This window comes from Leucoraja erinacea, chromosome 20 (assembly GCF_028641065.1).
Source record: "Leucoraja erinacea ecotype New England chromosome 20, Leri_hhj_1, whole genome shotgun sequence".
NCBI lineage: Eukaryota > Metazoa > Chordata > Chondrichthyes > Rajiformes > Rajidae > Leucoraja > Leucoraja erinaceus.
Window position 1 is genome coordinate 16,133,072 of NC_073396.1, and position 926,086 is coordinate 17,059,157.

Below are 926,086 nucleotides of genomic sequence, written 5' to 3' on the forward strand. Positions count from 1 at the left end.
TGGATAAATGTGAGATTATCCACGTTGGTAGCAAAATCAGGAAGGCAGATTATTATCTAAATGGTGTCAAATTGGGAAAAGGGGAAGTACAACGGGATCTGGGGGTCCTTGTTCATCAGTTAATGAAAGAAAGCATGCAGGTGTAGCAGGCAGTGAAGAAAGCGTATGGCATGTTGGCGTTCATAACAAGAGGAGTTGAGTATAGGAGCAAAGAGGTCCTTCTGCAGTTGTACAGGGCCCTAGTGAGACCACACCTGGAGTATTGTGTGCAGCTTTGGATCCCTAATTTGAGGAAGGACATTATTGCTATTGAGAGAGTGCAGTGTAGGTTTACAAGGTTAATTCCCAGGATGGCGGGACTGTCATATGCTGAGAGAATGGAGCGGCTGGGCTTGTATACTCTGGAATTTAGAAGGTTGAGAGGGAATCTTATTGAAACATATAAGATTATAAAGGATTTGGAAACGCTAGAGGCAGGAAACATGTTCCCGATGTTGGGGGAGTCCAGAACTAGGGGCCACAGTTTAAGAATAAGGGGTAAGCCATTTAGAATGGAGATGAGGAAACACTTTTTCACACAGTGAGTTGTGAGTCTGTGGAATTCTCTGCCTCAGAGGGCGGTGGAGGCCGTTTCTCTGGCTACTTTCAAGAAAGAGCTAGATAAGGGTCTTAAACATAGTGGAGTATGGTGATATGGGGAGAAGGCAGGAACGGGATACTGATTGGGGGATGATCAGCCATGATCACATTGAATGGCGGTGCTGGCTCGAAGGACCGAATGGCCTACCCCTGCACCTATTGTCTATTGTCTATTGTCTATTGATCCAGTTATTTACTTTCACTCTTTATAATCATAATCAGAAAAGCTGCAACAACAATGATCTAATGAATTTCAGTCAGAATCAGGAAATATATTGTTTTCTGTTTCTCCTAGCATTCCATCAAATGTAACCCGCTGAGGGGGGACCTGCGTAGTTCTTGAGTATTATGATGGAGTTCAGAAGGGAAAAGGTTTACAAAGTCTAAGACATCTTCCACTATTTTATTATCTTACCAATGTTCTCTTGTTTTGCAGTGCTTCAGTCTTCCAGTTATCCTTCCTCTCAATGCCCAAATTGGTCTCACTCTCCCTTTCTCTTCCAGTCCTGCAACCTTTCTTTGCTTGCACATTCTCAACAGTGATTGTCTCACTGGCTGCTGTGTATTCAGTTACCCAGCATTAACCTCTCCTTCTGAAAAAAGCCCATTCTTTACTCATCCGTCTTACTCTGGGTGGCAAATTCTATTTGATAATGCTCTTGTAAAACTCTTCAGCATGCCTTACTATCTTGCTGTATTAAAGCCTTGTTATTCCCTATGTCACCCTTCAATCTTCTTTCTGAAGTAGGTTGGATGGTGTCACTTTAATAAACCTGTCACTCATCTGCCAGCACTTTTATATATCTTTATGACACCGGGGATCAGAAGTTATTGCAGTACTGCAACAGTGGTTTAGCCCTGTTTCTGAATGCTTAACATAACCTCCCTGTTCTTCACTGCTGGGGATGAATTACCATGCTCTTCTGCTTGCCGCTAATCGATTGCTTCCTTACTTCCAGTGAAGAAAATGGTAAACATGTTCTCCACAATTTTGCACTTCCCACACGAAATGCAATAACAGAAATATTTGTGTTATATACTCGCATTAGCCAACCTTGCACCTATTCCTCAGGTTTTATTAACATTACTCTGAATGCTGTCTTGTCTCCCCACAAACACCTCCTGCTGCCACCACCACCATATATATTTCATCTGAAATACCAGCCTTAAAAGAGCTGTGAAGGTAGTCCAGCATCAACACACTGTCGGCCATAGTACTTTCTATCATTTTACGTGACATATCTTTGATAAAGATTCCTTTATCTTTTCCACCATCAATGTTCGGTATAAGTCTTAGTTCCTTGGCCTCTTTTTAACTTTAGGAATTACAATATCTGCCAGTTTTCTGACACTGCTCATCATTGCAGTTCATTTTTTTATGTTAATATAATAGCACCTGTACTCTTTCTTCTTATGACCTCATACGATGTGAATGGAAACAATCTATCTGGTTATCCCAAGGTTATATCTTTCGTAGATTTGATTAGTTTATCAATTATTTCATATACTTATGTTACCTTTTGTGATTTCTTCTTCCAATATCATGTCCACTGAATTAGGCTCATCGGTAATCATTGAGGTAAATATTTCTACCATTTTACTGCAATTGGCTAAAAGGAAATGGTTCAGTAGAGAAAGTTGCTGCTGGCTTTAAAGGAAAGGTCGTGCTCAAGCCATAGACTGGTCTAAGAGTGAAAATCTTATATAAAATATGGCCAGCAATGCCCAAACAAGAATTTGAATGAAATTCTATAATGAAGGAAAAAAGAGGATGGGGAACTCCATTCATTTAGAACGGTTACACTGTTAGCATAGACATGTTCAAAGGATAAGCATAAAGGATAGAACGATGGGTAAGGCAGTGGGTAAAGACTCATGGGGTACATAAATGGCACCGACCAACCAGTTGAAATGGCGCATGTCTGCACTGTAAATTTTAATCAGTACCTAATTCCTTTCAATCTTATTTCCTTATGTTGTCTTTGCTACCTGGACAGAAACGCACACAATATTGTTCTTATTGCCACAGGAATATCGTGCATGAAATGCCCAGTTTAAAGACTTGGTCTAAACAGGACTCTCGTTTTTCGAGCTGTGCTGAAGCTGGATAATTGCTTGTAATGGGTAAAGTGGCTGTTTACATTCCTTAATTAATGCACTTACTGGAGTGCAAAAATTACCCATGTACAGCAACTTGGCTGCCAGGCAAGCACAGCCCTGAAAATTGGTCCACAGTGCAAACTCAATTTAATGCTTGTGTGCACAGCTAGATAACTGTGCAAATATTCAGAGACCATGACAGGAAAAGAACAGAGAAGTAAAGTTTCAGCATTGAAAGGATGTCAGCCAGTTAGTCAAGTTTGATTTTAAAATTGTGAAATTGGTTCGGTGAAATGCGGGAACAGAAAACTTATATGTGAACAATTTTTCAAAACTTTGATCCAATTGAACGTCTAATAATCATCCAATGTAATTCCTATAAGAATTAAAAGGTGGGATTGAGTGAGGGGTGAACGGCTTCCTGTGTGTATAACAGCGTGGCAAAACAGCCAGAAGCAGGGTCACAACTGTTTGCTAATTGGTTGGATGCCACTGGTTGTGGATTGTTTCTGATCTGCAAACAGTTGTAGTGTGACTTATGCCTGCTGGAAGAACAGCCAGACCATGATATCACTCAATGTGCAGCACTGCTTTGCTGCCAGTACTGTCACAGTGGAACCTGCCCATCTGATGCCATGCATCAACCTCACACAGTTGACTTCATGCTTCACAGCAGGTATGGTGGCCCCAAGGCTACTTAAAGGGATCAACTTTAAGGCTGATTGCTTCAACTCAGTTTCTGACTGGTGCTTTCCCTAACCATTCCCAGGCATTGATACTACTGCCACCGAGAATAACCAAGTTGAGGAGTTTATTGTCATATGCACAAGAACAGTGAGGTACAGGTACAGTGGAGAACCTTGCTTGCAGCAATGTCATGTCATGTATCTTGTTCTGTTTATCAGTGTTGGCAGACCAATTTTCCTCCTGGGATAAATAAAGTTCTATTGTATTATATTGTGTATATATGTACATTACACAAACATTTCTAAATAAAGAAGACTGCAAAGCATTATTGCAAAAACTAAATTGGAAAGAAAAACAGAGAAACATAGAAAATAAGTGCAGGAGGAGGCCATTTGGCCCTTCGAGCCAGCACCGCCATTCATTGTGATCATGGCTGATCATCCACAATCAGTAACCTGTGCCTGCCTTCTCCCCATATCCGCTAGCCCCTAGAGCTCTATCCAGCTCTCTTTTAAATTCATCCAGTAAATTGGCCTCTACTGCCTTCTGTGGCAGAGAATTCCACAAATTCATGACTCTCTGGGTGAAAACGTTTTTTTCTCATCTCAGTTTTAAATGGCCTCCTCTTTAATTTTAGACTGTGCCCCCTGGTTCTGGACTCCCCCAACATTGGGACACTGTGAATCACACAAATCATTGCCCCGTATCTCAGCAGCAACCTTGATCCTGTGGGAGTACTTTGATACTTTAACCCCAAAGTGTGCCTAATGGGAGATAATGGTTCTCCATGGTGATGTGCTCTTTATAATCCCAACACACAAAGCATTAAAGTGGGTACAGAGATACATCTACAATAAACCTACTGACCCACGTTTATCTGGGCCACACTTCCTCCCACCATAGACACTATTACCCTTCCTCAATTCCTCCATCTCCACTGCTTCTGCTCCCAAGATGGGACATTTTTTCTTGGACATTCAAGATGTTCACTCATCCCTTCACACCCAAACCACCCTAGTCCAAGGTACTTTTCCCTCCAATGTTAGGACCTGCCCCTATACCTCATCTCCACCAGGGACCCCAGCAGTCCTTCCAGATGAGACAGAGGTTCATGCGCACCTTTAAAACCCATGTTTTCTTTTAACCTATAAAAGTGGTTGAAAGTTGCATCTAGTGCATCCAGTGTTACCAATGTGGCCTCCTGTACATCGGCGAGACCAAGCGTAGACTCGGCCACCATTTCATTGAAAATTTGTGCTACTGAACCTCCCAGATACTAACTATTTTAACTCCTCTTCCCATTCCCACATTGACCTTTCTGTCCTTGGCCTCCTCCACTGCCAGGGTTAAGCCACATGCAAACTGGAGGTACAACACCTCATATTCCGCTTGGGTAGCTAACAACCCAATGGTGTGAACATTGTATTCTCCAATTTCAAATAACCAACTGACCCCCACAAACTCCCCCCCCCCCCCCCCCCCCCCTCCCCCCCCTCCCCTACACCACCCCCCTCTCTTACTCCCCTCACTTTCCTCCCCTGCGCCCCACGCTACTTTCATTCCTCAGGTTTCATATTCCACAACTCTTCAAACATGTCTCACATGTTCTTTTCTTATCTTGGGCCTTCGTTACAACTATCTGCCTATCAATCCCCTCTCCCCCCCCTCCCTTCGCCTATGTCAACATATTACCTGCCACACCTTGTCCCGCCTCTCCCCTTTTCCAAATTTTATTTTCTTTGTCAATTTCCAAACTTTTAAGTAGTTCTCTTTTCCCGATGGGAAATGCATTATAAGCAAATCAAACTGTATAGTACATATATATCAATGATGTTAAATACAATTTGTGACATGGAAACATGTGTGATAATAAAGCACCCAGAATGTCCCAACCCTAAACATGACCCATCTATTTCCCTCCATAGATGCTACCTGTCCCACTGAATTCCTCCATTATTTAGTTGTTTGCTCAAAATTCCTGCATCTAATTTCTGGGATAAGGGGACTTTCCCATCAAGGAAGCCGGAAGTTGTGTCTTTGCAGTTCAGAAGAATGAGGGGTGATCTTATTGAAATTCGTGTATATAAGATTCTCAGGAGAAACCATAGAGTAGATATTGAGAACTTCCACCAGTGAGAAAGTTACAATCATGGGGACATAAGTTCAAGATAAGGGGTCAGTCATTTAATACTGATGGACATAGGTCACTTCTTATCACAGAGGATTCTGAATCTCTGGAAATCTCTGCTGTAGAGGGTTATGGACTACAGATCATTAAATTGCTTTATAGTTTTTATTGTTTAGTTTATTCCCACGTGGACCGATGTACAGTGAAAAGCTTTTGTTGCCTGCTAACCAGTCAGCGGAAATACAATGCATGATTACAATCGAGCAGTCCACAGTGTACAGATACATGATGAAGGGAATAATGTGAATAACCTTTGGTACAAGACAAAGCCAGTCAAGTTGAACATAAAACAGAACAACACAGGAAACAGGCTCTTTGGCCACAAGGTCTATGCCAAACATAATGCCAGGTTAAACTGATTGCCTCTGCCTGCATGTGATCCACATCACTTCATTCCCTGCACCATGATTAAGAGGAACAAGTAGTTGAGGTTTAGTGTAGATCAACCATGATCACAGTGAATGGTTTGAAGGGATGAGAGCAATTCCTTCACTTGTGTTCTTGCGAGTGGTTTGTGATGTTGCACGTCACATTTTCTTTTTATATATGGTTTCTGCATGTTCCCATCGATAGACTTGACATGCCCAGTCACTTCCAAAGGGTCTATCTCCAGTATGAGCGGTCATAGATCTGTCATTCCCTTTACTCAGTGCAGATATTACATTTTTTTCCAAGGAGACTCGAGAACAAACATGTCAAATGTTCTCTGTCTCCCTGAAAATCTCTTTGGTAATGAACATCAGAGGAGAGTATCTGTTTTGGGAGTCTTGTGCCAGAAAATGCTGGTGTGAGGCACATTCACCAGAGATGGTTAAGGTGAGCTGAGGCTTTGGGTTGTGGATGTTGTTGCTGGCAGCGGCTGCCTGCAGTCCGTTTGTCTTTTTTTTTTTTTTTTTTGTCCTGTTAGGAGTATGTTTTTTGTTTATTTTTAGCTGTGTGTGGGGGGGGGGGGGTGGAGGGGGGGGGGGGGGGGGGGGGCGGCTACGAACCGACTTCGGAGCTTCGGCCGTGGACCATGTGGACGGTGGAGTCGGAAGCTCGCAGGTCCCTGGTGGGGGACCGATTTTCGGGGAGCTCCCGCAGCGGCAACTTCGCCCACCCGAATCGAGGGGTTTGAATTGGCCCGGTGCAGGGCCTTACATCGACTGGCACGGTTTAAACGGCCGCGGGACTTACCATCGCCCACTGGGGGCTTTAACATCGGGTGCCCTGGTCGCCTCGACATTGCAGTTTGGCTGCCTGACCGCGGGAGAAGAACAAAGGACAGAGAAGAGATAAGACTTTTGCTTTCCATCACAGTGAGGAGGTGTTTGGAGATTCACTGTGATGGATGTTTATGTGGAACTGTGTTAATTGTGGGTTGGATTTTTTTTTGCTGTTATGACTGCAGGAACAAAATTTTGTTCCAATCTTGCTTGTTTGAATGACAGTAAAGGGCAATTGAATTAAATTGAATTGAATTGGAGAAGATAAGGACCATGTTCATTTATGAAGGCAGAGTCGGTGGTACCTCTCCAATGCTCTGAACTGCCTGTTATAGGTGGTCCAGGTCTTCGGTTGTACAGGAGACCATGCTAGCTGTTAGACATAGAAACATAGAAAATAGGTGCAGGAGTAAGCCAATCGGCCCTTCAAGCCAGCACCGCCATTCTATATTGTCACGGGTGATCAACCAGGATCATACACTGTTCCTGCGTTCTCCCCATATCCCTTGATTCCATTAGCCCTAAGAGCTATATCAAACTCTTGAATACATCCAGTGAAATGGCCTCCATTGCCTACTGTGGCAGAGAATTCCACGGATTCACAACTCTCTGGCTGAAAAAGTTTTTCCTTATCTCAATCCTAAATGGTCTACCCCTTATTCTTAAACTGTGATGCCTGGTTCTGGACTCCCCCCAACATGGGGAACATTTTTGCTGCATCTAGCCTGTCTAATCCCTTAAGAATTTTATATGTTTCTATAAGATATCCTCTCATCCTTCCAAATCATGACCATGCACTGACAATGGGTTTGAGGCCATGGTCTTTGAATACTCCTTTCCTCAGAGGACTAAAAACTGTGTTGGTTCACTGAAAGCAATGGTGAACATCACGACAGATATATGTCCGAGTGATGTCATGATCCATGTGTAGGAAGGAACTGCAGATGCTGGTTTAACCCAAAGATAGACACAAAATGCTGTAGAGGCGGGACAGGCAGCATCCCTAGATAGAAGGAATGGGTGACATTTCGGGTTGAAACTCTTACTCAAACTGAGTTACTCCAGCATTTTGTGTAACATTTTGGTGTTAACAATGGGTGACGTTTCGAGTTGAGACTCTTCCTCAGACTGGGCCTTGATTGGAAACGTCACCCATTCCTTCTATCCAGAGATGCTGCCTATCCCACTGAGTTACGCCAGCATTTCTGTGTCAACGTCGTGATCAATTTTTGCCAGAGTCTTGGTTCATTTAATGGTTTATGATTGTTGAGGGCTATGTTTTTTAGCAGGGAAACCTTGACAGGGGATATTTGGCTCTGGATGTTATATGTTAGCTCATCCTTTAGAATGCTTCAGTGAAGGAGTCAACAATGACTTTGACACAGTTGCATGTGCACTTGTTCATAGAGCAAATCTGTGTAATACAAAATCAATGATTGAGGTTGAGGTGACTGCATTAAATGTAAAAGTGTGTGACTGGGTCAATGAGTGTCAGTCGCAAGACCGAGATTATTACATCATCGCCCGGCGTGGCTTCAACGACTGCGGGACTTTGCCAGCGCCCGCCCGGGGCTCCAACAACAAGACCCGGAGCGCGGCCTTGCATCACCCGGCGCGGCGTTAATGGCCGAGAGACAATTGTTATCGCCCGCCGGGGGCTCTGACTTTGACTTTGACTTTGACATCGGGGGGAGAGGGAAGTGCAGGGGAGAGATACGTTTTTTTTGCCTTCCATCACAGCGAGGTGGAGATGCGCTGTGATGGATGTCTGTGTAAATTGTGTTGTGTCTTGGGTCTTTTTTTTTCTTGTATGTATGACTGCAGAAACAACATTTCACTTGAGCCTCTATGAGGTTCAAGTGACAAATAAATTGTATTGTATTGTATTGTATTGTATTGTATTGATTGAAGGAGGTTGATGTTGTTGATCACGTGGTGAAGTCTGTAGGAAATGGGGAGTTAGTACGATGTTTCCCTTGAGTTATTCATTGACCTTGACAAAATAGATAAGATTATTGCATACTTTATGGCATCTAGATCTTTAAAGCTATTTTCTTGACTGTAGGTATCTCCTTCCACTGTTTTCCACTGAGAGAGGTCCAGAGACCCTTCCTGCCCCAATACCAATCCCCACCCTCATCAAATGTGAATGCCTTCCATTTACCTCTCTTGGAATCTTAAAAGCAAAGAGGAAAGTTATTCATCCCATGATTTCTGTGCAAGCTCATTGAAAAAGATTTCCAGTTTGTATACCACTGTTCTTTCACTTGGCCCGAGACATTATGCAATTGTTTTAAAGACTTTTGGCACCATGCTCAGCACAGTTGGTAGAACTGGAATCTCAGAGTCAAACATTTCACACAATATATGCTATTATTCAGTTACTGTCAACCACCTGAGGAGTGCTCTTCACAATATTGGAAAACCAGCTGGTTACTGACATTCAATAAAAGTTGGCTATCACTTGAAAGGCACTGCTTTGATGTTTATCCCAGTCAGATAAGCTGCAGTTGTGCACTGTTTAACAGTAAAACCATAACATTTCAGTAACATTTTTCTCCACCTCATCCTGTCCCAAAGCCAAAAAAGGGCGATCACTGTTGTGATGAAGGAAGTATGCTATAATTTGTCAACAGCAAGTGATAATCTGTCCCAGTAATGTTATTTCAAGGACTAACATTGGCCAAGACTTCTTTTGACTGAGACATGGACAGACATTGATGTAAAGCCCCCATTGAAAGACAAACTGCTCTCATGTCATGCAGCCTTGTAACCTTTTGATTCAGAGGCAAGAAGCAATTCACTGAGGCACAGTCTGAAGCTAGGATGCTTCAATCAGTAACAGAGAGCTGCCTGAATTCTTTAAATTAATCTGAGCTCTTGTCAGGATAGGGTGGTGGGGAGGGGGGTGAGGGGACGGTGGGGGTGGGGGGTGGGGGGGTCAAGGGATGCTTGGAAACAGTAAATGAAATAAACTGAAGGTCTTTCCAACTCGCATCTGCTATTCAGGCACACAGCTGCCCTTCAGTGAATTAAATCATGCTCGTGTCAATACCAGGAAAGGCTATTAAATACATTTAGTATATTTTATTAATGAACCATTTATGTAAGCCTTATTAAACTGTGCACTTGGATGGAACTCTCAGGTTAATGACACAAGAACCTTGTGTTTTATTAGCAATGAACATAACTACAAATTCATAAGTCAATCGCTGGAGATTTCATTGAAGCAAATAACGATTTTCTCATTGGGTGTATCTCTGACGTAATCACAGCAAGCTATCTAGTTAGTCATTCATTATCTTTCCTGATTGCTAATTTTATCATATCCCATCTCATTTTGACTCCGATTCTCTCACGCCCCATGCAGCACTTGCCTGACTCGGAGCCAATGTGCTCTCACTGCATTCAGCTGCTGTCATCTTCACCAGGCTGCCAGGAGCTAGCTTGCCAACAGGCGTCTGTGTTGCTTGGCTGATGGCCATCTCACTGCTGTTTTGGCCAGATACTGGTTCAAGCCCAAGGGCTACATCTTCAGTACGTAATCAGTGCTGGACTATTGGAGACACCACCTCTTGGGGGACGGGTGGCACTGATGCACCACCTGCCATCCCAGGTGGGCGTTCCAAGGTCCCATGATAGCACAGGTATTCAGCCAACACAACCAAGTTCTATCTATTAAGTGCCACTAAAGTGATAAAATGTCCTATGGAGCATTATTCATCAAAAGGTGACATTGAAGCACAAACAGGCATCCAGGCATGGATGGGGGAGGTGTTAAAGTGCCTTGAAGGAGGAAACAGATTTGGAAGCTGAAGATATGCTGCAAATGGGAGAGCAGTCACATTTTGGGATGAGTAAAAGGAGAAAAGTGGAGGCTTTGGAGAGTGAGCAGAAGAGGTTCACTAGAATGCTGCCTGTATTAGAGAATATTAGTTATAAGAAGAGGTTGGACAAACTTCAGTTGTTTTCTCTGGAGCATTGGAGGCTGAGGGAAGACCTGATAGAATAACACAATTATGGGAGGCGTAGATCAGTAGACAGTCTGAACCCTTTTCCCAGTTTGGAAATGTTAATTAGTAGACGGAAGAGCTTTTAAGGTGAGAAGGGGAAAGTTCAAAGGAGATGTGCAAGGCAGGTTTTTTGCGCAGTGGTGGGAGCCTAGAATGTACTGCCAGGGCTGGTGGTGGAAGCAGATAAGATCATGGGATTTAAGAGGCTTTTAGGTAGGTACATGGATATGCAGGAATGAAGGGTTATAGATCACATGCAGGCAGAAGGGATTAGTTTGATTTGGCATCATTATCGACACAGACATAGTGGGCCGAAGGGCCTGTTTCTGTGCTATATGTTTTATATGTTCCATGAGGGTGCAGAGAAATTGAGTTTAAGTTTAGTTTTCGTCACGTGTACCGAGGTACAGTGAATATCTTTTGTTGTGTGCTAACCAGTCAGCGGAGAGACAAGACATGTAACCAATTGAGCCATCCACAATGTATAGAGCTCACACGACTGTGGAAGAGACTGCAGACTGGGAGGACCAGTGCCTTGGGGGAATGGGAATTTGTGTTGAGGATATACATAGCTGGTGAGGATGTGGAGAGCAGGGCTCTGAATTAACTAGAATGTGGTGTTGGTTGAAGGCCTGGCTACACATGGGAGAGCAATTGCAGGGAGTGAAAGAAGCCATTGATGGTGTATCAGGAACAGGTGGGTTGAGGGGAGAGCATGTTTGGGGAAGAAGGGGGTCACTACGAGCAATGAGAGGATGTGGTCTGGAGCTCATCTCAGCTCAAGTGTACGAACATGCTGCTCCTATTCCCATACGTCATCTCAGCCTCAGACATATTCCGAGAAGGATAGAGCTAGTGGCTGGGAAACGGGCTCTGCAACTGGTCTCAGTATTGCCAAAGTATAATTGGAGGGATTTCTTGTCTGTCCAATGGTTGGACAATTTAGAAACGCTGCAGAAGACAAGGGTGGTGAGCGCAACCTGGACATGATCACTATATGCATGCAGATTGTTGGTTTGAGTTCAGATGAAGAAGCCAAAGAGAGGAATGTAAATGTCTATCGAGATACAGCGCGGCACAGGCCTTTCAGCCACCGAGTCCGAGACAACCAGCGATCGCCCTGTACATTAGCACTATCCTGCACTCTAGGGACAATTTACCATTTTACCAAAGACAATTAATCTACAAACCTATAAGTCTTTAGAGTATGGGGGGAAACTGAAGCACCCTGAGATAGATAACTCACATAGAACATAGAAACATAGAAAATAGGTGCAAGAGTAGGCCATTCGGCCTTTCAATATGATCATGGCTGATCATCCAAAATCAGTACCCCAGTCCGGCTTTTTCCCAATATCCCTTGATTCCCTTAGCCCTAAGAGCTAAATCTAATTCATTCTTGAGAGCATACAAACTCAGGACAGACAACACCCTTAGTCAGGATTGAACCCGAGTCTCTGGTGCTGTAAGGCAGCAACTCTACCACTGAGCCACTGTGCCCCACCCCTAGCCAGATCTGTCCTTGGAAGATCTTATGCATGAGCAGGATGGGGAGCCTTTATGGTGAGCTTTTGAGCTCAGAGAGAATTATAAATACATACGGGCAGCACAGGAGGATGGTCTGACCCATCCACTGTAATGACTGGAAATAGATCCTAATGGGTGAGGAGAGTGGGGCCCCAGTCCCTGGGGGTCCAGACGCATTACAGTGAGATGCATACCTTCAGAGGCCAATGCATTTTAACTCAGCTGTGAAACCCAGATCAGCACACAGTAACCAGAGTTCTCTAACGTGTTTGTATACTCCATCTCACCAAGTGTAGAGGCCAGAATTTCATTCGTCTTTGTGATTAGTCTGCAGCTATTAACATTTGAGAATGATTGAGGCCCAAGTCTCATTGGTTTAATCTTTTCAACATTTAGGCTCGGAGCAAATAATATCAGAGCAATACAGCAAATAAATAAGCGTTTTGGTCCAATTTGTCTGTGCTGACCAAGTGCCCGTCTAAGTTAGTCCTGTCTGCTTGTGTTTTGATCCATATAGGTCTCTCTATTCTACATTATTCTCTAGAGCCCTACCATTTACTGTGTACGTCCTGCCCTGTCTCAATTTACCAAAATGCAATATCCTGAGTTAAATTCTATCTGCTATTTCTTGGCCCGGTTCCCCAGTGCATCTGCATTCTATTGTAATCATAGATAACCCCCCTATTCACTGTCCCCGACACCACCTATTTTCAAGATTCAAGATTCAAGAGAGTTTATTGTCATGTGTCCCTGATAGGAGAATGAAATTCTTGCTTTGCTTCAGCACAACAGAACATAGTAGGCATGCCACTTGCAAAAACTTACTAACCATGTTAACAACATGGTCATTCAGATTATTAATATCGATGACAAACACCCAGTACTGATCACTGCAGCACACCACTGGTCACAGGCCTCCAATTGTAAATGACAGCCACTCTCTGACTCGTTCCATCAAGCCAATTTTGTATCAAATTGGATAGCTCACCCTCGATTCCATGTGACCTTCCAGACCAGCTTACCATGTTTAAAAGGCCTTGCTAAAGTCCACGTGGACATCATCTACTGCCTTTCCCTCATTAGCTCGCTTCATAAGAGAACTCAAAGAAACATGTTATACCTGTTTGTGTTCAAACTGGATGATTACATATTCAGCTAGGTTGCTAAAGCTTTTACATTCATTGAATTGCTTTCATTTATGTTGCGTATGGTGCTACCTGCCATTGTATCAATGATGAACTGGAAAAAAGTCACCTGCTATTGCAATATCCAAGTCATTAATAAATGTGGTAAACCATTGACATCTCAATAAAGATCCTCACTAACAGTCACACCGACCCACTAACTCTGCACACAGTCTGCGCTTCAGTCCCATAATGGCTTCTTGTGTGCAGTTTTGGTCCCCTAATTTGAGGAAAGACATTCTTGCTATTGAGGGATTGCAGCGTAGGTTTACAAGGTTAATTCCCGGGATGGCGGGACTGTCATATGTTGAGACAATGGAGTGGCTGGGCTTGTGCACTCTGGAGTTTAGAAGGATGAGAGGATATCTTATTGAAACATATAAGATTGTTAAGGATTTGGACACGCTAGAGGCAGGAAACGTGTTCCCAATGTTGGGGAAGTCCAAAACCAGGGGGCACAGATTAAGAATAAGGGGTAAGCCATTTAGAAAGGAGACGAGGAAACACTTTTTCTCACAGAGTTGTGAGTCTGTGGAATTCTCTGCCTCAGAGGGCGGTGGAGGCCGGTTCTCTGGATACTTTCAAGAGAGAGCTAGATAGGGCTCTTAAAGATAGCGGAGTCAGGGGATTTGGGGTGAAGGCAGGAACAGGGTACTGATTGGGGATGATCAGCAATGATCACATTGAATGGCAGTGCTGGCTCGAAGGGCCGAATGGCCTACTCCTACACCTATTGTCTATTGTCTATTGACTTCCTGAGAGGAATTTGTCAACTGTCTTCTGGAAGTCCATGCGAATGACTTTTTCCTCTCCCCAGGAGTTTAGTCACCTCTTTAAAAAACTTAAATCAGGTTTGTGAAGCTTGACTTTAACTTTACTCATCACACTTCCGTTCCACTGAGCAGCTGAAGATTGTCAAGGTGCATGCTTGCATTGTCAGTGCCAGGCTCTCAGCAACAGATATAATTCCCTGTTTTGCGACTCCCGACTTTCTTGAACAACACGGTGACATCTGCGTCTTTTCCAATCGAAAGGACTTTCCCTGAATCACGAGACCTCTGGAAAATTACTGACAGGATGTTCACAGCATCCTCCAAATACCTTCCGTTAACACCTTGGGAAGGATAACAATTTGTCCTGAGGGGCACATTTAGTGCCACCATTTCATTTTGCACATGCATTGTGCTTACATTCATTATAGTGAATCTTACTTTTTTTAAATAGTTATTTTATTGAAATGACTGTATTATTTGAATCCTCTACTGGGAACCCTGACACAATGTAACATATAAAATGTTCTTATTTTTATTTACAATATCACCATTGTTAATGCCAATGGTGTCCACTTTTACCCCGGGACACTCTTTTTCTTAATATAATTATAAAAAGTTTTGGGTTGCTTTGACAATGCTTGGAACTATTGACTCGTACTGTCTTTTTCTGGGTCTTATTATCTCGTTTGGCAGTTTTTTACATTTTTGGTTTCCTTCCCAGTTACTGAAATCTGTGCCAATATTTGCATTTTTGAAATGTTTTTCATTTAATTGTATGTTGTCCATCACCTCACTAGTAACAAGAACTGACAAATGTTGGGCATATAAAACCAGTTATGTATCATGGTAAAGACTTTGCAAATGCTTCCCTTGATCCGCTGTCCTTTTCAGAACTGAGTCTGGCTTGAAGTAGTTGGCTGCAGGAAGTGTTCTGAACACATTTGAGAAATTCACTATCTTTCCTGCATGAAGGCTCTATGTATATGTGTGTACAGGTCTGTGCGTTTGTGTGTAAGAATGCCAATATTTGTGTGCGTGTGTTGCATGTGCATATCACTGTGTGCGTATGCATTTGTGTGTGTGTGTGTATGAATATGCATGCATTCGAGTGCATGCATCAGTCTGTGTGTGTCCATATGTGCATTTGTGTGTTGATGTATGTGCGTGGATGAGACAATGCATGTATGTGTGTGTGCTTGTGTGTGTGTGTTTGTGTTCATGACTGCACACATTGTGTGCACATTTTTGTGCATGCATATTTGTGTGTGTGAGGTTTCGGAGAAGGGAGTGAGGGTGACTGAGAAATCTTGATAATGCAGTGTGGCAATTGGGAGTGTGCATGCTTGTGTGTGTATGTTTGTTTGTGTTTTATGTGTTCATTTATGAGTGCACGTAAAAGTGTGTTAATGTGTGCGCACATGTATGTGTGTGCATGCAAGTATGAACATATGTGTATGTGTGAATGTGCAATTGTTTGTTTTCAAGTGGGATTGTGTGTGTGTGTGGGTGTGTGTGTGTGTTTGTGTGTGGGTGTGTGTGTGTGTGTGTGTGTGTTGGGGTGGGGGTGGTGTTATTTGGTGGTGCAATGTTGTGGATATGAGGCTTGTGAGCAAGGTAAAGGATTGGGAAGGTCACAGCCTACATGGTGCCAGGTAAGACACATCTCGAACCAACCTGAAATTATATTGGAGAGGGAAGGGGAATTTCTAATTATAAAAATCCATGGACCAACAAAATTTAAAAGAGTCAGAACAAGTTCCTTATTGTAGAGCCAATGACTATAATTCAAAACAGGTTTATATTACCTGGAATATTACTCAATTTGTGCATTATGCCTGAAAGTGGCATCTCAAGTATATAGGGTGGTAAACAAAGCTTTTGGCATGCTGCCCTTCATCAGTCAGCGAATTGAGTACAGAAATTGGGACATTATCTTGTATTTGGACACGATTGTACAAATGTGAGACCACATTTGGTATATTGCCTTCAGATTTAGTCACCGTGCTATAGGAAAGATTCAGTCAAACTAGGAAGAGTGCAGAGAAGATTAACGTGGATGTTACCAGGATGATGGCTGAGCTATAGGGAGGGTTGAGCAGGCTGGGACTTTATTACTTGGTGCTCAGGCTGAGGGGTGATCAGGAGAGGTGCATGAATTCATGAGAGGTCTAGATGGGATGAATGCACAATCATTTCCGAGCGTAGAGACATCAAGAAGTAGAGGGCATAGATTTAAGTTGTGAGGGGAAAGATTTAATAGGAACCTGAATGGAACGTTTTCACACAGAGGATGGTGGGTATTCCCTTATCATTATTCTCTTATCATGTATCTTACATACTCTACATGGCTCGATGGTAATCATGTATTGTATTTCTGCTGACTGGGATGGCTCTGCTGGACACAATGGGCTGAATGGGCTCCTGTGCCATAGGAACTTCTCAGTAATTTATAGAACACTTATTAAACATCCTGTTTCCCAAATGTCCATCAAAACTTTAAATGCAGCATGTTGCTTTTTATTCATTTTCCTCAGAATCGGAGAATCTTATAGCGCGGATATGAACCCTTGCAGCCCACTTCATCCATGCTGACCATTATGCCTATCTATGCTAATTTCATTTGCCTGCAGTAGGCCAGTATCTCTCCACTCCTTCCTATCCTAGTGCCCATCCAAATGGCTTTTCAATGTATTCACCTATCATTAAATGCCCTTGAGAGGTTGGTGGGGAGATGGCTTCATCCATTGCTATAGTCCTTCAGGTAAGATGCTCCCAGTTGTTGGGAAGGTAATTCCAGGATTTAGAGCCACAGAGACATAGATCACAGAAACAGATACTTGAGCCGAATAGGACCTCATAGGACCATGTGTCAACCATGCTGCGAGGTTGAGTCGAGGGCAAACTCTTCTAAACTCGCAGATTAAGTCGCCGCAGTGGGACAGCCCCTTTACTCATCCATGCCGAGCAAAGTACCCATCTAAGTTAGTTTCACTTGCTCGTGTTTGACGCATAACCCTCTGAATATCTCTTATCCATGTATCTATCCAAATATCTTTTAAATGGTGTTATTGTACCTATTCAACTACATCCTCTAGCAGCTCTCTCTCTCTCTCTCTCTCTCTCTCTCTCCCTCCCTCTCACCCCCTCTCTCTCTCTCTCTCTCTCTCTCTCTCTCTCTCTCTCTCTCTCTCTCTCTCTCTATCTATATATATATATATATATATATATATATATATATATATACATAATATATCTTATAGTTATATATAGGGATGTGTTATATATAGGTATAGTTTTGTATATATACATATCTCGGATATATAGGTTGTGCACCTGTATATATATATACACACACACACACACGCACGCACACACACACACACACACACACACACACACACACACACACACACACACACACACACCTTTTTCACACAGAAGGTGGTACACACACACACACACACACACACACACACACATATATATAATAAAAATATATTTTATATACATACATATATACTAAACAGACTTGCTAAAAGTCTGTTCTTGACCGGTTTTGGCCATCTGTGCTGCGATTTCTGAGAGAATGCCGTCACCTACGGCCGTCATTTTTGGCCACCTTGCTCAGAGCCCCCCTCCGCCACATGTGTGCCGAGGATTTTTCCCGTCGCTTAAAAATTACAGAGATATTAATGTATTAACAAAATTCCCCATTCTCTCTGCTGCCCACGTTGGCGGCAGGGGGAGGGAATATAAAACCAGAAAGTGGTGTGCCACACAGTCTCTTCAAGATGGAGGAAGGCAGAGGATCACGTTTCTCTGAGCTGTGAATAACACTGAACACATGTCTACTCAAATGTAAGTGCCCTTAGTGGTTCTAAAATGCTTGCAGAATGTGTCTATTGGTTCTAAAGCTTTCAAAAAAGTCTCTATTGGTTCTAAAGCTTGCAGAAAAATGTATATTGGTTCTAAAGCTTGCAAAAAAATGTCTATTGGTTCTAAAGCTTGCAAAAAAAATGTCTATTGGTTCTAAAGCTTGCAAAAAAATGGCTATTGGTTCTAAAGCTTGCAAAAAAATGTCTCTATTGGTTCTAAAGCTTGCAGAAAGTGTCTCTATTGGTTCTAAAGCTTGCAAAAATATGTCTATTGGTTCTAAAGCTTGCAAAAAAATGTCTATTGGTTCTAAAGCTTGCAAAAAAAATGTCTATGTCTATTGGTTCTAAAGCTTGCAAAAAAATGTCTATTGGTTCTAAAACTTGCAAAAAAAATGTCTATTGGTTCTAAAGCTTGTAAAAAAAATGTCTATTGGTTCTAAAGCTTGCAAAAAAATGACTATTGGTTCTAAAGCTTGCAAAAAAATGTCTATTGGTTCTAAAGCTTGCAAAAAAATGTCCTATTGGTTCTAAAGCTTGCAAAAACAATGTCCATTGGTTCTAAAGCTTGCAAAAAATGGCTCTATTGGTTCTAAAGCTTGCAAAAAGTGTCTCTATTGGTTCTAAAGCTTGCAAAAAAAATGTCTATTGTTCTAAAATGGTTCATACTAGCGCTCCAGAAAGCACCCCCCTCCCCCTCCCCTCCCCTCCCCTCCCCTGGTTGGCTTGGCTTGGGTGTGTCTTGAAATTGAAAGGCACTACTTAATGCAAGAGGTGGCATGAAGTTGAAAGGCACTACTTACTGCAAATGGTGGCTTGGGTGTTGCTTGAAGTTGAAAGATACCACTTATTGCAAATGGTGGCATGAAGTTGAAAGGCACTACTTACTGCAAATGGTGGCTTGGGAGCTTGGACTTGAAGTTGAAAGGCACTACTTACTGCAAATGATGGCTTGGGTGTGGTTTGAAGTTGAAAGGCACTACTTACTGCAGATGGTGGCTTGTGTGTGGCTTGACGTTAAAATGCACTACTTACTGCAAATGGTGGCTTGAAGTTGAAAGGCACTACTTACTGCAAATTGTAGCTTGGGTGCTTTGGCATTAAGTTGAAAGGCACTGCAAATGGTGGCATGAAGTTGAAAGGCACTACTTATTGCAAATGGTGGCTTGGGAGCTTTGACTTGAAGTTGAAAGGCACTATTACTGCGAATGGTGGCTTGGTTGCTTTGGCTTGAAGTTGAAAGGCACTACTTACTGCAGATGGTACCCTGGGTGTGGCTTGAAGTTGAAAGACACCACTTACTGCAAATGGTGGCATGAAGTTGAAAGGCACTACTTACTGCAAATGATGGCTTGGGTGTGGCTTGAAGTTGAAAGGCACTACTTACTGCAGATGGTGGCTTGGGTGCAATGGCTTGAAGTTAAAATGCATTACTTACTGCAAATGGAGGTGTGGGTGCATTGGCTTGAAGTTGAAAGGCATCACTTACTGCAAATGCTGGCATGAAGTTGAAATGCACTACTTACTGCAAATGGCGGCTTGGGTGCTTTGGCTTGAAGTTAAAAGGCACTACTGTAAATGCACTTACTTCCTGTTTGCACTGCATATTGATTTTAGATAAAACGCTACCACTTACGACTGTGATTTTTGGCCATCTCACTCAGACCCCCTCCGCTAAGCAGATGCAGAGAATTCTTCCCATCAATGAAAAATAAAAGTGTTATTAGTTTTTAAAAAAATGTTGAGAATCTCTCTCCTGTCAATCACTCCATGAAAGCCACACCTTTTCCGGTGGGGGGGGGGGTTATAAAACCCGGAAAGTTGGGTGTGGCTCAGTTTCTGCAAGATGGAGGATGGAGAGGTCACGACTCGCTGTCTTTAATGGCTTTGCACCCTACTTCAAATGGTATGAAACTGCACTTGAACTTGGTGGCCTTATACTCTGCTTGAAATAGCCGTGAGTCAACTACCAGCCCACCAGCCGTGAGTGAGTGAGTTGCCAGCACAACAGGCTTGATTGACTGAGACGCCAGCCCAAGAATCCATTTGGCGCACAATTTGCATACTAGCCCTCTGGAAACCAGTCCCTTCAGCCCACAACACCCATACTAGTGCTCCAGAAAGCCCCCCCCCAACTGGCCACCAATATTAGAATTGGTGGAGAGGTGGAATATTGCGTTGGATGACCAGCCCTCCTGTGTGATGCTGGGACCCAACGGGTCCCACTTAGTCTAGTATATATATATATATATATATATATATATATATATATATATATATATATATATATATAAACATATAGAAAAGGTATATTTATTATATATGTGTGTGTGTGTGTGTGTGTGTATGTATGTGTGTATATGTGTGTGTGTGTGTGTTTTTGTGTGTGTGTGTGTGTGTGTGGATGTGTTGTTGTGTTTGTGTGTGTGTGTGTCTTTGTGTGTCATCTTAAACCAATGCCCTCTAGTTTATGATTCCCCAATCCTGGGTAAAAGTCGGTGTGCATTTACTCTATATATGCCCCTCATGATCTTATATCATGAGGGGCATATATGATTATATATTCAGATTACCCCTCGGTCTCGTATATGCCAATGAATAAAGCATAAGCCTGCCCAGCTGCTCCCTATAAATCAGAACCTCGAATCCTGGAAACCATCTCGTAAATCTTTTCTGCACTCTTTCCAGCTTAATGGCATCTTTCCCTGTTGCAATTTGAACAACCGAAAACTGAACACAATATGCCAAGCTTGGCCTCACCAACAGCTTGCACAACAGCAACATATCATCTCAACATTTCTTCTCTAAGTCCTGGCTGATGAAGGTCAGCGCGCTAAAAGCTTTCTTCACTACCTTCTCTACCTGTGATTAAACCATTAACAATGAAGGTGCATCATGTATATCTAAGTCATGATGGTGTTTGTTTTGCTACTCTTCTCATTAGCTGTAAAGGTGATGTGTTCGGGAGACGCTGTAACAATCTAGTAATTACAGTGTATTTTATAGATGATGCCCACGGCAGTTGTTGTGCATAAGAATGAACATTTAGGGTGGTGGGTGGTGTGCCAACCAACCACCTGCTTTGACCTGGTCAGTGTTAAGCTATGTTATAATTTGTTGGAGCTGTACCTATTCCACCACATGGCTGAATCCTGCCGTAAATGGTGGAAAGCCCTTGGGGCATCAGGGTTTGGTCATTTGGCACAAGACTGGCTCTTTGCAATGCTGTGTTTTTTTGTGGCTGAGTTCAATGGTAAACACCAGTGTATTGATGGTAGGGACCTCAGCAATGGTAATGCCATTGGATGTCAAAGACATGTGGTTAGAATCCCCCTTGTTGGAGATGGTCACTGCCTGGCATTTTGAGCGTGAATGTTGCCTGTCAGCTCTTGCCAAAATGTTGTCCAGTTCTTGTTGCATGCAGATGTGGGAAGCCTCGTTGCCAAAGGGTGTAAACATTGTGCAGATATTCTTACTTTTTATGATGTAGGAAGGTCATTCATGCAACATCTGAAGATGGTTGGGTCCAGAACACCGCCCTGAGAGAGTCCTGGACTGGGATGGTTGACCTCCAACAACCACAACCATCTTCCTTTGTGCAAGTTATGATCTGAAGCAGCATTGTGTTTACACCTTGATCGTATGAACTTCAACTCCTTGGCTCCTTGGGCAAATGCTGCCTTAATATCATAGGCAGTCACTACCACCTCACCTCTGGAATTTAGCTCTTTGGTCCACGTTTGCACCAAGGCGGTGATCAGGTCAAGTCCATACTACACATCAAAGAGCTGGTTATGAATGAGTAAAAACCACTTGATATCACTGCTGACTACAACTTCCATCACTTTGCTAATGCTTGAGATTGATTAGGTGCTAATTAACTAGATTAGAATTGTCCTTTTTTTTAAATGGAGCTCACCTGGGGTATTTTCCACATTGTCGGGTAGATGCCAGCGTTGTGACTGTACTGGAATAGCTTGGTTAACGACATAGCTAGTTCTGCAGCACAAATCTTCAGTTCTATACCTGGGATGTTATCTGTCCCCATGGCATTTACTGTATTATTTTCACCTACTTTATTATCTATTTTATTAAAGACATTATACATTATTGTAATGTGTAATTATTTTGTATTGTGTATTTACTTTCTATGCATAACTTGCACTAAAACACTGGGAAAAATGTGACATACTCATAGCCTTGTGAAGGCACAACATGCTGGAGTAAATCAGCGGGACAGGCCACATTTCTGGATAGAAGGAATGGTCAAAACCCAGTCTGAGGATTGGGTCTCGATCCGAAATGTCACCCATTCCTTCTATCCAGAGATGCTGCCTGTCCCGCTGAGTTACTCCAGCATTTTGTGTCTATCTTCAGTTTCAACCAGCATCTACAGTTCACCTGCACCTCCTCCAACCTCATCTATTGCATCCGCTGCTCTAGATGTCAGCTGATCTACATCGGTGAGACCAAGTGTAGGCTTGGCGATCCTTTCGCCGAACACCTCCGCTCGGTCCGCATTAACCGACCTGACCTCCCCGTGGCGCAGCACTTCAACTCTCCCTCCCATTCCGAATCCGACCTTTCTGTCCTGGGCTCCTCCATTGCCAGAGTGAGCACCACCGGAAACTGGAGGAGCAGCACCTCATATTCCACTTGGGCAGTCGGCATCCCAGTGGCCTGAACATCGACTTCTCTAATTTCCGGTATCCCTTGCTGTCTCCTCCCTTTCTCAGCTCTCCCTCAGTCCTCTGGCTCCTCCTCTTCCTTTCTTCTTCTCATCCATCTGCTTTTTTTCATTCTCCACTGTTTGACGCTGGACTAGTTCTCGATTAGGTTGACTGTCCTCTGTTTAAATTTTACTTTGTATGCCTCATTGTCACCTCCCCTTGCTAACAACATTTTCCTTGATTCCTCGTCCCCTTTGACCTCTCATTTTCACACCTTACCCTTCCATATCTCTCGTTTCCCTCTCCCCTGAACTCTCAGTCTGAAGAAAGGTCTCGACCCGAAACTTCATCCATTCCTTCTATCCAGAAATGCGGTCTGTCCCGCTGAGTTACTCCAGCATATTGTGTCTATCTTCGGTGTATACCCGCATCTGCAGTTCCTTCCAACACATGTCATTCTCTACTGCTCATTCCTCACTTCAATACGTTCTTGGACCTTGACGTCACCAGCATTAATCCTCTCAGCGAGACAAGAGGGAGAATTATTTCTGTCTTGACGCAGACACATTGTTTCCACAGTTATGAAAGAAAGAGGGACATGCAGGTCTGGGGCAAACAGCAGTAAAACCAGTAAATAAATGCCCTTCATAAGAAAGTGGAGAGCCACCTTCTTGAATCACTGCAGCTCTCACAGCATTGGTAGGGAGGATGGAGGTGGGGGGTGGGGGGGGTCTACGAATCAGACCAGGCAGTAATAAACTGATGTAATATTATTCCACGTCAACAATGCAGCCACATACATTGAAATATCCTGTGCCAATGTGAATAATTTATCTTCCATCAGCATTCTTAGTCTCAACCTATCCATTAGGAAAACCACCTCAAGCTGCTCATACACAGCCACCAAGTGTAAGTACTGCACCATTTCCACGTCATCCACCCTCCTGCTGTGCCCCTCTCCCTCCCTGGTTTCTTGAATTGGGGACCAGATTACATAGGTTTAAGGTGAAGGAGAAAAGATTTTATACGAATCTGAGGGGTAACTTTTTCACACAAAGGTGGTGGGTGTATGGAACAAGTTGCCAGAGGAAGTAGTTGAGGCTCGGACTATCCCAACATTTAAGAAATAGTTAGACATGTACATGGATAGGACAGGTTTGTTGGGATATGGACCAAATGGGGGCAGGTGAGATTAGTGTGGGGCTAGAGGCTGGGGACTTGTTGGCTGGTGTAGGCAAGTTTGGCCAAAGGGCCTGTTTCCACGCTGCATCACTCTATGACCCTATAAATCCCGCTCTCTCACTCCACCTTTCTCTCTCTCCATCCTTCCCTCCCTCCGTCTCTTTTTCTCTCTGAGAACAGCCTAGCAGCTTCCAACTTGACCGCACACATTTGTTGTATTTAATGACAGAAAATCATCTCCCTCTCTTGTTCGTTCGATAGTTCAATTCACAAATTGTCCGCTGATCATCAGATTGGACAGTCCCCCGGCAATAAACGGGATTGGATCATCTGTCAATGGGGTCTCCAGAGTTTGAAAGGTCGTAAAGAAAACACCTGAAGCACATCAGTGATTAGATTAGGATTTTAATGAACAGGTTAAGCGACTATGCCTTTAAATCATCTGGAGCAATTTCCAGGATTTTCTACATCAGTTTCTTCGCTACATCGTAAATCATCGCATTTTGTCTGTCAAACCACAAGCTCCATACATTTTTAATTTCTACAACTGGTTGGTAATAACCACAGCCCTGAGCGTTCAGTAATGTTTGGTCCATATGTCTGCGGTTGGTTAGGATCCTCCACCCATTACATCTCATTCTTTGCCAGCCCCTTGGGTTCGAGGATGACTTGCTTCCACTCTGGTGCTTTGGCTCTGAGCTGGCTGAAGAGGCTGCAGTGGGAACAACAGATTATAAGGGGCAGGAGGTGGCTGATGAGGCAGGCAGGTGGGTCGTTTGTGAAGCGGTGGGCTCCTTATACTGCTGGTATAGAGCTTCCATGTGCTGCTGATATACATACACAAGGTTCTCAGTGGCATCCCATACCTGCCATGGGCCAGGAGATCAGAGGGATTGCTGTATGTTGCATGTCTAGCACATCTTCTTTTGGGCACATCCATCATTTTCCTCTGTCTCATGAATTCTGCTCCAGCAGAGCTCGGAGTCTACTAGGGGATCCTGATGGCTTGATCAAAGGAGGCAGCTGGATGTCACTAGGACCTCAGCGCTGAGGATGTTGCTTGGGAGAGGATACCAGTGTTGGTTTGCTTCTCTCACCGGTGAAGTTGGAAAGTATTAGAAGGTGCTGTTGGTGGTATCTCTCCAACACCCTGGGGCGGCTGCAGTGGGTAGTTCAGGTCTCAGAAGCACCATCAGTACTGCACCACCAAAGGACAGCAAATCCCTCGTTGATCAATAATGGGACTGCCCTCACATAGAAACATAGAAAATAGGTGCAGGAGGAAGCCATTCGGCCCTTTGAGCCAGCACCGCCATTCATTGTGATTATGGCTGATCGTCCCCTATCAATAACCCGTGCCTGCCTTCTCCCCATATCCCTTGACTCCACTAGCCCCTAGAGCTCTATCTAACTCTCTCTTAAATCCATCCAGTGATTTGGCTTCCACTGCCCTCTGTGGCATGGAATTCCATAAATTCACAACTCTCTGGGAGAAAAAGTTTATTCTCACCTCAGTCTTAAATGGCCTCCCCTTTATTCTAAGACTGTGGCCCCTGGTTCTGGACTCAGCCCAACATAGAGAACATTTTTCCTGCATCTTGCTTGACCAGTACATTTATAATTTTATATGTTGATTATTCACATGCTGAGTATTCCCAGCATTTTCTATTTTTCTTTCTCCATTTCTTGCGGATCTCTAACCAGGCGACACAAATTAAAGATAATGTGTAGAAAATCTAGAGGGTAAAAGAGAATTGTTCCTTTGCAGTAAGTTGTTATGATGCAGATTACGTTGCTCAAGAGACAAAGGCAGGTTTGAGGATAACTTTGGAAAGGAAGTAAGATATATGCTTGAGAGCCAAATATTTGTGGGGTTACAGGATAAAGTTGGGGATAGGTGAATTTATTGACAGCACTTCAAAAGAGTTAGCATGGGTGGGGTGGATCCAAAGCTTCCTTCTGCTGTCAAACTCCATCAGCTTATTCCACCTCTTCCTCTTCCTCACGCTTGCAATCCACATTTCTATTTGGTTGGCCAGCATGTTAGTGGGCAATATTTATCTGTTTTCCATGATGGCCATAATGGGATCTTGTTGTGGAGCATGTGTCTGCTGTGGTTCCTGTACATCAGTGAATACACTTCCACCTTTAAATGTGCGTAGAGTGCTTTGGTATGAACTGAGATCATGAAATGTTAGTGGAATCGCAGGTTCTTCCGCTCTATCCTAATGTTTCTGCTCCCCCTCCTCCTCTGTGTATTCCTGTGCTGAGGAGCCTGTCTCTTTCATTTCTCTGTCACCTTTATCACCAGTCTGTATTCTTCTGCTTCTGGTTGGCACTGCCTTCCCTCCACTGCCAACTGGGCCAATTCAAAGTCTCTATCCATCTGTTCCTGAGAGCTTGTACGCTTTACATCTGACAGATTATTTTAATTTGAATTTTAAGCAGCCTTGGTAACATCTTGAGTGATATTTGACTGACTTTACCATTTGTTTAGTTGCTTGTAGCAAATTAGGATCATCTATAAAACCAAACCTTGTATTTTGTTTTACTGCTGGTCCAAATTTAACAACTATTCACAATCTATTCCCTCCAAGAGCAAAACAATCACTTTATATGGCACAGATAAATGTTCCTGATCATTCAAGTAATAGAATACAAAAAACGGTTCTTCAAATACTAACCAGCATGTTTGACATGTTCTGTTTTGAATGTCTGATAGTATTGGAGAATACGGACAGGATGATACAGTGGCGTGGCTAATAGAGTTACTGTCTCATAGCTCTTAGTAAACTGGGTTCAATACTCACCTCCCGTGCAGTCTGCATGAAGTTTGCATGTTCTCACTTTAACTGTGTAAATGTCCTCCAGGTGCTCTGGTTTCCTCCCACATCCCAAAGACATGCAGTTTGCTGGGTTAAATGGCTGCTGTAAATCAGCCTTCTCATAGAAGTGGTCAGTAGAATCTGGGAGGAATTGATGAGAATGCGAAAAGAAGAATCTTGATCAGTTGGTGGTTGGATTGAGGAATGGTTGATGGAATTGAATACAGAGAAATGTGAGGTGTTGTATTTTGGGAAGACTAACATGGGCAGGACCGACACAGTGAATGGCGGGGCTCTGGGGAGTATTATAGACCAGAGAGGTCTAGCAGTGCAGGTATATAATTGAGTGCAATGGCATCACAGGTAGATAGGGTGGTCAAAAAGGCTTTTGGCTCATTTGCCTTCGTCGGTCAGAGTATTGAATATAGAATTTGGGAGGTCATGTTGTAGTTATATAAGATGTCAGTGGGACCGTACTTAGAGCATTGTGTTCAGTTCAGGGCACCATGTTATAGGCAAGATGTTGTCAAGCTGGGAGATTTACGAGGATGTTGCCAGGACTCGAGGGCCTGATCTATAGGGAGCGGTTGAGCAGGTTAGAATAGGATGATTGTAATCTGTTGCCTGATGGCAGACTCAATGGAAGAACCTATTTCTGTGCTGTCAGGCTTCGTGTCTCAAGTATAGCAGGACTATGGGATTTTAATCCAGATGCTGTGTGGCGCATGGATATATTCAACAGCCATTCTCTCTTCGTATCCCGATACTTTTCCAGAATCGGTCAAAGATTGCAAGAGTTTGCCACATTCATAAAAGCCTCCGGAAATCACTACTATCAATCACAAGTGATCAATAGCTCCATATGTAGGGGCTGGATATTGTGCACAGAACAGACCTCTCTCTGATTTTCTATAGTTTCTCAAAATTAACTTGATCCAAATTTATAAAACGTTGTAAACAGCATCTGCAGTTCCTTGTTTTCATTCTTCATAAACCATTGTGTCGGACCTCAGCTAGAGTACTTTGTGCATGTCTAGTCATTATAGTATGAAGGATGTGATCATGCAGAAGAGGGTGCAATGGAGAATCACCAGCATGCTGCCGAAGGGTGGAGTGTTTCAGTTATGAGGAGGCTGGAGAAGCGGGGTCTGTTTTCTCTGGAGTGGAGAAGAGGGACATTAATTAATGGGGGGGATATATCTAATTATGAGAGGTATAGATATGGTAAACCGCAGAAATCCTTTCCCAAAATCAATAGATAAAACTAGGGGGCGTAGATTTAAGGCAAGGCACAGGAGAGAAAGGAGAGCTCTCAGTGGGGTCATTTTCACCCTCAGAGTGATTTCCTGGAATGCACTGCCTAAGATAGTGGTGGAAGCAGACTCACGGACTACATTTGAGATGTGACCAGACAAGCATGTGAGTTGCTCAGCTAAAGAAGGCCATGGGCCAACAGTTGAGTGAATGGATTATAGACAATAGACAATAGGTGCAGGAGTAGGCCATTCGGCCCTTCGAGCCAGCACCACCATTCAATGTGATCATGGCTGATCATCCCCAATCAGTACCTCGTTCCTGCCTTCTCCCCATATCCCCTGTCTCCGTTATCTTTAAGAGCTCTATCCAACTCTCTCTTGAAAGCATCCAGAGAATCAGCCTCCACTGCCTTCTGGGGCAGAGAATTCCAGATTCCCAACCCTCTGAGTGAAAAAGAGTTTTTTACTGATCTCCGTTCTAAATGGCTTACCCCTTATTCTTAAACTGTTGCCCCTGGTTCAGGACTCCCCCAACATCGGGAACATTCCTGCCTCTAGCGTGTCCAAATCCTTAATAATCTTATATGTTCCAATAAGATTCCCTCTCATCCTTATAAATTCCAGAGTATACAAGCCCAGCCGCGCCATTCTATCAACAAATGACAGTCCCGGGAATTAACCTTGTAAACCTGAGCTGCAATCCCTCAATAGCAAGAATGTCCTTCCTCAAATTTGGAGACCAAAACTGCACACAATACTCCAGGTGTGGTCTCACTAGGGCCCTGTACAACTGCAGAGGGACCTCTTTGCTCCTATACTCAACTCCTCTTGTTATGAAGGCCAACATGCCATTCGGTTTCTTCACTGCCTGCTGTATCTGCATGCTTACTTTCAGTGACTGATGAACAAGGACCTCCAGATCTTGTTTTAATTCCCCTTTTCCCAACTTCCCAACACCATTCGGATAATAATCTGCTTTCCTGTTTTTGCCACAAAAGTGGATAACCTCACATTTATCCACATTAAACTGCATCTGCCATGCATCTGCCCACACCCAACCTGTCCAAGTCACCCTGCAACCTCATGTGGATGATCAGCCATGATCACTGTGAATCACATGATCGCTGGCTCGAAGGGCCAAATTGGCCAACTCCTGCATCTATTGTATATTGTCTATTGGCTATCTGACCCTATGACACAATGACAAACCAACCTGGTTTCACCAGAGGGATAACAATCAGAAGAACACCCCTGGCAATCAGAAAACATCCCAAATAGTTAAATCAATATCCTACAGGGCTGAACCAAATTATCTGTAAATCCATTCAACAGAAATACAGATGAAGTACCACACCTCCACTCATACTATTATTCTTTTGCCAATATTCTCAAATTTTAGACATTTCCCCCAAAACTTTGAATGCTTTGAACACCTTTAAGATAACAGTATATCAAATGAATTTTACAGGAGGTTATCAAACAAGACTTTGCATGGCGACTTTAGAACAGAAAATTAAAGTAGATAAAAAGTTTGACAGATTATTTTAAAGGAGCAGAGGAAGGTGGAGTTCAAGGTCCAGACAGCTAAAGTCAAATCTGCTGTCGGTGTTGCCATTAGAACCAGTAGAAGTTGGAATTGCTCCTGCAGAGTTTGAGGTACAGAAGGAGCTTGAAGATAAGGAGTGTGAAGGCTATTGTGGGGTTTGAATGCAAGGATACAAATTTACAATTATAATGCAATTTAAAATTTCGACATTAGCTAATAATACAACTGCGATCCATTTCATGCATAAGTGGTTCCCAACGTGAGGAAAGTGTGTCTGGTTCTGCCTTCACACCAGCAAGAAGAGATTCATGTTCTCTACCCTAGGACGTCCTTTCACTACCCTACAGATGTCAACCCAGTTATCTTCGCTCTGCTCCACTTCAAGGCTTGATACGTAAAGTGTCAACATACATTGATGCTGCAGCAGCGGGTTACATTCACAGGATGTTAGGGCTGAATTTTGGGAAGTAGGTGCAGCTAAAGCATTTCAGAGAGAGTCACAGATGTTTGCCAATCAAGCAATTAGTCACACTCATATGCTTCAATGACAATAGCATAGGTTTCTCCCATTTTCATGTCGTGAATCCCACTTAAACTGGGTCCTGTAAGCAGGAATATAGGTACTACACTGCATTGAAGTGCCTAAAGATTAGTGTGAATAACGATCAAATCTGGATCTTGCTTTACTCGAGGCAAAGAGTTCATCTAAACATGCAAGCATGATTATGTAATAGCCTTACACACAATTTGTAATCAGCTCCCCATTTACAAGTCCTCATTTTGTGCATACATTACTGCCTGCAATCTGAGCAGTTTATGAATATGCATGTGTGCTCTGATTAAATATACATACTCATCTCATCAAACTGTATCCGAGTTCTTTCCTCCGAGCCTCACCAGCGCAGACATTGGATCAATGAAATCCAGCCTTTCAGCGGTAACGAACAAGCATTCTGGTCATGTTCCTGTCTTGATTTGTTCCATTACACCTGTCTATACACTTGTGAAAGCACTCGCTTTCTTTTTAACAAAATCATAATGTGATCCTTTTGAAGAAATTCTGCCCAACGTAAAGAGGTTTCCCTACAATCGGATGCATGAATGAAACCGGACGTTTCAGAATGAATGGATCGGGTTAATGAATGATTTCGTCATTAAATGTTATCAGATTAATTCCAAGTAAACTTGCATTCTGATTCTTAAAGCACAGGATGTGGCCGTCCATACCAACGTTTTCATCTGTCTCTTTGAAACAGCTATTATTCAATTACCTTTTCTCTTCACTCTGCAGTAAATTCCACTGTTGGCCCAGTCACACAGACCCCCATTGAGATTAAATTCCACACTCACCTCTGACTTCTCATTTACCTCTCCCTGTTCTATTTTGCTTTGAAACATCTTTGGGTTGCTTTGATCCGCAGTGACCTGATATTTTGCTAAAGTTACACCAGGATGCACTGCCTCCCCTTGCAATCCCCCCACTGGTCAGCAGCCAATGCTGATTGTTCCATTTCACGCTCCATATCGTGTTGATGGTTCAAAATCAAAAAATAAACTCCAGGTGCTGGAAATGTGAAAAAGAGCAAAACATGCTAGAAACATTCAGCAGGGCAGGCGGCACCTGTGGAGAGAGAAACAAAGTTAATGTTGCAGGTTGGAGACCTTTCTTCAGAATCGGGTGGGCATTTCCCATCTGGTCAGATGCATCACACACAAAGCACCAGCAACCAAAGACCAATTGCATCCAATCATCAGGGTCTCAGGTTCATTAGACTCCTTCCTTTCCTCAGTAGGTGTTGTTCTGGTCTCTGAAAGTGAAAGTCACAGATCCTCCATGCTTCAACATGTGCACTTAGATAGAGTTGGAAACATGTTCCTGATGTTGGGGGAGTCCAGAACCAGGGGCCACAGTTTAAGAATAAGGAGTAAGCCATTTAGAACGGAGACAATGAAACACTTTTTCTCACAGAGAGTGGTGAGTCTGTGGAATTCTCTGCCTCAGAGGGCGGTGGAGGTTGGTTCTCCGGATGCTTTCAAGAGAGAGCTAGATAGGTCTCTTAAAAATAGGGGAGTCAGGGGATAGGGGGAGAAGGCAGGAACGGGGTACTGATTGGGGATGATCAGCCATGATCACATTCAATGGCGGTGCTGGCTCGAAGGGTCGAATGGCCTACTCCTGCACCTGTTGTCTATTGTCTATTGAGTTTGACCTCTTAGTTGACCCCACGATAGTATTTCAAAGGAAAGTGGGTGAGTTGTCCCGAGACTCCAACCAATCAATATCCCTCGGCCAAAATCACTAAAAGTGATTGCTGGTCTTTACCTCTTTACTATTTCTGGAAATAAAAATCTGCAGGTGCTGGAAACACCAGATGAAAACTGAAAATGCTGGAAGGTCAGGTGGCATCTGAGCAGAGAGAGAGCGAGAGAGAGCGAGAGAGAGAGACAGAGTTAATGAAGCATCCTTCATCAAAACTCCACTGACACTGTTCTCCCAAATCGACCTAATCTGCTGAATGATTTCTGGTTTTCGTTTTTTCCCTGGGAGTTTGCTGTGTGTGAATTGGCTGGTATGTTTCCAAACACCACAGTGCTGCACTTCAAAGCACTTCAATGATGGTGAGAGCCATGGGACGTTCTGAAATTATGAATATAAATGCAAATTCTTACTTTGTTTCTTGCAAGCCAGTCAGATGCAAACTTTTTTTGAGTTATCTTATCTCTTTAGTCTCAGAGGGGTGTTCTGTACTGGAGCATTAGCTCCTCATTTAATATCTCACTATATAAGACATTTAAAAAGTGATAGAGTGTGTCCCTACAGACAACGTCTGCCAGTAACAGAGTCCTTCTTCTCCGGCATTGTTGATACTTGTGTCGGCTAGATTCTCATGGGGAGAGCTCTACAGCTCCCAGGGCCTGGACTAACATTACAATTTCAGCTTTGATGCAGTGTTACATCTCATTACTATCTTCATTCACACGTTGCAAAGCAACGGCTTTAAGGGATGGATGCACCAGTGTTTGCAAATTAAAGCAAGGTCATGACTGTATTTATATCTGCATTCACCCAGTATTTAAAAAAATATTTGCACCTTCTGGAGGCACTATTCCTTTCTCTCCTCAATGTGTTGACTGATGGACATGTCCATGCAGTACAAACAACCCTCTAATGCTTTATCTTTATACATTGACCTAGAGGATGTTAACAGACACATTGCCCAAGGTGTGTAAAAGGTAGGGGAAGTCTTCTCTTATTCCCGCAAACAAGATGCCTGGTGGGGTATTGATCAGCAACAATATCCTTAGCATAATCGAAAAACCATATCCACCTCCCGGCCCTGGTCCAGGGACAGAAAACCAATTCCTTATCTCAATCTCACAGCGAATATTGGGCCTGTCCCACTTACGCAACTTTTTCGGCGACTGCCGGCACCCGTCATAGGTCGTTGCAGGCCGCCGAAAATTTTCAACATGTTGAAAATCCCGAGGCGACCAGAACAAGGTATGACTCTTTGGGCGACTACTCACGACAATACAGACTTCACCCCGCAACATGTTGCCGGGGTGTCGCCTGTATGGTCGTGAGTCGTCTCCTCAATTGCCCAAAGAGACGTAACGACTTGCTGGTCACCACTGGATTTACAACATGTTGACATTTTTCTGCGACCTGCAACGACCTATGACGGGAACCAGCAGTACCCGAAAAAGTTGCCAAAAAAGTCGCGTAAGTGGGACAGGCCCCGTAAGAGCATTACTCTCTCCCAACAACTGACTACTTGTCCCAGCCAGACAATTCCATGCAGTACTGAGGATGGCAACATTGTTGCAGTTTCCACCTTCTTCCTGGGTGATTTGCTTCCACTCTGGTTCTGTGGGTTCTAAGGTGGCCAAAGAGGGCTACATGGGATCCGCAGACTGTGGATCAACAGATGGAGCAGGAGGTGCCCGACAGTTTATGAGATGGTCTGTTCCTTCCACTCATTACACTGAGCATTGTGCATGGAATCAATGTCATCTTTCTCCACTTCGGGCACTCCTGGGTCAGACGAATCAATGAGGATATCATTATTTCAAGAAGCCTTTTCACACATCCTTCAATCTTTCCTTCAGTCCACTGGGTAATCTCTTCCTGTGACAGACCTCGGAATAGTGTATCCATTTCCATGTAGTGAGGAGCCGGCCCATGAAACACAAATGAGTGAAACCAGGACTTCAGTACAAGGGGCAAGGATGCTGATATCAGTTTGTTTCTTTTCCCAGTAGAGTTTGAGAAATTTGCCTTTGGTGGTATCTTTCTAGTACCTTGAGGCATCTGCTGTAGGTAGTCTAGGTCTCAGAAGCATGTCAGAGGCAGTGATCATTATTGGAGACACAAGAGATTACAGACGCTAGAATCTTGAGCAAAACATGAACTGCTGTAGCAGCTCAACAGGTCAGGCAGCATTTGCCAGAGGTAAATATACAGACAACATATAGGGTCAAGACCTTTTTTTCAAACATGCACATATTCAAGTGACTTTTGCCGATATCAGAAAATCCTTCAAAAGGGTGAACCCGTGGAAATGGTCCAGCCCTAATGGTGTACTTGGCTATGTTCTCAATATCTGCATGGAGCAGCTGGCCGGAATTGTCACAGAGATTTTCAACTTTTCATTCGTATAGTCCAAATTCCTCACCTGCTTTAGAAGAACATCCATAATCCAAGAAGAGCAAGGTGACATACCTCAATGACTATCGACTGATGGCACTCATGTCCATTGTGATGAAGTGCTTTGAGAGGTTGATTAAGATGCATACCAACTGCTGCCAATGCCCTCCTTAGTAAGGACTTGGACCCACAACCTGCCCCTCCCGTCCCCCCCCCCCCCACCCGCCACAAAAGACCAAAACGGGTTGTGCTCTTGATGGCTCTCCACTCTGCACTGGACCATTTGGACAAGAACATACTTCTCTTTTCCACCATTCTTCCCCCAACTACAGTCAATCTGAATAAGAGTACTGACCTGAAACATTATCTGTCCATTTCCCTTCCTAAATGCTGTCTGACCCACTGAGCTCCGCTGGCACTTTATTGCTCAAGAACACATATATCAGGCACTATTCATCGACTCAGCACCAAACTACAATGACTTTGTGTAGGTTGCCTTACGTACTTTACGTCTTGCACTATTATCATTTGGTTAATAAAACTGATTATTTATTGTCTTATTTTTTATTGCATAGTTATTTGTTGTGTTGCCTAGATTGCTGAAACAAATTAAAAAAAATCACAGTTCTGTTCCCAATACAAATAACAATTAAACACTCTTGACTTGACTCGTGATGACTGAGGCTGGCGTGACCTTGGCCCTGGAGTACAGGGATCTCTATTATTCAGTAGACCTTGAACTTTATGCCAGGGCTGAGGTCCAGTTCTTCAAACCATCTATTCTTCAGTTATTTGGTACTAGTGCATGGAAGGCAGCGGTGAATTCCAGAATCATGACGTGGAGGTGTAATTGCATGGCAATGGCAGCTTGGTAAAGGGTGTTTGTTAGTGTGGATGTGAGACCCGTTTTCTCATACGCATAGTGAACAAATCAATAATGGTTCAAAGCTCCACATCCACAAACGCCCACCCAAGCAGCTTAATGATTTTGGCTGGAGTGACATAGAAATATAGAAAACTACAGCACTTGAACAGGTCCTTTGGCCCACTATGTCTGTGCTGATCATTATGCAGTGATAAGCTAATCTCACCTCCCTACATGTGATCCATACCTAAATCTAAATGCTTCTTAAATGCCCTATCATATTTGCTACCACCCCTGGCAGCATATTCCAGGCACCCAAACACATTGCCTCGCACATTCCCTTTAAACCTCACCCCTCTTAAAATTATGCCCTCCACTATTTGATATTTCCATCCTTGGGGGAAAGGTTATGACTGTCTACCCTATCTATACCTCTCATCATTTTCTATACTTTTAGCAGATCTCCAAAGTCTCCACTTCATAAGGTTCATGTATTCTCACATACACCAATTGGTGCAGTGAAATATCACTGGCCATGTCAATCGTACAATTTAAAAAAGCAACAGACTCAAAAAGCACATTTTAACATAAACATCCATCACAGTGACTCCTCCACATTCCTCATTGTGATGGAAGGCGAAATAAAGTTCAAGTCCTTCCTGTCCAAGTACTTCCTCCCTGTAATAGGGCAAGCGGAACTGCATGCGATATTCCAAATGCAGCATAACCAAAGGCATATTGAGCTGCATTGAGACTTCCTGACTCTTATACTTAATGCCCCAACCAATGAAGGTGAGCAAACTATATCCCTTCTTTACCACTCTGTCTGCATGTGTTGTCACTTTCAGGGAGCTATGGCCTTGCACCTCAAGATCCCTCTGCACTTCAATGTTGCTGACAGTCTTGCCATCAACTGTATACTTTCCTCTTACATTTGAGCTCACAAAGTGCCATACCTCACATTTGCTCGCATTAACCTCCATCTATCATTTCTCCGCCTATTTGTGTAGTTGAATTTTTCCTGCTGAATACTTTGACAGTCTTCCTCACTGTCCAGAACTTCAGTTGTCTACACACTTACTAACCAACCAATTTATATTTACATCCAAGTCATTTATATACATGACAAACACCAGGTCCAACACAGATTGCTGGGGAACTCCACTGGGCATAGACCTGCAGCCATAGTAACAGCCTCAGAATAATGCTTTGGCAGTGGAGTGCCAGTGTCCCATTTGTCCCATACATTATCTCCACCCCTATGGCAAGCTTGTAGGAGTGAGGTGTAGCAGCAGCAGGTGAGATGGTTTGAGAATTACCGGGGCAATGAAGAAGCTTTGCAGGACACCCCTCTGTACTGAGATTGGATCTCAATGTCGTCAGATCAGATCTGTTGTACACATTAATGTATTCAGATTGTGCCTAATATACACTTGAGGAGGACTTTGGGACTTGAGGAGGACTCTACATGGATAGGACAGGTTTGGAGTGATATGGATCAAGCGCAGGCTAGTGTGACTAGTGTAGCTGGGATACTGTTGGCAAGTGTGGGTGAGATGGGCCGAAGGGCCTGTTTCCACACTGTGTCACTCTATGACTCTGGTGGTGACTTTCTCTGTGGCGAATAACAAGGAGATCTTCTATGGATACCATTGTTGGAAGGCCCAAAGATGATCACGAGAGCACAGCATCACTGAGGTCCTCCAGCATTTCCTCCTCTTTCTAAACATGGAAGATACAATGGGGTTTTTTGGCCAAAGCTCCTGTCCGCTAAGTTTCACAATAGTGGTGATGTTGCCTGTTCCTGAGGCCTCAGCTGAGATTTGGCCTTTAGGGTTTCTTGTCAGTTATGATGGATGGGGAGGCCAGACCAGACAGGTTGCTGATAGACATGGTCAAGGATATTCGTAACAAGGTCAAAGCTGAAATGAGGATGTTCTTTGCAGTGTTCCTTCTCAGAGATGCTGATATTCGTTTCCAGAGAGGTTGGTAGAGAATCCAATCCAAGAACACAGTGTATTTAGTGTTTCCTGGATCTTCCAATCATTCTCGTAAAACCAATCAAGTGAATCGAGAGTCAAGAGTATTTAATTGACACATGCACTGGGAAAATAAAAAATAAAACCTTATTTGCTGCAGCTGTACAGGCACAATAACAACATAATAGACAATAATATTATAAACTGTCAGTTATACTTGGTAACTAGACCGCAATATTGCAAGTATATATTGAAACCTACATAAGGTCCAGAGAAGCTCATTGCTGAGGTAGGGTTGTGGATAGGATTGTGCAGGATGGTTGATGAGAAGCAGTTGTTCTTGAAACCTGGAGCTAATGATTCTCGGAGTCCTGTATCATCTTCCTTCTGGCAGAAGAGAAATGAAAAACTGGTCAGAGTGTGAGGCTTTGATAATGTTAGCTTGAGGCAGTGGGTCCTGTTCAATGGAGGGAAGGTAAATACTCATGATGTTTTGAGCAATGTCTTTCTATTACTGCAGTCTCCTAGATCCCTGGGCATTTGAGTTGCTGAGCCGGGCGGTGAGGCAACCAGTCCTGGTGATTTCTGGTAGAGAAGATAAGAGTCTCTTTACAGGTGCTCATGATGGACGATTTCAGGGCAGACCAGATCCCATGGACACTGTGGCTCTTGCTGTTTGGTGATTTTGGTGTATTATTTGTTTTGGGACCAGACTGTGGGAGATGACTGAACAGATTAGGTGACAGTCATCAGTAGTGATCATGACATGGGCTTCTTGCAATGTCTGGCATGAGCGTTGATGAAGTCTAACAGGTATCAGTGCTTGCACTGGAGGTGATGCAATGAGATCTTGTATTTATCTCACTGATGAAACAGGGAGTTGGGTATGACAAGACCATTTTGCTGGAGAAATTATTCTACTGAAGTTAGATTTCCAACTCTACACGCTAGAGGCAGGAAACGTGTTCCCGATGTTGGGGGATTCCAGAACCAGGGGCCACAGTTTAAGAATAAGGGGTAAGCCGTTTTGAACGGAGATGAGGAAACACTTTTTCACACAGAGAGTTGTGAGTGTGGAATTCTCTGCCTCAGAGGGCGGTGGAGGCCGATTTTTCCAGATACTCTCAAGAGAGAGCTAGATAGGGCTCTTAAAGATAGTGGAGTCCAGGGATATGGGGAGAAGGCAGGAATCCAGTGATTGTGGATGATCAGCCATGATCACATTGAATGGCAGTGCTGGCTCGAAGGGCCGAATTGCCTACTCCTGCACCTATTGTCTATTATCTATTGTCACTCATTGTCAACCTCACTTTGCTAGAGGAATCAACTACCTCTGACTCACCCAGGAGGATCAGATTGTCTTCCTCTGGGACATGTCTTCCTCTAGTGTTTCTTCAAGGTAAGAGTGGAAATCCTCTTGGACCTTATCCTTGGTTTCCGGCTTTGGGGCATTTGCACTAACACCCTGGCACGTTGGGCGAGGAGATGTTCACATCCTGGGGGTAGTTACTAAGGTGTCAGACTGGCTCCTTCCTCTATCAGAAGACGCACCCACTGCATTGTTCCATGTCCGTGTCTCACTTAGGGCAGTGATGTAGCTGTCGCAGATCGAGGGCCAAGCAGTGTTCAGGTGTGTCACTGTCGGGGTTGTTAATATGGTGTCCTGATATCCAAGGTCCCCAACGCCATACTGTGGAATATGAAGCTGCCTGTGTGTGGGCTCTTTTAACAAGTGGTGACTGTTACAATACATACTTCAGAGTGATCCAGATACTTCAGAGAGTGAGGTCTTGATCCAGTGGCAAAAGAGACCAAGATGACTAGAGATCAGAAAACAACATGTGGAGGAAATCAATGGGTCGGGCAGCATCTGCGGAGGGAAATGGACAGATGAGGCGTCAAGTCAGGTACCTTTTTCTGACTGGAAATCAAGGACTGCTGCCTGGTCATTAACACACACAAACACACACAGGTGGGCATGCACTTAATCACTTGTCTAAACACATGTGTGTACTCTTGGCACAGATACTCTTACCCACTGAGGTTGGAAACATATACCAGCTGTAGTCAGGCTGTAAATGCAATTCATTCTACCTGATGCTCTTTCAGACATGACCATGGCAAGCTGATTTCATTGCATCAGATTGAATTAATTGAAAGCCTGTGACACAGCTCAATTAATAACCACCATTCGGAGTTCTGTTCCATCCTAATGAAGTCAACATCTGGTTAATTTTGTAAGACTGCCCATTTCTACTTCTGTAACGTCTTCAGTTCATCTACTGCTGTCTCAATCTGAGTTATCGCTTTAATTTATTTGTGACAGCTTTATTTTAACGGCACCTAGTTTCAGTCCCACTGCACAGGCAGAACAACCACTAAATATACAAATAACTGGTATGCTAAGGCAGTGTGTGAAAGAAGCTGATAGAGGAAGAGACTAGGGTAAATCAAGGGGCTAAATAGCACTGTCTGTTTTAGTGGACAGGGAAAAGGGGACAACAAAAGTTCCTCAAGGGCTGTCCAGTGGCGCAGCTGATGGAACTGTTGCTTCATATCACCAGAGACGGATTTTATCCTGACCTCAGTTCCTGTACGCAGTTTGCGTGTTCTCCTTGTGACTACGAGGGTTTCCTCCAGATGTCCTCCAGATTCCCTCCCATGTCCCAAAGATGTGCGGGTTTATAGGTTAATTGGCCACTGCAAAATTGCCCCCAAATTGTAGGGAATGGATGCGAAAGTAAGATAACATAGAACTAATTTTGAACGGATTTTCGATGGTCGGGAAGGACTCAGTGGGCTGAAGGGTCGAAAAGCCCAATACCACTGCAAAACACAAGGCCCCACAAAACATTGGAGTTAAATGCACCTTCAATGAATCTTGATCAAGGTGCAAAGTGGTGCCACACGTTGCGATATATTTCAATAACAAAAGCTTGCATTTGCTTAGCAACTATGGTTAAATAGCTCAAAGCATTTCACAGGCATCTTGTGTAATCAGTCAAATGAAACCAAGACCAAGTCACAGAGTTCAGCTTGAACTCAGTGGCTGAAATGCTCCCACCTCACCTGCACCGTAACTATTCCATGATCTCTTCTGCAGTGACAGGGAGAACTGGTCAAGGAGCTTATTTTTATGGAAGCATAGAGAATGTTTAGTAAACCACAGAAGTTAGAGTTATGCAGGTCGAATCAGAGTATCTGTGGTGGGTGATGGAAACTTACCCTTCATGATATGTAAAATGTGGTCATTGATGTCATCATGCTGGAGCAGGGGTGTGGAATTGAGCCAGTGCTCCTGCTCGGACTTCATCCTTCCCCTCGTCCAGTGTTGTTAAATAACATGCAGTGTTAGAAATCCCCTAAATTCCACCTGGCCACTGGGACTATTAAGAAATCACTTGTCACGTTGGATCACAAAAATGTCAGGCTGCTTGGACACAAGCACACACACTCACTCTCACTTTCAAACACACCCACACACGCTCACAAGCGCTCACACGCTCACATGCGCTCACACACATACACGCACACCCTCACACTGACACTCACACAGCATTGAACATAGAACAAACAGCACAAGAACATTTCGTTCGGCATGTACAGTTGGCTGAGTTAAACTGCGTGCACGTGATCCATATCCCTCCATTCTGTGCTTATCCCTGTGCCCATCTAAAACCTCTTAAACAAAAGTATTATTTCTGCTTCAAACAAACTTTAAAAAATCAAAGCACCCAGTTAGTCCCAACTGCCTTCTATCGATTACATAATTTAGTTTAAGAAACCCACACAGCCCCTTGTTGATAAGCATGAATTCACTTCAGGCTGTTGTGTCTGTAGCTATATATTCCAGCGGTCATAAAGACTCGAAAGCAAAATAAACCTATTTTTTATACTAACTCCTTCTCCTTCATTTGTAGCTAAGATAATCTTTTTAAAAACATAGCAGGGAGAACAGTACAGCACAGGAAATGGTCCTTCAGCCCACAATGTCTGTGCCGAACATTATGCCAAGTTAAGGGCCTGTCCCACTTTGCAATTTCTTTGGCGACTGCGAGCGTCACTGATTGACGCCCGTAAAACCGTCAAGTTAAACGACATACACGCTGACGTATGCTATCCTGCGGGTGATGCCCGGTTAGGGTTAGGTTTAGGGCTAGGGTTACGGTTAGGGTATCCATGTACCTATCTAAAAGCCACTTAAACGATACTATTGCATGTGCTTCCACCACCACCCCTGGATGGTGAGTTCCAGGCACCCACCCCTCTGTGTAAAAAACACCCTGCACTTCCCCTCTCTGACCTTAAAGCTTCTCCCTCAAGTCTTTGACATTCGCTCTCCTTTATCCCCCGCCACCACAATCAGTCTGAAGAAAGGTCTTGACCTGAAACGTCACCTATTCCTTTTCTCCATAGATGATGCCTGACCCACTGTGTTACTCCAGCATTTTGTGTCTATGTTTGGAATATAAGATAGGCACATGTGTCGGAAGGAATTGCAGATGCTGGTTTAAACCGAAAATAGACACAAAATGCTGGAGTAACTCAGCGGAACAGGCAGCATTTCTGGAGTGAAGGAATAGGTGACGTTTCGGGTTGGGACCCTTCTTATTCCTTATTTCTTTTCTCCAGAGATGCTGCCTGTCCCGCTGAGTTACTCCAGCATTTTATGCCTAGCTTTGATTTAAACCAGCATCTAGAGTTCCTTCCTACACAATTTGGAATATAAGATAGCTGTTTCAGGAACCTGACATCAGGCAGGTGAGTGTAGCACAGGTAAATGTAGCACACTGAGTGCATCTAGAAATGTCTGGAAGGGCAGGATTCACTGCTGACCTTGAATTTTGCTCTCTTTCCTATACACATGTAAATACAAACACATTTACTAATGCATGCGCACACCGCACACATGCACTCTCATGCAGTATTACATTCACTCAGATGCAAACATCCTTTCTCACATGTACACATACATACATACATACATACATACATACATACATACATACACAAAGATATGTATACATACTGACATAGAAACATATATTTTCACACACATACAAACTTACAGGTACATATTCACACACGTGCACAATGTTTTTCCTCACACACACAAACACACACTCATGTACTCACACTGCCGCTTTGACCCATCCTCGTATCCTTCTCCTCAGCCCTGCATTTTGTCTTCATTTTAATCTAAGTTCCCAATGAAGGTTATGATAGAATCTGTTTCCACTTTGGGGGCCAAGTGTTGTATGCTGGGATATTTCCTCCTAAATCCTCCTTGATCTTTCTGTCCATTTTCTCTATCCTGCTACTTTGACCTCTCGTTATTGACCTTCCTGGCAGCAGAAACTCTTCCTCGCTGTTTAACTAATCAAACAACCTCCACATATAGATGCTTCCCGATTCCAAAGGTCAAATACATACTTAAATTCTAGAAATAGAATTTCTAGAATTTGTCCTCCTTAGAAGGATATGGAGGCCAAATCAATGGATATTCTAAAGGCAGAGGTAGGTGGATCCTTGATTAGTTTGGGTGCCAGGGGTTATGGGGAGAAGGCAGGAGAATGGGGTTGAGAGGGCAAGTTAGATTAGCCATGATTGAATGGTGGAGTAGACTTAGGCCAAATGGACCAATTCTGCCCCTAACATACGAACCTATGAAATGGTTGGGACCTTATTTAAGATTAGGGTGGAGGTGGGGATAATTACTCTTAAAAGGAAATTAGAATTAGAAGAGGAGTCAATATGTTAGGGATAGGCAGAGGAGTGGTTAGGATTAGGGGAAGAATTTTGGGTTAGGAAGAAGTGTGGGGTCTGGGATGGGATGTGGGAGGGGATAGGTGGTAGGTAGGTGCTGAGAACTGGAGTAAAAGAGGTAGGGGCTAAGGTTAGGAAGTGGATTAGGGATGGAAATCGGTTGGGAATGAAAAGTATAGGAAGGAGTTAAATCGAGGAAAGGGGTTGAGATTAGGAAGGGTTAGTGTAAGGGGCTGGGGCTATGAGTAGAAGGATTTGGTTAGCAAAGGGTTAAGGTTGTTTGGAAAAGGGGTTAGGATTAAGGTGAGGGGTAGTGGTTGTGCAGAGAGGGTTGGGGGTTTAGCCTGAGGTGGGAAGGTCAACATCGTTCTGAAATAGCCTGAAACCCGGATATGTACTGGTTCTTGCTCGGAGAGAATTCTTAAATAGCAAAGCGATCCGAATAAAACATGTTGCCCAATTATCTTCACACTGCCGCTCGGTGTTTTGTTTTCCAGAAAAGCGGATGAAATTATCTGAAGATATGAGCTGGGAATACACAACGAGCAAAGGCGTCGCAGAAGCTGAAGGATGGATAGGGAAATAACGGCACTTCAGTTGCACGGCTAGAGGTTTGAGAGCGGTTCTGTTCCTGGGCCCACAGAAATAAGTTACTTGTTTAGCAGTTGCTGCTACCACCAAGTCTTTGCCTCAAGTCCTCGGAGCATACGGGGATGGCTCTGCACAGCCTCGCTCTCTGGGTCTGCCTCGCATCGCTGATGAATGCTGTTGGTGTTTCTGGTGACTGCTGGCTCATCGAAGGAGAGAAAGGATTTGTTTGGCTGGCAATCTGCAGTCAAAACCAGCCCCCTTACGAATCCATCCCTCAGCACATCAACAGCACCATCGTGGACCTCCGTCTGAACGAGAACAAGATCAGAAGTGTCCAATATTCCTCGCTCAACAGGTTCGGCAACCTGACGGAACTCAACCTGACCAAGAATGAGATCTCCTACATCGAGGACGGAGCCTTTTCCGCCCAGTACAACCTGCGCGTTTTGCAGTTGGGCTTCAACAAGCTTCGGAACATCACCGAGGGCATCCTGCGTGGACTGGGCAGGCTGGAGTACCTCTACCTCCAGGCCAACCTCATCGAGGTGGTGAGTCCAAACTCCTTCTGGGAGTGTCCCAACGTGATGAACATCGACCTGTCCATGAACCGGCTGCAGTCGCTGGAAAGCTCCACCTTCCTAGGCCTCGGCAAACTGTCCACCTGCGAGCTCTACGGAAACCCCTTCTACTGCTCCTGCCAGCTCCTGGGATTCCTCAAGTGGCTGGTGCAGTTCAACAACGCCACCAGGAACTACGACCGCACCCAGTGCACGTCCCCCGTCGAGTTTGCCGGCTGCCCGTTGCTCGGGCAAGGCCAGGCCGGCTCCCGAGATGCCCTGACCTCCTTGGCCCTCATGTGCAACGAAGATCTTTACCCTCTGGACCCCAGGTCTGTGTACACGGAGAAGCCCACGACCACCGCCGCCTCCGACAGCCCTTGCGAGGCGGACGACTGCCCCTCGGGCGAGGAGTCGACGCCGCTGATCTCCTTCCAGACGCCGGTCATCAGGGTGGAGGTGACGCCGGAGCTGAAGCTGAAGGAGGTGACTTACACCCGGGCCACGCTGCTGGTCCGCAGCTCCCCGTCCGCCGCTGCCCCCAGCCTCCTGGTGCAGTACAACAACAGCGTGGCCAGGGATGTGAAGAGCCTCGGCGCCGAGGAAGAGGAGATTGAGGTGGAAGAGTTGTCCCCCGACACCAACTACACCTACTGCGTGGCCTCGGTGCGCGACTCCCGGCGTTACAACCAGACGTGTGTCAGCTTCTCCACCCGGGCCAGGGTGAGAGCCAAGCCGCTGCCCGCCGCTGCCAGCACCACCCACTACATCATGACCATCCTGGGCTGCCTGTTCGGGGCGGCCATCCTCCTGAGTGTCAGCTACTACTGCCTGCGCAAGAAGAAGGAGGAGAGGGTGAAGGGCAAGAGGCCGGGAGATGCCAAGAAGACCATCATTGAGTTGAAGTACGCCCCGGAGCTGGAGACCATCACCATCACCCAGATGGCGCAGAAACCCGTGCCGCCTTCCGACCTCATGTCCTCCCGCCTGCCCTTCCTGCCCTCGCCCGGGGCATTGGGCGAGTACGACGTTCAGGAGGCGCTGGACAGTCCCACCACCAGCCGGGGCAGCTACATGGACGTGAGGACGGCGGAGCACCCGTACCACCGAGACCTGCTGGAGAGCATGTTCGCCGAGAGCCACGGCTCAGCTGCCGAGATCTCCACCATCGCCAAGGAGGTGGACCAGGTCAACTTGATCATCAACAACTGCATCGACGCGCTGCAGACCGAGAGCAGCTCCTTCCGCGGGCCGGGGCCGGGCGTGTCCGTGGAGTCACAAGGCTTCCTGTTGGCCGAGCAGTCCCTGAGCAAGCCAGGCTTCCTGTCGCCCGTGTACCGCGACAGTTACCACCCGCTGAAGAGGCACAGTAGCATGGACGCGGCGCCGAGGTGCCCCAGCAACGCGTCCAATTGTTCGGTGCGCAGCCCCCGGTCGGTGCGCTCCGAGATCTACGCTTGCCCGCGGTATAAGCCGGAAGGCAAATACATTGAAAGGACCTCTCCGGCACGCAGTGTTGTCCTGGGCGGGACTCCGTGCCGAATTGGGAGAGCGGAAGCGGGCCAGATACAAGCCTACGGTGACCACTCGCACCTCTACGCTGGCTTGCACTCCGGAGAGAGGAAGCAGGCGAGGAGCCCCAGCCCTTGTGTGATGGAGGCGCCGCAGCGATCTCGCTCCCGCAGAAACCTGGCCTACACCCAGTTCTCCCCCCAGTACCACAGCGTCAGCTACGCCTCCAGCCCGGAGTACTCCAGCAAACCCTCCAAGGGGGTGTGGGAGCGCTACAAACCCCACGAGAAGTGGCGCAGACAGGAGGAGTACCTCGCCGCCGGCTACGCGCTGAGAAAGAAAGTCCAGTTCGCCACAGATGAGGATTTGCATGATATTCTAGATTACTGGAAGGGAGTTTCCAGCCAACATAAATCATGATCCCCAATTTACCGGGACTTTAAACTGGGCACACGAAAAAAAGGAAAAGTTCAAAGTGTCCGTTTTTATTCTTAAAAAGAAAATATTCTTGAAATTAAACTTTGAAACTGTAAAAGAATTATTTACAAATATATATTATACGAGCCCACTCATACATATATATATAGAGAGAGAAAATATCTACCTATATATTATATATGAGAATATGAGAATATAATATATGTTTATAAAGGTGGGACGAGGGAGATAAGGACACCCAGAAGCCTTGGAATATCAGATATAATTTATCGCATGATTCTCTCATGTAACTGTGACTCACTGTGGTGTACATGGGGCATTGTTTGTTGTACAGTGCACACTGTGACTGGACTGTACTGTGTAATTGTAGCTCACACACTGCTCATACCCCCGCGTTGTACAGTAATATTTGCCAGTAAAACCCCCCCCACCTCCCCTGCAGTTCTGTACAGATAAATTTCTATATTTGCAATGATGTTTCTGGGTTTTTTCGCCTGTTTGTACCAGGTTTTAACCGTGGATTTTACAGAACAGTTTGTTTGATTTCCGATGAATGTCTGAGCACTGACCACAAGCATTGGATAAAACTGGACTGGCAAAAAAAAAGAGATGAACTGAATGGTTTCTTCTGTCGCATTATCACTGGTCCAAGTCACCGGCTCTCTCAGTGAGAGGAAAGACCGCACTGTCCACGGGGGCACAGATTCAAAAGGAAGATAGCGAAGGGGGGAGAGACAGAAAGAGAGAAAAGGAAATAAGAAAATATGAGAGAAAATTAAAATAAACATTAAAAAAGTGTTCTATTTCTACAGCATCATTCCCTATGAGGTAGAGGAGTGTATTTACCAAACGCTAACATACGGGGGCTGGTGAGAACTCATATTAACTCCATTGCCCCCGTCCCACTAATGCCCCTGTCCCACTTAGGAAACCTGAACGGAAACCTCTGGAGACTTTGCGCCCCACCCAAGGTTTCCGTGCGGTTCCCGGAGGTTTTTGTCAGTCTTCCTACCTGCTTCCACTACCTGCAACCTCCGGGAACCGCACGGAAACCTTGGGTGGGGCGCAAAGTCTCCAGAGGTTTCCGATTAGGTTTCCTAAGTGGAACAGGGGCAAACCCAGTGAAGGTTTCTGATGAACAATCCTTGGGAATGCGAGGGCAATGGACTGATGTCTGGTTCCTGCTCCGTCGTTCACTACTTTGACTCCCGCCCGCGTTCCCCGCCCCATCAACACCCACACAACCCGCAACATCACGTATCCACTACGTCCCCCGCAGATGCTGCCTGATGCTGAGTTACTCCAGCACTTTGGAGCACTATCTGCTCGGCCACATATATCGGTGGACCTCTGAAGACATTTGCAAACATGACCTCCACTACTATCTCATGCACCTTTCCTGCTGAGAATATAGAGAGAGGCACAAGGAGCTGCAGATGGATTCTTGAGCAAAACACAACGTGGTGCTGGCACTCACAGGGTCAGGCGGCATCGGTGGAGGAAATGGACAGACTACGTTCCGGGGCTGAGGTCCTCCAGCAGTTCGTGCACCGTGGAGAATATCGATCAGTGTGGGTGCTACCACCTTGCAATGTTTCAACGCGTAATATCCACTGAGTACAACGTCAGTTCAGAGTGAACTTTGGGGATTTCAATGAGGTCACAGCCACGGTATAGTAAACCCTCGATATGATACATCTCTTTATAAAGGATTTCGGTTATATCCGACCGAGCGTCCCTGCAGTAATCACACATCACTCTCTTTAAGAATACAGGCTGCCCCTTCCACTGTGAAGGCCATAGAAATTGACAAGTCATGGAATTGACTAGATATTGAAATTTGACAACCAATTGCTCCCATGGACACTTAACTCTATTGAACAATGCAATAAACAGCCTTTAGTATTTTTAGCTTGCAGTAACAAAAATACATTTTTAGCTGTACAAAATAACTTTGTATATTCAGCAAGTTAGGCAGGTTAGTGTCTTTGGAAGAAGACATGGAGTTAACATCTAAGGTTTGTGCCCTTTCACCCTGAACTCCTGGTGGGAAATTGGTGATGGGAATCTCACAGAACAGGTCAGGGTTTCTTCACCCCACCGCGCTGCCACTCCTACGCCCCTGACCTCTCATTTCCCTCTCAATCTCCGAATGCACAAATTAGCAATAACTGGTGCAGGTCCCCCTCGTGGGCGGCTGCGCTCTGCTTGGTGAGCGAGGTCCCACGGGGCTCTCAGTGACGAGGCTGCAGGATTATGATCCGGTGCCCAAGCAATAATGTTAATGGGGAGGGAGAGCTCACTCGGCAATAGTGGACAATCGGCGACAAAATACAACCCCACCACCCATCGTCCGTTATAATGAGGGTTTAATGTACAGCTAAATACTAAAACTAAAATATAACTATAAGCAGGGGGGCACTTATCAGGATGTTGCCAGGACTCCAGGGTCTGGGATATAGGGAGAGGTAGAATAGACTGGGACTTCATGCTTTTGAATACAGGAGGCTGAGGGGTGATCTTAGAAATATGTATAGAGTCATGAGGGGGATAGACAGGGTAAATGCACAGTCTTTTTCCAAGGGTAGAGGAATCACAAACGAGAGGGCATATGTTTAATGTGGGAGAGAAAGGATTTAATAGGAACCCGAGCTGCAACTTCTTAACACAGAAGGTGCTGGGTATCTGGAAGGAGGTAGTTGAGACAGGTACAATAACAACATTTAAACAATAGACACGAAATGCTGGAGTAACTCAGCGGGACAGGCAGCATCTCTGGAGAGAAGGAATGAGTGATGTTTTGGGTTGAGACCATTCTTTAGTCTGAAGAAGAGTCTTGACCCGAAACGTCACCCGTTCCTTCTCTCCAGAGATGCTGCCTGTCCCACTGAATGACTCCAGCATGTTGTGCCTATCCTGGATTTAAACAAGCATCTTCAGTTCCTTCCTAAACATTTAAAAGATATTTGGACATGTGCATCGAGAGGAAAGGTTTTGAGGGATGTAGGCCAAATGTGGGAAAATGGGACACTGAATTGGGGAATTTTGGTTAGCATGGACAAGTGGGCCAAAGGTCCTGCTTTATGTTGTATGACTCAGGCTCTATGACTCTAAACTCAGTTAATCGCATAACTTAAGATGGGAAAGCAGGTCAGGTTACATGTTGCGACTGCTGTAGGTGGGAGCTGACAAAAACCGTCAGCTGTCTATAGTTCAATGGAGTCGATGAGTTAGAGTTTGAACTTTAGTCACACCAATGCACCAGCAAAGGACATCATTACATATATACTTTCTTCCAAGAAGCAAATACACCTTTCTGATTAAATATTACACAATGTATTTGTCAGTCAAGTGGAGTGGTCATGTATGAAGAATCAGAAGGCAATGTTAGAGGAGCCCCAGCCATTGCACATATCTAATAGTATGCATTGTTCCAGCCCATGTGAATAAGAGCATACAGTTGCATGATACAGGGGTGTGTTCAAGTTAGGAGAATGAATAGCAATGTAGAACAAAAAAAGGAACAGTATACCACTAACTAGGATAAAATAGAAAAACAGTTGACCCATCAGGACCATGCCAGCTCCTCCATATTAGTCTTGTTCCTTTCTTATTTTCCCAACAGTCCTGCAACTGTTTCTTAATGCAAGGCTAAGGATGTCTCTTCAGAGAGGAATGATGTTCTTTTGGAGAGGTTGAGGTTCTTGGATTCAAATTAGAAAGCAACCCAAGTCTGAAGAAGGGTTTCGGCCCAAAATGTTGCCTATTTCCTTCGCTCCATAGATGCTGCCGCACCCGCTGACTTTCTCCAGCACTTTTGCCTACCTTTGATTTTCCAGCATCTGTAGTTCCTTCTTAAACAAGCAACCTATAATCTCTGCATTATTACCTGAGCCGCAGGAATACATTGAATAACATCAGAGGATTGAATGTGCAGCTCAAACATTGGTGTGGAAGGAATGGGTTTCAGTTTATGAGTAATGGGGGCAGAAAAAAGTCATTCTGTTGAGTTGGATTTCATTTAGATCAGACCAGGTTTATAGTTGTAGATAAGGCTTTAAACTAAATAGTTAGTGGGGTGGGTGGGGTAGTAGAGGAGTAAATCAAGTTAAAGAGAAGAGCCAGGTTAATAATGCAAGGTAATGAAATGGGTCTTGATATCTAGATTGTGTCAGAGAGAGGCAGTGCATTAAAACATTAGATAATCCCTCCAATTAGAGTCAAAACAGGGACAAATGGTGAAATCAAAATGAGCTATCTCAATGCATACAACAAGATAGGAGAATTAATAACACAAATATAATGGATGCAATCTAATTACCTTTGCAGATACATGGTTGCAAAGTGACCAAGGTTGAGAATTAAGTATTCAAGGTTTCAACTTTTATAATAGGTAGACAAAACGGAAAAGGAGGAAGGTTGGCCTTGATAATTAAAAGATACGATGGTGAATAAAAAGGATTACTGGTCAGAAAGGTAGAAAGTAGAATCAGGTTGGTTGGGTTAGAAATAATAAGGAGCAGGGAACAATGGTGTGAGTTGCCTATTGCCCCCCAAAGAGCGGTGACATTGGGATAGTATAAACCAAGAAAATAAAGGCACATGTACAAATGGCATTGGAAGAATCCTGGAGGATTTGGATTTCATATAGACTGGGCGAAATAATTAAGCAGTAATGCTGTCTGTGGTGTACTTCAAGAGGATCCAGAAATGTGATCAAGCAAAGACATTGGAAATGGAATATAAGGTGGAAAAATATGAGTTCATCCACTTTGAGAAAAATAGAAAGAACCTAAGGGAATACAAGCAGGAAATGGCCATCAGATCCCTCAATGCTGTCCCATCATTGAATACGATCATTGCTAATCTCCCCCAGATCGCCACTCCACTTCTGTGCCAGTTCCTCATAACCCTCAATTCCCCATTCTTTCAAACATGTATTTCCCTTCTCTTTTAAGAACCTCTGGTGATCTAATGCCTACAACCTTTTCAGGTGGAGAATTCTGGAAAATTCGTTACTTCGGCAAGAAAAAAATCCTACGCTGCTCAGTTTCAAATGACTGGTCAATCCCCATACACTAGCACTATCCTGCATACTAAGGACAATTTATAATCTTTTTCTAAGTCAATTAAATCTACAAGCCTGTACGACTTTGGAGTGTGGGAGGAAACCAGAGCACCCGAGGAAAAGCCACGCGGTCACGGGGAGAACATACAAATTTCTCAGATGATCAGGCAGTATCTGCTTTGTAAGCCGGAATCTGCAGTTCCTCGCATCCATGAAGTAGAAACTATCTCTCCTCACCCGGTCAGATCCAGTCTCCAGTGCTGATGCTTAATTGTTCCTGAAATGGTCTGGCAAGACATCCAGTTCAAGGGCAATTAAGGATGGGCAATAAATGATGGCCTTGCCAGCAGTCCTCTGAGACAAAATGACAGGCATTGCCGTGAGAAATTCACCGCAAAGGAATTCCAGAAACCCATGTTATTTATCTATAACATAACACCCGCAATTGGACATTTGTGGCAGAATAAACATTAATCCTGTCCTCCAATTTATTTTTATGTCCATGGAGTTAGCGAGAGTTAAATGATGCAATCACACAATTTTGGCAGAGCCAACACAAAATCAGCTGGAAGGCAGAAATGTGAGTTTCTATGGGAGATTATTCATTTTACTTATATGTCATGGTATTTCAACAATCCCAGTTAATAAAGTGATGCAACACAGAAGTGAACTCCTCCATGCCCATGGCAACCATCCGTGCTAATCCCCTTTTACCAGTACTTGGTGCATAGCTTTGGTGATTCAAGTCCTTTAGTCCTCTTTGTAACCATTTTGCCTGCAAGTATTCAAAGGTGAAATCCAGCTATCTTTTTCTTCAACAATATTCCACCCTAACTGCTTTTCTCAATCACTCCTCTCTCTCTTTGCCTTTGCTAGAAATGAGAATCATAGTACAATCCCATTAACAGTCAATGATACACTTTGTGTAGTAAAGAACTGCAGATGCTGGTTCAAATCGCAGGTAGACACAAAATGCTGGAGTAACTCAGCGGGACAGGCAGCAAAAGAAACGTCACCCATTCCCGAAATGTCACCCATTCCTTCTCTCCAGAGATGCTGCCTGTGCCAATGATGCACATTGTTCGACCTTTCGACATCAAGGGAATCAAGTGGTTGGTCCAGAAGAGTGGTGCTAAACGGAAAGATCACCCATGATCTTATTCAATAATGTAGCAGGCACGATGGGCTCAAAACCTACTCCTGCTAATATTTTTTTGTTGGTTCCACAGCACATTGGAACCCCACAGTCCTGCACCACATCCAGAATTAAAATCCACCTTTGCTTCTTTTAGAAATTTGGTTTAACGTCGTTTACTTGTTTCTTTCCTTCCTGTTGTGAGCATACCAACAACTTGTAATTATATAGAAAACTAAAAAAACTGCTGATGCTTGAAATTTGTAATAATAACAGAGAGTGGTGGAAACACTGAGCAGATCTTCAGCATCTTCGGAGGGAGACGCAGAGTTCAGGTATAGTGAGAAAAGAGTTATGCTTTAAGTTGCAGAGAAGGAAACGACGGAGAGAACAAAGGGGATGAGGGTCTAGACCTAGAGAAGCTGAAGGACACTTTATTATTGCCGTGTTGGCTGAGAGAGATGGTTAAGGTTTGCTAAACCCAAATGATCTGCCTGGAGGAGATTGTGTTTAGTTTAGTTTAGTTTAGTTTGGAGATGCAGCACAAAAACAGGCCCTTCGGCCCACCAAGTCCACACCGATCAGCGATCCCCGCATATTAACACTAACACCCCCTAATTTGCTAGGGACACTGGAGACACTAGAGACAATTTGCACATACCACTTATACAATTAACCTACAAGCCTGTACATCTTTGGAGTATGGGAGGAAACCGAAGATCTCGGAGAAAACCCACACAGTCACGGGGAGAACGTACAAACTCTGGACAAGCACTGTAAGGCAGCAACTTTACCGCTGTGGCACCGTGCCGCCCGAGATGTAGAGAGACATATAGATGGTATACAGGTATAGATGTATAGAGAGAGAGGGAAAAGTAAATAGACCATGAGCTACTAGAACCAGGAGACTGATCGGGGAGAAAAGATGAGGTACGAAGGTAAACTAGCCAAGAATATAATGGAGGGTAGGAAAATCTTCTTTAGGTATGTGAAGAGGAAAACATTTCCTTGTTCCCCATAATAAATTCACCTTTTTCGGTCTTCAAGGATCTAACTTTGGTCTTAACTAATTTTTTCCTCTTCACATACCTAAAGAAGCTTTTACTATCCTGCTTTATATTCTTGGCTAGCTTACATTTGTACCTCATCTTTTCTCCCCGTATTGTCTTTTTGGTTATCTTCTGTTGTTCTTTAAACATTACCCAATCCGCTTGCTTCCCGCTCATCTTTGCTACGTTGTACTTCTTCGCTTTAATTTTTATACTGTCCCTGACGTCCCTTGTCAGCCATATTCGTCCCTTTCTCCCCTTGGAATCTTTCTTCCTCCTAGGAATGAACTGATCCTGCACCTTCTGTATTATTCCTAGAAACACCTGCTATTTTTGTTCCACTGTCATCCCTGCTAGTGTATCTTTCCAGTCAACTTTGGCCAGCTCCTCTCTCATGGCCCCATAGTCCCCTTTATTCAAATCTACTCTTCTCCCACTCCAATTGTGGGTTAGACTTGACCATGTTATGGTCACTGCCTCCTAATGGCTCATTAACTCGAGGTCCTTTAACAAATCCAGTTCATTACATAACACTACATCCAGAATTGCCTTCTTCCTGGTAGGCTCCAATACAAGCTGTTCTAAGAATCCATCACAAAGGCACTCTACAAAGTCCCTTTCTTGGGGTCCAGTACCAACCTGATTTTCCCAGTCAACCTGCATGTTGAAATCTCCCATAACAACCACAGCATTACTTTTACTACATGCCAATATTAACTCCTGATTCAACTTGCGGCCTATGTCCAGGCTACTGTTTGGGGGCCTGTAGATTAGTCCCATAGGGGTCTTTTTACCCTTACAATTCCTTAGTTCTATCCATATGAACTCCACATCTCCTGTTTCAATGTCACCCCTTGCAAAGGACTCTATTTCATTCCTCACAAACAGGGCAACCTCACCCCCTCTGTCCACCTGTCTGTCTTTTCGATAGGACACAATAGGACATGAAAAGCTGGAGTAACTCAGCGGGACAAGCAGCATCTCTGGAGAGAAGGAATGGGTGACGTTTCGGGTCGTGACCCTTCTTCAGACTCAGATTTGTTAATGCATTTTAAATAACAAATAGAAAGTCGTTGTAGGTGTAGAGTAAACAACACATTACTGTTGCTGTACAAGTTGGAGAATTTGGACAGCAAGAGCTAAGAATCCTAGTTGTATGGTTTTAGTTAGAAACAAGACAGAAACATCAGCAGCAATGTGCACTTGCATGCTAACTTAAATATAATAACATTTTCTACAGTGCCATGTGGATAAAAGGACAAATTAACCAATAGCTTAGTTAAAGAAATGATTTTTAAAAGATCTTTGTGAAGGGGATAGAAGTAGACAGAATAGGTCAAGTGAGGGAATTCCAGAGGCTTAGACACCTAAAATGACCTCTTCTTAAAACACAGGATAAATACAGGATAGACCCAAAAAGCTGGAGTAACTCAGCAGGACAGGCAGCATCTCTGGAGAGAAGGAATGGGTGACATTTCGGGTCGAGACCCTTCTTCAGACAGGTCTGAAGATGATTATGCTCCTTCTATGCTGGAAAGATGGTTATGCTGGTAAAAAACATGGTTATGCTGATTTAGGTTTACATTGCAAATGGGAAATTGAGATAAACAATTCAACAGCACTGATGTATAGTTATGAAGAGCTAACCACATTCCTTAAACGCTCCTGAATAAAATGAATTTCATCGGTTAGAAAGGCGAGGCTACATGGGCTCACCCCATGCTGGTTTCAAACATTCCAACAACAATAAAACAAATGGAGCACAGCACAAGTGTCACAGCAGGTTAACAAAGAGTTCCTCTGAGTGCAGTACAATGATGAAATAATTGCAATGGGGCTTTATTTTCCCCAAGACTTGTCACCGACAATAGTACCAATTACCATTCCCTCCTCTACTTAAAAAAACATTTGTCATCGGGCCTGCAGTCGATTCTGCTCTGGTGTACAGCAGCCAGATGGTACGTTCCATTACAGCTGTGCTTGCAAGCTCTGAGAATGAGAGGGAGTTAAAGATGCTCCAGCCAGTGCCTACTCATCTAGCCCAGAGGAAAGTGAGACTAGGGAGCAGGGATCATGCAGTGATAACAAAAATAGTTTCTCCTTGTCTGACATTGTCAAGCAATGGGCTGGGAGAGATAATTGGCTTCAAATTGAGCACAGAGTAGGCTACTCAGTTGTCTTCAAATTTGTCTCTGAGAGTCACCCACCATGTTGGCTGGGGAAGGGGAGGGAGCTGTGCAGAATCCACACTGACAGAATGAATCACATTCTCTCCCCAGCTACTAACAATCTGGTTAAGTTTGAGACTAGGAGCTTGTAAGGGCAGTGGATGGTGGAGCGAGATAATGAGAATTGAAGTCCAGAGGCAGATACTGAGGTGGTAGAAGACTTGTCTTTCTCAAGCATCTTTCACCATCTGAGAAAGTTTCAAAGTGCGTTCCAGTCAATGGCATTGATTAAATAAAGGAAGCAAGTCTGTCGTTTTATGCACAACCAGATCCTACTAATGTGATAACAACAGTCTGAGGTGTTGCAATTTGCAAGACAAGGCGAAAATGTTCATTGCTGCTCTTCAAAATAGTTATGTTAGATCTCTCATCCACACAGCTGATATGGTGAGAATGATGAGACCAAACACAGTTTAGGTAATGCTTTGATGAGCACCTGCATTCTGTCTGCTGTGGCCATCTGTATCTCCCAGTTGCCAACCATATTAATTCCCCTTCCCATTACAGCACAAACCTCTCTGTCCTCAGCCTCTTTCACTGACAGGGACGGGCAAAATACAAACTGGAGGACCAACACACTATATTCCAAATAGGAAGTCTACAGGCCAATGGCATTCAATGAATTCTCCAATTTCAGATAACACACACCTATTCTTTCCTGTTCTTTCTCCCCCTTGCTTCCCACATATTCTTTGTCCCTTTCAGAGGCAGTGTGGGTTAGCTAACTTTGAGAATACAATGTTTTTGCCATGTGTGTTGTAGACTGCCCAGTGGAATATGATGCACTGTTCCTGTTTTGTGTTAGGCCTAACTCTGACAACTCAGTGTGGGAATGTAAAGGGGAATTTAAATGGCTGGCAACCAGGAGATACAGCCAACAACAATGAGCAACAAATCACAAATGCAGTTTCACAATATCTAAAGCATGTCCTCGATAATACAGGTAACAATGGGAAGCACTCACAGTTATGACATTCCTCAGGGTAGGTCACTAGTTTGTTTACTTAGATTATTGAGCAAAGAACGAACTCAACGGGTCAGGCAACATGTGGAGACGGAGCAGACGGACAACATTTCAGGTCAGGACCTTCGTTACGATCCAACATCTAGTTTCCTGCGTCTCTTGTTTAGTTTGTTGTCATATACACTGGGGTGCAATGGAATTGCTTGTTCGCATGAAGCTCACGGAATAACTCAGCAACAAAAGATTGCATTTCTGTCACCAGGTGCTTCACATGTGCACTCACCCAGAGGAGGGACACCAGGGGGAGGCACAAAATTCTTCAAGCTAGAAGTGGGGAGAATTAGGGAGAGAGTTCTAGAGGCCAGGCTGAAAACTGAATAAAGTGGGAAATCCAGAACCTCTCCCTTTGGACTTACTGTCAATAGACAAGATGGTGCTGAGACATTGCATCTCTACAAGATGTTTCCATTTTTGAACATAGTATCTTAATGGTAAATTACTGACTCATTGTGGCCTAAGGTGCCCAGATACATCATGTAAGGCAGGCATAACATCTCCCTCATGTCTGCTATTGATAGTTCCTGGTAGACAGTTGGTTACTTAGATATCCAAATCCCACAGCATGGGAGAGGCATATTCCGTGCTTTGTGCTTACCTCAGCTCTTTGAAAGTATTTGCACCACCCCCTTTGAACTTTCTTCACGTTCCTGTTCGTTTTCTCCACTTCAAGTATTGATGCCGTGCCTGCATTCAGATCCCAAAACCTGACGTCGGTTTTTAGAAGTGGAGTTCTTTGTTGCTAATTGGATCAATAATTCTGCTGTGAAATGACAGTGTCTATGTCAGTGCTTGAATGACTACTGGATGTGTGCCAAAACTTACAACAAAGCAGAAATACTTTATTTAACGATCAATAAACTTGGAGGGCAGAGGAGTGAGTTGTTGCCTGTCCCTAACGCTGCGGATTGCTGTGTCTATATACGAGGGGAAGGTATAAATAGGTCTGCTTAAACATGTGCATGGGTGTGGGCAAGGACGGTTGGGGAGGATGGGGACACTAGAGATGGAGGTGGGGCCCAGAAGGAACATTCACTCTTCAGCTGGCAGTCCCCTCCTGACCAAGGAGAGAGGAGGCTTTGCAAGCTGCCCACTCTACCACCATCTTGTGCCCAGATCAGTTCTCACTGTAGTCAGGGCCCGATGGCATTGGGGTGCCATCACACATTCAAGCTAATTCAATCAACACAAATCCCATATGCAACTTCAACCTACGTTGACCAGATAACATCATCAGGTCCCACTCAGCATGTTTAAAGGAGGGCTCCATTGGCTTGGGGAAGAGTGCTTAATTGCCCATTCCATATTTGGGCAAATTGAAAACAGCAGATCCATGAGGAGCGCCAATGTGGACGTCTTTAGACTTTAGAGATACTGTGCGGGAAACAGGCCCTTTGTGCACCGAGTCCCTGCCGGCCAGTGATCACTCCATACACTAGCACTATCCCACACACTAGGGACAATTCACAATTTTTACTGGCCAATTAACCTACAGATTTGTACACCTTTGGAATGTGGGTGGAAACCAGAGAACCCGGAGCAAACTCAGGCAGCCACAGGGACACTGGATACACTCCGTACAGACAGCACCCATAGTTAAGATTGAACCAGGCCTCTGGCATGGTAAAGCAGCAACTCTACCACTGTGCAAGCACTAATTGCCACCCCTAATAATCATTCATTGAGTTTTTACCTGGTAAGTGCCAGCCACCCTCTGGGTTCATCACTCACAACCCTGAGTCTTACACCATTGTATCAAAAACTGTATTTAAACAGCAGGCATTTCATATGTTCAGGAAGAGACACAGCACCAATTAAAGGAAGGGAAGGTTTAACAGAGCGGCCATATTGTGAGAAAGGCCACGGTGAGACTAAGTGCAGAACCGTAGCTTTGGTTCAAGAGGGCTGAGAGAAATGTAACGGTAGGTTTAGGTACAGTCTCTCTTTCTGTGTGCATTATTCCTAGGTTTTTGTTGACAGACGGAATAGTGGAATACTGCCCCTGCAGGATGTAGGAAGTCAAGACGATTTCCAGTGCCCCCGAGGACTACACCTGCAGCAAGTGCGTTCAGCTCCAGCTCCTTACGGACCACGTTAAAGAACTGGAGCTGCAGCTGGATGATCTCAGGATAATCCGGGGATACGGTATGAGAGTGTCATAGATAGGCATTACATGGAGGTGGTCACACATATGGCATAAAGCAGATGGGTGACCATTGGGACAGGGCCTAGGCAGAGAGTGCAGGAAACCACTATGCTTTATCTTGTAAAACTGAAACATGAAGTCTATGCTCAATGCTCTGACTGCTGAAGCCAAATGTGCCGAAAGCCTTCTTGAACACTCTAATTACCTGTGACGCCACTTTCAAGAAACTACATACCTGCACTCCTAGATCCCTCTGCTCTATAACACTCCCCAGAGCCCTGCCATTCACTGTGCAGGTCCTGCCCTGTTTTGACTTCACAAAATGCAACACCTCGCACTCCTGTGTATTACACTCCATTCACCATTCCTCAGCCCATCTGCCCAATCGATCAAGATCCTGCTACCTTTTTTGAGCAGGGTGAGCAGTGGATGAGGGGAACAGGAACTAGTGGGAGGAATGTGTGGCTGATGGGAAAATGGAGTAGGTGAGGAGAGTGGAGGAAGAAATAGCATGACAGGGGACAAGGGTGGTGGGGGTGATTTATGTGGGAAGGAAGGAGGAGAGAGAAAGGGACAGAGAGGGTAGTGGTTTACCTAAAATTGGAGAATTCAGTGTTCATTCCATTGGCTTGTAAACTACCCAGGTGGAATATGAGATGCTATTCCTCCAGTTTGCATTTTGCCTCACCCTGGCAGCAGAGGAGGTCAAGGACAGATAGGACAGTGTGGGAATGGGAGATGGAATTGATACGAATTGATACAACCAGGATGTGTTGTTAGCCAGAGAATTTCACAGCTTGGCTTCCAGGCAGCTGAAGGCGGGTACAGCTGTCAACAATGGAGAGAAGGTAGCGGACACCTAGCAAGAAGCCAGATTTGGAGCAGCACAGGATGACTGATGATGGGGAGGAGAGAGACAGTGAGAGGATTTGAAAACAAGATTGAGATTTTCCAACAGAACTGACTCGCAGAAGATTTTGCATGGCCCAAGGCAGTGAAGTGTTCTATTGGTTTACTGATAGTGCAAACATTAATTACACTCATATTGCAAAACCGATTAGAAGGCACCTGATTATCCAGTTCTTGAGAGATATATAGATTCAGCAAACCGGAAATCGCATGTTACACAAAACAGCTAAGAAGACTTGGCTGTATCTACCAGAGCGGTCCTGGTCACCGATTAACTTGACAGACGTGGGCAGAATCTTTGCAGTTCTGGGCATCTTCTCTAGTCTCTTCAGATCCAACCTCTCCTCAAGCCCAGCCCTTGTATTACAAGTGAAAGCTCAGACTAACTGAAGAGAGCCTCAAAATACATACCCATGACATCTCTAATTGGAAGCTCCGGTCTTGAAAGAGCTGTCACACTGTCTAGTGTTTGAGAAGCCTATCTCCCCGACCAACCCGAGGAATCTTTAATGACCTGATCAAGTCAAGTACAAAGGAGTGAGCTGGCATGTTGAAAGTTTTATCCTTCTGCAATCAGCTAACAGCACCGAGCAGGAATCAAACCAGTCAAATCTGTCCCTGTGTGAATTAGTGATCATGTCGTGAACCAATTCTATCAATGTGTGCCTTTTTCAAACACAAATCAAAGACAAAACTTTGCGTCAAAACCATTCATCCTTTCCTTTACACTTGAAGCACTGTGACAGAACAATATTTCTAGTTTCTGGAAGCTATTTTTTCCAGATATCTCTTCAGGTTCAGGCATCAGTGGGCAGGTCAGTATTTATTATTCATCATTGATAGACGGTGATCCATCTTGAAGAACAGTTCTTCCGTGACCCAGACTGATACATATCCCTCAACCAACAGTATTGATCATATGTGGGACTTGCTCTGTACAAAAGGGTGGTGCAGTGGTTGCAGCAGGTAGTGCTCCTGACTCACAGCTCCAGTGATCTGGGTTCATTCCTGAGCTCCAGAGCTGGCTATGTGGCATTCGCACATTCTCCCACTCACCATCAGGGTCCTCTCCAAATCACAATGACATATGGGTTGGTGGGTCAATTGGCCTCTGTAAGTTTCTCCCGACATGTTGGTGGATGGCATAGCCTGGAAGCCTGAATAAGAATATGGGTAGAATAAAGTCAGATTAACAGTGTATAGTTGTTCCTGACAGTCAGTGTGGACTCGATGGACTGAATGGTTTCCATGTTTCCATGCTGAATGGGTATGGCTGCAATGTCTCCCACATTACAAAATTGACCACTCCAAATACAATTCATTGGATGAAAAGCATCTCAAGGATGTCCAGCAGCTGCGAAAGTTTCCGTGAAGATACAAGTCATTCTTTCCTCATAGCTGAGTTGGTTGTAAATCGCTGGTGTAAAAGTTCTACTATCATTGTGCCATCTGACTACTGACAGTGCTCTGTTTATGTATGAGTCCCTTTTCTTAGAACTGTCTCTAAGACGATTTCTCTGTGACAGTTTTGTCCATTTTCTATAGCTATCCATATTGTATCACCCTGCAGACACTAACCACAGCTCTTTGAATCCATTGAATGATCACCCACGCATTTCCCATAATTAAACTAATGGAATATATACTGTACCCAGTGATTAATGAACACCATGAAACATTTTTTTTTTGCGATTACTGGCTTTAAAAATGGCTTATGAATGCTCAGGAGAATTTACATCAATTTGGATTTGCGTACATCAGGTCATCCTAACCTGAGGAGTCTCTCTGCAGGTACGATAAAAAGTAAACTGGTTGAGATCTGGTCTTCCTTGCAACTTCACAATTCCTGTTTATAGGAAGATGTTCCTCTGTTTCAGTCGATCAATTGTAACTGAGCCCATCATGGGCATGTGAGAGATGAGTTAATGTTCTCTTAATCTGCCAATATTAAATAAAGCACCCAGAGGTGCCATTCACATCCTCAGCCTATTTCAATGCATTTTATAGCCAATAATGTAGTTTTTACTTTAAATGTTTCACCATGGAAACACCACCATTAGCTTGCACACAGTAAGACCCCAAGAGCACTATGAGGACAGATAAACTGTTTGTTTTTGCAATATTGGTGGAGGGATATGGATGGAGCTAGATGTTCGGGAGTGCTCCCCAAGTCAAAATAATCGTTTACACCCACTTGAAAAATCAGCACAAAATGTCAGTTTAACTCTTTGTTTGCCAAACGACCAAAACTGCCTGCAAACTGATGACTGATGGAAGAGGGGAGAAGAGAGAGTGACCGGGGTGACACTCATCCTTAATCATGCTGGTGGCCTTGCCAAGGCAGCATAAAGTGTAGATGGAGTCAATGGAAGGGAAGTCGGCAGTGGTCTAGGCTACACTTACAACTCGCTACAATTTGTTGCGGCTGTTCCCAAACCATGCTGTGATGCATCCCGATAAAATGCTTTCTGAAGAAGGATCTGAAGAAGGGTCTCAACCCAAACGTCACCTATTCCTTCTATCCGGAGATGCTGCCTGTCCCGTTGCGTTAACTCCAGCATTTTGTGTCTGTCGTCAAAATGCTTTCTACGGCAGATCTATAGAACATAGTGAGGGTTGTTGGGGACATGCCAATCTTCCTAAGTCTTCTGAGGAAGGAGCTGCTTTCTTGGCCATTGCATCGATGTGGCTGGTCCAGGACAAATTGCTGGTGATATATATTTGTAAGAACTTGATGCGTTGAACCATCTCAACTGGTGCCATCAATGTATAGAAACATAGAAAATAGGTGCAGGAGTAGGCCATTCGGCCATTCAATATGATCATGGCTGATCATCCAACTCAGTATCCTGTACCTGCCTTCTCTCCATACCCCCTGATCCCTTTAGCCATAAGGGCCACATCTAACTCCCTCTTAAATATAGTCAATGAACTGGCCTCAACTACCTTCTGTGGCAGAGAATTCCACAGATTCACCACTCTCTGTGTGAAAAATGTTTTTCTCATCTCGGTCCTAAAAGACTTCCCCTTTATCCTTAAACTGTGACCCCTTGTTCCGGACTTCCCCAACATTGGGATCATGTTGGGGAAACTTTGTATGACATAAATGTGCCACTTTGCTTCCTGAAGTTGATCACAATCTTCTTTGTCTTGCTGACGTTGAGGTTGTTGTCTTGGCACCAGGTTATGAAGATCTCAATCTCCTTCCTGTATTCGGTCTCATCATTATTTCATATCCGGCTCGCCACGGTAGTGTCGTCTGCGAATTTATAAATTGAGCAGGATTGGTATTTGGCTGCAGTCATGAGTGTATAAGGAGGATAGGAGGGGGCTGAGATTACATCCCTGATGGGAACCAGTAATGAGTATTATCGTAAAAGATGATTTGTACCTTTCCGCACTGATTGTGGTCGGTCCGTTGGTCAGGAGGTTGAGGATCCAGCTGCAGAGGTGAGTGCTGACTCCAAGTTCCAGGACTTTGGAGATGAGCTTGGATGGGATAATGGTACTGAAAGCAGAGCTGTAGTCTATGAATAGAAGTCTGACGTAGGTGTCTCTCTTATTCAGATGTTCCAAGGGTGAGCGTAGGGCCAGGGAGATGGCATCTGTTGTGGCAGTAGGTGAACTGCGGTGGATCAAGGTTGCTTGGTCGGATGGATTTAATGTGTTCCATAACCAGCCTCGAAGCACTTCTTGATGGTGAATGTCAAGGCCACTGGATGATAGTCTTTAAAGCATGCGATCTTGCTTTTCGTTGGCACCGGTATGATAGTGGTCTCCTTGAAGCAAGTGGGTACCTCAGAGCAGGGAGAGATTAAGTTACTCCCGCTAGTTGGTCCGTGCAGTTCCTAAGGACGGGTCCAGGGACTCCATCCAGGTCAGGTGCGTTTCGTGGGTTCAACTTCAGGGAGGCTGATCCAACTTCTGCAATAAAAAGGCTCACTCGAGTCTGAGAAAATGGATGTCATCACCCAATTGGCCTTCTACTCAAAGTGAGCATAGAATGTGTTAAGTTCATCAGGGAAGACCGCACTATCAGCAGTGATGCTGCCTGACTTTGCTTTGCGGCATGGTATTCAGGCCTTGCCACACTTTGTCCCGGTATTATCTCTTGGGATTCCTGATGCATATACTGCCCTCAATATCAGTAGATACTATGGTCTCAAACTAATAAACAAAGGTATTTCTAGAAATGTTACCTGTTGGTGTCTTCACAAAGCTGAATTTTACATTGCTTTGGTGGAAATTGTACAGCTGTCCACAACAGTGTTTGATCCTGTGTGGATCTGGACGGTGTGGCGGGCACCAGTGCTTATACTCTTAAACATGCATTTCTCCAACACAATGAATCCGTGTTTCGTCCAGATCAATGAAGTCAGAAGGAGGAGGACAGTCAACTTAATGAAGCTGAATGCAAACAGAGAAATGCTCTGCTCTCTCCTCGTTTGTAGTCAGTCCTACTTCTACCTCTTTCCATCGTCCTTCTACATCACTTACGATTTCTGTTGTCTCAAAAATGTTATTAGTCCCAGTCCTGAGCATGCCTGATGATTGATGGAATTGTTTATACAATTGGATTAGGCAGACCTGACAATTGCAGTTAGTTACAGAAACCAGTTCACAACAGGATCTGGAATAAAATTGCTTACACCAGAAAGAAAAATAATCTTGCAATTCCAAAGTCTACAGGACTTTCTCTTTAACTTTATATAACTATTGATTATGGAGCAGCCATCCAATAATTCTTCATTCTCGAGAAGGTGACTTCTATTTCTTTGAATTTTGTTTGCACTTTCAATTTCCCATTGTTAACTTGAATCTCCTGCAGGTCGCAGTAGTGCGTAATTTGCCTTCTAATCGCTCTCCTCATACAAACTTTCAACACAGTGTTTATGATCCATTAAGTTTTCTCTCAACTTTCAACACCTTCAATGTACAATGTAGATTTCTATTGATCGGGAGAGCGTGTTTGAGGAACCATGTATCCTATTCTTGTAGCTAATTTCAAAGTTAGTGATACATGGAAATACATTTATTAGACATTGCCTTCGGGGCAGAATCATTAAAGTCTGACCCATGCTACTGTCTGGGTCACCTTTGGAAAATGTTCTGAGAGCTCCCCCAGATGCCTGGACAAAGTTCATCCCTCCTCTCCAGAATTCACCCCCTCCCAGTCATCGCGTGGGATACAGCTACCACCAAGCTGTGGTTATGTCAAAATACGCAACGCATCAGTTGAGATAAGTATTTACATCCATCGTAGTCTGAAGCATTGTGACTTGACACAATGCGCAGTAGGTTTTGGGGATGGATTGGATGGGAACACATCCGGGTAGGAATTTCACTCAGAAGCAGTGATGTCACTCACCAGCTCACTAAGCACCAAATCAACCGAACATCTTGACACAGTCAAAGCATACAGCGACTGGCCTTTGTTACATTCACATTATTAGAACAGTGCTGCCAGAGGAGGTAGTTGAGGTACGTGTAATATTTAAACGATAACTGGACAAGTACATGGGTAGGGGAGCTTGGAGGGAGCATTGCACACAGAATCTTTTTCCCAGAATGAAAATATCAAATACGAGAGGTCATAGGTTTAAGGTGAGAGGAGCAAAGTTTAAAGGAGATGTGTAGGGCAAGATTTTTACACAGAGGGTGGTGGGTGCCTGGAATATACTGTCAGAGGTGGTAGTGGAGGCAGATACGTTAGTAGCATTGAAGAGACTTGTGGATATGCACACGGACATTGAGGGAATGGAGAGATATGGATCACATGCAGGTAAATAATGGCATAGACAATAGACAATAGGTGCATGAAAAGGCCATTCGGCCCTTCGAGCCAACATCGCCATTCACTGTGATCATGGCTGATCATCCACAATCAGTACCCCGGGGATTCCTGCCTTCTCCCCATATCCCTTGACTGTGCTAGAAGGGCCTCTTTGCTCCTATACTCAACTCCTCTTGTTATGAACAAGGGAGGACCTGACCACGAGGAACAGTGGAGGAAGAGACTGACTTTGGTGCCTTCCCACACAGTGGGAAACTTTGATTCTGCTGTGTGGGGATGTTTTATGTCAAATTTTATAGTGTGTGTTCTTTATTTTTTTTATTGTATGGCTGTATGGGAATTTCATTTCACTGTGCCATCTGGCACATGTGACAATTAAATGTATCTTGAATCTTGAATCTTGAAGGCCAACATGCCATTACCAGTTTGGCATAGACAGTGTGGGCCGAAGGACCTATATCTGTACTGTTCTAGGTTTTATGTTCTCTCTAATCTTATCAGTAAATCAGAGAATTATGAAACTGCACACCGCCATCAGAACTTAGTCTTGACCCAACCCTTCCTAAAAGTAATCCAATTTGCTCTATCGTACCAGCAAGAAGCATTAGAAACTAGGTGTCTCAAGTGACTACAGATGCTGGAATCTGGAGTATCATATAATCTGCTGGAGAAACTTGAGATCAGCATCTGTGGAGGAAAATGAACAGTTGGTGTTTTGGATCGAGACCCTTCATCATGATTGAAGGTTCACAGAGTAATTAGATTTTAGATAGCTGTAAAGAAGGGTAGCATTGCATTAAGTAGTACTGTAAGGTTTGCAAAATTTATGAGTTTAGGATAGAAAACTAATCCAAATAGGATGACTTCAAGGTAACTGAGGTAAAGTGGGGGACAGAGATTGAGAAGCATTTGCCATATTCTACTAATTCACCAGACTGCAGGCAAAGTACAAGGGGCCTTTTTTTATGGAAAATGCACCAATGGTAAAAAAAAAAAAGGCAAGCCAGATAATGATAGCAATTCAGTTTAAATCTAAAACTGGCTCAAAGGTAGAACATGGTAAATGAGACAAGAGAATAGGAGAGGAGACCAGTGAGAATAGGAGTATCACAGGGGTCAGGCAGCACCTCCATAGAGATGGCTTGGGACCCTTCTTCAGACTGATTGGGAGGGGGGGGGGGGGGGGGAAGAAATCTGGAAGAATGGAGAGGCAGGACAAAGCATGGCACATAGTAGATGGGAACAGGCAAGGAGGTTTTTAAAAGGCAGATGGGTTGGAACAAAGGCCGAGGATAAAAGCCGAAGGTGTGAGACATTAGGATTGAAGAGTTAAAATAATGGCCAGAAGGTGAAAGTGGTGCTATGGCCAGAGCTCCTAGCTTCACCGCCAGGGGAGGGAAGTGGGGCAGAAAGAGGTGTGGAAGATTGGCACGTCGGACTTGTGCTATGGCCAAGCTCCTAGCTTCACCACCATGGCAAGATTGGCACTCGGACTTTGTCCAATCCAAATGCAAAAATCCAAAAAATAATACTGCTTTTAAAGCAAGTCAGTAGTCAATAGTCAATGGGTCATTTGGACCCCTGCCAAACGAAATGGGTTGCAGCCATACATTGTAAAAGACCAACATATCTACATTTTACATAAACATCCATGCTGTTTTCTCTCCACTGCACTCTCCCCTCTCCCCCCCCCCCCCCCCCCCCCGATCCTGCCACATTTTCCTCCTGCCCCACCCCCACCCCCTCCCGCACCGCCCCCCACCCCCCCCCCCCCGGTGTGCAGAGTCAAAGTTCAAAGCCCCGGCTGGCGATGGCCATTGTCCCGCGGCCATTAAAGCCACGCCGGGTGGTGCAAGGTCGCACACCGGGTCTTGGTGTTAGAGCCCCCGGCGTGCGCTCGCAGAGTCCCGCGGCCATGTGTGACCCCGCTCCAACCTAACAAGTTGGTGGGAGAAGTCGCCGTTAGAGCTGTCTCCCTCCAGGGATCCGCGGCTCAATTAGTAGGGATGCACGGTGAATTCCGCAACTGTGTAGAAGCTTGCTGACTGGCCAAACAAGCAGCAGCTCTGGATGCCCAGTAAAGTGTGAACCCCGGCTTCTTCTGATACTTTGGCAGCCCCAACGACATAAACCCGACAAAAACGGGTCTCCAGAATAGAGAGATTTAAAAGTTTCCCCCCTCCCTCCCACCCCAACCCCCACCCCCCACACACAGAGTATAACAAAAACTACATATATACAAGCCAAAAAAATAAAAAACGCACAGGCTGCATGTGCTGACGAGAGTCGCGCCGCCTAGTAATGGGTTAAAAACCTATCTGACATGGTTTTTTAGGGAGCAATGCCACATTTTATCCTGACATGTGTGATATAACAAGTTGGTTGCTAAACTGTCTCTTTAGTCCAGGGCTATTAGTATGCACGGAACCTGTGAGAAGCTTAAAACAACTGGATGCCCAAAAGTGGAACTGTACATGCATAAACACCAACTTTTCTGCACCATGGTGGAAAAGTCTCAGGGCGTGGTAGTTAGAAGAGATATGGAATCCTAGAAGGAGTGCCTATTAAATTGAACCTGTATAAAACACTGGTGCAACTGGAGTACTGCATCACCAAACTTTGGAATGGTGGAAAAGTCTCAGCGTAGGTGTAGAAGAGATATACTAGAAGGGTCCCAATGTTACAACGGGGAAGATTGGGTTTTTCATTTGCAGCAAAGGAGGTTTGGAAGAGATTTTCTAGGTAGACAAAAATGCTGGAGAAACTCAGCAGGTGCGGCAGGATCTATGGAGCCAAGGAAATAGGCAACGTTTCGGGCCGAACACCTCCTTCAGACTGATGCAGGGCGGGAAGAAGAAAGGAAGGGGAGGAGCCTGAGGGAAGAGGGAGAGCTGAGAAGGGGAGGAGACAGCAAGGGCTACCGGAAATTGGAGAAGTCAATGTTCAGGCCACTGCTGGGATGCAGACTGCCCATGCGGATTATGAGGTGCTGCTCCTCCAATTTCCGGTGGTGCTCACTCTGGCAATGGAGGAGGCCCAGGACAGAAAGGTTAGGGTTAGGGTTAGGAAGTTCTCAGGTTGTTCTTGAATGTTCTGAAGCTCAGGAAGAGTTTTTTTTTGAGGCCTCACAGAATTTATGAAATGATCAAAACTAGTTAAATCGCAAGGGGAAAAGAATGCATCAAGAAGCTTCCATCGGCTTTTCAGTCCAGAGGATTGAGAACACTTGCAAACGGCTGGCACAAAGAAGGCATGAAAAAAGGAATTAAAAGCATCATTTACAAATATGGTCCTTAACTTCAATCGTTGAGAATAGATAGACTGCGAAATGTCAGTTTCACGTTCATAAAAGTAACCTCATCAACTGGTTATTTCTCAAGGGTAATCATGGAAGGACAATAAATGTTGGCCTTTCCTGTGATCCCCTGTCCCCCCCAAATAACGAAAAATAAAGAACTTGCATTGAGAGCGAGTTCAGATATCGTTTCATAAATGAACTTTAAACACAGTTTTCAGTCCATTTCTGGTGAAGGCTTCTTGGCCGAAATGTTGCCCCCGTTTTTCTTCCGACACATAAATACTCCTGACATATAAATACTCAAAGCATTCTCTGTTTTGTATTAGATTTCCAGTTCCTACAGTTTCTTTTCCTAACCAATGAACAAACTGATTCATAAGTTCATTAGCCATAGGCCCATTGAGTCTACCCTGCCATTCAATCATGGCTGATCTATCTTTCCCTCTCAACTCCATTCTCCTGCCTTTTCCTCATAACCCTTGACACCCTTACTAATCAAGAACCTGTCAATCTCTGCTTTAGAAATACCCAATGACAGTTTCCACAGCCATCGGCGGCAATTTCCAAAGAAATTTCTCCTCATCACCTTTCTAAAGGTACATTCCTTTTATTCTGAGGTTGTGTCCTCTGGTCCTAGACGCTCCACATTCACTCTATTCAGGCTTTTCACTATTTGGTGAGTTTCAATGAGGTGCCCCTTCGTCAAGGAGGTCCCCCTTACCTTACACTACCCCTCCTCCCCGTGCCAATTGTTAGCAATTGTGAGCCAGTTTTAGCTATAAATTGTTGTACTACCATGGAGTAGTTGGGATTAGGGATTGGAAAACTGTCACGGCTCACGGTGGCAGAGGTCCATGGACTAGTCCATCCGACTGATCCAAATCCTCTGCATTTATCCCTAATCTGCTGCTCAGCCTATTCCCAGGCAGATCGATAAACTGCCTTCAATTCCGTGAGCTTCAATAATGACTGCAATATTTTCTGAAATAATTTATTAAACACCTTCTGCAAAGTCCCTGTTAACAATATCAATTCGCAGGTCTAAACATCTCTTATCAGAAATAACAAGGACATTTTCAGAGGTAGACAAAAATGCTGGAGAAATTCAGCGGGTGAGGCAGCATCTATGGAGTGAAGGAAATAGCCAACGTTTCAGGTGAAACCCTTCTTCAGACCTGAAGTTTCGACCCGAAACTTTGCCTATTTCCTTTGCTCCATAGATGCTGCTTCACTCGCTGAGTTTCTCCAGCATTTTTGTCTACCCTTGATTTTCCAGCATCTGCAGTTCCTTCGTAAACAGGACATTTTCAAACATGGTTTGCTGTTCGCAAATCTATGCCAGCTCCGCCGATTCAATAGAGAATTTGTCTCGTCTCACTGTCATTCAATAAAGATGAATACTTCCCTACAGCAAACATCAGGCCCACAAGTAGTCCACATTTCCCTGTTTTCCATCTTTTAATCTTTCATCAATAGCAGAGCGACATACACAGTTTTCCAACCTACAAGGGCAGATTCCATATCAAGAGAACTTTGGAAAATTATAGTGAGGTTACTTGCCTGGAACTCACTCATTTCCCTTAAGGGGCTGTCCCACTGCGGCGACCTAATCTGCGAGTTTAGAAGAGTTTGCCCTCAACTCAAATTCGCAGCATGGTCGACACTAGGAGGTCCTATGAGGTCACTGGAACTCTCCTTCATGCTCGAGGGAAGTTCCCGAATACTCACGGCCTCAGTTTTGGCCGAGGAACATTTTTCAGCATGTTGAATTGGTCGGCATGGTTCTTTTGAACTCGTAGTGTTGTGGAGTGGGGTCGCTATGTAGTTACAGGCAGTCGAGGGCAGCCCTAGGCAATCTCCTTCACTGACCGGGCATTTCAATTGGCTCATTGGAATTTTCAGGACCAAGGAAAACTGACCGGTAGGTTCAATGCCCGCTAAACTTTATTATATTGTCTGGCTTCTTACTTTTACTTCTAACTCCACTCCTTCTCCTCCCCTTCTCCCCCCCTTCTCTCATACCCCCCCCCCCCCCCCCCCCCCCCCGTTCTCTAAAGGCTGTGCCAGCCGTCTTTTACCTTCCTGTTCATCGCGGCAGACCTGTTTTCTGGCCCGCCGCCTATGCTGTTGTGAAGTGTGTGTGTTGTGTGTGTGTGTGTGTGTGTGTGTGTGTGTGTGTGTGTGTGTGTGTGTGTGTGTGTGTGTGTGTGTGTGTGTGTTGTGTGTGTGTGTGTGTGTGTGTGTGTGTGTGTGTGTGTGGTTGGTCGTTCCAGCTCGCGGTTTCATCGCTGACGGTCGATCCAGCTCGATGTTTTTCAGGCGAGTGCCCTCGAGCTTTAAGGTCGAAGACAGTCACTGAAAGGTTGCGTCAGTGGGACAGGCCCTTTACCCCTTGGGATAGAAACCAGAAATACCTCAAGCTTCACTGATATTATTTCAATTCTCACTGTTACACAGTTCTTTATAATTTTGTTGAGTCTTTCTCCATTATTTATTACTTGTTATGTCATGCTGCGGCAATCATATACTTTTCCTCCATTGTAAATGGTGATGCAATGTTATCATTCATGATAACAGGTCGCCATCCTGTTGTTAGAGATTCTGCATTGTTCCTGGTACCCCACCTTCTTAAGAAATTTGTAAAAAAAAAAAATAGGTGAATTTGATCTCCCTTGAATTTCATACTCCCTTTTCATAGCTCTTCATACCTCTTCCCTCAATGTCACAGCCATTTGTATCCCTCTCAGTCACCAGGATCTCAACTAGTTCTCATCCTTCTTTAAGTTTACCTCTTCAATCATTCATGGTTTTGCTTAGCAACCAGATCTCTTGCCCTTGGGGATACGAACTGGTTCTGTGTCACAGTGACACCTTCACTGGGCATGCCAATGTTCTGCTGTGTTGTTATGTGTTGGCAGATGTACCCACTTTTCAGTGATGAATTTTTGTCTCAACCCTGCTCACACGGAGAATCTTTGTAATTGTTTATCATTTCTGCCTTCTCAGTGGACCTGATCAATTGTAGATAAGTGTCCCCATGCTCAGTCTGTCTTATTGGTCAAGGCCAAAGATGATATAATCTGTTCTCTTGTTGATTCTTAGTTAACTGTTGCACAAAACTATTCTGAACACACTTTAGAAAATCTTTCCCATTCTGATGGTGAGCAATGAATCAGTGTTCTTGTCAGATTCGTTGTGAGTAACCAGCAAAGCAGATTCAGGCCTTGTCAGTTCTGGGACAGGAGGCCCCTTGGGAATAGCGCAAAGCTTGGGGAGACAATTGATTCCAGCGGCTGACTGAAAATGATAAGGATTTCAGTTGCACTACACATCTTAAATGAAGAAACCTTTCAAATGTGAGTCTCAGTCTATGGGAAAGATAAAATCCTCCATCAAAACCAAGCAGTCATGGGAGCGCAGCGGTAGGTTTGATGCCTCACAGCAAATGTAGCTTCGGAGACCCGGAGACTACGGGCGCTATCCGTACGGAGCTAGTTTGTACATTCTCCCCGTGACTTGCGTGGGTTTGCTCCGTGATCTTCGATTTCCTCACACACTCCAGACGTACAGGTTTGTAGGTTAATTGGCGTGGTAAATATAAAAATTGTCCCTAGTGGGTGTAGGATAGTATTAGAGTGCGGGGATCGCTGGTCGGCGTGGACACGGTGGGCCGAAGGGCCTGTTTCCACGCTGTATCTCAAAACTAAGCTAAACTGAGTCTGAAGAAGGGTTTCGGCCCAAAACGTTGCCTATTTCCTTCGCTCCATAGATGCTGCTGCACCCGCTGAGTTTCTCCAGCTTTTTTGTCTGCAGTTCCTTATTAAACACTTAAGCTAAACTCTCTTTGCTTTATGTCTTCTGCCATCCCACAGTTACTACTGGGCATGAAATACTCTTAAATCTTTTTCGACAGAATTATTCTCTCCATTAGTTCTCCTCTGCCTTCTTACTTCTCTCTCATTAACGATGAGGATGAGATTTCATCCCTAATCACGAAGGCTATTCCGCCCTCAATCATGTCCTTCCCCCACCAGATTGTTACTACATGGTGGATTGTCCGGCATGTCCCCCTCACATTTCTTGTGGAATCCCAGGTGTACTAGCCAGAGAGATATTTATACTAACAGACTCTAGGAAGACACTAAGGAAAGAAAGATGACAGCAAGCACATAATGAAGAGCACAGTGAAGGAAGGATACATGACCATCACCTGGTCAAAGTCAACATGAGGAAGTAGAGTTGAGCCAACACATCTCCATGAACTGACCCTGAACAAAGAAATAACAGGTCCAGTTGTATTGTGAACTGACATCTTGTGAAAGAGACCATCCGATGAATTGCAAATCTTCCACTTTTACAATGAAAGAACCAAATATAGCAGGGGAAGGAGAAAGCTGGAAGGGAGGTTGGCAACTCTTGCCTCTTCTATCCTTATTTCACACTTTTTGTGTTTTCATCTCTAGTCTTTATCCGACCACCTGCAAATCAATCCCACGCCCCCCCCGCCACATGTATCCACCCATCACTTGCCAGGTTTTGTCTCACCCCACCTCTCTTCCACCTTCCTCCCCCACACTACTGCAATCAATCTGAAGAAGGATCCTGACCCAAAACTTCACCTATCCATGTTTTCCAGACTTTGTCTGGCCCACTGACTTACTGCAGCCCTTTGTGTCTTTTTCTGTAAGATCCAAATGGTTGAGGTAATTGTGCAGCATCACCAGCAAGGATTTGATGGAGTTAACGAAACATGGAAACAAGCCATATAATTAACTGTAGGGAACTAAGCAATGAGAGAAAGGTATGCAAAGAAATGTAGCAAGAGATGCCTTATGAGATATCCAGCAGCAGTGGCTCTAGTTCTGAAGAAGGAGACCTTGCGTCAGGGACCTAGAGAAGAAGATCAAACCCCAGCCAGGATCAAACCCCAGCCAGGTTCATCTGGAGCGGCCAATATCTAAATACAGGCATCAGTCTGAAGAAGGGTTTTGGCCCAAAACGTCACTCATTTCCTTCGCTCCATAGATGCTGCTGCACCCGCTGAGTTTCTCCAGCATTTGTGTGTACCTTCGATATTCCAGCATCTGCAGTTCCTTCTTGAACACATCTAAATACAGGTAGTGAGTTCTGGAAGGTGTAAAAGTAAACTAGAGTTGTGTAACTAAAAAAAATTGTGTAACTAAAGAGTTAAGTAATTGTTTGAGTTACATAATGAAGTTTGAGTTGGTTTAACTTAATTATTAGTCAAAGACGTTGTCAGGTGCTGCGCCCTTATGTGCTGCATCTGCCTGACTGGACCTCCCCAAATCCAAATCCTCACCCGTGGCTGAAGTGACCCATACTGCCTGACTGATTGTCTGTTGAAATTCTCCCTGGGCTACAACTTCCAACATTCCCACAAGCCAATTTTTGTAACCCACATTCTTGTTCCTCCAAAACATTCCTACCTGCCAACTTAAGAACTAAATGCATTTCCATTCCACACGCTCTTCGTCTTTTTCCAGCTCCATGCAGAGTTTGAGCTCCAAATACAGAAAGTTATCCTCAGTCTTGACACCTGAGTGAACATGGAAATAATGCTGAGATGTACCACCAACACAGATAACGGATCTGACAGCAATTTGTTAACAAGCAAGCACAGACTGCAAGCAATTCTTTCATTACTACCTGATATTACTATTGGATAATGACTATTTTGATAAATACAGAGCAAACTGCAGTCTCAGCAGCAATCAGGTAAACCATTGTCTGTTCCAGAGCCCTATTGTTTTGAATGAGAAACCTGCTGGGCTGAGATACAGTACACCAAAACATGATAATCATCCATCCCAGCCTGCACCTTCCAGTGGATCAACAGCAGCTGAAACCGGCAGATACAGCCGGATGTCGGCCCAACTGCTGGGCAGATTCACTCAGCACATAAGCTGGCCATTTAGCCCATCGACCCTATACTGGCTCTTTGGATCATCTATCCAATCAGTCCTCCACATCTTGGCCATTCCCTGCAAAATTACAAAAACAACAAAACCTATCCATGTTTCCCAGAGATGCTGCCTGACCTGCTGAATTACTCCAACACGTTGTGTCCTTTTGTGCATTAACCAGCATCTGCAGTTCCTAGTTTCTACAAAATCTTCCCAAGTGTATATCTCACTTCCTCTTGAAATAATAGTTCCCACCACATTTTCTGACACTCGATTCTGAATAATAACAACTCACGGCTCAGTGAACTATCTCTTCTTCATGCCATTAATTCATTATTTTCAAATCCATACACCGACCCCTGGTTACCGCCTGCCATTGGAACTCAATTTCCTCATCTACTCTGACAGAGGTCCCTCGTTTTGCATTGACTCTGATATATCAGCTCTGAGGTGAGAAATCATAGTCACTCGACATAATCTTACTATGTAACATTCCGGCCAATCTTTGCTGACAATGTTTCAATCTGGCCCCAGGACCTTCAGTGAATGGTGAAGATTATTGGGGCTGCAGCGACTTTTGGACGAGTTCTACATATTTGTTCACTCACCAGAATGAGATTTCAATCTATGTCACAAAGGCAATGCCATATGGCACTATTTTGTCTATTGACCGGATTCTGGTACCCCCAACGTAGGAAGGAACTGCAGATGCTGATTTAACCTAGAATTCTTTTAAACCATTAATTGTAATTCAAGCTAAAACACACCTCTACTTGGGAAATAGCTGCTATATTTCACCAGAATTCCCCATATTTCAGCAGCGACTGCATTCCTGATGAAGTTCACTGTCTGTGAAACATTTGGGATGTCCTGTGCAGCATTGATTTTTATTTATTATCTACCAGAACAATAATAGAAAAGGAATGAAAATATATCAACACTGAGCGGGCTTCTGGTGGGATTAGCAACAGGTGTGGGATTTGGTGAAACGATCTGCATCAAAGTCTGTTCCTGAGCCAGGATGTTTGTCCCAATTCCCTTATCTGAGCCTCCAAGAGAAGGCGAGCCAGTGAACTAAGACCCTGGCACCACATGCAACTCCCACCACTGTCAAGGCACCGTGTTGTGAATGAGAGAGAGAAAGGAAATCACATTGTTCTCTGGCAGAGGCAAGTGGATATGGGGAACTGGAGAGAATTGTGCTCAGCAGCCAAGAGAACGAATTAACTGATTAAATGCATAGTGGAGTACCAAACAGGGGAAGGGAACAAGGAGAATTTAAATTGAACCTGTCCTATTTGAACGGATATTGTGTCCCTGTTGATGGAGTTAGCAGAAGCACATTCCCCTCGCCCTGGTGGAAACAAACATTGGCCTGCGTTGGACTTTGCTGCTTGAATGCAGAGTCCGTGCAGATGTCAACTTGCCTCAGACATGCTCATGGATAAAGCTTACTGTGGTGATTAAGCCCTTTCACGCTGGCCTCTTTTGACACTTGCTGCTCTTGGCTCAGTCCCAGTCTCTGCCTCACTTTGGGCTGGCAGCTCGTGGCTTGTGTTGGCTGGCGTCTACTCGCTGTATTCTGAAACCTTGGCCCTTGGCAGGGAAGTGAAGATTACAACGCAAATCCCTTTCGCAAGTTCCACAAATGCCAACAATATACTCTACTAGGGAACAAAGTGCAAGTATTTTGCTTATTGAGTAAGAATGCCATTTTGAACATCAATTTCCCAACATCTCCAACGGGAGCAACAAATGGTTCAGGACAAGGATTGGGTTACCTTAGTACATCATTAATCCCCGAGTTCAAATCTATCTGACAGCAAGGGAATGCTTTCCATTAATTTATAGAATCAGCATGGAAACAGGCCTTTTTGCTGACAGAGTATGTCCACTGTGGCTTTTTGCCTACAACAATGCCATTTTATTCTCTCCACATTCCCATCAACTCGCCCCATGTTGTACCAGCACAGGGGTAATTTACACAGGACAACTAACTACCAACCCATACGTTTTTGGGATGTGGGAGGGACAGGGCAGGGGGAGGGGGGGGGGGGGGGGGGGGGGGGGGTGTGGAAGCCATGTGGTCACAGCAAGAATGTGCAAACTCCACACAGACAGCATCTGAGATCAGGAACAAACCCTGGCCTTTGGAGCTCCCGGGCAATGGCTCTACGGGTCGCACAACAACAATCTTGCCTTTAAATGCCCTTGGAACTGGCCAATTAAATAATTTGGTTACTACTGATGGGGAAATATTCAAATGATGCACTGCTCCTCATGGGACAAGAGGACGCACACGAGGATTGAGCACCCAGCCTTGAGCAACGCATTGTCAAGATGGTTGAGAGACTAGAGATGAAGTAGAGCAAGAATGAAAACAAGCTACGTAAAGAGAGAGACAGACAGACAGACACGCAGATATAGAAGCAGAGACTGAGACAGACAGAGAGGGGAGCAGGAAAGGAAAGAGAGACAGAGAAAGGAGGAAGATTCCAGAATGGCAGACACAAGACGGAGACAAAGAGCGCCCACACGACAACGAGGGAGAGCAAAAGAGAGAGTGGGGAGAATAATAGAGAGATAGTGTCAGAGAGAGTAGATGGGGAGTGACATATGGAGACAGGGAGGAAAAGTGGCACATAGAGAAAGTAACAGCGGATGAGAGACAGAGGTAGACAATGACAAATAGACACAATGGGAGAGTGACAGGGAGAGGGCGGCAGATAGAGTGATGGAATGGCTGATAGAAAGAAGTGGAATGACTGAGCAGGAGAGTGACAACAGGAGAGAGGGAGAGTGAAAATGGGAGATTGGCAGAATGACATAGATGTGCAGAGAGAGAGTAAAAATGGGAAGAAATAAAGCGGTGGAGTGATTGAGAAAGGTGGAGAAAGAGCTACATATGTGAAGCAGAGAGAGGAAACGGGAGCAGATCTGCATGAATCAGGTAGAAATAGAGAAAGGGAGAGGCTACTCAGAGAACAGTAGTGAGGGAGATAAAGAACAAAAGTATCAGGACAGAAACGGCAGTATGAGTGGTAGAGGCGCTACACACTGATAGTGTTGGCAATAAGCAAAGAGAGTGCAACAGGGATCTCTGTGCAGTGGGAGCAAGAGACAAAGACCAAATGAGAGAGAATAACAGTGTGGTAGACAGAGAAAGAGAGCGGGTAAACAAGGAATACAAGGAGAGAGTAGTGGGAGAGAAAAGGTGGTGCAGAGAGAAAAAAATCTAAACAGGCAATGGGAGCTCAATAACAGAGAGAGCTGCACTGGCAGAGAGAGAGAAGAGAGAGAGCGAGAGAGAGTGAGAGAGAGCTGTGCAGAGAGAGAGAGAGAGAGAGAGCTGTGCAGAGAGAATGAGCTACAAGTTGACAGAAAGAAAAGAGCATTGTAGAAAGGGAGATGGGAGATGAAGTGAGAACAACCAGCTGCCAGTACAAGGCTGAGAAAAAACAGAAATGTTTCACAGTTCAACAAGAGAGAGGAAAAACTGGATAGAGAGGAAGAGAACGAGAGAAAGGGCACAGGGAGAGGAAGAGAGACAGAGAGGAAGGTAGGGAGACAAGGTGAGATATTAGAATAACAAGATAGTGAATGGAAGCGAAAGGCACACAGCAAGTGTGTCAAACTGGGAAAGCATAGCCAAGGAGACAGACAAAGATACAGATTAAGATGGAGAAAGACAGATAAAACATTGTATGAGGGAAATAAATCAACTCACTAATAGAAATAAAGATCATTAGAGAGAAAAAATACAGGGATGTGGTTAATATACTGGCAAGGACAGGACAGTGGCAAAGTAATAGCAAATAGAGAGTTGAGGATGAAGAGAGTTGAGAAGTTTTCTCCTCCTACCTTGAGGTTAATTTCAGATTGGCAATCAATTATTAGGGGGTGTCACAGGGATCAGTGCTGGGCCTCAACTATTTATATACAATGTAAATGGCCTGGATTAGAGACTGGATCTATTGTAGCCAAATTGCTGGTTAGTCACAAATGGGTGGATTAGCAAATTGTGAGGAGGATATGTCGAGCCAGTGAAGGGAAGTTAAGTAAGAAGTTGGCAGATGGAGTATAATTTGTGAAAATGTGAGATTATCCACTGGGAGGAAGAATGAAAAAGCAAATTATTACTTTTGTGGAATGAGACTACAAAATGCAAAGAAATCTGGGGGCCCTGATACACTGAAGGTTAACATGCAGGTATTACAATTAACTGGGAAGATTCATTAAATGTCCGTTTTTATTGCAAGGAGTAAGGAATATCAAAATAGAGTCGTTTTGTTGCAACTTTCCAGGACTTTGCTGAGACTTGTTCCTCAATACTTCAATGATGGTTCATACAGTTAAGAAAGGATATACTTGCATTGGAAACAGTGTGAAGAAACTTTACCTGGTTGAATTTTGGAAAGAAGGAATAGACATATGGGTGAGAGCAGGTTGAGACAAAACCCATTGGAGTTCAGAAGAATACATGGTGATCTCGTTGATGCATACAAAATTCAGAGAGGGATGGACAGGGTCAATATGTGAGTAGGTTTCACCGGATGGGGATTTATACAACTGCTGGTCCTCATCAATCCTCTTGGTTATTTATTCAAAACACGTAATCAAATTTGTGAGACATTATCTTCCACACACAATACCATGCTGACTATTCCCAATCAATCTCCATCTTTCCAAATGCGTACACATCTTATCCCTCACAATCCACTTCAGTAACTGACCTACTGCAGATTTTAGGCTTACTGGTCTATAGTTCCTAGGTTTTGCTTTGCACCGTTCTAAATAAAAGCACTACACTAGTTTTTTTGGCACCTCACCCGTGTCTAACAATGATTTATATATCACAGCTAGGACTCCTGTAATTTCTTCTTTTGCTTCCCACAGTTTACATAATATATCTGATCAGATCAGCGGAATGTGATTATCTTCATGCCTTTTAGGACATCTGGCAGCTACTCGACTCCAAACAGACTATCTTCAAGACTATCCTGATTCCTGGGATGGTAGGACTTTCATATAAAGAAAGACTGGATAGATTCGGCTTGTACTCGCTAGAATTTAGAAGATTGAGGGGGGATCTTATAGAAACTTACAAAATTCTTAAGAGGTTGGACAGGCTAAATGCAGGAAGATTGTTCCCAATGTTGGGGAAGTCCAGAACGAGGGGTCACAGTTTAAGGATAAGGGGGAAGTCTTTTAGGAACGAGATGAGAAAATTATTTTTTACACAGAGAGTGGTGAATCTGTGGAATTCTCTGCCACAGAAGGTGGTTGAGGCCAGTTCATTGGCTATATTTAAGAGTGAGTTAGATGTGGCCCTTGTGGTTATAGGGATCAGGGGGTATGGAGAGAAGGCAGGTACGGGAGTTGGATGATCAGCCATGATCATATTGAATGGTGGTGCAGGCTCGAAGGGCCGAATGGCCTACTCCTGCACCTATTTTCTATGTTTCTATGTTTCTAAGACACGGCTATTAACTTTCTTAAGTTCCCCCATTATCATGTCCATCTCCATGAGGAAAAATATGAATTGAGGACCGTGCCTGTCTACTTCGTCTCCACACATAGATGACCACTTGGGTTTCTGAGGGACTTTATTTTCTCTGGTTACTCTTTATCTATTAAAATAGATATAATCACTTGATTCTCCTTGGCCTTTTCAGCTTGAGCCATCTCATGCCCTCTTTTTGCCCTCCTCATTTCCTTCATAAATATGCTTCTCAATCTCCTATACTCTTCCAGGGATGCACTTGCTTCCAGCTGTCTGTACCTGACCCATGCCTCATTTTTTCTGATCACAATGAGCTTCACAAGGAGGCAGAAAGCATATATGAAACTTCAAAATCAATCTGAGTTTTGCTTTCCTTTTTCATTCCAAAACTACGTCCCAATCTTTCTGAAATATCAGCTCACATTTTATGTCACAATAGATCAAGGGATTATTTGAATCAAACAAAACTGTTTGCTGAGTAACCTTTACCACCTGCTCGCTGCCTGGTATGGGCAGGAAGCAATACAAAGGGATAAACGAGGATAAATAATGAAGTTGCACAATATCTCACAACAGAGGGCAATGAGTAATGCTCTAAACCCATTAGTGACAGGAAGGATCTATCAACAACAGCTCCTGAACCAGTCACATTGTCTATTGTAATGAGCCTTTTGGTTAAGTTATTTCTCAAATTGCTTATCTTTTCCACAAAATAAATGTCATCAAATTGCCTGTTTTCTGTGTATTCTTCCTCAAATATGACCCTTTATTGCCTTCCAGTGACAATATTCCTTACGGCAACCCATTCCATGCAGTAACATTGATCCATGAAAGTAGCAACACATATAGACAGTGGTGAAGAAGATGTTTTGCTTGATTGATTTCATCAGTCAGGGCATTGAGTTGGAATGCCATGTTACAACAGGACAAGACATTGGTGAGACACACTTGAAGTATTGCATGCAGCTCTGGTCTCCCAGCTGCATGCAATAGGAACAATGCTCATAAGATAGAAAGGGTGCAGAAAAGATTCATGCAGATGTTACCAGGACCAGAGGGGTTGATTTAGAAGGAGAGACTGGATAGGCTAGGATATTTTCTCCGGTATGCAGGTGGGGTGAACCTATGAAGGTATATAAAATCATGAGAGGCATAGATGTTGGATGTTTGCAGGGTAGGACAGTCTAAAACTAGAGGACAAAGGTTTATGGTGAGAGAGGAAAGATTTAAAAAACACCTAAGGGACAACCTTTCACCAAAGGGTGGTGGGTATATGGAACACGCAGACAAAGATGTATGGCATTTAAAATACATTTAGACAGGTACATGGATAGTGATGGTTTAGAGGAATATAGGTAAATGTTTCCATGCTGTATAATTCTACAAATCAACTTGCACTCATTCTACATTCATCCCATTGTATTTTCCTCACATTTCCAACAACCAAGTCCAGATTCTACCCTTCATCCAAACACCGGGGAGAAATTATAGTGACCAATTAACTTTCCAATCTGCATGTCTTTGGGATGTGGGGGAAAATGAGAACTCCCAGAGGGAACCCACATAGTTAACAGTGTGAACAAGCAGACTGTAAACACTCCACACTGATGGTACCAGAGGTCAGGATTGAGGTCGGTCTGCCTTGCTAGCTGCACCACTGCCGCACAGGCAATGTGGTGGAGAGCAGGCAGAGATGCTATGGGTAGTTTCTGGTCCGTGTCCCTGCCTTACTTTTTGGCAACAATTTTGGCAACTATTTGGCTCTGTGAATGTACTGCCCCTCCTGTGTGTGTGTGTGTGTGGAGTGTGCGGGAGAAGAGGGGGGCTTCATGTAGGAGTACCCCATGTACTAGGCATATTTGTACGTCTCTCAGTTGTTTATTTATTTTTTAGTTTTTAGAGATACAGCGCAGAAGCAGGTCCTTTGTCTCACCGAGTCCGCACCAACCAGCGATCCCCACACATTAACACTATCCTACACACACTAGGGACAATTTTTTACATTTATGCCAAGCCAATGGACCTACATACCTGTAAGTCATTAAAGTGGAGGAAACCGAAGATCTCGGAGAAAACCCACCCGTCACGGGAAGAACATACAAACTCCGTTGTCGGAATCGAACCCGGGTATCTGGCGCTGTAAACGCTATAAGGCAGCAACTCCACACTCGCACCACATGTTCTATTCAGTCATCCAGAATAACATGGAGTCCTTCTGCATTCTCTCTGCCTGGACTGTACTGCACGCGCCTCGATACTTGCAGCCCCATACTTACACAGCTAAATGGCATAGTTAAACCCCTGTCCCATGGTACGAGTTCATTCCAAGAGTTCTCCCGAGTTTGCCCTGAATCGAACTCGGAGATTTACGGTAATGGCCACTCGTCGGTACTCGGGGCTCTCGTGGACATTTTTCATCATGTTGAAAAGTCTTCACGAGTCTTCCCGTGCTTACCAGCCATTAGCGAGTCTTCCCGAGTACCTGCCGTTCGCGTTACGAGCCGCTAAGAGACGTCCCCGAGCTCCGACATACCCGCTACGTTAATTCTCTGTGCTTACCACGAGTTTGATTTTTTTTTAAACTCGGGAGAGCTCTTGGAATGAATTCGCACTGTGGGACAGGGCTATTATATTTAACACCACTGGGTACTGCATGAGTATGTTAACCACAGTGAATCACAGAAGGTCACCAACTCCCACTCAGGACTGGTGCAGTGTCGGTGGGAGACTCCAGGCTCATTACCATTCACACTGGCAGCTGCCCATGAATGAACAAATGTAACCAATTCTGAAAGTGTTCTGCATGACTGCTCTCTGATTTGTCTGAGAAATCACATACCTCCTTCAGAATATTCATTGATCCTCACCTAATCCTTCACAAATAGCTTCTTCCAACATCAGCACCAGAACCAAGGCTGCTCAACTATGGATGCGCTAGAGACCGACAGGGATGAGGGTGGTGTGTGGAGCGAGGATGTTGGGCCATTGTAATACCAAGGTCGGGAAATTAAGTTTTCATTACATACTTTCCTGAAATTCCAGAGTTGAGCTGGGCTCAGGGGGCTGGGGATTAAAGAAGACCGACAGCTGGAACCAGAGAGCGAAGGGCACCTGGAACGCAATCAGATTCAGATTCAGATTCAATTTTAATTGTTATTGTCAGTGGTTGTGCTGCAGACATGATCGTGGCAATAAAGACATTTTTGGATAGGTCCATGGATAGGAAGGGAATGGAGGGTATGGATGACATGCCCATAATGTCTCTGCTGCACATGATGCTGTTACACCAATCTCCTCTGCCTGCAAGCGATCCATATCCCTTCACTCCCAGCACATCCACATGCCTCTTAAACAACACTATCGTACCTGATTCCACCACCACCCCAGGCACCCACCACTCACCGATCAAAATTACTGTCCTCCTTTAAGCCTTCATCCTCTGATCTTGAAACCATGCCTTCCAGTCTTTGGCATGTTCACCCTGGGAGAAAAGGTTCTGTGCCTCCCCTATGCCTCTCATAATTCGATGTACTTCTATCAAGTCTCCCCTCACCCTCCGATGCTCCAGAGAAAACAATCCAAGTTTGACCAACCCTTACAGCTAATACGCCCAATAATGGCAGAATTCTAGTCATCCTCTTTGATGCCCTCTCAAAAGCCTCCGCTTCCTTCCTGCAATGGGGCGAGCAGAACTGCACACAATACTCCAAATGAAACACACTTGCACTTTGTCCAATCTAGCACGCTGCATTTGGTGTTCACAACATAGTCTCCTCTACATTGATGAAACCAAGCATGGATTAGATTACCACTTTGTTGAGTACCTGCGTTAAGGGCCTGTCCCACTGTATGAGCTAATTCAAGAGTTCTCCCGAGTTTCTCCCGATTCGAACTCGGAGAATTACGGTAATAGCCGCTCGTAGGTACTCGGGGCTCGCGTGGACATTTTTCAACATGTTGAAAAATCTTCACGAGTCTTCATGAGCTTACCACGTTTCCTCAGTACCTGCCGTTAGCGTCCCGAGCTCCGGCGTACATTCGACGTGCTACCACGAGTTTGATTTTTTTTTAAACTCGGGAGCTCTTGCCTCGTACACTCTGGTGCCAGGAGACAGCCTCCTTTTCAAAAAAACGAAGGAGTTGATCAACTTTAGGAGGGCACATCATCCGAGGACGTCTTCCATTGAGTATAAATGGGGATCCTGTGGATAGGGTGAACTGTTTTAAATATCTGGGAGTTCACATCTCTGAGGATATGACATGGTCATCACACGCCTCAGCACTGGTGAGTAAGGCAAGGCAGCGTCTTTACCACCTCAGGCAATTGAGGAAATTCAGAGTGTATCCGAGGATCCTCCAGTGCTTCTACGCAGCGGCGGTGGAAAGCATCTTGTCCGGGAACATTACCATCTGGTTTGGGAATTGCTCTGCCAAGGACAAGAAGGCTATGCAGAGAGTAGTGCGTTCGGCCGAACGCACTATGGGAACTTCACTCACCCCCCTGCAGGAACTATGCAAAGGAGTGCTCCAGAGCAAACAAAATCAAGAGACTCTTCCACCCCTGCAACGGACTGTTCCAGCCGCTACGGTCAGGCAAACGCCTCCGTTTGCCATGCAGTGAGAACGGAGAGGTTACAGTGGACAGGCAATTCGGACTGTAAACGCCTTCCCCAGGGACTAACTTGCCTGCCTATTTTATTATGTAAAAGAACATCATGATTGTGTTTATAATTGTGTTGGTCACTCTTGGCTGTTTGGCCAGTCCGCGAGCATTGCCACTTTCATTTCACTGCACATCTCGTAAGGTGACAAATAAACTTGACTTGACTTAACAGTGGGACAGGCCCTTAACAAGTTGCCTGCCACTTTACCTCACTATCCCGCTCTCACTCTTGGCTATTGGCCAGTGGTTCCTGCATTGTTACCTTAAGGTGAAAAGTAACTCAACAAGCAGCACCTTATCTCGAGTCTGGGTATAATACGGTCTTTATATTCCAATAGTGGATTCAGCCTCTCTCCAAACTACCCTCATTCATCTATCAACCAGACAGCTTTGTAAATGTTGAGGTTAGCATCTTATCATTAAAAGATGCTCCTTAAGACGTAACCTCTTTGGCCGTTTTTGTTACCAGTGTTGAGAATGTTGGCTCAACAGGCTACAGATGTTGGGTGTGCTGAGCCGAACAATCAAAGCATCTGGTTATGTGGCGATTGGCTGTGCCACTAGGGTTTGGCAGACTGCTTGTGATGATCCTCTTCCAACTTAACAAAATCTTAAGTCCACACATTTTAATCCTTCGCAAAACCCAAGCCTCCAGATCAACCATCAAACTAGTATCAAACATCCACGGTAGAATCAGAGACAGAGAAGAGTGAACAGGTTTTTCTTTGAAAGTCAGAGAGCCTTTAAATTCAATGATAGACACAAAATTCTGGAGCAACTCAGCGGGACAGGCAGCATTACTGGAGAGAAGGAATTTCTGGTCGAGACTCTTCTTCACACCTGAAACGTCACCCATTCCTTCTCTCCAGAGATGTTGCCTGCCCTGTTGAGTTACTCCAGCATTTTGTGTAAACCTCGGTGTAAACCAGCATCTGCAATTCTTTCCTTCAGCCTTTAAATTCAGCTGGCAGCAAATTTCCCCCATGCAGACAGATACTCTCACCACTGCATCCAACCATGGATGACAATACACCCCTTCCCACTCCCCTCACCTTGACTACACCTTTAACATTCCCATCCCAACAAGCACCCTCACACACCCACCATTCTGATCCACTCAAACCTGTCCTCAGCAGCTCAGGAGATAAAGATTCATCAAGGTACAGCAAAAGACAGTTAATATACTGCCTCAAGACACTTTATTAGAATATGTCACTACACTCAAACAGAATATGCCAGTAAGCTACATCAGAAGATAGTAAGGCAGTGACAAAATAAATTAGTGCAGTGAAGGGAGAGTTAGAGTGGCAGCGAGATTTCAATGTGAATTTCTGGTGCATCAAGTTAAGTGGTCAAAACTTAACTTTGAGATATCCCGGAATGTTGTAGAATATTTTGGAGGTAACAGAGTCATAGATAAAGTCATAAAATAATCCAGCACAGAAACAGGCCCTTCGGCCCACTGAGTCTACGTTGTCAACAAACATGCATTACATTAATCCCACTTTTCATTCTATCCACATTGCTACCAACTGAGAAAACTATATTTAGCACTCTGGGAATAAAGAGGGACAGCGATTGGGTGGTGAAGGGGGGGGGGGGGGGGGGGGGGGGGGCGGAGATGGAGGAGGGATGATATCAAATACTTTTGCAACTTTGACAGTGCCATTTAGATGGTGACTCCTTGCATACTCATATACTATATTCAAAACAAAGCATTTCACTGTACCAAGTACCCATGACATAGTATCATTCAACCTTTGCTCCATCTACTGTACTTGACTTTGACTTGTATTTTTGTGTGGTATATCTGATCTGTTTGCAAATCATGCAAAACAAAGCTTTTCACTGTACCTCTGTACATGTGACAACAATAAACCTAATTCTAAACCTAAACTCACCCCCCCCCAGATTCTACTACTCACCTACAATAGGAGTCACTTAAGTGATCATTTAATCTACCAGCCCACACGTCAATGGAATGTGGGAGTAAACAAAGCACCGTGGGAAGGTACACAGTACACGCAAAGGGCACCCAAGGTCACACTGGTTCTGTTAAAAGCTCAGGGGCAAAGAGTTCACCACATCACAGGAAGCAGGTGGTAGCACCAGAGAAAGTTCAGGGGAGATTTAAAAGGATGTTGTCAGGGCGCAAAAAGATTTCTAGTTATGAAGAGACACTGTCTAGGCTGGAATTGAAACAAGGAAGGGTGAAGAGAGATTTAATTGAAATGTGTAAAAGCACAAGAGATCTGGACAAGGGGACCAGTAATGGCCTATTTCTCAAAGCTGATAACCGGGCACCTTTGTTTGAAGGTGAATGGTAGACGATTTGGAGGGGAGGTGTTTTCTCAGAGTGTTGTGGACCTGGAACTCACTGCCTGCAGAAATCCCCACCACTTCAGAAGATATTTATATATTCTCAGCCATTTGATACTCATGAGGAACGAGAGTGCTAGTTGCAGAGAAATGCACAATAAAAATAGTACAATGCATCACACACAAACGTGCATAAACGTGTAAGTAGTGACTGAGAACACAACTGTGCAGGCACTGGTGTTAATTATAATCATGGAGGATGTACTGTGTGGCCTGTCCATACTATGGGGCAAAGTTGTGGGTCTGATGTATTGCACCAAGATGCAGTACAGAACACCACAGGAGATCCTTCTTCCCTGTGGCTATCAAACTGTTCAACTCCTCCCCCTTCTGTCATGGGGTAGACTGATACCCCCCACCCCCCAGAGGGGCAGAGGGCAGGGCAGATCAACTTCCCTCCTGGGATAAATAAAGTTCTATCATATCATATCGTATCGTATGTGTCCTCTATGCTGTAGAATATGATTAAAAGACACAGCATGGAAACAGGCCCTTCAGCCCACTGAGTTCACACAAATTCCATGTTATCCCCATTTTCCATAAATTCCCTGCACGCGAAGGTCAATTTACCGAGGACATTTAACCCGCAAGCATGTACGTTTTTGGGATGTGGAAGGAAACGGTAGGGCCCAGAGGAAACCCATGTGGTCACAGCACGAACATGCAAACTCCACACAGAAAGCACTCAAGGTCAAGGTCGAACCCAGGTCTCAGGCACTGTGTGGCAGTAGCTCTACCAACTGCGTCACTGTGCCGCCCAAGAAAAATTCCTGGCCCTCAGGAAGTTGACCTCGATTTGTCTAGATCATCTCAGGTTCCAAGTGTTGAATAGGACTTGTTGGATGGGGCAAAGCCGGCTGCACCTGAGAAGCTCCAGGTTATGGCGAAAGGGCAGCTTTGTTTCTGTAAATCTCATAAAATCAATAACTTTATATTCTTTGATCATTTCTCAGTAACAGTAAAAGTAATCCAATTACTTTTCGCACCATTTGTCTGCAGTTCAATCAACAAGCCCAGAAAGTAGTTGTTAGCCTCCTCTTCAGCTGATATTCTGCCTTCATTCTACCTGCTGGTTTCAAACACAAGATAATGGCAAAAACATTGAATTCGCCAACTTCAGTTAATCTCCCTCTGCCCCTTACTTGCCCCATCTCATCTATGCAGACCCTCTCACACACCCCTCAGCCACCATTACCCAGTTTATTTCCCTCCCCCACTATATTTCCATCACCTTCACACTCCTCCCATTAGGTCCCTTCCTCCCACCCTACCTCCCTTATTTGCTTCTATGCTATGTCATCCTTTCTATCAGATTACATCTTATCAGCTCCCTACCTCTTGTCTCTATTTCCACCTTCCCTCTCTACTTGATTCCAACTGCTGATTCCTCACTACACCCTCTCCTCCCCTCCTCCCCTCCTCCCCTCTGGGCCCACCTATTGATTGCCAGCAGCTGCCCTACTCTCTCACCTCTTTATACTGACATGCTGACTCTCCGCTCTAGTTTTTCAGTCCAGATGAAAGGTCCCGACCCAAAATGTCCCCCATAGTTTCTATCTGATCCATTGAGTTCCTCCAGCATATTGTTTATTGCTCCAAGGGCAATGAGAGCTGAAGGCTGGGACCTCTGTCAACATCCCACTTACTAAGCACAGCTAATTTATTCCATCTAGCTTTTAATGAACTACAATTAGTTAAGACAGCTTAGAGCCCATTGGAATCAGGCTCCTCATGTTTAAATGCATGAACTTAATCGAAACCTCTAATCCTGTTTACTGAGCAACATCTGTGTGGTAAATCTGCAAAATTATTTCTCCCCTCAGCAAGGTTTGTTTTCAATGTATTCTCTCCATCATCTATTGCATGCAGCACCTCCCCTGGATCTATAGGCTTATTGTGGGAGCCTTGCAAAACCCCACGGGTTATTTTATGTCCACAGTCTGAAGAAGGGTCCCGACAGAAAACTATGTCTGTCCATTTCCTCCACAGATGTTGCCCGACCCGCTGAGCTCCTCCAGCACTTGGTGTTCTGTTCAACTCCAACATCTGCAGTTCCTTGTGTCCACAGTGAGTAACTGTCTCCACAGACCTGCCTAACTGGTGATGTATCTCCAGTATTTTAGCAGCAGATCACAAGTACCCAGTTGTGGGCAGGGGTTTCTACATCTCAACTGCAATTCCATTTTAGAAGTAGTTTGTTGGCCATAACATACTCTGCGATGATCAAGGGTATGAAAATTGTAACAGTCTTCCTGTCACGTGTGTATCTTTCCACCAAGTTTTGGGAGATAGTTAGATTTAGAGAGGAAGACTAGATTTAGGTTTGCCAACTCAAGCTCATCATTCCCTATGGGAATGACAGAACACAAATCTGAATCCATTCCCAATCCCTCCTCTCTCCACACAGTGTAATTTCATCCCATTGTAGAATGTACAGTTAATTAATTGCAGTCATTCAACTCAAGAGGCTCCTTGAGTTACTGAGGTCTTTTTTGCCTTGTTCCTCAGATACCCTTGATGTGAGATAGATGGGCAGGGTTGGTTTTCCTGTCTCCTCACCAGAACTTACTGCCAACAGTTGACATTTAAAATGATTTAGTTCTTATCCAATTGCTTTTTATTGGAGCTTGCTATGCACAGATTGAATGTTGTGCTTCCTGTGTTACAACAGAGTAGGTGAAGTAGGCTACAGCAGGAAGAACTGCTGCCTCCCAGCGCCAGAGACCCGGGTTCAATCATGACGGCGGGTGCTGTCCGTGTGGAATTTGCATGTTCTCCCTGTAACCACAAGGGTTTCCTTCAGGTGATCAGGCTTCCTTCCACATCCCAAATACGTGCATATTTGTAGGTTCATTGTTCTCTGTAATTGCCCCAGTGTATAGAGGGTGGGTGCAAAAGTGGAACAACAAAGAAATAGTGTGAAAGGGTGATAGAAGGTTGCCGTGCACTTGGTGGGCCGAAAGGCCTATTTCCACACTGTATCTCAAAAATAGAGACTATATTAGATGTGTAAAATTCCGTGAAGTGTCTTGGGAGGATCTGAGCTCGTCATATTGTATTCTTCATTTCTGTTTTCAACAAGGATTTTGCGTCAGACTAAAATGAAGATTGACCTTCAGGCTCTACACAATACACACAATACACACAATACAATTTATTTGTCACTTGAACCTCATAGAGGCTCAAATGAAATGTTGTTTCTACAGTCATACACACAAGAAAAAAAAGACCCAAGACACAACACAACTTACACAAACATTGTGTATTGTGTGTGTAAATGAAGAATGACCTTCAGGCTCTGTTCAATACAGTATATTGAAGCATGGACAGCATTTAAAGTGCTTCCTGAGATTAGGAAATGCACTGGATGAATGAATTAGCCTTTTCTTTATCCATGAGTTGCTGCGAGTAATGAACTTGCAACTATAAAACGGGAACACAAGTAATAATCCTGCATGGGGTGGAATGCATTGCAAAGAGCCTACCCCAAAATTAGCCAGTCAGCGGCCCACCCTCTATACCCCTATCAATCATCGCAGGGCTCTCATGCTCAACCTCTACCCAATAGTCACAGGGCTCCAAAATCCAGCAACCATTTGTCACATGGTTCTGATGCCCAACCCCACATCAATCAAGACAGGGTACTATTGCCCAATGCCTAACCAATCATCTCAGGGCTCTGATGTTCAAACCTCATAAGATCATGTGATAGGAGCAGAATTAGGCCATTCAGCCCATCAAGTCTACTCTGCCATTCATTCATGGCTGATCTATCTCTCCCTCCTAACTCCATTTCCTGCCTTCTCCCCTTAAACTCTGACACCCGTACTTATCAAGAATCTATCTATAGGTATCTCTGCCTTAAATATATCCACTGAATTTTCCCACAGCCTTCTGTGGCAAAGAATTCCACAGATTCACCACCCTCCGACTAAAGAAATTCCTCCTCATCTCCTTCCAAAAAGAACGTTCATTAATTCTGAGCTCCAGTCCTAGACTCTCCCGCTAATGGAAACATCCTCTGCACATCCACTCTATCCAAGCCTTTCACTATTCTGTACGTTTCAATGAAGGCCCTCTCATTCTTCTAAACTCCAGCAAGTACAGGCCCAGTGCTGTCAAACGCTCTTCATATACTAACCTACTCATTCCAGGGATCATTCTTGTCAACCTCCTCTGGACCCTCTCCAGAGCCAGCACATCCTTCCTCAGATATAGTGCCCAGAATTGCTCACAATCTTCCAAATGCGGCCTGACCAGCCCCTCTGAACCAATCATCATGGAGCGCTGTGCCCAACCTGCCCCATCCAAAGCTCACAAGGCTCTGATGCTCATCCATCTCCATCCAATCATCCCTGGGCTCTGACACCCAACACCAAAGCAAACATCCCTGGGCTCTGATGCCCAACCTCGACTGAACAATATAGGTCCGTGAATAATCATCGCGCGTCTCTGAAGCAACTCTAACCAATCATCTAACTCCTTGAAGCCCTCCTCAACCAATCACATGGCTCCAATGGTTGCTCCTCCAATCATTTATCCCGGTGCTCCAGCCCCCACCTCTCAGCCATTCCCCGTCTTAGTCAAATCTGAGGAGCAGGGAATGAAAGCATCGTTGATGACGCTGTGGAGTGCATCAACCCACCCCTTCACTGCTCAGTCTGAGCTCTGATTGAGTACATGCAGTGTGTGGAGGGAATCGTGCTTGGCAGGGCAGGAGGATTGAAGGCTGGTGATGGGAGTTGAGCTGAGCTGAGCTGGCAGCCCTCTCAGGAAGCCTTGTTCACATAAGCCAACTGTCAAGCTGCTGATTAATGGAGTATTTTATAATTTCAGGACACAGGAAATGCCGGGCCACTAATTGGGACATTAATCATGCTTGTGATGTTCTATCACCATCCTGCATTCTTACTCTGATTATTACCCAGTCCTTGCCTGGTGCATCAGTGATACACTCAGATTCAGAAAGCCCGTGAAGAGATTCTCAACTAAATTATTTTTGATGGCTCTCAGGTCTGCTTCAATGAGCCGGTTCAATGAAAGACGGGGATGTTTGGGGCAGGATGATTTTATCTGCGATGCAACTTAATGTAATGAGAACAGAGACGATTTGGAAGTTTTGCTTGGTTTCAAAGATAGTTAGTGCTTTCGGAGTCAATGAACAGAATCTGGCGATCTATGGCTCTTGAAAACAAAAATTGCAGCTGTTGAAACAAGGACTAGAAACATTCAGAAGGTCAGGCAGCATCTGTGGAAGGAGAAACAGAGTTTTTTTTTTTAGCTTGGACAGCGTGGAAACAGGCCGTTCGGCCCACCGAGTCCATGCCGACCAGTGCTCCCCATACACTAACAATATCCTACACACTAGGGATAATTTACAATCTTACCCAAAGCCAATTAATCTACAAACTGTACGCCTTTGGAGTGAGAGATAAAAGTGGAACATTTGGAGAAAACCCATATGGTCATGGGGAGAATGTACAAACTCCGTACAGACAGCACCCATAGTTAGGATTGAACCCAGGTCTCTGGCGCGGTAAGACAGCAACTTTACCACTAAACCAATGTGCTACCCTTGGTTTAGGTCTGAGGCACTCTAATGTCTCATTGAAACATAGAGAATCCAAACAGCATCCAAATTAGCAAGAAAATGCTGATGCTTCTAAATTAACAAGTAATTTTTACCATTTGACTGGACTTCCAAAACGTAAAGCAGCAATCCCATGCCAATCCCAACACCAACATGCATTAAACAGCATCATGAAGAAGGAAAACATCCCTGGAGCATGGATCAGCTGGCAGAGTGATCATATTACTGGACTATCAACCCAGAGGTTGATACAATTCAGACCCTACTGAAGTATATTGGGATTGAAGTTCACTTTTTTCACCAAATCAGGAACAAAAGGCTTGTATCTCTGACTGTGGAACAACCTGGCTTCTTTATGTGTTCTGAAATGGCCCGTATTTCCCCTGGTTGGGCCAAACAATTGCAATGAACGATCGGTCATGAATGATTGAATAAAGAAACAGACAGACAGATTATGGATGTTCTAATCTATAATGACAATAAATAGAGCAGTTAACTTGAAGGGCCTATGACAACTGCACCTACTCTGGTTGACTCTAACAGCTGGGCAACACCTTAAGTTATTGTCTCCTCACACAACGGTGTGGCACAGTCATTGTGGCAGAAAGAATCACAGCCTTCAGCCAACATCAGGTGAGAAGGAAACTTGCAGATTTCTGCCTTCAGACACTCCCCAGAGGTGAATCTGCTTCACTTTCAGGTGGAGAAGCCGGAGGACACACTGATTGCTGGCATCCATTCTGGCCAAGATCTGAAAGGATGTGCCCCTCTGACACCTGTGGAAAGTGGTGAGGGAGGGGGCAAATGATGTGGGGGGAAAAACCCCATGAATCTTACCTCAAGTCACTCATTGCAGATACATTTAACCAAGGAGTTGGTTAGGAGAAAGTCCTAGACGCAAACCCGAGGACACTCATCACAACTTTGTGCAGTACCCTTGCTGTACTACATGGGATAGTTGCAAAGCAGAGCTGGGCATCCATGAGTGGTGTGGAGCGTCGTGAGGAGAGATTATTCCAGCACAAACTGTAAGCTCAGGGCCTGACATTTCATTCCTCTCATCCACTCGACTCTGGTTTTGTGAGGAGTATTGGTGGCTAAATAACTAACAGAAGGAGTTTGCATGAATACCCCAGTCTCAACAACAATAGAGCCCAACACATATATAAAATACAAGACTGAAGCCTCTTCAACATCATTGTCATATTATCTAATCAATGATCAACCTCTGGCTTAACTCCAGAATTGGCCACACATCGGGCCAAGATGTTCCAATGCAGTTGTAATACTGGGCATCTATCCAACAACGTGAATGATCACTCAGGTAAATCCTGTTCACAAAATGCTGAATAAGCTAATCTGGTCAATTATTAATGGACCCAGCAGTCTATATTCAATCATCAGCAAGGTGATGGAAGATATCATCGGCAACAGTGTAGAGCCTCACTTGTAATCTGCTCACTAACAATCGCCATGACCGATCACTACAGTGTGCAGACTGTAGACAGAGTTGGTTTCCTGACATGAGTTGAAAAGGACCAGAATCCAGTCAGCATTTAATTAAGTGTGACACCTACTCCTGGTAAAACAAATTAACCAGAATCAATATGAAAACCTGGACAATTTTCAGGCATGGGCAAGGAACAAATATATCCATACAAGTGCCTAGCAAGAATCAGAGCTTTCGTCTGATTGCTCGGGTTTTCTCCCACATCCAAAAGACGTTTGGATTGATGGATGGATGAATTGGACACTGTAAGTTGACCCAAGTGTTTGGGGGGGAGTTGATGAGAATGCAGGAAGTTGCTGTAGGAAATTCTGAAAATTATAAGAAAGATGAGTAGTTTGCAATATGTTTAATCCAAGAGCTTAGAGTACATGCTGAGGAGGCATGATGGACAAAGAGGCCAACAGAGTGAATGATGCTAAGAAAGGTAGTAACCAGATTTATTTAAATAAATTAATTGTATTTAGATTCCACAGCATAGTGGGAGATGTTAAAATAACCATTAGGGGTTGTAAACTAAGCCGAGGGCAATAAAACTGATCAGGAAATAGTGTATTTTATTGTACCCATTTGTTAGACATATGGGAGAGTGGTTTTCTAAATAACAGGGAACAGAAAGTTAAAGGTAGACAAAATTGCTGGAGAAACTCAGCGGGTACGGCAGCATCTTTAGAGCGAAGGAAATAGGCAACGTTTCGGGCCGAATTCCTTCTTCAGACCGAAACGTTCGGCCCGAAACGTTGCCTATTTCCATCGCTCCATAGATGCTGCCATACCTGTTGAGTTTCTGCAGCAATTTTGTCCACCTTCGATTTTCCAGCATCTGCAGTTCCTTCTTGAACAACAGAAAGTTAAAGATAACTTTGAGGAAAACAAAGATGAAAGGCTATAGAGACATTGAACGATGATGAATTATTTCAAATATATAAAATCCGCACGTAACCATTGAGTCGTGAGAATAGAAAAATGAGGTGTATGCTGTGAATCTTTGATACACTTTGGGTTCTCTCCGAGTGTTTATCAGTGTGTACTGTTAAGGCCTTGAATAAACCAATTTGTTTGAGAAACTCACCACTACGAGATATACTTTGTGCCTGTTCCTAACTGAGCCGTACTTAAGAGAGCAACTCGGCCTGACATCAAAGCCAGATTCAGGGTACAGGTTAAACACAAAATTCCATCCAACAGGAGTATAAAATGGCTGAGGTTGGATTAGTGTAAATGGATGGTTGATGGTTGGCATGGACACAATGGGCTGAAGGGCTGGTATCTGTGATATCTGTGCGGTATCTCTCTATGACAATGACTTGATTGAAAGATACAGCATGGAAACAGGCCCTTTGGCCCATTGGGTCCACACCAGCCATTGATCACCTACAGTATTCAGACTAGTTCTATATTATCTCACTTTCAAATTGGGGGCAATTCACAGAGGCTAATTAACCACAAACCCGCACATCTTTGGTATGTGGACACCCGGAGGAAAGCTCTGTGTTCAGAGGCAGAGGTTGCAAACTCTATACAGATAGCAGTTGCCACCCAAGGTCAGGATTGAACCTGGGTGTCTGGCATTGTGAGACTGCAGCTTTACCAGCTACACCACTGTGCCGCCCAAAAAATCAAATTTCTATTCAATTAATTTTCACTTCAATCATTCGGAGCATTGAATGCAAGAATCAGGAAGTCATGATTTATAGGACGCGTATTAATGTTGCATTCAAGTATTGCATGTAGTTCTGGTCGTCCCATACCAAGAAGTATATGGCGGCTTTGGAGAGAGTGTAGAAGAGGTTTGCCAGAATGCTGTCTGGATTAGAGGGTATTACCATTAAGGAGCAGTTAGATAAAGTTGGATTGATTTCTCTGGAGCCTCAGAAGCTGGGGGGGGGGGGGGGGGGGGGGGGGGGGGGGGGGACCCTGAAAGAAGCAGATAAAATTATGAGAGTCTTGGATAGGGTCGACAGTCAGAAACATTTTTATTAAAAACTAGGGGCATTAGGTTTAAGGTCAAAGGGGGAAAGTTTAAAGGAAATGTGCAAGGTAAGTTTTTTACACAGACTGGTAGATGCTTGGAATGCACTGCCAGGCGAGGAGTCAGATACAATAGTGGTATTTACGAGGCTTTTAGATTGGTGCACAGATATGCAGGAAACGGAGAGATATGGATCACGGGCATTCAGAGGAGATTAGTTTTACTTGGCATCATATTCAGCACAGATATTGTGGGCCGAAGGGCCTGGTCCTGTGCTGTGCTGTTCTATGTCGTATGCTCTAAGTTCAGTTTCGGTCCGGACTGCTAGCGCTGGATAGCAGATCATTGGTTCAAACCCGACTACACTCTGCTCGGATAATGAAATGAAAAAAGATTGGATTTTTTAATAGAGCTTTTCATGACCTCAGCATGCCAAATAGCACTTCACTGTCAATGAAATGGAAATATTATGGCCACTATGGAGTTATAGCTGCCCATTTGCACACAGTAAATTCCCACAGACAGTCTGGGGTGCAGGGCTTAAGAACTCTTCATGGGACAAAAGCTTTCCCCATTGTGCCAGGACTGACAAATAAAGATTTCAGAAAGATTTTAGGCAGGGTTTTGTGGGCCTGGTGTGAAATCTAATGGACTGAATTTTTATTCCATCTCTTGCTTCTAAGAGTTAAACCTGAGGTGAGTCTGAATGCTCCCTCGAGACAAAGTTCAACCAATCTGATGTTATCCAACACAAGCTGCTCTCATTAGCAGCAAGTAGATGGATTCTTTTTTTTTGTGGTAGACAGATTAATTGCCTTGCTGTTCAGGAGAGAAGCTGGCTTTTTTCTCCTTGAAGTTCAGAGGTGGATAACAGAAACATGGTTCATTAGTATTCCGAGTGTGGAGACTGATGTTTCGCTGCCCCAAATCCTCCAGCAGGATCAAGGCCGGATCGTATGCTATAACACTTTCAAAATGACTGCGTGTGTATACTCACCTTTAATCCTTTCTGAATAATCTTGAAATGCCAGTGAATTTTTCATGGGAGTGTGCACTGCATCTCCTTGTCTTTCACCCCCTCAGACTCGGCTCAGATAGGAAGTCATGCCTTCAGGGGCACTTTCCTCATTGCCTTTTGCCATGTACTTTTGATTATTCCATTTATCTGTGTGTATTGCATTAACAGGCCTCTTAAGCTGCAGCAGGTAAGAATTTCATTGTGTTGTTGTCGATACATACCACAATAAAACTCTCTTGACTCTTCTCTCCCTCATCTGATCTCCAGAGTTTCTTTTTAGTTGGCCCCAGATTATGTTATTTCCCTGTACTTCAGCCCAGTGAACCCATGGGAGTCACTGTGACTTAATTAACACAACTGGGCTCCGCACGTGACGGTGGTGGACACATTATCAAGCAGTACTTCACAGACTTTAAGGAGTCGTGGGATTACTTGAATGCAACTATATAAATGCAAAACATAGACACCAAAAGGTGGAGTAACTCAGCGGGACAGGCAGTGTCTCTGGAGAGAAGGAATGGGTGACGTTTTGGGTCGAGACTCTTCTTCTTAAATGCAAATCTTTGCCTAATCTTGCAAGCCCACCTGGGAGAAGGTCATGAGTTGAGTTATTAGACATCACTAGCTGCATCTCCGCCAATACACTGGCCAGGTGAACTCTGGGGGAGGAGTCAATTATTGTGCTTCTGCTGTTATTCCTGGACAACACATCTGGATGGTACAGCTGGAATTAGTGTACCTGCCTCCTGTCAAAAACTATTTGCACCAGTTTTGTGGGTGACGCTCACATACCACCATTACACTGCATGGCAGAGACTTATCCTCTGGTCCAAGATGCTCTTCGTGGACAAGTGGGTGTGGCTTTGTGGACTCAGGCTAGGTCAAATGAGGGCAGCAGGAAGTCTAAATGGTGAACGTGATGGCACATGTCACACAACAATCTGAATGTGTGTTTTACTTTGACTCCCCACCCAATGAACTGGATGGCGACTGTCCCAGACCCCGATCCCACCACACCTGGTTGGACAACAGCAGGTCTGCAAGGAAGATCCGTCAATCCCCTTTCCTCTCATGGAATAATAGAGATACAGCATGGAAACAGGCCCTCCGGCCAACTAAATCCACAACTGCCAAGCACTAATCTTACATGAATGCTATACTAATCCCCCTGGATTCTACCACATTACACCAACCTTCACGCCAAGTCATGTCACGTTTAGTGTCATGTGCACAAGTACGGTGAGGTGCAGGTACAATGAGAATCCAGAGGTTGCAATTGAACCCAGGTCTCTGGCACTGTGAGACAGCAGTTCCTCCAGCTGTGCCTCTGTGCCTCTCTGTCTGTCCGTTAAGGTTTTGCCTTTGAAAGCCAATATTTATTTTAGCGTCGCAGAAGCTCAGTGCGGAAAAAACCTGTTTCAGTCCACTGCTCTCTACCTCCAGTCAACCCTACAATCATACATCCTTACTGGTGACTAGTGATCTCCTTCCCAAGTACACAATTAATTAACTTTGCAACGTTTTCTTTGCATCAATTTGCAGCACCTTGTTAGATCCTGTCACCTTCGAGAACTCAGTGTGTAAAAAAAAATTGTCTCCAGCTTTTCCTTGATCTTTTGCCTCAATTTTGAATCCATAAAAACTGATCGACCAACCCTCAACAGAGAGCGTTTTCTCTCTATCCAAACCTCTCCTAACTTTGGGAACATTTTGACCTCTCTTCTCCCAGGAGAATATTCTTATTGCCTACTGATAAGGGCAGCACAGTGGGGCAGCTGGTTGATTCGCTGCCTTGCAGCACAGGAGACACAGGTTGAATCTTGACTGCAGATGCTGTCTGTGTGGCGTTTGCACGTTCTCCCTGTGAATGCATGGGTTTTCTCCCCGTGCTCAAGTTTTCTCTCACATCCCAAAGATGTGTGGGTTGGGAGATTGATTGACCGCTGTCAATTGTCCCTGTGTGTAGGATGGCAAAATCTGGAAAGAGTTGATAGAAATGCGGGAAGATTAAAATAAGATTGGTGCAGGATAAGGATATGGTTGGCACTTATTCAATGGGACAAAGAACCTATTTCCATGCTATGTCTCACTGATAATTTTAATCCCTGGTACAAATATCTTGGCAACCCTCCACCATCTCACTTCCAAGACACAATTTACTTGCTCTCAGCAAGTTCAAGGGTATTGACCCGTTCACATGCATTACCTGTCTCAAGAACCAACCACATGCAGTTGAACTGCAACAATAGGTAGGCTCAATCTGGGCTTCTGTTCTTAAAGGACCTCAGAACCAGCTGGGTTTTGGTACCCATGGCTATGCTCAGCAACAACAGTTCAACAAAGCATCCATCTCCTTCAAGAAATCTAATTTCACCAGTCCATGCTGCGTGATCCACCTTCAATCCGTCAACAGTACCTCTGTCTTAGTTCTCTTCCATCAGTGAGAAAGATGGATTACGGTGGCAAATGGCGAGAGGCGGCAGTGAAGGGTCGTGGCAGTAAGCATCTCCTCATTTCTACTTTCCCCTGGGTCCTCAGTGTAACTGAGAGCTGAGAGTGGAAGGGCCAACAAAGAAAGTGTGTGAAATTAAAACATAAGTATAGAGGGAGAAATGGGAAATAAATTACATGTGTTAAAAAACAAAACACGTAAATAGATTCTGAGTATCCATCCGATTTGCATTTAAATGGATTTGACTGCTTTCCTTTGATTGAGAATGTAAGTCTGTAAATTGCTATTCATCTATCATGAGCAAACTAACTGACACCACTGACATCTATCATAGCCACACATACTGACACCAATGAACAGTAAAGAGAGAAATGTGTCTTTCACAAGTAAAAATGTGACAACTTTGCACTACATCTCCCAGAAAGAAAGTATCTGTTCTTGGCAGTCCCTTAACCAAGTGCCAACTCACAAAGGTGGGTTTGGATGAGGCCCAGAACCTGACCTGAACCTTTTGGGATATCAATCCTGCAGTTGTTTTGGTCCAGTTTCCAATACTTACCGACAATTCAGACAATAGAGAGCTACTCGGCGCTGTAGCTGATGCCCAGGTTCGATCTTAATCTCGGGTACTTTCTGTGTGGAGTTTGCAAGCTCTCCATGTTGCCACGAGTTTATGGGCATGAGAAAGGGACCAGTTACAGGTTATAAATAAATGGAGATATGGAACTGACGGGAATGCTCAGATACCCAGTATAGACTCAATAGGCCAAATGGCCTTCTTCTATGTCATGAAAATATGAGTAAAGATAATGTAGTAATCCTGGAATGTGTGCAGAGTTTAATCATCAGGATATTGCCTGGGATGGAATGTTTCAGGTACGAGGAGAGACTGGAGAAGCTAGTTTCCAGATACAGTGCGGAAACAGGCCCTTCGGCCCACCAACAGTCCACGCCGATCAGCGATCCCCATACACTAAAACTATTTTACGTAATTTTCATTCACAATTTACAATTTTTACCAAAACCAATGAACCTGTATGTCTTTGGAGTGTGGGAGGAAATCGGAGCACCCAGGGAAAACCCAAGGGGAGAACGTACAAACTCCGTACCGACAGCATCCATAGTCAGGATCGAACCCGGGTGTTTGGCGCTGTACGGCAGCAACTCTACCACGGTGCCACCGTGCCACAACTAATAGGTAACCACCATAATAATGCAAGCCAAAATACGTAGTGCAACCTTTTACAATGTAGAGTGGTTTAGTGCTGAGGTAGGATTGTGGTCAGTGTGGTGCAGTCTGGTTCACGAGCTATTGGTTGATGGGAAGAAGCTGTTCTTGACTCCTGTAACACCTACCCGATATTGGCAGTGAAATGTGAGCATGGCCAGGGAGATGTACGTCGTTGATGATTTTAGCTGCATTCTTGTAGCACCACGTCCTGTAGGGCCCTTTGATGGCGGGGAAGTTATTAGCCCATGGTGGACCAGGCAATGTTCGCCATTTTTTGCAACCTCCTTTATTATTGGGCATTCGAATTACTGAACCACGCAGTGAAGCAACCAGTTGGTAAAAAGTTCTCCAAAAGTTTGATAGAGTATTGGTTAAGTGCGAATGCGCCCAAACATCTCAGGAAGTAGAGGCATTGGTGTGTATTCTTTGTAATTGCATCAGTGTGTTGGGCACAGGACAGACCATAAGAGATGTGCACTTTTCCTTCCTAAAGTTAACAATCAGTTTCTTGGTCTTGCTAATGTTGAGAGCAAGGTTGTGGTTCTGGCACCACTCAACCAGATTATCGATCTCCCTCCTCCACTCATTGTTTGTGTTTGAGCCGCTGTTAAGCATCTCAAATCACCGTGGAAGACAGAGTGATAGAACAACCACAAGATGATATCAGCCAATAATGGCTCCCTCTGTGTCCGCCATCCATTCCATTAACCTGGGACTGTCGCACTTGCCATCAAGCTCTCGTGGCAATACTTCCATTAAGCCTCTTTGAATATTTCAAATAACTGTGTTGTTTAGAGATTTAGATTCAACTAGAATCAATTTAGCAGGGCGGCATGGTGGCACAGCGGTAGAGTTGATGCCTTATGCCCCTGTTCCACTTAGGAAACCTGAACGGAAACCTCAGGAGACTTTGTGTCCCGCCTAAGGTTTCCGTGTGGTTCCTGGAGGTTTTTGTCAGTCTCCCTACCTGCTTACACTACCTGCAACCTCCGGCAACCACCTGCAACCTCCGGGAACCGCATGGAAACCTTGGGTGGGGCGCAAAGTCTCCAGAGGTTTCCGTTCAGGTTTCCTAAGTGGGACATGGGCATTACACTGCCAGAGACCCTGATTAAAGGTGCTCTCTGTACAGAGTTTAGATGTTCTCCACATGACCATACAAGTTTTCCCTGGGAGCTCCAGTTTCATCCCACACTCCAAAGTAGTACAGGTTCGTAGGTTAACTGGCTTTAGTAAAGATTATAAATTGTCTCGAGTGTGTAGGATAGTGCATGTGTATGGGGTGATCGCTAGTCGGCATGGGCTCTGTGGGCCGAAGGGCCTGTTTCCGCTCTGTATCTCTAAGCTAAACTCTAAACTGGCTCAATGGATGTATGGTCAACATCGCAAGCAGAATAGCAGACAATAGGACATGTAATTGTCTTCAATTCCCTGTAAGTTTAGGTATAATGGACGTGGGGACTATTTCACCTCCAATGATGGAGTGGGGATATTTATTTCTAGAGACCAGCTCCTAGGAGACTCTGAATTGCTTACCTCCTGCAGAAGTTCCAAGCTCCAAGACAAGAAAGGATATGAGAGAAGAACTATCATGGCTGCACTTGCAGGTAATCTATTTGCATGTGCAGGGAATTCCAACAATAATTCATGATTCTCTGGTGTTTCCTTTAAAGGCAAAAGTCCAAATGATATAATGTTATCGGCAGGGAAGTGACTATGGTCAGTTGCCAGCCGTTGATTCCAGGAATTTTGATGTCTATAAACATTTTGTTCCAATAATAAGGTTCTCAGTAAATGCAATGTGAAAGGTCAAGCTTCAGTTAACTCTTCATTCTGCATAGAAACATAGAAATTAGGTGCAGGAGTAGGCCATTCGGCCCTTCGAGCCTGCACCGCCATTCAATATGATCATGGCTGATCATCCAACTCAGTATCCCGTACCTGCCTTCTCTCCATACCCTCTGATCCCCTTGGCCACAAGGGCCACATCTAACTCCCTCTTAAATATAGCCAATGAACTGGCCTCAACTACCCTCTGTGGCAGAGAGTTCCAGAGATTCACCACTCTCTGTGTGAAAAAAGTGTTCTCCTCATCTCGGTTTTAAAGGATTTCCCCCTTATCCTTAAGCTGTGACCCCTTGTCCTGGACTTCCCCAATGTCGGGAACAATCTTCCTGCATCTAGCCTGTCCAACCCCTTAAGAATTTTGTAAGTTTCTATAAGATCCCCTCTCAATCTCCTAAATTCTAGAGAGTATAAACCAAGTCTATCCAGTCTTTCTTCATAAGACAGTCCTGACATCCCAGGAATCAGTCTGGTGAACCTTCTCTGCACTCCCTCTATGGCAATAATGTCCTTCCTCAGATTTGGAGACCAAAACTGCACGCAATACTCCAGGTGTGGTCTCACCAAGACCCTATACAACTGCAGTAGAACCTCCCTGCTCCTATACTCAAATCCTCTTGCTATGAAAGCCAACATGCCATTCGCTTTCTTTACTGCCTGCTGCACCTGCATGCCTACCTTCAATGACTGGTGTACCATGACACCCAGGTCTCGCTGCATCTCCCCCTTTCCCAATCGGCCACCGTTTAGATAATAATCTGCTTTCCCGTTTTTGCCACCAAAATGGATAACCTCACATTTATCCACATTAAACTGCATCTGCCAAACATTTGCCCACTCACCCAGCCTATCTAAGCCACCTTGCAGTCTCCTAGCATCCTCCTCACACCTAACACTGCCCCCCAGCTTAGTGTCATCCGCAAACTTGGAGATATTGCCTTCAATTCCCTCATCCAGATCATTAATATATATTGTAAATAGCTGGGGTCCCAGTACTGAGCCTTGCGGTACCCCACTAGTCACTGCCTGCCATTGTGAAAAGGACCCGTTTACTCCTATTCTTTGCTTCCTGTTTGCCAGCCAGTTCTCTATCCACATCAATACTGAACCCCCAATGCCATGTGCTTTAAGTTTGTATACTAATCTCTTATGTGGGACCTTGTCGAAAGCCTTCTGGAAGTCCAGATACACCACATCCACTGGTTCTCCCCTATCCACGCTACTAGTTACATCCTCGAAAAATTCTATAAGATTCGTCAGACATGATTTACCTTTCGTAAATCCATGCTGACTTTGTCCAATGATTTCACCCACTTTCCAAATGTGCTGCTATCCCATCTTTAATAACTGACTCTAGCAGTTTCCCCACTACCGATGTTAGGCTAACTGGTCTGTAATTCCCCGTTTTCTCTCTCCCTCCCTTCTTAAAAAGTGGGGTTACGTTTGCTACCCGCCAATCCTCTGGAACTATTCCACAGTACAATGACTGAGGTGGCATTGATAATGACTTGAGCTAGCAATATGCCAGCTATAAGTAACAAAGAACATCAAACATGGATCAGTATAGCACAGGGACAGGCCATTTAGCAGTATTCTTCTGCACTCTCTCCAAAGCTCCCACATCCTTCCTGTTATAGGGTGACCAGAACTCCACACAATATCCCAAATGCAGCCTATCCAAACTTTTATAAAGCTGTAACATTAGTTCCTAACTCTTCTACTCAATGCCCGCAAAGGTAAGCATACCATATGTCTCCTTTACCACTCGATCTAGTTGTGTTTAAGGGAAATGTGGACTTGGACTCTCAATCCCTCAATAATCCTATGGATCCTGCCATTTACTGTAATACTTTCCCCTTATATTCGATTCCCATATTGCAACACCTTACACTTGCTCTGATTAAACTCCATCCATAATATCTACACATTACAAGAGTAGCAGGGTCAGGTGCAGTGTGTATTAAAACCTAAGAATGTACGGAATACCTTCCTAGTCACCCAGTGGAAGACAGTGAGGGCCTCCCTCATTGATGGGCACTGTGGAGACACTAACCACAGTGCTACATTCAAAGCTGAGACATTGCTTTATACTTTCCTCTGAAAAAAGCAAACCACTGCAATTTGATGATTTCTTATCGCTCCATGTTGCCAAGGTTGAACACGCTGCCATGGATCACAATAAGAAACAGTAAAATGCATCCGTTTCTTTTGAACACAGAGTCTATTGTTCTGCACAATATCTTTGTTTTACACAGAACTTCAAAGATGAACAAAAGTACTTTATTCAACAAAAATAATAATCATTACACATCATTACACATACACATAAAAGGCCTTTCATATAAGTCAATTTTAACAAAATTTACAATGCTTTGTTGAAATCAAAAATGAATTCATAATCTATTTTATAATGTTGTGCTTGCTTTCGATGGAGTTCAGTTTGGGATTAATATAATTCTCACGCTGTGCCTGTGGCCAGATGCTTGATGTATTCTCCCTTTCATGTCATAATTCTATATTTCCTTAAGACATAGAAGGAGACCATTTGGCCCATCAAGTCTATTCCAGCTCAATGTGCAACCCCTTGTCCCACTTATTTATCTTGTAAAATATTCTCTCCCATCAATTCCTTCACTTGCACAGTAGGGGCACCACAGCGTCCAACTAACCAACCCACTCCTCTTTGGGATGTGGGACAAAACTGGAACACCCAAAGGAAATCCACGCCGTCACAGGGAGAATGTGTAAACTCCACACGGATCAGGAAGAAACCTGATCCTCGAGAGCCATGGGGAAATTGCTCTAGGAGCTGCATCACTGTGACACGAGCAGCAACAAGTTGATCCTCTACCAGAGACATCAATGACCCAACCCTTTCCTCACACTAAATCGGCAGCAGTTCACCTTCACAGCCTGTCCAGGATGAATGTTGGCCTGTGAGGCAGAGGCTCCACAAGCTGCGTCATTGTGTTGTTGTTTGGCGGGGGCTGAAGATGCCTGGCACCCACAGAGGGCTTGGCTTTCAATCGCAACACAGCCACGGGAGTGCCAGCCTTGGACTGAATGAGCAGCGCCCATCTTGCACGGGGCGCTAGTTAAGTGCGGAGGAGGTCTTCACGAGGTGCCACGGCCGCAGCTCCCGCCCAGAAGACCCGATGGCTCATCGGCGGGACCCCGTCTGAAGGCTCGTCGGACCACGGGACCCTGCCCGAAGGCTGATCCAGATCAGTTGGGAAAGTGGGTCATAGAATGACAAATGGTATTTAACTCTGACAAAATGGAGATGTTGCATTTCGGTATGTCAAACCAGGACAGGCCACACACAGTAAATGGTAGAGCCCTGAAAAGTGTTTTAGGATAGCGAGATCTAGGAATGCAGGTTCATGATTCCCTGAAAATGGCCAGTCAGTTGGACTGGGTGGCGAAGGTGTTTGGCATGCTTGCCAAATGACAATGGTATTGAGTACAAACATGGGGACATCATGATGCAGCTGTATAAGACCACACTTTGAGTACTGTATGCAGTTCTGGTCTCCCAGCAATAGGAAGGATGTCATTAACTTGGATAGAATGAGGAACAGATTCACCAGGACACTACCAGAATGAGTGCTTGAGTTATAGGTGCAAGCTGGATAAGGTGAAACGTTTAGCTTTAGAGGGTAATCTTATTGAAACGTACAAAATCATTAGGGTTATGGATAAAGCAAACGCTCAGTCTTTTTCCTCAGTCATATTAGCGGTTTCTAAAATTGGAGGGCATAGGCTTAAGGTCAGAGGAGGGAGATTTTACCATGGGAGCGCAGAGCAAATTTTTTACTCAGAGGTGGTCTAGACCTGGAACGAGCTGCTGGAGGAAATTGTTGAAGAGGAAGCGATTTTGCTACCAAAAGAATATGGCTGGGAAGAATTTAGAATGCTAAAAGCCAAATGCGGGCAAATAGGACCAGCCCAGAATACCAACATAGCCGGCATTTTCCTTGCTATAAAGCTCAATGCTGTAAGACTCCATGACTGACTGTCAGTGAGTAGGGGAGAGGGGGAGATCGAGACACTGCATGTCTGAAAATGAGGGGAGGGAGAGAGGGAGCGAGGGAGGCAGTCACTCTGTGTGTGAGATAACAAAATGAGATAACATAGAACTACTAGTGTGGATGGGTGATTAATAGTCAGTGTGGACGCGGTGGGCCGTAAGGCCTGTTTCCACGCTGTATCTCAAAACTAAACTGGATTTATTAAAATAAGAAATATAGACATCTCTTCCTATTGCTACCCGTGAGCCTCGGTTGAGTCCCATCATCTAGGTGTCAGTCAGGCTGCTGGTGGTACGGGGACCTGCCTCTCGGTGGATTGGTGCCTTCAGTGTGTATGCATCGTCTGACATTGGCACTGATTGATGGCTGCACTAACGCGCACAATCTATCTAGCTCTTCAAGCAGAACTGATAGAGTTTTAGCTTAGAAAACGCACAAACTGCTCCCAACAAACAACTGGTAGGAAAACAATAATGGAATCTGAATACTGCCCATGGTACTATATCACCAACCTCTTCTCCGAAATGGAGTCATGGACCCTCTGTACAACACTACAGCCCACTCTCAGCACTGCACAGGTGGGCCAGCAAGATTTTTGTATTCAGGCCTCTGAAGTGTGACTTAAACCCAAAGTTTACTGGTTCAGGAAACTGTCATCCACTGAACTCTGTGTGGCTCTGGGCTAGTGGGATTAGTTACATGTAATTCAGACAAACAGTTGGCCCAGGTAGATTAATTAAAATATCTTCTGCAAACTTTTGTTATTCATCAATGGACTGAACTGAAAGAATTTTAAATTGGAGTGGCACAAAGGTCAATGCGCCATATTGTTTGGAGACATTAGTTTCATTTTCCAATCATCTTCGCATGATGCTTCACAACGCCCAACGCCATCCAAGTACTTGGCCAAACACCTTTTAAATATTGTAATTGAATCTGCCTCCACCGATTACTCTGGCAGCTTATTCCAGATATTTACCACCCTCTATGAAATCCTTACTCCTCAGATCTCCTTTGAGTTTCTCGTTTCTTACCTTTCACCTGTACCCTGTGGATCCAGATTTGTCTGCCGTGGGAAAAGGTTTTTAACTATCAATTCTCTCTGAGTTTCTCAAAATTTTAAAACTCTATAAAGTTACCCCTCGGCTTCCTATGTTCCCATGGGAACAAACCCAGCCGATCCGATCACCCATAACTACGGTCCCTCATTGCAGACAACATTGGGTGATGATGGAACAGCAAAGCTGACACAGATCCCAGCAGAGGTGCAATGTTACAGGTTCTACATCTGAGGCATCAGCAAGAGCAGGTGAACAGGATCAGGAAGATTAACAACAGGGAGAAACTCTCCATAATTGACAATATATGATGTTGTTGCCATCCTTTGGACCCTGCTTGAGTAGAAGACCTTCAGGGCAAACATGAGAACCAGACTGAGCAAGGTCACCTGGATTCAGTGTGGCCCTCCAACAAATGGCTGTGATAGGAAGTAAAGGATAAATATAACCTCATCGCAGGCCGAGTTATGGAGGGCACCATACCATGACCACTGTATGGTCAAGGGAGACTGGAGTAACATACAAATAATGACAGAGTACAGAAAGCCTGGGTTACATAAGGCTTCTGTTCCTGAGAATTGACTGTAAGCAAATTTCTCCATGTTGGAAACAACCCTTTTCTATAGCAACACAGGTCATTTCGCCCGACATACACTTGTAGTAATTTTTTTCATTTCACTGATTAATCACCCTAAACTACCTTTAATTAAACGAATGCAACATGTACTGAATCCAATCATTAATGAATACCATGAAATATCTCATTACCACCATTATTACCTTGAAGAATGCTTTATATATGAGAGAACTTGCATAAAGTCAGATTTTGAATCAGAAGGGTCTCGACCCGAAATAATTACCCATCCCTTCTCTCCGGAGATGCTGCCTATTCCACTGAGTTACTCCAGCTTTTTGTGTGTATCTTCAAATTTCAATAAGTCAGGTTATTCAGAGCCAGCAAGTCATTGTATTGGGAGACTGGTGTAGCAGCATGAATGCATGCAGAGAAATTTGTCAATCCCTGCAAAATGAACAACCTGTTCATTGGCGGGACATGGCATCAATGTGGTGGAGGTCCCAGCTGGCAGAGTTGAGAACCAGGCGAACCGCACAGTGGACGGTGACACTCACTGGCAGGTGTGAAGCCAGGAGATGCGTTGATCGCGACTACCACATTGAGATGGCCTCCATCAGGATAAACCAGAGGAGTTTGCATTGGCCAAGCAATTTAGATGTAGGATCACGTTCTCACTGATGTCGAAATATTCACAACTTTGGGCAGTAAGGCCATCCAGAACATTTTCAGCAAACATTACCAGGATGTTCTGGAGCTTAAATGAAACCCAGAAACCAAGTGTGTGGTTTACTGGACCTACACTCATCCAATACTTCATGTTGGGTCCAGCTCAAGGATAGCTCAGTGTAACATTTCCAAATCCTCCTCATTTCAGATGTTAAATACCCAGTCGTTCAGTGCCCGTGGAGAGGACAACACAGGCAATGTTTCAGCTCCGTGACTTTTGATCAGTCATCCATCTGAAGTGTTGACTTTGTTCCTCTCACAGTTGGACGAAACTTTGATTGTTTTCTCTGGAGCTTTGGAGGCTCGAGGGTGACCTGATAGAAGTTAACAATATAATGAGAGGCATAGATAGTCAAAATGTCTATACCAGAGTGGAAATATAAAATACTAGGGGCCATAACTTTAAGGTGAGAAGGGGGAAATTAAGGACATTTATGGCCTGGGATGTCAGGACTTTCATATGAAGAAAGACTGGATAGACTCGGCTTGTACTCGCTAGAATTTACAAAATTCTTAAGGGGTTGGACAGGCTAGATGCAGGAAGATTGTTCCCGATGTTGGAGAAGTCCAGAACAAGGGGTCACAGTCTAATGATAAGGGGGAAATCTTTTAGGACCGAGATGAGAAAAACATTCTTCACACAGAGAGTAGTGAATCTCTGGAATTCTCTGCCACAGAAGGTAGTTGAGGCCAGTTCATTGGCTATATTTAAGAGGAAGTTAGATGTGGCCCTTGTGGCTAAAGGGATCAGGGGGTATGGAGAGAAGGCAGGTACAGGATACCGAGTTGGATGATCAGCCATGATCATATTGAATTGCGATGCAGGCTCGAAGGACTGAATGGCCTACTCCTGCACCTGTTTTCTATGTTTCTATGTTTATGAGGCTTTTTTTTGCACAGAGAATAGGTGCCTATAAAGTACTGTCAGGGAAGTGGTGGAGGCAAATGGAATGACAACATTTGTGGCACATATACAGCGAAATGAAGGGGATGAAGGGTGATAGACCACGAGTAGGCAGATGGGATTTGTTAGTATCATTATCATGTTTGGCGCAGACATGGGCCAAAGGGCCTATTCTAAGTTTTATGTTCTAGATGCTGCAAGACCAGCAGAATGTTTAGAGCTTTCTCTGGTGTAATATCAGGTCCCCAGTTCATTTGCTTTTTATTTTGTGCAATTTGCTTCTGAAAATGCTTCCAATATTTTTGGCCAGAGCAACCTCAATACCAACCTTTCCAGTGTAGAAAAAAAGAGCTTCAGATTTTGGTTGATACCAAAGTGGTGGAGTAACTTAGTGGGTCAGGCAGCTTCCAATTCACCCCCCCCCCCCCACCGCCCCGCCCCCCGCCCCCCCCCCCCCCCCCCCCCCCCCCCCCATCCATCCTCTACTTTCAGTCTGAAGAAGTGTCCTGACCCAAAACGTCACCTTTTTCTCCAGAGATGCTGCCTGACCCACTGAGTTACTCCAGCACTTTGTGTGTACCAGCCTTTCCAGTGTAACTTAGAAAATGTGAACAGCAGTACTGGTAGGAGATAGTGGTGTAGGATTGTCCATGGGTTTCAGCTGGAAGCTATTTCCATTCTTGGAAGAGCAGTAAGTCCATGGTGGGGATGCAAAGGTGAGTCACCAAATTATTTCTTCTTGTTGATTTGTTTTTTGGGATCTGCGAGGAACCACTGTCTTAAACCTTGAAGCACGTATCTTAAGGTCAGGTATCACCACTCCTCTCCACAGAAGGTCACTGCCAAACCACCTGCTGGGGTCATCTTACAATGTTAAAGGTATGGTGCAGGACACCGCTCACACAGATGCCGGCTGCAAGTATAAATGAAGGTTGTTGATAACCTGGTATGCCCATCCAGGGGTTTTCACACTGGATATCTCAGGAGGAAGTAGAGTTGGTGGATATGCCAAATGCTGGATATACCAGATGTTGGTTTACACCAAAGATAGACTGGAGTAGCTGGAGTAACAGGCAGTATCTCTGGAGAGAAGAAGTAGGTGGTCGTTTTGAAGAAGGGTCTTGGCCCGAAACATCACCTATTCCTTTTCTTTAGAGATGCAGCCTGACCCGCAGTCACAAATATTCTATTCACACAGGAGGGGAGAACTGGTGGGGAAGTGTGCAAGGTCTCGGCTAGTGAAAACAAATGGAATTTTAAAATAGAAGAATTTTGAAGTCAGTCCATCTTCAACTTCTCAGCTAGATGGATTGCAAATTTGGGAGGTTTGTGAGGCCTGACTCTGCAGGGGGTTTCAATTCAGCTGACAGGGAGGGGCTGAACAGTGGGAAGTCACAGAGAACCCACCACGCCTCATTTCCAATACCACTTATCATCACAAATTCAGAAAATTAGAATTCAAAACAAAAGTGAGATTTTAAAAAGTGATAATTACATAATAGGGTGATTAACCAAATCTGAGTGAGGCTTCACAGTGGGAAGCCTTGTCAAATGCCAGGCTTTTCAAGAGAATAATTTGGAGTTCTGGAGGACCCTTGAGCAAAAAAACAAACTGCTGGAGGAACTTAGTGGATCAGATTGTATCAGTGGAGGGGAAGTGACAGACATCAGTTCGGGTCGGGACCCTTCTTCAGAATGAACCTCTGACCCAGTGGCGTAGCGTGGGGGGGGGGGCCAGTGGGGCGGTTGCCCCGGGCGCTAAATTTTTAGGGGCGCAAAAAAATTGTTGAATAAATTTTTTAAATAAAACTAAGAGGCCCGGGGAGCCGTTGGAGCGAGGAGGGGTTACCTGGGGCTGTGAGTATAAAAACAGCGCGGGCCAGGCCACCGCTGCCGCCGCCCCAGCTCCGAGTTCTGGTCTCCGCTGCCGCTGTTCCAGTCGCCGCTGCCAAAGATCCTATAGCAGATCTTTGGCCGCTGCCTCTGCCCCTGCCCCCCGCCGCCCGCCTCGCCCCCGCCCCTGGCTCTGCCCATACCCCGCCCCCCCCCCCCCCCGTTAATGAGGAGGCGCAAAACTTTAAACTGCCCCGGACGCTCAAAACCCACCCTACGCCACTGGTCTGACCTGCTAAGTTTCTCCAACACTTTGTTTTTTACTTAAAGTGGGCATACTTTGTGGAGATTTTGCAGAGACACATGAGAGATCACAGCTGCTGGAAACGTGAGTAAATAACAATGCTAAGAAGAATCCCAGCCCGATATGCTGTTTGTTCATTTCCCATCACCGATGGTGCCTGATGCCCCAGCAAATTGATTTTTGTTCAAGATTCTAGCATCTGCATTCTCTTGCATCTCCGTCCTGGAGGAGCCCGTTCTCTATAAAATTACTTTAGCTTTCTCTTTGGATGTAGTTAAGGTGAAGTTCTCACGCTCCTGATAAATGCCACATTGAGTACCGGGTCGCCAGATTTATTACTTGTTTTGGAATTACTGGAAAACGCAACAGATCAACCAGTTGTTGTGACAGAGAGACAAGATTCACATATCGGAATGACAGCTTCTCTTTCAGAACATACCCGTCTGAATTGTAGATGCCAAATTCCATCTGAACACACTTCCATTGTCATCTTTCTTTCACGGTTAAAATTAAAATACCATGTTGGAAATCCCTTTGATAAAATGAGCAAAGAGTCACTGGATCTGACAGCCCAAGGCGCTGGTTGATTCCACTGAAAGCAAAATATCAAAAGAACAGCAGCCTTTATGATGTGAAGCATTTGTACATGGGAGGGAACGTTAAGACCAAAATGCATGCGCATTAAATTAAGAATCGAGTGTACTTGCATCATTAGAGAAGAGTATTGACATCAAGAAAAGGAACAAAGCATAATATTGTAGTGCAGATATTGAACATGGATTTATAAGTATCTGTCCATGGTGAGCATTAGGCCTAAACTATAATACATTGAAGTAATACTGGAGCCGTTGTGCGATACAGCACATGAACAGGCCCTTCAGCTCACTGAATCCATGCTGACCATCAACCAACCACTAATGTGCTGGTTTAAATCAAAGGTAGACACAACATGCTGGAGTAACTCAGCAGGACAGGCAGCAACACTGGTGAGAAGGAATGGGTGACGTTTTGGGTCGAGTGTCTGAAGAAGGGTCTCGACCCGAATCGTCACCCATTCCTTCTCTCCAGTGATGCTGCCTGTCCTGCTGAGTTACTCCAGCATGTTGTGTCTATAAACAACCACTAATCCTACATTAATCCTATTTTTCATACTCCCCACATTCCCATCAGATCCCCCCAGATTCTACCACTAGGATAATTTACAGAAACAGGCCCTTCAGCCCAAATCATTCATGCCATCCTGGTTGCCCCTTTAGGCCAGTCCCATTTGCCATCACTTGACTTATATCCCTCTAAACCTTTCCTATCCAAATGTTTAAATGAAGATGCTGTTCCTGAACGTTACAGTTTTCAGGCTCCTATACCTTCTTCCCAATGGCAGGAGTGAAATGAGAGTGTGGCCAGGGTGGTCAGGGTCTCTGATGAAGTCTGCTGCCTTTTTCTGGCAGTACCCCTGCAAATCCTTTTGAGGGTGGGGTAGTCTGTACCCGTGATGGACTGGCCAGTGTTCACCACTTTTTGCAATATTTTTCATTCTTGAGCATTTGAGTTGCTGAACCAGGCCATAAAACAATATGTTCTCTACTGCACATCTGTACAAGTTCAAGAGACTATTCATTGACATACTGAATCTCCTCAGTCTTCTAAGGAAGTAGAGGTGTTGATTGGCTTTCTTTATGATTGCATTATTGTGCCGATCCAAAGACTTTCAGAGGTATGCACGCAAAGGAATTTGAAGTTTTTGACTCTCTCCACTACCATCCCTGTCGATGAAGAAAGGTTGGTAGATCCTGTCCTTCCTCTTCCAAAGTCAAGAATCAGTTCCTTGGTCTAACTGATGATGAAAGCTGGCTGTTGTTCTTGCACCATTTGCACCACTCCCTCCTATACTCTGACTCATCGTCATCTGTAGTTCGCCTAACAATGGTGGTGTCATTGGCAAATTTAAAGATGGAGCTGGAACGGTGTCAGCTACACAGTCATGGGTATAGAGCAGGAGGCAGAGCACACAGCCTTGAGAGTCTGAAGAAGTGTTTCGACCAAAAATGTGAGTGAAGAAGGATCTTGACCCAAAACGTCACCCATTCCTTCTCTCCTGAGATCTCTCCAGTTACTACAGCTTTTTGTGTCTATCTTCAGCTTTGAGGTGCTGCTGTGCTGATTGTTATCAAAGAGGAGGTGTTGTTGCCAATTCCTACTGATTCTGTTCTGCAGAGACCCAGTTCTGTGAGCTTGGTAATCAGTTTGGAAGGGATGATAATATTGAACGCTGAGCTGTAGTTTATGAACAACACCTAACGTACATGTTTTTATTGTCCAAGTGGTCCAGTGTAGAGAGGAGAGCCAGTGAGATCGCATCCTCCTTTAACCTGTTGTAGCAGTAGACAAATCATAATGGGTCTAGGTTCTTGTTGAGTTAGGAATTGATATGCGCTATAACCAACCTATCAAAGACTTTATTACCATGGGTGTTAGTGCCACCGGTTGGTAGTCATTGAGGCACATCACCTTACTCTTCTTGGGCACCAATATTATTGATGCCCCTTTAAAGTAGGTAGGAACCTCAGACCTTAGTAATGAGTTGAAGATGTCCGCAAAATCTCCAGCCAGTTGGTCCGTACATGTTTTGGCAGCACAACTAGGACTGGGTACACATCCAGTCCAGTTCCTTGCCGAGAGTTCTCCCTCCTGAAGGATCTTCTGATGTTGGCTTCAATGACTGAGATTGTAAAACCACCAGAGGCTATAGTGGGCCTGGGAAGACCTAGAGAGGAGAAACCAGGAAGGAAAGAACATTGTGGTGCTACAATTTTCAGAGCTTTGGGAAACGCATATTACCTTAACTGAGCTTTTGGCTTCCATCACAATGAAGAAAGCAATTGAGATCCCACAAAGGAATAAGCTCAGATGTACTACAATGAAAGAAAGAAATGAGCAAATGATTGCAGCACAGATTGTGTGGTCAGGCCCATCTTATACCTGAAAGCGGAATTCCCAAACCAATTCTCACAGCCTGGATAGCAACTGAAGCTTTGGAAATAGAACAGTGTGAAATGATAATTCACCAGACAGTGAAGGGATTGAATTCTTATTATCTAAGGAACAGATGAAAACTGACAGTGGACAGAAGTGAACAGAGCAGCAGAAGTGGCACAAGGAACATGAAAGCTGTGACATTATAACTTACTATTTAGCGCACCATTTACACAACATGTTGAGCTAAACCAGGACTTCAAGGTTACAATTTTTTCGTGCAGCCGTGTTGCAAATAACCAAGGAGAAACTGAGAGAGGTGCAGAGTCAAATAAAAACTTACAAGCACTGCCTAGGGCTGGGTCAAAATGGCCGCTGTTTGGGGTTGAGAACTGGCGGAGACGCACCCACTGATCAGGAGGGAGTGACTGCAGAGACACACAAAATGATCGGGTGTGACACCCTACAGTGACGTGAGTGATGTCCTACAGTAACATGTTCACTGATCGAGAGTGATGATCAGCAGTGACGTGTCCAGTGATTGGATATGATGCCCTACAGTGACGTGTCCAGTGATTGGATATCATGCCCTACAGTGACGTGTCCAGTGATTGGATATGATGCCCCTACAGTGACGTGGTGTGGGAATTGTGGGAAGAATTGAGCTGGTCTCCCATTTTCTTGTGAACATGAGCAGCACTTCATTCTGTGGGAGTTGAGCTTTACTCCAGTGAAGTTTCCCTTAAGTACGAGGTTTAATATGTCTGGTAAACCTGTCTCTTTGGTGATAGGGACATGTTTTGAGGGGAACATTACAGGATCACAACAGCTAACCGTGTAAACAAGTGTACGTGACTGACTGTATATTTTTGCTAGCAAAAATGCTGCTTGCTTTGAGTCAGTAGATCCGTCTCTTGCATGACTGTTTTCTTTTCCTGACAAGTTATTGCGAATAAAGGAGAAGTTAACTCACTCACGTCTCGTGTAAATTAATCTGAAAATGCCCACTGATTGAGACCGATGCCCTGCAGTAACATGCCCACCAACCGGGCATGATACCTGGTACACACACACCCACTGACCAAGAGTGAACATGATGAGTTGCACCATCACTGAGAGTGAGTTCCAACAGCGACATACCCACTGGGTTGAGTGGATCATGCAACGAAAGGTCCAACAATTCCCCCCCCCCCCCCCCCCCCGCCGTCTGCACCCCTTTCTGAAAACTCGTCTGGGATTAGTCTCCAGATTCCGGTCGTGTGGTGTTCTGCCCTGCGTGCGATTGGAGAAAGTCAACACTGAGAATGACCACCAGTTCACAGTTTGTACCTTTGGAACCCAGGACAGGGTGAGAGGAGAAAGGAGTGGTGCAGCATTGATAGAACCTAGAGGTTACGTTCTCAAGGCAGGTCAGTCATGTTTAGCCCTGGGTGTTGTGTCTGTCAAGGTGAGGGTTAGATTACAGTTGGCATCTGCTTGGTGGCACTCACTCTTCTGAGGCAGAAGGTTGATGCCCCAGGTTCCCTTCCTGTGACCGTCCCGAGATACACGCCACGTGGCGGCAGGCGGCGCCGCGAAGCCGGACAACCGAGCAGGTGAACCGCCCGGCGGGAGGCCGCCCTCGAGGAAGGGGGACCTGACAGTGGCAGGCCTGGTTCGCCACTGCAAGAAGATAAGACCGTTCGGTAAATTTGTCAGCAGCAGAAACGTGACAACTCTTTGTGTATGGACTAGGTGGGGTCTGCTGTACGATTTTACCAAATTGTATGCATAAACAAAGAATCTCACCGTACCTAGGTACATGTGACAATAAAGTATCATTGAATCATTGGGTTTCATTTTGCCCAGGTATTTGCAGTTTAGCAGAGTGTTTGCTGCTCTGTGGGTGCTGACAGCTTTCAGGTGCAAGGGGTAAAATGCGACCGTCTTTGCTTTTTAGCAGACAGAACTTCCAAAATATTATGGTATTATGATTCTTACACTATGCTGGCTGATAGTGACCTCCCTGCCCACTGCCCTGAAACAGGTCATCATTGCAATGCAGCTTGTGGAGGTCTACAGTACATAGCTCAGCTGCTGCCTTTCCTACTGTACAATGGCAACTATATGGTGCTCTGATACATCCTGGGGCACTGTCTAAATGCAAGTCCTTGCTTTAGACTTCAATGGCCTCCCTGCATTCCCTGACCCTGAATTCTGATTCTGCTTGGGATTTTAGCTGTCTTTCCTTGAGTTTTGGAATCACAACGTAGTGGCTCCATATTGCCTTGTACTGTAACACGTGCTGGCAGTCTCCTGCAGACTTGTCCGGATGTCACTGCAATTCACTGAACCTTAATGACAGGAGCCTGCTGAACCTTATTCAGCATGGACTAACAATCCACCAACATTCTCTACTCTGTGTGTTTCAGCTATCTGGTTCAATTTGGCTACAAAACCCCTGGGCACAAAAGCAGAAAAGAAATAATTCAGTCGGCACCTTCTGCAAAGTGTCATCAATGGCCTGTGGAAACAGACTAATTCATCGAGATGAAGCTTAACTACACAAATCATCTTCCCAGTAGCTTCAGGAAGTGACAGAATTATTTATACTTCCTTGATAGCAATTATAAGGTACAATTATTCAGAGCTAATCTCAAAAGCAAAACAATGTAGATTCTGCAATTCAACAATGCTGGAAATATTCAGAGGGTCAGGCAGCATCGGAGGAGTGAGAAGCAGTTAGTGTCACAGGTCAATGACATTTCATTGTCAGAGATGAGGCAGGTTTTGAACAAGTATGGAGGGGTGTACCAACACAATTTTAGTTACATGAGGAGAAAGATTTACTTGGATTACTGGGCAGCAGTGATCCCTGCCCTCCAACATGCTTCTGCGACATGGTCTACCTAAACTTAAGCAGGTAGCTACTGGCCACTGCCTCACGGAACTGGAGAGACATGGCCAATGAATCCACCAGTTGGATGAAGAGAGCACCTCCTCACTGCAAATGGCAGAGATGCCCCACTCAGTGCCCCTTCACAACTGCCCTAGTCGTCCTCACTCTTGTTTGAACCAAGTATGGTCACCGTCCATCGAACAAAGAATGAAGAGTTCTTCCAAAGCTGTGGTGATGCTGAGGACCACTTTAGTAGGTGGTTGTCTCATGTGGCAAGTGGAGATATGACAAAAATTCTCCTCTCTGAGAAGCCAGGCTCATACCACACCATCCAAGAAAACATAGGAGATGCCAGCAATCCAGACTGCACCTCTCTGCTGTTCCCCTTTGAGAAGTTCAAGAAGATAATCTCTTCAATGACAAATCTCTTTGACAATGGTTGCCAGTACGTTGTTAGGGTCCCAAGCAGTGGGAGTGGAGCCATTCTGCAGATATCCCAACTAGACGGTCAATGCAATTTGCCAAACTATTCCAGCATCAAAGATTTCCCAAACATTTTAACGGAACTCTGCCACTTCCTGGAATGCCCCCCTTGCAGGGAAGGTGAGATTTCCATGCAAGTTTCCCAGATCTATAAATCAGAGCTGCCTCTCTCATGACTCATTCCCAGGGCCATAAAACCAAGACTAAGGTCAATTGCTGCTGATGTATCAACAGCTTGGTGTGAAGGGGACCTGGGTCCACTTGGAACCTTCAGTGGAAGGTCCACAGGCGAGTGTTCAGATCAGCATGCCCCACAGGTCAGGAGAACACACTGAGGTACAATGAGATATAGGACCTACAGGGGTCAAGGCCTCCTGTTCAACACCCCCTATCCTTTCCAACCTACTTAGTACTCAATATACCTGAAAATGGATCTACATGGTGTGTTTTTAAAAATATATAATGACTGTAAGATATATTTCTAGACATACAGGGATAGATAAAACTGTAAAATATTCCCCAGAATTGCGTATACATTTGTGAATGTTTCCATGAAATAAAGTATTGCGAAGAGAAATGTGACTTAATACTTTGGTGACTGGGTTGAAGTTAAATCACTGCAATCCAGACTTGGGGCCAAAATGAAGAAAACTGCAAAAAAGTATTACAAATGTGAAGCCACTGTATACATTAAAATGCTAATCCTGAGAGACCAATAAGGGCTGCTGGTGCTGCAGAAAAACAGAGCTCCTGTAGGAGAAAAACATCAACTTAGTGACATAAATCCTGGTGTTAAAAATAAGTTTTGATACAATCAGAAGAGATGGAGTACCATCAATGGGACTAACATGTCAGCAATCGATACACAGGATCCAATCTTTTCCGACAGAATGTGTGATTCACACAACACAGTGGTTTAGGGGAACTATCACTTACAGTCTAGTGCTGGAAGTTGAAATGAGAAGGGTGCAGCAGAACTTTTAGACAGATGCGCAGTCACTGGTATGAAGCAACAAAAGCTCCTTGGTATATTTGAAAGCACCAGTTAGGTAGGCTTGGATTCAAGAGAACACTTTACTGCCACACACTGATGTTTAGTATTTAGGCTTAGACTGTCACGGTCATCTTGGAATTCTTGAATTCTTCCAGCCTTCCTCCATCATGGGCTCTGAGATTGTGCCAAGATCAGGACTGCCCATGGTTGGAGGACTTTCGTCAGCTTCCTCCAAACTTCAGGGAGAAGCAGAGGCACCCACTTCCACTCCCACTGTGCGGCAAAGATTCAGCAGAACAAATTGGGGGTCATATGGATTCAATGATGAAAAGTAGGTCTGTAAACCAGTAAACTGGACTGGTCCAGAAACGCTGAGGCCCTGTACAAGAAGGGACGGAGACTTTTTGAGAAGGCTCTGCTCTTTCAATGTCTGCAGTAAGATGCTGCAGATGTTCTACCAATCGGTGGTAGCCAGTTCCATCTTCTTCGTTGCAGTGTGCTGGGGCAGCAGGGCGAAGGCCCCAAACGCCCATAGGATCAACAAAACTCATCAAGAAGGCTGGCTCCATCCTGGGGGTGGAGTTGGATCCATGGGAGGTAGTCTTGGATGGGAGGCTGCTCCACAAACTGCGGAGCGTTCTGGACAATGCAACTCACCCCCCCATGACACACTGGTCAGCCTGGGAAATACTTCAGCAACAGACTGGTTCCACCAAGATGCAGGACGGAATGCCACAGCAGATCCTTCTTCCCTGTGACTATCAAACTGTACAACCCTTCCCCCTTCTGTCGTGGGGTAGCCTGAGACTGACCCCCCCCCCCCCCCCCCCCCCCCCCCCCCCAATCTTTGCACATCCTCAAACCTTTCCACCCATCACTTTCTTTTCATGTTTCATGCATGTTGTGTTTTTATGACTGTTGGCAGATCAATTTCCCTCCTGAGATAAATAACGTTCTATCGTTTCACATAGAAAGTGGTTGATTACGGGGTGAGATGCTGGAACTGATAACAAGTGCTGACGGAAAGTATTTCTACCAGCAGGGGTCTAGAAAGAGAAGGCTAATCGGAGCTGGTGACTGGCAGAAGTCTCTCATGTGAAAGGGTTGGAAAATCTGGAACTCTCTCCCTCAAGGAGATAACTGAAAATGTAACATTTAAATTCACTAGATTTTTGTTAAGCATGTGTTTTATCGCCTATGGAACCTAAGTGAACAATTGCAGTGAAGGTAGAAAGAGATGTGATTTTCTGTGATGCTAGAATTGTCTCAAAGGGCTGAATAGACATCTCACATTCCCAGGTGGTATTCAATCCTGGATTGAAGCTTTTGCTTCCAGTCCCGCTCTCAGCTGTAAGATCATAAGCTTGGTGCCCATTCTCATTCTGCATTGAGGCAGTAATATGGCGGAAGGAGCTATCCTTTACTTGAATCGTGAATGCCTGCTTATTTCATGTTAAAGATCTCAACCTTCTATCTGAGGAAGAATAGTTAGCATTTCAATTGTCTTCATCTGTAATCCAACACAATCAAGTCAAATAGTCCTACACATCACTCATCACTTTAACATTAACACTCCCTAGCTGAATAAAACACGGCCACACATTTGGCCATCTAAGAACAATATCTGGACTTGAAAATAATTTGTACAAAAGGGATCCTAAATGCGACATAATTTGATGCAGTCCTTCTCATTTTGATTATCATCGTCTTTATATTATTGGCATTGCTCAAAGTTCAAAAGTCAAATGTAACATCTGACCTTTTACTTCCTCCATCACCGGACCTAACAGTCGTTCCAGGTGAGACAGAAGTTCATGTACACCTTCTCTAACCTCATCTACCTCATTCAGTGTTCCCGATGTGGCCTCCTATACATCGACGAGACCAAGTGTAGCTTAGATTACTGTTTCGCCAAGCACTTGTGCTTGGTCCATCTCAGCTTGCTGGGTCTTCCAGTTGCTAACCATTTCAGTTACTCCAGCACTTTGTGTCTTTTCGCTCAAAGTTTTAACTCAGATATAAAATATAGCATTTTCAGGTCAGCAGAGGTAGATAGAAAAAATCAGAAATTAATTAAATGAGTTAAATTGTGATTCAGAAAAATAGATTGCAGCAGTTAAATAAATTATAACATTTCTTGGCTATGTAACATTAAGAGGGCAGTTAGAGAATGTGAAAACCATATCTAGTTCAATGGGACGAATACTGATGACAATCAGCAGAACGGCAAGATTTGGAATGACATTTTCATACAAGGGTAAATAAGCCACAAGCCCTCTTTAAATATAGATCCCAAATTAAAATTAATGACTTTGATATTAATGAGTTGGAAGTTCCAGACTGATTTAAAGGCCTGGGAACAAACAAATCATCATGTGTTGCTACCATTTATCCTGTGCTCAAAGTAACAAAGTCTTCTCAATGTCACTTTTCACAACCTGGACACATTAAAGCACGTTACAGTAATGACGCACTCTCAGAGTTTTGTAAGGTGGGGAGATCACAGCCAATTTGTGTACAGAAACCTTTAAAAAATAGCAACATGATAATAGTCAAATAAACAGCTGCTCATGAGTCACTCAGAGGATCGTGAGGCACAAATTCTGAGTCACTGGACAAGGCAGTACACCAGAAGCAGATCAATAAAGGGGCAAACTCATCACAGGCATGAAATATCCTTGGCAAGCAAGACTGTGGAGAATATCACGATATTCATGTCAGGATTAAGAGGATAGCCAGGGAAGAGTGGGGCCAAATGGATAGCCTATGTGTGGAGACAGAGGATGTGGCCAAGGTCCTAAATGACTGCGCCTCTTCTGTATACAACAAGCTGAAGGATGTGGAAGTTACTGAGTTCAGAGAGAAAAACATGGATATCTGAACAACAATCTTGCTTCAACGTTGGCAAGGCCAAGGAGCTGATTATTGGCAGCAGGAAAAAAAGCCGAAGATCATGAACTTGCCTTCATTTATGGGACAGAGGTGGAGAGTGGCAACAGCTGCAATTCCTGGGCGTGCATATCTCTGATGATCTGTTGTGGGCCCGGCACATTGAAGAAAGTTCATCAACGTCTTTACTTCCTTTGCGGATTCAGGACATTTGTCATGTTGACCAATACTCTATTGAACTTCTACAGGCATATGACAGAGAACATACTGACAACCTGGTTTGGCAACTTGAATGCCCAGGATCCACATGACATCACAGAGTGTGGTAGGTACTGCCCACCGCAGATGCTGACTTCCCCACCATTGAAGGGATCTACATGAGGCACTTCCTCAAAAAGATTCAACATCATGAAAGAACTGCACTCCCCTCCCGGCCAAGCTCTCATTTTGCTTGTACAATCGGGTAGGTACAGAAGCTTGAAAACCTGAAAAATTTGACCAACAGGTAGAAGAATAGCTTTGTTCCCAACAAGCCATCAGGATCTTAAACACAAAAGAATTTCATTGTTAATTGTCGCTACATATGGCAATTAAACACACTTGAATCTTGATTTACTTGATGCTTCTTGATGCTTGAAAGAGATCAGTATCAGGTCATTGTTAGATGTCATGCCACACATAGGGGTTGATAAATCTGCAGGCTTCAAGCGATCTATCCCAGGTTGCTTTGAGAAGTAAGGAAGGAGATGAATGGGACCCCGACCAGGATGTTTGCTTTTTTGTTAGCCTCATATAAGGTACCAGAAGACTGGAGGATAAATTTGTTTTTCATTTATTTTAAGAAGGGTAGCAGGGGTAAGCCAAGTTACCTGTATGTTATTTGTAACATTCGCCAGGCTACATCAACAGGAAGGAAATTATTGGAGAAAATCCAAATTAATAGAATTTATATAAATTTGGAATGCCAGCAGCTGATCAGGGATAGTCTGCAGGGCTTTGTGCAGGAGAAATTCTGCTTCACTAATTGGGATTTTTGAGGATGCAACTAAGAATACTAATGAAGGCATGGTGGTAGATATTGTCCATATGGACTTTAATAATATATTTGACAAGGTCTCACATGATAGGTAGGTCCATAAGATTAAGCTACATAGATTCAAGGTGAGCTGGCTAATTGAATTTAAAATTGACTTGGTGATAGGAGACAGAGAGTAGTGGAGGAAGGATGTTTTTCTGATTGGAAATCTGGGACCACTGGCGTTCCACAGAGGTAATTGATGAGATTCCAGTTGTTTGCGATACATAATAATGACTTTGTGGACAATATAGGAGGCATGATCAGTTAGTTGACATGAAAGATAGTGCAGAGAAGGCACAGAATGCTGGAGTTACTCAGCAGGTCAGGCAGCATATATCAGAAGAACATCAGCAAGAACATGGGAGAGGACAAGGGGTCACAGCTTAAAGATAAGGGGGAAATCCTTTAAAACCGAGATGAGAAGAACTTTTTTCACAAAGAGAGTGGTGAATCTCTGGAACTCTCTGCCACAGAGGGGTTTATCAAGGACATGAGATGTTTTGGTCGGAAAGTAGTCATGTGGAGAGCAAGGTAGGTTTTCTAAAGTTGCGGTAGATATATATCAGAAGTTGGGCAGAGCCTTAGCAGTTGAAGTTTAAACCTAACAAGTTAATTGAATATTTTGAGAAGGTGTCAGAGGTGATCGATGTGGGTAGGGCAGTGTATGTTCTCAACACGAATTTTAGTGAGGCACTTGATAAAATCCCTTAAGGTAAGCTGATCCTGAAGATTAAGATGCAAGGGATCCACAGCGACTTGGTAATTTAAATTCAAAAACTCCAGGACAAGGGGTCACAGCTTAAGGATAAGGGGGAAATCCTTTAAAACCGAGATGAGAAGAACTTTTTTCACACAGAGAGTGGTGAATCTCTGGAACTCTCTGCCACAGAGGGTAGTTGAGGCCAGTTCATTGGCTATATTTAAGAGGGAGTTAGATGTGACCCTTGTGGCTAAGGGGATCAGAGGGTATGGAGAGAAGGCAGGTATGGGATACTGAGTTGGATGATCAGCCATGATCATATTGAATGGCGGTGCAGGCTCGAAGGGCCGAATGGCCTACTCCTGCACCTAATTTCTATGTTTCTATGTTTCTATGCCTTACCCATAGAGGATGGAGATTAGCAGTGGAAGGGTGATAGTCTGCCTGAAGGAGTGTGATCAATGGTGTTCCGCAGGGATATGCGCTGGGATGTCTTTTGTTTGCCATGTATATGAACAACTTGGATGCAAATGCAAAAGGGTTGGTTAGGTTTACAGATAATACCAAAATTGGTGCAGGTGTGGACAGTAAGAAAGATTGTCAAAAGATGGGATATGAATCAACGAATGGGGAAAGAATATCATATCATATGAATGGGATATTAGTGGAGAAATGGCAGATGGCAGTCTAATCCTAGCAAGTATAAGGCATTACATTATGGGAAGTCAAACCAGGACAGGACTTTCACAGTGAATGGCAGGACCCTGTTGTGTATGGTAGAACATAGGGATCAACGATCTAGGATTACAGGTACATACAGTGGTTCCCTGAAAGCAGTGTCACAGGTAGATAGGGTGGTTAAAACAAACGTTTGGTACATTGGCCTTCGTCAGTCAGGGTGTAAAAGTTGGGACGTTATGTTACAAGACTTTGGTAAGATCATGCATTCGGTGTGTAGGATGTTATTAAGCTGGAATGAGTGCAGAGAAAATTTATGAGGATGTTGCCAGAACTAGCGAGGTTGAGCTACAGGGGGAGGTTGGGCAGGCTAGCAATTTATTCCTTGGAGCAAAGGAGGCCGGGGTGGTCCTGTAGAGGTGTATAAAATTATAAGGGGAATAGATAGGGTGAATGCACAGAATCTTTTATCCAGGGTAGGGAGATCTAAAACAAGTGCTGGAGTATCACACACATACTAACACACTTTCAAACATACATGCATACATGTATATATATATATAGTATATCATGCAAATATACCCACGTACATGCACACAGGCCAGGTCAACAAAGAAGCCATCTCAAGACTGGCCTCACATATTCACTACTCCAACATCTAAATGCCTCTCTCTTACCACATAATCACCCATCGTCCCTCCCTTACTCACTCACTCACTCACTCACGCACACTTCCTTCATTTACTCTCTCCCTCCCTCAGTCCCCTTTCTTTATTCACATTCATTCACTCGCCCTCCGACCCTTGTTCACCCACCCTCACTCATTCATTCACTCATTCTGCCTCACTCATGCACTCTCTCCTTCACTCACTCTCCCGCCCCCCCCCCTCACTCACTCACTCACTCCGCTCCCTCCCTCCTTTTCCCTCATCCTCCCTCACTCACTCACCCTCCCCTCGTCCCTCACTCACTCACTCCGACAGGTTGCCATCTCCTGTAAACACATTAGAGACTGTGAACACTGCTTCCTCGGTCCTGTGGGAAGGGGAGTTCGGAGTCATCATCTGTGCTGCCCTTTTGTCCATGCTATGGAGGAGCTCCACTGTCTGCACCATCCCACTTGTCCTTCCCCTGGGCACTCCCGCCACCTTGACACATCCATTTACTTGTTGGCAGAATCACGGGAGATCCTGACCCCTGTGCCCACCCCAGGCTGTTCACTCTCCTGACCTTGCCCACGCCTGGCTATGCCCCACCTTTCCTGAGGCCCACCCCACGACAGGGCCCACTCTGACAGTGTCTACCCTTGGCAGTCCCACCCCTGGCTGACAATGAGGGAGAGGACGACACTGGTGTCTGATACGCAGGTGAACCATCCCAAACCCCGGCACAGGTGAAGAGTCTGGACCCGGGAGCACAGCCAGGTCAGGGGCTGGTAACTGGTGCAGGGCAGAGTGTGGATCAAAGGTACATATCCAGTTCGGCTCCAGACAAATAAAGACCATGATTGGGCAGCTCAGAGACAGGCATACAGGGTGGTGCCAGTCACGCCTGAAGGATAATTGTGAAACAGGTGGATTTTAAAGATAATCCAGTAGTTTTGTTCAGTAACATTGTAAATCACTCTTTTTTGTTAGTTTCAGACATATATTCAGCAGAATTTAAATTGCATTAGACCTGTGACAGGGCTTGAACTCCTGTCTCTGGGTTTGGCCAAGTCAGTTTTGATTCAGTCTCTCCTTTCCTTTAAAACAAAACATGTCATCTTTAGACACCCTCTCTTTGGCCAAAGAAGAATGGAAGTCAATCGTCAAAGACTCCACTATTTCCATACTGCTCTCTTCACTTCGATCTGGTCCTGACAAGTTATCTCTCTTTAAAGATATTAAACCCTTTAACACTTCTTCCCTCGCTCTATTGATCACATCCAACATTTCACAAGGAGCAGAGGCATGAGCTGTTTGGGGAAGGCTTTCAAAAGAGCCCACACTTGCAGCATGGGTTGGAAGCTTTCATTCCCTCGTGGATTAAGGGAACAGGATTAAAAAAAAGATACAAATAGATTTGATAGATCAGAATTAGGTGCAATGAGCTTTATGCGACGTGACACTAAGTTGCGTTAAGTAGTGGAATTACACGTTGATTCCTACCCTTCATGCAAATTGCCTGCCTTAAAGACCAATTCCTTCACATAAATGTCCACTTATTTTAATGAGTCAAAGAACTGCTGCTAAATTTCAGTTAAAAATCCTTTCTTTTCATCCAATTTGACATAAACTAATAACAGGCCTTCAATAGAGAAACAAAAGTCCTGTTGAGAATAGAGAGTCGTTAATGGTACGTTTTGCCGATCAGCAGATCTTCCTTTGTTGGAAGAACATCGTAATGATCACTACCTCAATCATGGGTCTTAGTGCCCTTAATTTACTTACTTTTACAAACCAAATTCAATCCTTATCTGGCCCAAAGTAAGGAAAGAGTGTCATGTAATGGTGACTAGAATGGTTTTACACATTCCGTGCCCAGTTTCCCCATCAATTGTATTTAGTTTGAATGCAAGATTCTGGCAAAAGTCAGAGACCGGAAACATTATTGCAATCGGCTGCAGAAATTAATTCCAATACACAGGAACATAAGAGGTCTCAGAGAGTGGTGGCCAATAGTGTCAGGGCCTTCTATCCTATCAAAAATATATTAGATGATGCCTCAAGAAGGAGACATCCATCATCAAGGGATCCCATCACCAGCCCTCTTCTTGCTGCTACTGTCAAGCAGGAGATACAGAGTGCTAACATCCCATTTGATCATGTTCAGGAACAGCTACTTTTCTAAAACTATCAGGGCCTTGAACTGGCCTGCATAACCCGAATCCTATCCTGGCAATAAAGTCCATGCATCTGTGATGCTGCTGCAAGATTTTCATTGTTCCTGCACGTCACCATTGTTGGGTATATAAAGGGCCTGTCCCACTAATGCGACTTTTCAGCGACTGCCTTCGACTTTCATCACTGACAGTCGATTCAGCTCGAGGGCACTCGCCTGAAAAACCTCGAGCTGGACCGACAGTCAGCGATGAAACCGCGAGCTGGATCGACCGTCAACACACAAACACACCACAAAGGCAGAGGCCAGTGAAAGTGGGGGAGCGCTGTCTGAAATTCACACCTGCGATTAACGGTAAAAGACAGCTGGCACAGTGTACGGTAAGTCCTTTAGTGTTGGGGGGGGGGGGGAGAGAGGGGAGAGAAAGGGGGAGAAGGGGGGAGAAGGAGGGAGAAGGGGAGAGAAGGGGGGGGGGGGGAACAGGAGTGGAGACACTTTTAAGAAGTCAGACAACTTATAATAAAATTTAGCGGGCATTTGTTACTACTGGTCGGTTTTCCTTGGTTCTGAAAACTCCAATGAGCCAATTAAAATGCCCATTCTGCAAAGGAGATTGTCTACGGCTACCTCGACTGCCTAGCAACCCCACTCCACTGCATTACGAGTTCAAAAGAACCATGCCAACCAATTTTTGCTTGCGGAAAATGTTTCAGCAAGCTGAAATATTTTCCTCGACCAAACTGAGTCCGCGAGTATGCGGGAACGTCCCTCGAGCAGGAAGGAGAGTTCCAGTGACCTCCTAGGACCATGTGTCGACCACGCTGTGAGTTTGAGTCGAGCGCAAACGCTTCTAAACTCGCAAATTAGGTCACCGCAGAGACATGCCGCCGCACCTTAACAATAAACTAGACTTGACTTAACTCTTGTTTCTCTCTCCACAGATGCTGCCGTACCTCCTGAGTGGCTCAAACATTTTGTACCTTTATTATGGATTACAAAGGTCAAGAAATGTTCATTTTTTTCAACGACATAAGTGTCTTAGCATGGTAGTTAGAAAAATTTGAGGAAATTAGCGAAACTCAAAATGATCTTCCGAAAAAACAATATTGGATTAGAGAAAATAATATGCTGTAGATAAAGGTGAACTGGTGATATATAAAAACATTTGATGAGTTTCTGCAACAAATATTACTTTGGGGAGTGAAAGTTCATGGTGTCAAGGCAATATATTTGTGTATATATTGGCAAAGATAGAAAACTAGCTGGCTAACAGGAGAGAAGAGGCAATAAGGTATTTTCTGGATAGCAATATGCTGGGAATGCCATGGGGATTCCCATGGTACTGGAGCCTCAATATTTTATAATTTACATATATATATTGGATTCTAACCTTAGATCATCAATTGGATTCAACATTAGCTTGGAGGAAGGGATCAAAAGGTAGTTGTAAAACTGCATCCAAATCATCCAAGTCATTAATGCAGATAACAAACAAGAGCGGACCCTTCACAGATCCACACACATCTCCACTGGTCACAGGCCTGCAATTGTTTTTTATCCTTTCTTTTAACGATTGCAGGCCTGTGACCAGTGGAATGTTGCAGGGGTGTGTGAAGGGTCCACTCTTGTTTGTTATCTGCACTAATTACTTGGATGGCTTGGATGCAGTTAACAGTGTTTGGTGTTTGCAACTGACACCAAACTTTGTGGCATAGTGGACAGTGGGAAAGGATATCTAAGTTTACAACATGACCAATATTCAGAAAGGCTGGACAAGATAGGCTTGTTTTTTCTGGTGTTTAGAAGAGTGAGAGAGGGCGATTGAAATATACAAGATCCTGAGGGGTCATCACACGGTGGATGCGGAGAGAATATTTTCTCCTCCAGGACAATCTAGTGCCACTGTTTGAAAAAAAAGTTCACCCATTTCAGATGGAGATGAGGTAACTTTGTTTTCTCTTAGAGGGTTGTGAGTCTTTGAAACTGTCTTTCTCAAAGGGCAGTGGAAACAGAGTGAATAATTTTAAGGAGGGGGAGATAGAGGCACAGCAGCCATATCGGGCACAGCAAGCCCCAACAAACAGCAATGCGATAATGACAGGTGATGTGCGTAAAGACACAAATATCAGCAAATATCAGGGGATGCTTTGCAGTTGCCTTCAGAATAGGATCAGGTGATCTTTAACATTCTCCGGAGTGGGCACCTCAATGGGATAGGTCAGCCACCCTCCCCTAAATAACCTAATGGTTGATCACAGGTCATCCATCTCTGTGCTACCAAGACCCCTGGGTGCAGTCCTCCATTGCAAGCAGCTGTTTTGGATAATCTCGCCTGAAGCAGGTTAAACGGCAATTCTGTAAAAGGAAGAGGGTAAGTGCTGAAAGAAGGGGAGAAAATTGCAGGGCTTTAGGGAAACAGCAGGGGAGTGAGGATAATTGGATGGCTCTTTTCACAGGCCTGGGGTGGTGAATGGAGTCCCTCTGTGCTGAGCTCTCTGTGATTCTGATGTTAAATTACCGACGGCTCTGCAGTGCAGAGACCACATCACCACATGCCAGATCCAGTCATTAAAAGGTAGAAAAGAACTTCACCTCATTAGTCCGTGCTTGAGTCAAACCACGTTTGTTTAGTTGCACTGAGTAATGCAAATCAAAAATGTTGATATATTAAAAGGTCACCATTGAGCCGAAACTGTGAGAAATTCTGTCACTTAATATCAGTGATTGCATGTAACTATGTTTAGAGTTTAGAGAGGTACAGCATGGAAACAGCCATCGAGTCGACATCGACTTGCGTTCACCCATACACTAGCTTTTGCACCCCACATACTGGGGAAAATGTATAGAAGCCAATCAACCTGGAAACCTACACGTCTTTGGAATGTGGTTGGACAATTGAGTAGCCAGAGAAAATGCACGTGGTCACGAGGAGAACGTACAAACTCCGCACACACTGCCCCCATAGTCAGGGTCAACCGTGGGCCTCTGGTGCGTGAGGCAGCAGCTCTACTGCTGCACCACAGTGCCACCCCTTGTGAGTTCAACGTTGAGATGGATCTTCCACTGCAAGGAGATTGCCTGGGTCATGCTATTATCTTTAAGATATTTATGGATAGAGATAGGGCAGGTCCACAAGTTAAAATTCTAAATTGGGGCAAGGCCAACTTTGAAGGTACAGGTACTGTAATAGACAGGAACTCATTCTAGTTGATTGGAGCAGGTTCAAGGAGAAGAAGAATATTTTACCCAGAGTAGAGCAATCAAGAGGGCATGGGTTTAAGATGAGGGGGGAAATATATAAGAACCTGAGAGGTAACATTTTTTACACTAAGGGTGGTGGATATACGGAACGAGCTGCTGGAAGAGGTAGTTGAGAGTACTATTATAACATTTAAGAAATATTTGGACATGGATAGGAAAAATTTAGAGCTATATGGGCAAAGCGCAGGTCAGTGGGACTAGTATAGATGGGGCATGTTGGTCAGTGTGGGAAGTTGGGCCGAAGGGCCTGTTTCCACATTATATAACCCTAACTTTTTTAATCTAAGACTCTATGTTGCCTATTCGTGCACAGAGCCAAGTTCCCAAACACTGGGTGCACCTCTATGCACCATATCCCGTAAGGCTGGGCTTGTTTTCTCGGAAGTGAAGGAAGCTAAGGGGTGATCTTTGAGCAATATATAAAAATATCAGGGGCATAGATAGGGTAGATAGTCAATTATTTAACATACAAAAGGTACAGATTTAAGGTGAGAAGAATAGAATAGAATATAATGCATTTTATTGCCATTCAAACAGCTTGGTTTGAACGAAATTGCATTTCTACAGTCCTAACATTACAAAAAAAAAAGTAGTTCTAAAGTGGATGCGAGGTGTCTGTTCTTCACACAGAGAATGGTTGATATCTGGAACACATCTTGTGATGGAGTCAGATACTATCATTACAATTGAGAGACGTTTAGACTTGAAATGGGCAAGTCATAGAAAGATACAATTCTAATGCAGGCAAATGGAATTCGATGGCAAAAGGGTTATCAGATTACAATTTTTCTGTGCTGAGAGACATTTAGACTTGCACCAAGGGTCTACTAAGGGCAACAGAAAATGACAGCAATTTGGGCAGAATGCCAGGCAAGCCATGCTAATTCGAATGGCAAAACTTGGTTAGCAGATGATGCTGGTCAGCTGAAGGGGTCCTTTCTGTGCTGTACAACATACAAAGTGCTCTGAAACTGTTGATTGGACCAAGGAAGTCTCGACTAAGGGCAACACAGGACCAAAATGGGATTACAGCCCAGTGTATCTACATGTTGGGCAGAAGGACTTTGTGGGTCAATGGGTGTTTGCAAGCCACCGCTAAATCGTGGGATCAAAAGATTGGAAAATCTGGAGTCTCCAAATCTCAGGAAGGACATTGATTGCCATAGAGTCAGCAGTGACGGTTCTGGTTTTCCTGGTCATCAGAGCTTATGATGAAACTGGATAGTTGGTTGAAACTGTTGAAAGAAGATTGAGAGGGGATCTTATCCAAATGAAGGGGTTATAATCGATTTGCTGAGGGGGAACAGCTGTGTGGTTAAGGAAAAAGGGGATTAGAGTCAGATTTTTTCACACAGAGAGTGTGAATCTCTGGAATGTTGGATGGCTGGAATATTGACTTTGTGGGTCAAAGATGGGCCTATTGGCAAGCTGCATATGGACCTTATGATTTGGATGAAATCTGATCATATTGAATGGCGGTGCAAAAAGGGCCGAATGGCCTAATCTGGTTTTCTATCACTGCGATTGGCAGCCACGCCAACAGTCTCTGTTTTTTTTGTTATTTTTAGTGTGTTTTAAAAGTTTGTGTAAATGTTCTCAGGTTTGTTTTATGTGGGGGTGGGGGAGGGGGGTCGGGGGAAACTTTATTTTCAGTCCCTTCCCTTGCCGGAGATGCGATTGTTTTGTGGGTCATATCTCCAGTCGCTCTGTGGCCAAACATCATGGAGCTGGAAGCCTCCCTTGGGACTGACTTTGGGCCCCACCGCGGGGCGTAAACATACCATCGGGGCCGATTCCTTGTCTGGGATCGACGCTCCAACTACAGACTGCGGACTATACCATCAAGGGCTCGCAGTCTCGGGAGAGACCGAGTCGGGAAGCTCCGGAAACCACAGCCGGGGTCAAATCGCCCGGCGCACGGGAGCTGAAATTCCCCCCACCCCCCCCCCCCCCACCACCTCTCGATGCAGGAGCTGACTGCCCCGATGAGGAGGCCAGCCACCATCTACGGGAGGAAGATCTCTCGTCAACTCTCCTGGCTCGAGAGAAGAGATTTGAACTTTTTTTCGCCTTCCATCACAGTGAGGAATGTGGAGGAGTCACTGTGGTGGATGTTTATGTTAAAATGTATTTTGTGTGTTCCTTTGCTTTTTATTTCTATGACTGAGTTGGCAAATGAAATTCCTCGTATGTCACAAAACATACTTGGCTAATAAAGTATTATTGTGATTGTGATTGTAGTTGTGGTAGGATGGTTCAGTTGACTGATAATAGCTGGGAAGAAACAGTCTCTGTATCTGTGCGTTTTCACATTTCTATACCTTTTGCCTGATGGGAGAGGGTAGAAGAGGGAGTGGCCGGGCTGTGACTCATCCTTGATTATTCTGCTGGCCTTGCCGAGGCAGCATAAGGTATAAATAAACCAAACTCAGATGAAACATCCACTCTATTTACCCCTTCTATTAAGCATCTTTGGGATGTGGGAGGATACTAGAGCACCTGGAGGAAACCCACGTGGTTCCAGGGAGTACATGCAAACTACACACAAGCAGCACCCCAGGTCAGGATTTTACCCGGGTCTCTGGCGCTGTGAAGTAGCTGCTCAACCAGCTGTGCTACAATGGTGCCCTGCACTTTGGCAGTCTTCCCATTGTTGTAGATGGAGAGCCCCAGGGCCTTTCTATTCATTAATAAAGAAACAGTGATACATTTTTGTCAAAATGGTTGTGAAATGGTGAATGGGGTTGGTGGTTTTCCCCCTTGTGTCTGCTGCCCTGTTCCCTCCAAGGAACTGTTGTCAAATGTTTGCTAAAGGAAACATTAATGGTGTGAGCAATTTAGATGTATCTCGTTTAGAAAATACAGTTTTAGCTTTCAGAGCATGTGTAATCTGAATCACAAGGTGAGGTAAACGTGGTGTACTTGGGAGGAAGGAGTGATTCTAAACCTGTGGCTTTCTCTGCCTCTAAGTTTTGCTGCATCAGCTGTGGACTAATTGATTTTCCTGATTGCCAAGATTAATTAACAGCTCCATCATTGTGTAAGCATCAGGAAAGTAGAATTTGGTTTTGTATTGGCCAGGGGCTCGTAACTTCAGAGACATGGAATGATAACTCCATGCATCATCCAATCTTCACTCAATCCCCGGGGAAGGGGATGGAATAATGCCATTTGACCAAAACTGAAAGAATATAAAGAGGTTAAAGATGCACCAAGATGACTGCAACATTATTCATGTGGATATAAACCCAGTGGTGAATGCAGTTGGTATCACACTACTGAACCCATTACACTGAAAATCACATTGTCTGGTTATTATTTTGTGTTTAACACATTTATATGGCAATATTTGAACAAATTAACGTGAAAAAAAAATCACTGAGAAATTGCAAAGCCAAATAAAACATGCTGAAAGTGCTTTTTGACATTAAGTCGTCATTTTGACAAGGTCATTGTCGAAATATGGCTTATTTGCATGTTCTTGAATTGTGTCACCTAATAGTTAAATTATAGTGCAGTATCAACTGCTAAAATTAGGTAATTAACTTGAAAAGTACAACAATGCAACATGCGGAGAAGAGCAAGCAGGTCGCCCCTATATCCCAACAACAGGGACTGAAGTGATTTGCAAATCTGGCATTTTAATTTACATGGAATTACTCAGACATTACAACAACAAACCATCCCATTTAGCCATGTCAATTTAATATTGGATCAGTAATCAACTGTCCTGAATTAGTGATCTGCAGATATATATTCGATCTCACCATGTAATTGGACATTTAAATGCAATAAGCGAATTTGGTATTTCACCTGCGCATGCCCAGGTCATAGGTCATTCACGACAAACATTCTCAGCAACTGTGCTGCTGCGTGTATACAGACCTGCGTTTCATCCGTAGTCAGGATCGAACCCGGATCTCCGTCGCTGCAAGCACTGTTGAATTGCTACTGAACCGTCCTCGTCCCCTCCCGTGTGTCGCATCCCTGCCCGGGGTGACCCTGGACTGACGGGACACCGGCCCCCAGCACGGAGAAGAAGCGCTAACTCCAGCTCAACCCGGAACACCGAACTCTTTTCGGAACACCAAACTCACATATTAATTAAATAATTTGGATATTAAAAGGAAGGCCAGGGTTAATTAGAGGAGGAAGTCTGTTGTTCTGGTCTACACAAGATTTCATGCAGCTAAAGTCTTCTTCTTTTCTTGCGTATGGCGTGCACAGCCTAACGTTGTAGGACAACTTGTTCTATTTGATCTTATTTGATTGTGCACGCCAGATTGATAGCATTCGTCAAAACAGGGCGGACCACGTGAAGGTTGCAATCTTCCACCCTGTAGCTAAAGTCATATGCTAAGAATGAATTCATGATCTTCCAATCTACCCCATGTGGTTCCTGCACTTTTTTTAAACCATTCCTTCTCTGTAGATGTAACACTATATTCTGCACTCTTATTTTCTCTTCTACTCTACCTGTTATACTCATATACAGTATGATCTGCCTGCCTAGCACCAAAACAAAGCTTTTCACTAGATTTTAGTGCACGTCATTAAAAAAAAGATACCTAAAGTCTCACTGGACTGGTCACATAAATACTGTGGCTGTAAGGGCAGGATAAAGACTGATGAAATTCAAGCCTACGGCTTACTATCTCTTTGTTAGAGAGACATACAGCATGGAGACCATTTGGCCCAACTTGCCCATCCTGACCAAGTCATTTCTGAGCTTGCCCCGTTTTGCTGCATTTAGCTCATCCATCAAAGCATTTCCTATCCATGTCAACTACCTAAATGTTTTTAACATGTAATTGTATCCACCTCCACAGCTTTCTCTGGCAGATCGTTCCACATACCCATCATCCTCTCAGGTCCCTTTCAGATCTTTCCTCCCTCATCTTAAACCTATGCCCTCCAGCTTTCGACTCCCTATCCTAGGGAAATGAGGATAACAATCTACCTTATCTATACCCCTCATGGTTTTGTATTCCTCCATAAGGTCACCCCTCAACTTCCATGATCCAGGGTATAAAGTCCCAGCCTATCCAACCTGCCCATATAATTCAAGCCCTCTAGACCCGATAACATCTTGGTGAATATTTTCAGCCCCTTTGCAACTTAACAACATCCTGAGCAACTAGAACTGCACACAATATTACATGTGCAGTCTCACCAATGACATGACATTGCAATTTCTGTATGCAATGCTCTGACTGATGAAGGCCAGATAGCCAAACTCTCCTTTCACCGTCCTGTACACCTGCATCACCACTATCTGGGAACTGTGTACCTTGGGTCGCACTTTTCCACAATACTTTCCAGGACACTCAAATTTATTGTGTGAGATGTGCCCCGGCTTAACATAACAAAATGTAACACCTCACACTTGTCCAATTTAAATTCCATCTGCCATTCCTTGACCCACGCCCCAATTCTTCCAGATCCCAGCATTTTTGATAACCCTCCTCACCATCCTACACCAGAAATTTTGTGTAATCCGCAAACTTATTAACCATGTTAATAATAATAATGTCATACAAATTTTTAATATAGATGACAAACACCAGGGAACTCAGCATCGATCCCTGCAAGACACCACTGGTCATTGGCCCCTAGACTGAGTAACAAACTTCCACTACCACCATCTACTCCTTCCACTAAACTGGTTTTGTTTTGTTTCCAAGTACTCTCAGCACCCTCCAACTGCTTATTGTGTAGGTGGGTGGCAGGAGAATTGATGGCCTGTGTGTTAGTTGATTGGAATGCAGTATATGAGGAAAAGTGCAAATGGGTGTTTGACAGTCAGTGCAGGCTTGGTGGGCTGAAGGGCCCGTTTCCATGTCTATTCTGCTATCACCTAACTTGGATTTAGTGCTAACACGTGTGTTATTGGAGCTGAGTGGGGCAATATCATAATTAGGATAAAAAGTTGTGGCAGAGCTGAACGTTTTATTTCAATCTCTCTTCTCCTGAAGCACTGGAGAAAAGCCAGAGTGTAATTGCTTTAGTACCATCTGCCTTTCAGGTACAATACCCAAATGACTACACCTTCATCGGTGAATCTGAGCCTGGCCTCATTCCATCCACGAAGAACGAGCTCCTTGCTTGGACATGATGAGGTTACACTCTGTTCTCCAGTTATTGTTTCAGCAATGAACAGAGGATTGTACTTGGGATCTCTGGATCTGTGTGACATATGTCTACAGCAGAGGGTGCCATTCCCCACCAAAGGAAAGCTCCTAAATACTGTGACATTGATAGGGCAGACTATCAGATAATTATTTTTCATAGCACTTGAATCAGAAGGAGAATTCAACAACGGGGGGCAACGTTTCAAAAATAAGTGGAGAGCAAGATAAAAGCTTTAGGCGGGAATGATCAAGAGTGAAGATACTACTATATATAATTGTTAAGAGTAAAACAGAGGGGGGGAAAAGCAGACTAAAATGACTCAAGTTACATGTTATTGGAGGTGTTACTTCTCTTTCTTGTTCTGTGCAATTATTGGTATCGATGCTGTGAATTGCAGAGGCATGCATTTACTGGTATGCACAGCTCCACTGTGCTACAAATCTTTTTCCTTGAACTTCTTGTGGGGAATTGCATGCATTTAATGTATTTTCATACATTTTCTAACTTTAGACTAAAGACTGTAGACTTTACCTGTAGATCCTTCAGCCCACCGAGTCCGCGCGGATCAGTGATCACCCCGTAACATTGTGCCTTCCTATCTCCCCACTTGAATATGTAAAATAAATGAAATGAAAGGAGTTTATGATGATAGGGAGTCCATAGGATCAAGGGAAACTATTTCCTGGGCATTCAGAATAGGATCTAACAGAACTGGAGTGAACCCATTTAAAGATACTATAGCAGGAGGAAGTTATCACACAACGTGTATTGGAAATCCACACGTCTTTTCCTGAAGTTATCTAGGCTGGGTGTGGGTTAGAAAGACTCATTATTTTCATTTGTTAGGCCAGGACATCAAGTGTGTGGTACCAAGGAAGGGCATCTGCGTTAAGATTCGGATGAGCCATGCCTGACTCTGGCATGTCATTTTGATATGGACATTGTGGACAAAGGACCTGTTCCTGTGCTGTACATATGCTTTATGTTATAGAAACATAGAATGATTTTCCAAAAGATTAGTCAAGCATGATTTCCCCTTCATAAATCCATGTTGACTTTGGCCGATTCAGTCACTGCTTTTCAAATGCGCTGCGATAACACCTTTAATAATCGACTCCAGCAACTTCCCCACTACCGATGTAAGACTGACTGGTCTATGATTCCCTGTTTTCTCTCTCCCTCCTCTCTTAAAAAGTGGAGTTACATTGGCTGACCTCCAGTCCACAGGAACTGATCCAGAGTCAAGAGAACATTGGAAAATGATCACCAATGCACCCACGATTTCTAAGGCCACCTCCTTGAATACTCTGAGATGCAGACCATCTGGCACTGGGGATTTATCTGCCTTCAGTCCCAACAGTTTACCTAACACCATTTTCTGACTAATGTGGATTCCCTTCAGTTCCTCCCTCCCACGAGATCCTTCGTCCCCTAGTATTTCCAGGAGATTTCCTTAGTGAAGACAGAACCCAAGTACTCGTTTAACTGTTCTTCCATTTCCTAGTTTTCCATTAAAAAATTCATCTGTCTCTGACTGTAAGGGATCTATTCATCGTCACTAATCCTTTCCTTTTCACATACCTATAGAAACTTTTACAGTCAGTTTTTATATTCCCCCCCGCAAGCTTTCTTTCATGCTCTTTATTCCCCCTCTTAATTAACCCCTCTGTCCTCCTCTGTTGAGTTCTAAATAGGTGCAGAAGTAGGCTATTCGGCCCTTCATGCCAGCACCACCATTCAATATGATCATGGCTTATCATCCAAAATCAGTACCCTGTTCCGGCTTTTTCCCCATATCCATTGATTCCCTTAGGACTAAGAGCTAAATCCAACTCTCTTGAAAACATGCAGTGAAGGTCTCCACTGCCTGTGGCAGAGAATTCCACGGAGTCACAACTCTCTGGGTGAAAAGATTTGTCTTCATCTCAGTCCTAAATGCTTATCCCTTATTCTTAAACTGTGACCCTTGTTTCTGGATTCCGCCAACATCGGGAACATTTTTCCTGCATCCACCCTGTCCAATCCTCTAAGAATTTAATATGTTTAGGTAAGGGATATCCTCTCAACCTTCTAAATTCCAGCGAATACAAGCCCCCTCGACCCATTCTTTCATCATACGTCAGTCCCGCCATCCCGGGAATTAACCTGGTGAACCTGCACTGCACTCCCTCAATAGCAATAATGTGCTTCCTCAAATTAGGAGACCAAAATTGCACACAATACTCCAGGTGCGGTCACACCAGGGCCTTGTACAACTGCAGTAGGGCCTCCTTGCTCCTAAACTCAAATCCTCTCGCAATGAAGGCCGACATGACATTCGCTTTCTTCACTGCCTCCTGTACCTGCATGCTTACTTTCAGTGACAGATGTACAAGCACACCCAGGTCTCGTTGCACCTCCCCTTCTCCTAATCTGACACCATTCAGATAATAATTTGCCTTCCTGTTCTTGCCACCAAAGTGGATAACCTCACATTATCCACATTATACTCCAGCTGCCATACTCACCCAACCTATCCAAGTTGCCCTGCAGCCTCACAGCATCCTCCTTGCAGCTGACACTGCCACCCAGCTTCGTGTCATCCGCAAACTTAGAGATGCTACATTTAATTCTCTCGTCTAAATCGTTAATATATATATATATTGTAAACAACTGGGGTCCCAGCACCGACCTTTGCGGCACCCCACTAGTCACTGCCTGTCAGTTTGAAAAGGACCCATTAATTCCTACTCTTTGCTTCCTGTCTGCTAACCAGTTTTCTATCCATGTCAATACCCTATCCCCAATACCATGTGCTCTAATTTTGCCCCCTAATCTCGTGTGTGGGACCTTGTCAAAGGCTTTTTGAAAGTCCAGATACACCACATTAACTGGTTCTACCTTATCCATTTTATTCGTTACATCCTCAAAAAATTCCAAAAAATGAGTCAAGCATGATTTCCCTTTCATAAATCCATGTTGACTTTGTCCGATTCAGTCACTGCTTTTCAAATGCGCTGCGATAACACCTTTAATAATCGACTCCAGCATCTTCCCCACTACCGATGTAAGACTAACTGGTCTATGATTCCCTGTTTCCTCTCTCCCTCCTTTCTTAAAAAGTGAAGTTACATTGGCTAACTTCCAGTCCACAGGAACTGATCCAGAGTCAAGAGAACATTGGAAAATAATCACCAATGCACCCACGATTTCTAGGGCCACCTCCTTGAGTACTCTGGGATGCAGACCATCTGGCACTGGGGATTTATCTGCCTTCAGTCCCAACAGTTTACCTAACACCATTTCCTGACTAATGTGGATTCCCTTCAGTTCCTCCCTCCCACGTAATCCTTGGTCCCCTAGTATTTCTGGGAGATTTCCTTACTGAAGACAGAACCAAAACACAACAAGATCGCGAAATAATCCTTCCTCTTTACACGATACCCAGTCTAGGATGGCCTGCCCTCTGGTCGGTTCCTCTACATATTGTTTTAAAAACCCATCCCGTATACATTCTAGGAAATCCTCCTCCTCAGCACTGTTACCAGTTTGGTTGGTCCAATCTATACGTAGATTAATGTCACCCATCATAACTGCTGTACCTTTGCTCCACAAATCCCTAATTTCCTGCTTGATGCTCTCCCCAACCTCCCTACTGCTCTTTGGTGGGGTCTGTATACCACACCAACAAGCGTTTTCTGCCCATGGCTATTTCGTAATTCTACCCGTACCGATTCTACAGCACGCAAGCTAGTGGCTCTTCTTGCTATTGCATTCATCTCCTCTTTAACCAGCAATGCCACCCCACCTCCTCTTCCTTTCTGTCTATCCTTCCTGAATATCGAATACCCTCGCATGTTTAGCTCCCAGCCTTGGTCACCCTGGAGCCATGTCTCCGTAATTCCAACTATATCAAATCCCATAACTACTAACTGCGCATTTAATTCACCCACCTTTTTTCAAATGCTCCTCGCATTCAGGCGCAAAGCTTTCAGGTTAGTTTTTCTTATCTCCCTTCTACTTTTTGTTTCTATCTCCTTGCATTGGGTCCCATCCTCCTGCCCTTTTAGTTTAAACATGGCCTTTCCTACACTCTCTTTCCCGTTAGCTCCAGCAAGGATAAGGGGGATACGAGAACTCACACAGAGTGTTGTTGAACTCTCTGCCACAGAGGGTCCGCCCTGGGAGTTAGATGTGGCCCTTGTGGCCAGAGGGTATGGAGAGAAGGCAGGTACGGGGTACTGAGTTGGATGATCAGCCATGATCATATTGAATGGCGGTGCAGGCTCGAAGGGCCGAATGGCCTACTCCTGCACCTAATTTCTATGTTTCTATGATATGCGTCCACATTGTTGACCCCGCCCTGTCACCCGCCCCCCCATTTTTCAGTTTACACCTACCCGTGTAGCATTAGCAAACCTGCCTGCCAGAATGTCGGTCCCCTTCCAATTAAGGTGCAACCCGTCCCTTGTACAGGTCACTTCTGCCCCAATGTTGATAACATTGCGTTGGATAGATAGAAGAGTTAAATGGCCTATTCCTCTTTCAATAATAAATGGAATACTAACACCATTGTGACAATCAATACATTGAAGATGGAACCTGTGACACGACCAAGAATCTTCTCATTAGAGTAGGATTATTTCTGCTCAGAGGATGGTACCTTGTGTACCAAATCAATTCAAGTCACTCCCAGACATAATTGTCAGGGAAATTGCACAATCACCATGGAGAGAAAACAAACCCAGAGTAAACCTTATAAGTTTTCAGAGTTGGATATTGTTAAATTTAATGTGAAGTCCCAAGGGCTGTAATCTAACTAATTAGAAGATGATATGTTTGCCTTGAATGTGCAATGGGTTGTGTTGGAGCAGTGTAAAGGCCAAAGTCAGAAACAGTGATGTAGCAGTGCAGCCACTAGAGATGCTTCCTCACAACTCTTGTGACCTAGGTTCTTGACACCTGGTTTTGTCAGTGTGGAGTTTGCATTTTCTACCCATGACAGTGTGATAGGAATTGGAAAGCTCAGGGTCACCCTTGTGGACTGAATGGAAGTATTCTGCACAGCACTTGCCCAATCCGTATATGGTTTCTGCAAGGTTAACAGGGCTCCCAATCATGTCTGTTCCATTCTCTGCATTTTCAATCTTACACTCTCTCCTCCACCTGGCATGATGAAAGGGTTCCATTTATCCTTACCTTCAGCTACACCAGCTACATTGAGAGGATATTAACTTCTGCCTCCACCAAGCACATATTCCCTTCCCCTTTCAATAACCCAAAGGGCTGTTTACTCCTCCTCCACCAACCATTTCTCTTCTCTTGGCACTTCCCCATGCAGCCGAGGGATATGGAACACTGCTCTTTTACCTCTTCTCTTTCCACCTTCCACAAACTCAAGCAAAATACTGTGTTGCCTTCAGTGCTCACCAATACGGTCTCCTCCTCACCGGAAGAATCAAATGCAGATTGGGTAACCTCTGTTCAGTCTGTAAAGGTGTCATAGATGAATGTTACTTTAATTCTCCATGCTACACTGACCTCTCTGTCGTTGACCTCTGAGAAGGCCAAAGTAAGCTCAAATAGCAGCACCTTACCTTCCAACGGAGTCGGTCACAGGCCTCTGGGCTCAACAACGTCTGATACTCAGCCCTGTCCACTCTCTAACCAGCATTCACTGTTATTTCAGATTTCCAACAAATACAACATTTTGCAGTTTGTTTCTATCTGTTGTTTTTATCTCTTTCCTTCATTTCCATACATCTTGTTTCATTTACACCTACATCAGACAGATCGGATGCCATTATCAAAACCTCACCTCTCATATCCAGCACCTACTATTTGCGCCTTTCCTTCTCTTTTGGTCTCCCGCATATCACAAGACATTCCTTGTTTTCTCCGGTTTTCTTCCTTCTCTGTAATTTAAAACATGTTTTATGTCTAACATTTTCCAGTTCAGATAAAAGATCTTTGACATGAAAGGTTTACTCTGTTTCTCTCTCCCCAGATGCTGCCTGACCTGTTGGGGACATCCAATGTTTTCTGTTTTACTTCAATTTTTGAGTGTTTGCAGTATTTTGCTTTTCAAATGACTCAGTCCCCTCTATTATTGCTGGGACTTGTAGTGTAATTTAATTCATGCTCGGGCAGCTTACAGCCCAGTGGTATGAATATTGATTTATCTAACTTCAAGTAATCCTGGCATTCCCTCTCTCGATCCGTCCCCTACGAGAGTCGCACCAGCTTCTCGTTATCACCCAACAAATAGCTAACAATGGCCTGTTTCCATTATCATCGTTACTTTTTTTTGCATATCTTTCATTCATTGTTCTTTATCTCTCAACATCATCGTCTATATCTCTCATTTCCCTTTTCCCTGACTGGTCTGAAAAAGGGTCTCGACCCAAAATGTCATCTATTCCTTCTCTCCAGAGGTGCTGCCTGCCCCGCTTAAGTACTCCAGCTTTTTTGTCAATCTTCGGTTTAAACCAGCATCTGAACTAATTTTCCATCCTCTTACTGCGAAAGCAATAAAAGATCGTATATCTGACCAGCATGGTCCAGTCAGCATACAAAGCAGAAAAGTGCAGATTCTGGGAATCTGAAATTCAAAAGGGGCGTGTTTTAAATACACAGCGGGTTTTGCAGCACGTGTGGAAACCGTAATAGAGTTCATCCTTTGTGTTATAAACAAACTGCTGGAGTGACTTAGCAGTCGAGCAGCATGTGTGCAGGGGAAGAGAATTGTCGACGTTTTGGGTTGAAAGCCGGCATCAATGAAAAGAATAAAAACACAGGGAAGAAAAAATACAATGCTGAAACGCAACTAAAATAAATGACAATTGGTGAATGTAGGTTAGAGTTAATCCTTTGAGTTGTTGATCTTTTATCTGACTTGACAAGAAGACATTGGATGAAAGGTCATTGACCTAAAACATTAACTCTGTTTCTCTTTCGGATACTGCCAAACACATTGAGTTTATTTTCAGCAAGTTCTGTAGAGCAAATTGAATAATTGGTTTAACAGTTGGGGCCAGACCAAAGAACACAAACTCATTCTTTCACTAAGTGGAAATGGATAAAGTCAGGTTCATTTGCCAGGGAATTAAGAGACTCTGTCATACATTATATGGTGGGCAATGACTCCCTAAAGATGTGTTGATTCTTCACCAGAGGACATATGCTCACAGCGAGAGGGGCAATATTTAATAGGAACCTGAGGGATATTTTTTCAGTCACACGTTGGTGGGTATTTTGTTTCCATTGGTGACTTTGTATCAGAACCAACCAACGTGACGTGTGGAGTCCCGCAAGGTTCAATGTTAGGGCCCTCTTTATTCAACATCTACATGCTCCCACTAGGGCAAATCATGCAAAATAATAATATTGACCACCACTGCTATGCCGATGACACTCAAATCTATGTAGCGCTATCACCAAATGACTATCGCCCCATAGATCTGCTGTGCCAGTGCATTGAGCAAGTCAAAGACTGGATGTGCCAAAATGTTCTCCAACTAAATAAGGACAAAACGGAGATAATTGTTTTTGGTGCTAAAAAAGAAAGGCTTAGAGTAACCCAACACCTACAGTCTCTGACCCTGAAAACTTCAAACAAAGCCAGAAATCTTGGGGTCATTATGGATTCAGATTTAAATTTCGACAGTCACATCAAATCAGTAACAAAATCGGCCTACTATCACCTCAAAAACGTAGCAAAATTAAGAGGACTCATGTCAGCTCAAGACTTAGAAAAACTTGTACATGCCTTTATTACTAGCAGGCTAGATTATTGTAACGGTATCCTTGCAGGTCTTCCGAAAAAAACTGTCAGGCAGCTACCGCTTGTTCAGAACGCTGTTGTTAGAGTTCTAACAAAGACCAAAAAATTTGAACACATTACACCAATTCTTAAATCCTTACATTGGCTCCCTGTATGTCAGAGAATTGATTTTAAAATCCTGCTGCTCACCTATAAATCACTACATGGTTTAGGACCAAAGTATATCACTGACATGCTTCCACTATATAAGCCTTCTAGACCGCTAAGATCTTCTGAAACCAATCTGTTAGTGATTCCCAGAGTAAATACAAAACATGGGAAAGCAGGATTTAGTTACTATGCAACAAATAGCTGGAATAAACTTCCTGAAGATTTAAGACTTGCCTCAACTTTGACCACTTTTAAAACAAGACTGAAAACTTTTATGTTTACTTTAGCTTTCAGCTAAATCTTAACTACATTGCACTTTTAACTTTTGCACTTTTTATAATGCATTTTTAATTTTGCTTTTCTTTTCTTTTAGTTCTATTTTATTTCATTTTATTGTATGACATGTTTTTATGTGAAGCACTTTGAGTCTGCCTCGTGTATGAAATGTGCTATATAAATAAAGTTGCCTTGTCTTGCCTTGCCTTGGGTACATGGAATGAGCTGCCAGAGGAGGTGGTATAGTAGGCCCTTCCTCGGTCATGACTGACCATGGGTGATGCATCCTAGTTTGTCGGATGCAAACATGGGCGATGTTAAATGGAGGACAGGCTGTTGTCCATGCAGCACGACCCCTCCACGTCGCTGATCGATCCAAAGGAACAGCAGGGCCGTTACAGTTTGGCACCAGCACTGTCGCAGGAGCTGCCAGAGCGAGGTTGTAGACAACGACGAACTGCCTTAGGGGCTCCGACTCCGGATTTTCTTGAGGTTTACTCCTGGAGCCTTTTCCATGACTGGATATGGCCACAAGGCAGTGGAGGTTTTAAATTAGAGTTTTCCCTATCCTAGATGGACTGCCTTCCCAGGCTGACGAGCCCCATCTGCCCGAGACTCGTGGGGGCAGGAACGTTTACCTTCCCGTGCAGGTCTATAGCACCTGCTCACTGCCCAGAGAGGTGGTATAACAGCAATAAAAAACAGGTTTATAACAGCATTCAAAAAACACCAGGACAGGCACATGGATAGGAATGGCTTCTATGGGGGACTTTAGTCAGCATGGACAAGTTGGGCTGGTAGGCATGCTTCCATGCTCATAGGGTACAAACGGTGTGCCATTATGTGCCATCTTTACAAAACACTACATACCGCACTGGAGTATTGTGTGTAGTTCTGGCTGCCACACACAGGAAGAATGTGATTTCATTACAGTTCAGATTCTCCAGAACATTGCCTGAATTGGAGATTTTAGTTATTGGAAAATATTAGATATGTTGGGGCTTGTTTTCTCTGTGATGAAAAAGGCTGAAGTGTGATCTGATAGAAATATATAAGATTATGAGAGGCAGTGGTAAGGTAAATAGAATCAAGATCAAGTAGCTAAGGCAAGAGGAAGTAGTTAAAATGGTTCAAAGGGGAATGATTTTTTGAACAGTGTGTTGATATCTGGTACTCACTGCCAGAGGTAATTGAGGAATAGGATACAATCGCTACATTTAAGGGGCATTCACGGAGGCACTTTAATAGGCAAGTCATGGAAGGAAATTGACCTAGTGCAGCAAATAGGATTTGTGTTGATGGGCAGAATATTCACGTGAACATGGTGGGCTGAAGGGCCCATTGTCATCCTGTATGACACTCCAGAATTTATATTAGTTTTGAAATGCAGCCAGTACGATGGACTGGCTGATTTTTTCCTGCAATTCAATTCTTTATGTTCATGTGCCTAATGCAATTGCAATTAGTTGCACATAAATCAGTCAACTAATTATATTTGAAGAAGGGTTTCGGCCCGAAACGTTGCCTATTTCCTTCGCTCCATAGATGCTGCTGCACCCGCTGAGTTTCTCCAGCTTTTCTGTGTAACCAACTAATTATATTTGCTTGCTCCCACTCCTGTAAATAAATCTTGTATCACCACCCCCCTCCCCAACTCAGAGGTTACATGAGTGCATAGTTTGTGCAAGAAAGAACTGCAGATGCTGGTTTAAATTGAAGTTATATACAAAATGCTGGAGTAACTCAGCGGGTGAGGCAGCATCTCTGGAGAGAAGGAATGGGCAACATTTCGGGTCGAGACCCTTCTTCAGACTCATATGTTGATGTCCAACTTTCATTATTGCCATTACATTTTAATCTCCGCAATATCAGTGCAAGAGTGCTTCTCAGTTTATATCTGCTCCTGCAGCTGTTTAGAAGATGGGAATGAAAACCCACATGGTAGCACAGCAGCATAAACGCTGAGTGCCTTGAGACAGCTGTTTGTGAAGAGGCTCGATAAGGTAGATGCAAAGTGGATGTTACCATGAATATATGGCTCCACAACCGGGGGAAAAAACAAAAGACTGCCCTGAAGCTAGATAACGTAATGCTGGTATCCACAGTGGGAGGCTTTTACAAACGAGAGTTCAAGGACTGCATGTGCCTGTTAAAGTGAAGAGTAAGCCTGGCAGCAATAGGGAACCCTGGATGACAAGAGATATTGAAGCTCTGGAGAAGTATATGGAATGCAGGAGTATATTTAGGGAAATTAGGAGAGCAAAAGTGGGGGAGGCGGGGGGGAGGGGGCATTTAATAGCTTTGGCAAAGAAAATTAGAAAATCCAAATAAACTTTATGTATATTATAAAGGGAACAAGAGTAGAGAACCCACCTGGTTCAAGAAGACCATCATTCCAGTGCTGAAGAAAAGCAAGATCTCATGATTTAACGATTACCATCCAGTGGCCTTGACATCCACCATCATGAAATGTTTTGAGAGGCTAGATATGGAGCGCATTAAATCCAGTCTACCAAGGAGCTTTTACCCACTTCAGTTCACCAGCCACCACAACAAGTCCATGGAGGATGCCATCTCCCTGGCCCTACTCTCATCTCTTAAACACATGGATAAGAGAGACACCTATGTCAGCCTCCTATTCGTAGCCTGCAGCTCTGCTTTTAACACCATTATCATATCCAAGCTCATCACCAAACCCGCTGGACTTGGGAGTCAGCACTCATCTCTGCAATTTCAATCCTCGACTTCCTGACCAACAGACCCTAATCAGTGAGGACAGGGGACAAATCATCCTCTGCAACAATGCTCAATACTGATGCTCCTCAAAGATGTGTTCTCAGCCCCCCTCTTTACTCCTTGTATACCCACGACTGTGCAGCCAAGTACAAATCCAATTCAATTTACAAATTCGTAGACGACACCACCATTTGTGGGCCGGAGATCAAATGATGACGACACCGAGTACAGGAAGGAGATTGAGAACCTCGTGACCTGGTGTCGAGACAACAACATTTCCCTCAATGTCAGCACGACAAAGGAGATAGTGATCAGCTTCAAGAAGAGTAGCTGTACACATATCCCTGTACACATATCCCGGTTTGCTGTACACATAGCTGTACACATATCCCGGTTTGCTGTACACATAGCTGTACACATATCCCGGTTTCCTGTACACACAGCTGTACACATATCCCGGTTTGCTGTACACATACAGCACCGAAGTAGAGATGATTGAATTCGTAAAATTCCTAGGAGTAAATATCACCAACTTCTCCTGGAGCACCCATATTGAAGCAATGGCGAAGAAAGCCCACCAACACCTCTACTTCCTTAACTTCTACAGACAAATACATTTATCGGGATGCATCACATTATGGTTTGGGAACAGCTCCATCCAAGACCGCAAGAAATTGCAGGGAATTATTTACACAGCCCAGACCATCACAAAAACCAACTTCTCTTCTATCGACTCCATTTACACCTCATGCTGCCTCAGCAATAGCACTAGCATAATCAAGGACGTCGCACCCTGGCCACCTCCATTCTCCCATCAGGCAAGAGGTAGAAAAGTTTGAAAACACTCACCTCCAGATTCAGGGACAGTTTCTTCCTAGCTGTTATCAGGCAACGGAACCATCCTATCAACAACTCGAGAGCAATCCAGAGCTACTATCTACCTAATTGGAGACACTTGGGCTATCTTTGATCACTCTTTACCTTGCACTTAAAGTTATTGACATTATTTCATGTATCATGTATTTGTACACTGTGGATGGCACGATTGTAATCATGTGTTGTCTTTCCGCACCGGTCAGCATGCAACAAAACATTTTCACTGTACCTTGGTACACGTGACAATAAACTAAACTCTCTATTCAGTTCTGGTCACCCGGCTATAGGAAATATACCACTAAGATGGAAAGAGTGCAGCAAATATCTATGACTGAGTTAAAGGTTGGGCAGGATAAGACATTATTCCTCAGAGCTCTGCATTTTCAGAGAGTTGGGTTGTGGATGTAGCTCAGTCCATCACACAAACCAGACTCCCCACCACTGACTCCAATTATATTTCACGCTAACTTGGAAAAGCAGCCAACATAATTAAGGTATGTCCCACCTGTTCAATCCTTCTTCTCCCCCGAGCTAGAGGGGGAGACTGGCAAGGCTAGGACTTTATTTCTTGGAGCACAGGAGGATGAGGGGTGATCTTATAGAGGCATATAAGATAATGAGTGGAATAGATAGGGTGAATGCACAGTCTTTTACCCAGAGTAAGGAAATCAAAAACCAAGGGACATAGGTTTAAGGGGAGTGGGTAAAGATTTAATAGGAACCTGAGGGGCAACCCTTTCACACAGAGGGTGGTGGGTATATGGAATGAGCTGCCAAAGTTGAGGCATGTACTATACACGGGGAAACTATACACGGACAAACACAGGCAGGTGAGACTAGTGTAGATGAGGCATCTAGGTTGGCAGGGACAAGTTGGGCTGAAAAGCCTGTGTCCCTTGAAAATTATGTCTATATAGTTGAGTGAAAGGGGTGGGAAGAGGATTGACTGGGTGACAATATGGACAAAGGGAATGGCTCTCTGCTATATATGCCAACATTACTGATTGGAAATTGGAAATGGTGAACGTATAGATATTAACAGAATAACAACATTTATATTATTGCTTTGTTCTGGAAATTGAGGTGCCTAAAAAAGCAAAGGAAAGATTAGTGGTTTTTCATCAGCTTGTGGCAGGCAAAAATACTTTAATGCCATTGAAATACCTTTTGCATTGTAGTCCTGTTGGAGGCTCAAATGGCACAAACTGTCTGTTTCTGTCCTGTGCGGAATGTGTCAGGTAATGTATCGATCTTGAACACAATATGAAACAGATGTAGACCTAGATTGCTGTTATGGGCATTCAGCATAATGATCAGAAATTAGGCAATTGCCATTATGTAAGAAGTGCCACCTGTTCAATAGAGATTTATCACTCAGAGTGCTAAGGCAGCTGTTTGCGTTTGCAGTTATTTTCACCCCTCCTGTCACTGGTGCTGTGAAACCACCCTGCCGGGGGCTGTGGGCCAACAAGCACACAATAAGCTTCACAGCCTTTGCCGTTGGCATCCTGAAGCTAACTGCAGAATCTGGATGCAATTGACTTATCCCTTGTGGGCCACGTCCACGGCCCTTCTCACAAACCCTGGACATCCCAATATTTTACAGCCAGGGTGTGGCTTTTAAAACATAGTAAATGGTGAGGTGGAGGAAATATGACAGGTAATTTATGCGCCTCAATCAAAAGAGCACCTTTTTGGTTAAATTGACTGAAATGTAAATAGTGACCGCAAGGCAATAGAAATAACAACTGCTCTCTGATGCAGCACGAGAGGTTATCGTATGTTGTCTGAAGAGGATGTGCAGGGTCTTCATTTGACAGCCCATTCGAAAGACAGCATGTGTAGGAAGGAACTGCAGATGCTGATTTAGAAGATAGACATAAAATGCTGGAGTAACTCAGCGGGACAGGTAGCATCTCTGGACAGAAGGAGTGGGAGATGTTTCGGGTCGAGACCCTTCAAAGACAGCATGTTGTATAGCTGCTTTGACAATGCAGTGACCGGGGTGAACACCAGCTCCAATCTCAGATGTAGGACTGCATTATGGCTGACACACGATAAGCTGATCTATCAGCCCTTTCCCACAATAATGTGCTGCCCTTGCAATTTGTGACAGGGTGGAACGATAGTGAGACTGGACTCACAAGCCACAGCACAGAAATACTGGTGTTGCACTTCCAATTTCCAAAGCAGTTTCTCAACCAGATTTCCGTCAGATGTTGCCAAACCTATCTGGTAACTGGAAACAAAAACCTTCCAACCATTTAAGATAACTCATAAAAGTAAATTACAGAAATGAAACACATTTGCTCGCATATAATGGTGCGTGATCTGCAGATGGGAAATCCAGCTATTACGGCTACTGTATTCAAATCATCTGCTCAATCCTTTTAATTAAAAATGTAAGAACACATTCGCTTGTAGTCTTTGAACATTGCAGCTCTACTTAAATAAAAGTCAGACAACATTTCCATCCTCAGCATCTTTATTTGTAACTAATCAAATCTCCCGAAAATAAAGCAGTATTTTATTAGATAATGTGATATCCTAGCAGAGCAGATAAATTCATTCAAACCTTGTACAAAGGAGACACACCATGTTATAAACGTATATGTAATATTGCTCTCTTTCCTGTTAGTTTGCAGACAAGGCAGGAGGATCCTTTGGATCAAGCAGGGATGAGGGAATTTCACTTGATCGCTGTTCAAAGACCTACGATGGCCCAGCGGCTAGACCAGGATGGCAAGAGGCTTTGTTTATCCTTAATGCAGTTGAATCAAGTTGCTGACATTCATACAGACGGAGGAGAGAGCAGATATTTTATATATTGTTCCCTAAAGCTAAAAGTTCATGGCTAATAAAGTCACCAAGACTTATTGATACAACGGACACTTAATCTGGATTCTAAATCAAACACAGTTCAGCCAGAAAAATGCACTGATACTACTCTCTCCCCCTCTCCTCTGCCTCCTCTGTCCCCTGCTTCACTCATCTCTCCTGCCCCATTTCTCTTCCCCTTCCCCTCCCTCCAACCCAAGTGCAAAGTTTAACGTCATTAAAATATGCAAATGAAGTGAGAACCTTTTTCTATCTTTCCTCAACTGGTGCCAGAGCTTTGGTAAATTCTAACTTGGACTTCAATCCTTTATCCACTGTGCATTACCTAAACTCAGGTGCTGTCTCCCTCAGTTTGGTGGTTTGTACCAACTTGGCGGAGTTGCACGTTATGAATCATCTGCTCTCTTGAAGTTTGACAAAGATCTGTCAAGAGAGAGTGCACAGCCCACCTAATAAGTCAAACATGTATTAAGCTGAGCCACTGTATATTGAGCTGTCAGCTGGTGGGGAATAGATATCTTTGGCCCATCACACAAGACTGAACAATGAGTAGAAGGGATAAGGAGTGCATCAAGTAAACCTTGATGGATGTTTAGTGGATAAGAAGTTATACTAACAACAGGATGCTCTGATTTGCACCAGGAGTTTTGCCAAGGACAGCAGGATAGCTTGGCACCACATAGCTAAGCACTTGTGTTTTATGTCAACTGGTGAGAAGAGTTTTATCATTTCTTAATCATGTCCTTCACTCTGATGTCCCTCCATCTGAAAACCCAGCATCTGTCTCGCTCCCTGCATGAGAAGGAGACCCCTCAAGGCAGCGCTGACATCGGCAGCTGCGAAGTTCATGCTCTGCTCAATCTCCTTTCCAGCTGCCAGGAGATGAATGAAAGCAAAGAAATTAATTAAAATCACATCTAAAGCAAAAATAAATGTTTGGAAAACATAGCAAGCAAACACCCTGCTGCAAATCTAACTAAATGTTGAGTTGATCTCTAATTAATACTACTAAATCAAGCTTCCTTGCAGCGTAGGAAAATATATCAACCACTCTATTCAACGTCACAAGTTGCACCTCCACTATGCCAATGTCTGGCGACTGAAGAGGTCGAGGGTGATAGCACTGAGGAATGCAGGGATACTGTTCTGGTGATGCAGATGAAGGTTGATCAGCTCATCGAGGGAACTGGAGAAGTCCGTCTGCAGGAGCTGCATCTTTGCTCCCAGACTGTTGGCAGCCTGCAGAGAAAGCAAAAAAATAAATTAGCCACTGACACGGTAAAAATGTCATTGAGTATAAAACATTCTCCTACCCTAATTCTCTCATTATTTCCTTCCTGTATTTAACATGCCCCTCACACCACAGTCCTATCATATCCTTAATATAAGTGGACGCCGACATTCTAACTCTTATTAAATAGCAAGATCCATTTTAAAGATATTTACAACTTTAACGGGGACCAGTCCAGACCTGGGAGACACTATTAATTCTCTCAATATCACACCCAACAAAAATGATGGCACTTATAGATCTTTGTCATGCATTCTGTTTAACATCATTTTAAGTAGACGATTATTTAAATAAAAACTGAAATGGTGGTTTTGCTGACATTTGTTTGACATTACTTCCATGAAACGCTAACCTGTCTTTGCAAATCTGAGATCTGATCAAAGGCAGATCTGTGGGATGGTGCCTGGAGCTTCAAAGTAGACTGGCCTTCATTTGTTGCTGTAATTGTGGAAAGCCAGCTCTCAGCTCTCAACATCTCCATCATTTTCGTTATGTCATAATGAATCATCAGATTTATTTAAGTTGTATATTAATGAATATTTTAAATATTGTGGAACTGAGGGAAATGGGGAACTGGTATCGATAAGGAGTCGAGGCCAGCAGGGATCAGCCATGATGATATTGACTAAAAGGGTATCGTAGCCTAATCCTCATCCTATTTTATTGTGTACTTGTATTATAAAGTTTGAAGTAGCAATCGGAGGTGAGGAGAGATCATCAGCAACAATATCATCATCTAAATAAACTTGCGGAGGCATCGTAACCTTGGTGATTAACAGACTGCTCCCTACTAAAAAAGGTTGTCATGGATTAGAAGAACAGGAATGTTCCATTAGATTGGACAATATAACATGTAACCCCTTTATTCCACAAGGGCAAAAGGTAAAGAGCAAGAAATTAAAAGCCAGTTAGTTTTAATATTTACCATCGGGAAAATGTTGGCTAAAATGAAAATAGAGTGAAAACATCAAAGAAATCAGGCAAAATCAACATGGTGTTATGAAAGAGAAATCATGTTTGACCAACTTTTGAAAATTTTGAAGGAATAGCTCATAGGAGGATCATTCTGTTTGTTGGGGGTCAATTATTCAGCTCAGGACACGGTGTGTGTAGGAGTTCCTCGGGGCAGTGTCCTAGATTTAGCCATCTCTAGTAGCTTCATCAAAGACCTTTCCATAATTATACATATGGGAATGTTCACTGATGATTGCATAATGTATTCAATTCAATTTGCATCTCCTCAGATAATGAAGCAGACCCTGCCTACATGCACCAAGACTGGATAACAAGCCGACAAGGCCAACACGTGGCAAATAACATTTGCATCACGAAGTCCATCTCGTGCAAGGCAGAATTTGATCTTAATTCTGTTAATTTGGTTTGCCTTCCCTCAAATGCAGCCTAATCTACTGAGTGTTTCTATTTTCATTTGAAATGTACAGCATCTGCTTTTTTTTTTTTGCCTTTTGATCCTGCGGCTCACCAGTAACTGGACACTTGAACTGGAAAACCTGCCACATTAATATTTTCGCACCAAATGATTCACGTGGTTGGAAATGCATTCACTGCAGTCAGGAGCATAGTGAGATGGATGCTCTGATTATTCCCTAAATGGTCACAGTTAGAGAAACACACACAATCTAAATTACCCACTTTAAAGCAGGGTATATTGACTCCCTCCGCCAATGACATATTGTGGTTGTCCCAGTGAAGGGGATGCTGCATTGCATCCCGTCCTGGAAATATATTGCCACTTCTCCTTCATCGCTGGGTCTAAATCATTGAACTCCTTCAACTTCCACAGACTCATTCAAGAAGTTGGCTCCCCACCACCATCTCAAGGGAAAACAGGGATGGGCAGTAAAAACTGCTCTCGCCAGCAACATTCACATCCTGGAAATGAATTTATTTTTAAACTTGCAACCTTGTTGTTGGAAACATGTCTTCATAAATAATCAGAGGTGACAAATGATTAAAAAGGTTTCATTGATTAAAAAAAACGCTGAAGTAATTTGGCAGCATCGAGAATGGTTGCTGTGTTCAAAGATGGGAATGAAATGTCATGTGATTGGAAGGAGGCCATCAATAGAGAGGCAGGTGCATACACATCAGCTAATAAGCAGAGCACATGTATTTACTGGTCTGGGCTGTACCTGTCGATTGTCTGCCAATCCCACCAACTAACATCATCACTCTTCTCATTTTGCCGCTTTTTGTTTTTTCTGTTGCGTCAAATAAAGTGTCATCTATTTTGTTCTGTCTTCCACATTTCTGGAATACACCATTGTTTCTCTCTTTAACTGGCCAGTTGCAAAAGTATCCTGGCACCTGGACGACCTTGGTTTCAACCCTGTCAAACCAACTTCCCTCTTTTCTCTCCAACTACACATTACCCACCCAACATCTTCTCCGCAACTTACAATACATTGTTTGCTCACTTATCCAGTTTTGCTGAAGCTCATTGAACTGGAATAGAGTGATACAGCATGGAAACAGGCCCTTCTGCCCAACTAGACCATGCCAACCAAGGTCTTCCATCTAAGCTAGTCCCATATGCCTCTGAACCTTTCCTATCCATGTAACTGTGAATGTTAACTGTTTTATTTTCTAGATTTCCCACAGCTACAGTTTTTTAAATATTTTCAACTACGATTGACAACCAATAGCAATTTTGGTGTTGTGTTAAAACCTCACTCTGAACAGTGCCACGAATCTCAAGCACCCATTTGAGCAAACAGATCAATTTCTGTCCTTCTGATTCAGAGATCAGAGTGCAGAATCATAGGGTTATAAAACACAGATGCAGGTTCTTTGGCACAACTCATCCAGGCCGCCCACCAAGATGGCTATCTGAGCCAGCCCATTTAGCCCGTACACACTTTTCAGATCCATATATCTGGCCAAATGTCTTTTAAACGTCGTAATCGAACCTTCCTCGACCACTTCTTCTGGCAGCTTATCCATCACCCTCTGTGTGAAAAACTTGCCCCATAGATCCCATTTAATTATTTCCCCTCTCAATTGCAGATTAAGTTTTATATTCCATTACTCCAAAACAACTGTGATAATTCCTTATCTACGCCCCTCACAATTTAGAAGGTGTCGCCAATGTGTTGGGTCTGAAGAAGGGTCTCGACCTGAAACATCACCCATTCCTTCTCTCCAGAGATGCTGCCTGTCCCGCTGAGTTACTCCAGCATTTTGTGTCGACCTTTGTGTTGAGTTAACCCCTGGCATAACTTTTTCCTTTGCATTTGGTGCAATTTTATTAATAATCAATTAAGTACTGACAGCACATTGTGAGGGACTGAACTAAACGAAAGACCTTCATTCTATGAACAAAGTTGTTGTACATTTTACAACCTACAGTTAGTCCACCTGACAAAGAACTGCCCGGTTCAAAGCCCTCTTTTGTGCCTCTGCTTTATAAATCTTGAAGCGCACAAGCACTGACTGTGACTTCTGGTGAATAGAAGTTATCTTCAATCCACAGTTTTCAGTATTACATAACTGCAAAGAATTCATAATTCTACTCAAACAGTATGTAGTTGAACAAAGAAAATAAAAGATAAAGGGATAGGGCTTATTTTGGATCATTTTTTTTTCCTTGGAATATTATACAAAGGGAATAGCTATCAGCTCCCCACTCTATTCACCTGCCTATCAAAGCTTGCTTGAAGGACTTGAAAGTCATACTCTGGAGACTGCCCTGATCTCTTTCTTTCTCCCCTTTATCAATCTGGAAGTAGCAGCATGTGTGAACAATGCTGTGGGATATTAAGCTCTCCAATCTAGAACTATTTTTGTAGCCTTGTATGATGAGTTGCTGCTAACAGAAGACCCAAAGTTTACTTGCGGAAGAGAACTCTAATGGTTAAAACAAATTTAGACTTGCATGGGAGACCAACATTCAGTCCACAACATATTGAATAAGGAAAGCAAAATAATTATTGTTTTATCTAGAGTGGTCAGGATGCGGAAATCAGCGCCACAAGTATAGTGGGGATGAAAAACCCCAGTCATTTAAAGTTTAGGGCCCCGCTGCACCCGCTGAGTTTTTCTCCAGCATTCGCGTGTGTGGGTGGGGAGTTGGGGTGAGGGGGGGGGGTGGAAGAGACATAAGGCAGCCTGAAGAATGGGTCGCTGTCCATTTCTCTCCGTAGATGCTGCCTGGCCCGCGGAGTTCATCCATTCATGCCTGTGTGTGAGGAGAGAGGGGCGAGAGAGAGAGAGGAGAGAGAGAGGAGAGAGAGAGAGAGAGAGAAAATGTAAAATGGCCAAACATATCATACAATTATTCTGCCTCTGATACTTACCTTACCACCAATCACATGAAGAAGGCTCTCGACCCGAAACGCCACCCGTTCCTTCTCTCCAGAGATGCTGCCTGTCCCGCTGAGTTGCTCCAAGCAACTGGTGTCTATCTTCAAAGGACTGACCAGGACTGCCTCTCTCTCTCTCTCAGTCCCCCTCCCCCTCTAGACACAGGCATGAATGGAGCAACTCCGCGGGCCAGACAGCATTGGGAAATGGACAGAAGGACACATGGCTGACATCCTCGCCATCTCTGCCCAATCATTACCTCCGTTCCCCGTCCATTCATTACGTCTCCAACCCATTCATTGTTACCAACCCCAGCTTATTCGCTACCATTATTCCATCATTACCTCCATTTCCACTTATGAGTAATGATGACATGTTACCAACCTCTGCCTATTCATTCCACCTCCATCTCAGCACTGCATCTGCACTCACATCTGCTCAGCACTGCCTCCACTCCCCACCTCAGCTCCAGGATTACTTCCTCTCCCAGATTCAGCCCTATCATGGTCTCACCTCTCCATTTAAGCATCATTATTTTACCTCTATTCCTTGCGCAAGCCCCTAATGTGCCTTTGGTTCACACCAGCTCAGAACTATGCTGCTTTCAGCTTCATAATCACTGAAAACATTTCCACATCTTGGCACTGCTCACCTAATCTATCAGCACTTCAGCACGCCTAGGTAAATAATTACAAAAAAAGGCTCGCTGTAATATACATGGTTGGACCTGTGATATTGAAGAAAAACTAACATCTATCACAATGTGAGCCCCCTTCTATTCTTTATCTGTAACTTCTCTGAAATCTAAGTAAATACAAGAATATGCAGTTACTATCTTGTATAACTTTTAGTGCCATTAAAGCCAACAAGCATATTGAAATTTTGCAGGCAGGCTATTAATTGATTAATGCAACACTGTTTTTGCAGCAGTTTTTATTCCCCCATTGTTTGTTAACTGATTACAGTAATTACAACTTTATTATAGTGCTTTTAATTATTCATCGCCCTCGTAATACAACTTTTTCTGATTAATTAGATGCCAATAGTGGCCATTTAAAAAACTATTTCCATAATGTGCACCAGAAAATGACTGCCTCTTGATGAAGCAGGAAGCCAGAGCAGTGGCTGCGAACAGCTTCCTCCCTGGACGTCAATATTTGGATAATGGAGTGACCATGAACCGGTTTGCCTCAAGATGTCATATTTTTCTGCTGACATTGAATCCTTCACTATGGAGGATTCATAACAGAGCACGTTGCCGCTGTGTGATTCAACAGTGTTAACTGCACTCCTGGGACTGGACAGAGCCCAAAGAAATGAATGTAATATTCATGATGCTTTGCTCACACTATACAGCAGAGCAGTGCCCAAAGTGTCTATGCACGGGAACCAGTCTAGTAAAGTAAAGGCCTGCATTTCAAAATGCATTTCAAATGCTCCCTTCACTAGCTAAAAGTAGGGGAAACTGACAACTCAGGGCACATCAAATGTTCTAGTAGTCCCATGTGAGGAACATGGATGCTGATTTGTAGACAGCAAGATTCCATAAATAGCCATGAGGAAAGCTATAAAATAATCTGCCTTAGGTGTTGGTTGGGAGTAAATGTTTTCCAGAATAATGGTGAAACTTTTAAAATAATCTGACATGGAGTCTGAAGAATGGTCTCAACCCCTATTCCTTTTCTCCAAAGATGCTGTCATATCCGCTTTTTGTGTCTAACTTTGGTTTAAACCAGCATCTATAGTTCCTTCCTGCACAATCTGCCATCAGTGTTGGTTGAAGGTAAACGTTGTCCATAATAAGGATGAAGCTTTTCTGAAATAGTGCCATGGGATCTTTATCAACGGTTGGGATCTCTCATATATCATCCTAATCTCTCATATATCATCCTAATTTCCTGGTCCGAGAACACTAATGCAATTATCAAGAAAGCTCATCAGCGCCTCTACTTCCTGAGAAGATTACGGAGAGTCGGTTTGTCAAGGAAGACTCTCTCTGACTTCTACAGGTGCACAGTAGAGAGAATGCTGACCGGTTGCATCATGGCTTGGTTCGGCAATTTGAGCGCCCTGGAGAGGAAAAGACTACAAAAAGTAGTAAACACTGCCTAGTCCATCATCGGCTCTGACCTTCCTTCCATCGAGGGGATTTATCGCAGTCGCTGCCTCAAAAAGGCTGGCAGTATCATCAAAGACCCACACCATTCTGGCCACACACTCATCTTCAGGCTATTAAACCTGGCTCGGACAAAACTCTGATTATTAATAACCCATTTTCTGTTATTTGCACTTTATCAGTTTATTTATTCATGTGTGTATATATTTATATCATGGTATATGGACACACTTATCTGTTTTGTAGTAAATGCCTACTACGTTCTGTGTGCTGAAGCAAAGCAAGAATTTCATTGTCCTATACAGGGACACATGACAATAAACTCACTTAAACTTGAACTTGAACTTGGCTCAGTGCTACCTACACCAGAACCATCTGGCCTCTGTAAGGTAGGGCTTCAATCATCCACATTTCTTATACAGAGATGAGGGTACTTCCACTGAGACGTGACTGACAAATTAATAAATTAGACCTGACCAACATTTACTGCTCTATTAGATATCAATAGCAGACAATCAAAGCAATAACCAGATAAAACATAAAATGCCTGAAATGCCAAACAGATCTGGAAAAACTGTGCATAGAAGAGGTTAATGTTTCAGGTTAATGGTGTTTATCGGAACTTGCCGATTTGCAACATAAACTTTGCTTCTCTCTCCACAGGTGTGCCTAACTGCTGAGCATCCATATTATGTTGCTTTTATAACTGAAAAGACCATCTAAGCTCATTTAACATGTGTTCCAGTGTGAAATGAAGCCTGCAATTACATAATGCATTTGGCTGATGTTCTGCAAAAGTGATGCTCCACCAAAGGTGTGCGCTGGGTCTGGTCATATACAGGGGATTTCACATGCAGTTCATGGATTGTCAAAATGTTCCAAGGACAATTAAGTACTTTTGAAACAAGAACAAAATCTGCTGGAGGAACTCAGTGGACCTGGCAGCATCTGTGGACAGAATGGACAGACATCAGGGGGTAGAAGATAGAGGAGTGGCTATTACTAAAGAAGAAGGTTATTGGGAAGCTGAAAGGTCTGAACGTAGATAGGTCTACTGGACCGGATGGATAGCACCCCAGGGTTCTGAAAGAGATGGCTTTAGAGATTGTGGAGGCATTAGTCATGATCTTTCAAGAATCATTAAACTCAGGAGTGGGTAAAGATGATGGAACAATTGCAAATATTACTCTGCTGTTCAAGAAGGGAGCAAAGCAGGTGGAAACTATAGGTGGTTAGCCTGAATTCAGTGGTCGGTAAGATTTTATAATCTTATCCATTATAAAGGATGAGGTTTCTGAGTACTTGGAAGCATGTGATAAAATATGCCGATGTCAGCATGGTTTTGTGAAAGGGAGATCTTGCCTGATGAACCTGTTGGAATTCTTTGAGGAGATAAAAAGCAGGATAGACAAAGAGGAGTCAGTAGATGTTGTTCACCTGGATTTTCAGAAAGCCTTTGATAAGGTGCCACAAGTGAGGCTGCGAAGATGAGAGCCCATGGCATCAGAGGGAAGATACCAGCATGGATGATAGGATGGCTGGATGGCAGAAGGGAAAGAGTGACAATAAAGGAGGCTTATTCTGGTTGGCTGCCAGTGACTAGCAGAGGTCTGCAGGGGTCAGTGCTGGGGCTGCTGCTCTTCATGTTGTATGTTAATGATTTGGATGAGGGAATTGAAGGCTTTGTGGCCAAGTTTGCACATGATACGAAAATAAGTGGAGAAGCAGGTGATGTAGAGAAAGCAGGGACTGCAGGAGGACTGGGACAAGTTTGGAGAGTGGGCAAAGAAGTGGCAGGTGGGATAGAAAAATGTGGATTCAAAGACGTAGACTCTTTTTTAAATGGGGTAAGGATTCAAAAATTGGAGGTGCAAGGGGACTTGGGAGTGCTGGTACAGGATTCCCAAAAAGTTAATTTGCAAGTTGAATCAGTAAAAAGAATGCAAACAGAATGCTAGCATTTATTTCAAGAGGACTAGAATATAAAAACAGGGATAAGTTCATTAGTTCTAGGAGCAGAATTAGGCCATTCGGCCCATCAGGTCTACTCCACCATTCAATCATGGCTGATCAATCTATCCATCTGAACCCCATTCTCCAGCCTTCTCCCCATAACCCCTGACACCTTTACTACATGTAATGCTGAGGCATAATAAGGCACTGGCCTAACCACATCTTGGATATTGTGAGCAGTTTTGTGCCCCAGATCTGTGGATGGATGTGGTGGTGTTGGAGAGGGTTGGAGGAGGTTTACGAGGATAATCCCCAGAATGATTGGGTTAACATATGATGAGCGCTTGATGGCACTGGGCCTGTACTCGCTGGAGTGTATAAGAATGAGGGGGGACTTCATTAGTGGGAGAGTCTTGAACCAGAGGCCACAGACTCAGAATAAATGGACGTACCTTTAGAATGGAGATGAGGAGGAATTTCTTTAGTCACAGCGTGGTGAATCTGTGGAATTTATTGCTACAAATAGCTGTGGTGGCCAGGTCAATCGATATTTTAAAGACGGTGACTGACAGGTGCTTGATTAGTACGGGTGCCAGGGGGTATCAGGAGAAGGCAGGAGAATGAGGTTGAGAGGGAATGATATGTTAGCCATGATATCTCAGCCAGGAAGAAAGGTCTCGACTCGGAAGGTCAGGAAGAAGGGTCTCGACCCGAAACGACACCCATTCCTTGTCTTCAGAGATGCTGCCTGAGTTACTCCAGCATTTTGTGTTTATTCTCAGCCATGATTTAATGGAAGAGTAGACTTGATGAACCGAATTAACTAATTTTGCTCCGATAACTTATGAACACAACCCAAGTGCAAGTTTGTAAGTTAATTGCCCTCTGTAATTACCCTTAATGTGTAGGGAGTGGATGAGTAAGTGGGATACCATAGGACTAATGTGAACAGTGGGTAATTGATGGTTGGGATAGAATCGGTGGGACAAAGGGCCTCTTCTCATGCTGTATCGCTAAACTAATCTAATCCCCCTCTACTCTGTTGGAGTATGTACTCCTCTTCATGTTTCCTTGTCTATATTCTGATGAATTCTGATCTCTTTCCAGCTGACTATCATTGACCTGAAGTGTTAAGTCTATTTTTATATTTTCACAGTTGCTGTTTGATCAGCTCTCTCTGTTTTAATCTTACATTTCTGGTATCTACTATATTTTCTATTCATGGCCATCAACTCAGTTCTCTTCAGTAGTACAGCTTCACAAAGCAATATCATGCAAATTTATTAACAGAAGATATTCTATCTGTAAATCTTTGATGGCTCTGAGCAATAAGACAGGGAGTTCACGTTACTATTACCAGGTTATAGAATGTTTATTAAATATCAATTACAAAGTTGGACAGTGTATTCATTTGTTCACTAGCCTCATTCGTGGAATTTGACGTGTGTATGTGTGCGTGCGCGTCTGTGATTTGTCTATCATCATTTGAAAGGGAACCTTTCACTACCTCAAAGCATCTGAATTGCTTTGCAGGCAATTAACTGACTTTGACGTGCTTTCATTGTTACACTCTATGAAGCATGGCAGCCAATTTGCACAGGAAGATCTCCAATTTAAGTGGTGACCAGATAATCTGTTTTGGCGAAGGAAACTGAAGGACAATTACAGGCCAAGGCAAGTGGAACAAAAAAGGAGATGCTGGAAATCTAAAAATAAACAGATAATGGTGGAATTACACATCATGTAAAGACAGATTTGTGAAAAGAGAAACAGTAAATGCTTCAGGTTCACTACACTTCTTTGGAACTGAGGAAGGGTCTCAGACCTGAAACATTAACTGTTTCTCTTTCCATGGATGCTATTCTACAGACGCTAAGTGTTTCCAGCTTTTGGGTCAAGGTACCAGGTTAATCTCCGCGCTATTTAAATCACTGCCACGAGTTCTGTCAAGGGCCTGTCCCACGAGCATGTGACCTGCATGCGGCAAGTGCGACCAAACCGGAAGCGGGGGCCGTGCGGAGGTTGAGTGATCCCCGTACAGAGCCGGTCCCACCAGCATGCGCCTGCATGCGGCGAGCGTGACCAAACCGGAAGCGGGGGCCGCGCGGAGGTCGAGTGAGTGACGTTAAGTTCGAGCGAGGCCCGCGGGAAGTTCGAGCGAAGTCCGCGGGAAGTTCACGCGTGACGTATGGCGTCAAGATGCTGCGTACGGCGTCAAGACGCTGCGTACGGCATCGAGACGCTGCACACGCCCGTCGAGGCGGTGCGTACGGCGTCAAGGAAGCTGCGAGCCGGCAGGCCATTGCCGCGCGGAATTTTTGAACACGGTCAGTTTTTCGGAGCCCCGCGCGATGTCGGGACCAGCTCCGCACAACTCGATACGGCTCCGGCGATTGAAGTGGGACCGGCCCCGCGAGGCCATACAGCTCAAGCGACCACGTTAGGTCGCGCTTGCCGAATGGAGTCGCATGCTCGTGGGACTGGCCCTTTACATTCACCTATGAGAGTGCACTGTTCTCTCCGTACTGCCATGGCATGACTGGGTGCACAACTCTCTGAAGTCAGTCCAAAAAAGTTGCAAGAAGTGTTTCAAATGAAAATTGACAAATCTGAACAGATGATTAGATGAACAGACCCTGATAGCATCAGTGCGGTGTGCAGATAAATAACCTGCACTGATTTGTAATGAAATGCCAATGCTGTGTTGTAACAAGATTATAAATAATACAATTAAACCAGTTCAAAAACAGTTCACTGCGTGAAGCGACTGAAACCATTTTAAACACTGCTGTGGAATTACGTGAATATACTGTAAGTGTGATTATTTTTGCAGCTTGTGACTTGTATCACTTAGGGAAACTTGAAGTTAAATTGTCTGCCTGTTTCTGTGCAAGGGTTATGATGTCTGTTTTCATCACCAGCTGCAAAGGAAACAGGAGGGAGCTTTAACAGGAACAGTGAGGTAAAACTGGATATCAATGTACAGCTGGAAGCCAATGCCCTGTTTTTATACGATGCTGCTGAAGAACAGCATGCAGTTGGCAGGTTGAAGGTCAACAAAGATAGGTACTTGTGGGATCCCAGAAATAACGGCGTGAGTGTGCAAAGACAAGAAAGCGCATGATTATCGTAAGGACTCAAAAGTATTTGCAAGGGCTACCACCAAATTGCTCCCCAGCCCCCAAGCCAATGGAAGGAAGCAAGATTTGCTGATGTACCAAAGCTCTTACCCTCCCTTGGTTTCTGTGGAAATGTGGAAATAGTTTAAAAAAAAAGAAAATGCTGGAAACACAGCAGATCGGGCAGCATCTGTGGTGAGAGAAACAAAACCCTTCCTCGGGCTTATCAAGCTGAAACATTAACACTGCTTCTCCCTCCACAGATGTTGCCTGACCTGTGCTTAAATCATTTTCTGTTTTCAATTTCAGATTTCTAGCATTGACAGTTAAAAAAAAAGGTTTTCCATGAGCATAGATATTGGCATGGACACACACACACTCATACCACTGCCACTTAAAAAGTTCTTGTTGTTTTTCTAGGAGCCTGTAAAAACATCTGAATAACCATCAGACATTTCAAGCTCAGAGGAAAGAACTTTTAAGTTGACTCCTGGAGCAAAAGCAGGGTTGTGACAGTCAGAGGCTATGGCATTCGCTATGACAGCCGGCTCATCCTGCCCAAAACTATTGCAGCGAATGCAAAGGACATCCTTCAGCAGCAGGCACGGAAACTTTTGAAGATAAACATCTGAAAAGAAAGCTGTTTTTTTTTTCCCCACAATCTCCCTCACCATATGACGTTGCAGTCCAGAAACAAATTAGTATTCAGGTGTAACTTGTGTTTTCTCCTCTCTCAGCCGTGACAAAAGAATTTCCAATGTACAACACTGGTCACAGAGAAGCTATTTAAATATCCGGGTGGGCGACAACCTTTGCCTTTCCACATCAAAGGAAACTGTGTTAATTCTTCTGGAAACTGAGCCAATCTTCCAGCAGGATTCAGCACAGCGTGAAAGCAATGTAGAGAAATGAGTCAGATTTGGTGGAGGGAACAACTACAAAAGCTATGCAGATTCAGGATAATGCAACATCATACCAGAGAACACACAGAACAAACAGTTGAGGAACAGTCATTTGACCTCTGCTGTGTTGGTGCTCCACACAATCCTATTCCCACTCCTTTTACCACTTCTGACCATATTAGCACAACATTTAGCTCCTCACTTCCCCTCAAATCTTTTTCAGGATATCGCCCTCAACTGTACTGCCACTCAGCAAGGTCCTCGCTGCCATCACTCTCTGGGTAAAGATGATTTCCTGAATTGTTTATTCGATTTAATTATGATCATTTTATATCTGTGGTCCCTCTTGTGGCTGTCAAAATTCAGTTAGACAAGTTCTTATACAATATAGAACCATTAGATGCATTACTACCACTGAGCAAGGAATTTCCCAAAACAATGATGGCATGGAGGCAAGGAGATGGGCTGGATGTTTTTCCGTCCACCAATGTTCTCACTACAGTTTCCTCTCGCCAGTATTTGATTCAATGATGTGGGCCTATGCGTCACCCTTGATACAAAGTATAGGCCTCCCCTACATGCACAAGAATGGGGATAGACTAGGCAACCTTTGATCTATTCTCAACAGTCATCTTGAAGCATGTCACTTCAACACTTCCCATTGCCACACTGACATGTCCTTTCGTGGCCTTCTCCACTGCCACGGAGGCAAATGCAAATTGGAAGAACAACATCCTACAAAGACATACAGCATGGAAACCTGTCCATGCCAACAAAGGCACCCTTCCAAGCTATGTCTGGCCCATATTCCTTTAAAGCTTTCCTACCCATATACCTGCCCAAATGGTTTTGAAATTATGTTATTGCACCTGCCTCAGCCACTTCATCTTGCAATTGATTCTATAAACCCACCACCCTCAGTGCGGAGAAAGTTGCCCCTCAGGTTCCTATTAAATCCTTTCACTGAAGTAAACCAATAGTTACAGGCCTCCAGTCTGAAAAAAACAGACTTCCAGCACTTCTACCCTTTGTCAAAGCTTATCAAAGATTTTGCTGGTCCATATAGACAACATCTACGACCCTGCCCTCTTCAATCTTCTTGGTAAGCTCAATCAACTTTGTGAGACTATCTTCGATGCACAAAGCCATGCTAACTAATCCTGATTCAACCCTGATCTTTCCAAATGCATGTATATTTCACCTTCATAATCCTCTCCAGTAACTTTCCTATCACAATTCTGAAGTTTACTGATCTACAGTTCCCATATTTTTCTTAAGTCCATCTTAAATGGAGGACCAACCTTAGCCACCTCCAGTCTTGCTTGTGCCTTACAATGATTCATACATCCCAACTGGGACTCCTGCAATTTCTTCTTCAGCTTCCCACAATGTTCTTGGATGTATCTGATCAGTCCCAGGAGATTTACCAACTTCATACAAACACATATATACACCTCTCACTCAACACTTCCTTAATGTAGATAGACACAAAATGCTGGAGTAAACACAGCGGGACAGGCAGCATCGCTGGAGAGAAGGAATGCGCGACGTTTTGGGTCGAGATCCTTCTTCAGACGGGAAGTCAGGGGAGAGGGAAACTGGAGATATGGAAGGGTACAAAGAGAATGTAAGGTGTGAAAATGACAGATCAAAGCAGACGATGGTTAAGAAAATGTAACATGGTTCAATGTTGGCTAAGGGGAAGATGACTATGAGGCATATAAACCGTTAGATTAAGCAGGAGGACAGTGAAACTAGTCAGAGAATAGGATGGGGGAGGGATGGAGAGAGAGGGAAAGCAAGGGTTCCTTGAAGTTAGAGAAATCAATATTCATACCACTGGGTTATAAGCTGCCCAAGCAAAGGTGCTGCTCCTACAACTTGCGTTTGGCTTCAATCTGACAGTGGAGAAGGTCCAGGACAGAAAGGTCAATATGGGAAAGGGAGGTGGAGTTAAAGTGTTTAACAACCAGAAGATTACGTAGGCCTAGGTGGACAGAGTGAAGGTCTGCGCTTGGTCTCGCCGATAAATAGGAGTCCACACCTGAAACAGCGGATACGGTAGATGAGGTTAGAGGAGGAAATGAAGGTCAGCCTCACCTGAAAGGACTGTCGAGGGTCCTTGGATGGAGTTAAGGGAGGAGGTATAGGGAGAGGTGTTACAAGTGTTTTTTTCCCCCAAAGCAAGACCTTTAGAACGTGCTAATTACCCGTTTCACAATATTTATTGGGGTTTACCAGTTAACTGAGCACATTTCTACAATATGTTGCATCGGGCAATAATCAAGCGATGTTCAATTCATGTTATTCCAAATGTTCTGATATAAGAATCACTTCATCGTTGGGTCCTAATGCTACTATAGTTGCTCAGCAGTTTTTGGAGTGCTCTGAGTATGTTGAAAAAGGGAGGTTGCTTGATTTTGGTTACTTGAGAAACAATTATGTTTTACAAAAAAATTGTATGTACAATCTACAAAGAAAAAAGGGATGTGGATCCTTCTACGAAAGCTTAGAAAGTATGCATGTGATAATATTCATCAGAGCAAGAGGAATTTAATGCTCTACACATCACTTAAGCAATGTTGAAAATCAAACATGAAGTGAATATGTTATTGTAGAAAGAGTTTGAGCAATTGTTTTAATAATATGTTATTGTGGAAGAGCTTTGGGTTATTAATGACCAAAGACATGCATATTTGTTGAAGGCTCCCACAGAAATATTACATCCTCATGTCAACCACCATCATGTTTGAGAGTGAAAAATTCACCATGGTTTTCTGGAGGTTGTTTGTACACCTTGGGAGCAACCTGGGAGAGATTGAATGGTGCGCCTGGCAGTTCGGGAGAGGAATTAGAAGGCGCAGAGTGGTTAGATATAGAGAGAAAGGCCGGGGGAACGATTGAGTGAGTGAGTGTGTGTGTGTTTTTATATGTTAGTGTATGCTCGCATATGTGTTGCAGGTGTCTGCATATATGTGGCCATATATGTGTTTGTTGGTCCGAGCAGCAGAGCTGGTCTCCAGTTGCCTTGGACCTTCTTACTTTGTCATGGAGTCACAGTAGCTGCTGTTTAAAACCACCTCACAGTAAATTAATTTGTATTCAGGCATCTAGCACGCCTGATATTTGAATATGGTATTTTATTGCTCTAATCAACCTGTTCTAATTGTCGAGTGTGGTAATTAGCAATTTTATGAAGTCACAGATCAGTGCCTTTCAAAATGGCATCCGCAGAATCTTAGTTTTCACTAACTTTATTTCAGCCCTAATCAACCTGACACTTAAACGATACAAGTGGCAATGGATGGCAAAATCTTGACAGCGTCAGAATTAAATCAAGCAATCTTTGTGGACACTAATTAATGTTGCAAGTAACTATGTTTACACAACTTTGGATTACATAAATTGTATGTGTAAAAGGGAAATGCTTTCTGACTGGATCAAAGCAGTCGCTTAGATTTTAATTGAATGGCTTTGAAGGGCAACAATTGGAACATGTTGTTGAGTTCACTAACATAAATGTACAATATTCTCTCAGCTAACTCCTGGCTGAATGGACAGAGTGAAGAATTGAAGGAGGGTGTGAGGGAAAGACAGACACACTCAGCTTGGCTTCTTCCACAGCACCTAAACCTGTCACTTCCACTGCCTTGAAGGGCAAGACCAGCCAGACTCTTGTAGAATTTCAAGGATTAGCCGTGAGATAACTACCAGCCGTGAGTGAGTGAGTTGCCAGCACAACAGGCTTGATTGACAGACGCCAGCCCAAGAATCCATTTTGCGCACAATTTGCATACTAGCCCACTGGAAACCAGTCCCTTCAGCCCACAACACCCATACTAGCACTCCAGAAAGCCCCCCCCTCCCCCCCCCCAACTGGCCACCAATATTAGAATTGGTGGAGAGATGGAATATTGCGTTGGATGACCAGCCCTCCTGTGTGATCCTGGGACCCAACGGGTTCCACTTAGTCTAGTAAGATATAGAAATGATCTGACCTACACAAAATAAAATAGGAACTTAGTAGCAGTTTGCCCTCCTCCCATCAGGGAGGCGGTACACGAGCCTCAGGTCTCGTACTAGGAGTATGAGGAACAGCTTCTACAACAACACTATCACATTGGTGAACTCGGAGTCCCGCCGATAGATTTCTCCAGTCTCTCCGTCCACATTGTTTGCTCATTCTGTATTTTTATTTCTATATTGCACTATTACTACGGACTGACGCTAAACTGCATTTCGTTGTACCCATACTAGTATCTGTGCAATGACAATAAAGTTGAATTGAATTGAATTGAATTGAGTTGCACTAGGTCCACCAACAAATCCATTATAATACTCATTGCATAAACAAAACTTTTATTCTTCAGTAAAACCATTCCAAACAATCACATTTCTATTTTTACAGCATTTGCCTTAAAAAATCATCAATGTTGATATATACCAGTATGTATATCAGTATAATTCAATATATCAATATATCAGCGGTAACCAGTATAATTGCCACTTGTAAATTCTCATTCTCATTGACGTCAGTTTAATATGTTCCTGGCTGGCTTCTCTCATCCTACTTAACACAAACTTGAGGTTATCAAAACCTGCCAATGTACCAAGTCCAAGTTACTTTTCGCCCATATGTTTGACGAGTTACACTGGCTCCTCATCGAGCATTGTTTTCAGATCTCCTTGTGATCTCACACTTTCCCATCTCTCGCCATTTTGCCCAAGGGTCCTAAATTTGCAGTCAGCGGTGAGCAGACACAATTCATTGCTATCATAAAAAGATCAGAAGTGCCCTGTGCAGTCATCCTGAAACCAATTGACTGAAAAACACAAGCTCCCAAAACACTCTTTGGAGCAGTGAGTGGCTGCTAACTCATTGAAATGTTGACTGTTTTTCTCTCAATGGATGCTTTCTAACATTGTTTGTGATAATCAGACAAGCCCCACACCTGGAAAAATGATAATAACTTTCACAGTTAAGTCACGCTCTGGCTTAGTTTTCTGCCAAAACTTGCAAAGTGCAGTGAATATTCCTGGTATTCACAAACTGTTCTAAAAAATATAGCGTAATTAAAAAAAACCTGAAATACATTAACGTCTAAAACAGTTTAAAACAACTTTGAGACATAGTAATGCAGCTGAATCTCTCAGAATGACTCCTCCATTGATCTTCATGGAGATCTTTCGGTGCAGTATAATGGGGGGAAAGCCCCAAAAAGCACTCAAACTGGAATTCTGCATTGTTAAGGGTGCTCCGTGTGGTTATTTATACACGTTATACCCCTATAGCCTTTGTTTTTTTCAGCCCTGAAACCCACCATTTTACCAATTCTGGCTTAATTCCTTGCTCCTTCATCGTCCTATATAAGAGATTTACTCCATGCCTCTCTGCTCCTTAAACTTCTCTTTATAGCACTGGCATAACATTCTCTTCTATGGCTCATATCTAATTTTGTTTGACAATGCAACATGAGATGTTATTGGCTTCTTAAAGGTGCTGTACACCAATTGTTGTTGAATGTTGGTCATTGGTATCAACTGATTTCAGAAAAGAAAATTAATTATTGAATCGATTTTTGTTAAAATGTTTCATTGGCGTGCTGAAGAAGATCCTTTCGTTCATAGTTTCCAGTGAACGTAGAAATGAATTTGGCTGTTTTGATCTTAGAGTTTGCTCTGGCAAAATCTGAAACTTTTATATTCATGAGGAAGAAAGGAATGAAAAGATAAGAGAGAGGGTGATGTGTAATGTGTAGAGCCAGGATGTTCAGGCGCTAAAAATCTCTGAAATAGGCAGGCAAAAAGGCACAATAAAATCACAAAAAAGGCATTAATTGACAAAAAGGACATAAAAAGGCATTTATTTCCACCACCAAAATATGGTTAAAAATGATAATTATAAAGGTGTACTACATTAAATGACCAAAGTTGCCTGGTTGCACATAATTACTAGCATTTCTTTCAAATAATCTGGTGTTAAAATATGCCGCCTATCAGACAGAATATGCTTCAGATGTGAAAAACGTTCTACCCCAGCTAAGGTCACTGGTGCATACCCGAAACAAGCTACAAACTCTATATTCATGTTGATATCTTGGGCATAACAACAACCTTTGAGAACTTTAGCTATGTTTTGTATTTCTTCAAGATCTTTGTTAGCTAAAATCACTCTCACATTTTCCTTGTATGTCTTTACCTACATCGCCAAGAACTTTACGAATATCGTCAGTTACTTTGTTGGAAACCTACAAGCTATTCACTAATGTTTTGCCGCATTTCTCAAGGGAAGTGATAGCTTGTGGGAAGTTTGCAAAATTGGAAGCAATAAACACAAGATCGCGTTGGAGGGACTTTTTCTACATGATTTCACTGACTTCAGCAGATTCTTCTTCTTCAAAACAGTTGACGATTTCTTTTATCTTTTCAACATTTGCAGCATAGCACAGTACAGCAGAGAGCCATGTACCCCACATAGTCAAAACAGGTTGAGGAGGTAACGGAATCTCAGATCTAATTTCCTTAAACAATTGCACACGTGACAGTGCTTTGAGGAAGATTTTCTTGACATTGGAAACTAGGCGATCGACATTTGGAAACAAGCTACGTATGTGCTCGGCAATTCTATGGAGTCCGTGAGCTAAGCATGTCAAATGCAACATTTTGGGGAATAAAACTTTAAGAGCACAAGCAGCTTTTTTCATGTGCGGAGCTGCATCATTCACAAACAGAAGAACATTCTTGTGTTTTATACCTTCTGGACAAAGTACAGCAAGTGAAGATGTAAACAACTGAGCAATAGTTGAGCTGTTTGACTTCTCCAATACTTCCGATGTCAACAAATAGTTATTTGATGGTTGACCTGCCTCCAGTATACCGATGACCACATTGGCAACATATCTCCCCACAGCATCGGTTGTCTCATTTATTGAGATCCATATTTTGTTGCATGCAACTTCATCTCCAATTTTCTGCACAACAATGTTGAAGTTGCTGTCAACATAATTTTTCCGTAATGATGACTCGCTCGGTATATGTTCCTCTGTGTATTTCTCTAAAAAACCTCTGAGAGATTTGTTTTCCAATTTCCACAGTAGAATTCCAGCATCAATGAATGCTTTGTACAGATCACTCGAAAACTCAAATTTGTGACTGGAGCCAGCAGTAAATGTTGTGAGGAGACAAGCTTGCGTATTTCCTTCCTTCAGTTTCTCTGCCGCCGACTTATGTTTAGCTGTCTGTACATGCTGGGAGACAAAATATTTCTTCTCATGATACACTGCTTTCTCAAATGCTTTGCAAATCAGCACACAGTTGTCTGTAGAGAATATATCACTCCCTTACATTCTGACCAAATCATTCAGTTTTTTACAAGGCGTTGACTTGACTTTAGGCATTTTGATGTTTGCAGAGGAAGATCCCACAGGAGTGGGGGTGCAGATCTCTACAGGCAGGCCAAGAACAAGCTGAGGAGAGGAATCAGAGCTGCCAAGGAAAGGTACTCTGAGAAGTTGAGGTGCAAGTTCTCAGCAAATGACGCTTCTTCAGGGCAGAAAGGCTTGCAAGTAATCACAAGCTACAAGAGGAAACCCCCCACTCCTTGGACAATCATCAGCTGACCAACGACCTGAACGAGTTCTACTGCAGTTTCAATAAACAGAAACTTAACCCTGGTACCCCCACACCCCATCCCCAACCAACATTTCACACTTACTCACAGCCTGACTTCAGTTAGAAAAGACTAGATCATTCCCCACCTACACTTCCCCAATCACCACTTCACACCTACATAAAGCATGACTCTAGTCCGCAAAGATTGGACCTTTTCCCACGCACCCCTTTCCAATCGCCACTTAACACCCACTTACAGCCGGGTTTCGCCCCGGTAGTGTAAATTTTCTTGTAAGTTACGTTAAAATGGCAAAAAAAAGGCTGATTTAGGTACTCAATCGTGAAAAAGACATTATCTTTCTGAAATCAACAAAAAAGGCATGAAAAGGCACATGGCATTCATGGCAAAATCCTGGCTCTAGTAATGTGGTAAGAAGCTCTGTGGTTAGCAGATTTAGAAGATTGAGGGGGGATCTTATAGAAACTTACAAAATTCTTATGGGGTTGGACAGGCTAGATGCAGGAAGATTGTTCCCGATGTTGGGGAAGTCCAGAACAAGGGGTCACAGTTTAAGGATAAAGGGGAAATATTTTAGGACTGAGATGAGAAAAACATTTTTTACACACAGGGTGGTGAATCTCTGGAATTCTCTGCCACAGAATGTAGTTGAGGCCAGTTCATTGGCTATATTTAAGAGGGAGTTAGATGTGGCCCTTGTGGCTAAAGGGATCAGGGGTATGGAGAGAAAGCAGGTGGAGTTGGATGATCAGCCATGATCATATTGAATGGCGGTGCAGGCTCGAAGGGCCGAATGGCCTACTCCTGCACCTATTTTCTATGTTTCTATGTTTCTAAACTCATGAGGAGAATGTACTGAAGCAGAGGGCAAAATGGCTTGTTATAGTGAGACGTAAGACTGGTGGAAGCTGGAGCAAAAAATAAACAGATGGAAGAACAGACTGAGTGATGCAGCTCCGTGGAAACAGAGAGATGGTTGACAATTCCAGTTGGGACCCTTGTCGGTACTAAGGTATCGGAAGAGAGGAGGGTGAAGAGGTGAGATAAATATTAGATATTGGTAGGTGATTGGGGGGGGGGGGGGGGGGGGGGGGGGGCTGGTGAGGGTTGAGTGGGAGCCATGTTTCCTGAACAGTGTAGACTCCTGAAACAGAAGCCTCATAGAAATTATAGAAACCTTTGCGGAACCAGGCAAGTAAATAACATTAAGATACAGATTGCACATTATCAAACTGATTGGCGGGTGCTATCTGTATGTCTACGGGTGCTATCTGTATGTTCTCTCTCTGTGACTCCCTGGAGCTTCCCCGGGTGCTCTGGTTTCCTCCCACATCCCAAAGACATACAGGTTTGTAGGTTAATTGGCTTTGGTAAATTGTCCCCATTGTGTAGGATACGGCTAGTGTATGGGGATTGCTGGTCGGCGCGGACTTGGTGGGCGGAAGGTCCCGTTTCCACACTGTATCTCTACACTAAACTAAATTAAAAAATTAAGGACATGTGAATGTCTCCAAAACCAAGCCAATTTCTTCTTGTACATGCCCTGACCCTGATGGAGTGGTAGAAGGAGAGTTCACTGAGATGCTCCATGTGTTTACAGGTTGTTGCAGGCAGCAGCTCATTAAGGCATCGGTGTGCTGGGCGCCAGAATCTGAGGAGGACGGCACATCTGATCATGGTCTGCCGTTCCAGGAAGTGTCCCCTAAGGGTATAATGGGAGTTTTACTACAAAGGTTCTTCTGATGTTATTTGAGTCAGAAGATGAAGAGAGATTAAAAAAAATCAATAGGACCCAATGCCAATGAGATGAAACACTTTTCATGCTTTCATTATTTCTTTTCCGCGAAATGTGCATGGATAAAGACAAAAGTGGCTTCATAATTTAAGAGGACTGTAACACAGACAACCATGTTCTTTCCCTTTAGTCTAAAATCTTTTTGAAAACGTAAGGTGAATTTTTTACATTAACCTTAATGAATAAGCTACATACAAAGTAAAATTATTTCCTTTTTAGGTGTAGCAATTACCAATAGACCATACATAGACAGTGTACTTAGGATCTTGCGGCCATTTTGAAGAATAAATGAGCAGCAGCACGTGGTGGACTATGGCCAAATACGCAGATTTAAAGAAGGCAAATTCATATTCATTGAGTATAGAAGCTGGGATGTAATGTTAAAATTGTATAAGGCATTGGTGAGACCAAATCTGGAGTATGGTGTACAATTTTGGTCGCCCAATTATAGGAAGGATGTCAACAAAATAGAGAGAGTACAGAGGAGATTTACTAGAATGTTACCTGAGTTTCAACAACTAAGTTACAGAGATAGGTTGAATAAGTTAGGTCTTTTTTCTCCGGAGCGCAGAAGGTTAAGGGGGGACTATCAAGTCTATCGAGGTCTTTAAAATGATGAGAGGGATAGACAGAGTTGATGTGGACAAGCTTTTCCCTTTGAGAATAGGGAAGATTCAAACAAGAGGACATGACTTCAGAATTAAGGGACAGAAGTTTAGGTGTAATATGAGGGGGAACTTCTTTACTCAGAGCGTGGTAGCGGTGTGGAATGAACTTCCAGTGGAAGTGGTGGAGGCAGGTTCATTGGTATAATTGAAAAATAAATTGGATAGGCATATGGATGAGAAGGGAATGGAGGGTTATGGTATGAGTGCAGGCAGGTGGGACTAAGGGGAAAAAAAGTTGTTCGACACGGACTTGTAGGGCCGAGATGGCCTGTTTCCGTGCTGTAATTGTTATATGGTTATATGGTTATATGTGGGTTGGCAGTGGGGAAAGCGAGAAGCGTCAAATACCTGGGCGTTAACATCTCAAATGACCTGTCCCGGGCCTAGCACATGGTTGTTAAGACGAAGAAGGTTTGCCAGCGCCTCTCCATTCTTTGAAGTTTAAAGGGATTTGGCATGTCATCACTAACACATGTCTACACATGCACAGTCATATAAGAGTCTGCAGAGAGGCGTGGATTCAGCCCAGTCCACCATGGGGACTGTCTTCCACATCAAAAGCACCAATATGAGGCTCCGCCTCAAGAAGGCAGCATCAATCACCAAGAATCATCACTGTCTGGGCCGTGTCCTCTTCTCGCAGGGGGTGCAGAAGTCCAACACCATCAGGTTCGGGAACAACTAATTTCCGACAACCATCAGGTTCTTGAACTGACTTGCAAACACTAATATCTCTTGCACTATAATGGTCTTGTTTTCTAATTGTAATTTTGCACGTCTTGTTTTTTGCAGTATGTTTCTTTTCACTGTCTTGCAGAATTTATGTGTAATTTATGAATAATTTATTATGTGAGTCTGTATACCAGTGATGCTACTGAAAGCAAGATTTTCAATATACTTGTACCTTATTGTACTTGTGCATTCCTTGGACGGGCACGTGGATAGGAAAGGTTTACAGGATATGGGCCAAATGTGGGCAGATGGGATGAGAGTAGATGGGGCATCTGGGTCGGCAATGCTCAATCAAGGCCCTGTTTCTGTGTTGTAAGACACTATGACTCTCTGACTACATGACAATAAACTTAACTTGACTTATTAAAAATGCAAAAGAAGACAATTATTGCTTCAGCTGTAGTGAGATAAAGTTGAACAGAGGCAAAATGTCTTCCCCGGCTTTGTGAATATTCCAGCCAGCCGCTCCCTGACATTCTGCTGCCTTCCATCAGTCACCTGGGTCCTCCCGTATAAATGAGATCTGCTGTCTTGTCTTTGTTGATGCATTCGTTCCACCCTGCCACTCCTCCATCCACCTGTCTATGATCACAATCATGTATGTCAAGTATCTTTCAGGATTTAAACGGAAGGCCCATCTCCATTTGTTCCACATAAACCTAAAGATCCCATGGCTCAATTTCATAGAAGAATAAATGAATCTTTTCTAGTGTCACCTTCAATATATTTTTTCCAAACAGTTTCAAAGACATACTGATTCTCTTTTCCAAGATTCTGTGTGATCTGTAATGTTCTGACATTTTCTGTTTTCTGTCTTTGTGCGGTGTTTGACCCGTGTAAATTGGCTGCTGTTTAGCTACAGTACAGAAGCTACAAAGCAAAAAGGGCCTTGATTAGTTGCAAGGCATTTAGAGATGTCGTGAACGCAGCATGAAAAATGCCACAGCAATACGTATTCCTCTTTATATCTGACAGAATGCAGACATGTGAGCTGCTCCCTTCCATGACTCCTCTTACTCTTTGCAAGGGGATCTATATATCAAATGAATCTATGAGAATTTTACAGCAAAGCACAGTGTGCAAGACTTTTTAAACCTCAACGCAACATATTCACTGCCTAACCCATCAAGTTCCCAATGACTGCCAGGCACGTATGAGTTGCAGCTTTCTACCAGCCAACAAACAAGTGTCCATTTTCAATCCCTGTTATAATACACTAGGGTGCATGCCTTTGAAACACCAACACATGCCATGACACACTAGTGCATTGTACCCCATTGCCTCTGGTGATTAAAGAACTCATGCAGGAACAATTTCTCAATTACACCGAGTAACCAAAGGCACACCAATATTATACAAAATGATGTATTTTGATCTTCGGGCTGAATTGCAAATACACAGCAGCATGCTTTACAGCTGTCATGTAAACGCAAACCTGCTTTCATAGAAACGGAAGGCTTTCATTAACCCCACTCACTCAACAATTTCTCCTGCACACCATTCCCAAATACATGTTAAAGATTTTTTTACATTCTATTCCTTCTTCTTGAGTCAGTGGTTGATTGGCGAGATTCCAGTGGGTAAGTTGAGGATATCATCCGTCTCTGGCTGCCTTTGGCAGCGCGATTAAAAATTAATGTGATATTCTTTAGGCAATGCTGTGATAATTAGAGGCACCTTCTGAAGAGAAGCACAGTGCTAGCGGGCAAGCTTTATTGATGATTTTGCTGCTAATCCATCCATGACAACACCGGGAGAGAGTGACAGCAACTCCATATATATAGCATCTTTAACATACAGTGCCATCCATAATGTTTGGAACAAAGACCCATCATTTACTTATTTGCCTCTGTACTCCACAATTTGTAATATGTAATAGATAAAAATCACAGGTGGATAAAGTGCACATTGTCAGATTTTATTAAAGGCCATTTTTATACATTTTGGTTTCACCATGTAGAAATTATTTATACATAGTCCCCCCCCCCATATCAAGGCACCATAATGTTTGGGACACATGGATTCACAAGTGTTTGTACTTGTTCAGGTGTGTTTAATTGCCTCCTTAATGCAGGCATAAGAGAGCTCTCAGCTTCAGTCTTTCCATCAACTTTGGAAACTTTTATTGTTGTTTATCAACACGAGGACCAAAGTTGTGCCAATGAAAGTAAAATAAGCCATTATGAGACTGAGAGACAAGAATAAAACTGTTAGAGACATCAGCCAAACTTTAGGCTTACCAAAATAAACTGTTTGGAACATCATTAAGAAGAAAGAGAGCACCAGTGAGCTTACTAATCGCAAAGGGACTGGCAGTCCAAGGAAGACATCCACAGCTGATGACAAGAATTCTCTCTATAATAAAGAAAAATCCCCAAACTCCTGTCTGACAGATCAGAAACACTCTTCAGGAGTCAGGTGTTGATTTGTCAATGATCACTGTCTGCAGAAGACTTCATGAACAAAAATACAGAGGCTACACTGGAAGATGCAAACCACCGGTTAGCCGCAAAAATAGGATGGCCAGGTTACAGTTTGCCACAAAGTACTTAAAAGAGCAACCACAGTTCTGGAAAAGATCTTGTGGACAGATGAGACGAAGATCAACTTATATCCGAGTGATGGCAAGAGCAAAGTATTGAGAAGATAAGGAACTGCCCAAGATCCAAAGCATACCACCTCATCTGTGAAACACGGTGGTGGGGGTGTTATGGCCTGGGCATGTATGGGTGCTGAAGGTACTGGCTCACTTATCTTCATTGATGATACAACTGCTGATAGTAGTAGCATAATGAATTCTGAAGTGTATAGACGCATCCTATCTGCTCAAGTTCAAACAAATGCCTCAAAACTCATTGGCCGGTGGTTCATTCTGCAGCAAGACAATGATCCTAAACATAAAGCAACAAAGGAGTTTTTCAAACCTAAAAAATGATCAAGTCAATCACCTATCTGAACCCAATTGAGCATGCCTTTTATATGCTGAAGAGAAAACTGAAGGGGACTAGCATAAGCTAAAGATGGCAGCAATACAGGCCTGGCAGAGCATCACCAGAGAAGACACCAGATGGTGCCAGCGCAATAACCTGGCCCTCAACACCAGCAAAACCAAGGAACTGATTGTGGACTTTGCAAGGAGTAGGAGGGGGACCCACAGCCCAATTTTTATCAACGGGTCGATAGTTGAAAGGGTCAAGAGCTTCAAATTTCTGGGCGTGCACATCTCTGAAGATCTTTCCTGGTTCGAGAACACTAATGCAATAATCAAGAAAGCTCATCAGCGCCTCTATTTCCTGAGAAGATTACGGAGAGTTGGATTGTCAAGGAAGACTCTCTCTAACTTCTACAGGTGCACAGTAGAGAGCATGTTGACTGGTTGCATCGTGGCTTGGTTCGGCAATTTGAGCGCCCTGGAGAGGAAAAGACTACAAAAAGTAGTAAACACTGCCCAGTCCATCATCGGCTCTGACCTTCCTTCCATCGAGCAAATTTATCGCAGTCGCTGCCTCAAAAAGGCTGGCAGTATCATCAAAGACCCACACCATCCAGGCCACACACTCATCTCCTTGCTACCTTCAGGTAGAAGGTACATGAGCCTGAAGATTGCAACAACCAGGTTCAGGAATAGCTACTTCCCCACAGCCATTAGGCTATTAAACCTGGCTCGGACAAAACTCTGATTATTAATAACCAATTTTCTGTTATTTGCACTTCATCAGTTTTTTTATTCATGTGTGTATATATTTTTAAATCATGGTATATGGACACACTTATCTGTTCTGTAGTAAATGCCTACTATGTTCTGTGTGCTGAAGCAAAGCAAGAATTTCATTGTCCTATACAGGGACAACTGGTGATGTCCATGAATCGCAGACTTCAAGTAGTCATTGCATGCAAAGGATATGCAACAAAATACTAAATGTGACTACTTTCATTTACATGACTTTGCTATGTCCCAAACATTATGGTGCCCTGAAATGGGGGGACTATGTATAAACACTGCTGTACAGAGGCAAATAAATAAATGATGGGTCTTTGCCCCAAACATTATGGAGGGCACTGTAGCTGGACAACTCCAAGGCCCTCCACAGTAATCGTATGGAACAAAATGTGATATTAAGCAATAAAAGCACATATTAGAACAGAGACCAAAAGTTTAATGAAAGATCCAGGTTTTAAGGGGAGCCCTGACAAGTTTATTTATAGGATTGGCTCAGCCACTGTGGGAGACCAGGTAGATTTGGGACTAATCAAATGCCCAGAACAAGAAAATCTTGGAGGGCTGTAAGGGATTATGAATAGTCGGACAAGCTGATATGATAGAAACATTTTAAGATGAAGACATTGGTTACACAGGAGGACAAAGTAAATCAACCACCTAATTTATATGTCTGGCCAACTTGGTAACACATAAGAATCACAAAATCGTACAGCATGGAAACAGGCCCATCAAGTCTACGACGATCGTCAAGCTTCCCCTTACACCAATCCTACATTAATCCCATTTCCTTTCTTCCTCATATTCCTATCCCAATCCTCCCTTGGCCCCACCAACCCCCCCCCCCCCCCCCCCCCCCCCCCCCCCCCCCCCCTCTGGTGGCCAGCCGGCAGCGGCCCTGCTCTCTACACCACTGTGCCGTTCCATCAGAGGAGAACTTCAGCATCGTTAATATTGATAGCTCCACTCAGTTCCTATTTGAAACATTTTCTTCACCAGAAAAATCACTACTTTCCTTTTTTTTTTTTAAACAAAACGAGTTCATTCCAAGGATGATTTATTTATCAGCTGCATATACACTATGGGATAAGAAATGCAAGAATTGCATTAAAACAGCTTTGAAAATAGCATGCCATTAAATTCTAGCCAAAAGCCAATCTGATGTTCAGGGGCATTTGGAGGATGAGGAAAAGTTGGTACAGAGCACATTTTTCCCTCTATTTCCAAATGTAAACATAGTGTTCACTAGCTGTCAAGGTAAAACATCATGTATCTGTTACATGGGAAATAATGTTAAAAATAGAAAATATTGGAAAATACGCGGCAGGCAGACAGCATTTGTGGCGAGAGAAACAGAGTTAATGCTTCAGGTTGACCCCAGCAGATTGCAGATCCTCAGATATTGCTCAACTTGCTGAGTATTTCAACCATTTATAGATTTATATATTAGATTTCTAGCTTTTGGCTAGTAGATTAAAGAAAGGCCTCGGTCTGTTTGTTTCGGAAACTAAAACAATGTATCCCTACTCTTACTTAAATTGAAAACAAAACACCAATTTAATTGTTTAAGAAGGAACTGCAGATGCTGGAAAATCGAAGGTACACAAAAATGCTGGAGAAACTCAGCGGGTGCAGCAGCATCTATGGAGCGAAGGAAATAGGCAACGTTTCAGGCCGAAACGTTGCCTATTTCCTTCGCTCCATAGATGCTGCTGCACCCGCTGAATTTTTTCCGCATTTTTGTGTACCTTCTAGGGTTTCGGCCCGAAACGTTGCCTATTTCCTTCGCTCCATAGATGCTGCTGCACCCGCTGAGTTTCTCCAGCATTTTTGTGTACCAACAATTTAATCGTCCATTTTACTCATAGACCGTGCCTTCCCCAGAGTTGTTTTGGCAGGTTTTAAACCTTGAACATAGATTCTGTGAAAGAAAAGAGTAAGTTCTGCACTACCACATATCTTCACAAGGGAGGCATTTAAACAAGGCTCCATCCCTCAGGAATACATCAAATATCATCAAATATCCTATGGCTCCATTTCAGGAGAAACCCTATCTCTAGCGTCTCAACCAACATTCCCCTCTTTGTCAACATCACCAAGAACAGATTTTTTTGGTTATCATGTTCCCTTCTGTGGGACCTTGTTATCCACAAATTATTTGTTGTTTTCCACCATTACAACATAACTCCAGCTGCAGACCGACTGCTCCCAACTATCGGCAGGTCGTGGTCACCCGGTTGATGTCTCCCAGTGCACCTTCTGCCACGGATTTTTCCCTGTGTTAGCAGGAATATCTCACTTAGCTCGTTCCCTGTTTGCCTGAAGCCATCCCTTCAGATTGGAACGGTTATCCAAATTAATAAGGGCCCAAAGGGCCTGTCCCACTTAGGCGATTTTTCAGCGGACTGCCAGCAAACTGGTACGGTGAGTGTCAGAGTGGAATACACACACACACACACAAACACATCGCAAAGGCGGGTGCCAGGGAAAGCGGGGGAGCGCTGTCTGAAATTCACATGGTGCAAAGCCAAGGTGATACAGACACACACTGCGATGAACAGGAAGGTTAAGACGGCTAGCACAGTGTATGGTAAGTCCTTTAAAAGAGGGGGGGAGGGGAGAGAGGGGGGAAGGGGGAGAAGGAGTGGAGACACTTTTAAGAAGCCAGACAACTTATAATAAGCCATAGATACACAGTTGTGAAGTTCAGCGGGCATTCAACATTACCAGTCGGTTATCGTTGGTTCTGAAAACTCATGCTTACGTTTTTTTCCCCCAATGAGCCAATGAAAATGCCCGGACAGCAAAGGCGATTAACTAAAACTACCTACGACTACCCTTAACTATATGGCAGCCTCACCACAACTGCACCTACGACTACAGGATTCTCGATTTTCTCCCTGGTGACCAATTTTTGGTCGCAGAAAATTTTTCAACATGTTGAAAAATATGCGGTGACCATACTGAGGCCGTGACTAGTTCCCAGAATGCGGGAACACCTCGCAACCATGAAGGAGACTCACCAGAGGCCACCAGCAAACATGTGGCGACCATGTGGCGATCATGAGGCGAGCGCAGAGTCTCCTGCACTCGCCTGAAAAGTTGCCAAAGTGGGACAGGCCCTTTAAGCAGATAAAATCTTCGCTGATGTACTAAAATGGCAAATGTTCGTGGTGTCTCTTCCATCTGTGAAGAGATCGCTTTTCAAGAAAGGAAACAAGTCTGACAGTGGTCATTACAGAGAGGACCGCTCTGTACCTTGCCACAGGGAAAATCAACATCAGGGTTCCACAAATCTATGTCACTTTTGGTGCAGATGAAATCAAAAAGACCAGCATCAAATCAAAGGCCAGATATAAATGGTTGGAAGACAAGTTAAATCATAACTGGTGATAATGGGACGAATGGAAGATGGAGAAAGGCAAACATTTTAATAAATGATGGTATTCAAAGGATAATCTTTAGCTGGTATAGTTCTAAAGATCTTGATTTCAATGCTTATAAGGTAGGGATGCGAAGATGTTCTGGGACTGTGTCTGTAACTTATGCCCCTGTCCCACTTAGGAAACCTGAACGGAAGCCTCAGGAGACTTTACGCCCCACCCAAGGTTTCCGTGCAGTTCCCGGAGGTTGCAGGTGGTTGCCGGAGGTTGCAGGTAGTGGAAGCAATAAGGGAGACTGACAAAAACCTCCGGGAACCGCACGGAAACCTTGGGTGGGGCACAAAGTCTCCACAGGTTTCCGTTCAGGCTTCCGTTCAGATTTCCTAAGTGGGACAGGGGCATTAGGATAAATAAGAAAAGGGTTCAGAGGATGACGAACAAAGCTCGTTACACATGGGCAAGTGAATTTGAATGTGCATTAAAGCCATCGTGATATCTGTTTTTGAGAGACCTATGCTCTTCACTGCATTGCAACCAGATAAAGTCAGTATCAAAATTCAATATCCTGAACTAACTGGAAAGAAATGCAAGAGTGTAGCCTTTAGGCAGAGACAATATTACAAATTAATCCAATCTGAACATTAACAATCTGAAAACATATTTTTAATTACCATCTATTAATGGGCAAAGTTGGCGAAAGCCCTTTGGCTCATCAACAAAATGAGAGGGGCAGGGTGGAAAGTGTGGCACTGCTGAAAGAGGAACCCAACAGATTAAAGTTACAAATCAAAATAATAAAAAAGGATTGAAGCAATGCCTACTTAATGCAGAGCGTAAATCTTTTTGAGCAATGTAGGTTGCTACAGCAAAAAAAAAATCAAAGGGAAATGTGTGACAACTAAGAAGGCAAGGTTTAAATTAAAACACATGGGATTTCATCAGTTCTCTTTGATTATGCACTGCAAGGAAAGGCAGATCAAACTGAACCATGAGAATAAGTCAGTTAACCCCTTCAACCATCGGATGGGAGTGATGACAGATATTTTATCACCTATCTGTTAAACATGGACTAGCTTCATATTTTTTCTTGTTAGCACAGAAGGTGCTGGTAAGGCTTAAATCTAGTCTTGAAACAACTTGCATTAATACACTGAAAAATAGTCTTGTTTCTGTTAGACACAACTATATTGATTTCTGGGCGGTGTTAAAGTGAAGAGTGCAGGCCCAGAACATAAAACTGCCCTAAATTAGGGGCACAGTAGCAATAAAGGGATTGCATTTATACAGCATCTTTCATTACCTCCGAAAGACATAAAGTGATTTGCAGCCAATTACTTTTGTTTTAAAGTAGCCACTGTTGCAGTTGTGATGGATTGTAATTTATACTCAGTATGATATCAAAAGAGTGATGTGATACTATTTAATGTATTTCTTATGATGTGAACCCATGTACTCCACTTTGAAAGTGTACCACAAGATGTTTTCTATCCATCTGATAGGGTAAGACTTAGTCTCAAATTAACATCTTGTCTGAAGCACTGTTCAGAGATAGAAAATGCCCCAAGGAGATATTGGCTGGACACTCCACAAACATCCCAAGATTGAAATAAAGACAACAGGAATGAGAGATTCTGAAAAGATTTACAGGATTCGTATCAGGAGTTGAACATGAGATAGTGCATTTGAGATACTTAAAATTAAAGTACTTCATCTTAGGCAATGCTTATTGATTAGGTTCTATATGTTGTGAAGATTATTCCCTTTATATAGCTGCTGGGTGCATAAATGTCTGAATAAGGACATTCACCGAGTCCGCGTCGTCCAGTAATCCCCGCACATTAACACTATCCTACACACACTAGGGACAATGTGTATTTTTACACATACACCAACCCAATTAACCTACAAATCTGTATGTCTTTGGAGTGTGGGAGGAAGCAGAGGAACTCGGAGAAAAGCCACGCGGTCACGGGGAGAACTTACAAACTCCGTTCAGACAGCAACCGTAGTCAGGATCGAACCCGTGTCTCCAGCGCTGCAAGTGCTGTAAGGCAACTACTCTACCACTGCGCCACCATGCTATCTATAGTGGGGTAGAGTCGGAAAAGTAAGTTTTAAGTGATGACAGATAGAAAAACTGGAATCGCTCAGTAAGATAAGCAGCATGCAAGGAGAAAGGAATAGCCAGTCTTTCCAGTTCACGACCCCATGTCAGAAATGAGAAAAGCAAGTTTAAAGGAATGGAGACACAATGAACTACAGATGCTAGTTTACAATAAAAGCACAGTGCCGGAGTAGATCAGTGGGTCAGGCAGCATCTCTGGAGGAGATGGAATATTGACGGATGGGACCACTCTTCAGACTTTAGGGAATATTGCAATGAAGGAAAGAGGGGTGAAACATGCAGATTTTTAGGACAGAAAATTTTGAGAAACATTTGGCAGCTGAAAGTTGTGGCAACCAATAGTGCAATTGTCCTCCAGAGAACCAAATTGGTGTGAGTCAAGTACCTCAGAGGATTGAAGGAAATAGATTTCAGACATAAGAAAAGTGAGTGATGGAGGGATCTAAAAAGAAAGATAGGAATTTTAAATGCTAGGTGCTGCTTAACCATGTGTCAAAGTAGGGCAGCAACAACAAATGAACACAATTGGTAGCAGAGATTTGGATGATCTGAACTCTAGGGTTTGTGTACCTGCCCAGGACCTCAGTCAAATTGAGTCATAAAAGCATGGCCAAAGGTTTTGTTTGCAGATGAAGTGAGACATGGGTGGAGTCCAGCACAGTTTTGTTCCTGGAAATAAACCATCTTAATAATGTTGTCCCAAGCTCAGCTCAAGGCAAACTACGGCACCAAGGTTGCGAACAGTGCAGTCAGTAATTGTGATTATACCACAAAACAATTTGGAATATTCTGAACTGTGAAAGGTGCTGTATACATCAAGATTATTTCTTGCTTCTTTCATCACATCACAGTGGAATTCAAGGTGAGACTGATACAACGGAGAAACCAATACACTTCTAATTACATTGAAATCAATTTACAGGGAAAGTGATAACTCTTTGGTAAAACTCTCATAAACCTTGTTGTTTATCTCCCCAATGACTTAATCATTGAGGAGAGGTCTACTTTTCTTGATTATTATTCATCCATCACAGTTCATCCAGTGCTGGTCTCCAGTTTCCCACTTTTGGCTGTGACTCCTCATTAGTTAATATCTCAAACACAAACACTAGACCACAAAGCTCCCCTTAAAGGCACATCTGTCCTAACACTTAAAAGCACATATACGAGCAGGAAAACACAATTTGCTACTTCAATTTCAAAATGCATTTCTTTCCTTTCCCTCTACAATTATCATGAGACAATTATGTAACTTCCAATCCAATTATAGCATGCTAAATTCATTCAAATATGCAATCGGCATTAACATCAACCTAGTTAAATCATGATGAAACACAAGAAGTCTTGTTTTTATCCAGGCTGGGTTAAAACATCTCAAATAGATGGATGTTCTGAATAAAAGAACAGATGTAAGCAATCGGTTGTCTTATAAAGGCATTTAACTTAAGATAGAAATAGTTTATTTGACATAGATATGTATAAATGCTGTGCAGAAGGAATCACTGTTGCTATTATTGATGCAGGTAAAAACAAAAGTGCCACTCAGAAATGGACAGTACAACCAGGTGAAATTAAAGGGGATAACTCCATGGCTGGGGCATCATGAGCAGACACTTCTCTCTGCTGCCATATCCTCTTCCAATAGGCTTACCATGGATCGCAGTTTAACTGAATGCAATAGATTGTAATTGAAAAATTCACTCTTAATCTTTTAATTCAAAGTTTGTTAATGATTTTTCACTGGAGGCTCATTATTTCTGACTGAAGCAGAATCCACATCCACTCATCTAAAGAACGACACAGACGTATACAACAATTTGCATTTAAATAGCATCAGCAGTGGTGAAATATCCCAGGGCCATTGCAGGAGTCTTATCAGATAACATGACACCAAACTATATGAGGTATTGAATCAGCGGGCAAAGTTTTGCTGAAAGAAATATCTTAAAGAAAGAAAGGCTGAAATAGGATTTCCAGACCTTGAATGACATGAATGTCTAAAAACAGCCAACTCAAACATACAGATAAAGCCAAATCAGAGGAAGGCAAGGATCGTGAATGAGTGGCTGAGAGAGGGAGGGCAAAGATCACTATGAGACTTGAACACAATCTCATAGTTGGTTAGTCCTGGATACATTTCCGGAGGAGCTTTCAAAACAACGATAGACTATTTGGTCAGTTAAGCTCTGTGGGCAAAAGATTTGCCAGACATCTGTCTTCAAAACAGATGCGAATCTAGACATTCCACCGTGGCTCAGTAAATCCATAGATATAGAGTTTAATTTACACTCTTTGTTTCTTGTTTGTCATTTTTAGGGAGCTTCATGTTACTTTTATCGAGGTGGCTGCAAAAATTCTGCAGCCCAATTCAGACCAATTTAATTGTGCCTGTTTGACCTTCACAGTTAGTAAATGTAATCCATAATTTAAAGCTTCAGCCCAGCAGTCTGATGAGTATTTATTCTTCCATTATCCAATGCATCAATTTTGTGAGCAATTACAGCACTACCTTTCTCTTCATGCAGAAAATGAGGAATCACTTAAACAGATAAATCCTTTCTCGCACAACTTTTTTTTCCCACTCCCCTGACCTCCGTTCCCCACTTCTATCCGTCTGCTCCACCTGCCTATCGCCCATCTTTGTCTGCTCTGGGTCCCCCATTTTCCTTTCCCTTCCACCAACATCCTCCCCTCTGGTGTAACATTTAATTCCTCGCCTACCTCTCTTATCAAATTCCCCCATTTGCCACTCTTTTGTCCTCCTCTCTTATCACATCCAACCTGTATTACTGTCTCTACCCATCTCTTCCCCCACCTGACTCATCTGCTGATTAACCCCACCTTATTTGGATCATTTGCCAGCTCTTGCCCCACTCCTTCCCTCATCCCTCTCCATCCACTTTCTCCCCTCTACTCCACCAGAAAGATTCCGACCCAAAATGGTGTCAGTCATTATGCCTCCATAGATCCGCTGATTCCTCCAGCAGTTTGTGTTTTGCTCAAGATTCTAGCATCTGTAGTCTCTTGTGTCAATAGATCATATGTTCACGGTTTAAGTGAGAAGTTATAATTAGTCATGTTATGCTGCCACAGACACTGTGACCATGGGAACTGATTGGTAACATTGTGGCTGCTAAGACAACGTTTATTATTTAGTAAAACCTATTTTGAAGTCCTTGCAGAGGCTCAAGCACTTTGTATCTTCTACTGAGGCCTGTACAGGAGTCAGTCATAGACAATAGACAATAGGTGCAGGAGTAGGCCATTCGGCCCTTCAAGCCAGCACCATCATTCTATATGATCATGACTGATCATCCCCAATCAGTACCCCGTTCCTGCCTTCTCCCCATATCCCCTGACTCCGCTATTTTTAAGAGCCCTATCTAGCTCTCTCTTGAAAGCATCCAGAGAACCTGCCTCTGCCGCCCTCTGAGGCAGAGAATTTTGGAGAATCTTGATCAGGCCCTTAAATTGAGCACTAGACAATAGCGAAAATATTTCTTCTTTCATGGAGCCTAATTTTTGTATTTATTGAGATGCTCGATAAAGAGACAATTTATTCTGTTCCATTCTTACACTCTGGAACTGCCTCAACCAATACTTCCAAGAGAGAACATTTTAATAATCTGCCAAACTGTCAGTGTAAATACCTACCTTCGAGACTCACTGACACTGTAAATATATATTTTTAATTGGCAGGTCAAGAAAGATGAAGCAGAAGTGTCTCCGTCACTGATGGTTAGCAGTCTGCTGCATGCTGGCACAGATAACATTGATTCATATTCATGTTAATATTCAGAGTGCCAAAAGTCAAGAGAGCCAGAAATCGAAGTGAGCTCTCTGACAACTTTTAAAAATATGTAACCAAAAGAAATAGGCCAACTCACAAACTCAGCTTTAACTCCTGCTGAATCGACTTATGATATGTTACAATCGATTAGAAATATCAGAAGTCTCTTCACTTAAAATATGTAATTAGGTACTTTTCTTGTTAGATTGGCTCATGTTAAAATATAATTATAATAAGAGAACTATTCACTTAATGGACTTTACTATAACTTAGTGGCAAATTTTGTTAGAATCTTTGTTTCCTCCTTAGTGTGAAGGTACCCAGTGGGTAGAAAGTAATGATAATTATATATGTTTTCTAATGGGTCAGAAACTCAAAGCACTGGCAGAATAGCAACTTTTAGATTCAGTCTTAAACCATGCAGATTATCTGCCCGTTTGATTATCCATTCACCAAATGTGGATGGCATGGTCAGCATTTAAAGTCTACTGCGAGAAGCATTGGACTTGACTCACTTGCCAAGTCATTTCAACCATATTGCTGGGGATTGCAGTCACAAGTAGACTGGGCCAGGGCAGCAGATTTCCTTCCCAGCAGGAAATTGTGATGAAATCAATGGTGTATTTGACAACAATTCACAAGCTTCTTAGTCACCATTTTTGATAACAGTTTTCTACATTTCTGAATTTATTTAACTAAGCTGTATTTAAATACCCAAACTGCCAAGGTGCCATTGAACCCATCTCCGGATTAGGCTTCTGATTGGGATAAGCCAATACCATTCCTATGGCACCATGCACAGTCTCTGAATGTCCTAGAGTGGCTAAGACCAGGCAGTGGTGTCTTTTTTGAACACTCTCAATTTTGCAATAGAAGAAACACAGTAGCCAACAACTGCACCTCCACTGACTCCTCTGTCAAGCTTCTGAAGTTTGCAGATGACACAACCCTGATTGGACTGACCCAGGATGGGGAGCAATCTGGCTACAGACAAAAAGTGACACAGCTGGCATCCTGATGCCTTCGTAACAACCTGGAACTCAATGCTCTTAAGACAGTGGAATTGATAGGAGACTTTAGGACCTATCATCTCCAAGGACCTTAAATGGGGGGCCACCATCGACTCCACAGTCAAAAAGGCGCAACAGAGGATGTACTTCCTGCGGCAGCTGAGAAAACACAATCTGCCACAGGCAATGATGGTCCAATTCTATACTGCCATTGTAGAGTCTGTCCTCACCATCTCCATCATGGTCTGGTTTGGCTCAGCCACCAAGCACAACGACCGGAGGCTGCAGCGAATCGGTTGATCAGATGAGAAGGTTGTTGGCTGCAACCTTTCCCCCATTGACAAACTGTACCCTGCAAGGGCCAGGAAGCGAGCGGGTAAGATCATCTCTGACCCTTCCCACCCTGGCCACAAACTCTTTGAAGCACATCCCACCGGAAGGCGACTCCGGACCGTTAAAGCCGCCACAGCCAGATATAAAAACAGCTTTTATTCCACGACCAGTAGCTCTACTCAATAACCAAAAGTCTGTAGCCTCCTTTTGCTCTGGTATTTTATTTAATTCACATGTTTAAACTATAATGTTTTATTCTTAATGTTTTATGTTTTATTCTTAATGGTTTACTGTATATCGTGTTGTTATTTGCGAGCGGAGCACCAAGTCAAATTCCTTGTATGTGTACATACTTGGCCAATAAATTTATTCATTCATTCAATTAATACATTCAAGATCCCACAAACAACAATGAGGTGCGTGACTGGGTAATGATCGAGAAGATTGAACATATTAATATCAATTGGTTTTAATATTGATAGGGGTGTTAGATGAGATAAATTCTGTTCTCTATGGGTCATAAGGTACCCAAATCTGGCGGTAGTTTATCTCAGTTAAGAAGGGAATAGAATTCCTTCAACTAGTTTCAGCTATTCCATTCATTTCCATGGCCAACTAGGGGATCTTCACTGTCTCTACCCATAAAAAAAGAATAGGCACTTCCATGAAACATACATTCGTGCTTGCAGAACCGTATACCACTAAATGCCATCACCTTTGGCAGAAGGGGTTTAGGGCAAGAAAATAGAGGGGGAAACAAATATATGCAGTAGGATGCCAAGATGTGCTCAAAATTGTAGACCAAAGGTCTCTTCACCATGCTATCTGATTTTTTTTCTTTTCATTTTATCTCACATTATAGGCTTTAGCAGGATAAAGAATAAGGCCAAGACTGAGGAGAAACTCAGAAACTCACAACCAAGGTTATCCAATTAAAAATATATCTATGTTCACAGTCTCCTGGAACTTCACCTGCCAATGTCATGTCAGGGGAAAAAACATCATACACAATGTGTGCTTCTTTCCTTCCAGCCTGACTGGTTCAGCTTTTCCTGAATTTTCTCTTTTGATTTCTGCTATATCGCACATGCTTCCCTCTTTCTTATTCATGTGAAACCAGGCAATGAAACTGGCATTGCATTTGAACAATGAGAATATAAAAATAAATGAATCCGGAACAGTCACTTCTATGCACACCGAGACTCTACCCCTACTGTAATCCAAGAGAAAGGAATTCTGTAATCAGGCAACCTTTAGTTCTTCACAGCCAATTACTCAGTGGACTGGACCCAGTAGTAAATCAGAGGATCTGAAAAACTAACGTTCCAAAGATAAATGTACGCATGATCCACTGGAATCACCACCCGTGCATATCAAACCAACCAACCACTGCAGCAAGCAGTTCAGACAAGAACAGACAGTCTGAAGAAGGGTTTCGGCCCGAAACGTTGCCTATCTCCTTCGCTCCATAGATGCTGCTGCACCAGCTGAGTTTCTCCAGCATTTTTGTGTACCTTCGATTTTCCAGCATCTGCAGTTCCTTCTTAAACACTTTATCTACCATATCAGACTGCTAACTACCATTAACCTGCCACATGAGAAAATGCCATTTTTTAAAGTGAGGCAAGATTTTTGTTTGACTTGTTTGAATAGGGTAAAGTGAAACAAGTCGGTAAAAAAAACTGTTACTTAATTCTGTTTATTTTTCAGTTCAACAACCGGATGCATCCTTTACCAAAGCAGTAGTGTAATTTATTCATGTCTAACTGGCAAAGCAATGATAGCACTACTTTACACATAAAGAAACCTATATCAACCCCTATTAAAAAAATAACTGATATTTATGTAAAATTCTATTGTCTATTTTCCAGGATAAAGCATTTTAAAGCATTTTTTTTTAAAACAACAACTTAAAGCAAATTACATTGTGGCTGATGTAATGTACCAAAAGCACCAGTCATTCACCAAGCACCCAGCAATGTGATAATGATTAAATCATCTGTTTTAATAATGTGCAGTGAGAAACGGGCAGGATACCAAGGTCATTTCTCATTATAGAAACATAGAAACATAGAAATTAGGTGCAGGAGTAGGCCATTCGGCCCTTTGAGCCTGCACCGCCATTCAATATGATCATGGCTGATCATCCAACTCAGTATCCCGTACCTGCCTTCTCTCCATACCCCCTGATCCCCTTAGCCACAAGGGCCACATCTAACTCCCTCTTAAATATAGCCAATGAACTGGCCTCAACTACCCTCTGTGGCAGAGAGTTCCAGAGATTCACCACTCTCTGTGTGAAAAAAAGTTCTTCTTATCTCGGTTTTAAAGGATTTCCCCCTTATCCTTAAGCTGTGACCCCTTGTCCTGGACTTCTCCAACATCGGGAACAATCTTCCTGCGTCTAGCCTGTCCAACCCCTTAAGAATTTTGTAAGTTTCTATAAGATCCCCTCTCAATTTCCTAAATTCTAGAGAGTATAAACCAAGTCTATCCAGTCTTTCTTCATAAGACAGTCCTGACATCCCAGGAATCAGTCTGGTGAACCTTCTCTGCACTCCCTCTATGGCAATAATGTCCTTCCTCAGATTTGGAGACCAAAACTGTACGCAATACTCCAGGTGTGGTCTCACCAAGACCCTGTACAACTGCAGTAGAACCTCCCTGCTCCTATACTCAAATCCTTTTGCAATGAAAGCTAACATACCATTCGCTTTCTTTACTGCCTGCTGCACCTGCATGCCTACCTTCAATGACTGGTGTACCATGACACCTAGGTCTCGCTGCATCTCCCCCTTTCCCTATCGGCCACCATTTAGATAATAGTCTGCTTTCCCGTTTTTGCCACCAAAATGGATAACCTCACATTTATCCACATTATACTGCATCTGCCAAACATTTGCCCACTCACCCAGCCTATCCAAGTCACCTTGCAGTCTCCTAGCATCCTCCTCACAGCAAACACTGCCCCCCAGCTTAGTGTCATCCGCAAACTTGGAGATATTGCCTTCAATTCCCTCATCCAGATCATTAATATATATTGTAAATAGCTGGGGTCCCAGCACTGAGCCTTGCGGTACCCCACTAGTCACTGCCTGCCATTGTGAAAAGGACCCGTTTACTCCTACTCTTTGCTTCCTGTTTGCCAGCCAGTTCTCTATCCACATTATCGTCTTCAAAAGTGTGCATTAAATCTTTTGCCTCCATCAAAGAGAGCAGACAGGGGCTTGCTTTAATGTCTTGCACAAAAGATAATATCCCCATCAGTTAGCACTGGAATGAAGCCTAGATCTTTGTGCTAAAGTTGTTGGAGTGGGAAAATTACAAACTTTTCATTCAAAGGCATGAGCTCTTCCCAATATGATTACTTTATGTGAGTTGATTGCACATTTGTAATAGCCACCACTGTTTTTAGCAGGCTAGCTTCTGTGAGCTTAATTTGGGCCATATAAAATAGCACAATATGCCTGAGGAACCTCGTTTATGCCGACTCAAACTTGCCAAATGAGTCAATCTTCCCAATACCAATTCTTACTTAATTGACTAGGTAACACTGTACCAGTAGCTGAAATGTTTCCCCCACCCTGACCTGGGGTCCATGGCAACACTTAAAGCCAATTCATTGTTCACTCCTCTCTGTATGAAGGATAGCAAAAGAGGTGTCAAAAAAAGGCAAACCATCTGTTGTGCTTCTTTTTAAGAGATAATTTTAGCATCTTTCATTTCTCTGTTAAGCAATAGCATATGTGGAAAAACAATTTCAAAATTGTTGATTCCGATATTGGCATCACAATTACTGTATCTTGTGGAAGTTTTCAAATATAAAGGGTGTTGTACCAAGTTTTATCGATGGGTTTTCACAGGAATGCAACAATGACATGGTCCATGTCAAATTTTGCCAAATGTACCTTGGAGTTTTTACTCTCATATACATTGGAAACAAGTCATTGTCTTAAAATTATAGTGCACACATTGTTGCAACCAACCAAGATTAAGGTTTGGATATTCCTATGTTCTTTGAGCTTCTAGCAAGTAGCTATATCTGGACATGCACCAACTGGTCTTGATGACAGTGAGAAAGGTGCTTCTGAAGCCAGGGCTGTGGCGTGAAATTCAGGGAGTGCAGAAAACAGAAAGAGGCAATATAAGAAAACTTCAGATCAATTTTAGAAAAAAGAAAACACCTGGGCATTTTGAAAAGCATATTCAGCAGTGAAAATGTAAAACATTTCTACTGACTGCTGAAGTCCTGTGATATCTTTCAAACTGTAGATTGGAGCCATCACTGTACAAGCTGTACTGTCATCTAGGCTGACATGAAAGAAACCCACACAATGTCTGTGCTGAATCTCATTTCTATTACCCAGCACAGCCCACAGTGCTAACAGCAGACTCTTGTCCACATTCACGATACGGGAAAGACAGTGTTATTGTATTTTAACTGAATTTAAATTACATGTAATAACCTTTTGCACACATCTTCTTGCATGCATGCAAGAAAGCACATCATCGCCAAATATTTAAAAATTTAATTTCAATTTTTAGGGACTTTTATGTACTGAAGGAACTTATCTGTGCATGAGGCTGACTAAGCCAGAGACTGGAACATTTTTTTTCACATCACAGCCATTGACAATATCAAATAACTCGCAAGTCAGACAAATGTGTTGTTCCTCGTGTCTAATAACAATTTAGCATCGATTGCAAAGATCATCCCTCTTGAACCTATATTGCTTATCCCATTTCTTATTTGCACTATCCTTAATCATCTTTAAAGGTAGATTAATTAATTCTTAACCCACAAATGTGCTGCTGCCTGTAGTCACCGCTCCTCTCATCAATATCATTATTGAATAGTTGACGATAAACAAAATTAAATCCTTGCGTTATTAACAACCAAGTCTTGTCTATGTTACAATGAGAGCATTGATTGTTGGAGGACTCTACAACAGCACTCGGCTGGAAAGACTTTACCAGTTGGCCGTTGTTATAATTTCCAAGGCAGCATATGTCATCTACAGTTGCCAGCAAATCTGGCACATTAACAGTATCTATATCTAGAATGAGTTTAATGTGAAGCAGGGAAGAATAGTAAAAGAATCTAAGAGTAACAATATAGTTATGGCTAAACAGTTTTAATGAAGTATTTAATATGATGTATATGGTTATAACTCACACCTCCAATTCAGTAAACTGTGAAATCTCATCCTGTTCTAGAAACCCAGCACATGGTTCTAGGCCAGCACAGCCAGACAGGGCTGGGGAACTACTGCACAGCCAGATGCATCATCTTTCTAATGAGGTAGTTAACAGTTTTCCCTCTCGGGAAATGGTCTGGGCACCATTTCGCAGAAAAGATGACAAGTTCCCTCCAGTATATTTATTGTGCAGGTAATGTAGCTGTAACAGTGGGTCGCCGTTGTGTATGGCTGCTCTGCCTGCAGTCCGTCCTTTCACCCTTTTTAAATTTTATTTTTAGTCCTGTTAAAAAGAAAATGTTAGTTGGAGGTCTTCTTTTATGTGGTGGGTGGGGGGAGGGGAAGGGGGAAACTTTATTTCCTAGTCCTACCTGGTCGGAGAGGCGGCTTCCCTCCGAGCTGCTTCTTCGGCCCTTCCTCGCGGCCTACCATCGGACTGGAGCGGCGTCTCTTGTCGGGACCGGCCAGAACCCCAGCTTCGGCGGCGGCGCAGCACTGAAACACCGTCATGGAGCGGGCGATGCCTTACCGGGTCGCCGTGCGGTAAGCTCCGGAGTGCTGTGACCGCCGACTCCAACATCAAGGAGCTGCGGTCTGCGGAACATCCAGCGGTGCTGGATTTAAAACACCGTGGAGCCTGGGATCTCTCGCCGAGATCGTCAGAGTCCGAGCTCCAACCAGCGCGGCCTGTGGACATCGGGAGCCGCGGTCTCTGGCGAGGTACTGGCTCTTCCAGACACTCCAAGCCGCTGAGGAGTGTTTCTCCCGACGCCGGAGCTCCATCATCTGGCAAGAGGGCCTGAAAGCATCAGACTGGCTGCGGAGGCCACAAATAGGCCCCAACCTCGGTGATCACAGAGGAAGAGGACTTAACTTTCTAGTGCCTTTCCCCACAGTGGAACATTTTGATTCTGCTGTGGGGGACGTTCATGTTAAATCCTATAATGTGTTGTGTCATTTTTCTTTTGTTAATTTTTCTATGGATGTACGGAAACCTAATTATTTCTTCTATGTAAAGCACTTTGGTTTCAACGCAAGTTGATTTAAACGTGCTATATAAATAAAATGTACTTACTTACTTACTTGTTTGAGACAACTAGTTGTATCCAATGTTAATTTCACCCCTCCCTTATTTTAAAAACTATTCCTTGGGTTCAGAGTGAATTGAACCTCTTGGCTATATGAAAAAGAAATACAACAACAACAACAACTCTATACTAAAATCATATCAGCACATTTTATGAAGCTCAGTAGGATGAAACAGCCAGGAGAGGAAACTAACTTTGTGAGTTTACAGCATTGGCAAACTCAACATTGTGTGTGAAAACACCTTTATTGAATGGTCAATACATTTTTGTCTAAATAGTCATCCTAAAAGCTCAATTTATTTCAAATCAATGAGTAATCTTCCAAAGGAAGGCAATCCACTACCTGAAATCCTAGCTTTAATTGAATCTTACATGGTTAAGCACCCTCACTGATAATCACACACTCTCCTGCATTGATTTTATCCTCTCCACCTTTAATTTCTGATGCTCTCTGTAAATTTGCAGTCTTGACATCAGAACAGATGCTGCTTAACACCCACTAGCCTACCAATTTTTTTCTGACTTATCTTTAGATTGCATGAATTAAATCAAAACTCGTATCTAAAAACTTTTATCAGCTCATTGCTAGGCACTTAAATGAACCTTAGTACTGCAGTACTAATGGGCCTGTCCCACTTAGGCGATATTTTCAGGCCACTGCCGGCGATTGCCAAGTTGCTGGCAGTCGACTGAAAAACCAGCAACTGGAACGGCGACTGTCAAGAGTCACATCGCTTCCTTCACCAGCCTGTTATGCAGGCGGAGGACAGGGCAAGCGGGGGGAACGCTGTCTGAGTGAAAAGCCAAAGTGATACAGACACGATGAACAGGAAGGTTGGTGCTGTAATTAAGACGGCTAAAGCACACAATACGATAAGCCCTTTAAAAGAGGGGGAGAGATGGGAAGGAGAGGGGGGTGAGAGGGTAAGTAGAGGGTGGGGAAGGGAGGAGAAGGAGTGGAGACAACTTTTAAGAAGCCAGAGATACACGGCTGTGAAGTTGGGCAGACATTTAACATTACTGGTTGGTTATCCTTGGTTCTGAAAAATATTGCTTACGTTTTTTTTCCCCAATGAGTCAATGAAATTCGTCGGTCAGCACCAGCTAGAATCTACGAGAACCTTCGACCTCCTGGCAACCCACTAGGACCAGCTGGCGACCCACCCACGGCACGAGGAATCTCGCTGCTCTTCATGGCGGCTTCATTCCAGTCGCCGTTAATTTTTTAAAACATGTTGAAAAATTTGCGGCGACCATAATGAGGCCGCAACTGGTTCCCAGAATGTGGGAACTCTTCACGACCATGAAGGCGACTCCCCGGCAACAATCCGCGAATATGTGGCGACTGCATAGTCTGCTGCAGTCGCCTAAAAAGTTGCCTAGGTGGGACAGGCCCATGAAGCTACTAGTATCAACAGGCAAGGCATTATAATGGATTTTGCTTGATACATTTTACTTCTTTGGTGCAACTTTTGGCTCTACAATAACTAGCACCTTAAATGTATGTTACGTGATACTTTAGAGGTAGTTGTTAAAATACAAAGTCACCTTCACGAGCCACCACAAACTCTAGAAGCTAGTTAGATATCTCTCTCGTGGGTCACTGTCTTGGCTGTTTGCAATCTCAGCCAGGCTGGAGCTGATTCCACTCTCTTGAACACTGAGACCAGCTACTTTAATCTCTATAACATTGCACATACCTGGCCCTAACTCAAGCTTTCTACAATTGAAACGCTCTTTAGTATCTTTGCCACCTCTTGTTTCATTGTCATCCTACCCAACCATCCACATTTCTGAGTTTTAAACTCAGCCAAAACACAGAAAAACATAACGTATCTCATTCATAACCCATTTCATTATTACTCTTGGTCCACAGTAGCTCTTGGTTACATTAGCTCTTGGTTACAAAATCCTTAAACTTACCAATTCCTTTCTTGCAGTTATAACTGTTCATCACCTCTCCCTGTTTCCATAACCCAAAGAACACAGAACAGTACAGCGCAGGAACAGACTCTTCGGATCACAATGTCTGTGCTGAACTTGATGCCAAGATAAACTAATCTTTGCCAACACATGATCCATATCCCTCTAATCCCTACAAGTGCCTTTCTAAAAGCCTCTTAAATGCCATTATCGTATCTGCCACCACACCTGGCAGCATGTACCAGGCATCCACCACACTCTGTGTAAAAAACCTGTCCCACACATCTCCTTTAAACCCGTGCAGAACGTTGATTTCATTAACTTTACCACCAACTTCCATCTTACCGTCACATTTATTTTGACTATCTCTGACAGCTCTCTCCACTTTCTTGATCTCTCCTTCTCCATCACAGGGACCGACTATTGACTAACATCTACTACAATCCACTGACTCCGATGGTTTATACTTCCTCCCGCCCTGCTCATGCAAAGACGCTATCCCCTACTCTGAATTTCTCCGTCTCTGATGCATTTGCTCCCAAGAGGACATTCTCCACCCTCCACCCCCACCACCAGACGGAACAATGATAGTTCCCCTGGCCCTTACCTTTCACCCCACCAGCTGCTGCATCCAACACATCATTCTCTGACATTTCTGTCATCTTAAACATGATCCCACCACCAGTAACTTCCCATCTTCCCATCCCCATCCCTTTCTTCTTCCGCAGAGACCGTTCCATCCACAACTCCTTGGTTCTCTCATCCCTTCCTACCCAACTACCCCCTTACCAGGTACTTTTGCCTGCAACTGCAGGAGATGTAACACCTGCCCTTAAACCTTCTCGTTCGCATCCATCAAAGGACCACAGCAGTCCTTCCAGGTGAGGCAAAGGTTCATGTGCACCTCCTCTTATCTCATCTACTGCATTCAGTGTTCCCGATGTGGTGTGACCTCCTGTACGTTGGCAAGACCAAGCATAGACTGGGAAATTGTTTCGACAAATATTTATGCTCAGTCCGTCAAAGCCTGCTGGATCTCCCAGATGTTAACCCTTTTTACTCTCCTTCCCATTTTCATCCTGATCTTTCTGTTCTGGGCCTCCTCCACCGCCGGAGTGACCCACATACAAATTGGAGGAACAGGACCTCACATTCTGCCTGGGTAGCTCACAATATAGTGGTATTCACATTGATTTCTCCAGTTTAGGTAAGTAACCTATAAACAACTTTTCATCTTTGGTCTATAGCCAACCATCTACCTATCAAAAACAACCCTCACGTATCGCCAGAATTTGTCCTGCTCCTCCTCTCTTCCAGCTTTCTCGTGCCCCCCCTCCCCCCCTCCCACCCCCACCACAAGTCTGAAGAAGGGTCCCAACCCAAAACAACACCTATCCATGTTCTCCAGAGATGCTGCCTGACCTGCTGAGTTACTCCAGCACTTTGTGTCTTTTTTTTAAAACCAGTATCTGCAGGCCCTTGTGTCTCCTTTAAACTTTGCCGCCCTTGCCTTAAAGCTATGCCCTCTAGGTTCTGGCATTTCCTGCCTTGGAGAAAGGTTCTAACTGCCTACCTTATCAATGCCGCTCAACATTTTATATGTTTCTATCAGATACCACTAATTCTCTGTCATTCAGTTTGTCCAACCTCTCCTAGTAGCTAATGCCCTCTAATCCAGGCAGCATTCTGGATTCTCCGCCCTTCCTACAAGCAGAAGTGCACGCAGCAGCTGAATACGGCCTAACCATAGTCTTATAGATGCTGACATCATGACTTTTATACTTATTGCCCTGACCGATGAAGGCGAGAAGACCATATGCCTTCTTTAGTTTAGTTCATTGATACAGCGTGAAAACCGGCCCTTCGGCCCACTGTGCCTGTGCCGTCTATTAAACACTCATTCACTCGTTCTATGTTATCCCAGTTTCGCATCTTACACACGAGGGGCAATTTACAGAAGCCAATTAACCTACAAACCTGCGCATTTTTGGAATGTTGTAAGCACCCAGAGCAAACCCACGTGGTCACGGGGAGAATGTACAAACTCCGTACAGACAGCACCAATAATCAGGATCGTACCCAACTCTACACCTGTGCCACGCATGTTACTCAAGGCGTTTATGTTAGTCAGGAAGGTTTACCATTTTAACCACACTATCTCTATGTGTTGTCACTTTCAGGTAGCTATGGATCTGGACATCAAGATATTCTTCACATCAATGCTGTTAAGGCACTTTCATCACCCAAATACTTTCAACCTAACATTTGACTTTCCAAAGCACATCACCTCATACTTGCTCAAATTAAATTCCATCTGCCAATTTTCCACCTATTTCTGAGGCTGATCTATGTTCTGCTGTATACTTTTGACAGTCATCCAACCGTCCACAACTTCAGCAATCTTGGTGTTATTTGCAAACTTACCAGCCAATCGACATTCATATCTAAAATATAGACACAAAAAGCTGGAATAACTCAGCAGGTTGGACAGCAACTCTGGAGAAATCTCTGACCCACTCAGTTATTTCTGACTCCATAGCTTTAAGATGAGAGGGGCAAAGTTTAAAAGAGATGTGCTCACACAGTTGTTGCATACACGTTAATGGCATCCAGAAGACTTTTGGATAGGCATATGGATATAGAGGGAATGGAAGAATATGGGTCATGTGCAGGTAGATAAGTGATGGTCTTGGCATCATGTTCGGCACAGACATTGTGTGCCAAGGGGCTTGTTCTTCTGCCGGACTGTTCTATGTTCATACGACCAATTTACTGTTAATCCCATGCTCTTAATCCTCTGGATCAGCCTAACATTGGGTACTTTATCAACCCATTCTCTTCCTATCCTCTCCAACACATTCCCCACCACTGACGTGAGACTCACCAGACTATAATTCCCTGGCTTATCTCCGCTTCCATTCTTAAACAAAGGAACAACATTGGATTCTTTGCCATCTTCAGGGATCTCACATCTGGCTAGAGAAGTTGCAAATATCTTCGTCAAGGCTTTTGCAATATCCTCTCTTGTTTCTCTCAATAATTTGGGATAGACCCCACCAGGCCCTGGGGATTTATACACTTGAATATTCAAGAGCCCTGCTCAACTCCACTTCCACCTTGATCTCAAACTGTTTTTGCATTTTATTATTCTTATATTGATCTCACTATCCTCTGTGAACTTCTCCTTTGTGAATGCAGTTGCAAAGTATCAATGTTATCTCAAAATGTCCACTATTGGGATATTAAACTATTCTAAATCCCTCTAACCCAAAGGCAATATCTACACCCAATCAAAATTTTGTACTGTAAGACATTTTGCCTGCACATTTTGTTGGCCTTCATATTCCTCTTTAAAATTCTTGCTTTCAACATAACCTGTGGTCATGTTGCAGTTTCTCTGCTTGGATCAACATGCACATTCTTCTGGATTATATGTCCAGGAAGATCTTACAAATGTTATCCTGTAATATGACAATGCTGAGTCAAAGTGAGTTCTTATTTTTATTTGGATATGCTTTATATTTCAAAAGGTATAATTCGTTGTTTCCACTCTCCCACCTTTACTGAAGGTATTGACATTTTCTGGGGAGTAGTTCTGCTGTACTCTGGATGTGGCACTTAACCACTCATTCTATGGCAGCCAAAAGCTGAGTGTTGACAATTACTTCAAGAATGAAGTGAGCACAATGTTATCTTCAGCTTGACTTTCATTGGTGCCCAAGTTAATGAAGCTTTCTATTAAAGGCATGACATGTAATCCAGATGATACTGTACCAAGGCAGATCATTTAGCCTTTTGTCCCTTGGTGAGAATCTGGACTCCCATTCACTTCTTGCACACATAGCTCACAAAGAGTGCAGGAAGTTCCTCACATTAAATTAGATAATGTAATAAATCCCAACTGTACTGGTGCATTATGTGACCAAAATATTGCCCTGCCTTCCCAGAAAAGAGGCTGCTTTATGTCCTAAGTATAATCCACAAGATAACTATGGAGGGAAACATTGTCTGTGATTCATTCCTGGGCACTTTGTAACAGGAGACACAGGAAGAGAGCAGACTGCTCTTTTCCACAAAGTGCTTGAAAGTTCAGCAGTTAAAAGGTTAAACCAATTTAAATCAACTTGTAGGAAAAGACTCCCATGTTTGTTAAATTTGAAAGAAAACAAAAGTAGCTGCAAAAAATGTTGACAGGTAGTGAAGCAATCCTTTGAAAACTATTCATTAGCTCAAACCCCCATTTTAATCCGTCCATTGTACATATTTCAAAGCCCTTACTGCAACACTAATTGCTGCTTTCCTGGATGTTAAATTGGGTCGTGTTTTGTTTATCTGAGCAAATTTTTGACAACAATTTCATTAAAATCTTGGTTCAACTGTGACTAATTTAAAAACATTTTTCATATAGATTTCCATTGCATCAGGTATACAAGGTTTCATGGACAGCCTGAGACAGAACTGACTGACGTATTTGAGTAAAACATGCAGCTTTTCTCATGCTGGTGAGGGATTATATGTAAAGAACAAGCAGTGGGGAAGGTCCAATCAGGAGAGGATAGCAAAACATCTGAAGAGAAACGTGACATTCTAACAGCAGCCATGAAAGACAGTTAATGGGAAATAAGCAGAACGATCTTGGAAAGCACAGGAAAAAAGGAGGACATTTAGGGAGCATCAAGAAATACAAAATATAATTAGGCTGTCATAATGGAATTTTGTTCACATATCTATGAACTGGTGTGGTGGTGCAGAAGTAATTGCTTTGCACTCAATTCATCCATGTACAAAGCGAGGGACCTGGCAACCAACACTGGGCAGATCCAGCTCAGAGTACACAGATTTGCATTTCTGCTCAGTTCCCAACTGTCTCTGCTTGTCCTACAAACCTGTCAACTCAGATGGTATTATTCTTGCTCTCGATCTTGACTACACCACATCATCATGCACATCCCTGCCAATGGGCAGAAATCTTGCCCTGTCAGGACTGTGTGGTAGCTGACGTGCAACGGTCACCCCATGTTAACAGGAATCACGCTCAAGGCAACTTCCACCCTTCACTGTGGTGGAAACAAATCAACCCCGACTCTGCGACTGCCTAAGAAGACAAAGAAATCCCCCAGTGATTCATATCAGACATACTTCATTGGTTACAAAGCTCTTGGAAGATTTGAGATTTTGAAGGACGCAACATAAATATTAGTTTAACTTTTACTGTCCTACTCATTCAAGAGCGATTACTCCACTTTGCAGCAATTGAGACCGACTGTCCTGATAGAAATCAGTTAATGAAGGAGAGGCAGGAAATTGAGCAGGCCCTTTATGACCTCCACATCAAGTTACCACATCAGAAGAAAGATATGGCCACCAAGAATACATATACTTCTATCAATAGTGTTCGTTAAATATTTAGAGGGCCTTCAAGGGACATTTTTGCCCTGGTGTTCCACAGAACATAATTAATTTGTGGTTATATATTTTAAATAAATGCCATCATTGCAACCTCAATGAAGAATCATCTCAAAATTAAAAATCACTCTACTGAATATTCATACTTCATAACTGCATCAGCCATAATTACCCAAAGGAAAATCACTTACTCTGACAGTGATTAGAAAGATTGATAAATATATAGGAACGTGAGCTCAGAATTCGTGAGGCCATAACATTAATATTATGATTGGATCTGAAGTAGCGAAACAAACATTATGTGTCTAGAGATTGGATCGGACATAAAATTAAAACGTGACCGGCTTATGTCAATCTGAACGTGATCTGAAACCCGTGGACACAATGTTTTTAAGTACTCAAGCCCATTGCGTCCCATATGCTCCATGCAGAGAGATAAGCTCTTTATGGAAGGGAGACACAAACTAATGAATGAATGAATAAATAATAAGTTTATTGGCCAAGAATTCACATACAAGGAATTTGCCTTGGAGCTCCGCCCACGTGACAACATGACATACAGTAACAGTTAGGAATGACACATAAAACATTAAACATTAATAACAAAACATTATCGATTAAACATTAAAAAAAGACCACAGATGTTGGAGTCTGGAGTAAAAAAAACTGCTGGAAGAACTTGTGTAAGATGGAAATGCAGATGTTGGTTTAAACCGACTATTTTCTAATATTGCGTCTATCAAACTCAGCGGGACAGGCAGCATTCTCCCCAGAGATGTTGCCTGTCCCACTGAGAGACTCCAGCTTTTTGTGTCTATCTGCTGGAAGAACTCAGCAAGCTGGGCAGCATCTGTGGAGGAAAATGAACAATTTGGGTTGAGACGGTTCCTCTGGACTGAAGGGAAGGGAAATTAGCGAAGGATTAGAGCATTTATTTATGAGGAGTTTGTCTGGTCTGATCTGTCCAAAGTGCAAGGACTTACATATTTTCTACTGCGAGTCTTCCCCAGATTACGAACATCGAACTAATGTATGGCCTGCACAAGACCTGCAGTCATGTGCAGGGATGGATCTGCGGCCTGCTGCAGGGCTGCAGTCATCTTCTGCTATGTAGGAACTCAGTTCACGGCCGTATTTGCGAACTGTCTGGGTTACAAGCAGTTCTCAGGAATGGAACCCTAGTATAATCTTGTACCTAATCATAACTGACACACATGCAATGGGTCTCATCAGGTTTGGGTAGGGTACCTGGACTCTGCTGAAATATACAGTTTAAGCAAAAAAAAACAGAATGTTAGAGGAATTCAGTGGGTAAGACAGTATTGATGGTATGGCCGGGACAGGTTTTTGTATCGGGTCCCTTCTTCAGACCAAACGTTGGCCATCCATTCCCTCTACAGATGCTGCCTGACCCGCAGAAATCCTCCAACACTCTGTTTTGCTCAAGACTCTAGCATCTGCAGTTTCTTGTGTCTCCTCCACACAGCTTAATCTGTTTTCAAAACGTTCGAAATTTGCACGCAATTGGAGATGTTCAATTTTATGAGATGTTCTGAACTACGATTTGGAAAACCTTATATTGTGTGCTTAGGAAAATATAACTGAACAACATGACACTGAGATATATCAGTGTCACTTGCAAACAATGACCACAAGATGATGAAAATGACACAGAGTAGTCAAACTCTGGCTTGTTAAACTTGAGTGAATAATGACATCGGAGTCGCTGCCTCAAAAAGACAGCCAGCATCATCAGAGGCCCACACCATCCTGGACACACACTAATTTCACCCCTGCCATCAGGAAGAATGTACAGGAGCCTGAAAACTGTAACGTCCAGTTTCAGGAACAGCTTTTTCCCCACAGCCATCAGGCTATTAAACACTACTACCTCAAATAAGCTCTGAACTACAATAGATTATTATTATTACTGTTACTATTATCGCACTACTATTGTTTGTTCTTTGAGTATGTATGTATATGTGTGCGTGTGCGTGTCTATACTTTTTTTTCTCTCTCGTTTATCATATTGTTTACAGTGTACTATGTTTACAAATTCTGTTGTGCAGCAGCAAGTAAGAAATTAATTGTTCTATCTGGGACATATGACAATAAAACACTCTTGATATTTGTGTTTTTCTGTCCTCTCTGCTCTTTCAATCTTTCCGTGGTGCTGGTCACCCAATTTAGAGATATGAACGTTGGGGAAACCATCAATGGAATGCTATGTTCAAGGCCTGAGCAGACAATAACTTAATAGTCTCTGATGTAAAACATTAACTGTTTCTCACTCCACAGATGATGCCTGATCAAATGACTACCACCAGCATTTGCTGTTTATATTTTAGATTTCCACCATCTGCAGTGTTTTGCTTTTCAATGACATGCTTATCACTGGACTCAATCTTCATTTACTGAACTTTTCATATTTTCTTCTTTTTTACAGTCTTGCCCTGCACGCAGAGTAACTGGAGGCAAAAACTCAAACCAGACTATTTCCAACAAGAGAATGGAAATATAAAAATTACGGTGAAGAGTTCTGCGCCAGAGGAAACTGATTCTAAAAATACATGCTCTACCCCTCCCTCTTTCTCTTGGGTATACCAGGTCCAGCTTGAGCCCTCGCCGTTAACAGGTTTGGGCAGATTAAAGAGCACTCAAACATAGAGAGTCAGGAAACAGTAAAGAACTGTTAGCCTGGCCATTTATATGAGTGTCTCCTTTGGGCACCATTAACTGCAACAAATAAAGAGAAAGCCCAGAGCCACCTGCATGTATCTACATTTTAACCTGAAACTAGAGGAGCCAAGCGAGGATCAACGTGCTGCTGTGAAAACAAACATAAATCAGGCCCTGCAGCTTCAGTGTGCTGAGCATCTTCTTGTATAACTGAAGCTTGGAAATGAGTACATGAGTATTCAGCACTAAGCCTCCTTGCTTGTTCATTTCAGGCTTGGAAGCTTCATACAGCAAATTCACTGATCCCCATTGGCATGCACCCACTATCTCTGAATGTCCACGGGAACAAACCTCCAGGTAAAAAAGTCTAGGATAGTCCCTCAAGCGCCAACGTAGATTTGATGAGCTTAAAATAAAATTAGAGCTATGCACCTTTTGTTTAATTTGACAAGAAGAACAGCCACAAATTTGATAAGATCAATCAATTATTGTAACATGACTCTTAGATTAAAATGTTCAATTTATGGCACAGGAATATTACAATATTGTAGAATGTCACGAATGCTGTAATTTTCCATAAATGTAATTACATGCCTGCATTGGAAAGGCTTTGTTTTTGTTTAAAAAACACTTCTTTGTGCAGACTTTTTGATACAATGTGTTGAGAAATTGACTGTTATTAATTTATCACACTGATGAAAGGCAGAAAAGCTTATAGTGAGTATCTTCATTTCCTTTTACATTACGAATCGCTCAGACTTGGTAATGAATAGACTATCGACTCAAAGGTTTTTATTCATCCCCCAGTGATCAAAGTCAGGTTTGGCATTTATAGCATCAATTACGTAGCAATTTCTCATGCATTTTGTTAAAAAAAATGGACTATTACTTGAGAATTCCCAGGCTCTGCGAAGTTAGTTCTACACCTGGCTGGCAATTCCAAGTTTCCTAGCAAAATGGAACGGTGAAATTATCAGCAGCAAATTTTAATGCAAACCATGTGTCTTTCTAACAAATTGCACCAGCTCCTATCAGAGATACCTTGCTACATCTCATTTGGTTTCCGTGAAGTGAAACAAAATACGAGTCAGCCGGGTCCTTGGGACTTTTAATTTATTTTTATTAATACTGACTAAAGGATTACTTCAGGGCCCAAGATTAGTCACAGGCTCTTCAGTAAATTGTGTCAGAACTTCATCCTCTCAATTAGCTCGGCCCTGTACAGACAGCAGTACAGCAATACTGAACTATGGTCCATCTTTTAGAATGTAAGAAAACATGGTGGCTAATGTGCATAGTAAAAAAAATGTGAAAATGGCCTGATAACCGGGAGTGGTTTAGATGTGAAGAGATATCATAGGATTATTTGAACAGTTAGCAATGAACCACATTAAAAACAAGGCTTAGGAAGGATGATATGGCCTTGGTTTCATCTCTCACTTGAAAGGTAGCATGTCGAGCGTGTTTCTCGGAAATCATAATAGTAGGAGTGGGGCAACTGAGAGAAAGAGCTGCATTGAATAAAATATATTCTACTTAAATAGTTGGGGTTCTGGGACGAAGAGAGTGTGGTCCATTGTCATTAGACTTCAGGATGAAAAAGAACAAAAATCTCAAAGCAGTGATGATAATAGTGTCAACAAAATTAAAACAGATAGGGAGAGTTTTTAAGGGGAGAACTCAAATGCAGCAGATGAAAAATGTCTTGGGTGTTTAACAGTAAACTGGTGTTTCTCTCTTGTTTAGATGGGGTAGATAGGTGGGAAAGAGAAACAGGAAACACCAGAGGGTTAAGAATTATACAGAGGACAAAAAACATTGACATAAAGGAGGAAACTAACCATTCTGGGAACAACTTCAAAACTAAAAGAGGGATGGAGGGATGGGAGTTTCACTTCACTTGAGGTCAAGAATATCATGGAAAAAGAAGTAGAAAGAGTGAAGTTATTAAAGCTGAGATGTGATACCCAACGGAGAGAATGAAGAAAATAAGTCTTTGAAGAATGAGTTGATGTCCTTGGATTCTTTCAGTCCTAAATGGGCATTTATTAGACTGCCAATCAGATCCAATACCGGACTTGACCTCATGAATATCATGTGAAGGGAACAAGCAGATTGAGTTTCTGTGGGGCTGTTGTCTCTAAAAATGTAATAATGTGGAGCTGCCATGTTTACTGTCCCTCCAGAGGTTTTATTTTGTCCACAACCTACTTGCCACATCACAATTAATCCTGATATTTTCATAATAGCTCAGTTCCTGAGCATCTGGAGTGTAAGGGGAATTATGGTGGAACCTTCCCCAAATCTCTGTGCTGTCTTCTCAAGTTTTCTCAGCTGTCTTTATTTACTGGGCAGATTTGTGGGAATGAGTGTATTAGCATCACAGCTATGCAGTAGATATGTAGAGGTTTACACCAAAATAAAGTATTTAAAAAAGATAGCGGGAGTGACCTTTTGTGCTTTCCTTTTTCATCTTACTTAAGTGATCTAGAAGCCATTCCATTCATTTTTATTCTTAAAAAGGCACGTAACATTTCTTTTAAGAGGAATGTTGCTTGCATGGATCTGCAGGGTTAGGGTTACAAACTGCTGGAATTAAAAAAACCCAGCAAGAATGAAAAAAACAGCATTCTAAATTGCCCTTAGTATGCAAGGAGTGGTCGTGAAAGTGGGACAACATAGAACTAGTGTGAACAGCAGAGTCTCGGTGGCTGAAATGCCCGTTTCCATGACGCATCTCTAAACTAAACTAAATGATCTGACAAGCAGAACCTAAAAGAAAATTGATTGGGTCATTAAACAAAATAGTCTTTTGTCATTTTCGTATCTGTGTTATCACAAAGTTCACCTCTCTAACACTGCTCAGTCCTGACTCTCCTTCACCTCAGCTGCTGCTTATGCCCAACTTAGTTATCTCCAGAACTGATATTTTACAGGACTCTTGGCCAGTGCCCCTCATTTTATTCTTCATAAGACCGAAATCACAGCGAACACAGCAGGAATGTTGTGGCTCATGGCAAGTCTGTGCCGCATTGGCTCCTGGTTTCAAAGTTTTTACTATTCCAATCTCTTGATAGATTTTCTTTGTAACTTCCTCCAATCCGGTATCCCCAAAATGTCCATGCTCCTTCATATCTGATTTCTTGCTTATCTCAGAATTTTACTCCTCCGTCTTCAGCTGCTGAGATTCCAAGCTCAGGCCCTGGTGCCAGGTTTCGACACGTGCTGCTCGAGCTGCTGTGTTTCTCTAGCAGAATGTTTTATGCTCCAGGTTTCATTCCTTTGCCTCTTTTCTCCTTGAAGATGGTCCTTCAAACCAAGCTTTTCTTCATATGTGCTAATACCTGGCGTCAATAAGTTGCTTGATAATTTCCCAAAGCATCATATTTTTGTTTCATTAGAGTTGCTATATAATGGAAGCTGTCACCTTCATGATAAAACCTTTGGAAAGACACTTAACAAGTGGCATTAACTCTGGGTACATATTATGCACTGAAATACCTTTCCTTTTTGCACATCTACATTATTTTGACTATTCCTGGAAAATTAATTGCACAAAACATATGCAGATGGCCTTCTAACCTACTAAAGCTATAGTATCGCTTACAACAACTGAATGCTACTTTGTGCAGATAGGATAAATTTTCACAAAGTGAGGATCATGCACGATTGGAAATAATTGAACTTGATCAAGTGGGGGAGAGATGGAGGGTGTGCACAATACTGGTGAAAGGCTGTGTCAGTGTTTTGGCTAACAAATGGGTTAACTATTTGGTTAACTAATGCTGGAGATATAATGAGTTTGCTTCTGGTGTAGGATAACTCATCATATCCGTCAGTATTCTAGTCTTTATTTTGGAAGAGTACTAATATTAAACCAGACCTAATAGTCTGAATGGTTTCATTTGGTGCTATATTTCATTCTGTGGTCAAAAGATAAAAGTATAACTTTGTATCAATCCGAACAACTTTACGAGAGTTGTAGCCATTGCACTCACACAGCTGAGCAGAGTTGCGTATGATAAGTTTTAAAATTATTTTGTTTCCAAATTATTTTGGAAAATTAGTTCTTCAACTTGAAATGTTAACTTTGTTTCTCTTTCTACAGATGCCGCCTGAGCTGCTGATATTTCCAGCACTTTCTGTTTTTACTCCAATCTATTTTGTTTCTCTCCTTAATTTCTTTCCAGCAAATATATCATCCATGTGCTCAAGGCTACTGCATCAGCATTCCGTGAAACATCACACACACACACCTCCACATGACATTAGATTTCATAAAACAATGATTGGGCAGAAAAAGGTAAATACCAACTGAGGGACAGATGCTTAATTCAGCAGTGTTGTTTCACCTGGAGCTAATAATATGATGGAATGAAAAAGCCTCAAGTTTTTTGGGAATCTATGCGTCTCTTATCAGTATTCATTCGTTGTCCTAGCACTCAACGGAACAACGGTAATTTATTTCTGCAGATACCTGATATTTGCGCGTACTCTCTCTTTCAAAACTCATTTACAATTCAAGCTGCCTTGCATCATTTATCATTAAGTGCTGTATTGCTATTTTTATTGTTGAAATCTTCTGCAAATTATCCTTTTCGCACAACGAAATAGACTGATAATGGGAGTTTAAAAAATGTTGTAATTATGTTAGTGTCATCTCATTCCACCTTTAGGCATGATAATATGCTGCCTGTCCCATGGCAGAAATGAAAAAAGCTCATAAACGTGCACATTATTGTTACATAAATTAGGATTAGTAAGCACTCTGTGTTGGGACTACAATACTTGAAGCTTCAGGCTGAGGGAGATCACTGTTGCAACAGCTGTGTCGTCTGTGAAAACAGAATCTATTCACCAATGCTTGCAGTTCTGGTTTACAATGCTGGAAGGCGTATTCAGAAAATGGTTAATGTTCTCATTAAAAGCTTCAGGACATCCCCACTAATAGACATGGAGAGACATTTCATGCGTGACACCACCATCTCATTTTTTTGTGTGTCCAAATCACATAGTTCTGATATGTTGGGGTTTCATGTGGTCTATATTGATACTTTCAATGTTTCTCACAAGCTTTTACATTTCAGTTGTTCATGGTCCCGAAATTTGATTAATTTGAGATTGAATCATACAAAAATGTCTGCATAGTCATGCAGCATGGAAACAGGCCCTTCGGCCCAACTTGTCCACACTGACCAACATGTCCCATCTACATTAGTCCCACCTGCCTGGGTTTGGCCTAAATCCCTTTAAACCTATCCTATCCATATACTTGTCTAAATATTTCTTAAATGCTGCAACACTACTTGCCTCAAATACCTTTCATGGCAGCTCGTTCCATACATCATCTACTCTTTGAGTAAAAAAGTTACACAGGTTCAAATTAATCTTTACCCCCTCATCCCATATCTTCTGGTTCTCAATTCCCCTACTCTTGGAAGAGACTCTAGCGTTTACCCGATCTATTCCTCTCATGATTTTGTACACCTCTATAAGATCGCCCTTCATAGACTTGAACGACTCGCAAAGAAATCATCTCTCACAGTCCACCTTGAAGCTTACAAACTCCACCTCACTGACTACAAAGATGCCCTCATTGCTGCAAAATCTGCCTACCTCTCCTCCATATTCACCGATCCCTGCCAAAACCACAGAACTCTCTTCTCCACAGTGGGCAACCTCCTCAAGCCTCGAGCCAACACTCTCCGTACCTCTACTCCGGATCTCTGCAACTCATTCCTCCACTTTTTTGCTGATAAAATCAGCACCATCTATCAATCTTTATCCCCTGTACCCGACTCCCCAGCATCTACTCCACCACCTACCAAGGCCCCTCCTTTCAACATCTCCACTGACCTCCTTACCCCTCCTCCACACTGCTTCCTCTCCCAGTTTGACCTGGTCACCCCTATTGAAATCTCCAAACTCATCAGCTCTTCCAAACCCACTACCTGCTCCCTCGACCCTCTCCTCACTCCCCTGCTGAAGTCCTGCCTCCCCGTTCTCTGCCCCTACCTCACTAATCTCTTCAACTCCTCATTGTCCCAAGGAATTGTCCCCTCCGCTTTCAAAACTGCTGCTGTTACACCAATCTTAAAGAAACCTGGTCTTGATCCCTCCTCTCTCATTAACTACCACCCAATTTCAAACCTCCCCTTTCTTTCAAAAACCCTGGAGCGTATCGTTGCGTCGCTACTTCATTCCCGCCTCCTTGCGTATAACCTACTTGAATCCCTCCAATCTGGCTTTCGCCCCCTCCATAGCACAGAAGCTGCTCTCCTCAAAGTCCTCAACGACCTCCTCACCTCTGCTGACACTGGTTCCCTCAACATCCTCATCCTCCTCGACCTGAGCGCAGCCTTCGATACAGTGAAACATAACATCCTGCTCATCAGACTCAAAGACCTCGGCATTGAAGGCTCTGCACTCAGCTGGCTCCGTTCCTACCTTTCCAACAGATCCCACTTCATCTATCTCCACAACCACACCTCTGCTACAGCCACAGTCACTCAAGGCGTTCCCCAAGGCTCCGTACTCGGCCCCCTCCTCTTCATCATCTACATCCTCCCCCTTGGTCAGATACTCCGCCACTTCAACCTGGACTTCCACTGTTACGCTGATGACACCCAGATCTAACTCGGCACCAAATCCCCCCACAACCCCCCCCCCCCCCCCCCCCCTCATATCAACCCCTGTTTGTCAGCTATAAAAACCTAGATGCAACATAATTTCCTCAAACTCAACAGTGATAAGACGGAATTCCTCCTCATAGGCTCCAAAGCCACACTCAGCAAAATCAATAACCCCACTCTCACCATCGACGGCACCACTGTCTCCCCATCTCCCCAGGCCCGCAACCTTGGTGTGATCTTTGATTCCTCCCTCTCCCTTGAGCCTCACATCCGCCATGTCATTAAAACCTCCTTTCATCTCCGCAACATCGCCAAACTCAGACCCTCTCTCACACCTCCTGCTGCTGAAAGACTCATCCATGCCTTCATCTCCTCCCGACTGGACTACTGCAACTCACTTCTCCTTGGCATCAGCTCCACCTACATCAACCAACTCCAACTCGTCCAGAACGCAGCCGCCCGACTCATCACCCACACCAAATCCTGGCATCACATCACTCCAGTCTTCAAACAACTTCACTGGCTTCCCATCTTCCACCGGATCAACTACAAAATCCTGATCCTCACCTACAAAGCCCTCCACCATCTGCCCCCCCCATATCTCACTGACCTCCTCTCCCCCTACCAACCCTCACGGTCCCTCAGATCCACATCAGCCGGTCTCCTCTCCATCCACAAGTCCAACCTCCGCAGTTTTGGGGACAGAGCGTTCTCCAGGGCAGCTCCCAGGCTCTGGAACTCCCTCTCCCAACTGATCCGCAATTCCGTGTCCCTCACCATCTTCCAGTCCCGCCTCAAGACCCATCTCTTCACCTCTGCCTATCTTTAGCCCCACGTCCCCCTCCCTTTTCATCTGTGCTTGAATTGCCTCATATTGTGTTTTGTATTGAATTCTGTCTTTACTTTGTGTACTAGTCATGTCTCTACTATTTATTTAATTCCCCTTACATGTTTTTCCTCTACCTGCTAAATTTTGTAAGGTGTCCTTGAGTCTCTTGAAAGGCGCCCATAAATAAAATTTATTATTATTATTATCCTCCTACGCTTCGTGGAATACTTGCTCAACCTCTCCCTATATCTCAGGCGCTCGAGTCCTGGCAACATCCTTGTGAATCTTCTCTGCCCCCTTTCCAGTTTTACACCATCTTTCCTATAACATGGTGCCCCAATACTCTAAATGTGGCCTCACCAATATATTATATAACTGCAACATGACCTCCCAACTTCCATGCTCAATATTCTGACTGATGAAGGCCAACGTGCCGAAAGCCATTTTGACCATCCTATCTACTTGTGACGCAGCATTCAAGGAGCTATGTACCTGCATGCCTAGATCCCACTCTCCCTACAACACTCTCTAGAGCCCTACCATTCATTGTGTAGGTCCTGCCCATGTTAGACTTTGCAAAATGCAACACTACACATTTCTCTGTACTAAATTCCACCAACCATTCCTCAGCCCACTTTCCCAACCGATCAAGATCTTGCAGCAATTTTTGACAGCCTTCTTCTCTATCCACCATTTGTGTCATCTGCAAACTTGCTATTCATGTCAGTCTCATCCAAGTCATTGATATGAGATGACAAACACCGAATCCCGAGTCATTTCATGCCATGTTATAGCTTGATAAAATATTGTCATTGCCAACCTTTTTAGCATCCCTTTCAATGCATCTACTTTTCACTTTTCACACATCGTGGCACCAAGTTACACACTCAAACCTTCTGACACAGTAGAAAATAGTTTTTTTTTTAAATAAAGTCAGTTGATACCTGAATATATTTAGCACTCTACTGGTTGAAGAGAAGTGCTTCTTACTGAATTACCAGGACAAAGCAGATACCAGCAACATTAACAGACAAAGAAACAGTCTGAAGGAGGGTCTCTACCCGAAACGTCACCTATTCCTTCTCTCCATAGATGCTGCCTCACCCACTGATATTCTCCAGCATTTTTGTCTACCTTGGATTTTTCCAGCATTTGCAGTTCTTTCTTAAACTAAACGTCTAATTCTAAATGTTACGTTTACTCTCCTGGTCTTACACTTTCAAAAATAGTCTCTCTGTTCCACCACCCCACCCCCATCTTTTCTACAACTGAAAGCTAACCTGTTTCTCTCTTTCCCAGTTCCGACAAAATGTCATCCGGCAAATCTATCCCACCGCTCTCCCAAATGCTCGATCATATCTATGGGCAGTACTTAAATCAGGCATCATCAGCTGTGGAAGATCTGTAGAATGCTCAAGGTCAGACATCAATATAGCAAGACATCTTTAAGCCTATACTTAAACTTTTTTCATAATAAAATCCAACATATCATTAGTCCTCCTGATTGCTTGCATCCCCTGCACAGTTCACATAGGGTCCTTTGGAAGATGTTAATCTTCAGTCTGTCATCATTTAAATACCAAAATACAACACTTGATCCTCTCAGCCAAATTGTTGACATGAATTGTGAATAGGTGGGATTCAAGCAGCAGCGCTTGCAGAATCTGACTAGTCATGGCTGCCACGACAGGAATACCCTTTTCCCATTCTTTAACCAGTTCTCAGTCCATGCAATGGAGTGGGAGATTGCAACCTTCACGTGGTCCGCCCTGTTTCAACGAATGCAATCAACCTGGCGTGCGCAATCAAATAAGATCAAATAGAACAAGTTGTCCTACAACTTTGGGCTGTGCACACAATACGCAAGAAGAAGTCGTCCATGCAATATAACATGCTAATTCCACGAGCTCAAACCATGTCGATCAACCTGCTGTGTAGGACCTTATCAACAACCTTCTGAAATTGTAAATACATCATGCCCACTGGTTCCCCTTATCTATTCCATTTGTCGTTTCTCAATATATTACTCAAATAACTTGGAGGAGCTCACTGGGTCAGGCATCTTCTGAAGAAGGATCCTGAACCAAAAAGTCCTCTGTCCATTTCCTTCCACAGATGCTGCCTGACCTGCTGAGTTCCTCACGCAATTTGTTTTTTCCCCCTCAAGGTTCCAGCATCCACAGTTTCTTGTTTCTCTAGACAAACATGATGTCATTTTCATCAATCTGTGCTGACTGACCAATTCTAATGTTTTACAAGATGAAATGTTACTACGTCGGGAGAGGGGGTCAAATTTTTCCACTTTTCAGTCTACTAGAGCCTTTCAAGAAACTATCGAATGTTGAAGCATGATAACTAGTGCATCCACTAATTCTAGAACTACCTCTTTTATAACAGGGATGTAGATCTTCAGGCTTTTGTGATTATTTCCCTTTTAGTCTCACCAACTTCTCTTGTATTCTTTAAAAAAAACGCAGCTCTTCTCTTCTCACAATACCTTGGGTTCTTTAGTATTTCTGGTATTTGTTTGTGTCTGGCTTCAAGGAAGGCCCCTTTAGAACAAAATAGTCGATTTAGCCTCTTCCCTGCAATATACTAGATTGGAAACAGCCTTTTTGTCTTATCAGTTCTCCAACGTATTGACATAGAACATCTAGTGTACCTTCCAAGAGTTCATCCTACACATTAATACTAATTTGTCTTCTCCAGTATCTACACAGATTGCAATCCTCCATGGTTACTATATTAACCCTGTTACATGCCCTTTCAATTTCCCAATTTAAGTCTTGCCCAATAATAGTACAGGTAATACAATTACTATTCTAAATGATTTTCACCAATGTTTACTGCCCATTGCTGTTTCTTAGCTGCACTCAAACTGATTTACTTGATAGCCATGGCTAGATCACGTTTCCTGTTGGGGTTTTTTCTTGCCTTGAAGAGAAATATATTATTTGTGAACCATGTATCAATTCGTTAAAACCTACCTGTTGCTTGCTTTCTGAAATACCCTTCAAAGTGCATCTTCTGTCACAGTTAATTTACTCTCAATTGGGGACAAATAAATCGTCAAATGAATCTGAAATACTGGATGTTAAAGGCCATGCCAAATTGTTAGGATAGCCACAGGAGTGTTTCACTGGTCAGGAATTATTAGTGCTGCACGTATGTATGCAAGAAAGATCAATTTCTATCAGGTTTTATTGAGCATTACAGGGAAATGACAAATAATAGTATTTATACTCCTAAAGAAATTGATGATACTTGGCATTAACTGAAACATACAGAAAGAAGTGGGAGAATCAGTAGTATTCGGAACAAAAGAACATGAATGTTTCTTCATATGGCAACCTTCCAGCCATTGTATGGGAGGACAAATGTTCACCTACTCTATGTAAAATTGTAACGTATAATAATGAAAGAATTTTTCACAGTTACCCTATTGTATGCTCTGAACAAACAACTACATCCTTATCCAATCTCCTCTACCTCATATTGTGGATCTCATCTTTAAAATAATCAAACAAATGCATAAGCACTTATGCTAAAAAAAGTCAGAAAAAAATGGCAGTGAAGACGGGACTACTATAAAAATGATTTACCTACTAAGTTTTTAATGGAGTCTGAAAATAAATTTATGAAGGATCACAAACCATCCAAATTCCATTGCAAACTAGGCAGAACTCAAACTGTGAGGTTACCAGGCAAAAAGTTTAAAGTTCTTGTTTCTTGCTGTTGTTGCTGCTCCCCGCCCTTCTGTTCCCTCTCTCACTCCTCCAATAATAAAAGCAGTAGGTAAATGTCGATATCTGGCACTTTTAAGAGCTAATTTGATTAGATGTTTGGCACATAGATTTTTGTGGGCGGGCTGGTCTGCCTCACTGACAAGGATTCACATCAGCAGGGGTTCTTATGGGGAGGATCAATGCAATGTAAGATTGAATTCAATTTGTATGTCAGCAGTCTGCAATCACCAAGAACTACTTATCAGGGTGAGTTTCAATACATTGTTGTATCAGCTCTTGCCGATGGTCACTACTTCTGGTCAAAGATGTTTGTTTGTTGTCTAGGATTTGTTAACGCCTTATTGAACTTCAAGACACAAGAGTCCACAGATATTACAAGACATTACATAAGGCCAGTCCACGATACAAACTGTGTAAGTGGAGAAAAATGATATAGAAAAATATCTGGCCACAATGATATGGGGAATATGGGATTAAAATAGATGTAAAAATACTTGCTGTTCAGACTTGGTAGGACAAAGGGCATGTTTTTTGTACTGTATGTGGCTCTATGACATTTGAGATGTTAAATTTTCACCTAAATTCAAGACATTTTGGGAGATCCTTGACCAAGGAACAATATCTCATCAAAGGGTTAGTCAGTAAAGCAAAGGTGGCCTTGTCTGAGATATGCAATTTCATAGAAGCCTTAGCCATACAGCTGGAAGACTCCTGGTTCCTACGTGCTCAGCAGCCATTTGTAGAATTATGTAGCTATTCCTTGCAAGCTAACAGCATAAATGGTGCCAAGTACCATGTCCTTGGCTCTGTACCTGTAAACCTCTTCCAGAAAATGACTATACAACAAATCTTATTAACAGGATTGAGCTATGCCTATCTCCAACAGCTAATCTTGCTGAATAAAATGAAATTCAAGGCAAGTGTCTTAACAAAGGCACTTATTGAAGCTTTACCTTAACACTGGTGAATAGCTGAGAATGGCATAGTTGACGCCAGCTTGGCTTTTGCCAAACAATAAAGGCATTTTACTCTCATTTCATTGCATTTAGTACCAATTGTGTGCTCCTACCAGTGTCCCCTACTCCCATCAATCATGTGTTTTTATTGCATTGGGTCCTGCTCCAGCTGAACCTCACTTGTATTTGTTTACAAGTCATTCTATATCTAACTATGTAACTGCCCTCCAGTTCCACAATTCTTTGAAATCTCTGCAATGATCCATTTCTGAAGAAGGTTCGCAACTCAAAACATCACCCATTCCTTCTCTCTAGAGAGAGAGATCATAAGATCACACGTGATAGAAGTAGAATTAGGCCAACGTGGGCTGATCTATCTCTCCCTCCAAACACCATTCTTCTGTCTTCTCCCCATAACCCCTGATACTAATCAAATCCCTTTTTATTTAATGTAGAGTGCAGTATGTTCAGATGAATTACTATGTTAAAAGGGCTATACTGTAGCATGTTTTATGTAAAGAGGGTAACTAACAGAGAAAAGGGTCCCTCAGAAACCAAAGCGGTCATCTATGTGTGAAGCCATAGGAGAAGGGCAAGTTTCTCAATGAGTAATTCTCTGTTTTTACCGTGGAGAAAAACCTGAAGGCTATGGAACTTGGGACAGATAATGGAAATGACTTGAGCCCAGTCCTTATCAAGGTTGAGGTAGTGCTGGGTGTCCTAGGGCATATGAAGATTGATAAATCTCCCAGGGCTGATCATGGCCTGATCAAATATATCCAAGGACACTGTGCAAAGCAAGAGAAGAAATTGCAGGAACCATGGCTGAGATACATGATTCATCATTAGACAATGGTGAGATGTCGGATGACTGGAGAGTGGCTAATGTGGTGCCTATGTTTAAGTAGGGCTGCAAGGAAATAGACCAATGAGTCTGACATCTGTAGTAGGTAAGTTACGGGAGAGGATACTGCGGGATACGACATATATACATTTGGATAAAAAGGGGTTGATTGGGGATAGTCAACATAGTTTTGTACATGGGTGGTCATGTCTTAAGAATTTCATTGAGTTTTTTGAAGAAATAACCAAAAAGGTTAAGCCATAGATACTGTCCAAATGAACTTCAGCAAGGCCTTTGATAAGGTTCTGCATGGTACATTGCTCTTGCAGATTAAATCGCATTTAATCCAAGGAGAGCTAGCTAATTGGATACATAATTGGCTTCATAGACAGAAGCAGAGGGTGGTGGTGGAACGGTTTTTTTTCAGACTGGAGGTCTGTGACTAGTGGTGTGCCTCAGGGATCAGTGTTGGGCCCATTGCTGTTTGTATTTATATCAACAATTTGGATGAGAATATGTGAGGCATGATTAGTAAGTGTACAGATGTACAAGTGCACGGAAGTAAACAGTATTGTAGACAGTGAAGATGGGCTGAGGAATGGTCAATGGAGTTTAATTCAGATAAGTGCATATTGCATTTTGGGAAGTCAAACCAGTGAAGGACCTTCACAGTGATTTATTGGGCCCTGGGGAGTATTGTAGCACAGAGGGATCTATGGGTACAGGAACATAGTTCCCTGAAAGTGGTATGCGATGATCAAGAAGGCCTTTGCTGCATTGGTTTTCATCTGACAACTTGGTTATATCTGGTCACTCCCCTCAAGTTAATACAAACAGCAGACAGCGGCATGCTGTATCTGTTGATTTTCATTATAATCTGTAATTTCCTCAAAATACCAAAACCAATTGAACAGAAATATTCCAAATCACGCGAGAAATATGACATTTCATATTTACCAAGGCTCATTTTAAATTGGGACGCAGAAATTTCAGGAAGTCCGAAGAGTGAGAAACATTGCAAATTTGTTCAGAACAAATGTTATTGTACAATTGTTGGGCAGATGGGCTGAAGAATGGTCGATGGAATTTAATACAAAGAAATGTGAGGTGTTGCATTTTGGGAAGTCTAACATGGACAGGATCTACACAGTGAATGGCAGGTCTCTGGGGAGTTTGCAGGGCAGAGGGATCCAGGAGTGCAGGTACATAGTTCATTGAAAATGGCATCACAGGTAGATAGGGTGGTCAAAAAGGCTTTCAGCACATTGGCTTTCATCAGTCAGAATACTGAGTATAGAAATTGGGAGATCATGATGCAGTTATATAAAACGTTGGTGAGGTTGCATTTAAAGCATTGTGTTCCATTCTAGACACCTTGTCATAGGAAAGATATTGTCAAGCTGGAAAGGGTGTAGAGATGTTTTACGAGGATCTTGGGGGGAATAGATCCGGTTAATGCACAGAGTCTCTTACCCAGAGTAAGGGAATCGAGAACCAGAGGACATAGGTTTAAGGTGAGGGGGGAAGAATTAATACAAACCCAAGGCGTAACTTTTTCACACAAAGGGCGGTGGGCATATGGAATGAGCTGCCGGGGGAGGTAGTTGAGGCAGGTATTATCACAACGTTTAAGAAACATTTAGACATGTATATGGATAGGAGAAGTTTAAAGGGATATGGGCCAAATGCACGCATGTGGAACTAGTGTAGATAGGACATGTTATTACTGAGAATCATAGAAAATGCATGAAACTATTCTTAATATGTAAACAAGAAACAAGCTGCTGGATAAAACTGAGCAAATCAAACAGCATCTGCGGAGGGAAATGGACAGCCAACGTTTCGGGTCAGGACCCTTCTTCAGACTTACTATGTGAAAATCAGCTGCTGCATTTTTAAATTATAGTTGTGTTTTAAGATTGTTTTGGAGGTTATGAAAAGCACATGGACTTAATTTCCTTTCTTACCGCAAGATTAGCTACAATTGTATTGCGCTTTCACTCGTTCCGACATATTGTGCAGATAAGATCCGAGAACAGAGAGGGAGACACAGGATGCACTTCAAAAAGCCATTCCAAATCTCAGGATTTATTGTTTATTATGACAATGTCTGTATTTCGAAAATATTTAATTAGCTGTGAAGCACTTGGACAGAGTCCATTGTCAAATAACAATCTTACTAATTCAAATTCCTTCTCTCCATAGATGCAGGGAGCCTTGATTCATATACTTTGTCACTAATCATAGTGGTGTGGCTTTTAGGACTGGAAAATGCCAAGTGAGTAACAAAAAGATAGAAGGATCTAGATAAGAAAGGTAATGGCTGTTTAATGTCAAGAAAGATAAGGTTGCTCTCTTTCAGTGTAGCCAGGCTTTAAGGTACAAGCCAGAGTAGCAAAGAGCTGGGAGGCACAAGGACATGTTTAGTTTGGTAATCTGAAAAAAACGATAATAATCATTCGGGCATATTGCTATGAGTCAACAGTACAAAGCCCTTCTTGACCTGCCTTCACTCATTAAAACAGTGATCATCTTCCTCAGTCGTCCAGTTTCAATTCAAAGCTATCTTATCAATGGCAGTGGTTCGTCTGCCAGGTGTTCCTCCTATCGAGAGATGCTGCCTGTCCCGCTGTGTTACTCCAGCATTTTGTGTATATCTTCAGTGTAAATCAGCATCTGCAATTCCTTCCTACACAAAAGTAGGCAGGTTATCCTAGAATTATATAGCGCATTGAAGCGACTACATCTGGACTACAGTGTTCTGTGTTGGCCTCTACATTTAAAACAGCAAGTCAAGCATAGAAAGCATTTCCTAGATGTTTATTAAACTTACATCCGGATTGGGTGAGTTCTCTTTAGAGGAAGGTCTGGAAAGGTGAGGTTTCACATATTGGAGTTTGGAAGGTTGGAAAGAGAATTGATTGAGACATAAATCCTGAGGGAGATACAGACATGGAGAGGATATTTGTGGAAGTAACTAAAACATGTGATAATTGTTTATAAATAAAGGATTTTCCATTTAACCCAGCGATGAGGAGACAACTTGACCTGTCCAAGGATCGCATGTTTTTAGAACCTTTCCTCGATGCATGGTTGAAGCAGAGTGTTTGAATGTTTTAAATTTTCCTCAATTTTTTGTAGTGGATAAACATACATAATACAGGAATTAGGTTTTTAACAAAAATGAAAATTTGCATTACTTTAACGCCCTGCACTACCTTGGGTCATCCTATTTTAATTGTAGTTGATGCGTTTCTATTAAATGTTTAGACTGCAGCTGAAAAACCTTTCTACCAGATAAAGTATTCATTGACATTGAAATAATACTCTAAATTTAAAATTTGATCCATTTCAACCCATATGGTCTCTGTCACCACTCCTGTTTTCCTTTTGCCTCACCTTAGCTGTGTTTCCATGGCTAGTAACAGGAGAAAGGATGCGCTGACATCAACATGCCACATGTAACAACAACATTACAGCAGAGGGAAAGCAGGTGATATAGATTAGTATTATGGTGAGATTAATCACACACTTGGGAAAGACCATCTGGTACCGGCAGGATGTGTATAATTGAGATCTGCACCTAAGCCGTGTGTATTATTTGTAGACATTCAGAGCACAGACAGAGACACAACTTCACAAAGGCCGCCATCAGCAGAGTCCAATTCTTTGCATCCTCTCCTCCAGTGAATAGCAGGTAATTCAAGGGGACCCAATACTGTTATGTGGATTTCTGCACAACACTAGTCTTCCAATCACTTCCATTAAAAAAAGGTCAGTCATAAACAGTCCAAAGAAAGGCAGTCAGCTTTAATTCAAGGTTTCAGTAAAAGCAGATGTTCCTTTGTAGCCACAGTGATCTAGGCCCACCAATAAAGAAGGCATCCCTCATGAACACTATCAATATAGTCCTTTTTCAATTACACTCCACAGTCATTTTACTCATGCTGCCTCATTACACGCAGCCACTTTTTCATCTGAGGGTTGCAATTTTAATGCCAAGCCAAAATTGGAAAGAAAATTGAGCTCAACAGTAAAGTACCAATGATTGCGATTTATACAAAATTTTACAAACTCCTTGTGCCTTCTCCCAAACGAATCTACACCAACGTTTACCAAAGCTACACACTATACTGTTTTGTGAATTGGGATGAGTTACCTTTGTTGAATATCACAATATGTACAAATAAACATCAGCAGTCAAGCTCACATATATATATATATAACTCCTTGCTTTAATTTTATTTTTCTCACTTTGCAGCCAAGTTCAAAAAGTGGATTTCTCCCGAGTCTGGTTTCCTCCCGTATCCCAAAGATATGTAGGGGGATGGGGTAATAGGGTAACCCCAAAAATGTTGGGGGCTATAATTATCCCCCACTGTAGTTTGCTGGTAGAAATGTGGTAAGAATAAGTCACAAGGTAAATTAATTGGGGGGAGGGGGGTGGAGATGAGATTGCTCTGTAGACTTGCACAGATTTGATTAATTGAAAGGCCTTCAGTATCAACAAGAAACATGGACAATGAGGGAAAGTTAAAATCTATTAATGGTCTCGTTTTTGAAATGATGTGAACGGAAGTATTCATCCTCCCAGGAGGACTGATCAGGCCAATGTTTTAACTAAACCAAGACTTTAAAGATGGTAACTCCAGCATTCCCAGAGTATAGCACAAAAGTCAAAGGAAAAAAAAAACGGCAATGCGTTCTTTGTTCTTTTTAAAGTTAACTTTTGCTTTCCGACAAATGCATTATGGAAATGACACAGATATAATGGAAGATGATCCATTCATCAACTCAAATGTCAATTTAAAAAAAATCAGATTTTTAATTTAAATAGTTGTGTAATAAAGGTCACCTCAATTAGGTGGCATTTTAGAAATTAAATGCACCTTTCTTCCTCCAAATTGCAGCTACTTATACTGAATGACTGTAATTAAAGTCAATATTAGGCACAGATTTTAAGCATCAATACAGCATTTAAATACCTTATGTACTTTTGCAATGCAGATCTTCTGCAGTTCAGGACATACATCCAGGTTTTAATGGTCTTTAGTATTGACATCACGCGCCATGTTCCATATACTCTGTCACCACCTGATTACTATGGTCATTGAGTGCTACTTTCGGCTGTTTACATGAAGTGTTGATAATGCAGCGTGAATATAAAATATAACTCGTTCACTGTGGGGGTCAATGATTTTACATGAGTGAATCTCGGTACTTTTAGAAAATGTGACCTATGTCACACTATGGGCTATTAGATCAATATTTGACCACTACAAGATTCAACAGTGGAGAGATACGTTTTTTTTGCCTTCCATCACAGCGAGGTGGAGATGCGCTGTGATGGATGTCTGTGTAAATTGTGTTGTGTCTTGGGTCTTTTTTTTTCTTGTATGTATGACTGCAGAAACAACATTTCACTTGAGCCTCTATGAGGTTCAAGTGACAAATAAATTGTATTGTATTGTATTGTATTGTAACATTGGTTCATATTATTCTGGACCAAGGCTTGAAATGATTCTGTGAATTATCGTCATATTACAATAAACTAAGGCAACAAAAAAGTGCAGCGAAGCAGCTTGCGAAGCCTTCTTCTGTGTTATATGTTGCACCCCTGGCATCTACTACCCAAATGTACATAGGGACAGGGAAATAGCAAAAGCTTCAACTTTACCTATAACTCCCACATCATCACGACTTGGAAATATATCCTGATTCTACAGTACTCCGTCTCTAATACCAATGTTTTCACCTTAAGGACTGCAGCAGTTATAGCTATTTCACACTCATCTCTTCATCGGTAATAGGGATGGAAAATAAATGCTTGCCTTGGCAGTGACACTTCCTGGACCCTCCACCCCCACACCCCCCTTTCCCATATTCTCCAACTAAATAACAGGAAATAATTGCTGAAGGGAAGGCAAAAAAGACTGTTAGGCAAACCTTGTAGTTTGGAAGTTCTGAGGTAGCTAGTGGAGGCTGGCTAGTGATTCTACACACAATGGGATCCCTTAAAGGGATCCTAAATCCCCTTGTGCTGAAGGGTTATCTTCTACTCCTTCCATTTGTGTCACGTAAACCTTACAAAATCTCTCTTCTGCTGAAGATGCCACCCAGCTGTCCACTGGGAGATGGAATGCGTTTAAAATACTCCAGTGGCTTGTGATACATCCAGCAACAACAGACAATTTCAACACCCATATTGATTTTTACAACAAACATCCTAAAAATAGCCGTTAAAAAGGACAACAAAATACTTGTTTTTTCAAAGATATCTGCAATGTTTTTAATCAACACATATAAACCACACGTGGAGCAACAATTCAACAAGGCTCTTCGCCGCCATCCACTCAAGTGCAATTGGGGATGGACAACTATTGATAATCTTGCCAATGATGCTCATCTCCTCAAAAAATAAAATAAACTGACTGCAAACTTCTGACACACAGCAGAATAATCTAGAGTATGGGGAATAGAAAGGAGATCAGGTGTTAAGATAGGAAGGAATGGAACTGTAAATGGATACATTTGAGTGCTTGGGCAATATCCTTAAGAATAATTCACTGGAAGCCAGAATAGCATGATTGGGCGATTTGGAGTTGTGTTCACCAGTCACCGCAAACATAACTGGACCGGTCACATTAACATTTTGATTACAACAGGAGGTCAGAAACTGTGCAAAAAGTCTGGAAGATTGCTAATGTTCTCTCCTTGTTCAGTAAGGGCAGTAGGGGTAACCCTTGAAAGTTAAGGCCAGTGAGCCTTACATCAGTGGTAGAGTTGTTGTTGTTGGAGAAGATTCTGAAGGATGAGATTTATAACCATAACCTTGAGCAAAAAATTAAATGGCCGGAATAACTCACTGGGTCAGGCAGCATCTATGCAGGGAAATGGACAGAGTTTCAGGTGAGAACCTTTATTCATGACTCTGGGAGGACAAATTCTATGATGTCATGTAGCTTAAAGGACAGGGACCTTAGGATCATTGATGTAGAAGAAACCTTGGGGTGTAAGTCCATTGTTCTCTGAGATTGGTGACACAGGTGCATCAAGTAATGGAAAGGGCAGTTTGTATGCTTGCCTTCAAAGGGTGAGGCCTTGAATGTATGAGTTGTATAAACCACTGGTTAGATTCCACTTATAGTGTACATTTCTGCTCACCACAGTATAGGAAGGACATGGTAGCAATAAAATGTTGCCTGGAATGGAGGTCTGTAGTTATAATGAAAGATTAGATAGGGTGGGTTTATTTTCATTGGAGGTTTGTAAGTATGAGCGGCACAGATAAAATAGATAGTCAGAATCCTTTCCCCAGGAGAGGAAAGTCTAGAACTAGATGGCAGAGGTTTAGGGCAAAAGGGGAGACATTTAAAAGAGATCTGAGGGGCATGTTTTTCACAGAGAGGGCGATGAATATTTGGAATAAGTTGCCAGAGGAGGAAGTTGAGGATGATATTATTGCAAAGTTTAAAAGTACAGTAATTAGTATAAGAAAAGAGGGAAAAGGGTCTGGCATGGGCACATGAGATTAGTGTTGGTGGACAAAGTGGGCGTGAGGGTCCATTTCTGTACTGGACATTTTCATGATCCACATTATGTCCCCCAACTTTCAAATAACTTTCTTCCATGCACAGTGCATTAGGTAGAATATACTCTTCCATCAACTTGGCTGAGTATAGCTCCAAAAACACTCAAGAAGTACAAGATCCAGGAGCAAGAAAACCTGCTTGGCATTCAACCAACCGTATCATTCACTCCCAACATGACAACAAACAATGCAATAGAATAATTCACTAATGCTTCTTCAATAATACTTTCTAATTCCTTCTCTCCAGAGATGCTGCCTCACCCGCTGAGTTACTCCAGCATTTTGTGTCTACCCTCGATTTAAACCAGCATCTGCAGTTCATTCTTACACATGATTCCCGTCATGTACTGATACTGAGTATTCCTAATCAGGTTAGGATTTGTGAACAGGCTAATTACTATGTGCTTAAATATGGATTTTAGCAGTTTTTCCAGCAACAGGTCAACACATCTAAAATATAATTCTCTATTTTGTCCTTCCTGCTTTCTTCAATAGCAGTGAAAAAAAAATGTTCTTTTGAATCTGCTATAAATGTTCCAGAATTTTTAAATATCATAACTAATGCATTCACTGAATCAAGTCACATTCCCAACTTGTGTAGGAATGATTTAAATCGAAGGTAGACACAAAATGCTGGAGTAATCTAGAGATGCTGCCTATCCAGCTGAGTTACTCCAGCATTTTGTGTCCACATTCTGATCTTGTTGCATTGCAGGCCATTCATTCAAGGGCATTTGCCTGGTTTTACTTCTCTTTTCTCCAGTACTTTCCCATCAATAAAAAAATAATTTCTTTATGTTCCCCACTGTAACCTTGGTTCTTTGTTATGTTCTATTTATTGTACCATCTGCAGCGAACACAGATACAATGTATCCCTTAACCATTTTAATATTCCCCACTACCATCTTTTCATTATTTTGTGGCCAACATTTAGGTTTGCTATTTTCTTCTTTTATTCTATTGTTATGGATACTCATGTTATTTTTTGTTCATATTTCCTGTTCACTTATTTCCATATTCTATATCCTTTCATTTCATTTAGTAATTGCTGCTTTCTGAAATTCCCCACATGATCTGGCTTTCATGGTAAGACTTTAATCCATCATATCCTTAACCTCAATTATTCACAAATGGAACATTTTATTACAGAAGGTTTTTCGTTCTCAATGGAATGTAAATGAGTAGAGAATTCTGAAATATTTCTGTAATACTTCCCTTTCAAAAAAATATTGGCAAACCATTCTCAATCTATCTATGCAAATTCACTCCCCCTATTTAAATTACTGCCGTTAAAGTTCAGGACATTATTCCAGAAAACCCTCCCAGTTGCATTTTGTAAATTAACCTTTTAAACTACCTTTGACAATTTGATTTGCACAATCTATATAATGTTTAAAGTCCCTCGTGATTATTGTATTACCTTTGCTACATGATCTTTTTTAATCTCTCTCGCACTGAAATACCATTATTCCTTGTTCTCTCTTTCCGCCCACATTAATTATATTTCCTCCTTCTCTGGGCCACGACCATACCCCACTGCTGCTTTTATGCCATCCGTTATTAAAAGGGCAAATACTGTTACCCACTTTTTCATTTTGCCCGTTCGTTCCAAACATCCATCCTGGAATATGTATACTGGACACGTGCAACTGTATTTGGGTTTATAGGTTGGACCGATTTGTATTATTGGTTCACTTAATTTGTTATGTATATGATTAATTCAGCAACGTTTTTAACTTTTACTTAAATTTACTTTGTTGATGCACTATTAAACTCTGCCATTTCCTGTCTCACTGGTTATCTACTTTGTTCTATAATTTTTTTTTGATCGTTCGTCTTAAATCTATCACCTTCTGTCATCTGGCACCCCTTCCTCTTGTCTCCTGCTATCAGCTTAATGCTTTGTAGATTTCTTTAGTTACCTGATTCATCAGGATATGATGTGTCCAGCTTAAACACAGCATTCCAATGGAAGAGTTCTCCTCCCATTTCCCAGTCCCCCAGAACTGCTGCCAATGTCAAAAGAATAAAGACCTTTCCGCTCATCTAACATCTAAGTCAACATAGAGTGACAGAAAAAGGAACAGTACAAGAGATTTAATGGCTTGGATCTTACCAATATTCAATTGAAGAAAATATTTGCTCATCCAATGATATCAGATTCAGCTGTTTGACAATATGGAGACAGAAGGGAAGAAAGTGGATTTTTCTGAATAATGTAATGTGGAAAAAATATGCAATGACCAGCGGTCATTGGGGAACTCCAGAGGTTGTCGTGTGAAAGTGGATAGAGAACACAAACATTATGGAGGGCATTGTATCTGCTACTCGACCATGTACCTGTACTCCTAGATCCCTCTGCACTACAACACTACCCAGAGGCCTACCATTTACTGTGTATGTCCTGCCCTTGTTCGACATCCCAAAATTCAACACCCCATACTTTTCTGTTAAATTCCATCAACCATTCCTCCGCCCACCTGGCCAATCGATCCAAATCCTGCTGCAATCTTTCGTAACCATCTTCAGTATCTGCAAAACCACTAACTTTTGTATCATCAGCAAACTTTCTTGTATGTATGACTGCAGAAACAACATTTCACTTGAGCCTCTATGAGGTTCAAGTGACAAATAAATTGTATTGTATTGTATTGTAATCATGCCCCCCTGTATGTTCTCATCCAAATCATTGCTGTAGATGACAAACAGTAACGGGCCCAGCACCGAACCCTGAGGCACACCACTAGTCACAGGCCTCCAGTCTGAGAAACAACCTTCCACCATCACCCTTTGCTTCCTTCCATGGAGCCAATTTACCATCCGTTCAGCTATCTCTCCTTGGATCGATCTAACCTTCCAGAGCAACCTACCATGCGGAACCTTGTCGAACGCCTAACTGAAGTCCATGTACACAACATCTGCAGCTCTGCCCGCATCAACCTTTTTGGTCACGTCTTCAAAAACATAATTCAGATTTGTGCGACACAACCTTCCACGGACAAAACCACGCTGACTATCCCTAATTAGCCCTTACCCATCCAAATGCCTGTTTAACCTATCCCTCAGAATACTCTCCAGTAGTTTACCAACTACAGATGTTAACCTCACCAGCCTATCGTTCCCAGCATTTTACCTGCAGCCTTTCTTGAAAAGAGGCACAACATTTGCCACCCTCCAGTCTTCCAGCGCCTCTCCTGTATTTAAGGACGACTTGTAAATTTCAACCATGGCTCCCGCAATTTCCTCTCTAGTTTCCCGTAATGTCCTTGGATATATTTGATCCACCGATTTTGTCACCAACTCCTTGGAGATTATCGTAACCCTGATACTGGGCAGACTTTCATACCCCTTGTAAGAATTGAAAAAATATAGAATTTTTCCACTCCTCCAGAGAACTATATTTTTCCTGTACATTCTTTTGCAGCCCCACATTTCTGTGACAGAAATGCGAGCAATGTGATTGTTCCAGACGTAAGGCACATTCCAATTTTATTATATTTATTGATAAGACGAAGAGAGTCCCTCAGAACATAACATCGCTGTACTGAAAACTCAAATATAATCATTAGGGTCAGCTCTCTCCAAATACTTGCTATATGTAGCACATCTAATCAGTTGTACTGAGAGGCAGCACATGGAAATCGTTCAAAAGAAGCAGAAAGCCATTAAAAGGAAGCTGTTTCGTAAATACATAGAAGTGCTATTTCAGGTTGTTTTTAGTTACACCCTTTGAACATGACAATTCCTGCAAAATATCCGAGGGGAAAAGGGGAATCTTTTTATATAACAGACACTGCGGGGGAAAATTGTTCATACGGATTAAAATAAATCAGACACTGAAGATCTGTAGTAAAAGCAGAAGCTACTGGGATTAACGAGGGGTTACATGCAAAACAGTAGCTCATGTGCTACTGAACGTGATTCACGTGTACATTGAAACAAAAAGAAATTTATGTGGCAGAGGTGGGCTCAGCGTAGTTTGTTATCACTTAGCAACAATCTTATCACATTGGTCGACATCAGTATAAGTACTGATACATCCTACACGCTAGGTGCAGCTGCAGGGCCAACTCGTAATATGCATTGACTGAGTGGCAGTGAGCCGATTTCATTTGCTGAAGCTCAGGATTATTGCCTTACTGTTTGTCCTACAAAAGAAGCTCAGGGATTTTCTCAGTTTACTCTCGTTCCTGATCCTTTAGGAAGATAACTCCTCATGGCACAAGGTCAATGCAAGGCTGGTGATGTTGGCAGTAACCTCACACAAGCACAAGTTTATCTCATTCACTTCAGAACAAAAGAAGAACATAGCCACATTGCCCCTGGGAGCTCAGGGGAAGAGTTTTATATGGATCAATGCTTTCTCATTGCCTTCTCTTCTCCTCACTATCAGAGAAGCATGCACAATGTGCTCATGGGATTGTGGCCCTGCCTGAAAGCTTGCACAAAATCTGAGATTTTATTATATTCTCCAGGTGGATATGTGTCTACCAGCTGAATGACAATCTGTTCGCTTCTGTGAAATGAAAGTTACTTTCAAACATTTTGCAATTTGTTTTGAAATCTATCTCAAATTGTTAACACTGTATGACACTCGACCTACAGATAAAATTAGACATAAAGACTTGTTCTCATTCATTGTAATTTCAGGAAACTCCAAACTGCCTTGCAACCAACAAAATACTCTTCAAGTGTAACCTCTATTGTTAGTAGTAAATGAGGCTGTCAGTTAACTGCAATGTTCCACAAACTGCAGAGAGATAACTGAACATCTAATGCTGCCTGAGGAATCAATATTGGCCAGAATTCCCCTCTATATCCCAAAAGAGGATCTAGGTTTAACATCTAATCCAAATGCAAGCACCTCAGACCAAGCTGCATTCCTCAAGTTGTGCACTGGAGTGTCAATCTAATGGGCATGTCCCACTTAGGTGATTTTTCAGCGGACCGGTGACTGTCAAGTTGCCGGTAGTCGCCTGAAAAACCGGGAACTGGAACGGCGAATGTCAGAGTGGAAAACACAAACACATCGCAAATGGCGGGGGCCAGGGCAAGCGGGGGGAGCGCTGTCTGAAATTCACACGGTGCAAAGCCAAGGTGATACAGACACACACCGCGATGAACAGGAAGGTTGGTGCTGTAATTAAGACGGCTAGCACAGTGTACGGTGAGCCCTTTAAATGAGGGGGGAGAGGGGGGGGCGGGGGAAAGGGAGAAGGAGTGGAGACAACTTTTAAGAAGCCAGCCAACTTTTAATAAGCCAGAGATACACAGCTGTGAAGTTTGGCGGACATTTAACATATTACCGGTTGGTTATCCTTCGTTCTGAAAACTACTGCTTACGTTTTTTTCCTACAATGAGCCAATGAAATTCAACGGTCAGCACCGGCTACAACCAACGCGAACCTTCGACCTCCTGGCAACCCACTACGACCTCCTGGAAACCCACCTATGGCTCGAGAATTCTCGCTACTCCCCATGGCGGCTTCATTATAGTCGCCGCAAATGTTTCAACCAATTGAAATTCTCGGCGACCATAATGAAGCCGCAACTAGTTCCAAGAATTTAGGAAATCCTCACGACCATGAAGGCGACTCCACAGCCACCATCCACAAACATGTGGCGACTGCATAGTCTCCTGCAGTCACCTAAGTGGGACAGGCCCATAATTTACAGGCTGAAATTTCTGGAGCAGGAATTGAACATGCAATTTCTGACATCAGTGAGAAAGTTACCTCCTGATCCAAGATGCACATCAAGCATTATCACTGCCTTTGGATGCTGAGGGAATAAGAAATGCAATGGTCATCTTTTGTGCTCTGCATTTACATGGCCGGTGGACTTTCAAGATCAAGGTAGAGGCGGGTATTATCACGGCAATTAATAGACAGTTGGCAGGTACATGGATAGGAGGGATATGGGCCAGATGCAGACAAATAGGTGAGGTCGGTCAGATCAATAGCACGCGGTGTGGTTGTAATAGGCTTTGATTGGGGTTGTAAAGGATAACATATTGCTGTAAACACATATTGAGCTTTGTTATGCTGTAATGTTGTTTACTGGGGTATTTGTTTCCTTGACTGAAATGCCCACAGATAGAACAAAAAAGATGAAAGAATTCCAATCTCTGTATTTATGAACAAATTATACATTTCAAAACCAAAATCCTTTGCCAAATATTCAGTCAATCTGATATGTTTGCACAAAAGGGAAAACTGATACAAACTAGAACTCTTTCATTGTGCATAAAATTGAGAGGTCAATTAAGGGCCATCCTATAAACATCACAACAAACCACTGGTCCCTTGACATTGACATTGACACCGTTGTGGGACTCAGGCAGTTTAGTTTGTGGTCGCTGCATTGAAATCAATACAAAAATAACAAGATGTGCATCAAATACCACAATTACTTTATATGCTCACATTAGGCAGCCCTCTACTTTATTGTTACCAGTTTTAATCTTCATCAATGCAACACAAATTACTTGAGTAACCTAGCTGGTTAATTCAGTAAACAGCGAAGCCACAAATTCTACGAATGCGCACCCTTCATCCTCAATCTGTGGACTCTGGTTAAGGCAAGCAAAAGTAGGGGAAACTACCACTCAGAAAGGCAACTTCGTGGAGAGAACTGGGACCATCAATGACACTAATGCTCATAATTAGTGTCAGAGTTGTACAGCAGAGGGGCAGGCCCTTTGGCCACTTCTTCAATGCTGACCGCCATACCTGTCTGCATTAATCCCACTCGCCTGCATTAATTTCACATCCCTTTACAACCTGCTCATTTAAGTACCAGTCCAGTGGCTTCTTAAGTGTTGTTACTACTCCTGCCTCTACCATTGTTCATTCCAGATACCAACTCCTCATTATGTGACAAATTTACTCCTCAGATTTTCTATAAACCCTCTTCCTCTTACCTCAAACCCATGCCTTCTAGAATCATGGTGTCACAGCATGAAAATAGACCCTACTTGTCCGTGCCCAACCAAGCTAGTCCCATTTGCCTGTGTTTGCTCCATATGCCTCTAAACCTTTCCTATCCATGTACTTGCCCAAATAACCTTGCCTGCCTCAACTACTTTCTCTGGCAGCACACTCCATATATCCACTACCCTCTGTGTGAAAAGGTTGCCCATCAGTTTCCAATTCAATCTTTCCCCTCTCACCTTAAACCTATATCCTCTCATTCATGATCCCCCTGTACTGGGAAAATAACTCTTGTACATCCACCCTATCTATTTCCCTCATGATTTAATACAAATCTGTAGGATCACCTCTCAGCCTCCTGCAATCCAAGGAATAAAGTCCTCTAGCCTGCCCAAACTCTCCCTCTAGCTCAGACAACATCCCTGTAAATCTTCTCTGCACCTCTGCAGCCCAATGGCATCCCTCCCACAGGACCAAAGCTGAACACAATAGCCCAGTCATGCACAACTGCAACACAACATCCCAACTTCTATTCTCAATCCCTCAATCAATGAAAGCCACCGTGCCAAATGTCTTCTCCACTACCCTATCCACATGCAATGTCACATAGAAGGAACTAGCTGTATTTTCCACTGTGAAGATCTTGTCCTGGTCTGACTCCCCAAAATACAATACTTCATCAGCAACTACAACACGTATCTGAACCGAACTTCATCAGCCATCGTTGTTCATCCAGGCTTTTCTGCATGTGAGCATAGATTACTTCATTTTCTGAAGCATTGTCAATGGAGTTGAGGAGCTGTAAATCTAGGAGAATGATAGCAGAACTAAGCATGTATATTGATCATAAAAGATCGACAGGCTAGGGATCTTTTCTCGTGGGAGTGGAAGTCCAGGGTAAGCAATGACAGAAATATTTAAGATGACTAATGGGAATGACAGGGGAGATGTAGAGAAGATGACATTTATGAATGACTAAAATGTCATTAATATTTTTTTTAAAAAGCCTTCATAAATCCAGTGAGTAATTCAAGAGAACCTTCTTTCCTCAGAAAATTATAACATGTGGAACTCATTATTGTTTAGAGTTATTGAGACAAATGGCAGAGCTTCTTTTGAATGGAACATGGATAAGTTAATGAGGGAGAAAGGAATTAGAAGGATACGCTAGAGGGTTAGTTAAAATATAATTAAGATATATGCACTAGCAGAGGCTGGCATTGGGCCTACCCTATGCATCTAACCCATTGACAAATACAGAGGAAATAAATCAGAGAAATCATGAAGAAATGACTTCAGTCTCATAGACAATACAGCAGGAGTTTATGCTGATCTAAGAAACGGTAAACGTCACTATTTTCAAGAAAGGAGATCAATCTAAGTGTGGAACTTTGTGTGGCTACTCTCTTCATTCCATTTCGGGGAAGCTCCATGCCTGAATTCACTTTGACAGACTTGTTCTCTCTGAAGAAATCATGCTGGAGTTACACTATCACCTTAAGATTAACGAGAACGTAATCTTTGCGGCTAGGCAAATCCAAGGGAAATGTTAAGAGAGATTGTTTGTCGTTTTTATTGATGACTCAAAGACCTTTCACACTGTTAACCATGTGGCAACTGCTGCATAGGTTAGGCTGCTACCTCTTACATAATCATTTGACCACCACGGACTTCAGCAGTAGTTTAAAGATGCATTCTTTGGCCATAGGTATCAGTCAAGCAAGGCTGTGCTATTGCCCAAAACCCCTTTCTTGTATCCATCCTGTTCTTCATTGTTCCGCTAACAATTACCACTGAGTACCAAGTAGACAGGAACCATTTCTGTCAGCACGTTGTACAAAACCAAGAGAACATTGTTAAACTTGTGTATGCTGCAGTAACACACAAAGAAAGGTGCAAAGATCATTCCAAAACTCTTTGCCAATATATACAAATGCCTAGGACTCACCATCAAAACAATAGTATCCCATCAACTAGCTTCTGGCCAACTCACACCACAACATAAATAAAGATTTATGCACAAAAAATGAAAATGTGGCACACTTTGTTTACCGATGTAGCTTAGTTTCCCAAGAAGCACAAAGATATCCCACACAGGATGAGGAGCACAAGACATAACAATGGGAATCAACACACTATTTTTTCAACCTCACTACCCAAGCAAGCTCTATGTGTACGTATGCACGCAGTCCTGATGCAGGGGTGCTGCCTGAAATGTCCTCCAGCAGATTGTTGCTCCAGATTTCAGTATTGCAATCTCTTGCCTCCGTGTACAATGCTGCAGTCATACCAACCCTGCGTTCTACCTTACTTTGAGGAAGGGGGGGGGGGGGGGAGGGCGGGAGGTTTGAAGGTGTATATAGTAGCAATGTTACAAAATTTTGAGATTTAAAAAATCAAGTCTGCAATTTATCCCATCAGATAAAGCATAACAATAAGTTTAATTTGACACCAAATTCACTTTCATATCTCAAGTATTAAAAAAGTTATGACCATTTTCATTCTCGGAAATTAGCATCTTGTTCCCTATTGATTTTCAATGGGCATTACAAAAAAGCTGTGATCTTAGATAGTCAAAAGCACATTTCTTAAGGAAAGATTAACATTTTTAAATAGCCTAAGTGTCCAAAGATTATTCACAAATAATTCACAATATAACATGATTTTTATATCTAATTTACATTAATTTATAGGCCAAATGGAAGGAATTTAGTGTTCAATTGCTGTAAATAAATCGGTTTTCTAGTGGGTTCATGTGGAACGCGCAGGTTTAGAATGTTGACAGCGCGCTGGATTAGTGCCCTCAAATGCCGAGAAAAATACTGGGGGATATAAAAAGCCCAAAATGAGCTACTCGCTATAGAAAATTATAATTATAGGGTTATATACATGCCCCATTTAATGTAAAAATAAGGTACATACCTTTAATTGTTTGCTTTATAAAACCCTGGGGCTGCCAGAGCTTGCGGAATGAACGAGAGCTTTTAAATTTATTATATCTACTCTTCGAGGCCTATAAAACTAATAATAGCTTTTGGGACCGGGTCTTGCAGCGATTCTCCGTTAATGATTTACTAGGCTGAACATCTGCGATTGGAACAGCCTAGTAAAAATCGGGTTTTAAACCCGCCCCCTCCAAACAGCTCCAAAATCACACACAAGGGGAGGGGCAGATGCTCAGCCACGATTCAAGTACGTTTTGTAACATACCTATATATAGGCTGGAGCAGGTAAGAGCAGCAGGTCCTTAATGAATGATAACAAACCAAAGACAGTGTATAAAAACTGACCAAAACAAAATGTGAATAATATTAGCATCAACCAGCATCTTCAGGCCTATTCAGTTCAAGTATCTGCAACTTAACGTCAGGCTGGTCAATTTTAGCACAGAAGTATAAGAACCTAAGTAACCCTGAGCACAGCCAAACATGTTCCAAATTCTCTGTTATTTGCAAACAAGCTTTGATCAGTTGTTGAAGACCTGTGTGTCTTTTCATGCTTCTGACACAATGTCGGAGCACTGTGCTGCCGCTTCACTTCACTGCTCATCGCCAGAACAGGTGCTGTCTGTTACCTCTGTGAGCAGCCTGTCACTCACCCAAAAGTAAATTCACATAAAAACAACAGGTCTCTCACATTTGGCAAATTCAATCACAATCCAGCATTTATGCATCCATCAAATTTGGTCTTTTATTACAACTATTGTATACTTGGATTGGACAACTGGGACAAAATTGTTAATGCAACTAGAGTTTGGCAAATAATGCAATTAAACAGACCATGCAGAGGGGTTTCAAATGAAGATAACATGGCCTTTAAATGACTGCTTATTTTGTGGTTGCTCTGAGTTTATAAGTCATATGTCTTCTTAAAATTACTGGTGGTTAACAGTCACCGTGCTGCACAGTTGGATAATAAAAAAATTCCAGTCGCATTACTACATAATGCATAGAGTTCTCTACTGTAACACAAATACATTGTTTTGCTGCCAAAATGGAACTTTGCTTACTAGCCAGTCCCTTTATAGCCCCAAAGGCAAATTACTGTTAAATAAACAGTATGATGTCAATGCACATGATTCTTGGAAACAGACATTTACAATTCAGTTGCAAGTTAATTTCCCACTAAAGGAAAACAACCTTAAATAACTGCCTTTATCACCCTCATATTTTGATAGTTAAAAACACTGCAAATTATTTTAGCATTTGTGACAAAGCCCAGAAGAAATCACAAGTATAATTGGATTTTGGGAGCAGTTCACAATATGAGGTGAACATTGCTCAAAAGTATGAAAGAATTTCAAATGATTTCTTTGCATTTATTGGTTGGTTTTGTTGCCCCCATTTGATTTTTAATTTGTCCTTACATTTCCTTGGAGCTGTCCATTAGATTGCAATTCGTTACTGCATTGTGATTATTAAATCTAAATCAATAGGATAAGGTAGAACAAAATACAGACTACAATACATTTCCACCCATATTTTTAATAGAACAGTGACATAACATGGCTCTTCATGGGACCATTATTAAACATTAAATTCATGACAAGCTATAAAAACAGGTAAAGTGCAAGTGATCAAAAGCTTGAAGGAAGAGTTGGATTTTAAGGAACATCTTTGAAAGAGGTGAGGTCTCCAACCCCTCACCTTACTTTCTTACGGTATTATTCCCTTCAAGATTCTTAGCTACCTCTATTTCTGCATTCTTCTTGAGTATAATATGCAACCCCTCCCCCTACCCAGTTTCTAAATATTTCTTCATCTACGGGGTTCTGTGTATTTTGCCTGCTCACTGGTTTAGGGAGGGAATTACAGTGGTTAGCGCTTTAGAAGCTGAATGTACTGGCTCTGGTGAAGCGATGAAGGTCAGATATTACGCCAAATACAGCACTACAATGGAACTGGCCATCTGTCTGGTAACTTGTTTCCAAATTAAAGACTTTCACAACGTTTCAGAGAGAAGGCCAATTAATATTCATTTTTGCAAGAGGTATGAAATTCGGTTTACTCAATGCTGCATATTCCTTAATTTAGTTTCTAAGAAAGCACTTAGTGCTACTGATAGTAATTACAATTGACAAATCTGTTGTCAAAATGGTTTCTGTCTGGCATCTGTTCAGCTATGTGTGACACAAGAAGCACTTAATTAACTGCAAAGAACAATTAGCTTCATAGAGGATAACACATCTTTCAAGGGGTTCAACGTTCATCTGCAGTAAACCTGAAATTTAGAGAAGTTGGGGTGCACATTAAACCTTGTCTCTGCATTGCTTTTAAGCAAAGCAGGAGAAATGTATTTGTTTCCACTCTCTCAGGAGCTCCAATGAAAAATTTATTGCATCATAATTAATGATTTGGCACTTAGATTTGCAATTAGGCAAAATAGAATCATAAAACAATGAATGTCAAATAAAAGGAAATGAGAATAAAGATGGAAGCAATCAGTTTTGATCTGATTCGTTAGAATGCAGACGGATAGAAAATGAACCACTAAATTATAGAAAAACACAATACTTCTAGACTAGTCTTCCACATTTAAACATGAATCGTTTGGATTAAATAGTGCCTTTAATACAGTTAAAGCTGCTTCACAGTCATATAAGCAATAAAACATTAATGCCAAATCAAAGTAGCAACAATTAGGCCAGGTTCAAACCTTAGTCAAGGGGCTCGGCTTTAAGACGGGATTTAAAGCAAGAAAGAGAGATCAATAAGTGGAAAGCAAAGATACTTTACTTAATTTAAAGAAATATTTAGAGTTTGGGGTAAGAGACTGACAAAGAATGCAGTAGAAGGGAGTGTCAGGATCTTATCGTGAATAACACTGGTGTTATTTTTTAATTTAACTCAGCTGAATTCCATGAGGGATCATGATAGTGGAGCTCTCAGATCCAAAATAGAGAAGGAAACCAAGAATGGTACTTCAATTGGATGAAGTAAGGATACAACAAAGTTGTGAACCTAACAGAGCCTGAAGGAAAGATAGATGAGGGAGCGTTTGAGCAAATGATTGAGCTCTAAGCATGAATGAAGGGTTCAATAATCTATTGGCTAAAAGGAATAAAGTACTCCAATTTTACATTAAATTGCAGAGAAAGACACGGCCAGAACTCAAGTGATCGTGTGGCATTCCAGATTTATCTCTATATATGCAAAATATGTTTATACTCAAGCCAAGTTTATGGTATGACAGGATATCAATACTAGTTTGGATGTTATTAAAATAAGTAGATAGAAACCAGAAACAGGAATTTAAAAAATGGGAAAAGTCTTAAAAGTGGTTTCTTTATGATAGATCAATTATCCTTCTCTGCCTCAAATGCATCCAATTAACTCCTAAATTGATTTTTACTGGAATTGCATCTATTCGTAAAGCATTCAATTAGTCTACTATCCTTTGAGTGCAAAAATAAAGAACTTGCATTCATACCAGACTGATTCCTGGGATGTCAGGACTTTCATATGAAGAATGACTGGATAGACTCGGCTTGTACTCGCTAGAATAGAGGGAGGGGGTCTTATAGAAATTTACAAAATTTTTATGGGGTTGGACAGGCTAGAAGCAGGAAGATTGTTCCCGATGTTGGGGAAGTCCAGGACAAGGGGTCACAGTTTAAGGATAAAGGGGAAATCCTTTAGGACCGAGATGAGAAAAACATTGTTCACGCAGAGAGTGGTGAGTCTCTGGAACTCTCTGCCACAGAAGGTAGTTGAGGCTAGTTCATTGGCTATATTTAAGAGGGAGTTAGATGTGGCCCTTGTGGCAAAAGGGATCAGGGGGTATGGAGAGAAAGCAGGTACAGGATACTGAGTTGGATGATCAGCCACGATCATATTGAATGGCGGTGCAGGCTCGAAGGGCCGAATGCCCTACTCCTGCACCTATTTTCTATGTTTCTATATAGTGCCCTGCCATGCACATAGAAAATATATGCAAGTGTTTCAGACAGTAAACTGCTTGAAACTTAGTAGAGCAGCTCTGCATACAGTAGAGCAGCATACTATTTTGCTGTTACTGGAAAACAAAAGAACAATGATGGGATGCCAGAGAAATTTACAGCTATTCTTTAACGGAACAGACAAATGGATATTAAGTTTTAATGCCTCATCTAAAATAAACCATTCTGAGTAAGTAGAAGTTGTTCAGTATATGACCTGGGGATGGATTAGACCTATTATCACATAGACAAAGGCACCACTGACCAAGCCAAGTTAACATTGTAAAATCAGTTTCTTACGTTGCGATTTCTATTCTTTATTAAAATAAAACCCGACTTCCATTGGTTTTGTAACTCTATACCACATGCGCCTCCACTAATAGATATCAACCTAAAAAAAATATTGTTCAAGTGGGTAATTTGTCCCAAATATTGCCTGCTGCCCAATAGAAAGTATTCTTATCAGTTTGAGTCAGAAGCAACATTGATGTAGTTCGTGCAGTGCAAATGGTACAATCTTGGAAAACAAAAGTGCCCCAATCATTTGAAACTGGAGAAATCAACACCAAAATGTCCTTTATACAACCATTAGTCCAACCCAAAACATTTAGAGATACAGCACAGAAACAGGCCCTATCAATCGAGGTGATTCTGAGATAGTCCCACTTGCTGCATTTGGCCCATATCCCTTTAAACCTTTTCTATCCATGCACCTGTCCAAATGACATTTAAACATTGTAATTCTAGATGCCTTTACCACTGTTTCTGACTGTTTGTCCCATATACCCACCAGCCACCGTGTGGAAAAACTGCCTCACAAGCCCTCTTTAAAAGTTTCCTCTCTCACTTTAAACCTAGGCTCTCTTGTTTTAGGCCTCCCTACTCTGGGAAAAAGACCGACCATCCACCTTATTTACGGCCCTCATGATTTTGGAATCCTCTATACCCCTCAGCCTCCTTCGCTCCATGGAAAACTGTCTCATCCCATCCAATCTTTCCTTATAACTCAAGCTCTCCAGTCCTGGCAACATCCTTGTGAATAGTTTCTGCACCTTCTTTCACTGAATTATATCATTTCTATAATATAGCGACCAGAACTGCACACAAAACACCAGTGTGGTCTCATCAGCATTTTGTAACATCCCAACTCGTGTATTCAATGCGCCATCTGATGAAGGCAAGCATGCCATACACCTTCTTCACCACCTTTTCCACTTGTGTTGCTGCTTTCAAGGAATCATGTGTTGCTACTTTGAGGAAACTATGTACTTGTATCCGTAGGTCTCTGTTCTAAAATGCGCCAGAGGACCCCGACATTAACTGTGTATACACAACCTTTCATTAACTTCTCAAAATTCATAATTTTGCACTTGTCTGGGTGAAATTCCATTTGCTATTTCTGTCCTTTCCATTTATAATGTGATACAAATTGTTAGCTGGGCTAGTACAAATATTTTTTGTGTGAAATTCAAATGTCAACACTTGTGAATGCATGGAAGAAGAAGGAGGGAAATATAGAAAGGACCAATCGCCAGTTTTGCCAATAGACAGGATGGCGCAAGATCAATAGGCCAAAAATATCTAAGGATGTAAAACTTGAAGGAAATAGGAATAAATTCTGCTCCAGTAAAATGAAAAATAAAAAGTTTGCATTAATGCTCATAGTGAATATTTACAGAATATCATTTGATGATCCTATTTAAGTTGGGTTGATTTTGAAAACTGTAAAGATTACTTGGTGTTTAAAGCTCTTGAGCAGAAATAAACATGACAATTTTACCACAGAATAGATAAGACTGTATTTTGTGTCAGTAAGGCATGTATTTTTTAATTGATTTTTTAATGAAATCCGATAATGGGGCATGGAGGAGGAGGTTTGCAGTAATACTGTTAATGTCACTGATTACATTTCCGTTTAATTTCAAGGATGACAGACATACAGCAGAAAGCACTCACCTGGCATACAGTTAAGGTCCAATAAAAATGCATTGGAGCATTCACACAAATTTCAAATGGAGCTAAAAGGCATATTTATCAAGAAGAAATATTAACTATCACAGTACTGAACTGTCAAGGGATGATTGAAGCATGTTAAATATTAAAATCCATAGACTTAAAGATACAACATTTTAATTGAAAGGAATAGATTAATGCTGAAATGAAGATGGAATGTACTTGCAGGGTAAATTCTGATACGCATTATAGGCTAACTGGCCCTTTCTCGGCTGTAAGTTCCATGCATTTTCATGATCTCCCAGGGGCTTCTGTAGCTGATGGTCTGGAATGTAGTGCCAGTTAAATTGGTCACAAAGTAAACTTGTAGAGACAGTGACTGGCAGACATCCTGGGGTTATGTCAGTTAATGGTCACTGAGGTGAAGTTGCAGTTCTTGTTTACATGCTGGAATAGACCAATATATACCCAAGGGGTTTAAATTGGAATCAGAAATCTGAATCAGCCCAAGGCCAAAAGACTGCCAGCAAATATAAGCTTGAGGATCTGATTTTAAACAGTAGACCATGAGATGAGCAGTGTAGATAAGCTTTGACCTTTTCAACTGATAAATGGCACATAACTATTTTGGAAAGTAGATTTTATTTCTTGGTCGCCGAACTAATGCTCTCTTAATTATTGAAGGGATGTGACACACTCTAGTGAGAGAAAGTGGGGTGTGAGTACTCCAATATCTGAAATGGAAACCCCAGAATTAATGATTAAACTCCTAAGCAAGATGGGGAACAGTCAGAAAAGAAATTGCAAGCTCTTTTGTTTTCAAATGTTATTAATTTCAAAAATAGTGAAGATGGGAAAGTTCAGATCAGAGCTGTTTGATTGGGAGGAGTGGTTGGGGGTAGGGTCAACCTGGTGAAACCTGCAGAGTATGTCTAATCAAGAATGACAATCCTATCTCAATGTGATCACCATGTTACTGGCCGCTTAGTCTGTGACTTTCAGTCCAGTGACATGAACTGGAGAATAATATTAGAATACATGCCTGCGATTGATCATCTGTCAGCTCCTGTCAAGCTGCCAGAAAGTTCCACGTACAGTTCACATCAATGTCTGGTGTTAAAATTGTAGAATAAGTTGAAATCGATGAGAGAAGCAGGATTGCTTCAAGATTCAGTACAGTATTGCAGTGCCCTCCATAATGTTTGGGACAAAGACCCATATTTGCCTCTGTACTGTACAATTTGAGATTTGGAAGAGAACAAAATCACATGTGGTTAAAGTGCAGCATTGTCAGATTTTATTAAACACCATTTTCATTCATTTTGGTTTCACTGTGTAGAAATTACAGCTGTGTATATACATAGTCCCCCTATTGTTTGGGACACACGGCTTTGCAGGCATTTGTAATTGTTCAGGGTTGTTTACTTGCCTCCATAAGAGAGCTCTCAGCACCTAGTGTTTGCTCCAGCCTTTCCATCACCTTTGGAAACTTTTATTGCTGTTTATCAACACAAGGACCAAAGTTGGGCTAATGAAAGTCAAAGAAGCCATTATAAGATTGAGAAACAAGAATAAAACAGTTAGAGACATCAGCCAGACCTTATGCTTACAAAAATCGACTGTTTGGAACATCATTAAGAAGAAAGAGAGCACTGGTGAGCTTACTAATCACAAAGGGACTGGCAGACCAAGGAAGATCTCCACAGCTCAATGGACAACAGATGCAGGAGTAGGCCACTGGGCCCTTCGAGCCAGCACCACCATTCAATGTGATCATGGCTGATCATCCCCAATCAGTACCCCGTTCCTGCCTTCTCCCCATATCCCCTGACTCTGCTAGTTTTAAGAGCCCTATCTAGCTCTCTCTTGAAAGTATCCAGAGAATCGGCCTCCACCGCCCTCTGACGCAGAGAATTCCACAGACTTACCACTCTCTGTGAGGAAAAGTGTTTCCTCGTCTCCGTTCTAAATGGCTTGCTCCTTATTCTTAAACTGTGGCCCCTGGTTCTGGACTCCCCCAACATCGGGAACATGTTTCCTGCCTCTAGCGTGTCCAAACCCTTAACAATCTTATATGTTGCAATGAGATATCCTCTCATCCTTCTAAACTCCAGAGTGTACAAGCCCAGCTGTTCCATTCTCTCAGCATATGACAGTCCCGCCATCCCGGGAATTAGCCTTGTAAACCTACGCTGCACCCTCTCAATATCAAGAATGTCCTTCCTCAAATTAGGGGACCAAAACTGCACACAATACTCCAGGTGTGGTCTCACTAGTACAATTGCAGAAGGACCTCTTTGTGCCTATATTCGATTCCTCTTGTTATAAAGGCCAACATACCATTCGCTTTCTTCACTGCCTGCTGTACCTGCATGCTTACTTTCATAGACTGATGTACAAGGACCCCCAGATCCCGTTGTACTTCCCCTTTTCCCAACTTGATGCCATTAAGATAGAAATCTGCCTTCCTGTTTTTGCTACCAAAGTGGATAACCTCACATTTATCCGCATTAAACTTTAGCTACCATGCCCACTCCCCCAATCTGTCCAAGTCACCCTGCATTCTCATATAATCCGCCTCACAGTTCACACTGCCACCCAGCTTTGTGTCTTCTGCAAATTTGCTAATGTTACTTTGAATCCCTTCATCCAAATCATTGATATATATTGTAAATAGTTGCGGTCACAGCACTGAGCCTCACGGTACCCCACTAGTCACTGCCTGCCATTCTGAAAGGGACCCGTTAATCCCTACTCTTGACAGAAGAATTATTTCTATAATTTAAAAAAAACAAACACCTGCCTGACATATCAGAAACACTCTTCAGGAGTCAGGTGTGGAGTTGTCAATGACCACTGTCCGCGGAAGACTTCATGAACAGAAATACAGAGGCTACACTGCAAGATGCAAACAACTGGTTAGCCGCAAAAATAGGATGGCCGGGTTACAGTTTGCCAAGAAGTACTTAAAAGAGCAACCACAGTTCTGGAAAAAAGTCTTGTGGACAGATGAGACGAAGATGAACTTATATCAGAGTGATGGCAAGAGCAAAGTATGGAGGAGAGAAGAAACTGCCCAAGATCCAAAGCATACCACCTCATCTGTGAAACACGGGGGTGTAATGGCCTGGAATGTATGGCTGCTGAAGGTACTAGCTCACTTATCATCATTAATGATACAACTGCTGATGGTAGTAACATAATTGATTCTAAAGTGTATAGACACATCCAATCTGCCTCAAACAAGTGTCTCAAAACTCATTGGCCAGTGGTTCATTCTAGACAATGATCCCAAACATACTGCTAAAGCAACAAAGGAGTTTTTCAAAGCTAAAAAATGGTCACTTCTTGAGTGGCCAAGTCAATCACGTGATCTGAACCCAATTGAGCATGTCTTGTATATGCTGAAGAAAAAACTGAAGAGTACTACCCCCCAAAACAAGCATAAACTAAAGATGGCGGCAATACAGGCCTGGCAGAGCATCACCAGAGAAGACACCCAGCAACTGGTGATGTCCATGAATCGCAGACTTCAAGCAGCCATTGCATGCAAAGGATATGCAACAGAATACTAAACTTTCATTTACATGACAATGCTGTGTCCCAAACATTATGGTACCCTGAAATGGGGGGACGATGTACAAATACGGCTGTAATTTCTACATGGTGAAACCAAAATGTATAAAAATGGCCTTTATTAACACCTGAGAATGTGCACTTTAACCACATGTGATTTTTTTTAATTGCAAATCTCAAATTGTGGAGTACAGAGGCAAATAAATAAATGATGGGTCTTTGTCCCAAACATTATGGAGGGCACTGTAGTTCAATGAGCTTGTCTTCAGTCCCCTGCAAACCTTTATCACAACAACATATCTCTTGGATTTGCACAAACTATGCTATTGATTTCTTTACCAAAGATCCTAAGCTTACAACTTACAATAGAAACATTTAATCCAAACTGGTGAAATATTATAGTTACAATATACAAAGTCAAATGCAAATCAGTATCAGTATACGAAAAAAAAGAAAGGAGCAAACAATATTCAACAATAAAGTCATGGTTGGTCAGAAAGAGAACATTGGCACTGTCAAAACTGGACGGTGAAAAGGTTACTGCTGAGAAATCTACAATAATTTCTATGGAAATTATTTATAAACCATCACTAGTAATGTATCATTAGTGGTCAACGTGCTATCAAGTGTAAGAGACAGTTGAGATAATCCATCAAGCAAAGTTATTCAAAAGATGGACTATTTCAGACAATCCCATCAGTTAAAGGTTAAAACTGTCAATTTTAACGATGATTTGGCTGACAGCTCTTACGATTAGACAAACATTTCTGGACTCTCGATGTTGCTAGAGTAGTAGCATGTGTACAAATATGATAAAATATAGTCTGTAGTGTAATGCACTAGACTAAAACTACATTGGAAGGTTGAGATAATGTCACAGAAGATGAGATGAGATTATAGGTTTCCCAAGCAAATATCAACTGTGGCAGCTTAAAATGCTATTGACATGTCTTCCTACTTTGCTTTAATAGTCTTAGATACTTCAACTCAGTCAGGTTTTTTTTCAACTATTCACTATGAGTAAAGAGTCATGTGGAATGACCCAGAGATGTATGTAAATGCAGCAAAAAGTCCAGTTAACAACTTATGGTCATAAAGTTTCCCTGGTGCCCATTTTCTAGCCCATGAACCTCTTCATTCAATGGATCATACATCACAATTTTATCTCCACCAGGAATCTACGACTAGACATAAATTCCCCCTCCATTCTCTAACCTACCTGTCTATAGTCTCAACCACTGTACCCAAGTGGGCCCAAAGCAAGCTAGAAGAACAGCATCTTTCTGAGCACGTTGCCACCTTCTGGAACTCAATATCAAATTATTTCAAGTCAAGTCAAGTCGTCAATTTTATTTCTATAGCACATTTAAAAACAACTCTCGTTGACCAAAGTGCTTTACATTGGTGCAGGTACTAACGTGCTACAAACAGTGGTACATAGATCAACAATACATACAGAGATACATAAATACAGCGCTCCCTCAGAGGACCTCAAGAAAGGCTTGAGAGTAGAAATAAGTTTTAAGTTTAGACTTAAAAGAGGCGATGGAGGGGGCAGTTCTGATGGGAAGAGGGATGCTGTTCCATAGGCTAGGAGTTGCAACCGCAAAAAACGCGGTCGCCCCTGAGCTTAGGCCTAGACCGCGGGATGGTCAGAAACCCCAAGTCGGCTGATCTGAGGGACCTGGAGGTGGTATGGTGGGTAAGCAGATTTTTGATGTAGGTGGGGGCAAGCCCGTTAAGGGCTTTGTATACATAAAGAAGGAACTTTAAATTGATTTGGAACCGCACAGGGGGCCAGTGGAGAGACGCCAGAATCGGAGTGATGTGGTCCCTTTTTCAGGTGCCCGTCAGGAGTCTCGCTGTGGCATTTTGGACCAATTGCAGGCGGGACATGGATGATTGGCTGATGCCAGTGTAAAGGGAGTAAAGGCGACTCACTTTCTCTGATTACAACAGAACTGCCAAGTTCTGCTCCAGGTTACCTATCTGTAGGATTAACTCTTTTTTTTCCATTCCCCAGACACTGCTTGCTTGGTTGCGCATTTCCAATTTTACTGAATTCTTCCATTTTAGATAACTAACCAACAATACATCCAAGAAGAATACCTGAAGAAGGGTCTCGACCCGAAATGTCACCTATTCCTTCGCTCCATAGATGCTGCTTCACCCACTGAGTTTCACCAGCATTTTTGTCTACCTTCAATTTTTCCAGCATCTGCAGTTCTTTCTTAAACAATACCCCCCAAAGCTCTTTTTCTTTCTCTCTTCCTTGTGCCCTAACTGGATGTAGACCTATTCCTCCCACTGTCACGATCCCCCACCCTCTTTTCTCCTTCCTTCATCTTCTTCCATTATTTCCCTTTCCATGCCTTCACATTTGAACCTCTCCTCCCTTTATTTCACAGCTCTTTGTCTTCTTCCTATCTCTGGCCTTTGGACACCCATCTGCCAATCAAAAAAACCCCCCTGACCTGTATCCACCTATAATTTGCCTGGCTTTGTCCTGCCACCATCTCTCTTCCACCTCCAACCCCCCCACCCACATCGCCTAGCCACCTAACCCACTGAGTTACTCCAACACTTTGTGTGTTTTTTTTTGTAAACCATCATCTGTAACTCTCCTTTTCACTTCTCCTCTCTACAATAGCTCTGACCTGTGACAGCTTTTACGTGTCTCTTTGTTTGCTTTGTGTTTCTCTCTTTTTAAACTGCTCTCTCTGGTCTATCAACCAGCGACAGGGCAAGGCTGTGATTGTTGTGATTTTCCTATTTGACAGTGCCATCTGACCTTTCCCGATTCCTCCTGCGAGTTAAATCTACCTTGTTTTTCCACTTTCCAGATTCAAACGAAGGGTCTCCGTCCTAAAATGTTACCTTTCTACAGATCCTGTTGTTCCCACTGGACTTGGTGAATTATCACTGCTCTGTGCAGCTGTGGATGCACTACTTTGCATTTGAAAACCACTACACATGTCAGTGTTAACAACAGAGAGCAGAAATGTTGAGACCAAAATCTATGTTGCCTGAAAAATTCTGTGTAAAGGAATATTTTCAATGTTGTAACATGTGATAGATCAAATGTCAGCTGGTATTTTGATGCTGCTCCCTTGGTCTACACACAATATTTCACATCAATTTTCCATTGCATCTAACAGTTCTTTCTGAATATCTTTCCGTAGTGCGAGAGCTGAATTACATTGCTGTGTAAGCTATAATCTATCACAGGCAAACCTGGAAATAAAAAAGACAACAGATACAAATCTGAAATGGATGGATTTTATTTCCTGGCATTGTTAATAAGCCATTGAAATTCCAAACTATACCAGCACACCTGAGCATATTGTAACAAAAAATTAATTATGCATTTATAGAACTATATCTCTTGGGTTGGACAATCACTAGAAAAACAACCTCCATCCTTCCTCAGATACTGGCAGATGGATTAGATACATCTGCACTAATGTTGCTGTTTTCCCCTCTCGATGATTTCAATGCAAAGCTATCAACCAGAAAACACTTGGTTTAATTCCTGCTTAATCCAGCAAAAGAGATTTTTTGCAAGACATCCTCTCCCCAAGGCCAATGAGAACAAAGAAGCATCTCTGAGAAACTTCATTTCTACTCAAATACGAGGAAAAAAGCCCACAAGGACAAAAAGAAAGGGGTTCAGAATTACAAATGGAGTTTAATCTATGTAAGAATGAAATGTCAAACCGTGGAGGACTTTCACAGTGAACGGTAGAGCCCTGTGGAGCGTTGTAGAGCAGAGGGATCCAGGAATGCACTACATAGAGTCATAGTCATAGAATGATACAGTGTGGAAGCTGGTCCTTCGGCCCAACTCGCTCACACCGGCCAACATTGTCCCAGCTACCCTAGTCCCACTTGCCTGTGCTTCGTCCATAACCCTCCAAACCTGTTCCATCCATGTACCTGTCCACTGTTTCTTAAACGATGGGATAGTCCCAGCCACAACTACCTCCTCTGGCAGCTTGTTCCGTACACCCACCACCCACCTGTGTGAAAAAGTTACCTCTCTGATTCCTATTAAATCTTTTCCCCTTCACCTTGAACCTATGTCCTCTGGTCCTTGATTCCCCCACTCTGGGTAAAAGACTCTGTGCATCTACCCGATCTATTCCGCTCGTGATTTTGTATACCTCGATAACAAGGCTTCACAAGCTGGGGTAAATTTCACCTACCCAGGGGGTAAATTTGTTGATTCTGGATATGTACATATTTCTTCTCATTGACTGACTGTGTTTGGTTCTGGTGTACTGGGATCTGTTCATCATTAGTAGTTCATAAATAAGTGAAATAATAGTTATGTGCTATTAAAGTTGCCAGGGGTAAACGGGACAAAAAAGCTTGAGAATCCCTGCTCTAAAAGATCTCCGCTCATCCTCCTACGCTCCATGGAATAGAGACCCAGCCTACTCAACCTCTCCCTATAGCTCACACCCTCTAGTCCTGGCAACATTCTCGTAAATCTTTTCTGAACCCTTTCAAGCTTGACAATGTCTTTCTCATAACATGGTGCCCAGAACTGAACACAATGATCTAAATGCGATCTCACCAATGTCTTATACAACTGCAACATGACCTCCCAACTTTTAAACTCAATACTCTGACTGATGAAGGCCAAAGTGCCAAAAGCTTTTTTGACCACCTTATCTACCTGCGACTTGACCTTCAAGGAACCATGCGCTTGTATTCCTAGATCCCTCTGCTCTACAACACAACCCAGAGGCCTACCATTTACTGTGTAGATCCTGCCCTTGTTCGACGTCCAAAAATGCAACTACATAGAACTCCTCACACTTTTCTGTATTAAATTTCATCAACCATTCCTCTGCCCACCTGGCCAATAGATCGGGATGCTGCTACAATCGTTCACAACCATCTTCACTATCTGCAAAACCACTAACTTTTGTATCATCAGCAAACTTGCTAATCTTGCCCTGTATGTTCTCATTGAAATCATTGATGTAGATGACAAACAGTAATGGGCCCAGCACCAAACTCTGTGGCATATCACTAGATACAGGCCTCCATTCTGAGAAGCAACCTTCCACCTTCACCCTCCGCTTCCTTCCATGGAGCCAATTTGCTATCCATTCAGCTATCTCTCCTTGGATCCCATGAGATCTAACCTTCCAGAGCAGCCTACCATGCGGCACCTTGTCGAACGCCTTACTAAAGTCCATGTGCACAACATCTACAGCTCTGCCTTCATCAACCTTTTTGCTCACGTCTTCAAAAAAATCAATCAGGTTTGTGAGACATGACCTCCCACGTACAAAACCATGCTGACTATCCCTAATCAGCCCTTGCCCATCCAAATGCCTGTATATCCTATCCCTCAGAATACTCTCCAGTAACTTACCAACTACAGATGTTAAGCTCACTGGCCTATAGTTCCCAACATTTTTCCTGCAGCCCTTCTTAAAATGAGGCACAACATTTGCCACCCTCCAATCCTCTGGCACCTCTCCTCTATTTAGGGACAACTCATAAATTTCAACCAGGGCTCCCACAATCTCCCCTCTAGTTTCCCCGCAATGTCCTCGGATATATCTGATCAGGCCCCGGAGATTTGTCTACCTTCAAACACGACAGTACCTTCAGTACTTCCTTGATGGTAACCCTGACTGCTCTCATGGCACTTCCATTGACATCTCCAATTTCCTCCGTCCTACTGTCTTTCATCTCGGTAAATACAGAGGAGAAATACATAATTCATTGAAAGTGGCTTCGCAGATAGGGTGGTGAAGAGGCTTTTGGCCTTCATCAGTTAGGGTACTGAGCATAGAAGTTGGCACATTATATTACAGTTGTGCAAGATGCTGGTAAGGCCGCATTTGGGGTACTATGTTCACTTTTGGTCACCCTGCTGTAGGAAAGATGGCATTAAGCTAGAAAAAGTGAAGAGAAGATTAACGAGTTTGTTCCCAGGACTTGAGGGTCTGTGCTATAGGGAGTGATTGGACAGTCTAGGACCTTTATTCCTGGGAAGACAGGGGTGATCTTACAGAGATGTATAAAATCATGAGGGGAATATATAGTGCACGGATAGTCTTTTTCCCCATGGTTGGGGAATCAAGGATGAGAGGATTTATGTTTACGGTGAGAGGGAAAAGATTTAATATGATTCTGAGAAACAATCTTTCCACACAGAGAGTGGTGGATATATGGAACGAGTTGCCAGAAGAAGTAGTTGAAGGACATACAATACAACATTCAAAAGATATTTGGGCAGGCATATGGCTGGGAAAGGTTTAGAGGGGTATGGACAAACATGGCAAAATGGGACCAGCTTAGATGAGGCATCTTGGTCAGTAAGGGCGTGTTGGGCCAAAGGCTGTTTCGGTGCTGTACGACCCTATGACTCTTTAAGATAGTTTGGGTTGAGGAAGAAAGAAGAGGTTTATGTAGCAGGCTATAAAGAAACAAAATAAAGCTCTCGACTAGCTGCAATATTTAACAGCAAATCTCTTGTCAGCACCTGCGATGTGGGAAGACGGTTAAAAATAAATTCTGATCTGAGATTGGTAAACGTGACTCTGATGCTCTGAACTGCCTCCTCAAACACTGAATTCCTTGAGAGTCCACAGCTTCAAAGGAACTGAGTGCGAGGCAGAGGCCACTGAAAAACAAAACATTAATTTGTTGGTGCTGCCTGGCTTGCTGAGTATTTCCTGCAGTTTCTTGTTTTATTCATGGAATAGTGATAGGGATGAGAGGACGCAGCGTTAGAGGACCAGCGCAGACACTGGCAAAGACCAACTGGTTCAAATAGACTTTTCCAATCAATACTTTCTGCATGTCATTGTACCATTCTTGGAAGCTTTACTCGGGTACAAATATGAAAATAAGGTTGCAAACAATTTGTTTCATTCTTAATTGCCAAGGAGAGGGATTAAGTCAGTGATGAGGGAAAATTGTGGCAGAGACTAATGACAGTCTTTTCAAAATTTAGCATCAGGACAAAATGGTTTGAAAGTGTGGGCAGGGAGAAGAGGGAAGAAGTCAAACACAGACTGCTTTGCTGTGCAGCACATCGAATTCACAAGAACATTTTTCTGAAGAGAAATGAAACTATGGCAACAGATACAAGTTTAAAAGAGTCAAGAAAATTATTTACTCGCATGAATTGTAAACAGTACAGATACCCTGTTGTGAATTTAAAGCACTAATCTACTCTCAATGTTGAACCTACAAATGCTGACTTGCTAGTGTTTTGTCCTTGCAGTTAAGTATGTCATTGGAATGTATTGATTGGATTAATGCTTTGCGATTCACAGAAGGTATCATATGTTCTCCATGTATATAATCTTATTACATTTACTCTTCAGATGGTGATTGTGCTGCACAGTAGCCACTTTTTGGACAAGCAAGTTCAGTGTTGACACACCAATGGTATTTGAAAATAAAGAGTGCACTGGAAAGTTTCTTCTTAAATGCTATGTGTGTGATCCTGCATTCATTCAAGGGAAGAAATGCAGGGAAGCAGTTCAAAGACAGAAAATTCTTCACTTTGAGCTGCCAGTGGTATTTTGATGAAAATGCAGGCTCTAAGAGCATGATGCCAACTAATATTCCTAGTTTTTATCTTAACATTTTTTTCTAAAGATAAACACCCCACTATGTCTGAGTTATAATCCCTTAGTCAATGGATGATCTTTATAAACTCATTCCTTCTTTCTTCTGTATGTAACACCAAGATCAGTGGGATGCATAGTGTCATGACGCATGGTACCACAAATGTAGTTAGTATACGATGCAGTTCAAAATAGTGTTATTTTGACTCTTTTGAGCAACCTGCTGTTAATCATTGTTTCTATCAATGATTAACAGTCTGTATATCTGCTCAGTAATTTAGTCTGACGACCAATGATAATCTTCTGAAATAATGAGGGAGAACTGTAGATGCTGTTCGTAATGTAGACTAACTAATCAATTCAAATAGAGAGTCACACTTCGTTAATATAAGAGAACAAAGTCTTATTCTACCCAGAAAAGAAATTTGAGAAATCACACAACATCTGTTAAACGTCTTCATCTGTTAAGAGAGTCAAGAGAGTCAAGAGTATATTTAATTGTCATTTGGACCCCTGGAGGTCCAAATGAAATGCCGTTTCTGCAGCCATACATTACACACAAATAGACCCCAGACACAACATAATTACATTTTACATAAACATCCATCACATAGCTGTGATGGAAGGCCAAATAAACTTATCTCTCCACTGCACTCTCTCCCCCCCCGATGTCAGAGTCAAAGTCAAAGCCCCCGGCTGGCGATGGCGATTGTCCCGCGGCCATTAAAGCCACGCCGGGTGGTGCAAGGTCGCACACCGGGTCTTGGTGTTAAAGACCCCGGCGTGCGCTCGCAAAGTCCCGCGGCCATTCCAGCCGCGCGGGGCAGTGGTGTCAGGCCCCGCTCCAGGAGCTCTTCGACCCCGCAACTCGGGCGGGAGAAGTCGCCGTTGCAGGAGCCCCGAAAAGCGGTCTCCCTCCAGGGATCCGCGGGCTACCGGTGCCGCCGTCCGCAGACCTGCAGCAGCAGCCTCCGACTCAGCAGCAGCAGCGGCGGCAGCAGCAGCAGCAGCGGCAGCGGCAACGCTCCTCCACCGCTCCACCCGCTCCGGTCTCGGCCAGCTCCGCGACGGTGAGGTGAGTCGGCACCAGAGTCCCCGGCTTCTTCCTGTTGGAGGCCGCTCCTCGTTGTGGCCCCAACGACAGCTGAGACCCGACGAGAAAAGGTCGGGTCTCCAGTGCAGGGAGAGATTCAAAAGTTTCCCCCTCCCTCCCACACACACACCCCAACATAAAATAACAAAAACTACATAAAAACACAGACAAAAAATAATAAAAACGCGGACAGGCTGCAGAGGCCGCTGCTGACCAGGGTCGCGCCGCCTACCGGACCACATTACCGGTTAAAGTGCCTACTCAGGCAATGGAAGAACTTCCTCACTTTCCTACTAGAAATATGGAAGTGAGAGTGATGGACACTGCCCAGTCCATCACAGCTACTGACTTCCCACCATGGAAAGGGATCTAGAGGAGGTGCTACCTCAAAAAAGGAGGCCAATATCACCAAAGACCCACATCACCCTGACCACATTCTCATTCACTCCTACCATTGGTAAGAAGGTGTAGGTGTCTGAAATCTGTGACCACCAAGTTTGCAAATAGCTTCTTCCCACTAACCATCAGGCTCTTGAACATTACACACCATAATCTCAACTATGAACTTTGATTCAGTGTCTTTGGTTGCATTAAGGACGTGGGTTTTTTTGCACTAGTATTGAGGTTATTAATTTATTGATTTTTTAATGATATATATCTGTGTGTATTTTCAATTATCAGCCTGTTATTCTGCAGCAAGTAAGAATATCATTGTTCTGTTGTCGGTACAAATGAGAATTAAACACTCTTGATTTCGAGATTATGTTTGGCAACGAACAAGTCCTTAATTAAGCAGGTTATTGGAGGTCAATCAAAGTAACCACTTTGGAAACCCTCCACCCCTTCCATCTTACCATAACCACATTCAGGGGGCAAACACATTGGTTTGCAGAGGCACAAAAATCATCACTATTTATTGGTTACACAAATACAAATAACCAACTACTTATGACCTGCTGCCATCAGAACATTGCAAAACACTATCAAGTAGTCGATTCACAACAAATTGAAACAGCTTTGCCAATATAACCAACATTGCCAACAAAACCTTTTGTACATTAAAGCAACTAATACCAGCAAGAGTTGTTCTGCAAGATCATTGCTGGGTTAATCTTGGCCTTAACGTGGCTTTCCTTTCTGCTCCCTTTAACCCGAGACTCCTTTCCTGTACAAATTCTACTTACTTCATTCCTAATACTTTCAATATTTGTTTAATGTCCTTGAAATGGAGAAGTTTCTAAGTGGCCTACTGGATGTAAAGAAGATGGTTGTAACAGAATTTGCAAGAACATCAGGGCATCATGCTCACTACTGTAGACCCAGTTATACTGTAGCAGCACCTGCTGGCGCCCGCAAGTAATCGAAGCCTGCGGCAGGGTGCTTCTGTCACATGACTGTGGGTTGGTGTTCGCGCGCTTTCTGGGCGATGCCCCTCCAGTCGTTCTCAGCCACCGTTGTGGTTTGACCTTTGTATTGGCTGTGTTGTGTTACTCCGTTGATTTCGTCATTTTGTTAATAAAACTGATTTTGGAAATCGACTCTCGTCTCAACCTGCCAAACTACCACATGTAGGAGGTACACAAAATTGCTGGAGAAACTCAGCGGGTGCAGCAGCATCTATGGAGCGAAGAAAATAGGCGACGTTTCGGCCCGAAACGTCGCCTATTTTCTTCGCTCCATAGATGCTGCTGCACCCGCTGAGTTTCTCCAGCAATTTTGTGTACCTTCGATCTTCCAGCATCTGCAGTTCCTTCTTGAATACCACATGTCGGACTTTGTTATCATATCAAAACGAAGCAAAAACCTTATACTAATGATAAAGAATACCTCAATTCTCTAGCAGGTAATATTTTAGGTGAAGATCACTCGTAATATTGATCACACAGGTTTGATTCTATATTGGTACTTATCACCTCTACAGAAAATGATTTCTGATTGTGCTATACTATGGACATCACAGATATCTGCAACACACACAGGCACAACATTAAAGCTGTCAGGAGTGTTCTGAGCCAGAGAGTGAAAGTAACTGTGTTGGACGGTTAAGTGTCTATGAAGAGGTGACACATATGATGAAGTTAGCTCAACAGACAACCTCTGAGCTCTAAACTCTCTTTATCTCCAGCAAAGGACTTATCGACAACATGATCCCACAGGTTCATTTGTACAGACAATGTTTACTTTACTACTCAAGCTCTATCCTTCTGGCTTCTTGACAGCCATGAACGATGACTTGGCTAAGGTGACAAATTAATATATTTCATGATGGCCTACAACACGCTCTATCAAAACTCAGTCAATCTATTTCCTCTTCCACTAAAAACAGACACAAAGTGCAGGAGTATCGCAGCGGGTCAGGCAGCATCTCTGGAGAAAATGGATAGGTGACTTTTCGGGGTGGGTCCAGTCTTCAGCTTCCTCTTCCACAAAGTTAGTGCCAAATAAGACCCTCCCACTGTATATAGAGTACTGGCATGAGACAGGCTTATGAACCTTGATGAAGATGTGCAAAGATTTTTTTTAAATCTTGGAGTAAACTAATGGTTTGTGGAGAGCTGAGATTGAAACATGAAATAATTCTGTCTTGCCTGCCTCTGTGTTTCTTTAGCACCAGTTGTCTCCCACCTACACCCAATGGACATCCAGCTGAATGCAATCATGCAGATTACATCATGAAGTGCCCATCTCCCTCCCAAGACCTCTGGTATTTATTACTTTTACATCCATCCATTGACAGTTAGTGACAACATCACCCAGTGAAAGGATGATCTGACTGCTGTGCGAGATCTTGCACTGCACAATTCAATTCATGGCTTTTCTATATTACAATAGTTACTACCCTTCACACATACTTCATTGGTTATAAAATGCCTCGGGTAGTCCTAAGATCGTCAGTCAATGTAAAAGTTTAAAATTCTTGTTTTCATTTTTATATTCCATTCTTGTTATGAAATAAATTATTTCACTATGCGTACAAAACAATACTGAGAGAAGGCATCCTTAAGAAAGATAACAAACATTTGCCTGTTTTGAGTTGATATAAATAACTACTGCATCATTGTGACAAAGGGTCACAAGGAAGAAAAATTAGTTTACTCTAAAACAAATACCAGCTATGTATTCATGTAACTATCTGGTAATGAAGCTGCACTATTTGATTGCATGTAGTCTGAATTCAAATAGGAAACAGAGCTGATTAAATACACAGAGCTGTCACCTTGTGCTTTTAATCAGTGTTTTGTTCCTTCTTTCCAAGCACGTCCTAATCAATCACACAGTGCAGCCATCAGGAGGCAGTGAGAGCTTAGGGGTCAATCTGCATCAACTCAAATATTTGCTTTCATGATTTTATTCCATTACCTTACGCAAAAAAATCGTTGGAAAATAAAATTATATGGAATGATGATCCAGTGTCAAATTCCAGTTGCTGATTGCCTCATTTCCCCCAGAATTAGATTGATTTAATCAAGGAATCAGATCAAGAAATAGTCTTTGTGACTAAAATCTGGTTGACAAACGTGCCAAGTAAACACGCACAACTGTTTGCCTGGGCTACGTTTGAAACCAATCCTAGTAAACCTCTAGGTGCATTATCCTGCTCTCAAGCTGATTGATGCAATCTCCTCCATCTCACGGTTTCATCAGGTACCAGGCCTTGTCAAAGTACAAACATGATGAAACATTTCAATGTGGATAGAATTGTTAAAAAAAAAGTTAATTACAGTGAGATAAATTCAAATGCACTTCAATGCTCCAAGGTCTTGAGAGGATGGTGGTTCTTGACCTGCTCCAATCCTCATGGTGAGTGTATTCTCACTATGCTGTTGGGTAGGGAGTTCCAGGTTCCACATTAAATCTGCCTACTCATGTCAAGATTTTTGAAGTGTTCTGTGGAATCCAGTATTTTCTTGAAAATAGACTAACTGGTCCAAGTTCACAGCTCACTGAAAGTGACACACAAGTAGATAGAGTGGTAAGAAGACGTATGATATGATATCATCAGCCGGGGCAATGAATATAAGAGTAAAAACTTCTTGTGGCAGCTTTATAGAACTCTTTTTAGGCCCAATTTGGGGTATTGCGTGCAGTTCTGGTTATCCCATTATAGGAAGGATGTGGAGGTTTAGGAGCGGATGCAAAAGAGGTTTATCAAAATAGCTATAAGGAGAGGTTGCTCAAAATTGAATTGTTTGCTCTGAAGCATCAGAGATTGAGTGGAGTATGTGAGAAGTATATAAAATGATAAGAGGCATAGATAGGGTAGGCAGAGAGGACCTTGTTCCCAGGGTGGAAATGCCAGACTAGAGGGCATAGCTTTAAGGTCGGAGGGAAAACATTTAAAGGAGATGTGCGAGGCAAGTGTTTTATAAATGGAGAATGGTAAGCACCTGGAACACACTGCCAAGTGTGGTGTTGGAAGCAAATATAATACAGGTGTTTAAAATGTTTTTAGATAGGCACTTGGATATGCAGGGAATGGAGGGATATTCATTACGTGAAGGCAGAGATTAGTTTAACTTGGCATCATGTTTGACTCAGATATGTTTCTGTGCTCTACTATTCTATGTGCTATGTTTGATCTGCAGTTCCCTACTTTTTATTTCCCTCCTAAATGACCTTTACAGTCCGTCCCCGTCCCCCACCCCCACCATGGAACTACATCTAAGATTATTTGGTAAATCTCAATGAGCATCCACTATCTCTGCATGTGATCAATATCCCTTCTTTTAGGATCTGGTTCAGAGGCCTAATCACTTTATTTCCATTGATTTACTTGGTATTTTTTTCTGGAGACAATGTTTGCTTTAAGTTTCTCCCTTACATATTTTTTGTTATTATTTTGTTTCTAGAATATTTCATAATGAACTCAAATAGTAAATGTTTGGCATCTTTGCCATTTCCTTATTTCCCTTCCCTTGTTAATTATCTTGTCTCTGCTATTGAGGGATCCCCAATATATTATTTTGTTGTTCTCTTCCATTTTGTCATCACAATATTTTCTAGACCAGCACAATCCCTGCGAAATAGTTTCTCTTCCATTTTGTCATCACAATATTTTCTAGACCAGCACAATCCCTGCGAAATAGTTTCATCTTCACAGCCTTTCCTTACTCATGTAACATGCAGGTCTTTAAAAGCTTGATGAATAATCACACCACAACACCACCATGTCTATTTAAAAATAAAATCTTCTCATGCATTGCACAATTCTGTTTAAAGAAACACAGACCTATTGGTCCTACCCCTGGTCGCTTGAAACCACTATTTGCTGCTTCATTAAATGTGAACTTGTCGCCTGCAGTCTTTTCAATATTTTACCATCTGCTAAACCAAAGGAGATGAAACTTTTGAAGAAGATTAAACGTTAATGCCAGAGTAGAAATACGGATGCACAGCAATGCAGCAGGTGTTACACTGGAGCAGAAAACAAATAGCTAATTAAAACAGATGATGAAAGCAATTGCTGACATCCCTGGTGGATTGCTAATTACATAGGTCAGCATAATCCAGAAGAAATTGCTTTTTAAAAAAGTGTTTTGATCTTTTTTTATTCACTTGTTATTGAGAACGATCTTTTATCTCGCATCTGAGTCAGTCGATCATTTGATAGGAATTGGATAAATGACCATCTAATCTATGGTGGTGTTACATGAGGGATAATTGTTATTCCTGCTTTTCTTCAGTGAATGTCACGACTTCTTTGATGAACATTTCAGCAAGCATACCTTCCTCTGAAATCTCAGCTAAAAGGAATATTCCCTCGGTATTAACCAAGGTTACTGTCAGAAAACCAAACCAAAAATAGAAAGTAAAAGTTGTGTACCAGCCAATTCACCCCCAGTCATAGTGTTTAACAATGCATAGTAGCAGCAGTACATTACATTCTGCCTTATTTCCATTTAACACACACATTTATAAGCATGTCATAAAGGCCTACACAAGAGATAAAACTTAAAATAAAACAATTGTTATGGTTGAGTTTGAGGACAGAACATTGGATAGATGGAAAAGCACTTTCAGCATTTCAGTACAAAAATGGCTTATATTACCACGTGGCTAAAATTATGATCTCTGAGTGAGATTGAAATAGTTGGGGCTGTCGTGTATCCACGAGGAGCTAGGTTGGGATTAACTGCACAAAAGGCTCAGTTCTTTGACCTAGGTTTTGTTCATGAATTATACCAGGGTTATAGGTATGTACTAGTCATAGTCAATGTATTCAGCCAGTGGATCGAAGCTTACGTAACCCTTGATAATAAAGTGGCTACTGTTGTCAAGGTGTTAATGAGAGAAATTGTCCCTAGATTTGGCATCCCTATTCAACTTAGTTCTGATAACGGTCCACACTTTATTGGACTAATTAATAAAGAATTTTGTGAACAGCTGGGGATCCAACAGCAATCACACTGTGATTATTAACAACAGGCTGCTGGACTTGTAGACCCTTAAAACTAAAATAGCAAAATTGAAGGCGGAGACTGGACTTGGTTGGATTAAAGTACTTCCCATAGCTTTATTTCAGATGAGAGTCACGCCTGTAGAGAAATCTAGACTGAGCCCAACTGAAATTGTTTATGGTAGACTCTTGAGAACACGTTGGAATCAGATTGCAATTAAAATAATTAACTTCCATCATATGACTGTGGAGATGACCGACTACATTTTAGCTTTGACCCAAGCACTAAGAGACTCACTCTGTAGAGTAATAGCAGCAATATAATGAGATGCCTTTGTTAGCAGCTTCAACTAAAGTGAAACCTGGAGACTATGTCATAAAGAACTGGGTAAGGAAAGGATTTGAGGTTCGTTGGGAGGATCTTACCAGGTTCTCCTAATGACCCCAACAGCAGTGAAAGTAGACGAAAGGAATGTATGGGTACATCTCCACCACTGCAAGAGTATCAGTGGGAGTATGGGCTGCTAACTTACTTTATTCCAGGTTCTTTTAGAAACTTCATACTCTACTATGGATCAAGCACAGATGAGTTATCAAAATGGATGGAGGGGATTTGCGCCCATGAAAACTCGGGAGGTGAAGTCTCATCAGACGGAAATCGTGAAGCTATGCCCACGCAAATTCGGAAAGCTTGATGAAATTCTGGGAAAATACATCAGCATCTTTTTGTTAAGATATCTATTGGAATAAAGCAGTCATTATTGTATTGTGGATATCATTAATGATGGGTTATCATTATGATAAAATGGAGGAATGTTAATATTGGCCAAATTAGAAGTATTATAAAATGGAGGATCTTTGCATTTGCAAGGCCTGCTTGGCCTCTGTCTGTGAAAAGTTGGAAGCTCTGAGCTGGCGCCAGAAAGTCTGGGTCCTAGATTGATATGCAGGATATGGAAAGATCCAGATGTCCTCTCCATTTTTAAAATGTATGAGGACTTTGCAGAGAAGCTCAAAGATATTGCAAATGCATGATCAGGATTGGCCACCTGCAGAGGGGTTGTAAATACTGTTAATAATGTGCAAGGTGTTTGTACTGCTGTTTGATGATTGGCTGAAGTATGAAGTCTTGTTTGAATTGTTTATACTACCTGGGCAAATGTTGCATTACTTGATTAACTGACTTCCTTCCAGAAGCTTCCGTAGAAACATTGTAATGGGGTACTTTGTAATTGGGTTAGGGAACTGTCAATAACACTTTAATGTAATCAATATCTGTGATTGGTTTGTATGGGCTGCCACCCCCAACTAATTTCGTGCCACAGGGTCCGATGACCTATAAAAAGTGATCCCCACTAGGATCGTTGTCGATCTTCTGGAAGGCGCTTGGGACTGCGTAACCTTTTGGAGGTGTCTGCTTGCACTAGGCTGAAGGGCTTGAACAAGCAGAGAAAAGGATCAGACCCGCGGTGGTTAGGTATTGTATAGGGAGTTTGTTATCGTTTCACAAAATAAAGTTTAGTGGTCCAGTGCTCGACTCAGTGTTTTGCTGAACTAGATTCTAGGAGCATAATAACATGACCACTTAAGATCTTCTATTTATCCAGTTCTAACACAGCATTACTAAGTTGATGGTACGTGGTTACTGAGTCCGAATTTTGTGTGTTTAAGTTTTATGCTAGAGACTTAAATACCAAATCCAAGACGGGTAAGCTATGTTTTATTGAGCAAATCCTGTACCATTGGAAGGGCTATTGATCAGCTGAGACATTAAATCAAAACTTCCTGCTACTCTCTGAGATGGATATAATAGATCCCATGGCATTATTTTGAAGTGCTACAGATGAATTATCTCTGGTCCAGGGCAACATTTATCCCTTAATCACCATTGCTGTTGCAGGTTACTTAGTCATTATCTTATTGCAGTTTGTGGGAGCTTGCTAAATGCAAAGTAGTTTTCCTCTCATCCACATTACAACAGTATTTCAAAAGTACTGCAGATCCTGGAAATGTCAACTCAAAACAGTAATGCTTTCCAGTAGGAAAGATAACAGACACAAACCCAAACAGACACAAAGGTGGACATTAGGAACTGTAGATGCTGGTTACCAAAGGACATAAAGTACTGGAGTAAGTTAGCAGGTCACTCAGAATGGAAATATGCACATTTTCAGATGTTTCATAAAATCCTTCTCTATCTGTAAAGCTTTTGGAATGTCCTGACATTGTAGTGCATGTTTTTTTTCCTGTTTAAAGAAGATTGAGCGAGGAAATCTATTTAGAAAGAATACCATTTCAGAAACTGTCATGTCTTTGAGTTATACAGCTTGGGAACAGGCCTGATAGCTCGACAAGTGTGCTTAATATTTATTTTGCTCCTTCTAAAGATATTGTTACAGGCAATATATCAGTTGCAATTTCCCTTGTGTGGCTGGAATTAGATAATACTGTGTTTGAAATAACTGTTATTAATTGATTATGGTAAAAGGTTTATATTATTCTCATTTTTCCCCTGTACCTACCATTGCACTCTTCTTAGCGTTCTCTTTCTTACAGAAATAAGCTGCAACCTCACAGTTTAAAACACAAAGTGCTGGACAAACTCAGCGTGTCTGGCAGCATCTATGGAGGGAATGGACAGGCAGCATTTTGGGTTGGGTCCCTTCTTCAGACAGATTAGAGCAAGGGAGAGAAAGCTGGAAAAAAGAGGTTGGGCTGGGAAAACACCTGGCAAATTATGTATTTACAGGTGAGGTGGCTTTGATTGGGTTTGGAAGGGAGACTAAAGGGTGTCAGATAATAGAAGAGGAGGAGAAAATGCACAGCGGGGGGGTATTTTGGTATTGACAGGAGCCAGCGGAAAGAGAAGCGATAAAACGGAAATGAGGGATTTGGGACTGGCTGATAAGTGGGTGAAGGAGAGGAAAGGAGCAAAGTAAGTGGGGTAGGATAGTGGGAGAAAAGGGTGTGCACCAGGAGGGGGAAGGTGGATATTAGTTAAAGCTGGAGAATTCAATGTTAATACCACTGGGTTGTCAGCTACCCAATTGGAATACAAGGTGCTGTTCCTCCAATTTATGTGTGGTTGCACTCTGACAATAGAGGCCAAGGATTAAAAAGATGGTGTAGGAACGAGAAGGGCAGCTAAAATCATTAGGAATCGGGAAATTCTGTATGTCATGTGCTCATTGTAACGGTCGACTAGTCTACTCTTGGTTTCGGCCGATGTAAAGAGGGCACAATGGGAGCATTGAATGTAGTAGATAAGATTTGAAAAGGTGTATGTGAATCTTTGTCTCACAAGGGCCCTGTATAGATGAGGGAAGGGATGCAAGGACAGATGTAACATCCCCTGCGGTTTCAGGGGCTAGCACCTGGAGAAGGGGTGGGTTTGGATGGGTAGGGATGAGTGAACCACGGCGTTGCGGAGGGAATGGGCTCTGCGGAAAGCAGAAAGGGGTGGGGAATGGCAGATGTGACTGGTGGTGGGATCATGTTGGAGGTGGCGGAAATGCTAGAGAATGATGGTTGCACGTGGAGGCTGGTGGAGTGAAAGGTGAGGACTAGTGAGGAGGGAGAGCAAGAGCAGAATTGCAGGACACTGAGGGGACACAGGTGAGGGATCCATCCACAACACCTGGGAGAAACCATGTTTGCCAAGGAAAGAGGTTATCTCAAATGTCCGAGAGTGGAAGGCCTCATCTCAGAGAAATTAAGAGCAAGGGATGGCGTCCATGCAAGAGGCATGGTGGGAGAAGGTGTAGTCAAGTTAACTGTGGGAGTCAGGCGGTTTGTAGTTGACATCAGTCGATAGTCTGTCCCCTGTGATGGAAACTGTGAGGTCGGGAAAAAGGAGCGAGGTAGCATAGATTGTCAAGTGAATTGTTTGGCAGGGTGAAAGCTGATACAATCAACGTTTTCTGCATTGGTGCAGGAGCCTGATGCAGTCGCCAATGTAGTGGAGTATGAGTTGGGGAATGGTGCTGGTATACGTTTGGAACAAAGACTGGTCAACATACCAACAAAAGGCAGGCATAGCCTGGGACCATGTGTGTGTCCATGGCTACATGTTTGACGAAGAAAGTGAAAGGTGTCAAAAGACAAGTTGTTAATGGTGAGGACATGTTCTGCCAGTTGGTGGAGAGTTAGTTGAAGGGAACTGATTGGATATTTATTCAAGAAAGAACGGGAGGGCCTTGAGGCCTTCCTGGTTGGGAATGGATTTGTAAAGGATCCGGGCATGTAAAGGGACAGGACATCCATGGTAAAGATGAGGCGACGGGTTCCTAGTAATAGAAAGTCACTGAAGTGTTGAAAAGCGTGTGAAGTGTCTCAAAAGTAGGTCCACAAGGACGGGTCAAAGTGGGGTCAAGATAGAATCAAGGTATTTGGAGAAGAGTTAGGCAGGACAGCACCACGCTGAAACAATGGGTCTGCCAGGCTGATCTTGCTTGTGAATTTTGGAAATGAGGTAGAAATGAGCAATGCAAGTTTGGGAAACTTCAAGGTTGGAGGCTGTGAAGGGAGATATCGGTGGAGGCAATGGAATTGAGGAAGGTCTGGGAGATGGTGGCCTAGTTTTTGTCCACAGGTTATGGTCAAGGGATAGGTATGAAAAGGTGTCTGATAACTGGCGCCTGGTCTCAGCACATTAGAGGTCTGTCTGCCAGATTACAAATGCACCCCTCTTGTCAGTAGGTTTGGTGACAATATTGGGATTGTTAATAACATAGAATTCTCCAATTTTAAGCAATGCCCCCTTGTCCTCTCTCTTTTTCCCCACCCTAGTACACACCCATTTCTTCCACTATCCTGTCCCAGTCATCATGATCCTTTCATCTCCTTCATACACTAAAAACCCATTTCCAGAATTCCTCATTTATTTCTGGTATTATCCGTGTAAACGAGTCAGATTCTGCAGCACTAAATTTAAATTAGCAGCTTTTTTACTATCCATTTGAATTATATGATTTAAGCTCTGACAATACATGAAAATTGTCAAACAATCACAGACTGGTTCTTATGTAAACAATTCTCCATTGTTTCAAATTGTGCACATATTGTTTGGTCTCCAAGTAAGTATCCACACTCTATGTTGAGGCCAGTTCAATTATACATCTGTGTTGCGATTTAAGGGATTGGAAAAGAATTATAATTAATTATAATGTCTAAATTATAACTATTTTTGATTCTTTGTGTAAAGAAACTAGCTGATTGAATTGATATTTCTAAGGGTCCTTCTCATTCCGTGTAACCTACTTACAGGAGTCAATGAACATACTGGGAGAAGAAACTGGACCTACATTTTCAACATTGGAAAAAGATCCAAGAATTTGGGTGGGAGCCATTTTAATGCACCCTAAACCAAATGAGCTGTTTGGCTACAATATCAATTGCTTATAAATCTGATCACATAATACAGTTTCCTTCAGAGTTACAGCATTGAAAATTAACTTGACCCAGAGGGAAATAAAGCATCACTCCAGAAATTCAATAATACACCTCATGACGTGATTCATCTTGATTCGATATGCATCAGTAATGCATGGGATGACATTATTCTCCATGCAACGCTCCTTATTATGGAGAATTTAGATGAGTGACAACCCTAGGCTACTGCCCGGTGAACAAGGTTTCTTCCACAGTCATTGCATTCTCTCAGCTTTTCTGGCTTTCTCATCTTTATCATATTTACTTTCATAACCAGAACCTCCTAATCTGTGTTTCCAAGGTGTCTTCCTTTTTCCTCAACAGTGATCAACTCCCTACCACTGCCCTCACACCACCTTCCCCTCATTAGTTGACAGGGTTCTATTCCATTTCCTAAACTTGGCTACATGCCCTATGCTCTCCCCAGAATAAGGAGCGGGTCCCTCGAGGCTTCAACTTTCGCCTACTAACAGTTAGTTTAAAACATTTTGTTTTTAAATGTTAGTTTCTACAATGTTCCACAATCGCCTTTTCCCCCAATCCTACTCCTTCAGCATTCTGTTTATTCACAATGCTCTTCCTCAATCTTCCAACTGTATAAACTATTCTCCTTCTCAACTACCCTCTACATAACTTCTGTCTCTTCCCTTTGCAATATCTCGGGACCCAACCGTCCTTTTTAGGCGAAGCAAAGATATTTTTGCAAACTAGTGGATTGCATCAGCGTTCATATATATTTTTTCATTTATCAGAACATTTATCCACTCTGACTTACTGTTCCAATGGAAACTAATATGTTTGAGGAAAAGCATCCTAATTTCTAACTGGTTACATTCTAGGTCTTAACTCTGGATTCATTACATTCCAGCTTATTTCAGACCGATCAGTTATGGTGAAAGGACAACATTTGAAATATTAACTCTGTTACTTGCTCCATCGATGTTATCTGCCTTACTGAGTTCTTCCAAAATTCTATTTCAGACTTCCAGCACCTATTTTTCATTTTTAACACTTCATTGGTGGATTTTGATCTCTTTGAGGTCAATCTCATACTTACTTTTCATAATTTGTGTCTGCCCCCCACATTCCATTGGCCCAACCCCCCTTTTGTCTGCCTTGATGCAGTCCCAAACATTTTATTTCCATGTACCAACTGGCCAGCCTGTTTTTTGCCATGTCAAGATGTATTCCCCTTCCTTTGGCCACGATTCCATAAGATCCTTGATAAAGGTTTCGATTTCATAATCTTCTCCCTCTCACTTTGTCATCCCCGACTACATGCCCCCATAATTCTTGTCTTGCAAATCCCTCTCTTGAACTTAACTTTTCCTGCAGGCCTAACTGTAATCATCACCACCAATACAATCCCCAGGCCCTAATCCATCGTCCACAACCTTTAGCTCTTGCTCCATGTGATGGTATTTCGGTCACGGTCACTGAGGTCGACGTCAGAAAATCCTTCAGAGGGGTGAACCCTCGGAAAGCGCCTGGACCTGATGGCATACCCGGTCGTGTTCTAAAAACCTGTGCGGATCAACTGGCTGGAGTTTTTACGGACATTTTCAACCTCTCACTTCTGAGGTCTGAGGTTCCCACCTGCTATAAAAGGGCATCAATTATACCGGTGCCCAAGAAGAGCAAGGTGATGTGCCTCAATGACTATCGACCAGTGGCACTAATGCTGGTGGTGATGAAGTGCTTGGCGCAAATGAACTCCTATCTCAACAAAAACTTGCACCCACTGCAGTTCGCTTACTGCCACAACAGATCAAAGATGGATTCGATCTCACTGGCTCTCCACTCCGCTCTGGACCACTTGGACAACAAAAACTCATATGTCAGGCTGTTATTCATTGATTACAGCTCGGCATTTAACAAAATCATCCCCTCCAAGCTGGTTACCAAACTCTCAGAACTGGGTCTCTGCGCATCCCTCTGCAATTGGATCCTCGACTTCCTCATTCATAGGAAATGTGTCAGCCTCGATAACAATCAGCACGGGAGCACCATAAGGCTGCGTGCTCAGCACCCCTGCTGTACTCACTCTATACTCATGACTGCATAGCCGGTCATAGTGCGAACTCCATCATCAAGTTCGCTGACGACACCACTGTTGTGGGACATATCATTGATGGAGATGAGTCAGAGTATAGAAATGAGATCGACCGTTTGACCAAATGGTGCCAGCACAATAACCTGTCTCTCAACACCAGCAAAACCAAGGAACTGATTGTGGACTTTGGAGGGGGTAGGATGGGGACCAATTGTCCCGTTTATATCAACGGGTCGATGGTGGAGACGGTCAAGAGCTTCAAATTCCTGGGCGTGCACATCTCTGAAGATCTCTCCTGGTCTGAGAACATGGATGCAATTATAAAGAAAGCACATCAGCGCCTCTACTGCCTGAGAAGATTACGGAGAGTCGGTATGTCAAGGAGGACTCTCTCAAACTTCTACAGGTGCACAGTAGAGAGCATGCCGACCGGTTGCATCGTGGCTTGCTTCGGCAACTTGAGTGCCCAGGAGCGGAAAATACTACAAAAAGTTGTAAACACTGCCCAGTCCATCATCGGCTCTGACCTCCCTACCATCGAGGGGATCTACCGCAGTCGCTGCCTCAAAAAGGCTGCAAGCAACATCAATGACCCACACCATCCTGGACACTCACTCATCTTCCAGCTGCCCTCAGGTAGAAGGTACAGGAGCATGAAATCTGCAACATCCAGGTTCAGGAATAGCTGCTTCCCCACAGCCATCAGGCTATTAAACTCTTACTAAACTCTGAACATTAATAGCCCATTGCACGTTATCTGTCTATTTATGTATATGTATATATATATATATTCAATGGTGTATGGACACACTGATCTGTATTTATGCCTACTATATTCTGTTGTGCTGAAGCAAAGCAAGAATTTCATTGTTCTATCTGGGACACATGACAATAAAGTCTCTCTTGAATCATGCAGACTCAGCCGCAATTATGGATGGCACACCTCTTGGTGTTTCTTTCATCTGTAGCAGTTATGTGACCCTGTAAACACAGCTGGTTGCGCAGCAGAAGAATTATTTTCCAAAGGACATGCAAAAAGGGAAACCCTTCCTTCCAAAATTCAGGAACCCACATAGGGAAGTCAAAATAGATAAAGAGGCTGATAGATCAACTTAATTGACTATTGGCAGGTGTTGTGCAAGAGATTTTTGGTATCTGTACATTCAATTAAATCCTTAACAGATAGAAAGAATAGCCAACAAGGCTACTGACAGTGTTTATCTGTAACTTATTTCACTGGTGGTCTGCAATGGTGGAGTGATGTATCTGTTGTCGAGTCTTGTTCAGCATTTCTAAGCGGGGAGGCTTGTATGGGGGTCCAGAAGATATCAACATAATCTATCTCAAGGCTAGAGCTTAAAGGGTTCAGTTTTGGATCAGACTGCATGGTTGTATTTTCTTGAGCAGTGTCATAATCAAAGAATCAAAAATGATAAAAGGAGTTTAAGAGGCAGATCCTCAGTCACAATTTCCTCTGGTGTAAAAACATAGAATCAGGGCACATAATCCCATAATAAGAGCTGGACCATTTAATGGTCAAGCTGCAATGGTCTTTACCCACATCACATGGAATGGAAATCTGCACTTCTCTCCCCTGAGAGGCTGTGGATGCTGGAAGCCAACTTTTCAAGTCTGGCAAACAACAAACAAGCTTTTGTTGGATAAGGATTTTAAAGGATAAGGAGCAAGTATGGGTAAGTGAAATTGAGATAATAATCAGACCTGATCTTACTGAAAGGGGACAAAGTTCAAGAGATTGATTGCCTTATGGCCCTTTGACCAATTGTACCGATGCCTGGCACATTATAAATTGTTTATAGGCATAAATATACACAAAATATATTGCATCTAAAATCCTAAACTTTCATCTCTCTTCCTCTTCATTTACAATCCATACTTGAGGCATTCTTGAAAATATGTTGACGCCTTGACTCAAGTTTAACCAAACAGAATGCATTAGACATCTAACAAGCCAAAATGTAACAAACACAATGCATCAAACTATCAAAAGCTTTAGCTCCATATCCCATGTGGATTGCATCCGTCACTGTAGGTCACTTCTTGTCACCAATGTTTTAAAATCATTTTCATTTTCTAACACTAGTTCTTCAAAAGAGAGGCAGAGTAGTGGAAAGAGGGACAGGGAGAATAAAGCTCATATTCTGTTGTCAAGATGCCACCACTAATACATCTGTTTCACAGCGTTCCACCTATATTTTTTCTTTTGCACCTTTATCAAGTGTTCATCCATCCCCCACTACCTCACTCACCCTGCTCCTGTCCCCTCCTCTGTATACTCATCCACTTTCCCTCCCATCCCCATGTTCCCATTTCCCTTTCATCCACTCCCTTCCCCTCCCCTCTGTCCTTCCAATATTCCTTCCTCCAGCTTTACATTACACCTCCACAAACTCCATTATTAAATTTGCAGGTGACACCGCAGTGATCGGACTCATATCAGGAAGAGGCGAGCCAGCGTACAGAGATGAGGTCCTCAAGCTGCCAGAGTTTGGTTCCGCGAACTACCTGGCACTTAATGTCAGCAAAACAAAGGAAATGGTCATAGACTTCAGAAGGTACAGAGCAGACTCAACATCTGTGTCGAGAAGGTTTCCACCTTCAAATTCCTGGGAACGCACATCGCGGAGGAGCTTTCCTGGTCTGCCAACACTTCAGCGGTGGTAAAAAAGACCCTGCAGCGATTGCACTTCCTGACAGTGCTAAGGAAGAACAGTTTAGAGGAGAAGCTACTAGTGACCTTCTGTCGCTCCACCATCGAGAGTGTGCTGGCATATTGTATCACGGTGTGGTATGCTGGCTGCTCAGCAGCAGAAAGGAGAGCACTGCAGAGAGTGATCAAAACTGCCCAGAAAATCATTGGCTGCCCTCTGCCTTCTCTGGAAGACATCTCCAGCTCTCGGTATTCCCTATCTGAGACCCTTTTTGCTACTTTTCTTCCTTAACCTTTGTTACTATTTTCAATCAGCCAATCACCCACCCATGGACAGGGAACCCTGACCTGATGAGTTCCTCCAGCACTTTGTTTTTTGTTCCAAGATTCCCGCAGCTCTGCGTGTTCGTCAGAACCTGCCACACTTCACAGAAACAAACTTCCAATATTCTCAAAGACAGGCTAAGGTATTCTGGCTGAGATATATTTACAAAATAATCAAAATCCCATGTTTCAAAATATTCTCTAAATGCCTAATAGCATTGGGAAATTCAAGAACCACCAGACCTATCGAAGCTTTAAACCTTTTATTGAGCAAATTATTTGAAGCAATCAAATCTGAAGCACTGAATGTATTTTATTTTGATGATGGCCTCCGATGAACAATCTTGCATAACAGGGACAGAGTACACCTTGTCCTCACCTTCCACCCCATCAGCCGTCGCATTCTTCACATAATTCTCCTACATTTTTTGCCACTTCCAACGGGATCCCACTACTAGCGATAACTTTCCAACTCCACCCCTTTCCGCTTTCCGCAGAGACCGTTCCCTCCACAACTCCTTGGTCACCTCGTCCCTTCCCACCCTTCCCAACCCGTCCTCAGGTACTTTCCCCTGCAAACACAGGAGATGCAACACCTGTCCCTATAACCTCCCTCAACTCCATCCAAGGACCCCAACAGTCTTTTTAGGTGAGGCAGAGGTTAACTTGCCCCTCCTTCAACCTCATCTACTGCATCCACTGCTCCAGGTGTAAGCGCCTGTATATTGGCGAGACCAACAGCAAGCTCGGCGATCGTTTCGCTGAACACCTCTGCTTAGTCCGCCTAATCCTACCTGATCTCCCGGTTGCTCAACACTCTAAGTCCCCCTCCCATTCCCACACTGACCTTTCTGTCCTGGGCCTCTGCCATTGTCAGAGTGAGGCCCAGCACAAATTGGAGGAACAGCACCTCATATTTCGCTTGGGCAGCATACACTCCAGCGGCATGAACATTAACTTCTCTAACTTTAAGTAGCCCTTGCTTTCCCTCTCTCTTCATCTCCTCCCCTTCCCAGTTCTCCGGCCAGTCTTGCTGTCTCGATTATTTTATCTTTGTTTGTTTTGTTGTTATCTTCTCCCAACTAACAATGATCTATTCAACATCTTCCTTGATCACCATTCCCTTGGTCCTGTTTTCACACCTTACACAAACCTTATCTATGTACTACCCACTCCCCTGACATCAGTCTGAAGATGGGTCTCTACCCGAAATGTGAGCCATTTCTTCTCTCCAGAGATGCTGCCCGTCCCGCTGAGTTACTTCCGCTTTTTGTGTCTGTGCACAAATGTAAGTAAGTTTATTGGCCAAGTATTTACATACATGGAATTTGCCTTGGTACTCCGCCCACGTAACAACATGACATACAGTGACAGTTACAAATGACTCAGAAAACACTAAACATTAATAATAATAAAATATTAATGATAAAACACCATTGATCAAGCATGTGAACCAACAAAATACCAGATCAAAGGGAGGCTACAGATTTTTGGCTGTTGAGTAGAGCAACTACTCGTGGATAAAAATTGTTTTTATGTCTGGCTGAGGCAGCTTTGACAATCCGGAGTCGCCTTCCAGAGGGAAGTGATTCAAGGAGTTTGTGGCCAGGGTGAGAGAGGTCAGAGATGATCTTGCCCGCTCGCTTCCTGGCCCTTGCAGTGTACAGTTCATCAATGGAGGGAACTTCGCACCCAATAATCTTCTCTGCTGATCGGACGATTCGCTGCAGCCTCCAGGTGTCGTGCTTGGTGGCTGAGCCAAACCAGACCATGGTGGAGAAGGTGAGAACAGACTCTACGATGGCCGTGTAGAATTGGACCATCATTGCCTGTGGCAGATTGTGCTTCCTCAGGTGCCGTAGGAAGTACATCCTCTGTTGTGCCTTTTTGACTGTGGAGTCGATGGTAGCCCCCCACTTAAGGTCCTTGGAAATGATGGTTCCCAGGAACTTAAAATACTCCACAGATGTGACTGTGGTGTTGTTGATGGTGAGTGGGGTGAGGGGAGGGGGAGCTCTCCTAAAGTCTACAATCAATTCCACTGTCTTAAGAGCATTGAGCTCTAGGTTGTTGCTATGGCACCAGGACGCCAGCTGTGACACTTCCTGTCTGTAGGCAGATTCCTCCCCATCCTGGATCAGTCCAATCAGGGTTGTGTCGTCCACAAACTTGAGAAGCTTGACAGAGGTGTCTGTGGAGGTGCAGTCGTTGGTGTAGAGAGAGTAGAGGAGAGGAGAGAGTACGCAGCCTTGCGGTGCTCCTATGCTGAGCGTTTGCGGGTCCTAGATGTGCTTTCCCAGCCTCACATGCTGCTTCCTGTCTGTCAGGAAGTTGGTGATCCACTGACAGAGGGGTTCAGGCACAGTCAACTCGGAAAGTTTGGAATGTAGTAGCTCTGGCACAATGGTGTTGAATGCAGAGCTAAAATAAACAAACAGGATCCTCGCATAGGTCCCCTTGCAGTCTAGGTGCTGTAGGATGAAGTACAGGCCCAGGATGACTGCATCATCCACAGATCTATTGGCCCGATATGCAAACTGCAGGGAGTTTGTGATATTTTTCAGCTTGGCCAGCACAAGCCTTTCGAGTGTCTTCATGACTACAGAGGTCAGTTCGACAGGCCTGTAGTAATTAAGACAAGTAATCCTTGCCTTTTTGGGTACAGGGACAATAGTGGAGACTTTGAAGCAGGCAGGGACAGTACATGTTTGCAGGGACTGGTTAAAAATGTCTGTATAGACCAGTGCCAGCTGTTTGGCACAGAGCTTAAGAGTAGAGGGGGATTCATTATCAGGTCCTGGAGATTTCCGGCTCTTTTGTCCTCTGAAAAGCCTCTCCACCTCCTCTATTTTTATTGTTGATATTGGATAAGTTATTTTGTTGCAAACTTCCACTGCCTGTAAATCATACTCTGGTGCTTTGGTCCATGGCTCTACGTTACAGCTAGTGTGCTTACTTCCCTAACTTCAGAAGCAAATTGAAAAATTTGACAGACTTTAATTTGTTCTTGTTTTTTAAAACCTTAATGAAATCATTAATCTTACATGACTTTGATGGGTAATTTAATTAGTGCTTCTTTGTTATAACTTAATATTGTCAATTACTTGGGCTGCCTCTTACACATAGCTCATCTTCAGGGACTGCCACCAGGAAGCGGTTTATTTAATAATTACAACCCATTTCTATATGCCCCTGAAGCAACTTTTACTGGAGAGTGCTGCAGCTCATGTTGTTCTGTTGATAATATACAGGCATTTGAAGAGATTTAAATTTTCTCTTCATTTTCTTGTATGACAATGAGGTACAACATTAACAAAAAAAAACTCATGCAACTCGAAACATAGTACATTTGTACCATGCACCCATCTGGAGCATGTGCAGTTGCATAATTATCAGTTGTTTTGCACCAGTCAGCAACCAGAGAATAAAAGAAGAGACAGGAGCATGGAGTGCCACAACCTGAATCCTGCTACTGTTAGCCGGAATGCATACTAAGGTGAGACATCTCACCAATGAATATATGTCACGGTTCAGTTCACGTTCTCTTGCATCCCGCTGCCAGATCCCCCATTCACCGCACACTTTTCTCAAAACAGTAAATAATAGTAAACACAAACAGTAAACTCACTATCAGTAACTCATATATATCCTGACAAAATCTCCCTCTGCTCTTGTGCATCTTTTCAGAGCAATGATTCTCATGCATTTTCTGATAGCTCCTCTTCTCCATTGATTCCTCTTGGCACTGGCTGTTCTTCTGAACTTCATCCAAACAGTTATTTTTCACACACTGGGTTTGACAGCAGGAATTGCAGGCAACCTCCGTTCTGTCATCACCTGATACACATGCACACTTTTGAAAAGAACTCAATAACCATCAATCAAGACTGAAAGCCAATATGATTTTCTCACTTCACAGCTGCTGCCATCTATCACACTGTAATCGTTATTTCAGTTGAGATCAACTCATGCAGCACAGATTGGACCTTTCTTGAATTTGTCTGGCCTTTTTAGTCCAGCATCGTGCCAGCAACCGGCATTTATTCAGTGGCCTCAATGGAGTTAAGCACGTTGATCATCAAACTCCCAAAACAGAGAGTCTATCCCGAGTTATTTCATGGAATAGATAACTGGGTGGGCAGAGGAAAAGAGTCACGGACTGGTCAGTCCGTCAAACTGTAAAACAAGGTAATCTTAGAAATTCAGATCAAAGAGATAGGCTTTAGAGTCACCAGGCTATTCAGCATGGAGACACACCTGTTCTCTCCACAAAGGTGTCTTTCTGCATGGTAGATTGGCCTATTTATGCTATCCTTTACCAGAGGTCATTTGTGTTACTACTGCCATTCTGATGGTCCACAGATTGAGGATGAAATGTGAACATTAGTAGACTCCACTATTCACTGAAAAAGACGCACGGTTAAGTTGTAACTGTTACAACTTAACGGTGTGAACATTGAATACTCCAATTTTAGGTAACTAATTTACAAACCACACCCCCTCCCCCTTCTTTCTTACCGCCTTTTATGCCTCGTGGCATGTAGGGCAGCATCAAAGGTCCTCCACTCAGTAGTGTTGATTCCTTCAGTTGCTGTTTCTGTAACATATTTTTTTTACGAGACAGGGTTGTTAGCCCCGTGCTCAACCTGCAACCTGGAGGACCAGTGGATCGCTCTTCGTCTCGCCTCTACCCTTTGACCTGTCCAGCATGGGAGACCCTAACAGGAGACAAATCTCCCGCTGGCATAGCTCTAGGGGTCACTCAGACACACAAGCTCCCCGACCACAACAAGGTTGCAATACAACCCTTCCCCTTCATCCCTCCCTTTTTACCCCCTTCCCTCTCTCCACAGTGTCCCACCTAGATGTGCACCTATTTCTCCCCTCCCCTTCCACCTATATTCCATCCTCTGGTCTCACAATTTGTACTTCTTTTATCTTTATGTCACAACTTTTGTCTTTTTACCTCAGGCCTTTGTCCAACCATCTGCCTAAAAAAAACCCATCCTCACTTGAATCCATCTGCCATTTGCCAGGCTTTTGTTCTGCACATCATCTCTTCCAGCTTTCTCCTCCTCTCCTCTCCCCCATCATAACCAGTCTGAATGAAGAGTCCCGACCCAAAACATCACCCATCCATGTTCTCCAGAGATACTGTCTGACCTGCTGTACCTCCAGCACTTTGCATCTACAGTTCCTTGTTTCTCCATTGCTCACTGAATTGACTCGCTGGGTTACCCAAACAATGTGTGTTGCATTGATGGGGATTAAAAATTGGAACAACAAAAGAGAAGATCGTGTAATGTGAGCATGTAAAGTAACGGTGCTACTTTGATGCACATCTTGTTATTTTGTATTGATTTCAATGCAGACCACAAACTAAGCTGTCTCAGACCCAGCAATAGTGTGAATATCAATGTCAAGGGACCAGTGGTTTGTCGCAATGTTTATTGCATGGTGCTTAAGAGGCCACAATTTTATGCCCAATGGAAGATTTCTAATTTGTATCAGATTTCTCTCTTGTGCAATACATCAGATTGACTAAATATTTGGCAAAGGATTTTTTTTAATTGAAATATATAATTTCTTCGTAGATAGAGATTTTTTTTCCCCCCCCAATGTTTTTGGTCAATCTGTGGGGATTTCAATATGGGCGTAAACAACATTGTAGTTTTAATCAGAAATATAACTAAATTCAATATATGTTTACAGCAATATGTCACCCTTTGTATTCCCAATCAAAGCAGAGATTAGGTAGATACTGTATATCACTCCACCATGTACTTTTTGCCTCAGAGTCATAGAGCTATTATACAGCAAGGAAACAGAACATCAGCCCAACTTGTGCACGCAATAAGTTGCCCGATCGAACTAGTCTTACTTGCCAGCACGTGGCCCATACCCCTGCAAACCTTTTCTATTTATGTATCTGTCCAAGTATCTTATTAATGTCGTAATTGTACACACCTCTACCCACTAATGAGAAAGGGAGAAAATATCAAAATATATCATGCCCGTCAGTGGTAGTGAAAAATCATAACACATTTTTCACCGAGTCATGGAAATGAAATTCCCCCCTCTCCCAATTGGGCAAAAGGTCTAGAAGTGTGAAAAGGCTCACCTCCAGGTTCAGTGACAATTTCTTCCCAGCTGCTATCAGGTAACTGAACCATCCTACCACAACTAAAGAGCAATCCTGAACTACCGTCTACCTCATCGGGGACCCTCGGACTTTCTTTGATCGGAGTTTACTGGCTTTATCTTGCACTAATCTTTATTCCCATTATTCCCGTTATCATGTAGCTGTATACTGTGGATGCCTCAATTGTAATCATGCATCGTCTTTCCGCTGGCTGATTAGCACAAAAGCTTTTCATTGTACCTCGGTACACATGACAATAAATTAAACTCAAACTCATGAAATTCACTTATTGCAACAATAACATACAAAGTAACCACAAACAAATATTCCTATCTAACATCATTAACACATTCAATTGATCAGTGAAATTTGTAATAAAAAAAACAGGTGCTGGAAATCTAAAAATAATTAATGACAAAGACACTCAGCAGGTTAGGCAGCATCTGTGGAGAGTGGAATGGTAAACATTTCAGGCCCGAGACCCTTTGTCAAAACTGATCATTCATCTGAATCTATCATGGAAGCACAATTGAATGAAACCCTATCTTTTTGGTCAGACAATTCAAGTGATATTAAGCCTTATCAAGTACTTTAGCCAATGATCCAATGAGTTGCTGAACGCCACAATAAGTAAGCCAAATTACTGAGCTTATTTTATGCCAGAGTTTGGAAATTGCTGTCTGTAACAATTGTGATAACTTTACAAATTTAGAGGGTGAAGGTCTAATCATATATGGAGTAAAATATATTGACCCCAGCAGCTAATTGAGATGAGCACTGTCTGAATAATTGACAGATCAATACTTGCAAAAAACGAGATTATAATTACTGACCGATATTCAATATGTGTAAACAGGAATCGTGCATTACTATTAGCAGTAAAAGATTACTGAGAAGTAGATTTTTTGAATAAACTAATATTGCTGGGATCTTCATTTCAAGGCAGACACAATACTTAGTTTGAAATTTCCTCTAACATTGACAGCTGTGAAAGGTCTGTACTAAAATGCACTTTGCAAGTTTCAAACATCCAGAGATAAGAACACAGTCACCTGTCATTTGTTACTAATCTCTTTTATCGAGTACATTAACTTTAGTTACCAATTGTAAATCAGTGGATGGACATGGCGTCCAAGTCAGAAGCCTGCAAGTTAACAACTGACCTGGAGATGTTAGCATGAAACAGGTGCACCAACAAAGGTTTAATCTCTCAACCTGAACACATCTAAAACATATTCCTTACTGCACTGCAGTTTGTGGGATCTTTGTCAGAAAATGGTCTGGCTCATTTCATATAATAGCCAAATAGCCTTCATTGTCTGCCATGCAATTCCTCATGTTGGGGAAGGTGTCATAGAAAATGCAAATCCATTTGTTTTCTTGTTTCAGTTGGAAAGGTGGGTGTGAAATAGAATGATGTATGCGAGAACATGAGAATTCATTCTCAAAATGTATCACAAGTAATGAAGTGCCATATAATGCAGTAGCTGCTCCTATGGTGATAAACTCTCAAATCAATAAATCTTGTGTGATGTGTAAATTTCCTGCAGACAAGTTTACATATATTATTAAACACTTTGGTGAAGCTTGGCATCATGGAAAGCTCTGTGTATGAATGCAAGGAAACATTTGATATTTACACAAGCATGCATAGGTTTGACAACAAAACAAACTCACAAAGTTTGATCAAGAAAACATTTAGAAGAGTCTAGCAGGCAGACAATTACAATGTACAGAGAAAATGACAATAAATATGTCTTAGTAGAATAATATTCAAATCATTTGCCTATTTCCAGCAAACAAGAGGGATTTATTCAAGCTCATGTGTAAATAAATAATGTTATGGTTTCCATGAGAAGATCTATGTGTAATATATATATACACAAACTATCACTTGCATAAACTATTATTTATTTACTGAAGTTTCAATCATAAGCGAGACATGTTTAATTGTGTGAACAAAGAAAGATTTTTGCATTGAGATTCTTCCTTGCACATCTTGATTTCACTTGGCCCACTACCAACCACCATTCCTTCAACTGGCAGTTACAAAGCTTGTGAATTTTCCCTTCTCCACAAACCCTTCTATATGTCCTCCTCCAGGACACTCCTTGAGAAAGGGTAGAATTTGTAATTGACAGAGAATCTACAGAATCACATTGTGTTTAATTTTTGCAGTTGCTTCCAAAAAAAGCCTGGCCCGTCCCGCAACAGTAAATGCACAGTGTCATCTATGAAATGGATTCCCATGTGGATGGGACTATGGTTCGTAGTTGATGTTAAGAATATGACAAATACTTGCATTAAAATGGGAAAAAGGAAAAACATTGGCCAAAATTTAAGGAAGTTCAATTTATGGGGAAAAAAGCAAAATCTCTTGCAGCCATCCTCCTTTACTGAAATCCACAGAGAAACTGCACTTATACACTGTGCTCAATTACACTGTATATCTCACCAGAAGTAGTGTGGTAGCTCGTGGGATTTTCACAAGATGGGTGTGAAAGGGATACTTCTTCCGGTGGGGATTCCAGAACTAAGGATCTGCTTGAAATGAGGAGTGTCCACATTTAATATGGCAATTGAGTGAATTTTTCGCCCCTCGTGGTTGGTGTGTCTTTGTAACACATTTCCATAAAACCGGACCTTTAGAAGGAAAGGTAGATACACTTATGATGAACAAAGGGTGGAAACCGGACCTTTGGAAGGAAAGGTAGATACACTTTTGATGAACAAAGGGTGGAACATTACCAGGATAGACGGAAATGCTCAGTTGAGTTTATAATCGGATGAACCAAGATTTACTGAACAGCAAAGCAAGCTCAAGAAGCTGAGTAGCCTAACCTTGTGTGTAATGTGTTACTTCATGCTTCATTGTTGGATTCCATGAAGATTGAACCAATGAACCATAACCATGAACTCCTGACTGGAGCTTCAGCACTTCCGCATTTACAAAGAAATAAAAAGAATGGAAACATTTTGGAGCACCAGTAGGCTGAATTTTCCCTCAAACCTGTTCTGCCGTTCCACACGATCTTGGTTGATCTGATCTTTGACCACAATTCCATTTTCCTAACAAATCCCCCAGTGGAGCTCAGGAACAGGCCCTGCAGCCCATAATATCTGTGTCGAGCATGATGCAAATTAAACTAATCTCTGCCTGCATGCGATCCACATCGCTCTATTTTCAGCATATCCTTGTGCCTCTCTAAAAGCCTCTTAAACACTGTTAACATGCCTGCTTCCACCACCACCCCTGCCACAAGGCACTGATCTCCCAGAGGAAACAGCATTTAAATCATCACAACCATTTAAATAATCTGCTCTTCAATTCTTCTTGCAGAAATACTTTCTGCAGTGAATTCCCTATGCTATATTTTTTCCCCATTCACTTAGTCTTTGTTTTTTGTGTCCTTCACAGCATCTATTGATGTGTTATGTACACAATTGCTTGAGGGGACAGATGTATTATATCAAGGTGTAAAAAAGCCAAGCCTCCAGCATCAAACATTATAAGGCTTTGCCAACCTGAAAATGACCTATTTATCATCGTTTCCTATCAATTAGTTCTCTATACATGATAATGTACAAATTTAAACCACAATCATGACCATCTTATAGGCCAGTGTGCTTTTCCTACAGAGGCAGTAGCAACCATTATGAGTGGGAGGGGAAGATCAGTGTCTGTAACTGCTGACGATGCGACTGCCGCCTTTGTGGTGAAACTGGTTCCTCACTCCTTTCAGTAGCGAAAGTCCCACTTTGCGATTTTTTCGGCGACTGCGAGCTTCAGTGACTGTTGCCCGTAAAACCGTCAAGTTGCATGACATGCACGCTGACATATGCTGTCCTGCGGGTGAGGGTGAGGGTTAGGGTTAGGGTTAGGGTTAGGGACCACAGATGGTCTGTAAAATATTCTTCCTTTAATGCATGGATTTTAAACATGAATATCTTAAAATTAATACAATAAAATCAATTGTGCAAATGAAAAGATGTCTGTCGTTCAGTTTTATTTACAGATGTATTGGTCCACTTCCAGATCCAATCACCATCTCTAACTTTTCACAGGGATGGATTCAGTGAGTGTAGACTGACCTCCATTCTCCCCTCCACCCTCCTCTTCCCCACTCCCGCACCATCCCTCATTCTCCACTCCCCCCTACCCTTCTCCCCCCCCCTCTCCCCTTTCTTCCCTTCCTATTCCCCGCTCCACTCATCTCCCCACTCCACTCCCTCCCCCCCCCCTCCCCCTCCCTTCTCCCATTCTCCCCCCCCCCCCCAATTTCCCCGATGCCCCCCACTTGTGGACCCAGCCTGTGACAGCTAGATCCCACTAATAGTACTGCACAAAGGCCACATCATCTGTTTTAGTAACATTGACTATGGGATAAATGCAGACTTTGGGAACAACACCCTCCCCACTCCCCGCCCCCCTGCCTTGCTTCAAAATGGGTGGTGGGTATTTAGACTCAGTGGCCGGAGCAGGTGGGTGGCACTGGTACATTGACAACATTGCCTGTACCCAGTTGAAAAGCCTGCTGCCTCTGGGGGTTTGGAGAGACCATTGGAAGAGAGATCTGCCTCTGGACCAACTCGTGGCCAACAGTTTAATTCCCATGTGGAGCAGGCAGAACATTGGGAGTTCGAGTCCAACCCCTGCGGCCCCTGTGTCACATTTAGTTCAGAGATACAGTGCCCTTTGGCCCACCGAGTCTGCACCGACCAGCGATTACCCGCACACTATCCCACACACGCTAGGGACAAATTATACTAATACCAAGCCTAGCAACCTACAAACCTGTGCGCCTTTGAAGTTGGGGAGGAAACCCTAACCCTAACCCTAACCCAAGCCCTAACCCTAACCGAGCGTCACCCGCAGGACAGCATTCGTCAGCGTGTGACCGGGCGCACAACGTGATGAGACACTCAGATGTCGCCCGACGATTTTGAACATTCCAAAATCCAGGGGCGGCAGGGAGACACCGCGCATCACTACGTGTCACCCCGCGTCATGCCCCAACAACCTCTTTCCAGGCTGTCGCCGAAAATGTCGCTGAAGTCTGACAGGCCCTTAAATCTCTCTACCCTCATAAACCTGACAGCCACCCCTTCCAATGACGAAGGCTCCACCAAGAATTTTCAGTGAGATTCTGGGTGGGAAAAGAAGTCTTGAAATAGGGCCTGCTAATCATGGTGTGGAGGGAGGCAGTGGTGGGATTGATTATCATCAAATGAAAAAGATGCTGGAATGTTTACGAGTTATTCTTGCCTTATTCCTCAGAGAATTTTGCAAGAGTTAGTTTTAATGAATTTATTTTGATACATAGACAGTCAAATAACACCAACTTTTTAAAAAGTGTCAAAGGTGAATAGTGTTTAATAAACAAACATTGATACAGTTTCTCCCAATACTGCAAATAAAAGAGCAATTGTTAGCCTGTCTCAGCATTTGAAAAACAGCTCCCAACACCCACTGTGTTGGGAGTTCTTGATTCACAGCAGGAAAACAAGGTATGGCAGATCATATTCCAAGGCCTGCCATAAATGTCATATCTTTCAAATTTACCAACCACTTGTGGATGAGATAACACCAACCAATGTTTATTAACCTATGAGTAACCATTAATATAAATCGGCATAGAGACATTTATTGTAGTTCAATGTATTCAAAGATAAATCTTGTGAGATTATAATGCCTCAGCTTGTGTTAATTTATCTGAATAATCGAAAATAGCATGGTTAAATATTTCTGAATTGCATTATTTGATACATAAATTAGAAAGAAGAAAAGTAATTCAAAGTGAAATTCCATGAAAAATATATTGTGAGGAATTTATTTGTATTTAGAATTCTTTGCCAGGAAAGCTCACATACATGTATCATATATCTTTGATTGGTCTTTGCCTTAAAGCATAAGAAATAGGAATAGCAGTAGGCTATTTGACACATCATGGCTACACTGTCCTTCAATAAAATCACGGCTGATCTTTTAGATCAGCACCAATTTTCTGCCCTTATCATAATCATGGAGCCGTCTAGCACAAAAATTTGCCCTTCGGCCCATTACATTTATGCTGACCTTTTTGCCCACATACATTAATCCTATTTGCTCGCATTAGGAACGCATCCTTTGATGCATTGACTACTTTAATATCCATCTAAATGTCATTTGAACATAGTAATTGTATCTGATTCCAACATCTCCTTTGACAGCACTTTCCAGATACCAACCATTTTCATTGTACAAAATGTACCCCACAGATCGCCTTTAAACCTGTTTCCTCTCACCTTAAACCTGTGGTTTCTTATTTTTGATACACATACCATAGGAATGAGATTTTGACCAGCTACCCCATCTATGCCTCTCATAACCTTACACACCTTTGTCAGGTTACCACTCAACCAACCTTTGCTCAGTGGAAAACAGACTCATTCTTCAATTTCCTAAACATCCAAAAATCTAACGGCCTATTCAGCACAGCCAATACGTTCATAAGTTCTAGGAGTAGAATTTGGCCATTCGGTCCATCAAGTCTACTTCGCCATTCAGTCGTGGCTGGTCTATCTTTTCTTCTCAACCCCATTCTCCTGCCTACCCCCCATAACCGCTGACACCCTTCCTAATCAAGAATACTATTTATTGTATCACATGAAGCCAGAACATCATCAAATCCTATAGGAAGCAACACGCACTGGTTGAGATAATATTTTCTGCAAAATCACACCCTACACTATAATCTATCCATTATATGTTTACGAGACTTTCAATTATACTCTTACGGTTATAGATTATTTTAAGATCATTACATTTTTTTGTTGAATGCCTTGGTCTGCAAATTATGCCTTAGCCGGCAAATTATTTACAAATTTTACCGAATGTTTTTTGTTCTAAACAGATGAAATGAGTAAAATTATACCAAGTTATATGCCAGCAGTAGCAGAGGTGACAGACATAATAGCTTAATTTCCCGTCTGTTTAGAGGTGAATGCCCATCCTCCTTGGTGCTTCCAGGCTACAATATGTTTCTTCAGCATTAATCTTAGCATGGAATTTTGGTACTTGGAAATCAAAACTGTAAACATGGGGAATGTGTGTATGGTATTGGATTGGAAAGCGACAAGGCAGTTAATTTAGCAAGTCTAGTTTTACTTCATTGGACAAAATCACAAATAATGATTTGATTTAATTTGCTGCCTGATTAGTTTCAAAGTGCTCAGGTAATGAGATCATCTTGAACGCCACCTAGACAATGCATCATCTCTGGGAGAAAGAGTAGGGACTGGGAACGAGAGGGGAGGTTGGGAGGGATAGGAGGTGCTGGGGGTGAGGAGGGACTGGTGAGAGGAGGGGACTGGTGAGAGGAGAGGACTGGTTGAAACGGTATTACAAGAGGGGGGAATGGGGGACTGGAAGTGTGAGGGGGGGAGAGAGAAGGGGGGACAGAGAACAGGGTAGACTGAGAGTGCGGGGAGGACTTAAGAGAACAAGGGAGACCCTTGGGAGAGTGGGGTGGACTCTTGAGAGAGCGAGAGGGGATTCTGAGTGAGTGGAGATGGGGAGGGGGAGGATGGAAAGAGGAGGGAGAATACTGAGAGGGGGAAGACGGAAACAGGGGGAACAATTTTCAATTATATGAATAATGGTGTTGGTGTTGATAGTGAGAGGTAGTCTTAGGCTACAGAATGATATTGATCAGTTTTAAGAGGGGCAAAGCAATAGCAGATGGAATTTGATCCTGATACATGATTTTTGGGAGAACTAATAGGGATAGAAAATAGACAAAGACTGATAGGGCTGCAGAGAGAATTGAGGAACAGAAGGACATTGTGGTGATGGATCTTTAAAGGTGACACCACAAGTAAATATCCAAATTAACATGGCATTAGGGATACGTATTGGATATAAAATATACATGACATGGTTAAAAACCTTCTTTGGATTTCTCCAACCGTCCAACTCTTTACCATAAAAATATTCCCCTTATATATTGGGAAAATGCTATTTTGGGGAATAACAGGGAATTATGTATTGGGTGAAAGCTTCTAGCTACTTCTTATCTACTCTGATTATTTCGCTCATAATTTTTGATGAATCTATAATGTTCAATCTCTACTTCTTCCACTCGAAGAAAAACAAACTCAACCTAATCAGTTTCTCTTCATAATTCATAATTTAAAAACTCCATCGCAGACAAAATCCTGGCAAATCTTCCATTCGGCATTTTCTGATTTAGTTTCAGATTTCCTCCATTTACAGTATTTTAATTTTTGGTTACCCAGTCAAATATAATTTCCTTTTAATTGGTGATTTACTTCATTCAGTTTTTTTCCTAACAATAATTTCTAAAAGCTTCTGCACTGTTGAGGATAAACTGCCTGGCCTGGAAGTCCTTATATTCTTATATTGCAAATTACATTTTCCAAACCTCCCCTGTACAACGATGATTGAAAGATTATGACAAACCCTTCTGCAACCCCTGCACTGACTATATTCAGCAGCTTTTCATGCATCCCATCTTACTTAAATTTCAGCATAGCCAATTTTTCTAATAGCTTTTCTTTCTCAATTTTCACCTCATCCATCATCACTACTACCTCTACTATTGAGATCTTGGCAACATCTTCATCCTTTATAAAGGCTAATGCAAAAGTATTAATTAAGCATTCTCGCCTCCATCACCATGCCAAGATTACTTCTTGTCCAAGCCCTGCTCTTACTACTAGCTTTCTATTCATGTGCAAAAGATATTTGGGTTCATTTGTGTGTAAACGGTTATTTTATCCTATTATTTCTCTCTGTCTGAATCATCATTTTACTCCCTCCTCTTTCAGCTTAATATATTCAGGCTAGTTTATTCACATGACAAGCATCATGGATCCATTTATTGTTTCATCACATTTTCTGCCTCCTTTATCATGTTATTCTCCTCAGTATTGTTCTCCTGTTCTATTGTTCCAATGCACTGTGCCAAAGGCATTCCTTGAATTTGCCCTCGACTATCTTTGCTAAATTAATTAGCCCAATTTAAATGTATATCAAAATCACTCATGATTATTGCATTACCCTTGTCGCAAGCTCAGTCCCACGGTAAATCAAGCGTTAGCCTCCATAGGCTGCCAATGATTTCTTTCCTTTGTTGTTTATCATCAATATCCAAACTAATTCCATTTCCTTATGTTCTGAGCCAAGATCATTTCCCCAACCGATCCTATCTTCGCTTTTATTAATAGAGCTACGCCACTTCCTTCACTACTCTGCCTATCCCCCTGAGTTCTCTGTTCCCAGCTCGGTTACATTGACAATGGCTATTTAATTACAGCTATTTATCACTGATTGTACTTTTTAAAAAAAACCTTTGTTATAAATGCTTCATGCATTCAGATACAGACCTTTAATTTTGACTTCTACCATTTCTCCTCTTTGCTGTTGCATTCTTATTGTTGGAAGCTCCATCCCTGTCTATCACATCCAGGCTTCTAATACCCATATCTCTATGCTGCACTATTACATTGCTCTTTAATTTTCCAAATACTCCTTAACCTTACACCTCTTGGCAATTCATTCCTTCACATCCAATGTTATTTGATTTCCCAGGAGACTGGTGTAGCTCAGTTCAAGTGAAGCCTGTAGAAACAAACCGCACAACTGGTACTAGTGCCACAAACTGAAATGTCTTTCTATTACACTAGATTCAGTATTATAAATATGTTGGTTACTCCATGAACCATTAACAGTTGGATCAGCCATGATTTTAGAAGGATGAGATTATTATGGGATTGGACTTGCTCGAGGCAGGAAGCATGTTCCCGATGTTGGGGGAGTCCAGAACCAGGGGCCACAGTTTAAGAATAAGGGGTAGCCATTTAGAACTGAGACAAGGCAAACATTTTTCACCCAGAGAGTTGTGAATTTGTGGAATTCTCTATATTAGTGGCTTGTATACCGAGGCCGATTCTCTGGATGCTTTCAAGAGAGAGTTAGATAGAGCCCTTAAAGATAGTGGGGTCAAGGGATATGAGGAGAAGGCAGGAACGGGCTACTGGTTGTGGATGATCATCCATGATCACAGTGAATGGCGGTGCAGGCTGAATTTGGATGATCAGCCATGATCATATTGAATGGCGGTGCTGGCTCAAACGGCCTAATCCTGCACCTATTTTCTATGTTTCTGTGGATCGTCACTTTCCATTCCAAGTTCCACTTCAGGAATGGAGAGAATGGACAGGTGACGTTTTGGGTTGGGACCCTCACTTGTATCCACCTATTCCTTGCAAGGCATTATCCTGCCTCCCACCTCACTTTGCCAGCTTTCTCCTCCCTTCTGCAATCAGATCGATCTGGAAATCATCCAACTGCCCACCAACCAGATTCACAATGATGAATTGCACCATGTCTGTTCAGCTGAAGTTTGAAACTGTGATGCTGAAATGTACTGCTTGGAATATTATCTAAAGTACAAGTTTCACTCCAGCCAATGGGGTCTGAAAGCAATGTAGCGAAAGGTGAATAGGCATATTTCATCATTAGTATTCAACAAGAAAGCCTTTGGGGATGTAGAAATAATGGTGTTGTGAACTAAATGAAAAGTGATCGTGAAACAGAATTTTTTTTACATGAGGACCTAAGGGCAAGAAAAGGACAAGAAAGCAAAATGTAAGTTCAGGACTGATATCAGGAAGCACACCTGCAAAAAAAGAGAAATCAATACTTGGAAAGATTATCAGTTTTTGCAGTGGAGGCAAAGCTTCTGATGTTTTGATGGAGAGATTTTGCTTTTCTATGGAAAGATGAGTTGAATGACATGCTTACATTGTACTCCATGAGGACAGCTAGTAATTGTTTTAATATTTTATTAAGCACATTAAATTGAGGGATCAATGATTTGGATCTGAACTTACAGGGCAAGATTAGCAAGTTTGCTGATGATACAAAAGTAGGTGGTTTTGCAGATAGTGAAGATGGTTGTGAACGATTGCAGCAGGATCTGGATCAATTGACCACACGGGGTGAGGAATGGTTGATGGAATTTAATACAGAGAAGTGTGAGGTGTTGCATTTTGGGATGTCTAACAAGGGCATGACCTACACAGTGAATGGCAGGCCTCTGTGGAGTGTTGTAGAGCAGAGGGATCTAGGAGTGCAGGTGCATGGTTCTTTGAAGGTCGAGTCGCAGGTAGACAAGGTAGTCAAAAATGTTTTTGGCACAATGGCCTTAATCAGTCAGAGTATTGAGTATAGAAGTTGGGAGGTGATGTTTCAGTTGTATAAGTAGTTGGTGAGACCGCATTTAGAGTGTTGTGTTCAGTTCTGGGCACCAAGTTATAGGAAAGATATTGTCAAACTTGAAAGGGTTCAGAGAACGTTTATGAGGATGTTGCCGACCAGAGGGTCTGAGCTATAGGGAGAGGTTGAGTAGGCTGGGTCTTGATTCCTTGGAGAGCAGGAGGAAGAGGGGTGATGTTATAGAGGTGTATAAAGTTGAGAGGAATATATTGGGTAGATGCATTGAATCTCTTGCCCAGAGTAAGGGAATCGTGACCAGAGGACACAGGTTCAAGGTGAAGGGGAAAAGATTTAATAATCTGAGGTGTCACTTTTTCACACAAAGGGTGGTGAGTGTATGGAACAAGTTGCCAGAGGCGGTAATTGAGGCTGGGACTATCCCAACATTCAAGAAACAGTTAAACAGGTACATGGATAGGACAAGTTTGGAGGGATATGGACCAAACACATGCAGGTGGGTCTAGGAAAATTGTTTGTGTCCTCCTTAATGAAGACAGATCAAAAGTACCTGTTCAAATCATCTTCCATTTCCTTGTTCCCCATAATAAATTCACCTTTTTCGGTCGTCAAGGGTCCAACTTTGGTCTTAACTAATTTTTTCCTCTTCACATACCTAAAGAAGCTTTTACTATCCTGCTTTATATTATTGGCTAGCTTACCTTCACACCTCGTCTTCTCTCCCCGTATTGTCTTTTTGGTTATCTTCTGTTGTTCTTTAAACATTACCCAATCCTCTTGCTTCCTACTCATCTTTGCTACGTTGTACTTCTTCGCTTTAATTTTTATACTGTCCCCTACGTCCCTTGTCAGCCACAGTCGCCCCTTACTCCCCTTGGAATCTTTCTTCCTCCTAGGAATAAACTGATCCTGCACCTTCTGTATTATTCCTAGAAAGACCCTACCATTTTTGTTCCACTGTCATCCCTGCTAGTGTATCTTTCCAGTCAACTTTGGCCAGCTCCTCCCTCATGGCCCCATAGTCCCCTTTATTCAACTGCAACACTGACACCTCCGATCTACCCTTCTCCCTCTCCAATCGTAGATTAAACCTGACCATGTTATGGTCACTACCTAATGGCTCATTAACCTTGAGGTCTTTTATTAAATCCGGTTCATTACATAACATTAAATCCAGAATTGCCTTCTCCCTGGTAGGCTCCAATACAAGCTGTTCTAAGAATCCATCACAAAGGCACTCTACAAAGTCCCTTTCTTGGGGTCCAGTATCAACCTGTTTTTCCCAGTCTACCTGCATGTTGAAATCTCCCATAACAGCCACAGCATTACTTTTGCTATATGCCAATTTTAATTTGGCCAGTGAGAGCAAGTTGGGCCAAATGGCCTGTCTCCACTATCTCTTTATAATTCTATGGAAGAGAACTAGCAGGAAACTTTCACAACATCAAGATATTTTTAAGCAATTTACAACCAATTGTCTCAGTTGGAAAATAACAGCACAGAACCATGAACTATATAATCATTTGTCGAAATTAATGAACATTCTATGTGAGGGGATTTTTCTCACTTGAAATAATGTTCATTCCGCCTAATTTGAAATGAATTCTGCTGAATCTAGTCTTGGCTGATTGTTCCCATTTCAACCATTTCCATTGTGATGGCACATCTTCAGCCAACAGGGAAAACAACCAAACCATCATTAATCTTTCTCTCTTCGTACACGTCCACAACTTGTAATGTGCACCACTTGTAACCCCTTACCATACCATGCGCAAGAGAAACAAAAATGTAACAATACATTCGCCCACACAGATATCTTCAGCAATGTATAAACAGTTATGTGGTCTTGTGTAACATAGTGATGCAGCTTTGGAGCTGCTGCCTCACAGCACTAAAACCTCGGTCGATGTGGAGTTTGCATGCTTTCCTTGTTAACACATGGGTTTCCACCAAGTGCTCCAGGTTCCTCCCAGACAAGCTTACTACTATACACTTTTAGGATTTGGCAAAGGACAGATAAACTGTGATGACAGTGCTGGTAGCACATAACATTTTAAAAAAACATCACAAAATGCTAGAGTAACTCAGCGGGTCAGGCAGGATCTCTGGGGAGCATGGCTCGGTGACATTTCAGGAAGGGACCCTTCTTCACACTCACAGTTTGTGTTTCAAGAGACTCGGACCCTTGTATTTCCATCAGTAATATTTCAAATTGTGAATAGCTGAAAATTTAGGATTTAATCCTGTGGCATTCCATTAGTTATAGTCTAGCAACATCCCACTCATTATCGTCCTCCAAACTGACAATATTTTGGCCCGAAACGTTGCCTATTTCCTTCACTCCATAGATGCTGCCTCACCCGCTGAGTTTCTCCAGCACTTTTTTATCTTTATTTATACTTTGTCTTTGAAGTATCATCTGTCTTCAATAACATGTTACCCCCAATTCCGTTCACCCTTTTTGTTAAACTAATTAATCTGTTATCTCAGCAGCCAGCTTGTTTAGAACCCTGGGATCCCTTGGACCAGAGACCGACTCAAAGCTTCTCCTGATCTCTCTCTCTCTCTTACACAAAGGCTTACAAAGATAACTGTAACTATAAAAATTCAGGATTTTAAAAGAAAAAAAGCGAACATAAAGAACTTACTTGGCAAGACCCAGGAGACTTGAAAAAATCTTCTAAAATACTAAATTCCTGCTCGCCTAGCTGTTTCGTTTTTCTCCTCTTGTCAGCATTTTCTCCTAGGAATTCTAAACCTGATCAATATTCCTGCTTGCTCACCGGACAGCAAAATGTTTATTTCATCAGTATCTTTTCTGCCGCTTTAACTCATTTTAATCATAGAATTTTGTATTAAACTTACTTTTGAATTTCAAAGTATGAAGTATAAGGAGGCCACTTTATCACACTTCCTCACTTGCTTTGGGTGAAAGAAAATCAGGATTTACCCACGTCTAAGCCATAATAAGAGCATCAGCCTCACTATTTCATTACTGGGCTGTAATCCTTAAATAACAACTGCTATATATCCACTGGAACTGCTTCCATTATCAATGTTTTTGTGTGGTTACTATCATAAAGATTCGAGGATATTAAAAATTAAATTCCTTTCCTGGATTTTGCATTTATTAGCAGCTTTTAATACAGCCAGCTCAGCAATTTCAGAAAGCAATCCATCGTGTAATACATTAACAGTCATCTGCCCGGCAGCACCATGCTTACTGACTGGTAGTGCCTCTTGGCTAAGTAAAACTTTGATTTAAATATTCTCATTCGTGTTTTCCAAATCCCTCTGTGATCTCTGAACTTTACCACATCTCCAGAATCCCTAATATCTGATTTTCTGAATGCACCAGCTGCCAAGATAGCCTTGCTCCTCGAATTCGAGCTTCACGACCATTTGAGAATTGAATTATTCCGCCCACAGTGGCCGTGCCTACATCTAACTTCCCGCAACACTTTATCCCATGTATGTCTTACACGAAAGGACAGCTGGGTTCCTCGGATGGGTGTGAGGGGAGAGCTATTGGGACAGGTGGTACATCTCCTGCGGTTGCAGTGCAAAGTACCTGGGGAAGAGATGGTTTGGGTGGGGAAGGATGAGTGAATCAAGGAGTTGTGGAGGGAGTGGTCTCTGCATATATCAGAAAGGGGTCAGGATGGGAAGTTGCTGTCCAATTAGAAATTGAATGCAGATCTCCTGCATCACTATACCTCAAAGTGTTGGGGGATGCCCTGAGGTTATTAAATATACTGTAGAAATGTGCAATTATTTCTTTCTGGAGGCTGCTCCATACAGGTTGGTCAAGGGAGCAACATTCACAGTGGGTTCACTGACCGAAGAGCTCAACATTACCATATGTTAGAAGTGATCATCGGCAGTTATACAGGTCACCTGATGACCTATCGCTTGTAAATTCTCAAATCATACAAATGAACCAGGCCCTGTCTTTTTAAAGCAAATCAGAAAATGCTGGAGGAACTCAGCAGGTCTGGCACCATCTGTGGAGGGAATGAACAGGTGATGTTTCAGGTCAGGATCCTTCAGATTGATTATAGTCGGGGTGAGAAATCAAACAACCCTCTTGCCAGGTTTTTTCCCGCCCCAACCTCTCTTTTCCAGCTTTCTTCTCCCTACTCCTTCAGTCTGAAGGGTCCCAACCCTGTCCATTCCCTCCATCAATGCTGCCTGACCTGCTGAGTTCCTCAGCCCTTTCTGCTTTGTTCAAGATTCCAGCATGTGCAGTTCCTTGTGTCCCTTTTGTATTTATAACACAACTACTCAACTTCGATAGCACATTCAGAGTGACGCACAGTTACAACTGTCTAGTGGAGGTGACAGAATGTTGGAGATTTAGAGGCATATTCTTTGGGATATTTCCATTTTAATCGCATACATTCTCTCCTTATTTTTAAATGTGATTTCTTCATGTTTGTCATTTTTAAAAAGTGGCATGAGATTAAAAAATGGTGAAGCACAAGTGACTGCAGATGCCAGAATCTGTTGCAAAAAAAATAAAAAGGGAAAGCAGTGAGAAGAACTCAGCAAGTCAAGTAGCATCTGTGGAGAGAAATGGACAGTTGACATTCCAGGTCGAGACCACAGTAGTTTGATAAGTCTGGAAATGTAGAAGAAAAATATTAGAATGGCTTCACAGATTGGAGGTATAATAATTACAGCATAATAGTTCGAGGGCAATTTTTACTATAAAGTTGGTCACTGGATTTATACTAGGAAGAAGGATTTATACTAGGAAGGCTAAAGTGAGGGAGAAACGCAATAAAATGAAGTAATGAGATAGAATACGATAGAACTTTATTCATCCCAGGAGGGAAATTGGTCTGCCAACAGTCATAAAACACAATAAGATACATGAAACATGAAATTAGATTGGGGATGTGCAAAGATTGGGGATGTGCAAAGATTGGGCAGGGAGAGGGGAGTCAGTCAATCTACCCTATCCATGACAGAAGGGCGAGGAGTTGTACAGTTTGATAGCCACAGGGGAAAAGGATCCTGTGGTGTTCTGTGCTGCAATACCTTGTGACCAAGAAGCCAGCTTGGACAGGGATTCTAGATCCCATGGGGAAATTGGCCAAACCGATCTTAGACAAGTGGTAGATCTACATCAAAACTAGCTGCACCAGACACTGTCTGAGCTCTCAGGTTAGGGTTGTTTGCCACAAAAGCATAAAGCAGATGTACTTAAATAGAATAGTCATCTTATGTCCTCAGAAAGGGTAGGAGGAACAGCCTTGTTGACATAAACTATAGGGAAATATGATGAGAAAATGGGTTCAGATACAAGATTTTGAATATACAGAATCCTTTTGCAGTGTTGAAAAAAATGATTGTTTTAAACAACATAAAAATGGGAAAAAATAAATAAAATATGTTTGACAAGACTTTCAAGAACCACCTGAATTGTTCATGATAAAACAAAACCGGCTGTGTCCCCAATGTCCCACTTGCAAGTTGGCAAGTCCAGGGGCAAGGGACACACAGAGAGAAAGAGACAAAGGAGACACAATGTCTGGAAGAGAAAAAAACAGGCAGAGAAAATAGGGAGAGGAAACAGAGTGAAAATAATAATAATAGAGAGGGAAGTAGAGAAAAGAGAGATTGAAGAAAATATGCCAACCAAAAGCAACAGGGAGACAAGTGAAACATCTCAACCACCCCCAGCACTGCCTGGGGCAATCTGCCGCATTTTAATATTCACAACAAAAAATTACTATTTTTAAACCACCTATGCATGCGAGTCAGCCTTTGAAGGAGCTAGTCTTCATAAATGCTTGCTCTCTGCTGCTATATTTTTCTCAGGAGGTTATTTTATATCAAAACTCACTAAACACTGTTCTAATCTAAAACCCTTTGACTAAATGTTTTGTCACACATACAGCTGGTATTTTGATGTATCAATCACATATATGATTCAAAATGTCACAGCAGAATTAGGATTTGAAAACCTAAGAAATGAGTGGTGCCTGTAAACAGTCAACAGCTGCAAATTGTGGAGTAAAACAGGGCCCGAGGAAATGAGCCTTGTCCAGGTTTGTGTTCTGATGGCCACAACTCCAGGATTGGGAGTGTGGAGCAGACATGGAGGCAAAGAGTTAGGTCAAAGCTTTGGAAGTTAGTCCTTCAGGGTTATTAAGTCAGACCAGGGTCACTGGGGGAGTTGTTTAGTGAACTAGCTGAGAGATTAATCTGAGAGTCTGGGCAAAGGCTGAGCATTAAGGAAAATGTCTCAAACCTTGAGATCCACAGAGGTTCGAGGCAATACGTGGATGGATATCTAGTGGATGGGCTCATAATGTTGCTGGGGATGGTGGGGCTCACAGAGGAAGGGCTGCCATACTGATTCCCAGCCAGAGGCTTCATGGGTTAGGGCTGGGAATGCTAGCCCTAACCCATGCTTTGGGACATGCTGGGTCCTGCATTCATAGATCCTTCCAAGTGATTTGGCCACAAACTATATGTAGAAATTGGATGAGATTTGGAGCAGGTTCACTTAGTTAGTGTCACTCAGCCAGAACTGAGGAAGCTTTTGAATTTTTCAGTTTGAAATTGTGGAATCTGGTGCATACTTTTAACTTACACTTGATGCAACATTTATGCTTCAAATTGGATTAGGTGTGAATAAGGTTAGGCTAAATTACATTCCTAATTACATTCCACAGTAGAGCCAGGCTCTGATCAACAGATGCAGCACATGAATGACCTTAGTATATTCATGTATGGAAATCAGATTATAATTCATATATCGAGCTGTTATGCATATATAGAGAAACAAAAACATAGAAACAAGGCAAGAGGAGTCAGACTTCCATCACTGATCTGCACACATAAATCAATTAACCTTACCCTTTGACTATAGAAACAAGATGAAAATAATGCCACATATTCAACCGTATATGGTTCAATGAAATTAAGATATATATGTAAAACATATATATGGAAACAGGCCCTTCGGCCCACCAAGTCGACACCGACCGCAATCTATCATACACGTTGTATCCTACATGCCAGGGACAATTTACAGAAGCAAGGCAGCAACTCTACCGATGCGCCACCGTGCCACCACATTAATTTTTTTTTCTATAATATATTTATTATGCTGTCACGTCAATAAAGATGAACACATGATTCTGATTACTGGCTTTAGTTCGATAATACACCTCTCCAGTCATTGTGTTTTATTGCTGGTTTTCCACCTCTTCAGTCTGAAGGTCTCGACCCGAAACATCACCTATTCTTTCTCTCCAGAAATGTTGCCTGTCCTGCTGAGTTATTCCAGCTTTTAGTATCTATCTTCAGTTTAAACCACCATCTGCAGTTCCTTCTTACACTCTTTATTAAGGGAAACAGGTCCTATTCTCATAATATTATTCACTTCAACAAAGTCTCTTCTTCACCTCCGTTGCTGCAGAGAATACAATTCCAGTTATCAAATCTTTCTTCAAAGTGAAACAAAAATTCCAGCTTTGCCAATATGTCCATAAATCGCCCCTGGATCCTCTCCAGAGCAATTGCACCCTTTCTACAATGTGTCATAGTCTTACAGCATGGAACCAGGCTCTTCATCCCAACTTGTCCATGCAGATCAAGATGCCCCATCTAAACTAGTCCCATTTATCCACATTTGGCCCAAATCCCTTTAAACCTTGTGTGTGTCAGTATGTGTGTAAGGTTGTGTGTTAGGTTGTGTGTGAGAGTGTGGGTCAGTGAAGCGGCAACAACACCCGGAGTGAGCGGAGACTTGGCGATGTCTGGGGAGCATTTCCCTCTCTCCCCCCCTCCCCAGGAATGCGGGCCGGCCCAGGTGCTCTGTGTCCAGCTGGGGTCCGGGGGAGGTGAGGGTCAGTGACCCGGGGGTTGGGCATTGGAGCGGCGCCTTAGCCCGAGATTCATCCCCGCGGTTCCGGAGGCAGCACCGACGCCCCCACTCACCTGGTCCGCTCCTGGCTCCAGGGTTAAAACTCCATGCGGTGTGGACAGAGCGGCCACCGGACACAGAGCCGCCGGAGGCGAGGATGGGAGGTGTGAGCAGTGCCTCGGGGGGGGGGGGGCGGAGGCATCTATAGAGCGGTAGACAAAAATGCTGGAGAAATGCTTGAGTGTGAAGAAGGGTCAAACTCAGACATAGATGCTGCCTCACCTGCTGAGCTTCTCCCGCACATTTGTCTACATTGCCATTTTAAATAATGTGCGATGGGCTGAAGCCAATTAAATTGCACGTTCTCTACAGGAAACCCGCCGACAAAAAACTATTCTCATTTGGTGGGTGTGGAGGAGTGCGACTTTATTTATTTATTCATACATTTTTAAAAATGTTTTTTTGAGCGTGAGAACTTCTGTCATCAGCGTGAGAGCATGAGAATTTCCTCAAATGCGTTAGTCTCACGCTCAATGCGTGAGAGTTGGCAGCCCTGTGTTAGTGGTGTTGGGTCTGGCTCTGAGGCACAACGGTGAAGGGAAGGGTCAGACAGAGTCATTGTGATGGGAGTTAGGGGCACAGACAGGAGATTCTGTGGCAGCAAACAACTCCAGAATGGTGTGTTGCCTCCCTGATGCATAGTATCTTTAATGTCCATATGAGACAACTGACATAATTTAGACAATTTAAACTCTCATTATAAAATTCCACCTTCACCAATACCATGGTTCCTCAGTACTGTATCAGCCTAGATTTTAGAGATCAAGTCTCTGGAGAATAACTTGGACTTGGCACAAGTATGTCACTGTTAACAAACTATGTTGAGATAGGACGAAACAGTGGTTACATGTATTGATTGTGCCTAATAGAAACTAGGACCACTGTACAATTAGTTTACAGTTCTGCACACCCACAATAGCCCAGCTTCAATATAGGCAATCAGTTTTTAATGGCTCGGTTAGCCGTGCCTTGACTTTAGTGGGCTGTTGTTTTAGTACACCCAATTAGCCCTATTTCTAAGTCAATCTGTACTGCTTTCAATCCCCGATGAATGCACCAGGCAGGTTTAATCAGATGTGTGCTGCAGATGGCAAGCCAAACACCCACCTATGCATCCATATAAATGCATGTTTAAACAAGGCGGAATGCCAAGATGAAATTTCAGATCATCTGGGCACTTATTTCAAAGCAACTCTAATATTCCAGCACAAGCTTTCATTTTTGTTTTTGAGAAAGCCTTTACGAGAAAGTAATAACTTGTAATGTCACAGGTGAGTGCAAATTTCTTGTTTGACATTCACTGTACAATGGCTTTGAAGGAGAAGAAGGTTCTTTTGTTTCTCAAAGTACAATGGAACTTAAATTCATTAAAAAGCTCATTCAATGGCACGTGTTGTTTGCACAAAGGAGTACTACGGAAAAATACGGGTGAAAAGCGGAGGAAGAGATACATAGGGAAAACTAGAATGAATACAAAGGCTGCATTTCCATCAATTCCTTCCTGTCCCATGAATTCATCTAAATTCACCAGACCAACGAAGGAAAGATTGATCAAAATAGCATTATAAACACAATTTGGAATATTCTCCAATGCATTGCAAATTTAATAATTTAAACCCTTTTCACATGTCCCCACTATCATGAATAATAGTTGACTGTATGGGTAAGTTTGTTAATAAGATATTTTACAGTAAATATATTAATACCATTTCTCTGATTTAACGTTCTGTTGGGAAAATATGAAAAAACACTTAGAAATTAATTAATGTCCAAATACCACACTACCACACACTACCACACACACACACACACACACCAAAGGCGGGGGCCAGGGAAAGCGGAGGAGCGTTGTCTGAAATTCACACCCGCGATGAACAGGAAGGTAAAAGACGGCTGGCACAGTTACGGTAAGATAGAAGGAGAGAGAAGGGGAGAAAAGGGGGGGGAGAAAGAGTGGAGACACTTTTAAGAAGCCAGACAACTTTTAATAAACATTTAAAAGGGTTGGTTTACCCTTTTTTCCCTCAATGAGCTATACCTTCGACTACCCTTAATTACCTTTGATTACCTACGAATAACATGCCGACCTACTACGACCTACCTCGACTAAACCTAGGAGTAAAAAAAATCGATTTTTTCCATGGCGACCTTTTTTTACTTGCGGGCAATTTTTCAGCCCATTGGAAAAAATGCCGTGACCTAGCTGAGGCCTCGAGTACGCGGGGACTTCTCTCGAGCATGAAAAGAGAGTTACAAAGACCTCCTAGGACCGCCTGTCGACCATGCTGCAAGTCGGGGGCAAACTCATCTAAACTCGCGAATTAGGTCGCCGCAGTGGGACAGTCCCTTAATGTTGTATTGTTATTTAGGAAGGACAGCCAGCATAAGCCAGGAAATTAGAGGTCAGTGAGCCTGACGTCAGTGATGGTTGTTGGAGGGCATTCTTAGGGGCAGATATATCAGCATTTGGATAGGTACAGATAGTCAGCATATCTTGGTGCGTGATAAATCGTGTCTCACAAATCTGATGGAATTTTTGAAGAGATCTCCAAGAGAATTAACGAGGGCAGGGCAGTGGACATTATCTATATGGACTTTGGCAATGCCTTTCACAAAGTTACACATGGATGGCCAGTCTGGAAGGTTAAATCATATGGAATCTAAGGTGAGATGGCCAATTGGATTCCAAATTGGCTTGGCGGAATGAGTCACGCATAGTTGCGGAAGGTTGTTTTTCTGATTGAAGGCCTGTGACCAGTGAAATGCCTCAGGGGTTAGTGCTACTGTGGACATGGAAGAAGGATATTTAAGTTTACAGCAGAATCTAGATCAGTTGGGAAGGTGGGCTAAAGAATGGCAAATGGAATTTAATACCAACAAGTATAAGGTGTTGCACATTGTATGTCAAACTCGAGTAGAACTTACACAGTGAATGAGCCTAGGAGAGGGTTGTAGAATAGAGAGATCTGGGAATGCAGGTGCATGGTTCCCTGAAAGTGGTGAATCAGGTGGATAATGTGATGAAACCTTTTGGCACACTTGCTTTCATTGGGAAGGGCGTTAAGGCCAAAAGTTGTCACATCATAATACAACTGTACAAGTAGTGGTGAATGATCACAGTCTTTTTTCACAGAATTGAGGATTCTAAAGGGCAAAGGCTTAAGTTGAGAGGAGAGAGATTTAAGAGGGACCGCGGGGCAAATTTCATACAGATGGTAGTCCATATCTGGAATCCATACCTGGAATCACTGCCAGAGGTAACTACAGAAGTGTATACAATTACAACTTTTAAAAGACATTTTAAAAAGATATATTGAAGGGTTTAGAGGGATATAGGCCAAATGCAAGCAAATTGGACTTGCCCAGAATGCTACCTTGGTCGGCATGGACAAGATGCATTTCAAAGGGCCGTGGATAGGAGGGATGTTGGAGAGAGGTTGTGAGGGCAGGGGGAGCTAAGTAGTGGATTATGTTTAAAACATGAGGGCCTTCAGAGGAAGAGGAGGCCGGGGAAGAATCCCAGATGGGACTAGAAGATCGCAGAGGTTTAAAGACAAGAAGGGGAATGGATGATGTTGTGATCAGGATGTACAGCACCAGAAGATGGTTGGGCCTAAAGAACGATAACATGACAGGTCCAGTGGGGGAGAGCAGTGTTTATATGGTTTGTTTTGACAGACCTTATATAAAAAAAAAGGTTGGAATAAATCATTTAAATGCTGATATTTCCAATCATAATTTTTCAGGAAGTATTTTTATATATTCCTTTGATTCTGACATTACTGGTCTCCCAAGCAGCAGCAATGAACATAACTGAGCTGTACCATCAGCAAAGTCAACCTGTGCCATTTGCTTCACTAAATTGAATAACACTGCTCATAAAAGCATTCTCTTTTCCTGCCTCATTGCTCCACAGCATTTATTTATCAATCCTCTGCAGTAAAACTTCCCACAGTACTTTATATTTCTTATCAATAGCAAGCCATATTAAGGTTAATGGAGAAAAACAAGGACAAAAGGCTTGGTATGCAGAGTGTCATAACGGAGAAGGAGCTCAACAAGCAAAGAAAAACAACTGCAGAGGAAAGGGCTGAAGCAACTGAAGGAGCAGTTCCTCGTATTGGAGTGACCAAAACTAGGGCTTATATCCATGGATGCACCATGCTCCAAAACTGGAGGAATGCAGAAATTTTGGAGAGTAGTAAAGTACGGTGCAGAAATCAGAGATGCGGAATTTGAAACAAGAAAAACTATTTTACAGTGCTGATGGGCCTTACTAGAAACTGAAATCTTTCAGAATTAAAGTCAATCGATTGAATGATAGACAGCTTGGGATCTTAAATTGCTTTCTATTTCTTTAAAGTTGAGCACCATTGCAGTAGGTAGACAAAAAGCGCAGTAGCTACAGGCTGAATAATATAGACCCCCATATTTTTTCATTACATATATTTGAAATGATGTGTAGGAAAGAACTGCAGATGCTGGTTTAAATCGAAGGTAGACACAAAATGCTGTAGTAACTCAGCGGGACAGGCAGCATCTCTGGAGAGAAGGAATCGGTGACGTTTCAGGTCGAGACCCTTCTTCAGACTGATGCCAGGGGAGTGGGCGGGACAAAGATAGAATGTAGGGACAGTAAGACTGGTGGGAGAACTGGGAAGGGGAAGGGACAGAGAGGGAAAGCTCTGTCAATGTTTTTGATAAAGACTTGACTTGGTCTTGGTTTCTCTGTCCCATTTTGACAATCATAAAAGTAATTTGCTTTCAAAACAAAGTCTAGCTAACTCAAGTATTCATAATAAATCATCACATTCTAGGATTTCAATATAGCACAGAACTGGAAAATTTACTTCTGTAATGTAAATCTGTGAAACTCAAAATTAGTAGAACACGTCAACACATATGCCTCTCATAAGCAGTTGAAAACCCAGGATTCACTTAACAGATTCACTTAACAGATGGAATTACAATCATTTGCCATAACCATCCCATTACTATCAATGTTATGATGTAATATCTAATTATCTGAATACTTCATGTAGCATTTTGTTTTGTGTTATCTTGAATAATTGTTTTTCAATGTTGTGTAATAGAAAAGCTAGTTTTTACAAGAAACCATTTCAAAAATCAGAGCTGCAATGAAAGAATCAATATTTACATTTTCATCTCAGACTTTGTTTTTTTTTTTTTGGTCTTCTACACAGAGATAATCTCATTTCACTTAAAGTCTTATTTTGTGTTAAGAGTGTTACAGTTATTTAGAGAAACAGGAAACTACAAATGCTGGAATCGAGCAAATGTGAAAGTGTTGGAGGGAACTCAGCAGGTCCAGGCAGCTGCCCGATTAGCTGGGTTACACTAGCACTTTGTGTATTTTTTAGTAAACTAGCATCTGCAGTTCCTTGTTTCTACAAAGACATCTATATATCCTAATTTTACACCAATCCAGCCAAACATATGTGTATGTCTCTCCCACACTTCATTTACTTCCTTTAACAGCTCATTCCAGATACAGACTGCCCTGAATGAAAAGAGTTGCCCGTGAAGACCCTCATAAATCTTTCCCCTCTCACTTTAATGCCCTTGAGTTTTAGTCTACCCGGGGAAATAGACTGTGGGCATTCATGTTATCCATGCCCCTCATGATCCTGTACACCTCAATAAAGTCACTCCTCAGCCTCATACATTCCAAAGAAAGAAGTCCCAGCCTATCCAAAGTCTCCCTATAATTCAAGCCTATGTCCAAGTAACTATTTCCAACTTAATGACATCCTTCCTATAGCTGGGCGGCCAGGACTGCACATAATACTCCAAGTGTGGTCTTGTACGGCCTGTACACCTGCATCACGATGTCCCAATTTTGTGCCAATGTTTCTCTTCGCCACTCTGTTAACTCACTCACCACTTTCAGGGAACCATGTACCTGTACTCCCAAATCACTCTGTTCTGCAACGCTCTCCAGGGCTCTACCATTTACTGTTTAATCCTACACTGGTTACAGGCCTCCAAACGGAAAAACGATTCTCACAACTGCTCTTTGATTCTTTCCTCCAGGCCAATTTTGAATCCATTTAAGTTAGCTCCATTTCAAAAAGATTCTGTGTGCTCTGATATGCCAGACTAGCATATGTCCACTGCCCTGCCCTGCCCTGGTCAATCCTCTCAGTTACCTCTTCAAAAAACGACCAGATTTGTGCAACAAAATTTCCCACACTCAAAGCCACGCTGACCATTCATAATCAGTCTCTGTTTCCCCAAATGCGGGTAGATCTTCTCACTAAGAATCCCCTCCAACAACTTTCCCACTACTGACAATGGGCTCACTCGCCTGTGGCTCCCTGGCTTGTCCTTGCTGCCCTTCTTAAATAACAGTAGAATATTAGCCACCCTTTAATCGTCTAGAACTGTGCCTATGGTTAAAGATGATTCAAGTATATTTTCAAGGTCCTCTGCAATTTCCTCCTGAGTTTCCCACAAAGTCAGAGGATGTACATGGTCTGAACCTGGGGATCTATCATCTTAAGGCACTTTAAAACTGCCAATACCCCATCTTTAGTAATTTGTATCTGATCTAAGACATCACAACTCCTGCGCCTCAATTCCTTAGCTTCCATGATCTTCTCTTCAGTAAAAACAGGGGATAAATATTTCTTTGTGTTCCTGCATTCAGCACATCTTAAAATGATGCAAACTAGTGAGTCAGCATGGTTACTTCTGCTCTAAACACATGCAGTTCTTAAGTCACAATAACTGGCAACTTAGAAATTAATGCAGGTGCAAATGGCAGTATCCTTCAGCTGATATCAGCAAATACCTTCTTGAAACTGAAATGGAAACTTCCAAAAGCTGATTGACCTGAAATGTTACCTCAATCAGTCTATACATGCTGCCAAACCTGTTGACTATTTCCCACAGTGTCTGCTTTTATTTCAAATTGGATCTTGCATAGATCTGTACACATGCTGATGCTCCCACAAATATGAAAAACAACAATTAATTTATATTTTTGTTGTGTTTTAGCCATCCTCCTATTCATTCAACTTACATCCTTCGATACCATAAAATAGGGGGAAATCCAATTAAGCGAACACAGTAGAAATGCCAATATAAAGATTCCTCAGAAATCTATTGCGTTACCCTGGAAACGATAATTGCAAAAGGAGCCAACAAATGGCAATCCATGGACAAATTGACGGAGATTGTGCAGCAGTGTGCATCTTGCAAGATAAAAAGACAAAATTCATTTAAAGGGATTTAGTGTAAATGCGAGAAAATCTACTGAAGATTTGAATTCATAAAGCTCTTTTCACAATACGAGGACATTCCAATGTACTTTACAGCCAATTAATTTTGCTTTTTGAAACGTAGTGGTGTTTGTAATGGAGAGAATACATGCAGCAGGAACTCATAAACAGCAATCAGCATGCGGTTTCCAATTAAGACAACAAAGGTTAAACACATATTCTCCAGCTTTTAAGCACACATCAAAAACTGGTAAAATATTCAGAAATCAGTAGAATTTTCCAACACCAGTACCTGTACTAGCATTTTCTACTGGTTAACTCTCCTAGCCAGTATGTCAAAAGCAAAAAGTGAAAGCTAGTGAGGTAGATCCACAGGTACCATTTCTTCAATTTCTGAAAGTGGAATCCGTGATAGTGTTATTAAAATTACAATGTTACATACGCCATTGCTGGAATGCCTGGTGGAGGGGGAAATATATAAAAACTCAAGCACATTGCTCCACTAGCAGTTCCTATAGTGGAGCAAGGAAACATAATTAAAATGTTTGCAACAGGTCAGAGAATGTATGTCAGGACTTAAGATGACATAATGGCGAAACCCCACAGTGCTCTAATTACTGGCAAAGCACTGTATGAAATAGTATGGTTCACAGTTAAGAGCTGTTGTGGGCACTGTTCAATCAATTTAAGATAGGGAGAATTGTTAGTGTGCTTCTAAAGCAAAAAAATATTCACAATTTCAAATGGATGTTAAACCGAGAGTCTTGAATCACATGAGCTTAGATTATGCAAACGGAGGGACAGAGTGAGACCATTCAGTTCCACAACTGTGTTTCACTATGTTGCTTAGCATGATTGATGTATGTCCACCTTAGCCCCTCATCTAAGTTTCAGCCACTCTTTCTCTACTAGAAGTGTTTATTGAACTCATCACCATAAGGCATGTTCTAACTTTAGACTGTCTAAATTTAGACATAACCTCACAATTGCCTACTATGAAATGTATTTGCACTGTTTGGCCAAATTTAATGGTTCAATCATCATAATACGCCATCTATCTTTTCCCAAGTACAGGTATCGGTAAATTTGGACAAACGGCTTCCTATCGCAGTATTCAAGCTTAAAGGTGGTGCAACAGCGATATAGCTCCTTCTGGGACACTGGTAATCATATCTTGCTAATTTGAGTTCCCGTTCATTAGCTCTATCTCCTAGCTTCACTCAAATTTCCAACCATGTCTATAATCTATCTTCAATTCAAAAAGATGCAACTAGTGAGGGATGAACCAAATACCTTCTGGCAATCCTTGTAAATAACATGCACAGATATTCCTCTAACTATAACTCCAGAAATGACAATGATCACCTCTTCCAAAATCCTATTCAGTTTCATCAGGTACGACTTCCCCTTTACAAATTTAAACTACCTCTCTGTGATCCATTGTGATTTATAACAGCCTTCAGTTGCACCATCCTTTAATATATTATCCAGTAGTCTCCAGACAACAGATGTTGATAATGGTTATTTAATTCCCTGGTATTTGTCTCTTACCTCTCTTAAATATTGGGGCAATATTCACAATTTTCCGTTTCCAGCATGAAGGAACAGTTCACAAACTCAAGGAACTTTGGAAAATTATAACTGGACAACTGCAGTATAACCTCTTCCTTTAAAATCTTGTTGCTGATTTAATGTCAAATTTCTCGATAAACCAAGGATACAACCCTTTTCCTCGACTGTAAATACTAACGTCATACAATTGCTGCTTTTGTCTGGGATCAATTAACAACGAAAATAATGGCTAATTCTGTACCCAAAATCGGTGATATTGGATAGAAATAGAGAGCAATTAAATAATATTCAATATTTTAAAAATTATATGAAAACCAGAAAAAATAAAATAATTTTCACCACAGCGTGCAGTTATTCTGTCCTAATAAAGGACAGTGCACAGGTAAGGTTCATTTGTTTACATGAAAGACGTTCAGCATCACAGCTGTATTCATACTATCCCACAGTTGCGACATGTTTTTCCAACACCGAAGAACTTTATGAGACAATTTAGTTGAATGGTTTGTGCTGAAGGAAACAGCTTCAATCCTTGGAGATTCCAAGAATTTTATGTCACACATATATATACTGTACATTTGTATGCAATATCAATTAATTTCAATGTGTTTTGGGTAAGTGCAGGGTTTTTCAATTGATGAGAATAGGTTTGGATTAAATCTATACAATGAAAATCAAGAATACTTTACTGTAGAGCAGTAGAACAGCACATGCATGATGAGTTAAAAAATTATGTTGCATCATACCGAAAAGAAAGCCAGTGGAAACTAATTTTCTAAGGCATTTTGTCAGTAATTTTGTGTGGGCCGTGACAGATTAAATCTGTCCGGCACATGAGGATGTATCCCTAATCTCTCAGATTAATGGAGTGTGGGGGATTGCACAGGAAATTAAACTACCATAACATCACTTATTCTTGTAGCGCAGGACAAAATGCTGGAGCATGGGACGGGCAGCAGAATGTATCACACAAGACAAACGCTGCATGAGAGATAGTGCAGTTAATTTCACTGGGGTTCTTAATCGAGTCGGGTTACTGTGAGCTGTCTGCTAAGCGTGTTAACAGAAGAACTGTTTGTGCTGGTAACATAAGAACCAAACACAGATGGTTGACATGTTATCCGGTTTGCAACGGTACACAAACCACTGTTTGGAAATTTGAGCAGCCTGTCTGTTGGAATTTAGCCATGATATTTTTCACATCTGATACACAGTAGTTGCTGTACATAGAGTCAAAGAGCCATACAGCATGGAAAAAGGTCATTCGGCCCAACATGCCCAAGCCAACAAAGATGCCCGATCTACACTACTCACCTGCCTGCATTTGGCTCGTATCCCTTTAAACCATCCCTACATATATGATTTATGGAATATAGAAAGCCCCCAGATTAATACTAGGGATCTGTTCTTGAGGATTGTTCTTAAACCAAACAGTTTGTATGTTGGAAATAAACAGAAACAGCTGTGATGGGAGATTGAACAGGCACAGCAAGAGCTGTTGTCAACCGGCCTCGCTGACGCAGTGAGTAAGCTCTGCTCGGCTCCACCCAGCCCAAGATTAGGGCGGTTCTGGGCGTGGAGAGATGGCACGCTGAAATGCACTATTACCACCGGGCAGAACATGCCTGCAGCCCTGCAGAAGCTGCCAATTCCATTCTATCCATCCTGCCAGTCTTCCAAATGCTGATATATGTGTATGTGCTGTCCAGCAGTCCAGGGGCTCCTAATCTGGGTGGACTTCAACAACTCAGCAAGGTAACTTCAGCACCATTTAGACGATCTGTACCACGTAGAACACAAACAGCAATACTGGAATTGCACCAATCTCTTTTACACAGTCAGATCAATCTCTCAAGGCATTTTGCCCCTACTTCTTTGTAGGCTACTATCAAACAAATCTGTTAGGACCTTGTGATGTATTTCCCTGGTCTCTCAGATAAATGGAGTATAGGAAGTTGTATTTCAAAGTCTGACACCATCTTGGATGCACATGCGTGTTCCTTTACTGTCACCGGGTCAGTGCCCAGGAATCGCTTTCCTAACTGCACTACAGGAGCACTTTCAGCCCCCGAGTGAAGAAATCTCTCATCTTATTCCTAAATGCAGTGACATCCCTGTTGCCAAATCGCACATCCAGGGGAAACTTCCTGCAAGCACTCAGAATGATTAGTGAGTTCTTATTTTTCAATGAGATATCCTCATTCTTTGAAAGTCAACCCAATTTCACCTCATACCATTGTCACACCCTCTCATTTACCAGTCTAGTGAACCTTCATGGAAGACCCGGCTTGGTGGTACAGCGGTAGAGATGCTGCCTTACAGCGCCAGAGACCTGGGTTCGATCCTGACTACGGGTGTTCATCTGTACGGAGTTTGTACATTCTCCCCGTGACCTGCGTTGGTTTTTCTCTGAGATCTTTGGTTTCCTCCCACCCACCAAAGACATACAGGTTTGTATGTTGATTGGCTTGGAAAATAAATAATCCCTAGTGTGTGTAGGATAGTGTTAATGCACGGGGAACGCTGGCCAGTGCGGACTTGGTGGGCCGAAGGGCCTGTTTCCGTGCTGTATCTCTGTACCTCTAAATTAAACTATATCCTCTATGGCAAGTATATCCTTTCTTAGGTGAGGCGATCAAAGCAGCACACAATGCTACATGTAAGGTTTTCCCAAGACCCTGTGTAATTGCAGTAGGACATTCTTGCTTCTGTATCAAAACTGCCTGTGATTATGCTCAACACAACCTTCTTAAATGTTTGCTGTACCTGCATCTTTGCTTTCAGTGACTGGTGCATTGGAATATCCAGTCCTATCTGCAAGAATAATTTCCAATATCTAGTATTCAATTAATTCCCTCTTAGCAACATTTACAAAAAGGGAGCACAGAAGCCAATTCACATATAGCAAGCTCCCACAAATGGCAATGGAATAAATGACAAAACAATTGGTATTGGTTTCGGAATAGATATAGGCACGGACTCCAAAGAGAACTCCCAGCTATTCTTTATAAAGTTTGAGGATCCTTACATGTCTGTATGAAAGCACAGGCAAGATCTCAACATAACTTCCCATCTACATGCTGCTTGAAGTAAGTCGTGAAATATTCACTTTACAATGAGTTAGATCCAAACCCAATGAATTAATTTAACCCCATTAGTGGTTTTGCTGGAGTGAGTGTAACTGACTACAGAAGTGACAGCTTCCCTTTGTCAACACATATGTTGGGTAAACATACTCAAATTCCAGAGAAAGAAGATATCCCAGAGCCATGAATATATGGATACATTATTCTACAGTCAATCTAATGAATGTCAGTAATAACAATAAATGTACATGGAATCACATGACTGTTTGTGTGTCTTTATAAAAGAGGAGCCCAGTACTCGTGCAGAAACCAGCACCTCAGAGCTGAATAAAAGGTCAGGGAAAGCACACGACCATTACTGAATATGGTGGAAATACAGAATAATTATTATGTATAAGTATCATTAGTATCACCACTATATCTTTAGTGATTTTTGTGTAAGGACCATGATTTATTTCTCCCCAAGGCTTTGAAAACCATGACACATCAATAAAAGTTCATGAGTTCAGCATAATAATGGCGACTGAAGCCTCAGGAAATAAGAAAATAAAATTTGAAAATAAATCACTTAAATATTGTTAATTATTTTACCTGGTTTAAATGCGACATAAATGTGATCAAATACATGAACTCATATTAATTGAGAAAAAAATCAAAGAGTGAGGCAAAAACTAGGGATCAGGATGGGAAAAAGCACAGAAAAGGGAGGTCAACAAAGCCATCCAGACAGAAAGAATATGCATGCAGGCAGGAAGAGAGGGAGAGAGGGGGGGGGAGGGGGAGAGAGGGAGGGAGGGCAGGCGAGGGGGAGGGAGAGAGGTGGGAGAAAGAATTGTAGAAAGGTAGTGAGAGAGGTGAATCACCGACATAGAAAGACAGAGGCAAAGAGAGAGGATACAGGACAATTAGGCAGAAAACAGGGACACATGTTTGAAGAAGGGCCTGAAGAAGGGTCCGGACACAAACCACAAACAGTGTTCTAGCTGTGGTCTACCAATATTACATAAAGTTGCACGATAACTTCCCTGCTCTTATATTCGGAAAAGTTTAAAGAGATTTTGCATGTCACCAAATATTCTATCCTCGCTATACTTGTGAGTAGGATAATAAACTCGACTTGACTATGGCCCAGCTAGTTTCACATATGAATTCTTCAGCATCTTATCTACCTGTGCTGCCACCATCAGGGATCCTTGTACTTGCACACTAAGGTATCTTTGTTCCTTGTTACTCCAATATGCTCTGGGCCCTCCCATTCATTGTGTAAATCCTAGCTTTATTAATCCTCCCAGTGGCTTACCTCACACTTCAGGATTAAATTCCATCTGCCGTTGCTCTGTCCACATACAGCCGATGGCTATCCTCCTCATTACCCACAATAACTTTCATGCCATCTACATATTTACACATCGTATTTCCTTCATTGGCATCCAAATCATTGGTGCATAGTGAGCAGTAAAGGTCCCAGCACTGATGCCTGTGGTACACCGATTGTCACAGGTTCCAAATCACAAAATAGCCCTCTACTATTGTTTCTTGTTACCAAGCCCATTTTAGATCCAATCTGTCAACTTACCTTGGATCTCATCTTTTTGGTCAGTTTCCCATGTGTGGCCATAATGAAGTCGGTGCAGACTATATCAACTACCCTGCACTGCTGTCATCAATACATTTTGTTGCATCTATGATCTAACCCCCACAATCCTTCGGTATAAAATTCCAGAGATTCATCACCTTCTGCAAGAAGTTCCTATGCACCTCAGTTTAGATGATCCTCCTAATTATGTAACTACATCTCCTCATTCAATTCCCCAACTCGTTCTCTGCTACATTGACAACTGCATCGGGGCTGCCTCTTGTATCCATGTAGAACTTTGTTCACTTAGCTTCACCACAAAATTCATCCCCCAGCCCTGAAATTCACCTGGACTCTCTCCCCTTTCTTGATTTCTCTATCTTCATCACAGGGGAGTGACGTCCACTACAAACGTACCAACTCCTACAGTTAGACACAAAATGCTGGAGTAACTCAGCGGGACAGGCAGCATCTCTGGAGAGAAGGAATGGGTGACGTTTCGGGTCAAGACTCTTCTTCAGACTTCAGTCTTTCCTACAACTCTTAGTTATCTGAACAACACTTCCTCCAACCCTGCCTCTTGAAAACATGTAATTCCTTACTCTCAATTTCACTGCCTCTGTCGCATCTGCTCCCAAGATGAGGCTTTCCATTTCAGCACATCCAATTTTAGGAAACTAACCCCTGAACAGCTCCCCTCCTCCCATCTCCCAGCTCCCATCCCCTTCTCCTGAACCCTGGTTGAATGTGTGTCGGTTTCTCCCCTCCGCCTCCACCTGCATTCCTTCCACTGGCTACACAATTTGCAGCATTTCTACCCTTAAGTTTCACTATTAGCATCTATCATTTGGGGCCCACACCTGTCTTTTCATCATTGGCCTTTGTCCAACAATCTGCCTGGCAAAAAAAAATCCTAATCAATGTTTACCTTTTACCAGACAGGCTCTGTCCTGCCCCTCTTTCTTTTCCAGCTTTATTTCCCACTACCCCCCCTGCAATGAGTCTGAAGAAGTGTCCCGACCCAAAACATCAACTATCCATGTTCTCCAGAGATGCTGCCCGACATGCTGAGTTACTCCAGCATTTTCTGTCCCCTCAATCAAGATTCTCCTAATGCTGGGAATATCTCAATATCTACCCTGTTATGCCCCATTCAGTAAGATCACCTCTCATTATTCTAAACTCCAAAGAATATAGAGCTTGATCCACACATTCATTTAATCCATTCTCCTATTGCAACACTCACTCGCAAGTGGCTTTGGAAGAAATCCAGGGATCTTTTAAATTGCTATATAGCTCCCTAAATTCAGGTTGCTGCCCTCATCCCTCCTGCTACCAATGTTGTAAGTACCCATGTGTATGATGACCATTACTGTTTACCTCCGCTTTTGGAATGCCTTTCAACCCTTCTGTGGAACTCTAGACGCTGCCACCAGGAAGGCAGCACACCACCCAGCATTCATCTATTCCCCTCATTATCAAATTGTTTGCTGCCACTGCCCTTAGGACTATTGTTACTCCGCTGTGCTGACCAGCCACATTGCTGCGATCTTAGCTCTGGCTGGATTCCCCAGAGTCATATTCACCCCATTCATTTTTCAACAGAGAGAAATGAATTTGGAGTGAAATGCGTTTTTAAGTGTGATTACCTTCCTCTTCCTCTGCCACAACTTCCTCTGACTGGTGTAAAGGAGAGTATCAGAATGAAAGAGAATGCAGATCGGCTGGCAGAATGGACGGATAAGAAGATATAATGCAAAGAAATGTAAAATGATTTATTTTGGCAGCAGAAAGAATAAGGAGACACATTACAGACTAAATAATCTAGCTCTAAAAGATTGGCAGGAACTGTGCGGCCTGGATGCATACATCTTTGAATGTGACATGCTGAGTATGCACTATGCAAATAGATCCCGGTCTTCATAAATATTGACACAGAGGAAAAAAAAATGTGAGGTGCATGTTAATGATACAAACATGGATCAGGAGGGTAGTTTATGTTAAGCATGTCTAAAACACTGGTCAGGGCCACAAATGGAGTACTGCACACAATTCTGGTTGTCACACTTTAGGAAAGATGTGAAAGTCCCTGAGAGGGCGAAGATAATTTAATAGAATGGATTCAGGAACAATATATTTTTGCTCTGATTAGGCAGAGATGCTAGATTTTTCTCCTCAGAGGAATGAGGATGAAAAATTGATTTGATGGACGTGTACAATATCATGAATGATTTATATGGGATGAACAGAAAAAACCTTTACCTACTTTATCATTGACTTAAATGAAACAAAGCAGGCAAATGCGAGAACATTCGTTTAAAAAAAAAAAATGCAGAGTTTGGTTATGATTTGGAACACTCTACCAATAAGGTTGATCGAAAAAGACTCAGAGAGATAATGGGACTAACTGTATTGTTCTGTAAAATGGGAGCATAGATTGAATGGGCCTAATGGGATTCTTGATAGGTTCTCTCTGTGTCAAACCATTCTATAGTTCAACAATGCCAGAGGAGTCCGACATTGCTGGATGAGACAAAGACAGCTAGTTTGGGTACCAGGACATTTTGAGTTGCTGCAAATCTGTACTTAATATGTTTAGAGAACATCCCAGCTGGGCGCCGAGAACAAAGATGAAGCGGCTGGCCTGGTTTGCAAAGAAGGACCCGTCAGGCCGTCTGCAGGCGAAGCTTGGAAGCTGACAAGCTCGGCCCCGAAGACTGGCTTGCGAGGAGTGGAACGATAGGAGAGGGACCGGGGCATTTCTTACAGCGCCTTCAAAGTCGTCTGTAGGAGGCGTCACCGTGACACAAAGGCGGTCGGACGAGGAGAGGGACGTCGGTGGCCAGCCGAGCTGGTTGAGGACAACGGAGGAGACCCTGCAGGAATCCAGGGCTTAACTGGGCTTCCTGGATTGAGGGTGCTCTAATTGGCGCTCCAATCTGTGGACTGTGGACTTTGGACTTTTTCTTTTTGTACATGGTGCCAAAATATGGCGCCTGTGCATGTATGAGGAATACAAAAAAGACTTTCACCGGGCAGCACATATAATAAAGAACCATTGAAACATTTTCAAAATCTCTCTTTTGTTCACAAAATTATCCAGCCTCTCCTTAAATGCAACTGTGCCCCATGTTTCAACACTACCAGTCACTCAAATTCAACATCCCAACCGATTTCAAAGTAAAGGTATTTCACTGGAAATCTTTCTTGGATTCACTAAAGACTATAAAAAAACTCTAGTTTTAGAAAATTTCTCAAACTGAATAAACGCAGCAAAATTCTATCCGGCAATCCTTTTGCTGATTTTTAGTGAAATGTAGAAAATGGTGATCCATAAACTTCTGTTTCCAAGTAACTGCTGCTGCTACACAATTCACAGATTTCAAAGACAAGGTGTATTGCAAAGCACTTCAAATCTTTTGATTCATAAATGATAAATTAAGTAGGAGGCACCTGCTATTGAGACAAATGCATGGATAAATGGAAAATGTCATGCAAGGAAATCACATTAAGAACTCACAGCACCCCAGGATCCTTCATTTCACTGCTGAGAATATGATAATCAAGGGATTACTTTTGTTATGCCAATCAGAGTCAGTGCTCCGAAATCTCTTAACACAATGCTAATATTTGCTGTGTTTCTGTTCTTAAGTAATCAGGTCATTTCAGTTAATACATTGCATAAATGGAAAACACTTCAACATAACCAAGTTTATACATAAGATGTAATCTAAAATGATGTTGTTTCATGTTAAAAGCCACAGCATGTTCTTTTTCTTCCATGCATGGAGCAACAAATAGTTCCTCTTTGCACTAAAGTTTGAAAATCCAATAATAAGAATTATAGTATTATCTCTTTCATTATTACACACATTTTATAATCAATAGGAAATACTATCATGTACAAAATCATGAGAGGAATAGATCGGGTAAATGCACACTCTTGCCCAGAGTAGGAGAATCGAGGACCAGAGGACATACAGTTGGTTCAAGTGAAGGGGAAAAGATTTAATAGGAATCCGAGGGGTAACTTTTTCCCACAAAGGGTGGTGGGTGTATGGAACAAGCTGCCAGAGGAGGTAGTTGAGGCTGGGACTATCCCATCGTTTAAGAAACAGTTAGACAGGTACATAGATAGGACAGGTTTGGAGCGATATGGACCAAGCGTAGGCAAGTGGGACTAATGTAGCTGGGACATTGTTAGCCAGTGTGTGAAAGTTGGGCCGAAGGGTCTGTTTCCACACTGTGCCACTCTATGACTTCATCCAGTGGCTGCGAAAGGTATGGCATTAACCAGTTCTTTATTACATGCATGAGGCAGAGATCAGTACCTCAGCTACACTGTCTCATCTTCGCATCATTTAATGATTTGGCAAGGATGGCTGTGAAATCGCACTACCACCTTGAAATATAGAAACGAGGAACTGCAGATACTGGTTAATACACAAAAGGACACAAAGTGCTGGAGTAACTCAGCAGGTCAGGCAGCATGTCTGGAGAACATGGCTAAGTGATGTAACGAGACCCGAAACATCACTCATCCATGATCCCTAGAGATGCTTGCTGGTCTGTTGAGTTAAGGAGCTGTCCCACTTGGGCGATCTAATTGGCGAGTTTGGAACAGTTTGAAAAAATGACTTGTTGAAGACCTTCGACTATGTCGAAGACCTCCTTCGACCATGTTGAAGACTAGCTACGACTAACTTCGGGAAAATTGGACACTGAATAGTGGAGAGTGAAGACGACCTCCTTCGACCTCCCTTTGACTATGATGAAGGCTATCTACGACTACCCTCGATTATCTTCGACTACCCTCGATTACCTACCACTAACATGCCGACCTACTACGACCTACTACGACTAAACCTACGAGTAAAGAAAGTATCAATTTTTTCCATGGCGACCTTTTTTTACTCGCGGGAATTTTTTAACATATTGAAAAAAAACGCCTCAACCTAGCTGAAGCCTCGAGTACACGGAGACCACTCTCGAGCATGAAGGAGAGTTACGAAAACTTCCAACGACCTCGTGCCGACCATGCTGCGAGTATGAATCGAGGGCAAACTCACCAGAACTCACGTGGGACAGGCCCAATACTTAGTGTCCACCTGGAGATGTGTTATAACCAGAACACCCAGGAGAGTGACTTTTAATACAAATTATTCTTGTATACGTTTCATAACTGGAGATATCCTTGACTCAATAAATTTATTTTTGTGCCCCAGATACTTCCAGTTTCCCTGTACTGTCCTTGCTCAAATACATGTAATTTATAAGGTGGGCCACAATCTTCTTCGAAGTACGTTTAGAAACTGGAACAGGGATTTGATTTAAATTAAAATCTATGTTTCCTTCACAATCACACACACAATCACAATATTTCTTTATTAGTCAAGTATGATTTGAAACATACGAGGAATTTCATTTGCCATGTCAGTCATACAAATAAAAAGCAACAAACACACAAAATACATTAACATAAACATCCACCACAGTGACTCCTCCACATTCCTCACTGTGATGGAAGGTGAAAAAAAGTTTAATCTTTTCTCGAGCCCTCCGTTGACGGGACAATCTTGACTCCCGTAGCCAGCGGGGGAATGTCAGCTCCCCCGCGCCGGGACTGGTCGAGCCACTGCATCGTTGGAGCTTCCCGACTCGGCCTCTCTTGAGACTGCGAGCTATTGATAATAAGTCCGCAGGCCGCGGTTGGAGCGATCCCAGGCAAGGGATCAGCTCCGATGTTAAGTCCACACCCCGCGTTGGGGCTCAAGACAACAATCTATTTAAGAACAGATTAAATGGAGCTACCAATAACATTTTAACTCTCTCCATAGATCCTGCATAACCTGCTGAGTATCTGTAGCATTCTTTGAATTTCTTTCACATTTCCAGCATCTGTAGTATTACTGCGTACTTTAGAGAATCAAGCTATTTCTACAAAACGATGCATGCTGAGGGGTGAGATCCGAAGAAAAATATAACATTTTCTTTGATTCTTCAATATTGAAAGTTTATTATATACACTGAAAATACCATCTCCCAAAATCAATTGAAATTTATTTCTGTACAACCTTGTTAGAATTAGAACACATTTAGTTATCCTAAGTGGAAGATAGTGAAAGGAAAAAGGACTCGCTTACGCAGCACCGTAGGAGGGAAAGTTAAATATTCATTCACAACAGCAAACGGCATGCAGTGCCATTCTGAAATCCATTTCCACTGGTGTTAATTAAATAAAATATAAATAAGCATCGTAAGCTGATCCTCAAAGTTGCTGGGTGTTTCTGCTTAAACGTTATTCCAGAAGTCAGAATTATTTGAAATTTCAATTCAGAAAATCATTAAAAAATTATAATACCGAAGATGTCAGTTCGATCTAATGTGCTGGTTCATGGTCTTTAAAAGACCCTGCAGTTATACAGGTTTGGCATTCTGCTGAAGTATTGTGCCTGCAGTCAGAGTTATCCAAAATGTTAACTTGATGAAATCATTAAAATTAAATGCAACGCCGAAGATAACAATGTGGCAATCAATGCTGGGGTGAACACAGTTCATGGCTGCCCAGCCAGCAGCTGTCCGTCTCTTCATCTTTTTTATTTTATTTTTAGTTAGTTAAAGTGTTTTGTTTAGAGGTCTAAACTTTTTTAGGTGGGGGGGTGGGGTGGGGGAAGGGGGAAACTATCCTTCAGGGTCCCTACCTGGTCGGAGAGGCAGCTTTTCTCCGGGCTGCAGTTTCAACCCGTCCTCGCGGCCTACCAGCGGGCCTGGAGCAGCGTTTCCTGTCGGGGACCGCCCAGTACCACGGCTTCGGCAGCGGCACAGTGCTGGAGCGCTATCGCGGAGCGGGCGCTGCCTTGCCCGGGTCGCCGCGCTGGAACTCCAGTGTGCTGGGACCGACGATAAAAAACATCGCGGAGCTGCGGGTCTGAGGAGCGGCCAGCTGCGGGCGGCGGCGCTGACTTTACATCGGGAGCCTGGGATCTCTCAACGAGATCACCAGTTGTGGAGCTCCATCCGGCGCGGCCTTGTTGGCTTTGGAAGCCGCAGTCTCCAGTACGGAAGCGGCCGTTCCAGGGTTCCCATGCCGCTGTGAGGATTCTCCTGACGCCGGAGTACCATCACCCGGCGAGAACGGCCTGGAACATCGGGCCTCCATGGAGGCAACTGTGGATGCCTCAATAGGCCCGACTATGGGTTAACTGGGGATGGGGACTGGACATTGTGCCTTCCCTCATAATGGGAACCATTGTGGGGGGATGTTTTTATGTTTAAATGTCTTTATTATTGTTATGCCTGTATTCTTTCCTTATGTGCTGCACGGAGAGGACGCTGGCGCTGTTTGATCGCTGCTTCTCCGTTTGCTATTGTCTGTTACTATTGTAAAGCGACTTTGAGTCTTAGAAAAGCGCTATAAAAATTAAATGTATTATTATTATTATTACAGTTACACAGGTTGCTTCAGGATGTCAGTATATTCCACAGTGCTTGACAATCTTTATCGACAGATTAAAATGTGAAGAGCTGTTGGAAAGCAGACTGTATGCAAAGAACCAGACTCCGATATAACAAAATGGTATAAGATGGTATAGAGGAAACATCAGGGGAGGATGGAGGATAAATTGGACTTAAGCCCCTGTCCCACTTACGTGTCCTTGGCATGCTAATTACGCGACCTCATGGTCGCATTGAGGCGCGACGGTCCCACGAAGGACACGCGCGACTTCATGCGCCCGCACAGCCGTCTGGAGCGCGCGACGTCATTTGAATATGGTACAAAATGCAGGAGTAACTCAGCAGGACCGGCAGCATCTCTGGAGAGAAGGGATGGATGATGTTTCGGGCCGAGACCCTTTTTCAATCTGAAAGAAGGGTCTTGACCCGAAACGTCAGCCATTGCTCTTCTCCAGAGATGCTGCCGGTCCCGCTGAGTTACTCCAGCATTTTGTGTCCATCTTCAATTTTCTTGGCCCCGCTCTGGGAGTAGGTGGGGGCGGATCCAGACCGCAACGGCCATGAGTCCCAGGCTGAGCTTGGCGATCGTTTGCCTGCTTCTGCTGCTGTTGAAGGTGAGATGTTGCGTCGCGCCAGGGTCTTGGGTCTGTCCCACTTTGGCCGTCAGTTATGCGGCAGGCCTTCGGCGCGCGAAGATTTATTTAGTTACAAAAATGTCGGAGCCCCGCGCAATGTCGCGCACAACGACATACCCCTCCGTGCTTCTCAATGGGACTGGCCCTGCGAGGCCACACGATGCCCGTGCGCCTCAACACGACAACGATGTCGCGTAATTTGCGTGCCAAGGACGCGCAAGTGGGACAGGCCCTAAGAACATAGAACAGCAAGGCACAAGGTAAGGCTCTTTGGCCCACAATAACTGCGCTGAACATTATGCCAAAACCCATCACTTATCTATCAGCAAATAACCCACATCCCTCCATTCACTACATATCCATATGCCTATCCAAAAGTCTTTTAAATGCCACACACATTTCTGCTTCAACCACCACACCCAGCAGCGTGTTCCAGGCACTCACCACCCTCTGTGAAAAATACTTGGTCCGCATAGCTCCTTTAAACTTTGCCCCCTCACTTTAATGCTATGCCCTCTAATGTTTAAATTTTCCATCCTGAGAAAAAGATTCTGACTGTCTACCCGATCTATATCGCTTATAATTTTAGAAACCTCTATCAGGTCTCCCAGCAACCTGCAGCGTTCCAATGAAAACAATCCACCAATGTTTAACCTCTCCCTGTAGCTAATACCTCCAAATCCAAACATGATTCTAGTAGACCTCCTCTGCACCCATTCCAAATTCTCCACATACTTCCTGTAATGGGGCAACTGGACTGCACACAATACTCCAAATGCGGCCTAACCAAAGTTCTATTAAACTGCATCATGATTCTTCCCGACTCTTATACTCAATACTCCAACCTGTAAAAGCAAGCAAGCAAGCATACCATATGCCTTTTTTTATCTGCTTGTGTTGCCACTTTCAGGGAGTTATGGACTTGAACTCCAAGATCTTTCTGTACATTAATGACGTTATGGGTCATGCCATTAATTGTACATTAATGTGCAACACCTCACGCTTTCTTGGATTAACTGTTGTTATTATTAATAACAAAGACCTTTAATACATAATATCTATAAAACGGTTAGCATAGTTTCAGATACATCAGATGCAAGATCCCTTGTTATATTTAGCATAATTACAATTACGCTAATTTCAGGCAGGTAGGACAACCAGAGATTGTAATCTACTTCATAAAATTAGTATCTTAAAAAATAAGTTATGAGCCAGAATACTGATTTCATTACCAGTATTATGTTTAATTAGGCACTGTGTTTTTAATTCCAACTAACTGTTTTGCCCTTAAGTTATTTTAATCAGAAAAGGTAGAGAGCAAAGAAAATTAAACCTCGCACTAAGCCTGCAGGTAATTCACCAAAAATCAAATTCATACGTCTGAAATATCTAAACCTGAGACTGCCAACACCTCGTCTCGAGGCAAGGGTGAACTGCAGGGAGAAGCCTGTGATCGTCATATTTCCTCCTTCGAAACCAGGACTGAGTTCCCGGACACGCCCAAAGTCGCCAGACCACCGCATCTGCTCTCTGATGGCGAGGGAGTTTCTTGCCACTGCAAATAAAATATATTGTGCGAGTTCACACTACTACGGGTGTCGGTGTGGTTACTACTGAACCCGGCGTTATCCCTGATGCCACTCTCCACCCTTTCACATTTTTCGCGTATCATATATACATCTCTTGAAGGCCACGATAGAGCTTGGTTCCACATCTCCAGACAATGCATTCCAGATTCCAACCATTTTTCCACGTCACTCTAGTTCACTCGCCTACCCTTAATTTGTTCCCTAATCCTCAATGTTCTACCAGCAGGAATAGCCTCTAACAATCTACTCTGTTCAGACCGCTCATCATTTTTTACTTGAATTAGATCTCCCCTCAGCCTTCTCATAGTAAATTCAATTCAATTCAATTCAACTTTAATGTCATCCCACAAATACAAGTATCAGTACAACGAAATGCAGTTTTGCGTCAGACCGTAGTAGTTGTACATAAAGAGAAAAAACAAGAAAAAAATAGAAAGAGAGAGGATACAGAATAATCAGGAAATACAGAATGATTAAACAAAGGGGGACGGAGGGACCAGAGAAGTCTATCGTCGGGACTCCGAGTTCAGCAGTGTGATTGTGTTGTTATAGAAGCTTTTCCTCATCCTGCTGGTACGTGACCCGAGGCTCCTGTACCGCCTCCCTGATGGGAGGAGGGCAAACAGTCCATGGTTGGGGTGTGAGAGGTCTTTGATGATCTTCCCAGCCCGTCTCAGACACCGTTTTCGGTGGAGGGCATCCATGGCAGGGAGCGGGGCACCGATGATGTGCTGCGCGGTTTTCACCACCCATTGTAGTGCTTTCCTGTCCGCAGCAGTGCAGCTGCTGTACCATACCGTGAAGCAGGTGGTCAGGATACTCTCTATGGTACAGCGGTAAAAGTTGGTCAGGATCTGGGGGGACAGGTGGGCTTTCTTGAGCCTCCTAAGGAAGTAAAGGCGCTGCTGTGCCTTTTTGATCAGCTTGGAGGTGTTGAGGGACCAGGACTCTTTACTCTACCTTAGCAACTGTGGTCCCTCATTCCAGGAACTATTTTTATATATTTGCTCTACATCCTCTTCACTGCTCCCATATCTCTCCTAACGTTTGGCCAGAATTGAATTCTATAGCCCAAATGAGGCCTGACTAGCACTTTATAAAAATTTAGAATGATTTCCCTGCTTTTATACTCTATGCCCCTTTCGCTAAAGCTTAGAATTGAGTATGCCACATTCTCAACCGGTCATATTTAGTGAAATTGGCATTCCTTTCACCAGGTCCTTCTGCTGCTGCTGCACCCCCTATAGAACAGTAATCTTTATTTTACATTACAATGTATCACCTTACCTCCATGTCTTTGTATTCATAAATGTTCAAGAACTAATAAAACATTTAAAAGATCAATTTTGTTTATATGCTATGTGTTAAAATAAATGCATTTAAAAGCAATGAAACAAAAAGGTAGATAATAACAAGAAAGCTCTGCTTCTACTTGATAGTTCAAGACTGTACTGAAATCAATATAAATGGCCTGGGCTGAATGGCCCATATCTATGCTGCATCCTCTCTGTAATCTGATATATGGGGATTCCATTTGTATCCTTGTGCCATGCCTCAAATGGATAAGCTTCCTCTTGGTGTCAGGGAAGATATTACCACTTAGGCCCACGCTGGATATTAGGACCCTTGGGAATAGTGGGTAAATCCCCACTTTGTAGTGGCTTGGCGTTAGAAGATTTGGGTCATTATAAATGAGAAGGAAATGGCAGTCAAATTAAATAATTATGTTTACAAAAAAGAAAGCATATCAGACCGACACCTTTGCTAAGATTTTGGTCATTTGCATTGAGATTTATAAATCCATGGGGAGCTTTTAACTTAATAAAGTGAGAATAATTCACTTCATTATGTAATTTACATGGTTTTCGTCTTTTTGAAATTACTTCAGGACTACAGATCAGAACCTGTACTGCATAAGTAACTAGCAACTAAATGTGAACATCTTATAATTGCTGAAAATGCTTCAGGTTTAATTGTATCTGAAACACTCAAAGAGCAGACTGCTGAAATGTGAATAGTGCAGTCAAAGGGCATGTTCACTTTCACAGAATTTCAAATGTAATACTTTTCAAATATATGTTTTCTGAATACCGGCTGTATTGCCTATTGCTCTACAGAGAATATGATCTTCTTAAATCATGAATTCAAAGAGATTACTATTCATTGACATGAAAGCTTTTTTAAGGATTTATGTTCTGATGTTTGAATGGAATGAAAATACTTTGTGTTCAGGGTACAGATTCTACTGAAAATACACAATAATGTTAACAGTATTGGATAACTCTAAAGTAATATTATTTTATAATTCAGCAGCAGAGGCTTCCTGTATCCTGAGAGTTTGAAGGTTCAGTTTTGAAGGCAAGCATAAAAATTGAGGAGCATTCTCAGTATAGTGGTGAGGGAGTGGTATGACAGGAGAGGTACCATCTTTTGGATGAGACTTTAAACACGCAGCATCTGCGCCCAAGATGAGGTGTTCCATACCAGGTTATCGGAGATGTCCTCATTCTTTAGGGAAAATGGGTTCCCCACTTCCATTATACGAGGCTCTCACTAGGGTCTCCTCGATATCCCGCAGCTCCGCTCTTGCTCCCCCTCCCCCCCATTCGCAACAGGGACAGAGTCCCCTTGTCCCAGCCGTCGCATGCAGTACATAATCCTCCAACATTTTGGCCACCTCCAATGGGATCCCACCACTATCCACATCTTCCCATCTCCACCCTTTTTCGCATTCTGCAGAGACCGTTCCCTCCACAACTCTCTGGTCAACTCGTCCCTTCCCACACAAACCGCCCCTTCCCAGGTACTTTCCCCTGCAACCACAGGAGATGCAACACCTGTCCCTATACCTCCCCTTCTCTCCAGAGATGCTGCCTGTCCCACTGAGTTACTCCAGCAATTTGTGTCCATCTTCGATTTATACCGGACCTATTTGGTCCCTCGGGACGCTTAACGCAGCTCTTGAAAAACAACAAGCTAATATTTTGCCCCAACCCATCTGATCATTATCATAATACTGTGAGAACTCCTGGAGTGCAAATTGGCTGTCTTTTAGAATCGGAGAATTATACAGCGATCAGAATTATGCGATCAAGTGTAGAATAGTCAAATTTTGGGTTGATCTAAAAATGGTATGATTTGAGATATGAGGAGGAGCCAAATAGACACAGATTGGTGAATGGGGAAGTAGTAGGCAAATGTAAATAATGTGGGAACAGGTGGGATTATTCAATCGGGGAACAGATTACATAATATTGTGGCATGAAGCAATACGGGGGGGTGGGGGGGGGGAGTTGTCCTGGCACATTCAAATACAAAGGGTTGGCATGAGGTTGATAAGGTTCCATGAGGTAAGCTGCGATGGAAGGTTTGAACATACATGACCTAGCTGATTGGATAGGTGAGACTTGATGGTAGTAAACAGAAGGTGTTTTTCATACTGGAGGTGCCTCTGAGGGCCAACATTTTAACAGAGAGGGTGGTATGTACATGGAACGTGTTACCAGAGTTAGTGGTTGATTCAGATAAAACAACATTTAAAAGACATTAGAACGTACATAGATATGAAAGGATTAGAGAATATGACCTAATGCAGGCAAATGGGACAAGGTTAGATGAGCATCTTGGTCACCATGGACAAGATGGGATGAAAAGCCTCTTTCTGTTCTGGATGATTCTATCAGCCGTCTCACGAGTCTGGGGACGAATGTGGAGATCGGATCATTCAATACATTTAAGTCAGAGACTGGTAGATATGTGAATTACAATGGGAGTGCAGTAGTGTTGAAAATGGATCGGCAATAGTCTTGTTGGAATATTATACAAGCATGGGGAAAATTGGCCAATTCCTGCTTCTGTTTCTTAATCTAAATAAATTATGGATCCCGATTTTGGCTGATAGGTTGGATGAAAAAGTTTAGGAGGCTCACAGGGAAATGCAGCAGCATGAATCTGTTAGAGGTAAATACGATGCAATTCTATGTAAGAATAATCCATGATGGTTTCCAAAGGGAAACCAAGCAATCCATTTCCAGTGATTGCAATTTCTGACATAAAATAGCTAGACTTCAAAAACATAATGAATGTAGGAATGGTAGATATTAACAAGATTAAATAATATATTACATACCTTAAGTAAACCTGTATATTTAATAATATTCAAAAAGTAAATCACAAGATCATATGTGTTGTCATATTAGCGTAAACTGCCTTTATGTATTTGTGTGTTCACGTCTTCCTACACTATTTTAATTATTGATTAAAAAATATGGAATTTCATTATGTTAGTGATTTGTGACTGGAATGCACATGCAAAATAATGAGATTCACAAAAAAAAGGTAAGGTACAGAGTAAAGCTCATCTGCACAATCCCATCAAACACTCCCAGGGTTTCCCACAGCAAGTTAATTACAGAGTAAAGTTCCCTCTACACTGTCCCAGGTCAGGCATGGAGATGAAGGTCAACTTTCCATTGGTATTGACATTTGTTAACAAGAAAAAAAGCACACACCTTAACCTTACCAAAACATACATCTTATTCTATTTTAACCAAGGGCAGGATGGTAGATGCTAAGACCACTATTATTGATATATAGCGAAAATTGTTTTTCATCATCCGAAGATTCTATTGAAAATCTAAACATTTTTGAACTCCAGTGGACGATGGCCAGAAGAGGAAACCCATTTGTAATCATTGGGATTTAAGACTCTCTGTTTGAACAATCCATGAGTTATTAATGATTCCCGCTTCTCCTCAAACACAATCAATTATATCTGGGCATTTTATGACTGAACACAAATCTAAATATTACAGTGAGGACGGGGGTAATCCATTCCTAATTATCAAGAGCATATAAAATCACCACATAGTTACAAAACAAGCACTGTATATGCACAGCGTGAATAGTAATTATAAAGGGTCGTACTGAGCCTGTTAGGACACTCTCCTGCAATTGGACTGAGGCACAGTAGAAGCAGGGTCATTATGTGTACAATTGAATCAGAGCTGACCAGCCTTTTATTTTCAATAAATATCTAAAATGGAAGCTATTCCATTTGGAAGAATAATATTCTATAATTACAGGCATATAAATCTTAAATATAATATTGATGCACATTGTGAAAGCTAACATCCTTTGGCAAGGCAAATTTGACACAAAAGAAAGTTTCACTCTGCCCTGAAAACTAGATTGATTGGAGATTTTGCACTTGAACAATGTATTCAAGCTAACGGTGTCAGTAAGGCACTCTTCAGTGACACAAAACGTCATTAACCTAAAGGTTAAATGCTTTTCAATCAGCTGGAATTCAAACTGCCTAATTACAGACGCGCAGCATCTACTGTGGAATCGATACTTGGTGAATTAAGATGTGGAGCTGGTAACTTAACACAGTGCCCTCCACAAGAAACACATCACGCACCTCCGCATTGGTTGAAACTCTGTTAATTTGAAATGAAACACACACACACACACACACACGTAAGTAATCTATATATTGTTTAATTGAAAAAGCGGGAGAAAACAATTCTGACAATCTCCTCCATAATTTTAATCCCAGTGTCTTCAATATCATGACAGACATTCCGATTACGAAGCAGAGATGTTGAGCTAAGCCAGCAATTCTTCAGCAAAGTGAAGGACCTGCTGATTTGTAACAATGCAGCAGCTGAATGCATCAGCAACCTTGAATTCACAACTGGGACACCTTCAGCACTGTCATCACAACAAGAACTACTTTTATAGAACCAATAGAATTGACCCCTATTTACAGTACTACATGCGAATGCCTTGCCGGCCGGTATGCCCGAGCTCCAGATGGAATAAATGAGAAGAGCCAGGAGGCACGCAGCCATAATAATAAAATTTGATAATTTCAAAAGTTGATGACTGACAACATAGAACAAATGGAATAAATATATTGTCAGATTTGTTAATACAGAATAGTTCAATGGAAAATTGCAGAAGGGTTCAAGTTCCACTACAGAGACTTGAGCACAAAATCTAGGGTGCCAATCTGAGCACATTGTTGGAGGAGCACTGCACTGTTGCAGTTCTCAGCTTTTGAATGAATTCTTAATTATTCTGCTTCCCCCGAAGGAGGGCATAAAAGATCTAGGGCATGATTTTGTTTTTAAAAATCAAGAGAATTCTCACTAATGTTCCGACCAATTTTTACAGGATCAGTTCACGGAGCAATTGAGTCCCTGCCGAACATCAAGCATCCATCCAGACTAATCCCAGATTATTCCCTTCTATCACCCGTACAGTATTTTTATCCTACACACTAGGGATAATTTACAGAAGCCAATTAACCTACAAACCTGTACGTCTTCGTAATGTGTGTGGAAACTGGAACACCCGGAGCAAACCTATGCAGTCATCGGGAGAACATACAAACGTCATACAATAGTCAGTCAAACCCAGGCCTTGGCACTGCAAGGAAACAACTCCTGTGCCACTGTGCTGCCTACATGACCCTGCTGATCACTCTCTTTACCCTGCTGATCAAGAGTGCCAAGATGTATTAGTGTGACAAATGTAAAAAGCACTGATTGTTGGGGTGAAATCCTAGCACGCTTTACAACAGAAGGCTTTTCAATTTAGTGGACGAACATTGAGATTTGTTTGCCTGAACAGTATGCCACCAATCTCACACATACTGAACGATTATATTCTAGTATTATTTTCCATTCTGTAATTCTGTGTGTTTTCCTCTTGTTAATGTTCTTTCCTATTTTTCTTTACAGATGTCCTTCTTTCATCTCCAGCAAATGCCATTTTGTGAAATAAAATAATGTATTATTATAAAGTAATAATTATCCGTGTATCCCATAAACCCACATTGAGTCTGTAGCCCTCTATGCCTTGGTGATTCAAGTGCTTGTCCAGCTGTTTCTCAGAGCTCCTGTGGATTTTGAAGCAACAGCAACAAAGGGAAGCAGGAGAAAACACTGATTGGCTCTAGCCCGAGTGGGAGGAGAATTAGAAGTGAGTCAGAGGGGGAAAACAGTTTAAAACTGAGGTATTTGGTTTGTAAATTGGTAAATTAGGTAATCCATCAGTCAATATAAGTAATCAGTGAATAACAGAAACACTTGTCCATTGCATTGTTAAGGTATTAATATTGGTCAAAATTCAGGAAGAAAAGCACATCTTTCCACTCGCGTGCACAACTATCTTTTATATCCATCTGAGAGGGACGGTGGGATCTTGTTTAACAACCCATCTGTAAAATGGCATCTCCTGTATTCTCTCAGTTGTGCATGGGTAAATTGAACTCTCACCATTGTGCCAGGGGAATGGCAGTCAGTCTTGATTATATATTCTAGCCTCTGGAATTGGTCTGCCTGCCAGATCTCCTCCAAGGCAAGAGAATAATTCACTGAACCAACTAAATGGGCCAATTTGATCCATTGACATGACCTTAGTTACACAGTTTACAAGAGCTTTGATGATATTATCCATTATGCTGGGAGCATTACAGCACGATTTTAACAGTGATAATAATCAGCAATGCAGAGGGTCGCAGCATCTGTAAAGTCCTGGGAGAACACAGCAGAATCTAAACTATCATTCGCTCCTTAAGAAACAAATCTACAATTATAGTTCCATCTACCAGCCCACATGCCTTGGTTAATTGTAATCTCCTGCTCTCCTCCTTTCTTTCACTACGTTTCTACCCTTGCAGGACAATGTTAAAGCATTCAAGGATAAATTTACTGCCTTTTAAAATTAACTAATGGAAAAGCTTAGGCTGTGGATGCATCATTGCTCTTCAGTGAATTTGCTGAGTCTGTTAATAAATATAGATTTCAATTAAAATTAGTTAGAATTCTGAGTTTCAAATCATGCATATACAAAATTCTTTATGTACAAATTGATCAAGAATTTGTTCATAATCATGTCTCATAAAATCTATTTTATAAACAGTATTTTGGTTTTAATTTCAAACAAATCGTCAAAAGAACCTTCTCTGTATATCTAAAAACAAATCCATCAAAGCTCAGTCTTTTGAATAAACTTAGACTTTGAAGCCTACAACTTTAAGGATATTAACTATGACATCTCTGTAATGTTAACAAAAAATGCAAGGCTGAATTCAAAGTCAGTCATATATAGCAGACTTCGTTGAAATGAGAATGGTTTATCAAATAAAAGAGGAAGACACTGATATAATAATTGAATTGGTGTAAAAATGACATTAAAAAAATCTTTGCAAATGAAAATACAGGATGAATTGGACGGCATGCCATTTAAAAAAAATATACATAGACATTAACCTTTCCATTAGTTCCATTGATCTGAACAAATGCTGCAAAACACAATCACATTTCACAAACATGTTACCTGTTACACTGCTGCCAGTGGAGAAGGAAACATGAAGCCTGCTCCAGTTAGCTCAGGATCTGGGTATCTACTTCTATATGCATAACAGAGTAGGGATTAACGGGTCCCTTTCAGAATGGCAGGCAGTGACAAGTGGGGTATTGCAAGGCTCGGTGCTGGGACCAGCTATTTATAATATACATCCATGATTTAGATGAAGGGATTCAAAGTAACATTAGCAAATTTGCAGATGACACAAAGCTGGGTGGCAGTGTGAACAGTGAGGAGGATGCTATGAGAATGCAGGGTGACTTGGACAGGTTGGGTGAGTGGGCAGATGCATGGCAGATGCAGTTTAATGTGGATAAATGTGAGGTTATCCACTTGGGTAGCAAAAACAGGAAGGATACGCTAGAGGCATGTTCCCAATGTTGGGGGAGTCCAGAACCAGGGGCCACAGTTTAAGAATAAACGGTAAGCCATTTAGAACAGAGATGAGGAAACACTTTTTCACAGAGAGAGTTGTGAGTCTATGGAATTCTCTGCCTCAGAAGGTGGTTGAGGTCGGTTCTCTGGATACTTTCAAGAGAGAGCTAGATAGGGCTCTTTAAGACAGTGGAGTTAGGGGATATGGGGAGTAGGCAGGCATGGGGTACTGATTGTGGATGATCAGCCATGATCACGATCACATTGAATGGCGGTGCTAGTTCGAAAGGCTGAATGGCCTACTCCAGCACCTATTGTCTATTTTTGACCTTTTGTAATAATAAGGAATATGGGAACATAGAGTCACAGAGCTGTACAGCACGGAAGTAGGCCCTCTCACCCACCTTGTGCAAATCAGCCATGGTCTTTTGGGCTCTATCAAGATTGAAGGTCATAAATCTATCAGTACTGGGAGAGGGGTGAAAGCAAATGATGCGATGCCAAGACTTACGTCAGGCATCTTGTTGTTTTACAATTTTTTATTTAGAGGGACATAATAAATATGCATCAAGTTTACCCATGTATCCATTCTCTTAGCATTTAAAGAAATGTATAATAGAAATATAAAAATAAGCTCAGAAGGCATAATGCTAAAATGCAACAGAATTTAATCTACCTGCCAGAATTCTATTATTTCATTGGGATCTAATCCCTGCACATCTGAATAATAGGCTTTGTGTTGCTTAGAGTTTATAATGCAGTGAGACAATAAGTTTATGTTGATTGTTATATTCCAGAAATGCCCGCAAATCGACTGTTTCATCTCACAATCGCTGCATATCTTGCTTCCTTTCTCCCTCTCAGTTTTCATTTCATTGTCTCCATATCTACTCTATGTGGCAGCAAATTCCACATTCTAATCTTTCTGGGTGAAGATGCCTCTTTTAAGATGCGGACTGCAGGAGTGGGGCGCCGTTGTGTATGGCTGCTCTGCCTGCAGACCGCCCTTTCACCCTTTTTAATTTTTAATTTTTACTCCTGTTAAAAAACAAATGTTAGTTGGAGGTCTTCTTTTATGCAGTGGGTGGGGGAGGGGAAGGGGGAAACTTTATTTCCTAGTTCCTACCTGGTCGGAGAGGCGGCTTCCCTCCGAGCTGCTTCTTCGGCCCTTCCTCGCGGCCTACTATCAAAACTAGAGCGGCGTTTTCTGTCGGGACCGGCCGGGATTACAACTTCTGCGCCAGTGGTGCAGCGCTGGGACACCATCACGGAGCGGGCGATGCCTTACCGGGTCACCGTGCAGTAAGCTCCGGAGTGCTGTGACCGCCGACTCCAACATCCGAGGAATTGTGGCTATGGGCGTACAGTCGCGGGCAGCGCTGGATTTGGAATACCGCCTGGGATCCGAGGTCGCCAGAGTCGGAGCTCCAGCCAGTGCGGCCTGAGGACTACGGGTGCCGCAGTCTCCGGGGAGGAAGCAACCGCTCCAGACATTTCCAAGCTGCCGAGGAGTGTTCACCCGATGCCGGAGTTCCAGCTTTCCGGCAAAGAGGACCTGAAAACATCGGACTGGCTGCGGAGGCCAAATAGGCCCCGACCTCGGGTGTTTCACAGAGGAAGAGGACTTAACTGTTTTGATGCCTTTCCCCACAGTGGAAAATTTTGATTCTGTTGTGGGGAACATTCATGTTAAATTCTATAATGTGTTGTGTCAATTTTCTTATTTTTCATTTTTCTAAGGTTGTACGGAAACTTTATTATTTATTTTATGTAAAGCACTTTGGTTTCAACATGAGTTGATTTAAACGTGCTATGTAAATAAAATGTACTTTACTTTAAATTCCTAACTCCATTTTTAGGTTTTACCTGGATCTGAATTCCCTCTGCAAGCAGATCACTTCCTCTATGTTGTCTATACTCAAGTCTATATGTGTATCACCATGAGAGAAGGACTGGTTACGTACTTATTTTTACCAGTTCTTTTTTTGCAAAATCATGTACCATCCTGAGCTTAAGAAATGCCATTTTGGAACACGTAACATGCTGTGTTGTCAAATTATAGTGATCTCTAGAAAATCCATTATCATTTATATTCCTAAATAAATAGTCTGCTTACTTTTCAGGTTGAAAGCTGACCTGCAATGTTCTCTGAAGTAAAATCAGTACACATATTTATGTTATCATTACATCTATGATTCAACAAAACCAATAAAATGTTTAGATAAAAGATCAAAGACTTCAAAGCCTTTCTGACATTATTAAACACTCATTTTATATCTTTTTTGAGGAAAGGGTTTAGGGCAAGAGGTTCAGAAGGGTAGCAGAAATGCATTCCAGGTGTGCTACCATATGGTATTTTACTTTCTCGGTTCCATTTATATTATTACTTTCAATAATTTCCTCCATTCTTAAAAAAAAAAACACTCTGATACAGGCAAAAAACAGGGAGCCACCGAACTGATGAAGATATGAGCAAAGTTAAGGTCGAGGAAGCTCAGTTAATTTTAATAGACAATAGGTGCAGGAGTAGGCGATTCGGCCCTTCGAGCCAGCACCGCCATTCAATGTGATCATGGCTGATCATCCCCAATCAGTACCCTGTTCCTGCCTTCTCCCCATATCCCCTGACTCCGCTATCTTTAAGAGCCCTAACTAGCTCTCTCTTGAAAGTATCCAGAGAACCGGCCTCCACCACCTTCTGAGGCAGAGAATTCCACAGACTCACAACTTTCTGTGAGAAAAAGTGTTTCCTCGTCTACGTTCTAAATGGTTTACCCCTTATTCTTAAACTGTGGCCCCCTGGTTGTGGACTCCCCCAACATCCGGAACATGTTTCCTGCCTCTAGCATGTCCAAACACTTAACAATCTTATATGTTTCAATAAGAACCCCTCTCATCCTTCTAAACTCCAAAGTGTACAAGTCCACCTGCTCATGACAGTCCCACCATCCCGGGAATTAACATTGTAAACCTGCGTTGCACTCCCTCAATAGTAAGAATGTCCTCCCTCAAACTAGGGGACCAAAACTGCACACAATACTCCAGGTATGGTCTCACTAGGGTCCTGTACAACTGCAGAAGGACCTCTTTGCTCCTATACTCGACTCCTCTTGTTATAAAGGCCAACATGTCATTCACTTTCTTCACTGCCTGCTGTACTGCATGCTTACTTTCATAGACTGATTAACAAGGATCCCCAGATCCCGTTGTACTTCCCCTTTTCCCAACTTGACGCCATTTAGATAGTAATCTGCCTTCCTGTTTTTGATACCAAAGTGAATAACCTCACATTTATCCACATTTAACTTCTTCTGCCATGCATCTGCCCACTCCCCCAACCTGTCCAAGTCACCCTGCATTCTCATAGCATCCTCCTCACAGTTCACACTGCCACCCAGCTTTGTGTCATCTGCAAATTTGCTAAAGTTACTTTGAATCCCTTCATCCAAATCATTGATGTGTATTGGAAATAGCTGCGGTCCCAGCACCGAGCCTTGCGGAACCCCACTAGTCACTGCCTGCATTCTGAAAGGGACCCGTTAATCCCAACTCTTTGTTTCCTGTCTTCCAACCAATTGTCTATCCATGTCAGCACTCTACCCCCAATACCATGAGCCCTAATTTTGCCCACTAGTCTCCTATGTGGGACCTTATCAAATGCTTTCTGAAAGTCCAGGTATAAAACATCGACTGACTCTCCCTTGTCCATTTTCCTAGTTACATCCTCAAAAAATTCCAGAAGATTAGTCAAGCATGATTTCCCCTTCGTAAATCCATGCTGATTCAGACCGATCCTGTTACTGCTATATAAATGTGCCTCTATTTCATCTTTTATAATTGACTCCAGCATCGTCCCCACCAACGATGTCTGGCTAACTGGTCTAAAATTATCTGTTTTCTCTCCCACCTTTCTTAAAAAGTGGGATAACATTAGCTACTCTCCAATTCACAGGAACTGATCCCGAGTCTATAGAACATTGGAAAATTATCATCAATGCATCCACGATTTCTAAAGCCACTTTCTTACGTACCCTGGGATGCAGACCATCAGGCCCTGGGGATTTATCAGCCTTCACGCCCATCAGTCTACCCAACACCATTTCCTGCGTGGATTTCCTTCAGTTCCTCCGTCACCCCAGATCCTCTTCAAAAGACTCAATCAAATTGAACTCTAAAGGCTCATGGAATATTGCCTGGCTGGCTTCCAAACTGATCTTGTTCACAACTACCACCAGGAATAATCAAACACAATGGCTTTCTCTACGTTCCCTGTCGGTGCCCTTTCAAACATCCACATTTGGATGTAAACCTGAGAAGGTTTCTGTTTCTTTTCTGCTCCTAAAGTTACCCAGCACCAATTTAAATAAATGTGCCTCCAGTTAGCTGTGAACAGCTACAGTATGTAAGATTGACTGCATGCCTTTAACCCTTCATGGTATTAACAAATAATGGACGACTGTTTGCTTTAGTTTACTGCTCTCATTATAGATCATTTTCATTATTTCAATATCCGATAAATCACACAATAAGAATTAGATTGAATAATGAAAGCACAAGAGCTCAAATTAATCAGAATGAAATGGAACACATGGCTAAGTTGGCACTTGGGGGAATTAGAGCTTAGATTTTCAGCACAGACACTGCCCCTCTCTGAACCTAATAAAACGTATAAATCAGTGATGCTACACTTGATGGTAAGCTCTGTTCTGAGAACGTGAAGCCAGGGCATAGAAGAAAATTATTAATTCTTCCCATTCTACCACACGTTAGATAATTGACTCCTGCGCACTCTCGGCGGGGGTGCAAACCAACAATTTGAAAATAAAATAACCCTCAACTACATTGATTAACTACTTGACAGCTTTGAAAAGATTTGTCCTTATTAGCTAGCTTTCATGTATCTGTACATGATAAAATCATAAGAACATACAAACAGCCAGCAGCGACTTCTTACACACCTTTTCCAAAATGAGTCTGTGAAATACGGCAGATTTACTACCTGAAGATAGTCATGGAAGATCTACTGAATACATTTAACAAAATAAAGTAATTATAGTAAATACTCTGCAGGTCAGGCCACATAGGTGGGAAAAGAAATTGAGAACATTTCAGGTCAAAAAACCTTTTGTTTAGCCCAAAATATCAACTTTGTTTATCCTCCCACATATATGGCCTGATCAGCTGAGTATTTCTAGTGATTTTGTTTTTTATTTTTGTTTTCTGGCATCTGCACTTATTTGCAATGATCTATATGAGGCACTGCCTCAGGAAGGGAGCATCTATGATCAAGGATTCCCAGCACCTTCATGCCCTCTTCTCACTACTACTATTAGCCAGAAGGTAGAGAAGCCTTGAATTCCCCAATATTAGATAACTTCTCCAAACTCCTCCCACTCGCCTCCCCTTTCTCACTGTCAACCGAGGTCATCTGTTGCGGTCCCTAATTTGTTCTGCCTCTTTTCGGTTCCAGTTTCCCCCCCCCCCGCTCTCCCTACTACAATCAGTCTGAAGAACGGTCCTGAGCCGGAACATCACCTATCCATTTTCCCCAGGGGTGCTGCCTGACCCACTGAGTTACTCCAGCATTTTGTGTCCATCTTCCACTTCTCCCATGTGTCTTATCACATCTATTGGTATAAGCCAGCATTTGCAATTCCTTTTTTATTTCTCAGGGATCAATCAGGTAGCCACAATGAGCGAGCAGTACATCCATGCCACAGCTACTAAAATACATTTACATCGTTGGCAACATGATGTGTGGTATCTTCCTTGTTTGACAGCACGTATAGCTTGCACATTTTGCCCCAGACATTACAGACACCAACTGTATCATTAAAAGCTAAATGACACTAAGGAAATGTCATTCGCAGTAAGGTGAACGAGACAGGTAGTCTTATCTAATTTCTTGAAGGAATAAACCATAGCCAGAAATTGATGCATTTGTGTAAAAACACATGCAAAATTATATTCATGTGCTTTACATAGATAAATAGAATGGAAATATGTCCATTCCGGGACAATAATCTGACTGAATCACACAGACAGAAATTAAAGCGTGTGACCAAAAATGTATTTAAATCGGTAGATTTTAAGCAGTAGAAAAGGGCAGAGAGAATTGGAAAGGGAGAAGGTATACAAAAATGCTGGAGAAACCCAGAAGGTGCAGCAGCATCTATGGAGCGAAGGAAATAGGCAACGTTTTGTGCCGAAACCCAAGGGAGAGAAGTTTAAAGACAATATTCCAGCGTCTAAATCTTAGGTAGCTGAAAAAAATCAGCAAACGGATGGAGTGATTAGAATCAGAGAGGATTAAGATACTAAAATTGGAGTTCTGAGGATTGTAGGTCAGAACGTGATTAAAGAGAAAGGCCTGGGGCGATGGGCAGTGTTTAGTATGAAGAAGAGAAGTTTAAAGATAACGAGTTGGCTAGATCATGAACCAACATCAATAAGTGAAAATAGTTTATAGGGGTTAAAATAAGGTATGGACACAGTTTTGGGAAAATGTACTTCCATCAGGTGGCCCCTCTATTGCTTACCAATTACATGTTTGTCATACATACATCTGATTAATTGTCCACCCACATCACAAGATCACTGGTCAGCATTCATGCTATTGCTGCTATTGGTCTCTTAGAATGTAAATGCACACATACCAACGTGGATACAAAAAACTATTTGTCTGTAGCAATAACAAAGTTGTTATGCACATAAAGAATTGGTAAACAGAGGACCTTTATATTAAAGTACATTAAGGTCCACAATAAGTAATTCACCACTTGGAAGGTTTTTCAGTAACAAGGACAGGCCTCAATTAGTAAATACTTGATGTGAGAAGCAACGCCGTCTCAATTTCTAAATAAATTGCCCGCACATTCTCTACATTGCAAAAGTACTTCGAAAATTGCTTCTCTCTTTGTTCTGCCTACTACAAAATTATGTCCTTTTCTCAATTTTATAGCCAATACCCCTTTCCCTCCTCAAAAAATTAACCAGCCAAGAAATGCACAGAACGAGCCCCGTTGCAAAACAATTCAGCCACCGTGGGAAATGCTGATCCTGTACTTGCTGCTACCTCATTACTTTATGAGAGCTTCAGATTCAAGGTGCACCAAGTGGCCAGACCTTCAATGGACATGCTAGTGTGATTTTGTAGGGACTTAAAATTTGTTAACACTGCAGTAAGAAAATCATAGGTACACAAAAATGCTGGAGAAACTCAGCGGGTGCAGCAGCATCTATGGAGCGAAGGAAATGGGCGACATTTCGGGCCGGAACCCTTCTTCAGACTGATGGGGGGTGGGGGGAGAGAAGGAAGGAAAAAGGGAGGAGGAGGAGCCAGAGGGCGGGGGGATGGGAGGAGACAGCTCGAGGGTTAAGGAAGGGGAGGAGACAGCAAGGGCTAGCAAAACTGGGAGAATTCAACGTTCATGCCATCCGGACGCAAGCAACCCAGGCGGAATATGAGGTGCTGTTCCTCCAATTTCCGGTGTTGCTCACTCTGGCAATGGAGGAATGAAGAAAATCATTTTTGTTTACGTGTGAAAAGAAAATAGTGAAGCCTATTGCCTGTTCATCACCCAGTACTTGGCTTTAGGAGTATTTCTGTGATAAATTGCTGGACACTGGCAAGGACAGTAATTCTAACAACCCCTGTGCATCACTCGCACCATCCAATCACTTGGCTGATCCAGTGTATATGAAACACGCAGCAGTTCTGCATATCAGCTTATCACGGCACCTGCCAGAATTCAATGGGATGGTAGATTGCGATATCATAAAACTGTGACAAAGATATTTACAAATAGAATCACTTATCTTCCTTGGACAGTATCTATTATCATTAATGCTCTATTATGTTTTGGAATTAGCCAACCGAATTATTTATAAAAATTAAATAAACAGCAATGAAGAGTTTAATAGATTATTTTATTTCTGTTTTGACAGTTTAAATTCTAAAGTTAGACATTGGGTACTCTGGAATCCAGAATTTAAGTAATTTTCTCTTCCTCAAACAGTGCCAACGTGAATAAAGAAGGACTCAGCTAAGCCACAATTTTCATTCTCGCTTTCAAAAATAAATATTAGTGATTTAGATTTACATTAAGAAAGATAATTAAAACATTTCAGATTAAAAATGGCAGCAGAGTTGTCAGTGAGAAGGAATGCCCGAAACCACAGAAAGGTAAAAGTGGCCTGGTCAGATGGGTAGATCAGAGGCAAATAGAATTTAATCCCGATAAGTGCAAAGTAATACATGTGCGACATGGAACAAGACAAAGTAGTATGCAATAAACAGCAGGATAATTGATGATGTAGAGGTGCAAAGTAACCTTAGAGTCAGAGTTATATAGCAAGGAAACAGGCCAACTCATCCATGCCGACAGGTTATCTACCTGAGTTAGGTGTAAATTTAGGGTTACACAAAAAAGCTGGAGAAACTCAGCGGGTGCAGCAGCATCTATGGAGCGAAGGAAATAGGCAACGTTTCGGGCCGAAACCCTTCTTCAGACGGTGTAACTAGGTGTAAATTTATGTTCATTATTGTCACATGTAACGAGGTATAGTGAAAAGCTTTGTTTTGTATGCTATCCAAATCGATCAGATGAACACAAAGTGCTGGAGTAACTCAGAGGGTCAGTGAGCATCACGGGAGAAAAAGGATGGGTGATCTTCGAAGGAGGTTGAAGGAGGTCTTCTACATAGTCGAAGGAGGTCTTCAACATGTCATTTTTTCAAACCCTTCTAAACTCGCCAATTAGGTCGCCCAAGTGGGACAGCCCCTTAAATTGGTACATGTGACAATAAAAGACCTTTGAAACCTTTGAAGCTGAAAGGTTGACTTGCAACTTCTGTCTTCACAGATGTTACTTGACCCACTGAATTCTTTTGGATTTCAGTTTTTGTTGGTCAGAATCACAATATGACAATTCTAATAAATGAAATGTACCAGCCAATTTGGATTTAATACGCCCATAAACAACTGAACAATGACCAGAAATGTCATGTCTCAGGAACAAGCTCCATGATGGCAGACATCAATAAGAGGATTCACCATCTCCCTCAAGGCCCCATCACACAAATTTTGTTTAATTGAGGAAAATCAGAAACTCAAACCAAGAACAAAACTCAGTCCACCTGCTCTTCTCTATGCTTTTGAGATCTTGACTTTCTACAGCAAGTAACTCAAGGGGAAATATCACTAATCCCACCATTGCAAAATCTTTCAACTACAATGGAAGGAGAGGCTAACCAGTGTCAGAGTATTTCTCAGTCTAATATCCTGAGTGTCAATGTCCTAATCGCATATAGTCAGCTTTGTTGGATAAGTCATGTTGTTTGCATGACCAACACCACATTCCTGGAACAGGCACTCTATTCTCAGCTCTCTCTCATGAAAAGATTATTAGGGAAAGGTGTAAGAAGTTAATCAAAGCCTTCTTGAAAAATGCAATACCATCATTGACTCACAGGAATCTCTGACTATGCTCCTTCCTGATTATTAAGCAGAAACTGAAGATCAAGGATCAAGGAAGCAGATGAGCTGCTGCTTCAACCTTCGCCAACCTGCCTTGCTATCCACAAGCAATTCACGTGTTATCTGCAAACGTACTAATCATACCTTCTCCAACCACATCCAAATTATTAATCTATATTACAAACAACAAGGGTGCAAGCACCAATCCCTGTAGTACACCATGAGTCACTGATTTCCTCTCATATAACAACTTTTCAAAACACCCTCCAATTTTGGGCTGAATTAGCCAGCTCCACTTGGATCCCACATGCCTTAACCTTGAGGAGCAGCTTACCATGTGGAACCTAGTCAAGTGGCACAGTGGCAGAGTTGCTGCCTTACAGAGCCAGAGACCCAGGCTCAATCCTGATCTTGGGTGCTGTCTGTGTGGAGTTTGCATGTTTTTCCTGTGACCACATGGGTTTTCCCCAGGTGCTTCAGCTTTCTCTAATATCCCAAAGATGTGCAGTTTTGCAGGTTAATTGGCCTCTGTAAATTGTCCCTAGTGTGTAATGGAATAACTAGTGGATAATCAATGGTCAGCGTGGGCTTGATGGGCGGAAGGGCCTGTTTACATGCTGTATTTCTAAAATGTCCTACTAATGCTCATGAAAGCTAAACCTACCAATATACCTTCATCAATATTCTTAGTTACCTCCTCAAAAAACAATTATATTCGAGAAGCTGGATTTTCCCTGTATAAAGCCATGCAAACTATCCCTGATCAGCCCCTGCCTTTCCAAACCTACATTAATCCTATCCCTTAGAATTAAGTCCAGTAATTTTCCTACCATTAATGTAGGGCTCACCTTCTTATGGTTTTCTGGTTTGTCCCAGCTGCCCTTCTTAATTAATAAACAACATTAGTATCCTCCACTCTCCTGGTACCTCACCTGTGACTAACGAAGATGCAAATGTTTAGTTTAGTTTAGATTAGAGATACAGTGTGGAAACAGGCCCACCGAGTCCACACTGACCAGCAATCCCTGCACATTAACATTATCATACACACGCCAGGGACAATTTACACTTATACCAAGTCAATTAACCTACAAACCTGTACACCTTTGGAGTGTGGGAGGAAACTGAAGATCTCGGAGAAAACCCACGCAGGTCACGCAGGAAACTGAAGATCTCGGAGAAAACCCACGCAGTACAAACTCCATTCAGACAGCACCCATAGTTGGGATTGATCCCGGATCTCCGGCGCTACGCGCTGTAAGGCAGCAACTCAACTGCTGCCATTGTGTGTGGTGTCAGGAGATGTGGGCAAGGACCTAAATGAATACCTCATCTGTATTCACCAAGGATTTCACACGGAAGAGAGGGGGTTCAGGTAGAGGTACACTGCCTAAAGCAGCTCAGCATTAAGCAGGAGGTGTTAAATCTCACAGAACACGCAATGGATGATAAGGCCCCAGGGCTGGATGAGATCTGTCTCAGGATATTATGGAAAACATGGGTGGCGATTGCATATCTATATATCTCTCCCTGAACCCACTCTATTCCATGTTTTCTCCTTGGTGAAATCAGGAGAGAATTATTAATTTAGGACTTCAGCCACATCTCCTGATTCCACACATAATTTACCCTTTTAAATCCATAAGTGGTTTTAAGAGGGCTATGCGCCAAATGCAGGCAAATGGGACTGGCCAGGGAAGGCACCTCAGTTAGCATGGACAATTTGGGCTGTAGGGCATTCACATACACAATGCCTCAAAAAAGATTCCTGGCTGCACCTAACAATTTCTATCCCATCCAGGCCCTTTGGTATAGAGCAATCTCAGTCAATGGGAAAGTTAAAATTTTGCATTACTAGAACCCTATGATTGATTGGAAAATAGTCTGCAACATTGGGACATAGTGGTTGTGAAAGGTACATACAAATACAATTATTTCTCGGTTCTCATCATTTCTGCCGGTTTTTTAACCTCAGTGACATTCAGCATTCTTCAGCATCAGCCTTTCCCCTGAACGACCAAATAACAAAAAAATTCAATACCCAAACTTTTCTAATTGTACTTTACCATTTACAATTTACAAATTAGAGTGTTTAGTTTTTAATAATGGAATCAACTGAAAAACTGCACTTGTTGCCCAAAGAAATGAATGAAGCAGCATCTATCAAACAACACTTTCAGAAATTGAGATACGTGAGATGAGTGGACTTGTTTAAATAAATCTCTAAATCTGCTTCTCATCCTAACCTCATGTAAAAATTCAGGTCTGATGACAGAAGAAAATGCAATCTGCTGTTTCATTGTTTTACTGAGTGAGTTCTGATATGAAATTGCAAGGTTTTAAAATGTGCATAAATCTTTTGCCACAAAGCTGCAAACTCAGAATATAGCATGGTATAACATTTAGTAATTCAGGAAAAATCACCAAGAAACTCGAGTGAGAATTCAAGGATGAAAATAATATAAAATATAATGAATAATATCCTGCCAATTTTCTCGCAAAATAAACAAATATGTGATCAACCCAACCCAAATCACAAATTTGGGCTGGGTGGATCAGATATTTGTTCCTTTTGCTAGAAAATCGGTAGGATATTATTGCAAGGAAGCCACTGGGAACTGGGTTTCCTAAATGAGGTGTGGCATTAACAACGTGTGTTGTTAATCACCCTCAATGGAAAAAATATTGCAAAGATTAATGGGGAAGGCAGATTGTTGAAACGCTATTAGAGTAATAAAGGATTAAAATATTTGATGCCAAAGAATTATAACCATACATGATTTAGAGGTGGCATAAATTAATTGATACCACAATTTTTACCATCTGACTTCACAAAACAAAATGCAAGTCAAGGCTATCAAGGCCACCTACCAAGGTTATCTTCCTCATCCCTTCAGGCAGCCAATGAAAACTATAGAAGAATATGACTCGCATTCCTATAGCTTTTTTTCCTATACAACCAATTTACAACCAATGAGGAAATTCTGAACTGTGGCCACCATTAAATGTGCAACAAATGCTTTCACAAATGTGAACTCCGCCACGCCCAAAAATAGTTATCTGATAATGACTGGACAATCTATTTTAGCGAGATAAATTGAAAAGTAAACACTACGAGGACGTGGGATATCGCCTCTGTTTCTATTTTTAAATAGTGCTTCAACTAGTGCTTTTTACTCTCACCTGAAATAACAAAAGGAGCTTGGTTCAACAACTGGACATGATCGGTGTATTTATAGTTGTTCTAAAGTTATGATTCACAACCACGTGATTTAAAGTCTGCCTTTACAGTGCCCTCCATAATATTTGGGACAAATCCATCATTTATTTATTTGTCTCCGTACACCACAATTTGAGATTTGTAACAGAAAAGATCACATGTGGTTAAAGTGCATATTGTCAGATTTTTAATAATTTTTATTCAGTTTCACCATGTAGAAATTACAGCAGTGTTTATACATAGTCCCCCCCAGGCACGTGCCATCAGGGTAGGCAAGGTAGGCACTGCCTACCCTGACTAAAATTATAAAATGGTAATAACTAAATGTAAACAGTAAAGGCAAGGGAGAATTATGCCTATCTAAGAGATCGATCTCTTAGGTAGGCATAATTCTCTGTCCCTTTCATCCGCAGCACTTGTAACCCTTGAAGATCGTGCCGTCAGCGCTGCTTCGAGCCATCAATTTCAAGTGGGGCTGAAGGCAGCTGAAATTCTGCCTTTGCAGCACTGCGCATGTGTAGCGCTGGTTTCTTGGCGGGATTTTCAAATATGGATTGTCATTATTTTAAGTGTATCTTAGGAAACAAAGAGAGAAGAATGGAGTTTGTGTACCAATAATGTGGCAAGTACATTTTGTGTTTATGTTTTTAAATACCGTATTTCCCGGGGTGTGGGGGTGGGGGAGAGTTTTTTTCACAGCATTTGGGAAGTCTGGCCCGGGGTAAAGTTGCGGGGAGGGCACGAATGTTGTGAAGGAGAGGATCGGGATCATGCCACTTACGACGCTCCTTGCACGGAGGCGTGCAATGCCACTGCATTGAGGCCAGGGGGAGAAGTAGCTCGGGGGGGCTGTGAGCGGCCACCAGGCCGGACAGCAGAACCGGCTGCCACCTCAGCATCTTCTGCCGGCCCCCGCTCACCTCTGGCAGCTCTCTGTCTAAAAACTCTCTCCTGCCGCTCGCTGGCCTCACTCATGTCACCCGCTTCCCGCAAGACGGAGAGTACTGCCAGAGGTGAGCGGGTTGGCTGAAGGCGCTGAAGTGGCGGCCAGTTCTGCCCTCGGCCTCAGCTCACACCCATCCGCCCAGACCCCGGCATCTGCTCCCACTACTGGCCCTCTCCCTCCCTTCTCTCCTTCCCTTCCCTCCCTTCTCTCCTTCCTCACTTTTCCCTTCTCTCATTTGCTCCATCCCTTCTTTTTCTCCTTCCGTCCCTCCTTTCTCCACTTCCCTCCCTCCTGTCCTTCCTTCCTCCCTTCTCTCCCTCCCTTCTCTCCTTCCCTCCCACACACACATCATGCACAGACAACCAACACACACAACTAAGTTAGGATGGAGTAGAAGCCCAAAGGGTAGGATGGGGCTGAAGCCCAAAATGTAATGCCTGGACTGGTTTTTTCCCCAATAATTATTGGTTTTCCAGAATCTATTTAAATAATTTACTTTTTTTTTTCATTTCACAGTCACTAAAACAAGAGGCATTGTAACTATTTACTTTTCAGAGGTGATCTACACATTTTGTTTGTTACTTGTAGGCTTACATGTATGCAATTTTATATTAAAATGTAGCTTAGATCTGTTTGGTCCATTAAGTCGCATTTTGATTACTTTCCATTCTACAATAGCGATATAAAGTCTATAATAGACTTTAATTATATTTCTATGAATCTACAGATCTTGGCTGGGAACCTGGGGCTCACCAAAATTGTTCCCAATTGGGCCCTGCACCTCCAAAGGCCGGCCCTGTCTGTATTTCTGTACATGAAGTCTTCTGCAGACAGTGGTCATTGACAAATCCACACCTGAAGAGTTTTTCTGATCTGTTGGGGATTTTTCTTTACTATAGAGAGAATTCTTCTATCATCAGCTGTGGAGGTCTTCCTTGGCCTGCCAGTCCCTTAGCAATTAGTAAGCTCACCAGTGTTCTCTTTCTTCTTAACGATGTTCCAAACAGTTGATTTTGGTAAGCCTAAGGTTTGGTTGATGTCTCTAACAGTTTTATTCTTGTTTCTCACTCATAATGGCTTCTTTGACTTTCATTGGCACAACTTTGGTCCTCATGTTGATAAACAGCAATAAAAGTTTCCAAAGGTGATGGAAAGACTGGAGGAAAGACTAGGTGCTGAGAGCTCTCTTATACCTGCATTAAGGAGGCAATTAAACACACCTGAGCAATTACAAACACCTGTGAAGCCATGTGTCCCAAAGGTTATGGTGCCCTGAAATGGGGGGGGACTATGTATAAACACTGCTGCCATTTCTACATTGTGAAATCAAAATGTACAATAATGGCCTTTAATAAAATCTGACAATGTGCACTTTAACCACATATGATTTTTTTCCTATTACTAATCTTAAATTGTCGAGTACTGAGGCAAATAAATAAATGATGGGTCTTTGTCCAGGTTTACTGTAACTGGAAACTCCGGGATGACCTCCAGAGCCGACGAGCTGAATCCTCCAGGAACAACGGAGCTGGAGCTGCCTCCTGTGAAGGAATCCCCGTTCCAGCGCAGGTCCGCAGAAACAGCAGGTACAGTAAACACAGTACCTGGAAACAAAGGGGAAGCTTCCATTGTGTCCGGAAACATGGCCGGCGGGCAGGACTTCAGGTCAGACTGAAGCGCAGGGGACTTTGGCCCCCTCTCCCTACTATCCTACAAATGTCCCCTTGAAAACAAAGTGGAGAACTTAAGGGCAAGGCTGCTTTATCAAAGGGAGCTGAGGGAATGCTCTGTGTTCTGTTTCACAGAGACATGGCTCACCCCCAGCTCCTCAGACTCAGCGGTCCAGCCTGAAGGGTTCTCCATCAACCGTATGGACCGTACACTGGCATCTGGGAAAGGGAGAGGAGGGGGCGTCTGCCTCATGGTCACCTCTGCATGGTGCTCAGACGTGGCAGTCCTGTCTAACTCCTGCTCTCCACACGTCGAACATCTGCCGGTGAAGTGCCGTCCCTTCTACCTTCCGAGGGAATTCACCTCCTTCATCCTGACCGCGGTCTACATCCCAACCCCAGGCAGACGTCCGTCTGGAACTGGAGGAGCTGCACGCCATGGTCAACAAACACCAGACGTCTTACCAAGAGGCATTTACCACCATTGCTGGGGACTTCAATAAGGCAAACCTAAAGAAATCACTCCCTAACTTCCACCAACCTACTACACCAGAGGACCAAACACCCTCGACCAGTGCTACACCACCATCAAGAATGCCTATCGCTCTATCCGTCACCCTCACTTCGGTAAATCCAACTATACCGCGGTGCTGCTTCTCCCTGCCTACAGGCAGCAATTAAAGAACGCACCCTCAGAGGTGAGGACAGTACAGAGGTGGTCGGGGGGGGGGGGGCAGAGGAACAACCACAGGACTGTTTGGATCTCCCTTTGGACTCTGACCTCCCTTCCATCGAGGAGATCTATCGCAGTCACTGCCTCAAAAAGGCTGGCAATATCAACAAAGACCCACACCATCCTGGCCACACACTCATCTCCCTGCTACCTTCATGTAGAAGGTACAGGAGCCTGAAGACTGCAACAACCAGGTTCAGGAATAGCTACTTCCCCACAGCCATCAGGTTATTAAACTTGGCTCGGACAAACCTCTGAACATTAATAGCCCATTATCTGTTATTTGCACTTGATCAGTTTATTTATTCATGTGGGTATTTACGCATATAATGGTATATGGACACACTGATCTGTTTTGTAGTCTATGTTCTGTTGTGCTGAAGCAAAACAAGAATTTCATTGTCCTGTCAGGGACACATGACAATAAACTCTCTTGACTCTTGACTCTTGACCCAAACATTCTGGAGGGCACTGTATTTCCAATCACAAATACTTTCCAGCAGTCTGCATTTAAATGGAGTAGCCGATATGAATTCACTGCCAAATGAGGTGGCGGAATCAGATACAATAACTACATTTAAAGGGCATTCAGACAGGCACTTGAATAGGCATAGAAGGATACCAAAAGCGGATGGGAAAATGATCAGTGTGGTGGATAAAAGAGCCAGTTTCTGTACCAACACTATGACTCCAACCTACATCTCGGAGATTATGTAGAAATCTACATAATAATGCTACAAAAAAATCATTGCAAATCACAATTTATAAAGTAATCAGGATTTTTTAATTCGAGTGAATTATATCAGTTCTTGTGTGAGAATATGTCTGAAGTGGAAGATTAGGTTGATATAATCTTTGACTAATGATGTACTTTTCTGCTTGGCATGCACATGAGGAATGCTTTGATAATCATTTCTGGGGAAAAATAACCTTCAAACATCATAGCTTAAGTTCAGGGAATTGATGATGAATCTTTGTTTCTGCCACTATTAGCAGAAACAAATAAAAAAAAGTTAAGCATAAAGGAGAGGAAGAGAAATAAAGGTTATTACAAAATGGGAGAGGATAATGAATGCAAGAGAAAAGAATAGGAAGGAAAAGGGATAATTCTGACAAGCACAGTATTTGACTATCCCCTGTGGTACGCATGAGGAATAAATGCTGCAACTGCGAACCATGATATTACCTTTTTATGTGAAACAATGTCTCAGGTGTAACATTCATGGTTCAAAGTTCCAAACCCATCATTTGTTTGCAGTCGACATTGCTTGCAGCCAAGACAGTTACAGGGGTTTTTATTATTGACATCTTCTTTGATTAAAATCATTAATGTACCGTGTAACCGCAAAATAAGGATGTTAAAGAGGGTTTTGTTCCCTCTGTATTCCAATCATATTGCCATTGGGCCTGTGCAGCTCATCAGCCATGGATGGGTGTCTGAATACTTGATGAATATAAGTGCTAAGGTGCCTCCTCCTCATTAAATCAGATTATTAAAAAGCAAAATGAAAATCAGTTATCCACTTTATAACATTAAATATTAACGTTTTATCCATTATTAAAATTGTTATTCCACCAAGAATTTTCGATATTTTTATGCCCCTGTCAAACTCAGCATTTTCTATTCATAAAAATTGCAACTTGTTACTAAAGTTGCCTCATGATGTCCCTGTGAGGTTTTTGTGCTCTTTTATTCTCGCAGACTATAAATCCTTCTGTGGCAATGCTTGCTATTATTGTGTGTTAGGGCAATCCACTGTGGGTTTAGCTTCATTAAATAGAGAGGTGGGATTTTTCAACTGATTAATTAACAATAAATAAATAATTTCTCTTGACACTTGAGCTATGATCTTTGATTACATTCATGATTAACACTGACAGGACTCCACACAAGAAAAGATTTGTTCTCAAGAGGAGCCAAACGGAACCAAGATTAAGAAAGCAAGCGGAAAAATGATTCAGTAAATGTTATTAGCTGGTAACCTGGGCTGTTGCTCTTAGCCAATTGCTTCATACTTCACATATATACACCTCTATTTCACTCAAGCATTGTGATTACAAATTGAATTCAGGCCAAAATCAGGGTCCAAAAATAAAAAGCGTTCTCTCTCTAGTCCCTCTGCAGTGTAAAGGGAGCTCTAACCTTCCGGCCTCATTTGAAAGTGCCTAATCTCACCCAAAGCTGATAAAAATGTTTAAATCTTCCCTTTATTCACTTTATTTATTTTATTCCTCGCAGTTTAGTTTGATAAAGTGGAGACTGTGGAAGAGAATGAGAATGTATTCTTAAATAAATCAATAAAAACCAATGGATAGATAAGCAGAAAAAGCAAGCAAAGAGACAATGAGAATATTGACTTTTGTCAGACTTGTCTGGAGTTAGCCTTGAAGGTGGCACGATATATGTTTACTAGAATTATACCAGTGTGAAAGGTTAGATTAAGAAACAGGCTGCAGCAATCTGTATTTAAGGAATCTAGGAAATGATAATGGAAAGTAGAGTGGATGCAGATAAATAATGTTCTTATAGAGTCATATAGCATGGTAACTGACCCTTCAGCCCACCTTGTTCAAGACCCATCCATAATAAGTGCTTAAATGTTGTGAGAGTACCTGCCACTACCATCAACTCGGGTAGTGCGTACACATTCCAACCACGTTTGGTGAAAAGGCTCTTCCTCAGGTCCCAGTTAGAATTATCTCTTACCTTAAACGTGTCCTCTGACTTTATACATTACTGTTATGAGAAAAGCTTCTTAATATCTTCCTGTTCCACGTCCCTCATAATTATGTAAACTATAATCAGATTCTCCTCTGCTATATGGAAAACAAACCCAGTCAATCCAATCCCTCCTCATAATTGGTATCCTCCACACTAGGTAACATCTTGGTGAATTTCCAATACAATCATGTCATTCATGTAGTCTGGTGATTGAAACTGCACACAGTAACCACAGGGCTGCCAACATTGGGTGAGAGTTGAGAGTGAGAAATCTGGATCCACCCTATGACAATGCCTACAGCAAGCTACCACCTAGTCGACGTCAAGCTACGACAAGCTACTTTGACTGGCGATGCAATTCCTCGCAAATTGGGACATCCACCTACGACCACACAGGCGACAGCCTACGACAACCGAAGTCAACTTACGTCCACCCACAATAAGATGCGACAAGCTACGTCCCTGTCGGCGACAACTGAAAACATCAAATTCTGTGATCAGCGTGAGAAATGCGTGAGCGTGAGTCTCATGCTCAATGCGTGAGAGTTGGCAGCGCTGTAACCAGTTCTGACCTAACCAAGGGTGTATTATACATTTTCATATTTTATGCTCTAGTCTAGTTAATTAATAAAGTCAAGTATCCTATCTGCTTTCTTCATTGTCTTATCTACCTGTGCTGTCACTGTGTGGCAGGCATCCTTGGACGTACACTGAAGTCGCTCTGATGCTCAGTACTCCCTACTGCCTCATCATTCATTGTATCTGTTCTAACATTTTTAGTAACAAATAACACATAACAAATGAACACAACATTAAAGTTTCATGCAAGGGTAGTGAAAGTATGGAACTCTTATACAATGACTGTGGCTTCAAGCTTATTTTAAATGTTCAAGACTCTTGATGGATCAGTGTTAGTTGAGGGCAGAAATGAGACGGAGATCAAATTAAAGATCAGAACAACCTTGGAAACAAATTGAAAATTTGAAAAATTCTGGGAATTGCTCAGCAGGTCAGGTTCTGATGGAAGATCATTGAAACGCATTTTCACTGCTTCCTCTCTGCTGACCCTGCCTATTCTGCTGAGTACTAACAGTGGCTTCTGATTATATTTCACTTTTCAGGCATTGTTGGTAGTTTACTTTTGGAACAGACTCGATGGGCTGAATGGCCTGCTCCAGTTCCTGTGTGATTTGCATATTTTGTCATCTCTTGGTTTGTGAGTGAATCCTTAATCAATTCTTTATTATGGAAATGCACGTACTCTTATGTTACCCTTTCCCTCTGTATTTCTTATTCTTATCCTTTCACAAACCATCTCACTGCATGTCTTAAACCTTGCTAAGGAACGATCCCACTTATATATTCCTGTAACATGGAATAAATTGTTCCAAATTTAGTCATAGAGTTGTACGTCAAAGAAAACGTCCTTTTGGCCCACTACATCCATATACAATTTATTATTTTGATACAAGTGGGAACAAATAAAGGAACCAAAAAAAACAGAATAATTTTTCAAACTGAAACAAACTTTCTAAACTTCACAGTGTAAACTCACCTGGAGGAGTATTGCTAAGTTAGTGAAAACTCACCTATCTGACACTTCATCAATGGTATGGAACTTACCATGCTTTAAAGCTTATGCAGAATGTTTCTCAAGACAAGTTTCGAAATTCAGCCATATTATTGTGGAGGGAAATTCTGGTGTGCTTCTCTTTAGTTTCCAAAAGTTATGAAAAACTTTGAAACATTAATATGAAACTTCTGGCCACATTATGCAAACTTAGTCCAATTTGCTTCATCAATATCTGGTTTCTGAATTCTCAGCAGATGTGAAAGAAACATCATTCAATTATCTTAGTGTGTGTTCATTTTCGCAAGCCTTAAAGCAATTGCTCATCAAATAATCGTCCTTTTGTTAGAAAGAGTAATAGTTGACAGCACTAATTATTTATAGTTGGAGGTCAATTTCAGATTCATTACTTTTGAAGGAAGGGTGAAATTCCTAGCACAAGATCTTATTTGAATCTTGTTAATTTTATCTCATGCCCTGGGAACCTTGCTTGGAGAAATGGGAAAGGCTCAATTTAACTGTCTAGTTATTTAGATCAGTGTTGAAAACTCACTCATAACACTTTCCTCTCCTCATGCCTTTGCATTGAGATCAAATCCCTCGAACTCAATTAAAATTTACAATCTGCCTATCCTTTACTGAGTGTTTAACCAGGCCTGCAATCACAGCTTATTAAATTATACCCGTAAGCATGTTTCTTCCTGCTATTAAGTTGATGGGACTTTTAAGCTTTCAATTATATCCTTCTCGACTGCCTTCATTCCAACAATAACTTTCATAACCTAGCTATCCCAATTACCTCCAGTTCCTGCACATACCTTCACAGCTTAACCATCTCAGGAAGGACCATAAGAAAAGAGGAAGATGCACATTTATTTTCATTTCAATCATATTCATGGGATAATGGCATTATTCGTCCATACCTAATTCCTCTTGGAATGCTCCAGTCTTTCTGGTAAACATGCTCTCGTAATGTGGGTGTGGATAGAGTTCCAGGATTTTGACCCAGTGACTGTGAAGGAAAAGCTATGTATTTAAAAGTCAGAATAGCATACAATGTTGAGAAGAACCTTCAAGAACTGGCATTCCTATGCTTCTGCTCCTCGATGGCCATCTTGATTGTGGCTTTGATATCAAAGTCAACAGTGAGTAACTGCACTGCAACTTGTAGATGCCACACACTGTTGCCACTGTGCACTAGCAGCGGAGAGAATGACTCCTTAGAATGGTGGGTGCAAAACCAATCAGGAGGATGTTCTATCTTCAAACATGTTGAGAGTTCTAAGTATTGTTAATCCAGGCAGGTGGACTGACTTCCATCACACTTCTGAGTATGCTCTTAAAGATAGTAGAAGGATCTGTGAGCAAGGGGGTGAGTCATGGGCCTGTCCTACTTAGATGACTTTTTAGGCGACTGCAGGAGACTATGCAGTCACCACATGGTCGCCACATGTTCGAGGGTGGTTGCCAGGGAGTCACCTTCATGGTCGTGAGGAGTTCCCGCATTCTGGGAACTAGTCGAGGCCTCATTATGGTCGCGGTGAATTTTTCAACATGTTGCAATTTGCAATGACTAGAATGAAGCCGTCATGGAGAGTAGCGAGAATTCTCGAGCTGTAGGTGGGTCGCCAGGAGGTCGAAGGTTCTCGGAGGTTCTCATAGGTTGTAGCCGGTGCAGACCGGTGAATTTCATTGGCTCATTGGGAGAAAAAAGGTGAGCAGTAGTTTTCAGAACCAAGGATAACCGACCGATAATGTAAAATGGCCGCTGAGATTCACAGCTGTGTATCTTTGGCTTCTTAAAGGTTGTCTCCACTCCTACTCCCTCCTTCTCCCCCATCTCCCCCACACTGTGCTTTAGCCATCTTTTTACAGCGCCAACCTTCCTATTCATCGCGGTGTGTATCTGTTTCACCTTGGCTTTGCACCATGTGAAATTTTTAGACAGCACTCCCCCCGCTTGCCCTGTCCCTCGCCTACATAACGGGCTGGTGAAGGAAGCGATGTGTTTGTGTGCGTGTGTGTTCCACTCTGACAGTCGCTGTTCCAGTTGCCAGTTTTTCAGGCGACTAGTCCGCTGAAAAATCGCCTAAATTGGACAGTCCCATCACTCACCACAAGATACCCACCCTTTGACCTGTGGTTGGTCCACTTACAACTCCGGACACAATGTTAATGGCTGAGGAACTCAGGGATGATAAACCAGCAAAGCTTCAAAACAAGGTGGTTAACCATTGTCATCACGGTGACTTGTGTGATGTGACTGTTATTTGCCACACATGCACTTGCCTAAACTTTCCCCATCTTGCTGCATACAGGCATATTCTGTACCACTACTTGAGAAGTTGTGAATGGAATTGAATCATTAGTGAACATACTCACCTCTGATCAGACATTGATGAAGTAGCTGAAAATGGTTAAGTCTGGAATACTGCCTGCAGTTATGTTTTGAGCTGAAACGGTTGGCTTCCAACAACCACAACTTTATGCAAAGTGTGACTACAGTGTGGAGAATCCTCTCCTTTGTTCCCATGGACTTTAGTTTAAGATCATTATTCATCAACACCATAACAGGCATGTTCTCTGATCTCATGAACTTTGGTGCATCCAATGGGCAATCATTTTCTGACACATAAGAGTGAATTGCGGCTTGGGAGGCTTTGCTTACGAAGTGACCACAAGCTGAGATGGATCATCCATTTACTTTTTTTCGTTTGGGCAGCTCACAACCCAACGGTATGAACGTTGACATCTCTAATTTCAAGTAACCGCTGCATTCCCTTCCTCCACCTTCCCGCACCCTAATCACCTAACTAATTCCACTGTTCGCATCCCTATATCCCTTCGTATCACCTCTTCCCCAGCCAACAAGGAGCCATTATGGACTCCACCCATCCTTGGTCATCTGATGCCGACCCTGATTTGTTTTAGTCTTTTCCTATCTTCAGTCGTCCCGTTTCCCCCCCATCCCCCGTCCCCGTCCCGCCCCACTTCTACTTTCAGTCTCAAAAAGTCCAAATTGTCACCCATCTTTTTTTCCAGAGATGCTGCCTGACCCGCTGACTTACTCCAGCACACTGTGTCTATCTTTGGATCATTCATTCACCACTTATGGCAAATGATGTTTGCAAATTCTTCAGCATTCGTCCAATAAGGTAATCCTTAGAACATCTTCCTTCCTTTATACATAGCTATCCACAATTTTGGGATGTCTAACAAGGGCAGGACCTATACAGTGAACGGTAGGCCTCTGGGGAGTGTTGTAGAGCAAAGGGATATAGGAGTGCAGGTGCATGGTTCCTTGAAGGTCGAGTCGCAGGTCCATAAGGTGGTCAAAAAGGATTTTGGCACATTGGCCTTCATCAGTCAGAGTACAGAAGATGGGAGGTCATGTTGCAGTTGTGTAAGATGTTGGTGTGACTGCATTTAGAATATTATGTTCAGTTCTGGGCACCATGTTACAGGAAAGATATTGTCAAGCTTGAGAGGGTTCAGAGAAGATTTACGAGGATGTTGCCAGGACTAGACGGTGAGCAATAGGCAGAGGTTGAGTAGGCTGGGTCTCTATTCCTCGAAGCGCAGAAAGATGAGGGGTGATCTTATAAGGTAGTTGAGGCTGGGACTATCCCAACGTTTAAGAAACAGTTAGACAGGTACATGGATAGGACAGGTTTGGAGGGATATGGACCAAGCGCAGACAGGTGGGACTAGTGCAGCTGGGACATGTTGGACGATGTGGGCAAGTTGGGCCGAAGTGCCTGTTTCCACTGTATCATTCTGTGACTCTTTGACAATAAATGCTGGATAAAGAATACACAATGTGCATGAGATTACACTGCAATTTAACTAATGGTACTGATGACCCAGAGTAACTCAAAATCTGTTCTAAATCCACCTCATTTAGTATCAACATGACTATTTTTAATTTTGAAATTATTTAATTAACTGAGTTGAAATTCTCCTGCTGGAATGGTGAACCCATTCCCTGGACCTTTTGTCAATGCCACTGGAATACCGGAGCACTAATTTAGCCACTATACTACAGTTCCTGATATGTCATGCCTTCCACGACCTCATGATTCCTTAAAGCACTTGAAAGTCAATAGCTTATCCTGCACCTGCAATCACTTAGTGAAGAAATTGCAGCAGCCAATTTGCTCATAGTAAGTACTCATGAACAAAATAGCATGATGATTTGTTAGTCTATTAACATTGGGTATATTTATAGATAAGTCATAGTCTCGGCCCTGGCCTCATTTTAAATAATGTCCCCCGAGATTGCAGGCACGGTGGAGGTTTAATTCATTTTGATTGCATTGCCTCAATACTAGACAGGAGAGTCACAATTATTCAATAGCAAGTCACAATCCAAAGGAACACCCACCCATAACCTTATATTTCATATAGAAATGTACTGTCAGCTAAGTAATGGAACGGAGCTTTATACTTTAATCGTTTAATGCCATAGCTACATTTTACTTGTATGATTCTCTGAACAGTACAATAATTAAAACAAAAATAGTTTCATGGAATTGTTCATTAACAGATTGTTCAAGTCAGAGGACACAACTTGATTTATATAGCTCCTTTGATGCCGTAAAAAACATCCCATGGCGCTTTATAGAAATATTAACTAAGAAGAAAGCAGAAAAGAAGAAATTAAGTGGATGACCAAAAGGTTTGGTTTGAGTAGTGTTTGAAAAGGAAGAAGCAGATTCATAGAGCAAGGAGACATTGAGAGGTGGACAGATTTAGAAAGAGCATTCCAGAGCCTGGGATCACAGGCTGGAGGAATTAAAACAGTGGATTCACAAGAGGTGAAAAAACAGGAGTATAAATAATCTCTTAGAGTTGCAGGACTCAGAAGTTTCAAAGATGGTATGAGGGAAAAATCCTCTGAAGGAATATAATACAAGCAGTAGAAATTTTAACATTGAAATTAAGGTGGACTTAGATCAATAGTAGATCAAGTGTTATGCTGATGGGTAAATAGGACATGGCATGATTATGACTTGGAGGAAAAATCTAAACTAAAGATTCACTTTCAAACACACCGACAAGTTCAATAGTTATTGCTCTCTATTCTGTCACAGGTATTTCTTTCCTTTGCAATGGAGCAAAAAAGAAAAATAGTATCATCATCATCATACACTGATGCCACAGTTCTTACTGTGTCCAAACAAATCTACAATATCACTGGTTATTATAAACCAATCTGCTGCCTCAAACTGTGTTCCACTCTTTCTCTCAGGACAAATGAATTTTTAATCAATATATTACCTCACGGAAAACTGCAGAATTAAAAAACTGTTTAATTCTGACACCGTCCTTACAAAAAACACAATCATATCCCCCTTAAGAGTTTTTCAACTCAGCTATCAAAATAAATCTTGGTGTCAGCTTTGTAAAGAACTGAACCTCAATAGCCGTTTCCATAACAACAATTGTCATGAATCTACTGCTAATTCCTCTGCTAATTTCACTGAACCTTCATTGTAATTCCCACGAGCCTCTTCTAACAGAGGCCTCTCTGTCATTCAATACATTGGTTCTACTTTAAATTGATGTCAAACCTGCAACACTTTCTAATTGTGTGCCAAGTTTAATGCTCTATGTAGTACAACATATTATATGTAAAATACTAATTGTGACCTCGGGCCATCATTCTGCAGCATGATCTGTGCAAACACCCCCTTGCTTAAAAATAAATTATTTTATTTTAAATTATGAGAACAGGTGAAGTCATTTTAACCTGGACATATCTATAAGAGAATGTATTTGAAAGATCCTATAAAATTTCCCCTGAATAGAAGGACTGACTAATCCTTGGAAGCTCAGAATACCACCATGGCAAGTCCCAAATCGTTCAAAAATCAAATTGTTATTTAAGTCAAATTTTCAATCAATTTCACCAGAACGGGTTCAGGAATTAATCAATTGCACTTCCTTCAGAGAATATAGTAACAGAGGACAATCTATATAGGTATTGGCAGAGATTATGAGTTAATAAAATTTTAATAATATTTAATCTGTCAGTCAATTTTTAACACGCAATAGAATACTAGTTCAAAATTCAAACATTTTAAAAAATGCACTTAATGCGATTCTATTTTTCTTTAATGCTGTTAAAATCAAATCACTTTCCCATATCCCTGGGCACAACAATTCATCCTCAATTGCAGCAATCAGCATGCACGACCATAGCAGCTGCATCTAGTACTCTACATCTGAAATTCAATTCCAATGGAATCCATGGAATTGCATTTCAGAAGTGGATTACAACCCACAGTCATGAGCATAGTTTTATGCTCCCCTGAGCAACCGAGGATGAATTTCACCAACCCCACCCCTTCCCCAACCCCCAGCTTCTTGCAATCTTTTTTGTCTACAGATCCTAATACACATTACAGAAATACACACTACAGTATTTACTAAAACGGTTATTGTTTCGTGTGACACCCTACAGCAGCCTTTTTGGTTGCCCAGGTTGAATCCTGACATCTTCTCCATTGGGTAGGATTTGTGAAGGATTGTGACAGCAGAATCGGAAAGGGGGGGGGGGTGTTGTTGGGAGTCTTTACAACTTCACCAGGACCCACAGCACTTTTTAAAGTACCAGATTTTGGCACTGTTGTTGCGCAGGTCCATTGGAAGCCATTTTAGATGAAGGAGCTCCCACAAGTACAATTTGGAATAATAATTTGTTGTTAATAAATTTGATTGATAGATAAACATCAGGTACGGCACTGAGCCAAACTCCACTGTTGCTGATTAAATCAGAGCTGTAGTCTTTTACATTCAAGATTCAAGATACTTGTCATGTGTCCCAGATAGGACAATGAAATTCTTGCTTTGCTTCAGCACAACAGAATATAGTAAGCATAAATACAGATCAATGTGTCCATATACCATTGAATATATATATATACACATAAATAAATAAACAGATAAAGTGCAATGGGCTATTAATGTTCAGAGTTTTGTATGAGTTGAGTTTAATAGCCTGATGGCTGTGGGGAAGCAGCTATTCCTGAACCTGGATGTTGCAGATTTCAGGCTCCTGTACCTTCCACCTGAGGGCAGCGGGGAGATGAGTGTGTAGCCAGGATAGTGTGGGTCCTTGATGATGCTGGCAGCCTTTTTGAGGCAGCGACTGCGGTAGATCCCCTCGGTGGTAGGGAGGTCAGAGCCGATGATGGACTGGGCAGTGTTTATAACTTTTTATCTATTCCGCTCCTGGGCGCTCAAGTTGCCGAACTAAGCCACGATGCAACCGGTCAGCATGCTCTCTACAGTGCACATGTAGAAGTTTGAGAGAGAGTCCTCCTTGGCTTACCAACTCTCTGTAATCTTCTCAGGCAGTAGAGGCGCTGATATGCTTTCTTTATAATTGCATCCGTGTTCTCGGACCAGGAGAGATCTTCAGAGATGTGCACGGCCAGGAAGCTCTCGACCCTCTCCATCCATCAACCCGTTGATATAAACGGGACTATGGGTCCTCATCCTACCCCTTCCACAGTCTACAGTCAGTTCCTTGGTTTTGCTGGTGTTGAGAGCCACATTATTGTACTGGTATCATTTGGTCAAACGGTCGATCTCACTTCTGTACTCTGACTCATCTCCATCAGATATGTCCCACAACAGTGGTGTCATCAGCTTGACGATGGAGTTCACACTATGACCGGCTATGAAGTCCTGAGTATAGAGTGAGTACAGCAGGGGGCTGAGCACAGAGCCTTGTGGTGCTCCCGTGCTGATTGTTATCGAGGCTGACACATTTCCACCAATACAGACAGACTGTGGTCTGTGAATGAGGAAGTCGAGGATCCAATTGCAGAGGGATGCGCAGAGACCCAGTTCTCAGAGTTTGGTAACCAGCTTGGAGGGGATGATTGTGTTAAATGCCGAGCTGTAGTCAATGAATAACAGCCTGACATATGAGTTTTTGTTGTCCAAGTGGTCCAAAGCGGAATGAAGAACCAGTGAGATCGCATCCACCGTTGATCTGTTGTGGCGGGTAAGCAAACTGCAGTGGGTTCAGGTTTTTGTCGAGGTAGGAGTTAATTTGTGCCATGATAAACCGCTAAAAGCACTTCATCACCACCGACGTTAGTGCCACTGGTCGATAGTCATTGAGGCACATCACCTTGCTCTTCTTGGGCACCGGTATAATTGATGCCCTTTTAAAGCAGGTGGGAACCTCAGACCTCAGAAGTGAGAGGTTGAAAATTACATCTCTAATAGAAAGCAGTTAGGTCTTGGTTTAATATTACAAAAGAAAGGCAACATATCCACTCTTCTTCAGTCAAATTCAGTTTTGATTTTTACACTCAAATCTTTTAACACACAGAGGGAATACTGCAAATAGCTGTGATTATGGACTACATACTCGGGATTTTAAATACAACCTGCTTATTTTCCTTTCTTTTCAGCTAATTTCAACAAACCTATTAACTTCTAAATAAATAATGAGCTTGTACACCTCTATGTCACAGGAGTGTAGCAAATAAGGAGAAGTGAATATTTTGCTATAGATTTTTGACAACTACGTTTTATACGATTGGAACCTTGGTTTAGCTGCACACAAAAAAAGTTGATACGGAGCAAGAGAATGCAGATTATAACTGTACAGGGGTCTTTCTTACATTTATTAAATGAGTTTATATCTAGTAGTCAAAATTATCTTGGAACCTTCATGCCATGATTTATGATTCAGTCAACATAAATACATTAAATGATTTATCTTTGATTTTTTTTTCTGTGCAGTCTCTGATCCATTAAAAATATGAAATTTTAATCATGAATGAAACCAAAATGTACTTTGTACTTTATAGCGTACCACCAGGTCTTGCAAATCATTTTCATATGACTTATTTTTCTGAAGTTCATAATTGATATTTTATCATGATGGATGCTAAATATTAGTACGACTGTAATTTGAGATACTGCATTTGTTCATAGATTGAATGCAAAGGTCAAGTAAAGTACAAGTTAACCTCCATTTATAATGAAACAGGGTAATCCATATGGTAGGACCAAAATCAAACCAGAACATGAAGATGTACTCAACTGGTTGGGCTGTATCTGTGAGGAGAGACACAGTGTCAATGGTTCAGGTGAGTGAACTGCTCTTTCAACAGAATAAGATGTAATTTGAGATGCAAGCATGCACACAATCATGTGTTCTATGTGTCAGATCCTGCCGAAGAGCTGGGGAGCAAAGAGGAGAGATTTGTGATTGAGTTTAAGGCAGGAATGGCTGAAGTGAAAAATGTCATAATGGTACAAGGCAAAGAGATTGGGACACGAAAAGAGATAAAATAAAGCTTGAATGGAGGTATGAATAGCAATATCAGGAGTATTACAAGTCTGTCCAAAAATAAAATAGTAATTAATCTTAAAATTCTTGAATTTGATGTTGGGTCTGTAAGCTTGTAATGCATGACCACACAAGATAAGGTGATAGATACTCCTCTGGATTCAATTGAGCTTCATTGAAACAGTCTTTAAAATTCCATGGTTAATATAAAAACAAAAACAAATTCCCTACGCAGCCCACAACACTAGAACCAGCCTTGATATATAGTGATCGTCGTTCTCAAGAATAATAGTGAAGAAAGCGAATGGTCTTAGTTTCATAGCAAAAGGATTTGAGTATAGGAGCAGGGAGGTTCTACTGCAGTTGTACAGGGTCTTGGTGAGACCACACCTGGAGTATTGCGTACAGTTTTGGTCTCCAAATCTGAGGAAGGACATTATTGCCATAGAGGGAGTGCAGAGAAGGTTCACCAGACTGATTCCTGGGATGTCAGGACTGTCTTATGAAGAAAGACTGGATAGACTTGGTTTATACTCTCTAGAATTTAGGAGATTGAGAGTCTTTAGAAACTTACAAAATTCTTAAGGGGTTGGACAGGTAGATGCAGGAAGATTGCTCCCGATGTTGGGGAAAGGACAAACAGCTTAAATAAGGGGGAAATCCTTAAAAACCGAGATGAGAAGAACTTTTTTCACACAGAGAGTGATGAATCTCTGGAACTCTCTGACAGAGGGTAGTCGAGGCCAGTTCATTGGCTATATTTAAGAGGGAGTTAGATGTGGCCCTTGTGGCTAAGGGGATCGTATGGAGAGAAGGCAGGTCGGACACTGAGTTGGATGATCAGCCATTCATATTAAATGGCAGGCTCGAAGGGCCGAATGGCCTACTCCTGCACCTACTATGTTTCTATCTATGTTTCTAATACATTTTTCTTCTATAAATCTTTCTTCTATAACTCAATGAGAAGAAAAAATATCTAACCTGATATGAATTAATGCAATTAAAAACAAAACACTTCCGGTGTTTATTACTTGCTTATTTTGTGGACTTCTGGCACAACATCCTTCATAAAAAAGAAAAAGGTGAAAGAACAGGAAAACGGACCTAGCTGGATTAGCCTTAAATCAAGATGATTCGGAAATGATGGGCCAAATAACCTTCTTCCTTTCCATAAGCATTTTGTGAGTCTGTGAAATTATCAATACCTGCCACATCAATACTCCATGTAGCCGTTGTACTTTATTGAATCTACAACCATGTGCTGGATCTATTACCACCAACCACCACCCCCATTCACACCCCCAGGTTGGGTCTGTGTGATTGGTGAGCACTTGTCACACCAGCAATTGCACAAGATCTTTCTGCTTCTTCACATCTGTCTGCCTGGCCCAGTAGATGAACCAACCGCTGACTTGTCAATTGTTCCCAAGACTGCCCAGGACAACCGCAACTCAATAAAAAAGCCCAACCAGTAATGACATCTGGCAAAAGCATGTGGAATCCATGGGGAATACTAGACCACAATGAATCACTAACCTCAAACAATATTGGATCAACGAACAGAGTGGCCACAGGATCAGGAAACCATGTTGGTCCCACATGAGTAATTGGGCCTGAGTTCAGATACAAGTCCGTATTGAACTGGTACACAGAAATAATTAGTACCTATGAACATGAGCCTATCACCATATTACTGCTCAGCTAAGCGATTAGAAATATAGGATTTAAAAGGCATGAACACCAGCTGCATGAAATGGCTGAGACAAAATAAAATGTTTTTTGTTAAATGACATCAGTTGCAAGTCAGGTACTTCTTTCCAAAGTAAGTGTGCCATGGATCTTTAGTGTGAAAAATGGTTGCTTAACACTTTTGGTTGTAGATGGTCATTATCGGGCAACTCCAAAGTATAGACAATTAAGTCATCTATCTATAGTACATTCTTAAGTCCTTGCATTTTTGTGCTCCTTCCAAAGGTGTCACTCTCGAGGTGCAGTGATTCATTAGTTAAGGAAGGGCAGTAGGTGGCAATCAGTAGGAAGTATCCTTGTGGTATCCTTGCCAAATGTGACCGGATACCACAGGTTTGCATAGTCAGCACACCCAATCCCTCTTCCTTACAGCTATGTATTACTGTGTCACCCTTGTGAAGTCCATAGAAACATAGTTTTTCTTGTAAATGGTAGGTCTGGAAGAAAGATAAATAGATACCAAAATTAAAGACATATGAGGCTGAATGACTTCACTGATTTATATAGTTGGAAACAATAGAATGATTGACACAGAGGCCACAATTTCAGAATCAATAAGATCAAGGGCTATTAGTTGTCAGGAGAATACAATCCAAAATGGCTAAATGAGAGATTGCTCCTGTCTTACAATTTTTGCCGTGATTTGATCTGATCTTGCAAACATTAATATACCTCTTTGATGACCCTCGGACTATCCTTGATCGGACTTTGCTGGCTTTACCGTATCATTTACACTGTAACTGGATCGATTGTAATCATGTATTGTCCATCTGGTGACTGATTAGCAGGCAACAAAAGCTTTTCATTCTAGCTCGGTACACATGATAATAATCTAAACTAAACTAAACTAAACAAACAACTAATTTTTCATGCACAGGCAAACTACCAGATATTAAATATGGCAAAAAAATCATTCACAAATAATATGAAAAGCCCCAAAACTCCAATGAGTCAGGTTTGGCAGTGAGCAAATCACCCTTGCAACTTCCAATATTCTGAGAAATCTGCAGCAATAAGTGCTTGAGAGCAAGCAATAAAGTAAAATATAGCAGCTCGATCGTGTCACCATTCTTTAGTCAGCGTCCATCTCAACGATTTACTGCAGAACTTCAGTACGATAAAAAAATCAATTATCCATAAAGTCTAATATACTGTTCTCTCTTTTGAGAATGACACTGCAGTGTTCTGCAGTAGTACTTAGGTGCAGCACAAGGTGTTGGTGTATCACCTCACTGATACAAACACGCAAAGAATGAATGATGAAATGAAAATCTAATTTATTTGAAGGATTTAAACACTCAGATTGATTGCAACTGGTTTCTGAAGTCCCCAATTAAATTAACACTTCATACTCCTAACCTAGCTTCTTAATATTATTTATGAAGTAACATTCTACATGGGTTGCTTTTAAATGTTAAATTAAAATGTGTTGCATTTCTGGAAAACTGAATTTAACCTTGTGCTAGTAAAAACTATTTTAAAAACTCCTATACGAAACAGGTAGGCACAAAATGTTCCAAAACATTTGAGACACAGATATAACAAACCCATCGATATTAACACGAGAAACACAGGCCATTTCTGGTGATGAATGGAACAATTAGGTTTGGCCCAGCCCTGCCAAAAAAGAAACGTTTCTTACATGAGATGACATATGGGAATGTGGTTTAAAACTTCTTCCAATAGGCAGCGCCTCTGACATTCTTGTCATTATCTGTAAATCTGCACCATGACCTCAGTGCTGTACTGGAGCAAAAACCAACATGATATACTTAAGTAAATTAAGCAGGCCTTGAACTTATAACTGAAGGTACACAAAAATGCTGGAGAAACTCAGCGGGTGCAGCAGCATCTATGGAGCGAAGGAAATAGGCAATGTTTCGGGCCGAAACCCTTCCTCAGACTGAGGAAGAGTTTCGGCCCGAAACGTTGCCTATTTCCTTCGCTCCATAGATACTGCTGCACCCGCTGAGTTTCTCCAGCATTTTTGTGTACCTTGAATTTATAACCTTCTGACTCGGTGGCTACTCATTGCAATGAGATTGACATATTTCCTTTTGATGCCACAATTGAGAACACACACAATGCATTTTATGTCATTCATACTCCAGGTACATTGGACTCTGCTTGGAATGTGTGTGGATCTTTGTCACAAGAAGGTGGGCATGTAGAATCCAATAGAGTTTCTAGACATCTATATTTTGGTAGAAATAGAAAAAAAATCCAAAGACTGTACAAAATGTTCCCTTAGTTAAGTTACTGCACAGCCAGCTTCTGCCATAATGTCCTTCCTTCAAACTTCATCAGATACTCAAGGAAGGTGCCACATCAACACCTTAAATAACTCTAATGGCAGTTGAAGAGTTCAGACTGGTGTCAGAAATATACAGAATGGCTGTCAGGAAGGTCTGATTCTCCTGTGCCTTTGAGCATCAGAACCAGGTCAAAGCATCACAGAGCAATGACCACCAGACTATGCCAACCATCAAGCATCTGTTAATATTAATTCTATGTTTTCCCTTCATCCTCATTAACTCCCCTCCCTCATATGCTTCCCACCCATCTATACCAGAAGTAAATTTAGTAGACAAATTAACCTACCAACCAGCACAGCTCTGATATATGGAAATAAACCAAAATATCTGTGGAACCCATGCATATATGGGGAGAACGTGTAAACTTCACATAGACAGTACCCAAGTTGCAGCTCGAACACACGTTTCTGGTGCTATGAGGCATGGCATCACTGCATCACTGTGTTATATTGGAATGAAATATGGTCAGTACCTCGTCTTAAGAACAGCTGCTACTGCTCATTGTGGACTGGAAGCATTGAATGCACTGGAAGGCATCTGAATTCTTGCCTTGCCACATCCCTCGGTCTCCATGTTCTCCAGAGATGCTGTCGGACCTGCAGGGTTACTCCAGCACTTTGTGTCTTCTTGAGGAATTGGGGAAGTTAAAATATCCCATTAAAACCCTGTGGTTTTCATGTTGCCATCTGCCTGCATATCAGTTTCTCTATCTCTTACTGGCTATTGGGTCGTCTATAGTATAACCCCCATTATAGTGTTTATACCTTTCTTATTCCTACATTTTCATACCAATCATACTTTTGCTTCCCTTATTTGATATCACTAGAAGTGATACACTAGTATTGGAGACAGTCCACAAGAGATTTGCTAAGCTATTTGCTTGGATGAAAAATCAGCGGGGCAGGCAGCATCTCTGGAGAGAATGAATGGGTGACATTTTGGGTCGAGACCCTTCTTCAGACGCTTATCCAGCATTTTGTGTCTACCTGTAGTACAGGATCAGTTGGTGCAGCAGTCTGAGCAATCAATGAACCATAGCAATGCAGCATACACCAGTGGCACAATGGATGCTGCCATTTAATGCCAGTGGCATTTCTGAAAAGAGTGCGTGTGAAACCTATAAAAGAGCAGGTGCCATCAGCTGCTGACACAAGAGGCTCACAGCACCAGAAAAAATGCCAAATTCACCAAAGCCACATATGGCTGTCAGATCTACAATGTTACTGCCACTGATTTTGAGGCTCATCATGTCCAGAATTGATAACACAAATTCAACATAGCAGAACTAATGACAGCAGCAGGAAGATATTTTTGTCCCACCTAACATTCAAATTATTCAGGAACTTTTGTTAAGAACTTCACGCACAATGAGGAAAGAAGAAACGGCATATGAGTGGACCTGGTAAAAGTTGGTTGAGGGTAGATGTTTATGGGTAAGCAGCATCTGACAAGTGATTTAGTAAGAGTTTAGGGTTAGTATGTTCTGGTAAGGGTGAAAGATTATGGAACATTGGATGACAAAGGATCATTAAAGTTTGATCAAGAGAAAAGGAAACATATGACAGGTATAGGTAACTGGAATCATGCAAGTTTCTTGTCGATTAGAGATTATAGGAGAGAATTTTAGAAATAAATTAGGATGGCAAAAATGGGCTATGAAATATCCTTGGCAATACGATTAAGGAGAATCCCAAGAATTATGATATCAGGAGCAAAATTATAGCCAGGGAAAGAGCAGGTCCCCTTTGGTATCAAAGCTGTAATCTATATATGGAGCCTGGGGAAGTGGGCGGTCCTATAGGAATACTTCTCAAATGTATTTGCCAATGAAAAGGACATGGAGGACAATGAGTTCTGTGAGGGTTATGTTGATAGTCTTAAGAAAGTTAGTATTAAGAAGATGGAGGTGCTTGATATCATGGAAGGCATAAAGATCGGCAAATCCTCAGGGCTGGTAAATCTATCCCAGGCTGCTTCGGAAAGCAAGAGAGGAGATAGCTGAGGTTCTGTCGGAGATTTTTTTCATCGTCATTCTAGATGCACATGGGATTCAAAACCGTCTGGCTAATTGTATTTTAAATTGGCTTGGTGAAAGGAAGGAGGCAAAGGGTGGTTGTGGAAGGATGCTTTTCTGATTGGAAGACTGTGACCCGTGGTGTTCCACGGAGTTTGGTGCTGCATCCTTTGTTATTCAGGGTGTATGTTAACGTCTTGGGTGCAATGTAGAAAGCATGATCAGTACGTTTGCAGACAACATGAAAATTAGTGATGCGATAAACAGCGAGGGAGGTTGTCGAAGGTTATTGCAGGATATAGACTAGACGGAAATCTGGGCAGAATATTGCAGATGGAATTTAATCCTGACAAGTGTGAGGTGATGCATTTTGGGAAATCTACTAGGCGTGGGACATATATGGTTAACAACAGGGCTCTAAGGACACAGGAATCTTGGGGCTCAAGTTCATTGTTCCCTGAAAGTGGCAACACATAAGGTGTAAAAGGCCTACAGGGCCTTTCCCACGGCGATTTTTTTGGCGACTGTCAGCATCATAGACTGACGTATCAAGTCACCGAAAAAGTTGCGGCGTGACGACGTATTGACATCTGGTGTCTCCTCAAGTGTCGCAATATTTTTTTGTCACCGCCGGATTTTGAAATGTTCAAAAATAGCCGAAAAAAATCATCAAGTGGGACAGCCCCTTATGTCCTGTTTGCCTTCATAAATAGAATATACGCATTGGAATATTAAGTAGCAACATTACAAAACAGTGGCTGGACTGTACATGCAGTCCTCTTATACAGCTCTTGTCACCACACTATAGAAAGTATGTAATTTTGATGGATCGAGTGCCGAGGGTATGTTGTCAGGATTGGAGAATTTTAGTTATGGGGAGAGATTGGTACGCTGGGATAAAGTTTTCTCGGAATGAAGGAAGGGTGACGATAGTATTTAATATTATGAGAGGCTTAAATCGGGTAGATAGTCAGAATCTTTTTCCTACAGGGGTATCAAAAGCAAGGGAGTCGCGGTTTAAGGTGAGAAGGACTCGAAAAGGGGTTCGAAGGATTGAAATGAAAATTAATCTAATACAGGCAAACAGCATTTGTGTGGATGGGCCTGCATGGATACAGTGGGCCAAAGGCCCATTTCTGTGCTATCCAACTCCATGACTGAGAGTATTTGAACCCATCGAAAACATTTCTTGTAAACTTATTTACCATGGCATTTATGACCTATTGAATCGCCTGTGGAAGAGTTTGCAATTACTTCCTGCATCTCAAAAATATCCATATCCATTGATTCTGTTAGCTCTAAGAGCTATATCTAACCCTCTCTTGAATGCATCCAGTGAATTGGCCTCTATTGCCTTCTGTGGCAGAGTATTCCAATTCCCACCAAAGAAGGAGGACGCGGGGTGAGGTTTGGGGAGGTGGGGTTGAATGATTAAGAAAATGCATATGTGTTCATGAAATCTAATTGATTGGGAGCTTGAGAATATGATTAAAAACAGTCCGCTCCATCTTCAGTGCCTGCATACACTTGTGCCTAATTATGGAAGAATACTTACATTTGCAAATTACATTTTTTATAGACACCTCTTTCGAAAAATAAGACACAATATTTATGGACACATCAATAGAAGGGACCTTTTGATTCAGATTAGTCAAATAATTTCATTCTAACTATTTCCAAACACTCCCCTCTTCTCCCATGTAACCATTGCCCCTTACCCTGTATCATGCCTGAAACTCATAGTGACTAGAAACAGACAACTCTGTGCAAGAGTTCAAAACTGCGTACTCCCTAATTGTGTTTACTTACAGCAGGAGGTAGAGCTGTTATTAGTTTATACATTTCCATGTGAAAATAAAGGAAGAATTTGATCCATCATTAAGCAGCAGTCTCATGTGCCAGACTAATGACAGTAATATCAACGTTTCAAGCTATCAGTGCACAAAAGCAACCTTCTGTTCTAGGCTTCCATTAGCAGCCAGAGATCTCATTTGCACAAATATCTACGCAAATCAAAATACAGAGAATTAGGCTGATTGGTACAGAAAAGGGACACAATTACAATGTGGGGTTCTAGATTCCCATTTGCAATAATACATCCATACTTGCTGGATTAGCAGAGATAAAGAGAATGTTTCTCCTGCCCTACACCTACAGTTTATAATTGGAATTATTATGGCATGGGAGGGACAGCATATCAGGCACATGCAATTAATGTCAAATCTGAGCTGAAATCAGCAGGAGATTCACATATTAGCTTAGAATGAGCAACCATTAACATTCTCTTCCTTTTGCAGCTTCAAATAATTTGAGGTCATTTTTTTAGCAACAACTTACATGGAGCCTTTCAAATTCAGGGTTACAAGGCTTCACAGAATGTTACCCTGACATCAATCTGCATGAAAAATCTGGATGTGAACAAAGACCTGGTCAAAGAAATAGGTTTTAAAAAGCAATTTAAACCTTAGAGATGTGCTGAGGTTCACAAAGAAAAGTTAAGGGCTGATAAACTGAGCACACAGCCGATGAAGTCAAATCAAATAAATGCACCGTAGAATCATTTTATGAAACTGCAATGCATCTTCACAAAAAATTAGTCAAATGAAAAGGCAATAAACAGAAAACAGTATGAATCTTCTCTTCCAACCTTGCACACAAATAGCTGTGTTGATATTGCCTTTGAGCCTTTGAGGCTTTTATCTCATGTGGTCAATGTCAATCAATATCAATATCAATATCAATATCAGTTTTATTCCTCACATAAATAGGTCAGACATGGTTCCAAATAACATCATAATAAGAATTTATATTTCAGAGCTGTTTCCCCTTGCTGATCCTCAATAATTTCAACCTGCTAACCATGAAAACATGTTCAATGATTGCAACTGTAATGCCAGGGTGCAAATGAAATCACCTGACCTTTGGACTATAACTTAGTCACCACAAATCATTCAGCTGGGTATGATGTGCAGGTAACTTTGTACTGCTCCTGAATAGAAAGTTTTTGGTTGATGTTGCTGGAGATTTTGTGAGCCATGGAGTAAGAGCTTATTTTATCTTCTTATTTTATTAACAAATAATTATTTATGTATGAACTTTTAAATCATTAGAATGTCCCAAAGAACTTTACAGATAATTAAGAACTTTCTGTTATGTTACTGTTGTTATAAAGCAAAGACAGTCAAGTTGTGCACAGCAAAGTTCCACATACAGCAACAGCCAAGTCAGCTGACTGACTAATGCTTTACATGGGCTAGATATTGGCCATGATATGCTTAATTCAACCTTTCAAGCTCCACTGAGAGAGCAGATAGGGCTCCTGTTTAACATCTAAATTGTAAGACAGAAGTACTATACTTGGTATGTCAGTATAGATTTTTTGAGCTCAGGTCCAGAGAGGGTATACAGTGGTGTTCAGTCAATCAAACCCTGCTAATTCTCTATCTAATCTCTCAATGATTTGTTTACTGGCATAGTCATAGAATCTCACAGTTTGGAAACAAGCCCATCGGCACATCTTGCCCACATCGGCCAACTATTCCCATCTACCACTAGGAGACTATTCTGGTCTCCTAATCTGAGGAAAGACATTCTTGCCATAGAGTGAGTACAGAGAAGGTTCACCAGACTGATTCCTGGGATGGCAGGATTTTCATATGAAGAAAGACTGGATAGACTCGGCTTGTACACGCTAGAATTTAGAAGATTGAGGGGGGATCTTATAGAAACTTACAAAATTCTTAAGGGGTTGGACAGGCTAGATGCAGGAAGATTATTCCCGATGTTGGGGAAGTCCAGAACTAGGGGTCACAGTTTAAGCATAAGAGGGAAGTCTTTTAGGACCGAGATGAGAAAATCATTTTTTACACAGAGGGTGGTAAATCTGTGGAATTCTCTGCCACAGAAGGTAGTTGAGGCCAGTTCATTGGCTATATTTAAGAGGGAGTTAGATGTGGCCCTTGTGGCTAAAGGGATCAGGGGGTATGGAGAGAAGGCAGGGATGGGATACTGAGTTGGATGATCAGCCATGATCATATTGAATGGCAGTGCAGTCTCGAAGGGCCAAATGGCTTACTCCTGCACCTATTTTCTATGTTTTTATGTTTCTACACTAGTCCCACCAGCGTGCATTTGGCCCATATCCCTCTAAACCTGTTCTACCTATGTACCTGTCTAAATGTTTCATAAATGTTGCGATAGTACCTGCCTCAACTACCTCCTCCAGCAGCCCATTCCTTACACCTACCACCCTTTGCGTGAAAAGTTACCTCAGGTTCCTATTAAATCTTTCCCCCCTCACCTTAAACCTATGTCCTTTGGTTCTTGATTCCCCTACTCTGGGTAAAAGAATCTGCATTTACCCGATCCATTCTTCTCTTGATTTTGTACATCTCAATAAGATCGCCCCTCGTCCTCACTCTGTGTCTTGAAAATATCCTGGTAAAGGTCAGCATGCTCTATATCACCAGCAAACCTGGGTGTTTATTTTCATCTGTCGTTAAGTGTAAGTAAGAATATTGTAGCTAGTTCTGATTACCGTGGTCTCAACTAACCTGAAAGCAAGAGTCAAGAGTGTTTTATTGCCAATTGTCCCAGACGGGACAATGAAATTCTTATTTGCTGCAGCACAACAGAATATGTGAATATGTAAACATTGTATATAACGGGAAAAAAGAAAAAGTTCAATAAATAACAAATATAGTGCAAATAACAAATAATAATAGTCTTTTGCAGTTCAGAGCACTTAGTTTATTCATTGTAACAGCCTGATGGCTGTGGGGAAGGAGCTGTTCCTGAACCTGGACGTTACAGTCTTCAGTCTCTTGTACCTTCTTCCTGGTGGCAGTGGTGAGATAAGTGTGTGGCCAGGATGGTGTGGGTCCTTGATTATTTTGGCTACCTTTTTGAGGGAGCGACTACGATAGATCCCTTCGACGGTGGGGAGGTCAAAGCCTGTGATAGACTGGGCAGTGGTCAAAACGTTTTGTAGTCTTTTTTGCTCCTGGACGTTCAAGTTGCCGAACCAGGCCACAATACAACCAGTCAGAATGCTCTCTACCGTGCACCTGTTGAAATTTAGGAGAATCCTCCTTGACATGCCGAATCTCCGTAATCTTCTCAGGAAGTAGAGTCACTGATGTGCCTTCTTTACAATTGCATCAGTGTGCTGGGTCCAGGAAAGACCTTCTGATATATGCACACACAGAATTTGGAGTTATTGACCCTCTCCACTATCGTCCCATTGATATAAACAGGATTGGGGGTCCTCATCCTTCCCCTACTAAAGTCCACAATCAGTTCCTTGGTCTTACTGATGTTGAGAGCCAGGTTGTTGTGCTGGCACCATTTGGTCAGTCGGTCAATCTCACTTCTATACTCTGACTCGTCCCCTTTCTGTGATTCGTCCAACCACAGTGGTGTAATCGGCAAACTTGATGATGGACTTCGCATTATGTCCGGCTATGCAGTCATGGGTATAGAGTGAGTAAAGCAGGGGGCTGAGCACGCAGCCTTGAGGTGCTCCCATACTAATTGTTACTGAGGATGAAATGGTTCCTCCAATTCGAACAGTGGTCTGTGGAAGAGGACGATGAGGATCCAATTGCAGAGGGATGCGCAGAGGCCCAGTTCCGTGAGCTTGGTAACCAGCTTGGAAGGGATGATGGTATTAAAAGCCGAGCTGTAGTCTATAAACAACAGCCTGACATAGGTGTTTTATTGTTCAAGTGGTCCAGTGCGGAGTGGAGAGCCAGTGAAATTGCATCTCCATTGACCTGTTGTGGCGGTATGCGAACTGTAGTTGGTCGAGGTTCTTGTCGAGGTAGGAGTTGATGTGCACCATAACCAACCTCTCAAAGCACTTCATCACCACAGATGTTAGTGCCACTGGTCGATAGTCATTGAGACATGTCACCTTGCTCTTCTTGGGCACCGGTATTATTGATGCTCTTAAAGCAGGTGGGAACCTCATAAGTGAGAGGTTGAAAATGTCCGTAAAAACTCCAGCCAGTTGGTCCGCACAGGTTTTTAGAACACGGCTGGGTATACCATCAGGTCCAGGCGTTTTCCGAGGGTTCAACTCCCTGAAGAATCTACTGACGTCGGCCTCTGTGACTATGACTGTAACACCGTCAGGACAAATAGGTGCTCGGGAAGGCACATCAGTGTTCTCCCTATCAAACCGTGCGTAGAACGCATTGAGCTCGTCAGGGAGTAATGCTTCGCTGTCGATTGAGCCGCCTCCTGATTTCACCTTGCAGAAGGTGATGTCATTCAAGCCCTGCCACAGTTGCCGAACATCCATCTCATTCTCCCTCCCTTTTTGCCTTTTTGATGGCCTTACCAAGGTCGTATTTGGACTTTCATAGACCTCTGCATCGCCAGACCTGAATGTCCGGGATCTTGCCCTCAGAAGAATGCGGATCTTATGGTTCATCCAAGGCTTCTGGTTAGGAAACACTAGGAAGGTTTTTGTTGTAACGCAGTACTCCACACATTTCCTTATGAAGTCTGCAACGACTGTGGTGTATTCATTCAGGTCTGTTGCCGAGTCCTGAACATTGCCCAGTCTACAGACTCCAAGCAGTCCTGGAGTTGTTCCTCTGCCCCCCACCCCGTCCCCCCTGTCCCCCCCCCCCCCCCCCCCCCCCCCCCCACCCAACCAGCTCTGTACAGTCCTCACTTCTGGGGGTGCTTTCTTCTGTTGCTGGCTGTATGCAGGAAGAAACAGCACTGCTGAATGGTCGGATTTTCCGAAGTGAGGGCGAGGGATAGAGCGATAGGCGTCTTTGATGGTTGTGTAGCAGTGGTCAAGGGCGTTTGATCCTCTGGTGCTGCAGGAGACATGTTGGTGGAAGTTAGGGAGCGATTTCTTCAGGTTGGCTTTGTTGAAGTCCCCGGCCACAGTGGTAAATGCCCCATGCTTGTTGACCATGGGATGCAGCTTCTCCAGTGCCAGATGGACGTCGGCCTGGGGTGGGATCGCGGTCAGGATGATGGAGGAGAATTGCCTCGGTAGGTAGAAGGGACAGCACTTCACCGCCAGATGTTCGAGGTGTGGAGAGCAGGAGTTGGAATAGGACTGCCACGTCTGAGCACCACGAGGAGTTGACCATGAGGCAGACGCCCCCTCCTCTCCCTTTCCCAGATGCCTGCGTATGGTCCATACGGTGGATGGAGAACCCTTCAGGCTGAACCGCTGAGTCTGGGGAGCTGGGGGTGAACCATGTCTCTGTGAAACAGAACACAGAGCATTCCCTCAGCTCCCTTTGGTAAAGCAGCCTTGACCTTAAGTCCTCCACTTTGTTTTCTAGTGACTGTACGTTGGCCAGTAGGATGGTAGGGAGAGGGGGCCGAAGTCCCCTACGCTTCAGTCTTACTTGTAGTCCTGCCCGACGGTCATGTTTCCGTACTCCATGAAGCCCTCCTCGGTGTTTAAAGGTACAGTACTTGCGTGTCTCCGCGAGGTCGGGGATTCCCCTGAGATCAGGGATTCCCTTACAGTCGGCACCTCCAGCTCCGTTGGTGCTGGGAGATCCTGCCCGAAGGCCTTGATTCCGGTCTCCATGAAGGCCTCCCCGGTGTTTACGCGCGCCTCCGTGAGGTCGGGGATTCCCCTCCGATCGGGGATTCCCTTACCGCCGCTATCTTCGGGAGTTCGCAGTAGCGCTAATGAATTTAAATGCATTAGCAGCTCGCTACTTACATCGTTGGTTTCTGCAGATCCTTTGATACAGGTGAGCTCAGAAATACTATATTTGAAGATTTTCTGTTGTGCCGCTGGCAAAATATCGCCGCAGGTCAAGATGAGTTTATTGCATATGCACAAGTATGGTGAAGTTCAGTTAAGCCCCTGTCCCACTGTACGAGGTAATTCAAGAGTTCAAGGTTCTCCCGAGTTTTCCCCTGATTCGAATTCGGAGAATGTCCGTAGCGGGTCCATAGGAGTTCGTGGATGTTCGTGGATCATCCCTGCAGAAAATGTCCACGAGTAAAAAAATACTCGAGATGAAAAAAATTGTCACTTTTTACTCGTACAAGCCGCAACGAGACACCCACGAACTCCTACGGACCCGCTAGGGACATTCTCCGAGTTCGAATCAGGAGAAAACTCGGGAGAACTCGTGAATTACCCCGTACAATGTAAATCTTGTACGAAGAAAATCTTTACAATGAAATTCTTGCTTGCAGCAACAACAGAGGGACATAGACTCACTCAACACACATAACATAAAAACATCTTATGTCCTGTGACAATGTAGCAAAGCAGTCTCCTTAAGTATGCTTTTGCCTTGTAGCTAGAAACGACAGCACAACAACCACAAACACACTACCTAAAGGGATCAACAGATATGAGGGCCAAATAGATTCTTCATGTGCTCTATACTTTCTATGATTCCGTGCACATGCTGAACTCCCCTCTGTAATTCCAAGAACACAGTGACTACCTGTGACATACAGTATGTCATGAGACAAAAATCGTGCTAAACCCTGTTACCAAATGGATAACGTCAGTGAGCCATGCAGTGGCATACTTACTCACTAAGAACACTAACAAAGCATGCTTAACACTGACAGTGCAGGATGTTAGTTAGCTGTGACCATCCTGCAGCACCTCTTGGCGTCAGAAATCGAGAACTGCAACACCATAATTTTCAAGCGATTTTCCACTGATATTTTTAACATTAAACTTCCTTCTACTTCATTGAAACCATCAGCAACAAACCATATCCTGTGCCTGCAGCATTTAAACCACTACAGACATCAGAAAAAAATGTTCTTCATTTCATTTTGCGGTGAAAGTAAATGTTTTTGCTCATTACCTTTCATGGCTTTAGAATGACCAAATTGCTTTCTAATCTGTTATTTTATTTCAGAAGCGCAATCATTGTTGGCACAGAACAATTCACCAAACAGCAATGTGAGAGAATGTCACAAAAGGAAACAAAATGCTGGAGTAACACAGCCGGAGTAACTCAGGCAACATCTCTGAAGAACCTGCATAAGTGACATTTTGGTTCAAGACCCGTATTCAGGCTGATTGTGGTGAGGGAGAAGAGGGAAAAGAAAGCTGGAAAGAGGAGAGACAGGAAATGTGTGACAGGTTTGATGAGTTGTGGATTGTAAATCCAGCTGGAGGAAAGAAGTGGAGGGTAGAAATAGTTGGGAGGGAAGGGGGGGGCGAAGACGAGAGGAAGAGGTGTTTCGGGTAGAAGAGGGGAGGATGGGGGTTAGTTAATGTAAAACTGGAGAATTCAATGTTAATATCGTTGGGTTGAAAGCTACCCAAGCGGAATATGCAGTGCTGTCCCTCCAGTTTGCATGTGGCCCCACTCTGACAATGAAAGAAGCCCAGGACAGAAAGGTCAGTGTGGGAATGGGCAAGGGAGTTAAAATGGTTAGCAACTGGATATCCAGTAGATCTTAGATAGACACAAAAAGCTGGAGTAACTCAGCGGGCCAGGCAGCATCTCTGGAGACAAGGAATGGGTGACGTTTTGGGTCGAGACCCTTCTTCAGACTGGTTAGGGATAAGGGAAATGAGAGAAATAGACAATGGTGAGAGATAAAGAACAATTAATGAAAGATATGCAAAAATGTAACGATGATAAAGGAAACAGGCCATTGTCAGCTGTTTGTTGGGTGAAAATGAAAAGCTAATGCAACTTGGGTGCAGGAGGGATAGAGAGAGAGGGGATGCTGATGCTACCTGACGTTAGAGAAATCAACATTCATACCACTGGGCTGTAAGCTGCCCAAGCGAAATATGAGATTGCGTTTAGCCTCACTCAATGGAGGAGACCAAGGACAGAGAGGTCTATGTGGAAATGGGAAGGAGAATGAAACTGGTTAGCAACCGGAAGATCAGGTAAGTTCAGGTGTGAAGGTGCTCAGCGCAATGATCACCCAGTCTACTACTGGTCTCGCGGAGTCCACATCTTGAACAATGGATACAGTAGATGAGGTTGGAGGAGGTCCAAGTGAACCTCTGCCTGACCTGAAAGGACTTTCGGGGTCCCTGGACAGAGTCGAGGTAGGAGGTAAAGGGACAGGTGTTGCATCTCCTGTGATTACAGGGGAAGGTACTTGGGGAGGGGTGGTACTTTGATAGTGCTGCACGCCAGTCCTCCTAAAATACAGCCTGGAACATAGCTGAAACCCACTCCCTTTTGACTACAGTCGATGAACTGCTACTGGATTAGTGGTAAATCATATATAATATGCCCAGCTGCACAGCAATTCCACCTCCAATCTTCCACACTTTCACATTTATAATTTCCAAGATTACCCTTCTGTTAGCACAATTACACAACTGGTCCATTGACCTGCTAGAAATTCTGTTACTTGGTTGAGATGCACTATAATGTGTCAGATGCTCACTCATTAAATACAAATATTCTATTATTTCAGTTGAGGGATCAGAAAGAATAAAAGGCTGGTATTTACATCAGGATTTCTATGAAACATCTCTAAGTACTTCAATACATGGTGTTTTTAAATGACTTAACACGGCATCGGGCGGTGACATCATCACGCAATGGCACGCCGGGCGGTGACGTCATCGCGCAATGCCACACGCTAGGCGTACGCTGTCAAGATGCTGCGTACGACATCAAGACGCTGCGTACGCCGTCAAGACGATGTGTATGGCCTCAATGCGCCTGCAGGCCCACAGGCCATTGGCGCGCAGAATATTCGGAGCCCCCCGCGAAGTCGGGACCAGCTCCGCACAACTCCATACACCTCCGTGCTTGGAAGTTGGACCGGCCCCGCGTGGCCCTCTGAGGCAGCGAATTCCACAGATTCACAGCTCTCTGGGTGAAAACGTTTTTCCTCATCTCCATTCTAAATGACCCACCCCTTATTCTTAAACTGTGGCCCCTGGTTCTGGAATCCCCCTGGAACATCGGGAACATGTTTCCTGCCTCCAGCGTGTGCAATCCCTTAATAATCTTATATGTTTCAATAAGATCCCCTCTCATCCTTCCATATCCCAGTGTATACAAGCCCTGTCGCTCCATTCTTTCAACATATGACAATCCCGTCATCCCGGGAATTAACTTTGTGAACTTACGCTGCACTCCCTCAATAACAAGAATGTCCTTCCTCAAATTTGAAGACCAAAACTGCACACAATACTCCAGGTATGGGTCTCACTTGAGCCCTGTACAACTGTAGAAGGACCTATTTGCTCCTATACTCAACTCCTCTTGTTATGAAGGCCAATATGCCATTAGGTTTCTTCATTGCCTGCTGTACTTCATTGCCTGCATGTGGCTGATGAACAAGGACACCTTCAGTGGCTGATGAACAAGGACACCCAGATCACATTGTACTTCCCCTTTTCCTAACTTGACACCATTCAGATAATAATCAGCCTTCCTGTTCTTGCCACCAAAGTGGATAACCTCACATTTATCCACATTAAACTGCATCTGCCATGCATCTGCCCACTCACCAAAACTGTCCAAGTCACCCTGTATCCTCATAGCATCCTCCTCACAGTTCACACTGTCACCCAGCTATGTGTCATCTGCAAATTTGCTAATGTTACTTTGAATCCCTTCATTCATATCATTGATGTATATTGTAAAGAGCTGCTGTTCCAGCACCGAGCCATGCTGTACCGCACTAGTCACTGCCAGCCATTCTGAAAGGGACCCGTTAATCCCTCCTCCATGTTTCCTGTCTGCCAACCAATTTTCTATCCATGTCAGTACCTTACCGCCAATACCATGTGCTCTAATTTTGCCCACTAATCTCCTATGGGACCTTATTAAAGGATTTCTGAAAGTTCATGTACACTACATCCACTGGTTCTCCCATTTTCCTAGTTACATCCTCAAAAAATTCCAGAAGATGTGTCAAGCATGATTTCCCCTTCGTAAAACCATGCTGACAGATCGATCCCGTTACTGGTTTACAAATGTGCCGCTATTTTATCTTTTACAATTGACTGCAGCATCTTCCTCACAACCGTTGTCAGGTTAACTAGTCTATAATTCCCTGTTTTCCCTCTCCCTCCTTTCTTAAAAAGTAGGATAACATTAGCTACCCTCCAATCCACAGGAACTGATCCTGAATCTATAGAACACTCTTCAGGAATCTGTAGAATTCACTATCAACTGAAATTGCTATATACAGTGCCCTCCATAATGTTTGGGACAAAGACCCATCATTTATTTATTTGCCTCTGTATGCCACAATTTGAGATTTGTAAGAAAATAAATCACACGTGGTTAAAGTGCACATTGTCAGATTTTATGAAAGGGTATTTTTATACATTTTGGTTTCACCATGTAGAAATTACAGCGTGTTTATACATAGTTCCCCCCATTTCAGGGCATCATAATGTGTGGGATCATAATGGCTTCACAGGTTTTGTAATTGCTCAGGTGTGTTTAATTGCCTCCTTAATGTAGGTATAAGAGAGCTCTCAGCACTTAGTCTTTCCTCCAGTTTTTCCCATCACCTTTGAAAACTTTTATTGCTGTTTATCAACATGAGGACCAAAGTCGTGCCAATGAAAGTCAAAGAAGCCATTATGAGACTGAGAAACACGAATAAAACTGTTAGAGACATCAGCCAAACTTTAGGCTTACCAAAATCAACTGCTTGGAACATCATTAAGAAGAGACCACTGGTGAGCTTACTAATCGCAAAGGGATTATTACAAGCCAAGGAAGATCTCCACAGCTGATGACAGAAGAATTCTCTCTATGATAAGAAAAAACCACAAACACCTGTCCGACAGATCAGAAACACTTTTCAGGAGTCAGATGTGGATTTGTCAATGACCACTGTCCGCAGAAGACTTCATGGAAATAAATCCAGAGGCTACACTGCAAGATGCAAACCATTGGTTGGTTAGCTGCAAAAATAGGGTGGCCAGGTTACAGTTTGCCAAGAACTACTTAAAAGAGCAACCACAGTTTTGGAAAAAGTTCAAATGAGACCAAGATTAACTTAAATCAGAGTGATGGCAAGAGTAAAGTAAAATACTGCCCAAGATCCAAAGCATACCACCTCATCTGTGAAACTCAGTGGTGGGGGTATTATGGCCTGGGCATGTAGGGTTACTGAAGGTACTGACTCACTTATCTTCATTGATGATACAACTGCTGATGGTAGTAGCATAATGAATTCTGAAGTGTATAGACACATCCTATCTGCTCAAGTTCAAACAAATGCCTCAAAACTCATTGGCCCGCGTTTCATTCTACAGCAAGGTAATGATCCCAAACATACTGCTGAAGCAACAAAGGAGGTTTTCAAAGCTAAAAAAGGTCAATTCTTGAGTGGCCAAGTCAATCACACATTCTGAACCCAATTGAGCATTTTATATGCTGCAGAGGAAACTGAACGAGACTAGTCCACAAAACAAGCATAAGCTAAAGATGGCTGTGATACAGGCCTGGCAGAGCATCACTAGAGACAACACCCAGCAACTGGTGTTGTCCATGAATCACAATGAAACTTCAAGCAGTCATTGCATGCAACAGATATGCTACAAAATACTAAATATGGATACTTTACATGACATTGCTGTGTCCCAAAATTTATGGTGCCCTGAAATGGGGGGGACTATGTATAAACGCAGCTGTAAATTCTACATGGTGAAACTAATATGTATAAAAATATCCTTTAATTATATCTGACAATGTGCATTTTAACCACATGTGATTTTTTTTCTTTTACTAATCTCAAATTGTGGAGTACCGAGACAAATAAATAAATGATGGGTCTTTGTTCCAAACATTATGGAGGGCACTATATCTGGCTTTAACTGCTGCAACACCCAACATTTTTGCAAGGTAAGTTCAACATTCCTGAAATAGTTTGTAGATCCCATGAGATTATCCTATTTACATGCATGATCCAGCAACTCAATACTTCCCTTAGTTAATATGAAATATAGATATGAACCACAAATGAAATCAAAGTCTGTTGAAAAATTGATTGGCTCATTAAATTTTCAGTAACCAAGGGTTAGTGCAATGAATGAATGAATAGTGGATACTGTGGTTTCTAACCACAACTCTTGATTTTTTAAACAAGCTTCTTTTTCCAGAGTCCAAAAGAATCTGAAAGCCAAAGTAAAAGCCTTCATTTTCTCAGTGTCCCTTCTGATACGCAAGGTTTAAAATAGATGTCTATAATTAACTGAATACTAAAGCAACAGGTGATCGTACACAAATCTTTCAGTGGTGCTGTTTGCTGATGACAACACTCCGGTCACCAGTTCATACGTTCATAAATGAGTCAGCAACACAAGCCCATCAAATGAACATCTCGAACTAACAGTGCTATTAGATGCGCGTGGTTCGTTCCAGGGCTGCCAACATTGGGTTTGAGTTGAGAGTGAGAAATTGCAAGGGAATAGCAACCGAGGGTGGTGGGGGGGGGGGGGGGGGGGGGGGGGGGGGGGGGGGGGGGGGGGTTGATGATGCATACTGTAGCAAGTCTTTTAACTTACACTTGAATGAAACATTTATGCTTCAAATGCTTCCTGATTTATGATTCCCTTAAGCCCATCGCACTACACGTCCATCCAGTCCCACAGTCAAGAGATTTCATAAGAGCATAAGAGATAGGAGGAGGATTAGGACATTCAACTCAGCAAGTCTACTCCACCATTTGATCATGACTGATCTATGGTGGAGTAGACTTGTAGATCTTTTTCCTTTCAATCCCATTCTTCTGCCTTCTCCTTGTAACCTTTAATGCCCTTACTAATCAAGAACCTGTCAATCACTGCTTTAAAACCCAATGTCAGCCTCCACATCCATCTGTGGCAATGAATTTCACAGATTTACCACCCACTGGCTAAAAAACAAAATCCACCTCATCTCCATTTTAAAAGTACACCCTTTTATCCTGAGGTTGTGCCCTCTGGTTCTAGACTCTCCAAGATATTGGAAACATCGTCTTCCTTCATCCCTCTAAACTCTAGCGAGTACATGCCCAGAGCTATCAAACGCTCCTCATGCGTTAATCCAATCATCCCTCGGGTCATTCTTGTAAACCTCACCTGGACCCTTTCCAATGCCAGCACGTTCTTCCTCACATATGGGGCCCACAATTGCTTACAATATTCCAAATGTTGGCTCAACAGCATCTTATAAAGTCCCAGTTGTACATCTTTGCTTTTATATTCCAGTCCCCTCAAATTGAATGCTAGCATTGCATTTGTCTTCCTTACCACTGACTCAACCAGCAAATTAACCTTTTGGGGATCCTGCATTAACACTCCAAAGTCCCTTTGTAGCTCCAACCGTGCACTTTGCTATGCTGTATTCCATCTGTCACTTCTTTGCCCACTCTTCCAACCTGTCCAAGTCTTTCTGCAGACTCCATGCTTCCCCAAAACTGCCTGCCCCTCCACCTATCTTTGTATCATTTGCAAATGCCCACAAAGCCATCAATTCCATTATCCAGATCATTAACATATAACGTGAAAAGTAGTGGACTCAACAATGACCCCTGACAAACACCAATGGTAAATGGCAGTAAAACCAGAAAAGGCCCTTTTCTTCCCACCCTTTACCTCTGCCAGTCAGCCAATCTTCTATCCATGCGAGTGCCTTGCCTCTAATAGCATGGGCTCCTATCTGATTTAACAGCTTCACGTGTGGCACCTTATTAAAGTTCTTCTGACAATTCAAGGAAACAATATCCACCGACTTTCCTTTGCCTATCATGCTTGTAACTTCCTCAATGAATTCCAATAGATTTGTCAGACAAGATCTCCACTTCACAAAACCATGCTGACTTCAATCTATTTCAAGTACCCCAAAACTTCATCATTAATAATGTACTCTAAAACACAGAAGTTAGACTAACTGGTCTATAATTTATTTTCTTTTGCCTCGATCCCTTCTTAAACAGTGGAGTTACATGTGCAATTTTCATTTCTGACTCCTGTGATTCATGAAAGATCACTACTAATGCCTCCACAATCTCAACAGCTACCTCTTTCAGAACCCTGGGTGAGGATAGTCCATCTACTCTGGGTGACTTATCCACCTTCAGACCTTTCAGCTTCCCAAGCACCTTCTCCTCACTTCTGCCCTGACTCTCTTAAATTTCTGGCACATTGCTGGTGTCTTCTACTGTGAAGACTGATGCAAAAAACTTATTCAGTTCATCCGCCATTAGTAATTCTCCAGTATCATTTTCCAGTGGTCCACTCTTGTCTCTCTTTTACTATTTATATTTCTGAAAAAACTTTTGGTATCCTCTTTTATATTATTGGCTAGCTTGCCTACATGTTTCATCTTTTCTCACCTTATTGCTCTTTTATTTGCCTTCTGTTGGTTTTTAAAAGCTCCACAATCCTCTTACTTCCTACTAATCTTTGTCATGTTACATGCCTTCACTTTTGCTTTTATGCTATCTTTGACTTCCCTTGTCAGTTCCAGTTACCTCATTCGCCTCTTAGAATGTTTCATCCTGTTCAGTAATCTGTTGCCTCTGTGCATTTTTCTATATTCAAGGGCATGGATGGAGCCTGTCAGCTTCTCTAAGATCTGTGGCTGGTCCAGAGGCTATGGATCTCAGACCTCATTGTAAACCTTTTGAAAGATGTAATGTGAGACCATCTCTTCCTGCTCCATGGAACAGACTCTAGATTGGAAGATAATCTTGGAAAAATGCAAGGCAAAAAGCTTTGCAGTGTTCCTCCCTCACATGCCATTGAATGCAGAAGAAGAAGATATTGCAAGGTCTTCTGGAGTTGTCTAGCTTTCTGAATCCTTTTGAGGATGAAGAACATATTGATGTTCTCCTTGTTGTTTTCCACCAGTCAACCTTCGAGTCAAAGGGGTTTCAGATTTTTCCAATATGCTTTCGTCCCTCTTTTGTCCTCAACATTCTCTGGAGTCAGCAGCTTTAGATTCAACTTCCACATCCCCCTCCGGAAGTGGCTGCGGCTCGCCTGCAGTCCGTCTGTCTTTACTTTTTGTTGTTGGTTTTTTTGTCTTGTTTTAGTCGAATTTTAGTTATTAGGCTGTGTTATGTGTGGGGGGGGGGCTGAAACAAGGTTTTCTGTCTCTCCCTTCGGGGGAATGCGACTCTTCTTGTCGTATCCCCCTTCTCTGCCTCCGTCTGCGCTGAGGCCTAATTGCGGAGCTGGCGGCCTCCAACCTGCAACTGACCTCGAGGCTCCGGAAACCGAGCCAGCCAGGACTCACCAGCGCGAGGCTGGCCATCTTCGAGCTGCGGCGGCGCTCCGGCGGCAGCGGCACGACTCGGGGCTGGGACGGCGCTGCGGTGAGGACGGCCCGGCTCGGGGCTGGGACGGCGCTCCAGTGAGGACGGCCCGGCTCGGGGCTGGGACCACTCCGGTGGCAGCGGCACGGCTCGGGGCTGAGACAGTGCTCCGGTGGCTGAGGCGGCGTTCTGACGGCGGCGACCTGAATCCGGGGCTCGGCCGCAGGCCAGTGGACGACATCGTCGGGAGCTCGCAGGTCACAGGCTGGTGCCTGTTTTCCGGAGCTCCCGCGGCAACAGCTGCGTCCGCTGGACTGGAGGGTGGCAGCTTTGACCACCCCGGGCCGCGGAGCTTGATCCGGCCCGTTCGCGGAGCTCGGTTGAGCCGCAGGACTGATACCATCGCCCGGTGGGGTATCGCCTCAGTGCAGATGGAGAACGAGGAAGGAAGAGACAGTAACTTTAAGATTTTGCCTCCATCACAGTGAGGAAGTGCCTGGTGAACTCACTGTGGTGGATGTTAATTTGTGTTTATTGTGTGTTTTGTTGTTTATTATTATATGTATGGCTGCAGGCAACGACATTTCGTTCGAATGACAAATGAAGGATCTAATCTAATCTAGTGTCTTCTGGTGACAGTTAACCGGAAGGAAGCAATGGTCAGAGAAAAGCACCGGTGTGGCTTTGATAGATCTGACCATACCTGCCTTCGACACAAAGAAGTTGTCCATCTGGCTAATCTGTCCGATACTGACAACGTGAAATCAAGTATTGCTGGAAGATCTTCATCTTGTTGAAAGACACACTTTTGTCTGCCGAAAACCCGTTGGTCTACCAGTACACCAGGATGTTCTTAAGGAAATTCTGCCGACAGCAACATTCCAGGCTGCAGGAGGATGTGCCGTTGGATGCACTCAACCTAGGTGCAGCCAACACAAAGGCTTTATGGGGAAGGATGGCACGCTAGGGTCCTTCTGCCACTAGGCATTGAAGGACTAAGCCTGTGCAAAAGCCACTCATCACGGACCATTTTGTATCCCCCAAAGGGGGCCACATTGTTGGCAATGGTGCTCTGTACAGAACATACTCGGACTACAACTATACAATGGAACCTGTAACACAATGGATGTGTAGACTGAATTATGTTGTGAATTAAAGCCAAGCACTGCCTTTTTTGTATTCTTTGTTTATACTTTTATGACTAAAGTTTATATATGAAATAAAAAAACATATCCAGTTCACTGTGAATTTTTCCTGAATTAAAACACAAAAATGCAAAAGCGATTTTAAAAAGAAACATTTGGTATGGAACTGATTTACCATGTCTGAACTCAACCTTCCACCTTCATTAAGTTGCAAATCTTAGCGAGGAAGGACCACTTATCTAAGGTCTTGCTGCCACTGGAGGCTGCGGGGCTGGTTCTTGTATAACAGCCTCTCAAACCCTTTACTGAAGCAATGGTTAACAGTGAAACATTAGTGGTGTTGATGTATTGCATGGAAATGTAGTGAATTCTTGGTACTGTGAATACAGATAATTACGTCCCAATTGTATTTACTGAATATATTATGGGCAGAGTACATTTTTGAAAGGATGTAATTGTATCAATTTACTTTACCCACCTGAAAATTTTAAACAAACTTGTAACTTAAATGTTAAGGTAGTGCAGTAGTGTAGTTTGAATGGCCAATAGTTTAAGCCTTTGAAGTCAGCAGCTGTTTTGATATTCCAGTCTCGTATCAATTTGAGTTTCACGCGTTAATAGTTCAACAATAAAACATAGAAATTGTGACATTTTTGATATAAAGGTGTTCATAAATCCTCACACTCATCCAATCAAGAGAAAGATTACTAACATTTCAAATAACTATGCAGCTTTTGTTATTGATTCATTTTTCTGCCCGGTAATAAAATAATTCACTCCCGCGCAACCAGCCAAATCTCAAACTACTTTCTTCCCAATTTATGAGGACAAATAATGGGAACACGTGCTCCAGTTCAGGCCCCAAGATACACAAATGCAAGTTTTACACAATAAAGAGCTGATGAGGCCTACTCTTGCTGATCAGGGCCGTCCATTTATATGTGTTCTTGCCAATTTTTGTTAATAAACTATTCCAATGAACTAGTGCCTCCTGTATAATCATTAACAGATATGAACATCTGGACGGTTCTCTCATTTCTTTCCAAATTTGCTTTCATCAGTCCCATAAAATTGGCCTGGATGTGCATAGTGAGTAGTGTGTTAGCATACATCACTTTTCATGAAAAACCTCATTCAAGCGTTTAATATATTTTCCCCTTTCAGATGTCAATGGAAGCATAAATAATAATAATAATAATAATTTATTTATAGAGCATTTTAAAAACAAACATAGCTGCAACAACATGCTGTACATCACTAATCATTGACAAAAAAGTTAATACACACCAAAAATAACAATCAAAAGAAATAGTAGGAAAAGACATGTAAAATAAAGAAACATCAAAAACACCACAAACAGAAGCAAAGCCTCAGGCATGGTCAAAAGCCAGGGAGTACAAATGCGTTTTAACACTGGATTTGAAGATGGACAGTGAGGGGGCCTGTCTGATGTGCAGCGGCAGGGTGTTCCAGAGTGCCGGAGCAGCAACAGAGAAGGCTCTATCCCCTCTGAGCCTCCGACTAGACCTCGGTACCTCCAGGAGCAGCTGACCAGCTGACCTGAGGGACCGGGCAGGAGTGTATGGGTGGAGCAGCTCAGAGAGGTAAGGCGGGGCGAGCCCATTCAGAGATTTAAAAACAAATAACAGTAACTTAAAATGAACCCGAAAGTGCACCGGGAGCCAGTGTAGGGAGGCCAGAATTGGCGATATGTGCTCCCTCTTTCGAGTCCCTGTCAAAAGGCGAGCAGCAGCATTCTGAACCAACTGGAGACGAGCCAGTGAAGAACGAGCAACACCAAAATAGAGCGCGTTACAGTAATCCAGCCTAGATGTAATAAAGGCATGGATTACTGTTTCAAAATGCTGCCGCTCGAGAATGGGCTTCACCTTCGCCAGCTTCCTTAGGTGAAAGAAGCTGGACTTAACCACCGCGCATATTTGGTGATCTAATTTAAAGTCACAGTCCATCCTAAAACCCAGGTTCACAACTGTTGGCTTCACGTACCTTGACAATGGACCTAAATCAACAAATGGAGGTTCACGGCAGCCATTGGGATCAAATAAAATCACCTCTGTCTTCTTTTCATTAAATCCAAGAAAGTTTAGGGCCAACCAGGACTTAATGTCATCAAAACAAGACAGAAGCGATTTTACAGAAAAGGCATCTTCCCCCCTCAGCGGCATATATAGTTGGGTATCATCTGCATAACAGTGGAAGGAGATGCCATGCTTTCTAAGGATGGAACCCAGAGGAAGTATGTACAGCGAGAAAAGCAGGGGCCCCAGAATCGAACCCTGTGGAACCCCATATGACAGGGGAGCGGAAGAGGATTCAAACCCAGCAAGGCTAACACACATGGTTCTGCCCGCCAGATAGGACCTGAACCATCCCAGGGCACTGTCGCAGATGCCCACTAACTGCTGTAGCCGAGATAATAAGATATTATGGTCCACCGTATCAAAGGCGGCAGACAAGTCCAGCAGGACAAGAACCACACAATCCCCAGAATCATTAGCCAGGAGGATATCGTTAAAACCCCTTAGCAATGCTGACTCCGTGCTGTGCATGGTTTTAAATCCAGACTGGAAGATCTCCCGAATATCATGCTCCTCCAGGAATAGTTTTAGCTGAGCATAAACAACTCTCTCCAGCAATTTAGAAATAAAAGGCAATTTCGAGATGGGTCTAAAATTGGCCAGAACAGATTGATCCAGGCCAGGTTTCTTAAGCAGTGGTTGCACTACCGCATGCTTAAAACTCACGGGGACAACCCCAGAACACAAGCTGCTGTTAATAATGGTAAGAACCGACTGCCCTATACTAGGGAAGACCTTCTTAAAAAGATGTGGAGGGACCGCATCACAAGGAGAACCCGATGGCTTAATATGGGAAACCACATCCTTTAAATACGATATAGTCACAGGCTCAAACTTGTAGAATACCGCCAGGAAAGGGACCGAAACAGAAGGGTCAGAGGCAGGTGCTGAAATGTTAGCCCTTAAGGAAACAACCTTATCAACAAAAAAGTGCAGGAAGTCATTACACATTTCAGGTGAAGCTTCCAGACAGACAGGCTGCGGGGCATTTAGAACAGAGTCAATGATTTCAAATAGCACACGAGGGTTGTTACACTTTGACACAATAATTTTAGACAGGTACTCTCTCTTGGCCTTTTTAACACTGTTTTGGTAGTGACGCCAACAGTCCCTGAGAATTTGAAGTGAAACCTGTAGCCTGTCCTTCCTCCACTTTCGCTCAGCTCTGCGACACTCCCGTCGTGCTGCACGAGTCACTGCACTGAACCAGGGTTCAGGTTTAGCCCTCGGCTTCAACGATCTTAACGGAGCCACAGAGTCCAGTATAGTCCTGCATGAAGAATGAAACCACGAACTAATCTCCTCCGTACCAAGAGGAGTGGACGCAGAGGGGGCGCAGAGCTGATCGAAAGCAGCAGAGAACTTGCCAGCAGTAAGAGGGCTAAAAGACCGACAGCGCCGAGCAGACACCACAGGCAAAATTGCTTCACAGGAGAAATTGACATCAAACAATACAGGCATATGATCTGAAAACACACAATCAGAGATTTCCAAATTCAACACAGACAAGCCATGAGAGAGAACAAGGTCCAGTGTATGTCCATGTTCGTGTGTGGGACCAGACACACACTGGACAAAATCAAAAGAGTCCACAAGGCTGAAAAAGTCCTTCACTAACGGCTTAGCAGGACAGCACACATGGATGTTAAAGTCCCCAACCAAAAGGACACGATCATAGTTGGGCACGATCCCAGCCAGAAAATCAGAGAATTCATGTACAAAGTCCTTATTATACTTGGGCGGTCGGTAGATGACCGCACAAAGCACCGGTTTGGAGCGGCCCACTTCAAATACAGTTGCTTCGAAACTGGAGAAAGAAGATGATAGAGGGCATTGCCTGCACTTAAAGTTATTTTTATAAACAGCCGCTGTTCCTCCTCCACGGCCCGATATCCGCGGTGAGTTGAAATAAGAGCAGCCAGCCGGTAATAGCTCAACAAGAGCGCTGCACTCACCTGGACCCATCCAAGTCTCAGTCACACAGAGGAAATCCAGTCCACGTGAGCAGAAGAAATCCCTCAGTATAAAAGTCTTGTTTGCCAGGGATCTGGCGTTCACTAAACCGATCCTGGAGGGGGATGGACTCATCAGATCAGCTGATCGCTGAGCCCGGTGCAGAGTCCTCAGGTTCTGGGGATTCACCCCGCGGTGGCGGGGCCGAGGAGAGCATGGGAGGCGTGGCCCGTCTCGCCGCAGCTCCTGAGCATAGGAAGGGGTGGGGGCGAAGGGACCCACCCGGAAGAGTTGGTGTACCAGGTGACCTCCTTCGTTCCTCCTACCGAGACGGTGAGCCAAGCCAGTTCTCCATGCTGCAGCAGGTGGACAGTGCTCCCGATTGTTGGGGAGGAGATTGTCCGTTGACAGTTGACAGTTGACAGTTGGTGAGCACCAGGCTGAAGGCTGCAGGCCCCGGAGATCTCCCTGAGCAAAGTGTTCCCGACGCTCAAGGCTTTCGAGGAGATTCCCACCTCCTGGCCCACCCAGTTTAGACTTCACCAGTCGACCGCTACGTTTGCCACGGCGACGGCGACGGCGACGGCGACGCTTCCTCGGGCTTAAAACCCACTCCAGGTGAGTTTGGATTCCCAAGAGGAACGGGGGCAGTGTAGTATGTCCGCGGTAAACAAAGGCACCGACATTACGCTGAATGTCCATTAGAGATGTACGGTCGTAGACCAGCAGAGACTTTAGTTGTCTAACACCAATAGAAAACACAAAAAACAGAGAGAGCAACAGACAGGCAGCCATAGACATCGGCGCCATCTTGGAATCTTAGCATCACATACTATTTTTATTTCCTATTGTTACAATGCATATTTGTTTAAACCAAATACATTCATTTTAAATCAGAGTATTTTCTTGGTAACTTAAATGGCCTTGGAATCTCTACTGCCATCAGACTCCTTCCTCTACCTGTTTTTAACATCTTTCAATGCCTATACCATCAGACTCAGGAACAGGGTTCTGTCTAATTCACCTCTATCACATTGCAGACGTTGGGCTTTGTCTCTGGAACTGGTGCACTACAATGCTAAAAACTATATTCTGCACTCTGTATCTCCCCCTTTGCTCTACCTATTGTACTTGCTTGATTGTATTTATGTAGAGTGTTATCTGATTTGATTAGACAGCATGCAAAACAAAACTTTTCAGCATACCTCAGTGCACGTGGCAATAATAAATCTAAACCTATTCAATGGAAAAAGCTCATATTGTCCAGTTATGCACCAACCCTCCAAATGGTAGATGGTATCCTCAGCTCCTTTATCAATGGCTTTTCTTCCATCAGAAATGGATATGCTTGTTTTTAACTGTACACGTGTTCACTTCCATCACAACCCGCTGGCAAACAAGGTGGCCTATGTAACTGTACACCAAGACTTTGATTAACTTTTTCTTCATGAAAACCTAGTTAAATAACATGAATATTTTGTAAAACCCCAAAACAAGAATTCAGTTAATTTACCAATGAAAAGATCATATTACAATTGCGCTCTTGTGGAACAAATAGAACATAACTCAGTCCCATAGCTGTTTAAGAAGCAACTGCAGATGTTGGAAAACCGAAGGTAGACAAAAATGCTGGAGAAACTCAGCGGGTGTGGCAGCATCTATGGAGCGAAGGAAATAGGCAACGTTTCGGGCCAAAACCCTTCTTCAGTCTGACCTAAAGAAGACATGGTGAATAGAAAGATCAAGGTATACTACATGTGGATTCCTCAGTACTATCAATAGCTCAAACAACCAAAGCACCACAAGATTGAAGGTAACTTGGAGAAGGATCAGTGTGGAGAATTGTTTTGATGCACACTGTGGTAGAATTTGGGAACTTACTGATTAAAACACTTGTAGTGGCCGAATCTGTCATCACATTTACAACAGACCCTGATATATACATGAGGAATGGCCCAGAGCCGCGGACCAAGTGCTGTAATATAGGACTATGCTGGGAATATCCTTTCTCACATGATACGGACATGATGGCAAATTGCCTCGTTCTGTATCCATGGTTTTCTGTGATTTTTCTGACATTCAGTCAGGGATTACAATGTGACAAGCAACACTTCTGTAGCACAAGAGAGAATGTCTGAGTATCTAACACTGACTTTTAATAGTATAGCAATATTTTAGTCCTTCAGCACCAACCAGAAATACAACTGAACCAGACCCAACTATAGTGGGCAAACCAACATCAGGGGGACTGCTGGTTTTAAGGCAGTGGCTGGTATTACGGTTTCAAGGTGATTAGAAATGGGTTTTTAAATAATGTCCTCACCTGCAAGAACATCCCATAAACAAATAGAAAAAAGTCTGCTCCAATTTAACTTATTTAGTGCTGTTTATTTGCATTTCCTTGATGAATCATTCATTACTAAGACTACATTGGAGTATGTTCTTTAATTTCACAAACATTTATTCTTAAACCGCTAATCTAATTCTTTATCACACTTTGTTCAAAGTTGACTTTGTGTACAGTGGGATAGAGTTTGGCTATTCTACTGATTCACAATTCTGTGCAGGGATTAGCAGAGAGAAGATAAATCTGAATCTCTAATCTTGTTAATTGAATTTTGATTACATGTGGCACTTTTCAAAGATCTACATCAGGCTTCTCAACAAAATCAATTGCATTTAATACAATGATTTTGTGACTTTCTAATGTAATTGTAGGATCTAGGGCAGATATCTGTACTTCCCTAACAAATGTGCAGAGTTGATTAATTTTGACTTTTGCCATTCCTAATCTAAATGTGCTTTTAAATGTCAGGATAGAATCAGTGATTCCATGCATATCCTTTTCCAAAATCAGAGGCATTTTTTCATGGGTAGTACAGTTAATTTGGCCTAGCTTCCTACACAACTTCTCAATTTCTCAGTGTAACAGTACCTTTGGCAAGGTACTTTGGATTAGAAATGTTGCACAGAATCAAAAGTAACTAACTTAAGGATTATAAAAAAAAAACTTTACACCTTCAGTACATATTTAATAATTGGGAGGAAAACCTAATGAAGGATAATATGACTGAAATGCTCCCGTAGTCATTCCATTCACAATAATGCGCACGTCTAATTTAAAGTACAGGCTGCCAACACGTTTATTGAATAATATTACTTTCTCAAAGATATAAAGGTTGCTGTCAATTGGTTAGCAGTTAAGCAGTGATTTATAAATCACTATTTATAGCAAGAATGTGCAAGAACTGCTTTATTAGCAATTCCTAGTCGCCTTGGATTTAAAACATCATCAAGCAAATTACAGCAAGAGGTAAATCTATATTGCAGGCTTGATTGCAGTGCGCTTCGTTCCCTGATACATGGTTCACACAGTGACCCTCCATGCAATACGTCAAGGCACTTCATTCAGACTGTGGCAGAAATTGCAGAATCTCCACTACAAAAGGCAATTCTGCCCAGTTGTTCCCTTTATAAACTCCCAAAGGAATCACAGAACTGCTACAGCACAGAAGGAAGCCACATGGCCCATTGAACCCTGATGAAATAAGATGAAAGGTTGACTGATGAAATGACTCATCTTGTTTGCTCACGCTTGTTCCAAACCACAACCATACATAGTGAGTGGCCACCTCGTGCAGAATGAAAAATGTACAGCTATTTTTATAATGGTGCTTGCATAGGTCACATTCGGGGAATGTGACATCCATAACATGATACTTGACAAGAGAATATTAAATCCTGCCCTGTTATTCTGGTGATAGATTGCAGATTTGGCATATTTATGGATAGGGTTATTGAATTTAGCAGTGCAGCCAATTGTCTATTGGCATTGATGCGTTTGCTCACGAGTTGTAAGTGGGACATGATCTATTTTATGGTTTTCTATTTACTCAGCAAAAGAAACAATAGTCCGTTTGCAGACTATTTAAAGAATCCTCAGCATATATGAATGAAACCCCTGAAGATAAAAACAGAATTATTTCTTGAGCAAAATATGGTGCATTGTGTAATCAAGTAAACTGATCTATGAGTATGTTATCCAGCCCCTCAGACTTTGAGAGCCATTGAAGAGCCGACAGCTTAATCCCATTTGACAGCCTATGGTTTGTATGCTTTGGCACCTCACCGGCTAGAGTCCAAGTTCCATCTGTTCCTTTATACATCTCAATAACCCACCGTTTCCCGTGCATTCTCATGGCTTCCTTGCCCCACTCAAATGCATTAGCTCACATACCTCCAAACAGAATTCCATTTGTCAGGTTTCTGGTCACCTAATCAGGGCTCGGAGGAAAATTATGTGCATAAAATCATTTCAAGTCCATTAAGAATGCTACCTCCAGGCGTGAACAGCTGGGTATTACTTGATAATCTCAATTCTAGCCATGTCTTAATCTCCCAGATATGCAGGCCTTAAATTTGACTCTGGAAACGGAATCATAAAAGGATTTGAGTAAACTACTCATTCAACCTGCTAGTTTACCACCTGCACTGCGTAGTTAGTGTTGACTATTAGAGTTTAACCTGATCAACTTACTCAGATTAGTCTCAGAGCGCTTATTCCCAAACATTCACAAGCTTGGCCCCTTCCGCTTAAATATAAACCGCTATTCGAAATGTGACAATACATCTTTCACATTAACAATAAATGGCCTTTGTTTTGATGATTTTAATGAAAGTGTTACCATGCTGGATTGAAGCCGCTGAACACGCAGTAATTTAGTTGGGCCTCAGAGGGCTTCAGAGGTCCCGCGACGTCCCGAGAACTGCCGAGGCTCGCCGCCTACTCGCCGAGTTCAGGTCCCGCCCTCTTCCTCCCCCTTCCCCCCCCCCCCCCTCCCCCCATTACCCCCCCCACTACACCCCTCCCTCTCCACTCCTCTACCTCCCTTCCCCCATCCTCTCTACCCCTACTCCCTCTCTCCCCCTCCCTCCCCCATTCCCCTCTCTGTCCCTCCTCTCCTCCCAACTCCCATCTCCCCCCCCCTCTTCACCTCCCCCTCTCTCCCCCTTCCCCCTCTCCCCTTCCACGCCCCCTCCCCCTCCCCCCCCCACTCTCCACCCCCCTCTCCCTCCCCTGCTCCCCCTCCCCCTCTCTCCCTCTCTCTGCCCATCGAAGGCGGGGATGGGGTAAAAGGAGCCAATTAATAATATTAATATAATATCAAGGAGGGTGGTTAATGTGTGTGTGTGTGTGTGGGAGGGTGGTTATTGTGTGTGTGTGACACCGCAGGCCTTCCACGTGTTGAGAGGACGGACCCTTCGTCTTGTTAAATATTAAAATCACAAGATATCCACTAATAATTTTACTTATCCTGATTAATTCATACAATTAGTATGACTTGCCTTATTTATAAGAGGAAACATTTCATGTCACTGCTTTTATTAAAATAAGAACATAAGAAATAGGAACAGATGGTGACCACGTGGTTCCTGCAGCCAGTTTTGCCTTTCAATAAGATCATGGTTGATCTTGTCTCAACTCTGCTTTCATGCCTGTCCACCATAACCTTTATGCAGCCCAACTTTGAATAATCAAAGACCTGCTGGTGACATGCTCTTATTTCGCTTCTTCCATCAGGACAAAAGTACAGGAACCTGAAAACTATAATCACCAGGTTCAAGAATAGCTTCTTCCACACAACCATCAGGCACTTGAACACCTCACACTAACCGTACCAACATTTAACATATGGACCGTGTCTTTGGTTGCACTAACGAACTTGTTTTTTACACGCTTATGACTGCCTTATTTTTGTACTATTTTCCCTGATTAGTATTAATTTATGGAATTTTTAAAATATGTATTTTATCTTTATGTCATGAGTTGCTGTGAGTCAGAATGTAATTGTTCTGTTGTCAGTTATGTGACAAACACACTCTTGTCTCACCTGACTCAAACCCAGCTGCCACATTTCTTCGGAATTGAGAATTCCAAATATTCACAAAGAAGGCAGTGAATAAATTCCTTTGCGGTTTCTATGGGCGCCTTGTTATCCTGCCGTTGAGTTGAGCCTTCCTCGGGGGAACACCCCCTCAAGAATCTTGTACGTTTCATTGACATTGACTTTCATTCCTCTGAACTCACATCTACTTGATTTTTTCCTCACAAAGTTATCCTTTTATGCCTGGAATCAATCTGAAGAACCTTTTGTGTACTGCCTCCAAAACAAGTAAGAGCTTCCTCAAATTAGATCAAAGCTGCAGTCCAGCATGGTTTCACTAACACCCTGCATCACTATCACAAGACTTTACCATTTTGCTCTTTCTCTTGAAATATAGACCAATATTCCTTAATCTCCCAAACATGTGCTGTACTGCATAGTTTCAGTATTTCTTGTACAAGAAAATCCAATCTTTTCTAAACACCAGCATGCATTAATCTATGAATATGATGCTATGATGTTCAAGTTCAAGTGAGTTTATTGTTATTTTGTATAATACTCACGGTTAGGATGACTATAGCTTTAGTTTTTATCTCCATGCAATGTGCCACTTTTGAGCCAAAGTTATTTCTCATGCTTGTCCTTTAATATTAAAACTATTCCACCTCTTTCATTCTATAAATTTGATGGAAATTCGAATAAGCTGGAATACAGTCATAGATCACAGCCATGGTCAATATTAGGTTACAAAAAGAAATGCATTTTACAAAATTAAAGAGTAACAAGAGTATAATTTCTAAACTCCTTGACCTTGGACTTGGGATCTCTACTGCAAATCGCTTCTGGTCTTCCTGACTGGCAAACCTCAGTCCGATAAAATTGGTCAGAATATTTTCTCTTTTTGTGTGTTCATTCCCTGCTCCTCTCCCTGTGCATCCATGACTGTGTGACCAAGTAGTGTGCCAACCCGCTTGTTAAGTTCACCAATTATATCACTGTTGTCAGCCGCTTCAACAACAATAGGAATGAGATTGGGAACCTGGGGTCATGATGTTAGAACAACAACCTAGCCTTTAACGTCAGCAGGACAAAAGAGTTATTTGACATAAAGAAGTGGGGGGGGGGCTAGCAGGGCGTAAATGTAGTTGCCACGTTGATATTGTCAAAGATAATATTTTACATATTAAGATAGATACTTTTTAAAAATATTTCCTACCTGAACAAATAGATGTTTTCATTCTTTATATTAAACCAATGCAGAAAATACAAAAGATGAAAATGTTTTTGAATGTAAATCTTAATAAATAAAGAATATCGTTACATCCTGATTCAAACCCACCAAACAGCTCCAAACATGCTATTTGGATTTTTCATTCTGAATCAAATCTTTCTTCTCAGGTAATCCCTCAGGATCAACAGTGACACAAGAACCTGTACATGCTGGAATCTTGTGCAAAACACAAAGTGCCTGGATGGGCTCAACACCTGAAATGTTGCCTCTCCATTCCCTCCAGTTGAGTTCCACTCACACTTTGTGGTGTCCGCTGAATTGATGTTCCTCTCCAGCTTTCTGAGGTGACGAGGCAATTGGGGACCTTAGACTCTTCCACGGATTAAAATGGACATGCCTAACGGAATAGGTAGGTGTGCAGCTTGGGACGGCGAGCTTCTGAACGCTCCTGATGCCATTTAATATCCATGTATAATTTGGGGGAAAGAGTCGGACTAAACAATGTGGAATGGCTAACTATTTTTTTTCCAGAAAGCTGGCATATGTCCAAGTTTCCTTCCTTGAACTTCCAATATCAATACTGTTCACAGTCAATTTGTCCCATTCAATCGCATTTCAGTCACCTGACTGATAACCACCTTTTATCAGCTTTGCTGCACAAATAATTTCAGATAGCACATTAATCAGGCAATAGGTTCCAAGCAAGCACTCAATAAGGAAGGAATGATCCATGTAATTAGCTAGTCAATGGGTCCCCGTAATAAAAAAAATGACAATTTTATATAATTTGGTCAAGTTGTGAATTAAATGCAATACATTTTTCAGAGAGCAACATAGTCAAATATTAATTTGGAGCCTGCTGTGGGCTTCAATGAAAAATAGTCTAACACAAGCTGCAGTGATCTCATCGCAAGTCAGTGATGAGTCCATTCTCAATCAATTTAATTGCAATAATCATATCATTCATAACATGCTGAATGCAAGTTGAATTTTGTGAAAAGCAGCATCCCCAATTAGATTAATCATTTTCAATCAGTAAGAAATCAAGCACCGTTGAATTATTCTGCAATTTATAAAGTTATGCCTGGTGTTTTAACATTAAATTATAGATTCATTACACTGCACATAGAATAATGTACTTTGTGTATGTTATAACACTCTCGTGTCGCCTTCTGTTTTAGCTCATCAGGCCAGCTAAGAAGGCCAGTGACACCCAAATAGTTAAGACATTTCACATATATAAAAAGTGCAACATCAAGTGAGTGCCTCAATTAGTGCAAGTGCGAATCAGGGAATTAAGAGGGTTTAAAGAGAATTTAGGCTCAAGAAATGGCCACCAATGATGTGAGACAAGTTGCTTTCCATACCTGTTTTCTATAAAGTCTTTCATCTATCTATAAGGTCCATGCCCACATAAAACCTCAGAGAAGCTTCCATTTCTACAGTATCTCAAAAAAGCATTATTTGACATATCTTACTCCTCAACTAATGAACTCTGAGTTAAGACCAAAATAACAAAATTTTCAGCAAATCAAGCAGCTTCAATGAAGAATGAAGGACCTTTCATCACAACTAAGGAACGAGATGGGCAAGTAAAAATTAAGTAGTAGGTGGAAATTGATCAAACAATTTCTGCACAAGAGCACGACCCTATCGTTAATTTACCAGAAAATAAGCCACAGGAAAGGGTGTATAGTATGTAGACATATGTGTATTATTCCATATTACCCACAACGTGACAAGTATAGCATGGACTCATTTGATTCCCATTGCTACACGTTAGATCATCAAGTTGGGTTTTTCCCATATGTAGAAGTGCGGAGAAGTACGGGCACAATGTAAATTCTGTTTACAGCAGCATCACAGGCACATGGACTCAGAATAAACACACAAATACAAATTGTACATAAATGATACAGATATTACACACAAAATTTATAAAAGAAAGAAGACTGTGTAAAAATCAAGACGTTTGTCGCAAAAAACATGATTAGAATAAAATATTGGAGAAAGTGAAGAGAATTGAAGATGTTCTGGCAACGTCCGGGTGGGGGAACTGGATTCATTGGGTCTCAGTTCAAGGTAACCACAAAGCTAAAGTGCTGGGTTACATTGAAGAGAAAGGGGTGTTGGGGTGGTGGGATATAGAAGAATGGAATTAGGAAGCCTTTATATAAGGGATAAAATACTTAACGAGGAGGAGACAACAAAGACAAGAATTCAATCCAGCAAAGTTTGGCCGTATAAAACACAAAACCTGAGCCTCTGTTTTATCTCCAATACTAATTCCATAATTCCTTCTGTTTGTTAACTCATCTCTCTCTCTGTTCTACTCATTCTGGCTCTCATATAATTGCTTTTGTTTCCATTTGCTTCACTCATGCATTGCCTGCGCAAATGTAATCAATGTGGCTTTACTGAGATCGAGGGTAGCTCTGACATTGACTGGCAAGTGACCAGAAAAGATGCTGCTATTCGATATCACTCTTCATTTATCTCATTGGGACTTGGCTACATATTAGATCCATTATCGCCATAATTTTGATTTTTTTTGAAGGGTTGGAGTCTCAGGTACAGGTCCATCTAAATTGAGCAAAAGCATAGACTGCATAAACTATTATCTCTCTCATTCTGTATCACAGAACTGGCTTTCTGGAAGATATTGATTTATCAAGCAGTCAGTGCAGACTTATCGCATTAAGAAACTACTTAGATCTGACGAGGAGGAATCAATGTGGGTTGCATTAATCTGTGAGGATCTCATTAAATATGGGAAATAAAGGCAACTTACTCAGATGGAGCTTTGAGGGAGGCCTTGAGGAGAAACTAGAGCAGTGAAAATAAGGAAAAACAACCACTACAGGGTCTGAAGGGCCATCACCCAGGTGGTAAAAGGGTAATGCTGATGAGTTACAGAAGAAAATATTTCAATGTAGGCTGTTTTATTAGGCATGGCACCTCGAGCCTGGATATGTGATTGCACCTGTAGAAATTAGTCCAATTCGAGTTGGTGATCTGCAGCCTGAACAAATAGAGATCATGCAATGTAGGTGATGTACAGTTTGGCTCCAGCTTATCAAAGTTCAACTTATACTCAGGCCATGCACACAAACAAGCGATTTATTAGGCCAGGGCAGAGGATGTTGTTTATAGGCACTTGAGCAAGGCCTTCACAAGTCCCGCATGGTAAGTTAGACTGGAAGGTTAGATTGTAGGGAATCCAAGGTGAAATCACCAATTGGATTCAAAATTGTCTTGGAGAAAGTGGTCATCAAGTAGTTATGGAGGCTTGTTTTTATAATTGGAGGCCTGTGACAGTGGAGAGCCGCAGGAGTTGATGCTAGGTCCACTGTTGTGTGTTATCTACCTTACAATATGGATGCCAATGTTGTTAACATCGTTTGTATATTCGCAGATGATGTGACAATTGGTGGGATAGTCGACAATGAGGGTGGGTATCCAAATATACAACAAGATTTAGATCATTTAGGAAGGTGGGCCAAGGAATGGCAAATAAAATTTAACTCTGACAAGTGTGAGGTATTGCACTTTGGTATGTCAAACCAGGGCAGGACATGCATGGTAATTGGTAGAGCCTTAGAGAGTGTTGCAGAACAGAGAGATCTGGAAGTACGGGTGCATGGATCCCTGAAAGTGGCGAGTCAGGTGGATAGGTTGGTGAAGACGCCGTTTGTCATGCTTACCTTCACTGGCATGGGTACTGAGTAGAAAAGCTTGCACATCATAATGCAGCTGTACAGAATTTACTTGCGGCTTGAGTTATAGGTAAAGGTTGGTTAGTCTGCAACTTTTTTCTTTGGAGCATAGGAGTCCGTGCGGTGAGATTATTGAAGTGAACAAGATCAGGAGGGGCATGGATAAAATGAATACAGTCTTTTTCACAGGGTAGAGGATGCCAAAACTAGAGAGCATAGGCTTAAGGAGAGAGATTTAAGAGGGAGCTCAGGGGCAACCTTTTCACTCAGAGGGTAGTCTGTGACTGGAATAAATTGCCAAAAGAAGCTACAGAAGCGGATATAATTATGACTTAAAAAAGACATTTGGACAGACATATGGATAAGAAGGGTTTGGAGGGATACGAGCTAAATGCAGGCAAATGGGATTAGCCTAGAATTCCAACTTGCTCGGCATGAACAAGGTGGGATGTTGTGCCTGTATCCATGCTACATAGCTCTATGACTCTAAACATTTGTAAGACCAGCGGGATGGATTTGCCAGCTGCTGCAGGACTACAGGCATTTGCTAACATTTCAAACTTGCAAACTGTTTGGGGCTATGTTTCAGTCACATCTAGCAATCAGTTGGAAGACCCACTGCAAAACCACAACCTTACCATACTAGAACACACATTGTAAAATATTTATTTGAATATTTTTAATATGGGTCATTAGTTTATTTAAAATCTGAACCAATAGTGTTGACAAGATTTACAAGAGTAAACCATTAAAAAGGCAAGATAAAGGAATGCAATTAAACCATGGAATGGAAGTTTGACTCAGAAATAATCTTCATACTGTGCCCTAGGACCGAGAGGTTTGTTAATAGATTAGCTGAACAGCTGTTGTGTGAAAAAAAGTGTTCATCTGTTGGCAACGCTGCGCTTTGGGAGGTATTACAAAAGAAAAAAAAAGGTTTTAGCATGAAGAGAGAGTGGGATGCAGTTTTGAAATAGTGAAGAACTTCCTTCCTCCCTCTCGCCACTTAAGAGAGCTTGGAGTGGACAGTAGTTTTGCGAAAAGCCTCAGAAAATAGATGTAACTATACTGGTTCAGATAACCTGGAAACAACAGTGCACTGCTGTAATTTGCAGCTGCAGTTACTACTTGTATAATGTGTGCACCTCATTACACAAGTCACTTGTACTGAGACAGAAATAGCCAGGAGTGAAATTCACCCATCAAGCTCAGGGTTGGGAAATACAACAGAAAATAAGCTGCTCCTCTATCAAGTCCAAGCAATAATAGTTAGAAAGAACCATTTATTCTCCTGTCGAATATAATTCCAAAACATAAGCTTGCAGCCATTTTGTTATGATTCTTCTCCCGATGAGTGCAAAGACAGACCCTGTTCCGTGACTGCTATTAATATAATTTCAGGGATTGATTTCTGCTCCTGCAATAATAGGCTCATTAACTAGATGCATTACTGGGCCTAAGGTGCATAATGTTTTTTTTGTTGCTGATATGCCATTTATCTCGGGTTTTCTTTAAAGCTTTTTTGAAAATTGCAGAATAACAATCTGGCAGCTCGGTGACTTGGTTAAGTTGGCTGCTGCAGAAATTGAGATAGCCTGAAAAATCTCTAATGACCCAACATCGTCCCTTCCATAACACAATAAATCATTTTTATAATCTACTCTGCCATTATAATGCCAAGCAAAATAAGTATTAAAAAAAAACAACTTTCTCAACAACGTCTATAATTTCCACATTTGGAGTATATCAAAGTTCATGGTGCCAATTATATCAGCAGTTTGTCCGCATAGTATGATCCCATAAGAATCCTTGAGATGAAATAGAACTAGCAGATTGTAATACTTTGCACAGGGTTATGTGTAGATCAGGACACTAGAGGGACTCATTTTCAATGTCATGGGACTTATAACCCCCCCTCTGAACTAGTGAATGGGGCTTCATTTTATCTGAAATATTATTGCCTGGAAAGTGGTAAGTGGATTGCATATTGTTGATGCACTGAAACAAACAATGAAGCAAACTTACAAGGAATTCAATGACCTCTTAAGATATGACAAGGTGAGAGCTGTATGAAATATATACTGCTCTCTCATACAGACACATTCTCACACACACATTCAGAGAATCTATACCCCCATTCCCATTTAATCAACATCGACCCAATTATTAACATTGTTTTTGCCTCAAAATGAGGCTGCCTACAAATACAGGGCAATGAACAAATTATTCAGGGTCCTTAATCACCTTCATTTAGGCTCACAGAACAAATCATGTATGATGATAACAAGTGTGGAGATCATTTAGTTTACGTGGGGATAATGATTGTGCGGACTGTTCAGAAGTATCAGCCCTCCAAAGGAATCTATTATTGCCCATCTGAACATGTATCTCCCTCTTTTCCAGTTCTCGATGAGGAAACATTCTGATGTTGCGCATGAAGATTCAAATAAACACAAAGAATGCTCTTCAACACCTCTGTTTCCTTAGAAGAGTGAGGATATTTAGTATGCAGGAAATACCCTAACATCGACAGATTTATAGGAGACAACGTGCTCACTGGTTGCATCACGGCCTGGTTTGGAAACTCAAGCCAGGCAGGAAGATTACAGAGATTGGTAGATACTGCCCGGACACTAGTATTACAGTGTTTAAGAAGGAACTGCAGATGCTGGAAAATCGAAGGTACACAAAAAAGGTGGAGAAACTCAGCGGGTGCAGCAGCATCTATGGAGCAAAGGAAACAGACAACGTTTTGGGTCGAAACCCTTCTTGGGTCTCGGCCCGAAACGTTGCCTATTTCTTTCGCTCCATAGATGCTGCTGCACCCGCTGAGTTTCTCCACATTTTTTGTGTACACTAATATTACAGTTATTGATTTATTTAATTTTTCAAATTCCAAATTCCCTTCACTAAAATGATAGCAAGGAAAGTCATTCCTCAGTTCCTAATACTGTGGTGTGTAGCAAACTGAAAAATATGTCAGTAATCAGTAGCAGCCGATGGAACGAGCTGAAGAACATGAAATTGTGAGTTGCGATGATCTTCAGAAAGACCAGTTCAGGCATGAGAATGTCACAGATCTCTGTTACTATAGCCTGTAAATACAAAGCTCATCAGAGAGGATTTGTTGCAAACGAGTCTCCATAGACTCTCTGTTCATCATGTCTTTATGGAAAGACATTCTTGGAGGGCCAAGAGTCACTTACCTCAAAGCCTTTGTGATTAAGTGCTGCCAGTGAATGAGTGAACAGGTGGCCAAATGCTCCAACAAGCATTATCTGCTGGTGTAAGTACGTAATGTTCACTTTTGAGAGGCTGTAATCAGTTCCGGAGCTGCCTTCCAGAACTGAGTCCCTGCTCATCCTAATGCAACTGAATTCTCCACTTCATCATGGGCGGACCACAAACAGTATGAATTGGCAACAGTACTTCCTCCTTGATAATCATCAGCACCTCAAGGTTGTATGCTCAATTTTCTGGTCAACTCACTCTAAACCCACGACTGAGTAGCCAGATACAGCTCCAACGCTATCTTTCAATTCACCGATGATACCATCATAGTTTGCTGAATAATGGGTAATGATAAATCAGAGTATAGGAGGGAGATTGAAATCTGATTGAATGGTGCCAGAACAACAATCTTGCTGTCAACGCAAGAGCTGATTATTGTCTTTATAAGGGGAAATCCAAGGATCCATGAACCCATCTTCATCGAAGGGTTGGCGGTGGAGTGAACTTCAAGTTCTTGAGATACATGTCCTTGAGATACATGCTTGGGCCCAGTACATCGAGGCAAGCATAAAGAAAATCCGTCAATGCTTCTAATCCTCAGAAGATTGTGGTGAGTTGGTATGTCAACGAATGCTCTCTTGAACTTCTACAGGTGTATGTCAGAGCATTTTGACATTGCATTATGGCCTTGCTTAGCATCTCAAACATTCAGGTACAAAAGAGAACAGAGAAAGTGGTAAACACTGTCTGGTCCATCACAGGTACTGACACCACCACCATTAAAAGGATATAATGGAGTCACTGCCTCAAAAAGGCAGCCAATATTATCAAAGACCCACATCACCCTGACCTCACCCTCATTTCACTACTACCATCATGAATACCATCATCTTAAAACTGTGACTACCAGTTTCACAAATAGCTTCTTCCCAGCAAACATCAGACCCTTCACTACACAACACTAACCTCAACTATGAACTATGAACTTTCTTTAGTTGCACAAAGTACTTTGGGTTTTTTGCACTAGTATTGTGGTTAATAATTTTTTTTTGTTATATATTATCTATGTGTATTTTATGTACAGACCTGTGATGCTGCTGCAAATAAGAATTTCATTATTCATTAAACACTCTTGTGAAAAGGCCCAATGTCAGCAAAGCCACTTTAAATCCCAAATAAATCAAGAATATAAGCATGTTCTGCTCTTGGTTCTCCTGTGGCTGCTCCCTGTAATGGTTGTTTTGAGAGCCAAGAACTCCAATTTAAGTTAAAAGGGGATGAAACGTGTGTTGCATGTAGACTAAGATTATTAGGTGCATTTCTGGCACTGGGAAAATGTCAGGCCAATAAAGCAGAAGTGCCTGGTTTATTTTCACAATTGGTATGATTTCACCTGGAAATTATCATTAATAAGATTTTCTCTGCCTAAAATTAACATTGGATTGTATAGAGTAAACACAGTGCCTCACCCTCCAATTTCTAACCACATAATTTCAACGTTATGAGGAGGGATTCCACAACCTCTGACCATATTATTTTCTTACGTATTTACTGTGCCAGTTCTAGTAATGTAGTACTCCCTTGGTTCTGACTGGTGTCACACATGTTGGTACTATTTAGAAGATCAAAGTCATCGTTCCCCTTTCTCACAGGTAGGGAATACTAGCTTCTGAGACAAGACCCAATTCCAAAAAATAGGTGATTTCTACCAAGGATTCAGCATTTGGCTGTGTTACTTGCATAACAAAATGGAAGGAGTGTAATATGATGCTAACCTACCATCAGTACAATTCAGCTCTATCTAGGAGGAAATATTAATTTGGTTTTCCAATGCATGTGCTACAATAGGAGTTGTATCAAAATTCAACTCAAGGTGTGCTTCGATTATTTTTTTTACAGCTCAATTTCATGTTAGTTCATTGGTTACTTTTCATTTTATTCCCAATTCTCCTCCACCATCTCCCCAAACTCTCACAGCATTAACACAAATCACAAAACAATGCCACGATTGATTAACCCAAATGTTTGTTTAGTGGCTTTAAGAAACACAGCTTGCAGAATTTTTAAAGTTGAATTGATTGTGGATCAATGTGGATAATGAAGAGGATTTCCAAAGTCTACAGAGTGATTTAGGCCATTTGGAAAAATGGGCTGAAAGATGGCAGATGGAGTTTAATGCTGATAAATGTGAGGTGCTACACCTTGGCAGGACAAATCAAAATAGGACGTACATGGTAAATGGTAGGGAATTGAAGAATACAGTTAAACAGAGGGATCTGGGAATAACCGTGCATAGTTCCTTGAAGGTGGAATCTCATATAGATAGGGTGGTAAAGAAAGCTTTTGGTATGCTAGCCTTTATAAATCAGAGCATTGAGTATAGAAGCTGGGATGTAATGTTAAAATTGTACAAGGCATTGGTGAGACCAAATCTGGAGTATGCTGTACAATTTTGGTCGCCAAATTATAGGAAGGATGTCAACAAAATAGAGAGAGTACAGAGGAGATTTACTAGAATGTTGCCTGGGTTTCAACAACTAAGTTACAGAGATAGGTTGAATAAGTTAGGTCTTTATTCTCTGGAGCGCAGAAGGTTAAGGGGGGACTTGATAGAGGTCTTTAAAATGATGAGAGGGATAGACAGAGTTGATGTGGACAGGCTTTTCCCTTTGAGAATAGGGAAGATTCAAACAAGAGGACATGACTTCAGAATTAAGGGACAGAAGTTTAGGGGTAACATGAGGGGGAACTTCTTTACTCAGAGAGTGGTAGCGGTGTGGAATGAGCTTCCAGTGGAAGTGGTGGAGGCAGGTTTGTTGGTATCATTTAAAAATAAATTGGATAGGCATATGGATGAGAAGGGAATGGAGGGTTATGGTATGAGTGCAGGCAGGTGGGACTAAGGGAAAGAAAGTTGTTCGGCACGGACTTGTAGGGCCGAGATGGCCTGTTTCCGTGCTGTAATTGTTATATGGTTATATGGTTATATGATTCTTGTACAGTTCATTGCAATCCTTTTGATTTTACCTCTTTTTTTAAAAAATGGGGCTTTACCCCCTCAGTCAGAATTATCATCAGTGGTTGTCACCCAAAACATGGACTAACAGTCTTGAGACGTCGGTGCAAATACGACTGTGGCTGCTGTGGAATTTAAATTCAGTTAATAATCTGTAATCTTTACAAAATCTCACGTTATTAATGATAATCATGAAATTACCAGATCATTGATAAAACCCATCTGGTTCACTTATGTCCTTCAGACGTGGATATGTCACCCTTCCCCTGTCTAGCCTGTACGTGACACCAGACCAGTGGCTGATTATTGAATGCCCTCCAGAAAACTATTCAGTTGCAACACATTAAAGATGACAAAGTATAAAACCAGATGGACCATTTGATATCAAACTAGGTACCAAATTTGGAAACAGCAAGTTATTTCACAACACAGATGAGTTTGCAATTTCCATCTCACAACATCAGGGAACTGATGTCTAGTTTAGACGAGCTATCCCACACATTTTTTAGGGCAACAGCTTGACTTGATCTCCTCACAGAGTCATATCCGACGAATCAATATCCCAGACTAGTCCCTCACAATCCTTGTGTACGGACTGTTTTTCAGCCCAAATGGGGCAATACAATGGGAAACAGGTGGGAAGAATAGTACTGGTAATCCTCAAATTTGACTCCAAACCCAAACTTCCATGCGGTTAAGTCAAATATGGGAATAGAAACTGCCTTCTTATTGCTACCTACATTCCTCTCTCAATTGATGGATCAGTGTTCCCACATGGTGAACCATGTTTGGAAGAAACATTGAAGTAGCAGGGAGAACAAATGAACTGTGAGTGTGGGGTTTGGGGGGAGCACCATCACACAGCAAGCTGGCTGAGTGAAGGACATAACTATCAACGGAACTGGTGTCAGTAACTGCGTGAATCTACCATCTACAACCAGTTGTAAGTGACACAGCGTGTGTGATGGTAGAAGCGAGCATCAAACTGTCCGTATGATAATGTTCCATCTTCACAACAAAGGCACCTTCTGTGTTCATGATATAAATGAGGTAGATTCAGGATAAATCTGGCAGTTCAAAACAGGGAATGCATGAGGTGAGTGCACCATCAAGCAACACATGAAATACACTGTAACCTGTAACTCACGGTCAGAGGATCAAGTTCCGTAGTTCAACAATGAGCACCATGCTGAAAGCAGCAATGTGAATACCTAAAAATGAAATTTCAACCTGGTGAATCATGTTTTACTTCTCAGATTCTTAAACCCCTCCAGGGTTACACTTGATCCCAGTTGTAACATAGGGACGCAGATACGTTAGTCACTAAAGACAGCTTACCATAGACAGGTTCAAGTGGTTCTTGGATCATTCTTTTATTTCCACCCTTCACAGAACACTTGCCCACGCAACTGAAAGCGAGGTGCAACACCTGCCCTTTATCTCTCCTTTCAATCATCCAGCGATCAAAATATTCATGCCGAATGAGGCCGTGGCTCACTTATATTTCTCTCTATCCAGTGTACTGCATTTAGCATTTATAAGGTGGTCTCCTCTGCACTGGAGAAACCAAACGTATCATTTTGCAGAATGTTCAGTCTGCAAAGGCAACTCAGAGTTTCTGCTCACTTTCCTGTCACTTTCATTCTCTGCTCCACTGCCACTTAAATCCATCTTTTAGTCTTTTACAATATTCCAATAAAGCCCAACATAAGCGTAGGAAAGAGTATCTTCAATGTGGCACATTACAACCTTTAAAGCTTAATATCAAATTCAACAGCTTTAGATTTCCAACCTGGCCAGTGCAGATGAAAGGTCATCAACCTGCATTATTGACTCTGTGTTTTGTCTTTCTCAATGCTGCCTGATGATGAGTATTTCTGGCATACTCTTTTAGTTCAGGTTGGCAGAGCAATTGCAGTATTTTGCAGCACATAGTTCCGACATTGTAACCAAGTGTGGGCTCATCAGGCTATCCTGTCTATTCAACTTACTTTCATCACCTACTATACCGACTTCCCGCCTTCTTACCTGCCTCGCTCCTTCATTGGATCCCAGCCCTCTGCCAAACTAGTTTAACCCCTCCCGAGCAACACTAGCAAACCTGCCCGCCAGGATATTGTTTTGCCCCTCTAGTTCAGGTACTCTTGTAGAAGTCACCTCTGCTCCAGAAGAGTTTCCAATGGTCCAAAAATCTGAATCTCCGCCTGCTGCACCAACTCCTCAGTGACGCATTCATCTGTCCTGTCTTCCTGTTCCTACCCTCACTAGCAGGTTAATGGTAAGGCATTCTCCTGTGAGAGCCTCATCTCCAGCTATTGCAAAGTTTTTCCACCTTCTCCATGTCACGTCATGAAAATAATACCCTCCACTTACCTTGATGAGTAGGGATCTACAACATTTAAGAGGTTTAAAACTTTATAATTACCCACCTTTCAAAGTTTTTCTTTCCTCCATCAATGGTGTACTGTGTACCAGCTACAAAATACATTGCAGATACTTGTCCAGGCTACTGTGACAACTCTAACATCAAGGTCAAGGGAAAAAGATGTCAAAGAACACCAGTACTTGCAGACTTCCTTAACCTTAAATGCCACCCTGACGTGGAAATATATCATTTGTGATTCATCATCTCAAGGTCTAAATCATGGAACTACCTTCCCAACAGCATTGTGGAACTGATTTCACTGGAAGGACCGCAACAGGTCAAGTAGGCTGCTCACCCCCACCATTCCACGGGCAATCAGAGATGGACAATGCCCAAATGTCATCAACAACCACATCCTGACAAAATGATAAATACATAAATTACTTGCTGAAAGTTATGCAAGAAATTGTAAAGGAATTACTGTTGATGAACCTTTGCCCTGTATTCCATATGGGTACACGACAATATTTCCAGCAGATTGGCAAGGCACCAATCAGCAGGGTAGGAATTCTCGTTTACTGCAAAAATGCACCTGGCATCTATTATAACAGAACAATAATATAATAGAACTCTGGAATGCAAATATTCTTCACATCGGATTCTGGATCCTTCACACCTATGCATGTAGAGACTACAATGAAAATTCCCTTAAAAAGGCTGACCGATTCTAATAAAAGATTCTACACAATAAAATGGATGAAACACAATAATAAAATCTTGAATATTAAGTGATCTCACCATAATTTCAATATGTACTACACTTCAAAAAAAAACATGAAATTAGGTCTCCTGTAACACTGTCCACACTTCACTCAGTAAAGACACCCACCTAGAACATACAACAATAATGTTCTGCTGGAGATATAATCCTGGTTCGATTTGCAAATTGTGTACAATACTACATTTGTCAAAAGAGGTAATGACAGCAGATTGATGCTGCACTTCCTTTTTAATTTATAATGACAGGTTATCCAATTTGGATCACTTCACTTACTTCTATTATGTGTAATTAGAATGTCAAAAGAGTACTGGACTTACATGGCTGGATCTAACTCTGTTATTAACTGTAATCAAAATTGCCCAAATCCCTGCAGCTCTGCAATAATTAGATTTTTGCCTCCAAGGAGCAGGGTCAACTTTTAACAAATCTATTCAAATCCATTTTGAATTTTAGGGTTTAGGCAACAAGAGATCTTGGCACACAGTACTTAATTGAACCATTCTGCTTTCTGATATCTCAGTGGCTAAATAAAAAGTGCAGAGTAATCCGCACAATATCAGGAAGACTGCAGCGTCAGAGTTATTGATGAACTGAGTTCACAAGCCTTAGCTGTGGCAACTGTCCAAAAACCACAGAACTTCCTTCTGCCACGTGTAACAGAATGGATAATAACATCTTTTCTGCTGGCCAAGTTTAAACAACAAATCTGTTTCCTCGGAAGAAAAGATATTAAACTGCCTTTTAAATACCCAGTAGACTTGAAGACAATAGTTGTTTTGTCACAAGAAGAGTAGGAATATACGTGGCCACATTATATGCTGGAAAGCAGAGTGCACTAAGTAGGGTCAACAGCAACACAAAAGACTTTGGATCTTTAGATACCACACTACTTTTAGTTTTTTTCGACCTACAAAGAAAAAGGAAATGATGTCGGCAAATCAACTGTCTGCCATTTACAGACTGACAGAGGCATACAGCACAGAAAAAAGGCCTTTTGGCCCAACTCATCCATGACGATCAAGATGCCCCATCTAAGATGGTCCCATTTGCCCACGTTTGACCAATATCTCTCTAAACTTTTCCTGCTTATGTACCTGTCCAAGGGTCTTTTAAATGCTATCATAGTACCTGCCTCAACTACATTCTCTGACAGCTCATTCCTTAAACCCACCCATCCTATGTGTGGGGAAAAAGAGATTAGATCAAATTAGATCAAAACTGATCTGTTCATTACTATTTAACCATCTTAAAGGGGATGTCCCATTGTACGAATTCAAGAGTTCTTCTGAGTTTACCTTGATTCGAACTTGGAGAATTACGGTAATTGCCACTCGTATGTGCTCAGGGCTCTTGTGGACATTTTTCAACACGTTGAAAAATCTTCATGAGTCTTCACGAGCTTACCGCGTTTCCCGAATACCTGCTGTTAGCGTTACGAGCCACTGAGAGACGTCCCGAGCACCGACGTACCCGCTACGTACATTCTACGTGCTTACCACAAGTTTGATTTTTTTTTAAACTCGGGAGAGCTCTTGAATTAGCTCGTACAGTGGGACAGGCCCTTAAGTCTCTAAAGCATCACTGGCAAACAAACAATTATCAAGCTGAAAAAAAAATCGAACCCATTGCTTCAACTGCTTTTTGGAGGATAGACCAAGATTTCCATTCATGAATTTATGCCCATCTATCATAGTAACAGCTGGAAGCTTATTAGTGGTAGGGAAGTGATCGGTCCTAATTTTGACATGTGCTTTTGTTCTGCTCTACCCTTTAATAGTTTCTCCCTGTCAACCCTACCAACTCTTCAAATCATGTAAAACATCATTAAAATTAGATTCAATCACCTCATAATCTATGTGAAGGGGTAAAATCATCAACTTAACCTCATGACCTCAGAGCTTTCTCAATATTCACTCTTGAAATATTGTGTTTAACCCCTAAAACAAATGGATTGCCTAACTGCCTCCAATTTATGATTTTGATCTGCAATTGCGGAGGAGTTAAGAGGAAACGTAGCATTGCTTTTGGTCGATGCCACTGTAATGGCAATGAAAGACAAACCTTGAAGCCGCTTATGGAGGAAATTAAGTAATTATGAGATATAATTTCAAAATGCAATAATGACAATTTGGCTGTACATTTAGAACCCTAAACATTCCCATAATTTAGATTTTTCAGTTTTAATGGTTAGCCAACAGAGGAGAACAAGTTAGATAGGATTGGTTTTTTAACACCACAGGTAGTCACAGATTTATTAACACCGCAGGTAGTCACAGATTTATGTAGCAATGTACTGCTGTGTAAAGCAAATCATGAGCTATAAATTCCTGCAATTTTCTCTTGATTATTTACTTTGTTAGTCATAGTATATATATGCTGGCATTCCTTCTATGTAATCACCTAATCTAATTCCACAATACTACTTGATCCACATAATCTGTAATATTCTTTTATAAGCAATTTAAAAAAATACTGATTGTGCTTCAATGTTTTTGGCAGTGAATGCTACAATCAAACCATCTGCTATGCAAAACATTCCTCAATCTTCCGCTTGAAGACTTTTGTGATTATCTTCAATCCATGTATTCTTGTTGCCATCTCACTGAACCTAACAGTTCGGCAAACACGAAGACCTCTGTCAGGGTAACCGTTAACTTTCTCGGTTTCCGCAGAACAAAAAACTCCTCTCCTTACTCATCTCTTCATAAATGGAACCATTCATCCTTGCTAACATCCTTATTAAGTCTTTCCAATTACTATCATATCTTAAAAAAGATAAGGCACCCAATGTTGCACATAACAAAACGATGAAAGCTTAACTAAACACTCGCGTGATTACACCTTCATCCTTTTGGTTACACCTTCTCCATCTCCATATATCCAAATATAAGATTACTTTGTTAAAGTCCATTTGTATCTACTTTGTGATCTCTATTAAAGGGTCATCCTTGAGTTGTGGCACTCTTGCTGATGGATTCAAAGAGAAATGGGATCAATCCACACATAGACCAGAGTGATACTCCAATGCAGTACACTGGCTATGGTGCACATTTGGAACAGTTTTCGGATAAAATGTCAAACTGAACCCACACCGCAGTGTTCAGGTGAGAGATAAAAAATCTTTGGATGACCAGAGCTTATGAAATGCACTATGCCATTGAAATTTCTTTCATCTTCCTTAATATCAAAATGATTATATCCCCTATTTTTACTTCCAAAATGGATTTCTTCAAAATTTTCAATAAAAGTATCCATTGAGACATCCAACCTGTTGTCCCAAAATAATTCTTATTGTATTTTGCCATTTTAGCTCCATTTACCATTTTTAAATTGCAGTCGTTTTTTCACAAAGTCTACATTCTTTATTTATATACTATGAGTGCAGATACAAGTAACTGTAGATGCTGGTTCATAGAAAGAAACACAAAGTGCTGGAGTAATTCAGCGAGTCAGGCAGTATCACTGGAGAACATCGATACCTGACGTGTCAGGTCAGGACCCTTCTTCAAACTGATTGTGCTGGGTTGGACGACAGCTTGAAGAGAGGAGGGCCAGGACAAAGTCTGGTAAATCACAGGTGGATACAGGTGGGGGTGGGGGCGGTGAGGTGTGTGGAGGTTAGTAAGCAAATGGTTGGGCAATAGTCCAGAGAAAAAAAGACAAAAAATGTGAGATGAAGATAGAACAGGTGTGAATGTGAAGCCAGAGGAAGGAATACAGGTCGAAGCCAGGTGGGAGGATGTAAAATGGGTGTGAGTCTAGATGGGGAAAGGGAAGAGAGAGGGTGAAAAAAAGGTGGGTGGGTGGGGGTGTGAAAAGAGGGGGAAAAGGAAGCAGCAAGGCTGTCTGTAGGTTAGTTACCCATATTTGGAGAATTCAATATTCATATCATTAGATTGTAAACTATCCAAGTGGAATATGAGGTGCTGTTCCTCAAGTTTGCACGTATTCTCACTCTGGAAATGGAGGAGTTGTAGTGAGGACGAATAGGAGTCCAGCCAAAAACTAATCATACACCTGTTGCGTGCACTGGACATGTTATTCTCTCCAATACAGCTCCCTACTCCACCCAGGTCACGGGCGTTGCCCGGCCTTAAATACCAACCCCATGACTAGCGCCTCCTACACCAAGATGCCGCCCTCTAGAGCCGATGGTTCATTGTGTTGCCACCAGGTGCCGCCACAGAGTCCGCGATGGAGAGTTCAGTATAGGGATGGGGAGTCTACATTTCGGTGTCGCCGTTGTAAAGGAGGCCACATTGGGAACACTGAATGCAGTAGATGTGGTTAGAGAGCGAGCATGTGAACCTCTGAGGGAGGTGGTGTAAGGACAGGTGGTGGATCTCCTGTGGCTCAAGGGGAAAGTACGTGAAAAGGTGGTGGTCTGCGTGGGAACGGATGAATGAATTGGCTATGGAGGCCAAGTCAGTGGATATTTTTAAGGCAGAGATAGATATATTTTTGATTAGTACAGGTATCAGAGGTTATGGGGAGAAGGCAGGAGAATGGGGTTAGGATGGAGAGATAGATCAGCCATGATTGAATGGTGGAGTAGACTTGATAGGCCGAATGGCATAATTCTACTCTTATCACATGACCTTAAGACCTTATAATGAACCTAGGAGTTGCGGAGTGAGCAGTCTCTGTGGATGGCAGAAATGGGTGGGGATGGGAAGATGAGACTGGATGGTTGGATCATTATGAAAATGTTAAAGAATTTGGTGGAAATGTCAGCGAATGATGTATTGGATGTGACGGCTGGTGGGGTGAAAGGTAATGGACATGGAAACTCTGGAAAGAGAGGGAACGACAGCGGAATTACGGGACGAAGAGGATACATCGATGAGGAAAACATCTATTACAGCAGGGTGGAAAACACATTTACAAAAGAAAATGGGAAATCTTGGGAGCCGATGCAGCAGAGACGGAGAAATTAACTCTAGGGGATAGCATCTTTGCAAGAAGTAGGATGGAAGGTGTAGTCCAAATAACCGTGGGAGTCAGTAAGTTTGTAGTAGAGGACAGTTGATAGTCTGTCCCCTGTGGTGGAGACAGAGAATTAAGAAAGGGAAGAGAGGTGACAGAGATAGTCCAAGTGATGGGCTACCCAACACTGATATCTGTGAAATATTCTGCATCAGCAAATTATAACTCTGAACTTTGGTTTAGTGTATTTTCAATACCTAACCTATAAACAGTGGGTGCAGCAGGTGCAGGAATAGACCATTACTGCATTATTCAATTGATTATGGATGATCCATTCAAGACTAGAGGTTGAATTTTGTAACCACCTCAGGTAAAACATAATACATCTCAAACACGGTACATTTTCACTGAAACATAATTGACAGTGGTACATGAATATTATGCAAACATTTTCTGGTAGACAAATGTTTTCTGGTACAAATTACCACAAAAATGCATGTAAAACACATTTTGCATTAGCAACCTGTCAACTGGACTAACAAATCATTCATGGATGGTTTATTCCAGAGTGTGCCCCACTGGAGTAAAAGAAGGAATGGAGCCCAGAATGAACTGAAAGTGGGCAGAATGTAATTGCCATTCTCTGTCGATCAAATGCACCTGTGGAAAAGAATCACACACAATCATGAATTATTTGTATCAAGGCACACTTAGTCACAGAGTGAGGAATCACAGAAAATGCACAAAGCCACAGGACAATTACCAGCAACTCAACCAGAAACGTAGTGATGTCCTCGTGGACAGGGCAGAAGATATTTTGAACAATGGAGCAGGGGAACCGTAAAAGAGAGTAATAATCCTCACAAGCTGATTTTCTTTTTCTAACCAACCTATTATTTGGAATTTATGGTATACCAACTGCAACTTTGCTCATGTAATACTGAAAGGCAAAAGTAATTGATTAATTGCCTCATGGATGTGAAGGAGCTGCATAAATCTAAAGACCCCCAAATTATTTATGATCCTCACCACGGGTGCTGTCTGCATGGAGATTGTACGTTCTCCCCGTGACCTGCGTGGGTTTACCCGGGTGCTGCAGTTTCCTCCCACACTCTAAAGATGTACAGATTTGTAGGTTAATTGTAAATCGTCCTTAGTGTATGTAGGATAGTGTTAGTGTGCGGGGATCGCTGGTTGGCGTGACTTGATGGGCCGAAGGGCCTGTTTCTGCGCCGTATTTCTAAACTAAACTAAACAGAATAGTGTAGATGGCATCAAATGACATTTTGTAGTGCATACACAATCATTTTTCTTCTATACTCTGCTGTGCAATAACATTTCCAGGCTCATTTCTTTTTAACTTCATTGAAACCCAAGTAACAAAGAACGATCTGGCAAGATTTCTCAATTACACCTAATAAAAAACATCAAATGGTCTAACCTTCAAAATTTTGCTTTTGCTTTCTAACAGAGGGCTCGTTAGAATACAAGGTCTGGGAACCTCCAGAATCCTTCATCCATTATTTTGAGATGATTTGGCAACATTGCAGAGGAGGAATGAAAATTGTCTCAAATTAAACAAACCTGTTCCTCTGGTGGCTTTCTTTTCAAAATCTATTTTTCTTTTTACAAGGGAGTCTATTGAAGTGTCATTAATTTTAAGCTGAACGTTGGAGGGAAAATATGTGGCTAATATATTTACCAGTCTTGAATGGGTAAAGCTATATCTTGCCAATCTTTAATGGCACTTCTCAAGACGCAAAGCAATTTTGAAATATATTACTACCAGGTCAATTCCAACATTACAAAGCTGGCACCTTCCTTTACTACACCACGAATGCCAATATAAAATTCCAGATGTTTCACAACTAAGCTTGGGGAGAACAGATGCCAAGCCCAGATGTGCAGAAGCAATGACTGTCGGATTGAGAAGAATACTGAGTGTTTTGAAGATGGAGGAAAATACCTTCAGGAAGGAATTCTCTAGTATTGAAAACATTAGTTTAAGGCTCTGATAGTTGGATAGAAAGATGCTGAGAGGTATTTAAAAGTCCACAGTCAAAAGAAAAGGGGCAGCACAGTGGTGCAGCTAGTAGAGCTCCCGCCTCACAATGCCAGAGACCTGGGTTCATTCCTGACCTCGGTTGATGTCCGTGTGGAGTTTGCACGTTCTTCTTGTGACTAAATACGTATCCTCCATGTGCTCAGGTTTTCTTCCACATCCCAAATTATAGGTTAATTGACCTGCGTAAAACGTGTAGGGAGTGGATGCAAAAGTCAATGAAGTACAATAATAATTACATCTAAAATGAATGCGGGAAATGAAATAGCCACTTGATACAAAGCTGTACCCATCAAATATCACTTAGATAATGATCCAATCATTTGTTTATCGTGGATAATAAAGACAATTATTTTGAGATTAATGTATAATGGGGTAATGAGTCAATGCAGGTCAACAAAAATAGAAAAGAGAATTTATTGCCCAATGCAAGGCAACGTGTACAGAGGAATTATGGACCAGATGGCACTTGTAATGGGTGCTGGATGAGAAACGTGCAAAGATTTAGAGGAACAGTCAAATGCCCAAGTGAGGATTACATTCTATAATTCTCCTCCATGTTTTCAAACCACAACATGACTTGCCAATTTGGCCTCTTATAAATTCAATTTTGATCATTCCACTATTTTATATATACTTTGGTATATATTTTATATACTTTGGTATATATAAAATATATATGGTAACTGGTTGGTATTTTAGCTCTGGTGTGTGTGTGGGGGGGGGAGGTCCTCAATACTCCTTCCTGCCTTCTTGCCATTTTTCACATGGTAATGGTCAAATGAACAAAATGTAGCTTTGGCCTTATTAATCATCATCTGCATTCTTCAAATGTCAGATAGTGTGCTTCCTAATGGATCCCACATCCACTGTAGAGAAGTTCCAGCCTCTGAAAAAAAGCAACTAACTGGAATAACTCTCTGGTAAAGACCAATAGGCCAGCAAATTCATCTGGAAAACATGAATGCTGGAAATAACTTTAGAATTCCACCCAGCAAGGCGCATCTCTAACAAGTGATGGGATGGACAAAGAAAATCGTCAATACAGTGTGTTTCTTCATGTTCTGAAGTGCAAAGAAGAAAAAGTGACTGAAATCAAAGGAAGCTCCCTCCTGCTCATGTTGTTGTACAGAATTACAATTAGATTCATTTCAGTTAGTCTTGCCTGGCACTTACCCAAAAAGGATGTTAAGTCACAAGTGCGCATGGTAACTGAAGAGAAAGTTGCTCTGGTTGAGAGCCAGTAGACATACATAGGACAAAACAGCCTTCTGTCTTGCAACCATTTTATGATTCAGTAATCTATTTACATCGTTTGGTGTCAAATTTTGTCTCAAATCACTAATATGAACCCCCTGGCAATGGTTTATAATAAGACAACAATGTCTTTTTCAACCACTGAATGTGTTAATTTACCTTAGTTAAACCACAGGTAATGCAACCAGCGTAAGTGCTCCTGAGGCAAAAAAAGAGCACAAAGAAAGTCAAATCAGCGAGGGGTCTCTCTCTTGATTAGCGTCCATTAAATCCAACCACAGAGTTGATGAGAAAAGGCTTGACTCTGACAGTGACATTGCGTCAAACTCAAGAGACAGTTAATATTTCTTGAACTGAAAAGGTGAGAAATAGCTGGAAGTAAACGCTGGCATTTGCAGGATTTAAGGACAGCTTGAGTGAGCCTGAAAAACAGTTTCTTTATATTTACACCACTCAATATTTAGATCATATTTGCACAGGGAAAATACTATTAAAGACGATGGCCTTTTACTGCAAACAAATTATTAATTGGTTAATATTCAGTTCTTATTTTCAATCCTGCCTGACAATTCCCCAAACAGAAAGTTAAATTGCCAGTCATATATCTTTCTGAGAGTCTACATAAACCTGGAGTGTTATTAGTCCAGATGACTTCCAATATATTTACTGGCAAAAATAAACTAGATTGCATGTTTACTTTCAAAACACTTGATTTGTTAAATGGGGATAACAAATTACTCAGTCACTTTAATCCAGTGGATGCGAAGCCATATATGTTGTATTTTCTACTGATCTCTACTGTATTGGGTATACCGCATTAGGATAAACGTTCATAGTTATTATGGCCACACTAGAGAACTGACAGGAGTCATGTTATACATCTGTCTTTACAATTTACATCTCTTCAATCCTTTGCTTTAATCTTTGTCCATTGTTCCAACCATCTGCCTATCAAAAAAAGAGCCCCTTGCCCATGTCCACGCTTTGTCCTACCTCTCCCAGCTTTCTTTCCACTCACCTACAATCAGTCTAGGGAAGGGCCCTGACCCAAACCATCATCTATCCATGTTCTCCAGAGTTGCTGTCTGACTGTAATCAGCATCTGCAGTTCCTTCTTTCTACATCATGTTATACCTCGTGGTTAGACATCATTAATAATTTTGTGATCTCATTATGAAGTAGTATAAGAGAATGAGCTTGATTCACATAGGCTTAGATTTTTCCTTTTGCTCAGGGAATTTGAGGCAACATCATAAAAACATATTCTACGTCATAATCACATTGCTGCTCGAGGAAACTTCACGTGTACAAAATAATTGCTGCATTTTCTACATTACAGCACTTCAAAAGTTATTCATCAGCAGTAGAGCAATTTTTTTAGCACAATCAGAGAAAAACACAAAATGCAAGTCTCACTTCAATTTCCTTCTTAAGAACATGTTTTTATCTCTGTGTCAACAAAGCACAGGATGTCACCTTTTTTCCTTTCCAGCCCACTTTGTTGAAGGTTACAATTCCGGCAATAGACTTAGTCCCGTGTGCACTAAATCAACGTAGTTAATTCCTGAATATTTCAAGGAGAGCAGAGGTTTTTAAATAGAGCTTCGTGTTTGAAGATTCCTTCCCATGCCAAATTTAAAATTATGGCAGAAACAGAATGAAAATAATTGTTCTTTATAAAATGTGGTCATTAGAACATGGTATGCTTTTCCATAATAGGGAAAGTATGCCCAGAATTTCCAATGATTTGTACTTGGATTAAAACAAACTGGTTATTTGTGGAGTTAACAAACTAATTTATTCTATCCAGCAGAACTCTTTCTAAGTCTTTTGACAATATGCTGGCTAAGCTATGGGCCTGTAATTATTTCGGCTGCCTACTTTACCAGCTTTGTCCTTAATGACCGGCACTAACAGGGCAGACAACATTGAGTCTGGTAACAAGCCATGAATCATAAAGCCAGTAAAACAAATAGCTAGGAGAGGAGCTATCCTCATACTCGCATACTTAAGATGTTCATCTGTGCTTGAATTGTTGCTCATTTTTTTTGGTTTGTTTTGTTTTGTCTTGTCTTTGTTTTTGTTTTTGTTATTTTGCCTTGCCTTGTAAAGCGACTTTGAGTCCCTGAAAAGCGCTATATAAATTCAATTTATTATTATTATTATTATGAATGAGTAAATAAATAATGGATATGATGTACCACATATTAATACATAACGATGCGAAAAGGCAGCAATTATCCAGTTTTCTGATAATTAATCTGATAAGAGAGATAAATCAATGTCAGCAAAATAAAATACGTCCTGAATTTTGAGTGATTTCAAACAATTCAAACAATTCATTAAACACATGGATTTAAAACAAATAATTCAACTGTTTAGAATTCAAGGCTGCAAAAGGCGCATAAAATAAAATGGCCCTGGTTTAAATCAATAAAATTGCACAGATAACAGTCCACCCTGTTGTGAAATGGTTCTTTGCATTTGTGCATCGTATGTCTTTTCACACGGGAAACCTTTCAAATCATTCAGTTGTGATTGTTTTCCAAGAATTCTCTGAGAATTAAGAATGAATTCTGCAACTACTTCCTATATTAAAGAATAAAATGGACAGTGAGTCTGACAACATTTCCATCACACTGCGACTTATAATGAAACCCCATTGTAGAATTTAAAAAAATACTCCATCTAATAGTCAGTGTAGTACTCTTCACAAAAAATAAAAATATCAGGAAAATCCAAATACACATATAGTCAGTCGTAAGGCTGATCATGCTGGAAACAAAAAAAACAAGCCCCTTTCTAAAACACTGTGCTTGGAAGCTATGTTAAGAGTGCATTACACCAGGAGCAATACTCACGATAATTTCCTGTGAGTAGTTCATCTTGTATTTAATATCATCATAAATGTACATTACAACAATGACTCCTAATTAAAGAGTCATGTAAGCAAGAAACGTTTTATTTTATTTCCATGGTAATTCAGTCCGTACTAGATCATATGATCTGTGGAGCCCACTGCATTACCTTTCCTTCCTTTTGAAGTTTCAGGATTCTGTTCACCTTTTGTGTGGCTGAATCAGCCTTAGCCAAAAAATATTCTTTGCAAATGCAACGTTCACTTATTTTAACCTTCTACCATCTTACACTTCAAGTGTTTTATGGCAAAGAAAAGCCAACCAGCGTATCTACTGACACTGGTTGATCAGATGGCAAACAAATGGAAAGCAAGTCACTAATGTCAGAACTCTGAGACAAAGACACAAATGCCATTGACGTGTGCATGGGATAGAGATTTCAATGAAAAATACAAGAAAAAAGACAACAACCAATATCCCAAAAGCAATTCACTACCTGTGAGCTGTAATCACTCTTGTAATGTGGCAGCAAATTCATTGGAATTCAAGAAACTGCACAGGCTGGAAATCTGAAACAAACTAAAAATTCTGGGAGCACTTAGCAGATCAAACAGCTGGATGAAAAAGAGAAAAACAGGCCCGATGAACGATCTCTAATCTGAAACTGATTTTCTTCCTGCAAATGCTGCCTGACTTGCTGAGTGTTTCCTGTATTTTCTGTTTCTGGGGCAATTAATTGTATTGGTCCTAAACATAAGATTCAGGTCAGTGAGAATCACGCATGTAAAACCAGTAGCAATCCTATTACAGCAGTGCTCACGACGTTACAATATGCCAATAATCCTAAAAATACTTTGTAGTGATATATAATAGAATAGTACAGAAGGTAACAATTAGCATGTTATACGGTTAAGGCAAAGCCATTAATGGCAAATCAGAGATCTTTGCAATACATTTACATTATCTAGACATCACATTTAATGAATAATAGTACATGCAATTGACCCATGGTGATACATAATTTACAAACTGGCATTAATCTCCTCTGTGCTCAATGGTGCAGAGATTGCAAAAACAATATTTTACAATAAGAACGACCTAATATGAAGTATTCTTCATAAGTTGATTTAAACTGTCCAAAACTGTCCAGTTGATGTATTAAAGATAAGTATCACCTCAGCATATACAATGAGCAAACTAAGTACACTGGAAATGCTTCACACATGCTGACATTTCTTCGATCTGGAGGTTATGACAATGTTGTTTTCAGTCTTTTCATTTTAAATAGCCGGGTTTTTTCCAAAAGCATTGGGTATGTGAGAATTCAACCAATAAACCAATAAAGCAGTAAATATGAATGGTAAACACAAGCGAGGAAACAGAGTCATGCCAGGCATCTTTTGTCTTCCATGTCTCAACCTTTAATGTAAAATGTCCCAAGTTGCTTGATATGCACGGCATCACACGGAAAAGAGGCCATACCAAATGTTCCATTGGATAAGTAAATGTTAATGAGCAGGGTGGGGGAGAGAGGTGGGGGGGGGGGGGGGGGGGGGGGGGGCTGTGAGGTCAAATTTTAATCAGGGGAGAAAGAAAGTCAATAAATATCCTGGAGACCAAGTGAGAAGACAGGATCTAAGTGAGCAATCCAGGATAATTAGGAATCACAAGGAGACGGATGGGAAAGTTGTAATAATAGCATAGAGACAAGATCTGAGTGAAATTGAGCTGAATCCTCCTTTACTTGGATCATTCCTGATGTTACAAAGCATCTCTGCACTTACTAAGACCTCTGGCAAAAAGCCCTGTTGTACTTCAAGGTTACAATGTTAAACAGTTTGTCAAACGCATTGCTATTAATAGCATCACAGTAACTAAATTCAGCCTTCATCTCTAAAAGTAAATCTAGCCTATTTACAATGTTATTATACTCAATATAATCTATATCTCAGCATTAATTCTACATCAAAGAATACAAAATGAATGAAAGAATTTTCAAGACAAAATTCTTGAATTCTCTATCTCAAACTATCCACGTCTGCAACTTCACAAATAATCCTACCTTGTTTCTGCATTGAGCACAATCAATATGCTTGCCATATCTACACGAGAATGTTATCAACATCTAAGTGAATCCACTAAAGCATTTACAACAATAAAACAATTCATTGGATAACTTAAATAAGTGGAAGCAAGAGCTGTAACTTATTGTGGTAAAAAAAAACAAGCCTTGATCATGTGGTTATTAATATTTGATATGCAGAAACATACCAGGAAACACGTTCGATAAAATGTAATGATAAGAGTTAAAACAATATTTGAAAATACAGCCACATCATTCACAAGCAACACACGGTTACCATGGTTCCAAAAAACAATATGAAAAGTTATCATGTTGTTTTCAAAGAATATTCCACAACTGGTGTAGTAAAACCATGAAATATTTTTTCTTGTATAAAATTGATAGCAAGATACATATTCTTGCAGAGTCAAGACAATAATGAGAAAATAAAACCTGTTTAAGCGATTGAATAAGGCCTAAGGATAATGCTCAATCAAACACTTCATAAACCCTCATCATTTGAAAACCATTGATGTTCCTCCTGAGCAGATCGATTCACAGAGATGCGGCTATTCACTTGAATTAGTCTGTAATGGCCTGTAATGTTAACCAGTTCGCTGCATTAAGTGGAATCATAGCTATCTAACCCAAAGATATAACAGTCACAATTTCTAAAGAATTATCTGTATAACATCTATCCCCAAATTGAAAGGCATTCTGAAAAGGAAACTGCACAGTTCAACTTTGCTAGGGGATCAATGCAGAAAAATTTCTAATGCTCTATGCAGTAATTCCCCACTCCAGCTGAAAATCTATAACAGAATGCAAGAAATTAAAAAAATCAATGTGGGTTCACTCTTAGTCATCAAATTAATGCACTTTCAGCCCTTACAATGCAGCTGTATCTGATTTCACAAACTTTAAACCCGACATTAATTCCTACCAATTTAGACTTCAGAGTTATAATTCCTCTTACCTTTTCTCCACTAGCTGTAAAAGACAGACAGGTGAGAAAAGAAGTGAATTGTAATTTTGGGTACAATAATTTTTTAGGTGGATTCTTCATTGCCCCTCCTCCCATCTTGCCTTTTTATTTCAGACTATCCAAAAGACAAGCAATCATGGCTCAAAAGAATTGTAATCAACTACAACTTGGGAGGATTATGCTCAGTGAATTTGTTTCTAGTATACAAAGTGAATGCTGTCGTAATAAACCAGTCATACAAAATTAATTTGGTGCTTTCCAGATCCAAGTGATGGCCTCTCAAAGCACTAAACCAAATGAAGACTTGTCCATAAAGTATTATGTTTGCAGCACAGCAATTTACAACCGGCAAGATCTCGACTGTGTACTAGATATAACAAAATTAGCTATGAAGGTCCTTAAAGCATCGTGCTATATTCCAACTGACACAAGGAACAAAAAGCAAGTCAGCAGGATCTTTCATTAACAAGCATGATGATTAGCATTTTCGATGAAAAATCTTTGCTTTTTCTGAAAGAGTGTTAATGATGTGATCCTTTAAATATTGTATGCAATTTCTGCTGTAGGTCAGGGATTGGAACCAGTTTTTGTAACATATGAAAAAACCTGAGATACACAACTGAGCAGCTGAGCTTTCATATCACTTTACGAGCAAAGGCCCCTTTCAAGAAGTACTGTCCAAGCACATTAATGAGCCTCAAGAGACACAGAAACTTTGTGGAATTCACCAAAGAGAAATTTGCCATATTACAAGTGATTATGCACACGTTCATTAAAAAAAGATTAAAAAAATGCAGCATTTGAATATTATTGGTATATTAATTACTTACTGTGTGGTCTTTAACTGTACCGTCTGGCTACACCTACAGCCATCTGGCTAAATCTTGGTGTATCAGATATCTGAAGCACAATTTATCCTTAATTACACATTTATATTTCAAGATAGAGCAAGTCCCTGGACAATGACACCTGCCAGCACATTGATATCTTAATAAAATAATACCATTTATTTGAGTTCACATTATAGGTACTAAGCCATCCATATCTGCCAGGTTCATATCTTTTGTTAATAAATTATATGAAAAAAATTAGTTTGTAAGACAGTTAATTCATTTTCATTTGTCGATTTGCATAGGAAATGCTGGGCTCCAATGCTGGCAATCAAACAATACTAGGACAATACTGTGCCGTTCTAGTGCTCCTTCTCTGTTTCGAGGAGGTTTTGAGAACATCCAATGAGGAATTCTCTCTATCCACTCTAACCTATTGGTGCGACAACATTTTGGCCTTAGCGAGGCCACCAGCATAATCAATGACTCGTCTCACCCCGGTCACTGTCTCTTCTCCCCTCTCCATCAGATACGAGGTGGAGATGTTTGAAAAGGCATACCTCCAGAATCAGGGACTGTTTCTTCCCAACTGTTATCAGGCAATTGAACTATCCCCTCATCAACTAGAGTGTGCTCTTGGCCTCCGATCTACCTCATTCAAGATCTTTGAACAATCTTTAATCGTACTTTATCTTGCACTAAATGTTGTACCCTTTATCCTTTGCAGTGGACAGCTTGATTGTAATCATGTAGAATGGTCGTTTACTGGATAGTACACGACAAAAGCTTTTCAATGTACCTTGGTACACATGGCAATAAACAAAACTAATAAAGTGCCTGCTTTAGGATTCCGTTGTCAGGTAAGTGATTTTCAGAGACTGCTCTTCAGAGGATGGATCTGAGGATAGTAGCCTGAAAGAGCTCATAGAATAGTAATTTATTTGTTTATTTAGACAGTTAGCTTGTAGAATTTTGGAGAGATCTCTCTCATGTTTTTGAACACTTGCTGGAAGGTATCTTATATCTCTGAAGTGTACAGGAGGGGCAAGGTCACTGATAGATCATGAGGTTATGAGTTAATTTTTAACACACTTTTCCTCAGTCAGCTAGTGGCTGTACAGTGGTGAACTTCATTGTCATTGGTACCTTCATTTGAGATTGCTCCCAAGGTATGAAAAGTAGTTCTGGCTATCTTAGATCTCAAGGTTTTTCTATGTGGTGACGGTGGTTGTGGTTGGGTGCAGAGGGGACAATTTTTGGCCAGGTTGTGCAATGGATATGCTGGTTGAGGAACTTTGTTCAATGTAAGGCATCAGTGAAGGTTAGCAGTATATCCATGATCTCCCATTATGAAATAAATGGGGCAGACGTACAAGATTGGGGAAGGGATTTAGGAGTACTGGTGCAGGTTTCCCAAAATATTAATTTGCAGGTTGAGTCAGCGGAAAGGAAGGCAAATGTAACATTAATATGCATTTCGGGGGGAATAGAATATAAAAGCAAGGATATAATGCTGAGGCTTTATCATGTGCTGGTGAGGCCATATTTGGAGTGTTATGAGCAGTTTTTGGCCCATACCCGAGGAAGGATATGCTGGCTTTGGAGGGGATCCAGAGGAGGTTTACAAGAATGATCCTGGGGATGCTTGGGTTAACAAATGAGGAGCATTAGGAGGCTCTGGGCCTATACTCGCTGGAGTTTAGAAGGATGAGATGGAATCTTATTGAAATCTACCAGATAATAAAATGCCAAGATAGAGTGGAGATGGAAAAGATGTTTCCAGTAATGGGAGTCTAGAATCGAAGGGCATAGCCTCAGAATAAAATGCCGTACCTTCAGAACGCAGATGAGGAGAACTTTCTTCAGCCAGAAGGTTGTAACTTTGTGGAATTCATCGCCACTGAGAGCTGTGGAGGCCAAGTTATTTTTAAAGCAGAAATCGATAGATCACAAGGGTGTCTAAGGTTATGGAGAGATGGCAGGAGTATGGGGTTGTGAGGAAAAGATAAACCATCCAAGATTGAATGGCGACGTAGACTCGATAGGTTAAATGGCCTAATTCTGCTCCTATTTCCCTTGTGGCATGACGGGGAGTGTGGAAAGAAGATCTATGCATGGTGAGGGACGGAAGATAGGGATGGTTGAGGTCAAAATTTGGAGAGAATGAATAGGACATTGGAAGGAAGAAGACTCTAAGGAAAACACCATCAATTGGAAGAATCTACTTCCATTTCCCTCCATAACGTACAAAATAAATGTCTAATTCAAGGGACCCTTATGGAAAAAATAAACTGGCAAATGGGCCAAATGGGGTGTCTGCTCTGTAAGTGGCTGGGGTGCCATGACAATCAATTTACAGCAACCACTGCTGAAGAAATGTCAGTTATGTTGTATTCATTTCATCTTTGCAATATTGTGAAGGTATTGCATATCATCTCAAAAAATGTAAATTGGAATCAACAGTTCTGCCACTGCACACTGTGACACGGCAATAAGATCGTTTCAGAAACGGGCTATTTATAGACACTTTATAAAACAGATTTTTTTTTTAAAGCTGAAGTTAAATTGGATGCAGCTTCAGATCTGCACAGATGAATCCAATTCAACTGAATAATATTCAGTTGATACACAAGAGGAGACAAGGAAATGTCATTATATTTTGTGGACTGAGAATTAGAGTCAGCACACTTATTGATGTCCTTAGAAATGACACTACAAAACAGACAGGAATAAAATGCAGAATGAATGATCAAATACAACACATTTCTTTGAAAGAAGTTAATCTCTTTGAAAATCAGGTTACCAACATCTTTTTTAGAAAATATATTTTTCTGGGGTAAAATAAGAGCCCATTTATTTAACCGGATAAAAGGAAAAAGTAAGATGACCCACTCCATTGCTATAATTTATTAGGAAAAACAATAGTAGCAGATTGGACAAATGGGACATCACCACGTGTGTCAGTGCTACAAAATTGTAATTCAAGTTGTTTGAGTTGAGGGTATTTTTTTTTACATGGGACAATTTTAAAACATTGACGCTAAACAAACACAATGACATAAATCAATGACCTCTGTCATGGATTCAGAAACAAACATGAGAGAAGCAAGCCTCTGCTTGCGAGCATTAAAACTCCTCCATAAGTATTGGCCATCAGTTATATTCACCCTCACTGATCCAATATCAGAGTTCAACTGAGCTGAATGCATACAGAGAAGTACAAAAACAAATTAAACCAAGTAAAATATTTCACGATATCTCACCAGAGCAGAGTAAGAACAAAACAAACACCATATGACAGGTGATCAAAAGCTGGCTCAAATTGAGTCAGTTTCAAGGATTATCTTAAAGGAGGGGAAGGAAAAGAACGTTCAATGTTGAGGGAAACAATTTCAGCACCTAGAGCCCTACTGACAATAACGGAGCAGTGATAATTAGGGTTGTACAGGACATTCCTGGAGGAACTAAGAAATACAGCAGGAGTGGCAATGGTGCCTTTCACAACAAAGTACAACATCTGGCAATCCAACTCAATTTACAAATTCGAGGAGGACACCACCGTAGTGGGCTTGGTATCAAATAGTGACAAGAGGGAGTACAGGGAATAGATTAAGAACCTCGTAACCTGATGTCAAGACAACAACCTTTTTCTCAATGTCAGCATGACAAAGGAAATAGAGTTCGACTTCAGGAAGCCCGGTATACTTTGACAGCGCTGAAAGCTTCAAGTTCCTAGGAGTATATATCATCAGCAACTTGTCCTGGACAAGTTATATCGAACCAATGGTCAAGAGAGCAGACTATCGCTTCTACTTCCTTAGAAGGCTTAGGAGGTTCAGCATGTCCCCATAAAATCTCACCAACAGATGCGCCTATAGAAAGCATTTTATCGAGATGCATCAGAGTATGGTTTGGGAACAGCTCCATCCAAGACCGCAAAAAGTTGCAGAGATTTATACAATGCCCTCCGTAATGTTTGGGACAAAGACCCGTCATTTATTTATTTGCCTCTGTACTCCACAATTTGATGGAGGTATATTTGCCTCTGTACTCCACTCCTTCATGCAGGTATAAGAAAGGTCTCAGCACCTAGTTTTTTCGCCAGACTTTTCATCACCTTTGGAAACTTTTATTGCTGTTTATCAACATGAGGACCAAAGTAGTGCCAATGAAAGTTAAAGAAGCCATTATGAGACTGAGAAACAATAATAAAACTGATAGAGACATCAGCCAAACTTTAGGCTTACCAAAATCAACTGCTTGTAACATCATTAAGAAGAAAGAGAGCACTGGTGAGCTTACTAATCGCAAAGGGACTGGCAGGCCAAGGAAGACCTCCACAGCTGATGAAAGAAAAATTCTTTCTATAATTAAAAAAAAATCCCCAAACACCTGTCTGAAACACTCTTCAGGTGTGGATTTGTCAATGACCACTGACCGCAGAAGACTTCATGAACAGAAATACAAGGTTACTCTACAAGATGCAAACCACTGGTTAGCCGCAAAAATAGGATGGCCAGGTTACAGTTTGCGAAGAAGTAATTAAAAGAGCAACCACAGTTCTGGAAAAAGGTCTTGAGGATAGATGAGACAAAGATTAACTTATATCAGAGTGATGGCAAGTGCAAAGTATGGAGGAGAGAAGGAACTGCCCAAAATCCAAAGCATACCATCTGTGAAATGAAGATGTACCTGCGTCGTAAACGCACCCCCATTTTGAGCCCGGGACGGAGCAGCCAGCCTTTCGCCCAGTAGCTACCTGCCAACCACCACCTCCACCGGTTGCGCCTGTGCCGAAGCACACCGTGGCGCGCAGGCCGGTAGAAGGCACTGAGGTGACGGCCGGTTCCGCCGTCTGGTCTCAGCGGCTGCTCACAGCCACCGGAGCTATTTCCCTCCCCGGCCACAATGCGGTGGTTCTGCACTCGCAATGAGTGAGTGAACTGCTGGCATGATCTCTGACCCCCTCCTTCTCAATGCTCCTGTTCTCCCTGCATCTCTCTGGCGGCCCAATCAAGTTTACTACTTAGTGCAGCCCAGGCCGTGCTGACCTGGGCCAGACTCCCCACATGCTGTGGAAAGGAACTTTCTCCCCCCCCCCCGCCCAGCGGCGCTGTCCTTTTACAGCCGCTTCCCACTTCACACAGTTCCAGGGTCGAAGGCGTGTCAGGTTCCGCAGAGCAGTCGCCGGGAAATACGGCATATCAGAGTGATGGCAAGAACAAAGTATAAAGGAGAGAAGGAACTGCCCAAGATCTAAAGCGTACCAATTCATCTGTGAACCACGGTGGTGGGGGTGTTATGGCCTGGACATGTACGGCTGCTGAAGGTACTGGCGCACTGATCTACATTGATGATACAACTGCTGATGATAGTAGCATAATGAATTCTGAAGTGTATCGACACATCCTATCTGCTCAAGTTCAAACAAATGCCTCCAAACTCATTGGCCAGCAGTTCATTCTACAGCAAGACAATGATCCCAAACATACTGCTAAAGCAACAAAGGAGTTGCTAAAGCAACAAAGTTAAAAAATGGTCAATTCTTGAGTGACCAAGTCAATAACCCGATCTGGACCCAATTGAGCATGCCTTTTATATGCGGAAGAGAAAACTGAAGGTTACTAGCCCCCTAAACGCGCACAAGCTAAAGATGGCTGTAATACAGACCTGGCAGAGCATCACCAGAGAAGACACACAGCAACTGGTGATGTCTATGAATTGCAGACTTCAAGCAGTCATTGCATGCAAAGGATATGCAACGAAATACTAAACATGACTATTTCATTTACATTGCATTGCTGTGTCCCAATCATTATGATGCCCCGAAATGGGGGGACTGTGTAAACACTGCTGTAATTTCGACATGGTGAAAACAAAATGTATAAAAATGGCCTTTATTCATCTGACAATGTGCACTTTAACCACGTGATTTTTTTTCTATTACAAATCTCAAATTGTGGAGTACAGAGGCAAATAAATAAATGATGGGTCTTTGTCCCAAATATTATGGAGGCCACTGTAGATGCTGTCCAGACCATCACACAAATCAACCTCCCTTCCACTGATTCCATCTGCACTTTATGCTGCCTCGGCAAGGCCACCAGCATAATCAAGGACGAGTCTCACCCCGGTCATTCCCTTTTCTCCCCTCTCCCATCAAGACTTGACCATCACAAACAAGCTTGGCAGCACCACCATTGACCTAATCCCAACAGATAAACCTGCCAGATTCTGCAGTGGCAGGTACTGAGAAACATGGGAAAGCTTGACTTCAATAATCTGGCAGATGCATCTGTCCATTATAACAAACTTCCAATTCTGATATCACCCTTGTGAATTTGTTGTACCTTGTTCAGTACCTCTCCGACTTATATGCTGATGTACTCTGACATACTGACTAATGTTGTACTCTCTAGAAAAAAATATTTTGATTGTACCCAAAAATATGATGAAGCTTCTGCCGTAGCTTCACTTAATCTGTTTACATCAAAACTTTTTATCAACATTCAAGTCATATGTACAAAAGCTAAGTAGAGATGAATTTCTTCTTCTCTATTCAACTGACTTCCATCTGTTGATCCAATATTGGATCAATTGCAATCCTGCCAAAGAATAGCATGTAAAAAAAAATAAAAGTAGGCCACATCTAAATTCTCCAAATAAATATAGCAATTTTATTGCTAATTTTATTGAGTCCCTCAAGGTTTGGTCTAACCAGATGACCGTGAGCTCAATGGAACTGGACCAATTCGTGTAGTCTACATGGTATTCGCACTCACACCACCCCTTCAATTAGCCTTTCAGCTCTATTTGAATTGTTTTCCAAAGTAAAGATAAGAAAACAGTGAAGATGACATTGATCTTTCCCATCAAAGAACATGAAATTCCATGAATTCATTCAATCTTTTACAGATAGTTGAAGGCCCATGAAACTGAACAAGTGGTTAATACTGAATTTATTCTGCTAATGCAAAATAAAATCCAGACCAGTGTGGTTGAAAAAAAAGTATTTAACAGTATAAACTAATTAGTTCTAAAATAGACAGGATTAACATGGTCGGTGAGCTCATTAAATCTTTCTCAATTAATATGCTCCCTCTGAATGAGGTACATTAATTATCCAGCTACAAATTTACAAACTTAACGATAAAATGTTTGAAAAAATTGAATGGAAAAGCCTTTTGCTGGCTTGACTTGACAACAAAAAGGATGTCATTGCTGGCTGTGCATGGGATTTATATTGACATAATTATTCTTGTGATTTCAACTGCAATATTTGTTCAGGGAAGCAAGAGACAAGCAAATAAAAGAGTAATGGATTTGAGAGTATGGATTGAAGTCTGCAATTGGCAGATCACTGAATTGGACTGCCAATGTTGTATTCATTGTGGTGAAATCCAGGTCTTGTCATTCATCCCACCTATATTGAAATAAGAAGAAAGGGTGAGCACCACAGGGTACTCAGTTTGGGTGTGACAGCAGATCAGCGCTGTGCAGGGCAGGGCTAAGCAGGCCATCTCCAACACCCTTTGCCCGGTTGTATCCCTGGGCCAACAATTAATAAGTTCATGCAAAGGAACTTCTAGATCGTAGGAAGATACCAAAGGACCAGGTCGAATGGAAGTATCTGCACAAACCATTAGTCCCTTTATCGGTACACTGTGGATAGCTCGATTGTAATCATGTATAGTCTTTCCACTGACTAGGTAGCACGCAACAACAGCCGGGATGAGCATGATAGATAGGATTTTTAACAAAGTGGTTACACCTAAGCTGCAGGCAAACAATGCCTTGCTGACCACCAGGAAGGGCAAATGGAGTAGACAGAGAGTATAGGGAGCTGGGGAAAATGTTAAAAAACCATGACGTCGAGGGCAGCAATCTCTAGATCTCTAGAGTGCCACATATGTGAATGTAGGAATAGTCGAACAGGACCAATGAGTTGGTGCAGGGGGAAGGGATTCAGATTTTTGGAACATTGGGATCTCTTGTGAATCAGAGGTGTTGTATAATTGAGGGACAGTTTGCACCTGAACTGGAGAGGGAACCAACATCCTCATGGGCAGATTTTCTAGTGCCACGAGGAAGGGTTTAAACTAGATTACATTGGGTGAGTAATGGAGTGGGAAAAGCAGATAAGAGGTTAGAAGTTGATGAAGATGTCAACAACATCAATGACAAGATGGGTAGGAGTGTGGCAGGGAACAAAGAAGGACTATTGGATTAAACTGCGTTCGACAGAAGTAATAGCTATTACAGAAATATGGCTACAGCACAATAGTAGTCCGAGATTAGATTACTGAGGGATTATCCAGTCAAATCTTATGGGTGGAGCTGAGAAATAAAAAGGAGATGATTACCTTGTAGGGATATACTATAGTCCACATACTATAGTGTATACTATAGGCCAATGGGAATTAGGGACAAATGTACGGGAAGATTGTGGATATTTGCAAGAATAATTGAGTTGTCATAAAAACAATATTTTGCTATTGTGCCCGGGCTTTAATAGGGTGGAATTTGTTAACTTTGGATCTTTGTAAAGCTTAACCTACTCTTGGGAAATAAGGCCGGGTAACAGTCTGAGCTGATCTTGAGAAGCACTTTGGAACCAATTACCATAGTTCCATTGGGTTTTTAAATAGTTATGGAAAAGGACAGAACTGTTCCACAAATTAAAGATCTAAATCGTGCGATGGTGAGTTTTACAGTATTGGCCTGGAGCTTACAAAGGTTGATTGGTGTAAGTTGGCGACACAAGGAACTGCAGATGCTGGTTTACAAAAAAAGCTAAGTGCTGGAGTAACTCAGTGGGTCAAGCAGCATCTCTGTAGCACATAGATAGGTCACATTTCAGAATGGGCCCCTTCTAACTTCAGTAAAGTGTTGATTGCGGGCAAAGGGTACACATGACACGTGGGAGGCTTCGAAAAGTGTGATATCGTGAGTTTGGTTTAGTTTAAAATTACAGCGTGGAAACAGGCCCTTAGGCTCAATGAGTCCGCGCCGACCAGCAATCACACATACACTAGTTCTATCCTTCACGCTTGGGACAATTTACAGAACCCATTTAACCTATAAACCTGCACGTCTTTGTAATGTGGGATGAAACCGGAGCACCCGGAGAAAACCCATGCGGTCACAGGCAGAAAATACAAACTCTGTACAGAGAGCACACATAGTCAGGATCGAACCTGGGTCTCTGCTGCAGTAAGGCAGCAACTCTGCTCCTGTGCCCTGTGCCACCCTGGTCTGCATGTTCCTTTAGAGTGAAGGCAAAGCTGGCAAGAGTAGGAAACACTGGATGTCAAGAGGTATGAAGACTCGGTTAGAAGAAAAGAGGCTGAATGGGTCAGGTACATGCAGTTGGGATCAAGTGAATCTCTGGAGGAGTAACAAAGATACAGGAATGCACAAGAAAATCAGGGCATAAGATAGCTTTATAGATCGGTGGTGTGAGATAGCTTTAATTGTTAAAATTAAGTAGAATCCAATGAAATGTATATTAAGGGAAAAGGGTAATTAGAACGAGAATAGGGCCACTCAAAGACCAAATTAGACGTATATCTGTGTAGATGGATATGGTCCTCAATAAGTCCCAGCCCACGTCAGAGAGTGACAAATCAATCTTTCGCTATGAATTAAATGGTTTTGGAAAGGTGTGGTTGGCATGGCGGGAAGAAAAATAACTCAAATAATGTCTACCTTCTGCCAAAATGGTTAGCGCATGTTATTATCATAACCAGTATTTTGTAATGACAGAGAGTCATGCATGAGATATCATGGCAACACCTATATTCTATGAAGTCATCTGTTAAATAATATCGTATTCTGACCATGAGCCACCAAGATTGTCTCTACATTAGCTCCACCATGATAGACACCTATATCTGTTGGTTTATTCACCAGCTAATCCCTTCCATTACTTCAATCAGCCTGACCCCAAAATAATAGCAGTACAAGACACTATTAATATTGAAATGTCAAGGATCCCAGGAAGATGGCTCTTCACAGGCAGCCTTATACCACCCATGCAACGAGGTCCACAACGTCTGGATTGCCTGAGGTATACCACAATCAGAATCTAGAAAGGGATAATAGCATCCTCTCACAGGTTAATATCACAACACTGAAGCCCTCATCACACTCCATCAGTTCCAATAGGCAGAACAGATTTGCAGCCCAATGCCAGACATCTAAAACAAACACGATATTCTGAGCTCCATTATGCCAACGATTACCAGATGAACAAACAAAAAGACCCAAGGATGTAATCAAAGTTTCCCCAATACACTGCAATACCTGCATTACCTTGTGGGAACCCTTTACCCTTGACTGTTCTAAATGGATGACAAGCACTTGGGATGACATTGAAGAATATGTCATAAAGAAGCTCGGTGTAGTCTTCCGTCTCCATCCACGAAGAATTAGATTAATTATTTCCCAGGTATATGCATCTTCTTCAGATTTTAGCTCTTTTGACAACAGAGTGTCCATGGAAACAATTTTTAGAATAGTCACTTTGTATAGGGAATAATTCTTGAACAAACATTCCAGCAATCACAAACTTTAAAACTAGTCTCATCAGCATAATCCAAGCAAAGTACTCATGTTGCTTAGATATAAGCCACATGATCCTTTCCGTACAACTGGCGTATTAAAGGATGATACTATTAGAATGAATAAGTAACAAATTAAGAATCATCAATAACACCTTGGGAAATGATCAATATTGATAACGATACTCGATGATCTATGAAACTCATCAGACCCAGGTGAATGGATTAGAATGACCAACAGCCCTTTGACAATAACTGGTAAAAACCCTCATATTACTACTACATTCCACGGAACAGCACAGAGCAATTTGAATCAGAATAAAAGGAAACCTTCAACAAATAATCATTATAAATGAAATGGTACCATTTTGAGGTAAGTACAATGAAATTCAGATGGAAACTAGTCCATGATGAAGAGAAATAAAAAGATTTGCTTCAAATGCGAACAGTTCTGGTACTGCTGCATTCTCCCCTCTCCTTGTGATCTTACCTTAAACATCAGATAGTCATCCGGGTGCTCTGCATATATTGATGACAGCTTGTACTGGTTCTCTGTCGTGACATCAATCTTGTAACCCGTCAGGGTGTAGCAGACAGCTCGGAATTCCTGAATCTTCTTATGGAACACCTCCTTCAACCGTTGGTTCTTCAACTCTGCACTGCTTACTTGCCTGCGCATCTCTGAGTACAAAGTTAGCAAAATATTATTTTATCACTGCTTAATGGTGGACATCAATCAATTTTAATGAATATCCCAATGGCAATCAATAGCAATCAAAGCTGCAATTTTTCAAGAGAGTTATAAATCTGCTGTCTAATTGGATGGGCTCTGATAGATTTTATGGAATGAAATGAATGCAATGTTGGAACCTTATGAGTGGTTCAGATAACATATGAAACAAAGAACATAGCATCATTAACCAACTCAGTGTTGTCACTAAAAGGTTATTGCATAAAACCCCCAATCACTCACAATTTTTATTTGGTTGCAGTGTTTATAGGATACTACATCCTTCTAAAGAATACATTTCTTCCATTTCAGCATTGCCCCATCAATCACATATCACACATTCTTCCACACATATTATAAAAACTGAAGATAGACACAAAATGCTGGAGTAACTCTGCGGGGCAGGCAGCATCTCTGGAGAGATGGAATTGAAATCACATTTTAATCATAGCTAAAGATGGTTATCATCCCAAACCACTGTAGCATTCCTTCATTGTTGAACAATTTTGCAGTACTACAAGAATGCAACTCGGAACTATAATGAGAATGTGATTCTTGGCTGTTAGAAACATCACAACTTGCTAATTTCCATGAATTAATTTTTGGACCCATAACCAAAGGATGATCGTGATAAAATCTAAGAAATTAAAGAGAAATTCCTTTAACCAGAGTGGATACAATATGGAAAAACAGTAGGAACAAAGAACTGGTTTATACCAAAGATAGACACAAAGTGCTGGAGTATCTCAGCGGGTCAGGCAGCATCTCTGGAGAAAAAGGCTAGGTAAAGTTTTGGGCCAGGACCCTTCTTCAGACTTTTCAGACCCACTGAGTTACTCATGCACTTTGTGTCTGTCTTTGGTTACTTGAGCAGCGTCTCTTCCCAAAACATCGACTACCCTTCTGTCTCCACCAATGCTACTTGATCACCTCTGTTCCTCCAACAGTTTGCTTTTTTGGCTAGATGTTACTCATTTCATTACTCACATGACCTTATGGAAGCAAGCAATACAGGCTAATAATATAGCTAGATACAAATGGAAATTAAGATATGCTTAGTGAATAATGGCAGGAGGCAACTTATGTCGTGCATAAAATCAATGAGAACCACTTGGGCAGATTAGACTGTGGTGCACATATTATGTAGTTTTATACAGTAATGTGACAGTTTTAATCTATATCACGACAAGTTACTCTCGACATATGTTTAAGACCTTGATTGTTGTGCTTTTTTATTGATAGCCCAATCAAACAAAATAAATAGTAGAAGTGCGCCAAATAGCCTCAAGCTGCTCTCACAATGAAGATCCTGGCACATCTAAAACATGTTGAGGCTCTATCAGGCGTGGGTGAGGCCGTATTTGGAGTATTGTAAGGAATTTTGGGCACCATAGCTGAGGAATGATGCGCTGACCCTGGAGAATGTCCAGAGGAGGTTTACAAGAATGAGTGAGTGGGTTAGCATATGATGAGCATTTGACGGCGCTGGGCATGTACTCGCTGGAGTTCAGAAGGATGAGGGGGTAATCTCATTGAAACTTACCGAATAGTGAAAGGATGGATTGAGTCGATGTGGAGAGGATGTTTCCACAAGTGGGTGAGACTAGGGACGGAGGTCATTGCCTCAGAATTAAAGGACATCCCTTTAGGAAGGTGAGGAGGAATTTCTTTAGTCAGATGGTAGTGAATCTGTGAAATTCTTTGCCACAGAAGGCTGTTGAGGCCAAGTCATTGGATATTTTTAAGACAGATAGATAGATTCTTGGTTAGTACGGGTGTCAAGGGTTATGGAGAAAAGGCAGGAGAATGGGGTTAGTAGGGAGAGGCAGATCGGCCATAATTGAATTCCGCAGCAGTCTTGATGGGCCTAATGGCCTAATTCTGCTCCTATCACTTATGGCCTTATGAAACTGCTCTCAACTCCCCTTTTATGCCTGCCCTCATAATCCTCAACTCACTCAATGCCCCAAATTCTGCCTCTCAGCCTTGAACATATTCAATAATCTTCCCACCATCTCTCTAGGATAGGCATTACCATAGATTCAGACCTCTCTGGGAACCCACGCGCTCGGAAACTTTGACCCTTGGTTTTAGACTCCCCTAAAATTGGGAATCATAATCTCAACATTAGCTCATTAAGTATTGATATTTCAATAAGATCACCATTTGTTCTTCCTAGTTCAAAACATTGATCCCAATGGTTATGGCAAGGCTTCATTACTTTTATACTCCATCCCTCTTGCAAGAAAGGCCATTCCATATGCCTTATTAATTATTTGCTGTGCCAGTGCACAAACATTGACCCTGTCCTGAACTGTGAGTCTGTTTCCATTTAAATTGCTTTTCAGTACCCCCTTTCTGTGTGTAACTTTACATTTCCCCACACTACATTTGCCAATTTGTTTGCCCACTTTCTCCCTTTTCAGACCCTCCGTGTCTTTCTCACCAATTGTATCCCCACCAGTTTTGATACTCAAAATAAATTTAGAAGCAATATACTGAGCCTCCTTATCCAAGTCATTAAAATAGTTGAGGCTCCAGCACTTATCCTTGTGGCAACCAATTGGTTACAGCTTACTAACATAAAAATAATCTTTCCCAACTATTCTATTAGTTAGCCCCATTCTATGTGCAAGCTATAACACCAAATGCCATGAATAGTAATCTTTTAGGTGGCACTTTATCGAATGTGATATGGAAATCCAAATATACCACATGTACTGGTTAGAGTCATAGGTATAGATTCATACAGCATAGAAACAGGCCCTTCGGACCAACTTGTCCACGCCAACCAACATGCCCCGAATACACTAGTACCACCTGCCCGCGATTGGCCCATATCCCTCCAAATCTATCCTATCTATGTACATGTCCAAATGACCCCCTCCGGCAGTTCGTTCCATATACCTATCACCCTTTACGTAAAAAAGTTGCTCCTAAGGTTTCTATTAAATCTTTCCCCCGTCTCTTTAAATCCATGTCCTCTGGTTCATGTTTCCCCTACATTGGGTAAAATCCTGTGCATTTACCCTACCTGTTCCATCCCAAGATCATCCTCCTGTGCTCCAAGGAATAAAGTCCTAGCCTGCTCAACCTCTCCCTATAGCTCAGGCCCTCCATTCCTGGCAATATCCTTGTAACTTATCTGGACCTTTTCCAGCTCAACAACATCTTCACTATAACAGGGTGACCAAAACTGAACACAAAATGTGGCCTCACCAATGTCTTGTACAAATGTAACAAAACTTCTATTCTCAATACTCTGACTGATGAAGGTCAATGTGTCTAAAGCCTTCTTGACCACCCTATCAACCCCATCATCTACCCTGCTCATTATATCCTGAAATAACTCAAATACAATTTCCCTTTCATTAAGTCACCTTGACTCTGTTTGCAATATGGATTTCCAAATGTCCTGTAAAATCACTAGCATTTTACCAAAGACAGGCTCATCTATATTTTGCATCACATTTTTGGATGGAGGCTACATTTGCAGTTTTCCAACACTGTAACAAGGTAACTCTGTCCGGTAATAACCAATACATACATTATTGTTGTAGATACCTTCTTTATTACATAAGGATGCAGGCAATCAGATCCACTCGTTAGCCTTTAGATCCATTTGTTTGATAAGAACCTTTTGCTCTAATTAGAATATTTCTTCAAAGTTCCTCCTCTTCTGTTCCCTCTCATTTTTATGGTATTATTAGGATGCAACCCTCATCTTCTGCCTGGGTGATGGATGGATAATGCTCTGCCAGTTGTATATTTCCCATTACTCATTCCTCACTCAACCTCTAAGGGGCCAACTACTTGCTACTTTTTTTTAATTATTGTGAACATTGTTATTTTAACATATTTCTTGCTACTTTACTTTCATAATTTAATTTAACCTTTTCATTTTATCTGAATCACCTTTTACTAGTTTTGAACATTCACCTATCTGCACCATTAATCTTCACAGCACTGCACACCTTTACTTTTACTCTGACACTCTGCTTAATTTCTTTTGTTAGTCACGGATGAATTACCTTTCTCTTAACAGTATTTCCAATGAGATATTTCTTGGTTGAACATATTTATTTAAACCTTCCACTTCATCAACTTTTAATCTATTTTTCTAGTCCACTTTAGACCTTTGCAATTACCTTTATTTACATTTAAAGCACCTGTTTCTTACCCTCAAACTGAATGTGAAATTCTATCAAGTTACGATCACTCTTCTCCAGAAGTTCCTTCTCTAGAGCTAGTTCCTCTTCATTCCACATTATCAAGTCTAAATTGGTCAATTCCATGATTCATTATGTAATTTACTTTTCTAAGAATCTATCTCAAATATAATATAAACTCGTGTCCAAGGTTAACAATGCCAGAATATATCTGAAATAAAATATTCTGCTTCAACAAGCAAAGTATAAACAATATTTAAACCTAATTCACTTTTTTTTTTTGCACTGAAGAACACAAGATGTATTTTTGTATTGTAAATTCCGTGCAGGCTAAGCATTGAATCTTTTATTTAGAAAGTATCAATTTTGTTTTCCGTTCTTCAGGGATTTTAAATTAAATATTAATGTGAGGTTGTTTGAATGAATAATTAACAAAATATAATGAAATATTCAAAAACATGTCATCATCATCCAAGGATGCAGGATATAGGAGAAAAAAGTTAAAACTCTGATTGTAAATATTGGATTATATTTCAAGATAATGCACCATCACAGTGGCAAGTCTGATGAACAAGTCTGAATAAAATAATTTATAATGCAAAATAGTGAGATAAAAGATGCATTGACAACATGTCAACTGGATGCACATAAAAATGATTTAATATATTACATGGGCATCTGCATGCAACTGTGATTTACACAAATTGATAGCCTATCACAATTCATTCCACACTACTGATGTCATTTTATCAGTGAAAATGTCAGCATGGATTATAGGGACACTAGTGGATAGGTTGGATTGTTTTTTCAAAGAGATGGGTGAACAGTTCGCTAGAAGTAATCACCAAGAAAAAACAAAAACTACATGAGAGAAGATGGATTTCTCAGATGTTCCAGGTAACATAAATGCAGGCCAATTGAAGCCAACACTGTTCACAGACCTCATATACATGGGCTGATTTTGTCTACTAAGGCAATTGCGCACTCATTAACATCAATGCATATGCCAATTGCCCTTGGTGCATCTGACCCTCATTCGCATGAAGTACCTCAAACAAAAAGCAGGTAGAGCTACTGCCTCATAGTGCCAGAGATCTGGGTTTGGCCTGACCTCGGGTGCGGTCTTTGTGAAGTGTGCACGTTTTCTCTGTGACCTTGTGGGTGTCCTCCTGGTGCTCTGGTTTCCACCCACATCCCAAAGACATGTGGGTTGGTAGGTTCCCCGAGTGTGTAGAGAAAGTGGATGCAAAAGTGGGATAAAATAGAATGAGTGTGAATGGGTGATCAATGGTCGAAGTGGACTTCGTGGGCCGAAAAGCCTTTTCTAGGCAGTATCTTTCAATCAATTTCAATCAAGCAGTATATTGAGTACCTGATTTCATTTCGAGGTAGGAGAAAGAAAAGTTCTGAAACTCTTAACAGTCAAACAGCTGAACTGTTCCATTCTTTGAATAAGGTAAAGACAGATGTATAGAATTTTAAAGAGACTTATTTTTGTATACATGGATGACAGTCAAGAGCTCAGTAAAATAGAACACTGCCTTAAATAATTGTCCTTATTTATTTGTCTTTAAATTATCTCAGTAACACATAGATGTGTTTCATGTCTCATATTTAATAATCTAGCTAATCAATGCAATCCTTGTGGGTTTTCTTTACTGCAGAAGAAATCACCCGATTTGGCTTTCTTGTAAAACCAATACAATTTAGTGCTGCTGGTCGATGGGAGTAAATAACTGCAATTACATTGGAATCAAGATGTGATGAAAGAAAATATTACTCACTGACATTCAGCACTGGCCTTTAATAGTTAATCAATTGGACGTTTGGAGTTCATAATTTACTTTAATAGATCTTACTTTGGTCAACATTTCGGCTGTTAATAGCTCCAGCCTTTTAAAGTGACGTTATCCATTTATCTTCATCCTCTACTAATGATTTGAAACCCATTAAACACTTTTCCATAGAATCCTGCAGCGCAGGAGGCACACTTGGACCAGCATCTCATGCTCTTTTTCTGGTTACTTTTCTTCAGTCTCCAGACTGTGCTCGCACATTAGATACTGAAGTTCTCAAGATCAGCAGCAAAGCAGATGATTGTGTAGTTACCCAGCCCTTACACACATCAATCTGTCTGCAGAACCCGTGTCAAATCAGAACTGCCACAGAATATCATCTCCGTTTATTTGAATAGATAGCGACAGCTGAGGAACCAAGAAATTGAGTTAATGCCATTTTTTAAAACAAAGTTACATGCTCGAATTGTTTAAAAGTGTAATGTATTATTGCGTTTTGGTTTTCTTTTATATTTTCAGTAATTTTAATGAATAATTATTTTGTTTTTTGTGTTTCTGAAAGTCAAAAACATTTACTGTTTGACAGCAGACCCCAGGTGTGGGGATTGGCATGGAGGAGGCTCAGCCATCTCTCAATAAACTTTCAGCTATTTTATGAGAAGAGATATTTCTGTAATTCCTGCACCATCCACTCCCCCAACATGATGCCTTTAGCACTGTCACATAGAACCTTTCCATTGAGGCTTGGTTGACACAAAAGCTCAAGTTGACATCGAATCTGCAAAAAATTTACCATTGGCAAGAATGCATCGGTCGTTTGTCAATGGCAAGAAATTGTGGTCCGTAACTTCCCCTAACCCGAGAAAAAACATACTGTTATGCCAAACTTTTCCGTTAAAGGAAAAGATACATGATACATGATATTAGATATATATAAGGCCTCATTTGAACATGCATTGTAATAGGTGACAGAAGTAAAATACTTGCACCTTTATTCTTCAAATTTGTTTAAGTTTCCTATTGCAAAATACACTTCACTAAGGTCATGCTCATCCGTTTTTCCAAGAGACCGGATTAGCTTTATTTCTTAACAAGTTATCTAGATTCACAGACATACAAAACGTATTTGTAAAAATTATTGAAGAAAAAATTAAACTGTGAAGTTCAGCTACAGAGATGAGAAATGTAACAACTTTTAATGAGGCAAATTTGGACAATCATTTTTTATTAGTCAAACTGAAATTTTGAATAATTATTCATTTCTGAGGGTTTCTTCTGCTCTGAGAATAAATTGTTTCTCAAGGACATAATGGCTTTATCAGCTCCAAATTAATTATGATTTAAATTTTATAATGGCTAGTAAAATAAATGAAAGTTGCACCCAAATGAATACTAATTACATTATTTTTCAGATTAGTATCTTATCACAAGTCAACTATGAGAGCATTTAAATCCTCTTAAATAAATAATCTGCTTGCAAAAAATATTTTCCAATTTATGACAGGTAATCAGTTTATATTAATTCCGAATTATCGCAACTCCAAGTGCCACATTAATTATTTTTTAATACAATCTCTTTTTCAAAAAAGGTAACGTGGAGCCTCTCACTATTTAAATTTGTGCTGGTGAAGAATACAGACTCTCCATTCCAGAAAACCTGCCAGCTTCAGGCACTCAAGTTCCCCACTAAGCGTGTCTAGAGTTAGAAAATGGATCTTTGGAAAGTTATTATTAAGATGATAGATTTTAAAATCTTTTATTCAAAACCATCATGGAGATCAAGCACATAATATTGACTGTTGACCACACTATATAATATATTAGCTCACAGAAAAATTCATACTATATTTGTTTAAGGGAAGTAAAGATAATCCAAAAAATTATAGGCCGGTGTGCTTCATGTAGGGAAACCATTGGAAAGGATTCTTTGGCATAGCATTTACTACCATTTGGAAGGGAAATGGTCTAGTAAAGGACAGTCAGCATGACTTTACATGCAGCAGGTCATGTCTTAGCAACTGGATTGAGCTTTTTGAGGAGGTGACAAAAGTGATCGAAGAGTATAGGGCAATGGATGTTGTCTACAGGAATTTTAGGGATTTTAAGTACTCTTTGTAAACTGATCTAGAAGATTAATGGGCCTGTCCCACTTAGGTGATTTTTCAGGCGACTGCCGGCGACTGTGAAGTCGTAGCAGATCGCTGAAAAACCGGCGACTGGAACGGCAAATGTCAGAGTGGAACACACACACACACACACACACACACACACACACACACACACACACACACACACACACACACACACACACACACACACACACACACACACACACACACACACACACACACACACACACACACACACACACACACACACACACACACACACACACACACACACACACACACACACACACACACACACACACACTTCCTTCACCAGCCAGTTATGCAGGCAGGGGACAGGGCAAGCGGGGGGAGCTGTCTTGAGTGAAATTCACACGGTGCAAAGCCAATGTGATACAGACACACACCACGATGAACAGGAAGGTTGGCGCTGTAATTAAGACTGTGAAAGCACAGTGTACGGGAAAGGTTTTTTAACCACATGTTTTCATTTGTTTCTTGCATCACTATCACTATTTTATGTTTTGCATCATTGATAAATCATTTCACCCTGTTTTTTTTCTGGATCAGTTATGGTTTCAAAAGTTAAATCTTCTGACTGTTAGCTCAAGTTGTAGAATGGGGCATGAACACACAACATTCCTTGATTCAAAGTCAAGATTTTTATCAACTGGGCCAATTTGCTTCTGAAGTCTTAAGTATCAATCTTAAATAATAATCTTAATAATTAGATGTGTAGATACATTTACCCAAGCAGAATTCAAGCACAGGTCTTGAGAGAGAAAAATGTGCTAATTCAATGCATTAACCAGAGACTCAAAGATTTTACATGATGACTCCCCCTCTTTTCATATTCCCATGACTTTCAAGTCAATTGTGTCTCAGGAACATTTGCTTCCTATCCCAGACCAGCACACCTACCAAATTTATCGACTGCACTCTCACCTATCTTGTTTCATAAGGCTCTCATTGTTTCAGAAAATCTCAACCATAGTAATATCCAAATAACATAGCCTTCAAGATCCATGTCCTTGCGTTGCAGTACCGAAACTGAACCAAGCAATGATCACTAACCTGGAGAAAGCCAATTTCACTAAAGGCATCTGATGCTTCCCTGCATGTATTCAGCCACAATCTCTATTGCTACTAAGTATTTTGATGAAGGGTCCCAGACCTGAAACGTTAACTGTTGCCTGACTAGCCGATTGCACCTGTCATTCTCTGTTTTTGTTTCAGATTTCCAGCAGTATTTTCATTCATTGATGAATTCACTGCCGCTTCTCTTCCAGGAATGACAATTTGGAGATGCTCTTTCTCTCTCCTCTGCTCTGCAGGAGGACTTCCGTCTGTCCATTTTGCCTGTTCACTCTCAGTGGTTTACTCACTCTTCAAATCTTCAATAAGGTGCTGACGCAAACTCATTTCCACGGACACTTTTGTGATGAAGGGTCCCAGACTCTGTTAACTTACATGCTTGGTTGGCCCACTGAGTATTCCCTGCATTTTCTAGTTTTGGCTGGTGGTATTAATTTAGTTCTGCAACACTCATAATTTGATGCATTCTCCTGTAGGTTTACTTTGGAAAAAGATCCTTCTCACTAAAACTTCCAGAGAATTTTTCATCATGGTGCAATCATACAAGAATTTTACAATCAGGTTATTCCTGAGGAGGGTCAAACTGTATGTTTAATATCCAGCTTTGTCACTCTGACAGTTATCCAAAGTCATCTTACTTGAGTGGTGACAATGGTTTTACAAGCTGTTATATAGAAACAAAATGCACAAAGCCAAAGTGATGCTCGGAAGCAAAGTACTATTTCAACAATGTCCGAGTCAAAAATTCTAATTTTTTGTTAATGGCCTGACATTGTAGCTAAGACCCACATTCTACCTCTTACGGTATTCGGAATGCTCATTTTCCATTCCACAATTCTTATATTGTATTAAATTTATTTCCATCCAAAGTCTCTCATTTCCACGGGCCATCAATTTTTTTTAAACAGTTTAGTTTATAATTAAAATTCATGCTACTTTACATTTCTTCATGCTGTAGCACGATTCTATATTTCCATCTCATCTCACTTCAGTCACAAACCTGTGCTTGACTATTTGAACCTTCTATTCACATGAATGTTTGATTTCATAACAATTAAAAGTTCCTTTAATATAGTAAGTTTTTAAAAACTCGGTTACTGGGCATGCTGATGTAATTTTAAGATAACTCACTCCAGGCGAGATCTAAGTGATAGAGGGAATCGTGGTTTACAATCTTCCCAATGATTTTAATGGAGTGTAACATTCGGGTGTTAAACCAGCCTTCACATGAGCAAGTGTGTGAAATAACTGCAGATGCTGGTTTACACCGAAGATATCAGACACAAAATCCTGGAGTAACTCAGCATGACAGGCAGCATCTCTGGATAGAAGGAATGGGTGATGTTTCGGGTTGAGGGTCTCGACCCGAAATGTCACCTGTTTCTTCTATTCACATGAGCAAGATTCCTTCTGGTTCCTGTAGATCTACAGAGTATAATTTATTTGTCTCAGCAGAATAACCCAAATCTAGCATTAATCCAATGCCTGTTGCTGAGCTACTCTTAAAACTAATTGTTGACCAAGCACCAAATATTATCATAAAGATTCACTTCCTGAACCAGCTTCCTTTGCATCACTAAAGTTGTAATAGACACACAACATTATTCATCAGTCTTTGTCTATTGCTTCCTCCCAGTGGCAGCAGAGCTGTTTCACAGCATAGATTCCAAGATTCAAGAGAGTTTATTGTCATGTGTCCCAGATAGGACAATGAAATTCTTGCTTTGCTTCAACACAACAGAATATAGTAGGCATAAATAAATACAGTACAGATCAATGTGACCATATACCAATGAATATATACATATACACACACATAAAGAAACAGATAAAGTGCAATGGGCTATTAATGATCAGAGTTTTGTGTGAGTGGAGTTTAATAGCCTGATGGCTCCTGTACCTTCTACCTGAAGACAGCAGGGAGATGAATGATTGTCCAGGATGGTGTGGATCCTTGATGATGCTGGCAGCCTTTTTGAGGCAGTGACTGCGATAGATCCCCTCGATGGTAGGGAGGTCAGAGCCGATGATGGGCTGGGCAGTGTTTACAACTTTTTGTAGTCTTTTCCGCTCCTGGGAGCTCAAGTTGCCGAACCAAGCCACAATGTAACTGGTCAGCATGCTCTCTACTGTGCACCTGTAGAAGTTCGAGAGAGTCCTCCTTGACATACCGACCCTCCGTAATCTTCTCAGGAAGTAGAGACGCTGATGTGCTTTCTTTATAATTGCATCAATGTTCTCGGGCCAGGAGAGATCTACAGAGACATGCACGCCCAGGAATTTGAAGCTCTTGACCCACTCCACCATTGACCCGTTGATATAAATGGGACTATGGGTCCCCATCCTACCCCTTCCAAAGTACACAATCAGTTCCTTGGTTTTGCTGGTGTTGGTAGCCAGGTTATTGTGCTGGCACCATTTGGTCAAATGGTCGATCTCATTTCTATACTCTGACTCATCTCCATCAATGATACGTCCCACAACAGTGGTGTTGTCAGCGAACTTGATGATGGAGTTTGCACTATGACTGGCTACGCAGTCATGAGTATAGAGTGAGTACAGTAGGGGGCTGAGCAAGCAGCTGTCTACTATCTACATGCACAATGGACAAGATCATCAAGATACTGCAACAGAAACGTAGGGAGCAGTATCCCAACCACAATGCATGCCCTTTTTAACCTCATCAACATCTGTAATTACACTATGACGAAAGGGCCACATTGTTTCACGAATGACACTAGATGATGGAAACAGATACACGAGTGCAATGTCTGTCATGGCACGAGATCATCAGGTGAACAGAGAAAGATTCAAGGGTATTCTCCAAATCATCTTGAAGATGTGTAATATTGTCACTAACTCATGGGAATCTTTAGTCCATGCTCAGTCAAAATGGAGTTGGGGTTTTTGGGTTGTCATTGAGAACCATAGAAACGGTAGAAAATAGGTGTAGGAGTAGGCCATTCGGCCCTTCGAGCCAGCACCGTCATTCAATGTGATCATGGCTGATCATCCAAAAATCAGTACCCCGTTCCTGCTTTTTCCCCATATCACTTCATTCTGTTAGCCCCAAGAGCTATATCTAACTCTCTCTTGAAAACCTCAAGTGAATTGGACTCCACTGCCTTCTGAAGAAGGGAATTCCACAGATTTGCAACTCTCTGGGTGAAAAGGTTTTTCCTCATCTCTCTGGATGAAAAAGTTTTTCCTGCTGTGGTTCCCACATTGACCTTAGCGACCATCTCAGAATCCAGAAGTGGTATGGAAGCAAGTCATCCTTGATTCCAAGAGACTGCAAAAACAAAGCTGAAGATAAATAAATGATTCAACTGCAATACACTGTACATGAAAAAACACTAAACTCCCAACCTGATATTTTATTTTTAAACTACAAAGGAGCTTCCTCAATAAATTATAAGGTCTTTGGAGAAGCTACAGGATCAAAAATACTTTAAACAATAGACCCGCAATCAACAATGACATCCAGCAGAAAATATAACTATTTTATGACCCAGCAAAGTGTTCCCTTGAAGGGAGTGACAATTTCTCATTGGTTTCAACTCATTCTTTCTCAATCAACAAGTGATGTTATAAACTAGAGCATGAATCAACCTCATGAATGCAAAATATGATTACATTCACAACTAACAATCACCTCCATCACATGTCAATGTTTTTTTTTCACAGTATGTTTTTTTTAGAAGTTGCTTCAAAGTTGCGGGAGATTCCAGCAGGTGTCACAAAAGAAAGAAAAAAATGGAAAAACCTATCCATGTTCTCCAGATATGCTGCCTGACCCGCTGAGTTACTCTAGTTCTTTGTGCCTTTATTATGCAAGAAAAAATAGATCAAAAAGAGAACATGGATAGGTGACGTTTCAGGTCACAACTCTTCTATTCTGTAGGTTTAAGGTTGTTTTGAATAAGGAGAAGCCTGGACCTTGCAGAAACGTACTAAATTGGAGTAGGGCAAACAACTTTATTAGGCAGGGGCTCGGGAAGGTACACTGGGCACAATTATTATTGGATAAGTCTGCAACTGACAAGTGGGAGTAATTTAAAGACCAATTGATTGAAGTTCAGAACCTGCATGTTCCAGTGAGGAAGAGGGATAAGAATGGCAAAGTAAGAGCATCCTGGATGACCAAAGAGGTTGTAAACTTAGTCCAAAAAAAAAAGGAAGTGCATGCAAGGTTTAAGAGGATGGAATCAGACAGGACTTTTGAGAAACATAAATAAAGGAGGAAAGATCTCATGCAAGTGATTAGAATGGCCAAAAGGGGCCACAAAATGGCTTTTGGCGAGTTGGATTAAAGAAAATCCCAAAGATTTTTATACCTATAGTAAAATCAGGTGGGTAACCAGGGAGAAGGTAGGTTCAAAGATCCAGAAGGGAATTAGAGTCTGAGAATGTAAGTGAGGTATTAAACAAGTACTTTGCATGTTCTCACCACGGGAAGGGATATGGAGGACAGTGAAATCAGTGTGGAGAATACTAATATGCACGCTTATTTTTAAAGTAAGAAGGAAGAGATGTTGGGGATCTTAAAGAGCATTGTGGATAAATCCCCAAGATCCGACGGGATTTATCCCAGGTTTTTATGATTGGAGATTGCGGAAGCCTTGATGAAGATCTTTGCCTCATCGCTACCCATAGGTGAAGTCCCAGAGGCCTGAGAGGCACTAATGTTGTTCCTTTACTTGAGAAAGGAAGTAGAGAGAATCCATGGAATTATAGGCCACAGAACCTCATTTCAGTGGCAGCGAAGCTATTGGCAAGGACTCTTCATGATAGGATTAACACCCATTTGGAAGAGAATGGATTAATTAGGGACAGTCCGTATGGCTTTGTACATGGCAGGTAATCTTACCAGTTTGATCAAGCTTTTTGAGGAGGTGACAAAGGTGATCGAAGAGGGTAGGGCTATGTTATGTACATGGATTTTAGTAAGGCATTTGATAAAGTTCCCCATGGTAGGCTGATCTAGAAGATTCATGGGGTTAACAGTGATTTGGTTGCATGGATTTATAACTGGCTCGCTGATAAAATACAGGATTGTGTTGGAAGGACAATATTCAGGCCGGAGGTCTGTGACCAATGGAGTGTTTCTCAAATTATCTCCATCACTTAGGTAACAGGTTTGCATTCACTGGGCTCGTCCCACTCTCTTTTAGAACAAGACGGTAACATTTACAATTCTTTAATCCTAAGGAATTATCCCAGTATCAAAAGATCTGTAAGTTTGTGATTAAAAGACTACCGAAAATATTTATTTTACCTTTGAAATAATACATTTAAATGCAGAGATTTTTGTTCCAACCGTATAAGATTTATCCTTCTCGAACCTGATTATTATGGTGTGTATTAATCATGTTTTTTGGTCTATAAATAGCTCAAAAGGTTTCCTGAAATAGTTGGCCGTGCTGGCTATGTCTGATTGTACAAGTAAGCTATGTTAGGGACGAGACTTCAGTGTAAACCATAGCCAATGAATAGTGACAGCTCCTTTGACCAGAACAAAAATAAATCATTATTGCAATGTTTGGTTATTCACTAAACAACGATTGATGAATTAATAATGCTTAAAGCACAAATTTACAAAGCCCTAACTATTATTCTTTAAGGAACAAAGAAACAGAAACCATACAGAAACCAAGAAGTCTTGGATCTTTGATTTGAATTGAGAGTGCTGATTGCGTCAAAATAATTTTGACCTGTTAATGTGAGCAAGCACTCACTCAGCAGGTTCTACACGTGGTCCAACCAATATTTGGATATTATTATCCAGGCAGCAAAGGCTAGCCTCCAATAGTCTTGGTCATCTTTGCCATAGGATCAAGAATTTATGCTGTGAATTCCATGTGGTAGTCCGTGGAAAATAAACCCAGTCTACTCCACTCCACAGTATGAAGTTTATCATCTGGAATCCTCTTGGAAAATCCCAACAGCAACAGATCTGGAGATTTCTACAGACTCGGGATAGCGCAGTAGTATAGTGGTAGAGCTGCTGCCTTGCCAGAGACCTCGGTTCAATCCTGACTACGGGTGCAGTCTGTATGTAGTCTGTACACTCTCTCTGTGACCGCGTGGATTTCCTCCGGATACTACAGTTTCCTTCCACACTCGAAAGACGTACAGGTTTGCAGGTAAATTGGCTTCAGTAAAAATTGTAAATTGTCCCCCTAGGGTGTAGGATAGCGTTAGTGTACAGAGTAACTGCTGGTCAGCATGGACTCAGTGGGTCGAATGAGCGGATTCCGCGCTGTATATCAAAAGTAAAATAAAGTAAAGAATAATATCCTGGAGGTTACCATTGACCAGAAACTGAACTGAAATAGCCAGATATACAAAGTGGTTACAAAAGCAGACACAAGAACCCTGCGGCATGTAACTCACTTCTTAATTCTCCAAATCCTGTCCACCATTTTCAAGCCTCAGGTGACAAAATACTCTCCACTTGCCTGGATGAATGTAGTTTCAACAACACTCAAGTTCGACACAAGACATAGGCGCCTCCTTGATACACATGCATCCACAACAACCATTACTGCAGCAGTTTGTACCATCCACAAGACGCACTGCAGCAACTCTCCAAGTCTCCTTACATAGGAGCTTGCAAACACATAACCTCTACCAATTTGATGGACAAAGGCAAAACAGATTTATGCTCTTAAGGCCTGTTAACTCCATTACTGACAGCCATGCTTTCAGATGCCTTGATCTTCTCTCACGTAAACTATCAATTTCACCTTTTCTTAAAACCTAATTTTAGTGAAAACACTATAGAAAGACTTTATAAAGTGCAAGTTGTTGCTGTCATTGTTGTCAGCAGGAGGCCACTAGTTTCTCCTGCCTCTGCAGCTCCCTGATAGCACTATTAATTAATCACATAAGCCTGCCTTCTCCTCACAGTCATGTTAATTTTTCCCCTGAGGTTTTCATCCAATCCCCTTTTGAAAGTTATTGAATTTGCTTCCACCGTTCTTTCGGGGAATTGTATTCCTGATCATAACTCGTTGCACAATAACATGCCGTACATCTAAGGAGGATTAACACCTCTTCTTCCTGAGAAGATTACGGAGATTCGGTATGTCAGAGAGGATTCCCTTGAACTTCTCCAGGTGTACTATAGAGAGCATATTGACTGGTTGCATCATGCCCTGGTTCGGCAACCTGAACGCCCAGGAGCGGAAAAGACTACAAAAAGCTGTGAACACTGCCCAGTCCATCACCAGCTCTGACCTCCCCACCATCGAAGGGATTTATCGGAGTCGCTGCCTCAAAAAAGCAGCCAACATCATCAGAGACCCACACCCCTGCCATCGGGAAGAAGGTACAGGAGCCTGAAAACTTTAACGTCCAGATTCAGTAACAGTTTCTTCCCTACAGCCATCAGGCTATTAAACACTACAACCTCAAATAAGCTCTGAACTACAATAGATTATTATTATTATTATTGCACTATTGTTTGTTTTTTGAGTACGTGTGTATAAATATATATATGTGTGTGTGTGTGTGTGTGTGTGTGTGTGTGTGTGTGTGTGTGTGTGTGTGTGTGTGTGTGTGTGTGTGTGTGTGTGTGTGTGTGTGTGTGTGTACTTTTTTTTCCTCTCGTTTATCATGTTGTTTACAATGTACTATGTTTACATATTCTGTTGTGCTGCAGCAAGTAAGAATGTCATTGTTCTATCTGGGACATATGACAATAAAACACTCTTGAACTATCAACCAGTTTTGATTCTCAGTTGTTTCGGAGAGTGAGTTCAATAGACTAGTTTCACAGCATATTCACTGTCATGAAGCTCTCATCAGCTGCATCATTTTCATATAATTAAAAATAAAATTCATAATATTAACCACGGTACATTGAGTATTGCTCTTGTTTTCAAATCTGAAGATTGTGGACTCAAAACTCATTCAACATGTGATTAGATCATCAATGCTGACACCAGGGGATTTAGTTAAAAAGCAAGGAAGGCTTGCTGCTACAGGGCTTTTGTGAAACAACATTTGGGATTCTCTTGTAGTTTCCATGCAGGGCTATTCTTGCGTTGAGGATGGTACACACTCACCAAATAATCCTGGCTTGAGGAGGTTAGACATCAACTGGATTGCCCAAAAGTGGTCCCATTGGGACACATAAGACCCTGAATTGTAAATGTTGAAAGGATAATTCCTCAGTCTGAAGAATCTTAAACCATGAGGTTTAATCTTAAACCATGAAGAATCTTAAACCAAGTCTTATAGAAACTTACAAAATTCTTAAGGGGTTGGACAGGCTAGATGCAGGAAGATTGCTCCCGATGTTGGGGAAGTCCAGGACAAGGGGTCACAGCTTAAGGATAAGGGGGAAATCCTTTAAAACCAAGACGAGAAGAACTTTTTTCACACATAGAGTGGTGAATCTCTGTAACTCTCTGCCACAGAGGGTAGTTGAGGCCAGTTCATTGGCTATATTTAAGAGGGAGTTAGATGTGGCCCTTGTGGCTAGGGGGATCAGAGGGTATGGAGAGAAGGCAGGTACGGGATACTGAGTTGGATGATCAGCCATGATCATATTGAATGGCGGTGCAGGCTCGAAGGGCCGAATGGCCTACTCCTGCACCTAATTTTTATGTTTTCTATGTCTCTATGAGCATGGTCAGTGGTTAAGGAGTTAACACTTAGGACAGATATGACAGGAAATGTATTTGAAAGATTTTAGAATTCCCTATTTTGAAGGCTGTCATGGAGTATGTTCAAAGCTGAGATGACCAGAGATCAAATGAAAGAAACCTAGTGACATGGGGTCTGGGCATAGAAATTGATGCAGAACTGAATTTTACTGAATGTAGAACTGCATTGATGAGGCTTAAAGTTTTTTTTATACACTTTGATCCAACACTGTCAGCTCAATGCAGCATAGCAGGCGCTGACTTTAGAAGAATGTTAAAACCACCTGCATATGCTGAACGCTCGGATGAAAATGATCAAAATATAAGAAAAATTTGAATAGACTAGGCTTTCAAATTACTTCGAATTGGGAGATAAAAGGGCCGGCTCACAATTTCTCCCAAACATTTCCATTCATCTGGCTCACTGCGTTTCCAAGGGGAAAAAAGCAGGATCCATAGGATTCCAGAAAAAAAACAATTGAAATCTGCATGTGAGGTAAAGATCCATTCTTTGGAGCTGTCGGGGAGGGAGAATATTATATGAAACAAACTATGCAAGTTCCAGCAGTTGCTACATCATAAGCCCAACATTAACAAAAAAAGCTGAGAAGTAGGTCAAAAACAAACCTTGTGCACAAATGACTCCCAAAAAGCATAGTGTAGACACAAAATGACACGGTGCTGGAGTAACCCAACAGGTCAGGCAGTATCAAAATGTCAAAGTCAAAGTTATTTGTCACATGCACCCGAAGGTGCAGTGAAATGAATTTGCCAGCAGCGATACACTTAAAAAGAACACACAATACACAATAAAATTTAACACAAGCATCCACCACAGCATTCTTCACTGTGGTGGAAGGCAACAAAGTTCAGCCCGTCCTCCTCCTTTGCTTCTTCCTTTACGGCTTCACACCGGTTATGGACAGATGTTCATTTATAAAATGTTACAGTTGTACAAGATGTACATGTTACAGCTACAAGACATTAGAGAGGCTACATTCAGAGTACTGTGTTCACCCTGGTATAGGAAAGATATTCTTAAGCAGAAAAGATTGCAGTGAAGAGTTACGAGAAAGTTGCCAGGACTTGTGGGCCCGAGCTACAGGGAGAGGTTGGGCAGGCTAGCACTTTATTATTTGGAGCGCAGGAGGATGAGGGGTGATCTTATCGAGGTGTATAAGATTATGAAGGCAATAGATAGAGTAGATGCACAGAGTCTTTTACCCAGAGTAAGGGAATCACGAACCAGAGGGCATAGGTTTAAGATGGGCTGAGAAAGATTTAAAGGAATCTGAGACGCAACTTTTTCATTCAAAGTGTGGTGGGCATATGGAACGAGCTGCCAGAAAAAGTAGTTGAGGCAGGTATTATAACAACATTAAAAATACATTTGGATTTAAAAGCCACCGCAAGAATGCCAGCCCCGCCAAGTTTTTCTTCTTTTTTAAATTTTTTAGTGTGTTAAAAATGTGTGTACATTTGTTTTATGTGGGGGGAGGGGGAGGGGGTCAGGGGAAACTTTTTTTCAGTTTCTTACCTTGCCGGAGATGTGATTGTTTTCCGGGTCGCATCTCCAGTCGCTCTGCGGCCTACCATCGATGGAGCTGGAGGCCTTCTCGAATTAACGAGCCCCACTGCGGGGCGTGGACTTACCATCCAGAGCTCGCAGTCTTGGGAGGGCCGAGTCGGGAAGCTCCAACGACGCAGAGGCTCGACCAGCCCCGACCCAGGGTCCCTAACATCACCCCAATGCAGGAGCTGATCGCCCCGATGTGGTGGGCCCAAACGCCGCTGGCTACGGGAGTCTAGATCGTCCCGTCAACGGGGGGCTCGAGGCCCCCGACCACGGGAGAGCATAGAAGGGAAGAGATTTGAACTTTTTTTCGCCTTCCATCACAGTGAAGAATGTGGAGGAGTCACTGTGGCGGATGTTTATGTTAAAATGTATTTTGTGTATTCCGTTACTTTTTATTTGTATGACTGACTTGGCAAATGAAATTCCTCGTATGTTGCAAAACACACTTGGCTAATAAAGTATTATTTGTAATTGTGATTGTGACCGGTATATGTATAGGAAAGGTTTAGAGGGACCTGGGCCAAATGCGTGCAAATGGAACAAGTGTAGATGGAGCACCTTGGTCGGCATGGGAAAGTTGGGCCCATGGGCCTGTTTTCATACTGTATGACATATAAGCCTTTATCTGTGCGATTCCACAAACTTGATAGTGTTTTGAGGAGGTGTTGAAGGTGATTCACGAAGATAGGGCGGTGGATGTTGTCTAGATGAATTTTGCTAAGACATTAATAAAGTTCTTCTTGGTAGGCTAGTTCAGATTAAGATACATAGGATCGACATTGACTTGGTCGTTAGGAAAGTGAGCTAGCTTACTCATAGAAGAGAGGGTTGTGATGGAAAAGTTATTCTGGTTGGAGGTCTGCGATCAGTGGAGTTCCGCAGGGATCTGGGCTGGGACCTCTATTATTGGTAATAAATATATATATAAATGACTTGAATGCAACATTAGATTGGTTAGTTTGTGGATTACATTCAAATTGGAGGAGTTGTGGTCAGTGAAGAAGGCTGTCAGAGTATATAGTGCAATATGGATCAGCTGCAGATTAGATGTGAAAGGTTGCAGTTTGAGGGGTCAAATGTAAGGGGAATGTATACAGCTAATTATGTATTTTAACAGCATTGATGTACAGAGGGGTCCTGGGATCCAAGTCCATAGCATCCTGAAAGTGGTTACACAAGGTTTAGTGGTTAAAAAAGGTGTATGATATGCTTTTCTTCATCGGGCGAAGCATCGAGTACAAGAGTGAAGAAGTCATGCACCAGCTTTATAGGGCTTTGGTTAGGCCGCATTTGGAGTATTGTGTGCAGTTCTAGTCGTATCTTTACTGGAAGGATGTGGAAGCTTTGTAGAGGGTGCAGAAGAGGTTTACCAGAATGCTGCTTGTTTTATAGGGTATTAGCCATAGGGAAAATGTTGTACTGTTTTCTCTGGAAAACTGGAACTTTTTAAAGGAGGCTTGAAAGTATATAATATTATGAGAGATATAGATACAGTCAGAGATTTTTTTTTCCACAGGGTGGAATGTCAAAGACTAGAAGGCATAGGTTTAAGGTCAGAGGGGCAAAGTTTAAAGGAGGTGTGCAAGGGAAGTTTTTTTTTTTACACAGAGTGGTGAGTGCCTGGAACATACTGCCAGGGGTGGTGATAGAAGTATATGGAATAATGACATTTAAGAGACTTTAAGATGGGCACATGGACATGTAAGAAATGGAGGGATGTGGATCATATGCAGGCAGATGAGATTCGTTTATCTTGGCATTATGTTTGGCACAGACTTTGTGGACCAAAGGGCCTGTTCCTTTGCTGTTCTATGTTCTAGTCAGAAGGTCATACCAAATGCCAGTTTCATCATTTCATAAATCATAGGAGCAGAATTAGGCCATTTGGCCTATTAAGTCTGCACCACCATTCAATCATGGCTGATCTATATTTCCCTCCAAAATCCATTCTCTTGCCTTTTCTCTGTAACTTTTGACACCCTTACTAATCAAGAACCTGACAATCTCCGCTTTAAATATACCCAATGACTTGGCCTTCACCGTCATCTGTGGCAATGAATTCTACAGATACTGACTAAATTCTGACCCTCTGACTAAAGAAATTCCTCCATCTCCTTTCTAAAGGTATGGACTTTTATTCAGAGTCTGTGACCTCTGGTCCTAGACTCTCCCATTAGCGGAAACATCCTCTCCACATCTACTCTATCCAGGCCTTTCACTATTCTGTAAGATTCAATAAGGTTCATCCCTCTTCCTTCTAAACACCATCGAACACAGGCCCAGGGTCGTTAATTGCTCATAACCCAATAATCCCTGCGATAATTATCATTAACCTCCTCTGGACCTTCAACACCAGCACATCCCTCCTCAGATACGAGGCCCAAAACAGATTACAATACTCAAAATACGGTCTGACTAGTGCCATAAAATGGCTCAGCATTATATTCTGCTTTTATATTCTAGTCCACTTGAAATGAATGCTAACATTGCATTTGCCTTCGTCACTACCAATTCAACTTGCAGTTTAACTGACACTCAAGTACAATACTGAGAAAATGCTGCACGGTAGGAAATGTGATCTTTTAAATGATATTAAGACAGATTAAAAGTATACAATCTCTTATCCTGAAGAAGAAATATGGATTTAACAAGTTTGCTAGTTAGTAAATGTCTATCACTCACATAAACATTACTATATTATCTGATCACTGATTTCATGGTGGGAACTTGCTGTGAACAAACTGGTTGCTGTACTTCTCTACGTTACAACAATGAAGCTCTCTGAATGCCTCTAACTTACCAAGAGACACTTTAGGAGATCCTACGGATGTGGCAGATATTAGGATTTTCCCATTTGAAATTGAATGCAGTCTTTTTGAACTTTAATGCAGTCTTCATCATTTAACAAACAAAATATGTCTGCAAAGCATGCTGAATTGGATTCTGAAAACATTTCCCAAAGCCCTTGATTTGGCACTTACACTGAGTGCAGTAATTCTTACCAAGTAAAAATAGGTGATTACATCATGCTTTGAAATTTCATTGATGTGAATACATTCAATAAATGTAAATGTATACTGTGAGACTGTCCAATAGGCAACTAAGAAAAGAAATTCAGTCAAGTCAAAACTTGTCAAAAATCCCTTTTTAAAACATCTCCCACTGACTTTCTCATCTCCTTGGAGACCTGTCACTGCATATTGCTTCTCAGCAACAAAATGCTCAGCTCATAACAACCGTGGGAAATCAGCAGTTAGTTCCATGGGGATCTCGGAAGATTACCATTTTAAGGTCCTGGGTGCCAATCAGGATTCAACCAAACCAGAAACATTTCAGCACTGAGAACTAGAGTGCATATTGTCAAGGCTGTCAAAATCTGAGAGTTAAAATACTGAATTTGAAAGAGAGAAAATTCATGTTTTTATTATTCATCCAATTCATACGTTACAATAAGAATTTACTTATTGCTGTATCCTTACTTTTACTCTCTGGACAGAACAACTGGCAATTGCAATGTATCTTTAATATTACCAAGATGCTCCACAGCATTTCAGAAAAATTGAATGACTTCCAAAAAAATGTCATCATTCCATTTTTTGTGATGGCAGTCAACATGTGGATGGTCTGAAGAAGGGTTTTGGCCCAAAACGTTGCCTATTTCCTTCGCTCCATAGATGCTGCTGCACCCGCTGAGTTTCTCCAGCATTTTCGTGTACCATGTGGATAGCATGAATGGTTCCAACAAACAATGAGAAATGAAGAATCGCATCATACAATGTCTTTATCAACCTAAGAACGTGTAAGAACATGCAACCAATTCAGTACTTTTGAATATAAAGACTGTGGTAAAGTAAGAAAATATAAATTGTTGTCTTGGCTGGAAGCTAAATATTGACAAGGATCACAGGAAAATCCTTGCTATTTTCTTTAATATTTCATTTCCGTTGTCAAACCCAACAACCCATCTTTAATTTGCTTCAAAGGACTTGAGGTAGGCAAATTGGAAATGTAAGGGTGGAGTTAAAAGGAAAGAGAGTGCAGGAAATGTTACAGAAGTCTCCCAAATTAATTGGACGAAAAGTTCAAGAAGGGGTAAGAGAGTAAGGTGGGGTAGAATCGGGAGAAGTGAGAAGGGAGGTGAATACCGAATTAAAGGAGTAGTATTTGAAAGCAGGTAGTATAAGAAACAAAGTGGATGAGCTTGTAGCACAGTTAGAGATTGGTGGGTACGATGTTGTAGGAATTACAGAGAAGTGACTGGAAAAGGATGGAAGCTGGGAGCTAAATATTCAGGGTTATACGTCATATCGGAAGGACAGAAAGGTGGGCAGAGGGGTTGGGGTAGCTCTGTTGGTTAGGAATGAAATTCCGTCCTTAGTGAGGGGTGACATAGGATCAAAGTCAAGTAGAGTCATTGTGGATAGAGCTGAAAAATTATACGGGTAAAAAGACCCTAATGGGAGTTATTTACAGGCCCCCAAACAGTAGCCAGGATATAGGGTACATGTTACATCAGGAGATAACATTGACGTAAAAAGGTAATGCTATGGGAGATTTCAATATGCAGGTAGACTGGGAAATCAGGTTGGTACTGGATCCCAAGAAATGGAATTTGTAGAGTGCCTCCGAGATGGATTCTGAGAGCAGCTTGTCGTGCAGCCTACCAGGGAAAAGACAATTTGGACTTAGTGTTATGTAACAAACCGGATTTGATAAGGGAACTCAAGGTAAAGGAACCATTAGGAGGTAGCGAGCACAACATTATAAGTTTTAATCTGCAAGTTGAGAGGGAGAAGGTGAAATCGGATGAGCAGCTGGGCAAAGGGGACTACAGAGGCATGTGGGAGGAGCTGGCCAAAGTTGACTGGAAAGAGACCCTAGCAGGGATGACGGTGGCAGGAATTTCTGGGAATAATCCAGGAGATGCAGGATCTTTTCATTCCAAAGAGGAAGAAAGATTCTCGGGGGAGAAAGAGGCGACCGTGGCTGACAAGGGAAGTCAAGGACAGGATAAAGCTAAAAGAGAAGGCGTATAACATAGCAAAGATTTGTGGGAAGCTTTTAAAGAACAACAGATGATAACTAAAAAGAAAATACGGTAAGAACAGATTAAATGCGAAGTTAAGCTAGCCAATAATATAAAAACGGATAGCAAGAGTTTCTTCAGTTATATAAAGGGCAACAAATAGGCAAGAGTGGCTGTTGGACCGCTGCGGAATGATGCAGGAGAAGTGATAATGGGGAATAAAGAAATGGCAGAGGAGTTAAATAACTTTATTGCCTGAAATCCACGAGAGTCATGGGGTGGAAGTTAGTGGAATGGTTATTACCAGGGAGAAGGTGCTTGGGAAGCTGAAAGGGCTGAAGGTGGATAAGTTATCTGGGCCAGATGGGCTGCACCCTAGGATTCTGAAAGAGGTGGCTTTAGAGATAGTGGAAGTATTGATAGTAATATTTCAGGAATCACTAGAATCAGGAGTGGTCCCAGATGATTGGAAAATTGCCAATATTACCCTGCTGCACAAAAAGGGTGCAAGGCAGAATATTGTGAACTATAGGCTAGTTAGTCTAACTTTGGTGTTTGGCAAGATTTTAGAGTCCATTATAAAGGACGAGGTTACGGAGTACTTACAATTTCACGATAAAATTGGCCAAAGTCATCATGGGTTTGTGAAGGGGAGGTCTTGCTTGACAAATTTGCTTGAATTCTTTGAAGAATTAAATAGCAGGACAGATAAAGGAGAGTCCGTAGATGTTGTTTACTTAGATTTTCAGAAAGCCTTTGATAAGGTGCCACACGTTAGGCTGCTTAGGAAGATGAGATCCCACGGTATCAAACAGAAGATACTAGCATGGATAGCAGGTTGGCTGGATGGCAGAAGACAAAGAGTGGCAATAAAAGGGATTTTTTCTGGGTGGCTGCCAGTGACTAGTGGAGTTCCGCAAGGGTCGGTGATGGGCCGCTACTCTTCATGTTGTGTATTAATGATTTGGACGAGGGGATTGAGGACTTTGTGGCAAAGTTTGCGGATGATACAAAAATAGGTGGAAGGGCAGGTAGTGTGGAGAAAGCAGGGACTCTGCAGAAGGACTTGGACAGGTTGGGAGAGTGGGCAGAGAACTGGCAGATGGAATATAGTGTAACAAAGTGTGGAGTCATGCATTTGGGTAGTGGGAATAAAGGCATAGACTAATTTCTAAATCGGGTGAGTATCCAAAAATCGGAGGTGCAAAGGGACTTGGGACGCTGGTACAGGATTTCCAAAAAGTTAATCTGCAAGTTGAATTGATCGTAAAGAAAGCAAGCAATTTAAATTTCAAGAGGGCTTGTATACATAAACAGGGATTTCATGTTGATGCTCTATAAGGCGCTGGTAAGGCCGCATTCAGAATATTGTGAGCAATTTTGGACACCACATCTGGGGAAGGATGTGTTGGCTCTGGAGAGGGTCCAGAGGAGGTTTACAAGAATGATCTCAGGAATTATTAGATTAACCTATGAACGTTTTTCGGCACTGGGCCTGTACTCGCTGGAGTTTAGAAGAATGAGGGGAACAACATCATTGAAAAATTCAGAATAGTAACAGGCTTGGGTAGAGTGGATGTGGAGAGGATGTTTCCATTAGTGGGAGAGTCTAGAACGAGAGGTCATACGCTCAGAATTGAAGGACGTCCTTTTAGGAAGATGAGGAGAAATTTCTTTAGTCAGAGGATAGTGAATCTGTGGAAATCTTTGCCACAGAAGGCTGTAGTGGCCATCAGTGGATATTTTTACGGCAGAGATAGATAGATTCTTGATTAGTGCAGGTGTCAGAGGTTATGGGGAGAAGGCACGAAAATAGGGTTGGGAGGGAGAGATAGATCAGCCATGATTGAATGGCGGAGTAGACTTGATGGGCCCAATGGCCTAATTCTACTCCTATTAGTTATGATTTATGACCTTATGACTATCCAAGTTTGACTATCTTCCCTCTACTTACTGACCTTTTTTAAAAGCTTTAATTGTTGTGTTGTGCCAATCCTCTCTTAATAGCCCTTCAAATTTCACCCAATTAAGGCAAATGGCAACACTACCTGCAGGTTGAATGCTGCCTGAATTTGGAAATATATAGTCTTTTTTGTAAATTATTGTTGGGCTTAAATCCTGGAACATTCTCCCCGAGTAGTTCTGTTGGAATATCTTCCGCAATAGTTCAAGATGGCTCCTCAATCCAATTTTCTCCACAACAATTTGGGATGGGTTAAGCCCCTGTCCCACTTTCACGACCTAATTCGCGACCTCTGATGACCTAAAAAAAAACAAGATCGCGGTGACCTACGACCTCCTACGACCTTCCACGACTATGTCAACGGCCTCCTAAGACTATGTTGAAGACCTCCCACGATTATGAAGAAGACCTCCTTCGACCTCCTTCAACTATGTTGAAGACTGGCTTCGACCATGTACGTTTTACTGCTGTTTGCAGTAGCCCTTTTGCTTCAGCAGCCTTTTAAGAAAGGCAGAAGGGGAAGAGCAAGGGTGAAGAGGAAGCACAAGAAGAGGTTTCAAAGGGTGAATGGAGATGATGTGATGGACTGTCCCAGTACACCAGATGACTGGAAGAGAGTGGCGCTGGACTTTGACAAAAGATGGAACTTTAAGCACACAAGTGGTGCAGTGGACGGCAAGCATGCCATTCTTGTCCCTATCCCTGTACCTCTCATTTTACTTTTCGTACAGGACGGCATTCTGCTGGAACCATTCCTCAAGGTCCCCCTCCTGCTGCCTGGTGAAGGTGTAGGGCATAACCTTCCTCCAGCCCTCCCTCACCACTAATGGGGCATCTGCCTCTGATGCTGTGTCAGACACAGGAGAAAAGGCTGCTTTGTTGCCTTCAAATGAGGCAGTGAAGGATGGGGTGGTGGTGGGGACATATACTACTACCCTGGTCTCCTCCTCCTAATCTGAGGAAAGACATTCTTGCCATAGAGGGAGTACAGAGAAGGTTCACCAGACTGATTCCTGGGATGGCAGGACTTCCATATGAAGAAAGACTGGATAGACTCGGCTTGCACACGCTAGAATTTAGAAGATTGAGGGGGGATCTTATAGAAACCTACAAAATTCTTAAGGGGTTGGACAGGCTAGATGCAGGAAGATTATTCCCGATGTTGGGGAAGTCCAGAACAAGGGGTCACAGTTTAAGGATAAGAGGGAAGTCTTTTAGGACCGAGATGAGAAAATCATTTTTTACACAGAGAGTGGTGAATCTGTGGAATTCTCTGCCACAAAAGGTAGTTGAGGCCAGTTCATTGGCTGGATTTAAGAGGGAGTTAGATGTTGCCCTTGTGGCTAAAGGGATCAGGGGGTATGGAGAGAGGGCAGGTATGGGATATTGATTTGGATGATCAGCCATGATCATATTGAATGGCGGTGCAGGCTCGAAGGGCCAAATGGCCTACTCCTGCACCTATTTTCTATGTTTCTATGTTCTATGTTTTCAGGGGTCTCTCATGCAGGGCTACCTCCTCCTGCACTATCACCTCCTGTGGCATCACCTCCTGCCTCTCATCCTCCTGGGTGGGCAACACCTGCAGGGCCGGTTTCTTTGAGGGTTGTGCCCTCCCCCTGTGCTGCTGCCTTTTTGATGCCATCTCTAAAACATCTCTAAGTCTCCTCTCCAAAAAACTCTCCAGCTATGAATGAACATGCCTTGGAGTGACAGAGGTGACGTTCCGCTGTTTAAATAACTTTTTTTTTCACTGACCTTTTTTTCACCCAGGAGCTATTACCTTTGACTGCCTCCGACCACCTACGACTAGCATCACGACCTACTACGACCTACCTACAAGTAAAAAGTATTGATTTTTTCCATGCCGACCTTTTTTTTTACTCGTGGACATTTTCTATCAGGCTAGAAAAAACGCAGTAACCTTCTTGATGCCACGCGTACATACGACTAGCATCACGACCTACTACGACCTACCTACGACCTACCTACGACCTCATGGCGACCATGCTGCGAGTATGAGTCAAGGGCAAACTCGGCAGAGGTCGTGACTTACGTCGTGAAAGTTGGGACAGGGGCTTTATAATCCTTACCTTGTCAGTGAGAGTGGAATAACTAAAAATCCTATCAAATCCTTTTATCAATACAGCATTTCATTAAAGTCACCCTTCAGCCTTTTACAATGAGGGAAAGAAGTTTGTCCATTTAACATTCATGTTATTATCTCTTTCAGTCTTGTTACCACTCTGATGACTTTTCACTCCACTAACACCAACCTATACTGTCTGAGGTATGACAACCAGAAATTAATGCACTATGTCAGATGGGATACAATCGGTTTTCTTGGGATTAAGGCTAACATTCTATCAACTTTGTTAAGTTAATTTAGTGTTACATTTACTGATTTCTGTTCTTAGACCCTGACATTCAGCTGCTGATTCAAGCTTCTCATCTGCATGAAAATACTTAGGCCTATTAAAATTGATGACCACACACTTAATCAGATTGAATTTAATCAGCCTTAATTTTAATTAATTTACCAGTAGCATATGATAAATTTCTGCTTCCATTTACACTATTCACAGTGCCACCTGACAGGGAATTGCCCACAAATCTGGATAAACACTTCTCTACTCCTTTAACAACAGTCAAAAACATTTATTTGTTATTGCCACTGGATATGAAATGGAACAACGAAAATATTACTTTACAGGCACAGTAGATACAATAGTAAATATACAATAAATGATAATAGTTCAAGTTCAAGTTTACATTTATTGTCACATGCTCCAATAGGCAGAGTGAAATTTGGGTTACCATACAGCCATACGAATAAAAAAGAACACAACACACGACAGACTTTAACATAAACATCCCCACACAGCGGAATCAAAGTTTCCCACTGTGAGGGAAGGCACCAAAGTTCAGTCATCCTCCTCTTTGTTGTTCACCCGTGGTCGGGGCCTCCCGAGCCCTCCATAGTCGCCGTTACAGGTGGCCCGATGTTCGGGCCCTCTCGCCGGGATGATGGAACTCTGACGTCGGAACAGAAGAACATTCTCAGTGGCTTAGACTTCCGAATCGGCCACTTCTTACTGTAGACCACGGCTCCCAAAGTCCACAGGCCGAGCTGGGCGGAGATTCATACTGGCGCCCCTCGGCTAAGTGATCAGAGGACTCCGCGATGTTGAAGTCAGCGCCGCCCGTGGCTGGGAGCTCCGCAAACCACAGCTCCACGATGTTGAAGCAGCAGGCCCAACACTCCGGAGCTTCAAACGGCGATCCCAAGTAATGGGATCCCAAGCTCGGAGAATAGTCGCATCCTCGCCAGGAAGTGACTGAGAAACGGTTTTCCCCCTTACCCTCCCCACCTCCCCCACATAAAAATAGTAAGAAACCTCCAAAACATACTTTTTAAACAGACTAAAAATAACAAAGAGATGGAAAAACAGACAGACTGTAGGCAGAGGCTGCCATCATACGGCACCCCTGGAATAGTTATTCGATATAAACTAGACCATGATAGTACAAAAACAAATAGAGTCATCATCGTAGCGCATAATCTGTAGTGGTTCAGTTGTGTTGTGCAGGGCGTTTCCACAACCTGATGGCAGATGGGTAGAAGCTATTCTTGAACCTGGATGTAACGATTCTCAGGTTCGTATAGATTCTTCCTGATGGTAACAGCAAGAAAAGAGTGTGACCAGGGTGGTGTGAGTATTTCATATTAGCTGTCCTCTTGAAGCTGCGCTTCCTGTAAAGTCCTTCAACGGCGGGGAGATCGTGATGGATCAAGCAATGTCCACTACTTTCGGCAGCCTCCTCCGTTCTACAGTGTCTGAATTTTCAAACCAGGTCATGAAGCAACCAGTTAGCGTGCTCCCCACCATACACTGGTGGATGTTCAATCGTGTATTCAGCAACATGGCAAATCTCCTCATCCTCTGAGCCTTCTTTGTAATTGCATCAATGTGCTGGGCCTAAGACAGATCATCTGAGATGTGTACACTCAGGAACTTGAAGTTGTTGACTCCGTCCACTGTCGCCCTCCTCCTCCCCAATATACATGCCAACTCATATTCATGGATATTGCCTGGACCTTGCCACTTCATAAACCTTGACCAAATAGAACAATATCTAATCAGTCCCTTGAATCACTTGTTTGCCTCCTCCCTCCTTTCTATGTTTACTCTCTCCAAATTAATTTACGATTGCACTTTCTAAATTCCAACTCACAACTCAGTGACCCTCCCACACAATGTTCTGTAGCCACCAAACTGTTCAACCATATCTGTGTCCACTTTTGATGTTCTACATACCTAAAATTCACAGCTCTCTCATTTTAACTAGCAATAATATGTAAGAAATCAGGTTTGAATGGATTGTGGCAGGTCGTTGGTTCAATCATTCATACCCATTTCTAACTGGTCCTATTTTTATTTGCCAACACTGCCAGTATCAATGTACTTATTGCAAATCTTTATTTTAATCCCTCTTTCCTTCCACTACCAAACCTAATTTTTCCTTACCAATAAGATCAAGATGAGCTACTTCTACAACACAATGCAAAGGTTCTGCAATGCTCTGCCCAATCTCTCACTGGCCCAATGCTAGTTGCTGGTGAGTAGTGGAATCTGTTATTTAGGAGGCAGTATATGGGTCTTATGAAAATTAACATGGATTTATTAAAGTAAAATTATGCTGCCCAAATGAAAGAGCAAGATATAACTTGCAGGATAGATATGGGTAACTATTGTGTATATTTGAATCATCGGAAAGCATTTATAGAGGTGTCACATTGGTGGTTGTATTGTAAAATAAATGGAGGGCCCAGACTCAAAATAAGGGGCCAGAATTTAAGATCATGATGAAGAGAGACTTCTTTAACTCTAAAGGATTGTGCATCCTTAGAATTTTCCAATCACGGGTTGTGGATGCCCTTGTCATTGAACAAATTCGAGGACTAGTGCAATAGATTTTTATCCACAGATATTGGTCAGGAAGATAGCTGACATACAGAACATGCCATGACCTTACGGAATGACAGAACACTTTTAAAGAACCACATGGGAATCTCCTGCTCAGTTCTTATGTAAAAGTGTAGTAAAATCCATAGAACATCTTTGTCAATTAAGATAAGTAATATTGGATTTGGAAGAATTAAAAATAAACTCCTGAAAAATTAAAATCTTTGGGAGGACTCCACATGGAATAAGTTAATTTTCAGTATTAGGTGTATTACTTGACTGATTAAGTACTATCATGCTGCTAAAAGATAAATCTAGCATGATAAATGTATAATACATTTGCATGGCAAGCCAATTGACGAAATTCCACTTCCACAAAGGTTTTTAAATTTAATCATAACTTGACTAGCATATTTAATGGCACATGAGCCGTCAAGAAACACTTCAGTCTGATTTCCGTTTCAATAACACTCAATGCTATTAATCTTGTCAATTAACTTGCTATTAATACTACAGCAAAATCCAGACCATTATTGTGTAATTCTCGCATATAAACCATTAGGGAAATTGAAAGATGACCTGAAAGTGCAGAACATACATGAACGTTAAATGCACTGATATATTAAAAAAAGCTAGGAATGTTTTTTTTTTTAATATAGTGGTGCACAGAAACAGTTACAAATTCCTGAAAGTGAACTTATACCGTACAACTCATATATTATTAATTTTTTTGACAGGTTTCAACAAAGCCTTGGAAAGGAGAAAGCCTTCAACCTGTGAAATGTACATGGGTTGTCTGCTCAATATTAGATGAAGTTCGCACCATTAAATTTTCACTAATAAGTTCAGGGATGATTTTATTTTTATTTTAATGAACAGAAGAACTGAGCAGATCATTCCCAATGGAAATGTAATGCTTTTTAGTCATAGAGTCAGAGAACGATACAGTGTGGAAACAGGCCCTTCAGCCCAACTCGCCCACAACGGCCAACAATGTCCCAGCTACACTAGTTCCACTTGCCTGCGCTTGGTCCATATCCCTCCAAACCTGTCCTATCCATGTACCTGTCTAACTGTTTCTTAAAATGATGGGATAGTCCCAGCCTCAACAACCTCCTCTGGCAGCTTGTTCCATACACCCACCTCCCTTTTTGTGTCAAAGTTATCCCTCTGATTCCTATTAAATTTTTTCCCCTTCCAAGTTGAACCTATATCCTCTGGTCCTCGATTCCCCTACTCTGGGCAAACGACTGTGCATCTACCCGATCTATTCCTCTCATGATTTTGTATACCTCTATATGATCTCCCCTCATCCTCCTGCGCTCCATGGAATACAGACCCAGCCTACTCAACCTCTCACAAAAGCTCACACCCTCTGGTCCTGGCCACATCCTCGTAAATCTTTTCTGAACCCTTTCAAGCTTGACAATATCTTCCCTATAACATGGTGCCCAGAACGGAGCACAATATTCTATGGCTGATGTCTATTCAAAGAGGAACATATAAAAGAACTAACTAGATTGTAGACGATTGATTATTTCCAAGACCACTCTCTCTACTCTCACGGTGTCTCTTGTACAAAACAACAATTAAAATGTTCAACTGTCTCACCAACATTAGGAAAGTTATATTCAACATGAACATTCTGGCCAATGTTGGTTCATTTGTTCGAAATATAAGAATCAGCCAAACATTCAATAAATTAACACAGGGATGATATAAGGCCAGGGTCATCAGAGATCCTTCTTTTCACAAAGTGCTGTGGCTAGAATTCAACATTTTCAAACAGTTTCAAAAATAAAGTCAATAAAATAAGAAATGTCTGCTTATTTACATTAAAAATATGCAGTAGGTGGGACTCGTGACTGAAAAACTCCACGAAAAATATCCTCAGCTACAGTATGTTTTCATGATAAAAAAAAGCATTTGCATTAGAAGTAAAACTGAGTCAAAAATTCAAGACACATTTGTTTCAGTTAATGTTTTTCACAAAAATAGAAACGCTAAAGACACAATCTAATGCAGCTATTAGTGATGTTCATAAAAGATTTGGACTATTTAAATGTCGTTGGTTTGCATTGAAAATGCAACAGACTGTTACTTAACCACGATTCGATGATGCATAATGTATTCAGTAATTATAACATGATTCATTTCTTCTTAGATTACAGCATTTTCATTGAATTACAATATATTCACCATCACATTATTAAAAATCAGGGTCCTTGCTTTTTGATTAAAAATTACTCTGCTTATATCATAGATGCAAATCAGCCAGTAACTCTGAATAAGGGGGCCCAAAACGTTGCCTATTTCCTTCGCTCCATAGATGCTGCTGCACCCGCTGAGTTTCTCCAGCATTTTTGTGTACCAGCCAGTAACTTGGAATATCCCAAGACTTTCCATTAGAATTCCTGAAGTTTGCCATGATTAACAACACTTCTTATGCGTAAATACTGAAGAGAAAACACAGAGGGGGTAATTTACAGGTTACAAGGATCTGGAGAAAAATCTGAATAAATGAAATTCAGTTATTAAACAATCTGAAACTTGCAACAATTCTCTTCAAGAACATCTTGGGTTTGGCATCCAAATTGGGCCAGCTGCTCCACAAACCCATCAAACAGAGGGCTGACTCTCTCAACCAAATCCCAAGCACAATCCCTCAATATGTCCTATCCCACGACAGTGTAGACTGTCAGGGGTAGTTGCACAATCAGGAAGCTGAGTCTGTAAGAATTCTGAACATGTTGGCATCAGGTCAAGCACTGGAAATGAAATCCCCTGCTGACTACCATCTATCCTTCTTCACCCACTGATGAATTGGAAATGCAGGAAGACAGCGAGTGTCCCCAAGACTAAATCTGCAGAAGTTACGTCCGGTAGCAGCTAATTAAAGACCGTGCTAGTGAAATGGAGCTGCAGATGGATGACCTCAGGCTCATCTGGGAGAGTGAGGATGTCATAGATAGGAGCTATTTTGAGGTGGTCACACAAAAGATGCAGACAGTGATCATCAACAAAGAGAGCAGGAAAAGAGTTCAGGAGTCCCCTGTGGCCATTCCCCTGCAAAACAGGTACGTCACTTTGTGAAAACCAGACTTGGTGCCACAGTCCGGCTACTGCTGCTCTCCCCCTGAACGGTCCACTTTTTCAAGGGGAAGGGTGAGGAACCAGAAGTCATTGTTCCAGTTGGCACAAATGGCATAGGAAGGAAAACAGACGAGGTCATGCAGAACGCATATGGGAATTTAGGCAAAAGGTTAAAATGCAGGACCTCAAGGGCGGTAATCTCTAGATTACTACTGATGCCAAGTGAGGGTATTAATAAGAGGATAGGCAGATGAATGCGTGGCTCAGTAGTTAGTGCAGCGATTCAAACTTTTGCACCATTGGGATCTTTTCTGGGGCAGAGGTGACCTGAACATGATGGACAGGTTACACCTGAACAGGAGGGGTACCAATATCATTGAGTGAGGTTTCATAATGCTATTTATTGAGGGTTTAAACTAGAATGGTGGGGGTTGGGAACCAGAGCAGCAGGTCAGCAAAAGAAAAGGCTAATGAGAAAGTGGAGAATATGATATGTAGTCTCAAAAGAATGACACGCAGGGAGAAGTCTCTGAATATGAAAGACTGAAGTGTGTTTACTTTAACGCAAGGTGTATTATGGGTAAAACTGAAAAACTTAGAGTCTGGATCAGTGCTTGAAATTATAATATTGTGCCATCACAGAAAATTGGTTGCGAGAGGGACACGACTGGTGGTTCAATATTCATGGGTTTCGATATTTTAGACGAGATAGAGAGGGAGATGAAAAGCTGGAGGAGTTGCTTTGCTAATCCGGGAGAATATCACGGCGGCACTTAGAGAGGACATACTGGAGCTCAGCCCATATTACCTCATGGGAAATACGGTATGTTAAAAATAAGAGAGTAACCTGCGAGAAGGTAGAAAGTTCAAAGAAAAAACAAGCAATCAGTGCTACAATGGAATGGAGGCGAGGTAATAAACAAGTACTTTGCATCTCTATTCACCGAGGAGACAGATTGGTAGAACACAAATATGCTCACCTTGAGATTAAGAAGGAGGTGGTGCTCAAAGATCCTATAGCTTGCTATAGGATCTTTGGTGGTGCTGAGGCTCATTAAAAACATTAAGGTGGATACGTCCGCATGGCTAGATGGGATCTATCCCAGGTTCTTGAGGTAAGCAAGAGCAGTGATTATGGGGGCCTTGACGAGGATCTTTGCTTCTTCTCTTGCCACAGGCAATGCCCTGGAGGACTAGAGAGTGACCAATGTTGTTTCTTTTTTTAAGAAAGTAAGTAGAGAGAATCCAGGGAACTATTGGCCGATGAGCCTCATGTCAATGGTAGGGAAATTCATTTTAGACCGCTGTTTTCTCGGCCATCCTGGCAAGAGGAGATGGATCACCTCCACTGCAGACGTTTGAGGACAGCGTCCTTCATTATCAGATCTTTCAGGCACAGCTGGGTGCCAGCCGCGCGTGAAAGATCTGATAATGAGGGACCTTCTCACCACATGCCTAACAGAGCGGGGAGGTGAACATAACTGTCCTCATCAACAAGGCTGTTGTAGAGATGGTCAAATTCAAAGACATCCATATCACTTGTAACCTATTGACAAAGCCTGCCTCACTGGACATTCTTTTTTCTGTCTTCTACCTACTGAAAGCTCAGATGTCCAAACTTAATGTTATACGACTTCTTCTTCATTGTTATACGACTCCAGAACCAATCACCTCTTTCACAACCCTTTCCAAGAGGTGCTGTCACATATTCTTACCCTTAACTCCACCTCCACCTCCACCTCCGTTTTGTACTTTAAATTTTCGTTTGCACGACTCGGATTGTACACCACAATCTTTGCACGATTCTGCTATTTTGCACATGTCATTGTCTCTATTGTTGTACTTATCATTACTGTATCTTTACTGTTTACTTTGTAATTAGAGGAAGTGAAAAATGGCTCAAGTGACTGCTGCAACACAAGAGCAGGTTAAGGGCCAAAGCAGGGCAACACCGACCAAGAGCATTGTGGCAGGTGACAACCTGCTGCTTCCCCACAATCAAGAGGGGGCATCACTCCCAAAATACACATTTCTGCTTCACCATGGCTATAAACCACCCTGTCCTTGCTGCGCACGCACCCCTTTACCATTCATCATGCAGTCAACCTTAGCCTAAAGCCGCCTGTTATACACGCTTGTGTACACTCCATCAGATCACCCATCGGCCTCTTGCACGCCAAGGAAAAAAAGTCCCAGCCGATTCAACCTCTCCTGAAAATGAAAGCTGACAAATCCAGGTAACATTCTGGTGAGTCTCTTCTGCATCCTTTCAAAATTAATGACTTCCTTCCTATAACTGGACGATCGGAACTGCACGTAAATATTCCAAATGTGGTCTAACCGATAACTTGTACAGCCACATCAAGATGTGCCGACTTTTGTACTCAATACCTTCTCAATGCAGGGAAGCATGCTAAACATCTTCTACACCACTCAGGGAGCCATGTTTCTATATGGCTAGATATCTCTATTCTACAAAACTTTCCAGGGCTCTACTATTTACTGTGTATGTCCTGCCCTGCCAAAGCACGATATCTCACACTTATCAGCGTTAAATTCCACTTGTCATTCCTTGGCCCACATACCCAACTGATCTGGATACTCTTGTAAACTTATGGATCCTTCCTGAGATACTATTAGATCGTCCTGTTGGATGTTTCTTGTCTAATGAGAATCTTATTGGATAGGTGGTGCAACATTTTTTTCAATTACTGTTCTGAGATTGGGACAGTTTACAGATGTTATTAGTTAAGATCACATACATATTGCACCCTGCCACTAAAGCAGCTTTAAAATGGGTTTGAATGTCTCAAGGCAGCCACATTTGAGAAGATACTCCACAGGCTTACTTGATTGGTGACTGAGTCAGAGACATTTGTGAGGTAAAAGGAAACTCGCATTGCATTTATAACTTTATTAAAAGAAATATTATTGTAGTGGTTAATGTTGCCCCTTGAATTTCTCTTGGAGTTGTTCAAATCACAACACTCAGAACATATCCTTGTATTTTTAGAAATACACAGGATTTTTAAAAGTACATTTTAGGTGCAAATACTGGTCTGATGTAACTGTAGGCACAAAGGTAAAACAGATTTTTGTAATTTGGTAAATGGTAAACTGCCAGCTTTGGTTGGGAGATGATTAATTTTTATTCAACTTGAACAAATATAAAAGCACTCAGCGGGAAATAATGGTCACCCTTCAGAGGAGCTCAGCACCCTCTACACTATTCCTTCTTAATCTTAAATGGCTTGAGGCAGACACACTTGCTACGGAATGTGGATTGTCACACACTGCTCAACCCTAATTGACATTCTGACTTCATTACTTCCATTACTGCACTAAATTTATAAATATCTAGTTTGGCTACTTAGTCTGAACTTCAATTCCAGATTCATTAGTTTCTGAACCCAACAGTTAAAAATACTGCAGTTTACATTTGAAATATACCAGCAACTACTCAAAGATATGGCATTCAGGCAATTTTATTAAGTGCACATTATAGAACAGATCGAGTAAATGGGGAACAAATTTAACTACACTTGGAATTATAATGTCACATAAATATATATTTTAGAATTGATATAAACACCATAAAATAAAAAAGGGATAACATAGCGGAGACACAGATATTATGCAAAGAAATATATATTTGGAATCACAGTAGATTTATGACAGAATTGGCAATTCTGCCCTTTGTGTCTGTTCCAGTCAAATAAAAAGTTCCTCAATGTAGTCTAATTTTCCACCATGTTAGTTATTTAAACTTTTAAGCAATTATTAAAAACCTATGCCCCATTTTCTGACCTGCTACTGAAGAAGATAGGCCCTTCCTATTTACTCCATGTAGGCTTGCTCATAATTCTATGCAGTATTCCTCCTTGTTCCAAACAAACTACCCCACCTGGCAGCTCCCCTCCCCTGACAAACACCTCCCCTGGCAGCTATCTCCAGCCACCCATCAACTATGAAACTCAAAAAACTAGCTTCATAAATCTCACTAGCCTCATAAATCTCCTTAACTTACATGCTCTTGGTTTAATGCAAAAGCAAAGATATCAGACTGCTGTCATCTCATCAAAGAAGAGTTTTAACATTGATTATCCTCTCACAACATTAGGTAACGCACATTTATACACAAACATATACAATTGCAAATTGCAGGGGAATATTATAACTTTTAAGTGTTAATTATTCCAAATTTCCAGAAAGAAATCCATTCACTTCTTTCTCATTTACCCAACACGCTTCAACTATCTGTCCATACCAGAATGATGCCAGAAAACTAATTCTTCTTACATTTTTTACCAAACTCACTGTATCAATACATTACTAATTGCAACTCTTATTCAATGCCAATAGTTTACAAAAAAATCACCAAATTACCCAATTTACTCACATCCTCTGTAAAAAGCTGGTGGGAAGAAAACGTGATTGGAGATAAACATCACGCGCCACTTATGTTGTAATTCCACTTTTATAATTATTAAGGAGCAGAAGCATTGGAACATTACAACTGCAGTCTTATGATGGTAAATTTCTGCTTGGTGCAGCTGTTCCATTTACCTATATTATTTTCCGCTCCTCAATCTCCACAATGCCATGTTACAAATAGACACTTAATACATGAATGAATTAAACACAAAAAATAAGGTTATAACTAGAGCCAGGATGTTTAGGCGCTAAAAAAACTCTGAAATAGGCAGGAATAAAATTACAAAAAAGGCACGAAAAAGGCATTTATTGACAACAAAAAAATGCAAAGGCATTTATTTCCACCACCAAAATATGGTTAAAAATGATAATATAAAGGTGTTCTACATTAAATGACCAAAGTTGCCTGGTTCCACATAATTACTAGAATTACTTTCAAATTATCTGGTGTTAATCTATGCCGTCTGTCAAACAGAATATGCTTCAGTTGTGAAAAACTTCTTTCTACTTCAGCTGAGGTCACTGATGTATACTCGAAACAAGCTATGTTTTATATTTGTATTTCTTCAAGATCTTTGTTAGCTGAAATCACTCTCGTACATTTTCCTTGTATATCTTTACCTACATCGCCAGGAATTTTACAGATATCGTCAGTTATTTTGTTGAAAACGTGCAAGTTATTCACTAATGTTTCGCCACGTTTCTCAAGGGAAGTGATAGCTTGTGGGAAGTTTGCAAAATAGGAAGCAATAAACACAAGATCTGCATGATTTCACTGACGATCCTGACTGCAGCAGATTCTCTTCTTCAAAACAGTTGACGATATATTTTATCTTTTCAAAATCTGCAGCATAGTAGAGTACAGCCGAGAGCCATGTACCCCCACCTCGTCAAAACGGGCTGAGGAGGTAGAGGAATCTTGGGTGTCATTTCCTTGAACAACTGCACACGTGGCGGTGCTTTGAGGAAGATTTCCTTGACATTGGAAACTAGGCGATCGACCAATGGAAACAAGCTACGTTACGTATGAGCTTGACAATTCTATGAAGTCCTTGAGCTAAGCATGTCAAATGCAACATTTTGGGGAATAAAACTTTAAGAGCACGAGCAACTTTTTTCATGTAGGGAGCTGCATCAGTCATAAACAGAAGAACATTCTCGTGTTTTATACTTTCTGGCCAAAGTATAGCAAGTGAAGATGTAAACAACTGAGCAATAGTTGAGCTATTTGACTTCTCCAATACTTCTGATGTCAACAAATACTCCTTTGATGATTGACCTGCCTCCAGTGTACCGATGACCACATTGGCAACAGTTGTCTTGTCTATTGAGATCCATATTTTGTTGCATGCAACTTCATCTCTACTTTTCTGCACAACAATGTTGAAGTTGCTGTCAACATACTTTTCCCACAATGATGACTTGCTTGGTATATGTTCCTCTGTGAATTTATTTTAAAACCTTTGAGAGATTTGTGTTCCAATTTCCACAGTGGAATTCCAGCATCAATGAATGCCTTGCACAGATTTGCGACTGGAGCCAGCGGTAAGTGTAGTGAGGAGACAAGCTTGGGTATTTCGCTTGGGTATTCTACACCCCAGAAATATCAACATTGACTTCTCTAATTTTATATAGCCCTTGTCTTCTCCCTCCTCCCAGCTCTCCTTCTAGTCCTACTGTCTCCGCTTCCTTTCTTTGTCCGCCCCCCACATCAGTCTGAATAAGGGTCTCAACCCGAAACAATGCCTATTCCTTCTCTCCATAGATGCTGCCTCGCCCGCTGAGTTTCTCCAGCATTTTTTGTCTACCTTTGATTTTTCCAGCATCTGCAGTTCTTTCTTAAATAGATCTTGGAGAAGACTGAACCAGCGGGCAGCGGCACGAACTAATGAATGACTGACGGTGGCGCCCCCGGTGGTGGAAACTTTCTTTTAAGTTATACCATGTTAACATGTTAATAATAACATTAATATTAACATGTTAACATAGAAAACATCATTGTAATCATGATACACTTAAGAGAAAATAGCACAACCTTTCAGCAAAACGGCAAAAAAAGGCTGATTTTGGCAATCGATCGTGAAAAAGGCATTACCTTGGTGAAATCAACAAAAAAGGCATGAAAAGGCACGTGGCATTTATGGCAAAATCCTGGCTCTAGTTATAACATTCAGGCTACTTAAATTGCTATTCTTACCCATTCATTCACCAAAGAGATGCTAGATTGTTGGCCCTTGCAAACATTCAGTCACCAACACAAGTTAACTGTTTTCACATTATTGTGGGAGTGAGTAAGGAGGAGGAAAAGCATAATGACCTCCATAGATGCCACCAAATAGCTTTAAAGTTTGTAATTATCTTTAAACTAAGTGTGCCTAAGCTTAGTGCTAAGTGTGCTAAGCTTAAAATACAATCCTCAGATAAGTTCAGTTTAATGTCTCGAATGATGTACATGGTAGTTGAGGCTGTACAAGTCCACAAAATATCTGTCATCTCCTATTACTGCTTCTTTCGTCTCCCTGTTTTTTTTGTGCTACTACTGCAGGTTATGCCTTCAATTAGTTAAGCCCATCCCACTTTCACGACCTAATTTGCGACCTCTGCCGAGTTTGCCCTTGACTCATACTCGCAGCATGGTCGCCACGAGGTGCTAGATCTTCGTAACTTTTCCTCATGCTCGTGAGTGGTCTCCGCATATTCATGGCCTCAAGTAGGTCGCAGCGTTTTTTCCAGCCGAGTAAAAAAAAGGTCAACATGGAAAAAGTGTATACTTTTTACTCGTAGGTAGGTCGTAATGGTAGTCGTAGATAATCGTGGGTAGCCGTAGGTAGTCGTAGGTCGGTAACTGGCCCAAGAAAAAAATGCAAACATGACATCATTTTATCATGAGATCATTTTCCACTCGCAGCTAGTCGTAGTTGGTCTTAGGTGTGGAAGACTAAGGTCGAGGGTGGTCGTAGGCGGTCGCACACATAGCTGTAGGAGGTCGTAGACATATTCGTAGGGGGTCGTAAAAGGTCTTTTACTTTGGCGAGTCAACACGACCTTGACATTTTTTTCAACTCGTCTAGGGTCTTCTGAACTCGTGGATTAAGTCGTCCAAGTGGGGCAGGCCCTTTAGGCTTCAAGCTTCAAAACTCTTTCATTAAATTATTCACCTCTCCTCCTTCAAGATGCCACATGGACCAAGCTTTTCATTACCTCTTCCAATATTTGGCCTGATAACTATGCTTTTTAAAATTATGTCACTATCAATCAATTCAATCAGCTTCACCAGCTCACAAGACTGCCCTGCATGAATCTACTCCTAATTAACCAGATGAATTGCATCTCAAGAAATTTTCCCTTTCAAATCTTCCCTGCAATACTCTCCCCAGACAATCAGAAGATCTCAAGTAGTCCATGTTGACTCAAGCGACAGGAAGAGATTTTATCTGCAAGGGATGGTCAGAAATGAGATGGTGGAAAGGACGGGGAACAGGAATCCGTCAACAAAGGTACCAGATTATGCAAAGTCTATGTTAATCTCTTACGCTAACAGATAAAAGGCGTACAACACTGGTCGTCCCATTCTAGGATGAATGTGGAGGCTTTGGTAATGGCGTATACAGCCTGGATTAGGTGGTATTAGCTGCAAGGAGAGATTGGACAATTCTGAATTGTTTTCTCTCGAATGCCACAGGTTGAGGAAAGACCTGATATACGTATATACTATTATGAAAGGCATTGATAAGTTAAACAGTCAGAACCAGGGTGAAAACATCAGAGACTAGAGGCTTCACTTAGATGGTAAAAGAAGCAAAGTGTAAAGGAGATGTATGAGGTAATTTCTTTTCTTTCCACATAGGCTGGTAGTGCATTGAATGCTTTGCCATGGGTGGTGGTGGAGGCCGATGCTACAGTGGTGTTTAAGAGGGATAAGCTGGTGATGGTGGAGTAAGGATCATGTGTAGGCAGATTAGGTTAGCATTTCGTGACATCTTGTTCAGTACAGACATTATGGGCCGAAGGGCCTGTTCGTATGCTATATTTTTCTATGTTCTTAAAGTTTCACCATGAGCGATTTATGTGCTGACAATTTCATCTACCACCTCAACTAGGGTAGCGCGGTGGCGCAGCTGTAGAGATGCTGCCTGGCAGTGCCAGAGACGCATGGTTCAATCCTGACTGCGGGTGCAGTTGTACGGAGTTTGTATGTTGTCCCCGTACCTGAGTGGCTTTTTCCGAGATATTCCGTTTCCTCCCAAAGACGTACAGGTTTGTAGGTTAATTGGTTTGGTATAAATGTAAATTATCCCTCGTGTGTATAAGACAGTGTAAATCAGGGATCGTTGGTCGGTGCAGACTCAGTGGGCCGAATGGCCGTTTCTGTTCCGTATCTCAAAACTAAACAAAACAAATACAAATCTCACAAATCGCAACCATCAAATGCGATTATTTTTAAACATATATTGTTAAGTGACGAAAATTGATGCATTTATTTATATGACATGAATCAAACACAATTTGAAATCATTATGATTGAATATTAATAAGCAATTTCTGCAAGAGGAATTGTTCAATTGACAGCTTCAGAACCTGATTAACAAGGAGTTTAACATCATATCAACAACTGCTTTCCAAGATGTAGTTAAATTATTGTTTTTATGCCCAATTTGTAAATCCAAAGGGAACTTCTGTTACATATTCCCCCAAAGTTTGAGATCAGTCTAATATCTACTTCATAACCAAACCACAAATCATCCCTAAAATCATGTACAGATGTGCGCTGTCTCCTTCAAGTAATTTTTTTTGTTTCAGGACAAGTATCAATGCATCAATCATGTCAATCAATGAATGAGGCTAGGCATGACAAAATATGGGAACTAGAGATAAGAAGAAGCAATCTGAGCCTGTGCACCACAGGAAACAGATCCCAAGGCCAAAAATCAGGTAAAAATAAAACTGAATTATTTATCTGATAAAGTACAGCAAACGGAGGAAAGATACAAAAATACAAAACCTGTGGGCTCCAAGCATGACAGAGAAAAAAATAATTATCAATATCTTCCATCCTGCTAAATTTAAGCTATTAGATCTGATGTCAGATGGGCATTACTGTATAAACCTACAATAGTCACAGGCAATAAAGCATTGTCCAGCTGATCTTAATTGGATCACAATAAAGCAAAAATATATATTTAGCTTGCCAGAGCGTCAATGTTTTTGAGCAAGTAATGGGCCTGTCCCACTTACGCGACTTTTTCGGCAACTACCACCACCAGTCATAGGTCGTCGCAGGTCGCCCAAACTTTACAACATGTTGAAAATCCAGCGGAGACCAGAAAGACGCTACGACTCTTTGGGCGACTGAGGAGACGACTCACGACCATAAAGGCGATACCCTGGCGACACGTCGTGGGGTGAAGCCTGTATGATCGTGAGTAGTCGTCTAAAGAGTCGTACCTTGTTCTGGTCGCCGCTTGATTTTCAACATGTTGAAAATTTTCGGTGACCTGCAACGACCAAGGACAGGTGCCAGCAGTCGCTGAAAAAGTCGCGTAAGTGGGACAGGCCCGTAAGACTCCGTTGGCTGTGAAGCAAGTAAGACTTCTTTGGCTGTGCGGCTTTGATTGCAAAAGAGAATGCTGCATTTACAGTGATGTTAAAGTTGCAAAGGAAAATTGATTTATATTATAAAAGAATAACACCAAATGGCTGAGCCTTGTTGATGTTCCAATGTTTAAAAGTAAGTTAATTCATTTTTTATCTTTCTTGACAAGGTAAATACAAAAAGATGAGGAATGTCATATTGAGGTATAAACCAAAAGAAATTGGTCCAGAAAACTACATAAATTGCAGTATTCTGAAATGGTAAAACTTTTCAACCAAAAACAAATCCACAAATAACAGATAGGTTAATTAGCTACCTAACTCTGAAAATATTGATATTCAGCAGTACCCAGATAGAAATAATTATAACTACATAATTAACAAAACAAAATATAGGCTTATGTCTTGACGATTTTCTAAATCCTTAACAATTTCCATGTGCTGTTTCTGTAAAGCTTTCACCAATTTTGCTTTTGTTTGTCACTTTAAGCTGTTTATTATACTTGCTAAAGTCTGACTGCGCTAATCTATATTGTAGTTTCCAAACACCCTGTTGTTGTGCTGATTAAATGCTTTTCAAAGCAGGTTATTAAAAACAATCAGAAAGTATAAATGTGTTTCAGGGTAGGATTTTTCCTTTAATCAGTATAAAGCTTCAGCAATGAACAATTAATTGCTTATTTAATAAGTACGCGTCAATTCTTCTTTGCAAAGCCTCAGTGCTGATGACATGCACCTGTATCTCCGTGACCACACAAACAGTAGGGCACATGAATAGACACACTCAGGTGTCAAGTCATCGCTATGAACTTCCCCTACGCAGATCCCACATGAAATGGGATAAAACATCCAATAATATTGCAGTAGAATGTGACTATACAGTTAGAGTTAGGGTTATGGTTTTGGGGGTTTAGTGCAATACATTTTTTTTCAATTTATATTTTTCCTCATTTATGTTTCCTGTGTTACAGAGCTTTGCCTGAATGGTAAAGTACACCAGTCACAACTCTCTTACTATGCCATTTCGTATCAACCAACCAGTAGGTCCGTGGGAGTAAAACGGTTCTTCTTCTGAGAAGGGAAAAACCTGACCTTTGTGCAATAGAAGAGTTGGAGAAATAATTGTGTGGAAAGTTTACCCTCCCTGCTTCACTTTACAGCATGGTGAGTAAATTACTAATATTTGTAACATTTCCATTCACCAATTCAGCAATCCTTTCTACATTCATTAAAGAATTAAGTGTAAAAGAATGTTATAACAATTTGTAACTAATTTCTTAAAAAAATACCCTGAGGCATAATTAGACACATTTTAACTAAATTGTGTAATAAGATTAAAAGGGGGCCATTATATAAATTTTGAGGATTACAAAAGAAATTTGAAATCCACATTAAAATACACATTGCTTTTTTAAAGCTCAAAAAATGAAGTGGTACAACATAATGTAATAAGATATATGCGATGTATTAATGTGATTTACTGTACTGCTAATAAAAATAAAATTAAAAAAAATAAATATATAAAAATACACATTGCATAAGTTGACAAAAATAGAGGAACACAAAAAATGAAGATTTTCAGGGTTGGCAAGGCTTTTCAAGTATGGGCATGCAGCAATTGGAATAGAAATGCAAGACAGGAGCATCATTGCTCATTCTATGAGACAGTTTACATTAACAAGTGCAGTAGTGAGCAGGAATTTGTGTGTATTAGAATTTATGCCCTGTGGAAGATTAGTGAAGACAGCATTGGAAGAATTAAGAAGGCACAGCTGAGGTCCTTAGTAATATATGACTTGATGTATTTTTCCAACAACAAAAGATACCTGCAATTTCCTGAGATGGTGGCACGTTTCTGAGTGATCCCACTTGTTCATGTTCTGCACCTCCCTCAAGGCCCCGCACCCTCTCTCTGAGTTGCTCACATTCCTCCTTCAGACTTTTCAGCTCTGCTACACGATACTCCTTTGCCAAACTCATGGGGTTCATGCTCAGGTGAAGCACCTTTGTTTTCCTCGGATCATAGTCACCCTGAAATATAGGAAATCTCCATATTAACTTCATGAGTAAACTGCTTCTGATGCCACAGCATAATAAATTGCTTTCCAAATGCATGAAATGTTTCAAAGCAAAGCTGTCCAAAACAAAAACAATGCACATATTACAAGGAGCATAGATTCAACAATTAACAAATGTGATATATTTATAGTTCAATTTACACTTGCCCGAGTAATAATATTAGATTCCAAATTAGATTGTGAACTGATGCAAAAGTTGGCATATTCTTTCAACTCACTTGGAAGACCTTATTGTTAAGTAGATTTTTATATAATTATATCTCATTGAATGAAGAGAAATCGAGTTCATCTCTATCCAGCTGAATACTTTAACAGCCTTCCTCACTGTGCAGTCAGTAATCCAGCAATTTTGATGTCGCCTGCAAACTTACTAACTGAGCCATCCACATTTATGTTTATGTCATTTATATACATCACAAACAACTGAGGTCCCAACACAGCCTTGCAGAACTCCAATAATCACCAACCTCTAGCCAGAATAACACCCTTCCATCAGAAGCCTTCTATCAGTAAGTCAGTTCTGAATCCACACAACCAAATCCCATGCATTTTAATATTCTGGATTAGCCTACCATGGGGACCTTTATCAAATGCTTAATAAAATCCATGTAGACGGCATCCACCGCTCTACCCTCATTGTTCACCTTTGTCATCTCCTCAAAAACGTGATCGTTAGTAAGACACTAGACCAAGGGGGACCCGTTGCGGGGGGGCCTTCGGCGTCACACACACTAACCACCCACACACACACTAACACCCCCCTTGATATTATATTAAAATTATTAATTTGTTCCTTTTACCCCATCCCCCGCCCTATCCACTCACGCATAACTGCCAACTACGCAGGCGCGGCTAGAGATTGGGGGGTGGAGAGGGAGGGGAGGGGAGGGGAGGGGCTGGAAGGGCTCCTGTGAGTGAGAGGAGCCATTTAAAAATATGTCAGATTGGTGATCAATTTTAGTAAAAAAACTCGGGAAATAATAAATCAAATTTACAGACAAGGGGATTGTTGAAGTCATGAGATAAATCTCTACCAGAATATGTGAAAATTTCACCATTACCGCGTCGGTTTTTCGAGAAGATGTAAATCAAAGAAAAGGTTCAAACAAGCAAACATCCCCACAATCCCCATTTATATCATATTAGACCAAGTTGTTCCCCCAACGCGCGGTTGTTGGGGGGGGAGGGGTTTAGGGGGCGGCATGCGGCGTCACACACACACACACTAACTACCCGCACACACACTAAATACCCCCCGCACACACGTGAACTACCCCCGTTGATACATTAATATTATTAATTTGCTCCTTTTACCCCATAACCACCCTATCCACAGACGCAGAGCCCCCAACTCGCAGGTGCATCTAGAGAGGGGGGATAGAGAGTGAGGGCAGAGAGAGAAGGGCAGAGACAGAGAGAGGGGATGGAGGGGAGGAGAGGGAGGGTCAGTGAGGGGGAAGGGTGGCTAACGTAACAGTCGCCTAAAAATAGCCTAATTGGGACAGGCCCTTACCCAAGAGACACTCGTTTAACAATTTGAGACGCCTGTTTTAATATAATGTACTCACATAGAACGATAAAAGAAGACATCAATTATTTCATTAGACGCAGAAAAAGCATTTGTCCAAGTAGAATAGGAAATATCTTTTTACAGTATTGCAAAAATTTCAGTTGGGAGAAAATGTTATTTCATGGATAAAATTGCCATATGACAAGCCGACTGCCAGAATATTGACTAATCATGTACTCTCACCTAAATTTCAGCTATCCAGGGGCAATAGACAGGAATGTGCATTATCACCCCTGTTATTTGCCCTCGCGATTGAACCTTTGGCGGAAAGTATAAGAGTACATCCGAATATTCATGGCTATAACACTAAATATTCCAATAATAAAATATCATTATATGTAGATGATGTATTACTTTATATTACCAATTCCCAAGTTAGCATTCCAAGTATACTAAATCTTATAGAGGAATTCGGTTCCTTTTCAGGATATAGAATAAATTGGAACAAAAGTGAAATTATGTCAATAGAACCTCAAGAGCCGACACACCTCCTAAAATTCCCTTTCAGAATTGCTACGGAAAAATTTAAATATCTTGGAGTTCACGTAACTAGAAAATACACTTCTCTATTTCAAGCAAACTTTCCTCTACTTCCTCTATTTTTCTGTGTTTCTCTCTTGCTTCTCTTAAGAACCTGGGATATATATCATCAGGCCCAGGGGAATTATCCACCTTAGTGCACTTCAACCTCCACACCACCATGAACTTGATCTCAAACTACCCTTCCATTTAAAAATCACCACATTCTACGTCCCTCCCTTTGTGAATACAGATGTGAAGTACTTGTTTAGCAACTTACTTATTATCTCACCTACAAGCATAAATCCCCTCCTTGTACCCCATTGTTTCAATGGCTTTATATAATGTAGAGTTCAAAACTGCACCAAAACTGTAGTCTTTGAAAAGAACACATTGCTACCCTTATACATGCTCAAAGTCAGAAATAAATGTGAGGTGTTGCATTTTGGGAAGTCTAACATGGGCAAGACCTACACAGTAAATGGTAGGGCTCTGGGAAGAGTTGTAGAGCAGAGTGCAGGTGCATGGTTCCTTGAAGGTGGAGTCACATGTAGATAGGGTGGTCAAAAAAGGTGTTTGGCACATTGTCCTTCATCAGTCAGAGTATTGAGTAAAGAAGTTGGAAGGTCATGTTGCAGTTGTATAAGATGTTTGTGAGGCCACATTTAGAGTATTGTGTTCAGTTCTGGGCACCATATTATAGAAAATACGTTGTCAAGTCGGAAAGGGCACAAAGAAGATTTACAAAGATGCTGCCAAGGCTAGAGAGTCTGAGCTATAGGGACAGGTTGAGTAGGCTGAAACTCTATTTCTTGGAACGCAGGACGATGAGGGATGATCTTATTGAGGTGTATAAAATCATGAGAGGAAAAGATCGGGTAGATGCACAGTTTCTTGCCCAGAGTAGGTGAATCGAGGACCAGAGGACATAGGTTTAAGTTGAAGTGGAAAAGATTTAATAGGAATCTGAGGGGTAACTTTTTCACACAAAGGGCGGTGAGTGGATGAAACAAGCTGCCAGAGGAGGTAGTTGAGGCAGGGACAATCCCAACATTTAAGAAACAGTTAGACAGGTAGAGTCAAGAGTGAAGACTGTTTTAATGTCATATGTCCCGGATGGGACAATAAAATTCTTACTTGCTGCAGCACAACAGAATATGTGAATATGTAAACACGAAAAAGTTCAATAAATAGCAAATATAGTGCAACAATAATATAGTCTTTTGCAGTTCAGAGCTCAGAGCTTATTGGTTGTTGTGTTTAATAGCCTGTTGGCTGTAGGGAAGAAGCTGTTCCTGAACCTGGACGTTAGGGTTTTCAGGCTCCTGTACCTTCTTCCTGATGGCAATGGTAAGATGAGTGTGTGGCCAGGATGGTGTGTGTCCTTGATGATTTTAGCTGCCTTTTTGACGCAGCGACTATGATAGATCCTTTCGACGATGGGGAGGTCAAAGCCGATGATGGATTGGGCAGTGGTCACAATGTTTTGTAGTCTTTTTCGCTCCTGGACGTTCAAGTTGCCGAACCAGGCCACGATGCAACCAGTCAGAATGCTCTCTACCGTGCACCTGTAGAAGTTTTGGAGAATCCTCTTCGATGTGCCGAATCTCCGTAATCTTCTCAGGAAGTAGAGTCGCTGATATGCCTTAGTTATAATTGCATCGGTGTGCTGGGTCCAGGAAAGATCTTCGGAAATATGCACGCCCAGGAATATAAAGTTATTGACCCTCTCCACCATCATCCCATTGATATGAACAGGATTGTGGGTCCGCATCCTTCCCCTATCAAAGTCCACAATCAGTTCCTTGGTCTTCCTGATGTTGAGAGCCAGGTTGTTGTGTTGGCACCATTTGGTCAGTCGGTCGATCTCACTTCTATACTCTGACTCGTCCCCATCTGTGATTCGTCCATCCACAGTGATGTCGTCGGCGAACTTGATGATGGAGTTCGCATTATGTCCGGCTATGCAGTCATGGGTATAGAGTGAGTAAAGCAGGGAGCTGAGCACGCAGCCTTGAGGTGCTCCCGTACTAATTGTTACTGAGGATGAAGTGGTTCCTCCAATTCAAACAGACTGTGGTCTGTGGATGAGGAAGTTGAGGATCCAATTGCAGAGGGCACATGGATAGGACAGGTTTGGTGGGATATGGACCAAACGCCGGCAGGTGGGACTAGTGTAGTTAGGACATGTTGGCGGGTGTGGGCAAGTTGGGCCGAAGAGCCTGTTTCCACACTGTATCACTCTATGATTATCTCTATTACGTATTGCAATGCAGTTTGGATATTTGTGCAATGTATATATGGCAGCAACTTTAACGACAATAATATAATTGAGCAATTCTGATGATGTTTTATGTAAAACCAAGCAAGGTTCAAGTAATTTAGGAGCGACCACAGAAGCATGACATTGAATTATTGTACTTTTGTAAATTGATTCTTGGCATTTGCTACTTCTTTGAAGTATGTTTTCATATTATGCAATATTTTAATCAATTTGAAAGTAGATATTATAATTTTAGACGTTTTGATAGTGATTATTTTGTTCCCTGCAACAACCTGCTTTGAATGTGTGCATCTGGGACTTTCAAAGTATATGACACAGAATTAGCAGAACTAATAATGGTAAAAAATACTTGAAATGATACTGAAAAGGTAGTCATAAACCTGAGGCTTTATGGTATTTTCAAAAAGCGAGTTTAATTAGAAAATCTTGAAGATAGTGCCTGTAATTCAGCAGACTATTTTTCACCTTTTTACCAGAATCCAAGGAAATTGATGGAATAGTTGTAAATTTAAGCTACCAAATAAGTCTCACTTTAAAATGCACTGAAAATCATATGCTTACAATGATATATTTAGTCCTAACCACTGGCCAACAAATGACTGAGATTAATTTTCCTTAATGAATATTCAAATGATTTTAATAGATTACTATGTTATATTTGTATAAAGTTCATTACATTTAATCTTTTACTGTAATCATATGTCCCTTTCAATTCTTAATTAGCACTCTGTATAATGTTTTAAAAGTTAAGTAAATAAGCATTTATTGAAATTGCTCTTAGGTTTGCTGCCTGTGCGATTTCTTTGTGATAGGCTATTCTTCCAGCTTGATAAAATCAATTTTGGGAGTCCAGTATCAAGTTAATTTCACTATATTCCAGTCATGCCTATTGACTTAACTAATGAGAGGCCACTGTCATTGCCAGAAAAGCTCTGTGGTCAAGTGGGCAGTCAATGAAGAGGCATGACGGTGCAGCAATTTAAATGAGTTCAACATTTCTGTTCATTGATGGAAACTGAATAAATACGTACTTACTAACTCAAGTTACAAAAGTAATTACAAAATACGCAATCAAAATTATAGCACAGAAAAACTCAGCAATACTGGAGGCAAACAAGAAATCCCCTGAACATTTCAGAGGATGATCTAGTGAGGCATTACAGGAGCCAAATGAATTGGTATGAATTCAGGTATGCTATATTCCAATGTGCTTTAAAAGTGGATTCTTTGGATATTGCTGTAATGCATAAACCAGATACATCATTTTCTTTTATGAGATTAAAAAAATATTATGCAGCTTAATTCAGATAGGCATGTGGGTAGCCGGAGGGGATGTTGAAGAAGTGGAAGCCAAGATATCGAACGGAAACAACGCCGAAAAGCCAATTCACCTAATGGACACGACGCCCAAGTGCCAAATAACCAAAAGGGTACGATGCTTAAAAGCCAAATAATCGAAAGGGCCGACGCCGAAAGGTTACGAACCCGAACGGACTCCTTGCCGAAAGGACAATACGCGGAACAGACATGACGTCGAAAAGCCGCCAAATGGACATGACTCTCCAGGGACGGGATTTGTCCGAGACCTTGTCAGTGATTGGTCTAGACCCCCGCATCCATCACATCACTGGCCGGGGGAGACGGGAGGGTGAGGGGATTTTTAATTTTGCTTCACCACTTTTGGACTTTCCTGAATATAAGATAAAACCCCGTGTGATAGGAACTTTCGGTTGATTTAACAAAATAATAATCCAAATTAGTTCCATAGATATTTACACCAACAGTAACGCTGTAACAATTATATTTTGACTAGCACAATACACACACCACCATGCATCATGAAGGCCAGTGGTCCTATGGGTGTGAATCGAGAAACCAGACGAAAAAATATTACTGTTTTTTTAAAGAATATCTTAGCTCCCTGAGTCGGTTCAGTGATATGACAGTACTTGTCGTTTTGCGCTCGGCGATTTCCTTCGGGTTGGAAAAGTGGGTCAGTTGTAGAGAAAACTATCAAATGCATTGGGCAAAATTAAACAAATATCAGAACCAGCTTTCGCCTGATCTGGTTTGAAGGTGCAGGGTACAAAGGCAAGGAGATTGTGTTGAACTTCATTAAAACATTGGTTTCATTGAGGCTGGGATATTTGGCACAGAGAGAGGGGGGAGAGAGAGGGGGGAGAGGGAGAGGGAGTGGGAGAGAGATTCCAGCCTCTTAACCCCAAGCAACGTTGACAAAAATCAACGTTTACAATCCACACTATGATCTTCGGTAATGACTCCAAGCTGCTGCGATCCAATCACACGGGGTTTTATTTCATATTCCGGTCTGGACCAATCGCTGACAAGGTCTCGGACAAATTCCGTCCCCGGAGACGTCATCTCCGTTCGGCGGCTTTTCGTCGTCATGTCCGTTCTGCGTATTGTCCTTTCAGCGTGTAGTCCGTTCGGGTTTGCACTCTTTCAGCGTTGTGCCCTTTCGATTATTTGGCTTTTAGGCGTCATGTCCGTTCGGTTATTTGGCTTTTAGGCGTCGTTTCCGTTCGGTATCTTGACTCCACTTCTTCGCTTCGGCTTCTCATCCTTCGACGTCCTGTCCGCACACGGGCATGAGGATGTTCAAAACATAGTCAGCGTGGCAATGGAGGCATCCTCAACAGTGCCATAATCAAGTTTTCAACACTTGCTCATCTACACTTGCTTCTCAATTCAGTTATGACAAAACCACCTAGCTTCCATCACAGCTTAAGTTCAGAGATGATGTAACAGTGATTGCCATTGACATCAAGCGACGTGATAACACTGAAAACAGTGGGCATCAAAAGGGAAGCACTCCATTGGCTGGAATCATGCCTTGCAAAATGGAAGAAGGTTGTGGTTGCTGGAGAGCATTTCTTTGCGACAGTGTCTGAGACCAAACCATCTTTCCCTGCCTCATCAATGGCCTTCCTTCCATCATAAGGTCAAAGGTCAGGATTCTCACTGATGATTGTGAATTGTCCCTGATGTGTAGGATAGTGTTAGTGTAAGGGGGTCGCTGTTCGGCTCGGACTCGGTGGGCCAAAAGACTTGTTTCTGTGCTGTATTTCTAAAACTAAAAAACAGTGTTTAAGCACTTTCTGGAGGGGTGGTTCAAGAAGTAAGCATCACCATAGGCAATTGGGGATAGGCAATAAATATTGGCCATGCTGGCAGCACCCAGGTTCCAAAAGAGAATGTACAAAGAAATCACAGATGTGTTCGCACTGAAGAGGGTGCAAAAGGGCCAGGATGGAGCACTTCAATTATGAGGAAAGACTGGAGAAGTCAAGTCTCTTTTTCCTGGAGCAGAAAAGGGGATTTGATTCAGGTCTATAACATTATGAGGGGTGCAGATGGGGAAGGCTGTAGGAAACTATTCTTCTTCTCAGAGGTAGGTAAAACTATAGGATGTAGATTTAGGGTATGTGGTATGAGATTTAGAGAGGCTCTGAGGGGGGACCGTTTTTATCCAGAGTGGTGAATACCTGCAATGTACTGCATGAGAGAGGGTGGAGGCAGAGCGCTGACAGCATTTAAGAAGTACCTAGACCAGTGCTCAAATTGCTGAGGCATAGAAGGCTATGGCCAGGTGATATAAGAGGTGGATTAACGCAGATTGGTACCCACGGGTTGACGTGGAAGTGGTAGGGCAAATAGCCTGCTTCCACGCTGCGTTTCTCTTTGATATGATTGTTATAACTGTTAACAGAAATACTGTCAATCTGTTGAAACGTTTCTCAAAGTCTAGTTTGCTCCAGTTATTAAATTAATTTCAAATTTTATTTGTTGGAATCAGATAGCGATGTTTATATGTACATGGACGTGCAGGAAATGGAGGGATATGTATCACATGCAGGCAGATGAGATGTCTCATCTGATGCTCGGCATAAACATTATGAGCCAAAGGGCCTGATATTTTGTACAGAAAATATGAACAGACTACACTCAATTAGATTGTCATGCTGTACCAATTCAGATTGTGATGTAATCCAAAAATAAATCAAAGGAAACAACAAATGTGCTCCTTAAAAAAGTTACAAACTTTCAATATCATTGCAATTATTAAACAATAATGGTGATTCATTGAGGGTTTTGCCGTCTTTAGTTCAAAGCATGATAAGATGGATTGCCTATAGGTCACTACAATGACAACAACATTCAAAAGTATATATTAAAAATTGATAAGTTGGATTGAAGTTAATAAAAAATAGCTATGACATATTTTCAAGTTACACTGCTGGAAATTCTTCAAAGCACGCCAAATAAGATACCGGAAATCTGGGCAATGTTCCCCTCTTTACGTTACACACTGTTCCAATATAAACTTCTGTGACCAGGAAAGATGCTCATTGATGTTAACAAAATGACAGCCATTGGCTGTGTGATCAAAGGATTCAGGCTTTTTAACTTGGCATCCAAACATTTCTAGTAAGTTGTCAGAAGAAAAAGAGATTTCTCCTAATGAGTGATGTTTGATCATCTTCTGGAACCTTATATAAAGTAATTTTTCCTTTCACCACCTCCAAACTGTTAATGCAAAACCCTCTTAAATTTTGACCAAGCATTTCCAAACTCCAAGCTAAACTGACCACATTGGATATTTATAGACACAAAATGCTGGGGCAACTTAGCAAGTCAGGCAGCATCTCTGGAGAAAATGGATAGGGTGATGTTTCGGGTCAGGACCCTTCTTCAGACTGATAGTCCAGGTGAATTTGAGACCACACACAGTACCCCATATTCCATTTGGATACCTTTAAGCCATTAGTATGAACATTGAATTCTCCAATTTTAGGTAACTCCTACAAACACTTCCATTCCCCTTCCTTCACCCCCAACATTCCTCCCCTCACTCCACAACTAATCTTGTCTGACCATACACTGGTTTCTTTCTCTCCTACTCCCCCAATCCTTTCCACCAAAAATCCTCAACAAGTTAGATGGCATGGTGCCTTACAGCACCAGAGACCTGGGTTCAATCCTGGCTATGGGTGCTGTCTGTATGGAGTTTGTAAGTTCTCCCCATGACGTGCGTGGGTTCTCTCCGAGATCGTCTGGTTCCTCCCACACTCCAAAGACATTCAGGTTTGTAGATTAATTGGCTTGGTGTATTAATAAATTGTCCCTAGTGTGTGTAGGATAGTGTTAATGTGCGGGGATCGCTGGTCGGCGTGGACTCGGTGGGCCGAAGGGCCTGTTTCTGTGCTGTATCTTTAATTAAAAAAAGCTTTGTATTTCTTTTGGGCTCACACCTGCTTCTATTCAACAATTTGCCTATCAGGGAACCCCCCTCACCTGAACTCATCTGTTGCCACCCATTTGGTATAAGCCATCATGTGCAGTTCCTAGTTATTACACATTAGGCACTGGTTATCTGATCATGATTACAATTACTAGGCAGTCAACTTCATGATTCGTTCCAATATCAAATGAATTTGGCACATGTGCACTGTTCCATTTAATTTGTTCTATTTTGATGACAAATTGATTTTTGAATGGAATACAAAATGTCTTCCAGTTTAAGAAAATAATGAAGGCTCCTTCAACAATCAGTGAGACCTTGGGAAATGTTCACAGCATATTGTGCATGATTCACAGATGGAATCAGTTGTTGACAGTTTCACATGTTGGGAATTATGCCCTTGTTTGTCACTACAAGGAAAGAAACTTCTGATTTTGCTGACAATCAGTCTACCAAGCTGAACACCCTTTCACGGCTGTTACATTCAAAAATCTCAAACAACTCCTTGACATCTAGCATTCTATTTTTATACACTCCCTTGCTTTACCTGTTGTTTGACACTCAGTCTTTCTCACTTAAAGTTAGTCTGGGACTTTTTAGTTGACATAGTTAAATGAAAACACCATTGATGCCAATGTTTTACAATCTGCCAGTTATTCATGAAGACATGCCAAACAGAACCAGTGCTACCAACAGCTTCTGGAGTGCAACTATGTCTTGTTTAAAAAGTGATACTCATATATATAGATGTTAAAATGTGACAGCAAACCAAAACGTCACTTCTCCATAAATGGTAGTATGATAAGGTGGTAATGTTACCAGACCTTACGTCCAGAGGCATGGACCAAGTGTTCTGGACAGTACAGCTATGGAATTTAAATTAAGTTACTAGAAGTGCAGAATAAAAGAGCAGCATCAGCAATGGTGCCTACAAACTGTGACTATACTCATGGATAATATGTTGTTTCTTAATTGTAATATCAATTATTCCATGTTTGTCCAACCTCTCCTCCTAACTAATACTTTCTAATTCAGGCTATAATCTCTCTGCACCATCTCCAAAGCTTCCACATCCTTCTTGTACTAGGACGGCCAGAACTGCACCCAATCAAAAACATTCCCACATATTGCAGTGCACACTGTGATACTTATAAAATGAATGAAAACTTATAAAGCTTTGGTGATGCCAACGCTTGATTAAGATGTCAATGCTTTATCATGTAGTACATTATTGAACAAAAACTTTGATAGTCTTTTTACAACCTCAGGATGTCTCTTTGTACTTTATAGCAAATGATGAACATAAGATAACAAAGAGAAGTAGGTCACTTGGCCCCTCATGTCTATTAAGAAAGTAGCAAATCATATCATAGCTAATCTGAGGAAGGACATTCTTGCCATAGAGGGAGTACAGAGAAGGTTCACCAGAATGATTCCTGGGATGTCAGGACTTTCATATGAAGAAAGACTGGATAGACTCGGCTTGTACTCGCTAGAATTTAGAAGATTGAGGGGGGATCTTATAGAAACTTACAAAATTCTTAGGTGGTTGGACAGGCTAGATGCAGGAAGATTGTTCCCGATGTTGGGGAAGTCCAGAACAAGGGGTCACAGTTTAAGGATAAAGGGGAAATCATTTAGGACTGAGATGAGAAAAACATTTTTTACACAGGGAGTGGTGAATCTCTGGAATTCTCTGCAACAGAATGTAGTTGAGGCCAGTTCATTGGCTATATTTAAGAGGGAGTTAGATGTGGCCCTTGTGGCTAAAGAGATCAGGGGGTATGGAGAGAAGGCAGGTACAGGATACTGAGTTGGATGATCAGCCATGATCATATTGAATGGCGGTGCAGGCTTGAAGGGCCTAATGGCCTACTCCTGCACCTATTTTCTATGTATCTGTGTTTCTATCACATTTCTGCGCAAACCCCATATTCCGTCAATATCCATAAATGTATTAACTAGTGTCCACCATCGAAGGGATTTATAGAAGGCGCTGCCTCTTGAAGGCAGCTAGCATCATCAAGGAATCACACCACACTCACATTTCACTCCTCCTGTCGGGAAGAAGGTATAGGAGTCTGAAAACAATGACCTCCAGGTTCAGAGACAGCTTCTTCTTAACAACCTCAAACTCTTGAACATTACGTACACCAACTAAACTAAGAACTATGTACTGTCTTGGTTGTACTTGGAACGTTTATGTACTTATATTAGGGTATTATTTTAATTTATTGAACATTTCTTGTTTATTGTGTTATCTATGAGTCCTGTTTGTTGCAAGTAAGAATGTAATTGTTCCATTTTCGGGACGATTAAAAACTCTTGACTCTCAACTATAGTCAACAACTGAACTATCCTCGAGTAGAGAATTCCAAAGATTCACGATCTTCATTGTGAAGCAATTTCTTGCCATTCCTAAATTAATTAACCCCTTATTTTGCGATTGATGCCTGGGACTAGATACCCAGTCGGAAATAAACACCTTATCTGTATGTATCCTGTCAAGCCCTGAAAAAATATGTGCATTCCAATGAGATAATATTAAATGCCTTGCTATCACTTGCTTCGTATCTGATTCAATGTTTTCCTTACAGATTCAGATTATTTAATGACCACACAGTTAAGCTGGTGGAATTCAGGTTCAGTACAGGATGTTACACAATAAGCTGATTCTCATCAAACATAACATAAAACACAACAGCATATAGTATACAGTACATGCATGAGGTGGCTATGTGATGTTGTCATAGAGTGTTCAGAATTCGAATTGCATGTGGATAGAAACTGTTTTTAAATCGTGATGTTTTGGCGGGCAGTGAGCTGTAGCGCCTTCCTGACGGCAGCAGGTGGAAGATGTGGTGAGCTGGGTGGGAGGGATCAGAAATGATTTTCTTCACCCTTGACACGGACCGTTTGAGATTGAGTGATTTCATTGATGGGAGGGGAGTGCTGATGATTTTGGATGCTTTGTTGACTATGCGCTGTAGTTTATTACGGGAGTGAGTGTCTAAACTGCTGTACCAGACTGTTATTGATGAAGTGAGCATGCTTTGGATGATGGCTGTGTAAAATCGGATTAGGAGATGTTTCCTCACTCTGAACTTCTTGAGCTGGCGGAGAAAGAAAAGTCTTTGGTTGGCTTTTTTATAAATGTGATCTGAATTGATTTTCCATTTGAGGTTATTGCTTATGTGAGTGCCAAGATTACTACTGATATCAAGCAAGCTCAAATTACTTATTTCTCTCCCTCCTTGTTTAGTGTTATTACATTTATTACCCTCAATCTGTGAGAAACACTCTGGAATCTATTGAACCAATGTGTTCACTATCTCCTTAGTGAACATATCTTTGAAAACATTTTGTTGGTCAGAACTAATTTGAAAAAGGCAGGGATCCACACTTAACTGGTTTATCTCCCATTATACGTTCACTTAATTTTTTCAAAAGTATATCCTTGAGCCATCATGAAGCTAGCTTGAAGGAATCAGTGAATTTAAAATTGTAAAATAGTGTATCACCAAAATTAACTATATCTTAGAAACCTCCAACTAGAGAACCTTTTTTTCCTAAAACAAGTTCAAGGTATAGCAATTGTTCCCACAGAATGAGCATTAGTAATTCTGAAGAAAAGATTACTTTGATATTCTGCAGGAGCACAAAATATGTAAAATATGTACTGTTAGCATGATGCCAACAGTAGGGATAAGTTGAAAGTAGAAATGAAATTACAGTGAGATAATAGTTGTTTCAGCTTTCTGATGTTTAGAGTGTAATCTGTAAAATAAGACAATTGGCAACACTGAACATATTCGCTGAAATTTCATTGGGAAGCCTGCAAAATTTGAGAGAAATATTGTTGAAAGCAAACTACAAGATGCTCTCAAAATAATTGCCTTGATAACATCTGAAATAAAAGTGGCCAACAAATTAATTTAATGTTCCCATGAAGAAAAGCAACTATGATTGATGTTACAAGAAATGTGTCTTGTGTGGATGTAATCATTAATAAAATACAAAATTAAGTTTCTATTCATGGCTTCTCAGTAGTGAGTGGGGAGACTTCATTGCACAGTCCAGATGTGAAACATATGAACCATTAAGATGACAATGAAAAGAGATGGCTCCAAATGGAATTCTAACAGATTTGGAGATATTTCTCCTCAGTGGGAGTGCTGATAGTACTCAAAAGTGAATTACGTTTTTTCTTAAATCCTTAAAGTAAGGTATTTGGTCGTATTAATTTAATTCATGTTGACAGTTTTGTGGAACTGTACTGCGCTTACTGTACATATGAGACACCAAAAAATGCAAAGAATAGTTTGAGAAAAGAGCGTGTTTTCATTTAATAAGATTCTTAAAAGGTCGATCATTTTATCTGATTACAAGTGTAAATGTCAGAACTAGAATGCCTGAAATGTTAAATTCTCCCAATTGACTGTAATTTTAGAATCCTGGTTTGATCAATACCCACCTGCTCGTGCTCATTACTTACTTTCTTGAAGATGTACAAATGGTTCCAATATTCACAATTCATATTTTTGTATTCATTTGCATAGTTGATGCTTATAAACATCAGCAGTTAGTATATAAAATTTGAACACCTACGTGATAGTATTTATTTTCACCATTTGGGTCTTGCCTGAGAGACATGGTGCAGCTGATTGGGAGTAATGACCTGGGGTGCTAGAAGGCATATATTCAATTCCTCCACTCTAATTCATTCATATCTTCACTGCCATATATCACATGAATGGGAAGATGTTTAAGATTAAATTAATTTAAATGGTTAGGTTTCTGTTTCACATTTAAGCTATTTCAATAATAAACACTGGAAACTAGGCCTCCTTTCAGTCCTTACAAATATTTCTCTGATCTCCATTACAGAATCTCTCCAAAAGTTCCCCAGCAATTCATCCTCTCCCAGAGTCAACCAAACAGATACAAATCTTATTGAAACTTTCCCTGTGCAGCAGCTCAACTCTCCCTGATTTGCCAAAAGTAATTTATACACAGTTAAGTATCAAATATTAGCTACCGATTGGTGGTACAGGTATATAAAGGCACCAAAAACTGTATGACCAAAGGTTAAGTAAAAGGATAAAATGAAGAGATTAGATTTGTGGTCCCTTGGAGGCACAACGAACTGCAAATGCTGGAATCTTGAGCAAAATACAAAGTGCTGATGAAACAACGAGTCGGGCAGCAGTCCGAAGAAGACCAGAAACGTCATCTGTTCATTTTCTCTGCAGATGTTGCCAGACCAGCAACACTCCTCCAGCACTTAGTGTTTTGTATACAGTGCATTGAGAAAGTATTCAGACCCCTTCACTTTTTCCACATTTTGTTACGCTACAGCCTTATTCTAAAATATACTCAATTCATTTTTTTTATCATCAATCTACGCACAATACCTCATAATATAAAAGCAAAAACAGGTGTTTAGAAATTGTCGGGCTGAAACCCTTCTTCAGACTGATGTAGGGTGGGGGGGGGGGGGGGGCAGGAAGAAAAAAGGAGAAAGGAAGAGGATGAGCCCGAGGGCTGAGGGAGAGCTGAGAAGGGGTTGCAGAAGGTAGCACCCTGCAGTCATCGATGTAAAAGAGATAGAGTTCGGGGATAGGGCCACGGTGCGCAGGGAATAGGGATTGTTCAATGGACCTTACAAAGAGGCAGGAATAGCTGGAGCCCATATGAGTACCCATAGCTACGCCTTTCATTTGGAGGAAATGGGAGAAGTCGATGGAGATTGGTGAAAAGGGAGAAAGGTGTTAAGGGTGAGGACCAGCCCCGCTAGGCGGAGGTAAGTGTTAGTAGAGGGAAATTGGATGATCAAGGACGAAACTGAGGGCTTTAAGGCATTCCTGGTGGGGGATGGAGGTGTAGAGTGACTGGACATCCATAGTAAAGATGAAGGGAGAGGGCGCTCGGAAAGCGGAAGTCATTAAAGTGACGAAGGACATGTGAGGTATCTAGGACATAGGTCGGGAGAGATTGGACCAGGGGGGAACAGTTGTTCAATTACCTGCCGTTGCATGAGAATATACCTTAAGAAGGGAACAAACCAGGGAATCATGAAAGGAACAGTCCCTTCAAAATTCTGGGAGTGGAGGGGAATTTGTATCTGGTGGTGGAACTTTGTTTAAGCTGATAACATTTGTGAAGGAGGATCTGTTGAAAGCAGAGGATGGAGGAAGGGGATGCTAGGTGGTAGGTGAAGACCAGCATACCCTACATCTAAGATGGGATGGTGTGATAGCACAAGTGCTGGAAATAGATAAGATGCAATCAAGAGCTCTGACAGCTCGGAAAAGTAGAAAGGACCACTTAGATGTCCATCAGTCCACAAAATTATCAAATTTGGGTTGTTCATCTGTAAGTCTGTGGATATATTCTGTAAGAGTTGACCTCAGACACATGACTTTCACCAATACAAAGCCTATTAGCTGATTTCTTTAGACAACATCTATTCTTCAAACAGGGTAAAAGTTAATGGCAAGGAAGACAAAACCTTTGAATCCAACACCAGGTTCAGCGATTTCAGTTAAACAGTATCTGTATTTTTATTTCACTGATGGCATTCACAGCACCTCATCGGATATTTTCACACAATGATTCTACCTACTCGTTTTAACACTTTTGTTCTTTTACTTGTCCCATTACCACTCACTTTTACCCATACATTATCCTCATTCCTTCTCTCCAGAAATGCTGCCTGTCCCGTTGTTTCGCCAGGTTTTTGTGTCTATCTTACGCTTTCCTTTTTGTTCTCTGCTTCCACTATCCTTTACCTTGCATTTTAATACCTATTTATCTCTAACTTTACCCGTTTTATTTTAAAGGGCATCAGCCTGAAATGTTAACTTTGAATCTCTCTCCACGATGTCTGGCAGATTGAGTATTTTTTAAAGCTCTCCTAAAAATAATATTTTGCTTTTAACACACCTACCTTTAACCATTTGGTTTTCAGATTTCTGGCCTTGAATCCAATCATTTATTTCAAATGCAAAAATATGTGAAATCTCTGCAATTGTCAATTGCTATATTTCAGCTTTGTAAAATAAAAATAACACAATTTTAAAATAACTAGGTGGGAGATCCTTATTCACAGTTTCTGTTGAATTAGTCCATTGGAATGGAGGTTTCTAATTCCTTATTGCCGTCATGATGGAAATGTATCAAGTTTGCATCACGTATAGCAGATCCTCAGACATAGCATTTCAGGATCAGAAATTAACCAGTCAGTTCCTACTTTAAACAGGGTTGGTAGGGCATGCAAAGATATTTGTGAATATGTATGAATGTGGCACATACATCTCCCCATATTCTTAGAACAAAACCACAATTTAGTGTTTTTGTGTTCATGAATCATCTGCATACATCCCAGTTCAAAGCAATAGAATGATGAATAAAGGTTAATGCAGCTGGGAAATATGTTGCAGAAGGGAAGCAGTTACATTTGATTACTACCACTATTTGACGTCTGCAGTTGCTGGTGTCAACACACTGGAATCAAAATCATACATCGTTCTCAAAGGAGAATAGAATTGATTGCAGGGAAGGTAAGAATGTGGTCACCAAGAGGAAGAGTTCTCAGAACAGCAAACTGACTCAATTCCCACTTTGAACAGCCAATGTTAACGAGATAAATACTTGGGTCAAAAGCAAAACGAACCAGATGAAAAGCATAGCCTTACACTGTCAACCCCAACGGCAGAATATGACATCACCCTCTCCTTCAGGCCTGTGTAGCCAGCTATCCATGCTTACGTTGACCCAGTAATTGAAAAACCAAAATCTGACTGAGGGTTTTCAATAAATTTTTTAAAAAAATCATAGAATTCTTATTCTGGTGAAATGCTTTGACTCAAGTTTGGGAGATTCAAGTTGACATAACAACTAACCATAAAATAACCTTAGGTAGACACAAAATGCTGGAGTAACTCAGCGGGACAGGCAGCATCTCTGGAGGAAAGGAATTCCTTCTGGAGAGAAGGAGTTGCTCCAGCATTTTGAGTCTATCTTCGATTTAAACCAGCATCTGCAGTTCTTTCCTCCACAATAATATAACCTCCCCTTTCTCTCTACCCATCTTTGCCATAAGCAAATACACCTTGCTTCCCTGAGGTTCAATCCACTGTCAACCCAATGAGGCACATCTTCCGAGGACTGACCAGGTCACCCTTGTGACTGCATTGTGTGGCAGTCTTCCATTTAAAGAAAAACTATTTACTTTACACAATTATAACTGCAGCTTTCTCTTCAGATCTAACACTACCTATCAAAGCACCACCAACCCACCCCTGGTCTTCTGCTCTTTTCACTCGCCTGCCTAGTATTTTTGTCGTCTTCTTGATGCAATTTTTAATGCTACTAAGTGATAATTTCTAAATTAGTTTCCAGGTGATCAAACAGAATTTTAATTGGTGCAATGGAGTTACAGGTGGAAAAACAAATGTAATAGAATTATATTCTTACAATGGAGGGTGATGACATTTAAAAAAATCTTCCCACCTGCTTTCTGCTAAGGTGATCAGGTGAAGTATTAGCATGAAATGCCATACATAAATGATAATATCCTAGTTAATAATGGACTATTTTATAATTAGAATAGATTAAGTAAAATATTAGCTTGAGTATAGCCTGAGTATAACCCAGCTCTTTCTGGGTGCTGAAATAAGCTGAAGTTGCAGAAATGTGGGAATCAGGAAATTGGAGGCCACCTTTCAAACTGCCTTTCAAGCTGGTTCCTGTTATGTGCCAAGTAGAACACCATTCACAATGGTGAGAGGGATATACTTCCTGAGAAGGTTCAGGCTTCTGTTTACAGAAGCCTTGAGCGAGGGTGAGCTTCTTGAGAAAACTGATATTCTAACCAACATGAATTTCTGTGGCTAACTGACATTCAGAGATTGTATTGTTAAGACAGAATTGTAATGGTTGTGTTTTTTGACTAACTTCCTGCTTTCGAATGTTTGGGATCAACAGTTTTATTATCGATAGAAGCACAGGATGGTTAGGCTATTGTATTATTGACAAGCATGCTTTGAATGAGTACAGCTGTGATTGATTTGTATTAGACGTCATTGCTGCCATTCTGTACGAACATGTGACTATGGTTCCAAAACAGTATAAAACTATGCTGTATGTCTTCATTCTTGAGAGTGATGGCCTGGGAGGAATTAAGCATCTGCTATATGCTTGACTTTGTATCTCCTAGCACTCTCTAGCTAAATGATCATTAAAGCTTGTATTGGTTTTACCTAACTTATTGTAAGTTGTCTGTTTTAAGAAAATGAACCTTAACATAAACAAACAAATTGGTTAAACACCCTATATCTGCAGCTTTCAATTAACTTCATAATATTGAGCTACTAGCTTTTTCTTAATATTGTAGGAGAGAACTCCAGATGTGAATCCTTTATTTTACAACAGTATTGTGGATATTATACTGTAGCTCTGTGGGCAGCCAATAAAGCACAGGAGTTAAAGTTTATGTCTCCCTCTTTCCCTGACTATCCTCAGCTGGTACATATACTGACCCTTGTTTCCCTTTCGATACATTGATATATTTCTGGATTTATGGGCTACAAGCTGTCTTTATTGCTTAGCCACCCTATTAATATAGGTAGACCTTGGCCATTCTCACTGAGTTATTGCTGAAGACCTTAATTTGTAATTTCATTTTGGTGTCAGAGGTCTTTCTGTGTGGATAGATTCACATTAACTATGAACTGGGTTGAGAACAACTAAGCTCATTTAGCCTATAACAGCAATTAGAATTAAAGTTGGTTCACTTAATAATACAGCACGGAGTGACACAGTGATGGACAAGCAGTACTGCTATCTCACAGCTCCACTGTCACTGTGCCTTTTTGGACGATTTCTACAATTGGCACCAAGGAAGGCGATATTTGTCCTCCTACCCTGTCCCTGCCAACCACTGGCACTCCGTCCCACCCCAGACCATTTACTTTCCATTCTACTTCTACAGGCCGAGGTTCATGTGGGATACACAAAAGAATCTTGAGCAAATACAAAGCGCTGAGTAGGTCAAGAACTTAGTCAAATAACTTAGTAGGCCAAGCAGTGGAGGGAAATAGACAAAATGTGTAGGAAGGAGCTACAGATGCTGGTTTATACCAAAGATGGACACAAAATGCTGGAGTAACTCAGCGGGTCAGGCAGCATCTCTGGAGAAAAGGAATAGGTGAAATTTTGGGTCGGACCCTTTCTTTAGACTGAAAGATAGAGGTGGGGGAAGAAAGGGGAGAAACTGGAGGCGAGAAGTGGCCAGCACAAATCAGGGCCGGCAACAGATGAACTCAAAGGGTGGAGCCCATAATGACACATTGATGGCTGAGGAAGATGTGCTAATGACAGAGAGGCACAGCAGTATGAACAATGATTTCTCTAATTTCAACTAACTCCCGCATACCCTCCCCCCCCCCACCCTTGTCGTCCTACCAGTTCCATTGTTTGCATCCTTGTACTACAATTGTGCAATCAACCTAAAATCTAAAAAGTATTTTACTTTTCACTAATGCTGCCTGTCTGAAGAAGGGTTTCGGCCCGAAACGTCACCTATTTCCTTCACTCCATAGATGCTGCTGCACCCGCTGAGTTTCTCCAGCAATTTTGTGTACCAGCAATTTATACTACCATTTGCCATTATCCTGGTAAAATATTCTGCTACTGTGACTTCCACAAATCCCCTTTGTGGACACAGCAAATCCTTTCCCTTTCTTTCACCACAACTAACTTATTGCATAGCCAAGGATAGTAGCTTCCTTAGTATCAAACCAGTTCCTAGTTGAACTGACATTGAGCAACTTGTAAATCTTTGGTACAACCAGAAAAATGAATGCAAAGGCAACCATTTAACGTCCAATTTGGTGACCATAATCAAAGACATTAGCTTTCATGTCCCAAAATGAGATAAGTGAAAATTCCTGCTGTTATTGTGTTTTGATGATAGAGGGTTCATGTTGATTTCACACCATAAAACTATTCATAACACAAATCTTCTTCTCTACTAAAGTCACTGGCAATCACTTTCCCAATCTTGCACTGCTCGGAAAAAGAAATGACAGAAACCTAAGTAGCTTTGCAGGTATAAATTAAACCGAAAGGACGATGACTCAAAAATATTTTTCTTTTAATACTACTCTTGAAATCTTCTTTAGGCAGGCACCTCAACTATCCATACTTTTTTCAAATTCATGGAACAGGATTACAAGCAGTCACTTGTAATCTAAAAAGCATTAGAAGTAAGCATTCTCGACAGAAGAAGAATTCTTTGGCTGTAAATTTATACAGCAGGATCCTGCCTCTATCAGCAGCATCTGCATAATCCAACATTTTAATTAACTCTGATATTGCTAATACCCAGCTCAAAAGATTAAGTCCCAGTTTTCCCTTTTAATTTACATTCTTAAAAAGCAATGCTTGCATAAATGTAATCACATCATATGAGTCATTTGAACTGGATATCCCATTTTCCTTTAATTGTAAAATAAAATCTATAGCATGTTTTATTTCTCATTCAATAAAGTTATACTGCAAAACATAGTAACCAATTAAAATTGTTTCTCTGGCAGAAACTGTGAAACAAAAACAAATTAATGTTTTAAGTTTAACCCAGTACTTTAGTTTCATTCACTCGTAAATTCAATTCTAATTGTATTTTATAATGGATTTGTCCTTCCAGAAAACATGTCAACTTTGATTCTTATTTATTTCTACATTTTATTTCTGCACTTTTAAAAAATCAAATGCTGTTGCCCGAAAAGCATTTCTGGGATTAAATTTCTCTCATCTCTTATGACAGATGGAAGTATTGAGCTCATCTTGTTCATTGTGCCTGAAGTGAGCTATTCAATTGTACTTCCAGTTCCTGGAGTTTACAGTATTTCCAGTGCTCACCAAGCACGTTTAGATTGTGCTGAGATTTTCTTTCCTCCGCCATCCTTTACTGCATTGAGTTCCAGGCACAGGGGAAAAAAGAATCACTCAATATCACTCTACTCTTTCTACATGAACATATTTCACAGATCAGGTAGTCCTGTTGTGCTAGTTGCGCTCCTACAGTTTTATGGAAAATCACATTATAAAATAAAGGAGTGAATGATGAGAGAACTTCAGACATCATAAAGTTTTTTTCCCCTATGTTGTATTGTTTAATGGCGTAATATTACACAGTATCAATTGAAGCAATTACGTGTTAATTTTCAACGGCCTAACGAACCATGTTCTTAAGACACTCATTGTGAGTGTCCCAAGACACACAATAAGACACGTAAATGTCTGATTACTGCAGGGTGGTTACATGGAAATTTGGACTGTTTTCTCGATTGTTCTCGATTCCGTGTTTTTTTCCAAGACAAAATAATTTTTAAACGTTTCCATCGTTCTTAATTGCACTCAGATTAAAACTAATTCAACCAACATAACGCAAATAGTTTTCCCCAATTGATCAGTTATAGCTAATTCGCATTGTGGAGACGTGTTATAGCAGAACTTTACTCTCTACTTTAAATTTATGCATCATTGGTTATTAACCTCTCCGCTAAAGATAAAAGGTCCTTCCTATTTACACTAATATTTCGAATATGCATGTAAATCTTTTATCACCCCACAAAACCACAGCTGTAATTCCCATGAAATTTTCTTTTGCATGTTTTCTTATGGATCATATGTTTCCTGTAATGTGCCACAGCCTAACTAGTGTTTAAAATGTCTTACTCTGACTAGAGCCTTTTGTTTCCAATGCATGAAATTCTAATGGATCTTCCCATTTTACTATATTTCATTCAGTGTGTCAATTCTAATACAAGACAATACTTTACATACAATTGTGAACCAACTGCACAATATATTCCAATTATCTCTTTCAAACCTGCCAAGATAATAAAGTTAACTTAATTGCAAATCAGCTTTACAATTTAAAAGTCTAATTACTCGTGTGTGGCGTATATTTTACCTGTTTCCTTTAAAAGCAAAACTGTTCTTGGATGAATAATGAAACAGGGTACAATGCAAAGACTTGCCTGTGGACTATTTTTATCTGGCATTCATTAAAATTTTGATTCAAATAAGGAATTTGTTAATTAATAGGCTCACGGTTCCAAAGATTTCGCTGTATGGCTTTTTTCTTTCCCTTTGGTATAGTTGGACTGCTGCAAACCTTCAGCATCATGCCATGCAAATGCAAGTTGTTATTCAAAATTAAGGAATAAAGCGCAAGAATTCAAAGCACAGGAGGTTAGTCACCTATTGCGCTCATAGTAAATGAAAACAAATTTGAACTGATTGACTTCATCAGGTTTCATTAAAGAAACAGTATCCCAAGGCCAAAGACTATTAGACAGTTATGAGAGCAAGTTGCAAACGTGTGTTAGTATGTTGACAATGCCATTCTGTAATTGGCAGCTTGTATCTTCATGAAAACAGACTAGCAAAACTCATCTCCTAACTGGGAGGGAGAACACAACTTAATTCTTAGTCTTTTCACTTCATGGCGATAAACACTGAGACCTCACTGTGCAGCACAGGACCAAGGAGGCTGCAACGAATGAGTAAATTTGTAAATAGTCATTGTACATCACTTTTATTGGAGATCCAAAATCAATGCCGAAATTAATCAAGATCGTGAAAGTAGCAAGTGGTAGGCGTAAAGCAGTTGAAAGCACATTATTTAAAATTAACTATAAATTCAGAGCAAAACAATGAGAGTAGTACATTAGGAAACCATGAGCCAACCTATAAATTACAAGCTTTCTTTTCCCCTCTATAGAATAATGGCTATATAAAAATATAAACAAATGATTAACGTTTGGAATAGTGAAGGAGATTATCATTAAATGTGCATGAGAACAAGTAGTTTCATGCCGTTGGAAATCAATTTCCATCAAACAGAAGAATGCCATATCCCGACTCATGCACTGAGTATAGGAGGTCATGTTGCAGTTATATAAGACTTTGCCGAGGCCACATTTATAATATTGTATTCAGTTTCGGGCACCATGTTATAGAACAGATGTTGTCAAGTTGGAAAGGTTGCAGATAAACTTGATGAGGATGTGGCCAGGACCCGAGGAACTGAGCTTTAGGGAAAGATTGGGGAGAAATTGAGCAGGCTAGGGCACTAATTCTTGGAGTGCAGGAAAGATGAGGGGTGATCTTACAGAGGTGTACAAATTATAAGTAATAGATTGGGTAAACGCACAGAGTCTCTTGCCCAGAGTAGGGGAATCGAGAACCAGAAGACATAGATTTAAGCAGAGGGGGGAAAGATTTAATGGAACCTGAGGAGGAACTTTTTTTACATAAAGGGTGGTGGTGTATGGATGAGGTAGCTGAGGCAGGTACTAATGTAACATATAAGAAAAATTAGACAGGTACATGGATAGGATAGGTTTAGACGGATATGGGCCAAATGCAGGCAGGTGGAACTAGTGCAGATGCGACATGTTGATTGGTGTGGACAAGTTGGACCGAAGGGCATGTTCCCACGCTGAATGACTCTATGACTGTAAAGTAACAAGGCTTTGCTATTCCAATTGAGTTCCTAAAATTTGTTATGAAGAGTTTCAGTTACAAAAGAGGAATCTCATTGCCCAAATCTGAGAAGAGGTGGATATTGCTGAGGCTCTCAAGAGATGTTGTGATTGCAACTAACTTCAAGACTGTGATAGCCACAGAGGGATCTTCTTGTTGTCTGCTTTGGGTGGCACTGTGGTAGAGTTGCTGCCTTACAGCCGGAGACCCGGTTTCGATCCCGAGCATGGGATCAAAGTTACTTATCCTTGATCATTGCCTTCATAGCAAAAGGATTTGAGTATAGGAGCAGGGAGGTTCTACTGCAGTTGTACAGGGTCTTGGTGAGACCACACCTGGAGTATTGCGTACAGTTTTGGTCTCCAAATCTGAGGAAGGACATTATTGCCATAGAGGGAGTGCAGAGAAGGTTCACCAGACTGATTCCTGGGATGTCAGCACTGTCTTATGAAGAAAGACTGGATAGACTTGGTTTATACTCTCTAGAATTTAGGAGACTGAGAGGGGATCTTATAGAAACTTACAAAATTCTTAAGGGGTTGGACAGTCTAGATGCAGGAAGATTGCTCCCGATGTTGGGGAAGTCCGGGACAAGGGGTCACAGCTTAAGGATAAGGGGGAAATCCTTTAAAACTGAGATGAGAATAACTTTTTTCACACAGAGAGTGGTGAATCTCTGGAACTCTCTGCCACAGAGGGTAGTCGAGGCCAGTTCATTGGCTATATTTAAGAGGGAGTTAGATGTGGCCCTTGTGGCTAAGGGGATCAGAGGGTATGGAGAGAAGGCAGGTACGGGATACTGAGTTGGATGATCAGCCATGATCATATTGAATGGCGGTGCAGGCTCGAAGGGCCGAATGGCCTACTCCTGCACCTAATTTCTATGTTTCTATGTTTCAAAGAAGTCATCATTGATTTAGTCAATTAGTTGAGAAAAGTATATTTGAGGAACATTCCTACACAATTATCTGCTAAATTGGGACCTCTTAGTTGATTGTGGCTTAAATGGTGAGAGAGTAAAACAATGATGTTGGATCTAAAAGCAGTTTTAGTAATTTATAACAGTGCTAAGAGCATTGATAAAATCTGCAACACGTATAGAATGGTGAGTGCATGGAACATGCTGCCAGGGATGGTGGTGGAAATAGATATGGTAGTGGCATTTAAGAGGCTTTCAGATAAGCAGATGGATATGCAAGAAATTGAGTTATATGCATCACATACAGGCAGAGGAGATATGGAGACTTGCTATCATTTTCAGACATTGTGGGCCGAAAGGACCAAATGGCCTATTCCCATGCAGTATTATTCCATGTTTTACATTACCTCAGTAAACATGTAAAAATGAAACCTGTTTTTTCTGTTTTCACAAAACTGAACTTCATGATGGAAGGTTTGATGAAAAGCTCAAATCCTATTGTAGCAAACACAGCCACTCAGCTAGAGCTCTTGCTTAATTTTGTGTTTCACTCGTGTCTTTCTCAATCAACCACTTGACATCTCATGCCAGAAAGAACTACTGGTTCTTGATAAATGTATGCTTGTTCTTTTTAGATTCAGGTTTACTTCAGAGATATAGCATGGAAATAGGTCTCTTGGCCCACCGAGCCCATGCCGCCAATCGACCACTCATTCAATGTTATCACATTTTCGCATCCACTTCCTACACATTGGGGGTAATTTATAGACCAATAAACCAACAAGTCCGCACGTCTTTTTGGTCTGTGGAAGGGAACCAGATCACACAGATGAAACCCACGGGATCACAGGAAAAATGTGCAAACTGGACAAAGTGAGAAGCCAAGGTCAGGATCGAACCATCGTCTCTGACGCTGTGAGGCAGCAGCTCCAATAGCTACACCACTGTGCAACCCTTTAATTCTCCGCTTTAATTCTTCAATTTTGATTTCTTGTGCATCCACCTTTTATTTACTCTCCAATTGATGGCTTTCCCATAAATTCTAGAATTATCTCCCTCAAGTTTATTACCTGTCCCTCAACCCTTTTCAAATTATACATCTTTGTGCTGATGGGTCATTGGGTCAGATCATGTTGCACCAGTTACCTGGTCTGAAATGTCTTCATAATTTCTTAGCACAGCATAGTCTGTAAAATAGCAGGCCTCCATATCACAGCAAGGAAATGCTGCCCTCCCATTTACAACCCCCCAACTGACAGTTAACACAAGTCTCATACTGGATTTACTTGTGGAAAAAATTATGAAAGTAAGTTAATAATCTTTAAAAACATATTACATTCAGAAACACTTAAAATTATTAAAACTGAAGGTTAGAAAAATTACCTTCAAATAATTGAAAAATCTAATTACCCCTTTGCCCTCATTGAACCCCACTGACTGCCAGTGTGCAAAGTAGGGGTCACGGTCATAGTGGGACTGAGGCAGTGCCAGGCTGGGGGAAGGCTAAGGCAGGAAAATGCCTAACCCTAACTCCCCCCCCCCCCCTCCAGAGCCGCCCACGGCTGGTGCAGGAGCAGCTTTGGAACCGGCTGCGGGCTCCGTACGTGTGGCCCCGCAGCGCATCCACCTCGGCCATCATGCCCTTCTGGTGGTGATGATGGTGGGGAGCAGCACTGCCCTGGACGCCGCCTGGGCCGTCTTCAGCACCCCCATAGCGCCGGCTCTGTCAGACCGCCCGCCCGCTCGCTTGCTGCAACACTCGTTGCAACGCCGGCCGACAGCCCTACCGACCCCTCGCAGCAACTCACCGGATGCCCGGCCCAACGGTCACCACCCGGCGGCCCGATGCCCACCGCCCGGCGGACCGACGCTCACCACCCGCTGGAGACCCGGCCCGACGCTTACCACCTGCCGGAGGCCCGGCCAAACTCTCACCATACACCGGGCGGCCCTACAGCCCTACCGATCCTCCACAGCATCCATCGGCCTACCGACAAGCCCGACCGACCGACATACTGACCCTAATCCTAACCTACATTTGTTACTTATCATTTTTATTTAACAGTTCACATTATAATAATTATAATAATAATAATAATACCTTTTATTGTCATTGCACATAAGCGCAACGAGATTTGGTATGCAGCTTCCAACCGATGTCATAACATAAATAACTAATAAAATTTGGATTTAGATATCCCGAGAACATGGATTGTAAAAAGAACAGTAAAACAGTCGAAACAGTTCTAGACTAAAGTGTAGATGTGCGACGTGACCATCCGAGGGAGACAGTCCAGGGGGGGTGGGGGGTGGGGGGCACTCAGCAGGGCCGGTTCAGAGGCTATAGCTCTGGGAATGAAGCTGTTCCTGAGTCTGGAGGTTCGGGCGTAGAAGGCCTTGTAACGTCTGCCAGAGGGAAGTAGTTCGAACAGTCCATTACAAAGGTGTGAGGAGTCTTTATGGATGCTGACGGCCTTCCTGAGGCACCGTGTGTGGTAGATGCCCTCCAAGGCTGGTAGCTGTGTCCCAATAATCCTCTGCGTTCTGTGGACGACACGCTGAAAAGCTCTCCTCTCCGCCTCCGTGCAGCTGAGATACCACACAGAGATGCCATACATTAATATGCTCTCTGTGGTGCAGCGGTATAACCTTATAACAATAAATGAATTGAAAAACAAAATGAACAGCAAGGTGAGCATTACCTTTATCCTTGGAAACCTTGTTATTGTTTTGATGTAATGTGGAGGCAGCTATGATCCCAGGATCCTCGCTGCCTAGCGACCATAAAACAAAGCGCGGGAATGGTCAATTTGCGTCCGCCCTCAATGTCAAACGTGCATTGATTGGACAATTACTACTCGTAAAATTTGAGGTTTTTCTCATATTTCTTAAAAATGTGCAGGTTTTGGTCTTGACGAGTTTCAGGTATGATTTATATAATATTTTTACACAATATGTTAAAAATGTAGGTAGTTCCGTGAGTTGGGTCACAAACCTGAACGAAAAAGCTCCTCGGCCCACAGCCTAATAAATATATCAGCCAACTTGCACACAATAAATCACAGATTTTGGGAAGGCCAAATTTTGTGCCTTCCACCAGTGATGAATGCTGTGGTGGGTGTTTATGTTAAATTTTTATTGTGTTTTTGTGTGTTCTTTTTCATTGTACCGCTGTTGGCAAATTCATTTCACTTGCACTTTATGTGCAAGTGACGAATAAAACTGATTGATCGATTGATTGATTGATTGATTGATTGATTGATTGATTGATTGATTGAATTGATTGAGCAATAATAGTCCGATAATTTTAGTTAAGAAATAAACATTGGCCTCAACACTAGAGTGAAATTCAGTGCTCTTTTGCAAGAGAGGGCAAGGGAAACCGTGTTTTAAAATCTCAGTATTATGCTAGTCTAAGGGAGAGGGGGGGTGGGAAAATATATATCAAAAAGAGAACCGGAGCATGAGTGGATGAGAGAATGAGATAGAAAGTGAGAAAATAGAGAATGGGTTGAAAAAAATAATAATTTTCTTCAGGGACATTACTTGCAATATCAGTATTTTCAGTGCACCATCTGGCACATGGTAACTAATTCTTCTTTCCGATTTGAGTGTACAGCGATGCCCTCAGAATAAGCAAATTGTGCAATAAGGCAGTTCCTGAGTGTGTGGTAGAAATGAAGACTTCGAGGGTTTTAAATGATGAATCTAGCTAAGGACAGCTTTCTGACATGGCCTTTACATAATGGATGTTTTCAAGAGAAAAGAAGAATGTTTGCAGTCCCAGTGGTGCTGGTAGTTTGGCTGTTCTACTTCATCGATTTCCGGAGAAGTATTAGAAGCTTTTTTGAAGTCAATTCTTTCCATACAATTCCACGGGGGATTTATTAAACGAGGCCTACAGGGAGATTATGCTTATCTCGTTGACAGACACTAACTGTACTACTGGAATGGACTTTCACACTCACTGAACACACAATCTTATAAGTTTAACAAGACCTATGCCATTAATTTGCATTTTCAGTTTCAGCACTGAATTTGTTTGCTGCATTTCAACTTGGCTTGATTTCTTTACAATAATCAGAACTTTTTCCAAACTTATATCATAGAAGTTGTGAAAGCGAAATAACAGTTCAACCTCCTGTTTCCATGGCAACATATTTCAATAAACAACTCATCCTATTGCAGTTCCAAACTATAATGCATGTACAGCAGGGCATGTAGAAAAATCTATGTAATAAATATTGCTCCAGTAATGAGAAGAATATTTGAGAGGAGTCATGCAACAATTTTTTAAAAAAGGCAATCTGAAACTATCTAAAAACTAAATTGTTTACTTTTTATATAATATTTTCAGATTGCCATACCTCTCAGCATTCTGGTCAGCAGGAGGTTGGATTAAGGGGAAAAAAATTAAGGACCTAAACCTTGTCAGAAATTACCAGGAACTTCCTGGCAGCACAGGGGTCCAGCAGTGCAACACAAACATGCTGATTTCCTCACAACGTGCACCGGGGAATTTGCCCACAGAACCTGTCGGTGGTGAGACCGAATGCGGTATCACCAAGTCCATTCACTTGAATGGAGAACAACAGATACAAGGAAGAACTGTTAGGAGATAAATCAGAGATTTGTAAATGATTATATATACTTTTAATTACTTTACAATATTTAATTTCAATTTCTTTTGATGAGTCAAAGGTTTTTTTCAACTTTTTCATGGGAAGGATTCCCTGCTCCCTACTTCAGTCCCATCTCCAGGTGACTATATTGCAGCTTGTAAGGCGCAGCACTCCTCTATGATCCCAGTTCCTTTTCAGTGAGTTCAAGTAACTGGATCAGGATGAAAACAATTCCATTTTTATTTTCAGTAGCAAATGCAGGCAGTGAAACACAACCTCAACACCTAGACTTAGAATTTTGAATTGATCAGTTGAATTTACTCTCGACATTTAAGGGAGTATTTTTGTTTTCACTGATTAAAATTTAAAAACAGACCATAAGTTGGCACTTGTGAAATGGTAATTTGTACTACACATACTCTTGTGTTTCATAGTTCAAGAAAATTTAACAAAAATAGAAAGAATGACAATCAGCATTTCAATGCCATTAACATTAAAAACATATTTATATCTAACTATCCATTGTATAATATGAATATACTACGATATAGGGGTGAAAAACAAACAAATCCTGAAATGTTATCCAATAAAATCTGGAACAGTGCCTCATAGATCCAGCAACCGGGGTTCCATTTTGACCTCCAGCAGTTTACACTTTCTACCTCTGACAGCAAGGGATTCCTTCGTGTGCTCTGAATTCTTCCCACATCTCAAAGAATTGTAGGATGGTATGTTAATTGGCCTTTAGTGGGTCGGCAAGTGATGGATTCGGAGGTGAGTAGAGAGCAACGTGGGGAGAATAAAATGTTATTAATGCAGGATTAATATAAATAAATGCTTGATAGTTGGTATAGACTTGGTTGCCAAAGCAACGTAAAGCAACTCAATTATTCTATGTTACAGAAATTATTTGGAATACACAACAAATAAGTCACTACGAAAGTGGAACACCTTCAGATTACAAAGATCACTATCTTACTGAGCATTTTCATTATCCTATACGTTTATACTATATTACGATACAGTAAAATATTTCAACTAATTAATAATCATGGCATTGACATTAACTCAAAACTGTGGCCTGTGAGTTATCATATAAATTACACATGGGATGCACGATTTTTCCATGCTGTATACTTTAATCACACCTAATCATAAGCCATTATGTATTTTGCTTTTAGTTCCGTTTGATATTGTGCACACATTAAAATAATGTGCCCCATATAACTATTAACTAAAAATAGATGTCCGTGCTTTTAAAAAAACATGTTGGCTGATGTCTAATATACACCTCAGTAATATATTTGTAAGCAAATCACTCCTTGTAGGGCAACTTTCATTCCACAGGATCATACATTTCAATCACAGAGATAATAGATTGCAGAAACAACATCTGATTAAAAGTACTTCAATGACATTGCATTAAATACACGTTATCACTAGCCTATATCAAGTCAAGAGTCAAGTCAAGAGAGTTTATTGTCATGTGTCCCAGATAGGACATTGAAATGTAGGCATAAATACAGCAGATCAGATCAGTGTGACCATATACCATAGAATATATATATATATATATACACACATAAATAAACAGATAAAGTGCAATAGGCTGGTGTAGTTCAGAGTTTGTTTGATGTTGCATTTAATAGTCTGATGGCTGTGGGGAAGACGGTGTTCCTGAACCTGGATGTTGCAGATTTCAGGCTCCAGTACCTTCTACCTAATGGCAGGTAGCCTATATATTCCCTAAGCAGTGAAGCAGCAATGCTTGCTATTAGCCTGGAGAAAATGCCCACAAAATTCTAACAATGCCAATGGAGTGGATTTCAGCCTTTTTGACAATGAAACCCCAGCATTCGGGGACTTCCATCAATCTGTGTTATAATGATGACAGTATAAGGTGGCCTGAGCAATTAACAATATTGAATAAACCACGTGTAAAAAAGAACTGCAGATGCTGGTTTAAATCAAAGGTAGACACTAAATGCTGGAGTAACTCAGCGGGACAGGCAGCATCTCTGGAGGGAAGGAATGTACTTTTTCAAATACTTGTTAAGGTCTCAAGTTCACAATCGCCCCTGTTCCAGGGATGGCACAACGGTACACGGTGCATTAGGTTAGTGCTGCTACATCACGGTGCCAGAGACCAGGTTAAAACCTGACTGCCGGAGCTGAACTTGTGCCCCTTCTTGACCGCATGTGTTTCCCCCGGGTGCTCCAGTCACCTCCCACACACCAAAGATGCACCAATAGATTAAATGGTCACTGTAAAATTATCCCTGATGTAAGTGGGTAATAGGAGAATCTTCTCCGTGGATTGTCACCTTGTTGTGGTGGAGGAGCTTGGGTGGACCTGAGATCCTGAGAGTGATGCCGTCTGGAGTTATGCTCCTGGTAGAGCCACCCATGGCGGTAAGATCAAGGGGGAGGTCTCTGACAAAGAGCAATCCAACCAAGACCTCAACGGTGGAACAGGCGGAGGACGATGGCTGACCTTAGTGGAGCGCCATAACGTCTGGGAAGGCTGATGAAGGCTGCAGCAGAAAAGGGTCTCCGGTTGTCTTGGACTACATGTCACTGGATCCTGACCCAGATCTGTCAAGGACCACGGGGTGATTGTCTGTGCACCAGTCTCCCTACATTGAACAAAATCACAAACAGGCATCCTCCATATAGGTAATAGCACACTGGAGCACCCATGAGGTTGGCCAGGTGACTACTGTTTTAGTGGGAGAGCATTTTGGTAACAGTTATTATAACTCCTTAAGTATTAATATAGCTATGAATTAAGATAAGCCTGGGTCTTGGGAGAAGGAAAATTATTACATAATTAGGTAAGAACTAGGAAGAGTAAGTCAGGAGCAGCTAATATTGGGAAAATCTACATCTGACACACTGACCCTTGGCACACAAGCCTTTTCAGTCAGGGAATTGAGTATAGAAGGTATGTTACAGTTGTACAAGATGTTGGTGAGGCTAGATTTGGGAGTATTATGTTCAGATTTGGTCACACTGCTATAGGAAACATGCTATTAAACTGGAACAGGTGCAGAGAAGATGTTGCTGGAACGCGAGGGCCGGAGCTATAGGAAGAGGTTGGGCAAGCTAGGACTTTATTCCTTGGAGTGCAGGAGGCTGAGGGGTGATCTTATGGAGGTGTATCAAATCATGAGGTGAATAAATAGGGTGTATGCAGTTTCTTTTCCAAAGGTAGGAGGATCAAGAACTGGAGGTCACAGGTTTAAGGTGAGAAGGGAAACATTTAATGGGAACCTGAGGGATAACAAAGGTGATTGAGGAGGGTAGGGCTGTGGATGTTGTCTCTGTGGACCAGTTTGACATTTGACAAGGTCAATTAATAGGTGGTTGATCCATAAGATTAAGATGCATGGGATTGCATGAGATTTGGTAGTCTGGATTTCGAACTGGCCTCGTGAATCTGATGAAATTGTAACTAGGTTAGTTAGTAAGTTTGCAGACCACTAAAAATTGTTTGCACTGGCGCCGAACGCCAAACGCGAGCTTTGGTGTGCAGACGACATCCTGGAAAAAATGTCCGGTTTTCGGAGCTTTTTGGTTTCCGGAATTTCGGATAAAAGGTTGTGCACCTGTATTTCTAATGGATTTTAGGATGCTGTTTGATAAAAAAGTAGACCCATTTAGAATCCCAAGATAAAACGGTAAACTAGATCCAAAATGGGCAAGAGAGAGAAGGAAAATTAAATGGAATGGGATGGCTGATAGGTATTTTACCTGGCTGCAAGTATTTGATTCCATGCTTTCTGTTGTATATCCCAATATTCAAATCTAATGATCTCCATGCATATTGAAAGCATGATAAAATGTTTGGAGACAATACCGAACTGTGGAAGACAGTGAGCCTTAAACTATACAACTTGTTCCTTTTAGTTGGAATAAAAGGTTGAATGTGCAATTTAGTTTGGAGATGTGTTAGAGAATGCAACAAGGCAATATAATAAACAGAGGATATTGAGTGACATGGAGCCCAATTGGACCTTCGAGTACAATCACCGATTCGTAATGGTGACAGGACAGGACAATAAGTTGATTGAAAAGGCATACGGGATGTGTTCTTCTATTCGTCTAGGCATATAATTGATGAGCTGGGAGGTGATGCTAGAAATGCACACACCACTAATTAGTCCAAAGCTTCTGTACTACATATAGTTCTCAACACTACATTATAGGACAATATGAGGCGGGGCAGAGAATGCTGAAAATGTTGTTGTGTCTGGAATACTGTGGTAAAATAAATTTCCTCTCTGGAAATTGGGAATACTGGGAATGGCTTTTTCTATTTGTGAGAGGAATGTTGCTGATTAGAAATATGTAATTCAAGTGATTAGATATGTCAACATACCAATGAATGGTGGAATAGGTTCAAGGGGTTGTGTGGCCTACTTGTGCTCCAATGTCATATCTGCTGAGTAAGATTCAAGAAATTAACTTTAAGAGCCATGACAATGACCCAGGGGAGCTGCTTGAATCTTTTAACAAAAGGAATGCTAACAAAAGTATGGAATGTAAAAGTTGCATCAGTATAAATACAGCAACTCTCACACCATCAATACAGAATTTAGAATGGTTGGATTTTTTTTTTGATTGTCAGATGTGACACAGAGCATGGTACCCTTGGCTTCACACTTTAATTCCCTATCCATGAGTTACATTTCATCAATGCTACCTTTCGGTTGTTAAGATGGCATCAGGATTCTGCGACCAGAGTTTACAGTGGAACTGATTAATTGCTGCTATAAATTGGTTTGGATCATTTGATACTGACCAATAGGATTTGCCTCATCTTTCAGTGCAAGTAAAGGACAATGACTCCTGACAATCGTGACAAATCAAAGTGGAAGGCATAACTGTAAGGTGCATTCAGAGTGTCAATATTCCCTTGCATGAGACAAATGATTCCACTTCCTCACTCTGGTTTCGTTATGAGCCACATGGAAATAAAGGAAAAAGAAAAAGAGACATCTGAACAAGGGAGATGGATTAAATTAGGATGGGATTGTTGAATTTGAACTTACAATGTTTCAGTCTGAAGCCCAGTAATCTGTTGCTAGGAATGAGTGGCTTCTTTCATTATTTCTCTATGACTGGCACACAAAATTATAAATCAAGACTGTGCAGAATCATTTTGAAGTACAAGAGACCTCATCAGTGCTACTGCATGTTCCTACTATGAGCAAAAAGTCTTGAAAAGAGCCATCAAAAGGAACAGAAGTGAAGCTTGAAAGCTCTGTCCTGGTGACATTGCCCTGTGCCATATCTTATTGTGCTCTTCCATTCTACCTCTGATTATTTATTCATTGAAAGTGCTGAAAGCCATACTGCTCAATCATCTCCTGCCTTCCCAACACCTGTCCATTACAACAGAAGAGTACATCAGAGTTATTTTTATCCAGAACTGAAATCAAGGCCAATAAGTTGACAATGATAGCTTACTGACCAAAAGAAAGATTTGTTTCATTGACAACACAAACATACAACTATGCTTTGTAATATTTGTGTCTGCTCATATCATAAATATATACTTACAGAACAGTTTTCTGTTTAAAGACTAATCATTAAATCGGTAGCTCTTTACCACAAACGAAGACCTGTGTTCTGGGTAATATAAATGCAACTAGAGTTACTGAAAAAGGCCACCCAATAGCAAATGGAAGTTCCACAATAGACCATATATTAAAAGCATTTGCTTCATATCTAATATATATCCAAGTTTCTGAAAATTAGAAATATTGCAGTTGTTACAAATAAATACAAAAAATGCTGGAAACTCTCAGCAGGTTAGATTACATTAATGGAAAGAAAATAGAATTATGATTTCAAATCATATATTTGATGAAGGATTTGAAAGCATCATTAAGTTTGTTTACCTTTCCACACACTGTGTTTGACCTACTGAGTGATTCCAGCATTTTCTGTTTTTATTTCACATTAAAGTTCTGTTGTTTATTCACATTTATCAGATGATCAAGATTAACTCTGCCATCATCTGCTGAACTGATCTTGCTCATCGGAGCGCTTCCAGCCGCCCTTCCCCCCCCCCCCCCCGGGCTCTGGATTAAAACATCTGACGACTTACGTTAGCCCCCCCCCCCCAACACAGTCATTTTGTCGCCTCCCGAGTAGCACTCACCCGGCCGTCCGCAGCGCACGCCTAGCTCCGCCCACAGCCCAGCCGCTGTAAACGAAGTACGCTCGCACCTCGGCTCGTGTTTCCTGGGTAGGTGCTGCCTCTACCCCCTCCCCCTCCATCTCTACCCCTCTCTGGGGCAGAGAAAGAGAGAGAGGGGGAAGAGAGAGGGGGGGGAGAGGCAGTGGAGAGAGAGGGGGGGAGGAGAAGGGGGGGGAGAAGGGCGGGAGGAGAAGGGGGGGAGAAGGAGGGGGGGGAGGAGGAGGAGGAGGAGAAGGGGGGTAGGAGGGGGGAGGTAGGAGGGGGGGGGGGGTAGGAGAGGGGGGGGGGGAGGATGAATGGGGGAGGAGAGGGAGAAGGGGAAGAGGAGGGCCCTTCCTCTCTGCCCCTCTTCCCTCTCTAGGGAGTGGTGAATATTGGGACCAATGGGTGAGTGGTGAAGTATTGCGTTTGGGAATCAACCCTCCCCTGTGATGCCGCCCCCCCATCCCTCAATCTCTACTCCCTCCCTCTCCGCCCCCCTCCCCTCCCCCTCGAACCTCCCTCTCTAGCTGCGCCTACGTGAGCGGAGTGTGGGGCTGTGTGTTCCGCGGGCTGGCTGTGTTCGTGGGTGGGGGCTGTGAACACGTCAGGCGGGACGGGAGCCGCTGAGTGAGTCCGGAGCTGGGTCCTGGAGCCAGTGAGTGCGGTCGAAGCCGGGGCCGGGAACCGGTAAGTCCATACACCCCCCCCCCCTCCCACACCCCCCATCCCCTACACCCCCCTCCCCCACACATCCCCCATTCCCCACACACATCCCCCTCTCCCCCACACACACACCTGTATACACATATCCCAAAGCTCACTTATTTCAACTAACATACTTCACAGGTACTCAATATCATATTTTTTGATCCAGGTTTTTATCCATTCTTACATTATTCTGCATTGCCAAGATTTTTTAACTTTATCAAAATTGTCTCATGTGGGATGATGGGCGCTGGTGGCAGATCAAATGTTGCATACACCAACATCAGCACTGAAATTGTGTCTCCACAAACGTCTGGCCTAACATGGATCTTGAAAAGTTTAGACAGCTGGAATATCAGATGAAATTACTGGAAATAGATATATAAACTCTGAAGCAACCAACACAGGAACGTAAATCAGGCTTTACAGAGAAAAACTGATCATCTGGGGAAATTAATTCACTTTAAAGACAAGCCTCTCATTTTTCACTTGCCAGTTTTTCACTGTTACTAAAAGGCAAAGGCAAAACATCTAGAAATTATGTGAGAAACTGAGCGGTAGCCAGAAAAGATAAAGGAAAAAATAAAACAACGTTGTGAGCTTGTTGGAGATAATTTGTTTTTATTCATTCTTGGGATGTGGCAGCAAGGTGATGATAAATGCCATGTGCCTTTTTTGATGATTTCACCAAGATAATGCCTTTTTCACGATCGAGTGCCTAAACCAGCCTTTTTTTTTGCCATTTTGCTAAAAGGTTGTGCTATTTTCTCTAGTTGTACCGTGATTACAATGACGTTTTCATGTTAATACGTTAATATTAATAAGTTACTATTAACGTGTTAACATAGTACAACTTACAAGAAAATTTCCACCACCGGGGTGAAACCGGGGGCGCTACCATCGTTCATTCGTTCCTGCCACTGCCCCAGTCTTCTCCAAGATCTATTAAAGAAAGAACTGCAGATGCTGGAAAAATCAAAAGTACACAAACAATGCTGGAGAAACTCAGCGGGTGAAGCAGTACCTATGGAGAGAATGAATAGGCGACATTTCGTGTCGACACTCTTCTACAGACTGATGTGAAGAGGGGGGGTGGGTGCAGGAAAAAGAAAGGAAGAGGCGGAAACAGTAGGAATAGAAAGAGAGCTGGGAAGGGGAGGGGGAGGAGGGAGAAGACAAGGGCTATCTAATATTAGAGAAGTCAGTGTTGATACCGCTGGGGTATAGACTACCCAAGCAAAATACCCAGGCTTGTCTCCTCACTACATTTACTGCTGGCTCCAGTCGCAAATCTGAGTTTGACTGATCTGTGCAAGGCATTCATTGATGCTGGAATTCCACTGTGGAAATTGGAAAACAAATCTCTAAGGTTTTTTAGAGAAATACACAGAGGAACATATACCAAGCAAGTCATCATTAAGGAAAAATTGTGTTGGCAGCAACTTCAACATTGTTGTGCAGAAAATTAGAGATGAAGTTGCATGCAACAAAATATGGATCTCAACAGTCGAGACAACCGATGCTGTGGGGAGATGTGTTGCCAATGTGGTCATTGTTACACTGGAGGCAGGTCAACCATCAAAGGAGTATTTGTTGACATTGGAGAAGTCAAACAGCTCAACTATTGCTCAGTTGTTTACATCTTCACTTGCTGTACTTTGCCCAGAAGATATAAAACACAAGAATGTTCTTCTATTTGTGAGCTCCGTACATGAAAAAAGCTGCTCATGCTTTTAAACTTTTATTCCCCAAAATGTTGCATTTGACATGCTTAGCTCAAGGACTTCATAAAATTGCCAAGCACATAAGTAGCTTGTTTCCAAATGTATATCAACTAGTTTCCAATGTCAAGAAGATCTTCCTCAAAGCACCATCACATGTGCAGTTGTTCATGGAAATGGCACCTGAGATTCCGCTACCTCCTCAGCCCGTTTTGATTAGGTGGGGTACATTGATCTCTGCAGTACTCTACTTTGCTGCAAATTTTGAAACGATAAAATAAATCATCAACTGTTTTGAAGAAGAAGAATCTGCTGCAGTCAGGATCGTCAGTGACATCATGCAGAAAAAGGCCCTCCACTGCGATCTTGTGTTTACTGCTTCCAATTTTGCAAACTTCCCACAAGCTATCATTTCCCTTGAGAAACGTGGCAAAACATTAGTGAATAACTTGCAGGTTTTCAACAAAGTAACTGACGATATCCATAAAATTCCTGGCGATGTAGGTAAAGACATACAAGGAAAATGTGAGAGTGATTTTAGATAATAAAGATCATGAAGAAATACAAATACAAAACATAGCTAAAGTTCTCAAAGGTAGTTGTAATGCACAAGATATCAACATAAATATAGACTCTGTGGCTTGTTTCGGGTATGCACCAGTGACCTCAGCTGAGGTAGAAAGAAGTATTTCACAACTGTCTATCAGACGGCATCGTTTAACACCAGATAATTTGAAAAATATGCTAGTAAATATGTGCAACCAGGCAACTTTGGTCATTTAATGTAGTAATAATAATAAATTTTATTTATGGGCGCCTTTCAAGAGTCTCAAGGACACCTTACAAAAATTTAGCAGGTAGAGGAAAACCATGTAAGGGGAATGAAATAAATAGTAGAGACATGACTAGTACACAAAGTAAAGACAGAATTCAATTCAAAACACAATATGAGGCAATTAATGCACAGATGAAAAGGGAGGGGGGCGTGGGGCTAAGGATAGGCAGAGGTGAAGAGATGGGTCTTGAGGCGGGACTGGAAGATGGTAGGGACACGGAATTGTGGATCAGTTGGGGGAGGGAGTTCCAGAGCCTGGGAGCCGCCCTGGAGAAGGCTCTGTCCCCAAAACTGCGGAGGTTGGACTTGTAGATGGAGAGGAGACCGGCTGATGTGGATCTGAGGGACCGTGAGTAGACCTGTATATTATAATTTTTAACCATATTTTGGTGATGGAAATACATGCATTTTTATGTCAATAAATGCCTTTTTCGTGCCTTTTTTGCCATTTTATTTTGCCTTTTTGCCTGCCTTTCGGAGTTTTTTTAGTCCCTAAACATCCTGGATTTAGTGATGAGTCACTTTCATGAACTTCTGCATTAGTTTAGGAAAAAGTACCCCCATATGCTATGAGGTAGTGAGTTTCAGGCTGTAGACCCAACCATGAAGTGTGACATTTCCAAGGATTGCAGATAACAGGAATTTTATTGCATATTCCAAATTGCCTTTTCTACAGGTGGTCAAATTTATTGGCCTGGACTTTTTGGATAAAACTCTGAAATTCCACTCAGTATGCATATATTTGGATAATGAACTAAAGCTGAAATACTGGACTTCAAATGTTTAATCCTTGACAGCTTGCAGGTATAATTGAACTTCCTTAAAAGGCTTCTCAAGGGAGTAGGGCCACACTGATCAACAGGGAGGCAGTTTCCAAGTGGACAAAGAAGGGTCCAGTCCAGGTGAGGTTAGAAAACTAGCAAACTTGGGCAGCTCATAACAGTGGTACATTTGAACCATGATATCAGATCTGGTAACTAATTTTGTACAGGCCATTACTATTATAGGAAAATTAGATAAATATACTGTAAATATGATTTTTGACCGTATTAAGAAAATATTTGGCAGGACATGTCCTGATTTAATTACATACGCATGTTGAGACAATGTTGTTGCCAGCTTTTCAATATAGATACAGAGCTGTGCACAAGCACCTTTCACTGCTATCTCAAAGTCAAGTCAAAGCGAAAGTCAAATTTATTTGTCACATGCACCCGAAGGTGCAGTGAAATGAATTTGCCAGCAGCGATACACTTAAAAAAAGAACACACAATACACAATAGAATTTAACACAAACATCCACCACAGCATTCTTCACTGTGGTGGAAAGCAATAAAGTTCAGTCAGTCCTCCTTTGTTCATCCATGGTCGGGGCCATGAACCCTCCGTAGTCGCCGCTACAGACGGCCAGATGTACAGGCCCTCTTGTTGGGATAATCGAAACTCCGATGTTGGGCTTGGAGTGCCTGAATCGGCACTTTTCTACCGGAGACCGTGGCTTCAGGATGTTATAGTCCGCAGGCCGGCACACGGAGCTCTTCTCCGGCGATCCTCAGCAAGAGATACCAGATCACAGCCCCATGATGCCAAAGTCACCAGGCCAGCGATAGGAGCACTCCTCTCTGGCGACCCCCAGCATGGGTTCGCCCCGCTCTGCGATGGAAAAAGTCCATGCTGCGCCTGCTGCTGAAGCTCTGGGCCCGACTCCGGGAAAGGCCGCTCCAATCCATGCTGTTAGGCCGCGAGGGAGGCGACCTGGAAAACAGTCACCTCTCCGTCGACTGTTTACTGCCCCAGTGCAAAGGCTCAACTCTTCCTGCGAATACTTCCACTCTAGGACAACTGGGTTGTCCTCTTTCTTAAGTAAACATGGTTCCCCCCTGCTGTTGCAGATCTGTAGTTCTGGTCTAACACCCCATCTCTTCAGACAGGTCTAGGATAGAGGTCCCTGGTCCTTGCCTTTCACTCCACTTGCTTCCACATTCAACACAACATTCCTGCCATTTTCAACATGATCCCACCATCAGTCATATCTTTCCATCCACACCCATTTCCATTTTCCGTTGAGACCACTCCCCCTGCAGCTCCCTGGTTCATTCATCCTTAATGTGTAGAGCATGGGTGCAAAGGTGGAATAACATAGAAACATCATTAACAGCTGTTCACTGTACATGTGACAATAAACTAAATTGTAAACAGATGATGGTCAGCATTGACCGTATCATTAAACTAAACTAGAGGGGCCAGGGCATTCGCTGCACACATGATGTAATGGATTGACTGTAAAAACTACTGGGCTTGACACATCCAACTTCAACTACACTGTACAAACTTCATCCTGTTGTGAACAACACTCAGATAGGCAAGAATATTAATGTAAATGTACCTACAAATGCTTTTGTACATTCTTTTATATGGTGAGACTCGCAGCAAAGCCTGTTCCCTTCATTCCACTGAGGAATGTCTTGCACCAATACAGTACACATCTGTCTAGGAGAGTTATCAAGGTGAGAAAGTAATGCCATAAACACAGCCTTGTCAAAATTTAACGTGTGGCTGCAGAAAGCAGAAGTCTGCAGCTGGGGATTGATGTATACTACGGATGGGGATTGTTGTATACTATGGAGAGGCAAGTATATTTTGATGTCTACTGCATTTTATGTAGATTGTTAAACAGACACTGCAGTGCCACTATGATATCCTGGCAACAATAATCCCAGTCAAGCGGCATCAAATGGTGACAATAAACTAAACTCAACTAAGTTGTTTCACTCAAATTCTAAACACACATGGGTTTTAACGTGCGGGGTAAAGAAAATATCAGGCTTCACCATTTTTCCCCTGCTTATAAAACAATAATAGGAGAAAAAGGCTTCTTTAAACTTGCCTAGTTTTTGCAATAGAGAAATTGATGAAAAAAAATCAATAGATCAAAATGCAGATGGGTTTGATCAATCAAATAAAGTTTTTATTCATTTTTAGTGTTATAATATAAAAAGCAAAAATTGACCTCACTAAATCTTTCTGTTTGATGTTCAGCTGTGGAATCAAGATTAGCCAGCACATATATTCCCTGACAAATGTAACCTGCAAGATTTCAATGAAACCATTTATTCTTCTTCAACAGTCCCATACCATTGAGGGTGCTGCCTCCATCCCATTTCCAAGGTGGGCTATGCAATAATATCAATGTGGGATGCTGCCGCTATTAGGGAGGAGTATGTGGCAGGATAGGCAGCTGGGTGGCTTCCTTCCACTCTTTATGCAGGTTTCTGTATACTCCCATCAATATCACAAATGGTTGAATAGTTGTGGACCAGGAATTCTCACGTTAAAGTACACAGCATTGGGGGTTCAGTATTGATGTGGATAGAGAACTGCCTGGCAAACAGGAAGCAAAGAGTAGGAGTAAACGGGTCCTTTTCACAATGGCAGGCAGTGACTAGTGGGGTACCGCAAGGCTCAGTGCTGGGACCCCAGCTATTTACAATATATATTAATGATCTGGATGAGGGAATTGAAGGCAATATCTCCAAGTTTGCAGATGACACTAAGCTGGGGGGCAATGTTAGCTGTGAGGAGGATGTTAGGAGACTGCAAGGTGACTTGGATAGGCTGGGTGAGTGGGCAAATGTTTGGCAGATGCAGTATAATGTGGATAAATGTGAGGTTATCCATTTTGGTGGCAAAAACAGGAAAGCAGACTATTATCTAAATGGTGGCCGACTAGGAAAAGGGGAGATGCAGCGAGACCTGGGTGTCATGGTACACCAGTCATTGAAAGTAGGCATGCAGGTGCAGCAGGCAGTGAAGAAAACAAATGGTATGTTAGCTTTCATAGCAAAAGGATTTGAGTATAGGAGCAGGGAGGTTCTACTGCAGTTGTACAGGGTCCTGGTGAGACCACACCTGGAGTATTGCGTACAGTTTTGGTCTCCAAATCTGAGGAAGGACATTATTGTCATAGAGGGAGTGCAGAGAAGGTTCACCAGACTGATTCCTGGGATGTCAGGACTGTCTTATGAAGAAAGACTGGATAGACTTGATTTATTCACCCGACGCCGATGATCCGGCTTCGCGGCAGAGGGCCTGAGAACATCGAGTTGGCTGAGGAGGCCACATATAGACCCCGACCTCGGGTGGACTATGAGGGGGAGAACTGGATAATTTTAGTGCCTTCCCTCACAGTGAATTCTGCTGTGGGGGGACGTTTCTTGTTGATTTCTATAGTGTACTGTTCTGTGTCTTTTTTCTCTTTTTTTTTGTTTTTATGGATTTATTGACATTTGATCTGTTCAATTAATTTAATCAATCTCTGTAAAGCACTTTGGTTCAAATACTGGTTTTGTTGAAAAGTGCTATATAAATAAAAATTATTATTATTATTATTATACTCTCTAGAATTTAGGAGATTGAGAGGGGATCTTATAGAAACTTACAAAATTCTTAAGGGGTTGGACAGGCTAGATGCAGGAAGATTGCTCCCGATGTTGGGGAAGTCCAGGACAAGGGGTCACAGCTTAAGGATAAGGGGGAAATCCTTTAAAACCGAGATAAGACGAACTTTTTTCACACAGGGAGTGGTGAATCTCTGGAACTCTCTGCTGCAGAGGGTAGTCGAGGCCAGTTCATTGGCTATAATTAAGAGGGAGTTAGATGTGGCCCTTGTGGCTAAGGGGATCAGAGGGTATGGAGAGAAGGCAGGTACGGGATACTGAGTTTGGATGATCAGCCATGATCATATTGAATGGCGGTGCAGGCTCGAAGGGCCGAATGGCCTACTCCTGCACCTAATTTCTATGTTTCTATGTTATTACACTTTTTCAAGGAGTCTGTCCACCTCCTATGACAAAGCTAGGAATACATTGTTTGCAGACAGCAAGGCAAATCTACAGATCAAGGTCTCAGCTGGTAGTTTTTACATTTCAGGGATTTGTTTCCCTGAGACAATTAGTAGTGTTTTGTTTGATTGCAAACAACTAGTTCATTCCTTTGTAAAGATTTTAAATTTAGCACAGGCATGCAAAGCATTTACACTGAAACAGATGGAAAGACTTATGTTTAACTGTAATATTTCTAACAACAGATATATGTGGTCATTTTACATTGTCTTCCCTGAATTGAAGATTTGAGCTGAATATGCATGTTTTTATGAACAAAATCTAGCACCTTTCATATTGAAGAATCTGGTCATAATTGTTATGCAAATATATTTGATGCTTGCTTTCTACTGGATGTAATTAGTTCAAGATAAAAAGTCTTGATACGGTAAAAAAAACAAAAAAACTTTAATTCTAGCATCTGGCCATACCCAGAAAGCTATCATTTGATAAACGGCAACCAGTGTTACATTTTTGAGGAAACAAGAGAAGAGTCCCAATACTTCTCAACTCGTCAATATTCCATGATTGTCAACAACGTCTTGAGCATCATATCAAGTTATGTACACTAATTCAGATTTAGCAACTTGAGAATTCGTGGTTTATTTATATTTTCAATGATGTGCAAATGGAATTTTATTTTCATTTTATTTAACCTTTATTTAACCAGAAGTCTCATTGAGATTAAAAAATCTCTTTTACAAGAGAGTCCTGGCCAAGACAGGCAGCAGCACAGTTCCACAGTTACAGACAATAATTTAAAAACAACAGAGAACATATAAATAGAGTCACAGTCAAAACATCATCAAACAAAGCATGTACAGACAGAAGAGCCCGTTTCAACATCATTAAGAAGGGAATTTAAATCTGTTTATAGAAACCAGCTCCTTAAGTTTCAGTTCATTCTGTAGCTGGTTCCATGCGAAGGGATAACTAAATGCCCTTTTCCCCAGTTCAGTACGGACTTTAGGTACAGTTAGTAAGAACAAGTCCTCAGAGTGGAGCTGATAAGTTCCTGTGCTTTTTCGAATCACATACTTCTGCAGGTATGAAGGAAGAACACCGAGGATAGTCTTATAAATAAGGATATGCCAATGATGGAGTCTGCGGGTGGACAGGGCAAACCATCCAACTTGAGCATACAAAGAGCAGTGGTGCGTGAGGGTTTTAAAATTAGTAACAAATCTCAGTGCTCCGTGGTAGACCGTGTCCAAAGACTGTAGGCATTTTGAAGATGCATTCATATATAAAACATCACCATAGTCCTAAACAAATGGTTTATTTGACTAACACTTCTATTCTTTTGAGATTCCTGACTCATTGGGAAAGAAATGGGGATTACGTATCATTACGACCATTCTGCTTGACCACTAATTGAAATATTGTGCAGTAATCCTCATCCTTTCAATTGATAAAAGATGGTTATTTCAGTGTGATTTAAAAAAATATTCAGATATTCTCTGTCATAAACATGGATAAAGGAACAATGACCATAATAGGAACATTTCACTGGACTAACAAGCAAGAACTTGGACTAATGATACAAGAACATGAATATGAATTCCAACAAAGCAGGTCAGGATCTTAAATTCCATTCCATTAATCAAATAACTTTGGAATGTGGAGTTAGTATCAGAAATGATGCCCATGAAAATAAAAGGTACCTGTTAAACACAATTTGGTTAATTAATGACCCTTTGGGAAGAAAATCTGCCAACTTTATCTAAATTGTTTTATATGCAACACCACACTTGCAGCAATGTGGCTGACTCTTAACCGCTCTGTAATGGGCTAGAAAGCTACTCACACATCAGAAGAAATTAATAAAATGGCAAACTAAATATAACAACATGATTCTGAAGAGAAATGAATAACAAATATATGTCCCTGCCCATTTACTTTCTTGATCACTCACATGAATGGAATCTAGAAGTGGCACTTTTGGGGCCAAAAAGCATAAACTCAATTTATGAGAACTGCTGTTACAAGAGAAGGTTATATAAAATAATTAAGAGAAACCTTGAGCTGCACAGTGGTATTAGAATATTTCTGCACAAATACATCACTGGTTTGAACTAAGAAAAATATTTATCTCTACCTCACTAAGTTGGTAAACTTACCAACATCAAAAATGGTCCTTCTGCTGCAACATCGGCACAATGTTGAATATAAATCAATCTCTCTTAATTTAGAATGATTGGCTGCATACTACAAAAGTCATTAAAGTCCAACTGAACAACATTTTTCACTTTCATCATTTGGCACCAAATCACCAATTAAGTAACCAGTCGGCGACAGGTCTGTGTGCAAACACTCAATCGTAAGAAGCTAAGTGCTGTCTTTCTTCCCTTTATGTGAACTGCCAGCACATTCTTCCCTGAGATTTGGTAATAAAAGAAGATTGGACACAACCCTAATAGATGCTGAAATAAAATCAATCGGCCTCTTGAGTCGCAAGCCAGAGCAAATCTATGGCTTTTCTGTCAAAAGCTCAAATTGAATATTTTCTAAAAGGTTACAAGTGTGAACATTTACCTTTGAAGACAGCAATGTCACAAAAAATAACATTTTGCACTTTGTTAAAAGAATGTCTGTACTTGGAAAGTTATAGATTGCAACTATATACACTACTCTTCAACTATCAATTCCATTGACAGTATCAGAGCCTGGTGCAATATGAGCAATAATGCTGAATTCCAAACAGCCATGAAAAGATTTTGCATCCAGCAAATACTTCAAAACCTTTTTCCAAGTGGGAAATGAAACAATATGAAACAAGAAAACAATATTACTTAAATGTTCGTGTACAGTATGTGCAAAAATTCTACACTGTATAAGTATTCTACTAAGTACAAATCTCACATCCCAAGGTGGTTCATGGTCAATGAATACTTTGATATGTGGTCACCTGTACTGGAAAGCAAATGAGACAGGTAATATGTGCACAGCAAATAAGATGACAGACCAGTTAATCTGTTTCCTTCAGCACTGATTATGGGATAAATCTTGCTGGGAGAAATGAATGTATTCCCGATCCATCTTCAAAATAATATTGTGATTTTGTTTTAAATATCAATCAAAGGAGCCACATAGGATATTATAGAGATTAGTCTGAAAGATGAATGCCCAATAATATTGTAATTCTTCAGCCTGGCTGAATTGCTGGCCTACAATACGAGGCCAGGTCCTGGAGCTTTTTATTTAGTGTGCTAACAAAACAAGCCAAAATAATAAGTTAAAACATCGTAAAAAAAAATTCAAGCATGTCTCTGGTGCACTATACCGGATTAGCAGAAGGAGCTTAAGAATGCAAAACCAAACAAGCATTCTGCTGTGCAAAGTACTTTTAACAAACCCATCTTTTTTAACGGCTTGATTTAACTGCAATGGCAAAATTGTGCGGGACAGAGCTGCTGTCTGACAGCTCCAACAATCAGGGATGAATCTGGTTTTTGGTGCACACTCTGTGTGTGTGTTTGCATGTTCTCGTTGAGACCATGTGGGTTTCCTCCAGGTGTTCCGACTTCCACAATAAAAATGTGTAAAGTTAATTGGCCACTGTAAATAGGTCCTAGTGAACTGCAGAATCTGAAGGTCACTTTGAGGGGAGAATAAAATAGGATTAGACTAGGATTAGTGTCAATGGGCGTTTAATGGTCAGTTCAGATTTAATGATATGATTGATCTGTTTCTTGTGCTGTTTCTCTCTCTTCCTGTGATAAACTAAATTAATAATTACAAGAGATGCTTTTAGTCTGGCAGGGTATTGTAAAATTCTGGCTCAGACAAAAAAATGAAATGACTGTTTTGCAGTTTATTTTTACTTTAAAATAAAGCAACACTTCAAAATCAGATCTTGCAAGTATAAATAGAAAACTATTTGCAACTAGTTAGAAGTCAAAGTAGGACTAAGCTATGATAGGAATAAAGTAAACTTGTCCCTTCATATAAAAGAGAAGAAATATTTTAAAATCATAGTAAAGCTAAAATAGAGGTAAGCAGTTAGCCTGTTGTTCTTTTGCCGGTTCCTTGAAAGATCTATCCAATTAGAGTATCCATACCTGCCCTAAACTCACGGCACTGATTTTTATTGTCCTTCAAGAAAGTATCCAGTTGCTTTTGCAAAGGAGGTATTGAATTTCTGTCCATCGCTTTTTCAAGCAGTTCCTTCCCAAATCATAACAGTGCTATTTTGGAAAACACAACTCACTTATTTTTACATTTTTCGGACTGTTCTGCAATTATATCCCACCTCCCCCACAGAATAAATCTACAATTTTACGCCCAAGAGAGAAAACCACTCTACTGACATATGCTTGCCGATTTCTTCCACTGTCTTTACGGGAATAAGTAAATTAAAGCATATGTTATTATTGTGCACTCTCCAAGACCGCACATGCCTATACCTGAAGGGTGCACCGATCCAGTTTCATTTCCAAGACCTTGTTTGCTTCATCAAGCCGCCCTCTCTCAGCTTCCAACTCTTCAATCTTCTGCCTGCAACAAAGCAGAATTGGGAGTCATGTCCATACGTTTTCTTGTCCAATGTTTTTTTTTGGTAGCCATCATCCCAAATGTTAATTAATATTGGAGCCAAATGTAAACACTATAATATATACACACACACACACACATATGATACTAGACCAAGTGTAGACCTGTTGGGGGGGGGGGGGGGGGGGGTGGGGGGGCTGGGGCTGGTGCAAAGGCATATGTAAATGAGATCCATTCCGAATGGACATCTGTGAGGGATGGCATTGTGACATCACACAATGCAACGTGCTGCGACATCAGGCGGGGGGGGGGGGCGTGGCTGGGGCTGGAGCAAAGGCATATGTAAATGATTCCATTCCGATTGGACGTCTGTGAGCATTGGGCATTGTGACATCGCACGATGGAACGTTCGCCAACATTCTATGGGGGGGAGCTTTTGGGGGGGGGAGGATTTTATTAAAATGTGTACATAAACATGACACAATTTAATGAGGAGTGGATTTGAGAATGTAAAAGTGAAATCTCTACCGAAATGGAAAAAATCTGGGAGAATTTCAGAGTTGTTTGGCAAGGAATCAAAGGCACAACCACAAACACAGAAACACACACACACACAGTTTTAATATATAGATATATATATATATAAATATGAAAAACTATACACACACACACACATATATATATATATATACACATATATATATATAGTTTATATTTGGCTCCAATATAAGTGCCCTCCATAATGATTAGGAAAGGACCCATCATTCGGCCCACTGAGTCTGCGCCAACCTGCAGACCTGAGTATAGAGCGAGTAGAGCAGGGGGCTGAGCACAAAGCCTTGAGGTGATCCCATACTGATGGTTATTGAGGAATAAGTGTTTTTGCCACTTCGAACAGACTGTGGTCTGTTGATGAGGAAGTCAAGGATCCAGTTGCAGAGGGATGCACAGACAGCCAGTTCCTTGAGCTTGGTAACCAGCTTGCTGGGGATGATGGCATTGAACTAGCCTGACATATGTGATTTTATAGTGCAAGTGGTCCAGCGCAGAGTGGAGATCCAATGAGATAGCATCCTCTGTTGACCTGTTGTGGCAGTAGGCAAATTGTAATGGGTCGAGGTTCTTGTTGAGGTAAGAGTTGATATGCGTCATAACCAACCTCTCAAAGCACTTCATGTACAGGTTGATCGCGGGTCGGCACAGACTCAGTGGGCCGAATGGCCCGTTCCTGCGCTATGTCTCCAAAGTAAAGTTTAAAATTTAAAAGTTAAAATAAAAACATACTTCACTGTTGTAACCACTGAAGAGGCACCTTGTACCTTCTGAATATTTGTAAATAAGAATAAATACTATTTCATACAACCACAGAAAGTTTAACATACAGACTTTGGACAAACATAACGTCAGTCAATACTTTGTTAACATTCTGCATTATACTAAACCTGTATCAACGTTAGTAATACAAATGCAAGAATATGCCAAACCACAGAGAGCCTCCAGTTTCTAACTTGAAAGCCGATGGTCATATTTTATCGTCTGAATTGCCAGATGTTGACCACTGAACTGTTTATCAAGTGACTGAGAAGAATCTCCTCTGGAAGCTGTCACATCTTTCAACTATTGTCAAGATAAACTCCAGACGCAAGTGCCTTCAGGGGAATCTCATTGTGACAAACAATGACAAATGTTTCAGTTCTGCAGCCAAGTAAATTACACTGATAAGGACTTGACAGTCATGATCGCTTAACCTTGAAGACATATTTAGTATATTAGACAGCAATATGCATCCACTCCAAATTGGTGAAAACGGTTCATAAATACATAGATAGCTTCATATGCATCCATGGATGGAAATAATGAATAGTATGGGAAGGAAAACAAGGGTGTGAATAGTATACAGGCCATTAAAGTGTTGCTTCTTGATAGGAAAAAGTATAAATATCAAAACCATTTAAAGGAATTTGCAATTATCAGAGGTGATCTTAATCTGCAAATCAGTAGGACAAATTAAACTGGTAAAGATACTATGGAAGGCAAATGTGTGTAGTGTGTCGCAGATTTCTCAGAGCAGTAGGTTACAGAATCTATCCAAAAACAGAGTAGAAACAAGGAACTGCAGACACTGTTTAAAAAAAAGACACAAAGCACTGGAGTAACTCATCATGTCAGGCAGCATCTCTGAAGAACATGGACAGGTAACTTTTTGGGTCGAGTTCCTTCTTCAGACTGATTGAATTTTTCCAGCTTTCTCCCCCCCCCCCCCCACCCCCTCCCTATAATTAGTCTGAAAAAGGGTCCCAACCCACAAGGTTACGTATCCATGTTCTCCAGATATGATGCCTAGCTCGCCGAGTTATTCCAGCACTTTGTGACTTTTTTTCTATTCAAGAATAGGTTTAGGTTTGGTTGTAATATGAGGTAGTTTGAGCGCAAACACCTTTGGTCCAAAATCACAGTCCCTCTAAACCTATCCTAGCGTGAGCCTTTCCAAATGTCTTTTGATCATTGTAATTGTATTTGCCTCTCCTAAACCGTTGTAATTGTACCCGCCTCTGCCACTTCTTCAGGCAACTTGTTGCATAGACCCACCACCCAAAAAACTTGTGAAAAACTTGCCTTTCATTAATTTCTCTCTCACCTTAAACCAATGCTCTCTAGTTTTTGACACCCCTACCCTGGGGTGATTAAGTATGATAAAGGGGGTGATAAAGTACATTCGGCATGACTGCATGTGAACTATTCTCTTATCCATCACCTTCACAACAAACCTAACCTCAATGTAACATAGAAACATAGAAACTAGGTGCAGGAGTAGGCCATTCGGCCCTTCGAGCCTGCACCGCCATTCAATATGATCATGGCTGATCATCCAACTAAGTATCCAGTACCTGCCTTCTCTCCATACCCCCTGATCCCTTTAGCCACAAGGGCCACATCTAACTCCCTCTTAAATATAGCTAATAAATGTAGACTGGTATCCGATAAGGCTGCATCAACACATAACAGTTTTCTCAAAATTTTCCTGATGAAGTGGAACTCATCTACAGGACAAATTGCATCCAAATCAGAGTGTGAAAATAGGAAGATAATTCAAATCAATGCATGGCTGCTGAGATGTTGCAAAAGGGAGGGCATTAGATTTTGAAGGCCTTTTGACCATTTGCAAACAAATTGCTCATATACAAGTTACAAAGAGATAGTGCAGCAAAGCATTCAACTAGGTCCCACATGGTAGGCTGCTCTGAAAGGTTAGATCACATGGGATCCAAGGAGAGATAGCTGAATGGATAGCAAATTGGCCTCATGGAAGAAAGCAGGGGGTGAAGGTGGAAGGTTGCTTCTCAGACTGGAGGCCTGTGACTAGTGGTGTGCCTTAGCGTTTGGTGCTGAGGCCCGTTACTGTTTGTCATCTTATATCAATAATTTGGATGAGAACATACATGGCAAGATTAGCAAGTTTGCAGATGATACAAAAGTGGGTGGTTTTACAAATAGTGAAGATGGTTGTGAAAAATTGCAGCAGGATCTTGATCAATTGGCCAGGTGGGCTGAGGAATGGTTGATGGAATTTAATACAGAGAAATGCGAGGTGCTGCATTTTGGGAAGTCTAACATGGGCAGGACCTACACGGTGAATGGTGGGGCTCTGGGGAGTGTTGTAGAGCAGAGGGATCTTGGAGTGCAGGGGCATTGTTCCTTGAAGGTGGAGTATAGGTAGATAGAGAGGTCAAAAAGGCGTTTGGCACATTGGCCTTCAGCAGTCAGAGTATTGTATGGAAGTTGGGAGGTCATGTTGCAGTTGAATAAGATGTTGGTGAGGTTGCATTTAGAATATTGTGTTTAGTTCTGAGCACCATGTTATAGGAAAGATGTTGTCAAGCTGGAAAGCATACAGAGAAGATTTACAAGGATGTTGCCAGGGCTAGAGGGTTTGAGCCATAGGGAGGGGTTGAATAGGCTGGGACTCTATTCCTTAGAGCGCAGGAAGATGAGGGGTGATCTTATTGAGGTGTATAAAATCATGAGAGGAATAGATCGGGTAGATGCACAGTCTTTTGTCCAGAGTAGGTGAATTGTGGACCAGAGGACATAAGTTTAAGGTGAAGGGGAAAAGATTTCATAGGAATCGGAGGGGTAACTTTTCCACACAAAGGGTGGTGAGTGTATGGAACATGCTGCCAGAGGAGGTGGTTGAGGCAGGGACTGTCCCAACATTTAAGAAACAGTTAGACAGGTACATGGATGGGACAGGTTTGGAGGGATATGGACCAAACGCGGGTAGGTGGGATTAGTGTAGCTGGGGCATGTTGGCCCATGACGACAAATTGGGCTGAAAGGCTTGTTTCCACACGGTATCACTCTATGACTCTATGAAGTTCAGTGAGTCGGGCAACATCTGTGGAGGGGACGGACAGGTGATGTTTCATTTCACTCTGCTTCACTTCCAGAAGTCAACCACAATCTCTGTTGTCTAGCTGACATTGAGGGAGAGGTTGTTGCCTTGGAATTAGGTTACGAGGTTCTCAACCTCCTTCCTGTACTCCGTCTCGACATTATTTGATATCCTGCCCACTACGGTGGTGTCGTCAGCAAACTTGGACTGGTACTTGCATTGGCTGCACAGTCATGAGCAGAGAAGGAGTATTGTAGGGCGCACTAGAACTGTGGGTGGTGTAAGCAAAAGCAATTGCGGTTTAAATAAAAATTGCTTGGACACTTATGACGAAATATTTACAGGGCTTCAGTGAAAGTACAAAAGTGGGATTGATTAGAATGCTGTATAAGGAGCTGGCATGGACAGAGAGAGGGCTCACTGTTTCACTCCTGTGCAGTAATGATTTTGAGGTCCTGAGTGCATTGAGGGCAAACAATGATAAGGCTTGAAATTAAAGAAACAGTTCCCTGAGATTTGATATAAATATTCTTAAAATGGTGTAATAAATGTTATTCACTTGCTTTTTTTTCAATTTTTCCTCACACCAAAACCCAAATTTGATATTGAATGTTATATGTGTCCCTCACAGCTATTGTAAGTGGCTTCCATTGCACATATTGGCTTATGTGATGAATTGGAAGCGTTAGCACTATTCTTCAGTTCTTGTACAAATATTTTATTTCAAGTCCTACAGCTGTGAAACTTTCACTGTTGTATCTCTTGAACCATTCCATGTTCAGACTGACAATATTGCTCTGATGATAGGATTTATTTGAAATGCCATATTTTGCAGGCAATTCTGTGCAGAACATTAGGGTCAGAACAGAAGATTATTAGCACAATATCATGTCGCGATAGAAAGTATTCGGTGTGGAGTACAAGGCTGTAATCTAATTTTAAGGTCTGAAATGACACAATGCTGCTCCAGATTCCTACACTTTGATGACATAATTTGAAGAATGACCTTCTGATAATCACTCATGGATACATTAAACTTGAGAGTGGGAACCATAGTTCATGGGAGTAATAGTGGCTCTGGTTTTATGCCAATATATCATGTTTATTAAAGTATGATGGTGTACTTAGAAATGATGATGCGATTTAATTGCTACAGAATCATTGGAGGTTATTATTGTAAAAGTTTTATGTGCCATATGATTTAAATATCAAGAAAGCATGCATCACCAGATTCAATAGCAGCTTCTTCCCCTTTGATATTGGGCCTCTTAAATGTCCTCTCTTTTGCTAAAGATTAATTCCATATCTTCCAATCTACCTTGTTGAGACTTTTGCACTTTTTTTTATCTGCAGCTTCTCTGGAGCTGTAAAATTACATTTTGCACTGTTCATTTTCTCTTCATCACTCATGCATGGGATGATTTATCTGGATAGCATGCGAAAGAAAGTGTTTTTTACTATATCCCTATACACATGGCAAGAATAAACTAATGCCAATGCAAGTGCAATGCCTCGGCAGTGATGTGACAAATCAGAAGCAATGCTAGTTTATCATTGGACCATAATGTCATATACTACATAATATATCATAATTACAAAAGGTCATAAAATGGACTTTAATACATTTGAAATAGAATAATTTACCATGAGAATGTCAGAATGTGGGCTACTATCAACTGGAGTGGCTAAAACAAACATAAAATAGGAAAAAAATAAGATTTACATAATGGAGGAAGTAATTAAAGGTTGGAAAAGAGACTCCTGTGCAGTATGAAGATCTGTTGTCTAAAATGACCTGTGTGTTCTGCAGTTTCTATGCAGACATTGATTTATGGTGATAAAGATGGAAATTTTCTTTCAGTCAGCATTAATTGTGCTCATGACAAGCTGCTTTTAATTCTATAAATTCAGCGCCCTTGTACCCTGATGAGGTGAATGGTCAGGGATGCAGCCAAGGGAAGTAAGAATGCTGAGAACAAAGCCATTGAATAATGCATACTTTTGAAGGATATTCTCGAGTTCTTTCAGTGTGATCATTTAATTTGGGTGTCATATCTCAGCAATAAACTCTTTTGTGTTTTAACATAACATGAGAAAATCACAAAAGAACAGTACTGGAATAACTAGAAGGGGAGAGAAGGGGTGAGAAGGAGTGGAGACACTTTTAAGAAGTATACTAAAGTTTAGCGGGCATTTTACCTACCGGTCAGTTTTCCTTGGTCCTGAAAACTCCAATGAGCCAATCAAAATGCCCGGTCAGTGAAAGAGATTGCCTACGGCTGCCCTCGACTGCCTGTAACTACATAGCGACCCCACTCCACAGCAGTACGAGTTCAAAAGAACCATGCCTACCAATTTTTACTCACGGAAAATTTTTCAACATGCTTACTCATTTATAACGGCCAATCAGCAACAGCGGACACCATTCCCCCCCCCCATGACCTGTTATAACTAGCGTTTACTGTACTTTATACTCTACCGTCCAAAGTCATCAATATACATAAAACAGGTTGAACCGATTTTCTGGCTCCTGGTTCCAGAGCCATTCTGGATTATCCGGTTTTCTGGACCAACAGAAGTCACATGATAATGTCAATGAAACAGGGCTTGCTGTCTCTCCCTTCGGGGGGAATGCGACTTTTTTGTCGTATCCCCCTTCTCTGCCTCCGTCTGCGCTGAGGCCTAATGGCGGAGCTGGCGACCTCCAGGCTCCGGAGGCAGAGCCAGTCAGGACTTGCCCTGGGCTCGCTCCCGTGAGGGCGGTCCGGCTCGGGGCTGGAACGGCGCTCCCGCGAGGGGCTGTGACGCACCCGTGAGGGCGGCCTGGCGCGGGGCTGAGACTCTCCTGTGAGGGGCTGTGGCGCTCCCGTCGGGGCGGCCCAGCCCGAGGGTGGAACGGCGCTCCTGTCGGAGCGGCCCAGCTCGAAGGAGGTACGGCACTCCCGTCGGAGCGGCCCAGCTCGAGGGAGGAACGGCACTCACGTGAGGGCGATCCGGCTCGGGGCTGGAACGGTGCTCCGGTGGCTGGGACGACGTTCTGGCGGCGGTGACCTGAGACCGGGGTTCAGCCGCGGGCCAGCGGCTGCGTCCGCTGGACTGGAGGGCGGCAGCTTCGACCACCCCGGGCCGCGGTGTTTGAGCCGGCCCGTTTGCGGGGTTCGGTGAGCTGCGGGACTGTTTGTACCATCGCCCGGTGGGGTATCGCCTCAGCGCAGAGGGAGAAGAGGAGGGAAAAGACTGCAGCCCTAAGATTTTTGCCTCCACCACAGTGAGGAGGCGCTTGGAGGACTCACTGTGGTGGATGTTAATTTGTGTTTATTGTTGTTTAATATTGTATTGTATGTATGACTACAGGCACGAAATTTCGTTCAGACCGTAAGGCCTGAATGACAATAAAGGTCATTCTAATTCAATTCCCTACCATTTACCATGTACGTCCTATTTTGATTTGTCCTGCCAAGATGTAGCACCTCACACTTATCAGCATTAAACTCCATCTGCCATCTTTCAGCTCACTCTTCCAACTGGCATAAATCTCTCTGTAGACTTTGAAAATCTACTTCATTATCCACAACACCACCTATCTTTGTATCATCTGCATACTTACTAATCCAATTTACCACACCATCATCCAGATCATTGATGTACATGACAAACAACAGTGGACCCAACACAGATCCCTGTGGCACCCCACTAGTCACTGGCCTCCAACCTGACAAACAGCCATCCACCATTACTCTCTGGCATCTCCCATTCACTGTTGAATCCATCTTGCTACTCCACCATTAATACCCAACAATTGAACCTTCTTAACCAACCTTCCATGAGGAACCTTGTCAAAGGCCTTACTGAAGTCTATATAGACAACATCCACTGCTTTACCCTCATCAATTTCCCGAGTAACCTCTCCAAAAAATTCAAGAAGATTAGTCAAACATGACCTTCCAGGCACAAATCCATGTTGACTGTTCCTAATCAGACCCTGTTTATCCAGATGCTTATATATATATTATCTCTAAGTATCCTTTCCATTAATTTGCCCCCCACTGACGTCAAACTAACAGGTCTATAATTGCTAGGTTTACTCTTAGAACCCTTTTTAAACAATGGAACAACATGCTCAGTACGCCAATCCTCCGGCACTATTCCCTTTTCTAATGACATTTGAAATATTTCTGTCATAGCCCCTGCTATTTCTACACTAACTTCCCTCAATGTCCTAAGGAATATCCTGTCCGGACCTGGAGACTTATCCACTTTTATATTTTTCAAAAGTGTCAGTACTTCCTCTTCTTTGAATCTCATAGTTTCCATAGCTACTCTACTTGTTTCCCTTACCTCACATAATTCAATATCCTTCTCCTTGCTGAATACCGAAGAAAATAAATTGTTCAATATCTCCCCCATCTCTTTTGGCTCTGCAGATAGCTGTCCACTCTGTCTCTCCAATGGACCAATTTTATCCCTTGTTATCCTTTTGCTATTAATATAGCTGTAGAAACCTTTTGGATTTACTTTCACCTTACTTTCCAAAGCAACCTCATATCTTCTTTTAGCTTTTCTAATTTCTTTCCTAAGATTCTTTTTACATTCTTTATACTCCTCAAGCACCTCATTTTACATTCTTTATACTCCTCAAGCACCTCACCTCCATGCTGCCTATAATTATTGTAGATCTCCCTCTTTTTCCGAACCAAGTGTCCAATTTCCCTTGAAACCATGGCTCTTTCCAATTTTTACTATTTCCTTTCAACCGAACAGGGACATAAAGATTCTGTACTCTTAAAATTTCACCTTTGAATGTCCTCCATTTCTCTTCCACATTTTTCCCATAAAACAAAATGTCCCAATTCACTCCTTTTAAATCCTTTCGCATCTCCTCAAAGTTAGCCTTTCTCCAATCAAAAATCTCAACCCTAGGTCCAGTTCTGACCCTTTCCATAATTATATTGAAACTAATGGTATTGTGATCACTGGACCCGAACTGTTCCCCAACGCCTACCTCTGCCACCTGACCTGTCTCATTTCCGAACAGGAGGTCCAGCACCGCCCCTTCTCTAGTAGGTAACTCTTTGTATTGCTGCAAAAAAGTATCCTGCACACATTTTACAAACTCCAAACCATCCAGCCCATTTACAGAATGTGTTTCCCAGTCTATATGTGGAAAATTGAAATCTCCCACAATCACTACCTTGTGCTTACTACTAATATCTGCGATCTCCTTACATATTTGCTCTTCCAATTCTCGCTCTCCATTTGGCGGTCTATAATACACCCCTATAAGTGTTGCTACCCCTTTCCCATTTCTCAGTTCCACCTAAACAGCCTCCCTAGACGAGCCCTCTAATCTATCCTGCCAAAGCACTGCTGTAATATCTTCCCTGACAAGCAATGCAACAACTCCACCTCTTGCCCCTCCAATTCTATCACACCTGAAGCAACGAAATCCTGGAATATTTAGTTTCCAATCACGGCCCTCCTGCAACCATGTTTCACTGATCGCCACAACATCATACTTCCAGGTGTCAATCAAGGCTCTAAGTTCATCCACCTTTCTTACAATGCTCCTAGCATTAAAATATACACATTTAAGAAACCCACCCCCTCTTATTCTCTGTTTATTGTCTTTTTCTTCTTTCTTCCCTAAATTTTGGGTCCGAGTGCTTCCCTTCTCTGCCTCCTGCCTCACACACTGACTGCTATCTTTCCCTATTTGAGTCCCTCCCCCCAACCGTTCTATTTTAAAGTCTCCCCAGTAGCTTTTGCAAATCTCCCCACCAGGATATTGGTCCCCCTCGGGTTCAAATGCAACCCGTCCTTTCTGTACAGGTCGCATCTTCCCCAAAAGAGGTCCCAATGATCCAGAAACTTGAATCCATACCCACTGCATCAGTCCCTCAGCCACGCATTTATCCTCCACCCTGCTCCATTCCTACTCTCACTGTCGCGTGGCACAGGCAGTAATCCTGAGCTTGTTACCTTTGCGGTCCTTCTCCTTAACTCTCTTCCTAACTCCCTAAATTCTCCCTTCAGGACCTCTTCTCTTTTTCTACCTATGTCGTTGGTACCTACCTATATGTACCACAACCTCAGTCTCCTCTCCCTCCCATTTCAGGATATCTTGGACACGTTCAGACAGATCCCTGACCCTGGCACCAGGGAGGCAAACTACCATCCGGGTCTCCTGACTGCGTCCACAGAATCGCCTATCCAACCCCCTGACTATAGAGTCCCCTATTAATATTGTCCTCCTCTTCTTTTCCTTACCCTGAGCAACAATGCCGGTCTTTGTGCCGGAGGTCCGGCCGCTGTCGTTACCCCCAGGTAGGCTGTCTCCCCCAACCGTACTCAAACATGAGTACTTATTTTCAAGGTGTACAGGCACCGGGGTACTCACTAGTCCCTGCCACTGCCCATTGCCCTTCCTAACTGTGACCCAGTTGTCTGCCTCCCGTGGTCTTGGAGTGACCACCTCCCTATAACTCCTCTCTATGACCTCCTCGCTCTCCCTGACCAGACAGAGGTCATCGAGCTGCTGCTCCAGGTTCCTAACACGATCCCTTAGGAGCCCCATCTAGACGCACCTGGTGCAGATGTGGACGTCTGGAGGGCACTCAGACTCCATGACCTAGTACACCTTGAAAATAAGTACTCATGTTTGAGTACGGTTGGGGGAGACAGCCTACCTGGGGGTAACGACAGCGGCCGGGCCTCCGGCACAAAGACCGGCACTGTTGCTCAGGGTAAAGAAAAGAAGAGGAGGACACATCTGACATCCAGAACAGTAAACTGCCCTGGCCCTCATTCTTCCCCCCCATATCCTGGATACAATACAAAGCCTTACCCGGGATACAAGCCAATCAGCTGCTTCCTCTAGTCCGTTCGTCCAATCAGCGGCTTCCTCAAGCCGCTGATTGACCTCTACCACATTGCAGACATTGGACTTTGTCCATGGAACAGATACGCTACACTGCAATATTCTGTACTCTGAATCTTCCCCTTTACTCTATTGTAATTATGTTTGACTTGATTGTATTTATGTATGGTACATCTGATCTGTTTGGATAGCGTGCAAAACAAAGCTTTCGTCTGCACCTCGGTACACGTGATAATAAACCAAAACTTATACTTCTGAAACAAAAAAGCAGAACAGGATTTGATGTTGTTTCAGCCTGCGACGTTGACTTCTGCCTCTACAGATTCTGCCTAACCTGTCTAGTTCTTACAGCATTCAGTTTTTTTGAACCAGAATGTAACATCTGCATTCTCATAGAACATGGTACAGTACAGCATAGTATCAGACCTTTGCCCACAATGTCTGTGCCAAACATGATGCCATGATAAACTATTCTCATTTACCTGCACATGAACCATATCCTTCAATTCCCCACATATCCATGTAGCAACTATCAAAGCTGCCTCCACCATCAACCTTGGCAGCATGTTCCAGGCATCCACCACTTTCTGTGTAAAAAAAAATTGCCCTGCACAATTCGTTTAAACTTTGCCCCTCGCATCTCAAAGAACCATCCTCTAGTCTTTGCCATTTCCACCCAGGAAAAAAGGTTTTGACAGTCTATCCTGTTTTTATCTTCTCTCGTAAACACTTCATCTACAGCAGCATGCTGGCGATCCTCTTTTGCACCCTCTCTGGTGCAATGATTTGGCTGCAATTCTCCAGGAAGTACATTATTGTAGCCCGACCAATGTTTTTATATATGTGTGCCCAAACTTCCCTGCTCTTACCCTCAATGCCCCAACTAATAGAGTGAAGTATCTCATACTTCTTCACCACCTACTCCACTTATGCTGCCACCTTCAGGGATCCTTTGACCTGAACACCAAGGTCCCCTGTTGCTCAATTTTTTGGGGGGCCTAACATTCATTGCGCCTGTCCTACCCTTATTAGTCCTCCAAAGGTGCAACATTTTACACTCATCAGGATTCAATTCCATTTGCCATTGCTTGCCGTTCTATTTGCTCTTTGCCCTTCTCCATTGTCAATCTGGACATAATAACTTTCTCAATCGGGCTGTTTCAGCTTGGACTGAATCTAATATATCAAGGAACCATTCCTGCACATTTCAAAAATGTCTCGCCTTCGTCACCATTTGCTCCAATCAACACTGCCGTAGGTGACGCATCCCAACCCCACCCTAATATTACCTTTCTACACTTTTTTCACGCAGAGAATGGTGAATCTCTGGAACTCTCTGCCACAGAGGGTAGTTGAGGCCAGTTCATTGGCTATATTTAAGAGGGAGTTAGATGTGGCCCTTGTGGTTAAGGGGATCAGGGGGTATGGAGAGAAGGCAGGTACGGGATACTGAGTTGGATGATCAGCCATGATCATATTGAATGGCGGTGCAGGCTCGAAGGGCCGAATGGCCTACTCCTGCACCTAATTTCTATGTTTCTATGTTTACAGTTCTTGCAAATATCTGCAATTCTGCACAGATTTGTTCCTCTATCTCCCTCACAGAAGTAAGGCAGCCCCACTTGCATCTTCACTCAAACCACTAGATTCCGCCATTTGGCCTGCAAGGGCATCCATTCACCAGCATTTCTTCTTTAAACAACATGTCAACATGCTTTTGGTCTGAGTTCATCATGCTCAATCCTGGTATTTGTTGAGCATGTTCAAGCTTCAACACTTCATTAGAAACCCATATAGGTCTTTCTAGCTGCAGCTCTCCAGCCTTATTACCTTATATTTTGCATTGAAATGCATACACTGTAAACCAGCATTTATTTTTCTCAGTAGTCTCTCACCATTACAAAATCCAAGTTAAAAACCCCCCACAAAGTGCTGGAGTAGGTGGGCAGCATCTCTGGAGATCATGATGAGATGATGTTTCCAGTCAAGACCCTTCTACAGACTGATCTTGATTTTGGAAGAGAAGTGGGGGCAGGACAAAGCCTGGCAAGTGATAGGTGGATACAGTTGAGAGAGGGGAAGGGGTTGATTGGCAGAGGGTTGGACAAAAGCCAGAGATGATATGTCAAAAAGTATGAGATAGGATAGAAGAGATAGAACTGTGAAGCCAGAGGAAGAATCATAGGTGGAAGAGGATAGGGTTAAAGGAGAAACGAGTGTGAATCCACGTGGGGCACAGGAAAGTAAGGGTGAGAAGGAGTGCATGGGTTGTTTTTGGGTGCGTTACCTGAAATTGGAGAATTCAATGCAAGCTACGTAAGTAGAACATGAGATACTGTTCCTCCTGGTTGAGCGTGACCTCACTCTATCAGTATGGGAATGGGAAGGGGAATTAACATGATGAGTGACTGGAAATCCAGGGGAAAGTACCTGGAGCAGAGTTGGTTTGGATCGGAAAGAATAAGCAAACCAAGAAATTGCGGAGGGAGCCATCTCCGCAGAAAGGATGGGAATGAGAAGATGTGACTGTTGGTGGGATCATGTTGAAGGTGGCAGAAATGTTGGAAAATGGATGTAGAGGCTGGTGGGGTGAAAAGTGAAGACAAGGGAAGCTCCATCCTTGCTCCGTCTGGGGGGAGGAGGAGCGTGAGCAGAACTACGGGAAGCAGACGATCCGTGGGTGAGGGTTTTATCTATGACAGCAGGAGGGAAACCACATTTACTAAAGAGAGATGAGATCTCAAATTACCTAAAATAGAAAGCCTGATCTATGGAGCAGATGCGGTGAATGCGGGAAATTATGAGAAGGGCAAGAGGCAAGGTGAGAGGAAGCGTAGTCCAAATAATTGTGGGACTAAGTGGGTTTATCGTAGGTTTCAATCGATAGTCTGTCCTCTGTGATGTATAGAGATCAAGAATGGGAAGAAAGATGCCAAATACGGTCTGTGAGTTTGAGGTCAGGGTGGAAGATAGTGATAAAATGAATGAAATCAACAAGTTCTCCATGGGTGGAGAAGGAAGCACGATGCAGTCATCGATGTAACAGAGACAATTGTGGGATGGTGCCAGTATATGTTTGGAACAAGACTGTTCGACGTAACTAGCAAAATGTTAGGCATAGCTGGGACCGTGGTCCATAGCTGGGACCATGGTCCATAGCTGGGCAAGTGCTCATGGTCACACCTTTTCCTTGAAGAACATGAGGGGAGTCAAAAGAGACGTTATTGAGGGTGAGAACAAATCTCTCCAGGAGGAGGAAGAAAGTGTTAGTATAGGGGAACTGATTTGGTCTCCATTCAAGGAAAAACCAGAGGGCCTTGTGACCTTCTTGGTGGTGGATGAAGGTCAAGGAAGAACCAGAGGGCCTTTTCTTGGCATAAATGCAGAGGTTTTTGGCCAGTGTACTGCGACCACAATGCAAAATAATTCATTGGAAGCATATAATATGATCAATTCACCATGATTTGTGAAAGCTTGTGATCGTGCACAGTTTAAAATTTTTCACATCACAATCTACATTTTCCATCACCACAATACTCTTATGAATAGCTGGATTTAGTCTTTCTTCTGCATGTTGGTTGCATAACTAGTCCTATGCTTCCTCCTGCATCATCAAAACTTTTAACTTGAGTTGAAAAAGAAACCTAATTCATATAACAAGATAAATGATAAAAGGTTCATAGAAAAATATAATTGTTGGACATTCAATCGTAAAATGATCGTCTAACTCAGCAACTTTAGTATTCATGAGCCAATGACCTGTAGTCAAGAACTGTTTCCAGCAAAAACACAGGACCTTTGCAATTTACGACAATTAATCTGTAACCTCTGAAGGATGAATCATTGTTCTCTATCCAGACAAAAGGCTGAATGATATAGTGTTTGTGAATGCAAAGTAAGAAACGTCCACATCCAAGGGACTTTTATCACGCTTAGCTTTATAAATATTTCAAATTTGAATCAAGGCAAAATTTCAAATGTTATATCAACTGAAAAGCTATAACATTATGCAAATTAAATCATTATTGAATTGGAGGCCGTTAACAACAACAATGCTTAGATTTCTGTATACCTCTCCTGTGGCAGTCTCTCAGGATTGAGGATCACTTCACTTAGGTTATATGGGTTCCAAGGTGACTAATAGATTCAACGAGAGAACCATGGACTCTTCCACAAACAGGCCAGGTGATTGATGGTATGGGCCTTTAGGTAGTTTGTGAGGTGGTGCACCATTTCTACTATTTTATGCAGGGTTTCGATGTGTTCCCAACACATGGCCTCAAGATTCACAATTCCATCTCTTTTGGTCCTTCTCCACTTGAAGCTTGGTATGCTAAGATATGCCAAGTGATATGCCAAGAATCAATATACACAAGTCCTCCACCGATTTTCTGGTACACCTGGTTCCAGAGCCTTTTGGGATTATCCGTTTTGCCAGACAACAGAGGTCACAATCTCCGAGAGTAGTCGAACGATATCGGAAAGGTCCATCTAGGCCGCCGAGGTGCAGAGATACCAGCCCATAGACTAGCTATAGGAATGGAGCTGCTGTCTCCAACCAGACCAGAGTTTCAGAGCCCAAGATGCAGGGGCTTAATTCGACCCGCCAATCAGCCGCAGAAGTCCCGATGAGGTCGAGAGGTTTGCATGATACACCCAACTTTGATTAGCCTGCACCCTTTGTGCAGAACTGAATGGCCAACCTCTTATTTTGGGATTGTGGTTCCAGACCCACTAACCAGGAATAAGATAATGCCTGCATCCATCCCTTCAAAACCCCAAGTCATGTACATTTTAATGAGAGAGGGGATGGCAAGGTGGTGGAAGAGAGTGGCAACTCTTTGCATGCCAACTAACCGTAACTAGGGCTTCAGTGTTGGGGATCTCGACTTCATGGAGGAGATTGATGTTGGTGTACCTACCCCACCAGCGTGGTTGGAAGATTTTGCAGAGATAGCGATAATGTTGTTTTGGTACCTTCGGTACATATTCAAGTCACAGAGCATAAAATAACCTGCTAGAATACTCTCTGTGCCGGGTGGAAGATCTTGATATTTTAACACTATTTTCCTCAATCATTCAAAGACTATGTTGGTGCTTTTTAATGGGTTGGCAATTTCATTTCCATTGCCAGCCGTCACTGGCTTCCAAGAATGTTCACTGCACTACTTTCAATTGCAAGTACATCCTTCCTTAGTTCACAAGACCTAATCTGTACACAATATCCACAAGCAGTCTGACAAGGCCACTACCTTGTTTATTTCCCCCTCTGTCTTTCCTGTGCAAATTCCCCACCCCAATGCTAACCCATTTCTCCCATTATCCAACCCCAGTCACACTACCTTTTTCATTCATTCGTACATTCATAGTCATCCCCAATTCCCACATTCTAAATTATTCATATTTCCTTGTACTCTCATTTTGTTTGATAATCGTCTGTGTGGTGTCTCAGTGTCTGCCTCCCGAAAGTCCAAATACACATCAGCAGCCGCTTGCTTAGCTATGCTGCTACTTGCAACATCACAAATTCCAGCAGATTTGTAAACATGATAAACATTTCATAAACCCATACTGACTCTGCCTAATCCTGTTATTATTTTTAAGCGCCTTCAACATATTCCCCATTACCAATGTCGACTAATTGGTCAGTGCTTCCCTGTTTTCCCTTCCTTAAATAGCTATATCTATTTGCTACTTTCCAGTTTGAATTTTTAAAAATGACAACCAGTGCATCCACAATCTCATTAGCTATCATTCAAAACTCAAGGGTGCAAGTCATCAGGTCTTGGGAATCTATTACTTTTCAGTCCTAATGATTTCTTCTTCCACTCCTGACATGTTGCTTTCCATTATATCCAGGAAAACATGTTGTCTTCTTCTGTGAAGATTACTTTTTTTTTAAATTATCTTCCATTTCCTTATGATCCATAATATCTTCTCTTATTTGAGTCTACAGGATAGTCTCATTAGCTTACTGATCTATTCGTTTTTACATAACTATTAAAGCATTCTCAATCTGTGTTTGTGTACTCATCATCCCACTCTCATAACCTCCAAGATGGTTACTAAGCTCACGGAACTGGGTCTCTGCGCATCCCTCTGCCTTGTCCTTGACTTCCACAGTCTGTTTGAATTGGCAGAAATACTTCACCCTCATTAACAATCAGTATGGGAACATCTTACGGCTGCGTGCTCAGCCCCCTGCTCTATACTCATGACTGTGTAAGTTATAGTGCAAACTCCATCGTCAAGTTCGCCGATGACACCACCGTTGTTGGACGAATTACAGATGGAGATGAGTATAGAAGTGAGATCAACGATTGACCAAATGGTGCCAGCACAACAACCTGGCTCTCAATATCAGTAAAACCAAAGAACTGATTGTGTACTTTGGAAGAGGAAGGACGAGGACCCACAATCCTGTTTATATCAATGGGACGATGGTGGAGAGAGTCAAAAACTTCAAATTCCTGACCGTGCATATTTCCGAAGATCTTTCCTGGACCCAGTACACTGATGCAATTATAAGGAAAGCGCATCAGCGCCTCCACTTCCTGAGAAGATTACGGAGATTTGGTATGTCAAAGAGGATTCTCTTGAACATCATCAGAGACCCACACCATCCTGGCCTCACATCCATTCCACTACTGCTATCAGGAAGAAGGTACAGGAGCCTGAAAACTGTAACGTCCAGGTTCAGGAACAACTTCTTCCCAACAGCCATCAGGCTATTAAACACTCCAACCTCATATAGGCTCTTAACTACAATGGGCTATTATTATTATTGTTGCACTGTTTTGTTTGTTTTTTGAGTATGTGTGTGTGTGTGTGTATATATATATTGGGTATGTTGTGAGTATGTATATATATATATACACACTGAGAGCTTTTCTTTTCTCTCTCGTTTGTCATACATACTATGTTTTCAAATTCTGTTGTGCTGCAGCAAGTAAGAATTTCATTGTTCTATCTGGGACATATGACAATAACACACTCTTGACTTGATAATCCGCGTTGCTTTTCCTTATTAATGCATTTCCTCTCCTTTGCTGACCTGTTTATTACACTTCTGTGAGCATCATACATCTTTCCCTTTATAACCACAGTAGACCAAATTTCCTGTTGATTTTTGCCATGAGAACATATGTTAATCGTAAACAATAATTAATTTCAATGTTAGTCTTTACTTGTCTACTGTTTTTACTTCTTAGTTTCCCCAAACTAAACTAGCATGCTTCACACCTTTGTAGTTTGCTTAATTTAGATCTATGATATTGTTTTCAGATCAAAGTAAATCAATTTCAGTATTTGTAACAAATTCTATCTTAATATTGTCATTTTTCACAAAGCTCTGATCAAATCCACAATCAAATTACAGACTGTTGCATTGCCTTGCACTCCACAAGATCTCAAAAAGGTCATCTATAATAATTTTCTGTATTTGTTCAGAATTGTTCAGCATTCTTGTTCAGTATTTTGATCCATAAAACAATCCTTATGCAGTCAATGAATTTGTCCTCCGCATTATTACTGGGAATTTTGCTTACCAATCTATTTGTAGATTACATATAATGATTGTACGACAACTTTACATGCACCTCTAACTCCCTGTTTTATACGATGATCTGCAGGATTTGGGATCTATGTACAACTCTGACCAGTGTCTTCTGTCCCTTGCTGTTTCTTGGCTCCACAAAAAAAAATCATAAATGCCTTCTGAAATCCTTCTCACCTGAATTTATCCATTCATTTATATCAGGGCTAACCCCCTCCTTTTCCATTTTGACATTTTCTTCAAAAACAAATTCTCATTCCAGATTGTTTTGAAATTGCTTTTGGATCATACATATTTTTAGTTTTATTTATACGATCAGGAATATAAGACACTTGTCCAGATCAAAATCTGTTCAAACCATTAAGGCAGAATTACTGAAGCGGAACACTCAGAAGAGTCCCAGTGATGAAAACAAAATTATAGCCGAGTACATGAGAAAGGTCAGAGAAACACTGACCTGTAACAGAAACGGTTATATACAAGAAGATCTCCAATTTTTACTTTGCAAAAGTGAGGCATTTATCAAATTTGAGCTAGATACGATCTGAAAGAAGGTACCAATAAAGGTCATCCAGGTCTAACTGGAAAACAGGTGGAAAATGCTCAGTTACACCATCATAGCTCAACTTAATAAGACTTATGACAGGGAAAATATTATAGGAAAGGACAGGAGCACCAGTTACTGGAGAGGCATGATCAGTTATGCATTAGTTAGAAAGTTTGAAACAAAAAATGCCAACATTCGGTGACTTTTAAAATTAGACATTACAAGAACTGGTAGAGTGAGGTCAATATCAAGAAATTGTGATTACGTCCTGACAGCTTCTACTACCTTTTTTTGTCATATAAATGTTTTATGGTCTCAGTTTATTCTGGAGCTTATGTCATGTTACTCCATTGCAAAACTGCAATGCATTCATTATCTTCCCTCATAAAATACCGAATACATTTAAATGTATTTGCAATTACCTAATTCTTTAGTGCGTCTCTGCCGCATCTGCTTACGAGATGAGGTTTTCCACGCAAGGACATCTGAGATGCCCTCGTTCTTTAGTGAATGCGGTTTTTCCCTCTTCAGTGTTAGATGGGTCCCTCACACGTGTCTGCTCTGCGTCTCGCAGTTCCACTCTCGCTGCCCCCCCCCCACCGACGCAACAAGGGCATCTCATCTTTCACCTCATCAGCCTTTGCATACAACATATTATTCTCCGACATTTCCATCACCAGTGTGATCCCACCACTAATCACATCTTCCCATCTCCACCCTTTCCTGCCTTCAGCAGAGAGCGCACCCTCTGCAAATCACGCATCACTTCCCATGCAAACCACCCCCTTCCCAAGTACTTTTCCTTTCAACTGCAGTAGACGAATGAATACCTGTCCTTACACCTCCTTCCTCGACTCTATCCAGGGACCCCGACAGTCCTTCCAGGTGAGACAGAGGTTCACATGCACCTCCTCTAACCTCATCTACTGCAATGGGTGTACCCGATGTGGGCTCCTACAACAATTGGCCTATCAGGGAACATTCATTCATCTGTTGCCGGCACTGATTTATCCTGGTCTTTTCTTGCTCCGAGTAACCCCATCATTACAACATTTTTGTTCACATCTACCATTATTGTCATCTGACTTTCATATATAATCTATCATTTATTCACCTTAACTACACCTGTGGTGACAATTTCTACTCTCTTACCATTCCCTGAAAAAATGGTTCAGTCTGTACATCGTATTGGCATTTCATTCTAAGATATTAGTTAAGCCACAGCTAGAAAACTGTAGTTAAGAGAAAATGCAAAACAATGTTGCCAGGACTGGACAATTTTAATGGGAAAGGGAAATTGGCATGGTAAGAATTGTCTTTCTTTGAGACAAAGTGGAAGCTTGCGATGTACAAACATATGCAAGGCCTACAAATGATGAAACATGGTCCCGATGTTGGAGGAGTCCAGAACCAGGGGCCACAGTTTAAGAATAAGGGGTAAGCCATTTAAAACTGAAATGAGGAAAAACATTTTCACACAGAGAGTTGTAAATTTGTGGAATTCTCTCAGAAAGCAGTGGAGGCCGATTCACTGGATGCATTCAAAAAAGAGTTAGATAGAGCTCTTAGGGCTAGCAGAATCAAGGGATACGGGGAGAAGGCAGGAACGGGGTACTGATTGTGGATGATCAGCCATGATCACATTGAATAGCGGAGCGGAGGGAGAAGGGGAGGGGGAGAGGGAGAGGGAGATGGAGATGGAGAGAGAGAGAGAGAAAGCCTCTTTTGTAATAAATGTACTAAAGAGGGTTTTATCAGTAAATGAGCCAGGTCTGTACCAGTTGCAACAATATCCCATCATGGGTCACATCTTCTCCTCCCCAACTCTTTCCATCTTCCACAAAGACCACTCTCTCTTTGACTTCCTGGTCCACTCAACACTCACCTCTCCCTGATCCCTGGCAGTTTCCCTTGTGACTGCAGGAGGCACACCACTTGCAAACACAACACACACTCTCCGGGTGTCAGCGGTTATGGGGAGAAGGCAGGAGAATGTGGTCAGGAGGGAGAGGTAGATCAGCCATGATTGAATGGCGTAGACTAGATAGGCCGAAAGGCCTAATTCTGCTCCTATCACATGAGCATGATGTTGCTCCTACAGATGATTCATCATCCCCAACCAGAGCCCTTCCTGGTCACGCGTTCCTCCTCCAACCTTCTTACTGCATTTGGTCCTCACGATGTGATCTCCTCTACATTGCTGAGACCAAGCTCAGGTCAGAAGACTGATTTGCAGAGCACCTGCACTCTATCTAAATGACCATCTGAGCTCTCAGTTACATGTCATTTCAACCCCTTCCCACTCCCATATTGACCTGTCCATCTCAGCTTTCTTCAATGCTTGTGGGAGGCCCAACTCAAGCTTGAGGAACAACACTTTACATTCTATAACCCCATTGTTTGAACGCTGAATTTTCTAATTTCAGCAAATCTTCATCTCATATGTTGCCTTCCCCCACCTTCTCCTATCCCGCAGATCCACCTCCAGTCCTCCTATTTTGCTCCATTTCCCACTCCCATCCTCCAGCCCCCATTCCTGTCCCTCTCTCCTGGTTCCATCTACTGACTACTCCTCACACATCTCACCCTCCCCATCCATCCCTCACCCAGCCACACAGTTTTGATTCTATCTGCCCCTGACCTCTGTTTGAATGGCTCCTATTACACCCTACCTACCGATCAGATTCCACCACTGGTAGCCTTGTGCTCCTGCCTATCACCTTCCTAGCTGTCTCTATTTTCACCTTCCCCAGCGTGGCTCCATCGCTCTCCACCTATCATCAACCTGCCTCTGTCTCCAAACTCTACCCTACCCCTCCCATAACTGGCTCCATTTGCCCATCATCCCTCTTCAGCCGATACATCACCCTTTGCCCCGGTGCTCTTTATATTGGCTATCGTCCCTTTTGGCATCAGGACTGGTTTCAACACAAAACCTCGGCAATTCACGGAGGTGAATTAAGCCAGTGGCTAATCAGTAGATTTTGCAATAGGATTAGCGACAATGGCTTGGGTCTACCCAGTATTTACTTGGGAGGAAATTTTGCCTCATCTGGTTCGAGATATTGGACAATCAATCTGTCAGTTAGAAGTTAGTACGGGGCATCAGAAGAACTGGGTGAGGTAGAAAATGAGATAGGAAAATGACAAGTTTTCATGCAGTTACATAAAACCCATAAGTATTGTCATATCTTTGTTAAAATTCACAGCTGGCTATCACACTGACCATCTTTATTGCAACGAACTACACTGTAATTGGAAAGTTCATCGTTCTTTTTTTATTCAGGATGCTGTCCTGTTAGCCTACCTCAGTAGATTCCCTTCATCATTGGTGATGCTCTTGTCAATTAGAGCAAGCTGGCTTTGAAGAACACTCAATTCTGCTTCAAGCTGTGAAAGTAAACAAAAGTATATGTCAATTTAGTTTTCCAGATGGAATGTTAAAGCTTAGACATCAACAAAAAGACCATTCCTTCACTGCATATCATCAAGTCGGGAAACCACTTCCAATATCTAATGGGAACAGCATACCCTGACATGTGATGTTGTCATCAGCTTGAGGTCGCCAAAAACATATACCTATCAAAACACTCCAATTGAAAAATACATTTTGTTGTGAAACGGTGTTACATACTGAAAAGTACAACTTTATGGATGGTGAAAATACTGGGCAATGAGATGATGAAAGGCTAATGTAAGGTCTAGAAGACAATTTGAAGCTATCAATAACTAATCTTCATAACTGTTAACATATTTCAATTTATTTCAGCCTGCACCCTTTTATTTTTTATTGCAAAAGGGGATTCAGAGCAAAATATGAACATTTATTTGTATTTAATGCTGAATGCCATTTGTTACAAATTATCAGCAATTAATTTAGTCTGTCACTCCTTCCAACAAATCACTTCAAGGAAAGTTGCATTTTTATCATTTTTTCCATAATTTACATGAAATTTAGTCTGCCAAATTGACTTGCATACACATTTGCTACTCTGATAATGATGCAAGTTCAATTTGCAGGGTATTAAAACTATGGTACAATCATGATGACAAAATAATTTCCATAATTTTGGGAGAATTTTTATACATGGGAATTAAATCTATTTGAACCAAGACTCTTTTTGTTGGTGAACAGATACTTAAAACAGATTCAATGAACTGAGTGCAGATGGTGCCACCTCCTGCACAGAAATGTAACCAGTTGAAAATGGTTTAAAAACTAAAATCAAATAGCTATGTTTACTCATTGATTGAATTAAAACAACATTTGGGTAGAAACCCTACAGCTCACCACTTTAACTCAGCTTTTCAATTAAACAAATCTAAAATACATGCCCAGAGAGTCTTCATTGATCCGGTAGGCGGCGCGACTCTGGTCAGCAGCGGCCTCTGCAGCCTGTCCGCGTTTTTATTATTTTTTGTCTGTAAATTTTATGTTGGGGTGTGTGTGTGTGGGGGTGGGGGTGGGGTGGGGAGGGGGGGGGGGGACTTTTAAATCTCTCCCTGCACTGGAGACCCGACCTGTTTTCGTCGGGTCTCAGTTGTCGTTGCGGCTGCAACGAGGAGCGGCCTCCAATAGGAAGAAGCCGGGGACTCAGGTGCCGACTCACCTCACCGTCGCGGAGCTGGCCGAGACCGGAGCGGGTGGAGCGGTGAAGGAGCGCTGCCGCTGCTGCTGCCGCTGCTGCCGATGCCGCTGCTGCTGCTGATGAGGAGGCTGCTACTGCGGGTCTGTGGACGGCGGCACCGGGAGCCCGCAGATCCCTGGAGGGAGACCGCTTTTCGGGGCTCCTGCAACGGCGACTTCCCCCGCCCGAGTTGCGGGGTCGAAGAGCTCCTGGAGCGGGGCCTAACACCACTGCCCCGCGCGGCTGGAATGGCCGCGGGACACTGCGAGCGCACACCGGGGGCTCCAACATCAAGACCCGGTGTGCGACCTCGCACCACCCGGCGTGGCTTTAATGGCCGCGGGACAATCGCCATCACCAGCCGGGGGCTTTGACTTTGACTCTGACATCGGGGGGGAGAGAGTGCAGTGGAGAGATAAGTTTATTTGGCCTTCCATCACAGCTATGTGTTGGATGTTTATGTAAAATGTGATTATGTTGTGTCTGGGGTCTATTTGTGTGTAATGTATGGCTGCAGAAACGGCATTTCATTTGGACCTCCAGGGGTCCAAATGACAATTAAATAGACTATTGATTGACTATTGAACTGAATGGTAGAAGAAGGTACATTGCATTCCTTCTATAGCACATATGGTACAATAGACAATAGGTGCAGGAGTTGGCCATTCGGCCCTTCCAGCCAGCAACACAATTCAATGTGATCATGGCTGATCATCCCCAATCAGTACCCTGTTCCTGCCTTCTCCCCATATCCCCCGACTCCGCTATTTTGAAGAGCTCTATCTAGCTCTCCCTTGAAAGCATCCAGAGAACCGCCCTCTGAGGCAGAGAATTCCACAGACTCACCACTCTCTGGTCGAAAAAGTGTTTCCTCGTCTCCGTTCTAAATGGCTTACTCCTTATTCTTCAACTGTGGCCCCTGGTTCTGGACTCCCCCAACATCGGGAACATGTTTCCTGCCTCTAGCGTGTCCAAACCCTTAACAATCTTATATGTTTCAATGAGATCTCCTCTCATCCTTCTAAACTCCAGAGTGTACAAGCCCAGCTGGTTCATTCTCTCAGCATATGACAGTCCCGCCATCCCGGGAATTAACCTTGTAAACCTACGCTGCACTCCCTGAATAGCAAGAAAGTATTTCCTCAAATTAGGGGACCAAAACTGCACACAATACTGCAGGTGTAGTCTCACCAGGGCTCCAAACAACTGCAGAAGGACCTAGTTGGTCCTATATTTGATTCCTCTTGTTATAAAGGCCAACATGCCATTTGCATTCTTCACTGCCTGCTGTACCTGCATGCTTACTTTCATAGACTGATGTACAAGGACCCCCAGATCCCGTTGTACTTCCCCTTTTCCCAACTTGACGCCATTTAGATAGTAATCGGCCTTCCTGTTTTTGCTACCAAAGTGGATAACCTCACATTTATCCGCATTCAACTTCATCTGCCATGCATCTGCCCACTCCCCCCAACCTGTCCAAGTCACTCTGCATTCTCATAGCAATAAAGGATGAATTCTAGGCAACTGAATATTCAGGCCAAGTCAAGCTTTGTAAACATGTTACGCTGACAAATATTTCAGATCAGATGTCTTATTATCAAAGATAGACACGAAAAGCTGGAGCAACTCAGCAGGACAGTCAGCAGCTCTGGACAGAAGGTATGGGTGACGTTTCATGTCGAGACCCTTCTTCGGACTGAAAGCTCCAGGAAAGCAAAACAAGAGATATAGACGATGATGTAGAGAGATATAGAATAATGAATGAAAGATATGCAAAAAAGTGACCGTGATAAAGGAAACAGGCCATTGTTAGCTGTTTGTTGGATGAAAACAAGAAGCTGGTGCAACATAGGTAGGGGAGGGATAAAGAGAAAGGGAATGGCCGGGTTACTTGAAGTTAGAGAAATCAATATTCGTACCACTGGGTGGTAAGCTGCCGAGTGAAATATCAGATGCTGTTCCTCCAATTTGTGTTTAGCCTCACTCTGACGATGGAAGAGGCCTCGGACAAAAAGGTCAGTGTGGGAATGGGAAGGAGAATTAAAGCGTTTAGCAACCGGGAGAGCAGCTAGGTCCAGGCGGACTGAGCGAAGATGTTCAGTAGATAAGGTTGGAGGAGGTGAAAGTGAACGTCTGCCTAACCTGAACGGACTGTCGGGGTTCCTGGACAGAGTCACGGGAGAAGGTATAGGGACAGGTGTTTCATCTCCTGCGGTGGTTTAGGTGAGAAGGGATGAATTAACCAGGGAGTTGCAGTGGGAACGTTCGCTGCAAAAGGCGGAAAGCAGGTGGAGATGGGAAGATGTGACTAGAATTGTCTTATTATCAACAATATTTCCATTTGAAAGTCCAAAAATTCCTTATGTACTTTCATGTCATTGTGGGCTTCAATCTTACCGTAATTCCAGCTTCACAGATATTACATTTGACAGCAAGCAATATTACAGCAAGAAAATTATCCCAAACTTACTGTTAAAGCAACAAAAGAGCTTTTCCAAAGCTAAAAAATGGTAAATTCTTGAGTGGCCAAGTCAATCACCGGATCTGAACCCAATTGAGCATGCCTTTTATAAGCTGAAGAGAAAACTGAAGGGGACTAGCCCCCAAAACAAGCATAAGCTAAAGATGGCTGTAATACAGACCTGGCAGAGCATCACCAGAGAAGACACGCAGCAACTGGTGATGTCCATGATTTGCAGACTTCAAGCAGTCTTTGCATGCGAAGCATATGCAGCAAAATACTAAATATGACTACTTTCATTTACATGACACTGCTGTGTCCCAAACATTATGGTGCCCTAAAATGGGGGGGAACTATGTATAAACACTGCTGTAATTTCTACATGGTGAAACCAAAATGTATAACAATTACCTTTAGCAAAATCTGACAATGGGCACTTTAGCCACATGTGATTTTTTTTTCTATTACAAATCTCAAATTGGAGTACAGAGGCAAATAAATAAATGATGGGACTTTGTCCCAAACATTATGGTGGGCACATATGATAGGGGCATTTAAAAGGCTCTTTGATGGGAAAAGGTAGGTAGAGGAGATTAATTTATCATGGCATTAAGTTTGGCATGGACATCGTGGGCCAGAAGTGACCTGTGCTGTATTGTTCTATGTGTAAAAAAGATCTGCAGATGCTGGTTTAAATCGAAGGTAGACACAAAATGCTGGAGTAACTCAGCTGGACAGGAAGCATCTCTGGGGAGAAGGAATGGGTGACGTTTCAGGTCGAGAACCTTCTTCAGACTGAAGAAGGGTCTCTACCTAAAACGTCACCAATTTCTTCTCTCCAGGGAAGCTGCCTTTCCAGCTTAGTTACTCTAGCCTATATTGTTCTATGTTCTAACTACTCCATCAGTCTGAAGTAAGATCCCAACCCAACATGTTGCCTGTCCATTTCCCTCCTCAGATGCTCCCTGACCCGTTGAGTTCCTCCAGCAATAAAAGATAAGATAAGGTAAGATGGAGCTTTATTTATCCCAGGACGGAAATTGATCTGCCAACAGTCATAAAAACACAAAATAAACGAAACACATGAAACATGAAATTAAAGTGACGAGTGGAAAGGCTTGGGGGATGTGTAAAGATTGGGGAAGGAGGGAGGGGGATGGGAGTCAGTCTCAGTCTACCCCATGACAGAAGGGGAAGGAGTTGTAAAGTTAGATCGTCACAGGATTGAAGGATCTCCTGTGGCATTCGTCCTGCTTCTTGGTGGAACCAGTCTGCTGCTGAAGGTACTTCTCAGGTACTCCAACGGAGCCAGCCTTCCTGATGAGTTTGTGGACCCTATTGGCGTCCGCAGCCCCAGCACAAGGCAGCGAAGAAGATGGCATTTCTGTGTGTTGAAGGTGGTACTATATGTTGAAGCTAAGAGAATGTTATATTGGACAAATGTGGTTGCAAGGGAAAGTGCCCGGGGAGGGGGGGGTACAGGAGAGAGAGGAGAAGAATTGACAAGGGAGGGTGAGGAGGGAGCAGTTTTTTGCGGAAGGATAAGGGCATAATGGGGAGAGGGTAGGAGGTTGAAAGTGGGGGGTCAGTAACTAGATGGCAGTGGGATGGCGGGGATTATGGTTGAATTGGGCACCAATCACAGTGGGAAATGGTGAGGGAATGGGGAATGGGATAAGGAAGGTTGAAGGGAGGAGATGGAGAAACGGGACCGGATTGAGGAAAAGCAAAAACTAAGAAGGGAAGGAAAAGCTGAGCCGAGGAGCGTTGAGTAAGACAGAAAAACAGAAAATGTTTTAGCAAATTTGAAGGGCTTACATTTAGCTCCTTTTCATAAAGCAAAAAAATGGGAGTAGGGGATGGAGTTTTTACAGGGGGCAGGGTGGGAAGTTAAGGGCCTGTCCCACGGCTAATTTTTCGGCGAGTGCCGGCATCATTCACTGACGTGTCAGATCACCAAAAATGTTCCGGCGTGATGACATATTGACGCACGGTGTTTCTTCAAGTGTCGCAACATTTTTTTTCTCGCCACTGGATTTTGAAATGTTCAAAATCTTTTGGCGACCCTGATATGACGCAGGCAGTTGCCGAAAAAATTGCCAAGTGCGATAGGCCCTTTAAGACTTAGATCTGTCTCAGCAGCAGAATAATATGCTGTGCCTAAATGTTATACTTCTCCTTGCTGCAGGAAGTAGAATGTTGCAATGTTTCAGGTGAATAGGCCATTAATATAAAACTCTGCAAATACCAGAGACTAAAATGCAACCTATTTCTAGCATGTATATATATTTCAAGTATCCAGCAGAATACTTTGCTGCATATTTATTTGCAGTCTATTTTGAAAAAAGCAAAAGGCGACGTTTCGGGAGAAACACTGATCTAGTAAGCTGCATCTTACAATTCAAAAAGGAATCAAAAAAAAAACTTCAATAAACTATAGTATCAGGGGGGTAATTCACACGCACACTTTCCTTTTAAATTAAATTCAGGAGACATTAAAGTTCACATCACTGGGAGAATTACAAGACAGTTGTTTGCCAAACTGCTGCAAGATTTGCGTAATTCTTACAAGACAGGCACTGTCCTCAATTTCTGAAATTGCTCATTTATGGACATGGAGGAGACCCAGGACAGACAGGTCGCGATTGGGAATACAGAAGCATGATTAATAAACCAAACAAGTTTTGTACTTAAACAGGTAATCACCTGAAGAAACGTGTTTCCACCCACTCCAATTTAATGGTACATTGCATTGCACAACTTGACACTATACCATAAAGGGTATTAGAAGCTCAACCCTGCACAAAATTCTATTGTCAACAGGGCAATTGTGATCTCTCCAGCCTGACATGGGCTTCCTTGGTTACCCGACTTGTGGAAAACCAACTTTACACAATTTTTCCCATACTTTTTTTTAAAGCATTTATCAAGATAAAGGTAAAGACAACAATGTTCTGTGGTATTCATTAATGACATAAATATTTATTTCATTACTTTAATCATGCTATAGAACATTTTCCTTTGCTCTACCCATTCCTCGAACTCCTCTCTGCTACTGAAAAGCATTTTTTTTAAATCTCTTGTCCAGTTCTGATGAAAGGTTTTAGGCCTAGGTTATGTTTCTCTTTCACGGATGCTGCCTGAAAGGTGCTGAGTAGGGGGAGCTTTGCCCTTGAATATAGAAAGCGGGGATAGGCTGACATTGATAGCCAGTGATTGCCTTCCTAAAACAAGAGACCCTGGTGCGAGCCTCATCTATGGTGGCAAAGGGGAATGCCCCGTTCCCAGTGGTATAAGATTCAATATCAATACTATAGGAGACAGTTACGATGCAAAGGCAAAGAACGCCTTTCATCAAGCGGACAAGCTCTAATTCAGAATAGCCGGAGGAATTGGGAGTTAAATATTCTTACACAGGGATAGGGTGGGAAGACATTTTTACTCTTCATCAAAGCACATAGACAGTCAGTATATCTTGTAGTGTAAAGGCTAAGAAATTAGACATGTCTGTTATAATGAAGATGGATATGGTGAGGTCAAACTAAACATCTACTAAACGGAACTCCACGGATATGGATAAAGTGCCATATTGTTGGGCATAACCACAGAACACAGAGTTGGTGGTGAGCCTAAGTAAAATTCAGTCAGTTGAGGATGGGACTGTTTGCATTGGTCCCATTCACACTCGTCAACATTTTCCTCAGGTAAAGGTCGGGGATGGGGCCTGCTTACTTATTGAACTAGGATTTTCAACGTACCCGACAAAGAGGCAGGCGTAGCTGGGGCCCATACGTGTGCCCATAGCTACGCCTTGTGTTTGGAGGAAATGACAAATATGTGATTTATTTGTAATGTCAGAAAATATAAAACTTGCTGCAAATACCAGGGTCAACTGATCTGCTAACTATTTCTAGCATTTCCTATATATATTTCAAGTATCCAGCACCATATTTTGTTTCTGCATATTTATTTGCAGTACCTGTTTTGAAAAAAGCAAAACTATACTTTGATGGAGAAACACTGATCTAGTAAGCTGCATCTTACAATTCAAAAGTAGAATCAAATAAAAACTTCAATAAACTATAGTATCAGGACTTGTAATTCACACGCATCACTTCCCTTTTAAATTCAGTGAAATTAAAGTTCACATCACTGCAGAAAACGTTACAAGACAGTTGTTGGAAACTGCTGGAGGATTTGCGTAATTCTTACAAGACAAGCACTTGTCTTCAATATTAAGAAATAGAACTATTTATTGACACAGTATTGCAATTCCTGCAACAATGGCGACCTGAGATACAGAAGCATGATTAATAAACCAAACAAGCATTGCACTTAAACGTGTTTCCACCCACTCCAATTTAATGGTACATTGCATTGCACAACTTGACACTATACCATAAAGGGTATTAGAAGCTCAACCCTGCACAAAATTCTATTGTCAATTGTGATCTCTCCAGCCTGACATGGGCTTCCTTGGTTACCTGACTTGTGGAAAACCAACTTTACATAATTTCTCCCATATTTTTTTTAAAGCATTTATCAAGATAAAGGTAAAAACAACAATGTTCTGTGGCATTCATTTCATTACTTTAATCATGCTATAGAACATTTTCCTTTGTTCTACCCATTCCTCGAACTCCTCTCTGCTACTGAAAAGCATTTTTTTTAAATCTCTTGTCCAGTTCTGATGAAAGGTTTTAGGCCTAGGTTCTGTTTCTCTTTCACAGATGCTGCCTGATCTGCTGAGTGTCTTCAGCTTTCCTTGAATATAGAAAGCATTCTAGGCTGACATTGATAGCCAGTGATGCTCCTTCCTAAAACAAAGCGTAGGCATATGGTAAAACAAAGTGCCAACCCAGTTCCCAGTGGTATAAATGATTCAATATCAAATACTATAGGAGACAGTTACTTCAAAGGCAAAGGATGCCTTTCATCAAGCTGACAAGCTCTAATTCAGAATAGCCAAGGGAACCAATTTAAATATTCTTACACAGGGATAGGAGTTAATTTGCATTTTTCACTTCTTCATCAAAACACATAGACAGAATTATATCTTGAAGAGAAAGGCTAAGAAATTAAGACATTGAAAAAAATGCTTATAATGAAGATAAATATGAAACCATCTACTAAACTAAACCATCTACTAAACGGAACTCCACTGATATTGATAAAAGTGCCATAACTTTGTTGGGCATAACCACAGAACACAGAGTTAGTGTCTAGCCTAAGTAAAATTCACGATGAGGATGTGACTGTTTGCATTGGTCCCATTCACACTCTCACAACATTTTCCTCAGGGAAACACCAGGCAGGATTCCTGCTTCTTATTGTTACTAATTTACACCTGCTGGAGATGGATGTACAGACACTGGATAAGCACAGGTTTGATCTCTGCTTTAATGCTTTCTGTAATCAGTCAAGAAAAATACAAATCAGGCATCCTACCCCCAGATGTGCTCTGTAAAATACATCTGGACGAGGGGAAAGAACAGAATGATGTTTTCACTACATTTCCAGTCAAAAACTCAAGCTCCTGTGAATTTCAACTACATGATGTGCTATCAGGTAAAACTACCTGCACTGAATTTTCTGTTATATTTTTCTAAATAATAGCCAAGAAAGCCTGCTTCTGGAAAATTCACAACAATCCCAGTTAACTCTCAGGTCTCCAACTGTTAAGTAATACAAATCAGGATTAGAGTTCCTGATGTAATTGAAAAATTAAAAATTAAATGAGAATTTGGAGGAGAGAACTCAAGAAAGTTACAATGACCAGAAAATGTTACTGAGCAAATTGTTTTATCTGCAGACTGACAAGTTTCTAGGACCTGATAGGTTTCTGCCGAGAAACTTAAAAGAAGTGGATGGTTGATTCCACACATTGAGGAAAATTGCATTTCGATTGGAAAATAGCAAATATCTGCCAAGGGATGAAATCCCTGGAGGAAACTACGGCATGTTAGCTTATCATCCCCCGTAAAATGGAATTTTCAATCTCTCACAGGCCCAGTTTGTTGTCCCCACTAGGAAGACATCAACCATCGTGAGTAAGGGCCCAAACAGTGGCTGACAAGGGTCGTCAACGATTTCAGTATAAAACTCAAAGCGAACAAGTTGCAAAGTGCTTTGATAAGCGGGAAGCAAGAGATCTGGGCTAACCTCAAAGCCTGCCTCCCCCCCACACTGGAGATAACCAAAAAGACAATACCGGGACCAAAAAGGTCTGTACAGAGGTACGCCATATCCAAGAATACACTCTGCAGGATGTACCCACTTTAGGTATGTGAAGAGGAAACATTAGTTAAGACCATTGTTGGACCCTTGAAGACCGAAAAAGGTGAATTTATTATGGGGAACAAGGAAATGGCAGATGAGATCACCAAACAGGTGGACTTTGGATCTCCACCTCTTCACTAAGGAGGACCCACTAACAATCTTCCTGTTAGGGTCCAGAACCTCACCTCCTCCACTAGGAACTGAAGGAAATTCACATTAGGCAGGAAAGGTGTTGGATGCTCATGGGACTCCTCTGACTAAATCCCCAGGGCCTGCATCCCAAAGTACGGATCTAACGCCATTATTAAGTTTGCTGACGATACCACGGTAGTAGGACTGATAAGCGACAACGATGAGTCAGCCTACAGGGATGAGATCCATGCACCTGACCACCTGGTAGTGTGCTGACAATAACCTCATCCTCAGACTCCAACAAAGACGAGGAGGGATTGTCGGGTCCAGGCAGACCAGAGGAGGCAGTGACTACCGCCATCCATCGCAAGGCTCGGTACTGGGTGGACCGCAGCTCCAGCTATATACATCAAGTGATTCTCGGATGAAGGGATTAAAGTAACATTAGCACCTCCAAGCAGATGACACAAAGCTGGGTGGCAGTGCCTGAACTGTTAGGAGGCTCAAGAAACCCCACCTGTCCCCCCAGATCTTGGACAACTTTTACCGCTGTACCATAGAGAGCATCCTGGACCACCTGCGGATACGGTATGGTTACAGCAGCTGCACTGCTGCGGACAGGAAGGCACTACAACTATGGTGAAAAACCGCGCAGCACATCATCGGGAAAAGGGGAAGTGCCATGGATCTGGGGGTCCTTGTACATCAGTCTATGAGAAGTAAGCATGGGTAAGAGCATCAAAGACCCCTCACACCCCAACCATGGACTGTTGGCCCTTATCCCATCAGGGAGGCGAATACAGGAGCTATGAGGTCACTTACCAGCAGGTGAGGAAAGCTCTAGTGAGACCACATCACACTGCTGAAATCGTGTTCCCGACAATAGATTTCTCTGGTCCCTCCGCCCCCCTTTGTTTAATCATTCTGTATTTCCTGATTATTCTGTATCTTCTCTCTTTCTATTTTTTTTCCTGGGATGACGGGATTTTTTTCTTTATGTACAACTACTACGGACTGACGCAAAACTGCATTTCGTTGTACTGATAGGATGTATTTGTGCGATGACATTAAAGTTGAATTGACACGCTAGAGGCAGGAAACATATTCCTGATGTTGGGGGAGTCCAGAACCAGGGGCCACAGTTTAAGAATAAGCAATAAGCCATTTAGAACGGAGACGAGGAAACATTTTTTCTCACCGAGAGTGGTGAGTCTGTGGAATTCTGTGCCTCAGAGGGCGGTGGAGGCAGGTTCTCTGGATGCTTTGAAGAGAGAGCTAGATACGGCTCTTAAAAATAGCGGAGTCAGAGGATATGGGGAGAAGGCAGGAACGGGGTACTGATTGGGGATGATCAGCCATGATCACATTGAATGGCGGTGCCGGCTTGTAGGGCCGAATGGCCTACTCCTGCACCTATTGTCTATTGTCAATAAATCAACATCCTCTTTTCTTTTACCTCCACATCTTTTGTAGACTTTTATGTGGTCCCTGCACCCTGGAATATTAAGCTGCGGGACCTGTCCTTCTCTTAGCCAGTTTTCCGTAATGTGTACAACATCCCAGTCGCATGTACCTATCCACATCCTGAATTCATCCACCTTACCCCATCAAGCCTCTCACATTATAATAAATGCAATTCAATCCAACAGACATTCCTCACTCCCTGCCATGCTCCTGCCTATTCTGTCCACTGAACTTTCTTTCATCAGCCTCCCTACCGACCACCAGCCTCTTACCTTCCTCAGTCCTACCCATCCCCCTGTCAATAGTTTAAACCCACCGTGCACTAATAAACCTGCCTGTTAGAATATCGGTTCCCCTCTAGCTCTGGTGCAATCTATCCCTCTCGTTCAGGACACCTCTGAAGAGATTTCAATGGTCCAAAATTCTGAATCCCAGACCCCTGATTGATGGAGGCAAGATATTCTCACGTCCCAGGCGATGATATCCAGAATCGTGAGTCAATTTTTAAAACAGTGCAAGCTATGCTGGATTTCTATGGCTTTTCTGCACCATTCACCGTCCCCTCATTTTCCTATCCTAAAACCTTCATCCCTATTTGACCATGAATGACAGATGGAACTATTGTCGGTGCAAACTTGCCTGAGCAGAAAACCAAAATATCACTCTGTTACAACGAAACATAGAAAATAGGTGCAGGAGGAGGGCATTCGGCCCTTCGAGCCAGCACCGCCATTCATTGTGATCATGGCTGATCGTTGCCTCACGAGTTCAAGAAAATAATGGACTCTCAAACCAGACAAGGCAATTCTGTCCAAAAATGAAGTGAAAGGAAATTCAAAATAATTGAGCACCTATTAGAATCATTAAGTATTGCTCAGAGACCTCAGTGGCTTAGAACAACTCTCCACTTCCAGTTAACTGCATTGGCTTTAGCTTTCCTACCTATATTTTTTGGTTAAGGTTTATAATTTTAAAAGAAAATGTCAACGTATTCCGCCTCAAAACAATTTAATTCCCGTCCTCTTCCAAAATCAAAAAACTCTTGGATTACACAATGGGTCCAAGGATGCTGCAGGGAAGGTTAATAAAGCATTCATAACCAGCACTGCAATTCTACTTTCGTGAAATGCTCTCCAGTTCTACACTGACAACAGAAAACGAATAGGTTCCAGCTGAATGCCCCGTGGGCTGCCACTGTACTGTCTAGCCAAGAATTCAAATGACTACCTATGACGATTTCTACTTCTGCACAGTAAATTTGGAATACAAAATATAAATTATTTTTATAAATGGTCTCCAAATGAATAATCTTATGGATCTTTTTTAAACAAATGAAGAGAACCGCTACTTTTAAGCTAAGGAACCGGAAAAATAATTAAACACATTGCTATTTATATCAAGCCCTCCGGGCCAGTTTCTGGTTAGCCTTTCATCTGAAATATTTCTGCAATATGTCACAAATTTCCAAGATGCTTAGTACCAGCGGATTTGGAAGCTGTTTATAACATTGACTAAATTCAGATTTCATTCCATCTCACTAACAGTTTTGATCTTTGAATTTGATTAGCTCTGGATCCTTTTGATTGGTCAGCTATCTTCGTGGCTAACAGAAGATGGCTGAAACACTTGGTAAATGAGATACAAGGGATTAACATGTAAATCCATTTGGTAGTAATATAGAGTTCAGTTCTATTTGGACTAGGCCCAAAAGGGGAGCTGCATACAAAAATATTAGATGGATTTTTGAACTATCAAAGAATGAAAAAATACATTGAAAAAAGTTGAGCATTACTCAATTAGGAAAATATAAACTGCAAAAATTGTATTCAAAAGGGTGTTTTTACTGAGCAATTCTTTCATGCAACATTGGATTTAAATAGCTGTTGTATTTAATATCTCATACCTTATTTTGCTTGTATAACTTGGCATCAAATAAAAAATTACACTAACTCCCAATATTACTTAACTCTATTTGACAGACATTGCCTTCGATCAAGGAGCATTCAGTCCAACATCTTGGTTTGCTCTGTCAATTCTTTTACATCCCAATTTAGTCATTCTGCAAACCAGTCACGGTTGCCCAAAAAGTTGATTCTCAAGAGTTTATGTAGAACTCTGTTCAAATCTAAAGAAAGTCAACAGATGAAAAAAGAATTGACGCGTATTTAATTTCCCGATTACCACATCCATTGTTTCTGACAGCCAATTGATATTGCTCGTCTACAAAGGTGCTGGATCTGAAATACCTAATTTGCAAAGCACTTGCATTCAGTATATGGGAGCATCTTAGATCACTGTTTTGTCAATCTCTTCAATTCTTCATCCCACTTCCCACTGACCTATTTGTCTGTGGTCTCTTGCACTGTTACAATGAGGTCCAACATCAACTTGAGGTATAGCACATTGCAACTTTCTAGACAGAATATTGAAATCTATAACTAGAGGTAACTCACTTTCCCTGGATGACCTCTGCAATGTAACGACATGGCAACTCTAACCTGAACCAAGCAAAGATGATTTATTTGTCCTATCTCTTCAACCTTCTCTGAAACTCAAAATGAACTTGTTTGCATTCTTGGAGACACAAGGAACTGCAGATGCTGGAATTTTGAGTAAAACACAAAGTGCTTGAGTAACTCCAGCAATAAGCTTTACTCATCTTCACTCATTCTAACAAAATTTGTTAAATTCAAAATGCTTTTTCTTTTTTACCTTCCACAGATACTTCTGAATCTGTTGAGTTTCCAGTATTTTCTATTTCATATTTCGATGATCTAGTTTATTTCGATTTTCAACATCAGTATTTCAACAGGGTTTAGTTGGAAAAAAAGGATCCGAAAACTCCGGTGAGGTATAATTAATGGCACAGACTAGTTGAACTAAATGGGTTGTTTCTATTATATAAAATTTAAGATATAATGAGTATTCTCTGTGGAAGGCCGGTTCTCTGGACACTTTCAAGAGAGAGCTAGATAGGGCTCTTAAAGATAGCGGAGTCAGAGGATATGGGGAAAAGGCAGGAACGGGGTACTGATTGGGGATGATCAGCCATGATCACATTGAATGGCGGTGCTGGCTCGAAGGGCCGAATGGCCTACTCCTGCACCTATTGTCTAATAAAAATAGAAGACATGGTTTTTGATTTTTCAGTCAAAATTATTCTTTTTCTGCATGTACTGTACTAGATGCAAGAATAGATTAAATTTCAATTTGGCTTTATGCTCATTTTCATTGTGCATTTTGCAAATTGGGCACCCGTGCATTTCAACCTTATTCTGCAAGTACATCAACAGTATGTAAGTGCAGGCAGAACAATCCATGAATTCTGAAGGGAACCCCCTTCATGAAATGAACAGCTCATACACGTTTGATTTCACACCTTTCTTCTGATTGTCCAAACATCTTCAGTTCTGAAGTAATTGCTCAATTCAGGTGGGTGATACAAAAATTAAGAAACACATAGCACCAAATTGTTAGTGGTCTATTGAAATTCTCTTCTTTAAAGACATGTTGCATGATGAATTATTGAAACAATCCGTTTCAGAAGGGACACACTAAACTTCCCGAACAAATCATGATTTTAACTATTTGTACTTTCAGTTTCACAATATACTACATTTTTGCTTGACCACATTTGTTCAATGTTGAGATATTTATCTAGAAATATAAGGTAAAACGGCCTCCAGCCTAAATACCTAATTTCATTTCATCTCTTCAAAGAAAAAATGATTAATTTCTTTCATTGTAATATATGTAAGATAAAGCTTGATAATTATTATCTCATTCATTGTGTGACAGGGACTGTCACATATGAACAACATAGTTATTTACTACCTTGTGAAGAATGTGGTAGGCATCAGAAGTAATCACTCATACACTGCACTATAATCAAAAGATAATTGAAAGTCTTGATGTGCACTACGTCCAGCACAGTGGTCAGTGCTTTAGTCCTCTAAAACCACAGTCCACTTAGAAAAATGGAATGTCTGATATAACTACAAAATGAAAGGATTTAAAATTAAAGTTCAACAGAAATTTCAAGCAAGTTTAACTAAAATACGAATTTTTCTCCCATTCTTGTGACATATAATAGCACCTTTTTTACATAATGAGGTTCAGAAGGAGAAGAAAATGTAATATTTCAAAAGTAAGTTTCAGAAACGGTGGATTAAAAGTCCATTCAACGTCTGCAAACTTTTCCCTGTTCTGCTCTGCCAAACTTAGTGATATTTTTGCTGCTTTACATTTGGTCTGTTAAAGAGTAATAATGGCAACTGCACAGATAAATGATCCCAAATGTAATTAGTTGTTTTGGATGCAAGGGAGTCTAGAATGAATACTACTTTCATAAAAATGTGAAAATTAACTATAGACACTATGAATCTGAAATACTAAAAGAAAATGCTGGAAATACTCAGCATGTCAAGCTGTACATGTGGAAAGAAAAACATTTCATCCTTGATTTGACAAAGGGTTCAGGACTGAAATATTTAAACTGTTTCTCTTTCAACAGAGCTGTTATACAATCTGCTCAGTGATTCCAGCAGGTTCTGCTTTTATTCCAACCTTCACCAAGATCTCCCTTAACCTTCAAATAAAGTGGTCTTCGTAGACCAAAGAACGTTTGATTATATACGAACAATAAGATGGTCCAACCAGCTGCAGTATTTTGATATCCTGTTCCGGTTCTGTTTCTGCATTAATTTGATTTCTGCGTATTATCTCATATCCAGCTAATCCAAGAATCAGGTTAGTATTTAGGACACAATGTGGAATAAGTGTTGAATGCATCATTCACACTTAAGTTGAACAGAAATTTCATGCAAATTCAACTAAAATGCTCATTTTTCTCCCATTCTTGTGTCGTATAATAGCACCCTTTTAAACATAATGAGTTTCAGAAGGAGAATAAATGAAATATTTCAAAAGTAAGTTCCAGAAGCACAAGATTTACCAAAATTGTAATGGGATGTATTATAAAAGAAGAAATTCTGATCACTTGCGATGTGAGAAAGAAAGAAAAGTTTTATTTTCCTATTTATCCTAAAGAAATATCAGTATTGTATAGAACAGTCGACAATAGACAGATCCACAGTCCATTTAAATAACAGGTTACTACTAAAAAGCACAAATAAAAGCAGAGCCTCGCATCCAACTCCAAATCGAAAACAAAAACTGCAGGTTGGAAATCTGAAATAAAAACATGAAATTGTTGGAGACACTCAGCGGGTCAGGCAGGATCAGAACAGATGGAAATAGCGTTAATTGCTCCAACTGAAGATATTTCATCAGAACCAGGAAAGCCCAGAAATGAAACAATTTTTAAGTTTCAAAAAGAGAAAGTGTGACGAGACCAAAAGAGGTGGTCTGTGACCAGCACTTTGTGTCTTTTATAATCAGTTCTGCTTTCTTTTTCCTCTTCTGCAATTTCAGATTTCACAATAATATATTAGAAACCAACAAATGACCTGAATACGACAATCGCCAGATGAAAAAAAAGACAGAGTGTATCTTAATTTGATCACGCTGGATCAAGGCACAGTGGCACAGCTGGTAGAGCTTCTGCCTGATAACACCAGAGACCCAGGTTCGAAACTGCCTCAGGTGCTCTTTGTCTGGAGTATGCACGTTCTCCCTGTGGGTTTCCTCGGGGTAATCCAGTTTCCTCACATATCACAAAGACGTGTAGGTTTGTAGGATAATTTGCATCTGTAAAATTGCCCCTAGTTTGTCGAGAATGGATGAGAATAATAATAATAATAATAATAATAATAAATTTTATTTATGGGCGCCTTTCAAGAGTCTCAAGGACACCTTACAAAAATTTAGCAGGTAGAGGAAAAACATGTAAGGGGAATGAAATAAATAGTAGAGACATGACTAGTACACAAAGTAAAGACAGAATTCAATTCAAAACACAATACGAGGCAATTAATGCACAGATGAAAAGGGAGGGGGACGTGGGGCTAAGGATAGGCAGAGGTGAAGAGATGGGTCTTGAGGCGGGACTGGAAGATGGTGAGGGACACGGAATTGCGGATCAGTTGGGGGAGGGAGTTCCAGAGCCTGGGAGAATGGTGAGGTAACACAGAACTCGTGTGAATCGGTGATCGATGTTTGACGTGGAATCGGTGGACTGAAAGGCCTGTTTCCATGCTGTATCTTTAAACTCACCCAGGCAATATCTTTGGAGAGAAATGGACAGACAACGTTTTCGGATAGACTCATTTTCAGACTCAACGGGAAACGTTGTCGGTTCACTTCCATCCACAGATACTGCCTGTCTTCTGAGTTCCTGCATGTTCTAACAGAACATAAAATGCTGGAGTATTTCTGGGACACGGGCACCATCTCTGGAGAACATGGTTAGGTGATGTTTCGGGTCATCAACCTTCTTCTGATTCTGAAGGAGGGTCCCAACCCAAAACAACCCCTACCCATGTTCTACAGAGGTGCTGCCTGGCGTGCTGAGTCACTCCAATACTTTGTGGTTCTTTTGTGAAAACCAGCATCTGCAGTTCCTTGTTTTTACGAGTTCCTCCAAAAACGCAGTGTGTTCAAAATCCCAGCATCTGCAATATCTTACGTATCCAAACTAGATCTAGTGATCTGTCATCAAGGCAATTCAGTTAAAGTTCATATGTCGTCTGAAATACCCCAAGGAAGGGAAAACCAGAAAAGGGATTCAAGGCCATGAAAATATTGCTGAGGGTCAAAGACCAAAGATGAAATGAGAGTGTCTGTATTTGTCAACAACTAAAAAAATAAATAAACTATAAACAAATATCTAATTGCCCTTTTTGCATTGCAATCAACTAATAAAACTACTTTGATTTACCGACATAAAGCTTCACATAATAGGCCAAATAGGTTATCTATGGACCATAAAATATATTTTAAAATAATCTGTTAATATAATTACTCAAAACAGCAAAGTTCTGAATGTCTTATACCAAAGGTATAATTTACATAATACAAACAATTTATGTTGATATAAAAGCCTTGATATTACTCCCAGATATTGGAAATTTAAGCCTATACTACCTTGGTTACCAGTAGTGCTCATTATTGCCCCCATTTTTAAGGAAGGAACTGCGAACGCTGGTTTACACTGAAGATAGACCCAAATTCCTGGAGTATCTCAGCGAGTCAGGTAGCATCTCTGGAGAAAAATAGGTGACGTTTCGGGTCAAAACTCTTCTTTAGACACAATTGCCACCATCGTTCCAGATTTGTTTTGTTATACATAAGATTTAGATGGGAAAAACTATCTATATATTACATCAAATCAGTTTTTGGTAATCTATATTTAAAATAAATTATATGAATAATAAAATGAGCAGTTCATGCCTTTTAAAATGACAGGTTTCATGATGCAACAGAAAAAAATGATGGAAGCATTTTGGATTTGGTCTGTTTTACTTATGATTGACACCTCTCTAAACAAACGTTCCACTGCTTGGATCAGTTGTCAGATGGATATTAAGTTGATGTCTAGTGCGCCCTTTCCCGTTAACGACCCACTCCCATGATTTTGAGTGAAAGCAAGGAGTACCACGGACTCCCAGCCAATATCTACCTCGAATAAAAATTGATTATTTAAAAATTATTTCATTGCTGTGGGAATTGCTATGTACAACAACGTGAATGATACATTACCCACATTTTGACAGCGATTATATTTCTAACCGGCTGGTATTGAATCTTTAAATACAGTACATACCAAGGATATATGAGCTAGATACTGCAGATGCTGAAATCTTGAAATAAGTTCAAAATTGATGGAAAAACTCAACAGGGCAGGCGTTTATGGACAACAAAACGGAACTCATGTTTCAGATCAATGACATTTCAACAAAACTTTCTTAACCTAGTTCTAGATTTCCCCATTAGGGGAAAACTCCTCTCAACATCTACTCTGTTCAGTTCCCTCAGAAACGTAAATTAAAAAAGTTAAAAACAGCAGATGTTGGAACTCTAAACTAAAGATACAAAATGCTGGAAATACTCAGCAGATCAGGCCACATTTGGGAATAGAGACAGGTTAATGTTTTAAGACATAGATGTTGTGATAAAGAGTCTTCAACCCATAACTCTGTTTCTCTTCCCCTGGAATCATGTTTCATTAATATCACCCCTCAAAACCAACCAGCATAGGCCAAGCTAGTCAACTCTTCCTTGTCGGTCAATCACTGGAATTAAAACTTCAGAGGTTTGTACTGAGAAATAAGTACCTGTGAGATGTAGGGTTTAGTTTAGTTTAGTTTAATTTACTATTGTCACGTGCATCAAGGTACAATAAAAAGCTTTTGTTTGTGTGATATCCAATCAAAGACTGTCATGATTACAATCAAGCCGTTGACAGTGTACAGATAAAGGATAAAGGGTTTCACATTTAGTGCAAGACAAAGTCCAATAACGTCCGATCAAAGAGTTCCAGGGTCTCCAATGAGATAGATGGGAGATCAGAACCGCACTCTAGCTAATGAGACGACCATTCAGTTGTCTGATTACAGCCCCAGCCTCTGATTACAGAAACTGTCCCTGAATCTGGAGGTATACTTTTTCAAACATCTGTACCTATCGCCTGATGGGAGAGGGGAGAAGAGGTAGTGAGACTCAGCCTAGGTGAGACTCATCCTTGATCATGTAAGTGGCCTTGCCGAAGCATCGTGAAGTGTAAATGGAGTCAATGGAAGAAGGTTGGTTTGCGTGATGGTCTGGGCTGTGAAAAGAAAAATAAGTTACGATGAATAACAGGGTGAAAGCAGGCTGGGAAAAGAGTGAACCGGTGAATAAGAGTGTATACAAGGACTTTATATCTGTAGGTCACATAAACCTGCGCAAAATGCTACTACATAATTTTAGCATCTTCGAGAATGTAGAGGGTTAATTCCAGGCTATAAATAATCTGATGCTTTGGTGAATTAAGGATGCGGACTCAAGTGCTGTACTTTAAAGGCGTGGAAAAGCTCAAACAGCATTTGGGGAGATTGTGGAAATTTGTAATCTCTCAACATCAGGGGATACAGCATTTAGATATTGCAGGAATCTATAATTGTTGTGCACTTGTCCTTACACCAAGGAGATCCGAAGTATGCAAAAAGTTTAGAAATTATGTATGCGATGGGGCCAGTGTTAAAATGGGTAAAAGATGGAGAACTGCAGAATAAGAGCAGGATAATGTGGCAAGCTGCTACCCTTTCCAATTAGGTACAATTTGTATAGCCTTAACCAAGAATCAGTTAATATTACAGATTTAGATCATTTAAACCTCAAAATGACAAGGTATAATATTTAAGTATCGACTTACGTAAACAGTGAAAACATTAAACATTAATTATACCCAAGTTAGCAATAAAATTCTGGCTTTGTTCATGGCAATTAGAGCTCTCAATAATTTTGTTTCATTCCTTTTGAGTTTTATCTTATTTGCAAATGATTGCTGTTATTCCTGCATAGAATTTAATGATAAAGTAGTCTGTTTCTATTCAACTTCTTCCACCCTTTCATATTCTTAATACATCTTTCACATTGAAACAAAACAGTGTATAGGGCAATGTGTTGGAAGTCTGAAAAATACAGACTTCATACACTTTTATCATATATACACTTCATATCAGGTAGCATCTTAATGCATCTGTACTATACTTTCTCCTAAACCTCAAAATCCTTCTTAAATTGTGCAGAAGCTTATTGCCCACAGTACCCTGAGGCTTTGCTGATAATTTATGTATTTTTAATATTCTACACCTTGTGTGGTTATATTTAAAAGTGCAACACTCTTTGTTTTTTAAGTTTTCAACATTCAAATTGCTCTCTTTAATATCAATTAAGTCTTTCTACTGTCGCAAGCACCCATCTGAAAATAATTTCTGGTTTACTTAAAATATAAATGCATTTATAAATACAACTAAATGGCATATTACACTTCCATCTGCAATTTCTTAGCAATTCCATTATCTCAGTGATATCTACTTACAGCTTCCCCTAGTTTGTAAATAATTAACTATCCCCTTTATTTTGATTTTATCACAAAATTGGTTGAATTGGTTGCCTATGGTTGAATATAGTCTAAAGAAGTGATCATGTCAGACATCACAGCTCACTTCAAATCACAGAAAGATATCGGCAGTTTTGTTTCCAGTTAATTTGTAATGTGCTCATCCATCCTTCACACTAATTCTTCATGGTAAACTCCTGTGCGCCAAAATAATTTCTTAGAATGCACGCGTACTTCACCATCTTTTCAAAGAATCTCTGAGACGGCCACCAAGTGATATTTTTGAAACATGCAGATAAATCTTTTTTTTCTCCAGGTAAATTCTCCTTGCCACAAACAATACATAAGGCAGTGTTTAAGAAGGAACTGCAGATGCTGGAAAATCGAAGGTACACAAAAAAGCTAGAGAAACTCAGCGGGTGCGGCAGCATCTATGGAGCGATGGAAATAGGCAACGTTTCAGGCCGAAACCCTTCTTCAGACGTTAAAGACGTTCATACATAAAGCATATTGGTTTGTTCTCCAAGTCTGTTTTTAGGTATGTACCACGTGGCAGTACCTAGTCATTTTTTCAAATATATCTCTTCACTCAATATAATATCTGGGATCATTGCAAATTCTATTCTTTGGATCCCAGGAAGTCTCCTACTGGCCTTAGGGACGTGTGATTCTTTAGCCTGAACAACGCCTAAAGTTTTATTTATTAAAAACCTCTGACATTTTGTGATCTTAATATATTGTTCAGCACATGTATATTATTCCCCAGTATTTTATAATATGACAAGAGTTGTAAAATGCATTTTCTATCTTGTAGAAAAAAGTGGCATCCAGAGACGTGAATAGGCGAGAGATACAGTGCTAACACAGGCAAATGGGACGAGCATAGAAAGGGAAAAAAAGGCCAACATGAACACAGTGGGTTGAAGGGCCTGTTTCTGTGATGTGCAACGCTGTGACTGTAAGGCACCATTCTGAACCTTGAGAAGTGTCAAGCCATTGTCAAATGTTGTAAAAACAATCTACTTTAGAAATATATTTTAGAAGCCAAAAAATACAGATCCTTGACATTTAACCTCCTCTCTAAACCTCATCCAGTCCTGCACAAGCAACTTCTCTCGTGTGGTCTCTGCCCCTTCAGCTGAAACACAGCATCTGAAACATTGATGTTGAGCAAACTGTGCATTTTTCAGTAATTCTCTTTAAAATCTATTTCAAAATTTATGATCACACTCTTTGGCCCCAAAGGAGCTGCTCCAGAAAAGTTACGTACATCAGCTTGGCTGAGAGAAAATAAAAGCTGTACGTATGTAATTGACGTGTGTTATCAACACAATGACTCACATTGCAACCATCAGCATGTAAAGTGAAAAAAAAACCATCAGCTTTTCATTCAATCTTTCTCTGCTCTGTGCAGTATTAACAAAATGTAAATGTTTCTGACTTTTTAATTAAAACAGCTACTACTGTAGCCTGGCAAGAGCCTCGCCCAGTATTCAAATTGAGAGCATTAAACGCACAGATTGGCAGGAATGGAACATAAACTTCTTCATATTAGCTGGAGCCACTTCATTTTACATTACTGCTCCACTCAGCCTGCTAATCAAGGGGAGCTGAAATTATCCTTAATATTTCCAACCTTTTGTAACTAATTGCTGTATGCTTGCCATTTTAATATCAAAATGATACAACTCCATTAAAATTAAATTATGGCTTCTCTTTCACGGCAGTTTTGAAATTGTTAGACAAATTACTTAAACAATGGGAATAGGATAACAAAGTCCGCTTTACCCCCAAGTTCCATCCGTGAGCCATGTTGACACATCAGTTCAATTTCGCATCAACGTGAAAACAAAATCAATAACCAATATTGCTATTAGCTGGACTTTCAGTGCCAATCCTGAGAGCTCAGCCCACTGCAGCATCTCTATTCCAATTACTTTAGTCCAGGATACCCCTTGGGCACTTAGGTATGCATTAACCTGCCACCCCTCATCACCCACACCAAACATACACTAACCAACCTGACTTCTCCCATTATCTATCGACTCGTTCATTATCACAGTGAGGATTAAAAATATCTAAATAATGTTGAATATATTGATCAAAGTTGATATGCTGTCTAATTTAAAAATCCAAATGGCTAATGGAGAAAGCAAGAAATATTTTTTAACATTAAAGTTACTATTTTCGTTAGAAATTAAGGTGACCAAGAAGCGGCAATTGAATTACAAATAGGTTTGTAGGGTAGATACAGACTGTTATCGCTTTTGCGAAAAGAAACTGTACTCCATAAATAGATAACAGTGACTTAACAAATCCAATAACAAATTAGGATAAACTATTTTATCCAGAAAGCAATAAGAATACAAAACATGTTTGCACAAGAAATGGCTGACGTGACTACACACTGAAGTGAATAAGTGCATGGGCTAAAATCCAGCATCGCCAGTATTTTGCTTTTTGCTCAACATCATTCACTGATATCATATATTTAAGTACTGCAGAAGAGGAGGTAGGGAACTTGTAGAATATATATTGTGAACATGCTGAACAATAACAAATGCAGCCGGGTAAAAAGGTCCCATCACATTGAATTGCCAATTAACCATTATCGCTGTATTCTACCTTGTCTTTGGAAGAAACTCAAAATATAGATAAGATATTTATCATACAGTTCATACAATAGTTCATGCAATAAGGAAGCAGGCCCTACAGCATATAGTTCCATGCCAGCTATCAAGTACCTATCAATACTAATCCCATTAACCAGCACTCAGGAAATTGTCTTTGATACCATGCCATTGCAAGAAGTTTAGTTTTAGTTTAGTTTAGAGATACAACACGGAAACAAACCTTTCAGCCCATTGAGTCCATGACAACCAGTAATCACTGCACACTAACACTATTCTACACACACAATGGACAATTTACAATTATGCCAAAGCAAGCAAGCCAGAAACTTGTAGGTTTGGAATGTGGGAAGAAGCCTGAGCTCCTGGAGGAAACCGACGCAGGTCACGGGAAGAACACACAGACAGCAGTCAGACAGCAGCTGAAGTCAGGATCGAACCTGGGTCTCTGAGGCTGTGAAGCACCAACTCTACCGCTGCGCTACCATGCCACCCCTCTGACCTAAATACTTTTCTCAACTACTCATCTTAATTCTTTAAATGTTATTTGAGTCTTTTCTTCCTCAACTCTTCTAATTCTGCTAACCCTTACTTTAAACCTATGCTCTCTGATTATAGACACATATGAAGGACAAAAGTTTCTCACTATCTGTACAATCTATTGAAATTTGTCAGCAATTATGATTCATATTTGTCACCATTTTTATGTTGATCACCAAAGATTCTCTGTAGCAAGGGTTCCCAACCTGGGGTGAATTTCGCCTACCCAGGGGGCAAATTTGTTGATTCTGAATTTGTACATATTTTTTCTCATTGACTGACTGTGTTTGGTTCTGGTATACCGGTACCTGTCCTCCATTAGTTGTTCATAAATAAGTGAAATAACATTGTTATGTGCTATTAAAGTTGCCAGGGGTAAACGGAATGAAAAAAGATTGGGAACCCTTGCTCGATAGCCTATTAACATTTATTCTTCTATAAAGTTAGCAATCAATACATGTGAATCAGTTCGACTTCAACTTTAGTGAGCTGAATTTCATTGTAGAAATTCTTCTCAGCCAAGATACTGTTTGATTTTTTTAGAAACTACTTAATACTGAATCGCTTGGATTCCACAACCTAGAATACACCTGGAGCACATTTGTAGTTGCTTGAAATAGCAAAGATAGTTTTGGAATTTTAATAAGTTCTTAGAACATGAAATTGTTATGTCTTTGCATCTCTCATTGCTGGCTTCTCTAATTAAGGAAGAACTCACCAATGAGGTCCTTTCGTGACCTTTCACTGTCTGATGGAAATGTGATTGGAATAACATTGAATCATTTTTAATTCAAATGCTGGAAAATAAAGTCCATCATGCTTAATTGATCTAATACTTTGGTGTCTGTGGCACGAAAGAGAAAACGTTCTTAAAAAAAGGTGAAGATTGCATTGTGACAAATAAGCTTTTTTCAAACATGATGATATCTAATGTCTGCATCAGGAACTCGCATTCAGTGCTGATAGCTGGATCTGAAGCATGTTTGGTCATCTCTAGACTGAAGGCAACTCCTCTTGGGTAAGTTGTTCTTTTCATTGTAATCATATATTACCCTGATCACCTTATTCAAAATTATTTTTCCGTTTTGTGCTGTCATACATTATTTTCCTTAACAATATCTGGTCATGTATACACTGAACTCTCATTTTAATTCAAATCACATAATGTTAATTAGGTTGGTAGCAGGAAACAACATACTTTTATATAAGGTGTGCAAGCCATTTATTATTACAGATTCACTGGAGGAAAATTAGTTACCATTATAATCCAAATAGCCCAAGCAAGTAAGAGAATAAAAATCTAAAAAATGAAAGAATATAAAGACAAGCAAGGCAGATTGTCCTCTTGTACAATTTTACCGCGAAACATTTTCCTCTGTTTATCATCTGCCCAATATTTTTGTAAAGTTAAAGTGTCAAATAGCTCAACTGGTCTTTTGCAATATTCCTAATTATTTTCTAAATTTGCCCAATTCTGTAAAGGCATTAAAAAACAAAATTTTGAATTCAACTTCAAAACATCTAAGTTCAAATAATGGCTGGACAGACCCTGATTTTTTGGATTCTACCCTGACAGATTAAGGAAACTAGTCTGCGAATGTCAGGAATTGTAACAACATACATGCTTGGGCAAAAATCTTGGGGTTCAATTTTAGAAGACAAAGTTTGCAAATTTTTCACTGGGTGACAAATGGTGTTACACAAAACGTAGTATGACAGATTATGAATGAAAAAATGTAATGATTTCAAGAGCCTTTCCTCCTACAATCTTTAATTGTGGTTTTTCAACACAATGGTAAAACAAACAAGTGGAGAGGAAATGTTAATTTTATCATAAATTTGGTCGCTAACAAAGAATAATCTTCTGAATTTACAAGTGATTGTTCCTGAACCCATTGGCAGCTTGTGATACTTAAAACAAGTTTTCTCAGATTTTCAACTTTGGACAGTGGGAGGAAGAAGCTGATGTTGCAAATTTTAGTGAAATTCAGAAGGTGAATGGGTATTCTTAGATACCCTCATTGGTATTCTTAATTGATAATTAATAATCTATATTTCAATTAAAACTGAATTTAGAATAAACATTTAAGTAAGTAATTCAAATACTTTTCATGATTTTTATTCATGATTTTGGTTTGAACTTAGATACCAACTGCGTGGAATGAAGGCAGAAGATCAGAGCTGTCTATCAATACACTTTATTGAGAGACAAAGGGAAAGTTTAAACATTGATCAATCAAAGGAGACACGCTGTAAATGTCTACATGATTTTAGATTGTCATCTTGTGCAGTAAAACCATACACCGATGGTCATACCCAAATCAAAATATTGAAATGAAATGAAAAATGAAATGATTCAATTTATTGTCATTGTCAGTGTACAGTACAGAGACAACGAAATGCATTTTTAGCATCTCCCTTGAAAGGGAGACACAGGGCGTCGCGTTGTGCCCGCGCCTGCCGCCGTACCCGCGCCTGCCAATGGTTTTACCATTGTAGCCTCAAGTCTCACTTCAAATAATCTTGTCTGCCAAATCAGCACTGTACTGAGATAACACAAAAGATCACTTGGCATCATTTTAGATAGCAAGGCTGCTCTTTCCCATCTTCTCACCAATGTTATCTCTGTACCAAGAGACTATTTGATCATTATTTCGGGAACCATACTAGGGTTAATTGAAATGCAATATTTCATATATTGCAAACTAAGTGCTTCATTGGTTTTAAAGCACTTTGGGACATTTTGAGGTAATGAAAACCAATGCTTGTCACAAAACATTAATATAATTTTAAGTAGGAATATATGAGAAATATTTGACCAAAACATAAGACACGTTTAGGAACTGAATGGAGCATTATTTCATGGATAAAAATCATGAAAAGTATTTGAATATCTTACTTAAATGGTTATTCTAATTGCAGTTTTAATTGATATACTAGTTATCAATTAAGAATACCAATTAGGGTATCTAAGAATACCCATGTCGATACAGATTCTACAGATGCATCATTGAAAGCATTTTATCAGGATGCATCACAGCTTGGTTTGTGAACAGCTCCATCCAAGACCACAAGAAATTGCAGCACATTGTAATGCATCCCAGACCATCACACAAACCAACCTCTCTTCTAATGACTCCACTCATACCTCACGCTGCCAAAAGCATAATCAAGGGCTAGTCACACCCTGGCCGCTCCCTCTTATTCCCTCTACCACCAGGCAAAAGGTATAGAAGTGTGAAAATGCACACCATCAGATTCAGGGACAGTTTCTTCCCAGCTGTTATCGGGCAACTGAATCATCCTACCACAACTAGAGAGTAGTGCTGAACTACTGTCTACCTCATTGGTAACCCTCGGACTAATCTTGATCAGACTTTGCTGGCTTATAGTGCACTAAATGTTATTCCTTATCATGTATCTATACACTATAGATGGATCAATTGTAATCATGTATCGTCTTTCTGCTGACTGTTTAGCACACAACAAAAGTTTTTCACTGTACCTCGGTACACGTAACAATAAACCAAATTGAACTGAACTGTTTCATCAGGACTCCATGAACATACACAGGTAAGCAGAGGAACTAACAACAGGAATAGGCAACTCAAGCCTGCTTTGCCATTTAATAAAATTAAAGTTGACTGCAACACCAAATCTGCATTTTCAGCCACCCGGTTTTACCTTTCATTCCCATGCTGATGAAATCTTTATCAACTTCCACCACAAAAATATTCAAAGACTCATAACTCACAGAGAAACAATTTGCCTCGCCTCCACCTTATTCACTCCAAATTCCAACCAAAACAAATCTAACATGTCCAACCTTTCAATTACCTCATCCATTCAAGATATTAGTCTAATAAAATACTCAAAACTGCTTTCAATTAATTTATACCCTTCCTTAAAAATGACGACCAATACTGTACACAGATATGGTTGCAATGCTATATAAGCAGGCCATAATCTCCCTATCAGAACTGGAAAAGTTAGTACACATGTGAATTTTATGTTGCAAAGAGTGAAGTAGAGGTGAATAGGTCAATGGGAATACTTTGAGGAAGGGTGTGCCAAGTTGATCTGAATGTTTAAGAAGTCATCTGACTGAGAGAGAGATTAGAAAGAGAGAAAACAACATAAGTGAAAGTAGGACTGAGCTGTATTGAGTTCAAAAGTTGAAATATGGCGAGAAGGAAAACGAGATGCTGCCCCACAAGCTTACAGTGTTTTTTGTTGAAGCTGCATTGGTGGTCAATGAGAGATACGTCAGGGTGGATGCTGGATAGGAAATGAAGTGACATTCCTGCAGTTGCAAGGGAAAATACCAGGGGAGGGGGTGGACAGACAACTGGAAGTTCTTGCCCTTGCAGATCAAACAATGCCAGGAAACTTGCTTGCTCTATTTTAATCAAAATTGACCAATTCTGCTGTAAGGTTATACATCAATAATATTAACCCAGTTTTATTCTCTCCACTGACACTCCATGATCTACTGGATATTTCACTATGTACTACGTAGCATATTTACATCTCTTTCTCTCACATACTTCCCTCATAAGAAGAACCAGAGGAGCTACGTTGTCACAGAGGGTGATATATGCATCGAGCTGCCCGAGGAGGTAATTTGGGCAGGTACTATATTAGACACTTGGATAGGAAGTTACATCGAAAATAGGTGCAGGAGGAGGCCATTTGGCCCTTCGAGCCTGCACTGCCAGTTATGAGACATGCGTGCCAAATGGAGGAAAATCTGACTAGTTTAGATGGACACCATCTCGTTATGCACCATTTGATGCTCCATCTGGAAATCCAAATACAATATTTCAGCAAGTTCATCGTCATCCACAGCATGTTACTTCAAGAAACTTCCAATAAATTAAACATTATTTCCCTTTCTCAATATCAATGCCATTGCCCGATTACCTTAAATCTTTCTTAAGGGCTCAGTTCTAATGTCTTCAACAACAGTTTTAAAATTTTTCTCTAGTAACAATTATTCCCTATGATGCTGCCTAGTCAGTCTCAATTTCTTCTTGTATCATAATATAGGGGAGCAGACAATAAAAAATAATTCTGATGCCTCACCCTGGCAATCAAAATAATTAAAAATGGAAATATTTGAGGTAACCTACAAACACCTACCCCCCCCCCCCCCCCCCCCCCCCCCCAATCTCCCCCCTACTACAATCAGTCAGAAGGTGGGTCCAGTCCCAAAACTTCATCCATCCATTTTCACCAGATATGCTGCCTGACCCACTGAGTTACTCCAGCATTTTATATAATGAATACAGGAGGCAGGGTGGGAAGAAGTGTAGTCCAGATAGCCATGGGAACCTGTGGGTTTGTAGTAGATGTCAGACAGTTGTCTGTTATTTGCGATGGAGATAGCGAGTTTTTATCCAAATCCAAGGGCCCCAGCTATGCCTGCTTCTTTGTGGGGTACGTCGAACAACAGGATCCCACCACTGGCCACATCTTCCCACCTCCTACCCTTTTGGCTTTCCGCAGAGACCGCTCCCTCGGTAATTGCTTGGTCAATTTGTCCCTTCCCACCCAAACCACCCCCTCCCCTGGTATTTTCCCTTGCAACTGCAGGAATGCTACATTTGTCGCTTTACCTCCCCCCTCGACTCCATCCAAGGACCCAAGCAGTCTTTCCAGATGAGGCAGAGGTTCACCTGCACCTCCTCCAACCTCATCTATTGCATCCGCTGTTCTAGGTGGCAACTGCTCTACATCGAGATCAAGAGCAGGCTTGGCAATCGTTTCGCCCAACACTTCTGCTCAGTTCGCATTAAATCTCCCGGTGGCTCAGCACTTCAACTCCCCCTCCCATTCCAACCTTTCTGTCCTGGGCCTCCTCCATGGCGAGAGTGAGCCCCACCACAAATTGGAGGAGTAGCACCTCATATTTCACTTAGGTAATTTAAACTCCAGCGGTATGAACATTGACTTCTCCAATTTCAGGTAGTCCTTGCTTTCTCCCTCCTTCCCCTCCCCTTCCCAGCTCTCACACAGCCTATTGTCTCCGCCTATATCTTTGTTCTTCCCACCCCCCCCACCCCACATCAGTCTGAAGAAGGGTCCCGACCCGAAATGTCACGTATTCCTTCGCTCCATAGATGCTGCTTCACCCGCTGAGTTTCTCCAGCATTTTTGTCTACCTTCAATTTTCCAGCATCTGCAGTTCTTTCTTAAATAAGTTATTACATGAGATCATACGCAGTATAAAGGTTATGCTAAAATGTGACTGACTCTGAGATATGAAGAATAAGGAGTAGCAATTTCAGATAAGGTTCTCCTCATTAATTTTGGAACATGGACCAATAACCAGTGGACCACGACTAGATGCTACGTCCAATTCCGGCCATTCAATTTGAGGAAGCAAGCATTAGAGAGGCTGCAGATAAGATGTACACTGATACTGCATTTCAGATTTCAACCACAAAGTTGAACCTGAAGAGTAGAGTTTCCTTTTTTTTGAAGCAAAGAAGCTTAAGAGATCATGACTAGTAAAGGGGGAAATTATTAGCAGCAACTAATCATGGGGTATGGGGAGAAGGCAGGCACGGGTTACTGATTGTGGATGATCAGCCAGTATCACAATAAAGAGCGGTGCTGGCTCGTAGGGCCGAATGGCCTCCTCCTGTACCTATTTTATGTTTCTAACTGCATATCTGAAAAATAAATGCATAACCCTGAAACACACACCAAATAGAAGTTCATTTCAATTCATCCAAAAAAAATCCAACTCCACAAACTAACATATGGCTTATAAAGATTTTGATCAGAATATAATCTGATTTTAAAAGATCAAAAATCTTGATGAATTCTGAAAATTTGCACTTTGCACTGCCTCACATATCAGCATGTCACAACGCCATTTCAGATATCATTAAAAGTCTTTTGGGCATCCACATCAATTCAAGTGTGCAATGTAGGAAGTATCCTCCTCTATGGACACTCAGTCACTGCAACATTAAAGCGTGGTGCTTACTGTCTGTGCTTTTAACTTGTGATTGCCAACATCCTCCAGGGCCTGAGATAGCTGCTTCTGAAAAAGGAAAAAAAATTGCTATTAGTCCTATTACAGTTTCATATAGTGAAACAAACTCAGAATCAATTATAGAAATTATTATTTGGTTGTTGAAAATTATTTAGAATTCTTTAAACATGAATTGTAGTGCTTACATTATAACAGCGTGCAAGCTTTTAGTACAACTCAAAATTACTATGCCTCAATGGAACGTTGTAAATATTCCTTCACTGCAGAAATTGGAGAAAATGCTATTGAATTTTACCCTTCTGTTCCAGTTAACATGCTCTCATAGTTTCTGAAGAGGGGTCCTGGCCCAAAACGTTACCTACACGTCTGAAGAAGGGTACACCCAAAATGTCACCTATCGATGTTCTCCAGAGATGCTGCCTGACCCGGTGTATCACTGCAGCACTGTGTCTTTTTTTTTGTAAACCAGCATCTGCAGTTCCTTGTTTTTACCCTTCTCATATTTTTTATATAATAATAATAATGAAGAAGGGTCACACCACAAACAGAAGCAAAGCCTCAGGCATGGTCAAAAGCCAGGGAGTAAACACTGGATGAAGATGGACACCTATCGCGGCAGGGTGTTCTCCAGAGATGCTGCCTCGACCCCAGGTGTAGCTGACCACTGACAGGGACCGCACTGTATGGGTGGAGCTTTTTTTTTTTAACAGTAACTAAACCAGCCATCTGCCAGTTCCGATATGTGCTCCCTCTTTCGACCCCTTCTCGATAGCAGCATTCTCTATCTGCACTTCCATAGAGCGCATAATCCAGTAGATGAACATTTTACTGTTTCAAAATCATTAGTGCCTTAAAAGAATAACCACCGCGCATTTGGCGATCTAATTTAAAGTCCCCAGGTTCAACTCACACCTTGACATCGTAAATCAAAGTTGTTACAGTTAGTTTTCTTTTCATTAAATCCAGCATTTAGGGCCAATCAGAAATGTCAACGGCAACTAAGCGATTGGGGGGCATAATAGTTGGGTTATCTGCACTTCCATCCATTATTTGAATCAAATCACAACAATCCCACTCTCAATCTGATAATTCCATCACTTTTCTTGGCAAGAATTCTGTCTACAATCTTACTAATTTGACCCTGATCTGCACTTTAAAATTCCACCATGCCTTTACTCTCCATAATCGTAAATTTGGTTTCACCCCTCTCAATATGCCAAAACAGGTTTCACAGCTCTCAATATCCTACACCAGGCTTCACCACTCCCAATATCCCCACCTTCACCAGTCCCCTCTTTATTCCCCTTAGCCAGCTTCATTTCTCCTGATAATGCCCCACTAGCTTCACCCAGAGGCAACCGACTCTACATGAAGTCGGTTGCCTCTGCCTCCAAGGTATGTAAAATATTTTTTTTAAAACAAAGCGTTGGAGAAACTCAGCAGGCCAGACAGCATCTGCAGAGTGAAAAGGACAGACTACACTTCTGGTCAGGACCCTTCTTGAAGTAGAGAAGAGAAAACTATTAAACAGGTGGGAGGGGGAGGCATGAGACAAGAACTGATAAGTGATAGGTGGATAGACATAAAATGCTGGAGTAACTCAGCAGGTCAGGTAGCGTCTCCGGAGTAAAAGGATAGGCGATGTTTCAGCTCCTGTTTCAGTAGGGGATTGGAGGATGGAGGGAGGGGAACGGGAGGGTAAATGAAGAGCTGAAGGTGAGAAAAGATCAAGACCAATCAGGGTTGGCCACAAATGATCTCAGGCAGGGTAGTTCCTTGTTAAACTCATTGTTAACCTGTGGAAAGTGTGATCTCAAGAGGGATACAATGTGGTGAACTGTGGAACTGGTTAAACGACGAGGGTGGAGGAAGGAAACAAGGGGGGGGGGGGGGGGCAGTGGTGGGGGGGGATGGGAATGTAGATAGAAGTTACTTTAAATTGGAGAATTCAACATTCATACTGCTGCGATGTAAGCTACACAAGCAAAGTCTGATGTGCTGTTTCTCCAATTTCCGTGTGGCCCCACTCTGTCAATGGAGAAGGCCCATGACAGAAGGGTCAGTATGGGAATGGAAGGGGAGTGCAAACGGTTGGCAACTGGAAGATCCCGTAAGCCTTGGTGAAATGTTTTTCGCTGGAGTAACTTCTACCTGCACTCCCCGCCCCTTCGCCTCCTTCCACCGCCCTAGTCGTTTAACAGGTAATGATAACTGTGTAATGGAGGTAGGGGGAGTGGAAGGAAAGGTATGTATAATGTGGGTGGGGGGGGGGGGGGGAGGAAGAGGGGAGTGGAAGAGAGAATAGATGATAAGGAGGTAAAATGTACCTGAAATCGGAGAACTCAATGCTCATGTCATAGGTTGAAGGCTACCCAAAACAGAATACTGTTCCTCCAGTTTTCATGTGGCCTCATTCTGGCAGTGGAGGAGGCCAGATGGGTTATAAATGGGAAGGGAAATTAAAAGGGCTTGCAACCAGGAGTTCCAGTAGGCCCTGACAGACTGAGCACAAGTAAATGGTGAGATAGCCTCTGCTTGCTCACTGATGGAGAGGCCACATCGAAAGGACCAAAAGCGATGGACAAGGTTCGAAGAGCTACTGGAAGGGCTGTTGGGGTTCCTGACTGGAAATGAGAGGTGGTGTTTAAAACTCACATTATAAACCCTCATAAGAAAATCACTAATAATGCATATACTAGTGCATAAATTCCCATATCAATTTTACCAGCAAACTTGCTGATAGGTTGGTTCCAAAACAAGTGGTCTAGAAAGCCCATTTAAGTATGTATATCAAACATTTAAACATATTTCTCATTAATGCACATATATGGTTTGGCTTTCAGTCAATAATCTATATATTACTAAACGTCTGTTCTTGACCGGTTTTGGCGATCTGTGCTGCGATTTCCGAGAGAACGGCGCCACCTACAGCCATCATAATTGGCCACCTCGCTCAGAGCCCCCCTCCGCCGCATGTGTGCTGAGGATTTTTCCAGTCGATGAAAAATGACAGAGATATTAATGATTTTACAAAATTCCCCATTCTCTCTGCTGCCCCCGCTGGCGGCAGGGGGGATGGACCATAAAACCAGGAAGTGGTGTGCCTCAATTAGCCTGCAAGCTGGAGGAAGGCAGAGGGTCACGTTTCTCTGAGCTGTGAATACACTGAACACATGTCCACACAACTGTGAGTAAGTACCCTTAATGTGGTTTGAAAATGAAAATATGGTTAAAGTAAAAAAGCACTGCCTGCAAATGGTTGTTTGGGGGGTTTGGGTTGAAATAAAAAGGCACTCTCTCTCCCCCCCCCTCCTCCTCTCCCCCCCCTCCCTCTCCCTCCCTCCCACCTCTCTCCCTCTCCCCCACTCTTCCCCTCCCTCCCCTCTTCCCCCCCCCCCCCTCCCCCTCCCCTCCTCCCCCCCCCCCTCTCCCCCCCCCCCCTCTCCTCCTCTCTCCCCCCCCCCCCTCTCTCTCCCCCCTCCCTCTTCTTCCCCCCTCCTCTTCTTCTTCCCCCCCCCCCCCCCCCCCCCCCCTCCTCTCCCCCAAGTGTGTGTGACGCTGCATGCCGCCTCCCCCCCACAACCGCACATTGGGGGAACAGACCCAACGGGTCTACACTTGGTCTAGTTTCATATATAATTAATACCCAATATTTCCCTACCCTAATTTACACAATGTAAGTAAATGGATTTATTGTCATTGTTTGCTGACTGAATTTCAGTCATCTACAATACTTGATGTTGCAGTGTCACAGAGCACTGTTAGCAAATATAGCTAATTACTTCATCACAAGTTACATTGTTGGGTTATTAATTTGCTTTAGGGCGAGAGATTGATTCGATGTCAGACCATTTCAGCACTTTATCATTACAAAAACATCCATATAATCCGAAAATACCACCAACTCTATTTTTTAATTAAATGAAACATCTTACAAATATTGAACAAAAGACGCATTTTAATTAGACAATCAAACTCGAGACAACCTGCACTACGCTGATCCATTCAGCCTCGATGGTAACCACAATGCATATGGTATAAAAAGGTTTTTTTACAATCACCCCCCTGACCCTCAAAAGCAAATTACTGACAGTGCATATACTGTTAAGTAAAACCATATAGCTAAAAACAAAATTACCCTACCCTGTGGGTGAATAAATCTTGTTAACGAAGGAACAAGACCAGACTTTTAATGAGTTCATGGATGATCTGCATCTGTAATTCTAAACTAGTTCTTCTGTGGAAGGAAAACCTCTGAAGATTGTTTTTATATTATTGTTTGGCCTTCACCCCATCCACACAGCACCTAACTATTGCCCAAAAATGTTGCCCAAACCTTCTTCAAGCTTAAACTGCGCTTTGTGCAAAGAAGCTACAGATTTCCATAAATTTTCTTTGTAGGAAGTATTTCCTGACATCACGTTTGAATAGCCCAGATTTAATTTTAATTTTGGACTCATTTAAGACTAATCAACCTAGTAATTTCTCCCTTTCCTGTCATTGTAGCGCAATGCTATTGGCTCTAAGTCAACAACAATTGGTGTTGAGTTAGGAACACCTACTTTTTAAAAACAAGTCAAGCTTCACTAACATTACAGCAGAGCTTCACGGGTGAGTGTAAAGTGAATCACATGATTTGAAGTTAGCTATGTCAAAGCCTGGCTGTGTAGCTGTATGCTGCCGAGGCAGAGATAATATTTTTGCCTAGAATTAGTATTTTTAAGCCACTGTGACAGCTGTTCACAGGTTTGTATGGCGATGGATTTGCCTGCTGCTTTAGGCAAGTTCTGCCAGATATGAATGGGGCATTTCCACAACAAGCCACAACAATTGGGGAGATGGGTCAGGCCAAGTAAAACTGATAGCACTGAGCAGACCATTCACTCATTCACTGAGTCAGTGAGGCGGGCTGATGCCAGCTGGCTCACCCATCATGGTTGTTTCTACAATCTTCTCCTGAATGCTTTTTGTTCATTTCCGACTTACAAAAAATGTGGGTGATGAATCTCAGGAACATAACCCAGGAACTGGCTGTACATTGATCCTGTAACACTTTTGGAAAGCAGGACTAAATTAAAGAAAATTGAAGGAAACTATTACATTCAGTTGCCTATTACATTTTAAACTACACTATGTCCTATCATCATTCTCGGTGCAGTTTATGCCATTTGACAACAAGTTTTCAGCCTGTCTTTGCCACAAGCAAACTGGAAGGTCTGTCAATTGTGTCACAATCACAATGCAATACAATGATATAACTAATTATTCAAAATGAACAAAGGAAAAGTGTTGGTCCAAATGGAGTTCATACACATTGTAATATTCCAAAAGCCCGTGTAAAGGATGAGCCCACAGTTATTTAAGTTGTGTATTATTGTCACATGCATCAAGGTACAGTGCAAAGCTTTGAGTTACGTTATCCAAACGGATCAGATAAGCCATTTAAAGATACAATCAGTTCAAAAGTACAATAGATAAAGCAAAGGGAAAGCTACAGGAGTGCAGAGATAGTTCTCAGCATTGTAGCACATCAGTTCCTTAGACAAAATCCTATGTCCTCAATGCTGCAGAGGTGAACAGAACCGTAAACCTAGCTTATGGCCTAGCTTAGGGCCATTCAGAAGCCTGATAATGGAGGGGAAGAAGTTGTTACTGAGTCCGACAGTACGTGCCTTCAAGCTTCTGTACCTTCTGCCGGACGGGAGAAGAGAGAAGTAGGAATGATTGCGGTGGGCCAAGTCTTTGATTGTGTTGGCTGCTTTTCCGAGGCAGTGTGAAGTGTAGATTAAGTCAATGGTAGGAAGTCTGGTGGGTGTGATGGACTGGGTTTTATCTGCAACCCTCTGCAATTTCTCACAGTCTTGGACAGAGCTGTTCCCAAAAAGGCTGTGATGCAACCCAGCAGAATGCTTTCTACGATGCATCTGTGGAAGTTTGTAAGAGAAATGGGAAATATGTCAAACTCCCCAGGAAGTTGGTATACCTTTTTGGCTGTTGCATCAATGTGCTTGGTCCATGACAGAACATTGGTAATGTTAAAAGCAAGGAATTTGAAGCTTTAAATCATTTCTACATCCGCACCATTAATGCTGATTGGAGTATGTACTTCACAATGCTTGTCAATAACTAGCTCCTTTGTCTTGTTTACATTGAAAGAGAAGTAATTATCCTGTCACTATGTCACTAAGGTCACTATCTCCTTCCTGTACTCTGTAGAGGAGTTTGCATGGGATCATGATGTTGAAGGCTGAGTTATTGTTGATGAATAGGAGTCTAAAGTAGGAGGTCCTTGTTGTCTAATTGTTTCATATTTGAGTTTAGGATCAAGGAGATAGCATGTGCTGTGGACCTGTGGCAACGGTAAGCAAACTGCAGTGGATTTAAGCTGACTGGCAGGCTGGAGTTAATGTGTGTCATCACCAGTCACTCAAATAACTTCATGATGATGGATGTCAGATCCATTGGACAATAGTCATTAAGGCACGCTACCTTACTGTTCTTTGGTGCCGGGATAATAGTGGCCTTTTTGAGGCAGGTGGGGACCTCAGAATAGAGTAGTGAGAGGTTAAAGATGTATGTGAGTAACTCTGTCAGCTGATCTGCACAGGTACTGAGGATGGGATCATGATGTTGAAGGCTGAGTTATTGTTACTGCATTTCGTTGTCTCTGTACTGTACACTGACAATGACAATTAAAGTTGAATCTGAATCTGAATCGGATGTGGCCAGGGACTCCATCCAGACCATTTGCTCTCTACGGATACACTTTCAGGAAAGCCAATCTTAATTCTGCCTCAGTAACCGTTTGTACAGTTGCGCCCAAGACTGGCAGGCAAATGACATTCCATCACCGACCTTCTATACAAAGCGAACGTGGAATGCAATGAGTTCACCGCCTAAAACAAAAGTAACTGAAGAGCCCAGTTATGACTTTTACTTTGTGTGCTGCAGGCCAAATTGTGCCCATTATGATCAATAAAAAGTCCCACTTGAAGCACCTCCCTATGCCATCATGCGCTGCAGAAAGAAAGCTGTATTTAGTTGCAAATTGCAAAATATTTTTGTTTTTTATATTAGGTGCTGGGAGAAGCAGTTTCAAAAATAAATTTCAAAATAATTTTTAATCAATTGAAGAAATCTGAGGGAAAAGGCATTAGGATTGGATTGCCAGATTTCCCTCTCAGTGACAGAATTGCTGAAAGTCCATTGTGTTTAATATATCTAGACACAAGGAATTGCAAATGCTGGTTTACAAAAAAAGACACAAACTGCTGGAGTAACTCGGCCGGATAAGCAGCATCTCCAGAGACATGGGTAGGTGACATTTCGGGTTGGGGGCATTCTTCGGACACGAGTCAAGAGATGCTGCCTGACTCTTTCATTTACTCCAGCACTCTGTGTCTGATAAATCACTAGATGACTGTCAAAGAGCTCCGAAAACCACATCTAAGAATATTTCATGATTTATCCAGAATCATGTTAACAAACTAAAAGTTGGGAGTCATTTCACCTTGCACTTTGTGAAGTATATCAGGACTGACATCAATGCTTGGTGTTTGAAATAAGGGTTACTGTAATTCATCTGAGTATGCTGAACAATTAATGTTTCCTTGCCAGGAGATGCATTATAGCAATGCGCCGCCGATGACATAGTGGAATGCCCAATGGACTTGTTGTTTACAAGCCCAAGGAGTGAAGGACCACTGCAAAAGAAAAACAGGCTAGCACTTATGAAGCTTTCTTCACAACTTTAGAATATACCTTGGTACTTTACCTCCAACACTACAACAATGTTGGAAACTATTTTTTTTAAGCCATTCTGAATATAACACATGTGTAAGAACACTTCACTTGCAAAAGTCTTTTCAATCTCTTAGATTTAAACGGGTGTGAGTAGATCCTTCAGTATACTCCAGGTTCCAAGAACCGGGTGTATTATTATTCTTCTCTCCTATAGAATATTTATACATTTAGTTCATATATCCATTAAAAAAGCAGAAGCCTAATAAAATTAACTTTCCAAAAATTGATCTTGTACATTAGCATGATACATATGTTAATATCTTAATTAAATCTTTCTCAAAACTAATGATATAATTCTCTCTGCAGTTGGATAAATTGTAAATATCAGTAAATTGATCAAGTGTAAACTGGAAACTATAAAAAGCGTAATAATCTCAATGCTGCAGATAAAAACAAGACACATAATTAAATGGGAAATTACTTTACTTGCACAATACATTACCTGCTGGGTCAGTCGGTAAAGAAAAAGCTGAACATAACCAAATGAGAACATAAAAAAGAGTTGTCACAGATTTTATTCACAATGCAAGCATTCTTGCATTTCCTCGTAGCTCTACATAGCATGTGATGTTACATTTGAAAATTTAATTAAACATCAATTGATTCATATGAAACTCAGTTAATACTTCTCAAAGTGAGCTCATGATAGCATTTCTGTTTGTCATTCTGTCCTTGACCCAAAAAGGCAACTCAATTTCTTTCCCTACTAACGTTGCCTGACTACTTCCAATATGTTGTTTCTGTTTCAGATTTCTAGCATCTGCGTTTTTTGGAACTAATTAGAGCACTTCACACTAGAATTCATATCTATCTCATTCACTACACTGATGGATGTTATCCTAAAGCAGTAACTAAAGCTCAAGACACCCAGCAAATAAATATGTAATTCACAGAGTAAGGAAATTAGTTAAACACTGTGTAATTAAGGAAGGGATTCTTCTGCAACCTCGGCACATTGTGCACCTCAGGCATTTCATCAGAATGTTTAAGAGCCTGATCTTAAAATGCAATTAAACATGGCAGTCAACTTAAACAAACCATTTCACAAATAATTAGTTCACCACAAGATATGAACTTGTTCTGCCAGTCAGAATTCAGGGATGCTCCTGAAGCCAAATCAGCGCTATATCATTCACTTGCTCCCACATCATAAGGAATCCCAATAACTTTTTATTGATAGATAAATAAATCTGTCCCATATACACTTATCACAGAACTCATTAACAGAATATTTTAATGTTTATTTATACCAACAATTTGAAGGTAAGTAAAGACAGCAATTTGAACACAGCAATTTTTTTAAACTGCTTGTGTTGTAACAACATATCTTTAAATCACCATGATGACATCCAAACTGTCAGGGTGTGACCTCTCCACACCATCATCCATACTCTTCCCACCCACACTTTACCTCCCCTCCTTCCCTCCACCCATTCCTGCCCTTGCCTGCAACCATTATCAAAAGGGTTTCTGTGAAAGATGGAGACTGGAAATGTACTACCAATAATAAATAACCTAAAAGGCAAATACAGTGCCCTCCATAATGTTCGGGACTAAAACTCATCATTTATTTATTTGCCTCTGTACTCCACAATTTGAGATTTGTAATAGACAAAATCACGTGGTTAAAGTGCACATTGTCAGATTTTATTAAAGGGTATTTTTATACATTTTGGTTTCACATGTAGAAATTACAGCTGTGTTGTTTTATATAATGGTATATGGACACGCTGATCTTCTGTATTCATGCTTACTATAGTCTGTTGTGCATAAGAATTTCATTGTCCTATCTGGGACACATGACAAGACTCTTGAATCTTGAATACATAGTCCCCCAATTTCAGGGCACCATAATGCTTGGGACACATGGCTTCACAGATGTTTGTAATTGCTCAGGGGTGTTTTAATGCCTCCTTAATGCAGGTATAAGAGAGTTCTCAGCACCTAGTATTTCCTCCAGTCTTTCCATCCCTTTGGAAACTTTTATTGCTGTTAATCAACATGAGGACCAAAGTTGTGCCAATGAAAATCAAATAAGCCATTATGAGACTGAAAAATAATAATAAAACTGTTAGAGACATCAGCCAAACCTTAGTCTTACCAAAATCAACTGTTTAGAATATCATTAAGAAGAAAGAGGGCACTGATGAGCTTACTAATTGCAAAGGGACTGGCACGCCAAGGAAGACCTCCACAGCTGATGACAGAAGAATTCTCTCTATAATAAAGAAAAATCCCCAAACACCTGTCCGACAGATCAGAAACACTTCAGGAGCCCAGTGTGGATTTGTCAATGACCACTGTCCGCAGAAGACGTCATGAACATAAATACAGAGGCTACGCTACAAGATGCAAACCACTGGTTATCCACAAAAATAGGATGGCCAAGTTACAGTTTGCCAAGAAGTACTTAAAAAAAGCAACCACAGCTCTGGAAAAAGATCTAAGATGAACTTATATCAGAGTGACGGCAAGAACAAAGTTTGGAGGAGAGAAGGAACTGCCCAAGATCCAAAGCATACCACCTCATCTGTGAAACACGGTAGTGGGGGTGTTATGGCCTGGGCATGAATGGCTGCTCAAGGTACTAGCTCACTTATCTTCATTGATGATACAACTGCTGATGAGAGTAGCATAATGAATTCTGAAGTGTATAGACACATCCTATCTGCTCAGGTTCAAACAAATGCCTCAAAACTCATTGGCCGGCAGTTCATTCTGCAGCAAGACAATAATCCCAAACATACTGCTAAAGCAACAAAGGAGTTTTTCAAAGCTAGAAAATGGTAAATTATTGTGTGGCCAAGTCAATCACCTGATCTGAACCCAATTGAGCATGCCTTTTATATGCTGAAGAGAAAACTGAAAGGGACTAGCCCCCAAAGCAAGCATAAACAAAAGATGGCTGCTATACCAGATGGCAGAGCATCACCAGAGAAGACACCCAGCAACTGGTGATGTCCATGAATCGCAGACATCAAGCAGTCATTGCAGGCAAAGGATATGCACCAAAATACTAAACATGATTAGTTTCATTTACATGACATTGCTGTGTCCCAAACATTATGATGCCCTGAAATGGGGGGACTATGTATAAACACAGCTGTAATTTATTTTCTTTTTTTAAATATATTTTTATTTATTAGAAGTACAGTAAATTACAGTAGTACAAGCCAGATATATCTTATTACATTTATTGTACCCCTTCATTTTTTAAGCATTAAGGAAAGATAGAAATAAAGCAAGCAGAGAAAGTGAAAGAAAGGAAGTTGTGTTCAGGTAAAAGAGTGATCACTTAAAAAAAAAAAATTAGTTAGAGAAAAGAATTAAGAAATAGACCCTAGAAAAGAAAGAAGGAAAAAGGAAAAAAAACACAAAAGCTGTAATTTCTACATGGTGAAATGGCCTTTATTAAAATCTGACAAAGTGCACTTTTTCTATCACAAATCTCAAATTGTGGAGTACAGAGGCAAATAAATAAATGATGGGTCTTTGTCCCAAACATTATGGAGGGCACATTTCAAGAGACAAGAATATCTGAAAGATATGCTCCCAGTTCCAAGCCATTTTCAAGAACTTATTCAACACCTGTTGGAATGAATTCAGACATATCCCACTCTGAGAAACTGTCGAGGTTCACAAATTATTGTAAAATAAAGCTTTTACTGACATCCTAACCTAGAGCTTTATGAATGTAACTGACTCTTTTATCACTTTTCCCTCCATTTAAAATTTCTATCAAATCTCTTTGAAGTCTATGTTTTGCTGGAAAGATACTCACCTCTTTGGGCCTTTCATGTTAATTGAGGTCCTATAAATTATTTAGGAAATTTCACTGAACATTTTCAACAAACTCTTTATAATGCACTGCATAAGAGCACCAACTCCAGATAAATCATTGCACAATTGCCATGTAGAGTCATCAGGGAATCCAACAGATATTTCTGGACCAAGCTACAGTATAAGCACACAGATGCCTGTCAATTGAGGCAAGGCCTGCTTTCTATAACAGAATTCAAAGCAAAGTCACACAGTATTGCTGGTAAGAACTCAACCTCCCCAACAAGCTAAATACAATCAGGACTCATATTGAACAGAAAGTCAGTGAAATGACATCACGCATCTGAAACAGCCTCGGGTGCACCTGTAGTCATAGTCATTGTTACAGACGTCAAATTGGCCTTCTGAGAGTGAAATCACAGAAAGCAACTGGGCAGATGGAGTCACCAGACTTGTCCTCAGAACATGCGTGGGCCGGCTGACAGTATTTGCAGACATTTTTAGCCTCTCCCTTTGCCAACCTTTGGTTCGTACCCGCTTTAAAAAGACCACTTTCATGCTGGGGCTAAAGAAAAATAAGGAAGTGTGCCTGAATGAATACCATCCAGTGGCTCTGACATCCACCATTATCAAGTGCTTCAAGAGACTAGCACTGTCTCACAATAACTCCAACCTCCAGACAGAAAATACCCAATACAATCTGCCGTCTGCTGCAACACGTCCTGCACTCATCGCTGGAACATCTGGATAGCAAGGACATCCAAGTCAGACTCTTATTTATTGACATACCTCTGCCCTCAACACCACAATTCTAACCAAACTCATTCCCAAACTCCTAGAACTTGGATTCTGCACCTCCTCCTCTACTTCTTGTTCCACAGATTACAATTTGTAAAGATAAGTGAGTAAATATCCTCCATAATAATTCTCAACACCATAAGGAAACCTCCAAGCTGGTTATCAAACTCACGGAACTGGGTCTCTGCGCATCCCTCTGCAACAGATATAATTCTGTGGACCATGAAATCCAACAATCCATACCCAATCCCTGTCCAGTGATACCAGGCTAAAATGAAGTCTTCCAAAATTCCCCAGACAGTGAAATTCTACAGTTTTTCTAACCGGAGGTTGATAGACTGCAATGGCCCTTTTTGTCTTGTTTATCCCTGAGACTTTACTATTTGGCCTCATTGTCTTAGTTCATAATCATATTTTAAATGGTGTGTTAACAACCTGCAGCTTTAGGGGATTTAGGGGATCTTATTTCCGGGCTTCATGTCCTAGTCACAGATGCAACGATGTTGCCCAATGCAGCCATGATTGGCAAACATTGGGCTCTTGAACAGTTGAAAGCAGCTGATGGTGAAACATTGAACACTACGGAGAGCTTACTGCTGCAGCACAGACATTCCAGGATCGACATCCAGTGATTTGCAGTTCTGGTACCGGGTTGTGCCCATGTTGGAGTGCTAGATTTTTTATTACTAAGCTGACAAATGCTATTAGTTACAGGTGGAACATCGATCAGCATATCAAGAAATCCTGATCAATGGATCTCAGCAATGCTCCAAACATGTATATGAAGCCTTAACTTTCTGCACCTGATGCACCTTAATATCATCATCATCGTGATAATAAAGCCAATACTTGTTCATAACAAATAATCTAACAAAAATACTGATAATTCTGGAAGGACATATTATAATGATTTTAATTTCCCCTTGGCTCATCTTTTCATTTGCCCCTGGATTTTTTGGTACGCGAGACTGTGGCCGTTGCTCGCAATACTATTCCAATGTTTCCTCTTCTTTTCTCTTGCAGATGTGGAAGGCAATACAACAGAACGAGGGCTAGCCCTCTATACACAATCAAAGTGAAACATTTCTACTGATGTCTTCTCATAAAAGCATAAATTGTTGGGAATACTCAATGCAGCATGCATAGAGAATGAAATTGAGATAACATTTCAGATTAATAACCCTTTACTTCATCAGCACTGATTGCCATATAACCATTACAGTCAATGCAAACCATTTTAAACCAAAGTACAATGTTAATTGTTTACTTCAAATCTCTATTCCAATTGTAAATCTATCAGGATTCTAACTATATACTTTTTAATCTTTTACTTGTGTATGAGTTGATTGTATTAATGCAGTGTATGATTTAATTTGACTGGAAGGCAGCAAACAAAACCTCTTCACTGTATATCAATAGATATGACAATAAATAAATCAATCCAATAAATTAACAAACTAACCATTTATTGGAACATTAACAATTAATCGTTTTATCATCCCTCCAACAGAAGACAGAAGGTGTGAATATGATTATTTTATTCATCTCATGCTTGCTGGGAAAATTCTGGCTCGCCAAAAAAATAAAAGCTGCACAGGTATGAGAAGTTGGGAATTCTCAACACAGACAAAACTTGTCTGTTTTAGCTTGAGTAGCATTACACATCAGATGAACTATTTATTAACTATCATATCAATTTGTAAATACGATGTTTTCAAATTCCAAAATTATGGGAACTCACAACCACTGATTCACCACTAAGACAAGGAAAACTACATGTTCACAAAAAAAACAACCACCAAATTTAGAAGATTTCAATATCCTTTGACAAAGCCATTTACTTCTAACCATTAATCACGGGGTGCCCAACAGTGATACAAAAATTGCAACTTAATGACTAAATTGTGATACCAACCAAAGATTATAGAGGCCTTGCATATTAGTATTCTCCACATTGATCTCAGTGTTCTCCATGAGTTCTCCATGATGAAAACATTTGCAAAGTACATCCTCAGACTCCTCGCACAAATCTATCCTTTATTCTCTGAGGTTATCCTCTTGGTTTTAATATTGGTTTGAAAAGCTTTAGGATTTTCATTAATCTGACGCACCAAAGCTATTTTGTGGCCCATTAATCATCTGCTTCACTTCTTTTCTTCCCTTTCTTTATATTCCTGTCTGTTTCCAACCCCTTTAACCTACAAGTGCTCCCTTTTTCTTTTAGACTATTAAATCCTCTTTGGTCATCCAAGGTTTCCTTACTTTGCCATCCTTATTCTTCCTCCCTAATGGAAATTCCGATCCTGAACACCCATCAGCCGGCCATTAAACAACTTCCACATGTCAGATACGGACATACCCAATAACAATTGCTCCCAGTTTACCCTCCCGAGCTCCTACCTCATAACATTGTAATTTGGTTACTCCAATTTAGCACCTTCCCACAAGATTCAGTCTTCTCCTTATCAAAGCAATCTTAAATCTTCGCGAGTGGAAACACGGAACTGCAGATGCTGGTTTACACAAAAGAACACAACATGCAGGTGTAATTCAGTGGGTCAGGCTTTATCTCTGGAGAACACGGATACTATACTCCATGTACACTCATGATTGTGCAGCCAAATACCAACCCAACTCAATTAACAAGCTCACAGACGATACCACCATAGTTGGCAGGATATGAAATAATGATGAGATGGAGTATAGGAAAAATATTAGGTACATCGTAACCTGATGCAGCTGGGTGCTCAGGATTATTCGAGGATATGACAGTGACATAGATAAGAGTTACAGTGAGGTGGTCATTCCTAAGGTACAAGCAGGAAGTAGATGGGTGACCACCAGGAAAAGGATTAGGCAGAAAGTGCAGGAATCCCCAAGAGCCATTCCCCTCAACGACCTCCCTAGATGTCAGCAAGAAAAAGGAGAATGTGACTGACTTCAGGAAGCGAAGCAATACACACACCCCAGAATGTATTGATGGAGCCAAAGTAGAGATGGTCGATATCTTCAAGTTCTTAGGAATAAATATCACCAGCAATTTGTCCGGGACCAGCCACATTGAAGCTGTGGCCAAGAAAACACACAAACGCCTCTACTCCTTGAGAAGACTTAGGAAGTGTGGCATGTTCCCAACAACCCTCGCCAACATCTACAGATGCGCCATAGAAAGCATTTTATTGGGATGCACCACTGTCTGGTATAGGATCTGCTCCATCCAAGACCGCAAGAAATTGCAGAGAGTTGTGGATGTAGCCCAGATTAGCAGGCAAACCAACCTTCTTTCTGTTGACTCTATCTACACTTCACGCTGCCTCGGCAAGGCCACCAGCCTTGGACCGGTCTTACCCCGGTCACTCGCTCTTCCCCCCTCTCCTGTTAGGCAAGAGTTACAAAGGTTCGGAAATGCAAATCTCGAGATTCAGGGACAGTTTCTTCCCAGCTGGTATCAGGCAACTGAAGCCTGTCACCAGCTAGAGTGCGGTCATGACCTCCCATCTACCTCATTGGAGACCTTGAACTATCTTTAATTGGACTTTATCAGCCATTATCTTGCATTAAATTTTGTATCCTTTATCTGTACACTGTGAACGGCCTGATTGCAATCATGTATACAGATGCTCCCCAATTTACGATGCTTTGACACGATATTTCGACTTGTGGTGCAAACGCTCGGCAACGGCGACGAGTCGCAGCTCACTTCCGGTCACGTGATCAAATTGTATTAAATGCGTTTTCAACTTACGATATTTTCGATTTTCGATGGGTTTATTGGAATGTATCGCCATCGTAGGTCGAGGAGCAGCTGTAGTCTTTTCTTTGACTGGATTGCACACAACAAAATATTTTTCACTGTACCTCGTTACACCTGACACTAATAAACAAAGCTAAACTATACCTGTTGTCGAGGTGAATGGCTCCTGGGGATTCCTGCATTTTCTGCCTACTGAGGTCACCCAGCTGCAGCTCCTTAACACGGTGTTGAAGGAGTTGCAGCCGAATACACGTACTGCAGGTATAGACCTCAGGGCACTGGAAATGACAGGCAGGAGAAGCATTCCACCATCCCATCTGCCTTCACTATGACTCCGAAAACATAGGAAGAATTACCCAGGCAAACAGATTGTAACTTAACCTGTTGTTATCCTTTTCTCAACTACCTCAACGAAGCGTCATGAGCCAAAGCCTCAGTGTTGCACTTTTCCTCAACATAGCCTCTCTCCCAACATGACCGCTCAGAAAGAACAAAAAATGTTCTTTGCAGATAACACACATCTGAGCAATTTTTCACACTACAAGCATTATAACCAGAACTTTGTCCAATAGAATAGCCTTTACAATATCCAATACTCTTACTTTATTTCTTCTGGAACTGCTATTTAAGCCAGGAAATCAGGTGGGCAAGTTAGCACCAGCCTTCAGATGAGTAGCGCAGAAAAGAAATGATTAAACAAAGTTAACTGGTAAATAGGTATAAAATTGTTTGCTAAAATAGTGCTGGATTTTATGATGAAGGCCACATATTTCAGTATCTACATTAATAATCTTCAAAGCCTGCTTGTACAGGGATTTGGTCACCAGCAATGCATATTGGCTGGTGAGAAGGTTAATATGAAAATTGCACTATATTTGAGCTGACGTGATTTATGTCTTAACGGAGCCAATGTGCACTTAGATCAGTTAATTGGAAGTATGACAAGGTTGGCATATTAAATGCCATATGTTCAGCTTCCAGCTGTAGAAACAATTTCTAACCTCAAATGCATTGTATATACAGAATTTTGAAGTTGATAAAGCATAACACTAATAGACCTTTCTTGATAATAGAGGTCATAAACTCAAATTCCAGTCATCTGGAGAACTCTACTCATCAGACACACTTAAGAGTTTCACCAGCCAGGTATCAGTAAAAATTGTAAGCGACTCTTTAGGCGACTACCAGGGACTGATTTTAATGGAATTCGTCTGCGACACCTGCCTGTGACACAAGTGACAACACCTACGTCAACCTACGACAGCAAGAATTGTCGCCACTGTCACCAAAAAATTTTCAACAAGTTGAAAATTTTGTGGCAGTCGCCTGTAGTCACCCCAAATAACGCCTAAGTGGGACAGGCCCATAACAGACTCAAATGAAACTCAGAAGCACTCAGCATGCCATGGAGAAGGAAGTTTCATTTAACATTTCAGGTCAATTGTATCTGATGCACTATACAGAATGCAAAATACAAAGACAGAGAAGCACAATATAGTGAAATAAATGTTTTCAGCTATGATTCTGTTTCAACCTATCATGAACTTTATTCGTGCTACCAATCACAACTAAGAGAAAAAGCAGAAAGAGAGCTGCCATCGGTATGAACATTGACTTCTCCAATTTCAGGTAGTCCCTGCTTTCTCTCTCTTTCCCCTCCCCTTCCCAGCTCTCCCACAGCCCACTGTCTCCGCCTCTTCCTTTCTTCTTCCTTGGCAGCAATTAAATGCGGCAAGGAACAGCTGTATTTAGTTGCCGCAAGTTTTTGTAGGCGTTAAAAAATAAAACGTGAAGCTCCCATCCTATAGAAATTCAATTCAACAAAAGTACGAATCAAACCCAAGTTTTTAACCAAGTGACCATTTGTTTCAAATCAGTGCATCGTCTTTAAATGCGTTGGTTAGAAGTCAATATTTGTGACCACTGTTGTTACTTGACCACATCTTTGAGCTTTTGTATTTATCACCAGGAAACAGCTCAAAGGTCAAGAATTAGAGAACAGCTGGAAACTGCCAGAACAAGTTGGAATTCCTCAACAGGAGTATACCATTGGGGTATAACAATGTATATGATGATTGGATAGGATACAAAGGCCAAGGATTATGCATCTACCTCGCTTGCTAGAATGCATTTCCAATACATTCCCAATAGAGTCCAGCTAAATACCACAATATTTGCATTTTACAATAATTTAATATAGTGAACCATCATTTTAACCGACCCCTTTATAACAGATTTTGGTTACAGCAGACAGATCTATCGATGTCACCCCGACTCGCTCCACCTCCCTGGCCCCGGCTTCCGACACCACCCCGGTTCACAAGGTCCACCACCAGCAAGTCCTTCATCACCCACCACACAGTGCAGTTGAAGCAGCTGTTGGCATGGCTCATACTATAGCTCCTGAGGATAGCGCTTTCTGCAGGCTGCTGCCACCGATAATCGGCAATAACGAACATCATTCACCCCCTATGGTCTGTTATAATGAGGGTTTACTGTAGTGGAAAATGCTGTGCCAACATTGTTCCTTCTGTTTAGATTGTTACAAAGTTCCATATAAACCGGTTATCCATATAAACAAAAACCCATTCCACCCACTCTCTGTTCACTACCTGATCTCCCACAATTCTTATAGATTCATGTCTAAACCCTTGTTGGGCACAATTTGCAGTCAGAAGAAATGCATGGAAATAAAAGTGATAATTTAACCCAGTGATCATTTAATCTCAAAATCAACTGTATGACCAGCATAAACATAGAAGGTTCCAAATAAAATCCAAATGGGGTATACCTTTTTGCCACTTTTTGCACAAAATGACATGGTAAGAATTATGCAGATGTGACTTAAACAGTGTAATATTTTTTCCTTTATACAAAGTTTAGTGACATAACATTGGGTGGGGAAACAGAATGAAAAGGCAACATTTCATTTCTTGAAACTAAAGCACAGTACTAATTTTAATTTCACAGATTAAGATATAAAGATGTAAATTGTGATCTGAATGAATATCTGGGTGATTTTAAGAAGGAATGGTTTAAAATGAGGGAAATATTCATGAAGCAAGGAGCACATTCTAAAATTGAGAGCAGAAAATTGAAGGCTAATATTTGGCATAAATTTACATAATTGCCTTAACTGGCAGATAGTCTCATGGCACAGACACAAATGGGATGACAAAGTCATCCAGCACAGCTATTCTATTTTAGTGAGGAGGTGGAGTGACGAGGTGGTGGATCCACAACAGAACATTGTTAATTGAAAAATGTTTTGATCCAAGCTTGTCCAATATTTGATGAGGGAAATGGAGCTCACTATGGGACATTAATTAGGCATCTGTGCCAAGTAATTGGGATCTGTTCTGCAACATATAAAACATTCCAAGTTCTACTTCAAAATATGCAAAGTTCATGATAATTTTTCTCACATGGCTGTACCTTTAAGATAATAATTAACTGGTTTTGTATTCTGTGCAAAAAGTACCTTCTCACTTCATAATTTGATGTTTTATGCTGAATGTATTTCATGCATAAACATAATTGCAGAGACCACTGCAAACAGAAAGATCTAAAACGTACTTTTGCTCTGACAGAATGCCCAGTTAAAATGACGAATAGTTTAGCAGATCCACTGCTCTGGTTGTTAAGCCATAATTTCCAAACAAAGCAAATTTTGTGCAACACTTAACAGCAGTATTCTATTGAATTTTCCCCTAATGAGCAATTGGCTGATGTAATTAAAAAAATCACCTGCATTATTATTGGCATACAAGTTAATCTCATGTTTTAATATTCTGATTACATAAGGTTTGTGTCAAGGTCCCTCAGATGGAGTCAGTGGCCAGGAGTTAACATTAACTAGTATAATTCTCACACAATTCCTGGTCAATAAAAAAAAAAGGGAGAGGTGATCACAGAGATTGTGCAAGCACCCTTGAATAATTGTGTGTATTTTACAATGATTACTGCAGCAGCTAGAGAGAGGTCAGTATTCCATCATGCTCTGGTAAGACACTCTACTCGATCCTAGGAACCGAGCAAAGCAGCACCGTGAATGAAGGTCACACGATCGACCCCTGGGCAATATCAATATAAACACATGAACAAAGCCAAGATAGCTTCACATCCCATGTATTTTCAATTACAATTTTAAATTGTAGTTTCTCTGCGATTATACCACTCGCCCTCTCCAAATTTATAACTTTTTTCCATCAATTTGTTTCAATGGAGTTTTGCAGGTTATACCAAAATACATTCATTTTTAGAGCGACCTTCTAATGATTTAGAGCAATCTTCTAATGATTATACCATGTACATTCTACAACCTATATTTATGAAGCATTAAGGATGTGACAGTGATAATGATCCAGATTCATCCTGACCTCTGGTGCTGTCTGTGTGGAGTTTGAATACTCTTCCTGTGACTGTGAGGGTTTCCCCTAGATACTCTAGTTTCCACTCACATCTCAAAAATTCACGGGTTGGTAGATTAAATTAGCCCTGATATTTATGTGAGTGGTAGAATCTGTGGATAGTTGATGGGATTTGTAGGCGATCACTGTACGTTTATCATGAATAGATGCTTAACGGTCAGCACTGACTCTGAGATGAAGGTAGACAAAAATGCTGGAGAAACTCAACGGGTGAGGCAGCATCTATGGAGCGAAGGAATGGGTGACGTTTTGGGTCGGGACACTTCTTCAGACTGATGTGGGGGGGGGGGGGGGGGGGGGGGGAAGATGAAAGGAAGAAAAACGGAGACTGTGCTGTGGCAGAGTTGGGAAGGGGAGGGGAAGGAGGGGGAAATTAGATGAAGGGTCTCTTTCCATATCTCGGCTCCATGACTCTAGATTTACATGAAGATTGACCAAAAGAAAATTCAAAACTTCTCAAAATTCCCACAATCGGGAATCTCAAAAACTCCAATGGTTATGTCGACCCAGAAGCTGCTTACCTCCAGGTCAGAAATATGAACCTGCAGATCCCGAGTCATGTTTTCAGATTCACGAACCCGCCGGTTCAGCTGTGGTGCATAATTGGTAACCAACTCATTGTCGTAGGAATCCAAGATGCATTTCATGCCATCACGAGCCTAAACACATCAAAAGCATGGATTAAAAAAACTGAATTCTTCATTTTCTTCCTTGAATGACTTTGGAAGAATACCCAGTTACCAGGAGAGCTTGGCCACACAGAACTAGATTTACTGATGACATGATAATTGATACAACCAAGCTGAAAAGGTTCAAACTCAGGCACTGCTAGATTCAATAGGTCTTCACACGTTCCCAAAGATCATGGAGGGAAAATTACCTCCATGATCTCTTACCAGGTTAGACTTAATGCTGAACTTGTAGACTCCCAGATTGGAGAATAGGGAATGTATATTTTACTCTTTATTTTACAGCAATTTCTATTCATTTTATAGTACATGTGTATTTCCATAAGTATTTTTATATTAACAATTTAAAAAAAATTACATCACCTTTGTAAGTTTTTAAATGTCTGAATAAAGAAAATGTTTTAAACTGTTTAAATGACTCACATGGTTTGACATAGACAGAGTGCTTAGTAGGATGATGACATGAATAATCTCTCCCAACGTCACAAAATGAAGACGCTGTTTATGGATTTCAGGAAGTGGGATGGAATACCACAGATCCATCAATTGTGCTGAAGTGGAGATGGTCAAGAGCTTCAAGTTGCTATGTGTAAATATCACCAACAATCGAACATGGTCCAACCACACTGACGCTACAGCCAAATTCGGCACGTCCCCAATGACACATACCAGTTTTACAGATGCATCATAGAAAGTACCCTAGCAGGTTGCAGCTCAGCTAGGTATGGCAATTGTTCTGTCCAAGACCAGAAGAAACTCCATACCGTCGTGGCGCAGCCTAATCCATTACTCAAACCATTCTCGTCTCATATGCTTAATATATTCACAATCTTCCAGCCTAACTTGCTGCTTCCCTTGCACTTTTTTTAATCTGCACATTCACTGGAGCTGCAACGCTATAGTCTGCACTTTATCTATTTTATAATTTGCACTACTTGTTGCACACATGTATGGTACAATCTGCCTATATAGCATGCAAACTAATTTTTCACTGTATCTCAGTACTTGTAACAATAATAAACCAATGCAATACCAATTTTACATGTCAAAGATTCAGTATCAGATTTGCCTTCTATCAATATTGTCAGGGCAGTCTGTAAATAGGGCATCAGCACGGCACTGCCTGGATTTCAGTAAGCCCTTTAAAAAAAGTTGTAGAAGGGAGAGTAGTCCAAAGGATAAGAGCCTGTGGAATCCAGTTCAAGTTGGCAAATTGTTTCCAAAACTGACATGGTTAAGGAGTGTTTTTATAAATAGGAGGGCTGTGGGGTTTACAGCAGGGATCAGCATTGGGACTGCTGCTCTTTCATACAGACATTAGCGAGGTGGTGTGATAAGTAAGTTTGCGGGTGACATTGGTTATGTTGTTAATAGTGAGGAGTGTAATCTTTGGCTATAGAACAATATTGTTGATAAAATTGACAGACCAATATCAAATGGAATTTAATCACAGAAAATGTAAGGGGATGCTTTGCAAGGATTAATAAGGCCAGATATACACGTACAGTAAAACCGAGGAAGTCTGTGAGACAGTATTCGCAGGAGTTTAGAACAGAGGGGGGATCTCATTGAAACCAACCAGATACATTCTTGCGTATGGTGTGCACAGCCTAAAGTTGTAGGTCAACTTGTTCTATTTGATCTATTTGTTTGTGCACGTCGGGTTGATTGTATTAATCAAAACAGGGTGGACTACGTAAAGGTTGCAATCTCCCACCCCAGCGGATACTGAAAGGCCTAGAAAGAGAGGATGGAGAAGAATATTTCCAATATTGGAAGAGTCGAGAATCAGAGGGCACAGCCTCAGAATAAAAGGACAAACCTCTAGAATAGAGATGAGGTGGAATTTCTTCAGCCAGAATGTGGTGAATCTGTGGAATTCATTTCAACAGACCGCTGGGGAGGCCAAGACGTTAGGTATTTTTAAAGCGGGGATTGATAGGATCTTCATTAGGAACAGTGTCGAAGATTACAGTTAGATGGCATGAGAATGGGGTTGATAAGGAAAATCTGAAGAAAGGTTCAGACTCAAAATATCACCTATCCATTGGGAATTGATTAGGGCTTTGTTCAAGGAAAAGGTGATAGGACCTCAGACCATCCTGGTCTAGGATGGAGGTATAGAGTCTATAGACAAATGAGTTTGATGGGACTTAGGAAATGGAAAGTATCAACATGGTGGAGGGTGTTAGAATTCCATTAATGTAAGAGGATCAGTGAAGGATGCATAAAAGAAGAACTGGTTGGTGGGGCAAGAAAAGTCTGAAACAGTAGGTCTGCCAGGTTGTCATGCTCATGGGTCTTGGGTGGGTGGAGGAAGTGGGTTATTCTGGGCCATGGAACAACAAGGTTTCGAAGCAGTGAATGGAAGATCTGGTAAAGAAATAAGGTTTGTGACTCTCTGAGAGATAATCTCCTGAATTTGTATATAACAGTGCCCTCCATAATGTTTGGGACAAAGACCCATCATATATTTATTTGCCTCTGCACTGCACAATTTGAGATTGGAAATAGGAAAAATCACATGTGGTTAAAGTGCACATTGACAGATTATATTAAAGGCCATTTTTATACATTTTGGTTTCACCATGTAGAAATTACAGCGGTGTTCATATATAGTCCCCCCCATCATATTTCCCCCCCCCGTTTCAGGGCACCATAATGTTTGGGACACATGGCTTCACAGGTCTTTGTAATTGCTCAGGTGTGTTTAAATGTCTCCTTAATGCAGGTATAAGAGAGCTCTCAGCACCTAGTCTTTCCTCCAGTCTTTCCATCACCTATGGAAACTTTTATTGCTGTTTATCAACATGAGGACGAAAGTTGTTAAAATGAAAGTCCACAATGCCATTATGAGACTGACAAACAAGAATAAAACTGTTAAGAGACATCAGCCAAACCTTAGGCTTACCAAAATCAACTGTTTGGAACATAATTAAGAAAGAGAGCACTGGTAGGCTTACTAATCACAAATGGACTGGCAGGCTAAGGTACACCTCCACAGCTGATGACAGGCAAATTCTCTCTATAATTTTTTTTTTAATCCCCAAACACCTGTCTGACAGAACAGAAACACTCTTCAGAAGTCAGGTGTGGATTTGTCAATGACCACTGTCCGCAGAAGATTTAATGAACAGAAATACAGAGGCTACACCGCAACATGCAAATCACTGGTTAGCCACAAGAATAGATGGCCAGGTTTGCCAAGAACTGTGTACCAAACATTATGGTGCCCTGAAATGGGGGGACTATGTATAAATACTGCTGTAATTTCTACATGGTGAAACCAAAATGTATGAAAATGGCAATTAAAACAATGTTTGGGACAAAGACCCATCATTTATTTATTTGTCTCTTCTTCACAATTTGAGGTTTGTAATAGAAAATATCACATGGTTAAAGTGCTCATTGTCAATTACAAATCTCAAATTGTGGAGAAGAGGCAAATAAATAAATGATGGGATTTTGTCCCAAACATTATGGAGGGCACTGTACCTACTAACACTCGCTAAAATAAATCAAAAAAATACTATATCAATATCATGGTATGCATTATTGAAAATTGTGAGAGTTTGGGATATTTCTGGGTTGTAATCTATTTTGTGGTTCGGATAACATGTGCAAGTCTTGCAGTTTTGATTTGGTGGTTTATTATGTCAATAAGATTTCTAACTACCCATAGATATTCCATTATTCATAATTCATCCCACTACCACTTAGTGGTAAAATGCGGGTAGGGATAAGATAGTGCATTGTAAAGCGTTTGCATAAATTGTAAAATTTCAAGCATTTTAAATCCCCAGGATGACAGAAGAAAAATTGGTGTGGACCTGCAGACGTTGAAGACCTATTTGAGGTGATGAGATCGTTAACACCTCTGATGAAGAAAATGAAGAAGTTCGACACTAATGACACTTAAATGTTTACAGTTTCTCCGCTGTCTGATCTTTTTCTACATTTCTTATTGTTAGCTCGCAGATTTCAATGTGTACGGCTTATTATTTGTGACATTTGGAAGGGCTGGTAATTTGAAATGCAGATTGATATTGTACAGTTATAATAACTGCGTTTATTCCCCTAGATTTACTCGATTGCTAGCTAGAATTATATTATATACTAGACCAAGTGCAGACCCGTTGGGTCTGTTCCCCCAACGTGCAGTTGTGGGGGGGGGGGGGGGGGGGGGGCGGCATGCAGCGTCAAACACACTAAATACCCCCCCCCCCCCCCACACTCATGCTAATTACCCCCCTTGATATAATATTAATATTATTAACTTGCTCCTTTTACCCCATAACCACCGTATCCACTGACGCATAGCCCCCAACTTGCAGTCACACCTAGGGGGGTGGGGGGGTGGATGAGAGTGAGGGCAGAGAGAGAAGGAGCAGAGACAGAGAGGGAGACAGTAACACAGAGAGAGGGGAAAGAGGGAGAGGAGGGTGGGGAGGAGGAGAAGAGGAAGGGTGGGTGAGTGGGGGAGGAGAGAGAGAGAGAGGGGGAGAGAGATGGGGTGCTGAGAGGGGGGTGAGGGGGAGAGTTGGGGAGCAGGGAGGGGGAGGGGGAGGGTGGAGGGAAGAGGGAAGGGGGAAGGGGGGGGTGCGGAGAGGAGGGGGTTTAGGGGAGGGAGGGTGGGGAAGGGGATGGAGGGGAGGAGGGGAGAGAGAGAGGGGAGAGGGGGAGAGAGGGGGGAGGAGAGAGGGGGGGGGGGGAGAGGGGGGGAGGAGAGAGGGGAGGGCAGGAGAGAGAGGGGGGGGGGGGGAGAGGGTGTGCTGAGAGGGGGGGGTGAGGTGAGGGGAGGGGGAGAGGTGGGGAGCAGGGAGGGTGGAGGGAAGGGGGTATGAGGGTGTGTGGTGGGGAGGGGGTTTAGGGGTGGGAGAGGAGAGGGAGGAGAGGAGAGGGGGGGAGAGAGGAGAGAGGAGGGGGGAGAGGAGAGAGGGGAGGGAGAGGAGAGGGTGGCAGAGAGGAGGGGGGGCAGAGAGGAGGAGGGGGGGGGGAGGAGGGGGGAGAGAGGGGGGGAGAAGGAGGGGGGGGGAGAGAGAGAGAGAGAGAGGGGGGGAGAGAGAGGAGATGGGGGGGAGAGGGGGTGTGCTGAGAGAGGGGGTGAGAGGGGGAGGGGAGGGGGGGGGAGGAGGAGGATGAGGGGGGGGAGGGGGAGGGGGGGGGGGAGGAGAGAGGGGGGAGAGAGAGAGAGAGTGCCTTTTTATTTCAACCTAAACAACCATTTGCAGGCAGTGCTTTTTTACTTTAACCATATTTTCATTTTCAAACCACATTAAGGGTACTTACTCATAGTTGTGTGAACATGTGTTCAGTGTTATTCACAGCTCAGAGAAACGTGACCCTCTGCCTTCCTCCAGCTTGCAGACACTGATTGAGGTACACCACTTCCTGGTTTTATAGCCTTCCCCCCTGCCGCCAGCGGGGGCAGCAGAGCGAATGGGGAATTTTGTAAAATCATTAATATCTCTGTCATATTTCATCGACGGGAAAAATCCTCGGCACACATACGGCGGAGGGGGGCTCTGAGCGAGGTGGCCAAAAATGACGGCCGTAGGTGGCGGCGTTCTCTCGGAAATCGCAGCACAGATCGCCAAAACCGGTCAAGAACAGAGTTTTAGTAATATAGAGATGAGAGCAGGTGAACATTTTTCTCCTCTATTCTTGGAAGAAAATTCTTAGGCTCTACTAAATTAGAAAAGTTTGAGGTTGTAAATCATGTCTTGTTCCCTTGGTGTCACATTGACATTCCAATCATTTAGTCCATCATCTACTCTTTTATAATGGATTTTAATATCAGGGTAATTATAATGTTGATGTCACTGTGACTGACCTTAAAAGATACTGCAGCTGTGTATCCAATGAAGCCCAACAAGTAATTGGTTGCGAGAAGGCCACGACAGGCCACTCATTGTTCCACGGTACAGGTGTTACAGAGGTGATAGAAGTATATACAAGATGTGTGAGGACTTAATAACAATGCTTAGGGAGGATATTGTTGGCAAATCATCCAGTGAGGTATGAGTAGACTTGGATATAGGAAAGGGATGATCACCTTGATGAGACTGTATTAGGACTGTATATGAGGAGCAGATGTGCAGGGAGCTCACAAATAGCTGTAAGAATAAAAGGGTAATATTCGTGGCAGATTATTTCTCCCACTTTTTTAAAGTTATGAGTGAAATGAGCAGGAATTTGAGAAGCTATAACATTAATAAATTAACATTGGGTGGTAGTTATCAAGGATTGGAAGGCAAGGATTGGTTCATTAAGAAAATGAATAATGATAGTAAATTGGCTTTACATTACCTACTATCATCATTTTTATATCTACTCAATAAATTATTTTGTTGGCGAAATGTGGTATTCTGCCACATTTTTATTCAACACTAATTCAATTGATATTTAAATATTTTGAAACATTTTATAAAACAAAGTCTTACAAGTTAGTCTTTCAATTTACTCATCCTCATTCAAAAATGTATTCTGTGTCATAAAGAGTTTACAACTTCACAATTGTCAACACATAGGTTCAAAGGCCACCACTTTTGCTGCTAACTAATGAAATTAATTGACACTAACTTCAAAATAAATAAAAGCAGTAATTGGCCATCTAGCCCTTTGAGTCTGCTCCACAATTTATGAACAACATGATTGATCATCTTCTTCAGCATCATTTTCTGGCACTCAGATCTCTTCAATTCCTTGCATAAAAATATGAAATGAAATGAAATGAAATGAAATGAAATGATTCAATTTATTGTCATTGTCAGTGTACAGTACAGAGACAACGAAATGCATTATGCAAATGCAACAAATATATGAATCTAGTTCAAATGAATACAAGATCTTTCTTAGTCATCCTTGGTAAAATTTTCCAAAGATGCACCATCATCTGAATGTTTCCACATCTTAGTTTTTAAACTGTGCTTTCTGGTCCTAGTCTCCTCAGTCAAGGAAATATGCAACTTTCCCTCCATGAACTTGATGGGAAATGCCAGCCTAATCTTTATGAATGAGGCTACATGCCAATGATAATGGCCTTATGAATAACCTGAAAACCCCCAACAAAAGCCAATTGAACAGCTAACAACTGGTTATTGCACTACTGCCGGTTCAGCCAAGTCATAGCTGGCAAAAACCATATGAATAGTTTTTATTTGTTTAATTTTCTAAAAAAAAATAATACCACACGTAAAAATGTAAATATACGGAAAATTATTTAAAAAATCTAATATTATGAATTCCCTCATCCTTTTTCCCCCCATTGTTACGGAGAGACGGTCATGAATGAACTCTTCGCATCCTAAATGATGAGGAATCTCCACAACATCCCATTCCATGTTGGCGTCCAATATCTAAGTGCATTCAGGAAGAAACTATAAACATTCCCCAACAATTTCAGGACTTGCATGTTTATTTGGAAAGTTGAAAGTTGGTCTCAACTCAACAGAAAAATATTGTTAGTTAAGTAGGAAATTAATAGCTCCCTTCAAAATACAGACCTATAATTCAAATTTCACTCATGCTCATCATCTACTCCAGTTAACCAGTTTACAAGTCAGCAAACAAGCTCAGAGCCTCCAAATCCAAATATTCTTTCGATATGTAAAAAGGAAAAGATTAGTGAAGACAAATGTAAGTCCCTTACAATCCAGACAGGTGAATTTAAAATGGGAAACAAAGAAATGGCAGAACAGTTAAACAAGTACTTTGGTTTTGTCTGCACTAAGGAAGATACAACCAATCTCCCAAAAATACTGGGGGACCAAGGATCTAGTTGGAAGGGAGGAACTGAAGGGAATCCACATTAATCAGTAAATGTTGTTCGGTAAACTGCTGGGGCTGAAGGCAGATAGATCCCCAGGGCCTGATGGTCTACATCCCAGAGTACTCAAGGAGGTGGTCCTAGAAATCATGGATGCATTGGTGATAATTTTCCAATGGTCTCTCGACCCTGGACGCTGGATCAGTTCCTGTGGAATTTAACCCCACTTTTTAAGAAAGGAGGGAGAGAGAAAACAGGGATTTATAGACCAGTTAGCCTTACATTGGTAGTGGGGAAGATGCTCGAGTCGATTGCTAATGATGTCATAGCAGCGCATTTGGAAAGCAGTGACAGGATCCATCAAAGTCAGCAGGGATTTATGAAGGGGAAATCATGCTTGCCTTATCTTCTGGAATTTTTTGAGGATGTATCAAGTAGAATGGATAAGGGAGAGCCAGTGGTTGTGGTGCATTCGGATTTTCAAAAAGCCTTTGACAAGGTCCCACACAAGAGATTAGTGTGCAAAATTAGAGCACATGCTATTGGGGGTAGGGTATTGACATGGATAGAGAACTGGTTGGCAGACAGAAAGCAAAGAGCAGAAATTAACGGGTCCTTTTCAGAATGGCAGGCAGTGACTAGTGGGGTGCCGCAAGGCTCGGTGTAAGGACCCCAGTTACAATTAGACGAGGGAATTAAATGTGACATCTCCAAGTTTGCGGATGGCACAAAGCTGGGTGGCAGTGTGAGCTGAAGATGCTATGAGGCTGCAGGGTGACTTGGATAAGTTGGGGGAGTGGACACATACATGTTAATGATAGCAGGAGGAGCAAAACACCTGCAGCAAAAACCAGACCCAGTCTGCCACTGGATTCACATCGATAGTATGGTGTAGTTACAGGGGAATCATGGATCAGCACGATAGGCTAAATTTACGACAATACATGACAAAATCGACAATCAGGAGGTGTTACTGTTTCTCACCAGCAGGCATGTTTTAGGGAATTGGGAATTTTACTAATGACACTGAATATTCCATGCTAGACCTGACAGTACTGGCCTTTTGGAAATGTATGTTTCAGTACCGACTTAATTCCGAGTGCCTGTTTGACACTCTGATCAAGAAGGCTCATCAGCGTCTCTTCTTCCTGAGGAGACTGAAGAAGGTCCATCTGTCTCCTCAGATCCTGGTGAACTTCTACCGCTGCACCATCGAGAGCATCCTTACCAACTGCATCACAGTATGGTATGGCAACTGCTCTGTCTCCGACCGGAAGGCATTGCAGAGGGTGGTGAAAATTGCCCAACGCATCACCGGTTCCACGCTCCCCTCCATTGAGTCTGTCCAAAGCAAGCGCTGTCTGCGGAGGGCGCTCAGCATCGCCAAGGACTGCTCTCACCCCAACCATGGACTGTTTACCCTCCTACCATCCGGGAGGCGCTACAGGTCTCTCCGTTGCCGAACCAGCAGGTCGAGGAACAGCTTCTTTCCGGCGGCGGTCACTCTACTAAACAACGTACCTCGGTGACTGCCAATCACCACCCCCCCCCCCCCCGGACACTTATTATTTTTTTTTAATTCAAATCGTTTGCTATGTCGCTCTTCAAGGGAGATGCTAAATGCATTTCGTTGTCTCTGTACTGTACACTGACAATGACAATTAAAATTGAATCTGAATCTGAATCTGAATCTGACACATAGGGTGGGCAGTAGGGCAATGGTCGTTTCACCTTGCAACTTAGCGTAGTAGCCTTTGAGCACACCAAAATAAGTCAGGCCTGTAGGATTTAGGCACGGATAAAGAGGCAGGAGGAGCAAAAAGGCAGCAACGATGCACAGAAACACATCATAAAAATGGTATTTGTTCCTTTTGATATTTTTGTGTTGCTATCCAACGAAATACTGCTGCTTTCTGGTGCCTGTTGTCACTAATGTAACGAATATATTAATTACAACCTATATTACACATTATTGCAACGGTTCATAGCTTATCTATAGAACATTTGTGGCCTAATGATGATAACTATGATCGCCGGCTTGGCTAAGCCTATTCAAAAGATCAGGCATCCCATATTGTGCGTTCTGCTAAGCCAATGATTTTATGCTACAAAGAAACTTAAGTAGGTATGCAATTTGTACATGGATCATGAAAAGGTAAAGTGTATATTAATATACAATATTAAAAATGGCATTTATCGTTGGCTGGTGGATGTTGACATTACTTGAACTTAGCTGTAGTAGTATGTTCTCTTAAATGACAATCTACGTCATGTTAATTATAGCAGAAAGAGCAAAACACCTGCAGCAAAAAGAATTCCCATTATTTATGACAAAGTCATACAAAATATGACTCTGGCTTCAAGTTCATTATCTGTTCCCTGACTCACAAAATGATCTACCTTGTTTTACTTTTTACTAATAATTGTCTTCTGATGATCTGATCTGCATTGTAATATAAAAGGATTTTTCGATATGAATTCTTTCTCCTTATCTATATTGTAGCATGAACAAAGATGTTCAAAACAAATGTGCTTTCTTCTCTCTATTTTATTTATATTTACCATGGAGGGAGTATAGGAGCATAAGGCCTCAAATGCAGAAAATCAACAGAGCGCTCCATTGCACCCCTCTCTCATCTTCCATCACCCCTCTCTCACCGCATTTTTGGCCTTACTGGCTACAGCTCATGACATAAAATCGTAGTGCAGGGGTCATAAACCTCCAGCCCCCGGGCCGAATGCGGCCGTAATCCGAAATTATCCGGCCCGCAGACGGATTTCTTCCTCCGTGATCATTCGGCCCACCGGAGCGCTGAGCTCTGGCTATACCGCAACCTGCGCCAAGCTGCCGGCCTGGCCACGCACCTTCTGTGAACACATTTAAGAGAGAACTGCAGATGCGGGAAGGATCGAAGGTAGACAAAAACACTGGAGAAACTCAGCAGGTGAAACATACAAGGATTGCATGAGGCTGCCTCACCAGCTGAGTTTCTCCAGCATTTTTGTCTACCTTCTGTGAACGCGTGATTTGATGCTTGCCATCTGGGGTGGGATGGGGGCAGGATCCATGTGTACACGTGATAGATGCGACCCACCATTGGCTCACAGACATGCGTCCTTGCCCCTATGCAGAACAAGGTTGCCGACCCCTGCCGTAGTGGATAAAAATAGGATGTCAAATGGAGAAAGGAAGGCGGCTCAAAATAAACTTTGTACCCACCGATAAAATTCCTCTCAGAGGCCCTGCTCAAGTAGTGTTTGTATGCAGCTTGCAAGCCCTCCCTGTGGACTTTCCCTGCGTGCCACATTTCCCCACGTCCCACAGCTGTGCAACTGATTGGTTATTTGGCTCATATACATTTCCCTTAATATGTAGGTGGGTGGTAGTAGGATAAAGAAGGGAACTGATGGGTTTATGGCAGAGAAAGAATTACAGGATATTAATGGGGGGATGGGGTTGATGGGGTTGCTCTGGGCGTTTTGGAGTTGCCATAGGCTCTATGGCTCAAATGTAAGAAAATACTGTATAAGAAATACAAGAACATTTCAATATTGCTAAAGTTATTCAGATGCTTTTAGCACATTAACAATTTTCATGTCAAACACCATGCATAATGCATGATTTGTCAATTTTATCTTCAACCTTGGACTGCTTATTCAGAAGATCTGACCCCTACCCCAATACCACTTAATTCCCTTCTTTAAGGTTCAAATCAATGTTAACTATGGATAAAATGTGTTTCAAAAATAGTTCACATTAATATTTAATGAATGTGCTTTTTATGTATTCAAATCATGATGTTTATATAAATCTTGAAATTACACCACAAGAAATGCAAAGCTCATAACCACCAAACACCTTACCCTTAACAACTTCTCCTTCAACTTTTCACACTTCCTCCAAATTCATGGCGCTGCTATGATTCAGATTCAGATTCAGATTCAGATTCAATTTTAATGCATGGGCCCCAGCTATGCCTGCCTCGTTGTAGGGTACGTGAAAATGAACAATCATTGTTCCAGGCATACACTGGCCCTATCCCCAAACTCTACCTCCGCTACATTGATGACTGCATCGGTGCTACCTCCTGCACTCATGCAGAACTCACCGACTTCACCAACTCCACGACTAATTTCTATCCTGCATTCAAATTCGCGGACCATCTCTGACATCTCCCAACCATCACTGGAGACATTCTATCGACTGACATATATTACAAACCTACTGACTTCCATAGCTATCTAGACTACACTTCTTCCCAAACTGCTTCCTGTAAAGACTCTATCCCCTACTCCCAATTCCTCCGTCTACACCACATCCGTGCCCAGAATGAGGTTTTCCATACCAGATCATCGGAGATGTCCTCATTCTTTAGGGAAAGGGGAAACCCCTCTTCCATTATAGATGAGGCTCTCACTAGGGTCTCCTCAATATCCCGCTGCTCCACTCTTGCTCCCCCTCCCCCCATTCATAACAAGGACAGAGTCCCCCATGTCCTCACCCTGCACCCCATCAGCCATCGCATACAGCACATAATCCTCCAACATTATTGCCACCTCCAAGGTGATCCCACCATTAGCCACATCTTCCCATCTCTACCCTTTTCTGCTTTCTGCAGAGACCGTTCCCTCCGCAACTCCCTGGTGAACTCGTTCCTTCCCACCCAAACCACGGCTTCCCCAAGTACTCTCCCCTGCAACCACAGGAGATGCAACACCATCCCTATACCTCCCCCCTCGATTCTGTCAAAGGATCCAGACAGTCTTTACAGGTGAGTGAGAGGTTCACTTGCACTTCCTCCAACCTCATCTACTGTATCCGCTGTTCCAGGTGTTGACTCGTCTATATCGGCGAGACCAAGCACAGGCTCGGCGATCTTTTCACTGAACACATCCGCTCAGTCAGTCTTAGCCTAACTGATCTCCGGGTTGCTCAGCACTTTAACTCCCCCTCCCATTTAAAGAGCTAATAGTCAAATCTAATAGTCAAATCTAAAATGTAGTCGTTCTTCTACAAAAGCATAGACTAGTATAACAAAAGAATGGCTCGGTGCCAAGTCTGAATGACTTTGTAAATTATATGGAACACAATATGGAGGACAGGTTGCCTTTTTAATAAAGAAATTAAGATGGAATTCTGCAGTAATAACATGTGCTCTTTCAAGGCCATAAAGAAGCCAAGATTGCCATCTTGGTATGAAGATTGACTTCTCTAACTTCAAGTAACCCTTGCTTTCCCTCCCTCTCCATCCCCTCCCCCTTCCCAGTTCTCCCACCAGTCTTACTGTCCCCGACTAAATTTTATACCTGTACCGCCCACTCCCCTGACATCAGTCTGAAGAAGGGTCTCGACCTGAAACATCACCCATTCCTTCTCTCCAGAGATGTTACTCCAGCTTTTTATGTCTACCTTCATACTCCTAGTTAATTACAGTTATAGTACAGGGTGTAGCATTGATTTAGATAAATATTTTTGTAATAATCCTAATTTATCAATAAATGAAGGGATTATCCAAAAAGTAACACTATTAATATAAAATATACTTATGACCTTTGGATAGGCAATGTTTCAAACTGCCAATATACTAATTAAAGTGAAATTAAGTGATACTAACATGCTCTCATCTCTTACATAAATAACCTCCAACAACGGGAACATGTTTCCTGCCTCTAGCATGTCCAAACCCTTAATAATCTTATATGTTTCAATAAGATCCCCTCTCATTCTTCTGAACTCCAGAATATACAAGCCCAGCCGCTCCATTCTCTCAGCATATGACAGTCGCGCCATCCCGGGAATTAACCTTGTGAATCTATGCTGCACTCCCTCAATAGCAAGAATGCCCATCCTCAAATTAGGGAACCAAAACTGCACACAATACTCCAGGTGTGGTCTCACTAGGGCCCTGTACAACTGCAGAAGAACCTCTTTGCTCCCACACTCAACTCCTCGTGTTATGAGTCTGTGAATACCACAAACTCAATAAATAGAGCCATCATAGCAAAATATAAAAAACACTCTTGAACTCGACCATGGAAAGGATAATCATGTACAACACGTTTATTTATTTTAAAGAATTACAAATCAGAAAAAAATACATCCAATGAATAATTCAAAAGGCAAAGAGAGAAAATCAACATTGAGAAAGGGAAATCTGAATGGCAAGATAGAGCAAATGTATAAATACTGAGCAAGGGTCTAGAAATGAAAAACAACCTACAAAGTATTAGAAACGGAGTGTACACATTCCAGGGAACTAATATCAAGAATGGATCAGCGGGGGTGGGCCAGGCAGGCGAGGGGACAGTCAAACAGGATTGGGAAAGGTGGACATGAGTTAGGGCTTGGAGTCGGCAGCAGAAGGCTGGGAGAAGGCAAGAGCAGCATTGTCAAAACTGTGGTAGCTGGGGTCTCATAACTCCCCTCTAAGTAAGTTCCCACTTAGGCATCTTCATTAAGTGGGAGGCCGTAGTTCTGGAGGAGGACAGAGTGGGAAGAGGATCAGTCGAGGAAGAGAGTTGTGGAGATATCAGCCTGCAGTAGGAGAGTACAGGGATGATCTGTGTGGAGAAGAGCGGCTCATATGGTGAGGAAGAATGCATTGGGGGGGGGGGGGGGGGGGAAGAGAATGCATTTTGATAGAGCGAGTGTAAGTATGAAAGATGGATGACAAAGTGAGGGGGAGAAAAAGATGTTATAGTCATGTGGTTACTGAGTCATTTGGAGACAAACAAGGGAGAATATGGGAGAGTGTGCAGGCACAAATGTGCATTGTACCCATGTGTGGTTAAACTGGTGCACGTGAAATAGAAGTACAATTACAGGAATCACCTGCCGTGAACTGCTTCTGATATAAATTATCTTATAATAAATAAGGAAACATCTCAACATCAACTGTCACCAGATTTCCCTACTTTTGTGTTCCATTCACTTTGCAACATCAGCTGATATTCCATCACCTTCCTAACAGCTTGCATGCCGAGCTTGATAGAAAATCTCACAGCTTATTTTTATGCATTGTGTGTGCGAGAGTGAGTGTGCGTATGTGCACCTATGCAAATGGCCATACAATCTCATTCCCTTAATTCCCATGGAGCCAGGTCCTCAAACACCTTGGCTGTCCTACAGTTGGGACAAAGGCCCCACTCCATCAAGATTGTTGCAGAACTGATGTGTAATGTCTACCTTGTGTTAGAGAAATTCATGTGTAGGCATCCATGCAGTGGAAATGTCATCCTTGATCTTAAGTTATGGAGGGGGTGAATAATAATAATTTTCTTCAATTTTGGCATGGCATTTGATGAAATCAACATAACAGATTGATTAGAAAATTCAAAGGTTCAGAGATGACAACAAAGTGCCAAGTTGAATACCAAACTGGTTCAGTTGCATGAAACAAATGGTAATGATCCACTGGGTGTTTTAGCAAATGAAGGGCCAAGTCCAATGGTGTTATACTGGGTGCAGTGCAAGCTCTTTTACCTTTCTTCACGTGTTTCAATGATTTAGGTTTAAGCGATCACACAGTTGAAGATGATTCCAAATTTGGCCATAGGTTTGATAATGAGGAAGATATCCAAGGTTTTCAAGATCATATCAATGGACTTGCTTAGTGGGCAACAATGCAATCCTGAGAATTGAGTTAGTGATTGGGAGTATGAAAGGGTAGGGGAGAGGAGAAATGTAGTGATGGATACTGATCATGAAATATGTGATGAATAAGTTGAATATTGAGGAAGGATTCCAACTGTGCAAGTCTTTCCAACAATTTCACATTTGAATGTCTCAGTACTGAGATGTCCTTTAAAAATCAAAGTTAACCATTTTGTAACTATGGTAACTACTATTCATCACACCTAAATGTACACAATTAAGTATACTATTCATTATCTAGATATAAGATTGCTCAACTATTACCATTCATACTTACTAAATAGCAGCCAAATAATTAAGTCATGTTATGGGTTTTTGAATAGATGTTGACTCCCTCCACTACCAAAGCACTTATGAAGACAGGTTTATGGATCCTCAGCTTTCCCTTCCTGAAATTAACAATACGCTTCTTGGTCTTGCTAACATTGAAAGCAAGATTGTTGTTCTGACACTTCTCAACTAGATTATCAATCACCCTCCTGTACTCTTGGCTCATTGTTCCCCATTATTTATCCAACAATATGGTTTTGCCAACAAATTTTAAAATGATGTTGGAATGATGTATGGCTACACAGTCTTGGGTGTGGAGAGAGTACGGCAGAGGACTGAGCGTACAATCATTTGATACCCCTTGAATATACTGTTGGATTTCTGCATATTTTCCAACTCGCAGACAAAATCAATGTATGGACATCTGTAAAACTGGAACCCATTCATTAATCAAAGATAGCCTGTACTATATTTTAAGAGACCAAATATAAACTACTTGGTATACAGTGTGTATTGAACTAGTCAATTAGCAGGAGTGACACAAAATTAATGAAAGGAATTTAATCCAATTACAAAAACTATGACTAAGAACATAAGAACTACTCATCAGCATCCAGAGTGGCCAACTTCTTATTATGACACTGTCACTCTCCCCAACTGTAGGATGGCATCTCCATTATTATTACTCAAATCCTTATGCAGTAATGGACATCAAACCACTTGATTTCCTAACTCCTTCTGTATCTGCATATTAACTTTCAGTGATTTATGCACAAAGGCATCCAGGTCCCTCTGAATATCAACATCTTGCAATCTGCATTTTTTTTTAAAATAGCTTGCCTTTCTAACTATTCGACAAAAATGGATCCAGCTGCCGTGTTCTTACCCATTAAATAAACGGTCTATATCCCCATCACGTGCCTTTCTACATTCGCCCCTCAACCAACATGCATCAGCAAATTGTATCAATTACATTTAATCCCATCAAAAATATATTGGTAAATCCCCGCAGCATCCCACTCATTACAATTTTCTAAGCTGAAAATGACTCATCTACCTCTGTGATTTCTGTACATCAATGTTCAATTCACATCAGTGTATTAACCCTTTATTCATGATCTGAGTTTGTACAGTAATGATTGGTGTGGTACCGTCTACATGGCCTTCTGAAAGTCCAAGGACACTGTCAACTGCATCACCCTTATCTATTTCACTAGTTAAGCGGCCAAGAGCTCAAACAAATTTCACAGATATAACTTTCATAATTCCAGATGCCAAATCCCATTAGTATTTTCATGGAACCATGCAACCACTTTCTTAATGATAGATCCCATCACCGATACTACTTCCATTAGTTGAGCTAGTTAATCACTCCGTTTTCTTCTATCTTAAATTTGGGATTTATTATGCTACCTTGCAATCTGTGGACTATTCTAAAACTCATAACATTTTAGAAAATAATAACACATACACTATTACCTGCCATGCTTTGTTAAGCCGCTCTTCTCTCCCAGCTTTCTTCCTCCCACCCCCAACAATTAATCTGAAGAAGGGTCTTGGACCCAAAGCATCACCTACTCATGAAATCCAGTTGCTGCCTGACCTGCTAAATAACTCTAGTAAATTATGACTTTTTGTGTAAAACTAGCATTTGCAGTTCCTCGTTTCTACAACTATCCCATAATGGTTTCCTTTAAGATCCTCGATCATCAGATTATGGAGACCATTCAGTACAGGTGCACAACCTTTTATCCGAAAGCCTTGGGACCAGACACTTGTCGGATTTCAGACATTTTCGGATTTCCGAATGGAAGATTTTTAGCGTAGATTAGGAAGGTAGCGCGGGCGGCTTGAAAAGTCTGCAGCGGCTGCCTCCTCCCCGGAGACCGGGGAATCATTGTAAATCATTGCATAAATGTTAGTCAGTTAGTTTGGAGAGATTTTATGTGGTGGTGGGGTGGGTGGGTGAAGGGGGAAACTTTAATTCTTAGTCCCCTACCTGGTCGGCGACTCCCAACATCGCGGAGCTGGGGGCTCCGTCCGGCCGCGGGCGGCGCCGGTTGTAGCTCCGACCCCGGCAACTCGACCCCTGGCTGCGAGGCGCTCCAAATCCAGCGCCGCCCGCGGCCGGACGCCCGCAGCCCCAACTCCGCGAATGTTGGGAGAAGGCGGCCTCAGCGCCGTGGAGCTTACGGCACAGCGACCCGGTAAGGCATTGCCCGCTTCCCGCTGGTATCCCAGCGCTGCGACGCCGCCGACTCCCAACATTTGCGGAGCTGGGTCTGCAGGCGTCCGGCCGCGGGCGGCGCTGGATTTGGAGCGCCTCGCAGCTCCAAATCCAGCGCCGATTAGTTTCTTCCTTAGACTACGATAACATTATGAAGATAGACACAAAATAGGTGACATCTCGACCCGAAACATCGTCTATTCCTTATCTCCAGAGATGCTTCCTGACCCGCTGAGTTACTCTTGCACTTTGTGTTTATCTTCAGTGTAAATCAGTATCTGCAGTTCCGGCCTACTATAATATTATGTCTGGCTCTAACCGGTCTCATCACAACATTTATATCTTTTCACCGGTTACTAACAAAGGATAAAATTACATTAAGGTAGATTTACAATACAAAAGGATACGCAAAAAAAAGTAGTATGCAAATGAAATAGTGATCATATTGACGGATAGATAGGCTTGAAGAATCAAAAGCATTATCCTAATGCCACTGACCTGTTTTATGTCTTCAACTGTAACAAGGATGTGTGATATTTAGACAAGAATTAGCAGAGAGCTAATTGGTCCATTGAGTCAAAAAAGGGTATGATCATTTTCCTTTGGCACCTCAAATTATAGTGTTAGAGCTGTTAGATGCTATTGATTCAAAGGTACCCTACATATGCTTTTCACATTTAAAAGAAGTGAGAAAAATTATGCACAAATCGTACAGCCAACTACCCAAGTTTCAAACAAAAAAAATATTTAATTAATGCAGGAGAATGTAATAATCTTTGAATCCATCAAGTTCAACTAATCAATTTCAAAACCATGACAAGTGTTCAAATGAATAACATTTGTAAGAAAAAAATCATGCTGGAAATCAGCTATTGACAGTCGATTCTGCTCCACAGAGCCAGTTACATTTGAGCCAGTTTTGGCAGATACTGTAACAACATTTAAAAGATATTTGGACAGGTACATGGATACAAAGGGTTTAGAAGTATATGGGCCAAACACGGGTAAGCAGGAGTGGTGTAGATGGGTCATCTTGAATGGCATGGGAAAGTTGGGCCATGCTGTCTGACTCAAAATAATTTCTCAAACTCAGCCTAACAGCAAAATGGATACAAAGTCATCTTAAATGGATACCACTTTGGCATTTGTTCTTGATAGGGTCCTTGCACACTCGGCAGCAAGACTAGCAAGTTAATTAATTTATCAAGGTCAATCATTTGGTGTCTCAGCTTGAAAAAATATGAATTGATTATCTTGATGTACCAGTGATGAAACATCAACTGTTTTTCTCCCCACAGATGCTTCATGACCAGCGGAATACTTCAATCATTGCCCATTTTTCCAGAATCTACCATATTTTGCATCAGCAAAGTTGATTTGAGTCTATTTGCATCCACTTGCATAAGAAATGCAAACCGGAGAGGGATCAGTGAAAGTTCAAAAAAAATGATTGAGCTGGATTTAAATCAAAATATTCTGACCAAAAGAAGGAAACAAATAACAATAACATTGAGAGTTCTATAGAATGCAAAATTGGGAATTAATCATGCAAGATAAAGAGATGGCAGATGAATTAAATAAACAATTTGCATTGACCTCCATTATAAAAGATGCAAGTCACATCCCAGGAATAGCTGTAAATTGGAAGGGAGGAACTCAGCACCACCTGACAAACTGCAGGAAATTCAGGCAACATTATCCGGATGGACCACAGGATCTTAAAAGACGTAACTAGCAATATTGTTGATATGTTATTTCAAATTATGTGTTCCTCCAAAATTCCAGAGTTTGCGGTAAGCCCATTAGATTGGAAGACAACAAATGTAACTAATTCAAAAATTTAAAGTAGGAAATGGGGTCAGTTAGATCAACATCTGTCATAAGGAAAATGTGTAAAATGTTATAATTAATGATGTAAAGGTACTCAGACAAATTCAAGGTAGTTGATAAAAATGAACATGGTTTATGAAAGGGAAATCACGTTTGACCAATTCACTCAAGTTTCTGGAAGAAGTAGCATGTACAGTGAGAATAGAGAACCAATGTACACATTCTTCATGGATTTCTAGAAGGCGCATGATAAGATGCCTCATCGAAGAACATTATAGGAAAAAAAGGTTACGAGTGTAGAACGTATCGTATTAGCACTGATAAAAGATTGTTTGTTTAACAGGAAACTCTTAACAGGAGTGGCTCTTTGTTTGGACAAGAGGGAATGTGCGGTATACAAAATAGATAAATGTTGAGGCCTCAACTTATATTACAATTGATATAAATGATTTGGACACCAAATTTTTTTAATGAAGCATATTATCTAAACAGTGAGATATACAGACCTCTGAGATGTAAATGGATTTGGGTTTCCAGTGCCTAATTTGCATTCGGCAGAAATGAGAATGTGGGATAGATCCTTTAGTGTTTTTGAGATAACTGTACAGAGACGACATCTAAAGTACAAATACAGTTTTCATCTCCGATTAAAGGAAAGCCGTTTCTGCACAGGAAACAGTTATTAAATGCATATTTTCATCAGTTTCCTCAATAAAATTCTAAATCAGGTTGGGAAGGGCATTTCACATTACACAACTCAATTTAAACTAAAATAATCGAAAACTCCAAAGGGCACAAAGATTCTACAATACCGAGAACGGCGAGGTTTGATATCTGTGTAAGACTGCCTGCTGAGTTTGATTAATTGGGATCAAGGGTTGGATAAATATGCTAATCTCTCAGTACATTCACCCACACTTTTGACAATTTGCCCTCAGTCATAGACGTAGAATGAAGCATATTAAAATTGGAGATCAGTCACAGTTAATGATCTGGGAAGGTACTTTTTATGCAAAGTCAAAATTTAAGTAGTTCTTGCCTGAAGTGCAACCAAAGTTTCTTCTGTATTCTTAAGGCTAAATATTTGCCAATTTACATGCAGGGCCATATTTTCAAAGAGAGGGAAAATAATGGCATTTTGCAATAGTTCTATTGTAATCATTATGCAACAAAATCAATTCCAAACAGCTATCTTGCGAAATTGAACAAACAAGAGGAGCAAGCTCCAGTACAAAGCATTTTTGGCACAAGTATCTACCCTTCGAACTTCCATCTACACTTCATGCTGCCTCAGAAAGGCACCAGTATAATCAAGGATCACTTTCACCCCGGCCACTCCCTCTACTCCCCTCTCTCATTAGTCAATAGGTTCAGCAGTTTGAAAAGCATACCTCCAGATTCAGGGAGAGTTTCTTCCCAGCAGTTATCAGGTAACTCAACCATCGTCTCACCAGCTAGAGGACAGGCCCGACCTCCCACCTACCTCACTGTCTTTATCTTGCGCTACATATTATACTCTTTACACTGTGCACTGTGGACAACTTGATTGTAATCATGCATAGTCTTGTCTGTGACTGAATAGGACGCAACAAAACACCTTTTCACTGTACCTCAGTACACATTACAATAATAAATTAAACAACTATCTAAGCAAGGTGTCACCATTCAGATTACTTCATTACTTCAAATATGTAAGAAGGAACTGCAGATGCTGGTCGAAGATGGACACAAAAAGCTGGAGTAACTCAGCGGGACACAAAGATCCTATAGCAGAGCTCTGCTATAGGATCTTTGGCGGGACAGGCAGCATCTCTGGAGAGAGGGAATGGGTAATGTTTCGGGTCGTGACCCTTCTTCAGTCTGCCCATGGTGGTGCACAGTAGAGTTGCTGTGCAGCGCCGGAGACCCGGGTTCGATCCCGACTATGGGTGCTGTCTGCATCGAGTTTGTACGTTCTCCCCGCGACCTGCATGGGTTTTCTCCGAGATCTTTGGTTTCCTCCCACGCTCCAAAGACGTGCAGGTTTGTAGGTTAATTGGCTTGGTATAAATATAAATTGTCCCTAGTGTGTGTAGGATGACATTAATGTGCAGGGATCACTGGTTGGCATGGACCTGGTGGGCCGAAGGGCCTGTTTCCGCACTGTATCTCTAAACTAAACTAAACCTATCACCCATTCCTTGTCTCCAGAGATGCTGCCTGTCCCACTGAGTTACTCCAGCTTTTTTGTGTTTATCTTCATTACTTCAAATGGAGATCATGGGAAAATATACGCTTGAACTACTTGTAATGCCCCTACGATGTATCCTCAACCTGACAATATACATGTTTTGAAGATGTTTTCATAAGTTCATAAGTCATAGGCAATTTGGCCTATTGTGTCTACTCCGCCATTTAATCATGGCTAATCTCTTTCCCTCTCAACCCCATTCTCCTGCCTTGTCTCTGTAACCTTCGACACCCTTACTAATCAAGAACACACTTATTAATCAGTAATCTTAAAATAATTTTCTTTTCATAATATGTTCTATTCATATTCTTCTGTCATTCACAAAAATAAACAGTAAGTTTCCATGGGAAACTAAACACAAGTTATAACTCAACATAAATCATTTTATCATAGGCCACATTTACTTGAATTTTGGAGTTTACCAATTCTTTGGATTTTTGACAATGAGGAGTAGTTTAATTAAAACATGCAAAGATCCCAACGGTGCTGGGGAAATGTTGAGGTATTTCCATTAGAGGAAGAATCAAAATGGCTGGACATAGTTACAAGATTAGAGGAGGACATTTAAAACCAAGAAGTGTAACATCAACTTGACACAGAGGGTAGTGAATCTCTGGAATTCTCTACCTTGGAGGGATTTGGAGGCATTTAAAGAAGTCTATATATGTTTTGAAAGATCGGCGTTGAAGTAGAGATGTGACCCGGGCAGATCAGCCATGATAACACTGAAAGACAGGAGAGGCTTGAGGTGCCGAGGGGCCTACTCCTACACTACACTTCTTATGGTCTATCCCAATTGGGACTTGTCAAACAGTGTGAAACCATCAGTAATTCTGATGAAAGTCACTAACCTGAAATGTTGACTTTCTGCCTCAATGGAATTTGTGGTACGAGTCCTTTCTGCATTATTTTTCTAATATTAATTCATCTTTGTTATCTTATAAATTTTATCTTTCTAGTTCACTGTTGATCAAATGCAATAATCTCCTGTACCATGAAAATCCAATATGTAACAGATTATATTTTTTACCTCGATTCTGTAACGTAAAATGATGGTTTGTAAGTGAATGTAATAACCCTGGAAATTACTGGCACACTTTAACAATACTGTCCAAACCTATGTAGAAAATATTACCTCTCCATAAGAACATGAAAAATAAAAGCATGAATGTATTGCTGACTTTTTCCCACAGTACTACTTTCCTGCACTAACCCCATATCCCTGGAGTCCCTTTGTAACAAAAAAGCTATCAATCTTTGTCTTGAATATACTGAGTGGCTGAACCTCCACTATCCTCTGCTTAAATAATGCAAATGCAGAAATGTAATATAAATGTAGAAATTCAACAAGTCAATCAGTTGTCAAATTTAATAACCCCTAAAAGAGACCTCCAACAAGTTGATTTTTATTCTGGTGTTAACATACAAGCTGAGCATTAAATATTTACCAAAAGAAAATTTGGTCAACGCAGCATGCTAAAACACACTTTCATGGCTGGATGTATTATCTGGCTCAATGAGAGAAAGCTAAAAGGGACATTCCCTCTTAAAAGGTTTGAGAAACAGTGTATAAGAATGAATAATATTCAGAACGAGTGGTCATAAATTAGATTCAACAATCTAATCTTTGCTGGCACATTGGTGGAGCTGCAAATGGTCATCTTTCGCTACAGCTACTGTGGCATGCAATCTGGTGAAAAACACAAGACCCAGTTCCATCAGCATTTAGTCAGAAAGCTCTTGGCTAATTAGCTGTAAAGATGTAATGGGAGAAAATGTGGTCATTCAAAGAAGAATAACAAAATATGGTTGATATTTAGTGACAATATCTGTTCATAAAATGCAAATTGTAACAATGTGGATTAAAAATGCTCTACCAACAGAAAATACTGTTCACAATTCCATATATTCTTCTATTACCATGATGATAACAGGCAATCAAAATGAGACAGTTGCATATAATTACATTCTACTTTTGGATTTTCCATTCACTAAAAGCAGCATACCAAAAATAACTTCACACAGCTTCAGTTACTGAGGAGTATATGGTCAAATGATCTTTAAATGAAAGAAACTAGCCTGTTTTTTAAAACAAAACTTCAGACTGCTGTAAAATAGACATATTCACAAAAGCTATTGCAACTGTTGCAATATTTAAAAAATATATTAAATTGCTCTCTAAAGTGCAGTACAATATATAGGTTGGCACTGCTTTACTTCAACCGATTGGCTTTCCTGTTCATATCTGCACTTCTAAGAAATTTTAAATGTTAAGCAGTCAGTGGTGTTTGAAGTCATTAAGGAGAGCTATTGATCCCGTGCAGTATTGCTATAAAAGTCGCAAAAACATGAGATTTTAACGATAGATGCAACACTCGACTAAATCGGAAAATTAGGTTAATGCCTTCTAATCAAAACAGTTGTAAAATATTATAACTTAGATGGGTACAATAGCATACTGATAAGGACATATAATTAGCATTTCATAGTCTGCATATTCATTTTCACCAATGGCAATGACTTTCATGAATTAATCAAAAAAGCCCAATTGGTTCACTGATGCGTCAGGGATGGGAATTTACCACCCGATGTAAATCGACTAGCATTATACTCCAGTATATTAAATAGATGCCCAACCTTTCATTCCTTCAAAAGAGACCTTGCTGCAAATATTGTGAAACTAGGTCTCTTGTAAAAGGACCTGGTTGGTCTGAAGAAGGGTCCCGACCCAAAACGTCATCTATGCATGTCTTCCAGAGATATTGCCTGACCCGTTGAATTACTCTAGCACTTTGTAATTTTTTTTGTAAACCAACACAATCACCACACTTAAAAATATTCCGTCTAATCCCTTCAACCAAATCATAATAGATTGTGATTAACAGGGGCCTCAGCATTGAATGGTGTGGCACCTGACTGATGACTGCCTTCCAATTTTAAACTAAACTCCAGAGCTAATTTGAATATTCATTGCTTTCAAAATAAAACATTGTTTCAGCTGATTTAAATGTTTCTTTATCATGAAATCATGTGACTTCTGCTCTATTTTATGTGCATTCTCAGTTTGCTATGTTACGCTAATTACTGTACACCCTAATTTTGCTTGATCATCACATGTAACGCCTTACTAAAGGCCTCCGAAAGGCCAAATGCACCATATCAACTTGTTTGTCCTTATTTATTCTTCTCATTACAACTGCAAAATATTCCAAAAGATTTGTCCAACTTAATTTCCCTTTCATAAATCCATGTTGATTCTTTCTGATCCTATTATTATTTTCCAAGACCAATTTCCTTACTGTTACTCAGATTCCACAAATGATGTCAGGCAAACTGATCTCTCGCTCCCTGTTTTGTCATCCCCTCCGGTTTTCATTTAATGCCATCATTTACCACTTTACAATCTAAACAAACAGGAAACATGTTTAGTCTAAACACTAAAGCTGCTAATCTGTTCCAACAAGGGCTTTCATCCAAATATACCGTAATATGTCTTGTAAACTTCTTTGAATTATTTCCTGCTTTATTTCCCATTCCCAATTTAGTAGAATAACTAGACACTAGCTTTTTATGAACTGCTTTAATCATACTGTTAATTCTCACACAAACTTCCCACATTTCAGCTTTCTCGAATACTGCTTGCAGCTGTCACACCGCATGTCTCTCCTTCTGCATAAAATTCTGATTCAGTGTCTAAAAAAGTAACTCTTGTTTGGCAAGGATATCAAAAAAATCTTCCCCATTGCAATTGATTTTAGAATTTTGATTTAAACACACCAAAATTGCCTTTGAAAGATCAGTTCTTAACCCCAATCACACAACAGTAGCACAGTCACAAAACAAAAAGGTCTCCACGTACATTGAAACAGAAAACATTTTTTTTTTTTTAAAGCATGACATGTTCAAATGTCAGCTATGGAGAACATTAAACTTTCAACACATGAAAATCAAATCTAATTAAGAATTGAGTAAAATGTCATAATTCTATTAAAGAATCAAAACAGTTGTGTGATGAGAAGCTAAATGAGAACATAATTTTATGTAAAGCAATTTTATTTTGAATTAGATATAAAGAAAAACATTACAACTTTAATAATCTTCAATTGATTGATCAAAGCATCCAAATCTTTGCCATTTTAAAAACAAAATTCAATCTTGACTGGTCAGTAAAAGTTGCAACTGCTAACAGATTCACCATATTACTTTTTTAATATTGGCAGGTTTAACATTCCAGTGATGTTCATTGAGAAGAGTGATAAATAAAATTCCAGAACATTCTAATGTCCATTGCTTTACAGGTACCAAATAGCTATGATTTAACGCAGGAAAGGTGGTGGTCACTGAACATACAGTGCCCTCCATAATGTTTATTATGACCCATCATTTATTTATTTGACCCTGTAATCCACAATTTGAGATTTATAATAGAAAAAAATCACATGTGGTTAAAGTGCACATTGTCAGATTTTAACAAAGGCCATTTTTATACATTTTAGTTTCACCATGTAGAAATTACAGCAGTGTTTATACATAGTCCCACCATTTCAGGGCATCATAATGTTTGGGACATATTGCTTCACCGGTATTTGTAATTGCTCAGATGTGTTTAATTCCCTCATTGATGCAGGTATAAGAGAGCTCTCAGCACCTAGTCTTTCCTCCAGTCTTTCCATCACTTTTGGAAAAAACATTTTAATCAAAATATTTTTTATTTAGTTTTCATGACATAACAAAGTGCAAAGTTGTCCATTTGTTACAGAGTGAACGAAAATAATAAATAAACTTATGCCAACATATAACAAGACAACAACAATAAACAAAAAACAAGATATCAAAAATAATCCCTCCCCAGTCACTGCCTTTGGAAATTATAATTGCTGTTTATCAACATGAGGACCAAAGTTGTGCCAATGAAAGTCAAATAAGCCATTAAGAGACTGAGAAACAGGAATAAACCTGTTAGAGACATGTCAAATCTTATGCTTACCAAAATCAACTGTTTGGAACATCATTAAGAAGAAAGAGAGCACTGGTGAGCTTACTATCGCAAAGGGTCTGGCAGGTCAAGGAAGAACTCCACAGCTGATGATAGAAGAATTCTCTCTATAATAAAGAAAAATCCTGTCTGACAGATCAGAAACACTCTTCACGAGTCAGGTGTGGATTTGTCAATGACCACTGTCCACAGAGGACTTCATGAACAGAAATACAGAGGCTACATTGCAAGTTGCAATCCACTGGTTAGCTGCAAAAATAAGATGGCCAGATTACAGTTTGCAAGAAGTATTTAAAAGAGCAACCACAGTTCTGAAAAAGGTCTTGTGGACAGATGGGACAAAGATTAACATATCAGCGTGATGGCAAGAGTAATGGAAGAGAGAAGGAACTGCCCAAGATCCAAAGCATACCACCTCATTTGTGAAAAATTATGTTCCCAAGAAAAAAACTAATCAGAACTATGTTTTTTTCACCCTTATTGCAATATGTCAAAATTGTGTTTTTTCACACTTTGCCCTCTTTCTTGGGGTCTATGAATTTGGTACTTGCAAATGTTTCTTAGTAGATACATAAAAAATCCACTAAATTAGGACCATATCATCTTAAACTCTATGAAAATCACCAAGCTCTGCCAGAGGTTTCACAAATTTTTTATGCTGTCACAACCTGAGAACGTATGCAGTCCAAGTAATGCTGAGCAGTATTCTGAGGAGGACTGCTTTGCAAAATAGGTAACATCTATTAGCCTTTGCCTATTGATTCTCCCGGTGTCAAAGAACACTGTATGCATAGTGAAGCAATATGAAAAAGATATCGCTGTCTGGGCTTTTGACTTGTACGTGGTCATATCCTTGCTCTTTGCCATAGTTGCAGTATAGGATGACTCGCGAGTCTGTTTCTTCTTGATTTGACTTCAGGGATTGAATCTCAGACTGCAGTGTCTCTTTCCCATTCTGAGAAGTAAGAAGTGTGATCTCTTCCTTCCTTAATGAAGATCACCTTCCTTCCATGTAGCCTCTTTGCCATGTCATGCTCACTCCACACATCAAGAAGAAGTTCAATGAGCTGTTTCTTGTCCTCATCATAACACCTTTCATAGAACCAGTGGACACAAGTCCCGATTCCATGAGGACATCCTAAAGCCCGGATCCTTCCATTTTCTTTCCAAGCATTTTGAAGTATGCACTAATGACATGAAATGTGCCATTCAACACAAGGTGTTTCTTGTACTTTGCAGGATGACTCCACACGAGAAGATATGCCTTCATGCAGACACCCAAGTCGAATGTTGTAATGACATATACTTGGCCAACCTCACGACTTGTTTCTTCAGAAGCTCGTAAACACTCTTGAACTGTTCTAAATTCCATGATTGGATGATTGATCTCAGGATAGTGGTCAATTGTGGTCACATTTGAAGGCAGCTCACCTGTTGCTGAGACAAGTCCAGCCCAAACTGGAAGCTCTTGAACTTTCCAACCACTTGCTTTCCGGGAAAGCATCCATGCCAGATCTTTTCTTGTACATGGTTTGAATTCTTCATCCCCATCATCACGCTTCCAGTGCTGCACACAAAAATTTGGATTTGCTTTCCGATTGACATAGGATGATGGAAGAAGGCCACAAGAAAGAGGGCAAAGTGTGAAAAAACACAATTTTTGCATAGATTAAAATAAGAGGTTAAAAAACATATTCCAATTTAATTTTTTTCTTGGAAACATAATTTTTCCGACAGAACGGATACCAATGAACAAAATGACAACCACAAAGTAGGATCATAGGGGGGGGGGGGGGGGGGGGGGTGCACGGTAGGCCCCTCTGGCCCACGGACTAATTGGCCGGCGGTTCATTCTACAGCAAGACAATGATCCCAAACATACTGCTAAAGCAACAAAGGAGTTTTTCAAAGCTAGAAAATGGTCAATTCTTGAGTGGCCAAGTCAATCACCCGATCTGAACGCAATTGAGCATGCCTGTTATATGCTGAAGAGAAAACTGTAGGGTACTAACCCCCAAAACAAGCATAAGCTAAAGATGGCTGCAATACAGGCCTGGCAGAGAAGACACCCAGCAACTGGTGATGTCCATGAATCGCAGACTTCAAGCAGTCATTGCATGCAAAGGATATGTACCAAAATACTAAACATGACTACTTTAATTTACATGACATTGCTGTGTCCCAAACATTATGGTGCCCTGAAATGGGGGGGGGGGGGGGCTACATATAAACACGGCTGTAATTTCTACATGGCGAAACCAAAATGTATAAAAATGACCTTTATTGAAATCTGACAATATGCAATTTAACCACATGTCATTTTTTCTATTACAAATCTCAAATTGTGGAGTACAGAGGCAAATAAATAAATGATGTGTCTTTGTCCCAAACATTACGGAGGGCACTGTACATCAAGGTACAGCAAGATTTAGTTTTGTTGGTTGAGAGATAATGATTTGCCAAAAAAAACAGGGAAATCTCCTTGTTCTTCTCTTAACAGTGATAAAAGATCAACATGTTCACCTGAATGAGTTGGCACGTCCTACTTAAATCAAAATTGAATGGTTGCAAGATGAAGCCATTCAACACATAAACTTTCTAGTTCCACCAACCAACCCTTTCACTGCTACCATTTATTTTCAGACATTTGTCATTTCCTCCACAAGAATGCATTCGAACCTCCTCCATGCTACATGTGCAGTAAGTACATTCCAGATATTAACCACGTTGCATCAAATAGCCTTTCATCCTGTCACTCTTAATTCGCTTCCATTTATTTTACACCCATGAAGTCTAGATCCCCCACCCATCCACCAGACACAACTTTCTAAACCATCAACTTCCCTTAACTCTTTTCTTTTCTGAATAAAACATTTTTTTCTTCCCTAATATTTGCTTGCAAGTACAAGTACAGTCCCCATTTGCAAATCTTCCTGCAATGCTTTCACATCATTCCAATAATGATGTGACCTGAACTGAACACAACACTCAGTTGGAGCTGGCCTAGTATTTCATAATAAAGTTTCAGCACAGCTTCCTGCTTTTCTACTCCATCCTTCTACTGATACAGGCTAGAGGTTAGCATGCCTGATTAACTGCTTTCGCAACCTACCCTGCTACTTTCAATAATGTATATACACATAGCCCCAACTCACACTGTTTAAAAGAGATGCACGAGTACCGCTTACCTCTCATCATTCTTCCCATCAAAATGCATTAACTCATTTTATTTTACATTGTTTCAACTGCCATGTGTCTCCCCGTTACACTAGCCTTCTATATACTGCTGTAATCACTGTCCTCTTTACAGTTCAAAATACTACCAGTTTGTGTGCCATGTCACTTCCATCAGAGTAGCGCACCCTCAATATTGAGGCATTACCTGAATCATGTGTTTGTCTCTTGTCGAGCTTGAACACGAGACCGTCTTATTCAGAGACATGAGCATCAACACTAATGCCTTCTTCAGATTTCAAGCTGTTTGTAAATTGTCCTATTACAAGTTATATAATGATTTAAAAAATATTTATACACGTTCTAAATACATTTGCGCAATGCATGGAATCTTTACTTCATCACTTACATCTTACTGATCCACCAGAATTGGTCACAAATTAGCTTACGTCATATATTTGTAGAACTTGGATTTTCAGTTTTAACTAATGCTAATATAAAGTTTTTTTGCCAAAGTCTAAAATGAAAAATAATTTTTAATTCTTTATTGCTGACAATAAACAGCAACCATTAAGAATTTTAAAATTCTCATCTGACTACTGAAGAACCCATCTGCCAGAAAAAGTGAAACATTGTAGATGCTGTAAATCCCAAATCAAAAATGTTGGCAAACTACAATATCCACCACTTCTTTAAAAGCAACAAATGTTGTTGTGCATGACAAGGTTGAATGATAACACAGTTTGACTTAAAATTTTGATAAACAAAATGAATCAATTTTGATGAACTAAAATAAATATATAAAAATAAATTACCCTTGAACAGAACTAAAACTAAAATTTCAAGCACTGTTTATAATATAAACTGTAACAGGCTTGTCAATGTTAGTAGACAAAAGTGCTAGAGAAACTCAGCGGGGTGCAGCAGCATCTATGGAGCGAAGGAAATAGGCAACGTTTCGGGCCGAAACCCTTCTTCAGACAATGCTGGTTCCATGTTGGTCTAGTTTATTCAATTTATTCAACGGTCATTTTAATCAGAGAAATTCAGTTACGACAATCTATAAACATATATTAATGCAAACCGAGGTTAGGAGTTTATTTTAAGCATAAGTAGTAATGTAATGACTATGAAGGCACTTCCAGAAATGGAAGTGTGAGGAAGCGCATAGGAATTTTTATACAGTAAAAGGTGAAAAACAGATCACCATTACGAATTTAAGAAAAGTAAAAAATTGGGACACACGTTGATTGTTCTGGATAAACGAACAAACTGGACAAACTAAAATACTGCACATGCTGAAAATTGTAAATAAAAACAGAAAGAATCATCATGCATTGTCCCCTGGCCAAATCACGTTTTGCAACAAACAAGTAGAGGAAATCATCAAAACAGTAAAAGCCCTGTCCCACGGTACGAGTTCATTCCAAGACCTCTCCCGAGTTTGCCCTGATTCGAACCCGTAGATTTACGGTAATGACCACTCGTCGGTACTCGGGGCTCTCGTGGACATTTTTCAACATGTTAAAACATTTTCACGAGTCTTCCCGTGCTTACCTGCCATTGGAGAGTCTTCCCGAGTACCTGCCGTTAGCGTTACGAGCCGCTAAGAGACGTCCCCGAGCTCCGACGTGCCCGCTATGCTCATTCTCCGTGCTTACCAAGAGTTTGATTTCTTTTAAACTTGGGAGAGCTCTTGGAATGAACTCGTACCGTGGGACAGGGCTTTAACAATACAATAAATTACTTTTCAATAGATATTTGGAAGTGCGTTTTTTTGCAGCAATTCCAAATATCACAACCATAAAGTGTTCAACTCTCGTTATTCAGGATGTTATCCGGATCCCACAATGAGGCAACTGTATATAATCACTGGCAGATATCCATTATTTAAGAATAAGGGGTATGTCATTTAGAACGGAGATGAGGAAAAACTTTTCAACCAGAGAGTTGTGAATCTGTGGAATTCTCTGCCTCAGAAGGCAGTGGAGGCCGATTCTCTTTCAAGAGAGAGTTAGATAGAGCTCTTAAAGATAGTACAGTCAAGGGATATGGGGAGAAAGCAGGAACGGGGTACTGATTGTGGATGATTAGCCATGATCACAGTGAATGGCGGTGCTTGCTCGAAGGGCCGAATGGCCTACTCCTGCACCTATTGTCTACTTCATATGAAGGCTTGATATGATTGAGCATTCAATTTAACCCTCCAAAAATTGAATGCTGTAAACTCTTGTTTCTCAGCTGACAGCAACTTCTCACTCTCCGTCCTTCTCATCCTTCCTGTTTGCATTTTGAATTAAAATATTGTGTTGGCCATTAGCTTTTGGACAGTTCAAAATGACAGTGGTCGACTTAAAATAATGCATTATTACATAGACAATGAAAATAATGAAACCGACAAGAAGCCATATTACCAACATGACATGAAAACATAAAAGTGCACATTAAAGAGAAATCCAACCAGATGGTGAGGGTGGAACCATTGGCTGCTTCCAATAGAAACACAGCCATCACTACAATTCACCCCTTGGCACATGCCCGAGTTGCACAGCTTGCAAATCAGTTAGGGAAAAGAGGTAATGTTTGTTTTCTCTTCATTTCGCTGTTGTTCACAGAACTATTACATATCCGTCTGTCAGAACCAGCACTCCACAAATCTTGTCATCTGCAGTGCAGTTGCATGCAGTTTGAAAAACAGCAGGGCTCACAATTAGTGCTTGCAACTTGCATATTTGACTTGTCTTTTGTTAAATCTTCCCCGACACATGGGATTAATTTTCCTCGGCGTACGTGAAACCATGTAGGGAAACAACTTTTAAAATCCAGAGTCTTAAATACTGCAACCAACCTCAGGCCTATTGACAGGTTGCACTACGCATCAGCATCTTATTTTACATTCATTTGTGGAATCTAAATTTGCTGTTTGTGAAGACAGCCAGATGATAAAACAAGACCTACAACCAAATTAACGGTCAGTTATTACTAAACCGATGCAATTATTAAAGCATACATTATTAAAGCATGCATGCCGAGAACTTATTTGTTACAGAGTGGATTTTACAGTAGAAATAAATAAAGGTGAAATAACTGTTATTAAGTAGTTAATCAAGAAACTATTTAAAACAATTAAAAATCTGCATATGCAAAGTTAAACAAGTTGCCACAGGCATTGCAAGAACCTCACCAAGAAATACAGCCTCAAATTACAGGTGGTGAAGTCATGGTACTCACCCACATTAACAACTAACCACTGCAGAAATATTAAGGCTTGCTCAGTTAAATGATAACTGGTAATCATTTTTAACACTATGACAAATTTTACACACTATCACACAATACCATTGGCCTGCCTTCATGAAGAGAATTTTATTCCTTTGGATTTAATTATCGAAGATTTTAGTTTTGAATCTTATTCTCTTCGTCTTATGATTCCACCTTTCTGTCTCTCTCTCTCCATTTTATTTTCTGTACATGATTCTGTACATAATCTACTTATATTTAATGGTTCAGGCATACACAGCCTCCATAAAGATTTTCAGTCTTCTTGAGGATACACCCTTGCTCTCTTCACATAGGTCTCAAATACCCCATATCTGAGTCTCTATGACAGTAGAGTGATAACAAAAAGTGCACAAGTAATCTGTTGGCAAGTCTCTGCATCACAAAGGATGTCTGTTTGCTTGTTTGCCTGTGACCGTAACACCACCCGATATTTCAAAACTGTGCCCAATGAAGTCACTCCATGCTGACACTTGCTCTCAGCTCCACCTGTTGGTGACATGTTCTATGCATCCTAGAGGTTTCACTTTGGTGAAATCAGAAAACTGCATCTTAAATAGTAAATGCTGGGGACGCTCAAAAGGTCAGGAGGTGTCTGCCGAAAGAAATACAAATTAAACAATTTCAGCTAACTTGCTTTTTTTGTTTAACAGAACTTACCAGTTCTGCTGCAAGGCTACTCGTCTGCAATATTAACTCAGTTTATCTCTCTCCACAGACACTGCCTAGACTGTTGAGTATTGCCATTATAGCTGCAGGCCCCAATGGCATCTCGGGGCGAGTACTCAAGTCCTGTGCTACGCAGCTAGCTCCAGTGCTCACTACATTATTCAACCTCTCCCTGGACAAGTCCGAGGTCCCTGCCTACTTCAAAAAATCCATCATTGTACCGGTACCAAAAAATGCCTCCCCTACCTGTCTGAATGACTACCGTCCGGTGGCCCTTACCTCGGTAGTCATGAAATGCTTTGAGAGGTTGGTGAAGAAACACATCTGCACCTTCCTCCCTCGGAACATGGACCCGTTGCAGTTCGCATATCGTCCAAACAGATCCATGGACGATGCGGTCTCCCAGGTCTTGCACACCGCTCTCTCCCATCTGGACAGCCAGAAGTGGGGCTACGTGAGGATGCTGTTCATAGACTACAGTTCAGCCTTCAACACGATAGTCCCCACCAGACTGGCCGGGAAGCTAATGGAATTGTGACTCAACACCTCCCTGTGTGCCTGGGTCCTGGACTTTCTCACCGCCAGGCCCCAGGTAGTCCAGATGGGAGGGAATACATCGAAGTCCCTCACCCTGAGCACAGGATCGCCCCAGGGTTGTGTCCTCAGCCCCCTATTGTACTCCCTGTACACACATGACTGTGTGGCTAGGTTCAGCTCCAACTCAATAATTAAGTTTGCTGATGACACTGTGGTGGTGGGCCTGATCTCAGACAACGACGAGAAGGCCTACCGGGAGGAGGTGGCTGATCTAGCACTGGTGCCAGGATAACAGCCTCCTCTTGAACATCAAAAAAACGAAGGAGCTGATCATGGACTTTAGGAGGGCACATCATCCGAGGACGTACACTCCATTGAGGATAAATGGGGATCCTGTGGATAGGGTGAACTGTTTTAAATATCTGGGAGTCCACATCTCCGAGGATATGACATGGGCATCACACGCCTCAGCACTCGTGAGTAAGGCAAGGCAGCGCCTTTACCACCTCAGGCAATTGAGGAAATTCAGAGTGTCTCCGATGATCCTCCAGTGCTTCTATGCAGCGGCGGTGGAAAGCATCTTGTCCGGGAACATTACCATCTGGTTTGGGAATTGCTCTGCCAAGGACAAGAAGACTCTGCAGAGAGTAGTGCGCTCGGCCGAACGCACTATGGGAACTTCACTTTTCCCCCTACAGGAACTATACATCAGGAGGTGCAACTCCAGAGCCAACAATATCATGAGAGACCCTTTCCACCCCTGCAACGGACTGTTCCAGCTGCTACGGTCAGGCAAACGCCTCCGTTGCCATGCGGTGAGAACAGAGAGGTTGGGAAGGAGTTTCTTCCCAGAGGCCATTCGGACTGTAAACGCCTATCTCACCAGGGGCTAACTCTACTGAACGTTTTTCCTTCCATTATTTATTATGTAAAGGTATATGTTTCAATTCAATTCAATTCAATTTAATTGTCATTTGGACCCCTTGAGGTCCAAACGAAATGCCGCTTCTGCAGCCATACATTACAGACACATAGACCCAAGACACAACATAATTTACATAAACATCCATCACATCGCTGTGATGGAAGGCCAAAAAAAACTTATCTCTCCACTGCACTCTCCCCCCCCCCCCCCCCCCGATGTCAGAGTCAAAGTCAAAGCCCCCGGCTGGCGATGGCGATTGTCCCGCGGCCATTAAGCCACACCGGGTGGTGCGAGGTTGCACACCGGGTCTTGGTGTTAGAGCCCCCAGCGTGCGCTCGCAGAGTCCCGCAGCCATTCCAAGCCACGTGGGGCGGTGATGTCAGGCCCCGCTCCAGGAGCTCTTCGACCCCGCAACGCGGGCGGGAGAAGTCGCCGAGAGAGCCCTGAAAAGCGGTCTCCCTCCAGGGACCCGCGGGCTCCCGGTGCCTCCGTCCGCCAGACCCGCAGTTGAAGCCTCCGAATCTCCGGAAGTCGGGCCGCAGCAGCAGCAGCAGCAGCAGCAGCAGCGCTCCTCCACCGCTCCACCCGCTCCGGACTTGGCCAGCCCCGCGACGGTGACGGTGAGTCGTCGGCACCAGAGTCCCCGGTCTTCTCCTGTTGGAGGCCGCTCCTCGTTGCAGCCCCAACGATAACAGAGACCCGACAAGAAAAGGTCGGGTCTCCCGTGCAGGGAGAGATTTAAAAGTTTCCCCCTCCCTCCCTCCCACCCCACCCCCACCCCCCCACACACACACACCCCAACAAAAAATAACACAAACTACACAGAAACATAGACAAAAATAATAAAAACGCGGACGGGCTACAGAGGCCGCTGCTGACAAGAGTCGCGCCGCCTACCACATATGTGTTTTTATGATTCTGTTTATCGTTTGTTTGGTTGATTGTCTTTTGCACAAAAGTCCGCGAGCATTGCCACTTTCATTTCACTGCACATCTCGTATGTGTATGTGACAAATAAACTTGACTTGACTTGACTTATTCTCAAAGAATCAGCGTTAGACAGCACAGAAACGTTAACACCTACATTTTTATCCTTGTGCAATAATCCCATTTCATCCTTATTCTCTATGCCTTGCGATTTCTGGGGGAAAGAGAGGGAGAGGGAGGGGAGAGAGGGAGAGAGGGGGAGAGGGGGAGGGGGGGAGAGGGGGAGAGGGGGAGGGGGGGAAAAGGGAGGGGAGAAGAGAGGGAAGGGAGGAGACAGAGGGAGAGAGGGGAGGAGAGGGGAGAGAGGGGGGGAGGGGGGAGAGAGGGGTAGAGAGGGAGAGGGAGGGAGGGGGGAGAGGGGGAGAGAGGGAGAGGGGGAGAGGGGGGGGGGGGGGAGGGGGGGGAGGGGGGGGGGGGGGAGGGGGGGAGGGGGGGGGGGGGGGAGGGGGGGAGGGGGGGAGGGGGGGGGGGGGGGGGGGAGAGGGGGGGGGAGGGGGGGGGGGGGGGGGGGGAGGGGGAGAGAGGGGGAGAGGGGGAGAGAGGGGGAGAGAGAGAGAGAGAGGGGGGGGAAAGGAGAGAGAGAGAGGGGAGAGAAACACACACACACACCAGCTTTCCGCCCAGTAACCACCATCCACCACCGCTTGCACCTGTACCGTAGGACACCGTGCTGGCGTCGCGGCAGCGGTGAGTGAGTGAGTTGCTGGCATGATCCCCAACCCCTCCTTCACAACGCTCCTGCCCTCCCCGCAACTTTACCCCAGACAGCCAAGCCAAGTTTGCAACTTTGTGCAGCCCAGGCTGTGCTGACCCAGGACAGACTCCCCACGTGTTGTGGAAAAGAACTCTCCACCAACTCGTTGGAAAGTTTCTTCTGCATGTTGTTGAAGTAAGATCAAAATATTTTGTTCTTTGATGTGGGATTGGCATGTTTCTTGATTGTCATAAACCAGAAATGCACAGCAGATGATTGAGAATGGAGTTGATAAAAAAAAGAATTTTACATCTTGCTTCAGACTCAATATCTAATGGAAGTTTATAAACTCAGTCACACTTAATTCGACACACTAAACAGCAAAAGTAGACTGCATATAATCATTTGTTTTCCCAATCTTTTGGTTTAGATTTCATAGGTGGGTATGTCATGAATGGCTAGTTTATAAACAGAAACCTTCCATTTTTATTTGTTTATATCAGTACACAGGATGTACGAAAGAACACACTACAATCTCATAATAATAATAATAATCATGTCTTGGACCGGTCTCCTTTTTGGAGAACATTGTTACTTCAATACAGTTGGGTATTACTCAAAGCTGAACTCTTTGAAACGTATGCATACACAGTAATCTGCAGTTCACTCTCTTGCAAAAACTAGATGACAACTTGCTGAAAGTTCACAGTAATCATCAATCATACTGTGGGTACACAACAAAGCTGGAGAAACTCAGCGGGTGCAGCAGCATCTATGCAGCGAAGGAAATAGGCAACGTTTCGGGCCGAAACCCTTCATAATCATATTGTCACGGTTTATTATGGTGTACGATAATCATGTGAGGTTACTTGTATTATTGTTTTGTCAGTTAAAACCTCGTGCGCTAACCTTCCTCTCCGCCATGAACCCAGTGTACTCCCTGTCTAGCTAGCCTGAAACAAAGCGCGTGATTGGTCAATAAGCGTCTGACAATGTCAAACATGCTTTAATTGGACAATTACTACTCGGAAAATTTGAGTTTTTTTCCATATTTAAAAAATGGGCAGGATTTTCTTGACGAGTTTCAGATATGATTTCTATAATATTTTTACACAATATGTTATAAATGCAGGTAGATATGGGATGTGGGTCATGAAATGAAACAAAAAAGGACCTCGGTCCACAGTCTATTACTGACTTTGGCTGCTCTGTCCTTACTTTTATCCTGCTGAGAATGATTCTTACTGTTAGCAATTGAAGTGTTTATTCATTATTAATTTGTGGTCAATGGATTTCAGAGGGCTTTTTCTATCTTTAAATTCCAAATACATTTAACATTCTCCTCCTCCTTCTTCAACATCATTGCTTCATATTTGTGGAACACTGCATGTCATTTCACAGCCTACCAGTGATTATTTTTTTGGTTCTGAATAGTACAATTCTTAGGCGTTTTTCGTTAAGACAGTCTAGGTTTTGATCTCTGCTAACTCCTGGGTTTTGAGACTAAGCAATTTAAAATATTGGGACTGACTAGTTCTACAGTGCAAAAAAAACCTGAATGCTGGAAGTCCAAAATTAAGAGAGATAATTCTAGAAATGTTCAGCCTTCTGGAATCAATAGTGAATCAATCCAAGGAGTGATTCTGAGCTTCTGGTTGCCTGCCACTTTAATTCCTCATCCTCCTCCGACTCATCTGCCTGTGGCCGTCTATTAGCCTGAATTGTTACAGGGGCACTATAGAAACTTGAGTACAACATTTTAACAGACAACACTGGGCAAGTTGCAGTCTTCAGAAGTCAATATTTAAATTTAAGAACTTTAGGTAGCCCACTCTTTGTTTCTGTCTCTATAAGAAATGGCCGAGTTTGTCTATCTACCAATTGTGATTTTAGCTCAAATTTTAAGGTCATAAGTGATAGGAGTAGAATTAGGCTCTTCCGCCCATCAAGCCTACTCCGCCATTCAATTATGGCTGATCTATCTCTCCCTCCTAACCCTCCTGCATTCTCCCCATTTTCCTTTTCTGTCCATATGATTTTCCCATTTTTGCTGTACTGATAATTATTTAAGGATAAGTATTGGATGACCTCACATTCTCACTATTGTTCATTGGACATACATACATTGACTTCTGTTTCCTTATAGGTAAGTAAGTCTTTCTTTAATCATTATTTCACCTTAACAGATGGAGACTGCCTCTGCTCTTTATGAATTGAATTGCTGAACAAAAAAAATGTATAAAGTTGTGAGTATGCCATCGCCATGGCAACTCACACTGCACTCGCCCATCTGGACAAAGGGAATACATATGTGAGAATGCGCTTCATTGACTACAGCTCAGCATTCAACATTATCATTCCCTCAAAACTCGCCCCCAAGCTCCTTGATCTTGGAGTGGAGACCTCCATCTACGCTGGGTATTCACTACCTGACGGGCAGGCCCCAGGTGGTGAGAAGCGGCCACCACACCTCTTCCTCACTGATCCTCAACAGAGGCACATCACAGGGCTGTGTGCTCAGTTTCTCCTGTACTCCCTGTTCACGCACGACTGTACTGCTCAGTACAGCTCTAACATAATCCTAAAGTTTGCTGACGACACGACCATCCTGGGCCTCATCACAGACAACAATAAGACGGCCTATGGAGAGGAGGTAAAGAAGCTAAACAGCTGGTGCCAGGAAAACAACTCTCTCTCTCAATGTCAGCAAAATTAAAGAGATGATCATGGACCACAGGAGACAGCAGGGGAGTGGACACCTCCCCATCCACATCGGTGATGCTGAGGTTGAAAGGGTCAGCAGCTTCAAGTTCCTCACTGAGGACCTCACTGAGGACCTCTCTTGGACACTGTACATGGACACAATAATAAAGATAGCCCGCCAGCGGCTCTTTTTCTTGAGAAGACTGAGGAAATTTGGCGTGAACGCCAGCATCCTCACAAACTTCTACAGATGCACCATCGAGAGTCTGCTGACGGGCTGCATCACAGTCTGGTACGGGAACTGTTCTGCCCACAGCCACAAATCACTACAGAGAGTGGTGAAGGCGGCACAGCACATCACTGGCAACTGTCTCCCGGCCATTCAGGACATTTTTCAAAGGCGGTGCCTGCGGAAGGCACCCAGCCAGCTCGCAGATTGTTCTCCTTGTTACTGTCAGGCAGACGATAAAGGAGCATGGCTGCACGTACAACCAGACTTAAGAACAGATTTTACCATCAGGCCATCAGGCTTCTGAACTCACAAACACATCATATATGTTGATTATTTTATTTATTATTGTCTTTTACCTATCAATGTCACTTTTATCTTATTTTATTTTAATCCATGTAATATCATTGCTGAGGTGACTCGTTGTCTTGTCAAACACATTTCATTGTACCGTTGACCCTGTGTTAACCTACATATGACAAATAAAACTGAACTGAACTGAATTAGAATTGCAAGGATTTGACTTTCCCTTCGTTCATTTCTTGCATCAATTTCTCCTTTTTGCCAAAGGACATTAATCCCATGTCAAGAGAAATTCATATGTTACAAACCTCATTGTCACCCAGGTAGTCAGTAGGAATGTGCGAGATTTCATACTCTGTGCCAACTGATAATGTAGTAGAATATAACTGAAAGGGGAAAACATGTTTATTAAAATCTATATAGACTCCCCAAATATCTTGGGATTTTTTTTTACCCGATTGGACAGAAAATATGGAAAGCATGTTCAAATACACTTCTTCTATAATATCTTCTGTTTTTTGCCTCAAAAACATATCGAGAAAAAAAAACAGCAATTCAATTGAAGATATCATTCACCAAGTCATTCATCATTCATAGGCTCATTGGTTGTACAATGTACATTGCAACACTAAGCATTGCCAAAACTGTCAATTATCACAATAAATATGCAGAATTCTAATCTTTCTGCAGACCCCTAATACTGCCTTGTTTTTGTGAGTTGCTTTCTCCTTTTCTGCAGTGTTGATCCGGTCATTTGACATAGACCATAAGACCTAAGAGCAGAATTAGGCCATTTTGCCCATCGAGTCTGCTGTGCCATTGGATCATGGCTGATCTATCTTCCCCTCTCAACCCCATTCTCCTGCTTCTCCCCATAACCCTTGACAACCTTACCAATCAAGCATTAGTCAATCTCCACCTTACAAATACCCAATGACTTGGCCTCCGCCAAGTTGTCTGTGGCAATGAATTCACAGATTCACCACCCTCTGACTGAAGAAATTCCTCATCATCTCCCTTCTAAACATACGTGCTTTTATTCTCAGGCTGGGCCCTCTGATCCTGGACTCTCCCACTAGTGGAAACATCCTCACCACATACACTCTATCGAGACCTTTCACTACGATAAGAAACAATAGAACTTTATTTATCTTCAAAGGGAAATTGGTCTGCTAACAGTCACAACACATAACAAGGTACAAGAAAACGTGAAATGAAAGTTAAATTCAAAGTGCAAAAAAAGACAAGCGACTGTTGGCTGGCTGCCGTGTGCACGGCGCCTTAACTAACGAAGAAACAAACTAACACGGGCTTATCCCCTGGGCAGAGGATTCTAAAACTAAAAGCACCTCCTCCACACCGGGTCCCCCTTTGTTCTCCCACTGTCCCACATGGTGGTCCCCCCATGCAGGGTCCTCCATTGTTCCACACGGCAGATCCCCCACGCTGGGTTCTCCATTGTTCTTCACGGAAGTTCCCCCACGCTGGGTCCTCCATTGTTTTTCATGGTGGTCCTCCCACGCCGGGTCCTCCATTGTTCTTCATGATGGTCCCTCCATGCCGGATCCCCATTGTCTTCCCCTCCACCCCCCCTCACGCTCATCGATCGCGAGGCTCAACCGCCACCGAGGCTCCCGTTGGCGCCGAGGCTCCACCACTGCCTATGTTGAATCTCCTGCTACCGCCGAGGCTCCACCACTGCCTATGTTGAGGCTCCTGCTGCCGCCGAAGCCCCACCGCTGCCGCCGCCGCCGAGGCTTCCATCGCCGCCGCCGCTGAGGCACCTTCGGCCCAGACAGGCCTCGCTGCCCGGCTTCTCCACAGTACCCTGGGGGACCTGTGGGCGAGTCAGGCTGACCGGGGCGTGATTCAATGAGGTCCCCCATCATCTTTCTAAACTCCAGCGAGTACAGGCCCAGTGCTGCCAAACACTCATCATTCGTTAACCCAATCATATCTGAGATCATTCTCATGAACCTGCTCTGAACCGTCTCCAACGCCAGCACATCCTTCCTCAGATAGTGGGCCCAAAACTGCTCACAATACACCAATGAGGTCTGGCTGGTGTCTTATAAAGCCTCAGCATTACATCCCGGTTTTTATATTCTAGTCCTCTTGAAATAATGCAAACATTACAAAAATGTTAAAAATGGTTCACAAGCAGAATTACATATTAAAAATGACATTTATTAAGATAGCCAATGTACGATGATATAAATCATATAAAAATATATAATTATACTACTTGTATACTGCATCCCAAGAAAATCAGTTATTGAGCTATTATACGTTCCTCTATAACACAAGATTGGCAAACACTAATCCATGTTATTCTCAGTTAGAGCCTAACTTAAAACTTATGCATCTTTGTGTCAGGTACAGCTCACGAGAAATTATCTGTGGTGCACATTGCGTATTCTTTTCTAAATTATTGCAGGAAGATTGCCAATTTGATGTTTTATCAGAAATAGCCACTGATCTGCTCAAAACCCAAAGAGAAAGCAAATGTTAAGGTCAAGTAAAATGCCGCAAATAGCAACTACAATAAACTCAGTATTATCAGATCACACAAGAAAATATAGGCACCAACCAGCAAGATTATTTCAATATAATGTTCCACAGTCCACCTTTTGACAAACATTATGTGGAGTTAGGAAAAAGTGATTAATCCGACTGATAAAGGAATTTTTAAAAAATGCAGTATATCTGGATCTCACACAAAATAATTGTTAGAAAGATTATGCCTACACCAACTTGACGTCGCGGTCTCCGGTGGAGGAGGCACCATTTCAGGACTTACCTGGACTTTTTACCTTGTCTGCACATCTGGACGCTCGCAGCGACGGCTGCGGAGGGTTAATGTCCCGACCACGGGGGAAAATGGAGGACTGGCCAATTTTTATGCCTTCCACCACAGTGATGAATGCTGCGGTGGATGTCAGGACTGTCATATGTTGATAGAATGGAGCGGCTGGGCTTGTATACTCTGGAGTTTAGAAGGATGAGAGGGATCTTATTGCAACATATAAGATTATTTGAACATGCTAGAGGCAGGAAACATGTTCCCGATGTTGGGGTAGTCCAGAACCTGGGGCCACAGTTTACGAATAAAGGGCAAGCCATTTGGAACGGAGATGAGGAAAAACTTTTTCACACAGAGAGTTGTGAGTCTGTGGAATTCTTTGCCTCAGAAGGCGGCGGAGGCCGGTTATCTGGATGCTTTCAAGAGAGAGATAGATAGAGCTCTTAAAGATAGCGGAGTCAGAGGATATGGGAAGAAGGCAGGAACAGGGTACTGATTGTGGATGATCAGCCATGATCACATTGAATGGCGGTGCTGACTCGAAGGGCCGAATGGCCTACTCCTGCACCTATTGTCTATAATCTTCTTTAGTTGCTGCTGATTATTAACTACTGATAACATTCAGACCATAGCTTCCTCCAATGATTGTGTTTTAAATGTTGTGGTTACAAAAATAATAATTAAATATTTCATCCATTGGCGACTATGCAATACAACCTCAATACTGATTTGCTGGATTTTATCTCAAATATTTACATTGGGGCTTGATTCGTACCTTTCTGACCCAACGATAGGAGATCTACCACTGAGCTACAGATAAATAAAAATCCCTTCAGTGTTTAGTGATGCCAATAGTACAGAACCTCAGAGTTCACATCAGAGACGAACAAAATATGATCCTCAGGAGACTGACCCTAAATAGTCAAAGTTAGCCCATTTATATAGTTTGAAAAGTTATTAATATGTGTGTATGTACTTTTGTTCCTTGGCATAAATTCCAAACTGTTTTATAATAACATTCATTCACATACCGAGAAAAAGCACCCTTATTTCACGTCTCATTATACAGCACAGATATCAAGGCAAAAGCAAATTTGACACTCTTTTTTGCTCCCTTTGTCTGGAAGATGAGGGAGAAACTGTCACATTCTATAGCTGGCTAATCAGCAATGGTTCCTTATGACGCAGGTTTCATTTGCTCAAGCCAGTTTTATTTGCCTGAAAAAGATGCATGAATTTTAAGGGCTGGATTTTTTATAACTACAGTACTATTTTTAGAAATTAGGTTTTGTGATAGCTTTGTTATACTTGAAGAGAAATGGAACTGCAACACAGCAAATGTCTGAACATCAAGCAGCACATTACAACATCCTATATATATCTGTTAGCAAAGATGTCAACCAAAGACATGTGCAACAAAGGGTTATGTGTTACAAAAAATACGACAAGAATAATTTGAACGTAACTATTCATTTACTGAATCTAATCAAAAAGAGAATAACAAACCTTAAAAACGGCAATAACTACATTAACTCATATTCACAGTAAAACATGCATCAGGTCACACAGAGGTAAATGGAGAAAGGAACAAGAGAAGACAACAAATGGCAAATAGTAGCTTGGGTGCCATCATAGGCCTTTCATGTATCTGAGATTTGAGGAGGAAGAGAATTCCTGCTATTACATTTCATCACTGTGGCTCCCGCGATCCCTACCAGAATGTGAGAGAAAACATAACATAGCACGTAATTCTTCATGCACTCCTTGTCATAATTTTGTTTCACTTCCCTTCCATTGAGTCTGCCTCATTCTATTTATTTTGCTGCAATAACACTTGGCATGAGATGTGTGGCAGGGAAAATAACACTGGCTTAAGAACACTTCCAAAAGAACATGGTCAACATTGAGTCCCTAAACCAACATCAATCTCAGTATCACTGTCCACATATTTGCTCCAATCAATGAGTTATCTAAACCTCCCTTTTCTGGTGAAAGATCATTGGCTAAAAGTACTAACCCCGCTTCTCCCTCCATAGTAACTGCCTGATGTGCTTAGTATTTCCAGCATCTGCATTTATTTTAAAATAGTCGCCAATTCCCTTAACTAATCCCTTGCCAATCATTTAAGGCAAAAATCATTCTCAATCTCCTCGACCCTCCACATTATATTTTCACCAAAAAAGCTGCAATTGCATGCAAAGTTTATCTAAAGTAAAATTAGAATAAAGGGAAAAGATCCCCTCCTTTGTCTCTTTTCCATTTCATAGGTTTTTTTACTTAACTCTTTTTAACCTTTACAAAACAAATCGATCATTTCAAAATCAAAAGCTTCTTTATCACAACAGATGTAGCATTGTAGAGTGCACTCTCTCCCTCACTTCTTTTCCTTTGCTAATTTATGATCCCAGCCCCTCTTCTCACATTCTAATTTAAAAGATTATTCATACAGGAATATTTTTTCTCCATTTGATCCAAGTTTGCTTTTTAAAATGAATGCTTCCTCAGTAAAGCCTTTGAAATCGTTCAAATTATTAATAAAGATATGTATAATAAATAATATATCATTCTCCAAACCTTTGAACAAAACTGCAAGAAGGTAGCTGGAAAATTATTAAAAAGAAAAAGCAAAACAATATTTTTTAAATATGGAGGCTACCTAAAATTATTCAATTCCAACTGGGCACAGGAATCAAACTTCCTCCCAAAAAAATCTTAATATTTCTCGGCATTATCAATACTCAGAATCAGCAACTGCTGCACTCTGAAGCTGAGTGGAAAATCAATTGGGAATATTGAGTTTGACGATTACTGCTGAGAGACTGGGCATACAATGTGGAGATGGATGGGGGATGGTTGGAAATCAATAGCATTTGCACTGCATTGAAATACCCATATGCTTCAATACATAGACCCAAATTAAATATTCAATTCTGGGGTAAATAGCACTTGGGGAAACAAACCAATGCAAGCAATTATTCTGTTTAGTTGAACTCTCATACTGTTCCTTAAACACGGAATGCAACCATTAAACCAATCAAGTCTATGCTGGCTCTGAGAACAATTATATCAATCCCATTACCCCCACGATTACCCATTCTTACACAAGGCTTTTAACTCTCCTGATTCCTCTGCCACCTTCTGACACCAGCAGTATTTTACAGTATTGAAAAATATTTAAGATTCTTACTCTCTGGTGATTAAATTTGGGGTAAAAAAATCGCAGTTAATGGCAGTGAAATCAACCTCAGTGACGAAATCTTTCCTATTCAGAGTTAACGATTACACCATTCTGATTACACCAGAGATGATTATTTGTTGGCATGCTGGAGGCCACCCAGCATCTTTATGACAGTACCTTGTAAAAGTCACTGTCTTCAGCAGAGGCAGTAACAATAATTCATTTTTCTTCTTTCAATGTTTATTAAATGCAACATTCTAAATTAAATTAGCTGTCACACATAATTTTATGTGCACAACCTGTTTTGTAGCTGACAAATTAAATGACGATATTAAAACACATATAATACAGCATAATACCAGACATAAGAAAATAATTATCAATTATGACAGCCAATTTTTTTCTAATGCCCTTAGGACATAATTAACATTTACTAAGATTTCACTTTTATTAATTCAATCGTATTTCTTAAAATCACTAAAATCTTGCATTCATGGGGCATCCTTAAAGATAAAACTGAAGCAGATGCTGGTCAATTAATACTTCAACAAAATGTGTCTTGAATATTTATGATAATGCATGATGCTGTGCAGTATATATTAAGAACTCATTATCAATGAGGGAGTGGGCCCGGATTTGCCACAGGTAACAAAAAATACAGGTATCGCGTAAGCTCCCTCCTTTATTACCCTGCACGTCCTCCCAACTAAATATAAGCATGCCTTAAATGTTTGAAAAGCAATAACAATAAACACATCAAAATGGTTAAATATCTGAAAAGAAATTAGATTCGCTACTTCCATTGAAACATATGTAGTAATCGGTTTTGAAGTTCACTATAACACCATAGAGCAGAGAGTCACTTGATCTGGAAATGGTCCAGAAATTTATTATATCAAGATTCAAGAGAGTTTATTGTCATGGGTCCCAGATAGGATAATGAAATTCTTGCTTTGCAACAGAATATAATAGGCATGAATACAGGACAGAGCAGTGTGTCCATATACCATTATATAAATATATACTCACATGAATAAATAAACATATAAAGTGCAAATAAATGGATAATGGTCTATTAATGTTCACAGTTTCGATTGAGTTGAGTTTAATAGCCTGATGGCTGTGGGAAAGCAGCTATTCCTGAACCTGGACGTTGCAGTCTTCAGGCTCCTGTACCTTCTACCTGAAGGTAGCCGGGAGATGAGTGTGTGGCCAGGATGGTGTAGGTCCTTGATGATGCTGCCAGCCTTTTTGAGGTAGCAAATGCAATAGATCCCCTCGATGGTAGAGAGGTCAGATCCGATGATGGACTGGGCAGTGTTTACTACTTTTTGTAGTCTTTTTCGCTCCTAGGCAATCATGGTGCCGAACCAAGCCACGATGCAACCAGTCAGCATGCTCTCTACTGTGCACCTGTAGAAGTTAGAGAGAGTCCTCCTTGACAAACCAACTCTCCGTAATCTTCTCAGGAAGTAGAGGCGCTGATGTGCTTTCTTTATAATTGCATCAGTGTTCTTGGACCAGGAGAGATCTTCAGAGAAGTGCACACACAGGAATTTGAAGCTCTTGACCTTTTCCACCATCGACCCGTTGATATAAACGGGACTGTGGGTCTCCATCCTCCCCATCCAAAGTCCGCAATCAGTTCCTTGGTTTTGCTGATGTTGAGGGGCAGGTTATTGTACTGGCATCATTTGGTCAAACGGTCAATTTCTCTTCTATACTCTGAGTCCTCCCTATCAGTGATACGTCCCACAACAATCGTGTCAGCGAACTTGGTGATCGAGTTCATACTATGGCCGGCTACGCAGTCATGAGTATAGTGTGTGTGTGTGTGTGTGTGTGTGTGTGTGTGTGTGTGTGTGTGTGTGTGTGTGTGTGTGTGTGTGTGTGTGTGTGTGTGTGTGTGTGTGTGTGTGTGTGTGTGTGTGTGTGTGTTTTCACTGGTATATTGAAACACGACACACTGATCCGTTCTGTATTATTAATGCCTGCAATATTCTGTTGTGCTGAAAGCAAAGCAAGATTTTCATTGTCCTATCTGGGACACATGACAATAAACTCTCTTGAACCTTGAATCTTCCTCAAGCATTGATCCCTGCAGAACCATGGGCGGCACAGTTGCCCAGTGGTAGAGTTGCTGCATTACAGCTCTACCTACCCGGGTTCGATCCTGACCGTCTGTACGGAGTTTGTGCGTTCTTCCTGAGACCGCGAGGGTTTTCTCCCCACATACCAAAGCTGTTTAGGTTTGTCAGTTAATTGACATCTGTAAATTGTCCCTGGTTTGTAGGATAGAACTAGTGCATGTGTGATGGTGGGTCAGCACAGACCTGGTTGGTCAAACAACCTGTTTCCACTCTGTATCTTTAAAACTAAACCAAAAAACCTAACTGAAAGCATATTCCAGCCAGAATAAAACCCTTTCACCACAACTCAGTCTTCTATGAGTACGTCAGTCCTGAATCCAAACTATCGTCACATTAGATACCATCTGCCTCAATCTTCTAAATATCACAAACAAAAAAAAACATTTTTTGTGTTTGTTGGATGTCAAAGTTATAAGGAACAAGAATAAAAGTTAAACAGAGGTCGAGATTGAATCAGCTATGATCTTATTAACAGAGCAAGCTTGAGTGGCCAGGAGAGCTTCAATTTAATTTGTTCTTATTCATACCCCCAGATGCTCAGATGGAAACCATCAGGAGCTGGTTTATCAATCTTAAATTTGAGTAAGTGAGAAACTGTTCAACAATTCAGTTAGTTGTAATCATACCCTTGTTCTCCAAATCTTACTAGCCTTCTTTAACAAAAAATAATAAACTTTGGTCACCAACAGCTCTGGCTGGAGGTCTGAGGTTAGCAGCGTTCCACATGGATTGGTGCTGGGACTGGAATTACTCAAGTCTATAGCATGGGATGAAATTGCCAAGCCTTTAAAAAAATAGATTAATTTAAATTTGCTGGCACCAATATACAAAAGCCATATTATTGTTGACAACATGGAAGTATTAAGAGAAGATAAACCAAGTCCAATTGATATGCCTCATACAGATTTCTAAAGTCATATTTGATAAATTATAATTGTAAAAAACATTGAAAACAAGTGCGTGATATTAAGGAAACATGGCAAAATTAAGACATGCGTAAAATGCAGAAAAAAAAGAAAAGCAACTGATCTATTTCATGGCTACTTTTATATTCATCATACAAAAACAATAATTGAAAGGGAAACAATATTAATATTACACAAGGATACACAAATTGAACACATGGTGAATTGTTATCTGGAAGAGTTGAAAACGACACAAAAATCTGGATGTGTTCAGAAATAGTGGCTGAGGTATTATAGCAACCATGCAATGTAGAAAAATATTAAGTACATTGTAACATTTTAATCAAAAGAGAAGATTTGGTATAGAAGCACAAACATCATTGCAGCATCTGTAGTTCATCTGTACACATCATTGCAATGCAGGTTGCCAAAATACAACACAATAGGTCAAACTGAATGCTAATTCAACGCAAAGAACACTACATAATGTCTTGCTTAAAAACGTTACGTATATATGTAATTAGCACAAACCTTGATAAGAAGGATATTGCGTTTCTCCATACGTCGAGCATTTGCTTCCTGTTGCTCCCGCCTCTTCTGTTCAGCCAAAAGCTGGGTTCGCAAGTTCAAAACATCATCCTGAAATTGCCGCAGAGATTTTTCCAATATTCGACCACTGCAAGACAACAAAAAGCATTAGAAATGTACTGTATTAAAAAAACAGAAAGCATGAGGACGTTTCCGCACAATATTACATCTATTATTTCTTCCAGTAAAGAGCTGTGGTTTAGAAAGTTCCAGATAAACAAACCATGGGACCACTGCTAGAATTTTGATCATTTGTTTTAAACTCCATGGTCGCTCAATGTTTCAATGCTTTAATGATAAGTTGGAGGCCCATTTTCATTTACCTTTCTAAGTATACAATTGGGAAACAAACATTTGGAAAACATTAGAAAATGTACAAATTTAGTTTCAGTGTTCTAAAAAAAAGAGACATACAAGGCAAGTGATAAATACGTTTCAACTCAATACACAATATAACTGATTCGAATTAAAATAAAACACCAATTAGAAAATAAGCAACTAAAAAAAGTAGCTAGATGCCCGAGTCTTGGTTAAGAAGCTAGACACATTTTTGAGGTGGTGGTATCCCCAACAAATTAGTGAATAAATATATAATGCTGAAGTCAGCTAATTCCTCTTTCAACACTGAGCATTGCATTTTATAACTTACTTATCAAAGGGAACTGGCTCAAGAGTTTCTCCAGCATTTTTGTCTACCTTTGATTTTTCCAGCATCTGCAGTTCTTTCTTAAACAAGTGTTTTAATAGTTTGCTGAATGTTTACAATTCACCACTTTATTTCATCCGAATACAATGCATTAAAATAAAATAACTTACAAAAAAGGCTTATTCGTGATAATGTTTAAGTAATGAGCATTTTCTCATTTTAATCTATAAAAAAAACTTGAAAGATGGGTGATTAAATTGACTTGCAATTCATAGAAATTCTGATAAGGACAATCTTGATCAATATATGCATATTTGTCAAATAATTTATGCATTTATTTTACGCAAACTGCATAAACAGCCAAGTGACTGGCATCGCCTTTGATCAATAAGGATGTGGTCTTACCATCAAGGATGAAATGTACCGATTTGATATGCTCACAATGCTATTTCGTTAAATTATCCTTTAATAACATGTCACATTTCTCACATCTGAAAATGTTCCGACTTTCCTCCTCCTAACAAACTGAACTAGAAATTTGAACCAAACCACAAAACGCATTTCCAATAATAAGAACAATATTTGTAGATACTTGGAACAAAAATTTGCATTGAGGTTTAGGTTTATTATTGTCACAGAGGTACAGTGAAAAGCACATTTACAAGATAATGAGCCAGATCATCCAAAGATAAAAACTGCCCAAGCCAACCAGTCATCTATCCTCAGAACACTCCCTCCAGGAGCAAGCCCCAACATGTTGCTTTCCCATTGAGAAGTAATCACACAGCTGATTAGCTAGGTCTTGTGTAGCACAAGATCCCTCCCTCATTATAGTGCCTGACCCACAATTGCTTTGACTGGAGATAACAACCGACTACAAACTGGTTACCAAACTTGTCCCTATATTTGAATGTTTGTGAATGTCTTTGACATTGATAACATTTATCAAAGACAATTAAAGAAATGTAACATTTTAAAAAACTTAAAACATTTTCAACGAAACAAAAATGTTTAGATAAAAAACTCAATTAAATAAATACGTTATACCCCCCATTTTGCCCATAGCTATTTCTTCTCATTGAAATCATTTGACCCAAACCAGGTTGAGCAGGCAGATTTTCCAGGCTAAATATTTGGAAATCTATGTATCTCACTGGATTCCTCAGAGCCCAACAGCTGACAGCATCCGTGAAATGGGAAAGTGCATGGTAGAAAAGGAGAGAGACAGAGAGAGAGCGAGAAGAAGCTTGTAAATATTTTATTTTTATATTATAATTTCCTTATAATAGGAAATAGGGTGTGGGGGTGGGGGGGGTGAGAAGAAGGTGGATTAGAGGAGGGGCTAGACAAAGCCCTGTCCTGCCTTTTTTTATGTTCTGCTGTGTATCACTTTACTGATGTAACTTGAGTTATGGCAGCATATTTTCTTTTAATTTCCAGATTATGCTGATTTTTCAAACTGTCATCATGGGATTTATTTATAAATTATGAGTGTGAAGCATCAATATTTAGAGTGTTGATTGATTTCTGGAATGCAATGTATAACCTGTATTTTCTCGACTTTTGACAATTTGATAGATTCAAAAGGTCAGCCCCAATTAGTGCTTACCGCTGGTTTTAAATGGCGTCTTTGAGGCGAGATGCGGGCGCAGCAGCCGTTATGGTCGCTGGCCAGCAGGAGGCGACAAAATGAGTGTGGGGGGAGAAGGATTTAATGAAAAATGTGGACATAAACATAACAAAATCTAATGAGGAGTGGATAGTTGGAATGAAAAGTGAAATGTCTACCGAAATGGCTGCTTCTATGGGTGAGAAGCCAGTTTATTTTTGAAATATTGGGGGGTGGGGGGGGGGGAGAAGGATTTGATTAAAAACGTGTACTTAAACACGACGAAATGTAATGAGGAGCGGATACTTAGAAAGAAAAGTGAAATCTCTACCGAAATGGAAAAGATCTCAACGATTGTGCGTCTGGATCCGGCATGGCAAGGAATCAAAGGTAGAAATGCAGCCGGCAGCCGTACATGTAAATGGATCCATTCCGATTGGACATCTGTGAGCATTGGGCATTGTGATTGGACATCTGCGAGCATTGGGCATTGTGACATCACACGATGGAACGAATCAAAAGGCAGAAAGGCAGCCGGACGGCAGGCGGCAGCCACAGAGTTTTATATAATAAAGATAGATAGATAGATAGATAGATAGATAGATAGATAGATATGCATGGCAAGTTTTTTTTTAATTGAGTGATGGGTGCCTGGAACGCTCTGCTGCAGGTGATAATGAAGATAAATACTATAATGGCATTCAAGAGTCTTTTAGATAGATACATTGTATGCATGGAATAGAGAGATATTGATCATGTGCAGGCCAAGGGCATCGTGATCAGTATGGATACTATGGATCAAAGGGTCTGTTCCTGTGCTATGCTGCTCCATGTTTTATGTTCCGGTAAATTCACCCCCTAATTGAGTACTAAACCAAAAACAATATTGCTAATTTAATATATGAACAAAGTGCCAGAAATGTATTATGGCTTTGCCAGTAATATGTTCCAGATTTGTTTGCCTCTCCTATGAGAGAAATGCAGACATAGTCTTTCGTGTGCTTTGTGACCAGATTAGGTGTAAATCGACTGTAAACATGATATGCAGTTTCTCATGTGCTTAACACTAAATGCACCTGTGAATTTCTCACTTTTACACAGTAAAGATGTCTCCTTACCGACATCATTGTTGAGGAATCTGCTGCAGAATGACGAATCAATAATGAACTCGAATTCTCATCACATTGCAGTTGAGATCCTTTTACCTGCATGGCTTGAGGCCTGTTGATTACTTCATTCCGCTCCCTAATGGTACATGTTAATATTGCTGCCATCATAATGTCAGTGAATGTCAGGGATGATAGCCTGCATGCTTGTCCGCATTTCACAACATATCCTGAACTCTACATCCAATAGCAGTTGTAATTACGAACCACCGCTTTAAGAACACTCATCATGGCAGAACATGCTTTGTGCATTGCACAAACCTCCTGATATTAAATTACCTGATTTCTTGCATTTTCATGCAAGGTAGGAGTTCAAGCTCATTCCGTCAGGTAATGTTACAAGACAGCAATTCCTCTTCATATATTTCTGATGATTTATGATTAGACGTAACTGGCCCGAAATGTTAAATGCTTCTCCCTCCACAGACATTATCTGGCCCGCAGCTACTAAAATGAACCTCAAGAGGACTTGTGACAGAATGAACCGTGGCTGTTTATTCGTTTAGAAATGCAGGAGGATGCATATGTAAAAAATCAAGGAGCGAAGAAAAAGTAGAAAAACTGGAAACAACCCTGTTTGACGCTGTGAATTCACCATTTACCCCGCTACTCCTTTCGCCGAGAAACAGACAAATTGACTTGAAAAACTGTCAAAAGTAATTGATTTACTCATTAATGCCACTTTGGTTTAGAAATTTAGCTTTATTTACCTTGTTGGCCAATTATTCCCATTCTTTTAATCCTGCTTACCCAAAGACTGCACATAATCTAAACTCCAGCCTGCTCAGTTCCACTAGAGCAATACCTTTGGATATGAATTGGTACCAAAGTTAATAACTGCAACTGCACTCGTACTAATTTAGATTATCATTAGTGTCTCTTCAGTGATCTTGGAATAAAATACACAGAAAGATTGCATATGTATGAACATATGACACAGCAGGAATGTGCCATCGAGACTGCTCTAATATTCAGTGAGGTCATGGCTAATCTTATTTGAATCAACCTTATTTTCCTGTCCGATCTCAATAACCTTCAATTCTTCGGACTCACACATATCACAGTTTGCTTTGTTAAGACTTCAGAACCCCCTTTCAGATTGAACGAAAGCACATTCGAGTTTGATATAAGATTGTTAAGTAGCCAATTATTAATTAAACTCTTTACACAATATTAAATATACAATCATCTCTTCCCTCATTTGTTCCTTAACAAACTGATTTAAAAAACAATGCCTAATACAATCCATGAATTTAGCTGTCGCACTCTTACAGCTAATTTGTTTTGCCCAGTCTTTATGTAATTTACATTTCCCACAAATATTCTATTATCTTTGTTACATGCAGCCCTAATTTCCCAGTTTAAATCCTACATCACTCTTCATATTTGGGGACATATTGACAACTCTCATTAATATTTTCTGTTCCTTGCTTGTTCTTAGTCATTTTTTTCAATACTTGATAGTTTTGAGCCAAGATCTTTTCTCTACTTTAATTATCTTTATTATCAGGCCAGCCCCACTTTCTAATTTGCCCGTTTCATTTCCAAGTACACATTAATTTACCTATCTTGTTAAATATGTTGAACATAATCAGATTAAGAGCATTCAATCTTGTCATCTTATCCTTTTCAGCATGAAAGTGAGTGACCTATCGGGTGTGACTGCATTAAGGTGATTTTCTCTGGGTGAAGTTTTAGGTTGTAGCTCAAGAGGTTCAACAGAGGGTGATGGCAAGGTAAGGTTAGGTGTTGTTTGTGATTTTCTTCTTTAGTTTAGATGTAAACAGAATGGAAGTGGTGGTATGCTCCTCCTGGGGGATGTCAGAGAATTTTCCACCTATGCCCAGCTGCAGCTCCTGACTGGCTAATGAGGAAACTGGAGCTGCAGCTGGACAAACTCAGGGTGGTCTGGGAGAATGATAGTCATAGATAGGAGTTATAGTGAGATGGATCACTAGGAAGGGTAAAAACAAAGAGTGCAGAAATCTCCCGTGTCTATTCCACTCAAAATAAAATCATTTTTGACACTATTCTGGGGGGGAGGGGGGTAGGGTTGACTGTACAGGAAAAAGCAGCAGCTCTGTGACACCAAGTCTGGCTCTGAGGCACAGCAGTAGGGTGAAGTCAGGCTAAATTGATAGGAGATGCTATACTAAAGGGGTCAAGCAGAAGGGATCTCATGGAAATTACAGAACATTCTCAAGGGGGTGAGCAACCAGAGATTGTTGTGCACAGTGATACCAATGATATAGGTTTTTAGTTCAGAGATACAGCATGGAAACGGGCCCTTCGGCTCACCGTCCAAGCTGGCCATCGATCACCAATTCACACTAATTCTATGTTACCCCACTTTCTGATCCACTTCCTACATATTAAGGGGATTATTATTTTACAGGGGCCAATTAGTCAAGTCAAGTCAAGTTTATTCGTCGCATACACATACGAGATGTGCAGTGAAATGAAAAGTGGCAATGCTCGCGGACTTTGTGCAAAAAGACAAACAAACAACCCAAACAAACTACAAACAGAATGTAACAGAATCACATATTCTTTTCCATATTAAATATTGTGGGCGGAAGGAAAAAGGGAAAAAAACAGCAATTAAAAAAAAAAAAGCAGTAGAGTGGTACAGTAAAGTTAGTCCCTGGTGAGATAGGAGTTTACAGTCTTAATGGCCTCTGGGAAGAAACTTCTTAACCTACAAATCTGCGTGCCTTTGGCAAGGAAAAGAGATGAGATCCTGTGGAATGAATGTAGGGAGTTAGACAAAAGGTTAATAAACAGAACCTCGAGGGTGGTAATCTCTGGATTACCCCACATGTCGGTGAGAGCAGGAATAGAATACCACATGTTGGTGAGATTAGGAATAGAATATTGGCTAGAAAAATACATGCTGCGGAGCTGGTGCAGAAGACAGGGAGTCAGGTTCTTGGATCATTGGGATCGCATCCAAGCAGAGGTAACTTGTAGAAAAAGGACGGGTTGCACATGAACTGGAGGGGTATCAATATCCTGGGAAGGAGATTTATTTGTGCTACTCCGCAGGGTTTAAGCTAGATTTGAGCACGAGGGGGGAGAAACAAAACAGAAAGGAGGCAGAATGTAGGTTTGGGGCAAATAATGAAATTAAAGAGCACAAGATTAGAACCGACAGGAAAGGGGCATGTTAAACAAGAGTAAGTTAGAAAGGGTGCAGAAGAGATTCACCTGGATGTAAACTGGCTTGAGTTATAGGGTTCTTTAAACTATCATTACTGTCTAGATTTGACTCCTGGTATGAACAGACATATGTTGGAAAACAAGATTGGCATTTCTACTACATCAAATTAAGAGCATTGTTTAAAGAATGCTCCGGATGTAGACATATTCTGACCATTTCAATGCTTGAACATTGATGGCCTGTGCAGAGGTGTTTTTCGTCTTAAGCTGTTCTGTACTGTGTGGGTTTTTTTTTAAACCGACATTTACCCGACAGGAGAACTCTGGATTAACGCATATTATAAGAAAATCCGTTCTATTACACAACACAGATCAATCTTAGAGTCATTGAACAAAGACTGGCATAGCAAAATTGAGTCTAGGAAACAATGACTGATGAATGATTGCACTTGTTCCTGTTCTCAGCCTGAGAAACTGCACACAAATGCCTTAAACAATTGATAAATGATATTTGTGCAATAGTTCAAGATGGAACCCTAGATCACCTTGTCTTGGTGACACAGTGGATAAGAACAATGTCACTTTACCTTGAGGGCCTGGGTTCACATCATCCCACACAGAAATCATTGAAAGTCCCCAACCTGAAATAATTTCATAAATATTAGCCCAGAGCACATGCCTGATCTTTGTTAAGTCCTAAGTGATACTAAATTGTAAACTATATTCAGTTGCCGTGGAAAGATTGATATGGCAAATGAAAACACAAGTTCAGCAAAGCTTTCTGTGGCTGAGATCAATTGATGGGGAATGGTTATTTTTTTTCCAAATGCTAATATGGCATATCTGAACTGGATGTATTTGATGCCAACACTAGCTCAAAGATCCATTATCTTCACACCATAAGATTTAATCCCAATATATATTGCTTCTCCCACTTAGGCAGAGATTGCAGTTCGGACTTTAATACAAACTCTTCAATTTGTTTGCACGTTGCACCTTCCACCGCAAAGATTTAAGAACATCTAAACAAGCCCCGGTATATTGACAGTGTTGAAATTTTCAAAAATAACAATGGTGTTAGAATAATCATCAGGACTTTATAATAATCATCAGGCAGGAACGGGGTACTGATTGTGGATGATCAGCCATGATCACATTGAATGGCGGTGCTGGCTTGAAGGGCCGAATGGCCTACTCTGTACCTATTGTCTATGGTCTTGCTTGTAAAAATATGATTTTGTTCAAGTGAAACATAGCTTATGCAGGGAAAAATGCCCAAGTTAAACACTACCAGCCATCCAGTTACGCCTTATGTGAGAAAACAAAGATTATACATCTCGAAAGGTAAAGCCATGGACGAACAATCGCCTGCACATTTTAACAACATAAAACAACCAAACTAACAAAGTCAATAAGGATTCTTTCCCCAAGAATTTCTTTCTCCCCCCACATCATGCCTACGTGAAACCATCTTCTCTTTAGAATCAATCAGTACAAAATCTACTGTGCCCAGAAACATGGTTGTCAGGGTGGCCTGCAAGTAAGAACGAAACGGCAAGGACTATGACCACACCCCCCATTTGGGCCAATGTATAGGTTCTAAAAAATAAGATTGAGTGCCTAAGAGTAAGACTGCTTTACCAAAGGGATATAAGGGAATGCTGTGTACAGTTTCACAGAGACATGGCTATCACCAGCTCGTCGGCGGCAGCGGCAGAATGCATTTTTTCAAATTTCCCTTCCACGATTACACTCCTGGGCATCGGGGGTTACCAATGTGGCGGGGACTCGCAGGAATCCAGCCAAAAACAAGTCGGACACGGGTTGTGTGCAATAGACGTGTTTATTCTCTCCAATACAGCTCCCTACACCTCGCCGGACACGGGCGTTGCCCAGCCTTAAATACCAACTCGGGTACCGACCCCGTGACTTGCGCCTCCCACACCAAAACGCCGCCCTCTAGAGCCGATGGTTCGTTGTGCCCTTGGGTTGCCACCAGGTGCCGCCACACATATAAGATTATTAAGGGTTTGGACACGCTAGAGGCAGAAAACATGTTCCCGATGCTGGGGGAGTCTAGAACCAGGGGCCACAGTTTAAGAATAAGGGTAGGCCATTTAGAACGAAGATGGGGAAATACTTTTTCACACAAAGATTTGTGTGACTGTGGAATTCTCTGCCTCAGGAGGTGGTGGAGGCCGGCCCTCTGGATGCTTTCAGGAGAGTTAGATAGAGATCTTAAAGATAGCGGAGTCAAGGGATATGGGAGAAGGCAGGAACGGGGTACTGATTGTGGATGATGAGCCATGTTCACATTGAATGGCGGTGCTGGCTCGAAGGGTTGAAAGGCCTACTCCTGCACCTTTTGTCTATTACCTCTCAACATTATCCTCATCTTTAAATTTCAGGTTGTTCTGGAATTAGCATTGATCATTCTCTGTACTTCACCCTTTCTTTTGTTTATAATTAGGTTTAGGAGAAAGAAAATAAACAAAAATAATGGAAAACGAGTGGGGATATCAATATACAGTGCCTTACAGTACTCCAAGAATAGCAGTTATGCATGCCAACTATAATTCTTTCACCTGCTATCACTGTAAACCCACAATTCTCAAATCATTTAATCATGGCATATACTTATTGCAGCAAAATTTTGACGACCTTGGAAGGTGACAGAGAAATTGCTCTCAGCAAGTTCAATTCAAGTTACAATAATGAAGAGTCAATGAAAGTCGCATAAAACTCATTTACCTGTAGCCATCAATAACATTTGTACTTATGAACTTTAAATAGCTATCATCTGACTCTAGTATGCATGCACTGGCTTTTTATTTTTATTTTTTTCATACTATGACAATATCCTTGAAAATAATTTGCATGGTATATCATTGCTCCTTGATGAATACATTTGCTTTGGTGCAATCAAAATACAAATTGACAATTTTTGCATTCCTTTCTTACTTATTTTCTCTGCTCTGAACCATATTTCTCAGAATACAAGGGAGGCAATGTTGACATATATGCAGAATCTTGGTAAACATAAATTATTAATGAAGCTCTTTAATAAGTTTAACATAAACTTTGGGTGAAAGAATAATAACGGCATAGGAGGTAATTTAACTTTCCAACTTCACTTTCACTGGAAAGTAGGAGGCTGCAGAGTGACCTAACTGTGGCTTTAAAAATTACAAGATGAATAGATAGGATGGTCATCATTTTTTTCCAGGTGAGAAGAATCGAGATTACCACGTACAGGTTTAAGTGAGAGGGATGAAATTTAAGTGAGAAATTAAACAGAAATATAAATGGGAAATTTTTCCACAGAGGTTTGTCACGTGCTGAAGTACAGTAAAAAGCTTTGTTTTGCATGCAATCCAATCAGATAATACAATAATGAATTCAAGCAAGTCAAACTATAGGTGGACCAAAGTATACAGAGTGCAGAATATAGTCAAGGGATTTAATTGACATATGTACCAATACAGGTGCACAACCTTTTATCCGACAGCCTTGGGACCAGACACTTTTCGTAATTCGGAATTTGTCGGTCTTCGGAATGGAAATTTTTTAGCGTAGATTTGAATGGCTGGCTCAGTGGTAGAGTGCTCGGCTCATATCCGCAAGGTCGCGAGTTTGCGCCTTGATCCCGGCAGTTCCTCGGTCGCGAGTTTGAGTTTTCAATGTAGTTTTTTCTTGCAGAATAAATGTCTGTATGAAATGCAGTGTGTTGAATGAATTCCTGAATTTGTAAATGTGACCACAGCATTGAATCACCTCTCGCACTCATGGCACCCTAGCGGGGCTACATGCCCTTAGGCGGCCTAAGGCGACATTTTCACACTATTATATCCTTGTGCGGCAGAGGTGCCAAACGTGATCTTTGGTGTACAGACGACATCCTGGAAAAAATGTCCGGTTTCTTCCAGGTAGGCGATATACCCTCCCGGGCAATATACCCTCCACTTCTCTTTTATGAAGGGGATTTAGTTCCCCTTTCTTCCAGGACCGACCGGAGGTTCCGCTGTCACCTCTGCGGGCCACCCTCGGTGAACGCTCACTCAACTTTGTCTTGGGATTCCTACTCTCCCGCGCAATGTACCCTCACCTTCTCTTTTATGAATGCGGATTTAGTTCCCCTTTCGTCGAGGACCGACCGGAGGTTCCGCTGTCACCTCTGCAGGCCGCCCTCGGTGAACGTCCTGTCTCCCTGTCCCTGGGATAGCAGGGGGCGATCAAACAGCACAATACCCCCCTCCCCCTCCAACTCCAGAGGAATCCGCTCCCCGATGGGCCGCTACGGCGACAAGTGGCAGTTCGCCCACAGCCCGAGCTGCGCGACCCCAAGAACAAGACGTACCTTGCACACCATCAGCTTCTGCCCCTACTGGGAGCGTGTTCCTCTGGAGTTGGAGCGGGGCTGGGCTGGAGTTGCTGATCTGGGATCTCCGTGCTTGCAGTGGGCCTGGGGGTCGGTGTCCCGATGAGGGGGCACAGCTCGGGCTGTGGGAGAACTGCCACTTGTCGCCGTAGCGGCCCATCGGGGAGCGGCTTCTGGTGGTCCTGATGTCTCCCGCTAGTTTGCAGTTTTCCTCTGGAGTTGGAACGGGGCTGGGCTGCTGCTGGCTGTGGGTCTCTGGGATCTCCGTGCTTGTAGTGGGCCTGGGGGTCGGTGTCCCATTGGTCCTGACGTCTCCAGTGACTGGCACTGTATGCTGGCATCGCCGACTTGAAGACAGTGCAAAGCCCCCACGCCGGTGCAATGGGCGGGGAGCTGGAGAGGGGAGGGAAGGGGTCACACACATGGCCGGGAAGCAGAGGGGTGTAGGTGGGGTGAAACTGAAGGGAGCGACAATCTGCTGCTCCCTGCCCGCTGAGTTAAAAAGTTCCCACGCAAGACTGTGTATCGTGAGTCTACCGTGGGAACTTTTTAACTCAGCTGGGACAGACAGCAGCATATTGTCAATTATTAACCCTCCCGCGCAATATACCCTCACCTTCTCTTTTATGAATGGGGATTTAGTTCCCCTTTCTTCGAGGACCGACCGGAGGTTCCGCTGTCACCTCTGCGGGCCGCCCTCGGTGAACGTTTTCAAGGACCTTTCTTCAAGGACTGAAAAAATTTCCGCTATTCGGAGCTTTTCGTTATTTGGATATTCGGATAAAAGGTTGTGCACCTGTACAATCAAATTCTTACTTGCAGCAGCATGAGGTTTACAACATAGGTACGCAATAGATCACAAAATAATAAAACAAACAAAAAATGTTCAATAATTTGTTTTAAACAATATTGGTGTAAATAAATGAGCCCGAACTCCCTAGTGCAAACCAAGACAGTTTGAAGTTTAATGGGTATTTGTAGTGTTCAATAGCCTGATGGTTGCCGGGAAGTACTGTAGCTATTTGTGATCCTGCAGATCTGGTTTTTCCAACTCCTATACCTTCTTCCCAATGGCAGGAATGAAATGATTATGTGGCTTGGGTGGTGTGGGCCCTTTATGATGCTGGCTACCTTGAGGCAGCGCCTCATATAGATCCGTTCGAAGGTGGGGAGGTCAGTACCCATGATGGACAGGGCAGAGTATACCACTTTTTCTAATCTCCTTCTTTCCTGGTCATTCGAGTCGCCGAACCAGGCCATGATGCAGCCAGTCAATAAGCTGTCTACTGTACCCCTGTAGATGTTCAAGAGAGTATTTGTCAACATGCTGAATCTCCACAATCTTGTAAGGAAATAGAGGTATTGATGGGCTTCCTTTATGTTTGCATCAATGTGCTTGCAGTTCTCAGTATCTGGATTCTCAATGTGCTTATAGGTCTCAGGAATGAGCTGCCAGAGGTGGTGATGAAGGCAGATACAATGACAGTATTTGAAGCCATTTGAATAAGAAAGGCGTAGGGGGATACAGCCCTGATGAGGACGAGTGGGATTGAAGTAGAAAGGCATCATAATCAGCATGGAAAAATTGGGTTGAAGACACCCGTTTCTGTGCTGTCTGATTCTATGAACTCTATTCTCCCCAGTATTTCCCCAAATTCCGGTGATTAATTTCCCCTTCAAATATTTACCCAATTCCTGTTGTAAACCATACTGCACTAACAGAAGATTTAAATAGTGAAACATTAACTTGACATGAAACAGAGAAGCAGGGTGACAGTATAATAGCAGGACCAAGACTTGGTACAGACAACTGAAGCACGATTATTGCCCAAGTGCGAAGCATCAGACCTCCAGTGCCCAGAGTTGAACCTTGACCTCGGGCACTATCTGTGTGGCAATTGAAGGTTCTCTCAGCAACCATGTGGCGGTCCCTCTGAATTCTCAAATTTCCTCCCACATCCCAAAGACAATCAGGTTGGTATTGGCCATTGTAATTGCCCCTCCTGTGTCGGTGACTGGTTGATTAGAATTTGGGAAGAATAAAATAATTGGGATTAATATTGGATTGCTGTAAATGGGTGGTTGATGGTTATGGCTGATGGTGGGCCAGGCGGGCATTATCTGTGACTCCATGCAAAACACTAAGAGCAGGACGACTGTTTAAGCTTGAGTATTTGTTCCTGGTAGACAGTTATGTTACCCAGAGCAGCTCTCAGTATGGCCCAAAATTGCAGTTCACTCTAACAGTTACCAGATAATTCATTCTGAGTGACATAGTATGTTTAGCCAAGTAAGAGCAACTCAAATTTAGAATGTAAAAAATGTTTATCATTTAAAATAAAATAATAAAATAGAAGATCCTAAACAGAAAATATTTCCTAGATTTTCTTTGCAATTGATTTCCATTAACAATGATGTAATATTCCAGCTCCATCCAAATCAAAGCATTATCTTGATGCCATCTTGAAAAGAAAATTACCATATGCCTCAAAATTAACTCATGTTCCAAAAAGGTACAATTCACATTCATAAATACAAATGCAATAAAGATATTCATTCTTGCAAACCTACAAAACAAATTGTTTCATGCTTCTCAATATCTATTACCTCCTTTTTTCCCCTCAAGCTTCATTTTACCTGTACATATTTATCCTTGCATATTTACTGTGTTGTAACCAAGAGAGAGCTCTTGAACTTATTCTTTGTAAGGGCCTCAATGTTGATTTAGCCTTCCTCGCTCCATCTTCTAGTCTTTCAGCAAACTTAATATTTTTAGAATGAAAGACAGCTGTTGGCAATTCACTCTTTTCTCATTTACACCATCTTCAATCTCACCTTAACCTTGATGATATTCTGCAATATGCATCTTAGCCCTTTATTTATGTTTCTCACTAAAGGAAAATAATATATTTTATAGAAAATCATATTACAAAGCAAGAATGCTTAAAATGGTTTTGAATACTGCAGTGATCAAAACATGATTTTTCACAATTTGAGAGGATAAGCATTTACTGAAACACTCATTCTCAAAAAGTGTTTTGGTCATGTAGCAAATCTACCAGCAACTGTAAAATGACTTCAATAATATCAGAGATTTTGACAAAGTTCTTTAATATTTCTAGCCTAAATCAAAAAGAAATGCACAATAAATGACACTAGAGTTGTTACAAAAGCAGAAACTGAAGACAGTGACAGCACTAAACAAATCTGCACTGTAAAAAAAACCATATCATCTGTTTAAAAAACATATCCTGCCTGATAGCACAAAGCTTTCAAACTTTTAAACTATTCTTGAATGATGACCATCGTTGTATCCATTTGGTTTTCAATGTGTAATGATTCAAAACCCTAATAAAGTGATGACTTAACTCTCAAAGAGTATAACACGAGCTCAATCATTGCTATCTCGCACAAAGGTCTTTGTTGCACATAGAGAAGTGAAGCAGACAATCAAGATCCAGGTTGTAAAACTGCTGTTGCTGGTTAAAAAGTTGAATAAAAATAGGTGATTGCTTTGTGATTTCAGGAAGCTAGGTGTAAAATTAGTGCCGTGGATATCACCAAAGATTTATACAGAATGCATTTTCACTGTGGAATATTAGTAAGAATCCATCGTATTCTTAGCTCCTTATTGTTTGAGTTGCTACTATATTGTGATATATTGTGAAGAAATATTTAAGTATGAATAGTTTAGACCTATTAAGCGTTAAACCATCCAGCTTAAATACATTTGATAGCAATTAGACCAAACTAGATAGAAATAAAATAGCGTAGCAAAATCACAGTTAAAGTGGAATTATGCAAAGTAGATGATACCTTCATGGATCACACAAGAATAATAATCAACCAAATATTTTCTTGCAAAGAGCAAGTACTATTAACTACTGAAACAGTTATGTCATTCCTGATTAAAAGAACAACCATGATTAATAAACAGACTGTGAATATAGCATTTACAGGAGGTTGCAGCCTGCTTGCCCATATATTTCATCAAAACAAATCCTGCCGAATGCATGACAGTATGTGGATGAAAATAGCAACAGTTTATCAAGGCAGACAACTGGGTATGTTATCAGACACAGACCGTTTCGCTTGGACCATTAATCACAATTACCCTAACTCATTCCACCCTAGCTAGTGGCGACAGGTGGCAATTCCCAATTTCCAGCTAATACAAATCCAGAAAAAAAGCACAATATCTTTAGCCGAGTGCATCTGCCTCCACTTATTTCTTCTATGACTTTTCAAAACAAATAAAGTTTATTTCCTTAGCTCACTATCATCAACAAACTATAACCCTGCCCTTGGGTGACAATGCAAGTTTTCTCCCAGTGATAAATGCTGCATCTGGTCACTTCATTTGATTTATTAAAAAAAGTTATTTCAGACTCTGGACAGGAACTTCATGTTTCCATTAAGATTTTTTCTTCTTCTCAGATATTAAGAAATACACTAGGGTTATTTAAAGCTAAAATTTTCCTGGTTTGAGGTATTATCAATTTTTCTGCACTTGCACCACAGTTTGAGTTAGCACATAAATCTTCTATACATAATTAAAACTCTGATCTTGTGGTCTTTCGGTTTGTGGGCTTTTCTATTTGCGCAAAAACGGTACGCGATAGTGCTGCGATTTTTCGCCCACTTACTCACCATTCTCCTGTGCTGCGAGTGCAACAAGTTTCGTTCCGATCGATGGTATATTGTAAATGTTATCGCGGTTTAAAAATCGTAAAAAACGCGCATGTGCAGATTGCTGTCAATTAGGAAGGGGCGTCGCCTGGCACCATCGCCTCACTGATTGGCCGCGTCCGCTGTCAATCGGCTGGAGGTCGCCATGGTGAAGGAGTGACGCCAACCTCACCCCGCCCCCAGCACAGCGAGCCCGGCTCCGTCGAGGCCCACGTGCGCGAGTGCTTCGGCCGCCTACAGCCAGGGCAGGGCCGAGTATGAGAACGAGGCCGAGTTTCAGGCCCTGGCGCTGCACTACGACGTGGGTAGGTGCCGGGGCAGGGAATTGGAGTGAGGGAAGGAGGATGAGGGAAATGAGGAGGAGGGACATGGGGTGGTAGAGGAAGATCGAGGGGGGTGGGGGCAGCGCCGAGCCCCACTGTCTACCCGCTGGCCGCGGGTCCCGGGACGGGCAGCGCTCCAGCAGCTCCTGCCCGCGGCGCGGACACCGGGAGGGGCCCTAACACACCGCAGCGTTACACGGTGAGAGGGAGCGCCACAGCCCGGCGCACAGCATGGGGGGGGGGGGGGGGAGAGAGAGAGGAGAGGGGAGAGAGGGATGAGGGAAGGGAGAGGGGAGAGAGGGATGAGGGAGGGAGGGGGGGGGGAGGGAGGGAGGGGGAGGAATGAGGGAGGTAGAGGGAGAGCGAGAGGGAAAAGGGAGGGAGAGAGGGGGTAGAGGGGTAGTTGAGTGTAGGGGGGTAGGGAGGGGGTAGAAGGGGTCCGGGGTGATGGGCAAGGTGAGATAGAGGGGGGGAGTAGAGGGAGAGGGGGACAGGGAGGGGTGGATTTGATGGGAGGGGGTTAGGCGTAAGTGGTGGAATATTGCATTGGGGGAATTGGTGAGTGGTGGAATATTGCGTTGTGGAACGTTCCAGGCCTCCTGTGTGACAGGGACCCAACGGTAGCAATGTTACAACATTTTGAGATTTAAAAAATCAAGTCTGTAATTTATCCCATCAGATAAAGCATAAAAATAAGTTTAATTTGACACCTAATTCACTTCCATATCTTCAGTGTTAAACAGGCTATGTCTATTTTTATACTCAGAAATTAGCATCTTGTTCCCTATTGCTTTTCCATTGACTCAACACAAAAGCTGTGATCGAGGACAGTCAAAAGCCCAAAGCTTTCTTAAAAATTAAGAGAACTGAATGAATTTTTCAGTTATTATAGATTGAAGCATTCTGAAACAAATATAAAACATCTTACTTGAATGACCTGGAATTAAAGCATATAATTAGTTAATTACCTAATCGTAGCTAATTACAAAATTGACCGTTGTGACGGAAATAGTAATAAACACCCTGACTGCCTTGTAAATTCAAACATGTGATATTCTCAAGATCAGAACTTCAATATTATTATATAATATGCTGTAAGTCCATAACAGATAGGTAAATAAATTACAATTTCTAGAAATAGACCAAGTCTTTATGGAGAAGATCAGTTGCTAGCTGGTACATTGGCATATCATAATCAGTAACATCATCATACTCCTCAGATTGTAACCAATAAACAACTCTGTACACCTTGTATTTCCTCAACTTTTCAATTTTGGCATTGTAAACTATAAGTTTTTGATCTCCAAACCACGCATGACATGCCTTTCTGCCCAATACTTTCCCATTAAGAATGTCCTGTAGATTCCATTTCTTAAGAAAAGGATACTTTTTAAAAATTGCTTAACTATCCAAATAACAAATTAATCCCATTCACACAGGAATTCACAATATAACATGATTTTTAAGTCATGAATTTATATGTCAGATGGAAGGAATTTAATGTTTAATTCCCATAAATTAATCCAGAAACATCCTCTCAAAATATAATCAAAATTATTGTTTTTTGCACAATACATGCGACTCAAACTGTTGTGGATATTTAGTTTAAAAATAATGATCATGGAGAGAGAATAACACATAATCTAGACAATTTGGACGGCTCATGACATTTGTCCAAAAAAAATGGGCATTTTAATCATCTTGCTTCTGGAACGCGATCGATTGGAACATTGCATTTGCGGTGAATTTTTCCTTATCGGCTGGAAAAACACTGCCGGTTCGTATGGGGCCCAAATAACATCATGGTACTGTCTAACATCTGACCTCCTAATCTAGAATCTTTTTTTATAAATTTCAAACCCTTTTATTCTCTGAGGGAATTTACCTGTTTTATTCTCGTTAGAGTTTACATTTCCCCCCCCCCCCCCCCCCCCCCCCAAGCCTGCGTGCGTGAGGCGCAAACGCAACTCGCTGACCAGGTAATGAGAGTAGAGAGTGACTTCCCGGAGTAGAGAGTGTACTTCCTGCAGCAGCTGAGAAAACATAATCTGCCACAGGTAATGATGGTCCAGTTTTATACTGCCATCATTGAGTCTGTCCTCACATTCTCCATCATGGTCTGGTTTGGCACAGCCACCAAGCACGACATCCAGAGGCTGCAGCGCATCGTTTGATCAGCCGAGAAGGTTGTTGGCTGCAACCTTCCCCAAACCCCCCCCCGCCACAGCCAGACATACAAACAGCTTTTTTTTCCACAAGCAGTAGCTCTACTCAACAGCCAAATGTTTATAGCCTCCTTTTGCTCTGGTATTTTATTTCATTCTTCACATGTTTAAATGATGCTTTATTTTTAATTGTTTACTGTACATCGTGTTGTTACCTGCGAGCAAAGCACCAAGGCAAATTCCTTGTATGTACACATACTTGGCTAATAACATTTATTCAATTCAATTCAATTCACTTGCACTTTGCTGCATTAACTGTCATTGAAAAAGTTTCAGGAAGCACCTTTGACCACAAGTCTATTCAGTACTGCACAGCTTGGAATGCACTGCAGGACTTACAGGAAAAGCAAATTCAACCCTGTGGGATGGTTTCTCAAACAAACTGTCAAAGCCATTTAGCAGAATGTCTCACTGGCAGAACATATCAACAACCACCAACACCTTGTTTGACTAGCAGTGAGAAGGACCCCCTTGATCAGGTCCTTCTTACACATTTCCCATTTGACCTGCAGCGCATGCTGCGCTCAAGACAATTATTTTGAGGGTGAAGTAATCACCCACCTCCTGTGATCACAATAGTGTACATCGACAGGTTGGGCCTTTGTAATTATGCTCTCAAACACCTCATAAGTACATTGCTTAAGGAGCAAAATGCAATTGATGTTGACCTGTGGCAACTGTGCAATTGATGGTACAATGAACAAAATATGCCCCAACTGCATTTCATGCATAAATTATGAACGAAGCATAATTTTGGGAATAAAATCTTACAAAGTTGATACAGCTGAATGAAGAGGGATGCGAGTCAACACAAAATTAACTCATTAAAAACAAGCACGACATGTTCTTGCTTATTGAAAGTCAAGTGATTTTTGAGACGTTTAAGTTGCAATCAATATTTCCTGGCAGCACAAAAATTCAATAATTTTAGTTTTCCTCAGGTAACAATGAACATACCATCTCTTCAAGAACGCCTGTGAATTAAAACCACAGCAAAACTGGCTGTAGGATAAGATTTTAAAACAAAAATTAGTAATGGTCTCAATTTTTAAAAAAACACTCAATACTGAGATAAGAAAGGGATTTCTCACAATGCACAAAGGGATGGTAGTTACCTGAAATCAATGTCCATTGATTTTACCTAAAAATACTCACCATAAAATCCAATTCCAACTGAATAGATTGAATGAGTAGAGAAACATTATAGCGTTACTGCACTTCAAACAAATTGTAGAACTTAACAATTTAGAGGCCTATTTGATAAAGCTGATCACTACTGAGAGATCATTTGTGCTTGATCTAAGAGTTTTGCCTTGAAATCCTTTTTAATCCATGAGTCATATTCAAAAAATAAATCATTGCATTCCCACTATTATTAAAAACTTGCAGTCAAATGATAAATTTAAAGCTACACCTAAAATTTTAAGGGTCTAAAAATAGCAGATAAAAAACATGTGTAACTATTAGAAAAGAAGTACAACCAGAAAATTGAATCAATATGGAACATGTTCAATATTGTCACCGAAATGCTGATGCCAAGAATTTCAAACTGAATGTTTAGATCAGAAAATTTGTTTCTGCTTGCACCATTTGCATGCATAGAATAATATTTCAAAATATAACTTCACTTTGAAAATCTCTAGTAATCAATCCGCTAACATTTAAAATATTGTAATAATGTTTGAATAAAATTTTGTTTTCAGGTTGAGTGGTACTCACTGGGATAAAATGAAATTCAAGTGTCATCACCAGGTTCAACCAGTCATAATACAACAATCACTGTTTTGTCCTCACATTAGATTTCCTATTTTATCCCTTTTATGGATCCAGTAGTAACTGTACAAACAATGCCTCAAACAAATTTAATTGAGACACTAAGTGAGGCCAGATAGAAATAAGGTGGTAGAAATTAAAAAATAAGGTGACCTACTGAAAGTCCAATCATATTAGTGAAAATCAATGAATTGCAGATAACAGAAATTTTTAAACAAAACAAAAAATGTCCGAAGTACTCAACAGGTCAGTAGCATCTGTTTAAAGATACTTCAATAACTTTCAATTTCTAGGCACCCATTGCCCTGTCTTTACCATGGATGTCCAGTCCCTTTACACCTACATTCACCGCTAGTTAGGTCTCATGGGACTGTGATTCTTCCTTGAACAGAGACACAATCAGCTCCCTTCTAATAATATTCTCCTCCGCCTGGCAGAACTTGACCTCACCTTCAACAACTTCTCTCACTTCCTTTCAATTAAAGGAGTAGTTATGGGCACTCGCATTTGTCTCAGCTATGCCTGCCTTTTTGTTAGTCACACCGAATAGCCCGTGTTCCAAACATATACTGGCACCATTCCACAACTTTCCCCACTGCATCGATGACTGCATTGGTACTTCCTCCTGCACCCATGCAGAGCTCGTTAATTTCATTACCTTTACCACTAACTCCCACCCTGCCCTCAATTTCACTTGGACTGCCGCTGACATCACTCTCCACTTTCTCAATCTCTCCATCTCCACCACAGAGTACAGACTATTAACCGACTCCCTCAGTCACCTGGACTACAACTCCGCTTACTCTGCCTCTTACAAAGACACCGTTTCCCCAATTCTCAATTTTTGCTGCCTCCAAAAATGAGGCTTTCCTCTCTAGAAACATCCAGGATATCTCTTTCTTTAGGAATCGTAATTTCTCTGTTGCTGTTGTAGATGACACCCTCATCCATGTCTCCTCTGTGTCCCGCAGTTCTGCTCTCACCCTTCTTCTCTTCACTCCCCTAATTATTTAAACTTCCTTTCCAATTCCCATACTAACCTTTTTGTCCTGGACCTCTTCCATTGCCAGAGTGAGGCCATAAACAAAGTAGAGTAACACCACCTAATATTCTGCTTGGGTAGCATACAACCCAACATTATGAACATAGAATTGTTCAATTTCAGTTAATAACCCCCTCCCCAACTCGCTTTTGCCCTTTCTTCCCATCCAAGTGTGTACCCATTTCTCCCAATATCATGCCCCCTTTCCCCCCATCGAATTGCACCCACATTCCTCTTACACTCCTTTGTCTCCTTTTCATCTCTAGCCTTCGTACACCCACCAGAAAATCAACTGCCCCTCCTCCATCATCCCCCCTCCCCCCCACCACCACATTTATCCACCTATCATTTTCCCGACTGTCGCACTTCCAACTCTTTTCCAGCTTTCTCACCTCTACTACAATCAGTCTGACAAAGGGTCCTGACCCGAAACGTCATTTATCTATGTCGTCCTTATCCGCTGAGTTACTCCAGCACTTTGTGGGAGTTTTTTTTCCATGCCGTGTGAGTTGAAGGGCAGGATGGAGGGAGGGAGGGAGCGAGGTTGCCGCGGCAGCCGGCAGCGCAGCGCACGCAAGCGGTGCACAAAAGTGCTGACACCCGCGGCACCCGGGACCGACGTGCTTCCCCAATCCGTGCAGATCGCTGTCGTGTGGCGCAAAGAGACAAACTGTGCAGCAAAGATCCTATAGCTCCGCTATAGGGTCTTTGCTGTGCAGGGACTGAAGACAGCGTGAGAATTCAGTCATCAGCGTGAGGGAGTGAGAATTGGCTGAAATGCGTGACTGTCACGCTCAAAGCGTCAGAGTTGGCAGCCCTGCATTAGGTCACTTTATAACAGTTCCAATAGGTCAGACAGAGAGTGGCATACAACTCCAAGGTCACTCCTGTGGACTGATGCAGGTGCTCCACAAACCATGCTTGGTTTTCTTACAACATAGAGAGATTGCCTAGCACTTGTATTGCACAAAAGTTATTTGCTACCATTAAGGCCATAACTGAATGCCCAGGTTTTGCTACATACAGGAAAGAATTAGTTCATTATACGAGCAGTTGTGAATGGAATTGGATATTGTACAATCAAGAGCAAATATCTCAAGTACGAACATAATCACAGTACATGTATGGTTATGTAAGTAACGTAAAAGCTTCCAATTATAAAATGGAGTGCTGAGAAACAGCTGAACAGAAAAGCTAATTTTGAATTGCTGACACATTTAAAAGTTTGGTATGTGAATATGGACAGCTGCTTAGCAACCAACAGATAAGGAAATGTCCATAGTTAGAAGACTGTTTCAGAGAATATCATGCCTTAGCAAAAGCAATGAGAATAAATTATTGCCCATGTAGTTAGCTTTATCTGATGGCTCTGATCAGCTAATGTTATTCCTTCCCCCCCACACACTTTTATTGCAACTTATTTCTGAGCAAGGTTTTGATATAAATGTAGAATCATATCTTCTTGTAATTGAGATCCAAATATTCTTCACTTTTACCAGACTCCTGAACAGACCTCTCATATGCTAAGAATGTATTCCCAATCTACCTCATTGCAGCTCTTGAATTTTTTTCTGCACTTTTTCTATAGCTTCAACACAATATTGTGCACTCTGTTTATTCAGGTTGTGCCGTCAGCGACGGCAGCCTTGCCAACGGTCTGTCTGTCTTTTGGTCTTTTTTGTTATTTTTAGTGGGTTTTAAAATTTGTCTTAATGTTTGTTTTTACGTATGGGGTGGGAAACTTTTTTTCAATCTCTCACCTTGCTGGAGATGTGATTGTTTTCTGGATCGTATCTCCGGTCGCTCCGCGGCCTAACATCATGGAGCTGGCGGTCTTGCTCGAGTCCGTGGGGCCGTGGACTTACCATCCCTTGCCTAGGATCAACGCTCTAACTGTGGCCTGCAGATTTCACCATCGAGGGGATCGCAGTCTCAGGTAGAGACCGATGTCGGGACGCTCTAAAGTTGCAAGAGATTAGACTAGCCCCGACGCAGAGGGCTCGACTGCCGGCTACGGGAGCTAAGATTGTCCCGTCAACGGAAGGCTCGTGGCTCCCGACCATGGGAGAACAAAGAAGGGAATAGATTGAACTTTTTTTTCGCCTTCCATCACAGTGAAGAATGTGGACAAGTCACTGTGGTGGATGTTTGTGTTAAAATGTTTTTTATGTGTTTTGTTGCTTTTTATTGGTAGGACTGTATGGAAAATCAAATTCCTCATATGTTGCAAAACATATTAGGCTAATAATATATGATTATGATCATGATTATCTCTTCTGCACTACCTGTTGTGCTAATATGTATGTAATCTGCTTCGATAGCATGCAAAATCTTTTTCACTGTTTCTCAATATACATGACAATAATAAACTAATACCAATGTTTCTTGTTGGTCATTTGGAGTTATAGGAAACTACCATCACTTCCTAATTCACGATCATTCATTCAACAATTTTTATAAATCGCTATTCTCGTCTTATGTTGTGTATGCAATGATTCACGTGTAATTATGTTAACTAGCCCATTTCAAAATTTAATTTCAATTTGCAGAATTAATCTGATGCCAAATATAAAATTACAACAGAGTAACAATGGCTTTTAAATAAGTCTTCCTGATGTAAAAATAATTTCCCTACAACTGTAATTTGCTGCAGCTGCACTTAATTTATTTTCGCTCTATCCCTGAAGTTAAAAATTAGAAAGTAAAAATAAATTAGAGTTCTGCTCTAACAAAGAAACAGCTGGATTCCTTACAGTGAAGCAGATGCCAAAAACCTATTGTAAAAGCGGCTATTTTCCCCATGATATGAACGGAAACAAAATTATTGAACTGAATATATACAACACCACGCAACTAAATTTGCACTGAATTTTAAAAAAAATGTTCTCCAGCAAGCTATGTGTTTGGTTCAGATAACATTTCCTGCAAAAGAAAGGATTTTACAAGGATCTCTGATTAAATAGTCTGCCAGGATGGACTATGCTTTCATTTCCTGAAAATGTAAAAGTTCAAAATCCTGAATCTCCAAATAACATTTGTCCAAAGTGAAGTTCCATTTTTAAATCCAAATATTCAACCTTTTATATTTTACAAAGCAACTGGATAGCAGAGGATATCCTGGGTGTCAAATATGAATAGGACATATTGTTGTCACAAGGAGAATATAAATCTTTCATTAGTTGAAGGCTAATTTTAGCATAGTAATGAAACTGAAATATTTACTCTCTCCCAAGCTGTCCAATGTCCAATAATAGGACAGCGAAGTGTGAGGAAAAATTAAACATGACTTTTGTTTAATGTATTTCCTCACTAGTGTACATTAACATTTAAGATGGGAAACATTCAGGGAAGTGAATACTTTTTCTCTGCAAAAAAAAGGTAGTCACAGAGGGAGTGGGCCCTGATGAATGCAGAAAGGAGTGGGGAAGGCAATGTAACTGGTAGTGGGATGAAAGATTGGTAGCATGAAAGGCATTGACCAAAAAGGACATTTTTCTCTGTTCTGCTTTGGGGACGACTTGATCACTTTTTTTGTATTCTGTACCATTCTCTGATAAACTATTTGAGTATGGAAAAAGTGGGGAAAAACATACAAAAAGGAAATGCTGGAAGGTCAGTCAATGAACATGTATGGAGAGGTCAGAAGGGCCATCATTTCTGTTTTTTGTTTCAGATTTTAGCATTTACAGTTTTGTTTTCCAGCAAAACACTCATTTGTGACTTTTAGTTCTGGTTTAAGTTGTGATATTAAACCATTTGGTCATCAGTGGTTAACACAGCAGCCTAGACAGATGTTTCTACACATAGTTAAAAATCACTCATTAGGACCCACCAATACTTGGAGTCATAAATGCACAAACATCCGGCAGTACCAGGTAGCTAGCTCAAAATTGCCCCAAGATTCTCTAGAAGAGATTACACATATCTCGGCTCAGCACCAGCTTCCAGTTGTTCCAAGAGGGTTAGGAGGGAAGGAGGAGACAACAAAATGGCTGGTGGTAAGGTTTGGGCACAGTTTCACGTTGGGAGAAAATGAGTAGTAGGCTGCTAACTTTCACTCTTCAACTTCCAAGAATATTATTTTGTGTACACAGTCTACACCAAAGCCTCCAAATAGCTCGTTCATTAAATTTGGTTCTCTTAATGTGCAGAGAAATTAACCTTTCATTTCAGATATACCCAATTCAAAATAGCATGGTCCACTGTTCAGCACCTCCTCCCAAATGCTGGAGCAAGTGCAAAATTAAAAGGTGAAAAGATGCTCTCAAGACTTTTTTGATGAAGTCAGATTATTTCACCTTAAATAAACATGGATTTTAGATTTCTACAATGCAACCTAACGATAGAAGTCTTGGGGAATGGGAAGTGAAAGGGGAAAAAAAGAAGTACGGATGAATATCAAGTGCTGATGCATATTGGTAATATTGCACAGAGTTGAAGGAAAAATATCCGATGCCATAATACTTCAATGGAAAAATTGAGAAAAAGACACAAAACTAAATAACCAGTCCACAAGGGCAGTTGCAGGATGTTACGGGTCAGCCTACTCACCTAAATGAGCAACTATGAGAAAACACAGCAATTTCCACAAAAGAAACTCCCAAACACACAATGCGACAATTATATAATCCCCAAAACAATGCAATAATTATATAATCAATTTTTAATGGTGCTCATATTAGCCAGCATCATCAGTGATAGTATCCTGCTTTTCTTTGAAATGATTTAATGGCCATTTTCATACGTCAGAGGAACAGCAAAGTTAACTAGTAATATTAATGACAAAACCAGCGATATCTGTTGAAAAAATCCACACAGTTCAAAAAACACACACCAAGCAAAAATCCCAAAGTTACAGATTTTAAAAATCCATATTTCCAGGCTTTAAAATCTCACCTCCAGAGAACATCCAGGGAATGTGACAAGAGTATATTCGCTTAAATGATTTAAGCTTTATAGCTTCCTGCAGTTTGCAACGTTTAAACAACAGCACTCTGGAGAATAGACAATAGGTGCAGGAGTAGGCCATTCGGCCCGTCAAGCCAGCACCGCCATTCAATGTGATCATGGCTGATCATCCATAATCAGCACCCCGTTCCCTTCTTCTCACCATATTCCCTGACTCCGCTATCTTTAAGAGCTCTATCTATCTCTCTCTTGAAAGCATCCAGAGAATTGGCCTCCACTGCCTTCTGAGAAGGAGAATTCTACAGATTCACAACCCTCTGTGTGAAAAGGTTTTTCCTCATCCTCATTCTAAATGGCTTACCCCTTATGGCCCTGTCGCACGGTACGAGTTCATTCCAAGAGCTCTCCCGAGTTTGCCCTGATTCGAACTCGAGATTTACGGTAATGGCCGCTCGTCGGTACTCGGGGCTCACGTGGACATTTTTCAACATGTTGAAAAATCTGATTTCTCACACAATTAACTCTTCTTCAACTAGTTTGTCCAAGAGAACTCAGTGATTGTGTCAACATATTAAGATTTGGACAAAGCAATGCAGCATTGACTCTGTCAACAAATGTGAGGTTTGCTATTGCTAAAGAGGTTTCATTTTTGTTTTAACATCGTGAATGAAGGAAACTTTAGTGCTTCACCGAATGGCTGACTTGCTCTAAAAGTCAACAAGGCAGCTGCAAGATCTGCACTGAAATTGAGAGGTATGCTGTTGAAAGCTGCCAAGAAGAATTCATAGCATTCATTGAAAAATAATAATGTTAACCATGATCTCTGCAAACTGCCTCATAGCAGATAAAAATGCTCAATTGGAAATGATTCCAAACAAGACTAAGCCATATATTCTATACTTCAGACTTTAGAGATACAGCGTGGACACAGGCCCTTCGGCCCACCGAGTCCAAACTGGCCAACGATGACCCCATACGCTAACCTACACACATTAGGGATCATTTTTACAACTTACCAAAGCCAATTAACTTACACACCTGGAGTATGGGAGGAAACCGAAGCACCCGGAGAAAACCCACAGTCATTGGGAGAACATACAAATTCCATACAGACAGCACCCGCAGTCAGGATCGAACCCAGGTCTCTGGCGCTGCAAGATAGCGACTCTAATGTTGCGCTATTGTGTCGCCCTAACCTACAACGCTAACATTCGTGCTATGCAAATGCAACTGCCTCACATGAACACAAACATTATGTGATTGAAATAAACTGAAAAATACCATTAAATTATTTCAGCCAAAAATTTGTTTGAATGGCATTTTCCAAGATAAGTGTAAGAAGATATCTGTTGCTGACAGAGTATCTATGATCAAAGGGATTGGCAGAAAATATTGCCGTCAATGAGTAATTGTCTTTCTCATCCTCATAAGGACGATTACACTGTGGAGAAGATAATATTTAAAATAAAAAAAACATGAAAGCTGCCATTCAACCCAGGACATTGACAGATATTTATAATAGAGACTCTTGATAAATCCTGTTGTTTGCTGTGACAGTCTTCTGAACTTCCCGCAACTCTTTTTTTGCTTTACTATTTCTTACATTGTTCTCCTCAAAATCGATAGGACTCAGGAACAATTTATTTTTCCAGAAGATCATGAGAATGTAGAATGCTATTACAAATAGCCAAGATTAACAGCATAGATACATTTAAAGAGAATCTAAGTAAACACAGGGCAGAAAAGAATAGGAACATGTATTGACGAGGATAGATTAAGGGTGAAATAGTGTTCATGCTGAACATTTATTAAAGAGGGATATCAGTGTGCTGACAAGGCCATATTTATCATCCATTCCTAACTGCCAATGGAAAAGTGATAGTGACCCACCTTTTAAATATGGTGCAATGCTACTGATGAAGTTATTTCTAACGTCAAAGTAATTTGTATGCTTTAGACCCAGCAGTGAAAGAAAATGTTAAACAAAAGCAGTATGACAAATAACTTGGAGGGGAACCTGTAGTCATTGACATTCCCATTCACCTTTATATCTCGTTGGAAGAAGTCACAGGTTTGAGAAGTGCAGTCAAAGTAGGCTTAGTATGTAACAGCAGTCCATTCTGCAGATGGTACACATCACAGCCATGGTGCACCAATCATGACGAGAATACATGGGTGCCAGTCAAAGGGTACTTTTGTTCTGGATGATATTCAGCTTTAAGTGCAGTTGGAACTGCACACCTATGGGCAATTGGACACAATTCTGACAAGCTTTGATTTGTCTTGCAGATGGTGCAAAGGCTTTGGGCAATCATGGGGCAACTGCTGACAAATTCTAGTAGTTTATATGCGGACTGGTTGGTTAAATCTTTCGGCAACTGTGACACCGTCACCCACAACCTGGCCCAGTCTCCACCCCACACCAGAATACTAATGGTTCGGATGTCACCTATAAATATTCTGTTAAACATCGAGGCTAACTGGTCAGATACTCTTATTAACAATCATTAACGAGCACATTTGGAATTACTGTTAAATGTCACATAGCAGCCATTACCAATACATAAATGCATTTTCTGTAGATATAATGTTAAATAAACATCCCCAATTCTGACCTTATAATGGCTGGCCCTTGGACGTTGTTGAGGAATTCCTGCAACAGTTTATTTTGGCCAAGATGAATGAGCTCCAATAACCTTAACCATCTTTTATACAAGGTATGACTGGCCATTGACAAGGTTTCCCATTATTTCAAATGACTTTGGTTTAACCAGTGTTCCTCAATGCCATAGTTGGCCAAGTACAACCAAGGTCAAGATCAGTCTCTATTCACATCTGGAGTTCAGGTTTTTTTTCAGGCTTGAATCAAGGCTATAAGGAGGACTAGCTGATTAAATCAAAAAGGCTTATCTCTACTACACTAAGTCCAAGGAAGAGTTACACACAAAAACAGACCTTAACCTGTTGTTCCCTCTGCTCAGCCCTCTCACCAAAGTCTCATGAGCCAAAGCCTTTGCACTTTCCCCTCAACACAGCCTCTCTCCCAACATGGCAACTCCACTAATGCCTGCTGTTTCTCCCAATGAGCCAATCAAATGGCTGCTTTTTAAACAGTTCCGTGTATCACTTTAGAAAAAATCCCTCCTTGATATTGCAAACCGCTGTTTATTTCAACTTTTGCACCACATTTTCATAAAAGCTAACTCTGATCTGAAGATGGGATGCTCAACTCTCCTTGTTTTTGATGTTAAAAAATAGCTCTTTGCACTCAAGACAGAATTCGCTACAATTCAAGGTGCGGAAGCTATTGAAATCTCCTCCTCACATCAGTTTTTTTTAAATTATTTACCATATTTAAGCATGTCTGTGAGCTTTAATTTGACTTGTTAGTCATTTAGCTCTGAATATTACATGTTTCCATTTGTTTTTATAATTTATATGCTGCAATTTCAGTTTCAAAACTAATTTTTAGTGCTACTCCTGGGACATAATATTTGCAGCAATATTTCACTTTGCATCCAATGAAGTCTCCATTAGAGTGAAATTGATCTAAATGAAAAATGGGAAACTGTTTATTTTTCATCATCTCCACAACTGGAACCAAGATCACTCCAACTTTTACTCACTGAAGTTTACTACACTTTAGAACATAGAAAAGAACAGCACAAGTGCTTCAGCTGTTGAGTGAACAGATTACTTGGCCCACTCCTTCCTGAAAATAGCCTGTAAAAGCAATATTTTGAACAGGCAAGGATGACCAAATTTAATATTTTAATTTGGTTAAATTATCTCTCTCAATGTGCAAGAAAAAAATCATTTTATCAAGCGCAAATTATAGAACATAGTAAAGAACAGCACAAGTGCTTCAGCTGTTGAGTGAAGGCCCATGTTAATGTAATGGAAAGAAATTATATTTATCATAGAAAGGATAAGGGTTCGGAACTTCAGTTTAAGATGACAAATTGCATAAATGTTAACTTCAACCTAACCCGATCAAATAATTTGGTGATCAAAGAAGTGATGCTCCATGTTCTGTTTGACCAGGTTCAATCTCCACATTCCAGACATCAAGCTAAAGGCTACGTTAGGGATTTTATAAAGCATGTAATCTCTGATTTGTCATACCTATCAATTTATATTATTTTCTCATTTTTCTTGTGCTATCTTGATTAATTAATCTATGTGTCAGTAACAATTATCAAAGAGCACATTTTATTTAATGGAGGCAATGGTAAACTAAGCAATAAAAATTTGCTTAGACAATGATTTAATCATTTTAGGCTCTAGAGACAAGCCAATTACTAACACCTGCACTACATTTAAATGTAAACTCTTAAAATGCAAACAAACCAGGCAAGTTGACTGTGATTGTTTTGGGAAAAACTACAATAATAAGCAGAATATTATGCAGGCATTAACAATTTAAAGATTGTGTAGTCTTGCAAAATAAATAAATAAGGCACAAAAAACCAACAGAAAAAATAGTCTGGCTGATAGGGGAAATTAAAGAGAGTATTATTTCAAAGGAGAAATGGCAGAAGGCCTTGAGGATTGGGAGCATCTTGAAATTCAGAGGGCAAGAATCTGTGCAAAAGGGAAAATAAAGTACAATTGCCAAGACACAAAAACACACTGCAAGAGCTTCTTCGAAAATATAAAATGAAAAGACTTGCAATGACAATGTGGTCAGAGACAACATCACTTTTAAAGGGAAATGACAAAAACAATTAAAGAAAACTTTCAGCGTTTGCTTTGTGGAGAAAGTACAAATAAACATACCAGAAACATTAATGTAACCTAGACTCCAGTGAGAATGAATAACTGATGGAAATTTGCATTAGCAAAACAAATGCTGGAGACGTTGATGAGACAGAAAGGCAAAAAATCCAAGCATCTGATGATTTACTCCCAAGTGGACATTCAATGACAGAGCACAGTGACAAAATCGTCAAAAAAATTCCATTCATAAGTTTAGAGTTTCAACATTCATGTTGGAATCCCAAAACTTATTGTGCGTAACAGTCAGAAAAAAAAACAAAGAATTATTGTGAAGCTAAACAGGAACAGGTAACTGCGTAAAATCAATTATCAGCTGAGTCGAAGTAGAGAATGATGCACTACGGCCTTTTTAAATTACTGACTTCCACTTGCAAAGGATGGCACACAGTTAACATTCATCCATTTGCCTATGGATACAACCATGAAAGTGTCTGAAACTCTCTAGCCCCCAAACCCCCCATTCCCCTTTGACATAATTGTATTGAAAATGGTGATTTTCTTTAACATTCATAAAGCTTCTTCAGAATACTACCACAATGTAAAAGCAGAACTACTAACATTGAGTACAATTTATGCCAGAAGCCCACAAGCTGTTGATGCGATAAAGGAAATACTGATAGAAAAATTATACAATACATCATTTCTGCTATTTTTTTGCCTGCAACCTTATCCATTGTGAATAGAAATTTAAATACTGAGCTGTACCCATATCAAATTACAAAATCTGGGCATAAAATAGGTTATTAGTAATTCATGACTCCTTCATTCGTGCAACTGCATAATTCTGTAAAATTGGCACAAATTCTTGTATAAAGTTACTACAAATAGGACCCTTTTTCATCTGACAAATCATGAGCCATCTATAAGAGCAGACTACACAAAATAATTAGCCTCTCAATCATAAGTAATAAGATTAAACTGTGGGAAAAAAGAGTCTAGTGAAAGTGTGAACAGTAGTGTAAAGTTCCAAAGTAGCAATGAGGATATAAAAATCCTTCTCAGATTTCACATTAACTAATCATGTACACTTTAAATTTCCAGTTAAACAGCACCATATAATCGACCAACACTTTCGCCACCTCCAACGGGATCCCACTACTGGCCACATCTTCCCATCTCCACCTCTTTCTGTTTTCCGCAGTGACCGTTCACTCCGTAACTCCCTGGTCAACTCGTCCCCTCCCACCCAAACCACCCCCTTCCCAGGCACGTTCCCCTGCAACCACAGGAGATGCAATACCTGTCCCTTTACCTCCCCCCTCGATTCCATCCAAGGACCCCAACAGTCTTTTCAGGTGAGGCAGAGGTCGACTTGCACCTCCTCGAACCTCATCTACTGTATCAGCTGTTCCAGATGTCAACTTCTGTACATCGGCGAGGCCAAGTGCAGGCTCGGCGATCGTTTCGTTGAACACCTCCGCGCATTCCATCTTAACCTACCTGATCTCCCAGTTGCTCAGCACTTTAACTCCCCCTCCCATTCCCAATCTGACCTTTCTGTCCTGGGCTTCCTCCATTGTCAGTGAGGCCCAGTGCAAATTGGAGGAACAGCACCTCATATTTCACGTGTAGCTTACACCCCAGCGGTATGAACATTGACTTCTCTAACTTCAAATAGCCCTTGCTTTCCCTCTCTCTCCACACCCCCCACCCCCCCCCCCTTCCCAGTTCTCTCACCAGTCTTACTACATTATATCTCTGTCCCACACTCCCCTGACATCAGTCTGAAGAAGGGTCTCAACCCAAAATGTCACCCATTCCTTCTCTCCAGAGAAGCTGCCTGACCCGCTGAGTTACTCCAGCATTTTGTGTCTACCTTGACCACACTTTCAGTTTTGTTTTCCAATTGCCTTTGAATAGAAAATATCAATCAGATGCTGACTGTTGACTCTGGTAACTAAAATAAAAACACACATTGCTTAAAATACAGCTGGACAGGCAGCATCTATGAAAAGAAAATCAGAGTTAACGTTTCAGAATGAAAACCCTTCATCACAGGTAGGAAAAAGAGAAAATGTGAATTTAAGCTGCAGAGGTGAGGAATGGATAGGAAAGGGAATATCTGTGCTCTGGTGAGGCTTGGGTTACTATGGGATAAGTTGAAGAGGACACATGTAACTGGTAGCAGTAAGAAACTAATGCCTCCCAATCATTTTTCATGATCCTCCTGAACTGTCAACATTCACCAAGCCTACATATAATATTGGGCTTTAGTCTACATTTTTACCAATATAAATTGGTTACACTACTAAACATGGACCAGTACAGGACAGGTACCGGCCCTTATGCCCACAATGCTTGTGGCTAAACATGATGATAAATTAAACTGAACTTATGTGCCTGTATATGATTCATATTCCTCTATTTCATGCACTTCTATGTGCCCATCTAAAAGCCTATCAAACACCACCACTACATAACTGCCATCACAACCACCCTTGCAGTGTTCCAGGCCCATACCACTCTCGGTGTAAAAAAACTTGCCTCACATAACTCCATTAAACATTCCCCCTGTCATCTTTTAACAATGCCTTTTAATGTTGGACATTTCCACCCTAGGTAAATGTTTCTGACTGTCAATTCTATTGATGCATCTCATAATTTTATCTATCAGGTCTCCACTCAACCTTTGACAAAGAAAATAGAAACATAGAAAATAGGTGCAGGAGTAGGCCATTCGGCCCTTCGAGCCTGCACCGCCATTCAATATGATCATGGCTGATCATCCAACTCAGTATCCTGTACCTGCTTTCTCTCCATACCCCCGATCCCTTTAGCCACAAGGGCCACATCTAACTCCCTCTTAAATATAGCCAATGAACTGGCCTCAACTACATTCTGTGGCAGAGAATTCCAGAGATTCACCACTCTCTGTGTAAAAAATGTTTTTCTCATCTCAGTCCTAAAAGATTTCCCCTTTATCCTTAAACTGTGACCTCTTGTTCTGGACTACCCCAACATCGGGAACAATCTTCCTGCATCTAGCCTGTCCAAACCCTTAAGAATTTTGTAAGTTTCTATAAGATCCACCCTCAATCTTCTAAATTCTAGCGAGTACAAGCCGAGTCTATCCAGTCTTTCTTCATATGAAAGTCCTGACATCCCAGGAATCAGTCTGGTGAACCTTCTCTGTAATCCCTCTATGGCAAGAATGTCCTTCCTCAGATTAGGAGACCAAAACTGTATGCAATACTCTAGGTGTGGTCTCACCAAGACCCTGTACAACTGCAGTAGAACCTCCCTGCTCCTATACTCAAATCCTTTTGCTATGAATGCTAACATACCATTCGCTTTCTTCACTGCTTGCTGCACCTGCATGCCTACTTTCCATGACTGGTGTACCATGACACCGAGGTCTCGTTGCATCTCCCCTTTTCCTAATCGGCCACCATTCAGATAATAGTCTACTTGCCTGTTTTTGCCACCAAAGTGGATAAACTCACAGCCAAATATGTCTGCTTTCTTTTTCTGGTCAATGTGCGATATGACACAATAAAACTTTATTCATCCCCGGAGGGAAATTGGTCTGCCAGAGTCAAAACACACAAGGTACACGAAAAACATGAAATTGAAAGTGAAAACAAAAAGAAATGGACAAGCGACTATTGGCTGGCTGACGTATGCACAGCGCCTTAAATGGAACGAACGAACAAACAAACAAACAAAGGCAGACTTATCCCCTTGGCAGAGGATTCTGAACTAGATTGCCCCCCCCCCCCCCCCCCCCCCCATTGCATCAGGTCGCCCTTTGTTCTCCCAACATCCCTCACGGCGGCCCTCGCATGCCAGGTCCTCCATTGTTCTTCATGGCGGTCCCACCATGCTGGGTCCTCCATTGTCTTCCCCTCCCACCCCATGCTCATCGGCCGTTGATCGCAGGTCGATCGCGAGGCCCCACCGTCGCCGAGGCTCCCGATGCTGCCAAGGGTCCCATTGCCACCGAGGCTCCTTCGGCCCAGGCAGTCCTTGCTGCCCAGCATCTCCGCAGTCCTCTGGAAGGCATGTAGGGCGAGTCGGGCCTACCGGGTTGCATTCCGGTCTGCGCCACAGTTGTTCGGCGGGTGGATCGCGCCCACGCGGCTCCCCGAGACACACCCGCCATGTGGGCGACTCACCGGGACACCGACATGAAGGAATGTTTGGCTCAAGGTATATTCAGAGGTGTCAAAGCCAGTTATTCAGATCAAGGGCAATGGATTAATGAATGCTGGCCTTGACACCAACACCAATATCCATAAATATATCAAACATGTGTCAAGACACTGAAGGCTAAAGTTATTTTCATGAGGTAATTGCCTATGTGTTGCAAATTTGATTTGTTGGTAGCAAATGTCTGCCCTCATCTCTGAAGCCTACAGCTGAAGTAGAAGGGCACCCACAGAGTCTTTGGTGCACTTGGTTCTCTGTATAATTTAAGCAGCTTGAATTATACCATTTACAGTATTATTAATGGGTGGGTTCGTATCCATATCACACATGAGACTATGACTAACAGGAAACTAATGCTTTAGAGGACAAACCGCAATTTTAAAAAGGATTAATTATTCTATTTAGTGTTTGAAATTGAAGTAAAATTCAAGAATATATTCCTTTTAACATCTATCCTATAGCTCATTACCAATGCTAATACTAGACTACGGGCCGAGGAGCCTTTTTGTTCGATTGTGACCCAGCTCACGGGCCTACATGAATTTTTAACATATTGTGTCAAAATATTATATAAATCATACCTGAAACTTGTCAAAACCAAAATCTGCACATTTTTTTGCAATATGGGAAAAACTTCCAATTTTCTGGGTAGTAATTGTCCAATCAATTCACGTTTGACATTGAGGTCGGACGCAAATTGACCAATCCCGCGCTTTGTTTTATGGTCGCTAGGTAGCGAGGACCCTGGGATTATGGCTCATTACATCGAATCAATATCAAGGTTTCCAAGGAATAAAGGTAATGCTAACCTTGCTGATAATTTGTTTAATGTTGAAGTACTCTGTTTAATGTTGATGTACTCAACACATCCATGTGTTCAAGTTCAAGTGAGATTATTGTCATGTGTCCCTGTATAGGACAATGAAATTCTTGCTTTGCTTAAGCACACAGAAATGTAGTTTCAACTACATCAACAATTTTCATGTTTGATGAGGTATATCGCAGAGGACAACTGGAGTTAGATTATACTATTATACTCTAAAGACAATCTTGTGTTAAGAAAATAGTGATCTGCCTTCTCATTGCAGAATTACAGAAGCAAAGTAACTTAATAGATGCACAACCTTTCAAACTTTAATTCTAAGCTTTAAAGAGTATGTGTCTTTCTATTTAAAGTCAGAATTGGTTAGGGTTAATCTCAGGATCTTTAGAACTTCCAAGATGAACAATGGAGGAGAATATTTATTTTTTTAACATGTAAAATATTAGCCAGAAACATTATCAACATATGTTCAAAAAAAGGACCTTACGTGGCTGAATGGCAGAACGTATAACACTACCAGAATGTGATCCTATTGGTTTCAGCAGGTTTAGCTTTTATAGATATTTTGTATAAGTGCTGAGGTGTCTTTTCACCTTCCAAAATTTGCTGATATAGAAAGAAATTAATAAAGCTCTGTTCAGTAACTCAGCAAAACTGGAGTAATTGGCCCCTTATAATATGTAGAAAATAATGACCTCCTAGCTATCACATGGAAAGATGCACTCTCATTTAAAAAACAAAATTCAAATCTCAGTAATATGGATATTCAATATCATTTGCATTTATATAACCTTCGTGATGCAAAATATCCCAAACTACTTTATAGGAGTATTACTAAAATCTAACATTAAGCCACAATATCACATTAAGGAGTTTTTACCAAGAGAATCCAGACGATCAGAGATATTTAAGTAGAGTTTTGGGGAATAATTCTAGTTTATGTCATTGCCAATAAAGGTGGACTGGTCAGATTTAGTTCAATGAATAGCAGCTGCTGATACAGCCAGACATGAACACACCACCAACTGAAAATTAATAAATATTTTGTATGCCACTCAGAACTTTCCAAGTACGTGTTAAAAGCAGTCACTATTTTCACACAACCACTTCACACACAGGAAGCAACAACAAATAGCAACGGAAAAATATGTTTTTGAGGATGAGGAGAAACATATTTAGATGACACCATAAATAATTCCATGGGATATTCTTAATACAGTAACAGGAACCTTTCTATGTCCACCTGAAGGAGTTATCAAAACCTCCGATTAAGTTATCATCTGAAAGAAAGCACCTCCAATGGTGTAGTACTCCCTTAATACTGCACTTGATTTCTATAACCATGTTGCTGCAGTGTTACTTGAACCCTCTGTCTTCTTACTCGGTAAGTATCCAATCAAACCGACCCAGTGGAGTGAAGTGGATACGTGAAGAGTATCAAAGATAGACACAAAATGCTGGAGTAACTCAAGGGACCTTCAGGAGTCTGAAGAAGGGTCTCGACCCAAAACGTCACCCAATCCTTCTCTCCAGGGATGATGCCTGTCCCGCTGAGTTACTCCAGCATTTTGTGTGTATCATAAACCAGCATCTGCAGTTCTTTCCTACACATGTGAAGAATATCAAACAGCTTCAGGGCAGGGCAAAGATAAAAAACTACCTTCTGAAACTATTTGTGCCCCAATCATGTGAGGGCTTTGGTGTGTAAGAAAAAGCTCAGCCAGACTGAGAGAGCTTGATATGGAATGAAGCAAAGTTTGTTAGTATAAAATGGCATTTAGATAGATTTGGGGTAGGAATCAGACTGGATGAGCAGAAGAGAATATTAAAATTGCCTAATGTTAAATTTATCGCAGCAAGAGGGCTTATGTTGCTCATCTCTCGGAAGCTTTCTACTGCAATGAAATTAATCCACATGACTAACAGGAAACCGTTCAATCTAGTCACTTCCAGTTCAGAACCAAAGTCACATAAATCTCAATAGTTAAACATTAGTTTAATTAATAATTAAGTAGTCTGCAGACATTTCTATATGCCCTCTTTTGACATCAACAACAGGTCATCAATGATTTGTTTTACATTCACAATCTTCAAAACAAAGTCGTTCACCATCTGGCACTACTGTAGAACTTATCTCCATTATAAAAATGAAAGAATCACAGATGAGACATTGGAAAATGGTTAATTCAAGTCTCCCCTCACAGATAGACATCGGTTATAAAATTCACCAGTGTCTTTAGTGTCCCAGCACTGCCTCTGATTGTTTGAAGAAATGAATGTTTGAAGATCAACACCCGAAGTTTGGCAAAAACTCATAATCTACTAAACAGCAGTGATGCCCACCCTCTGTATACTTCAGAGAAATATAATCCAGTTGCACTGCCAATACCTTCTTAGATGATTCAAGGTATCGTCATCCAAAAAAAATCAATTTTTACCAGAGTAAAATATAATCTTCTCTCAAATTTTCTTCTCCAAATATAATTATGATTCACCCAGGGATGTTCATTGTAAAATATTAAATGTACAAATGGAAAGTGTACATGTACCTACTGTCTTAATAATTAGGAACAGCTTTTTGACTGCATAAGATTTTTCAATAATTTAAACGAGTGCAAACAAAATTACTAAAACATAATTTACATCCTCAGAGTTCTTTTTTAATGCTTTCTTTAATTAATGGCAGATATGGTTTAGAAACTAGTGATTTATAACATCTTCTGCACACCTTGCCATGATTTGAAAACTCCTTTGGTGTTCCGTCAATAATGACCGAGGCTCAGCATCACATTGAGCTAACAGCACCACCTACAGCATAAAGAAACAACATTCCCCAAATCCTGTTCTATTCATATAAGATGAAAACAGTATTCACGTGAAAGAAACGTCTCAAAAATTTGGCTGTAAACAAAATAAATTTGATGTACAAAGAGGCTTGTTAAAGAAAACCCCATGCTCATTTGGAAAAGCAGTAAACCTATCCAATTGCCAAGTTAAATTATGCACTTTGCCTTCACTACTGGTGAGCAAACCAACAAGGAATAATAATTCGATATGACTTCTATCTTCACCAATGTACCCGTATCAGAAGTATTTGCCAGCAATGACAGCATTGGTAGGAGCCTTGTGAAGACTCAAGTCTCCATGTTACACCAGCAACACCCTCCATCATATTGCATGGCATTTCAAACATGCTGTAGTCTGAGAACAAATATGGTAGCTCAAAAGCAGGCATCATGAGGCACAATGGACTATCAGAAGCAGCAAAAATAAACATCACCACAACATATAACCTCATGGTTCAGTATACTCCCCATTCTATCATTCAGATTAAGCCAGGGCATCACTGCTGATTCAATGAGCAGTGAAGAAGGGCTTGCCAGGAACAGCATCAGATATACCTAACATGGAGATGTGTCATCCTAAGGAAGCTGCAATGTTGGACCACTTACATGCAAAACAACTAAAAAAAAAAAAGCATACATGGGCAAAGCAATCTTACAACCGACATCAAATCAAACCTGTGTAGTCCCATCACTAATTGTGAATAGTATCAAACATCCAAGAGGAGAACTCCAAAAATATCCCCATCCTCAAAAATGACATTGGCCTGGGCGTGTGTGAGAGAAACAGCAGAAGCATTTGCAGGCATGTTCAATCAGAAATGCAAGAGACTCGAATCATCTATTAACATTCAATGGAATTGGCATCACTGGGTTGCTTACTGTCAATATCCTTGGAGGTACCTTTGACCAGACACTCAGCACATCAATCTGAATAAATACAATGGCTACAAAAGCATGTCAGGAGTTGGGCGTCGGGACTAGAAGCAAGAAAAGACCAGGAAAACCAGGGCTGACAACAGATGACCTCAGGCAGGGTGGTTCCCTGATAGGTACACAAAAATGCTGGAGAAACTCAGCGGGTGCAGCAGCATCTATGGAGCGAAGGAAATAGGCAACGTTTCGGGCCAAAACCCTTCTTCAGTTCCCTGATAAGCCGTTTGTTGGCTAGGGACAGTGTTCACTTGGGTTGCTTACAACCCAGCGGTATAAATGTTAAATTCTTTCATATTAGATAACTTCTACAAAACAGTCCCCTCCCCTTTCCCCTTGCTCCCCCTCACTAAAAGTCAGTTCACCAATTCGCAATGACGTATCCTTCTTGGAATTACGACATCCTTAGCCAACAATAAAGGGCCTGACCCACTTTCCCGAGTTACTCACGAAATCTCCCGAGTTTTCCCTATGATTCAAATTCGGAGAATGTCCGTAGCAAGTCCGTAGGAGTCTGTAGCGATGCCGTAGGAGTCTGTAGATATATCGTAGCGGCTCGTTATGCCAGCCGTAGGTACTCGGGGCTTCAGGTAAGTCGGGACGTTTTTTCATATGACAAAAAAGTCCACGAGTGAAAAGATAGTTCGTAGATCACAAAAATCTTGATTATTTTTTAAAAGGTCCTTTCAACTCGACAGAGGACTCGGGAAAGTGGGACAGGCCCTTTAGCCTATCAGAGAACCACCCTGCCGGAGGTCATCTGTTGCCGACCCTGATTTTCCTGGTCTTTTCTTGATTCCAGTACCCACCCCCCCACCCCTTCCTATAATCAGTCTGAAGAAGGGTCCCGATCAGAAACTCCCTACCACTTCTTCTCACCCTGCTTCCTGTAAAGACTATCCCCAACTCTCAACTCCTTCGTCTCTGCCGCATCTAGTTCCCGTCTTCCTTTATAGATGAGGTCTCATTAGGGGCTCGTCGATATCCTGCAACACCGCTCTTGCTCCCCATCCCCCACATTCGTAACAAAGACAAAGTCCCCCGTGTCCTCACCTTCCACCCCATCAGCTGTTGCATGCAGCACATAAACCTCCGACATTTTCACCATCTCCAACGGGATCCCACTACTAACCGCATCTTCATCTCCACCCCATTCCACTTTCCGCAAAGGCCGTTCCCTCCACAACTCCCTGGCCAACTCGTCCCTTCCCACCCAACCACCCCCTCACCAGGTACTTTCCACTGCAACCGCAGGAGATGCAACACCTGTGCCTATACCTCCCCCATCGACTCCGTCCAAGGACTCCGAAAATCTTTTCAGGTGAGGCAGAGGTTCATTGCACATCCTCCAACCTCATCTACTACATCCGCTGCTCCAGGTGTGGACTCCTGTATATCAGCGAGACCAAGCGCAGGCTCGGCGATCGTTTCGCTGAACACCTCCGATTTGTCCACCTAAACCTACCCTATCTCCCGGTTGCTCAACACTTTAACTCCCCCTCCCATTCCCACACTGACCTTTCTGTCCTGGTCCTCCTCCATTGTCAGAGTGAGGCCCAGCGCAAATTGGAGGAACAGAACCTCATATTTCGCTTGGGTAGCTTGCACCCCAGTGGCATGAACATTGACTTCTCTAACCAAGTTGCCCTTGCTTTCCCTCTATCTCCATCCCCTCGCCCTTCCCTATTTTTCTACCAGTCTTTTATTGTCTCCGACTACATTTTCTCTGTACCGCCCACTCCCGATATCAGTCTGAAGAAGGTCTGAATCAGTCTGTATGTCTTGACCCTAAAAGCCACCAATTCCTTCTCTCCAGAGATGTTGCCTGTCCCGCTGAGTTATTCCAGCATTTTGTGTCTAACTTCGATATAAACCAGCATCTGCAGTTCTTTTCTGCACATTTTGTTTCCCCTTTAAAATCGTACTCATGTTTTATCAACTTTCATCATTCTTGCTACCACAAAGGATTACGTCACACCTCTTTTCCCCAAACCTTCTGCCATAACTAGATTCTCGTGAACATCTATTGTACTCCACAGTTCCTTGCTGATGTCAGTTTTATTTTTACACCTGTGCTATGTATGCCCAAGTTCAAGTTGTGAATATAGATCAAGAAATGCAGTGGTCGTAATAAAGATCCTTGGGGAACATTGTCGTCTTCGTCCAGCTAGAAAAACAATTACTCACTATGACTATTTCCTGTCCAGAAATTTGTATTCATGTTGCCATTCCCACTTTTATTCCATGGGTTTCAATTTTGCTGACAGGTTTATTTTGTGGCTGTTTATCAAACGCCTTTTGGAATTCCAAAAGTGCAACATTAACCATAACTCAATCTACTCCATCACTCAAAAATCCAGTTAAGTACAATTTGAATTTCATAAAGCTGTATCCACTTTGCTTTGTAAATCCATATCAGCCAAAATAACTTGGGTAGCCTACAAGTTAATGGTATAAATACTGAATTCTCCAATTTAAATTAATACCTATTAATGTCACTATTTCCATCGATCTGCCAATCAACCCCTCGCACTTCGATCCATCTATCACTTGCCAGGCTTTGCGCCACCACGCCCTCTTTTCCAGTTTTCTCATCCTGACTATCAGTTTTAAGGTTCCTGAGCCAAAATGCTGTATTTCCATTTCCCTCTACAAATGCTTCTTGGCCCACTGAGTTCCTCCAGCACTTTGCTCCAGATTTCTGCATCTGCAGTGCAGTGCAATTAACTATTAATTTTACTTACTAATTACGACACAGGAGGCCTTCGGCCCTTTGAGTTCTTGCCAGCTCCCAGCAGGGCAGTTTCATCAGTCCCATTTCCCCCTCATTACTTCCTGTAGCCTTTAAACATTATTGCTCAAATGACAGTCAATTTCCCTTTGATTCTTCCTGTCACCTCTCTCCTAAGAAGCCATTTTATCTAATGAACCTACCGACATATATTGGGGATGTGGGATTAAACTCAAACACTTGACAAAAACACTTATAGTTAAAGTAAGAACATCTAAACTGCACTCAACACCCAAGATCAAGATCAAACCTTAGTTCCCAGACCTCGTTAATTGTCATTTTATTTCTGGGGATCTTTGCTGAGAATTTTCCCATTACTGAAGTTAAACAGACTGGACTGCATTTCTGAATGAACCTTTACATTCTATTTTTCTGAACAAGGATATAACTACAATTCTCTAGGCACTGCTTAATATCAAATAAAATTGGAATATAACTACAACCAAAGGAAATACAATACTCAGTAACAAACTGAACCTGTTTAGTTATCTTTGTTAAATATCATTAGTCTTTCACATCTCCCCTCCTTGAACACTTTTGTTGTCCTACCCGTTATCTGGAGATCATGACAGAAGTCTCCTCTTGCGATCCCCAGAAACAACGACATGATGCACTCTGTGACGCATCGAGTGACCGATTCTGTCAACATGTTGGACGACGACAGAAGCCAACAGCGAGCTATACGCCATCTGACACACGAGCGAACGAACCAGTTATCTCAATTGCTTTCTCTTTTACACTAACACTACCTACTTTCTTGAATAATACATTTCTAATATCTCTGCTGTGCCTTCTCCCCAAGAATTGATCTCAAAAGGGCACGTCTTACTTAGGCTATTTTTAGGTGACATCTGGCGACTGTCATAGTCGTAGCAGGTCACTGAAAAACTGGCAATGGACCCCTCTTTGACATAAAACTTGAAATAGAATCATTACTTCAACAAAAATAAACCGAAGTCAGCACCGGTGACAACCTACGTTAACCTGGCGACAACCTACGTTAACCTGGCGACAACTACGACAGCACCTACGTCAGGAGAAGTCAAGCTCCGCTCATTGGCGTCAAACCCACTGTCGCAGACTGTCTCCAAAAAATGTTCAACAGGTTGAAAATCCAGCAGCGACCAGAAAAACGCTACGACTGTTTGAGCGACTGAGACTACTCATGACTATACAGGCGACACCCCGACGACCATGTGGCGACAGCCTAGTCGCCTAAAAAATAGCTAAGTGGGACAGGCCCCCTAATCTAGTCTAGAACCACCCTTTTTTGCTGATATGCCTTTTCTACCCCTTTAATGTTTATATGCTTATGCAAGACATTTTTTGATTGACCAAAACTTTGTTCATATTCTTCCTTTCTGCCCAATTTTTTCAAATCTTCATTACTGATCTTCAGCATCCAGCCCGAGATCCACTTTCACCTGCTAATCGAATTCAAATCTCTTTTGGAACACTTGAACACAGAAGAATGAGAATGCGAACAGTTCAGCAATGGCTGATATTGTTGGGTCCTGCCTTGGCCAACTCAGTAAAAGGCAATATTGCCCTTTTTCAGGCAATGTCAAAGCCATGAATGAATGAAAATCATTTAGGTTTTCGTCAGGTGTTCAACTATTGCCATGATTTGTCAAATATGCGCAGCTGCATCGCTATATGTGTATACAACAACTTTATTCCCGACAACTTGGGGTTTACAGAAGATGATTTAATGTGGGGTTTACATAAGTTTATTTCTGCAGTTTTCCACCAAGCAGAGAATCTGTTTCCTGCTGCAGACACATGAATGAGACAGAAGCACTCAAATTTTACAAAATAGGAGGCTTCAGCACACTGAGTTGATACTAGATCTATTCAAGAGCAATCCAGCTAGTCCTACTCCCCTGCACTTTGCCTCATAACTTGTACATTTTTGCTAAATGTTTATGCAGTTCCCTTCTGCCTTTTGAAGAAAGGAAGGGTCTGAGAGTATGTTCAGCAACTGTAATAGGCCTTTCAGCAGATGCAGAGGAGAACCCGGGGTAAAAAAAAACAAAACAAAACAACACTGGTCTTGACCAGAGCATTTTCAGACACAGAGAAATTAGAATTGGATGGTCTTATAGATCATAGTGCGAGAGGAAGTGCAGTCAAAACAACTGTTCATTTACAGTGGAAATGGTCATTAGCCTATCATTTGAAATAGAGGCGTCATAAAGGGTAGCAATGGAAACAGATCATGGAAAAGGGCTGGGTGGACTTTTGACACGAAAGGTTGTGAAACTTTAGTTCTGAACAAAAGCTGGAAGCAGCTCAAAAATACTCAAAAGTACCTGTTAGGTTAGGAAGGATTGCTGAATCTGTTTGAAATAAAGAATGGACCACTCACAAAAGTGATAGATATGTCTTGAAATAAGATTACCACAGTTACAATTTTAATTTGGAAAAGTGAATGAAAGAAGTTGTTCAAAGTGAAAAAAACTTCAGTCAGACAATGAAGGATGAAGAATGAGTCAAATGAAGACCCTAGAGACTGCAGATGCTGGAATCTTGAGCTAAAACACAGTGCTGGAGGAACTCTGTGGGCCAGGAGGCATCTGGAGATGGAATAGGAAAGTGATGTTTCAGTTTGGGACCCTTCTTCACACCATTGGAGTAGGGGGTAGAAAGCTGGGAAAGGTGGGATCTGGACAAAGCCTGGCATGAAGGAATGAATGTATTTCCTTACCAGCAGAGCCACCCGTCCCCCTCTGACCACCTGCTTGTTTTATCAATACGATGTGTATCCTTGGATGTTCAGTTCCCAGCTCTGATCCCTTTCCAGCCACATTTCTTGATGCCCGCAATGTCGTACGTACCAATTTCTAACTGCGCTAGAAGCTCATCCACCTCGTTCCGTATATTTTGTGCATTCAAATATAACACCTTTAGTTCAGTATTTACCAACTCTCTTCTCAAATTGGTCCCCATTTTGCCTGACCTTAGACTCATCCCTTTTCAAATTTTCTGCCCAATTACTTCTTCTGGAGACCTCACTAACTTCTCCTGTGCTCTCTTTCCCTTTAACTGCATCCATACATTTCCTATTTGTTTAACCCACCCTCCCACTATTTAGTTTACAGCCCTATCTACGGCCTTAATGATGTGGTTTTCCAGGACCATGGTCCCAGCAGGGGTCAGGTAGAGTCTATCCCATCAGAACAGCTCCCTCCTTCCCCAACACTGATGCCAATGTTTAACAAATTCAAACTCACTTCTCCCACACCAATCTTTGAGCCATGCATTCAACTCTTTAATCTTCTCGGTCCTATGCCAATTTTCTTGTGGTTCAGGTAGCAATCCAGAGATTATTAACATTTTTTATCTGCTTCTTAATTTAGCCCCTAACTGCTTAAATTCCCTCAGCAGAATCTCGTTCCTTATTCTACCTACATTCTTCGTACCCACATAGAAACATAGAAATTAGGTGCAGGAGTAGGCCATTCGGCCCTTCGAGCCTGCACCGCCATTCAATATGATCATGGCTGATCATCACACTCAGTATCCCGTACCTGCCTTCTCTCCATACCCCCTGATCCCCTTAGCCACAAGGGCCCCATCTAACTCCCTCTTAAATATAGCCAATGAACTGGCCTCGACTACCCTCTGTGGCAGAGAGTTCCAGAGATTCACCACTCTCTGTGTGAAAAAAAGTTCTTCTCATCTCGGTTTTAAAGGATTTCCCCCTTATCCTTAAGCAATGACCCCTTGTCCTGGACTTCCCCAACATCGGGAGCAATCTTCCTGCATCTAGCCTTTTCCAACCCCTTAAGAATTTTGTAAGTTTCTATAAGATCCCCTCTCAATCTCCTAAATTCTAGAGAGTATAAACCAAGTCTCTCCAGTCTTTCTTCATAAGACAGTCCTGACATCCCAGGAATCAGTCTGGTGAACCTTCTCTGCACTCCCTCTATGGCAATAATGTCCTTCCTCAGATTTGGAGACCAAAACTACGCAATACTCCAGGTGTGGTCTCACCAAGACCCTGTACAACTGCAGTAGAACCTCCCTGCTCCTATACTCAAATCCTTTTGCTATGAAAGCTAACATACCATTCGCTTTCTTCACTGCCTGCTGCACCTGCATGCCTACTTTCAGTGACTGGTGTACCATGACACCCAGGTCTCGCTGCATCTCCCCTTTTCCTAGTCGGCCACCATTTAGATAATAGTCTGCTTTCCTGTTTTTGCCACCAAAATGGATAACCTCACATTTATAACCTCACATGGCCCACAACGACTGAATCTTTCCCTTCCTATTCCAAATTCCTCTGCAGGTCAGTAGAGCTGTCCCGAACCTGGGCACCAGACAACACAGCCTTCAGATTTTCGACCCTTGTGACAAAGAATCGTGTCTATTCCCCAAACAATACGATCCCCCATGACAACATCCCTCCTGTTTTGAATGATTCCCTGCTCCATGATGCCATTAAGGTTTGATCATCCTTCCTACAACCTCCACATTCACCTGCACAGGGAGAAAGAATCTCAGACCTGTTAGACAAGCACAAGGGCTGAGGCTCCACTAACACTGCCTCTTGAATCCCCCTGCCTGCCTCACTTGCAGTTACACATTCCTTCTCTTGACCACAGACCAAATTGGAAGCAGGATGCGTCTGCCACCAGAAACAGGTAGTTCTCCCCATCCCTCATGTGCTGCAGCATTTGAAACTCAGATTCCCAGTCATCAATTTTGAGCCCCAGTTCCTTGAACATCCAATACTTGCTGCAGATGAGGTTACCTGGAAGTACAAAAGAGCCCACCCGCACCCACACCATGCAGCTGCATCACATTACGTGATCCTGCATGCCTCCTTTATTTATTTTCAACAGCTTCGGACCCGATAGGCCAGCGCTCATTTCTCACTGAAGCCTTGCAAGCCATAGCTTCAAGTGCACTTTTCCTCAACAGCACTGCCGCAGCACAGCCGCTTCCAACAGGCCACTTCAATGTATCACACTTTGCTTTTATTTGCTACTCTGCCTCTTGTTCAGTCAATCGTATGCCTGCTTCTCTCTATGTTACAGGCTCTGATCGGATGCCTGCTTCTTTCTTTAATGTTTCTTCATGTTATCACGCAGTTCTTTCTGCCCCTTAATTGCTTGGCTTGATGCAATTTATTATCTATTTATTATACCTATATTTTCTCCCCCTCTCCACCCCCAACACTTTGGTAATGTACAATTCCATTAAAAAATGTTTCTGCTGTCCAAGCTCGATTTTGATGAACATGATTTCCCTTTACGAATGTTGACAGACCTGCTGTTTCTTCGAGCATTTCTCATTTTTATTTCATATACTTCATATCCCTGAAATAATTTTGATGGAAGATGGAATTATTTTCCAATTGTTCATCAAATTTATAATGTTCTAATTTTGGTTTGGAATATTAGATACTTTTAAATTGGAGATAATAAAGATCCAGACATTGCATGTAGCCTTTATGGAAAATTATTAAATTCTCTTCCCACCACAAGGCCAATCTCAAGCCTCACCTTCTTAGCTGTGAGGGCATTCATCCGTTGGTCATAAAGCTGAAATTTACATCCTCCTTATTGTTTAAACATGAAGCAAAAGTGAAAGCATATACTGCACAAAGTTCTTGCAAGATTAAAATTGTGTTGTGAAGGCCACAAAAATAATATATCAACAGAAATACCAATCCAAAATATCAAATCTTGCGATACAACTTGACGTGGCTTATAGGGCATAATTCAATCTTGGTAAAGTAGCAAGAGCTGGTGTCATTTTTCATGCAGAAAAAAAGAAAAGTCACCCAAGCACCAATATAATTTGAAACACTGTGCATGTCTTTTAAAATGAGTTCAATGCATTTTAAACTCTAACTAGGCAGAAAGGTTAATTGACATCACTGAACAAACGAGAGCTCATAGTTTTAATACAGTGGCAGAGCCAATTTATCTCTGGGACAATTAGGAAACAACCATAGGAAACTACAAACCTAATAGTACAATGTAATAAAAGGAACAGCAGATGTTGGTTTATACCACAGATAGACACAAAATGCTGGAGTTACTCAGCGGGTCAGGCAGCATCTCTGGTGAAAATGGGTAGGTGACCTTTCTGGTCGAACCTGAAACGCCCTCTATCCATTTTCGCCAGAGTTGCTGCCAGACCCACTGTGTTACTCCAAGAGTTTAACAATACACTTGTATAGATACAGAAAAACAGGAGAAAATATTTACAGAACTGCTTTCCTTCAAAATGTTGTGCTTCATGGCACTTCTGCATCAAAATGGATAATGAAAGGCCTAGATACAGTGAACGTGAAACGGATGTTCCCATTAATGGCAGGGTCTCAACTTTCAAGGGCATTTTCAAGTTAAAGGACTTTGATAATGCTGAACTGGCAAATTTTCCAGATTACAGTCATCAAAAAATATAGTATGGAAACACTCCAAAATACAAAAACAGAGATGTCATGTTGAGGTTCTATAAGGCGCTGGTCAGGCCACATTTGGAGTTCACGCCAAATCCACCCAAATTGTTATCGTCCCCCTAGATTCTATCATTCACCTACACACAAGGCGCAATTTACAGCGACCAATTAACCTGCAAACCCACAAGTCTTTGGGATGTTGGAGCCAAACATCCCAGAGGAAATTTATTCAGTCACAGGGAGAACGTGTACATTCCATTACAGAAAGCTCCATTAAAGAGACATGGGTCTCTGAAGCTGCGGCTCTATCAGCTGCACCAAAGTGCATTATGGGTGTGGGACAAAACTGGAGCACCTGGGACAAAACCAACATGATCACAAGGAGAACACATGAACTCCACATAGATAGCACACAAGATCAGGATTAGTATTGGTTTTGTTTATCATTGTCACGTGTACCAAGATAAACATCAAATCATACTATATGAAAATAAGCAATCAATATGCAAGTATAAAACATAGTGCAAAGAAAAAACACCAGAGTGCAGAATGTAGTGTCGCAGCATTATAGCATTATAGTTACAGTGAAAATGCGGGTTAAAAAAAAGTGCCAGGTCCGCAATGAGGTAGGCTGGAAGGAATGAGGTATCTTATGGGGGTCCTTATAGTAGACTGATAAAAAGTGGGGAAGAACCAGTTCCTGAATCTTATGGTACATGCTGTCCAGCTTTAATGTATTCTGCCCAACACAAGAGCGAGAAAAGGGAAAGACCAGGATAAAATTATTCTTGATTACATTAGCTGTTTTGACAAGAAGTATAGATGGGAGTCATTGCGAGAGAAGGCTGGTTTATGTGATGAACTGGGTTACATTCACAACTCTGCAATTTTTTGAGGCCTTCGGCAGAGCTGTTGCCGAACATGCCATGATGCACCGGGATAAGATACTTTTAATGGTGCATCTGTAGGCGTTGGTAAGAGTCCCGACACCTCCTACCTCACATTCATCCAGAGACTAGTGGTGGAATTTCATCTTCCTATCCCTACCACATTCTACTGTCGGTAGAGAGAACGCTCTTTGCAATTCATGGTTCATTCATCCCATTCCTTTTGAACCGCAAAAGATGAGAAACCTGTCCCTATACCTCTCCCTCACATCCATCCAGTGACCCAAGCAATGCTTTCAAGGAAGACAGAGGTTCACATGCACCTCCTCTAAACTCACCTACTGTATTCAGTGCAAATTACTTGGCCTCCTTTGCATCTGCAAGAACAGGATAAATTAGGCAAATGTTTTGCCAAACACATGTTTTGCCCACAGCATCTCCTGTTTGCCAACCATTTTAATTCCCCTTCTCATACTGACCTTTATGTCCTGGGCTTTTCCATTGCAGGAGACACTGCAAATTGGGGGAATATCACCTCATATTCTGCTTGGGAAGCTTACAACCCAACAGTATGATTATTTAATTCTCCAATTCTAGGTAACACCCTCCCCCTCCCTTTTTTTCCCCTCTTCCTTTCCCTGTGCTCCACCCTGGTGCGCACAGATTTCTCCATCTCTCCCTCCCCACTTTCCTCTCTTCCCTCCTCCACCCACCCCTATTCCTTCCACCTAGATCCCTCCCTTTGGCTTCACATGTCACTCATCTTTCCTCATCTTGCACCCTGATCGTCTTTTCATTTCTAGCCTATTTCTACCCATCTGCCCATTTAAGCTCACTAACACGTACCCATCTATCACTTGCCAAGCTTTGTATTGCACCCCCATATCTTTTCCAGCTTTGTCTCTTCTTCCCCCTCACTACAATCAGGCTAAAGAAGGGTCCTAACCTGAAACGTTGACTATCCATGTGATGTTTACTGACCCGCTGAATTACACTGGCACTTTGTGGTTTTGTTTTGCTCATTACATTGATTCATTTCCTCCCAACATTCATATTTACCATTGATGACCATTTGTTTTTTGTGATATTTACAATCACAATCTGCAGCTATATACCTCAATACCGCAACTTAAATACTTCATTAAATGCTTCTAATTAAATTATGCACTGGTTTCATCAGAAAGACTTGAAGTCAAATTTAATCTATATTTAGATTCAAACTGCTATTTTCTTCTCTTTGCAATCTGTCAAAATTCACAGCTTGAGTAAAAATACATTCAACAGATGCTATCCTAATAGCCATTTTAAACATGCTTTCTTAACTAAATATGTTCAAAGTGGCATTATCTTTGCAGTGCAAAACAAGAAATCAGGGGTAAATAAGTTGAATATCATATGAAGGATACATAAGAAGTATGCTGCTTGAAATCCATGGTTAAAATCAATTATAAAAGTAGTATTCTGTAAATTATGAAATGGAAATAAATTTTCATTCCTCTCTTTCCTTGTCAGTTCAAAATGTTTTATATCTATATCTTATTATTACATAAAACTCTCATCTTGTTTATTTGTATGCGTGCGTGCGAGTGTGATCCCGAAACCGCAGCAAAACGGTACACGATAGCGCTACAATTTTTGGCCTATTTTACTCACCATTGTCCTGGGGTGTGCTGTCGCAAGTTTTATTCAGATAGATGTTATATTTTGCAAGTTATTCACATTTTAAACTTTACAAAAACTACTTTTACAAAAATCAATTCCATGTCGTGCCCGTTAGCCGCATACGACGTCACAATGACATCACAATGGGATCACAATGGGTTCCCGAATCTAATTTACATTAAAAATTGTGATTTTCAAAACAATCCATTTTGATCAAATTCTTCCATTTTCATTCACAATGACATCACAATGGGATCGCGAATCTCATTTACATGTTTAAAAAATCTCGATTTTCAAAAGATAGAGCGGTGAGCAGGGGATACAGGGAGAGAGGATAGGGAGGGGAGAGGTAGGGGAAAGTGGGGGAGTTAAGGAGGGAGAGTGGGGGTGGAGGGGGGCTGCTGATAGAGGGAGAGGGAGGGGGGAAGTGGGGAGTGTGGGGAGGTGGGATGGGGGATAGGGCAATGGGGGAGGTGAGGAGGGAGGGGAGAGGAGGGGGGAAGTGGGGGAGTGTGGGAGGTGGGGATGGGGGATAGGGCAATGGGGGAGGTGAGGAGGGAGAGTGGGATGGGGGGAGGTGAGGAGTGGGGGAGCAGAGAAAGAGGGAGAGGAGGGGGGGTAAGGAGAGGAGGGCGGGGATCCGGGGCTTGGGCGCTGAGGCTGGGTCTGAGGGCAGCGGCGCTGCTGCTCCGGGCCTACGCGGCGAGGTTCAGGACCTGGGCGCTGGGGCTGGGGAATTAAGCTAGAGCAGGTAAATTCTAATGCAGCTATTCAGCATTTGCGCAATTTTCCCCATTTTTGTCGTCTCCAATACCAGAGAGAAAACAAGATGGGTGTTTTATTCCCAAATAAAATAAAACCTATTCGGCCCAAATTGGTAAAGTATGCTCAGCTCTAGCAAAGTATATGTATTTGGAGTCATAGAATGATACAGCATGTAAACAGGCCCTTCGGCCCAACTTGGCCACACTGGTCAACATGTTCCAGCTACACTAGTCACACCTGCCTGTATTTGGCCCATATCCCTTTCGTTTTTGTTGCTTTACTGAGCAATTTGCTTTGATTTCTATTAAGGTGTTGTTTAGTGATACTTTTGTATTGTTTTCTGTCATGTATTTTAATATTTGATAGAACAATTATTTAGAAATTAATTGCTTGTCATTGGGGTATACGACTAGGATTCATAGAGTGACACAGTGTGGAAACAGGCCCTTCAGCCCAACTTGCCCACACCGGCCAACATGTCCCAGCTACACTAGTCCCACCTGCCTGCGTTTGGTCCATATCCCTCCGAACCTGTCCAATCCATGTCTAACTGTTTCTTAAACGTTGGGATAGTCCCAGCCTCAACTACTTCATCTGGCAGCTTGTTCCATACACCCATCACCCTTTGTGTGAAAGAGTTATCCCTCAGATTCCTATTAAATTGTTTCCCTTCCACCTTAAATCTGTCCTCTTGTCCTCAATTCACCTACTCTGGGCAAGTATCTAATGATCTGATGATCATATCTAATGATTTTGTATAAAATGTTAAATGTGCAATTGCTCTTTCTATTGATACTTTGGTGTTGAGTTTCTTCAGGGACATGGTGAGGGTTGATAGATAATTTTGTTTAGTTCAGTTTAGAGATACAGCACGGAAACAGGCCCTTCGGCCCACCGAGTCCGCACCGACCAGTGATCCTCGCGAACTGACATTATCTTACACACAGTAGGGATGATTTACATTTATACCAAGCCAATTAACCTACAAACCTGGACGTTTTTGGTGTGGGGGAGGAAACCGAAGATCTCGGAGGAAATCCATGCAGGTCACAGGGAGAACGTACAAACTCCCTACAGACAGCACCCGGCGGAGTCAGGATCGAACTCGGGTCTCTGCTGCTGTAAGGCAGCAACTCTACCGCTACATCACAGTGCCTTGCAAATTAAGGTTTTAAACTTTAAACAGCATATGCAATACAGGACCTTGCAAATGTAATCAATCAGAATAATTACAGTTTCACCAAAATGTGTCTGTCTAAAATTTTAGAAATAAGGTTAATTGCCCACCATGAAATTCTACCCACCTGCTGCTGACAGACGAATTTTGTTGCTTGAGTACAAGTTCACGTTGCTGTAACATAATAATCTCCCTTGATAGATCTTCGGGACTCCTTAAAATACAAACAGAGGAAGGTGATGCAAACAATTGAAAAACATTGCCAATAAAATCAGTGCTGGAAAGACTCAGCAAATCAGGGTTTCTGTGGAGAGAGGAACATAATTAATATTTCATGCCAATGATTATAAATCAGAAGGGTCTGATAGACTCTGAGGGTCACTGACCTGAAATATTAACTGTTTCTCTCTGCACAGATGCTGCCTGACCTACTGAGTGTTTCTGATACAATGTTTTTAATTTCAGATCCAAAATAATCCATTTTGATTTCCAATTTAAACTAAATTAAAACTGCATATCTACATACAATCATTTATTAATAATTGTCTTTTATTCATGATCTTTTCACCAATAAGAATTCATTCTATTGCGCAAATTATTTTTCAGCTCTCAATTTCAACTAGATAAAATAAGAAACATCAATCACTGTTATCACACTGAAAACTAAGTTTTAAAAATACATTTCTTCAGAAATGCAAATGAATAAAATGATAGCACTGATAAGACTTGCACTGTAGGATTAAAAGAACTTGCATTAATTAAGAAATTCAGTTATTCTTTCACAGCCAATAGTGACCCTTCAATTAACTATTATATAAAATGAAACACAGCAAGACGTTATTTTCAACTATACCCAATCAAACTGTTAAAATACATCTGATTCAAAAAGCTCACAGGTTGCTTCAATATAGTCAATCACATTAATAAAAACTGTTAAATATCGTAACTTGCCTTCAGAAATCCTCCAGTGATTGAAGCATGGACTCCTTAATTTTAACTTTAAATTATCTTTAGCATCTTTTTACTGTCAATACCATCACAGGCTTGAACTATTTTGCATAAATATTGAATATCTAAAGGAAAATAACTCAATTTAAGGACAAAGTCGGGCTACCTTCTTTTGTAGCATGCTAATAATAACATTTTACAGATTGCAACATCAATATTGTGCATGCAATTGAAAATTTGTATTCCACTGCTTATTGAAAAGCCCTAAGACAAAACATGCTGTTAATCAAAATACTTAAAGAGTTATGCCAAATCAAGCATTTCGGGATGACATTTGTTTTCCTTCTGTGACCAATCACTTGATTAATCCATCAGCCTTTCAACTTATTCACAAAATGTTATTGAAAATATTCTTATTAAAATAACAATCAATTAAATTTTCCTCTGTAATACTGCGGAACTACATGCATACTTTATGCTCATTTGCAGCATTATCAAAGCCAACAGTACATCATGCAATGTAAATGCAATAAAAAATGGTTGTCAATTCTTGTCCTTTCTCCTGTTTCACAAAATTACAAAATTGTTCTGGTAGGATAATGGAAAGCAAATGACATAGGGTATATATCTGAACAGAGTAAAAATAAAACTGCTGATAGAACTCTGCAGGTCAGGTAGCATTCACAGAGGTCTCAACTCGTAACACTGACTATCAAAGTTCAAATTTATTTGTCACATGCACCATAAGGTGTAGTGAAATGTAATTTACCATGCAGCGTTATAATTTAAAAAAGGACACAATACACAACATAATTCAACACAGCATTCTTCACTGTGGTGGAAGGCAATAGTTCAGACAGTCCTCCTCCCACGACCACAGCGAGCAGCACCGGAAATTGGAGGAACAGCACCTCATATTCCGTTTGGGGAGTCTACACCCCCGGGGCATGAACATCGAATTCTCCCAATTCTGTTAGTCCTTGCTGTCTCCTCCCCTTCCTCAGCTCCCCTGCTGTCTCCTCCCACCCTCCAGCCTTCTGGCTACTCCTCCTTTTCCCTTTCTTTTCCCTTTCTTGTCCCCACCCACCCCCACCCCCACCCCCGATCAGTCTGAAGAAGGGTTTCGGCCCGAAACGTTGCCTATTTCCTTCGCTCCATAGATGCTGCTGCACCCGCTGAGTTTCTCCAGCTTTTCTGTGTAACCAGTCCTCCTCCCTTGTTCACCCGTGGTCAGGGCCCTGATCCTCCGTAGTCGCAGGTACGGATGGCACGATGTTCAAGCCCTCTGGTTGGGATGGTCGGAAAGCCGACGTCGGGACAGGTCGAACACACCCCCGCGGCCCAGAGCTCCCAAATCATCCGCCTCCTTACCGGAGACCGTGGCTTCCAGATGTTGTAGTCCGTATAGTATGTACTAGACTAAGTGGGACCCGTTGGGTCCCACCATCACACAGGAGGGCTGGTCCCCCAATGCAATATTCCACCTCTCCAGCAATTCCAATATTGGTGGCCAGTGGGGTGGGGAGGGGGGGGGGGGGGGGGGGGCATTTCTGGAGCGCCAGTATGGGTGTTGTGCGCTGAAGGGACTGGTTTCCAGAGGGCTAGTATGGACATTGTGGGACAAATGGATTCTTGGGCTGGCGGATCAGTCACTCAAGCCTGTTGTGCTGGCAGCTCACTCACTCACAGCTGGTGGGCTCGCAGTTGACTCACGGCTATTCCTTGAAATTCCATTTCAAGCAGGGTGCAAGGGCACCAAATTCAAGTGCATCTCATACCATTTCAAGCAGAGTGAAAGGCCTCTTGTAGTGGCTTGCCCGTCCCCGAGGGAACAACAAATTTAGAGGCAAGAGCAGGCACCTTTTCCTTATGCGGCTCTCGCACATCATGCAGTAAAGCATGGGATTCAGGCACATACTCATATTCGGAGTCAGCTCCATACTGATCTCCGACACTCCCCTCATCCGAGTGGGAGGAATATTGCAACCCTGAACCAGGTGTTGCCACAGGCGTATGACTCAAACTGCCTGTGCATGCCTCCGTAACACGGAGCATATTCTGTGCCACCATTTGACCCTCATCCGAGTGGAGGAATATTGCAACCCTGAACCAGGTATTGCCACAGGCGTATGACTCAAACTGCCTGTGCATGCCTCCGTAACACGGAGCATATTTTGTGCCACCATCTGATGTTCCAATTGAGACAAACGGCCAATCACATCTGCTATAGATGTGATTGGCCACTGTGTCACTCTATTAAAACTCTGTGTGCATGAGTGAATGGAAAGGTGAATTCGCTAGTGAAATGGAAAAGAAATCGCGGAGTTTCAGCGTGTGGTGTTGGCGGACCAAGGAATCAAAGGCCGAATCTGACGCACACACCCACACACACAGAGTTTTAATAGATAGATAGAAACAAAATGAGAGATTTAGTAATATAGATTGATCGATAGTAAACCCAGTCTCCCGCCCCCCCCCCCTTCCCTCTCTCTCCCCCACTCACCTGCAGCCCCTTAGTGGGTATTTGCACCATCAGCGGGTCTCGTCCCTTCTCCAGCCGACAAAGCAGTAGGACCTCGCCCCGTCCACGCGGGGAGACGCTGGCCAACGTCAACACACACACCATCTCGCCGTTTATTTTATGTATAAAAGTGCTCCTTAAGATGCCTTTAATTCACATTTTACGTTGCGAAACGGTGATTTTTTCCCCATACGAACCGGCAGTATTTTTCCTGCCGATATTGGGTGTAAATTCACCGCAACCGCAACGTTCCAAATGATCGCGTTCCAGAAAAACCCACTCGCAAGATGATTTAAATGGCCATTAATTTGCAGGTATTAAACACAAATTCCTTCCATTTGGCCTATAAATCCATGACAATGAGATTAAAAAATCATGTTATATTGTGAATTCTTGTGTGAATCTCATTTGGACACTTAGGCTATTTAAAAATGTTGATCTTTTCTTAAGAAATGGATAGATGTTTAGATCTAGTAATTGAATTATGTAATTAGCTACAATTGGGTAACTGACTAATTATATGCTTTAATTTCAGGTTATCCAATTAAGATTGTTTCATATTTCTTTCAGAATGCTTCAATCTACAATAACTGAAAATTTCTTTCAGTTCTCTTAATTTTTAAGAAATGGGCTTTTGACTGTCCTCGATCACAACTTTTGTGTTGTTAATGGAAAAGCAATAGGGAACAAGATGCTAATTTCCGAGTATGTAAATGGCCATAACTTTTTTAATACTGAAGATATGAAAGTGAATTAGGTGTCAAATTAAACTTCTTTTTATGCCTTATCTAATGGGATAAATTTCAGACTTGGTTTTTAAAATCTCAAAATTTTGTAACATTGCTACAAGAATGAAACCAAACATTAGTCTTACTAAAATCAACTGTATGCAACATCATTAAGAAGAAACAGAGCACGGGTGAGCTTACTCATTGCAAAGGGACTGGCAGGTCAGGGAAGACCTCCACAGCTGATGATAGAAGAATTCTCTTTATAATAAAGAAAAATCCCCAAACACCTGTCTGACAGAACAGAAACACTCGTGAAGTCAGGAGTCAGGTGTGGATTTGTCAATGACCACTGACAGCAGACCGCAGAAGACTAGACATGGGAAAAAGTGGAGAAATAGATGGTAGGAGTAAAAAAACGTGACGTGTTGTAACTAGCAAATCACAAACAACGGAATAGAGAACGAGAGAAACGTAGGATATAGAAGAGATTGGCCCCATTATAAAGAGAATTTTTCAAATCATGAACAGAAATACAGAGGCTAGCTGCAAGATGCAAAACACTGGTTAGTCACAAAAATAGGATGGCCGGGTTACAGTTTGCCAAGAAGTACTTAAAAAAACAACCACAGTTTGGGAAAAGGGGCTTGTGGACAGATGAGACAATGATTGACTTATATCAAGTGATGGCAAGAGCAAAGTATGGAGGAGAGAAGGAACTGCCCAAGATCCAAAGCATACCATCTCATCTGTGATCCCTAACAGAAAATCTCACAATTCCCCCACAACCCCCTCCCCCTGATAGTGACTCAGTCAACCACAAAACCACTAAATAACCACAAAAACAAAGCTGACCTCAAGAGAAGTAAACAATGTAGGCAGTTGAAATCCAAGACTCAACAGAGTCAATGAGCTTGTGAACTGATGGCAGATGGAAAGACTGTTGGACAAATGCATAGACCATCTACAGCCCCAAACGTCTTGCTGAGACAATGTAAAAGAACAGAGTTGGCATTATCAAGGGCAAGGGAGGCAGTACCAGCTAAAAGGAGAAAGAGGTAGGCAAATGTTAGACAAAACACCTCAGAGATATTGTTATTTTGACCATCTTCAAGAAAAGAGAGAAGTTTGATTAGGATAACAACAAAGATTTCCCGGCTTCTGATACAGGGAAAAATAATGTGCCCTCCTCAATTGCCTCCTCCCAATGGCAGAAGAGCAACTCTCCAATTCACCGTGTGAATTCCATTCAATTATAGGTAAAATGGTCATAATCTGCACTGCTCATCATCTTTAACAAAAACACAGGCAACGGTGTCAGAGACCTCTCCAAAGATTTTAAGTCCATCAATTGAGAGAGATTGTAAAACATCCTTTTCAAATCTAGCTATCAGCAGGTTCATTTCCATCATACTAAACAAGATAGATTATGAAGGTGATGCAGCATTATCTCATTGGCTCAAAATGTTCATAGAGCAGCAAGATGCTAATGCTTCGAACAGTCCAATGCATTAATTTCAAGCTTATCATCGTTTTCCGAAGGAGAACTTGCTGGATGAAGCAAGCTCCATCGGCAAATACTTCCTTTCTGCAACTCATTTCATTTCAATAAGGCAGAATAAGCCTCAACTATAAAACTGACAGATGGATAAGCCAGATCCCTGGCTTAACAGCTACTAAAACTGTCATAAATTGAATATTTAAGTAAACTAAAACAATACAAAAGTGTAAAATGAAATTTCCCTTAATCCATCACAGTCATCCCTTTTCATTCAAATGAATGGAGAAAGCTCCAATAAAATGTAAACCATTAAAGCATTTTCCCCATCTTAAATAGTGGGAAATTGACACCACAGTGCAAGGGTTGAAATTTTCTAATGAATGGATTTCAGGAAATTCAGAGGCCTCCGCATTCACAGAATTCCATGCAAGAGTTCCAAACTTGCTAACACTCAAACAGAATTGGCAACATTTCCTTGTTAACATAAATTTACATAAGAAATCACATAAGTTTACATAAGAAATCACTTCTGCAAGAACCACAAGAAATAGTAACGATAACAAATCATTCTTATCATACACAAAACATTATCTATCTATCTATCTATATATTACTAAAAGTCTCGTCTTGTTTCTATCAATCTATGCGAATGATGTTATATATTTTTATATTTATATATTTTTTAAAGTTTAAAATGAGGGAGGGTAAATAAGACGAAATGAGCAGGCAATTGGGGGCTAAGGGCGAGTGGTGGAATATTGCGTTGAGGAACGGGTTGTGTCGGGGGACCAGGCCTCACGTGTGACAGGGACCCAACGGGTCCCACTTGATCTAGTATATTACTAAAACTCTCATCTATCTATCTATCATCTATCTATCTATCCATCTATCTAGCTATGCGTATGTGCTCCTGGAACTACGCCAAAATGGTACACGATAGCGCCAAAATTTTTTGCACCACCTTAATCACAATTGTTTGACAAGTGGTTGTTTTGGGTCCAGTTTCGTTCAGATTGATGTTATATTTCACAAATTATTGACATTTTTAGATTTACAAAACGCCAATTTGAGAAAACAAAATCTTCCCTGTGCTTACAGCTAGGATCATATGGTTCATTTATTGTCACATACACCAATAGGTGTAGTGAAATTTCACTGGCCAGGTCAGTCATACAATTTAAAAAAGCAACAGACTCAATAAAAATATTTTAACATAAACATCCATCACAGTTACTCCGACACATTCCTCACTGTGATGGAAGGCAAAATAAAGTTCAAGTCCTTCCCTTTTTGTTCTTCCTTGGTCGGAGAAGAGGAAGAACAAAAAGGGAAGGACTTGAACTTTATTTCGCCCTCCATCACAGTGAGGAAAGTGTAGGAGTCACTGTGATGGATGTTTATGTTTAAATGTGTTTTGATGTCACAATGGGATTGTAGCCCTGCTCGCAACATTGTTGCTATTCAAGTACACTGAGTCCTGCTAGCTCCAGCAGGTCCAAATGCATTTTTCTTAGTCACACTATACTGAATTTATTTTTGTTTAAAATGAGGGTGAAAAAGGTGAAATTAGCAGCCCCTGAGCAGTTGGGGGCTATGGGTGAGTGGTCGAATATTGCGTTGGGGGAACGGGTGAGTGGTGGAATGTTGCGTTGGAGATCGGGTTACGTTGGGGGACCAGGCCCCCCGTGGGGACTATGGGTTAATGGTCGAATATTGCGTTGGGGGAACGGGTTGCGTTGGGGAACAGGCCTCCCGTGTGACAGGGACCCAATGGGTCCCACTTGGTCTAGTTATACAAAATTTGATCAAAGTCAAAACCTCCTTCTAGTTTTAGAGATTTTAGTGGCGAAGTGTAAATCCGAAGAAGTCCAATCAGAAAAGTCAAAAATGATTCAAGGTATAGATCCATTTCTGCCTGCACTGGGTACAAACATTGCGCATTAGAAATGCATTACTCAACTAAACAACATATCATTAAGACTGCTATGGTAGAAATGGACTTTAAATTTGAAAAATTAGTCTGTGCTTTAGATATCAATCCAGCTGTGCCTGGGATAAACACAATTGCATTGGCAAGTATAATTTCTATCCTGTTTATATTTCGTAAATCATCTGCAGAAATAAATTTAAGCACTTAAAGAAGTTGCAGGGTTAAAGCATTGGAGTGGTTTTAGTACCATTACCGTAATAATTCATTTATTTAAAATTAACCCTGATTGGTGATGAAATATGTGAAAGAACATTGAAAAAAAGCTATGTTTTGGTGATATAAGTAGAAAAACAGTTGTATCAGCAGTTTACAAATTGGTTTTTAGTTGAATCTCTCAACAAAACAGTTCACGTTGGAGGTTATCACTGTCTGGTGTGTTGTTTTTATTTGATTTCTGGAAATATTGGGGAGGTTAAGCAAGGAACAAATTCGACACAAGAGTAAGCAATAAGCAGCAGCATTACAAAAGCTGACTGAATTTGTGGCCAACCTCAGTATTGCTAGTACAGGTGCAAAACCTTTTATCCGAAAGCCTTGGGACCAGACACTTTTCGTAATTCGGAATTTTTCGGCTTTCGGAATGGAAGATTTTTAGCATAGATTTTAACGGCTGGCTCAGTGGTAGAGTGCTCGGCTCATATCCGCAAGGTCGCGAGTTTGCGCCTCGATCCCGGCAGTTACTCGATCGCGAGTTTGAGTCTTCAATGTAGTTTTTTCTTGTAGAATAGGAGAGAATAGGGAGGGTTAGGCTGGGATCATTCTCTGCGAGATGATCTTAGTGCGGGAGACAAGTGTAGGAGAGGTGTACTGACTGTGTGGGCAGAACTTTGGAAGTGATTGCCCACCATTCTCAAAAGCCGCTGTGTCTCCCTGTCCCTCCAACTCCAGAGGAATCCGCTCCCCGATGGGCCGCTACGGCAACAAGTGGCAGTTCCCCCACAGCCCGAGCTGCGCCACCCCAAGAAGATGTACCTTGCACACCATCAGCTTCTGCCCCTACGGGGAGCGTGTTCCTCTGGAGTTGGAATTGGGCTGGGCTGCTGCTGGCTGTGGGATCTCCGTGCTTGTAGTAGGCCTGGGGGTTGGTGTCCCATTGGTCCTGACGTCTCCAGTGACTGGCACTGGCCTGCTGGCATCGCCGACGTGAAGACAGTGCAAAGCCCCTGCGCCGGTGCAATGGGCGGGGAGCTGGAGAGGGGAGGGAAGGGGTCACACACATGGCCGGGAAGCAGAGGGGTGTAGGTGGGGTGAAACTGAAGGGAGCGACAATCTGCTACTGCCTGCCCACCGAGTTAAAAAGTTCCCACGCAAGACTCACGATACACTGTGTATCGTGAGTCTACCGTGGGAACTTTATAACTCAGCAGGCAGGCAGCAGCAGATTGTCAATTATTAACCCTCCCGCGCAATATACCCTCACCTTCTCTTTTATGAATGGGGATTTAGTTCCCCTTTCTTCGAGGACCGACCGGAGGTTCCGCTGTCACCTCTGCGGGCCGCCCTCGGTGAACGTCTTCAAGGACCTTTCTTCAAGGACCGAAAAAATGTCCGCTATTCGGAGATTTTTCGTTATTTGGAATTTCGGATAAAAGGTTGTGCACGAGAGTTGCCACAACTACATCATGCCCAAACCTCAAGGCAGTGAATCCATTGTGTCTTGCTGCCAACAAACAAGAAAGGGAGGAATGTTTAATTCTCAAAGAATGGCACTTAGAAAATTGCAAACAGCCTGCTGTGGCTAATGAGGAGGGAGGGGGTGGGCGCTGAGTGGGGTTAGGTTGAGCTGTGCGGTGCGCCTGGGTGCTGGGTTCGAATGCTGAGAGGAAAAATGGTGCGGGCTGCGCGGTGGATACTTTTCTCTTTACACTGGGTGGAGTAGCATGGAAGAGAGAGCTCATCCGACCAGAAAGCGTCTCTGTTCTTCCCAATCCCAATCGTCCCAGAAACCCGAACTGACCAGGTGAGGCCCACAATCTCTCTTGGATGCGACCGCTAAAATGGTGGCGGAGAAGTAGACCTAACGAAACAATTTGTTTTGTTTGGTCTACATTTGTGTCTGCTAATGTTCGATTTCAAATGGTTTATTAATGGAAAGGGTGTGGTTCCCAAAACAATCTTAGCCAAAATAGCATCGTTTTTACTCTTTCGTCACAACTTTCATGTAGCCTACAACTGTAAGTTAATACCAATCATAAAAGTAATGCTTGCTAGGCATTCTTCTTCATAAGAAACAAAATTCGTAAAGTGAAACACTTTATAGTCATAGCAAAGACTGAGACACATGAGAGCAGGTTGAAAAAACAAAGGCAACAAAAGCTGTGGTAGAATGCACGCGTACGTTTGCACAACAGATCCGGCCCGCATGAATTCACATTTTGCCTAATCCAGCCGGTGACCTAAAATGAGTTAACAGCCCTGAACTAGACCAAGCATGGAGCCGTTGGGCCCACCTCCCCCAACACAATATTCCCCCAGTAGCACACACCTATACAAAACGCTGCATGTTAAAATGGCGATCCCGGCCTGGCAATCCTCCAACTGCACATGTGCGGCTGACGGGTCCCCGTTGTGAACCCAGAGATTGCCATTGTGACGAGAGTCAAAATGGCGATCCCAAAATGGCAGCGGGCCCGGCAACCCCCAACTCAGGGGTTTTCTGAGACATGAACATTATTTCAAGGGTTCCGCAAGGGTAGAAATGTTGAGAAACGCTGCTCTATACCCACGACTGTGTAGCTGGACATAGTGCGAACTCCATCATCAAGCTCACCGATGACACCATGGTTGTGAGATGAATTACAGATGGAGATGAGTCAGAGTATAGAAGTGAGATCGACCGATTGACCAAATGGTGCCAGCACAACAACCTGGTTCTCAACATCAGTAAAACCAAAGAACTGATTGTGGACTTTAGAAGAGGATACAAGGATACAAAGGACATTTATTATCACATACACCAATTGGTGTAGTGAAATTTGACATGCCATTGCAGCACACAAATAAAGATAAGACACAACATTAAAGAATTTAACAATAAACATAAAAACATCCCCCCACAATGGTTCCCACTGTGGGGGAAGGCATCAAAAGTCCAGTCCCGTCCCCTGTTCACCCATTGTCGGGCCTATTGAGGCCTCCGCAGTCGCCACTACGCAGCCCGATGCTTCAGGCCCTCTCGCCGGTTGATGAAGCTCTGGCGTCGGGTGAACACTCTCAGCGGCTCGGAGTGTCTAGAGCGGCCGCTTCCTCCCCGGAGACCGCGGCTCCCGAAGTCCAAGGGTCACGCTGGTCCGAGCTCCGACACTGTCGACCTCGGCGTGAGATCCCAGGCTCCGCGGTGTTTAAAGCTCAGCGCCGCTCGCAGCTGAAAGTTCCACAGACTGCAGCTCCGCGATGTTGGAGTCGGCAGTCACAGCACTCCGGAGCTTACCACACAGCGACCCTGGTAAGGCATCGCCCGCTCCACGACGGTGCCTCAGTGCTGTCCCGCCACCGAAGCTGAAGTCCTGGCCGGTTCCGGCAGGAAACGTCGCTCCAGACTGTTGGTAGGCCGCGAGGAAGGAGCGAAAACACGGCTCGGGGAAAAGCCGCATCTCTGACCAGGTAGGGACTGAGAGAAATATTCCCCATTTCCCCCCTCCCCACCTCCCACATAAAAAGACTGAAAGACCTCCAAATCAAACACTTTTAACTCACTAAAAAAAAATTTTAAAGGGTGAAAGGACTAACAGCTGCTGGCAGGGCAGCCATACTAGACGGCGCCCTGAGGAAGGCCTCAGACCCACAATCCTGTTTATATCAATGGGACGATGGTGGAGAGAGTAAAAATCTTCAAATTCCTGGGCGTGCATATTTCCAAAGATCTTTCCTGGACCCAATACACTGATGCAATTATAAGGAAAGCACATCAGCACCTCTACTTCCTGAGATGATTATGGAAATTCAGTATGTCAAAGGGGATGCTCTTTAACTTCTCCAGGTGCACAGTGGAGAGCATATTGAGTGATTGCATCATTGTCTGGTTCGGCAACTTGAACGTCCGGGAGTGGAAAAGACTGCAAAAAGTTGTGAACACCGCCCAGTCCATCACCGACTCTGACCTCCCCACCATCTAAGGGATTTATCGGAGACGTTGCCTCAAAAAGGCAGCTAACATCATCAGAGACCCACACCATCCTGGCCTCACACTCATTTCACCTCTACCATTGAGAAGAAGGTACAGGAGCCTGAAAACTAATGTCCAGGTTCAGGAACAGTTTCTTCCCTACAACCATCAGGGTATTAACAGTACAACCTCATATAGGCTTAGAACTACAATAGACTATTATTATTGTTGCACTGTTTTGTTTGTTTGTTTTGTGTGTTGTTCTCTTTGTGTGTGTGTGTGTGTGTGTGTGTGTGTGTGTGTGTGTGTGTGTGTGTGTGTGTGTGTGTGTGTGTGTGTGTGTGTGTGTGTGTGTGTGTACACACACATGCGCACGCACATATATGAGCTTTTCTTTGCTCTCGTTTGTCATATTGTTTACAGTGTACTATAATTGCATATTCTGTTGTGCTACAGCAAGTAAGAATTTCATTGTTCTATCTGGTATGACAATAAAACACTCTTGACTCTTGATAAAGGTGTATAAAATTCTGAGGGGAATATTTAGCGTAGCCAAAAAATATCTGCTTGTAATAATAAGGGTGTCCAAAATTAGAGGGCATAGGTTTAAGGTGAGAGGCAGGAGATTTAAAAGGGATCTTTAGAGGGGACCGGAGGGATTCATTTTCACACAAAGAGTAGTGGAATCTGGAAAGAACTGCCAGATGTGATGGTTGAGGCAAGTACCTGAGGGATGTGGGATTATTGCAGGCAAGTGGTAATGGTATAGATAGTTATGGTGGTCTAAAGGGTTTGTTTCTATGCTGTACAGTTCCATGATGCTATGGCACAATTTTTACCTGGCAAATTATTGCATTGGAGGGAAACTGGGTGGGCCTCTGTTCAAGAAAGAAGCGGGGAACCCTCAGACAATCCGAGCACAGGATGATAACTTATGTTCATGGTGAAAATAAACAAGATGAGAACTGGGAATTGGAAACAAAAGCGTCGAGTAGCAGAGCTATTACAGATATAACCAGGTAAGGAATAGATAAGCGGAGAAAGGATAAAAATCAAAGTCAGAAGAAATACGAAGTAAGACACAAAAAGCTGGATTAACTCAGCGGGTCAGGCAGCATCTCTGAAGAAAAGGAATAGATAACGTTTCGGGTCGAGACCCTTCTTCAGTCCGAGTCGCAGGGGAAAGGGAAACAAGAGATATAGACGGTGATATGAAGAGATATAGAGCAAATGAAAGAAAGATACATAAAATAGTAATGATGATCAAGGAAACGGTCCATTGTTGACTGTGATAACGAGTTATACAGACAATAAAACTCACCAAGAGCGGAACTCACTATCAAAACATGGAGGGGACAGGGGACACAATTTTTTGGTGGCCATGCGCGCATGCGCACACACGCGCGAGGCTTCGGAGGCTCAATCCAGCGCTAAAAACGGAGATTTTAAAATCAGGATCACAAAAACTTGGGGGGGATGTTCCCCACTTCTCAAAACATGGGGGGGGGGGGGGGGCATGTCCCCTCTGGCCCCACCGGGTTTTCCGCCCCTGAAACTCACTAGGACGATAGTGAAACTAGTACAACAAATAGGGTAGGGAAGGGATGGAGAGAGAGGGGATGCAAGGGAACTTGATGTTAGAGAAATCAATATTCATACTGCTAGGTTGTAAGCTGCCCAAGAGAAATATGAAGTGCTGTTCCTCCAATTTGCATTCAGCCTCACTTCCTTCCCACACATTTTGTCCCCACAACCTCCACATCTTATTCATATGGCCTTCCCCTATTAGAAAGTATTCTCTTTATCCTATACATCCCTCCTCCACCTTCTCAGGAACTTAAAGCTAACTTGTTTTCGTTATTTCAATTCTGACAACGTGTACTTGACCAAAAGAATGTAGAAAGAAGGAATTGCAGATGCTACTTTACAAAAACAGACAAAGTGCTGCAATAACTCAGCGGGTCAGGCAACATCTCTCAGCATCTTTGACCTAAAGTGTTAACTTGGTTTCTTTTTCCACAGATGCTGCCTGACATGCCGAATGTCTCGAACATTTTCTGGTTTTACTCAGAACTTGTTTATAATCCCCCCCTAATCAGGTTTCAGTCCTGCCACCATAACAAATGGTTCTTAAAATCATTAATGCATCCTTCGTAACTGTGACAAAGGCAATCTATTCCTTTTCATTCGTCTTGATCTACTTGCAACCTTTGATACTGTTATCAATAAAACCTCTTACAATGAATCACCTTTAGCACCAGCTACGCAGGACAGCACATATTTCCCATTTTTAACTAACCAAAGGTTGTGTGAGTTATCTACATCCAAGGTACCTCGCATGCCCTTTGTCTCTTTATGACTTTCGCTTTCTGAGCCCCCACTCATCTTTACAATGGACGTTCAGTCACTCAACACCATCCACCACCAGGAAGGCCTTAAAGCCCTCAGTTTCTTCCTCAACCGCAGAACCATTTAATTTCCCTCTACTAACACTCTAGAGGAGCTGGTCCTCACCGTTAACAACTTTTCCTTCGACTCCTCCCACTTTCTTCAAGTCTAAGGTGTAGCTATGGGCACCCGCATGGGCCCCATTTATGCCTGCCTCTTTGTAGGGTACGTTGAACAATCCCTGTTCCAGGCATACACTGGCCCTACAATCATGCAGAACTCATGGACTTCATCAACTTCACCACCAATTTCTATCCTGCACTCAAATTTACTTGTTTAAGAAGGAACTGCAGATGCTTGAAAATCGAAGGTAGACCTAGTCTGAAGAAGGGTTTCAGCCCGAAACTTTGCCTATTTCCTTCGCTCCATAGATGCTGCTGCACCCGCTGAGTTTCTCCAGCACTTTTGTCTACCTCAAATTTACTTGGACCATCTCTGACACCTTCCTCCCATTCTTGATCTCACAGTCTCCATCACATGAAATAGACTATCGACTGACGTCTATTACCAACCCACTGACTCCCACAATATCTCGACTACACTTCTTCCCACCCTGCTTCCTGCAAAGACTCCATCCCCTACTCCCAATTCCTCTATCCATACCGCATCTACGCCCAAGATGAGGTGTTCCATACCAGGACATCTGAGATGTCCTCATTCTTTAGGGAACAGGGGTCCCCCTCTCCCATCATAGATGAGGCCCTTACTCGTGTCTCCTCGGTACCCTGCAGCTCCACCTTTGCTCCCCTTCCCCCTCGTCTTTACTTTCCACCCATTAGCCATCGCATACAACACATAATCCTCTAAAATTTCCGCCACCTCCAACGGGATCTCACCACTAACCACATTTTCCCATCTCCACCCCTTTGCACCTTCCGTAGACCATTCCTTCTGCAACTCCCTGGTTAACTCAACCCTTCCCACCCAAACCCCAGGTACCTTCCCCTGCAACCGCAGAAGATGCAACACCTGGCCCCATACCTCCTCCCTCGACTCTGTCCAGGGACCCCGACAGTCCTTTCAGGTTAGGCAGAGATTCACTTGCACTTCCTCCAACCTCATCTTCTGTATCCATTGTTCAAGATGTCGACTCTTATACATCAGCGAGACCAACTGCAGATGGGTGATCGTTTCACTGAATACCTTCGCTCAGCCCGCCTGAACCAACCTGATCTACGGTTGCTAAACACTTTAATTCTCCTTCCCATTCCCACACAGACCTTTCTGTCTTCGGTCTCCTGCATTGTCAGAGTGAGGCTAAACGCAAATTGGAGGAACAGCATCTCATATTTAGCTTGGGCAACTTACAGCCCAGATGTATGAATGTTCATTTTTCTCACTTCAGGTAGCCCCGGCATTCCCTCTCCCTCTATCTCCAGCTTTTTGTGTTTATCTTCAGTTTAAACTAGCATCTGCAGTTCCTTCCTACACAACCAAATAATTAGCTAGAATTAATTCTTATGGCATAGGCATACTGGTACTCTGGTTTCCATAAAACTTGGTCATCTTCCAAGTCTCATCGACATGGAAACTTCATCTGAAAACACAGTATCAGTTTGCAGATTTGCACCGACAGCCGTCAGCACGATCTCACCACCGGCTAGCATAGGCCTAATTCATGAATGGCATTTTTACTATATTTTTTCAGAATTTCTTTCCAATATCTGGCATTGGATCGATGAGCAGAAATTTACTCCAGTTCAATACTGGAATGCTGAACTCAATACTGAAATCTTTCACCATGTTGCCTTGCACCATCTTGTTCAAACATCCCCTGAGCCTAAGATAAACACAAAAAGCTGGAGCAACTCAGCGGGACAGGCAACATCTCTGGAGAGAAGGAATAGGTGACGTTTCAGGTCGAGACCCTTCTTGTCAGCATATGCAGTACCTACTTACTGATCTCCTGAGCCTGCTGACCTACATTTGCTAACTAAGCAACACTTCAATATTAAAATATTTTCCCTTGCTTTCAAATTTCTAATTGGCACTATGCCTATTTCCAGTGACCCAGGTCTGTAACTCATCACAATCAAATTCATCCAATTCTGGCTGATCATCCTCAATTTGAGTGCTCTGCCATTCGTAACCATGGCTTCAGTTGCCAAGATATTTAAGTTCTAGAATAGCCTTTTAAATTCTCAACACTTTCATTATTTCAAACCACATTCATGAAAAAGCTTCTGTTAATTTGTCCCAATATTTCCGTAAAAAACTCCGTATTAAATTGTATTTGATATTGTTTGCTAATGTTCCAGTGTAGTGCCTTAGGCTGTTCTGCTACATTGAAGGAACAATATAATTACAAGTTGTTGCTGTAAGTTTCGATTTAACAATGAGCACAACATTTCTGATGCTGTGTGTTCATTCTGTGTGTGATAAAATACATCATAAAAATTAACATGCTCTCAGTATACCAATGATCAGTGTTACACATTAATATAGTTTAGTACATGCCATCTCAATGCAAAGGGCTGCCAATATCTTTAACGGCATTGGGACATTTCACCTGTCGGATACAAGTTAGAAATTTGCAAAAATTAATTATCACAAATAAAGTAAAATAAAAGATCTCTTTTTTCCAGCAGGGAACATTAGATTTACAATCTTTAAAGAACTAAAATATGTACATTTCACAGGTGGATTTTGATGACTTTACAATTCAGATTACTTTCAATATACCTTAAATCAATTATCTCAAACTTAAGTTTGAGGGGCAAGATTATATGTTTATTAAGTTTGCAGTTAATCAGTTGAAAATTCAGAGTCAGGACAACATTCTCAGCAGATCTTCCAACAAATGGACACAAATTATATCTCACAATGAAACAATTGTTCAGCCTGTTAGGAGTGGACATCCTTCCACATTAGCCTAACCACCATCTGTCAGCAACCTGTATAACTGGTGTCAATGGCATCAGAGAACTGTTAAATTCAAACAAAGCAATGTTTTTGCTCTAGAAAAATCAATTACACACACTTTCCTTGGATACAAAATAAACAAGGATATCTAAAATTTACAGCAGGCCATAATCACACGAAGGATTAAATGCTTAAAAGAGGCTTTCACATCAATTTAAGCAGAAAATATTATTTTCAGACTTTATCTGCATTCTACACAAGGTATTTAAACACCTTTAAGACTGTGCATCAACTAGCCAAAAGAAACACTGTCACGAAGGAATACAACAGCAAATATAGAAGTCCATTCGTCTAAAGTATATTTTTAAACTTACAAACTACCTGTCTCAATTTTCCATTATTAGTGAAATAAGTTATTTAAGTACTGATGAGAGGCAAGTTCGATATTTCTGAAATCAACTGCACAGTTAAATTTCCTTGTGAAATGCAAAAAGCGGCATGTGTTAGAAAACTAAATACACACAAATACGAGCAAGAGTTCTTGTTAATCAGTTGAAAAACAGTCAGGAGCGCACATCAGTGAGCACCCTTCAGAATTCTAATCATTCTGAGAGCACTCACTAATGTCTCCGAGAATTTCTCTGAGAATGAATCCAAATAAAAAATTCTGCCTAGTCTCCAAGACATTGTAAGGTGCATTCACTAGGGCTTCTTAAAACAGTATGTGGATAGTCCAACTGAAGGAGGGGCAGTCCTGGACCTTGATTTAGAAAAGAAGCCTGGCCAGGCGATTGCAGTTCAGTGGAAAAACATTTTGGAAACTGCGATCACAACTCCTTAAGTTTTAGCCTGAGTCACAGCTTGGGCCTTGGGGGGTGAAAAGCACTAAATTTGGAGCCATGCAAATTACAACATTATTAGCATGGAGCTCAGGAGCAAGGGTGGCAAGGTAAGGAAACTTTAAGTGATGATGACAGAGGTTAAAAATTTGATCAAGAATAACAAGGAAGCAAAGGAAGATGAAATTAGACAGGCCTTTGAGAAAAATTAAGCAAGCAGGAAATAATTCAAACTGCCATGAAAGGCCAAAAGGAAGCATAAAGGAGCAAATGAAAGGCTCGTGAACATCAAATCAGCAGTATTCTTCAGAATTGGATTAACTCGCTTCTTGAAGAATAAGGGCTAATTCAAGTTTCACTGTACCTTAATTGGCACATGTGACAATAAACTGACCTTTGAACCTTCTTTTAAATTAGGGACAGTTTGGACGACAATTCGGCGACAAACCACATAAAATTCTAGCACGTCAGTTGAGAAAAGTGGGAAGGGATCATAGTATTCAAAAAAATCAGATCAGATAAAGGTGAACTGTTTACACTTCCAAAAGATATTAACGAAAGATTTCCCCAATTCTATCAACATTTATATACATCCAAAACATCAACAGAAATGAGGAAAATTACAAACTTTCTTGATAACTTTAATCTTCCGACAGGTAATGCGGCGGAACGAGATGAATTAGGAGCACAGATTACAATTAAAGAAATAGAAGAGAATATCAATTCATTGAAGAATGGCAAAACACCAGGCCCAGACGGGTTTAGTAATGAATTTTATAAAAGATTTTACGAGGTAATCTCCCCGCGTTTACATAACCTTTATACACACGCATTTAAAGAACAGACGTTACCACAAACCTTAGCCGAATCAACAATCACACTTATACCCAAAAAAGATAAAGATCTGAAAGATCCGGGATCATACAGAGCAATTGCCCTGTTAAATACAGATCAGAAAATATTAGCTTAAACCCTGGCAAGAAGATTAAGTAAATGCGTTAATAAATTAATACACTTTGATCAAACTGGGTGTATACCCAAGATACACTCGTTTAACAATTTGAGACGCCTGTTTAATATATTGTACTCACATAGAACGATAAAAGACTTATCAATTATTTCGTTAGACGCAGAAAATACATTTGACCAAGTCGAATGGAAATATCTTTTTACAGTATTGCAAAAATTCCATTTGGGAGAAAATTTTATTTCATGGATAAAACTGCTATATGACAAGCCGACCGCCAGAATACTAACTAATCATGTACTCTCACCTAAATTTCAGCTATCCAGGGGCAATAGACAGGGATGTGCATTATCATCCTTGTTATTTGCCCTTGCGATTGAACCTTTGGCGGAAAGTATAAGAGTACAACCGAATATTCACGGCTACAACACTAAATACTCCAATAATAAAATATCATTATATGCAGATGATGTATTACTCTATATCACTTCAAGACTTCGCCCTCCTCCATCTTTCTTTCCCAACTCTCTTGCCCTTACTAAATCAGTCTGAAGAAGGGTTCCATCCCAAAATGTCACCTGCCCATTCACTCCACAGGCATTGCCTGTCCCACTGAGTTCCTCCAGCACTTTTGTGTTTTTTGGCCAAGATTCCAGCATCTGCAGTTCTTTATATAGCCTCCAAATCAGAATAAGAGGTTAACTTTTGAACAATATGAAGCAATGTGGACAACTAAGCAGGGTTGGTATATAATTAATGTGATAAAGGGTACTGAAAGTCAATGAAAATGATGGTTTTGAACTAAAACTTGTTGCGCTTGATATTGCCAAGTTGCATTTAAACATCATATTTAAGCCATGCGCTAACAAATTTGTGCTGATGAGAAATAAATCTATTTTGGAATTTTGTCAGTTTTAAGTACTTTTGTACAATGTGTGTTGGTTGAAAAAGCCATATTTATAAAATATTATTAAATACTCTGCAACATTCTGCACCTAAATTTAAAAATGCGTTTTAAAAGGACTCAACAAATTTGCTTGTAGTTCCTATTATAATACTTGATTATTCAATTGTTTAATTTATTTGCAAAGTTTATATATTTATATTATAATACCCTTATATTTACCAGGGTTAACATCCATGCAATATGTATACAAGTCCACCACTGATTCTACCCCCCCCCACCCCCCCCTCCAATAGTCCCCACAAAAATGTGGCTCCTTGACAGGGTGAAGTGGCCGAACTCGACCTCATCGGGTCTTCCTCACCGATCGGAAAGTCGAATTTACCGCCTGCCGGAGCCAGCAGATCGATTTTAATAGCCGACTACCACAGCCAATGAGCAGGTCGAATTTGCTACCTGCGCTGACAGATCCGTTCCAATAGCCAACTTCCTCGGCTGACTTTGTGCGCCGGTATCTCGGCGCCCCAAGGCCGTGACCGCTGTTGGTCCGGCAAGACGGATAATCCAGAAAGTCTCTGGACCCAAGGGTGCTGGAAAATTAGTGGTGGACCTGTAAAAACATTAAAAGCATGGGAGGTAGAAGCAATGAAAGGAAGTTGAAAAAGATTTACAGACGGAAAGGCAATGATAAATAGGAAAGATAACAGATTCAAACTCTTTCCTTTACAAAAAACTTGTATCCAGGGAATTAGAGAAAATACTGGAAATGTAAAAGGAGGGAGCTGTAAATCTTGCATGGAGTACTGACAATGTCCGGGGCCAGGCCATCCATCTATTCTTAGATGATGTCATACAAGAACCGCTAAAAGAGAAAACATTACTATGGTGAAACCAAGATCAAAGCAAAGCTATCATTTTTTTTGCAAATTCATCATGAAAAACCACAAACCACTGGCACTGTAGAATACACAAAATGTTTCCCCAATTACACCGAGGCAAATGGTAAAATCCCAATTCAATTCTGCTCAGTAACTAGCAGATCTCACTCACCAAACTTAGAGATATATCAATAAGCTCACTGGGAAATTTCCAGCCTTATATTACACATCATCCATCAATCTCGGAAATACATTGAAGCGTTATTGAGATATTGCTGCTTATCTATTATACATCATTCATCAGATCCAAAGATAGACACAAATAGCTGAAGTAATTCAGCGGGACAGGCTGCATCACTGGAGAGAAGGAATGGGTGACGTTTCAGGTCGAGACCCTTCATCAGACTGGTTAGGGATAAGGGAAACAAGAGATATAGACGATGATGTGAAGATATAAAGAACAATGAATGACAGGTATGCAAAAAAGTAACGATGATAAAGGAAACAGGCTGTAGGGTGAAAATGAGAAGATAGTGCGACTTGGGTGGGGGAGGGATAAAGAGAGAGAGGGAATGCCAGGGCTACCTGAAATAAGAGAAATCAATATTCATACCACAGGGCTGTAAGCTGCCCAAGCAAAATATGAGATGCTGTTCCTCCAATTTGCGTTTAGCCTCACTCTGACAATGAAGGAGGCAGAGGACAGAAAGGTCTGTGTAGGAATGGGAAGAAGAATTAAAGTGTCCAGCAAGCGGGAGATCAGATTGGTTCACGCGGGCTGAGCGAAGGTGTTCTGCGAAACGATTGCCGATGTATAAGACTCCACATCGAGATAGTTGGCGATTGGTGGTGAATGAACGGGGATTCCCCTCTCCCAATATATATGAGGCTCTCATTCGTGTCTCCTCCAAAGCCCGCAGCTTTGCCCTTGCTCCCCATCCCCCTAGTCGCAATGCAGACAGAGTCCCCTAGCCCTTACCTTCCACCCCATCAGCCGTCGCATACAACACATAGTGGTGTCAGCTGATAGTCAGACCACTTGCGGTCGAACCCTCGTCAGTGATTACGAGGGCTGTCACGTGATGTCATGGGGTTAAGAGGAGTGTCCTGCTACATAAGCATATCACACTTTGCGATCAACCAGTGGGCAGGTAGCTGAGCTCGAGAGAACACCCTCGCTCAGCTGCAGCAGCAATGATATTATTATGTTAGAGGACCAAACTATATTTCAAACCTATTATCTCACTGAATAAAGCAACTGTTTATTCACCGCATTTGGTGCCACTTCAACATAATCCTCTGAAATTTCCGCCACGTCCAACGATATCCCACCACTAGCCACATTTTCCCATCTGCACCCCTTTCCGCCTTACGCAGACACCGTTCCCTCCGCAACTTCCGGGTTAACTCATCCCCTCCCACCTAAACCCCCCCCCCCCCCTCCCCCTTCCCTTCTCCAGCAACCGCAGAAGATGCAACACCTGTCGCTATACCTCCTCCCTCGACTCTGTCCAGGGACCCCGACAATCCTTAATTAGGTAGAGGTTCACTTGCACCTATTCCAACATCATCTACTATATCCGCTGTTCAAGATGTGGACTCTTATACATAGGTGAGACCAAACACAGACTGGGCGATCGTTTCACAGAACACCTTCGCTCAGCCCGTGTGAACCAACCGGATCTCCTGGTTTCTGGACACTTTAATTCTCCTTCCCATTCCTACACAGACCTTTCTGTCCTCGGTCTCCTCCATTGTCAGAGTGAGGCTAAACGCAAATTGGAGGAACAGCATCTCATATTTTGCTTGGGCAGCTTACAGCCCTGTGGTATTAATATTGATTTATCTCACTTCAGGTAGCCCCGGCATTCCCTCTCTCTCTCTCACTCTCTCTCTCTCTATCACTCCCCCACTCGCTAGCTGAAGTAACTCAGCGGGACAGGCAGCATCTCTGGAGAGAAGGAATGGGTGACGTTTCAGGTCGAGACCCTTCTTCAGACTGATTAGGGATAAGTCGCACTAGCTTCTCATTTTCACCCTACAAACAGCTTACAATGGCCCGTTTCCTTTATAATCTTTACTTTTTTGCATATCTTTAATTCATTGTTCTTTCTCTCTCCACATCACCGTATATATCTCTCGTTTCCCTTATCCCTAAACAGTCTTAAGAAGGGTCTCGGCCCGAAATGTCACCCATCCATCAGATCCACGCAGAGGCTAACCTAACTCCAAGCCCCATCATTTAGTAACTACACATCTAGACAAAGCTTTAAGGATTAAAAAAACCATCTACAATTAAACAAGTCGAGCCACATCAATTCAATTCCAATCATTGTTCTCCATGCGCACTCCTTCTCTCTCCATATTAATCATATGAAATAAAAATTGATAATATTTTACAAAGTTACAAAGGAACTTTGGACCAAAACACTTGCAAGTGACATTGGCTTACGAGTCATGAATCTCACACAGCTGGCTAAAACCTTAAATAACTCTCCCAAACTTTCCATAGAAAGTGATCAAAAGGAACTCCACCCAAGCCAAGTCTTCAACTAAAAAAACACATATCACAGCCTAATAGTAAAGATATTTATTCTATCACCACTGATGAAAATGCAAAATGATCAGTGAGGGCATTCATAACCATACGAATGTCCCAGGTTCTCTCAATTTAACATATTCAGTTATAAATGCAATGCAAAGTTTAAATTAATTTAAATGAAAGTAAATTGCACTTTGCACATATGCTATCTATTAGTTAGGCAATAACAAAAATAGTGTGCATGTTAAAATCATTGTGAGACAGTTATTTTTTTTGATAGTGAAGTCTCTAAAGCCAAACGGCTGCTAGTACACACATCCTGCTGTAATGACAACATTGCCCTCTGCTGCAGCAAATGAATACAACATACTAATTGAATTGCTGATAAAAGTGAGAACCCAAACCATTTGCTTTCCACATCTCATTCCTGCTTATTACAAAGTCACTTGAAGCACACGTAACCTACCTTCACTTTTTCTGCTACATATAACTTTCAAGCACATGTTCATCGTCTTATATTCTTCGAAAATGCACTGCCCACCTGTGGTCTTGCATGTCTTTTAATTATTTCAGAACTCTGCCATCCAAGTCCTCCCCAGGATAGCCATTATTTCCATCATCCCCTACAAGCACTGTGTCCTGTACGATAAAACACTAATTTCCCCTCTATTCCCTCCATCCTTATCGCATTGTAGTTTATATGGATCATGAAATGCCTTTAACTGCTGTCATTTCTGACATTATACCACTATCCACATTGCAGAAATCCAGGGTATGCTGAGACCATGAACGTCATTCTACAAATCTTTTTTTTTTTCTCTATTAGCAACTAAGACTTCCCAAGAAACCTCTTAGTTTGATCACCAAACTCCTTCAGAGCTATTTTCATGTGTTCTTTTTCACCTGAACTCCAACTCAGCCATTTCTGTGCTATGAGAAATTCTGGTTGCATGTGATTCTTCAAATAGCCAGATAGTCCAACTGTACTCCGAGGCATATTTCTACATCATCAGTTCTTCTAGGTAACCCTTTCCATTAACATACTCAAAAAAAATAACCTTCATGTCTGCTTAAAGGAGGTACTGCATGTTTATAACAAATGTTATTCAATTTTAGGACCAAAGCATACAAGCATCAATCACAACACATCCAGTCCTAACCCACGGGAAGTATTCCCAGTCACAGATCATATATCATGTACCATGTATCACATATCATGTGCTAATGTTTCAGTACAGAATTTGTTTAGGGAATACATCTGACAAATGACTGTAATTTTGTGGAAAATAAGATTATTTGCTCCAAGAATTGTAGATACTCCCTTCTGAAACCTGCACAGGGCCATGGGCTCACGGATCTCAGGTTTTGGATCAACATTAGTTTTCTAAATGTCAATCTTCAACAAAAGTTGTTAAAAAATTCCAGTATTTGCAAAAATTCAAATAAAAGCTCCTCAGGTTTTCACAAAGGCATGTCAATGCCTGCAGCCAAGTTGTCCATTTAAAAGCAGTTAAGTGTCCTCTCATCTTCCTCCAACATTTGCCTTTTAATTTTCCCTTTTCTTAATAAAGTGTAGTTCCAATGCGCTGGCAGTCCTTCGAAATTCCAGTTTGCTGTCAGTCCCTGATGGTCACATTTCAAGTATGAACCTGGAGGCCAAACCCCTGGGGAAGGTAAATAGTTGGGACAACAATCTACCCTGATCTGATAACTACACAACAGGGACACTGGGTAAGCATTCGAAGCAGTAATGTCTCTTCATTTTATTCCTTTATAACTTAGGGATGTTACCCACCACAGCATGTCGAGCACTTTAAACGCTCTCACAAAATGTTGAAAACTCACAAAACGTTGAAAACTTGAGATTTTTCCAAGGTGATTCCTACTATTATTATCTGCTCATTTTTGGGATAGAAGTAGATCTAGCACACATAACATTCTCACCAAAATCTATCCCAAACTCTGATTCCATGCCAAAACCTCTGTACCTTTCTCCCCCTCTTAAATCCTATTTGATAAGTAGTTAATCATCTGCTCTAACAGCGTTTTGTCAGACCGTACAGAATTCTGACTATTTACACTCCTGTTGTGGTATTCTGATCACAACTGCATCAGGTGCTCCATAAATGCATATTTTTGGATATTAAGATTAGTACAGGAAACAATTGTAGAGTAAAAGATCAACTATGATCTAACTGATTAGAAGAGTAGCCGTGAGCGGTTGAATGGCCCTTCTTATTCTATTGTTTAATCATTGAGGTGTTTCAGAAGAAAGCTGTAAATGATGACTGGCAATAAAATGTGTTCTATTTCAACATCAAAGCATACAAGCTACGCACAAGTTTAAAAGGTGGAAATTAAAAAGTGGAAATTCTAGGAATTGCTCAAAATGGATAAAATCTTAGATACTATTTGAACCCTCTATGAAGTATCAATTTCAAATCCTGATTTCTTAAGACACTTCAGCCAGACCTCAAAACTATACTTATATTCACTTAAGCAACAAATGACAGACTTAGGGTGCTTTACAGATGAGAAAGTATTACATTCAGATTGGTTAACTCATTTAAAGAATCTCTCACTCACTGAACAAAGTTGTATTAACATTTATAATATATGAAGCATTTACTGCTCAGGTGGTACTCATAAGAGTAGAATGAAAATATTATACCCACACTCAAATGTAATCTGTCATATGAAAGTATCCTACAAACGTCTCAAGGTTGCTCAGTAACAATGGAATTTAGCCCTTTCTCCAAATGCATCAAATTTTCTTCCCATTTTTTTGATGAGAAGTCCCATTTGAATATTTAATTCACAAATCACATAATTCTCTCTATCACTCACTACTTTGTGGCAAACTGCAGTATTGCTTCCTGGGAGCACACAATACTTTCCAACTCGTGTTTTTAATAGGGCTATTTCCAAGATTATCATCACAACAGTTAGCTGTTAATAATGTTCTTTCATTGCAAAAAAAATTAAATAATCTAATTATTTATTGACAACTTTGTGATTTGAATCACTAGCTTCAATACCTTAGTATAAATTCCATCAAAGTCGCAGACAAAGGTGGGTCAGATTCACTCTCGTGAAAACAGTTGATAAATTAACATCGTGAGAAGTTAAAATGGGAAATAACAAATAATGGAAATAATGCGAACAGCATGTCCGACAGCCGACAGACAAAGTTGATTCACCTAAAACAATGACATTTGCCAAGAACTGATGGAACAAACCACTTGGAAAACCTCCATCCTTATTTCAGAGGCTGACAAGCCTGTTTAACATTTTCTGTTACTAATTTGCTTTTGCTTTTTGGTTGATAATGTCACTTGGGGCCACTTAGGAGTTATGTTGATAAGCGAGTTTGGTATTCCGACTGCGCATGCCCAGGTCGTGGGTCACTCGTGATAAACATTCTCAGCGGCTGTGCTGCTGCGTGGGTGCAGACCTGCATTTCATCCGTGGTCGGGATCGGGCCCGGGTCTCCGGCGCTGCAGGCGCTGTTGAGTTGTTGCAGGGCCGTCCCCGTCCTGGGTGTCCCGTCCCTGTCCGGGGGTGGCTGGAGAGGCCCTGGACTGGCGGAGCGCCGGCCCATTGCAGTGGCGGCCCGGGCTTGCAGCCGGCACGGAGAGAGGAGGTGCTGGATCCAGCTCGGCTCGGCTCGGCTCTGCCTGTCCCGTCGGGTTGATCGGCGGCCCTGGACTGGCAGGGCGCCGGCCTGTTACGATGGAAGCCCGGGCTTGCAGCCGGCGCTGAGAAGAATCGCAAGCTCCAGTGCTTCGGGCCAGTGTCCCATCAGTCCAGGGCTGTCGGTTAACCCGTCGGGACAGGCAGAGTTGAGCCCGAGTTGGCGCTTCTTCTCCGCGCTGGCTGTGGGCCTGGGCCGCTGCTGCGGCAGGCCGGTGCCCCGTCGGTCCAGGGCTGTCGGTTGGCCCGGCGGGATGGGCGGAGTTGGGCTGGAGTTGCCGTTTCTTCTCCGCGCTGGCTGTGGGCCTGGGCCACCACTGCGGCGGGTCGATGTCCGGCGGGCGGGTTGGTGCTTCTTCTCTGCGCCGACTGTGGGCCTGGGCTGCCGCTGCAGCGGGCAGGTGTGCCAGCGATCAGAGGTCGCCCCGGGCATCTCCGACTGCCCCGGACCGGGATGGGGCGCTCGGGGTTGGTCCAGTGGCAGTTAGGCAACACCAGAGGCCCGGGTTCGATCCCGGCTGCGGATGGGGCGCGGGTGAGGCGGCAGCACAGTTGCCGGGGTTGTTTATCGTGAGTGACCTTTGACAAATCCCATGATTCCTTGCGTTTATCGGAATACCAAATGCCATGATTCCTTGCGTTTATCGGAATACCGAACTCACTGAAGTGCAACACCATCATAATAGGACAGTTTCGATAATCAGATTGTCTTAGCATCTTAAATTTGCATTACAATGTATCAACGATCCCCAAGCAGTAAAGGTTGAACTGTGGGCAAATAATGGAGGTGATGGACACTGCTTTAATGTCTTCCCAGCCTTACAAACTAGTATGAAGTCGGGAGGTGAATATTCATAGGGAACCTATTGGAGAGGATTCTTCTGGATAGGATTTATCATGATCAATAGATATTGGATCAGAATTAGACCATTCGGCTCATCAAGTTGCACTACTATTTGATCATTGCTGATCTATTTATCCCTCTCAGCCTCATTCTCCTGTTTTCTTCCTGTAATCTTTGACACCATTACAGATCAATTTTTGGAGGAAAATCGGCTGATAAAAGACAATCACCACTGCTTTTTCTGTGGCAAGTCGGGCCTTACAAATTTGATTTCAGTGTTTTTAGGAGGTAACAAAGGTGATTGATGAGGGTAGAGTAGTGGATGTTATCTCCATGGATTTGAGTAAGACATTAAGCCCTTATGTACAAGCTGATCCAAAAGATTAAGATGTATGGGGTCCTCGGCGACTTGGTCCTTTGGATTCAGAACTGGTTAACTCCGAGAAGACAGAGGGTTGTGGTAGAAGCGTTATTATGGCTGGAGGTCAGTGACCAGGGGAATTCCTCAGGTATCTATGTTGGGAAATCTATCGTATGTGGATTTGGATGATGGAATTGATAGTTTTGTGGCCAAGTTTGTGGATGATTCGAGGTAGACGGAACATTTGGAGTACTCGTACTCAACAATACCCCAACCGATGAAGGCAAGTGTACTGTAAACATTCTTCAGCAGTATCTACTTGCAGTTTTCATTGCCCCAATACAGGAAGGCTAGGAATTTTTGGAGGGTGGAGAAGAGGTTTATCAGAATGCTGCCTGAATTAGAGGGTATTAGTTATAAGTAGAGGCAAGATAAACTTGGATGGCTTTCTCTGGAGTATTTAAGATTGAAGGGAGGCCTGATATCAAATTATAAGAGACATAGATAAGGCAATCAAAACCTTTTACTCATGGTGAAAATGTTATAGATTAGAGGGCATAGCTTTAAGGTGAGAGGGGCAAAGATTAAAGGAAATGTACTGGGGAAATTTTATTTTAACACAAAGCAGTGGGTGCCTGGAACACATTTCAATGCATGGTGGAGGAGGAGGTAGATATAATAGTCGCACCTAACAAGCTTTTGAATAAGCATATGGGTATGCGAGGAAATGAGGGTACACAGATCATGTGCAGGAGATAATTTTAATTTGCCATCATGTTCAGCATGAACACAGTGGGTGGAAGAGCCTATTCCTGTGCTATATTAGAGAAATATAATTAAACAATCGATTAAAGAAAATGTACAAATGCTCTTTGCTGTATTTTATCAAAAACATTCCTTATTTGCAGAATCTTACCGGATATTTAGTCCTGAAGTTTGTTCCACATTTTCCCAACTTTGCAATTTTGACAATAATTTCTAAGATTAAAAAAAAGTATGCAATATTACCTAAAAACATTTGGTAAGATATCTACAAATTAAAATAGATTAAATACAGAATATTCATAGGTTTGGGGAACCTGTCGCAGATTCGCTTCGCCTCTCTTAATAATCCTTAAAACCTACCTTAATGCCCAAGTCTTTGATTCAGTGAACTGATACCATGTCATGTGCAGTTGTTTCAAAAATCGAATGATGGGATTGTGCAGCACAGAAAGTGCCATTTAGACCCTCCTATTCCATGTTGTTCAGGATGTCAACCTACGTTGATCCTATTTGCTCCCATTTAACTAGTAACCTCCTACTCTTTTCCTATCAAATTATCTGCCTAAATGCCGTTCAAATGCTGTGATCGGAACCTGCCTCTACAACCTCTTGTGGTTGCTCTTTCCAGATAACCACCACCCAAATCTACTATTAAAGGCTTAATAATACAATTAAATGCTCTTACATTACAGGTACTATATAGATGCTACTGATTGTGATTTTATCTGAATATTCATCACAGATATTATGCATGTTAAAAAGCGACTGATTATCAGTTGATTTATTTTGCCACCCTTGTCTTGCATTCAAACTCACCAGAGCCACCAGTAAGCAGGAGATTCTGTCCAAGAAATGCAATCTTGTTTTTATCCAGAAGAAAAGCATACATTTTTGTAAAACCAACCAACCTCTTTCTCCAATTCCAAAGTAACATTCTCTCCCTTTAACTTCTCAAGACGTTCACATTTTTTGCGGAGACTTTCCATTTCTTCCTTATGAAGCGAATAGTTATCTTCCATTTCTCTGTTTAAAGAAGAAAGATTAGTTCATATTTGGCATGTTACAGAGTCACGTATCCATGAAATCAAGCTCTTCAATCCACTGAGTCCAAGATGACAATCAATCACTCATGCATTTCAATCCTATTAATTCAACCAAGATTCTCATCAACTCTCATTTCATTCTCATCTTCGCTGGCCACAGGTACCAAATGACCAGAATACACCAAATCGGCTCTCCCTTTTAAAAACAGCAACAGGGAAAAGCCTGGCAGTTACAGTCCCGAGTTTAACCAATAGGAAGCAAGTTATTCCAAAAATATGATGAAGGTCAAGAGTAATGAGCACTTGAAAAAGCAGAGATTTTTTTAAGAACAGATTCTGTCTGACTAATCTGAATTAATTTTTTTGAGGAGGTAACAAAGTGCATGGACGACGTCATTCCAATAGATGTGGTCTGCATGGAATAAGCGAGTTTGATATTTCAGCCCAGATCTTAGGTCACTCGAGATAAACGTTCTCAGCAGCTGAGCTACTGCATGTACACAGACCTGCGTTTTATCCGTAGTCAGGATCTAACCCGGGTCTACGGCGCTGCAAGCACTATTGAATTGCTACTGGACCATCCCCATCCCCTCCCGAATGTCCCATCCCTGTCCGGGGGCGGCCGGAGATGTCCAGGATGTCCCTGGACTGACGGGGCACTGGCCTGGAGCAGTGGCGGCCCCAGGTTTACAGTCAGCGCGGAGAAGAAGCGCTAACTCCAGCTCAACTCTGCTCCAACTCCCGAGGAACCCGTTCCCCGACGGGCCGGGGACCATCAGCTGCACCTCTCGCCTTATCCAGTGGCTGTCAGTTAACCCCCTCGGTGCTGGCGAAAGCTGAGCACCAGTCATTAACGGGGATACACACAAAATGCTGTAGTAACTCAGCGAGTCAGGCAACATCTCTGGAGAAGGGTCTCGACCCGAAATGTCACCTATTCCTTTTCTCCAAAAATGCTGCCTGTCCAGCTGAGTTACTGCAGCATTTTGTGTGTGTCCCCGTTGATGACTGGTGCTCGGCTTTCGCCAGCACCGAGGCGGTTAACCGACAGCCACTGGATAAGGCGAGAGGTGCAGCAGACGGTACCCGGCCCGTCGGAGAACGGGTTCCTCAGGAATTGGAGCAGAGTTGAGCTAGAGTTAGTGCTTCTTCTTCCCGTTGGCTTTAAGCCTGGGGCCACCACTGCTCCGGGCCGGTGTCCCGTCAGTCCAGGGCTATCGGTTAACCCAGGGGGTGTGAGAATGCAACCTTCACATGGTCCGCCCTGTTACAATGAATGCAATCAACCTGGTGTGCACAATCAAATAAGATCTAATAAAACAAGTTGTCCTACAACTTATGGCTGTGCAAGCCATATGCAAGAAGAGAAAGGTTACCCAGAAGGAAAGGCAGAGTTGAGCTGGAGTCAGCGCTTACTGTCAGTCCAGTAAGCGTGTCCTATCAGTCCAGCGCTGTCGATTAATCCGGCGGGATAGGCAGATTTGAGCTGGAATTAGCGCTTTTCTCCACACTGGCTGTAAACCAGTGGCCGCCACTGCTCCAGGCCGGTGTCCAGTCAGACCAGGGTCACTCTGGACATCCACGGCCGCCCCAGGACAGGGATGGGACACTCAGGAGGGGACGGGGACAGTCCAGTAGCAATTCAACAGCGCGTGCAGCGTCGGAGACTTGGGTACTATCCTGACTACGGATGAAACGCAGGTCTGTACACACGCAGCAGCTCAGCTGCCGAGAATGTCTCTCCGCCGGTCCAGTCTCTCCCCGTCTCACCTTAAACCTGTGCATTCAGGTTCTTAATTCCCTATCCTGGGAAGATTATGCATTCACTCTATCTATTACCCTCATGATTTTATACATCTCTATAAGATCACACCTCAACATCCTGCGCTCCAAGGAATAAAATCCTGGTCTGCTCAATCCCTCTATAGCTCAGGCCCTTGATTCCCAACAACATCTTCTGCAGTCTGCATCCTTTCCAACTTAATGGCATCTTTCCTATAGCAGGGTGACCAAAATTGAACACAATAATCCACGTTTGGCTACGTCTTGTACGACTGTAACATAACATAACACCTCAACTTTTTACTCAATTCCCTGACTGATAAAGGCCTGTGTGCCAAAAACCCTCTTAGGCACAGATCTACTGCCATCCACCACAGTTGGTTCACTCCTACATCTTTACTCCACGGCTATCTTCTGAACACCAGTTATGCTTTCCACATTGCACTAATTGTTGTCCTTGTATATGCTATGATTTGACTGAATAGCCCGCAAACAAAGTCTTTCCACTGTGGCTTGGTATATATGACAATAATAAACCAATACCATATATGTGAATTATGTGGGTAGCACAATTAATACATTTGCAGAGTACTCCCAGATTGGTGGAGCTGTTGACAGAGTAGAAGGTAAACTATCGGGCGATATTGATACTGTATGTTGATGAAATAGACTGAGAAGGCAGATGTAGTATTAAAAAAAGCTGCTCGAGTGACTCAGTTCCTCAAGCAGTTTATTTGTTGTCTCAGATCAAGCATGTGCATCTCCAGATGGAGTTTTATTACGATAAATGCGAGGTGAAATATTTTGAGAGTATTGAGGTTAGGACATACACCATGAATGCTAAGGTGCTAGCAATTATTGAGGAACAGAGGGACAGAGGGACCTTGTGCGAGTTCAAAGATCGCTGAAAGTGGCTGCACAGGTAGATAATGCAAGGCATACGGGAAAATGACCTTTAAAGCAGGGGTATTGAGTATAAGAGCAGAGAGGTTATGTGCTAACACTATAAAACATTTGTTAGACCACAGCTGGAATACTGCATACATTTCTAAACACCACACTATAGGAAAGATGTGTTAGCACTGAAGAAGGTGCAGCAGGGATTCACTATTAATTATGAAGAAAGATTGGATTGGTTCACTCTGTTTTCCGTGGAGCAGAGGAGATTAAGGGGTGACATGATTAATTAAAGAATATAAAATTATGAGGGGTACAAATAAATTGCAGGAGCCTTTTCCTCTTATCAGAGGTGAATAAATCTCAAGGACACAGATTTACGGTAAGGGGTATTTTGAGGGGATATGAGGACCCTTCTTACCATGAGAGTGGTGAGTATCTGGAATGCACTGCCTAAGAAAGTAGTGAGAGCAGAATCACTGACAGCATTAAAAAGGTGTCAAAACAAGCATTTGAATCATCTGGACATTGAATGCTACGGGGTAAGTGTTGGATGATAGCATCACTATGGATAGTGCATCGTGGTTCGCATGAACATGGTGGGCTTAATGGTCGTTTCCCTGCTGTTTTAATTCCAGCTGCCCTTAAAGTTTACTGTATTTTTATTTTGTACCACAATTTTATAAAGAAACTAGACCAAGTGCAGACCCGTTGGGTCTGCTCCCCGGACGCAGCCGTTCCCTACCTGTAGCCCCCACGGGAGACGTGGTTCTCCAACTCAAGCGGCTCAGGAATCAGCAGTGCGGCTGTTTTTAAATGGCGTCTTTGAGGCGAGATGCGGGCGCCAGCAGCCGTTATGGTCGCTGGCCAGCAGGAGGCGACCAAATGAGTGAGTGGGGGGGGAGAAGGATTTTATTTAAAATGTGTACATAAACATGACGAAATTTAATGAGTGGATACTTGTAATGAAAAGTGAAATCTCTACTGAAATGGAAAAAATCAGGGTGTTTGTGGGTCGGGTGTTGTCATGGCAACGAATCAAAGGCTGGCAGCCACAAGTCAGAAACACACACAGCCAGACACACACAGAGTTTTAAATATAGATAGATAATGCATATTCTGTGGACCGGTTTCACAATAGTAATTTAATCAAGTAATCTTTGCAAGGTTTGGATAACATCCTACCTGAAATACTCATTTTTCTCCTTCAGCTGTCGTAGTTCTTTCTCCAGCTCAGGAACTCGAGCCAATTCTGACCGCATATTCTTTACTATTACAGAATCCTGTTCCTGTTGGCTGAATTTATTCTCCAAATCCTAAATATAGAAGGACAAATAATTGGGGTTTGAAAGTATTTATTTATTGTTATTGATTTCTGTGTTCTCTCTCTTCTCTTTGTATTATTGAGAATTATCCCAATTAATTCTACAACGAGTGCAAAATACAACAGGTGCTGCCTATACAGAACAAGTTGCCAGAGGAAGTAGTTGAGTCAGGTACAATAAAACATTTAAAAGACATATGGACGGATACATGGCTGGGAAATGTTCAGAGGTGGTTCAAACGTGTAAAAATAAAACTAACTTAGTTGGGTATTCTGGTCTGTTCAGAATATGATTGTTTCCATGCTCTATGACTTTGACTATGACTGCAGAGACCCAAAACCAATTATCAAATACTTCTTAGACATAGGTGGAATCATGGTCTGAAGAAGGGTCTCAAACCAAAACGTCACCATTTCTTTCTCTCCTGTGATGCTGCCTGTCCCGCTGAGTTACTCCAGCAAGAGCCCGAAAAGTCACCCATTCCTTCTCTAGAGATGCTGCCTGTCCCTCTGAGTTACTCCAGCATTTTGTGTCTACCATGGTTACATCAAGGTACATAGGAGGGGTCTGAGCAGGAGAGTGGATGAGATAGATCAGCTATGGATTTTACTGTAGAACCAGATTCTAATTTTTACCTTATTTTCTAATAAATGAAGAAGATAGTATGCCTTAATATTAAAATGTGTGAATGATTATTGCATCTGAGTGTTTTCTTGCTTGTATTTTAATGTTAAATTTCTAACTTATTTTCAGCATTAGTCAGTAGATGACAAATTTTGGACAATTTCCCTTCTGCCAATCATGGCGCTGAGCCCAACTGGCCAGGAACCCAGATGGGTAAAAATTAATGATAACTGAAACACTGCGCATTTGGCTAATGTGTTAGGCAGTCAATTTTAATTGCAATAATCCCATCTGAAACCTCCACAAAGTCTAGAACTCCTCTGTCATATCATATTTCTGGAAACTCAGTTGATGGCCAGTCCTCATCGTTTTTAATGAAACATACAAACTGTTTATTTCTCAGAGTAGACAATCTGGAACGAGCATGGTTCACCTTCAATCTCTGTTCATTGCCAGCATTGGCCACTTGCCCTGCATCCAGTTCTTGAATATTGTGCACAGCATCTTGCCACTTCCTGTTTATGGAACCAAAACAAGAATTAGCCTTCTTGAAAATAGACTGAGAAGAGAAAAATTGGGAGGAATCACAGCAGCAATCTCTAAGGATGTCCCATGAAACCATTTCCTTTCCTTATCAACTTCCAGAATGTTTCTAATTAAGGCTATAAACATTTCCCACTTTGCAGTGTCAACAGAGGAATAAAGAAAATATTAATCCATCAACCATCTAGCCAAGCCTGGGGCAGCACAGTGGCGCAGCGGTAGAATTTCTGCCTTAACAGGGACCCGGGTTTGATCGTGACTACGAGTACTGTCTGTACGGAGTTTGTACATTCCCACTATAACAGCATGGGTTTCATCGGGTGTTCCGGTTTCCTCCCACACTCCAAAGATGTATAGGTTTGTAGGTTAATTGGCTTCTGTAAAGGGTAAATTGGTCCTAGTGTGTAGGATATTGTTAGTGCATGGGGGTGTAGTCGCAGCCAACTTGGTGGGTCAAATGGCTTGTTTCCACACTGTCTCACTGAAATCTAAAATACTAAAAGTCTAAAGCAAGACCTCAAGTCACTCTCCTTACACGCCGCTTGGTGCAACTGGCCACAACATTCCTTAAGTGAGGAGCTATCGTGGCAAAAATATGAATGGGCATTTTATTTAATTGATTTATACTGTCAAATAGCATGGGGGAGGGGGGGGGGAAGAAAGAGTTCTTAATGTGAGATTAAAAATTAATATAGTTACAAAGAAACAGTTATGATTACCTTCTATTTACATTAAGAAGTTTTTTTTTTAAATGGCAGAAGGGGATGAAAGTAACCACGACAATGTAGTTCCCAAATGATTTCAATGATTCCCAAGTTTTTTTGACCTACTTGCACTGTATTTCTACTTGCTCAAGCAGCTCCTGGCGCTCTGTGGTCAATGTCGCCAGCTGCATCTCCTGGGTCATATGTTTCAGTTGTTGCTCTGATATCTTGGCCTTCAAAGTTTCAATTGTCTGCATTACAATAAAGAGAAAGCAATATCATAAGAAACATAATTTATTTTCAAAACTTAATTTGCAAGATTATACTCCCAATATTGTCTATTTCTTTAACCACGTCAATATTGTGCCTTTGCAAGAGGCTCAATTCTGAACCGTAATTTCAACCACTACACAAGTTCCATCAAATGATTGATAAAATGATTAACAGTTGCTGAAATTCAAAAGCAATCAGAAATAAACAAACTAATTCGTCAGCTTTGTTTGAAAAGTACACAAAGCATACACATTAGCAAACAAGCCAGTGCACTTGACAGCAGGAATTCCCGCAGAGAAAATCCCATTGTGGGAAATAGAAATAAGGGTGGCAACTTAATTAATGAAAACACAATTTAAATAATTTCTGTAGGAAGATATTAAACAGTATGAACCCAATTGGGTACAGACTTGATTCCTTAATCTATGCCTAATTAACATTTTGTAGTTTAGAGTTTATAAAAGAGATAAGGGAGATAAAAAGGAAATGGTTATTGCTCCATAAATCAACTGCTGTTCACTGACACAGATAGGAAATACATTTGAAATCATGACGAAAAATAAAGCTTGGTGTGTCATCTTGTCCCAGTAAAGTAACACAAAAAACCTTCGCTCAGACATGAAGAACGACCTCTACCAGGAGGCAAATCGACTTCCCAATAACAACAATAACACCAGTCCCAAACACAAAACTATATGCTCAGTATTCTAACTCTGTTCAAATATCTAACTTCAGAAAAAGCAATTGTCATGATGTGCCAGTATTATTGCATTACATATGGAGGCACATGTCAAAATTGCATGATTATTGCTTAGTTTTTAGTTTTGAGATACAGCGTGGAAACATAACACTATCCTACACACACTAGGCGACAAATTAGGGACAAGAGAAATTAACCTACAAACCTGTACGTCTTTGGAGTGTGGGAGGAGACCAAACATGTAGGAGAAAACTCATGCAGGTCACAGGGAGAATGTACCAACTCGTAAAGACAACACCCATAGTCAGGATCGAACCTGGGTCTTTGGCGCTGTAAGGCAGTAAACTACAGCTGCGCCGGTTGAGCTAATTAAGTTTACGTTCTTAATTAAAACATTATAAGAACCGGTTAAAATAAAAACTCATACAGAATTTCATTTGGTATTGGAAATTTCAAGAACTGAATAGTTACAGATGAATTGACTGATGCATCAATGCAGAGAAAATGTTGTTAATTGTACATTCCCTTCCTGTAAGAAGAGTTCTCACATGTTTCTTGTATTACACTCCTACAGGATTTCTGCCATGAAAGATCCTCATAATGAATATGAAGATGCTGGTTTAAACCGAAGATAGACACAAAAAGCTGGAGTAACTCAGCGGGTCCGACAGCATCATTGTATAAAAGGAATAGGTGATCTTTCGGGTTGAGACCCTTCCACAGTCAATTCCGAATCCTTGTCTTATAAAAAAAAAAAACTGTACTAGAAAAGCACTTTCCAGGACAAAAGATTCTAGGATCACGTCATCGAATCATACAGAAGGCAAACACGTCCTTCGGCCCAATTTGCCCGTGCCAATCAAGATGCCCCGTCTACACATGCCCATCAGCCCACAGGTGGCCCATATCCCTTTAAGCCCGTCCTATACAAATACCTGTCCAAATGTATTTTAAATATTGTTTTAATATCTGCCTCAACTTCTCTGGCAGCTCATTCCATATACCGTCTAAACTCTGTGAACAAGTTGTCCCTCAGATTCTTGTTAATTTTTCCCCTCACTGCAAATTGATGTCCTCTGGTTCTTGATTCGCCTACTCTGGATAAAAGACTCTGTGCATCTACCCTATCTAATTCCCTCAAGGGTAGGAAGGAACTGCAGATGCCAAAGATAGAAACAAAATGGAGTAACTCAGCGAGACAAGCAGCATCTCTGGATAAAGGAAACGCAACTCATTCCTTCTATCCAGTGACAATGCCTGTTCCCCTGGGTTACTTTAGCATTTTGTATCTATTCCCCTCATAATGTTACTATACACCTCTATAAGATCACACCTCATCCTCCTGACTCCAAGTAACAGTCCTAGCCTGTCCAACTCTCCATATAGCTCAGGCCTTCAAGTCCTGACAACATCCTCGTAAATCTTCTCTGCAGTCTTTCCAGCTTAACAATACCATTCCTATACCAGGGTGAGAAAAACTGAATAAAATACTCCAAATGTGGTCTTGTACAATTGTATCATAACATCCCAACCCCGACTGATGTGCTGAAAGCCTTCTTGCTCACCCCATCAACATGCAATGCCACTTTGGAGTTATTAATCCATGGCTCCTACCTACTATTAACAGATACATGTTAGCAGAGAAAGTGAGAAGTGAGAAGTAAATATTCCAATTGGGAATCTGAATAAACAAATTAAGTTTTATGCAGTCTAAAAGATAGTCATGTTCCATCTTTGTTGCAAAATCAGTTTACCAGATTGGCTTCAGCAAGTTTATCTTCCCTTTCTTGTAACTTCTTATTCTGGACCACAAGATCCTCTTTCAATGATTTTTTCACATTAATCTGATCCTTCAGCTTTGCCTCAGCCTCTGCTTCCTTTTCCTGCAGTTGTTTAATTTGGGTAACCAGCTCCTGGTTTCGATCTGCCTCCCGCTGCATTGGGAGAGGAAAAGATATCAAAGAAATAAATCACAACAAATCAGTCACGGAAAATATTAAGTCACAATATCTGGATGATGGTGTGGTAAATTGGATTAGTAAGTATGCAGATGATACTAAGATAGGTGGGGTTGTGGATAATGAAGTAGATTTTCAAAGTCTACAGAGAGATGTATGCCAGTTGGAAGAGTGGGCTGAAAGATGGTAGATGGAGTTTAATGCTGATAAGTGTGAGGTGCTACATCTTGGCAGGACAAATCAAAATATGACGTACATGGTAAATGGTAGGGAATTGAAGAATGCAGGTGAACAGAGGGATCTGGGAATAACTGTGCACAGTTCCCTGAAAGTGGAATCTCATGTAGATAGGGTGGTAAAGAAAGCTTTTGTTGTGCTGGCCTTTATAAATCACAGCATTGAGTATAGAAGTTGGGATGTAATGTTAAAATTGTACAAGGCATTGGTGAGGCCAATTCTGGAGTATGGTGTACAATTTTGGTCGCCTAATTATAGGAAGGATGTCAACAAAATAGAGAGAGTACAGAGGAGATTTACTTGAAAGTTGCCTGGGTTTCAGCAACTAAGTTACAGAGAAAGGTTGAACAAGTTAGGGCTTTATTCTTTGGAGCGCAGAAGGTTAAGGGGGGACTTGATAGAGGTCTTTAAAATGATGTGAGGGATAGACAGAGTTGACGTGGATAAGCTTTTCCCACTGAAAGTAGGGAAGATTCAAACAAGGGGACACGACTTGAGAATTAAGGGACTGAAGTTTAGGGGTAACTTGAGGGGGAACTTCTTTACTCAGAGAGTGGTGGCTGTGTGGAATGAGCTTCCAGTGAAGGTGGTGGAGGCAGGTTCATTTTTATCATTTAAAAATAAATTGGATAGTTATACGGACGGGAAAGGAATGGAGGGTTATGGTCTGAGCGCAGGTATATGGGACTAGGGGAGAATACGTGTTCGGCACGGACTAGAAGGGTCGAGATGGCCTGTTTCCGTGCTGTAATTGTTATATGGTTAATATGAAGATTTACAATAGCTCAAAATTGATTGAATTCATACCATGTCATGCAAACAATTACATTTTAGATTATTAGTTTAGAGATGCAGCATGGAAGCAGGCCCTTCGCTCCACGCCTACCATTCATCACCCATTCACACTAGTTCTATGCTATCCCACTTTTCCCTCCACTCCCTACATATTAGGGTAATTTTATAGAGCCAATTAGTATACAAACTCGCATATCTTTGAGACTGGGGATAAACCGGTCACAGGGGGAACGTGTAAACGTTCTCCATATTATATTAATAATAGAGAAAGTAAATTCAAATCTCACAAATCTTGGAACTAATGATACCAAAGAGCGACTATAGAAGGGTAGCACAGAACTATATGAAGTACAAAGAATGTTTTAAACCAGAAAGGTTTACACTGCAGCAGCCCATACAAACCTCATAGTTCCAGGAGCTGGTCTGTGCTGCCTTCTCCAGCTCAATTCTGGCTCGCTTATGATTAACTTCCATCTTCTGCTTTTCCCGTTCCACATCTAGAAAGCGAGAGTGGGAACGAATATATTCAGCCTGCTCCTCAGCCTGGAAAAAGTGATTTTCAACTTTAGTTATTTTGGAATTGAGGGTTGGGCAGATTGGGAGAAGAAGCTATTAAGAGCACAGTATCAGCACATACTACTCAGCTAAGACATTAAATTTAAATAAATGATGCTATGTTAATATCCATGGCACAATATATTTTGATTAGGTATATTTAAATGTGATGTTTTTAATGGTATAAATATTCTTTAGTTTGGGAGAATGCATGATTAATGTGTAAGTAATATTTATATAATTAAGTGTGCATCTCATGAAATACTAACCATGCTGATAACCTATTTTATCCTGAACTTCTGAGAACTCAGAAACATCATTCTTTATAATGGACACTAAAATCTTACCAACCACCGAAGTCAAGCTAACCAGTCTATAGTTTCCATTCTTCTGCTTTGCTCCCTTCTTGAACGGCAGGGTAATATTTGCAATTTTCCAATAGTCTGGAACCACACCCGACTCTAGTGATTCTTGAAAGATCACTGCTAATGCCTTCACAATCTCAAAGACCACCTCCTTCAGAACCCTGGGGGTGCAGTCCATCCAGTCCAGGTGACTTATCCACCTTCGGACCTTTTAGTTTCCCCAAGCACCTTCTCCTTAATAATAGCCACTTCACTAACTTCAACACCCTGACTCTCTTGAGTTTCAGGCACATTGCTGGTGTCTACTGTGAAGAACAAAAAAGTTATTCAATTCCTCTGCCATTTCTTTATTCCCCATTATCACTTCACTCGCATCATTTTACAATGGTCTAACATACTTGCCACTTTCTTACTTTTTCTATATCTGAAGAAACTCTTTTATATTATTGGTTAGCTTATCGTAATTTTTCATAGTTACCTTCTGCTGTTTTTTAAAAGCTTCCCAATCCTCCAGCTTCCCACTAATCTTTGCAATGTTATATGCCTTCTCTTTTAGTTTTATGCTATCTTTGACGTTCTTTGTTAGCCACGGTCACCTCATTCTCCCCCTAGAATCTTTCTTTCTCTTTGGAATGAAAAAAGCCAGCATCTTCCAAATTATTCCCAGAAATTTCTGCTGTTGCTCTTCCACTGTCAATCCTGTTCGGAGTCCCTTTCCAGTCAACTTTGGCCAGGTCCTTCCTCATGCCTCTGTAGTCCCCTTTGCTCTACTTTTTCTCTACTTTTCTCCATTTCCGACTCCATTACACCCAATTCAATTTCTTCCCCTCAAAGAATCATTGCACATATATTACCTAATCAGTTTCAAAAACTTTCATCTGCTAGTAAACAAAGATTGACCATTAGTATTTCTGAAGGTTTGCAGCATCCAGTGGATTAAATTACTGGATAAGCACTATTGAAGCCACAATACAATATGAAATGTGAGCTTGGAACTGGGAAGCAAAAACATTTATTTAAAGAGAGAAAATTAAAATATGATGTAATATTTACCATAATCAGTAACACAGTGACAATGCAAGATCAACAATGTACTGACCTCTATTCTCTGCTGGTACTGCAACTGCAACCGTTGCGAAGTAGAGCTCGGTTCATTTGTGCTGGGCACAGCTGAACTTAATGACAAAAAGTTGTTGAATGAACGCAAAGTGGAGACGACAGTAGTATTCTCTCCTAGATCATCCATTCTGACTTTGCCCAGCGACAACTAAACCACACAAAAAAACTAAATTCAGCAAAAAAAATATCTTTTTTTAATTTAAAGCATTTAAAAAAAAGTAATTTCTTCCACTGTACGTTTCCCTAACCCTGCTAAAAACACAATTAAAAACAAAAATTGCTGCAAAACCTCACAGATCAGAAGGCATCTGTAGAAAGAAAGTTACATTTCACATCTATGACTTTTAATCACAGCTGACAGAATGAGAAACAATTTAGTTCAGAGGGCAGAGGTGGAGAACGACACTGGGTAGAACAAAGGAAATTTCTCTTATCGGGCAAAATAGGCGTGAAAAAATATATACTGCTAAACAATTGCTTTGGGGTTAGAGGCACTAGAGTTGTATAGCTCAGAAACAAAACTTTTCAGTCCACCACAGCCATTCTGGCCATGATTCCTATCTACAGAAATCCAATCTGGCTGCATTGGGTCCGCATAACTTTACTCCTTTCCTGTCCAAGTACCCGTCCAAATATCATTTAAACATTGTAATTGTGCCTTTGCAGCTTTAAATGTCATTTAAACATTGTAATCACTCCCTCTGCAGCTTTCCATATCAACACCTCCCCTAGTGGTTCCACAAATCTTTTTTAATTTCTTCATTCTCATCATATCTTTCTCAGCTGGTAGAGCCGCTGCCTCGCTTCAATCCTGACCTCGGGTGCTGTCTTTGTAGTTTGCGCATTCTCCCTGTCACCGCATGGGTTTCCTTCAGGTGCCACGATTTCCACAAGTTTGTACGTTAATTGGCCTCTGTAAATTGCCCCTAATGAGTGTGGGGTGGGAAAATCAGATACTATAAAACAAGTGTGAACGGGTGATTGATGGTCAGCGTGGGCCAAAGGATCTGTTTCCATGCTGTATCTTTAAACTAAACGATAAACCTACTCCCTCTAGTTTTAGGCTTACCCACCATTGAAAAAAGACTTTACTATCTATCCTATATCTGATTCTCAATTTAATAAACCATAGGATTGCTCCATAGCCTGCATTCTGGTGAGAAGAAAACCAGCCTATCTAAGAAGTGTCTCGACCAGAAACATCACCCATTCCTTCTACCCAGAGATGCTGCCTGTCCCGCTGAGTTACTCCAGCATTTTGTGTCTATCTTCGGTGTAAACCAGCATCTGCAGTTCGTTCCTACACACGACCTAATCTCTCTTTATGTAAAACCCTTCATTCTGAGTAATATCCTGTACATCTCTTCTGCACTCTTTCTAATGCTACCATATCCTGTAGTGTGACAATCACAATTGTACACTATACAACATCTGAGCAACGTTTCGTGCAGCTATAACATGATATTCCAACTCGTACTCAATGCCTCGACCCATGAAGATAAACTTGCTGAATGCCTTCTTCACAACCCTGTTCTATATATACTCCATCAATTGTTTTGTCAGCAAATTTACTGATCAGTCCATCTACATTCCCATCCAAGTCATGTATAAATATGGCAAATAACAATGGCCTCAGCACATGGCCATGACCACTAATATTTCGGACCAACCTAACATGTGTGATTTTGTCAATAACTTGCCAGTCAAGTAAACCATGTCTATCACCTTTCCTTTCCTTCAATTTTCTTAGCCTTTCCAAATGAATGTAAACTGTGTCCGTAAGAATTTATTCCAATAATTTCCCTTCTAATTATACAAGGCTCACCTGCCCGTAGTTTCTTGGCTTATCCCTACCACTATTTTCCCCAATAAGGGGACAATATTAGCTATCTTCCAGTCTTCTGGTATTTCGCCTGCAGCTAACGAAGATACAAAAATCGATGTAATCACCTCTGCATCCTCCTCCCTTTCCTCCCATGGCATACTGGGAAAGATCCCAACAAGCCCTAGGGATTTATCCACCTTAATACGAGCTGATATATTCAACATTTCCTCCTTTCTGGCACAGAATATCAACTCTCTCCCCCATCTCTCCATCTTCCACATTCTTCTCCTAGGATTTATTTATGATCATATCCATATCCCAAGACACCACACATAGATTTCCCCTTTGGTCAATGATGGGTCCTACTCTTTCCATTGCTAGCCTCTTGCTTACAATAAACGTAAAAGATTTTGCAATTCTCCTTGATCCAGCTTATCAAAGCCATTTCATGTTCTCCTTTTGCCCTTTTAATTTTCTTCTTAAGTCTCCTCTTACATCCCCTATAAACCTCAAAGTATTCAAATGATACTAAATGTTTATGCCTGACATTACTTCCATCTTATTTCAGACCTAATCTTCAATTTCCTTTGTTAATCCGACATTACCTAATGCTACCAGATTTGCTTTTGCCTTTACATGACATGCTGACTGGGCTTATACTATTTTACTTTTCAATGCATCTTTTTGGGTTTTTTTCATTACCTGCTTTTAGAGCAGGGGTTCCCAACCTTTTTCGTCCCGTTTACCCCTTGCAACTTTAATAGCACATTACAATGTTATTTCATTTATTTATGAACAGCTAATGATGAACAGATACCGGTATACCAGAGCCAAACCATCAGTCAATGAGAAAAAATAAGTACAAATCCAGAATCAACAAATTTACCCCCGGGGTAGGTGAAATTTACCCCCTGGGAGTAAATTTACTGCAGGTTGAGAACCCTTGTTTTAGAGGGATAAAACAGCAGCAGTGGGAAGGTTGGAGAATCCGCCTTCTTTCCAAAAGTCACTGATGTACCCTACCTTATTCCTTTTTAAACACATAAACAATTGAACAAACCCCAGCAATTTAAGGACAATTTAATGCATCATGAAAACAACTGAATTTTACTGCTTCCTTAAACATTCAAGTGCAATGAATGTCTAAGAAAACATAGCAAACAACTTGCATACAGCAAGATTTCCCACATATGATGTGACAATAACCAAATATCTATTTCAGTTATGTTAGTTGAGGGACAAATATTGCTGAGATGCCATGAGTGGAAATTTAACATCTTATCCAACAACCAACATCAACATTTCCATGTAATCAAGGATATACCTCCCTAGATTTCAAGGCCTCACCCCCAAGTAGAAATGATACTTAAGGGAATCCTACGAGGCTATACAAATATAATTGAAGATTGATTGACTGATTGAAAGATACAGCATGAAAACAGGCCAATTGGCCCACCGAAACCAAACCAACCATCGATCACCCATTCATACGAGTTCTGTGTTATCCCACTTTCATCTCCACACTACACACGGGGGGCAATTTACAGAGGCCAATTAACGTACAAACCCAACATCTTTGGGATGTGGGAGGAAACTTGAGCACTTGGAGGAAAACCCACATAGTTACAGGAAGAACATGGAAACTCCCCACAGATGGTACCCAAGGTCAGGAACAAACCCAGGTCTCTGGCAGCAACTCTACCAGCTGCATCACTTTCTGCAGCTCCCTTTATCCAAAAAGCTCTTTTTTTAATTAATTGATTCATTTCTACAGCAAGCTATTCACCTCAGAGCACTATTGATAATTTGATTACCTCTTCCTGTTCTAAAAGTATTAAAAAAATAATTGACATGCTAAATGTAAATACATTTAAACAACCTACCTGTGAGCACTTAGATTTAAAAGGATTTGGTAGCAGTGAAAGAACCTAATATTGCCCAGGGTCTCCAAAGGAAGAATAAACTTGAATGGCCCTCTCAGTTAATAAAGGTAAGTTAATGATTAACAAAAGGATATGAACAATGCTCTGAAGTGTGATACAGTGAGAGATACAAATCTAAAAAGAACAGTTGAAAAAATAGAAAGGGAAACATTAGCATTCATGACAGGATAGAGGAGTTGGTTGCACATGGAGAAATGTGTAGGATCTGATAATCATCTCAGAGATATAGCTACAAACTACCAAGATAGGAAATAAATACTCAGGGAATCTGACATTTTAAGACGGGTGAGGGGGAAAAGGTGAGTGAGAAATAGCTCTATTGCTACATCATAAAACAGTATGATGGTGAAGAACAAATCCAGCTCAGAAGCTGGATTTGTGTTCCAAGTGTTCCAAGCTTAAAACAAAAGCAATTATGTAAGAAGACAAAGTCAGCTAAACTGAAAATGGAAAATAGATTAAAGGATAAGACAATAGATCATCAGTGGCAGACAGTTAAGAAGATATTTCATAAATCTCAGCAGAGATATGTTTTAATAAAAAAGATCTACAAGATAGATGTAACATTAATGGCTACCTAAGGAAGTTAAGGAGAGAGTAAAATTGAAAAGACATGCAATGTATCAAAGATTAAGGGATTGGGAATATTTTAGAAACCAGCAAAGAGTGACTAAAAATTATAAGGAACGAGAAAATACAATGTGAAAGTGAAATATCAAATAATGTGAAAAGAGATTAGGAGAACGACTGATATATAATGGTAAATAGAGAAGTTGCAACTTTTCAACATAATTATAGATTGATGTTCACGATAGAAGATATTGAGGATTATTAAAACACAAATGTAACATCACTGTTCAAGAAAGGAAGTGGAGATGAACTATAGATCAGTCAGCATCGATGTGACATTGAGAAAATGCTGGGACCCATCGTTAAGGAGGTAACAGCAGGAGATTTTTAAAAATCCTAAAAATCCTAAAACAATCAAGCAGTCAATGTAGTTTTATAAAAGAAGAACCATATTGAACAAATTTGTAGGAGTTCTTTGAAAACAACAAACAGGATGGATGATGGGGATGCACTGTATATCTTTAGAAGCCTTCAATAAGGTGCCACATACAATTTTGCTACAGAGGAATATGTCTCAATGGGAGTAATTCTGAATTCTAAAACATTTTGATTTTCAACCAGTACTGAATACAGCAAAGGGTGAGCAATCAGACAACTTAGTTATCCGTAGCCAAACCTGTACATTGTAGTTACAACACTGGCAGCTTTCCACCCCGACCTACACTCAACTCCATGTAGAAAACTGCCTAGCTACAGTGCCCTCCATAATGTTTGGGACAAAGACCCATCATTTATTTATTTGCCTTTGTACTCCACAATTTGAGATTTGTAATAGGAAAGAAAGAAAAAAAAAATCACATGTGGTTAAAGTGCACATTGTCAGATTGTAATAAAGTCCATTTTTATATATTTTGGTTTCACCATGTAGTAATTACTGCAGTGTTTATACATAGTTCTCCCATTTCAGGGCACCATAATGTTTGGGACATAGCGATGTCATGTTTAGTATTTTGTTGCATATCTTTTGCATGTAATGGCTGCTTGAAGTCTGTGATTCATGGACATCACCATTTGCTGGGTGTCTTCTCTGGCAATGCTCTGCCAGGCCTATATCGTAGCCATCTTTAGCTTATGCTTGTTTTGGGAGCTAGTCCCCTTCAGTTTCCTCTTCAGCTTATAAAAGGCATCCTCAATTGGGTTCAGATCGGGTGATTGACTTGGCCACTCAAGAATTGACCATTTTTAATCTAAATCTTTTTATTTGAATTTTGAATTTAACAGCAATTTGCATACATACAATGATAACAGACAGTGATAGTCAGGACATAATTGTACAACAGTATGTAAACGACCCTAAAAACCCTTACCCTTACCCTTAACCACCTTCGCCACCCGGGGACAAACAACACTCACATACGTACACATCCACACAAATACGATAAGATAAACAAAATGAAAAAAAAAAAAAAATAAAAAAAGTGTGGGGAGGGAGGGGGGGGGAGGGGTTGAGGGGATAGCAGCTGCAATAAGACAGAGCAGTGATAGAGGGCACTCAGTCCTCTTCCGAGTCCGGAAACAAGTTAAGAGAGTTAATAAGTTCCAGGAAAGGGTTCCATGTATCTAGGAATGTCTTGGTAGAGCCTTTGAGAGAGAACCTAAGTTTTTCAAGCTTTAAGTTGTAGAGCACCCCCTTGATCCAGCGGGCGTGTGTCGGGGGACAGGTAAGCCTCCAGTTAAGCAAAATCAGTCTCCGGGCTAACAGGGTTGTAAAAGCCAGGACCCGCTTCAACGCAACAGAGAGGTTGGTGTTGGGAGGAATACCAAAAATAGCTGAGAGTGGGTTTGGAGGAATAGTCTGGCCATAGGCTCTGCTTTGCACATCGAAAGCACTCCTCCAATAGGTTGCTAGCTTAGGGCAAGACCAAAACATATGACTATGGTTGGCAGGGGATTGATTGCATCTGTTGCAGGCGTCTTTAACAGCGGGGTATATTCTAGATAATCTTGTGTTTGTGTAGTGGACTTCGTGAAGGACTTTGCATTGGATTAGGCCATGACGGGCACATATGGAGGAAGAATGGATCAAATCCAAGGCAGAGTCCCATTGCTGGTCTGTTAGTTTCATATTCAGCTCGCCCTCCCATACAGCTTTTAATGAGGTATGAGGTTTCAATATAACCGACCCTAACAAGTTGTACAAAAAAGAGATGCATTTCTTCCGGTTGGGATCTAGAGCTAGGATGGAATCGGTCAGGGTTTCAGGGGGACGATTTGGGAAATGGGGGAATATCTTCTTCACAAAATCCCTAATCTGGAAAAAACGAAAAAGGTGGGAGTTTGGGAGGCTATAGTTGGACGAAAGCTCCGCAAAAGACGAAAAAATGCCATCCTTGTATAGGTTTTTGATACTACTGATGCCATTACTATGCCAGGTTTTGAATGCGGAGTCTGTACTTGAAGGTTTAAAGATGTGATTTTTAAGCAGTGGGGTCAAGATGGAAGGGCCTTGTAAACCAAAGTTTTTCCTAAGTTGACTCCATATCTTGAGCGAGAGGGACGCAATTGGGCCTGCACCCGCAGATGTTATATGAATTGACCATTTTTTAGCTTCGAAAAACTCCTTTGTTGTTTTAGCAGTATGTTTGGGATCATTGGTAGACTAAAGTGCTGGAGAAACTCAGCAGGTGCAGCAGCATCTATGGAGCGAAGAAAATAGGCAACGTTTCAGGCCGAAACCCTTCTTCAGACTGATGTAGGGTGGGGGGGGAGAGAGGAGACAGCAAGGGCTACCAGAAATTGGAGATGTCAATATTTATGCCGCTAGGGTGCATACTGCCCAACCGGAAATTGAAGAAGTCAATGTTTATGTCGCATGGGTGCAAAAATTGGTATCATTGTCTTGCTGTAGAATGAACCATCAGCCAATGAGTTTTGAGGCATTTGTTTGAACTGGAGCAGATAGGATGTGTGTATACACTTCAGAATTCATTATGCTACTACCATCAGCAGTTGTGTCATCAATGAAGATAGTGAGCCGGTACATTCAGCAGCCATACATGCCTAGGCCATAACACCCCCACCACCGTGTTTCACAGATGAGGTGGTTTGCTTTGGATCTTGGGCAGTTCCTTCTCTCCTTCAAATTTTTGCTCTTGCCATCACTCTCATCTGCCCACAACCTTTTTCCAGAACTGTGGTTGCTCTTTTAAGTACTTCTTGGCAAACAAACCTGGTCATCCTATTTTTTTGGCTAACCAGTGGTTTGCATCTTGCCTCTGTATTTCTGTTCAGGAAGTCTTCTGCGGACAGTGGTCATCGATATATACACACCTGACTCCTGAAGAGTGTTTCTGATCTGTCGGACAGGTGTTTGTGAATTTTTCTTTATTATAGAGAGAATTCTTCTATCATCAGCTGTCAAGGTCTTCCTTGGCCTGCCATTGCCTTTGCAATTAGTAAGCTCACCAGTGCTTCTCTTTCTTCTCAATGATGTTCCAAACAGTTAATTTTGTTAACCCCTAGGTTTGGCTGATCTCTCTAACAGTTTTATTCTTGTTTCTCAGTCATAATTGCTTCTTTGACTTTCATTGGCACAACTTTGGTCCTCATGTTGATAAACAGCAATAAAAGTTTCCAATGGTGATGGAAAGACTGGAGGAAAGACTAAGTGCTGAGAGCTCTCTTATACCTGCATTAAGGAGGCATTTAAACACACCTGAGCAATTACAAACACCTATGAAGCCATGTGTCCCAAACATTATGGTGCCTGAAATGGGGAGGACTATGTATAAACACAGCTGTAATTTCTACATGGTGAAACCAAATTTATAAAAATTCCCTTTAATAAAATCTGACAATGCGCACTTTAACTACATGTGATTGTTTTCCATTACAAATCTTAAATTGTGGAGTACAGAGGCAAATAAATAAATGATGGGTCTTTGTCCCAAACATTATGGAGGGCACTGTATATGCTATTAACAAAAAAGATAAATCCAAACCAGCCAACTACTACCTGAACCACCCTGAATGAATGCATAAATGAATGAATGATTAAATGGGTGAATGAAACTTTATATCATTCATTCATTCTTTGTATGCTTAATCATCAATAAACTGATGGGAAGTGTTGTTCTATACTGTCCCCAATTAATACTCATGGAAATAGTATCCACAGTAAATCACACACATCGACTCCGGAGCTAGGCACAAAGTGCTGGAGTAACTCAGCATGTCAGGCAGCCTCCCTGGAGAACATGGATATGTGACGTTACTTGTTCTCCAGGGATGATGCCTGACCTGCTGAGTTACCCCAGCATTTTGCGTCCTTTTGTATTAACCCGCATCTGCAGTTCTTTGTTTCAACTTCAGATCAGTAGTTTTATCAAGAAGAGTCCAGTATAATAAAACCACCAATACTGTTTTAATGGGAGCAACTACTTTAGCCTCTCTGTATAAATACGCCACATTTATAATCAGAGTAAGCACAACTCATCTAACAAGTTGCGCTAACTCTTTCGATCATCAAACTCACACAAGGCAAGAAGAGGAATAGTGCATATGTCCACGCTACCTTGGAAAAGCAACCAATATCATCAAGGAACACTCACTCCCCAATCATTCTCTCCTCTCCAGTCAAGTAGAAGATATAAAAGCTTGAAAGTTTATACCAGCTTCTTCACTGCTATTACCAGATTCTTGTATAGACCTCTCATTCATCCCAAAACTTCCAATCTACTACATGGCAGATCTTGCACTTTTCTTTCATCTGCACTTCCTCTGTAGCTGTAACTATAAATAAAATTATCTTTTGCCTTACGTATTATACTAATATACCGAAGGCAAACAGCAACTCTGGCATTATCTCGCTATGCCATGGACCCAGATCACCTCCTCCATCAGGCTATCAGCAGAGAGCTGAGGCCACCCTGACTGAGGTCCCGTCACCACTTTGCTCCACATAGTAAATAACTGCTACCATCCATCCAGCCAACTGAGACAAAAGCACACTGGATGGCCACCAAGTGGTCACAGGAGTGGAAGGCAACCTCATCCCCATTACACAGCTACATCTCTTCACCAGATAAAGAGGGTATGGAGAGAAGGCAGGTACGGGATGCTGAGTTGGATGATCAGCCATGATCATATTGAATGGCAGTGCAGGCTCGAAGGGCCGAATGGCCTAGTCCTGCACCTAATTTCTATGTTTCTATGTTTCTAAAATCTGTCCAGGGTCTGACCTCCCCAGAGGAGCATGGGTGAACCTCAACGGACTTCGTACTGGAGTTGGGCGTTTCAATGTGGAGATGTGGACTCCGCCAAAGCCCAGCCTGTGAATGCAGGGCAAAACAACAGACAGCCAACCATGTCATCTCTGGGTGTCCACTCTCCCACGCAGCAAATGGAGCTCAGGGCCTGGCAGACATTGACACAGAGCCAACAATCTGGCTGCTCAATACCCGGCTTGAGATCTAACTATTCCTTTGGTTTATGGTTCATTCGCAAGAAGACAACCTATTATACTAATGGATGGTATGATCTGCCAGTATAGTATGCAAAATAAAAATGTTTACTGTATCTTGGTACACAAGGTAATAATAAACCAATTCCAAAGATATCAGTTTTTCTTTAGGTTATGGAAAAGAAAATTCACCAAAGTTCCTCTTAAGCAACCCCTACCACACCTTTGTGAGCTTAATCATTGGTTACAAAGTGGGAATCTAAAACCAGGGTCACAGGAGTCAGCCATTCAGCACAGAGATGAGATGAAATCTCTTCATCCAGACAAGTCTTTGGAATTCTCTACTCTGGAGCACAATGGGGGTTCAGTCACTGGATATGTTCATAGCAGAGTTAAACAATTTTTTAGATCTCAAAGGTACTTGGTTAGTGCAGGAATGTGGTACTGCAGTAAATCAGTCAGGAAGGGGAGAGACAGGTAAAATAAGTTATTCAGCCTTCTCCTACTTCTATAGATAACTCTGCTTATAACATGATAGTTGTATTCTTAAGAAACAATGTTATAGAAAATCACTTTATAAAAACAAAAAATGTTGCTTTACAAAAAAAAAGTAACTCAGCGGGTCAGGGATCATCTCTGGAGGAGATGGGTAGGCGGCATTTCCATGTCCTCCAGAGCTGCTGCCTGACCCGCAGAGTTACTCCACCACTGTGGTTGTTTTGTACACCGCCATCTGTAATTATTTGTGGCCACATTATAAAGACAACGTTGTCAATGGGTGAAAGGGCATTAGAAGCTAGAGTTTCTCAGTCACAAAAAGTTATTTTTCCCCCACAGGATTTTCAAAAATAAAGGCGTTTTTAAAACTAAGTTTATTTTGGTATATTTCACTTGCAACAACAAAAGGCTGTATATTACATCGTTTAATAGAATATTGTTGCACAAGTGTCAATAGCAATTATTACTTAGCAATTTAAATGAACACCTGATGTTAAAACAGCTGCTGTGTTTTTAAGATAATTGTGTTTGATTACTGTGGAGAGGTTAGATGGAGACGTTCTTCATTTTGTCGATTTCAGTTTCCCATCGAAATTTGCAGAAGATACTAGTTCGAACATCACCCAGCAGATGGCAGACACTGGCTCAACTCCTCCACAGCCAGCCCTGCAAAACGCAGAGGGGTGCAATCACCACCACCTTCTCCGGAATGGGGAGGGGGAGCACTTGTGCCACACCAGCCCACCCACCCCTAGGCAGCTGCTTAGCCCCACCTGTTCTGCCACACACCTGTCAAAGGGCAGTTCCCAACCCTCTGCTCCAACACCCAGCCTCCGAGTATGGATGTTGTGTCTCATCTCATTTCATTTCCAACTGAGGAAGTGGCTGCTCAACACCATCCGAGGAGCAGCTCTGCACCAAACACCCTTCCCCCTCGAGGGGTAGTTATGCCCCCAACTTACCCTCCTCTCGAGGGGCGGTTATGCCCCAACCCACCATTCTCGTGGGGCAGCACTGCCCCTATCTCAGCCCCCACTGGGCTCTGGTGTTAAGTACGAGCATCTGACCTGGTTGGTACCGAGACGGGCACCTCACACACGATTTAAAAGGACCACGGTGGAATGTACCTCTCACTAACGTCTTTCCTATCTCTCTCCCTCTTTATCCGTCCGCCGCCGCCGCCACGCTCCAGCCCGCTGACCCCGTGACCGCGCTCGGATCTCCCTCCTTTGCTCCTAACCGGCGTCCGCGTCTCGCGAGATCTTCCAGCGAGAGCTCAACCAACCACCTCCCGCGCGCACCCGGTGAAGATGCTCGCGCCCACACTTACCAAAATATATGGGTAGGTTTGTGCGTAGGAAAGGTTAAACTTCCCTTAAAATGCTATTTTCTCCGACTGGTAACAGCAAGTAATCCTTTCTTAATCCCAAGTAGGTATATTTTTTTAATTTCATGTCTGAAAAGCTGCCATTTCGCTGCCTCAAAAAGGCTGGCAGTATCATTCATCAAAGACCCACACCATCCTGGCCACACACTCATCTCCCTGCTACCTTCAGATAGAAAGTACAGATGCCTGAAGACTGCAACAACCAGGTTCAGTAATAGCTGCTAGCCCACTGCCATCAGGCTATTAAACCTGGCTCGGACAAAATTTTGATTATTAATAACCAATCATCTGTTATTTGCACTTTATCATTTTATTCACTCATGTGTGTATATATTTATATTATAGTATATGGACACATTGATCTTTTTTGTAGTAAATGCCTAGTATGTTCTGTGTGCTGAAGCAAAGCAAGAATTTCATTGTCCTATCAAGGACACATGACAATAGTGGGCTTGTGAGTTTATTACTTTTGCTCAGGGTAAGTTAGTCACCCAGTTTATCAAGGGAAGTTTCAGAGGAACCCATCCTAGGTATAAAATGTATAGTAAAACGCAGGCAGGTTAGTGAATGAGAGTAACTTGACAATGACCGTGTTGAATTCGTGGATTTTTGAAAATAGTATAAATTATTAGGCAGGAGTTTAGGATAGTAAATTGGGAGCAGTTATTATTGGGTAAGTCAAGTGCTCTTAGGACATGAAGGAGTTGTTTAAAGGCCAACTGATCAGAGCTCAGGACCAACATGTTCCAGTTAGGCTGTGGGCCGAGCATCGAAAATGTGTTGAGAATTTAACTTTCGTGACCCATGTCTCGGAACTACATTAAATTTTGCACAGATTTAGATAAAATATAATTGAAAAGGAAGTCGTAACTCGTCTGTGCCAAAAGTTGCACATAAATTAATTAAACGAATTAGAAAATGAGATCGAAAAAGTAAGCGCCATCTAGTGTCCAATGCCCATATTACACCATGGGGAGCCTAATTCAGTGCTGCGGCATATTTAAACCATATATTATTAAACTATATATATATGACCTGTGAATGTGACTGTAATCATATATAATTATATTATAAAAATAATATAATGAATATAATTGTGAGCGTTTTTTGAATGAGACTGCCGCAGAGGTCCGGCTCCTGAACCAGCCTAATTAATGGATGAGGGCAGTGCCTGTGGGTTCCCCTGTTTACTGAACCCCACTGACTGCCAGTGGGCAGAGTGGGGGTCACGGCCATGGGACTGGGGCAGTGCCAGGCTGGGGGAAGGCTAAGGCATCTTCCACTGACAGGAAAATGCCTAACCTTAACGCCACCCCCCCCCCCCCCCCCCCCCCCCCCCCCCCCCCCCCCCCCCCCTTCCAGAGCTGCCCATGGCTGTAGCTGGAGCCGCTTTGGGACCGGCTGTGTGGCCCCGCAGTGCATCCACCTCAGCCAGCATGCCCTTCTGGATCATTGTGGTGATGATGGTGGGGAGCAGCACTACTCTGCACGCTGCCCAGGCCGCCTTCAGCAGCCCCATAGCACCGGCTCCGTCAGTCCGCCCGCTCGTTCACTGCAACACCGGCTGTCCGACAGCCCGACCGACTACTCGCAGCACCCACCGGCTGTCCGACCACTCTCAGCATCCACCGGCCACCCAGCTCAACTGACCACTACTCTCAGCATCCACTGGCGGTCCGACAGCCCGACCAATCCTCCACAGCATCCATCAGCCTACCGACAGCCCGTCCGACAGACTGATCGACTGACTGACTGACTGACCGACCGACCCTAACCCTAGCTCTACATTTGTTATTTATCATTTTTATTTAACAGTTCACATCATAACTTTATAAAGATAAATCAATAGAAAAACAAAATTATCAGCAAGGTTAGCATTACCTTTATTCCTTGGAAACCCCGATAGAACTTTATAAAATTATGAGAGGCATAGATTGGGCCGACATTTGCATCTTGGGAAAAAGGTTCTGATTGTCGGCCCAATCTATGCCTCTCATAATTTTATAAAGTTCTATCAGGTCTCCATTCAACTTCCGATGCTCCAGACAAAACAATCCAAGTTTGTCCAACATCTCCTTACAGCTAATAACCACAAACCAGGCAGCATTCCAGTAAACCCCTCTCCAAAGCCTCCATATTCTTCCTGTAATGGGGCAACCAGAATTGCACACAATGCTCCAAATGCAGCTGAATAAAAGTTTTGTAAAGCTGCAACATGACTTCCTGATTTTTATATTCAATGCCCTGAACAATGGAAGCAAGCATTTCATAAGTCTTCTTTACCACACGTATCTACTTGTGTTGCCATTTTCAGAAAGCTAAGGAGGTCTTGGAACCCAATATCCTTCTGTACATCAATGCTTTAAGGAGTTTTGTGAGTAACTGTTAAAACATGGAACTGCAGATTCTGGTTTACAAAAAAATACGAAGTGCTGGAGTAACTCAGAGGGTCAGGTGGCATACCTGGGGAACATAGATGGGTGACATTTTGGGTTAAGACCCTTCTTCAGACTGATTGTGGGGTGGGGAGAGAAAGCTGGTATGATAGCAACCTGTATTCTGTAACACTCAATATCAGAAAAACGGCCAAATAGTTTATACAAGCATTGTGTATGGTTCTGCATCTGTTGTGAACAATAGATATGATTGCCTATGTGTTAACCACAGCTGAGCCTGACCCAATCTAACCTTACACCAACACATTCCAACGTGGCTCATTATACAGTTAACCCACCCAGGACAGGAGGTCAACTGTGCAACTACTGAATGTTTAAGAAAGAACTGCAGATGCTGGAAAAATCGAAGGTAGACAAAAATGCTGGAGAAACTCAGCGGGTGAGGCAACATCTATGGAGCCTCATCAGAATAAGGGTCTCGACCCGAATCGCCACCTATTCCTTCGCTTCATATATGCTGCCTCACCCGCTGAGTTTCACCAGCATTTTTGTCTACATGTAACTACTGAAGTTCAGATCTGGATTAAGATCTGTAACCTGCTGACCTATGTACAACACGAGGAGAGTAAGAAAAAACATAATAAGATTACTATCAGCGTACAATGTGATCTTTACGATAAAGCCACTCAATTGCATTACAAAAAGTGCAATGCCCCTAGGATAGTCAATAGGCTGATTGCTATCGGGAACAGGACGCAGGCCTTTCTTGCTCTGTATGCAACAGGACGATCCATACTAAATTCGGCCTTGGACAAAATTAGCAACACGTACCCAGTTGTGAGGAATGCTGATAGGGTTGAGGTTGCTAAAACTAAGGCCTCATTAGGTGATAGGTGATAGGTCTGGCGCAAGGAAGTGAGACCCACAACCTCATGAGCAGAGGAGAAAACGAATCTTCCTTTAGAGTTAGAATGTGAATATATGGGGAATAAAGATGTTAACATTCTTATCGCTAACAAACTATACACAAAAAGAAGCAAATCCCAGATAGGTTCTGTACTGTGAAGTTTATTAGAAGGCAGATATATAAAAATCTTGCAAGGACTTAGATTTTATTCAGTTGAGTGACTAAACATTGATTTTTATTCTTGATGAACATAATGGTATTCATCCCCTTAGGACAGACCACTGTCCATTGTGGTAAGGAATGAATGTTGACCATTTGCTTGTGGGTATGAGTACTGACACGCAATACATTGTAAAAATGACAAAATCCCACAAATTGTTACAGTGCACCAAAGTTCCTTTGAATATTATCAACCATTCTTCAGTTAATATTATCAACCTCTTATGAATCTTTTTGCTAAAAAGTAGATCTCTGATGACTCCTTTCTGCTTGCAGATGGCTTTAAAATCTTCACTTCTCCAAACAATTTGGTAAGTCGTTTTTGGAGGAGGCCAGTATTTGCTCCATCCCAGAATTTACAAAGCAAGGTGCCATTGGGACACAATACCCTTCCAGCCAGTCCCAGGATACAAAGGAAAAGATCAACAAATTGCTGCTGGTCTAGCTCACGAATGCCACTTGCGTTTGGTGCCGCATCGCTTAGGATAATCTGAGCCTCTCCCCCTGGCAGGGCCTCCAGTATTCTAGCTTGGTCCTTTGGCTCCAGGAGGTCGCAATGAGACAGGAACAAGGCACCATCCAGCAAAGGGATGTGCAAAAGGTCAACTCCCACAACTGAACCCACCGGAGCCTTCAGATCTGCAAAAAAAAGACAATTACCAACTAGCTAGAATAAATTATACACATTGTGGTTTGAAGTAACAACTTCATTATAATCACGTAATATTCTATTTTCTTTGTTTAAACCAAGTTATTGCCAAATACCCACTGTATCAACCCGAGAAACAATACAGGGAGACACCCTTTCAAGGCAAGAGCCAAGTAATGCTACATTGTAAGAATACCAGCTTTCATGTACAATGCCTCAAGTGAACGTTTAAGTTTCCATAGCACTGTTAGTTAAAGAAAGTGGTTGTTCTCCCCAGTGTCCTTGGCAGTATTTATTCCACCGCCAATGTAATTAGAACAAGTTACATGGGCAATATGACTATTTCCAGGATGGTGGGACTGTCATATGTTGAGAGAATGGAGCAGCTGGGCTTGTATACTCTGGAATTTAGAAGGATGAGAGGGGATCTTATTGAAACATATAAGAGTATTAAGGGTTTGGACACGCTAGAGGCAGGAAATATGTTCCCGATGTTAGGGGAGTCCAGAACCAGGGGCCGCAGTTTAAGAATAAGAGGTAAACCATTTAGAACGGAGTTGAAGAAACACTTTTTCACACAGAGTTGTGAGTCTGTGGAATTCTCTGCCTCAGAGGGCAGTTCTCTGGATACTTTCAGAGAGGGCTCTGTTCCCCAGTCCCCTCCATATTTTGATAGCGATTTCCGTCACTGACTGCAGTTGCTGGATAATACACAAAAAAACACAAAGTGCTGGAGTAACTCAGCAGGTCAGTCAGGCAGCATCTTTGGAGAACATGGATAGGTGACGTCACTGGTCCAGACCCTTCTTCAGGCTCTCGGTCTGGAACTAGACCTGGAAATCCAGGTGAGATGATGGTCTGGGGATGGGTGAGGATCTGTGCAGTCATTGGTTATGTCCAGGTAAGGGGACAACGGTGGTGGTGGCGGTGGTGACTGCGGCGGCGGCGACTGCAGTGGTGGTGGCAGAAATAGTGGCATTTGCGATGGTGGTAGTAACTGTTGAGAAAATGTGTTTGATTCACTGATGTTAAGGAAATAAAATCTCCTCCTTGGTCTGACTTGAATACAGCCATAAACTTATAGAAAGGTGGTGGGCTCCAAATTGCGTCCTAAAGAGAACTTCACAACTCATTTAATTCAAGGAGAATTAGGAATGGGAACTAGACGCTGGCTTTTGGAATGACATCCACACCGTGTGAATGAACAAAGGATTTAATTCCATGTCACTCACCAGAACTAGTGGCATTAACCCTGTTAACTGCAACCTGACTCCAGGCACCTGGTGCTGCACCACAGTCAAGCACGTTCAATCCTTTCTGCAAGATACCATGCTTCTCGTCAATTTCCAGCAGCTTAAATGCACTACGGCAGCGATAGTTTTGTTGCTGAGCAGCTTTCACAAACGGATCCTGCAGCTGTCTTGACAACCATCTCTGCTCAGCCGGAGTCTTTTTCAGCAATTCCGCTGCTGCATGGAATAGACGCCGCTGAATACCAGAGATCATTTCGTGCTGTAAATACTGGAAGAATAAACACACAATAGTAGGTTAACCTATGATGACCCGAAAAGTCACCCATTCCTTCTCTCCAGAGATGCTGCCTGTCCCGCTGTCTAAATCCAGCTTTTTGTGTGTATCTTCAGTTTAAACCAGCATCTGCAGTACCTTCTTCCACAACCTATGATGAACATTTGTCGGCACTGGGCCTGTACTAGCTGGAGTTTAGAAGAATGAGGGGGGGACCTCATTGAAACATACAGAATAGTGAAAGGCTTGGATAGGGTGGATGTGGAGAGGATGTTTCCACTAGTGGGAGAGTCTAGGACTAGAGGTCATAGCCTAAGAATTAAAGAACATTCTTTTAGGAAGGAGATGAGGAGAAATTTCATTAGTCAGAGGGTGGTGAATCTGTGGAATTCTTTGCCACAGAAGGCTGTGGAGGTCAAGTCAGTGGATATTTTAACGGCAGAGATAGATAGATTCTTGATTAGTACAGGTGTCAGAGGTTATGGGGAGAAAGCAGGAGAATGTGTTAGGAGGGAGAGATAGACCAGCCATGATTGAATGGCAGAGAAGACTTGATGGGCCAAACGGCCTAATTCTACTCCTATCACATGACCTTATGACAATACTTGCGCCGATTTTATGGAAATCAAGCAAGCATCTCGCCTTAATGCCATGTTCTAGACTTCCCTTTCAAATTTCAAAAATAAGCGTTATTCACAATTTAAAACAAAACAAATCTGTGCAAAACTAAATGCACTCTTATTGCTAGTGTTATACCCAGCAGTGTTAGCACCTCCCTTTTTAATTACACATGGCACCATTGCAGTCATTTGGCACACTAGGGTGATATTCCTTCCTTGTTTTACCTTCAGGCATGTTTCACAAGGTACCAGGTCAAGTAAAGTCAAGACAAGTCAAGATCTATATCAATGATTTGGATGAGAACATACACAGCAAGATTAGCAAGTTTGCAGATGATACAAAAATGGGTGGTTTTGCAGATAGTGAAGATGGTTGTGTAAAATTGCAGCAGGATCTTGATCGATTGGCCAGGTGGGCTGAAAAATGGTTCATGGAATTAATACAGAGAAATGTGTGGTGTTGCATTTTGGGAAGTCTAACACGGGCAAGACCTACACTGAATGGTAAGGCTCTGGGGAGTGCTGTAGAGCAGAGGGATCTAGGAGTGCAGGTGCATGGTTCCTTGAAGGTGGAGTCGCAGGTCGATAGGGTGGTCAAAAAGGCTTTTGGCACATTGGCCTTCATTAATCAGAGTATTTAGTATAGAAGTTGGGAGGTCATGTTGCAGTTGTATAACCCGTTGGCGAGGCCGAATTTAGTATTGTGTTCAGTTCTGGGCACCATGTTATAAGAAAGATGTTGTCAAGCTGGAAAGGGTACAGAGAAGATTTACAAAGATGTTGCCAGGGCTAGAGGGTCTGAGCTATAGAGAGAGGTTTGGTAGGCTGATATTCTATTCCTTGGAGCGTAGGAGGATGATAGGTGATCTTATTGAGGTGTATAAAACCATGAGATGAATAAATCGAGGAGATGCACAGAGTCTCTTGCCCAGAGTAGGTGAATCGAGGACCAGAGGACATTGGTTTAAGGTGAAGGGGAAAAGATTTAATAGAAAAATCTGAGGAGTAATTTTTTCACAAAGGGTGGTAGGTGTATGGATCAAGCTGCCTGAGGAGGTAGTTGAAGCTGGGACTATCCCAACGTTTAAGAAACAGTTCATGGATAGGTCAGGTTTGGAGGGAAATGGACCAAACGCGAGCAGGTGGAACATGGACATGTTGGCTGGTGTGGGCAAGTATAAAAGAGCGTTTCCACACTATCACTCTATGACTGACCACATCAATCAGGTGTGATCAAGAAACACTTGTGCATAAACATTTGAGTATTGCTCAGTTGTGAAGAGGATGCAAAAAAAAAGGGATCTACATAATTGTTTGTGGAAGGTGCAAGAGCCAGGCTGGGAATCAGAAGCACCAGAATCATAACAGCTGAGTAATATGAGCAGCGGTGGGAATGTAGGAGGGGCATAGTTTTACATGTGTAGTTTGAAGCCTACTTCATCATAAGTGCTAGCTCACAGGATCGGTCAAACCAACAATTCTCGCCCCAGTGAATATCACCTCACCCCACCTTTCTGCGGCGCCTCGGGCCAGGGGTCTGACCCCGTCCATTTCTCGGCCCGTGGCTCTGACCCCCACCATGGCTCGACCTGGGACTCTAACCCCCCCTCCCCTCCCATTTCTCGACCCGGGGTTCTGACCAAAGCTGATTTTGATTTGACCCTCCCGCATCTTGTTCAAATAAATCTTCAATTCGCCCTGGTAATCACCTACGGAAATCTCTCCGTTGGCGGCCCGCTGTCACCTCCATCGTACAAAGTGCATCTTGCTCTTCTTTTCACCGGCGTTGTACAGAAGTTTTGTCAGGGATGAAGAATGGCCGGCAATAAACGCCTGGCGCAGTGAAATCTCACCTCAGCGGCGATCCTCGGCAAGGATTATAGAGGAGCTACAATCTTTGATCCTCGGTGCCACCGCCTGCGCCGGAAGGATGTCGCCGCCGTTGGCTGAGTCCGGTGGGAAACATTGTTCCTGCCGTGGAATACGCGGGAGGTTCAGAAAACACAAATATAGCGGGTGGGTCCAGTCGATTATCCAGCTACCTGGCTCATTGATCGTAACAAATCTTCCATTCACCGGAAGCCCAAATTGCATGCTAAAGGAAGCAACCCGGCCTCTAACCGGTCCCCCCGTACCAAAGCTACTAGAGGAGTATCTTTGCCCCGTACTTCCATTCAAAGATCCTATAGCAGCTAGAAGATCTTTGCTTCCATTCACACAACTTTCAACGAGGCTTCAGGTCGAGTCTCACAGCCTGTGAGCAAGAAGCAGTAAGTAACGAGTTTCATGTTCAATTATGGGTTTTTTAAAGTCAGGTTAGTGTTGTCATAAGTACAGCAGTCACTTTGTGCATGCAAATATTGCCTAGGCCACCAGCCTACATTATAAATTAATGTCGGGGGGGGGGGGCACATGAGAGATCATCAGCGTCTCCAATATTCCAGTCCCGCAGTCTTACGAGACAGAATCGTCAGGATTTTGCAAAGATTGTAATGCAACAGCCACTGCACAAATTTTTATTTATATAACTATAATCTCACTCCTGTAGCAGTGTCTGACCCCAAATTCTTTCCAACCCACCCGAGATGCTGCTCCGAGTTCTTCTCGCTTCAGATTCCACTGCCTGTGGTCTCGTGTATCCAAACATCTTACTCAATAGTCCTAAAAGATACAACATTGTTTTTGTTTTAATATATATCCCCACGCTCTTGCGTTCAGGTGATTTAAAATAAACATAGTTGGCCTATAAAGTGAAGATAGACACAAAAAGCTGGAGTAACTCAACAAGACAGGCAGTTTTGGAATTGCACGTTTCCAGTTGCTGATTAAATTTGCTACCCAGCCTAACAATCACCACCTCCAATGATGTAGTCTTTGGGAATTGCATATTCCACAAACTCTGGCATCAACTCAGGATGCTTCCAGCTCTACAATCCCTTTCCTAAATCTCCCTTTCTCTTCCTGCAACTCGCTTCCTAAAACCTGCCTGTTTATTGAAGCTTTTAATTACCTTTACATGAGTAATTTTGTCTAATTAGATACATTTGTCTTGACTGAGAGACATCAGCTGTGGAGGAGCCAACAACGTGGAGAAATGGTCACTACAAAGTTGCTGACACTCGTGATGGTGATAAAGCAGCATCGGATCCTATTGGGGATGAAGAAGCGGGGATTTGGGGCTGGTCGGTGGAATGGGTTTGGAGGAAAGGTGCAGCCTGGAGAAACCATAGAGGAAGGAGCAAAGAGGTAAAGTTTTTCATTATTTTTTTTATTATCTGCAAACCCTGGAACTTGATTCTTGTTGAGGTACAATTCCTCAAGCAGACATTTGGCCATTATATCTCAAGCCTACTGGAGTGAATTCTGATTCACTGTTTATTGGGAAAGGGTATTAAAAGTAAAGCAATTGTCCCGATTCAGAAACATGTATATTTCCAACTTGAATCTCCAGCCAGTGATTAGTCATGAATATCCTAATAGATTCCCCTCTCCAGATGTAAGTGGAATAATGCTATTTGTAAAACCCTAGCTCAGATCCACAGAGCAAAGGAAAGAAGTCCGTGTTGCCTCTTTAAACAAATTAACTAATTAATCCCATTTGCGGCATTCTTTCTCCATATTTATTTGTCTAGGTCAATCTGCTTCCATCCCTCTGTCAGATGTTAACAGCGAGGGATGGAATCTACTGGTAGAAACTATTATTTAATTACTCAATCGTGACTCCTCCATTAAATCTCCCCTCTATTGCATAGTGGACATTGTCAAAATACTTTCAATTTGTCTCTAAAAATACTTCCTTCCTCAGGGAATTATTTGAAGAAAGTAGTCTGACTGTGCATAGCTTGGAAAAAATTGGACGGATCCTCTTCGAATTTGTCGGTGAGACTGAACTTATGGACGTTCACATATTCCGAACAGACAGTTACCAAGGCGAACCAGAGGAATCGGAAGGTAATGAATATGCTGCAAGAATAATGAATTGCTTATGAATTGCATCAGGACACAGTATGCTTGATTTTCTCCACCGCCGGGTCCACATCGTCCCTCCATCCTTTGCAGCCCAACAGGCTTCCAAGATCTTCACTGAGCTCTGGTACGACCTGCTGTGGCTCAATCCTTTTAGAATTAATTCCTTAAATTTCCCTTGTCTTCCTTTGAGGTGCTGTTTAAAACTTACTCACCTCTTTGCTTACCTCACCTCTGAATATCTTGTACTGTTTTTGTCTAATAACACTTTGCAAAGTGTGCCATACATAAACAACAATGTTGTACAATTATTCAACCTTTTCTTTTACATTTTCACTTTTGATTTAAAAATAAATTATTCAACATCAGCCTCCTCTTTGTGTTTCAGAGATGCGCCCACAGTGGTTTGACCTGGATAAGCTCCCATTCAATGAGATGTGGCCCGATGATTCCCTCTGGTTCCCTCTGATGATTCAGAAAAAGATGTTCAGGGGCTATTTCAAGTTTGAAGGACACAACAACATCCTTGACTACACACTGAAGGAAGTGGATGATCTGGCAACTGACAAGGGATCCTGATTCTTCCACACACAAATGAGGGTTGGGCTGGGGTTATTTTATGGTGAACTGTTTGTAAAATACGGTTTTGCAAAACGGCTTCTAACAATTTTGTTAACAGCTTTCATTTCTGTTAATGGGAGAACTAAATGCTAGTATTTTTTTAAATATTCTTTCTTTTTGGCTTAATAGATGATGTAAGATTAATCATCCAAATGTAGTTGCGATGGCGATCTCATCCCGTCAGCCGCGCCTGCACAGTTGGGAGAGGGTTGCCTGGCCCGGTATCCGCATGTGTGCAGTTGGGGAAGGGTTGGCGGGCCTAGCGCCATTTTCAGTTGTGACGCGGCCAACAGGCCCGGCAGGTGGTTGATTAAAGTCTATCCCCGTTGTGGCGCCTTAAAACATTTCAGATTAAAATATTCACAACATATGTAAAAATTAAATCTGCCATCTTTGGTGCTTCTTTCCAATCCACAGCTAATGATATAAATTATTTAAAAAATAATCTTTGCTTATACAATTCTGCAATATTCCCATTAAAAAAAACAGCAAATGCACATATACAGGTTCTGTCTTCAGAAAAAGTCTTATTGGAATATAACTATTAGTGGATACCTTTATTCCTGGTTCAAACCTATACGACCCGTGGTCTTGTTGGGAAATGGATTAAAATGGCGATCTGGAAATCAGCAAAGACAGCCCTCCCCAAACTGCTCAGGTGCTGCTGAGGACCCGTTGGGTGCCCTTAGTGATGCCAGTCAAGTAAACACGGAAGTATTAGATTAAAAAAATTAAGTAGATTAAAGTTTATTAAGGGAATTACTTTTTCAAATTGAACAAATCTTGATACTGCACACCCCAGGCGAATGGTGAGTAAGGTGGGCCTAAAATTGGTGCGCTATCGTGTACTGTTTTGGCTGTTTTTCAGGAACAAACATACATACAAGATGAAACTTTTAGTTTTACATATATAACATATATTTATATTAGATGACCATTGGGTCCCCGTTGTGACGCCAGAGGTCCCCGTTGTGATGCCAGTCATATTGGCGATCTGAAAATGGCGGCAGGCCTGGCAGCCCTCCCCCAACTGCACTCACGGATACCAGGCACAGCAAACCTCCCCCAACTGCGCCGGCACGACTGACGGGGCCGGCAAGTGGGAGCGCTGTGCCATTCGCGGTATAAAGTAAATTAAAGTTTTTTAATGGAATTACTTTGTCTAATCAATGGAGACTTGCTACTGCATACCCCAGGTGAATGGCGAGTAAGGTGGGCCTAAAATTGGTGTGCTATCATGTACTGTTTTCACTGTATTTACCCTTATAACCCAGCACTCACCGTCCTCTTCACCCTCCCTCTTTTTAAACTTTAAAAAATTGATATTTCACTTTAAAAAATCCAAGTGCACTTGCTGCCAGGACATCAGTGTCGTGTGAATTGCAACATTGTAATGGGCAGGGCCAGCAAGTGCAATTAGATTTTTTTAAGTGGAAAACAATTTATGTAAATGAGATCCCATTGTGATGTCATAGCTGCTAACTGCCACTTAAACTGATTTTTTCCTCAAACTGGATTTTACACAGTTAAAAATGTGAGTAAAATATACAATCACTCTGAACGAAAATTGATACAAGACACCACAGGACAAGGGTGAGTAAGGTGGTCCACATATTTTAGCGCTATCTTGTACCGTTTTGGTGCAATTCAGGGCATGAATCACATGCAGACACACAGACTCACAAACACAAGATGAGAGTTTTAGTAATGTAACACCAAGTGGGACCTGTTCCCCCAACACAAAATTCCACCACTCTCCCGTTCCCCCAACTGTGCAAAATGTACCATTAATCTGAACAAAACTTGATAGACACACCAGGTATGTAAAGGTAGGCCACAAATTGTAGCGCTATCATGTCCCATTTTGGCGAAATTTCAGGATCATATTTAGGACAGACACACACAGACATGGAAACAAACAAGTGGAGAGTTTTAGATATAGACCAAGTGGGACCCGTTGGGTCCCTGTCACACGGGAGGCTTGGTCCCCCGACGCCATATTCCACCACTCACCCGTTCCCCCAATGCACGCCGTTCCCCCAACGCAATATTCCACCACTCACCCATAGCCCCCAACTGTGCAGGGGCGACTCATTTGCCCTTATCCCCCAGCACTCCCTCCCTCTCCTCTTCACCCTCCCTCTTTTTAAACTTTAAAAATTTGACCTTTCACTTTAAAAAAATCAAATTGCTCTTGCTGCCAGGAATCGTGTCCTGTGATTTGCAACATTGTAATGGGCAGGGCCAGTAAGTGCAATTGGATTTTTAACAGTGGAAAATTAAGTCAGCAGTTTATGTAAATGAGATCCATTGTGATGTCATAGCTGCTAACTGCCACTGCAACTTCTCAGACTGGATTTTGTAATGTTAAAAATGTAAATACCTTATAAAATATACCATCAATCTGAACTATAAATGTAACATTTATTGTCACATGTAACACAAAGTGAAATGCTTTTTTTAAGCATACAACCCAGTAAAGTCATACAGCAAAGTCACTCACCTTGGCAGTACACAAATGTCGCCACGTTTCTGGCACTGACAAGAGTGACAACAGTTTACAGACAGTCCTATCTACACATGTGGCAGCAGGCGGCTCTCCTCACTGGGTCCCCCCTACGCTCTCAGTGGTTGCCGGTGACAGCCCTCCTCGCTTGCGGTGGTGTGAGTCCTGTCGACGGCAGTGGCTCAGGGCTGAGTTTGGAGTCCGCGATGGGCGAGCTGGGCTTATTGGGCGATCCTTCGTCCTCGGTGAGCATGTCCTCGGTCCTCAGCAGGTGAGCCGAGTCTGATGGAGGGCTGGGCCCCGGCTTGCCAGACTGGCCCCGGCCCAGTGTGAATATGTAGAAGTTGCGGGAGGATTATGTTGAATTTCAATCTTTTGTACTGATTTCACTACTACAAAAAATTTTACTTTTGGTCACTTAAACCCCCAAGTGGGGAAGATGATTTTTTTTTTGAAAAGGCAGCTGTTTTAACTTGTCTGCTGCTCCAAAACTGTCCACTTGGTGGTGCAGAAAAGCAACATTTTTTTGTTAATAATCCAATTCCAGAACCAATTGTAGCAATCGCTCTGAATGCCAAAACTTTGCATTAATACAGAATAAAAATATCAATGTAATGAGACAGAAGTTCCTTAAAATAATCAGAATCTTGAAGTGCAGCATTTGGTCTTGTGACTTTTCTTGCAATAAATTGCAATTCTGTGGTTCTCTTAATGATTTACCATGATGTGGAGGGTAAACGAGGAAAGAAGTGATTGGCAGCCAAATGCTAACTGTTAACATAGTTTAATATTTGCTGTATTCCATCTCAAAGCAAGCGAAACAGCTCCCTAAAAATTTGACAATTTTGCAGTGTATGAAATAAATCTGGCAGGACAGGAGGAGTAAGTTCTCTTGTTTGGTGTTCACTCTAACTGAATGGATGCAATTTATCTTTGGACTTTCTGTGGAGCAAATAAGATTGACAAATACATCAAAAGATATTGAATTAACGCCATGTGCAGCTTGGCATGAAGGGATAAACATGGAGCTTGCAGGTGGGAAGTAGGTGGTGTCAGTTTGCAGCCAAAGTATCTATCTGCCACCTCATGCCACTGTTACATGGAAAGCAACAGCACAGGAAAAGGCCCTTCACCCTCAATGTTTGCACTAAGCATGATGCCAAGTTAAACTGATATCATCTGCCTGTACATGATCCATATCCCTCAGTTCCTTTCACTTCCATGTGCCTATCTAAAAGCTTCAAATGTCACTATCGTATCTGCCTCCACCGCCACCCCTAGCAATGCGTTCCAGGCCCCCACCACTCTGAAAAAACGCCCCGCAAAAACGTCCATTAAACTGTCTCCCTCTCACCTTTTAGCTATGCCCTCTAGTGCTGAACATTTCTAGTTCTGTCAGCACCCTATCTCTGCCTCTCATAATTTTATATACTTACTAGACCAAGCGGTCCCGTCCCCTCGGAGGTGGCCTTTGGCGTAACACACACCAACCACCCCACACACACTAACCCCCCCCCCCTTCATATATTAATATTCATTCGCTCCTTTTGCCCCTTTACCCGCCCTATCCACTCGCGCATAACCCTCAACTGCGCAAGCGTGGCTAGAGGGGGGGGTGGGGTGGAGAGGGAGGGGGTAGAGGTGGGGGCACGGCGTCACAGGGGAGGGCTGGTTCCTGAACACAATACTCCACCACTCACCCATAGGTCCCATTATTCACCACTCCCTAGAGAGGGTGGCAGAGAGGAGCGGAGAGATTGTCCCGTGACGGCCACCCCGGCCACGTTTCCCACTGCGCTTGTCTGCGCCCGCGCTGTGATAACGACCACTGCCGCCAGTCTGAAAAGTCTGCGCAGCTTGCCGCGAGGAGCAGAGGCATTGTGACGTCATCCAGCTCGCTTCAGCACATTAGATTTATTAGATCATGAGGTAAATCTCCACCGGAATATGTAAAAATTTCACCGTTACTGCATCGGGTATTCAAGGAGATGTGAATCAAAGAAAAAATTCAAGCAAGTAAACCCACAAGTAAACATCCAAGATCAGAGTTTCATAATAATATAGATAGATATCAAGTCTTCCCTCAACCTGACATTTCAGTAAAAAACCAATCCTAAATTTATCCTGTAGCGGCGCTGGTTTTTCGAGCGGTTTTGCTTTCGTGTGACAGTTGAGTGCTGACCATCATTGTGGTCTGACGTGTTGTAAGAACCTGGGAACTTTTTTCCTGAATCTAGCCTGTCCAGTCCTTTTATAATTGTATATGTGTCTATAAGATACCCCCTCATCTTTCTAAACACCAGTGAATACAAGCCTAGTCTTTTCAATCTTTCCTCATATGACAGTGCCGCCATCCCAGGGATCAATCTCGTGAACCTACGCTGCACTGCCTCAATCACAATCACTTCCTCAAATTAGGAGACCAAAACTGTACACAATACTCCAGATGTGGTCTCACCAGAGCCCTATACGACTGCAGAAGAACCTTTTTACTCATATACTGAAATCCTCTTGTTATGAAGGCCAACATTCCATTAGCTTTCTTCACTGCCTGCTGTACCTGCACACCAACTTTCAGTGACCAGTGTAGAACCAGGTCTCGCTGTACCTCCCCCTTACCTAACCTAACCCTATTGAGATAATAATCTGCCCCCTTATTTTTGCCACCAAAGTGGATAACCTCACATTTATCTATATTATACTGCATCTACCACGCATCTGCCCACTCACTCAACCTGTCCAGGTCACCCTGCAACCTCCTAACATCCTCTTCACAGTTCACACTGCCACCCAGCTTTATGTCATCCGCAAACTTGCTAATGTTGCTCCTAATTCCCTCTTCCAAATCATTAATATATGATAAACAGTTGCGGCCCCAACACCGAGCCTTGCGGCACGCCACTCGCCACTGCTTGCCATTCTGAAAAGGACCCGTGCACTCCTACTTTTTGCTTCCTGTCTGCCAACCAATTTTCCATCCATGTCAATACCCTACCCCCAATACCATGTGCTCTAATTTTAGTCACCAGTCTTCCGTGCTGGACCTTATCAAAGGCTTTCTGAAAGTCTAGATACACTACATCCACTGGCTCCCCTTCATCCATTTTCCTTGTCACATCCTCAAAAAATTCCAGAAGTTTAGTCAAGCATGGTTTCCCTTTCATAAATCCATGCTGACTTGGACTAATCCTTTTACTGCTATCCAAATGCCCCATTATTACCTCTTTAATAATTGACTCCAGCATCTTTCCCACCACCGAAGTCAGGCTAACTGGTCTGTAATTCCCCATTTTCTCTCTCGCTCCTTTCTTGAAAAGTGGGATAACATTAGCTATCCTCCAATCCACAGGAACTGATGCTGAATCTATTGAACATTGGAAAATGATCACCAATGCGTCCACTATTTCTAGAGCCACCTCCCTGAGGACCCTGGGATGCAGACCATCAGGTCCAGGGGATTTATCATCCTTCAGTCCCATTAGCTTACCCAATACTATTTCACGCCTAATGAAAATTTCTTTCAGTTCCTCTACCCCCTTAGATCCTCTGTCCTCCAGTACTTCTGGGAGATTGTTTGTGTCTTCCTTAGTGAAGACAGATCCGAAGTACCTGTTCAACTCTTCTGCCATTTCCTTGTTGCCCATAATAATTTCACCCGTGTCTGCCTTCAAGGGACCCACATTTGATTTGCTACTCTTTTTCCCTTAACGTATCTAAAGAAGCTTTTACTGTCCTTGTTTATATTCCTGGCCAGCTTCCCCTCGTACGTCATCTTTTCAGCCCGTATTGCCCATCTTGTTTCCTTCTGTTGTCCCATGAAAGTTTCCCAATCTTCTGGCTTTGGACTTACCTTTGCTGTGTTATACATCTTTTCTTTTAGTTTTATTCTATCCCTAACTTCTCTTGTCAGCCACGGTTGCCTCCTACTCCCCTTAGAATCTTTCTTCCTTTTTGGAATGAAATGATCCTGCGTCTTCCGGATTATGCCCAGAAATTCCTGCCATTGCTGTTCCACCGTTATTCCTGCTAGGATCCCTTTCCAGTCTACCTTGGCCAGCTCCTCCCTCATGCCTTCATAGTCCCCTTTGTTCATCTGCATCACTGACACTTCCATTTAACTTTCTCCTTCTCAAATTGCAGATTAAAACTAATCATATTATGATCACTACCTCCAAGCGGTTCCTTTACCTCGAGTTCTCTTATCAAAAATCTGATTCATTGGACAACACTAAATTGTCTTTTCTCTGGTCGGCTCCATTACCAGTTGCTCTAAGAATCCATCTCGGAGGCACTCTACAAACTCTTTTTCTTGGGGTCCTGAACCAACCTGATTTTCCCAGTCTAACTGCATATTGAAATCCCCCATCACCACAGTGGCATTACCTTTGTTACATGCCAGTTTTAACTCCTGCTGCAACTTACACCCTACATCCGGGCTACTATTTGGAGGTCTGTAGAAAACTCCAATTAGTGTCTTCTTGCCTTTGCAATTCCTCAACTCAATCCACAGTGACTCTACCTCGTCAGTCCCTATGTCTTCCCTCGCAAGGGACTGAATTCCATCCCTCACCAGCAGAGCTACCCCCCCCCCCCCCCCCTCCTCTGCCCACCTGCCTGTCCTTTCTATAGGATGTATAACCCTGAATATTAAGTTCCCAGGCCCGATCCTCCTGCAGCCACGTCTCGGTAATCCCCACAATGTCATATCTACCAACCTCTAACTGAGCCTCAAGCTCATCTACTTTACTTCTTATACTTCGCGCATTCAAATACAACACTTTTAATTCCTTACGCATCTCACCTTTCACATCGATCCCTATCACACTTGGCCATACTCTCCTATCCCTTTGTGAGCTTTCTTTCCCATTAATTCTGGGGTCATTAACTATTCCTTTACTCCCTTTCCCTTTAACTCCATCCTTGACTATCCCATTTGACCTCCCCCCCCTTATTTATACCACCTTTGTCGCAGTGGCAAACCCTGACCCTGGAGTTTGAACAATGTCATTGTCTAGCTAATGGGGATTTGCTGGTCATGGACCCGTTTTAGGCTTTTGAAATTTAACCCAACCTTCAGCATATGGGGCAGGGCAATCCAATATGACTGGGGGAAATTATCCCATCTGCACATGACTGGGGAGATCAGGAGCCAATGTGTCTTCTCTCAGGGTAAAACAAGGTTCATTGCTAGGAGAAATAATAACCTAAAGCAATTTCTCTTGAAAGTAAAGTACTTCCTTAAACTTCCCTCAACTTGTGTCATGAATATATTCTATTCAAAAGAGCTTCCTGCCACCCACTTTTAATTTCACACCCTTTTGGTTCCTCAACTAACTCCCTGATCTCCATGTTATTTGAAATCACTATTCCTTTAAAATTGCCAGCAGCAGATAAAAATCAGCTCATTTTATCCTTAACTGCCCACTGCTCAAAAATATAGGAGTTACTATTTCCCCCCAAACATCCTTTCCTGCTTATCACCAGTCTTTGTGAACCTCCCCTTCACAGAACTGTAAATTAATAGTCTGGTGGTGGGCAAACATTCAGGTGTTCCTTCTAACAGCAGCATGTGTTGTACAAACTATTTGTCAAAGTTTTTCATTTATTTAGATCAATGCTATACTCTTGGCTCTTCTTGCTTGAAAAAAAATGAACTATTCCAAAAGTTTATTCATACAAATTTATTGTAGATATAATTCTTATACCTATAATACTTTAATAATGCAAAGATTTTAATAAAAGTTCAATAAAGTGCGCCATATTAACACTCCAATCAATTGAATATAGATAGCATGTATATAAGGCTAATTTTACAATGCCGATAAACATTTAATTTTCCAGATTTGCCAGAATAATTTACACTTCAATGTTCTTCCCTGTAAACATCAGCCACAAAGTTTCTTGTGCCATCAACCTTTTCCTTCCTCCCTACAACCATACACAAGATATCCGCTGCTTTTAAAGGAATGGCTGAACACATAGTTCAGAAGTGAAACCAGTTGCAGCATCTAAGCCAATGAGTCAACCCCAAATATCACGCATTCCAATTGTTGAAGATTACGTTGAAGCCAGTGAAGCACTTTACTGAGAAAATACATCATATGGCCTTTTCCCTTCTGCATTAAATCACAATTAATACATCTTTACTCCCATCCAAGATAACTCCATAAAGCACTCTCTTTTAGTAAGACAATGTTATCCAGATAACTACAAGTTGAGGGCCCTCTCTCTACCCATGCAGTAACTCATCCAGTACAAGTCACAGCTTCATCTTCCAAAGAACAACATTGCAAGCTGCACCATTGGAAGCTTAGGTTATTCTAATCTCTAGGACCTTTTTTAAATTTTTTATGCTGAATTTATGCTAAATTATGCGTAGTTTCTACTATTAGCAGGATTAAGGCTACCCAAACTCATTTTACAGTCCAGAAAATGTTATAGAAATTGAATTAGTAAACTGCAACACATTTCAACATACGCCACAAAGGCATTGAGACAACCTCCAAATAGTGAGGCATACTTGGATTAATGAAGACTGCATATAGTGATACTAGTATCAAGATTGTGCGTTTCCCCAATCAATTATGCCTGGTAACCACAAAAGGATGGGATTCGGAGAAACCCTACATAGAAACAGTAAATTTTGGGGGAAATCTCAGCTGATCAGACCAACTGTGGAAAGAACCGTTTCATTTTCATTTTAATGAAACAAATGTAAATGTTTAAATGTAACAAAAGCACTATTTGGTTTTAATGATTGTTCATTAGAACTGTAATCTGGTTTTCCTTGCTGCTCAGTTGCTGCCTGACCAGCAGGGTATCTAGCATTTCCTGATTTGAGATGTTAACACTGTTTTCCTTCTCCACAGAAGCTTAGTATCTTCTACATTTTAAACTAAAATCTCCAGCATCTGCAGTATTATACTGCAGGACTTTAAACAGTAGAATCTACATTTTACCGAGTAAATTTGGCTGTTTGTAAAAATAAAATATTTATTGAGAACCCTGCCTTGCCTGCACTGTGGATAACACTTTAATGGATTATGTCGGAAATAAAATTAATATTTCACTTGGCATGTAGATATTTCACATCTGCTCACCTCAGGTCTCCACAAGCAGTTACTTTAAAATACCCTCTGCCTCTCAGACTTCCCATTGCTGCCACTTATCAATTTCCTATTTGCTAAGAGCAACGGCTGACTTGGTGATGAAAATATCTCTTCACACAATCTCATAGCCATCCTGCCACAACCGAGTAAAAACATTCAAAACTTAGGTGTTGAAATGTCTGAACATTTGTGATTTTTGAAAATGGCGAAGTACAATTCTCAGAGAACCTTCCTCTGTGACTTAACATTGTGTGTCATTAAACCTCTCCCCTCTGCTGCTTTCAACCAGTAATATAATCATAGTTATACAGTACAACTTGGTAATGGTGTTCTGTAAGGATGCACTCCAGCGAACAAGAAACATCAATGGGCTTTTTTCACTCTTGCATAAAAGGACCAGCAATTGTAGCTATCATTTATACCTAATGAACTACATTTGTTTGTTTGTAGTCACTGTTGTACCATTTTTAGCGATATGACGACAAAAGGAATATGATTATGACCAGACGTTTGTTATGCATAAAAGCGATTGATGTCATTTGAGTAATATTGCTGGCTAGAACTTTCCTGTTCCTCTTTTAAAAAATCCCTAGCATTTTAATTACAAAAAGTTTCAGAACTGTATAAAGTGAAAATGGCACTAACCCGTTTTCAAAAATAGAAATTTAATTTCAAAATGGCAGCTCGACAGATCAACATTTTGAAAGCAAACTAACTTTGGCCAGCAAAACCCATGTGGATTGCAGGAATATAAACCACACAGGCATTATTGAAGTATGATCAAGGGTCTGGACCCAAATCGTCACACATTTCTTCTCTCCAGAGATGCTGCCTGTCCCGTTGAGTTACCCCAGCTTTTTGTGTCTACAGTTTAGACCAGCAACTGCAGTTCCTTCATGCACAGACATTATTAAGATCACTGGTGAAAAAACAAATGCTGGCTGCTTGCATCAGTAGACAATTAACTGATCTAACTGTTAACGGGAAATATATCTGGACTTCCAAAGGCTTTCGACAAGGTCCACATAAGAGATTAGTATAGAAACTTAAAGCACACGGTATTCGGGGTTCAGTATTGATGTGGATAGAGAACTGGCTGGCAAACACCTCACTTTTCACAGCTGACTAGTGGGGTACTGCAAGGCTGTTGCTATTTGTGTATTAATGATCTGGATGAGGGAATTGAAGGCAAATTGACAGACAGTTATGAGTCAAAACAAAGGGGTAGTGAGAGGGTTGAACATTTCAGGAACTAATTGACGGAACAAGAACATGTTTCCTACTTACTAATTCCTAATAGGTTCTTTTTGGTTGGAATCCGGTCAGTCAGTCTGGCGTACATTACCATGGTGTCTTCGTTTTATATATTGGAGTAGTTTCAAGTCTCATCAGAAGCTACAGTCAACAGGTTCACACAGTAAGTTGAAGGGAGCAGGGTATGGGCCTGACACCAGCAGGGGAACAATAGAAAGAGAATGCTCTCACTCAAAGCCACTCTGACATGGATACTCGAATCCCTTCAAGGCAAATATTTAGTCTTAAATCAACTTTTCACTTGTAATTGGAAAGTATTATATGGTAATTATGAGCTTGACTATTGCAAACCTGTAATAGGACAATATGATAAATGGCGTTTCAAGAGTCCAACTTTATAATCTGATCTTCATGCACCTTAAAACATGATTAGAACAATTTTACACACTCTTTCATAAGCACAATGTGGTTGAACACCCAAGGCAATAGAGAATTTCAGTTAGAACAAAGTTACATAGTACATCCATTGCAACATATCCAGTTCTCAATGAACCTTTAAATCCATGTCTGTTTCGCTTGCTGGGTCATAGAAATACACAAGACTGGACAATTTTTAGAGGAAGCAACATAACCAACCCCATTTTAAAACCACTTTCCTTTATACAAATCTAATGCCAACCTAGTTTGAGAGAGGACCAGCAAGTAATTAATAAAACCACTGCTCTAGCTCTGTTTGAACACAATCTCAGAAGATATTAACCATAAACCCCGAAGCCTCCTATCCATATAGATTAATATACAGTAAGACAGAGACCTCACTGCCATTTAAAAGTCAGGTAGCCAGGTTAATAAATTATAGCAGTGAAGAATATTTGTAGTCATATCGCCCATTTAACCGGGTTTATTTAACACTAACCACTCCCCCTTTCAGGCACTGTGGACAAACAAGTCAAATCAAGACAATTGGTTACCTGCTTCAAAGTAGTCATCCTCCTAATTATAAACTTAGCCCATGAATCTAAATCAGAGCATATCAGTGGGGGAGAAAGAACAGAAATGCTAGAAGAGCTCAGTCATTCAGGCAGCATTTGTGGAATGAGAAACCAGTTATTGTTTCAGGATGAAGATCCTTCCTCAGAACTGCAAAAGTAAGTGAGTCTAAGAAAGAGAAAGAAAGATTGGGGAGAGGAAGGGGGCTGGGGGGGCAATAGGTGGAATAACAGGAACATTAGTAATGGAACAAAATAATGGGCAGCCATTGCATGGACAGTGAAGCTGTGTGTATGAGGACTGCCCATTTGTGCTGCCATTCCTCTCCCCCTTTTCCCTTTCATTTGTATATTCTGGACTGTTCAACATATCCCAGCGGGCCAGACTATAATAAAATCAGTCACACTTCACATTAGTAACACATTAGACGAACAAAGGAGCTTACCTGTTCACTCAATGGCTGCCTATTATTTTACACCATTTCGCCCAATTTCTTTGTCCCACCCAGTGTCCTCCCTGACTTTCTCTGCAACTTAGACCAACTTGCTTTCTCTTTCTCAGTTCTGATGAATTCTCTACAGCCCGAAACATCAACTGATTTCTCGTTCCACAGATGCAACTGGAAGAATTCTTCCAGCATTCCTGCTTTTGTTTCAGATTCCAGCATCTGCAGTTCTGATTTTTAGATCAGAGGGGGTAATGAGTTATTCCGGTAAGTCCAGTTTTAGCGTACGCACACAAACCAGACCCTCACACATAGCCATATATTTGTTTGGTCCCTTGATAGGTGCAATTCTGGAATGTTTTCTTGAAGAGGAGAAAAAATAGAGAAACATTGTAAATTGAATCATAATGACATGTCACTATGGGAAAAGAAGAAATTGGGCTCTATCAATTGCCTAGAGTTTAAGCAGATGATGACATTCCATTAGGCAGGTGACCTCCCAGCTTTGGTTTTAATTCCTTCCACACTTCACTCATCTAGAATGGGAAATAAAAAAAATTTGAATTATTTGACATAATGAAAACAATACATTAATATTTTGCACATGTAAAAATCTTTTGAAGCATCAGTGGATACGACTTGAGGGCCTGAGCTATACAGAGAGGTTTGGCAAGCAAGGACTGTAATACTTGGAGCGTAGGAGACTGAAAGGTGTTCTTATAGTTGTGTAGAAAATCACGAGGGAAATTGATAGGGTGGATGCACAGAGTTTTTTTACCCAGGTTAGGGGAATTAAGAATCAAAGGATGTAGGTTTAAGGTGACGGGGAAATATAGGAACCTGAGAGGCAACCTTTTCACTCAGAGGATGATGGGTTATATGGAAAGAGCTGCCAGAAAGGGTAATTGAGGAAGGTACTATAAGAGCATTTAAGATACTTGGACAGGACAGACTGGATAGGAAAGGTATATACAAAAAACAAGGATTTCCTTGATTATCATCCATTTGGATGTATTGAGTGAATAAACAGTGACAAAACTGCACAGAAAACATCACAACTGGATATTCAGAAGCCATATGCAGCTGGATGCACAAACACACTCAAGTTTGAGCTCAAATGGTTATGTGGGGGCACGGAGTAGAAGGTAGGTGATGTCTGTCGATATGTAACTGTGCAAGTAAAGCCGAGAGGAAAAGAATATTAGGTATTTTGCTGGGCTGGCTGTACCTCGTTATGCCCTTGGATCTGGGAGTCAATGAAGGCTGTCAGCACATGGGAAGTAATATGCAGGTAGATGTGGATGAGCTGAGTCTCCTGGTGCAGGCAAAACAGGGAGAAATAGTTCCGAAGTTCCATGGTCAGGATGGTGTTCTCTTGCTGAAAAAGCAGATTAGATGAAGGATACATCAATGGAAAATGAACATTCCAAGATAACAGCATCACTCCATCCTTGTTACTCCGCCTCACAGAGAATGACTTTTACCAAACAGGTCACCAAGCTTTTGACATCCCCATTAGTATTTACGGCCTTGAAAGGCCAAGAGCAGGTTTGCAACCAGGGCACACATAATCCCCCTTGCCCAATTACTCATGGATTAGATTGTCGACTGCGTGCATCTTCCAATATTTCTTAATTAATCAAATCTCCCGTGTTAAATGTTTGATGTATTTGGGCAGGTTCTGAAAACTCATCATCATTTCATTCCCCATCCATTGACGGACATTGACGGAATACAAAATTATTTTTTTCATTCACATCCCGTGGATGTCAATGGTGAGGATAGCAATGAATACCCAACACATTTCTGTGCATTGTATGTGCAGTTTATCCCCCAGCAGGAGTGTGAATGGTCATCCTTGTTATTGTGGAGCTGGTCACTTATTGCTGGCATAGATTCCCTTTTGTAAAGGATACTGCTAAGCCACATATTAATAACATATTGAATCTTGATGATCCTTGGGGGTATTGTGTCTAGTTTAGTTGCAACATTATTAAAATGGCTAATGCAAATCAAGTGCAATAGGTAGCATGACACGGGGCCAGGAATGGAGCCAGTTAGGGGAGGAGTTTGGAGAAGGGGATAGGTGATAGGTGGAGGCAGACCAAAAAAATGGAGATGCTGCCAGACGAGAGTAGGGGAGAACTAAGATGGAGGCAGCTGCTGGAGGATAAGTCAGAACACAAACATCACCAGTGCTGGAATATGATGAGTAAGAAAGACAATGATGGGAATTGTTGGGGAAGAAATGAAGGGCAGATGGGACCAGAACCAGATGGGGGAGGTGGGTGATCTGGTCAGTGAAATATGTGGCTAATAGGTGGATGGCACAAAGTGGTTGGTGACAAATTGGGAAAGAAAGTGAAGGGGAGTTGGGGGCAAGGGAAGGAAGAGGGTATAGGAAAGGGGACAAAAAAAATGAGTGGACTGGAGATGGGCCAAAAGGAGAGCGAGAGGTACACAGGATTGCTTGAAATTATAACATTCAATGTTCATACCACTGTGTTTTAGACCACCCAGATGGCAAACAAGGTCTTCCTCTAGTCTGCAGTCCTTAGCCTGGCAGAGGAGAAGATTGAGGACAGACAGGTTGGGTAGGGACAGAAAGGGGAATTGAAATGGCATGCAACCGGGACCCAAAGAACTTCAGTTTCAGGCAGCTTGATGCTTAATTTCAACAATTTCAAAGATTTCCGAATCCTATGTTCATTACGATACAACTTAAAACCTGCCACTCTTACCAAGCTTTTGGTCTTATGTCCAAATGCTCAGTCTCAACTTCTGTAGTTTCTGGGGTATTTTGCTTAAGGTACCAAACAAATGCAGACTGTTGTTTGAATCCACAGTTTGAAATTATTTGACCAACAATACAGATTAAATTTATCGGATAATGTCCAAACTTGGGGACCATGATAAGACGCGCTTTGAATTGCTCTTTTAAAATCAAGGACTGGCTTGGACTGAGATTGTACTTCAAGAGCTCAGCATGATCACAGTACTCAGCACATCCACTGTAATCGTTACATCTTCAATGAATTCCCATACATGAAGATAACCATGAAGGCCACACTACCACCTACTATTATTGATGTGAGAAGAGTTCCCATCCTGTTCAAGAACCAGCCAATACACACTGTCCGGTTACTTCAAGGAAAGGCAATTTTCATAAGATATTGAAGGGTTACATTCAATCCAATTTTCCTGAAATTCTAAGCACCTGCATTATTCGTGATTCCAGTTGCTCCGCAGAAATCTGCTCTTTGCTTTGCACAGTCACACTCATCATCTGCCGTTTCATAGAAGTGTATTTTTGTAATGCTCGCTGGTGCTCGTGAAGGACACCTTTTTCATGACGTTCACACAAGTCCTGGGGGAAAGTACAGGGGAAGGAAGGAGAGGAACATTAGTTACCAGCAGGAAATCAATTCAGATGCAAGTCATCTCCAAACTAAAAACTCCATTTCCTATTTCCCAGCTGGTGGCTGATATATTTGGCTCGGATGCGCTTCATTATCACGGACCTTATAGGACTGCAATAAATCCAAGAAGATATTGAGTTTTTCCACCACTTCCTCCTCTTCACGCTTACCCTATAAAAAAAATGGGAGCTAATTAAAAGATCTTTCAATGTATTTTTTTAATCCAATAATTAATTTGTTATTTTTCTTCATCTTCAAACTATTTGTAACTTATTTACTCTTTTGGACCCAACCACATCACTCATACTGGCCAGTGGAAGCTCACACAAGTTCTCTCTAAATATTGAGAGACACCCACCAATGCAATGGTGGTCAATGAGCCTCCAATCATAACATTATTCACCCTCAAGAGTCAAGAGTGTTTTACTGTTATATGTCCCAGATAGGACAATGAAATTCTTGCTTGCTGCAGCACAACAGAATATGTAGACATAGTACATATAAAGAAAAAAGTTCAGTGTGTATATAGACATGTACACATACTCAAGCTCAATAAATAAGTGTAATAATAATGATAGTCTGTTGCAGTTCAGAGTTTATTTGTTGTTGTGTTTAACAGCCTGATGGCTGTAGGGAAGAAGCCGTTCCTGAACCTGGATGTTACAGTCTCCAGGCTCCTGTACCTTCTTCCCGATGGCAATGGTGAAATGAATGTGTGGTCAGGATGGTGTGGATCTTTGATGATGTTGGCTGCCTTTGAGGCTGCGACTTCGATTGATCCCTTCGATGGTGGGGAGGTCAAAGCCGGTGATGGACTGGGCAGTGGTCACAACATTTTGCAGTTGTTTCTGCTACTGGACGTTCAAGTTGCCGAACCAGGCCACGATGCAACCAGTTAGTATGCTCTCTATTGTGCACCCGTAGAAGTTCAGGAGAATCCTCTTTGACATGCCGAATCTCCGTAATCTTCTTAGGAAGCAGAGTCGCTGATGTGCCTTCTTTGTAATTGCATCAATGTGCTGGGTCCAAGAAAGATCTCCTGATATACGCACGCCCAGGAATTTGAAGTTTTTGATCCTCTCCACCATCGTCCCATTGATGTAAACAGGATTGTGGGTCCTCATCCTTCCCCAATACTTCTCTAAAGTCCACAATCAGTTCCTTGGTTTTACTGATGTTGAGAACCAGGTTGTTGTGCTGGCACCATTTGGTCAATCTCACTTTTATACTCTGACTCATCACCATCTGTGATCCGACCAACAGTGGTGTCGTCGGCGAACTTGATGATGGAGTTCGCACTATGTCCGGCGACGCAGTCATGGGTATAGAGTGAGTTAAGCAGGGGGCTGAGCACGCAGCCTTGAGGTGCTCCTGTGCTGATTGTTACTGAGGATGAAGTGTTTCTGCCAATTCGAACTGACTGTGGTCTGTGGATGAGGAAGTCGGGGATCCAATTGCAGAGGGATGAGCAGAGACCCAGTTCCATGAGCTTGGTAACCAGCTTGGTGGGGATGATGGTATTGAACGCCGAGCTATAGTCTATAAACAACAGCCTGATGTAAGTGTTTTTGTTGTCCAAGAGGTCCAATGAAGAGTGAAGGTCCAATGCATCCTCCGTTGACCTGTTGTGGTGGTAGGCGAACTGTAGTGGGTCGAGGTTCTTGTCGAGGTGGGAGTTGATATGCCCCATAACCAACCTCTCAAAGCAATTCATCACCACAGATGTTAGTGCCACGGGTCGATAGTCATTGAGGCACGTCACCTTACTCATCTTATTATGGATGCCTTCTTAAACCAGGTGGGAACCTCAGACCTCAGGAGTGAAAGTGAAACCCTGATATAGTAGCTCCGAGAAACATGGATATAATTGACTCTGCAACATTAATAATAGCCATCGCATACAGCACATAATCCTCTGATATTTTCACCACCTCCAACGGGATCCCACTACTAGCCACTTCTTCCCATCTCCACCCCTTTCCGCAGAGACGGCTCCCTCCGCAACTCCCTGGTCAACTCTTCCCTTCCCACACAAACCACCCCTTTCCCCTGCAACAGGAGGAGATGCAACACATGTCCCTATACCTCTCCCCTCGACCATCTAAGGACCCCAACAGTTTCAGGCGAGGAGGAAGTTCACTTGCACCTCCTCCAACCTCATCTATTGTATCTGCTGTTCCAAGTGTGGACTCTTGTATATCAGCAAGACCAAGCGCGATAGTTTCGCTCAACATCTTCGCGCAGTCCACCTAAGCCTACCCGATCTCCCGGTGGCTCAACACTTTAATTCGCCCTCCCATTCCCACACTGACCTTTCTGTCCTGGGCCTCCTCCATTGTCAGAGTGATGCCCAGTGCAAATTGGAGGAACAGCACCTCGTATATCGCTTGGGTAGCTTCCACCCCAGCGGTATGAACATTGACTTCTCCATGTAGTCCTTGCTTTCCCTTGCTCTCTCCTTTCCTGTTCTTCGCCCAGTCTTACTGTCTCTGGCTTCATTTTATCTCTGTACTGCCCAATCCCGGACATCAGTATGAAGAAGGGTCTTACCCCAAAATGTCACCCATTCCTTCTCTCCAGAGATGCTGCCTGTCCCACTGAGTTACACCAGCATTTTGTGTCTATTTTCACATTAATAATAGCTATGGCTCAGTGTCTGGAACTTGAAGAATGTGGGCTCCACTCCAAAGACAGAACTGCATAAACTTAGGCCAACACAACTGGTGTAGCAATAACACAGTGCTCCACTGCCAAAATTAGTCAGATAAATTATACAGTATGAAAACAGGTCCTTAGTCCCAGCTCTTCCAAGCTAGCCAAGATATCTTCCTGAGCTAATCACATTTGCTTGCATTTAGTCCATACCCAACCATACATTTCCTATCCATGAACCCCTCCAAATGAGTTTAAAACATTTAATTGTAGCCATCTCTACCACTTCCTCTGGCAGCTCACTACGCTTTCTTGATCTCCCCATCTCCCACACGGCTGATGTCTACTAAAAATCTACCAACTCCCAGTTATTTGGTTGACACCTCGCACCCTGCCTCTTGCAAAGATGCTATCCCAGATTCTCAATTTCTCTCTCTGCTCTGCATCTGCTCCCAAGACAAGGCTTTTCATTCCAGGGTATCCAAGATGTTCTTGTTCTTTACTAAGGATGATTTCCCTGATGCCGTCATAGGTGGATTCCCCGCCCACATCTCCTCTGTGTCCTGAAGTTCTCCTCTCACTTCCCCTCCCCCCAGATGGAACAAAGGAGGGGTTCCTCTGGTCCTCACCTTTCACCCTCCCAGCCTCCACATTCAACACATCATCCTCTGACATTTGAAGAACTGAAAAGGTTGATGTGGGCAAAGTTTAGACATTGTATAGTCTGGATTTTCAGCAAAGCATTTGATAAGGTTCTGCATGGTCGACTGCTCTGGAAGGTTAGATTACATGGGATCCAGGGAGAGCTAGTCGACTGGATAGAGAATTGGTATCATGAGAGGAAGCAGAGGGTGATGGTGGAAGATTGGACTTGAGGCCTGTGATTAGTGGTGTGCCTCGGGGATCGGTGCTGGAACCCTTGCTCTCTGTAGCTTATATCAACGACCTGGATGAAAATGTGCAAGGCATTATTAGGAAGTTTGCAGATAAAATGGAAATGTGTGGCTATCAAAAATTATAGTAGGATCTTTATCATTTCGGCAGGTGGGCTGAGGAATGGTTAATAAAGTTTAATGTAGTTAAAAAAGAAATGTAGGACCATTACAGTGAATGGCAGTGCATGGGAAGTGTTGGAGAGCAGAGAAATCTAGGAATGCAGGTACATTGTTCCTTGAAAGTAGCGTCACAGGGAGATGGGGTGTTCCAGGAGGCGTTCTGGCACATCAGCCTTCATTAGTAAGGGTTTTGAATATAGAAGTTGAGATATTACATTGCAGTTGTACAATACATTGGTGAGGTTATTTATGGAGAATTGTGATCAGTTTTGGTCACCCTGTTATGGGAAAGATGTTGTTAAGCTGGAAAGGGTGCAGAGAAGATTCCGAGTTTTTTTGTTGTTTTTTTTTTTTAAAAGAGTGGTGCATGGCTGCAATGCACTGCCAGAGGTGGTGGTGGGATGCAGATATGATAGTGGCATTTAAGAAGTTTTTATATAGGCACATGGATATGCAGGGAATGGAGGGATATGCACCACGTGCAGAGGAGATTAGTTTAACCTGGCATCATTTTCAGCATGGACACTGTGAGCTGAAGGGTAACTTCCTGCGCTGTACTGTTATATGATCTATTCATCACCTCTCCAATCCTGCCCAATCCACTAACAGGAAGACGATAAATGAAATAATCACCGCACACGCAAGTACATTTAAAGTCCATGCTACGACCCCAAAGAGGAGCAACAGAATGCCTGGGCCTATTTATTCTCTGAAATAAATATTAAATTAGCCAATAATTATTTGATGACTTTCTGTGGACTTTATTACTTCAGAAAAAGATAATTAGTTATTGAGAGCTTTGGGACATCATTAGGATTTTAAAGAAAAATCCAGTCCCATCCTCATGTTCGCCAGCACTGGACCTACCTGCCTTGCAGCTTTGTCGGCAAGTAATGCAAACTCCACAGATAGGCTTTTAAGAGTCTGTTTCAAGGTACCCCACATGCTGCTTGCTGCCGATACCCACGATGGAATTGGTGTTGTGTCAGAGCCCAGGGTACTGAAGCACAGGGAGGGAGGAGAAGAAACAGAACGTTAACAGTTGCTTCACCTCCGGGTTTGTTAAAAGCACAACGAGACAAGAACACAGAAGATTTCTTTCTTTCAACAAACCTTCAGTCACTTCCCCTTGCATTTATTTTTCACTCAGCAGTAAGCTTTTCCTTTGAAAATGCTCCTATGAAGTGCCTTGGAATATTTTTGCTATATTAGATGTTATAGACCATGAACCTGGAGCAACTATTTAATATTGGCTACATTTCAAGAGTATTTCAGTGGCTGTAAGAACACTGGAAATGCCCAAGGTTAGAGAAAATGTTATGTGTGTTCATTTTTTTCTTACTTTGAAAGTGGCAAACATAAGTTATGGATACTTAGACCTTGTTTACCAAGTGAAAAGCAGTGTGCCCAAATCCACTTTCCTCAACTACAATCAGTTCCTTCAAGTCTGCAGATTGAGTTCCATTAGCACACACATTTCCTTCCTGTGCCGTGCCAGAACTATTTTCCTGATCACAACAGGATGTCCCCCAGGCTTCTCCTGGGGTAGGTGGGAGTGCTGGAGGGGAGGGGGAAAAGAGAAGAGTTGTTGCTATTTTAAGTTTGTTCAGTTGCCAATGCACAGCTTCAAGTTCTCCATAACCCATTCCTGACCCCTTCTAGCAAATACTTGCAATCTGCAGCTGTTTCCAATCACACTGACTGACAGAAAACTAATAACTGTATTATTTCTACTTCTCCAGCCAGCTTTTGCTAAATGCACAGTGTTGCCATAAAATCATTATTCAAGCCACTGACATTGTGATTAGTTAACTTTCACTCAGTCTTCACTGTAGGAAATTCATGAGGATTATTTGCTCACTCTGCTAAGACAAAATTGAACGGCATAAAGTTGAATAATTAACAACTTCTTGCCATGCAGCCACCGTCCACCTCAGTTTCTGTAAATTCTGCAAGTTTACAACTTGCCTTCTGGAATATACCCAAACCGGCTCCAGGATCTAGTGTAGTTTCCCCCCGATTCATTATATGGGCTGACTTTGTAACATTGAGCACTGGCCTAATCCATGTGATCTTTGCAAACAACTACCTTAGGTCAACTATCCACTTTTCAGCATCTCCCAAGCATAGATACAATAAGTATCCTACTCAGTATTGCTAGAATACAGTGCAGCAAATATCACACAAATGTCTGGTTATTCTCTGTGACAAGAAAAGCTAGCATGAGTGGAAGATACTTTCCCTGTAAGGTGAGGAATAGGATGCATTAGCAAGAGAGAAGAAGCAAATAAGTATTGCTCCCATCCTGCAGGCCATTAAAAGTTGCATTGTTTAATTAAATTTAGTTATTAAAATTAAAGTTAAATTCTTGTATCTTCTGCACAAGAGAGAACAGCATTCAGTATATTAGACTGGCACCTTTGTCAGGTTTTAAAAAGCACATATTAGCCAAACCGAATACACGGAATCTCAACTCTTGCCTCAACTCCTTGCCGAACAGTAGGAGATCAGTAGCATTCTCAGCAGATCTAAATGCCATTCGCTCTGCCCGGTCTCTCAGCTTATGGAAACTGCTGTAAATGTTTCGGATCAGCTCCCGACTGGCACCAAATTGAGCCTGGATATCAGGAGGGAGAAGTTCCTGCATTTTGAAAGAAAAGGCAAAAAACAAAAAATATGTTTCCTTCTACAAATGAAAGTTGTACAATAATTTTCTGAAATATGCAGTTAAAGAAAATACTCCAGACTTAATGTATGCTAGGATAATCGATTTCCACATTCTATCGTGCTTCTCTACTTCCAGTTTCCACCTTAAAACACACTGATGAAGAATCCTTGACTCTAAATATCAGCTTGGTTTCTCACTCTACAAATGCTGCCTGGGCTGCTAAGTACTTCCACATTGTTTTTGTTTTCATGATACCAAATTAGGGTTTTATAAGTCCTAGTTCCATTATAAAAATCGAGGCAGGGACAAATGCGATACTGACAAGTGCTACACAGTTGGAGGTACTATCTTTTGAATGAAACTATTTAGAGTGGACATGAAAGAAGCAGAGGAAATCCCCTTGGTGTCAATATTTAGTCCTTAACCATTCTCACTAAATAATCCGGTCATTTTATTAACACCAATTCTCCCCTCTTCAAAATACATTTCGGATTATTGACATGATGACAAGTTGCGAAAGAATATCAAGGGAAATAGATCAAAAGGTAGCACAATGGATCTGTGACGCATTCCAACTTTGAAAGGTAAATAGACCTTTTCACACAGAGAGTTATGAATCTGTGAAATTTTCTATCACAGAAGGCAGTGAAGGCCAATTCACTGGATGTTTTCAAGAGCGAGTTAGACATAGCTCCTAGGACTAATGGAATAAAGGGAATGGGAAGAAAACAGGAATGGGGTACTGTTTGTGGAGAATCAACCATGATCATATTGAATGGCGGTGCTGGCTCAAAGGCCGAATGGCCTACTCTTGCACCTAATTTCCATGTATAAGGGTTGGTTTGTGGTGCTAACCAGCCAATTCCTATTTCAGTGCATCATTTATCTAGCCTTTGTTCTGAAAACTCTAAAACAGATCCTTTCAATGATTTAGGCTACTTATGCAGAACCTTGACGTGAACACGTTCACCATTAGAAGTCGGAACTACAGCCTCCATAGTTATATTAATCACTACTCTTACATCCTGTCCCTTGCAAGGACTCTATTTTATTCTCCCACTTTCTCGGGTTTCATTGGATCATTTCTGGAATTCTCAAAAACCTCTTCTTTTTTTTTTTATTTAAACATTTCTGCTCTCACCCTTCCCCTCCCAACCAGAGCAAAGATAGAGTTCATGTCATCTTTATCTTCCACCCTAAATGCCAGGACAGTCAACTGATTACCTTCTAATATCAACCAGATTCAACCAGCAGATCCATCTTCATCTCCCCTTTCAGCATTCTGAGACGACCATTCCCTTCTGCTTCATTTGTCCATCTCCACAAATTACTTTATTCTTCACTGCATTTACCCATCCAACCGCAACAAATGCGATACCCTCTCAAGGAATCAACAGGATTGTGTCACCTTTAAAACTATGGTCTTCATGCTATTATCTCTGCTCTCTCCATCCGTTCCCTCAACAACTTTAAATATGTTATTTTCTCACTCATTTTGTGCTGATTAAAGGTCATTAACCCGAAACATTAACTCTTCCCAGATGTTATACGACTCGCTGGCTTTTCCAGCATCTACAGTATTTGCTTCTATTATACCCTTGGTTGCTATAGGAGTAGATGCAGTATAAAGGTCATATTGTTACACTTCAGTGAAATCCCTGCAGCAACACTAATGGCTCACCAGCTCAAGACGTTTTCATGCAACACTGGAGCTCAAAACACTACCTTGGCTGTTGGTGCTATTCCACATGTCAAAAACTCATCACCCACTCCTCGTAACGACTCACGGATTCTGTTTTGAACTTCCTTTCAAAACAAAAATGAAAAATAAAAACTTAATTTGTTTCGAGGACTCTATTTTAATTAGCAATTTATAAAAGTTATTAACAAAGGCAGCATTAATTGCATATTTCTGGTTGGACAAGTAGTGACATGAAGGAAGTTACTCCTTCAAACACTGATCTCAGAGATAATTTCCCTTCACCCACCCCACCCCGGATCCCATAAGGCCAAATTAACCTTTATAAAAAGATTAACATCAGTAGCATGGTATGTATTCAACAACAAATATTTTACCCCTATCATCCCTAGATGGTGGTACATGTTAATATTGAAGGGCACCAGGCAGAGAACAGTTCTCATTTCTTCCTCAGAGTCAATTTAAAGATTGAAGGAAACATGATGTGAAGAAACAACTCAACTAGTGCATACATTTAGTTAATATACTCACAGGACCACTGAAGCACAGGAAAATCTGCAGAATTTCATCTTTGGAGAAAAACGGGTGGCGAGCAACCAAGTTAACAAAACGCTTCAGAGCTCGCCGCCGAGATTCAATGAACTCCCTGTCGGCTGTGTGGGCGGGTAATAAATTCCAATAGTTTAATACGAACCAGAGTGAACTTAAAACACGGAAAATCAAATGAACTGCAGATGCTAGAAATCTGAAATAAAAATACTGAAAAGATTCAGGTCAGGCAGTATCTGCTTTGATTGAATTGATTGAATTGATTGAAAGATACAGCACGAGTAAAGGCTTTCGGTCCACTGTGTTCACACTGACATTAATTACCCCCTCACACAAGTTCTATGTTATTCCACTTTCACATCCACTCCCTAAAAATGAAGGGCCAATTTGCAGGGACCAATGAATGTACAAGCACACCGTGGTCCTTGGGATGTGGAAGGAAACCAGAGCACCCAGAGGAAACCCTAAGGTCACAGGGAGAACATGCAAACTCCACACAGACAGCATCAGAGGTCAGGAACGACCCCGGGTCTCTGGCTCTCTGAGGCAGCAGCTCCACTAGCTGTTGAAAGAGAATTTGTGTTAACTTTTCAGGTTAAAGACCTTTTGACAGACAAAGTTTTAACAAAAGGTCTTCAATCCAAAACATCAACTCTGTCTCTCTTTTCACAGATGTTACCTGATGTGCCAAGTACTGAATATATCCAACATAAGTTTTATTAAAGCTGCAACATAACCCAGTATTTTGCTTTTTAAAAAAAAAACACTACTCAAAAGTTAAGCATTGGCTGGGTCATTGTTATTGTGCTCAAACTTAGCAGAGTTCTGTGCCCATGACTTCCATCTCCATATGTGAAAACGGTAACAGCAAGATTAGTACAGTGTCTGTTTCATCAGTACAAGGCACCATCATGAGCAATATTTCAGGCGACCATTTTCTCATCTCCGATAACAATACAAAAAAATGAAGCATGACCAGGCCCTCTTGAGCGGCCTCTGCAATTCAATAAGACATGATTCATTGTTGGTTTCAATCCCACTTTCTTACTTGATCTCCAGAATCATTAATTTCTTAAATTCACACAATTTATCTTAAAAATGAAGCATCCCGATATCTCTGGATTGTAATCATAATCCCCAGAGAAATTCCTTGTCAACTACATTATAGATGAGCAACTTTTTATCCCTAATCTCTCATTTAAGGTTTCCCACCATGAGAATTGTCCTCACAGCAGCCCCCTCCCCTCCTCAAACACCCCCCATTAAATTACCCCCTTTCATAAATTCCAGATTAGAGGTCAAGCCTATTCAATTTTTCCTCAATAGGCCACCCATTTATTCCAGCAGTCAACCTTCTATGTATCCTGTGTAGGAAGGAACTGCAGATGCTGTTTTAAACCGAATGGACACAAAAAGCTGGAGAAACTCAGCGGGTCAGACAGCATCGCTGGAGAAAAGGAACAGGTGATGTTTCGAGTCGAGACCCTTCTTCAGGCATACTGGTAACTTGCCTTGATCAACACAATCTAGTCTCATAGTCGCATTCCAGGATTCCGTCTACTGAAGTTTTGTTGCACACCCTCAATGAATATTTTTGAGGTATAGACATCAAATGCATTTAGTACTTCAGATATAGTCTCAACAAGGCCCTGTACCATTGCAGTAATACATCCTCACCACTGTACTCAATTAAACCCAATTTCTCATTTGCTTTCTTAATTATGAAATATGAAGCGTTGTTCTTCATTTGTATTTGGCTTCACCAGAGAAGACGGAGGACTCTCACCAAAGAAGACTGAGGGGAGCTCAGCGCAGAAGACCGAGCGTTGAAAAAGACAGTATGATCTCGGAGATCTCTCGAGAACAACAATTGACAGGTTGAGGATCTCATTGCCTCCTATTTCTGACACTCAATTCCGTCTCTGAAGTTCCCCATCCCCCTTATTTAACCTATTCTTTTGTCCCTTTATACTGGCCATCTTCTCTCCACACTCTCTATCCTGACAGAGGATCTCAACTTGAAAAATCGACCATGCCTCCACAGAGGCTGTTTGACCCACAGACTCATTCAGAAGTTTGTTTTTACTCCAGAATCCATTATCTGTAATCTCATGTATCTCTATAAAACCTATTTGACCACTTACATCCACCTTCATTTATGCTATTAACTGAAATGCGTTCTTAGTAAATGCCTCATGAGTACATGTAAAGACATTTTAATTTATCTTTCCAAACCAATTTTCCTGCTTTGACATATTTGCTGCTCTGCCCTTACAATTATAAGATCTGTTCTTTCCCGTCACATTCTACTTATCAATAATCATAAAATTACACTGTACCATCACCTTGTCTTTTCTCTAACTTTCTATATCTTCTCTTACTCGAGTACCTTTACCTCTTAGCATTCTCTTTGGCGGCAGTGCTGGCACCATCCTATATGGGAATCGCTGGAGCAATATCTCATGGAAGACAACAAAATCATTATATCTTCTATAAACGGATGACTTGAATCGCTGAAAAGAAAACACACGATGATTAGATTTTTCTGTTTTATATCTATCTTCACACCCTAAACGTCTAAATATTCCACCCTCTCCCTTGAGCCTCACATCTGCCATGTCATTAAAACCTCCTTCATTCACCTCCGCAACATCGCCAAAATCAAACCCTCTCTCACACCTCCCGCTGCTGAAGGACTCATCCATGCCTTCATCTCCTCCCGACTGGACTACTGCAACTCACTTCACCTTGGCATCAGCACCACCTACATCAACCGACTCCAACTGGTCCAGAACGCAGCCGCCTGACTCATCACCCACACCAAATCCTGGCATCACATCACTCCAGTCCTCAAACAACTTCACTGGCTTCCCATCTCCCACCGGATCACCTACAAAATCCTGGTCCTCACCTACAAAGCCCTCCACTATCTGGCCCCCCCATATCTCACTGACCTCCTCTCCCCCTACCAACCCTCACGGTCCCTCAGATCCACATCAGCCGGTCTCCTCTCCATCCACAAATCCAACCTCCGCAATTTTGGGGATAGAGCCTTCTCCAGGGCAGCTCCCAGTCTCTGGAACTCCCTCCCCCAACTGATCCACAATTCCGTGTCCCTCACCATCTTCCAGTCCCGCCTCAAGACCCATCTCTTCACCTCTGCCTATCCTTAGCCCCACGTCTCCCTCCCTTTTCATCTGCGCTTGAATTGCCTCATATTGTGTTTTGAATTGAATTCTGTTTTTTATTTGTGTACTAGTCATGTCTCTGCTATTTATTTCATTCCGCATACATGTTTTTCCTCTACTTGCTAAATTTTTTGTAAGGTGTCCTTGAGACTCTTGAAAGGCACCCATAAATAAAATTTATTATTATTATTATTAAAATGTTAAAATATTCAACAAGCAGGCAGCATCTGAAGAGTGAGCGGGAGAGAAAGAGAGAGATAATGCTTCAAGTTGATGACCAGAAAACCAGAGTTGGAAAACTGCAAAAAGGTTTGTCTGTAAGAACCAGAGGGAATTACAGATATAGTTTCAAAGAAAGTGTCAAATATAGGGAGGGATATAAACGTAAGAGCTCAAATATTGAAATGAAGTCTTTGTGGAACCAAGACCCAATGCATGTTAGCAAGCACTGGAGTTGAAGGTTGAGAAATGTGGAAGAATAAACCAAAAAACATCTTGGAACACCAATGGTTGGCCAATGATGGATCAAAGCCTGGGCCGAACTCACCTGACTGGAAACCTCATATTCCACGTGTTTTAGGAATAGACCCTTCTTCTCCGGAATTAGTTCCACCTGCACCATGTCGATGTGTAAAAGGTCTTGCAGAGTCCATGTGAGAAGAATGGGATTCCCCCTAGCCTGCATCCGGAGCGACTCCAGCCCACTCACGTCACCCAATTGAGGCTTTGGATACTCTTGGGAAAAAGTAGCTCATTATGAAGCAATACTGGAAATCCCAATCACCCATGGTCTTACTCTTGTTTAGAACATTTGGTATGCATTCATTACCTGCTGGACACCATAACACAACCTAGATTAAATACTATTTATTCCCTCTATCAGGTACTGTATTCTTTGCAATTATCCATTATAAACTTTCTCTTCTTTCTACATTTTTTCAGTTATATGTGCCTGCTACAACCTAGTGTTTGGGCCTCAGGCCCAGATGATGAAAGGCTCAGATTCCACTCCAAAGGAACAATACAAGCCATCAATTGCAGTACGGTAATAAGTACTTCATTGTTGGCAATATAGTCCTTTGCATGGGTTATTATGGGGCATGAGAAACAGAAATGATATTCCAGTACAAGTGGGAAGTACAACGAGACCTGGGTGGTCCTCGTACATCAGTCACTGAAAATAAGCATGCAGGTACAGCAGGCAGGAAAGAAAGCTAATGGCATGTTGGCCTTCATAATGAGAGGAGTTGACTATAGGAGCAAAGAGGTCTTTCTGCAGTTGTACATGGCTCTGGTGAGACCACACCTGGAGTATTGTCTGCAGTTTGGGTCTCCTAACTTGAGGAAGACATTCTTGCTATTGAGGGAGTGCAGCGTAGATTCACCAGGTTAATTCCCGGGATAGCGGAACTGTCATATGATGAAAGAATGGAGCGATTGGGCTTGTATTCACTGCAATTCAGAAGGATGAGAGAGGATCTTATAAAAACATATAAAATTATTAAGGGGTTATACACGCTAGATGTAGGAAACATGTTCCTGATGTTGGGGGAGTCCAGAACCAGGGGCCACAGTTTAAGAATAAGAGGTAAACCATTTAGAACGGAGACGAGTAAAAACGTTTTAAAAGACATTTGGACAGATACACGGATAGAAAACATTTAGAGGGACATGGGCCAAACACAGATAGTTAAGACTAGTGTAGATGAGGAACCTTGGTTGGCATAGTTTCTCAGTAATTATTACAGTCTTTAAACATAAACTTCTTGGGACAAAGTAAATAGATAGAACTCAACTAATTTCCTTTTAACTTTATTTCCTGCAATTAGATTCAGATTCAGATTCAATTTTAATTGTCATTGCCAGTGTACAGTACAGAGACAACGAAATGCATTTAAGGAATAGACATTTAAGGAATAGACATTTAAGGAATTATTAAACACCATAGATATGTTTCCTCCGGTTTATTCCTAATGAAGGCACAAAGTACAATTACTCAAAATATATTCAACCGGTTGGGCCCACTTTGGTCCCAAGGGGTGCTGAAGCAAAACGTGGCCACAACAGCCGGAATCATCACTTTAAAAAAAAAAAAATCACAAGAAGTGGGCATTAAACCAACATTTATTCCCATCTCTTATTGCATTGATCTGAATATCCAAGGACAAAATTAGTTAAGTACTAACCAAATTACTATGTTCAGAATCAGATATAAACCAGACCAGGAAAGAATCACAGATTTCTTCCCCCAAAGGGCATTACATTACCAGTTATAGTCACTATTACAGATATTTGTTTTTATTCCAGACATATTCCAGTGCCAGAGACCCGGATTCACTCATGACTACAGGTGCTTGCCTGTACGGAGTTTGAACGTTCTCCCTGTGACTTGCATGGGTTTTCTCTGGGATCTCCCGTTTCCTCCCACATTCCATAGACATGCAGGTTTGTAGGTTAATTGGCTTGGTATAATTGTAAATTGTCCAATGTGTGTGTAGGATAGTGTAAGTGTGCGGGGATCGCTGATCAGCGCGGACCCGGTGGGCCGAAGGGCCCGTTTCTGTGTTGTATCTCTAAACTACACTAAAAATATTTAACAGAATTGAAATTCCCCAGCTGCCATTGTGGGAATTGTCTAGGACACTAACAAAGCTTCATTTCTACACTTTTATTCATGGACTTAATTTCAGAACATCAAATATTTTGAACTACTGATCTTTGTGGGCCAGAGGGATGCATAGTAAGAACAGGTTTCATTATATAAGAAACCATTTAAACAATGTGCCTATTTGTTTTTAAATCACACACAGTGCTCCCATAGATTCTAATTACCCAGCTCATACAACCTGACACTTGAAGATGTGTGGATTAGAATTATAAACAGTATAGGAGACCCATTGGCCTTTTACCAGCTTTTGGAAAGGGCAAGAGGATTTACCCTAGAATTTCCCTACAGTTCTGTAAATGTCTCTTCCTGACATCATAAAATATTTCAGAAGTATCAAACAGGGGTGAGCTACAAATTTGTTTTACAGCAGAAATTGTGATTCCCAGATAAACTACTGAGGATTACAGTGTTTATCCTGCTCTTGCACATCTTCTACTAATTAGTACCATATTGGACATTATCTGGATACCATGACCCAGCCCTGAACTCTGCAGGACATTCTAAATTAAACATGGAGGGCATTGAACACATGGAACAATAAAGTGGCCATGGACAGAAAAGAAAAGCATAAAGTTAGATGGGTATGCTCAGTAAACAGTAACCTTGAAACCTAAAGTTGTCATCCTCTCTACCATTACTCTGGAATCTTACTGACACATTCACTGCAAGGACTGCAGCTACTTAAGAAGGTGGCATGTTCATAGAGGCAACTGGAGATGGGCAATAATTGCTGGCTTCCCCAGTAACACCATCATTTTAAGAATTAGCTTAGTTCGAGAAAGTCAAAAGCACAACATTGAACTGATTGACTTTAAAGCTTTGCACTGGGGATAAACTCAATTTACCTTGAGCAATATTCTCCAGCAGTTTGGCCGAAGGCTGCTTCCCCTGCTGAGCCAGGGCAATCAACATCAGACCTTTGTACAGAGCAGACCTTGAGAGAGGCTCTTCCTTTGACGATTCCACAAGTTCAGCAATCTGGAACCACAGCACATGGAAACAAAATAAGGAAAACAGTTTAAGTGGGCAATGAAAATCTTCCAATTTGTGGGACAGTATCAGTGAATTATCCCCGTCAGGTAAATTAATTTGTTTGAGAGATCTAATGTATAAAACACAATAATAACGAATACAAAATTAAGTTTCATAAAGCATTTACTGGCTGCTTAGTACTTGGGAATCGTCTTAAAGTACATAGGGGCGTAATGACTATATTGCCACTCCCTCCCTCCTAACACCAGCTTTTTACATTTGTAATACAGATTTAACAGACCAACAATCCGTAGATCTGCCACAAAAAGCAGCGAGATTCCAGGTCCCTGTTGAGTTAGACATAAAGCAATAATGTTATAATGATGGGGGCGAAGTGGAACGGTCAAGCAATAATTCATTTTACAGCTTCTCGTCCCTCTCCAGTATAACCAATGCAAATAATTCAACAACACTGACTTAGAATCCAAAATTCGCAGGTGAATATTTTACTTGCATATTTATAAATCTTTCAATACTTCAGGATCGCTCATGTACTTTGGCTATATTTGATTGAATGATACAACAAAGAAAAATGCCACAGTCCATGGCTGCCAATTGGTCACGATCCCCTAGATGCTCCCCAGGACTTCGCTACTTTTAAAATTTAATATCTTTTAGATGATTATTATTGAATTTATCCATCACCTACTCCATCCATCATATATATTAATCATTATTTTTATAAAACACTGATAATCACCCATTTGGAAAGTCCATTAGTACACATCTGGCTCACCAGGGCTCAGGCTCCCTTCTGAAGAAACATCACCCATTTCTTCTATCCAGAGATGCTGCCTGTCCCGCTGAGTTACTCCAACATTTTGTGTACATCTCACTTTCTACTCATCAGGTTCGGTTTCTCACTCAAAACCTATCTGGCTGTTTCCCCATGCTCCTTGAAACTTACCTAGTGCACTGAAAAATGTATATGATACAATTGTCCCATCTAAGAAAAGTGAATTAGATGTGTTTTGTGGTATTAATGGATTAACATCCACCAAGAAAATGAGATAACAGTTCTGTAAATTAATTCACCAGTGTCCAATGTACAATTCATGCCAATTAGTAATTCTCCAACATTTAACAATCACATGCATCCATTAACCATTCAGTAAGGCCCTCCAATAATTACTATATCCAAAGTGTTCAAGAAGGAACTGCAGATGCTGGAAAATTGAAGGTACACAAAAATGCTAGAGAAACTCAGCGGGTGCAGCAGCATCTATGGAGCGAAGGAGATAGGTAACGGTCTGAAGAAGGGTTTCGGCCCGAAACGTTACAAATCTCCTTTGCTCCATAGATGCTGCTGCACCCGCTGAGTTTCTCCAGCATTTTTGTGTACCTTCTATTACTATATCCAACATGCTTTACAGATCAGATGCATGTCAATGCATGCTAGGAGATTGCATTATTACCTGGTTCTGTGTAATGGGTGGCAGCTTGGTTCTATTCAACAGTTTGTGAAAGACACTTCCCTGCACTCGGTCTTCCAGCTTACAGCAAATTGCATCATATACTTCTCGGTAATAGGGAGGCACGTCACCTGGAGTTATAAAAAAAAATAATGTATGGATATAAAAAGAAAGTATATTCCAAAGTGAGTGACAGAGGAGGGTGAAAGAAAAAAGATCCAATTACAATCTTAAGTATCCCAAAAACTCTTATTGGAAGGCTTACTAGATCTTCCTGTTGCCGACCATTTTAGCTCCTCTTCCCATTCTCATACGAACCTTTCTGTTCTGGGCATCCTCCATTGCCAGAGTGAGGCGATACGCAAACTGGAGGAACAACACCTCACCATCTGCTTAGGTAGCTTACAACCCAATGGTATTAATATTGAATTCTCCATTTTCAGGTAACTACACGACCCACACTCTTCTTCTCCCATATAAAGCACCTTTTCTTTCCCCATTTTAACCCTAGCTACACCCCCATTTCCCAGGCCCCACCTGGACACACACTCATTTCTCCCCTCTCATTCCACCTTCATTCCTTCCTTTAGCTTCATAATTTGCAACACTTCAATCCTTTTATCTCACACTTTATATCTATTCATCTCTGGTCTTTGTCCAACCATCTGCCCATCAAAAAAAAACACCACCTGTATCATCTATTACATGCCAAGCTTTGTCCTGCCCTTCCTTATTTCCAGTTTTTGTTCCCCCTGCACCGGACAATCAGTTTCCGAAACGTCACCCATCCATTTCTACTTTTGTAAACGAGCATCTGCAGTTCCTAATGAATAATTCTCATTTGGTGCCATTTGCATACATTTATTTCCCACAAAGCATCCAAGCAAACTCAAATATTCACTGTTGCATTAATTTAATACTTTTCACATAACCTGCACTGCTGCCAGAAAGTTCAAAGCATCCATATTTCTAAAATGGTGCCTTCTTGTGAATTTTTAGCCTTTAACAATGTCTTCCTTGTCACTCTCCACTCAATAATCCGATCAATCTATCCTTATACTTCCCTATGCCCTAGCCACTTCTGGCAATACTTCAATTTCTAGCATACTCTCCCCAACTCACTTCCTCAGAAGGATACTGCAGAGAGAATCCCCATGTGATGCTAGAGTCTCAGGCACAGTAGAATTTGAAATCCTTCAGCAAGCCAATGCAAGAGGTGCTACAGGCTGCTCGCGACCATAAACATTTGGAAACATTTTGATTTTGTGTAACGCCGAGGGACCTTATTTTGGTTGCACTGCATACTTTGGTTTGCAGTTGTATGGTCTGGTTACTCAGTATTACTGATTAACTTATTGTATTACTGATTACTGCATATTTATTTGTGCATTATTGCATTAATGGGTCTGTAAAGCTGCAGCAAATAAACATTTCATTGTTCAGTTATCTGTACATAATTCTTAGAGGGTTGGACAGGGTAGATGCAGGAAAAATGTTTCCGATGTTGGCGGAGTCCAGAACCAGGGGTCACAGTTTAAAAATAAGGGGTGGGCCATTTAGGACTGAGATGAGGAAAAACGTTTTCACCCAGAGTGTTGCGAATCTGTGGAATTCTCTGCCGCAGAAGGCAGTGGAGGCCAATTCACTGGATGTTTTCAAGAGAGAGTTAGATTTAGCTCTTCGGACTAACAGAATTAAGGGATATGGGGAAAAAGCCGGAACGAGGTACTGATTTTGGATGATCGGCCATGATCATATTGAATGGCGGTGCTGGTTCAAAGGGCCGAATGGCCTGCGTTTGCACATATTTACAATGTTTCTATATGACAATTACACATTCTTGACCCTTGTATGCACTGTTAAATACATTATTTTCCAGGAACACCATTAAACCCACCTGCAATACGTAAATGGCCAAAGCTATACAGGCACAAATTAATCTTACAATTGCAAACCATAATGAATTGGTTCATTGCAGAGCTTCACATTGTTAAACATTTCCAGAGCTGCATAGCTAATGCAAGCTTGAGATTTTTAAATAAGTCAAACCATTTGTAACTTTATTTGATTTACAAGCGGGCATAAAGCAACCAAACTAAATTCTAGAGGTAATTTCAATGAACACAGCAAAGATGATTCTCATATTCATAACGCGTTCATGTGTCGAAACTGTCGAATTACATCTTTACATTGTGATCAATAAATATCCTTGCAGAAATCTCTTCCTCTTATTAAAATCCTTTGACAATAACATTCAGAATGGGCTTCATGAAACAAATTCAATGCTAGCCACGATCACCTCCGAGGAAACAGGGTAACCACCTTTCCTTGACATTCAACAGTACAGTAAACCCTCGCTATAACAGACCACATGGAGGAGACAGTGTCCGTTATTACAGGTTGTCCGCTGTAACCGAATAAGGGGGTTACTATGTGCAATACTATTGGAAAACAACCAACAAACCAATAAGGATACACAATACACAATGCCGCGGTAAAGTTGCCACCAGAGACCAGAGTTCGATCCTTGCCTCAGATGCTCTCTGTGACACCATGGGTTTCCTCAGGGTGCTCAGGTTTCCTCCCACTTTGCGAAGACGTGCAGCTTCCGTGGGTCGCTGGTGGCGCTGGGGGCCCGTATTCGATCCTGACCCTGGGTACTCCCTGTGGCCACGTGGATTTCTTCTGTGTGCTCAGGTGAACTGGTTCTATCCTACACACAGTTATTCCTAGTATGTGAAGTGGAGCTGGTGGGCACCCGGGGAAAGAGCGTTGCGAGGGGCACTCGGGGACTCTGGCACTGTGGGGTGGTGCCTCTGCCAGCGGTTCGGAAGGTTCACTTGGGCTGCAGACTTACACATCTTTGCAGTGGAGTGGGAGGGAGGCAGCGCTCGAGGGAAACCCACGTTGTCACAATGTCCAACGTGAGAGGAACGGATAAAACACTGTGGATTGTCTCAAGTGGGTAAGATAGAACTAGTCTATGGGTGATGTTTGATCGGCACAGGCTTGGCGTTTCCACGTTGTATCTCTAAACTAAACCAATATAAAATGATCCAGAAACACCATTCACTCCACCCACCTGGTGGTGTTCGGTAATAAATACAAACTTGATTTAAACTGATTTGGTTCGTTATAACTGAATTCATTATAAAGAGGTCAGTTAAAATTATGGTTTACTGTATTAACATTATCAAGTCACTGCTGTCATATTTAACAGTATTAATATTGCTAAGTCCCTCCCAAACATCTTGAGAAGCCACCACAGAGCTGAAACATAACTGCACCTTACCATAGCCCTTACACCATTCACAAGGCACAGGTCAAGAATGTAACAAAAGACTCTCTACTTACCTTCAAGTCAAGAGAGTTTATTGTCATGTGTCCCAGATAGGACAATAAAATTATTGCTTGCTGCAGCACAACAGAGTATTGTAAGCAAAAATACAGAACAGTTCAGTTCAATATACACATAAATAAGCAGATAAAGTGCAATAGGCTGTTACAGTTCAGAGTCTGTTTGTTGGTGAGTTTAATAGCCTGATGGCTGTGGAGAAGTAGCTGTTCCTGAACCTGGATGTAACAGATTTCAGGCTCCTGTACCTTCTGCCCGATGGAAGCGGAGATACAGTAGGCTACCTTTTTGAGGCAGCGACTGCAATAGATCCCTTGATGGGTGTAGTTTCAATGCATTTTAAGTTTGATATTCCAGGACAAAGCAGCCTGCTTGTTTTCAAACATTGCCACTTCATACATTATTTTAAAACTTTCACTCCTACCACTGGTGTATGGTGACTGCAGAGGGAAAGATCTTCAAAATGCCATGCAGCTTATGTTCAAGATTTCCTTGGCAGCAATGTCCAAACCCACAATTTCTACAACCTAGAAGGTTAAAGGCTGCAAGGTGCATGGATACCCACAGATTCCCCAAGTGAGATACCAGCCTGACTGAGAAATATTACCGTCCCTTCATTAACACACAAAGTCTAAACCCTGGAACTCTTCAGCCAGCCACTGTGGGAGTATCCTCACTCCAGAGACTTAATAAGCAGCTGAAGGCAATGTAACTCAACACTTTGGGGCAATAAAAGCTGACCTTGCATTTTAAGCCCACATCCTGCAACAATGAATAAAAAATCCTTCAAGGCCTCACCACATAACCTTCGGCCTACCATGTCTGTGCAGACAATATTGCTAAATTAAACAAATTCTATCTGTCTGCACATGGTCCATATTCCTCAATTTCCTCCATGTCCACGTGCCTGCCCTAAATTGCCAACGTATCTGCTTCACCATAGCCCCTCCCTACTGGCAACACGTTCCAAGAAAAATGTTATCTCACACATTTCCTTCAAACTCCCCCCTATCTTAGACATCATGGTCAGCATGTACAAGCCTTGGAACCACAGACAAGTGAACCAAACATCTGTGGTGGATAAGATATTGGAGTGGATTACAAGCGACAAGAGGATGTTAGTAGAAGGTTGCTTTTCAAACTGAAGTCCTGTGACAAGTGGCATGCCACAGGGATCAGATCCTGATCCATTGCTGTTCATTATTAATAATAAATTTAGATGAGAATGTAGGTGGCATGATTAGTAAGTTTGTGGACAACACTAAAATTAGTGATTTAGTGGACAGCACAGAAGGTTTTCTTAGATTATAGCAGGATCTTGATCAACTGGGCCAATGGGCTGAGGAATGACAGATGAAATTTAATGCAGGTAAATGCGGTGGTGCATTTGGGAAGGTGTTGCATTTGTTTTTTAGGGCAAGGTAGGGCTGAGGGGATAAATGAGGAAAGTGTTGTAGAACTGTGTGCCCATGTGGTGCTGAGTTACTCCAGCATTTTGTGTGCATATCTTCACTGTAATCTGCAGTTCCTTCCATTGATTGTAACCAACCTACAACCCATCCATGGTGTAACTTTGTGTTCCAGTCAGGATGCCAGTTGAAACACTAATCATTCACTGCTTCCTAGGAAATTGTACAAGAGCTGCAGATAAATGTATGATGACTCTAACTGGAAAGTTCTCACCTCAATTTATCAAAACTCTCTCAGAGATTCTATTATTTCTTAAACTACAAAGCAGAAATGAGTTCAGTTCAGAGAAGCCACCTATCAAAGGATCTTGTACTCTTGGTGTCACTTGAATCACGATGAAATGATTAGACTATTTAAAAATTCTAAACTCATTCTATGCAAAGAAGATCAGCTATCAAAGATAAAATAAATCTGTCTGTTCAGAAATAAATATAATTCTGTTGCTGAAAAATTGAAATGAAAACAAAGGCATGTACTGAATTGCAGAGGAAAGATGGAGAGAACAGAGAGAATAATTGGGTAAAGAAAATGCTGATCAAGGTGAAAAGCAAACGACCAGTGGGAAGATCGGTACAATAAGCAGATAGATTAATGTGCAGAATAATACTTAGAATTGTATTGGCCAACAGTCTGTCCCTTCCTTCTCTGTTGTTTGTTTAGTATGTTAAATGTATATTGTTAGTGTTCTTTAGCCTGTTTTATGAGGGGGGTGCTTGGCGGGGGGGGGGAAGCTTTTTTAAAAATCTCTTAACTCGACAGAGAGCTAATTTTTTTCCATATATCATATCTCCGTCTGCACTGCGGCCTAACATCGAGGAGCTGGAGGTCTCTTGCTGGAGACAGACTTCGGGAGCTCCAACCGTGGGCGCCTGCAGGACTTTAACATCATGAGCTGGCGATCCCTTTGCCAGGGATCGACCTTTGAGTTCCAACCGCAGGGGACTGCGGACTTTAACATCGTGGAGCTTGCGGTCTCTGGTTAGAGACTGACTTCGGGAGCTCCAAGCTGCAGGAGCTTCAACCGCCCCGACGCGGGTACTTCGATCGCTCCGACGTGGGAGCTTCAACCGCTGGGCTGCGGGAGCTTCGACCACCCCGACGGATGCTTCGACTGCCCCGACCGCGGGAGAGAAATGAGGGAAGGCGATTAAACTTTATTGCCTTCCAGTGAGGAATGTGGAATCCGCTGTGGTGGATGTTTATGTTAATTATGTAGTGGTGTGTCTTGTTGCTTTTTTTAGCATGGCTGTGTGGTAATATGAATATCACTGAACCTTAATGTTACACGTGACAATAAAAGATCTTTGAACCTTTGAGAATTCTCCTCATATGAAAATAGGGTCTGAAATTCTATTCTCAGCCATCTTGAGCACCTCACGCCACTGACAGGATTGGACCATGAACAAAATTAATGCAGGGCAGGTGCATGCGGCAAAGCCCAACGTGATTTTGAGTGCAACAATCTCCTCCACGATCTGCACAAACTAATATTTTAGTGTTAAAGTGAAGGGCAGGTTTTTCAAGACATGAAAAATGTTGGCGTAGTCCGTATAAAAACAAATGTCATAGATGTGAGTAACTGTAATAACCCCTGTGGATATCCTTGCTAGGTATCATTGGAAAGGTTATATGCCAAAAAAGTTTCCCTGTGAACACTCGAGACACTTGTTAATACAACAATGTTCTCATTTTAGAGGCTGGTACAAGAAATGCATGACGGATAAGGAAAACACTTATAAACAGCAATGCTTGTCCTCAAAGGTTTTGACCTAGTCAGCTGGAATGATTTTATTTCCTGAAAATAAGCTTGAAGAAGTGCTACCCTCCCGAGCCTCCTCAAGCCTTACATTATTCTGCAGATCAATAGATCACACCAAACAAGGCTGTGCTCTTGCTAAGATTTTCTGTACTATTCTACTCAACTATTCATTCAGTAACCCATCAGGAGAATATCTTCAGACCCAATCCAATGGTAAACTCTTTAATCTAAAAACCAAAAATAAAACCCAAGATGTTTGTGATCACAAAATCTGCTTTGCCAATACTGTGGTACTTGTTAGTCATTCAAAGACAGAACTTCAAAGTTTTATGGATAGCTTCTTTTGTGCTCCTAATGGTTTCAGCCTAAAGAATGTAATCATGGGCCAATAACATAATTGTCCTTGTAAAGTTTGAGTGAAAGCCTAGCAACATCTGGAAAGTCCACTTACTTGGACTCCGCCGTTTCACAAAATCCTGACTTGGAAGCAGAAATCAGTGTACGCTTTGGAAAGTTAAGCAACACCATGAACAAGTCTCAAAAGAGTTTGGAAAAGTATAGAATGAGTGTTGAATGCTATGACAAAATGATCCACCTAGAATCTTTGCATACTGGCTTGCTATACAAAGCAGTGAAACAATGCTGTGACTCCTTATATCTGCAATAAAAGGGAATAGCTATCTTCTTCAGTGTCTTCATCATCTGAGACAAAACAGGACAAAGTCTTCAACTTCCAAGTTAGCATACTGAATTTGTCCTTTTTGCTCACAGTCCTCTAAACCCTATCTATATATCAGTCCAAATGTATTTTAAAAGTCATAAATGTATCGACTTCATGAGCTACCTCTGACATCTTATTCCAGATATCGACTACCCTCCAAGTGAAAGGCTTACCCCCGAGGTCCCTCATAAATCTTTCCCCTCTCACCTTAAACCTGTGCCCTCTAATTTTAGAATTAAGTATCCTGCAGAAAAAAAAATAAAGCATTCACTTCATCAATGCCCCTCATGATACTATACACCTTAATGAGGTCACTCCTCAACCATGAGCAAGTCTCAAAAGTGTTCGGAAAAGTATAGAATGAGTGTAATGAGTGCTATGACAAAATGATCTACCTAGAATCCTTGCATACTGGCTTGCTACAAAAAGCAGTGAAACAATGCTGTAACTCCTTATGTCTGGAATAAAAGAAAAAAGGGAACAGCTATCTTCTTCAAGGTCTATTCAGCATCCTAGACATAACATAACAAACACTTCAACTTCACTGCTCTGGAATAGGACAAGATACCTAGTATGTTCCTGCTCCCAAAATAGACACACCTCCATTGGTTAAGATTATCAGTGTTGACCAAACTTGCAAAGGCACATTCTAAGCAAGCTAAACACTGGTAAATGTCAACTTGAATACCCCATATTCCATTTTGTTTGCATGAAAACAGTAAACACTGCTTAGTCCATTACAGAATCGCCACTTCCTTCCATCCAGTCCATCTTCATTGTACATTGCATGAGGAAAGCTGGAAGTATCATCGAGGACACCTGCCAATCTTGCCATTTCCTTTTCTCTCACAAGAGTTGCATTGCACATAAATAAACCTTTTGGCCCACCTTGTCCATGTTGGCCAAGATAGCATACTGATTTTGTCCCTTTTGCTCACCGCCCTCTAAACCCTATCTATATATCAGTCCAAATGTGTAGGAAGGAACTGCAGATGCTGGTTTAAACATAAGATAGATACAAAATGCTGGAGTAATTCAGCAGAAGAGGTAGCATAAGGAATGGGTGGCGTTTCAGATCCAGTCTGAAGAAGGGTCTCGACCCGAAACGTCACCCATTCCATCTTTCCAGAGATACTGCCTGTCCCACTGAGTTACTCCAGTATTTTGCATCTATTGTATTGTATTGTATTGTATATCTTTATTTTATATATCAGTCCAAATGTATATCTATCTTTTATATATCAGTCCAAATGTATTTTAAAAGTTGTAAATGTATCCACTTCTAGAGCTTTGACATCTTATTCCAGATATCGACTATACTACAAATGAAAGGCTTACCCCCGAGGTCCCTCATAAATCTTTCCCCTCTCACCTTAAACCTGTGCCATCTACTTTTAGAGTTCTGTATTTTGGAGAAATAGGGACCAAGCATTCACTTTATCAATGCCCCTCATGATAGTGTATACCTCAATAAGATCAGCCTCCTATGTCCCAAAGGAAAAAGTCCCTGACTATCCAACCCCTTTCTGTAATTCAAGTCCAGGCAACACCCTGTTGCGTTTCAACTTAATGATATCCTTCTTATAACTAGATGACCAGAATTACACACAGTATTCCAAGTATGGTTTCACCAACGACTTGTATAGATACATCATGATGTCCAAACTTTTGTACTCAATACCCTTCCCAATGAAGGCAATCATATCAGAAGCCTTCTATCTTCTGCAAGAAGATACAGGATCTTGAAAGCCCAAGCGTCTAGACTTCAGAACAGCTTCTTTCACACTACTATCAGACTCATGAACTATTCACTTTTCTACTCCTCCTTCCCAGAGGCGCAGCTATGTACTATTACTCTTAACGCTGCCTCATTCAGTTATTTCATGATTGCACTTTAGTATTCTTTTGCACCACAATCTTTGCCCCATTCTGCAGTTTTGCATTTGCCATTCATATTGTTGTATCCATTATTACAATTTACTTCGCACTTTATGCAAACAAGGAATTTCATTGCTCCCTGGTGTATATGACAATAAACTCATCTGAATCCAAATCGCAACAATCACGAAGTCAGATATCTCATCCTTTCAACACATTTGCACAAGACTGTCATCGTTGACAGTTCAAATAGTCGACTCTTTGGTCGTGTGGCAGTTTGGGGCACGAGAAACAGAAACACCATTTCTCCTTCAATGCAACGTGTAACGACAGGAAATTACAGCACTCAAAAACTGAGGAGAGCAAAATGTGCTCCGTATCCCAACAATATGATGAAATAGAATGTAGATTAAAATTATTTATAATTATTTTTCAAAAACTTGAATTCGAACAACTAAATATTAAAATTGTTTGTCTAACTTATATTCGAACGACGATGCAAATTATTCTTGCATAAATGTTTAAAAAAGGAATTTGCTACCCACAATTCTATGCAAAGGTGAAGTTTTAAAAGTGACAAATAACCACATTCCACAAAACTGAATATCGCCTTGCATATAAACAAATGCGGAGATGAAGCGTGGTGGGCAGTTCACCACTCTATCGTCGAAATATCATTATAAAATTGGTAGAAAGTAAATTGCACAAATTGGTATATGGACTAAACTAATAATATTCAAACTGTACAGTTGGTTATATAAGCTAGTGACACGGTTTTATTCAAAACGCACAAAATTGTCTCCGTGAAATATGTGAATAATGTGACTCTTTACACTGCAGAGTGCCCCAGTAACAGGTGAAGGGGGGGAGAGGGCGTTCGATTACCGTGGGGCTTGGAGTGAACACAGGGGAACCCCTGTGAGTGGGTGACAAGAGGGAGGTGGCGAGCGGAGTCTCGGGGAGAGGACGAGGGTCCGTAAAGAGATTGCGGCGCCCCGGGGGGGAGGTCTCCCCGCTATTTACATTGTAGGACTGGAGAATCTCTCTGCCCAGTCTGTTGCCGCCGCCGGGCGAGTAGGCTAGCGTTCGCTGCATGGCTCCTACCTTCGGTAATCTCTGTCTCCATGCCCCAATCATGTGAGCTGCGTCTGGTCCTCTCCACAGTAAACTGTTCAAAATAAATGAATGCCGTCCTCGAGCCGTGTTCCTATCCGCTCCTGGTGCTTCAGTTCAGCTCAGCCCATGTCGTCTCCACGTTGCCTCGCTTGTCAACACTCCGCTCCCGTTATAATCGCCCCCCCCCCCCTACTCTCCCCCCGTCGGCACCATCGCGCCTGCGCCGCCCTCACGCTGGCCGCCAACCCGATCCGCCCGGCGGCCTGGAACGGCGGAGCTCCGGCTGGCTGGCTGGCCGACCGACGGCGCTACGAAGTGAACACTCGACTCAGAATTCCGCGAGTTCGCCGTGGCTTAAAAATCGCCGCACTGCAACAATCGTCTCCGTGTTTCAGGACGATTTTCTATGATCAACAGCCAGGAGAGCAGGTTCCAATTCTGCTCCTGGAACTCGAGGAGAAAAAATGTAGGCTGCGGCAGTCCGGATGAACTGCTGAAGATAGCCCCTGCCGACTCTCGGAGTTTTGGGTGAGCACAAAAGGACCCACTGTGAAATTTTAAAGAAGAGCCGAAGAGCTATATCACTAAAGTAGATCGAGGAATCTGCAAGACAGAAGGCGCTCAATTGGTCCCATGCATGTGTCAAATTCCTAATATTTCTATTTGATCCTACACCCAGCATTTCTCTCCAAAATGCCTGCATAATATTTAAATCCAGCATGCTTTAAATTGCAAAGCGGGGTAGTGGTGGGGAGACTAGGGAGAATGTTTGTGAGAGTGTGTAGATCAAGAAAGACTAAATAACACAGTTGATGAAGCAAAAAAAACCACAAAGTGCTGGAGTAATTCAACGGATGAGGCAGCATCTCTGTATAGAATGAATATGCAACGTTGTGGGTCGGGACAGAAGAAGGACGCCGATCTGGAATATGGTCTATCCATGTTCTCCAGAGATGCTGCCTGACCCAGTGGGTTACTCCAGCATTTTATGGGGGGTTTTCTGTAAACCATCATCTGCAGTTTCTTGTGACAACGTGATGGAACAACCTACGCACTAACATGTCCATTGCCAATTTCTTACTCTGTTGTCCTCTTCTTCTTAGGTAATCCCTCGGGATCCAGGATGACTTGCATCCCACTCCAGTTCCATGAGTTGGCTGATATGGACAACGCGTGATTCATGGGCTCTGCCTTAGATGAGGCAAGATGTCCCCGATGGAGGAGGTGGAAGGTAATTTGCAAGATGGTGTATTCCATCTGGCATTTACATAAGAGTTATGACTATTCCCAGTGCATGGACTTGGGATTCTTAGTGCCAACTCTATTGCCCCTCAGTTTTGAGAGGTCATGGGCCAACAATTCCCCATGTTAGACGTGATGGAACACTTCTCAAAGGGTTGGGAACTGCATTGAAACTATTCTTCTCTCCAACTACATAATCTTTTCCGTGCCAGAATTTGGCACAGCGAGTGTGTTTCAAGAATCAGGCATGTGAACTTGCCCATCATAGCTGAGTATAATTGAGTTTCGGTGTTGGTGATGTTGGCTAACAGGAGGACCCTCGTCCCAGTTTGCTTCCAGTAGATTTGGAGGATTTTGCAGAGAGAGTTTTGGGTATCTCTCCAGTACTTTGGGTTGCCTGCCGCAAATAGTCCAAGTCACAGAAATATACAGGATATGGAACAAGCCGCCAGAGGAGATAGTTGAGGTAGGTGCTATAACACATTTCAGAGACATTGGCATATGTACATGGATAGGAAAGGTTTAGAGGAATATGGACCAAACACAGGCAAGTAAGACTAGTGTAGATGGGGCATCTTGGTTGGCATGTTGGTCCAAATGGTCTGTTTCTGTGCTGGATGACTATTACAGGGCTCACTGTTGTCCATAAGACCAAGAATTTAGTGCTGAATTTAAGGTCTTAATCTTCAAATACCGTTTACCTCCGTGGTCAAAGACTGCACTGGCATTCTGAAGAATACGGCAAATTTCATCATCAATGCTTGCCTTCATTGACAGCTGGTTCTAGAAAACAAGCAATTTGCGCTGAGTGGTGCTCATTGCTGTTCCCTCTGCTTTGTGCGGCTCCTGTCAAGTTCTGAGAGCCATTTTATAGTTTCTGATGTCACTTTGTGGATTTCTGCAGTCCCTGTCTGGATGTCTAGAAATTGTTCACAAGGTGGATTATGTGAATTTCTTTACCTTAGTATTTAGGGTTGTCCACCATTTTTCAATTTTGCCTAAAATATACTGTAAGTCGTCCCAATGCAAACAGCATCCGACTGGAGAAAGAAACCGAAGAGCTCAGTCTCTGGAACTGTGATTAATATTTGGTTGGAATAGAACTGGGTACAATTTTCAAGCAGCAGTGGGTGGATAGATTGTTAAAGATTGTTTGAGCTGGACGAGCGAGTGAATAATTGTGCAAGAATGAGAAGCATTTTAATAGAAATGTGTTTCATTCTATGAATTGCACCATCCATGCTATTTGTGATACAGTTATGTTTCCAATCACTGGACACCCATTGAGAGGGATTGAGTTAAGCTCATCTGCGTCATTGGCAATGCATCTTTCATCTGGGGTTCATCTAAACTAATACCACCTGTTTGGCTTGGACTAAAGAGATTGTTTATGTGCTCTATGACTCTGACTTCAGTTCACCTTAGATGTCTCCCCGATGTTAAAGATGACATGATGGTCAATTTATAACTCCAAGTTTACAGGGCAGGTGTAATGAGGTGCTTGTTTTTAAGACCAATTTATAGCTCCTTTCCTGCTCTGATGTTGGTTAGGCAGAAAGCTGTGCCTGCTTCATTGGGTTAGGCTTTGGATGCTATTTCCAGTTGGTTACCTATTAAGATCGGAATAAGGCATGAGCAGCATGAAGGCCTGAGGAAACATTTTTATACACACCCAAGGCCCCCAAATAGGAGCAGGGGCACTCAGACCTTTGGACCTAGTCTGCCATCTAATAACATCATGGCTGACCCGATTGTAACCTCAACTCTAAGTTCCCCTCCACCCAGATTTGCTTATCTAAAATCTAACTACCCCTGGCATTACAATTAACTGGGAGAACAATCAGATATTGTTCTCCAGCTATATGTCTTGAAAGTCTGCTTCAACCGCCATTTGAGGAAAATGTCCCATAGATTCGCAATCCTGCGAGAGAGCGAAATTTTACAATCAGTGGAATGAGAATGAGTGGCCAAAAACTCACTGATTTAATCACAATTGTACCTGTTCATTTAGGCATACTTTCATTCAAGTGCACATTCTTGCGTCCAGTAGTCCCTCCCTTCCAGCTGATGCAGCCGAGCACATTTTCACGCTTCGGGAAGGTTGTCGGTCGGCCAGCACCGTATGCTCCCTCCGGTTGCTATAGTCCCGCCGTCAAACACCTGGAGTCGGGGCCAGGCCTGAGAGTGAGGATCGAGAGCCCCCGGGGGCGAGGATGTCGCTGAGCGACGGCTCCGAGGAGGACGTGGGGGTGAGGGAGGGGCGGTGCCCAGGGAGACGGCGAGCAGTGAGCGCAGCGGGTCGTGAGCCAAGAGATCAGCCCTCGGCTCACTCCTGCCCAAAGATCTTCCGCTCTAGGATCTTTGTTCTTGCCTCCACCTTCCGCCCCCAACCAGGCTTTCCCTCTCCTCTGCACCCCCTACTTTTCACTCACCTCCCACCCCGCTGCGGTTCACACCCAACCCCCGTCCTCACGCTTCCTAGCCTCTCATCTACCCACAACCTTGTTTTTCCTTCGCCCCCCCGACCCCCGTCCTCCTGCTGTGAACCCCTGCCCCAAACATACCCCCAGCTCTCACCAACCGCCCTGGTTTGTCACTGTTTCTGTTGCACGACCATTTACCCCCGTCCCTTTCTCGGGTCTCTGCTGCCGAACTGGAACTTACTATCAAATAGAACTGTTATGCTGAGATTTTTTTTGTGAGGGTTTGTATATGTTGTATCGTAATAGAATGAAGCTGACTGTACGTTCGGTGATTATTTTACCTTTTTATTTCAGGGTGAGGATGGATTGTCCATCATTACATATGAATCTGACACAGAAAAGGTAATGCAGTAATGTTAATGCAGTAAATTACCAGAAAAGGTAATGTTGGCAATGATTTGACAACATTCATCCTGTATGCTGTTTCAAAGTTGACACACTGCCACAGACACCTCTCCTTGTTGCCCACATAAATATTGCCAAAACTCCTGTGAATCTCCACCAACATTAACTACCGTATCGCTGCCCAGCATCCCAGAGATCACTCATAAATTAAATCCTGGGAGTACAACATCACTTCTTGCAAATGCCCTCAAATATTGCCATACACCTGGGAACCACCAATAAATATTTGCACGCTGTTGAACATCAGACACAAATATTGACACATAATGGGATTATCAGCACACTCTTGGGATTCAACTGCAAATACCAGCTAGCATTCCATCACCCTGGCAAAACTGACAAAATCATTCCTCAATAGTTTTTTTAAAATTCCATTTGCACAAAAGGCAGATGTTTTATCATTGCAGATGACAGTTTTTACTGGGTTAGAATACTTCAGCATTGTGCTTATTGGTCAACAGGCACAGAATAAAGTATACTGTACAATGCATGATTGTGAGTTGGTGTGTTCACCAGTGTCAGGATGAAATCTAAAAGCATGGTAATACACAGAACACAGTAAGATAGGAGTTGACGTAGACCACCTGTTCAGGCCTGCCCCACCTTTTACTATAATCACGTGATCCATGCTGGACTCGGCTCCTCTCCTGTGCAAGTTCTCCATACACTCAATTCCCAGCTCTTTCAGAAATGTATCTACCTCTTCTTCAATACAGGTGTCTTCACTTAGCGCTACCCCGCGTAACACTACTTAGCTATAGCGCTTTCATTTTGGAGCCTTATTTTTTCCGAAACTAAACAATAAAGAGACTGCAGAATGCAGCGGCATAAAGAGATTTGCGATTTTACCGACACAAATATTGCCATGGGATAACTTTTGCATCCACCTGAGTGAGTTGATGGGATCTCAATTTAACATCTCATCCAACAGTACAGCACTTCTCCAATGCTGCACTGGAATGTCAGCCTATGTTTTCACTTACATCTTTGGGGTGCAGGAGTTTACCTGTCACCTCCTGACTTGGAGCTGAGAGTGCTATCTTGGCCAAATAATAAAGTATATTTATAGGGTAATACATTTTATTTTCCTTTTAGAAACCTAGAAAGAAGAAATCAAATAAACCACCCGTGTCCCCAAGTAAGTAATAATTTGAGTTCAGCAAAGCAGCTGCTTTTATGTTCTGACTGCCTAAATCATAAGCTTGTACGTAAATTACAACACTGAGGGAGGGAAGATGAAAATAATGATGGTTTTAAACCAACTGATTTGGAGAGACGTTCATGGAAGCAGGTTCAATACTTATTTTGCATGCCACCCAATATTGCACTAGGAATGTCAATCTGTACCATTATGTTGAAGTTTCTGCTGCGAGATTTGAACCTCTGGTCTTCTGAGTCCGGTGAGATTACCACCATTAAAACACAGTTGATATTTGCAGATAGAGAAACCATGCTTTTTGGCCAGATACCTCTAAACAGAACCACTTTCATCCTTGCTTGACGACCAAATCTTATCTCATCCTTCTTTCAGAATCTCCATATCTTTCAAACACATACCTGCATCCAAAAAAAGCAGCAGTTTGGAGGTCATTGAAAGGCACAGGAACCATCCACATTGAAAACCCATCAGTCAAGGTACCCAGAGAGCTGTGGGTGGCATCACTCAAACAGAGTTTTGGTAAGTGACTACAGTAAAGATTCATTCAGTTTCCCACTCTTTGCTTCCCCTCTTGTCCTTTTCAACTTGCATTGCCATTTAATATGGCACCTTATATTTAGAAAATAACATTTATGTCTTCAAGAGAGAGCTAGATAGGGCTCTTAAAAATAGCGGTGTCAGGGGATTTGGGGAGAAGGCAGGAATGGGGTACTGATTGGGGATGATCAGCCATGATTTGGCTCAAAGGACCGAATGGCCTACTCCTGCACCTATTGTCTATTGCCTATTGATATATGGTGCCTATTTTCTGATCCATCCCTCAGAAGTTATGGGCCAGCCCCTACACCTGAAAAAGATGTAATCACACTATTTACTGGCTTAGAAGCTCAATTCCATGATTTGGTGACCATGAGTGCTGTAGAATAAGGCTGTTTGAAACTAAAGAATAGACCTGAGAGCTTAACAGACTTCTGATGTCAGGCTTGATCCAATACACTGGGCCTGAGTCTGTATCCAATACCAGATACAGGAGCATGGCATTGGTGGCAATGTATAGCACGTTACTGGGGCAGACAGGTGGAAGCTGGTGCAGACCTATGGACTGGACAGGTTCTTCTTATTAGCATCACCATGCTGGCCTCCCTTCTGAATTTTATTCTTGTTTGAGAAGGGCCTGTTTATGTGAACCTGGGTGATTCCAAGACAAAACCAATATTTGGAAATGCAGTGGCTGTGCAGGATGGTAAGGAGAATGTGAACCACTTCCAGTCTTAGGGATCGTAAAATCTTTTCACTTTAGGAAGCAGATATGAACAGGTAGCTTTTATATTTTTTCTGAAAATGTTGGCGTATTGCTTATAGACCTTGGCTCTGAAATGTAACAGCACATACTTTGAGGGCTACAGTACTTTCAAAGAATGTATCAAAGAATTCTAAATCACCAAATGCTTTCAGGATGGAAGGAGGCTTTTGGCCATTTGAGTCCCTATCACTCTACATGAGATAAAAACACCCCCCACTATAATTTCCTCTTATAGATAGCTATCTGGTTCCAATCTGAACAATTGAATCATTCAAACTCTAATGACCCACTTTGTCAAACAGAAAGACCTCCTCCCAGTCAATTGCATTCATTGTATCTCCCATAGTTCTTAAAGATTCTGTCAATGGGAACAAATTCTCTTCATATTCTCTGTTTAGTTCTTTGTTACATTATCAAATATCTCAGTTTGTTAACTAGATTCAATTTACCTTTAACAATTCCATACATTCTCTACTCAATCTGCACTTGTTCAAGCAATTGCTAATTTTGTCCTTGATTATTGTTTTGTAGAGCACTTTCCCCACTAATAGGGCTAACGTGATTAGTTTGTAGTTACTGAGTTCATTATACATTTTTCAACAAGAATACAGTATAATATTTGCAATATTCCAGTTCTTGAACACCATCCTGACTCCTAGCGTCAGGAAGTCTGCAATTTCCTCACTTATATTCCTTATCAATCTTGGATGCATCTGTCTGCAGCAGGTGATTGAATTAATTGGTGGTGCTGCTAACCTTTCATGTGCCTCTGTATCAATAATAAGATCATCCAGAATCTCAACTAGATATTTTTGTACTGATATTCCAGCAGCATCATTTTCATTGGTGAGATATTAATTTAATACCTGACCATGTCCTTTGCTTCTCATGAGGTTTCTTTAAAGCCCTCTGATAGGTTCTACCTTTCTTCATATTATCTTTTTCCTGTCAACAGATGTATTTTGAATTCCATTTTAAGTTTGCTGTCAGACTTTTACTAATACTTTTGCTTTGCATCTTTCTATTTATCCTACCTTTTTGAATTTTCTGTAATAAATCAACTTTCCTCCAACAATCATCTGTAATATGCACCCTTTTGCTTTATTTGACAGATATTTTGTTATCCCTTGCTTTTAATTTCCCCAATCCTTCGCCCTCATGAAAATACATAGATTGTAGCTGAAATTTCACCACCTTAATTGTAATTATTTAATTACAATTCTGTCTGCAAAGCTTTGATCCCATTTTACAAGAGTTAGATTTTTTTCTCATCCCATTGAAATTGGCCCTTTCCAATTGACCGTTTTTAATCTTGAAATAGTCCTTTTTCATGCCACATATTATAATCAATGTTTCCCTCATTGATACTTACTTTGGCTTAGCTCATTTCCCTGAACCATGTCTGACAATATTGCTTCCTTTGTTGTGCTGGAAGTATTCTAATAAAGTGCTCCTCAATGTATTTCAGAAATTCCTCCTGTCATTTGCTTGTTATGTTTTTGTTATCCCACTCTATATTTGAATGGTGGAAGTCTTCCCATTATCATAATTTCATGCCTTTTGTGCATCTCTGAACTTTACCTGCAATTTTGCGCCTGCATTGTTATTGTTTTATTCAGGAATTTTAAGTTATTCTTTCACTTGCCATACTTAAGATCATATCATACATTGTCAATGGTTACAGGAAATGTTTTGGCTACATTGAAAATGTACCGATCACGGGATTTTCTGTTGTGCAGTAGGATTCCTATTAATTTCATGCACAAATCCATCAACAATTTATCTCTTATTGTTGGAAAACCATATTGGTAACCCTATTTTCAATTTAGTCTTTTAGTTGCCACTCTCCTCGTATCCTCCCACCTTTCCTCTTCCTTCAATGTAGTTTGTTGTTTACATGTGTCGAAGGGCCTTTCTGGCATCTTTACTAAATTCCTACTTCTTGAAAATGTTCACAGAAAATGTCAGTTCCCTCACTATTCATACGAAATCAGGTAACTGAACCCGATCCTGTCATTGCCCATTTCTCCCACCCTTTGGGGTTACAAAATGTAAGTATTTTGACAGGACATTACCAGAAATAGATGCTGTGGCTTAATTTAACTAATTGTAGGAAATCTCATCTCATACCTCTGCACATCAGCCATTTCCAAGGCTTCAGGATTGTGCTAAGTGAGCGTGTAATCAGGATAATCCTCATTCTTTTCCCTTCTTAAAAACAATTGTTCCCACAGCTATGTCCCAGTCACTGAAACCTGAATGTGACTCTGCGTGTAGTCGAAGCTCAGGCTACACAAGTACACCAGAATATTTGAAAGAGGCCCTGGGCATGAAAAAACCGAAGCATTCACGGTCAGCCAGTAATGGTGAGTTTTCTGTGTGAAGCTATTTCCCTTCATTTTGGACACAAATAGTAAAAACTATCCTTCCAGATCACCTTTCACTTCAAATTGATGATTCGCAATGATGTTCGCATTTCTGTTGCCCACTACACTCTTAACATGTCCTCATAGAGTGAGTAACAACAAATACAGTCACAAGGCAAACTCAGATTGTAGTGCATGCAACTCATCTTGCTGACATGCACCATTTGATGCACATCACTACATCCAATCTATTTCTTAAATGGTTCGTTACATGACTCAGGACTCTCACTTTCAATATTGAAAGTTCAGTTTGTAACTCAGTTCAGTACTAACTCTTCATATCGGTTTAACTATTACATTTATGTTTCCTCGCTTTCATTTTCTTTAATTTGATCTCCTACTTTCACTTTTTTCCCTTCCTGTTCTCTATCATTTTCTTTCTTCTTTCAGTCTCCCTTTATCTTACTTCCCTACCGTCTTCTCTCTCAGTTTCCTTCTCCCACCCTCTTTTTTTCTTCCTTTCCTTCATTATTTCCTTTTTCCTTCATGCTGTAGGTTATGTCCCTGGCACCCCTGACTACAAGGAGAAAGAAGACATGTATGATGAGATTATTGAACTAAAAAAGGTGAGTATTGCACTATTCGAGAGGGAGTGGCCCGACACATGAACACAGTATTTCCAACAAAGCGTTTCTTCAACAGAAAAACAATGAAGATTGGGAACTTTAATTCATAGAGTCATACAGCATGGAAACAGGCCCTTTGGCCCAACTTGCCCACACCGACCAACATGCCTCATCTCCACTAGTCCATCCGCCTATGTTTAGCCCGTATCCCTCCAAACCTGTCATATCCATGTACCTGTCTAATTGTTTCTTAAACATTGCAATTGTCCCAGCCTCAACTACATCCTCTGGTAGTTCGTTCCCAACTCCCACAACCCTGTGTGTGGAAAAAGTTACCTAGATTCCCATTCAATCTTTCCCCCTTCACAAACCTATGTCCTCTGGGTCTCAATTCCCCTACTGTGGGCAAGAGACTGTGCATCTAGTAGCCACTTCTGGAGACTAAAGTGGAAATGTAATCTAAAGGCATCACTGCTTCCAGAGAGCCTGCCAAAACAACTAAAATGAATCCCTTGTGGTACTGGATACCTTAATTTTATTTATTGGTCATCTCCCCAATATAGATAAACTATGACATTTTTGTTTTGCATTGCCAACAAATAATCAGATGTGAAGCAGAGACTAATGACTGAACACACAGCAGACAGCATAACAGCAACTGTCAAGTTATTGTATTGTAATGTCCCAAAATGGACCAATGGAACTCTTACTTGCAACAGCACAACAGACATGTAAGCATAGCATAAACACTATCATTTAAAAAAAAGTTCAGTATATAGGGCCCCAAGTCCATGTTTTTCACAGCTTATTTGGAGAATGTAGTGTTTAATAGCCTGCTGGCTGTTGGGAAGAAGCTGCTCCTGAACCTCTTTGAACAACGGGGCTGTCGTCAGCAAATTTGAAGATGGAGTCGGAACTATATTCGGCTACACTGTCACGGATATACATTGAGTAGAGCAGGGGACTGAGCATGTAGGATTGAGGTGTTCCTGTGCTGATGGTTATGGAGGCGGAAGTGTTGCTGCCAATTCATAATGATTGTGGTCTGTTGATGAGAAAATAGAGGATCCAGTTGCAGAGAGATGCACAGAGACCCTGTTCCATGAACTTGGTCACCAGTTTGGAGAGATGACGGTGTTGAACATTGAGGTGTAATCTATGAACAACAACCTGACATGTGTATGACCCTTTGATCATTTTTTTTTGCTGTATATACAATAATTTTTACTCAAGAACAATCTACATAAAGAGCGAACCGGACATAAGCTACATTAATTTCTACCAATAATAGTGGATTAAAATCTCCATAAAATGCAACGAATAGAAGAGTTACAGACAAATTATCTTTATAGTATTTTGTTCAAGAAGGATCTGCAGATGCTGGAAAATCGAAGGTAGACAAAAACTCAGTGGGTACGGCAGCATCTATGGAGCGAAAGAATAGGCAACATTTCGGGTCGAAGAAGGGTTTTGGCCCAAAACGTTGCCTATTTCCTTCGCTCCATAGATGCTGCCGTACCCACTGAGTTTCTCCAGCAATTTTGTCTACCTTATCTTTATAGTATCAATTTCATTTATAAAGAATGGTATGATCACCAAGCTTTGTTAACAAAGAAGTCATAAAATATATAGAAACAGCCCATATTGACCATAAAGCACCTACTCAACTCATTTTATTTTCTTACTGCATTACTAAGGTTGCACTATGTACTGTAGTTTACCTTATCATGGTCAGCAATTAGAGATTAACTTCTAGGATGAGGGGCGATCTTTTAGAGATGGTGCAGGAGAATGAGGGGTGATCTTATAGAGATGTACAAAATCATGAGAGAAATTGATCAGGTAAATACACAGAGTCTTTTGCTCACACTAGAGAAATTGAGAACTAGAGGGTCAAGGTGAGGGGGAAACGATTTAATAGGAACCTTAATGGGCTTGTCCCACTTAGGCGACTTTTTAGGCGACTGCAGGAGACTATGCAGTCGTTGGTTGCTGGGTTGTCACCTTCATGGTAGTGAGGAGTTCCCGCATTCTGGGTACTAGTCGCGGCTTCATTATGGTCGCCGCAAATTTTTCAACATGTTGAAAAATTAGCGGCGACCAGAATGAAGCCGCCATGGGGAATAGCGAGAATTCTCGTGCAGCAGGTGGGTAGCCAGGAGGTCGAAGGTTCTCGTAGGTTCTCGTTGGTTGTAGCCGGTGCTGACCGGTGAATTTCATCGGCTCATTGGGAAAAGAAAACCATATAACCATATAACAATTACAGCACAGAAACAGGCCATCTCGGCCCTTCTAGTCCGTGCTGAACACGTATTCTCCCCTGGTCCCATCAACCTGCATTCAGACCATAACCCTCTATTCCTATCCCATCCATATAACTATCCAATTTATTTTTAAATGATAAAATCGAACCTGCCTCCACCACCTTCACTGGAAGCTCATTCCACACAGCTACCACTCTCTGAGTAAAGACGTTCCCCCTCATGCTACCACTTAACTTCTGTCCCTTAATTCTCAAGTCATGTCCTCTTGTTTGAATCTTCCCTACTCTCAGTGGGAAAAGCTTATCCACGTCAACTCTATCTATCCCTCTCATCATTTTAAAGACCTCTATCAAGTCCCCCCCTTAACCTTCTGCGCTCCAAAGAATAAAGACCTAACTTGTTCAAAAACGTAAGCAGTAGTTTTCAGAACCAAGGATAACCGACCGGTAGTGTTAAATGTCCGTCGAGCTTCAATGTCATGTATCTCTGGATTCTTTTACGTTGTCTCCACTCCTTTCTCCCGCTCCCCCCTCTTTTAAATGACTTACCGTACACTGTGCTTTAGCCACCTTAATATCAGCTCCAACCTTCCTGTTCATTGATGTATCACCTTGGCTTTGCACCGTGTGAATTTCACTCAGACAGCACTACCCCCGCTTGCCCTGTCCTCCGCCTGCATAACTGGCTGGTGAAGGAAGTGATGTGTGGGCGTGTGTTCCACTCTGACAATCGCCGTTCCAGTTGCCGGGTTTTCAGGCGACTGCCAGCAACTTGACAGTCGCCTGCAGTCACCTGAAAAATCTCCAAAGTGGGGCAGATCCATGAGGGTAAGTTTTTTACACAAATGGTGGCGGATGTATGGAACGAGCTGCCGGAGTTGAGGCAGGTACAATTGCAATGTTTAAGAAGCATTTAGACAGGTACATGGATAGGATAGTTTAGAGGGATATGGGCCAAATACAAGCAGGTGACATTAGTGTAGATGGGGCATGTTGGTCAGTGTGGGCAAGTTGAACCGAAGAGCCTGTTTCCATGCTGTATGATTCTATGACTATGACTCTAAGCTGTAGCAAGAAAGAATTTCATTGTTACGGTCCCGGTGCATATGCCAGTTAAACACTCATGACTCCCCCCCCCCCCCCCCCCAAATACTATCACTCACTTACAAACCAGGGACAATTGAAAGTGAGCAATTACTCTACCAGTGTGTACATCTTTCAGATGTGGAAGGAAACTGGAGCACTCAAAGAAAACCCACACAGTCACAGGAAGAACATGCAAACTCCGCACAGATAGTGCTGGAGATCAGGATTGAAACCAGGTCTTCGGAGCTATAGGCCAGCAGCTCTGCCAGCTACAACAGTATGCCACCCCGTTTGATTTCCATTCTGATTAGGAGCAGCATTGCTATGAAATGTATCTTTTAATCTCTCAACAGGGATGATCAGACTATTAAAAGAAAATTACATTTTTCTTCAGCACTTTTCACAACCTTGGGATATCTCAAATGCTTTGCAAAATACTTAATTCTGAAATATAATATCTGTTTTAGTGTAGGGAATTTGCACACAAAAAAGGCCCCACAGAGAGCAGTATGGTTACAATGATTTGGTTGGGAATATATACTGCCTTAAATTTCCATGCTCCTCTTCAAGATCCTACTGGAGATGTTTTAAAAGTGTGGGTGTGTAAAATTCAATGTACTTATCTGTACTTTGCCACCCCTCTAATCCTTGCTTCCCTGCTCCCTCCCCACTCTCCTTCCTGCTAAATCACCCACTGTTGCTTAAGAATGAGAAATTTTAAGGGGACCACTAAGGGATAATGTTACCTTTGGCAGAGGACATCAGGGTTACAAAGACTTATTATGCACTCAAGTCCCTGGAGTAGGGCTTGAACACATAACTTTTTGCTATGGATATGAGCGTGTAGGCCTCTGACCTACAGCTGACACCAATTAAAGCTGTTATGGTATTATTGATAGAAAAGCAATTTCTTTCCCCAGGCAATGCAATCTAAAGAACAACATCTTCGAATGAAGTCAAAACCTTTGAGCGTAGAGATAGGAATATCAAGAAAATATATAAAATTACTGCTTTAGTTACAATAAATCTATCAGCCCATAAATTGCAAACAGTTAATGAGTAATTTATTTTGCTGTCCTGCAAAATGCCTTTGTGCTTTCAGATTGTACAAACCCTTAAGGCCGATAATGATATCCTGAAAACAAAACTGAGACGATCAGAGGAGGAGAACAGCAGAAAAGAGAAGCAGATTGAGCAGTTATTGGAACCTTCAAAGGTGAATGAGATGCATTAAATAACTACTTATCTAATTTGTTATGAAGGATCACATATAATGAACTAGACGGAGTAAAGCTTTTCATACAAAGACATCTGTCATATCCCCATTCTTTAGTGAACGTGGCTTCCCCCCCAGCTGTCATAGATGGGTCCCTCACCTGCATCTCTTTGGTGTCCTGGAATTCTGCTTTTACTCCATCTCCCCCCAGAAGCATCAAGTTCCTCAGGTCCTCACCTTTCGACCCACCAGCCTCCACATCTAGAACATCACCCTCCAACATATCCATCACCTCCAACACTAATCACATCTTCCCATCTCTATGCCTTTCCACCTTCCACAAAGGTCACTCCCTCCGCAAATGTGTTTACTCATCCCTTCCCACCCAAACTACCCCCTCTCCCGGTACATTCCCCTGCAACCACAGGAGATGTAACACCTGTCCTTATACCTGCTCCCTCAACTCCATCCAGGGACCCCCAAATGATCATACAAGCAAGAAATAAACAACCAAATGATATTGATCAAGGGGAGGATATTAAAGGTACATGAGAAACTGTTTCCAAATAATGATTTAATCTTTTGGCGAGTGATATTATTTGTATTAATGCTGTAAATTGTCCATGTACTGTCTTGATTTACAGAGTTCGGAGTATGCTAGGAACTTGGTTGATAGAAAGAATGACACCAGTGGGGTAAGACCTTTTATAAAGTCTTTGACAATTGGCCTTTTAAAGACTATGTACTTGATTATGGTTGTGAATTATAGATCTCCCAATGTGGCTATATAACTCCTACCAAAACACAGATGATTGTCTTCTTGTTGATCGTTTTAGATTTTTAAATTAATTTTTAGAACTTGCTGAAATTTGTTGCCCATCTCTAGTTATTTTTGAAAGATTGAGGCAAGCTTCATTGGAGGTAAGTAGTCCACATGGTGAAGGTACCCCCAAAGTAAGAGTTTCAGGATATTGGCCCAGTGACAATGAAAAATGAGCAATATATTTCCAAAGTTGCTGGACCTGGAGGTGAATATGAATGGTCCTAATCGCCTGCTTCTCTGGTCTCTTCAGTTGCTTTAAGTAAACTAAGGTTTCATCCATTTTCTCTGTAAATTATCATCCACGATCCTTCTACTTCTTCCTTGAATAGAGAACAAACCACTTCACCTCTACCACCAACCACTTATGATTCATGTTGGACAACCTCTCCTGAATGTTCTGATGTAAGGAGTCTGCAAGCTGAAACATTAACTGTTTATCTTTTTATAGATGATATCTGTCCTGCTGAGAATTTCAGCATTTTCATTTTTTATTTCAGACTTCAAAAATCTGCATTTTTAACATTTTAGTTTATTCTCTCTTAACTTAGTTTAATTCCTCCAAATAAAGATATTTCTAAAGGAATATCCATCAGTTCCAGTTATAACCGACACTTTTTGTGCACATTTTTTGTTTGGCCCACTCAGAATTCCTTATCTTTTTTTTCTGGTATATTCTCTGTATTCGAGCAAATTCATGTTTTAATGCTAACTAGAACGTTTCACCACCTTTGCTGTAAATTTTTATCTTTTGGTCAATCTTTCCTTTCCCTCTTCAACTGTCATTTATTATGTTGAGCTAACAATTGAAAAGCCCACTGATTCCCTCAGCAATCTTAACTATACTTAAACTCTCAACCAGCTTCCTGTAAGAAAGTCATTCAATTTTCCCAAACCTTTCAGCCTTTCATCTGTATGTTCAACAGTTTATCCTCTAATATTTATGACACAATGTGGTAATGTCAACACCAAATACATCTTACCCTTTCTTCCCATCTCAACATTCGCTTCTCAATCATTATCAATCCCACCCTCCTTTTCTTTTCAACCAAAGGAAATGCAACATCTACTCTTACCTTTATAAAGGCCAAAACACTCTTCCCAAGCAAAGTGACAAATTACCATTATTTCTTTGAATTTAATATTTGCTGCTTTCCCAAATATTTGAGTTCACTTTGCAAGCATTGCCCTCTTAGAATTGCCTGTCATTTTTATTCTCCTGACCTAACTGTCCTTGACCTCCTACACTGGAAAGTAAACTCGAGGAAAAGTACCTTGCATTCCAACTATGCACCTTAAAGACTTGAATACAATAATTTTTGATAATGAGGCTGTTATTTCTATTTACACTGTGAACATATATTTTAGCACCCATTCTGTAATTTAATCTCTCTATCATTACTTCCCACCTCCTCCCCCAAAGCCCTAAGATATTTAAAAAACATTTATCTCTAATTGATTCCCCGTTGCTTTTCTTGCCTGTGAGAGCTTCTTGTACATTCTTGTGCAAGTTTTAGAAGTGTTTCTTTACGTGGCTGAAACAATACCAAGAATGCAATGTTATTGCTGTGCTGCACCACCAGATGGAACTGGAGAGCACCTTTTGGATTATGCCTCCTGTTTAGTGATGCCATCTGACCGTAACTCAGTACCTGACTCTGAAATCTCAGAAAGAAGTGTCTCGACCCGAAACGTCGCCTATTCCTTCTCTCCAGAGATGCTGCCTGTCCCGCTGAGTTACTCCAATTTTCTGTGTCTATCTTCTGAAATCAAAAAATCTGAAATCAAGGCAGAAAATGCCAGAAAAAAACTCAGTAGATCAGGTGAAAATAGCAGTTAATTTTTTGGGTCAAAACCCTTCATGTATCCAGGATTGGATTTCCAAAAATATATATATCCTTGGATTTTGAAAGGTCAGGCTGGAATCGGGCTTTAAATATGCCCAAGGAGACCTCTACTCAACATACCCAAATCACTGGGAACGAGTACTGCTGCAGTATTCTTCAGACAGGAACGAGTACTGCTGCATTCACCTATTCAAATTTATCTATACATTCCCCAACCAATCTTTTAAGCGTATTTTTCAAAAATTAAGATTCTATGCTTTCACATTAACCAAAAATGATTTCAGCATATTTTGTACAAACATAAAAATAAATTAAAACTTGAAACATTACAAAAATTGCTAGTAATTCACAAAATAACAACACAAATTAAATACATAAACATCTAACCAGGAAAAATAGCAACAAATCTCCTTTTTGTTGAATTTAAATCGTTACAAATGATGAGATGAGTTTGATTGTTATGCATTTGTTGTGGGTTTTACTAATTGTCTATTAGCATGCTCCACCTCCCTGATTATTTACTGCTTGCTGTGAAAGGTTGTTCCTCATATATCCTGCTCTCTCTTGAATGAAATTTGGGTCACCTTGATTTCAATCCCTCTCCCAATGAAAATAGTCTCTATCTAAATACTTCATGATTTTTAGCCCCTCTCAATTAATTTGTGTTCCAACTTTCTGGGCACTGTACTAAGTAATCCAAGTTTTTCGTTGATCAACTTCAGTACGACATCCCTGGATCAATTCTAATCTTGTTGTATTGATTCCAGTTACTGTTTGCAGTGCATCAGTTGCACTCAAACGACTGTTTTATAGAGGTTCAACATAATCAATTTGATTTTAGGTTCTGTATCTTTTATAAAATCCAGCATTCCATATGTTTTTTTATTAATTGCTTATCTGTACTGTCACCTTCAAAACCTTATGTGCATATACATCCTACTCTTTGTTAGAATGTTACCATTCCTATTAGGTTTCCTTGTTCTTCCTAAAATAACACAATATTTTGTTCTCGGTTAAATTTCATATGCATTCCATCGGTCTGTATCTTGACATCTCAAATTATCCTCCTTGCCATTTATAATGCACGTTTTGAAATGGTGCCTTGTACATTCAAATCAGAACATCAGGTCCATACCGATCCTTGGATAATATCACTGCATTTCTTCCTCCAACCTGCAAAACTACCATTCACTGCGAACTTGCTTCCTGCCTCAGAGTAGTTTTTGTATTTGTGCTACCACCTCCTTTAATTACAATAGCCTTTATTTTTTCTGATAAGCTTATTTGTGACATTTCATCACCTTTTGTAAGTCCTCTTGCACACTATCAACCACTGTTTTCTCATTATCTCTTTGTCATCTCATCAAAAGCTCGATCAAAAGTTAAGCACAATTTGCCTATAAAAATCCACACTTGTTTTCCTGTATAATTTCTTCACAAGTAAATTTGCTGCTGGACTGACCAGTTCACAGTAGTGATGAGAGAATAAATGTGATTCTTCAGCTCTCTCTGGTTGCCTCAAAATATCCCACCAGAGATCACATTAAGTGAAGATAATCCTTTGGTACTTTTAATCTCAACCTTGCAGAACTGTAGCCCCATAATAACTTCAGCATCCATCTCCACACAACCAGACAGGTTTTACAGCTCAACTGAAGGACAATTCCCCTTGTGTGTGGCAGAATTTGCAGAGTCTATATTCCCAAAACTGCACTAGAAGATATATTTCTCATCAATACCTCTGCTTTTTGTTTTTGTCCTCCAGATTGTTAATGGATTGAAACAGAGGATCTTTAAATTGGAGCAGCAGTGTAAAGAGAAGGACGGCATCTTAAAGTAAGATACTATGCAAATCTCTTCTAAAAATGGCATTAGAAGTGTATTTAGCATCTGGTCTTTTTCTTCTCTGTGCTATATTTTACGATCCTCATTCCCCATATCTCCACTTCCTGTCATTTAACAGTGAGAATTTCAACCCTCCAATGTCACTCTTGAGATTTTACCCCTATAATAATTTAATTTATGTCTCAGTTTCTCATAGACAGAAGGAAAAATTGAAACAGGAACATCTCCAGCAATAATAAAATGTTTCTGGCCCAACCGGCCTCTCTTGGAATTAACTTTTGTTCCATGTCACTGAGATTCAGGATAATCAATAGATAAAATTGTGGGGTTTTTTTCATCTTATTTGACTATTTACACTGATTATATAAACCATGATTGAGGATGGCAACTGCACATATAAGTCAACAAAAGTATGAATGGTAAATTTGCTGATGGCACAAAGAGAGGAAGGAAAGTAAGTTTTGGAGAGGACATAAGGAGACCAAAAGATAATGATAATATGAGTGGATAAAGATCTGGAAATTGGAAAACAACGTGAGTAAAATGTGAAATTGTCCACTTAAGCAGGAAAAATTAAAAGCATCATATCATCCGAATGGCAAGAGTTTTCAAAGTTCTTGGATGTAGAAGAACAACGTGTCCCAGTGCAGGATTCACAAAAGGGTAGGATGCACTGAAAAGCGAACAATGTTACTGCTCTTTGGAAGGAGATTTAAAGAAAAGGGCAAAACCGTTACGATGCAGTTAAATTGTGCATAGGTGCAACCATATCTGGAATTTTGTGTACAGTATTGGTTTCCTTATTTAAGGAGGAATGTTAATGTGCCGTTAATAGTTCCCAGAGTTTAACAAGGAAATAGGAACAGGAATAGGCTTTTCCCGCTCCACCATGAAGTACAATGGTGGTTGACCATTCTCTGTCCTTGCCTTCTCTACTAATCCTTTGATCCGTTTAGCATTAAGAAATATATCTACATTCTCCTTAAATACATTCAATGCTGGCCTCCACTTCTTTCTAATATAAAGAATTTCACTGGTGCACTATCCATTGCATTAGTTTTCTCCAAGTTCCAGTTTTAAATGGCATACCTATATCCTGAGGCTGTAATGCTTTGTTCTGAATTCCCCAGTCAGGAGAAACATATCTAGTCTGTTCTGTTTTTATCAGAGCCCCTCTCATTCATCTAATTTCCCATAAAAATGTAGGACTAATGGATCCAACAATATCCATATATAATGTGTAGGAAGGAACTGCAAATGCTAGTTTAAACCGATGATAGACACAAAATGCTGGAGTCAGCATCTTTGGAGAAAAGGTGTAGGAAAGAACTGCAGATGCTGGTTTACACTGAAGATAGGCTATTCTAAAACATGGCCTATTGGACAGTGCAATCATCCTTCAATCTGAATTTTAGGGTTGAATATTTTCAATATTGTATCCAATCAATCTGTTCAGCAACTGCCCTCCACTTGCTCCATTTTTACTGGGGGAGGACAGTGGCAGAACTGGTAGAGCCAGTGTCACACAGTGCCAGAGACCCAGGCTCGATACAAACCTCAGGTACTGTCTGTGTGGAATTTCCACATTCTCCATATCACCGTGTTCTGGTTCCGTCCCATATCCGAAAGGAATGTGGGTTGGTTGGTTATATGGCCTCCTTAAATTGCTCCTAATGTGTAGGGAGTGGGTGGAAAAATGAGATAACATAGAACTGGTGTGAACAGATGATCGATGGTTAGCATAGATTTGATGGGCTGAACGGTCATTTTCCATAATCTATCTTTCAATTCAATTCAATTTTACTGGCATACTCAATCCTACCATACTCAATCCTGACATTGTTTCACCTGAATCTGCCATTGTAAGCTCCTCTAGTCCAATAACCATTAGCGATATCTAAAATCCTCTATTTCTGATAATTGATAATATATCACTGGAATTACAAGATATATGTTGTGAAATTACAATTTATGAAATATAGAAATTTAAAACGTAGCATCCCCTGATTTAATTGCTCCACAATTGACCAGGCCCTAATGTGTGGGATCTCCTTTTTAATCCTCTCTTTAAAATGTATCTATTCGACCAAACATTTGATTATCTATCGTAATAGCTCTTTACGATGCTCGCATTAAATTTTCGTTGATAATGTTTCTGTGAAGGGTCCTGGGATGTTTTCCTATGTAAAGGTCTTATATAAATGCAAGTTATTTGTGTACGTGACAGTTGCTGCTGTAGTTCAAGGTCATGAATGTGTGCACTCTGTTTCCTGCTTCACGCATTGACTATTCACACAGTGTTAACATTCACCCTGTGTTTGTGAATGTCATTCCAATTTTCAGCAAATTTCAAACTGATTTGAAAACCACTAATATTGAGGAGATGAAGATTGCCATGGAGACTTACTATGAGGAGGTGAGTGCACTCTATGTTTGTGGCTCATTGTTTTCAATTCACTGATTATAAGTCAACAGGGTTCTGAGAGCAGACAGCTATCCCAGCTATGCCTATTGTTCTCTCTGAACTGCACTTGATATTTGATATTTGACTCGTTTGTTAGCATTTTATGCATAGTTTAAAGAAGGCACTTTGCAGAAACAAAAACAGTTGTTACATTCAACTCTTTCTATATTTTACAGAGGCATTTTTCTGTTTTTTAGATTCAGAGACTCCGACTTCTGTTAACGGACAACGATACAGCAGAGAAAAGGTAAGCCAAAGCCAAACTATATAATGTGGTCCCTTGGGGAACTAGTCTGAAGATGGGTCTCGACCTGAAACATCATCTGATCTGGTCCCCCAGAGATGTTGCCTGACCTGCTAAGTTGCTAATGTACTTTGTGTCCTTTAGTGCTGTACAAGCGTTGAGCTGTCGGCAGGGTGTGACTGTCGGCACATCTTGTGATGTCATTCTCTGCCTCTTGTCGCTGGCGAGAATTCATCATCCACGGACCTCCCTCCAGATTGTAGCACTGTGATTGTTGCTGGCAAAAGGCAAGGTAGGCCTTGTGCCTTCCTTCTACCCCAAAATGGACAATCCTCAATGCTAGGAATGAAATGAAGAATAGCCCAATTCTGAAGGAGTGCTAGAATGTGTTTCACAGGTCGATATACATGAGGCCTACAAGTTGAGACCAGTAGAAAAAAAGGTGGGATTGAAAATAGCAATATGGATCTCCCCAAACAATTAGAGTTGTATAAAATAGTGTCTCGGTCCTAATCTACAATTTATAAATTATTTTGCTGCCTGCCAAATGTTCAGTAACAGTTCCAGACTATTTTTTACTCAAGTTATTGGCATTCATTAGTTGAAGCAGTGAAAGAATAAAATTAACATTTAGCATTCTTCATGACAATGGGACATCTTAGTCAGCACTTGGGCATTTTGCTCGGCATGGAAAAGTTGGCCTAAGGGGCTGCTTCCGTGCTGTGTAACTCTATGCCTCTGGATCTTCCAGTACTTTACATCCAATGATGTACTATACTGAGTTATAATGCAGGAAAGCAAGACAGCCAACATGTCCCGCATCAACAGTGTAGTGATGATTAGATATGGTGTGGTGATGCTGTTTGAGGAATTAATATTGGGTAGATATTACAGAGAATGTGAACCCATGGTCTAACAGCTACAGTATGATAGCACCTGATAGAATTATCAGGATACCAACCAGTACTTTTTTCCTAGGTTGGAAATCTCAAACACTAGAGGGCATACCTTTCATATGAGAGGGGGAAAGTTTAAAGCAGATGTGTGGGGCAAAAGCTTTATATAGAGTAGTGGGTGCTTGGATCAGCTGCCAGGAAGGTGATTGATAAAGATATGATAGTGGCCTTTAAGAGGCTTTAGATAGGCAAATAAATATATAAGGAATGGAGAAATGTGGTCATGTGCAGGCAGAGGAAATTAGTTTAACTTGGTATCATGTTTGGCATACATAAGGTGGGCTGACGGGCCTGTTCCTGTACTGTTCCATGTTCTATTTGAGTAATAGAATTTCATTGGTAATCAAATGTGATCAGGTACGTTGCATATTGAAGTTTGCAGTTTTGTCTCTGGGCCCCCTGCATTTGACACATAATGCACAGAGCTGCCCAGAAAACCAGTCAAAGGAACAGGAACCCTGAGTGGAAGCAAGTTTTCACAAGAAAATGAAAACAACTGCTTAAATTATATTGAAAGGGGACCTATATAAGCAACCTGGTTAGTGGAAGCTAGTGCTAGAAACTGGTTGTGGTTCAGTGCCTGTGCTCTCTTCCATGTCCCAACACCTGAATCAGCCCACCAACATCACCAACTCCACTTCACCATCCAGGTTCTTCCCCCACCCACGTCGCCACTCAATTGTGAGTGTTTTTGCATTCCTCACCATGTCCCAACGTGTATTTCAACAGCTCTAATCTTTCCTGACTGATTCCCCAAGCCAAGAGACTTTGTGTGTTTAATGTTTAAGAGCTATTCTAATGCACATGGTACTGCACACATTGTATGGAACAGAATTTTGTATTTGGGTCGTTCACATAATATGGGTTTGGCCCTCTGTAGAATTACACAATCAAAACACCTTGCCTGATGAGGCAGAATTTCTCAGTCAATGTCTCCAATAATGCAGCACATCTTCGGTAATGCTCCAATGTGTCAGCAGCAGGGTTTAACACAAATTCAAGAATGCTGCAGTTGAGCAGAGATGTTGGGAAATATTGCTCTTATTTGAGTTTGGTACAGAACAGAAACATTGCATGTTTAATCATGCATGTCAAGGTTTCAAGGTCAGTTTATTGTCACATGTACCAATTAAGGTACAGTGAAATTTGAGTTGCCATACAGCTTAACTTATTGAAAAGCAACAAGATACAACCACATAAAAGTTAACATAAACATCCATCACAGTGGATTCCACATTCCTCACTGTGATGGAAGGCAATAAAGTTCAAACTTCTTCCTCTTTGTTCTCCCACAGTCGGGGCAGTGAAACCATCCACCGTCGGGGCAATTGAAGCCCCTGTCGGGGTGATTGAAACTCCCACGTCGGGGTGGTTGAAACTCTCCGCTGCATGGAGCTCCAGAGTCAGCCTCTTCTTACCAGAGACCGCGGGCTTCATGATGTTAAAGTCCACATGCCCCGTGGTCCAACCTACAACTCCATAAATCTTTCAGCTGATATACCTGTGGGGAAGATTTGGGGATCTCCTCCTAAACAAAAAGGAAATGGAGGGCAAAAGATAAACACAAGTAAACATATCATTATTTAGTAATTTTTTTTCTATTTTCTTCCACTCTGTAGATCAATAGTAGAAAGCAGAGAGTTGCAGAAAGAAATAAAAGTGCTCAAATCAACAATCCTCAGATTATCCAGAAGCCTCAAACAGTTACAAGAGGAGAATAAAACTCTGAAGGCCAGCGTGGAACAAGAATGCAGCAGCTCTTCCACATCCAGTACAGCCCGAGGTCGGCGTTGGTCAATATTTTTGATGTTTCTCTCTGCAGTTCTCATGACTCAAGAAATGCAGATATGGAAAGAACAACTTTTCATGCAATGCTGTATTCTCCTAGCCCTGCTGTAATTTGAATATTTGGGGGGTTTCTATAAAGGAACAAAGTAGGCCACTCTGCCCCTCAGGCTTTTTCTACAATTCAATTACATCATCCCTAATCATCCCTCTTAAATCCATCTGGTGCCATAACCATTAATATCTTTACTCATGGTGCTTTATTTTTTTATGTGAAAAAATGATTCCTGATATCACATTAAACAATCTAAATCTAATTCTGGGCTGAAGAAATAGTTCTGTCTTTCTACGATGTTAATTCCATTAATCCTCTTGCATGCCTCTAGAATATCACCTCAACTGTGCAAGACCACTGGGTGGAACAAGACACGATAAGAGACATTTATTGTCACATGCACCAATTGGTACAGTGAAATTTGTGGTCACCATACAATCAGACGAATAAAATAAAAAACACAGAACACAATAGTCTATAACATAAACATCCCCACACGGTATCCCACTGTGAGGGAAGGCACTAAAGTTCAGTCATCCTCCTCTTTGATGTTCTTTGATGTTCACCCGTGGTCGGGACCTCCCTAGCCCTCCGCAGTCGCCGCTATGGGCGACCCGATGTTCAGGCCCTCTCGCCGGGATGATGGAATTCCGATATCGGAACAGAAGAACATCCTCAGCGGCTTGGACATCCGAATCAGTCATTTCCTACTGCGGCTCCTGAAGTCCACAGGCCGAGCTGGGCGAACACCGACATTCTGTCATTTTTTGTTGCCGCTGCCACGTAACCTTTCTGTCTTTGATGTCCAACATGGTTACAATGAGCTCAATGAGATTATCCTCCATCTAGACATATTACAGCCTTATGGATGCACAATATACTTCAACAATTTCAGATAATCAGCAGTTCCTGCACTTACATTTAACTCTGTTTCTCTTTCTTTAGATGCTGCCTGACCAACTAAGCATTTTCACCATTTCCTGTTTCTATTTCAGATTTCCACAATTTACAGTTTTTTCAGTCTTTTGCATCTTCCCTTCTGTTTTCCCTATCCACTGCTTCCACCCCCATCCAGCACCTTAAAATTTGTGTTCACTAACTTTCATTAGTTCTTACTAAAGGCCACTGATCTGGAACAACAACTGTTTCTTCCTTTTGGATACTATGTGACGTGCTGAATATTTCTGCCATATTTCAATTACATCAGCTTTTAACCCTCAGTGAATTGTAAATCTAGTCTATGTAACACCTTCATTATGTAAACGAGGTATCATTCTAACAGGCCTGTATTGCACTCACTACAAAGCCAATTTTATTCTTTGTGACGTGTGGCATGAATGCAGTTTTCAAGATGGGGAATAACAGGTGCTGTGTACAAATGTGACCATCAGTAAATAATCAAACAGTAATTTAGAATATCAATAACGAATATTTAAATATTTTCTATGTTGTTTCTAAGTCAACTAATTTAATTTCACAGACATTAAATATTCATGTCACACATGGCTAACTATTTTTCTCACTGCACTTATTCTCTTTCAGGCTACAATGAATGGAGCAAAAGCAGGCTAGTGCGAAAGGTCCTTGAGCTGGAGAAAGTGAGTTTTGGAGAAAGTGAACATTGTGTTTCAGGGAGAGCATAGCTCTCTGTCCATTAGGGTTTGCAAATCTCAATATTTTTATTGAGGATAAAGGAACTATCTTCATTGAAGCTGTTTCTTTCTTGAATTTAACAGAAAATTAGCAGTCATGAGCCATGCAACTCAAAAGTAGGTGGCATGAATTTGGAAGAAAAGCTCCCACAAGCTGAATGTATCACAGGCCAAATGCAACAACAGGAACAACAGCAAATCAGCCATCAGCAGGAATGTAACCGCCTACGGGAACTAACAAAGAAACTGAAGGAGGATCGCATCAATTTGCAGACCCAGCTGGCCAAAAAGGAGTGAGTAACTTGGACAAATTGAGCCTACGATCTTAGTTAAAAAACCTGAATGCAATTTTTTTTGGTGGCATACCCACACACAGTGTCATACTCAAAGAATGCTACACTAACATCAATGTAGTTGTTTGGTCGGGGTGTTAAACTCTGTCCATTTGCTTAAATTATTAAACTGGCCTGAAAATGTACTTGTGTAAGAAGGAACTGCAGATGCTGGTTTAAACCAAATAAAAAGCTGCAGTAACTCAGCGGGCCAGGCAGCATCTCTGGAGGGAAGGAATGGGTAATGTTTCGGGTGGAGACCCTTCTTCAGACTGGTTAGGGATAAAGGAAACAAGATATACTTGTTAGGGATAAAGAGAGCGAGATATTTTATATACTATTAGATCACCCCTCAACCTATCCAATCTCTGTCTGGAATAAAGTCCTACAATCCAGACAACCATCCTGGTCAATCTCCTTTGCACTCTCTCCAATACAATTATATCCTTCCTACACTGTGTTATAAACAGTGTTTTGTAAAGTTGCAAAATGATATTTTTAGCTCTGACCCATGAAGGCAGGCATGCCATATGCTATGTCACCACTCTATCAAACTGTATTGCAACCTTAGGGAACAATGGACTTCAACCCTGAGATATCTCTGTTCATCAACATTCCGTAATGCTCTCCAATTTACTGTGTATGTCTTACTCTTATTTGACTTACAAAAATATATCACCTTCAATTTACCATGGTTAAGTTCTATCTGCCAATGCTCTGCCCAAATTTCCAACTAATTGGTATCTAAATCCTGTGTCCTGTCGGCTTAGACAACCTTCCTCACATTCCTTAACATCCAATATTCATGTCACCTTCAAACATATTAATTGTACCTCCTACATTGATGTCCAGATTGTTAATACATATTACAAACGGCAGAGGTTCCAGCACTAATCCCTGTGACAGACTAGTCCAAGCAAAAAAAAACAAAATTGTTCCACCAGCTCTCTCTGCCTCCCGTCATTAAGATAATTTTAGATTTCATTAGCTCATCTTGAATCCCTTATTCCTAAACTTTCTAAACCAACTTAACATGTGGGAAAATGCCATACTAAAGTCCAGAAAGACAATATCTATTGTCCTGCCTTTAGTAATCTCCTTTGTCACCTCCTTAAAAAAACTCAATCAAATTTGTGACAATGTCCCCTCAGACACCTAATCATTCCCTGTCTCTCAAATGTACAAACATCCTGCCTCTTAAAAATGTATCTAAACAACTTACTAATTGTTTTAGTGACCCCACAATACTGATCATTTGGGACTCCTTGATAGTAATGCCATCAAATGTCAAGAGTTAGCAATGCATTGAACATAGAATAATACTGCACAGGAACAGATCCTTTGACCCACAATGTTTGTGGTGAGCACGATGCAAAGTTAAATTAATCTCTGCCTGCACATGATCTATATCCCTCCATATCTGCTCACATCACTACCACTGGAATCATGTTCCAAGCATCCTCTTTTGTAAGATTATTTTGTTAGAGGTGGTCATTGCCTAGCACGTTTGTGTCATGACTGTTACTTGCTGCATCAACTCATGCCTGAATGAGGACTTGTTCTCGATACAAGCATGGGCTGCTGTATTTGTTGAGTTACAAATAGAATTGTATATCGTGCAGTCACTTCAAAAACTGAATTGTTACTTGTAAACCTCTTTGGAGTCCTGAGGTCATGAAACATGGAGTAAAAATGCCCATTCACTTTAGAGTGATTTGAGGATAACTTCCTTGATATCTTCACCAGTAAAGAAAACTGGTGAAAACATTTGAAATTGAGAGCCAAAGTCTGTGATCAGTCAGACATCCCATTGATTATTTTCAATTGGATATAGCCACAAAAAAGTAGAAGATGAGAGCACAGTTTATCTTCAGCTTTATCTCGACATCTTACTGACCCTGAATATGTTTGCACTGCAGTGCTGAAGTAAAGCAACAGCTTCAAGAAAAGGCAAAAATGGAGAAAGACCTGCGGAGATTAAAGGAACTGAATAAACCTGCTGAAGAAAACAAGTGAGTGCACGCTTTCTAAACATTTGGTAAATCCTTCTAATGGTACAAGTACCTCTGGGACAACTATTAATGAAATCCCACCAACTAAAACATGTGAGATATAGACCAATAATCCCGACCTCTGGTAGGAAAGTTACTGGAGAGGATTCTGAGGGATATGTAGATTCATTTGGAAAGACGGGGGTTGATTAGGAAAAGTCCTGTTTTGCAATTTGACAAAGAACTCCACAGATTCACCACCATCGAACTATAGACATTCCTTATCTCCTTCCTAAAGGAACGCCATTTAATTCTGAGGCCGGGGGCAGAAAACCCGGGGGGGGGCCAGAGGGGACACATTTCCCCCCCCCCCCCCATGTTTTGAGAGATGGGGGACGTCCCCCCCCCCAGGTTTTTGTAATCCGGATTTTAAAACTCGGGGAAATCTCCGCTTTCCGCGAGACAGTGGGGGTGGGACTGCTGATCGAGGGCGCCGATTGGACGAGAGAGACGTAGGTCAGCAGGCAATGGGGGCAGGACATAATTATTCAGCGCGATCATTGGAGGAGGGAGGAGTGGGACTGAGGATAGAGCTCGGTGATTGGAGGAGGGAGACGTGGCACAGACTTGCGCCTCATCCGCAGCCAGGATCGGCTGTAGTTAACCCGGCGGGACAGGCAGTTGAGCTACATTTAGTGCTGGATTGAACCTCCAAAGCCGCGTGTGCGCGTGTGCATGTGTATGCAAATTGTGTCCCCCCTGTCCCCTCCATGTTTTGATAGCGAGTTCTGTGCCTGTCTGAGGCTGTAATCTCTGGTCCTAGACTCTCCCATTAGTGGAAACATCTCCACATCCACTATCCAAGCTGTGATGAGAATCCCTGGAGACTGCCCTGGAAGGCTATATATTATGAAGAAGGATTTTATCTCATTGGCCATCATCAGACATAGTGGTGTATAAAATCAAGGGGGGATTGATAGGGTGAATGCACATGGTAGGAAAATCAAGAACATACGGGCATTGAATTAAGGTGAGAGGGGAACTTGAGGGGCAGCTTTTTCACATAGAAGATGGTGGATATATGGAATGGGCTACCAGAGGAAGTAGTCGAGGCAGGAATAATAACATTTAGACGGACATATGGATAGGAAAGATTTTAGGAGGGGTATAGGCCAGGTGCAGACAAATGGAACTAGCTTAGATGGGGCATCTTAGTTGAAATGTACAAGTTGGGCCAAATGGCCTGTTTCCATGCTTTGTGACTCCTTAGCTAAATGCAATGAATCAGAAGGACTTATTAAAATATAGGCATTCCTTCTCAGAAAAAGATATCCAAATAGTTTGCTTTCTACTATTTGCCAGTCTTGCAGCACAATGATAATGGAAATCGTAGAATCAAATATGATCGTCGACTGACCATTCTGTTGACTCTTTGAAAGAGAGTCAATTAGCCCAATTTCCCTGCTATAGCCCATATCTATAGCCCTGCAATTTTTCTTTTCCAAAAAAAATCACTGTTGGAAATTACTGCTGAGCAACCTGCCACAACCATTTCAAGTCATACATTCCACATCATAATGGCTCACTACTGTGTTTTTAAAACCTCCAGTTTCAGAGGTAGACACACCAATTACAATCTAGTTTTATTAATTAGCAGATGTAAACAAGAGCTAAGAAAATTTCAATGATGGAGACCTCAGGCAATTAGTCCCAAAGATCTATTATAGCATGGATGTAGTTGACCAACGGGTATATTCCTGCACTGCATAACTATGACTCTCTCCTCTTGTCCCCATGGAAGCTGCATTTTAATGAATCATGAATATCTGTTGCGATCACACGTTCCTCCAATTTTTCCTCAAATGGCCGGTTTCCATTTTTGGCTGACTTGCACTAGTTCATCACTTGATTTCACTTGCCGTGTAGCTTTGAAAGATTAATTCAAATGATGGATACCAGTGCTTGTGCAGTGTGACCCAGCGTGAGCCAAAACCAATTCACACATAAACCTGTTGGAAAAAAAACTAAACAAACTAAATCTGCTGGCAGTCATATAGAAGCACCATTAGAGACCTATTTCTCCAATGGGTATGTTGTAAATAAGATAGAAAACACAAAGGTGGTTTTGTAACTAAGAACTGCAAAAGGAGTGGGATTATAATCTCCAAATGTTAGAATTTGATCTGCTGTGTTGCAAAAATCGATCTGTTCTGTGCTGCAGGCGTGAGATTAGTAGTCTGAAGGAAAGGGTAAGACAACTGGAAGCAGAGTTAGAAGATCATCAGAGAGTGAAGAAACGACTGCAAGCGGAGTTAGAAGATCAACGAAGGGTGAAGAAAAGAATGGAAACAGAGTTGGAAGATCATCGGAGGGTGAAGGAGAACAATGACTTCGCTAAGGTAAAACTGGAGAGGGGGTTTACATATAGGTGGGAGGTAGTTAAAAAGAAATGTGATGATTGTGATAGTGGAATGGTTCTTACTGGGTCAGTAATCCAGAATTCTCTATTCTGTGTTAAAATACCACTTTAGCAACAATGGAATTTAAATTCAGATTAACAAACTAGAATGTAGATAAACATTTCTCAGTCATATCCGTGAACACCCAACTGCAAGATTGTCATTTAAATACACACTAATATCTTTGGCCACTCTTGCCTGCATATTTATATGTTCCATATTGAACATAATTTGGAAGAAGCACTGAAAGTACCAATGAAGGTGGAATCGCAGCTAGGTAGGATGGTCAAAAAGGCTTTTGGCACATTAGCCTTCATCAGTCAGAGTATTGAGTACAAAAGTTGGGAGGTCATGTTGCAGTTATATAAGACATTGGTGAGGCCGCATTTAAAGTATTGTGTTCCGTTCTGGACACCATGTTATAGGAAAGATGTGTCAAGTTGGAAAGGGTACAGAGGATGTTGCCAGGACTCGAGGGTCCGAGCAATAGGGAGAGGTTGAGTAGGCTGGGACTCCTTGGATCGCTGGAGGATGAGCAGTGATTTTATAGAGGTGTATAAAATCATGAGAGGAATAGATCAGGTAGACGTGCAGAGTCTTTTTCCCCAGAGTAGGGGAATCGAGGACCAGAGAGGATGGCTGAGGCACTGCCAATCACCAGGTTTAAAAAACAATTAGACAGGTATACGGATAGGACAGGTTTGGAGGGATATGGGCCAAATGCAGGCAGGTTGGACGAGTGTAGCTGGGACATGTTGGCCGGTGTGGGCAAGTTGAAACATAAAGTAAGATTAGCAGTGTATCCATGAACCTACGGCATTGTCACGAAGATTCATCTGGTTCACCAATGTCCTTCAGGGTTTTGGTTTGGTCTCTGAATGGCATTGGCTCACCATCACCACCACATTCTCAAAAGTCTTTAAGGACAGGTAATAAATGCTGGCCTTGCAAACGATGCTCATAATCATGTAAAGTGAATTTTTATAAAAATAGTCTCTAAAGGACCTTTAATGTTCCCCAATTTCAAGCTAGGTGCTTGGAACAATGATCATACAATACAATACAAATTTATTGTCATTTGAGCCCCAGTGAGACTCAAACGAAATTTTGTTTCCACAGCCATACAAACAAAGACAATGTCCTACAGACATACACACAATTAAATTCACACAAACATCCATCACAGTGAACCCAGTGTGATGGAAGGCAAAGTCTTTTCTCTCCCCTGCTCTCAATTTCTCTCCCGATGTCCAAGCCCCAGGCGGGTGATGATAAGTCCCACGGCCATTTTAGGCCGCGCGGGGCGATTTACGGCCCCGCTCCCGGTCTGAAAGTACAAGGTTGGAACCCCCACGGGCATTGGTGAGTCCCACGGCCATGAAGCCGCGCCAGGTGATGTACGGTCCCGGTCCGGGTTGTTCCAACCCCGCGACACGGGCTGGAGAAGTCGCGTTGCGGGAGCTCCGGGAAGCGGTCTCTCTCCCCGGACCCGCGAGCTCCCGATGTCCCAGTTCACCGGACCTGTGGCTGCGTTGCTGGAGCCTCCGAGCCCCAGGAGTCGCGTTGCAGCAGCGAGTCACCACCGCTCCCCACGCTCCGAGGCCGGCCAGCCCCACGATGGTGAGTAGTCCGCAGCTCCGCAGTCTCCCGAGCCCCCGGGTCAGTCAGGTTGGAGGCCGCTCCACGGTGCTAGGCCCCAACGACTACGGAGACCCGACAGGGAAAAGGTCGGGTCTCCCGGACAGGGAAGAGATTTAAACAGTTTCCCCCAGTATTATATATCAATTATATTGATATATAATATTTAATAATAATGTTTATCAGCTCAAGGCTGTGCATAGCACATTTATTTAGTTTTATCAAGATGGGAGACGTGGCTTTGAAAAGTAGGAAGGTTTAAAACTCTTTAATCACTTTCTTATGTCTATGTTTCAATTATGTTTTTTTCTCTTTGATACATATAGAAAGAAGACCTTGAGTTGTTGGAGGTAAGTTTGACCCCATTCTCTAAAGCATTGCTTATATTTAACACAAGAACCAGGAACAAGAGTAGGTGATACAATACATTGAGCCTGACCTGTCATTTGAAAAGATTGTGATACATTTCATTTTTTATCTACTTGTTCAATTATATCACCTGTGATTTTCCTGAGTTCAAATAATCGCTCAGCTTTGAAAATGCTCAATACTTAAGCATCTGTAGTTCTCCCAGGTAGATAGTTCCAAAGAATCACAGATGTCCCAATGAAGAAATTCCTCAGTTTATGCCCCACAGAGCAAGAATTTCCTGTCAATACCTCCCCTACTAAGCGCTTCAAGTTTTTACTTGTTTCAATGAGATCATGTTTATTTACAATAGTAAAAAATGTAGGTCTACTCTACGCAATCTTTCCTCGCAGGACAATGTTTTCACCACAGGAATCGATTTAGTAAGCCTCTGTTGCACTGCCCACAAGGCAGGTATATTCTGCTTGAGATGTGAAGACAAGTTGAAGTCTCACCAAAGCTCTACACAAATACACCAAGATTTAATTACATTTGGACTTCGACCCCTGTGTAATAAAGATTAACACACATTTTTCTTCTAATTCCTTGCTCTACTTGCATACTAGGTTTTTGTAATTTATGCAGAACAAGATTCACATATCTCTGAATATCAACATTAAGTTATTCTCTATTCTAAAAATGTTGCTTTTATTTTGTTTTTCAACAACCTCTCAATTTCCTACGTAAAACCCCATTTATCATAACCAAGGGTTTACTGTACGTCCTGAATGATTTTAGCGAACTATCATAAGGACAAACAAAAAAACATGTTTAATATCTCGTTCACTTCCCTACTAATCGTTTTGACCCCATAACTTAACATGTTTACCTTTATTACTCTTCTTTATTGCATACTTGTCGTTACTATGTTTTTTTCAATTATTACTTGTTCATTCTTGATTTCAATTTGTTTTCCCTTGTAAATTTTTGGGCAGACTTTTGGTGTTCTATTAAAATCTTCCCAATCCCCATTTTCTTCACAACAGTATAAGTAAGGCTTGAATTTCAGGTATTTATTTTACATGCTGATTTGATTGGATATCATCCGGAGTGGCAGTGGTGCAGCAATCGAGTTGCTGCCACACAGCACCAGAGACCTGATTTTGATTCTGACTACGGGTTCTGTCTGTATGGAGTTTGTACATTCTTCCTGTGACCAAGTAGGTTTCCGCCGGGTGCTCCGGTTTCTTCCCACACTTTAAAGATGTACAGGTTTGTAGATTCATTGGCTTTGGTAAAATTGTAACAATTGTCCCTAGTATGAAGGATAGTGTTAGCGTTTAGGGTGATCACTCTTGGCATGGACTCTGTGGGCCAATGGGCCAGTTTCCGCGACTTTTTCGGCGACTGCCAGCACCCATCACAGGTCGCTGTAAATTTTCACCTTGTTGAAAATTCAGCGGCAACCAGAAAGACGCTACAACTCTATGGGCGACTTAGGGGACTACTCACGACCATACAGGCGACACCCTGGTCGGTGATATGTCGTTGGGTGGAAGCCTGTATGGTTGTCAGTAGTCGCCCAAAGAGTTATATCTTGTTCTGGTCGCCACTAAATTTTCAACATGTTGAAAATATTCGACAACCTGCAACGACCTATGACGGGTGCTGGCAGTCGCTGAAAACGTTGTGTAAGTGGGACAAGCCCATAATGCATACAGAGCAAATGCTTTCACTGTACCTGGGTTCACATGACAGTAATAAACCTCAACCTACATATTTAAGACAATCTTTCCTTAACCAAGGGGCAATGTTTCATTTTCAGTACTGTTCTACTCCAACATTATTGTGGCTTGATTAACCAAGGCGGACAAATACAATTAGTTTAGTTTTTATTGCCATGTGATCTGAGGTACAGTGAAAAGCTTTTTGTTGCATACTATTCAGTCAAGGAAAAGATATACGTGATTACAATCAAGCTGTCTACAGTGCACAGACACAGGATAAAGGGTATATCATTTAGTGCAAGATAAAGTCCAATTAAAGACAGTTCAAAGTTCTCCTATGCGGATCACACTCTAGCAGGTGAGAGGACGGTTCAGTTGCCTGATAACAGCTGGGAAGAAACTGTCCCTGAATCTGGAGGTTTGCATTTTCAAACTTCTGTACCTATTGTCTAATAGGATGGGGGAGAAGAGGAAGTGGCCATGGTGAGAGTGCACGTGGCCCTGCCGAGGCAGCATGAAGTGTAGATTAAGTGTAGTTAAGGTATAGATCAATTGAATGGCAAAACAAGCTTTAGAGGCACAATGGCTGCCTCTGCAGTTGTTTGCTTTTGACGAAATGAGGGTGGGATCTGCAAAAAGTTATCTGTAAACAATTATGCCACATCAGAGATTAAAGAAGTTATTTACTGTTAACATCACTTAGTGTGGACATTTTGTAGGTTCTACTTTGAAGTGGACTTTAAACTTTTTTGGATATGAACACTCAATCCTTTTGGTTTTCTCCAGGCTATTACTATGATTCAAGCTTGTGCACGGGGGCACACAGCACGGCAGAAGTTCGAGGACATGTACTCTGTAAATCTGAAGCAGATGCCTGGAGCCTCCTCTTGGCAATACAAGGTATTTAACACCACATGGGAACTTCCACAGCCCTGGTATCTAAACTAGACTCATTAAACAGAGGAGAATGTTCCCACTATCATTGTTACAGAAACAAAATGCAATAGATGCTGGAAATCTGAAATATAAGCACAGAATGCTGGAAATACTGAGTAGGTCTAGCAGCATCAGCAAAGAGTTAGCGAGCTATACTAACAATACGTCAGTGACATGTTATCAGAACATCAATGACTTGTTCTGATGAATAATTATTTCCAGGAAATGTTAACTCTTTTCGTGACCAATGCTGCCTACTCTGTTGAATGTTTTCCAGTATTTTCTGTTTATATCATAATTAATACCAAGTCAAAAGAAGAATTGCTGTGCTTCATGTTGCAATTAATGACAACACTGTTTGCAAGTTTACGTGTGGAATGAATTTAAGGAGTGAATGATATTGACACAGCATAACAGGGACATGCAAATTGGAACAGGTAATCAGAGCTAAAGAGGCTTGAATTTTGACAATTCCAACAATTGGATGTGTAAAAGATGTTTCTACTTGATAAGGACCATAATAATGTTACTAATAAGTTTGGTGTGACACAGTGGCAGATTTGCTGCCTTACAGATTTGATCGTGATTACAGGTGCTGTATGTCCGGAGATTGGACGTTCTCTCTGTGACCGCGCGGGTTTCCTCCACTTTTCTCCCACACTACAAAGACGTACAAGTTGTAGGTTAATTGGGTTCTGTAAATTGTCCTTAATGTGTAGGATAATGCTAGTGTACGGGATGATCGCTGGGAAGAAAGGCCTGTTTTCACGTTGTATCTCTAAAGACTTTACTTTAAAGTCATGTAAGTAACCTAAAGAACATGATTTTACCAAGAAAATGGGTAAGAATGTGAACCTTATTACCACATAGAGAGAGTGAGATAAATGCCATGAAAATATTTAAGGAAAATCTAGATAATCGTGAAGTGGAAAGGAAATGGTGGAACTGTTATTAAAAATAACATAGATGGGTGACGGATTTAAATTCATGCAATTGTGAGCTGCATTTTGTAATGTGTATTTTGCAATATATTTTGATTTCAGAGTCCTGACATTTCTCACAACAACACTATTCAAAACCAAATCCAGACAGGCGATGAGAGAGATGAGGCCATCTCCTTAATCCAATCCTCCTTCAGGGCTCATCTGACTCGGTCACGGTATCTCAAAGGAAGGTAAGACTGGGACATGATTTTGGTAGATTCTTGAGGGACCACCTTTCATGCACTGTGCTATCCCATTTCTACCAGTTGTCACCGCTGAGTCTCTAAGAAAGATTTGTCTAGATTGAGAAGTGTAAGATTGGGACCCCATGTAGTACGCCCCATCCCCTACCACCTCCCCCCTCTCCCCTCCTGACAATCAAGAAAATCTCTTTGCAGATGCACTGCGCTGCATTTGAGATCCCTCAACAGACTGCAGACAGAGCAGGCTTTTTTTCCCAATTTTTCTGGAGCCAATCTGTAAGGAAATAAAGGTATTTTCAAGCCCATATCAGCAATTTTAATTTGTGAAATAGACATGTCTCCAGGACATATGCTTATCTCTAGGGGAAGAAGGTTCATGAAACCCCATAGATTATATGGTGGAGGAGTTATTGACTACTGGGAAGGAACTGGAAGACTGGAATGAAGAAACATGGTGGTCTGGATATAAGGGGGGGCTAAATCCAAACCCACTCTCTTACTTCAGTTCTGTGTTAGGAATGAACTGTTATAAGGAGCAAACAATTACTATTTATACAATAATCAAATAACCAGCACTCGAGATGAATTTAAAAGGGAAGGTCCTGTCTGATCAGTACCTTTGAGCGTTTGGCAGCTCAAAATAATCCTATGATGCTGTGTCTTTAGGCTTTTAAAAAGCACTTGATAAAGCTTTAGGTGGTGATTTTACCTGTAAAGATTCAAGGTCATTTGTGGGAATGAATAAGGACTGGTTTAAAAGTTGGAAACAAAAACTTTGTGGAGGGTAAATACTGAATGAGATAATAATAATAATAATAATATTTTTTATTGTCATTGCACGTCAGTGCAACGAGATTTAGTATGCAGCTTCCAACCGATGTAAAAGAAGAGTAAAATAAATAAATAAGCTGTGTGACGTGACCATCCGAGGGGGGATGGGGGGCACTCAGCAGGGCCGGTTCAGAGCCGCTATAGATCTGAGAATAAAGCTGTTTCTGAGTCTGGAGGTTCGGGCGTAGAAGGCCTTATAACGTCTGCCGGAGGGAAGTAGTTCGAACAGTCCGTTACAAGGGTGTGAGGAGTCTTTATGGATGCTGACGGCCTTCCTGAGGCACCGTGTGTGGTAGATGCCCTCCAAGGCTGGTAGCCGTGTCCCAATGATGGCACTGGGTCTTGCTACTGGATGTGACATTTACATTAAATAGGACATAGATCTCAAACAAATTGGTCAAATGTTGAAGATATTCAATGTTAAAACTTGGAAGGTCTGTGAAGGCACAACTCAGAGATACAAAATAAACAAATGTGAAATGCAAGTGAGCAGATAATCTTAATCTTGAATAATCTTAAAATTACTTCTGTTTAAGGCATAGAAGTCAAATGGTGTCAAAGGATCTACAAAAGGACAGTTTCTAATTATGTGCACTATCTGTCGAGCCAAACCTGTTGACAACTTCAAGTAAATGCAGGTGATAAATGGGTCACATCTAATCGCACCTTGAGTTCAGACTAGGTTAAAACTGACAATTGAGCTTTGGAGCCAGTGCTGAAAAGCAGTTGAAACTGTTTTCAAAGATAAGAATAATGGAGAAAGACTGGAGATCCTTTGTCATTTTAGCCCCGATATATGGCAAAGACCAGTGATCTCAGGGCTACACAAATACACAGAAATGTTGTCTATAATAAATTGTGGGAGCAAAGCAAGGGATCACCTACTTAAACATTTTTTTAAAGCTGGAATGCAATAGAAATTCTTCTTACATTAGTTGAATAACAGCATGATAGTGGTGCTAAAAGTACACATAATATAAGAAATAATTGTTTCATTAATTAACTTTAGATTTGTTTCTGGTTCTTACAAACTAAGATGGCTGAATAATCTTAATCGTTGATTAGCTATCGATAAGAACATATTCTTTCTAATGCATTTGACCTGCACTGATATAACTGAAGCAGTCAAACCGCTTTCTGTCTTTTTAATGCTGATGGACCTTCTTTGCATTGTCTAAAGTCACTTGTGGTTTTCTGATTGTGGATAGTCTAAAGGAAAGTTGCCCTTCATTTATGTTTTGTCTCCCTTTCACAATGTTGTGCAAAGAAAGAACATGTCTGCTGGAGACACCAGGAGTAACTCAGTCATTGTGAGGAAATCCAGTGATGCCCTTCACCAGCCAAAGTATTCAGGTAGGTATAAAGACCTGCTGTGTCAAAAGCTGGCAGCCTTTCTTTCGCAAATGTTGAATGTATTTATTGTGATTTAATAAAGTCACGCAGCAACTTCAGCTACAATAAGGATTTTTATCCACATTAACATTTGAACATACAACAGTACAGCATAGGAACAGGCCCATTGGCCCACAATGTCCATGCTGAACATGATGCCAAGTAAAATTAATTTCCTCTGCCATTATGACCTGCATACCCATGCACCTATCCAAAAGCTTTTAAATACCACTGCCATATCTGCCTCCACCACCTGACAGCGTGTTCCAGGCGTCCATCACTTTCTCTATAAAAATACTTGCCCATTGAGGGACCGAGTTGAGGAAAACCTTTTTCACACAGAGAGTGGTGAATCTCTGGAATTCTTTGCCGCAGAAGGTAGTTGAGGCCAGTTAATTGGCTATATTTAAGAGGGAGTTAGATGTGGCCCTTGTGGCTAAACGGATCAGGGGGTATGGAGAGAAGGCAGGAACAGCATACTGAGTTGGATGATCAGCCATGATCATATTGAATGGCGGTGCAGGCTCGAAGGGCCGAATGGCCTACTCCTGCACCTATTTTCTATGTTTCTATGCCCTGTACATCTCCTTTAAACTTTGCCTCTTACATCTTACAGCAATGCTCTTTAGTTTTTACATTTGCACCCTGGAAAAAAAGGTTCTGAGTGTCTCTTATCTATGCCACTCATCATTTTATATACTTCTGCACTGGCTGACCACAAAAGGACACTCGGAGCTTTTCATTGGCGCGCCGATTGCTGAGGTGAAAGGGAGTGACAGTTGTCTTAGATAGGTTAGGGCGAAATCGCCAGAAGGTGAAATACTCCTCCATCCCCTTCAAGTCTTGGGTTAGCACTCTGCTGATATCCTCAAGGGCAGTTCCCTGGCAGACTGTACCTTAACCTCCTGACCCCCTTTGCTCAGAGCCTCACACTTGCCCTCCACACAGCACTTCCCTTCATCTTAATTGCTCCCAATAGAATGCTCTGCTACACCTTTAATTATTTTTATTCGCTGCTTAATTAGCTAATTTTGGTTACTCAACCAAACCGGCAAGCTTTTGAAATCTCCTGCTGGTCTTACACTGAAGTATTCTCCCTATAACCGTGTGGGTTTTCTCCAGGTGCGCCAGTTTCCACCCACATACCAAAGATGTATGTCTCAAAAAATCGGCACTAGTGTGAAGGGAGAGTTGAAATTGAAATAACATAGAACGAGTGTGAGCAGGTAATCACTCGTCAACATGGACTTGGTGAGCTGTAGGGACTGTTTCCTGCTTCCATCACTAAACAAAACCAAACGAATCCAAACCAAATTATGCAGCACTCCATAGTGCTGGGATAATTATCTGCTCAGGTCTGTAGAGTGGTTTGAACCCAGAACCATCCGACTCCCAAGATGAGAGTGCTATTAATCAAGCTAAAATGATAATTGAATTCTCTTTTTATTCCTATCCCTTTTCTAAAACCCTGCACTGTATTTCCCTGTGTGAAACCGGAGTAATTATTCACTAACTTAGCACCATGCAGTTTAAACACAAATCTGGAGAACACAATTGTGAATCCTTCATAGGCTAGGTCTTCATGTGAAAAAGAGATTTGGCAGAGGAGACACACAAAATGAAATAAATCCAATAGGGAATTAATGACAACAATTCTATATCCAGAGTGCGGTTAGAACTTGTGGCTGGCTTTCACAGGAGTAACTAAAGTGAACGACATAGAGTCATTGAAGGGCGAAGCTGGATCAACATCAAGGGGAGTGGGGGATAAAGGAAAGGAAGATATGGAGCCTGGGATAGATGTAGAAGGATGACAGGAGGTTGGTACAGAGCACAAACAAAAGATTAATCCTGCTGGACTAAAGGGCTGAGTTCTGCTGTAAATTCTATATATTATTGTTCTAGGTTCCTGCAGAGATAATGAAAGTAGTGATGAAATAGAAGATGATCTATTCAGACATAAAGGCACAGAAGATGCAAGATACTTAAATAAATTTAAACTCTCACCAAACAGTCCTTCATCGGGTAAGAACATGCGGATTCAGGCCACAGGTACTTTTATTTCCATTTACACTATGAACTATTTCTTCCTCATGCCTCAATTTCTGTCTCTTCTTGTCTCATGGATGTCAATTTTTTAACTAATCTGTGGTAATCTTTACTGTCTGAAACTGGTAGAGCAGGTTCCAGACGAAGTAGTAAACATTACCAGAAAAGCCACGGCAAATAATAGACACAGGAATGAGAAATCGGACTTGTCACCGGTGTTAAAGGGACCTGTGGAAACTTTTTTCAGGTTCTTGGTTTCCTTTAGAGACTCTATATTAACACTAAAGATGTCAAGCATAACAAAGGCCAATGCTATGGAATTAATGGAGATCTTTGCATGCTGAGACAGGAGGACTCTGAGTTCAGTGACAGAAAGAAAACCAGAAGCAGACCAACTGCACAATTCCTTTCATCTCAGGATGAGTCACCAAGTTCACTCCTGCATTGTCGGTGAGAAAATCAAATGGTTTATCCCATCCCCTCGTTTCTCAGCTTGATGGGAATGAGCAGGAGCTTTGAAGAGGAGGTGTCAGAACATGGGTTAACCCTTATCTTTTTTTTTTCTCTTTTTTCTCTTTTTTTGATTTGTATGGATTTATTGCATTGATCTGTTCAATTAATTTAATCAATCTCTGTAAAGCACTTTGGTTCAAATACTGGTTTTGTTGAAAAGTGCTATATAAATAAATATTATTATTATTATTATTATTATCCAGAGAACAGAGAATCAACATGCTGGCTACAACTATTAAAAAAAAAGTGTGATTAATAAATTGTAAAAAAAAATGAATGAAATTAATATATGAAATAGGTAGGCAGAAAAAAACTGTTGCTCCTTCATTAGTTAGTTAGTTAAATTTATTATCACGTGTACCGAGGTACAGTGAAAATCTTTTAATGTGTGTTGAACTCAGGCCTATATCACACTGTGACCTTTTTATCCCACCTGACACTTTTCACGTCCACACCTATGGCATTTTTCTGGGAAATTAGGGGGAAAGGCAATAAGTTAAAAAAAAAAAAAAGTCCAATAGGTTTGAAAATGGTTTCCAACTTTTCTCTCCAACTTTTTCTGGTGCTAAAACCCCCATATATGGGAGGTTATTTGGTTTAGTTTATTGTCACATGTACTGAGGTGAACAAACTTTTTTACTGCATGCTATCCAGTCAGCAGAAAGACTATACATGATTACAATTGAGCCATACATAATGTACAGAGAGGCAGGATAAAAGGGATAATGTTTAGTGCAAGGTAAAGTCCAGTAACGTTTGATTAAAGATAGTCCAGGGTCTCCAATGAGGGATCACTCTCTAGTTGGTGATGGGATGGTGCAGTTGCTTGATAACAACTGGGAATAAACCGTCCCTGAATCTAGAAGGATGTGTTTTCACACTTCTGTACCTTCTGCCTGAAGGGAGAGGGAAGAAGAGGGAGTGACCAGAGTAAGGCTCATCCTTGGTTAAGCTGGGGCAGCGTGAAGTGTAGAACAGAGAGTCAATGAAAGGGAGGTTGGTTTGTGTGATGGTCTGTGCTGCGTCCACGACTCTCTGCAATTTCTTGCAGCGTCAGATGGAGCTGTTCCCAAACCATGCTGTGATGCATCCCGATAAAATGCTATCTATGGCGCATCTGTAGAAGTTTGTGATTGTTGGTGGTGATGTGCCGAACTTCCTAAGCCTTCTAAGGAAGTAGAGACATTGGTGTGTTTTCTTGGAGATTGTTTTGATATGGATAGTCCAGGACAAGTTGCTGGTGAAATTTACTCCTAGGAACTTAAAGCTTTCAACTATCTCTACTTCAGCACCATCAAATTATACCGTGTGTGTACCGCTTCACTTCCTGAAGTTGATCTCTATGTCCTTTGTCTAACTGACATCGAGAGAAAGATTGTCTTGACACCAGGTTCCGAGATTGTCAATCTCATTCCTGTACTCCGTCTCATCATTATATGATATCTGGCCCACTACAATGATGTCATCTGCAAATTTGTAGATTGGATTTGTACTTGGCTGCACAATCGTGGGTGTATAAGGAGTAAAGAAGGGGGCTGAGAATGCATACTTGCGGAGGACCATTATCATAGGGGATGACTTGTCCCCTATCCACACTGATTGTGGTCTGTTGGTCAGGAAATCGATGATCCATTTGCAGACTCCAAGTCCAATGAGTTTGGTGATGGGCTTGGATGGGGTAATGGTATTAAAAGCAAAGTTGTAGTCAATGAATTAAAGTCTCACATAAGTGTCTCTCTTATCCACGTGTTCCAGGGTGAGTGTAGGATCAGGGAGATGGCATCAGCCCTGGATAGGCAAACCACAATGTGTCAAGGTGCATTATGCATTATCAATATGACATTCTGTATGATGAGATCTAATTACTTGTTGGTATCTCATCTAGCTCTGTCCTGAAGGGAAAGAATCTGTACCCACGATACCAAATGGCAAAATATTCCAAAGGATTCTCAGGAAAGCAGGAACTGGCCAATATGCATTTTTTCCAAGTTTAAATTAAAGTGTTTGGAATCCAATAACAAATGTAATTGTCTTCTCTTCCAGCGAGATCCAGCCAAAGCCTCTCTCGGATATCAGGAGAAGTGGATTCTGACGATTCTGATGATGTCATTTTGTTTTAACTTCATGGCTACTGAAACATCAAGACTGACTTTTAGAGGTGGATTGTTCCATTCCAGGAGCCTTCCAAGAAAAATGTCTTGAGAGTCGATAGGCGAGTAGTTGAGGAACTTAATTTTGTTTGATGATAGATAAAAAATACAGGACTCAGGTGCACAAATGGAAAGGGCTAATTGTTAATGGTGAATTTAATACTGTTTTACAAATATGCATGATAAAAGTGACAATTTGCCAGATATGCTCAGCAGGTCAAACAGCAATTGGGTACATAGAGGTATGTTTTCTGAGGACTACTTAGTGCCATCTACAAAATGCTTTTGAGCAATTCACCAAGGCTGCTTTAACATAACTTCAGAAAACCATTTCCTTTGCCACCTTGAAGGAAGAGGTCAGAAGCCACATGAGTATGCCATCACCTGCAAAGTTCATTCCAAGTCACATGCCGTTCTGGCTTAGAAATATATCAGCATTTCATGGATATCTGGGTCAAAAGAATGGAATTCCTCATTCAACAGCAATATGGGAATACCTCTAATAGAGGTTCAGCAGCACGAGAAGGCAACGGCTCACCACCACTTTATGAATAGGAATCAGGATAAAATTTAAATGCTATGCTTCCAAGCATTGCCTACAAATTTATGGCCCAAATCTAGCATCATTATCCCTCAATGGAAATAATTTTAACCTCAACTTCAGAACATTTGCTTATTTGAATTTAACCTTACAGCCTATTTTTTTGTGTAATAACTCAATCAAAAAAGAAAACACTGAAACAGCTGACATCTGAAGCTTGAAACATAAATTGCTGAAAGCTACTACCTAATTCCAAGAGGCTATGGAAGATGAGTGTCTTTTCCACCTTGGGAAGCAGTCCACTAGTAGCCCTGAGCCTCTTGTTGCTGCCACTCACTCCCACCCTGCCTTGTCTGTTTGTAGCCTCCTGCACTGATTTAATTATGCCTAATGTAAGCTTGAGGAACAGCAGCTTAGTTTCCACTTGGGCACATCCTAGACATTTGGGCTACGTCAAATTCTACAAATTTAGGTGATATATTGTCTCTAACAGAATGGGCCAAGCCATTCATGTGCGCTCTTGGCTCCGTTCTTCTCTCTCCAATAGGAAAGCCTGACCTATTCTGCCCTGACAAAGTGCCTTCAACCTGAAATATAAACTGCTTCTCTTTCCACAGATACTGCCTGATCTATTGAGTATATCCAACATTTTTTTATCTGGCAAAATAGTGTTATGGAGAATGGTGCAGTATAGGAATTGGCTCCATCGGCCCACAATGTCTTTGCTGATGCAGACAAACTCTCTTAGCTAAATAATGTCACTCCATTTTCTGTAGATCCATGTGCCTATCCAAAAACCTCTTGAACACCGCAATCATATCTGCCTACACCACCCAGGCAGCGCATTCCAGGCATCCACCAACCTCCTGTATGAAAAAAAAACCTGCCTTGCATATCACCTTTAGACTTTGGCCCTTTCACATTAAAGCTATGCCCTCTAGTATTTGATATTTCATTCCCGGAAAAGACTACACTATTTATGCATCTCATCATCTCATCAGACCTCTCCTCAACCTCCGGCTTTCCAGCGAAAACAATCTAAGTCTGTCTAACATCTTGTTGCTAATATCTTCTAATCCTGACACCATTCTGATGAACCTACTCTGTGCCCTTTACAAAGCCTCCACACACATCCTGCATTGGGGCGACCAGAACAGCATACTATCCTCCAAATGTGGCCGAACTAAAGTCCTATAAATCTGCATTGTGACTTCCTGACTCATACTCAATGCCTCGACCAATGAAGGCAAGCGTATCATGTGCCACCTTTACCACTAAATCTACTTGTGTTGCCACTTTCATGGAGCTATGAACCTGGGCCTAAAATCCCTCTGTACATCATTGTTGTTAAAGTTCTTGCTGTTAGTTGTATAATTTCCTTTTACATTTGACTTCTCAAAGAGCAAAACATCACTCCTGCTTGGAATAATCACCACCTTCCATTTCTGTAGCTGATCTATATCCCACTGTCTACTTTGACAGCCTTCCTCACAGTCTATGCCTCCAGCAATCTTGGTATTATCTGCAAACTTACCAACCAATCCATCTATACTTACGTCCAAGTTATATTCATATATATATATATATATATATAGATATATAGATATAGATATATATATATATATATATATTTAATCACAGACAACAGCGGTCCCTGCAGAACTCCACTGGTCATAGAGCACCAACCTGATTATTAGCCTTCCACCACAACCCTCTGTCTTCCAGCAGTAAACCAGTTTTGAATCCATGCAACCAAGTCACTGTTAATCCCATGCATCTTAATTTTCTGGAACAACCTACCATGATGAACTTTATCAAATGTCTAACTGAAATCCATATAGACAACATCCACTGCCCTACCCTCTACGATTACCTTCATTACCTCTTCTAAAAACTCGATCATTAGTAAGACATGACCTGCCACATACAAAGCCATGCTTGCTGTCCCTAATTAGCCCATTCTCTTCAAATTGGAGTAAATCCGATCCTGAAGAATTCTCTCCAATAGCTTCCCTACCACAGACGTGAGGCTCACTAGCCTGTACTTCTCTGGATTTTCTCAACTTCCCTTCTTAAACACAGCAACAACGTTAGCTACTTTCCAGTCCCCCCCGAACCTTGCCTGTGGTTAGAGAAGAAAACTCTTTGTCAGGGCTCCTGCAATTACCTCTCTTGCCTCTCTCAATAATCTGGATGAGACCCCATCAGGCCCTGATAATTTACTACCACCTGATAATAACACTACCACCTTTTTAATTTCACACTGCCATTGCATATTAGTATTCTCCACACTGATCTCACTGTCCTCCATGTCATTCTCTGGATGCAAAGTACTCGTTTAGTGCCTTGCCTTCATCCCCATGGAAGGTCCAGGTTTTTCCCTGGCTGCCCTTGTTTTTAATATAGGTATAAAAAGACGGGATTTTCAATAATTCCACCCGCTAAAGTTAGTTTGTGGTCCCTTTTGGCCATTCTAGTTACCAGCTTGTTCTTTCCCCCTTTCTTTATATTATCAAAGGCTCTGTCTGCTTTTATCTTAAATTTTGCATACACATCCTTTTACTTTTTGACTACGTTTGTTATCTTTAGTTCCCTTACTTTGCCCTCCTTATTCTTCCTCCTTGTCACCATCATGCATCTATTCATTAGATCTTGAGGTTTGTTTTACAAACTGCAGTCTGAACAAAACCCCTCAAAAACCGAAATGCTATTAGAAAAAGATGCATCTGACCTTCATGAACATGAACAAGATATTTGTCACCAGGAAAGCCATGCAGGTTTAACACTTAAACCTCAATATGACCTGATCAGTATCTGATTCTGTATAAACCACCCAAGTTTCCTCCCTACATAAAGTACAATAATTTAAATAGTTTGTCAATTGGGTTATAAGACACAACATTACAAAATGGGCAGCATAGTGGGATTTAGAAATGTGCTGGATGGAAATCATTTTACATGTCTATTATGACGGGGTAATAATCTCCGTCCCTATATCCTACCTTTCTCATGTATATGACACTGGAAATCAAAATAGTAATGGATATACTCATTTGGTGAGACTATCTGTGGAGAAGCACAACTGTTACATTCGCATTCCATATCGTTTCATCAGGTCTTTTATTCACAGATGTGACCTGACCTGTGGACTGTTACTTGCATTCACATAATTATGGAAGTTATGACACTAATTTGACCCATGGTGATTGTGCTTGTTAAAAAAGCCCGCCTAATTCCAACATTGAGTCCATTGCTCTGCAAGTCAAAACTCTTCAGGTTCACATCACACTTATTAAATGTGATGAAGGATTTTGCTAACCTTTGAGCATTAATTTCCCGACTACCGCTTTATGTTTTGTTTCTTCTCCCAGCTACTCCCCTATCCCATGGATTTTTTTTCTTTTTATTAAACCATTTGTTGTGTGCTGACGTTAAAACCTTGCTAGATATCATAAGACACTGACTTTATTAACCCTCCTTATATCTTTCATTAAAAAGTTCTCATACTTGATCTTTTATATCTTATTTCTATGCTTTGTGGCGTTCCTGTTGCAGAAGTGTATGTTGCATTTTTTTTAACCATTCATAGAATATAAATGGCTAGACTGGCAGTTGATTCCCATGCAGTTTCCTATGGGGTGAAGACCTTGGGTTTCGAATTGTCACAATGCTGTTAGATATGGGGTTGCAGAGCATTGATCAAATAACAATTTAAAACATCTGGTCTCAAATTGGGATATTGCAGCCCTTGGAGAGGAACTTTTGAAATGGTTTACTCGGGTATTTGCTGATCTCATAATTTCTAGGTTGTTTAGCGTTGTGATGAAGCTTTGACAAGATTCTGTTGTACATCCAGTAAATACTCTGCACTTCAGCCACATGGTGATGGAGCTGCCTGAAGAATGGATTACTTTATCATGGATAATGTTGAGCTGCTTGAGTTGGAGCTGAAGCCATCTTAGCAAAGTTGACAGTGATTTCACAATCCTGACTTGTGCCTTTCAAGTGGTAGAGATGCTTTGACATTGTAGAAGATTCATGTATTGGAATATTGGGGGGAATTTGCAGTGATGAGCTTGGGTTAAGGAACGGATATCATTACTTTTGAATAATGTGACCTATCTGAATATTTTGATAATAGCATCTTCCTTGCAATTTATATTGGAAGAGAGGATATTTATGATCTTTTCTGATTCTTATCAATCGTGTATTTATGATGCATAATTTTTGTCGTATTTTTGTAACATAAGATATATATTTTAATTTTTATTGTCAATAAATATTTGAAATAAACTTTTTCTCAAATTTTACAAATATTTGTGCTGTGTCTATGTTGGATCTTATCAAAACATTTCTGAAACTCCAAAGATACAACATCCCCTGATCCAGTATATAGAACAGCACAGCACAGGAACAGACCCTTTGGCCCATAATGTCTGTGCCAAATATGTTGCATGTGATCTATATCCTTCCATTTCCTGCATACCTATGTACTCTAAATGTCTCTTACATGCCACTATCATCTGATTCCATCAGCATCTCTGGCAGCACATTACAGTTATCCAATACTCTCCGTGTAAAACTCTTGTCCCACACATCTCTTTTAAACTTTCCACCTCTGACCTTAAACCTTTGCCGTCTAATGTCTGATATTTCCACCCTGTGAAAAAGGTTCTGACTGTCCACACTATCCATGCCTCGCATCATTTTATATACTTCTATCAGGTCCCCCCTTAACCTCCATGCTCCAGAGAAAAGAATCTAAGTTTGCACAACCTCTCCTTATGGCTAAATGCCCTCCAATCCGGGTAGTATTCGGCTAAACCTATTCTGCTCCTCCTCCAAAGCCTCCATATGCTTCCTGTAGTGGGGTGAACAGAACTGCACACAGTAGTTGAAATGCAGCTTAACCAAAGTTTTATAAAGCTGCAACATGACTTCCTGACTGTTATACTCAATGCCTCGATCGATGAAAGATAGCATACTATATACTTTCTTTACTACTCTATCTAGTGCTGCCATTTTTGGCGACCAATGTATCTGGACCCTCTGTACATAATGTTTTTAAGGGTCTTGCCATTAATTATATACTTTCCTCTAACATTAAACCTCCCAAATTGCAGCTCCCAAGTGTTTCTTTATTTTTCTAATGGCCTTATCGAGGACTTCCAATATAACCCTGCATATAGCCAGACTTAAAGGCCCACGATCTGGTCTTCAGTAGATTACAGACCTCCTGGTTCATCCATGGCTTTCGTTTCGGGTTCACTCGGATTGTCTTGGTGGAAACACACTCCTCCGCACATTTTCTTATGGAGTCGATTACAACTGTAGCATATTCTTTCAGGACTCATTGCCCAGTCTATGAAGGCCAAGCAATCCCGGAGTTGTTCCACTGCCAGTTCTGGACAGTCCTCCCCGTTGGAGCTGTGCTCTTCCGTCGCTGACTATAACAGGAAGGAGCACAGCCATGTGGTCTGATTTTACAAAATGAGGGCGAGGGATAGAGTGATAGATCACTGTCTCTATAGCCACCAGCTTCATAACGCTGTAGTGTGCATTGAACCCTGGGATTTATTAAGTTTGGTCTCAGTAACTTCTCCTGTACCATTTTCTTACTAATTTTAAAATTAACAGTATACATACATTTAATCTGATTTGTTTACTAATGTTGGTAGAGTATAAATATTGGCCAGAACACCAGGCAGGCCTCACCCGCTATTCTGCCCACGTGCGGCGGGAGAATCCCGGCAAGCCACGCCAGACCCACCAGCGCCATGGCCTGCGCTGAAGATCGGGAGCCCTCACAGAAGGCCCTGCTTACCCGCCATGACCGGGTACCCGGCCGGAGAGACCCGGTGGGTGGTGCTGCCAGACGCAAGAAGACCTGGAGGATTGTGGTCTGTTAGTAGGAAGGCACAATGGCCAGCCCCTGCTCATCCCTCAAAGTGTGGATTACCTTGAAGAGGAGGGAGTCGGTGAGGGTGGTTGGGAGAAGCAAGGTCGATCACCGGCATACCGAGGCCATGCCCAGGCACAGACCTGGCTCGCCTGCCTAGACTGGAGAGAGTAGGACGTAAGCTGACCAGCCGCGGGAGATAGTGTACTGCCTCAATGGTGCTATGGGCCTTGAAGGCGCTGAAACAGTCTGGGGCTTGGCTGGACTGGGTGCTGTTCCAAGAGGCCAAGCTCGTGGAACGGACGCGGCCTACAGCGGTGGAGGACACCACGGCTACGCTTAGCCAGGCCAACCCTGCAACACCATCAGGCCTTCAAGGTCAGGTCAAAAGAACGCTTCACTAACAACAACTGGGACTTAAGAAATTGAGTCAAACCTTGCGACTGTATACTGTCTAGGTACACTACTACTATACACGTACTGTATCTGAGATACTTAATTAAGATGAACCTAAGTGTTTATGTATAGTGACACTCATACTGTATTGTATACAAAAATGAATTTTGCTGTACCTCAGTACATGTGACAATAAAGCACCATTGAACCATTGAAATATTTCCATGGGACCTATTATATCCACCTTTGAGGGCAAACAAAGTCTCAGTTTAATGATTTATTCAAAAGGATTCACCTCCGACAATGCAAAGCTCTGTTAGAACTGGCACAGGGGTGTCGGCATCTCACAAAAGTATTAATTAGTTGGCCTTTTGGAACTAATTAGACTGACTACTGGAATTCAGGAGAAACGTGTGAAATTATAGTGTTTAGTTTATTTAATGCCAGATTTTAACATTAGGGTCCCCAAATCATATTGTCAGACAACTGGACATAAGGCAACACAAATGTATTAATGTATGAATGTAAAGGTTGTAACATCCATTTACTGAAGAGATGCTGAACACAAGAAGGTTTCTGGATCAGACATTCAATTTGCAGCAATGATTTATGCATGCAAGTTATTTTTAAAATCAGACTTGCCAGAATATTATTTAGCATTGGAAATTCCTTACATCCCACAATTCTTTTGTGGAGCTCTGGAACTCTCTCCCCCAAAATACTTGAGGGTTAATTTGATATTTTAAAATGACAACAATAGATTTTTGTTAATCACTGGCATACGGAACCAAAGTAAGCAAAATTGTATCATTTCTGCAATAAACAGATCAACATTGAACTAATTAAATGGTGAAATAGCCCAATGGATTAAATGGGGATAATTATTAATATTTAGAGGTGCAGATATGGGACATGAGATTGTTTTATGAAGCTTCTCGTTACCACGAAGCTGTACTCTGAAATAAATCAGCTTGTTCTGAAAGAGATGAGATGGAATGGAGGAGACCTGTTGTATAAAAACACCCAGCACAAATTAGATGGGTTGACTGGCCAGCCTTTATGATGTAAAATCCACTAACGGGACAAAAAGCTAAAATGAAAATATAGCTCCGCTGGATAGCAGGAGGAGAAACACTGTTTCATAATGTGAGACGTTTCACCAGTTTTATCTCTGCAGGTGGCAGTGGCTTGGCTTTTAATCAGAAATCTCTAATGTATTGTTAGAAGCTTGTGATCTGCCTGCTGTTGCCTAGTTCCAACCGGAAGTTTCTATGGTAATCTGTAACCTCAGTAAAATGAAAACGGAGGAGCACATATGAAGAGCAGCAAAGAAACGGGACGTGTGACAATGCCACATCAGGGGTCATTCCACCAAAGAGACCTCACTGGAAATGTTTGGATTACATCAATTGGACAGTTACATCTTAAGTATTCAATGCTGTTTAAACATTACTCAAAGGAACAATGCTGCCCAACATTACTGTGAGGTAGGTAACTTAGTTTACTAAAATGAAATCTTATCATCTCGAAAGAGGTAATGACAATAAAACCTCATTCTATTTGATGGTGCAGGCATAACATTTGCTTCAAAGTCAAAATGCCTTGGGTTCAACAGCCAAGAATGTTTTATTTTCATATGTACCAAAACTGAACAATGAAACTCTTACTTGCCGCAACACAACATATCTGTAAACAGAGTACCCAATCGTTAATATAATAAACATTTTTAAAATAAATAAATAAAACCCCAATATAGTGTAAAAAACAAAACAAAGCCTGAAGTTCCTAGCAATCAAAGCAGTTTGTAATTCAGAGTTTACTTGAAGTTCTTGGTGTTCAATGGGTCATTGGGAAGAAGCTATTCCTGAAGCTGAATGTTACAGTTTTCAGACCCCTATACCTTCTTACTAAAGGTAGGATTGAAATGAAAGAGTGGCCAGGGTAGTGTGGGTCCTTGATGATGTGGTTCAAGACGCCACCTCAGAGACTTGAGACAAAATTCATTCTGACATGTATAGGGCAAGAACTGGCTGCACTTTTAGAAATGGCTGTCAGACAAACCGTTCAACATGATGGGAAGAACTACACTATTGATTGGATATTGCTAAAGGATCCACAACTGAGGAGTAGCCAATACCTACAAATAGAAAGACTGACCGTTCCTTCTGTCTGGATGATAGGTTTTTACTTCAATAAACTAAGACTGTAATATTACCATGTCAATATCAATTGGTCAGCTAATGTCACTCAAACAATTTCTTATGATATTGTTATTTACACTTGTAGGAGATGTTTGATTGCAATTTGACTGCTACATTTCTAGTATTAGATTGATGACACTTTTTCAATATCCTTCATTACTGAGGTTGTGAATGTTACTGTAGAAGTGCAATTAATTTTGTTCAACATAAGGATATTTTTCTATGCACCTTTTAAAAGGAATTATTTTATTTGGGACTAGGTCCTGTTGGCTACTCACATCTATCAAGCGCAATGGTAATGCATTAATTTTGAGTTGTTTTGGCTGCCGCAAGGACTGCCCCGTCCAAGATAATGACCTTCCAACAACTCTAATGTGCCTTTCTTTCCCAGATGGATCAATGGACAGCGATCATCCTGTTGGGGTTTTTTTCATTGCACATTAGCCCAAGGTGTTTTTAAACCAACTTAGGCCCAGTGTTGAATGTTTACCTTCCCATAAGTCAAGGAATGAAGCAATTCACTAAGGCTTCATTGATGGCCCCTCCCAAACTCACCATCTAGGAGGTCAAGGGCAGTAGGTGCATGAAAATACCACAATTTGCAAGGTACCCTTTGAGTCATCCAAATCTGGAAATATATTACCATTTATTCATTAGCAATTGATCAAAATTCTAAGCACATTACTGGATACTATTAGAGAAATACTGTGTTCCCATCACAAAAGTTGGAAACAGTTTTAAAAAGTTTAGTCTTTTGAAAGAAGAGACATTAAATACTGGTCTTTCCAGTGAAATCATATCAAGTGAATGGATAATAAGGCAATGCCAAATTGAAAATTAGATAGTTTAGAAAAAAACTTGCATGTGTTAATGCCCCAGGACTTCACAAAGTATTCTAGAATTATTGAACTACTTTTTAAAACGTAGTAGTGAACACAGTGGCCGATTGGATATTGCAAGCTCCCTCAACCGCATGTTGGGGGAACAGACCCAACGGGTCTGCACTTGGTCTAGTAACATAATAAAATTGATTGTGTCATCTGAGAGAGATATACTGACAGAGACATTAGAGAGAACTGCTTTTTACTTAAGCGATACAGAATGTAAACAGGCACTTCGGCCCACAAAGTCCATGACGACCATCGATCACCTGCACACTAGTTCCATGTTATCCCACTTTCGCATCCTACACACTTGAGGCAATTTACAGAAGCTAAATAACCTAAACACTTGCACGTCTCTGGAACGTGGGAAGAATCACTCGAAGAAAGCTAATAGGGAGAACGTACCAACTCTGCACAGACAGCACCTGTAGTCAGGATCGAGCTCAGGTCTCTGGTGCTGCGAGGAAGCAACTCTATCGCTGTGCCACCCTAAATAGTAACATGTCTTTTATGTGCACCTGAGTGGTTAACTTGGGTTTTAATTTAATTTCTCAACTAGGGTGGCACAGTGGCGCAGCAGTAGAACTGCTGCCTCACAGTGCAGAGATCTGGGTATGATCCTGATTATGGGTGCTGTTTTTGCGGAGTTTGCACGTTCTCCCTATGACCACATGGATTTTTTTTGGATTTTGTCCCACATTCCAAAGACGTGCAGGTCTGTACGTTAATTTGCTTCTACAAGTTGTCCCCGGTGTGTAGGAAGTGAAAGTGGGATAACATGGAACTAGTGTGCAGGTAATCAATGGTTGGCATGGACTCAGTGGGCCAAAAGGCTTCTTTCCATGGTGTATCTCTAAACTAAAGTAAACTAAAATGATAATGCTACTTCAGCAGGCCAGTTCAGAGGGGTTTATAAACCCCTGCCATTCTGATATAGGACCAAGGCTAATACAAATTAGTTACTACTAACACATTTGTGCTTTAGTCCGAAGCTTGCACTGATCAACGTATAACATCACTAATACTATGGTAAGGAACTACACTCTTTTGATTGCTCTGAACCTTGTCTTCTCACCATATTTCTCAACCCTTCGGCATCTAGAAGTAAATGAATGATTTAAGCATATTTATATTCTCTTTTAAGTGGCCCATCGCTGTTAGTGTGCGTGAATCGATGGTCGGCGCGGTCTTGTTGCGCAGAAGGGCCTGTTTCCATGCTGTATCTCTAAACTAAACTAAATTAAACAACAAGCAGTATTGAGATGAAAGTGCATTTAACTTTTGCTTGATTTTAATTGATTGCTAAATATTGGTTGAGCTAACTGTGTAGTCACATTGCTCTTCTTCTAAAGTGGTCTTGAGACCCATAATGCAGCTCTGAATCACTGCAATGGACATACCAGGTTCCATATTCATATTTCAGCTGATGTGCAATCTAATATCACACAACAAACTCACTTGAATTTGTGTGTTGAAGATGTAATTCTAGTTCTGGCCAGAAGGAGTTGTGTATTGTCTTTCTCTGTAACAAGGCAAACTGAGAGTGGATTAATCCGCTTGAAGGCACATGATATGCTTGCCTTCATTAGTTGGGGCATTAAGTACGAGTCAGGAAGTCATGTTGCGGTTTTATAAAAGTTTGGTTAGGCTGCATTTGGAGTGCCGTGTGCAGTTCTAGTGACTCCATTACAGGAAGGATGTGGAGGCTTTGGACTGGGTGAAGAGATTTACTATGTGGTGCTATCTGGATTAGAGAGTATAGCTACAGTGCATTCAGATGAATTCAGACACCTTCACTTTCTCCACATTTTCTTACATTATAGCCTTATTCTAAAATGGATAAGAATTTTTTTTATCATCAATCTACACACAATACCTCATAATAAAAAGCGAAAACAGGCGTTTAGAATTTTTTTGCAAAGTAATTGAAAATAAGTAACTGAAATATCACATTTACATAAGTATTCAGACCCTTTACTCAGTACTTTGTTGAGGCACCTTTGACAGTGATTACAGTCTCAAGTTTTCTTGGGTATGACGCTACAAGCTTGGTACACCTGTATTTGGGTAATTTCTCCCATTCTTCTCTGCAGATCTTCTCAAGCTCTGTCAGCTTGGATGGGGAACATCGATGCACAGTTATTTTCAGGTCCCTCCAGAGATGTTCGATCAGGTTCAAGTCCGGGCTGTGGCTGGGCCACTCAAGGACATTCACAGACTTGTCACGTAACCACTCCTGCGTTGTCTTCGCTGTGTGCTTCGGGTCGTTGTCCTGTTGGAAGGTGAACTTTGGCCCCAGTGTGAGGTCCAGAACGCTCTGGAGCAGATTTTCATCAAGGATCTCTGTACTTTGCTCCGTTCATCTTTCCTTCAATCCTGACTAGTCTCCCAGTTCCTGCCGCTGAAAAACATCCCCACAGCATGATGCTGCCACCACCATGCTTCATCGTGATGAGCGGTGCCTGGTTTCCTCCAGACGTGATGCTTGGCATTCAGGCCAAATAGTTCAATCTTGGTTTCATCAGACCATAGAATCTTGTTTCTCATGGTCTGAGTCCTTTAGGTGCTTTTTGACAAACTCCAAGCGGGCTGTGATGTGCCTTTTACTGAGGAGTGGCTTCCATCTTGCCACTCTACCACAAAGGCCTGATTGGTGGAGTGCTGCAGATATAGATCTTCTGCAAGGTTCTCCCATCTCCACAGAGGAAATCTAGAGCTCTGTCAGAGTGACCATCGGGTTCTTGGTCACCTCCCTGACCAAGGCCCTTTCTCCCCCAATTGCTCAGTTTGGCTGGGCAGCCAGCTCTATGAAGAGTCCTCGTGGTTCCAAAGTTCTTCCATTTAAGAATGCAGAGGCCACTGTGCTCTTTGGGACCTGCAATGCTGCAGAAATTGTTTTCTACCCTTCCCCAGATCTGTGTCTCAACACAATCCTGTCTCTGAGGTCTACGGACAATTCCTTTGTCTTCATGGCATGGTTTTTGCTCTAACATGCACTGTCAACTGTGGGACCTTATATAGATAGGTGTGTGCCTTTCCAAATCATGAACAATCAATTTAATTTACCACTGGTGGACTCCAATAAAGTTCCAGAAACATCTCAAGGATAATCAATGGAAACAAAATGAACCAAAGCTCAATTTTGAGTGTCATAGCAAATGGTCTGAATACTTATGTAAATGTGATATTTCAGTTATTTATTTTTAATTACCGGTACTTTGCAAACATTTCTAAATACCTGTCTTTGCTTTTTCATTCTGGGGTATTGTGTGTTGATTGATGAAAAAAAATAAGAATTTAATCAATTTTGAAATAAGGCTGTAACGTAACAAAATGTGGAAAAATTGAAGGGGTCTGAATACTTTCTGAATGCATTGTATAAGGAGAGATTGGACAAACTTGGATTGTTTTCACTGGAGTGGCAGAGGCTGAGGGGAGAACCGATTAAAGTATATACAATACGAGTGCCATAGATAGGATAGACAGTCAGAACCTTTTTCCCAGGGTGGAATTGTCAAACAGTTCCCTAGAGGACATAGATTTAAAAATGGAAGGGGGGGGGGGACGGAATTTAAAGGAAATATGGCAAAGCAAGTTTTTTTACACATGGGGTGGTGGGTACCTGAAACATGCTGCCAGACATGGTGATGGATGCAGATACAATCGTGATGTTTAAGTCTTTTACATGGACACATGAATATGAAGGGAAAAGAGGGATATGGATCATGTGTAGGGGTAACGATTAGCTTATTTTGTCATCATGTTCGTCACAGACATCGTGGGCCAAAGAACCTGCCGCTGTGCTGTTCCATAACCTATAATTGAGGCAAGTGTAGATTGATGGAAAAGAAAATCACAGCAATTAAAAAACATTTTGGACAGATGCATGGATAGGATTTTGAGCGATATGGGCCAAACACAGGCAGGTGGGACTAGTGTATATGGGTCAGGTTGGTCAACGTAGGCAAGTTGGGCCACTGGGCCTGTTTCCACACTACATAACTCTTTGATTCTAATTCCCTGGGTGTATGGGACTGAATGGGAAGATGAAAGATCTATTTGCATTGTATGCAATAGGAGTGGAAAGAGGTTTGGTCCTCAAATTGTGAACAGAGGGGTGAATGAAAGCAACAACAACTTGAATGTGTCTCAGCTTTCATACCATGTTCCTAAAGCATTTCACAATCAATGAAATACTTTTAAAATAGTCACTGTTGTAAAGTTGTGTATATCAAGCATCCATCGTAGAAAGAGAGGCTGAGTGGGTGATCAAGACAAGGAGAAAACGACCTTACTCTTGAAATGAGCATTGGATGGGGGCCGGGAGGATCGCAGTATAACATCAGAACACCATTTTCTGCTCCCTCATCACATCTCTAAAGTATCACCAGCCTGTTGTTTGAGCAGATATATGTCTGCCTGAAAAAAATGTGAGTAAATGGGAGGGTGATGCATCCATATATTCTATAAAATAGGAATAAAATGGAATGAATCACCCATTTGAAACATGTCAGACAGGAGTGAATAGGAAGTGGTGCTGTTCTTCTTTAATTGTATGAGCGAATGCGAGAAAAGTATTTGATCCTTTGGAATCCTACTTTGAAATGGGGATGTTGGATGTGAGAAACTGGATATGCCTCCAAATATTTAATTAGTTTGTACAGTGCAAAGAATGTGCCATTTTTAGAAGACGTGACAGGATGATTCTATTTTTTCCCCACAATAAACCCCCCTTTTCTGTCCTTGTGGGTACCCATCAGCATTTTAAACAAATCCAGTTATTGTGGATTAACGATGAATTAATCCAACAGGCTTTACACTTCTAATTAAAACATTTATAATTCATTAAGAAAGTGCACTCATTAGGACGGGGAGCTGGTCATCACCTTTTGAAGCAGGTCCCGGTGCGAGCTCCTCCTCCTCCTCTCTTCCCATATTCCCAACACAACCGGACAGCTGCCAGCAGAACTGCATCTGTGAGTCTACCTGACAAGGGGAAGTACCTCTTCACAGGGACCTCCCTCCCCTGCCCCAGCTGCGAGAAATCTAGGATTTAGCTATGTGTGAAAAAAAAACTGTGCACGGTGGACTTCAGATATCAGTACCCATCCATTTAGATGCCACTGGGTTTTAATTGTTTTTTTTTCTCTCTCTTGTGAGTTGGAACAACATGGCTGCTGAGATTGCGCAGAAAGAATGAAGAGTTAATAAAAATTCTGCATTTTTCCTCTCTCTGGATTTCTGAAGGATCTAGATTGGGTTTTTTTTTAAATCTACCCCACCCCCCTCCACCCCCGTCTCCCCCCCCCCCCCCCCCCCTCTGTCATACACACACATTCCCAGTGGAACAGATAAAGAAGACCTGGGAAACAGAAAATGACTGCAGGTAAATCTTCCAAGCTATTAGCAGTGCCCGCAACAAAAAAACAAAGCACCTACCCGAGGGCAAAGGATTGCTGTGAATTAATGCGTCTGACTTGATCTAGTGATCGGGAGGAGGGGGCGGGACCGGGGGGGGGGGGGGGTAATATGGGGGAAGATCAGAGTCGATCCTAATTCGGATCGGCGTCGCAGAGCAGAGATCCGGAGTGGCCAGTGGTAACTGGTTTTCCTATCTAACGCATGCTTTGGATGTTCGATTTCTTTCTGCAGCAGGGAGACAGGGCAGGATCAACTGGGCATTTCAGTCCCTGATATTTTCAATTCCAAACTCTAATACCTTTTAAGAGGAGAAGGGAAAAGTACTGTTTGCAGGGGTAAATCTCTTCAGAAACTGAAGAAGCACCATCCGATGTAAGTCTACTTGGCTTTTCATTTTTTCCCTCTGCAATGCTTTTCTCTCTTATTTCGCTCTCTCTCTCTCTCTCTCTCTGTGGCGTGTCTTTGAAGAGAGGAGAGGCCCCTCGGCTGACTGCTGATGCAGTCTGTATTGCAGGATAACCTGTCTGCTAGTATCTGGAGGGCTGGCAATGCAAATTGAAACCCACGGATTTTTTTAAAACTGGTTTTAAGTGCAAGGCTGTCTGTCCTGAGAGGCATTTGCAGAGATCTTAAAGGGAGGATGATTCAACGTAAGGAGCCGTTTTATTTATATGTGCATGTACGTATTACATTTGGAATTGTATATTAGGTTTACTAATTAGACTGACTGAAATATAAGGGCAACATGTTACCAGTGGGTTAAGGCACACTCTGGGGCTTGTCTATGTCACTCTGTGTGAGGAGTATGGGGGAAGAGTGGTCCTCTTTTCTCTTCTGTCAAATTAGGTAATGAAATTGAAGCAGGGTAATAATGGGTAAGCACAAGTTATAAATGTATGATGTTCTGGCTGCATGTCAACATTGGTGGACTTGGATAGTACTCTAGATAGTAAAACTCATTCCCCACCCCAGTGAATGGTTGAAAGGTGATGATCGCACTCAGTCAGAAGGCTCAAGTCCTGCTCTGGAGACTTAGCAGGACGGTGCAAGTATTGCGGAAATGTTATATTGTGTTAAGTGGTGTCTTTAACAATAGAAAATGTAAATGTAAAAATATCATGGCCAATATATTGCTGAAGAGTTTTTTCTCCCAATCTTTTGTCCAAAATTTATACTTCAACCAGCATCACAATGATTTGGTTATTTTCATATAGTGTGGGAGTTTGCTGTGCAAAACTGACTGGTTTTGTGATATTGCAACAATGATTACATTTTAAAAATAAATCTCCATTGGATGATAAGCACTTTGGGATGCATACTTTGATCATAGGTTTGTTTTTTTATAACCCTTAATCAAGCAAAAAGATGCAATAATTGTGTTAATTCTGTGTCCATTAATCTGGTATAAGGTTGAACATTCATGTGGTCCATTCCCATATGCATTACTTTTGAACCAAATGGCAGGTTGTTTTCTCACCTCCATTATCTGCATGTTATGGGATTCCACCAATTTTAAAAGGAAATGCTGGAAGTTTCATCTGATGAAGAGTCATTGGCCTGAAATGCAAATTCTGTTTCTGACATAAGTTTTTTTAATAAAAAACAAATGCACATCCTATTCTCACTTTTCAAATTGCAAGAAGGACTGGTTCATCAGAGGTAGTGATTAGTCTACTGATCATTAATCAAGTGTTGTCCAAATAAGTGAGTATCTAGTGGATTGTAGTGAGAGTCATAGTCAGACTCTCACTACAATCACATGTTGTCAATGCACTCCTACTTCCATGTTCTTACTGCAACCCATGGATTAGACAAAATACCATGTTTGCATCAAACCTACACTGAAGTCACTGAACATCTGAAGTAATTTGATACATGATTCATTCAATGTGTTTCTTCTAAAATGCAAAACGCCTTTAAGTGTACAGATAGTTCACTATCTTGGAAAAGCCCAAGATAATCTGCGATCAGGAAATTAATTTGAATTCATTATTACACAGGCTAAAACAGCAGAGATTTTCACCAGCAAGGTTCTACAAACAGAAACATCATTATATTGGTAGACAAATAAATGTTAGTCATGATGCTGGAAGTACTCTATGGTCATATATTCAACAGTTATTTCCGCATTAATAGACACTGTACCAGGTTTTTTTTTAAATCTGAGATTTGCCTTCACTGACAGTATAGTCTCAACATTTTGCACTGTACAATTGTTGTTTTGCATGATGACAATAAAAAGGATGACATGGCACTGGAATTGATTTCAATTACGTGTACAAGTCTGGAATTGTGTTTGAACAAATGTCCTTCTAATAGAGATCAAATAGAGAGGCAACACATAACTTCACCTCTCTCCCATTTCCCACTAAATTCCTGGTCCTAGTGATGTTTGAAGAATTTTCCTGTTCCTGTGCTGCAATTCTCAGTAAAAACAAAGGAGTTTAAAGAACATTTTTTTTTAAATTCCTGGATGTTCACAAACCCTAATGCAGGTGAATGTAGAACATATTCCTGTTCCCTCCAAAATGTGGCTATCTGTGTGTACCCTTGCACCCTGAACCAATCAACACCAGTCTGTAGTGGAAAACCTGTATGCCCATAATTGCCCCTTTCCCCACTGAGATTATTTGAGATTTCCTTGGAGACATATCACCATGGAGACAGCACAAAATGTATTATGGTTATCTTTGCTTTTTTCTAGAAATGTATCAATGGCTGGAATTTGCTATCAGTGGTGGGGCTTTCTAGTACAAGAATTTTCAACTTTATTCTTAATTGTGTACCATTAGTAAAACTAGGATGATTGGTGTTGGCATGTCATGTTGAATATACTTCTGGTGATTTTACCTTGCGATTCCTAATTTCATTGTTATTGGTTCCTGACATGTCCATTATTGTGAACCACATCCAATTGGATGGAAATAGAATCTATTAGCAGACTCGATGATGCTTGCTTATCAGTCAAACAGCCACCGCTCACCATTTCAAAAAATTCATAACTAATAAATATGTTCAAATGGGGAACAAGTGTTTTTATGATTTTTTTTAAACCCCAGTTATATTACAGGAAGGATGTGGGTGCAAAAAGGTTTGCTATAATCCTGCTTGGATTGATGGGTATTAACTGCAAGAAGTTGGACCAACTTCGGTAGTTTTCTATGGAATGCTGGAGGTTGAGGGAAAAGCTAATAGAGGTATGGACAATTATGAGAGGCACAGATAGGGTCGGCAATTAGCACCTATTCCCCAGGGTGGAAATGTCAAAGATTAGAGGCCATAGCTTTAAGGTGAGAGGGGCAAAGTTTAAATGAGATTTTATACAGAGGGCTGGTGGGTGCTAGTATGTGTTGACTGGAGTGGTGATGGAGGCAGATATAATGAGGCATTTAAGAGGTCTTTAGATTCTCATATGAATATGCATGCAATGAAGGGAAAATAGATCATGTGCAGGCAGATGAGATAAATTTATCTTAGCATCATGTCTGGCACAGACCTTGTGGGTTGAAGGGCCTGTTCCTGTGCTGTACTGTTCTGCTTGTATGTTTTTTTAATCTTTCTGTTAACTTGCATTAAATGTTGCACGTGGATTTGAGATTCTGTAAATATTTATTATTTTTTCACTTCTATGATTAATACCAACTTTATTGAAATCTGATTATACTTTTTAAAACAATGACATCAAAGGTGGAGACAATGTTTCTGCCTGTCCTCTCAATAAAACTAACTTAAAAGTTAAAATAATTCTTCCCCATTGATTAACCAATTGCTGGTGATATTGGTGACGCACATTTAGAAAGCCATTCAGAATTTGAGAGAGTTGGGTGGGTCAGATTGTTTTTTTAAAACTAAAGAAGGCTGAGGAAGTGTTTCCATTAGCAAGTGTGTCATTCACCAAAAGAACTAAAGAATCGAAAATGAGAGTATTTCACTGTGTACAATAGAGTCATACAGCTCACCCTACAAGTATCGCTGCCAGGAATAAGAAGAATGAGAATTTCCTTCCCATAGTCATGGGTGTGTCTAACCGTGTGCCTGAGCCATTATCCTGGGAATCAATAAATTAAGAAATCTACAAATCCATAAATTAATATGATTTGGAATTCAGTTTTTAAAAAGATAAAATTTGAGTCGTAACTTTCAGAAGGATTTTAGATAAATGCTGGAAAAATATTTGCAGAAAGCAGAACTAATGGTTTACCGTTTCAAGGAGTCTGCTCAGGCATAATGGGTTGAGCAGATGCCACCTTAGGTGAATTAATCTATTCAACATCTAAAACTAATGAATGATCTGGTTTATCCCTCAAAATCCAGGGATAGGAGCAGGATGAGGCCAATTTGAGCCTCCAGGCAGTTTTCGTGTTTAATGAGATCATGGCTATCGCATAACCCAACTCCACATACCTGTCCCTGTGGTATCTACTGTTTGTCACCTTTTGAAAAGTGTTCTGATCAGTTTAGGACCATTTAACTGCATTGTATTTTATTCGCCACAATGATTATTCCCTTTATCATTTATTGTTTTCATCAACTACGTACAGTTTTGCCTATCTTTGATTATTGCATGAATATCTGAGGCCAGTTGTCACATTATGCCAATTAAACAGCACACCCACAATGATCTCAACCACTTCCTTCAAAACAAAAGGATAGATCAAATTTGTCATTCATCAGCTGCTTTATTTTCTTTATTACTGTGATTTTGCTTCTACTGATTTTGTTCCTATCCTTGATTCAATATTACAAGAGGTGCCTAGCATGCTATTATCTTCCCCTGCTGTAAATATTGATACATGTAATTAATCGACACAACGGCCACTGCTTTATTTTCGTTTCAATATTAACATCATCTATTTTCAAGATTTGAACAAATTTGTAAAAATATTTTGTTGGTTTTTATATCCTTTTCATACTCCCTTTTAGTAGATGCTATTGTTTGTCACTATTTGTTAACTGGGATAGAGACAAAGACCAGTCATACCAGCTTTTGCATTAATAGCATTTTTTCTTTAATTTTATTTTGTTCATTTTCTCATTAGTTGTCCATGGCTGGTTTTTATTTGGAAAATAGAGTTCTTGTTTCTGCACAGTATTAACTGTGTTATATATATATATATATATATATATTTGTGTATTTGAACACCTCCCACTGATTTTGCAATTTTTCTAGTTTACCATGGGTGATCTATGACTCATCAGAGAAATTCTGGCAGAAGTTTAAAAACATAGGAAGTAATTGTCATGTTTCCTTTCATTTACAATATTGTATAGCTAGACTATTCGCCAAACCTGACTCGTAACTCATTAATAAATGTAACATGATCTTCTTTCTTTTAATTTCTAGGACCTATCGTGGCAATAAACTTCCTGAATTCTCTCAAGAACATGAGCTAGAATATAATCAGGATAAGACATGAGTTGGGTTGTTTGTCCCAATCTATATGAAAGTTAAAATCCCTCATACTCTCATTCATACTTGTCTAATGTCTGCATTTATACATTCCACCACTTCACAATTGGTGTTGGGGGCCTCCAAACGTGTCCCACTGTTGTCCTAAATCCTTACCTATTTCTTAAAAGGACTTGAACACTCCATCAACTGCTTTCTCAAATTATGTTTTTTTGAACAATGTAACATATTTAATTCTTAATCACACAATCTGCTGCTCTCCATTTATCAATTGTCCTACCTTTCCTACCAATCTTGTACTTTGGTTTTGATCCCAGTCCAAACCATCTTGGAGACATGCACATCATGTTATTATCCTGCATTTCATTCAATGCTTTCTTCAAGGTCTCTTGTTTGTGAAGAATACATGTTATAGCCTCACTTTTAACCAACTTTTAGTGTTTTTTGTATTTCTTCTTGCTTAATTATTTTGTCTTTTAGCTGAATGATTTCTGTACCTCCCTTTGATTTTGATACATTAAATAGGCACAGAAGGTCTATGGTAAAATATTAGCAGGTAAAATCAAGTAAAACACTAAGTTGCTTGTTAAATACATAGAGGGAAATAGAATCAATGAAGAGTAGAAACTATTGCCAACCAAAAAGGCACTCGAGTGTGGAGGCAAATGAAGCGTAGAGTTCCAAAATAATGCTTTACACATGTTTTCATGAAGGAAGGTGATGATAAACATTGTTACTAAAGAGAACAAAGTAATATGTTAAATAAGGTAAACGTAGAGAAAGAATATTTTAAGAGGTCCAGCTTCTTTAAAAGGGAATAAATTCCCAGGCCTAGATAAAATATATCCACACTCGTAAGGAAAAGAAGTCCAGGTGGGGCGTGGCAGAGCTGATCATCTTATATGGTCCTTCTAGTCTAGGGATATATAGCCAGGGGTCTAAAGGACTGCTAATATGGTATTGCCATTTAAAAAGAGAGAAATATATATACTGAGTAAACTACAGGCCAGTTTTCCAAAAATAGGTGAAGAAATTATTGGTAAATATTCTAAGATCGTGTTAGTCAAGATGGGGACGTGCAGATATAATTGAGGATGATATTATAGAGTGATAATGGGATATTGTGAGAGTAAGCAGGCTGTAGAGAGTTTATGGATGGATTTAAGAAATAAGCAAGAATTTAAGGCTCTGGCAGCAGCTGTGAAGTAGCACAGGTTATTCAATAATTTTTTTAAAGGGAAGTTCTGTCTAATGATTAACCCTTTTTTAATTTTCTCAAAAAATTGATGATGGAAGCACAATGACACTGCTGCAGAGCAGCCTGATCTGGAAATCAGGGATCCAACATCCAGGGAAAGTGGCAAGTTGCATTCAAAATTCGCTCAGTGGGAGAAAGCAAAGGGTAATTGTGAATGAAAGTTTTAGATTGGAGATCTGTACAAAATGCAGATCTGCAGGGCTCAAATATATATCCCTTGTTTCTTTAGAGTATATATATATATCGATTCTAATGTAGAGGCTATGGTCACGGTGCTTGCTACATATTTAGGGCTAGAATTGGGGTTTAACTTAAGAAAAGTCTATTTTTTGCTTGCATGGATATGGACGTCTGACATATCCTTCCTGTGATTTTCTATGATTACTTTTTCCTATGTCATCCCTTTCCTACTTGCTCATTTTAAGTTATTCTGACTAACATAGAAACATAGAAAATAGGCGCAGGAGTAGGCCATTCGGCCCTTCGAGCCTGCACCGCCATTCAATATGATCATGGTTGATCATCCAACTCAGTATCCTGTTCCTGCCTTCTCTCCATACCCCCTGATCCCTTTGGCCACAAGGGCCACATCTAACTCCCTCTTAAATATAGTCAATGAACTGGCCTCAACTACCTTCTGTGGCCCCACAATCCCCGCTCCATTTCACTCATTCCCATTCTCCCTGACACTCACCTCGTGCTTCTCCCACATCTTCCCCTCTGCCCTTTCACTCCCTCTCCCCCCCTCACTCCCTTAACCTTCATTCAAAACAGTTGGATCGTACACAATTTGTTTTGTGCCCGCTTGTTCCCCATTAATGGTGCCCTCCCCTAATTACCCATTCACTGGTGCCCTCCCCTAATTACCCATTCACTGGTGCCCTCCCCTAATTACCCATTTACTGGTGCCCTCCCCTAATTACCCATTTACTGGTGCCCTCCCCTAAAAACAGGGAGAAGGCAGGAGAATGGGATTAGAAGGGAGAGATAGATAAGGCAGGATTGACTGGCGGAGTAGACTTGATGGACCGAATTACCTAATTCTACTCCTATTCCTTATAGAAACATAGAAACATTAGGTGCAGGAGTAGGCCATTCGGCCCTTCGAGCCTGCACCGCCATTCAATATGATCATGGCTGATCATCCAACTCAGTATCCCGTACCTGCCTTCTCTCCATACCCCCTGATCCCCTTAGCCACAAGGGCCAAATCTAACTCCCTCTTAAATATAGCCAATGAACTGGCCTCAACTACCCTCTGTGGCAGAGAGTTCCAGAGATTCACCACTCTCTGTGTGAAAAATGTTTTTCTCATCTCGGTCCTAAAGGATTTCCCCTTTATCCTTAAACTGTGACCCCTTGTCCTGGACTTCCCCAACATCGGGAACAATCTTCCTGCATCTAACCTGTCTAACCTTGTCCTTCAACAAAAATGTAGTTCACATAGAGCATTGTCTCAATATACGCTTCCTTTCTGATCCAGTACTGTGCTAGTATCCCACAATACAAACCCTTCTTTCCACAGCACTGGGATGAGATGTTAAATGTTTCTCACTCCACAGATCCTGTCTCAGCTGCTGAATATGTCCAGCATTTTCTGTTTTATTTCAAATTTCCAGAATCTGCATTTTGAATCCTCTTTGAAAGTCTGGGATACTACTTTGTCACATATGTAAGACTTTTAAGGTAGATGGGTGGTAAATAAAATTGCTGCCCTTTTATTGAGTGAATTACTCAGAACTTCATAGGATTGAGACCTGTTCAACAGGATTTCCATGTTCTGCTTGGTCTCTGGCTTGTAGTAAGATACTGGATCTCAGTGAAAACAACAGGGTGGGTATTATAATTTGCCCCGGAGTCCCTGGAGTTTGGAAAGGGAAACTGTGACGCTTGGGTGCTGCAAAATGGTGAATCCATGTGTATCACCTGAGGTTTGAGTCACACTAGGTATTGGTGGTCCTCTTTTACAGTACTATATCATCCCTAATCAGATATCCTGACCAGTTACTAACATAGAAGAATTTGGGAGTAACAGAGTCATGTGCCTTGAGAGGTAAAAAGAAAATGTAAATCTATATACATAGGATTTCAGTGGAAAGAGCAGTATGGTTTCTTAGCTAAGTCTGCATCTGTCTTGCTGATTTTATTACACACAACAGATGGCTCCACTCTGACATCCAGCAGGCTAATGAGGAAGAGACGTGATTCTTGGAGCATTTACAACGTGGAAGAGATGTAATTCCTGGATAATTTCAAGTATAGCAATGTGCAAATGCAGAGGGGCTAAAGACAATGACAGACAGTGAGAGTAAGGCCTAATGAGTCTGACACTCAAAACCAATGCGGTGTATAAAACCATCAGACGAATAGATAGGGTGAATGTACAGACTCTTTTTCTCAGGGAAGGGGAATCATGAACTAGAGGGCATAGGTTTATGGTGAGAGGGGAAAAATTAATAGGAAACTGATGGGCAACTTTTACACACCCGGTATATACAATGTGCTGCCAGGTTGAGGCAGGTATCCATTGTATATGACTCTACGAGAGTCTGAGGGTATGAGACCATTATGTGGGCAAAAAAGTGATGGGATATGAGAAAGGGAGAAAGAGACAAATGTAGAGACTGACAGAGGAAGTCAGTGTGAAGGAATGTGAGGGCAGAACGACCTCATGATAGAGGAGGTAAGAAAATTGTCACTTGTGAACCGAGTGATATATTAGACAGAAAAAAAGAGGAAAACCTGAAATCAACGGCTAAATCAGACAGAAATATAGTCTGAAAAGTGAGAGCGCATATAATCTCAAATTTCACTACACCATTTGGTGCATGTGATAATAAATGTCCTTTGTATGCTTTGTAATCTAAATTGGTACTAATGCTATAATCTATTTTGCAGTCTTTAAGCTGATGTAGTTTTAGATTTTAGTGACATTTTGGGCAATGCTTCATCCACTGTTGAGGGATCCCTCATTTCATCTCTAAGACTACCTAATATCCACTTCCCTGATAGGAACTGTTTGTAATACTGCAGCGTTTCTGTTGCTTAACCTCCAATCCTCATGTTGCCTCCCTACTCAATTATTCAGATGAACTCTTGGCCTGTTTCCCATCCTTCACCCTCCATCAACAAACTCAACCAAAATTCTTCTCATGACATAAAAGAAAATGATTTGGCCCATCACTTCTGTGCCCTCATAATCCCACTCCTCTATGTATTTCCCCACACTTGCTCTCTTGCATAAACACATTGTTTCTCCCCAATTCTCTTACCACAAACTCATAAATTTACAGCAGCTAATTTAACATAAACCTTTTTTTGAGACATAGGAGGAAACTGAAGGACTCTAGAGAAACCCACCTATTCAAAGAGCATGCAGACTCCATCTGACCTCCACTCGGAGGTTGCTGGTAACAGGACTGCCTGCTTCTTCACTGTCCAATCTCTGTTGTTGTTTTGGAGTCTGTACCATGTTTGTGTATCACCATGTGGCCACATTGACCTCTGTTGGTTCCTAGTCTGCCAGTGCCTCAGGATAAATTGTCATTCTTGTGTTCATTCTTCTCCACAGTCTTCTGTCACCCCCACCCTGTATCTTCCTCTCTCTCTCTCTAACCTTCTTCAAAAATATACCTCCAAGCAGGTTGTATTTATTCATATCTGAATATTTGGGATGCATTTCACAATTTGCAAACATGCCTATCTACCTAGAGCTGTTTTGTCCCCCAGATCAGAGACTTATTCATTACCATTCTTCTTCTCCATCCTCAAGACACATGAACATGAACATTTACCCCATGATCACGCTTTGGCCATCTAACCTTCTTTTGCTCCGAGTCAGTTCTTTTTTTTGTCACATTATTCTCGCGTGAAACAACTTCAAGCGTTTTTCTATCTGTGAAGTTTGCTATATATATGAAAATTATTGTCAATTCTTATTTAAGATCTGGTTGGCCAAGTCATGCCATCTAGACTGCTATTGTATTATAGGAGTTCCTTCCTTGGTATTGATCATAGTTTGCGTCTGGGATTTTAGTTGCTTGATAATCATTTGTTGTTGTAAGCATGAATCTAGACTAGCTGGATCTTGTTGCTGAGGTACACAGAATCAGTACCACTATAGGCACAAACAGCTATTTATGGGGGGGGAGGGGTAGGTATGCATTGATTCATAGAAGTGGGAGAAAGATTTGTAACGATATGAAAAAAATCTTTGCAATAATGGCATTTAAAAAAACCCAGCCTCACTGGCATCCAGGCCTCACTGGCAACCAGGCCTCACTGGCATCCAGGCCTCACTGGCATCCAGGCCTCACTGGTATCCAGGCCTCACTGGCATCCAGGCCTCACTGGCATCCAGGCCTCACTGGCATCCAGGCCTCACTGGCAAACAGGCCTCACTGGCAAACAGGCCTCACTGGCAACCAGGCCTCCTAGCAACCAGGCCTCACTGGCAACCGTAGAGGATTATACTCTTACATTGTCATTCATGGGTTGGATTAAATGGTGTATGGTTGGTGGTATTTTGAAACGTTGAAGCTTTTAACTCTCACAGGTAAAAAAAGGAACTTGGTTGTTCTAAGTTTAAATAAAAACGTTTTATTTAAAAAAAAATGTTTTGTTGATATTACGTGTTCCTGCCCCAATCAGTAATCACAATTTTTCATCCCCTACTTCAATTTTAACCAACCCTTCGCCGATTCAGCATCCCTTAGGTACGGAATGTGCAAATTTAACATTGTCCATTGTTTTGATAGTCTTGACATTTCTTAAACAAGTTGCCAGTATTTAAAACATGCCATATATAAAAGTCAGTTCTGTTTGGGGGGGGGAGAATGATAATTTGAAATCTGCTATTTCTTTTCAGTGTATGCTCTTGTGAAGAGATTATTAATTGGGATTTAAATATAGTGGATTTCTTTAAAAAAAAAATCTCTATATGATATATGCTGATTGCATGTATAATCTTACTGATTGCTTCTTGCTGCACCAATCTCCAGTAACTGTTTGTGATATCCTAGGTGACAGATGTTCTGATTGGAAGATAATGTAAGGTGGATGGGAAGTTGAGGTCGAGAAATGTCAAAAATCTCATCCATTACTCGCAATCCAACTTTCTTCACCTTCCTCAATCACCACTCTGTATAAATGCATTCTGAAGAAGGTCCCAACCTATAACATCACTTATCCATGTCCTCCAGAGATGCTGCTTGAAATGCTGAGTTACTCCAATGCTTTGTGTTTTTTTTGTAAACCAGCATCTGTAGTTCCTTGGTTCTACTGAATACATATCTTCTTTCTCATTTTTTTCAGTCTCTCCTTCCTTTTCAGTGTCTTTCTTACCTCTCCCCTCACTTTTACTAACCTCATTTAAAAATTGAATTCACTCTTTACGTCAAGTCAAGTCAAGTCAAGTCAAGTTTATTTGTCACATACACATATGCGATGTGCAGTGAAATGAAAGTGGCAATGCTCGCGGACTTTTGTGCAAAAGACAAACAACAAAACAACCAAACAAATTATAAACACAATCATAACACACATATTCTTTTACATAATAAATAATAGAAGGAAAAACGTTCTGTAGAGTTAGTCCCTGGTGAGAAAGGCGTTTACAGTCCGAATTGCCTCTGGGAAGAAACTCCTTCTCAACCTCTCCGTTCTCACTGCATGGCAACGGAGGCGTTTGCCTGACCATAGCGGCTGGAACAGACCGTTGCAGGGGTGGAAGAGGTCTCTCATGATTTTGTTTGCTCTGGAGTTGCACCTCCTGTTGTATAGTTCCTGCAGGGGGGTGAGTGAAGTTCCCCATAGTGCGTTCGGCCAAATTCACTCTACATTCTCTACGTCACATTCACTCTACATTCTCGTTCCTTTCACAGGCTCCCAATCTGAAATGTTAACTATTTACTTGCCTCCACCTATGGTGCTTGGCCCACTGAGTTCCTCCAGCAGTTTGCATTGGATTAAAGTCCAGATCTCTGGAATACTGATCCAATCATATGCATTATCTTACTTGATTAAAATAATCAATATTTTGACTGATTTGGTTCAATTTCATTCTTCCAAACGAACAGGACTGAAAGAGGTATTCTAACCTGCCTGAGATTATTTTACATTTCATGCATTCTGGCAATTTTGTAACAGGTCTCCTGGGCAAGGTGAGTGGTTTCATCTGTTTTGGTTAAAGAGCCAATGCCAATTATGACTTCACATTTTATCCATTGATTGTCTGCATGAGTCTGACTCCAATTGTTACTCAGTTAAGGGGTACGCATGCATTTTCTGTGATGCAACTTCTAACAATGATCAGGTGAGAGTGCTGGGGCAGACAAAAGTGCAGGAGAAACTCAGCGGATGCAGCAGCATCTATGGAGCGAAGGAAATAGGCAACGTTTCGGGCCGAAACCCTTCTTCAGACTGATGGAGGGTGGGGGGGGAGAAGAAAGGAAAAAGGAGGATGAGGAGCCCAAGGGCTGAGGGAGAGCGAGGAAGGGGAGGAGACAGCAAGGGCTAATGGAAATGGGAGAATTCAATGTTTATACCACTAGGGTGCAGACTACCCAAGCGGAATATGAGGTGCTGTTCCTCCAATATCCGGTGGTCCTCACTCTGGCCATGGAAGAGGCCCAGGACAGAGAGGTCGGATAAGGAATGGGAGGGGGAGTTGAAGTGCTGAGCCACCGGGAGGTCAGGTTGGTTAATGCGGACCAAGCGGAGGTGTTCGGCGAAACAATCACCAATCCTACGCTTAGTCTCACTGATGCAGGGGCCGTGTGTAAAGTAGTTGCTCTTCTTAGGTAATCTCTCAGCCAAGGATTACGCCTGTCCACATTGTGGAAGGTGTCTATGTGATTTCTTTCGACATAGGATAAACTTTTCAAACCAGCCACTACATGGGCTTAAAAGTGTGAGGTCTCGACAGTGTGACAGGACAATCTGTGATAATTGGTGACAAGCTCTGCTGCAGACTGAACACACACACACACACACACACACACACAGAATATGATTCTCTCTCCACAGATAAATGCTATTCACACACACACACCCACACAGCTCCTACATCCCACTACCCTAGCCATTCCATCTGGCCTCAGTCTCCCCCTCTCTTAAAACACCAGGTTTTCTCAGCCTGCCCCTTTCAATGACCTCTCTGACCTCCATGCCCTTTCACACTGCCTTCCTCCAGCTCTCCCCTTTCCCTCACACTTTACCCACTGCTTTTCCATTCCCTCCCTGATGTCTTTGCTTCAGCCTCTGTTCTATCTTTTGCTTGATGTCCCTGCCCTATCCTCCAGTCTCAAGCCACTCATTCTCTCCTGGAGTGAGATATGACTACTGTCCGTATACATGTATTGCACATCAGTGCAAAGTGTTATATCGCAAGTGATGGCCCAAGTCACCTAGCAACCATTTTTTGATTTGCCATGGAAACTCAAACGCAGGTAGTGTTGAATGCATAGAATAACTGGGCACTGACCTGCACGATTTGCAACATGGTTTGCAAGGCAGCTTGCCTCTGAGGGGGTGAAAACAATTTACTTCCAGCACAGGGCAAGATTAAGGAGTAACCACTATGCACAGTGGGAAGCTTCCAATCTTAGCACAGCAGAACACACAAGTAAAAGAGAATGAAATATAGTGGGTTTTTTAAGTAAATTGCACCAATGAACTTCCACATGGAACTACGGATAGAAAACTTTGAGATAGAGAGATACAGCAGGGAAGCCAGCCCTTTGGCCCACCAAGTCTACACTGACCCATCAACAACCTATGTACACTCATCTAATCCAACTTTATTCTCTCCAAAAAAGTGCTTTTTTCTCCAAAGTGCTGGAGTAACTCAGCGGCTCAGGAAGCATTCCTGCAGAACATGGATAAGTGACATTCCTGGTCACAAACTCTATTCTCTCCAAATTGTTATCCATTCCCCAAGATTCTCCAAGTAACCTACACACAAGGTGCAATTTACACAGTATCCAATTTAATTATCCATCGGGGTTCTCAGTCCCCCTTTAAGCCTCTTCCCTCTCAATTTAAACCTAAGAGAGCGGGAGAGTAGAAAATAGAGGGAAAGATGATATTCAGATTAAGGGACACAAGGGATGATGAAGTAGAAGGTCGTCGCCCATTCCTTCTCTCCAGAGATACTGCCTGTCCCACCGAGCTACTTCAGCATTTTGTGTCTATCTTTGGATGAAGTAGAAATATGCATTGATGTATTGGGTGACTTTCCATTTGTCTTGGTACCTTCATCCTGTAACAGCTCACCTCCATCACATCTATCTTATCCCAGCTCTCTTTTGAAAGTATCCAGAGAACCGGCCTCCACCACCCTCTGAGGCAGAGAATTCCACAGACTCACAACTCTCTGTGAAAAAGTGTTTCCTCATCTCCGTTCTAAATGGCTTACCCCTTATTCTTAAACTGTGGCTCCTGGTTCTGGACTCCCCCAACATTGGGAACATGTTTCCTGCCTCTAGCGCAGGCACGTGCCATGAGTAATTACTCAGGGTAAGCAGTCAGTCGGCTTTAAAAAAATCTTAAACCACGTATGCGCAGATTGTTCTCCTGTCCGTAAGCTGTAAACTTTTATAAAGTCTTCAAAAGCCATATCTCTTAATAAAGTACCGTATTTCCCGGTAATGAAGATGCACCTGCGTCGAAGACGCACCCTCGTTTTGAGTTGCTAAATTTTGAAAGAAGGTTGGCGGGGCATAGAATTTCTCACGCTCAAAAAAAGAAAGAAAAAGAAAGAAAGTAACAATTCAATTTGCCCAAGACTTCCAAATCTCCTTCATTCTGAATTACTGAATGGGTGGGGGGTGGAGGGTGACGGTAGCTGGAGAGATAGTGGGAAAAACGGGAGCACACCGGGACAAGTTGAATCAGTTGTGATCTTATTGAATGACAATAATAGTCCAAGGGACCAATTGAGGGGGAGAGTTCCTTTCACAGCGTGTGGGGAGTCTGGCCAGGGGTAAAGTTGTGGGAAGGGCAGGAGCGTTGAGAAGGAGGGGGTCGGGGATCATGCCAGTAACTCACTCACCGCTACCGCGGCGCTCCGGGCGCGGAGCCACCGCATTGTGGCCGGGGAGGGAAGTAGCTCGGGTGGCTGTGAGCGGCCGCCGGGTTCTCAGCGCCTTCTGCCAGCCCACTCGCCTCTGGCAGTGCTCTCCGTCTGAACACCTCTCTCCTGCTGCTCGCCGGCCTCGCTCATGTCAGCCGCTTCCCGCAAATCGTTAAATTCAGACTGCTGTCGGGAGCAGGAATTTGCTCTGCCCTCACTTGCTGCACTGGGTGATAGTTGCGGTCCCAGCACCGAGCCTTGCTAGTGCCCACTTGTCACTGCCTGCCATTCTGAAAGGGACCTGTTAATCCCTACTCTTTGTTTCCTGTCTACAACCAGTTTTCTATCCATTTCAGCACTCTACCCCCAATACCATGTGCCCTAATTTTGCCCACTAATCTCCTATGTGGGACCTTATCAAATGCTTTCTGAAAGTCCAGGTACACTACATCCACTGGCTCTCCCTTGTCCATTTTCCTAGTTACATCCTCAAAAAATTCCAGAAGATTAGTCGAGCATGATTTCCCCTTCATAAATCCATGCTGATTCAGACCGATCCTGGTACTGCTATACAAATGTGCCGCTATTTCATCTTTTATAATTGACTCCAGCATCTTCCCCACCACCGATGTCAGGCTAACTGGTCTATACTTCCCTGTTTTCTCGCTCCCACCTTTCTTAAAAAGTGGGATAACATTAGCTACCCTCCAATCCACAGGAACTGATCCTGAATCTATAGAGCATTGGAAAATGATCACCAATGCGTCCACGATTTCTAGAGCCACTTCCTTAAGTGCCCTGGGATGCAGACCATCAGGCCCTGGGGATTTATCAGCCTTAAGTCCCATCAGTCTACCCAATACCATTTCCTGCCTAGTGTGAATTTCCTTCAGTTCCTCCGTCACCCCAGATCCTCTGGCCACTAATACATCTGGAAGATTGTTTGTGTCCTCTTTAGTGAAGACGGATCCAAAGTACCTGTTCAACTCATCTGCCATTTCCTTGTTCCCCATAATAAATTCACCTTTTTCAGTCTTCAAGGATCTAACTTTGGTCTTAACTTTTTATTTCCTCTTCACATACCTAAAGAAGCTTTTACTATCCTCCGTTATATTCTTGGCTAGTTCACCCTCGTACCTCATCATTTCCCCCCGTATTGCCTTTTTAGTAATCTTCTGTTGCTCTTTAAACATTACCCAATCCTCCTCATGATGATACTTTATTGTCACTTGTACCTAGCTAGGTGCAGTGCAATTCTTTGTTTTTGAATACAAAGTACACAAAAGAGTTGCCACAAAGGCAGTGACAAAGTTACAGAAAGTGCAATGAGCTCGTTTCAAGGGAGAATTAATATTTTGATGTGGGAAACTGCAGAAGCTGATTTGTTCACAAACAGCAAAGTGATAACATATAGTCATAGAGACAGGAACAGCTCCTCAGCCCTCGTTCTAACCCATTTTATTCTCCCAACATTCACAGCAACTTCCTCAAGTTACCATCACCACCTGCACACTGGGGCCAATTTACAATGGGCAATTAACCTATCAACCTTGGTCTTTGGGACATGGTAGGAAACTGTGGCACTCAGCGGAAATGCACATTGCACACAGACTGCACCAGAGACCTGGGTCACTGGAGCTGTGAGGCAGCAGCTCCACTACTGCGCATCACTGAATATATTGGCCAAAACACCAGCAAGAAATCTGTTGTCTTTTGAATATTGTTAAAGGATTATTTCTATTCACTCGTAACATATGAGCATTGCTGCAATATTTACTGCCTGCCTCTAATTGCTCGTTATTGATGTGCCCAGTGGTGTCTCTGCAGATTGTTTGAGCACGATCCAATTGTACTCTTTGGTAATGCAGTTCTAGGGACATGACGCTGCAGCAAAGTGGGATGACCAAAATTCTTCCAAGTGAGGATAATGTATTGGTGTTGGTTTTGGTTTATTATTGTCATGTGTATTGAGATACAGTGTAAAATCTTTGTTTTATGTACTATCCTGACAAATCATACAATTGATGTGCATAAATCAAACTATATATGAGCACAACATGTGGTGCAAACAAAAAGGGAAATAAGAATGCTGAATATAGTGTTACAGATAAAGAGAAAGTGCAGGTAAATAATGTACAAGTGCCATGATGGGATGAGTTGGGTGATTGAGAATACATCCTGACCGTGTGAGAGGTCCATTCAAGAGTTTGATAACAGCGAGGAAGAAATTGTTCTGAATCTGATGGTACATGCAAAAGATACAGGTGTTCGTATCTTCTGCTTCAGGGCAGAGGAGGAGAGGTCCTTGATTAAGTTGACAGCTTTTTTGAGGTAGCATGAATGTAGATGGAGTCAGTGGGGGTGGGAGGGCAGACTGGCTTGTGTGATGGCTTCATCCGCAACTCTCTGTCATTCTTGTGGTCTTGGGCAGTTGCCAAACCAAGTTACGCTGCATTCTGATAGGATGCTTCATAGCTTTTAGTGGTCGCATCACAGCATGGTTTAGGAACAGATCCATCCAAGACCGCTAGAAATTGCAGAGTTGTGGACATAATCCAGACCATCATGCAAGCCAATCTCCCTTCCATTGACCGCATCTACACCACGCTACGTCGGGAAGGCCACCAGCATAATCAAGGACGAGTCTCACCCCGGTCATTCCCTCTTCTCCCCTCTCTCATCAGGCAAGTGGTACGGAAGTTTCCAAAACTGAAACCTCCAGATTCAGAAGGTAGACATAAAAGCTAGAGAAACTCAGCGGGTGAGGCGGCATCTATGGAGCGAAAGATCAGTTTCTTCCTAGCCGTTATCAGGCATCTGAATCATCTGATCACCAACTAAAGAGCAGTCCTGACTTGCCATCTACTTCATTGGAGACCTTCAGACTATCTTTAATCAGACTTTACTGGACTTTTTCTTGCACTAAACGTTATTTCCTTTATCCTGCATCTGTACAGTGGGCGCCTTAATTGTCTTTTTGGTGACTGGATAGCACGAAAGAAAAAATGTTTTCACTGTACCTTGGAACACGTGACAATAATAAACTAAACTACAAGGTTGGATTATCCATTCAGCTCTTCTGCCTGCAAATAGTAGCAAATACTACAACATTTGTTTGCACTCATGAATGTGCTTCAAACAATGAGTCTGATAGTGGTCAAAGGGTTTCCTGCTCATGGTTGTTTAATTATTTTCTGCATAACAGGAGCAGAAACAGGCCACCATGCCCTCAAACCTCTGTCATTCAATATGATCAAGGCTGATCTCAACAACTCTTTCTCTCTACCAGTGCCTCATAACCCTCAATTCCTAAATCTTTCAAATATTTATCTATCTCCACCTTAAATATATCCAACGATCTGGCCTCTTCTGCCTGCAAGGTCAGAGTTCCAGAGATTCATTACCTTTTGAGAAATGTAACCCCTAGTCACCTGAGTTTCAAATGACCATTCCTTATTTTATAGCCATGTGTCTTGTTCATGGAGTCTCCCACTCCTGAAAATATGTCACACCCATTAGAATCTTACGTGTTTGAATAAAGTAATCCCTCATTCTTCTAAACTCCAATACAGATACAAGTAGTTTCATGCCACCCTGATAGGCAGCCCTGTCATTGCACAAATCAGCCTGATGAATTCAATACTGGTAGAACTGCAAATCTTGAATCTTATCCATTCGTTATGGGACTGTTTAGTTCTATTTCCAGTATACTTCTTTTGATATTTACCACACATATAATTCAGCATTGCAGTTCAAACGGTTAACTTCACATTTGGTTGCTGAATGTAACACCTGGTTGATGTTCATTTTATTATTCATGTTTTATTATTTACAACTTATTTACAATCTCCTAGTTGCCAAACATTATAACTCCCCTTCCCATGCCCATTATCTTTCTGTCCTGGGCCTCCTCCGCTGTCACACACAAAGTGGAGGAACAGCACCTTATATTTCGCTTTGGAAGCTTTACAGCCAAGCGGTATGAATATTGATTTCTATAATTTCAAGTAACCCTTGTACTCCTTCCCTCTCTGTCCCACCCCTATCCTAGTTGCCCTGCTGGTGTCACTGTTCTTATCCCTTTGTTATCACCTCCTCCACAGCCAACAATGGACCATTGTGGGCTCCTTGGCCATTGGTGCCATCTCTGATTTGTTCAATGCCTTTTCGTACCTCTGGCTTCCCTCTCCCCTGACTCTGTCTGGGGAAGGGTCTCGACCCAAAACGCAACATTACTTTTCTCCATAGATGCTGCCTGATCCACTGAGTTACTCCATCCTTTTGTGTCTATCTACAATTTATAGCAGTTTACATAGAAACATACAAATTAGGTGCAGGAGTAGGCCATTCGGCCCTTCGAGCCTGCACCGCCATTCAATATGATCATGGCTGATCATCCAACTCAGTATCCCGTACCTGCCTTCTCTCCGTACCCTCTGATCCCCTTCGCCACAAGGGCCAACACATTTTAAATTAACTTGAGTTTGTTAAACTGAATGTGGGAGTTCAGGAGATATTAACATTCTAAACATTTTCTTGCAAACCTGATGTGGTGTTTTGTATTACTCTTGCAAAATGTGTCCATATTATTGCAGCTGAGTCTCTCTAGAGTGAGACTTGAACTAGTAACCTTCTGACACAGGGGTGACAGTGCTACCTATTGAGTTACCGAGATTTTGCTGCTTTGTATAATATACAGTGCCCTCCATAATGTTTGGGACAAAGACCCATCATTTATTTATTTGCCTCTGTACTCCACAATTTGAGATTAGTAATAGAAAAAATCACAAGTGGTCAAAGAACACATTGTCAGAGTTTATTAAATTACAGCTGTGTTTATACATAGTGCCCCCCCCCCCCCATTTCAGGGCACCATAATGTTTAGGACATATGGCTTCACAGGTGTTTGTAATTGCTCAGATGTGTTTAATTGCCTCCTTAATGCAGGTATAATGGGCCTGTCCCACGTACGCAATTTTTTAGGCAACTACAGTTTACTAGTTTGTCACCATATATTCGCCGGTGGTCTCCGGGAGTAGTCTCCTCAGTCGGGCAAAAACGCATAGCGTCTTTCTGGTCACTGCTAAATTTTCCACAAGTTGAACATTTTTCGGCGACAGAGGGTTTGATGCCAATGAGCATAGCTTGACTTCTCCTGATGTAGGTGTTGTTGTAGGTTGTCGCCAGGATGACATAGGTTGTCGCTGGTTTTTCGGTGACCTGCTACGACTATGACAGTCGCTGGAAGTTTCCTAAAAAATCGCCAAGTGGGACAGGCCCATTAGAGAGCTCTCAGCACCTAGTCTTTCCTTCAGTCTTTCCATCACCTTTGGAAACTTTTATTGCTGTTAATCAGCATTAGGACTATGTTTATCAACATGTGCCAATGAAAGTCAAAGAGCCATTATGAGACTGAGAAACAAGAATAAAACTGTTAGAGACATCAGCCAAACTTTAGGCTTACCAAAATCAACTGTTTGGAACATCATTAAGGAGAAAAAGAGCACTGGTGAGCTTACTAATCGTAAAGAACTTACAGGCCAAGGAAGACCTCCACAGTTGAATACAGAAGAATTTGCTCTATAATAAAGAAAAATCTCCAATTGTTATGGCCTGGGCATGTATGGCTGCTGAAGGTATTGGCTCACTTATCTGTATTGATGATACAACTGCTGATGGTAGTAGCAAAATTAATTCTGACACTTCCTATCTGCTCATATTCAAACAAATGCCTCAAAACTCATTGGAAGGCGGTTCATTCTACAGCAAGACAATGATCCCAAACATACTGCTAAACCAACAAAGACGTTTTTCAAAGCTAAAAAATGGTGCTTTCTTAAGTTGCCAAGTCATTCACCAGATCTGAACCCAATTGAGCATGCCTTTTATATGCTGAAGAGAAAATTGAAGAAGACTAGCCCCCAAAACAAGCATAAGCTAAAGATGGCTGCAAACAGGCCTGGCAGAGCATCACCATGTCCATGAATCACAGACTTCAAGCAGTCTGGTGATGTCCATGAATCGCAGACTTCAAGCAGTCATTGCATGCAAAGGATATGCAACAAAATACTAAACATGATTATGTATTATGTATAAACACTGCTGTAATCTCTGCATGGTGAAATCAAAATGTATAAAAACGGCCTTTATTAAAATCTGACATTGTGCACTTTAACCACATATGATTTTTTTTTTCTATTACAAGTCTCAAATTGCGGAGTACAGAGGCAAAAAACTAAATGATGGCTCTTTGCCCCAAACATTATGGAGGGCACTGTCTGGTGCCCTGCTGTTGCCAGGCATGACATCAGCACTAAATGCTCATGGCAATTTTCTCCTCTTTCTACCTCTCTCCTCTTCTTTATGTCTCTCCTTATAACCTACCTAAGCTTATGGTGACCTGTCAAGACATCCACAAGAGCTTGGTATCTATTTTCTGCCTGATTACATTCCTGTGAAGGGACATCTTTCAACTTTAATGGTGCCATATAAGTGAAAGTTTCTTTTGTCAATCTCAATCAGCCTAGCATATGAGTATTAGAATGAAAAAGTAGAAACTATCTAATTGGTTCAGCAACTTATCATTATCTTGACCGATTGAGAGATAAAAATCCTTAGACACCAGCAAGGAGCCCTACTAGTCTCTGAATTTGCATTTACAGGAGACTAGACAGAGGCTCGATTGATACCTCTACCAAACACTCTCTAGGTAATACATGCGACCAGTCTCTTGAATCTGTGTTAAAATGTACGGAGTGGGAACTGAACAGTCTGACTCAGAGGTGAGCACAATCCATATTCCTATAGGTGACAGTTTGAGGGATCCTTGTAAGTTGACTGTGTACCCGTTACATTTTAACTATAAACATATTTTCTTGCCCTATATTCAAGTATAGTGACCATAGTCAGAAGATGTGGACAGTCTCCCAGACAGTGGAGGATATCTCCCTGAGTGTGAACTTTACTGTTTGTTGTACCTGCTGAACCCCACTGGAGTGTTTGATGCTGACAACAGTGTTCCATCACCTCCTACTTTTTTCACAACCATGAAATCCCTTAACTCTGATCAACATGAAACATTATATGGAAAAAGAACAATATGATCTAAAACAATAAAAACAAATTGTCCTTCAAACTTGCCGTAAATCTCTGTTCTGCGAGTATAAATGTGACTGGGGGGGGAAGCTTTATTCCTAGCTGCCTGCTTCAGCGCCTGTGGTTGGTTATCACTGTCGGCACGATTCCTTCTCTCTGAGCGCACATACTAATATACATTGGAAAGATTAAAATGCTAATGATGCACACAGGCAGCTGCACAGTGACATGGCAGTGAATGCAGCAATGTGTCCCTGATATCAGGTTTCAAGGAACAGAGAGGAATCTGACAAATTTGGGCACACCAAATTGTGATATTGTAACGTCTGGAACCAGCAATCATATTGTAACAGAAATCATGCCTGCAATCTCCATAAGAGGTGCAGGGGACATGTTATCCTTCGGTAACAGATACAGGTATTCTTTGTATCTATAAGGGGATTCTGATAGTTATTAGTACAATTTGCTGGACGTGTGTAAATTCTAGAAAATAGCAATGACTGTAGCAGCAATGTGTCAACATAGGGAATAACAGAGGCTGCATGTCATGGTATATATTTTGCACTGTTGTGGGGTTCATAGGTCTTAACGTGTATTACAGAGAATAGCAGAGACTGCTGGGCCCAGAATAGGAGAGGCTGTAGATAAATGTGTACATCATACAGAACAGAAGAGACTATAGGGAAAGGCAGAAACCGTAGCTTTCTATTTTACATAGAATAGTAGACTCCCAAGTGCCTACAGATAGTGTACAGTATTTCAAATTCTGCAAGAGCTCGTCTACGTTAGACAAAATAGCAGAGGCTGCAGTAGCTTGTGTATATTCAATTTAAGAGCAGAGACTGCAGGTGCCTGTGTGTATATACAGATTAGCACAGCCTGCAGTGTCTTGTAATACTGAATCGTGGAGACAATTGATGCTTGGATATATTATACTGCATAGCAGCGACAGTGAGTATGTTGTCTACTTTGTACAGCATGGCATAGACTCGTATATATTATGCAATTTTGCAGAGATTGGAGGTTTCTGTACATATTGTATAGTTTTAGTAACTGCCTTTGTATTATGCAGTATGCCACAGACTGTGTATGTTGTACAGAGATGCAGAGATTGTAGATGTATTATACACCTTATGTACATTGTACACCATTGCAGAGACTGACGGTTACTATGTATGTATATTCTACAGAGTCAGAGGTCCTTGTATTATTGTATTGAATAGCAGAGACTTCAGAGCTGGGATGTTCTGGAGAGGAGCGGTGACTGCAAGCCTCTTTGTGCACCAAAACCAATACTGACCTGGGATCCCGGGGTGCCCGCCGTTGAACAGCAGGATTTGCGAGTTTAAGGCAGAGTCTGCTTGTTTTATGAACTAACAGTGATTGTTTTACTCGAGCATGCTCGTCTAATTCTGCTCTCGTCCGTCCACAGGGCCCAGTAGGGCGAGCTGAGTGGCGATGCAGTCCTTCCGAGACCCGGGGGGCTTCCAGGGCGCCCAGCAAAACTTCCAGCAGGCGAGGGCTGACTCCGCTCGCCTGGAGACCTACAGACAACAGAACGCGGTGGCTCAGACCTACGAGGCACATGGGATGGGCTCAAAGGAATACTACAACCAGCAGACTTACCAGGGTTACGGGAACAGCGCCGCAGGCAGTTACTTCAGTGGCACTAAACAAGTCTCTGTCTCGCACACACAGGGCAGGTCTTCCAACTATCAGAGCGGGGGCTACTCCAGGCAGTTTCAGAGTGAAGGACAGCCCTCGAAATGGGGCTCTCCCACCTCTTCGGTCACAGGCCTATCCCAGTACGTGCAAGACTCGTTCAAAGGCTCTGTGCCTTCGACCACCAGCGTGGCCGTGTACCCACAGCAGCACATGGCGGGCGGCGCCGCCCAGAACCCGCAGCCAGTGCCCGGGCCGCACACACACTTCATGCAGCAGCAGCAGCAGCAGCAGCCTCATCACAAGCCCCTGATGCAGCAAGCCTCACCCTATGTGTCCAGGCCCGCGCATTTCAACCAAGCCTTTCAATCCTCGCCAAACGCCTACCAGGCGGTGCAGGATTACAGCCACACCTCCCGCTCGTACGAGGGCTTCGCACAAATGCCCTCGAGTCCTCGCTACGACCAGCAAAGCGCGGCCGCCCCGGACTATCCCACCCAAGCCGGCTACGGGTACAAAGCGGCCATCGGCAAGGCCGCGGGTTACGAGCAGAATAAGGCGGCTCATGTCAAGCAGCAGAACCTCCAGTACCACAGCCAGGCAAAGATGCACCTCCTGAACCAGTCCCCGCAGGTGTACTACCAGCCCGATGCCCCCGTCAAATCTCCGGAGCAGTTCTACCAGACCTTCAGCCCCGCGTCCACACACTCTCCCGTATCCACGGTGGTCAGGTCCCCTTCCTACAGCTCCACTCCGTCTCCGCTGATGCCCAACCCCGAGGCCCTGCAATTTGTGCCGTCCTCAGAGGGGGGCTCCATGGCGCCTGACATCAAGGGCAACGTTTCTCACCTGATGCCGGCAGCTGCCACTTCCACCAACCAGGGCTCCGGCAAGACCCAGGCTGACGCCTGCAAAGTCTTCCTGAAGGAAAAAAATTCCGAAAAGTTGTTGTCGGACGGAGCTTTCAGCAGCCTGGTGGCGCTGAGCTCGCAGGTGGAAAACATCCCCCGGACTGTGCAGCAGCTCTTGCTTTCCAACACGCTGGCTCCGCACAGGAAGATGGCCAAACGCCTGCCCAAAAAAGCCGAGCTCCTGAAGGAGTTGAGGAGTCCCAAGGAAAGCATGTACTCAGGCGAAGAAGCCCTGGGCACTCCTCAAGCCGACCTGCAGGAAGGAGACTATTCCAGCAGCTCTGAAGATCAGATGGAGAAGATACAGTTCTTTCAGAACCATGCCGCCAATCTGGACGCACTGAGGAAGAACTTGGACAGCATCCTGGCCTGCTCTGGGACCTCACCGAGCGAGGTGTTGGCCGAGATCAAGTCAGAGGACTCGGTGATGTGCGGGGAAAGCTGCACCACATCATCGTGCCTATCGAAGCTGGCAACAGATGGACACGCGAGCCTGTTCGGAAATGAGGACGCGAAAACCTCCAGCGTCATTATTCTCAAGGACTCTTTCAAGGAAAGGTTGGAAACCGAACTTAAATTTAATCACCTGGAGGGGGGCAAGGAAGGCAAGTGCTCCCCGTTAAATTTGGAAAGCGCCGACAACTTTTTCGGCCACCTCATCCATCCGAAACGCACGGGACAAACTCTTGGCTCAGACTGTAACGACGGTAGAATTAAGAGTGATTATCCAATGATGACCAAAAGGTTTGCGGATGATAGTGGCAGCGAATCTCAACTGTTCCCCAACAGGTCGGACTCCGCAAACTTGCTTCAGCCCATGGCAGATTACAAAGATAACCTGGTGTCCTCTCTGTCAGGCAGCAACCGGCAGTTCTGTTCCTCGCTGATTTCAAGTGCCTCGCAGGACCTGGAAAAGTTGAATCTTTTCGATTTGCCCGATAGGAGAGGAAGGGAGCAGCCGGGGGAGTGGGGAGAGCTGGATGCCGACATCTCTCAGTGTCACCTTCAGAACCAGTATCTCCAGAAAGTGCACGCCAACTACAAAGGGCAGAGTCCTCTGGAGACGGACTTGTCTCCACCACAGTTCACCCAAGCGATGGACGGGACGAGGGGAACAGGACAGGGGGATCCCGAGGATGGGGACGGCAGGTATTCCGAACTAAGACTTCTTGCCAATGACCAGGAGCCATCAACGGGCAAAGTGATGGCCGACGAGGAGCCAGAGGTGGAACCAACTGATCCCACTGCCCCGCAAGACCATGCTGCTGCTTTAGCTGAAAGAAAATCCGTCATCTGCGATGTTTCTCCAACGCGATCCGCCGCTAAGGAGGTCGTCTCTCCGGGGAGCTGCGGGAATGCAGAGGGAAACGCGACCGGCGAGGCTAAGGTGGGTCCAAGTCTTGGTCCCCGCTTGCTCGGGCACTCCGTCATTCATGTGGGGCCAGCTATAGTGGCAGAGTCCAAGGCTGACGATGAAGACCCCTCGAGTGCCGCGCTAAAACCCGAGGGAGAGTGTGGGCGCCACACGGACCAACTAGCGGAAGGGGTTCTGAACCCCGCGGCGGCAGAGACACCGGACCTGCCGGCACTTTCCTCTGACTTAATCAGCTCGGCGCTGACTGAAATAGAAAATGGTCCCACCAAGGAGCCGGCGAGCAGAGGCGCCCGGGTCCGGAGGCTATCGGCGAGGGTGGCGCAAGGAGCTGGGTCCAGAGGCAAAGACCACTCGCCGCCACGGACAGACGACAACATGCAGCATCTAAAGATGGTGCCCACCAAACAAAGATGTTTGGCTCCGCAGAGGGAGCGAGCTAGAAGCAAGCTCCCTCAGCAAGGGTTCACAGCAGCCGAACCCGTGGAGAACACGCCGACCAGAATGTGCACCCGTTCCTCCACCGTTCTGGTGGACGCTGAACTACCCCTCCAATCCCGGACGCTGCTGAGAAGGAGAATGAGTTCCCAGCGAGAGGATGGCCCGAGGGAGCTGTGCTGCTGCTCCAGGCAGCGGCAGCACACCGACCCGGACAAGTGTCTGATCCACAGGCAAGTTCCCAACGCGAGTGTCCGAGCGCATCTCCCCACCTCGGTCTCCCACAGTCGGCCCGCCTGCACTGCCCACCCCGACCACCCCGTGAGCCAGGACCCCAACTCGTACAAGTCGGTGGTGCTCAGGGCCAGGACTAGGGCGCAGGGGCAGGTTTTGCACAAAGATGCCAAACAACGAAAGAACTGCGATCTGGCTCACAATCGGTGTCTCGCTCCCAGAAACAACTCGTCGGTGGCGAGGATTCAAAAACAATTAACATCCAGACAAGAGCCGCTGGACCACATCGCGGCAGAGGTCGCGACCGAGAGGTTAAAAACACGAAACTCAGCTTCAAGGCTGGAAGGGGCAGAAGACCAAAGGTTTTCCCTGTCGCATCCTCTAAAAAGAAAAGGTTATTGTTCGTTTCCGTTAATACCGGCGAAAAGGCAACATCAGATGGTAAAGGCGAGTGATACCCGGACAGAGAAACAGAAACAACTGCCTGGTCCTTCCTCAGACATTAGCCTTGCAGCTCCAACCAGCGTGGTAGGACCCGCCCAAGGTACCAGCAGTGAAGGATCTTCAGAGCATGCAGTCAGTAAGGGGACCGATCCCAATTGCCAGTCCGGTATTTCTCTCAAGACCCCGCCGAAAACTAAAATTCTCCCTCCCCGGAAAGGCAGAGGCCTCAAACTCGAGGCCATTGTGCAGAAGATCACATCCCCAAACTCCAAATCATTCGCCTGCAGCAACTACTCAGACAGCAGCGCGCCCTGTCTAACCCTGGATGAGATCCTGTCTTTGAAAGAAGATAAACTGAGTGAAAGTGCCATCGGCGAGGTGCCCGAGCAGAACAAAGCGACGGCCAAAGACGCTGCTCAAAAAATCGCCCCGGTAGATACAAGTAAAAAATGCCTTATCGCTTCTAAAAGACTCAAAGATGCACATGAATGTAGAACGCAGGAGAAGAGCAGTCTTCGCGGGAAGAGTGAAGTGAAGGCAGCGGTCGAGCCAGACGTCGGTGAAGCTGGAGAACAAACCACAGTAGAGGTGACGGAGGAACAGATCACTACTCCTGACCGTTCCCCTCCGCTCGCTTCTCCCTCCTCGGGGTTGGCTTCCACTTTGGATCCAGGCGCAAGGGTGGAGCTGGAGAGTAGCCAGGACGCCGTGGAGCCCAAAAGGCAGGCGTCTCCCAAATGTTGCCTCCCTCCCGCGAAGAGACGAGGTCACCCGACGGGGAACAAGGCCAAACAAACCAAGAGCAATTCCAAAGTCAAGAGGCCCAGCGGGCGAGGCTCCAGGAGGAGGAGGAAACATCTCAAAGGGACCAAGGTCACGAAAACGGTCCACAGGCGGAAGAAGCAGTTGAAAAGAAGGAATCTCCCGATGGTCGACAGTAAGGAACCGGTGATACGCCTGAAATACGTGTCGTACAAAATGCCCAGAGCTGGCAATACAGCCATGGCCTTTTCTCCTTACGTTCGCGTCGAGAAGAATAACGCGGTCTCGTCTATTTGCACCATCATCAACACGTTGTCGGAAGAACAGTCCAGGTTCCAGAAGATGAAGAAGCGGTCTCCGGCTTCGCAGGCGCCTCTGTCTGTCAGCAAGACGCTGCCAACATCTTCGGCGCTGCTACCTGGACCGGTGGTGCTGGATTCCACCAAGCAGGGGTATCTGCTCTGCTGCTTGTGTGGCAGGGCCAAGAACCACAAGGGACTCGGAGACCTGTTTGGACCCTATTATCCGGAGGACTACATCCCGCCAGTGACAAAGAACCAACACGTCCGGGGGAAAATCGAGGTAAAGAATGGGATTAAGGAGACGCCAAGTCGCCTCAGCATCGAGCCCAAAGTTGCTGACTCAGAGAGTGAGAGTCCGGTCAGTAGCAGGGCCGAGGCGCCGTCCCATCTGGAGAAGGCAGCCGAGGTGGAAGATCAGAGCCCGCTGCGGACAAGCTCAAGGGAGAAGTGCAAGAAGCTGAGCTGCTACTGCTGCGAGAAGACGGTGGAAGACACGGAGCTGAGGAAGGCGAGGAGGAGAGCAGGCGTGGAGGACGAGCCGCAACCTCCCGAGCTGCCCATCGACCCACAGGAGCGTTGGCTGCACGGCGCCTGTGCTGTGTGGACCAGCGGCGTGTACCTGGCCGCCGGGAAGCTCTACGGTCTGCTGGAGGCGGTGGAGATGGCCAGCGAGATGGTGAGCGAATAGACCGCCCGGCGGGCAGGGTTTTGTTTACCAAAAAATAATTGAATCAATTATTTACAATAATATTTACAGTACGAAATAAATCAAAACAAAACCCACCACCATAATACAAGGCAAACAAATATACTAAATAAACTATGGTACAACTACATCACCATCCATCCTTTCCTTATTGAGGATAAATACGGTCCCGGGAATCTCTCATTGGGCCTGTGTACAGCGCGCAGTCAGTCCCTCGCTAACACCACCCAGCCGAGCCGTCCCGCCTGGCGCCGTGACTCGCCGATGGCCAGCGAGGGCGGGTTACTGCCGTCAGGAAGCTTGACCTGAAATTATTAAAACACATTAGGAACTATAGAGTGAAAAAACGCCGGCAATACCCAGCGGACGGAGCAGCGTATGTGGAGAGGAATCAGCAACCTCCCAGCCCTCTGTGCTATCCAGCCCGCGTCATAGAAATTAGCTCTGCGATGTTGTATAACATATAGCAATCCCTTTAACCAGGCCACAATTGTAGGACAACTTGTTCTATTTGATTGTGCACGCCGAGTTCATTGCATTCCTATAAACACACTGAACGATTTTTTCCCATCATATTATTTCCAGTGGACTATGTTTACATATTCTGTTGTGCTGCAGCAAGCAAGAATTTAATTGTTCTATCTGGGACATATGACAATAAAACACTCTTGACTCTTACCATAATACAACACAGAAACTGGCCCTTCAGCCCAACATATCCATGCCGACGATCAAATGCCTATCTATAATTATCTCAGTTACCAGCACTTGTTCTGTAGCATTCTATCCATTGATAATTTAAGTGTTCATCTATATACTTCACAAATGTTGAGAGAGTATCTGCTTCTACCATCCATTATCTTCCAGATTGCAATCATCGACTGGATAAAATAAACTCCCTCAGTTCCCCTCTAAACCTATGTCTTTACCTTTGATTCCTCTCTAAACCTCTCTGTCTTCACCTTTAATTCAGATACTCACTCAGCTCTCCTTTGAACACTACATTTGAGTCTGCTTCCTCTACTAACGCTGCCATTTCATTCCAGTCCCCTCCAGAACATCACAGTCATAGACTCATATGACACTAGAGGCCAACTCGTCCATGATGGCCCTTTTAAGTGTGTCCCATTTGCCTGTGTTTGATCCATATCCCTCTAATCTTTTCCTATCCATGTACTGGTCCAGGTCTTTTAAATGCTGTCTAATTTTTGTACCTGCCTCAACTAACTCCTCTGGCAGCTCATCCATGTACCCATCACCCTCCGAGTGAAAATGTAGCTCCTCAGGTTCCTATTAAATTTTGCCCCTCCCACCTTAAACCTATGTCCTCTAGATTTTGATTCCACTACCCTGGCTAAAAAAAATTGCACTCACCCTATCTATTCCCCTTATGATTTTATACACCTACATAAGATTATCACTCAGCGTCCTGCACTCCAATGAATATGGTGCTAGCCTCCCCAACCTGGCAACATCCTTGTACATCTCCTCTGCATTCTTTCCAGCCTCTCACTTTCACTACGACAAAAACATGTGTGAGGGAACACCAGAGTTTGCCTTACAGTGCAGATCAAAAATACTTGAAAATAATTTGTGTAGGTTATGGGGGAAAATAATGTCCTGGTCCATAGAGGAAAAGAGGAAAATTAGCTGAGGTTTGTGGTATTTTCCAATTCTTTAGGCAGTGGATGAAAATGTAACCATGTGTACAGTTTTGATTTCTGAAATATTTGAAGATTTGGAGTCAATTCCATAGATTTTATCAGTTTTAGCAACTTTGCTTCCCACTAGCAAGGTAATAACTTACTAATCTGTCCTCTATAAGTCTTAAACTTTGATGTTAATTCTTCAAACCAATAGCGTGTGCAAAGATATTTCTCCTTTTGCCAGTTCATTAAGTCCTAACAGGTTCTCAGTTTCAGAATGATGTATTCCTACTCCCTTGCCTTGAAAGCCCATGGTTTTGTTCTACTTCACAGACTCATAAAATGATTTACCACCAAAGGAGGCCATTTGGGCCATCTTGTCTGTATTAGCCAAGAAAACGCTGCAGAGCCCAATCCAACCCTTCAGCACTTGGTTTTTAACTAAGTTATGGCTCTTCAAATGTGCACCCTAATTTTTATTAATGTATTAAGAAATCCTGCCTACATCACTCTTACAGACTGGTAGTTCAAAATGTCAAAATGCTGGAAATCTGAAATAAAACCATAATGTTAGAAACACCCAAGGCTCAGGCAGTGTTTGCATGCAGAGTGTTTCCAGTATTTTCTGCTGTTACCTCAGATCTCTGCTACTTGCTAAATGATATAGATATTTTCTCTTTGCTCCACATAGGCACCTTATTTTATGTACCTCAATTGAAATCTTCCCTTGCCGTTCCCTTTTCAAAGAAAGAAATAGCAGCTTAACTAATCACTCCTCATCCTCATAAATTTCATCTCCAAGAGCCCTGGTATTTGGATATTTGCACTCCTTCTGCAATCGTAAATTACCTATGGATTCTTGCGTCCTCTTTATTTTTCTAATTTTACTTCTAATTCCCTACCTTTTCCACATTCTCCTCACCTTCTCCATATCAAACTCTGCCTGACATAAGCTTCCCTTTCTCCCTATCCTTTTCCTATGCACCCTAACTTTGAGGGTTTTAGATTTTGCAGTCTTCACCTCTCCTCTCCCTCCACTTTTAAGAACACTTTACTCTGAACTCAGAATTTCCTTCTTAAATGTTATGACACTGGTTTACTTTCCATTAGCTGTTTCCAGTTAATTTCTATTGTCACTTTACATCCCAGTAAAATGAGTCTTTTCCCTAAATTATAATCTGTAATCTAATTTTGCCTTTATCCTTTTCTATCAAAATGCTAAATCTAGATGAATTATGATTCCCACCTCGAAAGCACGCTCCCACTGATACACAGCCACTCCATTGCCTAAACATAAACCCAGACGCACCCATTTTGTTGGACCTGCCACTCATTGGATAAAGAAAGTTAATCAAAATTGAGTTTGGGTTTTGCCATCTTCTGTACCTGTTGATGTTTTAGAATAATTGCAATCATCAAATTGACAGAGCATAGATCAAATGCTTCAAAGAGTAATTATCAAGTAGAAATTTGACATTGAGACCCATATTAGTACAAAAGCTAACGAAGATGGTTTTCATGGAACAGGTTATATATATATGAGGTGAGAGAGGAATTGGGTTGGGCCTGGCAAAACAAAAATATTTAGGGATGGATTTGCTGACCTGGGGGCAAGACACCAAAAGGTGGAGATGCTATGGTGGGATTGTTGAAGGAATGGCGAGTTCCCAGAGTCTGAATAAACTAGGCTTTTGCACATTTTGTGTTTTTGAATAGTTAGATTTTGTTCCGTTTGCTTGATGCAAAGATTATTTAGAGATAATCCTGGAATGTTTTGTGTTGATATTTATTTACTTTTATTCTTTCTCCACAGAGATGCTCTATGTGTGAGCAGACAGGGGCCACTCTTGGCTGCTATACCAAGGGATGCAATCAGAAATACCATTATATCTGTGCCATTGAGTCGGGTAAGAAAACCAGCAATTCACATCAACTTTTAATTATGTTTATTACAATGAATGGGGTTTGATGGATGAACAGAAACGACTTCATTAGTAAGACAGTTGGTAGGTAGAGACCAACAATGTAAAGACAACTGTGTAAGGATATGCGCGTCAGGGGTTATGGGGAGTAGGCAGGAGAATGGGGTTAAGAGGGAAAGACAGATCAGGCATGATTGAATGGCGGAGTAGATTTGATGGGCCGATTGGCCTATTTCTACGCCTATCATTTATGAAAAAGGTTGGGAAGAAATGTTTGTAATGCAGGATTTTAATGATTTACAGTACGCTGCCTAAAAAGATGTTGGAAGTAGATTCTATAATAATTTTCCATGAAGAACTAGAGATATACTTGTATTGATGAAAAAAAACTTTTTTTTGTGACTGGAGGGGAGCAGGAAAGCTTTGAGATGTCAAGACAGGGAAGGCAAGCTGAATGGCCTCCTGTGTTCATTTGAAAAACAGTAAGCATCTATTGATATTAGGTTCCATTTTATATTATCGCTAAAATTAAAAGGTGATATTTAACCGTATCTATACAGAGGTTAGACAGACATAGTTTCTGTAAGAGGTGCAAATTTAGATCATATATTAACTGTAGCTAACTTCAATGATGCATTCCACATGCATTTTCTCTGTATCTGCAGGACCATACAATATCAGAAGTTATTATAAAATAATTTATACTTGTATGGCAACTTTCACAACCTAAAGATATACCAACATTTTTACAAATTAATTACTTGTTGAAGTTATTTGTAACATAGCAATGGCAAGAATCGATCATTCAACATAAAAGCTCTCTCAACAGCAGTGTAATAATGACCACATTTGTCAAATAAGTTGAGGAATAAATATTAGAGAACCAGAAAACTCCTGCTGCTCTTTGACAAAATGTCATGCAATTTTGTTTTTCTCTCAGTTCATGGCAGAGGGCTTAACATCTCATCGAAGCATGCTGCACTGTACTGCATTGGATTTCAGGCTAATGCATTGCATGAGTTCCTGGAGTGTGGTTGAATCTATACCACCTGACTGTGACAGTTAACACCGACTGAGACACAGCTTACATTGTCCCCAAAAATGTTTCCTCATGTTGTCTCTTTATAAATACTAATAGACCTGTGCTAATTACTGCTCTCTTGTGTTTTCACACATCCCGTCTCCCTGCAGGATGCCAATTAAGCGAGGAGAATTTTTCAATGAAGTGCTCGAAGCACAAGGTAAGAAAGAAATGTGCGTGGGGTGCCTTCCTTCAAAAACAGCATACCTCACTTTAAGCTTTTTCTTCAGAGCGAAAATTACAATATAAACATAAGGCCAGTCATTCCAAACTGCAGGACAGAAACTGCTACTATATGAAATTACCCTTCCATATTTTAATATATTACCGTTACATTTATTTTAAGGATTCCTGTCACTTCTCTTCTCTTAAATATAAAACTGTTGTTCACTCGCTCCCAATTAGCCCAATGCAATGCCAAGTGTGGTGGTGAGACAAACATGAGAACCAAATTTGCAAAGGTGATTACAATTTGCAACCGTTAGTCTTGCGACTATTTATCGTTGGTAAACACATATTAATTTCTCATTCTAGCAAGCCTCAGGAGCTTCTGATCAGGCTTTAATTTGAGACACAATTGTAATGGAGGTCAATATGCCTGCTAATTTCTGCAAAGTAAGGGTTCATAAATAGCAATTAATGATCAGGTAAAATGTTTTAGGGTTACATGGAACTGCAGACGCTGGAATCTCGAGCAAAAGTCAAAGTGATGGAGGAACTCAGCAAGTCAGGTAGCATTTGCGGAAGGAATGGAAAAGCTATGTGAGGAAAAGGGAGATAGAAGAGAAATGAAGGACTCTGGGATGGGAGATTAGTGTACAGAGAAAGGTGACTTGGAGGGTGGGATTTAGTGGTTAATGCTCATTCTTTTGGGTTGCAAGCTACCCAAGTGGAATACAAGGCAATTTTGCACGTAGCCTCATCCTGGCAACAGAGGAGGCCAATGACAGATGGGCAAGTATGGAAATGGAAGAGTTGAAAAGGTTAGCAACCAGGAGAACCAGCAGGCCTTGTCGAAGCACAGGTTTTTGGCAAAACAGTCGCCATGTCTATGCTTGGTCTCACCGATGTAAAAGAGGCTACATCAGGAGCACCGAATGCAATAGACAAAGTTTGAAGAAGTGCAGCTGGGCCTTTTTTTCACCGTGAAGGGGTGCCGGGGTCCCTGGATGGAGATGTATTGTGCTACGTGACAGTAACCCACATGTAGGTGTTATAACAGACTGCAACCTGATAATGTTTTGTTAGTTTAAGATTAAATGTTGGTTAAGACACAGAACCCTGTAAACCTACCAATAAAGCAGTAGGATCAGTTCAGTTTGCAACGTTCGTACATTAATGGAATACAAAACCATGATCTAACTTTAATTAAGGTATTACATACTTGCAAGATATAATGCTCTTGTGTATAATGGCCAATATTGCTGTATATATTATTTTAATAAAAATTTGAACTAATTTCTTATCACTTTCTCCTTTTAGAGCATATCATCTAAAACACTATAACACCAGGAAAGCTCCACTGTGCCAAGTGACATTATCCCATAAGTAGGTGTTAAAACAGACTGCAACCTGACAAGTGAATGAATGTATCGTGAAACAGTGCAGTTAAAAGGATGGAAGAATGAAACGTCCTAAAGCAACATCACCTATCCCAAAATACCAAGAGGATGCCAATAGGTTGACACTCTTAATCAATGTACGTTCTCCACCATTGAATCCTTGCTGTATTTTTCTCTGGGGGTGATAGGGATGGGGTGAGGGGTGGGTTGGGAAATGAGCGTCAGTGGGTAGATAAATAAACAGTTTTGAGTTTCTCTGAACAGAAAGGTGCCTGTGCCAGCACTAAAAGAAACTCCAAATCGTCAGTTGTCTTAATGTTGCTGTGCAGATAATCTTATGAAGTGGGATCCAGGAAAATGTGAGAGGAGTTTGGAACAATACTAACCTGCAGTCTGCTATTAAATGATTTTAAAAAAAGCTTCATGAATGAGCATAGTCTAATTTGTTAAAGTTGGTAATGAAATACATTTTGAACCAAGGACACAGCTGATTGCCTCACTATGTTTTTTAAAGTTCAGCTCAGTGGTTATTTTATACAGTAAAACAGTGATATTCATGGGCCTTCCAAGTGAAGTACCAGGGAAGATTAACAGTATGATTCACGAAGAGTAAGTATTCCCTTTATCACACTTAGCAGTGTTTATTTATTGATTTTTAAAGTCACATTTTTTTTTTTTTTTTTTTTTTTTCCCCCCAAAGGCAAAGGAGGCCAACAGGCACTGTTATGGAGACATTCTCAATATGTCATGTTTGGAACAGGTGGAAATATATTATTCCTAAAATTATTCATGCTACCATTGTGAAGATGATTATTGAAGATTAATGGCGCCGCATATGTCTGGACGGTTTGATACCTACTGAGAACTGATCCACAACTCTTAAGCTTTCTTTCAATGTGTAATGTACTGTACATGTAATGCAATGCCAATTTTTAGGAATAAAAAGCTGCAGGAAGCAATCTGGCCCATTGGGATAATTGAATGGGTCTTTGTAATTACATTTCTCCTGGATTTTGTGGAATTGCTGGATTAAGGAGTGGTGCAGAACAGGAAACATTCTTGGCTGCACTATCGACAATCTCCTCTTTCAAAGTGTTGCAGATGCTGGGGGTCAATTATATCTGAAATGGACTTTTATTAAGCAGTTAGGAAGCATAAATAAAAATAGAATTGGACACAAAATGCTGGAGTAACTCAGGGGGACAGGCAGCATCTCTGGAGAGAAGGAACAGGTGATGTTTCGGGTCATGACCCTTCAGCATCTCTGCAGAGAAGCAACGGGTGACGTTTCGGGTCAAGACCCTGAAGAAGGATCTCGACCCGAAATGTCACCCGTTCCTTATCGCCAGAGATGCTGCCTGTCCCGCTGAGTTACTCCAGCATTTTGTCTCAATTTTCGATTGAAACCAGAATTTGCTGTTCTTTCCTACACATAAATAGATATAAATAGGATATGATCTGGTGGAATGGTGGATGGAGAAGGGCAGAGCGGTAATGTTTGCTCCCATTAATCACCCTATCACAGCACAGAAACAGGCTCTATCGCCCACCACTTACATTCCAACCATCAAGTTCCCATCTATACAAATTCCGCTTACGAGCATTTGGCTAATGCCTTGGCAATTCAAAAGCTAGCCCAAATACTTAAATATTGCAAAAATCCACTTCCACCACCAAACAGCACAGGTGAGGAGACTAATGTTGGAACCATCTTTTCTTTGCTTCCCTGATGTTGCCTGATCAGAATCTCAGGTTAATGCTTTGTTGAAAGAAATGCAGCCACAACTATCTAGATTCCTGCAGTACAATCACTCTTTTAAATCTTTTGTGACACAGGCCCAGCAGGCAAGGAAAAATTATTCTTGAAGCACCCTGTCTCCCCAAGCTACCAAGCAAAGGAAAAAATGTGGTGCTCCGAAAAAAAATTATACTGGTGTATATATGCAAACAATTTAGTGTGAAAAAAAGATAACTGCATTGCATTGTTTCATTTCGGTTATTTTAATTATATCAAAGTATATTGCACAGAATTCAGCCCAGAAAGGCTTTGTCATTGGTGCAGTATTACAGGGGAAGCATCTAGACAGAAGTGCTTTTAATTCTACAAAAATGATTTTGACTTTTGACTTAAAAAATTATAAATATTTTATGTACACTTTTAACCTATGAAAATATGATTTTTATTTTATCAAGTCATTATTTTAATAAGATATTAAAAGGGCAGTGCTGTTTCATCGGGGGCATGTACACTACACAGTCACAGTGCTTTCAGCATATAGGTGGAACCTCCCTTTAAAAAGTACCACCACTTCAACTTGTGGTGACTGTGGTGCCACTGCCCAGTTTCATGATCATCTGCTGACAGTCATGAAGAGTCCTTTTGTCACCAATCTTTTCCAGTGTGTGGGCTGCTTCTGCCAGCATGCCAACTCGCTGGCCCGGTGCAGACAAGAAGCTTGGTGGAAGATAGCGGCACGCTAGTAGGAGAGCTTCAGCATGTTCACGCCTGCCAGGGTGCGTCTCTGTCTCGCCTTCCAACACACAAAATGGAAAAAAAAAAAGATGGTCAGAAGGGAATGAAAATCAAGCATCCTTTGATGAGGCATCAGTGTGGCTGTGGAGTGATCTCTTCTTCCATTTCCATTGTAGGTTGAATCAGTTGGTGTAACTGGCATATCAACCTCAATACCTCTGGGATAGAGACCAGAGGATGTTAGCCCTCCTAGGCATCTTATTACCAATCACTGGTGTGATCATGTTGCCTATCACAGCTCAGCTGCCTGCTGATCAGAGTGTTCAGCAGAGTTTTCTATTAAAAGCAGCTATTTGAGCAAAGTATTGCAGGATTACAAACAGCTCTTACTAAGGTTCAGGCAAACACCAAACATGCCAACAAACTACACAGGCCCAAACCAGAATGAGCACTCTCAATGTCTTATTGCGCAGAACTTCTCAGAATACTTGAAGCTCCAGGTGTACAGGGGAACAAGGACTTGGCCTCAAACAGAAAGCTCAGGTTTGCATCCAATCTATCTTTGTAACAAGAAAATGCTCAGAACTAAGATGTATCCATTTAAGATTTTAAGATGCACTTCAAAGGATTCAACCCCGGCTGTTTAATAGCAGTGCGTAACAACCAGGATTAAGAGTATTGTAATATGTCTGTTCCCTAAATATAGCTACTCACCATCTTTGGGCATTGGGTTTGTGACCCGTCTCCTGAGACTGCGGTCTAACAGTTGGTGAGTACGGGTTGGACTGGCTCCTGCCATTAACCTGGCTGTTGCTTCATGTAGGAACACCTGAAAAATAAATAAACCAAGTCATTAAATTATAACTTATTCACAATAATGAATCTTCCTCTTTAATCCTCCCTATCTCATTCCTCCTACCCAAACCATCACTGCGTTGAGGTTAAAACTTGTTCTGCCAGCTCTAATTTCCACATTTCACATCCCACATTCCAAAAAATTAAACTTTGCAGCTTCTTTACCCCGAGAAACCATAATACGGAGGTTGTGCTGTAGTGCTGACATTCAGTTGATATTTTTTAATTCTGTCCTCTCTGGTGAAAGATAACGAGCTTTGACTCATAGTGCCCACCATAATGTTTGGGACAAAGACCCATCATTTATTTGTTTGCCTCTACTCCACAATTTGAGATTTGTAATAGAAAAAAACCACATGTGATTAAAATGCACATTGTCAGATTTTAATAATAGCCATTTTTATACATTTTGGTTTCAGCATGTAGAAATTACAGAGACACTGTAAGTCATCAAGTTACTCCTGGTATCCTGGAGAATATTTAGTTCTTTGTTGGCTTTCATTTACATTGTTCTCTCCAAAATCAAGTATTTTGCTCCTCATTCACTCTACCTGTTGTTCTCCACTGTTTCCAGGAGATTGCGTCTCCTCCAGTGTCACAAAATATTTGTTTTATTTCTCTGCCATTTTCTTATTCCCCAAATTAATGTCTTCTGCCTTAATCTATAAGAAACTTGCATTCATTATTTGCTAGCCTTTCCCTCATCTAGAGAATATTTGTTTCTTGTTAAATTACTTTTGTATTCTACTTTCCCTTTCCCCATCAATCTTTTAGGTCCCCTTCTAGTGAAATCTGTTGTTTTCCTAGTCCTCAAGCCGTTTGCCTTTCCTTTGATTCAATATCATCAAAAACTTCTCTTATTAGATGTAGTTGGACTACTTTACCCCTTGAGATCTTGTCTTAAGGAAATATGAAGTTGATGTAAAATATGTATTAATGTTTTATATATTAGCAATTGCTAAACAAAATTCCCTACCATGATCCAGAAAACATAAGGACCTGCACAAACTGGAATCTTGCATGGAGTACCACAGTGGTCCAGCCAGCATCTCTGGAGAACATGGATAGGAGATATTTCAGGTTGAGATCTTTTTTCAAACTGAAGGTCCTGACCGAAATATTGTCTATCCATGTTCTTCAGAGATGCTGCTGACCTGCTGAGTTCCAGCACATTGTGATACCATGATCACTCTTCCCTGAAATCCCTGTATCTACAATTATTAATTAAATCTTTATCATTGTACAATAGTTCAGTAAAATGGTCCGTACCCTCATTGGTTGATTATTATATTGATCGAGGAAAACATCTTAGACACGCCAAATATTAATTCTCCAAACTATTATTGCTAAATTAGTTTGCTCAATCTAAATGTGGCATCTATTATATTAAAGGTTGACAAAAATGCTGGAGAAACTCAGCGGGTGAGGCAGCATCTATGGAGCGAAGGAATAGGTGACGTTTCGGGTCGAGACCTTTCTTCAGGCAATGTCCTTGTAACGTGCATCTCCAATGTCCTAATGTGTAGGAAGGAACTGCAGATGCCGGTTTAAACCGAAGATGGTTACAAAATGCTGGAGTAACTCAGCAGGTCAATATCATCTCTGGAGAAAAATAATAGGTGACGTTTAGGGTCGAGACCCAAAATGTCACCTATTCCTTTACTCCAGAGATGCTCTTGACCCGCTGAGTTGGCTGTTTTACTTAGGAAAAGTCTTGGGATTTTGCTTAATCTGTGCTAGTGAGATTGTTTGGTCCCTTTTTGATCTCAATTTCTTTTTTATGGCATCCTCCGACACTCTATACTCCTAAAGGTTAAGGTTCACTCGGGTTACATCCAGCATTGCCCTATCTCTAGTACTGAACTACTTCCTGCCCAATATCAATCATGCACATTCACTCCACACTGAGCCATACAGTGATGAAATCACTGCTTCGCTGCTGCAGGAACACCTCAGCCAGGATCCCAGCACAGTGGGCTGTCAGCAATGCATCTCCAACAGAAAACCCAATGGAGCAGCTAATGCAGCTGTCAGATTACACCTGGGTCCAATCCCAACCTCTGGTGCTGTCTGTGTGGAGTCAGAGCTTCCTCCCACATCCCAAAAATGTGTGAGCTAGTCATTATGTTTTGTTCTAGAGTGTGTCACAGGGTAAAATTTTGCTGGGTCAGGTGGGCAACGATGGGAATGAGAGGAGAAAAGATAGGAGAGCATTTAGGGAGAATGGGATTGTTTTGTGAATCAAAATAGACTCAATGGACTGAATTTAGGTTCCTATATTGTAAGAAGATTTTGTACGAAAATGATACCTTCACATGTCGATTTCACTGACGTTCATGTTCCTGGGAACACATTGTGAGCTCTAAGGCGCCATTATATTTGTTTCTGATGATGTTTGCTGAAGGAGAGACTGGGAGATTAACACTCCTTTTCAATCAAAGGTACATCGTAGAAATCCATTTGAACAGATGGACCGAAGTTTAACTGTTCATCCGAAAGATGGCACCATTGACATAGCAAACTTTGTTCTGTTGAGGTTATATTCACCATTTATTGAAGGTCATTTCATAAATTATTGATGTTCAAGTGAGGTTCTAAGGACATTTCTCCTTTGATGATCTTTTGTTCCATTTGCAGTATTTGAGCACTATTAGTCTTTCTCCCCTCTATCATGGGCCAAGATCAGGAATTCAACCAGATGACACAGCTCACAATCTAGAGATCACTATTGAATCAGCAACTATTTTATTTTAATCGTGGTATCCCTCCCCCATATAAGTGTTCCAGTTCCACCAGCTGCACTGGCGCTCCTCACCCATTACCGCGTCACAATTTACTTACCCTACGGAGGGCAGGTTTGAAAGTCTGAGACAACTTCCTGAGACTGCTAAGGTCCTGCTGAAAGCCTCTGAGTTCTAGCGGGGATGCGTGATGCATGCCACTCATGGGCTGACTCCCATTGAACTGTTGCTGCCATACACTGGTCCTGGTGACGAGCAAGAGATCACACAGCAACAGCTGCACTGCCTGGAAAGATAACAGACAATCTCAGACACACAACCTCTCTTCTAGTGGTGGAATTAGCACTAATTACTTTGCCATGGTTTTTATATGACTAACTATGTTTGCTCAGATTTGGCTTTTTAAACTTTACTCAAAACCTCCTTCAGACCACTTTAATGTGGTTATTTTCAGCATAACCTTAGTCCCACAGGCATATGTTACTGAGCTGGGCACTCATTAGGGTGCCAAGATTTCAAGTTTGCAGCTACGATTCTCCACATTAAGGCAACCAATCCCCAGGTTACAGAGCAGTTGTATTCCTAGAAAATGGTCTGTATCATAACTTTTCATAACGCAAAACTTTGTGATCTGTGAATGCATCAATAATAAAAAAAAGTGCTTATTTATTTACTTTTTCACATCAATTCAATGAGCGAATTTTATTCTGCATCTCAAATTTTTGGGTAGTGGGTGCGAATTCTCCAAGAACGAATTTCCATTTCCAAAATCGCCATAATGAGGGGATCGTAGCTTGTTTCTAATTTGGTTATCAAACAACAGGGATATAAAAGGGAGATAGGCCACAGATTGTTTAAAATATATACATCACAGTGAAGCAAATGCATACAAACTGAGAATTAGACAAGAAGTGGAAGAGATTAAAAACTGCAGAAACATACTATTTAAACAATGCAGCACCATTCACGGAGCTCCGGTCATCTCCGATTTTCAGATATCTGGCTTTTCCTTCTCAGTCAGTGTGTAGAACTGGTGGTTCCTTCTCAGTCAGTGTGTAGAACTGGTGTTGGGGTCTGGCTCTGTATTACATTGCAGGTGCATTGCACTTCGAGAACACATGCAATGCAACTACAATGCACCACAGCTGCAGCCATTCATCCAATAGAGTGGGGGTGGTGAGGCAAGAAAGAATAAAATACTGAAGGTTCTGAATGTCCCAGGGTTGCTCCATGCTTTGAATCGTCAGCAGATTTCAGCTGCGATGGCACTGCTGGGCTACCTTCAGCTTCGGTGGTCTTCAACCCCAGTTGCAGATCACACCCATTGATCTCTTCTGGTTATACATACAAGTAGGACAGGATGAGGGTGTGCTGTGATGCTTGGTCTATGGATGTGGATGTGTAACATTCTGTGGATGCCTACTGACTTTACTCACATCTGGATTGTGACCAGTGGCGGACTGGGTCCAAAAATATTGGTTGCCAGGAGACAAAGGGGGCCCGCTTCATCAGGGGCCCACTTGCCATCGGGCAAGCTGACACCCTGGCCAGTGCGCCACTGATTGTGACCATGAACCACACATCAAGAGCTAATGAACCCGTAGAATCAAATATTTAAATAAACCAGCATTTTCAGTAGAAAAACAAATGTGGCACAGTGGGTGGGGGGGGTGAAGAACGTAACTACCTGAATAAGCTGCCCAGGTGCTGAAGAAAAATATAATTCAATGTTCATTAGACTTCAGGAAATGTCAGAACTGTCTATCTTCCTCATCCCACACTCATGTACCTCTCTTTAAGTTTATGCCAGACCTTTCAAATCTATACCAGAATCCTTCCAATGACCCAAGGCATTATTTAACTAGAGCAAAGATGCTGGCCCACAGACCTGAGTGGTTATGATTAAGATTAAAGTGAGGAAGGGGTAGGAAATATTGGACAGAAGAGTGGGAAGCAAAATGGCAGGCACCTGCTGAACAATGGAGTACTGGGACCCTTGAGGTTTTTGAAAGCAGCAAGACTTGCTGGATACTCCTTTAAAAAGCACAGAGCAGAAATATCTGTTTGACTGAGACATGTGGCATCACCATCACCACCACAATCCTGACATCTCCCATAAAATTTGAATTTATATACCCATCAATCCATCTCCCAGGGAATGCCCTCTTTCCATCTCTTTGCAAGAAAAAAAATCTACTTTTGTCATTCAGCAAAGGCAGATAAAATGTTTTTTTAAGAATGCAAACACAAGACATTAGAGCAGTTTTATTTTATTCTGCAAGCGTTTCCACCCCCCACTAAACACTCTTTAACACTTTCCTCCCTAAACCCATCAATACACAAGGAGCGTTCACCTCTTAATGACAACTGCAAGCTGTTTAAAGACCTAAATTGAAAGGTGATGAGCAGAGGCTGCAATGCCTCCCAGCAGGGAGCAGGGACGATTACAAGGCTGAGTCACACTTGAATAATCTCCGATATCACTTGGCAGTCAGCCTGCCAGCATCTTTTGCATTCAGGAATAAAAGTAAGTACATTTCACCGCTCACCACCTCCAATATATCATAAAAAGAACAATGTTAATTATTTATTCAATTGGTCATTTGAATTTTGGGGGTCAAATAGATTAGAGATAAAACTAGTGACTACATCATATTGCTAATAGGATATAGGGGGAGTTTTCATCAAGGCTTCTCCAACTTCCATTATCAACATTTTGTTCATTTTCATAAAGAATCAAAGTATACCCAATATTTTTTTGACTTGTATTGCATTAAACCGTATCACAGGTTAGAAGCACGAGGTTCCCTTCCCTCCATACCTTATCAACGGTGTTGCATGTGGAGGATGCCATATTGAGACTGTCCCTCAGGTACCCACTGGCCTTCTCACAGTGCAAGAAGCTCATCTGACTGCCATCCTGTTTACCCAATATTGCACGTACAGCCTTGAATGCAAACAGCGCAGCCCTTGGCAATTGACTCCTGCAAGAAGTTAGCATTTAAAAATCACGATTGAGGTAAAACAACAACTTTTCGTTTAGCTTTTCGTCTGGTGTGGGTAGCTCAATTCTGTACCTTGAACAAGATTAAAACCTATAGCTAAATAACCCAATGCCACTCATTGTTAAATGGGAAATGCTTGCAATCAAAGAACTACCTTTACCCAGTAGCCATTATTCCATGTACATATCACCCTTGTCCTAATTTCTGAACCAGAAATGCCTCTGTAGGTCTATTTCACCAGATGACAGAAGTCTACACAATTACAATAGCTGATTTCTGTTTAAGCTCAAATTAAAGCATGTCAAATCATGGGTATTCTGTAGGGAGCAACACACCTCTGAACTCCCAATAACTTCTACAAAGCACAAGTCAGGAGTGTAGATTCATAAAAATGTACAGCACAGAAATTAGCTCTTTTGACCCACCTTGCCACATTGATGATAATGCCAATCGACACTAATGCCATTTGACCACATTAGGCCAATATCCCTCAATTCCTTTCTTATCGTAAGTACTGTTGAATCACATTTTAAACATCACCTCCAAAGATATATCCCAAGAATATCTACCAGTCCATTAGTTTCACTATTTGCCACCTAACAAAATGCACTCAAATTCACCAAGGTTTTTTTGACAATACTTCACAAACCATACTGTTGAATACTCAGGACAAGAGTAGAGATACAAGGGAATATAACCAAGTTACCCATCTGTTTTCATTGGTAACATCCCAGAACTTCCTAAAAATAGTACGTACCTTTACCACGTAAATTGTTGACATACATTAAGGTTCAATATCACCACCTTCTTAACAAATGAGCAAGCAAATTAAGATACAGATGGCACAGTGAGGCATAACATTTCTCAAGCCCAATGTTCAAAAAGACTGAAAGATTCTATCTCTTCACCTCTGCCTATCCTTAGCCCCACGTCCCCCTCCCTTTTTCATCTGTGCATTAATTGCCTCATATTGTGTTTTGAATTGAATTATGTCTTTACTTTGTGTACTAGTCATGTCTCTACTATTTATTTAATTCCCCTTACATGTTTTTCCTCTACCTGCTAAATTTTTGTAAGGTGTCCTTGAGACTCTTGAAAGGCGCCCATTAAAAAAATTCATTATTATTATTATCCCCTATGTCTGTGCTGTGAGATCCCAAGAGTCTCCGTTATCCTTAGTGCTCAAGAAAATGATGCACTAAAGTGGTATGTTTAAGAAAGAGCTGCAGATGCTGGAAAATCGAAGGTCGACAAAAATGGTGGAGAAACTCAGCAGGTAAGGCAACATCTATGAAGCGAAGGAACAGGTGACGTTTTGGGTCGAGACCCTTTTTCAGACAGTGGTATCGTAATTTTCCGTGATGCGAAATAATGTCATCGTGATTGTGTCAAGAAATGTCAGTTGACAAAAAAAGATTTTGTACCGATTAATCTACGTTTCTTTCCACACAAATGCCATGAGCGTGAATTTTAATCTGTATATCAGGTTTCTGTGACTTCAATAAGGGTACATTTCCATAAACTGACCAGCCGTAAATTAGCACGCATGCCTCTATTAGCATGCATGGAGCAATCTTTCCTCATATCATGACCACATCATCTTTGTAATTATTCTGGTGAATCTATGCTGCACCCCACATTAGGGCAAGTTTTGGGGACTGTCAATACATGCTGACCTTACCAGCACCCATGTCCTGTGATTGAATAAATGCGAAATAAGATTTTGGTGTGCCTTTGCTCAGTGATCAGCCATCTAAAATTCCGACCATATTCCAAACAGAGAGTATGTGAAATCCTCAGCCACCTTCCCCACCACTCCCCACAATTCCACATAGTAATAATGCAATTTCAACACTAGGTGAATTTTAACATGAGATTACAAATCTATTTGGTGGTGGAAACCATAATACTATAGTTAAGCACACGCTTAAATTAGAAGGATTGGTGATACACAATTAGAACCGATACTGAATCTTATACGTTTGGAACCATCAAATGATCAAGATAGTTAGTCAGGTGCCTGTCCCACTTGCGTGTCCTTGGCACGCAAATTACGCAACCTCGTGGTCGCGTTGAGGCCTTGCGGGGCCGGTCCCACTTAGAAGCGCAGACGGGTATGTAGTTGTGCGCGACATCGCGCGGGGCTCCGAAATTTTTGTAGCGAACAAAATCTTTGCGCGCCCACGGCCTGTCGCCGAACTGACGGCGAAAGTGGGACAGGCCTAAGACCCTGGCGCGATGCAACGTCTCGCCTTCAACAACAGCAGAAGCAGGCAAACGATCGCCGAACTCGGCCTGGGGCTCACGGCCGTTGCCGTCCGGATCTGCCCCCACTTGTACTCCCAGATCGGGACCAAGAAAATTGAAGATAAGACACAAAATGCTGGAGTAACTCAACGGGACCGGCAGCATCTCTGGAGAGAAGCAATGGGTGACGTTTCGGGTCAAGACCCTTCTTTTCAGACTGAAGAAGAGTCTCGACACGAAACGTCACCCATTGTTTCTCTCCAGATCAGCTGCTGGTCCCGCTGAGTTACTCCGGCATTTTGCATCCATCTGCAAATGACGTCACGCGCTCCAGACGGCTGTGCAGTCGAATTAAGTCGCGCGGGACCGTGGAGGCTCAACGCGACCACGAGGGCGCGTAATTAGCATGCCAAGGACACGTAAGTGGGACAGGGGCTTGAATCTTAAAATACTCTTGGCTAAAACAACACTGTTCAAGATACTTTGAATGTATACACTGTAGAAGAAGTTAGGTGGAGATAATTTAGGCAATGGCACCTACTCTGTTGCATGTAATGGTTTTGGCATGCATTCCACCATAGGATACAGACGTTCTGCTGCCTCATCATCACCTTGCAACCAGTTGATGGCAACCGCAATCATGGATGCCCACCACTTTGTGACTGGATCCGTGCCTATGAATATAATGAACACCAAGCATTAAAATCAGAAGTAACAGCCCAGGTGGGCACAAAGCCATATGTACAGGAAGATAAAAGGGTTTATGCAGTTGTGTAATTACAGAGAAGTGATGGCTGGCATCAAGGTCCTGATTTGGGATCTGTCGCCCGTTTGCCAAATAAAACATAAGGTGCGGTAATTGATATCATTGAATATCAAACAGCCTCCCACATCAACTGTCAGGGTTCACACAAAGCCAAACAGATCAATCACACTGATGCAACTGGACTGTCTTTGTTCACAGGCAAAATATTGCAGAAACCAAAAGCACAAAGTACTGTAATCACTCAGCAAGTTATGCAGAACCTGAAGCAGGGAGAACAGAAATAGTATAACAGGTCGATCACATTTCATCAAAATTGTCCAAAGTGGATAAAATGCTGCTATTTAGGAGTGAAGATGTGGGTTCATAGATCGAGTTGAAAAATTAAGAAGTCAATGTCATATGCCAGCAGATTGTGACAAATAGTTGGAGAAACGTGTAGTCAGAGTGATGGGTCCATGATGTCCACTGCATAAAGTGAACACACCCAGCCACAGAAACAGCATCAAAAACACATATTTTGGAAAGGATCCACACATTATCTTATGACATAAATGAAGGCTGTACAGCCCATTGAGTCTAGGATAGCTTCCTGAGCAATTGCACTCTCCCATATTTGACGATGTGACAAGTAAAATGGATGAAGGAGAGCCAGTGGATGTAGTGTATCTGGACTTTCAGAAAGCCTTTGATAAGGTCCCACACAGGAGATTAGTGAGCAATATTAGACCACATGGTATTGGGGGTAGGGTATTGACATGGATAGAGAATTGGTTAGCAGGCAGGAAACAAAGAGTAGGAATAAACGGGTCCCTGTCAAAATGGCAGGCAGTGGCGAGTGGAGTGCTGTAAGGCTCGGTGCTGTGGCCGCAACTATTTACAATATACATTAATGATTTAGATGATGGAATTAAAAGTAACACAACAAATTTGCAGATGACACAAAGCTGGGTGGCAGTGTGAACTGTGAAGAGGATGCTAGGAGGTTGCAGGGTGACTTGGACAGGTACAGCGAGTGGCAGATGCAATATAATGTAGATAAATGTGAGGTTATCCACTTTGGCAGCAAGAATAAGGAGGCAGATTATTATCTCAATGGTGTCAGATTAGGAAAAGGGGAGGTGCAACGAGCCCAGGGTGTCCTTGTACATCAGTCACTGAAAGTAAACATGCAGGTACAGCAGGCAGTGAATAAAGCTAATGGCATGTTGGTCTTCATAACGAGATGATTTGAGCATAGGAGTAAAAAGGTCCTTCTGCAGTTGTACAGGACCCTAGTGAGACCACATCTGGAGTATTGTGTGCAGTTTTCGTCTCCTAATTCGAGGAAGGACATTCTTGCTATTGAGGCAGTGCAGTGTGGGTTCACGAGTATAGCGGAACTGTCATATGAGGAAACCTTACCTACCTGTGGCATCACAGGTAGATAAGGTGGTCAAAAAGGCTTTTGGCACATTGGCCTTTATCAGTCAGAGTATTGAATATAGAAGTTGGGCAGTCATGTTGCAGTTGTATAAGGCGTTGGTGAGGCCACATTTAGAGTTTTGTGTTCAATTTTGGTCACTATGTTATAGGAAATATGTCGTCAAGCTGGAATGGGCATGGAGAAGATTTACAAGGATGTTGCCAGGACTAGAGGGTCTGAACTAGAGGGAGAGGTTGTGTAGGCCAGGACTATTCCTTCGAGCGCAGGAGGATGAGGGGTGATGAGTAAAATCATAAGGAATAGATTGGGTAGATGCAGTCTCTTGCCAACTCCACCTATTATTGTGGATAATTGGCCTAAACATCATGTGTGAGAGGGATGCCTGCTGTGTTTTTAGAAACAGGTTAATCTTGTGATTGAAATTCAATTGCTGGTGCATAGCTCCTTGAAAGTGGTGTCACAGGTAGATAGGGTGGTCAAGAAGGCTTTCGGTACATTGGCCTTCATCAGTCAGAGCATTGAGTATAGAGTATTGTGCTCAGTTTTGGTTGTCGTATTATAGGAAAGATGTTGTCAAGCTGGAAAGGGTGGGCAAAGTGTGCCTAAGGGCCTCTTTCCAGGCTTTAAGAAAAAACATTGAATAAAATGAAGAAATTGGATGTTATTTGCATCTTGTTCAACACGGATATTGTGGGCCGAAGGGCCCATTCCTGTGCTGGACTGTTCTATCCTTATTCTATTCCATAACAAAGGCTATATTCTGCAAAAATATGCTATATTCTTTTTATAATAACGATGATATTTATATTCTTATGCATCAATATATATGCTATAAGGTCATAAGTGATAGGAATAGAATGAGGCCCTTCGGCCCATCATGTCTACGCCATTCAATCATGGCTGATCTATCTCTCCCTCCTTTCCCCATTTTCCTGCCTTCTTCCCATAACCCCTGGCACCTGTACTAATCAAGAATCTGTCGATCTCTGCCTTAAAAATATCCACTGACTTGGCCTCCACAGCCTTCTGTGGCAATAAATAACAGATTCACCACAGTCTGACTAAAGAAATTCCATCTCATCTCCTTCCTTAAAGAACCCTTTGTCCTAGACTCTCCCACTGGTCGAAACATCTTCTCCACTTCCACTCTATCCAAGCCTTTCACTATTCCGTTTATTTCAATGAGTTCCCCCCCTCATTGTTCGAAACTCCAGCGAGTACAGGCCCAGTGCCGACAAACGCTCATCATGGATCAACATTCTAATTCCTGTGATCACCCTTGTAAACCTCCTCTGGATCCTCTCCAGAGCCAGCACATCCTTCCTCAGATATAGTGCCCAAAATTGCTCACAATACTCCAAATGAAGCTTTACCGAGCCTGATTGTATGATTCTATGTGCTGAAGTTCTCTCTCTGTGTGTAGCTGCTTTGCAGCAACAGGGTTTTATCGACATGGCAATGTGTGAGATTAGACGGCAGATTTATAGTGTGCAGATACATAAGGGGATAACGTTTAGTGCAAGGTAAAGCCAGCAAAGTCCGTTCAAGGATAGTCCGAGGGTCACCAAAGTGGTAGATAGTAGTTCAGCGCTGCTCTCTGGTTGTGGTAGGATGGTTCAGTTGCCTGATAATAGCTGGGAAGAAACTGTCCCTGAATCTGGAGGTGTGCGTTTTCACACTTCTGTACTTTTTGCCTGATGGGAGAGGGGAGAAGAGGAGTGGCCAGGGCGAGACATGTCCTTGATTATGCTGCTGGCCTTGCCGAGGCAGCGCGAGGTATAAATTGAGTCAACGGAAGGGAGGTTGGTTTGTGTAATGGTCTGGGCTGCGTCCACAATTTGCTGCAATTTCTTAATGCTTGCTGAACAATTATTTTCTGGGGAGAGTTCAGTTTATTATCATGTGGACCGAGGCATATTGTCAGCATGGCCTGATTCTGTTCAGTTTAGCTTTATTACCATATATTCATCTTGAGAACATACACGGCATGATTAGCAAGTTTGCAGATCGAACTTAAGTAAAATTGATTAGTACAGTGTCAGAGATTATGGGGGAGAAGGCAGGAGAATGAGGTTAGGAGGGAGAGATAGATCAATCATGTTTGAATGGCGGTGTAGACTTGATGGGTTGAATGGCCCAAGTCTGCTCCTA

At 41.8% G+C, this 926,086-nt stretch overlaps 8 protein-coding genes and 1 long non-coding RNA gene across 23 annotated transcripts in view; 5 read left to right on the top strand and 4 right to left on the bottom strand.

Annotated features, from left to right (window-relative positions):
• Positions 1-43,620: 43,620 nt before the first annotated feature.
• On the top strand, positions 43,621-46,904 carry LOC129706832 (protein ELFN1-like). Its single transcript, XM_055651364.1, has one exon. It carries the CDS (start codon positions 43,639-43,641, stop codon positions 46,003-46,005), a length of 2,367 nt encoding a protein of 788 aa, XP_055507339.1. The 5' UTR covers positions 43,621-43,638; the 3' UTR covers positions 46,006-46,904.
• A 104,440-nt stretch (positions 46,905-151,344) lies between these two features.
• mad1l1 (mitotic arrest deficient 1 like 1) lies at positions 151,345-761,875 on the bottom strand. Of its 3 annotated transcripts, XM_055651366.1 has the most exons (18): positions 761,727-761,875; positions 750,283-750,450; positions 748,666-748,806; positions 747,028-747,207; positions 744,427-744,551; positions 743,487-743,568; positions 742,290-742,420; positions 738,291-738,405; positions 737,534-737,595; positions 708,614-708,700; positions 655,285-655,429; positions 605,075-605,212; positions 583,980-584,036; positions 552,150-552,232; positions 529,383-529,473; positions 480,658-480,862; positions 434,098-434,288; positions 151,345-152,954 (listed from the first exon to the last, which is right to left on the bottom strand). In XM_055651366.1, the coding sequence occupies exons 2-18, from the start codon at positions 750,427-750,429 to the stop codon at positions 152,796-152,798; spliced, it is 2,139 nt and encodes a 712-aa protein (XP_055507341.1). In that variant the 5' UTR covers positions 750,430-750,450; positions 761,727-761,875; the 3' UTR covers positions 151,345-152,795. The 3 variants fall into 3 exon arrangements, with proteins under 3 accessions (XP_055507341.1, XP_055507342.1, XP_055507343.1); XM_055651367.1 differs by lacking the exon at positions 583,980-584,036; XM_055651368.1 differs by lacking the exon at positions 434,098-434,288.
• LOC129706835 (uncharacterized) lies at positions 572,069-600,104 on the top strand. Its single transcript, XR_008725107.1, has 5 exons — positions 572,069-574,350; positions 574,627-574,770; positions 577,926-578,000; positions 580,462-580,555; positions 597,393-600,104. It is a non-coding gene; the product is annotated as an uncharacterized LOC129706835 (long non-coding RNA).
• Positions 761,876-765,432: 3,557 nt separating the features above from the next.
• mrm2 (mitochondrial rRNA methyltransferase 2) lies at positions 765,433-770,297 on the bottom strand. Of its 3 annotated transcripts, none has more exons than XM_055651373.1 (3): positions 770,158-770,297; positions 767,390-767,678; positions 765,433-766,147 (listed from the first exon to the last, which is right to left on the bottom strand). In XM_055651373.1, the coding sequence occupies exons 2-3, from the start codon at positions 767,661-767,663 to the stop codon at positions 765,723-765,725; spliced, it is 699 nt and encodes a 232-aa protein (XP_055507348.1). In that variant the 5' UTR covers positions 767,664-767,678; positions 770,158-770,297; the 3' UTR covers positions 765,433-765,722. The 3 variants fall into 3 exon arrangements, with proteins under 3 accessions (XP_055507348.1, XP_055507347.1, XP_055507346.1); XM_055651372.1 differs by lacking the exon at positions 770,158-770,297 and adding an exon at positions 770,018-770,157; XM_055651371.1 differs by lacking the exon at positions 770,158-770,297 and adding an exon at positions 770,014-770,154.
• On the top strand, positions 770,235-774,044 carry nudt1 (nudix (nucleoside diphosphate linked moiety X)-type motif 1). Its single transcript, XM_055651370.1, is given in 5 exon segments — positions 770,235-770,547; positions 770,550-770,574; positions 771,365-771,550; positions 772,110-772,255; positions 772,659-774,044. Coding segments are annotated over 5 exon segments (861 nt in total). The 3' UTR covers positions 772,850-774,044.
• Positions 774,045-784,136: 10,092 nt separating this feature from the next.
• Positions 784,137-899,028, bottom strand: snx8a (sorting nexin 8a). Of its 3 annotated transcripts, none has more exons than XM_055651387.1 (13): positions 899,010-899,028; positions 805,541-805,668; positions 803,939-804,071; positions 800,973-801,160; positions 799,633-799,750; positions 797,220-797,341; positions 796,715-796,795; positions 794,802-794,962; positions 793,189-793,321; positions 788,717-788,785; positions 788,413-788,562; positions 786,424-786,573; positions 784,137-785,731 (listed from the first exon to the last, which is right to left on the bottom strand). In XM_055651387.1, the coding sequence occupies exons 3-13, from the start codon at positions 804,003-804,005 to the stop codon at positions 785,657-785,659; spliced, it is 1,314 nt and encodes a 437-aa protein (XP_055507362.1). In that variant the 5' UTR covers positions 804,006-804,071; positions 805,541-805,668; positions 899,010-899,028; the 3' UTR covers positions 784,137-785,656. The 3 variants fall into 3 exon arrangements, with proteins under 3 accessions (XP_055507362.1, XP_055507361.1, XP_055507360.1); XM_055651386.1 differs by lacking the exon at positions 899,010-899,028 and adding an exon at positions 819,078-819,214; XM_055651385.1 differs by lacking the exon at positions 899,010-899,028 and adding an exon at positions 815,825-815,992.
• iqce (IQ motif containing E) lies at positions 816,095-861,345 on the top strand. Of its 7 annotated transcripts, XM_055651380.1 has the most exons (23): positions 816,104-816,364; positions 816,940-817,067; positions 819,856-819,903; positions 821,062-821,104; positions 821,498-821,644; positions 824,663-824,794; positions 825,350-825,420; positions 829,872-829,985; positions 830,630-830,680; positions 834,418-834,488; positions 836,841-836,913; positions 837,159-837,208; positions 839,781-839,944; positions 841,544-841,599; positions 841,738-841,946; positions 843,905-843,997; positions 846,198-846,375; positions 848,400-848,423; positions 850,935-851,048; positions 852,128-852,258; positions 854,369-854,454; positions 856,399-856,545; positions 859,099-861,345. In XM_055651380.1, the coding sequence occupies exons 2-23, from the start codon at positions 817,017-817,019 to the stop codon at positions 859,173-859,175; spliced, it is 2,130 nt and encodes a 709-aa protein (XP_055507355.1). In that variant the 5' UTR covers positions 816,104-816,364; positions 816,940-817,016; the 3' UTR covers positions 859,176-861,345. The 7 variants fall into 7 exon arrangements, with proteins under 7 accessions (XP_055507357.1, XP_055507354.1, XP_055507352.1 ...); XM_055651379.1 differs by lacking the exon at positions 859,099-861,345 and having other exon boundaries at positions 816,102-816,425; positions 856,399-857,089; XM_055651377.1 differs by lacking the exon at positions 859,099-861,345 and having other exon boundaries at positions 816,102-816,364; positions 856,399-857,089.
• LOC129706838 (transcription factor 20-like) lies at positions 874,445-911,402 on the top strand. 3 transcript variants are annotated; one of them, XM_055651375.1, is made up of 5 exons: positions 874,445-874,512; positions 898,816-904,184; positions 907,674-907,767; positions 908,974-909,023; positions 910,346-911,402. In XM_055651375.1, exons 2-5 carry the CDS (start codon positions 898,842-898,844, stop codon positions 910,367-910,369), a joined length of 5,511 nt encoding a protein of 1,836 aa, XP_055507350.1. In that variant the 5' UTR covers positions 874,445-874,512; positions 898,816-898,841; the 3' UTR covers positions 910,370-911,402. The 3 variants fall into 3 exon arrangements, with proteins under 3 accessions (XP_055507350.1, XP_055507349.1, XP_055507351.1); XM_055651374.1 differs by lacking the exon at positions 874,445-874,512 and adding an exon at positions 874,579-874,919; XM_055651376.1 differs by lacking the exon at positions 874,445-874,512 and having other exon boundaries at positions 898,693-904,184.
• Positions 911,403-912,409: 1,007 nt separating this feature from the next.
• Positions 912,410-926,086, bottom strand: part of srebf1 (sterol regulatory element binding transcription factor 1) — a 43,746-nt gene continuing 30,069 nt past the window's right edge. The window contains exons 16-20 of the mRNA XM_055651905.1: positions 922,288-922,420; positions 919,316-919,478; positions 916,595-916,780; positions 913,613-913,727; positions 912,410-912,956 (exon numbers count right to left, since the gene is read on the bottom strand). Coding sequence (XP_055507880.1) covers positions 912,736-912,956; positions 913,613-913,727; positions 916,595-916,780; positions 919,316-919,478; positions 922,288-922,420 — 818 coding nt within the window. The 3' untranslated portion in view covers positions 912,410-912,735. The remainder of the gene's footprint in view (positions 912,957-913,612; positions 913,728-916,594; positions 916,781-919,315; positions 919,479-922,287; positions 922,421-926,086) is intronic.

Bases quoted from the DNA above. Each gene is read 5' to 3' on its own strand.
- LOC129706832 (XM_055651364.1), top strand. From the start codon at position 43,639: ATGGCTCTGCACAGCCTCGCTCTCTGGGTCTGCCTCGCATCGCTGATG.
- mad1l1 (XM_055651366.1), bottom strand. From the start codon at position 750,429: ATGGATGATCTAGGAGAGAATACTACTGTCGTCTCCACTTTGCGTTCA. The intron at 744,552-747,027 runs GTAAACTGATTT...ATTGTAATGCAG, and splicing joins AACTTGCTGAAGCCAATCTG to ACAATTGAAACTTTGAAGGC. The intron at 480,863-529,382 runs GTATAGGCATGT...CCTATATTTCAG, and splicing joins TGGATCGGTGCACCCTTCAG to GGTGACTATGATCCGAGGAA.
- mrm2 (XM_055651373.1), bottom strand. From the start codon at position 767,663: ATGATCTCTGGTATTCAGCGGCGTCTATTCCATGCAGCAGCGGAATTG. The intron at 766,148-767,389 runs GTGAGTGACATG...TTTTTTTTGCAG, and splicing joins GGTTAATGCCACTAGTTCTG to ATCTGAAGGCTCCGGTGGGT.
- snx8a (XM_055651385.1), bottom strand. From the start codon at position 815,846: ATGGAGACAGAGATTACCGAAG. The intron at 797,342-799,632 runs GTAAAGGTACTC...CCGCCCACACAG, and splicing joins GCCAAAGAGAATGCTAAGAG to CCGACAGGGAGTTCATTGAA. The intron at 788,786-793,188 runs GTAGGTCCAGTG...TTTTTTTTATAG, and splicing joins CCGACAAAGCTGCAAGGCAG to GGTAAGCGTGAAGAGGAGGA.
- iqce (XM_055651379.1), top strand. From the start codon at position 817,017: ATGGGCTCTGCCTTAGATGAGGCAAGATGTCCCCGATGGAGGAGGTGG. The intron at 817,068-819,855 runs GTAATTTGCAAG...TTTTTATTTCAG, and splicing joins CCCGATGGAGGAGGTGGAAG to GGTGAGGATGGATTGTCCAT. The intron at 843,998-846,197 runs GTGAGTGCACGC...TCTGTGCTGCAG, and splicing joins AAACCTGCTGAAGAAAACAA to GCGTGAGATTAGTAGTCTGA.
- LOC129706838 (XM_055651375.1), top strand. From the start codon at position 898,842: ATGCAGTCCTTCCGAGACCCGGGGGGCTTCCAGGGCGCCCAGCAAAAC. The intron at 904,185-907,673 runs GTGAGCGAATAG...CTTTCTCCACAG, and splicing joins TGGAGATGGCCAGCGAGATG to AGATGCTCTATGTGTGAGCA. The intron at 909,024-910,345 runs GTAAGAAAGAAA...TTCTCCTTTTAG, and splicing joins TGAAGTGCTCGAAGCACAAG to AGCATATCATCTAAAACACT.